General features: G+C 42.2%; 7 protein-coding genes, 2 non-coding genes and 9 pseudogenes across 31 annotated transcripts; 11 read left to right on the forward strand and 7 right to left on the reverse strand.

The window, feature by feature from the left end:
• The first annotated feature begins 32,640 nt into the window (after window positions 1-32,640).
• Window positions 32,641-33,488, forward strand: LOC101036418 (ribonuclease H1 pseudogene; annotated as a pseudogene).
• A 9,818-nt stretch (window positions 33,489-43,306) lies between these two features.
• On the forward strand, window positions 43,307-44,069 carry LOC101036097 (nucleophosmin pseudogene; annotated as a pseudogene).
• A 2,326-nt stretch (window positions 44,070-46,395) lies between these two features.
• LOC120361621 (U1 spliceosomal RNA) lies at window positions 46,396-46,560 on the reverse strand. Its single transcript, XR_005577787.1, has one exon. It is a non-coding gene; the product is annotated as a U1 spliceosomal RNA (small nuclear RNA).
• A 7,674-nt stretch (window positions 46,561-54,234) lies between these two features.
• On the forward strand, window positions 54,235-405,615 carry HHAT (hedgehog acyltransferase). 13 transcript variants are annotated; one of them, XM_074385137.1, is made up of 14 exons: window positions 54,235-54,349; window positions 74,662-74,793; window positions 93,455-93,522; window positions 117,869-117,982; window positions 132,710-132,904; window positions 136,852-137,067; window positions 146,581-146,724; window positions 148,648-148,819; window positions 189,327-189,477; window positions 239,516-239,551; window positions 319,123-319,324; window positions 353,656-353,800; window positions 396,359-396,479; window positions 401,466-401,550. In XM_074385137.1, coding segments are annotated over exons 2-14 (1,656 nt in total). In that variant the 5' UTR covers window positions 54,235-54,349; window positions 74,662-74,702; the 3' UTR covers window positions 401,467-401,550. The 13 variants fall into 13 exon arrangements, 12 of the variants coding, with proteins under 12 accessions (XP_074241238.1, XP_074241243.1, XP_074241235.1 ...); XR_012513537.1 differs by lacking the exons at window positions 54,235-54,349; window positions 396,359-396,479 and adding exons at window positions 54,702-54,791; window positions 403,612-405,615 and having other exon boundaries at window positions 401,466-401,783; XM_074385134.1 differs by lacking the exon at window positions 54,235-54,349 and adding an exon at window positions 54,702-54,791.
• LOC101035474 (kinesin-like protein KIF22 pseudogene) lies at window positions 78,089-80,118 on the reverse strand (annotated as a pseudogene).
• On the reverse strand, window positions 104,669-104,784 carry LOC120361606 (U5 spliceosomal RNA). Its single transcript, XR_005577775.1, has one exon. It is a non-coding gene; the product is annotated as a U5 spliceosomal RNA (small nuclear RNA).
• LOC141581196 (2,4-dienoyl-CoA reductase [(3E)-enoyl-CoA-producing], mitochondrial pseudogene) lies at window positions 345,154-346,290 on the forward strand (annotated as a pseudogene).
• Window positions 405,616-405,668: 53 nt separating the features above from the next.
• KCNH1 (potassium voltage-gated channel subfamily H member 1) lies at window positions 405,669-846,420 on the reverse strand. Of its 2 annotated transcripts, none has more exons than XM_074385133.1 (11): window positions 846,109-846,420; window positions 822,737-822,860; window positions 818,316-818,422; window positions 805,098-805,226; window positions 798,776-798,894; window positions 738,838-739,230; window positions 653,792-654,221; window positions 537,335-537,534; window positions 530,966-531,218; window positions 509,249-509,445; window positions 405,669-411,416 (listed from the first exon to the last, which is right to left on the reverse strand). In XM_074385133.1, the coding sequence occupies exons 1-11, from the start codon at window positions 846,185-846,187 to the stop codon at window positions 410,559-410,561; spliced, it is 2,889 nt and encodes a 962-aa protein (XP_074241234.1). In that variant the 5' UTR covers window positions 846,188-846,420; the 3' UTR covers window positions 405,669-410,558. The 2 variants fall into 2 exon arrangements, with proteins under 2 accessions (XP_074241234.1, XP_074241233.1); XM_074385132.1 differs by having other exon boundaries at window positions 738,757-739,230.
• On the forward strand, window positions 582,777-583,314 carry LOC101033913 (ubiquitin-ribosomal protein eS31 fusion protein-like). The gene has a single exon (XM_039463476.2). The coding sequence runs from the start codon at window positions 582,816-582,818 to the stop codon at window positions 583,284-583,286; it is 471 nt and encodes a 156-aa protein (XP_039319410.1). The 5' UTR covers window positions 582,777-582,815; the 3' UTR covers window positions 583,287-583,314.
• Window positions 585,071-621,182, reverse strand: LOC141581070 (importin-7 pseudogene; annotated as a pseudogene).
• A 64,920-nt stretch (window positions 846,421-911,340) lies between the features above and the next one.
• LOC101045591 (homeobox protein NANOG pseudogene) lies at window positions 911,341-912,261 on the forward strand (annotated as a pseudogene).
• An 826-nt stretch (window positions 912,262-913,087) lies between these two features.
• Window positions 913,088-913,474, forward strand: LOC120361594 (large ribosomal subunit protein eL42-like). The gene has a single exon (XM_039463470.2). The coding sequence runs from the start codon at window positions 913,138-913,140 to the stop codon at window positions 913,456-913,458; it is 321 nt and encodes a 106-aa protein (XP_039319404.1). The 5' UTR covers window positions 913,088-913,137; the 3' UTR covers window positions 913,459-913,474.
• Window positions 913,475-925,292: 11,818 nt separating this feature from the next.
• RCOR3 (REST corepressor 3) lies at window positions 925,293-987,539 on the forward strand. Of its 5 annotated transcripts, XM_074385144.1 has the most exons (13): window positions 925,293-925,738; window positions 926,122-926,178; window positions 933,306-933,399; window positions 937,141-937,220; window positions 940,313-940,365; window positions 942,681-942,842; window positions 945,509-945,633; window positions 947,243-947,321; window positions 957,958-958,176; window positions 965,489-965,566; window positions 975,756-975,813; window positions 984,226-984,467; window positions 984,929-987,539. In XM_074385144.1, the coding sequence occupies exons 1-13, from the start codon at window positions 925,573-925,575 to the stop codon at window positions 985,271-985,273; spliced, it is 1,758 nt and encodes a 585-aa protein (XP_074241245.1). In that variant the 5' UTR covers window positions 925,293-925,572; the 3' UTR covers window positions 985,274-987,539. The 5 variants fall into 5 exon arrangements, with proteins under 5 accessions (XP_074241245.1, XP_039319391.1, XP_039319386.1 ...); XM_039463452.2 differs by lacking the exon at window positions 933,306-933,399 and having other exon boundaries at window positions 925,298-925,741; window positions 937,143-937,220; XM_039463453.2 differs by lacking the exon at window positions 933,306-933,399 and having other exon boundaries at window positions 925,299-925,738; window positions 937,143-937,220.
• Window positions 987,540-999,970: 12,431 nt separating this feature from the next.
• TRAF5 (TNF receptor associated factor 5) lies at window positions 999,971-1,042,109 on the forward strand. 5 transcript variants are annotated; one of them, XM_074385145.1, is made up of 11 exons: window positions 999,971-1,000,280; window positions 1,020,491-1,020,709; window positions 1,021,639-1,021,696; window positions 1,023,576-1,023,677; window positions 1,028,327-1,028,491; window positions 1,029,439-1,029,516; window positions 1,029,821-1,029,895; window positions 1,033,804-1,033,896; window positions 1,037,716-1,037,856; window positions 1,039,493-1,039,661; window positions 1,040,618-1,042,109. In XM_074385145.1, the coding sequence occupies exons 2-11, from the start codon at window positions 1,020,492-1,020,494 to the stop codon at window positions 1,041,193-1,041,195; spliced, it is 1,677 nt and encodes a 558-aa protein (XP_074241246.1). In that variant the 5' UTR covers window positions 999,971-1,000,280; window position 1,020,491; the 3' UTR covers window positions 1,041,196-1,042,109. The 5 variants fall into 5 exon arrangements, with proteins under 5 accessions (XP_074241246.1, XP_039319415.1, XP_039319416.1 ...); XM_039463481.2 differs by lacking the exon at window positions 999,971-1,000,280 and adding an exon at window positions 1,000,452-1,000,538; XM_039463482.2 differs by lacking the exon at window positions 999,971-1,000,280 and adding an exon at window positions 1,000,455-1,000,577.
• An 8,966-nt stretch (window positions 1,042,110-1,051,075) lies between these two features.
• LOC101044949 (ribonuclease P protein subunit p14 pseudogene) lies at window positions 1,051,076-1,083,005 on the forward strand (annotated as a pseudogene).
• LOC101044626 (uncharacterized) lies at window positions 1,068,266-1,074,284 on the reverse strand (annotated as a pseudogene).
• A 109-nt stretch (window positions 1,083,006-1,083,114) lies between the features above and the next one.
• LOC101031682 (hydroxyacyl-thioester dehydratase type 2, mitochondrial-like) lies at window positions 1,083,115-1,083,760 on the forward strand (annotated as a pseudogene).
• A 478-nt stretch (window positions 1,083,761-1,084,238) lies between these two features.
• RD3 (RD3 regulator of GUCY2D) lies at window positions 1,084,239-1,099,150 on the reverse strand. Of its 2 annotated transcripts, none has more exons than XM_010340968.3 (3): window positions 1,098,777-1,099,150; window positions 1,088,903-1,089,208; window positions 1,084,239-1,087,039 (listed from the first exon to the last, which is right to left on the reverse strand). In XM_010340968.3, the coding sequence occupies exons 2-3, from the start codon at window positions 1,089,196-1,089,198 to the stop codon at window positions 1,086,748-1,086,750; spliced, it is 588 nt and encodes a 195-aa protein (XP_010339270.1). In that variant the 5' UTR covers window positions 1,089,199-1,089,208; window positions 1,098,777-1,099,150; the 3' UTR covers window positions 1,084,239-1,086,747. The 2 variants fall into 2 exon arrangements, with proteins under 2 accessions (XP_010339270.1, XP_003930431.1); XM_003930382.4 differs by having other exon boundaries at window positions 1,088,903-1,089,211.
• Between the last annotated feature and the right edge of the window lie 54,283 nt (window positions 1,099,151-1,153,433).

Consider the following 1,153,433-nt stretch of genomic DNA (forward strand, 5'->3'; position numbering starts at 1 on the left):
ACGGCCTCCGTCAGGAGCAGGAAGCTGCCAGTTCTAACCCACTATGGGCCTGCTGTGATCTGGTGCCAGCAAAAAGGGAGGATCCCTTCCTGCCATGTCCCTGTCCCTAGGTAACTCTCTTCAGAGACAAAGACTGACTCAGATTGGTGCAAGAGAAATCATTCACCTCCCCTAGCCGCATTGGAAACTAAAAAATAAGGGCGGTTTTCTTTTGTTTTAGTTTTCATTGGAAAGGTAGGATGCAACCTTGAAAAATCATAAAAATATCAAGAGGGTGTTGAAAACATGTGGGCAGCCATGAATACATCTATGACAGTGCCCCGTGGGATGCTGGGGACATCATCCCAAGAGACTTGCTATAACAACTGTATTTTGAGGTCTCTCATTTCAACTTTAATAATTTTTTTTTTTTTTTTTTTTTGAGACAGACTCTCACTCTGTCACCCAGGTTGGAGGGCAGTGGTGTGATCATGGCTCACTACAGCCCGGACCTCCTAGGCTCAAGCGACCCTCCCACCTCAGCCTCCCGAGTAGCTGGGACTACAGGCATGTGCCACCATACCCAACTGATTTTTGAAATTTTTTTATAGAGATGGGGTTTCACCATGTTACTCAGGCTAGCGTCAAACTCCCAGTCTCAAAAGAGACTCCTGCCTCAGCCTCCTAACTTGCTGGGATTACAGGCATGAGCCCCCACACCTTGCCTAATTTCAACAAATTTTTAAAAAATTCATGTGGCTTCTGTATTATATGTGTATATATCTCTTATCATCTATCTAGAAACAGATATATACATCTATTCATATATGCATATGCTATTTATAAGCAAACACTGTATACACACATATATTTTATCTACCATAATAATCACGTTTCTCTAAAACTCAGGTAGAATTGAGGTGTTGAGGAGAATATTTGAAGCTAATCCTTCCATTTCTCATAACCCTCAGCTATACACACACACCCAGGCCCTTAAAGATCTTAGAAGGGAGGGAGGCTGAACGTCCTGGTTTATCTGAAACAGGCATGGTTTATGCTTGTGGACCCAGCATAATGATTAATAACACATCTTCCCTCTCCAAAGTCCCCATTTAAATAATAAATTATACAGTCATCTTATTCCTGGGGCACACCTGACAGTCCCTGGCTTCCGGGATGTGCTGACAGAAACGTCATTGCAACCTGACCCAGCCAGCACTTGGGGAAAACTAGGTGGTCAGCTGACTTGTCTGTATTCTCCTGTTTTGAGAGGTTGGAATTCCAGGCCCTATCTCACCACCCCCAGCCAGTCAAACTGAGACCTCTGGGGACATGGGTTCCAAAGACCTGTCCTCGAAGAATCAAGAATGCATAATCACAGATGCTCACACACATGCTACTATCCTAGCCAAGCCCTGGCCATCTTGCTGCTCAAAACTTCCCTTCTCTAGGAACTATCCCTAGCCCAGATCCACTGTAAATATAGGTCCTTTAGTATATGATGTCCCCACATTGCATAAAACTCGCTGAACCTGCTTACATGACAATTCTGTATGAGTTTGATTACTGTTTCATTTACTAAGTCCTGCCTTTCCCACAAGACCAGGGATTGCAGGGTTAGGGGCTATCTAGTAGGTATCCCCAAGTATAGGATTGAGTTCTTCCCCCATCAAAGGTCTCTAATGGCAGGAGCCTGTCACTCCGATAGGATGGATAGGAGTCCTGCAACCTGGAAGACAACCATTTTATGTTCTTACTTCTGCCCTTGCCTTCAGTGTCCAACCTAGGTTCACGAGAAAGTGTAGGTATGGGTCTTGTTCTCCTGACTACCCCGCACTTGAGCTGGGTGGAGGGGTGAGATTTGTTTCTGAGACTCCCTCTCAAAGCAGTTCTGATTTTTCCAGTCGGCCTGGGCCTCCAGGCTGCAGAGCAGACTCAGACTCATGCTTAATGAAGCGCATTCTCCATCTGTGGTCTGCCCCTCCTGGCAGCTCCAGCTGCCTGAGTCCTGGCTTTGGGGAAAGCAGTAAAGAAGTTCCCTCATCTCAGGCTGCCCCCACTACAGACACACCAGGGGATCCACTCCCTCAGGCCAGCCCCACCCGACCCATGTTAGGCTAATGAGATCCAGACCCCACACCAGAGCTGTCCTGATTGGGTTGACCTATTTAATTAAAACAGCAGCTTCCAAAAACGGAGGTTCTGCTCCAAGGCTCTATCCCTGGCCACAGAGACAGACTCTGGCTGTCTCTGGCCAGCTCGGACTTTGGCACTTCTTCTCAGACCCTGACTTTCTTCCCTCGCTCCCTCCTTCCTTCTCCTCATTTTTCCGACATCTGTGTCCAGAAAGGAAGAAAAACCCTGTTTGGACTGGCCTCCTTCCATCCATCATTTTTTTCCCCCTTTCAAACGTCTTGTCTAAAGCGGAGTCAGTTACATAAACATTCCACCTCTTTCCATAAATTGGCCGCAGTTACTGAACAATAGCGTTACTGTGCAGGGGAAGAGGGAGCCCAAGGCCACACCCCGCAAGTGCTGGTCCCCTAGCCAAATAGAACCAGAGACTCATTCTTTGAAAGAACCAAAGAGGAAATCCAGAATCTTCAGGCGAGACCTTTTCTGTTGTGCTTGGAGTGGTTCCTTTACCAAAGACCCTCTCTGCTCTGCCCTCCTGGCAGCCGTCTTCCATCTCTTAACTCAAGCTGTCTGAACGGATGCCCAATTTCTGCTTTTTCCTTAACTGCCTGACAGCGTGTGTCACTGTGTGTCCCTGTCCTGAGGGCAGAGTGTGTGGATGATGGAGGTGGTGGTGGTGATGTGTGCCTGGGTGTGTGCGTGTGTGTGTGCGCGTGCGTGTGCATGCATGTGTGTCTTTTGGCAAGATTGTTGGAGGCACGCCCTCAAGATTTTGTTGCCTTTTTCTTAAATAGAAACAGTTAGACCTCACTAATTCAGACCAGTTGGAGAAAAGTCCACAGGGGAAGAAAAGTCTGACTTAACAGAACACAGTTCTCTCAGGCTGTCTTACTTCTCCCAAGTGCACCCAGTTACTGGAACTGGACTGACCACATTGGCAGATACTTGCTCCATGAATAGATCCAGACCACTTTTTCCATTATCCTGAATACCCAATTAAATGTGAGGGCCACTCAGGGTGTGAAAATGCTTTTTTTTTTTTCTTAGTAGGTCAGATATTACCATGCCTGGCTAATTTCCAGACAAGGATCATTTTGATTGTAGTGTGAAGAACAAAGCGGAGAGAAGCAGGCTAGCTTTGGGAAGACAGGAAACTACTGAGGGGTGCAGACAGGTTAGGCATGATGCTGGACTGGATCAGGGCGATTGTGAGGATATGGAGAGGCTGTGACATAAATCTCACATACATTTGGCCAGATGCGGTGGCTCAGGCCTGTAGTACCAGCACTTTGGCAGGCCGAGGCACGTGGACTGCTTGAGGCCAGGAGTTCGAGACCTGGCCAACATGGCAAAACCTGGTCTCTACTAAAAATACAAAACTTAGCCGGGTATGGTGGTGTGCACCTGTAATCCCAGCTACTCAGGAGGCTGAGGCAGGAGAATTGCTTGAATCTGGGAGGTGGAGGTTGTAGAGAGTTGAGATCATGCCATTGCACTTCAGCCTGGGCAACAGAGAGAAATCCTGTCTCAATTAAAAAAAAAATAGGGAGAGAGAAACATTTATTGATGAATTTCTTGTGGACCAGTGGGGGAAAAAAAAATCCAGGAGTGCGAGATCAGCCTGGGAAACATAGCAAGACCGTGTGTTTACAAAACATATCTCTACAAAAAGCACCAAAAAATTAGCCAGGCCTAGTGACTTGTGCCTGTGGTCCCAGCTACCTGGGAGGCCTTGATGACAAAGTAAGACCCTGTGTCAAAAAGAAAAAAGAAATGGAACAGAAGCCAGATTGGGTGGACTGAAGAATCAGTTGGAGAAGGGGAGTATAAAAAATGGGTTGGGGAGGATAAAGATGAAACCCCTGACAGGACAGTTCCCTCTTCTCTGTAGCGTGTCCTATTATCAGGCTGCACTAGAAGGGACTGAGGCCCCACTGTGACTGGCAAGGGACCCAAATGAATTTTTGCTGGGCTCCACTCAGCGTTGTTCGGGAGTACCCGAGAACGTGCTGCCTTGTGTAGTTGCAGCCTCCAACCCTTAGTCAATGGCTCTGTCATTTTCTGCACCCCCATGGATTATTTCCTGGATTGTTTCTTCATTGCTGCCAAACTCCATCCTGAGCTTGCAGCCCAGATTCTGGCCACATTGATCTCCTCAAAAGCTATGCCTGAACTCCCCTCCTTCCTTCTATCTACCCATTTCACTATTTGAGGTCCACTTCAAAATTCTTTCGCCATGAAGAAGGACCCCCGCCAGCCCTCATGGCCACCCTTACTCACTGAAGGCTGCACTGAGCTCAGCTCTGTGCCATGCACGGTTCTGGCTGGCCTGTGATGTTTGTGTCTTAATCTTCCATACCACAGGTAACTTATTTGAAAGCGGACCAGGATGGAGATGTCTCCTATGTCTTCACAGTGTCCCTGAGGGAGCTCGATATTGGACTAAGTAAACAGCAGGGGCTCAATATTTGTTGCTTCTGTTGAATACTTGATGCAGAGCCCACCTGTGGCCTCCCACACTCGCTCCAGACGACCTGTCCTGTGAGCCTGTAGCAGTAGCTGAATCCAGGATAGGAATGGGGGCTGCTTTTCTCAAGAATCTGCTTGCAGAGCTCCTAGGGAATAAACAGCAGGAGAGGCCCTCTCTGTATTCAAGAATCTTAGAGTTCTATCTGGGGATAGAGGAAGAGGGATATAGTTCCCTATAAGTGCCCCACATAAGTTAAAGAGAACACACCGGCCCACAGCAGTAGCTGAACAAGTCCATTTAGGTATGGTAAATAAAAGATTCACTGAGGCAGGCTGATCCTCTCTGGTAGAGATTCCTCCAAGTGAAAAAACTTGATGTGGAAAACATAGAAACACTGCTTGTTAGATGTGCCACCTTGCACAAATCACAGAAATTCCTCTGAGCCTCCATTTCCCAACTTTTTTTTAGAAATTGAGTCTCCCTGTGTTACTTCGGCTGGACTACAGTGGTGGATTCACTGCAGCCTGGAACTCCTAGGCTAAAGGGATCCTCTTGCCTCAGCCTCCTGAGTAGCTGGGATTACAGACATGAGCCACCGTGTCCAGCTTCCAAGTTTTCTAATCTTTAAAATGGTAATAATAATACATACCACAGGCTGGATATGGCAACTTACACCTGTAATCCCAGCACTTTGGGAGGCGGAGGAGGGAGGATTGCTTGAACCTAGGAGTTTGAGACCAGCCTGGACAACAAAGCAAGACCCTGTCTGTACAAATAATAATAATAATAGCAGAGAAGAAGAACATGAAAAAAAATCTCATCATCACTGGTCATTGGAGAAATGCAAATCAAAACCACAATGAGATACCATCTCACACCCGTTAGAATGGTGATCATTAAAAGTCAGGAAACAACAGATGCTGGAGAGAATGTGGAGAAATAGGAACGCTTTTACACTGTTAGTGGGAGTGTAAATTAGTCCAACCATTGTGGAAGACAGTGTAGCAATTCCTCAAGGATCTAGAACCAGAAATACCATTTGACCCACAATCCCATTACTGGGTATATACCCAAAGGATTATAAATCATTCTACTATAAAGACACATGTACATGTATGTTTATTGTGGCACTGTCCACAATAGCAAAGACTTGAAACCAATCCAAATGCCCATCAGTGATAGACTGGATAATGAAAATGTGGCACATATACACCATGGAATACTATGCAGCCATGAAAAAGGATGAGTTCATGTCCTTTGCAAGAACATGGATGAAGCTGGAAACCATCATTCTCAGCAAACTAACACAAGAACAGAAAACCAAACACCGCATGTTTTCACTCATAAGTGGGAGTTGATCAATGAGAACACATAGACACAGGGAGGGGAACACCACATGCTAGGGCATGTCAAGGGGTAGGGGGCTAGGGGAGGGATAGAATTAGGAGAAATACCTAATGCAGATAATGAGTTGAATGGTACAGTCAACAACCGTGGCACATGTATACCTAGGTAACAAACCTTCACATTCTGTACATGCACCCCAGAACTTGAAGTATAATTTATAAAAAGAAAAAATAGTAATACCCACCACATAGAATTGTTACGAGAAGTAAATGGGATAACGTAGAGTTGATTCTGTTAGTTGTGACCTCCATATTTGCAAATTTGCCTACTCACTAAAAGTATTTATAACCCCAAAATCAATATTTACAGTGCTCTTGGGGTCATTTACAGGCACGCACAGAGCAGCAGAATTCAAATCATGTTCCCAGCAGAGGTGGGGTAAGGCATGCTTTCCCTTCTTCTTCAGCCCTCATGCTATAAACAAATGTCCTTTTAGCAGTCTATTGAGTGTCATGATTTGGGCTTTTTTTGTGCTTTTTCTTGGTGATTTCACTGTTTAAAATGGTCCCCAAGCATAGTGCTGAGGTGGGGTCTACTGCTCCTAAGCACAAAAAGACTGTGAAGAGCTTTATGGAGAAAAGAAGTGTGTTAGATAAGCTTTGTTCAGGCCGAAATGGTAGTGCTGTTGGCTGTGAGTTCAATGTTAATGAATCAATGATACATACTTCATAGAAACACACATAAAACAAGGCTATGTATTGACTGGTTAATGAAAATGTTCTGACCGGAGGTTTGAGGTTTGCAGTGACTTCGTAGGGCATAAGCACCCTAAGTAATGAGAATGGACGGTATGCAGAAGCGCCTGTATGGTGCATGGTATAGACGAGATGCATTCAGAAGTGCTGACTCCTGATCTTGGGGAGAAGGTGGCAGAAAGCACTCCAGGAAGTTTCTTGCCATGGTTGGTTGTGCTTTGCCAGGAATTTGGCTCATATAAGAGTCAAAAAATTGTTGCTCATAAGTTTCTGTCCCTTTGCATCCACTGAGGTACAGAGTTAAAAAAAAAAAAAAGTTTCTGTCTTATTTTTCTAGCTTAGGCAGGGGCTGGGGCTTCAAAAGGAGCATGTCTCTTGCCTTCTGCGTGTTTTCTGCCCTCCTTCTTGTTTGACACCCAGAGGTCCCAACCATCTTGTGTTTCAGTGGTTGCTTTCACTGTGGCTGGTCCTGGGGTGGGTGGAGGAGCAGAGCCCTGTTCCGATCCACATTCTCCTGCAGGGTGACAGAGAGGAGGTCTCTAAGCCCAGGCATGGGGGAAAATGTGGAGAGGGCAGGGGGACCCTTCCCACCAGCTTCCCCCATAGGGAAGGCCCTCCCCTATTTGGCTACTGTCTTTTCCCAGGTGGGGACAAAAGCAGCAAGAACTAAGGAAAAGGACTAGAGGTTTTCTCCACACATGGGTCTGATTAGATTCTCATTCCTGAGGCTCTCTGGGCTTGAACGCTTTCTCTCCAGGAAGCCAGACAGCCAGTTAGAGAAAATCTGCAAATCTGCACTGAGGCCAGGCTTCAGGAGGCAGCCCCGGGTGGGATGGAAGGGATGGGAGGGCTGTGGGCACTTGATCTTTATCACAGCCCTCAGCCTCCCGGGCTCCTGCCAGCTCCCGTAGCCCCTGGCCAGGATCCTCCAAGAATTCAGAGCCTGAGGATTATGTTACCTTCTGAATTCTATTAGCACAGGCCAGCTGGGGGTGGGGATGGGGGCTGGCGAGGGCTTACCTGGGGAGTTGTTTGTTGCCAAGCAGACGCCTTGGGTTTCTTGTTTCTGCCTTTCCAGCTTTGATTGCCCCTTTGCCCTCCTTCTCTCACGTTCTCTGCGGGGAAGGACAGGAATTGTGTATATGTTAACGTAAACGAAAAAAAAAACACAGGGGTTTTTCAGATGCTCATGGGGAAAAGAAGTTAAGGATGATAGTAATAATGGCAAAACTACGTGCCAGATAATGTTCTAATTGCTTATATGTAGACAGTCCTGCATTGTTTAACATAGGGGATAAGTTCTGAGGAATGTGTTATTAGGCAATTTCATTGTTAGGCGATTTCACCCTTGTGTGAACATCTTGGAGTACGCTTGCACAAACTTAGATGGTAGAGCCTGCTACACACCTAGACTGCATGGTATAGCCTCTTTCTCCTAGGCTACGAACCTGGACAGCGTGTTACTGTACTGAATACCATAGGTAATTGTAACAGAGGCAATGGTAAGTTCTAGAATACTGTAGACAACAGGTAAGTTTTTTTGTATGTAAACATGGAAAAGGTGCACTAAAAATATGGCATAAAAGATAAAAGATGGTAGGCCTGCACGGCCTGTGAAAAGAGTTTGCTGTGAAAAGAGTTTGCATGACTGGATGTTGCTCTGGGTGAGTCAGTGAGTGAGTGGTGAGTGAAGGCGAAGGTGCAAGACACATCGTGCACTACTGTAGACTAGATTTTTTTTTTTGAGACAGAGTTTCACCCTTGTTACCCAGGCTAGAGTGCAATGGTGTGATTTCGGCTCACCACAAGCTTTGCCTCCTGGGTTCCAGCAATTCTCCTGCCTCAGCCTCCCGAGTAGCTGGGACCATAGGCATGTGCCACCATGCCCAGATAATTTTTGTATTTTTAGTAGAAACGGGGCTTCACCATGTTGACCAGGATGGTCTCGATCTCTTGACCTCGTGATCCACCCGCCTTGACCTCTCAAAGTGCTGGGATTATAGGCGTGAGCCACCGAGCCCGGCCTACAATACATTTATAAACAATATTTTTCTTTCTTCAATAATAAATTAACCTTAGCTTACTGTAACTTACCTAATACACTTTGAAAAATGTTAAAAACTTTTTGACTCCTTTGCAGTCACACTTAGTTTAAAACACAAATATGTTGTACAGCTGTATAAAAATATTTCTTTCCCTGTATCATTATTCTACATGCTTTTTTCTATTTTTATATAACTTTCTTGTTAAAAACTAAGACACAAACATACACATTAGCCTAGGTCTACACAGGATCAAGAACAGCACGTCTTCCACCTCCACATCTTGTCCAACTTGAAGGTTGTTTTTTTGTTTGTTTGTTTGTTTGTTTGAGACAGGGTCTTGCTCTGTTGTCCAGGCTGGAGTGCAGTGGTATGATCTCAGCTCACTGCAACCTCTGTCTCCCAGGCTCAAGCAATCCTCCCACCTCAACATCCCAAGTAGTTGCAACTACAGGCCCATGCCACCACACTGGCATTTTTGTATATTTTGTAGAGTCAGGGTTCTCATCATGTTGCTCAGGCTGGTCTCAAACTTCTGGGCTCAAGTGATCCACCTATCTTGGCCTCCCAAAGTGCTGGGATTATAGGTGTGAGCCACCGTGCCCGGACCCATTGGAAGGTCTTTGGGGGCAATAGTTGTCTCCTGTGATAAGAATGCCTTCTTCCCATTTGGGCCCCTTCTCTGCTGCAGAGACCTTTCTTATCTCCAATTATTAAACTTTCACTCCAACCTCAACCTTTGTGTCCATGCTCCTTAATTCTCTTGGTTATGAGACAAAGAATTTGGGGTGATGGCTTACAATGAGAGACTGCTACATTGTGGTGCAATGGTAAGACTGTAACAAAAACAGCCTCTTCTTACTACATATTTCATCAAGAAGAACTTATATATTTATTATAAGGTTTTTACTTTTTTTTTTTTTTTTTTTTTTTTTTGAGACGGAGTTTTGCTCTTGTTACCCAGGCTGGAGTGCAATGGCATGATCTCGGCTCACCGCAACCTCTGCCTCCTGGGTTCAGGCAATTCTCCTGCCTCAGCCTCCTGAGTAGCTGGGATTACAGGCACGAGCCACCATGCCCTGCTAATTTTTTGTATTTTTAGTAGAGACGGGGTTTCATCATGTTGACCAGGATGGTCTCGATCTCTTGACCTCGTGATCCACCTGCCTCGGCCTCCCAAAGTGCTGGGATTACAGGCTTGAACCGCCGCGCCCGGCCTGGTTTTTACTTTTAAGGAATGAATCCCAGTATCATATCTCTGCTCAGTGCTATAGGAAAGCAAGTGGCATCCAGGCCGAGCCTGTGGAGATCTATCACTGTGGGGCGAATTTAACCTGCAGTAAAGAGGCTTGTGCATTTGAGCTTTATAGTAACATCTTTAAATGCTAGATCCATGTCCATTGAACACATATGACCATTTGTGTGAGAAAGAGTTCGGGCATGCAGTGTAGCAGCTTCATGTGAAGGATTGTATTTGTCAAACTAAGACAGCCTGAACAGTTGGAACTTAGGCTTGATTTAAGGGAGCTGATGATGTAGGCAGGAGAGACAACCCAGAGAGTATGTCTGCAGTCCACAGATCTCCTAAAGAATCCAAAAGTAGAGCTCTATCTCAATGGAATTGGTTTCCTAGGTAATCCTATGTATTTTATTTTATGTATTTAAAGACACTATTCAGAGAAGGGGTTCATAGCCTTCACTGGTCTGTCAAAGTCATCTATGGCACCAAAAAGACTTAAAGGATAAGAACCTAGTACCTCTCTCTCCTTTCTCCTGTTTTTTTCCCTTTTCTTTTCTCCATCTCCTTTCTCAGTTTTTATATCAGGGCAATTATAAGACAAAAAAGCCCGCTGATACTAACACTGATCCCTCTTCACAGCATACTTTTGATATGTTTGTTTAAAAATGTGCATTCCTGGCCGGGCGCGGTGGCTCAAGCCTGTAATCCCAGCACTTTGGGAGGCCGAGACAGGTGGATCACGAGGTCGAGAGATCGAGACCATCCTGGTCAACATGGTGAAACCCTATCTCTACTAAAAATACAAAAAATTAGCTGGGCATGGTGGCACATGCCTGTAATCCCAGCTACTCAGGAGGCTGAGGCAGAAGAATTGCTTGAACCCAGGAGGCGGAGGTTGCGGTGAGCCGAGATCGCGCCATTGCACTCCAGCCTGGGTAACAAGAGCGAAACTCCGTCTCAAAAAAAAAAAAAAAAAAAAAAGAAAAATGTGCATTCCTGTCAAGAGAGGAATGGGGAGAGACAAACGAGATGACCTCATTTTTAGTTTCTAGTGAGGAAGGGATCCATTGTGTGGTTTATTTGTGCCCAATTCCCTCCAGAAAAGCCTTGGGACAAATATAAACATTTCATCATATGTAAACCTATGTTTTAGGCATTAAACAGCAGGACAGAGAGCAGGCAGTGATCCTGGGGTGCTTGCACAGACCTCGCTCAGCTGTGGAAATCAGCATTAGCATTTGGCTCTATTCCAAAGAGCTCCTTCATCACCTTCAGAGCATATCTCAGAATCTAATAATAATTTAAGTGAGTATTTTTGTCAAACTTTAAAAGCTTGGCATGTTCTGTCCTTCAATATCTTTCCTCAGAAAAGGTAAGCTGCTTAATATGTCTCAATGGTAATGGATGGAATCAATCAAGAGGAAGAAAGGTTTTGTTGTTGTTGTTAATATTCATTTGACTTAATTAGTCTTCAAAATATTTTCTTAGAGAAGAATTGGAGAATTCAAGCCTTTTTTTTTTTTTTTTTAAGTCATCAGCGTTGATAAGGCTTTGATATTCAGGTAGTAGTGGGGTCATTGTAGGAAACTTCCAGCTTCCAATTCTTCATGTAGTTTGGTCTTTTGAATATTGTTAGAAACAAGGTGGTGCAACTTTGTCAGACGTTTTCAGAAATCATTAGGAATAAAAATTCCATTTGGAGCCCAAAATATATATTAGTCCCATAGCAGGTGCAATTCACTGCCCACCACTCCCCAAATCCATTTTCCCTTCCTTTCTTTAGTATAGAATCATCAGGATTTAGCTTGGTACATGACTACCCAGCTAAAGACCACATTTCCAGCCTCTTTTACAGCTCCATATGGACATGTAACTAAGTCTTGGCCAGTAAGAGATGAGCAGAAGTGGCATGTGTACCTTCTAGGTCCTTCCTTTAGCAAAAGAATGTGTGCACTATCACCTTTCTTCCCTTCCCACGAGCTGGAAGGTAGAGCCGGAGGAGCCGTGTTAGACTAGAGGTGAAGCCACATACTGAGAACGGCACAGAAACAAGGTAGAAGAGACCTGGATCTCCTACAGGATAGAAGAAGCCTGAATCTCCAGCAGTACAGAATCACCATACCATCCCCGAACCATCTATTCATACTTTTCTGTAAGAGAAATAAGCTTTGTTAGAGACACGATTATTTTGGTCCTTGGTATAGTAGTTAAATCTGTACCCTAACCCATGTCGGTCTCAGCCATGCTTCTTACTCCTAGTTACTCTTATTCTCTTCTGAGAATAAGAGTTCCATTTCATCTTGCTGGTCAACCGCTGACATTTTGCTATCATAATCCATTGCCAAAGCTGTTGCAGGTGAGCAGGGACTTTCTGGGCTGGTGGTGCAGGGGTAAAAGAATTTTCCAAGACAGTTGGAGATAACAAAAGGCAGATTTATTAGAGAAAGTAGGAAAATACATTTCAAGGAGTCAACGGGCAGCCAGCAGAAGAGAAGCTAACTGCCAGGAAACAGACTTGCCGGAGATTTTATAGAACAGTGTTTATGCTGTCTGTTGAGGAGGGCTTTGTGCGGTGCTGATAACGCCAAGGTTGCAGTGAGCTATAATAACTTGCACGTGCCTAGTGATAGTTGGAAGGAGGAAGATGGTGAGTTATTTGCTCAGGAGGGCTATGTGTCCTGGACCGTGAAGAAAGGAAGACTTAACAGTTTATCTGCTTTTTCTCTTTGCTCTTCCCCGGTCCTGCCAGCCTAACTCTGTTTCTCTAATTAGGACTCCACAAAAGCTTCCTCAGTCACTTGCCTTTCCTGCAGCTTATAAGGCTTCCTCATCCAATCACCCTGCACACTTCATTCTCGGTTCTCCACCGTGGCCTACCTCTGGATCATTTGTGTTCTCTAACTCTGCAAAAGATTCGTAGAGATAAAGCAACAAAAGCTGCCAATATTTGTTTTAATGCTTAACACATGCTGGGTTCTATTCTAAACTAAGGATGTATTAATGCAGTGTCTAAACTAATTACATCTCATTTTAACCTTTCACCAGCCCTTCGAGGTCACTCGTTTTATTCCCTCCATTTTGAAGATGAGGAATCTGAGGCACAGGCAGGTGAGGGGATGCTCTTCCCACTCATCCTGAGAGGGGTCCTGACTCCAGAAATCCTAAACAGAGACAAGCAAGATCAAAAAAGTCTGTGAGCTAGGCAGGCGAATTGCTTGAGGCTGGGAGTTTGAGAGCAGCCTGTGCAACATAATAACAGCATGTTTCTACAGTAAATTTAAAAACCAGCTTCTGGCATAGGGGCCACACCTGTAGTCCCAGCTACTCAGGAGGCTGAGGTGGGAGGATCCCCCGAGCCCAGCAGTTTGGAGTTACCGTAAGCTGTAATTGCCCCACTGCACTCCAGCCTGAGTGACCCTGTTCCAAAAACAACAAAAGAAGAGAGAAAGAGAGGAAGAAGGAAGGAAAGAAGGAGGAAAGGAAGAAAGGAAGGAAAGAAGGAAGGGAGGGAGAGTGAGGGAGGGAGGGAGGGAGGGAGGGAGACGAGGGAAGGGAGGGAAGGGAGGGAAGGGAGGGAAGGAAGAGAGAAAGAAGGAAGAGTCCTGAGGTCACTGAAGAGTATGAGGGCCAGGCTGTCTATGACCAGTGGCAGCTGCTTGGTGGTCTAGACAGCTGAGAGGTTTTGGGGGACTCCTGCATCTCTGGTTCTCAAGAAAATGCACAACTGGGTTCTGCTTTCTCTCCCTTGCTCCCAAACACACATAATTCCATGGTTGTTTTGAATGGTGTTCTTCCCAATGATTCCCTCAGAATTCTCTAATTCCTACCCTTGGGCTCTTCCCATTTTATGTTTTTTTTAATTATTATTACTGTTTTCCTTTTTCAAGCTTTCTGCTTAATTAGAACCACAAAGTAGCAGAAAGCAACTTACCAAACCAGATTCCAGAGAGCCCTGCAAGTGGGAACTGGTCTCTCCTCTCAGCCTGGGGACAACTGTGTCTCTCTTCCCCATAACACACATTGACCATCTGAAAGATATTCAGTGTGGCCACAGAGAAGGCAATTTGGAGTAAAAGATGCTTATTTAAAATGGAAAATTCTTCCTCTCTCATCCTTCCTTTTTTTCCAGTGAAAATGTCCCTCTCTGTCCCTTGCTCCCTTCTGCAGCTTCAGCAAGGGTGCTTTGTGATCACGTGTTAATTGAGTTGTAATTCCTCCTCCTACTCAAGTGGGTAGTTGTTTGTTCATGGGAGAGTTTAATGCTGTTGTACAAGGGATGTCACAGATAGTTCTTCCTTCTTCACACCAGTGTGTAGTCCATGCTACATGTTAGCTATATTGTCATTCTTCTGCCAAATGGATGAAAGGATTGCAGTGGTTATGGTTGATTCGCATTCAGCATCTAGTCCGCCTTCCTGGGTAGCATTTCCTCTTTGATTTACAGAGGCTGAGAAACTAAACTCTACATTTCTCAGATTCCCTTGCAGCTATGTTTCTAGAAGAGGATTAGGTTCTCCCAGTTAGATGTGCCTTACACAAGTGAGACAAAGGCTTTCTTCCTCCAGCTTTGCCTTTTAAGCATCTACCGGAGAACCAAGTAGCCAAGCTTGTCCTACTTCAGGGTCTTGCCCAGAGCCATCCCTGGAACCAGCAGCAAGCATGGCTATACAGACATTATGTTTCTCAACAGCAGCCTTCCAGTGCTCTGTCATCAGCCTTGTAGGCAACAGGAGGCAATGATGTGGTCGTGGTGATGGTGGTGGTAGCAGATGCCTGAATCCAGCTGTGGCCATGGCCACATGGATTTTTAAATTTATCAGATTCAGGTTCACCCACCTAGGTAGCAGCTTCCCGGTTGGGCCAGTTCTGGTGTGCTGTTCTGAAAGTCATTCTAGGAGGCACAATAGAGGGTCTGCTGCTTCAGCCCTGGCAATAATCTTTCAGGCACCTAATTCCTGATACTACATAGTCTTTTTGTTTACAATTGGTATAATGTTTTCTGTTTCCTATACCTAAACTCTTTTAAAATAGGGGTTTTTGGTAGTACAAAGAGCTGAGAGCCATGGAGAAAAATTCTAGCATTTGGCTGTGGAAAGGGGACAGTCACGGTACTGTTCTTGTTGAAATGCCCATGAAAAGCTAGAAAGGTAATTTTTATGCCTATCTGTATTGCAATTTGGCCAGAGGACTTAGATTTAAAACTTGTCCTAGGAAAGTTTCATTCATTTAGTCATTCAACAAACCTTTATTTTCTGCCAGGAACTATAATAGGCACTGTGGCTAAATAAAGAATAAACCATAATCCTTGCTCTCCAGGTGCTTGGAGCAAACATCCAAAGTAAAATTAAAGACAGCTTGGAAGAAGCTTCTTAATCAAAGTTTGGGACTAAGACCAAGTTTAGATTAAACTGTGATTGATGACAGTTAAAATCACCCAATTCCATAGAGCTGTTTCCCTTACATTCTTTTTGGAGCTGACATGAGTCAGTAGATAAATATCCTCGCCTATGTGTTTCATTGAAAAGCTTGTTTCCTGAGCATCTTCCCCAAGTGGAGTGTTTGTTTCATATGCATTAGCAAAGAATTATATTTTTCATTTAAACAATATCTAGAAATGTAATTCAGAACTAGAACTGAGGTACAGCACACATACTGTGATTTGGAATGTGGTATCAAGAGACCTATCACCAGCTTGGTGCAGAGCATTCCAACTCTGGGGAAAATACAGTATCCTAAATGATAAATTTGCAAAATTAAACTTTTAATGCAACAACAATAAGGTGTCGCTGGCTATTGCTTTATCTACACACAAAAGTTTTTGACAATACTGACCAATCATTAGGTTGGTGCAAAAGTAATTGCAGTTTTTGTCATTTAAAATAATGGAGGACAGACAGAGTGGCTCACGCCTGTAATCCCAGCACTATGGGAGAGCGAGAAGGTCAGATCACCTGAGTTTAGGAGTTCAAGACCAGCCTGGCCAACATGGTAAAACCCTGTCTCTACTAAAAAATACAAAAATTAGCCAGATGGTGACGTAGTGGCAGATGCCTGTAATCCTAAGCTACTTGGGAGGCTAAGGCAGGGAGAATTGCTTGAACCTGAGTGGCAGAGGTTGCAGTGAGCCAAGATTGCACCACTGCACTCTAGCCTGGGTGACAGTGAGACTCTATCTCAAAAAAAAAAAAAAAAAAAAAAAAAAGTAATGGGAAGACTGCACCAATGGTGCCCAAAACGCACTTCTGCACCAACCTAATATACTGACCATTTATTTTAACATGTATAAAACAAAAACAGAACTCTTCTGCATTTTATTTCCCAAACATTTGTTTCCATGAGGGCAGGAACCTTTCCTATTTTGTTCACTGCTGTATCTCCAGCAACTAAAATAGACTTTAGCACATAGCTGGGCTCAATGAATATTATTTGAATGTTGAATACATCTTTTTAAAAGATTTTTCTGGGCCAAGCACAGTGGCTCATATCTGTAATCCCAGTATTTTGGGAGGCTGAGGCAGGAGGATTGCTTGAGGGTAGGAGTTTGAGACCATCCTGAACAACATAGTAAGACCCTTATCTCTACAAAACTTAAATAAAAAAAAAATTAACCAGGCATGTTGGCAAGTGCCTGAACTCCTAGCCACTCAAGAGGCTGAGGCAGAAAGATAGCTTGAGCCCAGGGGTTCAAGCTTATAATGAGTTGTGATTGTACCACTGCACTCCATCCAGCCTGAGTAACACAGCAAGATTCTGGCTTTAAAAAAAAAAAAAAAAAAAAAAAAAAAAAGATCCTTCTGGCTACTGTGTGAAGGATAGGCTATGGGGTGCAAGATGGCAAGCAAGGTGGCTACAGTAATCCAAGTAGGCAGGGGAGAGATGGTGGTGGCTTAGATTAAGGTCATTGGTGGAAGTGATAAGCGGTCTGATTCAGGATCTCCTTAGAATAAAAACCTGTCAAGACCTGCCAATGGATAGGCTATGGAGTGTGAGGGAAAAAAAGGGGATCAAAAGTTACTTCTAAATCATTTGCTAGAGCAATTGGAGGAATCGTGGTCCATTTATGGAAACTCTTGGTGTAGAGACAGCTCAGGCAGCAGCCTAAAGGCAGGTGTGTACATGGCCTGTTCAAGGAAGAGCAAGGAGGCCAGCGAGCAGTGAGCCAGGAAAGGCAGGAGCTGAGGTCAGAGAAGTGTTTGGCACAGACGATGAGGATGTGTCAAGGAAAGTGAAGACTCTCGATGTTGTTCTGAGTGATAGGAAGCTCTTGGAGGTTTTGTAGAGTGTTCTAACACAGAATCACATTTGCATTTTTAAAGGATGACTCGTGCTACTTGTGTAGAAAATCAACCACAGAAATGAAGAACTAGGAATGGAGAGACTGGTTAGAGCCATAGCAGAGGAGCAGGTAAGGGCAGTGGTGGATTGAACCAGGTTGGTGGCTGGGGCGGGGATGAGACCAATGAGATCATGTCTCCTTCCGTAACATGCCAAGCTCATTCCCTCCTTCTGGACCCTTCCCTGGTTGCTCCTACTCACCAGGCTGAGCTTCACTCACTATTCCACCTCAGGCAGGTGTCTCCCCAGTTACCACCTCCTGGGAGGCCTTCCCTGAGGAAGACCCCTTTAACATGGTGCCTGATGCCTCTTCTCTGGCTCCCCTTTCTTTGCTTTATTTTACTCATAGTCTGTATCAGCCACTGCTTTTATATTTTGTTGACATATTTTTATCATCAACTTCCCCCACCAGGAGGCCATTTCCATCAGGGCAGAGGCTTTGCTGTACCCCCTGCTGCCTCACCAGCCTCTAGGTCAGCGTCTGCAAACAGTTATTTGTTGAATATCAACAAAGCACTTAGGTAGGTGCTGGGAAAATTTTCTTTATATGGCAAAGGGTTTCGTATGCAAATATTCAGTATAAACATGACTCAAAGACAGGGAGTATTCAAACCTGGCTACGGAACATACTATGTTAGAGAACTTTCTACACAGGGGAATTTATTTTTTTTTTGAGACAGGGTCTCACTCTGTCACCCAGGCTAGAGTGCAGTGGCACAATCATGGCTCATTGCAGCCTCCACTTCCAGGGCTCAAGTGATCCTCCTGCCTCAGCCTCTTGAGTACTGGAATTACAAGCATGCACCACCATACCCCGCTAATTTTGTTCATGTTTAAAATAGAGACAATGTCTCACTATGTTGTCCAGGCTGGTCTCAAACTCCTGGCCTCAAGCGATTCTTCCATTTGGCCTCCCAAAGTGCTGGAATTACAGGCATGACCCACTGGCCCCAGCCTACATAGGGGAACTTCCCGTTGACATACAGTCAGCTGGTGAGGGGTGAATCAGTAGGTTGATGCTTATGTATGTGAGTACTCTCTTGCACCAAAATACAGGTCTAAATGAAAAAAAAATAGTTATTTTTAATAAATATGTCTGGCTCATCATTTAGAAACTAGAACTTCTTGTGGGGGGAAGGTTGTAATTCCTGTTCAAAAAAAAAGTAGCACATATCCACAATACGGATCTTTACACAGACAAATGCATTGAGCAAATACACGCTGTCTCGTTATTTTTGAATGCAGCCCTTCTCCCTATTTCCTTTTCTATGGTCAGCCTCCAGCCCCATTTTCTTCCCACCATAACAGCTTGAATATGGAATATGCTTTTCTCTTTGTTTGTGTAATTCTCTATAGAATATATACCTATACACATACCCAGGGGGAGTGTTGTGTACTGTTTTGCAATGTGGGATCACTTACACACCTTTTCTCTCCTCATCTCAACACCACCTCATAGAAACTCCTCCAAGCTATCTGGCATACTCTGATTTTCCATGTTCATTGGTTACATACTATGCCATGGTGTGGATGTGTAATAATATGTTCAGCTATTCCCTCTTGGAAGGCAAATCTCTGTTTCCTGGCTTTTGCTCCTTTGAACTATGCCAGAACACCCATCTTTGAAATGTACAGTTTCAGAGCAGGAGGTGAAGTTGGATACTCTTTCATTCAATCCCACGGTTTTCAGTTAAGGTAAGTAAGAATCAGAAAAGTAAAAGAACATGCCCAAAGTCACACAGCTATTTGCCTGGTGCTTTCTAAAAATTTGAATAGCTATTATTTCACATGCTCTTCACAAGCAGGGCAAGTATTATCATGTCAACCTTAAATATGGAGAAACTGAAGTCAAAGAGACCAATTGCTTTGATTTTATTGCCAGTGAGGGCTGAAGCTAGGGCTTAAAGCCAGGACTTCTGATTCCTGATCCCCAGTAGCTTCTTCCACGCCTACATTGATAGAAACCATTAACTCAAGACTTCTACAGGGCAGCATTCTGTTAATATATTCTAGACATTAACTGTACACCCTGCCAGAAAAAAAAAAAAAAAGTTTTGTTAAAAGAATGACATGGTGTGGATTTGCCCATAATTCATAGCATACTTTCCTCTCCTATTAGAATACATGATAGTTAAGGTTGTTAAAAAACAGTCTTTGAAATCAGACATTTAATTGTGGGTGCTGGCTCTGCTACTAACTCTGCAACCTTCAGCAGGCTACCCAGCATCCCTAAAACCCAGTTTCCTCATTTACAACCAAGGATATAATTGCACTGCACCTACCTCCTTCTCAGGTATTGTTAGGATTAGATGCCGCAGGTATAAGAGCAGATAGGATAGTGCCTGGCACATAGTGAGCTCTTGATAAAGATTAGCTATTATTTTGGATGCTGTAATTCTTATATCTCACCCCACTGAACCGGTAGATATCTTTGATATCTTTCCTTCTTCACTCTTCCTTGTCTAGGACAGGGAAAACCTTTCTTATCTGCAGGTCCAGGACAGTTCACCTTGCTGATTACTTTGTTGTGTCTTCAAAGCGTAGGGTAAGAGAGGGGAAGGTCTTGAAAGCATTGTCTCTTTTTGCATTGTCCGTTGGCTAAAGTGGAGGGGAGTCTGTCCCCGAAAACGGCAGAGAGAACATTCTGACCCTTCTGAGCATGCCTGACTGTGTGAGCCATGGAGAATGCAGACATTTTTCAGCAACAGAGCATAACTGTCAATGGATGTGTTACAGCTATTTTAGTGCCTTCTCCCCTCCTGGAGAAAAGCCATTTTCAAGGCCGATGCTTGCAATGCATCAAGTGATGAAATACAGATAACAAATTGTGCATGTGTTTGGCTTCATGCTTATTACACCCCCGGTTCTGGAAAGCATTGCACTTAGCCCCTTAATAATCCCTCTCCTGAGATCAATTACTAGGATTTATCTGGTTCCTCGAGCAAAAAAGTGTTTTATTGTTTTTACTTTTGCTCCAAGTGAAGTGTGAGTGGGTAGGCCGGGTTTAAAGGGACTGTCCCAGGCAAAAATGTGAAGCTGGGATCATTGGCCCTGCTTTACTGCCTACCAGATCCTCATGACCACGAAAGGGGGAATATTTGGAAGCGCCTTCCCTGGGTAGGCACCAGGTCCAGATGTCCTCATCTCTGGCTATTCGCGGGTACATAGCACATAGGTCTGCAGGTGCCTAGGAAGGTGAGTGCTGCTCCAGGGGAGAGGCTGGAAAGCAGAACCAAGTTACCATTTCAGACCAAATCGTTTTTCCTCTAGAGTTTCACCGTAATCCAAACCAGTTGAGCATTTGAGAAGAAGTGGGTACCATGAAAAGGGGTAATGGAATTAGCTTTCATGTTTTTCCAGGACTCTAAACCATATTTCCTGTCACAACTGTATATTATTAATACAAGGCATCTGTTAGCGCAGAACTGCCTGAAAATGTGCACCCAAAAACCTTACATCTGGTTTCAATAATTTATTTCTGACATTTGTAGTTGGTGGTGGCGGGGAGTAGGGGGAGGATGGGAAAAAAGGGGGAATTAAACCAAGATGTTGTCTTTAACCCATCAGAAGCTCCTGTTGGGGCCGAAAGCTGGAGTTCTTAACGTGGTTTCTGCATTAGGTAATATAATTATATTAATTTAGCAGCAAATAGCAAGACTCCAGGCCTGGTGGGTGTGGGTGCCCACTCGCTTTTATCCTGCCTTCTCTGGCTGCAGCAATTAGCTTCCTCTTGCGAAGGGGATTAGGAGGACCACCCCCCAGCAGCGGGGGTTGGGGGGGGCTCTCTCAGAGCTGTCAGGTGTCATTCGGCTTACCCAGCCCCCCTCCCCTCCCCTGCAATTAACTCCCCCTCCCGCTTTGTCAGCCCCTCTCCCGCGGAGACAAAGAGGCCTGTTCCCGAGGTGTCCGACCTCCCGCCCCTCCGAAGGGGCCCGCCCGCGTCCCTCCAGCAGGAATCGCCGCAGGCGCTGGGAGCCAGCGCAGGCCGGGTCCGACGCCCGCCCCAGACGTTCCACGGTCAGGTTTCAGCTGGACTAGAGAGGGTGGAAAGAAAGAACGCGCGACTTCCGCGGGCCAGAGGCGTGCGAGGGCTCGGGGGAAAGGCCGGCCTCGCCGGGGAGGGAGGGGACGCGGAGGGGCGCGGGGCTCGGCCCGCGTCTGCCCGGGGACTGCGCCCTGGGACTGGGCGGGGCACAGGTGTCCCAGGAGGGGGCGCCCCGACTCGACGCGGACGGGCCTGAGCCTCCCGCGCCTGCGCCGCCCCCGCCGTGCGCCGCCATCGCCCCGTCTAAGGCGCCCCGGGTCCGCCCAGGCGTGGTCGATGCTCCGAGGGAGGAACGGCGGCTAAAGAGCGGTCCTCGGGGCCCCTCGGGAGGGGCAGCACCCGGACTGTCTTAAGTGCAACACGTACCAAAAGGGGCTCTTTGGGATTTGGGACCCCCCCGCCCCCAAGCAACAGACGTACCTTTCTCGACTCTCCAACTTAGAAACACAGGTTTTGTCTGTTTCACTGTTAGACCGTCAGAGATCATCAGGTCCCACAGCCGCCTCGTTTTCCAGGTGAGGGCACTGAAAACCGGAGAGATTTTGCCTTTTGCTCAAGGTCACTGTGCCGCTGGGACTAGAGGGTCTGAATATACGGCACCCCCCAGGTCAGTGCTTTCTGCAGCTACGATATAAAAAGATAAGTTTGGCTGGAGGGTGGGGGGCATCCAGGCCGGGCCTGGCCAGCCGGCGGGGAGGCTCAGCCCGGGGTTCAGATTTTCCTGGAGCCAGTCCACCAGCGGTCAGGCCACATGTGAGTAATAAAGAGTTGAGTGTTGCGTACTTTAGGCTGCGCTCCCTCATCCTGGCCCCCTTCCCCGGCCTTAACTTCCTTTTGGAGTCCCTACTGACTTCTGGGTGTCCACCATGGACCCTGTTGGAAAAATTTCAATTCTGTCTCAGAATAAAAGGAATGAAAACCTGGGGAAAGGAGCCAAGGAGGAAAGCCACAAATACGCATCTGGCCGAGGCAGAGGGAGCAGCTCCAAGAGTCCGCAGAGATGCGCCGTGACTGCTGTTTGCAGAGGTTCAGCTGCCCGATGTGCTCCTGGATCCTGCCCCTGAGAAATCAGAGCAGGCCACAGAGAAGACACATGGTCCCTACTAATTTTTTGCCTGCGACCCAAGTCCTTCAAGTTTCTGCAGACCATGGGGAAGGGCAAGAACTATGGAATCAGACAAGAGGTGGTTGGAATTCCAGCTCCCCAACCCATTAGATGGGGTCTTGAGCAAGAGACTCAAACTCTCTGAGCCTCAGTTTCTTTGCCTGTTACAGGAGAGGAACAATAGGACCATTGTGAGGACTTATATAATGTGTATTATATGAAGAACTTAGCACAGTTCTTGTACCTAGGGCTCCATTGTAACTTTTTCGGGTTTTAGGCATTTTAGCCTTTTTTGCCATGAGCCCTTCAGCAAAAACAAAAACAATTAAAAAATACAAAAATATTTTATGGCTGCGTTTGTATAAAATTGAACACACTAATATTATGTAGTAAAGCTTTTCTTTCTTTTTTTTTTTTTGGAGGTCTTGCTCTGTGACCCAGGCTGGAGTGCAGTGGTGTGATGTTGGCTCACTGCAACCTCTGCCTCCTGTGTTCAGTGATTCTCCTGCCTCAGCCTCCTGAGTAGCTGAGATTACAGGCACCCGCCACCATGGCTAGTTAATTTTTGTATTTTTTTAGTAGAGATGGGGTTTTACCATGTTGGCTAGGCTGCTCTGGAACTCCCGACCTCAACTGATCTGCCCGCCTCAGCATCTCAAAGTGCTGGGATTACAGGTGTGAGCCACTGCGCCCGGCCAGTACTAAAGCATTTCTTTTTTAATCTAAAAATGTTATGTATACTGTTTGTTTTGTTTCTACAAAGAAATTTAAACATTTCCATGGGCCCCTAAAAGCACTGTGGACCCTCAGCACTGTGCCTAATGGATGTCAGCCCTGCTTGTCTCCCAGCTCAAGATCTGCTTTTAGGGTAGCCCAAACTAAGACATACAGGCATGTCTATGATGTGTGAGGAGCCACAGCAAAGAGACGACTGAGAGAATAGTGTAAAGAGTGAGGCTTGGGGGAAGGAGGAGAGAAATCACTTTCACAAACTCAGCCTCCCCCACAGTCCTCTCTCCATCACATGGGGTGGCTGTTGTAGCCTTCCCTGATGAATCTGTCAGGACCATGCTTCCCGTACATTAGGTCTGCCCACTGCTCCATCAGGCCTCTATCTCTACACCCTCTGCACACACCCAGGCAGGTAGGTAGTATGAAGCCCACCTTCCCTGATAGGCCCCTCTCTGTAGTTCCTCTTCATAGACAGGCATCTATTCTGCCAGGATTCCAGTCCCTCTTGCCAGGGGGAGATCCCAGGCTTTGGGGCAACACTGCCCCAAGGCCCACATGTGGGCCTCCTGAGGCCCACATGTGGAATACCGGCCATGCCCTCCCACCTACTTTTCTCCTTAGGGAAGGCCCCACTCCGGGGTACTTTTCAGCTGCAGGGAGCCTCAGAAAGAGTGGGCATAAGAGAAAGTCACTGTCCCGCATGATACTAGCTTTTCTTCCATCTGACGTCACAAGGCTGGATCATGCAGTCTGTCCCTGGGGGCACATAGCTCTTAGGATTCGCTCCCAGCTACCAAGCAACTGGCAGAGACTAAACAGCTTATGTTTCTAAAGAGGGAGTGGCTGGTGTTTATCAAAGACTGATGTGTGGGCTCCAGTGGCCTCTCCAGACGGTGGCTGAGGCTTGTCCTGAGCTCTGGGAAAGCAGGAAGTCCCCGGCTGGGCTGGGGCTTGCTGGCTTTGCAGGATCACTGGCAGGATCTGAGGAAAGCATTCCTCACAAATGTCTCTTTCAGAGGCTGCCAGATTCCTTAACAGCTAATTAGTGAGAAGTCACTGCCATGGTGGGGGCTGACCTAGGCCTTCCTCCACCTCCTCCTTGGGGTCGAGACCCCGGGAGAGACCAGCAATGCTTTACTATGGCCATATTTCCTCCCCTGTGTCAACGCTTTCTTTAGGAATCGTCTCACGTTTAAGCCTTTTCTCAGAAACCAGCTTTTCTCTGACAAGTTTGCAGCTCAAAAGGAACTGGCTCCTCTTACTGTTGAAATCAGGCACATCTGGAAGCAGTAAACTTTTCAGCAGGCCGAGGGGGAAGAAAAGATGTCTTGCAGGGGACAGATTCACCTCTGGGACTAATTATTCTTTATATTTCACCCGTCACATTTACCATCTTCCTCAGAGCAAAGAGACAATAAGTGATCTCATTAAATCCCAGAAAGATGCTTCCCCCCTTCAGGAGAACCTCCTCTCAACACCCCGTCCTCTGACAAGAGCCATGTCACTGAGGTTGGCACTGGGGCCTGGGAATCAGGGATGGGTGGGGCAGAGGTGCTTCCAGATGCTTTTCCTCATTTGAATGTAGTGTCTGTGTTTTCTATTGCTGGAAATATCCTTGTGAGTCTGAAATCAAAGTCTTCTCTAGCCACATTTTCCCCAGACGTAGGCTCCCCTTGGAGAGATAGAAATGAGAGGGCATGCTGGATTGTGGGGTTAAAAAAATCATTTTAGGGGAATTCTGAACCAGCTCTTCTTCTGTCTTCTTCCTATCAAAAACTCATCCTGAGGCTGGCTGTGTTGGCTCACACCTGTAATCCCAGCACTTTCAGAGGCCGAGGCAGGAGGATTGCTTGAGCTCATGAGTTCAAGACTAGCCTGGGCAATGTGGTGAAACCCTGTCTCTCCAAAAAAATACAAAAATTAGCCAGGCATGGTGGCACATGCCGGTATAGTTTGAGCTACTTGGGAGGCTAAAGTGGGAGGATTGCTTGAGCCTGGGAAGTTGAGGCTGCGGTGAGCCGAGATTGTGGCATTGCACTCCAGACCGGGTGACAGAGTGAGATCCTGTCTCAAAAACAAGCAGACAAAACATCCTGATAGAAAGACCAGAGAAGACACTGAATCAGATTCTTTTAGGGCTGGGTAGCAGTTTTTTGAAACCCCTATTAACTTCAGTGAGTGAGGCAAGTTCAAGAGGCTGAAGACGAAAACCAGAGCTAGCAAATGAGACATGGGGTTTCATTAGAGACTTCCATACAGGGGAGAGAGTCCGCTGGCATCAGGCTGGACAACGTAACCGACTGGCCTAGTGGCAGTGGGCTGGGCAGGAAGGCTGCAATGGCCTCCAAATCTCATGCAGTTTATATAGCATTTTCACTTAACACCCCCCACCCAATCCCAGCAGGCTTCATTTAGCCCAAAAACTCAGGGCCTCAATTCACTGCATGGCCCGTGTTCCACGGGATGTGCCGGGGACTCAGATGTTCCACATGGATAAGGGATGAATCTCCTGGTTGGCTACTCCAGATCCCCTAGCTCAGAACACACATTCAGGTGCATCTGCCATACAGGGTCATTCTAAGGGTATGCTAAAGTTATTGCTGACAGGTGCGTTTACCATACAATGACTGTCCACAAAGCCTGTGAACCCTGGTATCATATTGCTGTGATACCAGCGTTTGGAATTGTTGTCACTTCCTTTCCCAATCACGTAAATGAGCAGCTCGGACAGGGCCACAGCATCCAATTGATTGTCTTCCCGATCCACACCTTTTTACCTTTCAAATAGACACCATTCAACTCAAGGGGATGGGTGTAGGAAGAGAAACTCTCTCCCTCTGTACTCTTGTCAGATGTTGGCCGGAGATGGCCCAGAAGGCTCAGAACCCCATCTTCTGAAGGGTGCCTGGTGTCTTTCAGGTGTTCCTTACTTAAAATGTGATTGACAAAATTAGCATCACTTGAAAGCTCCTTAAAAAGTACACAGTTTCCTCACCCTTTCCTGCTCCACATCCCAGGCATTTTAACAAGACCTCCAGGTGATTTCTATGAATGCTGTAGAATGAGAGGTTGTGTTCTAAATCAGTTGTTCTCAGTAATTGGCTTGGCTCAGAATCACCGGCAAGGCTTGTTAAAATGTTGACTGCAGGACCCTGCCCCAGACTTTCTGATTCCAAAGGTCTGGCATGGCTGAGAATATACATTTTTAATAAGTTCCCATGTGGTGCAGGTGCTGCTGATCCAGGGACAACACTAACGTGGTTCCCAAGCCTAATACATAATACTTAGGGAATTGTGTTTAAAAATACAGATTCCTGGGCTACACTTAAGAAATTCAGATTCAAAGGTGTTATAATCTAATAACAGGGTTGTTAGAACAAAGTACATTGTATAGCACTTTACAGTTTACAAAATGCTTTTGTCAGAGGCTTTTGAACCCAAGCAACTCCATCTCGAATAGGAGCTGGCTCAAATGAGGCTGAGACCCACTGCATTGCATTCCAAGAGAGTTAAGGCATTCTAAGTCACGGGATGAGATAGGATGTAAGCACAAGATACAGGTCATAAAAACCATGCTGATAAAACAGGCTGCAGTAAAGAAGCCAGCCAAAACCTACCAAAACCAAGATGGTGACAAGAGTGACCTCTGGTTGTCCTCACTGCTACACTCCCACCAGTGCCATGACAGTTTACACATCCCATGGCAACATCAGGAAGTTACCCTATATGGTCTAAAGAGGGGAGGCATGAATAATCCACCCTTTGTGTATCATATAATCAAAAAATAACCATAAAATTGGCAACCAGCAGCCCTCAGCGCTGCTCTGCCTGTGGAGTAGCCATTCTTCTATTCCTTTACTGTCGTAATAAGCTTGTTTTCACTTCGCTCTATGAACTTATCTTCAATTCTTTCTTGCATGAAGTCCAAGAACCCTCTCTTGGAGTCTGGATCAGGACTCCTTTCTGGTAATGAAATGAGAGCATTCCCTGGCCCCTTTGCAGCACGTGCAACAGGGGTGTGGCTTGTTTATTCAGTCTCCCAAGTGCTCAAATCCCTTAATGTAGGGGGAGCATGCAGGTGAGTAGGTACATGAGCTGGGGTGAGTACTTTTGGGCTCCAGCCCCAACAGAGTGTCTAGGGGTGTCACAATGCCTTTTTAGCCCTGCCATACAGGGACAGCTTAACTGTTACAAACAGCTAAGTGAAGAGTCAGTGTGACACCCTTTTTGGGTTCCTGCATCCAGTGCATCCTGAATTCTTGTCCAGTGTCCAGAAAGAATCTGGTCACACAGACTTGAAGGTTGGTGAATGCAGGGATTTATTGAGTAATGGAGGTGTTGCTCCATTACTCAATAAAAGGAATGGGGAGCTGGAGAGGAGATGGGGTGGGAAGATGAACTTCCCCTGGAGTTTGGAGATCCTGCAGCCAGTCTCCTCTCCAATTGCTCCCAGCTGATCTCCTCCCAACATTCAGACACTTCGTCTCTTCCCTCTTTCTCTGCTGCACTGCTCTGCTGCTCTTCTGCTTGTGGAGCCTGGGGTTTGAGGTTTTTATGGGTACAGAATGGAGGGTGTGGTGGGCCAGTGTTGGTTTGTAAAACACTCAAGACAGGAAAACAGGGATAACTGTTCTCATTTAGAGTCATGGTTTCCAGACTTTAAGGTGAGGCCTTTGCTGGGGAACCACTCTCTTCTACCCAGTATTTCCCTACCTCCTGTCCATATCAGTAAGACCTTTATAAACAATATTCCATTTACTCTTTGGAATGAACAACCTTCTTACAAATAAGGAGGAAGCTGAGGCTCTGAGAGGTTAAGCAATTTATCTAATATTTCTTAGTGAGTAAGCCAAGATTTGAACCCAAGAATTCAACCTAAACTTTGTCTCATCATAGCCTGTTACAAAATCATTGTAAAGATTGAATCCATTTCAAGTATTTTTAGTTAACTGTTCAGAGTTTTTCAGAGGCAGTTTTATGGTTTTGTGGAATGTGGTTAATGAACAGATAAGACTGTTTTGTATAGAGCAACATCCATTCCCATGCTGGTAATATCCTTGGGTACTTAGAAGCATGCCACATAGATTGAACATGACTTCTCTGATTTTGACTACCCTTTCAATTCACATTTTTTTTTTAAACAGGTTTAAAAAAAAGTTAAAAGACCCAACCCTTTCTTTGAAGGTCAGACTGATCAAGTTTTGATTTAGCTGAGGCTGTATCAGTAGTTTACTGTGTGTGCAGACTCCCAGTCCACATCACTGCCATAATGCCCAACGAAGCTTTTTCAAAGGAAAGGCATCTGCGTGCATTGTAAGTACTAGTTGTTGATGACAAAAAAACAAACAAACAAAAAAACGCAAAAACAAACAACAAAAAAAATTGTGTGCCTCAGACCGTATCTATGAAAAAAAAAAATCTTCCCTGAATCTGTCCTCAGATCCTTTTTAATGCAAGTTGAGACAAGAGGTTTCCTAGCTGGCTGGAACCAAGAACAATGCCCTGTAGCTGTGGGTGTAGAAGTGGGTGCGGCTTGTCATCCGGCAGCTTTTGAAGAGGTGTCAAAAAATGGCCATTTTGAAATAAGTGCTCTTGTTACCTAAAAGAGGGCAGTGCCTGGGTCAGAAATGTCCAGTGGTCTCCTTCAAAAAAGAGAAGGAAAGGAAACAACTTTCCTAGCTTGAAGCAGAGCTGATATTCTCCCACTGCGTGAACCCCTTTCCCAGCCGTGTTTCTGGGAGCACCAAGATCAAATTACAAAGACATTTTCTGCTTCACAATTACTTAGTTGGGTTTTTCTTTCTTTCTCCCTTCCTTTTTTGAAATAGGGTCTCACTCTGTCAACCAGGCTAGGGTGCAGTGGTGCAATCTTGGTTTACCGAAGCCTCCACCTCCAGGGCCCAAGTGATCCTCCCACCTCAGCCTCCCGAGTAGCTTGGACCACAGGCACATGCCACCATGCTCAGCTACTTTTTGTATTTTTGGTAGAGATGGGGTTTTATCTTGTTGGCCAGGCTGGTCTCGAACTCTTGAGGCTCAAGCGATCCATCTGCCTCAGCCTCCCAAAGTGCCAGGATTTTATGGGTGTGAGCCACCGTGCCCAGCCTTAGTTGGGGTTTTAACTGGCAAAACTTTCTTCTTTCAAAGTCCAGTACTCCATTGATTTTCCCCTTTCCTCCCTCTCTGGCAGGGATGGCAGTGGGGAAGTTGAGATGCTGCAGAAGGGTGTGCCGAGGGTACCTATATGTTAGATCGCATGCCATAACCAGGAAATATTTTTAGAAATCCAGAAAAAAAAAATATCTCCTGGGCGAATGGTGTCGATTTTGTGCTGTTTGGGGAAAGTGGCTCATCAGAGTAAATGCCTCTTTCTCTGATGCCTTAAGTATTCTCTCTGCCTCAGATGAGCAGGTTATTAAGGTAATGTTACCCTTTATTGCTGAAGAGCAGTGTAAATAGACACCCAGACTACAGAGATTACTTGCTTTCAAACTGCAGAAATGAGACACTTTCTCTTGCAATTTCCCTTTCCACCAAATAGCATACCCTATTTGCTTGGGGGAAATAGTCGCCTTCTTATAATGACCACACCCATTTGCTCAGATGGAAAAAGCTGGCAAAATAAGTGCTGTTATTATCTGGGCAAATTTTTGAGAGTTTTCTTCCTTACGCTGTGTTGTTCTGCTCTGAGCCCACTGCCCTCCCTTCATTCAGTCACATACAGAAGACACTGCCCCTTCCCCTCCGCACAAGGGTCAAGGAACTCCCAGTCCCAGGATGGAGGGTGTCTCTTGACTGATGGGGATGGGGGTAGGGGTGAGAATCATTTCAGGACCATCTGATACTGAGAGAGGAGACTCGGCCTACTGCCCTTGGAGAGCTCTCAGCTGATGAAAAAGACAGTCCTGACATGAGGAAATTTACACACACACATGCACACATAGACACATACATATATACCTATACATATGTACATATGTGCACATATATACACATACATTTCCACCAAGTATTATATATTAATTTATATTTTTCTTGGAATACAGAGAGAAAAGTAGCATTTGATGAATAATACTAAGAGACAGCATAATTAGTATTAGTTGGCCCAAACTATGGAGTTAGTGCTGGGGAAAACAGGTCTTAAAGGGAGGGGGTGTTTGTCTCCATGTAGAGAGAGTCAGTGTGACTTAGGTATACTCTGAGTGCTTAATATTAGCCTAGGAAAGAATAGCAGAGACTCCGCCTGCTGCTTCCCGACAGGGATTTCTTTATAACCAAAGCACAATAGCTTTACCCAACCCACTGTAACAGGATAAACAAGTTTGATGTAACTTCCAAATCTATTTTCTATTGTAAGTTCATTTATTGAATAAAATAGCAATTCAACATGTTTGCAAATCATGGTGCTGTTAGATGCCAACGCTGGCAGAGATTCATGTGTTTACTGTACAGCTCGCCCAGTTAGGCTCTGCTACTCAGCAGAGCAGCAATGTGGAATTCCAAACAGCTGCAAGCAGTAAGTGGAAAGCGATTTCTGCTAATCATCCAGGGGGTCATGTGGCGTGGTGGAAACTGTTCCAGACAGCAACTTGCGTGTAGCGTCAGGACTTGGAAGCGGCTTCTGGATACTTGCTTTTTGGGCTGATAAAAATTAAGAGCGAGGTGGTGACGTGATCTTGCACACTTGCATTTAGTATTGTCTAGATGTGAACCTGAATTTGTTTTACATTAGAAAACCCCTATTCAACAGCTTTTGGGACTGATTCCCAGCGTCTGAGGAAAATGCACAAAAGCAAAGATGTAGTCCACTTATGGGGGAAAATAGGAGAGCTACCTCCTCACGCTTCTCCAAAGGATTCAAAAATTCTTCTGAGGATGTGTGTGGTTTTTAAAATCTATGTTGAATGTAGAATTAACTTATGTCCATTCAGCCAGAGAAAGTTTATCTTGGTTTCTCAGTAAAAGCACATTTTCAAGATATAGATGTGGAATCAGGGGCTTCGTTGGCAGTTTACCAAGAAGTATACCTGATCTGTGAATACCCCTACCCAAGGTGGCCACTCTAAAACTCAGGATTTCCTAGGCCTACCATCACCTTTTGCCACGCAGTGATCTGCAGCCCTGTTCCACCGTGTCCTGTCTGGAACTTAGAATGGACTTTGGAAGCTCAAGCTAGAGGCTGCATTTCTCTCCCATCAAGAATGGGAAGAGAAGACCCTTTGCTGCTGCCTTTTGTCTGTGGCTGGAGCACTGAGAACATGGCCTCGAAGCTGGCTGCCAGGTGCACAAATAGCCAGGCTGTCTGCTAGGTCCCTTTTGTCCTGGTCTTTGGCATCCGAGGTAGCCCTAGCCTGTGTTCCAGCCGCCTAGCTGGTTGCTGCCAGCTCAGCTTCCCAGGACTTGGGCCTAATCCCGGTCTCACGCCTCACATGGAGCTGGCTGGTTCCTGTTAGCATTTCAGTCTACCCCTAATGGCGAGCATTGTTGCTGCCAAGTATTCAGGAAACTGGATTCCCATTTGGCCCTTCTGATCAGACCCTTCTGGATCACTTTGCCTGCTTGGAAACAGACGGCAGTTATGCCACGTCCCTTGGACTTGTCTATGGCTGCTCAGGGAAGAGCTGTGTCTGGTCCGTATGTTCCGATTCATGATATCCCCTTTCCCCCAGCCTGTAGTGCAACTGGCTCCAATCTGGAATTCTAGGTAATGCTAACCCCTCTTTTGGAATAGCTTCTTATAGTTATGATCTGTGCTGAACAAAATAATCTTATCAAGTGCAGAGGCTTTCAGAGAATGTTATCTACCTTTCAAAGTTGTTCTCAAGAACATTCTAGAAGATCACGTTTTGTTTTTTTCTTAGCAGCTTAGCTCAAGGCATAGGGGATTTGATATATTTATGACAAGGCCTTTTTCAAATACGTTGATCTGGCTAGCTTTGGTCCTCAAAAGAATGCTCTGCCCTAGAGCAGGCCCCTTTTATGAGACACAGCTACACAAATGGGTAAGTTCTTGCAAATGGTCCATCAACTGATCATAGAGGAAAATAATTAGCTAAGTCTTTAGTTATGCCTCAGAGTGTTTTGTTTGTTTGTTTGTTTGTTTGTTTGTTTGTTTGTTTAGATAGGGTCTCCCGATCACCCAGGCTGGAGTGCAGAGGCACTATCTGGGCACATTGCAGCCTTGACCTCCTAGGTTCAGGCGATTGTCCCATCTCAGCCTCCACAGGTGCGGGCCACCATGCCCGGCTAATTTTTTGTTATCTTTTTTAGTAGAGATGGGGTTTTTACCAGGCTGCTCTTGAACTCCTGGACTCAAATGATCCACTGCCTTCACTTCTCGAAGTACTGGAATTACAGGCATGAATCCCCATGTCTGGCCTCGGAGTGCACTTTTACTGAAGCTGTTTTTGATGGGCACTGCTGGGGTTGCACTAGTGTGAGGTGGGAGTGAGTCATGAGCTGGCCTCTGTCCCTGGCCCACAGAGTCACCTTGACCGCTGTGCGCTACCGCAGGGACGATTGCAGCCTCGGATGGTCTACGCTGTGAAGAGGCCTGCAGGACCAGGTCTTTCTGACCTGGAATGAGTGTAGAGCACAGCTGGACCCATTTCCTGCTGCCAGATTTAAGAAGTTTGCCACAGAAGATGAGGCCTGGGCCTTTGTCAGGAAATCTGCAAGCCTGAAGTTTCGGAAGGGCAGAAAAACACAAGAATCACAAACAAAAGCCAGCAAGGGACTCCATGAGCCACTGAACAAAGATGGGGATGAAAGCGTAGAGCCATGTGTAAAGCCTGTGAAGCAAGTCGCAGAGCCAGCGCCTCCAGTGAGCAGAGACATTTTCTTACATGGGAGGCTTTGTTGTCTACACTGATGGCTACTGTTCCAGTAATGAGTGGAAGAGGGCACTAGTGGGAATTGACGTTTACTGGAGGCCAGGCCATCCTTTAAATGTAGGCATTAGACTTCCTGGGTGACAGACAAACCAAAGGGCAGAAATTCGTGCAGCCTGCAATGCCATAGAGCACGCAAAGCCTGCAAACATCAATACATCGGTTTTGTACACAGAGAGTGTGTTTACTGTAAATGGTGTAACTAACTGGGTTCAAGGTTGGAAGAAGCATGGGTGGAAGATAAGTACAGAGAAAGAGGTGACGAACAAACAGAACTTTGTGACACTGGTCACTGGAGACGCTCATTCAAGGCATGGACATTCAGTGGATCCTTGTTCCTGGTCATTCAGGGTTTATAGGCAATGAAGAAGCTGATAGATTAATAAGAGGAGCTAAACATTCTGAAGACTAAGCAAAGTGACTTTATTACTTGGGAAAACTTGGGCCAGCAGCTGTTTCACTACTTTTGATTACTGGTATGGAACAGAGACTGCAGGCTGGACCATTGCAGTGGATGGGCAGATGTGGCTTTCACACTGAATCATGGTGGCAGGTGGCATTCTGTAATACATTTTGATAAAAAGTGGTTAAATACTGAACATCTATGAGATTAAATAATTCTGTGAGATTTCAGTATTTTGCTTATTAGGTTTGATTCTGTTCTTTCTTATTTTGTTGCAATCTGGTTTAAAATGCCACAGCTTTGATTTGTTTGTTGTTGCTGAGACGGAGTCCTGCTCTATCATTCAGGCTGGCGTGCAGTGGTGCAGTGGTGTGATCTCAGCTCACTGCAACATCCACCTTATGGATTCAAGTGAGTCTCCTGTCTCAGGCTCCGGAGTAGGTGGGACTACAGGTGCACGCCACCACACTCGGCTAATTTTTATATTTTCAGTAGAGATGGGGTTACACCATGTTGACCACGCTGGTCCCAAACTCTTGACCTCAAGTGATCCACCCACCACAGCCTCCCAAAGTGCTGGGATTACAGGTGTGAGCCACCACGCCTGGCCCACAGCTTTGATTTTGATAAGAAAAATAAATAAATTTTAAATAAATAAATAAATAAATAAATAAGCAGTGGTTCAAAGATGCATGTCAGAAGTCTAGAAATATTCTGAAAGCATCCATTTACCTTCCAGTTCACAGGTGAAGGTAAATGGATGCTTTCAGAATATTTCTCACTCCAGATGAGTCTCCTGCTTTTACAGGTGACTTGCACCTGTGGGCACATTAGAGACAGATGCAGCCGGGGGTCTGGGTGGGCTGCTCAGCAGGGAGGATGTGAGCTGGTCTCAGCTTCACATACCTGCTTGATGGACACTGACATAGTGGGCAAAGCCCGCACACAGGCGACCCTGGCTGCTAGGCCACTCTCTAGGAACAGTTACAACTTGTAAAGACCAAGATGCATAAATAAGTCTTTCCAAAATTTCTTTGGCTTTTTTGTTGAAAACTGCACATACTTCAAAAAAAGTTTGACATGATCATCGATTTAGTTTTAAACTTTTTATTATAAAATAAAACATATAGGAAGACAGACAGACACACACATACTATTTTCATTGAGACTTCTGCCTAGAAGAAAATCCTTATTGATCTGTGTGTTATGAAGGCTAGTGACATTCACAACTGTTGACAACGTTCAGACAATTCTTATTTATTAATGCAACTTTAATCTTTAAAAACCACCCTTTCTATTATTCTTTTTTCTTTTCTTTCTTTCTTTCTTTCTTTTTTTCTTTCTTTTTTTTTTTTTTTTTTGAGACAGAGTCTTGCTCTGTTGCCGAGGCTGGAGTGCAATGTCATGATTTCAGCAATGACATGATTTCAGCTCACTGCAACCTCTGCCTCCTGGGTTCAAGGGATTCTTGTGCCTCAGCCTCCTGAGTAGCTGGCATTATAGACGTGTACCACCATGCCCAAAGTTTTGTACTTTTAGTAGCGGGTTTTCATCTTGTTGGCCAGACTGGTCTCAAACTCCTGGCCTCATGTGATCAACCTGCCTTGGCCTCCCAAAGTGCTGGGATTACAGGCGTGAGCTATGGCTCCTGGCCAAAACCTCCCTTTAAAAAAAACAATAATAATCTGTTAACCGAAATGCATACAGAAACACAACTTGTAAGTTGGCCATTTTTTTTCTTGCTATGGAAAATTAGATAACAACTGCTGAACAGGCTCATAAACTATAACTTGGAAATATAGTTAAAACAAAGGTATATAGGATTGTTTAGTACTATTTTGCTTATTTCCAATAGATAGAATCACTATAAATGTCTGACATTAAGATTTGTGTTTGTTCATTTCTGGTTTGTGTAAAGGATAAAATGGTATTCCCAAACATTTAATATTTTAATTTCTTTGTTATTTTCAGTGGGTTTTAGGGTGTTTCTTGGGTACCAAGAGGGGCACCTTAATAGGAGTAACCCATGCCAGTCACTGTGGTTCACACCTGCAATCCCAGCACTTTGGAAGGCTGAGGTGGGTGAATCTCTTGAGTTCAGGAATTTGAGACCAGCCTGGGTAATATGGAAAAACTTCGTCCCTACAAAAAGTACAAAATTAAAAAAAAATACTAATAATAACCCAAGTTTTGACTCTTCTTACCGCATGCTCAACTAGGACCTTCTATTTGTTTCAACACAGTTCCAACCAAACATCATAGAATATGTCTCACATGTCCTTATGAATGGTGACCCTGTTATTATAGTCAACACAGATTCCTCTAGGCTCGTCTCTCTTCTCTGGTCTCAGCCCCATCCAATGTTCTCTATCCACAAAACCCCTTGAGAGTGACTCTCCATTGCCCCAGTTTCTGACCACCACAATCAGAATTTCAACATCCGAGCCAACTAAATCCAGAGGCCAAACTTTCCAATCTGTGAAGGCCAGAACAGCATTATGTTCTGGCCCATCTGTCCAGCAACCTGTGTCATGCTGGTACCTTGGGAAAGTAAGAATGATACTCTTGCCTCGGGCCTCACTGAGTCTCTCACAAAGACCAATAGTATAGCTTCAGCTCACAGCCCCTTTACTACCAGGCTCAGACACCAAACCAAGGTGCCAGGTATGGAACAAATTCCACTTTGGCCTTTCATTTTTCCCTCCAGCCAGATGGACACCAAACCTCCTCCCTTCTGTTCCTACCCCGTATAGCAAACCTAGAAATTGACTATTCTTGTCCACCCAGCAGTTTAGGTCCATTCTTTGACATGTTTAAATCTCAGTCTGGGCTCAAAGTGGAAGTAATTTATCAGATGACATTATTCTAAACAAGTTTGATATAAGCTGTCTTGTTTTCCTTAGATTGACACCATTGACTTCTTCATGCCATGGCTCTGAGCTCAGCCCTGGGGTGCCATGAGCTCAGAAGGAGAGATGTGCTCAGGACAGGAGGCAGCTTCAGCATATGCACCCATCTCTTTGGCCCTTGGAATGAATGTGTTATCTAAAGGGCAGCTACTGTCTTTACTAGATTTCCTGGAAAATTACGAAGAAAAACAAACCACAAAAGCTATTTCCTGATTTTTCCAGCAACTTTGATTAGTTTTGAGTAGGTTGTTTTTATTATTTCTTCCTTTGGGGAACAAATTAAAGTTGTGTATTTATTTCTGCAACATTAAGAAACACAAAGAGAAAGTCTCCCAAAAGGATGGTCCTCTTTCCCATTCCAGGCATTTGACAACAACCACATGAAAAGGAAAAATATGCTTGAAGACATTGCATTATGCAAAAGATTTGCCTTATAATATTACTTATAATTCCAGTTCCATTTTAAATTCACTTGAGGTGTGACTCCCCACTCCCCTGCACCATCCAAAGCCACTTAAAGACCTAACTGGGCTGGGCATGGTGGCTTATACCTGTAATCCCAGCAATTTGGGAGGCCAAGGTGGGTGAATTGCTTGAACCCAGCAGTTTGAAACTAGCCTGGGCAACCTGGGGGGAAACCCTGTATCTACAAAAATGCAAAAATTAGCCAGGCATGGTGGCATGCACCTGTAGTTTCAGCTACTCAGGAGGCTGAGGTGGGTGAATCACTTGACCCCAAGAGGTCAAGGCTGCTGTAAGCCAAGATTGCGCCACTGCACTCCAGCCGGGGCAACAGAATTAGACGGTGTCTCAAAAACAACAACAACAACAAATAACTAGATGATAAAGAAACGATCACACTGATAACAGCCTCTGATATTACCAGAGAGAACACAATTCCAGTAAAAGCCAGGCATGACCACACTCAGCATCTAGGATGGGGAAAAACTGTTGTGTTCTTTTCCCATTGGCTGTCCTTTTGGTCATATGAAGACAGCTTTAGGGCGTTTGGAAGGCCCTTTTTGAGAACTTCTCAAGGCTGGTTTCAGTTAGTGGCACTTAGAGTACAACATGTTTAGATTTTTCCAAGAGGACCATCCCTAAGCAATCTTTTGCCTGCCAATAGTAACAGCATCTCATAACCATGATGTGCTATTGTGTACAAAGAATGCCACCCTCTTCAAGGTGAGGAAAGAATGGAACAAAGACAGTTAAAGGAATTGGGGCATATAAATGTATTGGCTTTCTACAGCTGCAGTAACAAAGTACCACAAACTTGGTAGCTTAAACCAACAGAAATTTATTCTCTCACAGTTCTGGAGTCAGACATCTAAAATCAAGGTGCTAGGAGAGTTTGTTCTTTCTGCAGGCACTGAGGGAAAAGCTGTTCCATGCCTCTCTCCTGGCTTCTGGTGGCTGCAGGCAATCCTTGGGTTCTTTGGTTTGTGGATATGTCACTTCAGTCTCAGTCTTCACATTGTCTTCTTCTCCATGTGTCTTCTCCCCTCCCCTCTTCTGCCCTCCCCTCCTCTCCTCTGCTTTCTCCTCTTCCCTCCTCTTCTCAAGATACTTGTCATTGGATGTAAGCTGATCCTAATCAAACATAATCTCATCTCAAGATCCTTAACTAATTACATCTGCAAAGGTCCTTTTTAAAAATAAGAGCATTTGAGACTAGCCTGGGCAACAAGGTGAAACCCCATCTCTACAAAAAATACAAACAATTAGCCAGGTGTAGTGGCGTGCACCTGCAGTCCCAGCTACCCAGGAGGCTGTGGTGGGAGAATCACCTGAGCCTAGGAGGTTGAGGCTATAGTGAGCCATGATTGTGCCACTGTACTCCAACGTGGGTGATAGATGAGACCCTGTCTCAAATAAATAAATAAATAAAATTTAAAAATAAAGATAAAAATAGGGGCACATTCACAGATTCTGTGTCTTTTTTTTTTTGTGGGTGGGGGGATGGAGGCACCATTCAACCACCGTAACATGTAAAGGAATGTAAATCCAAGTAAGAAAGGCAACAAATATGTCTATAATCCTTTGAGAACAGATAAAATAGACTGGAGCTATGAACTGGGGATCAAGATATTGAGTTATAGTCTTAGTTCCGTCAATGGTGACTCTTAGATATTGGGCAAGACCTTCTCCTTTGCAGGCCTGGTATCTGCATTTTTTAAATGAGAGGATGGATTAAGTTAGCTTGAAAGCATGTTCCAGCTCTGGTGTTCCATGACTCCATATGAACACTGTTTCTCCTAATGAGTTCTCACATGTGCGTCTGTGCACATACAGATGTGCTTTCTCATGAGGGGCATCTGGAAGCTGGCTTCCATTGTGTCATGTTTGACTTGGCTGGAGAAATTAATTTGGCAGTGCTTAGAAATGCCACACCTTTATATTCTGAGTTTTTCTACAGTCTTCTTGGTGTCCTGGACTTTGGATCACTTTTCTTTATTATTTTCCAATTTGTGTATTTCAGCCTGCAGTCTTCAGCCTGCCACTGCTTTTTCTGCCCCAGGGACAGCCCATGTCTCAGATGATTGTCCTGGCACTGGCAGATGACCTAAGAAGGTAATAAACAGTTAAAGAAGAGAGACTTGGAAATTCCATGGCATCACTTCTTCTGGAACTCTTGATGGTAAAATGATCACATGCCGGAAATTACACTGCAACTCTGCTCCACAAAATCTGTGTAGCATCTAATTTTGGTGGATTAACTGAGTCTTGTTATCCCACACTTCATGTGAGAGCTGTGCAAGGGAAGGGTATAGTCATGGAATCACAGAATGGCAGAGCTGGAGAAACTGTGCACTCCTCTTTCTATGTACATTGCATTTTTTTCTTGCAGTTTTTTTTTTTTTTAATCTAAGTTCCATGAGAGTACAGAGTGCTATTCACAGCTCTCTCCTCAGCACCTAGCCCAGGGTGTGGCAGGTAGTAGGCACATGTCAAATTTCTGATTATGAATGAAAATGAATGCAAATCAGATTCTTAGAGTTCAGATCCCATGCAATGTCCTCATTTCTGATTCATTTTCAGTAGCCAGAAATGGTAGTAGGCTCACACTTCAGTTTCTCTGCTAAATAACTGATGAACTAAAAAGGACTAAAAATATCAAGAGAATTCTCCTGTAAGAAGGAGCTCTGCACTCCTTCCACTGTAGGCATTAAGAATAACCCTTTAACATACCTGCTTTGTAAATTTAGGCATTTTTAACTTTAGGCTTTCTTAAACTTCTGTCTCTGCACCTCCTCCCGCCCTCCACACACACACACACACACACACACACACACACACACACACACACACACAGTGGTAGAGGAGCTCTGATCACCACCAGCATGGCACCTATGGAAACAAACAAGGTCTCGTGCAGCCACCTAGTGGTGTCTTTTCACCCTGCAGTTCTCCATGTCTTCTAAAGGAAATAACTGAGGGCACTGGGAGGCCCTGAGATATTTTGAAGACTGTGCACTTCCTCAAGGTATCTGGGACCGCACCCAGAGGTGAGCCAGAGGGAAAAAAGGAGAGCGAGCTCAGGGCGTGCCCGGCTCCGGCCGGCCGCTGCCTCACTTCCTCGGGGGTCGGCGGCCAAAGCAGTGGGCGGGAGGTCAGACGACCCTGCATCACCCGAAGGAAGTGATGTCATGGTCTCCTTCTCAGAGAAGCCTTTGACACGGAGGGCGGGGGCAGGGGGAGAGGAATGAGTGCCAGGGTGGGACAGACAGCCCTTGTTCCTTGGGAAACGTCAGGTTTTCAGAGACTTGTTTCATAAGCATGCCTTGCCTCAATTTTGAACCCTCACTCGAGTTCCTTTACAGAATTGTCCCTTGTGACCAAGAAACTGTTGTGATTGTAGAGGACACAGAAAAGGGTCAACCGAGCAGTGATCAGAGAACAAGGGAGGGCAGAACTCAACAGCCACTGGGCAATGGGGTTTCAATGAAGAGCCATAACATTGAACGAGGCTCCCAGGAGCTCCTAAGGACTCTGGAACCTTTCTGTGGGGTCTCCAACCTTCACAGGTCCTGGGGTGCTGAACCCAAGAAGGCGACGGAAGTCAAAGACCAGCACTGATCAGATACACATCATTAGAAACACCTTTCTCCGCATTCCATATGTCACCCTGCAGGACCACTGTGAGTGCGACCGGCACGTGAGCACCTTGCCTTTGCGGATTTGACCAGTTTTCACCTGAGTAGTAACGTATCCGATGCCCACTGGCTCCTACCTTTACCCGAGGACAGCTCTGTGTAAGCCCTTCGCATCTGCCTACAACTTCTGCCTATAAAGTCTTCTGCCTATAAAGTCCATTTAAAATAAATGGAACTTTCCCTCACACCTGCGATCCATACTCACCCCCACCCACACTGCTCCCTGGTGTCTCCAAAGAGCAGTTTATTCTGACCACTCTGTTCTGACCTCATTCCCATCTGGCTTATGTCCTAACCATGATGGAAATTGCCCTTTTGGAGGTTGCTCATGACCTTCTACTTGCCAAATCCAAAGGCTTCATTAATAATATCATGTCAGTTTTGATATTTCATACAGTCACAGCCCCTGGTGTTCGAGTATGTAACACAATTTTCCTAGAACTGACCTCAAATCATTAACTCAACCTCCAATGTCTGCTTGGCAGCAGAAAATGTGATCTTCCTAATTCGAGATAAATCCAACCCTTTCTGTTTTTCTTTATCTTTTATTTTATAGAGATGGAATCCTGTTGTCACCCAGGCGGGAGTGCAGTGGCACGATCATAGTTCACTGTAGCCTCAACCTCCTGGGCCCAAGGGATCCTCCTGCCTCAACCTCCCAAGTAGTTGGGATTACGAATGCATGCCATCACACTTGGATAATTTTTAAAATTTTTTTGTGGAGATGAGAGTCTCGATTTGTTGCCCAGAGTGCTCTCAAACTCGTGGGCTCAAGCCATCCTCCCACCTCAGCCTCCGAAAGTGCTGGGATTACAGGTGTGAGCCATTGTACACAGTGCCAATTCTGTTTTTATTTTTATTTTAAATTTTTTATTTTTATCTAACTTGTGTTTGGAATGTACCATCAGACCCATTCTGATTTTTTTTTTTTTTCTTTTTTGAGGCAGTCTCTTGCTCTGTTGCCCAAGCTAGAGTGCAGTGGCATGGTCTCAGCTTACTGCAACCTCTGCCTCCTGGGCTCAAACAACTATCCCTCCTCAGCCTCCCGAGTAGCTGAGACTAAAGGCACACACCACCACATCTGGCTAATTTTTTGCATTTTTAGTAGAGACGGTTTTGCCATGTTGCCCAGGTTGGTCTCAAAGTCCTGGGCTCAAGCAATCTGCCCACCTCAGCCTCCCAAAGGGCTGGAGTTACAGGTGTGAGCCACCACACCTGGCCCCATTCTGTTTTAAAACAGAATTAAAACATAGTCTTTGAGTAGCAAATCAGAAGTTCCCTCCCCTTATTCCCTCACATTTTCTTCAGTCTCTGTAGCTGCAGAGGGCATGTGTCTGTGAGGCAGGGTTCATGTGTCATGTTGGTGCAGAGAGAAAAGCAGTGTCTGGCCCATCATGACATTCTGTCTACACCTGTATCCACTGATTGGTGACTCTTGCCACTTGGTCTCAGTGTCTTGAGCCAGCACTAGTTTCTGATGTCCAAGTTTCCACTGTTGCCTCCCTTTGCCTGCATCGTTATGGTCCAGACTGCACCTCCTTTGGACCCTTTTGGTTTGTTCAGAGCCTCCCTGCATCCCTTTTGGTGGCCATAGAAACTTTTCAGATTTTCCCCGGCCTTGCCAAGATGCATGGGGCTCTGTATGGCCACCCTAGATCTTGGCTGCTCCATTCTTCCAACACCATTCTGGATGTGGAAATTCTCCCAGAAACTATGATTCTCCCTGGTACATTCTCAGAGGAGAGACACATGTGTCCCCTGCTATAGAATCCCCAATGATGTATGAATTTCTTTGAGTGTGACCATGAAGAAAATGTATTTTATGTCTCAGCTGAGCACACATACACAACACACAGGAAGCAACAACTTCACGAAACATTACCAGGACCTTGCAATGAACTCTGGCATTTCCTATTCCGTTCTATTCTATTTCTTTTAATGCTGCTTTTATTCCAGTAAACCAATTTTATGATTTAAGAGGTCTCAGTCCACAGTTTAAAAAATCTTGCCTTGATAGTGGGTTTACTTAGTTCAGAGTGTGGGCTCTGGGCTCCATACCAAAACTTAGGAAGCAGCTACACACTTGTTTTGTTCTTTCTCAAAATGCACAGCTTTCAGAATCAAAGAAAGTCCTGCCTCTCAAGCTGTTGTCTCTACTATGGGTTTAAAATAAATCCATTCAGACATTCAACAGATTTTTTCTTCTCAGCTTTATCTACTTTCTGTCTGAGAACAATGTGTGTGGAATGTGACAGAATGATAGAGAAAAGCGTAACGGCTATAAAGAAGCATGAGGGAAAAAAAAACCTGTTAATATTCCCAAATATAACTGTAATCCCAGCACTTCGAGAGGGAGAGGCAGGTGGGTCACCTGAGGTCAGGAGTTGGAGACCAGCGTGTCCAGCATGGTGAAACCCTGTTTCTAGCAGGTACCTCTAATCCCAGCTACTCAGAAGGTTGAGGCATGGGAATTGCTTTAACCTGGGAGGTGGAGGTTGTAGTGTGCTGAGGTTGTACCACTGCACTCCAGCCTGGGTGACAGAGCAAGACTTAGTTAAAAAAAATCTATCTATATCTATATCTATATCTATCTCTATCTCTATCTCTATCTCTATCTCTATCTCTATCTCTATCTCTATCTCTATCTCTATCTCTATCTCTATCTCCAGGGTGTGATTCCATCCTGTGCGGCTGTTCTTTTGAGCAGTGGTCATTTATCTCCGTCCGCCTTCTCTTTCACCTAACTGCATGCCGCCACCTGATGGAAGATTCGATGGACATGGGCATGAGCCTCCTGAGGCCCCAGAACCATCTTTTCAGTTGTGAACTAAAGGCCGACAAAGATGATCACTTTTAGGTAGATAATGATGAAAATGAGCACCAGTTATCTTTAAGAACCGTCAGTTTAGGAGCTGGTGCAAAGGATGAATTGCACATTGTTGAAGCAGAAGCAATGAATTACGAAGGCAGTCCAATCAAAGTAACACTGGCAGCTTTGAAAATGTCTGTACAGCCAACGGTTTCCCTTGGCGGCTTTGAAATAACACCACCCGTGGTCTAACGATTGAAGTGTGGTTCAGGGCCAGTGCACATCAGTGGACAGCACTTAGTAGCTGTGGAGGAAGCTGCAGAGTCAGAAGATGGAAGAGAAGGATGGGAAACTCTTAAGGATGTCTGGAAAGCAGTCTACCCCTGGAGGTGGTAGCAAGTCTCCACAGAAAAAAGCAAAACTTGCTGCTGATGAAGATGAAGATGATGATGATTTTGATGATGATGATTTTGATGATGAGGAAATTGAAGAAAAAGTGCCAGTGAAGAAATCTATATGTGATTACTCCAGCCAAAAATGCACAAAAGTCAAATCAGAATGGAAAAGACTCAAAACCATCATCAACACCAAGATCGAAAGGACAAGAATCCTTCAAAAAAAACAGGAGAAAACTCCTAAAACACCAAAAGGACCTAGTTCTGTAGAAGCCATTAAAGCAAAAATGCAAGTAAGTATAGAAAAAGCACATTGAACAGTCCTGGGCACTACGGGTAAATTAAGCCCAAAGATGAGGAGAAAGGAAAAGGAGAGACAAACAGTCCATACTGAGTGTCGTCAACAATGCAGACTGAAGTCTTCTATTGTAATCTCGGTCCCCTTTTCTGATTTGCCACCCATGCCTCCTCAGGCTGGAAACAGTCCCACACTCTTGGTTCCCTGAAGCACTCTGTTCTGACTGCTGTGCTGCAGTGAACCTTGCCCTTTGCTTTCTATCACTTGTGTGCATTTGCCTCATCTCTGATGATGTTTTAAACCCTTTGTATCTCCTTAGCTTCTCAATAAATATTTGAATGAATCAATTTAAAAAATCTAAACATTACATATTTATTGGTAATTGTAATAATAACTAATTATGGTTGAGTATGTATTATGGGCCAGGCCAGATGCTTAGCATTTCATGTTTATTATTTCAGTTAATCTTTGTACCATCCCTAGGGAATGGTACAAATATTATCCCCATTTTATGAAAAGGAAATTAAAGCTAACCTAAATTTGACTCTTTCCCTACTCTTTATATCCAGAGACCATTTCTTGTGTCTGTTAGTTTCTGGCCCTACCTCTATAAATTTAGGGATGAAAACTAGACCAGTTCTCTCAGCTGAGAAAGAGTCCAGCAACCCTTCAAAGGCGAGGCTGCTTTTAACTAAGTCTGAAAAGTGATGGTCTTGCTGCACAGCTTGCAGCTTCACCTGCACCCATCCCTCCTGCTGCTCTTAGCCATTCTCCATCTAGGGCTTTCTATGGCCTAAAACTCAAGGTCATCCAGAATCTTCTTCCAACCTAGAAGGGACTGGGAGTCCTTCCTTGTTCTTAGCAACCTGCGATCCTTATAGGAAATGACCACAGTAACTTCCCTTTATCTTTTCTAAAACTCACATCTACAAAAGGGAGAAAGATTGCAAACAAAAAATCATTATAAGCTTGAATTTTCTCATTTGATTTGGTGAGTTTCTTCTTTATCCAGCAAATATTAATATTTTTTGAAGGTATAATAGGCACAGTTCTAGGTGCTACTGAAGATTTGGTGGTGGACAAGAAAGATTAAATTTTTGCCCTTCTGAAATTTACACTCTATAGGGGCTGGTTTCAGGGGAGAGCAGACACTGACTGGAGGTTTTCAGCTTTCTTTTAAATCATACTTCCTAGTGAGAAATGTGTTTTGCACAGCCGTGTAGTATATTCCTTCTCCCCTCCATCCCCACACAATAGAATCAATGTTTTCTAGAACAACACTTGCTCTTATTAAATACAAAAACTAAAAACATAAAGTTAATATTGCTTTATTAATACTTGAATGCAGCTGGGTGTGGTGACTCACACCTGTAATCCCAGTACTTTGGTAGGCTGAGCTGGGCAGATTGCTTGAGCCAAGGACTTTGACACCAGCCTAGGCAACATAATGAGACCCTGTCTCTACAAAAAATAAAACAAAGTTAGCCAAGCATGGTGGCACGTGCCTGTGGTCTCAGCTACTCAGGTGGCTGAGGTAGGAGAAGAACCTGGACCTGGGAGGCAAAGGCTCCAGTGAGGTATGGTGCTACTGCACTCCAGCCTGGGCGACAGAGTGGGACCTCATCTCAAAACAAAAAAGAAACAAATAAACAACAACAACAACAACAACAACAACAACAACAACAAAACAAGAAAGCTTGAATGCAGCATGAGAGAAATTTCCCAAATAAGCAATACAAAAACAAGAGTCAGGCAAGATTTTATTTGATGCACTAGGAGTACTTGTCTGCTTCTAAGTTTATTCCAGTCCAGAACATACAAGGATAAAACTCATTGTGCATCCACTCATGAGCCTGTTTCTTTCTCTTCTTTGTTTTAATTGGTTTTAAAGGTTGAAACTCCCGGTTCATACAAATAGATTATTGTGAATGGTGATAATAAGGATGCATTCTTTGTGCCTAGGAATGGAGATTCTTCTTTAATCTTACCTTGCAATTATGATTCATTTAAAGTCTTGTGATTACCCTTTTGTACAAATGTAGAACTAAGCTGCAATAATTCATTCACCTCTTTTGAGCACCAAGTTTAGGTCAGTAATTGATTCCGGGTTTTGAAAAAAAAGTGGGTCTTTCATTTGAAAATTTTTATCTTACATTTATAATTTATCATCTGGAAAACCGCAATTGCAAGTTCGAAACTGAGAAGTGAAACATGACAATGTCCCTAATTTTATTTCTGTCATACTGGCTTTACTAATAATGCCATTTTCAATGTGTTGTAACAATTCCAGGAACAATTAGTTGCTAGGGTGATTGCTTTTATTTTTATTTATTTATTTATTTAAAAACGAGGGGAAAGCGCCAACGCAGTCTCCCCGCTACCACAGATTATGCAGTTGAGTTTCCCACATTTGGGGAAATGGCAGAGGTCAGCACATCTGGAGTGCAGTGGATAAGCCTTGCCCTGGGAAAACCACCTTCATGATCATGGTATCTCCCCTGCCAGGTAAGTATGGGTGATTGCTTTTAAGTCTTACTTGCCATAACAAAATGTCTTTAGAATCCTGGCGTGTTTGACTTGGTGAATTATATTGTTGTTTTCTCCTTGAATTTACACTTAAGTTCATTTAAAAAAAAATCAATAACCTCCATTAAATATACTGATTTAAAATCTCAGACATTGTTTTTGAAAACGAGATTGCTTGCCAAATGAGATTGCTTTTTAACTAGAAAAATGTGACTGTCATTTCTGAGTTAATTCACCCTGCTTAATATTTTCCTTTACATTTCCGTAAGATAACCGATGAATTTCAGTGAGCTTCAGTGTCAGAGTATGGTTTGTTTCAATCTCACCAAAACATATCACTATTTTGGCTATTTATGAGCTCTCTTTAATAAACTTAACAACCTTCATAATGTTTTCCAATACTTCTATGAGATTTAGCAGAATTATTTCAAGAAATGGCACATTTCTATTGATTTTGATTTCTAAACACAACTGCCATTAATAGTTTTTACAAATATTTTAATAGCTTTGCTGTTTTCTAGCCATAGCAGCTGGCCCTGTCATTCATAATTCCATTATTACTTTTTGGTTTTATTTTTAAATTTAAACTAAATTAAATTTATTATTATTATTTTTAGAGATGGGGACTCCCTATGCTGTCCAAGCAGGAGTGCAGTGCTATCCACAGACATGATCATAGCATGCTATATCCTTGAACTCCACAAGCGATCCTCCCTCCTCACGTAGCTGGGACTAACACTGTGTGCCATCATGCCTGGCTCTATTTTTCCGTTTTAGTAGATACTGACCAACAGAGCACTTTTCCACTTTTGTAAATATATGCAATCCATTGTGTGTGAAGTTAAACAACACAAACACCTCCATACACTCACATGCATCTTGTCTTTTTGCATACATGAGAGGAATTTAACAACTTGCAGTATCTGTGCTCTTTTGGGGTTGGATCTTAAGCTCTTTACTGGATTTTAACCACATGAGAAGCATGGCTCTAGGAGGTTCTGCTGTAGTACAGATTTGACTAGAAGTACTACTATCCCAAAGAATTGTACATTTCAATTTATTAGCTGATTTGGTATTTAAAAATCATGTTTATTGTAACTATTTATATTAGAGAATAATTTTTCTTTTTTATTTTGAAAGATTGATTTTTTTTTTTTTTTTTTTGAGATGGAGTTTCGCTCTTGTTACCCAGGCTGGAGTGCCATGGCGCGATCTCGGCTCACCGCAACCTCCGCCTCCTGGGTTCAGGCAATTCTCCTGCCTCAGCCTCCCGAGTAGCTGGGATTACAGGCACGCGCCACCATGTCCAGCTAATTTTTTGTATTTTTGGTAGAGACGGTGTTTCACCATGTTGACCAGGATGGTCTCGATCTCTTGACCTTGTGATCCACCCGCCTAAGCCTCCCAAAGTGCTGGGATTACAGGCTTGAGCCACCGTGCCCGGCCGAAAGATTGATTTTTTAAAAAGTTGTTTCATTTTGAATCAGTATAGGTACATAATAGTTGTATATATTTATGGGTACATGTGATACTTTGATACAGGTATGCAATGTGTAATAATTGTATTAGGGCAATTGGAGTATCCATCATCTCCAGCACTTATCATTTCTTTCTTTTCTTTTTGAGATAGAGTTTTGCTCTTGTTGCCCAGGCTGGAGTGCAAAGGTGCCATCTCAGCTCACTGAAACCTCTGCCTCCTGGGTTCAAGTGATTCTCTTGCCTCAGCCTCCCGAGTAGCTGGGACTACAGGCATGCACCACCACACCCGGCTAATTTTGTATTTTAAGTAGAGACAGGGTTTCTCTATTTTGGTCAGGCTGGTCTCAAACTCCTGACCTCAGGTGATCTGCCCACCTCTGCCTCCCAAAGTGCTCGGATTACAGGCATGAGTCACCACGCCTGGCCAAGCACTTATAATTTCTTTATGTTAGGGACAATCCAATTCTACTCTTTTAGTTATTTAAAAGTAGACAATAAATTATTGTTAACTATAGTCACCTTATTGTGCTACCATATACTAGATCTTATTCATTTTTATCTATTTTTGTACCCATTAACCATTCCCACTTTATCACCCTATCCTTGCTACCCTTTCCAGTCTCCATAACCATTTTTGTAACCAATAATCTCCCTGAGTTCAATTTTTTTTTCTCACACATATGAGAACATGAGATATTTGTCTTTCTGCACCTGGCATACTGCACTTAACATAATGGCCCTCAGTTCTATCCATGTTAGTATAAATGGCAGGATTTCATTGTTTTTAATGGTTGAATAATATTCCATTGTTTATATGTGCCACATCCTTTTTTTTTTTTTTTCCATTCATTCGTTGATGAACTCTTAAGTTGATTCCATATCTTGGCTATTGTGAATAGTGCTTCATTAAACAAGGGAGTGCAGATATCTCATTGATATACTGATTTCCTTTCTTCTGGACATATACCCAGCAGTAGGATTGCTGGATCATATGGTAGTTCTATTTTTCATTTTTTGAGGAACTGCCATAGTGTTCTCTATAGTGGTTGTACCAATTTACGTTTCCACCAACAGTGTACAAGATTTTCCCTTTCTCCACATCCTCACTCATTTTCATTATTGCCTGTCTTTTGGATAAATGTCATTTTAATTGGGGTGAGATAATGTCTCATTGTAGTTTTCATTTGCATTTCTCCAGTGATTTGGTATTAAGCATTTTTCCTATACCTGTTTGCCATTTGTATGCCTTCTTTTGAGAAATGTCTATTCAGATCTTTTGCCTATTTTTAAATTGGATTATTTTGTTTTTTTTTCTACTGAATTGTTTGAACCCCTTATGTATTATGGTTATTAATCCCTTGTCAGATGGGTAGATTGCAAATATTTCCTCCCATTTTGTGGTTCATCACTTCACTTTGTTGATTTGTTCCTCTGCTGTGCAGAAGCTTTTTAGCTTGATATGATCCTAGTTGTCTGTTTTTGCTTTAGTTGCTTGTACTTTTGAGGTCTTACTCAAGAAGTCTTTGCCTAGACCAATGCTTTGGAGAGTTAGAATAATAATTTTTCAACAACTGTGTGAGAGCCATTTTCTCTTTTGTCCAACCATATATAACTAAGTCTCATGAACAGTTTATAGAACAGGCCAGGCATGGTGGCTTACACCTGTAATCCTCACATTTTGAGAGGCTGAGATGTGCAGATCACTTGAGGTCAGGAGTTCAAAACCAGTCTGGCCAACATGGTGTAACCTCGTCTGTACTAAAAATTAAAAAAAAAAAGCCAGAAGAGTGGCAGGCACCTGTAATCCCAGCTACTTGGGAAGCTGAGGCAAGATAATTGCTTGAATCTGGGAGGCAGAGGTTCTAGTGAGCCGAGATCACGCCCCTGCACTACAGCCTGGGCCACAGAGCAAGTCTGTCTCAAAAAAAAAAACAAATACAAAAAAAAAAAACAATAATTTTTTGTCCTTTGTTTTATTTTGAAAATGTTTGAAGGACTTGTTATTAAGTCCAGCATGCTATGTTTCCAAGTGTCCTTCTAGTTTTGAATGTGTTATTAGAAGTAACACATTGGGGTTTGTCACTTTTGTTGGATTTTATGCACTGAAAACTTTTTTAAAAATAGTCTTTCGTATAAAGCTGTGCATTCTCTTTTTCTTTTAAAAAAGGCATCTCAAATGAAGTTGAAGCTAACTAATTAGAATCAATAATGTTCTCAACATTGTCACTATTTACAGTTCTAGGTTGAACTTGGGCATTTCTCTAAGTTTTCCTTCATCATTCTTTTCTAATAAGGAGAAATCCTGTTAAAGGGAAATTCACACTAATTTATCAAAATATACATTGGATGCAAACCTGAGACATATCTCACTTGACAAAGTTCTTTCAGAAAAATGCTTTAAAATGAACTCTAATGTTAACATAAAATATAAACAGCTAATTATCTTATAAAGATGATGGCCATATTCATATCATACACCAGAAGATCAAATGAGATGTTTGTTTTTAGAAGGCAGAATGACTTGTACTAGCAAATTCATATTCTTCCTAGTCTTTTTTTTTAAAGTTCTTCTTGAGACAGGGTCTCACTCCATGACTCAGGCTGGAATTCATGGCACCATCTTGGCTTACTGCAATTTCTGCCTCCCAGGTTCAAGAAATTCTCCTGCGTCAGTCTTCCAAGTAGCTGGGATTACAGGCATGTGCCACCATGTCTGGCTTATTTGTTTATTTATTCGTAGAGATGGGGTTTTACTATGTTGGCCAGGCTGGTCTCAAACTCTTGGCTTCAAGTGATCCACCTGCCTCTGCCTCCCTAAATGCTGGGATCACAGGTGTGAGCCACTGTGCATGGCCCATCATAGTCTTTTATTAGCTTTCTTAATCCTGCTCAAACCAATTGGATGCAGTATTTCTTACAGTGTTCACAATTCCTAATAAAAGTACAGTGATGTGTTCTCATATTTTCTATTCTATTCTGATGGTTTATTCTACAATATTTCATTTTGTTAAAAAATAAGTCAAAAAAATTAAGTGTAGTTGTGACCCATTAAGCTTATTTTACAATCTACTAGTGTATTATACATTCCAAGTAGTCTGAATAATGCTGACATAAATAATAAATATATAAACCAATGAGAGAAGTTCGGAGAGTGGTAAGTGCTATAGAAAATGTAAAAGAATCATGTGATAGAAGAGGAAGTGACTGGGAAGAGACTAATTTTTCCAGGGATTGAATTTACCCTGCATGGGAGGTGTTCTTGGAGGAGATGATAATGAATTGCACTCTGCATAGTTTAGGGTACTGGTCTGAGTCTATTCTTCAGCATTTATGAGTAGTTTGAAGTATATCATTTTTATTTGTACTTCTGATTTGCCAGTTGTTTTGTGTATATCTGGTGAATCCCCAGCTAGACTACAGCTTCCTGCAGGACAAGTCTTTTTTCACTTTTTATAAAATCTCCCCCAATACTCAGTTTTGTGCTGTGTGTAAAGTTGGTGCTAGACAAATGCTAGTTCAATGCTGGTTACTGAAAATCACACTAACCCAGGGCAGACATTCCTATAGGTGGAGCAGACAGGAGCCTGTGCCAGGTGGTCAGGGTTGGGTAGCTTCTTGAATCCTTCAAAATAGCTCTTCATTGTTGCTTGAGTGTGAATCTTCGTAATTAGAAATTCAATCCTTTGTCTTAAAGACTTTATCAGTGAAGTCTTAGCAAACATTTACGCCTCTGTGGAATGTGTATAATTATATGACTGAGTCATGGCTGAACTCAAAAGGAGGATTGGCCTGGCTAATCCCTCCTAAGCACCAGTTCTGCTGTCTGGAGAGTGGCTACCAGGTACTGAGGTCTGCCTGTCTGGATGGGAGGCCCTAGTGAAATACTTAGTTCCCACTAACTTAGAGAGTCAGAGAGAGTGCAGGTGCCTGATTAATGTCTCATGATTAAAACCATAGTATAGACAGGATTGACCATTAATTACTCACATTTACATACTAATTATAGTATTTTTGCTTTTAAGGAAATACAATACCAAGGCACAAATTGGTTCCCTCCTTTAAGCCTCAATTATCATCAGTTTTGCTCTATTTACTCTGTTTCTGGTTTGTGTCTCAACTCCAGGGAGGACTCTCTTTGGCTCTGCTTGTAGTCAGAACCGAAGCTTTTCAAGCCAGGCATCTCCGGTCATGTCTCTCTTCAGGGCTGGCTGCTCTGGCTCCAAGTCAGGAAGATTCGGAGGCCTGACTGCTCTAAGACAAGCAGAGATCCTCAAAGTCCAGACACTTTTGCCTGTGGGAATGTCGGTGGGAATGTAAAATGGTACAGTCTCTATGGAAAAAAGTATGGCAATTCCTTGTAAAATTAAAAATAACATTACCATATTATTCAGCAATTTCACTTCTGGATATGTACTCAAAAGAATTGAATGCAGGGTCTCAAAGAGATGTTTGTATACCCATGTTCATGGCAGCATTATTCACAAAAGAAGAAAGCAACTCAAGAGTCCATAGATAGATAAATGGAAAAAATGTGTGACATATGTACAATGGAATGTTATCAGTTTTAACAGGGAAGGAAATTCTGACATGTCCACTTTTAAAAAAAATCATACATTTTTAATACATGTAGAAAGGAGACTTCATTTCTTACAAAGTGTTACAGCCTGCAGGGCAGCCATCAGACAGACTGAGAAGTGCAGCCCCTGGTTTTGTAAAACCGTTGGATCTAGAGTTGTCAGATAAAATACCCAGTTAAATTTGGTTTTCAGATACTCAGGATTTAAATTTGAATTTCAGATAAATGATTTTTTAATATATGTTTTAAGTTCTGGGGTACATGTGCAGATCGTGCAGGATTGTTACATAGGTATACACATGCCATGGTGGTTTGCTGCAAGCATCCCCCTGTCATTCTTTTTTTTTTTGGAGATGGGGTTTCATCATGTTGGCCAGGCTGTTCTCGAACTCCTGGACTCAAGTTATCTGCTCACCTTGGCCTCCCAAAGTGCTGGTATTACAAGCTTCCTGTAAGTACTTTAAACAAAAACAAAAACAAAAACAAAAGCATAGGTATATCCCAAATATTGCATGGGTCATACTGACACTAAAAAATTACATATTGTTCATCTGAAATTATTTACTTATTTTTTGAGACGGAGTCTCACTTTGTCACCCAGGTTGGAGTGCAGTAGTGGAATCTCGGCTCACTGCAACCTCTGCCTCCTGGGTTCAAGCGATTATCGTGTTTCAGCCTCCCTAGTAACTGGGATTACAGGTGCACGCCACCACACCTGGCTAATATTTGTATTTTTAGTAGAGATGGGGTTTCACCATGTTGGTCAGGCTGTTCTCAAACTCCCGGACTTAAGTTATCCTCCTGTTTTGGCTCCCAAAGTGCTGGGGATTACAGGTGTGAGCCAACACGCCCAGCCTGAAATTCAATTTCAATTGAGCATGTTGTATTTTTATTTGCTAAATCTGGCACTCTTATTTGGGGCTAGTTTACTAACTGCTTACTGAACACCATCCTGTACTAGGTGTTGGGGTGGGTGGGTTGGGGAGAAGCCGAAAGAAAAGATAGCTCCAGCTCTTGGAAGGTTCACATTCTGGTTTCCTGGAGGATTCTACAGTCATTAAAGTAATCCTCTCCATTATTACAATGACTGCTAGATGAAATTTCTGAGAGCACAGCTTCTGCGTTTTCCTGCTGCCTAGGGCAGAGTTATCCACCTTTACCTCATCATAGAACCACCTGAGACGCCCCTCCCATGGAGAGTCTGATTCCTTTGGTTTAGGGAAGGATCCAGAAGCCCGAGGTTTTAATAAGAACCCAGGTGATCCTGCTGAGATAAGTCTGTGGAACTCTGCCAAGCCTGTCTCTAGGCTCAGGCTCGGAGGCCTCCGAGCAGCAACATTGCCCTAATCACATCCCGTTGGAGCATCTTCAGATCTTCCACGCTCTTCCCAACGCATTCAAAATCTCCGTACCCATTTTGCAGTAGTGAGCTCTGTAAGTTGCTTTACAATTCATAAAGTTTATTTCTATTTGATCTTCACTCTAATTAACCAGGAAAAGCAGGGAAGTTTATTCCTGTTTTACAGAGATGGGCAGGCAGGCTCCCAGGGGCTGAGTTCACACAGCAAGCCCTCGAAGCTGCCAGGGCTGCAAAGCCCGCCCTCTTTCCACCGCACCGAACTACCTCCTTTCGCTTACAAAACGTAGGTGGGGACCACTGGTGTTGGAATGACGGCCCACCTCGAGTTTCAGGTGACTTCCACTCCGCAATTAACTTGCAGGTAGCCCCAGACCTGCAATGAACACACGGGCTGGGGAGAGTGACACACGCCAGAGTCAGTGGGAACCGGCAGCCGAGGGGTGAGCGGGGCTAGAGGCCCCAGGCCAACCGCGGGACAAACGCAGCTGGGAGAGGCAGGCCGCGCTCTGGCCCGTCCCCCTGCAGCTGCACGGCCTGCTCGCCACCGCCCCGGGAGCGCTGCGGATTCCCGAGTCCGGCAGCCGGGCGCGGAGGGCGCGCGGGCACGGCGGCAGGGGCGTGCTCGGAGGACGCGCGCGGCGCTGCTCTTCCAAAGGGCAGCTCCGGGGGAAGGGGGGTGGTATCCCGGGGAAGCCCGTGGCCGCCGCCGATGTCGCTGGGACTCGGAAGTGCCGAAAGAGGGGTGTTGGGAACTCGCGGCGCGCGTGAACGCTGCCGTCGCCGCCGCCCGGGACAGCCCGGAGGTTGGTAGCTGGTGACCACAGGGGGGTCCTGGGGAGGTTAGGTGCTAATTTTTTTTTTTTTTTTTTTTTTTTTTTTTGCGTCAGTTGACTGTTAAAAATGCACAAAACGCTTTCCGTTTCCTACCCTCGTTCCCGTGTGCGCGCCCGAGGGCGGGACAGAGGAAGTTCCCGGTCCGGCGAAGGAGACAAAAGCTGCAGGGGCCGCACGCGCAGTGCGCCCGGGCAGAGGCGGGGATCTGGGCGCCGGGACAAGTCTGCGCACGGCCCTGGCTCCTTGGCCTGGTCCCCGGCTTCCGCCAGTGCTGCGGGGAATTGCGAACTCTGCTCCCTTTGGCAGTGTCGGCGGTGCGCCTACCTGCTGTGACTCCTGGGACTCTAAAGTTAAAGAGTTCCTTCGCGTTCTATCTTCAGGACTCAGTTTCCTTCATCCGTTCTAACCTTCAGGTGGCAGGTCTTTATGCGGAAAAACCCTACCCTTAATGCTCACCAGAGGTACTGGTACACTGGTGTTAAGTGTGCTGCTACCAGTGTTCATTGCTCTTGGATCAGGGTTGTAGGGCTAGAGCATTTGGCATCCTTGGTGGTTTGCATTTTGTGGGAGTGAGAACTTGTCTCTTTCTGGTTCGTTATTTGTTTGTTGCGACGGAGTTTCACTCTCGTCGCCCAGGCTGGAATGCAATGGCACAACCTCAGCTCGCTGCAACCTTCGCTTCCCGCGTTCAAGCGATTCTCCAGCCTCGCCTCCTGAGTAGCTGAAAGTACAGGCATGTGCCACCATGCCCAGCTAATTTTGTATTTTTAGTAGAGACCATGTTGGGAAGGCTGATCTCGAACTTTTTACCTCAGGTGATTTGCCTGCCATGGCCTCCGAAAGTGCTGGGATTACAGGGGTGAGCCACCGCGCCCGGCATCTGTTTTGTATTATTCATTCATTCTCAGAGCTAAGGACCTATTTCAATGTGATTAAGTGCTATGGGAACTCGAGGAGAGGAGAGGGAAGGCTTCATTGAAAAGGTGGTAGTTCAGTGAAGGAGACTTTGAGAAATGATTTTTTCCATTCCTCATGTTCCATTTTCCCTGTGATTTTTCTCCCTCCTTTCTGGTTGCCAGTCAGTCTTCAATTGTAATTAAGTGTTTGATGGGGACAGCTCTGAGCTGAGAGATTCAATTAATGTTAACTTAAGGAGACTAGGTGCTTGTCCCGTGCTTTAGATACATTATTTCTAAACCTTACAGTAACTGGGAAAGATAGGTGGTGTTATCGCTTTTCACAGTGGGATAGAGAAAGCCTTGGAGGGAGGCCAAAGCCACAAACTAGTACATGTCAGGGCCGGCTTTTGAACTCCTCTTTTGGATCAATGCCTGTGCTTTACTGCTTACTTTCCCCTCTCCTTGGAAGTAGGTTAGATGGATCAACTTAGGGTGAAGGTGAAGTCTTTGGAGAAAGCAGACATTTCTGCGGGTGGCCAGATGTTGGTGGGAGCTCTGTAGGTAGCATCAGGAACTTTCGAGCATGGGCCTTACCCCCATGCCCGGCTTCCAGCTCAGGGCCTGTCCCAGGGGGAAGTGTTCCCTAAAGCAGTGGTCCCCAACATTTTTGGCACCAAGGACTGATTTCATGGAAGACAATTTTTTTCATGGACTAGGGGAAGTTGGATGGTTTTTTGGTATAATTCAAGTGCATTACATTTTTTTATTTTGAAACAGAGTCTCGCTCTGTTGCCCAAGCTGGAGTGCAGTGGCATGACACTGGTTCACTGCAACCTCCGCCTCCTGGGATCAAGTAATTTTTGTGCCCCAGTCTCCCCAGTAGCTGGGATTACAGGCATGCGACACCACACCCAGCTAATTTTTGTATTTTTAATAGAGATGGGGTTTCACCATGTCGGCCAGGCTGGTCTCAAACTCCTGAGCTCAAGTCATCCCCTCCCTGGTGTCCCAAAGTGCTGGGATTACAGGTGTGAGTCACCATGCCCACCTGCATTACACTTACTGTGGATTTTATTTCTATACATTGTAATATATAATGAAGTAATTATACAGCTCTCCATAGGGTAGAATCATGGGACCCCTGAGCTTGTTTTCCTGCCACTAGACGGTCCCATCTGGGGGTGAATGGAAGACATTGACATCCAAAGTGTTTGCTTATGTCCAGTCTACTCCGTTGTCTCATTTTGGTTGCTGTCCCTGCAGAAGACCCTGCTTCACAAAGGTAGGATGTTGGAAATGGAAACAGGCTTTTGGGCGCTTTTTAGGCAATCTTGGGATATTTCACCTTCAGTTTAATTCAGAATGTATGGAGATTTGAAGTTGTCTCAAATGTACTTCTAAGGCCCCATCATTTGCCATCTCAAGCAGCTGATCCCCTTCTAGCACGGACATCAATTCACCTGGCTTATTCACAAACGGATCTAGGATCCTTCCCAGTTCGGGGGTCTTTTGTGGTTGGGAAGTAATGCTAAACTTTTTTTTTTTTTCTTTTTTTTTTTTAGAAGGTATCTAGCTCTGTTGCCCAGGCTAGGGTGCAGTGGCACAGTCTTGGCTCACTGCAACATCTGCCTCCTGAGTTCAAGCGATTCTCCTGCCTCAGCCTTCCGAGTAGCTGGGATTATAGGCACCTGGCACCATGCCCAGCTAAGTTTTGTATCGTTGATAGAGATGGGGTTTCACTGTGTTGGTCAGGCTGATCTCAAGCTCCTGACCTCGTGATCCCCCTGCCTTGGCCTCCTAAAGTGCTGGGATTACAAGCATAAGCCACCGCACCCAGCCACTCAAACTCTTTGGAAAGCTGAGATAGGTGATCATGCACCAGCTGGGAGAAAGAAGGTCTTGGCTTAGAATCTTTCAAGATCCCTGCTAATGTTTGAAGCATGTCAGAAATCCCGGTGTTCACTTGTCACCCCAATAATTCATTTGGTTTTGAGTGCAGCTGCTTATCTGCTTATTAGAATACAGTTTTCTCCTGACATGACAGATGGAGTTTGTTGAGGAGGTAAGCAAGTTTTGCAACCCCTTCTGTGAAATGTGCTGCCAGTGGTGATGATTTTTCTAAAAGAAATCTCTGGAACGGTTTTTCTAAAAGAAACCTCGTAACTCAAACTCTGGCCAGTGATCTGCCTTTAGAAAGGCATCTCACTTTTGTGTATAAGAAAAGATGTGTGTGCTCTACATCCATCTCATAGAGATGCATGAATAGACATGAGTTAAGAGCGTGTACTTTAATATGGTTGATAATTTTAATCACATCCTGCAATGCATTCAGTTCAGGTGACATTTTTTGGCTAGCCAACACTTCTCTGTGGATGACACAGCACAAAGACTCACATTTAGAAGTGACCTCTTTGACCCAAGTAGTGAAAACATAAAGCTATCCAGTTATAACAATTGCTCTGCCAATGCATATACTACACAAAATGACCAATTCAGTTATCCTGATATGTAATCATTCAAAGACTTGAATAGTTCTGAAGCTGTGGTGTTGGTTAGCAACAAATGTGCAAGTGACATATCCTTGTGCACCTAACATATCCCCGTGCACATCCTCCTGAAAATCATATCCTACAGAAGCAAGCATTGTTGCCTTGGTGTCAACACTGATAGACTAGGCAACCTGGATTGCATGCCGCGGTGACTCATTAATCCTCTCTAACAAATGTGCCTCAATATCCCCTGCTGTTTCATCAATTCACCTGGTTATGCTGCTAGAGAGGAACGCATGCCACCTTTTGATTGCAGCCTCTCCTAAAAGTTCAGAACAAATGTCCTTAGAAGTAGGCAGGACCAACTCTTCACCAATAGTAAAGGGCTTCTTAGCTTTAGCAGTGCAGTTTGCCACTAAGAATGATCCTCTCATTGCAGACATGATTTGATGAAATGGTAGCCTTCAGTAACTGCTTCTGTAATTTGTGTTCATATTTTTTCCTTTGAAAAACTCCAAAGACTTGTCTTGTAATGCAGGGTGCTTGGTCTCCATGTGGTGAAGCAGTTTTGAAAGTTTCATGGCTTCATTGAATAGCCATTTGGATATGCTACAAAGTTGGCTTGGGGAATGTGAATCACCTGTTGCAATGAACCTGTAATTTGAGTAGGACTCCTGGTATTTTATTTTAAAAGCAGCTTTCTTTTTGTTGGCAGTCTTAGAGTCTTCTGCTGTCTCATCATTGGACATTTTCCCCTTTTTGAAGAAGCTTACCAGTGACATTTGTTTTTTACTCATTTGGCTAGGGTTAGCTTGTGGGCTTACCAGAACTGACAGAGACAAGTGTGCAGGGCAGGAAAGAGGCACAGCTGGAAGTGGTAAATAAAATAATAGGCGGGCCATGAGTGGACGAAAATAAGTGTCTGATTCTGACTTAAAGCCTGCCACCTGATGCAGCTGTACAATGGAAGTACATCAACTCATTGCCACTGTAAAGCCTGCCACCAGCTGCAGCTTGTTACATGACACTCACTGATAGGATTTTGATATAAGTCTGTAAGCAGTTGATTTACTGTGTAGTCTCTGTGTAGTCAAACCTCTCTGCTAATGTTAATCTGTATTTGCAGCCACTTCCCAGTGCTAGCACCACCTGTAGTCCCAACTACTTGAGAGGCTGAGGAGGAAGTATCACTTGAGCCCAGGAGGTCAAGGCTGCAGTGAGCTGTGATCAGGCCATTGCACTCTAGCCTATATGACAGTGTGAGCCACCACATCCAGCCTGTTAGCGCATTACAAATAGCAGTTTCCTCCTCCTTCAGTGAGGGTCCCCTTTTGCTCAGGTTCACAGTTGTTTCTGGTGATGAAAGCTTTGGAGAGGGAATTGCTGGGTTGTTTATATAATCTACCTGCTCTGCTCCTTCTGTAGGTAATGTGGTTGGAGACTATTCCTGAGATAGTGGATGTCTGTCATGTAGTGTATACACCCTACTTTTTTTTTTTTTTTTTTTTTTTCTGTGAGTAGAAATGAAACTTAGCGGTAGATGTTATTACTAGCGTCAGGGAAGAAAAGTGAACTATCACCTATCCCACAGACATTTAAAAGCTCTTAAGATGTTATGAACAATTTCGTGGTAATACATTTGAAAATTCAGATTAAATTGACAAATTTTTCCAATAAAACATATAACCGAAGACACAAAAACTAGAAGAAAATGAGTAGTTTTATATCTATTAAAGACATTAAATTTGTAGTTAAAAACTTTTTTGTAGCAAAATTTTCAGGCCCAGATGGCTTTACTAGTGAAACTTCCAAACATTTAAGAAAATTAAAGAGAGAAAACACTTTCCAGTTGCATTTATGAGGCCAGCACAATCTCGTTACTAAAAATTGATAAGGATCTTACAAGAAAATTATAGGCCAAATGCTCATAAAGACAGACACGTAAGTCTTAACTAATGTATTGGTAAGTCAAATCTAGCAATCCATGAAAAGTATAATAAATCATGACTAAGTTGAATTTATTTCAGGAATGTAAACTTTAACACTAGAAAAGTCAACAAATGCAATTTAACTCTATACATGAAGTAAAGGAGAGAAATTATTTGATAAAATTCAGCACTCATTCATGATAAAAAGAACTCTTGGCCGGGCGCGGTGGCTCAAGCCTGTAATCCCAGCACTTTGGGAGGCCGAGGCGGGTGGATCACGAGGTCGAGAGATCGAGACCATCCTGGTCAACATGGTGAAACCCCGTCTCTACTAAAAATACAAAAAAATTAGCTGGGCATGGTGGACCGTGCCTGTAATCCCAGCTACTCAGGAGGCTGAGGCAGGAGAATTGCCTGAACCCAGGAGGCGGAGGTTGCGGTGAGCCGAGATCGCGCCATTGCACTCTAGCCTGGGTAACAAGAGCGAAACTCCGTCTCAAAAAAAAAAAAAAAAAAAAAAAAAAAAAAAAGAACTCTGCAAGCTGGAGCATTGAAAAAAATTAGATTTAAAATAATGAAGGGTATGGCATTGCTCTGCAAATCTATAGATTTGGGGGAATCCCAATCAAAATCCCAGCAGATTTTTTTCCTTCAGAAATAGAAGGTGATAAGCTGATTGTAAAATTTATTTGGAAATTCTAGACAATCTAAGAAGAGCACAATCGGAGGACCTAAGCTGCTAGATCAGTGGGTAGTCATGTCAGTGTGGTATTGGCATAAGGCTACACAGATTATGGAACTGAGTAGAGAATCCATACACAGGCTTATATATCTGTAGTCTTTTATGACAGAGGTGACACTGCAGGGCAGTGGAGAGAAGATGACCTCAGTAAATGATGCTGGGTCAATTGGCTATCCACATGGACAAAATGAATCTAGATCATGTGCCTCATCTCATATACAAAAATTAATTAAGGTGATATACACCTAAATGTGAATGCTAAAACAAAGCTCCTGGAAGAAAGCAAAGTAAAATATCTTTATGACCTAGGGACAAGGTTTTTTCAATAGGACCCCAAAGGCACTAATTGGTACAGTAGTAAGAAGGAACAAATTATTGCCTCACATAACATGGATGAATCTCATGACACAAAGCTGAGCAAAACCAAGACAGACATAAAAGAGAAAGTGCAATGTGATTCCATCAATGTGAATTTTACAACCAGATAGAACTAAATAAACTATGGTCGTAGAAGTCAGGCTGATGGTCACCTTTGATGCGAGTTAATGGCTAGGAAAGGGCAGAAGGGGCTTCTGAGGCATTCTTTTGTTTTTTTTTTTGTTTTTGTTTTTTTTTTTTTGGAAACGGGATCTCACTCTGTCACCCAGGCTGCAGTGCAGTGGTGTGATCTCAACTCCCTGCAGTCTCCCTCTTCTAGGCTCAAGCGATCCTATCACCTCAGCCTCTCGAGTAGCTGGGTCTAGAGGTGTGCACCACCATGCCTGGCTAATTTTTGTGCTGTTTTTAGAGATGAGGTCTTGCCATGCTGCTCAGGCTGGTCTCAAACTGCTAGGCTCAAGCAATCTGCCTGTCTCCACCTCCCAAAGTGCTAGAATTACAGATGTGAGCTACTGCCTCTGGCCTGGTAAGCAGTTTTTTAAAATCTTGGTGGTAATTAAATAAGGCTTTCCACTTCTTGAAAGCCCTAAGGGCCGGGCATGGTGGCCTCTTCCTGTAATCCCAGCCCTTTGAGAGGAGGGAGGAGGGAGGAGGGAGGAGGGAGGAGGGAGGAGGGAGGAGGGAGGATCACTTGAGGCCAGGAGTTTGAGATCAGCCTGGGCAACATAGCAAGAACCTGTCTCTAAACAAAACAAGACCAAAAAATTAGGCTGTGATGATGCAAGCCTGCAGTCCCAGCTATTCCTGAGGCCAAGGCAGGAGGATCACTTGAGCCCAGGAATTGGAGGCTTCAGTGAGCTATGATCATGGCACTGCACTCTAGTCTTGGTGACAAAGTGAGACCCTGTTTAAGAAAAAAATAATAAAAAGGAAGCCTTGAGATTTTTTCTTTATTTAAGTATATTTTAATAAAATTTACTTTAAATCTTATAAAAAGTTAGGTTCATTCTGATGCTTTCAGGCTGGGGAGTGGAAGATGTGGGCATAAGCCTTGCTGATTAAAAAGGCTTAAAATAGATTGAGAATTTTCAGGGGGAAAGAATGCAATATCACATCAGTAGCTTTTTTTTTTTTGAATTAGGGACTTATAAAATTGACTCCCTTTTGCCAATCTTTAATGGCAGAGATCTGGCTTAAGGGAATTTCATATAAAAAGACTTAGAGTTATGTTTGATTATAAGATTGGTATCAGTGTGAGGTGGAAATCAAAAAATGTGAAGGGAGTATTAAGTATAAAATTTTGTTTTCAGATTTAATTTTCTTCCAATGTAAGTTTTAAAAGTTTATGGCCACTGGATTAAAAAACAATCTGTTTTCTATAAATCCTTTCAGTTAGGTACTTTCCTTCCATAAGGCCATGATCTGAGGGCAGGGATGGTATATGAGTTTCCTATGGCACCTGTAATAAATTAACAAAAATTCAGTGGCTTAAAACAACACGTATTTATTACCTGTGGTTCTGGATGTTGGAGATCCAAAATGGGTCAGCAGGGTTCATTTCTTCTGGAGGTTCTAGGGAAGAATCTTTTTGTTGTTGTTGACTTTTCCAGCCTTTAGATGCCTCTTATATTCCTTTGTTCAGGAGCCCTTCCTCAGTCTTCAAAGCATACCACTCTAACCTCTGCCTTCAGCGTCACCTCACATTTCCTCTCTGTCTCTGACCCTTCTGCCTCCCTCCTATAAGGAACCTTGTGATTACCTTGGGCCTACCCAGATAATCCAGGCGAATCTCTCAATTAAAAGATCCTTAATCACATCAGCAGAGTCCCTTTTGCTGTGTAAGGCAACATATTCACGGGTTCCAGGGATCAGGACATGGAGATTCCTAGGGGAGCCATCTCTGGTGGATCCCACAGAGGGGATCTTTATGTTTTGTCTTCACAAAGAGTTCTTGGTTGTCAGTAGGAGTTCATTTGCATTTGTTGAATGAAGACCTGGGTCTAAGATTTCATTATTTGAGTGCAGTTTGTGAAAGAAGAGAAGTGATGGTCTTGTCCTCGCACTGTTTGACACAACTGGAGCTTTGGGTTCAGTTCTGTGGACCTGTACTGTAAAGAGATGACTGAGAGAAAGGCAAAGGATCTGGGACAGGCGTGGTGGCTCATGCTTGTAATCCCAGCACTTTGGGGGGTATAGACAGGAGGATCACTTAGGCCCAGGAGTTCAAGAACAGCCTGGGAAAACATAGTGAGACCCCTGTGTCTTAAAAAACTGGGTGTGATGTCTCTTGTCTGTAGTCCCAGCTACTCAGGAGGCTGAGATGGAAGGATTGCTTGAGGCTGGGAGGTTGAGGCTGCAGTGAGCCAAGGTCGTGCCACTGTATTCCAGCCTGAGCAACAGAGTGAGACTGAGACCTGGTCCCAAGAGAAAAAAAAAAAAGGAAACTAGAACCAAGTCATTGAAGTAATGGTTGAAGGAATCATAGATGTTGGTTTGGAAGAGTGTTTGGATGGAGTAGATGGCATTAATTACTTTTAAACATTTGAAGGAGTATTATTGGAAAGAATAAAAAAGTCTTTTTAGTATACTCAGTAATAGCATTAAAAACAACAAGAATAAGCATTTCAGAGTTTACTATGCCTAAGGCACTCTTTTTATCATTTTATAAACTCATTTAATCCTCACATCAATTTTCTGAGGTTTGCTATTTTTTATTTTTAACAGATAAGAAAATTGAGGCACAGAGAGGTTATGCAACTTGTCCTAGGTCGTCACACAACCATAAAGTGGGAAAGCTGATATTCAATCTTTGGCATTCTGACTGCAGAGCCACCCCTGAAATCACATGACACTATGCTGTCTCTATGCCTTTAGTTCCAGAAGGTAGAAGATGACCAGTGGCAGAATAAATCCACCTCTGTATTTTTAGAAATAGAGGGGTAGGCCGGGCACGGTGGCTCAAGCCTGTAATCCCAGCACTTTGGGAGGCCGAGGCGGGTGGATCACGAGGTCAAGAGATCGAGACCATCCTGGTCAACATGGTGAAACCCCGTCTCTACTAAAAATACTAAAAATTAGCTGGGCATGGTGGCTCATGCCTGTAATCCCAGCTACTCAGGAGGCTGAGGCAGGAGAATTGCCTGAACCCAGGAGGCGGAGGTTGCGGTGAGCCGAGAATGCGCCATTGCACTCCAGCTTGGGCAACAAGAGCAAAACTCCGTCTCAAAAGAAATAGAGGGGTAGATTTCAAGGGAGAATATGTTAACAATCAGAACTGCTAGCTAGGCACAGTGGTGTGCACCTGGGAGGCTGAGGCAGGAGGATCACTTGAATCCAGGAGTTCAGAGCTGCAGTGAACTGTGATCACACCACTGCACTCCAGCCTGGGTGACAGAGTGAGACCCTGTCTCAAAACAAAAACAGCAAAAGCAAGGACTGCTTAGGAACAGAGTTTCTCTGCCTTGTAATGTTACTGGAAATGGTCAAGTAGGTTATAAAAGGAATTCCCAAACTGGCTGGAGATGAGACAAAATGGAAACAGAGACCTCACTGATTTTGAAATTCTGATTTGGATTTCATTACATATATATGAAAGAAAGGAGAAGAAAACCTTTGCAACATTTTATGTAATAAAGATCCATTGCGAAAGGTTTTTCAACTGATTTTCCAGATTTTAGTGATTAGTAACTATAATAAACCTGGTGTGGTAGTTTGTGTCCCCACCCCTTTCTAAGGTACCCTTGCTGTTTCTTTCATAAGGAAGTATGGTCTGTTTTCTCCTCCCCCTTGAATCTGAGCTGGCCTTTGGACTTGCTTTGACCAATAAACTGTTCTGTGAACTCCGGAGCCCGGTCCTTAAAGGACGTTGCACCTCTTGCCTTTTTTCTTTTGGAGCCCTGCAGCCTCACTGCTGTGAAAAAGCTGAGTCCAGCCTAACAGAGGAGGAGGCCTGGCCTGGAGGAGAAGGGAGGTGTCTTGTATGAGCTGTCCCCAAACGCCAGACGTGTGCATGAGGTCATCGTGGCCCCTCCAGCCCCAGTGGAGCTGTGCGGTAACAGAAGTCACATGAGTGACCCCAGGAGGGACATGAACAGAACTGTCCAGACTGCCATCCCACAAGATCCTTAAAAAGAATGAAAGTTCGTTGTTCTAAGGTACTACGTGTTGTGATGGTTTCTTATGCAGGAATACATAACTGATACATAACATGTTGGTGCAGATTTGGAAGTAGTAGGTATATGTTTTAAACTATTCTGTAATTAGACTTCCCCCCCCCCCCCCCCCCCGCAGTCCAGTGGACCTCTTCCAGTCTATCTAGTCGTTCTTCTGTGTTGATGAAGCCTTTCTGGGTTTGGAGAAGTGTTTTCCCTTAGAATTATGTGGGTGGAAGAATAAGAGTATAAGACTCTTAAGTGGGGACCACCAGGTGCAGTGGCTCATGCTTGTAATTCCAGCACTTTGGGAGACTGAGGCAGGAGGATCACTCGAGGCCAGGAGTTTGAGACCAGCCTGGGAAACATGGCAAAACCCATCTCTACTAAAAATACAAAAATTAGCAGGCTGTGGTGGGGTGCACCTGTAATCCCAGCTACCCAGGAGGCTGAAGCAGGAGAGTCACTTGAGCCTGGGAGGAGGAGGTTGCAGTGAGCTGAGATCATGCCAATGCACTCCCTCCAATGCACAGAGGAAGAATATGTCTCAGAAAAAAAAAAAAAAAGACTTAAGTGGGGTTTGGAGAGAATTGTGATTTGGGAATCTGGACTTGGTGATTTTCCTGGAGAAAGTCATATAATTCAGAGTCTACAAAATAGGGTCAGTTCCATGAAAATTGGACCCTGGAAAAGGCAAAAGTCTCATACCACTTTTTCCAAATATGATGGAATATTGCACTATTTCATTTTCTTTAAAGCCAACATCATTTCAGTGGGTATGTGCTGCTTTCACTTTGATTACTTGTGGTTTCCAGAGAGCTCATTTGTTTCTGAATTTAGAACTGTTTCAATTTTACTCTTACCAACAGCATAGCTGTTGACTCTCCCATCTTGTTTCTAAGGTAAATCGGTTTGGTTCAATTTGCCTTTTTCAGTAAATCTTTTAAGGAATATATGTGAGTTAGATGTTTAATGTGTATTTTGATTATATTTCATTGATTAAAAAATGTTTTATTGCAGAGCGATGTTATACATTTTAAAAATTCTATTGCATTTAGACCACATATATTACCTTCTAGCTTTTCTAATAGATTGATTTCATTATAGATTTTGGAAAAAATGAATCCAGTACACTGTAAGAGTAGTGAGGTGGCTGAGGGAAGGCTCTAGAGTTAGGTTCTGTGGGTATGAATCCAAGCTCTGCTGCTTACCAGTTGTGTGGTTTGCGGCAGGTTTCATTTCCTCTTGGGTTAAGTGAGGTTATCAAAAGCACCAACCTCAAAGGGTTGTTATGAAGAGTAAATGAGACAATACTTGTAAAGTGCTTTTTCCGCTGTAGGAAATCTGTAAATAGAACTCGTTCTAGTAGAGCTATTACTGAAGCATAAGAAAACGCAGTAGAGAGAAATCTTCATTTAGGACGTTAAGCAGTGAGTTGGTAGAAGTGATGCTGGTATGGAAGGATTGTTAGCTTCATGATGAGAGCTCTCTTGTTAAAATCCTCTGGTGCATGTTAGTATTGGGTGATAGCCCATTTAGTGCTTGATATCAAGATTTAAGAGCAGAAAATATTTAAAATGGAAATGTTGGAATCCGTTAGTTGCCTGCATCGGAAGTAAAGCTACAGTCCTTTTAAAATGATACTGAAAGTTGCTGGGGAAAAAGCATCTTGCAGTCGTTATGTTTATGCATGTTTCAGGCTTTGGCAAGGTGAGCTGTACTTTTCTTCCAAGATCAAGGAACAGGATTTCTGCCTGTATGACAGCGGGGGTTGGGAATTTTGGTTCTGATTTCTGCTCCATTGCTGGCTTCTCTGTCCATGGGCAGATCGCTGCTTCTTCCTGAGCAGGATTCTGATTCCTGAAAGGGACCTAAAAACTTACTACCTCCTGTGAGGATCAGAGTAGATGGCATCTTTGAAAGCAGGTGGAGTGTTAAATTCCAAAGTAAATGCAAATGTAGGTAGCTCCAGTATAGAAAAACTCTATTAGCTGAGAGATTCTTGCCGTTTTACAGCTAACATTTTATTCTGCGGCCCTCTTGAGTTCTATAATTCCCGGATAAATACATTTTTTGACATGTTCAACTTCGGGGTGTTTGTACCCAATTTGGAGGTGGAGAAAGCTTTCTGTTACTCCAGTCTGAATTCCTTCCTTCTGACTCGAGGAAAACCTTTGCTTTGATTTCCTTTAATGTCTAATATTAAATGCATGTTCTATCGCTTTGTCCTCACTTGACTTGAAATTCTCTTTTCAATAACATTTAGCTTGGAGATCCTGTTGTCTTACAGCTTTGGAGTTGCTATTTTATCTTCATCTTCCTCTTTTTTCCCTTTACCAACTTCTGGACTAGTTTGATGCCAGGGAGAACTTAATATTTTCCCATCTCTGTGGCTTGGTTCAGCATCCTCTACTTTCACTAAAGGCCTAAATCATCAACCTCCCTGCCTCTTGGGTCTATCACAGCATCAAGGGGCTTCTTTGTGGCGCTTCATTCAAATAATTAGATGTGCTGGCTTGCAAGCCTGAAGTTTCTGCAGGAAATCAAATAGAAATGTGAAATCGTATGTTTGAAGACTCCTTACCACTTGGCTCCTGTTCTCCCTTCCCTGAACCATCCACACTTTCTCTTTTCAGTCCTGATCAGTGTTCCCATGTGGTGAAAGTTTCCTTAGACACATCTCACTGTCACACATTCCAACAACCTTCCTTCACTCTTACATCTCAACAGTGCAATCTCTTTTAAGTAGGTTAATCAGGTAGACTTCTACTTAAAAACAAGCTGTGTCCCTATAGATTGTCTGTTTTCTATAGAAACAATGTTGTAAGTGGTGATTACCTTTCTAGGCTATCGCACAGCTACCCGCTTAGCTGATAATGTTGCTGCAGGACTGTGTGCATGAAAACAGAAAGGAAGCATCACTTCCACATTTGAGTAAGAATCTCCTTGATTTAAGCCTGATCCCTCTGCTGAAAGAGGGACATGCTTGTTTAGAGCATGAGAAATAGAAACTTGAGCATTTTCTGAGAGGGTTTTTGGGAACCTCTGAGGGCCTGGACATTTAAAAAAGGTTCCAGTTGTATTCGCAAATGTGCAGCTTTCCTGTTCTTTGATATTGTTGTGTCATAAATCCCTCAAGATGTATCTACTCTGATACTTTCTGGCTGCACAGCTGAAATAAACAGGGAAAACAAAGTAGGGGAATAATTTTCCTGAGATAAATGGGCAAGAGTTGAAAAGAGAGGTGTGAGGAAGAAAGGTCTGCTAAGGCAGATTGGTGAGTGTGTGGTGGTGGTATTATGAGGTGGCATTTATGTAGTGGAGAGTGATGAACATGAAAATGGAACGTACTGACTATCATTCCCTTGGGGGTAGCAGAGAGGTAGGTGGAGAGGAAGGGGCAGCAGGCAGAAAGCTCGCAGGTGGCCCCCAAGGACAGTCTGCTTGCTCTCCAGGGTGGCCTTGGATTGGGCATCAGAAGAGGATTGAGATATTAAAGCCCTGGAGATGCCAACCTCCTGAAAGAGGTCCGGGTGCAGGTAGGATGGGCACACCTCGGGAAGGTCAGATTTCTTTGATTCAGGGAGAAAATCAGGGTCAGAGGTAGGTAGGCTCCTGATGAATGAAATTCACTAACTAGTAAATGCTAATGTTTGTTGAGTGCTTATTCAGTGCCAGGCCCTGGGCTAAGCATTTTACATTTAACCCCTTCAACAACCCTATGAGAAAACATCTGGGAGGCCATCATCTACCTAAGTTCCTCAATCAGTAAATGACAGAACCTGGGATTCTACCCCTCCCCTCTCCCATCCCTCTCCCTCCAACCCCACAGGTGGGTTTGGTGTCAGAATTTATTACTGTGTTGTCAGGTGGAGACTATTTGGTTCAATCCCTAAATTTTGGGGGTGAGAGGATAGCTAGTTTTGCTGTTTAGTTACCTCCTGGTTTGCTGCTAGTTACTATGTACCTTTGTGTATATATCTACAAAACATAGCAGGAAACAATAACATTGTTTCAACAATGTTACTATTTCATTCAAACAATGACATTGTTTCCTTATACCACTGAAGAAAGAAAATGGATTTTCTGCCTGGAGTGTGCACATTCTCCCTATGTCTGCAGGGGTTTTCTCCCGGTACTTGGGTTTCCTCTGACATCCCAAAGCTGTGCCTATGAGGTGACTTAGGGTGTCTAAATGGTCCCAGTGTGTGAGTGTGACCGAGTACCCTATTAGGTTTATCTGTGATGGCATCGAATGCCTGTTGCTGTTCATCTGTCCAAGGTAGAGGGCTCTGAATCTAGTCCCTTTTAAAGGCCTGCTAAAGTGGCTTAGCCGTCAACTCCAAATTTGGAATCCAAATTCAACAAAAGCCAGACATTCCTGGGAATCCCTGCAATTGCTTCCTGTTTTGGGGACCCCCTCAGGGCCACCGTTACCTGCTTTCAGTCAGTTTTTAGCTTCCTTCAGCTTGAAGCTGAGGTTCCAGAGACTAGCAGGCACCTGTGAAAATCTCCCCTACAAGGAGATGGCTTCGAGGCTACTGTTAATTTACAACCCAGCTGAGCCCAAGATGATGCCAGCCCACTCACAAGAGGGAGCAACAATTCAAGACGGGTCATCGGAACAAGTCATGCAGGCCGGCACTGCCTCACCCCATGCCACAACTCCCTTCCCCTTTTTAAGCCTTTGCACTTCGCTTGGAAATTTGAACTAATTTCGTTAAGGCAAGAATCTAGGCCATCTTCCCCATTGCTAGCTTTGGTCTATAATAAAGTCACTTTCCTTCTACCTTACCTCTAACTTGCTAATTTGTTTTGCAAGTGGCGAGCAGCTGAACCTGTGTTTGGTAATGAGCGTGAGGGTGTGAGTATGAGTGGGTTCTGCGCTGGGATGGCATCCTGTCCAGGGCGGGTTTCTACCTTGCTTCCTGAGCCGCTGGAATGGGCTCCAGCCACCAGAGACCCTGAATTGGAACAAGTGAGGTGGAAAATGAATGAATAAAAATTATCTAACAAATGTGTAAAGTCTATGATAATCATACAAATGCATGACAATAAATAATGTATGAAAGCACTCCAGGAGTCCACCCTAACTGTAAATGATTTGAACTGCATGGTGGCAGGAGGTACTCCTTATAATTTTTGCTTTGTAAAACATTTTATTTCTTGGTTTAACCCACTACCACTACAACTGCCATCACTTGCTGGTTCATCAATCTTGGGTAAACAATGATCTTACATGTGCTTATTAATCTTAAAATGTATGTATAGCTCATGTTTATTTTAGTATTTACTATTAGAAGTGTTTTGGGCTGGGCACGTTGTCTCACTCCTGTAATCCCACAACTTCAGGAGGCTGAGGTGGGCAGATCACGAGGTCAGGAGTTCGAGATCAGCCTGACCAACATGGTGAAACCTCATCTGTACTGAAAATACAAAAAAATTATCTGGATGTGCTGGTGCACACCCGTAATCCCAGCTACTTGGGAGGCTGAGGCAGAAATCACTCAAACCTAGGAGGAGGAAGTTGCAGTGGGCCGAGATCGTGCCACTGCACTCCAGCCTGGGTGACAGGGTGAGACTCCATCTCAAAAACAACAACAAAAAAAGCAAAAAACAAAAACCCAAAAAAAGATGTTTTGGTCTTTATTTAGATGTTTGATGCTTTTGCGACCAGGAATATGCAGTGAGAACTTACCTTTTGTTTATAGCAATTAGTGTATTGTAAAATTAGTTGCATTATACATTGTTTTGCTTAAAGTTACAATTTCAAAGACCCTACTGGTGACATTAAATAGGGACTCACTGTACAATCCAGCTAAGAGCAGCACTGCTTAGAGTATAGTCATGCCTGTAATCCCAGCACTTTTGTAGGCCAAGGCAGGTGGATCTCCTGAGCTCGGGAGTTTGAGACCAACCTGGGCAACAAAAATAGAAAAGTTAGCCTGGTGTGATGGTTCATGCCTGTAATCCCAGCTACTCAGGAGGCTGAGGTGTGAGGATTGCTTGAGCCTGGGAAGTTGAAGCTGCAGCAAGTTGAGATCCTGCCACTGTACTCCCACTTGGGCAACAGAGCTAGACCTTGTCTCAAACAAACAAACAAAAAAGTTTGTTTGCCACCCTGGAGGGGTGGCACTGAAAGGGGAAATAATTAAACTGAATTTTCTAGGAAAATTGTCTCAGAATGTCCCTGAAAAGCATCTAACAGGTAGGCCTTTTAAAACTTTCATTTAATCTACAAGATCATTTGTGTTCAAATTTCAGTAGCCTTTTAAAGAGATCAGCTCTTTGTTAATCACTGATTCTTCCTGAGGCAGAGGTCATCCAGTATAACAGTAACATATTTCAACAGGCAAGATGTTAAATTATAAACCAAGAAATTAAAATTACCATCCCACTAAAGGGAAGACTGCCAAATTCCTAAAAACTTCCAGAAAGGAGTCTTGTTATTCTAAAGATGAAAGTATTTAAAAATAAATTGTGAGCAGAAATGGATAAAGCTAGAAGCAGTTCTGAGAAATAGTAAGGAACTTGAGCAAGTGATATTGAATACCGGGACATAGAGAGGCTTGTGTAAAGCATGTGTGTGTGATTGCTTCTGGATCCCTTAGGTTGCAGAAAAAGGCTACACCAAACTTTCTGGGTGGCTTTTAGGTAATGAAATGGGGCACTCTGGGTGCAAGACAGCTTATTTCTGAAATTGTGATTTATCAAAGCTGAAGTTCATTTCCCTCCCTGTTCTATCTCCCAGTGGCTTGAAGAAAGGAGTTTGTGTGTGGCAGAGTCTGAGTAACTACATTGGCATTAATGGGGTAGGCTGTGGCAGAGTGGAGGGGGAGGACCCTGGGTCCAAAGACCTGGATTTAAGCCTTGGCTCAGTTATTTACTTATTTGTTTACTCATTATTTAGACAAAATTGTACACATGTATGTTGCACAATGTAATGTTTATACATTATGAGATGATTAAATCAAGGCAATTAACATATCCATCATGTTACCTGCTTATTTTATGGTGAGGTACTTTTCATAGAACAGAATACATTATTGTTAACTGTAACCACCGTGCTGTACAATAGACCCCCAGAATGTATTCATCCTGTCCAACTGAAACTTTGTATCTCTTAACCAACATCTTCCCCCCTTCCCCCCAGCCCCTGGCAACCACTACTTCTGTGAGTTTGACTTTTTTTAGATTTCACGTATAAGTGAGATCATGCAGTATTTGTTTTTTTGCTCTGGCTCCGTTATTTCTGGCTCTGTGACCTCATCACTTTGTCATCTATAAAACGCCTACCTCCTCTGTTCCACTTGCACCTACTTCACCAGGCTGTTGTGAAAACAAAATGAGATAACGTGTGAATTCTGGGTTTTGGCATTACTGTCACGTTAGAAGTATTTGTGAGGGGCTTAAAATTTTGCTCTTAATTTGGCATCCCTAGTGAGACATATTTGAGAGGTTTAAAGCAGTAAAGGCCATAAAAGGGTTTGAATTTAGTGAACTCTGTTACTTGGGAACATCTGTAATCATTTAATTTGCTGACTTTTAGCACCAAACTTTCGCATACCTTCTCTATTACTTAAAATATGGTCATGGCTGCCATGACAGAGAGATCTAGAATGGGAGAGGCTTAAACAACCTAGAAATGCATTTCTGTTTCCTGTAACAGTCCAGATATAAGAGGTCTGGGGCACTTGGGAGGTTGGGGTTGTTGGCACATGGAGTCAAGAACTGAGGGACCTCTGTCTTGTTCATGTGGCTGTCACCTCTTGATCCACAGTGGCTGTTCCAGCTCTTTTCAACAGGAAAGGGAGGGAAAGAGATGGCCACAGTCATGTCCCTTCTTCACTCACACCCTTTTGAATGGAACTATTCAGGTGTCCACACTTAGCTACAATGTAGTATTGAGCTCAGCATCTTGTGTCCAAACGAAATTTTAATTGCTGTGTAAGAAAAAAGACTGAATACTGAAAAGGGGTAGGGAGGGGTGGTGGATAATGAGCAGTGTCTGTCACAGAAGCCTGTGGTTATGTTATTAACTTCTCTTTAAGAAATGTACAGATGAAGCCTGACACAGAGGCTTGTGCCTATAATTCCAGCTACTCAGGAGGCTGAGATGGGAGGATCACTTGAGGCCAGGAGATCAAGACCAGCCTGGGCAACATAGAGACCCTGTCTCTAAAAATAAGTAAGAGACTGCATAGATGCATGACAGACAGAGAGGTTTATATTATTCTATTCTGATAATCAACTACAGGATAGTACTGGATTTCTTTTTCTTTTTCTTTCTTTTTTTTTTTTTTTGAGACATGGTCTCATTCTGTCACTGAGGCAGGAGTGCAGTGGCACAATCTCGGTTGTCTGCAACCTCGGCCTCCTGGATTTAAGTGATTCTCCTGCCTCAGCCTCCTGTGTAGCTGGGATTATTGGCAAGCACCACCATACCTGGCTAATTCTTATATTTTTAGTTGCAGTGGGTTTTGTCATGTTGGTCAGGCTTGTCTCGAACTCCTGGCCTCAAGTGATCCACCCACCTTGGCCTCCCACAGTGATGAGGTAACAGGTATGTGCCACCGCACCCAGCCAATTTTCTTTTAAGTTTTTATTTTATTACTTTTTGTAGAGATGGGATATGGCTATGTTGCCCAGGCTGGTCTTGAACTGCTGGCCTCAAGTGTTCCTCCCATCTTGGCCCCCTAAAGTGTTGGTATTACAGGCATGAGCCACCATGCCTGGCCCGTAGGATGATACTTGAAAGGGATGATGAGGATGGTGAATCTGTTGGCTTAGAGGTTTGAATATTGTTTGTGCTTTTCAGACTTTTTGAAGCCATTTATTATTCACAGAACACCTGGTAGTCCCTTTTTGCTACATTCTAGGTGCTCTGCTAGGGACTGGGGAGTCAGAGATCATGGTCCCTGCTATCTGAGAATCAATTCCATAGAAGAGACAGGTATATTATGCAATGAGTAGAGAACTGTCTGTTGTATCCTCTGATGGAAGGCAGTGGGAACTCCTAGGAAAAGATCTGACAAATTTGACAGGCCGGGTGTGTGTGTGTGTGTGTGTGTGTGTGTGTGTGTGTTGGATGCAGGGTGGGGTAAGGTCACAGGAAGGAGGCTTGATTGGGGTTATGCCTGTACCACCTTGAATAGTGGTGAATCTCTGGGAGTGTGAACTAACTGAATTGATGTTAAGATGCTGTTCTCTAGTGTCATGTTCATGGCTTAATGTTTTGTCTCTGTTTCTCAGAAACTCAACGTGGGCATCGGAAACTTTTGTGACAAGGAGCCATGCTGCCCCGATGGGAACTGGCACTCTATCTACTTGCCTCACTAGGCTTCCACTTCTATTCCTTCTATGAAGTTTACAAAGTGTCCAGAGGTAAGGCCTCAAGCTGTTCTGACCTCCTATCAAACAAGGAAACACCTGTCAAAAGAGGAGCAGAGGTGGAAGACTCAGGAAGATGATCCAGTCATGTCAAGATGACGTGGACCTTGATTTGCTTCCCCCTGTCTTGGATAGTTTGAATTGGTGACCTGAGTCCATGAAGTTCTCTACCCTAATCCTGGGGCTTTTAGGTGATGTTGTGGCCTGTCTTCTATAATTGGTGGCTTTGATTCAATGGCTATTGAAGGCCATGGAGGGGATTTGTATTCAGAATTCAAAGTGAACTCTTAAATTTCTCTTTCATCATGACTCATTTGAGACATATGAGACCTGGACTTGATTTATCTTCCTGTTCTGCTGTCTTTGGTGTGTTGCCTTGTCTGAGTATTGGGAATGAGTCATGATCAGGTCACATTCCAGCCCATAGGAAGGGGAATGGGAGCCCTCCTTTACTGGGCAAGTAGCGGTTTGGCAAGGAGTACTTGTCACTCCTGCTCACACCCAGTTGGCCAGCTTTGAGTCCCACGGACACAGCTGGGAGGCTGGGAAATATTGAGTCCCATGGACACAGCTGGGAGGCTGGGAAATAGTCTTCAGCTTAGTGGCTAGATGCTACATACAACTTTTCTCTCTCTCTCTCTCTCTCTCTCTCTCTCTCTCTCTCTCTCTCTCTCTCTCTCTCTCCCCCTAGTTTTGCTCTTGTTACTCATGCTGGAGTGCGATGGCATGATCTCAGCTCACTGCAACCTCCGCTTCCTGGGTTCAAGCAATTCTCCTGCCTCAGCTTCCTGAGTAGCTGCGATTACAGGCACCTGCCATGACACCTGGCTAAGTTTTGTATTTTTAGTAGAGACAGGGTTTTACCATGTTGGCCAGGCTGGTCTCAAAGTCCTGACCTCAGCTGATCTTCCCACCTCAGCCTCCAAAAGTGCTGGGATTACAGGTATGAGCCACTACACCTGGCTTAAAACTTCTTATTTTATGGAAGAAAGAGAAAGAATTTTGGAGGGACCATGAGCAGTCTCTGCCATAGGTAGGAAGAGCATCCTAGAGGTGATAGTGATTACTGAGCCTTGTCTTAAGAAGAACAAGAGTCAGCCAGGTAGAGAAGTGAGCAGAGGAACTCTGAACAGAGATAAGTTTGCAGGCAAATGCTGTTGGGTATAGCTTACCATGATCAGGGAACTACAAACCTCTTAGCCGGGACTACAGTGCAGAGTGTGATGAGGGAGTGAAAGAGTTGAGCTTAGATCAAAGAGCAGGGATAGGCTGTGAAAGACCTGTGTTGTATATTTGGTCTTATTTTGAAGGCAGGACAGCATATTGAAAGTAATGCAGTCATTTAAAATGACAAAGGTAGTTTTTGGTAAGTACAGTTGAGAAGGCTCTACCTTCAGCATCTGCTGCCCTATGGATCACCAGGTTGACTTTTCTCTCCATTCTGAATGTGTCCCACTCATAGCCATGAGCTTCATTGCAGGAAGTGACCATCTAAAGCAGACAAGCAGCATTTGGTCAAGACTGTCTAAGTAGTTGCATTCCCTTGCTGGAGCCTCTGAGCTCTCAGAGCCTATGTAGAAGGAGCTAACCTGCTCTGTGTCAGGCATTGTGTGCTAGATACTTCATGTACCTTGTCTCGCTTGATCTTTAGCACAGCCCTATGAGATAGGATGTTATTTAGAAAACAAGCTTGGCTGTAGAAACAGCCTTCAATTTGACTGTAGTCCATGGCTAGTGTGGTGTCTAGCTAGCATCAGAGACCCTGGTTCCTTCTCCTGTGTTTCCCTGCCATCCTCAGTATGTTGTCCTACCTTTTGTAAGGTAACTGCTCTAGCTCTTGTTGTGTTTGCTTTTTGACCAGCAGGAAGGATGGAAGGGAAGGGAAGGACAAGCCCTCGCCCTTTCAGAACTTGACTTGAAAGTTGCTTATTTCAGATCCATTCAAGTACTACTCACCGGAACCCAGTCCTGTGGCCTCATTCACTGAGGGGAGCTAGGAAATGTAATCTTTGGTTGGGGGGCCATTTATTCAGCCAGAGCACAAGCGTTCTATTGTAGAGGAAGAAAGCAAGAAGGGACATGAGCAGTTAATTGGCAGTCTCCTCCATAGAAGGGTGTCTTCATTACTCATTTCTGCACAGCAGGCTATTCTGAAGCTTTGTGTGTGTATGTTTTTTTTTTTTTTTAAACCACCTTGTATTATCTATCTCTCACTGTTCTGTGAGATCAAGCCCCACCACACACACACACACACACTCTGTTTTGAATATACTTTATTTTTTAAAAGCAGTTTTAAAGCCAGGCATGGTGGTGTACTCCTGTAGTCCCAGCTATTGGGGAGACTAAGGCAGAAGGATCACTTGAGCTTAAGAGCTTAAGACCAGCTTGGGCTACACAGCAAGACCATGTTTCAAAAAATAGCAACAATAACAAAAACAGTTTTTGGTTCACAGAAAAATTGAGCAGAAAGTACAGAGAGCTCCCATATATATACCCCATGCTCTTCTACATACATAGCTTCACCAACTGTCAGCGTCCAGCACTAGAGGGGTGCATTTGTTACAACTGATAAGCCTACACTGACACATTGTTATTACCCAAAGTCCGTACTTTACAATAGGGTTCACTCTTGGTATGGTGTGCATTCTTTAGTGTAATGCTACACATTCACCATTACAGCATGCAGAGCTGTTTCGCTGCCCTACAGCACTTCTGTGCTTCACCTGCTTACCCTTCCCTCCCCACCAACCCCTGGTAACTCCTAAACTTGTTACTGCGGCCACAGTTTTTACCTTTCCTAGAATGTCAGGTTTGCCTTCTCTTGGAGTCATACAAGATACAGCCTTTTCAGACTAGCTTTTTTCACTTAGAAATAAGCATTTGAGGCTCCTCAATGTCTTTTTCTGGCTTGATAGCTCCTATCTTTTTACTACTAAGTAATATTTTGTGCTCTAGAAAAACCAAAGTTTATTAATCCAATCACCTGCTGAAGGATATGTTGGTTGCTTCCAAGTTTTGGCAGTTACAAATAAAGCTGCTATAAAAATCATGCATATGTTTTTGAAGGTATGTAAGTTTTTACCTCCTTTGGATAAATACCAAGGAGTGCAATTGCTGGATCATATAGTAAGAATATGTCTATTTTTGTAAGAAACTGCCGAACTGTCTTCCAAAGTGGCTGTGCCATTTTACATTTCTTTTCTTTCTTTCTTTCTTTCTTTCTTTTTTTTTTTCCGGAGCAAAAACTGTATTTACACAATACGGGGTTATACAAGGATTTAGAGGCAGAGTGAGGAAACGGCGGTCAAGACGGGTCACAGCGCTGGCTGGCCGTGAGACCCAGGATGTTCGCCGTCAGGAAGGACTCCATCTGTTTCCCCGTTATGCCCTCCGTGCGTTCCAGGTCCTCCACCTGGCTGAAGGGGCCGTGGCGCTCCCACCAGCCCACGATGAGCTGGGCCTTCTTCAGGTCAATGCGCTGAAGACTGCAGAAATTCCGGGCTGAGCCTTCATTTGGCAGATCCAGTATTTTTTTTTTTTTTTTTTTTTTTTTTTGCGCGCATGAGCCAAAAGCTCCGGGCTGATCTAACGCGCAGCAGTCCTCTGCCTTCTCAGGATCTGAGGCATGCAGGGACTCCAGCTTTCTCTTCCGGCCTTTATTCTTCAGGATATGGATCTTGGCATTTGGGGACGCTGCCTGCTCCTGAATTAGCTGTAGGGGCATCACCACAGCCTTTTTCAGGAGCTTTGCCACTGTGACTGTGCGATGCGAAAGGGGCAGGAGCATTGTGGGATAATGGTCCTCCTTTTCCTTTGAGTCTTCAGCCTTTTGGGCCAACGTCTTGGCCTCCAGTTCTTTTTGCTTCATCTTAAGCCCCTCAATCTCCAAGTCCTTCTCTTCCACTGTCTTCATGAGCACCATCCGCTCTCGCTTTGGTGTACTCAACAGAGGGGCCCTCTGGCTCCCTTGGGAGGCCAGCAGACGGTCCAAGCTCAGGAGATGCTCCAGCATGGCCGGTCCATGCTGCTTAGCTTCTGTAGGGGGCTGAGTTTCTGTGAGGCAGAGTCTGGAGCTGCCATGGGCTCAGGGCTCCCGGTCTCCTCTTCCTCAGGATCTTGGGCTCTTTTTGCCTCTGGTGGACCAAGCAATTCTTTCTGAGACAGCCTAACAGGTGCCAAGACGGGAGGCTGCAGGCTTTCATTGGTAAAAGGCCGGTTGATCATCTCCTTAGACCTGGCAGCGAAGTTGAGCACGGAGACTGTGTCTAGGTAGAAGCGTCTCTCAGGGGTAATGTTGGCAATAAGGATGCTGTGAGCTGAGCCACCAAGAGAGTCCTGCAGTAGGCGAGTGAGCTTGCTCTCTCGGCTAAGGTACACGAGGAAGGCCCTGATTCAGCGCATCCACCACCTTGCCCAGGACAAACAGGGAGGTGTTGATGGCTCCGCTCTCTTTTAGCCGAAGGCCCTTGTTGCCTGTGCGACGGTTGTCCTCTGACCCAGCCAAGTCAGTCAGGTAGAGTTTTCCCTCTTGCTGGCGAAATGGGACTAAACGTTCACGCTGGATCAGGAGCACAGCATGACTGCAGGAGGAGCACTGGTTGAGACGGGTGGCACCTACAGTCCGGATTCAACTGGCTGGCAGGAAGTGCCGCTCAAAATCAGCAAAGCTAGTGATGGGCTTTTGCCTGAGGCCCGGAATCAGGATGTTCCCCCGGCAGTCTTCTCGGATCACCAGGTCTCCTGATGCAGGGTCCAGAAGGTCTAATACCTTCTCCTGGTAGATCTCTAACTAGGTCATGGTGACAGAGAGGACCCATGGCTGGCCCTCGGTTCCTTCCTCTCTTGTGAGCTGCAGGAGGTCCATGAGAGCCTGTGGGATCACCCCAGGTTGCTCTGGGCTGCCCAGCATTGTGTGTGTCTTCCCAGCTCCTGTGGGTCCATAGGCAAGCACACTGGCATTCTGCCCTTCTAGCAAGTGCCTTAGGATGGGCTGCACTGACCTGTATAGATGTCCTGCTGAGCACTCCTTTCCCCACAGAAGGCATCAAACTGGTATTTGAGTCTCCTGTGGTTCCTCCAGTTAGCAATCTCTAGAGAGAAGCTGTCCATGCTCCACACACAGGGTGGATTGCTTGTTCCAGCTGTGCTATCCACAAATGGCCATAGTCGCACAGCCACCCTTAGGCGAGCTGGAGGTGGGTGACGACTAGCTCCTATCTTGCTTAGCTGACAGCGACCAGCTCCTGAGGTCACCATCGCTGCTGCCATCTCGCATCACCTGTGAAGCGTCGAGACCCCTGTGGCCATTCCACACCCTGCTTGGGCTGCTTCTCCCATCGCCATTTTACATTTCTATCACCAGTGAATGAGAGTTCCTGTTCTCTACATCTTGCCAGCAACTGGTATAGTCACAGTTCTTGATGTTGTCCATTCTAATAGGTATGTAGTAGTACCTTATTGTTTTTCTATAATGAAACACACCTGCATTTTCTTAGGGACATATAGTATGGAGCATCTTTTTATATGGCTATTTGCCATCTGTGTATCTTTGGTTAGGTGTCTGTTTGGTTCTTTTGCCCATTTTTAAATTGGGTTGACGTGTCTTTTGCAAATATTTTCTCCTACTGTATGGCTTGTCTTCTGATTCTCTTGATAGTGTTTTTAGAAAAATAGAAGTTTTAAAATTTTAATCAGGTCTAGCTTATCAATTATTTCTTTTAAGGATTGTGCCGTCAGTCTTGTTATGTAAAAAGTTATCACCATACCCAACATCATCTAGAGCTTCTCCTACGTTATCTTCTGGAAGATTGCAGTTTTACATTTTACATTTAGGCCTATGATTCATTTTAAGTTAATTTTTGTAAAAGGTATAAGGTCTGTGTTTAGATTCATTTTTTTGCAGGTAGATGTCCAGTTGTTCCAGCACCATTTGTTGAAAAGATTCTCTTTTCCTCACTGTTTTGTCTTCACTCCTTTGTCAAAATTCAGTTGGCTGTATTTACGTGGGTTTATTTCTGGGCTCCCTATTACATTCTATTGCTCTTTTTGTCTATTCTTACACCAATACCATAATGTCTTGATTACTGTAGCTTTACAGTAAGTCTTGAAGTTGGGTAGTGTCAGTCTTCTGACTTTGTTATTTATGTTGTCTATTCTGGCTCTTTTGCCTGTCTATATAAATTTTAGAGTCAGTTTGTTGATATCCACAAAATAACTTTACCATAAAATAAAGATGTTTAGGCCGGGTGCAGTGGAACACACCTGTAATCCCAGCACTTTGGGAGGCTGAGGTGGGCCGATCATGAGGTCAGGAGTTCGAGACCAGCCTGACCAATGTGGTAAAACTCCGTCTCTACTAAAAATATGAAAATTAATCAGGCATGGTGGTGCATGCCTGTAGTCCCAGCTACTTGGGAGACTGAGGCAAGAGAATTGCTTGAATCTGGGAGGCAGAGGTTACAGTGAGCTAAGATTGTGCCACTGCACTCCAGTTAGGTGACAGGGCAAGACTCTGTCTCAAAAAAAATAAATAAATAAAAGATGTTTATGGCAGTTTTATTCATAATTGCTTAAAATTGGTAGGAGCCAAGGTGTCATTAATCAGGTGAATGGATTAATAAACTGGCACATTCAGACAATGGAATTTTCCAGGATTTTCACTGGAGTTGCATTGAATCTATAGATCAAGTTCAAGTTGAGAAGAACTGACATCTGGACAGTATTGTCTTTCTTTCCATGAACATGGACTATCTCTCCATTTATTTAGTTATTTGATTTCTTTCATCAGAGTTTTATTGTTCTCCTGATATAGATCTTATACATATTTTATTAGATTTGCTTCTCAGTATTTCATTTTCTGGGTGACAGTGTAAATGATACTGTTTTAAATTTCAAATTCTACTTATTTCATTGGTGATATATAGGAAAGCAATTGACTTTTGTATAGTAACCTTGAATCCTGCAATCTTGTTATTATTGCTTATTAATTCCAGGAGTTTTTCTATCAGGTCTTTCAGATTTTCTACATAGGTAATACTGGCATCTGTAAAGATGATTTTATTTCTTCCTTCTCAATTATATATACGTTTTCTTTGTTTTTGTTGTTGTATTGCATTAATTAGGATTTCCAATACAATGTTGAAAAAGAAATGAGAGAGAATATCCTTGCCTTATTCCTAATTCAATTGGGAAAACTTCTAGTTTCTCACCATTAAGTATTACATTACCTGTGGGGTTTTTATAGATGCTTTTTTTTTTTTTTTTTTTTTTTAAATCTAGGTAAGTAAGTTCCCCTCTATTCCTAGTTTTCTAGAGCTTTTGCTATGAATGGCATATCAGTCAGGGTTCTCCAGGGAAATAGAATCAATAGGCTACATACAGATTTAAAAGATTTATTCCAAGGAATTGGCCCACACAATTATAGAGACTGCGAAGTTCCACGATCTGCTGTCTGCAAGCTGTAGACCTGTGAAAGCCAGTGGTGCAATTCAGTTCAAGCTGAAAGACCTGAGATCTGCTGTAGCCTATGATTCAAATCCCAGTCTGAGGGCAGGAGATGAGCTGGGATGGTCTAGCTCAAGCAGTAGCCAGAAATAAGGGTGAGTTCTTCCTTTCTCCTCCTTTCTTCTATTTAGACCCTCAATGGATTAGATGGTGCCCACCCACTTAAAGAAGGCAATCTATCCTATCTGATTCAAATGCTTATCGCATCAAGAAACACCCTCACAGACACCTAGAAATAGTGTTTAATCTGGGCACCCCATGGCCTGGTCGAGTTGACACATAGTAACCTACACAATGTATGTTGCATTTTGTCAAATGTTCTTTCTGCATCTCTTGATCATTTTGTTTTTCTTCTTTAGCCTGTTGATGTGATGGATTACATTGATTTTTGTGTTCTGTGAGATTTTGATTTTAACATATGTGGCCTGGACTCAGCCGGCATTTCTCTTGTTTCATGTGTTAACAACTGGGGCTGCAGGCATCTGGTGGCTCGATTGGGCTCACTCATCCAGGGTGGCTCACTCATGTGGATGGCAGTTGGTGGTGGCTGTCAGCTGAGAGCACAGCTGGGAGCTGCCAATTGGAATACTGTGGTTCTCTCTAAATGGCTTCATGTGGCTTACATTGCTTACATTTATAACAGGGCAGCTGGATTCCAGATGTGTTTCAGCCTGAGAAGTTACACAGGTCACTTCTGCCTCATTTATTGGTTGACACAAATCACAGAGCCAGTCCAGATTGAAGGGGAGAAAAGACTGCACCTTTTTACAGGTGGAGCAGCATATAGAAGAAGAGAAGAGTTTGATGACAGCACCTCTGGAATTTCTCTACTACAAAGGGTGTTATACTTCTTTACCCACATGAGGACACTGAAGTTCAAAAGTATTACTTGTCCAGGGTCGTATATCTAATAACTAATAGAGCTGAAGCTTAAACCTAGGACTCTACAACTCTACTTCTTGTGTTGTGGTAGCTCCTGGGAACGGGGTGAGGGGCCCCTTTATGGATAGGACAAAACTTTTCTGCACTTCAACTTGTCCAGATGCTGTCATGCCGTTTGGCTTATTCCTGGCCACTCCCTAGCCTGAAGCTTCTTTTATCCTTAATGACTTTCCTTTTATTGTCAGTGTTCAAGTGTTTCTCAGACCATTCCCAAGAAATACCTTTCTCAAAATGCTTTTGTCAGTTTAGCTCACGGAAGCCAGATCCCCCCCCGCCATGCCTAAGTATGTTTAACTGGTGCAATGTTGAGCTTTCTTGGTTCCAATCTCACTTTCTAATTCAGGAAAAAGTGCATTACCCACATTGTAGAAGTAGGTCACTGGAAAAATTGTCTCTACTGTGAACTTTTTTAGGGCATTCGTGTCTGGAGCAAACGTGCTGCCTAGAATAGACTAGAGGCTCCAAGTGTATTTAAGTGCAATGTCTCTGGTGAGCATCTGCATGGCTATTCTCCTTGGGCACAGAGCAAGCATCTCATTCACTGCTGTCTCTGTCAGCAGGAGCGGGGTTGTCATGTGATTGGAGACTGCTGACTGATTTTAACAGCCTTAGTCAAGTGGAATCTCACAGCAAATCCACAGCAGGGACTCAACAGAATATCCCTTCTTTCCCCCAACTCTACTGAATTAGAGCATCTTGAAGTCATATGGAAATATTTGGGGTGGTGATGGTGAATCTGCTATGCTGAGTGACCTCGCCCCTGGTACTCTGCCGTACTGTAGCTAATCCACAGCTATTGCATTAGGTTGGTGCCTTATGGTTTAGTAGACATAGAGCTTTTTATGTCTCTGTTTACTTTTTTTGTTTTTTGTTTTTGAGATGGAGTCTTGCTCTGTCGCCCAGGCTGGAGTGCAGTGGCATGATCTCAGCTCACCACCCTGCAACCTCCGCCTCTCAGGTTCAAGCAGTTCTGTCTCAACCTGCCGAGTAGCTGGGACTACAGGTGCATGCCACCATGCCCAGCTACTTTTTGTATTTTTAGTAGACATGGGGTTTCACCATATTAGTCAGGCTGGTCTCCAACTCCTGACCTCAGGTGATCCACCGGCCTCGGCCTCCCAAAGTGCTGAAATTACAGGCATGGGCCACCACACCCCACCCCTTTCTGTTTACATTTAATGTGAAAATGCAATGTGCCATGCATCAGATGGCTTGTGTAATAGGCCTTGAAAGAATTGATGCCTCTACCTAAAAGAGTGCTATATACTTTTCTGGCCATGTCAATTTAATCCAATACTCAGAATAAAAACTATTGAATTCACATCATTGAAAATCCTGGTGATAGAAGGAGATCACCTGTTTTTTTTTTTTTTTTTTTTTTTTTTTCAAGTCTAGGAGGGGAAGTCTCTATTTCAATTTACCACCCATTGTTTTATTTCTTGTACCCATTTTGACATTTTATAGCTTTCTAGGAATCTATATACTTTATGTACATTTCAGTTTGATTATATATAGTGGTTCTTAATTCTTAACTTTTTTGGTTATTTTATATTTTATCTGCATCTTCTCTTTCACTCCCTTCCTCATTTTCTCTTTCCACTTCTCCCTCCCTTCTATTTTTTTTCTTTCTTTGATCATGGGTGCCAGAGATCTTACTAATCTTTTCAGCTTTTGGCTTTATTTTCTCAGTTGTTTCTTTCTGTTTTCTAACTCATCGATTTCTGCCCTGTCTCATTATTTCCTTCCTTACTGTTTCTTCAGGTTTGGTTTGTTTCTCTTTATTTCAGTGTCATGAGTTGAATGCTTAGCTCATTTACTTTGTAAAGAATGCATTTGGATTGTTGATTGTTTTTCTCAGAAAGATTTCTAGAAGAGGAACAATAGAGTAAAACCACACAACCATTTTTTACGGGCTTAATAGAAGGACCCAGGCTACTCTCAAGAAGGCTGTGCCGGTTAACACTTCCAAAGGAGGAGCTCCATCTTTCTGCACCCCTCTCAGCAAGCTGAATGGTCCTTAATCCATCTCAAGTGTATCTAGTATATGATGTGATATGAAGAGTTATTTTTTCACAAATAGGTAACTAAAAATTATATCTTTTTATTTTATTTTATTTTTATTTTATTTGGGATAGAGTCTTGTTCTGTCACCCAGGCTGGAGTGCAGTGGTACAATCTCTGCTCACTGTAACTTCGGCCTCCTGGGTTCAAGCAATTCTCAAGCCTCTGCCTCCTGAGTAGCTGGGATTACAGGTGTGCACCACCACACCCAGCTAATTTTTGTATTTTTAGTAGAAGACAGGGTTTCATGATGTTGGTCAGGTCAGTCTGAAACTCCTGGCCTCAAGTGATTCACTTGCCTGGGCCTCCCAGAGTGCTGAGATTACAGGTGTGAGCCAGGGTGCCTGACCTCACGTACTGGATTCTTATATTCTGTTTGATTTCTCAACCAATTCTTACATCAGTACTGTACTGTTTTAATTATTTGTGATTTATAAAATGCTTAAGTATCTGGAGTAAGTTATTGTTGTTTTCAGATCTTTCTTAGGCTATTCTTACTGGTTTATTCTTCTAGATGTATATTTGAAATTGGCTACTTTCAAAAAGTCATTACTGTTTTAATTAGAATTGTAAATTAATTTGTAAATAATTGTCATTCTTATGGTATTGTCTTTCTATCCAAGAATATGGTATTTTTTCTTGGCCTATTCAAAATCTTCCATTACTTCCCTTAATGAAGGTTTGTGGTCTTCTTCATAATAGATCCTGCTAACACTTACTAAGATTATTTCTGAGTCTTTTCCTTTTTTCTTTTGTGATTGGAATATTTTCCAAATTTTCTAGGTGATTATTTCTGGTCTATACCAAAGGTATTTATCTTGGTTTATCCATATTATATTTCAGCAACTTTTATTGAATTCTCTTATGTTCCATTGGCTTATTTGATTTTCCTGGTTCTTCTATTTAGATAATATCATTCACAGATAACAATGGTAGTTTTGATTTGTTTTTGCTTTGCTAGGACATCTAGAACAATAGTTGAATGTTATCCTGTTTTAATTCTGACTTTAATGGAAATCTCTTTATAGTGAAAGATTGAACAAACTTACTTGTTTTTAAAAAATCATGTTAAGTAAACCTAGCCCCTTTTAATTGGCAGTAAGTGTTGAATTTTATTTGTTTTTAAAGTACCTATTCCTTTTTTTGACCTCTTGATATGATATTTTAAAGTCGTTAGTTTTCCAAAGGCAAACCATACAGATTCATTCCTGTTACAAACCTACCACAACCAGTGTATTTTTAAAAATACTGCTTTTTCCCCCCAAGGGTTAAATAAATAAGGATTTCTAAGTAAGAATAATTGACCTGTAATTTTGTTTCAACCCCAAATCTTGATATTCTGTTAGCTTTATAAAACAACTGGAGATGATTCCACTTTTAAAAATATTATGGAACTGTTAAAGTAGTATATGAAATGTCTGCATCAGTGTTTGATATTATTCACTTTTAAGTTTGTCTAGGCATGAAGTCTCTTTGGGAGTAGATTCACTGAAAACTTTTCAGTACCCTTCAGTGTTATTGATAGTTTTCGTTCTTAAGTCAGTGTTAGCAATTCATATTTTTCTGTTTCGTGATGTTGATGATGATGGAGACAGTGTCTCTTTCTGTTGCCCAGACTGGATGGAGTGGCTAGACCCAAGTGCGCTGCAAACTTAAGCGCCTGGGCTCAAGTGATCCTCCAGCCTCCCCCTCCTCAGTAGCTAGGACTACAGGCACACACTAGCACACTTGCTTGGTTTTACTGTTTTGTTTTTGGAGACAGGGTCTTGCTATGTTGCCCAAGCTGGTCTTGAACTCCTGACCGCAGGCCAAATCCCAAAGTGCTGGGATTTTAGGCATAAACCACTATGCCTGGCCTATGAAAATTATTTTCTAAGGAGGAGCAGCTACCCTAGAACCTTCTGGTTTTACAGAGCCCAGGCACATCTTCTTTTATGAAGTAGCTATGTTGCTGAAAAGTTGCATATTAATGACATTTTTGTAAATGAAATTGTGCTTCCCATTGGTTTGCATTTTCATGTCACAGGCTTTTTACTTTCATTTCTTTAATATTCAGTGTTAGATCTGTAATTTTTTAAAAAATAAACTCTAGCACCAGGGACCCCTCATATTTAAAGAGCCTTTGCTTTTTATGATGTATTTATTTGAATCACCGTTCCCTATTTGTTTTCGTATAGTTGTTCTTAAAGTGGGATACAGATATTCCAGTTGAACACATTCACCTTCCACCTTTTGTTTATTTCTCTATAAACCTGTGGACTTCATTAGTGCTAAGCTTGATTTATGAAGAAAGGATACAGCAGCTCATTTACAGATTAATTCTTTCTTTTACATTGTTCATCCAGTGAGCTAACCTCTCATGGGACGTGGGCTTTGTTAGGAAGTAATTTTTCCCGTTGACTTTTGTGATTAGAGGAACTTGATTGCAAGATGATCAATAACTCTGGAGAACCCAGTCTGGGGTAGGAAAACCAAGGCCACTCGTCCTATCCTTGAATAGGTGTCCTTGTTCTTGGACCCAGGTGAGCTGACTGAGTATGAGTGGGGCCACCAGGGGTCCTTCAGTTTAACAAGGCTTTGTGAAAAAATCCAAATGCAGTTCTGCGGGAGCTGAGGACTGAACAGCCTGTCTTGAAGCATTCATAGTGAGTGTTGAGGAGGCTTCAAACATTCTCTTTGGTGATGCTTCACATTGTATTGGACTGTGGTTTCCCTTGTTAGGAAACAGTTGAATCACAGTCTTCCTGTTATTATTATTAGAATGGATCCCAAGTCTTGTAGCCTATCACTTCCTCCTTGCACTGGCATTTTTCTCCTGTGTTAACACTGTTCCTTCAGGTGGGCGTTGGGGTTCAGGAGTAGTACCTCAAAACATGGCAACTTGACATTTGAGAAAATGGCAAAAGCAGGAAATTTACTCCCAACCTTTCTCTCCTGAAGTAGGTCATAAACTCCTCATGTGAGAGTTGCCTTCTCTATACACAAAGGAGGGGAACATCCTTATCTCAGAAGATGTATACACAAAGGAGGGGAACATCCTTATCTCAGAAGATGAAGGATCACACAGAAGAAATAGGTCTTGCTGAGTTCCTCTGAGTTTATTACCGTTAGAACATACTCACTTGGTCCAAATCTATTTCTCTGTGACTGTCCAATCTTCATCAAACCTAACATAAAAATACGCAAGTTTAGCGTTTCTTTGGGTCTTCATTTCCCTATGAAGGCTCTCATATCACGTAAAACTTACGTTAAGTAAATTTGTATGCTTTTCTTTTGTTAAGGTGCCTTTTGTTATAGGGGCCTTAGTCATGAACCTAAGAAAGTTAGAGGAAAGATTTTTTTTTTAAATCCTTACATAGGGGAGTGTCAGCTTCCAGATAATCTGCTTTCTTAAGACTTCTAATAAACCTTACACAATGCAGTGGGGCAGAGCCTGGGCTGGAGGGCATTTGCAGGCAAGCCCTAGTGTTAGACTCACAGCTTCTCATTCCTTCTGCTCCCCAGCTGGTCCTCCATGTCAGACCCCACACACTGAACATGCGGAGAGCTCATGACTCACTCTTGGCTTGTGAGTTTCCATTTCAGTCCAGGCTGCTTCTGCTTCTTTCAGGAGCTCTGAAGTTTCCCATGCAAATTGCACACCTGGTGCTCTGCCCCATAGACTCAGAATTTCTCAGGTGAGTAGCAGATGAGCAGCCCTATTTGGGAGGTTCAAAGGACATTTACTTAGTGTCTTCTTTTACATCCATTGACATGTCTGATTTGCTTTTCCTTGGCTTATTTCTAAATCACTTCTTTATTCCTCAAGTGGAGATTGGAAGAGGAAAGAAGGAGCCCCTACGCCTCAATAGTGTCATGAAAATCCACCAGCTTTCTGTAGGATAATCTGCAGATGAATATGTAAGAGTTGCTTGTCACTAAATTCTCCTGTCGTTAGAAGCCCAACTTTTCTGTGCCCCGCTTCAGATGGATTAAAGACTTAAACATAAGACCTAACACCATAAAAACCCTAGAAGAAAATCTAGGCAAAACCATTCAGGACATAGGCATAGTCAAGGACTTCATAACTAAAACACCAAAAGCATTGGCAACAAAAGCCAAAATAGACAAGTGGGACCTAATTAAACTCCAGAGCTTCTGCACAGCAAAAGAAACAGTCATTAGAGTGAATCGGCAACCAACAGAATGGGAAAAAAAATTTGCAATCTACCTATCTGACAAAGGGCTAATATCCAGAATTTACAAATAATTAAAACAGATTTACAAGAAAAAAACAAACCCATCCAAAAGTGGGCAAAGGATATAAACAGACACTTTTCAAAAGAAGACATACATGAGGCCAAAAAACATATGAAAAAATGCTCATCATCACTGGTCATTAGAGAAATGCAAATCAAAACCACATTGAGATACCCCCTCACACCAGTTTGAATGGCGATCATTAAAAAATCTGGAGACAACAGATGCTGGAGAGGATGTGGAGAAATAGGAACACTTTTACACTGTTGGTGGGAGTGTAAACTAGTTCAACCATTGTGGAAGAAAGTGTAGCGATTCCTCAAGGACCTAGAAACAGAAATTCCATTTGACCCAGCAATCCCATTACTGGGTATATATCCAAAGGATTATAAATTATTCTACTATAAAGACACATGTACACATATGTTTATAGCGGCACTGTTTACAATAGCAAAGACCTCGAATCAACCCAAATGCCCATTGATGATAGACTGGATGAGGAAAATGTGGCACATATATACCCAGTTCTCAATTACTACCATAGTCTGTTGTACTCATGGCTTCCTGGAGAACTAAAGAATCAGCAGGAGCTGACTGGAATTTTTCCACTGCATAGAAACAGCAGGGCGCGTGTGTCATGACTGAGTGTGCTGCTCCCTCGCAGTGACTTGTGTCAGACTAGGGTGTGTGTGTGTGTGTGTGTGTGTGTGTGTGTGTGATCTTCTATTTCTGATTATGCCCTTTCATTACCCCCACCCCAGAATTAATTTCCCATCAAAATACTGGAGTGAAAAGGGATAGGTTAGTTAGAGGTTTTAAGCAAATGGTTTACCACCACAGCTCATTGGCAGCAATTAAAATGCAAATCCTCTCACTCAGTAGTAGGATGGAGCTTTGATGTATCCTTTTGTAGGAGGGAAGAATCAATAGCTGACGTGGTAATCGGGGCTCATCAGAAGAAATTGCTTCATTTCTATGCTCTCAGGCAGTTTTGTAGAGCACTGAATTTTGGGAAGTAGAACCAGGGCACTGGAAGAAAGAGCGGGGTCTGCCCGATCATCCTGTGTGCTAGGGAGAGAATTCCCAAGCACAGAAGGCTTCTTTCTGTTTGCAGCAGCCTCTTGCCTGACTGTATTTGAGTTAGGATAGAAACCCCAGTTCTGTTCAAAGAATGAACGTCTGAGGTCCTTCCCTAAAAATAAAACTGCCTGTGTAAAAATTACAAATAGAACTGCCTTTATAGGACTAACAAATTAGTCATAAGATTAGAAATTATGGCTTAGGAATTATGCAACTAGAGTCCACAAGATTCTAAACCATCCCAATTGCTCCTAAAGGATAACGTCACTATTGTAAAACGTAAGATTAGTGCTCGAGCTATTTTGCAGACCCTGTATTGGAGGGATCAGCTGGTGCCACCCAGATCCATAAACTGGCTCACTTGGTCTTGTGGCTCCCACTCAGGAACCGACTGAGCACAACAGGACAGCTTTGACTCCCTGTGATTTCATCTCCGACCTGACCAATCAGCCCTAGCCCTCTACCTGCCAAATTATCCCTAAAAAACCCCGGTCTCCAAATTTTCAGGAGACTGATCTGAGTAATAATAAAACTCCCATCTGCCATCCAGCCAGCTCTATGTGATTAAACTTTCTCTATTGCAATTCCTCTGTCTTAATAAATCCACTCTATCTGGGTGGTGGGCAGAATGACCCAAAGTGTGGTTACCAGAAAGCATAATCAGAAATCCTGAGGGGGGCTGCAGCTTGAGAACCTGTCCTGACGCAGGTTCTCCTGTATCAACTACATTCTGCAGCTGGGGATTTTTCAGCTAACTTAAGACATTCTGAAGATGGTGAGTTCCAAATGGGTCGTGAATGGATTTAAGTTATAATTTAAAATTTATGTCAGGGAGCATTTGTGTCAAGAAATGAGACAAGGGTGATTTATGTGAATTCTCTAAGAGGAAGGATTTTTGGTCTAGAACTATGTTGTCCAGTACTGTAGTGGTGAACCACATCTGGATAGGGAGCATTTGAAATGTGACAGTCCAAATTGAGGTGCGCTATGAAGATGACCTGTAAATTGGATTATAAAGAATTAGAAAAAGAATGTAAAGTAACTCATGTAATTGTTTAATATTGATTTCATATTGATACACAATTTTGGATATGTTGGAATAAAGTAAAATTAACTTCACTTTTTTTTTTTTTTAAACTTTGTGGCTCTAAGAAACTTGAACATTTTAAATGTGGCTCATGCTGTATTTCTGCTGGACAGCACTAGGCAGGATTTCATCGTAATTCTGTCTGCATAAGGTTCCTTTCTCCCACTAGAGGGAGGTATGTTCCAGCCTCAGGAAATCTGAGGTTAGTGTGTAAATGTCCCTGCTTTTGAAAGAACACTTAAAAAGGAGGCAACAAAAAAGGAGCTTAAGTTTTTGCTTTCTTTTAATCCCGTATAATTCTGACGTTTCTAAAGGTTGCACTTTGTGGACAAGTAAAGCCAAAACAGAAGAGGGAAGAGGCAGAAAGTTTTTCTACCCTCTTTGCCTTCATGAATTCAGATTCTTTGTTGGATTTCTTTGTTGGATCACAATAACTTGTCATTTGTTCACCAGCTGTTCTCTTGGACTTGAGTCTGTGTGTAGGGCAACACACATATAGGTGTGCACACACACGCACACACACACATGCGCACACACAGTGTGGTCTTGCGTGCAGCTGTTGCAGAGAGGACCAGTGCCCTACTGCAATCACACACTTCCATGGCACTCCCAGACCACTTGGCGTGCACCGCAGCTGGAGCTCCTGGAGCTGTGCCCTGTGTACCCTTGGCCAGTGTGCCTGCCTCCCTTTTCTGTTTTTCCTAAGTGCTGCCTGTGGTCTGAGGCTGGGGTTGCTGTTTGCATCTAACGTGTGTAAATCTGCCCCTTGATCCTACTCTGAAATCAGCATTAGTTCATGATTATATTTTAGTGACAGCTCTCTCTCTCTCTCTTGGGTTTCCTTCTGGGTAACTCCTTTTTGGTTTTTGTAGTTTTTATACTTTGGTTGATCTGATAAGCATTCATATTTCCCCATTCTTGTCTATGTACTCTTTGTCCTTTTGTGGGGGAGGGGTGAATCTCAGCCCTTCTGGTGGCTCTGTCCTACTCTTAACTGAGAACTCCTAAGTCTTTATCTCCAGCTTAGAGCATTCTTTTGAGCTCCGCTCACACCCATGCAGCTGCCTACAGGACATTGCACAGACCTCAGCATCGGCCCCCACAGCATTCCTTTCTGCTTCATGGCACCCATCAGCACTATCGTAGTTTCTTATTATGTGTTTGTCTATCTTCCTTGGTACACAGTAAGCCCCAGGAGGACAAAAGCCATGCTAGTGTGGTTCCATTTCATTCCTAGTATCTTGTACTGTGCCTGGTACAAGCAGTGTTTGCAGATTTTATCTGTCATCTCAAATCAACTGGTTTACTTATAAACATGCTTATTACCATTATATGAGTATCTTAGGATATTTTGTTAGCATTATATCATAGCAGCTCTGATCAGCATAGTTTTGTGCATAGTCGATGTCAGCATTTCTAACAGCGTATGCGCGTGGGGCATTTGCAGTAACCCTTGCCATGTTTTCCTGTGTTGGAAACTCTTCTCTGTTGATCTTTCCTTTTGTGACCCTTATTACAAGCCAAATTTCCGTCAGTGCCTCTACGTATTTCCAGGAACTTAGGTCACAGAACACTGGAAAGAAAGGTCAAGGAATGTGGTATGTTTCCGTGCCTGGAGTTGAGTCCACCGTCTGCTTTTCCAGGACACATTCCAATTCTTTTAGTGCTCCAGCCATTCAGCCAACCCAGTTTTGTTTAGCTTTGTGACTAATGGAGGCTGTTTTTTTTTTTCTTTTTTGTCAGAACATGAAGAGGAACTGGACCAGGAATTTGAGCTGGAGACTGACAGTTTATTTGGAGGACTAAAGAAGGTATGAAGTGGATGAATAATAAATCTTCTCAGTTTTCAAACCTGATTTCAATATTTCACATCATGTTTGTATTTGGAGGAGATCCAGGTATCACATTCAGCAACAATCTGGAATTCAGTGCTCTGTGTGCTGTAAAGGTGTGAGTGTGCTGTGCTGGGGAAGGCATTCACAGGGTCTCCATCTTCTTGTCCCCTGTTCTCCTCTGAAGATACCAGAAATCTGATTAACCTTATCAGGTAGGACAGTTTTCACAAAGCTCAGGAAGTTCCTTCTTGATCTAGCCAAGTCCATTACCTTTTGGCCTCTGAGCACCCCTGGCTGTCCATGCTGCTGCAGAGCCTGCTGGGAACTTCTATCTCTCCTCCTCCCGGTACCGCAGTGCCAGGGGGCTAGCTCGCTTATTTCCATTGGCCCATTATTTTGTCTGCTTTGGTAGCGGGCAGAGTGGGTGCTGTTCTTTCACATACCCATATCTTTCTAGATGTGACCAGAAGCACTTCTGTGCTAGAGTATATATTCTGGGTAGGTACCAGACCCTTCTCTTCCTGTTGAGAGATGCTTGACTACTTTATTCTCCTACCAGAACCCCTGTCCTTCTGAGGCTGGGGTTCTTCTCATTCTTCCCTGTTCAGTTTCTCAGGACCCCATTTCAGTTATAACTTGGACTGTAGGGGGTCCAGGGCCCAGCTCATGTGTGGGCTTTGGGTCAAAGTGAATTATGGGCTGCATATTTGTTTTTCTAAGTATTTTAATGTGTTTTTAAAATGCTATCAGAGCATCGTTTGTTTTGTTTTCTATTTTTACTTTATGTAATATGCCAAATAGATTATAAATTCAATCAGCCTTTGGGACATAAAAGACACTTTGCATTCCAGGTTCTAAATAGTCTGTTTATAAATGAACTTTTTCAAGACAGTTCATTTCCAAGTTGGATACTGCCTATACTATTTTTCTACTATTGAAAGTTGCAGATCTTGCGTGAAATTGTAACAGACATATCTCAGTTTCCATTTTTATTTGCTAGGGTCCCCTGTTCCTTTCTCCCAGCTCTGTACAGAGGCATATAGAAGATGCAAGGCCCATGCTTGTCTGGAACTAGGCAGAGCGCCCCACCCTGCACGGGGCCATTCTTGCCTTTTGTTGCTCTGCCCACCAGATACTTCCGTGAAAACTTAGATGCAAATTGAATTCTCATCCATGGCATCCATTTCCAGATGTTTCTTATTGAAATAAGCCCCTTTTAGGATTCTTAGTAAGAATGTAACGTGGGTAGTATCGTGCCCACTTCAGAGACGAGAAAATTCGGGAAGCTTTGTCGCCAAGTGGAATTTGAGATGCAACAGGAGGTAGCCTTTGTGAGTGTCTCAGATCTATTCTTTAGAAATAAGCTACTACTGGATGTCGTACAACAGAAAAAGTGATTTATTTTTTTCTTTTAAAAATTCAAACATTGCAGATAATACTGGAAATATAAAATTATTTGCCAGGGGCAAAAGTAAGCAAACACATTTGAGAGACTTTTAGCTGAAGAGGGGCTGTGGTGAGGCAGCATGAGAAAGTGAACACAGGGTCAGGCCCCAGCAAGTGTTGGAGCTGCCACAGATTTCATTGTCAAGGGCAGGCTCAGCCCAGCCATGTGTTGTGACTTCTAGACAAAGGAGCTTTGTATGCACTGACTTCCTGGCTCCTGTGCTTCACTAGGTCAAACCCAGTTGCTTGACTCCCTGCAGAGGCTCCAGAGCCCTACAGAGATGACTACTTCTCAGTGCCCTCCACGATAGCTCATGACAGAGCTGGGGGCAGGAGCGTTGTTGCTCAAGCCAACTCTGCCCTCCCAGAAAAGTACATGTAGCACAGACGCGCACTCTGGGAGCACCAAGGATTCAGTCTGTTGCCATCCTGACAAATCTGTCCATCCCTCTGTCCATCTGACTATCCGTTCATCTACCAGTGCTGTGAGCACCTCTCATCTTCTCATCTGTCTGCTGCTCAGCACCTTGCATGTGGGGTGGGTGGTTTGGAGCCCTAGAATTTATGGAAGAAATGATGAGTCCCGTGGACATCCAGCAGGCGACGGACATTGATATGGGTCCTCAGGTTCTACACACTCCTTGCTGAGTATTTCTTTTCTCGGAGGCTGCAGGAGGTGGCAAGCACATGCTACTTTGGTCCAGATTCTAATCAAAAGAAGATATTAGGTGTGACTAGAAAGCATGACCTTCAGAAGAAAGCTCATGTTTTCTGGCCTGCCATCCCTTGAATGTTAGTCTGCAGCTAGGCTGGTAAACCTCAGCACTGCTGACTTTTTGTTGTTGTTGTTGTTGTTGTTGTTGTTGAGATGAAGTCTCCCTCTGTTGCTCAGGCTGGAGTGCAGTGGCGTGACTGCTCACTGCAATCTCCACCTCCTGGGTTCTCCACCTCGGCTTCCTTAGTAGCTGGGATTACAGGTGACTGCCACCATGCCCAGCTAAGTTTTGTATTTTTAGTAGAAATGGGGTTTTACCATGTTCCATGTTACCAGGCTGGTCTTGAACTCCTGACCACAGGTCATCCATCCTCCTTGGCCTCCCAAAGTGCTGGGATGATTGGCATGGCCCACCATGCCCAGCTGACATTTTATTTTATTTTACTGAGACAGGGTCTCACTCTATAGCCCAGTCTGGAGTGCAGTGGCACAATCCTGGCTCACTTCAATTCTCCATCTCCTGGGTTCAAACAATTCTCTGGTCTCAGCCTCCCAAGTAGCTGGGATTGTAGGCATACACCACCACACCTGGCCAATTTTTGTATTTTTAGTAGAGATGGGGTTTCACCATGTTGGCTAGGCTGGTCTCTAACTCTTGGCCTCAAGTGATCCACCTGCCTCAGCCTCTCAAAGAGTTGGGATTACAGGCGTGAGCCACCATGCCTGGCCACATTTTATTTTTAAAATATTATTATTATTTTTTAGAGATGGGGTTTGCTCTGTTACCCAGGCTGGAGTACAGTAGTACAATCATAGCTCACTGCAGCCTTGAACTCCTGGGCTCAAACGATCCTCCTGTCTCAGCCTCTTGAGTAGCTGAGACTACAGACATGCAGCACCATACCTGGCTAATTTTTAAATTTTTTATAGAGATGGGACTTCACTATATTACCCAGGCTGGTCTTGAACTCCTAACCTCAGCCTCCCAAAGCACGGGATTTATACATGTGAGCTACGGTGCCTGGCCACTACTGACATTTTAAATCAGATGGCTGTTGTGGGGAGCTGCTCTGGACATTGTACAATGCTTAGCAGCATCCCTGGACTCTACCTAGTAGATGCTAGCAGCATTTCCTGTCCTAAGTCTTAACAATTTAAAAAGTTGGCTGGGTGTGGTGGCTTGCTCCTGTAATCCTAGCACTTTGGGAGGCTGAGGCCAGCAGATCACTTGAGGTCAGGAGTTAGAGATTAGCCTGGCCAAGATGATGAAACCCTGTGTCTACTAAAAATAAAAAAAATTAGCCTGGCATGGTGGTGTGTGCCTGTAGTCCCAGCTACACCAGGGGCTAATGCATGAGAATTGTTGGAACCCAGGATGTGGAGGTTGCAGTGTGCTGAGATTGTGCCACTGCACTCCACATTCCAGCCTGGGTGTCAGAGTGATAACCTGTCTCTAAAAACAAAAACAGGCAAACAAAAAGCAATTTTAAAAGTCTCCATGCATTGCCAAGTGCCCCCGGGGGCAAAATCATCCCTTTTTAAGAGCTGCTGGTCTATAGCAATATTTAAGGGCTCTGTCCCCACTCCCTTGGTCATGCTAATTTGCCATTCTTACCTTAGCTCATACTGTTCCTCTTCTGGATTGGGCCTCACACCCTCTCTGTTTGGCCCTCACTCACGCTTCAGATCATAGCTGGCTCCCCGTCACGGAAGCATTGCCTGAACCTAAAGCTGGGCTTGGTTCTTATAGTTCATGACACTTGGCTGCCTCTCTACTTCCTTCCACAAATACAGCTTTCAGTGAGAGTGTCTCTGTGCTTTCAGAGAGAGTCCATCTGGAGTGCTGGGGACAGTGGTGAACCAGACAGACAACATCCCTATGCTAGTGTCTCCTACTAGGGATGGGCTGACTGCAAATAAATGAACAAACAATGGCCACAGATTGAGCTAAATGATTTGAAGGCAGTAAATAGGGTGATAGGGCTGCACTGCTTTGGATCCAATCGTGTACTCTATTATGACAAATTTATTTGTAGAATTTTATTTGATGTTGTCCTTTCTCACTTAGCTTGTGGGTCCTGCAAAAGCAGGGCTGGGATTTAATCATTTCTGTATCCTAAATGCCTGGAGCAGAGTCAGTGAGTATTTTACTGAATTTAACTGCAGGCAAGAGTAGAATGCCAGTTTGCAGCATGGAAGTGAAATTCGTGGGTCCTGCGTGCCTCTAGATGGTGGTGTAGGCAAGTGGGCTAAGTGGGACAGTGTGTGGAGTCAGAGTAGGGAGAAGACCATTCTGGGCACAAAAAATCACAAACTGCTTCTGGGAGAAGGGGGCTGACCGTTACCTGAGCCCCAAAGAATGGGTAGGGTTTGGCAAGATCATCAGTAGAGGAGACGCTGTTCCAGTGGTGTTGCCATAGTTAGAAAAGGGAAGGACGTATTAGGGAAATAGTGACTCAAAGTGAAGCTACATTTAGGACGGTGAAAGGGAGCTAGACCTGACTGTAGTCCTCCAATTTTTGGCGATGTCCAGGTTTGGAGGATTACAGCCCGAATCAAGAATGCCTTTGAGCTTTGTCATTTCTTTGGGGGTAAGGCTGATTGTACTTGCCCAGACAACAGATGTGGTGTGGGAGCTTGTGTAGGTGTGGCTGTCAAGGGCTGTTCAGACTCCATATGCTCTGATTTTTGCATCCTGTTTTGCAATGTTTGTTCTTCCAGGCTCTCAGGGTAAGAGCCACCCCCCTCACCCACCCCGCAGGCTCCAGTGTGCTATGCTAGAACCTGTGTGTGACAGGGATGGGGCAAGCCCAGCCTCACTGGCTCCTGAAATGACCCGTTGTCATGTTTGCCAATCCCTTTCTCTTTCTTCTTGCTGGTCTTCTCTGTAGCGATGCCAGGGAGATGGGAAAAATGTTTCAGTGCCCATGTTGCTTGCTTAATGGAGAAAATATGTTTCTGCACAGCAGTGTCTGAACCAAACTGATACGAATGAAGTTCTATGTCAGGTAGATTGTCATTAATTTTTTTCCTGTTATTTAGGATTCAAGATCATAAATACTTGGCATAGTGGAAAGAGCACAGATTTGGAGTTGGACAGGCTTGAGTTCAAATCTGGCTTTGCTACATCTGGGAAAATCCTTTACCTCCTTTCAAAAGAAAATTTTTTTTTGAGACAGACTGAAGTACAGTGGTGTGATCTCAGCTCACTGCAACCTCTGCCTCCCAGGTTCAAGTGATTCTCTTGCCTCAACCTCCTGAGTAGCTGGATTTACAGATGTGCATCACCACACCAGCTAGTTTTTGTACTTTTAGTAGAGACAGTGTTTTGCCATGTTGGCCAGGCTGGTCTTGAACTCCTGGCCTCAAGTGATTCACCCATCTTGGCCTTCCAAAGTGTGTATTGCAGGTGTAAGCCACTGTGCCTGGCCTCATTTACCTCCTTTTAGCCTCAGTTTTGTTACCTAGAACATGGAATACAAGGTCATGGAGAAAGAGGTGATGGACAGAAAACACCCAGCATGCTTGTGCTTAGTGCAGAATAGATGCGCAATACATGTTATTGTGGTTATTGTTATTTTTCCTTCCATGGATGAATAATTTCTTGCTTTAGCATTAAGGATTGCTGATTCTCAGATGGGGGTAGTGGCTCACGCCTGTAATCCCTGCACTTCAGGAGGCTGAGGTGGGTGGATCACCTGAGGTTAGGAGTTTGTGACCAGCCTGGCCAACATGGTGAAACCCGGTCTCTACTAAAAATACAAAAATTAGCCAGGTGTGGTGGTGGGTGCCTATAATCCCAGCTACTTGGGAGGCTGAGGCAGGAAAGTCACTGGAACCCGGGAGGTGGAGGTTGCAGTGAACCGAGCCCACACCATTGCACTGCAGCGTGGGCAACAAGACTGAAAATCCATCTCAAAAAAAAAAAAAAAAAAAAAAAATTGCTGATTCTACCTCTTCAGCAAGGAGGTAATATTCTACAGAGAGATATTTACATGTAGAGGGTGGGTTTGCTATTGAAAATAGCTCTCAAAATCCTAATGCATTATAAAGAGTGTTACAAATAATCAATTCTGTTCTTTCCTGAGGACACATTTTTCCATGGCAGGTTTCAGACCTCTAAATAAGCTGTTCTTTCAGAAGTAAAATCGGAGAGGACTTTACAGTGCCTGTGAGGAGGCTTAGGAAGAATAGACAGAGGCAGACAGGAGAGCTTGAATCTGAATGACTGTGAACATAGAGAAAGAGGTACTTCCCTAAAGACAGTTTTTAGCTACTCATGCTTTGCCCATGAAGATTTTAAGATTTAGCTTATTTATAAATGCCTCTGCATTTCAATACTTCAGAAAAACAACATTCCGTTTTGACTCATGTAACCAGTGAGTTAAATGCGTGCCTACTCTGTAAGCTGCTTCCAGGCCACATGCTGGGGATACAGTGGCATTTCAGGCTCAGTCTCTGTCCTCAGTGGGCTCTGAACTTCGGGGAGGAAGGTGATGATAAGACGGTGAGCTGCTGATGCAACAGCCGCTGGAGCTTGTGGAAACAGAGGTCGCAGAGAACCCCAGGGACTCAAGGGAGGGGGTGGCTGGGAGACGGGAAGGGTGGGTGAACGGAATAGCATGCCTGACAACCTGGATTTGAGTGAAATAAATTCAGCTTGGCTAGAAGGTTGAGTTGTGAGGAAAGAATCACTCAAGATAGGCAGGGGACTGATCATAAATGCCATTGGGTGCCATATGTGGAGTCTGGACTTGATCCAGAGGGCAGTGGTCAGTGATCGAAGGGTTTTGGGTGCCTTTTCCTCTGTGGACTCTTTCCGGAGCCCTCTGACTGATTTTCCTGCCTTGTCCTGCTTCTCTGTCTCCTCTCTCTCTCTCCATTTGAATGCATGCATGTGCACACACACACACACACACTCTCTCTCTCTCTCTCTCTCTCTCTCCTGATCTCTTAGTTTTGCAGAGCTAAACCCTTGGTTCTGCCTTCACCTTATTTTCTCCCAGCTTTTTCAAGGACTTTTTTTTTTTTTTTTTTTTTTTTTTTCTGACAGAGTCTCACTGTGTCACCCAGGCTGGAGTGCAGTGGTGCGATCTCAGCTCACTGCAACCTCTGCCTCCTGAATTCAAATGATCCTCCTGCCTCAGCCTCCCAAGTACCTGGGCCTACAGGTACCCGTCACCATGCCTGGTTAATTTTTGTATTTTTAGTAGAGACTGGATTTCACCATGTTGGCCAGGCTGGTCTTGAACTCCTGACCTTGTGATTCGCCCACCTCAGCCTCCCAAAGTGCTAGGATTACAAGTATGTGCCACTATGCCCGGCCCTCAAAGAGCTTTTTAATGAAACAGTAGTATTTCCCATAAACTACTAGATAGCAAACAGAGAGAACAGAGCAGGGTACCTGGTGGCTAAGAATTACTTAGCAAATTTGATATTTATCCATTCACATGGTAGATCGTATCTTTACATGAGGCAGAGAGCTACCATTCCTGTTCCTGTTCTCACCAGGAAATCACTACCATCTTATGTTTTTCCTACTTATCTGCAAATTTACACGTCAGGAAGAAAATCTAGCAAGGATGAGACTAGACAAAAGGTCATGTACTGATGATGTGTAAAGAGCTGGCATACTCTGTGTTCACAAGGAGGAAGCAAACCTTCCTTCCGTTGCTAATCCATGGGTTTCTTTTTCTTCTTTTCTATTTTGAAACAGTCTCACTCTGTTGCCTATGTTGGAGTACAGTGGCTTAACCACGGGTTCACTGCAACCTCTGCCTCCCAAGTTCAAGTGATTCTCCTGCCTCAGCCTCCCAAGTACCTGGGCCTACAGGCATGTGCCACCACACCCGGCTAACTTTTTGTATTTTTAGTAGAGACCTGTTTTCAACATGCTGGCTAGGCTGGCCTCAAACTCCAGGCCTCAAGTGATCCACCCACCTTGGCCTCCCAAAGTTCTGGGATCACAAGTGTGAGCTACTATGCCTGGCCTCATCTGTGGGTTTCTTGTCCCTGCCATTTGGAGACTCTTCAGCCCACATTCTCCTTGTCTGGAGGGACTGGCATGGAACACAGGAATCTGTCTCTGCTAAGCAAGCCTTTTTGGGAAGGAGAAAAGCTGTGTAAAATCCAATTTTCTGTTAGTAAAGACAGGCTGAACATTGACACACACAGCCAAATCACTTATTAATCTGCTCCCATCAGATGGAGGAGACAGAGATATGGCAGACATGCGGGAATAATCTTTGAGGAGCTGCGGCTTAATGAAAATGAGTTAGGGCCTAACCTCTGTAAACTCACCAGAGTTTACACACATGAAACAAAGGAAATGTTGCCAAGAGATCCATGTTCCTTTGCAAGAAATCCCCAACCCCGATGGGCAGGTTCACTTCAATTCAACAAATATTTTCAAGAGCCTACTAATGTGTGAGGGAGTCGGATGCAGAGATAAAGACATTCCCACTGTTGGGGATGGTGAGAAATTTCTCAGCCACAAACCAATCAGTTTACAAGTCAGTGCTTACTACCTGGGTTTGTGATCTGGTCTGGGTTGTGGTGATTGCTGTGGGTTAAGGAAGAGGCATTGTTCCTCTCTTCAAGTTACACTCTGAGAATTCCAGGCAGACACCCCTAGCTTTAATACGGCTGATGTGTGAAGTATTTAACAAGGGCGAGGGCTGTACACAGCCAGGACAATTGGCCCTGCTTGTGGGTCCTGCCTGAAAGCTGGCCTTGGCATCCCATTTAACAATGTGTTTCTCTCTGTATGATGGACCCTAGTCTGTGTAGCCAAATTTGCTGGAAGAGTTTCTAGCCTTGGAGTGATCAGAGAGGACTCCCTGGAACCAGTGGATTGGAGCTGAGTCTTTTTTTTTTTTTTTTAAGACTTAGACTTAGCACTTAGACAATAAGTCTAAAAACACTAAAAACATATAAGTGCTATAACAGGATTCAGAATTGTCTAAGTGTTTTTTGTTAAACAACAAGTCTATTTTGTTGTTTAACAAAAATAAAGTTCTTTGGGTTTACTCTTGGTAACTTCTGTCATTTGGAGGTGGATAGGAGTAAACTGTCTTCTTTCCCACAACCTTGCCACGAAGTGGTATGTTAAACAGTGAAAATGTCTATCTCTGAATTCTCCTACAAGTACAAACATTCATTAAGTAGGCAGGTACAAAACCCATCATTGAACCTGTTCCTGAAAGCTCTCGAAGCCTCTTTTGTCTGTCTTTAGGTACTCCAACAGGCATCTTGCAGAAAGTTCCTTCTGAGGCTGGTGCAATTCTATTCTGCTGGCTGAAGCAGCTACCCTTCTAGTCTGATTAGAGGATAGAGCCTTATTAAAGGACACAGATGAAGAGAGTGTTCAACCTTCAGTGCTTTGGGTGCTGGGCTCAAGGGAGGTTATTTTTAATTTTTTGAGGCAGGGTCTCTCTCTTGCCCAGGCTTGAGTGTAGTGGTACCAGCACCATAGCCCTCAGAATAGTTGGGACTGTGAGCATGTGCTACCACACCCTGCTTTTTAAAATTTTCGGAGAGACGGGGTCTCGCTTTGTTGTCCAGGCTTGTCTCAAGCTCCTGGCCTTAAGCAATCCTCCTATCATGACCTCCCAAACAGTTGGGATTATAGGTGTGAGCCACCACACCCTGACTAATTTATTTACTTGTTTATTTTTTAAAGACAGGGTCTTGCTTTGTCATCCAGGCTGGAATGCAGTAGTGTGATCATAGCTCACTATAAGCTCTAACTCCTGGGCTTAAGCGATCCTTCTGCTTCGGCCTCTCAAAGTGTGGGATTACAGGAGCCACTGCACGTGGCCTCAAGGGATTCTTCCGAACTTCATTATTACAAGGGTTTCCAAGCCTGAGAAAAATTTTAACCCATCACACATTGAGCACCACGCTTTTTCATTAGTGAACTATTTATTTCTAATGTTCCGTATGCTAGTAAACTTTCAGGTGTAGCTTTAGGTACCATATTGGAATTATTTGAATTGTAGTCATGTCTGGGAGTAGATTTCTGATTAGAATCCTTCAAATGCTAACTCACTTTTTCTGGACTCCTCATTTGGATGTGTTCAATGTTAAGAACTGTCCTTAGAGGTGTATTAAAGTTAATTCACACGTAAACATGTAAGTGCTGTAACAGGATTCAGAATTGTCTAAGTGCTACAATAGGATTCAGAGAGAAAGGGGGAAGGGTTTATTCCAGCCTAGGGCAAGTTGAATAGTGGCTGGATCTGAAATTTGTGGGGGAGGCATGGGGAAGTGGGAAGGAGGGGAAACATTTCCTTCTCTCAGTACATTTCCTAAAAGTGGTGCCTGTCAGCATTCTTAAAAAGGTTATTACCTTTTAAAATCATGACATGACAGTTGATAAGCCTTTCTTAAAAAGAAATTAAGCAGCAGCAGCAGCAGCAGCAGGGTAAGAGCAAGATCACAGGGGCACATGGGAGAAGATGTAAAGGGGGGTGTCTTTGTGTGGGGAACTGACTGATGCCACTTTCAGGGATGACAGTAGCTGTCAAAAAGTTCAAGATGGATGAAGGTTGGTTATTACACCATAATTTTGCTCCCAGGTTTTATGAAAGCAAATCTCAGGTCAAATTCTATGTGGCATGTACATTTATTAAATGTTTATTAGGCAAGCAGTGGAAACCAGTTCATACCAAACTGATCAGTGGAATTGAGTCCATCACTAAGGGGGAGTCTCTCTAAATTGTCTAAGCCAGTCTGTGTCTCTAACCTTAATGTTGCTAATTAGCCAAGTCAGATATCACCAAGGAAAGTTACATTGACTTTTACCAGTATTCAGAGCTTTGAGATGGAAAACAAGAGTTAATTGTGGCCTTAGAAGTCCTGTTATACAATGTCTAAGTTAGTGGCAACAATGAAACACTTGAACCTACATCACAGTGCCTGTTTCTAAGGTTTTTTGTTTGTTTGTTTTTTTAAAACATGATCTGTCTTGCCTAAAGCACAGATTCAAACTGTTGCTTTCAAAGCTGATTGTTCCTCCCCACAGCAATCTTCAGTAAAAGACAAAAAGTTAATACAAACTAAAGAGAAACCAGCAGGTGCTCTAAGTCAGTTTAACTCATTACTGCACTAACTGCAGCTCCTAGTACACCGATGGTGCTTATATTTCTCACAAAAAGAGTTACTACTGCCTGTGGTTTGCACAAAAATTATTTAAGTAATCTTCTAATACTTAGAAATGTTGAGTCAAAAGAAATAGTCTTTTAAGCTTTAAAGAATTTACTATGTGCAGGTTACCATGGGTATGCAAATAAGATATTGAGTCATCACCTTGAGATTCCACACCTTGTTACTCACCCGGTGCCTTTGGTGCTACCACTAGGGGAAGAGGTAAAGGTCATGCTAGCTGGGTTCTAAATCCCATCTTGGGTTAAACCCCAGAAACGCTCATTTTAGCCATTTTTCTATAATGGGACTTTGAGTCAATTTGTTACCTTTAACGTCCTCTTATTTTGAAACAATTACACATTTACAGGAAGTTTCGACAATAGTACAGAGAGGCCTCGTGTACCTCCACCCAGCTTCCCCAGTGGGGAATCGTTTCCCCACCCCCACAACTTTTATTTTAGATTCCAGGGGTACATGTGCAAGTTTATTACCTGGGTATATTGTGTGATGCTGAGGTTAAGGGTAGAATGATCTTGTCACCCAGGTACTGAGCACAGTACCCAACAGTTGTTTCTCAGCCCTTGCCAGCCCTCGATCCCACCCCACAGCAGTCCCTAGTGTCTGTTGTTACCAACAGGAGGACCTGATAGTTAGCTCCCCAGTAGGGAATCTTCTACAGTGAACTCTCAAACCCAGGAACTTGACATTAGTACAACCCACAGACTTTAATCAGATTTCACCTGTTTTGCAGATGCTTATTTGTGTATGTGTATATAGTTAATATGCAGTTTTATCACATGTAGATTCATGTAAACACCAATATGATAAAGATACAGAACCTCAAAGAGCTACTCTGTGCTCTTTTATGGTCATACTCACTCTCCTCCTCCTCATCCCTAATCCCTGAAAACCACAGTGCTTTTAATATATATATATGTATATGCATATATGTGCATATACACATTTAGGATTATTTTATCTTATTGGTGAGAAGATATTTTTATCACTCTGCAATGACCCTTTTTGACTCTGGTGATTTTCTTTCTCTGAGGTCTACTTTAACTGCCATTGATAGTCACTCCCACTTTCTTTTGATTCATATCTGTATGGCATATCCTTTTCCATCCTGTAACTCTCCACCTCCCCACTTTGTTATATTTAAAGTGAATTTCTTGTAGACAGTCTAGAGTTGGGTCATTTTTCTAGCAATCCATTCTGCCCAGCTCTGTGTTTTAATTGCTGTATTTAATTCGATTGGGGTTTATTCAGCTTCTTGAATCTGTAGGTTTATGCTTTTGCCAAATTTGGGGATTTTTTTTGCCATTATTTCTTCAAATGTATTTTTAGCCTCATATTTTTTCTTTCCTTCTGGAAAATTTAATGACACCAATGTCAGATCTTTTGTTCTTGTATCAAAGGTCTCTGAGGGTGTATTTTTTCAGTCAAGTTTTTCCTCTGTTGTTCAGATTGGGTGATTTTTGACATATCCTTAGGTTCAATAATTCTGTTTTTTTTTTTTTTTGAAAGAAGAATCTCAGTCTGTCATCCAGGTTGGAGTGCAGTGGCACAATCTTGGCTCACTGCAATCTTTGCCTCCTGGGTTCAAAGGATTCTCCTGCCTCAGCCTCACAAAAGCTGGGATTACAGGCATTTGCCACTATGCTCAGCTAATTGTTTGTATTTTTACTAGATACGGGGTTTTGCCATGTCTGCCAGGCTTGTCTGGAACACCTGGCCTCAAGAGATCCGCCGACCTCGACCTCCCAAAGTTCTGGGATTACAGGTGTGAGCCACCATGCCTGGATCAATAATTCTTTTTTAAGTAGTCTAATTCTGCTAATAAGCCCATCTAGTAAGTTATAGTAAGTATAATTACTATTGTATTAATGTAAATATTAATATTTATGTCAGTATTTACTTAATTTTATTTTGTTTGTTGTCATTCCTTAGGTCCCGAGGTCTCTAGCCAGTCTGTGCTCTTCTCACCATTCAGAATCTCCTTGCGTTTGTTTTATATATGACAGCCAAGGTTTTTAGCTGTTGTTGTTGGAGGGATAGGGATAAATGTGTGTACTATATCTTGCCTGAAAGCAGAAGTCTCTGTGTTGTAGTCTTTAAGTTTTAGGCATAATAAATAAGAGGAACTATTTTATTAATACACAAATAGGTTTCTGAAGAGAGATGGTGGAAGCAGAGGGCAGTGGGGAAAGGGGGGCCATGTGCCCCGAGGATGTGGTGAGCCTTGGTCTCGTTCTTGTCTCTCTCTGTTCCCAGTCTACCCTGCCCCTCAGCTGCCCGTGATGGCTGGTGGGCTTAGGGGTGCTCTGGGTGGGAAAATGTCTCCTGGACAGCTTGGGCAGCTAAGGGGCAAAGGGAAAAGATGTAAAGATGTGTGGGAGAACCCCTTGGCATAGCTCTGCTCGTCAGTTTCCCTGGCCTTTCAGGCAGAGTGTAAAGTAGAAAGGTGGTATCTGGGATTATGGAGGGTTCCCTTCCTCTTCCCCTGGACAGATGGCAAAAATGTTGTCCTTTTTTCTCTCTTGAGATCACACTTTCTTTCTTAATTGACCTTCTAACCTGGGGGACTCCAACATTTTGGGACTCCATGTCAAGTTCCAGTTTGCTAGTGTTTCTCCACTGCAGAGATGCTTGGTAGAAACCAGTTTTCTTGCATGTATGAAGGCTTCCTAAGCAGAAAGTAAATTCTCTGAGTGGGAGGATCGTTTTAGGAGCTGGGACCCCCAACAGGTTGGGGATCTTTTTTCCTTCTATGTTATTGTGACTCACTTTGTCTTTTTGATTCTCTGAGGAAGTGACACTAATGTTATGTATGATTTATTAGCGTAGTTTGAAGCCGAGGAGTCATGATTTTGTGTACTTTGTTCTCTAGTCATCGCATTCTATTACTTTTTTTTGGTCATGATCTCCAATTTACCACCCCTTTTCATCATCTATAGCTCTTTTTTCTTTATACCTTGTAGAAAATATAGTTAGTGTTTTTCCAATGTGAGAGGTGGGGGAAAATAACATAGTTTTGTGCCTTCAACTTCACCCTGAAATGTAATGTTTCTTTTTAAACATTTGATTCATTCTTTGCTAACTTTAAGAGGAAAGGTGGGAGAATATGGCATAGATAGAGCAAAGGAGACAGAATCTATTCATGTTAAACCAAATAGATTCTTCTTGCTCTCTTGCATAATCCAAAGTGACTTCTAAGAAATAGGTAGGTAGGTAGAGAGCTGTGACCAGAAGATGTTACTGAGTTTAGGTTGGCAGTTGGGCTGAAGATAAGCAAGATAACTTATTCATGTTAACTAGGTCTTCTTGATTTAATTAAACCCTCTTAAGAGGCTTTCTCTTTTCTTCTTCCACAAAACACCTCCCCTTTGCCGTTTTACCCTGGACCAATTTGCCTGGCTTGTGTGGTGAGGGGCAATGAAGCGGCTGGTGATGGTACGCAGTAGAACAGGCCAGCCTGTGCCTGTCCTGTTTACAGTGTTCCTGCGCTTGTAAGCCTCTTCACCTATGCAGAAGGGTGGAGAGGTTTGAGCAGGGGCTTTGTTATTTACAGAAAAAAGGTTTTATTAGTGGAAGCATTTTACCTTTAAGAAAGTATTGATTGGGAGAGAGTGTTGTCTCTGGAACTTGTAAGCAGTAAAATGGTTTAGTTGAAATTCATTTAGAAATAGAAAAGCAGCTGTTGAAAGAAAAAGAAAACTCTTCCAATAATCGCTCAATGAATCATTAGCCTGAGCTCATTTGGAAAGCAGTGCCTCTTTTGTGCAGATTTCTTACAAAATTTGTCTCCTTTTATGTTTCTTGCCTGGAGATTTATGGGCCATTAAGGTCAGTTTGCTGCCTTTGAATGTGCAGGGAAAGATTTATGATTTCAAGAACATTATAAAGATTTTCTCTGACCACAGAAAACTTTTACTCAGTGTAATAAGATATTACATATCGCCTCAAAGTAAACATTAAGCAAATAATGCTATTTAGGAAATAAGTACACAAAAATATGTCGTATTTCTGTAGTATTTTATTTTTACAACTTACTAGATAGGAGGATAAGGAAAATAGTAAATATATTCAGCTATATACTGTATTTTTCTGAAGGAAAAAGGTATAATAATGAAAAATATAAACTGGTTGGTAAGGTAGGTCATTTTCTGCTTTTTCTGTAAAAATTGATATACAATAGATGTATACATTTATTGGAGTACAGGTGATACTTTGATACTTTGTATACACCTGTATACAACATGTAATGATCAAATAAAGGTAATTGGGATATTCATCATCTAAAATATTTATCTTGTTTTGGTAGAGAGAACATTACATATCTTTTGGTTTCGAAATACATAATGCATTTGTGAACACATTCTAACACAGTCACTGCCTTTGTTACCTAGTTCTTGAGCATTTATTGGGTTGACCTAGCTGGTGATTTCTTCCATTTCATTTTCCTCTGTTGAATAGACTTATTTCAGAGTAGTGTTCTTCAAAGTGAATTATGTTCCTAATGCTTTTGTTATAAAGCTAGAGCTGGATTCCAATCAGAGGAAACATAATCCATAATCTTTTAGTCAAGGTTCCATTGCAGACAACAGAATCTGTTGCAGGGATTTAAAGACATTTCGGAATAATGGAAAGGCCTGTAGGAGCAGGCACTAAGTGAGCTACCAGGAACAGTTCTGAGAGCCCCTGTACAAAACACCTGCTGTTGCATAGCTCCTGGCTTGAGAACCTAGGGTTCTGGTGCCACATCTGACAGCTTCAGCATCTCTGAACTGACTGGACCCTAGAAACTCCACCATGGCTGCTACAGAACACCTAAAGGGCCTCTGCCACGGTTTTCTTCAGAAGTCTCACAGCCCATTGTTCCTTTACTCTCGGAGTCATAGTGTTTGTATTTGTTCATCAGAAGTTCAGCCATTTTTAGATCTTCTAGCTACAGGGAATTCTAGGATATGTAGTTTTCAACCTTCTAGACTATACTGTGTAGGAAGTCATGCTGGAGGGGATTAAATAGTCGTGGTTGAGTTAATTGGCAGTACCTGCTATACAAGCAGTTGTTTTCTTCTTAGGAGAAGGTTAAGATGGTTGCTTTCCTGTAGCATTTTAGCTGTGGCAGCTTTCCTGAATGCTGAAGTCCCTTTTTGTTAACCATGGACTGGCTTCTTTTCAGTCCACAGTCTCTAGAACTTTCTTTTTTCCTTTTTTCTTGACTGGTTTTGGGATCTTGAACAGCTCAACTCTCTCATATTTTAACTACGGGTACTTCTAACTGTTTCAGGATATGCAACTTGAAAACTCTTGGAGTTGTGTTTCTAGGCCTAGCAAAGTAAAATAGAGTTTGTTGTTTGTTCGTTTATTTATATATTTACTTAACAAACGAAGACATACTTAATACATTCCTGGCTGTATTCCAAGTGTTTTCCATACTTTATGTATTTCTGTGAATATGAATTAGGTTCTCTATTGTCATAGTACTCTAGTTGGGCATGTCTTAAGAGTCAGTAATTGATTTATCAGAGAGTGGGCTTGAGTCAGTCAAGATAATCTGCAGAGCAGATCATCCACTAGAACTATTCTGTGAGCTTATATTTTCTCCCCGCCTGGAGTTATAAAGGCCTTCTAGGGCAGATAGTGGGTTCCCTACTTTTGGTATCTCTTCCTCCCTTTTCCCAGTAGACAGTGCTTATACTGGGTTCTTAAAAATAGTTTTTGACTCATTGTATAATCATTCAAATTTTTTTAACTTTTATTGAGCTTGTAGTATATTCTGCTTATTGGGGGATACAATACTGACTATATATGTAGACCCTTTCGTCACAGTCTAGTGGAGAGACAGCTCAGTAGCCTGTAACTAAAACATAGTGGGGGCTCTGTGCGGTGACTCACAACTGTAATGCCAGCACTTTGGGAGGCCAAGGCAGGTGGATCACTTGTGGTCTGAAGTTCGAGACCATCCTGGCCAACATGATGAAACCTTGTCTCTACTAAATTAGCCAGGAGTGGGGGTCTGTACTTGTAATTCCAGCTTCTTGGGAGGCTGAGGCAGGAGAATCACTTGAACCCAAGAGGTATAGGTTGCAGCGAGCCAAAATTGCACCATTGCACTCCAGCCTGGGCAACAGAGCGAGACTCTGTCTCAAAACCAAACAAAACATCACAATGGGGCTTGTCATGGTGGCTCACACTTGTAATCCCAGCACTTTGGGAGGCCAAGGCGAGTGGATCACTTGAGGTCAGTTTGAGACCAGCATGGCCAACATGGTGAAACCTTGTCTCTACTAAAAATATAAAGGTTAGCCAGGCATGGTGGCAGGCACCTGTGATCCCAGATACTCAGAAGGCTGAGGCAGGAGAATCACTTGAACCCTCAAGGCAGAGGTTGCAGTAAGCCAAAATCACACCAGTGCACTCCAGCCTGGGCAATAGAGCAAGACTATTTTAAAAAATAAAAAGTAAAAAGCACAATGGGATAAGTTGCTCTGATACAGGTAACCATAGGGGTGTATTGTGGGAGCATAGGCAAGGGACACTGAGTTCAGACTGAGTAGATGGATTAGGAAAGGCTTCCTAGGAGAAGGCTTGACTGAGCTGAGACCTGAAAGGTAGGTTCTCATTGACATGATGCTTCACTGATGGATTTTCCAAATAGAGGGAGCAAAGTGTGGGAGGCCAGCTGCATGAATGTGGTGCTGTGGGGTCAGAGGCGTCAATGCAGTTGTAATGTGGGATGGTGGGGGCAGTGAAGGTAAGGTAGGATGATGAAAGGATGGACAGGGAGACGGCCGTTTTCTGAAGAACTGCGTGAGTCTCTCTGAGAAGTTTCTCTGGATTGCTAAGGGGAGCACATGCAGAATATTAAGTGGGGGAAATAACATTATCAAGTATGGTCTTAAAAATATCACTTTGGTGCTATGTAGGGCACATGGAATGGAAGGAATAAGTCTAAATGGGTAGAAGTGAGTAGAGAACAGTCTGCAGGATAAACACGTCTAGTACATAGTACAGGGAGGAAAAAGATTTTGAAGTAACTCCAAGATTTTCCTGAATAACAAAGCCTAATTGATGTGCTGTGACTGAGTATAGGAACCATCGTGTACTAGATGCTCAATAAAATTTATTTGAAAGATTTCAATGATTATGTAATGGGTCAAATAATTTAAAAAATATTTTGTCTTTGTTTTTTTGAGACAGTCTTGCTCTGTCACCCAGGTTGGAATGCAGCGGCATGATCTTGGTTCACTGCAACCTCTGCCTCCCAGGTTCAAGTGATTCTTATGTTTCAGCCTCACTGGTAGCTGGGATTGTAAGTGTGCGCCAGCACTCCCAGCTAATTTTTGTATTTTTAGTAGAGACAGGGTTTTACCATTTGGCCAGGCTGGTTTCAAGCTCATGGCCTCAAACTGTCCGCCCACCTCAGCTTTCCAAAGTGTTGGGATTACAGGCGTGAGCCACTGCACCTGGCCTCAAATCATTTTTAAGCCTCATCCATGGCCTTTCTTAGACCCTGCTTCATTTGTAGATGTAAACTTGAGCTGATAGCAAGCCATCTACATGTCATCCATAGAAATGATAAAATGGTGCTCTTAACCCATCTCACTAGGAGATCAACAATGGAACTATTCAGCAGCTCATGGACTGATTACCAAAAAAAAAAAAAAAAAAAAAAAAAAAAAGGACTCCAGAAACAGTGGGACTAGGGATCTGGCTTGAAGAACTAGTGGACTGAACTAACCGATGTGGTTACAGGGTGAATTTCTCTCATTCACTTAGGGCATCTCAGTGAGCACCTTGGCATGTTTTGGTACTTTACATTTTAATATTGACCAGGCCTTCCTAGCTACATGTTTGTGTTGTTTTCAGCTGGAGAATAGGCTTCAATTTTCTGGGGAATGCAAGGGAAAGCACAGAACCAGAATCTTGGCTATCCCTTGAGTTAACAACATAGTACTTCAGCTAAGAGGCTGTGGGTGAGAGTTGTGATCTGGCGAGGTTTAAGGTGATGAGAATTCCAGGCTAAAAGGAGGAAAGATTTACTCAGTGGTGAGCTGCTAGGGCAAGTCCTCATTTGCCAGGAATTTTTTCTTGTAACTTTCTTCCCTAGTGACATAGGGGTGTGAGAAGGGGGGACCGGGTGACAAGCACTTTCTTAGTATTTCTTTCCTTTAGCCTGGAAAATAACTGTTTTTCCCATTTTCTGAAAGGAATGTTAGACATTGTGCTAGTTGAGCCCTTCATTTTACACATAAGAAAATTCAATTCCAGATAGTGAAGTGACTTTTCCAATTTTAAACAGGGGCAGAAATGTGAAAAGAACTAGGTGGCCTAATGTTTTTGCTGCCTTCCTGCCCCCTGCCATTTGAAAGGCTTACTGAATGTTGGGTGTCTAGGAGACAGATTTGATTTAAGTCAAGGTTCTTGGTCTAAGAGCACTCACCATTTTTCTCCTCCAGAGAGAAAATACATGAATAAAAGTGAGATAATAAATCTGCCATAATAAAAGTTCTAGAATTGAGATGTGGATAGCAGAGAGAGGGGTGCAATGAGGTCCACCTGGGAAGTAGGGATGGGAAAGCTTCACTTCTGAGCTGACATTTGAATTGTACCATTTACTGAGTATTTTGTGCATGTTACTGAGTGGTAATGGGGCATCAATGAGGTGCCCTCTAGGTTGGGGATTATCTAGTCAGATAGTGTTGTGGGGCAAAGGGGTGGGAAGGGTGAGGAGTCCAGGTGTAGGGACCAGCACTAGTAGAAACATCTCAGAAAAGGGTTTCCTCTTTGGCATCAGACAGGCCTAGATTTGAAACCCAGCTCTGCTCCTTACTAGATTTGGACAAATAATCTGTTTTCTATGATCTTCAGTTAACCCATTTGTAACATGGAGTTAAAAAACAAAACTACTCAGGAAAGAAGAAAAAAGGAAAAAAAAAAAAAAAAAGAGAGCTTCAGGCCGGGTGTGGTGGCTCACACCTGTAATCCCAGCACTTTGGGAGGCCGAGGGGGTGGATCACTTGAGGTCATGAGTTCAAGACCAGCCTGGCCAACATGGCAAAACCCTGTCTCTACTAAAATTAAAAATACTAGCTGGGTGTGATGGTATATACCTGTACTCTCAGATACTTGAAAGGGTGCAGCATGAGAATCACTTGAGCTTTGGAGGCGGAGGTTGCAGTGAGCCAAGGTTGCTGCACTCCAGCCTGGGCAAGAGCAAGACTCTGTCTCAAAAACAACAACAACAACAACAACAACAACAACAAAACAAGCTTCAAGTCATTGACAAAAAAATAAAACAACCCAGACCTTCTTTATTTCAACTGCATGACATTCTGGAAAAAGTAAAATATGGAGACAGTAAAAAGATCATTGTTTGTCAGAGATCCAGGGGGACGGGGGCAGGGGCAGGGTGGGAGGGATGAAGTGGTAGAATGCAGAGGATTCTTAGGGCAATGAAAAATATTCCATATGTGTCATTATACATTTGTCCAAACCCATAGAATATACAACATCAGGAGTGAACCCTAATGTAAACTGTGGACTTTGGGTGGCAATGATGAATAGGTTCACCAATTGGAACCAATACACTACTGTGGTTGGGGATGCTGATGGAGAGGGGTTGAGGGGTCTATGGGAACTCTGTGTACATGGTGCTTAATTCTCAACTGAAAACTGTTCTAAAAGATAAGGTCTATTAAACAAATGAACTACTTTAAAGATTCTTATGAGGTTATAATTAGAAAACACATACTCGAATGTTCTTCTGTGACTGTGTGGGAAGAAAGGACAGGTCAGTCAGTTTCACTGACATATGAAGTTGAGTTGCAGCACTGTTACTCCTCTCACTTTGCAGCGGGTTTTTAATGTGTCTTCACTGTGGAGTGTGGTGGCCTTGGTGCTGGGGGTTTTCCCATTGAGACTTTGAGCTCCTCACCGTGCCTGGAGTAGAACTCCACTGTGGGTAGGAAAAGAGGCAGTTACAAACACTAGACCCGGACTCTGTTTTGTTAAGAAAGGAAAAACAGTGTTTTGCCAGCTAGTTAGTTACTATTTAAGAAACCCAGAACAATTGTGTTTCTCGGAGTCCTCAGTATTGCCTGGTAGCAGAATGCCAGCCTGGGAATAAACAACGGTGTTCGTTAACTTGTTCAGTGAATTCTGAAGTCTGGGTGCTCAGAGCTTTGAATGGTGAACAGGAGGATGATTGCTCTGTTGGTGAGTGTTAGGAAGCAGCTTCGAACGTGCGCCTTTCCTGCCTGGGAATGGTATGAAATGGGTTGAGCTGTTAAGGATTCTGTGAGTTTGTGAACATTCAGCTGTAGGAAGGCATAATCAGTCATGCAGATCCTTGATACTCAAAATGTGGTCCCCAGGATGGTAGCATTGCATCACTTGGAAGCTTGTTAGAAATGCAGAATCCCGCGCCACACCCTAGATTGACTGCATCAGAATCTGCATTTTAGCAAGATACATAGGAGGCTAGTGTCCACCTTGATGTTTAAGAATCACTGGTGCAGGAAGTTGGATACTGGCGACTTCTCCTTGTAGTACAGCATCCCGGCTTCCATGAAGAAGCCTTCCTAGTTCTGCCTGGCTGGGATTTATCCCCAGTTTGTATCTGACCCCTTTAGAGTACCAAAGAAGAGGTTCCTAACTGACTAATAACCATGGAGTCAAGAAGGAAAATAGGGGAAGGAACAGAACATGATGTTCCTGATTTCAGGCTTTAATATTTGCCTTCAAATGTGTGACTGAGCTCAGAGTCTATAAAGCTTTTGCTTCGAGAAGCAGAGTCAATATTTTTCTTATTCAAATCATTAAACATCATCTTGATCTATTCATTGGCCCAACTTTTCTGTCTGATCATTTCCCTTAGGTAACTGTTTTAAATGGTGAAGGATAGACATGAGAGAGACATTTTTATTTCCTTTAAATGAATGTTTTCTGCAAGAATTAGTGGTGAAAGGGCATACATAATTTTTGTTGATGGGATTTTACCAGCACAGAGTTTTCATGAGTCCTGGATTTTCTGGTGGAACAGAAAGTCTTATATGTTATGTTGTCTTTTTTCCTTCTAAAAAATGAAACTTGGAGAAGTTTCGAGGTATAGATAAGCTTGGGGTCATGAATTCTAAATGTAGTTCTAAGTGTTCAAAATGTTATATTTAAAAAGCTCAAAATTTTTTTGAGTTTGTATTTAAAAAAATGTCTTGGCTTTCAGTGTCTTTTTAGCTGTATTCCTATTATAAAAGTGATATTTTACTAGCATGGCCTTTGAACTTGTTTACCTTTATTCAGTTAATTGACTGTCAGCTAATTTGGAAATTTTGAGATGGGGAAACAAGCCTGGATCAGGGATCAGGAGGCAGGTTAAAGGTCTGCGTTCCCTGCTCTGCTGCCTGGCTGTGTGTTGGGCACATCCCAGGCTCTGGTGTTGTCATCTCTAAATGGAAGCAATTCAACTAGATACGTGATTTCCAGCAGGGGACAGGGGCTCTATGAGCATGCCATGTATCAGGGTCTGGGGTGTGGGAGCATGTGTAAATTGAGAATGCACAGTATTGTATTTCCTTATTGGAGAAGCGGGAAAATGATATATACATTTTTAAGTGAGTGGCACCAAGTAAAGCATAATACAATCTTGGCTGGTGGTTTACAAGGGATGGGAAGCACATGGGGCTAGCGGGTACTACTGTTGAATGAGTACTGTGTACTGTTATTAGCTTTTAATATACATATGCTCTATTTAAGCCTTGAAAATCCCTATAAGGTAAGTACTATTGTTGTATGAAGAAACAGAAAGTTTAAGCATCATGTTCAAGGTCATCACAGCCCGTGTGTGAGTAGACCTGGGCTCCGGATCCAAGCCACGCCTCCAGTCTTAGCTGCCTTGCACTCACAGTCTGTTATGAATCAAGATCAATTTTATGTGTATCTTACTGTTTCTAATGGTATGACATTACCCCAGAATCTTAGGTACACTTAAAAAAAAAAAAATCACACTTTTCTTCAAATCCAGTTAAGATAGGCTCCAAGTTCCACTTGCCGAGATTGGTGAGAAGTTCAATATCAGTGGCATTGCAGGATTCCTTTTCCAGCCACACATTTTGGTTAGAAAATTCTGAGACCTCAAATCCCCCTCCATCCTGGTGGTGCTGAGATGTTCATTGGCCAAGCCTGCATTGCCCATTTCAGGGTGACCGATGACATGTGCATCTGTCCATGCTCCTCTTGGCCTCTGTGGTCTTCTCTGGGGCTCCTGAGGCCATGACTTCCAGGTGCTGATTCCTAAGCAACGACATGTCCACTCTTGTCAGAAGTTTCTACCTACTTCTGCCGGGGGCTTCATAGACGTGGAACCTGGTACCAATGCAGACACAGAATGCTACATGGACACACAGCTTCTTGGGGGAAAGGGAAGTGGACTTTTCATTCCTTTATTATAAATTCATATGAAATTAATTTCTCTGATAAATTATTCTATCTGTAAATGGCAACAAGACTTAACATGACTGACTTTAAGCCATTTGATTATTGTCCAATTTACATTTCTCTTCTTAATGAAAACATGTAGTTGTCTAAACTGGGATAGCCTCAATTCATTACTTGTACTATCCATGGGACCTTGTATAAATGAATTGAGTTCCTTAATTCTCTGTTTCTTTTTTTGCAAAATGGAAATAATAGTAGTATCTATGCTGTAGAGGGTCCTGGGAGATCAGCTGTGACAAAGACACCGAGTTGTAGAAAGTCCAAAGTGCATTTGGGGAATGTCATTGATTGTTGTGTTGGTGCAAAAGTAATTGCAATTTTTGCCACTACTAATAGGAAGCTGGAGGGGAGTGTACAGGTGGGTGGGGAAAGGCAAGAAGTGTGTAAATCCTATTTTACAGAGCTTGGGTTCACACTGGCCTTCTCTCTGGCTGTGTTAGTAACTGGAGTTCGTGTTCTGACTCAGACATACACTGAAATCTTTCTGATAAACTCCTATTTTGACCTATTTAGGATGCGACTGACTTTGAGTGGAGCTTCTGGATGGAATGGGGGAAGCAGTGGCTGGTGTGGCTTCTCCTTGGCCACATGGTTGTGTCTCAAATAGCCACGCTGCTGGCAAGAAAGGTACGCTTATGTGTGTTGTTACTTTTTAAGTGTCTTTTTCCTTTGCCTCTTGGGAAGAAGGAGTACTGAGCTGGAGATCAGAAGACATGGATATTAGCACTGGGAGCCTGGAAAACATGATAAGTTGTTAATGATCAATATAACATTTAAGATACAAGTTCTTACGTTCATATACTGCATTTACTTTCTCGAACTTATTTTTCAGACATTGAATATAAATTTTAGAGTAAAACTAACTACAGGGCATGGTAGTCTTTAAGATCATTCCTAATCAAATGATCAAAAAGTTGCCTGTTGTTGAGAATCCAGATGACTTCACTTTCAGAATCAGAAGAAAGTGCCAATTTACTTAAGAAGTGGGAATAATTTTACTGTCAAGTAGTTTATGCTGCTGTAGCTGTTTTAGATGGGAAGTCCAGTAGCATTTTGCTCTTGCCTTGGCCAGGCTTGGAGAATGAGAGATTCTTCAAAGTGGTTATTTGGAAAGTACTTTTATATGAGGTAGGATTGAGACCCTCTTCACAGGTCTAGCTACCAAGGGATCGGATATACTCCCAGGAGGATCTTTTTGTCACCTGGGGGCCAGGGTGTTGCTTAGAAGCCTCTGATAAATGCTTTTTGCCTGCTGTAGATTCATAATGGAGGAAAAAATTCTGTACTTGGAGATTTACTGAGTAAAAATAAGACAAAACCAAAACCTGACTTGGAAGTCAACCTAGGAAAAATGTTTTGGTTCTCAGAGGCTCCCAGAGGTGATAAAACTGAAGTGGAAGAGAAACAGAAGGTGGAGAGAGAGACCAGAAAGTGAGATGCAGAAACAGGATGCCCTGTGGTTAGAGACGTACACCTAACCTGGGCCATTTTCTGACTCTTCCCTGAAAATTGGTGCTTTCTGGGCTTGCTTCTCATCCTGGAAGATAGGAAATCCCAACAGCATATCTTCCTCTTAAATATGATACTGATTTTTTTTTTGGTAGCCACTCAAGTGGCTGCTGAACTGGCAAAACCTAAAATACTAGCTCATGTCAGATCTAAATGTATTTTAAAATTTCATATAACTTTGTGAGCAGATCTAATAATAAATAATACATTTTAAAAATGTTCGTAAGCTAGTAATGAATATATCTACCTGAGCCCTCACTAATGGTTCTTTTCTTCCATAAATTTCTGTTATTTTTTCCCAAGCATTCAAAATTTCTGGAAATTTAACATTTTGATTTCTAACAAAGTTTCCCACCCATGTGTAAATGACTTATTACCATAAATCTCAGTTTTCCTATATGTAAATAGCTTAATACCTCTTTTTTCTTTACCTCTGTGAGGGGAAGATGAAATACTGTGAGGATTGTCCTAAGTCAATTGTGTAGTGCAAGAGTGCTAGACATTGTGTTACTCATGTTTGGTCCTTGGTTTTATCACTGATCAGCTTTCCAAACTGAGCAAAGCTTTTTACTACTGAATCTTAATTTATCATGGTCCTAGTGCATTTTCGTTGCTTATAACAGAATATATAAAATGGAGTAATTTTATAAAGAAAATGAATTTACTTAGTAGTTTATGAAGAAAAGGAATTTATACAGTTTCAGAGGCTGGGAAGTCCAAGGTTGAGGGGCCACATCTGGTGAGGGCCTTCTTGTGGGTGTCTCTGCAGTCCTGAGGCAGAGCAGAACATCACATGGTAAGCATGATAGCTCAGGTCTCTTTTTCTCTTCTTATAACGCCAACAGTCCCACTGCCATGATAATGTATTAATTCATGATATGGTTTGGCTTCATGTCCCCACCCAAATCTCATGTCAAACTGTAGTCCCCAACGTCTTGGAGGAAGGGCTTGGTGAGAGGTGACTGAATCATGGGGGCAGACTTCCTCCTTACTGTTCTCATGATGCAGTTTTTACGAGATATGGTTGTTTGAAAGTGTAGCACTCCCCCCTTTACTCACTCTCTCTTCTGCTCTGCCATGGTAAGATGTGCTTGCTTCCCCCTTGCCTTCCACCATGCTTGTAAGTTTCCTGAGGCCTTCCCATTATGCTTCCTATTAAGTCTGTGGAAGTGTGAGTTAATTAAACCTCTTTTCTTCCTAAATTACCCAGTCTCAGGTAATTCTTTATAGCAATGTGTAAACAGACTAATACAACCTATGAATGAATTAATCCATTAATGAGGTCATAGCCCTCATAATCCAATCACATCTTAAAGGCTGTATCTCACAATATTGCCACATTGGGGATTAAATTTCAGCACGAATTTTGGAGGGGACAAACATTCAAACCATAACAGTTGTCCTTAGTAAAATAGGATCGATAAGATAGTATAAGTTTTTCTCTCCCTTTAAAATATGACGAGCTTCATTTGTTAGTTCATCCTTAAAACTAAAGATGAAACATGGAAAAGTGGGACAAAGAGAAGGCACAAAAGAAATGGTTGAAGTAAGTTTAAATATTTCAGTCATTACAATCAACATAAGTGGATCCTCAATGGATTCTCAGACTAGATGAAAAAAAGAGATAGGAAAACAAAAACCCAAAAATTGTTCAGAGAGGCTCTTCTTAGCTAGATATCCTTAAGACAGAAGGACACATAATTTGAAAGTAAAAGGTATGAAAAGATATTCCAGGCAAATATGAAACCTCCTCTTCTTCTGACAAACTGCTGGTGCATTTTTGTTAATAGCAGCAAAGAGCATTACTAATGACAAAGAAGGCTGTTGTTTCATAATAAAGAGTTAAGTTTTCTGGGTCCAGGATTGCACATGGAGGCCTAACACAATCCAGTGGTCTTTATGAAGCAGGCAGAAATAACCCCTTGGGGAGTTATAATTCAAGGTTGGCATTATTCATGAACTTTTTCATGGAAAAATAAGGACATGGAAGTGCAAGACACTTAATGAAAATAACCTATTTTTGAATGTGAATGCTAAATGTTGTAAAATAAAATAACCTCTGTGGATTTAAAATTTGAAATAATTGGGGAGATGATCCAAGATGACTGAATAGGAACAGCTCTGGAGTGCAGGTCCCAGAGAGATGCAGAGGCCACCGCAGGTGATTCCCAGGCAAGCAGGGTCTGGGGTGGACCTCCAGCAGTCCTACAGCAGAGGGGTCTGTCTGTTAGAAGGAAAACTAAAAAACAGAAGGAAATAACTTAATCATCAACAGAAAGGATGTCCACTCAGAGACCCCATCCAAAAGTCACCAACTACAAAGACCAAAGGTAGATAAATCCAAAAAGATGGGAAGAAACCCGCACAAAAAGGATGAAAACACCCAAAACCAGAACCCTTCTCCTCCTCCAAGGGATCAAAACTCCTCATCAGCAAGGAAACAAGGCTGGATGGAGAATAAATATGATGAATTGACAGAAACAGGATTCAGAAAGTGGATAATAACAAAGTTCTCTGAGCTAAAAGAACATGTTCTAATCCAATGCAAAGAAACACAACCTTGAAAAAAGGTTTGACGAAATGTTAACAAGAATAAGCAGCTTAGAGAAGAATATAAATGAATTGATGGAGCTGAAAAACACAATGTGAGAACTTCGCAAAGCATACACAAGTTTCAGTAGCCGAATCAACCAAGCAGAAGAAAGATATCAGAGACTGAAGATCAACTCAATGAAAGAAAATGAGAAGGCAAGATTAGAGAAAAAAGAGTAAAAAGAAATGAACAAAGCCTCCAAGAAATATGGGATTATGTGAAAAGACCTAATCTACGTTTGATAGGTGTACCTGAATGTGACAGAGAGAATGAATCCAAGCTGGAAAACACTCTTCAGGATATTATCCAGGAAAAATTCCCCAATCTAGCAAGGCAGGCCAATATTCAAGTCCAGGAAATACAAAGATCATCACAAAGATATTCCTCAAGAAGAGCAACCCCAAGACACGTAATTGTCAGATTCACCAGGGTTGAAATGAAGGAGAAAATGCTAAGGGCAGCCAGAGAGAAAGGTTGGGTTACCCACAAAGGGAAGCTCATCAGAGTCGCAGTGGATTTCTCAGCAGAAACCCTACAAGCCAGAAGAGAGCGGGGGCCAGTATTCAGCATCCTTAAAGAAAAGAACTTTCAACTCAGAATTTCATATCTGCCCAAACTAAGCTTCATAACTGAAGGAGAAATAAAAATCCTTTATGAACAAGCAATTACTGAGAGATTTTGTCACCACCAGGCCTGCCTTACAAGAGCTCCTGAAAGAAGCACTAAACATAGAAAGGAACAACCACTTGAAAGTACATAGAAAAGTACCAGCCACTCCAAAACCTACCAAATGTGTAAAAAGCATCAACACAATGAAGAAACTGCATTAACTAATGGGCTAAACCACTAGCTAGCATCAAAATGGCAGGATCAAATTCACATATAACAATATTAACCTTAAATGTAAATGAGCTAAATGCCCCAATCAAAAGACACAGGCTGGTAAATTGGATAAGAAGTCAAAACCCATTGGTGTGCTGTATTCAGGAAACCCATCTCACGTGCACGGAGGCACATAGACTCAAAGGGATGGAGGAAGATTTACCAAGCAAATGAAGGGCAAAAAAAAGCAGGAGTTGCAATCCTAGTCTCTGATAAAATAGACTTTAAACCAACAAAAATCAAAAGAGACAAAGAAGGACATTACATAACGGTAAAAGGATCAATGCAACAAGAAGATCTAATGATCCTAAATATGTATGCACCCAATAGAGGGTGCATACATATTTATGTACATATTTATGTACATAAATATGTATGCATCCAGATACATAAAGGGAGTTCTTAACGACCTACAAAGAGACTTAGACTCCCACACAATAATAGTGGGAGACTTTAACACTCCACTGTCAGTATTAAACAGATCAACCAGACAGAAAATTAACAAGGATAATCCAGGACTTGAACTCAGATCTGGACCAAGCAAACCTAATAGACAATAGAACTCTCCACCCCAAATCTGCGGAATGTACATTCTTCTCAGCACCACATCACACCTACTCTAAAATTACATAATTGGAAGTAAATCATTCCTCAGCAAATGCAAAAGAACGGAAATCATAACAGTCTCATAGACCAAAGTGCAATCAAATTAGAACTCAAGATTAAGAAACTCACTCAGAATTGCACAACTTCATGGAAACTAAACAACTGGCTCTTGAATGTTGACTGGATAAACAATGAAATGAAGGCAGAAATAAAGATGTTCTTCAAAACCAACGAGAACAAAGACACAATCTCTGGGACACATTTAAAGCAGTATCTAGAGAAAAATTTATAGCCATAAATGGCCACACCAGAAGCAAGGAAAGATAGAAAATTAACACCCTATCATCAAAATTGAAAGAGCTAGAGAAGCAAGATCAAAAAGACTCAAAAGCTAGTAGAAGACAAGAAATAACTAAGATCAGAGCAGAACTGAAGGAGACAGAGACACACAAATAACCCTTCAAAAAATTAATAAATCCAGGAGCTGGTTGTTTGAAAAGATCATCAAAATAGATAGACCACTATTAAAATCACCAAATCAAATGAAACTGCAAGGAGCAAACATAAATACACTATCGGTATGAGACTATTACATTTCCAAGGGTGCTTTAGTCTAATTTCCCAGTATATTGCCTTAGTCTGTGGGCCCCTCACAGTATTCCTCCTCATCAGCTCTCTATGCTGGGTTCCATGGGAGGTTGAAAATGAAACATAAAGTAGGCCTCTCTGCTGCAGAGGTTTACACAGTGGCCAGGTGTTAACTAGTTCCACATGGCTGGGGCGGCCTCAATCATAGCAGGAGGTGAAAGGCACTTCTTACATGGCAGTGCAAGAGAAAATGAGCTTTAGGGAGAGATTTTAGCATAACTTCATCAATAGTTGATATATCATGTAGGAACCCCCCCCCCCCCATACGGAACAATACAAGTAATAAGCCTGATATAAAGAGCACAGGACATACAGAATCTATATTTAAATAAAAGTTGTTAAATTCAACAACTGGAGAATCCACATTCTTTTGAAGAACACACAGACTATTTATACAAACTGACTACACAGTGGACCATAAAGTCATTTTCAACAAATATCAAAGGATGTGTTCTATATAGGGTGACTTCTTTAATCCCAGTGAAATTAAATTGAAAAGCAATAAAAACAGTATCTACTTTTGCCAAACTAGAAAGTATACTTACCTCATAATAATTTTCAAGATGAATCAAGGAGTTAAAATGAACATCAAAAGTATTAAACTTTTAGAAAATATGACATAGGAAAATATTGATGTTGGCACAGAGAAAGACTTTTTATACAAGACACAGTGCAAATTATAGAGGAAAACACTGATAACTTTAACATTAAAGTTAAAAACTTTTTATCCAATGACAATAGAAAAGCGGAAAGACAAGTCACTAGTGGAAAAGTAATTTGCAAACTGACAAAGGATTGGAATGTGGAATAAAGAAAGAAATTTCATAAAAACAAAATCACTCAATAGAAAAATGGTACAAGATATGAAGAGGAATTTGTAGAAGAGGATGGAGTGCAGTGGTGTAATCATGGCTGACTGTAACCTCAAACTCCTGGGCTCAAGCACTCCTCTTGCCTCAGCTCCTGAGTAGCTTGGACTACAGGCCATGACACCACACCTGGCTAATTTAAAAAACTTTTTGTAGAGACAAGATCTCTGAGCTCTCACTATTTTGCCCAGATTGGTCTTGAACTCCTGGCCTCAAGTGATACTCCCATTTCAGCCTCCCACAGTGTTGGGATAACAGGCATGAGCTCCTGCACCTGGCCAGATATTTAATATATTTTTAACCAATCACGTGGAAGAATGAAGTGATGGGCACAGAAGAAAAGGTGGAGTTGACTTGGGGACACTGCGTTTTTCATCTGTCCTCCCCACATTTCTGGGCCATACACACTAGGACCCAGGTGGTCTCCTCTGATGGGTCTCCTTTGCCTTCCACCTTGTTCTTGTTCCTCCTTGTTTGCTTCCTGTAGATCAGTGTTTCTTAAAATTTTTTCAGTATTGTCCCTGAGGCACCTTTCTAGATAATTTTTTAGGGAAAAAATTATGTACTATACATATGTCTGTGCTTTATGCATAAGGAGTAAGGTTTTCTGCCCCCCAAAACCAGCAAGTAACCTAAAACTTATGCAAAATATAGTACTAATCTTTTACAAATGTTAAATATTTAAAGAAACAATAGCGATGGGGTCTTGTTATGTGGCCCAGGCTAGTCTCAAGCTCCTGGCTTCCAGTGATCCTCCCACCTCTGCTTTAAGAAGTGCTGGGATTACTTACAGGTGTGAGCCACCATGCCCAGTCATCAGTAATTTTAATTTCCTTTCATTCTATCCTTAGGCCTAGCCTACAAAATCTGTCCCACCCCACCTCGTTTGAAGGAGATACAACGCTTGTTGAGAATGCATGATTGAGATTAATAATCTATTCCTGATTGGATGCCCTTCCCGCTTTCCCATCCTCCTCCACGGTCAGAACGTCCTGTTTTGCCCTGACACTATCAGAAATCGAGCTCTGCTAGGTTATAGATGTCCCTTCATTTAATTTGCTTGTACCTTTGAGTTCTTGCTCCTCCTCTCACGGGAGGCAGTAGTATTTGGTGTGGTTAGGAGCAGGGGGGTGAATCCCTGCATTGCCACTCTCAAGCTGTGTAACCTCAAGCAAGTTGCTGAATCTCTCTGTTTCCATAGCTGTGCAGGAGGGATGGCACTGCTGGCTTTGTGGAGTGGTGGAGAGGATCTGATGAGCAAATGTTTTTCAAGGTTATTCTTGCACACGAGGGTAGCCCATTGGATGGCATCTGCTCTGTCATCTGCTGGCATTTGTTCCTGGGAGCAGTTTATGATCAAGAATGAAGGCGACCGTCTTGAGATTCCAAAATCCTCAAGGGCAAAGGCCGTGGTCTAGCACCCATATCAGTATTTCCACACTGATGGTCTTTTCAAGCTTGTCTCGGGTCCTGGGGGAAAGGATTGAGAAACAGCCCCTTCCCTTGGAGAGTCACAGTTGAGTGGAAGTTAGGACGGCAAATGCTGCTCACTCTTTTGTGCCTGATGTGGTCGGCTGGGCGTGCTGTGGTGGGAGAAGGTGTGGGCCTCACCTGCCATTCTGGTGTCAGGGCAGGCATCTGAGAAGGTGGCTTTTGAGCTGTGGCTTGAAGAAAATGGAGTTCCCTTGTTTCAGCTTCCTGCATCTTGTTACCCAGCAAGGGTGGACAGGTGGGCTCCTGTTCTCTGCAGAGCTCATCGCATCCAGTGTCAGTAGGAGGTGTTCTTTGCATTTCTGTTGGAATGAGGCAGCATGAGCACTGAGTCATCTCCCTCTGTGCGTGCCTCTCTCTTCCTCTGGGTGACCACAGGTTTGATTTGTGAGACAGCTGGTGGGCCGGGTTCTGCCGGTGGCTGGGGCACAGTGCTTTCTTTGTCTGAGTTTGCTCGGTCCTTACATAAGTATGAACCACGTTAGCCTCATGAGCTCTGTGCTTTCACCACCTGGACTAAGTGATCCAGATGGCCTTAATCCGGTAGTTGTTTTTGGTACTTATTCAGGGTGGAAGATTCAGGCTGCAGTTGTCCTTGCTTTCCTTCCCATTCTCTGGGGCATCCTGAACCATAGGCAATGCTACGCAGCTACGGGCTTGAGCAATTCTTGCTGTTGTCGCCTTAAGCCCTGAAGGATGCTGGCCTTCTCCTTTATCTGATATCTAATCTCGTTTCTTCTTTGCTCACACCACCTCCTCCCACAGAGAGGTGGCAAGTTATTTTCAAAAGATCTCTCTTTCTCTCTCTCTCTCTTTTTTTTTTTTTTTTTTTTTTTTTTGCCATGGTAAGTAATAAAACTTTCCACTGAGCTCCTTGGCTCAGTTAAACACCCTTTCCCTGGATAAAGCTCTGTCTTTGGGTTTTGGTGAGACTTCATCGGGAGCCAGTGCCTCTGGAGGGGAGGCTGAATCATGGCTCTGAGCTTTAGCTGTGGGTTTGTTATGATTGGATTGGATGTTGTGGGTCAGACAGTTGCCTCCTTTCATGAACGCCAACTGGCCTCACCACCACCTGAGACATTGTGTTCTCTGCCCTCAGAACCAAAAATACCCTCATGTGAACTTTTTGAGGAGGCTGGCCTAGTGTACAGCTAAGGGTGGGTGCTGTTGCTAACCACGGAGCCAGGTTCTCACTGTGCCTCTGATGGGGAGAACCCACAGTATTAGTAATCAGCCGACAGGCTGAGCTCATCAGGCGCAGAATATGCAAAGGGCTGAGAAGTCTCTCCCATGGTGCTGACTGAGATGAGTTAACCAACTTCTGGAAGGCCGCGGGGAGCAGGGCTTCCAAATCCATGCACCAAAGAGTAATCTCATGTGCTGATGGTCTTCCTGGAACCAGCCCCTTTTACCTCCATCAGTGCGTATCTAAGAAGGGATGAAATTCCCTTTGTGTGGGCCTGCTGGCCTTTGCTCCCAGGAAAAAGCAGGCTAGAATGCAGTTTAGACTCTGGGATGGGTGGGTTATATTTTTCTGTTTGGGGAAATTGTATAAACATATGTATTCAGTAGCAGCTGCTATTGATTATGTAGTATGTAATAAATTGTGTCGTACTAAGAATATTGATTGATTCCCTTTCTTATTTCCCAAACAATGCTCCCACTGAGTGCTTTCTTGGCAGATGTGCAAAAAGGATCAATAGGCGGGGACGTCTGATACTGTTGCCAACAGGAGTTCTGACCAAGGCTTTACACTTTCACTCCTCCCTATAGAGGTAAACTAGGGAGGGAAGCCACTCAGGCATATCCTATCAACACTTGGTGCCCTTGGCACAGGATGAGCCAAAGTAGAAACATAGAGATGGTGTGAGAAGGGGCCTTGTCTGGCAGTTTTTCCTGATTCCCCATGAAGAAGGTTTTAAGAGTATAGATTTCAAAATAAAGCAGGGCAAATCTAGTTTTTTCTGAGGGGCACTGATTCTATCCTTGGAGCTCTGCCAGCTCAATTGGTTATTCCCCCAGGAGACTGCGGGTGACAGATGCTCTGTAACAGGTATTCACTTTCCTAAATTGGTGCCTATGTCCCGTCAGTTGTTAACTATTGGATATTTCCCCCAACTGAAGTAGATTTAAGAGATGCTGTGAGTGACAAATAGGTAATAGGCTGTGAGATGTGAAATGTCTCTCTTCCATTCTACTGACATTGACAAAATAGCCTTTGTTTATAAGGGGTTAAGTAGGACAAGTAGAGACTTTGGAAGAAAGTTTTCATGTTAGTGGTTTCCAAAGCCCAAATTTTAGTGCTATTTTCTTGTTACTTCTTAGACAATCACAAGGTTAAATCCCAAGACTTAGGAAAGTATATCTATCTACCCAGCTATCCTTCCATGCCACTATTCTCTCCATCCATCCTTCCAGTAGTTATGAAACACTTAATATGTGCTAGGCATTGTGCTAGATTCTGGGCTCACATTACTGTAATCTAAACAAGGCAGGAGTTTAGCCTGTTAAGGGAAACTATCAAGTAGAGTCAGACCCCATTTTGAGAGTGGTTCACCGTAGACCCAGGGAGCTGAGGGGAAGGATGCCTGCTTAAGTCAACTGCCGGGGGTGGGGGGCAGGTAGGAAGATCTATGTCTCATCAGAGAGGCCCTGGAGTTCTTAGTCTGGCTTTATCTCCACTGCTACAAAAATAGAGTATACTTTATTTTTCATCAGACTTTTAAGCATGTCCTCTCTTCCCCTGCTTTCTGTTTCACCTTCTATTAGAAATGGAAGAACCTGGAATAAAGAGCATTAAGGGAGGTCAGAGTAGTTCTGGTGGGGCTGTCATCCCATGCTCCAGCAAACTCATCTCAAGCTTCGGGTCACTCATGCTTTGATACCTTTTAAAAAAGCATGATACATTCTAATTAAAACCACAATGAGATGTCATTATGCACTTACCAGCATGGCTCAGATAGAACATAGTAACAGCACCAAATGCTGGCAAGGAAGTGAATAAGCTGGCTCCCACATGCATTGCTGGCGGGAAAGGTCAATGTACAGCCATGCTGAAAACCTGTTTGATCGTTTATTATAGAACTAAACAGGCAGCTACCTTGCAACCCAGCAAGCGTGATCTTGGGCATTTATTCCAGAGAAGTTAAAACTTATTTTTACAAAAAATCTACACATGTATGTTGGCATAAGTTTTATTTTAATAGCTCCAAATTGGAAACAGCCTAGATAGCCTCCAGTAGGTATATGGCTAACAAGCTGTGGTAATATCCACTTCATGGAAAATTACTCAGCAATAAAAAGCGAACCGTTGATACCCACAGCAACTTGGATGAATCTGCAGGAAATTATGCTGAGTCAAAAAAGCCAATCTTGGAAATGGAGAAGAGGTTATTGGTTGTCAGGATTGGGGATGGGGGGGATCGGAGTAATGGGAAAGAGGTAAATGTGGTATAAAATGGCAACACGAGGGATCCTTGTGGTGATGGAGCTGTTCTGCGTTTTTACTGTGGTAGATGCCAAACCTATGCATGTGTTAAAATTGTATAGAACTAAACACACACACATAAATGCAAGTGATTCTAGGGAAATCTGAATAAGTTTGGTGCATAGCAACAACATCAATATCCTGGATGTGATATTTATGGTTTTAAAACGTCATAGGAAGACACTGGGTAAAGTGTACAAGGGATCTCTCTTGTATGTATTTGTGAATACAACTATCTCAATAAAAATCTTAGAGAAAGAACATTATATAAAAGTTGTATGCCATTGGAGTCTAAATTTATAAATCAGAAACATCACAGTCCAATATTAAATTAAGGCCATATTTTACTTACATACTTTATGTGATCGATGTGATTCTTTGTGTCTTTTTTCAAGTAACAAGTAGTTCCCAATCATATTCATGATTCGAACCTTGTAATTTAAATGAACTGGGCTATTTTGGTGTTGAGGTGGGTTTTAAAGCTTGAGTTTGACATAGAGTATGTGTGTGACCAAATCTTGTGGATCTGCTCTTACTACCCAAGAACCTGGAAGAAAAATCTACAAGCCTTTCTAGTGATAAGTCAAAACTGTTGTTTTGGAATAAAATGCAACACATTTTATTTTTTTATTTCTGAAAAGTTAAAGTTCTGGCCTTGTTGATGTCAGAGGCTTACTACTGATAAGTAAGCAATTTTAAGAGAGGGAAAAAAGTTGATAAATAAGCACATTTGGAGTAGAGATGGATAGGACAGGGCTCTCCTTAGGACTTTGCCTGTGAAACTGGTCTTTGAAATGCTTAGAAAAAGCTCTTCTGCTGCCCAGAGAAGCAGGCCATCCATGCTGCAGCTCACCATGCTGGGCCATGCCACCCTTTTATCCTAGATCCCTCTTCATAGTGCTTCTGATCTAGGTATACACATGGGAGGGATAGCGTTTGGGCAGCTGTGCTCTGTGGGCTACATCTGTAATGGGGACTGCCCTCTCATGGTGCCAGATTGCATCCTGGATTGCAAGACTTAGGAGGCTGATTCTGCCATAGCAGAATTTTGTTTACTTATTTGTTCGTTTTTTGTTTATTTAAAATTTTATTATTTTTTATTGCTTATTTATTTTGAGATGGAGTTTCACTCTCGTCTCCCAGGCTGAGTGCAATGGCACTATCTTGGCTCACTGTAACCTCCGCCTCCTGGGTTCAAGTGATTCTCCTCTTGCAGGATTTTAATGATGTTTTGTGGATAGGATTCATTCCAATGGCATTTTAATAGACAAAGTATGAAAATCAACATTTTAGTGGAGTTCCAATCTATACACCAGTTTTGTGTAGGTGATTCTTTTTGCATTATTCACATCTTTTCCTTTTCATCGCCTGTGTACCATGAATGTATATCGTAGAGTTCCTTGTACTGGGGGAGAATCAGTGGTAATATTAAGGTGGGTAGAGAACACGAGGCTCATGTGAGAGCGAGTTCTGTGATGTCTTAGAACAGTATTAAGTGTGGTCTGCCTGGACTGTTTGGCTGTAGGGGTGTGAATATGGGACAAACTTGTCTGCCTCGAGGTGGCTTTGGAGACCACTGTTAAATTCATCATAGAGTCTCTCAAGTAAATGGGGGTTACACAGCACTATCAAGTATTTCCTGATGGTTCTTTCAGCATTTTCCAAGTTGAAGCAGCTTCAGTCTGTGGTAAGTTCCCAAATGAATCCCAGCAAACAGGCTTTTTCCAAAGGGATCAAATAGCACTTAATAAAAAGATAACTGTGTCTGTGTGTGTAGCCGTACATGCACGAAAAATAATTCCATTGGTAAATGTTGGAAAGAACCTCCTTTTTTTCATTTGTTAAAACTACCTCTTAAAATATTCTTTGGCGACGTTTTCCTTGTAATTGGACTCTGCCCAGATGTGAGTGTTTGAAGCAAATCTGTGTGGCTGTTTTCTGTGAGTAGGATGGAAAAATAGTAAAAATGAGCTTCACATTTCTCTGGTTTTCTTGGAACTTACAAATGGCTGACCTAGTCTCTTATTTAAAATGTTCTTTCTTGAGTGTGAGTGTATAGGTTTGGAAAGGATGGTAGGTAGGCAATATTTTGAAAGAGTTAGCATCTCAGCATGGGATTTACAATTTATACTCCACATCTGTCTTGCCCTGAAAAAAGTCTTTGTTTCCACAGGAAGACCTAAATTCAGGCACTTTCCGCTTTTCAATTTGGTGTGTTCCTGAGATCCATATTTTAAAATGCATGCCTGTGAGACATCGTATTTCCCTATGGGAATAGTAACCATATTTGTAGAGTCCTTCCTGGGTATATACATGTGAAGGAGATGCTGTTATTATCCCAGTTTTATATATGAAGAAACAAATCCACAGAGAGATGGTCATTTGCCTAAGATTACACAGATAGTTATAACTGAGACACAAGCATTTGAATTTAGGCAGTTGGACTTCAAAGCTTGAATCATTAAACCACAATGGTATCCTGTGTCTCAAAGTTAAAACACTGTGGTTTTTAAATAAGGATTTCCCAATCAGATCTGACCAAAATTATATCATAAAGCAAAGACATGTTAATTCATCTACTTATTGAATGTGATAACTAGAAATTACTTGATTAGATAAAAATCTGTGATTCTCCTAAAATGGGAATAAATGTATCAGTCAGGTAGACTATGCAAAGTCCTCAACAGCTCAAAAAGATGCAATTTTTCTGTGACATAAATTTGACTGTAATCGATATGTAAAAAATCAAAGATGTAACAAGAAATACATATTTAAAGTCTCTGGGTTAGACTTTGGAGAGCCTTTTGTGGCTTGGATGACCCAGTTTTCTTAAGAAGTCTCCCTAGAAATGTGTACTAATACTTCCTCTCACCTTCACTTCTGAAGGACGGTGTATGCAGGATGTGGTGTTCCAGTTGGCAGTTTTCCAGCTGTCTTCTGGCTTCCATTGTGTCTGTTGAAAAGTCAATCTAATATCTTATTTTACAACCCAGGGGTCTGGGTGGCTTTGCTTGAAGGCAGGAGAATGGTGACTTGCTTCTGGGTGGAGCTGATGGAACTCTGAGGGTTACTGTGGGAAGTTCCTCTGAATATTGTTTCTCTGTGTTGTACCAGATTCCCAGGGCAGTGAGAATAGTTTCTTTATTGGGCAATTAAACATGATCCTCTTCTGAGTAGAACCTTCAATAGCAATTGCATGAACTCACGTCTCTGTTTTCTTCCTCCCCTCTCCCTCTCTGTCTCTCTGGATGGGCCCACCCTGTCTGCAGCACAGACCCTGGATTCTCATGCTCTATGGGATGTGGGCCTGCTGGTGTGTGCTGGGGACCCCTGGCGTGGCCATGGTTTTGCTCCACACCACCATCTCTTTCTGCGTGGCCCAGTTCCAGTCTCAGCTCCTGTCATGGCTCTGTTCTCTCCTCCTGCTCTCCACACTGAGGCTGCAGGGTGTGGAGGAAGTTAAGGTAAGTGTCTTCCCATTGCCACTGGGAATCCAGAGAAGGCCCCTTTGGCTTTGCCTTAATCCCAGTAGACACCTTGGTTTTCAGACCAGAGATGATTGTAGAACCATGATGGGGCTCCCCATAGTGGCCATATAGGGTTGCTACATGTCAACCCTAGTGGTGCATTCTGCAATCTTTTCATTTCTGGCTGTATCTTAGCCCTGTCAGATTGCCCAGGGCTGACCCTGTACCATCTCTCCCAGTTTGGGTGGGCATGTGGAGTGCCAGATGTCGCAGGACCAGAGGGTTAGGAACAAAGAGAGAAGACATAAACAGATGGTTTACTAAACAATCATCTGGAGAGTGCTCTACAATATATAGGGATTATGTACATCCCTCAACTCATCTGATGCCTTCCTGGCCCTGTGGTAGTAAGTCAGGTGTTTTTCGTCTTCCTGATTGAGGGAACAGATTGATTAATTGAGATGAAGTCTCTGTCGTCCAGGCTGGAGTGCAGTGGCGTGATCTTGACTAACTGCAACCTCTACCTCCTGGTTCAAGAGATTCTTCTGCCTTAGCCTCCCAAGTACCTGGGATTACAGGTACCTGCCACCACACGTGGCTAATTTTTGCATTTTTAGTAGAGACAGGGTTTCACCATGTTGGCAGGGCTGGTCTCTAACTCCTGGCTTCATGTGATCCACCTGCCTCAGCCTCCCAAAGTGCTAGGACTGCAGGTGTGAGCCACGGTGCCTGGCCAGGAACTGATTTATTATCTACTCACGTGCCCCAGTGGAAGCTCTTACAATTTAGATGAGTGAAAACAAGGTGTTTAGCCCTAAAGGGCACAGACCACGTTTTCATTTTTGTAAACCAGAGGCATGTTGACGGACTCAATCACCTGTTAGTTGTTGGTGCTAATAGAGGAGAACGTTGGGCTTAAACCACCCTTCTTTGTGTCTTTTGTTTGCATTAGTAAAATCTTTTATAGGAATTTACCTTTTAGCTTCATGTTTTTTTTCTTAGTCACAATAATAGTGCATTTTAATTTTCTAAGTGTGCATCAGACTTGGCCCAGAGGATGTTGGATGGCAGAGAGACTGCTTTCTGAGGTCAGGAATTTGCTGTGCTTTGCTGAGCTGATAGCACCTATCAGCAAATTCTTCCTGCACTGCATTTTCTGATTTCTGTTGTGCGTTCTCTGATAATCCCCTGGGCAGTGGGCAGCATCTCCTGGACAGCTCCAGACTATCTGATTCTGTCTTTGGTAACTGAAGTGACCTAGCCCTGCTTGTGCAAATGAAGCTTAGGCCCCTCAGGCTATCTCAGCCCCACCCAGGCTGTGTGAGCTTCCTTCTCCCAGAATACAACCTTTACAAGTTCAAGTTGGAGAATAGGGCTTGTCATCAAAGACAGTTGCCAAGGAAGCCATCAGATCTGTGGCTGCAGGGGAGAAAAGGGAGAGTCTGTGTGGAACTCACAACCATCCAGAAGTGGGAGTTTTCCTTTAAGTAGAAATGCGTGGCAAGAAGAATACAAGTCCAGGGCCCCAGCTCCAGGGTCTGCTCCTGGGCACTTGGCCTCACAGCCCTTCGGCTTCGGCGTCAGTCAGCCTGAGAGATGGGCAACTTGGAAAACATTGGAGATCATGGCCCAGGGCAGAACCACTGATGTTTCCCACCTTCATTGACCTTTTTCTCCCTTGCCTGGTTCCCAAACACTGCCTTGGTGGCAGGAACTGTTTTCTGAGTCAGGCCAATCTGCTTACCTTTCCCCTTTACACATGACATATGTTTACCCTGTCTCTTGGAACCAACCTTCCTATCATCCCTGTCCGCCTGATTCTCTTTCAAAGTACAGCTTAGAACCTCAGTCTCTAAAGGTAAGGAATAAAAGAGCCACAGAAAAACAGATCAGTTAGTGTCACATACTCTTCTGACAGCTGCTGGCTCTTACAAATGGGAACACAATAAAACAGTAGCATGTAAGTGACCAGGAGTCACATGGAGATTTGGGGACAGTGCACACAGCTATCCCTTCCTCTAACCCCCAAGATCTCCAGAGGCACATTCAAAATCTTGGGAAGTGTTGGATATTCTTTCTTCCATCACTGTGGAACTGGAACTCCTGTGGTATCTTTATTTTTGTTCATTCATTCACTCACTCACTCACTCACTCACTCATTCATTGATCGAGGTGACTGCACTTAGTGTTCATGTGCCCTGGATCCTCACAGTGATGAGAAGGAACATGATGGGAAAGGTGAGCTGGATAACCTGGTTTTTAGTTTCTTCTATTTCCCGTCTCTTCCTACTCTCCAGACTGGAGTAGACATTTAACCTCTGAGTCTCTCATCATTTGGAAAATGGAATAAGAAATGCTCTTTCTTCCTCGGGGGATTGTTCTGAGAGTCAAACAAGATCATGCCAGTTAAGTAATTTTGTGAAAATGGCAGCATTTTGAAAGCTCCAGTATTTTTTGCTGTTTTTCATCTACCTTAACTTTTCTCATTCTCACTAATGATGTGGGGCTAATACTTTAAGCACATATGTCAAAATCTGGGCTTAAGAGAGTATATCAGATAATCACTCAATTTTAAAAAAGGATATGTTCCAGAATGATTAACTAGGCAACCATTTAAGCAAGTGTGCTTAAAAATGGATTTACAGTAAAAATAAAAACAAATTCATATCCAGCTTTTTGGGGGCCTGGCAAGTGTACAATCTAATTGTGCTAATCATTTCTTTGGGCACAGTTAGCATCAGTTATGGATGTTGGAGGTGAACAAATATTCATTTGTTCTGCAAATTTTACAGTGATTTGAAAAACATCGAGGAAGGAGATTGTATGATTAGAAACGAGCTGGGTTTCCATGCTTTTGCACATGTGGTTGTCCTGATATGATTATCCTCTTTCCCCTTGGCGGCTGCTAACGTCTTGTATAAGAAGTAGAAACTTTGTTCAGTGGTTGGTTTTTCTGTGTACAGCCTTAAAAGACCCTGATGAATCAAATTAATTACTTTCTCCTTTGATCCACGTTCTATTTCTTGTATATATTTCCATAAATAGTTTTCCTCACTAAACGTATTTTTAGAAAACATGGAAAATATACAAAAGTATAGAAATTAGAAAATGCTTCATGATTTTACTCCCCGATATTAACATTTTGTTGTATTTCCTTCTTTTGTTCCATGCATGTTTTTGCACAGGTTTATTTGTTTCATGCTGTATTGTAATTGCATTTTTACACACCAATGTCCTGTATGAGAATTTAAACATACTGAGGGCAGGGACTGGTTTTTAAAAATATTTGTCTGTTTAGCTTATTTGGCAAATGCTACTCAACTAAATATACAGCCAGACTGATAACAAAAGAGCAAAAAGAAAAATATGTTGAAGACAGAAATCCTAGGGGATATTTTAAGCCCTTTTTTGTCATCTGAATTGTTGAAGAAGAAGTCAAAGTATCCACTGGAGATAGCTAATCTGCACCTCATGCCCTGGATGTATCTGATCGATAAATACCTTCCTTATGTTGTGTCAGTCCTAATGCTAAGTTTATAGTAGAGACGTTCTTTTTCTACTGCTCATTAACTGCTTGCTTTGATGACCAGTGAGATTTACCTGGTGTTCATTGGTTCTTTACTCCCTCTTATGGCACAAATGCTGCTCATTAACTTGATTGGATTGCCAGTGAGATTTACCTGGTGTTCATTGGTTCTTGACTCCCTCTTATGGCACAAATGCTGCTCATTAACTTGATTGGATTGCCAGTGAGATTTACCTGGTGTTCATTGGTTCGCGACTCCCTCTTACGGCACAGCTGCTCTACTTGAGGAAGAGGTCTCCTTCCCAGAGCCCCCTCGGATTCTCAGAAGAAGGAGGTCCTGCTGGCCAGCGCCTGTGGTGGGACCGGACAATGTCCCTTCTGGCCACTCAAAGGTTGTTCTCTCCTTTTGATTTTGTAGAGAAGGTGGTACAAGACAGAAAACGAGTACTACCTGCTGCAGTTCACGCTGACCGTTCGCTGCCTCTACTACACCAGCTTCAGCCTGGAGCGCTGCTGGCGGCAGCTGCCCGCTGCATGTACCTCCTACTCCTTTCCCTGGATGCTGGCCTATGTCTTTTATTATCCAGTCTTCCACAACGGGCCTATCCTCAGCTTCCCGGAGTTCATCAAACAGGTAGAGCCCGCTGCGGGACGGGACTGGGATTCTGTAGGTTAAGGCTTTGTCGTTGTTGCTCTGATCTTCTCTGACTCTTGAGCCTTTTTCTTCAGAGGTGCCCATAAATTTACAACACACGCTCTTAGTTCTTATGAGGTTTTATATATTAGGTGAAATACATATGAGAAACGAGCCTTTAAGATAAAGTTTGACCCATCAGGTATGTTAGCTCTAGAGGCTCCCACTTTGAATTTCAGTGAACTCTGGCAACCAGGATTAATGACTGGGGTGCAGCAGAGTTTGGGAGGTGGTATCTATCCACTGTGGTGAAGTCCCAGGGAAGGAAAAAAAATTATGATGCTATTGCTTGAAGAAGCAGAAAAGGAAACCGTCTAAGCGGTTGCTTGGCAAATATATTTTCTTTTATGTTCACAAACGGCTTAAGAAATAGTCCTATAGCTGGGTGGTGTTTAGTGTACCTAGATGTGAACGCAGAGTGGAGCAGAAGTAAGTGAGAAGGCAATGGTGTGTGTTGGGGTCAGGATGCCTATCTGTGCCCAGGCCCCTGCCTGCCTTCCCCGGACACCGTCCTTGTCTGAAATGCCATGTTAAGCTACCTTTGTTTCTCTCCCTACTTCACTCCACCCCCCACCCCACCTTCCACTGCTTAGAACTTTTTTTTTTTTCTGCCTCCTCAACTCACATCTAGTTTCGCGGAACGTAATTGCTAAGTTAATTCACCTAAGGGCTTAGTAATTGGCAATGCTTAACACTGTTTATCAAGGGTTATTCTACCCCCACCACCGAAACAAAACAATCTTCATTGAGGACAGAATAACATGTACATGCATAGACTCGTACAACACGTACACACACCTGGAAGTGCAGGGCAAGCAGCAGTGTTGCACATTTCTGGGGGGCAACATGAAAGACGCTCCCCGAAAAAGGAGGGTTCTTAGAAGCCATATTTTGTCCTCAGAGTTCCACTAAATTATGCATTGTGTTCAAAAATAGATTTTTGCATGATAACAATAAGTGTTCTAAAATTGCCAGTGAAAGTATGTAACTTTTTGTATCTCTCGAAATCTTTAAGTGAAACTGACATTCTAGGCAGATATGTTTAGTCTATGGCTTATCATACCTTAGTTTGGGGTGGTTCTTTTGTCATGAAGGAATTTAAAATCTACATTTAAAATTGTGTTGAAAATTATGCATAAAAGGGGTGGTTTAGTGATGGCAGCTGATCTTTGTAACTCAATGATTTGCGAAGCGTGGTTCCTAGAACAGCAGCATCAGTATCCCCAGATAACTTGTTAGAAAAACCAATTCTCAGGTCCTCTCCAACCTCCTGAATCAGAATCTTTAGGGGCAGAGCCCAGGAAGGCACTTGAACAGGCCCTCCAGGAGGGGGGCAGAGGTGACGTTACAGTGGGCACAGTATAGGGTGGGTTTCCCCTCTCATAATCTCTTTTGTGAACTTTTGGATTATCTTCAGTGTGCCAGCCAATAACTTTAGGACCAAGCATCCACACAGAGACACCCCTCTCCTGAGGATAGCTGGTCATTTTCAGAGAAACATAAACTAAATCAATTAGGTAGACATAGGTTATATTCCTGACTTCCTCTTATACATAAGATACTTGCCCTGTATGCTCTGTACTTTGTTATTATGCAAAATAATTGTTTCTCTTATTATCTCTTTTTTTCCTCTTTTTTTGAGAGTCTCACTCTGTCACCCAGGCTGGAGTGCAGTGGTGCAATCTTGGCTCACTGCAACCTCTGCCTTCTGGGTTCAAGTGATTCTTGTGCCTCAGCCTCCTGAATAGCTGGATTACAGGCATGCACCAGCACACCCAGCTAATGTTTTGTATTTTTAGGAGAAATGGAGTTTCATTGTGTTTCCCAGGCTGGTCTCTAGTTCCTGAGCTCAGGCAATCTGCCCTCGGCCTACCAAAGCACTTGGATTACAGGCTTGAGTCACCGTGCCTGGACTTCCTTTTCAAATTGTGCTTTTTAGGGTCCAGTAAGAATATTAGAGGCCTCTGGAAGGGTCCTGTGTCACATAGAGGCACTAAATCCTTAGCCAGGGGATTCTCTTGAGTCTCAGTCTGGGGAAGTAACAGGGCAGGTTGCTTCCTATGGGGGCTCAGATGTAGAACTCTGGATTTTATCCACATCTTTTCCTTCCGTCTCTCTCTTTTTACCCCTTCCAAAACAATAGCAATTGCTGACAGCAGGGAACTCCAAAGTGCAAATTAAAACCTTTATTTATGTTTGGGAAGTATTCATAGAATAGTCATTCTAGAAAAGGAGAAATGTTCACTAAGATATAGGGCAAATTAAAAAAGCCAGGGGGTTTCTGCACTTGCTGAAGGTGGCTATGGGATGCTTCCCTTCTACATGGGATGCTTCCCTTCCGTGGGGAAGGGGGCTTTAAAGTGGTTGGGAGAGTGGGGGTTAAACCAAAAAGCTTGTCTTGTAGCAAAAGGGTTCTTTCAGAGAAGCCAAGAAGAAAAGGCTGGAATGAAGAGAAAGGAAGCTAGTTGGAAGAACTTGTAAGCAAGATTTACACTGAATGAATGTTTGAATGAATGCATGCATGAAATGCCTTCAGCTATAAGGATTGGAAATATTGAAATGCATGGGTCTTAGATTGGCCGGTCAATGCTTAAAAAACAATGTAGAGCAGGAGAATGAAGCTGCACCACCAGGGGGCAGCAGTGTCTCATCATGGAAACCAACCCCAGAGGGAAATCTTCACCCAGTAACTGCAAACTCCAAAAGATCAAATGACAATGTTAGTTTTAGACATATCCCTGGAGAATATATCTTCCACCAAATTTACATACACAGAATGAGGGAGGTATAGAAGAGGTGTCTTCTGCAATATAAAGCATATGCAATTTGCATAATTAGTCACGAACAGGTAAAAATTTGCCTCTGACTTAACTTGAAGACTATTTCTGGTGGCATTTAGAGTTTTAGGAGCATGGGTCTGATTAGTTTTTCTCTCATGTTTCTATGGAACCCGGATACCAAGTCGGGTAAGGCAGATCCTGGGGGACGTAGGGAAGGGCAGGACATGGCATTTGCTTGCTAACCTGGAGCCTGGGGCCACTATATCTTGAAGAGGTTGACTGGTGCAGTGTGGGTGGCCTTGCAGGGGAAGGAGCAGCCTTAGTATGGTGGGCCAGGGACTCTTCCTTGCTGTGGGCTGTGCCTCCTACCTTAGAGAAGCCAATGGTCAAATAGGAAATTGGCATGAAGGTTAAGAGCAAAGGTCTTGGAGCCTACCCTCCTGGGTTCAAATTCCTGCTCTGCTTTCATTGGAGAGTACTTGCTGAGTTATTTGCCTTGTTTATGCCTCAGTTTCCATATCAGTGAAATGGGAAAAATAATAGTACCTCCCTCAGGATTGCTATGAGGATTAAATGACTGTGTATAGGTAATATGCTTTGACATTCCCTTTACCTTTTCTGAATTGTAATAGCCTCTTTGCCTCTGTTTCCCTGTCTGTAAAATGGTCATGACAGTATCTGTCTCATAGAACAAGTTAGAATGGCCAGGCACATGGTGTGTGCCTGTAATGCCAGTACTTTGGGATGCTGAAGTAAGAGGATTACTTGAGGCCAGGAATAAATACTATAAAGTGTGAATTTTTACTCCTCTTCTTCTTATTTGAGATGGACTCTTGCTCTGTTGCCCAGGCTGAAGTGCAGTGGCACAACCTTAGCTCACTGCAACCTCCACCTCCTGGCATCAAGTGATTCTCATGCCTCAGCCTCCCAAGTACCTGGAATTACAGTCATGCACCACCACGCCCAGTTAATTTTTTTGTATTTTTAGTAGAGACAGGGTTTCACCATGTTGGCCAGGCTGGTCTTGAACTCCTGACCTTAGGTGTTCCACCTGCCTCGGCTTCCCAAAGTACTGGGATTACAGGTGTGAACCACCACGCCTGGCCTCTTACTTTTATTATTGTGATTATTGGACAGAAAGCATGTATAATTCTAGGGTAGTTTAGGTCAGAAGTGAGACCCCGGGTATCCAGTCTGGTAGGCAGGCACAACAGCAGGGGACCCTGGGCCATGACCATGCTTGGGCTCAGAAGCGGCCAGTGTGCTGGTTCCATCTATTTTAAGAGAGACCCGGGCAGCTGCTGCAGGAACAGGGATGGGGCCAGTTCGAGAGTTGCCGGGACTGGCAAGAGCTGTGCAAGGCAGTCGATGTCCCAGAAGCTTAGTTTAGCATTTGGCTTGGGCTTTGGTTCTAGAGAGCACCTGGAATCATGCTAATTGTAATTAAAAAATACTGATCATTTATTCCAAGCCTGGCTTTACACATTCTAACTTAAAAATTTTGAGATGGTCTTACTCTGACACCCAGGCTGGAATACAATGGCACAATCTTGGCTTACTGTAGCCTTGGCCTCCCAAGCTCAAGTGATCGTCCCACTTCAGCCTCCTAAGTAGCTGGGACTATAGGTGTGCACCGCCACACCTGGCTAATTTTTCAAAAAAACTTTTATAGAGATGAGGTCTTACTATGTTGCTTAGTCTAGTCTCAAACTCCTGGCCTCAAGGGATCCCCTTGCTTCAACCTCCCAAAGTGCTGGCATCACAGGCACACACCATTGTGCCTGGCCATTCTAACTTGTTTAATCCTTACAACCTATGAGAAAGATACTGCCACGACCACTTTACAGACAGGAAAACAGGCAAAGAATGGCTATTGCAACACAGCTAGGGCAAAGGGAATCCAAACATGAGCTTGTTGTGCTGGCTTGGTGGGCAGGAGGAGTTCGAGGGGAATGGAGTGTGGTCTGGAGGCTCAAGCTGCGTGGATGCAAGTCCCCATCTTGGGGCAGCAACACCTGCAGGCCCCACTTGGTGTTCTGGGAGAGCTCAGTGAATGTCCCTGGCCTTGGTCTGGATGGCTGGGGGTGGGAGTAACGTGGGTCTGATGAGGGAATGATTTGCTAGGAGTAGGAGTATGGTCTGTGACGAGTATAAAGGAATCCAACATCTGCTGCAAGGCCTCCTAGACCCAGACAGGGAGAAGTCAAGGAGTTAGTGGCCCAGGTGGCCCAGCTGAATATGTGGCTCTGGAGAGGGCTTCTGTTCGGTGCTCACAAACATATGTATTTTTCCTGTGTGAAGAAAAAAGACCTTTCATCTTTGAGAACTGTCATCTTTCATCATCAGAATATATTTGGAAGAGACAGAAAGGCTTCGCTATTCTTCTTTATGCAATTTGCATGAAATGAGGCTTTAAAATATAATGCATTTTGAAATGCACTTTGCAGGTGAGTTAATGTGTATTTTTAGTGGTGCCTAAACTCAACAATTTCCAAGGTGGCAGTTTCCAGTGGTCTTAAGGTTGGCAGTTCCCTAGGTCTGAAATGTCTCTAATGAAAGACTGCATGCAGCTGAGAGAGCTGCCCTGCACATTAGATGTGAGGGCGTCAGAGATGTCTGTACATGGTCTGTCTGTTCTTCCTGCTGGCTCGACAAGGAACAAATGTTGGATTTTTTAAACAAAAAGTCAACTAGATTGTGGATGTAAATGGACTGTAATAATGATGTGACTCAAGAAAGATGAATAATTTTTTTTTTGTTAAAAACAAATAGAATGAAAGTTGGAGCTGTGTTTATTGTACAATTTTTTTTTTTTTTTTTTTTTTTTTTTTTTTTTTTTTTTGAGATGGAGTCTGACTCCATTGCCCAGGCTAAAGTGCAGTGGCACGATCTCAGCTCACTGCGACTTCAGACTCCTTGGTTCAAGTGATTCTCCTGCCTCAGCCTCCCAAGTAGCTGGGATCACAGCCACGTGCCACCACGCCCAGCTAATTTTTGTATTTTTAGTAGAGATGGGGTTTCACCATGTTGGCCAGGATGGTCTTGTTCTCCTGAGCTCGTGATCCACCTGCCTCAGCCTCCTAAAGTGCTGGGATTACAGTTGCGAGCAACTGCACCCGGCCTAATTTTTGTGTTTTTAGTAGAGATGAAATTTCACCATGTTGGCCAGGCTGGTCTTAAACTCCTGACCTCAAGTGATCCATCCACCTTGGCCTCCCAAAGTGCTGATATTACAGGCATGAGCCATCACATCCAGCTTATTTGTGCAATAAACATTTTTGTTGCTTGGAGCAAGGAGGCAGTTAGCAACAGAAAGGGAGTGTTGCAGAGTGTTGCTCTTTTGATCCTGTAGTGACAGGTAATTATGCCTTATTAAACCTAGTAGGGAAGTTTTAGCTTGTGGGAAGTAGTAAGTCAGTGTACCACGAAACGTACCTCATGATTTTTCTTAATTACAGATATTTGTGTCATTTTAGAATGTACATGGTTTGAGAAGGAAAAGGAGCTCTTTGAATTGACCTTGAAATGAGACTGCCTGGAGCTGAGAGGTGATTGGGTGTTAGCAGTATTTTTTTGATTGCCTTGGGGGTTGTTGGTTCTGGCCTCCTCTTGGTTCCCTTCCAGTACAGCCACACTCTCTCCACTCCCTGGGATGGGGCTCCATACCCAGTGCTGCTTGGAGGCCCAAGGTGCAGTCCTGGCCTTCAGGGGACCTGAGCTTGGCGTAGGTTATACTCAAGGGCCTGTAGACCATATGCACGGTTGCTTATTTAGAAACTGGAGACATTTGGCTGTGCGAAGATTGTCTGATGTCAACACTGCTTTTGAGGCCATTATCAGGTTCAGATAGAAGACTTCCTTCTCTCCAAGACTTTAAGCAGGTTGGGCACAGTGGCTTACACCTGTAATTCCAGTGCTTTGGGAGGCTGAGGTAGGAAGATCACTTTAGGCCAGGAGTTCAAGACCAGCCTGGGCAACATAGTAAAATTCATCTCTACAAAAAAATAGAAAAATCAGCAGGTGTGGTTGTGCATGCCTGTAGTCCCAGCTACTCGGGAGGCTGAGGCAGGAGGATCACTTGAGCCCAGGAGATCAAGGCTACCGTGAGGTAGGATCACATCATTGCATTCCAGCCTGGGCAATAGAGTGACACCCTGTGTCATAAAGAGAAGAGTTTAGGTACCAGGAAAGACCTCCTGTCCATGGGTCTGGAGTGATTTTGCTGCCTCTACATGTCTTAACCTTGGTGTGAACTCCTCTAGCCTCTACTGACTAATGGATACTATGTGTCTTAGTGTATTCAGACTGCTATAACAAAATACCATAAACTAGATGGCCTCTAAGCATCAGAAATTTATTTCTCACAGTTTCAGAGGCTGGGAAGTCCAAGATCAAGGCACTGGCAGATTTAATGTCCATAGGGGCCTGCTTCCTGGTTCACAGGATGGTACCTGTCACTGTGTGCTTTTGTGGTGGAAGGGGTCTAGCTCTTGGGTATCTGTTATAAGGGCACTGTTCCCAGCCATGAAGAATGCCCTCATGACCAAATCACTTCCTAAAGACCCCATCTCCTAGTACCATTTCCTTGGGGATTGGGTTTCGGGTTTCAATATATGAATTAGTGGGGTGATGTAAACATTCAGTTTATAGCATTCTGCCCCTGCCCCTGAAAATTAATGTCCTCCTTACATGCAAAATACACTCATTCCATCCTAGTAGCCCCAATAGTATTAACTTGTTCCAGCACCAATCCTAGTGTCTGAAATCCAAAGTCTCATTTAAATATCATCTAAATTGGATGCATGTGATATTCAAAGTATGATCCTTCCTTTCCTTAGGCAAATTCCCCTTCAGCTGTGAGCCTGTGAAATCAAGCTTTGTGCACCCAAATACAATGGTTAGACAGGCATAGGACGGACATTTCAATTCCAACAGGTAGAAATAGGAAAGAAGAAAAGATTAAAAGGTCCTGAGGACGTCCAAAACCTTAAGGCTCAGAAATCATCATCATTGGCTCGTTTTTCCAGGCCCACTAGGGTGGAGGTCTCACCTTCCAGACACACTGGGGTGCCTTCTGGACATAAATTGGGGCAGGGGGTGGGGGGGGTGGCTCTGCCCTCAGGGTGGCTTTGCACCTCCTGCAGATCACCCAGGCCGGAATCTTGAGCTGGTGGCTCTACTGGTCTGGGATCACGAGAGCACTGCCATCCCTATGGCTGGGCTGGGCCCTGCCTTTGTGCATTTCTTTGTCTGGGCCCCATGGCTCTCTAGGCACTGTTAGACATCCAGGTGGAGGCAGCCATACACCCTGACAGCTTTGCTGGTTGTGGTGCCAACTACACTGCACTAGGGCCCACAGGAGCCACTTTCAGGCAGCCAAGGAGTGTGGTGATGAGGAGTGGGGAGCAGAGCCCGCAGTGTGAGCTGGAACCAGGGCAGTGACAGCCCCTCCTTGGCATTTGCAATTGCTCTGTTCCCTAGGCCCTTGCACTCTGGCCTGTGATGGGTTGGCAGAGGGCCAAAATATTCCCAATATTTTAATGTTACGTTATTTTTTATCTGACTGAAAAGAACCAATATTAATTGTAAAACATAACTAAAATCTTACCATCCAAAGATGACAACCATTGACATTTGCTGTGTATCAAAAAACAAAAAGAAAAACGATTTTAATTGTCAAATAATTAAACTCTCACCATTCAAAGATTACCACTGTTAACATTTGGTGTATATCTTTCCAGCCTTTCATCGTTTTATGCACATTGAACAAAAATAGTTTTCATGACTACATTGAGGTACATTCATGCATTTAATCAATACCCTAATGTTGGACATTTTGGTTATTTCCTTTTACTTTCTTGTCTATTAAATAACACAAACGTGAATAATCTGGCAGGTAGGTGTTCCTGTACTGAGGATTTAGTGATTGCCTTGTAACAGATCCACTACCGTAGACTTTGCAGGGTCTCTCAGAGTGTGCATGCTTGAGGTAAGGATTCAAATGAAAACCATCCTCAGTTTATGTCCAGAAAGGGGTCTGCAGATACCCCAGGATACCCAATCTTCCTCCTTGGGGAACCCCAGTTCTGCTTCCTGTCAACACTAACCAGATGAATTCTCCAAAACAGTTATTACTGTTTCTTAACAATGCAGATTGGTATGGCTGCATAAAATATCTTCCTGAAGTGTGAACTGAGGGAAACAAGGCAAAAAGGAAATTCCTGTCAGTTTTACCAATTTTTTCCTTTTTTTTTGAGACAGTTTTTCTGTCATCCAGGGTGGAGTGCAGTGGTGCAATCTCGGCTCACTGCAACCTCCTCCTCCTGGGTTCAAGTGATTCTCCTATCTCAGCCTCCCGAGTAGCTGGGACTACAGGCACGTGCCACTGTGCCCAGCTAATTTTTGTATTTTTAGTAGAGACGTGGTTTTACCACGTTGGCCAGGCTGGTCTCAAACTCTTGACCTCAGGTGATCTACCTGCGCTGGCCTCCCAAAGTGCTAGGATTACAGATGCAAGCCACCTGACCTGGCCTAATTTACATTTTGAAAGTTAAGCCAACAAGCTTCTCTGGGTATTGACCAAGCAGATGGCAAGAGGGAGAAACTTATTTGTGCAGGTGATTGTCATGCCAATAAGCCAGCCAAAATTTCTTAGCCTGGCTTCTTGTTGCAGGAGGACGGTTTGAGGGACTGTGGAATAAAAATAAATTCCCTGGCGTTTAGCTCCTTCTTCCCCTCTGAGGGCAGTACCTGCTACTCTGCTGGCTGCAGTAGGACCCACTACACCCTGATGTTGGAGGAGAGAGAAGCCAAGGAGGTACCACATGGAATGGGCCTTTCCTGTTTACATTGTGACATGAACCCTGACAGTCAAATGCTAGATCTAGCTCTTTTCCTCTACCGGCTGATCGTTCAGATGCAGCTTCGTCATTTAGCATTAGTCTGTCCTCTGCGTTTCAAGGGAGCTTTCAGTCTAATAAAATCTTGGCATTATAAGATCCTGAAAACTTACTGCTCTCTCTTGTTTTTCTGTATTTTTATTTGTTTAGTGGTATAAGGCTGAATGAAATTGAATTCACTTCAAATTTTACAGCATGTTTACAAATTCTAGAATCTATGTGTCTTAAATTATCGTGTATCTCTTAAAAAAGGCAGTGAGGTGAGACCACAGAACCGGGCTTTAAAAATTTTTGTCTGTGTTGTCCACATGTATTGAGTATACTCTCAGTAGCTTCTATCTGTATCTAAGAATGATCAACACATCCTTCTCTTACCTGGGGTGTTTGGCCCTGAGCTGTCTCCTTATGCTGCCCTGTGGCTGGTTGTCTGAGACACGCCACGTGGGAAGGATGGGAGGACACACGTGGGAGGCGGATAATGATAAATATTAACTACCAAGTATCTAGTGCTCCTTGTACTCCAGTCACTGTACTTAGTACTGCACATACGTAATCATATTTAATCATCGCAACAGTGATTTTCACTTTACGTATGAGGACACCCAGACTCCGAAAAGTTCAGCAACTTGCTCAGGATCACGTGGCTGTGTGGTTCGTGGTAGTCCTTGATCTTGATCCTCTCTGACTCTAAAGTCCATTTTTTAAAGAAGAAAATTGCATTAACAACAACATCAAAAAGAACAAAATAATTAGGAATAACTGTAAGCAAAGAGGTGCAAGATTTGTACACGGAACACGACGCACATTGCTGAAAGAAATTTAAAGAAGACCTGACAAGTAGAAAAACAGCCTGAGTTTATGGAGTGACAGACTCAACATTGTTTTCATGACAAAATTACTCAAAAGTGATTTATTTTACTTCTTTTTGTTTTTATTTTTTAGAGGGAGTCTCGCTCTGTTGCCGAGGCTGGAGTGCAGTGGCCTGATTTTGGCTCACTGCAACCTCCGTCTCCCAGGTTCAAGCAGTTCTCCTGCCTCAGCCTCCCAAGTAGCTGGGACTACAGGCATGTGCCACCATGCCCAGCCAGTTTTTGTATTTTTAGTAGAGATGGGGTTTCACCATGTTGGCCAGGCTGGTCTCCAACTCCTGACCTTGGTGATCCACCCACCTTGGCCTCCCAAAGTGCTGGGATTACAGGTGCGAGCTACCATGCCCCACCTTATTTTACATTTTCTAAAGTCTGTATTCTTAAATACTATGCTTTACTGCCTACTAAGCAAGAGACTTGGTCCACATACTGTCTGCCATGTTTCAAAAACAACTTAGGGTGGAATGACACCCCCACATATCATTTTCCCTTGCTATCAGCCTCTGTCTTTCTCTCTTTTCTACCAGCCCTGTGTCTCTTTTTGACTGGGCTCTACTTTTACCAGCCTCAGACATGAGTAGGTGATGGCGAAAGACAGGCAGGGTAGCACCCGTAGCCCAAAGAAACTCCAAATTCCCAGTGGGGAGAATACACCTGGTCCTGCCCCCCGACTTGGGTTTTTCCAGGGCTGATGCTTGAGTGGAACTATGACTCCACTGAACCTGTCTTTGGTTCTTGGCACTAGGCTAGCTTGTTGACCTCCCCACTCCCCATTCTTATTTTGAGACAGTGTTCATGCTCAGATATGATTCTTCCACCCAAGAACATTGAGCGTTCCCAAGATAAACGAAACCAACCCTCTGTCGGCTGATGCCACAATAACATTTGCGGGAAGTTTATGACAAATCTTGTCTAAGGGACTGTTTCAGAAATCAAGGCACCATCTAATGACCTCTTTTGTATCCACTTTAGATGCAGCAGCAGGAGCATGACTCCCTGAAGGCCAGCCTGTGTGTCCTGGCCCTGGGACTGGGCCGCCTTCTGTTCTGGTGGTGGCTGGCCGAGCTGATGGCTCACCTGATGTACATGCACGCCATCTACAGCAGCATCCCTCTCCTGGGGACTGTCTCTTGCTGGACCTTAGGTAATTGTGGGAATCACCAACAGTGGAACAAGCCCAAACAGTTAGCATGCGTGGAGCTGAAGTGGGGGAAAGCAGGAGTGCAGCTGCCTTGAGCAAATCCTCTTTACTGTTTTTGAACCTACTCTTGTGGCCAAGATTACGCATGTGAGAAGTGGCTGACGGGAAGTCAGGGCTGTGCTTGTGGTCTGGGAACCAAGGGTGGTAGCATTCTCCTCTGTAACGGGATCCTGCTGAACTGAGCTGGGTCGCATCTTCACAGTGTTGCCAGCGTTGTGTTTAGCAGGAGAGGGCAGGCGTTTCTGGGGGCAGCTCTGAGTTCATTTTAAGAGGGAATGCTCCAAGATGGAGTTGTTCCGGTCTTCCTTGTCCTTTTTGCATAAGGTATAAAATAATTTGAGGCTGGGCCCAGTGGCTCACACCTGTAATCCCAGCACTTTTGGAGGCTGAAGTGAGTGGATCATTTGAGGTCGGGAGTTTGAGACTAGCTTGCCAAGATGGTGAAATCATGTCTCTACTAAAAATACAAAAAATAGTGGGTGTGGTGGTGGGTACCTATATTCCCAGCTACTGGAGAGGCTGAGGCAGGAGAATCGTTTGAATCTGGAAGGAAGAGGTTGCAGTGACCCAAGATCATGGCACCACATTCCAGTCTCGGTGACAAAGCGTGACACTGTCTCAAAAACAGAATATGAGTTTTAGGATCACACAGCTGTAAGTTTGAGTTTCAGCCTCACCAGTGACTGGGTGGGTAACCTTGGCAGTTGACTTAGCCTCTGAGTTCTAGCACCTTCATCTGTAAAATAGGGAGACTTAGTTTTGTGGATTCATCTTGAGGATGAGATGAAGTGCTGCCCATTGAGGTTGTACCTCATTAAGTTTCTGGCAGATAGCATAAATGGCGTGTGTGTATTTCTCTCTGTAGATCCCATTTTCTTATCTACCCTTTCCAGTGTGTCTGCCAAGGTGGTGACATGGAAGTCTTACTTCCTCAGCTGGGCTGGTCTCCAGTATAGGATTCGTCCATGGAGAAACCACTGTTACTTATTCCTCTGGCCAAAACAGCAGAGCCCACGCACCTTTCTGAATAAAAGCTCTTCACTTCCTTGTTCTTTCTCCTTTTGAGGACTCCTGCAGTGGCTGAATTCTGCCTGTGCTTTGACATCCAGCCTGTAGCTCCAATAACTGTGATCCTCCAGGCAGATCAAGCTGTTCCCTGCTGAGGGCAAGAGTACAAGCCCGACTCCCTCCTTATCTGTTTGACATTTTATAGATCTTGAATCTTGATTGTTCTTGATATCACACATGCTTAATCAGAACATTTCCAGGGAAGAAACATTTTAGGACTGAAAAAACGCTAAACTATTTTAATGAGTCTCTTTAAAATAGCTTAGCATTTAAGTCTCTTTCTTCCAAACAATTTTTTTTATAGTTTGGGGTTGCTAATATTGTAAGGTTTTATTGATACATTTAGACAAACAGAATAGGATTAAATGATAGCTTATACTAAGTCAGATCCCAGTTGCACAGGATACAAACTTACAGGCTGTTTCAGCTTGAGGGTTTTTAAACTAAAAGTAATGGAAGATACAACTCAAAATGGGGCTTAAACAATAGGAAAAGTTATTCCATATAACAGTGATACCTAAGATCAGCACTAAGGCTGGTAAATTATGTGACTCAGATGCCACCAATGTACCTTTTGTGTGTCTACCATTCAGCTTAAGAACTAACCAGAATCATAGAAGCCCTTAGTTTGTATTCCTCATCCCATCAGCCTGTCACTTTCTCAAAAGATAATCTGAATATTGTATTTATTCTTTTCTTCTTTTTCATTGTACTTTTACCACAGTTAAATCCTTAAAGTTGCTCATTCTGACACCTTCATATGAATAGATTCATACTTGGTATGTTCTTCTGTGACTTGGTTTTCTTGTTTAACATGTTTTTGGGAAGTATTCAGGTTAATCATGTAACTAGGTACCACTTTTTCACTGCTGTATAGCATTCCAGTGTATCCATACACAATAAGTTATTTATCCATTCTACATCTAGGAGGACATTTGAGTTTTTTACAGGATTTTGCTATTCCACATAATGCCATTTCTGTGTTTGTTAGAGCTCATGTGTAAGAGTTTCCTCATAGGGCAGTAACTTTGAAACTCTTTGGCACATTACCCACAGTAAGAAATGCATTTTGCATGATAAGTGTGTGGATGAGAGAGGGAGAGAGGGAGAGAGGGAGGGAGGGAGGGGGAGAGAGAGAGAGAAAGAGAGAGAGAGAGAGGGGGAGGGAGGGAGAGAGAGAGAGAGAGAGAGTGTGTGTGTGTGTGTATGTGTGTGTGTGTGTGTGTGTGTGTGTGTGTGTGTGTGTGTGTAAATACAAAGCCATACTTTACCTTGAACCACCTGCAATGTATATTGGTATTTTCCTTTCCATATTACTCTATTTTAAAATACTGATTAGAAATCAGTGAATTGGGTAACTGTCTAGAGTTTGTCAAGCATTACTAAAATATGTATCTAGAAATAAGTATTGTGGGTAGCGTATATGTTCAGATTTACAAGATAAATTATTTTTTAAATTGGCTAAGCCAATTTATGCTCTTCTCGGCAGTGCATGAGTTTCCTTTGCTTTAAATTCTTACCAACACTTGATACTACTCAAAGCAATTTATAGCTTTAATACAATTCCTATAAAAATACCAGTGTCATTCTTCACAGAAATAAAAAAAGAATGTAAAATTTGTGTGGAACCACAAAAGATCCTGAGTAGCTGAAGCAATCCTGAGCAAAAAGAACAAAGTGGGAGTCAGAACACTGCCAGAACTCAAAATACTCTACAAAACTGTAGTAACCAAAACAGCATGGTACTGGCATAAAAGCAGGCATGTAAATCAATATAAAATAATAGAGAACTCAGAAGTTAATTCATACATCTTTTAATTTTGAAAATCTGGTGGATGTGAATTTTATCTAATGGTTTTAATTTGCCTTTCTTTGATTACTAATAAATTTGAGTATCTTTTCATATGTTTAAAGGACTTTGGGAGATTGTTTCTTATCTATTTATTTTTGAGACAGTCCCACTCTGTTGCCCAGGCTGGAGTGCAGTGAGGCACTCTTGGCTCATTGCAACCTCTGCCTCCTGAGTTGAAGCAATTCTGGTGCCTTAGCCTCCCAAGTAGTTGGGATTACAGGCATGCACCACCATGCCCAGCTAAGTTTTGTATTTTTAGTAGATATGGCATTTCACCATGTTGGCCAGGCTGGTCTTGAACTTCTGACCTCAAGTGATCGACCTGCCTCAGCCTCCCAAAGTGCTGGGATTACAGCTATGAGCCACCGTGCCTGACATGGTATATCATTTCTAATAAAATAACTGTTGATAACTTTTGACCATTTTTCTAATGGGATTTCTGTCTTTTTCTTAAATAAATAAAATTTATAAAATTTATAAAATAAAATTTATTCTATATTATCATTTAAAAAAGTTATATGTGCAGTTAGTTGCAAATACTGACATCTTTTGCTTTGTGGTTTGACTTCTAATGTTTTTATGTTGTCTTTTGATGAACAAACTTTAATGTAGTTGCATTTATACATTTTTATTTTTACTTTTTTGGGTCTTTAAAAAATAATTATCTCCTCCAAGATCATAAAAATATTCTCCTCTGTTTTCTCCTAAAGCTTTTAGAGTTAATAAAATCTTTGGTTATTATGTACATTTGCATCATAGACAATGATAAAATATAAACCATCCAAAAATTTTTAAAAATTGACTAATAATTGTACATACTCACGGGGTACATAGTGATGTTTTGATACATACAATATATGGTGATCAGATCAGGGTAATTAGCATATCGATCATCACAAATGTTTATCATTTCTTTGTATTGGGAACATTCAGTATTTTTCTTCTAGGTGTTTGAAACTGTAATAAATTATTGTTAACTCTTGGCATCCTACAGTGCTGTAGGACACTAGAACTTACTCCCACATAGTGTAATTTTGTATTTTTTAACAAATATTCCCCATCCCTCCCTTTCCAGCTTCTAGAATTTTCTCTTCTGTTTTTCACTTTTATATGAACACTTGTTAGCTTTCACCTATGAGTGAGAACATGTGGTATTAACTTTTTGTTTTTAGCTTATTAACGTAACAGAATGTTCTTTAGTTCCATCTTTGTTGCCTCAAATGGCAAAACTTCATTTTTTTATGGCAGCATGGTATTCCATGGTGTATAAATACCACATTCTTTTTTTTTGTTGTTGTTGTTGTTTTTTGAGAGGGAGTCTTGCTCTTTCACCCAAGCTGGAGTGCAGTGGCACAATCTTAGCTCACTGAAGCCTCCATCTCCTGGTTTCAAGCAATTCTCCTGCCTCAGCCTCCTGAGTAGGTGGGATTACAGGCGCCTACCACCAAATCTGGCTAATTTTTGTGTTTTTTGTAAAGATGGAGTTTTGCCATGTTGGTCAGGTTGGTCTCAAACTCCTAACCTTAAGTGACTCACCCACCTCGGCCTCCCAAAGTGCTGTGATTACAGGCGTGAGCCACTGTGCCCAGCCTTAAATACCACATTTTCTTTGTCCATTTATCTGTTGTTAGACACCTAGGTTGATGATGTATCTTGGCTATTGTGAATAGTGCTACAGTAAACATGGGGTACAAATGTCTCTTCAATATAATGATCTCCTTTTTGTTGTATAAATTTACAGTAGGTAGGATTGCTGGATTGTATGGTAGTTCCATTTATAGGTTTTTTTGAGGGATTTCCATTCTGTTGCCCATAGTGGCTATACTAGTTTGCATTCCCACCAACAATGTGTAAGAATTTTCACTTTTCTCTGCATCCTCTTTTTTTTTTTTTTTTTTTTTTTTTGCCATTTTGATAATAGTCATCCTAACTGGGGTGAGATGATATCTCATTGTGGTTTTGATTTGCATTTCTCTGATTAGTGATGTTGAGCTTTTTTTTTTTTTCATATATTTATTGACTTTCTCTTGAGAAAATGTCTGTTCAGATCATTAGCCCATTTTTAGATAAGATTGTTTTGTTTGCTATTGAGATGTCTGAGTTCCTTGTATATTTTGGATATTAATCACCTGTTGGATAAGTAGTTTGCAGATATGTTCTCCTATTCTATAGATTATCTTTTCACTTTATTGTTTCCTTTGCTTTGCAGAAGCTTTTTAGTTTGATATATCCCACTTGTTTATTTTTGTTTTTGTTGGCTGTGCTTTAGACGTCTTATTTGTAAAATCTTTCCCTGACCAATATCCTGATGGATTCTCCCAGTGCTTTCTTCTAGTATTTTTATTGCTTCAAGTAGTACACATAGGCGTTTGATCCATTTTGAGGGTGAGAGGTGGGGGTCTGGTTCTGTTCTGCATATGGATATCCAGTTTTCTCGGTACCATTTGTTGAACAGATTGTCCTTTCCTTAATAAGTGTTCTTGGCATCTTTGTCAAAAATCATTTGGCTGTAGATACGTGGATTAATTTCTGGGTTCTCTGTTCCTTTGTTGATATACTTGCCTGTTTTTATGCCAGTACCATACTGTTTTGGTTACTACAGTTTTGCAGTATATTTTGAGGTCTGGTGGTGTTCTGATTCCAGCTTTGTTCTTTTTGCTCAGGATTGTGTTGGCTATTCAGGATTTTTTGTGCTTCCACACAAATTGTAGGGTTTTTCCCCCTATATCTGTGAAGAATGTCACTGGTATTTTGATAGAGATTGTATTAAACCTGTAAGTTGCTTTGAGTAGCATTGTTATTGTAACAGTTCTTTCAATCCGTGAGCATGGGATGTTCTTCTATTTGTATCCTTTTCAATATTTGTATTCCTTTCATCAGTGTTTTGCAGTTTTCCTTGTGAAGATCTTCACCTCCTTGGTTATCTTTACCCCTAGATAATTTACTTTTTTGTAGCTATTGGAAATGAGATTGCCTTCTTAATTTCTTAAGTTTGTTCACTGTTTGTGTATATAAATGATAATGATTTTTGAATAATTTTGTATACTGCAACTTTACTGATTTTATCAATTCAAAAAAAATTTTTTTTTGTTAGAGTCTTTAGGTTTTTCTTTCCTTTGTTTAACTCTTTAAGTTCAGGGGTACGTGTGCAGGTTTATTACATAGGTAAGATTGTGCCATAGGCTTTTTTTTTTTTTTTTTGTACAGATTATTTCATCACCCAGGTAGTTAGCTAAGTACCCACTAGTTATTTTTCCTGATCTTCTCCCTCCTCCTACACTCCACCTCCTGATAGGCTTCAGTGTGTGTTGATACCTAGCTCCTCTGTGCCTTCAGCTCCAACTATGTCCCTGCAAAACACATATTTTTTATGGCTGCATAGTATTCCATGGTGTATCTATATCCCATTTTCTTTATCCAGGCTATCATTGATAGGCTGGATATCTTTATCCAGGCTATCATTTAGGTTGATTCCATGTCTTTGCTATTGTGAATAGTGTTGCAATGAACATACATGTGCATGTGTCCTTATACTAGCACTATTTATATTCCTCTTTGTATGTACCCAGAAATAGGATTGCTGGGTAAAATGGTATTTCTGTCTTTAGGTCTTTAAGGAATTTCTACACTGTTTTCTAGAATGGTTGAACTAATTTACAGTCTTACCAACACTGTATAAATGTCCCTTTTTCTCCACAACCTGGCCAGCATCTGTTATTTTTGGGCTTTTTAGTAGTAGCTGTTCTGACTGGTATGAGATGGGATCTCATTGTGGTTTTGATTTGCATTTCTCTAATGATCAGTGATGTTGGGCTTTTTAATTTTTCATATGATTGTTGGCCACATGTATGTCATCTTATGAAAAGTCTGTTTTTGTCCTTTGCCCATTATTTAATGAGTTTGTATATTTTTTTCTTGTAAATTTGTTTAAGTTCCTTTTAGATGCTAGATGTTTGTCAGATGTAGAGTTTGCAAAAATTTTCTCCCATTTTGTAGTTTGTCTGTTTACTCTGTTGATAGTTTGTTTTGCTGTGCAGAAGCTGTTTAATTAGATCTCATTTGTCAATTTTGCTTTTGTTGCAATTGGTTTTGGTGTCTTTGTCTTGCAGTCTTTGTCCATGCCTGTGTCCCAAATGGTATTGCCTAGATTATCTTATAGGATTTTTATAGTTTTGGATTTTACATTTATGTCTTTAATCTATCTTGAGTTAATTTTTGTATGTATGTGCTATAAGAAAGAGGTCCAGTTTTAATCTTCTGCATTTGGCTAGCCAGTTATCCCACATGATTTATTGAATAGGGAATTGTTTCTCCATTGCTTGTTTTTGTCAGGTTTGTTGAAGTTCAGATAGATGTATGTGTGTGGCCCTATTTATGCATTCTTTTTTTCTGTTTCGTCAGTCTGTGTCAGTTTCTGTATCAGTATCGTGCTGTTTAAGTTACTATAGCCCTGTAGTATAGTTTGAAGTCAGGTAGTGTGATGCCTCCAGCTTTGTTCTTTTTGTTTAGGAGTGCCTTGGCTATACGTGCTCCTTTTTTGGTTTCATATGAATTTTAAAATAGTTCTTTTTCTAGTTCTGTGAAGAATGTTAATGGTAGTTTAATAGGAATAGCACTGAATCTATAAATTGCTTTGAGCAGTATGGCCATTTTCACAACTTTGATTCTTCCCATCCATGAACATGGAATGATTTTCCATTTGTTTTGTGTCTCTAGTTTCTTTGAGCAGTGGGTTGTAGTTATCCTTGTAGCTATCTTCACTTCCCTAGTTAGCTGTATTGCTAGGTTGTTTTTTTTTTTTTTTTTGTGGCAGTCGTGAATGGGAATTTGTTGCTGATTTGGCTCCTGGCTTGACTGCTGGTGTATAGATAGGCTACTGATTTTTGCACATTGATTTGTGTCCTGGGACTTTGCTGAAGTTGTTTATCAGCTTATGAAGCTTTTGGGATGAGACAATGGTGTTTTCTCAATATGTATCATCTCATCCACAAAAAAGGATAGTTTGACTTCTCTTCATATTTGGATGTGCTTTGTTTCTCTTGCCTTATTGCCCTGACCAGAACTTCAAATACTATGTGGTGTAGAAGTGGTGAGAGGAGGGCATCCTTATGTTGTACCAGTTTTCAAGGGGACTGCTTCCAGCTTTCGCCCATTCAGTATGATGCTGGGTGTGGGTTTGTTCGTAGATGGTTCTTATTATTTTGAGGTGTGTTCCTTTAATAACTAGTTTAACCATGAATGGATGTTGAATTTTATTGAAAGCTTTTTCTGCATCTATTGAGAGAATCATGTGTTTTTTGTCTTTAGTTCTGTTTTCGTGATGAATTACATTTATTGATTTGCATATGTTGAGTCAACCTTGCATCCCAGGGATAAAGCCTATTTGATTGTGGTGGATAAACTTTTTGGTGTGGTGATGCATTCGGTTTGCCTGGATTTTGTTGAGGAGTTTTGCCTTGATACTCTCAAGGATTTCACAAGGCTATTGGCCTGAAGTTTTTGTTGTTGTTGTATCTCTGCCAGGTTTGGTATCAGATGATGCTGGCCTCGTAAAATGAGTTAGGTAGGAATCTCTTCTCGATTTTTTGGAATAGTTTCCATAGGAATGGTACCAGCTCTTTTTTGCACATCTGGTAGAATTCAGCTGTGAATCCATCTGGTCCTGGGCTTGTTTGTTGTTGGTAAGCTATTTAGTACTGTCTCAATTTCCAGGCTGCTTTTGGTCTGTTCAGGGATTCAGTTTTTTCCTGATTAAGTCTTGGTAGGATGTACGTGTCCAGGAATTGATAAATTTCTTCTAGATTTTCTAGTTTATGACATATTCATATTCTCTGATGATTGTCTGTACTTCTGTGGGGTCAGTGGTACTATCCCCCTTGTTTCTGTTTGTGTTCATTTGAATCTTGTTGGTTTAAAGTCTGTTTTGTCAAACTAGGATTACAGTCCTTGCTTTTTTCTGTATTCCATTTCCTTCCATTCACAATTTTAAAATGGAAGCATTGTATTACCATCTATCCAGAGATCACTACTGATAAACTCCCAATACTTGTTCTTCCACATTTTTTCCCTATAGTTTTTTAATACACACATTTATATTTTTCCCCAATAAGCTTACACTATACATTTATATATAACATTTTGTTATCTAAGATTTACTTAATAATCTCTATCCTTTCCCATTGCTAAATTTTCATGCTTATTTGATGCCCAGACAACAATCAAATTTTGCTAAAGTCCTTTGTACCTGCTTTGGCCAAGCTGGTATCCAGTCTAGGACTACGTTGGATCTAGTTGTTTTGTCTCTTAAGACTGCCTTATTTAGCACTATCCCTTTTTATTATATCAGCTTGTTGAAGGGACCAGGCCAGTTGTCTTACAGAATGTTCTATCACCTGGCTTCTCATGATGTCATTTAGCATATTCCTTTATCCTTTCTGTTTCTTATAAACTAAAAGTTATATTAAAAAGCTTCATGGGCCAGGTGTGGTGGCTCATGCCTATAATCTCAGCACTTTGGGAGACTAAGGTGGGTGAATGGCTTAAGTTCAGAAGTTTGAGACCAGCCTGGGCAGCATGGCAAAACCCCATCTCTATAGAAAATACAAAAATTAGCTGGGATGGTAGTATGCATCAGTAGGTCCAGCTACTCGGGAGGTCGAGGTGGGAGAATCACTTAAGCTCAGGAGGTCAAGGCTGCGGTGAGCTATGATCACGCCACTGCACTCCAGCAGCCTGGGCAACAGAGTGAGACTCTGTCCCCCATCCCCCGAAAAAGAAAAAGCTTCATAAAGAGATTAATTATTTTTAGCTACAATACCTGTGAAGTCATAGGTCATATGGCATACTTAAACTTTTCCCCAATTCTTAAATTTTAAATACCTAGAATGTTAAGGAATTATATAAAAACACAATGGATCCAGCATGTAGATCCAACAATTGTTAACTTTTTCCTCCGAAGTAACATTCTCCTACCTAACCACAATTACATATTACACTTGAAAATAATACTTTTCTAATATCATCTTATATATAGTCTATCTTCACATTTTTCTAGTTGTCTCCAAATATATTTTAAAGCTATTTTGTTAACCCAGAATCAGTCACTTGCAACATTTGGTTTCATGTCTATTAGTCTACTTTGATCTAGAAGAGTTCAACTATGTTTTAAATTGGTAATGACTTTTTGAGGAGTCCAGACCTATTGTCTTATAAAATGTTCCACACACTGGATTTATTTGATTTTCAAAATTTGCATTATTCTTAAATTTGTTCTTCTATCCCTTCTGTTTCTGTAAACTGAAAGTTAGATCTAGATCCTTTAGAGTCTTGAATTTAATACTTTTCTCTTGCAAAAAATAACTTCCTATAGAATACCATGTGCTTCATATTGTATCTGTGGGATGCGTATAATGTCAGGTGGTCCCCTCTGTTTGCATTGCTAAGTTAAATCACTTGTATATGGTGATCGTGCCTGGTCTTTCCCTTCAAAAGGTACATTTATCCCTTTGCAGTTAGCAAGCAACATGTGAGGTGTTAATCCAGTGCTGTCTGAATACCTTGTTCCCCCAATAATCTGGAATTGTGTTAATGAACAGTTTTAACATTTTTTGATTAACTTTGCCTGAAGCAGTTTTTTGAGTGGGAGTTTGAAATGCTGATTTTCTAAATCTATCATTATGCCTGCATTTGATAACTGGTATTCTTCTGTAAAGAAGATTTTCCTATCATAAACTGGAGCTGAATACAGTTTCTCCTGAAAAGACAGGGCAAATGTGTAATTGTTCCTCTTTAAATATCATTTCATAGAATAAGGAGTTCAGTGAAATATTCTCCTTCAATAATAGTGTCAAATAATTTTATGTTTTACAATTCAATGTAGTAATTTTCCTTTAGGATGCTAAAATTGCCCAAAATGTGGTCAAGCTGGCTTCTATGTTCTCTGGACAAGGCTTTATTTGCCTCTGAGTGTTTCCTTAGTTTCTGGAAGTGCAAGATACCCCAATGCTCACCTTATATTTTCCTTGGCCCTTTATTGGAATCAGCCAAATCTTCAAAGGAGCCTTGGTTCCTTTTAGTGGAGGAATTACATTTAGGAGCCAAGATCTGAGTGTATTTGTTACTACAAGGGTGTTATTATTTGGAGGCCTGAAAATTTCCAGTGAGCAGACCTGGGCAATATGTTTTTATAAAAGCATGAGTTTTATAATATGTGAGTTCATATTGTGATTTTAAATTCAAATTTAACATTACTATTTTTTCTTAGCAACTTTGATTTTATACTTGTGCCTTTTCTCTTCATTAATGAAGATCATAATTACTAATTACTTCAGTATCTTATTTGTGGTGACACTATATGAGTAGTTTAAAAATTATAATACTCAACATTTTGACTTAAAATCACTGAATGACATTTAAGAAATCATTTCTGTTTTTTTGCTCTTAGAATAGATGTATGCTGAGTGTGCTATATTCAAAAGCCATTAGAAGTAATTCCTTTTAATGTGTGTTCATATTACAGATTTGCTATTTGGTTAAGTTGATCTTCTAATTTTGAATTTGCTTTTTGTCTTTTTGATTTATTGGTCATATATTTTTTATTTTTATAAGTTCACTGATGCTTTTTTGTATCGGTGAGGTCTTAGTTTCTTTTTCTTCATATACTTTCAAGTTATGTTTTCAAACATGATAAACATATTTATCTTACATTCTATAGCTGGTAATTCTACATCTGCAATCTTTGTTAGTCTGATTATGCATTTTACTTCTGTCAGTTCTCATCCATATTTTGGGATGTTTGTGAGTGCATGTTAATTGCTGTTTTGTCTTTGGGAATTCTTTGGTGTCTGTGTTTGGAATACATTCGTCCAGAGGATATTTATGTTTATTTCTGCCAGGTGCTTGGAATTATTACCAACATGGCACCCCTTAAATTTCTGGCTTGGGTTTTGAGGGGACCCACAGGCAATGGAAATTTTGGGCTTTGGAAATCTGGATTTATGTGGGCTCTCACTCTGACCTCCTCCATGTATGGCCTCCAAGGATTGCCACTTGTCCCCACATGTGGCTCATTGACAGCAAAACCTAGGTCCTTGCAGTCTGGCAGGTGCTACCAGTTTCAAGACAAGCACCACCACTCACTCATTTTTATGCTCTTGAATCATATATATATTTTTTGCTCTCCAAGGACTTTCGAAACAGCTCAGGTATATATTTGTAAAAGATGCTTTTACATATTTCATTTAGCATTTCTTAGGTGTTCTCCATTGGCATGATTTTCTAGATGGGACAGTCTGTTATCTTGCCAGAAATGGACATTCCGCTATGACTCTTTTTAAGAAGGAAGAAATCTCCCAAGAGGCACCTCCAGCAGCTTCCCCTGGTACCTTGTGGCCATAACTACATCATCTGGGTTATAGGCCCATATTATAATCATCCCATGACTGGTTATAACCAGGAATTTCTTCCAGGTAACTATGGGGAAGGTTGGACGCTGAAATGAAATTTCCTTTCCAATGGCGAGGATTGGGGGAGAGAGCTGTTTGGGAGGCAGCCAGTACTTTGTATTAAAACAACTACTTCTGGATACAAAGCAGCAGTGTCGTGTTTCAAATTAGAAAATTTGGAAAGTAGTGTAATAGGCAGCCAAGAAAATAGAAGATTTAAATTTTATAATTGTTTTACTCCACTCTTAATTAATTTGAGGCTTATGAGATGTAGAGTGACCAAATATCCCATTTTGCAGTCATATTTTGTATCTGTTGTCCTGATATAATTATTGATAGTTCCTTTCATTCACAAAAGTGTCACTCAAAAGTGAGCATCTATGGATTTTGGGGTCTGAGGGGTTCTGGGAACCAATTCCCCAGGGATACAGAAGACAAGTCTATAGTTAGATGGGACTGGAGCTCAGGAGGGGGATTGGTGATGGAGACAGGAGTACATGGGAACTATTGCACACAGGTGATCACGGAGGCCACAAGAATGAAAAGATTTCCTTGAAAAATGTGTACAATGAGAATAAAGGAGGGCCAAGTATAGAACTTTAGGGAATGCCAAAATTTAAGAGGTGGTCCAAAAAAGAGGAGTCAGTAACGAATGAGAAGGAATGTTAATAAACACAGGAGGAAGACAGTGGTTTTGTGAAGGTTGCAAGAGGAAAGCTCAATTTATCAGATTAAGAAGTGGCCGAGAAAGATGGAATTTAAAAGAGTCTTTCATTTTGGCAAATGGGAGGTCATGGTTGATGTTGTTCATTTTGGGGGGCTAAAGACCAGGGTTACAGAATAAATCAAGGGTGAAGAAATAGAGGCAGAAGCTAACATGTTGCTTTGGTTGTGTTAAACGATGATGCCTAGCATGTTGTGTTTCTCTGCCACATCGTCTTAGATGGCCTTGCTGTCACATAGCCCAGTAGGTCCGGACTGCAACTCCTTTTCCTTCTGGTGGACCCGCCATTCCCCAGGCCACCTCTCAGGGTCTCCATCTCTACAGGCTACCAAGGTGTGGAGTAGGGCATGGCAAACACCCCCTTTCTTTTCAGCAAATGGGCTTCTTTAGCTTCAGGGTTTGGGGGCTAATCCTTACTGGGATGTTCAGAAGGATAAAATAAGCATAAGGGAGTTACAAAGTTTACAGAAACCATGTGGGTTTTGGGCCCCGGTTGCAGCCTCTGATTTCCTGCTGAACTAATAGAGATACTTTTTAAAATTCTGTCACTTTTATTCTCTCAGTGGTAGGGCTCTCCTTCCACGATGGACCTTTCATCCATCCAGAAGTTGCAGTTAAGTGTGAGGCAGCAGCTCAGGCAGAGTAAAAGATGCCTCTTTGTCTTACATGCAAAAAGATACACAACAGGTTGTTCAGCTCTAAGGATCTCAGGACTGGGTAACATTCTACCCTGTCCAGGAATGACGCCCTCTGAACACCCCAAACTGAGTGAGAGCTGCTTTAGAGAAGTGTCTCTGCCACTGCCTGGGGTCTTTCTTTTGCAGCACTCACAGCACAGGTGCTTACTGAGTACCTGACGTACAGGTTCAGGTGAAGTAAAATTTCACAGGGACTCTGCCTGGCACATGACATCACTTTGGAGTTAGTGTGAGTAGCCAGATGTCCAGATGAGTGATTGATGCAATATTTTGCATAAGGCAGCAAAGGGAAATCGTGCATGTTACATAATTATTCCAAAAAGGGATTGCTGCAAAGTGAACAGAAATAGAGAACATAGATAGAGGTTGTTTAGTGTGGGATTGATTTGATGCGGTTAATCAAAGGATGGAGATACTCACAAACTCCATGGAAGGTGTTCCATCTCCTGGTGGGGATGCAGAAAAACAGTGGTGGCTGCCTGCCTGTCAGGATTCCAGTGCTACTCACTGTGACTGAGAGGACATTGGGAGCTCCATGGCAACAGGGTGACATTTATTTTTCTTTCATTTTCCTTAATCCTCTCCTGGAGATATCAAAGTTAAAAATTTCTTACCATTTATTTTTCTCTTTTCAGGGTGATGTTGATGATGATTATTAATTTGAACCTTCTTCAATTTCCAGTGAGGCTTAGAGCTGTTGTAATCAGCCTCTCAGGCGGAGGCCAGGCTTCAGGAAGATCTGCTCCCTGAGCCCTGCCAGGGCAGGGTATTGGGCCGTGGATGTTGTCCACATCAATGTTATACCAGTCTACATGGGGTTACCTCTGCCCCTGCAGCGGTGGACCCAGCGCCTGCATTAGATGTATCTTACTGGATGGATAGAACTTTAGAGAACACTAATATTTGACAGGTAGACAGAGGGCCATCAGTGAATCAGAAGGAATATTAATTAATGAGGAAGGAAACAAGTGCCTTGTGAAGGTTTAAAAAAGGAGGTACACAATTTATCAGGAGTTGAAGAGAGATCAAGTAAGAGTGAACTGAGGAGAGTCTGTTTCAGTATTAGCAAATGAGAGTCACGGTTGACCTTGGTCATGGTTGCCACTGTTCATTTTTGGGGAGTTTATACCAGGGTTGAAGAATAATCAGAAGTGAGAAAATAGACGTAGTTTGGGGGAAACTTGAAGTATTTCTTTCAGCAACCAAAAGCAATCAGAAACTAGTGGAAAATGTGATAGTGATTAGCTTTCTGAAAGCCAAGGGGAGGCTGAATTCTTTTAATATGCGGGAATTTTCAGGAAGAGGATACTGAGCAACTCCTTTCCATGTCTGCTGAGTTCAAATGAGGTTTAAGTTTAAGCAAGGAAATGTTATTAGATATTGTCCTCAAGTGGTATACCACAGACTGAACACTTTCAGGAGCCACACACTGTCTCTTGCACAGCTGAAAACACACATCTCTTTCCCCAGGTAACTATTCAAGCCCAGGCTCTTGGGGCCAGGGGTTCAAGGTTGGGGGAGTGTCCACATCTCCTAGAATTTGGTTATAATGTTAACATTCTGTAACTGTGGGCTCAGCTGTAGAGTTGGCTACTATCAACACAGTTTATATTAAATAGAAGGGGGAGGGATGGGAATGAGGAGAAATTTTAGTAAAATTTACATGTAAATACATTACACAGCAAATAAGAAAATACAGGTAATACTTTAGAGCTAATTTTTATGTGTTTCATTTAAAAAAACTTTTTAACTTTTAAAATTGATACCTAATGTCCATATTTTTGGGGTACATATGATAATTTGATACATTGATATAATCAATAATTGGAATCTAGCTTACCTTAAATATTTACATTTTTAAATGCTAGGAACATTTGAATTTTCTCACTGTTTTGAAATGTTCAATTAATCAATGTTAACTATAGTTACCCTACTGACCTATTGAACACCAGGTCTTCTCTCTTCCCAGTGTATATGTATACCCAGTTATCAACCTCTCTTCATCCTCCCGTCCCGCTGACCCTTCCCAGCCTCTGGTAAACAATCCTACCAACAGTGTATGAGGTTTCCCCTTTCTCCACATCTTCAGCATCTGTTATTCTTTGATAAAAGCCATCCTAACTGGGGTAAGATGATATCTCATTGTGGTTTTGATTTGCCTTTCTCTGATTAGTTATGTTGAGCATTTTTTCATGGATTTGTTGGCCATTTATGTCATTCTTTTGAGAAATGTCTATTAAGCCTTTTGCCCATTTTTAAATTGGATTCTTTGTTGTTTTTGCTATAAGTTGTTTGAGCTCCCTACATATCCTGGTTATTAATCATTTGTCAGACAGATAGTCTGTAAATATTTTCTCCCATTCTGTGGGATGTTTCTTTGGCTGTGCAGAAACTCCTTAGCTTGATGGCATCCATTTGTCTATTTTTGCTTTTGTTGCCTGTGCTTTTGAGGTGTCCCTTAAAATCTTTGCCTAGACTAATGTCCTGGAGTATTTTCCCAATGTTTTCTTCTAGCAGTTTCATAGTTTCAAGTCTTCAATGTAAGTCTTTAGTGTGGTTCGAGTTACTTTTTGTATATGGCAAGAGATAAGAGGTCTAACGTGGTTCTCCCGCATGTGGTTATCCAGTTTTCCCAGCACCGTTCACTGAAGAGTGCCCTTTTCCTATTGTATGTTCTTGGCACCTTTGTTGAAAATGAACTCACTGTGGATGCATGGATTTATATCTGGGTTCTCTAATCTATTGCATTGATGTGTTAGTCTTTTTTTTATGCCAGTACTATGCTTGATTTGTGTTTCCATAGCTTTTGTAGTATATTTGAAGTCAGGTAGTGTGATGCCTTCAGCTTCATTCTTTTTGCTTAAGATTGCTTTGGCTACTAGGAGTCTTTTATAGTTCCATGCAGATTTCAGTATTGTTTTTTCTATTTCTGTGAAGAATGTCATTGATATTTTGATGGGAATAGAGCAATTTCTGTTCCTGATCAGGGGATTTGTGACTTTCCCCTTTATCCTGTGTTATTTTTACCTTCAGTTAGTACTTCTGCTGTTGGGGTTCTTAACTCTGGTGTGATCCAAATTTCAATTCCTCACAGGTCTGAACCCTTGTAAGTCCTGCTTTTGTCTTCTGTTAACTAACCAGTAGACATGGCAAAGCTAGGTGACACTACACAAAATCCCGTTTCACTTACACTCATCTTGCCTTCATTGTGTAGGAGTAACTCAATTTCCCTTTGACCGTAAGGGTTAATCCTCCAAGCTTGTACTATAGCCCCTCTTTCGCTTATTCTAGTTTCCTGAGGAACCCCAAATGGCTGGGTAATAGCAGGTTCTGAATTAATAGAATCATTGTTTTGTCACCTGGTGGAAGCACTTCTTTGCTGTGTGGTAAGACCACTAACCAAGCACATCACAGAGTTGCAGGGATGGGAAGAAGGTATTTTAGGTTGGGTTAAGAGGTATAATAGAGGTGCCACTTCCTCTTCGACTCTTTGAATACTGACTCTACATATTTAGGTTAGGGGTAAAGCATCATATTGAGTTTGCTGGCTCAGAGCACATGCTGTATCCTGTGGAATAGAATCTCAACATCACATGATGACGTGGTGCTATAGGAGAACCTTTGATAGACTATTCTGTAAGGCTAACTACTTCTGAGTGATGGGATAAGACCAGTGAATCCCATAGCCCATCATTTGACTTAATTTGCTGCAAAGTGAGGTGATTAGACAAAAGTGATGTTATGTCTGATAACATGACAGTGACTAAAACAGTCAGTACATCGATGGATGGTGGAACTGGCAGAGGCATTGTTGAATTTGGAAAGCAGATTCACATCCAGAATAAGAAAAGACTCTCTGGCCCCTCTAAAATGGAAGAGGTCTAGTGTAATCAACCTGATACCAGAATATGGAAGGTCATGGAAAACTGGCAGATTAGGGACCCAGCTGTGCTAATAGCCAGGTTAATCTTGGTGAGAGGCTGTCCACATTGTTGATCCTATGCAAGCCTTTCATTGCTGCCACTGTGGCTACTTTGGTCATGAGTGCATTGGAATGGCTGTGGCAAGAGGCTGGCTGATGTGCACGGGCCATGCCACCTTGATATTGAGAGCTGCAGGGTCCTTTTTTTTTTTTGAGTATCTACGTGGGTCACTAATATCCCCACTGGGCTCATTTTGGGGTGTTCATTTATATGCCTTATTAACATTTATTCGTGAACCTACTCGTTAACATTTCTTTCAAAGTAATTCCTTCCGCAATCCTAACTATCCCAGGAAACTATTGGACACTCCCATGAATCAGTTTTAGATTCTTACAGACAAACTGGTCAATGGCATGTACCATTTGAAATTGCACCCAGTGTGAGGGTTTTTCTTGATTGCTGTCCTTTGGGGCCACCTCACATATAAGGTTGCAGCTGTTCATTTCCAGCAGATTCCAGCATATAATGGGGAGTCATCAGTGAACAGAGCTCAGTTTCCCCTCCTCTACCAAGTCCTCTTGGGGCCTTAGGTGTGGGATGAGAGAAGGATAGCAATATAGCAGGAGTCAGCATATTGGAAAGAAGAGTTCTCTTTTCCTGCATCTTATATGTGACTTCAGGATTCTCCGTGTGTGTGTATAAGTAAGAGAGAATATACACGTGTATGTATCCATTGATAATGGAATGTTCCTTGACATCATGGCTAGGTGGATCAAATAACTCCAGTTGATAATGAACCACTCAGGTAACTTTGTTCTCAGAGGGTGTCCTGTGGTCAGGGATAGCTCACCTGGTGAATTGAGTTAGAGTGGCATGCCCAGTTATGTGTCGCCTCCAAATTCCAAAGAGGTCTACCAAAGCTGTGCCTCTTTCTTAGGGATGAGTGGCATAAGGTAGACCAACTTGTCCTTTACTTGTATCTTGAAATCTCAAACTGCTCTGAAGTGATACACCCGTGTGTGTGTGTGTGTGTGTGTGTGTGTGTGTGTGTGTGTGTGTATTTGTGATATCCTTATTAAGGCATCTGGTATTCCTGCCACTCCTAATTTTGTAGGTCCTGTTGATATGCTCTATTAATGATTTTTCTTATGGTTACCTGGCTCTCTATTTTAGAGTCTTTAGATCTTTGAACTGACTCAGGTCTGGAAATTGGGTAAATGCTAATGGCAGCTTAAGTTAAGCCTTGTTCACTAAGACTAGATTATTTAACAGTTACATAATGACAATAAACATAACAGTAATGGAAATGATAGCTGACATAAATTGAACACTTAATCTGTGCCAAACACCACTTTAAGAGCTTTACATTATATTAGCCTAGGTAATTCTCAGAGCAGCCCTATGAGTAGGTAGAATCTTATCGCTATTTTACACTGAGGAAATGAAGACACAGAGGTTCAGCTTGAGTATCTGTTTAAGGTCTATGGACCTTATGATTAGTTGCCCTTCTCCAAAAATTTCAGTGAATCAGAGCATCTGACCACCAGGTAGGCTACGTGGCTTACTGTGGTCATGATGCACATGTCACCTTAGGGTTAAGCGGCACTATGTAGTCTATTACTTAAGGGGCTTGGTGTCTGCATTGAAATTGAATCTCATTGTCTCCTATCAGCATCCTCAGCCCACAGAGAATGGCCTTTGCAACGCATTTCTGAGATGCTTGTGCTTCCCTCACTAATGTATTCATTTTTCAAATTCTCAGTGAAGGTAGTGTCTTCTGAGCTCTCTTGCAGGCATAATTAGGGAGTGGGCTAGCAGGTCACACATGATAAATCCACTCTGACATTCTTATCTCCTGAAATTTTTCCATTACTTCCTCTATGACTTCCCAAAGAGTTTCTGGCATCTCAGCCCCATATATATGGGCAACTGTGGTGTCTGGGTTTCCAAACTCACACAGTCAGCTCCACTCCCAGCTGCTGCAGCAGGCATGTGGAATCCTGACTTGCCGGTAAGTATACTCACATAGATCATTCCACCCCATCTATTTAGTCTTCTCTCTTCCATCTAGATTCCTCAGAATCCATTCCCACATATATAGGTCAGAGTTTTGCCAATGTAATGTAGTAAAACCTTGCAGTACTTTTGGAGTGAAAGCCCCTTGGGGCATGCTGGGGTCCATTTCTAGACAGTGAGGAGTGGTAAGCAGGAGAGATGAAGAAAACCCGCTTCTTTTGCAAAGTAATTCCTTCATGAGACTTCATTAAAAGGATGGTCGGGTAAGGCCAGATCAGCCTCACCTGAAAGCCTTACACAGCGGAAAAGGGGCTGGCACTGCTGGCCAGGGAGGTTCACCAGGGTTTGGGGACTTGGGCTTTTCTGAATCATCTTAAATCTCAGTTCTAGCATTGAGGCGTTTCACTCTTTGCAGGTTGGTAGCCCAGTCTATAGATACCTTGCAAGGGTGAGAATTCAGCTGACACGGTAATTTAACAAAGCTGAGGATAAAACTTCTGGGGTTTGTTTATTGAACCTGTTGACTACAAGAGATAAGAAATTGTTTTTAGCAGAGGCCTAGAAGGTCTCTGGGTTTCAGTCTGTGCCTTGAGCTGATAATGTAGGAATTTGAGTAAGAATTTCTCCTCTTACTCTCATTAAGTTCTGCTTGACAGTTGAAAGCAACCAGCTTACACCATAGTTCTTGGAATGAAAGTCATCATGATCTTAATAATTGTAAGCTGGGTTCCCCAGGGAGGGTAGTTTGCAGGTGTTTATTAGTGTGTTCTCTTGAGATTAATTCCTGTGGGAGGAAAGGAGGTTAGAAGAAGGACCTGGCAGAGGGAGGAACCAACTGTGATGCAGTTTTCATGAAAGCTCCAGTCGATTCTGTAGGGAGTTCTGCAGGTAGGGTGATTCTTCAGAGTGGTCCCAAGTAGAGTGAGGAGGGTAAGTCTTTCTACCCCCTTGGCAATCAGTCCTTGGATGTAGCCTGCCCCAGAAAGCCCTGGGCAAGGTGGCTTTCCTGAGTGGATGTTATCCCCAGTGGAGGTAATTTCCAGCTAGGGGTTTCTGCTGATCACCTCCCATCAGCTGGGACAGTGAGTCTTTGGTTGCTTAAGGGAAATCTGGGCAATGCATCCTAGCATTCACCATAATAGAATTTTGTAGAATTGTCTTCTTTGTCACCCAGTCTTGCCTTCAATGGTTACTTCTTTCCAGGCGACTCCCGGCAATAATTTGATGAACAGTTTCAACACTGTGTACCTGGAGTTTCCACAGTCTCACTGTTGATTAGATAGCTGGATTTTCATTGCCTTTAGCTCCAAAGCATCAACACACACAACCAAATCTAGGTTCCCTGGGTTTTCCTGAGTGTCTGATGCTGACAAGTACTGAGTGTCAGTTTCTTCCTTGGAAGTAGGAGAAACCAACTTTGGATGATTTATGCAGAAAATGAAACACATTAAAAGGACAATGAGTAGCTCATGTAATCACAGGGCTCTGAACTCAGAGGACTGAATCCAGGGCTATGCAGCCAGAACGCAAACCCCACAATATGTCACAGTCTGTGAGGATGCCACCCCCTCCTAGTGTAACTTGCACTAGCCACTGGGTGCTGCCGTTAATGTCACTGCCACCAGAGTGTGCTTGTCTAGTGGGCAGAATCTATACAAAGTGCAGAAGAACCTGTGGGATGTGGATGGAGGGTAAGGAATGAGGAACAGGAGAAGGGACTGTGGTCAAGTTTCACAAATGCCCATGTGGATTTCAGACAGCAGCAGCTTGTAGAATGGCTTGAGAGTCTGAGTTGCAGATGAGGCCTCTTGGGAGTTACATAGGAAATCTGAAGTCTGCTGGGCCCAGGAGGGACAGAAAGCCCAGTAATTGTTTTGATAGAGGCACTGGCCTGAATGTCAAGTGTCTTTGCCAAAGGGGACCTTGATTACTTTTCTGATCAACCTTTCTCTGCACCTCTGGCTGTCAAGTTGTTACCTAAGTGAGTTTTCTGGTGGTTACTCTACGGATATGCCACTTTTTCAAATTATTTGAATTTTAATGTCAGTGAAAGTCAAGCTTGTCTTTAGATTTTGATAAAGAGAGCCCCATGGCTCACCAAAGACATTGATTCAAATTGTTCTTTTTAATAGTAGTAATAGTATAGTTTTCTCACTGTGAAAGTAGAAAGGATTGGCAGTTGGAAAAAATATTTGTTGATTAACATGCTCTCAAATTTGTAATTAAGAGCAACAAACCTGCTAAACATTCCAACATGCAATAAATATATATAAACAAATGAATATACACATGTAAAGATATGTATATGCATGTACACACACACACACACACACACACACACACACACGTTTTAAAATAGAGACTGGATCTCACTACGTTTCTGAGGCTGGCCTTAAATTAATTCCTGGACTTGAGCAATCCTCCCACCTGAGCCTCCCAAAGTGCTGGGATTACAGATGTGAGGCCCCACGCCCAGCCAATGTACAACACGCAAATGAGTTTTAAACAATGGTCACATGTTCACTAGTGAGCATAGCAGTGCAGAGAATAGAAACTAGAATTGTGCTAGTGTCTCCCCCTAGCTCCCTCTGCCTTTACTATTTGCCTTCTGCATTTTGTCCAGATAATCTACCAGGATTTGCAAGCCCTGTGTTCCTTACAGGCCACTTTTTTTCTTTGAAAAAGTCACCTTGGCTTCAGAGCTTACAACCTGCTTAGAAAGCTTACTATAGTATGAACTTTTCCTCATGTGCTGAAATAATCTTTTAGATTTCATTCTTTTAGAGTAAATATATGTCTTTTTTTTTTTTTTACTAGTTTTCAGATATTCCTTTCTATGGGTTTATTGAGATTCAGTTAACAAATCCTCTGTTGTTGATTATTGTTTAAAATTTTGCCTCTTTATAAATAATGCTTCAGTGAACATATTTATAGAAACCTTTGCAAATTCACCTGGGATGATTTCTTCAGGGTGATTTCCGAGGTCAAAGGTTTGCATAACTCGCTGCCAGACCAACTTGGGGACGGTAGTGCCATTTTTCTTTCTGGACATCAGCAGTGTTTGGGAGAGGTGGTTGGTGGTGGACTGATGTTTTTGTTAATGCAATTGATTTTTATTTAGAAGGCTGTACATCTCTTGCCACCTGCCCCACCCTTCTCTCTCTATTTTCTGGCTTCTCCTACCCTGGTGTCCTCTTAGGGTGCTCATGAACCTTCCTTTGGATGCAGGCTCTATCTTTGGGTCTGGAGCAAACTGCAGTCAGATGCCATCTAAACAGCCAACTGTGGGAAGAGCGTGAAGAGCGGACCTTGTGGGAGACACCCCTGTTGGGTGGGCGTGGTATGGAGCTCTGGCCCTCTCCCCCAGCCTTTTGGAACTGAGCTTTGCCAAAAGACAACTGGGTATGTTGAACCAACCTTGCATCCCCAGGATGAAGCCTACTTGATCATGGTGAATAAGCTTTTTGATGTGCTGTTTCATTCTGTTTGCCAGTATTTTATTGAAGATTTTTGCATTGATGTTCATCGAGGATATTGGCCTGAAGTTTTCTCTTTTAGTTGAGTCTCTGCCAGGTTTTGGTATCAGGATGATGATGGTCTCATAAAATGAGTTGGGGAGGATTCCCTCTTTTTGTGTTGTTTGCAATAGGTTCAGAAGGAATGGTACCAGCTCCTCTTTGTACCTCTGGTGGAATTCAGCTGTGAACCCATCTGGCCCTGGACATTTTTTGGTTCTTAGTCTATTAATTGCTGCCTCAACTTCAGATCTTGTTATTTGACTATTCAGGGATTCAACTTCTTCCTGGTTTAGTCTTGGGCAGGTGTAAGTGTCCAGGAATTTGTCCATTTCTTCTGGATTTGCTAGTTTATGTGCATAGAGTTGTTTGTAGTAATCTCTGATGATGGTTTGTATTTCTGTGGCTTCAGTGGTGATATCCCCTTTATCATTTTTTATTGGGGGGATAGAGGGAGCAAACTACCTTGCCATGTGTGTACCTATGTAACAATCCTACATGATCTGTACATGTACCCCGGAACCTTAAGTACAATTAAAAAAAAATATATTACAATGCTAAAAAAGACAACTGGGACCTCACCAGAGCCTTATGGGGCTTCTTGGAGTTCAGTTTTCTGAATATTGAGGTTATGAACCTACTACTTACATATATGTTTTTAGGTAGGACAGACTTTTCTTCTTGCAAGATTGTTTTGAAATCTTACAAATACATCTTTCTTGTTTATGCAAAAAAATACTGTATTAATAAAGACACTGGGTTCTAGGAATAATGGGCCAATTGGGACTTTGGGATTGTGGGGTGTAAAACTTGTTCTAAAATGGTGTGACCTTGTTAAAAAGCAGAATTTTTCTGCAGTTGTATGATGGCTTTCATTGAACTTAGAATAAAGCCAGACTGTTCCTCCTTAACAAAACACTATGTGGTCCGGCACCTGCCTCCGTGACGCATCTCCTCCCACCCTTGCACCGGCCTCTGTGCTCCAGCACTCTGGGCTTCCTGCTCATCTTCAGACAGAGCAAGGATGGTCCCACCGTGGGGTGCTTTTGTGAGCTGTTCCTTTGGGTTAGAATGTTCTTGCATCGTGTGACTTCTTGTCATTCCTATCTCTGCTTAAATGCCATTGCCCCAAAGAAGCTATTCTTGGTGACCCAGACAGAAAAAGACAGCCAGCTTTCTACATCACCGATTTTATTCTCTGCGTAGAGCTTGTTGCCATCTGAAATCTTACTCATTTGTCTGCCTTCTCTCCCTGACTCTATGTTCATGGATGTAGGAACTTTATTGAACTTGTTCATCATAGTGTCCCCAGTGCCTAAAACTGTAGATAGCTGGCAGGGTGCAGTAGCTCATGCCTGTAATCCCAGCACTTTGGGAGGCTGAGGTGGTTGGATTACCTGAGGTCAGGAGTTTGAGACCAGCCTGGTCAACATGGTGAAATCCTGTCTCTATTAAAAATGGGTAAAAATTAGCTGGGCATGGTGGTGGGTGCTTGTAGTCCTAGCTACTTGGGAGGCTGAGGGAGGATAATTACTTGAACCCAGTAGGCAGAGGTTGCAGTGTGCTGAGATCAAGCCACTGCACTCCAACCTGGGCAACAGAGTGAGACTCCTTCTCAAAAAAACAAAAAATAGTAATAAAAAAAAGAGTCGATAGCTAATAATTGACACTCAATAAATATTTGTTGAATATATGAGTAGTGCAGTTGGTTAGGCTAAATGCCTTTATATGTTGTTAAAAGCAAGTATCCTCGGGCTGGACATGGTGGTTTACGCCTGTAATTGCAGCACTTGGGGAGGCCAAGGTGGGTGGATCACCTGAGGTTGGGAGTTAGAGATCAGCCTGACCAACATAGAGAAACCTCATGTCTACTAATATACAAAATTAGCTGGGCATGGTGGCATATGCTTGTAATCTCAGCTAGTGGGGAGGCTGAGGCAGGAGAATCACTTGAACCCAGGAGGCAGAGATTGCGGTGAGCCAAGATGGTGCCATTGCACTCAAGCCTGAGCAACAAGAGCAAAACTCTGTCTCCTGCCCCCCCTCCCCTTCACCAAAACGTATCTTCAGTAGACTGATTTGGGGTCTGAAGATCTGTGCTTTAGTCTTAACCCCATATCAACTAATTCTGATACTAGAGAAACCCCTTGTCATCTCTGAATTTCAGTGTTATCTGTAAAATGGGAATCAGAATAATTTGACAGAGAACCCCATGTGACGGTTGAGAGGAGTAGCTGTGACAGTAGGTGTGTAATCTGTCTGTAAGCTTTTCAACAAGTGGACATTGTCACTACCTTTTTATTAGAAGCCATTGCAGGAGACTACCATAGGGTGCTTCCAAAGCTTGGAAAGAGGAAAAATACAGCCCACTACAGAGAGAAGACTTTATATCAGTGCACAATTGATTAGAAGCATGTATTTTGATGGGCACTTGATTGAGGATAATTTAATTGCAGGCTTTAATCATACCCTTGGAAAGATTTTGCCAATCAGAAAGGGAGTTGGTTTAGTCAAAATTAGACAAACATTCAGAAGGCAAATCCTGACACTTCCCAGTCAGGCGTTGGCTGGGGGAGGATGCCCTGGATAGTAATTTGCTTTGTGTTGTCCAGTGGCAGAATATTCCTGAGGAGGAGATAGGTGCCTCCATCTTTCAGAGCTTGAAGTCACCGAAGGTTCAGGTTCTTGAACCCCGGCCAGTGCCATTGCCCTGATATCTTCCTCACCAAGCACTCTCTGAGTGCATCATTTGACTTCTTATGTGGCTGACCTAGAGAAGATAGGAGACCTCACATTCTGGTAATACACATCTGTCTCCATGAGCTGGGCTAATGTGTGTCTGTTCCTAGGCACAGATTTGTCTCCGGGTGCTGACAGATCAGGCTTCTGACCTGCAAAGCAGAGGATCCAGACCCTGGCTGGAGTGACTGTCAGTGTACAGTCACCTTGAAGGGGATGTAGCTGGACCAGCTGCCCTGATCAGGGGCTCCCACTTGGTAGCATAGCTTTTCATCTGCAATGTGGTTATAGTTTCACTTGACAGTTTATTTGGTTAGAGATTCTTTTTTTTTTTTTTTTTTTTTTTTTGAGACAGAGTCTTGTTCTGTTGCCCAGTTTGATCTTGGCTCACTGCAGCCTCTGCCTCCCTGGTTCAAGTGACTCTCCTGATTCAGTTGCCCGAGTAGCTGGGACTGTAGGTGCCCGCCACCATGCCTGGCTAATTTTTGTATTTTTAGTACATACGGGGTTTCACCATGCTGGCCAGGCTGGTCTTGAACTTCTGACCTCAAGTGATCTGCCCACCTCCGCCTCCCAAACGGTTGGGATTACAGGTGTGAGCCACCACACCCAGCAATTAGAGGTTCTTGAATGTAATTATTCATATTTTGTGTGTGCATATGGGGGGTTTATCAGTCTTAGTGTAGTAGTTTAGGGTGGACATACTAGAAGGGGCCAGGAGGTGGCAGTAAAAGATAGCTAGTCATTTAAGGAATTCAAATTAGACCAAATTATATTAGCCTAATATTCAGCCTCTCCTGGGCAATTTACAAAGTATTGAGGTTGGAGGAGGCAGGATGGCTGTTGCTTCTAGATCAGAGATTTGTCTACCAAAGTAGCCATTCTCATCCCAGTTTTCATGATGTCCCTGAATCTTTTTACTTTAAACTGTTTGTCATTAAATTCTCCTGTGAAATTAAAAAAAAAAAATTCTCAACGTACTCTAGTTTTTGGATTTTATGTAGAACATGTTTTTGTATATAGGCTGTAGGACAATTGTCACTGATTTCAGCAGGGAGGGTCTCCCAAGCCCCTTAATTTCTAGATAAGGTGAGCCTGACTCTCTATTCCCTAGATTGAGCGGGGCCCAGTGCTGTCCTAAGACATTTACTCCTGGGCTGCTTTTGCCCCTTACCTCATACTTCCATGGAATTGGTTCTGTTTGGGGATCATATCATCATCCCCACTAGACATCACCCTGCCTATCATGTGACATTTGGTGATTTTTCTTGGTGGTTGTGTGTATCATGCATGGCGATACACACACCATGAATGCACAAAACCACCAACAAAAATCCATTTGGATGCAGCATGTGTTGGAGGACTTTAATAAAGGTTTGGGAGACAGTTCCACAAACAGCTTAAAATTGGTGATCAAACCTCCCGGGTCCCTCTGCTGCTATGTCTGAAACTGAGACTCTGGCCTCTGGCCCTGAACAAAACTCATCCTCCACTTTTTTTTTTCTGAATGGACTAATCTTTCTAAAACACAAAACAAATCATATTCTTTTCTTATTTGATTTCCCAGGTCTTCCACTACAAAGTTGTGCTTTGTAGCTGACAAGTGTGACTCTTTCCTGTCGCTGAAGTCGCATCACCATTCCTGCCAATGCTTTTTCCTCCCCAGCTGCACTGGGATGGTTCATTTTTTCATGTTTTATCTATGCCATTGGTTGAGGTTTTCTTTGTCTAGTTAACGGCTCTAAAACATCTCACATCTGAGTTGCTTCCCCTGAGCCCTCAGGTTTAGATGGAGCCTCCCTCTCTGCTCCTTCCTGACTGTAATGAATTACTTTTCACTGGTAGAGAGAAGCTAAGTGTTTCAGTCCTAAACTGTCACCAGTTTTGTGACACAGAGCATATTAAGGGAGGCTAGAGGGGCTCGATGATTGTGAGGAGTTAAGTACTAACCTTCCTCAAATGTAACTGTGGTCATTGAAAAAGTGACGGTCATTTAATTCACATCAGTTACATCTTCATAAAGAAATTTCTACTCACTAATTTGCTCCTTAAATGTTGGGTGCCAGGTACTTCGTGGGGCCGTAGGTACAGAAAGGAAGTGGAGATTTCCAGGGGGGAGGATGCATCCACAGTTCTGGGATTCAGGGGAAATATCAAAGTTAGTGACACATATTTGGGAGTCAACAGTGAGAATATGGCCATTAAAGCTCTTGGGAAGGGTGCCAACTGTGGAAAATACATGGAGGGTGTGCATAGCTCACTGGAGCCTTGGATACATCCTGCTTTTCAAACATTTCTTCTGTGAAAGCGAAGATGTTCTGAGTGTAACTTTCCTATTCTGAAGGATTAAAAAATTATTTCGTGTCTTAATTTTTTTTTGAGATGGAGTCTTGCTCTGTTGTTGAGGCTGTAGTGCAGTGGTACGATCTCAGCTCGATGCAACCTCTGCCTCCCAGGTTCAAGCAATTCTCTTGCCTCAGCCTCCTAAGTAGCTGAGATTACAGGTGCCTACCACCATGCCCGGCTAATTTTTGTGTTTTTGGTAGAGATGGGTTTTCACCACATTGACCTGGCTGGTCTTGAACTCCTGACCTCAGGTGATCCATCTGCCTTGGCCTCCCAAAGTACTGGGATTACAGGGTGAGCCACTGCACCTAGTCATATCTTTTATAATTGGTATATTTTAAATATTTTTTTTACATACTCTAAGGACTGTGACAATAGCAGAAGGCATATTTTATAATGAATCTACATATTAAATAAATATGTACATAAAATATGTAAACATCTGTTCCCTGGGGTGTTAGCAGATCTGAAAATTAGCTGAGGATTTATCCTTTGAGGGAGCTTTGATTACTGGCAGTAACTTTTTTTCTCTCACGCTACTCCTTATGCTATGGAATAGGGTAATGGTAAGTTTTGTTAAAAGTTGTAGCATGCTTTGTGGAGGTATTTATTTTAGCAGAACTCTGCAGAGAAGCTTGGAGCTTGCTTTCTCTAGCAGGGAGTATGAGATTGGGTCTGGGTGACCGCTGCTCTTCACTCTCAAGTGAGGAGAGCATTGTTTCTTCACAGTTAAGTTGTGCTTTTCAAAATGATGGCAGTCTTTAGCTAATAAAATTAAAGGTCACTTCTGTGGCACAAGATTTATCTTTGAAACTCCCTGAATGTTCTTTTTTTTGATAACTCAGTGATTAATGTCAGGATGGTTTTGGAACATTACCTTTGAAATTCTGCCATTGAACGAACAGACTGAGCGAGAGTGACTTTTCTATACTTGAAAATCAGAAAATACTAATGAAATTAGCGTTTGAAAGATTAAAGCAACAGAAAGGCAGTCTCTATTTTTCCAAGAAAACTGCTATTCACACTTTGAAATATCTTCATATTTATTTATTTAGAGACGGAGTCTCAACCTATTACATAGGCTGGTATGCAGTGGTGTGACCATAACTCACTACAGCCTTGAACTCTTGGGCTCAAGTGATACTCCTACCTCAGCATCCCATGTAGCTAGGACTATGGACATGCCTTACCATGCCTGGCTAATTTTTAAATCGTTTAGAGACACAGTTTTGCTGTGTTGCCCAGGCTGGTCTCCAGCTCATGGTCTTCAGTGATCCTTCTGCCTCAGCCTCCCAAAATGTAATATATCTTTTAAAATGGGAAAACAAAGTAGGATGTGAATCTTTCAAGTTAGATCTCTAAAATTTGACTGGGCATAATTTTCTAGCACTTGTTTTATATACGGATTTCAGGTCTCTGGCTGGAAAGACTGGAGAGACTAGGATTCTCTCTGTTTAACTATTATCCCAGAAGGTGTTTAGGACCAAGATAAATTTCAGAAATGCTGTTGTAGTTGCTAAACATCACCATGGACATCTTGTTATAGGAAGACATTCTTCCTCGTTGGCTGCCAATTTCCAGCGATCTAAGGACTGATAATTCATTATTCTGATCCTTGGCATTCTTCCCCTTCTCCCTCCTGTGATTGGCCTCTCCATTTTCCCATGTTTCATGTTTTCTATGCACAAAGGCTGAGCAAGGAGGTGGAATTGTGCTGAGATAAGCCCACTTTGCTCACTGCCCCCTGCAAACGCGTTTGGTTGGTGGTGAGGAAGTTAAGTATTCAGGATTCTGGTAGGGGCTCTCAGTGCCTCCGCTTTTAGAACGTTGTAATCTGGAAAATTAAAACCATAAATGTAGAATTAACTCCAATGTATTTATTACCCAGGTTCAACAATGATCAACTCCTGGCCAATTTCCTTTGGTCTGTACTCTCTCCCATATTGTTTTGAAGTGAATCCCAGACATCTTACTATCTACTAACATTTCAGTAGTATCTCTGAAAGATAAGAACTCTTACGTTCTTTTGAACTTCAGAATCTTCTAAGAAAACAGAAAATGGCAGACTGGAACTATACCCTAACTAGGCAGAGCCTAGGATTAAGGGAGCAAAGATAGTGACTTCTGGTTTTTCTTTAAAAGAGCTCAAAAAGTTAACATTTCTTCAATTTATTATTGAAAGGTGCTTCTCTGTGGTAAATCCATGGTAAATCCAGGTATGAGTTTATGGGAGAAAAGAGCTTTAGCAAGGGATTTGAGAGTGAGCGAGGAGGTAGAAAAGTGAGAATAATTGAAAGTTAGTTGTTCCTACTTGGCAAAGATTATAATGAAGCTTTGTGGAACGTACATTAGAGTCCTTTTTGAAAGATTTAACTGTTCACTGGTTGGAGATTAAAAGCTTGTCTCCTAAGTGTTAAGTAATCAGTTTATTTAGCTCAGTGTTTAAGTACCACCTGTTGTTGAAATAACGCCTGTGCACCTATCTAAATGGTAATGGAAGGCCAGCAAAGTTATCCATTTGCTTTTTCTCATTCTATAACTAACAGTGAGAGGAAAGGGATGAGACCTTTGACATCTGATACTTGTTTTGAAAGTTGGGGAGACAAACATAGGGCAGTCAGCATAAGATTCTTTTCTTTTTCCACTCTTTCGAGGCATTAAACATTCTAAGGTTTGTTACGTTACAGTAGAAAAAATTTTTTATGAATTTTCTCCTTGGATTAGAATCCTGAGGTTATTTAAAATTAATGCAGTGTGAACCTAAAGCTACTCTGGGATTTACTACTGTGGAACTTGACTGTTCAATTACAGATATTCTATGTAGTGTGAAGATAATTTCATGGTGCATGCTTGCAGAATGGAAGAGATGCCAGCTTGATGTGCTGTTACAAATATATACTGAAACATAGCAAGTTGCAGCACAGTTATTTAAAATACCAACTTTCCCTGCCTTCCCTTTCCCCCATCTCCCCTTAACCCAGTCCCCTCAGAATACCATGATCTTTGTTCATTCTTACCTAATGCATTATTGTGCTCAGGTAACTTGGTGAACAGATAACTTCTCAGATGCAGAAAATAGTTGTATCTTTCTTTTAAGCCTGAGTTGACATATGGAAATCTGAATTTGTTAGATACTTTGGGGAGACAATTATTTGTTTTCTAAAGGGATTCTTTCCTTTTTGAGGGATTTGCAATAGAATCCTTTAATTAGTAGTTAATTTCCAATTCGTTCTGCACATAGTTTTTATAACGCACCTTTAGGCAGAGTGAGTGATGGACTGTATTTGTTTTCATGCTGCTGTTAAAGACATACCTGAAACTGGGAACAAAAAGAGGTTTAATTGGACTTACATAGAGTTCCACATGGCTGGGGAGGCCTCAGAATCTTGGAGGGAGGCGAAAGTCACTTACATGGCCATGACAAGAGAAAAATGAGGAAGAAGCAAAAGTGGAAACCCCGGATAAACCCATCAGACTTACCCTCATGAGAATAGCATGGAAAAGACCGGCTCCCATGATTCAGTTGCCTCCCCCTGGGTCCCTCCCACCACACATGGGAATTCTGGGATACACAATTCAAACAGTTTTGGGTGGGGACACAGTCAAACCATATCATGGACTCTGTCTGAAAATGTGCTTTTTAGAATTTTCAGGACATTTTGCCCTGTGTAAAGCTCCCTTCTTGTCCCACATTATTTAAGTCTTGCATGGCTATGTGGATGGAGTATTACTTTGCTTCTGCTATGTGGAGTCTTTATCCCTGTATTTCTTGAATCAAGTACAAGATGATGTCATGTAGGTGGTAGCCTGAGGAAGAAGGTGGGAAAATAGGATTTAATATTCTACCTAGGTAAATTGTCTCCCCCAGCAACACATCCTTTCTTTAAAGAGGAGCATTTTGGTGGTTTGAACCCTTGTAAGAAGAAATTTTCCAAAACTAGATTTTTCCACGTCTAACATGTTCAGAGAGGAGGCACTCTGGGAAGTAAATGCTCCTTTCGTTTTCTGAGTTAATAATACTCATGGTGACCTTGAGAGGATTAGTCTGGTGTTACAGAAAAAAAAGAAACAGTTACCTGGGAGAGTGTTAGTTCATGGTTGCCTGGTATAGAGCCCTTTCTACAGATCACTGGCTCCTCTCATTTAAGGACAAAGCAAGGGAGGATATGGGAGGCCAGGAGGTGGTTTGGATGCAGTGGTTGGAGCCCCTTTTGGGGCTGACTCTTGTCCTTGACTGAGATTACCTCTGGGAGCATCTGAAAGGTTTCCCAAGCTTGATGGTCTTTGGTACACTAAGTGCCTGTCTTCTTGTCCCTGTCTTTCACATCACCTGCCCTTCATAGCAGAAAAAGGCATCTCTCATTGTGCCTGTGTTTCTCTGACCTGGTATTAGTTAGCTTGAAATGACTCAGAAAGAGCAAATCTGTTCACCTGGAGTTGCTCACCACAGTGCACCACCCCCTCATTTGCTCTCAAATATCCTTGCATACAGTGTGCTCCTTGAGACTGGATTTTCTGAGGACCTTTAGAGTTCTTTCCCCGTTTTTAATTTTTTTGTTTTGTTTTTTTCCTGCTTGAAATACCCTCTGTTGGCTCCCTTTAACACCACCCTGGTCTGCTTCATGCACACCTTCTTCCCTGTCTGGCCTCAATGTTGCATATGAATCCAGTAAACGTGATAACTTGAACACAGCTGACCTGATCCAAGGTAGGTACAACCCTGCCATTTATTAGTGTGTGATCTTTGGCAAATTTTATAAACTTTCTGAGTCCAGGTCTGTAAAATGGGGAGGAATAATAGTTCTTACCACAGAGAGAATGGAGCAAACACTTGTTTCTCCATCCTTAGTTCAAGAAATAAAATATTACAACATGGTTGAAGCCCAGTTGGGTTCCCTCCTGATTGTGTTTCCCTCGCTTCCTGTCAATACCAGCCACTATCGTGAATTTGGTGTTTTTATTCTATTGATGCTTTTGCTGCTTGTGTGACTGTTTTACATGGGTGTTGGTAAGTAAGATGACCCATGAGATGAGATGGAACTGTCTGAGAAGCCACTTGTGAGGGGTGAGTGGATCCCATTCTAACAATTGTGAGGAGAGGAGGGTGCAAAGCCCCAGCCTAGCCCTCATCAGGAGAGCACCAGGTTTTGGCTTTGTCCCCTTCTGTTTGGCTGCTGTCCCTCCAGGCCTGTTGATGCACCCAAGGAGCACAGTCTGGCCTCTATGCATAGCCTGGTTTCTTTGCATTGTTTTGTGCCTTCACGCAGAAAGGAATTACGCAGCCAGAAGTTTATAGCCTTAAATCACCCTCTAGCCAACGTGAGTCTGTTCTGCTTCATTTTACCAACATCTGCTTTGCTTGTTTGCAGTTTTGGGGATGTGATTAACGTTCCCCCAGCCTCTCTGACTTGGTGCTTTTTTTCCCCTTCATCTCCCTCCCTTCCTGGTTTGGTTTTCCTAACTGTGAACACACAGTCTTTGCATTTCCTAGAAGCAGCCCTAAAGCCTCTGCTGTGAACTGCTTACCAGCCAGATGCAGCTGGGTTCCTGGGACCACCCCCTTTTTGAGAACCAGATGGTCAACTGCTAGGTGTGCGTGGCCTTGCTGTCAGCATGCACAACTAACTGTTGAGAGTGTGTTACTACTGCACTATGATGGGATTTTGTGATAGACTGTGCACAGGCAGGTAGATTACAGGTGTCCGCCTTAGAGATTCAGCTCAGGATCTCGTAGTGGATGAATCTGAACTACTAGATTCCAACCATTTCTCCTTCAGCAGGCCAGTGACTGCTGAGCTCAGAAGTGGGGACTCTGACTTCTCCCTGGTAAAGCTGCTTCTAGCTCTAGAGGTTTAGGTTGAATTGAAATGACACCAGTTGATGTAGTTCATTCATCCAGAATCCAATGCTAGAGATGACTGAATTCTTTTGCCTCTTTGGCCGCTCTGGCGGGGCAAGCTTTATACAAGGTATCCCCTGTGCCTCTCCCACACATGCTGTTCTTCCTCCTGGGCTGTGGTACTTGTCGCTCTGGAGTATGTGGCAGCCATTCCTTATTTCTGCCCATGATCTCACTCCCCCAACTAGTCACATTTACTGACTTTGGTTTTCTGGGCGCTGATCCATCTCCTCCTGACCAAGCACATTACGAAACTCCTGGAGCAATAGCTACCTTTTGTCCAGTGTCTCTGCAGAGCCATCACGGCGACTCTGAGCACCGGTGTTGACCACCCCAGGACATTAGCTTCTCTTCCTCCTTCACCCAATCTGGGAGGGAAAATCTCCAAGTCTCTGTTGTGTCATTTGTACCTTATGTTGAGGTTCCTGGTCTGTATTCTTAATGATTTGTCTTTATATTTCCAGTACTTACCCCAGATCTTATATATGAGAGGTTTTTATAAATAACCTTATATAAGAAAAAACTTACTAAAAAATAATCTAAGCTTTTTAAAGCTACAAAGCTTTAATCACGAAGTTAAGCAAAATCTGGAGTAGGTTTGATGTGAACAAAGTAAAAATTATTAGAGGGACTTGGAGCAGAAAAGGTCCAGATGAGAGGTCAGGCCATGGACCTAAGCAGGAGCCCAGGACAGTCTGGAGATGAGAGCGTGGGGAGAGTCGGGGCACAAGTTGGTAAAGGCAGATATGGCATACTTCCTGAAGCTGAGGGAAGTGGGTGCCAGTGCTTGACACACACAATGAGACTTGGAAGGTTTTGCTTAGGTTTTCTTCTAGGGTTTTTATGGTGTTAGGTCTTATGTTTAAATCGTCAATCCATCTGGAGTTAATTTTTGTATAAGGTGTAAGGAAGAGATCCAGCTTCAGCTTTCTGCACATGGCTAGCCAGTTTTCCGAACACCATTTATTAAATAGGGAATCCTTTTCCCATTGCTTGTTTTTGTCAGGTTTATCAAAGATCAGATGGTTGTAGTTGTGTGGCATTATTTCTGAGGCCTCTGTTCTGTTCCATTGATCTATATCTCTGCTTTGGTACCGGTACCATGCTGTTTTGATTACTGCAGTCTTGTAATATTGTTTGAAGTCAAGTAGTGTGATGCCACCAACTTTGTTCTTTTTGCTTAGGATTGTCTTGGCTATGCAGACTCTTTCTTGGTTCCATATGAAGTTTAAGGTGGTTTTTTTCCAATTCTGTAAAAGTCAGTGGTAGCTTGATGGGGATAGCATTGAATCTATAAATTACTTGGGGCAATATGGCCATTTTCACAATATTGATTCTTCCTAACCATGAGCATGGAATGTTTCTCCATTTGTTTGTGTCCTCTTTTATTTCCTTGAGCAGTGGTTTATAGTTCTTGAAGAGGTCCTTCACATCTCTTGTTAGTTGTATTACTAGGTGTTTTATTCTCTTTGTAGCAATTGTGAGTGGGAGTTGACTCATGGTTTCGCTCTGTTTGTCTGTTATTGGTGTATCTGATGTCTATTATTGGTGTATCTGGTGTCTGTTATTGGAATGCTTGTGATTTTTGCACATTGACTTTGTATCCCGAGACTTTGCTGAAGTTGCTTATCATCTTAAGGAGATTTGGGGCTGAGATGATGGGGTCTTCTAAATGTAAAATTATGTTGTCTGCAAATAGAGAAAATTTGACTTCCTCTTTTCCTAATTGAATACCCTTTATTTCTTTTTCTTGCCTGATTCCCTGACCAGAACTTCCAATACCATGTTGAATAGGAGTGGTGAGAGAGGTCATCCTTGTCTTCTGCCAGTTTTCAAAGGGAATGCTTATAGTTTTTGCCCATTCAGTATGATACTGGCTGAGGGTTTGCAATAAACAGCTTTTATTATTTTGATATATGTTCCATCAATACCTAGTTTGAGAGTTTTTAGCATAAAGTGCTGTTAAATTTTGTCAGAGGCCTTCTCAGCATCTATTGAGATGATCATGTGGTTTTTGTCTTTGGTTGTGTTTATGTGAAGGATTACATTTATAGATTTACATATGTTGAACCAGCCTTGCATCCCAGGGATGAAGCCAATTTGATTGTGATGGATAAGCTTTTAGATGTGCTGTTGAATTCAGTTTCCAGTATTTTATTGAGGATTTTTGCATCAATGTTCATTATGAATATTGGCCTGAAATTTTCTTTTTGGTTGTGTCTCTGCCAGGTTTTGGTATCAAGATGATGTTGGTCATAGAATGAGTGAGGGAGTATTACCTCTTTTTCTCTTGTTTGGAATAGTTTCAGAAGGAATGGTTCCAGCTCCTCTTTGTACCTCTGATAGAATTCAACTGTGAAACTGTCTGGTCCTGGACTTTTTTTGTTTGGTAGGCTATTAATTGCTGCCTCAATTTCAGACCTTGTTATTGGTCTATTCAGAGATTAACTCCTTCCTGGTTTAGTCTTGGAAGGGTGTAAGTGTCCAGGAATTTATCCATTTCTTCTAGATTTACTGGTTTATTTGCATAGAGGTGTTTGTAGTAATCTCTGGTAGTTTGTATTTCTGTGGGATTGGTGGTGATATCCCCTTTATTATTTTTTATTGCTTTGATCCGATTCTTCTCTTTTTTATTAATCTGTCTATTTCATTGGTCTTTTCAAAAAACCAGCTCCTGGATTTGATTTTTTTTTAAGGATTTTTGTGTCTCTATCTCCTTCAGTTCCACTCTGATCTTAGTTATTTCTTTTCTTTTGCTAGCTTTTGAATTTGTTTGCTCTTGCTCCTCTAGTTCTTTTAATTGTGACATTAGGGTATTAATTTTAGATCTTTCCTTGCTTCTCTTGTGGGAATTTAGTGCTATAAATTTTCCTCTAGACACTGATTTAAATGTGTCCCAGAGATTCTCGTATGTTGTGTCTTCATTCTCCTTGGTTTTGAAGAACATCTTTATTTCTGCCTTAATTTCATTATTTATCCAGTGGTCATTCAGGAGCAGGTTGTTTAGTTTCCAGTTATGGAGTTTTGAGTGAGTTTCTTAATCCTGAGTTCTAATTTGATTGCACTGTGTCTGAGAGACTGTTGGTTATGATTTCCATTCTTTTGCATTTGCTAAGGAATGATTTACTTCCAATCATTGGTCAATTTTAAAGTAAGTGCAATGTGGTGCTGAGAAGAATGTATGTTCTGTGGATTTGGGGTGGAGAGTTCTGTAGATGTCTGTTAGGTCCACTTGGTCCTGATCTGAGTTCAAGTCCTAGATATCCTTGTTAATTTTCTGTCTCATTGATCTGTCTAATATTGACAGTGGAGTGTAAAGTCGTCTTCTATTGTGTGGGAGTCTAAGTCTCTTTGTAGGTCATTAAGAACTTGCTTTATGTACCTGGGTGCTCCTGTATTGGGTGCGTATATATTTAGGATTGTTAGCTCTTCTTGATGCATTGATCCTTTTACCATTATGTAGTGCCCTTCTTTGTCTCTTTTGATCTTGGTTGATTCAAAGTCCATTTTATCAGAGATTAGGATTGCAACTCCTGCTTTTTTATTGTTCTCCATTTGCTTGATAAATCTTCCTCCACCCCTTTATTTTGAGCCTATGTGTGTCTTTGCACATGAGATGGGTCTCCTGGATACAGCATACTGTTATGTCTTGACTCTTTATCCATTTTACCAGTCTGTGTCTTTTGATTGGGGAATTTAGCCCATTTATATTTAAAGCCAATATTGTTATGTGTGAATTTGATCCTGCCATTAGCTGGTTGTTTTGCCTGTTAGTTGATGCTCTTTCTTCTTAATGTTGATGGTCTTTACAATTTGGTGTGCTTTTGCAGTGGCTGGTAATCGTTCCTTTCCATGTTCAGTGTTTCCTTCAGGAGCTCTTGTAAGGCAGGGTTGGTGGTGACAAAATCTCTCAGCAGGTACTTTTCTGTAAAGGATTTTATTTCTCCTTTGCTTATGAAGTTTAGTTTGGCTGGATATGAAATTCTAGTTTGAAAATTATTTTCTTTAGGGATGTTGAATATTGGCCCCCACTCTCTTTTGGCTTGTAGGGTTTCTGCTGAGAGATCCACTGTGAGTCTCATGGGCTTCGCTTTGTGGATAACCTGACGTTTCTCTCTGGCTGCCCTTAGCATTTTTTCCTTCATTTCAAACCTGGTGAATCTTACGATTATGTGCCTTGGGGTTGCTCTTCTTGAGGAATATCTTTGTGGTGGTATCTGTATTTCCTGAATTTGAATGTTGGCCTGCCTTGCTAGTTTGGGGAATTTCTCCTGGATAATATCTTGAAGAGTTTTCCAACTTGGTTTAATTCTCCCTATCACATTCAGGCACACCAATCAAATGTAGATTTGGTCTTTTCACATAATCCCATATTTCTTGGAAGCTTTGTTCATTTCTTTTTACTTTTTTCTCTAATCTTGCCTTCTCACTTTTATTTCATTGAGTTGATCTTCAATCTCTAATATCCTTTCTTCTGCTTGATTGATTTGGCTATTGAAACTTGTGTATGTTTCACAAAATTCTCGTGCTGTGTTTTTCAGCTCCATCAAGTCTTTTATGTTCTTTTCTAAACTGGTTATTTTAGTTAGGATTTCATCTAACCTTTTTACAGGGTTCTTAGTTTCCTTGCATTGGATTAGAACATGCTCCTTTAGCTTGAAGAAGTTTGTTATTACCCACCTTCTGAAGCCTGCTTCTGTGAATTTGTCAGACTCATTCTCCATTTTGTTCCGTTGCTGGTGAGGAGTTGTGATACCTTGGAGGAGAAGAGGCTGGTTTTTGGCAGTTTCAGTCTTTTTGCAGTGGTTTCTTCCCATCTTCATGGATTTATCTATCTTTGGTCTTTGAAGTTGGTGACTTTTGATGGGGTCTCTGAGTGGATGTCCTTTCTGTTGATGTCGAAGCTATTTCTTTCTCTTTGTTAGTTTTCCTTACAACAGGCCCATCTGCTGGAGTTTGCTGGAGGTCCACTCCAGAACCTGCCTGCCTGGGAATCAGTGTGGGGGCTGCAGAACAGCCAAGATTGCTGCCTGTTCCTTCCTCTGGTAGCTTGGTCTCAGAAGGGTACCCACCAGATGTCAGCCAGAGCTCTCCTATATAAGGTGTCTCCCAGTCAAGATAAATGGGGGTCAGGGAGCCACTTGAGGAGGCAGTTCTGTCCCTTATCCGAGCTCAAGTGCTGTGCTCAGAGATCCATTACTCCCTTCAGGGCTGCCAGGCAGGGAAGTTTAAATCTGCTGATGTGGATCCCACAACTGCCCCTTTTCCCAGGTGTTCTGTTCCAGGAAGATGGGGGTTTTATTTATAAATCCGTGATGGGCTGCTGCCTTTTTTCAGAGATGCCTTGCCCAGCAAGAAGGGAGTCTAGTGACAGTCTGCCTGCAGAGGCCTTGCAGAGCTGCCATGGGTTCCACCCATTTGCTGTGTAAACTTCCTGGTGACTTTATTTACACAGGCAAGGTTAAAACGACCTACTCCAGCCTCAGCAAGGACTGACGCCCCCTCCCCACACCAAGCTTGAATATCCCAGGTTGATCTCAGACTGCTGTGCTGGCTGTGAGAATTTCAAGCCAGTGGATCTTAGCGTTCTGGTCTTCATGGGGCTGGGACCTGCTGAGCCAGATCACTTGGCTTTCTGGCTTCAGCCCCTTTTTTTTCCTCAAGGGAATGAGTGGTTCTGTCTCACTGGCATTCCAGGTGCCACTGGGGTATTAAAAAAAAACAAAACTGCTGGAGCTAAAACGGCTGCCCAGTTTTGTGCTGGAAACCCGGGGCAGTGGCGTTGTAAGCACTGGAGGGAATCTCCTGAAGTCTGTGGGAAAAGCACAGTATCTTGGCCAGAGTGTTGGTAAAAGTCCTTAATGGCTTCCCTTGGTTAGGAGAGGGAGTTCTCTGGCTCCTTGCACTTGCCCTTGCAATGCCCCACCCTACTTTGGCTCACCCTCCTTGGGCTGCACCCACTGCCTAACAAGTCCCAGTGAGATGAACCTGGTTTCTCAGTTGGAAATGTGGAGATCATTTGCCTTCTGGTTCGCTCTTGCTGGAAACTGTGGACTGGAGCTGTTCCTATTTGGCCATCAGAGTGTTTTTGTAAAATGTGCAAGTTGAGGGGAGGAAGGGGTGGGTGGAGAAGCAGGGCAGCTGGCATAGCTCCTGGGGTGTTGGTCTCCTCCAGGAAACTTCTGTGACCCTCATCCATGGTTTTGACCAGACTGTTTGCCTTTCAGGAGGACTGGCGTTAGCTCAGGTGCTCTTTTTCTACGTGAAGTACTTGGTGCTCTTCGGTGTACCAGCTCTGCTCATGCGCCTGGATGGACTCACTCCGCCCGCCCTCCCTCGCTGCGTGAGCACCATGTTCAGTTTCACCGGGATGTGGAGGTCAGTCGCTGAGTTTGCTGCAGTTGATCAGGAGTGTCCAGTGGGAGGAGCATGGCTGAACAGGCCTCAAAGGGTTTGGGCTACCATCCTGTCCCTGCCCCTAGCTCAAGCCGAATTTGGCGTCCATTTCTTATCCTACTATGCTTTCTGGTTCTCTCACCATTATGATCAGTCTATGAAGACAGGTGAGATAAGAAAGTTTCTCTGAGTCTGTGTACCCATCGATGTGCAAAGGGTTATGTTTGAAGTGGTTTCTTACTAACTTGGGAAAGGCTACTGTATCTTGATTTTGTAATTGCTTCCTTTTTTTCTTGAAAGCGACATAAGTATATGTGAGACTGTTGATTGATTAAGAAAAACAGACTCGGGATAATAGTCTAGGCCAGTGTTGCAGTATACTATTTACTAATTCTCTCTGTTTCATTTTTCTTAACTCTTAAACAGTAGTAAAGATAATCCCTGTCTCCAGGAGTTGTTTTGAAGTTTACCTAATCTTCAATAATAAGGATTAGCTTTAACCCTGTTATTCCTATGCTCAGTGGACATGATAGACACTTTTTCTGAAATTTTCTTACTTTTCTAGATTTTGACCCGTAGTCTTATCGTTGGTCTGGAGTCTTTTTTTCCTTAGTCCCCTGCCATTTCGGATTGTTGTTTTCAATGTGATAGACTTAATGCTGTGTTTCGTCTTATCACTTTCAGAGTGAAACAAGTGACAGGATTGCGTTTGCAATTGCAAACGTAGTGGAAGGACCTCAGGGTCAGCGCTGATGCAACCATGGGAGTTGGTGCCCCATCCATGTGGCTCATTCCTTTTTATTTTTTAATTTTTGAGACAAGTTCGCGCTATGTTTCCCAGGATAGTCTCAAACTCTGGACTAGATCCTTCTACCTCAGTTTCCTAGTAGATAGGATCACGTGTTTATTCATTGTTAAATTTCATCTCTGTAGGCAAAAAACCTAAGGCACAGGTAGGGGAAGAGTTCAGTAAATATTGCCGTACCTAATGTGGCTGTTCAAATGGAGTTGGGTAGCATTCAACATTCTGGTTTTTCATAGTGACTTATTACAGATGTTGAATTTATCAAAGCCTCTCTAAATACATTTTATTTTTGGTCGAGTTGCTTGTTGGAGTGAGAACCTTCATATGATGATTGCAAGGAATGTCAAGTATTTACTTTGATTTGTCCTTACTTCCTCAAATACCACAGGTTGCCCTGTTTTAATGGCAAGATGGGGGAATGTTGGCAAACAGGTGGTCTCTAACTAGAAGGCCAGGGAGTGATTTTTGTTGAAAAGTTGAGCCTGGTTGGAAGGCTCTGCTAACTTTTGATCTACTCATCAAAGTAACTTACTGAGTCAATTGGTTGGGACCCAGCATGATTTGGGAACATGTCACAAGTGTCTGGTGTGAGCTTAGCACAGTCCCTCTGCCTACTCCATGTGAATACTTGTACTCATGCATTTCTTGGGAAGCACATTCTCCTATAAGGCTTCTCTGGTATTGGCTGGCATGATAAAACCGTAACCCCCTGGCAGCCATGCTGGTCTCTGGATCCATGTCCATAAATACCAACCCTTTGATTGTCACAAGAGGCAGTTTAGGCTGCTGACTATATTTCATACTCAAAACAGTTGTCTTCTTATTCTTATCCTTTATTTTAATAATTTTTTTGTCCAAGAAAGATCCTCAGTTCTATATCAGCCACAGAGATGGAGAGAAACTGTCTGTCAAGACCTTTGTCACTGTCTTGATTAGAACTAGACTCAAATATTTGAGACCCCAGGCTGCTGAAACAGTCTCTCCTCTCACTTAAAGTTTTAAGTCAAATGTGGACAAAAGAGTAGTAATGAAAAGTTAATCTGAGGAGGAAGCTCTGGGATGACCCCTTAGAGTGATGTGGTTCTAAAAAGAGGTGTTTCTGAGAGCATGTGATAAGATAACAAAGACAGCCTTTCCTGGGAGTGACCTAGACTCTTACCCCAGCTTCTTTAGCGTGCATAGGTGTAGGTTTTCCTCTTCACAATTTTAAGTTTCTTGAAGGATTTTCCAGGCTACCAATTATACTTAGAAACACAAAGATCTTTGTACAGAATGGCCGTTACATATTAAGTGGTTGGATTTAGGTGTGGAGATGAACTTTTTCTGAGATCCAGTGTACAATGTGAGACTCAGAAGTAGTTTTTCAATTGAAGAAAAATAAAATAACAATTAAATTGTCTCTTTTGTGCAATTTGCAGATGCTCATTTTCCAATAGCAGGAGTTGAACATGTTTCATGTTCAGCATCTGGTGGCATAACCCTGACACTGGTCCTGGTCTCATTCTCTAACTTTTCTCTTTAAGAATGCTCATTAAGGATAACTGAGTTTTGGATTTGTAATTTCTATTAATAGCTAACTTTACTTACCTTTTCTGGGCCATCTGTTGAGGTATTGCTGCAGACAGGGAATGGCACACTCTTCCTGGATTTAGGTCTGAGAAGAATTTAGTCATGAGCAGATGTGAATCCTGGTGATGCAAATAATTCTGCATCATGTCAGCTGTTCACATGGTGACATAAAGGGCCTGGTGGATAGGAAGCGGAGGGAAGAAATCTCCAGAGATTGATTTAATGGTTACGATGGTCTCAATGATCTACACTGAATGAGGTTTAGAACTGCTAATAGAGGAATTTTTAGTTCCCCTTTTTTGTTTTGTTTTGTTATATGTATATATTTTATTGCATTTTAGGTTCTGGGGTGCATGTGAAGAACATGTAAGATTGTTGCATAGGTACACACATGGCAGTGTGATTTGCTGCCTTCCTCCCCATCAACTATATCTGACATTTCTCCCCATGTTATCCCTCCCCAACTCCCCACCCTCAGCTGTACCTCCCCTAGTTCCCTGCCACAGACCACAGTGTGTGTTGCTCCCCTCCCTGTGTCCATGTGTTCTCATTGTTCAACACCCACCTATGAGTGAGAACATGCGATGTTTGATTTTCTGTTCTCCTGTCAGTTTGCTGAGAATGATGGTTTCCAGGTTCATCCATGTCCCTACAAAGGACACAAACTCATTGTTTTTTATAACCCCCCATTTTAATGGAGCCATACCGTCCTGAACACTGTGCTGACTGATTGCACCATCTTTCAGCCTACTTAGCATTGAGAGACTTGAAGTCAGCAGCCTGCCATATCAGAGGAATATGAGCTCTACATCATAGAAAAGATAAAAGTGGCCATTACCAAAGAGATCATCTTCTGTGCCATGCTAGCTCAAATTGACTGTGAAAAATTGCAATTCACCAGGAAGGCCCAAACCTGAAACTCAGGACCTGATGAGTTTTTCCTTTCTTGTAAATTTTCTCTTTCATATAATTTCTGCTCAGATTATTTACAGATATTACAAGACCCCAAGGAATATGTCTGTTACTGCTTGCGTGAATTTTCTGTGTTCTTAATGGACTTGAGAAATTGAGAATTTTCTGCTTAATTTTTGGATTTCACGTTTTAATTTAGATGGGCTGAGATCTGTAATAAGCTATTTTTTTTTTTTTTTTTTTTTTTTTTTTTTGCCAGGAGTCATTAAAGATGACGTTGCATGTCTAAGGCTCCAAATTAGAGATGTGACCCTATTTTTGTGATTTGATTTCTAGTTACAGAAGCAAAGCAATGGAATTTCCCATGGTGGCTGGTGAGTTATGGATCAGTTTCAATTATTTCAGGAATCCTACACAGCTTGCCCTCTGCATTTCTTGAATTATGATGCTTTCAGGTCATCAGAGGCAAACTCATGCATCACTGCTTATCCCAGGGGGATCTGGTGCTGTTGGTGGCTGCTAGACCTTAATATCTAGGAATATCTTTAATCTGGGGATAAGGAGGAATCTGAGCACCTTCTTTCAGTGAGGCATTGATTACATGGGCTGTTAGGTCAGTAGAATTTAGGTCCCTAGATAGAGAGTTGGTCCAGCATGTTAGATGATAAATCAGCTCTACAAGCTGCTGGCTTTGCATTAGTACTGCCTTTGAATCGTGCTTAACCACCAGTTTCAGGGCAGGATGGTAGGCATGGAGTTGGTGAAATATATTATCATGTCTACCAGCATTGTTGGGCAGAAAGCTGGAATTGGGTGAGTATATAGGAGAAAAGATGGAATAGGTGCTGTTAATAAAAGATTGCTTTTTTTGGCAGCAATGTAGTGACTAAGAGCTGGCTGCCTACTAGCTATGTGACTTGGGACAAAGTTCTCTGGGCCAGTCTTTTAATCTCTAACATGAGGAGAATACTACTACTTTGCTTCATAGGAGTGCTATGAAGAGTGAGCGAGCCTGGCATATAGTAGGTTAGGAAGTGGTACCCTCTATCCTGAGGATCACATATCCTCAGGAAGTAGTAGCTTCTTAGCACTTTTTTTTTTTCCTTGACAATCTAACAAAGCCAGAGGTGACTGAGAGGTCCACCTGCTAATGGGCTTGGTAGGGAGGCAGTGAGCGAGGATGGGACTGGCTGACGGAAGGCGTCATTTCAGCTCTGCCCCAGAGATGTGATGATTCAGAGAGACTATGGTGGAAGCGGTATGGGCTGTACCTTCAGAGGAGGGGCCTTGGTCTTGTCATTTTTGTCTGTTGTTTTCCGGTGAGAGGGGGACTGAGGTGTCGGATGAGACTAGGAACAGCATCTGGTCACTAGATGACGCCTGTGTTCCCTTCTTCTTGTCTGTTAGCCCAGCCACACTGAAGGGAGATGACCACCAGGACCCCTGTGCTAAAGCACATCCACCCCCACAAATCTCTGTATTCCTCAGTTTCTGAGGCATTAAAATGGGGCTGCTGATAGTACTTATCTCATTGGGTTGTCGTAAGGGTTAGGCAAGACCGTGTACTAAAGCACTGGATACACAGCGGGCACACTGTGGACACCAAAATAGAAACCATCAACCATCATGTTGTCATTTTATAAATAATGGTTAATCATTACAAATAGAGTAAAATTTATAGCATTTATTCATTTGTGGTTTGTTTTATTTATGAGACAGTGTCTCACTCTGTCACCCAGGTGGAAACGCAGTCATGTGATTATAGCTCACAGCAGCCTCCACCTCCTGGGCTCAGGTGATCCTCCTGTCTCAGCTTCCCAAGTAGCTGTGACCACAGGCATGCACCACCACACCTGGCTAATTTTTTTTTTTTTAATTTTACCTTAATACATGTGCTGAACATGCAGGTTTGTTACATAGGTATACATGTGCCATGGTGGTTTGCTGCACCCATCAACCCGTCATCTAGGTTATAAGCTTGACATGGATTAGGTATCTGTCCTAATGCGCTCCCACCCCTTTCCCCCAATACCAGGCTAATTTTTCAATTTTTTGTAGAGAAAGGGCCTCTACTGTGTTGGCCAGGCTGGTCTTAAACTCCCAGCCTCAAGCAGTCCTCTCACCTCGGCCTCCCAAAGTGCTGGGATTACAGGCATGAGACTCTGTGCCCAGCCCCACCATTTGTTTTTTAATTTCCCAGAAAAGAAAAACCTGGTAGGGTGTTAAGTGTTGAACGGGTTGGAAGGTAGAAGAGGTAAGTGACAAAAGGTGGAGAACATGGATTTCAAATCGGAAGCATGGCAGTCCCTGACTTTGCCCCTGTATGACCTCTCCCTCACCCCTCACAGAGCTCTTAGGCATTCATATAGCTTTGGAAGCAGTTTCCAGCCACCAGACATTGCATTCCCTCACATTTTGGCTACCTGTCTCTCATAGGCCCCAACCCCTCTCTCATAGCCCCATCTCAACAAACTCAGAAAACATGTTTTCTTTCTTGTAACATTCATATTTTAAAATCCCATTTCCTTTTCCTTCAGACATAGCCTTCGATAGCTCAAAGGGGAAAGGGACTATCAAGTTAAAACAGATTTTACGAACCATCATTATGTTTTGCTTCCTGGATTTATTTTTGCTTCACAGATAGTGAGTATGTCCTCTTCTCTATGCCCTCCCTGTGTGGAAGATTTTTTTGGGGTGCCTTTACTACTGACAAGCTCTTGGATGACTTTAGAGTAAGAAGCACCAGGACATCTTAGATGGAAGGTGTTGATCACCAGTCACCAGAGCATAGTGTTTGAGGCCACAGATCTGGAGTCTGAACTGCCTGGGTTTGAATCCTGGCTCCACTACTTACTCCATTACTTATTAGCTGATGACCTCTCTGTGCCTTCATTTCCGTCTCTGTAAGATGGAGATGCTGTAAAGAGTATCCAGTTCCTAATGGAGCCGGAACCCTGTACCTTTCATGGTAATAGTCACACTCTACTTGGTTGCAACCCACCAGCCTATAAGTCCTTTGAAGGCAGCGATCATATCTTATTTTTGTTTAATGCTGTAACCCCAGCACCCTCCTCAGTGCCCAGCATTCCCTGGAAATCTATGCTGAATGGACAGGTGGTGACTCTTCTGAAATTGTGATCACCAGGTCTTAAGAGCAAGATTTCCAAGTATTTAGGTCTGGCAGCTGAGCAGTTTCCCCCGGCAGCATGCAGTGACATGTGGCTGCAGGTGCACCATGCCATGACTGCTGTTGATGCTTCGCCATCATCTCCGTTTTTCTCATTATTAATAAGTGACATGCCAAAATATTGCATCTGCCACAGTTTCTTTGAGAATGACTTTGCCTTATAAGGAATTTAGAAAGAGGAATATTTGCCTTTCTTACTTTATTACTGTCATTATTTTAGCAGATGTTGTGCCACATCCTAGATACGGGATGAGGGAGAAAGTTGTAAAGGAAGAAAAGGGATTCAGTTCATACTTGGATAGGAGAGAGGAGTGGAGCAGCTGTTTATCTTTGAGGCTAGGATTTTCTGAGGGAGCTGCTGAAAGGAGATTCCCTAATGTCTTACATAAAGAAGGAAGTTGAGGAACTGGAGGCAGGGCTGGGAATGAAGCTCTTCTAAAACACGTCCTCAGACTAGCCCAAACTCTAATAATCATAATAATATCAGAAGCAGCAGCAGCAGCAAAGAACACATTCTGCCACTTAAAAAAAAAGTTTTAAATTCATTTAAAATAACATTAAGCTCATTATATGTTAATAGAACTTTTTTTTTCTGAAAAGATAACTATTTTTCAGTATAAGTAATTTAGCGAGAATGGGTTTTTTTTTGCAGATTTAAACAAAATTCTAGCAATTTTCAATGCATTGTTATTTACTGTAGTCACCATATTGTACAACAGATCTCTTGAATTTACTCCTAATTGAAATTTTGTATCCTATGAAGTAGTTACTATAATTACAAATAATCTAGGGAAATGGACAAATATTAAGAACAAGTCTAATTCATCTAAAATATTCACCATCTTTGGAAAGCAAAATTATCTGCCTCTCTTATAAGATCCAATAACATCTCAAAACCAATTAGAAGGTACTTGATTTATTATAGCTTTGAAGATGTGTGTCCCTGTGTTTGCGCATGCACACACACTTAAGTATAATTTATTCAGAGAAAAACTGTCCCACACGGCTTGTTTCTACTCCTGCAAGGAGAGTTCTAAGTTCTTTTACATATTTCATTTATTTAATCTTTATAAAACTCCTGTGAAGTAGGTACTATTATTTTCACCACTGTACAGATGACTAAACTGAGGCGTAGAGAGGTTGAGAAACTTACCTGAGATTACGCAGCAGGTGAGTGGTGGAGCTGGGCTTTGAATCCAAGCACAGGGCTCTGGAGTCTGTGCTCTTGATCGCTCCCTTTTACTGTCTGTCTAGTGAAATGGAACTGAAGCAGATTCTCCTCCATGGTCTGGACAGTGGGGCTTGTGGGACAGGATCTGGAATTGACGGGTACCTGAGAATGACAATGGCTTACCTACTGATTCCCTAGAAAGGGAAATGGTCCAGGGAGTGATGGGGAGGGTTGTAGTCTGTGTCACTGTGGATAAAAAGAGTCAAATTTGGTAAAATACTTAAGGAGGTTTATTCTGAGCCAAATATGAATGGCCAAGGCCCAAGACACAGCTCAAGACGTCCTGAGAACCTGTGTTCTTTAGGTTATAGCTTGTTTTTATACCTCAGGGCGACATAACACATCAATGAATGCACATGAGTTACACATTGGTTTGGTCTGGAAAGGTGGGACACCTTGAAGTGGGGGCTTACAGGTCACAGGTGGAGTTAGATTTTCTGATTAACAATTGGGAAAAAAGTTATTGGCTAAAGACGTAGGGTCAATAAAAAGGAATGTCTGGGTTAAGATAAGGGGTTGTAGAGACCAAGATTCTTAAGTAGATGAAGTGGCTGCTCTTAAAGGCAATAGATGGCAAATATTTCCTCTTCAGCTCTTTAAAACGTGCTCAACTCTGAGGCAATCTCTTCAGGATCAGAAAAAGACCTGGAAAGGGAAGGGGATTCTCTGCAGAGTGTACATTTCCCCCACAAGAGACAGCTTTGAAGGGCCATTTCAAAATATGTCAAAGAGATATATTTTAGGGTAAAATACTTTAATTTCTTTCAAGGCCTGCTATCTGTCATGTAATGCTATACTACAGTCCGTTTGGAATTTGGTATCTTACTGCCACAAAGAGTCTGTTTTGTCATAAGATCTGTTTTAATGTCAGTGCTGGTCAGTAGTGCCTGAATTTTGAAGGGAAGAGAGTTTAATGAGACATGTTCAACCCCTTCTTCCCATCATGGCCTGAACTAGTTTTTCAGGTCTACTTTTGAATCCCTTTAGCCAAGAGGAGGGGTCCATTCAGTCGGTTGGGGGGCTTGGAATTTTATTTTTGGTTTACAGCACTGAGGGATGGGGAGAAAAGGAGTCACCAGTTTAACCTGAGTCACTGACTGGATGAATGGTCACCCCGTCTGGGGTGGTTCTTACCTTACATCCTTGTGTTACAAACAGTAGTCCAGACACAGCTGCCCTGGTGGAGGAAGGAAGTGGAGGCTTTACCTTTAATTTCTCCCATGAGTGCCAGTGTCTCCTCCTGCACCTCCTTTCCCACGGCCACATTGATGACTGTCCTCTTCTTCCTCTGTTCCTTTATCTCTCTTCATGCTGGGTCAGCTCCTCCTTGCCAACGAGGAACAAGAATTGTCCTGGTCTTTAAGCGTCTGGGTTTGCTAGCTCTATCTTCTAATTCAGACATCCCTTCAGCAAAGTAGTGTTGCTTTTTGCCCCACCTCAGTTCTGAGGATTGAGTGCAACCTTCTACTTCTCTTAAACATTTACAGAATAGTTTGGTATGTCAGTTACACATTTACATGCAATCAAGTCTCTCATTCTTTTCCTGTATAATTTCTGCCTTTGGTCCTCACCTGAGAATGTCCTTCTACACTCCATCTAAAATTAATTTTTATATAGGGCAGGTATTCCTAATTTGGAGATCCACAAGCCACCGAATCAGTTTTTCTTTAGCTTTTCGGAAGACTACCTCCCATAGAATCCCTCCTAGCACGGGGCCTGGCACATAGTAGGCACTTCAGATATTTTGTAAGTGAAAGAATGCATGATCCTTCACTATTCCCACTCCTTTGAGGAAGAGAGAAAGAAGAATCAGTTTATTTTCTGAGACAGGCTCTGGCTCTGTTGCTCAGGCTAGAGTGTGGTGGTGCCATCATGACTCACTGCACCCTCCACGTTCCAGGCTCAGGTGGTCTTCCTGCCTCAGCCTCCTGAGTAGCTGGGAATATAGACGTACACCACCACGCTTGGCAAATTGGTTGATTTTTGAAATCTAGGTTTAACTTAATTTTTTATTTCCAGTGGTTAACCTGCCAGCCTAAGTGCATTTATGGTGATCGTAAAATGCCGTCTTTTGCCATAGTCTCTGTTTCCTGTGTTGACCTGTGACTTTCTGGGCCCATCCTCCAGCAGCGTGCATTCTAGGTGTTGTGTTTCTGTAAAATGTAAATGTTTCCATTTTTGTGTGTATTGAAAGACTCAGCATTAGAATCCAAGAAGGTGTTTGTGTTTCTTAATTGAGTCTAGAGTGAGTCTGATGAGGAAAAGGTGGTGAACTTGACCTCACCTGAGTTCTTTTTTTTTTTTTTTTTTTTGGAGACAGGGTCTCTCTCTCTCTCAGGTTGGATTACTGCAGCCTCAACTTCCCAGGCTCAAGTGATCTTCCTGCCTCAATCCCCCAAGTAGTTGGGACTACAGGCACCACATCCAGCTAATTATTGTTTTGTTTAGTTTTTAAAAATTTTTAGTGGAGACGAGGTCTCACTATGCTGCCCATGCTGGTCTCGAACTCCTGAGTGCAAGTGATCCACCTGCCTTAGCTTCCCAGAGTGCTGGGATTACAGTGTGAGCCACTGTGCCGAGCTCATCCCATTATTAACTAGGCAGACCTTTTTGAGTCCTGGCCAGGCCCTGGCAAGGCTGTGTACTTTGCGGCAGGCTCACCTTGCCATCCGTCATGGTGCACCTTAGCCTGGTTTTCTGGCCTTCATCTCACTACCTTTAATGCATCTCTTCTTGCACAGGGGTTGCTGAGGAAGGCTTAGCAATGCCAGCCAAGCACCCACCTCCTTCACTCTGCCTAAGTACATATATTGTGATATGATCACCCTATGTTGTTGTGGGGTACAGCAAGAGTGGTCTATCAGAGTCCTAACCAGGAAGTAAAGCCAGAGCCTCTCTGAGTTTTTATCTCTACCTACATGACAGACGTTCATTTCAGGAGCCACAGGGTGAGCTGAGGGCAGGGGAAGTGAGATCAGGGGACTGAATAATTTCATCCTCTTCCTCCTCTTTTCCTTCCTATGGTTCACTGTGTCACAAGGGACTGGTTTTTTGTTTCTTCTTCCTATCCTTTCTTGATGACATATTCTTTGGAGAAGAAAGCCTTGTGCGAAGAATGGCGTATTCTTTTTGTAATACAGAGGAAAATAAGATTTGACTCCTTAGATTTGATTCTGAATTTCTGAACAGCCAGATAACCACTAGGTATGAGGAATTGCTGAGAACAAAATTCACTGTTTTAGTTTTTAGAAAAAAATCCCTGTTAGGATTAACTTATTCTTGTGTAATTGTATTGTTAAGTAAGGATTTAGATAATTATCATCAATGAGAATTAGAGACAGGGATATGTCCCAGATCACAGAGCTAGTATGTGCTAACTGCATTTAAATCCTAATCCTCTTAGTTAGAAAGGTTTTGAACCATAAGTGCATTTGCTCATAGAAGAGCACATGAAAATTTACATGTTCTGTAGCACCATCGGTGAATAGATTTCTTCTTCCTGTTACACCAAAAAGAAAGGCTGAGGTTTTCTTACCCATTTTGTGAGTCCTAACATGGCAGATTATTATAGCTACAGACAACATTTACTTTGCATTGCTATACAGATCTACTGCCATTTTAATTTTAATCCACCTGTCTGCACATTCGAAGACTTTATCTTGGTATACTAACAAATTTTCCGATACTGCCCCACTGCTTACCTAATGAACAAGATGAATACTTTGTCTTCTAAGAACCATAAACTGTGATTACTTGCAAAGTAAAAGTTAAGACAAATTCTCTGGTTGTCATGCTTGCAAACAATGCTTTATTCTTTAGCATGGTGTATAAGCCTGGCTCCAGTCTGCTATTCCAAATTCCTCTCACTCACCTCCCTGGCAGTGGAGAGCAGCTCTTCATTCCTCAGTCCAGCCTGTGCAGGTCTCTGACAAGCCTCTGTGACTTTGGTGCTGGCTTTCTAGAACCATAGGGCACACTCTCTGGACACTTCTTCTTTCAGGCAAAAAGCCACTGAATTTTTGGAGGCCAGGGACTACTATACCTTACTGTTTTGTATTTGATACTTGGCCTTAACACAGCCAGTGTTTCTGCATTTAGCAAGAGCCTTGCGTTAGATCCTAGCTCTCCTAAGTAGGGTCTGAGGAGTATCCACATCAGTCTCTCATGGAAGCTTGTTAGAAATGCAGGATCTTGGCTCATGGTCTCCTAGGAACAGTAGGTACATATTAGCATTTGAGAGTCACTGGGCTAGATGACTCCTCAGGACTCCTCTTCCCTGACATGCCATGGCTCCATAGACTGCCTGATGATGGTCATGAGTAATTGTAAATATGTCTGAATATTCAGTATCTTACATTTACATGGTCACAGGGGCCAGGACCCAGAATAACCTGAATGGGAGTTTTTTTACTAACTTTCCCAGGGTACGGGACCACGAAAGGACTGAAAATACAGGTGACAACAAATTGTTGAGCAGCTTTAAGAGAGGGAGGGTGCTGGAGGGCCGCTCTTTGGAGGAGGTAAGGAATGAGGGAACCATATAGAGGTAACTGATCTACAGACACAAAAAACTTGGGGAAAAATGAGTTGCCCCATTTGTTCTCACAGGATGCATTTGTCCACCAATTCATTTTCCTATATATGCCTTTTCCTTTTCTCTGCCCTCTTCTTCCCACTGTTTCCTTAGTGTTGCTTCTTGTGTGTAAGAAGCCTACAGGGGAGGGACTCTGCCATTCAAGAAGGAATGTCCAGCCTCTCCTGGTTGCTGGCTGAGTCCTATAGGCATCCTTCTGTGGATTTTGGAGGATTGCCCATCTTATTTCCATTGCAGGAAAGGATCTAGTTCCCTGTAAGACTATTTACCAGACTTCTGGAAAGCATCAACAGGGGCATGGCCTTACTGTTGAAACAGAGAAAAGTTCAAGTAGGCATTCCACTTCTGGGAAATGTTGCTAGCTGCAGGCTTCAGAGGATCTGCTAAGAAGTTAATTAAAATATGTATCATGGCTACCCTACAGGTGCTGCCTGTGGTTAGTGAGTGATTGGGAGGCAGTCAGGTGAGCTTGCTTCCTGCATTATTCGAATCTAGGTTCTTCAGCTGCGAGTGGGGAAGAGGGTTCTTATTGGGAGACTAAGGGAAATGGACTTGCAGAGGCTTCGTGATGGGGGCAGTAGCTCAGATCTCAATATGACACATTATCATCATAATGTACATCTACAAATAATATTACTTATCTAGTAATGTTATTTGCTCACTTAATTGATAGCAGTAATTGTCATAGCAATATGTTTCCAAGATGACTTATATTTGTGTTGCAGTTGAGATCAGGCACCTTCTTGCAGTCTGGTTTTTATTAAAAAAAAACTCAGTGTTAAGAGCTTAGGTTTCCTAGGATTTCTCAAGTGAGTTCCTGCAACAGAATTGGATGTGGGGTATTGGAGATAGGTATATTTTCTCTTGAGTTGTGTGGTCACTCACACCAGTGGTATTGATCCAGAGGGAGACTCAAGAGACAGGTTTTATATGTTACGTGTTTTGTGTTTCATTTCTTGTTAGATAGCAAATTTAATTTTCCAAAAGTTTTTAGCAAGATCATCTGCCACTATTTGCCTTTGACTCAGTCATGATAAACTACAATGTGGTCTGGGTGCCTTTCTTCCTCAAGGTTGGTCATGAGAGTCCTATCAGTAGAACCAAGAAACCTTTGCTGGTCTGAATAAAGACTTCAATTCGAGTTCGGTGTGGAATTTGGCTGTGGTCCTTGGCTCTTGGGGCGGCAAAATATGAGGGTGAGGGGCTGAATCTCTATCTGCGAAAATCTTTAGTAGCCTAAGGGTTCTAGGTCTGTTGCCAGTGTTCAGAGGAGAGGGAAGGTTGTTAGGTGAGGTGGAGAGTGATTCTCTCCCATTCTGTGGAAGCACCTTCCTAGTGGAGCCTTGACCACAAGGAACTCCTTGGCCCCTTTCCAGCATAATGTGGGTAGAAAGGAATTTTCCCATGACAAGTAGGGACAGGACCTGACCTCAAGAAATCAATGTGGGCTGTTCTTGTGTGAATTTGTCATCTATGCACCTCAAAAGTGCTGTTTGTCCAATCGTAGATGGATACTCTGGAATCATTGGCCCCAAAGAATGTGGCATGAAATGTTTTCCTGTTGCTGAGGAGCATTTTTCTGGACCCTTTCCCTCCATAACAAGAGACAGGCATCTGGGAGAGGTTTTGCAGAGTGATGCATCTGTGTCATGCCATCCGACCCGTGTGGGCTTAAAGTGTGATCTGTTGACTGTGTACTCTGACCACTGGGTGGCTGGTGAAGGTGCCAGCAGCAGGAATAGCAAACAGTCTGTCAGCTGTTCCTGAACAAGTTTTATCAGCATCTCACCAGAGTGTCCCCTATCATGACCTTTCCCCAAATGATTCTGTAACTTCACATTTGATTCTCAAATGGTCTAGATTATTTTCATCATTACTTCCACTTACAATTTAGACTTGTTGTAGAGCCTCTCTGAATGGATTGTACCACAAAACAATGAAAGCTATTTATGACAAACCCACTGCCAGTATCATACTGAATGGGCAAAAGTGGAAAATTCCCTTTGAAATCTGGCACTAGGCAAGGATGCTCTCTCTCACCACTCTTATTCAACATAGTATTGGAGGTCTTAGCCAGAGCAATCAGGCAAGAAAAATAAAGTGTATTCAATTAGGAAAGGAGGAAGTCAAATTGTCTCTATTTGCAGACAACATGATTGTGTATTTAGAAGACCCCATCACTTCAGCCCAAACTCTCCTTAAGCTGATAAGCAACTTCAGCAAAGTCTCAGGATACAAAATCAATGTGCAGAAATCATAAGCATTCCTATATACCGATAATAAACTAACACAGAGCCAAATTATGAGCTAACATACTGCTACATAGGGGTATGTTATGTATATACATCCCATTCACAACTGCTACAAGGAGAATAAAATACCTAGGAATACAACTAACAAAGGAGGTAAAGGACCTCTTCAAGGAGTGCTACAAACCACAGCTCAAGGAAAGAAGACACAAACAGCTGGAAAAACATTCCATGCTCATGGTTAGGAAGCATCAATATCGTGAAAATGACCATATTGCCCAAAGTAATTTATAGATTTAATGTTATCCCCGTCAAACTACCAATGACCTTCTTCACAGAACTGGAGAAAAAACACTTTAAACTTCATATGGAACCAAAAAAGAGTCCACATAGCTAAGACAATCCTAAGCAAAAAGAACAAAGCTGGTGGCATCATGCTGCTGGACTTCAAGCTATACTACAAGGCAGCAGTAATCAAAACAGCATGGTACTGGTACCAAAACAGAGACATGTTGGTTCAGTGGATTAGTCAGAGAAAGCCTTGTTTTTATTGTCTCCATTTTATTGATGAGAAAAATAAAAGCTTTGAGAGTTTAAATGATTTGCCCAGAGAGGAGAGTAACAGACCTGAGACAGCACCATGTCATCTCCCAATAGCATACCTAGTTTACTTGATTGTTAGTTTCTGTGACAGTTTGCCAGTGATTAGCTTTAAACTGTCAGGTCTTTAAAATGTAAATATTATAGTCAGTGGACACCTTGAAAACTAAATAGAATTACACGAAATCCCTGAAAATAAGTGAAATAAGTTGTTTTGTTTTAATAATGGTATGTCATTATTGACATAAAGTTGTTGGAAAAGCAGAGCAATACTTTATATCAATTCATTTAAAAAGGATTTAAGGGAGTTAATAACGATGTAGTGTAGAGACTAGAGCATGAACTTTGGAGTCTGGCAGATTTGGGGATCACATCCTGTACTTTCCAGTTCTGTGACCTTGGTCAAGGTATGCAACTTATCTAAGCCTTAGTTTCTCTACCTGTTAATGGGCTAATACCTACCTGCTGGGGTGAAGGTGAGAATTTAATCTTTCTGTATAAATAAGGTTCATGTTCTGTTAGTTACTGGGACATTCAGGCATTAAAGGGGATTGTGTGTGTGTGTGTGTGTGTGTGTGTTTTGAGTAAGTGGACACAATATAAATTACATAGCTATTGGAAGTTCACTTGGGGCAGAATAAGGTGAGTCAACCTTCAGGGATACTGACATTGACATCAAGGTCCAACACATGCTGGGGTGAATCAGAATTGAGAGAGACCTCACCTCTCTACCAGAATCCCATGGATAGACTGTAAGCTGAGGAGTCAGAGTTGAGCCACCAATTAACCCATTTGTGCCTGAGGTTGCAATTTTTTGAATTTTTCCACTCAGACCTTGGCGATGACCTTGAACAGTAGGATATAAATAACTCCCACATGTGTAGCGTTCCAATAATGGAGCACTAGGCATAGAGTTGCCAGGGCAGACATGGACTTGCAGCCACTGATATGTAATAAAGCTGCTCCTTATGTGGGCAACTTGGTGGAGCTTATTCCAGGGGGCACGACACCAGGGATTTTAGTTATTAAGGATTAATGCAAATATGATGGCACTTGGCACCACCCATTTCTGTTTGGAAACCATTGTATCCTGTGCCCTTTGCTGGCTTGCACTTTGCGTCTACAGTCTGCCTTAGAGACCTGGCAACTGTCTACCTGGGCTCAGCTTCAGAGCCTGCAGGTCAACTCTTTGCTCCCCATCCAGCCTCTGCCTCCCTTTAGGCTCAGCTGACTGTAAAATGTTTCTCTGACCTCTCCCTGATAGCTCCTCTCCAGGACAGAATCTCCACCTTATTCCTTTGTTTTCCTGGATACACTTATGTGGGACTTATCCTCTAGGAAGGCACTTGTCAGACCTCTGCTTCAGGGGAGGCTGTGACTCCGTCCATCTATCCATTTACTGATGAAACATATTTGCTGAGTGCCTATTACGTGTCAGCAACTGTGCTATGTGCTGGGGATATAGTAGTAAAGAGTACAAGCAAAAGCACATACTTTCTAATAGTTTACTCTCTAACTGGTTAGATAATTAACAAACCTATTACGTAAGTGAATGATACAGTGTGTTAGGATGTGATAAATGCTATGGAAATTAAAAAAAAAAAAGATCAGGGTGAGGGGGACCTGGTTCTGGAAGAAGGGTTACAGTGTACTATACAGTCAGTGTCATTTTACTAACACTGAATTAGTGACAACTGAGCCTTTGCTCCTAGGGGTAATACAGGGTTAAGTTCCTGCTAGGATCTGGTCACAACATTTTCATCATCTGATCAATACATAACTTTGTTTTTTTGAGTGTTTCTGCCTAAAGACACCTTCTTTACCATATGTGGTTGATTGATTCACATTGAACTCATGGCCAACAGCACTGTAACTTGTGTTTGAACCAACCTTTTCTAACACTCGCGTTTTGTCTATAAGGCTCATCATAGCCTTCCTACACTTAGGAACGCTAGACGGCACTTCAGTACTGTACTTGGGGGCCATTTTTAGCAGTGAAATCGCCAAAAACACAAAATGGCACTAAATAGGTGGCAGAAAGAGCACTTGTAGTATGAGAGCTAAAAGCATGGAGGTGGTGTGGGCCTTGTCCAACCTCATCCGGCTGAGGTCCTCAGCAGCACCTCAGACCTCATCAGGTGATGTACATATTTTGCTGCACGGAGCTTGTCTGTGAATGACCACAAAGTGCCTCAAGTATTGATTTTGAGTTTACAAATGAATTTTAGTGAGTAGATGAATTTGTGAATACACTATTTGTGAATAATGAGGATTGACCGTCAATGAGTGATCAGTGTAGGCCTCACTGAGAAGATGAGATCTGATGAAGACTTGGAGGAGATTATGGGAGTCATGTGAGTACTTGGAGCAGTGTTCCAGGAAGAAGGTGCCGCCTGTGCCAGAGGTGTGCCCAAAGTGCTTGGGGAACAGCAAGAAGGCCAGTGTGGCTGTCATAGAGTGGGGAGTGACCAGGAGAGTGGCAGGAGATGAGAGTGGGGAAGAGCACTTTGTAAGCGAGTGTGCATCCTACAGTTTTTATTTGAGTTAGATGGGGAGATGTGGAAGGGTTTTGAGCTGAGAAGTTTTACAGCACTGCACTGTGTTGAGGCAGAAGCAGTAAACCAGTTAAGAGGGTGCCGGCAGTAATCCATAGCCAAGCCTAGATGTCATCATCTGCTCACCTCTTAAAAGAACTCTTCTGCACCTCCTGGTCCCCAGATCACAAACAGAGCACAGCTCTTAGAACTCAGCCACCTTTTTGGAGCATCTCAAGGAGAGCTGAACTGTGGGATGGCAGTACCTGCTGCTGCTGGTGCCTATCTGAAAATGCGGTTTCTATAAGGCGGTTTGGCACTTTGTATTATTGGCCTCACACATTCAAATTATTTTAAACACAGGGGGCCAGTAAATAGAAGAATGTGCCCTTCGTTGTTTGTCTGGATAAAAGGTGCCTTATGCTTTCTTGCTAAGTTTCAACTTTACTTTTTACAACCAGGATCCCGGCCCTTAGAAACCACATCTCATTCACCTTGACTAGGAAAGGGAAATGTGGCTTAATAGATTGCCTGCATGAAGATATTTGTATCCAAAGTACAATGTGAAATAATTCATGTCACTTTGCTGTACTGCTGTAATGAATACAGAACATACTTTAGGTGATGCATTATTAAAGGCATGCAGAGCAGAGCTTCCGTGTATACAGTTTGAGCATGAGCTTATTAGCATGTCAGGTTGATACCTCTTTTAGATTTAATTAGATCCCGGGCTTCAATCAATTTATTAAGTGAATTTCTCACTGCTTAAAAGGTGTAATATGTTCGTGACAGTAGCTTTTATCGCTCTCTTCTCATTTTCTCATGCATTCAAGCAAATCTCAGCTTCCGTCTTAGATTCAAAGCCAGAGATTATTTTCCAAAGATACTATGCCGTGTAAATGTAGCCTCTTTTGTTCTTGGGGACATTGGGGCTTTGGGGAGAGTTATTTTTTAATCACACTGTCTGACATGAATGCATTTCTTATAGATTTACCACTAGTAAATATAAGTAATGCATAATTACAACACTATCTTTTGTTTCAGTGGCTCTTTGTCACTTTGACTTTCTACTATTACTTTGGCACAAAATTCACAAAGCTTTATTTCTGTTGCCATGGGGAGAGTGTTGAGACTATTCAAACAGTGGGAAATTGAATGGAATGCATCAAATCATATTAGTGATTCGCAAGATGAGCTAGAAATCTAGACCACAAAGTGTGCAATTTCATGATGTTCTGCATTTGTTTAGAAGAGTAGAGAGAACACTTATCCAAGCCCCGGGAGCATCCTGACCTTGTCTCTGTCATTGCCTGCGTGCATGCCCTTAAGTCAGCCCCTGGCCGTGATTGCCTCATCTTTGAAGTGGGGCCCCTGGTATCTTGTCATTGGAAGGCAGGAAAGAGGTCTGTTCCACTTCTAGCAGTTCCTTCTAGCTTTAGGTTCTGTACATTTGTGGGGTAAGGGAGGGTGATGTGAAAATAGATTGGCATCTAATTATGTCTAATAACCATCATCTAAATAAATCCTGTAATGCAAAGTGGAAGAAGTGATACAGTTTATTTGATGTATTTTTAATTTGTAAATGAACTAGAACCTCAGATTAAAGTAAGTTGCATCCAGCTCAGTGAAGGTTATTTTTATTATATGGACTGTTTATCTCCTCCTGGATTACATTTTTGAAAGTTGAGTTGGAAAGGAGATTAAAGACCCAGGAACCAAGGTAGAATAATGCAAGTATAAATCTATTTCTATACTATACATGTTTCCATAAGGATAAATCTATTTTTGCCACAGAGAAAAAGCTATGGTCAAAATGCTGTGAATTCACAATTCAGGGGAAAAAAATACTAGTTAAGAAGCAGAGCCCAGAGGCAAAATGGAATTATGACTGATTGGCAAGCTCAACTTGAAGGATGATGCTGGTTTTATTTATTTTTGCAAGCCTCAACGTGGACTAGGTTATGTAAGAGTTCTGTGAAATTTTAAAAACTGATTTTCCACCTGCAAATTATTTATGTAAGGAGTGATAAACCCTATTATTAACCCCAAGCCTGATTTCTCACAGAGAAGAGAGGGGAAAATGCAAGACTTATATGTAATTGGAGTTCTAGGATCTTCTTTAATTTGGAAAATGTTCGTAGCCCTTTCTTTGGTCTTTTATAACATTAAAGAGTATAGTTCTCTCTTATTTAATAGAGCACTCATAATTTTGATGTATCCTTAGGATGAGATTGATATGCCTTCTGGGCAGGAATATTACATAAAAAGTGTTATGTACTTGTCAGGGTGTCTCATCTGGAGGGACCCCATGTCCAACTCTTCCCATTAGAGATGTTAATTTTGTTCAACCTGGAAGAATTTTGGCTGATTTATCTACTGTTACCATAGTTTGTTGTTTTTTTTTTCTTTTTTCTTTTTTGGCCTTGTAGCTAATAAGCAATAAATGGAAGACACTTGAAGACCATGTAAATACTCTCCTCTTTGTCAAAACATCTGCCTGTATATAGTGTTATGGGTTATTTTTGCCTGAGCTGGCTTTACCCTGATGATTGCAAAATAATGATTCTCTGACTTTGGCACTAATCAGTGACACTGAGCCTTCTATTGAAAACAAGAGCTCCTTCCCCAATTTGTTTATGTATTTATTATGTATACAGATGCCCCACGTCCTGTTTTTCAATAGTTTACAATTCATTATTTAATGATGCATTTATTTTTTGGTGCTCACATTGTCCCAGTCTTAGCCAATGGGAGGCCCATCAACCTGCTTCTGTGTCCTTCGACAAGCCCAAATGGGATTTCAGAAGGATACCTTATATTAATAAATTCTGCTCTTCCAATCAGCCTTTTTCCCTCTGTGGTCCCTAAAGTATCCATACATAAATTTGGGGTCATTGCTGGCTATGTGCAGAGTAAGATGAGGTATGGACTAGCAGTTCATGGGGTCTCTTTGCTCCTCACTGAGCCCAAAGTTGAACCTCAGTGTCTTGCCTGGTGTTGAGTGGCTACCAGAAGAACAAGACAGAGAAGAGAGTACATGAGGAAAGAGAAAGAACAAAGAGGTCAGGCCTCCCTTTTTCCCATGCAGGAGTGGGCTCAAGACCTAGATGGGAGTGAAAATAAGAATATCCCTGTATAACAGGCTACCTCCTCCTCCTAGGATATGCAGCACACAGTGCTGTGGTTCAATCACTCTGAGGCAAGTCCTCCTCTCTGTAGGCTCAGGTTTAGCTGCTATAGATTTCTTCTTTAGTCAGCCCTGGTCAGAGCTATAGCCTTCATTCTTGTTGTTCACAGTTGTTTAAGAACAGGACCCATTTCATCTCTTCCTTGAGTGCTCTCAGCAGAACTGACACACGAACCTCTCCCACCAGCAACGCCTCAGGTCCTGGGGCTGCTTGGATCATGATGTCTCTATATTAGTCAGTTTTCACACTACTGATAAAGACATATCTGAAACTGGGTAAATTATAAAGAAAAAGAGGTTTAAGGATGTACAGTTCCACATGGCTGGGGAGGCCTCACAATCATGATGGAAGGCAAGGAGGAGCAAGTCATGTCTTACATGGATGGCCACAGGCAAAGAGTGAACGACAACCAAGCAGAACAGCTTCCCCTTATCAAAACATCAGAATTTGTGAGACTCATTCACTACTATGAGAACAGTATGGGGGGAACCACCCTCATGATTCAATTTTCTCCCACCAGGACTCTTCCAACAACATGGAACTAGGGGAGTACTGTGATTTGGGTGGGGACATAGCTAAACTATGTCAGTCTGAGACTGCCCTGTTTCATCTTGTGTTATCAAAGGGCATTTGATAGGCTGTCATATTGGGCCTCAATTTCCTTTAAGAGAGGGAATAGGATTAGGATCTTTAAGATTGTCTTCAACTTTAAAACTCTCTAATTCTGAAAATTGAGGCAGGAATTGTACGTGCTCAAATTAGTATTCTCACTCTATTTGCTTTTACTTGTCACCCTAAAGATTCTGCTATTGTGTCTAGTAAAATAGGCACTTTTCATGGATCGTTGTCTTTAATAACTTCATACCACTCCCCTAAATTATCCCTTTTGATAGAAGTGTAATCAGGATGTTAATTAATACATTTGCTAGCTATAACATAAGGAAATCAAAACAGTGTTCTTGCAAAAAAGGAAATGAATTTCTGTAACAGCCTAGTAAAGGGCATTTTGAATTCCTACTAAGATTACATTAAGTGAATGCTTACCCATAATGAAGCCACTCCAATCAGCTTCTCATTTCTTCTTCTTTCATTTTGAAAGATTGTTCTTGAGCTGCTGAAAGTGCTGTTCACATTATTAATAATTAGAGCTTTTATCTAAATGCTGGGTCCTTTTCTCAAGTATTCTGACCATCTGCAGTTCTGTGTACTTACCTGCTAGCCACAAATAGGACTGACCAAGCGTGTGTTCATTTGAGTGAACAGTTAGAGTCCACACCCAGACCTTCAGTGTGGGGGAAGCATAGTGTTTCCTATACATCCAGCTAACTTTTAAGGTGGTTTATTAATAAGGGACTTGCCCCCAGTATCAATACTTCATATCTAATAGTACCTTTTTTGTAGTTCATGTACTTATAAAGTCAGGGGCTTCTAAAATAACTCAAGAATGAAGAGCATTCATCTCAGGAATCACCGTCATCTAAGATCAAGCCTTTTGATTCTCTTCTTACTGGCTTGGGCAACAGGCAGACAAGTGTCCTCTCCCCTCTGTCATTAAATCCTGCATAGGCCGCTAGCCTAAAGGAAAACTTGACTTGCTGATTATACTGTGACTTTGAAAGCTGCTTCTGCTCTCTGAAGAATGTGAAAAGGAGGGATAATGAAGTCCCCAGTAACTCCCAACTTAGCCATATAATTATTTTAAATTGTTTTCATTGTCTGTTCTTCATACCTGTGATGTGGTTTTTCAGATTTCACTTCTAAGAAGTCCAGATCTTGTTGCAGAGGGGTGGGCAGTGGGAGAGGACGGGCAGGAATGGGAGCTGCCGGGCCACACATCTGTGTGGCTGTACAAAGAGCTTAGGGTCAGCTGAGACAGCAGAGTGGCAGGTATGTGGGAAGAGTGAGGAACTCTGGACTAAAGGTGAGGACAAAAGGATTGAAGAACCTCGAGGAAGTGGTTTAAGGGAGGCTGTTCTCAGAATGAGTCGATGCTCAAAAATAATGAAAAGTAACTAAGAGAGGTATTTTTTAGCTATGGAAGAAGATAAACATGGTTTCCTGCATAGCTCTCACAATATCTATTAGAGCTCCTTCCTGGACTTCACAGACAATGGTCTTCAGAAGTATCCAGTTGAAAGATAAGGGTTAGAAGTATTATGAAGGGAAGTGCACAATAATTGCTACAGAGTCCCATCCGCTTCCAAATTTGTTTTGACAGCCAGGAAGCACATGTATGTTTTAATATACATTTCTGGTATGACACTGAGAGGGGTGGATAGTGAAAGGCTTGGAAGAGTGATCCACAGATGTTGCTGAAGGGCTTCAGAAGATGTTGCTCGAAAGTATGGCTTAGGCGTATTATTTTGAGCTAGAAGAAACAGAACCAGCCAACACGGGAAATGCTCTTTTACCTTCCCCTCAACTGCCTAAAATAAAGTATAAATTTCTCCTTTTATAAAGAAAAATTACATTTATAAAGAAAATGCTCATTAATGTTCAGTAAAGGCATCTGTAGCAGGAAGAAAGCTATGAAGAGACAGCTTTTATCACCTAAGAGACTTTAATCTGCATACCAGGATAACCTTTATTCACCATCCATTTCCTTTTCTCACCTTTCCATAATCTGCCTTCACCACCCCTCAGAAGCCCCAAACCCCTATTCCTCTCTGTAGCTCAGATGATAAATTTGTTTCAATCATCTGGCTGCTGCTTCATGGGATTCCCATGCATCTGTACATAATTGAAATTATTTTTCTTCTGTTAATCTGTCTTATATCAATTTGTAGACCAGTCAAAGATCCAGAAGGGTGGAAGGAAGCAATTTCTCCCCACTCTACACGGGAGAATTTTATGCACAACACAGCAATTTATAACACAGAAGGAAAACCTGTAAAGGTCACCTGGCTCTTCCTTCCCCTGCATGTCTCCATCAGAGATTCCCTCATCTCCTTTGTCTTGACTCAGATGTCACCTTCAAAGCAAGGCTTACCTGAACCATTTTGTTTAAAATTGCAACTGACATCCCTGCTCACTCCCTCACTCTGTACTTGTTCTTTATACTTTTTGGTTTTTGCTCTAGTCCGTTACCACCCCCAATACATGATATGCTCTAGTTATTTATTACACATATAATGGGGATGAATTGTTTATTGTCTGCCTTTCCCTATTGGAATGGAAGTTCCATGAGAAAGAAGGTGTTTTCCTGTTTTATTCACTGATGCACACCAATAGCCCCAACAATGTCTAGCACCTAGGAGGTGTTCAATGATTTTTCATTAGATGAATGAATGAATGAAATAAGAGGTAAAACATGGCCAGGCATGGTGGTTCATAACTATAATCCTAGCACTTCAGGATGCCAAGGTGGGAGGATTGCTTGAGCCCAGAAGTTTGAGACCAGCTTGGGCAATATAGTGAGACCTTATCTCTACAGAAATTTTAAAAATTAGTAGAGCTTGGTGGTACACACCTGTAGTCCTAGCTACTCAGGAGGCTGAGGTAGGAGGATCACTTGAGGCCCTGAGGCAGAAGTCACAAGGAGCCAGCTGTGCCATTGCACTCCAGCCTGGACAACAGAGTGAGACCTTGTCTCACAAAAATAAAACTAAGGTAAAACATTCACAGACATAGCAAAGAGGCCAAAATGGGGACCTGAAGGGAACTCATTCTCAGGTTTGGCTTGAGTGAAAAGGGAAAATTTGTTCCATACTAAAAAGTGGACAACCGAAGGAATGCTTTGCTGAATGGTTCATGACAAATTCTATTGATTGAAAAGTCTTAAGTAATGTGCTTTCCACCTGCATGTGTTCATTCAAGATTCCAGCTCTTTGATACAAAGTCATTATTTTGATTTTATTCATCCAGGGTATAACTTTATTTAAATGCAGTGCAAGTTATTTCTTTAAAATGTGCTGATGTGTAAAATATTGTGTTGCTAGTAAATAGTTCTCAGCTGTCCCTAAAGAGCTAGGCGTGGGGATGATGGAGTGGGGAGATTAAACTGGAGGGAAGAGAGTTGAAAAAAGTAACTGGAGGCAGGGATAAGCTGGGATTCTTTAGGAGGAATGACAGAAAAGTCATTCTGAGGCTGTCAGCTTAATGTCATAATTACCTTACATAATTTAATATATAAATGCTGAATAAATACCAATGAAAGCCTTCATGAGAGAGAGGCAGGCTAATCTGAGGATCTAACTTTGTGCTCTTTGACTTGTGGTCATAGTTGTCCCCATGTTGTTATTCCTTTTGCAGCCTCCTCCAAGCAGCTTGTCCGTTCCCCTTGACCAGGTCTTCTTTCGGTCATGTTCTCTTTCTATTCTGTAGCAACTGGCATTCGGCGTTGTTCTGGTAACCTTCAACTTCTGTGTTTGCATTTCTTATTTGGAGCTTGAAAAGCTGAGGTGGTAGGTTAGCCTTCCTACATGCTGACCATCTGGGAAGCTGGGAACACTGCCCATGACCACCTTAGCCAGAGCACACACCTTTGGATGCACACCTTTGGTGAAGGAGGAACTCAGGAGAATGCAGCTGCTCACCCCACGTCACTTCCGGGTTTGCACCCTGCCATGGCTCACAGTCCCAGTCCTTGGTGAGGGCCGTACCATCACTGATGATGATTTCAGATCAGTTGAGTGGGCTTGTCTGTAGGGGCATAGTCCTCAATTGCTCTTTTACATCTTAACCTTGAGCCTCTATTAACTGCTGAGATATAGAAGGAAACAGAGAATTTTGTAAGCTCATTTTAGTTAAAAAAAAAATTGTAAAAATCCGTAATTGTTTTTAGATCTGGTAACTAGTACCATGGCCTCTGGATCAGCCCGAGTTTGGCATCTGTCCTTTGCTCCCTGATGTCTGACGAAGTGGTCTGGACTCCAGGCTCGTAGGCTGCCAAGACTTTCAAGTCATGGAGTGGGACCAAGTAATGGTTTAGAAGAGGGGAGAGAAAGGGACTTGTTAAGTTGGGGAATAGCTCTGGCCTTTAGCACATTCTAAAGAGAGAAAAGATACCTCTGAGCATCTCAGACATTTCTGCTGCCAGCAGGTCTTCTCCACCAGAAAGAATGACCACACATTGATATGAATGGAGCAGTGTCTCTACTGATTTCCTTGGTTCTCTCCGTTTGGAGTTGAAATACCCCTAGACTTGGTTCTTGGGAGAAGTCTCGAGGAGAGAGGGGCAGCAAAGCTGAAGCTCAAAAATCAAACCTAAACATTTTTATGTTCACTCAAGAAGTTATATTTTGGCCAAATCAAACAGCTTAGCAAACTTACCAAGTTTAAAATCCCTGTGTGTCCTCAGGCAAATAAGATGATTGAGATTATTCGTCAAAACTAATGTATTCATAAAGGGAATGAAAGACATACCTGCTGACCTGATGGTGGCATTACACCAGAACTTTAAATTGAAGTCTGTGGCATTAAACCTGGGTGTCATGTCTTAATTTTTGTCAAATGTAAACTCACTAATAGGAAAAGAGACTTTGACCCAAGTGAAAGTTTTCTGCTAAGAAAAACTTTCCAGAGTAGAGATTTTCACTTTTGATGTAGAAAAATGTTTCAACTATGAAATTGTAAAAACATTCTTTTACACCAGAAGACAAAAATAACACATTATAAGGAGCATAGGAAAAAAAATCCATATGGAAAAAGTTGAAACAGCCCATATGCATTACACAGCCATCTCACATAACCTGTCTGAAGACATCATTACACACACACACACACACACACACACACACACACAGAGAGAGGGAGAGAGAGAGAGAGAGAGAGAGAGAGAGTGCACGTGTGTGTGTGTCCTGGATTGAATGTGGGAAGAAATGGTGGAGGGGCAGTGATTTATGTGCTGCTAAGTCCTCTGAGACCTTAGTGGGTGTGGTCGAAGCCTGATTCAGGCTTCTCAAACTGACCTTTGCAGGGTCACCACCATCTCTCAGAACTGGCCTCCCACCCCACTCTTGAGCCCTCTCCCTCTGTGTTCTCACTAATGCCAGAGTGAGAGTTTTCTACACGGTGAGTAAGTCTCTATCCAGTCATTCCTTGGCTTAACACTGTTTGGTAGCTCCCTATGCCTTGGGATAAACTGCGAACTCCCATGAGGAGCAACTTCAGAGAGCAAGTGGGCAATCAGTGGTGACGGCTGTGAGCTGTGAAACTATACTTTCTGGATTAGGACCTTGTTCATCCACTTACCAGCTGAGAACCTTTGGGCAAGTTATTTATTTCTTAAGTTTTCAGCTTCTCCGTCTGTAAAACTGGGATAATAATAGTACAACCCTGACAGTGGTGTTGAGAGGATTGAGTTCTAACACATACTAAACACCTAATAAATACTCACTATTACTGTGATTACTTATATTCCTCTCCAAATTTGCCTCTTCCCCTGTTCCCTCAGTGATACCCAGATTCTTGCAGAACTCTTCCCTACCGGCATTCACCTAATGGATCATATTTCCTTCCTTCTGTATTTGGGTTTTTTTGTTTGTTTTTTATTTTATTGAGATGAAGTCTTCCTCTGTTGTTCAAGCAGGAGCACAGTGGCCGAATCTTGGCTCACTGCAAACTCCAACTCCCGGGTTCAAACAATTGTCCTGCCTCAGCCTCCTGAGTAGCTGGGACTACAGATGCCTGCCATCACACTCAGCTAATTTTTGTGCTTTTAGTAGAGATGCGGTTTCACCATGTTGGCCAGGATGGTCTTGTGCTCCTGACCTCAGGTGATCTGCCAGCCTCGGCCTCCCAAAGTGCTGGGATTACAGGCATGAGCCATCACACCTGGCCCTGTATTTAGTTTCTATAAGCTACTTCCTCTGCCTAGAATGTCATTATACACACACACACACACACACACACACACAGCCACCCTCTACCTACATCCTCTACATTCATCTTCTATATCTTCCCACTAACTCTTCCTTAACCTTCAAAATTCAGCTCAGGTCAAGACTCTTTATTCTGAACAGACTACCAGATATTTCTTATAGGCTCCTGTAGCTATAGTTCACTTTTCTATCTACCATTTATGACACAGCACAGTAATGGTCTGTTTATTTATAGGTCTTCTCCCAATAAGCATTCCCTCACTTCCCCAGCCCCATGAAAGAGAGATTATCTTGATCATTTCTATATATCTCCTACCTGTATACTGTGGGCTCACAATGCTACATGCATGAATGGATGGATAGATGGAATGAGGCATGGATGAGGGAAGGCTCTTTGAGAGATATTACCAAACTAGAATGTGTCTAATGTTGTAATGGTTAGGGGTTTGGAAACCTATTTGGTCGAGAAATACATCAAATATTTGAGAAAAATCCATGCTCTGTGAAATAAGGCATGGGTAGGGAGGGTTTAAAGAGCTGTCTTCGGATATATAAATGGCTGGAATGTACATTTACTTACTCTGTATTGTTTAACATGGCAGAACCATGACCAAGACTTTAATGAAGGATACAGGCTAGTCTCAGCTCAGAATAAGGGATACAATTTTAATAAAGGGATTTCATTTTAGAAACAACTGGCTAGGTTATAGCAAAAATCTGCACCAAAAGAAAGCTAGGCTAAATGACCTCTGAATTCTATTCTGTGATAGTTTCTGTCTTCTACCTGTCAGTGGATGGGTTCATATGCTAAATGTTTTATCAGCCTTTTTGGATCTCATTTCTTAGAGGGCTACTGGGCTACAATTCTTTAACAGTTGTTTTTCCCTCTTCAGCCTTTGCACCTTCATTTCTCTACAAATGCCTTCAAAGCTCACAGAATATCAGCACTTGAAAAATCAAGTTCCTTGATTCTAGTTCAGCCAACCATCTGAACAAGAATGTGCTAAGTCTGCAACTTCTAGTCATTGAAGCAGAAATAGTAAAAAAAAAAAAAAAAAAAAAAAAAATCTGTGGGTCTTGTAGTAATCAAGATTTGCCAGAGAAACAGACTCACGTGTGTGTGTGTGTGTGTGTGTGTGTGTGTGTGTGTGTGTGTATTCATTTTAAATAGCAAATCTGAACTCTGCAGAGCAGGCTGGCAGACTAAAGACCAGGGAAGAGTTGATGTTGTACTTCTGAGTCAGAGGTGGTCTGGAGACAGGATTTCTTCTCCTCTGGGGCCCTCAGTCTTTTCTCTTAAGGCCTTTAACTGATTGAATACAGCCCACCCACATTATGGAGGGTAATCTGCTTTACTCAAAGTCTACTGATTTAAACGTACATCACGTTTTGAAAATACCTTACCTGCAACATTTAGACATGTGTTTGACCAAACAGCTGGTACCATAGCCTAGCCTTGTTGACACATAAATTCATCATCCCAGGTCTGGAGTGTGGGAGAGAAGTCAAAGCTAGAAATACAAATGTGGGAGTCTTGAGAATACAGGTAGCACTAAAACCTTGAGACTGGGTGTTGAGGTTGCCAAAATGATCTAGTGACGGCCCATTTGGTTATAGCCATAATTGCACTGAAATCCACCTGAAAACCCTGTTTTCTGGTTAGTTACTTATCCATATTAAACATACCGGTTCCTTGCATCACTGTCTCAGATGGTATTCTTTTACATCCCCACTTCAGCCTGGTTTGTATCATCAGACATGTTTCTCTTTGTCAATCTCTCTTTAAAGTAGGCACTTGAAATTGAGAGTGGTCCTCCAGGTGTGGTCTGATGAACATAAGGCATGCTGAATTCTTTTGTTCTTCTCAGAAGCAGATAAATATTCAAATTTGGTCAGGGGGAGGAGAGTTAGAATACTGTTGATTCATTGAGCTCACTTTTGGCTAAAGGCTAAATCTCAGTCTGCTTCTGCGACCTCACCTTGCCTCTACCCTACATGTGCAATGCTTTGTAGTCCATAATCAAGACTCCGGCTGCTCCTCTGAGTGGAGTGGGGAAGAATTGTAGTGTTAAGTAGGGGAGGTGTGTCTTGGGTTTTTAAAGGATCATTCTGGCTGCTCTGTTGAGAATGGCTTTTTGGGAGCAAGGGGAGCCCTTTAGGAGGCTTTTGAAGTGGAAGTGGTGGGACGTGATCAGATTCTGAAGATACTTCTCAAAGTAGAGCTAACAGGCTTTGCTGATGGATTGGAAATCAGGGTTACAGAGTCAAACATGAATGCAGGGATTTCAGCCTGAGCCACTGGTAGGATGGAGTTGCCATCAACTGAGGGAAGGCTGCCGGAGAAGATGCAAGCAGGTAGATCAGGAGTTGTTTGGGATGTGTGAAGTTTGAAATTGCTTTTTGTTTTGTTTACCAGACAGAGTTTTGCTCTTTTTTTCCCAGGCTGGAGTGCAATGGTGCGATCTCGGCTCGCTGCAACTTCTGCCTCCTGGGGTCAAGTGATTATCCTGCCTCGGCCTTCCAAGTAGCTGGTATTAGAGGCATGTGCCACCATGCCTGGCTAATTTTGTGGTTTTGATAGAGAGAGCATTTCACTGTGTTGGCCAGGCTAGTCTCGAACTCCTGACTTCAGGTGATCGGCCTGCCTTGGCCTTCCCAAGTGCTGGAATTACAGGCTTTAGCCACTGTGCCCTGCCTGAAGTTGCTTTTAGACATCGGAGTAGAGATACTTAAAAAGCAAGGAGATGTATGGCTCTGTACTTCAGGAAAGAGGTCTGAGCTGGAAATCCCAATTCGGGAGTCTCTAGCATAGGTAGAACTTAACACCCAGAGATTGCGGGCGTGACTACCAAGGAAATGAGTACACAGGGAAGAGAAGAGGACCAAGGACCGATGAGCCCTGGCTCTCCAGCGTGGTGAGGCTGGAATCGGCAAAGACACCTGGGAAGGAGCAGCCAGTGAGTCACGAGGAAAACCAGAATGTGGGGTCCTGGGGGACTCAAAAATCCAGCAGGATATCTGTATAACAGATTATAAACTTTTATATCATAGAATATTTTATATATCTATAATATATAATGCATGCTGAAGAAGTATTTTCCGTAAAGATACAAATTAGAAAATTTATGTAATAGATGATTTCTGGGGAAATACAGGAAAGGTGCCTTAGTGTAAAAGGCAGCTGGAATCAGAAGGCCTGAGGGCTGGGCTCAGCTCTGTTGGTCTTAGCTCTTGCACTTTAGGCATGTTAAATAGCCTTTTTCAAGTACCAGTTTTGACTCATTGGGAAAGTGGAGATTTTAATCCTTTCTTTACTCTAGTGATTGCAAGAATTAATCAAAGTAATAGAGATGGATATGGTTTGTTAGCAATAAAGATCCCGTCCTCCCTTCCTCTGCCTCTCCTCCTCTTTCTCTATGTATGTATAACTGTATATGTATGTATGTATGTATGTATATAAAGAATTCCAGATATTTGGGGTTTTTTTTATTATACTTTAAATTCTAGGGTACCTGTGCAGATCGTGCAGGTTACACTGATACACATGTGTTTTGGTGGTGGTTTGCTGCATCCGCCACCCCATCATCTACATTAGGTGTTTTTCCTAATGCTATCCCTCCCCAATCCCCCCACCCCCTGCTATTCCTCCCTTAGCTCCCACCCCACAGGCACCAGTGTGCGATGTTCCCCTCCCTGTGTCTGTGTGTTCTCATTGTTCAACACCCACTTATGAGTGACAATATGTTGTATTTGGTTTTCTGTTCTTGTGTCAGTTGGCTGAGAATGATGGTTTCCAGGTTCATCCATGTCTCTACAAAGGACACAAACTCATCATTTTTTATGGCTACATAGTATTCCATGGTGTATATGTGCCACATTTTCCCTGTCCAGTCTATTATCGATGGGCATTTGGGCTGGTTCCAGGTCTTTGCTATTGTAAACAGTGCTGCAATGAACATTCATGTGCATGTGTCCTTATAGTAGAATGATTTATAATCCTTTGGATATATACCCAGTAATGCGATTGCTGGGTCAAACAGAATTTCTATGTCTGGGTCCTTGAGGAATCACCACGCTGTCTTCCACAATGGTTGAACCAATTTATACTTCTACCAACAGTGTAAAAGTGTTCCTATTTCTCCACATCCTCTCCAGCATCTGTTGTTTTCAGATTTTTTAATGATTGGCATTCTAACTGGTGTGAGGTGATATCTCAATGTGGTTTTGATTTGCATTTCTGTAATGATCAGTGATTATGAGTTTTTTTCATATTTGTTGGCTGCATAAATGTCTTCTGAAAAGTGATTGTTCATATTCTTTGCCCACTTTTTGATGGGGTTGTTTGTTTCTTCTTGTAAATTTGTTTAAGTTCTCCCTAGATTCTTAATATTAGCCGTTTGTCAGATGGGTAGATTGCAAAAAGTTTTTCCCTTTCTGTTGGTTGCCAGTTCACTCTGTTGGTAGTTTATTTTGCTGTGCAGAAGCTCTTAAGTTCGATTAGATTTCATTTGTCTATTTTGGCTTTTGTTGTCATTGCTTTTGGTGTTTTAGTCATGAAGTCCTTGCCCATGCCTATGTCCTGAATATTGCCTAGGTTTTCTTCTAGAGTTATCATGGTGTTAGGCCTCATGTTTATATCTTTAATTAATCTAGGGTTAATTTTTGTATAAGGTGTAAGGAAGGGATCCAGTTTCAGCTTTCTGCACATGGCTAGCCAGTTTTCCGAACACCATTTATTAAATAGGGAATCCTTTTCCCATTGCTTGTTTTTGTCAGGTTTGTCAAAGATCGGATGGTTGTAGTTGTGTGGCATTATTTCTGAGGCCTCTGTTCTGTTCCATTGGTCTATATCTCTGCTTTGGTACCAGTACCATGATGTTTTGATTATAGTAACCTTGTAATATAGTTTAAAGTCAGGTAGCATGATGCCTCCAGCTTTTTTTTTTTTTTTTTCCTTAGGATTGTCTTGGCTATGCAGGCTCTTTTTTGGTTCCATATGAAGTTTAAGGTGGTTTTTTCACTTCTGTGAAGAAAGTCATTGGTAGCTTGATGGGAATAGCATTTAATATATAAATAACTTTGGGCAATGGCCATTTTCACAATATTGATTCTTCCGAACCATGAGCCTGGAATGTTTTTCCATTTGTTTGCGTTCTTTCTTATTCTCTTGAGCAGTGGTTTGTAGTTCCCCTTGAAGAGGTCCTTCACATCCTGTTAGTTGTAATCCTAGGTATTTTATTCTTTCTGTAGCAATTGTAAATGGGAGTTGACTCATGATTTGGCTCTCTGCCTATTTTTGGTGTATAGGAATGCTTGCAATTTTTGCACGTTGATTTTGTATCCTGAGACTTTGCTGAAGTTGCTTATCATCTTAAGGAGATTTTGGGCTCAGATGGTGGGGTTTTCTAAATAAACAATCATGTCATCTGCAAACAGGGACAATTTGACGTCCTCTCTTCCTATTCGAATACTCTTTATTTCTTTCTCTTGCCTGATGGCCCTAGCCAGAACTTCCAATAGTATGTTGAACGGGAGTGGTGAAAGAGGGCATCCTTGTCTTGTGCCAGTTTTCAAAAGGAATGCTTCCATTTTTTGCCCATTCAGTATGATATTGGCTGTAGGTTTGTCATAAATAGCTCTATTTTGATATACATTCCATCGATGCCTAGTTAACTGAGAGTTTTTATCGTAAAGTGCTGTTGAATTTTGTTAAAGGTCTTCTTTGCATCTGTTGAGATGATCATATGGTTTTTATCTGTTGATGTGATGGATTATATTTATAGATTTATGTACATTGAACCAGCCTTGCATCCCTGGGATGAAGCCAACTTGATCACAATGGATAAGCTTTTAGATGTGCCGTTGAATTCAGTTTGCCAGTATTTTATTGAAGATTTTTGCACCAGTATTTATCATGGATATTGGCCTGAAATTTTCTTTTTTAGTTGTGTCTCTGCTAGGTTTTGGTATCAGGATGATGTTGGTCTCAGAAAATGAGTTAGGGAGGATTCCCTCTTTTTGTATTGTTTGGAATAGTTTTGGAAGAAATGATACCAGCTCCTCCTTGTACCTCTGGTAGAATTCGACTGTGAACCCTTCTGGCCCTGGACTTTTTTTGGTTGGTAGGCTATTAATTGCTGCCTCAACTTCAGACGTTGTTATTGGTCTATTCAGAGATTCAACTTCTTCCTGGTTTTAGTCTTGGGAGAGTGTAAGTGTCTAGGAATTTATCCATTTCTTCTAGATGTACTGGTTTATCTGCATGGAGGTGTTTGTAGTAATCTCTGGTAGTTTGTATTTCTGTGGGATCAGTGGTGATATCCTTTATCATTTTTGTATTGCCTCTATTTGAATCTTCTCTCTTTTCTTTTTTTATTAGTCTGGCTAGCTGTCTATTTTGTTGATCTTTTCAAAAACCAGCTCCTGGGTTTATTGATTTTTTTTTTTGAAGGGATTTTTTGTGTCTCTATCTTCTTGAGTTATTCTCTGATCTTATTTCTTGTCTTCTGCTAGCTTTTGAATGTTTCTCTGGCCATCACAACTTCTGTAACTAGGTTGAGATATAAAACACATCTTTAAATGTGAGTCGTGTGGGAAACACCGCTCTACAATGTCTAATACTGTGTACCATTAGGCAGAGGTGTACATTCGCTGGCAGAAGCCCGTTTAAGAAGCTCTGCTGTTGATACTCTGTATACCCATCGTTAGTTACCTGTGACTTTAAGATCATGGATATGAACACCAGTGATTTTTACAATGAAGCAGGAAAATGGAAGTCTTACTGGGCTATGGGGAACTGCTTGTCCTTAAGTAAATTGAGCCTGTACTTTCAGAGTCCTTCTGTCTGATTTCTGTAGTTCCACACCTTTAACCTATCTGGGCATCTGCCAAGTATATCTGCTGGTGGTGGGTTCTCACTTCAAATCTGTGACCATATGTTATGCACAACTGTGTGGCTTGTTCAGGTTTCTTATAGAATACAATACAGGAGTTAGTAATAGCGGTTACACTTTCTGCTGATCTTTCTGCCTGTTTATTCTTATCTGCTTGTGAGTGTGGTCTGAGTAATGAGCTTACGGAAAATTCTACCTGGAGATAAATGGGGTATAATTAAGCTTTTATATTTTGAGAATAGGGATTATTAGAAACATAAAGATATGCCCTACTTAAAGGAATCTTGTAGAATAATTACAGACATGATTTGTATAATAATAGAATTTGAAAAGCGAATCTCTTGGAGCTGCCCTAGCCAATATTTTTCGTGTTGACTGGTGTAAGTGACTAAAAAGGAACAAATCATTTTTGAAGTGCTAATACACGCTAAGCAGGCTGGAAGTCTCTAGTTAAACAGTTTAAAAGACCAGCAGAAAACGCAACACAGAGTGAAAACACGTGGCCTTGGGTTCTTAGCTTGCAACTGTGGGAGTTTCATACTGGAGTAGTTTCTTGATATAAAGTGAGCACTACTAATTAATTGGAAAGGGACTGTTCTACAAGAAAGTTTCCTGGTTTGGTGTTTACTGTTTGCTCTTCAACACACTCCTACTACTTCTCAGCCCTGCAGACTTAGATCTTGTCTGGTTTCAGATCTTACCCCTAACTGAGGACTTCTCTCCGTCTTCCAGACACAGTGGAGGACTGGAGGAGGATGTACTATTTTTAGTGGGCTCGCAGATCTGCAGAGGCCCATTTGTTCTTAAGAGTTGCTGCTGCTAGAATGCTGCACTGAGTGTAATTTTTTCTTTATGGATCAGTTGACCCACTAAGCTGTCAACTCCTATGTTTATCCTTGCACCTGACAGCATTTGGCTCATGGGAGAAGCTCAGTAAATGAAAAGAATTGTATTCTTTATTCTCTTGAGTGGATTTGTGTCTGGAAGAAAAGGTTTTGGGGTACGATATGCAGATGATACTACTTTTCCTAGTGTTTCTATTAAATGTAAATCTTAATTTTCCTTGAAATATATGAAATTTAAAAATGTAAATTTGAGACTTATTTCTTGAATTAAGATTGATTTAAAAAAATCTATCAAAAAAATCCCTATATAATTACTTGTAACATTCAGTGGGAGAGAAATTTAATTTTTATTTTTTTATTTAATATTTTTTTGAGACAGAGTCTTGTTCTATCACCCAGGCTGGAGTGCAGTGGCGTGATCTCAGCTCACTGCAACCTCCACCTCCTGGGTTCAAGCAATTGTCCTGCCTCAGCCTCCCGAGCAGCTGGAACTATAGGCAAACAGCACCACACCCAGCTAATTTTTGTATTTTTAGTAGAGACAGGGTTTCACCATATTGGCTATGCTGGTCTAAAACTCCTGACCTTGTAATTCACCTGCCTCAGCCTCCCAAAGTGCTGGGATTACAGGTGTGAGCCACTGCACCTGGCCAGAATTTAGTTTTTATAACCCAGATAGGGACCACTGGCAGCTTGAATGGGCAGGCTGAGAACCACTCAAGTAGAGAACAGTGAAGGCCCCTTTCTAGCCAGTGCATATCCCTGAAGACTCGGCAACATCATCAGTCAGCTTTACGAAGTGACTTCTTCTCTATCCAGAATGCTGTCTGAGCAGTGGGAGGCTAATGAAAGTGCTGTAGGCCTGGCCCAGTCACCTGGCTTTAGCATTAATTGTAACTAGGGAAAACAAAAGCAACTGTTGGCATGGTGGGTTATGAAAGGCCAGGCGCTCTTTTGTATGTATTGCTCTCCTGCCTTGCAGTCTGTTTTTATTTTTCCATGCCGCCTCTGCTGTGCGCATCAGTCTATGTCCTGCTTCGTTCTGAGAAAACCATCTGTGTCACACTGCCTTGAACCTCAAGACTCAAACCACGACACAGCCCTGCAGAACTCCACCCTCATCTGGGTCCCTCTGGTCTCTGCTTCCCATTCCTGACATCTGCCTATGTTGGATGATGAAATTGACAGTTGACAAATTGTTGCTAACTAATGTTTTTCTTCCGAATTTCAGTTTTTGAAATTTGAATTTCTATCAAAAGAATTTGATAGAAAGTTATGGAATTGGCTGGGTGTGATGGCTCACGCCTGTCATCCCCACACTCTGGGAGGCAGATCACTCGAGGTCAGGAATTCGAGTCCAGCCTGGCCAGCCTGGTGAAACCCCATCTTTACTAAAAATACAGAAAAATTAGCTGGGCATGGTGTTGCATGCCTGTAGTCCCAGCTACTTGGCTGAAGCATGAGAATCTTTGGAACCCAGGAGGCAGAGGTTGCAGTAGACCAGAATTGTGCCATTGCACTCCAGCCTGGGTGAAAAAGCGAGGCTCTGTCTCAAAAAAAAAAATTTAAGGAAGGGAAAATAGCCATATTCTCTTAGATTAGCTCAGCCACCTAAGTGAAAGAGAGATGCCCAGGGAGAGACTTAGACATTTTTCTAGTAATTAGTAAGCCTAGGAGAGGCTGCAAAGACTAGGGGAACTTGTTTTAAAATCCTGAAACTCTGCTTATGTCTTAGTCAAGTGGAGAATAAATACCAAACGGAAATCTTAAGGCTCCTATATATCATGCGTATGAGAATAAGACTGAGAAAGGCAAGGACACAAATTAGTGAGAATGACACTAATATCAAATATATTTTAAAAATTTGTTGGTATCATTTTTAGATATAATGACTATTGTCTTTCGAGTCCTGGTTATGGTAAAAAGTCTTTTGTTTCAATATAAAAGGTGGGAAAACCTATGTACTGCATTGCAGTTAAGCAACTTTTCAAACCAGCCAGCCTTGGGTTACTAACAGGGGCAAGGCCAAACATTCAGCTCTTCCGAGAGGTGAAACTAGATGCTGGTTGGGAACATGTGATGGCAGTTTTTCAAACTGTAGTGAACAGATTCATCTAACACATATCATGAATAATCACTTGCTGTGATGATGTATTCACAAACAAACTGCTGAAGGGCAGAATGAGGTTTTAATAAGATGACTGATGATAAAAATATACATGCAGGGAAGATGTTCAGCTTTTAAGATTGTATTAATAATAGCCTTATATTAGCTTTGTGTTGAATTCTTGTGACCCGCTGGCACTTTTTTGGTAAGTATTGACCCTTTTAATTACCCAGCTCCCAGAGCTCACTCTTTAGAAGCCTAACCTAATTTCTTTTGTTTCTCCAAGCTCTGGGTATTTTGGGTCCAGTTATCTCTATAAGCAGATGCTGAAGCCCATGTCTCTATGTAATTTTGGAGGCGTCATGGAGAGGAAGGTGTAAGTCATAAATCCTTGTTCTCTGGAGATACCCAGTAGTGTGGTTGTCAAGGGCAACCTGGGCAGAAAGATCAGCAGGACTCTGTGGTTCCATTAGGGACGTAGACTTCTCTGAATCTTGCTGCTTTGGATTGCCCTCTCGGCATCATTACTGAAGTACTGCTTGGAAGAAAGAGCATTTGTTGCCATCTCCTGTGGCTCTGGAGCTAGCTCCCCTTATCAGTCACCAACTCAAATGATGTTCTGTGGGGACTGTTGCCAGTTAGCTTCCACAGTGAGGATCCTCAATACTATGGAGTTGACATGTTACCTGGGAAGCACCTCCCACACCAGGCTGTCCAGCTGCTGGTTCTTCAAAGCCCAGCATCAGCTCCTCTGGGAAGCTCTTCCTGTGTGCCTCCACTGCCATCCTCCATGCTGGTATAATGTGAATGCACCTTCAGGGCTCTCACAGCACCCTATACTTCCCTCTTCTTTGCATTTGTCCGTTTGTTCTGGATTCACTGTATCACTTGCATTTCCTCCGCCAGACTGAACTCTGGAGGACCACATTCGGCTTTGTTCAGTTCTATTTTTCTAGCCTCTTACACCATGCCTGGCACATAGTAGGCACTCTAAGTATTCATTAAATGGATTTCTTTCCCATTCTTATTTGGCTCATAGACTCAGTTTCCCCAACCTCTGCCCTTTGCAGATGCTTGAAATCTCCTGACACACCTTTCTCTGTCCTGTCTCCTCCCCTTTCTTCCTTTGCCCCAGCAGCTTTCCCCTCTTCCATTGATTGCACTGGAGTTTGGGCAGGAAAATGGAAACCACCCAAGATATTTTGGGTGGCAAGGGTTAACTGCAGGTAACCGGAGGCACACATCATCCACAAAGAGGTGGAGGAGTGGGGGGCTGGAGGGTTGAAGCCTGTTGGAAGCTGCTGCTGCTGATCTTGGCTGCCTGCAGCACCCAAGTGGGTCTCAAGAGGTCCCCACTGCAGAAGCAGCTAGGGAAACCCATGTCTGCCGTCTGCTGATGTCCACAGTCCTGTCAACAGCTGCCTCTGGGGGAAAAATGGCTTTACTTGCTTTTTCCCTTCAGTTTTTAAAAGAATTGTGCTTTAGATTCTGGGGTACACATGCAGATCATGAAAGATTGTTGCATAGGTACATTCATAGCAAGGAGTTTTTATGAGAGTGCCTCTCATTGGGAGAACTTGAATCAGAAGTCAGCTGAAAAGGGAATCTGGGGAGTGCTAAATTATAGGTATTTTACCTCTGAGGTACCGGCCAGTGCTTAGAAAGAAAGAATGTCTACACACAAAAACTGGCATATGCAGAGTACTCCCTTGTTTCATCTGAGATCTTCTCCCTGGGCTGCTAGATGCTGCCCACCCCTACCCTCCCAAACTTTAAATAAACAAACAAACAAAAAAACAAGGCTCTGCCCATCTTATCATTGGCTGCTTTAATTTTGTTACTATATGGGAACCCACACCCTTAGTCCTAGCCCAGCAGTTAACATCTCCTCTGCCTATATTTTAGGTCTCCTGTATTCTTCTTAAGAATTAAAAAATGTTTCCTAGTCCAGAAATTACAAACATAATCTTTTGAAAAGCATGTCTCATTTAATTTATAATATATAAGTCATTTGGAAATCTCTGAATTTTTAGTGAGGCAATCTGAGTTCAAGTTAAAATCAGGTCCCTTATTAGCTACACAGTTGCAGGAAAATCATGTAATCATGCATTCATCCATTTAAGCATTTACCATGCTTGTAGTAAGTGCTAAGAGCCAGGCTCTGTTAGGTGCCATGAGCTGTTAAATGGTTGTAATATATAAGCCTCATTTTCCTTACAGTTTGTTAAGAAATGTTTGTGATGGTGCTTTGTAAATTAAAGTTTTATTGAAGTACTAATTATTATTATCTTAATGGACCATTTATAAATTCATGTTTAGAATTCTTTAATAGAATTTATTGCAGTTATAATGTCAGAAAACAGGTGTCGTGATCATATTAAGCCACAGCACTGGGGTGAATCAGCCTCAATGATTTTTTTTTCTTACTGTCTTGATATTCAAGATTTAATCTAGCTTATACTATATGCTCAATATACATACCGTCTGTATACTCAAGATTTTTTTTTTTTTTTTGAGACAGTCTCCGCTGTCACTCAGGCTGGAGTGCTGTGGTATGATCTCAGCTCACTGCAACCTCCGCCACCTGGGTTCAAGTGATTCTCCTGTGTCAGCCTCCAGAGTAGCTGGGACTACAGGCATGTGCCACGACGCCCAGCTGATTTTTATATTTTAGTAGAGATGGGGTTTATCTCTTCATGATAAAAAGCAAGACAAACTTAGACCCTTACCTCACCCCATGCACAAAAATTAACTCAAAATAGGTCATGGACTTAATGTAAGTGCAAAACTATGAAATTTTAGAAGAAAACAAAATATTCAAGATCTTGGGCTAGGCAAAGATGTCTTAGATAGAACACAAAAAGCATGATCCATAATAGGAAAAACATCAATCAATTGGATTTGTGAAATTCAAAACTTTTGTCCTTCAATGACATTTTCAGAAAATGAAAAGATAAGCCATAGGTTGAGAGAATATGTTTGCAAATTACATATGTAATAAAGGACTTGTTTCCAGAATACTCACAAGGATGGAAACTTTGTTCCCTGCTGTGTCCTAAGCATCTATTGTAACTCTATTGAGCATCTAGAAGGTACTCGATAAATATTTCCCGATAAATGAATGAATATAGCATTAATACAGTTTGGAGAAGAATCTGTAAGGATTCTTAATAATGTCTTAGGAGGATAGAATACAATCTTGAGCATTTGTAGAATGTTTTTGAAGCACTTGTACCCCTACATTGACTCCTTTTTCACTGTTGATATCATTATATCCAAGCCACAGTTAAGAAAACAGAGCCATGGGGGAATTAACTTTTTGGCTATGGTCAAATGGCTGTTAAGTGGTAGAGCCAGAACCAGATCTTGAATTTCTAATTCTCCATCCAGTATGTCATGATTTCTACTGTTGGGGAAATATCTTCACTCCTGAGCTGATGATGCCTGGGACTATTGCCCTCCCACCTTCCGCGGTGTGAACGGTCGCCCTCCCACCTTCGGCGGTGTGAACGGTCGCCCTCCCACCTTCGGCGGTGTGAACGGTCGCCCTCCCACCTTCCGCGGTGTGAACGGTCGCCCTCCCACCTTCCGCGGTGTGAACGGTCGCCCTCCCACCTTCCGCGGTGTGAACGGTCGCCCTCCCACCTTCCGCGGTGTGAACTGTTGCCTTCTTACCTTCGGTGATGTGAAATTGCCAGATCTCAGGCTTGTGGGTTATTTTTCTTCAGAACTTCCTTCCTGAGATCTGATGGCAGACCTGCTTGTCTGATCCATGAAGAACATGTCAGGTGATAACTCAGGACTATTTTCACCATCTTTATTCTGAGGAGTTTGTCCTTCCAGGGCTTGTTTTCTACTTTTCCATCAGACTTTGGTATTTTTCACCTAATGTGGTTGACTGCCAACTGGAATCATGCTAGTAGTCTAAGTTCATTTTCACTTTTTTTCCCCCACTGTGTTCCCAGCATAGCTTTTTATTCTTTCTTCCTTTTTCCTTCCCCCTTTCCCATTTTTTTTTTTTAACAGAGTCTCGCTCTGTTGCCCAGGCTGGAGTGCAGTGGTGTGATCTCGACTCACTGCAACTTTTGCCTCTTGGGTTTAAGCAATTCTCTTGCCTCGGTCTCCTGAGTATCTGGGCTTACAGGTGCCCATCACCATGCCTGGCTAATTTTTGAATTTTTAGTAGTGACGGGGTTTCACCATGTTGGCCAGGCTGGTCTTGAATTCCTGACCTCAGGCGATCCACCCACCTTAGGCTCCCAAAGAGCTGGGATTACAGGCTGAGCCACCATGCCTGGCCCAGCTTTTTATTCTTGACTGTGAGCAGGTTGATACACAGGTTAACAGATGGAGCTGAAGATGGTACGATATGGGTACCAGTTACTATATGATGTCATCAGGAAGCCTATTCCAAGCATTGTGCCTTGGGCATCCTCAGAAAATAAAGATATTGCTTGAGACAGAGAGGAGGGCAGCACTGGGACATTTTGAACAAAAAGCTGGGGTCTAGGGGAACTGGTCTGTCAGCCTCACTCAGCTCTGCTGTTGTGTCTCAATTATTTCATGTTCCTTATTTTCTGCTTCCGAATTAAGTGAAGGGGAGGTTAGGGCAGATACAATTTCAGGTCTTCTCTGCTCTCTGAAATTGGGTTAGGGAGGCCAGCCAGAACTAATCAGGGCTTCTTGAATCTAGGTATAAAGTTTATCGCACTATTGATTTGCTTTGTTTTTACCCCTAGGTGTGCAAATCAGTTTTCAAACATCCCAGGCAGGAATGTAAAGGCTGAATGTTGGCAGCCGATTATGGCATAAACAAGTCTAGTGATAAAAGACTGAAGATTAAAAATGGAAGAGGTGGAGGCAAGGATTGAGAGCTGAATTTTGGTTTACTGTCTACATGCTGCACTGCCTGTGTCATGCTAAGCGGCGGCCATGACAGTAGCGGTTCTAAAACATACCTTGTATGGTATGTGCCAATCCTGGCCATCGTCAGTTGCTGTTTTCATCCCTGGCTCCGAATCGGCCAAGATTGGCTTGGGAGACCGGACAGGCAGCCTGTTAGAGCAGAATAAGTCCTAGAACTGGCCATGGGTTCTGGTGTGAGTTCTGCCGTGTACACGGTATGTGGGTCTCACCCCTCCTCCATCAGAGGAGCAGTTCTGAGCTAGGTGATATATAAATCTCTGTGCTGTGTGAGTAAGCATATGGGCAGCACCACCTTGTCAGGCCCAACAAGCATAATTTTGATGCACTGTGAGGCTCTAATGAGTACAGCAGTCATAATCATCATAAATAAACTGCCAGGGCTGCCGTGGATGTAAAATGCCCAGGCACATTCTACTAATTTGCTGATGGTAATCAGACAAGAGCTGCTGCTGTGGGAGGGAGCATCACACTTAGAGATGCTTCCTAAAAGTGCCTGAAATGCGAACTTGGAAGCCTGGGGCTTAAAGGAATCTTAAAGGTCATCCATTCCAGTTTCTTTTTATCTCAAGCTGAAATCTGCATCCCCATGGCTGCTATCAATTGATGTGCAGACAACAACACTTGGATGTCTTACAGACAAGATTTTCTATTTTTAATCTCTGGAGGGAGCTAAGAATAGTATGTACAGGATCCATGTTCCTTATGTCTCCTTATGAGGAAATCCTGGTTTTCTGTAGGCTGGTTAGCTGTGAGATTATTTCCTTAAAAGGTGATAAGAATTGATTGTGCTACAGTTTGATCAGTATCTTATGTCAGAAGAGAACCCCCGTTTCTATCTGTGGGTATTTAATTTATGCATTTATGTACAACATTCAGTGTATTAACTACTTTTGAGCCTTTTCTATCTGCAGTATACGATGCCAAGTGCCAGAGCAGACAGAAGCATTGGTGCCTTATTGCAAGCATGTCATCCATTGCTTCACTCAACGACATTTATTGTTGCTGGCAGGCTCTGGTTCTTGCCCTTATGAAGTTTTTGGTCTATTGAGGGAGAGAATGATTGCTGAGGTAACAATCACACTGCATTGAAATTATTCCCCTCCCTTTAGACTCTAACCTCCTTGGTTATGTGCTGTGCATTACCGAATTTCCAGTATTTAGCACAGAACAGGCACATAGTAAATAATTAAATGAGTCTGTGGTTGAATATATGAAGGAAAAAGCATAGACTTTGGTGTCTGCTCTGAGCTAGACCCTGACTCAGCATTTACTAGCCATGAGACTGGGAATAAAGATACAAATCTTCATAAAATAGAACCTATTTCACAGGGTGGTTGTGAGGATTAAACATTGATAATACACAGAGTGCTTGGGTCAGTGGTTGGCACATACTTGTATGAAAACAATTGGGTATTCCTTTCCTAGTATAGCTCCTTAAGATGCCTTTTGCATCTGTATAAGAAAACTAAATGAGACTGTGTTTCTGAGTTCATTGGATGGCTAGTGTTTTGAAATTAAAGATGGCCCCACTCCTGAACCTTTTTGAAGGAGCCTGAATTAAGTTTACCATGGTAAAGAGAAAATCTGTACCTACATTTCAAAATCACTGATGGAGTAAATTTCAAACATTCTCATCACAAAGAAATGTAAAATATTTGAGGTGATGGATATGTTAATTAGATTGATTTAATTCTACATTATATTCAGAAATCATAGCATTGGCCGGGCGCGGTGGCTCGAGCCTGTAATCCCAGCACTTTGGGAGGCCGAGGCGGGTGGATCACGAGGTCAAGAGATCGAGACCATCCTGGTCAACATGGTGAAACCCCCTCTCTACTAAAAAGAAAAAAAATTAGCTGGGCATGGTGGCGCATGCCTGTAATCCCAGCTACTCAGGAGGCTGAGGCAGGAGAATTGCCTGAACCCAGGAGGCGGAGGTTGCGGTGAGCTGAGATCGTGCCATTGCACTCCAGCCTGGGTAACAAGAGCGAAACTCCATCTCAAAAAAAAAAAAAAAAAAAAGAAATCATAGCATCATTTTGTACCACATAAATCTGTACAACTATGGTTTGTCAATATATAATAATAATGATAACGAAAGAATAAACTCATGATCCTGAGACAGCTGCAAAAACCCACAAATTCTGGTAACATGAGGCTATGCCTTGGTTGGGTAGACCACAGTTTTCTTTCGGATAGAACCATTTTTTCACATGATACTTAAAATTATCACTAAGGTAATGATGAAATAACTGTATTATTTTTAAAATGCCACAAGTTTAAATAAGCTTATAGTTTTAAATATGTTTGGTTTGTTTCCTTCTAATGGGAATGGGATGAAAGGCATAATGGGAATGGGATGAAAGGTATATACATTCTTTAAGCCAAACCTTTAGCATCATATTAAATATGTTGCCTGACTTATTGGTAGTGAAATTGGTAAGATTAAGATAATGGCTCTTATGAATAGCAGCGTTATGGACCACTTCATTCTTCACCCAGTAAGGTGGCTATCATTTTTTGTTTGTTTGTTTGTTTGTTTGTTTGTTTTTGAGATGGAGTCTCCATCTGTTGCCCAGGCTGGAGTGCAGTGGTGCAATCTTGGCTCATTGCAACCTCTGCCTCCTGAGTTGAGCTGATTCTCCTGCCTCAGACTCCCTGAGTAGCTGGAACTACAGGCATGCGCCACCATGCCCTGCTAATTTTTTTTTTTTTTTTTTTTTGTATTTTTAGTAGAGACAGGGTTTCACCACATTGGCCAGCCTGGTCTCAGACGCTTGACCTCAGGTGATCTGCCTGCCTCGGCTTCCCAAAGTGCTAGGATTACAGGCATGAGCTACCGCACCTGGCCTGCTATCATTGGTTTTATCATGTAGTCTCAATTTTCATTTCATATATGCTTACTCATTCACAGCTCAAAAACAAAATATATAAAGAAAAGCTAATTAGAGTTACAGAAATTAGATTCTGATTAGGATACATTGTTAATTTCTCTCTATATACAAAAAATATGAACTTGCTTGTTTTTCTGTAGCAAGGAGTGTGCTTACCATTTTATCTTTCGTGCTTTAAATGTTGAAATCTTAAACTCACAGAAATTTTAGGAGAAACATTTCAGTATATGTAAGTTTTTCCTCCTGAATTATTTGAGATGAGGTAGTGGGTATGATACATCATCACCCTAAATACTTCAGTGTATGCTTCTAAGGACATCTTACTATGTATTAGGTTAGTGGAAAAGTAACTGTGGTTTTTGTCATTATTTTAATGGCAAAGACCACATGCAATTACTTTTGCACCAACTGAATAACTGCAGTATGCAGATTTGAATATCCCTTACTTGAAATGCTTGGGACCAGAAATAAGTATTGTAGATTTTGGGCTTTGTAGATTTTGGAATATCTTTATTAATACTAGTTGAGCAGCTCAAATTTAAAAATCCAAAATCTGAACGTGCTCCCATGACCATTTTTATGAGTGTCTCATTGATGCTCAGAAAGTTTTAGATTTTGGAGCATTTCAGATTTTAGATTTTTGGATTTGGGATACTCAGCCTGAGTAACCAAACTCAGGAAGTTAACCTTGATGTATTCCTAACATTTATTCCTCAAAACCAAGGTGCTGTTCCCTGGTTGGGGGTGGGGGGTCTTCTGGCTAATGGAGACTTTCTGGGTTCAGGTGTTAGTTTTACCCCTAACTAACAGTCACTTAACCTTTCTATGATTCCGTTTCTTCCTTGCCAGTGCGGATGATAATAGTATCTATTTACCTCCTAGCATTATTGCAGAAATAGTTGTGTATATGTGTGTAGAATAGAAGAGTGCCTGGCACATGCTGGACACTGTGTATATGTTGGCTTTTACTATTAACACCCTCCCTTCTCCACTCTGTGTGCACTGTACTGTGCCTGCATGGTGAAAAACTATAACCCTTTATTCTCCCTTAGTCTCGCCCTTTTTTCTCACACGATCCAAGGAAGGTGAGAGGCAGCATTAAGTGAAAGCTTGTGTATATTCTGCCCATATCTTGTAGCCATTGCAAAGGCTCTTATATTTAAAGGTGATTTTTTAAAAGCCTGCTCTTTGACCCACCTCTGGAGCTAGAATTAGTTCTTAGATGCAATCGTGCTTTCATGCCTTGGGTGTCTACATAGGATTGCCATTGAGAAGTATTTTCAAAGCCCTAAGATGTGCTTTTGCAGTGGAAATCTTTAAGAGCCGTAAGAATGGATAATTTCCTGGCTATTAGTTGAATAAGAAAGGTAAGTTTTGCCTTTCAGAGATTGTTATATTTTATGATGCAAAGATGGTTTTGAATATATTTAGTTTTAAAATATTCAGTAGGTGGTGTACTAAAGCTTAGTATTCTTAGCCAGGCCTCATATTACAAGTAGGGGAGGAGATGGGAGGGAGACTTGGTTGGCTGGCCACCCTTTCTATGAGGAAGGGCACCTGGATGGAAAGAAATGAATTCACTACCGCATCATTCCCTGGAGGCCAAGGCCAGGTTGAATGAGAATGGTGGTGTTGACATGAGTTGGGTTAACATTATTTTTTGAAACCAATAGCCATCCAGACACAAAAGGACAAAAACTATATGATTCCGCTTGTGTGAACTTACATCACTCTCCGGAGCCTGGCTGGCTGAGACCGAGAAGGTAGGCAGCACCTAAGGAGAAGCAGCAGGTGGCTTCCCTGGAGCAGGACAGCCTTGTTGGGAGAAGCAGAAATGAGGTGGAAGCGGGAAGACATCAGCTTTTAACATGAACAGTCATTTTCAGTTCGTAATGCAAGACAGTGAGAAACCTGGTTTTAGTGGGGTGCCTGGGAATAGCAAGCAATTCATGTATTTTCGGGTTCAATTAGATTTCCAGCTTTGGAGCTTTGTCTTCTACTGGCTGTGAACTCTGGAGTACCAATACCTGCCTCGCCGGCATGTATGTGTGAGCACCAAACGTGGTGCTTGCCACATTCTAAACAATAAATCTAATTTCTCATTAGGTTTTTCCATTACTCTTTCAGTGCCTTCCTCCTGCCCCACCGCTATACTGCGGATCTCTGCAATTTCTTCCATGTCTGCTTTGTCCTGTGATTCCTGGAATAGAGTCTATTGCTTTCTGTCACTAGTGTAATTGAAAAGGCTCAACAAGCTTAGGATGAATGAAGGAAGCTGAAATCTTTGTTTTAATCTGCATATACTTCTACCTCTCATATTATAGATCTGGCAACCTTAAAATTGCTATTGTGGTGTGGATATTTATTTTTGGCACTAAGCTAAGTAGTCTTGGTTTTGGCTGAGAAGAGGGATAATATCTATTTTTTTAAAATCTGTATTAAATATAATTTTAGGCAGAACTAAACATCTTATCCAGCTCAGTGTAAAATCAAATGCAACACATCAGCTCTCCCTGCAGGTAGATCTCTCTTGAGAGAAGAGTTCTGTACAGAAGACTTATGAATAAATGAAAGTTTTGTATCTCTAATCCTGTTTTTCCTGAATTATGTAATTACTTTAGGTCTGTAGTAAATGAGGTCTGTCATGTTTTGGCTTTGAGTTTCTTTATTCTCACCTACGCTGTGTCCATAGTCTGTAAACAGGTACTTAAGTACATAAAAGAAACTTGTCATTTAAAAGTATCCCACAGAGAATCCTATTAAAATGTTAGTCAGGTGGCATGAGGTACCAAGTGTGATAGGATGCTCCAGGAATGAGTTGGGTAGAGCTGGAAGCTAGGGACAGGCAGGGTCTGGATAGGCAGACCCCCCTCAGGATTGAATTCCTGTGTTCATTACCCCTTGTCTGAAAGGGACAGAATTAACTCAGGCTCTACTCAGTCCATTTGCCAACCCAAGAGGTGAGACGGTGGGTGGGATGCAACCACTGACCTTGAGGTGTTAGAAGCAATGATTCTGCCTGGGGGACTTTATCATCATGATTCTGGCCACCTGGTCTTTTTACTCACAGTCCAATCCAAAGGGAGAGAAGGGCACTGGCTACATAATCAGAGGTTCAGGAGGAACAAGCATGCTAGTTAGAGAAACCAAGGCAGTGTCATTGATAGGGACTGCATCAGTTTGGTGGTATAAAGGAAAGACTGTGACTTAAAGCATCTGCTATAGCCCAGCGCGTATGGGATGCCTGGTGTGAGGCTCAAGCACAAGGGCAGGCTCCCCAGCTAGTGCATGGGACTGCAGCTTTTCCAGTCCCCTGCTCAGCAGAGACCCAGAGATGGGACAGGGTTGTTCTCTCAGGTGGAAAGGTCTGGGGACTAGAGCTAGGTGGGTCTTGGAAGGCCAAGGTTGACACTCCACTCACTGCCACACCAGCCTTTCCCCACCACCTTCCCTTGCCTTCTTCCCTTTGGCTAGTGTGGTGTTGTGCTTTTAAAACATGTTTTGGGCTGAGTGCGGTTGCTCACACCTGTAATCCCAGCACTTTGGGAGGCTGAGGTAGGAGGACTGCTCGAGCCCAGGAGTTTGAGACCACGGTGGGCAACATAGATCATATCTCTACTAAAAAACTGAAAGTTAGCCAGGCATGGTGGTACAGACCTGTAGTCACAGCTACTCTGGGGACTGAGGTGGGAGGATTGTTTTAACCCAGTAGGTTGTGGCTGCAGTGAGTGTGATTGCACCGCTATACTTCAGCTTGGGTGACAAAGCAAGAGTTTGTCTCAAAAAAAAAAAAAAAAAAAAAAAAAAACAGCCGGGCGCGGTGGCTCAAGCCTGTGGCTCAAGCTGGGAGGCCAAAGTGCTGGCCTCCCAGCACTTTGGGAGGCCAAGGCGGGTGGATCACGAGGTCGAAAGATCGAGACCATCCTGGTCAACATGGTGAAACCCCGTCTCTACTAAAAATACAAAAAAACTAGCTGGGCGTGGTGGTGCATGCCTGTAATCCCAGCTACTTAGGAGGCTGAGGCAGGAGAATTGCCTGAGCCCAGGAGGCGGAGGTTGCGGTGAGCCGAGATCGCGCCATTGCACTCCACCCTGGGTAACGAGCGAAACTCCGTCTCAAAACAAAACAAAACAAAACAAAACAAACAAACAAAAAAAAACAAAAAAAATGTGTGTATATGTGACTACACAGACATATAAATGTATTTTAAATATACGTAAAATATATATTTTAAGTAAGTGAACATCTGAGACATGAATATTACAAAAGGGTTCACCTATTGGAAAAGTGGAAGGTACCTGGGAGATCCACTGTCATGGCCTTTATTTTTAGAGAGAGCTGCTACTTGCTGAGACAGTTACGCTACCAGAGAGCAGTGTTTCTGTGCTATTCTCTCCTGGAGGGCTTGTTAAGTTTAATTTCTGGGCTCTATCCCCAGAATTTCTAAATTAGTATGTCTGAGGTGGTGCCTGAGAAGCTGCAATTCCAACAAGTTCCCAGGAATGCTGCTGCTCCAGCGGCCATGTCTTGAGAACTACTGCGGTAGAGCAATCTGTTTCTTAGTCATGCTGTGAATCTAAATTGCATATCTATAGTCCATGTCTAGTCTACCATTAATAAAAATACCTTTTATTGATATGCTTGTCTGTGTCTCCTTTGAACAGGTATTTTGATGTTGGCCTGCATAATTTCCTGATCAGGTAAGCCAATAATTTTTGCTTTAGATAACATCGAATAGCATAGCTATTATGAGAAATGGAAATGGAAAATAAATTGTTAAATATCTTGATAAATAATGGCACTTGTGTAGAAATACTTGTCAAGAAAACATTGCTAATGCTATGGTTTTTTGCGTCTCCCAGAAGCACACATGATTAAACAATTAAAGAAATCGATGTGTAAAGAGGCTTATTTCTAAAGTGATAGTTACCCAAGATCTTGGACAAACATAATTCCCATTCCTAGGCTGCTGGAAACACTAATTGAAAAATTAGGAGTGCCAGCTTCTATTCAGACATTAAACAGCCCCTTTAACCAATTTTCCCTCCCCTGAATTTAATCTTTTTAAGTGAAATCTTCCAGTTGCTTTATAGTTGTGAAGATACAACCTTGTTCATAATCAAAAGAGATTACAGATGGCAGTTCATATCTTAGTTTATTGGTTATTTTTGCAAGAGTTGGCTTATGGGGACATATTAATTTCAAGTAGCTATTAAATCAAAGGTTAAATGGAAATATGTCAGCATTAATATGCTGATATAATTTTAAGAATCTGCATGATTTTTTTTGCTATCAACTTTGCTGTATTTTCTAAATGTATTAATATTGAGCATGTATTACTCTAATAAGGGTGAATAATGATCATTAAAAATGCTTGTCAAAAATATTTAGGGAAGCGGAAGGTTGCTAAAAGACTGCGAGCTAAAGAAGACAAGGAAACCAGAAATTATCTAGAATGATTTGCTTTCTGAAAGTAGGTATCTCTAAATGCTAGTTAATTCTAGTAGCCTGATAATGAGCAGTCTGTAGACTCAGTGTGATTTTGGGTGAGTGTGATTTTGGGTGGTTCCATTTTCTGCAATGCATGGCCATCTCCCTATTGCTAAGATGCTCTTTGAGAGGAAGGGTACATCACTGACATCACCTTTATCTCCCCCGAAAACCACATGTCTTCCGCACTGGATGTGGTGGTGTTGTGAGTGAGGCCATGCATACTTTGCCCTCTTTTCCAAGGCCTCATCCAAGGCTACACAGTGAAACCTCCTTGGCCTCCCCCATACTCAAGGAGTACGGATGATCCTGGCTTTCTCCAGAATCCAGGCACAGATACTAGTGTGTGAACTGCTATTCTCGATGCAGCAAGGGTAAATACATTTTAGCAGGAAGGACAAAGGACTGGCAGTCATGGGAAGAGAAGGCATGAGCATTCCACAGCTGAACTGATCCAAAGAATCTGTCTGGATATATGCATACTTCAGTGAGCAGTTTGAGTTTTTTATTTGATATCTTTGGTGCTTTGTACAACTCCCACCGTACTGTTTCCTCAATGCCTTGCAGTGGATGCAAGTTTGTCGTCTTCTTATCTTCTCTAGTACATTTCTTGAGGTCAGGGATCATGTCTTAGTCACCTATCAATGATGAGATTCAGAAACCTGTATAGGATCAACCTTCAAAAAGCATTAGTGCTAGAAGGGAATGAATGAGATGAGACAGAAAGGACAAGGAGGGTGAGGCGGGTTGAGAAGAAGCTGTACAGTCACTTATTGAGCAAATAACTATGAAGCCTACCATGTGCCACTTACTTGAATATGTCTGGGAATGCTGTCACTTGCAGAAACAGACCTTTGACTTGAAGCTTCCCTTGCCAGGCTCGTAGTCAAAGTAAACGGTGATCTGCCTCAGGGATCCCTCCTTTCTTTCCTTCTTCTGGACTCCAACCATTCCTCCTATGTTGAGTCTGGAGAAAGGAGAGGGAGTGGTCAAGTAGCTCTAATGTAACTGGAGCTGGGATCCCCTTGCCCTGGCAGGAGACCCTTTTGGGGGGGAGGTGCTGGAAGATGCGTCATCTGGTCACCTTAACCAGTGTTCTGTGAAGCGAGCAGAACTGGGCCAGTAAGGCTTCTCTCTACCCTGCCATCTTCTGTATTTCCTTTCCCTCACTCGGGTAGGGGGCACAGAGCAAATCAGTGGGTTTATCTCTTGTCCAACTGGGGAATGAGAGGTTGGTTTTGCAGGCATCCCTTGCCTCTGGGAGTAGGTCTCTTCCTCTCCCATCACGTGGTGGCACGCCCCAGTAAGCAAGCAACTTAATAACTTCCAGGAGTCTCTTCCTCTTTCCTCTTCCCAGCTTGGGAGTAAAGGGTAGAGGTGGTGAAGATGGGGGCTGGGAGCAGAGTCAGTTCTCCATTTCTTAGTAATCCCGGAATGGGGTGGATCTCAGCTCCTTATCTGCAGCTCTCTTTAGAAAGTGGGTACTTTCAGCCAGGCACAGTGGCTCATGCCTGTAATCTCAGCACTTAGCAAGGCCAAGGTGGGCAGATCACTTGAAGCTGTGAGTTCAAGACTACGCTGGTCAATTTGAAAAAAGTCTCACCTCTACTAAAAATACAAAAATGAGCCGGGTGTGGTGACACATGCCCATAATCCTGTCTAGTCAGGAGGATCACTGGAAGCCAGGAGGCCAAAGCTGCAGTGAGCCGAGATGGGGCCACTGCACTCCAGCCTGGGCAACAGAGTAAGACTCTGTCTTGAAAGGAAAAAAAAAAAAAAGTAAAAGGTATTTTCTGCTCCCAGCTTAGAAGGGAAGGTCAAACCTGATGGGACCCGGCACCATTTATGACTGGATACCTTAGTGAGAACTATTTAATTGGGACAATGACCCTGAAGCTAGGTCGAAGAGGGTGGAGGCTTGATGGGGTGCGCAGTGAGGAAATGGCAGCAACAGTTCCTTTAAGACGATGAGCTGTGAAGGGGAGGAAAGAAAGCTAGGGCAGCTGGTGGAGAGGGTGGGCAGAGTGGGTATTTTTTTCGTTTTAATGGGATGGACTCTTGTATTTAGCCACCAGTAGGTCTTAAGTGTCCTCTAGACTTAGAAAAAGCAGTTTCATTTAGGTGGAGAGAAGTAGAGTCTGATTGCTAGGGGGAGTGAGTGGTTCCATAGTAACTTCAGACAGCAATGGCATTTTCTTGTAAATAAATCATCAGAGAAAACCTTAGAGGGTTGGAAGAGTGAGAGAGATGATACTTAAGGAATCCTTCTCACTCTGTAACAGCCAAGAGAAGAAAATATACTTTCCTTTGTGAAAGAGGAAATGTAGGAGAAATTGCCATAGGTTTTTTTCCCCCTAAGATTAACTACATTTATTAGCTCCAGCAAGCTCTTAACATGCAGTTTGGTTTGTCAGGCTGTACTGAATGCTTAGCGTTTGGCATTAAAAAAAGCTGCAGGATGCCTGAAATTAATCAGCTGCATCTTTTAAATTGATGGAAGTCATGTCGACTTCTCTGGAATGACGTAAATTTCCGCAAAGCCAAGAGCCCTATCTTAGATCTCAGACTAGGCAATTGCAAGGAGGGACATGCTTCCTTTTAAGCCTTGGAGTGTTCCCCTGCGCCATGGGGGCAGGAAGGAGCTGTCACATGTAATGAAATGTGGGCATTTTTGGTATTAGTGTTTTGTGATGACTGTGGGAAAATTCAGTGAGCTCAGTTCTGCTTCTTATAGAAATCATGGAAACAGCAATCATAGCTTACCTCTGAATAGCCTCAGAAGAATCCTACTGGCTGGAGTTCTTAATGCGACACTGCACAAGAAAAAGGAAAAAGGTGACCAACCTTGTGAAAGAGAATACGGAATAAAAATCTGTTTTATTATAGGTAACAGGGTGGCTTGTTTAAATTTAGCTTAGTTTAGCTACGGTAAGAAAGCAAAAAAGTGATTTTTGGTTTGACTCTTGCTGACTGAGGCATTTTTCTTTTCTTTATCTATCTTCTTTTATTTTTGAATAGATGTGGGGTTTTGCCATGTTTCCCAGACTGGGTCTTGAACTTGTGAGCTCAAGCGATCCTCCCACCTTGGCCTCCCACAGTGCTGGGATTACAGGCGTGAGCTACTGCACTTGGCCAGCATTTTCCTTGTTACCCAGAATGGTAGCTAGCACTGTCTCTTTTAAGACAAAGGTGTACATGTGGTCTCACTTACATGTGGAATCTAAAAAAACTGAACTCTTAGAAAAACAGTAGAATGATAGCTACCAAGGTCTGGGAGTGGGAACTCAGAAAATGTCAAGGAATACAAAATTTCAGTGAGACAAGAGAAGTAAGTTGATGAGCTCTATTGTACAATATTGACAATAGCTAATGATAGATTCTTGAAAACTTCTGAGAGGAGATTTTGGGTTTTCTCACCACAAAGGTAAGTATATGAAGAAATGCATGTGTTAAATAGCTTGATTTATCCATTTCACAGTGTAAACATATTTCAAAACATGTTGTACACAAATACATATAATTTTTGCCAGTTAAAAAATATTTTTAAAAATATGAACAATACTTGTTTTGTTGCCTCCTCCACCTCTGGCTGCACCTGTCTGGGCTCCTCAGGTAGGGCAGTGGTTTTCAGTGGAGCAGGGTAATGTCATGACTGAAAAAAATTGACACCTTGTGTTTGTATTTATGGGGTACAATTTGATGTTTTGATGTATACATGTTTTGCAATGATCACATCAGGGTAGTTAGCATATATGTCATCTTATGCATTTATCAGTTGTGGTGAGAACATCCAAAAGCCTGTCTTCTAACTGTTTTGTAATATGCAATACTTTACTGTTAACCATTGTCACCCTACTGTGCAATTGAACACCAGAAGTTACTCTTCCTAATTGTCACTTCGTGCTCCTTGACCAGCCTCTTCTCAACTTCCTCACTCCACCCAGTCTCTGGTAACTCCTGTGTTACTCTCTGCAACTGTGTTAGGAATTTTCTTTTTAAGATTTCATGTATCAGTGAGATCATGTGGTATTTGTCTTTCTCTGTTCAGTCTTTTCAGTTAACATGATGTCCTCCAGATCCATCCATGTCATCACGAATGATAGGATTTCATTCTTTTTTTTTTATGGCTGAATAGTATTCCATTGTGTTGCCAAAATCAAATAAAATGCACAGATGAATCTCTAGAATGTTGTATTTGGCCCTTAGCACAGTGACTCATGCCTGTAATCCCAGCACTTTGGGAGGCCCAATGGGGTAGATCACTTGAGGCCAGGAGTTCAAGACTGGCCTGGCCAGCATGATGAAACCCCATCTATACTGAAAATAAAAAAAATTAGATGGTTATGGTGACACATACCTATAATCCCAGCTACTTGGTAGGCTGAGGCATGAAAATAGCTTGAACCTGAGAGGTGGGGATTGCAGTGAGCTGAGATCATGGCACCGCACTCAAGCCTGGGTGACAGAGACTCTGTCTCAAAAACATTTTGTTTGGGAAGCGGGAAGTTTCAATTCAGGGCATACACACAGACCAGGTGCGCTTCAGTAGGTCCAGATGTCCAGAGAACAAATACAAAGTTGGGAGTTTTATTAGAAGGAGAAATGTTAGGTATTGTTTTGGAAGAAAGCTCATTGGCACTAGAGAAGCTTTCGAGAGACTGTAAGCTCTGATTGGTGAGTGATGATAGTAAATAAAACCAGTCTTAGAGTCTAGGCAGGTCACTTCAGCAGTTATTAGGTAAAACTGGTCTTAGGGTTACAGCAGGCTGTTTCAGCACCTGAGCTTGTGGAACATTTAACTCTTGGAGGAGGAGCTATGTGTCCCAGGTGCTTTTCTTCCCAGTCCCTCAACTTTGATTTAATTGGGTAGGACAAGAGTAACCCAATTTCTGTAATTTTCAGTGTGTATATGCCACATTTTCTTCATCTGTGCATACGTTGTTGGACACTTGGGATGATTTCATCTCTTGGCTATTGTCAACAGTGCTGCAGTAAACATGGCGATGCAGATATTTCTTCAGTGTACTGATTTTCTTTCCTTTGGATATATACCCAGTAGTGGGATTGCAGGATCATATGGTAGTTTGGTTTTTAATTTTTTGAGGAACCTCCATACTGTTTTCCAAAGTGGCTGTACTAATTTACGTTGCCCCCAACAGTGTGCAATGTAAAGGGTTCCTTTATCTGCATATCCTTGCCAACACTTTCGTTTACATTTTTTCTTTTTCTTTTTCTTTTTTTGTTTTTTTAGGCAGGGTCTCCCTCTGTCACCCAGGCTGGAGTGCAATGGCGTGACTGTGGCTTGCTGCAGCCTCCACCTCCTGAGCTCAAGCAGTCTGCCTACCTTAGCCTTCAGGTAGCTGGGATTACAGGCATGCACCACCATGCGCAGCTAATTTTTTTTTTTTTTTTTTAGAAACAGGGTCTTACTGTGTTGTCCAGGCTGCTTTTGAACTCCTGAGCTCAAGCAGTTCTCCTCGTTGGCCTCCCAAACGGATGGGATTACAGGTGTGAGCCACCACACTTGGCTTTTTTTTCTTCTTTTTTTTTTTTTTTAATCTTTTTGGTAATAGCTGTTCCAGCTGGGGTGAGGTGGTATCTCATTGTGGCTTTGATTTGCATTTCCCAGATGATAGGTAATGTTGAACATATTTTCATATGCCTGTTCATTTGTTTATCTTCTTTTAAGACGTGTCCATTGAGATATTCAGCTCATTTTGAAATTTTTTATTTTTTTGGCTGTCGAGTTATTTAAATTCTTTATATATTCTGAATATTAACCCTTTGTTAATTGTATAGTTTACAAATATTTTCTCCCATTTTGTAGATTGTCTCTTAACTCTAATTGTTTTGTTTGCTGTAAAAAAGCTTTTTAGTTTGATGTAATCTCATTTTTCTGTTTTTGCTTTTATTGGTTATGCTTTTAAGGTCACATCCTTTCCACAAAATCCTTGCCCAGTTCAATATCGTAAAATGTTTCCCATTTCCTTAGAGTAGTTTCATGACTTTAGATTTCACATTTAAGTCTTTAATCAATTTTGAGTTTATTTTTGTATTTGATGAGAAATGAGTCTAGTCTCATTCTTCTGTGTGTGTATATCCAATTTTCCCAGCACTGTTTATTGTCTTCTCCTGAATGTGTGTTCTTGCGGTTCTTTGTCAAAAATCAGTTGGCTGTAGATGTGTGGATTTATTTCTGGGCACTCTGTTCTGTTCCACTGATCTCTGTCTGTTTTTATGCCAGTACCACACTGATTTGGTTACATAGCTTTGTAGTATATTTTGAAGTCAGGTAGTGTGATGCCTCCAGCTTTGTTCTTTTTGCTCAGGATTGCTTTGGCTATTTGGGGGTCTTTTGTGGTTCCATATGGATTTTACGATTCTTGTTTTCTATTTCTGTGAAGGATGTCTTAGGTATTTTGATAGGGATAGCACTAAATCTGTAGATTGCTTTGGCTAGTACGGCCGTTTAAACAATACTAATTTTTTCAATCTGTGAACACAGGGTATGTTTTTATTTATTTGTGTCATCTTCAATTTCTTTCACCATTGTTTTGTAGTTTTTGGTACAAAGATCTTTTATGTTTTTGGTTAAGTTTATATCTATTTATCTTGTAGCTATTGTAAATATTTTATTGATTTCTTTTTCAGATAGTTTGCTCTTTGCATGTAGAAATGCTGTTGATTTCTGTATGTTGAGTTTGTGTTATGCAACCCTAATGAATTCATGTGCTAGATCTAACAGTTTTTTGGTGGTCTTTAAGGTTTTCTATATGTGAGATCATGTCATTTGCAAACAGGGGTTATTTGACTTTGTCCTTTCTAATTTGGTTGCCTTTTATTTCTTTTCTTTATCTAATTGCTCTGGCTAGGACTTCCAGTACTACGTTGAATAAGCATGGTGAAAGTGAGCATCCTTATCTTGTTCCTGATCATAGAGGAAAACCTTCCAGATTTCCCCTGTTCAATATAATGTTAGCTGTGGATTTGTCACATATGGCCTTTAATGTGTTGAAGTACGTAGCTTCTATAGCTAATTTGTTGAGAGTTTTTATCATGAAAGGATGTTGACTTTTGTCAAATGCTTTTTCTGCATATATTGAAATGATTGTATATTTTTGTCTTTCTTTTTGTTAATGTGGTGTATCACATTTACTGATTTACATATGTTGAACCATCCTTACATACCTGGGACGAATTCCACTTGATCATAGTGCATGATTTTCTTTCTTTTCTTTCTTTTGTTTGAGACAGGGTCTCATTCTATCACCCACACTGGAGAGCAAGTGCAGTGGTACAGTCTCGGCTCACTGCAACCTCCGCCTCCTGGACTCAAGCAATCCTGCCACCTCAGTCTCCCACTAGCTGGAATTACAGGTGCATGCCTGGCTTTTTTTTCTTTTTCTTTTCTTTTTTCTTTCTTTCTTTTTTTTTTTTTTTTTGGTAGCGATTTGGTTTTGCCATGTCACCCAGGCTGAGCTCAAGTGATCCACCACATCGGCCTCCCAAAGTGCTGGGATTACAGGCGTGAGCCACTGTGCCAGGCCTGAATGAGCTTTTGAATATGCTATTGAATCTCATTTGCTATTATCTTGTTGAGAATTTTTGCATATATGCTCCTCAGGGACATTGGCCTGTAGTTTTGTTGTTGTTGTTGTTGTTGTGTTCTTGTCTGGTTTTAGAATCGGTAATTCTGGCCTCACAAAATGAGTTTGGGAGTATTCTCTCCTCTTCGATTTTCTGGAGAATTGGCATTGGTTCTTTTAAATGTTTGATGGAATTCAGCAGTTAAGCCACTAGGGCCTGGGCTTTTTTCCAATATTTTTTTTTTCTTTTTTTTTCTTTTAAGTGAAGAAGTCTTGTTCTGTCACCCAGGCTGGAATGCAGTGGCATGATCTTGCCTTTCTGCAACTTCCGCCTCCTGGGCTCAAGCAATCCTGCCACCTCAGTCTCCCACTAGCTGGAATTACAGGCACATGCCTGGCTAATTTTTTATTTTTTGTAGCTATGGGCTTTTGCCATGTTGCCCAGCCTGAGCTCAAGTGATCCATCAACGTCGGCTTCCCTAAAGTGCTGGGATTACAGGTGTGAGTTACTGCATCCTGACTTTTTTTTTTTTTTAAACAGAAGGGTTTTATTACTGATTCAATTTTCTCACTGTTGGTCTGTCCAGAATTTGTTTCTTCATAATCTAATCTCTGTAGCTTGTGCATGTCCAGGAATTTATCCATTTCTTCTGTGTTCTCAAACTGCTTGGTAGGTAGTTGTTCCTAATAGTCTTTTATGATCTTTTGTATTTCTGTGATATCAGTTGTGTATCTTTTTTTTCATATATTACTGGGGTCTTTTTCCTTAGCCTAGCTAAAGATTTGTTGATTTTGTTTACTTTTTTTAAACTAAGTTATTTTTGTTGATCTTTTGAATTTTTCAGTCTTGATTTCATTTATTTCTGTTTTGGGCTTTATTCCTTTCTTCTACCAATTTTGGATTTGTTCTTTTTTAGTTTCTTCATGTACATGGTTAGGTTGTTTGTCAGAAACCTCTTTTTTGATTTAGGCATTTATTGCTATGAACTTCCTTCTGAGAGCTATCTCCCGTAGATTTTGGTGTGATGTGTCTCCATTCTCATTCACCTTAAGAATATCCAGAAATTTCTCTTTAAATTTCTTCATTGACTCCTTGATGGTTTAGGAGCATGTTATTTAATTTCCATGTATTTGTAAAATTTCCAAAGTTTTTCCTGTTTAGTTTTATGCTGTTGTAGTTCTAAAAAAAAGCTTGGTATAATTCTCTGTACTCTTAAGTTTGTTACTACTTGTTTTGTGACCTGACACTCTCTCTCTCCCGGAGAATGTTCCATGTGCAGTTGAGGAGAATGTGTATTGTGCAGCTGTTGGATGAAATGTTCTGTGGATGTCTGTTAGGTCCATTTGGTCTAAAGTGCAGTTTAAGTCCAGTGTTTCTTTGTTGATTTTCTGTCTAGATGATTTGTTCATTGTTGAAAATGGAGTGTTGAAGTCCCCTTCTCTTATTGTGTTGTACCCTTTTGAAGCATGATTTAGTTCTGATGAAAGAGAAAGTAGAACAGGACAGCTGTTCATTTCCAATAGTGTCTTTTGTTCTTCTGGAGGCTGTTGGTTCAGGCATTCCCTGGAGTCTAGAGTGTCTTTGGCCAGAAGGGCAGCAACTTTCAGCAATATGCGTTGGTGGCTTACTGAATTCTGAAATGGTCATAACTGATATTACCTGCTTTTGGCTTTTCCTTGTTCATACCCTATACCTGCCCCTTTGATAAAATTAACCCTACAGCAGAACAGAAGTATTATTTGGGCTAAAAATTATTGGCATTTTGAGTTTTATGAATCACAGGGTAATTTTTAGCTTTCTTTATCTTGGATACCACAAGTCTACCGCCACATTTGCTGTAGTTAATTGTAGCATTCCTGGTGTTAATGAAGAATTCTGCTCACCATCATTTGAAGTATTTCTTGGATAATATGATGTCTGAAATGTTTAAAAATCTGCCTTGCACCTTTAAGAAGTGAGGTGGTCAAATGAAGGATTAATTCAGGCTGATGCACTCCCCCTGAGAAAGAAGAGAGCTGGGGATGAGCCACTCTCTTTTTGGTGTCCCTTTAGGACCATTTAGACCTGTTTGGGCTCTGAGCTACACTGGAAACAGAATTTAAAGAGAGAGGTGTAAATCTGATCCTGGAAGTATGACCTAGATGTTATTGGGAAGGTAATTGCATCTGTATTCAGTCTAACAGTTTAAAACCAGCTAAAACACATGCATGATCTATGTACACCAGGAAAGAAAGATGAAGCCATTATGCATATCTTTTTAAACACACAGAGGTGATAACTCAGAGGCAAAAATACTTGCTTTGTTACATAGGATTTTAATTCTATTTTGTAAATATAACATAAAGGTCAATTTCTGTTTAAGTAAACAGTTTTTACTAGTGATATAAAAAGTGAGCTTATTAAAACACTGCTTTCATCTGAGGTGAGTCTGAAGTGTGTGTCTTTGTGGCCCTAATTAGGCATTCCAGATCATCTTCTAGTGGCAACCAGCAGGGAGAAATGACACCTGGGAGAAGTCCCCAAGACTCTTTTATCCCTGCATGATGCAAACTCATCTCCTTTGAAGCAACTGCAGTATCAGTTTCTCTTAAACCTTTCTTTGATTTCACCAGAAAGAAGCTGAGGATCTGTGTGTTATTCCTGTACTAAAGTGTTTTAAATAAAAGGTGAAGAACACGTGAGTGAAGAGACCAAGGTAACTAGAACGGGCCCCAGAGAGGCAGTTAATGAAAATGCAGGTAGGGTGCTGGAGACAAGTCCGCTGGCTCTCAGGAGGCTGGGTGCCCCGTTCCATCATTGCTCCCACACCCGGTCATTTTCCACATCACATTGGCTTTGTCTTCTTAACATCTCTCACATCCACCCCTTCCTCTCTGTTTCTAGAGGAAAAGAATAATAGGCACCTTTGTCTGTAAACTGGGCTTCTTATCTCACAGGGCTGTGATGAGTTTTAATATACGGTAACCACTCAGCTCTGTGCCTGGAAATGATGGAAACCTCAAGGCTAGTTTTATCTCCCTGCCCCCACCTCCAAACCCACCTTACCTCTGGAATCAGCGTTACAGGATTCAGGTCCTGGCACATACTTAATCTACCGGTAACTTTAGATAAGTCATGTAATCTTTCTGAGACCTTAACTACTTATCTGTAAATTGGAAGTCACAATTTCTGGCTCAAGAAAGTTGTTTGCCAGGCTTGAATGGGATGAAGTGTGTCAAAAGTGATTTTTGGGCCATAACAGTCCATGCAGATGTTAGTTATTACTCAGGTCTTGCTTTTCTTTCTGGCCAGGTTGTTGGAGCCTCCTCCAGTCCCCTCACCTTTCATGGCTCTTCCACTTTGTTTATGGCCACACATGAGTTTCACAGAAACCCAGTCCTGATGCTGCTCCTCCCTCCTCACAATCAGATTTATCCAGCCCCCTGTCCTGGGCCCACAACAGTGGGTCCTCAGGCTACCTTTCCATCTCACCTCACCATGATTCCCCTTGTCCCACTGCCACATGGGATGAAATGCTGCTTTTCGGCCCTGCCTTACCATCTCCTGGTGTCTTTGTTCCCTATTTCAGAAGCGCCCATGCTTCCCCCATTAGTGCACATCCAAATTCTGCTCTCTCAGGCCATCTCAGATGCTACGTCCTCTCTCTACCTCCATAACACTGCCTCTTGAGCCTGTTGGATCCTGGGAATCTTCCAGATCCCCAAGCTCTAATTCTGGGGATTGGGCTAAGTAGATTTGGGTAGAGCCCAGAAATCGGTATAATTGTGAATCGCTCCCAGTGATTTTGATGCTCAGTGGACTTTGGGACCTCAGCTTTAAATAAAGTAAGAGTGTGTGTGTGTGTGTGTGTGTGTGTGTGTGTGTGTGTGTGTCTGTGCTGCAGCCCCTCCTAGGCAGCGAACAGGATCTGACATCTGGATTTTTCCCATAGTACCCCACAGCATCTAATGTCTAGAGGGCGCCTAAAATGTTTAGATAAATAACGTTTATTTTCATTTAACCCACTTATTTTTATACCAAATTAAGTGCCCTAAGCACTATTCCATGTGCCAGGATCAAAGCAGTAACAAGATGGACAATGTCCCTGCCCTCCCTTAGCTCACATCCCAGTGGGTAAATGAGAAAGCAAGCAGTGTGTGATGACACGGGTGAGCGTGGGGGACATGAGCTAAGTGAAATACACCATTCACAGAAGAACGAGAACTGCATGAATCCACTTTTATGTGGTATCTAAAACTCAGAGAAGCAAAAAGAAAAATACAGTGATGGTTGCCAGGGGGTGGGGGAAGAAGGAGTCGCTAATCATCAGGTGTAATGCTTCAAGTAGGCGAGAGGCGTAAGTTCCGGAGATCCACTGCGCAACGTGTGCCTGCGGTTATCAGTACTGTATGGTACACTTAACCTGTCAGCAGGTTAGATACCATGTTAAGTGTTTCTACCATAAAGTTGTTTTTAATAGAAGAATAAAAAGAACCTGAGTAAGCAAGCACTATCATTGCCTTGATGTGCTGGAGGGTGCAGGTGTGAGTGCCGTGTTTGAAGGGCTGGGTGGGAAGGCCCTCTTTGAGGCAGGGCAACACAGATGAGTGAGGAGGAAGGCGTAGCCAGGGAAAGGCCTAGGGCTGGACTGTGCAAAGCAGAGGGGAGTGCAAGCCCCCATCCCCTGAGGAGCAAAGAAGCATGCTTGAGAAGCAGAAAGGGAGCCCGGGGCTGGCCGGTGGAGGAGCAAGGCGTCCTCCATGAGGCTGGAGGAGGAGGGAACAGCCAGGCTGTGATGAAGACTGGGCTCCATTTTGAAAGTGATAGGAGCCCTTGAAGCGTTTTAAGTACGGGAGTGACATGATCTGATTTACATTCCCAGAAGTCACTCTGACAGACTTAGCTGGGACTCTAGAGAATTGGGGTTTTTAAGCCTCGACTGTGAGTGTGCTCTGCACCCACCGTGAGACCCAGGTCTGTCCTGCTACTCGGGGCTTCTCAGACAGCTGCTGTGAAAGCTGCTTTGTGGTTGAGCAACAGTAGACCTAAAATACCCATTAATTTCTGCTTGTCTGATGTGCTCTAAAATATGTAATTATACATGTGAACATTAACTTGGAGGCAGCTCAGTGAGGGTGAGTCGTGGCAGTAGGCTCTCTCCGGAAGCACGGGCAGCTGAGGGGAGTTCGGGTCAGGGCTGGGAAGTGCACTTGGGGTAGAGGTTTGCAGTTTTCCCAGGTGACAAGTACCCATCTTGTGTTCTGGCTGCTCAGCAAACCCGGGCTTCAGCCACCTCACTGGTTCTCTCTTGCTTGGCGGTTGGTTAGTGACGTCTCTGAAGGCCCATTCTTAGCCCTCAGCACTCCTGTGTTGATGCCCACTCCCCTTGGATGTCAGCCCCCCCTTAGGACACAGAGACCCCCCTAAATCCACAAGGCCGGCTGCGTCTCTGGGGCTGCCAGTGACGTCTGTCGCATAATGTGTTGGTGTGTTTTTCCGTTTCTTGTCAAAAATTAATTCCCCTTCCAGGCTTTCCCCATCGCAGTTCCGTCGGTGTCCAAGGTGTCAGCGTCCAGGACGACGTTCCTCACCCTTCGGATGCGCACACTGGGAGTGCTTCGTAGTCCTTTTCTTATCGTCACAGAATTTTACAATGGAAGGCCTTGGTGATCATGCTCCACTTCTCACTAATACTTAGTTTTAGAAGGTTTTTAAGATTCACTCTTCACACGGATCTTGCTGTTACCACTTTTGAGGAAAAACTTCTTAGAATTATTCCTCTTTCTGACTGTGCTGTATTTGAATTTATTAATTAGAAAATCCAGATTTAAAAAGAAAAAAAAGCTAAGAAAAACTCTCCACGCTTGAGAATTGAGATGCATAATTTAGTTGCCGCCATATGTGGCTTTATAAATACAGATGTTCCTGTGAATGAGTGTATATTTTAAAAAAATTAAGAAGAGCCTCTGCTGACTTATTTGGGATATCTGCAATGTAGAGACACAGTTTTAAATGTAAAAAGCTCTGAGTCAGGGCTTAGCAAGACAGGCTGTGAGATCTATGGTCTCAGGCCAGTGCAGAGGGGTTATTTACTTGACAGGCCATTTGTTAAGTGTTGTCTCTGCCTTCTTTTGAATTATCTTCCTAATGCATGGGAATCTTTCTGCCTGATGAGGTTGCTGCATCTGGTAGAAGCCAGAAATGTTTTTTCCTTCCTTGCAGAAAGAGTCTAAGATCCCCCATGCCTGAGATTAGATTCTGAAGAGAATGATAGGTGGGCAAAGATGGGACCTGGAATGCATTCTGGTGAGCGTGGTAGTGGTGACACCTAGTTTGCAGGGTCAGAGATCCTGGGGTGGAGTCCTACACCCAGCACTGGGGATGGGGAGCCCCTTTCCCTGAGCCCAGTGGCAGACATGGTTGGGTCCCCACTGGAGGAGCGGTGGTATAATTTGTCAACAGTTGCTGACTGCATCACCTCTGAGCCTGGCTCTCAGGCCCTCTCAGAGATTGTGCAAACTGCCTAACCTTCCTTAATAAACTAACCAGAGTGGGTTACTTACCCGATGGACGTTGGAGATGCCTAGCTCAGCAGGGGGAGTGCATGATCTTTAGTTAGCTTTGCCTATGAGCTGTATCGATTCCACATACCAGCATTAAACAAAATGAGAGCTATTTTTGCATCAGCGATGGAAGCAGCCTGTGGAACGGAAAGGGCGTTGGATCAGATGCAGAAGACCAGCACTGTAGACTGCCTTATGTCTCTGCCTGCAGTGGTTTTGTGTGTTGCTTCTGTTTGGGCCTTAGTTTTCTTATTTGTGAGATCAGAAAATTATACCAGAAAAACTCGAAGGTCCCTTCCAATCTCAACAGCCTCTGCTAAGCAGCCTTGGTGTTTCTAATATTAGAGAGCAGCTTCTGTTGTCTAGATCTGTGCTAGCCGATACAGTAGCTATTAATCACTCATGGCTATTTAAACTACTGAAATTCCACAAAATTACAGTGATCTTGTGATATAATATGAAATATATATTTAGTCTCTGCCTCCCAGTTTCAAGCACAGAGCTTGAAACCCTGAGATAGGGGCACTAAGAGAATATTTTGCCCTGATAGTTGTTTTTTTTTACCCCAGTTCCTGATACAGAGTTCTTAAATCCCTTATAAATTCCCGAGTGATCAGAGCATGTTTTGTTCTAATGAGGCAACTCTTAGTGGGCTTCTGGATAGCATCAGGATGGGGGTTGTGTTACAGGATAAGCAACCATGTGTTAAGAGGGTTAGAACTTTAGCCTCACCCTCATCGCTACCTCCCACCTTTAGCAAAGGGAGGGGAACTGAAGGTTGAGTTGATCTTCAGTAGCCCGTGATGTAGTCAATTATGCCTATAAATGAAGCCGCCATAACAACCCTGTGTTGACTGTGTAAGCGAAGAAAACACTTTGGTTTTTTTCCTGTCTTAATCATTACAAATTAAATCCCTCAGTTGCAATAGTAACATCTTAAGTGCCCAATGGCCACATGTGGCTACTTGATATTGGATGGTGCAGATATAGAACTTTTCCATCATCACAGAAAGTTCTCTTGGATGGTGCTGGTCTAGGTGACAGTGCCAGCTGACAACCTCCCTGAGATATATGCTGGGGGTTTTGTTTGTAGCTACCTCATTGAATCATCAACAACCATCTTACTAGCTTATGAGGTGGCACCTTATCAGCTTGCCCCAGCAGAACTCATTATCTACCCTCTTCTTCCTCAGCCCTACTCTTGTGCCTGTGTCGGGGAGAGGGATACATTCACCAAGGCAGAAACCTTGGGGTTATGCTGGAGATTTCTGCCTTCCTCAGTCCCACACCCGTTTCGCTCCCTACGTCTGTCAGTTGCTCATATTAAACATGAATTGAACGTGCCCTGCCTTCCTCATTCCTATGATGGACACCATAACTGAGGCCCCTCATCTTTCACCTTCCTTCCACTGTGAATCTCACCTTTCATTCCTTCCTCTTTCAGCCTGTCCTCCAGGAATAGTGAATCAAAACACAATTTAAAAGCAATGAAAAGGCAATTTTCATTAGTTACTCTCCTGCCTTCTTGGTCACAAATTCAGCTGCCTTTTCTTTTCCAGACTTAACTAACAGCTTTTACCTCCTTAAGCAGACTCGTTAAACTTTCTGTTCTCTGGGTGATCAGAACATCTTATGCTCTAATGAGGCAACTCCTGGTGGGCTTTTGGGTGGCATCAGAATGAGACCTGGATGCCAGGATAACCAACCACATGATAAGAGAATTGGAACTTTTAGCCCCACCCTCATCACCCCCTCCCAAGAATGAAGTGGCTCCTTCATCCCCTTCTTTCCTTGATTGCATGCATCGCACCCTCCTCCTGCACAGGCTGGCTCAGCACCCAGCGCAGGCTCCCCTGGAAGCGTCAGGTGCTCCTCTGCAGCGTGCTGTGTGGTTTCTTTCAGTTCTGCACCTCAGGCTCCTGTGGCAGACTGCCTGGGTTTGTGTGCTCGTTGCATTACTCTTGACTGTGTGACTAGCTTACCAGCTCCATGCTTTACTTTCCTCATCTGTAAAATGAAGATTAATAATACCTATTTCATAGGGGGTTGAGGACTAAATAACACAGTACACTTACAGTGCTTAGCATGGTGTCCAGCATTAACACAATGGCTGTTAGTCATCACCATTCTCAACATCATAATTCCCCTGGCTATCTTGTCATTCTTTGGGGTCTTAGCAGACTGAATGGCAACACCATTTTTTTAAAAAATAAAGGAAATGAGTGATTCTGCTTTTGCTTAAAGTTTGGAAATTCACAAGTAAGCTCCCTGGGACCAGAACTGCGGGCTTGCTTTTTTCTGCAATTTCATTTGAGCATCTGGCAGAGGATGATGTGCCCACAGGGTGGCACTAATGAGTAGAGTTGCTGTAGGCCAAGCTACCTCTGGTACGCACTAGCCATGTGACTTTATTAGTAAGTATTTAATAGCACTGCTTCAGTTTCCCCATCTATGAAATGGAGACATTGTCACCTTTGAGAGAAAAGTCAGTTGCTTTGAAACTCTGAGTTAAATCAAGCAAACAAACAAATGGGTGAAATCAATCACTCCACTGCATAAACCCATTCATTTGCACATCAGATGGTTTTTAGCATCTACCATGGGCTAGAAACCCTACTTGTTACTTGGAACACAGCAGTGAGCAAAAAGACACACAGTTCCTACTCTCCTGGAGCTTATGCTTTAGGAGTGGAGAGGTGTTCATCAGGTGATTATAAGCGTATCTGCAAAAGTATAGCAACCAGTAATGCCAAGAGGGAGAGACACATGGTCCTACAATGTGCCTGACCCAGGGGTCGGGCAGGGACTGGTCACTAGGAAGGTTCTCCCAGGATTCTTGGGGTGGAGGGTGGAGGGAAAAGCATATCAAACCCCTGTGGTAGAAGGAGCAGGGTGCATCGTGGGAAGAACAGAAAGAAGGTCCTTGTGTTCCGGGTACCAGGAGTGAAGGTCACAGTGAGGCTGGCAGATTGTCCAGGGCTTGGCCTTGTAAGCCTTTGAATGCTATTTTAAAGATCAAGTCACTTTTAGGTTCTAAGCAATAGACTAGAAATGAATGACTAAGGAGTTTCCTGGGAAAAAGTAACTGTAGTTAAAAATTATGTATGCAAATGTATCCTAGCATGTCTAAAGTTCTCATTTAGATGATGTAATTAATATATTGAAGGGAGAAACTTTCGATGCAAAAATGCATAGTGTAGCCTATTAATATGCTTAAGTGGAAGGATCTGTTGTGAGGAATATTATCACTAATCTGTTAACAATCATACCAATGTTTGCAATGATGTAGTTTTGTATTAATTAGGACAGATTCATTTGCATTCAGATACCCTTTCCTGATTGAGAAAAATGTGATAGTACCATTAGGGACCTGGAAATCGGGCATAACCTGCCATCTATAGAAATCTGTGATGCATCTTTGTCCCAGTCCATCAGCAACTCAAAATCGTATGTGCTCATACGATTGTTACCCCCTGGGATACCACCCATTGATAAGTGCCGCCTTGGAACCTTGGGGATAGTTTCAAATGTTGACAAACATGTAAGATCAAATTGTGTTAGATAATGTGGTCTTGGTGCAGTGGCTCAGGCCAGGCATGGTGGTGCATGCCTATAATCCTAGCACTTTGGGAGGCTGAGGCAGGTGAATCCTCTGAGTTCAGGAGTTCGAAACCAACCTGGCCAACATGGCGAAACCCTCTCTCTATTAAAATAAAAATTAGCAGGGTGTGGTGGTGCATGCTTGTAATCTCAGCTACTTGGGAGGTTGAGGCATGAGAATTGCTTGAATCTAGGAGGCGGAGGTTGCAGTGAGCCAAGATGGCACCACTGCCCTCTAGCCTGGGCCACAGAGCAGACTTTGTTCCCCTGCTCCAAAAAAAAGAAAAAGTGGAGATATATGTTGTTAAGCTGATGTATGTCAAAAAGAATACTGAATTAAGCTGTGAGGATCGGGGACCTCAGTGTGGTTCTGAGAGATCAGTATTTCCTGAGACTTGGATAAAATTTAATCCCTACCCTAGCTGTCCAGTACCTTTTGAACATTCTTCTGGCTTTTCGGGAATTTCTAGCCTATGTACTCTGCCTCCTCAAAGTACAAGTCAAAAAGTCACTCTCTGGGCCCCCCTTGCATCTAGTACGCCAGTGTGTCCCAGGCCCAGCCTCTCAGGGACATCAAAGGGGTAACTGTGATTCAGAAGAGCATCATGGGAAGGAGAGGGCCTCCCGCAGAACCGTTTCCAGCAGGGATAGCAGAGAGACATGCAGCTTTCCCTGCAGCATAGACAACCGGTTTCTGCAGCACAGGTGTCTGCAGTACGAGCCACAGTGCTGCTGGCGGTGTCACCAGAAGCAGGGTGAGCTGGAGCAGCCTCAGAGAGTGATTGTCTCCCAGCCTGAAATGCTGGCCCACCCAGGTATTCTGTGAGCACATGTCCTTTAATAAAATTCCTTTTCTGAATAGTTAGAGCATGTTTGCAACTGAAAACTGAGTTATATATCAGACTGTATAAATAAGCGCAGTAAAGGCAGTAATTCATTCTGTTCTCACAACGACTCATGTTGAAGAGGGACTGTGTGAGTCTTAAGGTAACTGGATAAAGTTTAATCCTTTGGTTGTGCTGCCAATTCAAATGTTTCTGCTATGATGCAGGGTGTACAAACTTGGAAGAGTTCAGGTTATGTAAAATTGCAAACAAAAATCATAGAGTATGGAAAAAATAGAGTTGAGTAGGTCACTCAAAACCTCAGCAACTTTGTCCAGAGCACCAAGAAAACTGGTAACATTCCTAATAAGGATCTTAGCACATTTGAAATGCTGTGTTGAATTCCTAGGAAATACATATTCTGGTCAGTACTTATCAGCCTTTACCTTGAAGGTTGACATGACTAAAGGAGTATAAACAAGGGTTGTGGCTGTCAGGACTAATTTGTTATGAATCATACTATTAATACCAGTGTTTGCAATGATGTCTGTTTTTGTATTAATTAGAGCAGACTCATTTGCATTAAAATACCCTTTCCTGAATGGGAAAAATGTGTGACAGTACCAGCAGAGACTTGGAAATCAGGCATACCCTGCAGCCTGTAGGAATGAGGAGTACCGAATAAGGAGTTACTGATGGAGCAACTTGTTCTGGAGACAAAGGCCGAGAGAAGCATTGGCAGACTTGGCACAGACTTGAGTGGTGTCTGAGATAGGTGACTCTGGAACCTGGATTTGGGTTGTTATTTTACACAATAACCTAGGAGAACTGGGTGGGCCCTCTGTGCTTCTAAGACAGAATATGTTGACTCAACTAAGCCTGTAGGTAAAAGAGGCAGGATTAATCAGTATCTGGTACAATAATCTAGTCTATTCTATTAGTGAATTCCATGTTCAGGTGCTAAACGTATTGACAGGCTAAGAAAAATGCGTATAAACAGTCACAATTTCTATTTTATAAGGATATTATTTTCCTGTTTACTAATTAGTCACACATCAGTTAATGACAACAATACATTCTGAGAAATGCATCATTAGGCAATTTCGTCATTGTGCAAACATCGTAGAGTGTACTTAAAAAGACCTATGTGGTATAGCCTACTGCACACCTAGGCTATATGGTGGAGCCTGTTGCTCCTAGGCTACAAAACTGTGCAGCGTGTTACTGTTCTGAATACTACAGGCAGCTGTAATATGGTAAGTATTCATGTATCTAAATATAGAAGGGATACAGTAAAAATACAGTGTTATAATCTTATGGGATTACTGTTGTATATGCTGTCTGTTGTTGACTGAATCATTATGTAATGCATGACTGTACATAAGAACTATGCTAATTAAAGTGTGTTTGTGTTATAGAAGAGTCTGTATTTGAAAGTGATATATAAACCTGAAAAGCTGAAGGACCCCTGGCCTGTAAATAAAGGGACTGTGGGCTTCAGATGGTCTCTAACATTGTCTTGGAGGAAGACGAAGAAGAGGAACCTAGGCAGAGGACTCTTGTCAATGCAGGCTGCGGAGAGGTGGAATAGCTTAACAGTTAGAAGTATAAGTTGTAGAATTAAACCACTGGGTTTGAATCCCTACTTTACTGCAAACTAAACCGAGCCTCGTTTTTTGTTTTTGTTTTGTTTTGTTTTATTTGTAAATTGGAAATGATAAATTTGCTAATGTATGTAAAATACTTAGGACCGTTCCCTAAGTGGTAGATATGTTGTCTCATATCTGTAGATCTGTCCACGTACCATCTGTTTCAAGGATAGAGAGAAAACCCATGTGAAAGTGCCTTTCACAGGGTCTAACAATTAATAGGCACTCAGTACATATTTGTGGAATTTGAATCTGATGAGAAATACCAACATAACTGCAACTAACACTGTTTCTTTTCCTCTCACCAAGTCTATGTAAAAAGACTTGCTTAGTGGCAAGGGTGGGATAATCTTTATTGACAAGACAGGTACAAAGCATATTCTACACCAACGGGCGATGATTCCTGGGTACTTGTGATCCCAGCAACCTGTGATCCCAGCGGGAGAGCTGACCTTCAAATGTATGTGGACTAGAAAGAAAGAGCAGCCTGGTTTCAGTTGTGAAAAGGCCATTGAAAATAAAAACACTTGAGGATCTGAAAGCCCATAGCATCTGTTTCTAATTGAAAGGTTATTTGCAGACAGTGTGTTTTTCATAGAGCGACAGTTGTATGTGTGTTTATTAATATACTGAGTCTATTGCAGTGAAGTCCGTTTTGGAAATAGAAATAGATTTTTGAACACTTTGATCAATTTTTAGGCAAAATAAACTGGAAAGCATTTAGCTGAGAAAGTGCATCTGATTACACAGGCCAATTTTCATTGTAATAACATGCAGATATATATTCTTTATGTGCTACTGAGAGGAGGTTTCTTAATCTCTGGACTCTAACATTTTTCACTTTCATCTAATGCTTGAGAGGTCCAAGATTCTAGTCCTGACTTTTCCACTTATTTCATGGCCTTGGGAAAATTACTTCCCATTTCTGGACATCTGTTACTCGTTTAAAAACACCTTAGGATTTAAAAGGTCTCATCTAGCTCTAACCTTATATAACCGTAGGATTCTGTGACTTGACTAAAGCAGGAAAATTCCTATAAGCAGTTGAGCAAGCATGGAGAACCATGATGTTCTCCAGACCCCGTGTTGGAGTTTAAGACACTGGATTTTATGTTTCCTTCAGCCCATGTGCAGAGCTCCTAGCCTACGCAGAATACCCTTAAGGCCAGTGATGGGACAGAAAGGCTAGAGACTACCTGAGTTTTCTGTGGTCTTGTTGGAGAGGAAAACAAATGGCTTATGCATAATTAAAATGAATTCACCAGTGAGAAATGCCACAGCACAAGTCCTTGATGATTGTAGAAAATGGAAGAAAGAGTCCTAGTGGGCAACGTGGAGAAAGCGGCAGCCTCTTAAGGACAATATTTATGATTGAAAAATGGGACTTGGGCTCATATTCTATTTACAGAGCCAAATCTGCACTATTATCTTTCCATGGTTTTTCTGGAATATGCCCTAGCTGGGTCTTTGTCTCATTAGATTTGCGAGCCTCTCGGAAGCCTCCGATTGTTTTTCCGTGTGAAATCCCTGGGGCATCTAGATGGCACCTTGTTTAGTGTAAATGTCGTGAATGATTGGACACCGCCGATCCTCACCTTCCGGACCTGTCACTGCTCACTGGCACCTGAATTTGGGTATGACCAGGAGTGGTAACTGGGTGAGATGGAGGTGAATGGCACAGAGAAGGTGACATTCTTGTTGGTAGCTCTGCTGTTTTAGAAGTACAGACGCAGCCGGCTGCTTCAGAAGACAGCATCTTTGGGGACTGTCAGCTCCAAGGGAAATGGGTATGCCTGAAAAAACTGGGTCCCCAGTCGCTGTTTGGGGCTTATGTCTGAAGATGGTCTTTTCATGATTTCAATATGTTTGTAATCACCTCTGAGACACACAGCCTGCAGCTTCCTGTCCTTGGTGCATCTTGCTGGGGCAGGTAGGAGACGGCAGCCCTTCCCATGATTTGTATATAGTGTGCCCATAGGTATATTTGCAACAGGGAAGAAACATCAAGCTATCTCATCATTGCTTTAAATTGGGAATCTTTAAACAGGTTCTGTAGTCCTGCCAAAGAAGCTACCGGTTAAACTGAGATTTTGGGATTTCCAATGATTTTGATCTTCCTCACTTTCCACCCAATAAGGAAATAAAGGGTTTTATGATTTGATCTTACTAAACTTTCTAAAAGTTCTGAGAAGTCAATCCTGCCTCCAAGAACAAAAATGGCTCAGGTTAAATGAGTTTGTGCTGGCACCTGGTGACTTGGTGATGCAGAATACTCATGGGTCCCCAGACTTACTGTGGGAGATTTTGTTAGGGAGGAGGCTGGGAGAGAAGGTGAGTTGGGAGTTGGTGGGGGAATGAGGCATCTTAGGCTACTGTACACAGTGGAAGGATGTCTTTCCATACTGGCTAGCTGCCCTGGCCCAGGGTAATTGTACTTTTTTTGTTTGTTTGTTTTTGTTTTTGTTAAATGTTTTTCTAGGTGCTGTTCCTGGCACTGCTGAGCAGGCACATATGGTTGGAGAGGGGCATCCATTCTTTTCCTGTGTCTGATGGCTCACGTGGAGCCTGTCGAGTTTTCTTTTCAAACTTCCTTCTGTGTCACTGCACTGCCGCCTTGGTGGATTTGTACCCTCCTGTTATACTTTGGCTACCTGAGGACGTGGGGAGATGATTACTCATGCTACATGGGGGGAAGATTTATGCATTTTTTTCATAGAGTTTTGTTGCACTTATTTCATCAATGCTCTTTTTTACATAACAGTCCCCACCTCCTTACATTCTGTACATGTAAGAAATACAGGTGGGGTACCCCTTAATCTGAACTGCTGGGGAGCAGAAGTGTTGAATTTTAATTTTTTTCAGAATTTGGAATATTTGCATTACATAACGAGGTATCTAGGGGATGGTACTGAAGTCTAAACATGAAATTCATTTATATTTAATGTAAACTTTATATACATAGCCTGAAGGTAATTTTGTACAATATTTTAAATGATTTCATGCATGAAACAAAGCTTTGATGCATTTGGACTGTGGCCTGTCACATGAGATCATGTGTGGAATTTTCTGGTGGCATCATCTCGGATCTCAAAATGTTTTGAATTGTGGATCTTCTGTAATAGAATTTCCAGAGAAAGACCAGATACATAGGGTCTAGATTTACCCATCACATCAGTACTAAGACACCTATCGAATTGAAACTTCTGTGTCTAACTTTCTGGCCATCAATCAGGACCTTCTGGACTGGGTTGGTCTCTCTTTGCCTTCCATGGGACTACTACCAGTAGGATGCACTGCTGAAGTCACTGCTTGATAGAGGGTTGGCTTTGCAGCCACATTTTCTTAACAAGGCTTCCTAACCAGTCTCTGGCTTTTTGTAGGATTGTTTAGCTGTGTTGAGCACCAGGGAGGAGCACAGAGGCCTCTCTGGGGCAAAGGCAATAAATCCTAGCCCTGAGGAGGCCATTGTCGTGCATGGAGCTCTGAGTTATAGGATCTCCATTGCCAGCACTACCTCTACCTGGCCATGTGAACATGCCCATATCAGGCTCCAGTTCCTCATCTGTCAAGTAGAAGACAGTGACTACATCACAGGGTTTTGTGAAGACGGGGTTAGATGATTTATTTGGAAGAACTTGGTGGCACTGTACAGTATTGTAAGGTTGACTACCAGCCTGTTGCTCTAACCTACTGAGCTGTAATACTGTGGGGGAAGGGGACAGGGAAACTGTGTGTGTGTGTGTGTGTGTGCGCGCGCGCGCGCGTGTGTGTGTACATAAATCTGTCTTTCATAGTTGATGATTCTCTGGACATTGGCTAGAATCCCTTTGGTTGATGGGGAGAGAGATCAGTGGGAGAGGGTAGGCCAGTCCGCTAGGTGTGCGAATAGCGCTGTTGACACATCAGATGTCAGATGTGGCTTGGCCTTTTATAACAGAAGAAGCTACTTTGAGCAACACTCTCAGTGTGTGTGTATCCCTCCTTGTGCTGTATCTGCATAGAAAACATAGTAAAGGTTTTGACTGAAAATTTAGGGGTGGGGGAGAATCCCTGTGAATAGCACATCGATAAATAAACACATCAGCAAGATAAACAATGTACCAAACCAAACTATGACACAAACATGCAAATAGGCTAAAAGCCTTGTAATCAATAACATGGCCCCCTTGGCTCTGAATTACAGAGCCTGGAAGAGCAGCTTGTGGATGCTCAAGATTCTAATAATTACTCAACTAGCAGCCAGCTCCCTAACTCTCAGCTGCTCCTGGGGAGATGAAGGCATATGCATATCCAGTCCAGCTACTAGCTGTCACTGGCCATCAGAGTGCTAATGACCAACTGGTTTGGCTGCCTTAGTGTGATGGAATTCTCTCTGAGAATATTTTCTTTTTAATTGGGGAAAATGTTTCCAGCTTTAGTAAGCACCTCATCATTGAAGCCACTGCTGTAAAACATATAAATAGCCTCTGTGAAAGTGCTGGGACATTTGTATGAATTTAGCCCATTCCAGCCCACAGACCTTTACTTTCCTTCATCCAGCCAACCCAGAGTCTCTGGCTCCTGCTGTTTCCTGAGGGCTCATAGCTACTGCTGGTATTTTGAGAATGAGGTTCACAGCATCTTTTCAGTACTCATTCAACTTTCTTTGTCTGATCAAACAATGCAGCCAGTTTCCTGTGGGGGAACCCAGCTGTCTGCTGTCTTCACGTGTGTCCAGCACAGGCATGCTGGGCTCAGCACCACATTATCACCTATGGACTGCAGACTTTTCAGCCTCTGCCAGTTAGTGACTGCATCTCTCCTCTGCTGCATCATTTACAGTGGAGGTGGAAGAACAATATGGGAGAAGCTGTCCTTTCTTATTTGAGCTGGAGGATTCCTGTCTCCTAATCAGCAGAAAGTTAATGTGACTGGGGCATTCAGATAATGAATAGGGTGCTAATACAGGTGATCGAGAGAGTAGCAAAGACACCCCTCAGATAATTCCCCCATGGGGCTTCTGTTTGAGTTGGACCTTTGCCACATGGCAGGATTTGGCAATGTTGGCACTGCTGACATTTTGGACTGGTTAATGCTTTGCTGTGGGTGCTGTCCCGTGTACTTAGATGTTTAACAGCATCTCGAGCCTCACCTGCTCAATGCCAGTAGCACCCCTAGAAGTGACAGTAAAAATTATCACCAGAGAGCGCCAAATACCCCTGGGGTTTGGAGAGGGAGGGGAATTGCTCTTAGTTGAAAACCAGTGTTAAAGATAAAATGCCACATGAGGTTTCAAACTGTACATAAAGGAAGGTTAAAAAGTGACTATAGGGCTTCAAGTTTAAAATGATGTCTATCACCTCTACAACGTCACCCAACTGCCCACTGTAATGTGATGTCTAGAAAACACACAGAGAAAAGATGAACAAAAGTAAATACTGAAAAGTAGAAAGGGCTAGACTTCAGCCTGTTGTTAGAATCTCTGAGAAATTTCTCTTCATTTGGCACAGAAAGCTCACTTGTCTGAAAACGCTGTCAGTGGTCTGTGCAGCGTGTGCTATAAAGCCCCTCCCTCTTCTCCTGCTGTCTGCCCGTCCCGCCAGATCAGAAACAGTTCCAACCAGAAAGGTGGGCTGCACTACCGTGTATAAATACAGTGTCAGTGTTGCCTTTTGTCTCAGCACAATTGTGGTATCCCTCTCCTCACTTCATAAACACCCACTTTCTGCACCAATGTGGAAACTCCAATAACAAAATGAGTAGACAGGAAGTGGGGAATGCAGGACTGAGCCATCAGGGTTCATATCTGTGTTTTTTCCCCAGGTCAGCTGCAGTAGATGAAAGTGGAGACAGGAAGGGCTCCACCGACACATTGGCTGTTTCAATATGTCATGTTAGTCATACAAGCAAGGGTGGAGGAAAATGTGCCCTGGAGGAAGAAGCAGGTCAGAGGACACCTGTTGGAAACTTGAAATTAAACTAGGCACTGGCACCTCATTTTGTTCTTAGAGGGTGTTGCCTCAGGAGATTGGAGTATTGTTTAAGGAGACACAGAACAAAGTGAATAGTAATAAACTGTTGCCTTTAGCCTTTTCAGTTGAAAGAAGAACCGTTTTAAGAAACTTGAGTCATTTGAAGTTCTCCTTTATTAATTTTATAAAGAATTATTTGTGTTTCTGTGTTTTATTGTTTTTGGTAATTAGATGCTCTAAAATTTTTTAAGTGATTTTGCCTTCTTTATAATTAGAAATAGTGATGGAAGTACCTTTTTTATTAGAAGGCTTTTTTTTTCCTTTAAGCATTTGTACACTTTTTTTTTTTTTTTTTTTTTTGCTTTTCTTCATACAGACTTTTATGAGAATGGATTTATTGTATCCCATAATCGCTACTGTAGTATGTGATGAAAATAAGGTATTCATCACTGAAAATCACAGCAAAAGGCAATATATTCCTCATTGATAGTTAGCAGTTTTTGATAGATGCTACATGTGAACACATTTTACTTCATCTAAGGATTTATATAGAGAAAATAAATAATATTTAGCCATTGAAGAAAGTTTCCACTATAAAGTAAGGGGCTCATCACTCCCAAGTCTCAGAGGAAGAGCAGGCCTGTGAGATGATTTATCATAAATACAAAAAAACAGGAAAAATAAGTTAAAAATTATTTAGTTTTATGTGGTATATATGAAATAGGAGTAATACGCCATAAATAGATGATTAGAAGGGGGAGAATGGAGTTAAGAGAATTAAGAAGGCAACTCTGGAAAAACAAGGATGTAATCACATAATTAAAATTCTCTTTGGAGAACATGAAGATCAGAATTGTCACTTGAAAATACTGACTCCTGTGAGGAAGACAGTCTTGAGATCGTCTTCCACACTGCAGAAAAAGAGATGAAAATGTTGAAAGAAAATGACAAATACTAGAGATAACTGTAAAACCTGAACAATGAGAGCAGAGGCATCAAAAAGGGCAACATAAAGAAGAAAACTTTCCTGGATTTAAAAGGACTAACCGTATTACAAGCAAAATGCACAGAAGGGGCCGGACGCAGTGGCTCATGCCTGTAATCCCAGCACTTTGGGAGTCTGAGGCAGGTGGATCACCTGAGGTCAGGAGTTTGAGACAGCCTGGCCAACATGGTGAAGCCCCGTCTCTACCAAAAACACAAAAATTAGCTGGGCAGGGTGGTGGACTCCTGTAATCCCAGCTACTCAGGAGGCTGAGGCAGGAGGATTGCTAGAGCCATGTGGAGGCACATTCTGCTGTAATTTTAAAATTATGGAGCAAAAGAAAAAGCTACACAAGGATCCACACAAGAGACAAGGGTTCCTTAGGAGGAGAAAAAGGTGTCAGACAGAATGGATTTATTTATCATTATTTATCATTCAGAAAAAGGTGCCTAGTGGCACCTCCTGCCAAAAAACGGTGAAACAAGGCCTACTGAGTACTGACAGGGAAAGACTGTGATTCAAGAATTTATATCCAGTTAAATTGTTTGAAGCCAACTTGAACGACTGCTCTAAAAATGCTTTAGGGTGCCTGCCCTGACCAAACCCTCTTCTCACAGAATGGGCTTCACCTGGAAGGACCTATGGAGTAGGAAGGCCTTTGAGCTGGGTGGTCTCACCATCCCCCACTAAAGTGGCCAGAGTAGGAATGGACAGCTCTCCGAAGTAACCTGTGATTTAAGATCTGGTAAACAGGGGTGAAGTGTGGGCCAAGTGATTCTTCTTTGAGGATTTTGGAATAGAAGAAAACGTTGCAGTTGGTTTTGAGGACTGGAGGTAGACAGTCACAGAGATGGGGAGTTGTCAGCAGCTCCCCAGTCAGGCAATGTGTAAGCTGACATTGCAGAGGGCCAGAGCTGTGAGGGGGCAGGGATGCTGAGTGGGGTCAGAGGGGACGGGAGAAGCCAAACAGAGACAGGGCAGCTGTCTCAGTGCCTTTCTTGGGCTCACGAAGCCCTGCCATCCTTTGAATTTTGCCCTGTGTTCTTCCAGTAAATCCTCCTGGACGTGAGACAACATCTGTTCTTTCCACTCAAGAAAAGTTCTTCCTACGAGGGCATTCTCAGATCATCAAGGGCTTATGAAGCATGCCACCTGGCAACCTTTATTTGAAAACGTTGCTTTTGAAGTACACTAAAAATTATAAGATGTACCAAGAGATTGAATTGTTCTATGGGACTCTGAGTAGGCTTAATACCTAATTTGTCCCTAAAGTCCTGAGGAGACTGGTTACCCAGTAGCCACCCTGATGACTTGGTCACTCTAATGACATGGAAGGTGGCCGAGGGTTTGGTATTTTTTCTTTTCACAATAGCATCTGGATGAAACTAAAAAGTAAAGGCTGTTGTTGGGGATTGTTATTCTCAATTTAGACAATAATCCTGTAATCTGACATGAGAGATGTTCCACAACAGACTTTCTCCCAGGTAGCCTTTATCATCAGAATTAAAATCGTAATTTAATAGAACTACAACAATATAGCAAATAAGAACATTCATACACTGTTGGCTGGGGAGAAAATTGGAGGAAAGGTACCAAAATATTGATGTGGTTTTCTTGTTCGTAGAAAATAGGTGATTTTTTTCCCCTTTACACACACATACACACGCATACACTCATGCTGTCTCTCTCTCTATCTGACTCACCCTCATATACATACATATAGTATGTGTACTATATGTATATTATGTGTATGTTTGCTTCAGTAAGTTTTTTGTTTTAAGAGATGAGGTCTTGCTACACTGTTCAGGTTGGAGTGAGGTGGCTATTCACAGGTGCAATAATACCACACCACAGCTTGGAACTCCTGGGCTCAAGTGATCCTCTCCTGCTTAGCTTCCCAAGTAGCTGGAACTATAGGTGTGCACCACCACACCCAGCTTGAGTACTGCTTTTTAAATGAAAAAAAAGAAAAGCTTTATATTAAAAAAAGAGGCAATACTGATATAAATACTGTGATATAAAACCACAGTAATGGCTTGCTAAGAACCTCCTGTTTATGGGGTACCATGTTTAGCCTGTTTACCAAAATTGTCTCCCCAAATCTTCCTGTGAATCCAATAGAGTATGTATTTTGCCGTTTTTTAAATGAGGGGAAACAAATTCTTTGAGGGTAAAGGCTTGACAAAATCTCACAGGCAGGCATAAAGTTTAACTCTTCTAGAAAAGAATACCAGCTGGGTGTGGTGGCTCACACCACTTTGGGAGGCTGAGGCAGCAGATCACCCGAGGTCAGGAGTTCGGGACTAGCCTGGCCATCGTGGCGAAACCCCGTCTTTACTAAAAATACAAAAATTAGGTGGGTATGGTGGCACATGCTTGTAATCCCAGCTCTTTGGGAGGCTGAGGTAGAAGAATCACTTGAACTTGGGAGGCAGTGGTTGCAGTGAGCTGAGATTGTGCCACTGCACGCCAGCCTGTGTGACAGAGCGAGACTCCATCTCAAAAAAAAAAAAAAAAAAAACTACATCCACAGGGAACTTGAGAGGTTTAGGTGGGATGTCAGCATCCCCCCTGGTCTCCTGGTCTGAATGACCCAGCTGAGGGCCCGGGAAGGATTTGCTGTCTGCTCAGTGCCCCGGGCCAACAATGTAAGTGTGGCCCTCCCTTGGAGAGTAGAATGTTTTGCACTGGCCAGTGAGTTCATCAGCATCAGCACTTACTCCAGGGGATGCTCCTTGTGCCAAGTGTCTGAATGGGGGATAAACGGCCAGTTGGTAGATCGATCTCTTCCTTCCTCCTGCTTTTTCTTTTCCTCTCCCTTGATGTCCCTTTGGCTGTTTTCTCCACTTCTAGCCCTGGTTTTTGAATGGCAAAGGAAAGTGCAATTCAAACTGTTTCAAGATGAGACAGACAGGAAATTATCCCTATTGACAGGCAACAACCTATGTATCCTTACAAATCTCGATTACTCATTCTCTATCTGCCTGCCTCGCCCACCTCTGGGCGAGGGAATAAACAGGTTGGGGTGGGAGATTGGCCCCCAACTGCCCAAACTTCTTGCTGTCACCTAAACCATTACCCTTGGCTTACAAGGGACATGGTCATCCCTCTGGTGTATTTCAAAACACATTTTGATTTCTTTCCAACTCAGCAAATGCATTAGTTTCTTGTCCTGTTTCTGTCTTGTCAATGTTAGGTTTCAGAAATAAATAAAATTCTGACAGTTTTTGCCGCATCAATGTGTTAGTAAAAAAAATCAGTATTGGTCGGATGCAGTGGCTTGCCCCTATAATCCCACCACTTCAGGAGGCTGAGTTGAGAGGATTGCTTGAGGCTGGGAGTTTAAGACTGTCTTGGGCAACATAGTGAGACTCTGTCTTGATGAAATAAAATATTAGCCAATCATGGTGGTATGTACCTATAGTCCCAGCCACTCAGGAGGCTGAGGTGGGAGGATTGCTTGGGCCCAGGATCTCAAGGTTGTAGTGAACTAGGATCATACCACTGCTCTCCAGTCTGGTTGACAGAGATCATGTCTCTGAAAAAAAAAAACAAAATAATATTGTCTTAAATCATATTAAATATACATGTTGTATATAATACATATACGAATATATTTATGTGTATATGTATTTTTGGTTGATTGTTTTGTTTTACAAAGGTTTAGGGGCTGATCTCAGCTGTTAGCTAACAGAGGTAGATTAATATGGCACTGTTTACAGGCAGGCATCGTGGGGAAAATGCATTTGCTTCATTGCGATGAACATAGTTAAGCAAAGCTTTTGATTTTCTTGTTTAAAGCCTTTATGGAACTTCAGTCCTGCCGAGAAAGGGAAAATATATTTGGTGAGTTCGTAATCAGAAGCTGATGGAATTGCCTTTAAAAAACAGACATTTAAAAAAAAATCAGCTAATTTCATAAATGTGGGTTAAGGGGGCAATGAAGTTAGGGGAGGGTACAGGAAGGGTAAATGTCATCAGTAGAATGGTTTTGCCTGCTTTTTCTGAAATTTTTTTCTCTAATTTTTCCCTGAAAAATGAAGGGAATTGTTCAGATAGTCTCTCTTGACTTTATAAAAAAAAACTCATGTCTGGCTGAGCATGGTGACTTGCACCTGTAATCCCAGCACTCTGGGAGGCTGAGGCAAGAGGATTGCTTGACGTCAGGAGTTAAAGGCTACAGTGAGCCACGTTTGTGCCACTGCGCTCCAGTCCCGGTCATGGAGTAAGATCCTGCCTCAACCCTCTCCACCCCTTCAAAAGACCTCATGTTTTATGAATTTTAATTTTTTTTTAATTGCATTTTAGGTTTTGGGGTACATGTGATGAACATGCAAGATTGTTGCATAGGTACACACATGGCAGTGTGCTTTGCTGCCTTCCGTCCCCTCACCTGTATCTGTCATTTCTCCCCATGCTATCTCTTCCCACCGCCCCACCCCCCCGCCCCTCCCCCATTTCCCCCCAACGGACCCCAGTGTGTAGTGCTCCCCTCCCTGTGTCCATGTGTTCTCATTGTTCAACACCCGCCTATGAGCGAGAATATACGGTGTTTGATTTTCTGCTCTTGTGTCAGTTTGCTGAGAATGATGGTTTCCAGGTTCATCCATGTCCCTATAAAGGACGTGAACTCATCGTTTTTGATGGCTGCATAATATTCCATGGTGTATATGTACCACATTTTCCCTATCCAGTCTATCATCTTTGGGCATTTGGGTTGGTTCCAGGTCTTTGCTATTGTAAACAGTGCTGCAATGAACATTCGTGTGCACGTGTCCTTGTAGTAGAATGATTTATAATCCTTTGGATATATACCCAGTAATGGGATTGCTGGGTCAAATGGGATTTCTATTTTTAGGTCCTTGAGGAATCGCCACACTGTCTTCCACAATGGTTGAATTAATTTACATTCCCACCAACAGTGTAAAAGTGTTCCTATTTCTCCACATCCTCTCCAGCATCTGTTGTTTCCCGATTTTTTAATGATCGCCATTCTAACTGGTGTGAGATGGTATCTCAATGTGGTCTTGATTTGCATTTCTCTGATGACCAGTGATGATGAGCATTTTTTCATATGTTTGTTGGCCTCCTGTATGTCTTCTTTTGTAAAGTATCTGTTCATATCCTTTGCCCATTTTTGAATGGGCTTGTTTGTTTTTTTCTTGTAGATCTGCTTTAGTTCTTTGTAAATTCTGGATATCAGCCCCTTGTCAGATGGATAGACTGCAAAAATTTTTTCGCATTCTGTTGGTTGCCGATTCACTCTACTGACTGTTTCTTTTGCCGTGCAGAAGCTGTGGAGTTTGATTAGGTCCCATTTGTCTATTTTGGCTTTTGTTGCCATTGCTTTTGGCGTTTTGGTCATGAAGTCCTTGCCTACACCTATGTCCTGAATGGTTTTGCCTAGATTTTCTTCTAAGGTTTTTATGGTATTAGGTCTGATGTTTAAGTCTTTAATCCATCTGGAGTTAATTTTGGTGTAAGGTGTCAGGAAGGGGTCCTGTTTCTGCTTTCTGCACATGGCTAGCCAGTTTTCCCAACACCATTTATTGAACAGGGAGTCCTTTCCCCATTGCTTGTTTTTGTCAGGTTTGTCGAAGATCAGATGGTTGTGGGTATGTTATATTTCCTCTGAGGCCTCTGTTCTGTTCCGTTGGTCTATATCTCTGTTTTGGTACCAGTACCATGCTGTTTTGATTACTGTAGCCTTGTAGTATAGTTTGAAGTCCGGTAGTGTGATGCCTCCTGCTTTGTTCTTTTTGCTTAGAATTGACTTGGCTATGCAGGCTCTCTTTTGGTTCCATATGAAGTTTAAGGTGTTTTTTTCCAGTTCTGTGAAGAAGGTCATTGGTAACTTGATGGGAATAGCGTTGAATCTGTAAATTACTTTGGGCAGTATGGCCATTTTCACGATGTTGATTCTTCCTAACCATGAACATGGAATGTTTCTCCATCTGTTTGTATCCTCTCTTATTTCGTTGAGCAATGGCTTGTAGTTCTCCTTGAAGAGGTCCTTTACGTTCCTTGTTAGTTGTATTCCTAGGTACTTTATTCTCTTTGTAGCAATTGTGAATGGCAGTTCGTTCTTGATTTGGCTCTCTTGAAGTCTATTACTGGTGTATAGGAATGCTTGTGATTTTTGCACGTTGATTTTGTATCCTGAGACTTTGCTGAAGTTGTTTATCAGTTTCAGGAGATTTTGGGCTGAGATGATGGGGTCTTCCAGATATACAATCATGTCATCTGCAAATAGAGACAATTTGATTTCCTCCTTTCCAATTTGGATACACTTTATTTCTTTTTCTTGCCTGATTGCTCTGGCTAGAACTTCCAGTACTATATTGAATAGGAGTGGTGAGAGAGGGCATCCTTGTCTAGTGCCAGATTTCAAAGGGAATGCTTCCAGTTTTTGCCCATTCAGTATGATATTGGCTGTTGGTTTGTCGTAAATAGCTTTTATTGTTTTGAGATACGTTCCGTCAATACCTAGTTTATTGAGGGTTTTTAGCATAAAGGGTTGTTGAATTTTGTCAAAAGCCTTCTCTGCATCAATCGAGATAATCATGTGGTTTTTGTCTTTGGTTCTGTTTATGTGGTGAATTACGTTTATGGACTTGTGTATGTTGAACCAGCCTTGCATCCCCGGGATGAATCCTACTTGATCATGGTGGATGAGCTTTTTGATATGCTGTTGCAATCGGTTTGCCAGTATTTTATTGAAGATTTTTGCATCTATGTTCATCATGGATATTGGCCTGAAATTTTCTTTTCTTGTTGAGTCTCTGCCGGGTTTTGGTATCAGGATGATGTTTGTCTCGTAAAATGATTTGGGAAGGATTCCCTCTTTTTGGATTGTCTGGAATAGTTTCAGAAGAAATGGTATCAGCTCCTCTTTGTATGTCTGGTAGAATTCAGCTGTGAACCCATCTGGACCTGGGCTTTTTTTGGGTCTTAGGCTCTTTATTGCTGCCTCGACTTCAGACCATGTTATTGGTCTATTCAGGGTTTCGGCTTCTTCCAGGTTTAGGCTTGGGAGGTTGCAGGTGTCCAGGAATTTATCCATTTCTTCCAGGTTTACTAGTTTATGTGCATAGAGTTGTTTGTAATAATCTCTGATGATGGTTTGGATTTCTGTGGAATCTGTGGTGATATCACCTTTATCGTTTTTTATTGCATCAATTTGGTTATTCTCTCTTTTCTTTTTTATTAATCTGGCTAGTGGTCTGTCTATTTTGTTGATCTTTTCAAAAAACCAGCTCCTGGATGTATTGATTTTTTGAAGAGTTTTGTGTGTCTCTATTTCCTTCAGTTCTGCTCTGATCTTAGTTATTTCCTGTCTTCTGGTAGGTTTTGAGTTTTTTTGATCTTGCTCCTCTAGCTCTTTCAATTTTGATGATAGGGTGTCAATTTTAGATCTCTCCTTTCTTCTCATGTGGGCACTCATTGCTATATATTTTCCTCTAGAGACTGCTTTAAATGTGTCCCAGAGATTCTGGTATGTTGTGTCTTCGTTCTCATTGGTTTCGAAGAACATCTTTATTTCTGCCTTCATTTCATTGTTTATCCAGTCAACATTCAAGAGCAAGTTGTTCAGTTTCCATGAAGCTGTGCGGTTCTGAGTTAGTTTCTGCATTCTGAGTTCTAACTCGATTGCACTGTGGTCTGAGAGACTGTTTGTTATGATTTCTGTTCTTTTGCATTTGCTGAGGAGTGATTTATTGCCAATTATGTGGTCAATTTTAGAGTAGGTGTGATGGGGTGCTGAGAAGAATGTATATTCTGTGGATTTGGGGTGGATAGTTCTGTAAATGTCTATTAGGTTTGCTTGTTCCAGGTCTGTATTCAGGTCCTGGATATCCTTGTTGATTTTTTGTCTGGTTGATCTGTCTAATATTGACAATGGGGTGTTAAAGTCTCCCACTATTATTGTGTGGGAGTCTAAGTCTCTTTGTAAGTCATTAAGAACTTGCCTTATGTATCTGGGTGCTCCTGTATTGGGTGCGTATATATTTAGGATCGTTAGCTCTTCTTGTTGCAGTGATCCTTTTACCATTATGTAATGTCCTTCTTTGTCTCTTTTGATCTTTGTTGCTTTAAAGTCTATTTTATCAGAGATGAGAATTTGCAACTCCTGCCTTTTTTTGCTCTCCATTTGCTTGGTAGATCTTCCTCCATCCCTTTATTTTGAGCCTTTGTGTATCCTTGCATGTAAGATGGGTTTCCTGGATACAGCACACTGATGGGTTTTGGCTTTTTATCCAATTTGCCAGTCTGTGTCTTTTGATTGGGGCATTTAGTCCATTGACATTTAGGGATAGTATTGTTATGTGTGAATTTGATGCTGTCATTTTGATGTTACCTGGCTGTTTTGTTGGTTAGTTGATGCAGATTCTTGATTGTGTTGATGCTTTCTTACCATTTGGTGTGTTTTTGGAGTGGCTGGTACTGGTTGTTCCTTTATATGTGTAGAGCCTCTTTCAGGAGTTCTTGTAGAGCAGGTTTGGTGGTGATGAAATCTCTGAGTGCTTGCTTGTTCACAAAGGATTTTATTTTTCCTTCACTTATGAAGCTTAGTTTGGCTGGATAGGAGATTCTGGGTTGAAAGTTCTTTTCTTTAAGGATGTTGAATATTGACCCCCAGTCTATTCTGGCTTGTAGGGTTTCTGCTGAGAGATCTGCTGTGAGTCTAATGGGCTTCCCTTTGTGGGTAACCCGACCTTTCTCTCTGGCTGCCCTTAGCATTTTCTCTTTCATTTTAACCCTGGTGAATCTGACGATTATGTGCCTTGGCGTTGCTCTTCTTGAGGAATATCTTTGTGGTGTTCTCTGTATTTCCTGGATTTGAATATTGGTCTGCCTTGCTAGGTTAGGGAAGTTTTCCTGGACAATATCCTGAAGGGTATTTTCCAGCTTGGATTCATTCTCTTCATCACATTCAGGTACACCTATCAGACGTAGATTAGGTCTTTTCACATAGTCCCACATTTCTTGAAGATTTTGTTCATTCCTTTTTGCGCTTTTTTCTCTGTTCTTGCCTTCTCTTTTTATTTCATTGAGTTGATCTTCGACCTCTGATATCCTTTCTTCTGCTTGGTCAATTCGGCTGTTGAAGCTTGTGCATGCTTCACGAAGTTCTCGTGTTGCGTTTTTCAGCTCCATCAATTCACTTATACTCCTCTCTATGCTGTCCATTCTCGTCAGCAGTTCGTCCAATCTTTTTTCAAGGTTCCTATTTTCTTTGCAATGGGTTAGAACATGTTCTTTTAGCTCATTGTAGTTTCTTACTACCCACCTTCTGAAGTCTGATTCTGTCATTTCATCACCCTCCTTCTCCATCCGGTCTGGTTCCCTTGCTGGTGAGGAGTTGTGGTCCCTTTTAGGAGGAGAGGTGTTCTGGTTTCGGGAGTTTTCATCCTTTTTATGCTGGTTTCTACCCATTTTTGTGGGTTTATCCACCTGTTGTCTGTCTCTGTCCCAGGGAGTTGGAGCTTTATGAGTTTCTGTTGCACTACTGCCTTTTTTGATTTTTCTTTCAGGTCGGACCCGCCCAGCTAGCAGCACGCCTAGCCTCTGCCTACCCGCAGGGGCTTTGCTGAGCTGCTGTGGGCTCCGCCCAGCTGCCCTGAGCTCTTCCCTGCAGTCCTTTTTATATGGGCGTAGTTAGAACTGTCTGGGCAATGGTGGCCCCGCCTCTGTTATGGCGGACTCTCTCTGTTGTAGCAGGTTGCCTCGGCAACGGCAGCCTGCCTCTGTAGCGGTGGAGAGTCTCAGTAATGGCGGAAGCCCCTCCCCCACGGAGCCGGACAGTCCCGGTTCAGCTGTGTTTGGTTTGAAGGGCTCAACCCAGAGGGTTTGCAATTACTGTTTTTGTTTTCGTTGTTGTTGGGGGTGGAGGGGTGGGACCAACCGAGCCTGATCACCTGGCTCCCTGACTCAGAGTCTTTTCTTTTAAGTTGAACGACCCCGCGTTCCGGTCGCTTGTTGAAAAGGCGCCGGGATCTCCCGTGCTGCGACTCACGGAGTCGGCTCGAACCGCGGCGCCGGCTCCTGGCGGATTTTTTGCCTAGGAATCTCCTGGCCTGGCTCGCTATTTCAGATGAATGGGCAACTCTGCCGTCTCAGGGCTCTGCTCGCCAGCTAAGAGGGCTCCCAGACCAGTGGCTTTTGTACGGAGAACCGCAGCAACAGGGAGTGGTCACAGCAGCCGCCCCGCGGGGGCCAAAACAGCCGCACTGGCTGGCGACCCCTCTGCCTGGGTATCTCCTGGTCTGTGGGCAATAAGAGTTCGTCTGGAAATGCGGCGTCCACTCACCCTCTGCACTTTCACTGGGGGCTGAAGTCCTGAGCTGTTCTTAGGCGGCCATCTTCCCAGCACTTCCAGTTCGCTCCAGTCCCGGTCATGGAGTAAGATCCTGCCTCAACCCTCTCCACCCCTTCAAAAGACCTCATGTTTTATGAATTTTAATTTTTTTTTTTTTTTGAGACGGAGTTTCGCTCTTGTTACCCAGGCTGGAGTGCAATGGCGCGATCTCGGCTTACCGCAACCTCTGCCTCCTGGGTTCAGGCAATTCTCCTGCCTCAGCCTCCTGAGTAGCTGGGATTACAGGCATGTGCCACCATGCCCAGCTACTTTTTTGTATTTTTAGTAGAGACGGGGTTTCACCGTGTTGACCAGGATGGTCTCGATCTCTTGACCTCGTGATCCACCCGCCTCGGCCTCCCAAAGTGCTGGGATTACAGGCTTGAGCCACCGTGCCCGGCGAATTTTAATTTTTATAATTTTATCTTTGAATTCATTATTGGGGCTCTCCTTATTTCTGCATGGGACCCTTCCAATGGCCTTCTTCGCATGCTCTGTATTTTTACGTGCATTCTTTTGCCTCTGAGTCCGTCCTTTCCGTGGCCCCCTTAACAGAACATGGATTAGAGTCTGGCAGTATCCTCAGAAACTTTGGTAGCTCCTATCTGCCCATAGGATACGTTCATCAAGGCCCCATATCCAATCCCAGCTCACCTTTCCAGCCCTGTTTTCCTATGCTCTCTGTCACCACCTTCCACATAATCTAGGCAGCTGAAGCAGTTCTTAGTACCAGAATACATTATCGATTTTCCTCTTCTCTGCAGGTGGCCTGTGAGCTGTCTGTAAGATCCAAGATCTGTCTGTTGTGGGGTTGGTGGCCCTCTCAAACACTAGACCCTGAGAAAAGACTATTTTCTGCAACAGATAGAGAAGGAAATGGCCCATGCCCTCTATTCACACACTGCTGGTCCTGAGGTGGGAATCTCTCAAGCTCTAGGAATCACCACTGGGAGGGAATGTAGCTGGTGATATGTTCAGCCTTAGTGATTTTGACTATGTGGATCCCTGTCAAAGGACCTCATCAAATATCTTTACCTGGAGAAAGTCAGAATGCTTTAATAAGGTTCCAGGATGATGTTTTTCTTTTTCTTTCTTTCTTTTGTCTTTTTTTTTTTTTTTTTTTTTTTTTTTTTTTTTTTTTTTGAGACAGTTTTATTCTTGTTGCCTAGGCTAGAGTGCAATGAGACAATCTTGGGTCATTGCAACCTCTGCCCCACCCACCCCGGGTTCAAGTGATTCTCCTACCTCAGCCTTCCGAGTAGCTGGAATTACAGGCGTGTACCACCATGCCCAGCTAATTTTTGTATTTTTAGTAGAGATGAGCTTCTACCATGTTGGCCATGCTAGTCTCGAACTGCTGACCTCAGGCAATCTGCCAGCCTCAGCCTTCCAAAGTGCTGATTATAGGCATGATCCACTGTGCCTGGCCCAGAATGTTTTTCAAAGAAGATTCTACTAGCTTTTCCTAATCTAGTTCATACATGGGTTTCATTCTTTTATAGGTGTGCTTCTACTCCGAGTTCATTCAAAACACTTGTTAGCCTCAATTCATGATCTTTCTTCAGTATCGTATCTTTAAATCATTGTCTCAGTGAATGGTGCCTTCACCTCTTCCATTACATGTACATCAGGCAGGAGTCGTCTCTCATATTTCCTTTGTTCTCACCCTGAATTCCCAGGTCTGTTGATTCTACACACCTATATCTCCCCAAAGTTCCCACTGTCTCTAAATATCTGTGGTTACTGTTATCTCTATTCTGGACAACTGAAGTAATTTCCCATCTAGTCAGTCTCCATGTCTTCTCCTCCTCCTACCCATCCCCCTGTTTTAATGAGAATGGCTTTAAAAACAAAACAATTCTGATCAAGGTACCTTTGCTTAAAATACCCCAGTCATTCCCATTGCTTTGAGGATTTGAAGACAAAATTCTTAAACTGAACTATAAAATTGTCCTTGCTCAGGCCTCTTCTCTTGCCTCTCCTACCTCTGCAGCTTCATCATGCATTAGGCACCCCTCACTCTATGCATTCAGCGTCATGCGTTTTCTTTTGGTCCCTTGAATGCACATTTTCTCTTCCTGCCACAGGGCATTTGCACAAGCCATTCCACTGCTTAGAATATTATCCTTCTGTCACTTGCTTAATAAGCTTTCCCTTCACAACTCAGTTTAGTCATCACTTTTCTTCTTTTCTTTCTTTGAGACCAAGGTCTCACTCTGTTGCCCAGACTGGAGTGCAGTAGCACAATCTTAGCTCACTGCAACCTCCACCTCCTGGGCTTAAGCAATCCTCCTGCCTCAGCCTCCTGAGTAGCTGGGACCACAGGCATGTGCCACCATGCCCAGCTAATTTTTGTATTTTTTGTAAAGATGGGGTCACACCACATTGTCCAGGCTGTCCTTAAACTCCTGGGCACAAGAGATCCACCCACCTCGGCCTCCCAAAGTGCTGGGATTATAGGCACGAGCCACTGCACCAGGCCTTAATCACCACTTCTTCAGGAGACCCTTCTCTAATCTCCAAGTAAAACTGTGTTGTTTCTCCCCGAATAGTGTCTTTTATCTCTTTAGAGCCTCATGACAGCTTTTCATTTATTTGTGAAATGATGTGGTTGCTTTTCTTCCCTGTGAGACTAAAAGCTTTACTAAAGCAGGGACCATGTATAATTTTGCTTATATCACCGACACTTAGCGCAGTACCTGGTACTTACTAGGTTCCTTTAACTCTTTATTGTAGGTCATGAGGAAAGGCAATTACGTTGTTCATGATGTTTGCTTTATTTCTCCTCCTACCTAACGTTTAGTCTAAATGTGTCCCCTTAGATGACACCATGCTGTTTCTCACCAGCCAGAATCACTCTCTGCTTCAGCTGCTCAGTTCAGCTAACATTCTCTCAGTGTCTATCTATTGCATGCCAGGCAGCACCCTGGGCCTTGGAAACATAAAAACGGGAAAGACATTGTCCCTGATACAAAGTGGCACATAGTTTAGCTGAATGTGATGTATTTGGGTGCCATATTGGTGTCTGAGTAAAGTGATGGGAAAATACAGAAGCAGGCTGCAATGCAGTGGCAGGATTTTGGCTCACTGCAACCTCTTTCTCCCTGGTTCAAGTGATTCTCCTGCCTCAGCCTGTCATTCAGGCTGGAGGGCAGTGGTGCGATGCACAATCTTCACTCACTGTAACCTCCGCCTCCCGGGTTCAGGCGATTCTCCTGCTTTAGCCTCCCAGGTAGCTGGGATTACAGGTATGTGCCAACATGCCTGGCTAATTTTTGTATTTTTAGCAGAGATGAAGTTTCTCCATGTTGACCAGGCTGGTCTTGCACACCTGACCTCAGGTGATCCACCTGCCTTGGCCTCCCAAGTTTAGAGGGATTAGAGGTGTGAACCACTGTGCCTGGCTGTGGGGAGGTTTATATTCAGAGTCCACAATTCTCTATGAAGAGAAAGCTGGCAGGACTCCCTGAATTCCCAAAATTGTAAGGGTGTGCAAAGGGGTGAGAATCCATAGTTCTAGCCAGTGCTCAAAGGTCATCTGATTGGAAGACATCCATCTACTTGCAGGGTCTAGCCAGAAGGAGACCTGAGTTTTAGGTTCACTGTTTACTTGGAAGAGTTGTGGGAAATTTAGATTTAATTTTTTCCTCTTTGTAAAGTGAGCAGAATAACACATCTCTGTTTACCATATGGCATCAGGATAGGATAAAAATAAGGAAGCTGTGTGCACACCTGTAGTCCCAGCTACTTGGAAGGCTGAGGCGGGAGGATGGCCTGAGCCTGGGAGTTTGAGGCCAGCCTGGGCAACACAGCAAGGCCCCATCTCAAAACAAGGAGTTTGAGAAGATAAAGATATCCATAAATGCAGTAAGTTATGTTGTTCAGTTGGATCATGCTACTCATTTGCATTCTGCCTTTCTGAAAAAAAGAGTTGTCATCTATCCTGGGACACATGTACTAAGGGCTCATCAAGGCCAGGGAAGAGAATGTTTACTGTCTTTACTCACCCCCTGTCCACTATCCTCCTGGGCACCATACTGATTTTCAACTGCAGGCCTCTGTGCTGTTTCCAGAAGTATTTGTTCTTCCTGCCTCTGATGATCTAAACTCCCATCCTTTCATGTCTCACCTCTTCCCTAAAGCTGTTTGATTATTCTAGCCACACAGAGTTCTTTCTTTTCTGAAATCTACAGATCAGCACTGACTTACTCTTCAGCTGGCCTGGATTTCCAACTCCTTTGTAAATACCTTGATTATAAGAGCCATGGTTAGTTAACATGTGTACATTCAAAAGTACATGAGAGAAGACATCTGTCTGTACAGTAGAAAAAGCACCATGGAGAATGGCGCCTTCTCTCTGCCTTTTACTCTGTGTGTGTCCTTGGGTAAGTTACTTAAACTGTTCTGAACTTCAGTTTTGTCAACTGTGAAATGGTGATAATACTCAGGATTGCTGTGCAGCTTAAATGATAGAAATCTGTGAGCAAAGTAACAAGCACATAGTAGGCACTCAGTTAATGTTGTTTTGACCCCCTTCTCTCCTGCAGGGAAGCCTAGGGAGGAGAGAGGTGGGAAGGAGATACTGTTAACCCCACCAAAACTCAACATTGAATTCTCAGTGGCTTGCCTACAGAAGCGATGCCTTTTGTTTTTGAGACAGAGTCTCACTCTATTGCCCAGACTGGAGTGCAGTGGCATGATCTCAGCTCACTGCAACTTCTGCCTCCTGGGTTCAAGTGATTCTCCTGCCTCAGCCTCCCAAGTAGCTGGGACTATAGGTGTGTGTGTGCCACCACCTCTAGATAACTTTTGTATTTTGAGTAGAGACTGGGTTTCACCATGTTGGCCAGGCTGGTCTTGAACTCCTGACCTCAAGTGATCCGCTTAACAGCCTCACGAAGTTCTAGGATTACGGGTGTGAGTGACCATGACTGGCTCAGAAGTGATGACTTTTTAAGCAGGAGCAAGAACTTCTCCTAAAGACTGATACAGAGCTAATGGACCCAGGGGATGTAAGAATCCTGGCATCAGCTAGAGTCTGGGTTTCAGCAGTAAATTAGCACAGATCTGTGGGTTTTTTAAGAAAACCCCATGTGACTGGAATAATCTAATGTCTTGGCTCTTCTCTGAAGCCCTGGGTTCCTTGTAGGATGTGATGTATGCTCCAGGGACTGAACTGAAGTGCCTTGAGAGGTTCTTGCTGCAGCCCCCTGCAAAGCCCAGGGAAACAGAGCAGAATCCTTAGCACCCCCATCCATGAGGAAATGGAAGGAGGGGACCCAGCATGACTCATCACAGTTCTGAAGACCCTGCACCATTTAGAGACAGCGCAGATTTAGCAATTATTCTGAAAATGCTAACCCCGCTAGAAGATTGGTACGTTTATTTTTGTTCTTTAAATCGTGTTTCTGAGTAACCCCCTAGGAGAGGCCACTGGTCTATTGGCTCCAGAGACCAGGCAACAGTGACTTTAAAGTGATTAATGCTTTCCCCCTTCATTGTTCAAGATAAAACTTTATCATCACAGGGAACTACTTAATCAAAATGCCAGGAATCTTCTCAGTTATATGAAATTTATTGGAACGGTTCCTTATTAATCTCAAGTCATAAAACCATTTTAAGCTTTAAATGTCATAGCAACATTAATGAATGATTTACTGAAGGAAAAACAAATGGGTTTATCAGCTCCCAGTGTGCGCTGGTAACCAAGGTACTTTGGAGAAGCTTTCTCCTTTGTAAATGGACGTGCAAGCTCTGTGGAGAGGCAGAGTTCCTGAAAAGTTGTGGTGCTGAAGTTTTGGAAAGTGAACCCAAGATTTTTATTCACCCTCAAGGCCATCTCAGTTGTGCCTCAGTGATGATTTTTCTGCAAAGTGACTAAAATAGAGTCAGATAGAAATGAGAGCTTTCCTTACCGCCAGCTACAATGCTAGCAATCAAGTTCCTCTCTTTGTGCTTCTTACTCTATGACCTGCAGAACGCTGCAGTCGCTTCTTCCCCAGCATTATCAATTGGCTTGAGGGTGGCTTTCTCCCCATTTGTATTCCCAGTGACAGCTCTAACGTTTTGTTTCTATGGATAAACAGACTTGTGGAGAGTGAGGATGATACCCAGGGAAGCAGGTGGCAGGAGGACGTTTTGAGAAAGCTCCTCGGGGCACTGGAATTTTCCAGGTAGATTCTTCAGAGCCTCACATCACTTTCAGAGGCCTCTGGGAGAAAGCTTGCATCTTTGGCAAAGAACCAGTGCTGTGCTTGTTTAAAATGTAGGTAATTTACATGTCAGATCTGTGTCCTTCTGAGATACCTTGCTTGAAAACCTCTGGCCTGTGCCTTGTGCCTGGCTGAGATGGTGGAAATACGGGAAATGGACTCAGAGATGGATGTTTGTGAACAGGTAGTTTACCGGCAAGTGCTCGTGGGATGGCCAACTTTGAGGGAATTGAGGCAAGCCAGATGAAGCAAAGGGAAAAGAAGGCTGGGGGGCAGCTGCAGCAAAGCCATCACCTGGACGGCCCCATGGTGCTCTCAGATTGTCACTCCCTTCACAGTTGTCCTGCCTTGAGTCAATGGAACTGGATATTTAGAACCCTTTCCCTCTTGACCAGTTACTGATGTGGGCTTCCTCCAGGGAGGGGCTGTGTCATTGGGTGAGGCAGCTCTTAGACTAAAGGCAATCCTGGAGAGGGCTCTGCTGCCAGGAGAGTGAATGGGGTCACCCTTGGTTTGCCCGGTAGTTATATGTTAATGGACCTCCTCATTCCCTTTGAGAAGCCTTCCTTGGCTTTGTACCCTCACGGAATGAATCTTGCTTTGTGACTGACCTCTGTCTTTCTCAAGGTGTGCTGTGTGGGTCACTGGCGATCTGAGCTAAGTGTGGGGAACTATTGGAACATGATGCCAAGAAAGATTTTTCATTTTATTCTGGGAAGCTGCTGAAGACCCAAAGCTGGGAAAAGGGGCAGTTAACCCCACATCCAGTTCAGAGAGGTGCTTCTAGGGCTTATTGGGAGTCCTGCATCAGAATCCGCCTCCCACCCAGTCCCTTCTCACCCCTACCTGCCAGCGTTAAGAGACTGGCGGCCAGGAGGGGGTTACGGTTTATGAATAGAGGCTACTGGTTTCTTCCATTCCCTTTACCTTGGGGGAAGGAGAAGGGGTGTCTTTCCTCTGAGGCTGAGAGAGGGAGACCCTAAGATAACTTATAAAATTTGGGGGTGCCTAAACTCTTCCATTAAGTCAGGACTAATGGTTGCTTCGCTTCTGAAAGTCTTTGATCCGCCAGATATACAAAATGCCCAAAGCCACTGTGGCTTGGAGACAGGGTCAGGAGAGAGACGGAGGTGCTGAAAGCAAGGGTGCCATCTAGCAGTCTGCGCTCAGGCCGTTTGGCAAGGCTAGAATTCACAAGGTTCGTGTTTGCTGAGTGGATCCCCTGGGAGATGATTGGGCTTGAGCCATCCTGCTGGTGTGTTCTCTTCTGTCTACCTCCCCCTCCCACAAAGAAGGCTGCCAACCAGATAAAGGGGGTCCTAGAAGTAAGACACTGTGTATTGGGCCTCTTGTGATAGAGGCCAGAGAAAGGAAAGAATATGATGAACTTGAGTGGAATATTTCATACTCGGGGACTTTCAAGAAACCAGTACCAGTTTTCCACAAAAGCCTGGCATGTAGAAACATTTGCCACAAAGAAAAACTAACAACCAGTTTTGAAGAAGCAGAAACAACCTACAGAAAGAGGCTACCTCCCTGCTGCAGGCACTCACTTGAGAAGACCTCTCTGTTTCCCCCAGTTCTGGGCACCGTGACCCCTCATGTGACACCAGAGTGAAGCCAAGATCAGCAGGAAGAGGAAGTGTCTGCCTCTAGAACCCCCTCTCTCCAGGCTGAGAGAACAAGGAACAGATCGTGCAGTGATGGGGACAGGAAGAATTTTAATTCATGCACGAGACTGGAATTGCGAGATGAACAGGATTGAAAAGTCCTGGAATTGGGCCCCAGTCCTTTTAAGGGAGTGACCACCCATCGGGGGAGTCTGTGGAGAGTGGGTATGACATGGACTAGTTGGGGGCAAATAGGAAATCGTGAGAAGAGATTCTCTGGCTTTCAATTTTCAGAGAGGAGTTTGTGCTATTTCCAAGCAGCCAGTCCTTCACACACTGTCCCTCATAACCGTGCGACAACAAGCTGGAACCTGTTGGGTATTACCAACAAACCATTGAGTTAATAGCCGGGGCCTCATATGTGTTGGTTGACAGACATCTGGGGACAGAAATGGGTGCCCATCAAACCCTCTTGGAAGCCTAGTGGTAAATTCTGCACTGGCGGCCTCATTCGTATGCATGAGTTGGACTCCAGTCAGATCAGGGCTGGGAAGTGTTATTAAGCTCTGCTAGAAGTGGGCCAGCTGAGCCTGATTAGTATTGATTAGGATTTCTTCCTACCAATAAATTTTCTTACAAATGTCGATGTTTGGAGGCCCTGTTCTGGAAAGAGTAGCCATCTTTTTATTTTATCTCTTTCACATGTTCTTCCCTGATTTTTTTTTTTTTTTGAAAAGACAATTTTCATTTGAAAAAGTGTTTTGTGAGGAGCCAGAACTGTAGTGTGCAGGGGGTTTAGTCTATACTCTTGTTTCTTTTTTTTTTTTTTCCTTCTTGTGGTCTTTTTCTTATCTAGTCTCCAGCAGCAGGGGGCATGGAGAGCGTATAAACCACAGCCCTCCCAGCCTCCTCCTGTATTGTCTTGTGTTGTCTGACCTCTGGAGAGAGTTTTCCCTTAAGTGGTGTCTTTCCCCTGATTTTCTTAAAGATGCAAAAAAACTGACACAAGAACAGAAAACCAAACACCACATGTTCTCACTCGTAGGTGGGTGTTGAACAATGAGAACACATGGACTCAGGGAGAGGAGCATCACACACTGGGGGCAGTTGAGGGGGCAGGGGAGGGACAGCGGGGGATGGGGAGGGATTATATGGGGAGAAATGCTGGATATAGTATACATCTAAAGTAAAATTCTAAAAAATAACAAAAAGATGCAAACATATAGAACCTTCCGTCATTTGAGTCCATTCTTGTGAAAGGGTCAGTTCTCCCAGGGAAAGAGCTATGTCTCTTCTGTTTCTGTGTCCCTAGCTGTGGTCAGCCCCCAGATATTGTTAGGTGCGTGAATATATGATAGAAACCTACACATGTCCAGCCTAGTTCCTACTGCTCCCTGCTGCTTGCTTGAACCCTGGGGGCTGTCCTCCCTGCTGACCTGCTGACCCGTGTACTGTCTCCCTTCCTCTCATCGCCTTTGGGCCTCCGAACATCCTTCATCCTGCTGACACACACATGTACCTTCCTTCAGGCCCAGAGTGGCCTCCAAGAGGGGAGCTGATCCGATAGCTCCATTCTCTTGACATGTTTCATTGATTGCAGTTTGGCAGATGCTGTTCATTAGCCCTTTGAGTTGGAGGCTGATACTGATGAGACCAAGATGATGGAATTTAACATCATATGATTTGCCCGAGAATAACAATGCATGGACCACAAATTTCACCCCTAACCTAGCCAGCCGCTCATGAATGGGTGTGATTTGTTCTGGTAAAGTAAGAATATAAGAGGAAGCATAATCCAGTACTGCTTTAAAAACAGCTCAAAGCCACTGACCCCTTCAAGGGCTAGATAAGCATTTTCCTCTATTAAATGAAGGACAGGGTAGGATTGTAGCTGTAGAAATAAGGGATGGGACCCAGATACATGTGAGGCTTCCTGCAGACAGTGCTGTGCTGATTGCCACCCACACTCACAGCAGGGCTCAGGATCAGCCCTTCCCTGTGAATGAGCTGGAGCAGCGTGGGGAGGACCCAGTGGTGCCAAAGGCTCAAAGGTGAGAAAGAGAACCTAGGAAGAAGAGAGAATGTGGCTGGGACCAACTGTGAGCAATGAATGACATGCATTAAGGAAAGAAATGTACATGTTATTAATTGACACTTGCTGAACTGCTGGATATATGCTAGAGAAAGAATATCTTCATTGTGACTGGAAGACCCATAATAAATGCCCCCATGAACCTTGAAGTATCCTTGGAAGACAGATGAGTCCAAGATAAGCCACCCACCTCCACTGCTTTACAACTCCTGAAACCCCTGGTTTAGAGAGTTGAAATTTTGGAATCTTCTCCAGCGTGAAGATCAGAATCTATGTTGCACCTCTACACAAATGTTTCCTGCCTGGGTACTTTACTTACTGGCCAGTAACTTACTGGCAACTGTATTAGTCTGTTTCACACTGTTGATAAAAACATGCCCAAGACTGGAAATGAAAAGAGATTTGATTGGACTTAAGAGTTTCACATGGCTGGGGAGGCCTCAGAATCGCAGTAGGAGGTGAAAGACACTTCTTGCACGGCAGCAGCAAGAGAAAATGAGGAAGAAACAAAAGCGGAAACCCCTGATAAACCATCAGATCTCAGACTTATTCACTATCTTGAGAACAGCATGGAAGAGACTGGCCCACATGATTCAATTACTTCCCATCAGGTCCCTTCCACAACATGTGAAAATTCTGGGAGATGCAGTTGAGATTTGGGTGGGGACACACGCAACTCGTATCAGCTACTGTCAAGGAAGAAGTGGGCAAGGCACTTGGATGGTTATTTTGGCAGCCAGGAGTATGTGGGTGGAGCATGCCAGAAGACACTGTCCACATGGGCATTTGGGCTCATTTCCTAGAGGATCAGAAAAGCATTCTTCCTGCTTGACCTTGAGTGGTTTCCTGGAAAAGTGGCTACACTTTAAGAAGACCTGGATCCCTAGAGACTTTTTCTTCCACTTGAGCAGTGACAATGATTCAACTTGTATTTGAGGGTAATACTGTATTGTGAGTTCCTTGGTGACAGAGTTTTTTGTTACTCAGGTTTGAATTTTTCATAGCACCTAGCACAGAACCTTCTGTCAGAAGATAGCCAGCAAATGGTGGATGGATAAAAGCTGATTGAATAGAAAACGTGCTTCACAAAGACTGGTGGTCTCAGGGTGTTCCTCCTAGTTCCAGAGGGAATCAGGGTAATGAGAGCTTTAAAAGGAAGGCAGGTAACTGTTTTGCAAAGGAGTGCTGCAGCAGAGTTCTCCTGCCTGCCTAAGGTAGGAGGGACACCCTGTGCTGCTTTTTAAAATTATTATTAAAGTTCTGAGGTACATGTGCAGATTGTGCAGGATTGTTACATGGGTATACACATGTCATGGTGGTTTTCTGCATCCATTCTCACCCCCCTACCCGCTCCCCCTCCACCCCATCTACATTAGGTATTTATTCTAATGTAATCCCTTCCCAATCCCTCCACTCACTGTTATTCCTCCCCTAGCCTCTCCACCCACCAACAGGCCCTGGTGTGTCATGTTACCCTCCCAGTGACCATGTGTTCTCATTGTTCAACACCTACTTATGAGTGAGAACAAGCTACATTTGATTTCCTGTTCTTGTGTCAGTTTGCTAAGAATGATGCCTTCCAGATTCATCCATGCCTCTGCAAAGGACGTGAAGTCAGCCTCTTTTTATGGCTGCATAGTATTCCATGGTGTATATGTGCCACATTTTCTTTATCCAGTCTGTCATTACTGGGCTGGATTCCATTTGAGTTGGTTCCAAGTCTTTGCTATTGTAAACAGTGCCACAGTGAACATACATGTGCATTTGTCTTTATAATAGAATGATTTATAATCCTTTGGGCATATACCCAGTAATGGGATTGCCGGGTCAAATGGTATTTCTACTTCTAGATCCTTGAGGAATTGCCACACTATTTTCCACAATGGCTGAACTAATTTATACTCCCACCAACAATGCAAAAGCATTCCCATTTCTCCACATCCTCTCCAGTATCTGTCTCCTGATTTTATAATGATCACCATTCTAATTGGAGTGAGATGGTATCTCAATATGGTTTTGATTTGCATTTCTCCAATGACCAGTTATGAGCTTTTTTCATGTTTGTTGGCTCATAAATGTATTATTTTGAAAAGTATCTGTTCATATCCTTTGCCCACTTTTTGATGGGGTTGCATTTTTCTTGTAAATTCGTTTAAGTTCTTTGTAGATTCTGGATATTAGCCCTTTGTCAGATGGGTAGATTGCAAAAATTTTTTCCCATTCTATTGGTTGCTGGTTCACTCTAATGATAGTTTATTATGCTGTGCAGATAGATGCTCTTAAGTTTAATTCAATCCCATTTGTCTATTTTTGCTTTCGTTGCCATTGCTTTTGGTGTTTTAGTCATGAAGTCCTTGCCCATGCCTATGTCCTGAATAGTATTGCCTAGGTTTTCTTCTAGGTTTTTTTATGGTGTTAGATCTTAGATTTAAATCTTAAATCCATCTGAAGTTAATTTTTATATAAGGTGTAAGGAAAGGGTCCAGTTTCAGCTTTCTGCATATGGCTAGCCAGTTTTCCCAACACCATTTATTAAAAGAGGAATCCTTTCCCCATTGCTTGTGGTTTTTTTTTTGTTTTTTTTGTTTTTTTTTTTTTTTTTGGTTTGCCAAGATTAGATAGTTGTAGATGTGTGGAATTACTTTCAAGGCCTCTGTTCTGTTCCATTGGTCTATATCCCTGTTTTGGTACTAGTACCCTGCTGTTTTGATTACTGTAGCCTTATAGTATAGTTTGAAGTCAGGTAGTGTGATGCCTCCAGCTTTCTTATTTTTTTTGCTTAGGATTGTCTTGGCTATGCAGGCTCTTTTTTAATTCCATATTAAGTTGACAGTGGCTTTTTTCTAGTTATGTGAAGAAGGTCATTGGTAGCTTAATGGGGATAGCATTGAATCTATAAATTACTTTGGGCAGTATGACCATTTTCATGATATTGATTCTTCCTAACCATGAGCATGGAATGTTTTTCCATCTGTCTGTGTCTTCTCTTATTTCCTTGAGCAGTGGCTTGTAGTTCTCCTTGAAGAGACCCTTCACATCCCCTGTTAGTTGTATTCTTAGGTATTTTATTCTCTTTGTAGCAATTGTGAATGGGAGTTGACTCATGATTTGACTCTCTGTCATTGTGTATAGGAATGCTTGTGATTTTTGCACATTGATTTTGTATCCTGAAACTTTGTTGAAGTTGCTTATCAACTTAGGGAGATTTTGGGCTGAGACGATGGGGTCTTCTAAATATACAATTATGTTGCCGGCAAATAGAAAAAAATTGACTTCCTGTTTTCCTTATTGAATATGCTTTCTTTCTTTCTTTCTTTTTTTTTTTTTTTTTTTTTTTTGGTCTGTCTCCTTCAGTTCTGCTCTGGTCTTAGTTATTTCTTGTCTTCTGCTAGCTTTTTAATTTTTTTTTTTTTATCTTTCTCCTCTAGCTCTTTTAGTTGTGACATTAGGGTGTCAATTTTAGATCTTTCCTCACTTCTCATGTGGACATTTAGTGCTATAAATTTCCCTCTAGATGCTGCTTTAAACGTGTCCCAGAGATTCTGGTACGTCGTGTCTTTATTCTCATTGGTTTCAAAGAACATCTTTATTTCTACCTTCATTTCATTGTTTATCCAGTAGTCATTCAGGAGCAGGTTGTTCAGTTTCCATGTAGTTGCACAGTTTTGAGTGAGTTACTTAATCCTGAGTTCTAATTTGATTGCACTGTGGTCTGAGAGACTATTTGTTGTGATTTCCATTCTTTTGCATTTGCTGAGTGATTTACTTCCAATGATGTGGTCAATTTTAGAGTAAGTGTGATGTGATGCTGAGAAGAATGTATATTCTGTGGATTTGGGGTGGAGAGTTCTTTAGATATCTATTAGGTCTGTTTGGTCCAGATTTGAGTTCAAGTCCTAGATATCCTTGTTAATTTTCTGTCTCATTTATCTGTCTAATATTGACAGTGAAGTGTTTAAGTCTCCCATTATTGGGTGTGAGTCTAAGTCTCTTTGTAGGTCATTAAGAACTTGCTTTATGTATCTGGGTGCTCCTGTATTGGGTGCATATATATTTAGGATAGTTAGCTCTTCTTGTTGCATTGATCTCTTTACCATTATGTAATGCCCTTCTTTGTCTCTTTTGATGTTTGCTGGTTTAAAGTCTGTTTCAAGTCAGAGACTAGGATTGCAACCTTTGCTTTTTTTTTTTTTTTTCCTCTCCATTTGCTTGGTAAATCTTCCTCCATCCCTTTATTTCGAGCCTATGCGTGTCTTTGCACATGAGATGGCTCTCCTGGATACAGCATACTGATATGTCTTTACTCTTTATCCATTTTACCAGTCTGTGTCTTTTGATTGGGGAATTTAGCCCATTTATATTTAAGACTAATATTGTTATGTGTGAATTTGATCCTGCTATTAGCTGGTTATTTTGCCTGTTAGTTGATGCTCTTTCTTCATAGTGTTGATGGTCTTTACAATTTGGTATATTTTTGCAGTGGCTGGTACTGGTTGTTCCTTCCCTTGTTTAGTGCTTCCTTCAGGAGCTCTTGTAAGTCAGGTCTGGTGGTGATGAAATCTCTCAACAATTCCTTGTCCATAAGGGATTTTATTTCTCCTCCACTTATGAAGCTTAGTTTGGCTGGATATGAAATTTTGGGTTGAAAATTATTTAAGGATGCTGAATATTGGCCCCACTCTGTTCTGGCTTGTAGGGTTTCTGCCAAGAGATCTGCTGTGAGTCTAGTGGGCTTCCCTTTGTGAGTAACCTGACCTTTCACTCCGGCTGCCCTTAGCAGTTTTTCCATTTCAACCCTGGTGAATCTGACAATTATGTGCCTTGTGGTTGCTCTTCTTGAGGAATATCTTTGTAGTGTTCTCTGTATTTCCTGAATTTGAATGTTGGCCTGCCTTGCTAGTTTGGGGAAGTTCTCCTGGATAATATCCTGAAGAGGGTTTTCCAGCTTTCATTCGTTTTCCTGGTCACATTCAGGTACACTGATCAAATGTTCACATAATCCCATATTTCTTGGAGGTTTTGTTCATTTCTTTTCACTCTTTAATCTTGCTATCTCGTTTTATTTCATTGATTTGATCTTCAAGCTCCATTATCCTTTCTTCCACTTAATCCATTTGGCTATTGAAACTTGTGTGTGCTTCACAAAGTTCTCATGCTTTGTCTTTCAGCTCCATCAAGTCATTTATGTTTTTCTCCTACCTGGTTACCCTAGTTAGCACTTTGTCTAATGTTTTTTCAAGGTTCTTAGTTTCTTTGCATTGGGTTAGAACATGCTCCTTTAGCTTGGAGAAGTTTGTTATTACCCATCTTCTGAAGTCTGCTTCTGTGAATTCGTCAAACTCATTCTCCATCCAGTTTTGTTCCCTTGCTGATGAGGAGTTGTGAAACCTTGGAGGAGAACAGGCATTCTGGTTTTTGTTCATTTCAGCATTTTTGTGTTGGTTTTTCCCATCTTTGAGGTTTTATCTACCTTTGGTCTTTGAAGTTGGTGACTTACAGATGGGGTCTCTGAGTGGATGTCCTTTCTGTTGATGTTGAAGCTATTTCTTTCTGTTTGTTAGTTTTCCTTCTAACAGTCAGAACTCTCTGCTGGAGGGCTGCTGGAGGTCCACTCCAAACCCTGCTTGCCTGGGAATCACTGTGGGGGCTGCAGAACAGTGAAGATTGCTGCCTGTTCCTTCCTCTGGTAGCTTTGTCTTAGAAGGTTACCCACTAGATGTCAGATGTCAGCCAGAGCTCTCCTGTATGAGGTGCCTCTTAGGATTTATGGGGTTCAGGGAGCCACTTGAGGAGGCAGCCTGTCTCTTATCAGAGCTCAAGTGCTGTGCTGGGAGCTTCATTGCTCCTTTCAGAGCTGCTAGGCAGGGATGTTTAAGTCTGCTGAGGTGGAACTCACAACTACCCCTTTTCCCAGGTGCTCTGTCCTGGGAAGGTGGGGCTTTATTTATAAGTCCCTGATGGGCTGCTGCCTTTTTTCAGAGATGACTTGCCTAGAAAGAAGGGAGTCTTTTGCTACTTTATTTAGGAAGAAAGGATGCAGTTGTCCCAAAAAGCAGATGCTGGCCACCTGCCAGGACTTGCCTTTGGGTCTTATATCTGTTTGTGTTAGCTTGAGCAGTTTGTAGTGTTAACGATTGTAGACGGAGCATAAGGGGGAAGGGATGGGGAAGAGTAAATATGCTTTCCAGGGGCAGAAAATTGATTTGTTAACTTTTTCCATGCTGTTTTCTGGTCTGTTTTGAGGGGCTCCTCAAACAAAGTGATGAAGAAAAACATTTTATTTCCAAATGATTGAACAGTCTGCCCTTTTCTTCAAATTTCCAAAACAGCTCTAAAGGAAAAAGGCTGTTGAGCCATTGAGAATTTTGCCAGTTATTCTTGAGGCCAGGCATGCATGGGTTGGGGTCATATGGCTGGGATGATGGGGCATCCTTGGGAAAGGTGCACAGAGAAATTGCAATGGAAGGTGTGGGGCTGTCTTGGGGTCAGCTTAGTGCTAATGATGAGGTCCTGTCTGGAATAGTGAAACATTTCTTATGAGGTTGAAAGCCGGCTCAGTCAGGTAATTTGGAAGGAACTCTCTCTGGCAGTGTCAGGGGAGAGGAAGCTTTGGTCGACTGTGATTGCAGAAGGCACTTCAAGCCCTGGGATCCTGTGTCTTCCTCCTGAATCAGCTACCTCTTAGCTCTGACACTCAGTAAAGTTTTCCTGTGTGCTCCTTTCACAGTGACTCTTAGGATCACCTGAAAACCCTCAGTCCTGCGGCATTCAGTCCTCCAGGTTCTCTCTTCTACCATTCTAAGGACTAGGCCTGACCTTTGAATTGACATTTAGTTTCTAAGGTTGGTCCTTTATTTCTTTGCTTATTTCTCCTGCAAATTGTGAACAAAAACAGGAAAAAGAACATGGTGAGAATATATGTGACTCCCTCAGAGTCAAAGGGTTTTTTTTTTGTTGTTGTTTTTTGTTTGTTTGTTTGTTTTCTTTTACTTAAAAACAATGAGAATGTCCATCTCTCACCTCTCTCATACTTTATTGGTTTTCCCCAAATTGTTCTGAGACTTGTTTGTGATGGAAAGTTATTCCCTGAGGAGACCCCTGGCTTCTTGCGGACTAACCCTGTCCAGGGCACTTACCTGTAAGTTAAAAAGAACCATATAAAGCAATCACAGTGATGACATCATTTAAGATGAACAGAGGAGGCTGGTTGTGGTGGCTCACGCCTGTGATCCCAGCACTTTGGGAGGCTGAGGCAGGAGGATTGCTTCCATTCAGAAGCTCAAGACCAGCCTGGGCAACATAGTGAGACCCCATCTCTACCCAAAAAAGAAAAAAAAAGCCAGGTATGATGGGAGTACCTGTAGTCCCAGCTATTCTGGATGCTAAGGCAAGAGGATGGATTGCCCAAGCTCAGGACTTTGAGGCTACAGTAAGCTATGACTGTGCCGCTGCACTGCAGCCTGGGTGACAGAGCACAAGACATTGTGTCTTTAAAAAAAAAGAAACAAAAATAAAAACAGAGTAGACTGTGGTGGATCCGGTTTTTTCCTCTTTCTTTTTGACTTGAAAGACCTTTCAGATTAAGAAGTGCCAATTCCTGAGCTGCACTGACCACTGGAGAGTGAAGAAAGCTAATGATCCCTGAGACTGGTATCTATGAGCTTCTTTGATACATCTCTTCTCAAAGAAAGAAGTGGGAGATGTGGTGAAAATGGTCATCTCCTTTCTAGGTTTAAAACACAGTTCTTTGCCACATTCCAGTTACTAGCTGAGGTGTGGGGTGAGCCCCATGGAACTAGGTAAGTTCTTCACTGGCCTGTACCCTTGACCCTCGTCATGGCCTCAAGGTGATCTTGGGCCACTTGTTTGGACAGATGGAAGGCCCTTTGGTTTCATCATAACGAGCCTGTAGGATTACAAGACTGAGAAGTTTTGAAAATGTATTCATAATGTTTAAATATGAGCAGGGTGCTGAATCATTCTGTACCTCGTTCTCCATAAATGTTGTATAAATAAGTCTAAATGTATAAATACGCCTAAATGCAGAGGTTGGGCTAAGACAGCATGGCATGGTGACAGAATGCCAATTTCAGAAATAGGTATGAGTCCAGGTCTGTTTCCTCATCTGGAAAATGGGGATGTTCTTTCTTACATCATAGGTTTCAACGAGGCAAGTGCCCAGCTATCTGCCCGGAGCCTAGAAAGTGCTCAGTAAGTGTTCCTTCTTACCCTGGTTTACTGCTACTCTGTATGCTACTCACATTACCTTAAACTGCTATCATCTTCTCTTTTTTTCTGTGTGTATTTTATTTCTAATTGACAAAAAGTAATTGTATATATTTATGGGTTACAATGTGATGTTTTGATATATGTATACATCGTGGAGTGATTGTCAAGCTAATTAACATATTATGTGCCTCACGTACTTACCATATATATATATATATATATATATATATATATATATATATTTTTTTTTTTTTTTTGTGGGAGCAAAATCAGTTGTTTTGGCTGTCATTCTCAGTGTTTATTTTGTATACATTCTCTGAAGGTGGGGACTGTGTCCCTGGTATCTTCATAGTCCTCATCAGGTCCAGCACAGTGCCTAACACCTGAAAGCCTCTTACTAACTTCTTCCAGTCCATAGTGGCTGGTCATAGTAGATATTAAGTTAAAGAATGAATGACTATGACAGAGACTAACCAAATACAGTGTAAACCTGCACTCTGTTATGTCAACCACTACAGAGCACTGGTGTCGTGGGCACTGATGAAGCCTTAATTACAAGATTACAACCCATAGATATCATTCGATAAACCAGCTCGGTTTTAAGTAGCTGTTGAACACTTAGGAGACAGAGAGTTGACTGCTGTTTGGAGAGCACCCTTTAGTGTAAACAGTATTAGCGGCACGAATCACACAAGCACTAATTAGGGAAGGTAATTGGAAATGATATATATTTTTCTAATTTGCATCATTGACATTGGGGGCTTCCATTTATGCAGCTTATTAAAGAATTTCCCACTTGTAAAGAAAAGAGTAGCAGAATTTCTTTTTAATCTGATCAGCAAGGGCCAAGGGATAGGGGGCGGGTAAGGAATTTTGAATTTCCTGCAGGTGTCCTGAGGACATTCATGATTTGGGGAGAGAAGCAGGGCTCCTTGCTTGCTCCTTCCTTTTGCTTCTTTGCAGTGTTGCTTTCTGCTGAGGTATGTCTTTGTCACAGCTAACGTCTGACATCTATTGAGTGTTTGCTGTATGCCACGCATGTTGTGAGCTCTTTGTGTTCAATGTCTTGGTTAAGCTTTATGACATTCCTGGGGTGGATTTCATTGCCTCTACACTAAGGATCAGGAGCCTGAGGCTCAGAACAGATAAACTTGGCTCAGAGCCTCACAACTATTAAGTGAAGACAGGATTAGAATGTAAGAGCGAATCTGTGCCTTAACCACTACTGGCCTCTCCTTGGTTTAATGCTTCTGGGTCGAGTGATTCTGCCGGTGGCAAGTACCTAAGGGACTACAGAGTGCGCTGGGCCCGTGGGGTATAAATTCTGTAACATACGAGGTCTCAGCTCTTTGAGGTTCCAATATAGCCAAGAAAATGAAGCAACTGATCAACTGTATAATTATCCAAACTGAAAGAATTTAGAAATAGCAGAAAAGATAGTGTTTAGGGGCTGAGATCATAATTTGGGTTTGGCAGGTGAACGGTGTTAATCTGAGAAGGCTTCCAGAAGGAGCCTAGAGGTGAAATCGGAGTGGGGTGGGGGTGGAAGGCAGTTGATGGGATAGTGGGTGGGAAGGTGGGGAGCGTGGTAGGGAGGGTTCTTCAACATTGCAGGGGAGTGAAGTCCAGGGAGAGTCTCTTCAGAGACTTCACAAGGGCACTCTTGCACAGTGATTTCTGGAGGCTAATCACGGGAGAGCAGGGAGTTGGAAGCCACTTCTTGTCTATTCAGTGGTGCTCTCAGCAACTGCATGACAGATCCAACCCTCAGCAAAGGTGTGAAGAAGAGAGTTTGGTTTTGATGCTTCTCCTGTATTTTCCCCACAGCCCATTGTTATTCTTTTCTGTAACCTCATATTGGTCTTCACTGTGCCAAGTCACTTGGACTGGCCTCCCCCAGGGCACTCCTCACTCCAGCTCTTCTCTCCTCTTTCTTTCCTTCCAATTCATTTGGTAGATATTTCTTGAGCATCTACTGTATATTAGCATCAATGTATTAGCATCAGTGAGTGAGTGACTAGCTGGTTAATGAGATAGATAAACCCACTCTATAAGGTTTTTGTTTTGAGATGGCGTCTCTCTCTGTCACCCAGGCTGGAGTGCAGTAGTGCAGTCTCAGCTCACTGCAGCCTCTGCCTCCCAGGTTCAAGCAATTCTCCTTCCTCAGCCTCCCGAGTAGATGGGGCTACAGGCGCGCCACCACATGCAGCTATTTTTTTAATTGTATTTTTAGTAGAGATGAGATTTCACCACATTGGTCAGGCTGGTTTGGAACCCCTGACCTCTAGTGATCCCCCCACCTCAGCCTCCCAAAGTGCCAGGATTACAGGCATGGGCCACCCCGCCCAGCCTCACTGTATTGTTAATGTGCTGATGTGGCCTCCCAGTTTGAGCACGTAGAAGATAAGGGGCAGAACTGTAAGTGGTTGCTGACACTTTTAGAACTAGGCAGAGAATGAGAATCCTGAGAGAGGGAGCATGAGAAACAGTGGCTCTAAAGATGAAGGGGAAACACAGAGCTCCATTGGAGCCACAGAAGCAAAGGACGTGAACAAGGAACATCACGTGGAAGAATGCTCGTGATTAGGTGAAGAGAACAGTTTCCTAAAGTGGAGTGTAAGCCATTCTATTCTTATAAGCAGTATGTGTCTATGTGTATTTATAGAAAAGTATCATAGAGGACATACATTAAAAGGTCATTGGTAGTTCTGAATTTAAAAAAAAAAACTTCTAAAGGTAAGGAGTGCAGTAGTGGTAAGACATAAAGCAGACATCATCTAAAGAGGAAAATGGAAGGCACCATCAACGCAAAATGTAACAGAGAAGATGAATAAGAGAGACAGACACAGCCGTTGGCTGTGATGTCATGGAGGTCTTTGACCTTGACAGAAGCTGTTGGAATGGAATGGGGAAAGGAGGGGCAGAAGTGAGACTGCAACAGGTTAAGGAGGGAACGAGACAGGGGCCTTAGAGACTGTGTGTTAACTGCCCTTTCAAGGACCTTACATACTTGTTATGAAAACAAAGCCATTAGGATTGAGGCTGGAAGAAGTTGTGGATGAAAGACATTTATGAAATGGGAAAGACTGGAGTGCATCTTTAGGCTAAGGAAAGAACCAGTCAGATAAGTTGGACAGAGATACTGGGGATAGGAGGTGGGAAGGGGAAACATGGTTCCTCGGGAGGCAGGAGGAGATGGAACTAACACACAGAGTTAGCCTTAGTCATGGAAAGGACATCTCTTTTATTGTGGGTGAGGAGACAAACAGTGAATGGATATGTGCTGATGGCGATAAAGGTGTATGTGGTTAAGGAAGGAGAGGGTGCTCATAGGAATGCCTTGACTTTCTCAGAAAAAAGTAGCAGATGCAAGCTCTGCTATGAGTTAAGTCTTCCCTGAAACAAATGTCACCACAGGCATCCTCCATGATAGGTTGGATGTAAGCTCTTAGGAGGCAGTCTAATCCGGCATGTTCCTGCATGTCTCTGATGCACAGCACAGTATCAGCATGTAGTAGATGCTTAGAAAATATTTGTTGATGCTATGGTTAGGAAAAGAATTTTGCATTCCTAGGCTGTTCTTCATTACTCCTGTCGTTTCATGAATGCTCCTTCTTTTTCTGGCTCCATAATCCCAGAGGAACACAAACAAGGAAAGATCTCAAACAGCAACCATGACAGTGAGAGAGTTAGGAATCGGGTGTAAAAGAATGGACAAAGAAGCTGAGGATCTGTAGCAGGCAAAAGCAAGCCTTTGGAGAGAGACAGGAGTCCTCATCAGCTATTTTGCAGGCTGCCAGTAGGTGGTCTGGTACTTGCTCTGTGTTTCTTTGAAGAGGAGCTGGGACCAACCAGTGAAAAGCACCAGGAAGTATGTTTTCTTCAACCTAAGTTGTCTAAAAGTAGAAAGACTATTTCACAAGCCAAGATCTCCTGGCTGCTAAGTGTGCGGTGGTGTAGGCTGGATGGCTCTTAGTGTGGGTAGAGCTCAGGGGTCCCTGGGCAAGATGGCCTTTCAGATCCCTTCCAATTCTCGTGTCCTCTGTGCCACATATAGGGGGTCGTTCTTGGTCTCTGGACTTCATGCTGTCATCAGGAGTTTCAACCAACTTTGAGTAGAAATGCATTGATTTTTTTTTTAATGACCTCACAGTGAGTTGGACACTTGATTATCTAAATCTGCCACGCTTTGTGGCTACAATGATGATTTAGGTTCACAAACATGACTCTGAACACAAAGATGCCAAAAAAGCATCAAACAAAATACCGTGGAAATCCCAGAACATGACAATTAACATAGGGCCTCAGTCGATATTAAAAAGGTAGAAAATATTAAACATTGTCTTTTTAGTGTTAAGCATGTAGGTTATCTATATTCAGTATTTGTAGTAATCATGGAAAAATAACATAGTCTAGTGTTGATATAGACAGGAGACAGAGAAATACTGGATAGAAGAGGGTGGTTCCCCAGCAAAGGCCCCATCCTCAAGCCTGGATAGCCATGTCCCTAAATGAGACCAGGCAGTCTTGTTTTTGCACCCAAAAGTTGCCTTTTGGTCCATCACATCCTGTATCCTGTACCCATATAAACACCAGACCCCAGGCTCTATAAGCAGATGAGGAGAAAAGGAGACGAGGAGACAGAGATGAGCAGATGAATGGCAGAACAGCATGGCAGAGAAGGAGAGAAGAGAAAGAGTGTCTGAATGCTGAGAAGAGTTCAGCTGTGGATGATCGGAGAGATTGGCTGCTGGAGGGCCACACTCCAGGGGAAGACCATTTTCCCACTTTATTCCGCTTCCAGCTCCCCATCTATCCCATTGAGAAGCCACCTCCACCACTCAGTAGAACCCCTGCATTCATCCTGCAAGTCTGTGTGTGACTCATTTCTTCAGGGATGCTGGACAAGAGATCAGGATACAGAAAGCTGTCACACTGGCCTCCTGCCATTGCAAAAAGGCAGAGGGTCCACTGAGCTGGTTAATATGTAAGCTATTCGCAGATGGCAAGGCTAAAAGAATGCACTGTAACACATGCCCATTTGGGCTTTGGGAGTTGTAGTCTCCCATCGTTGGATGCTGCCACGGGGCTGGAGCCCAGGGATGCTTGCTCCAGCTCCTGCAGCTGTCTGTCTCTATGCTCCCCCTCCAATAAGGGATTTGAGCAGTGGCGGTTACCAAACAGAGGAGGCACACCCCTGTCGCACGTTCTGTGAGGAGGGTCAGGGAACTCAACCATTTCATCAAGAAGAATGCACATTTTGAAATCGGACAAACCCAGGTCTCACTTTCTTCTCCATCATTAGTTGTGTAGCTTTCTTACTCTTTAATATCTCAGATCAAAGAGAACATGCATCACTGTAATTTTCACCAGTGGATGAAAATTTCTGCTCTTTGATGCAACATGAATCAAACTGACAGGTTCCTCAAGTAGGGAAGCATGTAATCTCTCTGAGCTTTATTTTCCTCATCTGGAAATTGAAAGAGAAATTGCCCAGAGTAGTTTCGTGAATTGAGTAATACCTGTAAAATGTTCTGCACAATGTCTGGTTCACAGTGATCAGTGTTTTTTCTCTCTGTCCTTTATTTAGCAAAATGTTTCACTCAGTGGAAATTCTTTTCTGATTATCAGTTGCAGTGTTCCTAATACACTGTTTACATACTGTCAGTATAGTGATCATTTGTTTTACATTATTTCTCCATCCTTTCCGTCCCTTTTGCCTTACTTGATCATCATGTACAATCCTATGAGGTGAGCTGGGCGTGAATTACAAATTTATGTCCTAGACGGAGATGCTGTGGCCCAGCATAAGCACAGCTGTTCAGGATTATAGAGATGGAGACAGAGCCTTACTTATATCCAGGGACCTGCTTGCTGAGCCAGGCTCATTCTTGGGGTACAGCTAACATCCAGATGTTATATCTGGGTGCCCTTTGTTCTCAGATAAATGTGAAATTATGACATATATATTTGATCTTCCAGTCTCCTAACATACAACTCATAAAGCCTTGGAATCTTTAAAGTAATGTGTATTTTAGTAGGTTCATGAGTTGTCTGATGGCTGTCAGCCCCTTCATACCTCAGGATGGGGCTTATCACTAGAAAGACCAAGGCCTGATGAGAGGGTTGGGACTTTCAGTCCCACCTCTCAACCTCTGGGAATGGGAGAGTGGCTGAAGGTTAAGTCGATTACCAATGATTTAATCAATCATTCCTACGTAATGAAGTCTCCATAGAAGTCCGAGGACAGAGCAATGATGAACTTCCAGATAGCCGGACATGGGAAGGCTCCTGGAGGGTGATACACCTGGGGAGGGCATGGAAGTTCTGAGCCCTTTCCACCATATTTCACTTTATGTGTCTCTTCATTTGTATCTTTTGTAATAATCTTTATAATAATAATTGAAGGTAGATGTTGGTTAGAGTTTCCCTGAGTCCTGTGAGCTGCTGTAGCAAAGTAATAAAACCCAAGGAGGGAGAGTCATGGGAGCCCCAGTTTATGGCTGATGATGTTACCAGTGGAGAGTGTCTAGGTTCTTAGCATCTTAAAGAATTGGACAAAATTCTTTGCGCAAACAAAGTGAGGAAAGAATGAAGCAACAAAAGCAGAATTTGTTGAAAATGAAAAGATTCTCCACTGGGTAGGAGCAAACCCAAGCATAGGGGCTCAGGAGCCCTGTTAGAGAATTTTCTGGGGTTTAAATACCTTCAAAAAGTTTCCATTGGTTACTTGGCTTACATATAAATGAAGAGGATGAAATAAAGTTACAAAGTCATTTACTCAGTGTAGGCTCTGTGTAAATGGAGGTCGTATTTCCTGTCATAGCTGAAGTGTTGCCATTTGATTTAGTTCTAGGAAGTCAGCATGGATTGGCCTTATGTTCCTGGCCTCCAGACACTATGCTCCTGCCTCAGTTGGTCCGAAGCACAGGTAAAACCATTTGGGGCTTGTGATGAGCATCAGAAGTGGATCTCAGTCTTGTGAGGCTGAGTCCCCAACCTGTGTGACCTGACCCCATCTCTGGGTAGATACTATCAGAATTAAATTGAGTTAGAGGACACCCAGCTTGCATCACTGCAGAACTGATTGCTTGTTTGGTATGTGGGCGAAAACCCCCACACAAGTGTCAGAAGTGTGTTAGAAGAATATGGCAGCAGAACCTGAGTTTGTGTTTTCCACTCATTGAGAAGGCTCATTTCATTTCTTTATAATGTACCCACGTGTCTTTTTGTAGTCTACCTCTGGATTTTCCATAGTCATGTACAATTACATTTTTAAATTTGTCAACTGTTAGGATTTTTTTTCATGATTCAAGAAGGTAGTGATAATCTTTTTCCTCTGACATTGACTTTGCAAGAGCTTGTCAGTGATATTAGGGATACATTAGGATTGATGTCAACTAGCCAGTAAAGACAGCGTTAGAGCCCTCTCCTGCTTTATGTGTTCTCTTCTCTAGCTCAGATGTGGCCTTCCCTGTGAACCTGTCCCTGGAGCCACCCCTCAGAATCAACCCCTTCTTCCCCCAGCACATGCTAGTTATCTGTAGCTCCAGGCTGCATTTTTTTCATTCTGCTTTGATTTGCTTTTTTATCTGTACCTTTAGATGTTGAACATACCTCTCAACAGTCTGCCCCTGGCAAGCACAGATGCTTCAGTCCCTTTTTTTATTATCCCTATGCCTAGCCTGTAGTTGATACTTAGCCTATTTTTTATAGGCACGTTCCTTTCACAAACACAAATATACACAAAAATGATTGGGGAGCCAAGAGTGGCTTGGTTTGATTCTAGTGGACAGTCATTATACTGTTTACATGATACCAGGTTATATAGGTGCAACCCGGAGCCACTGTTAGAGTTTATGTGCTTTGTTCCTAGAAACTTGTACCCTGAAAGGGAGACATTTTACCTTAGCACTGTGAGAAGGGAGTAATGATCTCTAGGCCACATTCTGCCCTGGAAGTACACCCCTAGGAAGTATTTGAGCTCATCCAGAGCCGTGGGAGCAGGCTTGGTCCTTTGCTAAGTTCCATGCCCTGCTCAGACCATGATCCTGGGAAGTGTCTTACTCCCAGGGGGCTTTGGATGAGGGTCCTCCAGAGAGCTGTGCAGCCCTGAAAGGCTCAGCAGAGACCCTGATGCAAGCTTCCTTCAAGAGTGGTGTTGGGCATGTGGCTCCTGGGAACTAGGGACTCCCGGAGGGTGCGGGAGATGCTGGAGAGAACATGAAGGACTCTGCAACTGTGCCAGAGGCAGCTGTGTGCCCAGGGCTGGTGCTACTGAGGAAGACGGCGAGCCACAGACCCATCACCCAGGAGTGCATGTGGAGGGGAGCAGAAGGGATAGGCATCAGGCTAAAAAGACCTTCGCACTGATGAGAGTTTGGGGTCACCCTTGGCATACACTCTAATATACAGACTTCCATTCTCCCAGCAGGCTCCTCACTGAGGAGCTAGAACGGTGTGATTTGAAGTGACTTAGCTGCAGGAGAGATCAGTACATCGAGTACTGTCGAGTCTTAAGGTGATGCAGCAGCAAAGTGGCGCTAACCAGATAGGCTGGAATATTGGCCCCGAAGGTGAACTCTGAAGAGTAGCTTGGTTGCTCCCATCAGTCCAGCCCATTCTAGCATCCCTCTGGATGGTGCTTGGCTTTTGGTACTTTAAGAGGGGTAAGGATTAAAGCCCACAGCTTCATCTTAACCCCCATGCTTTGCAGCCTGAGCAGTCAGCCTTCTCATTTAGGTAAATGGGGAATTCTCTTGAAGGAGGCTTCCCAATCTCCTGGCCTCAGCCATGGAATTGAAAAACAGTCTGCTTCTTGACCTCTGAAAATAAACAATCTGATCTATACTACCTAAGGCAAAGATAGTGAGTTGTGGGTCAGCTCTTTCCTGCCCTCCAGCTTGTCTTTGCGCATGAACCACATACACAGCAGGTCCTCCATGTCTTTCTCTCTTGTCAGAAAAGCTAATGGTGTTGGAGACCCAGATCTGCTGATTTGGTAACTGGCCATTAGATTCAAGTCAACACATGCAGTCTGGGTAAATGAGGCTCCACAGGCATGCGGGTGCTTGGAGGGGATCTCTTTGTTCTTTGGCCGCCATGAAGTGGCTTTGCTTGGCAGCTGCCCCTTGTCTGCAGTTTCTCCTGTCATAGTCTTGGAAGGCAGGCCCATGGTGCGGGTGGGAAGAGCTTGGACAGCACATCTTTCATTTGGACCCAGCTGCTTCTCTGCATCCCCACACTCGGGACCTGGCTTCTCTCTGCAGCAGCATTAGCCGCCTGTACTGGGGAGTGACTAATTACTCTCATCTTCTCTGCCTGCCTTTCTCAGGGGTACGGTAAAGTCGAGCTCAGTACTCTCCGACCCATAAAACTTCTCTTCTCATCTTGACCTCACTTGAGAGGGAGCCTTGCAAGCAAGTGAAATGCCATCAATACAGGCACTTCTTCCTCCAGCCCTTGGGAAGTGGCTGTTTCCTAGCCTGGGTCACCACGTTAATATCCAGATCTACAGCTGACATCTTTGGATTTCTTACGGTTTTATTGCATGAACAGAGGCATTTTTAATGTACAGAAGACTCTGTCTTTTGTGACACGTTTAATGTCATCCTTAGACTGACTCTGTGTAAAATGCCAGCTCTTAAAATATTAATCTCTAATGTGCACTCAAGAGTTTACTCAATTACCACGGGATTTTTCAGATAAGCAGCAGCATCGCCACAGCCCTGACTGCATTAAGAGAAATCTGCTTACCGGGCCATTGTTTCCTGAGCATGGGGCGATGTTCTTGCTTTGTTTCCGTGAATGTTATACTGGCACGGCTGTGTTGGCTACTGCAGATTTATTGTCATTCATGTCCAAACTCAAGCATTATCAGTTTTATCTTTCAGTGCCAAACTTTAAAAGGTGCCATCTCTGATGGGGATCGTGAATCATAATTACGGTAAATGAGAGGCAGTTGAAACAGTTCTGTCAGAGCTGATTTGTCAGAGTGCGGATTTCAGTCCACAGAGGGAACAGTCTCCTCATTACCACCAGAAGTCATTTCACTTTGATTATTTTCTGAAAATCACATCAGTTTCAGACTTTTATTTTCCTTCTTCCTGAAGACAGTGTTGAGTGTCTGTGTTTTGGGAGTGGTGCCCATATAATACCTGCTGGCATTTTCTTTCTGGGCATTGAAACCCATCTGTGCCACCCTAGATGAGCATTTTCAATTCCAGTGTGTCTTTAAGAAAGCCCAGGATACAATAGAAATGTGCTGTTAGGAAATAATTTACCTCTGTCAAGATTCATCTCAGACTTCCGGCAAGTAACCCCTTTGGCTGGGCTTTGTGGGTTGTGCCTATAATCCCAGCAACTGTGGAGACCAAGGTGGGAGGATTGCTTGAGGCCAGGAATTTGAGACCAGCTTGGGCAACATAGTGAAATCCGGTCTCTAAAATTTAAAAAAGACTTAGCCAGGCATGGTGGTGTATACTGGCAGTCCCAGCTACTCAGAAGGCTGGGGTGGGAAGATCCCTGGAGCCCAGGAGTTTGAGGCTGCAGTGAGCCATGATTGCATTACTACATTCTAGCCTGGGCAGCAGAGTGAGACCAACCACCCCCCAACCCCACACTCAAACAAACTCTCCCCTGTGCATTTTGCATTTCCCTATGCATTTTAATTTTGGCTAAAAGATGAGAGTTAACTTCATGGCAGCAGAGGGGTGGGGAAAGTATAAGCTAATATTTCGGGAGCTCTGTGTCCTGAAAGCCAATTAGGGAAGACAGATCCTCTCTGCTTTGATAGAAATTAGTAGCAAACGGCACACTATTGTCATGAAACTCTGCAAGAGTTTATGCTTATGTCCCAAATGTTCTGAGAACTTCATAAACCTTTGGAGAGGCCTCATTACCTGGTTCTCTAGTAGCCTGTTCTCTCTTCAGCTGTTCCCAGTTATAAATCAAAAACCAGGAAAGTGACTGCCCCCTGAAATCTGTGACCCTGACTTACTCATCCCTACAGCCACCCTACTCTATGCTCTAAGGCGCTTTCTAAGGATCAGTGGTGATCCCACACCACTCAACCCAAGTAATCCGGCAAAGGACAACTCTTGTTGGCCTCCTGGACCCCATCCCCTCGCAGATAACAGATACCGATGAGCACAGCCACGGTTTTATTTGAGGCTTTTAAAACTAAGGTCACATATGTTAAATATCACAACTTGAGTGCTTTAATTTTAAAAACATTTCACCCTGGAGTTTTGCTTTCTGGTTAAATCTCCCTTTTCTTTCAGTAGTTCTGGCAGCTTCCTTGGGGAAGTTGGTGTTGGCATGTGTGCGTACCCCCATCCCATCCGTCCCCACCAGCCGTCCCTTTTGCTCAGGGTATCTCCTGTTGGTTATCTGTGATTTAGTCTGACTTTCTAAATATTCCCTCCAAACCTCACAGCACTTTAAAGGAGAACACAGCGGCCGCAGACATAAACAATATTCACTTATGAAGCCACAGTTTCTAGCTAGAGCTAGAAACTGTAATCATCTTTTGTTTGCAGAGAGTGACAGTCAAAGAAAAAAAGGCAAGAGAAATGAATCGGGGAAATAAAAAGGTTGAAGGAAAGAACAGGAGACAAAGGAAGTTGACCAGATTTATCGAGTGCTCCCCTGAATTTGGTGTCTAAATTAGACTCTGGTGGAGCAGGAAGGAAAATGTTATAATTCTGTGTTGCAGATACTGATACAAGGTGAGGAATCCTGCATGCTCTCAAACCTGGTGACGTAGCACAGAAGTAATAAAGAGCAGCACATGAGCAAATTGAAAGAAATCATCTAGGTTGAGATGAATGCATGAATCTTCAAGAGATAAAGAACCAAAGGGTGAGACTGGCTGGGGAAATTTTCCTGGAAGTGAATGTGAAACCCATTTTGAAAGATCAAATGATGGAAAAGACTGGCCAGGGGCCTCTGGTGGTTGGAGGATGGAATGGCATGATTACAAGGCCCACGCTTGGGTGGGAATGAAGTTAATAACTGGGGTGGAGAATCTATTTTGGAGATTGGTAAGATGAAAATTAGTGGCATAAGAGGCAGTTGGAGAATGACTTTGAAGAAGCCAAGCTGATGGGTTTAATTTAGGCCGTAATACAATGGGAATCCACTATAAGTGGGACCCCTCCTGAAGTTAGGGACTTACCCACCCTTAATAAACTAGATGCTTCCTGACAACAAAGAACTTGCCCGTTGTATTCCTTTATGTTACACCTCTCAGCTGCTGATTTTTGTTTCGGCTGACTGACCGACCAGACTTTGTATGTGTGATACTGCGTTGCCTTGAGTATACATGGAGTATACTTGGAGTATACATCTACCAAGGCCACAGGCCCTGCCTCTGGGGCTGTCTCCAGCATGGCTGCCACAAAATCATTACACTGTAAACCAAGAAGAGGAATGAAATGCTTTGAGAATCAGTTGGGCATTTCTTTATTGCACCTGTTCTCAGCACTTTCTTCTAGAGACTCCAAGCATTGTCCCAGCACAGTAACCTTAAGTTGTACATGTTTATTTTATACCGGACGTTTTCCTAACAGCCATGATAAATGAGTTTTAAGATTAGGATCAGCAGAAGAGGCATTGAATAGGATGTGAGTGAGAGGCAGGGATGGAAAGGAAACATCCAGGAGAAACCAGTAGTTCACATGCTGATTAGAGGAAGTGTACGCCCAGGATGGTGGTAATTTTGATGCCTGGATTTGGGACCTGCTGATAAAGCAAAGGTTGGGAAATGCCTTAGGGGCAAGGGAGAGTGGGCTCTTTCCCCCACCCCTTCCCTCCTGACTCTGCAGTGGGAGAAGTCATGCGGCCCTTCATTTGGACATCCTCATTTGCCCCTTTACTTCTGCCTTTTCATACCCACCCCCACCTTCTTCTCTGGCCTAGGGAAGCTCATAAATGCTTTTAGCATCCTCTTGGGAGAAAGGTGGGAAGACAGGCAGGCGGCCAGAAAATCTCAGTGGTTATTAAACTGAGGCTTCAAGGACCTTTTTATTAGCAATTAGACTCTGCTCTGCAGCACTGAAGAGTGTAAATTCCCACTCTGTCTCCTTTGCTCAGACCTCCAAAGAATCTGTTTTATATGGTGTTTATTTATAACCCAGAATAGACCTAGGCCTGGGAGCCCTGGGGATGCTAGGCTTCAATGTGCTGGAAAGCAAAAGAAGAGGGTTAGAAACCCCAGGGAGGGAACCAGTGCATACTCCTTTCTGGGAGGTGTACACCTCCCCAGTCTGTGGCACGTCCCTGTTTGTGACTGGGAGCTAGTTTTAATGCATGAGATTTATTTTATTTTATTTTATTTTATTTTGAGACGGAGTTTCGCTCTTGTTACCCAGGCTGGAGTGCAATGGCGCGATCTCGGCTCACCGCAACCTCTGCCTCCTGGGTTCAGGCAATTCTCCTGCCTCAGCCTCCTAAGTAGCTGGGATTACAGGCACGCGCCACCACGCCCAGCTAGTTTTTTGTATTTTTTTTTAGTAGAGACGGGGTTTCACAATGTTGACCAGGATGGTCTCGATCTCTCGACCTCGTGATCCACCCGCCTCGGCCTCCCAAAGTGCTGGGATTACAGGCTTGAGCCACCGCGCCCGGCCTTAATGCATGAGATTTTAAAAAGTGCCTTTGGTGCTTTGCTTTCCTTGCTTGTTTCACAGTCTCTGGTGTGAAGATTGTAATACCACAAAGACACATGTGTCATCATGACTTTGACCTTCCAGGACATTGCATCTCTTAAACTGGTAAAATGAGTGAACCTGCATAAGGAATTACTTTAAATAGTTACTGCAGTAATTCATTATAAGAAAATGACTTGGTCAGGTGAACTTTCTACTTGGCAGGTAAAGGGGGAAGCTAAGGAGAAGGATGACAGTTATTTGATGGCAAAATGTTGGTGATAGACAAAATTGTGGTAGGTACTGCCTTACCCCAACACACCCACATGCCCTCTGTAGGCATCTCCGCAGCCAGTGTTAGGTGTGTGGAAAACAGCTGGCTGTCATCAGAATTAAACATAATCAACAGGTATATGTGGGTGTTGAATCCTTAGCTTTGATCCCTTAGCACTAGTGACCTGGATCTGACGTGGTGTTTTTAGGACCTAAGGGTTTTTAAGTAAAGAACATCCCTGAGCAAGCAGGCCAGTGTTCTTGGTGTCTTCAAATGCTGATGAAAGATATAGGAATGCTACTCATTATGATAATAGCTCTTAAAATCCCCAGCTTTATTAGAGTGTAATTGATGTACAAAATGTGTACTATTTGATGAGTTTAGACATATGCAAGCACCCATGAAACCATCACCATGATCAAAGTAATAAGCATATCCATCACCTCCAAAAGTTTCCTTGTACTCCTATGGGTTGTGTGTGTGTGTGTGTGTGTGTGTTAAGAATACTTAACATGCATCTTTTGAGATAATCATGTGGTTTTTGTCATTGGTTCTGTTTATGTGGTGGATTATGTTTGTTAATTTGCATATGTTGAACCAGCCTTATATCCCAGGGATGAAGCCGACTTGGTGATGGTGGATAAGCTTTTGGATGTGGTGCTGAATTTGGTGTACCACTATTTTATTGAGGATTTTTGCATCTATATTCATCAGAGATATTGGCCTAAGCCATTCATACTCTTTAAGCCTCTCTTTCTGGGAGAAAGATAGAGCTTTTGTGAAGCCAGAATTTGGGTTTTGAACTATGAAGGTGAGGTTGAATCTTTCTCTAAGATGGAAGCTCCAAGCTTGGGTTCATCATCACAATACTTCAACCCACTGAACTACCAGCTTTATGGAGCAAAAAGAAAGATGATTATTTTTTAAAATATTGGCATCTAATTAACCTAGAAGTTTAATTGTAGGCTAAATATAGCTTGACTTTAATTTCTGTTTTATAAATTCCACAATGTTCTGTTGCCAAAGAGGGCCTAGAATTTTTAATAGGTAATTTTCAGAATTGCATATGAAGCTTACCTACAGCATCTTTTAGTAAAGGAGCTGAGAATTAGCCCAGCTCAGAATATTTTCTCTGCTTTGGAAATAGACTCCTCTTAGCCTTCTGGAGATGACAAAGTCTGTGCTTGCCCATTAACAACTGCTGGTTATTACTCTTAAAATGCTGTTATGATCTCTACTGGACAGAAAGATATTAAAAGCAAAGTATACTCCTTTTTGTGTGCACCTTCCTTTGAAAACTTTTTATTTTTATTTTTATTTTAAAAAAGATACGGGTGCGGAACGTGTGGGTTTGTTACATAAGTATCCGTGTGCCGTGGTGGTTTGCTATACCTATTGACCTGTCATCTAAGTTCCCTCCCCCTACCCCCAACAGGTCCTGGGGTGTGTTGTTCCCCTCTTTGTGTCCATGTGTTCTCATTGTTCACTTCTCATTTATGAGTGAGAATGTGGTATTTGGTTTTCTGTTCCTGTGTTAATTTGCTGAGGATCATGATTTCCAACTTCATCTATGTCTCTGCAAAGGACATGATCTCATTCCTTTATATGGCTGCATAGTATTCCACAGGTTTTCTTTATTCAGTCTGTCATTGATGGGCATTTGGGTTGGTTCCATATCTTTGCTATTGTGAATAATACTGCATAAAACATGTCTGTGCATGTGTCTTTATAGTAGAATGATTTATATTCCTTTGGGTATACACCTAGTAATGGGATTGCCTGGTCAGGTGGCATTTCTGGTTCTAGATCCCTGAGGAATTGCCATATGGTCTTCCACAGTGGTTGGACTAATTTACATTCCCACTAACAGTGTGAAAGCCTTGCAATTTGTCACAGCCTCCCTAGCATCTGTTGTTTTCCGACTTTTTGGTAATCGCCATTCTGACTGGCATGAGATGGTATCTCATTGTGGTTTTGATTTGCATTTCTCTGATGCTAAATGATATTGACCTTTTTTCACATTTGTTGTCTTCTTTTGAGAAGTGTCTGCGTATCCTTTGCCTGCTTTTTGATGGGATTGTTTTTTTCTTGTAAATTGTTTAAGTTCCTTGTAAATTCTGGATATTAGACGTTTGTCAGATGGGTAGATTGTGAGAACTTTTTATAAGCAGATGGGTAGCTTCCTTTGTGAAGACTACCTAGACAATGGAGATTTTACTGGAGGGTCATCATTGGCCATGAGATAGATCACTAAAATGTAGGGCAAGCCCAAAACCAGAGCCAGGGTTGAGTCAGGGGAGCTGCTGCCCGTGAGAGCTGGGCCCAAGACAGCACAGCCAGCTCTGTAGAGAAACCTGAGCAGGGGCTGGTCTCAGAGCCCAGGTGAAGCCAAGGTGAAGTCGCCTTACTACCAATGTAACATGGACCAAAGTCTTGCCTTTCCTAGCCACTAAAGGCTCTGTTCTTTAAAGGATTAATTCTTTTGCTTTGGGGGTAAATCTCTTAGGGTTGGAGTAGTTCCAGAGGTGCCGTGACACATACTTTTGACTTTAATAGGGTTATTAGGATTACAAAGTATGGAGAAACTTCAACTCCTTCACTAGTCTGTATCCTTTGGGAATGGGTGTCTTCTGAAGTCTCCACGTACCTGGCACAGGACCTTATTCCTTCTGAAGTCTCTTCTGAAGTTTCCATGTACCTGGCACAAGTCCATCATCCCTTGATTCCTGTTGCTTTTAATGGGTTCATGACAATGGTAACAATTTGTAACAAGTTTAAAAGCTATTAGAGGCTATGAGCAGTAAATGGAAGTTGTAATGTTATATATATGTAAGTACTGTTGACTGATAGCTGTGTGACATGCGTATGCATACACACGTGCATGCACATCACATATCTAGTGCTGTCTGAATGAATCTTGCAATTTAGTTAAAATGGCACCCATCATAGATACATTCTGGTAAACGGCTGTTCAATCAGTGGTACAGACAGTGCACACAGTAGGTTCCTGGATTAAATTGCAAGTTGAAAAATTCAAAAGAGACTTCTTGGAGGAGGTGGAAAATCCATTGGATTTTGTAGACTGAGTAGGAGTTGGAAAATCAGGGAGGATGGAGTATGTCTTCTAGATGTGAAAATGGTATGACCCAAGGCACCAAGGGTATCAGTCCTTCATTCCGGATTTTAGGATTTGTCAGGAGAGCTAGGTGGGGAGAAGGAAAATAGGGTGGAAAGTTACGGTGGAGCTGGAGTTAGGATATCAGCAACTGCCGGTCCGAGCCCAGCCAAGCAATAGGTTAAGTGATGACAGGGAACCAGCAAGCCCACCTGGGTTCAGTGCAGGGGACAGTGAAAGCCATGTCTGTCAGTGTCTGGTGCTTCATCTTTATACCTTGTTGGAGTCTGGGGTTAGTCTGTCACAGAGTTAAGTGAAAATGTAGCAAGCTAGGGAGCTATTGTATAGGTCCTTGGAAAAAGGAAGTGTTGTGATTTAAAGATTAATGCGTTTCCCATGTGGATTCTCACCACCACTGTGTCCCACTGTAAGGTGTATATTTGTGTTGTTTTTCATAGTGAGTGTGAGGGAGCTAGATATTTTCTTCTCCCTTTATGTACACCTACTTAGCATCACCCTCACCACCACTTTTTTTTTTTTTTTTTTTTTTTTTTTTTTAGTTGGAGTTTTGCTGTTGTTGCCCAGGCTGGAGTTCAGTGGCATGATCTTGGCTCACCGCAATCTGCCCCTTCCCTTCCAGGTTCAAGCAGTTCTCCTGCCTCAGCCTCCCAAGTAGATGGGATTACAGGCATGTGCCGCCATACCTAGCTAATTTTGTATTTTTAGTAGAGATGGGGTTTCTCCATGTTGATCAGGCTGATCCTGAATTCCTGACCTCAGGTGATCAGCCTGCCTTGGCCTCCCAAAGTGCTGAGATTACAGGCGTGAGTGACCAAGCCTGGCCATGCCACCAACATTTTATGTTCCACTCTGACATAAGCAGACCTCTGCAGGATGTCAGGGAGTTGAGATAGCAGGTGTATTATCTCTGCTTGTGGGACTGAGGGTAACTACTTAGTCTGTTCAAAAGCAGAAGTTATACCTCTTGTTTTCTGACACTGAACAGTGGCTAAGAGAGTTCATTGGCTCAAATCCCTTTGTAAATTGTAAGCATTATTCTCTTGAGCAAGAATTCTTTCCTAGAAAGGAATTTTTCAGTTAATAAAACACCAGTGGATATTTCTGTGGAGACTGTTTTGAAGATTTGGTTAAATGAGAAACGTCACCAAAAGCACCTAGACCTGACGGTGTTGGAAACACAACATTCTAGGTGCAGATTTCATCTCTCCTGTGTAAAATAGGCCTAATGGCTATTTCCTTGCAGGGTTGTTTTAATGATTAGAAGTAGTATGCATAAAGCACTTCGCGCATGGGCACTCAGTAAAGGGTAGATGTCATCAATACCGTCTGCATTTTATATAGATTCTTCCTCCTGAGTTGGGGGTTTGCTACAGTGCATTGATTTGGTGAGATGCTTTTAAATTAAGAAGGTGAGTGCAGCATTTTCCATAAGCAGTGACCACACGAAGCCGGCCAGACAGAGGCAGGCTTCTTGAAGGCTGAACCTGACATAGTCACTGACGAGAGGCAATCTTCTTAGTTTTGCTTTCTGAGAAGGTGGTGTTGATTGCTTTCTTCCATTGGGAAATCAATTTACTGTGCAGCGAGTCTTAGGAAGCGGTTTCATACTATTGCTTTTCTAAAAAAAGACATGTTTCTGTTTTTATTAATTGTGGAACTGACAGAAGACGGTAGAATTTGTAAAAGAAAATAACCTGTTTCCTCTCCTTTTCACCACACGTACTGCCTTCTAGAAACGAAGAATAAAGAAGGGATTTTTATCTTCCAGTCTGGAAGCTCTACCTTCTCTGGCTTGAAACAAGCAGCCTCATGTCCTTGGACACCTGCCATATATGAATTTCTAGAATTGAAGGAATTTTCAGATATTTTTGTTGGCTGTCATTTTGAAGGCAAAGTAACAGAGCCATGGTTCCAGGAGATGCCCAAAATAGCTGGGCATGTAATTTTGGGGCTAGATGCTTCCTCATCACAAGCTTGAAAACATGTCCTTCTTGGAGTTAAATTCAAGATCAAGTACCACTGGTGTGGAAAAAGAGAGGTTTTTATACTGTGGTTTTCTGACATATACGGTGCAGCTCATTTTGTTGAGACAGTCTTGCTCTGTCACCCAGGCTGGAGGGCCATGGTGCAATCTAGGCTTTCTGCAACCTCCGCCTCCCAGGTTCAAGCAATTCTCCTGGCTCAGCCTCCCAAGTAGCTGGGCCTGTCGGTGTGCACCACCATGCCTAGCTAATTTATGTATTTTTAATAGAGACAGGGTTTCACCATGTTGGCCAGGCTGGTCTTGAACTCCTCATCTCAAGTGACCCCCCCCCGCCCCGCCCCAGCCTTGGCCTCCCAAAGTGTTGGATTACAGGCGTGAGCCACCATCCCCAGTTGCAGCTCACTTTTATATAGTGAGATACGATTAAACAAACAAATAAAAACTGAACATGAAGCAGGTTGGATGAAGACAGCATTTGATAATCTGTTTTGTAAAACAGCCATCTGCCCAGTTTCCTTAAAGAGAAGTTGTTCTTTGTCCTTTTGCAATAGGTCTGATCACCCTATTATTTTTACATACAGTGCTGATGATGTAAAGTTAAGGGCGCCTCATGATAAGCCAGCGGTTACCTCCACATAGGTAGGAGACAGCGAATGGTGGCTTTTTTTTTTTTTTTTTTTTTTTTTTTTTTTTTTGCCTCTGCTGAGTATTCTACACCAATGACCAAGAAGCCTCTGGGGGGCAGCAGAACACTGGATAAGACCACTATGCCCTGGGCTGTCCGGCTTTTCTAACTTGTCATCCAGCCCCTCGTTTGTGTCCTTGCTGCACTTGCTGCAGTGCCCAACCTTCTCTTTACCTAGCAGAACTCACCCTCTCGGCCTTGCTGAAGTTTCGCCCTTAAGCCTCTTTTACCCCACACCCTTCTCCCCTGCACTCTCAAACCTTTCTGGTGTACTTTGTACCACGGCACATAGCTTAATGGTGGGACTTGTTTGCTGTTGTTTCACAAGCAGGTATGCCCATCCTTGTAGCAGGAACAAAGTCATGTCTGTTTCTCATAATGCCAGGAATTCTCTGAAGTTTTAAAGACATGCTCAACAGGCAGATCCCTTAATCTGCATAAGGGCTTGATGCCTATTTGCTGATATGATTGTGAAGATGGTCCTGTTTTGGCACAAATGAAAGTACTGGCTTTGCTTTACCTATTTCTCAAACTGCTGCATTCTCACATGCCTTCCAGTTTAATTATTCCTGATTGGGGTGAAATATAGAGGACTTTAAAAATTAGCCCAGGGATGTAATGGAAGCAGTAAGTTGGAGGTACAGATGCATATTTGGATCCTGGTCCTTCTCCTTCCTAGCTGTGTACCTTGGGCAAATAAACTTCTCAACCTTGGTTTCCTTACCCATAAAATGGGATTATCTAAGGTGATCACATAATTTATTATCTAAACTAGAAACTGGAACATATTTGAGAGTGGAGGATGTTAAAGGAAAACCAGACCTAGGTAGTAGTTGAAGCAGTAAAAATTTTATTCAGGAACTATTGTAATAGGGGAAAAGAGACCTCAGTATAGAACTGTACTCAATTCTTTTTTGTTTTTTTGAGAGGGGATCTTGCTCTGTAGCCCAGGCTGGAGTGCAGTAGCGTGTTCTTAGCTCACTGCAACCTCCAACTCCTCCTCCCGGGTTCAAGCGATTCTTCTGCCTCAGCCTCCAGAGTAGCTGGGACTACAGGCATGCACCACCATGCCCAGCTGATTTTTGTATTTTTGGTTGAGACAGGGTTTCACTGTTAGCCAGGCTGGTCTTGAACTCCTGATCTCAGATGATCCACCTGTGTCTCAGCCTCTCAAAGTGCTGGGATTACAAGCATGAGCCACCACACCCAACCAGAACTGGGCTTAATTCTGAATACAGCATGGACAAGGGGAATATAGCCAAGGAGCAAGGTGGGGGTCATTGAGTGGAATATTATTTAGAGGAAACATTGGAAAATAGGGGGATTCTGGCTAAACAGACCTAACAGGATTCCTCCTGAAGGCAGCCAGGGCGATCAGACACCAAGAGTAGGTGCTGAAGAATTTGACCAGATAATGGAGCATGATCAGATATTGCAAATGAGGGGTTCATTCTAAACTGACTTAGCATGATTCTTGCTACGATAAAGATGGACACCAAGATTGAGGCCTAGAATGCTCAGAGGAGCTTGGCTAAAGTTTAGTCAAGGAGAGAGTCTGTCAAGTGGCACATTTTTAAATAATTTACAATCATATAGTCTTTCAAAAGATTTCTTTATTGCCTGATAAGTTGTTTTCATTTTTACCTTGCCTACCTATAAAATTCTTCTATTAAGCCAGGTATGGTGACTCATGACTGTAATCTTGACGTTCTGGGAGGCTGAGGCAGGAGGATCACTGAGACTAGGAGTTCAAAACCAGCCTGGGCAACTTTTTTCATCGCTACAAAAAAAGGTTTTAAATTAGCTAGGTGTCATTGTGCATTCCTGTAGTCCCAGCTACCTGGGAGGCTGAAGTGGGAGGATTGTCTGAGTTTAGGAGTTTGAGGTTGTGGTAAGCTATCATTGCACTACTGCACTCCTGCCTTGGGAACATTTGGAGATGCTGTCTTTAAAAGTAAAATAGTTCTATTGAAAAACATTTTGACTAGAACAATTTCTTCTCAAAAAACAATTTTATTTCCTCCTCAAAAATAGGTTTGATCTCCTCCCCCAAGTTAAAATAATATATTAGCAGATGCTAAATTGTTTAAGATGCTGGGGGCAGTGGATATAAACCATATGTATGGTGCTTAAAAGGATCAGAGTGGTACACATAAAGTGTCATGTTGTACCTGGAACATATTGTGTATTCAAAAAAGGATATTTTACTTTTCCCTCCTGGAGGAAAGTTGGACAAAGAAGCACCAACCAGCAATAAACAAAGGCCTGTGGGCTTTTTAAAAAGGCTGTTGCAAAAAGGGTGTGCTCCTAGCTCTCCAGGTCCTAACAGCTCAAGGTGTGAGTTTTGTCCAACTGAAGCAGGAAAATACTGATTGAAGAACATAGTCCTGTCTCTGTGGACTCAGGCAGCTGTCTCAGCAATGGAGAACATACCCAGGGGGCAGCTATGCATTTTGTCTGGTAGTTTGGCTGCCCTGTGAGCATAGAGCCCTTTTCTTTACTGTGGATTCACGACTACTTCTGGGCACCCTGCCTAGAAAGTTGGGAACCGGCTCTGGCATCCATCTGCAGCACCCAGCTCCTGCCTGTTTAGGAACATGGTCTTAGCAATTGTGTTTAAAAATGGGTTTACCATAAATTTAGTAATCTGATCTGTCAAATCCACCCCTGCTGTATTACTCCATTTCATACCATTATGAAGAAATACCCAAGACTGGGTAATTTATGAAGAAAAAACAGTTTAATGGACTCACAGTTCTGCATGGCTAGGGAAGCCTCACAATCACGGCAGAAGGCAAAGGAAGAGCAAAGGCATGTCTTACATGGTGGCAGGCAAGAGAGCTTGTGCAGGGGAACTGCCTGTTAGACAACCATCAGATCTCGTGAGACTTACCCAGTATCATGAGAACAGCATAGGAAAAACCTGCTCCCATGACTCAGTTACCTCCCACTGGGTCCCTCCCTTGACATGTGGGGATTATGGGAGCTACAATTCAAGATGAGATTTGGATGGGGACACAACCAAACCGTATCACCTGCCTTGAAGGTTGCTGGCCCCATGTGGTCAGAAACTTAACTGCCATTCTGTGTTTGGGTTTCCAGGGTTGGGCACATCCCTTTCAGAAACTCTAAATTCATGACTTCTGGCCCTGCCTTTTGCAAGTGCTATTTTGTTCTAGTAATGAGAAGCCTTGAGCCTTTGTGTTCATTTAACCTAAAGCCTTGCAGAGGTGAGGCTTGGGTTTTTGCCAACTCCTTGAGGGATGGAGAATCCAAGGAATCTGGCCTCCTGGAAGTGAGGGAGGATATGCATATGTGAACAGTGGCGTTCAACAGGGGAGTAAATCCAGGGAGCAGGCAGAGTTGCAGGGCAGCCCTATTCATGGCTCCTAACAGCCTCTTCTTTCTCTAGGTATGTGTACATTCCAGTAGGTGGATCCCAGCATGGCCTGCTGGGGACGCTGTTTTCCACGGCAATGACATTTGCATTTGTGAGCTACTGGCATGGCGGCTACGACTACCTCTGGTGCTGGGCAGCGCTCAACTGGCTGGGAGTCACTGTGGAGAACGGAGTCCGGAGGCTAGTGGAGACTCCCTGCATCCAGGACAGTCTGGTGAGCAGGATCATTGCTCCTGTCTTATGGGACAGCTGAGCTAGGCCGATCAGGTTTGGGAGAGATGGGGCCTTCAGATTCCCCGCTCCCACCTCCACCCCCACCCCCAGCATGGGCCCTTCCTGCTAGGTTGCTTCAAAGTCCATATGCCTAGAGGCAGGACAGCTGGAAAAGAAGCTTCCGTGGTGCATATATATGTATGTATGTGTATATAATATATATATATGTTATAACTATAAAAATGTATTATATAAAAATTAGAAGATTTAAAGAAAAAAAGGAAAACTCTTTAACAGAAATCATGTTAAGATCCATTTTTGTAAGTTTTTTTATGTGTATGTACACACAGACATATGTATGTAACATTAAAACAATTGCTATTATAGAGATAAGATTGTATCGGGATCACCTTTTTAAGTCACTGAGTCCATACCTAGCCACCCTTTTAAATGGCTGCATAGAATTCCATTACGTGGATATGCCATAATTTATTTTAGTCTCCTATTATTAGTAATCATATTATTCTAAAGCTTTTTTGCAACTAACAACTTAGTCGATAGTTATATTAAGATGAGTATCATAACCAAGATGAATTCTCATAAGTGAAATTTCCAGGTTCAAGGTTTTTCTCATCTTTAAGGTTTATCGTACATATCGCTTATTAACTCTTAACTGCCCTGTAGACAAAAGTACACTAGTTTATATTTCTAGCAGTGGTGCCTAAGAATGCCTTTGCTAATATTGAGTATGACTGGTATTTTAAATCCTTGATAGTTACTGTAATAGTGATATAAAAAACAGCTAAGGTTTTAAGAAATAGTTCAACTGTACAGGAAAATGATTTGGAAAATCAGTGAAGCATTTCTCTTTACACATGTCATTTGAGTGATTTTAAACTATGAGCATAGCTTTTATCTTGCAAATATGGTATAAGATATATTAGAATCTTGTAGGAAATCATCAGTTCTGAAGTTGGAGCAATATCCCTCTAATCCTGAAAAAAGTAGCTAAAAAGAAATGTGCTAGCATCAATGTTCATGGCGGGTAATCACACACAGAAAATTAAAACGATGATTAATGTGGCTACATTTCACCCAGTATGAATAACTAAAGAAAATGCACTTTAAAAACCCTGCCAAAACAAAATACATTTACATGTTTTTTTATAAAGATATCCATAGTACAAGTGGACAGTTACTTCAATTAAAAACTGAAATGAGTAATCAGACAACACTTTGGAGGGGATTTACATATGCTCATGTGTGTATAAAGACAAATATTTTTTTGGTAGTAGTACCCAGCCATCGGCAGGGAAGAAATGCCAGTAGATTCTAATAGAAAATGGGATTTCAGTGAAAGCCATGGCTATGGAACACACAAGAAAACCAAAGAGAATGGTATCATAGAGATTTTAATCTTCATCTTCAAATCAAAGCATTCTTCCCCAAAGCCTGAAAACACAGGTATCACCTTAGAAAGTCAGAAGGTTCTTTTCAGCCCAATTTGGAGCCCTGTAACCCATTTCTGTGTTCTTTCATGAGGCAACTAACATTAACCTTGAACTTAGTGTTAAGCAGTGCTCTGTGGCCCTTGAGCCATAGCTTAGGCTGCTAATAATTTTAAAAACCTAAAATGTTAGAGTAAGCCAACTGTGCTATGTAGCCTGCGGCCTGTTCATTTGGGTTCAAAATAAGTCGAGGCATCAAGCACATTTACTCACAGGATGAGGCTCTCGCATGTCTACCTTGCTCCATCACAGCTTGCTCCCAGACTCACTCATTCACCTCACTTGACCTTCTGTCTACAACTGAAGTACTTGGTGCATAGTAATTTTTGATATGCATTTTTTGGCCTAAATATTTGTTTTGTATGTTGAAAATACGATGTTTGGCTTGTATATTTATTGAGCAAGAACATATTTTATGAAACCTGTTTTTATCACCTGGAAGCCTGCTAGGCAGTTACGGCTGCTTAGACGATGCAGTCCTGGAGCACAGGGCCAGGATCCCCTTACTCTGTCTATCGCGTTGTCTGAGTGAGCCTCAGCGTCAAGTCAGTGCACAATTTGCACTTTCATATCAGGTCGATTCTTTAGTTCTTCCTGCACTTGTCCAGTCATAGTCTTCCTCCATTACCCTGTTTCTTTTGTAGTGCCACACAGAATTGATTTTCCTTTGGAAAAAATGGCTGGCATTCCAAATGCACACGACATTTTGAGTGAACTATTTTCCCACGTAGATCACCCTTCTTCTCTCTCTTTCCATGAATTTTCTGTTTTTCTGTCAAAATCCAAATAAAGACTTCCTGCCTCTGTTGGACCCATTTTCATCTGACTTTAGTCTCTCCAGTTTATCTGATAGTATTTTCACAATGCGAGCTCATTCTGCATGCCCCTCACATCCTCAGTATTATTCAGAGTTCTCCAGAGAAACAGATCAATAGGGTGTGTGGAGGGGGTGGAGGATAGAGATGATGGTAAAGAAATTTAGTATACAGAATTAGACCATGTGACTTTGTAGGCTGAGAAATTCAGACCCAGGAGAGCTGATGGTGTAAGTTCCAGTCCAAACAAACAAACAAACAAACAAACAAAACCACCATTGTCCTAGCTCAAAGACAATCCGGCTTGAAGACAGAAAAAATTCTGTCTTAGCTTTCTGTTCTATTCAGAACTTCAACAGATTGGATGAGGCCCACTCACATTGGGGCAGGAAATCTGCTTTATTCAGTTTACTGATTCAAATGTTAATCTCATCCAGAAACACCTTCACCAGAACACCCATGAATAATATTTAAGTGAATATTTGGTCCCAGTCAGGTTTACATATAAAATTAACCATCATACCCTTTCTTCATGATGTATATTCTTCATCTGTTTTGTTAGGGTAGATTAGCAGATATCTAAATAACAATTATTTTTTCTTTGTCAGAACTTCGTAAATAATGTCTGTGGGTACATAGTAGATGTTTATGGAGTACATGAGATTTTGATACAGACATGCAATATGTGATAACCACTTGGGGGTAAATGGGTTATTCATCACCTCAAGCATTTATCCTTTCTTTGGGTTACAACCAATCCAATTGTACTCTTCCAGTCATTTCAAAATGTCTAATTGTTGACTGTAGTCACCCTGTTCTACCAAATACTGCATCTTATTACTTCTATATAACTATATTTTTGTGCTCATTCACCATCCTCTTGCCCTTTCCAAGCCTCTGGTCATCATCTTTTTACTCTCTATCTCCACAAATTCAGTTGTTTTAATTTTTGACTCCCACAAACAAGTGAGAACGTGTGAGGTTTGTCTTTCTGTACCTGGCTTATTTTACTTAACTTAATGACCTCCAGTTACATCCATGTTGTTGAAAAAGATAGGCTCTTATCCTTTTTCATAGCTAAATAATACCCCACTGTGTGTATGTACCACATTTTCTTTATCCATTTGTCTGTTGATGGACACTTAGGTTGCTTCCAAATCCTGGCTATTGTGAATAGTGCTGCAGTAAACATGGGAGTGCACATATCTCTTTAATATACTGATTTCCTTTCTTTTGAGTATATCCCAAGTCATTGGACTGATGGATCATATGATAATTCTATTCTGAGTTTTTTGAGGAACCCCTGAACTGTTTTCCAAAGTGGCTGTACTACTTTACATTCCCACCAACAGTGTGCAATGATTCCCGCTTCTCCACATCCTCCAGCATTTGTTCTTGCCAGCCTTTTAAATAAATGCCATTTTAACTGGGAACAGATAATGTCTTACTGTAGTTTTGATATGAGTTTTTCTGACTTTGATGTTGAGTACTTTTGCATATACCTATTTGCCATTTGTGTGTCACTTTTTAGAAATGTCTATTCATATTCTTTGCCCATTTCTTACTCAGATTATCAGATTTTTTTCCTGTAGAGTTGTTAGAACTTCTTACATATTCTAGTTATTAATCCCTTGTCAGATGGATAGTTGACAAATAGTTTCTCCCATTCTGTGGGTTGTCTCTTCATTTGGTTGATTGTTTCCTTTGCTGTGCAGAAACCTTTTAACTTGATGTTATTCCATTTATTTAATTTTGCTTTTGTTGCCTGTGCCTATGGCATATTACTAAAGAATTCTTGTCTCACTCCAGTGTCCTGGAGAGTTTCTCCAATGTTTTATTCTAGTAGTTTCATATTGTGAGGCCTTAAATTTAAGTCTGTGATTCATTTCGATATGATTTTTTAATACGGTGAGAGATAAGAGTCTAGTTTCATTCTTTTTGATATGGATAGTTTTCTCAGCACCATTCATTGAAGAGATTGTTTTTTCCCCAGTGTATGTTCTTGGCACCTTTGTTGAAAATGAGTTCACTGCAGATGTGTGGATTTGTTTCTGGGTTCTCTATTTTGTTCCATTGATCTATGTGTCTGTTTTTGAGCAAGTACCATACTATTTTGGTTACCATAGCTTTGTAGTATAATTAAGTAATGTGATTTCTTCAGTTAATATCTTTGGCTAATGTGGGTCTTTTGTGGTTTCATAAAAGTTTTAGAATTGTTTCTGCTATTTCTGTGAAGAATGTCATTAGTATTTTGATAGTGATTGCATTGAATCTGTAGATTACTTTAAGTAGTATGGACATTTTAACAGTACTGATTATTCCAAAGCAAGAACATGGAGTATCTTTCCATTTTTTGTGTCCTCTTCAATTTCTTTCATCAGTGTTTTATAGTTTTCGTTGTAGAGAGCTTTCACTTCTTTGGTTAATTCCTAGGTATTTAATTTTGTTCGTAACTATTGTAATTGGGATTACTCTTGATTTCTTTCTCTTCTCTTAGTCTGGCTAAAGGTTTATCAGTTATATGAATCTTTTCAAAAAGCAACTTTTAATTTCATTGATTTTGTATTTTTGTTGTTTGAATTTTATGTATTTATTCTCTGATCTTTATATCCTTTGCTCTAGTTTTCAGTTTGGTTTGCTCTTAACTTTCCTAATTCTTTAAGGTGCATCATTAGATAATTTTAAGTTTTTCTACTTTTTTGATGTAGGTCACTATAGCTATAAACTTTCCTCTTAGTACTTCCTTAGTTGTATCCCATTGGTTTTGGCATGTTGTGTTTCCATTATCACTTGTTTCAAGGAGTTCTTCAATTTCCTTAAGTTCTTCATTGACCCTCTGTCATTCAGGAGCATACTGTTTAATTTCCCTGTGTTTAGATAGTTTCCAAAATTCCTCTTGTTATTGATTTATGCTTTTATTCCATTGTGGTCAGAGAAGGTAGTGGATATAATTTCATTTTTTAAAATGTTTTAAGACTTCTTTTGTGGCCTAACACATGGTCTGTCCTTAATAATGATACATTTGTGAAGGAGAACAATGTGTATTCTGCAGCCGTTGGATGAAATGTTCTGTAAATGTCAATTAGGTCCATTCGACCTGTACTGCTGATGTTTCTTTGTTGATTTTCTGTTTGGATGATCCGTCTAATGCTGAAAGTGGGGTGTGTGATTTCTTTAGCTGTTATTGGGACATCTCTCTTTAGCTCTAATAATATTTGCTTTATACATCTGGGTGTTCCAATATTGGTTGCATATATTATTTGCAACTGTTATATCTTCTTGCTGAATTGGTCCTTTTATCATCATTATATAATGATGAAAGATATAATCATTATATATATATCTTTGTCTCTTTTTATAGTTTTTGTCTTGAAATCAGTTTTGTCTGATGTAAGTATAGCTGCTGCTGTTCTTTTTCAGTGGTTTCCATTGGCATGGAATATCTTGTTCCATTCCTTTACTTTCAGTCTGTGTGTGCCTTTATAGGTTAAACGTGTTTTTTGTAGCCAACAGATCATAGGATCCTGCTTTTTAATCTATTCAACCACTCTGTATTTTGATTGGAGAGTTTAATTCATTTACATGCAATGTTATTTATAAATAGGGACTTCCTCTTGCCATTTTACTATTTGTTTTCTTTCTGTTTTATGGTCTTCTTCTTTTCCTCCCTCCTGTCTTCCTTTTAGTGAAAGTGATTTTCTCTGGTGGTATGTTTTAATTTCTTGCTTTTTTCACATATCTGTTGTTTTTTCGTTGATTTGAAATTACCTTGAGGCTTGCAAATAATCTTATCACCCATTATTTTAAACTGATGACATTTTAACACTGACTGCATAAACAAATTAATAAACAAAGAGAAAACTGATAAAAAGTTTACACTGCAACTTTGAACTGCTTTTAACTTTTTGTTGTTTCTATTTATATCTCATTGTAATGTCTATTTCTTTAAAAGTTGTTATTGGTTAATGGTTTGTGTTTTCGCCTTCCTACTCAATATATGAGTGTTTGTAGGCCATAATTACAGCGTTTCAGTATTCTGTGTTTTCCTGTGTACTTGGTACTGCCAGTGTGCCAGTGAGTTCTGCACCTTCGGATGATTTCTTACTGCTTATTAACATCCTTTATTTTTATTTTTTTCTTTTCAGATTGAAGAACTCCCCTTAGCATTTCTTGTGGAACAGGTCTGGTGTTGATGAAATTCCTCAGCTTGTTTGGGCAAATCTTTATTTCTCCATGTTTGAAGGATATTTTTGCTGGAGATACTATTTTGGGATAAAAGGTTTTGTTTTGTTTTTTTTTTCAGCACTTTATGTCTTGCTACCCTTCCCTGAACTGTTGGATTTCCATTGAAAAATCTTCTGCCAGACGTATTGAAGCTCCATTGTATCTTATTTGTTTCTTTGCTGTTGTTGCTTTTCAGATCCTTTCTTTATCCTTGACTTTGGGAGTTTGATTATTAAATGTCTTGAGGTAGTCTTACTTGGGTTTAATGTATTTGGTGTTCACTAACCCTCCTATACTTGAATTACTGGTATCTTTCTCTAATTTGAGGAAGTTCTCTGATATTACCTCTTTGGACAACTTTCTACCCCTATCTTTTTCTTTCTTTATCCCTCTTTTAAGGCTAATAACTCTTAGATCTGCCTTTTTGAGGCATTTCCTAGATCTTATAGGTATGCATCCTTCTCTTTTAGTTCTTTTTTATCTCCTCTGACTGTATTTTCATATAGCTCATCTTCAGGTTTGCTAATTCTTTCTTCTGCATGATCAATTCTGCTTAGAGACTCAGGCATTCTTCATTATGTCATTTGCATTTTTCCATCTCCAGAAATTCTGCTTGATTCTTTTTAATTACTTCAGTGTCTGTTCAGTTTATCTGATAGGGTTCTGAATTCCTTCTCTGTGTTGCCTTATACTTCATTTATTTTTCTTAAAGAAGTTATTTTGAATTATTTGCCTGAATGGTCACATATCTTTGTGTCTCAGTGATTTATTCCTGGTGCTTTATTTAGTTTGTTCAGTGAGGCCATATTTTCCTGGATGGTCTTCCTGCTTGTGGATGAGCATTGGTGTTTGGGCATGAAGAGTTATGTATTTATTGTAGACTTCACAGTTTGGGCTTGTTTGTACCTATTCTTGGGAAGGCTTTCCAGATATTTGAAGGAACTTGGGTGTTGTGATCTAAGATTTTGGTTGCTGTAACTGTATTTCCATTAGAGGGCACCCCAAGTCCAGTAATGCTGTGAGTCTGCAGACTCTCATTGTAGTACCACCCTGGTTGTCTTAGAGAAGATCCAGAAGATTATCTGGATTGCCAGGCAAAGACTCTTGTTCTCTTCCCTTATTTTCTCCCAGACGAATGGAATCTCTGTGTGCTCAACTGCCTAGAACTGGAGGTGGAGTGACACAAAAACTCCTGTGGGACTACACTGGGTCAGACCTGAAGCCAGCATGGTACTGGATCTTGCCCATGACCCACAGTAACTACTGCCTGGCTACCACCTGTGTTCCCTCAAGGCCCTAGGGTTCTATGATAAGGTGGCGAAACCAACAGGGCTTGTCCTTCCCTTCGGGGTGATGGGCTTCTCCTGGTTCTGGGTGGGTCCTAAGATGCCATTCAGGAGCCAGGTCCTGGAGTCAGAAACCCTAGGAATCTACTTTGTATGTTATTCTACTACACCTGAGCTGGCACCCAGGCCACAATACAAAGTCCTTGCCACTCTTCCGCTTTCCACAAGCAGAGGAGTCTTTTCCTGTGGCTACCACCACCCCAGGCCTGTGGCAAGTACTGCTTGGCTAATGCCAATGTTCATTCAGGGCCCAAGAGCTCTTCAGTCAGCTTGTGGTGAATGCTGCCAAGCCTGGGTCTCTACTTTCAGGATAGTAGGCTCCCTTCTAGCCCAAGACAGGCACAGAAATGTCCAAGAGCCAAAACCTGGAACTGGGGACCCCAAGAGCCCACTTGGTGCTCTACCCCACTACGGGTGAGCTGGGACCTTGGCTGGAAAAGTCCTCCCTCCTCTTCCCTCTCCTTTTTTCAAGAACTTCTACACAGCTACCACAATAGGAAAGGTGCTATGTCACGCCTGAAGCCACCAAGTCTCTGAGTCATGCCAAAGGCCCACAGCAAGTAGTGCTTGGGTACCACTGTTGATTATTCAGGGCCTAAGAGCTCTTGAGTCAACAGGTAGTTTATCCTGAAAGGGCTGCATCCTTTCCTTCAAAGCAGAGGGTTCCCTTTCAGCCCAGGACATGTCTAGAAATGTTGTCTTGGAGCTAGGGGTTGGGATAGGGGCCTCAGAACTCTGCCCGGGCCTTATCCTATTGCGGCTGAGCCAGTATCCAAATAACAAGACAGAGTTCTCTTGACTCTCCTGTCTCCTGAAGCAGAAGTCGGAAGAAATCTGTCTTGGAGCTGTGAACTATGCTGCCTGGCATTCGGGGAGGGGTGATGCAAGCAGTCCCTCGCATGCCCTGGCTGGTATCTCACTAGGTCAGGTGTCCCCAAAATCAGCTGTCTTCAGGTTCAGCAAAAGATGAGGGTTTGCTCAGCATTCAGAGTCCTTGTTGCCTAGACTGCCTTTCAAGTTTATGTATGACCTTAAAGCCCTTTAGCCCTCGGGGGCAAGACTTGCTGGAACCCAAGTTCCAACCACTGGGATGGATGCTTCCTCTCTGATTAGAGTTGTTCTAAGTGCCCTGCCATGGGCACTGGACTGAGTTCCACCCACTGTTGCTTTCTGCTGTGACAGGGTGGCACTGAGTTTCAGGGCCAAGTCCCATGGTCACTGAGCTCTTTCTTCCCCAAGTGCACAAGCTGTTGCTCCATGCCATATGGCTGCTGTTGGAGGATGGAGGAGAGGTGGCATTGGCAGTTTAAGACTGTCTTTCCTACCCTCTTCAGTGCTACTTTCAATGATATGAAGTTAAAACCAGGTACTGCAATTGCTCACCCGATTTTTGGTTCTTATGAAGGTGTGTTTTTGTGTGTAGTTGCTGAATTGGGTGTTCCTGCTGGGAAAATGACTGGTGAAGGCTTCTGTTTGGTCATCTTGCTTCACCTTCCACTTCTTTCATGTCGTCGTCGTCTTCAACCACAAGGCCTTCTATGGGGATCAAAATATAGTAGAATTCTACTTCTTGGTGTTAGTAAACTGAGAGCTGAACGTTAACCTGAGTGCTTGTCAGAGCTGAGTGCTGTAAATAGGAAGCCCTCTGATTGTCTGCAGCAGGGTTGTCTGATAGAACTCCTTTGGTGACAGAAATGTTCATTGCACTGTCCAGTACAGTAGCTACTAGCCCCATTGAGCACTTGAAATGTGGCTAGTGCCCATTTAGACTCTGAATTTTAAATATATTTACTTTTAACTAATTTAGATCCCAGTATCTCCCATATGGCTAATGGCCACCATTTTAAACAGTGCAGCTCTAGAACATACCCTGCTTCTAGAAAAGGTTAAAGGCATATAGTGTGTTTGACTCTGCTGTTATTTTGAATGATCTTCATTAATGCTGTTGGTGCCTCATATATGCAACTGGCTGCTGAACCTCTTGACTTGGACATCTTCCAGGTTTCTCAAACTTTGCACATGTAACACTGAGCTCATGAACCCCCATCTCCCAGTAATTCCAGCACACTCCCTTTCCACAAATGGCACCATCATCTCTCTAGCTACTCAAGGCCAAAACCATTATGTTCTCCTTTGTACCTCTCTCTCTCTCAGATTCATCTGCAGATACCGAACATTCTGCCTCCTAAATAGATCTTGAATTTTTTTTGTTTGTTTCTATTTCTACTGAAATCCTAATCCAATCTGCTCTCATTTCTTTCCTGGTCTACCAAATAGCTTCTAACTAAACCCCTGCTTCCACTTCCTCCCCCTTATATTTATTATCCTTGTAGTGCTGAGTAATGTTTCTCCTTAAAAACCTAACCATGTTGCTGTTTTTTAAATTCTATGGTGGCCCCTATTTTCTTAGTAACAGGTCCAAAACGTTTAGGATGACCTATGGTACCCTATCTGATCTTTAACTTACTGCCTTTTCCCACTCTTCCTCCCTCAACACTCTGTTCTTCCTTCTGTTCATTACATACCTGGTCCCTCTAGCCTCAGCTCCCTAACACAGGTACTTCCATCAACGAGGATGCTCTCTTTCCTTCCCCCCTACCCCTACTCATCCTTCAGATTTCAGCTCAAATGATATCTAGTTTGGGAATGATTCACTGGCTCTTCTAACTCAATTAGATCCCATTTGATAATCTATTTTGGATACCTTATATGTGTTCTCTTCTGCTATATTTATCATAGTTGAAATGAAATTTTTAACATAATTTATTCCCTTACTGAACTGTAAGCTTCTTAAAGTCAGAGATACTGTATTCTTGACCATTATTCCAATTCTTGGCACAATGCCTGTTGAATAAAAGAAAGAATGAATGGTATTTTCTGACTTCATTCACTGAGGGTAGTTTAAGATGAAACAGGCTTATGCAGCAACATGAAAAATATAGATTGAACATTGGAAAAACAGAGTTATTGAGTAGTGGGGGATTATTTTACTAAGCAGCAGCATACATACAAATAGGTCTAGTGATGGCAAAATGCTGTTATAATGCCCAGTGCACAAAATATATATACAGGAAAGAATTGGGTAAGGAGGAATTAGCCTTCCTGGTAGCCTGCTGCTTTATGAGAGGGGGGATTGTTGGTTGTGACTCATTGAGGCAAGGAGCTGTAGGAAGCTGACAAAAGGCATTTTCACAAAGCACCCAACCTAGGTGGACACAGAGGAGTTACTGCAGGAACAACATGCTGTTTATCTATGTACTATCTAAGTACTCTCCAGGGAGCGAGGATTTGTGTTTAGCATTGAAATACCTTAATCAGAGGAAGCATTTTGAAGTGGCACCACTTCTTGCCAATTCTCTATTTGATCTCTCCTTTGAAGGAAGACTCCTTCAGACTGCTTGTCAATTATTCCTACCCAGAGGAGAATCTATATCTCAAATAGTTCACCTACCCCCACCCTTGATTTCTGTTTCATTGAATAATTTAAATACGTTCTCCTCCCCCAGCCTTTGTTCGTCGTCTTTGCCCCAAGAGTGTCTTGCTGAGCTGATTTATATCTTCTCTGAAGCAGTAAAATTTCTATTTATGGACTTAATTGAGGAAACGTGTCTCTAGTGAAAACCACCAAGGATCAGCCTGATGCTCGTGGTAGGGATTTGATGTTCTGGGGCATCAGAGAGAACCCAAGGACTCTATGGTGCTGATAATTCAATTGGCCATGGTGATCAGTTTGGTTTTGAAGATAGAGAAGTCCAGATTGGGTTTAATTGATAAACATGATCCAAACTATGGTTATTTGATTCTGTGGAATCCTAACTCACCATTTGGCAAGACGTACATGTCTAGTTGGCCTGATTAGAAAAGCTTTCATTAGGGGTTGGTAGTCCAAGCCCCAACTAAGCCTCTGAGGGGGGATAAAGCAAACTTGTCTGAGAAGAGCTGTGGTGTTTGACAATGGCTTATGGCCTTCTATTCCTCCACCACTTGGTTTTCTTTCAACAAATTGAAATCAAGCACTTACTGGACACAAGCCATTTTCTCCAGAAAATGGGACCCTTTCTTGACTGAGCCCACTTAAACATAGTCAACATGGCTATTCATTTCTTAATTTATTCATTAAGGAAAAAAAATCTCAGCACCTTATGTGGAAGACACTTTGCACAGTACTAGAGGAGTCTAAACTGAGTAAGACATGATCCCTTCCATGAATGAGGCTATCTTGCCTGGCATCCTATCAGAGCAATCATATTGTGATGACTGCTTTGGATTAAAGACATAATAGAACTATGAAATGGGAGCTTTTCTCTATGAAGAGCTAAGAGATCTATATGACAGATGAACTTGCCCTTATAAACATAAAAAAATACTGATTAACATAGCCTTCCCAGGCATTGCTTAGAAAAAAGGCCCAGGCCACAGATAGAAATTTGGGAGCATATAGATGATATTTTGGAGCCATGAGAATATTTGAGACCTGGGTGGGGGGAAGAGAGAAGGAGTATGTATGTGCATGTGTGTGTGCACGCGCATGAGTAAAGAGAAGAAAAGGCAGCCAGAATTGAATCTAGGGAATATCAATATTGAGAAGTTGGATGGAGGAGGAACTGAGGAAGAGGAAAATCTCGAGGGTGATTACACAGAAACCAAGAAAAGGGGACATTTCATGGAGGGGAAGGGTCCATAGTGGTGATGCTAGTCAGGGGTCAAGTAAAATGAGAGTTCTTGCAGTGAGAAAAGTGAGCTGTGAGAGTTCATCCTTGTCCCCCAGGGGCTTATAATCCAGATGGAGACGCAAGATGTCACAGATTAGTTGGGGACCAGTGTAAGGCATTACATGTAGAATAGCCAGAATGAGGCACAGAGGCAGCTGATGTTCATGGTGGTCAGTGTGAGCTAAGCTTTTGGGAAAGGTTCATTAAAGAGCCAAGGCTTGAATAGCACCCTGGAGATTCAAGAGTAGAATTTGGCTAGGGTCAGGAGGGAGGAGAAGACTGGCTTTGCAGGCTGGAGAACAGTGCACATGCTGCCTGAAGTCAACCATGGGTATGCTGTATCCAGGTCAGGAGGCTGCCAAGACAAATGGGGGAAGGGAGGTTAGAGAGGCCACTTGGTTCCCATATAAAGGGATTTGAATGCAATGCTTAGAAATTTAGGAACACAAACCACTTAACCAAACAGGAGAGCATTAAATTGACATATTAATCCCACACATCAAATAAGCCTGTTGTGCCAGCTTATTAGTGCTCACCCGGGCCTCTGGGTCTGGAAAAAGCAATGCGTGTTGTTATGAACAGTGTGTTCCTTGATGGATTACCACCCATTGTCTCCCCCGCGCCATTGTCTCCCACTCCTAAGGATCATTAGCGATGCAGGAAACGCACTGTGCAATTCACTGGTTATATATTTTCTTCACTGTGGGAATTGGAAGCCTGAATCTTAACCTCTCTGGTCTAAGAGGTAGAATTCTGAAAATAATTCCATATTAGTTCAGATATGTTTAGTATGGCAAAAGTGTTTTCAAAGATTCTTTTGAACTTTCCATGACCGAGTCTGCTATCTGACAGAAGGTTTTGAAGTAGAACCTATTTTCAGTTATTCCTGGACTGATGAGCGCCAGGATTGGCCAGTTCTTGTGCTTCTGCCTTTCCCCGGATGCTCAGTTTCTGCTGGAGCAAGACAGTTTCTGCTCTCATCATCGGCTGCTATCATGGCACTCTTATCCCTTCTCCCTGCTTAATGCACAGAAAAGTCTCCCCTGGGAAACTATAATCTCAGGACCAAGTACTGAGCCAAAGATGACATCCACAGCGTGAATGTAAATGTTTGAAACTGGCATTTCTAGGTGGTTTGTGGAGTTAGATTCTTTACCTGTGTCTCTGGTCTCTGTTTCTGCAGCACAGAGGAATGGTGGTTGCTCTCATCACAGTCTGGTGCCTACCAGCTTTCCATAGATGAACTTGGGAAAAATAATCTTATTATGTGTATGTTGAAGGTTTGGATGTATCTTTTCAACTCTGGGTCTCTCTTTCTCCCTAAATCCAAATTACCCACTAAAGGTGACAGAGTTTGAATTTCCAGTGTTCCTTTTATTGATGGAAAGAAAAATAGCCCCCTTGTGTCTTCCTAAAATAATATGCACATACTCACTGCAATATATTTTTACAATGTGTATTTATATATGTACATATGCTATGACTATATGTGCGCAGCCTGTGTGTGTGCACATGCACATACTCATTTTTAAAGATCTAAGAAGGCAGAAATGTACAGGACTTCCAAAATAAAATTATTCTAAAGTATCTTATATTCCTCCCAAGATCTAGAAATAAACTCTGCTTTAAAAAGCCTATCAAGCAGCTGCTGGCCTGGTTAGAGATAAGCTCAGTTGGTATCAATGTATTTGTGATTACTGACATATATTGAAACATGCAATTTAAGTTGGCTCTTGCTTTTTCTTCTGGTGTCAAGCCTCTAATTTACCTAACAGGCTGGAGTAATCACTGGAACAGACACTGTTCCCTGAAGGGTAGGAAGCAAAGGTATAATATAAAAGGTGCAGTTTATCCATCAAACTGACTGCAGCTGTTGAAAGTGATGTTAAAATAGTTGTATTGAGAGGGAATGTGTTCTTGACCTATTACGTTAAAATGATCACCAAGGAATAATAAATAAAATAAAACCTTATTTTTATTTAAAAATACACACAAACAGAAAAGTATATGAAGGGTTATACACTAAAATATTCTTGGTGGTTAACTCTTACTCATGGAATTATTTTTGATACATAGTTTATTTTATTTTTTTGCTTGTTTTATTTTCAACTTCTGCTACAGTAAATGCATACTGTTGTCTAAAAATTATTGAGAGGAGGTGAGCAGGACAGATTTACCTTAGGGAGGCTTTGATTAGCTGATCCTGGATGTTTGATTTATGTTAGAAATTTTAGTCAAATGTAGTGGCTCATACCTGTAATCCCAACACTTTGAGAGTCCAAGGTGGGAGAATCCTTTGAGGCCAGGTGTTCGAGACCAGTCTGGAAAACATAATGAGACCCACTTGCTACAAAAACAAATAAAAATCAGCCTGTTGGGATAGCATGTGCTTGTTGTCCCAGCTACTCAGGAGACTGGGGTAGAAGATTGTTTGAGACCAGGAGTTCAGTGCAATAAGCATGCTATGATTGTACTTGGTGAATAGCTACTGCACTCCAGCCTGGGCAACAGAGTAAAACTCGAAGGAGAAGAAGTGAAGAAGAAGTGAAGAAGGAAGAAAAAAGAAGAAGAAGAAGAGAAGTGAAGAAGAAGTAGTAAAGAAGTAAAGAAGAAGAAAGAAGAAAGAAAAGAAGAAGAAATTGAAGATTAGAGTTATTCCCCAGAACAAACTAGGGCTGTTGTCGTTGCCATCCTTTGCCAAAGAAGAAATGGTACCAGATAGTATACAGGAATCTTTCACATTTGTTACTTGATTTATCCATTGCAGCAAACCTCCAGGGCAGGTGTTACTACCTCCAGTGTTACAGATAGAGAAACTGGAGACTGGGGAAGGTCAATCATTTATCTAAGAACACAGTTAGTTAAATGATGGAGGGAGTCAAACCCAGTTACACATGATCTATTCTAAGCTTCCTGGATTTCAGACTAGAATAAATTTTTAAAAATAAACCCCTCCTACTTAGATCACCCATTCCCCTCATGTCTCTTTGCTGCTTATGCACACTGGGCATTGGATTAATAGTCCAGCCCTCAGTACTTGGACAACATGAGTTTCATTTGTGTCTCCACTCAACCTGTTTATCAAAAAACTACTCTAAAAAATTGCTCAAACTAAAGAGGGAATGTTCACAGAGACAGTTTTGCCACATTATCTCATGTGATGTTAACAGTAGCCTGATAGGTGAATATTGTCATAGTTCCCATTTTATCATGAGAAAAACTGAAACCTGGAAGTTTAAGATATGTCCTTGGTCTACACATCAAGTATTAATGCAATAAATACATCAGCAAACTTACTCATCCCATTCTTGGGTCTCTTTCTTAAGCAACAATAACTTTCAATTCTCTTAGGTGTTTCTGAGTTTTGCTTCTTTCCAAAGTACACACTTATTCTATTATTTCTTCATTTATGTTTCTTTCATTTTTGAGACAGAGTTTTGCTTTTGTTGCCCAGGCTGGAGTGCATTGGTATGATCTCAGCTCACTGTAACCTTCACCTCCCAGGTTCAAGTGATTCTCCTGCCTCAGGTGCCTGAGTAGCTGGGACTACAGGTGCATGCCACAACGTCTGGCTAAGTGTTTACTTTTTGGTAGAGGTGGAATTTCACCACGTTGGTCAGGTTGGTTTCGAACTCCTGACCTCAGGTCAGATCCACCTGCCTCGGCCTCCCAGAATGCTGGGATTACAGGTGTGAGCCACCATGTCTAGCCTGTTTCTTCATTTGTGAATTGAAACTATTAACGGCTTTCTTCATGAAATTTTAGGATCTTAGACCTATTCCCTATTTTTCCTCCTAACATCACTCTATTTTTTTGTTGATTGAGCACTCAGCACACCATAAATGTGGCTCATTGCCAACCCATTTGATATAAGTACATTTCCTTTCTTCTAGAACTTTTTCCCCACCTAAGTGAAGAATCGCCTTGCCATTTTTTTTTGTTTGATTAGTTTATCACTGCTTCTTCCCAGACTCTCCAATAGAATTGAAAAATCCCTTGGATAGAATTTTCCACATGGTCAGAGGTATCTGGTCATCTGTCTATTCTCTTCCTTTTCTGGAGAATGTCTCTTGAAGCCCTTCCATTCTCCTTTCCTGCTCTTTAGATCCTCTGTTTAGCTGTTGTGCTGATGCTTCCCTTCTCTTTCCTGTTTCAAATCCCTGATTCTTTGTGCTGATTCTTGTTTGTTTATTCTTTTTCTCCCTTGATTTGTTGGAGCACATCCTTTAGTAGCTTTTTAAGAAAAAGACCATAGAATAGAGTTTTTTGAGACCTTGTATTTTCAAAACTGTTTTATTTTACTCTCAGACTCAATTAGGCAATAAATTTCAGGTTGAAAAGTAATTTATCCTCAGAATTTTAAAGATACTGTGTTCTAGCTTTCAGCTTTTCTGTTGAGAAATGCCATTTTCATTATTGTATGTATTCTGGTTTTTGCTCTAGAAGTGTTACTGCAGACATCTTTGGTATGTATCTAAAACTTTATTGTGCCTATTGTCCCTGCCTTTAAATTCTCTTTGATGGCAATTTATCTATGAAACAACTATTATCCTGGGTGTGAAGGAGTAAGAGGGAAACCTCAGGCTCTATATGTTTATTACCTAGATTTTTAACTAATCTCCCTGTATTTTTTATTTTTCATGGCTTACTCTTGCCATCTGGAGTATGTGGTGCCTCTATGCCTGGGCCTTATGGATGTTTGGTGTATAAATGACTTTCATCTATTTGGCATCTTCTATTCAGCTCAAATCTGCTAATTCTTTAATCCATCTAACTTATTAAAATGGATTGACTTCGCTCACCTGCTCTTGTCCTTCATTTTTTATCTGTAGATATATACGTTTTCAAATGTTGACATATTTTAATGAGGCTTGTGAAGGGAACAGAGATGTTTATTATGTTTAATTGTATGTCACTAGAGGAATTTTGTGTACTATCACTTGGTGAGTCATTCTTAGATTTAAAAATACTTAGATTTTTAAATTGCTTAAAAGGAGGCCTTGCTTTAAGCTTTTGTTTTTGTGGTTTAACAGGATATAGCTGAGGCCACAACTGTCACATCCTAGACTTATTCAGTAGTCCCAAGGGACCTCAGTGTAGCCTGGAGAGGGAGGCCCCCAGTACCATGAGCAGCTATCACTTGGGTGTCAGACTTTCATCTTCCCACCCATGTGCCTTGACTCTATGCTCAAGGGAGATGGCTAGAATCTAAAGTCATTTCGTGGAAAGATTCCTAGATTTCCTTTTTTTGTTTCTTCTTAACTTAGGAAGTCATCCATGATCATATACTCTTTAAAAATAGAGGCTGAAAGTCCTATCCCCCTAACAAACACACGCTGCTCATTTTCTTCCCCAAGAGGTAAGTGTTGTTATTAGTTTCAGATATAGTCTCCCATGCCTTTACTACTCTGTGTGTGTGTGGTTTAAGAAATATTTTAAAATTTGCACTTGTTTTCTTCCTCACTGACACGTTGTGAAGATGTTTCTAAGACAGTGTATGTAGATCTGAGTAATCAGTATAGATACATCATAATTTAACCATTCTCCTTTTGAAAATTCAGGTTGCTTCCATTTTTTCTTTTGCAAATGCATCTGCAGTGAAGATTCCATTTCAAGCTTCCTTGAACATATGTGTACATGTTTCTTTAGGGCAGTTACCAAGAATAAAACAGGAAAGAGGAGTTGGCAAACTAAGGCCCATGAGCCAAATTTGGTCCACTGATTGCGTTTGTATGGCCTGCAGTTATGAATGGTTTTTACATTTTAAAATTGCAATTATTGAATACTCTATCCTTTCCCCAGTGATTTAAAAAATCACCTTTAATATATACTAAATATCAAGATAAACATGGGTTCATTTTTTGGTTATCTATTCTGTTGCATTGATCTAGTCAGTTATTTCAGCTTTGAATACTGGACTTTTATATTGTGTCCTGATTTCTGCTAGGGAAAGCCCCTACCTCTTTTGGCATTTTTTTCAGAATTGCATTGGCTAGTTTTTCCTGTTGACTCTGCTGTGTGAATCTTAGAACTGGTGAAGTTCCCCCAAAACTCCCTTGGTATTTTTATTGGAATTTATTAGATGTGCACTGAATTGTAGTTTGATTTGAGTAAAGTTAACATTGTCTTAGTCCACTTGTGCTGCTGTAATGCAATAGCTGAGACAAAGTAATTTCTGAAGAACAGAAATTTAATTCCTAGAGTCCTGGAGGCTGGGAGTCAAAGATCAAGACACCGGCCATTTAAATGTTTGGTGAGGGCCCAGTCTCTCCCTTCAAGATGGCCGCTTATTGCTGCATCCTCCAAAGGGGACAAGTGCTGAGTCCTCACATGGCAGAAGGGGGAAGGATGAAGGGCTAGAGAGAGTAAATCCACTCCCACAAGCCCTTTTAAAAGGGTGGAGCTCTCATGAGTTAATCACTCCCCTATAGAACCCATCTCTTAATACCACCACAATGAGGATTAAGTTTCAACATGAATTTTGAAGGGGACACCATCATTCAAACCATAGCAAATGTCCTTAATTCAAATCTTCCCTTATGGTCTTACATAACGTTTTATTATTTCTTCTTAGAAGTCTTGCATACTTCTTTTTGTATCATTACTGTTGTATAGGAAAGGTACTGATTTTTGTATTGAGTTAACCTTTTGCATTTATGTGGTCTAAATCTTTTGTTAGCTCTAGTAATTTGCCAGTTGTTTCTTTTGAATCTTCTATATCAGTGGTCATATCACCCACAAATAATGACAGTTTTGTCTTTGCCAACAATTATAAATCTTACTGCATTTAATTATTTCATTGTACTGACTAGGATATTTTGTACAGTTTTGGATAACAGAGAAAACATCTTTATCTTGAAGCTTATGGGAATGCTTGCACTGGGATTTTGGCATACTCTCTTTTTCAACTTAAAGATGCTTTGTCTTGTTCTCGTCCACTAGGGGTTTATATTGTGAATATGTACAGTTTTATCCAGTGCTTTGTCATCATTTATTGAGTGATCATGAATTGTGTGCATTATCTCTGTGTTTCTAATATTGAATCACCCTTCCATTCCTGGAATAAATCTTACTCATTGGAGAGTGTTGATAAATCACTCTTGTATTTGACTTGCTGCTATTTGATTTGTAATTTTTAAGGCAATAAAAATGAACAACAACAACAATTAGCAATAGTTAACACACCCTTAAATTTGGAAAGAAATTTGGTGGAAATTTGCAATAATTAACACACCATTAAATTTGGAAGGAAATTTAGTTAGTCATAAAAAGCCAACATAACGTAAGAAAACAGAATCTAACATTTCTTCCACCATTAAAGTGGAAGCTTTTTATTACTTTGGCATCAGGGCTGTGCTAATATCATGAAATAGTGAAAGCTTCCCATAGTTTTCTGCTCTCCAAAACAGTTTCTGTGAAATGGGATTTAGCTCTTTCTTGACCATCTGGAAGACCTTGCTCATTAAAATCATCTAGGTAGGCCAGGCATGATGGCTCACCCCTGTAATGCTAGCACTTTGGGAGGCCAATGCAAAAGGATTGAGGCTATGAGTTTGAGATAAGCCTAGGCAACATAGTCAGATCCCATTGCTACAGATTTTTTTTTTTTTTATTAGCCAGGTGGCACATACTGGTACTCCCAGCTGCTCAGGAGTAGGAGGATCTGAGGCAGGAGGTTCACATAAAGCGAGTAGATAAAGACTGCAGTGAGCTATGTTCATGCCACTGTACTCTAGCCTGGGTGACAGAATAAGGCACCATCTCTAAAAATAATTAAACAAAAATCATGTGGGTCACTTTTCTTTGAACATAGGACTTTGACCACTAATTTAGTTTTTCTATGTGTGTTACTTCATTTTCATACTGCTGTAAAGATCTCCTGAGTCTGGATCTCCATGATTCATTTACCTCCCCTCGTCTTTCCCTTGACATGTGGTGATTATGGGGATTACAATTCAAGACGATATTTGAGTGGGGACACAAAGCCTAACCATATCACTATGGTTATGCTTTTTCAAACTTTCTACTTCTTTTAATCAAAATTTAGGTAACTTATATTTTCTATGTCTCCAAATATATTGTTAAATAATCTCCAAAGATTTTTAAATTTCCTATTTATCTTCTTATTTATCTTGCCTTTTTTTAATTTATAAAAATTGCTAAAGTTTACTCATTTTATTTTTCTTTAAAAAATTTTGGTTTGAATGAGTAAAACTTTTAAAAATGTAATGGTGGTGTTCTAATTATTGCATATTGTTGTTGTCATTCATTTTTTATTTTATTGCAGTGTTGTCAGTGAGCATAGCTTTCCTGGTAACTATTGTTTTTTCTTTATTTTTTCAACTTTTATTTTAAGTTTAAGTGTATATGTGCAGGATGTGCAGGTTTGTTATATAGGTAGATGTGTAGCATGGTGTTTTGCTGTACAAATCATCCTACCACCTAGGTATTACACCCAGCATCCATTTGCTATTCTTCCTGATGTTCTCCTTCCTTCTATCCCCTCAACAGGCCCCATTGTGTGTCGTTCCCAACGATGGGCCCAATATCATTCAGCTCCCACTTATAAGTGAGAACATGTGGTGCTTGATTTTCTGTTCCTGCATTAGTTTGCTGAGGATAATGGCTTTCAACTCATCTGTGTTCCTGCAAAAGATGTGATCTCATTTCTTTTTTTGGCTACATAGTATTCCATGGTGTATATATACCACATTTTTCTTTATCTAATCTGTCATTGATGGGCATTCAGATTGACTTCATGTCTTTGCTGTTGTAAATAGTGCTATAGTGAACATATGCGTGCATGTATCTTTATAATAGAATGATTTATATCCTTTTCAGTGTATACCCTATAATGGGATTGCTGGGCCAAATGGTATTTCTGCCGCAAAGTCTTTGAGGAATCACCACACTGTCTTCCATAATGGTTGAGCTAGTTTACACTCCCACCAACAATATGAATTTTTTTTTTTCTCCACAACCTCGCCAGCATCTGTCATTTTGACCTTTTGATAATTGCCATTCTGACTGGCATGAGATGGTATCTCATTGTGGTTTTGATTTGCATTTATCTAATGATCAGTGATGTTGAGCTTTTTAAAAAATACGTTGGCCACATGTAGGTTGTCTTTTGAAGTGTCTTTCATGCCCTTTCTCTCCCTTTTAATGGGGTTGCTTGTTTTTCTCTTGTAAATTTAAGTTCCTTATAGATTCTAGATAGTAGACCTTTGTCATGTGGATAGATTGGACATATGTTCTCCCATTCTGTAAGTTGTCTGTTCACTCTGATGATAGTTTCTTTTGCTGTGCAGAAGCTCTTTAGTTTAATTAGATACCATTTGTCAATTTTTGCTTTTGTTGCAATCACTTTTGGTGATTTCATCATGAAATCTTTGCCCATGCCTATGTCCTGAATAGTATTGCCTAGATTTGCTTCTAGGGTTTTTAGGGTTTTTATAGTTTTGGATTTTATATTTAAGTCTTTAATCTATCTTGAGTTAATTTTTGTGTATGGTGTAAGGAAGGGGTCCAGGTTAAATTTTCTACATATGACCAGCCAATTCTCCAAGAACCATTTATTAAATAGGGAATTGTTTCCCCATTGCTTGTTTTTGTCAGGTTTATTGAAGATCAGATGGTTATAGGCATGTGGTTTCATTTCTGAATTCTCTGTTCTGTTCCATCGGTCTATGTATCTGTTCTTGTACCAGACACATAGTTTTGGTTACTGTAGCTTTTTACTATAGTTTGAAGTCAGGTAGTATGATGCCTCCAGCCTTGTTCTTTTTTGCTTAGGACTTGCCTTGGCTATTTGGGCTCTTTTTTGGTTTGCTATGAATTTTAAAATGTTTTTCTCTAATTCTGTAAAGAATGTCAATAACAGTTTAATGGTAATAGTGTTGAATCTATGAATTACTTTGGGCAGTGTGGCCATTTTCACAATATTGATTCTTCCTATCCATGAGCATGGAAGGTTATTTCATTTGTTTGTGTTCTCTCTGATTTCTTTGAGCAGTAGTTAGTAGTTCTCCTTGAAGAAGTCCTTCATTTCCCTTGTTGACTGTATTCCTAGGTATTTTTTTCCTTTTGTAGTATTTGTGAATGAGAGTTCTTTCATGATTTGATCCTCTGCTTGCCTGTTGTTGCTGTATAGGAATGCTAGGGATTTTTTTCCATTCTTTTTGTGTCCTGAGACTTTGTTGAAGTTTCTTACCAGCTTAAGAAGCTTTTGGGCTGAGATGATGGGGTTTTCTAGACATAGGATTATATCATCTTCAGACAAAAATGATTTGACTTCCTTTCTTCCTGTTTTAATACCCTTTATTTCTCTTGCCTGATTTCTCTGTCCAGAACTTCCAGTACTATGTTGAATAGGAATGTTGAGAGAGAGAGAGAGCATCCTTGTCTAGTGCTGGTTTTCAAGGGGAATGCTTCCAGCTTTTGACCATTCAGTATAATGTTGGTTGTGAGTTTGTCACAAATCGCTCTTAAAATCTGAGGTGTGGTTCTTCAATACGTAGTTTGTTGAGAGTTTTTAACTGGGAGGGATGTTGAATTTTCTCTAAGGCCTTTTCTGCATCTATTGTGGTAATCATGTTTTTGGCTTTAGTTCTGTTTATATGATGAATCACGTTCATTGATTTACATATGTTGAACCAGCCTTGCATCCCAAGGATGAAGCCAACTTAATCATGGTGGATAAGCTTTTTGATGTGCTGTTGGATTTGGTTTGTCAGTATTTTATTGAGGATTTTTGCATCAATGTTCATCAAGGATATTGATCTGAAGTGTTCTTTTTTGTGTGTATTTCTGCCAGGTTTTAGTATTAGGATGATGCTGGCCTTCATGATAACTTTTTAGAAGGTATTTAGGCTCTTTTCCTAGTTTGATACATTTTGAGTTTGTGATTTACCTGTGTTTGAAAATTGCATGTATTCACTGTTCTATATATCTGTTAGAAAAGGCCTGTTGATGTTTTCATTGTGATAAAGTATACTCATAACTTAACATTCTAATCACATTTAGGTATGCAATTCAGGGGCATTAAATACATTCACAGTGTTTTACAACTTTCACCACCTCCAACCTCCAGAACTTTTTCATCATCCTAACCTGAAACCTCTCATCTTCTCCTCCCTCAGTCCCTGGTAACCACTATTCTACTTTTTGTCTCTCTGAATTTGACTATTTTAGGTATCTCATTTAAGTGGAACCATACAATGCTTGTCCCTTTATACCTGGCTTATTTAATTTAGCATAATGTCTTCAAGGTTTATTCATGTCATGGCATATGTCAAAACTTACTTCCTTTTTAAGGCTAAAATGCTGTTTTATGTATATGTTACACTTTGTTTACTCACTCATCCATTGATAGACACTAGGGTTGCTTCCACTTTTTGCCTATTGTGAATAACACTGCTGTGTACATTGGTGTACAAATATCTGTTTAAGTCCCTTTCAACTCTTTTTTGTATATACCAAGAAGTGAAATTGCTGAATCATATGGCAATTTTGTGTTTAATTTTTTGAGGAACCTACACGCTATTTTCCGCAGTGGCAATTCCATTTTACACTCTAACCAGTGATGCACAGGGCTTCAAATTTTCTCACATCCTCATCAACACTTGTTATTTTGTTTTTTGATAAAGCCATCTTAGAAGGTGTGAGGTGGTATCTCATGGTTTTAATTTGCATTTCCTTTGTGTTTTTTATGTGTTTATTGGCTATTTTTATAACTTCTTTGGATAAATGTGTATTCAAGTTCTTTGTCCATTTTTAAAATTGTTTTTTTTGTTGTGGAGTTGTAGGAGTTCTTTATATATTCTGGATATTAAGCCCTTATCAGTACGTGATTGCAGATATTTTCTCTCATTCCTTGGTTGTCTTTTTACTCTGTTAATAGCATCCTTTGATGCATAAAAGTTTTTAATTTGGTAAGGTCCAATTGATCTGTTTTTACTTTTGTTGCTTGTGCTTTTTGTGTTACAGCCAATAAATCATTGCTAAATCCAATGTTATGAAGCTTTCTCCCTGTTTTCTTTTAAGAGTTTTATCGTTTTAGTTCTTTCCTTTAGATATTTGAATGCTTTTGAGTTAATTTTTGTATATGGTATAAGGGTCCAGTTTCGTTCTTTTGCATGTGTATATCCATTTTTTCCAAGAACCAGTTGTTGAGAAGACTATTCTTTTCTTTTTAAATGCTCTTTCCCCTCTTGTTGAGAATCATTTGGCCTTGTTGAAAACTTTTTAACTGTGTATAGGGGTTTATTTCTGGTCTCTCTATTTTATTCCATTGGGCTATGTGGCTATCTTTATGTCAGTACCACACTGTTTTGATTAGTGTAGCTTTGTTTTAAGTGTTAAAACAGTGTTTGTTCCTGCAACTTTGTTCTCATTTTTCAAGGTAGTTTGGCTAGTTGGGGCCATTTGAGATTTCAGATGAATTTTAGGATAGGTTTTTCTATTTTTCCAAAGAATGTCATTGGAATTTTGATAAGGATTATGTTTAATCTGTTAATAACTTTGGGTAGTATTGCGGCTCAAACCTGTAATTCCAGCACTTTGTGAGGCTGAGGTGGGAGTATCAGTTGAGCCCAGGAATTTGATACCAGCCTGGGCAGCATAGTGAGACTTTACCTCTACGAAAAAAGCAAACAATTAGCCGGGTATGGTGGCATACACCAGTGGTTCCAGCTACTTAGGAGGCTGAAGTAGGAGGATTGCTTGAGCCCAGGAAGTCGAAGCTGCAGTGAGTCATGATTGTGCCACTGCACTCTAGGCTGGGAGACAGAGTGAGACCCTGCCTCAAAATAATAAAAATAAAAAATTCTTCCCATCTATGAACAGGGGATGTCTTTGTATTTATGTCTTCTTTAAGCATTGTTTCATAGTTTATACAAGTTTTTGCCTCCCTGGTTAAGTTTACTCCTAAGTATTTTTTTTTGTTTTTGATGCTATTATATAAAATTGCTTTCTTAATTTCCTTTTCAGATTGCTCATCGTTAATGTATAGAGATACACAGCTGGTTTTGTGCACATTGATTTTGTATTCTGCAACTTTGCTGAATTTATTAGTTTTAACATTTTTGTGTAGAATTTTTAGGGTTTTGTACATGTAATCTGTGAACAGAAATCATTTTACTTTCTTTCTCATTTGGATGCTCAGCCTATTGCTTTCCTTAGAAAAATTTTTAAGTGACACATAAAAATGTATTGTGTAAGTTCCGGAGACTCAGCATGACGCTGCCGGCCAGGGTTTTCTTTGCTCGGGGGTCCCGGCTGCCCGGTGGCCTTGCTCCGTGGCGGTTTTTCAGTTATGGGACAAAAGTATTATATCAAAACACTGAAGCTTTACAGTCTAAATTCTTTTCACCCCTTCAAAAAGCGATGCTACCACCGAATAGTTTTCAAGGAAAAGTGGCATTCATTACTGGGGGAGGCACTGGCCTTGGTAAAGGAATGACAACTCTTCTGTCCAGCCTGGGTGCTCAGTGCGTGATAGCCAGCCGGAAGATTGATGTTTTGAAAGCCACTGCAGAAGAAATTTCTTCTCAAACTGGAAATAAGGTTCATGCAATTCAGTGTGATGTAAGGGATCCTGCTATGGTTCAAAACACTGTGTCAGAACTGATCAAAGTTGCAGGACATCCTAATATTGTAATCAACAATGCAGCAGGAAATTTTATTTCTCCTACTGAAAGACTTTCTCCTAATGCTTGGAAAACCATAACTGACATAGTTCTAAATGGCACAGCTTTCATGACACTAGAAATTGGAAAACAACTAATTAAAGCACAGAAAGGAGCAGCATTTCTTGCTATTACAACTATATATGCTGAGACTGGGTCAGGTTTTGTAGTACCGAGTGCTTCTGCCAAAGCAGGCGTGGAAGCCATGAGCAAATCTCTTGCGGCTGAATGGGGTAAATATGGTATGCGATTCAATGTGATTCAACCAGGGCCTATAAAAACCAAAGGTGCCTTTAGCCGTATGGACCCAACTGGAGCGTTTGAGAAAGATATGATTGACAGAATTCCCTGTGGTCGCCTGGGGACTGTGGAAGAACTTGCAAATCTTGCTGCTTTCCTTTGTAGTGATTATGCTTCTTGGATTAATGGAGCAGTCATTAAATTTGATGGTGGAGAGGAAGTACTTATTTCAGGGGAATTCAACAGTCTGAGAAAGGTCACCAAGGAGCAGTGGGACACCATAGAAGGACTTATCAGGAAGACAAAAGGTTCCTAAGACCACTCCGGCCTTCATCTTGCTTATAAACAAGGGAATAGAAATGAAACGATCTCCATCTCTTATCTTTCAACTATTTCAAGTCTAATAAATTGTTAATTAATCAACAAAAAAAAAATGTGTAAAACATATTTTGAAATGTGTACACCTGTGGAATGGCTTAATTAAGCAAATTAGCATATGCATTACCTCACTTATTTTCTGTGGTGACACTTAAAATCTACTCTCTTAGTGATTTTCAAGAATATGGTATATTGTTATTAACTATATAGTCACTGTGTTGTACAATAGATCACTAACTTATTCCTCCTATCTAATTGAAATTTTAATCCTTTGATCAGCCAACATCTCTCCAACCCCCTTTTCCCCCATGGCCTATTAAATTTTATGCAGATACTTTATATTTTTACTTTGGTCTGTTAGATGTCACTTGCTGGGGAGATTTGCTAAATCTCCTACTGCACTTGGGGATCCCAGTTACTTTTAAAGATTCCGATGTCATTGTAAGCCGTATGTTCTTGAAGGCATATGGCATTTGATTCGACAGTTGGTATCTGCCAACCATTGTTAGTGGGATACATGAGCGAAATATTTGTTGAACAAACATTTCTTGAAAATCCACTTTGTATATGGCACCGAGGAGGTGAAGATCTTGAAGGTTGCAGTGGAATACACATGGCCACACAGATGTGAGATTGTGTAATGTAGGAGCATGAAGACGTTCAGTTAGAGAAACGTATGTGAATTCTTGCAGTGTGCAATCCAGGTAAATTAGTCTTTTACTCTTCTTGTTCTTCGTTTGTAAAATCTGAATAGTTTTTACCTACTTTACAGTAGAAGTAAAGCTGCTCACACAGTGAATTTTTTGTATCACAAACTGTATTTATCTAAAACTTAGATTGATAGTTTCTAGCCCATGGGTTATAGAAACACAGAAAATGGGTGACTGTGCTAGGATTGGGATGATCTACGTTTATCCAATACCAGCTGTGAATTGGGTAAATGAAGAGCCTCAGCATGTTCTGGGCAACACAGATAAAAAGTGAAAATACAGAACCTAAACCCAAGTTGTGCTGGTCTAAAGCGGTTGCTCTCCTGAGCTGACATGAAGCTGGGTCTTGAAGAATAAGGAAGATGTGTTCTAAGCAGAGAGAACAGCCTTTGCTAAGGCACAGAAATATGGAAGCACATGCCAGGTTTGGGGAACACTGAATACAGCCATGTCATTGACAAAAAGTGGTGAGAGTTAAGATTGGGACGTAAAATGCAATCAAGTTTAAAGTGCCTTCCCATTTTGGAGTTTAGTCTCTAAGCAGTGAAAAGACATCAAAGTATTTTGCAGAGTAGAGACACATGGTGTGTTGATGAACTAGGGGGAGTAAGGCCAGAGTATGCCAGTTACATTTGAGGCTTCTGCAAAAGCCGAAGCAGAGATGTGTGGACTGGAGGTGGAGCCATGGCAGAGGACAAGTAAGAACTCAAGGTGAGGCAGTGCTATTGCTCCATCCAGAACTTTTAGCAGGACCCCAGGCACCCCAAATGTGGCTTAAGTTCTCTGGCTAGACCGAGAGCTAGTTGTTTCCTTAGTTATTTGAAAGTATTCTGAAATTCTTTCGTGTACTGCAAGGATTTAGATGCTAAACTCTGGCCTCTGCAGTTTTTAACTAAGCTGGACATCTAAACTATGAGGAAGGTCACTTATCCAGTTAAACAAAACTGGCTTTGACTTCATTGCTGCAGGTATTTGATTCTCTCTAAGGAGCATGCACACAGAGATGGAAAATATAACTGCCTCGAGTGGATATTATTTGAAGTTCTGTATGCTTGAAGGAAGGAGGAGGTATTGCTTTCAAAGGGTCTTCATGTATTCATTCAGCTTGGATATAGGATGGGATAGAACATTAAGGAACTCAGGAGATTCCATAACTTATATAGGGCAAAGAGCGAGGTGGGTGATAGCTAATTATTCAGCACACATAGAACATGTGTGGCTCTTGGATGATGCGTAGTAGAGAAAGGCCCTGCCTTATCCTTCAGGAACCTACCATGCTGGTAGGAACACGAGAAAGGGAAAATTGGTGCAACATTGATTTCTAACTGAAAATGACTGAACGTTTTAAGAAGGGGAAACATGTCCTACAGGTTGGCACAGGGATGGAACCTGAGCCCTGGAGTGACTTCAGAATTTGAGTCCTCCTGCCCTTGAGTGTGTCAATCTGGCCATTCTTCTCTTTCTCGAGTTGTAATTGTGTCTTTTGTTGTCTCTGGCCTCCTCTTTACAGCCTGTGTGGTGTTCACCCCACATTTGCTCCCTCTGGTGTCCACCAACCCATCCTGTCATTGCCTTTTTGATCCTCTTTTACCCTCTGGTTAACATTTTTATTAGAAAATGGCAAACTTCAGTGGTTATATGGAAGAACTGTGTCCAGCTGTTCAAATCCACCGAGTTTCTGTTTTTAGCTTCTCCCCCACTTAAAAATAAGCAGCATCAGGTCCCACTTGCCAAGCCTTTGTCACAGTCTCCAGCAACCATTCCTCTGGCCATCTGCTCCTCCAGATGCTCAGCCTGTCCTCACCTCCCATCTCAGCCCCACATGTAGCCCCTCCATGGATGAGTGAGGGGCCAGCAAGCCAGCAGCCGCCAGCCTGACTACGCCATCTGCCTCCCATCCCCACGTATGCTTCCAGCTTTGCTTTTAACCCAGATTCTGCAGCCCCCATCTCCAGCTTGTTTGCCCCCACCAATCCGGTAATTTCTAGGGAAGGATGCTGCCTGGAAAAGATGGACAAGTTGCCATGGAGATTTGAGTATACACAGGAAGCCACGGATCCATCTCACAGCCAGAAGTACAAACGAGTTTGACATAAGTTTAGTTCAGCCCTAAGGTTTAGTTGGTTTGGATTGCACTCCTTTTCTTTGGAAGTCAGTGTCTTAGGGGGAAGTTTAAAGCCAAGTGTTGCCACAGCTGAGTGTTGTCATGACATTCCCCATCCCATCTCGGTCTCTTGGATCACAGGCAACATACTGGGAGGAACTGGAGGTCTGCCCCAGGCCTGTGCTCTGAGTGTCCTAAGGGGCTTGCTATATCCAGACCAAAAGTCTAACACCTGCCGTTGCATCTGAAGGATGGGTACATTCACATTCACAGGGAGAGAAACTGCCCCAACCCACCCCTCTGTCAGGTCCTTAGAGACCATGTGGAGAGCTAATCACCCCTGCCTGAGAACAGATTGATTCTAATGTGCCCCACCTCCCATTCTTTCTTTCTTCTGGATATCACGAGTGTCAGGGGAGGAAGCTTGGAATTGATGGCTACATCTTTCCTGTCTGTGGCTGGGGGCACAGGAGGCTCCTATTCAGTCTCCAGGTAATGCCAGATGGTGGGCAAGGGTAGGAGAGTCATAGAGGTGGAATACTGTGAAGGAATATTCCCTGCCCTGGGATGCATTTCTCTGGGTCCCAGAGGAGAGGGGGCATACTTTTGGCATTACTTCTAATGCCACCATAGGCCAAGTGAGAACTCTGCTTTGTAATGAATGTGGAGAACAATTCACCGTTTCTTCACAGGGCTCTGCTGACCTTTTGGGCAGGTCCTGCCCATCGCATTGCACTTATTATCCCTGGCCCCTCTCCACCAAAAGCCTTGCAGTCATTGAGACAACCAAAAATGCCCAGCGACTTTTCAAACATCTCTTGGGGAACACTGCCACTCCCAGTTTTTGCTTCCAGGAAATCAGATTGCGACAGACTAATCTATACTCTGAGACCAGGACCAGACAGAGCTCTCTTTTGTCCTGATTAATTCATATTAATGCAAATAAAATTCTATTTGTCTATTGCCTTAGCTTATCAACTTGGCGATTTTCTTTGTCATACCTCATGGCTTTTCACTGTCTTCTGATATTTCCCCATTTTGTTTACAGTTCTTCAACATGAGTTCTCTTGTCAAGGGAGTTTTCAAGTACCTAGGCCATGAGGATGGGTGACTAACACATGAGGCATGCCTCCCCACCCCTGAGAGGCTTGCATCCTGGTGATGGAGGGCCACAGAGTAATTGCTATAGGACTCTAGAAAAGGGAGTGTAAGAGAAACGGCCTTTAAGTGGAGGCTTTGGCCCTGTGGCCCTGGAGATGCCAGAAGTTAGACTTACTGCTGTAGCTGGCCGGTCCAAGGGAACAGACCCTCTGGTTTTGTCCATGTGACTTGCTTCCTCCTGGTAACTTACCGTTAGAGCTCCTATAAACCAATGGCCGAGTCAGTGGTTCCCAAGGTAGAAAGAGAGATCCCTCATGTCAAAAGTGTCACCTTCCAAAGTGTACAGAGAATGCAAAGAAGAGAGTCAGATTGCAGCTGAGACTCCTGTCCCCTTTGCTGTTAGTTGCTACTTTCCTGTGGATGAACCAGACAGACCCTCCTTTTCCTTCTCTGTGGCTCATCATTCTTTTTCCCCACTGTTTCGCCATGAAAAGGAGCAATGCTCTGTTCATTTTGCTGCTTATTGGCGTGGCTAGTTTTTTCAGAGGATGAGACTGTTGGTTAAAATTAGACTTTTGGATTCTTGATCGTCTATTTCGTCTTCCACCCACTCACCAGGGGTATAATCAGGAATTGCCTACGGGCATCTTGATTTCTCCTTTAAATCCTTCAAGTTTGATTCTAACAGCCTGTGCCGTGAACATTCTTGCTTATTTAATTTTTTTTTAAACTTCTAAATTTTTTTAAAACATTTCTAAAAATTGAATTATAATCATTCGTTTCAGATTTTAGCTGCCCCCCTTCCTATCTCTGAGATCAGCAGCTCCTTCACAGTTGGTATGATTTTGACTGTTTTTTTTTTCCTAAGTAGATATAGGAATTTATGGAACTGTATGTCTTAGATATGGGGGTAATCACAGAATCAAAGGAAGATCTGTAGGAGCTGGGACCTCAGGACTGGACAGAGGAGCCCTATGCCTCCAGGACACGCTCTCCTTTCTCACCTCCCTCGCCCCTCAGCTCTTCCTCCTGCTGTGTCCAGTCCTTTCCCTGCTCCAAGTAACAGCTCCACAGTGCTGTTTAGCAGCTCTGTGCAAACAGGGCTCTCTGTATCCCTCTGTTGATTATTTAATAATTGTAATCACTTCCCACAAAAGAAGAACCACTTAGCTTAACAAGCTTTGTGCACTCTTGGTGGTTGATGTTAACAAGGGAAAGATCACATGGGGTCTTTGTGTTCCCTTCTCAGGATGTAAGGCTCGGGGAGACTGATGGAGTTAGAACAGAAGTGGTGGAGTGTCAGACTCAGCAGATCCCTTAGGAATTAAATGTCTTATTAGTAGCCACAGTGTCTGGAGATAATTACATGGATGCATTTATGTCAATTAAGACAGTGCATATTTTAATCTATTCTAGATTTTCCTCCGTTCCTCTCACCCTGCCTCCCTAGTTACTGCTAATTGAGTCAGTAATACCCAGAAAAATATCTTCCTCTGCTTTAGAATGCAGAAAGTGGTAGATTAATGTCCCCTTATTCTCAGAGGTGAAAAGTGCTGTATAATAAGCCTGCTCCTTCCCCATTTCTCTCTCATTAACAGTTTTCACACCATGTAGTTATCTTGAATCAGGTCTTGTCTGACAGTGTCCTGGTGTATGTGCCTGTGGCTTCCTAGAGCAGGGGTGAGACTAGAGGTCATCTTGCCTGGTGGCCTCTAAGTGGGGACACATCCACGTCACTGGAGAGCATTCCAGAACAATCGTGATCAGGCAGACATCTCACTGTCCACCACACAGCTACTCAGTGAGCAGGCCACGCTTGCGTCTGGCAGCAGTAAAGCATATTCCAAAGCGACGTCAGAGAGAGCCGTGGATGGGGAGACCAAAGGTAGCAGCCAGATCTGAGCATTAAGAACAGACCCTGGGGCTGGCAGGAGAGAACAGGAGGAGTCAGAAATTCATTTCTCTAGATCAAGAGGACAATGACCGTGACTTCCAAAGCCGTCTCAGGAGATTCACAGCAGGGTCTCCATAATAAGTAAGCCCTCTTGCTGGAGACTCGCCCTCCAATTTAGTCCTTTTTGCCTGTCATGCACTGCATTGGCTGCTGCCACTGAGTCATTCGGAGTTCTGTTTGTAATTGGAACACAGCTGAAATTAGGGTGCATGTGACCCTAGACATGTGTGGGTTTCTGGAGGATATTCAGAAAATATCTCCAGACCCTTTGCTCCCTCTTTCTTTGTGTCTGTGGATTAGGCAGAGGTGCTTATCAGAAACCCTGAGGCCCTGCATGTCCAGCTGCTGTGCTGTACCTGGTTCTCATTCTGAACACACAGTCCCTTGGGGCAGTCCCCGTACATGTGCTGTTGGGGCTCACACACTCCAGGCACAGCACAGCAACTTCATGTGGGAGGGGCTTCCAAAACAGCCAGTGTTGAAGAATAAAGCCTTTGTTTGCTTTATGAAATCCCTAAGGAAATCTTAAAAGCAGAAGTAGTAGTACAATGAAGAGCTAGGAAGGACGAGCGGAATTCTTTATTGTGATGCCGTAAAATGTCCCTCTAGCCTTGAGTATTTCAGGCACGCTGATGCGCTTCATCTTCATTGCCGCTGTGTGCCGTGGGTGAAGTGTGGGCCTGAGCTCCGATTCCAGCAGTGGGCTCGGCTCACACTGATTGTCCTACACCCTTGTTATGAGATTGCTCTTTTTAGTATGTCAGGTTTAGGGGGTGGTTGGCTGGCTTCCCGGGATCAATGTAACTGGGCCAGAGGATCGTGCTGATCTTGCCCTAATTCCGTGGAGGTGTATAGACTAGTTATCATGGACAGCAGTTTAACGTTCTTGCACCTATGGGTTTACATGCAGAAAACAAGTGCAGGTGGGAGGGCTCCTAAATCCTAACTGGCTTCAATGCTTGTATCCCACATCTCAGAGGGAAGCCCTTGCATTTGGTTCCACCTCAAAGAGACAACTTGAGGCATGTCACTTCTTTCCTTAGACTAGAATGAACATGTTTCAGGAATAGAGTTTTGTTTTGTCTTGTTTTGCTTTGCTTTGTTTTGAGACAGGATCTTGCTCTGTCACTCAGACTGGAGTCCTGTGGTGTGATCATGGCTGACTGCAGCCTCAAACTCCTGGGCTCAAGCAATCCTCCCACCTTTGCCTCCCGAGTAGCTGGGACTACAGGTGCGCATCATCGTGCCTGGCTAATTTTTAACATTTTTTTTTTTTTTTTTTGTAGAGACACAAAATAATTTTGTATTGCCTAGGCTGGTCTTGAACTCCTGGGCTCAAGTGATCCTCCCACTTTGGCCTCCCAAAGTGTGAGATTATAGGCATGAGCCATCATGCCCAGACAGGAATTGAAGTTTTGAGAGCTGTTTAAATAATGACTTGGTTCAGACTCTGTGGGGAGGCATCCAGGGCTGGTGACAGAGAAAGCTGGATGACGTCTTAGCCCCATTTTTTCCACCCTTGTCATGAGACGCCTTCTTATCTTCCCCGTAGGCCCGATACCTCTCCACACAAGCTCGCCGTCGATTTCACGCTGTCCTTGCGTCTTGTTCCACCTCGATGCTGATTCTGTCCAACCTGGTGTTTCTCGGGGGCAATGAGGTTGGGAAAACCTACTGGAATAGGATCTTCATACAAGGTAAGTTGCTTGACAGTGCTGTTTTCATTCAGTTTCTTGTTTTCCATGTATGCAGATGGGATCACACGTAAGATTCGGGAGAAGTCATTCATTGTTATATTCATGGTATGTGACCTCTAAGTACCAGCCAGGAGTAATTTTCTGTGTTTATCCATGACTTTAAGTGTCCCCTGTTTTTTAGGTACCCCATATCTCCTGTATGTGATACTTGTTTAACACCAAAAGGTACTATCCAAACTCTCCCAAAGTATATATTCCCTTCCATTATACTATGTTTCCGATTACTTGATATTTCTTAATCTTTCCTCCTGCTGTGGTTGAATACCCACTTCAAAACTCAAGTTGACACTTAGTCCCCAGTTGGCAGTGTTGAGAGGTGAGACATTTAAGAGGTGATTGGGTCATGGGGGCTCTGCCCTCATGAATGGATTAACCCATTCATGGATTCATGGGTTGTTAAGGAAGTGGGACTTGTGACTTGACAAGAAGAGGAAGAAAGACCGGAGCTAGGATGCTCAGCCTCCTCACCTGTGACGCCCTGTGTTACCTTGGGACTCTGCAGAGAGTTCCCATCAGCAAGAAGGTGTTCACCAGATGCAACCCCCTTGACCTTGGACTTCTTAGCTTCCATAACTGTAAGAAATAAATTCCACTTCTTTATAAATTATCCAGTTTTAGATATTCTGTTATAATCAACAGACAACAAAGGCACCTACTGTCTATGGAGCTTAGCCTGCAAAGATATTGCAAAATCTAACCTTGTTTTGTGTATTGCTCCGAATGTCCTACTAGAAATCTTCCCTAGAAGCTTCCTTGTGCTCTCCTGAAGCAGTGGGCTGTGGGTATGGCATCTATGTTTGCCACCGCTTGTGGGTATTTTTGTGTGAACACTAGGGGCCAACCTTATGTTTAATGTACGTTAAATAGTAATCTGAATATCCATAGCAAAGCCACACCTGCAGCAGGTAAACTGCTACTATGTGGGAGTTGTCAAAATATTCTGTTAATAATTGATCATCATGTATTTATGACCACCGTTTCCCTTGGGCTGGGACTGAGTTACATCATGTCTATAAGAGAATTGGGAGACTTGGAACTATTCACAGTAGATACTACTATAGCCAACTCATTATGTCTTAAAAGCGAAGATTCCTGTTCTGTTCCCTGCCTGTGTTACGGTTTTCTGCTTCTGCTTTGGGAAGCTTTGCCAAGTGGTGATGACATAACTATGCACAGCTGGCCTGTCTCTTCACATCTGGGTCTCTGGGGAGCCAGCGATGCCTTTGCTGCAGCTCTTTTCACACCAGAAATAACAGCAACACAGCTGCAGTATTCCAGAATGGCAGACCGTGGGCCTAAACTGTGGCAGGCTTGGGTGAGCCAGCCTCGGGGGGTTAAGAGAGAGTCCTGTTCTACTTTCATCTTGTCACAAAAAAAAAAACCCTCTTTGATCTTGCTTTCTGTGAGATGCTTTAGCTGATAGTTCCTGAAAAGACCATGTACTTTCTAAGTGGATGCTTTCCTTTAATAGAGATGAGGGATAATGGGGTGTGAAGAATCTAAAAGTACAGGTGGGTTACAGCATCCTTTACTTTTCTCGGGTCCTCTCACAGAACCTAGCACAATGATAAGAACAGTGTGACTTGGGGGAAGGTGCTGACTTGGGGTTTGCTTCTCACACCGTGAGAAGGCTCTGATTTTCGCTTCCCTAAATCAAATGCCTTGGGTGTTTGCTACCTGCAAGGTACTGAGGACACAGAAATGAAAAAAGATATGAGTGGCAAACACACAAAAATGTGCAGTAGGTTGAGGGAATTGCTCTGCTGGATGTATGAGTGAATTCCTAGAGGTCACAGGATGGAGTAGCCGACTTTCCACAGAAGATGGATTTTTCAGAAGAGGTGGCTTTTGAATTGAAGCAATAATTTAGGAATTGGCTAGGTAGAAGAGGCAGGCATATTAGGGAAATATACACTGGCTGCTTTGTCTGAAACTCCAAAATCTCAGTAATTTCTCACCATAGAAGTTTGTTTCTCTGACAGTTCAATACAAACTCAGTGGCTTTTTCTAAGCAGTGACTTCAGGACCTACAATGTTTGTTTGGATTCTCCACTGTCTTGTCCTGATATCATGGAGGGGAAGAGAACATGGGGCTGGTGCACCAGGTACTAAAACACATGACATTTTCTGCTTACGTGTCATTGGCCAGAGCCTCCAGTCACATGACCAACCCAAGTACAAGGCAGGGGCGTGCAGAGAAGCATGTAGATATCAGAAGCATGCAGATATCAATGTGTACCAACTGTCTGTGGCACAGCAGGAGAGGCACATGGGCCTGGCCAGAAATGCCCAAGAGGCAGTTGGAAATCTGGGTTGAAGTTGGAGAAGACAGTGGGACCAGTGATTGAAATGTGGGGGTCAAGGGCATAAAGGTTGTATGTGAGGCCAGGGGAGGAGATACAATCAGCCACAAAACTGTATAGAGTGAGAAGAGAACAGGGTGGGGGAAAACCCAGGGAATGCTGGCATTGAAGCAGGCAGAAAGAAAGGTGGAAAGGTCAAAGCGTGACTTGCCCAACATCCTGTGAACTTAACCTCAGTCACGTGGGATCAGGGCTCTGAAAGCCTGGTCTGCTGCTGCCACATGGGTCCCACTATGGTCTATGACTGAACACACCATTTGTGTCCTCCTTGGACTCAGCTGCCACAGCCCTGGGGACTCTGGTTCTCTAAATGTGGAGGGCTCTGTAGAATCGTCTCTCTTCTGGGTTCTGAGGCCAGAGAAGCTCAGCTTAGAAGGCATTTTCTGTGTCAGTGATTATCTAAATGACCCTGTTTGCATCTCAGCTGGTCTGTCCTATGGGCCTCCTGAGTCAGAGAATGTCTTCTGGAGTTTTGTCAGTTACCCCTTCATCTATTCCTTGTCATGGGTTTTTGTCCCTGAAGGATTGGGTTTGGATATCTCTTGGAGGAAAGTGAACCAGATGGTGCCCAATCTCCCATCCTGGTGAACTCTGGATTGCATTTCATAACTCATTTGACTTGATAGAAGATTAATATGAATATTCATGTTTTGGTGAAAAAAAATTAATGAGTCTATAGGATGCTCCCTCAGTCTCTGCTGGGTGTGTTAATATATGAGCTTTCTAAAATTTAAAAAAAAAAAAATCTGAATCCTGAAACTCATCTGGTCCCAAAAATTTGAGTTAAGGGATTGTCAAACTGCATATGGAGTTGCTGATAAATGAGCAGCCTTTTGCAGCCTCATAGTCTCTGGTATCTTCCCTGGGACACATGATCAGTTCCTGTTGCTCCAGAGCCCATCTTTACACACTGAGGAAATACAGTGAAGTGAGTGAGAATGCTGGCTGTAGGGATGGAGAGCATTTAAGCTCAGTATGTAGATTTCCAGGTTTCAGGGAAAGTTGGCCCTGCCCTCTGCACTTTGATGGGTTGGGACCTGCTGTAGTGAGAGGGAGGAACCACTGACACCACATCCCTCTAACACGTCTCGCCTCAGAGTCCTGGAGGAGCAGGAAGGGGCAGATGGGTAACTGGGAAATGGGGCCTGTGGAGGAGATTTGCAAATGCCTCATAGCTAATAGGGTGTGCGATACACAGGTGTCTTAAAAGATGCACCTCGCTTTTTCCCAGGGAGCCCTCCCCAGCATCACTGGCGTTCCTAGAAGTATTTGATGATTCCTGGAAAAGTTATCTTAAACTTGGTACCTTTCTGTCTCCAGTTGGCTCTAAACTACAAAGTTTATTTGAGTGATTTCCATTAAAATGCCTGTCCTGGTCTCTGTGGGTCACATGGGTGATATGTGGCTGTAAAACCAGACCCTTCCCTTTCTGCTGTCCGGAGAGTGGAAGGCAGAGTCTGAAGGCCAGGGATAGAAATGCTCAGTGGCAAATCTAGGGCTCTGGGAATGGTCATGCACAAAATAGTTTTGCTCAAGTAGTGTTACGTCTGCTGCTGGGATTGAAGAAGGCAGTGTTCAATTTATTCAGCAGAGAATAAGGAATCTATGTTTCTGCTTTAAAAACAAAACTCCAAATTCTTACTATTGAAGTTTGCTTCAAGCTCTTTGAGGAATATGCATGCTTAGGCCCCACAAACTTTATTTAATAGATTTAGCTGGTCCACAGGTCTGAGAAGGATATGGCTGGGGATTTGGTCCACATGCTGTTCTAGGATGGACGCTGCTGTTTTATGCTTTGCAGAGACCAATGTAGTTTGCTTTCTACAAGCCCTTTGGCACTCAAAAGCATTTGTTAATAGGAGGAGGTTTCTCATGTCTACCATAAATCTTTGACATTGAAGCAGAATTTCTTCAACAAGCAACGGAATAGAGCTCTGTAATTCAAAGTTATCAGTGAGTTGTAACTCCAGATCAGCAAGGCCAGTCCCCATAAACCAGCTGTGGCCAGAGCATCTTGGCAGTGCTCTCTCCACTGTCCTGGGGTAATGAGAGAAAAGATATTCAAGGGTGTGTTTATACACTGGGAATATATCTGGCCCTGAGAGGGCTGAGAGTCTTATAATGTTTGTATGGGTGCAGGATGGCACTTCTGAAAAGTCTGTCTGCTTTTGTCCAGGGAAGACATGGACTTTGTTTAAAAAAAAAAAAAAAGGAAAACCAAAACATTTCCCAAGAGGTGGGGCCCTGGATCACTGGAGTGACCCAGTGATAATGTTGCAGGGACAAGAGTTTGGTAGAGATGTGGGATCCACCAAACATTCCCCTGCCTGATGCCTCAGTACACACACACGCATGCACACACACACACACACACACACACACACACACACGCCCCTGTACACACATGCATGCATGTACACATGGATGTTTGTTTTTCCTTCCATTATCTGGTCTGTTTTAACACTTAGCTCCTGGAGTGACCCCATGCAAGGAGAATTTGGTTCTTTTTCCCTCTAGATTGCAATGAGAGAGGAGCTGGTAATTTTCTCACGCAGGTCTCCATATTTGCTTGCTATTTCTAGCTGAGAGAAGAGAAAGTATATTTTCTCCCTGATTACTAGCTTGTCTGAGCAGTTTATTTGTCTCTTGACTCAAATGGTTCTGGACAGGCATTTTATTTAAAGCTGAACTGGAGTATTGCACTAGAGATTCTGGAGGGTTGTGGTTAAACAGAAATTCATTCCCATTATATCTTCTTAAATTCTTGGGACTAAAATTTCATTTCTGATGAGAGAGGACAGAGGGCAGGTGTTGGTGTCTCAGAGGCCATCCTTTGTGATGACTTTGTTTCACTGTCTTCCCTAGCCTTTCCCTCTAAATGGAGTTTTCAGTGCTGTCATTGATTCTGTCTCTGCTTCACTAGATCTTCTGAAAGTTCTGGAAAAGTTTGAGGAGCAGGTGCTTCCTGCACATCATACTTAAGGGTGTTGAGGTTGACACGTAGATGTAGGTTAGACAGTCTGTCCGTGTTTACATCATTGGTGTGTGTATGACCATTCTTGGATCTGAATGTCAAGACTTGCAGAAGCCTTGGTTCCTTTATTGCATGCCACTCAGCCAGCCAGAGGCCTTGGGCATTAGTTTTCCTACAAGTCACCAGGCATAGAACGTGAGTGGAGTTCTTATTCAGCATACACCTGGGCTTCTATTAAAGCTGTAAAACCACTTCTAAAATACCCAGGAAGGGCTTTCAACCAGAGCACATTTAAATCTTCCATGCTAGGTTATTGAAACTTTTTCCTGCTAATTAGAGTTTCCAGGGCACTGACCCTGACACTCGCTGTGTTCCCACGTTGGTTTCCTACGGCTACTGTGACAAGTTATTACAAACTTGTTGACTTAAAACAACACAAGTTTATTTTTCTTACAGCTGGGAGGGCCCAGAAGTTTGAGATCAGTCTTTCACTGAGCTAAAGTCAAGGTATTGGCAAGGCAAGTTCCGTTTGGATGTTATAGGGGAGAAGCTGTTTCATTACCTTTTCCAATTGACAGGGATGGGTTTCTCTTCGCTCAGGATTTTCTTTCTCTGTCTTCAAAGCCAGCAGCATAGCATCATCAGACCGTGCTCCTTCATCTCTCTGCTTTCGTCACATGTGCCTGCCTCCTTTCTTGCTGTCTCCTCCTCTCTCTCTCTCTTTTGTTTTTCTTGAGATGGAGTCTGTTGCCCACGCTGGTGTGCATTGGTGCCATCTCAGATCACTGCATCCTCTGCCTCCCAGGTTCAAGTGATTCTCCTGCCTCAGCCTCCCAAGTAGCTGGAGATTACAGGGGTGTGCCACCATGCCCAGCTAATTTTTCTATTTTTAGCACAGATGGGCTTTCACCCTGTTGGCCAGGCTGGTCTCAAACTCCTGACCTCGTAATCCACACACCTCAGCTTCCCAAAGTGCTGGGATTACAGGCGTGAGCCACCATGCCCGGCCTCCTCCTCTGTCTCTCTTATAACGACCTTTGTGGTTACATTGGGCCTGCCCGGATAATCCGGAGTAATCTCCCGTTTGATCACTTCTGCAAGGTCCCTGTTGCTGTGTGAGGTGACTTTGACAGGTCCAGGGGCTCAGGGGCTGGGTATTTTTAGAAGAGCTGTTACTCAGCCTACCATGGCACACTACCTGGGCAGTTGGTATGACACAGAACACCCTTCGCTGACACCATTGCTGTAGCTTCTTTAAAGAGATTTGGTTATAATAGCAATTTGGATGTGCCACTAGCCTCCTTAAAATGTGAATCTCCCTGTCAAAAGAAATAATACTTAAATTTCACGGAAGGACACACGTAAGATTTGTTATCTTCATGGAATTTCAACGGTGGTGTTGGGGACAGCTGGAGTTTTGCCTGCTCAGCATTTGTTTCCTGTTCTTTGGTAACAGTGCCCTGCTTTTTCTTTGGGAAAAGATCTTTCCCACTTGCTCTCAATCTGTGTGGTTCTGGTGGGGCACACCCCATGTCTAAGATCTGAGATCAACATGTGAGCTGGGACTGGCTAGGCAGCAGGGTCCAACTCCCCGTGTGATACTATTCCAGAGCTTTTGCTGGAGCTATTGGGAGGCAGAAGCAGTTTCTCCTTTGGAGTGTGGAATTGTCGGGATGTGGGGCCGGAGCTGCTGGCAGCCCTCTGGTCCTCACGGTGGATGGCCGCGGAGGCAGGGGGCCAGCTCAGAGGAAGACAGAGCTACAGGATGGAAACTGAAGCCATGTAATTTCCAGCCCCTAGATCAAGGAATGACTAAAGCCAACATATCTTTGTACTTTTCTGTTACGGGAGCTTTATTTTTATTTTTTTTACTCAATCCATGTTGGGAGAAAATTTTCCAGGGCTTTTCTGTGTTTCTGCATTTGTTACAAGCAGAGGCACTGACTGCCTTCATTCCCAATGATTTTTCCTGGAATATTTGTATAGAAAACAACTTTAGAAGATAAAGATAGTATCTTCCTCCAAAATAGAGTAAGTTGATATACTCTCCAGAAAAATAAAGATAGTATTTCCCTCTAGGGCGAAGCTCAGGCAGGCTTGCTGACTCATGATAAAATATTCAGGTTTGCTAAGTCCAGTGTTTGTCTCCTATAACATAACCTACACATGGGCAGGCATCTTCTGGCCCTCTTTACATTGTGTTGTGGGATCTGGGAATCAGGGAAATGGCATGAATGCTCTGGCTACTGCTGTGGCTAAGAGTAATAAAGTCCTTTGTTACAGACCCAAGAGCCTTGTGTCTTCTGCCAGTATCCGTGAAAACTGTGACCTGCTCATTTGTTGCTTACAAGTAGGATAAAATCTCGGATCCAGCCAAGTGAAGTGGCTCACACCTATAATCTCAGCACTTTGGGAGGCCAAGGCAGCAGATCAGTTGAGGTCAGGAGCTCAAGACCAGCTTGGCCAACATGGTGAAACCCCTTCTCTACTAAAAATATAAAAATTAGCTGGGTGTGGTGGCATGCACCTGTGATCCAGTTACTTGGGAGACAGACTGGAAAATCACTTGAACCCAGGAGGCAGAGGTTGTGGTGAGCCGAGATTACCCCATTGAACTCCAGGTTGGGTGACAGAGCAAGATTCCATCTTCAAAAAAGAATCTCTGATCCTTCACTTATTGACAGTCTAGTTTGATTGGATTTCTGTCACTTATAACCAAGAATATCCTGGTTCTTTTATAGTGGATCATTTTTTGTACTTTTTTTTTCTTATGTGTCTCCTAATAAGAAAAATTATGGACCTTGATATGCTATTTAAAGTATACATCTAAAATCTTCTATTATAACTTTAATTATAAAAGATCTAATTTATGCAGTTTTATAAATATTGATATTTAAGAGTAAAACTTAACACTTCGAAAGAACAAATTTTAAGTGACTCAGTAATTTGATATCATTACCCTTTTAAAAATATATCTTCACAGTCATATTTTCTTAATCTCATATTTTCTCCGCCCCCTCCCAATAGAATTTTATATCCTGGAGCAATATCCCAAGCTAAGATAAGGAAGGGTGAGAGGCATGTCTTCCCCTTGTAAAGTAGGAAAGGCTATTTTATGAGGGGAGAAGGGGAGAGAAGAATTTTACCTTAGATTAATTTTTGGGGAACATTACATACGTGGAAGTTGAGGACCTGGAAACCAGTTCTAAAGTTATCTACTTTGTTTACACTTTGGAAAGTCCTTCTGTACCCCTGCGGGAAGCAACGCAGTTTCAAGACCACTGCTCCGAGGGAGAAAACCACTCTGCCTTTTGTGTCCTACTTCCTCAGATTTGTCCTAGCCTAAAGGAAAAGAAGTATTGATGTAGAACGGAGAGTGATTGGCATTAGCATGTATCAGTTAGTTACTGCTGCATAACAAACCACCCCAAAATTTCATGGCTTACAAAAGCAGCATTTATTTAGCTCACTAGTCTCTGTGTCAACTCAAGACACAGGCACATTGCATCTAGCTAGCCTAGGACAGCCTCATACATACATCTGTGGCTCAGCCATGGATTGGATTTCTAGATCTTAGCTGGGATCTTACATTGGTAAGGCCTTGGCTGGGATAAACTGGCTGACTCAGGCCTGCTCCATGTTGATCTCTCATCCTTCACACACTTGTCCACACTTGTTCGCATGGTAGTCACAGTGGGCCAATAGAGCAGAAACTATGTAAGGCCATTTCAGGCTTAGGCTCAGAACCAGTACGCTATCACTTCTGCTGCATTGTTTTGGTCAAAGCATGGCATAAAGCCAGCCCAGACACAAGAGGAGGGGAAACAGACTCCATCTGCTTATGGGAGCAGCTGCAAAACATACTGCAAAGGATGTCAATATAAGTAAGAGAAAAGGAGTGTGATCACTTTTGCAATCTACCTTGGTAGCATATTCGGAGGGTACAGAGAGCTGGCATAAGAATGTGACCCTATTCAGATGACCCCATAAGGCTGGAGAGGTAATGAGAGTCATGCTGGCCCCATGTGTCATCTTCCTCCTTGTCCTTTCTACTCTTGGAGTCATCTTGCCCTCTTCTCCCTGAAGAGGGTTCCTCTGCTTCCCGTGTGACAAATTGGACCCTTTTGTTATTTTAGCAGGAGAAGTCCAGGAGATAGTCTGGGCTAAGCTTAAGTATCCCTGCCCATAGAATTAAAACAATCACAGACACTCTTGATTGTGTGTGTGTATGTGTGTGTGTGTGTGTGTGTGATTCATACTGTTAAAATCATTATGAGACATTGAGACTTTCAGGCTACTCTAGCTTAATGGGGCTTCTCTGTGGTACAGTCTGACCAAGTGAAGTTCTACACAGGGTGTGGGACCAGAGCCCCATCTAACAATCAAATGTTTTCTTACTTTACTTAGCATAGATGTCTAGGCTACCTGGTATTCTGATTTTCCTGAGTTCTCTAAGTTTAATTTAATGCCTCTTAGTATTATAGCATCCACTGTGACTATTGTGATCCCTTACTAATTAATTTTCCATTTACTAGTTGAGTTGATCTTGTCAATAACCCTGTAGATGGTTTGGGCAGACATCATGTCAGTATTGCTAATAACAGACTCAGAGATATTAGAAAACTTGCTCAGAATCGCCCATCCGACTATGCAGCAATAGCCGGTGAGATTATAAGCCATTTGACTCCAAATCCTACATTCTTTCTATCAAACTACTCTTCTCTCTCTGCTCTGTGAGGCCTAAATCACGACAGGCAACCACTGTTTTCACAGTGAACCACCCCTGGGTGTCACTGTCAGAGACAGTCTAAGGTGCCTGGTTAATTGTTCTGATTCTTAGTACTTATCCATTGAGGGGGTTGGGAGGGTGACAAGAGTCAGACCTTCCAGTCTCTGGGACTGATAGGCCAGCCTGAGGCCTGCTAGCTGGATTGGCACTGACCAGTCTGCATGCCGACAACTCTGTGTCCCAAGCCTGCTCAGTTGGTCAAGGACTCTGGCTTTCCTCTGTAGGTTTGCTCTGACATTGAATTAGATTGATCCCAAGCCCTGTTTCCAGTGTAGTTACTCTTTCCCAGACAAAAAGACAGTGGAAAAAAGAGATCATTTTGTTTTGGCACATGACTTCAATGACCAGGAAACAGAATTATCTCAGGGTGGCTGTCGTAAGAGCCAAAGGCCTGTGACTGGTCCATGTTACCTAGGGTGGTGCTAGAGATGCAGCAAAGGACAGCAACGGGGCTGGCCGTGGTTCTTGTCTTTGCAGTGAAGATCAGAAAGTGGAATCCAGGGAACCTTTTCCTTGCCTTGGGAATTCTATCTGGCATGATGGTCACTTCTCTTGAATGTACTTAAGGCACTCAAGTCTTTCAGTGAATATTCAACAAATGCAAGTGAAGAACATACAAAAAACGTTTTCATTATCTTGAAACAAAGGAAAAAAGCAAATCCTGTTTTGTCAGCCCCTGTTTGGTGCCACATAAGATGGTTGAAGGGTCAGAGCTTCCAGCTGACACCTGTCAATTGGGCCAGGTTGGGCCATTTTCCTCTGCACTAACCTGACTCTCCCAGCTGCCTGTCACTGCCCTGATCACATTAGCTACTGCTGTGCAGTATTCTGTCTAAGGGGAAACTGCTGAAAGGCTAAAGCATGGAAAAGGAGGTGTGATGGTTGAATTGTGCCTACCCAAAAAGATACGTTGAAATCCTAACTGTCAATACCTCAAAATGTGACCTTATTTGGAAATAGGGCCTTTCATATAGAGGTGTTAATGAAGCAGCATCATTGTCCAGGTTAAATACCCGAGGTTCGTCATCTCACACCAAGGAAATCCAGTACGTGGGCACATGAAGTGGGTTTAGGAGTGGAGGTTTAATAGGCAAACCAAAGGGAAAGGACAACAGCTCTCAGTCTTGAGGAGGCGGTGGTGGTGTCTGGTTTAGATAGGGCCTAAAGATTAGTTGGACCAGGTGTGAGGTTTACATGGCATGAGGAAGCTAGCCATCCCACCTGATCTTCTTTTACGCAAATGGCTTCTCTACCTGGGCAGTGCTGTGTTGCCTGCTCCTTATTATACACGTGATTGGCAAACAAAAGGGAAGATGGAGGCACCATTTTGGACGAGAGCCTCTTTCCTATCAGCACAACTGCCGCCATTCAAACTGTCACGCGAGCTTCGGGGTTGCTTGTCTATGTCTGCAGCTCGATTTTACAGGCTGTTGTTTGTTAAAAGAAAATGATTTGGGGGCTGCTTTTCAAAAAAGTCCTTGCTGAGGACTTCCTTACCCTCACTATCTGCCTAAATAATTGCTTCTTAACTCCTGTATCAATAAGTTAAAATGAGATTATTAGGGTGGACTCTGGTGTCCTTATGAAAAGGGGAAATTTGGGTAGAAAGATAGACACGCACAGAGGAAGATGACATGAAGCCACAGGGAGCAGGCGGCCCTGTGGAGATGGAGGCAGAGATTGGAGTGACATTGCCGCAAACCGAGGAACACCTGGAGCCACCGGAAGCTCGGAAGAACAAAGCAGTCTCTCGCCTCCAGGCGCAGAGGGCGTCCTGTCCCTGCTGGCCCAGCTTTCTAGGCTCCATAACTAACAGACGGTAAATTTCTGTGGTTCCGAGCCACCCGGCTGGAGGTATTTGGTTCTGGCGGCACTAGGGAAGGAATATAGGGAGGATTCCGTTGTGTGGAGTATGGAGTTGGGGTGAGGAGAGGTACTGAGCTGGGCTGGCAGTGACTCTTCCCCACTCTAAGAAAACAGTTCATGAGTCCAGCAGCTGGAAGGCCAGAAACATGCACTTCAAGTGTTGAGGTCCACATGATAGTTAGACGTTGCGGTCTAGGCATGGGCCATAGGACAGACATTCCCACAGTGTGAAGTGAGGATGGGAGTGGTTACGTGCCTGGTCATGGCAATGTCACATACACTAAGTGAGGATGGGAGTGGTTACATGCCTGGTCATGGCAGTGTCATATGCAGTGTGAAGTGAGGATGGGAGTGGTTACATGCCTGGTCATGGCAATGTCACATGCACTAAGTGAGGATGAGAGTGATTACATGCCTGGTCATGGCAATGTCACACGCACTAAGTGAGGATGAGAGAGATTACATGCCTGGTCATAGCAATGTCACATGCAGTGTGAAGTGAGGATGGGAGTGGTTACGTGCCTGGTCATGGCAACGTCATATGCACTAAGTGAGGATGAGAGTGGTTACATGCCTGGTCATGGCAATGTCACATGCAGTGTGAAGTGAGGATGGGAGTGGTTACATGCCTAGTCATGGCAATGTCACATGGTTATCCAGAGGCACAGCGAGGGCCCTTGGAGGTGAGGAGCAAGGAAAGCCAGCCTTCCAGTTCCTGGAAAGTCATTGTCTTTCCCAGGTGGTCCAGAGCAGGCAAGACCAGGGATATGGGAGGTAAAGGCGGGTGAGCAAAAACAGACCCACAGTGACTGTCCTGGGATGCACCAATAAGCCATTTTTAAAAAAGCCAAACTTCCAGCCCCCACCTGCTTCATATTTATCTTCTCCTCTTCTGCCCTTCTCTAACCCCTGACATTGATTACACAGGAAGCAGCAGATAGGAATAACTAGCCTGGCAGTGTATGTCACCCTGCATCAGGCTGGCAGACTGAGGCTTCCTGGCAGGGTAGGCAGAACTGATACTCCTCTTCAGAGCTGCCCTGCACTCCACCAACCCAGGGCGGAAGCCTTTGTCCCCTGGGTGCCTGCTAGTGCATGTGCCTGCAGAGCCTGCCTGTGCCCTTTTGTTCTCCTCTGGCTATTATAGTGTGCCAGCTGCTGACCACTCTTGCCCAGAGAAGGAGGCAGCTGCTAATTTTAGCCCTACTTAGGTCTCCAGGCAGCACATCTCAGGACTTTAAAAAAAAAATTTTTTTTTGGTTGCATTTTTATGTTACCTTGGGAAACACAAAATTGGGATGACTTCACCTGCTATCGGTAAAATGAAAGGGGAAATTTAACATTTCATTTAAAAAAGTAATTGTGTTTCTTTTCTGTTAGAAGTCTCCTGGTGCCAGTGGCATCTGCCCAAGGAGTTAACCTGTAACCTGTGGCTTTTAGTGGGGTAAGAAGACAGAAAACTGAGTACTAAGCTAGGGGATAGAATGTTCTGCCCAGAGAGCACTAGGAAGACATTTTTGGCCTGCCTGGCGGAGGCCAGGCCACCCTGTTTATGACAAGGAAATGTGGAGTTTTGCTTGGTAAACTTGATTTCCCTTTTTACCCATTGTGTACATGTTGGTAGATGGGAACACTCTCATTTGTCTTGGTTCCAAGCTGGGTTGACTCAGCATGAAGGCCTTTGAACACATCTGTTGAGTCATGCGCAGCAGGAGGCCCTTTGTGTTCTGAGGGTTGTCAATCACAGAGAAGCTGAAAAATGCCAGACAGCATAATGGCACGGCAGCCAAACCATGCCTGGATGTCTTCTGATCACACAGGTCTGTCTGTGGAGCTGAGCTTTTTCTCAGAAAGTCATTGGGTTTTTTTAATAAGCTAGAAGAAACCAGGTAACTTTTAACTTAAAATTTTTCCTGATGTTGTTTTCTGTTTTGTGTTCAGCTATCCATAACTTACTTTATTCATATTTTAAGTTAGCCTCTTGATTACTTTTCTAACTTAATGACCTCCCTTTAAGATTGATGGAGGATTGGCTCATGCCTTTTGCATTGCGATACAAAATTTCTATCATCAGCCAGAGCTTTATTAAGAAAAGCAAAAGTACATGGCAAGGAAATAAGCAATGTGGGAAGCATCTCAGCTTATCTGATGCAGGAAAAAAGAACGACAGTGGTCAGCTGAGTCTGGGTGCAAGGCTAAGATATTTTTACTGAGAATACTGCTAGAAAGCGAGGGCTTTTCGGACATGGGGCTTTGATATGTGCTTTGGAGACAAAAAGGTGAGTGGTCCAAAGATACATCAAAAAGCTGATTTTAAAACAAAGCCAAACTTCTAGTGATCACTTACCTTAATATCTCTGTCTTCTTAATTTTGTCTTCTGGGTGAGAAAGTCACCATAGAGGAGGTAACATCAGAGGTGGGCTTAATGGATGAGTAAGTACTGGACTTGGGGGATGGGGCATAACCTGTATAAAGGTATAGAAGCATAAATCATACATCCAGGAACTGCAGGCATTCTGGGATCATAGCAAGAGAGGATGCAAGGTGTAATATTGGTGAGTAGGCTGTTTGCACCAACAGATGCCAGAAAGGTAACTTGAGGATCAGAGAATGAAGTCCATACATGCCATGCTAAGGAGTGTGCACTTCATCCTTAGTAGGCTGAGAGAGGCAGGGGCTACAGGATTTTTGCAAGAGTGTGACATGATTTTCATTTTTGAAAGGTCCATATAGAGGTCATGTGAGGGGAGTAATACTAGGCGCAGAGTGATCAGGAGGAAGCTGTGGGAAAGACGATGAGGCTGTCAGCTACCACAGCTGTGGGGCGTCCAAGGACAGAAAAGATGGAAGAAGAAATCTTCAGACTTCTCCCAAGGAGAATTTTAGGGAATCAGTTGATTCTTTGTAATTTGGACAGTAATGATTTTGGTACCTGAGATGGGCAAAATAACTTGAAGTTTATCCTTTTTATTTTGTAGCTCATTATAGATTAATTTCTGAAGTTTGGAGAAAGAATGGTCACTCCAGATTTTTCCTCTGTTTCTTTGCCTTTGCCCCTAGAATTTGAAGCGATATGCAGGTGCCAAGGAAAATGCCAAAGCAGAGAGGTGCTTTGCAGAGATAAGCCACTTGCTCCATATACTGCCTCAAGTAATACTTTTTCCAAGGCCAAGTTCACTCTGGAAGGGGTGTACCTTTTATAGAAAGTATTTTGTTCTCTGCAGATATTTTACAAATGTTTCGGGTTCATCTTTTGTTTCCTTAAACAGTAATAAGCATAGCTGCTTTGTAATCTGTTTGATACTTTAAATATTTTAAATCTGTATGAATCTGTGTCTGCTGTATTCTTTTACTGCTGGGTTTTACCCATGACTTCTCTTTCCTTGGATACTTGGTTATCTTTGACTATGTGCTGCTCATTATCTTGGATAATTACCTGTGAGGTATTCCTGAGGCCTAGTGAGAAGGTATCTTCCTCTAGACAAAATCTGTGCTTATATCTGCCAGACCAGTGGGCTGACCCAATAGTTAAATTTCCTCAGGGAGAGATTCACTTCCCTCCCCTTCTCCTTTGGAGGTGGGAACTAGGTTTACTCTGGTTCGCCCTTAACCTGAGGATCATTATGATTATTTTCTGGGCCCCAGCTTAATGTGTCTCTGTCGGCCACCTATTAGACTCATTGCTTTTGTCAGGCTCTGGGAGTTTTCTTCTGTTCTCTTACCCAAAAGGCTGCAGCACAGTCTGAACAGACAGATGTCTTCAGGACAGAAACAACTTCAACTTTGCCTCCTTTGGGTCTCATTTTCTCTTAGATTCTCATTTTCTCTTAGGTTTTGGCCTGGTTATTCCTTACTGTCTTTCTAGAATGTTGCTAGCTGTTTGGAAAAAATTTAAAATACTATCTAGCAATTTTAGGGTTCTCTTTTGTCCCAGTGGAAGTATTGGTACAAATTACATACCTACCATTGCCGGAAACAGAAGTCTTAGTTTCTACGGAAATCCTGCTTTTCCTCTGAGTGAAACATGCTGATTGAAACATCTAAGAAATGACGATATGCTTCAAATAGAAATAGGAGGTGTTCGGTACATGCTTTATTAATGAATTCATACTGAATTGCTAAGAGAAGTTAGGTGTGTCTGAGGTATCCCCTGATTTCTGAGGGCTGTTACAGAGGCAGTGTAGGGTGGTATGGAGGACTCTGGAGTCAGACACAACTGAGCCACTTACTAGGATGGGAACTTGGACCAGGGATCTCACCTCTCTAGCACTCAGATTCCCACCTGTAAACTGAGAAAAATACCTACCTCATAGGGGGTTGTCGAGATTAAATAAGATAGTAAATATAACCTTACACAATTGCTGGCATGTGATGATCCCCTACTAATGGCAGTTGGTATTGGTACTGGTATTATATTAACACTATTCTGCCACAGGGCCCCATCTCTCTTCTGTCAAAATAGTTTGGTAGATGTGTACATGCAAAAGAATGAAGTTGGACCCATACCTCACATAATATACAAAAGCTAACTCAAAATGGATCAAAGACCAAAATGTAAGAGCCAAAACTATAAAACTCTTGAAAGAAGACAAGTCTTCATGACCTTGGATTAAACTGGGTGTGGTTCTCAGATAGGACACCACAGGTACAAATAACAAAAGAAGAAATTCATTAATTGGGTGTCATAAAAACTGAAAACTTTGGTGCTTCAAAGGACATCAGGAAAATGAAAATATAGCCAGAATATGAGAAAGCTTTAGAAATCATAAAATGATGAGAAACTTGTATCTAGAATATATAACTCGATGATAAATAAGACAAATCACGCAATTAAAAATGGACAAAGTGGGCCAAGCGCAGTGGCCCATGCCTGTAATCCAAGCACTTAGGGAGGCCGAGGCCAGTGGTTAATAAGGTCAAGAGATTGAGACCATCCTAGCCAACGTGGTGAAACTCTATCTCTACTAAAAATACAAAAATTAGCTGGGTGTGGTGGTACACGTGTGCCTGTAGCCCCAGCTCTTTGTGGGGCTGAGGCAGGAGAATCACTTGAACCTGGGAGACGGAGGTTGCAGTGGGCCGAGATCGTGCCACTGCACTCCAGCCTGGTGACAGAGTGAGACTCAGTCTGAAACCCAAAAAAGAGCAAAGGAGCTGAATAGATATTTCTGCTAAGAAGATGTACAAATGATTTATAAGCACATGAAGAGACATTCAGCATTGTTAGACACAGGGAAGTGCACATACATTGCTGATGGGAGTGTAAAATGAAAAACAGTTTGTGCTACAGCCTGGCAGTTTGTTAAAAAGTAAAACACAGATACTATATGACATAGCAATTCTTCTGTATATGTGCCCAAGAAAAATGAAAGCTTACATTCACAGAAAAACTTGTACATGAATTTTCATACCAGCGTTCTATGTAATAGCCAAAAAGTAGGAACAATCCAAATGTCTGTCACGTGATATGTGGCTTATCCGTACAATGGAATATTATTCAGCAATAAAGAGAACTGAAGTTCTGATTTATGTACAACATGAATCAACCTTGGAAACATGCTAAATGAAAGAAGCCACTCACAAAGGACCACATGTTTTTTACTCTATTTATGAAATGTTCAGAATAGGCAAATCTATACAGAAATAGAGTAGTAGTTGTCCGAAACTGGGAGGAACAGGGATTTGTAGGGTGATAACTAATGAGCATGGGTTTCTTTTCAGGGGATGATGAAATATTCTAAAATTGAATGTGGGTCTTGGCATGGTGGCTTATGCCTATAATCTCAGCATTTTGGGAGGTTGAGGCAGGAGGATCACTCGCCTTGAGCCCAGTATTTCTAGGTTAGCTTGGGCAACAGAGGGAGACTCTGTATGTACAAAAAAAAATTCTTTTAAAATAGACAGGTGTGGTAGCATGTGCCTGTAGTCCCAGCTACTCTGGAGGCCGAGGTGGGAGGATTGCTTGAGCCCAGGAGGCCAAGGCTGCAGGGAGCTAAGATCACACCACTGAGCTCCAGCCTGGGTGACAGAGTGAGACTCTGCCTCAATATAAAATATTTAAAAATTAAAAAAAAAATTGATCATAGTGATGGTTCCACAACTCTGACAATATTTTAAGAGCCAGTTAATTGTATTCTTTAAATTGGTGAATTGTGTGATATTTGAATCACATCTCAGTAAGCTGTTAAAAACAGTTTAGGGCTAAAAGATAGTTGATCCTATGTGGCTCTATTTCTTCCTCCATCCATCTATTTGGCTTACCAGCCATTTTATCCATTCACCCACACACCCAACTGCCTGTCCACTCTTCCTTCCATCAGCCCATTCATTTGTTCATTTACCTTTCCTTCTGTCCTCCCATCTCATCCCATTTTGCCTTCCTCACTCACTGTCAATCCCCCACTCCCCCCAAAAAACCCCAAACCAAAAATTATGTTTATTGCTCATCTGCTAAAGTTTAGTCTGTGCTAGTCATCCTGTAAGTCTCTGCTGTTCATCATGCTAGTTTGGCATTTCTCATGTGCTTATGACTTGCCACTTAGCATAAGATGACTTTCCCAAGCTCTCCAGAGGAAATGCTCTTAATTCATCCAGTAAACAGATGGATGCAGAGATGTGGAGGCTCTGGAAGTTTGATACATAGCCAGGGGCTTGCTGAAATGGCAGGAACAGCCAGGTCACATATCGCCTCAGAGAAGTCCACAGAATGGTGTGTAGAAAATTTTGGGTTTGTTGTTTGCTGCGAGAACTCGGTGTTAAATGCACGTGACACTCGCTCTTGCCTCCTTTCAGTGGCTCAGTGCAGGTTTCATGCCTGGTAGCTGTATTCCTCATTAATAACACAATGTTGAGTGATTTCAAGGTTGACCTGGTTCGAAACAGCTTTCTTAATGAGACAGTTCCCCTTTGTGCCATCATTAGTATGACGTCAGTTATTCCCTTGCCCAGCCTCCAATGCAGTTGTTTCCTAACTTTATTGCCCATCAGAGTCAGCTGGAAAGATTATTTAAAATGCGGAGTCTGGAGCTACTACCTCTAAGAGATTCTAATTCAGTAGGTCTAGGGTAGCATCTAGGAACCAGTCTTTTAAGGAGTATGCTTAGTGACTTTTGATTGGAATGCTTCTTGGACTACCCTGAGATACTCTACCATAGTTGATCTGCTAATGCCAGCATTAGTTAACAAATATGGGAGACTTCTAATTTCTCTTCTAATGCCTGGCTAGTGCTCATTTCTTCAAGCTCGGAAGTGTTAATCTATGGCTAAGAAGCCATTACTATTCTGTCTATCTCCCACTGAGTGGGTAGATTATGGTGCTTTGAGAGTTTTGAAGGTGACAAGAACCCAGCAGCCCTAGGCAACTCTCATATATCCGGTGATGTAGATACTCCAAACTAACTTATTAAAGTAATCAGCATCTGGGGTTAGAAACATACTGATACTAGATTTTTGCCTTTCTTCATGTTTTTGGTTTGATAGGAAGAAAAGCTTGACTTTTTGGAGACAAGAGGGAGTGGCCTTAGAAAGAGAATTGTTTGGGGCTAAGGAGTGAAATGAGGAGATGTTATTTGTTATGAAAACTCTTCTCTGACCACAGAATACTGAGTTTTGACTCCAATAAGATGGGCAGTGGGCTTTAAAATGCCTCTAGATCTGCGCATACCTCAGGATGCTGTGTGGATATGGTTTTTTTTTTTTTTCTGATGAAGGTATAAACCCAGGAAGTATTCCTAAAAGAGACAGATTTTATTTTTCAATTTTAATAGTAGCATTCCATTTTTGAACTGAAAAAGATATGTAACACGCATATAGTAAAATGCGCAAGTGTTAAATGTGCCAAATGATCAGCTTTTACATTGAACATGTTTGTTTAGTCAGTACCCAGCATTCTAGTGGTTACTCCTTGTGATCCCTTTTAATTATAATTCCCTTTAGAGTAACCAACATCCTGATATCTATTAGGTTGGTGCAAAAGTAATTGCAGTTTTTGCCATTACTTTTAATAACAAAACAGAAAACAGCAATTACCTTTGCACCAACCTAATAACAACATAGATTAAATTTTGCCTGTGTTTGAACTTTATTTAAATAGAATAATAAAGTACTAGCTGTTCTGCTGTAATGCTACTTTCAAAAATGCAAATTTCCATTATGATTGATGCACTAAAGAACAATTTGAGCATAATGCAATTTGCTGTTTGCTTATATGCAGTTTTGTCCTCCAGAACTCTAAGTGAATGCAGAAAACTTCACTCAGCGAAACTGAGCCTGATAGGAATACACAGCATGCACGTACACACACCTTATATATCTACCAGCTGCCTGGGTTGATTGTGTTATGAGACACACCCATTCACATCTAGTGTTACACACTCCATCCAATCTTAGGCAATGCTTCTTCCTCTACGTCACAATAACTTGCAAGCTGCAACCCTTCTGACACTCTCTTCCACAAGCAAACATCAGGTCTTTCTCAACATAAAATACTATTTATTTTAGTGTATATGTATTTCTAAACAATTTTACATGTGTAAAACTGTGCCTTCATTTTTATTAGATTTCCCTTTTTAAAAAAATTTGTCATTGCCAAAGTTTTGAATATTTTGTTCCTAACCCTGTCTTTCTCGTAAATCCTATTCTTTTAGTTGCATGTGTTTGCATATTGTGTTACTTTTTGGGAACACACACATCATATTAAAGCAGAATTGACTGTATTTCTCTTGTGTCTGGCTCCCTTCGAGATTGTTTGAGAGATTTGTCATTATTGTTATGTGTAGCAATAGTTTATTCATTTTCGTTGCTGTACAGTATTTCCTTGTATGAACATACTGCAATTCATACATCAGTTCAACTGATGATGGACTTGTAGATTGTTTTTAGATTGAGACTGTTAAAAATCTTGTATATATTTCTGTTGAGTATATACTCAGAAAATTGCTGGATCTTATATGTGTATGTTCAGTAGAAGTCACCAGTTTTCCAATGGGGTTGCACCAATTTATTCTCTCACTAGAGTGCATGCGGATCCTAGTGGCCTCTAATCCTTTCCAAAACTTGTAGCTGTCTTCCTAATTTTAGCTATTCTGGTAGGTCTGTTTGGTATCTCATCATGATTTTAATTTGCATTTTCTTGATGACTGAAGTTTAAATATCTTTGCAATATTTATTAGCCACTTGTATACTCTTTTCTGTGAAATGTCTTCAGAAGTCTTTTGGCCATTTAAAGATAATTGGGTTGATTGGCTTTTTCCTCTAGATTTATAGGCATATATTCTGTGTAAGAATTTTTTTTTGTTGGTTTTGTATATTGTAAATATGTTCCCCTGCTTGGTGGTTTCCACTTTTTACTCTTTTAATGGTGTTGTCTGAGAGACAAGGTTTTTACTTTTCATCAAGTCCTATTAGTTCCTTCATTGTTAGTACTTTCTGTGTTCTGGTTAGGAAATATTTGTTTACCCAAAGCTCATGAACATATTGCTCTGTATTATCTTCTATTAATAGAAACTTTACCTTTTTACTTTCCCTACTTATAGCAAAAATCCATTTAGTATTATTTTTGTGTATAATGTGAGATAGGGATCAATATTTTTTTGGTCTATTTGGGTATTTAATTGACCAAGCAACATTCATTGAAAAGACCATTGTATTCCCCACAGATGTGTAATCCAGTCTTTGTCATAAATCAAATGTTTATGGTCTGTTTGTCTCCTGTTGGGCCAATACTGCACTATCTTAAATCTTGTTGCAGTGAATCTAATTCCTGAACCTTCATTCTTCAAAATTGTCTTGGTTACACTTAAATTTTTGACTTTGAAAATATGTCAGTTTCTACAAAAGAAAAATTAACTTGGTTAGCTTTAAATTGGAATTACACTGAATGTGTATATAAATTTGTTGAGAATTGGCATCTCTACAGTATTGGTACATCCTTTAGGAAACAAAGAAATATAAAACTTGTAGTCAGTGGTAGTCTTTCATTTCACAAACAAAATAATTATGTATAGGTGGGGAAATAGCTTATGTATTCCAAAATGTTCTGGAATATACTGCGTATCAGAGGGTAAATCACTCCATCTTCTGTAAGGCATCATTGTCATCATGCTAGTTGAAGTTGGAGATGCAGAGATGGAGGAGATCATGATTTAGCACTGGTCTGTGAATGTTTTGCAGATTTTGTGTGAACAACCTGCCTGTAAAGAGTGGCATTCATGTTGTCTTTCAGTAGCTTCATTTTTTTTTTTTTTAATAACCACCAGATGACTTTGTTGGAAGAGAAGAAGGAACATTTTATTCAATTTAATGGACAGATTTAAAAACAACAGAGCTAATTGCAGAAGCATCTGGAAACATTACACAGATGAGCCAGTGGTGTTTAGAGCTGGTAGAAAATGATATATTCATATGCCAAGAATTAAGATGTGATGTTTTTGAAAATTTTTATGGGGAAATTCCTTTTTTTTTTTCTGTTTTAAGATCTGTAGCTGAAAAGATGGACATTTTGAAGAATTATTTGGAAATTTGGAGGTCCTCTGGCCCACTTCTCTCCCAAAGCAGCACACTTACTCCAGGATACTTTTCAGAAGTTGTAGAATTGTAGATAGTTAGATCCAAAAAGATCTTGGAGAGATCCTGGCCTAACCCTCCCATTTTGGAGAAGACACTAAGGTCTAGAGAGATAACCTTACTTGTATACAACCAGAACTAGAGGCCAAATCTCCTAACTCTCAGTCCAATGCTCATTTCAAGAGTTCAGCATTTCCCAAAGTATTCTCAAAGTATAATCCAAACAAATAGTAATCATCTTGGGAGTGTGAAGTGCTTCGTCTAAGAAGTAGTCGTCTTGGGCCAGACGCTGTGGCTCACGCCTGTAATCCCAGCACTTTGGGAAGCTGAGAGCAGCAGATCACCTGAGGTCAGGAGTTTGAGACCAGCCTAGCCAACATGGTGAAACCCTGTCTCTACCAAAAATACAAAAATTAGCTAGGCGTGGTGGTGGGCGCCTGTCATCCTAGCTACTTAGGAGGCTGAGGCAGGAGAATTGCTTAAACCTGGGAGGCGGAGGTTGTGGTGAGCCATGATCGCACCACTGTTCTCCAGCTTGGGTGACAGAGTGAGACTCCATCTCAAAAAACAAAAAACAAAAAGTAGTAGAAGTCTTGGGAGAGTGAAGTGTTCCATCTAAAAAGGGATTCTTGGCAAAATTAGTTTGGGAAGTTTTTCATAGCATGTCCTCTTTTGGAAATTTAAGATATACATTGACACTTTTGTCACATGGTAAGGAGAGTTGTTTAATTCACTCTCTTCTAAACATTCAACCATGGGCCACTTCCTGCACAGAACAACTTGTTACAAGGCCTGGGGCACTCCAGGAAACCCGCAGTAGGTGACGTGGAGCTGCCTGACAGCCTTTGCAGCTGGTAAGAGCTCTCCTTCTAACTTCTACTTACTGCCCATGACCGTGTCCTCTGGAGTGGCCATTTGGAGGCAAAGCTCCTCTCACATTTACTAATTGCACTTGCCTGGGCCTTTGCTTATGTTAACATATTTAGTTCTCACAAAATTCTCTAGAAGGGTAGTTAGTATAATCTCTGCTTTGCAGTTCTGCAACTGAGACCTGCCCTCCCAGCTCAACTGAGAAAAAAGATAATGGGAAACTCACCTCTGTGCTTCGGCGAGTTTTGAGTAAAATCTGCTGACTTTGTTTGCTTTTTTGAATTCTCTGATAGTTGCTTTGTGTATTTTGCGTTGAGTTTTTCGTGTAAGTAGCGGGAGATCATAGCAGAACCAGAAGTCTCTATTTACTTTTAAATGTATTTGATTTTTGTTACAAGAGACTTCTAAGCAGCTGGACTTTAAGGCCTATTTTTGAAAACTCCTGAGAATAAAAAGGACCATGTGTATTATTATACTAAAGCAGAAAAAAATATTTACAAAATCCCCAGCCTGAGCCTCTTGTGCTGGCAGAATAAGTTCCTGTTTTCTAATCTCTAAAGGAACAAATGGGTGTTCTCACCACTGTGTGCTCTGTTCTAATCCTTTTAGGCCTAATGAAGAGGCTGTGAACATCTCCCTGAACTCTAGGATTAAAAGTCAAGACAAAAGCCCATAAGACAAGAACACACTGAATCCTATTTCTTGCTCTTATGAAAATTACAGTATCTCTTGGAAAGAAAAACTGTATTTCTTTTGCCAATATTTTATCACACTTAGGAAAATTTGAAAATAACAGAAAAGGAAGAAAATGACCTATAATCCCATAACCCAGAGATAATCACTGCTAAGATTTTCTTTTTGCTTACAGATCTAGCAGAAATACTTCTATATCTTGTGTTTACAAATTTACTACAGTATTAACCATGGAGTATAAAAATGATTATGAACTGAAACTCTAGATATTTTTATACAAAATCTTCTCATTGTGTGTTTAAAATCTGAGAAATTAATGGCTAGTTGGCAATAAATGAAGATCTGTAATTTGTTTATTATTTTAAAATAAAAAACATCCCCAGCTATTCCAATTTTGAGTAAAATTATACACTAAAATCTTCAAAGAAAAAAGAGATGCAATAATGGATGATTTCTTCCCACTGTATTACCTTCCTTGAACTGCTGTGGCAAAGACCGCGAACTGGAGGGCTTAGGTAACAGAAATGTGTTCTCTCCCAGTTCTGGAGGCTTGAAGTCCATAATCCAAGCATCGGAAGTTCATTCTGTCTTGGAGACTTGGTAGAATCCTGCCTTGACTCTCCCTTGCTCTTTTTATATTCTTTGGCTGCTAGCTACATCGCTCCTGTCTGTCTCTGTCTGTCTTTTGTCTTCTGATGAGGACACCAGTCTTAATTAAGTTTAGGGCCTACCCTCACTGAAGGTGACCTCATTTTAACTTCACTACATCTGCAGAGACCCTACTTCGAAATAACATTATATTCTGAGGTACTAAGGGTGATGACTTACACATCTTTTTGGGGGAACATGATTTAACCTATAAGACCTACCATTTGATCCTTTTCCCCATTCCACTGGGGCCATTTTTCCTCCAGCCAGGATGCCTCTCTCTCCACTGTGACCAGCAGAGCTGCCTCAGACAGAAATGTCATGTGGCACATTTTGGGGAATTGCTTTATGCGGTACCCCGACCACCTCCCTCCCTGCTTCCCACCACCTCCAGCCCTGTAACCCCTTCTTCTTCTTTTCTACTCTTACCCCTTATATCTGGCAATATCTCTGGCAAGGAGTTAGAAACTTAACAGAGCTGAGGACCTCTTTCTGGTTTTCACAAGAACGAAAAGTCAAGAGTAAATGTGAAACTATGTGGAGGAAACAAATTTTTCTTCTTACATATCCAGATTCAGAAACAATTGTTGAACATCTGTTATGTCTAGGCACTGGGCCAATCTCCTTTAATCTGTGTAATGTCATTTATTTTAAATGCTATACACCTTCTATTGCTGAGGAGGCAGTTTTAGGTAGGTCAAGTCACGTAGTAGGTACATTTCAGAGTGGGATTTTAAATCTGCAAAGGCAGCCTGAAGGTAGAAAAATTGTGAAGAGTCTAGCTCCATTTCTGATGCTTGACTGCTGTCAGCTTTCAAGCTTCACCCCTCTGTTTTCATGTGTCCCACATCTGGGTGAGCCTGTAAGAAAACAGACCTGCTCCTTCCCTGGGAGCTGGCAGGAAGTTCAAACCAAGCAAACCCAACCACTGGCCTGACCCTCACCAATAAAAACCAAAGCCACTTGCCATTCTCTTTGTTAAAGCTGGTTTGGAATGGCTTGGATCCCCACTATCTCCAGAAAACCTCATTATTTGAATAATAACCTTTGCAAACCCTCCTGGTGCCGTATGATGTCATCAGTCTCAGTGTCTGAGCTACATTTGCATAGAGAATCTGCGGAACAACCACAGATAAAAATATTCAAGTAAGTTGAGTGCTGCCTTGCTGATCCTAAGAGTCCTGGTGTGAACATATAGTCAGCATACGTTCAGCTGAAGGAGACTTGAAGCTGTGCATTTATTGTTCGGGTCCATTCTCCCCAGCGGTAGACTTGGTGAGGGCAGTGATGGAGCAAGATTCTTTCCATCTCTGCAGCATTTTGTTTCTTTTCTTCTGTTTTAAGCTGTTGCAAGAGCTCTGAGTTGCTTACTCATTGGTGGAGGTCTTGAATCTTTTCCTTCTTATCCAGTCTGCTTATTCAGTGCTATTTGGTTATTAACCCAAGACCCTAAATTTATATACACTTACCGTTAAAACCCCACAAGCTGATTGATTATGCACAACATGCATTCTCCAGAACATGCATTCTCCAGCAGTTATTGTTTTCCCGCAGGTGAGGATTTATTTGTCCTATAGAGAAATGAGTGGCTGTATGTCTGCATGTGTGTTACTACATAATGCAGGATTAATTTGAAAATTGCATGGAGGTCTGAATGTGCATTATGCAAAATGCAAAAGTTGGTGGTTTTATGAGCATTTGAGTTAACATGACCGCATACAGAAATGTTCAGGGAATATGTGGTTCAGTTCAAGTGACACCAGGATTGAGCCTTTTAAAAACAGACCCTTCCCAGCATAATGATTCTATAATTTATTCAGACTCAGGCATCTAGCGCTGTTGAATTTTGTGTTAAATAACCCAATTGGTATATATGAAAACAGCTTCTAGTAAGTCATATCCTTGGAATCAGCCCAAATTGTATATTCTTGGCCTCAGCAAATACTTCAAGAGGGTAGAAGGGATACTTAGCATAAATTTGGCTATATATTCAACTCAGTATGTAATAAATGGGAATTATTCTCAGATACATGGCTTTCTTCAGATGGGGTTTGAAATCTCATTCTGGCTCCCCTCTGACCACTCAGGGCACGCAGGATCCCCTTTTACTTCCTTTGTCTAAGTGAGCTAGGAATAGAGACTCATCTTCATGAGTCTAAGCATAGCATAATTGCCACAGGAAATTGGCATGGTGTCACAAAATAAGCCGTGGCTTCACATCAGCACCTAAAAAGTAAGCCGGAGAGGCCTGAGTGGGTCAGACCAGAGTAACCCTGGCACAGTGTCGGTCACACAGAATGCAGCAGGGATTTGTAGTGTTGGGACCTAACGTCACCATGACTGAGATAGAGCTATATGACCCTCAGGTGGTAGAATAATGCAGTATAGTCCCCGGTGTGAGGATGGGCTGGCTGCCTGGAGCCATGACACTGTCCATGCTGTGTCTGCCTAAAGGTTTTATGTCATCTCTGGCAGTAGCCACATGGTGATCAGAATGAAGAACAACCTTGACCTGTCCTGTGTATTGTTCACTAGCATGTCCCACTTACAGGAAATGGGAAAGCAGGATGTTGGAGTGTTAGACTTGGGGATACAGATCAGTATGACAGAAATCACGCTACTGACAAACCCTATAGTGTTGATGGGGTCATAGGTTTATATGGCAGCACTTATTTGGAAGTTAAAAACAATAAAACAGCAAGGTGTTTTTGCAAGGAGAGTATCTTCAGGGTTTGTGCCTCTGTTCTGCATAGGCTGCTAATATCATTTAGCATCAGACATGTGTTTGTTCAATGACAAGTGATAGGCATAAGGAAAGCTTTTTGCATTTATAGTTGTGAGATGTCGAAGAACATTCTTGCCATAGTTTTCCCCCTGCTTCTCCAGTAGAAAGGGGAAAAAACCTGTTCATCTTGCCTATATGGCCTGATGCCAAGGACTGGGATATTGGACACTGTTCTGAAACAGCTCAAGTTTGCTGCTGAGATTTGGGTTTCTTACTATTTCCCATTCTTGAATCATGTTGAATAAATAGAGAATCAAATGGCTCTTATTCTCATCATGGTTTTGTGAGTAGGGATTGATGATCCTGGTTTTAAAGACAAGAAAGCGAGAAGCTTAGAGAAGCTGGTGTACAGAGCTAAAAATTCATGGAGTTCAGGACTCCTCAGTCCAAGAGCAGGGCTCTTTTCACTGTCTGTGACTGGGCATTCTGGCTCCTACACTGGCCCCAACTATGGAGGTAGGACATCTTACTCCTTTCTTCTTGTGGTTCTGCACCCTAGAAAGTATGCTGACATTTTTAAAGGTCATTCATAAAAAGAGTTGAACTATAGGTGCATTTTTGGGAGCATAGTCTGATTATTTTTTCTTTTCATTAAAAGAGCAAGCATAATAAATACAAGGGCCTTTTGTTTGCAGCTTTGGAATTAAGCCAATTATAAATACATTTAAAGGGATTCGGATCCAACTCAAGCTCTTAATCAGAGCATTTGGAAGCTCTTGGATAGAAGATATATTTAATCTCTTTCTAGATCAGCTGGATATCCCTGCATAGTTGTTAGTTTAGACAATATAAGCCTTGGAGCCCTTCTTTGTTTATAACGTATTGTGGGGCATGGTGAGGTTTCAGAATGAGCTAGAGGCACATGGGCCTATAATTTATGAATTTATTTGCTTCATGGCACACTCCTTCCTAGTTTGTCCATGAGGGGCAAATATAATTTTTAACATATTCTCATATTATAAATTTAGAAAGGGAAAGAGAAACTCATCAGCTATATGAAATTCCACTGATTAAATGTATTGGAAAGCTGTAGATAATTGCCAAGAGCTGTACAATTGCATCCCTGAGGGGAGAGAGGAAGCAGCTCAGAATGGAGCCTGGTAATTGTGACTTTGATCGCAGGAGAAAGAGAACACTTGATGGGAACTCCTCTAGTTGATTCTCCATAAAGGCTGGGAACCCCCTAAGTTCTGGGTTCGTCTTCTTCATCTTCTGTGCATAGCAAATGCCTCCACTCATCTCTCCAGACTCAGCAGAATTATTGCCTCTCTTTTCCTGGTGCTCGTGATACTACAGGGGCAGCACTAATCAGCCTCTGGTCTCTAATTATGAGTTAGATGATGTATCCATTAAGATCCAGTTTGGAAAATGAAGACTACATTAGGTATTTAGGCAGCAGGGATTTAATACAGGGAATTACACAAGTATTAGAAGGTCGAAAGAGCAAAAAGGGACACTGAGGCATCCCAGATTTAAGTAACTGTAGAAAGCAGTTACTGTCCCTAGGGTTGAGAAACATAAGAGAAGAAGTGCATCACTAGAATCTAGGATCTCAGAGAAGGGGCCCCTAGTAGCTGTGCTTAGACCTCTGAAGGGTACTCTGTGGCTTATGATTGAACCTCAGACCAGGGGGGCTGCACAGCCAGCTCTCAGGCCCCAAGGGAGGTGAGTGCTGCTGAGGTTGAGAGTGTCAATAGAAGCCGAAGGCTGGACCCACTGCGGGCTTCTAGGGCTGGGGGACATTGACAAGAACTGGAAACAGGAAGGAAGTTCTTGCTCCCACTGTGTTGCAATATGAATTGCTCATGGAGATGCAAAACAAGCTTAGTCACAGGGCCTGAACCATTCTGGAGAGGATCATGGAAAACCTGGGCATCCCAGTAAATAAAGCAGGCACCTGGGCCTGGTTATCAGTAAGGGCAACTCAGGAAAGGGGCTAATGGAGCTGGAGGTGGGGGACCCACAGGAGCCCTGAGCTTTGACCCTGAGAGGCCCAGAAATGGCGTGGCTGAGGCTAATACATCATCCATCCTAACTGGCTCTGAACGGAAGGAAAACCTAGCTGTCAAGACCTGGAGGAAGTAATTGGGTTAGATGCTGGATACACATCAGCAACTCAATCATGACATTTCCATGAGAGAAGTCTTAATGAGAAAAGCCTTGCCCTCCCCACCAAGTAGTGTTAAATGGGTGAGTGGATGGGCTGGATAGATGGAATAAAGGGGATTGGAAGAGAGACAGCAGGAAGGGGAGGGAGGAATAAAGGAAGGAAAGAAAGAGGAATCAAAATAAATTCCTACCTCTAGCTCTCCAGCTGAAGGGTTGTACAGAGTGAAAACAGAAGTAACATACAGCCTTTCCTGTAGATGGTGGCTCACTGTGAACCCCTTGAAGAGATTATGATGCCAGTAGTAAGGAAGTTGGTTTTGATTTCCTCATGTAATAAAGATTCAAAAACTGTGAAATCTGAGCTGCTACAGAGGGCAGAACCCAGGGCCCACTGTATTCTTTGAGCACAGAGCCTAGCGTGTGAGCACCTGGAAACCTCAGGGTGCCCGGCCTTTGTCAACTGTTCCCGATCAAGCAGGCAGTCCCAGGCCTGGCCCTGCCTGTGGAGAGTCCCCTCAAACTCAGCGCCCTTACCCATGCCCTCCAAGGGGGCTGCCAAACATTCTTCAAGCTGATGCAGTAATAACAGTCTCACGCCTGCACATCTGTAAGAAAAAGGCACCAGCCTGTTAGAAGAATGGGGAAAGTGTGCAGAGAGTTCCCAGAAAAAGGAAATGCAAATGTCTCTGAAGCAAATGAGAAGAGGCTCAACCTCACTCTGCAACAGAGAAATGCAAATTGAAAGTAGGACAAGGTACTGCACCAGGTTGGCATAGATCAAAAAGTTTCACCTCATAGATTGCTGTAGGAGTATAAAGGGCTTACTCCTCTACAGAGAGCGGGTTGGCAGTATCTCTCAAAAGTGACCAACCCAAGAGTTCCATTTCTAGGACTTTGACATCCAGACATAATTTTGCACATGTGAAATGAAATATACAAGGATATCCACTGTAATAGCAAAAGATTGGAATGGAGATAAATGTCCATTGGAGGCCACCAGGTGAATCAATTATGGCACATCCATTCTGCGGAATTCTTCCAAGCTGTCAGAAAGATCAAAACAGCCTTAAACATATGTGCTTGGGACGATTCCCAAAATGTAGAACCTTAAAAAATAGGAATGAACAGTGTGTGTGGTACTTAGGTTCAAAACAATACATACTTTAGAATGAAAAGGCAAACACCAGCTGGGTGCAGTGGCTCACACGTGTAATCCAGCACTTTGGGAGGCTAAGGCTGGCAGATAGCTCGAGCCCAGGAGTTCAAGACCAGCCTTCGCAACATGGTGAAACCCCATCTCTAAAAAATACACAGAAATTATCTGGGTAAGGTGGCGTATCCCTGTGGCCCCAGCTACTTGGGGGACTTAGACGGGAGGATAGCTGGAGCCCAAGAGGCTGAGGCTGTAGTGAGCTGAGATTGCGCCACTGCACTCTAGCCTGGATGATAGAGCAAGACCCTGTCTCAAAAAAAGTTAAATACCATTTTAAAATGTGTATGTTTCCCTGTGCATACAGTATCTGTGGGAGGATAAGCAAGGAAATGGGAACAGAAGATGCCTGTAGGGAGAGGAATTGAGGGGTTAGATAGAGGAGTTGGGGGAGATTTCCTTTTCCCTGCCTACCCTTTGGTACATTTTATATTCTATATTGTGCATTATCTGGTCAAAAAGAAAGGTTAAGTTTACTGAAAAAACATCTCTTCTCAGTCTTGCTGGAGGTCACAGCAGCCGAGGTGCTGGGGGCAGGAGCGGAAGGACAGGCCTTCTGCTTGTTGAGGGAGAATCGTCATGGAGGATGGAAACCACCAGGTGTGTGCCTGGGGCAGTGGAATAGTGAGGCGTGGTTGGACAGTGAGGCATGGTTGGCCTTTCCCATTCCTGCACTAACGACCAATAGAACCAAGCAGTCCCCATTTCCACATGTCCTTAGTCCTGTCTGCTCCGATGTTCTCTCTGCCGGCTCTCAGTGTTCTGGAACCCACACCGGGAATGCTGGGTGTCTCCGTCCTCTAAGGGCAGAGGCCAGTTCTCCCATCCCAGCTGCCTGACTCTTGGCATAGTGCCCAGCACACAGAAAAGGCATAATAAATGTTGAATGAATCATTCATTAACCCATCAGGAAACACACCGGGCTGCTTCTTTTATTATTTTATTATTTAACATCAGGAAACACACTGGTTTTACATCAGTTTCTTGCCTCCCTAACTTTCAATCTCTGGTATCCTAGCACTTGACCTACTGCTCTGTATATATAGTAGGAGCTCAATAAGTGTTGAATGCTGAGAGTCACATGATGGTTAGTTTATCTTCAGATCAGATTGTTCCCAGCCAAACGGCAAGAACAGAGCTTTATCTTCCCCATGGAATGAGTACGCACCAGCCCCTAGGAAGGAGGTGGGAGGCTCTGCAGTGGGAAGCGTTCCAAGAGCATAGGTCAGTACTCCCAAGGATGACGTCAGAGATGTACCAGGGGCACTGGAACTGTCACAGTTCCTTCTTTAGACATCACCTCAAGCTCCAGTTTCTGGGCCACAGATGGGGAGAAGTCCAGATCCAAGCCATAGGGCTGACCCTTGTAGACACTACCCCATCAGTTTAGAGTCAGAGGAAGCCCATTGAAGGAGGCTGGTTCCACGTCCCGAATTGACCCACAACCAAAGAAGCATCTGGAAACTCGACAAGGACTCCGTCATGTAAATATTGTGCTCTGAGGTCACAAACATAACCAGCCAGAAGCTGCGGCTGCTGAGGCCCCTTCCCCGGAGGCCAATAATTAACCCCATGTAAAGATTACCAGGAAGAGAATAAATAGCTGGGAAAAGTTTCCCAAAGGATCCTGGCCTCTCTGCCACTCCAGCTGCCTGAACAGAGAGGGTGGAGGAGGCAGGGAAGGTGCTAATGCCTCGTTAGTGATGATCGCCATCACTGAGATCCTGCTGCCTTGATTGGCTGTTTCCCCAATCCATGTCAATGGCACCCTGTCTTGTCTCCTTCGACCCTGTAGACCAGGCATCCCCAAACTTTTTACACAGGGGGCCAGTTCACTGTCCCTCAGACCGTTGGAGGGCCGCCACATACTGTGCTCCTCTCACTGACCACCATGAAAGAGGTGCCCCTTTCTGAAGTGTGGCAGGGGGCCGGATAAATGGCCTCAGGGGGCCGCATGCAGCCTGCCAGCGGTAGTTTCGGGATGCCTGACATAGACAATTGGTTACTGGTGTTTGATTGTGAGCAGATCAGCCGGTGAAGAGGAAACGCTTCCCTGTTAGCTCCTGCAAAGTGTCAGGAAATCTAGGCAACCCAGTGAGCAGGGCTGCTGCGAGAGGGACTCTTGGTGGGGAAGCAGGGGGCACCCATCCCAACCTGGGCTCGGAGCACCCACCAGGACTTGCCTGCTGTCCGAGGCAGACCTGCCCTCAATGCTGGGAACACAGTGTTCCTTCAGAGCAGGGTCTGTAAGGCGCAAAAACATCTTTCTCTGTAATCAAAGTGGAAAAAAAAAGCATCTGAGTCACTTTATATGTCAGGTAAATATCCTCATGAGCATGTCATTAAAAATTTGCCGTTTTCCCTGACGTTTCCAGGCTTGCCAGAACACTGCCTTCTGCTCCAGTTACAGACAAATGCCCCTCCTCTCCCTGCTTCTGCAGTGGTCTTTTAGCTTATTCCTTGGACTGACTTTCTGCGGGGAGGGAAGGACAATTAGGAGACATACATATCATAAAGTCTTAGAATTAGAAGGGACCTTCATGGGGGTCATCTGGTCCCACCTTCCCTCAGGCAGATGTCCTCAATGGATGCCTTCCTAACAGAGCTGCCTAAACTGCCCAGAGGTGAGTGATGCCAAGGAAGATGCCCACATTCAGTTAGGAGGCTCTAAATGTTCCATGTTCCTTTTGACAGTAGCCAAAGTGCATCTCCTGCTCCTTCCATCTGTTGCGTCCGGGTTCTGTCTTCTGGAGTGACATAGACTAAGTCCATTTCCCTTTCCAGGTGACCTCATGGCCTTTGTCCAGTCTACACTTTTATCTTCATGTCCCTATGTAGAGCCCTTCTAGACCTCCAGGAAGTGGCTTCTGTGTGACAGTGTCACTTTTACAGCATGGCACTTGGAACCGGTCAACCTCGCTGGAGTCCAGAGTCACGCATGTGACTCTCAGGCTGAGCACACATCCCACCCCCAACCCTGTCCCATGAGTCCCTTGTTTCCCATCTGGCCTGAGATGACAGCAGCAGTGACCTTGGCTCCTCTCCAGGGCCAGCAGCCGTGTTCGTCCCCTGCTCCCCCACGGCTCCATAGCCTTACGCTTCTGCAGGGGAAGTGGGTCACGCCAGGAGAAGCAGCTATGGTGTGAGACAGCCCAGCGCCTCTCTGCTTACCCCCAGCAGAACCCCTGGTTGTCAGGGTTTCCATGTGGTTTGATGGGGGAAGGGTGGAGATGTGGGGTCTTCTGTATTCCTTTTCTCTCCTGAGCAGTGATGTAAGAGCCCTCGCCCCATCCCTGCACAGCTCTCTCACACTTCATTAGCAAAAAGCAGCCCCAGATTCCCTGCCATCCTAGTGGGGCTCTCTGTGCTGCCTTCTCTAGGTGCCCAGGACCCCCTAAGTGTACTGTACTCCCAAAGCATGGCAAGCTGCCTCCCCTCCAGCTGGCTGGCTGTTGGGGGAGATGTGGACAGCACCACCATTGTAGCACCCCTGAGCTTGGATGCCTCTACCTGTGTTCCCCACGTCCCTCCTTGTACAGGACCTAGGAGATGAGATGCCTTTTCCATTTGTGAATTTAACGTTTTTTTCCCCCCGAACTAATCTCAGAATTGTTCTCTGCTTTAGTGAAGTTCCTTTGGAGAAAGGCAGCTCAGGTGGTTAAAATCAGCATGAGTGAGATCAAACCTATGGCCTCACGATCCATCAAGAGAAACGGCTCCACAGCCAGCTACTGCCTGGCAGGCACAGCCCGGCCAGGCAAGAGGAGCAGGGGAGACAGTGGGGATGTCTCTGGACAGGCCCCACTCCTGGATGAAGAGCAGCAGCTGCTGGAAGATGATTTACAGAAAAGCTCTTGCTCCACCGCAGCTCCACCTTTCAACCAGTCCAAATCTTCAGTGTGTTGATGAGCAAAATAGACTTCTGCAGACACAGTGGGAGCATCAAGGCAAGAACAAAGCCACCTTTGACAGGCAGGAACATTTCCTTCCCCTTTCAGAGTAGTGGCCGGCATTCCTAGCTCATCATGGTTTCTGAGAGCTCTCGGAAGAGCTGTTATAGCAGTGGCTGCTGCCCCTGGGGACTTGGTTTTATCATTCTGTTCTGTGCTCAGAAATTCAAGTAATTTGGAATCCTTTATTCAACAACTGCTTTAGGAAAAGAACATGTCAGAAGCATCTGCTGGCATCACCTTTGAGATGTTCACCTAGGTTAGGCACCACCCTGTTTCCTTTCCCTTTCAGCTTTTTCTGGCATTTTCATCTGATGGTGGTAGGAGAGGGGGTGTGTGGGGTGCATTCCTGTCCTTCCCTCTGCTGGTGAGTCCAGGTGTTCGGGGCCAGTGTGCACCAGGTGCCTCTTCTCCCAGGCACCTCCATCAACTGACTTTGTATTGCACAGGCTTGGAAAACAAGGGCCAAATGTACATACAGGATGTGGTCTCGATCAAGGGTTTTGCCACAACTGTTATTTTTGATGGCCTGAAGCAGGGATCTGATAGTCTTGCGAATGGGTACTCTGAAGTCAACAATACTGTTTCTTCAGTCTCCTCTTTATTTGTTGACCATTTTACCATGCATGCCCTAGTTCCAGGGAGTTGGGAAGAAAGAAGGCAGGTTTACAGGCCCTCAGACCTGATTCTACCTCCGGTCAAATGAGGAGTCTCCTCCCTCGTGTTCCAGCCCAAACACCGTCCTGCCCCTGCCCGAGGAAGCTCAGTCTCTCGAGCCTGTTTTGATGTCCAAGGGCTGGCTCAAGTGTCCCTTTCCTCCCAGCATGTGCTCTTTCTGCCCAGCCCTGCTCCTGAGGGTTCTCAGACCTCCTGGCATCACTCTTCTGACGCAGACTTTTATACGTTTGCAGCAACCATCTTCTCTTCTGCAGTCTTAGCGTTTCCAGGTAGCTATTACTTCATCCATCAACCACTCCTCCCATACTGTGTTCCCACACCTCGGCCACTCCATATTTGTGTAGTTGGATTAAAAAACAAAACTTGCGAGGTTCAGCTGTTTCTGTTTTGGTCAATTTTAACTTAGTAGTATCAGCTCATCCTCCCAGCCTACCTAGTTTTTGGAAATCCTATCTCTGTCATCTGTGTCATCCCTGAGCCTTCCGTCATCTGCACAATTGGATCCCAGAGCTGTAGCTCTGAAAAGAAGGTGTAGGGGAGGAGTGTGGTGGCCCCAGAGTGTGCCCTCAACATGCTATGCGAAGGTGGCACCTTCGCAAAAGACCTCAAATGAAGATGCAGACTGCCTGTGGCAAGAATCCAGGCTTCCTGTCTGAATGCTAAGCACACAGTAGGTGCTTCATAAATACAGATGTAGGTGAGTGGTTGTCAGGGACGTTGACAAAAAGCCTGATTCATGGCATGCCATCCCTGTTTCAGGAAAGTGGCTTCCATGAGCTCATTTGCTAGGCAGCATCCACTGTGTTTTATAGCGTGGTCATGAATTAATAATGAACAACAGCCCTAATTGGGCTAGAATGAAAACACAGGTTAAAGAAGAGAAACATCTAGGGAAGTGTGTTCTGACTGTTCAGCCTCTCGCCCCAGTGCCCCGATTTAGGGGTGTAGCAACCACTGCAGTGGGTGGTTCTCTGGAAAGTAGGTCCCCCACCCAGTTGCCCCTGGAGAGAGGAAATGTGTGTTTTTTTCAGCACCCCTGCTGCTTGTGCTGTCAGGATAAGGAAAAATGGCTCTGGCTGGTTCTCCCCGCTCCCTACATTTCACGTGGAATGATTTTACTTCATGGAAGTGAGTGCTTTAGTAAGTGCCTGCCTGCAGGGCTTGGATCCGGGAGTCAGGGAAGAATGAAAAATGCAGTAGAAGTTGGCCTCATCAGGATGTGAAATTGACTGTGAACAATGTGATTTATTAAAGACCACTGTTTGTGCGGGTTAAAATGTGCCCGAAGCTCCCAGCAATGGTCTCTTAGTCAGAATGGAGGAAGCTCCTGAGGGTGGTCCCAGCTGCCCCGTCCCCTCTCTCCTTGCCAAATCCCCATGCAGGCTCAGCCCTTAGCAAGGGCCATATAACTGTGGCTATAACAGTTTTAATAAAGGATCATGCAGGCAGTGGGAATATGCTCTTCAATGCTTACAGCCTAAATTAGACACTAACCAAGACAAAGGACGTAAGCATGCTCATCCATGCTTTCTCTGTCTCCTACTACAAAGATGAGAAAGGGCGGCCCCAGGAGATGGGGGGACCAAGTGACTGAGTGATAGCTGAGGCCTGAAAACACCATCTTGAAGCTTCTCCCTCCCTATTACTTTGGGTGCCTGGAGTAGGGGCATGAGTAAGATTTGGAGACCAAGGAATTAAAGGAAAAGAATCCCAGCCAGGAGTGTTCACCATGTGGTCTGAAGTAAGCTGCTGCTTTCTGAGCTTCTGTAGCCAAGTGCACTGCGGAGTCACACAGCCCTGAGTTCTAATGGCCAGTGAGCGCTTAGACCTTGGGAAATGTACTTCGCTGAGCTTTAGTTTCCGTATCTACTAAATGGAGCTGGTGACGCTGGTCTGATAAAGTGGTTGTGAGAATGTGGGATGTACCCAGCCAAGCAACGTGTAATGCTCAGTAAATGTCTCCTCTGCCCCATGCGTGAGTACCCAATTTAGTCGAAAGACCTTCCCTCTGCACATTCCGCTGCAACGGTAGTCTCGGACCAGCAATATCCATATCACCTGGGAACTTGCTAGACATGCAGATTCTCAGGCCTACCCTAGACCCACTGGATCAGAAACTGTGGGGTGGGGCCCTGTAGTCTGCATTTAAGCCTGTCCTCCACGTGGTTCTGATAAAGACTCGCTGTTCTGGGATCTCCTGCTTCAATTTCGAACAGATGACAACCATCTAGCCCTTTCTCATGAGAGGATGTGAAAGTGACAGCTGAGCATTTTTTGAAAAAAAAACAAACTGTGAGGCTTGAACACCTGGGTTGGATCCCAGGTGTGTAAATTGAGGATAAGGAATTATTATTAGAACCTTAAAGTAGCAAAAGCCTGTTCTTCCAAGCTTCTGCCAATTTCCCCCTGTGTTCGGAGTTAGACCCCGTGGCTTATAGGCTCAGAAGGCTGGGGCAGCTTTGCTCTTGTGTCTCTTTTGATAAGGTAACCAGCCCTCTGAAGGGAAAAGGCTCCTTCCCCATAGGCTTATTAAGATTAAACTTCTAAATTTAGCTCTGGAGGAAGGTCTGCAGGCCCAGGGCCATTTGATGAATGACTCCATGATATCTGCAGGCTGCAACTACTGGCGTAAATAAGATTTAAACACAGCTGCAAAGGCACCTTCCCATTTCCTCCTATCAGATCTGAACATGGTTAAACATAAGTGCTGTCAGAGCCAGCTCGTCGAATGAAGGCAGCAGGGCGTAAAGTCATTCTGAATAATTAATGAAATGATGGTTATGAAGCTGGTGGGATGGTGCAGAGAGTGGCAGGGCAGGGCCAGTGTGTTTCCAGATCCAGAGTCAGCACCCCATGACTGGTGTCTGGTGCGTGTGCCAGTTCTCTAAGGAAAGAAGCACTCATCCTCCAGTGGCCTCAAAATAGAAAATACCACCAAAGCAGAGCAATGCGTACATCAGGTTGGGGGCTGATATTCAGAATATCTAACAAGTGGTGAGGCACAGGCATGGATCAGTGGATGCAAAGGGATGGTGGTCAAGTGCAGGAGCAGACCCTTGAGGCCCCTGCAGAACCACATGTGATCTCTCTTTTTGTAGCAGAGGACAAGTCATGAGGGAGAGTCCAGGACCATGGCTTTTACTCACTCTGGGATAGCAAATTTTTTTTTTTTTTTTTTTTTTTTTGAGACAGAGTTTTGCTCTGTTGCCCAGGCTGGAGTGCAGTGGCTCAATCTTGGCTCACTGCAGCCTCTGCTTCCTGGGTTCAAGTGATTCTCCTGCTTCAGCCTCCCGAGTAGCTGGAACTACAGGCTTGTGCCAACATGCCCAGCTAATTTCTTGTATTTGAGTAAAGACAGTGTTTGACTGTGTTGGCCAGGATGGTCTCGCTCTCCTGACCTCATGATCCACCCGCCTCAGCCTCCCAAAGTGCTGGGATTACAGGCATAAACCACTGCACCCAGCCTGTTCTTTTAATGTTAGGTATAGTCTTTCTGATGCGTACCAGCTGAATGTCAGCCTTGAGGGCACACACTGAGGCTATGGTCAGGGTCAGTGAGAGAGGCCCCCAAATTCATCAGTCACCGAGTCTTATAAATCCCTCTTTGGCAGCATCTCCTGGAGTCATTTCTTTCTCTTCATTCTGCTTCTCCGTTGGATAGATCCTTCTCTGAGCTAAGTCCATTAGCAAACGCTCTGGAGGTTGAAATTTATCAGCCTCATGTTGGTCTTAACCAGGATGGCTATGTGGGCTGTTACATGTGCACACTGCACCCCAGGGACACGGATGGATATGTTGGTGACATTTAATATCATATTAGGTTGGTGCAAAAGTAATTACGGTTTTGCCATTGAAAGAAGTGGCAAAAGCCGCAATTACTTTTGCCCCAACCTAATATATCTTGCCCGTTTGCAGACTTAGGCTTTGACCAAGAAGAGTTTGTCTTGGGAGGTGAACCTTGTTTTCTTTACAACCTGGTAGTTCTTAAGAGTATTGGGAATCTCTTCTCTTTCCTTTCTTAGAATGGCTTTGTGTCACTAGGAGACATTGCTCCATGGGACCAGAAAGTAAGAATCTATCATTTCGGCTGTAAGGACCTAAGAGCCCAGCTGGGAAAGTCACATTGCTCTTCAGCCCTCAGAACTGGGAACCAGCAAGGTGATGACTGAGCCGTGGATGAGCCAGAGGGACAGCAGGCAGTGGGGTACTGGAGCCTCTGGCTTGCCTTGGTGGAAAGAAGGAGGAAGTTAAGGCACCATTAATGCTAGATAAACAGTGGATAATGGGAGATTTAAAAAACCAAGGGACAGACATTATTCAGACTGTTTTCCACATAGGACTCAACCTGATACCCTGGGCTTGGGATGTGAACTCTGGGCCTCTGTGAGACAATGTGGCTTCAAGCACGAATGTCACTATCGGATTGACACCAAAACCAAAGTTTGAGAATCTGCTTGCTGTGTGTTCTATGAAAAGTTATTGACCTTTCTGAGCCACAGTTTCTCCCTCTTAAAATGGGAATACTAATTTCTACCTCAGAGTGTAGTAAGAGTTAACTAAGATTGTGTATTCTTTGTAAACGGTGTAATAGATTGCATGTTCTTTGTAGACTGTTTGCATGTTCCAGGGACTGTAGTGCTGGGTGGCTAGGAAGAAGGCTTCCCTGAGGTGTGTTCATGTGCTAGCCATGAGCCATTTTCTTCTAAAAATGGGTACCAGTAGGATGTGGTCTTTGAAAAAGCCCTGGTAGAGACAAGATGGTGGTCACAGGCTCAGGAGTGCTGCCCAGCCCAGCCTGACAGCCAAGTGAGCCTCTGATTGGGTAATTGATAGCTCAGACACAACTCAGCAACTCAATTAACTCATCTCCCATTAGGACAGATTGATTTCTTCCTCGGGATAGGGATTTGTGCTGATTCAGCAGCAGCAGCAGCCTGCCATTCCACTGCTGAATGCATCTGCATTGTTCAGAAAGCTCTTCTAGTCCTCCTGCTCCTCAGAGGCCCCAGGGGAAGAAGGAATGATTAGGGGAGCCCAATGTTTTGTCCTATACACTTCAAGTCCCCTTCCCCCTAGGAAGATGAAGGACGGAAGGTCCATCATCAGTTTTGTTTTGTTTTGTTTTGAGACAGAGGCTTACTCTGTTGCCCAGGCTAGAGGTGCAGTGGTGCAATCCTGGCTCACTGCAACCTTCGCCTCCTGGGTTAAAGTGATTGTCGTGCCTCAGCCTCCTGAGTAGCTGTGATCACAGGTGCACACCACCATACCCTGCTAATTTTTGTATTTTTAGTAGAGATGGGGTTTTGCCATGTTCACCAAGCTGGTCTTGAACTCCTGGCCTCAAGTGATCTGACCACCTCACTTTCCCAAAGTGTTGGAACTACAGACCTGAGCCACTGCACCTGGGCTACCATCATCATTTTAAAAACAAATTCTGTTTTCCTGCACCTTTTGTCTGAACACCCTGGGGCATAAAAAGCCTTTGTGAGGTGATGTGGACATTGCAATGCTTAGCCTATGGTTAATGCTGCAAGTCGATGGCTTGCTAACATCCCAGTGTTGCCTTTAAAATTTTCAAATGCCAACTTCATTGAGAAATGGTAAATGCTCTCATTCAAAGTATACAATTGGCTGAATTTTGCCAGTTTTATATACCCTTGAAATCATTCTCACAATCAAGATACGAAACATCATCATCATCCCAAAAGATCCCCAGGACCTCTGTGCAATCCGTCCCTGCCCAGCCTCAGGCAACCCCCAGTATGCTTTTTGTAACTATAAATAAGTGTTCATTCTATAGAAATAATACATACTGAATTATTTTGCCAAGGGCTTCTTCACACAGCATAGTTTTATTGTGGTGTTGATAAATTACACGTAACATAAAATTTACCATTTTAGCCATTTTTAGGTGTCATTAAGTACCATGCTGTTATAAAGTCATCACCACCATCCATCTCTGGAATCTTTTTAATCTTCCAAAACTGAAACTTTATACCCATTAAACACTACCTTCTCATTTCCTCTCTCCTTTGAGCCCCTGGCAGCCAGCATTCTACTTTGTGTCTCTGAATTTGGCTATTCTACATATTTAATAGAAACTGACCCATATAGTATTCTTTTGTGTCCAGCCTATTTTACTTAATTTGACAGTAGCACGTGTCAGAATTCCTTCCTTTTAAAGACTAATCTCTTGTATTTTTACACCACGCTCTGCTTATCTATTCAGTTGTTGATGGATACTTGGGTTGCTTCCACCTTTTGGCCATTGTGAATAGTTTTACTATGAACGTGGTATACAAATACCTCTTCTAGTTTCTGCATCATTTCCTTTGGATATTGATATGATTTGGCTGTGTCCCACCCAAATCTCATTTTGAATTATAGCTCCCATAATCCTTATGGTCATGGGAGGGACCTGGTGGGAGGTAATTGAATCATGGGGGTGGGCTTCCTTGTGTCGTTCTCTTTATAGTGAGTAAATTTCATGAGATCTGATGGTTGTATAAAGGGTAGTTCTCCTGCACACGCTTTCTTGCTTGCCACCATGTAAGACATGCCCTGGCTCCTCTTTCACCTTCCACCATGATTGTGAGGCCTCCCCAGCCATTTGGAGCTGTGAGTCCATTAAACCTCTCTTTCTTTATGATTACCCAGTCTCGGGTATGTCTTTATTAGCAGCATGAGAATGGACTAATACAGATATGTAGGTGGTAATTCCAGGTGTAATTTTTGGAGGTGCCTCCATACTGTTTTCCACAGTGGCTGCACAATTTCACGTAACCTTTTTTTTCCATTTTTTAAGTATGTATGTATGCATGTATTTATTTTTGAGACAGAATCTCGCACTGTTGCCTGGGCTGGAGTGTAGTGGCATGATCTCGGCTCACTGCAACCTCCGCCTCCTGGGTTCAAAACATTCTCCTGCCTCAGTCACCTGAGTAGCTAAGCTTTGTCACTGGACCTGCTTTTTGTTCTGATTATCCCTTCCCTTTCCAGAAAACATGCCCTTTGACTTCGCATGGCCCTGTGTGATGATGTTCTTTTCCAGCAGTATCAAGCCTCAGGCCTTCCATTCCCTTCAGACTGATGTAATTGCTCAGAGAGTTGCTCAGCCATAGTAAGTCCAAGTAAAGTTACACTGCTGGCCTTTTCTTTGCTTCAGCCATTTTCCTCTGTGTCCTACCTGTTTCTCATTAGCTGTAGTTATTATCCAGCTCACTGATATCCTATTAACAATGTCATATACAACCACCCACATCCTATTAACTCCACCTATTATGCCACCTACATTGGTCCTCTTAATTGAATCTATTGTGCTATACATCCTACTTATCTGCATTTAGCTGTATCTGTCAAATAATCAACCTTATTAACAGTATCATCCAATCTCTTGCAACTGTTGTCTGACTTTCTAGAAACCTGTTCGTAATATCTTTGATGCTGCCTAGCTGTTATCTGTTAAAACTGATTACCTGTTTAGATCTTGTTAGATCCAGATATCAAAAGCCCAGCAGGAAATTACATGTATCGTTGATTCTGGGGACCAGCCCTGAGTGTTCAGAGTATGTAGGGGGAATCAGCCCTAAAGGACACTCTTAAGAAGTATCTTCTCCTTTGACAAATAGCATACTGCCCACCAGGCAGTATGAGCCACGTTAATGGGGGGAGGGAAGGAGGGGAAGGAGAGAGAGAGACAGAGAAAGAGAGAGAGAGAGAGAGAAAGAAAGAGTGTGTGTATGTGTGTGTGTGTGTGTGTGTGTGTGTGTGTGTGTGTGTGTGTGTTGGGGGGATGTGGCATGAAAGAAATGGGGGTTGGGAATCTCACTCCTGGTGGAGAAGAGAGAGCCCAGAAGGAGAATACCCAGTGGGGAGTGGTGCTTGAGGGTGAGGAAGTCAGAGTTTGTCAGGCAGAACCCTTTTGACACCATCTTTTTTGTTAATGACTAAGCCTGCATGACTGACTGTGCACCGTAGCAGCCCTTGGAATGTTGCCAGAATGACAGCCTCTTCCCTTTGCTTTCCAGTCTTACATTGTTATTTGAGCCGCTGATAAAGGTGAGGCGCTGCCCCAAGCGCGACCCCACCGCGCCTGCCCCCTTGGGCCACATCAGTGCTTGCTTAGCAGTGCACTTAGCAGGGCACATCAGTGCTTCCTTGCAGGCCTGTGTGTTGTGCCTACAGACCACCAACAAGAGAGAGATATCAATACCTAGGACAGGGCCAGGCACATTGCAAGTGCTGGTGAAGTATTGTCTGAGTAGTGCTGCAGGGCGACATGGAGAATCTGTCTCTCCCTGAGGACATGTTGACCAGTCCCCTGGCCTGTGTGTCTGAGCCACAGTGATGAGAGCTCTAAAGGCCTCCAGGCAGGATGAGTCCGTCTGGAAGCTCAGAGAAAGTACCTGCCTGGACTGGGATAAATAGTGTTCCTCCCGGAATTCATGTGTACCTGGTACCTCAGCGTGTCACTTCATTTTGAACTGCCATTCTTGATGATTCTGTCGTCACAGATCTTAATTCTGAGGTCAGGAAGGATAAGGAGCCCTTGACACACCAGGTCTACTGTCTGTAGGAACATGTGTGCGTTAAAAAGTCCAGTAAGCTGTGTGTATGTAACAAAAATATCAGTTGGCCCTATATTAATCTTTTATATTTCTAAAACACTTTTTAAAAGCACTACTATATCTGTAATCTTATTTTATTTGCATGCTTTTAAAAAATTATCCTGACTGCTCATTGTGTAGATGGGAACACTGAGGCTCTACTCCAGTCTCATAGTTTGGTCAGGATTATAAGTCTCCTAAGTGCTATCTAGCCGCCTCTCTGGATGGGGTATATAGTAAGAATGGGGAGAATTTTCAGAACCTAGCCATGGCCCATGCTGAACATGTCTGTGCTTCACCTCTGGGCAGCCTTAGGGACAGTCTGCCTTACAGGCCTATGTGTTAGGGGGAAGCTTTCACAGGCGTCACTTAATAGCTGTGGGTGCCAAGCAGAGCTGTGCAATGCCCCAGGCCTAGCATTGTGTATGTGAAACGTCCCCACTGGCCCATCTTTGTAGCTGGCCTCTGAGTTCCATGCTTACCAAACACTGCTGATGCCTCACCCCAAACACAGCTGAAGTCCAGGAGTTGCTTCCTGGGTCCAAAGCCCTCTCCCCTCATCCTGCTCTCTGAACTCACCAAGGAGCAGGCGTAGACCAGTCCCCTGGCATCTGTGCCTGAGCCACAGTGATGAGAGCTCTGAAGGCCTCCAGCAGGATGCGTCTGTCGGAAGCTCTGGGAAAGTACCTGACTGTACTGACTAAATAGTGTTTCTCCACAAATTCATGTATACCTGGCACCTCAGAATGTGACTTCATTTGGGAATAGGTTCTTTACGAATATAACTTGTCAAGCATCTTGAGAGAAAATCCTCCTGGATTTGGGGTAGCCTTTAAATCCAATGATTGATGCCCGTACAAGGAGAGTAGAGGACAGGGAAGAAGGCATTGTGAAAATGGAGGCAGTGATGCCGCCATCAGCCAAGGGATCCTAGGAGCCACCAGAAGCTGGAAGAGGTAAGGAAGGGTTCCTGCCAACACCTTGATTTCAGACTTCTGGCCTCCAGAACCCAGAGAGAATGCACGTCTGTTGTTTGAATCCACTAAGTTTGATAAGTTGTTATGGCAGCCACAGGACACATACTGGCAGTCTAGCAGGAGGTGGAGCTATGGGGCTGGTTCTGGAGCCAGGCTGCTGGAGGCCTCTGCTGCCCTCACCTCCCTTTCCTGCCGCGCCTGGGAGAACACTGTGGAAAGCCAGGCTAAGGCGCAAGGAGGACCATGGCTTGACTTCCCTGTTGTCACTGTAATCTTGGTGGAGACTTCTGTGCCCTCTCACCATTATTACAACTACCTTTTTTTTAGTTCCCATGGTATGCCAGGCACCGTGCAAGTCTTTACATCATTTCATTCAATCCTTGTAAGGACACTCAGTTAAGTTGCTTTATGCCTCGTTTTTCATTTGAGATTCATTAACTTGCTCAAGGTTCCACAGCTGGCAAGTGGCAGAGCCAGAATTTGAACTTGTCCCAGTTGAGAGCCTGCACACGTCCCACTATGCCTTCGTGACTTCCCATGATGTATTAATAATCATGGCAGCTAATGGTTGATCTAGCAAGAAGAGAGCCTGTAATCATCCCCAGGGGCTTCCTGCAGCCTCCTTCCTATTCCTACCACCGTTTGCCTGCCTCCTCCCTGTGAACCAGCCATATCACATGATCCCTATTCCTTGGATGGCCTGTCAGGTTACACATCAGGTGGTCTTTTTCTGGTAGCTGGTCTTTGTCCCTTTCCACTGGACAAACTTCTTGCTCGGCCCACGTGGCCCAGTTTAAATGTGCTCTGTACATTCTATCATTCAGAACTTACCATTTGGATTGTAAATCCCACTGCTGTGTGTGTGTGTGTGTGTGTGTGTGTGTGTATGTGTGTGTGTGTGTGTGTGTGTCTTTCCCCGGTTGGAGTGGGAGTGCCTTTGATACGAGGCTGGTCTTTCCATTTTCGCATCTTGTATCTACCCCAGCATCTCTGGCTCTCCAAAACACCCAATAAATGTTTGAATAAGTGAAACATGCAGAAGACATGAAGATCATTAAGTAACAAATACTCAGCAGAAAGGGCTGTTCATTTTAAAAGAAGAAGAAAAAAGAACATCAGATATTCTAAGACAAGTATTTGTAGAGGGAATCACTAAAAGCTTTGAGTTTTGAAAGCAAATATTTAATTTAGGCTCCCCCTTCTGTATGCTTACAAATGGCACTAAATTCAGTACAATGCTCAATCTACTTTTTGAGATTTACTATGGGACTCATGGACTTTAAGGAAAAAAATGTAGTTCATTTTAAATGCCTACATTTCACATAGTTATTCTTTTAACACACACAATTGCAGTGACAAAGGTAATGACTTCCTAGCTAGCCATATTCAAAAGAAATGTCAAACATTTAAATTTATAAAGCTGTCTGTGAAATGTGAAATGTGATGCCTCCATTCAAATGGCCCTCCTGATCTTGCCTGGCACCCTTTCCCTTTTGGCTGCTGGTACCTTCCTCTCATTGCCAAGGACAAGCCACATCTGAGCATCCGTATCCCACTCCCCACCATTTAGAACTCTTGAAACCTGCAGGAAGGCTGACCGGGAAGGACAGAGGACCCTATATTTGGGCTTTGGGATCCTAGATGCACAGGGCTCAGAGCTCCTATTAGTGCTATTTCACAGTTACTACAGGTTTTTGTTTTTGTTTTTGTTTTTTTAACAGTGATGATGATGGTGGTGATTTTTGTGTCTTGTCCATGAATCACGCAATGTTACTCTAGGGGGATACATACCCTGATTTCAAAAAACTCATCTAAAAGTACAGATTTTGGAACATGACCTACGTGTTTACAGTGCCATGTGAGACTATACTTTTTCTTAATCAGAATCATGGACTTTTTTTCCTTTTTCACTTATTTACTGCTTTAGTCCTATAAACATGGATTCTTCTTTTTGTTCTTTTTCTTTTAGCCAATACAGGGTCTAACTCTGTGACCCAAGCTGGAGTGCAGTGGCACATTCATAGTTCACTATAACCTCTAACTCCTGGTCTCAAGTGATCCTTCCTCCTTGGCCTCTCAAGTAGCTAGGATTACAGAAACATGCCACCATCCCTGATGAATTTTGTTGTTGTTGTTTTGTAGAGATGAGGTCCCACTATGTCTCTCAGGCTGGTCTCCAACTCGTGGACTCAATTGATTCTCCTACCTCAGTCTCTCTCAGTCCTGGGATTACAGGTGCCTGGCCATAAACATGTATTCTTTAAAAGCTTGCCGTGTTTCTAAACATGGTTTGTATTTGCAGTAGTGCACTCCTCATTTTATGCTGACTCTGATGGGAATGTAGGGCTCAACTGCTGGAATTCTAGTTACAGAAGACTTCCCAGGAAGCCTGTGTCTTACGTGTCAACCGAGACGTGTGTTGTTTCTCAGGTTGCCTACTCCAAAAGGAGGCAGTTTGCCCATGTGGGAGGTCCTGCCCCAAGCATTTCTAACTGCTCTTCCATCTCTGTTCTCCCTCTGCAGGCTGGCCGTGGGTGACCCTTTCTGTCCTGGGATTCCTGTACTGCTACTCCCATGTGGGCATGGTCTGGGCCCAGACCTATGCCATGGACTAATGCTATTGGGCTCAGGCCAGTCTTTGCTGCTGGCCTCCAAGGCAGATGTTGCTTCACCCTGACCTCTCACTCCAGGACAGTCTCTAAGGGATTTGATCTTTTCATCTTCTGTTGAATATCTTCACTCCAAGACTGGAAGCTGGATCTCTCATAGAAAATTCACGGCCAGACAGTCTACTAATTTAGAGTCTCTGAGATCTACTCCAACCCATCATTTTCCTATTGAGTAAGCTGGGGTCCAGGGCAGTAGTGTGTCTTGTCCTATACATGGTGACATTTTGGTCTAGAACCTAGTCTTATGAGCCGTTTGGATTCTTTCTCCTTAACAAAGAATAGAATATAGTGGATGTTTCTTGACTAAGACACACACATCCTGATTAGCGATAGCCTGTCTTCTGATCAATATTTATAAAATATTTGAGTGACATTGATGTTTGAGTGACCTCCTTCATCACATCCTTCAGGGTCTCTGGAAGCAGCACTAGGGTTTGAGCTTCATGCTTCAGCCCCTTTGTAGGAAGGAGACCAAGCCCCAGCTGTCTTTTGAATTACCTAGTCCAGGAAGATGATAGCAGCCCTGTAGAATTCTAAGGTATCCATACCCAAGGAGTCCTGTGATTTGAGCTTCAGCAGGATGATCTACATTTGGGTGCTTGTTTCTGAGAGTCTCAGAGAAGTATAATACGGTAATTCCTCTACGTGACAGCAAATAGTTTCTTAATAAAGAAGCAGAATTTAGAAACCACGGGATAGTATGTCCACAGATGGGTGCTATCAGGCTAGTTACTAGGATGGCATCCTGGGGTCTTATCCACTCTCTCCACACAAGTCCCAAAAGTCATCCTCCTACTTGGTGATTCAGGTTTAGTGGTTTATATTGTTTGGGTTTGATTCAAACGAAGCCTTTTCTGTCATGTAGATAATCTATATGTTTATAGAATTATTTTGAATATGTTTGAAGAAAATGTTTAAAATCTAAATAAACTCACATAGCTTGACTATTCACTCCTCTAAAAAGATGCTGGATAGGCCACCAAAGGTCCCAGGTGGTAGATAATTCAGAATACTTCTGTTTGAACTTGGATTTTATTTTTGGAGTGGGGAGGGGTAAAGGAAACTTAAAATTTGAATCCATAATAGATCTAATCACAGGAGAACTTACAACATCTCAAGTACGTGAATGAAGCTGTCATTTAGTGAAAGGTTCACTCAGACCTAGTGCTGCCTCCTGTTTGTTACATGACATGGCTCTTGTGTCTTGGCTGTGGTTATCAGCTCACTGAGGCTTAAACTCCTGGAGTACAGGACCATTTTGCTGAATGTCTTTCTTCATTGCTTCTCTGCTTTGCAAAGAGATGAGAGGGGACCAGATACTGACTACCTGGGGTGGTCACATTAGGTGTTAACTAAAGCAAAAGACAGAGGCGAGGGCTGCTGCACAGTAGCAGCCTCAGCAGCTGGTTTGGTAAATGAGACAGAGACAGACAGACAGAGGGATAGACAGACAGACATGGGGCCAGTGATTGCAGGGTGCTCAGTTTTAAGGAGGGAATGGGGGAGGAGCGAGCACCTAAATGAATGCAGCAAACCTTCATGGATTAACACTGATTCACGATTTGTGGCCAGCCAGAAGAAGTTTGGCTGTAGTTTACTTGGAAAGAAAGGGCTTGCTAAGAAAAAAAGGAGTATAAAAATGATGATAAGGAAGTATCTAATGTATGTGTACATAGAAATGATACAAAAGTTTTGAGATCTTCCAGATATACCATTTATATACAAACAAACAGGCTTATAAATTCATTAAACTATTTTGGAAGAGTCGGTGGATATATTTGAAAGTAGTAATCCAGAATTTCTTTTAAACTATTACATGATTCATAATGGTTCTCAGGAATTAATAAATGATTACTGTGTTTAGCTCTGTATTTCAGGCTGATTAATTAATATGTGGATTATACAGGACCATTGTTGTGCTCAACCTCTTCCTACTCCCCAGCTATAATATGAAAATGATAATGCTTCTCTCCTCACGCATATTAACTAAAACCTTGTAGTTGCTCTGAATGAAAGACCTTGTGGTTCCTGGGCACACAGAAGAGTTCAGCCAAGGACACTGGACATGTCATCAGCCCTGGGCAACTTCAGGCACAGTGTTGGGAGGTTCCAAGGTCAGTTCCAGCCCCAGGATCCTGTGGGCAAGCCCGAGAGCTCCAAGCCCAATCACCAAGACGCTACCCAAGGAGGGAAGCAAGTTACCAGAAGGACATCCAAACCTCAGTCATGCTAATTCTTGGGACCACACAGGAAGACAGAAAGGTATTATTTTTTTCAGATTAATTTGTTAGAGATGTCAGCAGAAAACATATTGTCCTATTAAAGACAACAGGCCTCAAGAAAAAATAAATCAGTAATAATCTATATATTGGGAGAATAGCAATTTAGGGGGGGGGGTGGCTTCCCCTTACAGAAATTGAGACTGCTCACTTGCTTAATTAAAATAGCATTATCATTGACTAAACATAGTAAATTAACCATAATATAATGAGTTTGGTTTTTAGCAGCTGTATCAGAATATATCCATACAAAAGGGTTCAGTGTGGACAACATGAGAAGCCAAATTATTGTGATACTCTTGACCTTCTCGGTACATTTTGAGAAAGCCTCTCTGAGGCCTTTCTCAGGGAAACTGTTTTACTGTTTTATTTTAAAACAAACAAACAAAAACACTTCTTTTTAAAATCATTGTACTCCATTTGGTACCCGAAACAAAACATTCATTACGTAGCTCTATATTACTGGTCCTTTCGACTAATTACAAAAATCATATTCACAGAGATGTTTTGCAACATTGAGGAGATCTAGATAGAATGCTTTAGGCCGGGTGTGGTGGCTCACACTTGTAATCCCAGCATTTTGGGAGGCTGAGGCAGGTAGATCACTTGAGCTCAGGAGTTTGAGACCAGCCTAGGCAACAGAGTAAGACACTGTCTCTCAAAAAAAAAAAAAAAAAAGAAAAAGAAAAAAAGATAGCTTTAACATTTTATTAGTGATGCTTTTGAAACAAACATCAATAACTTGGAATTTTAAACAATATTACCCTTAAATTATTTTTATAATGCTTTTCTGTAGTGTGATTAAATCATGGGTAAGGAAACATTAAAAATACTGTACACATACTGTGATCCTGTAAGATCAAGCAGAGGCTTGTAGGTCAGATTCTTCATCCCCTGATTAAGTTACACTGTCTATAATAAGAGAAGCACCATTTTTGAAATGTAGCCCACTGGATGGTAAATAAGAACTCGGGTTGGCAGTACTGTGGAGCCTTGCCATGAGCAGGAAGCAATACCTATGAAAATAATGGCAAAACTGAAACCATGCTGGTGTACGGGACTATTTTGATGAGGGGCAAACTACCTTAATATATTTTATACAAATGTCAATCTAAATTGTTCCGAATTAAAAAGTAAACTTCCGGGCTGGGCGTGGTGGCTCAAGCCTGTAATCCCAGCACTTTGGGAGGCCGAGACAGGTGGATCACGAGGTCAAGAGATCAAGAACATCCTGGTCAACATGGTGAAACCCCATCTCTACTAAAAATACGAAAAATTAGCTGGGCATGGTGGCGTGTGCCTGTAATCCCAGCTACTCAAGAGGTTGAGGCAGGAGAATTGCCTGAACCCAGGAGGCAGAGGTTGTGGTGAGCTGAGATGGTGCCATTGTACTACAGCCTGGGTAACAAGAGCAAAACTCCGTCTCAAAAAAAAAAAAGTATACTTCCAAGTGGGAGGTCAGCTTCGGGTATCTCAGATCAACGTGTCATAGTTTTTCGTGATACCAGGCACTGAAGTCTGTATCTGCCCTTTACAGCAGATGCACCCGCATTTTAAGATCATAGAGCCGCATCCCTTCATGTGCGTTCTCTCACTGTTGGGTACTCTGATACATACTCTCGGTGAATCTGGGACTTGAGTTCTCAAAAAACTATGAGTGCTGTCCAAATAAGAGCTTCCCAAACAAACTCCTGAATAGAAAATACCATCCTTGTTCTGGCCTCTTAGGTCCGAACAGCCAATTCAGTGACTTAAAATTAATGTAAGGCGAAAGCAAGTAACATGTATAAAATAGTTTATTACCATAATAAATAAAACTTTTTTTTTTTTTTTACAAATATCATTTGTGCTTGTTTAAAAATGTTGAGAAGGGAATATCATCAATGGAGGGGCCTGCACGTTTCTCAAGCCACAGCTATACAGTGGTGTTCTTGGCAGCATTCTCAGCTGACCACAAAAATAGTATCAGCTCATTTACACTTTTGTTTATTCATGCTCATTTGGACAAAGTGACAGATGCAAAGGAAAAAGAAAAACCCAGTAAAGGATTTGGCAGGATTCAATCGAGAGAGTTTTCATATAAGGAGAAGCCCCAGAATGACGAACTGCTCATGAGTAGAAGCGTCCTTGAGGTGTCGGGGAAATGCTGGATGTGGGCAGTCTCCAACTGATGCACAAACACAGCATCAGAATATTAAGAGAATACATTCATTAGGGGAGGGTGCATCCTTCTTAACGTAAGACCAGTTTATATCCTGATACAAGATCTGTGAACTTCTCATTGAACAACTAATGGGTCCGTTGGATGATTCAGAAGTCACAGATAAAGAGACAATGGCTGTAAGAAAAGTGTAATGGCAGGCAGGGTGGCACCCACCGGTCTGGCACCTGCAGGGTATTCAAGTCCAGTTCTAGAGGTTCCAGAATAAGTCTGATATGCTCTCATGAGAAGGAAGTTTCACTTGAAAGTAATTTAAGCTGCAGATAAATTCACATTGATTCTTTTGAACTGTAGGGGTGGAAATTAAAACTTCCCAACATAAACACCTTTGGTGAGAAAATGGTTTTTTCTCTGATGTTTGCAGTCAGTGCTGAGAGGATCGTGAAGTCTCCTCCAGGTGGAGGGCACGGGAGCTGGTGAAGGTAATTTTCATTGAAGCGAGAGAAGGCAGTATATAGAGCAATAACAATGATTTAGCAACAGGGGGGCTGTCTGGGGCTTCAAGTGTGCCCTCAGTGGCCTCCTCTTTAAGCAACAGTAGGTGATAAGGGAGGAGAGAGGAAGGGGCATTGGCAGCTCTATCACAGCTGGAGTTCCATTCAAGGGTCTTAAGGCTAAACGTCTTTATTGCAAGACATAGTACAATCTATTAATCAAATGCACATCAGCAATGTGTAGCTCCACCAGGGCTCTTAAATTTCCCAGAGTATGCATGTGAGACATAGTGGTCAGTGCAATAAGGAGAAATGGGGATCTTCCTCCACCTAGTATTCCTAAAGCATTCACTTAGTCCTGAGGGCCTGGACAGAGAGCTCGACAGTTGGCATAATACCTCTACCTTCCATCTAAGGATTTGGAGAGGAAGCTTGCTGGATGGGATGGGGTGATAGTACATTTTTACCTCTGTCCAGCTCTCCACACTTTTGAAAGAGGAGGATGCCAGGAAAGGGGCTGATGTTTGGCCAACAGCAGCACACTGGATTGAGGCTGAGGGTAAAACAGGCCCCTGGAACTGGATCACGAGAAAAAATCAAGTAAGAAATGAATTTCCAAAAGTTTGCTGGAAGGCTGCTAAAGGGGCTCAGCTTTTTAAACACTTGGGCCATCCTGTAGCATTAATGTTATAACCTTATTAGCATAATGTAGCATTGCATTAATTAATGCAATTAGTTGCATTAATTGTATACTAGACAATTTGGTTTCTTAACTAAATGGTCCCCTTTGTCTCTGTCCTTTGGCTATCTTGTCATGTCCAGTGGAGGAGCCCTTTGTAAGTATATGGGATGGCAGCGCCCACTGCTGGAGTCACTGCCCTGCTCCAAGAACAAACAAACCATCTCGTTGACTCCCTTCATTCTTAGAGTCAACCCTCACCCACCCTTCCATCAGCGAGGGAGAGAATGTTCAGCCAGCAGCCAAGTGACAGGGACAGGACCTCCCTACTTCAAAGCAGCATGTCAGGATATTCTCTGGGAAATGGAGCTTCAATATGAATGACATTTAAAGAAAATAATTTCGTAGAGATTAAAAACTAGCACTTACTGGACAATGGTGCCACATACCATGCCCCCTCTCCTCAAAAAGGAAAAGCATATCCTGGGCAAATCTGTTCTCTCTTGGCATACTTTTTCCGAAGTCTAAATGTTCTGTCCCATACCTACTAACTTTTTGTTTCCCTAATCTCTCTTCAGCCACCAGATAATGGTTCATACTGGAAGGGTCAGGTCAGTGGTGTCTGAAGCACATGGTCCTGGCTCAGGAACCCAGAGTGGCATCCTGGCATGGGAAGGCAGTCAGCACAAAGCAGCCTGCGGCCAAGTGCATGGCCCGGAAAGGAAGGGAGAAAGGTTTGGCTCATTTACACCATGTTTTTTTCAGAGAAAACAATTACAGCAAAAAAAAAAAAAAATCCCTCAAATCCTAGGGAGGATGAGAGAATGAAGCCCATGCACCCTCACATGCACCTGTGACCCTAAGATGAGCAGATTGCTGCCGCAGGAGCCAGCTTCCAGTCATAAGCCCAGTTTCCATTGATTCAGGAGTGTATTTCTGAAGCTATGCTTCCCCCCAAAACATGTCTGGACCTCAAAGCCTTACAGCATCTTTGTCCCTCATACCCAGAGGTCTGAGAGATTTCATGGACATCCATCTGCCTCCGGCAGAGCTGGAGGGAAGTGGCAGGGCCTCTTGACATCGGGCTGTGGGGTTCTGGACAAGAAGCCTTTCATCAAGTCCATGGAGAGCTTGGAGGCAACAAGTCTCCAGGGGCAGGTGCTTCTGAGGCTGGGTTTTGGGGTGATTAGAGGCCTGCCCTGCCTTAAACGTGGTGGTTCTCAACTTCAAAAGCAAATTGAGGAACATCCTCAAGCAATGGCAAACTAGAATGTTAGGTGGCAGCCAACAGATGGGATTCCAGATGTTTTACAGCCTCTTACCGAAAGACTGGGCGGCAGCTTCTCAAGTGAAAGAGGCTGAAGGCCTCCTGGCTTTATCTGGAGTCACCAACCCTTGCAACTCAGCCTTGGGAAATTAGACTTCCTCTTCTCTGCATGCTGCCATCTGAGGCCAAATTGAACTATGTCGCAGCCTGGAGAAGTCAGGGGCAGCCCCTGGAAGCTTCGTGTGAGAAGCTACATGTGAGGTTAGGGCGCATGGAGCAGGACTCCCCCCGGAGCTGCCAGGCCCTGGCTTCCCAGAGCCAACCCTGTGAACCAGAGGTCAGCCCTGCCTTGCACAATTGAGGGCCAAGCCTGGGACTCACCATGAGCACTGGCAGGACTAAGGAGGTGTGGTGGACAGGCTCGGACCAGAGGCTCTCAGAAACACTGAGTATCTTTGGTAGGGCATAGGTGCCAGGGATGAGGTCACCTTCTAACACAGGCAAAGGTAAGCCCCTTTGGTAAGTCCATGTTGTCAGCTGCACTCCTAATTCCACTCCCTCCAACCTGACTTTCAGAGCTGAACTTCTAACCTTGCTTGTCAACATTTGGAGTCCTGGCACCTCTGTCTAGGATACATGTCCAGGCCAGTTTCACTGTGCCTGGAAGAGACTGTTCCCCTTTCCTTTCTCAGATGCCACTGAGAGAAGCCTAAGCACAGCAATAACCTGACTCAGGTGACTACGAGGCAGTGGAGTGTCCTTGAGCATCGTGGCCTAGGGACTCGGATGGCCCATACGCAGCTCCATGACTATCGCTGTGAGCTCAGACCTTCCCTGTGGCTCACAGCTCCAAGGCCACGTCTCTGCATCACCTTACAGAGGTAGCCAGAAACTCACTGCTTTGTTTTCTTTCCAGCTCCTGAAAAGAGTACAACCATGATCCTACAATCATTGTCCATTTTCTCTTCAAATCCAACTGACGTTAGTAGGAGAGAGGCTGGCTTTAAACTAAGGCCCAGCATGGCTCCCAAGTGCCTATAATGACCCCATGCAGTGAACAAAATACAAAGGTCTGAAGGGCAATCCCGATGAGAATCAAAGTATAAACACAGCACTTGCTACAGTTCTGAGGTTGTGTGTGTCTATGTGTCTGCTGTGCTAATAAAGCAACTCTGGGCTCATGACCCTTCCTGCCGATGCTCCATACCCTGAGGAATGCCACAGGAACACTTGGGAAGGGGCCGAGAAGGAACAGAAGCAAGGGAGCCTGTGTGTGAGGCCAGCGGCATGCAGCAGGGCCAGAGGCTCAGCTGGGGACTCTGGAGCCCTCCCTGCCCACTGTCCCAGAGGAGCAGGCTGTGGGCCGCAGCACAGAGAACCCCTGGATCCTGAGGGCCCCTCTCCAGCTCTCACCCTTGCCTCACCTCCCTGGGGAAAGGAGACCTGAGGATTCCCGGCTCCAAGTGTCTATAGAAGGCATGTGCCACCCCTGCAGCTGCTTTTCTGGCCTTAATCATGAGACAAAGTTTCCAGGCTCTACCCTCCTGTCCCTCAAGCTCCCCTGGTCCCGAGCTAGTGACAAATGGCAACTACAGGAAAACACGGTGATGTCAGACACGGGCTGTGCAAGGACGGGAATGCCGGGAAGTCCCTGGCCCATTGCAGTCTGTGGTGGGGCTGGGGGCGGGCTTGGCAAAGGAGCCCAGCATGGTATATACACGAGAGGTTCTCCGCACTTTCCCACCAGTCCCCAGGTGGCTGCTGCTCTGTTTTGGTCGTTTTAAACTTTTACAAATATCATGGTAGTAAAAAATTAAAAATGAAGGAAGATACCCTTTAGACAGCATGTCCCTTCTTCCAAAATTGTGCAAAGACGGTTCAGATGCAGCTGCCACCTTGCAGGGTAGGGCACACTACCCTTGCTGTTTTTGTGTTCTGCCCCACGTTTTCTGTCAGGAAAAGTCGACTTGAAGTGTTGGTCACGTGGACATGTGTGTTCGGGGTGGTGGTGACGGCAGGGGTGGAGGTGTTTGACTTTTTTATTTTTATTTTTTTGTAATACACCTCTCAGCTGGCTCCAAAAATGTCTCTCTCTGATTCTGGGGACTGTGGCCTCGATATTTCAAACAGCTCCTGAGGCGACTGAGAGGATCTTCTGGAGGTTAATATCCTGAGTATCTCGGAGAGCTGTTTCTCAATATTGGTCATTTTGGCGTTCAGGGCCTTGATGTCCTCCTTCAGCTCGTGCCTTACCTCCAGGACCGTGGCCTGCAGTGTCTGCTCAGGGATGGGGTAGAAAGAATGCTTGACCTCCGCCAGGATGGGACTCCGATCCTGGGGGCTCCTGGCCTCACCCACGTTGTCCAGGCGCAAGTCGCTCTTGGTGATGCCACTGTCACACGAGTCTGTCTTCTTCAGCGTGGCCTCGCCTGACGCTTTTGTCCTCTCGGGAAGCGTCTCCATCGACTCGGCCTTGGACACCTTGTTCCAGTCCTCGCCCTTCCCGCAAGCATCTTTGAAGCGGGCCCAGCCTTTGCGTTTGGCACAGTCGCCCCCGCCTCCCTTGGGGCCCAGGCACTCGGACCCCGGCGCATGCAGCTTTGCGTGGTCTGGCACCCCGGAGGTGGAGGCTGCCTGGAAGGACACGGGCGTGGCAGGACTCTCACGCACGGTGACCACGCTGGCCTTCACGAGGCTGTGGTTGGCAGAGGCGTGCTCTGTGAGGACATTGCCCTTCTCTACATCCAGGTCATCCAGGTCCCGGCCCCCTCTCTCAGCCGCCAGCCTGGCCTCTTTTTGCTGTCGGAACCTCTGGAAGAGGCGCCGGACAGGGTGGTCTGGGGGCAAGATCAGGGGGGCCTCATTCTTCCGTTTCATGCGCTCTTCCTCTTCACGCTTCACATCGCTGATCTTCCGGAACACAATCTGCAGAGAGAGAGAGAATGATATGCCATGTTAGCCACCTGCTGGCTGTGGCCACCCTCAGCCCCTCTGCCTATCATGGCCCTCTCTTTCCAGCCCACCTGCCACCAAGAGGCTGGGGCGTACAGCCTGCGAGTCCTCACGAGGCTTTTCTCATGACTGACGTCACCCTCCTTTTCTTGATAGTGGCTTCCAGCTTTCCAGCAGCCGGGAATTGACTCCCCTGATACTCCCTTCAAGAGGAAAAAAATCCCATCATTTTCCCTCCCCACATGCCAGGAGGCTGAAGAATCCAAATATTCTCCTCCCAAGAGACTGTCCCCAGCCTCTGAGCCTGGACTCCCTTCAATCTGTCCTTGTGTGCAATTCAGAATCTTCTGATGAGCCCTTCAAATATCATTTTTCTGGCTCCACTTCAGATGAAGTCCATTAGTGTCTCTGCACAAAAGTTTGAGTATGTCTGGTCTAAACCACACTTCAGGGCAAGAAAGTTTAGCTGAGTCCCCAGGCAAGGCTACAGCTAAGGCTTCCAATGCCACCCACAGATCTGGACCCTAAGTGAATGTCGCTGGCTGTGAAAGGTGTAAGCTGTTTGCACGTGGAAGCCTTTCTTGTCTTCGGGGAGCTTACAGTAGATTAGCATCTTTAAAGTTGAACATGAACTTGTCCTAACAATAATACTCAACACATGGACAGTGCTTTGCAGGTCCTAAGGCACTTTCATGTTACTTCATGTATTCCTTTTGATGGCACTGTAAGGTCACTGGAACACCTGTTGTTATCCCCAGTTCAGCGACAAGGAAACCAAAGGTCAGAGTGGCTAAATATCACACAACAGGTAAGTTGCCTAGAAGGGACTTGTATCCAAGCTACCAAACCCCAGATCCATTAGGTGGCCACCAAGTAATGACAATACGTCACGCAGAGGGATGGATTGTCAGCAAAACAGACTCATGAGTTTGGCTCTGCGTGTAGCATAAACCACAGCTTGTGGGGCCTCCCCTGGGTCACCGTCTGACTATGGGAGAGCCCCATGATTTCTAGATGACATTGCACGTGGCAGTTAGACTCTGGGCCATGTTTTGACCCATATCGTGTTTGAATTTGTGAGAGGCAGCCTGTAACAAGTTGTCATCTTAGTGTAAATTTCTGGTTTGCGGACTAGAAGTATTGAGGTTGCAGAGACACAGAGGGGAGGCCCATGGTAAGGGAGAACAGCAGCTTTCCCATCATCTCCATCAGGAATCTTTGTGCGCTGGACAGGCAACTCAGACAAGCTCAGAATGTGTCCCAGGGACTTGCCACATGACTCCTGGCCTTGGGGAGGCACACACGGTGGCATGCCAGGAGCATGGACTTGGGGGTCAGAATTAAGTTTAAGTCCCAGCCCCACTACTTAACCATGTAACCTCACACAGGTGTCTTAACTTCCGAATCTCAGCTTCCTCCTCAGAAAGTGAGGAAAATCTCTACTTTTCAGACTTGGTGTAAAGCTGATACAAGCTGATTTATGCGAAGGCACTGGCCCACTGGAGATGCTTCGATGACTCCTGTTGTCCCTGCCCTTTCAAGGCCTCCAGATGAAGATGATGCAAAATTCACCCCACCTCCTCCAAGAGGCCCTGCCCTGCATTCTCACCAGTAGATTCTCAGGTATGACCAACAAGAAGATTGTTTTATAGTGCCCAGCACAGAGGAGCCAGATAAACTGTTAGCTGCTTGATGCTAGGACTCCGTCAGCAAATCACTGGCAGACTAGAGGCCCACCTCTGTGTTCTAACTTCTTAGTCAAAGTTCCTGTCACTGGATGAGTATATACGGAGGTCACTAACAAGTAGATGGGAGGTTAAATCTTCCAGCTCTTACCTGGGTTCATGATATGTGGCTTTCTGACCTCCAATGGGCAGCATTTTCCCCATTTCTGCCGCCTCTGGTCCCCTCCTTAGCCGTACCCTACTGCCCCTATAGTCTGGTTTGCAGATCCAAGAAATGAGACTTGGGAGAATCCTGTCCACCCTGAAGAGGGCCAGAGAAACCCAACTAAAGGTGTCATGGGGGGATGGGGAAGTGATCAGTAGAGTGATTGGGACCGTTTTCACTCTGTGCTCTGAGTTGGATGCCCCTGTACACTGATCTGTTCTGGGAATAGCCTCTGCACTCCATTAAGCATCCAAATCCTCTTCCCACCAGACCCAGCACAAATGCACCTCCTCCAGAAAGTCTTCCTTGACTCCAGTGTGCTCTGAGTTATCCCCCCACCTCCAATGGCCCTTTCTATGGTCAGACTGTTCTTCTGTCCTAATTATTCTCTATCTTGTATCCATTTGCAGTAGAGAGGCCAACTTCCCTCTCCTTACTCCTGTACCTTCTTAGAGAGCGGAGAAGAGAAGGAAATAGGAAGGAAGGTATACAAAAAAGAGGAAGGAGAACATGGGTGGGAATGTGGATGCACCAAAGAGAGATGATGGCTTTTACAGCTCACTGCTCTTTTCCTGCCCTTTATTTCTGCAGGAAATCTGATTCCTAACACTATTCTATTCCTTGCAAGCAACAATTCCTGAAGGCGAACATAATTTATCCGCTCTAAAAGGTCCCTGAGGGCTTAGAACAGTACTTTGCAGGTCACGCTGTATTTTTTACTTTCTAAATTTTTCTTGTCTGCCCTAAAAGAGTAATGGTTTTCTGTTTTGTTCCCAATTTCCAGCTCTTCTAAGTACCTAGTACCTAGCAGGCCCTCAGTGAATATTTGTGGAATGAAGAACACTTAAATATTGGCTAATGAATCCGTGGGAGAATATCTTCTTCCTGGAAAGATGAAATCACAGAGGTCATAGTCAATGTTATAAAAAGCAGGGTTTGGCCTTGACACACATCTCTCTTAACATCAAAGGTCAGGGGCAGCCTTTGAGACTTGAAATGAGATGTTGTAAGACTAACAAAAATGAAGTTCTTCAGATATTGAGGAATCGACACGAAAGTGATCCCAAGAGGCTGTAGAGCAGAGTATACCAGTAGGTTTACAACAGCTTAACATAATTCATGGTGGATGTTTAGGAGGGGAAGTGTGAGTTCCTCTCTGAGGGTGTGGCTACATACACTGTGCTTGTCACCCAGACGCTCCATGGGTCCAAATCCTGGACTGACCCAAGCAGCACATTCAGGTGTTGTGGCTGCGTAGTCAGTGTGGGCAGCTCAGGCACTCACAGGCAGGGCCTTTTGGTGGAAACCTGGGGTCTCTGGATCTGTGCAGACTTTTTTTTCCCCCGAAGTGTCATCCTAAGCTGCCCTCTATCCTGTGTGCTAGAGGCAACCCACCTGAACATCGCTGTCTCAACTAATGGACAGGTGATCCAGGGAAGAGCTTCCTACCCTACAGAAATGCCTGGTTCTTCCTTTGAGAATCAGGGGAGTAAAACCAGCAACCTCAGAGGACAAGGCAAAAGGAATTCTTATAGAACTGATGTGGTCTGACAGCTTGCTCATCAGGGGTCAAGGGCTCTGCTTACTAACTTCAACTGCTTTTCTGGAGAAGTTAGTCATGGGGTCTGTCTCAGAGGCAGCCACGACCATGCATTTTGCCAAGTATGTTAGATCTGAGTCAGCAGGAGCGGTTGTATGAGTCATGACAATGAGATCTGTGCCACCAGCCACAGCAGCCCTCTGCTTTGAGATGCTCCACAGCTCCCCATGGCAAGAGTGTATCCTGATAATGAAGGACTTGACTCCCAACTCCATAACCCAGGATGCTCCCTGTGCTGGACAGGCGGTGGATGGAGGCCTGGGGAACAAGTCTGTGCAGCTTTTCCAGAGTATTTCATGGGGCTTTAAGAGGTACTATGACAGGGGAAAAGGTCCCAAGTTAGGTAACTTTGAGTCACACTGCAATGTTAAATGGGCTGCTTTACTACAGGACTTCTCAGAGCCTTAACATGCTAATATGCCTTATGAATGTCTAAGAAGAAGACATTATATGCAGCATTTCTTAAGCCAGTTCCCTCAGATCCTCTCTTTTGAATGAAAGAACCCCCTCTGGAAAACACTATATCAATGTGTAGGGTATGGGGTGCCCTCTGTATTTGTGTATGGCCCAGACAGCTGAGCAGGTATTTCCTGTTCCAGCTCAAGGCAACCTCCTGTCTCTAACTCTCTTGCTGAGCCCCTGGAGTTTGAGAGTTGAGGTCTCCATTGCAGATGCATTACCCCCTGGTGGACAGGCCAGGATCAACCCAAACTCTGTGGCTATAGCCACTTCCCTGTTTGTGAAGCCAAAAGAAGGGATGTATCCTGCCCTCCCCCACAAGAGTCTGCTTCTGATGTTTGTGGTTTAATAGGGAGAAAGAAAAAGATCACAGGAGCCTATATGCACCACACACAGGCTCCTGAAGGATGGTGTGGAAATAAGACCCTAAAGGGAATGTCCTAAAGGACTTCCGTTTCTACTCATCCTCACTTCAGACTGACCTCATACTGACTTCATCATCTCTGCCTGGCTGATTTTATTTTTTGAACTCTTACATGAGCTCAGAAGGCTGACATTTAAAAGTACCCCTGAGATGAACATTTTTGCAATGAGGACAGCTGCTCATTGGCTCTTGCCTTCTTTCTTCACATCAGAGATCCTTAGTCAGAGATCACAGCAACAGAGGGGTGCTGGGGTCTGTCTGGAGAGGTGGTTTTCACTGGAAAAGGCCCAGCCCTGATGATAGAAAACTACTCTGTTCCTGGCATGGTGAAGGCACTGGTAACGGGTAAGTCCAGATCCTTCCTGGATCCAGCCAGAGTCCGGCCAGCCCACAGGGACATTTATTTTCTCTAGCCTGACATGTTGTTCAGAATGCTGAGCAGCTTATGACTTATTGCAACATGGAGACAGAGGACGCCTGGAGGGCAGGGATGCTGCTGTGCCTTGTTCATCTAACTTGGCATCCCTCGGAGGTTGCACCAAGCAACAGCCTTTGAGCCTGGGAAGACTTACATGGTTGTTGAGCTGGATGGACTTGACATGCAGATCCTTAAGCTACAGGGATTTCTGGGTAATTATTTTCAACTTGGTTTGAAAAACCAATAACCCTGAAATCTGACGTGTCAGGTCGACCACCTGTTCTGGGTTACATTCAAAGAGGGCCCCTCTCCTCTCAAGCCTAACCTATTCTTAACCTCTAGCCAGGACTAGGCCAAGGTGAGGAGGAGTCCCCTCAGGGTCCTGGCAGCATGCGTTGGGGAAAGGCAAGCCTAGAAGGGGAATGGACTTCTGGAATCCTGACAGCAAAAGAATGTGGGGAGGGAACCCAAGTGGGAGCACAGTTACTTAAAAGAACTCAGATTGTGGAATAAAAATACATATGTAATGTCAATCCTCAGTGGTTTGCATAAATGAGCAGGGACTCAGTTATGAGTCATTGAAAACTATGGATATCAAAAGGGATTTAGATGATTTTTATCTTGGATTCAGACATATGTCTCCAATCTGAAATGCTCTGCAGTAGAAAGAGCATGGGCTTGGAGTGGTCCTAGCTCTGCCACTGACTAGCCACTGCGTGACCTTGGGAAAGTTATATCCCCTTCCTCGGCGCTACCAGATCAATGGTTCTGCAATCTGGCTGCACTTCAGAACCACTTGAAGAGGTTGTCTAGTGAGAGAATTTCCCGTGGCAGGGTTAGAAACTGGCATTTGCAGCAAGCTCCCAGGTGATTCTGACATGGGCAGCCTGACCCAGGCCTCCTGACCAGGCTCTCAGAACCCCTGGGTAGATGGCTGGTGAGGTCACTGCTACTTTGCTGTCCCCTGTGCATGGACTTCTGCCTACACATGAGTGTGGCCACACATGCCAGCCTCAGCCCTCCTCGGTGCTGCCTGGGATTGGAGCAGGGAATGTCCCTGATAAGCCTCTGGTCCCTGAAGGATGACTGAGAGAAAACAGGCAGGCACTGAAATCATCTTCAACTCTTTCTTTCTTAGATCTGACAAAAAGCTGTCTAGAGTAGGGGGACACAAAGCCAAGCAAACATTTATTGAGCACTCACTGTCTGCAGGCCCTCAGCAGGGCACACACACTGTAGCTCCTTGCTAGTAGGAGCCAGGCCTCTTCTCCCAGGGGTGGGGTCCAAGCTGGTGCTGAGTCTCGCCGCCTTGCATGGCAGGGCATCAGAAGGGCCCTAGCATCCCCACTAGGCCATTTTGACGTAGCTTTCCACACCCACCAGCCTCCTCCACCAGTAACCCTGCCTAGTTTTATGGCAGAGCATAAAACAGGAAGATTAACAAACTAGGCCATTTAAGAAACTTAAAACATGGAAAAACAAACCGCAGATGGGCAGATAGGAAAAGGCAGTTGACTGGGTTTCACTTTTAGTAAAGGCCACTTCTCAACCCCTCAGAAAGATCGCTTCTGTTATGATGGCATCAAACGCTACATTTTTTCCTCTGTATCATGAGGAATATGTGACAGCCCAGAATATGGTAGGCCCTGAGTCTCAAAAAGGGGAGGGGACCCCAGAGGGACCCAGGCCAGTTCAGCTAAGGCTGTGTGCCGCCCTGGCCTGAGGCTGGAGAGAAGGAAGCACAACGCTGTCTCCAGGGATGCCAGGCTTGGGAAATAGAGCAGTACAGTCACAGCTTAGGCACAAATTGCTAAGTGGACCCAGTGTTGGGGGGCAGGAGCCTGTGGAGTCAGCACGGGATGACAGCATGCGCACAAGCTTTGGAAGTCAGGCAGGCTTGGCTCGTGTTCCCCGAACCTCAGTGTTGTCACAGAATACAACTGATTTCACAGACTATTATGAGGATTCAGTTGGATAATGTAAGTAGGGCCTTAAGGAGAGTGGCTGACATTTAATAGGTGCTCAGTAAATGTATTATATATCACTCTGTGGGGGCGACCCTTGAGATGATTCTAGAAGGATGAACTAGAATTAGGTACAAAAGGTAAAGGAGTTGGGCGAGGATGTTCCAAACAGGGAGCAGCCCACGCCATGACACGAAAGCAGAAACGCCAGCCAGGGAAGAACAGTGTCTGTGTGGTGGCAGCCTGGTGGGAGGAGTGGAGGCTGAGCAAGAGCTCTGATGTGCCAGGCACTGTGTTAAAGGTTGGACCTGTGCCATCCTTACAGAAACCCCAGCAGGTGGGTACACGGTTATCCTAACTTCTCAAATGATGAAACTGAGTTTGGAAAAAGTGACCACCCAAGAGGACAAAGCAGTGGACTTGTGAGCCAAACCCAGGCACCCTGAGTCCCCACCCCCACCATGTCTGAATTCCTTCTAGGGAAGATGCCTTGGGTTTTAGGACAAAGGACAGTTTCTCTCAGTGTATGTTGGTGACCTCCACTAGTATTTCTCAGTCTCTGTCAGCTGGCAACTTCTCTAAAGAATTCAGGGACAACACTAGGAAGTAGCGTATCTGGCCAAGGGAAGGCAAAAGGCCAAGAAGCCAAGATTCCCAGAGCATTTGAAGACAGAATGCTCTAGATGCATTAGGCTGTGTGGTCCTTTAACTTTTCAGGATGGACCAATGACTTAGGGTGAAACTCAGACTCTGATTGATTGATTAATGTGACAAAGAGGGACTAGCAGCACACGAGCCCAACTGTTTGGCTTATTGGAAAGTCCTGCCTCCCTGGAGGATGCTGAGGTTACCCTGTTGGCCACTCATGACCTCTGGGCACAGCCCTAGGGAGGAGGAGTAGGAATGCACAGATGTCCCAGTGGCCTTTACCCAGGAAAACCCTAGAGGCTAGAGCTGTTCTGTTCTCAGGGGACCTGGTCCACTGGTTCTCAGTCCACTGCTAACAGGCAGGCCCCTCCGACCACCATGCAGCTTCTGCACTTTCTTCTGGCATTAATCAAGAATGACTTGTCTGACCCATCAGTAACATTCCATGAAGACTGGCATCATCTTATTCACTCTTAAGGCCCCTCCCCCAGACTGGTGGGCATAGGCAGTAGGTGGACTGGACATACTTTCTTTTGATAGACAAACTTTGGGCCTGAAAGACTCCCACAGACTCTCCTGTTCTTCTGTCTTCAGGAAGGTTCAAACTCAAAACAGATGAGTATCCTTTGTTCCCAGTGCCACCCAGCAAATAAGATATGCCCCTGGGTTGCTACTCAGGGAAGAGATGGCATTACTGTGCAGGAGTCTCTGTCCTCTAGCATTTCACTAGGGGCCACATTTGTCACCTTCTCCTTGTTTTGTGCTCCCTAGGTATAGTTGATTGAATTAAGACCCTCAAAAGACATGTCCACCCAGAACCTCAGAAGGTGGCCTTATTTGGAATAAGGTTCTGTGCAGATGTAAGTAAGGTGAGGATCTCAGCATGAGATCGTCCTGCATTAGACTGGGCTCTATACCAGAGATGAATGTTGTCACGAGAGCCAGGGGAGAAGGCAGAACAAAAGCAGGGCCGTGGGGAGATGGAGGTAGACACTGGAGTTCTCTAGGATTGCTGACAGCACCCAGAACTCGGACAGGCCTGGAATGGACCCGACACCAAATCCCCAGAAGGAACCAGTGCATAGACAATGTTACTGCAGACTCTGGCCTTCCGAACTGTGAGAAGCAATTTCGGTTTTAAGCCCCCAAAGTCTGCGGTCATTTGTATGGCAGCCCTCAAACTAGAACACAAGGTCTGCTTCACCACGTCCTCCTCCCTCCCTCCCTCCCCTCAGGGAGGCCCTGCCCACAGCCCTGCCCTGTGCTCTCAGGCCTCCACCAGCTGTTCTCCCTTCTGCGTCGGTATTCACCCTCACGCAGCTAAGGCCAGCACAGACACTGACAGGACGATGCATGCAAGTACCCACACCCACGGGGTGCTGGTTTCAGGCCAGAGGAAACGACTTGATCTTTCAAAGCCTTAGTTGTCTTCTGTACAAAATTCCTACTACTATTTCTTGTAGAATTGCAATGAAATAACATTTGGGAGAAGCCCCCCTCCCTTCATATTTATAAACCAGTGCTGCTTTTCCTTCTGGTCTCAGCTCCAAGCCTGAATATTCCCACTAGTAGTTCTTCAGCGTGGGCAAAGCAGCCAGTCAGGCCCGTAGGAATCAGAACCCCACTTGGGTGTGTGGGAGGAGCAACTGATGAGAGGGGCCAGGTAGAAGACTGTGACTATCATTAGTGACAGATATGGAGGGGATGGCCCGGGGAAGCAGAGGGGTAGGGAGATAAAACACAACAGGGTCTGCTTCTAGACGTACATACCAGTTCCTGATGCAAGAGAAACAAAGATGATCCACAAACGCTGACCCTCAACCTGTGGCCTCACCAGCACCAGGTCCCTGAGCAGCATTTGCAGCCCTGTGGGTATCCCTGGGAAACAGATGCTGCTAACTCCTATGGGGCTTTGGCTGCTGATGTCCCCCATCCATGTGCAAACCACAAGCCTTCCCTTAGCCCTTCCAGAGGCCGTTTCAGCAGCCTGCTTGCCTGCTTATGTCTCCACTCTCAGAAGGTTCTACTTGGATCCCTCAAAGGAGGACAAGTCTTACAGACTGGAGCTTTCAGCCTCCTCCTACTTCCATGAAAAGCTCCTTGAGGCATGTGGCCCCACTGGGCAGCCCTCAAGAGTCCTCTCTGTCTTTGTCCCTTCACTCTTGACAGTGCATAATAGGGAAGCCTAGAGCCCTGCCTTCCCTACATTCCGCAGCACTTGCCAACCAGGAAGGACAGAATCACCTGGGGAACTTTTCCAAATACACATCTAGCCACCACGCCCCTTGTATCCCTCCTTCCCCCTCAACCTCTACCTCTATTTGAGAGCCAGTGCCCTAAGCCTAGAATGAAGATCACGCCAGTAAAGACACACACGGGAAATGGGGTAAGATTGCCACATAGGACATATTTCATATTCGTGTTTAAAGGACATACACAGGTGTGTGCTCAGCAGACAAGGTGCCCCTTCCACCAGCTACTCCCAGCCCTCTCTCCCTCTGTTTTTTTTTTTTTTTTTTTCCCCTTAGTGACAGATATCCTATCCTGAGGCACTAGATCTGAAGCCAAAAACAGCTGAGCAGCGGTGGGAGTGGGCAGTACTCCTGTGTTGCCTGAGCCACCCCCGCATCCTCCCCCCACCGCCCCTGCCACCGTCTACAGGGCATATGCCCAGTGCCTCTCCTCCAGGTGGGAAAGAAACCCAGCCAGTGAGGGGTCTGTAATCCACAATTCCCAGGGAATCCCCCTGGAGATGAGCAGTCCCCAGTCCTAGGACCCCTGGGGAAAGCCTCTGTGTGGTGATAGATTTCACAGGACTTCACAGCTCTGTACATCCATTCTTTGGCCAAAGCTAAATTTTTTCACTGAGGTTTTAAGCCTCAGGTCCTTTCTTGGGGAGAGATGACATTCTCCAAAACTTCATTCCACAAGGAAACAGCTCTGATCAGCCATTCTAACACTCTTTATGCAGTGCCTACTGAATACAGAGCAATGAATGAAATGTGTGAGATGGTTGGTCCATATTTAAAGAAAGCTAAGATTCTTCCTCTCAGAAGCTGATGATCCAACAGCTTTCCCGGCCTGAGCTGATCTGGGAAACAGCTGCATTTTACAGAAGGATCAACCGAGAATGAGAAAGGGAAGGGGGGATGGGGACAGCGCCCCTACAGTGTTTGCTTCTCCTTGGAGTCTGGACGGTGGTTCAGAGGGTGTTCTAGAGCAATCCAACCTCTCTTTAGAATGCTGAGACTGATTGATGGAGTTGGCTCTGCTCTATTCTTAGCCATGGATGGGGCCACCAGGCCATGACGCCACTCTCCTAATGAGAGGGGACAGCAGAGAGTTCCTGAGCAGCTGCCACCCACTGCTCAAGTCCTTTCTCCAGCTGTCATGACAGCAGCTCTGGGAGGTGCTCTGTTGAATGTGCTTTCATGAGGAATTTTTCCACTAGTGAGAGCACTGCCGCCAGTTTACAGAAGTGATGGTGACTCAGAATGGTCACTGGTCATTCACTTCAGTTCTTGGTATATAGTGCTGACATCAGTCCCTCAGGACCTGGACCATTTCTAACGTGCCTCTCATTAACACCTAGTGTATTTCCACTGTGTTCAGCATTTAATTTTAGCACCTAAGACTGTCAATATATTCACCTTTTTGTGTGTCTGAATTATCTCCCATTGTCCCTCCCTTCTTAGTCATAAGACAAGTTTCCTTGCTAGAATAAACTCTGCCTTGTTCATTTTTGTGGCCCCAAAACTAGAAGAGCACTTGTCAGACAGCAAACAGTCAGTGGCTGTGCGGGGACTGACAGACTGAGTGACTTGGGCAAGTCAATTAACTTCTCTCTTTGTCTACTATAACTTGGAAATATGCTTTAGAAGAGAAATGTCAAAGGACGAAATGAGACAGTATGTATCCACTCTTTAAGGATTGCCAATTAGCTCCAAGTCTACCCTCCATACTCTACTCTGGTACTGGGCACTGGCTAATCAGTTTCCCAGACTCCCTTGCCAGCTGGTTTCCTGTTAGGGTCTACCAATGGCAGCTCTGGCAGGAGACTGAGAGGCAGAAAAAGAGAATAGGCTTGCTTTCGGCTCCTGTAGCATGGCTCCAGCAGCAGTGGTCAGCTTTAGCCCCACTCTCCAGCAGCTTCTCCCTGCACAAGACTTCTCCAGCACCCAGCTGTGCACCTGGGCAGTCAGGGCACAGCTCTATAACGCTCCCCATTCCCTGGGACACCTGTCAAGCCAAGCTCCCTTCCCAGAAGTCTGGGGAGTAGCTACACATGCCTCTTCCTCAGAGGTCCCGGCACAAGATATGCAACACCCCTTCTCAGAGGGCTGCATGGACCACCCACTCACCAAAGCTGTGACCCTTCTTCCAGCCTCCTAGGTTTGGGTAATACTGCCCTTTTGTGTCCACAGCCTTGGTAGAGAACACTGTTTATTTCCATTATTAATCCCTGGGTGTCCTCAGCATCTCCTTTTTGCTCTTTTAGCCTTTCAACTCCAACTCCATGATTTAAATCCTCGCTTAAAAAATTAGTATAGTTTGAGAGATCCAAGATGGTCAATTAGACACAACTCCAGCACACAACACCCAGTGAGCGAGACGCAGAAACACAGAGATCTCCTAGCTCCAACCAAGGTACCAGGTGCATTTCAATGGGTCTGGTCCAATGGTGAGCAAAGCTCACTCAGGGCAAGCCGAGATGGGAAGGGGTGCTGCTTCACCCAGAAAGTGCATCTGACTGGCAAGTTGGAGGCTCCCCTCTGGCAGTCCGGTCCAGATACAGCACTTCCCCCAAAGCCTCAGCAATACACAGAACAGGTGATCTCTGCCAGTCAAGCGCTGGGAATTACAAGCGCGGAGTTGAATTAAGAGCCTGCGGACTGAGCTATGGCCCCCTCCTCCAGTCTGGAGAGAAAGGGAGCTGTAAGCAGGAGCAGCAGGGCGGGGCCCCTACCCCAGGACCGGAGAAAGAGGAAGATGAAAGGGGGAGACAGCCGGTGCAGCTGGACAGGTCCCTAGCCTCCCCCACACACCCCAGAGGGTTGAAGCTGTGACTCTAGTGGGTTGCGAAGCCAGTGCCACTGTCTGAGATGAACCCTGAATGATCCAGCCCAGCGGAGAAAGGGTACAACCCACCACTAGAGGGGTGGGACTGGGCAACATGTTTTAACAAAAAAGTCTACATAGCAACGAGATGGCGTGCTTGACAACACAGCAGTGCCGACGGTCAGCAGAAGAGGCGGGCCTAATCTCCCAGTATAAACAAAAAAGACACAGGAAGCTTCCCTAGTAACCTGAAGGAGTCCCTAGAAACCCAGTAATGCCTCCACAGGCAGACAAGTGACCTCATCAAGCAGCTCTCTGACCCCACAGCCAGGTAAATCCACAAAGATGGGATAAAAGCACAAAAAAGATGAAACCGTCTAAGATCTGAACACCTCTTCTCCTTCAAGGGATCACAAATCCTCAGCAATACAAGATCACAACTTGACCGAGGAGTGCAATGAATTGACAGAAACAGGCTTCAGAAGGTGTATAATAAACTCTTCTGAGCTAAAGGAACACGTTCTAACTCAATGCAAAGAAACCAAAAACCTTCAAAAAAGGTTAGACAAAATGCTAACTAGAATAACCAGCTTAGAGAAGGACATAAACAATTTGACGGAGTTGAAAAACACAGCACGAGAACTGTGTGAAGCAAACACAAGTTTTAATCGCCGAACCGATCAAGCAGAAGAAAAAATATCAGACGGAAGATCAACTCAATGAAATAAAAAGATAAGGCAAGACAGAGAAAAAAGAGTGAAAAGAACAAAACCTCCAAGAAACATGGGATTATGTGAAAAGACGTAATCTACGCTTGACCAGTGTACCTGAATATGATGGGGAGAATGAATCCAAGCTCAAAAACATGCTCCAGGATATTACCCAGTAGAACTTCCCAAGCCTAGCAAGGCAGTCCAAATTTCAAAGTCAAGAAATACAGAGAACTCCACAAAGATATTTCTCAAGAAGAGTAACCCCAAGGCACATAATTGTCAGATTCACCAGGGTTGAAATGAAGGGAAAAATGCTAAGGGCAGCTAGGGAGAAAGGTCAGGTCACCCACAGAGGGAAGCCAATCAGACTCAGAGCAGATCTCTTGGCAGAAACCCTACAAGCCAGAAGAAAGTGGGGGCCGATATTCAACATCCTTAAAGAAAAGAACTTTCAACCCAGAATCTCATATCCAGCCAAACTAAGCTTCATAAGTGAAGGAGAAATAAAATCCCTTATGGACAAGCAATTATTGAGAGATTTTGTTACCACTAGACCTGCCCTACAAGAGCTCCTGAAAGAAACACTAACCACAGAAAGGAACAAATACCAGTCACTGCAAAAGCAAACCAGTTGGCAAAGACCAAAAATGCAATGAAGAAAATGAACCAACTAATGAGAAAGAAAACCAGCCAGTAACACAATGGCAGGATCAAATTCACACATAACAATAGTAACATTGAATGTAAATGGCCTAAATGCCCCAATCAAAAGACACAGACTGGCAAACTGGACAAAAAGTCAGAACCTATCGGTATGCTGTATTCAGGAAACCCATCTCACATAAAAAGACACACATAGACTCAAAATGAATGGAAGAAGATTTACCAAGCAAATGGAGAACCAAAAAAACAAAAAACAAAAAACAAAAACAAAAAAAAACAACACAGGGGTTGCAATCCTAGTCTCTGATAAAAAGGACTTCAAATCAACAAAGATCAAAAGAGACAAGGACACTACATAATGGTAAAAGGATCAATCCAACAGGAAGAGCTAACTCTCCTAAGTACATATGCCTCCAACACAGGAGCACCCAGATACATAAAGCAAGTTCTTAATGACCTAAAAAGAGATTTAGACTCCTGCACAATAATAGTGGAAGACTTCAACACTCCACTGTAAATATTAGATTAACGAGACAGAAAATTAACAAGGATATCCAGGACTTGAATGCAGAGCTGAACCAAGCAGACCTAATAGACATATACAGAACCCTCCACCCCAAATCCACAGAATATACATTTTTCTCAGCACCACACTGAACTTACTCTAAAATTGACCACATCATTGGAAGCAAATCACTCCTCAGCAAATGTAAAAGAATCGAAATCATAACAAACAGTCTATCAGACCACAGCACAATTAGACTAGAACTCAGGATCAAGAAACACACTCAAACCTGCACAACCACTTGGAAACTGAACAACTTGCTTCTGAGTGTTGACTGGATAAACAATGAAATGAAGGCAGAAATAAAGATGTTCTTTGAAACCAACCAGAATGAAGATACAACTTACCAGAATCTCTGGGACACCTTTAAAGCAATTTCAAGAGGGAAATTTATAGCAATAAATACCCATCAGAGAAGAGAGGAAAGATCTAAAATCAACACCCTATCATCAAAATTGAAAGACCTAGAGGAGCAAGATTAAAAAAACAAACAAACAAATAACTCAAAAGCTAGCAGAAGACAAGAAATAACTAAGATCAGAGCAGAACTGAAGGAGACAGAGACAAAAAACCCTTCAAAAAATAATCAATAAATCCAGGAGCTGGTATTTTGAAAAGATCAACAAAATAGACCAGTAGCCAGATTAATAAAAAAGAAAAGGGAGAAGAATCAAATTGATGCAATAAAAAACAATAAAGGGGACATCACCACTGATCCCACAGAAATAACTACCATCAGAGATTACTACAAATGGTTCTACTCACATAAACCAGAAAGAAATGGATAAATTCCTAGACACTTGTACTCTACCAAGACTAAACCAGGAGGAAGGTGAAACCCTCAGCAGACCAGTAACAAGGGCTGAAGTAGAGGCAGCAATCAATAGCCTACCAATCAAAAAAACTCCAGGTCCAGACAGGTTCACAGCCGAACTCTACCAGCTGTACAAAGAGGAGCTGGTTCCATTCCTTCTGAAACTTTATCAAACAATACAAAAGGAGGGAATCCTCCCTAACTCATTTCATGATACCAAAACCAGGCAGAGACTCAACTAAAAAAGAAAACTTCAGGCCAATATCCATGATGAACATCAATGCAAAAATCTTCAATAAAATACTGGCAAACAGATTGCAACAGCACATCAAGAAGCTTATCCTTCACGACCAAATAGGCTTCATCCCGGGGATGCAAGCCTGGTTCAACATACAGAAATCCATAAATGTAATCCATCACATAAACGGAACCAAAGACAAAAACCACATGATTATCTCAATAGATGCAGAGAAGGCCTTTGATAAAATTCAGCAGCCCTTCATGCTAAAAACTCTCAATAAACTAGGTATTGATGGAATGTAACATAAAACGATAAAAGCTATATATGACAAACCTATAGCCAATATCATACTGAACAGGCAAAAGCTGGAAGAATTCCCTTAGAAATCAGGCACTAGACAAGGATGTCCTCTCTCACCACTCTTAATCAATATAGTATTGGAAGTTCTAGCCAGAGCAATCAGGCAAGAAAAAGAAATAAAGGGTAATCAATTAGGAAAGGAGGAAGTCAAACTGTCTCTATTTGAAGATGACATGATTGTATATCTAGAAGACCCCATTGTCTCAGCCCAAAACCTTCTCAGTCCGATAAGCAACTTCAGCAAAATCTCAAGATACAAAATCAATGTACAGAAATCACAAGCATTCCTATATACCAATAACAGACAAACAGCCACATCAAGAGCAAACTCCCATTCACGATTGCTACAAAGAGAATAAAATACCTGGAAATACAACTAACAAAGAATGTAAAGGATCTCTTCAAGGAGAACTACAAACCTCTGCTCAATGAAATAAGAGAGGATACAAACAGATGGAGAAGCATTCCATGCTCATGGTTAGGAAGAATCAATATCGTGAAAATGGCCATACTGCCCAAGGTAATCTATTGATTCAATGCTAACCCCATCAAGCTACCAATGACCTTCTTCACAGAACTGGAAAAAACCACTTTAAACTTCACATGGAATCACAAAAGACCCTGCAGAGCCAAGACAATCCTAACCAAAAAGAACAAAGCCAGGCGCATCACACTGCCAGACTTCAAACGATACTACAAGGAATCAAAACAGCATGGTACTGGTACCAAAACAGAGATATAGACCAATGGAAGAGAACAGAGACCCCAGAAGAAACACTATACATCTACAACCATCTGATCTTTGACAAACCTGGCAAAAACAAGCAATGGGGAAAAGACTCCATGTTTAATAAATGGTGTTGGGAAAATTGGCTGGCAATGTGCAAAAAGCAGAAATTGGACCCCTGTCCAATTACCTGTCACCTTACACTAAAATTAACTCCAGATGGATCAAAAATTTAAACATAAAACCTAACACCATAAAAACACTAGAAGAAAATGTAGGCAAAACCACCCAGGACATAGGCATAGGCAAGGACTTCATGACTAAAACACCAAAAGCAATGGCAAGAAAAGCCAAGATAGACAAATGGGATCTAATTAAACTTCAGAGCTTCTGTACAGCAAAAGAAACCATCTTTAGAGCCAATCAGCAACCAACAGAATGGGAAAAAAAATTGCAATCTACCCATCTGACAAAGGGCTAATATCCAGAATCTACAAAGAACTAAAACAGATATACAAGAACAAAACCCATTCAAAAGCGGGTGAAGGATATGAACAGACACTTTTCAAAAGAAGACATATATGAGGCCAACAAACATAGGAAAAAATGTTCATCATCACTGGTCATTAGAGAAATGCAAATCAAAACCACACTGAGATATCATCTCACGCCAGTTAGAATGGTGATCATTAAAAAATCTAGAGACAACAGATGCTGGAGAGGATGTGGAGAAATAGGAACACCCTTACACAGCTGGTGGGAGTGTAAATTAGTTCAACCATTGTGGAAGACACTGTGGCGATTTCTCAAGGATCTAGAAATAGAAATTCAATTTGACCCAGCAATCCCATTACTGGGTATATACCCAAAGAACTAGAAATTGTCCTACTATAAAGACACATGCACATGTTATGTTCATTGCAGCCCTGTGTACAATAGCAAAGACCTGGAACGAACCCAAATGCCCATCAATGATAGACTGAACAAAGAAAATGTGGTACATACACACCACGGAATACTACGCAGCCACAAAAAAAATGATGAATTTGTGTCCTTTGTAGGGACTTGGATGAATCTAGAAACCATCATTCTCAGCAAACTGACACAAGAACAGAAGGCCAAACACCATATGTTCTCACTCATAGGTGGGTGTTGAACAACCAGAACATGTGGACTCAGGGAGAGGAGCATCACACACTGGGGGCAGTTGAGGGGGTAGGGGAGAGACAGAGGAGGATGGGGAAGGTGGGGAGGGATAATATGGGGAGAAGTGCCAGATATAGGATGCACCTAAAGTAAAACAAATTTTTAAAAAATAGTATAGTTTCAGTTTCTGTTTTCCTGACTGGACCCTGACTGATTGTATGGGGGAGGGAGTTGTTCAGGTTCAAGCCTAGCAGGGGGTAGGTGCTCCCAAAGAAACTAGCAGCATGAGAAGGAAAGACACTTGAACTCCCACCTGGTAACCCAGTCCTCGTTTTACTGGGGGCACTGGCTGATGTCACCCTTGCCACCGTCAATCAAGGCTTTGAATTTCTCCTGGTTTCCTTGGTTACCAGGACTTGGGGAGAGGGCATTTTTCTTCCTTTCTACTCAGTCTATTTTCCTCATTCAGAGGAGATGCTGTTCCTAAAGCTTTCAGAGAATAGCCTGTATAGAGGTCTGTGCAGGGAAGGAGGAGGCAGAATTTTATCCAAGTCTATCTCAGAAGTACTGTCTTTTGATGAATCATCGCCTGCCCAGCTGTGGCCTTGGGTAAAACTGTAATGCACTACTAAGCAGGCTGATGCTAAGCATTTTACATACCTCATCTTTCAACTATCAACCACATGCCTGTGAAATTGAAACTATTATTACTCCTCTTTCCAAGTTGAATTTCAGACTTAGAGAGGTCCTTTGCGGATGGTTTACTGAATCAGTGTGTGTCCAGAATCCAAGTGTGCTGATATCCTAACTTTGCCACCAGGTCTGGGAACCCACAGGCTCCAGAGCTTAGCGGGCCTTGAGAAGAGAAGAGATTCATGCTCTTCGCTGGGGAAGCTTCCCTGGGAGGGTCATCAGAGCCCTGGAGGGAGCCGGGCACCTGAGGGCAAAGAGGGTCTTCCTACTGGACCCAAGAAACATGGGCAGGATACCTGCTTATGCCAGGCTCTGAGCTTGTGCCAGGACATGCACGGAACTCCCCTGAGGATTATGATAAACTGTGACCATTGTTGGTAACCCAGACCCCATGCTGCCTCCTGCAGGGGGACTGGGCTCCAGGCCTGGGGCTTGAGAGTTCAGCTTTTCCATCAGGAGTATTCATTTATCTTTCTGGCAGGCCTACCAGATGCTCTTGCCAAACAGAGAGATGGGATGCACCGATTTCAGTCCCAGATTACACACTGAGGTGCTCCTCTTTTCAAGGCAGCAACACAAGTAATTTGTCTCTCAAATTGCACATTCACAAAAAATCCTTAGTCTGACCCCAGCAGCCCGCACACTCATGCTGCTGCGACTCACTGCCATGGTGGGTGTGGGACATTGTATCCTTCTGGCCCATGGCCAGGGCTCAGGGACTACTGGCTCCTCACTCGTGGAGCCCAGTCCTCATGTGGAGCCTGGCCATGCAGTTTGCCAAGGGCAATATGTCCGAGGCTCCTCTTCTGCTTCCATCAGCCACACATGCCCAGCAATCCTTGTTCCTGGTACAGCAATCCACATCAATGCATCTGGGAAAGTGGCATTTTAATACTCATAAGCAGATAATGCAAAATTAGGGGACTTATGATGCATATCAAGCAAGTGTACCGTCTCTCCTTCCTTTATTCTTATTTTTTCACATGCTATCACTGTAGGTATATGGATTGACAGTTTGTGGATTGCTTTTCTCCTCTTCTGTCAATATATACAAACGGCAAAAGCTAGTCCTAAATCCAATATAGAATGAAAAGGCTGGTATGTTCACTCAAGGAGTAACCTTTAGTATTACAGTTGACCTAGAGGTTGAAAGCAGTTAAGGATCTGGACAGTTTAGCTTTCCCATTCCACACCTGTAAGCTACCCATCCCACAGACCTGAAGCAGGTATGCCCACCTTGGCTTTTGCGGTTGGGGAGGAGGCAGAAGGAGAATAAACACTGCAGAATGGCCCCACCAGATTGGTTCTGACCACAGTGGGCTGGTGCCTCCCACAGCTCACGCCGTGGGAGATCCCCAAGATCCAAGAGGTCTGGAGAAAGCAGAAGAAGTGGGCTCCTGGTCCAAGGGAACAGGGCATCTGAGAAGGACAAAGGCCCCAAGAGAAGAATAGATAGAGCATAACCAGATGAAGAGAAGGTAAAAGAGAAAGGGCAGAGAAGAAGGCACAGAGCCATCAAAATGGCAGAGAAAATGAGCCTTTATATACAAGAATCACGGAGGGAGGGAAGCCCCATGTCATCTGATAATGACAGTGGCTCCCAGATGCTGGACTTTCCTGTGCACTGTTGTAAACACTTCACATACATTATTTCCATGAATTTGTACAACCACCCAATGGGTAGCCACTATTATAATCCCATTTCAGAAAGAAGGAAGCTGGGGGCAAGACCGTACACGTTAAGAGGCTGAATCCAGGCTTGCCGCCACCAGAGCCTGAGGGCTGCCGCGCCTGCCTGCCATCCAGCCTGCATCCCGCTGCGGAGCACGGGCAGCTGCCCCTTTTTGATACTCACTAGGAGTAGAGAACCAGGACTCCCCACCTTTATTTGAAAATGAGACTCTTTCCTTTTCACCATTGTCCTCTCCCAGCCTACTGCGCAACAGACCTATATAAAGTAAGCGTATTTCTCCAGCTGAGTTTCTACCTCACACTCTCTGTCCCTGTATTTCTCCAGCTGGGTCACATTCTCTGTCCCTGTATTTTGGACCTCCCCCTCCCCAGGTAAATCTCTCTCTGCTCCATTCCTGTACCCACTGTAAAGAGAACAACAGGCTCCGTGGAGCAGGCATGTGTGGTAAATGACACATGATGTACCTAAAGCACATGGCATCCCCAATGCTCAATAAATGCATGTCTGCATCTCCCAACCCTAGATTGAAAGTTTTGCCTTCCTTGTACTGAGAATGTGGCCCTCACGTGTCACTGATTCAAGAGGAGGGGCAGTCCTATGCCAGGCCAAAAGACCTGTATTTGGTCAAAACTGGGCACAGTGTGGACACAGACCTGTTCAGAGAAAGACTGGCAGAGGAATACCTTTGTAGCATGAGGACAAGAATGGCCAAGAGAGAGCCCCAGTCTGCCAAGGAGGGGCTTTGAGAAGCCATCTCTGGAGCAGGAGTGGAATCTCTCAGGCCTAGGTAGGTGGATCCCCAGTCAGCAAGCACAGCCACTCAGCATAAGCTAAGAAGAACAGAGGGAACCAGAGAAGCTGGACTGAAGGTGGCAGAAGAGCTTCACTGCCCACCACTGGCAGGACCTACGTGTTCCTATGAGCCCTCAACCCCCAACCCCCAATCCTGCCCCATCTCCAATTTTCAGTGACATTTCAAGAAGGTTTCACCAATGGACCACATTCTACACATGACTTTTTCCTGGAGTAAAGAAAAAATGATTAATAAAAAAGCTAGTTAAGCAGATGAATATAGCTGGCAGCTGGGTTACAATTATTTATTTTATGAATGTGGACGCTGAGGCACCAAGGTATTTGGCTAGTAAGTGGTAGGGCCGGCTAGAATTTGAACCTAGGTATAAGCCTACAAAAGCTTATTTTGCCTTCCTCCTGACCAGCTACCAAAGACTCAGCCACCCATCAAGTGGCAACTCCCAGGGATTAAATTAAATTGGCTGGGACAGCAAGAGCTGGAGATGATGGTCTCAGATCCCCCTCCCATCTCAGAAAGAATCCTCTGTCTTGCCACTGCCCCTTGAAAATCAGCCAAATGAGGAAAGGACAAACCACCATGCAAGCCAGGAAGTGATGAGCCACCAAAGATGGTGTTCAAAAGACATCTTTGTATATGTAATGGTTGCAACAATTATACTCTCTTCCTGTACACGGTGAGGAGGCCACCAGGAATAACAAACACACTGAGAGGCTTACGGAAGCAAGGAGCAAGGAATGAAACACTGCTATCTTCTTTGGTATAGGGAGCAGATACTTTACTGCCTGACACAACTCACCAGTTTCTGCCACATTCCCTGCTGCAGATATGGGGGTGTCCGAGCAAGCCTCACGCTCTCATATGGGCTCGTCTAGCCAGGAGCGTGAGGCCTGAGGCTGGGGTCTACAGCGCCCCAGGGTCCCAGAGCTTGCTGACTCCTTCAAAGGTGCTCTGTGTGGGTTTCAACAGTGCCACAATCTGCTGCCTTTCTTCCCAACTTACCCCTATATTCTCTTTGTCTTTTTCTTATTGATTTGTCGTCTCTCTGTATATATTTTAGGTCTTAATTTGCTGCTATTTACATCTGTGGAAAAAATCTTTTCCTAACCCAGCAGTTGGCAAGCTGTTTCTGTAAAAGGCTAGATAGTAAATATTTTTGGCTTTGCAGGCTACTCAATTCTGCCACTGTAGCACACGAACAGACAAAATGTAAACAAATGGGCATGGATGTGTTCCAGCAGAACTTCATTTACATAAGTAGGCAGTGGGCCAGGACTGGCTCAGGTTAGAGTTTGCTAACCACTGTCTTGGCCCATAGCTTGTCTTTTAATCATTTTTATGGTCTTTTGTTGTCTCAAAGTTTTTCACTTTAATAATCACATTTTTCTCTTTTCATTTATGATTTGTACTTTTTAGTTTCTTTCTTTTTATTCTTTTGGTAGAGGCAGGGATCTCATTATTTTGCCCAAGTTGATCTTGAACTCCTAACCTTGAGCAATCCTCCCACCTCAGCCTCCTAAAGCGCTGGGATTACAGGTCTGAGACACCATGCCTGGCTTGGTTTGTACTTTTGTATGGATCAATCACTATGTAGGTGAGGATACTGAGGCCCAGAGAGGGAGAGTGGCTTACTAAGGTCATAAAATTTCTCTGTAGCAGAGCTTTCTTCTAAGATTCTAAGGCACCAACTTGGGATCAAACAGCCTCGGCTTTGAATTTTGGCTGTTATTTATTAGCAATGCTTGGGCAAGCTTTTTTTTTTTTTTTTTTTTTAACCTTTAATATAATCCTTTCTTTTCCCTGAAGTTAACCTTCCTTCTATCTTTCTTTTATTTACCTTTTTGTCCACAAGCCTATCACCAATTTATTTCACATGTTCAAATACCTCTATCATGTGCCCCCAAAAATATTTTCCATGTTTCTAAAAACATTAGTTCCATGTTTCCCCCGGAGACATCATTTCTGGGGCCCTCTGTCCCCTTGGTCAGATATCATCTGGCTGTTTTCCAGGGCTGAGATCTTCCCTCCACTGCTGACCTACAGCTATTTTTTCTTAGTTTTCTTCTCATTTTACTGGAGCACATCCTCTAGTGGTTCTTCAGCAAAAAATACCCCCAAAACCACTGAAATCCTGCACTTTTAAAAATATTTTTTATCTTCGCTCTTGAATAATAATTTGTGGCATGGAATTCTTGGCTGAAATTCATTTTTCTATCAGAATTTTCAGAGCATTTGTTTATTAGCTTCTATAAGTCAACACTGTGAACTGGCTAGCCATGTGCAGAAACCAGAAACTGGACCCTTCCTGACACCTTACACTAAAATTAACTCCAGATGGATTAAAGACTTAAACATAAGACCTAACACCATTAAAACACTAGAAGAAAACCTAGGCAAAACCATTCAGGACATAGGCACAGGCAAGGACTTCATGACTAAAACACCACAAGCATTGGCAACAAAAGCCAAAATAGACAAATGGGATCTAAGTAATCTCCAGAGGTTCTGCACAGCAAAAGAAACAATCATTAGAGTGAAACAGCAACCAACAGAATGGGAAAAAATTTTTGCAATCTACCCATCTGACAAAGGGCTAATATCCAGAATCTACAAAGAACTAAAACAGCTTTACAAGAAAAAAACAAACAAACCCATTCAAAAGTGGGCGAAGGATATGAACAAAGGCGTTACAAAAGAAGACATATATGAGGCCAACAAACATATGAAAAAATGATCATCATCACTGGTCATTAGAGAACTGCAAATCAAAACTACATTGAGGTACCATCTCATGCCAGTTAGAATGGCAATCATTAAAAAATCTAGAGACAACAGATGCTGGAGAGGATGTGGAGAAATAGGAACACTTTTACACTGTTGGTGGGAGTGTAAATTAGTTCAACCATTGTGGAAGACAGTGTGGCGATTCCTCAAGGACCTAGAAATAGAAATTCCATGTGACCCAGCAATCCCATGACTAGGTATATATCCAAAGGTATATATAAATCGTTTTATTATAAGGACACATGCACACGAATGTTCATTGCAGCCGTGTGTACAATAGTAAAGACCTGGAACCAACCCAAATGCCCATCAATGATTGGACAGGGCAAATGTGGCATATATACACCATGGAATACTATGCAACCATAAAAAACGATGAGTTCGTGTCCTTTGTAGGGACATGAATGAACCTGGAAACCATCATTCTCAAACTGACACAAGAACAGAAAATAAACACTGCATGTTCTCACTCATAGCCGGGTGTTAAACAATGAGAACACATGGACACAGGTAGGGGAGCATCACACACTGAGGTCTGTGGGGGGGGAACTAGGGGAGGGACAGCTGAGGGTGGGGAGTTGGGGAGGGATAACATAGGGAGAAATGCCAGATATAGGTGATGGGGAGGAAGGCAGCAAACCACATTGCCATGTATGTACCTATGCAATAATCCTGCATGTTCTTCACATGTACCCCCAAACCTAAAACACAATAAAAAAAAAGATACCCACTCTGATTACTAATCCTTTGAGGGTAACTTACTGTATCACTTTGGAAGATTTAAAGATTTTTTTTTTTAACCCCTGAATGTTACAGAATTTCATAACACTGTGCTTTTGATGTGGGTCTTTTTTACTCCAAGATCTGGACCCTTGGTGGCACTGCAATCTGAGGATTCTTGTTCTTCAGAGAAAAGTGTTCTTATATGACATTCTTTGATAGTTTTTCTCCCCTCCATTTTCTGTCTTTTTGTCTTTGAACTCCTGTGAGTTGAAATGTACAGCTGATGTTTTAATTTTATTACCTTCCCCCTCCCCTTTTTCCTTATCCTTTGTCTTTTTATCTTTTATAACATTTCTTTGACTGTATTTTCCAGACTTTGTATTATGTTTTAAATTTTCTGCTATCTTATTTTTTAAAAATCAAAAGCTCTTGCTTCTTTTGAATTTTTCAATAGCATCCTGTTTTGTTTCATGGGTATATGGACCTTATGTCTTCATTGTAAGCATTTTCCTTTTGATCCTTGCATTATCTCTACAGTCACTGGGTTGCATGAGGTGGGAGCTGGAAATCTTACTATCCCAGATAAGTACTTTAAGCCAAACCCCTGAATTTCAGTGTGGCAGTTTACCTCCTCTTCGCCCCATGGTGATTTGTGCTTCCAAGCCCAGAGCTTTCTCGGGCTTAAGTTGAGCCTTCTGAGTTTCTATATTTTAAAAAATTCTTTTTGTATCATTTCATTGGGTTTTCTGGGAAGTGAAGAAATAGATGTTTGTGGCTAATCTCCCAAGTTTAACACAATTTTATTCCTTTAATTTTTAGAAGGTATACCAGAAGCCCTTTCTGACTAACTTAGAATCCAGAATTCATAAAATAAAATTAAATTTGGCTACATAAAAATTCCTTCCTGATGGCAAAAATCAACATGTGCAAGTTAAAACACAAACGGGAAAATACTTGTAAGTTACATTATGACAAAAACTGCTCCTGAAAATAATAAAAGACCCCAATATTCCTATTTTTAAAGTAGATATTAAGAGAGATCACAGAAAAGGAAATTTAAATGACTTCTAAGCATATGAAAAAATACTAAATCTCACCCCTAATATGAGATGTACACATTAAAACTACGCTGAGATTCCACTTGTTTATCAGTTTGCTTAAAATCCAGAAGTCTGACCCCACACTTGGATAATAGAGAGTGGGGAAACAAACATTTTCATACATCACTGGCAAGTTTGTTTAACCTTTTTGGATATCAGTTTTCTCATCTATAAAATAGAGCTAATAACAGTGCCTATTATGCAGTGACTGCTTTATACAGTAATTGTATGCATGTAAATGCCATGGGTGTAAATGTCTGACACACAACTAGTACTCATTTAATAAATGCTGATTATTAACATGTATTTGTTTGTGTCATTATGTTTTTCTTCAGTGATAAGGTTACAAAAGACAAGATTAAATGCTGCCTTTCTAACTCTCCCATAAGATCTCTGAGGACAGAGACTATGCCACACATTTCTGTCTCTTCTAGAGGAGCCGTGCAGAGAGCAGGACCCAAAGCATATGCTCATGAAACACCTTATCTCTGAGGGACAGTATCCATTTTTATGTAAAATCTGTAATCTCAGGCTTGTGCTGAGTTTCTAATTATACTGTAAATTGGCCCAGCCCCAAAGCAGGAAGGCGCAGCTGGAATTCAGGCGCCAGGCGAGGGGGATGTCACTATTCAAAGATGGTGCTCCATGTTAAAGTGCAGGGTGCATCCCATAGGCCAAGCGCTCTATGAGAGATGAGACACACCTCTCCAGGACTGTCACCAGTGCCCAGCTGTTAGTGTAAGGAAACAATGCCAGGGCAAGGAGAGGTGCCCTGGGCCAGAGCAGACATCACAATTCAATCTCTGTGGGTCAAGGGTGGGGAAAGCTTCTGGTGCCACCTGAGAACATGTGTCAAAGGCAGTGGCCCTTCCTGCCTCCCTCCTTTTAAAGGAAGGGAGGGAGCTGAGGAGCAGCACAGTGTCCTGCCATCTCAATAGCAGGAGGGTCCTTGACTTCCTGGCCATTTCAGTGTTTAGGTTATCAACCTCATTTCTAATAACAATCTCCATGCCTAGAAGATTAGAGGTCTATCACAGCCTTTCCTTCAATTCACTCCCATTTCTCGTCCTTTGTTTCCTCTTATAACAAAGGCAGAAGAGCTCCAGGATGATGCTAAAACCAGGAGGGACCTGGCCCAGTCATCTGTCTTGAGGCCAGTGACTTTCTAAACTGTTCCATGAGACAGCCATTACTTCTGCCATTATTAACAATATGAAAACTTGTTCCTACTTTATGGTTGACAGAAAGCCAGCACACACATGATCTCATTTGGGATCACATATGTGGGGGAAAGTGTCCTTATTTTGTATAAATGAGGAGACAGAGGCTGAGAGAGACAAGGTCCCTGGCTCTCCCAAACCTAAATGCTATTCTCGCTTTGAAGGTTTAAAGTCCATATATACCTCAGTAGCCAAGTCTGTATTTAATCATCTAACAGTGAACTTTATAAACCTACACATAATTTTGTTTATTATTTAAACCCAGTTCCACTGGGTCACCCCTTCTCAGACATGGAGAGCAACTGGTCAATACCATTCCTGCCTACACACACTTTGCAGAGCCAGGGACAGCAAATGATTCATCTAGAAACCTCACTGCCAAACTGCAAGCCCAAGCTCTCCTTCCCTTCCCTAGGGTTTGTGGGGTTGAAGGTCGGGAGGGTAGGGTGGAGGTGGGGGGGTCCCTGGTCTGAATTTTCCGAGGCAGGAAATGGGGAGAGGAAGGTAGGGAGGTAGGACAGCCCCTGCTCAGGAGACAAGAATTGATCTTACCTGCATTAACGACTTTGAAGAAAGACACATTTTGTCCTCCCTCCCCTCTACCACTCCTGCCAGGCTGAGGGCAGAGAAAAGAGCAGAGGGCACCCGCCAAGAAGTACCTGAAACAGGCAAGACCAGCCAGCTTCTCCAGAGGAAAGGAATTGTCAGCTCAAGCCCCTGGTGAGAAAACCCTTTCTTCTAAGTCTTCGGACCTGAACTCTCCTGCAATCCGCAGGCCTGCAGACTCTCATTTGTCCACTTGCTCAAGCCCCTGAGGAGCTGACAAAGCTGGCAGAGAAGGATTGCAGGCCTTGCAAGTCTCTCCTCGCTTCTGTAACACGTGGAGGTCAGACTTCCAGAGAGGTGTAATTTTGGGTTAACTAAGCAGCAGCCAACCAAGCAACAGTGATAGTCTCAGGGCTGGATGTCCTGGGAGCTGGGGAGCAGCGTTCTGGTCCCATTGAAGCCAAGGGTCGACCCTGGCCCAGAGGTAGAACCCATTTGGCGTAAGTTTCCATAGCCAAAAAAGAAAAAAGGCTAAAACCACTCTAAACCTACCATCAATGCTTTGAAGATATAGTAAAAGGAAGGTGCTCAGTTGATGGATCTCAGGGCTTTCAACTCTGAGGCCTCATCACCTCTTCGGTCTTCCCTCCTCCTGTGGGATCAGCACTTTCCCCATGCTCTGTAGCTCTAAGTCAGGGTCTCCTCTTGTGATCAGTTAGCCATTTCTTCTTCTTTACTTCCCCCCCATCCCCAGTTACACTGTGTGTCTCCCCAGTATCTGGGCATCTCAATCCCAATCCTATTCTGCTTCTACACCAGGCCAGCCCTAAAGAGTGTTCCCCCAACTGTAATTGTAATCAGCAGCAGCACTGAATGCTGAGAGCCAGGTGACACTTGCTCATTGTATTGTACTTTGCCCTTGCAGTGACCCGAACCTAGGTGTTATCACTGGCCCAGATGAAGGAATAGAGACTTGGAGTGGTTAAATGGGAGCGACAAGATTCCAACCCAGAGTCAGGTTCCAGACCCTGTCCTTTTGCCCTTTAGTTCTAATCCTCATTGTCACTAGTTTCATTCATTCAAAATTTCCCATCTTCCACAAAGCCTTCTACAGTAAACAGAAGGAGGAGGATGTTCCCCTTCCAGATTCACTCACTCAGCCTTTGTCGCCATCAGCTCCAGGGAATTCAGACACCAGCCCTTGCAGGGGCAGACCATGCCTGGGTGGGGAGCATTCCATGGAGGGCTTGCTGTGCCCCTTCTCAGTCCCCGGTCGTATGTGCAGGGGGTGCAAACAACCTTGAATAGTTGCCGGAGCAAATGCAGTGTGGAAAGTAAAATCTAACACAAAATAAGCAAAGCATTTGAAAGTCAAATAGAACTGACCTTTGCTTTAGCCACTATTTGGGATTATGTGAGCCATGGCTGGTGACTCAGAACCTGCTTGATGGATACCTAATGATTTAATTAGAACCACAAACTGTCAGGGCTGGAAAGGACTGCATGTATCACTTTGTTTAACTCCGCTGTTACTGATGAGGAAACTGAGGCCCAGAGAACAGCAATGACATCTTTCAGGCCTCCTGGCCAGGAAATACTGGGAGCAAATTCTGAGTCTCAGACCATGCCTCTTACTAAGTAAATAGAAGGCAATAAAAACAGCTAGGAGCAATTTGTGCTAAGAATAGTGGCTAATTCTCATCACATCACCCCAGGTAGATGCTGTTATTTTCATTTTGCCGATGAGAAAAAGGCTCAAGGATATATCAGCAAATAAGTCAAAGAACTCCAGTGCTGGGAAGGGCCCTGATTGGCATTTCCTGCTTTCTCTCTATCATCTCACATTTGCCAGACATGTACTGAACCCAAGTTATATCAGGCATCACACCGAAGCCTGGGTGCAGAAGAGAAAGCATAGTCCCTACTGTCTGGGAATTCACAGTCCAGGAAGTAAGCAGATATTTGTATGTGAGGTGTGCGTGTGTACATGCAGGCATGTGTGTGTATGTGTTTAGGGATTGGCATAAGAAAGCACCGAGGTCAGCTTTTCATAAATATTGTTCCTTCACCAATGTCTGAGAGGAATCTGGTAGGCGTGGGTAAGTGCATCCATGTCCATGATGGGTGGGAGCAGGTGCCAGGTAATCAGTGGATGGGCGGGTCTCCCCATCCTGGGAATGCACCCTAACCAACCCCAGCTCTGCAATGAGGTCTCTGTCTCCATCTCCCCCAGCACCGAGAAGCACCCAGCCTTTTCCCCTGCTGAGCACACACAGTCTGCCTGTAATGAGGCAGGCGGGCATTTACCCTGGCTTGGCCCAGAGTCTCCTCCCAGAGAGAGCTATTTACATCAAGAACTGTTCAAGGACAGGGACAGCACAAGCAATTACTGGTAGTAAAAACCCAAGCCAGGCTCTGCTGTACTCCCCCAACGCTGTTTTTCATATGGTCAATAAAGTGGCTGCCTGATTCGTGCTCTTGGCAGGCGCAGCTTAGGTGTAAGTGTTCAGCCAGGAAGCCGGCTGGCCGCACAGATGGAAAATGAAACATCTTCACCAGTTACTGGTTTAATGCTCCAGCCCAGTGGCAGGCTGTGAGCTCCAGATGTGGCCTGTCTGCAGGAGCATTTTCTGATCCCTCAGCCCTAACAAAGATGAAACTCCTATGGCCAGGCCATTCCCTCTCCTTAGGAACCTCTAAACGGGCCATCAATGTGTCCTGGGGACAGAACAAATAGAAGGAGGCCTTCCCTGCCCTCCCTTCCTCCCTCCCTCTCAATTCATCTGAGATTGAATCTATTCAGGCAGACGCAATTTTCACGGAACAGCAAATGAGGTCTTTTTTGTCTCCCACTCACTCATAAGTGTGCTCTAGCTATGATACTGGTCTGTGATTCAGGCACATGGCAAGGCTGAACACAGTGATGCAAACACAGGTACAATAGCATGTCGTGCGGATACCAGACACAGCTCATTGCATGGAGCATCTCGTGTGTTTGCAACAGCCCTGCACTGTCTCATTCTCCAGGCAAAGAAGGAATCCAGAGCCTTATTCTCCAGACAAAGAAACAGTGCACACCATTCACCCTTTCTGGAGCCCATTCATGCTGCCTTAACCTTGGACTGCTCTTCCCTTCCCCTACTCCCATCATTGTCGCAAATAGTCCCTCTATTGCAAAGGACTGAGGAATCCACTTCTTCCATGAAGCCTTCCTTGATCCTCCCAGCCCGAAGTGCACAACCCTTTTCTGAACATAGCATGATCTCTATTCCCCTCTAATAATTGAGAACAGACTTCTGCTTTAAATTCATCTTTGATGTAAATATGACTATTTAATGAAATAGTAAACATCATTAGATCTTATATTTACATAGAGACCATAAACAGAGTTTATAGTCACAGTCATCACAAACTGACCTTTTAAACTTGCCAATCACTTGAATTATATTTAGTTCCTTTACAACTGCAGGGTTATTGGACTGATCCACCAAATGGTAAAGATACTCACTCATTCTTGTATCCACTCACCCATTCAGGCACAAGTACTGAGCCCGCAGTCTGAAATAACTAATAATTTTAACTGGATTGGGTTAGTTTCTGGGCGAATTTCCTGCTAGGACAGTAAGTATTCAATGGGTCTTGTTGTAACATTCATATTTCCAATTCCAAAATGGAAAGTCTCTGTTGGGTTACTTTAACAGCCCCCAATTCCTCCAACCAGCACGATTCCATTTCCCTGGAAAGGGAATAGGGCAGAGAGGACAAGGATGGAGGAGGCATTTGGATTTGAGGCTCAAGACCAGGGAATCCTTAATCCAAAATAACAGATGTCCTTAGAAAAAGGGAAAATTTGGGGCCAGGTGTGATGGCTCACACCTGTAATCCCAGAACTTTGGGAGGCTGAGGCAGGTGGATCACTTGAGGCCAGTAGTTCCAGACCAGCCTGACCAACATGGTGAAACCCCATCTCTACTAAAAAATTAGCTAGGCAAAGTGGCAGACGCCTGTGGTCCCAGCTACTCAGGAGGCTGAGGCATAGGAATTGCTTAAATCCAGGAGGCAGAGGTCGCAGTGAGCAGAGATCACGCTACTGTATTCCAGCATGGGCAATAGTTGGAGACCCTGTCTCAGAAAAGGTGGTAGGCAGGGGAGATTTTGACATGGAGACACAGATATGCATATGGGGATGTGATGATGAAGGCAGAGATTAGGTGATGCGGCAGAAGCCAAGAAGTGCTGGATGACCAGCAAACCAGCAGGAGATGGGAGAGAGGCATGGAATAGATTCTTCCCCACGGCCTTCAGAGGGAAGCAACCCTACAGAACTTTGGTCTTGGACTTCCAGCCTCCAGAACTGTGAGACAATACATTTCTATTACTTCAGCTGCTCAACCGATGGTACTTTTTTACAGCAGCCCTAGCAAACTAACAGACTTCTTAAGACAGACAATGGTGACATCATGAAGCTAAGTTAACTAACAGTCAGACCCATGATTCTATTAATTTAAAAACCATATGTAGATACATACAGAGAAGTAGAAATGGGTGGGTGGATGGACAAATAGATGGAAGGAAAGAAAGAGAGAAAGGAAGAAAGAGAAATGATAGCTCTGACTGCTGTGCAGGCACTGTGCGTGGGTCCTCCCCAGCCCAGGAGCTCTCCCATACAGTGCTGGGGAGGCACTATTGGTCTGTGTGGTTGAGTCTTGGGGAAAACATCCCACAAGCAGACAGCATGATGTACATTGCACAATCACTATGCTAATTAGTCCTCATGAGCAACCTGTGATATAGATACAGTCATGTATCACTTAACGGGGATACATTCTGATAAATGTGTCACAAGGCAATTTTGTCATTGTGTGAACATCTTAGAGTATACTTAAACACACCTCAATGGGATGGCCTACTATATTTCTAGTTATATGGTATAGCCTGTTGCTCCTAGGCTACAAACCTGTACAGCATGTTACTGTACTGAATACCATAGGTAATTGTATTTGTCTATCTAAACATAGAAAAGGTACAGTAGAAACACAATAGAACAGATTTAAAAATAGCACACCTGTATAGGGCACTTAGCAAGAATGGAGCTCGCAGGACTGAAGTTGCTCTGGGTGAGTCAGTGGTAAATGACTGTGAAGGCCTAGGATGCTACTGTACACTACTATGGACTATGAGCACTGTACTCAGAGGCTACACTAAAGTTATATATATATAAATTAAGTGAACTACAATGTTACAATGGCTATGATGTCACTAGGCGACAGAAGTTTTTCAGCTCCTTTATAATCTTATGGAACCACTACCATTGATCGCGTTAGGCAGCGCCTGACTGTCTTCTTATCCCTGTTTTACAGAATGAAGAGATGAAGCTCGGAGAGATGAACTCACTTGCCTAATGCCACGTGGCTGAAGGTGGTATGGCAGGCACAGAAGTCATACTTGGGTCTGCTTGCCCTCAAACACTGGCTTCCTTTACCACACCGGCTGCTCTGCACACCCCTGCCTGCACAGACGCCATGCTCCAATGTTGAATTCCATAGTCCCAACCTTGTGACCTGCATCAATTTCAAAGGTGACATGTTTTGTCTTCATTCCATCCAATCCAGGCCAGCCCACTGCACTCTATGGCATGCAGAGGACATTTAAGGATCATCACAAGCCCATGCCTTTTGCCCCATGATCCCCACCAGCTTCCCTTCAAAACGCTGGGGCCCTCAGAGCAAGCCTCATGCTGTTCACCTGGCGTCTTCTGGCTTCTGCTCTTCCACAGAGGTCTGGTTCTGTCCACCACTCTAGCTCCAAAATCTCCCTTTATTTTGGCTGCTGCAGATCTTGGCCCATGAAATTCACCCTTCGTGTATTACTAGCCAAGTCAGTGTCTCCCTAGACAGCCCCAGCCCCATGGGGGGAAGGAGAGGAAGCCAGACACTATGGCTAATATAAATGCCATCATACCTGGCCTGCCAGAAATCCCGTGGGAAATCACACTGGGGACCGCTACCTGGGGCTCTGCAAAGATGTGTGTAAATCTTAAAGTCCTGGGGAGTTCAGGAGGCTGTTATTCTCTTCAGGGGCCTTAGCTGGTTCTCCTTCACCTCCCTAAATTATACTCTCATTACCAGGCATTGGCCCATCAGGGGAAGGTTAGCCTTAGCCCAGGACCTATGAAATCTGGTTCATTTCTCACCAGGACCTTTTCATGCTCCTTAGAGATGTAAGCCTTTCTAGAGCCTCCGAGATGTCTTACATGCTGTTCCTTTGGCCTGAGTTGCCTTTCCTCCTCCTCCTTGCCTAACCAGCTCTTATTTCCTTCATGTCCTCACTCAGATGTCATCTCCCTGGGACTCACCCCCTCACCTTGGTTCGGGTGTCCCTCTCTTCTACCCTTTTATCATACAATGATGGCACCCATCAAGCACTATGGTCATTAACTTTCTGAAGTCCTTGGCAGCTTGAGATTCCACTGTGGGCAGGGACTTTGCCTGCCTTGCTCACTCTCTATCCCTGGGGCCTGCACACAGTGGGTGCAGGATGAACAGCTGGTGAAGGAGTATATGATGAAGGCACAGTAGGGAACCTGTGGCTCTCAGAGGCTGGTTAGTTCTGGAGGAAGCCCCTGGACCCCAGGCCTCGACGGTTTCCCTCACCTAGGCAACCACAGTCCCGCCTATGTTGTTATCCACAGTGGCAGAAGGACAGCCGCTTAGGGCCACATTGGCCACCAAGTGGAATCACAACCCCCAGTGCCCATTCCTGACAGTGAGCCAGGAGTGTACTCTCTGAGTATAATTCTCAGCCATTAGCACCATGAAGTCCAGCAAAGAACACAGATGAGACGAAGTGGCCACAAAAAAACCCTACATTCTTTTTTTTTTTTTTTTTTTTTTGAGACGGAGTTTCGCTCTTGTTACCCAGGCTGGAGTGCAATGGCGCAATCTCGGCTCACCGCAACCTCCGCCTCCTGGGTTCAGGCAATTCTCCTTCCTTAGCTTCCTGAGTAGCTGAGATTACAGGCACGCTAATTTATTTGCATTTTATTTATTTATTTATTTATTTATTTATTTATTTTTTTTGAGACGGAGTTTCGCTCTTGTTACCCAGGCTGGAGTGCAATGGCGCGATCTCGGCTCACCGCAACCTCCGCCTCCTGGGTTCAGGCAATTCTCCTGCCTCAGCCTCCTGAGTAGCTGGGATTACAGGCACGCACCACCATGCCCAGCTAATTTTTTGCATGTTTAGTAGAGACGGGGTTTCACCATGTTGACCAGGATGGTCTCGATCTCTTGACCTCGTGATCCACCCGCCTCGGCCTCCCAAAGTGCTGGGATTACAGGCTTGAGCCACCACGCCCGGCCAAAAAACCCTACATTCAAAATAGTAGTCGTAAGTCTCCAGAATCCATAAAAGGAATGGTAATGCTGCACCAACCGTGAGTGATATTTGCCTTTCCCTAAAACAACTCAAATAAAAATAATACTCCTATGAACTAAACATAAAAAAAGGCAGGGGTCCTTCAGCCCATGTGTGAAGTTTTCACACTGAATCAACACCTCCTTGGGGGCTGTTTTCTGACACTTCCTGGCACTTGAGATAAAAACTCTGCCTGGTTTAAGGCTGGGAAGGAGTGTGGGAATAGAGCCCACGACATTGCCTGGAGCCTCGCAGCAGAAGGAAGAGGCTGGAGAAAGAAAAATGCCTTTAGGCTGTTTCCTAAGTCTTTCTGGCCCAGAATCTGTTCTTTCCAGCATGAAAAGCAAAACTTCTGATGCTAGAGCGACTTTGTTTTAATTTTTCCTTCTGCTGGTCTGACTGTCCATTCCTCCAAAAACAATGCTGTAGAAAGCAGAAAGTGACAACAGAACTGGCTGCTGGTGTCACAGCTGGTTTGGCTCATATCTATTCAGGAGTTTCACCTTTGCTTGCTTGAAACATTCACTCCTAATGCGTGTGGCCTTGCATGCCTGCTGTAAGTTCATTAAAAGGGTTCTGAGAGCTGCATATGCACGTTAACAAGAATCTGAACCTGCCTACAAGTCTTGGAATTTTAGCCTGTCAGCCCCAGGTCCAGTGCCATGGCCTTGAAGAAGTTACAAACAGTTGCCTTTCCCCACCCCCAAACCCCCAACCCCAGCAGCAGAGCCACCTGCATTCCCTTGGCCTGGCTCCCCAATACTCTGCAGATGACTCGTGCACACCCTCCTCACCCCACCTTCTCCATCAGGAGGGGTGCTATTGTGCAGGCAATGTTCCTTTTCTGGGGTTTGCTCCTGTGTTTGTCAATTTATTTTAATCACCTTAAAAAAGTTTTTTCTACACCTTGTTTTGAAAAACAACAAATTCAAAGATCCTCACTTAAGATGCATAAAACACAAGATAAATGATAACAAGGACAGAAGGAATATGAAGGTAGGAAATGAGATACAGCCAAGTACCAGCCACAAGACTGACAGATGCCAGTTAGCTCAGACCATTCAGCTCTGAGTCTTGTAAAGGCCAAAGCGAAATGGCAATATGAGCAGACACAGATTGGGAGTACCCAGCCCTTAATTCCCAGAGATCAAGCGTCCAAATCGTGCTTTCAGCACTGAAGAGGCAGTTCTGCTCTGGTTTGGGGAATGTGGTCTGTTCTCTCCTTTCTTCCATAAACATTAAATGGGTATCTTCTAATTGCCAGGACTGTGGTAGGCTCTGGGGATAAAATAGATATCAAGATGCGATCTCTTTCCTTGCTCTCCATAAAGAAATAGATTGCCTTCCTATTTGTTCTTGGCATTGGGTGGTGAGTTTTTGCACAGAGGCATCAGGGTTAGAGAAGGGATGGGGGGAAGAACGGCCCATCTGTGTTAAGATTTTTTCTTTCCTCAACCTGCAATTCACGATCCTTCATTTTCAGCCCCAAGAAGTCCTTACACTTCACCCAATTCAAATGCCACCTCCTCCCAGAAGCCTTTCCATAAATTCTCAGGCTGAATTATATCTACTCATGTTGTATTAAAGACAATATATTTTCATAGAGTGGGAAATTCAGAGGTCAAATACACAAAAGTTAATTTCATTGAAGACTGAGGCATCTCTGAGTGGAGCTAACAGGAATTCAGCACCAACAAACCAGACCTGTGTCCTGGGAGCCTAGAACTCACATACTTTCCTGTCACACAGGCAGGAGCCTTCTCATGATTGTCCTAAACCAAAGGGTATGAATGTTAACATGTTTTCCCAACCCATGGGGCTAATACGCTGCCTGCATTGCTCCCACTGTGAGATGTGTGTGAAGAGGAGGTCTTCTGTCTACAGTGGATGGAGGGAGGCAGCTAGGGTCACAGAAAGAGCTCTGGGCTGTAGACTTGCACATGAACTATAATCAACTCCTCTGTTTAATGGCTAATGGCTAATGGCTGTGTGTGCCTAGGGCAGATCACCTTACCTCTCCAAACCTCAGTCTCTCCAGCTGTCAGTAAGGAGAGTAAATTATAGTTGTTCACAGAATCTTACAAAACATCAATGTTCCAAGGTAGATTAAAAGGGTTTATAATGATAGATGGTTTGGGATAGGTGCTCATGAAATATTTTCTTTCTTCCTGTTTTTTTTGTTTGTTTGTTTTTTTGTTTTTTTTGGTTTTTTTTCCCTTTACCTGGGGTTGGGCCCTCTGCTGGTTATCATCATGCAACTTTAGGCAAGTCGTTAACGTAAAATTCGGTGTCCCTGTCAATGAATGGGTTGCAGAGGACTGAACACAATAATGCATGCAATAAGCTTGTGACATCCACACAAGGGGTCGGAGTATACATGTGCAGCAGCATCATAGATTACAGTCTGAATTCATCCATTCCCTCACAAATTCTTCCAAACAGGTGGCCCGTGGCTTTTGTGTGGCGGGCATTGTGCCATTGCGGGAGACATAAAGAGGATCATGACACCGTCCCTGCCTTCAAAAGGATGCAGTCTATATCATTTTTGCCTTTCTGTTTTGTCCACTCCACACTCTGCATGTACTTTGTCTCTATAAGGGCATCTTCCTTGGAGGACACAACCAAGAAGGTAAGAAATGTGTCTTGTTGACTTGATTTATGCAGTGCCTCTGTGTGGCTGATGTATTCCTCATTTCCCCCTGGCCATCGCTCTGACAGTGCTCTGGATGTTTAGGGATGTGCACTATCTCCTCCCAAAGGGACCAATCCCTGGCGATGTCTGTCCAGCACAGACTACCCATCAGAGACCTGCGTTGGTCCGGATGGTGCAGAGGGCATGCAGTCAGGCCTGCAGAGAAAGCTTCAGATAGAGTCCACAGGAAGAATCTGCCTCAACAGGGAACCTGACAGCAGCAAAGACCCATGACAACTCAGCGAAAGTTCTGGGAATAGAAAGCCCTGGCTGTCTTCCATCAGGGGCAAGGATAGGCTTCCACCCACTCTGACAGGCCTCAGGGCTAGCTCTGAGAGAACCGACTTGGTGCCTACACCAGATGACTCATGCCCAGGCACTTGAGTGAGCCTCTTGTCACTCCCTGCAAGAGGGTAGGGAGGGACAAGGAGCCCAGTTCTCTTTGCCTTGAGCCTTAGCCCTCGATAGGCAGACTTAAATAACACACAATATAAATCTTAACAGGGCCAAGAAAAGTGACTTACACATGTAATCCCAGCACTTAGGGAGGCCAAGGTTGGAGAGTTGCTTGAGGCCAGGAGTACGAGACCAGCCTGCCAATATAGCAAGACCCTGTTTCTACTTAAAAATTAAAAAAAAAAAAAAAAAAAACAGAAAAAATGGGGTAAGTTTGGCTTGGTTCAACCTTTCATTAATAATCTCTTTCATTAAAAACATCCCCAAGATTTTGCACCATAATCACTAGGTCATAATTTTCCCATCAAGAGCTAATTAGTACAGATAGTCATGAGTTACTATTATTTTTCTGGGCAAAGAAAGTGGGACTAGAGGTTCTAACCCAATATTAGCAACAATAATCATCAAAACACACCCACGCGTGACCCTCTGTGGGGCCTGGAGGGGAAACGCTCTCTGAGTCATGTAGCTGAACCAACACAACCTCTCGGAGTGACCGGGATAGGAGGCCACCTTGGTGGAAGGTTTCCTGCCTCAGCAAGGGCTCTGAGACCAGGGCAACAGGACAAGCCTCAGACAAAAGAACGAAGGCTTCAGGAGAAGCTCCAGGCACCCTGACACCCTGGCCTCAGGGCTCCAAAGGAAAGCAGATCCTGGGACAATGGAAACAGCGGTCCCTCAGAGAAGGCAACTAGGAAATGTATGCATCACATTCCCTTCTAAACACTGCCCTGCTCTGGCCCCCTTGCCTGCTCGGTTATATTCCATTTGCAATACTTGGGTGGGTCTTGCTTTAAGAAAGCATGTTACATAGGCCAGGCACGGTGGCTCCCACCTGTAATCTCAGCACTGTGGGAGGCCGAGGAGGGTGGATCACGAGGTCAGAAGATCAAAACCATCCTGGCCAACATGGTGAAACCCCATCTCTACTAAAAATTAAAAAAAAAATTAGCCGGACGTGGGAGCGTGTGCCTGTAATCCCAGCTCTTCGGGAGGCTGAGGCAGGAGAATCATTTGAACCCAGAAGGTGGAGGTTGCAGTGTGTCAAGGTTGCACAATTGCACTCTAGTGTGGGTGACAGAGGGAGACTCTGTCTCAAAAAAAAAAAAAAAAAAAAAAAAAAAAAAAAAAAAGCATGTTACACAACAGTCTAGACTTTTCTGAAACACATCAACAACTGTATGCTATTATTAAAGGGTTTACTTTGAGGAATGATTTACTACAGGGTTCTTCAAATAGTGAAGTCTTCCTTACAGGCATTTAAACTGGAATTGAATTATGACCTTTAACTTGCATGAAACTTTAATTTCCAGCCCGCATGTCCACTACATTCACTGAGGCCTCCTGTGGTCATCTTCAGCCGTTTGCATGCTCTATTGAGCATGATGACCAAATTGTCTCTGATTACATGCCCCGTCTCTCCAGTCAGGCTTCCCGAGGAAGCCTGCTCTCTCTGTTCCAATAATGGAGACCATTAGGCTCTGCAAAGAGTGGGTGTTGCGTATAAACTTACGGATAATCAGGAGTTGCTATGATTTTGGGGGGCTAGAGGTTCTAGGCCAATGTTAGCACAATAATCATCAAAACACACCCACACGTGACCCTCTGTGGGGTCTGGAAGAGGGCCTACAGCACTAAGTTGACAATCAACTTAAAGCAACAAAAAGAATGAGATTCCATCTTCTGTTTGAGTTATATGTTCTATTTGACTACATACTGATTAATTTCTAAAATCACTTAGCTTTACAAGCAGCCCTTCTTTGCCTCCCAGGAAGCCCCTGGGGTCAGGTGAGAGACCATGAGAAGAAAAAGCTGCCCTCATTTGCCCAACTTGTGTTTCCCTGAGGGATTTTGAAGAGCTAGGCCCTCGGCTGGAGCCTGGGACAACAGACAGGAGATCCCATTTCTGGCCTGGGGACCAAATGCATATAACTGACTGCAGATATCCCCGTGTTCAAACGTAGGGGCTATGATGGGAATCATCAGCCAAACCTGAACGGATCAGGATATGAATGCGCTGTAGTCCCCAGACCGCTCCCCAACTCTCAGAGATTCAGCTTTTGGCCAATGAGACGGGTCCTGCTCTAAGGCAGGGGCTGACCAGTGCTCTCCCTCCCTTTTCCCTGGGCCTCTTCTCACTCCTGCACACTCCGCCTGACTGAAAGGAGCCCCGGCCTCAGTTTCATAGACCCAAAGGGCTACAAACACTCCTTCCACAGTTCATTAGATAACCCAGTTGCTGGTGTGGTGAAGTAACATTTTGAAATATCCCCTATTGGTATTTCCTGTTACCCCTTGACATTTCCTTGATTCTGCAAACCATATCTGAGACAGTGGATTTACTCAGGAACAGCAGAGTCCCTTGAGGAGTGCAGTCCAAGAGAAATGTAACACAAGCACAAATGTAAGCCATATGTGTGAATTTTCTAGTACCTTCATTTTAAACATCAAAAGAAATAGGTAAAAGTGGCCGAGCACAGTGGCTCATACCTGTAATCCCAGCACTATGGGAGGATGAGGCGGGAGAATCACTTGAGATCAGGGGTTTGAGACCAGCCTGGCCAACATAGTGAAACCCCGTCTCTGCCAAAAATATAAAAATTAGCCAGGCGTGGTGGTGCACACCTTTAATCCCAGCTACTGGGGAGGCTGAGGACTGGGAATTGCTTGAACCTAGGAGGCGGACGTTGAAGTGAGCTGAGATTGCACTACTGTACTCCAGCCTGGCTGACAGAGTGAGACTCCATCGCAAAAAAAAAAAAAAGTAGGTAAAATTAATTTAAATGTTTTATTTAACATAATATGTCCAAAATATATTTAAATATGTAATCAACATTAAAAATTATATATATAAAAATACTGTCTTCTATAAATATAAATATTGTGGGTATATATGTATATGTAAAATACCAAGTCTTCTATAAATGTAAATATATGTATGTCTATATATATAATTTGTATGTATATAAATATAAATATGTGTGTGGTGTGTGTGTGCGTGTGTGTGTGTGTATATATATATATATATATATATATATATATATGTGGATGTGTATACATAAATACTAAGTCTTCAAAGTCCCATGTCTATTTTACACTGGCAGCACATCTCAGTTCTGACTAGCTACACCTCAAGTTCTCGACAGGCACATGTGGCCAATGGCTACCACATCAGACAATGTAGCCCCAGAGCCAATGAAGTGTCAAGAGCCATGGGGTCAGAAACTGGAAAAGACTCAAGAGTCTGTAGGGATCGATGTTATCCCAATGGAAACAAAAACTGTTTTCAGATTTCCAGTGTGGTAGATGACAATTCCTAGGATTAGTCTCCAACCAAAGCCCACCAAATGCCTTTGCAGTATGTAAAACTGCCCACGGCTGTATTGTCCAGTGTGGTGGCCATTGCTACATATGGCCACTTAAATTAAAATTAATTTAAAATTAAATTAAATTTAAAAGGCATTAGTTCAGCTGCATTAGCCACGTTTCAAGTGTTCATTAGCCACATATGTCTGGGGGCTACTGCATGGAACAGTGCAAAGATGTTTTCGACATCACAGAAAGTTCTATCGGACAGCACCAGCTAGAACTCGGAATCAGCCCCTGAGAAATGTGGGAAGTGGCCCCAAATTTCCTGAGATAAAGATTCTGCTGTTTGTAGGCAGGGAGATTTATATAAGGAAACCTAAACTGAATCACAGAAAAATAAGGTCATTTTAGTATACATCCAGACATGGATGAAGCGGAAACCATCATTCTCAGCAAACCAACACAGGAACAGAAAACCAAACACCGCATGTCCTCATTCATAAGTGGCAGTTGAACAATGAGAACACACAGATACAGGAAGGGGAGCATCACACATGGGGGCCTATTAGGAGATAGGGGCCAAGGGGAGGGAGCATTAAGATAAATACCTAATGCATGCAGGGCTCAAAACCTAGGTGACGGGTTGATGGGTGCAGCAAACCACCATGGCACATGTGTACCTATGTAACAAACCTGCACATTCTGTAAGTGTATCCCAGAACTTAAAGTAAAATAAAGAAAGAAAAGAAAAGTAAGGTCACTTTTCTTGCATAGCTCAATATGTGGAATAAGATTAATAATTTCTTTCAACTCTTAGTTACATTCCTTTTAACTATTGGTGCACATTGCTTCATTTGTAAATTTAGAAAACAATCCATATCACTGTACAAGGTGGTGTGAGGATCATGTAACACAAAGAGGGTCAAACATCTGACTCAAGGCCTGGCCCACCAGGCTCCCTCCCCTCCCTCTCCTACGGCTACATGTGTAAACGTCTGTGTGTCTTTCTCCTCTTTCCTTTATTCCTCTTAAATGTAGTGTCAGTCCGATTTTCACCCTCTGAAAACAAGAGCCACATCATGGCAGCACACTGGGAACATCTCTACAGCAGATGGGACATTCTGTGGACAAACAGGACTAGTAAGACAGTGGAATACCAACTGCTGAATGGAGAGAATTCATAGGAGAAAATGGCTTTGTGGGAGATACAAAGAGCATCAAGACTTTTCTGGAGAAATGGAATTTATATGGTCATCCGGAACTTACAGAGAGACAAAGAGAAAACAGGTGTGTGGGAAGTGGGGGCTGGGAATGGGACTTGAGGACTCCATTGCATTATTTTGACCAGAAATGTGAGGTAAGCCAAGGCAGGAGGTATAACCCAAATAGAATTTCAGTAAAGCTTTACATTGCATTGGTTTGTCAATGAAATCTTATTTTATCTTCTTCTTATGGCAATGATGTAACAGTAAGAATAATCATATGCAATTAAACAGCAAATAAGGTAAAGTCACTCAAGACCAAGTTAGCCTGGGGACAGTCTCAGGAAGAGTGTGGAAGGGATCTATGCTGAAGACAAAGGGTAAAATCATAAGGGATAGAATTTTAATTATATATAATGGGTTAACTTGACCTTGCTTGGCCCCAAGAATTGGGAATAATATAAATCTTGTTTGTTTCTAAAAACTTTGGCCTGTTCTCTTTGGCCAAATCCCTGCCTCAAGAAACCCTGGCCTAGGAGAAGGTGGTATCTCTCTCTCCTAACCAGAGATAGGAGCAATTATAGAAGCTGGGATTGTTTTCCCTGCTCCTTCATGTTGTCCTCCTCACAGGATAATGGGAGTAGAAGAATCAACAAAAACTGTATCACGCATGATGTGACAGTAACTCTGCATTGACATTGTCTCTCCCTCTGTACCTCTTTCCTTTTTAACAACCAGTTTTACTTCCTCTGGGGCTTTGGAGCTAGAAGAACCCTATGATACCCATGTGCAACTGCTCATTTTATAGTTATGACTCAGTGATGCAGAGAGTAGAGGGAAGTGCCATGTTTAAGAGCCCTGAGCACCTGGGAGCTGAGGCCAGGAACCCAGGCCGGACCTCCTGCTTCAGCTCAGCGTTCTCTCAGCTGTAACTAAGGGCCCCTCTACCTTGTGCTGGGTTTACACACACAATAGGTACTTGGTGCCCCTGGAGACTAAAAGCTCCTAAAGTTAACCTGCATAATCCAGACCCTACTGCTCTGGCTCTTGGCCACCTACCAGGAGCTAGCCTGATAATCAGAGTGGTTTTTAATGCTAATGAAAATGCTTCAATGCAAGAATTCTGCTCTCAAAGGCTTCCGCCAGCTGTCAAAGCACTTGGTGGTTTGGGCTAATAAAATTTTTAGATCTTATAAAATATATTTCTCTTGAGGTATTTTTGCATTGTTTTTAGAATAATGAGATCCCCGTTATGAGTTTGAGACTTAATAAAAGACTACATAGAAGCTGATGGCACAAATGAGTCCTGCCCTCCACGGCTCCTGCCTCTGTGTGGCTCTGCCCCTTGTTCACTGCTGTTATCCCTCAGCATAATTAGAGATAATTTACACGTCGTATTCTCTCATAGCCATCTAGGCTCCTTGGGATTTGATTTATCCTCTATCCCCTAGCTTGGCACAATGTATGGTCTCAATAAAATTGGATGGAGGGGATGACTGTCCTCTATGAGCTTCTGAAATACCTTGGAATCAAGTGTAGTAAAATACAGCAATCTAAAGTATAACCGAAGGAAGAAGAGAAATTCAATGTATATAATGAATGCAGAACAGCCTCGCAGAAATTTCATTGTTTGTTTTAACTCCATTTGTGAAGGGACCTGAGGCATCTGGGGAAAACCTCACACTTGTCTTGCTGGGGTTAATGTTATTCCCTTTCCTGACAGACCTCAGGGAAAACAACTTAAGCTGATAAAAAAAAAAATCAACATCAATTTATGGAAATGTAAACAGACTTCTGAAGGGCACACAACCATAAGGGGAAGATTCATCAGTAAAGATGTTTGACTGAAGTACTTAAATCAACAGGGCAGATCAGACAGAAAATCCCAATGGGAAACCTGCCTGCCTGGCCTCACCCATAGCCAGTGTCTCTCATGGTCTCTCAAATCCCTTTCTTTCCGGAAAGGAAAAAAAAAATAATACCATACATTTCTTAGGATTTAAAAATATGTTATATAGAGTAAGATGTGGCTTCTCTCATCACTTAGCCATCAGAAAAATGTTCTTTTGCTAGGAGGACCATGGTCACCACGAAGGTCAATCATGGTCATCCATGGGGTCAACCATGGCAGCCACATCCCCCAGCAGAGGAGCCATACTACCTGGATCCAGCCGCTCCTCAGAGGTGGAGAAGGAGGGGTGGGGAAAGGTCCATCCTGGCCCCCGGAAAACTCTCCCTAAAGAAAAATCAAGAAGAAACTTTCCAAATCATTCTTCTCTTTAAAATAAAGTTAGTTCGAAACCCTGATGCCTTCATCAAAACAAAGAAAGGCCTTCTGATGACAGAGTCTGATGACTATCAGCCGAAGTGCTGAACAAAGGGAAAAATAAAGTCAAGATTCTTTCCATTCTCTTTGTTCTGCTGGTTTCAGGGTCCTGATTTCATTAAGCTGAAAGGGGAAAACACACACACACACACACACACACACACACACCCCAACAATTCTCAAACAAAAAACAAGCAAGTTAACCATGGAGTAGTGAGATCCAGCACTCAAAAGGTTAACAAAGGGACATGTTTGAGTTGAAGCATGGTTGGCAGCACTGATGCTTTGATGGCCAACATGGTGTCCTCATGTGGACAGAAGGTCAAAGATCTGCTCTAGGAATGAGATAAGCACTCCTCACCATGGATCTGATGTGGACTTCGCTGAGTTATCTATAGCTTCTCACATTTCCCACTGTGGCCAGGGAAAGGGTATGACCTCTTACATGGGCTTACATAGGCTATCTGTGATCCCATGTTTAGAAATGTGACAATAATAGTAGTCGTCACTTACTGAATGGACTTTATCTGATTTTATCCTCACAATATGTGAGGATTATATCAATTCCCAATTTTCAGGCAAGAAAAAAATAAGACCCAGAGAAGTCCAGTAACTTTTCCAAGGTGATTCTCTTAGTAAGAGTAGTTCTGAGCCTTTGCTGTACTTAGAATCCTCCACAGTGCCCAAGCTGTACCTTAAGCCAATTAAATCAGAATTTCTGATGGTGTGGGATAGTTTTTAAAGCTCCTGGATGATTTCAATGTACAGCCAAGGCTGGATAACCACTAATCCAGTAAGCAGTAGAGTTAGGATCCAAATCTCATTCCAGGCCTCTGCTCATTTTTCTCTGCAATATTGTCAGTCAAGAAGGAACAATCCAGAGATTTAAATAAATATTCATCAAATAGTGCTCCTACTGAAGATGGGAGACAGGATTCAGAAAAAGAAATCCATTTGGCATAATGTTTACTTTTCTTATAAATAGAAACAGGCTGAGGGTCAAATGTCTTTTCCCTACAGCAGAATGCATGGGCTTTGCAAACAGGATTGTCAGACATTCAAAATCTTTGTATTTTATCAAGTTCTCGCTATGTACTTAAGGGTTTAGTTGCAGTTTGACTTTAGGGTCTCATACTAGCTTCTGGGATCCACAGTGAGAATACCTACTCACAAAGGGCATTCATGGCCAATGTCACCCTCATACCTCATCTGTTCAGACAGATGCATCCTGCTGCCAATTCCAATGAATGCTTCAGTTAATAGGCCTCATTTTCTAGGGCAAAATCGTCAGAATTGAAACATCTTCCACTGGCTGCTATGTGGAATAGAACATCCCAGTTCCCTGACTTTTCCTGTCATGAGAAAATTATAGAAAATAATTTTCCCTATTAAAATGCCTGTTTTCCTGAGGATGGGAGCCACCACAGACATTTTAGCTGAGACATCTTAGTTGAGACATAAAGGCTTGGCTAATCAGAACCATCAGCTTGTCACAGCCATTTAATGGGCCCTTTCTTCTATGTCAGATTACAGCTGTTAACTGCATTACGACCTTCCTGGCAAGCATTCCCTCTTGTGAACTTGTGTTCCTGATGGCATCACACTACTCACAACCCATGGCTGCCCTAGACAGACCCATTTTATAGTCAGCATTAACTATGAAAGTATTTCTGAAGCCCTAGATACGACACATTAGGTTACATCTTACAGGGAGTTTTAGAATAGTCATTCAGTTTTTAAAAATACATTAATTCAAGATATACTTACTCAGCACCCTCTCTATTCTAGGCACTGCCCTATACACCAGACAAAAAACACCAAGTAATGTCCAGACCCAGATCTAAGAAAGCTTCCAGTCTTGTGTGAAAGCTGGAAACATGGAAGGTAATTATAACCCAATGGGTGGCTAAATAATGGACCTGCCTATGGCTCCCTTAACTCAGCCTGGGGTTTGAGGGTGATCAGGGAAGGCCTTTTGGATAAGAAGAAGCCTGAATGGAGAAAATCTGCACAGAGGTATGAAGGATGAACAGGCTTTTAATGCTGTAGAAGCTCATTTCTGTAGGGCAGGTAAGACTATACCTGTCTCATTCAAAGGTTTCAAGTGGCCTCTCAAGGCTCTTCAGAAAGTGGCTTTCTAGCCCTTCTCCTTTCCAGTCCTCTGTGCTTGTGCTGAGCCCCACACCACTACTCACTGTTTCCCAACAAGCCCTTACATATCCATATATTTCCATTCTTGTTTGGGCTGTGTTCTTTGTCAGGAATGTCCATTGTCCTCTGTCTTTTGGCTTCTCCTCATCACCCTTCAAGGCCCAATACAAATGTCAATTTCTCTGCAAAGTCTTCCCTACCTCTGACATCACAGGACTTGTGACATTATATTATCATTATCTGTGTGCCTATCTGAGCCATAAGCTTCTGGGGGACAGGACTGCATCTTAATCATATTCACATTCCCAGAATCTGGCAGGTAGAAAGTGTATGTCTTCTTTTTGACAAAGGAATGGAAGAACAAAGTAACACATCAAAATTTATAAGAATGTTTTCATTCATTTCAGTGCAAAAGGAGGTGGAGTCTCCCCAGCAGAGGCTACAAATTGGGGTAAATGAACAGGACCCTGCTGTCAGTTCCTCACAAGCCAAGGAGCAGCACTTGCCCAACTTCTAAAAAGGAAGTTATTTGATGATTCACTGATGTACAAGCAGAAGCAAATGGGGAGACTTGGGAGTAAACTGATTATGCATGAATCCAATTACAACTAATAGCACAAGAAAGGCCCTCTCGGATGCTTGTCATAATTCATTCAGAGGACAGAAGGAACCCTGCCAGGTTGGCATCTGGACCCTGATGTGTCAGGGAGCTTGGACAGGTATGTAGCAAATCATCTCAGGCAGGCAAGCTCAACTTTTTAGACTCAGTGCCGACAGACCAAGGTCACACTTGAGTCCTCTTGGGCTAGTTCACAGCCCAGAGACAAACTTTTCTGTGGGCAGAGCCTGTGCTCCCTTACTAAGCCAGTCACTCACAGCATTTATCTTATTTTAAGGTCAGCAACCTCAGATGCAGTTTGAAGTAATTAAGCAGAGGGATTTAATAAAAATTTCTCCTGCTCACATACTGCAGTGAACCCCAAACAGGGTGGGTCATAAACATGCCTAGTAGTTCAGAACCATGGACAGTTCCCAGGGGGTTGGACTACTCTCCTCTATTCATCTAAAAGTGCAGGTTCCAGCTCAGAAGCACCTACTCAACCCTCAGTAGAAAGAGGTGGGTATGGAAACCCTTTTAGTGTCTTTTATTATGAATGTAGTGAGAAACTAGGATGAACTCAGGGAGGTAGGGGCTATCCCTTTGTCACCACTCTCAGTCTGACCCAGACACTACTTGGGCATGGGTTAAAAAGTCAACAGTTGCTAATGATGATGAACGATTACTTATGTCTTGATGCTATGTGGAATTAGGAAGAACACAAGTGTCTTTTCTTACTCTATCATGAGTTCCTCATACTGTAGGAGGAACTACTCTGGTCACCAGTGAAAGATGCCTACTTCAATGGGAGAAAAAGAGAAGTATATACCTCAGTATTGAAGCTCTATTTTTGATAAGCAAGACAAAGGCATATTTCCACTGTGTCTCCTTCATGGTAAGTATTTGACAGTTGTGCACATAGAGGCTTACCTTACTCAAGAAGCCCACAGGAGAAACGCTTCTGCTTAACTTTTTTTTTTTTGGTAGAAATGAGGGGGTCTCCCTATGTTGCCCAGGTTGGTCTTGAACTCCTGGCCTCAAGAAATCTTCTATCTTGGCCTCCTAAAAAGCTGGGATTACAGGTGTGAGCCACCAAGCCTGGTCTTCAGGTTTTTTCATTGTCCACAAGGAAATTGTGGAAATGGTGTGTTTAACTATAGGCAGAGGAACAGGATGAGGTATGGATAATCTAAAAAAAAAATGTATCTACATGTTCTGCCATTAGATACACAAAAGATTATCCTTCTCTCAAATAAAACAAGCTAATTTTAATCAAGAAATCAGGGAGTTTGGTCCTTTGGAAATAATTTGATAAGCTGTCTCTGGAGTCCAGTTTCAGCTAACATGCAAGAAACAAGCACATTTTCATCCCCTTTCCAATATTCAAAAGTCCATAAGGCTATCCTGCAATAGGAAGCAGTAAAGCTTTAAAAGAGAAAAATCTGAGGCATATCTCCTCTCTCTACATGGTCTGCACAGCTAATCTCAAGGATCACAATAATCCTCCAAACAAAAGAGACTGATCTAAATTACAAAGCAACTGTGAATGAACCACTGAAACAGGACAAATGAGACCAGGAGGTTTGAACCCTGTGTTCTTTACGGTTAGCAGACAACCTGCATCAGAATCACCTGATACTTTTTAAAATTCAGACTCCTACAGAACACCAAATATCTACCAAATCTTAATCTCTGGGGGCTGTTATCAGAATCTACGTTTTAAAATAGGCTCTTCCTGAAGGAAGGTTGGCAAACAACTCCTCTAAGCTGTAATGAATGGAAGTTTAGGAGTCTGAAGACTCTTGGCCCATTTGTCTGAGTTCTTATGAGCTGTATGTTTTCAGAATGTCATTGTGCCCTCTTTAATGACAATCTTGGAGCCTGAGACCATGTGAAAGAGACTGTGAGTTACTTTCATTTCCAGTGCCTGGCACATGAGGAATTCTTAATGAATGGTGAATAGTGAAATGAATACATAGACTGTAACAAGATACCACACAGTAGGACAAGTGATTGAATGGACGAAGTCATGAGCAAATAGAGACCAATGTGAAATAATAGATTTCAGTATAACAATTACCAAACATTACTTGGAATTAATGTTTTGCCTTGATGACATGAAAATCATAAATAAATGTATCACTGATCATTCTATGTCATTTACTTAAAATGGGAAAAGACGTGGGGGACTACTAGTTTGAGGAATGTGTGCAGAGGTGCCATGTGCACCAGCACATGCCCACACGCGCACACACACACAGAGCCATCCATCGACACAGCTGCCACACTAAATACTGATTAGCAACAGGAGGAGCCAGCTTTAAATGTGTTTACAAAGGAAAAGCAGACTTGAACAGACAGCCCCTTAGGTAGAAAGTGCAGCTCTATATTTTGATGGTGTCACCACTTCACCTAGCATAGATAGGGCTGGCAACTGTCTTGCTGGAAACCAGCTGTGCTGGGCATGTTGCCTCTTCTCTGACACCCAAATCTGCAGCCCAACCCACTAAAGGGCCTTCATTAGTAGGGCCTGAATTGCCTGGAACGTTCAGATGTCCTTGCTGCCAAAAGACTCACAAGCCAAAGCAGGTAAGAAGCAAAGGCTACCAAATGAAAAAGCAAGCTCACAGTGGACTATAATGTGGCTGAGGTTAGATTATACATGAAACTGTGAAGCTGGGCTTCCATTTGGCCAGAAAAGGGTTAGAAGAAGCAATTATTTCCCTTCAAGCCATTCTGCATTTTTAAATTCCTCAGCATGCAGGGGGAAGAGGAAATAAAATTCAGAACACAGGATACATTTATGAGTCAAGAAACCAAATCAGATGTAATAAGTGCCTTCTTCTTTAGGTTTTGTTTTATTTCCTTATTCCTCTTCCTGCTGACCCAAACTTTGGTTAAGAGATTATCAAGAACAAAATGTAGCTGTTCTTTCCCTGTGCTTCAAAATTGAAGGTAAGCTTCTAGTAGAAATAATCCAAGTCTAACTTTCCATACTTAGGACAATAATGTCTGCCCTGATATGCAGCAGAAGTTGTTGAAGTACAGCATACCTGGCCAGGTGGCCCTCTCAGCTTGTGAGCTGTGACGCCACATCTCTCTTCACTCAAGAAAGCATATCGAGACTCACGTAAGAATGGCATTATTATAGGTAGAACCTTGAATACAGTATAATTTTTAAAGTAAAACATGTAAAAAACATTTGCCATTGACTGTCATTATTAATAAATGACTTGCAAAACACCTCACAACTTACGGTGAAAAATAAATCAATCTACCTTATTCAATAACAGACAGATTCCTTGTTCCTCAGGCTGTCAGAATAAACGCCTAGGAAACTGATAAAAACTTCCTCCTGAAGATGATGACCCCTCTCAAAAATATGTTATCAGTACTTTAAAAATAGCTCTCAAACTTTTAAGTGCAGGTTGAAGTCAACACCAGTGCCATGTAATGCCATAGCTTTTGCCATATCAGCTTGTTCTGAGACTTAGTATATCAATATTCATTGTCCTTTTCTGCCCACCCCACCCTCTTTCATGGATAGAAACCACCCAGGGCTGAGGAGGTCGGTCAAGAGCAGAATGTACAGAATCCTCCCAACTTCTGGCTGGGCCCTCTCTATTCATTCCTGCAGGCAGCTCTCGGTAAAGCCAATGTCTTGCTCTAAAATAAAGGTCAGTGGTCTTGTTTTCCAGAACAACTGTGATGACAAGTTGCCTGGCAAAGGGCTAAGGACAGTGCCTGGGGCACAGTAAATGCTATGTAAGTGTTTGCTGTTATGATGATGATAATGTCTCAAAGCTTCGGGGCAGGAACTATCACTGCCTAGTGCTGGGCAGGAAAATTAACACTTCATATCCAAATTCCCTTCTTTCTAAAAGGCAGGTGCTACCAGTTTCCAAAGGGACAAGGTTAGGCCTAAGTTCCTGGGTGTCAAAGCGTGGTTTATTATGTCAGAAAGAGCTCTTGACAGGAGACGTTAAATGGAAAAGGAGTGAAATGAGCCACACCATTCGCCCGATGACCTTTTTAAGAGTAGCAAATTGGCTTTGAGCTGAGAGGCAGTCGGATAATAACCCAGTCTCCATCCCTACCTCTGACCCCCTACAATTTTGAGTGTATCTAGTAATTACTGATGGAACTTGACATTTTCCATTGCTTTTCTAGCTTTTCCCCTTGTAGCCCTTCTAGAGTTTTACTATTTTGAGGGAAAGACAGGGGTGGGTGGGGTGGGAGTCTGAGAGTACACGAGGTCAGATGTGGCAGCAAGCAAAAGTGAATGTAAGCTGTCTGCATTCCCTACCTGGCCCTGCAGAAAAGCTCCTCCCAGGCTACAGCCAAGCACCTCCCCACAGTGTTTTTGCTTTGTTCTTTTTTTTTTTTTTTTTGAGATGGAGTTTCACTCTTGTTAAACCAGGCTGGAGTGCAATGGCACAATCTCGGCACACCACAACCTCCGCCTCCTGGGTTCAGGCAATTCTCCTGTCTCAGCCTCCTGAGTAGCTGGGATTATAGGCATGCGCCACCATGCCCAGTTAATTTTTAGTATTTTTAGTAGAGACGGGGTTTCACCATGTTGACCAGGATGGTCTTGATCTCTTGACATCAAGAGATCCACCTGCCTCGGCCTCCCAAAGTGCTGGGATTACAGGCTTGAGCCACCGCGTCCGGCCCGGCTTTGTTCTTTTCAAATTACACTTAAGACAATTTGGAATGCTCATGTTGCCTACTCACGCCCTACCATAATCAAACCAAGTGGATTTTCTGCTTTCAACTGGGATCTGTAATACACTTAATGGCCATTATAACCCTTTCCTTCAGACACCATCCAGGCAGGTATCTGGATGTTTACCTTACTTGTCCCTTCTTTTTAACTCTTCTTTTCCTTATTAAAGATGAGGTTTCTGTGGTTCACAAGATAGCTGAATCTATGACATGAAAGGGGCCAAGTGATCAGAGAATAGGAAGAAAAGATTTGAGTTATCTCCCTGCCCTGTGATTTCCTTATATTCCTTATCTATCCAGTTTGGTGTGAGCCTTTTAAAGCAGAAATGACGCTGAAATATTTCTGGCTCTCCCATCACCTTTCCTAACTTCCTAGGAAATGTTATTTGTCATTACAATGATAATGTATTTATATTTCTTTGTATCTTATAAAAGCCCATACACTTGGAGTAAAATATGCTAGGTCTTAACCTCAAAGAGAAGTTAAGAAATTGGCCCCACATTACCAGACAGGAGGTGGCAGAGCTAGGACTCACACCCTGGCTGCATGGCTTCAGAGCCTGCACAGTCCCTCACCCTGGTTGATCCACCTCTCTTTTTCCTCTTTCATAGGCCGTATCTCTCCATAGAAAAATTATTTACAGAGGCTTAAATAAGTGAGTTTAAGTGGAAAGGGGAGTGTAATAAAAGCCAGGATGGAGAGAAATTCAACGGCTTATTTCCAGTTATTGAGGAAATTTTATGAAAGAGATGGGATTTCAAGAGATGCTACAAGCCCTTTGGAAAAAAAAAATCAATGATATAAATCCAGATTAAATTACCTCTTTAAAAACACATATATTGCTATTCAAATACACAACTGGCTTGGAGAGTCTCTGATAAGAGTTCCCAGGTAAAGCAGCAGAGCTCTAGGTACATTTATTAAGCCCACAAACCATTACCTGAGCAAACACGGAGCAAGTGAGAGAATCAATGTATGAAGTTTGCCCTGCCTGATTCCTCCTCCCAGCTTGGCATGGTACTCTACCACCCACACTGAGAAGGAGAGCCCATGCCTCTTACCTCAACCATTTCTGATTTTCCTTGCAAAGCTGACATGCCAGGTTGGAGCAAATGAAGCAAATGAGTATTCTCAGGAAGCCTGGGGCCCAGTGTGCCATGGAGGCATGCAGGCCCCTGAGCATCTCAGAGAGTCATTCAGGAGTTCATCAGATCACAGGGAGCCCAGGCCAGCTGTGGCCATGACAACATTTCAAATAGCGTTAGCTGCAACCCCCACCATCAAGGCCATAGCTCTGAGAGAAGTGAGCTGGCTGAGGATAAATTTCTCTTACAGGAAGTGCTCCCCAAATCCCACCCATACCAGCAGAACTCAGTAGCCCAGTGTTGCTCCTCTAGGGGTACACCAGCCTGAGCATCAGTTCAACATCATCACATTTAGAAACTAAGTGGCCCACGGTAAGACCATGAGCAAAAGGCTGGTAGAGATACCTGGGAGATAGTGGATCAGACAAGAAAGGGACACAATTCATGCACAAGTTCCAGGGTTCTTCTAACCATTGGGGTCCACACTGACCTCTCCCCTTGTAGGCTCTTCTAGCAGACATCCTTGCTTTGCCCAATTTCACAAGCCAGCCATCTCATCTATTGTGTGTTCATGGCCCAAGGGCAGGGGCTGTGTCATCTATCTGTCTTCTAGGACTGAACCTCATTTGGTCTTTATCACAGAGGAGGCCTGTCTTAGCCCATTGGGCTGCTATAACAAGATAGCTTAGGCTGGGTAATTTATAAACAATAGTAACGTACTGCTAACACTTCTGGAGGCTGGGAAGTCTAAAACCAAGGTGCTGGTAGATTCAGTGTCTGGCAAGGGCTCTCTCTGTCTGCTTCATAAACAGCACCTTCCTCATACGGTAGAAGAGAAAGGCAGTTCTCTGGGGCCTCTTTTATAAGGGCATTAACCCACTGATGGGTGCAGAGCCTTCATGACCTAATCACCTCTCAAAGGCCCTACCTACTAATACCATCACCTTGGTGGTTAGTTTTCAACACAGGAATTTGGGGGGACACACAAACATTCGGATCACAGCAAGACCTTAACACATTCTGGATTTGGTGATGGGTCACTGAGATCCCAGGGCACAGCAGCTCTTTGAGATGGGTCTCTCAGATACTCTCAGGCAAATCTCTCAGAGTTAAGGAAACAGGCCCCTTTCGCCTTGCTCTTGGTGACAGAAGAACCAGATGATCAAATTATCAATTAAGCAAAGCAAGCTAAATGGAAAACAAAGTATCCTTTCATGTGGCCTATTTTTCTTCTTTCTCACTTCAAGTTCTTAGAGAGCATGTACTTCTCAGAAAGCTGTGCAAGTTGGATTTTCTAAGTGAAACCCAATCAAAAGAGCTTAAGTTTGGAAAATGCTCTGACTTGAGAAAGAAGAATCAAAGCTTATGGAAATTTGGCTAAAGGCTAGAGTTTACCTGAGAGCTAATCCAGACTATGGCAGCTACAAAGTAGCACAGTGGTTGAGCATGTGCAGATGAAGTAGGGATTCTAAGCCCCCAGGAACCCCTTTCATCTTCAATTACCTTCCAAACCAGCCTGTTACAATGCCTAAAATTACACCATTAGCAATTAATTGATCTGGGTTAAGGTTCTACATTAACATTCATGTTTTCATTTGAACAATTCCAGATATCACCATGGTCATTAAAGGCACTGCCCTCTGAGAAGGGTAAGGCGCAACAACCGTGGGCATTTACCAGGACACTCATGAGATTTTTACTTGGTTGGCTAAGAGGAAGACCTCATGTGACTGACAGGAAGGCTGACTTTGGTGGGGAAGTGAGAACAGGTGCTTCTGAGGAGAGCTAGTCTGGGCGGGGCTGTGAAGAGAGAGGTGGGGGTAGAGGATACAAGTTTATCTGGGGTGCACAACAAAGTGGGGAAAGACACAGGAGGACGGGGAGAAGGGCAGGTCTTGGCCACTTCATTGTTCTTCCTTGTTCAAGGTTTGGTCACAAGTTCTCTTTCACCTTTAATCTCCAATAAGTTAACGCCTGGAGCATTTCAGTTAGTGTTTCTTTCTCTTTCTCTCATTTTCTCTCTTCTCACCGTCCCCCCCAACACACACACACACACACACACACACACACACACACACACACACCCCTCAGAAGTCACACTCAGCTACCCTATAATTGATTTTTAAAACCAGTCCTAATTCTGATGGCTCTGTCCATGGTTCTAGCAGGCAGGCTTCTGAAATCTTGCATTACGGAATCAGACTTCGAAACTCAAAATTGACATATCTATCATTATTTATGCTACATTTAATTCCAATGATTAAAGATGATTAACTCATAAAAGAGATAAATTAGAGGAGTTATGGCAACTGATTTCATGAAAGGATTTCCTACTGAATTCTTTGAATAGGACTCCCCATCTCCCTCAACCAGCCCCAACTATTCATACCATACAGCCCCTAGTTGCAGAGGGAGCTCATCAGAAGCTGTCTCTTCTTTGGGGGTCATGACATTGGTTGACTGTACTTCTTAAGCCTTCTCACCGGCTGGGTGTGATGTCTCACACTTGTAATCCCAGTATTTTGGAAGGCTGTGGTGGGCAGATTACCTGATGTTGGGAGTTCGAGACCAGCCTGACCAACATGGAGAAACCCCATCTCTACTAAAAATACAAAACTAGCTGGGCATAGTGGCACATGCCTGTAATCCCAGCTACTCAGGAGGCTGAGGCAGGAGAATCATTTGAACCCAGGAGGTTGGAAGTTGCAGTGAGCAGAGATCATGCCATTGTACTCCAGCATGGGCAAGAAGAGCAAAACTGTCTCAAAAAAAAGCCTTCTTTTCTCACCAAAACGTCCCAGAAGGTACAGGGATCAGGAGAGAAAACAGAGGCCCAGCTTAGGGCACATAAAAAAGGGAACATTTCTTTCTTCAAGTCCTACATTTTATCTTACAATTAGGTAAAGTCTGCATTCTACTCCATAAAGCACCTGTTTTAATTCTAATAGCTATTCCCCCTTCCCACAAATCTTTGTGGAAAACAGATGCTCCAGGAAACAGCAATTGGAGGCATGGCCTTCCTGAGGTGGCTCAGCCTTCTCTTCTGCCCCTCTGCACCATGTGAGGGAGATGCCACCCCCTGTGGCAGCAGATGAAGGGTGAGCTGCAGGCCCCTGACTCTGACGGTTGACCTGTGCTCATGGGGCTTCCTAGGACCTCTAGGGTACCCATTTGAACAAAAAGCCTTAATACCACCTACCCCATAAGGTTGTTTGAAGCACTAAAGGAAATAATTGAGTGTCAGACACTGAAGAAATGTAAGCTAATAATATTAAGATTTCTTCTCCTTTTATCAAGTTAAAAAAGTGACCAAAATTTCCCCCTAGTTAAGGCCCTCTGGTAGCCCTCGTAGGAGGACGTCTGCAACTGGACACCGCCTGACTCTCTAGCCTCGTTCTCTTCTTCTCCCTGCAGGCGCTCGTGCCTTGGACCCCACTGGTTTAGTCGTGGATGATTTAAAAGACTCCATACTTCCCAAGCTCTTTTGGACCTCAGGACCTTTGTATTTGCTGACCGCTCTGCCTGGAGTGCACACCCCCACCCCGCACAGCTTTCCCTCCAGTGGTGAAGACTCCTCATCTCATGAGACCCAGAAGGAGACAGAACCTTTTCTGTGAAGACTTCTCAGTCCTCCTGCCTCCATAGACCTAGTGCACACCCCAGGCCTCACCCTTCTTGTTCTATTTCCAATATTTGTCTGCCTGAGTCACTTTTCAGATGTCCAGCTCCTCTGTATGTCTTGTCTATGCTTAAAAGACATTCAACAAATGTTTAATGTGTGTGTGTGTGTGTGTGTGTGTGTGTGTGAGAGAGAGAGAGAGAGAGAGAGAGAGAGACTGTGTGTGTGTGTGTGTGTGTGTGTGTGTGTGTGTGTGTGTGTGTGTGATGCCGGGATGCGGGGGGGAGTGCTGATAGGTGCCAAGGGAGATGGAAGATATATTTGCCGAGCACATAGCCTGTAAAAATGGACTGTCATGCATAAGAGGGCAGAGATTCCATCTATAAGTCTGCTGATCAGTCCTTAACCTAGTTCTGCAAGATAAGAAGCCTGCCAAAAAAGTTTCTATATGTTGATCACAATAGATGCAGGGCAATTTTACTTACCTGTGAATCAATCCATAACATTCTCTCATCACAGCTGAGTGCACAGGTGCAGGATACTATACCCTGTCCCTGCACACAGACACACAGGCATGCACGCATACACACACACACACAGAGCGCACACTACAGAGAGAGAGACAGATAACATGCACGAGAGAGAGCTCACGAGAGGGCACACTTCAGCTATTTCCTACCACTTCAGTTTTGCCAAAACTGTTTATTTGCCCGTGCAGGGTGTTTTGTTCAAGACTTTGTATTTTTTCATTACAGTAATTTTCATTATCTTTTTCATTCTGTATTCTGCAGGCTGCATTTTAGCTTACTGTTGTTTTGCATTATTTTATTCTTAGTGTTATTTTTTTTTTAGTGATAGGGTCTCATTAAGTTGCCCAGGTTGGAATGCAGCAGCTACTGAGAGGCACAATCCTAGTTCACCACAGCCTCAGACTCCTGGGCTCCAGCCATTCTTCTGCCTCAGTCTCCTGAGTAGCTGAGACTACAGGAGTGTGCCACCATGCCCTGCTTTGCACTATTTTATCTCCTTTTTAAAAACTTTGGATTGTTAAAAAGGGGATGTTCCTGAGTAAAGAGTACGCGTTTACTAAGATTGCCCAGGACTAGAATACAGAGGCTCCAACACGTCTGCCCTTGAAAGCATCTAGGTTAATGACAAGGATGGGAAACAAACACAGAAAAAAGATACAAACTCTTAAAATGTACACATAAATGCACCCCCAAAAATCCCGAGCATCTCAATACCCAGGTTCCAGGAAGACAAGTGAAGGAAGAGGTTAGAGCAGCTGCCGGGAGCCGGAGGAACAGTTCTGGAGCTGTTCTGATTACCCTCCCAGATCATCAAGGCTCTAATTCTCACAGTACTTAACACCTCTTTTTTGGGTTTCCTGCACAGCATGAGCAACTACTAGGCATAATTACTTCGGCTGGGTGCCTGGACTGCTTGCTTACCAAAGAACGTTGACGACCCTCCCTTCCAAGCAACATCACCACTTATGCAGAATTACATGATTCAGCTCTTGCTAAAGGAGGTTGTAGCTACTTTCTGGTAAAGGAGGAAGGCAGTCTAGAAGTAGCCAAAACCACATGGTGATCAGACTTTTAATTTTCAATCTCATGGTGCCCTAACTTCTGGATTTTCACTAAAGTATTTCCAATGGAAAGTAAGGAGAGAGAAGGGGTAGTCACTAGACAGCCAGAGGGCAGAGAAATCGTCTCAAAGCTAAGAGGTTCAGTCACAGAGTAACTATGAGGAAAGACACCCAAAGGAAAGAGACTGAAGGGGGAAAAGAAGCAAGTTATCTGATGCATAATGAAAAGGTGGACTTTTGTGGTCTGGGTATATATTTGACCCTTTCTCTTCTGGTACAAAAACTGCTGTCTTACCTGTTGGCATTTATAGAATTACAAACTTTTGTCCTTCAATCAATTAAGATTATTGAATCAATTAACATTCATACTCCCTCTATTCAGGATTCAGACTCTGACCTCTTCCCTTGTCTGTGTTTATTTCTCAGATCATCTCACCCAGTCTCATGGCCTTAAATACTATAAATGGGCCGATAACTCCTAAGTTTATATAGCCAGCCCAGAACTCCCCTTTGATCTCTGAATCTGAACTCTCAGTTCCTACAGCTCCCAACCCTGTGTACGCATCCCTCAAACTCTACCCTCCAAAAGTCTTCATCAACTCAGCAGCAACTTCATCCTTCCAGTTAATCAGGCCAAAGGCCTCACAACTGTCTACTCTCAAACACCCACAGAGAGTCCTTTTGTAGCATCTGGCTATTTCTCCCCATACCTCCACTGCTACCAACTTAGCCTAAGCCACCATCATTTCGTAACTGGATTATTAGTCTGCTCCTGACTCATCTCCCTGCTTCTACCCTTGTCCCATTCCATTCTCAAGACAGTTACTAAACTAATATTTCAAAATGTAAGACAGAACATATCACTCCCCTGCTCAAAACCCTCCAAAGATTCTCTCTCTCTTAGAGTAAGAGCCAAAGTCCATGCACTGGCCTATAATAAGTACCAGTTCTAGGCCCACAAGGATGAGTTTCCACATCCACCTCTGATTTCATTTGCTACCACTCTCCTCTCATTCACTCCCCCCACCAACCATATTGGCCTCTTTGTTTCCCCTCAAACACCTCAGGGCCTTTGCACCTGCTATTTCCACTGTCTAGACTAGGCGTCCCCAAACTACGGCCCGCGGGCTGCATGCGGCCCCCTGAGGCCATTTATCTGGCCCCCCGCCACACTTCAGGAAGGGGCACCTCTTTCATTGGTGGTCAGTGAGAGGAGCACAGTATGTGGCGGCCCTCCAACGGTCTGAGGGACAGTGAACTGGCCCCCTGTGTAAAAAGTTTGGGGATGCCTACAGCCTTCTCCTTCACTGAGTTTTTGCTCAAATGTCTCCTTACTTGTGAAGGCTTCTCTGGCCACTCAACACCAAGTGATCATGAAGGCAGCAACCGTGTTCACCGATGAATCCCTGATACGCAGCACAGACTGACACATCACAAACTCTCATTGCATATTTTGCAAACAAATGAGAAAATGTAGCTAAAGCTGTGCACATGGCTCAAGCTAGGAAAATCAGATGTTCTCTTGTGGGTCTGTGACTCCAGAGGGTTGGGAAAATCCGCTGGAATGGATCCATCCCAGCAGTAATGCCCTGACAACACTGAACCTGTATTCCCAGCCTGCCATTTTTGCTCCCCTTTTCTCGAGGCAGGGTCTTGCTCTGTCACTAGGCTCAAGTGCAGTGGCACAATCAGAGCTCACTGCAGCCTCAGACTCCTGGGCTCAAGGACTCTTCCTGTCTCAGCCTCCTCAGTAGTTAGGACCATAGGTGCAAACCCCACACCCAGCTAATTTTTGTATTTTTTTGTAAAGATGATCTTGCTATGTTTCCCAGGCTGGTCTTGAACTCCTGCGCTCAAGTGATCCTCCTGCATCAGCCTCCCAAAGTCCTGGGATTACAGGCATGAGCCATTGTGCCTGGCCTTGGCCTGACCTGGATTCTGTTGTTTCTCAGCCTGATTAATCAGCTATACCTTCAATTCTGAAAGCAGTTTTACCTCCTTCCAAGAAATACCCCTTTGTCTCAAATTAGCTAGTGTCACTTTCTGGTGCTTAAAATGTTATAACTCTAATTGATAAGACTGTTTCACTCCCAATTCCTATACCACCCCGTGCTCAATACAAGTATTATATGCTCCATGAGAGTCAGACTTTCTACTGATAGTCTATAAACTATCCTCACTCTAAAATTTGATAATCTTATTAAAAATAATATTAACAAGTGCCCATATTACTTTATATCTCTAAAATGTCAGTTAATCCCTCATTTTCCAGAAGAGGAAGTGGAAGCCCACAAAGGTGAAGTAGGAGGCTAAAAAGAGCTCAGACGTTAGAGCTTGATCTGCCAACCCTGTGCTCAGTAAGTAGTGCTCACTCCCCATCCTGACCAGGGTTAGAACAGTCGGGTCAGTCATCACATACTGTCTTAGGACTGAACCTTCATTCTGCATCACAGCTTCTGGAGTTAGGCAGCCCCCCAAGCAACAGCTAGAGGCCCCCAATAGACTGCATAGTTTGCTTTCTTGCCTTTGAGAGGCCCATGGAAAGTCCTCAGAGATGATGCTAACTTGACTCAAGGCCACCTTGAACATGCCCTGCTGGGCAGGTGCTGCCCTATTTCTCTGATATTACCAGGCTTGTTATCACTGAAAAGAGACCAGCAGAGGCCAGGGCAAAAGAAGAGCTGATAAATCTTAGTAGTCTGGCATGAGTGCCCACCGATAGCCTTTTTCAACTCCAACTAAAAGTGGTTGTAGTTGTATTTGGAAATTGGCCATAGGGTCTTAGCCAAACTGAATGTTCAGGCTATGATATCTGCAAGTTTAGAAGTCACCTTAACTGCACGACACACAGTTGATCAGCACCCAGGACAGCATCTCTTGTGAGCTTGGGGAGGATGAACCTCACAGCGCAGCACAGCACAGCACAGCACAGCACAGCACAGCACAAACTCAGCTGAATTCAGGACTCCAGGGCCTACACTGTGCAGGTAGAAAAGCTCAACTGTTGCATCTTTTTTTTTTTTTTTTTTTTTTTGAGACGGAGTTTTGCTCTTGTTACCCAGGCTGGAGTGCAATGGCGTGATCTCGGCTCACCGCAACCTCTGCCTCCTGGGTTCAGGCAATTCTCCTGCCTCAGCTTCCAGAGTAGCTGGGATTACAGGCACGCGCCACCATGCCCAGCTAATTTTTTGCACCTTTAGTAGAGACAGGGTTTCACCATGTTGACCAGGATGGTCTTGATCTCTTGACCTCGTGATCCACCTGTCTCGGCCTCCCAAAGTGCTGGGATTACAGGCTTGAGCCACTGCGCCCGGCCAACTGTTGCATCTTAATCTCGGTCCTAAAGGTCAATCCGAGATACCAGGAGGGAAACAAACACAGGAGCACAAACAACAAAAGCTTAATCTTGCAGGGACTCTAGAGGTAAATGTGGAGTGGGTGGAGGGACAGGAGCTAAGATAGTAATGCTTCCTGGAAAAAGTGAAACCTATCAGGGATTTGAAGGAAGGAAGAAGATGGATATGCTAGAGAGAAGCATCCACAAGGCAGAAGGGCCAGACAAAGATGAACAAGACAATCCAACCGTACACATTTATTTCCATCAATACATTCAAAGTGTTCCCCAGAATATCAGGAAATACCATCTCTAAAAAGAATTTCCACCCTATTTTTCTTCAAATACAGTTACAAAATCAACTCTCCGATAAACTCTTCTGATTCCCTCCTATCTTTTTTTTAGAAATGGACTTTTACCTTCTAACAATGGTGACTATATTTAGTCCCAAAGAAATGTTAGCCCCGATGCGAGGCTTCTATATTCAGTTCTGCTTCTTCCTCTCAAGATTACCTAACTCTATTGTTTCTGGGTTTGTTTTTCCTTCTTTTATTCCTAGATCCTCAGTCTTACGCTCTGCCAGAAGCTGGTCTTTTCTGGCAAGCTTTTTAGAATTTTACTTACAGGCTGCCATGGTCTTATTTCCCTCACTCTCTTGTTATTTATCTGTTGGGATTTAAATAGTCATCTCCTATGCTATAACTGCCTTCTCTTCCCCTACTTTGAAAAAAAAAAGTCTCTGATTAAATTTTATGATTATAAAATGTCCTTACTAAAAGAGACTTTGGAAGAATGAAACTCAGGCTTGTGACAGCTAAAACACACTTACCATGTCTCTTTTAAATGTAATAACAGAGAGTGAGAAGAAAGAGGAGGGAGGGAGGGAGAACATTTCTTCACAATCACCATGTTGGAAGAATCACAGATCATCAGGCAAAGCCAGTTCCAGAGGCTAAAATACGCAAAGGTAACCTGTCTCGAAACCAAAATTGAAACCAATCCCTTCAATCATTCCCCATCATACTGATCAACGTACCTGCTTTCTCCTAATTAAAAAAAAATCAAGTCTCTAAAAGGACTAAATATCATCCACCTAGGGAGACACATGCTCACTTAAACTGGCCCATTGCAGGCTGTGGTAAAGTGGTCACTAGGATGCTTCAAATGGCTGGGGTACATATTGTCGAGTGCGAGAAGGTCTTTCTGAATGATGTCATCACATGACATGACAGTAAAGACATAAAAAATCAAGAATATTGCAAACTTCTCCATCTCAGCTTGTGTAAACACAAGATTTACCTACAATGAGATGAATGAAATCACATTATGAAACTGAAACACACTGGCAAATATAACTTGCTTCATATAAATGGTCAAGAGAATCCCCAAAGGCAAGAGGAGTGCAGGAGGACCCAGACCAAACCATTCCTCCTTGGCAGTCCTGCTCTTCAGTCCTTCTGCCTGCATGGGTGGGAAGGCAAAAGGAGAAAGGAATGAGGACAGGAAAAAAAGCAACAGCTGTGAAAGATGGGGCCAGGCAGACGTGAAAACTGGAACTGTACTCAGGCCCTCTTCCTTCTGGGGAATTTAACACAAGCTGCGCTTAACAATTGTTCTACCCAAGCAGCACTGCAAGAAAGCAGACAGGAGGAGGACAGAGTCACCGGTGGTTAAGGGAAGGCCCTCATACAAAGCCCTGTACCACAGAATTACCTCCCAAACTGTGCAAGGCCTGCCAGCATTCTGTGTACAAGGGACCAGCCTCGTCACAGAAACAGTCAGCAGAAACAGTCAGCCCGCCAACCTACGGGAACAGCCTGGGGCACCTGCTGATTCTTGCAGTGATGATCCGCATTACTTAACTTGACACCGGCGTGGGGACATTCTAAAGGACTACAGAAAGAACATGTGCTGAGGGATGGGCAGAAGAGTCCTGCTAGATTAAAGAGCATGGATGGGATTCCTGGCAGGCAAAATCATGCTTAATTTGCCTGACGTTAATTGATTAGAGATAGTGCTCTCCTAACTATTGGAGGGAAAACAACTGGGTCAGCTGCCAGATTGCAAGTCACCTGCTGGAGCCGAGGCCAAGAGGAGACAGTGCTACATAACCAATGGCCTTCTCAGAATTAGCAAGTTGGGTCACAGGAAGGCAGAGAACAGAAAAACAATAAATAAAAGGACAAAAGATCAAATCTAGTCACCATGAATTCTGAAGGAATTATTTTATTTCTGGAAATTTGGCCTGAACAAATCTCATTTTATTTCTGGAAGCTTGGCTAGAATACATCTTAGCAAAAAGGGACCATTCATTCAAGGTAATTTGCCTTCAAAGGATTCCCTTCATTCAACCAGAAGTCCTGGTGCATTGGTACCCACGGCTTTTATCTCTAAGTCTCCCGTGGAACAATGCTGGGGTACCCAACCAGATGGGAATTCCTGGCTTGATAGTATCATAGCCCCTGCTTTCCTATGGGCTCAAGGAGGCAGGCCCCAGACCACACTGCATCTCTGGGAATTCTCCTGGCACAGGGCTGGGCGCACAGTGGTTCTTACTGGATGGGGCTGAATTGAGTGAGAGTAGATGGTTTGGCTTTTAGACTGCTGCCTCAGACACTTTCCCAGAAAAGTATGATAAATTTAAAAGGCCCTGTTATATCCCTATCGCCGCACCCTCCCAGCCCTCATCTCTAGACAAAGCCTCAGGGGCTCAAGGAGAAGACGTCTGGAAGGCAATCATATCTGGGAACTCAGAACTAACTGTCTAATGCAGAGCAGGAGGAAAAATAATGTGCCTAAGACATGCAGGTGATGAATGAGGAGACTCAGTTCATGGAGAGAGAGAGAGAGAGAGAGAGAGAGAGAGAGAGAGAGAGAGAGAATATGTGTGTGTGCACGTGCATGCATGTGTTTTCAAATATGGGAGATACTACAAAAAGACTTCAAAACATTATCAGTTGCATTATTTGTTGGTCCAAAAAATGCATTCCAGCAGGAAAAGAGGAAAGAAAGAGAATAAAGCACTGAGAATAAATCAAGAATGAAGGAAGGTGGCCATTTGAAATGTTTCATGTAATAAATTAAACAGACTACTTGACAAAAGATGGAGGAGATAAATTGAGTTCCTGGCCAAAGCAAGAGTCATGGGAGTAGAAGAAAGAGGAAAGAAAGAGATGAGATCCTGGAGCTAGACGGAGCTGTCCTTTCCTGCAGGTGTCAGGAGAGGCACTATGTAACTGTTTCCCTTCAGTTGCTCAGAGGCTACTAAGTGAACAATGAAAGCCAATCAGAGCACCCTGGAAGAGGCCCTAGGGTGGACATGGTAGAATGAAGGCAAGAGCAGCTTTCCCAGCAAGACCAGGCAGCCTCACGGAAAGCCTTTGGAATCAGATCTCTAGTCGGCTCTTCCATTCGGGTAGAAAGAGGTATTCCCTGTCACCACCTTAGCCTCAGCAGCCAGAGAGACTGGGACTCTCCACTGGCCTAAGAAGAACTGCCACTCTAGGGGTCCTGGTTACAGCATGAGCAGTGGGCTGAGGAACCCTCCATCCCTCGCAAGAAGCCAGGGTGACTGCATGGAAGTGAGGAATCTGTAAGTCTAGCACAAGAACGCCTCTTTTCAGACTTGGGGACAGGACCGAGACAAACACAGCCTCTGGCCTGCCTGTCAAGAGAAATCTTTACTGTTTAATATTTCAGCAGCCACAGGTCTGCAGGTGATCCATCTAAACTGTGAAGCAGAATCAACCTCAGAGTTGGAAGGGAGTCTACTCTTTCACCCCAAAAATATCACGTGCCTACTCTGCGTCAGGATTGTTAGCAAGGCTGTCCCAAAATAACCCCGGGAGCCTGCTCTGCAATGTCAGGGCACTGAGCTAGCTGGCACGGGGAACTTCCCCTTCTCCCTGTGGGACGGACTGCATTCAAGCTCCACTTCCCAGGGGCCGGGGGCTTCTATTCTCCATCGAGATGGGTGGTCTATAGCTTCTCATGGGTCTTAGGGCCCTCCAGTGCCAGGCAGCAGGCTTTCCCAGACCGCTCCTATAAGCAGCTGGCATCCCAGATCCAGCCTGCCTGTGCCTTTATATGTCCCTTCACTACTGTTCGCTCTCCCACTTGTCCTGGAGGGGGAGGGTAGGCAAGGGGGGCGTGGTCCCTCCACCTGAATGCATGCTCAGAGTATGCCCAAGCCCCAGCACCCGTCATGAGACAATGAGGAACTCATGTCGCTCTTCTCTTACTGACCATCAGCCCATGTAAGTCTATTCCTTAACCCGTGCAGGACTGTAGACTTTGTCCCAAATCCTAATACAGTGGTTCTCAAGATTTAAAGTGAGAATGCAGGTGCGGGGGCTCACACTTGTAATCCCAGCACTTTGGGAGGCTAAGATGGGTGGATCACGAGGTCAGAAGTTTAAGACCAGCCTGGTCAACACAGTGAAACCCTGTCTCTACTAAAAATACAAAATTTAACCCAGCATGGTGGCTTGTGCCTGTAATCCCAGCTACTTGGGATGCTTGAACCTGGCAGTGGAGGCTGCAGTGAGCTGAGATCGCACCGCTGCACTCCAGCTTGGGCAACAGAGTGAGACTTCATCTCAAAAAACAACACCAAAACAGGTTGTTGGGTCTCGCCCCATATATTTTGAGAAATATGCCTAGTGTCTTGGAGGCAAAGATCCATGGGACCCACCCTGCAAGACACAAGCACCGTTAGTTACTAGCGATAAAGCAGGGGGCAAAACTACTCTGAGATGTAAATGTTAAACAAAGATTACATATTTAAAATTATAAATTGCTGGCCAAGCATGGTGGCTCCCGCCTGTAATCCCAGCACTTTAGGAGGCCAAGGTGGGTGGATCACCTAAGATCAGGAGTTCAAGACCAGCCTGCCCAACATGGCGAAACTCTGTCTCTACTAAAAACACAAAACAGCTGGGTGTGGTGGTATGTGCCTGTAGTCCCAGCTACTTGGGAGGCTGAGACATGAGAATCACCTGTACTTGGGAGAAGGAGGTTGCAGTGAGCTGAGATCATGCCACTGTGCTCCAGTCTGGGTAACAGAGTAAGATTCTGTCTAAAAAATAAATAAATAAATAAATAAATAAATAAATAAATAAAAATAAAAAAATATATATATAAATTGTTTAAGTGCTACGAAGAAAAACAAAAAGTGCCACGAGTAAAAGCCAGTGTGGGAACTAACCTGGACTGGGAGCATGAGAGCAAGGGAACGTCTCCGAGGAAATGGTTTATGAGTGCCTGCATCCCCTGGATTCTCCTAGGGCAGCCAGGATTCAACTATTCTGCTTCATTTTTTAAACTAGAAATTCTGATATTCTCACATCCAAAACTGTATTTTTCAGATGGCTGCCTGCTTCTGAAAAAAGACATTTGTTTGTCCACATACGCCAATTGAGAAACGATGGTCACTAGACTGAAGAGCCATCTCTCTGGTATAGCACGATAGGACTCACATGATAGCAGGGGTCTGCTGGCATCTCCATACTGTTCTGGAAAGCACCACCAGTTTACATGTTTCAAATCACACTGCGGAATTGGCTTTTTCTACTATCCCAAAGTTGGTCAGAGAAACCTGCTCCCACCCTCCCCAAGCAGTGCTGGGCTGGCCCAGCCTCAGTGCCCAGGCATTCCCTTCTTCCGCTGTCAGTGCTAGAAGGCTTTTCAGGGGAGGCCTTGGGAGACAGAGGCAGGGAGTCAGGAGGGCATCCACAGCGGCTGTATAGCCAAGAAGCTCTCTTCTGGGAGAGGGATCCAGCCCTGTGGTGAGTGGTAGCAGAGTAACAGGGAGAAAGGCCACTCTGGCACTAGACTGGTGTGGTACTTTTACTCACAGAATACTAGGCATGTCAACATTTTGAGGGGAATGCTAGAAGAGGCCCATTCTTAGAGCGCTGGGCAGCCACACACATTCACAGAGGTTGTGGTATGTCAAATTCTTTTTGGTCAACATCCTGGGATCTAGTTGATGCTGTTATTGATAAACATGGTGCAGTGACCCTGTAAAGACGATGATCTTCAGGGCTGTCGTGGTGGCCAGCTCCAGGGGCACCTTCTTCTTTCCCTCCTTACTCTGAGTCATGCAGCCCGCCAGGCTCTGAGGCAAGGCCCCAGCTGCACTTTCTAGTTGTGCAGAGTTTCATTGTGTAAAAACTACCTTCAGTGAAACTCCTAACAATTGTGTGAGTAAAGCAGAGCGGCCTCCCCTTTCCATTTACGGATGATGAACTAGACCAGGCGTCCCCAAACTACAGCCCGCAGGCTGCATGCGGCCCCCTGAGGCCATTTATCTGGCCCCCCGCCACACTTCAGGAAGGGGCACCTCTTTCATTGGTGGTCAGTGAGAGGAGCACAGTATGTGGCGGCCCTCCAATGGTCTGAGGGACAGTGAACTGGCCCCCTGTGTAAAAAGTTTGGGGACTCCTGAACTAGAGCCTCTGGAGCTGATGAAATTTGCTCAAGCTCATACAATTATTAAATGGTACCTCCAGAATGTGAACCTTGGCTTCAAGTCCGGCCTTCCTTTGATCCATCCCAGTGCCTCTCAAAGCCTCTCTTCTCCTCCCCATAGCACCAGGACAGCACGGGGGCTGCAATATACAGACTACGATGTCATACAACCTTTTCTTTTCTTTTTAAGACAGAGAATTCCTCTGTTGCCAGGCTACAGTGCAGTGACGTGATCTCAGCTCACTGCAACCTCCGCCTCCCAGGTTCAGGCCATTCTGCTTCAACCTCCTGAGTGCTGGATTACAGGTGGCCGCCACCATGTCTGGCTAATTTTTGTATTTTAGTAGAGATGGGGTTTCACCATGTTGGCCAGGCTGGTCTTGAACTCCTGACCTCAACTATCCATCTGCCTCAGCCTCCCAAAGTGCTAGGACTACAGGAGTGAGCTACCACGCCCAGCTGTTACAACCTTTTCTTAACTAACAGTCCCTTAGGCCTAGGGTAGAGGGCAAGGGCCCACAAGGTTTTCTGCAGAATGGCACAGAGGGAGGGGGAAATGGTTGATTTCAGCACAGCCTTCTCTGGTTTTGGGAATCTTCTGCCCAGTAATGTAATCAGAGTAGATCATTAGAGAAACTCAAGAAACACATAAGACTTCACATTGCAATAAGTGAACAGAGCTGGAGAAACAACCATCTTGTAGGTTGGAAGAGGGAACTAGGTTTTAAGCAGAAATCAATGGATTTATTAAGCGGAAAGGAGTTACCAAACTGATTTCTGTAAAATGAGTCCACATCTGTAGTTGCCCAATTCCTGTGTGCCTGTCTCCTCTGATGTTACTGAGCTCAGGGCAGTCTTGGAAAGCCGCAGGGAGGTGTGACCGCAGCACTGGCTTATGTCCCCCTGCCAATCCGGGTTGTGCAGCTGCCCTGCAACCGACCGAGACAGAACTCAGGGCCTAAGGAGGTGGGGATTCAGGGAGGGCACATACTTCAGTCCTCCTCTGGGAGCTTTCATTTCATTCCTGTTTCTGAGTCTACAGTGAGGAAGGGCAAGGGAAGAGCAAATATTATAGTAAAGCGCTTTAAATTCAGGTCCCATGAATTCGTATTTGCGTTGGAAAGGATGGGGCTGATGTGTACCACTACATTAACTGGAAGATTTAATGCGCGGATTAATAAACAACAAAGACTTGGGAAGATGATAAGGTCCTAGGGGCAAACTGTGTATTCCTTTAACTTTCACACATAAAAAAAAAAATTGCTTTACTAAGTAACATACTATTCCACCTTTTTCTTAAAGTGGGCAAGCTTGAATGGCTTGAATTTAATAGTATTCCACCAAGTTTTTTACTATGATTTCATAGTTTAGGATTTCATTCGTTCTAATTTGGCTATTCCACCAACTAGTTTGTATTTGTGAAATTAGACATATTCATCATCGTAAAAAGTAATATTTTCCCCCTAACTGTGCCATGTAATCATTATATAAAAACATCACATAAATATAATTTAACTCCTGAGATGAGATCCTTTGACAGTGAACAAATGAGTAGAGCAGCTTCAGGAGGGAATGAGTAAGAGAGAAAGCCCGTACATGCCAATGCATGTGTGTGTGCTCAGGCACAGTAGCACTGCCAGCCACGTGCCTTGGCTTCTGCTCAGGGGCAGAGCTCTGGTTTCAGTCTGTAGGGGGCACAGCTGCAAGGATGTGAAGGCCAGGTCCCAGGGTGACGCAGCCTATGTCAGGTGCAGGAGGCCAGCAGGAGCCAGTAGGCCCACGTGCTCCTGTGTCCACATGACCTTCAGACCTCCCTAGGGGGTGAAGCAGGAGTGGGACCGGGCTCTCTTATCCCATGCTCACCCCTTGATGCCCAACCCTGACCATCAGAAACAAAACACACACCCCCCACACTCAATCTGCTTCACAGACAGCCCCTTTTAGAATCAGAAGGAGAAAGAAACCCTTAGTTAACAAAGCATTTGCTGAGTAACTATTACAACAGAACACCTAAACCATAATCCCACTCCTTGAAATCTGTAAGATTTGTTTTAGCAATAATACAGTGCCTAACACAGGGCTGTGTGTCAGAGTAAAGCTTATTGCTGGGAAACGATAATAAAATGAACCACTATTAAAATATTATGGAACTATGAAAGTTACATAATCATAATAATAAGTCCACCAAAACATGTTGCTCCCCTAGGAGGTACCAGGCCAGGATAAATAAGCGCAGCCCCATTCCAAGGAGATCTGACCTCTAACACCAAACACTCTCCTGGCCCACGCCAGGCAGCCATCAGTTCTGAAGTGCACTTCTAACTGGAAGGCTCTATGTGGCTTTGTGGTGATCTGCCCATCCTCACTGGCTGGGCTGTCTTACCCAAGAGCCTCCTGCCACCCTTGAGTCCTCCCTGTATCAGCCCTCTTGAGCCAGGCCTCCCACTCCCCAGCCTTATTCAGAGCCTCAGGCCTGAAACCTCCACTTGGCCCTTCATATACCATCTGTCCTGCTTGCTCCTGCTGCCCTGGGCTTCCGCCTTCTGGCTGTTACATGTTCACAGACTCTCCTTGCCCTGTCTAATTGGCTCTGCTCTGGCTTCCTCCTTTTGCCTTCTTGTACTGCCCCAGCTTGAATTCTCCCAGGCTCTCCTGCTTTCAGTAGCCAGGTTTAACCTGGTTTTAGAGGCTTGATTCTTGGCAACCTGCAGTCTCTTGTCTTGCTCAAATGCTGGCACGGTTCCCAGCCCCTCAAGAAGATTCCTAATAAGATAGCTCTTCTATTCCCTTGTCTAAATGGGAAAGCTACCCCAGGCCACGGCAGAGCCTAGGCAGGTTCACTGCCTGCACACAGAGAGGCCGGCAGCACACAAAACTCCCAGGAGAAGCTTCTGGAAGAGCTTTCACCAAGCTTTTAAGTAAAAGAAGATAATGGATAGCCAGATTTTCACTAGAGAGAGAAAACCTTGTATGGGGGAAACATAACAGCATAGAAGAGACAGCATGAGCCATACCCATGGGGCCCTAGAGGTAAGAAACAGTTCTATATTATGCTCCAGTCCTCAGTGCCAGGGTGCTCAATCCACAACACAGCATCACTTAGGCGCTTTTTAGAAATGCAGAATTTTGACCCCTCTCCTGACCGCTGAACTGGAACCTGCTTGGAACCTGGTTTTTAACAAGATCCCAGATGATTTGTGTGCACATTACAGGTCAAGAGACACCAGTTTATATAAATAACCTGGGACACAGGGAGCTTCCCTTGGCCACCTCTGTCAGTGGAATGTTCTGAGGGACCCCTGTGTGAAAGGAGACAAAGCTGCTTTTTTTTTTTTTTTTTTTTTTTTTTGAGACAAAGAGTCTCTCTTTGTCACCCAGGCTAGAGTCCAGTGGCATGACCTCGGCTCATGGAGGCCTCCTCCTCCCAGGGTCAAGCAATTCTCATGCCTCAGCCTCCCGAGTAGCTGGGACTACAGGCACATACCATCATGCCCAGTTAATTTTTTTTTTTTTTTTTTTTGAGACAGAGTTTCACTCTTGTTACCCAGGCTGGAGTGCAATGGCACGATCTCGGCTCACCACAACCTCCGCCTCCTGGGTTTAGGCAATTCTCCTGCCTCAGCCTCCTGAGTAGCTGGGATTACAGGCACGCGCCACCATGCCCAGCTAATTTTTTTTTTTTTTGTATTTTTAGTAGAGACAGGGTTTCACCATGTTGACCAGGATGGTCTTGATCTCTTGACCTCGTGATCCACCCATCTCGGCCTCCCAAAGTGCTGGGATTACAGGTGTGAGCCACCGCGCCTGGCAATTTTTGTATTTTTAGTGGAGATGGGGTTTCATCATTTTTGCCAGGCTGGTCTCGAACTCCCGACCTCAGGTGATCCGCCTGCCCTGGCCTCCCACAGTGCTAGGATTACAGGTGTGAGCCACTGCACCCAGCCAGCTGCTTGCTATCTTACTGCAGGCAGGTGGGCTGAAATGTGGGCAGCAGAAAGAGCATGGGATTTGGAACTGAGGACAAGACTTCAAGCTCTGGTTTGAGCACACACTCCCACATACCAGAGTTTGCTCCTTTGAGCCTCAGGTTCCTCAAATGGAAAAACAGGGATAATAACAGTACCAACCTTACAAAGTTGTGGCAAGGATCCGATGAGATAAAATATATGGAAGTACCTTGTCCAAATTAAAGCAGAGTACAGAGGCTAACTGTGCTGTTTGTGTTGTGTGCACACACGAAGACTTGCACACATTTGAGAGTTCTAAGCCAGAAAGCTCACCCAGCCTGTTGCTTCAATAGACTCTGCTACATTTAAAATATTTAAGGGCAGCAACAAGCAGGTCCTGATGAGTTTATCTGGGGCACACAGGGAAAAATCGTACATAATTTTGGGTCTGGTAGAAACTGAGCCCAGGACAAGGCTTAAGAATCTAACTGCTCATTCCAAATCTTCAGTTTTATAAGCCAAGTCACAGGAAGGAATCTTGGTCTTCTAATTATACTTTAAAATCTCTTAAGCTGTAGGTGGTAGCTGTTTTGGCTGGGCCAGGATGGGATTATAGGGGAATCAACGATAAAGATAGGAATTACAAGTCAAGCAGGGACAGGTGGCAGAGAATGAGCCAATATAAGATGAGCTTTAAAAGCCTCTTTCCATGCCATCTTGCTTAAGTAAGACATTTGCATCCTACACTCTCCAGAGCAAACTGGATGGGCAGATACCCTTAGAATCCAAGTTTGGGAAGACTGATTTAAAAAAAAAATATGAGAGATCATCTAATGTTCTCATTTTACAATGAACACAATTGAGGTTAAAATCTTGTCCTGGTGACAAATTTGGAGTAGAACCCAAGTTCAGGTACCTAGTCCAGGGCAACAGGTACTTCCCTTAAAAGATACTAATCAATTCAGTCATGTAAGAGCCTCCAGAGGAAGAATACTGGACTGGTGCTAAGCTGGTAGGAGTTTCCTGGGCAGAGTTTTCTGGAGGAGGCATCTTTGAGCTGTGGTTCTATACAGAGGAGAGTTATGTCTGGGGTTCCAGTCCTCCCAGGCCCTCTTTGATTGGTGTAGGAAACTGGGAGGGTCAGCTACATAGACTGAGGTGGATCAGAAGAGAGAGCAGGTCAGGAGGCTGATGAGCTGGACGAAAGCTCAGAAATCTCCTTGATGAGGCTGCATTTGACGGAAGACCTGGGAGGGCAGTGCAAGCCCAGAGTCAGGACCAGATGCCCAACTTCACACGAAGAAAGCAGTTTTAGTGGTTGTATGACAAATGGCTAGAGGAAGATAGAGCCTAGACATAAAATTCAGTTTGTAAGAATTCTAGCAAGAGTCAGGAGAGGATAAGTATGGAGTAGAGTAACCAATGATCCCAGTTCGCCTCGGACTAAGGGGTTTCCCAGGATGCAAGGCTTTAAGTACTAAAGCTAGGACAGTTCCAGGCAAAGTGAACTAGCTGGTCACCCTGGTGCTGTGGGTATGGGCCACAGGGGTAGCAGCCTGGCTGAGGGTGTCTGCTGCTGAGAAGTAGAACAGGGTGACTGAAAATGTGAGGTTGGAATCCCCACTTGGTAACTTTTGACTTGAACTGCAAAGGCTGACTGAGTGAAAATTTAGTTGTGGTTCTAGTTTCTTAAATTTTTACAAAAGTGAGGCACTATATGAAGAAATGCAAGAAATAAAAATATGAATAAAGCCCCCAAATCCAGGGGAAATACTAGACATGTGCAGAATTATATAAGAAACAGTGGGTGATACCTGCTTTAAAGGGCAAATAGGCTATCATGGAAACACAAATTACAGAAGAGAGAGATTTCAGTTGGATGTGGACTGAGGAAGGCTGCAAGCAGAAAATAGAATCTGAGCTGGATTTTGAAGCCTGGATTGGATTTTGATAGGAGGTTATGTGGTGTGGAGGACATTTCAAGGTAAGATACATGCAGAAGTGAGTACACTGTATGTGTACTGTTGTAGCACATACTGTAGTGCACATACTGCATACTGTACGTGTATCTGTAACTGTTGTAGCCCAGTGGGGCGAGGTATTAGGCAAAAGAATGAAGACACAATCTGAACTGCAACTGGAAATAAAAGTTTATATAAGATCCCTGGGTCTGGATTTTATTTCGAGGCTGTAAGGAATCATCAATGATTTTAGAACAAGAAAAGGACAGAGATCAGAGCTTGAAAGTCAACAAAAGATTGTTCTTAACCAGCTACAATGAAGAAGAGTCCGTAACTCCTTGGGTATTACTTACTGCCATCTCCTAACTCCTGGCAGCTGGAAGCTCTAAAGACTAACACAAATCTCTTTCCTGAGATCCTGATGTCCTCTGTGCTTGGTGAATCTCTCCTTCAAGCAGAGAGTTCCACTGGGTTCTAGGTAGACATGCTTCATGAGAAGGCAAAGGAAACATATTTTACTCTGAGAGTCCAAAGCAGGCGTCCCCAAACTTTTTACACAGGGGGCCAGTTCACTGCCTCTGAGACCGTTGGAGGGCCGCCACATACTGTGCTCCTTTCACTGACCACCAATGAAAGAGGTGCCCCTTCCTGAAGTGTGGCGGGGGGGCTGGATAAACGGCCTCAGGGGGCTGCATGCGGCCCGCGGGCTGTAGTTTGGGGACTCCTGGTCCAAAGGAACTGTCAATTAACCAAATACTTGGACCTTCTTCCAAGAACTACTGAGAAGAAACACAGTTTACATAAGAATATTCTTTGCAAAAAAAAAAAAAAAAAAAGATTCCTGTGCTGGGTTCAAAGTACTCAAGGAAGAGGAGGTGGCAAAGCAGAAAGAGAGAATGGAAGATGAGGAGGAGGGAAAACGGAAGGAGGAGAATGGAGGAAACCAGAAAGATGAGGAAGAGAGGAAAGAGGGGGAGGAGGAACGGGGTTTGTAGTTGGTTAAATTGTGTCTTCCCACCAAGCCCCTCCGAAGATATGCACCAGGGTCTTCAACCCTGGTACCTATGAATGTGGCCTAATTTGGAAATAAGACCTTTGCAAATGTAATTAATTTAAGAAGCTCAAGATGAAATCATCTTGCATTTAGAGTGGGCCCTGAGTCCATTGACTGTGGCCTTATAAGAGAAAGTCATGGGAAACTTGAACCCTAGAGTCATGGGGGTGAAGGCCTTATGAACAGAGGCAGAGACTGGAATAATGTGGTCACAAGCCAAGGATCACCAGGAGCCACCAGAAGCTGAAAGAGGCAAGGAAGGGTTCTTTCCTACAGCCTTCCAACGAAGTGGCCCCATCAACACCTTGATTTCTGACCACTGGCCTCCCGAAGTGTGAGACAGGACATTAATGTTTTAAGCCACCAAATTTATGATAATCTGTTATAACAGTCACAGGAAACTGATAATTTGGGGGCCCCCAAGCATGTGGGGGACATGGGAGGGAGATATCACAGTATGTACCACTCTCAAGTAGCCACCAATATGATGGTTTTCTTTTCCTCAGGAAGCTCCAGGATGCGGAAAATCTGAGATTTCTGGACAATACAAGACACACGCAAATAATAGAAAAGTGGCTCAAATAAAGTGAAAACCAAGCAATTGAAACGTGGAGTCAGATGCCATTGACAGCCTAAGAAAGCCAAGAAGTCCAGGTTGCCCGTGGGGCTGTCCTTGGCTTCGGTGGGGGGAGGAAGCAGGGTCTGTCCTGGACACTTGTTCCTGGGCTCTGGGCCCAGGTGTTTGGATGCATAGCTGCCCACTCTTTCAACGGAGGTGCACCCACCATCTCCTCGGCCAAAGCTCAATATCATAAATAACTCACAGTAAACTCACTGGGGGTTTGTAGGTATGGATTCTTTGTAAACACCATAAAAGGTCCCTGATCTAAAAGTCTCTGCACTCAAAGTGCATTACATATACTTTCTATTCTCCCCAGGCCCTACCCCACCCCTACATCAGCCCATTATAAATTTTTTTTTTTTTTTTTTTTTTTTGAGATGGAGTTTCGCTCTTGTTACCCAGGCTGGAGTGCAATGGCGCGATCTCGGCTCACCGCAACCTCCGCCTCCTGAGTTCAGGCAATTCTCCTGCCTCAGCCTCCTGAGTAGCTGGGACTACAGGTGTGCGCCACCATGCCCAGCTAATTTTTTGTATTTTTAGTAGAGACAGGGTTTCACCATGTTGACCAGGATGGTCTCGATCTCTTGACCTCGTGATCCACACACCTCGGTCTCCCAAAATTCTGGGATTACAGGCGTGAGCCACCGTGCCTGGCCCCCAATATAATTCTTAAAGATTGTGTACTCAAGCCAGGGGTCCTGAATGGGGGCATTTACCCTCCACATTGTACAAACATACACAAATAACAATTGACCACCACATGACATAACACTTTGTAGTGTTTTCAAGCTTACAAATATCAAACTAATCTTTACCTCTGACCCAAAGGGAAAAAAATACTTCCCATGACAAGTAGACCTGACCCCAAAACACCAACACCTGGCAAAGAAACACAGGTGATTGGATCCAAGGAATGGTAGTGTGGATTAGCCAGCTGTCTTCTCCCTACTGCCACTCTTAGGACTAATCCCTGAGAGGAGGAAAAGGCTGCTAACACATTGATACGGTTTGGATATTTTTTTCCATGCTCGAATTTCATGTTGAAATATAATTCCCAATATTGGAGGTGGGGTCTCGTCAGAGGTGTGTCGGTCATGGGTTCGGGGGCGGGTCCCTCATGGATTTGTGCTGTTCCTGTGATAGGGAGTTCTCGTGAGGTCTGCTTGATTAAAAGTGTGTGGTACCTCCCCACACTCTCCCGATTGTGCCTGCTTTTACCACGTGATGTGACTGCTCCAGGTTTCACCTTCTGCTACAAGCAGAAGTTTCCTGAGGCCTCCCCAGAAGCTGAGCAGATGCCGGCACCATGCTTGTACAGCCTGGAGAACCGTGAGCCAATTAAAACTATTTTCTTTATAAATTATCCAGTCTCGGGTATTTCTTTATAGCAACATAAGAACGGCCTGATACACAGATGCGCACAGACACACACACACAGGCACACACAAAGACACACACACAGAACAGCAGCAACATCGCTGGCAGACAGAACAGTCCATGGGGGAATCAGGCAAACCTCCAGTCAAGGGTGTGAGAGGAGCGCGCATGCGCGTGTCCAAGTGCAAACAGGGCCTGCTGCTGCAGAAGGAGACAGTAGCTAGCTGTTGAAGCCCACACAGCGACAAAGGGGCAGCTGCTGAGGCTTTAGTCCCCTCTGTGACCCCTGTGCATGCAAACCAGCCACCCGCAGTGGCAGAGAGGGAAGTAGGAAGCACAGAGAGGTCGGGGTAGGGGTGGGCTGCCCCTGCCCATGTGCACGGAATGTACCGTTGCTAACAAGAGTAGTGGGGCTGGTGGAAATGGAAGAGCTGCTTAAAATGATTACTCAGAGACAGAATCCAAGGAATTTTGTTGCTTGTGACCACAGATAATTAGGAGCTGCCTCCAGCGCTGGTCCAACAAGGTTAGAGCTGAAAGGACCTTTGTTGAGGTTCTAACCTGAGAGAAATGTCAGAGAAGAATTAGGAAGTGCTTAAACACAAAATCCATGATGGAAATCCCGGCAGCTCTCCAACTGCCTCAACATGCAGCTTAATAGCTAAACAAAGCCATTCTGCAGCTAGATTCATCCAGCCGTGAGGCAGAAGGATTGGGAAAACTAGATTTGGCATGCAAGCCCTTTCCTGGGTTTTCTCCTAGCCTAGCTCACAGTTTGGGGTTTGCAAAGGCATCTGCCTCCCTAGGCAGGAAGTTTGGCCGTACAGAGCAGATACCAGGTTCCTCTCTTCCATAAATATTTCTGCCAAGTCCATTCATCTTCCTGAAAGTCTCGCATTAGGAGTACACTTTGCCTTTATTTCTCAGTTCCCCTTGCTTTCCCTTAGCCCAGTTCCTTCCCCAGATCCCCACTTTCCTAGGGCAAAAGAAAGTGGCTTCCACTCACAGCAAATTTTTTGAGTCCTCCCCACAGCAAAGTGAAAACCAAATAGAGAACATTATCAGAGAATATACGCAGCACTATTCATACATCCTTAACTTTACATAGTAATTTCATAATTGCTTTTTATGAAATCAAGTTAAATCACATTTCTGTTGCAAAAATGCCTGAAGTCGTGACTTTAGCTTCTGGTCACCAGGAGCCCTGCTTTTGTGCTACACCTCATCCAAATGGTGACTCCATTTCTCTGATTCGAGGCGAGCAGTCCTGGCTGATAGGCCCTTTGTACCCCCGGTGGAAGCGGTCATTCCAATGATGAATCTGGAGGCTTCAGCATGCCCTGCCGATCTCAAGTGTAATTCCATTAAAGCAGCAGCAGGAGAGGTTGCCAGTGTACTGCATGGCATGCTGCTAGCTATGGAACTCGTCACAGTGTACTTTTCTTTGTCAAGATTTCCAATACTTTAAATTCCATCTTCTAACTCTATAGGTGTTCTCTTCTTTTTCACATATTATCCTTCCACCTACTGCCATCTGCCATAGGATTTGTCGCATGCCTGGAGAAACTCTCCCCCTAGTTAAAGTCTTTGGAACCCAGCTTCACATCTTGGTTCCTCCAGATGGTTTCAGAGGTCTTCTGATAGAGTTAGGAGGCAGTATCACTTTACCAATAGGGGATGCCCAGTGTGTAATGTGCTCCAGCCTGAGGAATGCAGGGTTTTAGATGCTATAACACAAACAAATGTCCTCCTTTAAAAATTCATACTCTGTCAACCAGAAGTTATTTTCATGTCTGGTTTACGCATTTGCAAGAAGTGTGCTAGGAAATACAGGAGAATACAGAAGCTGTCTGCAAATAGATCTCTAAGTGATAAGGCATAATCTTCAGTATGCTGCCTGTTGCAAGAGGCTTTTCCAAAATTAGATCTATCATGGAAAATACACTGGCCTTTGCTACTATAGGCAGCTCAAGGACAGTTAGATAGATGTAAAAGTCTGGGAAGCGAAACGTTTAAGGAGCCACTGGGTCCCTATAACATTGCCAAGTACAGTGGGAATCAGGATGGAAGGGATAGTAAATTCACTGGTGGCCCCCTGGGAACATTACTTCTCAGTCTATGTTTACCCACTTGTCCTTGGGGTCCCTAGACACTTCTAAAAAAGGCTAATCCTGAAGGTTGGCATACCCTGAAAGTCTGAGACAATTCCCTTCTGGTGTCTTCAAGCAGCCTTCTCTTAGGTAAAACCAGGTCAGGAAGGAGCTAGAAACAAATTTGGGGGATGGGGAAGCTGGATGTTGGTTTCTCTCAGGAAGCTTTCTTCCCAGGTTCTTACTGATTAGCAATTCAGATTCATTGTTCTCACATCAGCCCATCCTGGCAAAGACACCTTCCCGATTGAGTATCAGCCATTTAATCAATCATCTTGCTTTTGTGCTGCACCTCTTCCAAATGGTGACTCCATTTCTCTGATCCTAAGAGAGCAGTCCTGGCTGATGGGCCCTTCTTATCCCTGGGGGAGGCTCTCATCCCAATAATGAATTCGGAGGCTTCAGCATGCCCTGCCTATCTCATGTGTAATTCCATTAAAGCAGCAGGCCACTGGCTACCACCTATGGGTATCTGGGCCCTATGGAGCCACCATAGGACTTGATGAATGATGGCATTTGAATCAACCATCTCTGTGTCCTGTCTATAATAAGTGGCATAAGAGTACACAGAAGGGACTGGGATTCTCTTCTAGTCAGGTAAATTCCTACCCCTCTATCAAGATCCAGCTCAAAAGTTACTTCCTCAAAGAGTTTCCTACTATTCCTATGGCCAGAAAAGGCCTTAGATTCATGGTTATCGTATTCCCACTTTTACTTTAAGGCTTCTTCCCAGCCCAGCTCTGGCCACGTTCTAAGCCACTCCTGGTCTCTTTGGGTTCTGCCCAGTTGTAAATCTCCAGTCAAGCTGGCCACCCAACTGAGAGCTGAAAGTCATTCCTCTGGCCTCTCATGATGAACAGAAGCAAATTGCAGCTCTGAAAATTCCTGTTACAGACCATCACCAGGCTTTTATGCTACCTCAGTGGTACCATAGCAGAGCCACATGCCAAATAGCCACTTGTCAGACAATCATTCAGTCACATTCTGCTCCATTGTTTAATTATGCAAACTCATTTGCATCTCCTTCCTCTGTCTCTGAACAAACAGCAATCATGCAAATGCAGTCAGCTATCAAGCCCTGTGGTGGCTCCATAGTGCCCAGATAGTGGGAGTCAGTGGCAAGGGGCCTGCTGCTCTAATCGAATCACAGAAGAGTTACACAGAGCATGCTGCAGCCTCCAAAACCAACACTGGGCTGAGAGCCTCCCCCAACTAGGGGACCCATCAACTAGGGAAGCTCTACTAGGACACAGAAATGGGGTCACTATTTGGGAGAGGTACAGCACAAACGCAAGAGCATAGTCTTGAGACTCAAGCAGACCATACTCCCCACAGCTTCGTGCTCCTCACCTGAGAGGGGCCCTACTTGCTCTAGTCACAAGTCCACAGCTGGCACCTTTTTGAGAGTTTAGAGACATTGGTGACCTGGAAGTGGAGGTCACAGCAGGCATTTTGGTTTCAGCACAGAGATTGGAATGCTTGCTCTGGACAGGAAAAAGACCCCCAAAGGCAGAACTGAGTGGCAAGTGTGGAGAGTGTGCCAGCAGTAGGTGCTGGAATTAGAGTCTCCCATCGCAGGACTGGAACAGGAGAGTGACTGAAGCCAAGGTTCTCCTAGACAGAAAGATTTGCAGACAGAAACGGCTTTGTGACCTGGAACCAGTCTATGGATGCCATTGCTGGATGCCCCAGCCTGCTCCCTTGGTCAGTTGGGGGACAGTGCCCTACCAACTCTGAGAAGCAAGAGGGAGGTGGAACTCACTCCCCTGGAGAGCTAATCTCCAGCACAGTCTACCCCTAAAGGAGAGAGAAGCACAGCCCATCAAAATCCCCACTGAGTCAAAGAAAATGTGAGTGTGGTACCAGATGCTGAAGGCAGCACCGCCAAAGCCTGGAAATGGGCCTGGAGGGGGATAATACATCACCTTCTACCAACCTCCTCAGTGCACTGTTGTGTGGACTCAGCAGTCGCTCTTTCTGTTGGGGCTCAGGGAGCGTAGGCTGACAGAGGCCACTTCTCAGGCTTCTCCAGTGAATCCATCCCCAGTGAAGGCAAATGTAGTGCTTTTCATGCTTCTCCTTGCCTCTGTCCCTGCCCCTACCTGCTCTCTCTTACTCTTAAGCCACCTACTGAACTGCAGACAAAATTACATCACCAAACAAAAATTACATCGCTACAGTAAGCAATATGTGAGAAGCCATAGCACAAACCTGTGTGCAACCGTGGAACTCATACAGAGCCTTGGTCCCCTGAAAGCTGTCAGAAATGAAGCAGTTGCTCATATATAATATATACCACAGTCCTAACCCAAGGAGAAAAAAGAATTAAAAAAATCAAAAAGCCCTATCCAAACCTATGCAAATGATAGCCCACCTCATACACACACACACACACACACACACACACACACACACACACACACACTTATATATAAAGGAGGAGTGCTAGCTCTCTCAGAGAGGAAACCAGCACAAGAAGCACTGCAATACAAAGATCCAGAGTGTTCTGTTACCTCTAAGAGGCCCCACTAGCTCCCAAGCAATGGATATAAGCCAGAATGAAATGACAAACATAGAATTCAGAATATAGATGGCAAAGATAAAAGCCAACAAGATCACGAGGAAGTTGAATTCCAATACAAAGGTGCCAGAAAAACAATCCAAGATTTGAAAGACAACATGATTATATTAAGAAAGAATGAAACAGGACTCTGGAATTGAAAAAGTCACTATGGGAATTTCAGAATATAGTAGGAAGCCTTAACAACAGACTAGACCAAACAGTAGAAAGAATTCCAGAACTCTAAGATAGGTCCTTTGAATCAACCCAAATAAAGAATATGTATATTTGTTTAAATCAGCAAAAATAAATAAAAAATTTTTTTTTAATGAACTAAGCCCTCAATAAATATGGAATTATGTAGAGTGACCAAGTACATGACTTATTAGCATTCTCAAGAGAGAAGAGACAGTAAACAAGTTGGAAAATATATTTGAGGATACAATTTAGGAAAATTTCCCCAATCTTGCTAGAGAGGTCAACAGGCAGATACAAGAAATCTAGAGAAGTCCTGTGAGATACTATACAACAGGGGTTCCCAATCCCTGGAGCCATGACTGGTACCAGTTCATGGCCGGTTAGAAACTGGGTGACACAGCAGAAGGTGAGCAAGCATTTCCACCTGAGCTCTGCCTCCTGTCAGATCAGCAGTGGCATCAGATTTTCATAGAAGTGTGAACCCTATTGTGATCTGTGCATATGAGGAATCTAGGCTGCACACTCCTTGTGAGATGGAACAGTTTCATCCTGAAACCATCCCCCCACTGCAGTTAATGGAAAAATTGTCTTCCACAAAACTGGTCCCTGGTATCAAAAAGGTTGAGGACTACTGCTATACAAGATAACCATCTCTAAGGCACACAGCCATCAGACTATCCAACGTCAATGTGGAAAAAAAAAAATCTTAAAGGCAGCTATATAAAAAGGGTCATATTACCTAAAGGGTAATACTGTAATACTACCCTTTGATAGCATTAATGTAAAAACCATCAGACTAAGAACAGGCTTCTTAGCAGAAACCTTGTCAGCCAGATGAGGTTGCGGCCCATTTTTTTGCATTCTTGATGAAAAGGACATGCCAGCCAAGAATTTCCTTTTCTGTCATACAAAGCTTCATAAACAAAAGAGAAATAAAATCTTTCCCAGACAAATAATTGCTAAGGGAATTCATCACTACTAGACCAGTCCTACAAAAACTGCTTAAGGCAGTTCTAAACATGAAAACAAAATAATATGTATTAGTATGTTTTCATGCTGCTGATAAAGACATGACTAAGACTAGACAATTTACAAAAGAAAGAGGTTTAATGGACTTACAGTTCCACATGGCAGGGGAGGCCTCATAATCATGGAAGAAGGCAAGGAGGAGCAAGTCACATCTTACGTGGATGGCAGCAAAGACAGAGACCTTATGCAGGGAGATTTCTCTTTACAAAACCATCAGATCTCATGAGACTTATTCACTATCACATGTACAGCACAGGAAAAACCTGCCCCCTTTCAATCATCTCCCACCAGGTACCTCCCTCAACACATGGGAATTCAAGTTGAGATTTGGGTGGGGACACAGCAAAACCATATCAGAATAATATTTGCTACCACAAAAGTGGATGTAAGCATGCAGCCATGGTCCCTATAAAGCAATGACAGAATTGAGACGACAAAGCAACTAGCCAACAACACTACAAGAACAAAATCTCACATATAAACATTAACCTTGAGTGTAAATGGTCTAAATGCTCCACTTAAAACACATAGAGTGGCAAACTGGATTAAAAAAACAAGACTCATCCTTCTGCTATCTTCAAGAGACCCATCTCACATGTAATGACACCCATAGACTCAGTGTAAAGAGATGGAGAAAGATCTACTGCACAAATGGAAAATATAAGAGAGCGGGGGCTGCTATTCTTATATCACATAAAATAGGCTTCACACCAACAAAAGTAAAAAAGGACAAAGAATAGCATTACATAATGATAAAGCTTTTCAATTCACCAAGAACACTTAATTATCCTAAATATATATACAATTAACATTGGATCATTCAGATTTATGTTACTATTATTTCTAGAGCTGAGAAATGACTTTGATAGCCACAAAATAATAGTGAGGAACTTCAATATCCCACTGACAGCAAAAGAGCGATAATCAGTGCAGAAAAATAACAAAGAAATTCTGGACTTAAATTTGCTACTCAATGAACTGGACTTAATAGACATCTACAGAATACTCCACCTAACAACTACAGCATATACATTCTTCTCATCTGCACATGGAGCATACTCTAAGACTGGCCACGTGCTTGGTCATATAGCAAGTCTCAAATAAATTTAAAAAAACCAAAATCATACAGTGGAATAAAAACAGAAATCAATTTCAAAGAAACCCTCAAAACCACCCAAATACATGGAAACTAAACAACTTGCTCCTGAATAACCGTTAAGTAAACAACAAAATTAAGGCAGAAATTTAAAAAAATTCTTCGAAACAAATGAAAATAGAAACACAACATACTAAAACCTCTGGGATGCATCAAAAGCAGTGTTAAGAGGAAAGTTTAGAGTTCTAAATGCCTATATCAAAAAACAGAAAGATCTGAACTTAACAACCTAACGTCAGAGCTAAAGGAACTAGAAAAAAAAGAACAAACTAAACCCAAAGCTAGCAGAAAAAAAAAAATAGCTAAAATCAGGGCAGAACTAAATGAAATTGAACCTAAAAACCATAAGGAGGATCAACAAAACAAAAGGTTGCTTCTTTGAAAAGGATAAACAAGATCAATAGACCACTAGCTAGATTAACAAAGGAGAGAGAAGATCCATATAAGCACAACCAGAAATGACAAAGGCAGTATCACAGGAATATAAAAGACCCTCAGAGACTATTATGAACATCTCTATGTACACAAACTAGAAAATCTAGAAGAAATTGATAAATTCCTGGAAACACATAACCTCCCAAGATTGAATCAGGAAGAAAAAGAAATCCTGAACAAACCAATATTGAGTAATGGAACTGAAACAGTAATAAAAAAAAAACCCTGCCAACCAACAAAAGCTCAGGACCAGATGGATTCACAGCCAAATTCTACCAGATGTACATAAAAAAGCCTCGTACAATCCTACTGAAACGAATTTTAAAAATCAAGGAGGTGGGAATCCTCCTTAACTCATTCTACTAAATCAACATCATCATGATACCAAGATCTGGTAAAGATACAACAAAAAAAAGAAAACTACAGATTAATATCCTTGTTGAACATAGATACAAAAATCCTCAGCAAAATACCAGCAAAGTAAATCCAGCAGCACATCAAAAAGTTAATTCACCATGATCAAGTGGGCTTCATTTCCTGGGATGCAAGGATGGTTCAACATGTGCAAATCAAAAAACATAATTCATCACATAAACAGAATTAAAAACAAAAACCATGTAAATCATCTCAATAGATGCAGAAAAAGTAGTCAATATAATCCAACATCTCTTTTATAATGAAAAACCCTCAACAAACTGGGACTTGAAGGAAAACACCTCAAAATAATAAAAGCCATTTATGACAGACCCACAGCCAACATCACACGGAATGGACAAAAGGCAAAAAATATTCCCTCCAAGAACTAGAACAAAACCGAGATATTCACTCTCATCACTCCGATACAGCAGAGTAATTGAATTCCTAACCACAGTAATCAGACAATAGAAAGAAATAAAGGGCATCCAAATAGAAAAGGAAGAAGTCAAACTATCTCTATGCTGATGACATTACTCTATATCTAAAAAACCAGAAAGACCAAAAGTCTCCTAGATTTGATGACTTCAGGAAAGTCTCAATATACAAAATCAACATACGAAAATCAGTAGCATTTCTATACACCAATAATATGCAAACTGAGAGCCAAATCAAGAATGCAATTCCATTTACAGTAGCCACACACACAAAAATAAATAGGACTACATCTAACCAAGCAGGTAAAAGACCTCTACAAGAAGAACTCATAAATACTACTGAAATAAATCATAGACAACACAAACAGAAAAGCATTCCATGCTTATGTATTGGAGGAATCAATATCATTAAAATGTGCATACTTCCCAAAACAATATACAGATTCAACACTATTCCTATCACGTTACCAATGTCATTTTTTAACAGAATTAGAAAAAACTGTTCTAAAATTCATATGGAACCAAAAAGCAGTCCAAATAGCCAAGGCAATCGTACACCAAAAGAATAAAGCTGGAGGCAATCACATTACCTATCTTCCAAGTACAAGGTTACAGTAACTAAAACAGCATGGCACTTGTACAAAAACAGATAAATACACCAATGGAACAGAATAGAAACTCTGAAATGAAGCCATGCACTACAACTAACTGGTCTTTGACAAAGTCAACAATAATAAACAATAGAGAAAGAATACCATATTCAATAAATGGTACTGGGAAAATTGGCTAACCATATGCAGAAGAATAAAACTGGACCCCTTCCTCTCACCATATACAAAAATTAACTCAATATGAATTAAAAATTTAAATGTAAGACCTCAAACTTCTAAAAATCCTAGAAGAAAACCTAGAAAATACCCTCCTAGACACTGATCTAGGCAAATAATTTATGCTGTCTTCAAAAGCAAATGCAACAAAAATTAAAATTGACAACTGGAATCTAATTAAACTAAAGATCTTCTGCACAGCAAAAGAAACTATGAACAGAGTAAACAGACAACCCACTGAATGGGAGAAAATATTTGCAAACTATGCACCTGATAAAGAACTAATACCCAGAACCTATGAGAAACTTAAATCAACATGCAAAAACCATATAACTTCATTAAAAAGTGGGCAAAGGACATGAACAGATGCTTCTCAAAAATTTTTCATGTTTGTTGGCCACATCTAAGTGGCCAAAAAACATGAAAAAATGTTCAACATCACTAATCATCAAAGAAATGCAAACCAGAACCACAATGAAATACCATCTTACACTAATTAGTACCACTATTGTTAGAAGTCACAAAAGAATAGATGGTGAGGTTGTGGAGAAAAGAGAATGCTGACACACTGTTGGTGGGAATGCCAATTAGTTTAATCTCTGTGGAAAACAGCTTGGATATTCTCAACAAACTAAAACAGCATTACCATTAGACCTGGAAATACTGGTTATAAACCCAAAGGAGAGTAAATTGTTGTATCAAAAAAAGACACCTGCACTTATAGGTTTATCATAGCAGTATTCACAATAGCAAAGACATGGAATCGACCCAGGTGAGTATCAACAATAGATTGGATAAAGAAACTACGGTGTACATACACACCATGGAATACTACAGAGCCATTAAAGAGAACAAAACCATGTCCTTTGCAGCAACATGGATGCTGCTGAAAGCCATTATCCTAAGTGAACTAACGTACAAACAGAAAACTATATACCACATATTCTCACTTACAAGTGGTAGCTAAACACTGAGTCCACATGGACACAAAGATGAGAACAATAAATACTTGGGATTCCAAAATCAGGGATGGGGGTGTAGAAGAGCCCCAAACTGGGCAGTGGGTAATGGTGAGGGGTTGGAAGGGCTGAAAAACTGTCTACTAGTGGGTACTATGTTCACTAGTTGGATAACGGGATCACTAGAAACCCAAACCTCAGCATCATGTAACATACCCATGTAACAAACTTGCACACGTACCCCCAGAATGTAAAATTTCATAAAACACACAAACGGTAACAAAAAGAGTATGGGCTTGGTGATTGCCAGGCATGAGATGCAATTTTTAACTTCAACTAGCTTAATGGATTGGAGCAAATTGTTTAACTTCTCTTGGCCTCAGCAGATGAAACAATAAATGGGGATGGTTACTATTATTTTATGCTAGCACCAGTGGTATCTGCAGAAGCTGAGAGACCTCTACACTCAGGGCCTGGGGGAGAGAAAAGAAATGGAAAAGGGGCTATGAAATATATAGGAAAAGTTTCAGAGGGAAAAGAAGAAAAGATGTCTCTGCAAATACCATCTTTTAGCCAAGGCTTTAAGAATATACAGCAATAGGCCGGACACAGTGGCTCATGCCCGTAATCCCAGCACTTTGGGAGGCCAAGGCAGATGGATCACTTAAGGTCAGGAGTTTGAGACCAGCCTGGCCAAGATGGTGAAACACTGTCTCTACTAAAAATTTAAAAATTAGCCAGGTGTGGTGGCAGGTTCCTGTATCCCAACTACTCAGAGGCTGAGGCAGGAGAATTGCCTGAACCCAGGAGGCAGAGGTTGCAGTGAGCTGAGATTGTACCACTGCACTCCAGTTTGGGCAACAGAGTGAAACTCTGTCTAAAAAAAAAAAAAAAAAAGAATATATAGCAATAATAATAAATGGAGGCATATGCCAAATATTGGTAGGTAGATTTTGTTTTTGGTTTTTGGTTTTTGGTTTTTGGTTGGTTGGTTCACTGATTCATTCATTCAATTACTGAACATTTACTTTGTACCAAGCTCTGAAAGAGCTGACCAAGACAGAGAAGTGTGGCTGGGAGGGGTGGCTCACGCCTGTAATCCCAGCACTTTGGGAGGCCGAGACAGGCAGATCATCTGAGATCAGGAGTTCGAGACCAGCCTGGCCAAAATGGTAAAACCCCATCTCTACTAAAAATACAAAATTAGTAGGGCGTGGTGATGCATGCCTGTAATCCCAGCTACTCAGGAGGCTGAGGTGGAAGAATCACTTGAAACCGGGAGGCGAAGGTTGCAGTGAGCCAAGATCATGCACTTCAGCCTGGCAACAAGAGCAAAACTCTGTCTCTTAAAAAACAAAACAAACAAACAAAAAACAGAGAGAGAGAGAGAAGTGGATCAGGCAGACATGGCCCAGCCTTAGGGAGCTTTTAGACAGCAAGAAAGATACACAGTAAAAAGTTAACTGGAAGTATAATGACAGCTACAAAGAGGTGATTGTTGCTAACTGAATTAAAAGACAAGGGGCTTCATCTAGACTAGAGAGATTAAAGAGAAGCTATATGAAGTCAGGGTCCCATTATGAATTCAAAATTTCACTCTAGAAATCTAAGTTAAGCATAGGTAGGGTAAGACCATCAAGTGACATTAGTAAGAAGTAAATTGCCAACAAGAAAGTTTGCAGAGAGATAAACCAAAATGAGGTGGACCTCTGACATACAGTATACCAGATACAGTCTGCATGGACATTTGGTCTGGGATAGATTCTGTATGTGAACTCACAATGCAGGCATTCAAAATCCTCTTGGAAGAGGGGGAGAATTAACATTACTTTTTATTAATCTAACATTTTATAAGGTAGTTACTGTTATCAGAGCAGAGACAGCCTGGGTTCAAATCCTGACTCTGCTTACCAAAAGCAAAGGCTAGAATAAGAACTCCATGACTAACTGTCAACATTTATGAGGGCATGCTCAAAACCACAGAGCAAATTTTTAAGAGTAGAAGGAACACTTAAATAGGAAGCCCAAAAAATGGCAGATGAGTTCGCAATGTGAAATTTGGCTGGGCCAAAGAAAGAATAAGAAAGTAACTTGGAAGGAGGGACCTTGAAGCCAGTTGGAAAACATCCTTGGACAGCCTTCTAATATTAACACACACGAAATGAACTTTGAAAACATGACTGGCTAGAAAATGAATGGGCCACTGGGCATTTGTAAGGGGTAGGAGGGGAGCTCAGTTCAAGAAGTTTGGAAATTAGGGAGACCCTACCAATAATCTCTGTTTGGGACTTTACTGAGGATCAGGTGATAGAGATTCCCCACTGCTTGAGTATATTTTGGTTTCCTGATGTTTCAGAGGTAAGACCTGTTTGCTTCACAGGTCAGTGATTATTTGAGCTGGAAGAGATATTAAAGAGCATCTAGACCTTGCTTCTCTGTAAAACACTAGCTCTGATGGATGTTAATAGGTATTTCAAAACGGGTAACAGGTACTTACAGATATAATTCAAAATTTTAGGGACCACATGAATGAGAAATCTTGGGTTAAACATCTAAGACATCAAGAAGCCAAGTTGCTCACATGAGGATGAACCTCTGATCTAGGATTCATTAGCACTACCCTTATTGTGCTTCAACTACATACACTTAAGAAAATATGATTAAGGATGCTACTCTCCTCCAAAAGGCTGTATTAGCCTGATACTCTTCTAAACTAGGCCAGATCTTTTCTAATCTGTGACAAACACCATATGTAGCAGTACATCAAGTAACTTGATGAGAATTAAGATAAACTACAGCTTTCTTCCCCCTTCCTCTCTTCCACATCTGACTCTACCATTCCCTCCACTAATTCTGTTATAGGAGGAATCAGCCATTTTGAATCCAAAAGAGCCATTCTTCCCCAAACATCACTGATGAAACACCTGGTTCTCTGGTGCTACTTGAGCGGCTCAGGCTCGAATTTTGGAATTTTCTGTTCAGGAGATTTCTAGATGTTAATTCAGCCCATCACTCCTTTTTAAAAACATTTAGCACCTGATGGGATCTGAGTCCCAGAAAAGCTAGGTAATATGTTTGATGATTTTATTGTCATCATTCTTATCATTATCATCATCTTATCATAATGATAGCAATACATACATTGAGAATTTGCTATGTCAAAGCATGCTTCTAAGGCCTCTATTTTATACATGAATAAGTAGGGCCTTGAGAGGTCAGATAACTGGCCTGAGGTCACTAAATAGAGCCACGATTTGAACTCAAATACTCTGACTGCAGGGTTCGCATTTTAAACCACCAATTCAATACCTTCATATGATTATTCTACGGGCTGAACTACTATGGCTCATATTCTCCTTTGCACTGCTGCCTCCACTGCTATGAATAATGGAAGGAAAGTAACACAGCTGTATTCCTACCACAAGTGAGGCGGCATGCCTGGCACTTTTTCACCCTTTCTCATCACTACCATTTGGGGCAGGCAGTATAAATCCACAGAGGGCGATAAGTTATACTTGCTCAATGCCCACCCACCATGAGCCCCACCTCAGCTAGCAAATGGCAGAGCCTGGATGTGAAGATCTAGCCTTAAAGCCCATATTAATGCCAGAGCGTTATTCCTTAAAAATGGCCAGACATAGCCTGACTGATGACGGTTGAAGCTGATTCATACATAATGAAGCATGGAGCACTTTTATTATCTTCTACCTCCAGGATCATGATGGGATTCTGCTAAATGTTTCTTGGGGTACTAGGGAATACCTGAGGACCCATGAAAGACTGCACCAGTCCCTAACATCATTCACTGATCCGCTCGAAGAAAAAAGGAATTGATTTTGATTTACAGTTTGTTGTTCCGAAAGAATTATGGTTATGTCAGTCATCTCATCTCTGCCCCTCCCCCAACGCCTAATTCCTACACCATGATTTTATTATCTTTTTGGCTTGACAGACTAATAGATGATTTTAATTTCACAGAAGCCCACATATGGAGGGATGACAAGGAAAATATGGGCTCTGCAGAGATCATTTTTTAAACTTAGGCTATGATGATTCAAGGGAGAAGTGGATGACGTTTTTAAGTACCTCACTTTATGGTCTTTCTTTCCATCTTAGCAGTCTTCCACAAGAATTTGTTCAGGGAGAAAATTTAAAAGCTTTCCAATGCCACATATGAGCAGAGTTTTCTTTAAGCATTCAATGCTTTAATCTTCTCCAGAATAAAATGCTCTTTGGTTAAGGTGAGCTAGAAATGTACATACGGTGTTCAAGATAGTTTGCTATGGCAACCTCAGTTTTAGAAAACAGGCATTAGGAGGGCCCAGCTTTGAAAACATCAGTAACTATAGTCCCAGCTCCCTCCCAAACTCACTAAGTTGGGGCTTTAATCAAACTGAAAAAAAAAAAATCCATCCTGGAACAAATTAATATAAGCAAACACTGCACAAAACAAACTCAATACACAACAATATTGGCTTTAAAAATAAAGCCCTACACACAGAATGAGACCCGCCCTCCCAATTACCTACGTGCCAATTATCCCATGCACTGACTGCTGCTAATTACCTAATTGCTTGTCTGCAGTACATCATTTAATTGTGGTACATTGCTTCTACTGTCCTAATGATCAGCAGGAGAACATAATTCCCTAGGACCTGGGGAGTGAAACCTTATCTCAGGTTGAAAGGAAAGTAGAACCCAAGTGAAACACTAACTAAAGAAATAAGTCTGGTTACAAACCAAGGGCAAGAAAGTGTGAATTCAGAACCTCTGAGACTGGAGGTGGAAGTAGGGGATGGGCAGTGGGGAGGAGAAAGGGACCAATATGTATCAAGTGGTTCTTGCGGGTACTGTGTCACTTTTTCTTTTTGATTTACTGTATGTAAACTTCTCAATAAATCTAATTAGGGCATCCATAAAAAAGAATGAGATCATGTTCTTTGCAGGAACATGGATGAAGCTGGAAACCATCATCCTCAGCAAACTAGCACAGGAACAGAAAACCAAACACCGCGTGTTCTCACTCATAAGTGGGAGTTGAACAATGAGAACACATGGACACAGGGAGGGGAACATCACACGCCAGGACCTGTTGGGGGCAGGGGTGGGGGGCAAGGGGAGGGAGAGCATTTGGATAAAAACCTAATGCATGTGGGGCTTGAAACCTAGGTGACGGGTTGATAGGTGCAGCAACCACCATGGCACATGTATACCTATGTAACAAACCTGCGTGCTCTGCACATGTATTCCGGAACTTAAAGTAAAATATATAAGTAAATAAATAAATAAAACGTAAAAAACCTAATTAGGAAGGACTTGTCTTGACCCCTTTTCACAAACAAGGAAACTGAGGCTGTGAATAGTTAAGTAACTTGCCCAAAGGTACCTGGCTGGTGAACAGTCAAATCAGTGTTCAAACATAGGTCCTCAGACTCAAAACAGTGCCCTTTCTAGTTTATTATTAATAGCATGGCCAGGTTAGCCTATTGCCTAACCAAAGCGAAATGTGTCATGCCTCCCACACCCAGCACAACCAGCCACCTATTGTGTACCTGTCACTACAAGGGGGAAATCTGTCACACTCCCAACCTGGAATATTACTGTGGTTTCGCTGTACACGTTTCTGAGTGTACTGGTGGTAGCAAAGGCCATTGGAGAAAGATACTCAGGAGACAACCGAAGCCACCCCTGAAAAGCTCACACACTAGAAGAACACAGAAGCCAAAGAATGCCAACATGGGAACAGCTGAGAGCCACACTTCACTGAGGCTACCACAGTATGTGGCACTGCTTAGCCAGAGGAGCACATGCAGGTTTGGAATCTGCCACTTATTAACCAGGCAACCTTGGAAAAGGGGTTCTCTTCCTCACAGGGTCCTAGTTTGTTCCATTAAGAAATGGGAATGATACAGTAATGTCATGAGGCTGTTCTGAAGATGCAATAAGCTGACATAATACACATGCTGACACTGTGACGTAGCTTGCACAATATCTGGAGTTGGTAATAATTTACTATTTATAGTGTGCAAAGCTCTGATTACAGAGACAAGACGACTCTGGGCCTGGAGGAAAATGCGCATAGACCTGGCACCCTACAGACCCATGGGTTGGATGGAGAAGGCTCTACTTCCCTTTCTTTTCATGAATAGCCAAAGCTACCTCCCTCAGAAGAAACAAAAATGCTGTGCCTGTCTCTTGTGCTTCCCTCTTGACTCCCTGGTAACTGACCTAAGATCTCAAAAGAGCCTATTTTTCCCTCCAAGAATTGAACTGGCCAAAACAGTGGGCAAATGCTGACCTCTTCACAGGCAGGAGCCAAAGGGGCAGCGAGGCCAGCAATGGATTCCACTTCCCAGAGTGACTGATCCCTCCTTTGCTGCAAGAGATGCAGAGAACCTGTGGATAACACCTCCCCACCCCAGAACACTGTGCAGAGCAATAACCCTGCATGCACAAAGGCAGAGGAACTGTCTTCTTTCTACTTTTCTAAAGGCACAGGATAATAAAGAATAGAGTATCGATCAAGTGAAGAGAACAAAAGAACAACACACAACTGAATTGAGCACTCACTATGTGGTAGGCTTCATGTGGATGAGGTTTGCAAATATTATCTTACTTAATCCTTGCAACTATCCTACAAGTTAGAAATTTTCATCATCCCCATTTTACAGATGAGGAAGCTTTTATAGCTTGTCCAGAACTATAGAAGCAATAAAAGACAGAAGCAGGACCCAGACCAAACTCTCAGCTGGCTCAGACCTCACAAGCAAGAAAAACTAAAGGTCAAAATGCTAGATTTACCTCCAGTTTCTGCCTCTTTCCTCCTAGTCTGTGCCTTCATATGGCTTTGGAGGAAATGGAGGAAGGCAACAGTTTCTTCCTAAGTTGGGTTTCAAGAGCAACAGCTGAGAGCTAGTGATGCTCATATCCTTTTAGGGGAAACTGGATGAGGCTTAGAATACTGAGGCTAGAGTAGGACAGGAAGCTGTGATCAAGAAGGCTTTGGTCAAGGTGTCACTTCTGCCTCCAATTTCTCCATTATAAACCCAGCACTGCGACCTTTCTATAAAATGTGAAATGAGGGTGTTAAGGAAGTAGGGAAGACATGGAACAGTTACCAAGTTACCTTCCAGCTCACAGTCTTTGCTCCACATTGGACAAGATCTACAAATCAAGCAACTCCCCAGACAGATGTCAAAGACAGTGTTGTCAAGAATCTTAGCAAATAAAACACTTAATTTTGCCAAGACAGAAACAGCTGCAACAATACACTTTGCTTTACCAGGAGGAAAAAAAAAAGCTACAAGAATAATCCATGCATGTAATGTTCTTGTCTTCCATGCCCTTCGTAACTATGAATTAATTCTCAGAAGGACACAATGAGACACTACAATGGCAATACCAAAAGGACAAGCCTCTTTCATTTTTCCAAAAAAGAATGCCTACCTCTTTACACAAAGGCTCTCACTAAAATTCCTTTGGATCCATACCAGACTCATATATAGTCACTTTGAGTTGGAAGGAAATTTGAAAGTTAGTTCGACTCTCCAACAGTTACCTAAGCCCCTTCCACAATGTTTCTGAGTATGGGTACCTAGGAGATGCCTAAATACCCTCAGAATAACAAACCTGATATGCTCAAAGCAGCCTATTTCATTCTTTGGGGAGCTCTGATTTTTTTCAAAAGGCTCTTTATACTGTGCCAAAATCTGTCTATAATTTTGATTCTTCCTCTGTACCCTGTGGCTGTAAAAACTCCTCCACAACAGCTCTTCAAAAATGTAGCCCCCGAGTCTTCTCTTCTGCAGAGCTGTCAATCACTCTGTACTTATAGAAACAATCTGACCACTGAGATGTCACTGTTTTTGTTGTCATTCTTGGCTTTTTTTAAAGGCAGATTTACTTGAGCCACAGTTATTCCAAGAAGATTACTCCTCCAAATAACCCAAACTGCATATTTTTTCAACCTATATTATCAGCAACACTAAAAGCTGATTATAATCAACTTGCTTTCATAGAAAGAAGGAATACATCAAAAAATAGACTACAAGAGAATCCACTTGGCTAAATGTATCACCAGCAAGCATCCTATGCTCCCAACCAACAGATCAACCAGGAATAACATTGGATGCACATTTCTCCACCACTGCCCACCCTCCACTAGAATTGAAATGGCCAGGTTTCAAACCATAGACTATAACAATCATCTTGCCACAATCTTACATTCTATGATGTGGAAGTTGAGGCCCAGAGATCCCATCTTTTTCTCCTTGCCATCCTCAAATATTAATTCTAGGCACCCCACACTTGGTTATGCACTGAGGATACCAAGGCACCAAGCCCTTGCCTTCACAGGTCTCTGTGCAGGGACTCACAAGACAGTTCAAGGGGTTTAAACAGGTGGAGGCATATTGCTGGGGTACCCCAGTGACAGGCATTGGAACCTTGTACAAAGGACTTGGAAAACAAAAGATTGTTTCCTTTCTCCAGACATTGCTCAAACTGCCTTTCCTGGTAGATCATCTGCCCCTTCTGTCTGGCAAATTCATCCTTCAGACTCAACTTAGGTATCACCACTGACAATTAATCCTTGACTCCCTTTAGCTGTTCCCCTCCTTTGCTCCCATAAACCTTGTTCAAATCACAATCACTGTACTTAGAATCCTCTGTGCAATTATCTTTCTTGTGTTAATCTTTTCCATTAGACTTTAGGTTCCTGGAGATCAGAAACTGAGTATCGCTGGGTTTTATATGTCTAGTCTAGCTCAGTTGGCACAATACTGGGTTTGAAGAATGAAAAAAGAAACATTTCAGCAGTTTTTAGGGCCAACAGGTTTGTCACACACAGAAAAGAATTACAGGTTGAGAAAGCAGAAATCAGCAGGCAGAGACACGGCACTCTGAAGGGGTGTGGTGTGCTTGGAGAACTGTGTGGAATTCTCATGCTGGCAGTTCAGGGTGGGACGGGTGGGCATGGAGAGAAGCGGGTAAGGTCAGGACTCACAAATTAAGTTTGGGCCAGATGTAAACTACCACATACACCATGCTGAAATATACAGACATTATCCTTTAGTCAGGTCGGGGAGTGACATGATCAGGTCAATTTTGAAGGCTCGTCAAGCAGCCGTAAGAAGGAAGCACTCCATTGAGGGCAGACACGAGGCAGGAAGGTGAATTTGGAGCCCATTGCATGACCCAGCCAGGGCATGAGGAAGGCCTTTTAACAAACAGCTTTGTGTCCTGAGAATTCTGTGGGGGACCTTGAGGATGAAGGCAAAGTACTGACTCAGATTTGAGAGCTTAGGTAGAACCAGCGGGATCTGATGAGGAACATGAGACCTCAAAGAGGGAGAGGCAGCATAAACGTTGATGCCGGGGTTTCTAACTTGGAGCCCCAGGACAAATCAGACAATGAAAATAGGAACCATGAGATGAGGAACAGGTTGGGGGAAAGATAATGAGGTGGTTTTAGGAAAGATTCCTATGACCACCTTTCTACATGATTTCTCTAGGTGCAGAGCTATCTCGTTACCGTTTTAACCAAAAGAGAGAGATGAAGTACCAGAAAATTCATCATGAAAACCCCAAGAGTATGACACCAATACTTTAATCCTCACGGAGACAGATGGAGCAGTTCTGATGATTTGAAAGAAACAACTTCAGGTGAAAAATCTTCTGGTTCTTAAACCACCAATCTTTTCTCAACCAGTTTAGTTGGCAGTTGCATGCAACATATTCTCTAGACCAGGCATCCCCAAACTACGGCCTGCGGGCCACATGTGGCCCCCGAGGCCATTTATCCGGCCCCCCCGCCGCACTTCAGGAAGGGGCACCTCTTTCACTGGTGGTCAGTGAGAGGAGCACAGTATGTGGCGGCCCTCCAACGGTCTGAGGGACGGTGAACTGGCCCCCTGTGTAAAAAGTTTGGGGATGCCTGCTCTAGACAAACAAATTCCATGTCTCTCTTATTCCTGGATCCACTTAAGTCATTTTCACGTCTGTTTAAAAATTACCATTACTATCTGGCAGGCTAATGGCTTCATACCTGTCAGCAAATCCCAGTCACCACAGAGAATTCAGTTTGCATTAATTAAGTGGCCCCACAGAGCCATTTTGCTGACTAGCAACCTTACATTGTACTCATCTTTTCAAAATGCTAGAAGGTCTAGATATTGATGGAAAAAAAGCCACCTCCCTGCCCCCTCCACACACATGAATAAATCTGTTCTGCCCCAAAACGGATCCATCTTCTAATCTAGCAACATCCCCTCTCTCCTTCATTTTATAGCGAAAGCCTCGCAGAGCAAGCAACAAACAGAACCTCTTTAGAACCAATTACTCTACTTAAATAAACAGCAAAGGGGCTTTTCTGGCCCCAATGATTATCCAAAGTGCACAGGGGCTGTTCTTTGCAGAAAATAACTGAAACTGTCAGCTCACCCTCTTTCTCAAGTTGTAGGTCAGAATCAGGTTCCGGGAGAAGGAATGGGAGAAGGCGGTGTAGAATTCCAGCACTTTCTGCAGGGCATCCCGCTTGATCACGTGCAGATCACAGTAGGTCAAGGCCCTAACGTTGGCACAGGACTGGGCAAGGGTGGCTTCCTTCCAGAACACATCTCCAAACACGTCTCCTTTTCCTAAGGAAAGAAGGTTGTCATGAGAAAAGCGTTGGCCAGGAGAGGTCTAGCCATCCAGCTGGCTTCCCTCTATTCCCCAAAATTGCTGTCCATTCGGCATTCTGCAGATCGGGCTCAGAAAAAGCAAACGCTATTTTAATGTGAACTTTAACAACATGCAGTTTAAGAAATGGTAAAGTGTCAGTTAACACATGCCAAAGTTTAATCACTTTGAGATAATTAATGTCACCTCCTCAAAGGGTTATCTTGATCATCCTATCCAAAACAGGACACACACACCCATTATTCTTTATCACACCTCCCCCCCCCCCCATAACACTAATCATAATCTTTCATTGTGTTACTTGTTTACTGGTTTATTGCATGTCTCTCAACTTGATAGCTCATGTGTCTTATTCATCCACATAACACAGTACCTGCACATGGTGGGAGCTCAATCAATATTTACAGGCAGAAGGAAAGGATGGAGGTAGACTGTGGGTCTACAATAGTGTAACTGAGAGGTGAGTATTTAAGGAAGGGTGTGGACTCTTCATCAGAACGCTAATGAGCAGGAGAGGTCTCCTCAGTCTGGAATGATCTACATGGAAGAAGTCAGACAAGGGTAGAGCTCTTCCCTTACTACAGTGTGTCCACTGCCCTAAGGTTTATGTTTGTATGGTGCCTCTTTCTCATCCCCTTTCCTATACCTCCTGCCAGAGTGTGTTTCTGAACCTTGCCAAATGTCCTCCTGGTGTTATAAAAATATAGGCCCTATATAAATGGCATCTCTTGGACCCTCTACCCCTAGCATTCCACAAGAATACATTTAACAAGTCAACAGAATAATGCTATGGACTGAATGTTTGTGTCCCTACCCCTTAATTCATATGTTGAAATCCTAACCCCCAGGTGCAATGATACCAGGAAGTGAAGCGTGTGGGAGATAATTAAGTCATGGGGGTGAAGCCTCTCATAAACGGGATTAATGTCTTTATAAAAGGGACCCAAAGAGCTCTTTTGTGCTCTTTCTACCATGTGATGATACAATGAAAAGTAGGTAGTCTGCAAACCATAAGGGGGACCCTCACCAGAACCTGACACTGCTGGCCTGGTCTCAGACTTCCAGCTTCCAGAACTGTGAAAACTAAATTTCTGTTGTTTATAAGTTACCCAATATACGCTATTTTGTTACAGAAGCCCAAATTAAATACTAATCCCATGTAGCCATATTCTGGGTCAAAGCTTTATCAATAGTCTCTAACCATCTGCTTTTCACACCTAGGGATATTCTTCCTACCTTTGCCAGCAAGCAATATTTTAACATATGTCGAATAGAAAGCCTAATGCATTCCTGGCATAGCCTCTGCTTATAAATTGCTTAAAATGTTGTTTATCTCGCCTTTAAATTTTCAGCACGATAAACACAAATTTGAATCCCCAGGGAGCCAACGAGGGGTATGCAGGAGGAAGGAAAAAATGCTACAAAGGGTGAAAAGTAATGTATTCAAGGGAGTTGTCAGCCTATGTATGCATCTAGATCAACTAAGCGCCACAGCTGAAATCAAAGGACGGATAGCTCAGGGTGTTTAACAGGGCAGCTGTTTTCCTGATTAAAGGTAAGGAGGTAATTATACTTCCAAGTTCATGGAGAGAACTTGACTTTACCTCAAACATCAAAAAGTGTCCACTCTAAGTATGTAACATATCTGTGGGCACAGCCTTCTCTAAGCACCTCCAAAATGTGAGCTGAAAAACATTTATACTAGACACACTACTTCACAGTTCTCTGTGTGTTTGTGGTTCTGATTTACTAAGATGGTTTTACTGAGTCAATATGATAGGATATGTGCTTGGGGTAGCTCCTAGGTAAATAAATATGTCTTTAAGACTGTGCTAGTTAGATTCCCTTACCAAGTTCTGTTTTTCAATCATCTGTAACATGGATGGCTCTCTTAGGGCTGGGGTCAGTAGAGGGGAACGTTTCTGTAGGCTTTCATGGAAACAGGCTCATTTACTGTGTACTCCCTCGTACTGAGTTCTAACCAACCAGGCTGGCAAATTCATTTGTATGTATTATATGTATTAAGCATTCTATAACCTCCCTATGCTGCCCACAGTGGCTCATGCACGCTTCATATTTGTGTCATCTTGTTCCTCTAGAGAATGTCCTTCCTCCGGAACATTATGGTAGGTAGTTAAAAAATGGGCCCCACCCGTTTTTGTTTTACCAGGAACACGTGCACTTTCTTGAACACCATTGTAGAAAAGTGTGAGGATAAAGGGCTGACACAGGACTCAGCTTGGGGGAAGGATGAGGAATGGAAGGTGGAGTATGTGGGAAACAGGTCATGGGCAGAGCCCTTGGCCTGGATGATTCCTCTTGATCTATCCACAGACTTGCAAGATCAATACAGGGATGATGATCAGCAGAACGGTCATGATAATGCCCCAAACCCCCCATTCTTTTCCTCACAGTACGCACGTGCAGCAACTCACATCAAGAGGTGAAGTCTAATTCCCTCCCCTTGAATCTGGGCTGGCCTTGGTCACTGGACAACAGAATGTGGAAGAAGCGATGTTCTGCGATTTTGAGGTGAGGTCATAAGAAGCATTGCAGCTTCTGCCTGGACCTCTTAGAACACTCATTCGTGGGACTCTCCTTCTTGGAACCCAATCAACAATAAGAAGTACAAGCCACACAAGGGGTCACATATGTGCTGTGGCCCAAAGCCCAGCTGAGCTCTCAGCTGACAGTCTCAACTGCCAGTCATGTCAAGAAGTCATCTTAGTCATCCTGCTCACTCCAGCCTTCAGATGACTACAGCCCTAGTCAGTGTCTGACTGCAACCACATGTGGGAAGTGCAAGTGAGAACAAACCAGCTGAGCCAAACAACCCACAGAAGGGAAGAGACAGTAAGTTTCTTAAGCCACTAAATTTAGGGTTGGTTGGCAACACAACAATAGGTAGCCGGAATACACAGAATCATGGAGCTTGAGACCAGTCTGGGCAACAAAACGAGACCTTGCTTCTGCAAAAAATAAAAAAAAAATAAAAAATAGCTGGGCATGGTGGCACGCATATGTAGTTCCAACCACTCAGGAGGCTGCGATGGGAGGATCACCTGAACCCAGGAGTCCAGGAGTTTGAGACTGCAATGAGCTATAATCGGGCCACTGCACTCCAGCCTGGGCTACAGAGTGAGTCTATGTTTCAAAAAAGAAAAAAAAACCACCTGCTAGGTTATGTAATATTCCAGCAGGACATTCACAAATCATCTCAACTCTGAGCTGGCATCCCCCTTTCCTTCCCTGAAAGAGTGATACGAGAAAGCAAAGAGTGGCTTTCAGAGTGGCAGACTTTCCTCTGGAAATATTTTGAGTATCTGTGAGAAAATGTAGAATGTGTAAAACCTGCAGTCTCCTACTGGGATGAAATGTGGTATAACTAAGCCAGAACTATTGAGAGTAGAAGCTAGTTGATAATTTTGCCTGATTCACGTTAAGATTACTTCTTCTAAACAAGACCCAATATATGAGTGTTAATTCTCAAATGAATTTGGGAGTTTTTCTAATTATAAAGAAACTATTAGGTAAAATAACAGCACTGCATGTGCATGTAATTATAAATGTATCTGTAAAAATTCAGTTTATCAGCAACTCTTCAAGGGTATACCTATTGCATAAAACAAGGAGCACCCATACTGTGGTTGGGACACATCATGAAATGCATACATGCATCTGTAGAAATGACAACATTCCCCTTGTGAAACGTTTTCCAATCAAAGGTTTTGACAGAAACAATAAATGGCGGGTAGATCCTGCTATGAAAAGTATTTCACGGTAAGATAATCATGATGAATCTGTAGGGTCCGAGTGTCTCGTGTCATCATAACTTGAGTTAATTTTCAACCCAAATTGAAAATCATATAATTTTACCTCCTGCCAAGGCAGTAGTTTTGCTATAAATTATCTGTTAGTGAGATTTAAGAATGTAATATCAGAGGACCTGTCAGATTCAAAACAAACTCAGAACTATTCTGGCAAATGAGAAATGTTTTTATGATACACATAACTTGGGAGAACTGTCAAGGGGAAGGTTACAGAACATTTGGCAAGCTGCTCATAAGTTACACACATTGCTGGAAATAATGACTTCCCAGGTCAGGGTTGCAAATCAGAAGCCCAGACAAGCACTCCACCCACATTTGTTTCTCGTTTGCTAGTGTGTGAAATGATCATTCACTCAAGAACAAAAGGTACCCCAATGCACTCAGCAATCAAACTACTGGAGGCAATCAGCCTATTGATTTCTTTATTACACTGAGGCTCTGGGTGCACAATGTTAAAACCTAATGTTCCAAGTCTCTAAAATACTAACATTCTAAGAGGACTTTCTGAGCTGAGGGAAAAAAAAAGGAAGGAAAGGCAGCCTAATTAAAACTCCAGGCAAACATCTCAGTAATAATTAATCCGCCCCCTCTTCTTCCTCCTCCTCCTTCCAATTATATACAGCTGCCTTTACTGAACCTGCACTTCTGCAGTGGACATAAACAGCCCTATGAGGTACAAACGTAGGACTGAAGAACATTCACAAAACATAGGTGGGAAGTAGGACACAGGGCTGAGGTGGCACAGGGACAGGGAGGGGCACAGCACAGAAGAAAACCAAGTCCCTGCAGGCAATTTGGTTTAGTGAAGGGCAAAGTCTGAACAGTCGACCAGTTGAGGAGGCTAAAGGGGGGTGGGTGGGGTGAAATGGGATTACCAGGGTGAATTCAAGAGAGGCTGGAACTCTGGGACCCTGAAACCATCAATAGCCTTCCTGAGGTTAAAGAGTTGCAGGGAAGCAATTCTGATGTGAACCCTTCAACTAAGCCTAAAACCCTCCAGAGAAGGCGCTATTTATTCAAAGACAGGCTATGAGTGAGCTTGATAGGTCTGGGAGATCAAAGCAAAAACTGAAATTTCTAGCTGCTTCATCTTCAGTATTCCCCACTATATGCTCTTTTAAGGACCACCTCACAGCATTATAATGTACTACCCAAAACATAGTTCATAATTCTAATGTTAAACTCATTATCTGCTGTTGAGATATTTCTAGACCCAAACCAACTAAAAAAAAATCAGTCATTCACACAGCCTTTGCCAGGCACTGTTCTAGGGGCTGAGGTGGAACAGTGGAACAGCAGATGCCATGACAGAAAGAGATGCAGGTGACCATAATGTGTCAAGAGCTAAAACAACGGAGAGCACGGGAGGGGTATCCAGCTCAAGAGCAAGGGATAAGGGAAGCCTTCCGATATTTGATGTCTGAGCTGCAAGCTGAAGGATGAGTCCAAGTTAAGCAGCATAAAGCTGAAGCATGGAGATGATTCCAGGCAGAGGGATCAGTGTGAGCGAACGCCTTGAGGCACAAGGATCTGGCTCTCCAGCAAACCTGAAGGCTGTCTGGAAGCCCCTGAATCTCCGCTTATTTTGAATTATCTGTGCCTTCATTCACCTGTAGAAATGAGTGCTATATTTAGCAATCCTTGGAGGAAGGTGCCTGGTTTCCTCATGTGGCAGCAAACTCACCTCAGCACCTTCCGCACTCTGTACACGGAGAGTGAGAAGCACCCACCGACTGAGTGGGTAGCTGTTGAAAGGCTGAGATCCACGATTCTGTTGGGGGCTTCTCTGGGAGGCTGAGAGAGGTGCCAGAAACACCGAGTACAGTAAAGGCTGCCCTCCTCCCCCTGCCCCACTGCCTTTATTCCTCTTCCTTAGGGTATCAGTAAGTCCTTTGCCCTCATGCCATTTCAGGACAAGAGGAGCTTTTCAGCCACTTCATCGGGATGATGAAATGCAGCTGCAGAGGCCTGGCGTGGCTGAGAGAGGTTCTAAGGAAGGGGCATCCTCGCTCCTGGCCCTAGAAGAAACTGCTTATGAGACAGATAAAGGGAGCTGGATTAATCTTTCCAGGCAAGCCCCAAGCAGAATGTGTGCATATCCGCTGAACTGCATAGCTCAGGAGGACGAGGACAGGGACTCAGTTCTCAGGTCACCTGGATTATACCACATTTGTGAAACCCAGGCCCTCTCTTCAGTTCTTAAAAGCCATGACTAAGACAAAAAGAGAATATGCCCAAATCTCCTCCTCCCCAGTACCGCCCTCAACACATTTTCCAAGAACTTGATCATTCACTCTTTCAATAAGAGTTTGGGGGCCGCACAAGCTGCCTGCAAGCCCAGGTTCACCCCATCGAGGGCTCCTGTTGGCCCCTGCTGGACTCTTTCTCCTACTCTACTCTCTGCCCTCCAGTCACACTGGGAGTCTTGGAGTCCCTTTAAGTTTGGTTCCTCTCTTTTATCAGGGCTTTCCCAGCACTGTCCCAGACACTCCATCTTGCTCCTTGGCCTGGATGACTCCCACTCATCCTTCAACATATGCCCAAACCTCCTCTCTGATCCCTTGAGCAGAGTAGCTCCCCATTATGTATGTCCTCTTCACTCGATGTTTCCCTCTGGCAACACACATCATACCTGAAACTGCTGCATACCCAGCACTGTCTCTGGCACATGGGAGGCGATCAATGGTTGTTGAATGTATACACCTCAATGTTGAATGTATGCATAGATGAATATCACCGGGCATCTTACTGAATCTCTCCCAGCTTCAGTTTACTCAGCTACAAAATGTGGATAATCATACCAGCCTGCTATGGTCTCAATATTTGTGTCCTCCCTGCTCAAGTTCATGTGCTAAAACCCTAACTCTCAATACAGTGGTATTTGGAGGAGAGATCTTTAGGTGGTAATTGGGTCATGAAAGTGGAACATTTATGATTAAGATTAGTACCCTGGCCGGGCATGGTGGTTCATACCTGTAATCCCAGCACTTTGGGAGGCTGACATGGGCAGGTCATTTGTGGTCAGGAGTTTGAGACCAGCCTGGCCAACATGGTGAAACCCCATCTCTACTAAAAATGCAAAAATTATCAAGGCGTGGTGGTGAGCACCTGTAATCCCAGCTACTCAGGAGGCTGAGGCAGGAGAATCATTTGAACCCAGGAGGTGGAGGTTGCAGTGAGCCGAGATCATGCCATTGCACTCCAGCCTGGGCAATAAGAGTGAAACTCCATCTTACAAAAAAAAAGGATCAGTGCTCGTATAAAAGAAAGCTGAGAGTTCTCTCCCATATGAGGACACAGTGAGAAGGCACCATCTATGAAACAGAAAGTGAGCCCTCACAGGACACCAAATCTTCTGGCACCTTGATCTTGGACTTCCCAGCATCCAGTACTGTGAGGAGTATTTCTGTTTTTTTATAAGCTACCCAATCTATGGTGTTTTGTTATAGCAGCTGGAATAGACTAAGATGCCACCTAATTGAGCTGTTATGAGGTTTACATAAAAGAATGTCAACAGATAACTTAGCACCATGCTTAGAATACAGTAGGTTTTCAGTAAATAGTAGCGACCATAATAGAAGAATCTTCCCAACAGTGCTGTAAAGCAAATTCCACAGGGATTATCAGCCTCATTTTAAAGAGAGAAAAGTGAGTTCTAAAGAGGTTAAATGACTGTCTCGTGGTCTCCATGCTGGCAACAGGAACACAAGTTTCCCGGGGTGTTATCCTCTGCATCTTCTCCTTCAAGCAGCCCTCCTCTTCAATCGACATTCAGTGACACCTGCCTTGGGTGGGCATAATGCCAGGTGATGGAAAGAAGTACAAACTGGAGACAAAATTTTGACCTCAAGGAGCGATGGCCTAGGTAGGTTTCCAGCTGTTCCTCCAAATCAGTTCTCTCCTCTTAGGGTAATGGAACCCATGACTTTTAGCTAGGCACAATGCCAACTAAAGACTAAATTGCACATAGGTGTGGCCATTTGTTCAAGTTCCAGCTAAGGGGAGATGTGTAAAAGAGATATGTGCAATTTCAGATCATTTCCTTAAAGAGAAAGATCATATTTGTCTTTCCCTTTGTTTCTTCCCCTTCCTCTTGGCAGGAATGAGTATGTAAGCTAACTTGGACCAGGAGGCCAAGGGCAACAACCTATTTAGGGCGAGGCATCACACTAGAAGGCGGCTAAGTGCCTGATACCATGAGGTTGCCACGACAGCCCTCTTGTGCCTGGACTGCTACATAAGAGGAGAATAAGCTTCCATCTTGTCTAAGCTTCCTTTCTTTTGGGTTTTGGTTGGAGCAGCTGCACCTGCAACTGAGCCAATTCAGGAGTCCATGGTCCAGTGGGGCAGTACCATGTGTTGACCTCTGTGATCGAGGTATATACACAGGTGTTTTTTCACCCGGACTAAGAAGAAGCGTGGGCTTCCATATGTCTGATGGACTGAACAGTAAAATGATGATGAAGACTCTGGCAGCGCATTCAGAGCAAAAGCTCCAGCAACTCAAGCTAAAACCTTGGTAATATCACTCACTTTCCAGCCCAGCCCCGATTTTGGACCAGAAAGCAAGGATTACTGAGGACTCGCCGTATACCAGGCTCAGGCACCAACCAGGAACCCTGCACCCAGCACTCATTCTGTGCCTCACCCTCAAGGTGCTGAAGTCCACCTTGCCATCTCTCATCTGTAGTAAAGGTACAAAGCTCTTCTTTTTATCATTACTGCAAAAATAAATGCTGCTAGCAGTATGTGGCCTTGTTTACCTGCTACAGTTTGCAGATATTAGAACATACATTAAAGACAGACAGACACAATGGAAATCTCATCAACTTGCTTTCGCATCTGAGCAGTGAAAATACACTAGCAGGAATAAACCCTTAGCTCTAAGGTCTTATTTGATTGTGTTTGGGTGTCGAGCGCTTAACCAACACTTTTTCTGGATTTCTTACGCCAACAAAGAGAGCGAGCACTGGAGGTGCTGAGGGGGCCTTGGCTCCACGGACAAGCCTGTATTTCACTCTACTTCTCCAAAGGGCATCTATGCCTTGAAAAGTTTTGTCTCATTCTAGGTTTTGTGGGAGATTTCAGAGATGTTCAAGAAACATTTGTGGGTTTTTTTTTGTTTTGTTTTGTTGGTGAAAAGAATGCAACGGTTATACTCTTCTGCAAACCATCTCTATACTGTATAGAGAAGTGACACCTGGTGGGTATCAGCCACAAATGTGGTCAGTGAAACACATGTAAGAAGCTGTAAGATTATACGTCAGGTTCCATGGAAACTGTGCTTGACTTTCTGTCCCAGGTAGCAAGTAGACTCAAAGTTTCAAAGGTGGGGTTATGTCTTACCATCTCTCTCCACACAATTCAACCCAGTTCAACAACCTGGCCTTGCCTATTATGAATCAGGCAGAATTCCAATGATTCAGAGGGATAAAACAGAAGGTATGAGATAATCTCTTCTTCAAAGAGATGATACAGAGATGACGCTTACAATGTAAGACAAACTCACATATGTGTGTAACGGTGAGGTATAAAACAACAATAACAAAATGTAATACCGAGACATGGGAGAGGCAGGGCTAGGTAAGACTGAGATTTCAAAGAAAAGATGAGAATGGAGCTGACCTTTATATGGTGAGGCAAGAGAACTTAGACATATGTGAAATAAATAGACAATTTTTCCAAAAAGCAGGAAAACAAGTTGGATGGTTGGGAATGTTGACAGCTGGTTGAGCTAGGTTCACTCCTTTATTAACGAAACTTCTTAGTAGTCTTATTTATGTTATCTCTGCATTCTTACTCCTAAGGAGAAATACTTTGTCCCCATCCCTGACATGTCTGTCCATGGTAAGGAGGTTCCAGCTGCGTCATGTTCTGAACCTTCACCTGACTGGTAAGTTTGGGAGGAGAACATGCTCATGCATAGGCCAGCCCTTTGCTCTCCCCTTGGGAATCAACTGCCTGTAGGAAGCATGTTCTCTCTGTCCTTCTGTGCTGTAAGATTTATGGAGCAGACCCACACAGGCAGAGGCTTGTGCTGGTCATCATCGTGAGGTGGGTCTGATTCTGGATCTCAATATTAGGAAGACTTCTTGGATGCAAATATAAAGCATATTCTCTAATATTAGGTCTCTGGAAAACAAAAGGTGATGCCTAGACCTATACCTATCATACTTATTTTCTCTCTTGATTCAGAACTCTTGGGGGAATCTATGCAAGTTATTAAGCACCCAGGATCCCAATACCCATCCCTCTTCATTTCTCAGGCTGCTTTAATCCCGCTTCTCACCCCCATACTCCACTAATGCTGCTCTCACCATAGTCAATAATAACCCCTTTGCTGATAAGTGTAAAAGACACTTTGTAGTTCTCAATGAATCATACTTCTTTGATTCTAGTATACACTTACGTCGTTTAGCATTTTTTAGCTCTGAAATTGGAATATGCCAGTCTAACTGCCGGCATCATTTCTTAATGGGCCGTAAGTTATTAGTGTGCCTTACAATCCATGACGTGGTCTATTCCATGAACGACAGTTCTGTTAATGCTTGAAAATGACCATTTGTCGCACACCCCCACACCCCCAAACACACACCTTGACTTCTGTAATATCCCTCTCTCTGGTCTCTCTTCCTTTCCTGGAAATCCATCTCAGGCTCCTGTAAGCGGGTATTCCTTGGGGCTGTGCTCTAGGCTTTGTCGCTTCTTTCCCCCCTTTCTTTCCTTGGGTGTTCTCAGCCTCTCCTCGGGCTTCAATTACCACCTAGTGCATGATGTTCCACAGATTTTCACCTCAAGTTTTGATCTTTCTTCTGAGTCCAGAGCTTCCCACTGGCTACTCCCACTCATTCAAACCCACAGATCTAAAAAGGGAACTGGTCCTCCTTCCTGGGACACCTGCCCATCCTCCAATGTTGCCCGTCCCAGTGAAGTCATCCAAGCCATTCGAGGCTTTTCCCTCTTGCTCATCTCCGTATCCAAAATAGATGCCCAAGCTCTGATAATTTTATACATAAAATATCTCTTGAATCTGTTTTTCCTCATTTCCAAGGTTATTTAAAGTCAGGTTAGGCTACTGTCATCTCTCAGCATCTTCCCTGCCTTTTACCTTGGCCCTTTCTACTCTATTCTCCACACAGCTGCCAGGATGGTTTTTCTAAACACAAATGAGATTCTGTCATTCTTCTGGTTTAAAATCCTCACTGGCTCTCCATTACCTTCAGCCCAAATTCCTTAACAAGTCTCAAGGCCTTGCTCACCTATTCTACTGTCTTGAGACTGCTATGTTCCAGGTACATGAACTTTTTTTTTTTCCAGATGTGTCTCCAAAACCTTTCTAGATGCTTCTCCCTATTCCTGGAATGCTCACTCTCTAATCTACCTTTGCAACCCCCCACTGCCACTGCTGTCTCTGGGGGAATCCAGCTCAGACATCAGCTCTCTCAGGAAGCCATCCTTGACTTCTCAGAGCTGGGCTAGATTAGATGCCTGTCGTATAAACTCCCACAGCATCCTGTTCTTACTCCTATTACAACTCTTGGCTCTATGTTATAAAATGCATATTTACTTGTCTATTTCCTGGCTGAGAAGGTTGGCTTTATGAGAGGTGTGTCTATTTGGCCCACTGTTGTATCTCCAACCTCTGGCACTGTATCTGGCATGCTTATAAAATGAAAAAATCAAGACATCAATGAAAGCATGGGTTTGAGCAGAACAATGTAAGGCAGTCCTCAGAATGTGTTAGGCTGGATGACTTCGAGGAGAAGATGGGTCCCCAGTCCAAGTGCATGAACCTGGGTATCCATTGTCAGCCTAACTCAAGAAGAATCTGCTGACCTGCTCAGAAACACTCCTGTAATTCACTGTAATTCAGCTTAATGCTAAGCTGAAATTTTACAGACTAATTTAAAAAGAATTTAAGATAATCCATGTTTTAAATTACTCTGTGACATAAATGCTGTCCCTAAAACTATTAAAACTTTGCCCAAATATGGGTCATCGGCCTTCCTTGGCTGGCTTTTTCCACAGGAAGGCTTCCTCCATCCACAAGGAAGGCTGATGACCCCTCGGGCTGAGTATGAGAAAACAAGGCTGGCCTCTCTATCTGAATGGAGGCTCAGCCATAAATGGTTAAGCTAAAGCAATGGTTTGGAAACTTCATGACAATTCTCCTTCTGTTCTTCATTACTGCAACTAGCCAAATCTTTCCACCAAGCAAACAGAACACAAATCTTCCACTGAAAACAGGTGATAATTTTCCAAGATGGCTAGTGAATGAGAGCTTTATTTTTTCCCCTTCTGATCATTTATAAAAGAATGTAAGTGTGTTATAGAAAATAACTGAAACATGTTGAAAAATAGACAATAAAAATTACAAATAAGTCTACCGTCCAGAAAACTTTAGTTAACATTTTGGTATACTTTCCATCTTTCTTTTACTCATATATGCATTTTGATCTAGTTAAGGTTACTATATATATAGCTACGTATTCTGCTTTTATCCCACTTAAAATTACATTGGAAACATTTTGCATGCCTGTAAAACTTCTTCATATCATTATCGTAACAACTGCCTTAGTTTTCCATAATTTATGATTCAACCAATCCCTCTGTCTGCACATTAAAGTTATGAAAATTTCCTTTAGAAGGATCAATCAACTTTCCTAACTGCCAGTTTCTTTTCTTTTCTTTTTTTTTTATTGCATTTTAGGTTTTGGGGTACATGTGATGAACATGCAAGATTGTTGCATAGGTACACACATGGCAGTGTGCTTTGCTGCCTTCCGTCCCCTCACCTGTATCTGTCATTTCTCCCCATGCTATCTCTTCCCACCTCCCCACCCCCCGCCCCTCCCCCATTTCCCCCCAACGGACCCCAGTGTGTAGTGCTCCCCTCCCTGTGTCCATGTGTTCTCATTGTTCAACACCCGCCTATGAGCGAGAATATACGGTGTTTGATTTTCTGCTCTTGTGTCAGTTTGCTGAGAATGATGGTTTCCAGGTTCATCCATGTCCCTACAAAGGACGTGAACTCATCGTTTTTGATGGCTGCATAATATTCCATGGTGTATATGTACCACATTTTCCCTATCCAGTCTATCATCGTTGGGCATTTGGGTTGGTTCCAGGTCTTTGCTATTGTAAACAGTGCTGCAATGAACATTCGTGTGCACGTGTCCTTGTAGTAGAATGATTTATAATCCTTTGGATATATACCCAGTAATGGGATTGCTGGGTCAAATGGGATTCCTAACTGCCAGTTTCTTTAGAGACTGTAGACCAACTTTTAAAATTACTTAAGCAAACACAGAATTAGGAAGGAGACCTGGTCTCCACCTCCACCCTCCCTCAATCAGATAATGTGTGCATTACCTGATACAAGTGGCTTTGCATTTCTGAAGTTCTAGATTATTCATATTATAACTTCTTCCTAAAAGTGCAGATTTAATGTAAGTGCTTCAGATGATGGAACAGCTGTATGAGTATTAACGCTTGGTTGGAGTGTTTAGGGCGACACTTACACATAGCCTCCTCCCTCTGTACTAAGCACGAGCAAACAACATTATTACATGGCAAGTGGCAGTAATATTTACCTAGCAACTTCAAGTCCCCGGAGCAATGTGAAGCAATACACCACCGTGATGGCAATGCAGTGGGGACCCCTCCTCTCCATACTCAGCTCACGAGAATCTTGGGAAAGCATCTCTGTGAAGGATTTACCTTCTGCAATCCTCTATAATAATGAGGGTTTATACAAAATTATTGTGTCTTTATTGTTGCTTTAGATCTTTGTCAGAGAAGCCATTCTGTCTTCACTGCCTGGCCATCTCCTTTTCAAGAACTCTTAGAGGGAGGGCTTGGTTACTAGATGCAAAAAAAATGCCTTTTTTTTCCTGATTAAATTGGTAAATAACAAAACTAAATGCCGGCAAGACATCTATATGAAAAATATCATTCTTTTATATCCTAATAACCAACAAATGTGAAATTCAAAATAATGTTGACTTTTTCAATATCCACTTGAAAATTAAAACAAATTTTTTTCACATTTAGAAAGTAACATATACTCTTTTAAAGACAATTTGAAAGACAAATATTTTTAAAAATTAAAATATCCTAAAGTCTCACAAACAAGATATGCACTATAACATGTTCATGAAGACGCATATGGGCTTTTATCTATGGATGTTTTTCCCTCACATAACTGAGATCATATTGCATTTAAAAATTGTATTTTACTTCCTTTGCTTATCATTAAAATTTCTAATATCACTTAAAATTCCTTATAAGCATTGTGAATGGCTATACTCCCATTCTTTCTTTCTTTCTTTCTTTTAAGAGACAGGGTCTTGCTACGTTGCCTGGGCTGGAGTACAGCAGCTATTCACAGGTGCAATTACAGTGCACCACAGCCTCAAAGTCCTAGGCTCAAGTGATCCTTCCTCCATCTTAGGCCTCAGCCTCCTGAGTAGCTGGGGCCATGGGCACAAGCCACAGCTTTCCCAATTCTTTTCAAATGCTCTGCAATACTTGGTCATTTAGAAAAATATTCATATGTTCTAACTGTGTCTGTCATTTTAAAAATATGCATTTCATATTTCTTCCTCTGAATCCTAAATTCCTGTCTTGAGCCCTGGCTTCTTTACCTGATTCCAGACCCACAGGGCCCAAGTAACTGCTAGACTCTCCACTTGGATATCCTATTGGCCATTAAATGCAACAATGTAACAAGCCAAAATGAAGCTCATCACTTTCTTTCTCACCACCACTTCCTCCTGACTTGATCTACCACTGACGCCTCCATTTCCCTACTCATCAGAATCACCTCTCTCCTTCCCTCTCTTTGCTCCCCACATCCTACTTACAACCTTACAGACTCTGCTTTACGATGTTTTCTCCACCTTTCCCTCCCAACTATGTTTGGCAGATTTAGCAAATAAAAATACAAGATGCCCAGTTAAAATAGAATTTCAGATAAATGAATACTTTCATTCATGAACATATCCCACAAAACATTTGGGTAAAATTTATACTGAAAAGTATGTATTGTTTACATGAAATTCAAATTAAACTGGGCACGTGGTATTTTATTTGGCAACCCGACTCCTATCTCCATTTTTACTGCCTTTATCTTAACACTCCTTATTTCTGCTACTCACCACCTTCAGTGGTTTCCACTGCCAAGTTCCTCATGCTGACCTTTAACCTCATCAATAGACTAGCCCTGATATACTTCCCCAGCCCCATACCCCACTGGTGCCCCACAGGGCTCTCAGCTACAGCTCAAGTAGCTGTCTTGTGGCTATGAAACACTCCCCACACTTTCCTTCCCTAGGCCTCAGTTCATACCACCTTTTCCATTTAGAATGCCCTACCTTGCCTGTCCAAACCTTGACTCCATCCACACAGAGCCTCTACTGTAGGCTAGGCCCTCCTGGCCTCTTATACAGATCACTGGAAAGGGGATCCTGCCATGTGGTAGGTCAAAAAAGTGGAGAATTGATCATTCCATGCGGTTGAAGTTAATGTAATAAAAGGTCTCCTACCCAGGGCCTCCCTGCCTCACTTCCTTCCCCATGTTCACACTTCACTCCATTCCACACACACACAAAATATCAAGCAGTGACCACCTAAAGCACTGTTTCTCAAAGCGCAGTCCTCCACCCACATGCACGGAATCGCCTCTGGGGCTAGGGCTACAGATTCAGCTGTGGGGAACAGCTAGGGCTTGGCATGATGAACAAGTTTCCCAGCTGAGTCTTGTGCTCACTCTAGTTGAGAATCACTGGCCACATACATACCTGACCACATACAAAGGCTTCTCAGTCTGCTTTCCTCATGCTGGTCCTTGAACATGCCGCATACATACCCATGTATTCTCTAATACCTCGGGAGGCCCTGGCTGCCCTTCCCACTTTCAGACTCAGCCTACTCAATTCCTACTTGTCCTTCCAAACCCAGTTGAGCTTCTACTTCCTCCATGAGCATTTCCCTGCTCACTCCAAGAAGTCTACAGAAAAAGGTACTCACGTGACTTGTCACTAGCCATGCATTTGTCTCACCACATGTAATAGAACATTCCTCTAAGACAAAAATTTTCTCTGTATCCCCAAAGAGATTAAGATCATGTTATGCTCTGGCTTGCTAAACAAATAGAAGCTGCAGTAATAGTCAAATGTCAATGAACCCAAAGAAGCTAAGTAAGCAAAAATGAGAGTACCTTCCAAATTAGGAACTGTGACAAGGAGGTATTCTACTAAAAAAAAAAAAAAATTAAAATAAAGGTGATTTCATCCATGAACAAACATTTATGCCTTTAAGTATGTGTAAATCCTATCTCAATAGTGACAGGACTGCAAGTAAGATTTGTGCCATGTGAGCCAGGGCCTGCTCATCAATCTTCCCCATGGTTGTCCCCAGACTTTGGCACATCCACAAATCAAGAAGAATTTCCTGTAGTTGAGACCCATGCCTGAACCTATTCCAAAAATATACTGCAAACTGAACAAGATAGACTCATCTGCTTTTCTCCTCTACTTCCTCCTCCTCTGGCTCTGGTGACTTCTCCAGGGGCTGCCAGAAACGATTCCCTCTCCTCACCTCCCACATTTCAGAGGTTCTCCCTCCCCTGATATCTCTGGACTCTGGGTCTCCTTCTACTTCCTTAATCAAGGGCTCACCATTTTTCCTGAGCCTCTCTTCCGCCTGTCTCCATGCCTACATATTTGTGGAACCCAAATCTTCCTGTCAATCACCTTTCTAAAACTCTCTCTGGTTCCTTATCCCCTCAAGATAAAGTCTTACTGTGGACTACAGGGCTCTTCACAGCCAAACCTCCACCTTGCTTTCATTTGCATTCCATTCAGTCAATAACCTCTGGTGCTTTCCATGTGCTAGACACCAGAAATATGAAATCAAAGGGTCTGGAGTTCACAGGAGAGTGGGGAGTAAACATGCAATTGATGCAATGTGATAGGCTTAGTAGAAACGTAAGAGTCCTCTGAAGACTCTTAATCAACTAGTGGCAACTCCTGTAAGGAGTTATTGTAGAATCAGGACTACAGTGAAACCTCTAGCTTCAGCACTCTTTTTACTGCTTGAAGCAGCCTGGCCAAAATACTTCTGTTTGCCTCAAGAAAATGAAAAAAAAAAAAAAAATCCACGAAATGGAAAAACACAAGATGATCCATAATGAAAATACAAATTAAGTATTAAAATGCAAAACCCATAAACATTTCTAAGGGGACATTAAATCACAGTGAAGGAGATCATATAAATACTGCATTTATAAGATGGAAGTGCAAGGAGATACTTAACACATGCACAGCCCTGATGATCGTCCGTGACTCATCTATGTTGGTGATTCACACGGTAACACAGAAGACCAAGATAACTACTTACATGCAGATGCTACTAGTACGACTTGGTAGGGAAAAAATGGTACCTCTACCTTTTAATACTCATATCTATAAAAAATTTTAAAAAATGACTTTTTAAAATCTAATGAAAAAATGCACATGTGAAAAACTTGAATTTATTTCAAGGAGACAAGAAACTAGATCTGAGAAACCAGTAAGTGATTTCTAAGATAATTCTAAGAGGATGTAAGAAGGATTTCATGCAAAATTAAGGCAGAGAGAATAGTGAAGGGAAAGGAGATCATAGAGATTTCTGATATGTTCTCTGTCCTCAGAGAATATCGTCTAGGTTTGTAGAACCATGTTTTTAAACTGCAGACTGTAATCAGGTCAAGATAGCCATTTAGTGGGTCATGCTGGTCATTTATTTTAAATGAAAGAGAACATAATCTCATAGAAAATGCCAGGTTGCCACTCACATAGCATGAGAAGTATCAAATTCTGTGTATAACTGTGTGTGCACTTGCATTTTTATTCATTTGCAATGCAAAATACATTTCATGTGGCAAGTTGCAGTCAGGAAAGTTTGAAAAACACCCTTCCTTAAAGGACTTTCCTTAGAAAGGGCTTTATTTTTAACACACTAAACACACTCAATTATGAGTACTGACCCTTTTCTTTGTTCTTGGCATTTGTGCTAAAATTAAACAGAGAATGTTAGTGGAATATTAGAACTGGAAGGAAAAGGCGAATTAGCAGAATGTAAATGAGAGAACTGATAAGAGGAGACCAGAGAGCAAGAGAACGAGATGGATGACCTCTGGTGTTTTTTTCTAAAGACTTTTGCTTGTGATAACTAAGGATTACCTGGATATTTTATGTCCTCTTTAAAGCACTGGATATACAGTAGCTGCTCAAGAGTTGCTCATCCAATGATCTTCTAGAATACCTGCATTCTCTCTATGGCAATGCTAATCATGCAGAGTGATGGCTGTCTTTCCACTGTCAGTCCCTTCCACTTGTAGCAGCTCCTTGGAGGCTGGACTAATGTTTGGTCCATGGCTATATCCCTGCCCTATGACAGTGCCTGACAGACAGCAGGTGTTCAGTGCATTTTGCTTGGATTGTATTGAAAGGCACAACAGACAATATAGTTAGAATACCCATTTGATGCTTGAACCCCCTTGCAAGAACAAACTGATTTCAGTCCACTGACCAAAAGATATGCTAATTATAGAAAAACAACAAGAAAAAAAAAAAGTTTGCAGGGAGCAAACAGCTTGGAACCACCTATGCCTCTTAGTCCAGAGCTCAGGTTTACTCAAAGGACTTGTCTCGACATTTTAGAGAATAAGAGCCCCTTGAAATCTGACAAGTTATTTAGAATATTGAGCTTGGACCTACTTTTCAGACCCAATCTGGCTCCTAAAGACAAAGTGGAGAAGCTTTTTCTAGTGTAGACAGCTTGAAGGCAACAACCACTTGAATCCAAAGCTGCTGAGCTATTTCAGAGATCCTGTCCACATTGCTAACTAGAGCAGGCAGAATGCCCGGGAGGGTCCAAAGTAGAGGGCTAGATGTAGAGAAGCAGTCAACAAGGTCAAATAATTCAACAATAAATCAAGCGCTGGTTTCTTCCTCACAAGAAGCCCGGGATAAAAAAAAATGAGAAGACTCTAGGAAGCTCTTTGCCTTCCTCACCCCTCTTCAGCTCCGTCATGCCTCCATGCCTAGGTCTAGGTATTCAAACCAGCTCCTAATAATGCAGCTGTTTGTGGGGGGTCATGAAGGATGCCCTGAGCATGGAAAGGCATGCAGCAAGTTATCAGTGGGAAGATGAGTAAAAGATGCCCTTTATTAAAGGGTTAATTCAAATTCAAATTTAAAGGATTGCTCCCTAGTTAATAGGTGCTCATCTCAGCCAGGCAAACCTAAAAACATGGCTATTATCAGAAGAAAGTCATCTTTATCAAGGAAACAGATGAGTATTAAAGGTAGAGAAAAATGCCCTTTCATATCAGATATACTAATGCAATGGTTTTTACCTTCATGTGTCCTATTTATATACAGTCACATCTCACTTCTCTGTGTTAAGGGGGCAAGGAACAGAGTAACTCTGGTCCGCAGAGTTCAAGGGATACCATGGAATCTGGTATCCATAGATACTTTGGCAAACAGGTTCAGCCTCCATTCCCTACCCAATTTCTTTTTGCCTGTTTTTTTGTTTTATTTTGTTTGAGTTTTTTTGTTTCGTTTTGTTTTGTTTTTTGAGACATGGTCTCCTTCTGTCACTTGGGCCTCAGGCTAGAGTGCAGTGATGTGATCATGTCTCACTTCAACCTCCGCCTCTGGCTCAACTGATCCTCCCACCTAAGCCTCCTGAGTAGTTGGGATCACAAGCATATATCACCATGCCCATCTAATTTTTGTGCTTTTGTGGACACACAGTTTTGTCACATTGCCCGGCTGGTCTCACGCTCCTGTGCTTAAGAGATTCACCTGTCTCAGCCTCCCAAAGTGCTGGGATTACAGGCATGAGCCCCTGCACCCAACCTCCCTACCCGATTTCTATCCCACTCTCCTTTTGACCCTCTGTCAGTGTATGCTGAAGGAATATAAATCATCCTTGGATTAACCTAAGCAAAATGTAATCAAGAGAGCCAGTTGGCTTTGGGCCAGAAAACAAGAAGGAAGCTACATATCATGTACTCCAAAGTCAAGCAGGAACAAAGTTGGGGCCTTTCTTTTCTTTCTTTCCTTCTTTCTCCTTCTTTTTCTTTCTTTACTTCTTTCTCTTTCTTTACTTTCTTCTTTTCAATACTATCTATATCTCTATGTAGTTTGAATCTCAACTCTCACTTCAGCCTCAGTTTTCTAATAAATCATTTGTAAAAGATAAGACACATGTCTACAGTGTCTACCAGTATCTGGCAACTTAATGGGTCAGCATACTATGTTAATTACCATCAGAACTGTAGTATTACAAAATGGATTAAAGCAGAGGTTTTAGAGTCAGAGGGACTTCAGAATGCTGGCTCCATGGACCTCACCAGCCATGAGGAAATTTCTTTAACCCCTTTGAACTTTAACTGTCTCATCTACAAAATGGGGATAATAAAACCATTTCATAGGGTTACTGTAAGGTTGAAATGAGTGTCTGTGTGTCAAATGCTTGGCACAGAGTAGATGACCATAAATGATAGCTATTATTATGATGGTGGCTTGCCCCTTTAGATACATGGTCCCAGTAAAGAGCTGTCCTCTAGCTAGCTCAGAAAACCAGACACATTTTTTAAAAGCCACTGATGCTCAATGTCCCAAATACCAGCACATTCTCCCACATCCCTGCTCCTCCTCCCACACTCCCTATTACTGTGGACGGTGTGCCAGCTTCCCTGTTAACCATGTAAGAAACCTATAGTCCTCGTTGACTCCTCCTTCTCCGCCACAGCAAATCTGTCATCCAGTTCCAGTGATTCTACTTCTTAAATATCTCAACTCCATCTGCTTCTCTCCATCTGCTTGCCATAATATTAGTTCAGGCCACCATCAACTTGCCTCTAGATAACATGCCTCCCACCTGGCCTCCTTACCCCAGCCTTCCCGCTTCAATCCACTCCCCAAGCTGCAACTACTGTCATCTTTCTAAAGTACAAATCTCAGCATGCCTCTCCCCTGCTTTCAGCTTTTCATTGGCTCCCCCAAATAAAATCCAAGTCCCCTAAGTGGCTTCCAGAGCCTGCCGTGATCTGCCTAGTGTTTGGCTCCCTCCCCAATCTGATGTCTCACCAATGTCCCTCCTTGTTCTGTGGCTCCAGCCACACTAAAATAATTTGTAGTTCCCCAGGTGAGTCATGAATTTCTCCCTCTGCAAGGATTTGACACATGCTATCCCCTCATTTTAGGATATTTCATCCCTTCTCTTCTCCATGCTAACTCATTCTCAATTTTTAAGTTTTAGCGTAGGCACAGGAAGCTTTCCCACTTGAACACCGGCTTAGATGTGCCTCCCATGGTACTGCAAATATCTGCTTATTTGTTCATCTTCTACACTAGACTGGGAGCCCCTTGAGGACAAAACATATTTTTGTTACTGAAATACTCCCTGGACATCAAACAGCAATTGGCACAAAACAGGCTTTCACTGTTTGTTGGATAGATAAGTGCATATGAGCAATTGGCCCTGTCCTGTGGAGCAATCTCTGGCTGAACATGGCAGTGGCATTGAGCTGCCCAGTAGCTAAAGCAACCCCGGTTACCTTTGCCCATCCATCAAAGCCAACACCTACCTAGGATGGCCACCACTTCATCATCTTGGATCACCTCCAGGGAGCCAGAGACCACGAAGCAGAGGCTGTCAACGCTCTCTCCTGCATGGTAGATGAGGTCTCCTGGGGCGCAGTGCACCGTCTGGAACTCCATGGCCAGGGCCCGGAGGCAGCCATCACTGGCCAGCCGGAAGGCTGGGTGCTCCTTGAACACCTTACGGTTCAGGTGCACGCAGATGTCGGCTCTCATGTCCTTGGGGCAGATCTGTAGGACCTAGCCGGGCACAGAAAAAAATAAAAAAATAAAAAAATAAACAGTATGAGGGTCCTCACTGTGGCCTTCAGTCCACACCCTTTAGCACTCCAGGGGGAGGAGCAACATTTACTGCACCAGACTGCACTCCACTAGCCAAAGTCGCTGCCCTCGTGGAGCTTACATTCTTATAGAGGAGAGAGGTGCTATCTAAAAAAAAAAAAAATCTGTGCTAAATGTTCAGGATGGGGACCTGAGAGTCAGCACTGGGAGTAAGCGGGACTCCTGTAGAACAGGGTCGGAGAAGGCTTCTCTGGAAAGGTGACATTTAAGCTGACTCCTGTATAAGTGCCAGAGTGAGTGATGTGAAAGAAGAACATTCCAACAGGATAGCAAACACAAAGGCCCTAAGAGAGCCGATGCAACAGCCAAAAGGAGTGAGGGCAAAGGGGCAGGAGGTGAGGATCAGAGACAACACCAAGCACAAGAGACTTTTAAGCTGTTTGATAAGCCTTGGGCTTCATTCCAAGTATGATCTGGAAATACTGGAGGATTTTTGAGCAGGGGAGTGTCATGACCTGACTTACATCTGAAGATCACTGAAACTGGAGTGAGGCTAGAGAGGGTGGCAAGTGTCTAGTCAAGGAACCCAGTTAGGTCCCTCCTGCAGCTGTCCCGGTGAGAGAGAGGAGAGGGGAACTTTGACTGGGATGACGGCAGGAGAGCCAGTGAGAAGCACTTAAATTTAGAAGATATTTTTAATGTAGAACTGACATGATATGCTGATGGACTGAATACAGGGTGTTACTTAAAGACAGATGTAAAGCAGCATTTACTAAGCACTTACTGAGTGGCAGGCATTGCTAAGCACTTTAGAATCATTCATTCGTTTAGCACTTACCAAACACATTATGGTATGCTAGGCAGCATCCTAGGCTCTGAGGATGAAGCCGTTAGAAAAAAAAAACAGAAAAGACAAATATCCCTGCCCTGGTATAAGTTACCATCTACCAGGAGGAGACAAATAATAAGCAAAATAAAACGTAGCAGTAAGTACTTAAAAAAAGGAAAGAAGGATAGGCAAAGTTGAACGGGGGTTGGGATTTTACTTAAACTGTTACGTGCATTGGCTAATTTAATCCTCCCATAAACCGTAGAAGTGCTATTATTATATCATTTTACAGATGAGAAAACTGAGGCACAGGGAAGATAAATAACTTGCCAAAAATTGCACAGGCAGGAAATGGCACAGCTGGGGTTTCAAACTAGGGAGCTTGACATCAGAGCCCAGTTTAGATCCCAACAAATTCCTATACTAGGCAGCTGCCCAAAACAATAGGCTCGTAATTTTATTATCAACATCTCGGCAGCATCTCAGAATTCAAGCCAACTGGAAACTGTAGGAGGCTATGTAGGTCTCATCTTCTGAAAAAATTAAAAATTGACAGGTTTTTCTAGAGGGAGAAATATTTCTCTGGACTAAATGTTTGCAATAAACCATTGCATGGCCCCTTGCATAGCAAGCATTAAGTATGTACACCTTCAATCAGACTTCTCCAGAGAAAGCAGAAGTACTTCTAAAATAACCCATTCTCCCATCCTAGCTTATGAGCAAAGCTAGGGGCATAAAATCAAACATGTTCAGTGATGACATTTTTCTTGAGGTTCTGGACACTTTCCTACCCTGCTTCTCTGCCTTAGCACAAGCCATTTGCCACTAAATCTGGTGCTTATCCCCAAATTTGGAAGACTTTCAGCCTCCTTCAAATTCCAGCTCAAATCTCACCTCACCCCTGAAGGCTTCACTTACATCCCCACCCACTCTGGTGCCCCTGCGCTCTCCCTGAAGGTACAGCAGTGGAAAGAGGTCAAAGAGTTGAAGTCCCAGCTCCCTCCCCTCCAGGCGGCACTTCTGTTTCTCCTGTAAAATGCAGACTGTTCACACTGACTCGTGAGAATTAAATGAAATTGTATCTACCAGTACACAGCCTGGGACAAAGCCTGGCCAAGGTAGGGGATTCAGTAAGCACAGATGCTCTTGCTCTCTGTGCCTCTGCATTCTTGATCTGGGCTTGTAGGATGCCCAGCCAGTGAGCATGCCCTCTGGGAATACAGATGCAGAAGAGTCCAAGGCAGAGAGGAAAATTGAGAGTGCCAATGCTTGGGCAGAGCACTTACTAAGGATTTACCTCTATTAGGCTCATTAAAAACAAGACTCCTGGCCAGGTGCAGTGGGCTTATGCCTGTAATCCCAGCACTTTGGGAGGCCGAGGCAGGATCATAAAGTCAGGAGTTCAATACCAGCCTGACCAACATGGTGAAACCCCGTCTCTACTAAAAATACAAAAATTAGCAAGGCATGGTGGCACATGCCTATGATCCTGGCTACTCAGAAGGCTGAGGCAGGAGAATGGCTTGAACCTGGGAGGCAGTGGTTGCAGTGAGCCGAGATCGTGCCACTGCACTCCAGTCTGGGCAACAGAGTGAGACTCCATCTCAAAACAACAACAAAAAAAGACTTCTGCAGAAATGCAGATTCAATTTAGTTCCTCTGCTCTCCAAGCAGATCACTAGGTAATGGGGAGCATTCACATGTCATGTCAAAACTGTGCCCAGTAGTTTGGAACAAAGATTTATTCTCCAGGTGAGTTACCTTTAATACCTTTAAATATTTAGTTTCCCCTGGGCTAGACTTTACTCTTCTCCTGGAATAGGCTGCCAGTGAATGAGGTCTTGGTATGGAGACAGTTTTATTCATGGGCACTGTTCCCAGAGCCAAAAGAGAGTATAGTGTGAGCAGATGAGGGACCTGGAGGGGAGAAATTGCAGACTGGCACAGCCATCAGTCATTTCCAACATTCTTCCTATCTATTGGCTCTACACTGAGGTGGGTGGGACATCTGGAATTCCCCTCTCTGGGTGGAGTGTGGAGGTCTCAACTCTGAGACCCTGCAGTATCCCTGGGCCACCTTTCCTACTGCTTGGTTCTGAAAAGAGACCATCCTTGCTCTTTCTTGAAGGTCTCAAAGGCCAAAGGGAGATGTCACTGTGGAATCTCCTTCAAGCTAGGCAGGACAGGAGTCCTGGGTAAGAGAAGAGGCATTAGGATCAGGTAGAACTGGGTTCAAGTTCCAGCCTCAGTGCTCATTAGATGCTCGAATGCGAAGCAATACTTAGCACCTCTCCCCATGTCTTCATTTTTTGGAAACTGCATATAGAATTCTTCTGAGGATTTCATGAGCTGTTCTGTGGAACGTCCTAGCATAATGCCTGACACATGCAAGTGTTCATTGCCTGTGAGATCTCATTTTTGATACCGTCATCACAGCAGCAGCAGCAATTTCAGGGAGGCTTTGAAGTCCAGAAGATCACAGCCAAAAGGTTTTAGAGGTCCCTAGTCTTAAAGATCATGTTTCCATGTGCTACCTGGGAGGCAGTGGTTGCAGTGAGCCGAGATCGTGCCACTGCACTCCAGTCTGGGCAATAGAGTGAGACATGTAAACACGCTTGGGGAAAGACAAGTGATGTGCTCAAAGTCACCAGTGAATAGCTGGTAAAACTGGGGTATCCCAGCACTGCCACTGCCATGCCCTGGCTCCCTGGTCATCACTGACCATTCTGACCTAGATGGGAGGGGAGGGGCAGATGGGGAGAGGCACAGGACGACAGGACTGGTTCTCTCCCCCGCAGCTGCCTGCCACAAGTTCCTGCCCAGAGGAGCAGCCAGCCCAGGCCAGACTGGGCGCCGGAGTGAGTTGCCACAGCTGAGTCCATGACTATTCCCTCTTCCATCTGGACCCGAACCTGGGGCAAATCCCAAAGCCCTCCAGGAAAGTGAGGGCAGATCTGCAGGGAGGGGAAGAGAGGGCAAATGCTGACAGTGCTGTCTCCCATGGGCAGTCGCCCAGCCAGCCCTACAGTGAGGGTGGGGAAGGGCTTCTTTCCAGACAACCAGACTTACAAAGGCATCCTGGTGCCTGGGAAAAGGAGCCCTAGGGCAGAGAGATCAAAGTTCCTTTCTGCTCCATCAGCTGCCAGGAACCCACAGAACCTACAGGCATTGTTGAGAGAACACAGCAGAAACAACAGGCGTAGTTGGGGCAGGTGGTTGGCAAAGCCAGTGACTAAGCTCAGCTCCAGCTGATGCCCTGCCCATCCAAGAAAGCAGAATGACTCTTTGGACTCATCCTTCTCTCCAGTACAAGCTTTAAATTGTTTTTAAGTAATACTAGGAAAAGCACAAGCTTTGAAGTCAGACAAAATGGTGTCAAAATCCTGGTTTTGTCATTCTTTACTCTGTGACCGGGGCAGTTAGTAAAGTGAATTGGGCCTCTTGTTCTTACCCCCTTCAACAGGGAAAACAGGGTTGCTGTGGAGCCTAAATGAGACACTCGTGCAGGACCAGGCACATAGAAGCACAACAAATATCTGCGCTTAATGCATGTTCAAGAAATGGTAGCTGAGGATGTAGTAGTGGTGTTGCGGTTATTACAGCAAATAGCAAAACCAAAGTAATGTTCCTTTCAAGTTGAGGACTAAATTTAGTTCCATTTTTCCTTTTAAATGGTCAGCTCTCAACTGAGATTCTAATGAAAGAAGACAGGAACATCAATAGCCGATCCCAAAGCCAGTTGACTTTGGTTTGCAATGTGTCCTTAGGTATCTTTGCGATAGTGTTATCTTTCCGTTTTCCTCACTGTTAACAGTCGACGGAAATGAGTATGCCCTGAGTACTTACAGACTGGAGAGGAAAAAGAATTGATGAAGACTGAGAAGCAGAGAATGAATATTTAATCTCAATGGATCTGAGATTAAATCTTTGCTTACAGAAAATATGCACAGAAAATTCATAAGTGAATAACAGGAAGTCACTGTATGGTTTCTCTATTATTTCCAGTACCACCAAATTTTCATCACTCTACTGAAATGCATCTAGAATAATACAACTCTTAGAGAACAATAGGAATTTATCACCCTCTCCATTTTACAGGTGGGAAAACAAATAATTAGAGAGATGCCTAATTGATACTCTGGTCAAGTCAATTGATGATTAAGGCACAAACTCTTGATTACTGTTTCCTGGACTTGTCTTATGAATAGGGTTGCCTGGGCACTTGTTAAAAATGCTCCCTCATTTCCCTAAGTTCTCATTCCATACATCTGGTGATGACTGGGATTGTTTTTAAGGGTGCTTGTTAAAAATTCTCCTTCACCTCCCTCAAGTTCTCATTCCACAGATCTGGGATGGAGGCTGAGATTGTTTTTAATGATGATATCATGGGATTCTCTGTTTGAGACAGGGTATCACTCTGTCACCCAGGCTGGAGTGCAGGGCGCTGTCTCCAGGTTCAAGTGGTTCTCCTGCCTCAGCCTCCTGATTAGTTGGAACTACAGGCACATGCCACCATGCCGGGCTAATTTTTTGTATATTTAGTAGAAATGGGGTTTCGCCATGTTGGCCGGGCTGGTCTCAATCTCCTGACCTCAAGTGATCCACCTGTCTCAGCCTCCCAAAGTGCTGGGATTACAGGCCTGAGCTGCTGCATTGGGGCTGACATCATGGGATTCTTATCAGGGTCAAGATGGTGAGCTGAGTGAGGCAATAGCCTTCGGCACACAATTTAAGGGTATGCCACCAAAAAAAAAAAAACCGGTAATCAAGATAAATCATAGTTTATTTTTTTAAAAGCAAAGTTAATACAAAAAATCTATTGTGAACAAAATATCAAAAGTTTGAATAAAAACAAGATCAGTAACAGGGCTATGCTATCTTCAAGGCTGGGGTAAAAAGAAAATTGGCAATACTGATCTCCCTTCTCCAGTCATAGCCCTGATTCATATCATCATCCAAGTTTGGGAAATTCTACCCTGGACAGTTAGACTTCCAGCTCCTCTCTTCTCCAGGAAATACACTCTGCCTTTCTAATTTCTTAAATAATGGTTTTTGATTGTTGGTCTTGGAGTAAGGCTGATCCAGAAGCAACCAAAACCTCTGGAGGTAGGACCTGGAATCCCAAAGTACTCAAGTGAATTCTGAACAGCCAGGTTTGGGAGCCACTGCCCTAGGCAAGCATCTACCCACCAGCCCAAGGAAACCAAGAAACATATGGTTTCCCTGAGCTCCTCACCCTCCTTACCTTCTCTGTGTCAATGCCTCTGGACATGGACCAGGTGGACACGATATAATCCATGACTCGCTCACTCAGTCCTTTTGGCACCTGGTAGAGCTTCAGGAAGTCCCGAACGCTGTTGAGCATCTCATGGTATCTGTTGGTGTTGGCATACATCTGTTGGAAAATGGTCGTCACATTCCCAAAGATGGTGGCGTAGAGAAGTGCTAGAGGTGAGGAGGAGGAGCAAGAGAAGAAATAACATGTGAGTGGTCCCTAAGCCAGGGTTCCAGAATGCTCAGCTTGCTCAGAGTAGGCCAATGGCCAGAGATGCCCCTCCCCAGTGCAGACTGCCCTGGCTATTCTCAGGAAACCCTCACACCTGGAGCCTCTGGGGCATGGATGCAAAGAGCCTCCTAACACCAAGCTACTACTATGAGAAACGTGTGGGAGACAGGGCTAGGGTGGATGGGAGCTGGCATGGCCAGGGCCAGAGCTAAGACACAAATAGCAGCAGAGGCTAGGCAGTGGGTCACGGGGGAGTTGCACTGCTTCATTTTATACTTCCTGTCACAAAAAGTTGGAGCCATGCCTGAGGTCCCTAGTCAAATGCATGCCTATGTGCTCCATACCAGTCAAAATCCAAACCCATCAGTCAATGATCTTTATCAAGCTCTGCTATGTGCCAAGCACTATGCTACCTGCCAAGGACAGGATGGTGAACACTCAGATCTGGTCCTCACAGAGCAAAAAATAGAACAGGAAGGACAGACCTTGAATAAATAATCACAAATAATTAAATAATAGCAAGTCTGCAGAGGGCAGTGAAGGATGTTATATCCTTGTTTTGCACTTATTGTTAGTACAACAATCTGCTTCACTGTGATGTGGCTCCTGGGGGAAAAAAACATAGCTTTAATATGGTAAGAATAAAATCAAGTCCCCTTTGAGACATAACCAGTATGTACTGTGTGCTACTACTGCTCCCCCTACATTCACATTAGGAAGAAGGACCATTATGTTATTACAAAATCCCACCTTCTCTAATTTCCATTGCTTAATGCTGAGCTCAAGAGCCACTGCTTCCAAGAAACCTTCCTAAACACCTTCTGCCACCATGAGTCTGACCCTGATTTATCAGGCATATTTCTATAGAACTCATATTACATCATTTTGCAATCATTTCTGCAGAACTCAGATTACACCATTTTGCAATCATGTGCTTCTTTCTTTGCCTGCTCCCTGACAGTGTTGAGTTGCTTAAAGGCTAAACCCATCTTTTCCTTGCCATTGTATCTGTAGGATCTAACACTATACCAGTACTTAATAAGTATTTGCCAAATTTCACACATTGCTCTGGCTTTTTAAAAGATGGTTATTATTGATATATAATAAACTACACATGCTTCAAACATACAATTTGCTATGTTTTGACATATATACACCAATAAAACCATCACCACAATCAAAATAGTGAACATGTCCATCACCCCCAAAAGTTTTGTCATGCCTCTTTGTAATCCCTCTCTCCATCCCTACCTGCTTTCCACCTACCATCCCCAAACAACCACTGATTTCCCTTCCATCACCATAGATTAGCCTTCTTTTTCTAGAATTTTATATAGATGGAATCATACAGTATGTACTCTTGTTAAAATCTTAAGATACAATTCATACGCCATAAAACGCATCCATTTAAAGTGCAAAATTCAGTGGTTTTTCATATATTTACAGAGTTGTGCAACCATCACCACAATCTAAATTTAGAATATATTCCTCCCCAAAGAAATTCCATACCCATTACCAGTTATTCTCCATTTCCTGGCAAGTCCCTTGCCCTAGGCAACTGCTAACCTACTTTCTATTGCTATAGATTTGCATGTAAGTTAAAATCATACAATATGCAGCCTTCCGTGACTCACTTCTTTCACTTAATGTTTTCCGTTCATCCATGTTGTGGCATGTATCAGTAGGTCATTCTTTTTCATTTGAATGCTATGCTATTGTATGGATATACCACAGTTCATTTATCCATTCATCAGTTCACGGGCATTTCAGTTGTTTCTGCTTTTTGGCTATTATAAACATTCATGTGCAAGTTTTTATGTGAACACATTTTCAATTCTTTTGGGTATATACCTAGGAATGAAATTGCTGGGTCATACAGTTACTATGTTTAACATGTTGGAGAAATTGTAGAATTAATTTCCAAAGTAACTGCACCACTTTATATGCCTGCCAGCAGTATATGAGAGTTCCAGTGTCTCCATATCCTCCTTAACATTTGTTTTGTGTCTTTTTCGATGATCACCTTTCTAGTGAGTATGACTTGCCATCTCACTGCGGTTTTGATTTATATTTCCACAGCAGCTAATGATGTTAAGCTTCTTTTCACGTGCTTATTGGTCATTTATGCATCTTCTTTGGAGAAATCAAGTCTTTGCCCATTTTTCAATTGAATTTTTTATTGTTGAGTTGTAAGAATCTTTTATATCATCTGGATATAATTTCCTTCTAAGATAAATGATTTTCAAATACTTTCTCACATCACATGGGATGTCTTTTCACTTTTTTTGGTGGTATCATTTATAGCACAAAAGTTTCCAGCTTTGATGTAACTCAATTTACTTATTTTTTTCTTTTGTAGTCTCTTTTGACTGGTTTATTTCATTCAGAATAATTACTTTGGGATTCATCCATGTTATTGCATGTATTGTTTAATAACAGTTCATTTCTCTTTTTAAATACAAAAAGTAAACATTTTACTTTGAAATAGAAATTCACAAGAAGCTTTGGGAGGCTGAGGTGGATGGAAGTCAGTAGTTCAAGACCAGCCTGGCCAACAAGGTGAAAGCCCATCTCTACTAAATATATATATATATTAGCTGGGCATGGTGGCATGCACCCATAGTCCCAGTTCTTTGGGAGGCTGAGGCAGGAGAATCACTTGAACCCAGGAGGCAGAGGTTGCAGAGAGCCAAGATCACACCACTGCACTCCAGCCTGGGTGACAGAGCAAGACTCTGTCTCAAAAAGAAAAATCCAAAAGAAGTTGCCAAAATAGTACAGAAAAAGTCTGTGTATCCTTCACCCAGTTTCCCCCATTAATTATAGCTTACATGACTACAGCACAATATTAAGAACAGACTGACATTGCTATAAAGTAGATGTACAGTTCTGTGTCACTTTATCACATGTGTAGACTCATGTAACCAGCACTGCATTCAAAATACAGAATTCTTCCCTCACCACAGAGGTCTCCTTGTGCCTCCCCTTTATGGTCATGCTGTCGCCAGCAATCACAACGTTTTCTCCTTTATTATAATTGTGTCATTTTAAGAATGTTATAAAAGCCAAGCACAGTGACTCATGCCTGTAATCCCAGCACTTTGGGAACCCACAGTGGGCAGGTCATTTGAGGCCAGGAGTTTGAGACCAGCCTGGTCAATATGGCAAAGCCCTGTGTCTACTAAAAATACAAAAAAAAAAAAGAAAAGAAATAAAGAAACAATTTAGCCAAGCATGGTGCACATGCCTATAGTCCCAGCTACTTGGGAGGCTGAGGCAGGAGATCACTGGAACTTAGGAGGTGGAAGTTGTGTAAGCCAAGATGGTGCCACTGCAGTCCAGCCTGGGTGACAAAGTGAGACTCTGTCTCAAGAAAAAAAAAAAAAAGGTTACAGAAATGGAATAACACAGTATGTGACCTTTGGAGATTGTCTTTTTTTCACTCATCAAAATCATCCAAGTTGTTGCATGTATCAATAGTTTTTTTTTCTTTTAGTTGATGAATACTATCCCATTGTATGGCTGTACCACAACCATTTCTTCCAAATAATCTTATTGAGGGTTATCTGATGTACTATGGGAGGCAAAAATGTAAGAGAGAAATGTATGGATCTAGAGATAAGGGAAGGACTGAGAATATAAATCCACCAAAAGAGAGTTGTAAACAAGGATCAAAGAGTTCTCTAGAAAAGTACCAGGGAAGGGTGTCAATCTGAACAAAAGGAGCCAGACAAAAAGCAGACACTAGCTCTTCTAAGCTCATAGAAAGCCTCATAACAATGAAGTTGAAGGTCCCGCCTCCTCCATGCCAGTAGTTATATGAAGTGTGGTCATCCTTCTAGGAGATGGGCTGACTCTAACTCAACAAGCCTATGTGGACAGTCCTGCTTCAGCTTTCTTTCTTCATTCACAATGAACCAAAGGTCATGGGCAAAGAGTACAGGTGCCTTTTTTAGGATGGCTGCCAGAAAATTTATTTAATCTTGAGCTTAAAGCAACAGTTACACCAAATCAATATAGTTAAGAATAGCTCTCTTGTCCATGATCCTAGAGAACCAAGCAGCAGGTCAGATGTCAAGCAGTGATGCACAACCATCATTTACATCTCAGGGTTCCTTTTGTTCCAGGTTGCTTCTGAGGCATTCTGGAAGGTTAAGGGTCCTCAGGAGGCCCTTGCTCAATGATGATTACTATTATGAAACATTATTACACTAAAAAGTGGATAATTCTACTCTCAGTGTCCCTTCCTTATTTGTTTTCCCCTTATTTATTTTTTTAATCGTGACATTTTCTCACAATATTGCCCAAGCTGGTCTCAAACACCAGGCCTCAAGCAATCCTCCTACCTTAGCCTCCCAAAGTGCTGCAATTACAGGTGTGAGCTACCATGCCCGGCCCTTAATTTTATACGAAGGGGGATTACATGTTTTTCATGCATGTAACATTTAGTTTATTGGTATCTTACACATAAAGCATTATACCTTTAAATGCCAAAAACCTAACTGGGAGAGAAGACGTGTAAGTCCAGTTGTCACTTGAATAGATGTATGAGTGTGACGTGGAGAGGAAGGGAGGAAGATTGTAATGTCACTGTCAGGAGAATAAAAAAGCCAGAATGAACCTCCCAGCACACAAGGTGTTATGGATGGCTCCAAATATGGATTCCTTGGGTACTTCTGTTTTGGGGAACTAAAGAGACCTTCCTCAACCTCAAGGCAAAATGCTGATTTGAAGAAGAGGAGGTTTCTTTCTTATTTGATTGGTTTAGAGTTTATATTGTATCACAGCAAGAGCTCTGGTTCCTATCCAAAAAGGAAGAAAGGAGAAAAGATAGTTTTCTCCAACCCTTAATTAGAAATAGCTATATGGAATCTGGCGGGGCAATGTGGTGGGGAAGGGTATAGCAAAAACACATATCTTATTGATTTCATTTTCTTACATTTTTCCTGGAAGCTTCTGAACTACGCCATTGCCAGTTGTGGGAATCTTCCTTGTGAACTGAAAATGACAAGGTTCATAAATTTGGAAAGGAGAACTTTATTTCTCATAAATGATTGCAGCTTGCAGGGAGCTATCTGACAGGCTGGGAAGCAGAGCCTGTGGCCTGAAGCCAGAAGCAGACACTTCAAGTGGAGGAAGAATAAGACAAAAATTTACGGTGAATGGGGTGGCCAAATATACATATTCAATAAGCTATAGAAGGAGCCATGAATATTTATAAAAAGAGAAACATGTACGTTCACAACTGAGCTTCATTCCTCTCCATGGGACCCATGTTCAAAAACTGGCAGCATTAGCATGAACTAAGGGTAGAGTTTTTAAAGCAGAGTCCATGAAAACCCTCACTGGGCATCCTCCATAGACTGGCCAGAACCACTCTGTGGTGGGTGGTCTCTTATCAGGAAGGAATGCAGGTCAGCTGTTTCGTGAAAATCACAAAAGGGAGTGGCTGCATCAGTGACATCAGTGGTGGAGTCTTTCAAAAGAGCTTGTTTCTGTTTAGTCTTAGGGAAGAAAAACTAAGGGCATTTAGTGAGAAAGGGGTTATAACGAGGCATGTCTAACTTCTCATCCTATTATGGCCAGGAACTCAGCTTCCAAGGCTTCTCTGGAGTCCCCTTGGCCAAGAGGAGATCTGTTCAGTCAGTGAAGGGGCTTAGAGTTTTATTTATAGTTCTCACTCTTCATCAGCAACTTGGGAAGTTTTTTCACTTATTTAGGTTAGAGCTCCTTATTCCTGCATCTCATGTCTTCTTCTTTCTTGGTTTACTCGTTTCCCTCTTTTTCATAAGACATTTTCTAATAGCTTTTTGAAAAAGGATATACGGGAACAAAGTTTTTTGAGACCTAACATGTCTACTACTCTTATATTCAATTAATAGCTTAGCTGGGTGAAGAATTCTAAAGTGGAAATCATTTTGCTCAGAATTTTAGAAGCATTTTTTCCAGCCTTATCTTGCTATTGAGAAGCCAAAACCATTCAGATCCCTTGTCTGTCATATTACAACCTGTTTTTTCTCTCTAGAAACTCTTTCTACAAGGTTCTGAAAATTCATAATAATGCACCTTTTTTCTATGATTCAATTTTCATTCGTTGTGCTAAACTCTTTTAATTTGGAAATTTATGCCCTTCATTTCAAGAAAATTTTCTTGGATTATTTCTTTGACAAATTCTTCCCTCCATTTCTATATTTTCTTTTCCCTGGCCTACTGTGACACAGGTATTGAACTCCTGGATTAATCTAATTTTCTTATTTTTCTCTCTTCTTATTTCTATCACTTTATGAGAAGTTTCTTCAGCTTCTGTTCTTTTTATTGAATTTTCATTTGGTATTACACTTTTAATTTCCATGAGTTTTTTTGTTGTTGTTGTCCGAATGTTCCTTTTTAATTGCATTCTGTTGTTTCTTAGATGTAATATCTTCTCCTGTTTTCTCAGAGGATATCAATGATAGCCCTATTTTTAAATTTGCTTCTCTTTGCTTAGTCTTTGTTTCCTTATCTATTTATGTGTGTGTTTGTCTGCCTCTCATCTTAGAAATACATGGTAATCCTTAGATGTCCACTCATATTTAAGAATGGGGCCCTAGAAAACTGATTGAAAGCTTTAAGTAAATGAGTAGAAGTTGTCAACTGGGAGAATTCACTGTAGACTGAGATAGCTAGAGTTTGTGTTGAAGAATCCATGATGCTGCCAACTTTAGGACTGTCCTTTTGGACTGCTCAGAGAAGACTCAATTTGCTGTCAAGAATGCTGGCAATATTCAGCAATTAAGTGCGGGAGAGAAAGGCTGAAGGTTACAATATCCAGTGTATAAAATTTCTGTTAATTCCCTTAATTTTCATCCAATACCTCTGTTTCACTGTGCCTGTTGTCCCTCAGTCCAGAGAATACCTCTAGAGAATAATCCAGGCTTCATGAGTGTTGAGAGGTGCAATGACCCAACCGCACAGAATGAGAAAGACATCTGTAGGCCTAAATACTTCCTAAGCAAATTTTTAACCGGCTCTCTTTTTCTTAGCTCCACCTTCACCTCCACTTGTAGAGGTACTTACTGTCACTGACACTTGAGTAGGGGTTCTGGTAAAAATCTTTTAGGGGCTCTGTTGCAAATCAAATTATTTTTCAGATTGCCTGTGTCATATTAGGGTTCAGCTTTATGGGGTTTACCAAGTCAGTTATTGCTTTCCACCTTTCAAGTTTGTGTTACTGTTGTCTCTTCTCTCATTCTTTTTGTCTTTATGGATTTGTGCTCTTAAAAAGCACTTCTCTTTGCCATTGCTTTAGTGGGGTTTCAGGGGTAATCAGATATAAACATGTGCATTCAGCCAGCCATTATAACAAAAGCAGTATCAATGGCTTGCAAAGGCTTTAGGAATTACTGGTTTTGGCCCAATGTGCCCCATATGAAAGTGAAAAATGGTTTTTAAACCTGCAAAGTCAAGAGCTCAGAGCAAAATTGTAATGATAATTAACAACACCACCTCAAGGTAGTTATTGTCACTATTTAGCAGGTAAGGAAACTGAAGTCTAGATCAAAGAAACAACGCAATATGTAGCAAGGCCAGAACCCAGGATCTGTCTGACTCCAGCCGCATACTATCACCACTAAATCATCCATTCTCAAACTTCAGTGTGTATCAGAATCACGTGGAGAGCCTTTAAGCCCATTCTGAGGCCTCACCTCCAAAGTTTCTGATTTGGTAGGTCCTGAGTGGGCCCTAGAGAATGTATATTTCTAATAAGATCCCAGGTAACACTGCCACTGCTAAGAACTTTGAGAAGACTGGTACAATGATTCCCTAACTTCTATTGCAACTCCTTCTTTTATTTCAGATGTTTTCAAGCTGTATGAACATAAATGTTGGTTTTGACTTGTCTTCATAGCCAAGGCTGATTGGATTATTCATTGATCGCTTTTTCTGGAATAAGGATAGCCAAATTGAAAAGAATAAGTGACTTACCTTTTAAGAGCCACCGTATATTTTCTAAATACAGAGTTTAACACCTTCCCTCTGTTTTTTTAATCTCCCATCCCTTCAACTTCACTACTCTTACTATCCTGCCACCCTGAGATTTCATAGGTACCAACCAGAATAACTGAGAAAGTAGAAGTCCTTTCTAATCCCTGTGTTTAAGCCAGATAGTATGTGGAATTCAATATTCATTAAGATTACACCTTACTGCTGCTTATTTTAAGGAGAATTAATTTGTTCCTTTTTTGCCAAAAAAGAAAAAAGAGACTCTTACATGAATTTCTCTTAAAACAAAATCTCTAGTCTTATCATCCTTAATTCCCCATTAGTCACTTGATTAGGATGAACTGCTCATTAAGTCAGGTAGCTGTGCTGTTGGCTGTGCAGGGGGTAGGAGGGAGTGTCATTAACACACAGAACATTGGCACTGAGCACTCAAAGTGGTCCAGGGACACTCTCTCACTTACATGTGAATAATGAGACAGAGCAAATACAGTCTAAAAAGGCAGAGAAGGAGCTTACAAGTTAAAATTTCTGCTTTCTATGTTAAGGGCAGCCAAGCAAATCCCTACAGGTGACTTCTGCACCCACAACATTTCTCTTGATAAGGAAGGAAACATGGGGTCTTTAGAGTTATACTCTTCTGAGTTCAAATTCCGGCTCAGCTGCTTAGAATTGTGCGGCCAGAGGCAAATAACTTTACAGATTTTTCCCTCTGTTTCTGTCAATCTAATAGAAAGAAAAATGTCTGCTCACTTCCCCCTGGGTTTTTGACAGAATTAAATTAGATATTGTGTGAAAGTATCCAGAATACTGAGCTGGTACATAGAGACTCCCAGTGTTGTTTACTCTCTCAGTTCATCATTCTACATTCAACCGTCATGACAGTTGACACACATGGGACAGCATTTCATGAAGACAATAACCTAGAACACTAACTTGAATTGAATTAAAAGACTGCTGCCTTTTAATTGCATAGACTCAACATTTATCATTACAGAACAATACTGAGATGTTTTAAACTAAGCTCACCATGCACTGAGGCCTTCAAAGGACTCTCTAAAATCCATCAATGCTAAGAACTCTGACATATTAGCCAAAATACTGAATGAAGTGATTCATGGATGAGGAGGGGCTGAAGAGTAAGTGTAGACATGGGAAGAGTGTGAGGGGTTAGGGAATAAGGCCTGGGAACCAGACTTAGTCCTTGCTCTATTTCATCTGGCCCATGTAAGAGCAACACATCTAATTTTGTTAATGTAGTTTTTTTGGTCTTTACTGTTGTTATTGCTTTTGCTTCTTCTAATGCGACATTGATGGAGTAGGTGCGAGGACAGCATTAATATTGGCATGGTAACTGACTGGCAACTAACTTTTAAATTATTTCCTGTAACTTGAAATAATTTAACTTGTAACTCATTGCCTGGGCAGAAATGGGTAGTGATATGATTTGGCTGTGTCCTCACCCAAATCTCCTCTTGAATTGTAGCTACCATAATTCCTAGGTGTTGTGGGAAAGACCCCATGGGAGGTAACTGAATCATGGGGGTGGGTCTTTCTCATGTCGTTCTCGTGGTAGTGAGTAAGTCTCATGAGATCTGACAGATTTATAAATGGGAGTTTACCTGCACAAGTTTTCTGTCATGTTTGCTGCTAGGTAAGACATGCCGTTTGTCTTCCATCATGAGTGTGAGGCCTCCCCAGACACACAAAACTATCATTAAACCTCTGTTTTTCCATAAATGACTCAGCATCTGGTGTGTCTTTATTGGCAACATGAAAATGGACTAAACCAAGTAGTAACAATGGGAGAAAAAAGAAGTGCCTATCATTACCATGCTAGCAGATCAATCCAGCATAGGAGGAGGATGCACAGGGGATTGCAGAATCCATGCTTTGGAGACAAAAGCTGCAATTTGGAATACTGGTTCTACTACCCACTTCAAGATAATCATTCACTCTCTCTAAATTTCTTTGTATATAATTAATAATTACCTTATAATTTTATTTTGTTATCCAAAGGATTATAATTTGTTCTATTATAAAGATACATGCACATGTATGTTCATTGTGGCACTCTTTACAATAGCAAAGACCTGGAACCAACCCAAATGCCCATTGATGATAGACTGGACAAGGAAAATGTTGCACATATACACCAGGGAATACTATGCAACCATTAAAAAACAATGAGTTCATGTCATTTGTAGAGGCATGGATGAATCTGGAAACCATCATTCTCAGCAAACTGACACAAGAACAGAAAATCAAATACCATGTGTTCTCATTCATAGGCAGATGTTGAACAATAAGAACACCTGGACACAGGGAGGGGAGCATCACACACTGGGGTCTGTTGAAGGGGACTAGGGAAGGGACAGCCAGGGGTAGGGAGGCTGGGACACTGGGGAGGAATAACATGGAGAGAAATGCCAGATACAGGTGATGGGGGAATGGAGGCAGCAAACCACATTGCCAGGTATGGACCGATGCAATAATCCTGCATGTTCTGCACATGTATCCCACAACCTAAAGTGCAATAAACTATATATATATATATATATATATATATATATATATATATATATGGGGGTAATATATAAAATGCTGATCATAGAATCTGACACATAATATATGCTCAATAAGTAATAATAATAACAGCAGGATGATTAAAGACTAAAGAATTTTCTCTAGAGTTAATTATTTCCTGGAAATGTTACCTCACTAACTTTATTATCAGATGTCTTAACAAATATTAACTAAATACACAGATATGTCATGTGCTGTTCTGAGAAGCCAAATGGTATAGTAAAAATAACTCAAGTTCTGATGAGAAAGCAGCACTAGAATGGAATTCATGGCCCTGCCACTAAATCAAGTCATGACAACCTCAGTTTTTTTCTCATTTATGAAAGGAAAAAGATAATCCTCACCACTTAGGGTGGCTGGGAATATTCAATTAATTAACATGACAAATGTCAAACACAATGCTGGATGGAACAGATTCACAGTAAATCTTAGTTTTCTTTCCTGAACCACCCAGTGTTCATATTTTTCCATCAATCATCTCTGAATTCTGGTTTCTTCAGCTCTTGGCTTTGAACAATTATACTCCTACTGTGATAAGTTGGCCTGTGCTTTTCCTGAAATAGAAGACTTTCTGGAGTGTGGAAATTTTGGTGGAGTGACTTCAGAGGCATCTTCCTCTGCATTCAGTGGGTGCATTCAATTTGTCAATGCTGTTGCCAAGCTGTTGAAGAGAGTGGCTCAAAGAGGTGAGTTTGGTCAGGTTCAGTCATCCAAGGTCTTCTCAGAGGGTGATGTTGGAGCAGCAGCATCACATCATCTGGACATTTGGTAGAAATGCAAATTCTCAGGCCTACCCCAGACATACTGGATCAAAATCTTTAGGAGTGAGATCCAAGAATTTGCTTTTTTCAAATTCTCCAGGTGGCTCTGAGGCACGTTCAAGTTTGAGAAACACTCGTTTATGCTATACCAATACTCAGTACTTCCCTAATACGTTTTAAGTATAATGCCCTCTCCCAAGTAGGGAGGATGACCAGATGAACAAAAACAGATACTGGGCCATATTGAGAATGCATGAGGAGACTCTGAAGGTAGCTAACCTTACTTTACTGGACAGGACAATGGCCATGAAGCCAAGAGGGAATGAGAGAACCATCCCACAGATTAGCAGCACCCTGATGGAAATAACTACACTCAGCTCTGAATTTCTTGCCAGTGTAACTGACTACCCCACTTTCTAAGAGATAGTTTAATTATTTTTTCTCCTTCCCCACTTCTTACTTAGCTCTTCAGAAATGTAAAATGTACCCCTTTATCACCACCGCCTCACTACACCACCACCAGATACTCTCTACAAGGCTAGTTCATCTAACTACTTGAGAGTTAACAGTCAATTTACAGACTGAAGCATTCCTGCTGCTGAATTTTCACCCTCCAGGCCACAAGGAGGTTGCCCTGAGAGACAGCAGCTGATTTCTATGAAACTCCTCTATGAGGAGACTGCCTCAAAATCTGGGACTCCATCCCACCTGGGGCACTTTTGGCCTAGTCCTGCCCAAGGTGCCAGCAGTCACCAACTAAACCACCCAGTAGATAAGGCACCGGAGGTAACATACAGATCCCACCCCCTCGCTCACTTCCTCCCCTGCCTTTTAAAAGTGTCTGCTTTCTGTTCCAAAAGCAAAGTGGTATATTTAAAGGCGGGACATCTGTGCTTCTTCCTCTAAGCCAGCTTTGGAAATAAGTCACTTTCTTTTTACCAGATCTCACTCTGGTTAATTAGATGCTGCAAGCGGCGAGCAATTAACAGGCATTTCGGTTACACCAGCACTATCCCCTCATTGCTCTTCAACTCGCCAGCCATTGCCATGGGCACAGAAAGCAGCCCCCCAAAACAGAGAGTATAAAACTCAGATACATTCCCTATTCTGTAACAAGAAAAGCCTAAAAACTCTCATTTAATAACCTGCTAAGAATAGCATGAATTCCTATACCACATTCAAACTCAGCCATGTTGGTGAATGTCACTTAACAAGCACAATTCTTACAGGGGAGACAGGTTATTTTCAGCTACTTCTCATCTGTCGAATAAAACAACAGCTCCTGCTCCACGGTAACCCATTAACAATGCAGTCTGTGCCACCTCATTTCAACCAGTGTTTTAATAGCACCACAGATAAAAGCACAGCAATTTCCACAGGCAATTACCTCTGCAAATGAATCAAGAAGGTCAGAAACAGGTTGAAAAGGTCTTCAGATAATTTGCTACTTTTACTTATTTTGAGCTCCCTGAGTTCTTGATTGCAAAGAGACAACCATTTAGTTACAGTGCACAAGGCTAAAGGTAGACTGGCTTGCAGGTTTGCAAACCCAGGTCTTGCTTTACTTCCCGTGCTTTACTTCCCGATGAGAACTCTAAGGTTTTTTTTTCTCCAATATGAGTCATCAAAGGGAATCTAATGAACAAAGCCATTTACAATAACACATAATTTTAAAAGTCATTTAAACAAGCATGTTAATCTTAACTAGGTGTATTTTCCAATAGTAGTTACATCTACTTTTAAGTTAGAAACTCACAAAACTCAATGTTTATTTTTCTTCTAAATCTCAAAACAAAATAACAACTTTTCAGAAGCCACTGTTATCACCATGGCAAACTATATTGAAACATCATAATAAGTGGACAGAAAGTGGCTTCTAAAGAAATACCTCTTTCAATAATAGAAATAAAGTCACTTTGCTAATTTTTGCCAACTCTAATCTCAGTACCTCCAGCATGTTGATTTTGCACACTGAATAACCGTAAGTCTCTTAGTTTATCAAAGCCAGAACTGTAATCCTTTAGTTGCTAAGTGACACTGTAAGTTATAGTGCCTCTTTTCCACACTGCCTCCAAAATAATAATTACCCAAAATAATAGCTCCATAGATCCCCCAACTTTCTACCACACATTATGCCAAGAAGTAGAGAGTTGTAAGCCTATCACATCTGACGAAACTATTCTTCCTGTATAAGTCAGTGGTCCTAATCCTGACTCTGTTGCTGAGCTATAGTGCAAGTGACTTTCAGTCCTTGGGCATAGAAGGCCCAAATATTTGTTTAATGAATGAATAAATGAACAATAATAACCAGTGATGCTTATATAACTCTTATCATGTATGAGTCATTGTTCTGACTACTTTGCATACCTAATTTATCTTAATGGTAAATACTATCCTGATATCCACTTCGCTGATAAAGAAACTAGTCAAAAACATTTAAGTGATTTCCCCAAAGTCACATAGCCAGTAACAGATGGAAGAAAACACCCAGAGGGATTGGCTCTGAAACTAATAAACCATTGCATCAAATGCCTCTCTACACAATAAACACCCATGTCAACTGTGTGTTAGATACTTCTAATGCTTCATGTATATTGGCTCATTTAAATCTCTTAGTGGGCCTAAGAGGTAGGGACTATCATTAGTCTCATTTGCACATGGGACACAGGGAATTTAAGTAACTTGGCCAAAGTCACCTATTTAGTAAGCATACATAGAGCTAGATTCAAACCCAGGAAGTTTGGTTACAAAATCTATGCCCTGAACCTTTGCACCAGTGCTTCTCAGCCTCAGCAGCATTGACATTTGCAGCCAAATAATTTCTTGCTGTGGGACACGGTCTTGTGCATTGCAGCATTTTTAGGGGCATCCCTGACCTCTATCTACTGATGCTAGCAGCACCCCAGCCATAAGATGAAGGTGTCTCCAGACACTGATGGCCATGCATCTCTCAGAAGGCAAATTTGCCCTGATTTGAGAACTACTGCTCTATGCTCTGCTGCTTTTCCTTGAGTAAACTAACTTGTCAAATGAGGAAGTCAGACAAGAAGCAGGACTCCCTGGGGCTCAAAGGGAGCCTAAACTCCCTTTGAGCCCTAATATGTGATTATTACTACGTAATTAGAAAGAAAAATTGAAGTGGATGATATTATACAGCGTCTATTCATGATGAACTTGGCTTTCCTCATCTTCTTGGAGTTAGAAAGACAATTTCCAGACCAGCAGTGATGTCCATAACTGACTTTGAAGACATCTTATAAGCCTAGATATTTCTCATTCACAAAGATTTGATCAGTAATTCTCCAGCCATTACCCACCTCATGAATCTCTGCTGTTTCCCTTCTACCAAATCTGTCACATTACAGTAATCAGAGCTTTCCAGTCACGCTGACCAACCCGGCTCTGCTAGTTACTTGCTGTGTGACTTTGAGCAAAACACTTAGTCTAAGTTCAGTTTTCCTCATCTGTAAAAAGAGGATAATGTCATCTACCTTATAGTAAGATTTTGGTGAAGATTAGGTGTGACAGTATATATAAAGTGCCCCATGTAGTATATGTTCAACACGTCAAGTTTTTGCTATGTTTTTATTCAAGATACAGCTCAAAACACAATTCTTCCAAAAGCTTCCCAGAACCAACACGTAAGACCTCCCCACTCTGTCTCTAAGTGTAGCTCATATGTGGTAATCAACAACATCAGATGAGCCCTACCTGCCTGGAACTACAATGACCATTGTTCTTAATCAGGGGAATGTGAGAATCACCAGAAAAGTTTTTTAAAAATATTTTCTCAGGTTTGCCTACAGCCAGCAGTGTGGTGAAAAGTGAGTGACAAGTAGATTTTTTTTAAACTTCTCTTAAGTCTTATAGGCACTATTACCTCATCCACATCTGTGAGCTCTAAGTCAGATTGCAAGTAACCACTAGATGCCTTATTTTTTAAAAGTCTGGTTAAGTTACAGTATTTTAATAGGTTTAGGGAAAAGAATGTGATGTCTTTATAAAGCAGATTTTAAAATAACAGATTTAGCCAAAGATGTGCTTAATGCTAATTGGGTACTAATGATTTTTTTTTAATAGGAGGAAGAGTTAATTGAAAAGATTGGTAACTAAGTTGATAAAGAAACTTTTTCCTAGTTGAGAAGAAATAATCAGGCTAGATTCAGATTTTGTAGCATCTAGGAAAATATGAGTTTTATTTTTTCCCTTTTTCTTACTTGAAAGAGGAATGATAAAGGAAAAATGCGTAGAGAAAAAGGTAATTTTCAGCCTTGAAACTGGAAAGGTCATTATTCTTGAGGAAGAGAGATGGTTTAGGAAGACTGGCCAACTGTCAGGAGGAGGGAAGGGAGCCTTCACAAGGGCTCTGAACAGCCAAGCTTGAGTGTCTGCTATGACACCTGAGATCAGCTTCCTGCCCTGAATAACTGGTTCTCTAAGGCAATCATGGTTATCCTGAGAGTAGAGAGAAACACAAAAACTAAGCCAGCAGTGACTAGTAATTAGAAAAACATTTAGGAAAAAAAAAAACCAAAAAACAAAAAACAGATTCATTTGCATTTAGCTGTTTAATAGGGTATTTATACACCATGATAAACTTGTCAAAAAACAACCATCAGAAATCACTGGATTCTACTCTTCTGTTAATATGTTGCTGTTGGCGAAATTCTCTGGATTTTCCATTGACCACAGCACCACCATGGAACAGTTGACTCGGGGTAGCTACCAGGACTGCAATAGTGCTTAGGAAAAAGTAATCATCCTAGTCTAGGTCATCAAAAGGGATTTTGGCTTCTGAGTTGTTCTGAATTGCTTGCTCTGGGGGAAGCCAGTGGTCATGCCATGAAGACACTCAAGCAGGCCCAAGGAGGTGCACATCGTGTGAGGGAGCCACCTTGGAAGTGGCTCCTCCAGCCCAATCACGCCTTCAGATGACAGAAGCACTAGCCAGTATCTGACTGCAAGTGGGCTGCTCCCAAATTCTTCATCCACGGAAACCAGAGAGATAAATTACTGCTGTTGTTTTAAGCCTCTAAATTGTGGGCAGTTTTCACAGAGCAATGGATAACTAATACAGAAATGCTGTGTCTGTTTCAACTTAAACATCAGCATTTTATTAACTTGGTTTGAGAACACATTTTATAATTGCCTTAAAGAGCACATAGTAGACAGAAAAAAAAAAGGCTACCCAAAGACGTCCACATCCTTTTAATCATCCTAATTTCTAGAACCTATGAATATGTTACCTTACCCTTACAGGGTAAAAGGAACTTTGTGGCTGGGTGCAATGGCTCATGCCTGTCATCCCAGCACTTTGGAAGCCTGAGGCAGGTGGATCCCAAGGTCAGGAGTTCAGGACCAGCCTGCCCAACATGGTGAAACCCACCTCTACTAAAAATACAAAAATTAGCCAGGCGTGGGGGTGCATGTCTGTAGTCCCAGCTACTGGGGAGGCTAAGGCAACAGAACAGCTTGAACCCAGGAGGCAGAGGATGCTGTGAGCCAAGACCACCCTGTTGCACTCCAGCCTAGGCGACAAAGCGAGACTCTGTCTCAAAATAAATAAATAAATAAATAAGAATTTTGCAGATTGATTAAGGATCTTGGGATGAGAAAATTACTGTGGATTATCCAAATGGATCAAAAGTAATCACAAAGGTCTTTACAGTGGGAACTGGGGGAAGGTCAAAGGCAGAAGTAGGAGATATGACGACTGAAGCAAGAGGCTGGAGTGATGTGAAGAACGTGCCATAAGCCAAGGAATGTAGGTGGCCTCTAGATGCTGGGGCAGGGCACAGATTCTTCCCCTAAAGCCTCCAGTAGGAGCACAGTCCTGCTGACACTTTGATTTTAGACTTTAGACTCCAGAACTACAAGGGAATAAATCTGTGTTGCTTTAAACCACTAAGTTCATGTTAATCTTTTACAGCAGCAATAGGAACCAACGTAGAGTGCTTAAATCATATCTTAAGTTCTTCAAATCAGACTAAAGAGTAATGAAAAATTACCTGGGAGCTGTGAGATTTCAGGTGAGTCCCCAGAGTGCTTTGAACCTCACCTTGTTTTATCTATAAACTGAATTTGATCACAGTCATCTTGGTGGCCTCCCAAAGGCCTCACTTTACAATACCATCACACTGGGGATTAGGGCTTCAACATATGAGGGGAGATACATAATGGGACTGATATCACCATTCAGTCCATAGCAAATGGTAATAATAAAAATAAACGCAACTTCCAGTTAGTATATTAATATTTTTTAATTCTCTATAGAGAATCTACTTATGTAGACGATTCCCACCCATCCCTCAATTGGGATGCGCCTGTTCCTCCCTGGTCTCTGCTTACAACAACAGGTCATGGTATGGCATCAGAATAATAAAATGAAGTTTCTTCATTTCTGGACCTCACCACATATCACCTACAAACTGCAGTTTGGCCACGATCATCTTGGTGGTCCATGAGGCAACATTCGTAGTGGATGAGCACACACTGGCCACAAAGGAGAGGCAGGAGGAGTGAAACTTAGGAGGAAGTTGGAATGAGTGTAGAGGAGTGGGGCAGATTTCACAACTGGCTATCTAATCAGTAGCAGTACACTCCAGCTGGAAAACTGCAGATCATACGCAGTCTTTGGAACTTGAAACTGTAGAACTGTTTATTTTGAAATGGAGTAGGCTTTTGGACAATCACTTGGTCCAACAGATTAACTCCAGCTATTTATTTACTTATGAGATGGAGTCTCACTCTGTCACCCAGGATGGAGTGTGGGGGTGTGATCACAGTTCACTGCAGCCTTGAACTCCAAGGCTCAAGTAATCCTCCCACCTCAGCCTCCTAAGTTGCCAGGCCTACAGGTATGAGCCACCGTGCCCAGCTCTATCTCTTCCTTTATTCATTTATTCCACAAACATTTGCAAGCCTCTCCCTTGGGTTGGGAATGGCACTAGCTCTCAGATGCAATGTCCAATAGGACCTTGTCCCAGATGAACAGACAAACAGGTGTGGTATGTTCAGGGTGCTGTGAAGGGGTACCCAGTCTAGACTAGGGTGATAGGGATAGGCAGGGCATGCAGCAGGCCCAGAAAATAGTTTTGAAAGATAAATGGGAATCAGGGGTATGGCAGGGAAGTGGAGAAGGCCGACTCCCAAGCAAAAGCAACTGATTCAGAGCCGTGGGACATGGGATGTGGATGGAAAGTAGTTAGAGATGAAGATGGGGAGGCAGGCAGGGGCCAGGTGGGAAGCTTTATGCCAGGCTAAGACACTTAGATTTGCCCACGAAACCATTTTCAGAGCTTCATTAAATATAACGAGAGTGCAGGGACTGGCTTTTGCTAAAGAATTTATACCTACTCAATTATTTCCACCATTTAACTCTTATTGCCTGGGTTAAATCCTGGCAGAGTAATGAAATCACTGTGGATCGTCAGCCAATTGGTCAAAGAACACAGATTGAATGCCCAACTCCCTCCCTGACCAGCTCTCCTTCAGCACTTTTTATCAGTCCTGCCACTCAGGCTACACATCTTGACATCATTTCTGCCTGTCCCTTTCCTCACCCTTCTCAATTCGGTTACCCTGAAACTACTTCTGATGTCTCTGGATTCCATTTTCTCTATTCCATTCCTGCTGCTCCTTTTGAATTCAGAACCATTCTCTCCCAATGATTCACATTTCAATAGCTTCCCAAGCCCTTGCCCTCTCCTCAGTTCCTCCCAAACCACCTTTAATCCCGCCTCTACGTCAGTAGCCATCTTCCCAAAACACTGTTTCAGCCGTTCCCAGCTCCAAACTTCAGAAGCTCCCTCACTAAACTTAGCATCAAGTCTCTGCTCCTAAGCATGGTGCCCAGATATACAGCTCCAACCTGCCTCTGCACACGTGTCTGCAACGACTTGCTTTCACATAAGCTATGCTTCAGACAACCCTGAGGTCTCCCCTTCCCTGCATTCAGAATTGGCTTCATGGGCCTGTGACCTGTGCAGTCACACGGGCCCATACTCTTAGAAGATCTTATGCTTGGTTGAATGCTCCACTGTTGCTATCTTGAAACTCAACAATTTTTAAGCAAGAGGACCATTGGGCTCCACAACATTACGCTGCTGATTCTGCATGCTTTTCATACCCCATCAGTTCCCGTTGTTCATATGCTGTTCCTTCCCCATAAAACTCTCAACTGCCCATTCCTCTGTGCTAGAACCTGATCTGTCTTTCAAGACCCAGCTCAAAAGCCATCAAGCCCTTGTCAGTCTCTCCAAGGCTCTCCTCTGGGCTCCCAAAGTACTCTGCTTTCAATTCTGTTTTCAACACTCATCACACAATACTTGGAATGTAGTTATGTGCAAATATGCCTTATTCCCCCATCAGAAGGGAAAACAAGCCACTCTAGAATCAGGGTGGGAGGACAGCATTTCACTTCTGCTGTTCCTCAGTGCCTAGCACAGAGTAAACTCTCAATACATTATTGATGAACTGAATTTTACTCCCTGTATTACCCAATGATTTTATAGCCACCAGTGACTCCTCTCTGTGTGAGCTGCTCCTGGATCAGCTCCAGTCCTGCTGACTATGTCCATGGTAACTTTGGGCCACCTCAGAAACTATGCTAATGTAAAAACGGGTACCAGGCACCCAATGACTTCAGAAGAGTAAAATGACTGTAAGTGGTCATGCATGTGAAGAGTTATCTGAGTGAAAAAAAAAAACAACAACCCGAATTTGAAAGTCAATAGGTCAGTGAAATTTTCAACAAAAGAGAACCAATCCCTAGTTATGTAGAAAATTGCTCTCAAAGTAAGTGATACACTGTAAGAAGGACCAAGAGCCTTCCTGAAGTTAAGACTCACAGAAGTAGCCAGTGGATTTCAGCTGTAACTGTCTTCCCCTGAGGCCCATACTGTACTAAGGAAAGTCCCAAGCACAATGCGCATTCTCCTGGTGCTTTTATTTTTATTTATTTTTTTTAAGATGGGGTTTCACCAAGATGGCCAGGCTGGTCTTGAACTGCTGACCTCAGGTGATCCACCCACCTCGCTTTTGTTACAGTACATGTTAATCCATTTGGGTCTCTTCCTTGCTTAAAACCCTTCAGCCAGGGCTGGTGGCTCATGCCTGTAATCCCAGCATTTTGGGAGACTAAGGTAAGCAGATCACAAGGTCAAGAGATCAAGACCATCTTGGCCAACATGGTGAAACCTTGTCTCTACTAAAAATACAAAAATTAGCTGGGCATGGTGGCGCATGCCTGTAGTTCCAGCTACTCAGGAAACTGAGGCAGGAGAATCGCTTGAACCCAGGGGGCAGAGGTTGCAGTGAGCCAAGATCACACTACTGCACTCCAGCCTGACAACAGAGCGAAACTCAGTCTCAAAACAAAAACAAAAACAAAAACAAAAACAAAAAAACCTCCTAATTCTCTCTTACTAGAGAACAGACTCCAAATGTTTTAATACAAAATAGCAAACATTTATTGAGTGCCTTCTTTATGCCAAACACTACACCAAGTATTTTAGAGAGATTATGTCACTAAATCCTCACAGCAATCCTATATAGAATGTGCTATTATTATCATCCCTATTTTAAATATTTGGAAACTGAAATACAGAGAGGTTAAGTCACTTTCCCCAAATCACACAGCAACCAAGTGGTAGAGCCAAGATCTGAATCCAGGCAGTCTGAGGCCCAAGCACTTTATCATTGTACTGGCCCTTGCCTACCTAGACTGCCTCATCTTTCATGCCTCTCCTCTGTCTCCTGCCCTTCACTGAAGCCCATCTGAACTGTGCACCATGCTCCAAATTCACCCACTTTTCTTGCTGAAGAGTTTTTATTTACCTTTCTGTTGTTTGTTGCTGTTGTAGACAAGGTTTCACTGTATTGCTCAGTCTGATCTTGAACTAAGGCCTTAAGCAATCCTCCCACCTTGGCCTCCCAAAGTGTTGAAATTATAGGTATGAGCCACTGCACCCCGACCTGTTGTTCAAACTTCTAAACCTTTGTTCACCAGGAGATCCATTATCCTAGTAAATGTGACCACCTTCAATCTGGGTCTCAATTTATTGGTCTTAGGATGTCTTTCCACTTTTAAGAGATTGAGACCCTCAGGTTTAATTTCTAATACTATAAATATCAATATATAATCTTATATAGATTATATATAGATATAGACATCTATGTAGATACAGATATATATCTGTAGACATAATCTTATGTAGATTATATCTATTGATAGTTATTAGAAATTTATTAGAGGGCCGGGCGCGGTGGCTCAAGCCTGTAATCCCAGCACTTTGGGAGGCCGAGGCGGGTGGATCACGAGGTCGAGAGATCGAGACCATCCTGGTCAACATGGTGAAACCCCGTCTCTACTAAAAATACAAAAAATTAGCTGGGCATGGTGGCACGTGCCTGTAATTCCAGCTACTCAGGAGGCTGAGGCAGGAGAATTGCCTGAACCCAGGAGGCAGAGGTTGCAGTGAGCCGAGATCGCGCCATTGCACTCCAGCCTGGGTAACAAGAGCAAAACTCCGTCTCAAAAAAAAAAAAAAAAAAAAAAAAAAAAAAAAAAAAAAAAAAGAAAGAAATTTATTAGAAATTAAACCTGAGGAATTTTAGAATATATGTTTATTCACATAAAAATAATCATACACTCACTGCCTGTTAACATAGCTAACGTAGTTTTTGGAAATAATGATACTGTCCAAAATTGAACATACTTTGTAAGAGAAATGTTGCTTTACATTGCCAAATCTTTTTAATGTCTGACTTAATAGATGACAACTAGATTCTTATACCTGCTTCTACACTCAATCTAATGTGACATGTTGTTTGGGTTGAAGTATCCGAAGAAAATCCAGCCTTACACAGACATGTAGTTGGAAAAGGGAGGGGCATTTTAATAGCCTTTTCAGGGAACAGCAAATAGTCTTCTCTGATACTTTGCTAGAAGTTAACAAGTGATAATCTCTTACAGTTTAGTGTGAAATCTGAAACCATATCAATGAACTTCTCATACTCCTATTACATGAATTTATTGGTTTATCTCAGATTCTGAATGGCTCTTTTACTCAGCATTATTTTGTAATATGCCTTGCTCATTTGGAAAATACGGATTTATTGACTTTTACAGATCTTTTGAAAAGTCAGTATGCTTCCTTAAACATTTTAAAAATCACATTTGTTAAAACCACCAATCTTATAAAAAGTCTTTTATTGGAAGCTACTGAACTCACAGTGGCAGATACCAGTTTTTCATCACTTATTTTTGCTTGAAAGCTTTATCATTGGCAATAAATACTGTCAATTGTTTTCCTTGAAGTGATGGGTTCACCTCATTCATTTGCAAGAAAATGTTCTGCCAAATACCCAAGTCTGAATAACCACAGTTTGTCTGACAGCCATTCTTGCAAGCAAAAATGGTATCCCATGAAGACAACAGCTACATCCGCCAGGAATACAATTGCACAAATGCTTTTCCTTAAAACAACCTTGTATTTCAATACACAGAAGTGCTGATCTACACTTCTTATTCTGTCACACAGAATATTAAGCTATATTCAAGGATTGGGATTTCATAATAATTTGTATTATGTTATTAAGTGAAACTGGCTTTTAAAAATACCTGAGTACATGGCAGTGAAGAATACAGAGACTACTAGTACAGTTTGAAACTGCCTTAATTCATGCTCAGGTGTCAGCCACTTCAGACATCTTTGCTTGTGCACTCAGTGTAAATATCACTGCAGTGAAACAGGCAAATCTCTTAGTATTATAAAAATAGTTCTGACCTCATGAGCTCTCTGAAAAAGCCTGAGCCCGCCGTGCATCCACAAATCACACTTTGAGAACTGCTGCCCTGCATTCCTCTTTACAGAACATTCAAATGTCACTTCCTCTTCTTCTGTGCCACCAGTGTACCTTCTGTGAATTTCTGGTATTAGTATATACAATATTTTATTATTAAAGACAATTGATTATGTCCTCTTTCTTACAGCTATCAGTAACTTCAGGGCAGAAACTCACATGGTGTTCATGCAAAGTGTGCATATAGGCATTTATTATGAGGAACTGGTATTTCACTTGTATCATTGTTTAATTATAATTATGGAAGATAAAAGTCCAAGTGTAATAGGGATACTCTACATTCATCACCTGGGTGTACAATTCAAATAAAAAATGTGCATGGTGTTTGTATTCGTTACTTTTTTTTGTTTGTTCTGAATCTGTTTACTGAAATATACATTTGCCAGCTGAATCTAATAAAAAAAAACCTCCTAATTCTCTCTTACTAGAGAACAGACTCCAAATGTTTTAATACAAAATAGCAAAAATGTGGTTTCTATTTTATTCTTTTAAAATTCTATCTTTCTAATTTTAATTGATTATATTTTCACACAAGTATTAGTGTGAGATAGATTGAATATTTTTTCAAAATTAAAAACTAGTCTTCACCACAGATAGCTTGAAAAGTACCGAACTAGAGGACTAAAAAAAGGCCATATGCTATTATTCTTATTTTCTTAATTAAGATGACCCTCCAGACCCATCATCAGTAGGTGAGCTCTGAGCTGCTTTCTCCTTGCAGCAATGGTTTAATGTGGCACTGGCTACACCCTCTCCTGGTTCTATCCCTATACACATGACTTTACAAGGTGATTCCCTATGGAATTGTAATGCTGCTCACAAAGAATAAGTTGAAAATAAGAAATACAGAACCTCAAATCAACTCAATGCATTTTAGATAGTAAAGCCAACTATAAAAGACTCAATCAGAATGATCAAACAATGTAAGAAGCATGACATCTTACCCTTCATGTAAAGGAGAACTTTAAAATTATTTTTACTTTTCCTTCCCTTCTTTTGAAAGAGAGCACAGCCATCAGAAAGAAACCAGCAACCCCGAGTTCAGCCTTCAGGATTTTATTTGAGAACATCTAAGTATTTTTCTTCTCTCCATGAAATTACCTGCTAAAGCAGTTCTGCAATTCTTCTGAATACACAGAAACTAAAATGACTTATACTCTGAAAGTTACATTTCCAACTGACTATGCGTGAAAAGCAGCTTTGGAAAATATGCCTTTGTGTGCAGAACCCAGTGAGCAATTACCTATCCCCTCCTATCCAGGCTGTGCAGGCACAGAGCCTGGGCAGCACCTGTACCCAGGCTGCCAGTGCCTGCAGAGTTGGCACATAGAGAGTTGGAGTCTGATGGGAAACACATTCACCATTAAAGCCCTAGTTTCTTAAAGGTGGACCGAATATAAATTTACTTTTCACAATTTCATAACTAAAATCCCAACCTCTTAGAAACATCAGCTTGTAAAACTCCTTTATGACTACATATTGTCTCCTTCTAATTTTGTCATACAGCAAACATTAGCACGTACTACTACTTTTCAAGGACCTAGGCTGATAATTGGTAAGATCAAAGATGACTAAGACAATTTCCATGCTAAAAGAGCTTTTACTATATACTGAATAATAATTTTAATACTTTATTGATTACACTTCACATTCAAACAACACAACTGCCTTCATACCACTGAAATAGGCAGGGGAAGGATCATCCCCATTTGCTTGAAGAACTGAAGACTAGGACGTATTACATCATCTCCTTATGTTAATACCACAAGGGGTATCATAATGGTATCATAATCCAGAACATAATGGTAGTTAAGAGCATATCTTTGGGGTCAGAGGGTTCTGTTTCACAAACCAGTTCCAATAGTCATTGCCTTGGCTTCTTATTTTGGCAATATTGCCCTTCTGTGTGTCAGTTCTATTTTTTTTTTTTTTTGGAAACAAAGTCTAACTATCACCCAGGCTAGAGTGCAGTGGCGTGATCTCGGCTGACTGCAACCTCTGCCTCCCGGCAAGACTGGCGAACTGATTCTCACGTCTCAGCCTTCTGAGTAGCTGGGATTATAGGCACACGCCACCACGCCCGGCTAATTTTTGTATTTTTAGTGGAGATACAGTTTCACCATGTTGGCCAGGCTGGTTCAAACTCCTGAGCTCAGATGATCCACTTGCCTTGGCCTCCCAAAGTGCTGGGATTACAGGCATAAGCCATCATGTCTGGCCTCAGTTTTCTTATGTATAAAATGGAGATAAATGTTACCTGCCTCAATGGGTTATTGGAAGATAATTGAGAAAATGTTCATGAAGATGAACTAAGTAAATTGATAGTAGCAATACTGCTTTATCAAGCGTTGTTTACTAAGCTTCCACTTACATGTACTGCAATATTTAAAAAATATCAGACATAGGAACTCACAATATAATAAAATGACAAATAAGCAAAGAATATAACATAATAAAACAAAAATGACAAATTGGGCATTGAGAAGGTCTGACGCCTCAATCTTCCCATAGTAACATCTAGATCTCAGAACACTTATTAGATATGCTATCACTGTCAGGGCCTGTATCCATCCCCCCCATTCTGCCCCTCCCTCACCCCTGCAGATTATGAGCTGCAGGTGATTTTTCCTCTTTTGCTAAATCCTTTTTCACTGTGCAAGCACTGACAGGCCACACAGCCCAGGAATGAGTGAGCCAAGGACAAAAAGCCATAATTCTCGCCCTTGGGACCTGCCATGTGGTAGGCACTCAAAAAAGCATGCCGAGTTAAAGTAAGTTTATGATGACTAGGTTGCCCTTTCTAAAATGTGTTTTGGGGGCTACTCCTGTACATAAGAGATCCCTGGGGCTCCACTCCCAGGTAGAGTCTACATCCTTTAGGAAGGCAGCAGCTAGTGCTCTGAGCCATCCCCAGCTAAACATCACTGTTCAAAAGCGGATCCTTTCAGAAACAATTTGCAGTGGCTTCCTAAATAACAATGAACAAAAGTCATTATTACTGAAGTACAGAATAAAACTGCTTCCAGGCTAACAGATTAGAAGATTCTCCCACAAATTCAGAAGGTAGGAAAGGAAGGCCATCATGGAGGTGTGAATGGCTTATGTTTTTTGTTGTGTTTTTTTTTTTATTTTATTTTTTTATTTTTGAGACGAGGTCTCTCACTCTGTCACCCAGGCTGGAGTGCAGTGGCGTGACCTTGGCTCACTACAACATCCACCTCCCGGGTTCAAGCGATGCTCCTGCCTCAACCTGCTGAGTAGCTGGAACTACAGGTGTGTGCCACCATGCCAAGCTAATTTTTGTATTTTTCAGTAGAGACAGGTTTCACCATGTTGGCCAGGCTGGTCTCAAACTCCTGACCTCGTGATCTGCCTGCCTCTGGCTCCCAAAATACTAAAATTACAGGCATAAGCCACCGCGCCGAGCTGGCTTATGTTTTTCAGTGTTACGTAGAATATTCAATGTCATTCAGGATCTGGCCTCTGCAACTCTCCTGAGGACAGTGGGACTGACACACAGGGCACTCCAAGTGATCTGATTCAACAAGAATTCTGATCTAAGACGGAAACTGGAGCTCCCACTCAGCAAAACAAAAGGCCTTTTTGCTGACTGGCTTCTCCTCCTCAGAAGGCATTCATCAGACATATTTGTTAACCAACTAAACATGTCCATGAGCTCTTTCCCTCCCTGTGTACAGAACTTTCCCTATGGTGAGAGTTCTAGTACCAAGGATGTCTTGTTTATTACATTCCCAGTGCATTTTTAGGGTCCTTTACAGATTGATACCCTGTATGGCTGCCAGGCTGGCTGCCTTTCCATGTGCCCCCCTGTAGAGTCTATTCTCAACATAGCAGCCAGTGACTCTTCACAACTTAAGTCAAATCATGTCTCCTTGATTCCCCATGTCACTCAGAATGAAAGCCAAAGCCATGACCCAAAATTCCATCTGACCTGTCCCCAACCATCTCTCTAAGATCATTCTTCCACCCTGGCATCCTTGCTGTTGCCTAAAGACGTCATCCTGCTTTAGGGCCTTTGCACTGGCTGCTACCTGTACAGGAAGACTCTTCCCCCAAATAACCGTATTGCTAACTCCATCTCTTTTAAGTCTTGGCTCAACTGATTTTTTTAAAAAGGCTTCTCAAAGAAGTGTAACATTATTTTTCACTTTCAACACCCTCTATGGCACTTCCAGTTTCCTTTACCAAACTCTATGATCCCCAACTCCCCATGGCACTTATCAACTTCTAACAAACCATAAAACTATTCAGTTTATTAATCAGTCACATAGCCCTTAGAATGTGGGAAGAATTGTTCTAAGTGCTTTAGAAATAACTGATACAATTGTTATTATGTGTCTTATTTTCCAATTTCCTCCACTAGAATATCTGTTCCATGAGGGAACGTATCTTTGTTATATCCAGTAATGTAAATCTGGCATCTAGACTACTGCCTACCACCTCATGGTGCTTAATAAATATTTATTAATAAATGAATGCTTCCCCTACTAGTTCTTTTCACAGAAATATCCTTAAGTTTCCCTTAACCATCTCAAGCTTTGGTGTCTCTATGCCTTCACATGGGCCACTCTCTCTCCCTGAAATGCCTTCCCCCTCATCTGCCTATAAACTCCTACTCATCATTAACTTCATTCAAGCATCACCTTCCACAAGAAGTTTCTCTACACCATATGCAGGCATAGTCAAGAGCTCCTTCCTTAAAGAAGCCAGATCAAACCAAGGATGCCTTCCTAAAGAAGCCCAGCTCTGGCAAATAAAAGTGTCTGTGTTTGCCTTGCAGAGCCCTTTCCCCTAAGGGTCAGGGTAGAGCTGACACCTGTCCAGCAAGCACAGGGTTGGCTGGGAGACCTCAATGATAAAACACTTCCCTAGAGCATAATTTGCTCCATCAGTCACACAGAATAAAACAGATTCTGTGTCAAATAGGAGAGAGGAAAGGAGGAAGAAAAGAAACCAGCTGCTGCATCCAAAGGAGCAATTAAAAGATATTTGAAAACAAACAGCAAAGGCAAAAGAAAAATTTTAAGTAGACAATGACTTCTTATGGATGGTATGAAAAATGACAAGGTCAGTCCAAGATAACTGAGTCATTCGGACCACAATCTATCTCCAGTGACTCCAGAGAACTACAATTTTTTCTCTGTTCTCACCTCTTGGAGGGACACAATCCTAATGTACTTAATTTATGTCATTTTTCTCCTCTGGTACTCTCAGGAGGTTTGAGAGTTCAGTCTCACAACTCTAAAAGACAAATACAACTGTCCCAGCTTGACCAGAGTTGAGGTTCTTTTACAGGGCAACACCATCAAGCTTCAATTAAGGAATGTATTTAGATAGCCAGCACTGGTTTTAGATTTCCAGAGATAATTATTTGAGTTTTCAGGCACCCTGTCATTAAAAGCTGCTAAAGAGCTTTATAAATACCTACTGATTATGATCCCTCAATTCTCTGTAAGGCTGACCAAGCATTTGAGAAAGCATGACTTTGCCATAAAGATACCTGCAAACAGACTTCTCCAAATACACAGGCCAATTATTTGCTTTGTGGCTCATCCAAAGAAAATACTGTTGCCAACTTCTAACTGATGCTTTATTCTGCTTGGCTAACTCAAGCCTAAACAGGTTAAAATACAAAGCCTTTTAATTATCCTCATCAATCATCCATCCAAGTTTATATTCAGAAAATATATTCCCATTTTTAGGTTTCCAGAAATAAATTATTTTACTAGGCATAATTTACTGAAAGCTTTTAATGAGTTTTGTAAATTAACATCCTTCCCAAGGAGGGTTCAAATCAGATTAAGATAGACTGAGAAAGGGAGCTGAGATTAGCCTCTGCCAGGTCACCAGCTACTTCCTATCACCAAACTATGGAGGAAGTTGCAGACAGCTATGAATAGAAGCCTCAGTAGGCCGTCTGGGCCATGGCATAGCATTTGACATGGGCAAGCACATGAGTTCTAATAGCTCCAGAAATCATCTCCTCATACTTCCTCCTACAGCATTCCTGATAAGGGTAACCAAGAGTAAATATTTCCCCTCTTAGACAGCCTTCTACTCTGCTTCCTCTGTTACTGACCAGCTCAAAGTATTGGAAACATTTCCCCTCTAGGTTGCCTCCACTGAACATAACTGCATCTTCTGGAGATACACCGGATGAGTCTGTTCATTCTCTTCATGAAATTCTGCAAGTACTTACAGCAATGCTGCCTAATAGAACTTTCCATGATGACAGAAATGTACTATATCTATGTGCTGTCCAGTATGGTAACCACTAGCAACACATGGCTACTGAGTCCTTGAAATGTGCTGGCACAACTGAGGAACAATTGTTTCTATTTTTATTTAATTTTAATTAATTTAAATTTAAATAATTATGTGTGGTTAGTGGCTACTACATTGAACAGTTCAGATTTAGGGACATTTCTTATGACCTGTTTGCCAAAAATCTCTTCCCTTTTTCAAATAAACAGCCCTTGCTTTTAAACAGTTTCTTGAAGAAAAAAAAAGTCTTCCAGAATCTTCTCCACACAATCAGTTTCTTTCTGAATTAGAATTTCCCAATTTGCCAAATTCCTACAATGTAGGAAAAGAGAGAACTCCTGGTAAGGTCTGGCCTAAAAGGCTATGCTCTCTTATCTAAGCCTGCTTTAGATGTTTGAGAGTCTTCTCCTTAGACCTAACCTGTAAGTGGCATATACTGGAAACTCAAGAAAGATTTGAAGCTTAAGTGAATATTGCAGATATTCTGGAATAACTTGATAAGCCTGTTTTCCCAATTCTCCAGAGTCTTTTCAGATCTACTTTTTAAAATTGCTCTGTTCTGATTTATTTTGTTGGCTTTGAGGATGTATGCCTCTCCAGAACACCGGTTATTCCTACATTAACACTGTATATAAACACATTTTTTTAAACTGAACACAAATATTTTTAAAGATAACCAGGATTATTTGATGTCCATCAGGAAACAGATAACAAAAGGTAACCTCAAAAGAAACTCAATATTCTCTGCAGGAGAATAAAACTTCTAGGTAAACACCTTGCAGAGATCACAAATGACATCAATCAAACTCAGAGAAAGTTAAATTCTTTATACTTGACAGAGCAAGACTCATTTTTTTTCACTCACAATGTAGTAGAAGCCACCTGAGAGAGGGTTGCAGATAGTCTATGCACTGAAATGTTTTATATATTATATATCAAATATCAGCAAATCACAATGGCTGTATTTTCCTAGACAAGTCATTAAACAGGTGTTGCATTTCTCAAATACATGTGTATAAAGTGAATTTGAGAAACTTAAATAATGTTAGAGATACTTTATCACTATGCTGATTTTTCTTCAAAGAGCTGGTAGATCCCTAAACATTTAGCTCTAAGTTTTTCTTCTCACACCAGATCATTAATAATCTGTAAACAGTGCCTGGAAAGAGCTAAGAGAAGGCTATTTTCAGAAATTTGAGTAAAAATACTTACTTGTAAAGATGTTTTGCAAAGTAAATAATCACTGCTAATAGATCTGAGAATTACTAAATGTGATATATGTATAAATTAGGTTGCTTAAAGTAGAGCACACAATTATTCTAACAACTGAGAATTATTCTAATGGTCAGAAAGAATTCATTACAAAAACCACTGCTATAGACTGAATGTCTGTGTCCCTTGAAAATTCATACATACACTAAAATCCTAATCCCCACTTGATGATACAGAGGTAGGGCCTTTGGTAAGTGATTAGGTTGTGAGTGCAGAGCCCTCACCAATGGAAGTAGTGCCCTTATAACAGAGACCCCAGAGAGCTCCCTTGCCCCTTCTGCCATGTGAAGACACAGAAAAAATGATGGTGTCTATGAGCCAGAAGTAGGCCTTCACAAAATGCTGACTCTGATGGTGCCTAGACCTTGGACTCCCCAGCTTCCGCAGCTGTGAGAAATAAATGTCTATTGTTTGTTATAGTAAACTACAGCTAAGATAGCCACCCTGTATAGCTGACAGAGACACCCATCCTGCCCTCACCTTGTTGAGCTTCTGTATGTGGGTCTTAAAGCTTTCTGAAGACAGGAGAGAACTGGACTGATGATCTTCAATTCAGTGCCTAGAAACTCACAGAATGCCTTTTGTTCCTTGTAATAAGTAATTATTTACCAAACTTAATATATGCAAATCCTTTCTGTGTATGTTCAATAAAAATAAATGGCTACATGCTCACATGTAGGCACAAACAAGTTAAGGTCTCTTTGATCTCCTTAAGCCTCTTAGTTATCTTGAAAAATCTTTAGGCACAGAGTTCAGCCTCTTATTTTGTAAGACCAAGCATTAATTTTAACACAAAAAGCGTAAAGGCCATTAAATATATTCATGTGTGCCAGAATGCCGTGAGCTGTAATTATATTTCAACCAGAACACTAACTTGCATGGATTCAAGGGAAACAGTACCTTCTTAACACTTATCTTTTCAAGAAAATATTTTATCTAAATGATGATTATTTCTGATGTAGGGTCTTTGCAAGCCCTTACCACTAGATGCAAGAATGTCTTCCAGGCAGTCCTAGAGAATGGTATACCAGAAAGTGGGAGAGAGGGAGGAGGCAGAAGACAGAAGAAGAGGAAGTAGTTTAGACCATAGCAACAAAACCACTGAGTGCCTGTGAAAACCTCCCTGTAATATAGTTAGACACTGCAGAGAAACTGGATCAAAGTGAAGAGTTAGGGGGAAAACGCTGATGATCTTAATTGGTGTTTTTCCTTACTGCTAATTTATTTAGAGATGAGGATAGGATGGAGAAGAGAACAGCTGAACAGGGCTCCAGCTCCAAACTGGTTTCTGGGCTCAATGAGAATAGCTCCTCGTAAAAATCTGATTTCCAGGCCCGATACGGTGGCTCATGCCTGTAATCCCAGCACTTCGGGAGACCAAGGCAGGCAGATCACCTGAGGTCAGGTGTTTGAGACCAGCATGGCCAATATAGGGAAACCCTGTCTCTAATAATACAAAAATTAGGTGGGTGTGGTGGTGCACCCCTGTAATCCCAGCTACTAGGGAAGCCAAGGCAGGAGAAACCCTTCAACCCAGGAGGCAGAGATTACAGTGAGCTAAGACCATGCCACTGCACTCTAGCTTGGGCAACAAAGTGGGTCTCTGTCTCAAAAAAAAAAATTGATTTCTATATTGGGCTTCCATGTAAACTTTTGTTTAATAAGATAAATACATTGTGAAAGCCACTGAGTTAAATGGCCATCCCCCACAGAATTTATGGTGAAGAAAGCAGGGTTTCACTGACAGCGAAGAGGGTAGCTTTGTACTTATACATACAGGTAATAGAACTGGAAAATGCTATTCCTACCTCTAATAATTTGCACTGAAATCTAATTTAAGAGATGGCACAGAAGTTGTGTAACATTATTGAAAGTCATCAAGAAGCCTGCCAGGAAATTATCTTAAGTCTCAGAAGAACGCTGATGTGCTTTGGCAGAGTCCAAGTGGAGTCATACAAACTTCTCATCTGTTAATGCCCCTCAATTTACTATAGAGCAAAATAATTCTCCTCACTCATCTCCCCAGTTCACTTTTTTAGCACTTTCAAAAAAAAAAAAAAAAAAAAGGTCTACACTACAGCCATGCTAAATGGAGACTATCCCCATCAGGAACATGAAAACCATGTATAAGGTACAGCACTTAGGCAGTCAATATAAAGATAAAAAAGATATGATGGCTCCCCTCATGGAGCTGGAATCTCATAGGAGAAGTACATGAATTGTATAGAAAGTCAAAGAAAAGCAAATACTGTAAAGATGAGGGAGCAAATGTTCAGTGGTGGCATGGATGGTAGGCAGAAGTACTGGCCGCTGAACCAATAAATAAATCAATTATGTGTATCTAGAGAAGCAGGAAAAGCTGGACGCACTACCTCAGGTTAGGATCCTCATTTCTTTTCTAGACAATTCTAATATCTTCTAAATGTGTCCCCCTGCTTATTTCATCTATTCTACCCCATTCTCTACAACATCTGCTTAAAATCCTTCAATGGCTCTCAACCAAATGCAGCAGTCAGCATGGCTCACCATGACTTACATGTTCTTCATGATCTGAATCTTGCCCATCACTCTGGCTTCACTTCTAAAGAACACAGACTCTTCCTCAAAGGCTCCATGCTCTCAAATATATCTGGGCCTTTGCACGAGGTGTTTCTTCTGCTCAGAACATCTTCCTATTCTTAGTCTGCAGTCTGGCTAACTCCCTTCATTCCTGGAGACTCACTCAGCTCCTTTAAAAAGTTTTTCTGGACAGCATCTGGGCTGGGCTAGCCACCCTTCCCCTGTGTTCCCAGAGCTCCCTGTGCTGAGCTCTGTTGTAGCATTTAGCACCCTACTGGCATTTGTCATGATATTTTTATCTGTATTAATTTCCCAAACTCAGATTATGAATTCCTTAAGGGCAGAAAGTTCATTATCTTTGTTATCACCAAAGATTAGTGCAGTACCTGGCACATAATAAGGACTCCACAAATGAGTTCAATAAAATATTGACCTAAAGATTCATGACAAAGAAAGACAGAAAATCAATAAAAGTAAAGGGGTAAAATGTTAAAACTCTTTCCATCATTTCTGGCTTGGAATCTAGAATCAAGTCACTTTGTTCCCTGATACTCAGGATTCTTACATGACAACAATGATTAACAGACCACACAAAGTAGTAGGAAGTCCAAGAACCTTGGAATTGGCCATCCCTAGAACTGAATCATTTATCTAGGCACTTACAGGTTATATGACTTAGAGAGAGTCACTTAGCACCTGGATCCCTCACTGTCCACACAGAAATGAGGATAATAATAGTACCTATCTGATGGAGTTATTTAGAGGATTAAATGAACTATTGCCTTGAAGGCATTTTAAAAAGTGTCTGCCACATAGCAGCTAATAAATGCTAGGTAACATTACTGTTGTTATTTCATGAAAATGCTTTGTACAATTTATAGATTCAATGCTACTCCCATTCAACTACCATTGAAATTCTTCACAGAATTAGAAACAACTATTTTAAAATTCATATGGAATCCAAACAAGCCCAAATAGCCCAGACAATCCTAAGCAAAAAGAACAAAGCTGGAAGCATCACGGTATCCAACTTCAAACTATACTACAAGGCCACAGTAACTAAAACAGCATGGTAGAGGTACAAGAACAGACCAGTAGAAAAGAATAGAGAAGCCAGAAATAGGTCTGCACTGCTACAACCATCTGATCTTGAACAAACCTGACAAAAAACAAGCAATGGGGAAAGAATTTCTTATTTAATAAATGGTGCTGGGAGAACTGGCTAGCCATATGCAGAAAATTGAAACTGGACCCCTTCCTTACACCTTATACAAAAATCAACTAAAGATGGATTAAAAACATAAATATAAAATCCAAAACTATAAAAACCCTAGAAGGAAAGCTAGGCAATACTATTCAGGACATAGGTATGGGCAAATATTTCATGATGACACCAAAAGCAACTGCAACAAAAGCAGAAGTTGACAAATGGGATCTAATTAAACTAAAGAGCTTCTGCACAGCAAAAGAAACTGTCAACAGGTAAACAGACAACCAACAGAATGAGAGAACATTTTTGCAATCTATCCATTTGACAAAGGTCTAATATTCAGCATCTATAAGGAACTTAAACAAATTTACAGGAGAAAAACAACCCCATTAAAAAGTGGGTGAAGGACATGGACAGACAACTCTCAAAAGAAGACATTCATGTGGCCAAAAAACAAAGAAAAAAGCTCAACATCACTGATCATTAGAGAAATGCAAATCAAAACCACAGTGAGACACCATCTCACACCAGTCAGAATGGCCATTAAAAAGTCAATCAACAAGAGATAATGGCAAGGTTTCAGAGAAAAAGGAACACTTTTACACTGTTGCTGGGAATGTAGATTACTTCAACCATTGTGGAAGATAGTGTGGCTACTCCTCAAATACCTAGAGGCAGAAACACCATTTGACACAGTAATTCCATTACTAAATATATAACCAAAGGAATATAAATTGTTCTATTACAAAGACACATGCACGCATATGTTCATTGCAGCACCATTCACAATAGCAAAGACATGGAATCAATCTAAATGTCCATCAGTGACAGATTGGATAAAGAAAATGTACATATACACCACGGAATACCATGCAGCCATAAAAAGGAATGAGATGATGTCCTTTTCAGGGACATGGATGGAGCTAGAAGCCATTATCCTTAGCAAACTAATGCAGCAACAGAAAACCCAATACTGCATGTTCTCACTTTCATAAGTGGGAGTGAAATGATGAGAACACATGGATACATAGTGGGGAACAACACACACTGGGGCCTGTCAGAGGGTGAGGGGTTGGAAGAGGAAGAGCATCAGGATGGATGCTGGGCTTAATACCTGGTTGATGAGAGGATCTGTGCAGCAAACCACCATGGCAAACATTTACCTATGTAACAAACCCACATAACCTACACATGTACCCCTGAACTTAAAAGTTGGAAATTATTTTTTAAAATGCTTTGTAAATTGCCATACAAATGTCTATTTTCTTAAAAATAAAACAGCCTTTTTGAGATTATATAATAGCCTTTTTGAGATTATATTAGCCCTCTCTGAGGGCTATAGGAAAGAAGAACTTTATATCAAATGTAACTCTAGTTTTTAAAGTGATACTCTACTGGATTTCATTTACAAATATTCTGTTTATCTTTTAAAACTCCAAAGATAGACTTCTGAAGAAAAAACAATTTGTATTCATAGTGGGAAAAACTGCCTTAACATTCTTAACCTGGATTCTATGTTCTCAAGGATAAACGAAGAATCACCTGTCTGCCTGTCTAAAGGGAGATCTATCTGGAACAAGGGAATGGCCCAGGACCGATAAGTAAGTTACCCAAGGCTGAGAGAGAGAGAGAGAGAGAGAGAGAGAGAGAGAGAGACCACTGATGTTTTCTGAAATGTTTCTCCAAAAAATATCTGATTGGTATATTTATTTTTCTCAGTCTGTGACAACATCGGTCTAAGAAAAGATGTCTCTCAACCATAGCATTAACTGTATTAGGGCATTTTCCTTTCGTAAAGGCAATGCACACACCTCAGCTAACAGCTCTGGAGCTATTTTGTTTGCTGTGGTTGTTGTTTCCTTTTGGGTTTTTGTTTTGTTTTGTTTTTAACAAGCTAGATCTAAAACAAAATGAAAAACCAAAACCTGCAGTTGTTTTCCTGAACGCTTTCAGTCTTTGAGGTACTTAAATGAAGGGCCAAGAGAAGAAAATATATAATGAGGGAAAAGGAAGAAAAAAAAAACAAGGGAAAACCCCATGAGAAACATAGCTGGCTGGGTCTGCTTCACAACAGTTATTTGCATACAAGCCTGGGGCAGGCAGGAGGGAGGCATTTGTCTGAAGGGAGCCTGTGTGCACAGTGTGGAGCCTCTCCTCTGGATCCCATCAGGAGAGGGCAAAATGGAAATAACAACATCCCACCAGGTGGACCTGGAATGAAATACTTGGGAGAACTTGCTTCGAGCATTTTGCAAAACAGAATTGCAAAAGCAATTTTGGAGTATTCTCTAGACATGTTGAAGGGAAGCTAACTTTGTTTTCAAGGATGGCCTGTGTTCATAGTTTTCAGCTTTCTGTGGAGGTTATCATCTCAGACTGAAAAAGACCCCTGAAGTCACCCTAGCTGGACTGCTTCCCTGCTACCTAAGAACAAAACTCAAACAAATCACAAGCTCACCAACACTATCAGGAGGAATGATGGTGTAGTTTACACTGTTGGTGATCGGACTTCACTAACAAGGTCAAACGTGTGGATTTGAATCTTGTATGGGTGTGTTGCCTTTCTCCTCACAGACAGATACAGGCCAGCTGTCCCACAATTGTGGGCCAGTAGACAGACAGGAGATGGGGCACAACAGAGAAATAGCCTCTGCAAAAATCTGTTCCTCCTACTTATAAAAACCAACTCAAAACCTGGACCCCAAAAATGGTCAGTAACGCACAACACATGAAGCTGCTTCCTGTTAAATACTCTTTAATTATTTATGGGAATCATTAGCTTACGCCTCATCCTCTTCCAAAGTGGATACTCTCAGCTCAGTTCCATGGTTATTTGCCATTTATACCTATCTTCTTCTAAAAGGAAGCCATGGTGGTTCAATATCCTACTAATACTATAAAAGACCAGCCTTCAAGGCCCCCTGCAAGATCCAGGGGACTGTAAGCTCTCAACAAGTTCCTTCTAGCCCTAAGTTTCTGGGATCCTCTACATTCTCAAGAGAACCATCAGGGAATGGGAAGTTTATTTTACTCCCCGCACAGCATATGCTAAATTTTAGAGTGTGGTTCAGGCTGGGAAAAAATAATTAATTGTGAAATAACTTTTACTCCTATACAGCCAGATTAAATGTAGATATTCTTAAAACCACTTAAGAAATTGACATGTTTCTCTCAGCCATTCACTATAAAGTGATAACTTTATAGGACTTGAGACATGGGAAAAAGTAATAGGACCATGCAGATCCAAAATCTCGAATCTACATGGGAATAATCACTGCTATTGTTATACCCCAAGGCTTCTATAATCTCTTATTTTAAATGGGAAAACTGACCCCTTGTAGGTTTTTTCCCTGTATATATGAAGGATCTGTCTTCTTTTCTAAGAACCGACAAACTCTAATAAATTATGACCCTAATGAATTGTTAATACTACTGTTCTAAGCATTTAGGAGTAGGGGACCAGGGACAGAGACTTGGTGTTCTCTTTCAATCCCATGCACACTCTGGAGGGGATTAAGAAATATATATGTTATGACACAGTGTGAGAGAATTCTGAATACTTCTGATAAGCAGGTTTACAAGGGGATATAACATGAGTTCCTTCTTCAACAAAATTTCTCCAAATGAATACCCGTTGAGTACTCTAAGTCCACTTACTGCAGGCTCTGGTGATAAACACTGACCCAGCACGCACCTACTCAGTAAATCTGACATATCTGCAAATTTGGCTTTGTCCCCACAAGCTCTGGAATTTCCATTTGCTCTGTTAGGCAAAAATAGCACCAGGGTACAAGGGCATGTTGCTTACCTCCCCCACCATGATTGTGGAAGCTCACCTACAATCACGTAAGGTCTCAGTTATTTTAATAAGACACAAAATTATTCCTTTGAAATAAGAACACTCTGCAGCATAGAGTAATAAAGCCCAAAATATAAAAAGCGTTATCTTAAAAAATCAAACTCTTTATTTAGAGACACGAAGAGGGTTTTTCTAGGCTGGCAGATAAACAGGGAACACAGATGGTGAGAGACTGAGCTAACAAACGGACTAGATAAAAAAATATCCATTATATGCCAGTCAAAGGTACAGTGATTTAATAAACCTGGGATGTTAGGGGAATTTAAACTCAATGAACATCTACTGAGTGGCTACTGTGGGGTACAGGGTCAGATCCTTTAATCATGGCATAGCATTTATTACTCATACCCCTGTGTGGTAATACCATTTTTAGATTTCAGGTGATAAAACAGCTGAGTTTTAAGGAAAACAGGCTGAACATCCCCTCAGTGATGATGAGGTTGGCAAGCCTAAGAGACTGCAAGAACTCTATGGAGCCTTTGTTTCCCATCTAGGAGATAGGTGCCCCACCACCCACATTTCCTCATTTGTTACATGTATTAACAAGCCAATAAGCCAGTTACAGAGAAAGTAGTTTTTCCTCTAAAATGTCCTCAATGAAAGAAATAAGGAATGTGCCTGCAAATCATTCAAAGTCATATAATATGGATCCATTACAAGACCTGCAGAAGAGGTAGAGAAAGCTCTCTTAGTAGAAGCAAGAAAAATGAATGATACTGCATTCCATCAAGTAGTGCACAGCTCTGCTGCTTAGGTTGAGTTAATGTGCTTCTAAGAAATACAGGAGTGGCATTTCTAGACCACTGGACCATTCTAATAAACCATTAATGATACTAACAGTGATTGGTGATCTATATACTGAGCAATGACCCAGAAAATAGGTCCCCTGGAACATCCTACCGTATAATTTATTAAGAAACTAACCACTAATATGCTTAGCTTTTCAGAAGGTGGAAGAAGCAGGCTATTTGACAAATGTTTACACTCTCCCATTCTGGCTGAATGCTGATCTTTCTATTCTGTAACTCTACTCTGGTATTGGTTATCACTAGGGTTGGGGTTGGAATTCTTTTCTCTTTGAAATCCAATCTCCCACCACCTGACATACTAGGGATAAACTGCCCTTAAGTGGACATTGGGACAGGGAGGTCAAGGCTAATTAAAAATAACCAGGTGGCACACAGTATTTACCAGAGGTCACAGGATCATGTCCATTTAAAGTATGTTTGTGTAGAAGGGATCACAGCATTCATATTCACATCTACTGTCAGAGGTTGAGGGCACCTGGTTGTTATTTGTAATCACATTTTGTTTTAGAAGCACAGCCGTGTCATCTAGTTCATCTCCTCTTAGAGCACAGACAAGGAAGATGACTTTATCTCTACCTCACCTACAACTCTGCTTCAGAAACAGTCAGTTGCCTCGTCCAGGTCAATAGCAATTGACTCTGAATAAGAAACAAGAAGGATTTGGGAGTTGGTATGGCTTACTGTCAATTTGTCAACTAATAATTTTTTCCAAAAGATGCTGATTTACCGATGAGACCACAAAGAAGAACTTCTCTCATGATCCATGTTTATCAATATCCTTCAGCAGCATCTGGTACCCTTAGGGATTTCCAAAAAGTCAAGTTACAATTCCTTTTTTGGTTTAGCTGGATTTTTGTTTAAAAAAACAACCCGCTGGGGTAAGGGAAAAAATACCTTGGTGATAAATAAGATACCGTATGTGAAAGTTTCTAACGTTGTGCCTGGCATAAAACTGGCATTCAAATAGGTTTCTTCCCTTCTTCCATCTCTCTTCTTTCATGAAGATTGTTGTTTTCTTTATTTTAGTAATACAGTGAGATAGATGGGAATAATAAGACCTGCAAAGCATTTGTATGGGCTAGCATCTGCTGTACCTAGAGAACAAGTTTAGAAATCACTGGAGTTACCATTATGGATTTTCCAAACTGTGTCTCTACCTGTTTGATTCAATTCAACAAATATTTATTAAGTATGCATTATATGCCAGAACTGTGCTGGGGATATATGAATAAAAAACAAGATTCTGCTCCATGTGCTCACAAAACCACAAGGAAGTGGCTTCCAGATACATGGTTGGGGGATCCAGGGAAGAAAAATAAATGAATGCCTGCTCTCCAGGACAAGAGTTTAATTAATATAATTGAAGCATAATGGGACTAACTGTGGCACGTAGATATTGCCAATTAACCAACAAATGCCCAATTTCCCCACAAATTTAAACATTACAGCCTTTTTAATTATTGAAGGTGGACAACGGCAGTGTCAACAAGAAAAGCAAGTTCTTCCGTATTGTTTGCAGAGAGGTCAAAAGACATCCCTGCCCCTCCAAATCTTCATATAAGTACTAGATTTAAAAGCAAGGTATGGCCAGGCATGCTTGCTCACTGTAGTCCCAGTACTTTGGGACGTGGAGGCAGGCAGATCACTTGAGGCCAGGAGTTTGACAAGCCTGGCTAACACGGTGAAACCCCATCTCTACTTCTCTACTAAAAATACAAAAATTAATGATCACCATTCTAACTAATGGCGATCGTTAAAAAATCTGGAAACAACAGATGCTGGAGAGGATGTGGAGAAATAGGAACACTTTTACACTGTTGGTGGGAATGTAAATTAATTCAGCCATTGTGGAAGACAGTGTGGCGATTCCTCAAGGACCTAAAAATAGAAATCCCATTTGACCCAGCAATCCCATTACTGGGTATATATATCCAAAGGATTATAAATCATTCTACTATAAGGACACGTGCACACGAATGTTCATTGCAGCATTGTTTACAATAGCAAAGACCTGGAACCAACCCAAATGCCCAACGATGATAGACTGGATAGGGAAAATGTGGTACATATACACCATGGAATATTACGCAGCCATCAAAAACGATGAGTTCACGTCCTTTGTAGGGACATGGATGAACCTGGAAACCATCATTCTCAGCAAACTGACACAAGAGCAGAAAATCAAACACCGTATATTCTCACTCATAGGCGGGTGTTGAACAAAGAGAACACATGGACACAGGGAGGGAGACACACACTGGGGTCCGTTGGGGGGAAATGGGGGAGGGAAGGGGGGGTGGGGAGGTGGGAAGAGATAGCATGGGGAGAAATGACAGATACAGGTGAGGGGACGGAAGGCAGCAAACCACATTGCTATGTGTGTACCTATGCAACAATCTCGCATGTTCTTCACATGTACCCCAAAACCTAAAATGCAATTAAAAAAAATACAAAAATTAGCCAGGCATGGTGGTGGGTGCCTGTAATCCCAGCTACTTGGGATACTGAGGCAGGAGAATAGCTTGAACCCAGGAGGTAGAGTTTGTAGTGAGCCAAGATTGTGCCACTGCATGCCAGCCTGGGTGATAGAGCAAGACTCTGTCTCTAAATAAATGAACGCAAGGTGACAAAAGTATCATTTATGTGCAGAGGAACACTTAATCCAAAAGCTAAAACAACCTGTTGTTTGTGTCATGGTGAAAGAATGAACAAAGGCAACAGCAAAGCAGCACAAAAAACACCTCCATTAATTAGAGTCACATGATGCCCACTGTAAATCCTAATCACTGGTTAGCAGTGAAGTTTCATTAAGGTCATTAGTGCCTATCAACAAATTATAATAGACTTAAATGTCATCTTCTAATACTTCCCACAGGGACCTAAATTAAGTCAAGTTTCCATGCAATAGTTTTTGTAACACATAAACTCACCACCCATTTTCCGTGTCTTTTTAAAGAAATTTTTTAAGCAGCTCCCTGGTGACCAAAATTATCATGAGCAAAACTCGATAGAACATAACCATTCCCCGAGCTCTAAGTGTGCAGACCAGAGACGAAGAGTGGAAGACATAAAGGGTGGGCCAGGTCCTGGAAGGGAATTGTCTTTTAAGACGCAAAACAGTGATAACTGCTGAGAAATCTCAACCCCAGGTGCACTGAAAGTTGATCATGTCCACCCATGTAGTGAAGAATTTGTGAAACAGGACTGTCAAGGAGAGTTACAGGTTCTTGGAAGTAAAAGGCTACATTTTATGAATCTTAATACCTTCTAGATAGTTATAGATAGTATCTTATAGATAGTAATACCATATAGGTAGTAGACATTGAATAAAAATGTTGGCTGAATTATGTTACTCAACATACCATATCTCTTTCCTGTCATTTTACAATTAGAAAATGATTTGACATCGAGAACTGGGCACGTGAACCATACAAATCTGCCAATGCTCACATTTCTCTTACTGACTGGTTAGCCATATGGCTACCTTCCCTGACTCTTGTCTTCATACATTCAATCAATTCAATTTGCATTTGAGTTCTGTCAAGACTCAATAGTCGGCCAGGCACGGTGACTCATGCCTGTAATCCCAGAACTTTGGGAGGCTGAGGTGGGTAGATTACCTGAGGTCAGGAGTTTGAGACCAGCGTGACCAACATGGAGAAACCCTGTCTCTACTAAAAACACAAAAAATTAGCCAGGCGTGGTGGCGCCTGCTTGTAATCCCAGCTACTTGGGAGGCTGAGGCAGGAGAATTGCTTGAACTTGGGAGGTGGAGGTTTCAGTGAGCTGAAAGCGTGTCATTGCACTCCAGCCTGTGCAACAAGAGAAAAACTCCATCTCGAAAAATAATTAATTAATTTAAAAAACTCAATAGTCCATGTTAACAACCAATGTTCTAGATCAGGCGTCCCCAAACTTTTTACACAGGGGGCCAGTTCACTGTCCCTCAGCCCATTGGAGGGCCACCACATACTGTGCTCCTCTCACTGACCACCAATGAAAGAGGTGCCCCTTCCTGAAGTGCAGCAGGGGGCCAGATAAATGGCCTCAGGGGGCCGCATGCGGCCCGCGGGCCTTAGTTTTGGAGACGCCTGCTCCAGATTATTAGTGCCAAAGTGGTCTCTAGCATCTCAGCCATATGCAGTCCTTCATACCACTGACATTACTGGCCTTCTATAATAAGCCCTATAGTTAAATATAGCTAAAGTTGTTTTTGTCAGTGATGGAAGTTAATTTGTACTGAGCCATGAGTATCATCTTCTCTGTCCCATCTTGTGGATAACAGCATACATCTGTGAGATAGTTGGCCAAGCCACAGTCTTGGTCATGTGACATTTTTCTGTATGAGACATAAATTAGATTCTTATCAGGCCCAAGCATGAAATTTTGGCTTCATAATAACATATTATACTCTTAACAACTGGGCCCCCACATCAATTGTTTTTCTACTTTATGATTCTTCTCAAATAAACTACTGATTCCTTAATTGCATGTGTAGCAGAGCACATTACTAGGTGTTATAGAGGTTACAAAGATAAAGAGTTAAGTGTCTTAGACCTTAAAAAGCTCAGAGTATAGCAGATAAAGAAATATCACAACTCATTTTACTTCAAGGCAATGAAATAACTTTAAGAGAAAAAAAAAAGATTAAGTAGTACATTAAAATGTAATGCAAGATTACTTCTAGATAGAAGGATATCAATTGTTTCTTTTTTTTTTTTTTTGAGACAGAGTCTTGCTCTGCCCCCAGGCTAGAGTGCAGTGGTGCTATCTTGGCTCACTGCTACCACTGCTTCTCAGGTCCAAATGATTCTCCTGTCTCAGCCTCATGAGTAGCTGGGACTATAGGTGTGTGCCACCACGCCCAGCTAATTTTTTGTGTTTTTAGTAGAGAAGATATTTCACCACGTTGGCCAGGATAGTCTCAGTCTCCTGACCTTGTGATCCACCTGCCTTAGCCTCCCAAAGTGCTGGGATTACAGGTGCGAGCTACTGTGCCCGGCCTCAACTGCTTCTTTAAAGATGTGAGCATTGGAACCTAGCCTTACAAATATACATACATATGTGTGTGTATTATGTGCACATATTAAAATATACATATACTTGTAGAGAATCCTGTAAACATTCTACTATATGGATAAAATTCAGGCAGAATTAAAAACAACAGATTGCCCTCTAAAAGCTCAATATCTCTAAAGAATTTCTCTAAGAATTCATTTAGATCAACATTGCCTCCGTGGAGGATTTGAATTAGAATAGAGTTTGTCAAACCATAGTTTTAAGCCATAAGCCTTTTAATCAAGCAACATTTTAAATAGAAGTTCCCCTCTATGTAAAACAAAGAATGGCTATTTAGGTGGGAGAGGAAGGGAGTGTCATCTACCCCACCCCTGTCCCACATTTGCCCACAGCCCAGGGTGGGAACTCCTTGACAAGATGATCACCAAATCCTTTCCTGGAGTCGCTGTGATTCAGTTCTACGTCCATGGAGCGCATGGTAAACCACAGCACTGTGTGTCTTAGAAGGAACAACATGTTCTATGAGACTTGGGCATTCCCCGTATTTAGGGAAGAAAGCTGAACATATGTGAGAAGAAGGAAAGCAAAGCATTTGTTTAAGTGCCTGTCCCAGGAAGAAAGCTTTCAAAAAAGAGGGGGAAAATGTCAAGGAAGACATCACAGAAAGAGAAAAGAGAACATGAGCTGTGAAAGACACTGATCAGCAGAAAGAGATAAAGCAAATAATTAATTTTTACCTAAAAATATTTGGGGCCCGGTAAGGTGGCTCAGGCCTGTAATCCCTGCCCTTTGGGAGGCCAAGGTGGGTAGATCACTTGAGATCAGGGTTTGAGACCAGCCTAGCCAACGTGGTAAAACCCTGTCTCTATTAAACAAACAAAAAACGTAGTTGTGTGTGGTGACATGCACCTGTAGCTCCAGCTACTAGGGAGGCTGAGGCAGGAGAATTGCTTAAATCTGGGAGGCGGGCTTTTTTCGATCCGCCATCTGCGCCTCAGGTGGGGTCGCCACCAAAATGCAGATTTTCGTGAAAACCCTTACGGGGAAGACCATCACCCTCGAGGTTGAACCCTCAGATACGATAGAAAATGTAAAGGCCAAGATCCAGGATAAGGAAGGAATTCCTCCTGATCAGCAAAGACTGATCTTTGCTGGCAAGCAACTGGAAGATGGACGTACTTTGTCTGACTACAACATTCAGAAGGAGTCTACTCTTCATCTTGTGTTGAGACTTCGTGGTGGTGCTAAGAAAAGGAAGAAGAAGTCTTACACCACTCCCAAGAAGAATAAGCACAAGAGAAAGAAGGTTAAGCTGGCTGTTCTGAAATATTATAAGGTGGATGAGAATGGCAAAATTAGTCGCCTTCGTCAAGAGTGCCCTTCTGATGAATGTGGTGCTGGAGTGTTTATGGCAAGCCACTTTGACAGACATTATTGTGGCAAGTGTTGTCTGACTTACTGCTTCAACAAACCAGAAGACAAGTAACTGAGTTAACAAAAGACATGAACTAAGAACAAAAAAAAAAATCTGGGAGGCGGAAGTTGCAGTGAGCCGAGATGGTGTCTTTGCACTCCAGCCTGGAATGACAGAGTGAGACTCTGTCTCAAAAAAAAAAAAGAAATTAAAAAATTACTTTTAAGAAACCATTTCGATCTGTGTTAAATGCAGAGACCAGAAATTAGCTGCTGAATCCCAAGGAGGCTTTGGAGTTGGGCAGGCCTGTCACTTCTCCCATAATTCCGCTAGCTTGGCCTTGGCAAAGCAGGGACTCTAGAGGGACTCTGGGGCATCAGTTCAGACCTCACACAGCAACCTCAACAGCAAGCCAAGAGACAGAACAATGCCCCTCTAACATCATGATTCACAATGAGTGAAGGCCACAATAAAGCTTTCCATCAGAGGAAAGGGAAAATGGGCTTTGCTTATCAGCATCCTAGGGGAGATCAAAAGCCTTCTTTCTAGCGTGTGTTCTCTTCCACCTCTTTAGGGCCTACTGGCCTCCAACAGCCATGGCCGGTATCCCTCATTTCATGCACAAAAAGGTCATTTCAGACCCAGCAAGATGGCAGGCAGCTCTCTGCATTCTCATGCTGCCAAATCAACCTTCTCGCTCCCCTAAAAGGGCTGTTCAATATCTGTCTTCACGGCCCACGTATCCTCAGAAGACAAAGCCATGTTTTGTCTGCTCCAGGACACAGAAAAAGGAGCCAATCCAGTCTTCTCTCTGAGTTGACTAAATCAGGCTAAATGACTTTCTCTGGTCACAGCACTGCCAGCCTTTGGACAGCTATGACTCTTGAGCCCAAGGAGCTCCCAGTTAATAGAGAACATGCTGTTGTCTCCCTCAAAATGTTCTTGGTCTGATGTGTCCGAGCACCTTGTTCTTTAACTTTCTCATTTCTTGGGCTAAGACACAACTGCTACAGCCAAAAGAACCTACTTCTATCATCCCAACCATGTGGCAGCAAAGCTATGTTCTTAAAATAAAAGTCACACAGCACTGCAAAGTGAAGGAACATTGGATTTGAGAGTCAGGAACTAGATTAGTATCGTACCTCTGCCATTCACTAGATGGGTAACTTTGAGAAGTCACATTACCTCTCTGACCTTTAGTTTCATCAACTGGAGATAATGTCTATTCAAAAATCAATAAAGATCGTCATGTATCACTTAACAACAAGATGCAGTCTGAGAAACACATTTTTAGGGGATTCCATCTTTGTGTGAACATCATAGAGTATACTTACACAAATCTAGATGGGACGGTCTACTATATAGCCAGGCTATATGATATAACCTATTGCTCCTAGGCTACAAACCTGTATGCCGTGTTACTGTACTAAATGGTGTAAGCTGTTATAATACAATGACAAGTATTTGGATATCTCAAAGGATTATAAATCGTTCTATTATAAAGACACATGCACATGTATGTTTGTTGTGGCAATGTTTACAATAGCAAAGACCTGGAACCAATCCAAATGCCCATCAATGATAGAATGGACAAAGAAAATGTGGCACATATACACCAAGGAATACTATGCAGCCATAAAAAATGGTGAGTTCGTGTCCTTTGTAGAGACATGGATGAATCTGAAAACCATCCTTCTCAGCAAACTGACAGAAGAACAGAAAACCAAACACCGCATGTTTTCACTTATAGCGGGGTGCTGAACAATGAGAACACATGGGCGCAGGGAGGGGAATATCTCACACTGGGGTAGATTAGGAGATGGGGGGCCAGGGGAGGGGAGGGAGAGCAGGGGGTGGGGGGATTGAGGAGGGATAACACCGGGAGAAATGCCTGTTGCAGGCAATGGGGGGACGGAGCCAGCAAACCGCCACGGCATATGTGTACCTATGCAACAGTCCTGCAGAATGAGCACATTTACCCCAGAGCTTAAAGTACAATAAAAAAGAAAAGTATTTAGGTACCTACAAACACCTAAACATAGAAAAGGTACAGTAAAAATATGGTATTATAACATTTGGGGACCACCATCCTTTACACGGTTTGTTGAGTAAAATGTTATGTGGCACATGACTGTATTTCCTGAGTCCCTGCCTACTACATGCCAGGAATCATGCTAAATGCGAAGGATATTCTGGTAAACAAATCAGACTTGGGCTTTGCCTCCACACAGTTTAAAGACTAGTGGAAAAGCAAGAGAGTAAATCAGGAAACAAATATATAATTAAAAATTAGAAGTGTTTGGAAGGATTTTAAAAATGTGCTTAGAAAGAAAGCCAAATGGAGAATGAGGCTTTCCCCCCTTCTAGGGGTAGAGAAAGCATCTGTAAGGGGAGCATGTGTGAGACAGGAGGAAAAGCCATCAGAGAAAACAGTGGAGAAGGGGATTCCAGGCTGAAGAAACAGCACAGGCAAAGGCCCAGAGGGAAGGAGGGGCTTTGCATGTTCAAAAGCTCAGCAAAGCTCAAGTCTCTGGAGTTGGGAGCTTGGGAAGCAAGAGGAGGTGGTGTGAGAGAAGGCTGAAGAGGGAGCAGCCAAGCCACATAACTAACTCCTGCCTAGCACACAGTAGGCCCTCAATCAACATGGGCTGCACATGAAGGTTTCCTTTGACCAGGGGAGTAAATTTTAATTTATAACCTAAATGACTTCTAGGAACTCTTCTATTTTAATGATTCTAGTCCACAAATTGCTGAGGAAAAAAATTTTAAAGAGCTCCTTGTCCTTTGTGAACCACAAAATAAATCCCTGTGGAAGGAGAATTTCACCCTTAGAGCCCCTACCTCACCCATACGGTGGCATAACCCTTTGGGTATCCATAGGGGTATCCCCTTTGTCTTTGGCATAACCAAAGACAAAGACGCACTATTTAAGTGGTATTTATGCAAACATACTTGGCTCAAGGGAAACAATACGTGCTTCTAAAGCTACAAACATTCCGTAGGTTACAGGTTAAAATCATTTCATGGTTCCCTTTCTTCCAGGAACAAACACTGGCTTTACTCATTAAGAAAAGATGTTAGAATTTCTTAGATACCCCATTAAAAAGACCTACACAGCCAAAGGCAATGTAGAAATTCTAGGCACAACTATGCCATCTGTATATACTCAAAAGACAGGTTTCACATCACATCTTATCTGGGTGGTATGTCCTCTTTTTGGGGGCCCCTGTCTTGTATTCTTTCCCTGCTTCCAACATTTCCATCATGTGCTAGCTTTTCCAGTGGAAATCAAGCATGAATGTAAGGCCACTGAAAAGCCATACTGAAAACGACAAAAATGTTCACTTTTCCAAGATAATGTTTCGCAGCTATAGTAAAAAAGTGCAAGGGATTTGGAGTGAGAGAGAGCTGGATTCAATCCCAGCTCTGCACTAGGCCAGGCACAGTGGTTCACGCCTGTAATCCCAGCACTTTGGGAGACTGGGGCGGGTGGATTATGAGGTCAGGAGTTTGAGACCAGCCTGGTCAACATGGTGAAACCCTGTCTCCACTAAAGATACAAAAATTAGCCAGGCTTGGTGGTGGGCAACTGTGATCCCAGCTACTCGGGAGGCTGAGGCAGGAGAATAACTTGAACCCAGGAGGTGGAGGTTGCAGTGAGCTGAGATCGCACCATTGCACTCTAGCCTGGGTGACAGGGCGAGACTCTGTCTCAAACAACAACAAAAAAGAGAGATCATAGCTAAAGCCACCCCATCCCAGGGTATGGAGCATAGTAGGCATAAAATAATAGAAAGCCAGATTCGGAAGGTGGCCCAAGTTTGAGATGCAGCAAAGTCCTTCCTTGCAGCCAAGACTGCTCCCAGAGGCTTGGCCACTGAGGCAGATGATAAACAGAGCTGGGGCTTGTCATGAGAGGCCAACCCTGCTAAGACTCAACAGTGCAAACCTTTCCAATGGACCTCAAATGCCCCAGGGAACTCTGTCCTATAGGAGGACCCAGGGCTCCTGGTGAGCAAGTGCATTCCTCCCAGGGACAAGGACACTCCACACAGCCCAGGCCCAGCCTGACTGGGAGCAACTAACTAGAGAATCATTTACCTTGAAGAGCGTCAAAAGCCACAACTGCCCCTAGTTCAGGGTCAGAGAAACACAATCCTTGAAGATTTATCAGGTCTTGCCATGACCTGGTTTGGATCTTTCTTGCCAAATGGATCCATCATTAGTCCTGTCTTTCTGATCAATACCTTTGTCTAAATTCTGCCTACAGACCTAAACCATCCTGGTTAAAGTCAGTCCAGTTCTCTTCTGACTCTTGTGAATTCTTTGTTGAGCATTTTCAATTCTTATTCTAGGAGACTGATGACTCCAACTCAGGTGACATTCTAATACCCCTAGCAGTAAAAGCATTTATCTAAGCTAGAAAATGAGACCAAAGTCTTATCTCCTGGTATAATGTGTTTGATTATCTTGATAAGTTTTATCACACAGATGAAATAAAAAAGAGTCAAAAATCATGTTATTCCAGAAACATTCTTCCCCTAATATAATGCTATGTTAAATAGAAAAAAATTCAGCAAATGATCAATTCAGAGGAAAGGAGCCTTTATATTTGGAATCTACTCATTAATTTAAAATCCACAAACCTTGTTTTACACAATAATGCATTCCTCCTCCCTATTTCATATATTATCAAATCATAATGAGAAAGTTTATACCTTATTTCACAGAGCAACAAAAATAGAAGGGGTATCCCCTCAATGTATAAATGAGGAAACTGGGAGTCAGAGAACAAATTGCTTCAGATTAATTCAGCTAGTCCAAGAAAAGGGATGAATGATCAAAGCCTAATTCCAGTATGGCCAAAAATAACAATATGGAAAAGGAAAAATACCTGGAAAATCTACAAGCAGGGGCACAGCCTCCCAGCCTCCCAAAAGCTGGATCTACAGAGCCAATCTTTACCCACGGCAGCTTTGGGAGCATTTTTCAAGAGCAGAATATTAAGAAATGTGGCAGGTATTACATCTGGAAAGTCTAGACACCAGGCTGTAAGTGGTAGCTATCCACCATTTTCAACCAGTGATAACCAGGTGCATCATCCACCTGGGGCTGGCCTGTGAAAGGTGTGGGCATCGTGGCCATGTTACAGGGACCACCTGGAGAGCAGGGAGAAGTCTTGACTTTAGGTGTCTATCAATTTTGGAATGTGGCCTTGACCATAGTCTCCTTCTATAGGCTAAGAACTAAACATAAAACAGAGCAGGTAAGTGTATCAAAAATATAGATTTAGCCAGAGAATGCAAATGCTCTGCTAGCACGATGGAGAGCTCATATATGTACAGATAGAGAAAACCAGACAACTGACCCTTAGCCCTGGCTTGAGCATCATGACAGACCTTGGGCTGGGAAGTAATAATTCAGACAATAGATGTTTAGCTAATGATAAATATCTGGGGTTCCCCTCTTAGCCTACCCTTTGCAATTTCTTTTTATTCATCTTAACCCAATATCACCTACATACAAATGTTTAGTGATGAAGGAGGATAATGTATGAGTTTGAGAAAGTTCCGGAAGTCTCCTTCCAAGACCATCAGCTAAAGTTTTCTCCACTTCAGAACAAGTCCATACCCCAGGCCAGAGACATCACCAGCTACAGGCAAACTCACTGACAGCCAGAAGAAGAAACCACAGTCAGAGAGGGGAATACTGCAGAAGGGGGGTTAAGACACTCACTCTCTCACAGTCTTTTAAACAAAGAATTTAAAGGACAAGAGCATGAACCCAGTCTTTATTAAATCCCTCACCACTGACTGTAAGCCTCTAAGCAAAGTTGATTTCCCCTGTTCCCAAATAATATTCCACCTGCTTCGGTGGCCAATAGCTCCATCAAAGGTGTGGGTGTTATGGCCATGGCTACAGGAACCACCTGGAGAGAAGGGCGAAGTCCAGGCTGCAGATGTCTATCAATCTTTAGGATGTGGCCTTGACCATATTCTCCTTCTTTAGGTTGGGAACTAAACATAAATCATAGAGCAGGTAGGTATCAGGAATATAGACTAAGCCAGAGAGCAGAAAGCTGCTCCACTAGCACCACGGAGAGCGATGCCTAGTCACAGTAGACTCATGTTATTTGGGGTCCCCTGCCCGCTCTACTTACATGCTGTCTTTCTATAGCAGAGTGTCATGACTCAGCTGGGAGTACTGGTGATGGCGTCACACATGGTCAAGGGGGCTAGACACTGCTATTAATATAACCCACTTTTCCCCTTAGTACTTTCTCACTGCAGTGATTCATTCCACCTGCAAGTACTTGAGTTGTACCTGAGTGGCTCATTTATTTGCAAAGAATAATTTCACAAGCATTAAAAAAGTAGGCAATTAGCTTACTCTTAATCTTACTATGCCACCTGGCTGGCAGGTGATCTCCTGCATCAGGCAGTGATGCAGGCATTCTGGAGTCATCTATGCCGCTTGCTATACATGTTACTTTGCCTCCATCACCAAGACCCCTTCAAATGTTCCTCCCTAGAAAATCTCAAGTTCTCAACTGAGTTTGTTATAAAAGAAGACTTCCAAACCCTTTGGGAAGCTGCCATCTAAAAACTGTTTTCCCTATTTAGCTAGAGTCCACAGTTTTCACTGAACTCATTCATAATATAAGTATCAATACCATAAGAGTTTGCTGGGAAGGATATTTCCTTTTGAGAAGTTTGCTGGGAAGAACGTTTCACATAGCACTCCCAAATCAGAGTCTGCCTGGAATAATCCTCACTCACATAACATTAAGAGAACCAGAAACACCCCCTGGAAAAACCTTAAACATCACTTGCTCTTTGCTCTTCCAATGAGCATTAAGTGTAGATTTCTGCTGCTCCTCCCTAACCCTCACCCCAAAACTATTTCTCCCACTGACTTCTAGGGCAGCTTACCTGAAGGATGAAGTGATCAGAAAGTTGAACAAGATGAAACATTCGAGCTAAAAAACGCAAACGGAGCAAGGACATTTGCCCAGCCTCTTCTTCCTCATTCTCCAGCTCTATCTCTGCCATGTGCACAAATCACCCATTTGGGCACATTTTTTACCCTAGAATTCTAACCTCTCTGTTCAAGCCTTTACAGTGACCACCAGACAGTGCCCCCTCACCCCTAGCCCCACACTAGAACTTCCATCAAAATAAACTAACCTTGATAATGGTTTTTACCCAGAAAAGCACATTGGAATCACCAGTAGAGGAGGTATGGAGTGTGTGTGTGTACAAAAAAATACTCATGCCTGGTGTTTATTCTGGAGGTGCTCATTTAATAGGCCTATAATGGAGGTCCTGAATCTTAACTTTTTAATAGCATCATGGATAAGGTGGATGCACTCTCAGTTAAGACATTCTAGCTTAGAGCCTTCCTGGAGGCTTGTGAGAAATACAAAGCCATGAGCCTACCCCAGGCCTACTGTGTTAGAATCTGCATCTTAACAAAACCCTCAGGTGATCTGTATGCACATTAAAATCTGGGAAGCACTGGCTTAGAGCCCATACAGGTTACTAGGTTACTGTTCACACCAGCAACTACACATCTTGTACTTTTAAAATGAAGACTTTACCCTTGTTAAAGGAATTTTAACTATCTGGGAGCTTGATCCTACAGAAGCAGAGAATAAATATGGGAGCCTGGGGCTTTACAGGCACTCTAAAAATCACATCATGACTCATGGGGATAGATGCCTATTTTGTTGATGAGTAAGGCTAGACCTTTGAATTTTCTTTTCTTTTTGAGACAGGTCTCATTCTGTTTCCTGGGCAACAATAGAAGTTTTAGCATGGGGATGTGAATGAAGGGGACTGTCTGGTGGTCATTGTAAAGGCTTGAACAGAAAGAAGTCAGAATTCTAGAGTGAAAACGTACCCAAATGGATGATTTGTCCACATGGCTGAGACAAAGTACAGTGGTGCAATCTTTTTTTTTCTTAATTATGCATTTTAAATATCAATGTGTACCTTTGTTTTTACAGTTACAAATTTTCTCATCTGTTTTAGACAACAGCTTGTAATAGTTTTAAATCCAATAAGATGTTGCTTTCAATTTGAAATATTTTGTGTATACATGTATATAAAAAATAACACAATGTATGACTCATCTGACAGATATTTAAGATCAATAAAGGCTTCTTTTTCAACATGCAGTTAGGAAGAGAGGGAAGCAAGCCAACCTCTCTACACTGTATTTTTGCTGGCTTGTTGTTGCAGTGGTATCAATAATGATTTCTGGAGGGAACCATGTGACGTCAGCCTATCTAATTAAGATCAGATACCACAATCAACAAGAGGGGTAGAAGAGATGGGGAAGGTGGAGTGGGTTAGTGTTAACTATCAATTTTTTAAGTGTGCATTTTGTTCTCTTTCTAGGTACAGGATTAAAAACAGGCCAATGATAAAAAAAATTGTTATAATTAGAAAAAAACTGCAATCAAATCAAGACATAATAGCCAAATTAAGTTCTTTTAATAGACTACATATATAAATGTTTAACCATACTCTTAGATCAACTCTTTAAGAGTAGAACTTTATGTCTGATTTTCATGCTGTAGATACCATCTTTATTTTTTTTACAGTAAGTTCTGGTATTCAGATACCCACTTGTACACTGACAGCTTTACAAAAAACAGGACACAGAAAGAGTTGTCATTTTTAGCAGCAATGAAATACCACTAACCCCATTTTACATACCTAATTCAAGTCACCATCAGAGATGAGTGAACCACAAAGTCTCCAGGTACAAAATTGCTAGTTCATTTTAAAACTAATAACTGGAAATTACCCTTGCCCCCAACCCTACTACATCTTTTTATAAACAGCAAACATTGTGCTATTTTATACATAGGCCAGCAGGCTTGTTTCAATATGAAAGTGCTAATTCATTTACAGATTTTTATAATTGGTTATGTAGTGCTACAATAAATGTCCAATAGTCTACATAGAACAATGAATGAAAATGATGAAGATTGAATAAGACTATCAGATTATCTTATCTTATTTACATATAAAGAATACCCAATGGTAAGGAAGAGACAGAAATTGGACAAATACTCATAGGTGTAAAACTTACACCTACCTTTGAGCTTTATACCATAAATGAGACATTTTAAATAGTCCTGTAGCCCATGCCTATTTTTTTTCTCAGAAAAAGAAAAGCTGCCTTCATGACATCCCCTTGTTTCAGGTTTCCACAGTGTCACTTTGAAGCTTCAGAGTTAAGATCTTACTTTCTTCAAAAAATAAAGAAAATACACCCCCTAAGTTACCTCCATCCCCCCATTCCCAAAATCCCACTGGTTTCTTTTCCATTGCCAGGTTGCATGATCAGGTCCCATCTCCTGGGATTGATGGGTTTTTTGTTCATCTATTGATCATTAGCTTAGAATAGATAACATAGTTCTGGAACCACTACTAGAAGGAACACAAGCTCTTCACTACAATCACATAGCAGGAAAGAAAGAAGTAACTCAATTCATCCCTGGTGCTGGGCCTCCAAAATTGAAAGAACTTGGCACAGCTGGAGCACTGAATTCGTATTCCCTGTGCTTCTCAATCATTTTGGATCCATGGGCTGCTCTTCCTTGACCGGCCAGAGTTGCTTTGTCCTGTCACTATTTTCTTTGTTCTGAATTCATTAAGAACATGAGTCAGAGCCTGATACCACATAGGATTACAATTTTGAATAGTTTGAAAGATAGCTTTAAATATCTGAAACTCATCAACAGGGTTATCTTCATCATCAATGATTGTGGAATAGCCTTCCATAGCAGTCTCCTCAGCATTTTCTTCCCAATCTTCATCATCTCCATCTTCACCCTCCTGCTTAGCTAGAATCTCCAAATATTCTTGCCCATCTTCATCAATATCATCTTCATCACTCCCCACACTTCCTTGGTTTCATCATCATCTTCAGCTTCATCATCATCACTGTCATTCTCATGTTCTGCATGGTAGGCATATGCTCTTTTGAATCCATTAAATAAAAGGATAAAAGCTGGCAAAATCTGTCCAGGAACCTGGTTTAAACCTTGGGTTGTCTGTTCCATCTCAACAAAATCACAGAATCCAAGAACACACATCTTTCTTCTATCATGAAGCCCCAAGAAACAGTCAACATCATTAAGACACTGTGTAATAAAATGATTTGTAACTGGTTCAACATTATTAGTGAAGCAAAGATTTTCTAAGGCATTGAATAGTAGGTGTAGATTATAATACAAAGCTGCAATTCCAACTTGCACACACATAGTCAAAGTTCACTTGTCTTAACCTCTCTTGTCAGTCTTTCTAAGGCTGCTTCCACAAACAAGGGAATGCACTGGTCAATGCCACACCCTTTGAGCTACAGAATGACCTCCAACAATTTCACTGCATGACACTCTGCATCTTCTCCTGCAACTCCTGTAAGAATCTTTTTTGCACATACTGTATATCATTTCAAGATACTTGGTATCAGACGGAAGTGTATCAACTGTTACATAATTATGAAGGAGGGGACTCATATTTGTAAAGTAATCAAAGCTATCCTGCTCGAAGACTTCAAATATAAGGGGTAGTATCTGCCACATCCGTGGAGACACTTGTTGACATATCAAGCTATGTGCTAAAGAGAAGATCTCATAGAATTCTAAGACATGCTGTTGTAAAACAGTACCAATGACCTGTAAGCAGATTCCCTCAAGCTGTTGGGTTACCTCTTTATGATCTTCAACTACACTAAGAAGCGTGTCAATTGTATTCAGAATTCCCATAGCAGTAATCCAGATGAATTAAATCCTGCAGCATGTACTATTTGGGATCTGGATTTTTTTTTAACTGAGGATAATATATTTGAGACTCAACCATGTGTCATGGGTATCTCTAATACTCTGCTTTTTTATTGCTGAGAGTATTCCCCTATATAAATAGACTAAAACTTGTTTTGCATTCATCTGCTTAAGGACATTTGATTTTTTTCCTTCATTTTAGTTACTATGAATACTGATATACAAGTTTTTTTGTGTGGACGTATGTTTTCATAGCTCTTTGGCAAATGAATAGAAGTGGAAATACCAGGTCTTATGATAAGTGTATGCTTAACTTTATAAGAAACTGCCAAACAGATTTCCAAAATGTTAATACTATTCTACATACCTACAAACAATATATATGTCTTTTTTATTTTATTCATCATAGTGGGTATCTCATTGCAGTTTTCAATTGCCTTTCCTTAATGACTAATTCAATGGAGCATCTTTTCATGTGCCTTTGGCCATCTCTCCTTTCTCTCTCTCTCTCTCTCTCTCTCTCTCTCTCTCTCTCTCTCTCTCTGTGTGTGTGTGTGTGTGTGTGTGTGTGTGTGTGTGTGTGTAGTGATGTGTCTGTCAAAATCTTTTGCCTATTTAAAAAATTTATTTTTAATTGAGTTGTATAAGTCTTTTTTAATATAATCTGGATTCAAACCTTTATCAGACTAGTCTGTGGCTACAAATTTCATTTTCTTAATGGTGTCTTTCTTAACAATGTCTTTGACAAAGCCCAGTGTATTAGTTTTTCTTTTATATTCCAAATATTTTATGACCTAAGAAATCTTTGCCTACACCAATGTTAAAAAAAAACTTCGTTTTATAGTTTTAATATTTATGTTTCAGTATACTATCTATTTTAATTTTTGAGTCTAGTTTAAAGCAAAGGTTGAAGTTCATTTTTTTGTATATGAGTATTTTGTAGAACCATTTATTGAAAGACTATTTCCCCACTAAATATCTTCTTAACAACCATTTCATCACTACCAGATTCCTCATTTCCCTTTTATAGTCATACCTACTTCCTTCCAACTTTCCTTTTGTCCTCTTCTTATTAACTCCTACCAATCATTAATCTGTTTTCCATTTCTACAATTTTGTCATTTCATGAATGTTGAATAAATGGAATCATAAAGTATATAACCTTTTGGAATTTGCTGTTTATTCTTTGCATGTATCCATGCATGATGCTCTTCCTTCATTTATATAGATCTAAGTTTCATTGATAGTATTTGCCTTTCATGTGAAGAACTGGCATTTTAGGTCTGCTGGTGAATAATTCTGTCAGCTTTTGTTTGACTTGTTTTTATTTCATATTTATTTTTTGAATGGTATTTTTATTTGACATAGAATTCTAGGTTGACAGTTTGCTGTTTTTGTTACAGATCTTTAAAGATGTGATTTCATTTTCTTCTGGTTTAAAAAGTTTCTGACAAAACATATGTGAGTACTGTTATCTTTATTCCTATCTGTATGTTTTTTGTCAGCTCTTAAAATTTTCTCTATCAATTTTGTTCAGTAATTTAATCATTAACTCCTTCAGTGTGATTTTATTTTGTGTTTATACTTCTTGGAGTTGTTGAGCTGCTTGGATCTGTGAGTTTATAATTTTCATAAAATATAAAAAGTTTTTAGCTGCCACTTCTTTGATATTTTTTCTGCCCTTCTTCCTTTCTAGGACTCCAATCACATGCATATTAACAACAGTTGTTTTAAAGACCTTATTGGTTAATTCTATTTTCTCTGTCATTTTAGGTGTACTTCTGTTAACTGATTTTTCTCCTAGTTATAGGTCATGGTTAATTGTTTGTTTGTTTGTTTGTTTTTGCTTTTAGGTATGCCTGGTAATTTTGGATTGGATGCCAGATATTGTGCCTTCATATTGTTGAATGTCCTCTTTAATGGATGTTAAACTGTATTCTGACTGGCAGTTAACTTATTTACATATTAACGTGATCCTTTTTTAGGCTTTATTAAAACTTTTAAATAGACTTTACTCTAGGGCTTATTTAGCCCTATAACTAAGCTGTGACTTATTCTGGAATGCCTTCAATATTAAGCAAGGACTCTAAACCCTTGCTGGTAATAACTCAAAGTTCTACCAGCCCTGTATTGCCTCTAGAAATATTCAGCTTACAGATACCTGGTAATTCTTTGCCTGGCTTATGCAGTTTCGGCCTACATATCACAGTCAGCCACAGTTGCAAGAGGCACTCTACAAAGATGAGCGTTTTCTCTACTGAACACATTCCAGCCACTCAGCTGCTTCAAATTCAAACTTTTGTCTTCTCAACTCAGTGATATCATGCTCTTCTTGAGTCTGTATTATGGTCCAGAAAGTATCTCCTGGCAGAAAGCTGGTATTATCATAGGGCTTATTTCATTTGTTTCCCTTTCTCTGAGGAGTCACAGAACTGTACTTTCTAATCACCAAAAGGAGTTTTTTCATAGACTTTTGACTGGTTTTCTAGTTGTTTACATTAAGAGAGTAAGTCCAACTTCAGTCACTCTCTCATGTCTGGAAGTAGAAGTCATTGATACTATCTATGTTAATACAGTGAAAAAAATCTAATGTTGTCCCTCTTTCCATCCTCACCCCTATGCCTCCACTCCAATACTCTCTCTTTGATGTGCAGTATCCAAGGCTTGATTTAGGTCTAGTGAATATATCTGAACACAGAACACTTTGGGTTTTCCAGCACAAGAATTGAAATGAAAAAAGCACAGGATACTCTCCTAGGTGATATTCTCTGACTCTTTTTTACCCTTCTGTGAGAAGTGTCACCCAGGTGACCTCACTCATCTATTTTAAATATACTCACATCTCTGCTAACAGATTTAGCCTCTGTTAATCAGGTAGTTATTCATTAATGTTCTTATCCTGGTCCCAGCATCTTACTAGTCATGCTTCCCTAGTAGACACGTTAAGTCTGAAACCTTAGTTCCTCTTGGTTTCTTAGTATCTGTAGTCAAGTTGAAGATTCCTGACAGAGGGAGATGAGAACTGGTTCATTACAGAGTGACTCTTTCTAATATCTCCTCGGTTCTCAATGATACTTATATATTCTTCCCACTGTAGTTGCCTTTTTCTCTCTCTATTCAGCACCAGTACAATTCATAGGAATGAGATCATTCGGCTGAAGGGTACATCGTCTTTACTTCAACCCATCCTTCTTTAAAAGGAACAATGCTGCCATTAGATTCTGACACCAGCTCTGCCACTTAATAACGGGACAGGTCCAGACAATTTACTTACTCTCTTTGAGTTTGTTTCCATACTTGTAGGTTAGGGAAAATATATTCTGCATATCTCATGTAATTTTTAAAGATTAAGCAAGATGATCCATGTTAAGTACTTTATATAGTGCCTGTACCATGGTAAATGCTTGATAAATGTTAGCTATGATGACAATGATGATGATTAAAACTAGTCTTTCCATACATTCTGCATACCATCCCTCTGACTGACCTGAGGTTATAATTATTCCCTAACTACTAGTAAAGAAGCTTCCATCTCCCTTCACTTCTGCTTTTAAACATTCTGAGTTTTCTCCTATTTTACAAGAGAGTGTGCTCTTTTCTTCCCTTTTCCAGCTCTTCATAAACACAGTATATTAGTCCATACTTTAATTGCTATGAAGAAATACCTGAGACTGGGTAATTTATAAGAAAATAAGCTTAATTAGCTCGTGGTTCTGCAGACTGTACAGGAAGCATGATGCCGACATCTGCTCAGTTTCTAGCGAGGCCTTAGGAATCTTACAATCATGACAGAAGGTGAAGGGGGAGCAAAATATCTTACATGGCAGAGTAGGAGAAAGAGAGTGAGTGAGGAGGTGCTACATCCTTATAAATGACCAGATTTCATGAAAATTCACTTACTATCATGAGGACAGCACTGAGCAGATGGTGCTACACCATACGTAAGAACTCTGCCCCCATGGTCCAATCACCCCCTATCAGGCCCCACCATCCACAGTGGGGATTATAATAAAACATAGGATTTGTGTGGTGACACAGATCCAAACCATATCACATGGATTTTCATTTCTATGACTCTTCAACCCAATTTATTCTTAATTCCCTTTAATCAAGCTTGTATCCTCAACACTTTAATTTTCTGTAAAAGTTCCAAATCACCTCTAAGCCATATTAAATATTATTTTCAAAGTCCTACTAGTCCTTTCAAGTCCTAACTGGGCTTTCTGTAGCTTTTGACAGAATTACCCGTTTTCTCATTTTTAGCTACCATGACCATTGAACTGTCATTTTTCATTTTCTACTGGTGGTAGATGAAATTACTGGTATTACTTCTTGCTTTCCCTAAACAATATTATCCATTTCCTTGCAGTGGCCTTGTATGTAAAAAAATCCCCTGCTTCTTGACTTTCAACTTGACCATATAGCTACAAAAAATGAGATATTAGAAGATGTATCATGAACAACGATTTGAAATGTGTTTGAATAGTTGGAGTTTCTCTCTTTTTAAAAAAAACATTTAATTTTTATGTATCTATTTTTTGGAGAGACAACATCTCACTCTGTTGTCCAGGCTAGTGTTCAATAAGGCAATTATAGCTCCCCGCAGACTTCAACTTTTGGGCTCAAGTGATTCTCCCTACTCAGCCTACCACGTAGTTGGGATTACAGGTGCATGCCACTGTGCCAGTTTATTTTTTCATTTTTTTGTAGAGTTGGGGAGGGTCTCACTATGTTGGCCAGGCTGGTCTCAAACTCCTGACCTCAGCCATCCTCCTGACTCAGCCTCCAAAAGTGCTGGGATTACAGCCATGAGCCACTGGGCCCACCACTGGGGTTCCTCTTATGCCTTTGATTTAAAGACATAGAAAGAAAGGAAAATACAAAAATAATATGTGAATGAAGTGAAATTACTCCAGATACAGTTGGTAGTAAATAAACATAAGGAGATTTATAAAAAAAAAAAGACAAAGAATTTCAAAAAGTCAAATAGACCAATAATTACAATAGGCAATGAGATAGTTTTTTAAAAATTAGATAAAATATTGTAAATATAATTGAGTTAATTGGAATTGAGAAGCTCTAAATCATTTCTTAAAGTTTCCAGGTGATTCTAATATGCATCCCAGTTTGAGTCACTGGTCTAACTCAGTTTCAGTAGTTTTAGTACCAGGTTGGGGATTCGTTTAGCCCTGAGAATGTTACATAATTGTGGCCAGTGAAGCACAAAAGAAAGTCTACTGAGGTTGGAGAATAGAAGCTTCTTGGAAAAGTTTCTCACTTTTAAAAGGAGTCAAAGAAAAAAAAAGTCTTCTACATCTGCTGGGCACTAGAGCAGTCACACATAGCTGTAAGTCTGGCAAAGGGCAATGCTCATGTGGGGATGAAGGACAGGAAAGACAGAAGAAACCTGATGCTGTCTTTGAGTCACTGAATTAAACAGTGTTGAAGAAGCTGTACATTAGGGCATCTCATAATATAAGAGAATAAATTTTCCTGCTATTTAAGACTACTGAAGTCAGATATTTCTATTATTTATAGCTGAAAGCATCCTAATACTATGACTAAGCAGGATTTATCCTAGAAATATAAGAAGTGGCCATTATTAGAAAATCTGGCAAATATGCCACACTTTCTTCTGTATATAATCTGGAATAACTCTCTCAAAGGTCCTATGGAAACATGAGCAGGGACATTCACCACAGCACTTGGTACAAGGCAAGAGAGGAAACCTAAGTCCACCACTAGGGAATTAGGTAAGTAAAATGTAGTCATTTTGGATAGTGCTGAATATTGTGCAGAACCATGTCAGACACAATACAATGGATTTTTGTATTCTTTCAGCAGTATACACATATTCACATACATATAGCAGCATACATATACATATCTGCATAGCTATAATGCCAAAGATCATAGTGTTGAACAAAAAAGTTATATATTCATAGCACAATACCTTTTAAGTAAATTAAGCTCATATACCCCTACATATACCTATATCCCACTACATATTTCTCAGGGATACATATATCTCTAAATATACAAATTGAAGGCAGAATGGTGAGTTAAGGAGGTAAGAACAAACAAAGAAAACACCAAGGTTGACAGTGTTCCATACACTCAGGAGTATGATTAATTCAGTTCCCTATATTTGAAGGGAAGAAAGGGAGGAGGAAATGGAAGAAAGGAAGGAGAAAGAAAAGAAGAGAAATGGACAGCTATCAATGTCATTCACCATATTAAGAATTAAAATGAAACATATAATTCTTCTCAAGAAATACAGAAGCAGCATTTGATGAAACTTTCATGAATTATTCTTAATAAACCAAGATTAGAAAGGCACTGCTTTAATCCAGAGAGAATAGCTATCAGAAACCTAGAGTCAACATTATCCTCAATGGTAAAATTTCAAAACTTTCCCATTAAAGTCAGGAACAAACAAGAAATCCTGTATGACTACTACTGTTGAATATTCCACTGAAGGTCCAAAAAATACAGTAAAAACAAAGAGTCATCATGATTAGCAAATGAGTGAAAATTCTAAGTGTAGATTATATATTTGTCCATATAGGAAATGCAAGTGAATCATAAATAAAAATTATTAGAACCATTAGGAGGGTTTAGGAAACTTGTTGGTTATAAAATCTACACACAAAAATCAGTAGCAATATTTTGGCTGGGTGCAGTGGCTCACGCCTGTAATCCCAGCACTCTGGGAGGCTAAGGTGGGCAGATCACCTGAGGTCAGGAGTTCAAGATCAGCCTGACCACCATGGTGAAACCCCATCTCTACTAAAAATACAAAAAAAAAAATGCTGGGCATGGTGGTGGGCACCTATAATTCCAGCTATTCGGGAGGCTGGGGCAGGAGGATTGCTTGAACCCGGAAGGTGGAGATTGCAGTGAGCCAAGATCATGCCACTGCACTCCAGCTTGGGCTACAGAGTGAGACTCTGCTAGAAAGCAAGAAAGCAAGAGAAAGAAAGAAAAGAAAAGCATTACTTTGAGAAGCAATAATCAGAACATTTAATAAGAAAAAACAGATCACGATAGCCACAATGTAAAACATCTAGGAATAAACAAAAATATGCATAGTATTTATGGAGAAAATTATCAAGCCTACATCACAGGAAATATTTTTAAATTCTAGAATAAATGGAGAAATAAATTAATAAGATTTCTCTAATCCAATATTGGCAGGGCATGGTGGGTGGCTCATGCCTGTAATCCCAGCACTTCGGGAGGCCAAGGCAGGTGGATCACCTGAGGTCAGGAGTTTAAGACCAGCCTGACCAACATCGAGAAACCTTGTCTCTACTAAAAACACAAAATTAGTCGAGCGTCGTGGTGCATGGGTGTAATCCCAGCTATTTGGGAGGCTGAGGCAGGAGAATCACTTGAACCCGGGAGGCAGAGGTTGCGGTACAGAGAGCACACTATTGCACTCCAGCCTGGGCAACAAGTGCAAAACTCCATCTCAAAAGAAAAAAAAAAAAACACCAATATTATTAAAACGTTAATTCTTCCCAAATTGTATTCAAATGTTGGGAAGGTTGCAAGCAAACGCCCAAGAGTTTTCAGAGCACTTAGACTTACTTGAAAATTTCAGCATAAGAACAATAGTATATGAATAATTAAGACTATTTATTTATTTATTTATTTAGGAGACAGAGTCTAGCTCTGTCACCAGGCACCAGGTGGGCGTACAGTGGCATGTTCTCGGCTCACTGCAACCTCCACCTCCTGGGTTCAAGCAATTCTCCTGCCTCAGCCTCCCGAGTAGCTGGGATTGCAGGTGCATGTCACCATGCCTGGCTAATTTTTGTATTTTAGTAGAGACAGAGTTGCACCATGTTGGCCAGGATGGTCTTGATTTCTTGACCTGTGATCTGCCTGCCTCAGCCTATCAAAGTGCTGGGATTACAGGCGTGAGCCACCCTGCCAGGCCAATTAAGACAACTTTTAAAAGAACAACAAAGAAGAGAACTAACCCACTAGTTAAAATATATTAAATGTCTATATTAATTAAAGTAGTAGACGTGGGTACAGTTATATACAAAGATTGGTAGATCAGATTAAAGAACCCTGGAAACATCTCTGTTTGGCATCTCAAACTTTACAATTCCAAACCTGAATCCTTCATCCACCTTCCTCCCATCCTAAATCTACTTGTCTCTCTGCCTTCTCCATTTCGGCTGACAGCCTCTCTTGGGAATCTGGTTGTTTAACAGTAGGAAAAGTTCTTCTTCCCATTTCCCTAGGATTCAATTCCTCACTCTGCCATAATGGGGCAGGTTATGACATATTCCCTGAAATTATACTACAGCCAAGGCTAACTAGGTCTATGGGAAATATCGAAATCTTTTAAATGCTCTTCTCCTCACATCTATAGCGGTCCCCTGAGGTTCTCCTATCTCTGTGGGTTCTGTGCTTATATGAGCTTCTCTTGAGAGGCATTGAAAATGGGACAGCATTTAACATAAACAAGCTGAAGAGGAAACCAGTGCAACCCCCATTATTTCAAGGAGCTGTAAAGCAATGAGTAGCACAAAGTGCTCAGCTCTGTATGAAGCAGTGAAGGATATCTAGTTTTCTCATGGAAACCCGTAGCACCCTTAGCATCACTAAGTGCCATTATACCTCTCTAAGTCCATGGCCAAATGCAGGCATAATTTGTTCTGCCTCTAGAGGATTACAGTAAAAATCAACTCAAAATGGATCAAGTGCACCAGATTGCCTTCTCTACCCTGCCTACCCAAGCATTTAACCTTACCTCTCAGCCTCAGAGATAATGAGCTCACAGGTATTTCTCTCTTTCTTGAGGGAGATCTAAGTCAATTTAGGATGACTTTAATCCTCTGAATTAAAAAAAAAAAAAAATTCATCACCACAAAGCCTGAATCCCATAGTTCACCAATCAGCACAAATGATTTGTTTGCAAAAAATGCCATTTGTTTTTGGAGGTGGAAAACTGTTTTCTAAAAATTTACTAATTAGAGCTGTACTTGATGGTCACTCACATGAGCAAGAAGAGAGAGGAACAGAACAGGGACCTAGGTGGAACGTGGAAGACTGAGCGGCTGGAGTCCGAAGCAGGGCACTGACTGCAGTCTCACAGAAAGTCTCATAGGTGGGCAAAACAGCAAGGAAAGTAGCTGAGTCTCAGCTGCCCTGAGGGAAGATGGATGATGCTGCAATCTCAGGAACTGGGCAGATAACCAAAGCAGGTATGGCAAAAAATGCATTTCCTTCACACTGAAGACATATGATGCTCCATTTTCCACACCTGCATCAGGACCCATCAGCTTCATGAGCAACATTGCTGACAACGATGGGACCCCCATCACTATCCAAAAGCTCCTCCCAAAATCTGCTCCCATTTTCACTGCACTAATCCATACAATTTATTCAATCATTTTACAAATAACTGTCCTATGTACATATCACTGCACAACCTCTGAAGAAAATATAAAGATATCTATAGCCTGTATACTCAGAGCTCCCCTAACACTGGGAATAAATATTATTTAATTGTTTGTTTTCTACATTAGGCCATTAGCTCCAGATGGCAGGGATCCTGCCTGTCTTATCATTGTATTTCCAGCATAAAACCTCTTGACACACAGGTGATAATGAATAAATGAATCATCTCTTTCCTTCTGTCATTAACAGTGTAAGTCAAACATAGATGCAAGAAATTAATTAAATGTATAAATAATAAAGTCATCTAATTCTCTTCCTGAATTATAAGTCTGGTATGTGAATTCAATATTACACTCAATTATTTATGTATGTTGGCTATATTTGAACTTGTAACTCTCCAGCTTAAAAAAAAAAATCATTTAGATATTGGTTTTTAAAAGGTGCCAAATTATATAATAAAGGGATCAATTCTCCAGGAAGACATAATAAACCTTAATGAGTATGCACCTAAAAGCAGAGCTTTGAGCACATGAGGCAAAAACTGATAGGACTACAAGGAGGATGAATCTACTATTATTATTAGAGACTTCAATACCCTTCTATTAAAAAATAGACCCAGGAGGCAGGGAATCAGTAAGGACACCATCGAACTCCACAGCGTCATTAGTCAACTAGATAAAACGGACATGCCAAGAACAGCAGAATACACATTCTTCTCAAGTTCACAAGGAACAGTCATCAAGACGGAACGCACTCTGGGCCGTAAAAAACATCCTAACAAGTTTAAAAGAATACACATGATATCATGTTTGCTCTCAGATCACACAAGAGAATTAAACTTGCAATCAACAGAAACATAGCTGGAAAATCTTGAAAAACTTGGAGAATAAACATAATTCTAAGTAACACATGAGTCAAGGAAGGAATCTCCAGAGAATTTCAAAATACTTCGAACAAAATAAAAACAAAAAACACATAACAAAATTTGTGGGATGCAGCAAATACAGTGTATAGAGAAAATTTTACAGCATTGAGTACCTATATTAGAAAAGAAGAGAGATCTAAAATCAATCACCTAAGCTTCCACACCTTAGGAAAGTAGAAAAAGAAGACCAAATTAAATGCAAAGAAAAAAGAAATTATAAAAATTACAGCAGAAATCAATAAAATTTAAAAATAAATTTAAAAAAATTAAAAAACCCAAAAGCTGGTTCTTTGAAAATATCAATAAAATACATAAGCCTCTAGCCAGGCTAATTTTAAAAAAGGGAGAGAGGACATAAATTATTAATATCAGAAATTAAGGTGGGTACATCACTACAGACCTCATGAACATTAAAAGGGTAATAAAGAAATACATTAAACAACTCTATCCTCATAAATTTGATAGCCTAGATGAAAATGACCAATTTCTTGAAAAACACAATATGTCAAAATTCATCCAAGAAGAAATAAACAATCTGGAGTGGTCTCTATTTAAAAATTGGATCAATAATTAATAACTTTCTAAAACAGAAAGCACCAGACCCAGATACTGTATGTTCACTGGTGAACTAACCTTTAAGAAATAAAATACAGCAACTATCTATAATCACTTTCAAAAGATAGAATAGTTCGAAATTCATTCTAGGAGGCCAGCATTACACTAATGCCAGAACAAAACAAAGACATTAAAGAAAAATACACTCCTAAGTCTCTCATGGACAGAGACGCAAAAATGCCAACATAATCTTAGCAAATTCAGTCCAACGATGAATAAAAATATTATACAGCAAAAACAAGTGGAATTCCAGATATCCAAGGCTAGTTCAACATTCATAAATTAATTAATGCAATCCATTGCATCAACAAGCTAAAAATAAAAAATCACATGATTATATTAATAGATGCAGGAAAAGCATATGACAAAATCCAATACTTATTTCTAATAAAAACTCACAGTAAACTAGGAATACAGGGGAACTTCCTCAACTTGATAAAGAATATCAACAAAAAACCTACAACTGACAACATATTTAACAGTGAGAAACTCAAAGATTTTCCACTAACATTAGGAAAAATACAAGTATGCCTCTTCTTACTACTGTTTTTCAATATGCTGAAATTCCTAGCTAATGCAATAAGATAAAGAAACACAAGGTACAAAGATTGAGAAGAAAGAAATTTTTTTGCAGATTACATAATTCTATGTGCAGAAAATCTGAAAGAACTGCCAAAAAAATCTTTTGGAATTAATAGATTATTATAGTAAAGTTGTAAGATATAAGGTTAATACACTTTTTTTTTTTTTGAGACAGAGTTTCACTCTTGCTACCCAGGCTAGAGTGCAATGGTGGGTTCTCGTCTCACGGCAACCTCCGTCTCCTGGGTTCAGGCAATTCTCCTGCCTCAGCCTCCTAAGTAGCTCGGATTACAGGCATGCACCACCATGCCCAGCTAATTTTTTGTATTTTTAGTAGAGATGGGGTTTCACCATGTTGACCAGGATGGTCTCGATCTCTTGACCTTGTGATCCACCTGCCTCGGCCTCCCAAAGTGCTGGGATTACAGGCTTGAGCCACTGCGCCCATATGTCAGCAATAAACAAGTGGAATTTGAAATCAGAAACAGTATCATTTACATTAGCAACACTAAAAATAAAATAATTATAACTCTAAAAAAATACGTATAAGATCTATGTGAAGAAAACTACAAAATTCTTATGAAAGAAATCAAAGAACGAAATAAATAGAGAGGCAGTCTGTTCACGGATAGGAAGACTCAATATTGTCAAGATGTCAGTTCTTCCCAAATTGGTCTGTAGACTTAATACAATCTCAATAAAAATTCCAGCAAGTTATTTTGTGGACATCAACAAACTGCTTCTAAAGTTGATATGGAGAGGCCAAGGACCCAGAATAACCAATACAACATTGAAGGAGAAGAACAAAATTAGACTTCAAGACTTTCTATTAAAAGCTATAGTAATCAACAGCACAATATTGGTAAAACAATCAACAAATAAATTCATGCAACAGAATAGAGAGCCCAGAAATAGACACAAATATAGTGAATTATCTTTGATAAACGAGTAAAAGCAACAATGGAGAAAATAAAGTCTTTTCAACAAATAGTGCTCGGACAACTGGATATTCACATGCAAAAACATCAATCTAGACACAGACCATACAACTCTGAAAAAAACTAACTTAAAATAGATTAAAGACTTAAACATAAAACACAGCCATACAACTTTTAGAAGAAAACTTAAGAGAAAATCTAGATCATCTTGGGTTTTGTGATGATTGTTTAGTTGCAGCACCAAAGGCACAAGAAAAGAAATAACAGACATGTCGAACTTCACTAAAATTAAAATTTTCTGCTCTGTGAAAGACACTGTCAAGAGAATAAGAAGGCAAGCCACAAAATGGGAAAAAATATTTCTAAAAGACAAATCAGATGAAATATTGCTTTCCACAATAAATAAAGAACTCTAAAACTCAAAAATAAGAATAAAATCTGATTTTAAAATGTGCCAGAATGCTTAATAGGTACCTTATGAAGGAAGACAAACAGATGGTAAGTAAACACATAAAAAGATGTCCCATATCATGTATCATCAGGGAAATGCAAATTAAAACAGTAAGTTTTTTGTTTTGTTTTGTTTTGTTTTTAAACAGAGTCTCACTCTGTCACCCAGGCTGGAGTGCAGTGGCATGATCTCAGCTCACTACAACCTCTGCCTCCTGAGTTGAAGCAATTCTCATGCCTCAACTTCCCAAGTGGCTGTGATTACAGGCATGAGCCACCACACCTGGCTAATTTTGGCATATTTTGTCAAGATGGGCTTTCACTATATTGCCCAGGCTAGTCTCAAACTCCTGAGCTCAAGTGATCCACCCATCTTGGCCTCCCAAAGTGCTGGGATTACAGGCATGAGCCACCATGCACAGCCAAAACAATAAGACATCTTTGCACACCTATTCAAATGACCAAAATCCAGAATACTAACTACATCAAATGTGGTAAGATTCTGCAACTATAGGAATTCTCATTCATTGTTGGTGAGAATGCAAAATGATATAGCCACTGTAGAAGACAGTTTCATGATTTCTTACAAAATTAAACATAGTCTTACTATACAATCCAGCAATCATACTCCTTGGTATGATTCGTATCATGCTCCTTACTCAAATGAATTGAAAATTTATACCCACACAAAAACCTGCATGTTGATATTTATGGTAGTTTTATCCATAATTGCCAAAACTTGGAAGCAACCAGGATGTCCTTCAATGGATGAATGAATAAACTGTGGTACATCTAGATAATGGAATATTATTCAGTGATAAAAAGAAATGAGTTATTAAGCCATGAAAAGACATGGAGGAAACTTAAATGTATATTGCTATGTGAAAGAAGCCAATATGAAAAGGCTACTTACTGTATGACTCTAACCATATGACATTCTAGAAAAGCTTAAGCTATGGAGACAGAAAAAAAGATCAAATGTTGCCTGGAGTTAGAGGGTTGAGAGAGATGAATAGACAGAGCACAGATTTTTAGGATAGTAAACTATTCTGTATGATCCTATGATAGTGAATACATGTCATTATACATTTGACCAAACCCACAGAAGGTACAACACCAAGATTGAACTCTAATGTAAACTATGGACTTTGAGTGACAATAATGTGTCCATGTAGTTTCATCAATTGTAACAAATGTATCACTCGGGGCGGGGGTGTGGGGGGGGGGATTTTGATAATGGTGGAGGCTGTGCATGAGTGAGGGTAAGAGATACATGAGAAATCTGTACCTTCCATTCAATTTTGCTGTGAACCTAAGACCGCTCAAAAAATAAAATATATTATAAAATTTAAAAAATTTTTAAAGAGGTGCCCAAAGGAAGTGGTTTTCATAGATGCATGTAGTCATGGGTACAGACGCCAAGCAGGTAAGCCATATTCTTCAAATGGAGATTAAGCAAGGGTCATCCTCATCTGAGTGTGGGGGAAAAAAGTTCAATTCCTATCGAAGGAGGACAATCAGGATAGCTTCAGAGAAAGTCATCTCTATGAAATCACCTTACCCTACCACCATTGTAGAACATCTAAACTCATTCCCCAGATTTCAGGGTTGAAAATAGCCCTCCGAAATCAACAGTGCTCTGATAGATGGAGGCTTGCAGATGCCAGAACAGGCTCACATGACGAAGCCACCTCCACCCGCTTTACTTTAAAGTAAGAACTTTTAAGATTAGAACTTTAAAGCATAGTAATACTTTATATTATTACCGTAAAGTATAGAACTGTTAAGAAAGGAACTTTGTGGTTCCTTTGCTATGAGTCAGATGCTTTTGGTGCACTTGTGAGCAGCCAAGAAGAGGAAGAAAGCACAAACCTAAGAAGGATGAGGAGTAGGAGGGAAAAATCACTTTCTTTTCAGACCTAATGTGCTTGCTGGATGATTGCTGAGGTGTTTTCTTTGTTTGGAAAGAAGAAATCGATGCTTACATCTAAACTACATCCTAATTAGAAGCCACATCAGGCAATAATCACTAAACCTTTTCAGCCCTGAAAAGAAAAAGCATCATCACATTATCACTCTGCAAAATGGAATCATTAATACACAGTAAAAACATAGAAACTGTGAAAAAGACTGTGAAGTATGCAGCTACCAGCATTTAGCAGGAACACATTACGGAAGAATGAGTAATAAGCTCCAGTAGCTGTGGTGGAGGTTACAATGAATAAATCCTACCCTAACAAATGAAGTCACTAATTCTCTTCCTAAATATAATCCAATAGACCAGAGACAAGTGCTAGGTATGATGGTGGGGGAGGGAGCATTTAGAAAAACTTCCCATCCAGAGGTCTAGGCTTTTTCAGAGAAATGAATGTAAATGAATTCAGTCATAGATGGAAAGCTCAGCGCCTTAGAGCAGCAAATGTGTGCTAATGAAGGCAAAGAATGCCAACAGAGCTTTGCTTCTGATAGAGAAAACTTCTTTCCTGGCTAACACATGTGAGGCTACCTAGCCTCCCTATCTCATGCATCTTGGCCCTTGATCACCAGAGGGACCAGAATGGATCTCGGGGTGGATGAGTTTCTCTATGAATACATCCTTAGTACTAGGACAATAACACAAAGCGTATATCCTAACAATTGTTGGCCTTCTTCATGGACAAGGCAGTTTGTTTCATGTCCTGTTACAGGATGGCACCAGGATGCCAGAATCAGAAACTATGTTTAAATCTCGAATCCACCACTTACTAGCTATACAACCTTAGGCAGGTTGCTTAATCTCTTTGCATCCCAGCCAGCCTAACTTAAAGTGTATATAAATTATGTTTTATACTTTATAGTGTTATTGAGAGGATTAAGAAGGACCATGCAAAAGGCTTTGTAACGTGTAAAGAGCTACAAAATTCACAGGACTGTGGTATTCTGTCTTGGACAAACTTGGTGGAGGTTTAACTGCTCAGGAAAAGAAACAGGATATAGACTCAGAAACACAAGATGTTCAATAGAAATTTATTGCACTGATGAATGACTGAACAACGTTCATCAAATGATTAAACCTGGATGGTGAAACCAAGGGCCTAGATTACATCTGGTCTGAGGCAAATCTCTTTCTCCCAGCCCATGCTCTGGGCAATGATTCATCAGCCTCCCCGTTCTACAGACACTAACACTCTAAGCCATGTCCTTGGATGCCTATGTCAGATCTAGTGGAAGCATACACAGAAAAAGAACTAGAGAGCAGAGAAAACATGGCAGAGAAATTGTTGCATCCATAGGCACATGCATGCATAGAGCCAGGATCACTACCCTTTCAAAGGAACACAGTTGTCAACATTCCTCACTCTAATGTCAAGAATGATCAAAGTCTCACCAGACACCTTTGGCTTCAACAGCATCAAGTCCAACAATTTAGTATCTACATCAAGGGCAACCTCCCTCTCAAAGGAGCTTTGTTACTTGAAAGAATCCTCTCTTTCCTAGCACCTGCAGCATATCTGGAGGTTTACAAAGCACTGCTGTATCTATTATCTCAGTGAGCATGTGAGAATCCCATGAGGTAGGCAGGCAAGTTCTTTTCAGCTCTATTTTATAGAGGCAGATCCCAAAGTTCAGAGAGCTTAAATGTCTTTGCCCAAAGGCACATAATTTATAAGTCAAGGAGCTAGGCCTTCAAACTCAAACCTGACTTCAGATCCAAGAATGATCTTTCCTCAACCTCAGGATTACTCCCCATGTACTTTTGGTAAGAGAAGAGCAGCAGCACCCAAGAAATTTGTCTGCCATCCCTCCACGCCTGTTCACTCTCCCCAGGCCTGGCCTGGAACCATGCTTCCTTTAGAGAGGCAGTCACTTCCCTACCAAAGCTGTGCTGGAAAAGCTGCTGGATATATCTCCACAAATTGCCCTGCTCTCTGCCAGGCATTCATGCCAGTTTGTACCACAATTCCTGAACTGACAGCTTAATGGCATATTCAGAAAACTGTCTTCCATCTCTTCTGGAGACAGCAGGCAGAGAAAAAGGGGTCAGGCATTGGCCTATTCTGAGTCAGCTTTACTCTTCCAGGAACAATCAGGGCCAAAGTTCACTTACAGAGCCTTAGGCAGCTACTCAAACTTCTGAAGGGTGAATTCTCTATTTAACTAAGTATCTGAAGCCACATTTTTCCTATTTCCCTTCAGTAGGCACTACCAGTGCACACAGATCAGGACTGAGGCCAAGAATGGACTCTGACCATAAACCCCTTATATTGGGATCTGCTTAGGACAGCCAAATAGGAGCAGCTTTGGTCTGCAGCTCCCAGCACGATCAACAGAGAAGGCAGGTGATTTCTGCATTTCCAACTGAGGTACCCAGCTCACCTCACTGGGACTGGTTAGACAGTGGGTGCAGCCCATGGAGGGCAAGCAGAAGCAGCGTGGGGCATCGCCTCACCTGGGAACTGCAAAGGGGTCAGGGAACTCCCTCCCTTAGCCAAGAGAAGCCATGAGGGACTGTGCCATGAGGAACAGTGCATTCCAGCCCAGATACTATGCTTTTCCCATGGTCTTCGCAACTGGCAGACCAGAAGATTCCCTCATGCCTATATCACAAGGGTCCTGGGTTTCAAGAACCAAACTTGGCAGCCATTGTGGGCAGACACCACTGAGCTAGCTGCAGGAGTTTCTTTCACACCCCAGTGGCACCTGGAACACCAGCAAGACAGAACTGTTCACCCCCCTGGAAAGGGGGCTGAAGCCAGGGAGCCAAGTGGTCTAGCTCAGCAGATCCCACTCCCATGGAACCCAGCAAGATAAAATCCACTGGCTTGAAATTCTCACTGCCAGCACAACAGTCTGAAGTCAACCTGAAATGCTCGAGCATGGTGCGCACAGGGGTGTCCACCATTACTAAGGCTTGAGTAGGCGGTTTTCCCCTCACAGTGTAAACAAAGCCACCAAGAAATTTGGGCTGGGTGGAGCCCACCACAGTGCTGCAAAGCTGCTGTAGTCAGACTGTCACTCTAGATTCTTCCTCTCCGGGAAGGGCATCTCTGAAAGAGAGGCAGCAATCCAGTCAGGGGATTATAGATCAAACTCCCACCTCCCAGGACAGAGCACCTGGGGGAAGGAGCAGCTGTGGGTGCAGCTTCAGCAGACTTAAACGTTCCTGCCTGCTGACTCTGAAGAGAGCAGCGGATCTCCCAGCACAATGCTCGAGCTCTGCTAAGGGACAGACTGCCTTCTTAAGTGGGTCCCTAACCCTGTGCCCCCTGACTGGGAGACACCTCCCAGCAGGGGTCAACAGACATCTCATACAGGAGAGCTCCAGGTGGCATCTGGCAGATGCCCCTCTGGGATGAAGCTTCCAGAGGAAGGAAGAGGTAGCTAGCTTTGCTATTCTGCAGCCTCTACTGGTGATGCCCAGGCAAACAGAGTCTGGAGTAGATCTCCAGTAAACTCCAGCAGACCTGTAGCAGAGGGGCCTGACTGTTAGAAGGAAAACAAACAGAAATGAATAGCATCAACATCAACAAAAAGGATGTCCCTACCAAAACCTCATGCCAAGGCCACCAACATCAAAGACCAAAGGCAGATAAATCCATAAAGATGAGGAAAAACCAGTGCAAAAAGGCTGAAAATTACAAAAACCAGAATGCCTCTTCTCCAAAGGATCAAAACTCCTCACCAGAAAGGGGACAAAACTGGACAGAGAATTAGTTTGATGAATTGACAGAAGTAGGATTCAGAAGGTGGATAATAACAAACTCCTCCAAGCTAAAGGAGCATGTTCTAACCCAATGCAAGCAAGCTAAGAACCTTGAAAAAGGGTTAGATGAATTGCTAAGCAGAATAACCAGTTTAGAGAAGAACATAAATGACCTGATGGAGCTGAAAAACACAGCACGGGAACTTTGTGAAGCATACACAAGTATCAATAGCTGAATCGATCAAGTAAAAGAAAAGACATCAGAGATTAAAGATCAACTTAATGAAATAAAGCATGAAGACAAGCTTAGAGAAAAAAGAATGAAAAGGAAATACCAAGCCTCCAAAATTTATGGAACTATATGAAAACACCAATCCTACATTTGGTTGATGTACCTGAAAGTGATGGGGAGAATGAAACCAAGTTAGAAACACTCTTCAGGATATTATCCAGGAGAACTTCCCCAACCTAGTGAGACGGATCAATACTCCAACTTGGGAAATACAGAGACCACCACAAAGATACTCCTCAAGAAGAGCAACCCCAAGACACATAATAGATTCACCAAGGTTGAAATGAAGGAATACATGTTAAGCATAGCCAGAAAGAAAGGCTGGATTACCCACAAAGGAAAGCCCATCAGACTAACAGCAGATCTCTCTGCAGAAACCCTATAAGCCAGACAAGAGTGGGGGCCAATATTCAACATTCTTAAAGAATTATCAACCCAGAATTTTACATACAGCCAAGCCAAGCTTTGTAGGTGAAGGAGAAATACAATCCTTTACAGACAAGCAAATGCTGAGAGATTTTGTCACCACCACACCTGCCTTACAAGAGCTCCTGAAGGAAGCACTAAATATGGAAAGAAAAAACTGGTACCAGCCACTGCAAAAATATACTAAATTGTAAAGACCATCAACACTACAATATTGTATTTTTTTTAAAAAACACATTTATCTATATATAAATATATTAGTCCATTTAAGCATTAACATTGAGTTAAAAAGTAATACAGGTTGAACTTGGGTATTGCAAAAATGGACCCCAAAAAACTAAAGTTTGGACAATAATAACGTGGAATCTACTATTCCCAATCACCTTTGAAAAGGCTTAATTGGTTTTGCCCCAAGAAGTGTTTCCAAACAAAGCCCTTTCTGTCTTATTGTCATTGCCATGCCTTAATTCAGAACACTGAACCACTCAATAAGCATTTGTCGTTCACTGACTGTCAGTTAACAGTATACAGTCCCTGCCCTCAAGCTCATAAATTACTAGAAGAGTTAGAGAAGTGGGTAATTATATTATCATGATAAACACAATGTAGGAGGAAATCATAGAGAGCCTTTGGAGGGATACCAATTCCATTCTAAGGAGTTGCATGAAAAGTGGTGTCCTCTGAACTGAGTCATTAAGGACTGGCAGGAGTTAGCAAAAGAAGAGAAGAAAGTTCAGGCAGAAAGGGTGGTGCTCGTTCATTCCTTTATAGAAATTCATATTTTCATTCAGTATCATTTTTGGTTTGTCTAAAAGACATCTGTTTACATTTTTTTATAGTGCTCGTGTGTTGATGATAAACATTTTTCAAATTTTACACATCTAAAATATCTTCCTTTAACTTTTGGTATTAAAAGATATTTTTGCTGGATATAGAATTATAGGTTGATAGTTTTGTTTCTTTCAGTACTTTAAAGATGGTGCTCTCCTGTTTTCTACTCACATTCTTTCTAACAGGAAATCTTATGTCTTTGATTCTTATTATGTAGCATACATTTTTTTCCTAAGGTTGCCTTAAGATTTTTATAACTGACTTTTGAAAATGTTATTATGTACCTTGACATAGGTTTTTGTGTGTCTTCATGTTTCTTGCGCTTGGTATTTGCTGGGCTTCTGGATCTGTGAATTCATGGTTTTCATCAAGCTCGAAGATTTTTCAACCATTATTTCTTCAAATATTGCTTCTACCGTCTCTTTCTCTCTCATTCTTTGTTTTTATTTTTATTTTTTAAATTATAAAAGCAGCCTCACGAGTGAGTAGGGTCAGAAAGATTTCCCTCTCTTGTCCTTTGGAGACTCCAATTACATGTATATTTGCCCTTAAAGTTGTATCACAGCTCATTGATGCTTTTTTCATTTTTCTTAAATTCTTTTCTCTCTAGGTATTTTATTTTAGATAATTCATATTTGGATAATTCATATGGTCTTCAAGTTTATTAATCTTCTCTTCTGCAATGTCTACTGTCAATTCTGCCATTAATCCTACCTAATGCATTTTTATCTTGGACAATGCTTTCTCATCTCTAGAAGCTTGATTTGGACAAAAAAATTACCACATCTCTACTTAATTTTTTAAACATATCGAATATAGTTATAATAACTAATGTATTTGCCTGTTAATTCTAAAAACCTATAACAATTGAGTCCATTTTGGCTGACTGATTTTTCTCATCATACATTGCATTTTCTTCTTTCTTTGCATAACTGGTCATTTTTATTGAATGTCAGACATTGTGAATAGGACTTTTGGGATACTGGATACTTCTGTATTGCTATACATATTTTTGAGCTTTATTCTGGAACACAGTTATTTTGAAACAATTTGATCTTTTTGGGTCTTATCTTTAAGATTTTGTTATGTGGACCCAGAGCAGTACTTAGTCTAGGGATAATTGTTTCCCACTGCCAAGGAAAGAACCTTCTGACTACTCAATCCAATGTCCCATGAATACAGTTGGCCTGGTGGGAAACTGAGCAAGCACCAGTCACTGTTTTTCTAATAATTCTTTTGGGTCATTCTTCTCCTAGCTTTGGGTAGTTTCTTCATTCACGTGTGTTGATTAATTATCTATTGAAGGCTTGAGAAAGATTCTCTGCAATGTCTTCCTAGTTTTCTTTTTGTGTAGCCTGCTCCTATTTGATACTTGCTATGGTCTGAATATGTCCCTCAAAAGTGCATGTGTTGAAAATGTCATCCCTCTACCCTCTCAAGTGGATTAATGTCAGTACCTTCAAAATGAGTTGGTTACTATTGGAGTAGTTTTGTTATAAAAGTGCGCTCTCTCTGGCTCTCTTGCTTTTGCCCTCTCACAATGGAATGCCCTCTGCCATATTATGATGCATCATGAAGGCCCTCACAAGATGCCAGCACCATGCTCTTGGACTGCCCATCTTTCTGGAGGAACCATGAGCTAAATAAACTCTTTTCCTTATAAATTATCCAGTCTGTGTGGTATTCTGTTTTAGTAACAGAAATCAGACTAAGACAATACTCTCTTCTATGAAATCTAGCTGCCTTGATCAGATCCATGCACTCAATTCCATCTCCTCCGATTCTGACTCAGTTCCCTAACCAGGTTGTGGAAATTCTCTCAAGGCAGTAAACTGGGCAATCATAGGACTAACTTCATTTATTTCCTGCATCTTAGGAATCACTGTCCTTTTTTGCTTGATGTCCAGTATCTTGAAAGTATTATTTTATATACTTTCTTAAGCTTTCTGTTTAATTTTTTTTTCTTTTCTTTTTTTTCAGGCAAGAGGGTAAATCCAGTCTTTGCTATACAACCTTGGCCAAATTAATCACAATGTATATTAACACAGGATTTATTCATCTCTCTTTCTACTTAACTCTGAGCTTTTTAACAATAGAGTCTGTGCTTTATCCATTTCATATCTTCACACATGTATGGCACACAATGTAGATGCAATAATAAGTAGCAAAGGTTAATTCTGTATCACAGATGTATGCTGCCCTTTTCCATTGCCTCAATTACAATCAGATGGCAAGAGTGGTCCGTTAGATATTTACAGCATCTCAGGATGCTATAAAGAGAAAGAGACCTCATAGGCCCTCTCCTCTGGTTTATCCCTTTATAAAACATGAAATCTTCTAATACATTCCTAAAAGGCAGCAAAAGCTAAAATGGTGTTTAGGTGAAGGAGAAGGAGGAGGATGAGAGATGAAGTACCATGTCTCATCTGTATATAGGATGCTTTGCAATAGAAGGCCTCTCTGACCCATAATTATCTTCCCACACATACCCATTATCAACAGGGTTCTAGAGACAGAGACATCAGGAAACACAGGAAAGGGGTAAAAGTTGAGAGCAGAAGACAGAATGTAGTTTCAGAGAAGAGATAATTCTCGAACTAAAGAAAAATACTCTTGGATGTGGCTACTAAAAAGTTGGACCTAGAACTATCTCTGCTTTTACTTTTCCAGCAAAGCCATATCACATGCAGGCACATGCATTTACATAGACACATCCTAAACCCTACTGCAGCTGAGATTAACACAGACAGATCATCAGATAAGCAATCCTACGGTAATACTGCTGACAACCACCAGAGATTCTGAGTAATTTAGGATGTCAACAATTGTTACTGATATCGCTTATCAGTAACAGAGTAAGGTATGTGAGAAGAAACTTAATAAGAGCAAAACATGTAGGAGGTTTTATATCAACAATCTCAGTTTTTAATCAATCTCAATCTTCCCCATTCTTGGATGTTACCTGATACAGGACCATGGTCCCCCAATTTATGTAAGGGAACTAAAATTCACAATGATTAAATATCAAGTACAGAACTGGTTTTCCCAGTCCTTCATTCTAAGACCTTGACCTGAACCACTGTAAACCATAGGTAAGTGATGAAGCTGGTGTCATCAATGTATGGGATCTTTTAAAAACGTTACTGACAAACCCCTACCACCAAAAATATAAACCCTAGAAAAAACCTGAGCAGTGGCCAGGCTGTAGGCAGTAGCCCTAAAACCATCTAAGCAGTTCAGGACAAAGTTGTGATAGACATAAGATCAAAGATGCCTTTAAAAAAGGAGATTGAAGGATTTTCTCCCTTTTTTCTGTGTCTACTTTAAATAGACTGGCTGAAGAGAATAATATGACCAGTAAGCAGACAGAATAAAAGAGTCCTGAACCCTCGACTCTTAGCTAAATCCCTGAGGAAGTGAGTATATTTTACATATAAACTAAGAATATAAGACTAAAAGTGGAGGCTCTTCCCAGAACATTCTGGGTTCCTAGTGTCTAGCAACCCAGGGGAAAGCTTAGCTTTTCTTTAGAACTAATGTCAACCAGATACACAAAGAAAGAAGGAGGAAAAGGATGAGTAGAAAAAAAGAAAGAATGAGGAGGAAAGAACAAGGAACAAGTGAAGAAAATAAGGAAAATGGGTCGGGCACAGTGGCTCACACCTGTAATCCCAGCACTGGGGGAGACCAAGGTGGGCAGATCAAGAGGTTAGGAGTTCAAGACCAGACTGGCCAATATGGTGAAATCCCATCTCTACTAAAAATACAAAAATAAGCCGAGCAAGGTGGTGCACACCTGTAGTCCCAGCTACTCGGGAGGCTGAGGCAGAAGAATAGCTTGAACCCAAGAGGTGGAGGTTGCAGTGAGTCCAGATCGCACCTCTGCACTCCAGCCTGGGCAACAGAGTGCCACTCCATTTAAGAAAGGAAAGTAAGGAAGGGAGGGAATGGAGGGAGGGGAGGCAGGGAGGCAGGCAGGGAGGCAGGGAGGGAGGGAAGGGAGGCAGAGAGGGAGAGAGAGAGGGAGGGAGGGAGGAGGGAAGGGAGAGAAGGAGGAAGGGAAGGAGGGAGGGAGGGAGGAAGAAAGGAAAAAAGAAAAAAGGCAGACTTTTCTTTCCTATTACCCCATGGAGGGGTTTGTGTATGGCTGTACAGTTAAAAAATGCCATCTTTTTCTGTCTTCCAGCAAATAGCTTTAGAATAGGAAGCTCCTGAAAGCATGTCCCTACAGCATTTCTAAACGAGCATATTTTGGTCTTTTCAAACAAATCCTTGCCTGTGACTGGCTCCATACCTCTAAATGGAATGGTCTTCCATGGCCCAGGGGTTTTTTCCACTCACAATGGGATCAATAGAGAGCTCTCACTAAGCCCACGCTATGCGGACTAACACCTTGATAACTCAAAGAGCAACGTGACCACAGTGGTCTGGATGTAGCGGATGGTAGGAAGCTGGTCTTCCAAGTTTTTAAGTCAGTGAAAGACCATAATGATGAGGAGGTTGTCCACTTGTGCTTCCTCCAGCAGAAAACAGAAGTAGAAATTCTCTTATCTAAGAGCAGAAGATGGAGCTGAATGAACTGAATATAAAACAAAGTTGGTGAAGATGATGATGCTGTGTCTGGCTCAAAAATCTTTAAAACCAAGAAAGTACGTACTTACTCTGTCTGGGTTGGTTACAAACCCATCAGGAGCTTATATAGGATCTACTTTAGAGACTGCCTTCACCTCAAACACCTGCACAAGTAGGGAAAGACATTAACTGTGCTCTCCTAGACAGAGTCATGAGGACACCCCTGCCCTCTCTTCCAGCAGCTCCTACAGACTCCCACGGATATGAAATCAGACAAGAGCCCTACTGTGATTTTTAAATAAGACAGGATAATTTACTGAGATCTTAATTTGGATTTGTACTGCTCTTGCTATGGTTTTCTCTCCCCTGCTCCAAGGAGGTACTAGGCCTTGCCTGCCTTTGAGGAATGTGAGGGGAGGGACCGGGGTACCAGAAGAGCAAAAAGCAAAACCAGCCTCAGACAGCTTCTTTTACATTGACTCCTGCCATCTGGGGCACTTTCGAAGGGCATGGTACAGAGGAAGCTGAGAGGCAGAGGCAGGGAAACAGTGAGCTGATGCTCCCAGACGAGAAGGAGACACAAGTCTATGGGCTCTAAGAAGAGTGGGCTAGGAAGCCTGCTGAGATAGCAAGACCCCTGGAGGGGAAGTGGAGTGGCTGGCCAGGACCACCTCAGCTGCCTCCTCCAGGAACATCTGGCTTAGTCTAATGCCTTTCTAAACAACTCTAAGGCACTACATTCTTTTCTCTTTCCCTTGTGGATTACATTAAATTGAAAAATACTCAAAATATGTCTACCATTGACAAAGGCTTGGAAATCTGCTTTGTTAAACAGTTGTGCTTGTGGCAGTTCTCTCTGTTGTTTGTGGAGCTGACCTGACTGCTGACTGTCACTTGTTTGTAATAATACTTTTTAAGTATGACTATATTGCCTTGTATAAATGTAATACATCATATCTCATTATACTGGGCATCTGTCAAGGGCAGAAAATATGTCCTTTAATTATTTTACTCAAAACAATCAATATTTATAAACCTCAGCCCCATGGAAGGTACAGAAACAGTAAGAGGCATGGTTTTACCCTCTGGTGGCTTACAGTCTTGCAAAACAAGGCACAGAAGACAGAAAACATACAACCTGCAAGTGTGTGGTAAATGTGTATAATATTGGCTTTATATACCTCAGGGATTCAGAAGAATGAGATTTACTGACAGCCCAGAGAGTAAGCTGGCTGGGACCGCCCAGGAAAGAAGCAGAACTTGCTGCTGAGAACCCATGGTGAGCCAGGCCCGTGTCAGGCATGTGGCACCATAATCTCACTTAGAATGTAAGATCCCCTGGGGTGGGTGGGTCCTGTCAACCACCTTTTACAGATACACCTCACAGTAAATGAATTCAGAATTTGTAGCCAGGTCTAAGTGACTCCAGGATGCTCTTTCTCCTATATCAAATTGCTATACCAACAGCAGTCTGGCTTGACATTCAGGTGTTGGGTAATGAGGGCCTGAACTCAGCTGAAGACAGAATGAATAGAGAAGCTACGTGGAAGAGAGCCGTCTACCTGACTGGGTGTTGGGGAAGAAGCCCAGTGTGAATTTGAGGATGCTCAGACTCAGATTCTAACAGAGCCTTCCAGGGCTGGGCTCACAGGGGCTTTTGATCAGTCTCACTAATTACTTACTCAGATTAACCCTAAATATCTGACTATGACCCTATTTTATAGAAACCAGGATCTAGAAAGCAGTTCCCACAGTATGACCAGGAATTCTAGAGATTCCCTGAGACCTTTTCAGGAGTCCTTAAATTCAACATTATTTCTCTAATAAAACTAAGACATGGCCGGGCGCGGTGGCTCAAGCCTGTAATCCCAGCACTTTGGGAGGCCGAGGCGGGTGGATCACAAGGTCGAGAGACCAAGACCAACCTGGTCAACATGGTGAAACCCCGTCTCTACTAAAAATACAAAAAATTAGCTGGGCATGGTGGCGCGTGCCTATAATCCCAGCTACTCAGGAGGCTGAGGCAGGAGAATTGGCTGAACCCAGGAGGCGGAGGTTGCGGTTAGCCAAGATCGCGCCATTGCACTCCAGCCTGGGTAACAAGAGCAAAACTCCGTCTCAAAAAAATAAAAAATAAAAAAACTAAGACATTACCTTCCTTTTTCACTCTCATTCTCTCACAAATGTACAGTGTGAGCAGAGTTTCCAGAAACCACATGGTATGTAATATTGCAATGAACTGAGGTAGATATGAGATTCCAGCTTCATTCATTAAGATAGGATCGAAAAGAGTTTCAAAGTCTATAAAGGAACAACACTCCTAACACAAAATTATTTCTAAAAATATGTTGATAGTCAATATGCAATAAGTTTATTACTTTTATTCTTAAATAAATAGATTTTTAAATTACAGTTTTAATTTCTAAAACAGTTTGTATTAAGACATATATCTCATTATCTCATACAAACAAAAGCTTTTTGGGATTTTGAGATTTCTGATAATGTTTTAAGATTATATAAGAGTCTTGAGACCAAAAAAGTAAATCTAAAAGAACAATGACAAGCTCTCAGGATGTATTTGTGTTTAACTTCCACTAAATGGTGGGCCAGGCATTCTACTAGGTGGTTTGTATTTGTGACTTCATTTGGTCTTTGTAACACTTTAAGGTAAGAAACTTATCCCATTTTGCAGATGAGGACAATGAGGCTCAGAGAGTTTGAGCATCTTGCCCAAGGTCTCCTGGCCAGTAGCTAAGCAAAACAGAATTCAAGCCCCTGTCTGCCAAATGCTAAGGTCCAGGCTGTTAACCATTATCTAGTTCTCATGAAGCCAACACCACAAAGGTACATATTAAAATCAGATTTCTTTAAACTAAATCCACAATAGATAGTAGAAAAGACCCATAGTGAGAGAAGAAACTTTAGGATAAGGGAGTAGAAAATGAGTATACAGGTACTGATCGACTTACAACCTATGCAACTTACGAGCATTCGACTTTACGACCACAATCGCTAGCCACGACTGCTCGGCGCCTGGCAGTGCAAACGTTGCCCAGCTGGGCATAGGACAGTGCAGACCGGCTTCTGGCAGCACTACCATCTCCGCGTGCACCATTTCAACTGTTATCCCAGACTCGGTACAGCAATTTGTGTTTTGTGTCTTGGATATTTTTCATCAAACCTCTCCCAAGATGTCTACCAAGAGGAATTGCCAATAAAATGTTTCGTACATGTTTACATATTTTGATATGTTTTGCAATTGGGAAAATGTTTCCTATGGCATTTTTTACACCTGTATTTTGTATTTTTGTATGCACCTGTATTTTGTAATTTTGTATGTTTTGCAAATATTAAACCAGTTGTACTGGTAATGCAGTGTTTTACTTAAACCTGACGAATGTAAAAATAGGAAACAAAATGGTGTAGAGATGATACAAATGGCATAAAATGAACAAAGAAAATTATGATATATAACAATAATGAAAGAAAATTATGATAAAATATGACTTAAAGATTTTTATAACATCATTTCACAGTACTGTACATATAGCCTACTCAACTTACGACCAAATCGTGTTACGACCGGTCTGTCGGAACCAATCGTGGTCGTAAGTCGAGCACCGGCTGTGATTCTTTGGTCCTAAATGCCTGTTGCCTGGTAGGCACTCTGCTCTGCCCTAAGAACACAGTGGTAAACAAGGTAAACTCAGTTCTTTCACTTAAAAACCTTAACAAGAGAGAGAGTGGAAGGGCGGGGACAGACTTAAACAAATAATTACACTAATACAAAGCAGTTCAAAAATACAGTGATGCCTGGGTGGAAAGTAGGCTTGCTCAGAGCCATCCCCATTCACATACCAAGAGAGCTGGGAAGGGCCACAGAGCATCTGGCACAAATCACCCCCAGTGCTCCTGTCAGAATTTGAGCTGGGCTGTTCAGACAGTTTATCTGGGCAGAAGGGCATTTACAAGTTCTTTTGCCGGTTTCTTTATTTTTCAGCTGTGTACATCTTGGAACTTTTGAATCTAGGTAAGCAAAGATTACTGTTTCACTTGAAAGGACAAATATGTTTTGTGACGCATGGTGGGCTAGGGAAGGCTGTGGGAGGTGTGAAGCACTTGAGTATGTTTAGTTTGTTTAGAGACTTTCTGGAAAAGAACTCTGGGCAGAGGCAGGGATGATCACCAGACCGGTGGGTAGTGCTGATGCTGATTCAGTGCAGTTAGCCACCTTACTAATTCCGTGCGCAAACACTGCCCAAGGTCACGACGGAGCAAGAAGAGCCTGTGCATTGCTTACACAGCCCGTCTCTCTGCAGAGTGGCAGAAGAGCCACGGTAATCTTTGTACACAATAGTTACTGGAATAATAGGGTTCTCACTGACAGGCTTTTTTCTATCTAAATCCAGATAGTGCCTTGTTCTCCATTCTTCCCATCCTCCTTCTCCTCAACCTAGCCAGACAGAAAGAAGCCCAACTTTAGTACCCTGTTACAGCCATACACAGGTCACATTACCCTAGCAAAAATAAAACACACACACCCCTCCCTCCAAGACCTTTGGTAGAAAAGCTGCATCTAATAGCACATACTCAGTTAACACCCGGACCTAACAAATGCTACATGCCAATGGCTTCCAGATCTATATCTCTGACCAATCCTCTCTCTTTAGCCCCAGCCCCATAAACGAACTCTCTACTTACATCTCTTGGATAGCTCAAAATCAACATATTTAAACTTCAACTCATGGTCTACCACTAAACAGCACCCCTAACCCCACTTCCACACCTAGTTAGTTCACTGCTACTAAGCCAGGTCTATGTAAGATACTAGTCTCACAAATGTTCTGCCCTCAACCCTACCACAGCCAATTCATCACCTGGTCCTGTTGGTCCCACCTCCAAAATCCATCTTGCATTTTCCTCTTTTCATCTGCACTCGCCACCACCATCATCAGAGCTCACCTCAGCTCTCACCTGGGCAACTACAACATCCTCCTGACAGGACTCTGCCTTCAAGTGACTCTCCACGTGGCAGTGGGGGGTCAGGTTGGATGGGGATGGGTGGGATGGTGTGGGCAGAGAGGAACACATGAAGTGGAGAGTCAAAATCAGGAGGCTCTTGTACTGTTCCCATGAGGAGTGATGTGGACCAAGATTGGGGATGTCATAATGGGAACCTAAAGAAGTGAAGGACACCAGGCGTCTTGTGGATGCTGACGTTTCAGGTAGAAAATGATGCAGGAAAAAAGGGAAAAGGTCCAGAGGCTGGAGATGGGGCATGGGAGTTGGGAAGTCACTGCTGCTACTAAGAAAGTTAAGAAAGTTAGGAAGAAGAGCTGCTTTAGCAGTTCAGGACAAGCCTGTTGACCTTGAGAAAGAAGAACGGTTTCACACAGCATCTTATATTCCATTTATCTGTTTTATGTAACAGGATCTAATAGTCACTTGGATGCTGAGCTGCTTGAGGCAGGGATAATATCTTCTATAGCACAGAATCCTTGACCTATGAAAACCACACCCCACTTTCAAAACACCTTTTCCTGCCACTTCTGCACAGCTTCATTCATTATACCATTCCAGCCCAGCTTTCCTGGATCCACTCATCCTGCATACTGGCATTCCTTCCTTGCTATCCATACTTGCCAGTTGCTTTGTTTAAACATGTTCTCTAAGCCCACTAAATGATCAGCAACTCCCACACAGGGTTGAGCCCTCATTCCCCTTCTGGCTACTTAAGTTGGTTATCTCCATTGGCCAGATAGAGAGATAAATGTCCATCCCCATATCCAAATTATATAGAGCCTTATTTAAGATGCACACACATCAAATACTACGTGACCCACGAATCGATCCCTGCTTTACCAGTAATGATGATAATAAGCTTTTGAGGAGCATGTTACCATTAACACAGTATTTTTAGAGGTCTGCTCCTAAAACTATTGAAGACATGTCTTCCTGAAAGTCATTTCTCATTCTCCAAAATCCAAAGCCCTTTATCCAGAGCCTTTTTTTTTTTTTACAGCATTTATCACACCCACTTTGATTTAGAGTTACTTGCTAGATCACCAGATTATAAACTCCTTGAGGGCAGGCTCTGAGAACAATTCATCTCTGGAGCCCCACAGCCTGGCACAGTGCTAAGAACTCAGAAGGCCAAATAAATATATGACCGATGAATAAATAAAGCACAGTCAACACAGACAGCTCCCTGTGTAAATTTTAAAACCTGAGTAATGCTTAAAGGCTCAGAAGGAAAGCTGCCAGATAAAGACAAAAGGGTATTATAATATGAACAAAAAATAGCTAAAAGGAGCATGCCATAAGGTTACTCCTTGAAAGGTTTCACATTGCCCTTTGCCAAGGGTACCAGTGAGGCTGGCAAAGTCCTCAAAGGGCGTGGGTGCTCTCCCTCCACTCCTAACTTACGGGGAGAAATGCCACTAATTTGACTTATACACTGGGGCAGAACCAACTCCAGAAAAAAAGCACCACAAGGACTTGGAAAAAAGGAACAAAGAAAAATGAAAGAGCAGAATGTTTGTGGTTGGAGGAATCAGGGATCCAAACCGGGCCTTCAGGAGCTGCTGCATCCACCGTCTGTTAGAGTTCTCAGTCAGGCCAGAGACTTGTGCTCCTGATGCTCACAGCAGCCGGGTCTCAGCAGTCTGTAGAATAGCGGCTGATTCCAGAATGAGTAAATGGAATCGATCCCTCCCTCTGTGGGTTCCTCAGCCTTGAAATGCTGGAAGGGTATTTATCTCATCATGGTTGCTGAGTTTAGCAGGGGCAGGTCGACAGACATACCCCATCCCATTGACTCTTTCTTCTCCCCTTAGTCCTAGGCTCTAAGAGACAGTCCCAAAATAGACTTAGCCATTTATATTTCTAGTGAATTCAAGGAAGTGCCCAGCTTGGGGTGATGAGATTGGAAGTAGGACGGGGCAGGAATTAGGTAAATAAAAGTTTTCAAAAACATGTACCCACTGTGTACTTTCATCTGTGTCAACAGCAGCCCCAGCCCCTGAATTGGATATAGCAGATTCAGAAGGGAGGGGCCCCTCTCCCCTGATGCAGTTTCCTCTACAGCAAATAGGGGATGGGGGGCTCCAGCGAAAGGCTGGTTTTGGAACCAAAAGTGTGAGCACTGCTCTCCTTTCCCAAGTGAGAGGCATCAAGCCCCGGCAGCAGTCTCTGAGCACACAGCCAGCCACCCTGAAACCTGCCTTTACCTCTGAGCAAAGCAGTAGGGCCCAAAATCTGGCTGAGGGAAGAGGGAAAATCTCTCCTTCAGAACCTTCTGGAAGACAGCTCCGCAGCTCAGAATCAAAGTTTCAGATTTGTTCAGTAAGAGGAAAATGAGAGAGAAAGGAGGCAAAAGGAACGTGAAAAGGCAGAAAGGGAGATGGCCGTGCTTGGGGATCAGAGCAGGTCAAGTGTGGTGGTTCCTCGGTAGGGAAAAAAGAGGCCACATGAGGAGGAGGGGGATGGAGAGAAGGTGGGTGAGGAATAATACACGGGTGGGTTGACCCTGGATCAAGTAGCCTGTGGCCTTGCAGCAAAGTCCTCTAGCCCCAAATAAGAAAAACAAGTGTGCAGTGATTTCAGGGAATGAGTCTATAAGCACTTGTGCCTCCAAACCTCAGGCATGAAGAGGACACTGGGGAGCCTTCATTTTTCCGTATACCACATCTCACAGGCAGTGCTCAGAGCTGGCCTCACTAAGGATGTTGGACTACATGCGGGCAGCTCAGAGGGGAGGAGAAGCCCCAGGAAGAACAGGATAAACAGACTCCAAGGAAACATCAAATGCTAGTAAGTGAACCAATGAGGGGAAGGTAGAGGAGATGGCACCCACCCCCACCTGCAACCCTCTTACCAGGAGCAGGTGGTTCCCAGCTCTGCAGAGCAGACAAAACCAACATGTGCTGACAGCAGGGTCTGACCAATTATTCCTTTCGTAAAATAATTCTATCAAGACACAGTATTTTTTCAATTTTAGCCCAGAGGAGCTCAAGCAAAGGACACTGCTGGAAAAAGAACAAATTAAGATGCCACTCTGCTGTTGACTACGGTCTCTATCTGCATGTGCAGATGTGGCCACAAACACCACCTGGTGACCCTTGAGCCCTCACACCTCTGTGCACATGGTGGTAGTGGGAGGAAAGTGGCTCTGTTTTGAAGCTAAAAGGGAAGTCTCGGCTCTGGGAGATATGCCCATTCATCACTGCTGCCAGGCAGCCCGTCTGTTTCCCACTGTTGCTGCCCAGCCGCCCACAGACCCACCATATGGCTGAAAGTGGTGGTTTCAGGCATTGTCAAAATGCTGTATCTACCTGCCCTGCTGGGAAGGAAGCCTGCGGTAAAGTGGGCCCTCCATAGTACAGCGGTACACTCTGTCCCCAACCCCAGGGAGAGACATTGCCAAGACCTGTCCATCTACTTTCTTAAGATTTCTGAAACCCCTCCAGTTCTCTCACTACCACTGCCTTAGCTCAGACCATCAACGTTCCTCCACTAAAATAATACAAAAACTTCCTGTCATGTCTGCCTTTCATCTTGCTCCCCTTCAATCCAATCTCTAATAATAATTATTATTATTATTATTATTATTATTATTACTTAAAGTCCTGGATATCTCCTCTTGCCCTCAGGAGAAGGTATAAGCTCTTTAGTGCATAGGTCCCATCAAAAGTAGCTGCTGCCTTCTGCTTTTGCTTTGATTGTAGCTAGTTGCTCTCTTCCCCTACGTTTCAGCTATGTGAACGCACTTCATTCTCTTCAAATGCACTGGGTCCTCTGGTCTACCATCACTCACTTTTTTTCCATCTGGCTAACTTCTCTTCCACCCTTAGGTCACAGTAAATGTCCATTGTTCCTTGACCCCAAAGACTGGTTTAGGTCACTTCTACCCACTTCTTCTCTTAGAAGTCCATACTTAACTATAACCACAGGATTTCTCATGCTATATCAAATTATCTATGTACTTGTCTGTCCTCTCTTAGACTGCTGCCTCTGGAGGTTTCGTTCATTGATTTATCTCACCATCATGCAGCCCTAAATTTTGTTTAATGAATGGATAAAATATACTTGTCCAAGACAGGCAGTAAATTAGCAAAGTCTCTGGGAGGACTTGGGAAGGGCTCAGGGCCTCTTAATGTCACTAAAAGTATTCCCACTACTCACTCTAAGCATGGATGGTGAACACAGTATGTATTTCATTACAGCAACAAACAGCAAATTTTTTTTCATGGATATATAGGCTCAGGGTAAAAAATAGTCTATTTGCTGTCAAGAAATACCTATGATGTACCCGGAACAGGGTAGGCATTCATAATAAACATAAAAAAATGAAATATCATAATCAAAACATTAAGATCCTGTTCACTTTTCCATTGGAATAAGGGTTGACACCTCAAGTCAACTGTCAAGGTTTTCTCCAGTAAAGTCCTCTCTGGAAAGTACTGGACCAATACTGCAGAGCAGATCTCAAATTTACTACCAACTCTGGCTCTCAGGAAAGGAGAGATAATGTTTACTTTTTCCATCTCCAGGTGGTAGAACTTAGAGGCACAGAAAAGCAAAATTGCTCCTTGGGGACACAAAGAGAATCGGCCACATTCCAGATGCCTGTTCTCTCCTTCCCATCCTCATCCCTAAGACAGAGCATAAAACCAAGCATACCTAACCTTGGCGAACAGTGAGCGCAGTGGGCATAGAAGGGGCTATTTTATCTTAGTAGTTCTCCTGTTCCACCATCTCTTTATGTACCTGACCAGGAAGCATAAGCCTCTAAGGAATGGTGGAATGTCAGCAGGCAATGCAGTGTAATGCCAAGTACTTTTCTCACTAATAGGCATAATTAAGGTCATTAAGTTATGAGTGTGAGAACATTCAACTGGAGGATATTTAAATAATGAGATAACTGCTTTGCAAAAAGCCTGATTAAAAGAGGAAAGCAGCAGCTGAGTGAGCCTGCAAAGTGGTGACGGTATCAGAAGCCTCCACGCCATGCAGAAGAACATCCTTCTTGGGCTCTGTCCCACTGACCCCAAAAGCCTTCCCTCATGCTTCCCCACCCCCATCACTCCAGGGCCTCCATCTCTGGTGGACTAGCAGTTGGAGAGGAGAGTTGACATACTCTGTGAAAGGTGTGAAGAAATTCTTTGAGGTAGTGTTATTTAATGTATTCCAAAGGCCAGTGGTACAAATAAATGAATGACGCCTGCCATTTCATAAGGAGAGGAGCAGGCTCTGGAGCACAGGCTGCACAGAGACTGGCCACTGGAAGAGGGACTGAGGTTAGACAACATCTAGACAGCATTCACGAGGCAACACCCACATCTCTGTCTAGGGTGGGAACAGAATGGAAGAGGAAGAGGAAAAGAGTAACAATAAAAACAATAACTCCAGCAGTTATTTATTCAGCACTTACTAACTGCCAGTTGCCATGCCAGGGCTTTCACAGACATTACATCCAAGCATGTCAACCACACTGCCAACGAAACAGAGCCATCACCTCCTCCATTTACAGATGAGGAAACTGAAGTTCAGAAAACAACATCGAGCTTTACAAAGTTTTCAAAGCCACACAGAGAGTAACTAAGGGGAAGTGACGGGGAGAACAGGAGACCACCTCCACTGCCTATGCTCATAAGAAGGTTCACCCGTCTTGACCTCCCTCATGACTCCCCACATCATCAGCTCCTTAAGGAGGCAGAGGCAGGGACAAAGAGGAAAAAGAGCCATCCCTGTAGGGATCTGGACACAGGACAGGTCTTCAGTACACACCGAGTCAGTACCTGTGGTTGCAATCTACAAATCTCCCAGTTCCTCCAGTTCCTAGCTGATTTTAGGCAAATGACTTGTTACTTTTCTGTACCTGTTTTCTTACTGTAAAATGGGAACAACAATCCCGTCTCACAGGGTTATGAGGATTAGGTTAGTCAATATGAGTTAGGAGTAGCCCATAATAAGTGTCTAATAAATTTTAGCTCTTAATATCATCAACATTGTCATTATCTTGATTGCTCCAAATGTAAGAGCAGGGCACACTGGTGCTGTCGAGGACCAGGGACTTGGGGTTAAATCTCCTCCTTTAGTCTGATCAGGATCCAAATGGTTAATATAGACACCTCCCCAGTCAAGCATTGGTTGCATAGAGTAAACATGTAGCCCTGAGTCCAGTGAACTGAGACTATCACCAACAATAAACCGTTCACACTGACAGCTTAGACCAAAAGAGTTCTCTGTGAGCATCATTTCTTTCATCTTGAGGGGAAAAAAATAACATTGTAAAACTGGTCTTACCTATCAGTGTTCCCAGTGGGGTTTACCAAAGGGCAGCTATGGGGTGCTGAGGGGGCACTTCAGAAGACTCAAATGTAAGCTCTGTTTCTTCCTGTCGGTAACTGTATCATGTCTGGAAAACTAGTCAGCCTCTCCGTGCCTCACTTCAACTGTGTTACTATGAGGATTAAGTGGCATAATGTAAGTAAAACACTGTCTGCTCAAAGCAGTCTATCAATATAAAGAACTAGAATATTTTCATTCTCCTTAAATCAAATCCACTTAGTCCAGCATAAAAGCCATTACTCCTCTCAAACCAAACCTCACCTACATAGTCCTACTTCCTCTTTCAGCTCGGTTTCAGGATCTAGGGAGGGGCTGATGGAGGGGGGAAGGGGCGTGACACATGCAGTCAGGTCTGAACTCCCAGAGGTAAAGTCATGGAGTCTATTTGCAGCAGGGCTGGTTGTAGAAAGGTTAGCATGTGACCTCATGTGGGTCTTCTCCCTGCCTCAAGCCTCATGCTCAGCTTATAAGCCTGGGGATAAGAAACAGTCAAGTCTCCAGGGCCCAGCTGACTGTGAAAAGCAGATTTCATATGCAGCAAGCAGCAGCTATGTCTGGCTGCCAGGGAATGGGGGCAGACACAGTGCTGGGGAGGGGACAGCAAGATGCTGCCGGGGGAAGATACCACAGATCAACACCATGTGGCTCCTCCCACACTCAGCTATTATCGCCTAACTCTCAGATCAAGCACTGGAGAGAAGTGCTTATTGTCATTCCACACAATGACCATCTTGGTCCCAGCTTTCAGCAGTATCCCAGAAAAACTGATTTCCATAACTATTTCTTATGCCTTCTTTATCACACAGGAATGAGACATCCAGTGGATGAAATTTTAAAAACAGTGTGTCCCATGCACACGAATGTTCACCGCAGCACTGTTTACAACAGCAAAGACCTGGAACCAACCCAAATCCCATCGATAATAGACTGGACCTGGAAAATGTGGCACATATACACCATGGAATACTATGCAGCCATAAAAAATGAGTTTGTGTCCTTTGTAGGGACATGGATGAACCTGGAAACCATCATTCTCAGCAAACTGACACAAGAGCAGAAAATCAAACACCGCATGTTCTCACTCATAGGTAGGTGTTGAACAATGAGAACACATGGACACAGGGAGGGGAGCATCACACACTGGGGTCTGTCGGGGGGGAAATAGGGGAGGGACAGCGGGGGGTGGGGAGTTGGGGAGAGATAGCATGGGGAGAAATGCCAGATATAGGTGATGGGGAGGAAGGCAGCAAATCACACTGCCATATGTGTACCTATGCAACAATCTTGCATGTTCTTCGCATGTACCCCAAAACCTAAAATGCAATGAAAAATAAATAAATAAAAGCAGTGTGTCCAAATAGCCTATCCATAATAAAGTCAGCAGTTTATGAGTTATATGTGTCAATGATAATTCAGTGCTCTCTCTCACATTCACTCAGATTCCCTCACTGATAGATATGAGAAGTGCCCCCTCCAAGTTTCTGAAGTGAGTAGGAGAAGAAGGATTGCTCTAGAGCAGGTACTGCTTTTATATGGCCAGAACTCCCTCAAACTGATGCCATGCTGATCAAATTCATGGATAACTGGAGGCTAGGGCGGCAATAACCAAGCGGTAGATTAAAGACCAAGATCCTGAAAAATGACACCAAAATCACAAGCAGCAAAAGAAAAAAATAGAGAAATCAGAACATCAAAATTTTAAACTTCTGAGAATCAAAGGACGCCATGAAGAAAGTGAAAAAGGCACTTTCACTTTCTTGCAAATTATGTATCTGACAGATAATCCGCCATCAATTTAAAATTGTAACTTGGCTAAAGCTATATCCAACCACATGGAGGGAAAAAGGCTGAAACTTATTTATATGAAAGATCCCAAGAGCCACTCAAGTACGTGTGGTGCATGGGAACTCACGGCCACTTCCCAGGGTTATACCTGCAACAGTCAGGGTACAACAGCCCTTCTTAAGTATATGCCAAGAAATTGTACCCAGTGAGGAAGGAGTCACTCTACTGAAAATCATGAAGTTTGGCCCAAAAAGCCAATTGCCAAAGCAAAAGATGGTAGAAATGTGATTTCTCCATATGTAGATGCTTGCCAAGAAGCAGCTTTGTCTAGGAACATTGGAATAGGGTGAGATTCTGCATGACGAGAAGAAAAGGGAGGATGCAGCCCTACCCAGTGTCTTCTGGCCCAAACTCAAATCGGGGTCTATGAAAAAGGACTGAAAAGAAATAAAAGAAAAGAAAAAGCAAGTTGAATGGAAAAAGCATTCCTTTTTTTGAGGCTTCTTTGGAGTTTTGCTAGTTACCCAGGCTGGAGTGCAGTGGCGCGATCTCAGCTCACCGCAACCTCCACCTCCTGGGTTCAAGCAATTCTCTGCCTCAGCCTCCCGAGTAGCTGGGACTATAGGTGCATGCCACCATGCCCAGCTAATTTTGGGTTTTTTTTTTTTTGTTTTTTTTGTTTTTTTTTTTCTCCAGTAGAGACAGGGTTTCACCATGTTGAACAGGATGGTCTCAATCTCTTGACCTCAGTTGATCCACCTGCCTCGGCCTCCCAAAGTTCTGGGATTATAGGCATGAGCCACTGCACCTGACCCCTGGAAAAAGCATTCTATTATTGGCAGTATGATGTGATCCTCTTCTGTCCTAGTGCCAGGGCTGAGCACAGGTAGAGGAGGACATTTCCCCCACACTGAAGCAAACTACAGAGCTTCCACATGTGAATACAGGGAACACAGAAGTAACGTCAACTCTTTGGAGAAAAAGGTTCTCTCCAGTGGTGTCGGGTTACAAAGCAATTGAGAAATGATGTGGTATGTGTCAGTAGTGGCCAGGAAAGGAGAGCAGATGCTACAAAGTAGAACAAGCAGCTGTGGTCGCCCAGAGTCGCCATGAGACGTTACTCTTACCCCGTAAGCCGTAACTTTGTGCTCTAATGATTTTTCTGGAAAGTGACAGAAACTGTGTTTTGTTCCTGCTACTGTGACTCTTTTCCATGTCCATGTTTCCACATGGGTGTAGCCAAGGAAAATGAAGAGACGCATTTGGATAAATGTTGAGTCATAGAATTTGGTGCAATAAAAAGCCAACTGCAAACGCAGAGGATGGCAGAGGCATGCTTCTTAGTACAACCTAGGAAATGAGTGTGAGGTTCTTCCTAACCTCAATCTCTGTGAGTGTCATCGCTGGAGTGCTGGTTAATTACCACAGAAAATGAATGGCTAATTATCCATCTGTTCTCACACCATTTTTAAGTGGCTGACACATAGTAGGGTTCTGACAAATATTTGTGGAAGGGGACGGAGAAAGAGAAGAAGCAAAGATGGAGGGCTTAAATCACACATTCAACAATGTGTTCAGAAAGGCCTTTGCTCGGAAATCCTGCTTCCTTTCCACTTGTTAAGGTGCTGGATTCCATCCAAGGCTGCCAGCGCCTGCATGTGAGCACAGCTCAGTATAATTAAACACCTGAGCTTCCCCGGAGGGATGGAATCAAAATGACAGCCAGGGAAGAACCTGTGGCTTCCGCCTGTTCCCCGCCTCTCTGCTTGCAAGACTGGGCCGGATGGGTAGTCCCCAACAGCCCCGATCACTGTGTGTTTTCACTGCAGTGCTGCCATCGGTCTGTTCTTTGTTAATTTGAACATTTGGTCCAGGGTTCCTAGGGACTTCTTAGAGTTTACTGTAGTTTCCCCAGTGGGTCCATTCTAGCTCCCTCACATGAAACCCAGGGATCTTTAAAAAGGGGGCCCAGCCCTCATTTATGTGATCAGGAAGAGGGACACCCTACATCCACTCCTGCTCTGGTAAAGCCACCCCCAGTCCTGCCCAGCCCAGTTCTGTTTCCATCTCCTTCTGCCAAGGAGGAACAAAGGAGCATCCTCTAACCAGGGTCGGCTCTGCAGAGCTCTCTGGTGATTGTTCACACACTCGATTTTGTTTTAAAGCCTCCTGCTCTTTTTGTTCTTCCTACCAAGACCTCTCTCCTTGCCACGCTTCCTTGCAGTGGTGTTGGGTTTTTATCACCATGTAGCTATGATTCAGAGCCAGACCTCTAGCTGATGAGAGCTGAAATTATTCTCTCCCATGCATGCAGAGAGGACCACAGTGGGGAAAAGCAGAACTGAAAGCATTCTGTGAATCTGCAAAATCACTGTCAGGTGAAAATTTATGGAGTTGGCCCTAACAGCTTCGCATTCTGCAGTATCCTCATCAGAAGATTTTCTTCTTGATATTTAGTTCTACAAACAAACCCTTATCAAACTCTTCTTATACAAAGCATTGCACAGTCCCTATTCTCTGTTACCAGCTTTGCCTGTAACACCGTCTCCCTCCTTTACACACTCATCCAACACCTACCAAAGTCCCTCGTGGAATTGTTGAACCATTCAAACAAATTAATGAACAAGCAACACAGACAAAGGGTAGTTAAAGAATGGCATTAACATCAACTAACAGGCCATCTGTGGCCCTGGACTGAACACTGGGCGGAAACAAACATTCTGAAAGGGAAGAATCTTTACCTTCATTTATGCCATTTACTTTGCATCACTACCATTTTCAGAGGAAGAAACACATCCAGGAATTAATCCATACCTATGCCTGTCTCTTTTGATCCCAGGGACTTTCTGTGCTATACAATTTCAAAAATTGAAGTTTAACCTAATGGCAGCTGCACATGAAGCTTGAAATGTTTAATTGGCAGTGGAGATTACGTTCATAAATCATCCTTGTCGACTAGTAAGTCTCCTTTCTGGGTAGCATCAATTCAAAGAGGATCTGTCCAGAAGGGGACAGTCTTTAATGCCAACAGGCTGACCCCTATCATGGGCTGTAGCATCTTCTGTCCAAACTGAATCATGTAAGCCAGAAATCCCTGGTGGAATCCTCTAAGTCAAAAATGAAGTCTGCATCTCAGTGACTGTTCTAAATTGAAGACTGCAGGATTGAGATCTGGCTGTTACAAAAATTTCATCAAATTGGCCCTACTGCAAAATGTTGCAATCCCTGTCTCTTGACACATGGTAAACAGCCATAGGAGGTCATCAAGCACCAGCCTTTTGCAAAAAGGAGTCTGAGGGGCTGACAAGCCAGAAGTGCTCAGCCCCTTTCTCATCAGCACATCTTTCTTTCTGCCCACTATCTGGCAGGAAGGAGTTGTGGTTGCTCTCTCTGCAGCATTCAGCTCCAGGTCCCTGCACCAGTGCCCTGCTCATTGCTGTCAGTGGCTAGGATGGCAGCACAGACTGGTGGAAAGACAATGAGCTTTGCATTCCGGCTCCACCACTCACAAGAACGTTGACTGACGGACAGGGAATTGACGTCCCTGAGCTTTAGTTCCCTCATCTATAAAACTAGGATAATAACACCTATGACATAAAAGTGTTGGGAGAGGTGAATAAAGAATGTGTATACCGTGCTCTGCATACAGTACATGTTCAATCATTCATCACTATTGATACTGTTCTTACTTACCCATCATTGTAAGTTGTGCAAATCCTAGCCGTTATTCACTGGCCAAGTAAAATCTCTCCTCTTTTATGCCACATTCATGTCCATATTACACAAACATCATCTTCCTTGAAATCTGAAAGCTTATTCCATGAATGCTTAGTGCTTTCCAGCTTCACATGATTTTCCAACTTGCATTTGTGTTTCCCAAAGTAGATTATAAGTTAATTGAAGAGGAAACATCATATTTTTCCTCTCTTCCTCCATTCATTCTATGTTTATTGAGCCCACTGTAGACCATGGATTGGCTCACACAGCCCCTGACCTAAGCAGCTTGAAGTCTGGTTGTGAGGACATCAGCACACAGATGGAACGTGATAAATCTCAGAAAAGCCTTCATTCCCTGGCCCAGGGCTCTTCCCAAATAAATGGGGTGTATGCTGCCTGACTCCTCCTTGACCTCCTCACTGCGGAGAGGCCCTGTACATGTGCCCATAACAAGCTGTCCTTTCCTTAGTGGAGACTCATCTCATTGACTCATCTGGCTCTCCTACCAGACTGCAAGCCATGGGAGCGGAGCCTGTCGGCCTCATGAACTGCTTCATCCTCGTATGCTCACAGCGCTTGGCATACGGCAGCCATTCAGCTGAGCCCAGAGGTACTCAGTTGCACTGTTGATTAATTGAGGCTCTGGAAAGCTGCGGGTAAATCTAACATTTGTTTTCTCAGGGACCATATTTATTCGTGTATTTTCAGAAACTTATTTCCTGGTGGGCTTTCTTCCTCCCACCAATTTTAAAGAGGGAAAGAAAAATTCTTTTCTCCTCTGTGTGATTTCTCTCTTGCTGCCTGTAGTTGTCAGTCTAGCAGCTGAGAGCCACAATAAATGCCTGCCCTAAAGCAGCTGACGATGTGTGAAATGTGATTAATCAAGTCCCTCTGCTGAAAGTCGAATGAAGACTTTCACCACTCTTTGCCCACCTTCACTCCTTCTGCTCAAGCTTCGAGGACACCCTACAAAGGAACCAGCTGCCGCAATCTACTGACATAACTGTGGCCCATGGCTACCAGTACCAATTGCTGTTATGGAGACCTGCAAGAGCCAGCACAGCACTGGCCGGGAGAGGTGGGCCTGGCTCTGTTTCTCACTAGCTGGGTGACCTTTGGCAAATTATTCCACATATTCTTTATCCATAAAATGGGGAGAACACTACCTGCCCCTTGGGAGTGTTGTGAGTTTCAAAGGAGACAACAGATATAGAAGCAAAATATTACTAGAAACAAAATATTGAGTTATAGCAACATCTCGACATAATTTCCATTTGGATAAAAATTGTATTTTTAAAAAGAAAGAATTTTTCGAATAACGTGGTTACCTACAAGATCAGAGAGAAGGACCCTTAACGGTTGGTATTCCATCATCAAAGCTTCAGAACATCTAAAACTTGTAAATTCCTTGCCCAGTGCAGTAATCCAGCTGTGAACAAGGATGATGTCCTCCCACGATACACACAAGATATTTTGTCATTATAATTGTAGATTAAAATAATAGAGCTATCTTCCACTAGTCTCCTTCTCTCCCTGGTTCCTTACTCTGCCTCCCCCAACCACACAGACATCACAAAGAACATTTTCTCCTGCCATGTACCAAAATAATCAACAAGGAAAGCAAGAAGACAAAGAGAATGACTCTGTTGTCAGATGATACTGAAGTTAAAGCCCAGTCCAGCCACCTGTCAAACTACTGAATAAGTTATTTCATGTCTCTGAACCTCAGTTTTCTTATCTTCAAAACAAAGATAAGAAAGCCTCTGTATAGGGTTGTTGGGTAGTGAAAACTTCCCAGCATGACCCGGCATGTCTTGGGCACTCAGTGCATGACTATTTGTAGTCTTTTCTCCCCTTCTCCAAGAGGATCATGCCTGCTGCTCTTGTTACCATGTCCTGTCCAATGAAGATTCTGCCAGTCAAGCCTGAACAGTGAAGCCCGGGACGACTTCCCAACCACACAAAATGACTTTCTACTTAAGAGCTTCCCTTCACTTGCTCTGCAGCCAGGCCAATGTTTTTTCCAAGAAGCTTTGTATCTAAGGAAACTTACATCCAGATGTATTTAATACCCTGTACTTTAGACACCGTAATGTACCTGATATTTTATGCAAGTTCAATTCTCTTAAAGCAGAGCATACCCAAAGGACTAACAAATGGTTGAGAGACATCGTTGTTTGTTGAGTCCTGGGAATGTGCCATAAGAGAGGGAATGGAGGGGCAGGGAGAGAGCTACCACTGTTGAAGCACTCTGCATGGAAGCACTAGGCTAGGTACTTTGGTACTTCGCATCATTTTGTTTTTGCATCCACAAAAGGTACCTACCTTCATTTTCAGTTAAGGAACCTGCCAAAGGTCAAAGCATTCATCATGGGCAGAGGTGGGCCTGGATGCCAGAACTGACTGGTTCCAAAACACAGGCTCCTTCCCACACTACAGCAGCCTAGCCACAAAGGGGAAGACAAAGAGCAAGGCCACCCACAGGTCCCACCAGCGGGAAGTTTAGCATCTCATCAGAGCTGGACCAAATAGCAGGCAAAAAAAAAAAAAAAAGATAAGCATGATGTCACAAGAATGTTCACAGAACAATAGAAACTGAATCCAAGTGAATAGACCCAAAATGGGGTCCATCAGCTTAAGGCATGAGGAGACTAAGGGTTAAGAACAGGGTGGGAGTAATCAGGGTTTTCTAGAAGAGGGGATAAAGCGAGGTGGAAGACAGAAAGTAGTCTAAGGTTGTGTGCAAAATGGGGGCACCCAACCAAAATGCATAGCAGTAGGTGGAACTTTAAAAAAATAAAGAAAAAATAAACAGGTTATTGAGAAAAAATCAAGCTGATTGCTGGCTAGAAAAGAACTCTAACAATAAATTGGAAATGAAAGGATATTTCTACTGTAGCATTCTGAACACTGCCCCATTTCCCAAAATAAATGTAAACCAAAAATGTAATTGAAAGGCATTCTCATGCTCCTGAAAAGGGAGTAGCAATTATTATTATTTTTTTCTAATTACAGAAAAGAAAAAGCTAACTGGGAAGAGCAAGAAACAAACGCTGTTATTAACAACAATAAAATCATGACATCTGAACGTTAAATTTTCAAATTTTTCCAAAAAGCCGTTACACATCATTATCTCATTTCGTTTTCACTTTGGCCAAGTGAGATTGTCAGGAGAGTCTCTTACCTCTAATCCTCAAAAATGAAGGAAACAGCCCAAAGCACAGAGCAGATCTAAGATTTGGATCAAAGTCTCCCAACTAGAAATATAAGGACAAAGCTCCGATGAACTCTGCCTGCTGTTGAGGACTAATGTTTCCCAGTATCAACGGAGGGAATAGGACGATGGGGAGAAGAAGGAAAGTTGAGGCAGACACTGCTGGTCATCCCCCAATATCAGTTTTCCTTCTATCTATTACCGTATTTCTACCCGGGCACGTGACCACACAGAATAAATACGGTATTTCCTAGCTTCTCTTGCAACCCGGTGTGGCTACATTACCAAGTTCCAGCCAATGTGCTGTGAACAGTCTTATTCTCAAAAGAAAGGAGTATGACCAGCTTTCCCCTTCCTTTTCTTTCTACTTTCTGGAATAAGAACATATGGCTAGAAAAAAAGCCATATGGGATCCCAATACGGAGGTAATGTGTTGAATATAGCAGAGAAACCTGGGTCTCTGATGACTGCAGAGTAGCCACACCAACCCTAAAATTCTAGAAAACTTTGTTGATGCCACTTTGGGTCTCTGTCCAACAGCACAACCCATATCCTACTTTTCAAAAAGTGTTGCCAAACACTGAGGACACCTTCCAAAACTCTGGGTCTTCTCAATTTTTCTGATTGGAGAAGTCAGTAAACATTTACTAAGAGTCCACTATGTGTTGGAAGTCTCCTGAGAATATTATTACAGCCTCCTGGCAGTGGTGACCCACATCATTTTAGAAAAATCAGTATATTGGTACAGAATTCAAAAAAGGGATACTCAGCAACAGTGAAATGGAAAGAAATAAGAAATCTTTAAATAAGGTCATGAAGGAGGCAAGGGAAAAGCCCATATTTGATTGCAAGTGACAATCCAAGCTGAAGTGAGGCCACGAAGCAGACTGCCGGGCTGCAAGTGCATAAGGTAATGGGGTCAAGTGTTCAGGAATGCACGTAACTAGTGTCTCTTCCTCCAAGGCAAGAAGGCAATAGAAGGAAACCACCAGGCGTGAGCCCAGTTGCTATCTGGGAGTTTCTGGGCCTGAGGGAGAGGTTACCTAAAGCATTGATCAGGATGGTATCTGGCCCAGCAGAACTAGAAGGAGAGGCTCTGCTGGATCAAGGAGATGCTCACAAGAGTCCCTTTAGCTGACACTCAGCTAGAGTTTTAAGGACCTAAAGTAGGAGGAGGCCTGGAAAGAAAGAAATTAATTCAAAGAGACAGGTGTTGTGCAGTGCTGAGGTAGGAGACCAAATATTAGGCTTGGGAGTGGAGAGTGTCTGGAGTAGGCGTACATTGTCTCGACCCCCTACCATTAGCAGAGAAAAAGGAAATAGATGTGGCTGACTTATAATGACAGGATGACAGCAGTGACATTATGAGAAGAGAATCGGAAAAGTGCAAAGCCCGTATTTAGATAATGGAAACTGTCTCTTTGCCATCGAATTATCCCTGGAGAGCTCCCCCAAACAGGGGCAGGTCCCTAACCTGAGACCTCCACTGTAAAAGGACTCTTCTGACAATAATTCTTCCTTTGAGGGATTCCTCAAACACCAGGGAAAGGCTCAGCCACAGTGAAGACTCCCTCTCCAGGCCTTTGTTGCTGGCTGCTGGGCTGACAGGGTCTGTCTCTGTCCTTCCTATCCACCTCTACTACCCGAGACTGTCAACTCCTTAAGAGCACCAACTATGGTGGTAGGCACCAAATCCACAGCACTTAGCCTGGCACCTGTCAGGCGGCGGCGGGATGGTGGGAAACTCAGTATGTGCCTGTTGAATGAGATATCACACAGAGGGCTGGTGTGGCCTTGTGCTTCTCTCAGCATTTTCAATGCATAGGAGAGATTATATGGGAGAAAATGAGTCCACTCACCACACCTTATGGTGAGCCCCTGCCGAAGACTACCACAGATCTACATGGGGCAGGCAAGGAGGCCAGGCCAGGAGCTGGCTTGCCCCTGATTCAGGCCAAGACCCCAGAATGGAAATTAGACATAAAACCAGGCACTTGGAGACATCGTCGATCACCTATATCCACAGTTAATCACAAAAACTCACTTTTGTCAACAGTCTTCACTCCTTCTTAATGCAATTTTTTTTATCAGAACTGAAAAATGGTGGGCTAGTTTGAAAATATTTAGTTTTACTGCTTCACATCATCCTCTGGGGAATTAGCCAAGTTGTAATGAGATGTTTAGAGCAGAGAGGGGAGGCAATAGAAAGCTCAGATCATCTGTATCAGGGCTAATACACTGCAACAGGATAGCCAAGAAACACTATGACCAAGGCATATAAAATTCACTGCAAAGAGGAGAAAATAATAATATACCCAGCACTGCAAAAGCCCACTGGTTTTGTGTCTCTTTTTACCCCTTAAGGAGTGCTGGGCCTGACTACCAGAGTGACCTGGGAGGGAGACAGCACGGAGCCTTTGGTGTAAGTGCAGGCTGCAGTCAATGCTCCCCATTACTAGAGATCCCAAATCTGATGTCAGTCCAGTCCCATGAGCCGTACAGGAAGGAGGTAAGCATATACATGTGTATACACAGGCGAAAAGAGAATGCTGTAAATCTAATAAGACATCAGAAGTTGTCCTGAACAAACATTGTTTGGAATGTAAGCTTACAAGGATAATTACCAACGCAGTAGACCAAGTGTAGTAACTCTCTTGTTAGCACAATTTGGCAGATGTGTGTCACATGGAAAGTGGAACAGCTGTAACTGTGACAGGTTGCTGAAAAATGGCTGGTTTCCTAAGCACCCAGTCCCCTGAGTCTGTACCATAATCTTGTTCTTAAAATGACAACAACAAACAGCAAAGAAAAAGTTTCCACTGCAGAAACTGCTGGCTTAATAAAGTTTATGAAGTGAATTTTCAATGCCTAAGTGTGGAGAGGCTGTTGGGGTCTGTGTTGTTAGACCACGCTACCAGAGGAGAGAGGTCTGGATCTGAATCCTGTCTCTTCTGTTTGCCAGTCCCAGGTTCTTGGGAAAGTCAGTTAACTTCTGTGAGCCTCCATTGCCTTATAAAATGGAGATAATAATCTCTAACGTATCCTGATGTCATGAGCAGAAGAAATTGTATGCAGAGTATTTGGCACGGTGTCTGGTAAATAAGTGTTCAAGGAAATGATGTTAAATAAACTTGCTTAACTAAACATCAGCCCTGGCTGCATAACGTGGAGGTGACTACCAATATATTTTACTTTTCATAAAAAAGAAATGGGCCAGGCACGGTAGCTTACGCCTGTAATCCCAGCACTTTGGGAGGCCGAGGCAGGTGGATCACCTGAGGTCAGGAGATGGAGACCAGCCTGGCCAACATGGTAAATCCCCATCTCTACAAAAAATACAAAAATTAGCCAGGTGTCGTGGCATACACCTGTAATCTCAGCTACTTGGGAGGCTGAGGAAGGAGAATCATTTGAACCCGGGAGGCAGAGGTTGCAATGAGGTAAGATCATGCCACTGCACTCCAGCCTGGGCAACAGAGTGAGAGACTGTCAAAGAAAGAAAAAGGAAGAGAAGAAAGAGAGAAAGAAAGGGAAAGAGAGAGAGAGAGAAAGGAAAGAAAGGAAGGAAGGGAGGGAGAGAGAGAGGGAGGGAGAAAGAGAGGAGGCAGGGAAAGCGAGAAAGGGAGAAAGAAGAAAAGAAAGGAAAGAAAGAATGACCCATCTTACATGCAAGGATACACAAAGGCTCAAAATAAAGGGATGGAGGAAGACCTACCAAGCAAATGGAGAGCAAAAAAAAGCAGAAGTTGCAATTCTCATCTCTGATAAAATAGACTTTAAAGCAACCAAGATCAAAAGAGACAAAGAAGGACATTACATAATGGTAAAAGGATCACTGCAACAAGAAGAGCTAACGATCCTAAATATATATGCACCCAATACAGGAGCACCCAGATACATAAGGCAAGTTCTTAATGACTTACAAAGAGACTTAGACTCCCACACAATAATAGTGGGAAACTTTAACACCCCATTGTCAATATTAGACAGATCAACCAGACAGAAAATCAACAAGGATATCCAGGACCTGAACTCAGACCTGGAACAAGCAAACCTAATAGACATTTACAGAACTCTCCACCCCAAAACCACAGAATATACATTCTTCTCAGCACCACATCACACCTACTCTAAAATTGACCACATAATTGGCAGTAAATCACTCCTCAACAAATGCAAAAGAACAGAAATCATAACAAACAGTCTCTCAGACCACAGTGCAATCGAGTTAGAACTCAAAATGCAGAAACTAACTCAGAATCGCACAGCTTCATGGAAACTGAACAACTTGCTCTTGAATGTTGACTGGATAAACAATGAAATGAAGGCAGAAATAAAGATGTTCTTCGAAACCAATGAGAACGAAGACACAACATACCAGAATCTCTGGGACACATTTAAAGCAGTCTCTACAGGAAAATATATAGCAATGAGTGCCCACATGAGAAGAAAGGAGAGATCTAAAATTGACACCCTATCATCAAAATTGAAAGAGCTAGAGGAGCAAGATCAAAAAAACTCAAAACCTAGCAGAAGACAGGAAATAACTAAGATCAGAGCAGAACTGAAGGAAATAGAGACACAAAAAAACTCTTCAAAAAATCAATACATCCAGGAGCTGGTTTTTTGAAAAGATCAACAAAATAGACAGACCACTAGCCAGATTAATAAAAAAGAAAAGAGAGAATAATCAAATTGATGCAATAAAAAACGATAAAGGGGATATCACCACAGATTCCACAGAAATCCAAACCATCATCAGAGATTATTACAAACAACTCTATGCACATAAACTAGTAAACCTGGAAGAAATGGATAAATTCCTGGACACCTGCATCCTCCCAAGCCTAAACGTGGAAGAAGCCGAAACCCTGAATAGACCAATAACATGGTCTGAAGTCGAGGCAGCAATAAAGAGCCTACCACCCAAAAAAAGCCCAGGTCCAGATGGGTTCACAGCCGAATTCTACCAGACATACAAAGAGGAGCTGATACCATTCCTTCTGAAACTATTCCAGACAATCCAAAAAGAGGGAATCCTTCCCAAATCATTTTATGAGACAAACATCATCCTCATACCAAAACCCGGCAGAGACTCAACAAGAAAAGAAAATTTCAGGCCAATATCCATGATGAACATAGATGCAAAAATCTTCAATAAAATACTGGCAAACCGATTGCAACAGCATATCAAAAAGCTCATCCACCATGATCAAGTAGGATTCATCCCGGGGATGCAAGGCTGGTTCAACATACGCAAGTCCATAAATGTAATTCACCACATAAACAGAACCAAAGACAAAAACCACATGATTATCTCAATTGATGCAGAGAAGGCTTTTGACAAAATTCAACAGCCCTTTATGCTAAAAACCCTCAATAAACTAGGTATTGACGGAACATATCTCAAAACAATAAAAGCTATTTACGACAAACCAACAGCCAATATCATACTGAATGGGCAAAAACTGGAAGCATTCCCTTTGAAATCTGGCACTAGATAAGGATGCCCTCTCTCACCACTCCTATTCAATATAGTACTGGAAGTTCTAGCCAGAGCAATCAGGCAAGAAAAAGAAATAAAGGGTATCCATATTGGAAAGGAGGAAATCAAATTGTCTCTATTTGCAGATGACATGATTGTATATCTGGAAGACCCCATCGTCTCAGCCCAAAGTCTCCTGAAACTGATAAACAACTTCAGCAAAGTCTCAGGATACAAAATCAACGTGCAAAAATCACAAGCATTCCTATACACCAGTAATAGACTTCAAGAGAGCCAAATCAAGAACGAACTGCCATTCACAATTGCTACAAAGAGAATAAAATACCTAGGAATACAACTAACAAGGAACGTAAAGGACCTCTTCAAGGAGAACTACAAGCCATTGCTCAACGAAATAAGAGAGGATACAAACAGATGGAGAAACATTCCATGTTCATGGTTAGGAAGAATCAACTTCGTGAAAATGGCCATACTGCCCAAAGTAATTTATAGATTCAACGCTATTCCCATCAAGCTACCAATGACCTTCTTCACAGAACTGGAAAAAAACACCTTAAACTTCATATGGAACCAAAAGAGAGCCCGCATAGCCAAGTCAATTCTAAGCAAAAAGAACAAAGCGGGAGGCATCACACTACCGGACTTCAAACTATACTACAAGGCTACAGTAATCAAAACAGCATGGTACTGGTACCAAAACAGAGATATAGACCAATGGAACAGAACAGAGGCCTCACAGGAAATACAACATACCCACAACCATCTGATCTTCGACAAACCTGACAAAAACAAGCAATGGGGAAAGGACTCCCTGTTTAATAAATGGTGTTGGGAAAACTGGCTAGCCATGTGCAGAAAGCAGAAACAGGACCCCTTCCTGACACCTTACACCAAAATTAACTCCAGATGGATTAAAGACTTAAACATCAGACCTAATACCATAAAAACCTTAGAAGAAAATCTAGGCAAAACCATTCAGGACATAGGTGTAGGCAAGGACTTCATGACCAAAACGCCAAAAGCAATGGCAACAAAAGCCAAAATAGACAAATGGGACCTAATCAAACTCCACAGCTTCTGCACGGCAAAAGAAACAGTCAGTAGAGTGAATCGGCAACCAACAGAATGGGAAAAAATTTTTGCAGTCTACCCATCTGACAAGGGGCTGATATCCAGAATTTACAAAGAACTAAAGCAGATCTACAAGAAAAAAACAAACAAGCCCATTCAAAAATGGGCAAAGGATATGAACAGATACTTTACAAAAGAAGACATACAGGAGGCCAACAAACATATAAAAAAATGCTCATCATCACTGGTCATCAGAGAAATGCAAATCAAAACCACATTGAGATACCATCTCACACCAGTTAGAATGGCGATCATTAAAAAATCTGGAAACAACAGATGCTGGAGAGGATGTGGAGAAATAGGAACACTTTTACACTGTTGGTGGGAATGTAAATTAATTCAACCATTGTGGAAGACAGTGTGGCGATTCCTCAAGGACTTAAAAATAGAAATCCCATTTGACCCAGCAATCCCATTACTGGGTATATATCCAAAGGATTATAAATCATTCTACTACAAGGACACGTGCACACGAATGTTCATTGCAGCACTGTTTACAATAGCAAAGACCTGGAACCAACCCAAATGCCCAACGATGATAGACTGGATAGGGAAAATGTGGTACATATACACCATGGAATATTATGCAGCCATCAAAAACGATGAGTTCACGTCCTTTATAGGGACATGGATGAACCTGGAAACCATCATTCTCAGCAAACTGACACAAGAGCAGAAAATCAAACACCGCATATTCTCGCTCATAGGCGGGTGTTGAACAATGAGAACACATGGACACAGGGAGGGGAGCACTACACACTGGGGTCCGTTGGGGGGAAATGGGGGAGGGGCGGGGGGTGGGGAGGCGGGAAGAGATAGCATGGGGAGAAATGACAGATACAGGTGAGGGGACGGAAGGCAGCAAAGCACACTGCCATGTGTGTACCTATGCAACAATCTTGCATGTTCATCACATGTACCCCAAAACCTAAAATGCAATAAAAAAAATAAAAATAAAAATAAAAAAAAAGAGAGGATACAAACAGATGGAGAAACATTCCATGTTCATGGTTAGGAAGAATCAATATCGTGAAAATGGCCATACTGCCCAAAGTAATTTATAGATTCAACGCTATTCCCATCAAGCTACCAATGACCTTCTTCACAGAACTGGAAAAAAACACCTTAAACTTCATATGGAACCAAAAGAGAGCCCGCATAGCCAAGTCAATTCTAAGCAAAAAGAACAAAGCAGGAGGCATCACACTACCGGACTTCAAACTATACTACAAGGCTACAGTAATCAAAACAGCATGGTACTGGTACCAAAACAGAGATATAGACCAATGGAACAGAACAGAAGCCTTGGAGGCAACACCACACATCTACAACCATCCAATCTTTGACAAACCTGACAAAAACAAGCAATGGGGAAAGGATTCCCTGTTTAATAAATGGTGTTGGGAAAACTGGCTAGCCATGTGCAGAAAGCAGAAACAGGACCCCTTCCTGACACCTTACACCAAAATTAACTCCAGATGGATTAAAGACTTAAACATCAGACCTAACACCATAAAAAGCCTAGAAGAAAATCTAGGCAAAACCATTCAGGACATAGGTGTAGGCAAGGACTTCATGACCAAAACGCCAAAAGCAATGGCAACAAAAGCCAAAATAGACAAATGGGACCTAATCAAACTCCACAGCTTCTGCACGGCAAAAGAAACAGTCAGTAGAGTGAATCGGCAACCAACAGAATGGGAAAAAATTTTTGCAGTCTACCCACCTGACAAGGGGCTGATATCCAGAATTTACAAAGAACTAAAGCAGATCTACAAGAAAAAAACAAACAAGCCCATTCAAAAATGGGCGAAGGATATGAACAGATACTTTACAAAAGAAGACATACAGGAGGCCAACAAACATATGAAAAAATGCTCATCATCACTGGTCATCAGAGAAATGCAAATCAAAACCACATTGAGATACCATCTCACACCAGTTAGAATGGCGATCATTAAAAAATCTGGAAACAACAGATGCTGGAGAGGATGTGGAGAAATAGGAACACTTTTACACTGTTGGTGGGAATGTAAATTAATTCAACCATTGTGGAAGACAGTGTGGCGATTCCTCAAGGACTTAAAAATAGAAATCCCATTTGACCCAGCAATCCCATTACTGGGTATATATCCAAAGGATTATAAATCATTCTACTACAAGGACACGTGCACACGAATGTTCATTGCAGCACTGTTTACAATAGCAAAGACCTGGAACCAACCCAAATGCCCAACGATGATAGACTGGATAGGGAAAATGTGGTACATATACACCATGGAATATTATGCAGCCATCAAAAACGATGAGTTCACGTCCTTTATAGGGACATGGATGAACCTGGAAACCATCATTCTCAGCAAACTGACACAAGAGCAGAAAATCAAACACCGTATATTCTCGCTCATAGGCGGGTGTTGAACAATGAGAACACATGGACACAGGGAGGCGAGCACTACACACTGGGGTCTGTTGGGGGGAAATGGGGGAGGGGCGGGGGGTGGGGAGGTGGGAAGAGATAGCATGGGGAGAAATGACAGATACAGGTGAGGGGACGGAAGGCAGCAAAGCACACTGCCATGTGTGTACCTATGCAACAATCTTGCATGTTCATCACATGTACCCCAAAACCTAAAATGCAATAAAAAAATAAAAAATAAAATAAAAAAAAAAGAGAGGATACAAACAGATGGAGAAACATTCCATGTTCATGGTTAGGAAGAATCAATATCGTGAAAATGGCCATACTGCCCAAAGTAATTTACAGATTCAACGCTATTCCCATCAAGCTACCAATGACCTTCTTCACAGAACTGGAAAAAAACACCTTAAACTTCATATGGAACCAAAAGAGAGCCCGCATAGCCAAGTCAATTCTAAGCAAAAAGAACAAAGCAGGAGGCATCACACTACCGGACTTCAAACTATACTACAAGGCTACAGTAATCAAAACAGCATGGTACTGGTACCAAAACAGAGATATAGACCAATGGAACAGAACAGAAGCCTTGGAGGCAACACCACACATCTACAACCATCCAATCTTTGACAAACCTGACAAAAACAAGCAATGGGGAAAGGATTCCCTGTTTAATAAATGGTGTTGGGAAAACTGGCTAGCCATGTGCAGAAAGCAGAAACAGGACCCCTTCCTGACACCTTACACCAAAATTAACTCCAGATGGATTAAAGACTTAAACATCAGACCTAACACCATAAAAAGCCTAGAAGAAAATCTAGGCAAAACCATTCAGGACATAGGTGTAGGCAAGGACTTCATGACCAAAACGCCAAAAGCAATGGCAACAAAAGCCAAAATAGACAAATGGGACCTAATCAAACTCCACAGCTTCTGCACGGCAAAAGAAACAGTCAGTAGAGTGAATCGGCAACCAACAGAATGGGAAAAAATTTTTGCAGTCTACCCACCTGACAAGGGGCTGATATCCAGAATTTACAAAGAACTAAAGCAGATCTACAAGAAAAAAACAAACAAGCCCATTCAAAAATGGGCGAAGGATATGAACAGATACTTTACAAAAGAAGACATACAGGAGGCCAACAAACATATGAAAAAATGCTCATCATCACTGGTCATCAGAGAAATGCAAATCAAAACCACATTGAGATATCATCTCACACCAGTTAGAATGGCGATCATTAAAAAATCTGGAAACAACAGATGCTGGAGAGGATGTGGAGAAATAGGAACACTTTTACACTGTTGGTGGGAATGTAAATTAATTCAACCATTGTGGAAGACAGTGTGGCGATTCCTCAAGGACCTAAAAATAGAAATCCCAATTGACCCAGCAATCCCATTACTGGGTATATATCCAAAGGATTATAAATCATTCTACTACAAGGACACATGCACACGAATGTTCATTGCAGCACTGTTTACAATAGCAAAGACCTGGAACCAACCCAAATGCCCAACGATGATAGACTGGATAGGGAAAATGTGGTACATATACACCATGGAATATTATGCAGCCATCAAAAACGATGAGTTCACGTCCTTTGTAGGGACATGGATGAACCTGGAAACCATCATTCTCAGCAAACTGACACAAGAGCAGAAAATCAAACACCGTATATTCTCGCTCATAGGCGGGTGTTGAACAATGAGAACACATGGACACAGGGAGGGGAGCACTACACACTGGGGTCTGTTGGGGGGAAATGGGGGAGGGGCGGGGGGTGGGGAGGTGGGAAGAGATAGCATGGGGAGAAATGACAGATACAGGTGAGGGGACGGAAGGCAGCAAAGCACACTGCCATGTGTGTACCTATGCAACAATCTTGCATGTTCATCACATGTACCCCAAAACCTAAAATGCAATAAAAAAATAAAAAATAAAATAAAAAAAAAAGAGAGGATACAAACAGATGGAGAAACATTCCATGTTCATGGTTAGGAAGAATCAATATCGTGAAAATGGCCATACTGCCCAAAGTAATTTACAGATTCAACGCTATTCCCATCAAGCTACCAATGACCTTCTTCACAGAACTGGAAAAAAACACCTTAAACTTCATATGGAACCAAAAGAGAGCCCGCATAGCCAAGTCAATTCTAAGCAAAAAGAACAAAGCAGGAGGCATCACACTACCGGACTTCAAACTATACTACAAGGCTACAGTAATCAAAACAGCATGGTACTGGTACCAAAACAGAGATATAGACCAATGGAACAGAACAGAAGCCTTGGAGGCAACACCACACATCTACAACCATCCAATCTTTGACAAACCTGACAAAAACAAGCAATGGGGAAAGGATTCCCTGTTTAATAAATGGTGTTGGGAAAACTGGCTAGCCATGTGCAGAAAGCAGAAACAGGACCCCTTCCTGACACTTTACACCAAAATTAACTCCAGATGGATTAAAGACTTAAACATCAGACCTAACACCATAAAAAGCCTAGAAGAAAATCTAGGCAAAACCATTCAGGACATAGGTGTAGGCAAGGACTTCATGACCAAAACGCCAAAAGCAATGGCAACAAAAGCCAAAATAGACAAATGGGACCTAATCAAACTCCACAGCTTCTGCACGGCAAAAGAAACAGTCAGTAGAGTGAATCGGCAACCAACAGAATGGGAAAAAATTTTTGCAGTCTACCCACCTGACAAGGGGCTGATATCCAGAATTTACAAAGAACTAAAGCAGATCTACAAGAAAAAAACAAACAAGCCCATTCAAAAATGGGCGAAGGATATGAACAGATACTTTACAAAAGAAGACATACAGGAGGCCAACAAACATATGAAAAAATGCTCATCATCACTGGTCATCAGAGAAATGCAAATCAAAACCACATTGAGATACCATCTCACACCAGTTAGAATGGCGATCATTAAAAAATCTGGAAACAACAGATGCTGGAGAGGATGTGGAGAAATAGGAACACTTTTACACTGTTGGTGGGAATGTAAATTAATTCAACCATTGTGGAAGACAGTGTGGCGATTCCTCAAGGACCTAAAAATAGAAATCCCAATTGACCCAGCAATCCCATTACTGGGTATATATCCAAAGGATTATAAATCATTCTACTACAAGGACACATGCACACGAATGTTCATTGCAGCACTGTTTACAATAGCAAAGACCTGGAACCAACCCAAATGCCCAACGATGATAGACTGGATAGGGAAAATGTGGTACATATACACCATGGAATATTATGCAGCCATCAAAAACGATGAGTTCACGTCCTTTGTAGGGACATGGATGAACCTGGAAACCATCATTCTCAGCAAACTGACACAAGAGCAGAAAATCAAACACCGTATATTCTCACTCATAGGCGGGTGTTGAACAATGAGAACACATGGACACAGGGAGGGGAGCACTACACACTGGGGTCCGTTGGGGGGAAATGGGGGAGGGACGGGGGGGTGGGGAGGTGGGAAGAGATAGCATGGGGAGAAATGACAGATACAGGTGAGGGGACGGAAGACAGCAAACCACACTGCCATGTGTGTACCTATGCAACAATCTTGCATGTTCTTCACATGTACCCCCAAACTTAAAATGCAATAAAAAAAAAAAGAAAGAATGAATGAATGAAAGAGCCGTATCATCTGACTCTGAGACAGTGGAGAGGGAAAAGAAGCGGTAATAACTGAGGTTTTCCCTGGAGACTATATCCAAGAAATTGGTCTTTCCATAGACAAATTGTTTTGGAGAAAACAAAAACAAACAAAAAATTCCCACTGCTTATCCTTATTATATGCCACCAGAACTATTTTCTTTTCTTCCAGGTAAGAAGTTGCAGGGAAATCTCATATTTGAAAGCCTTTTGGGAGTCCATAAGATGGGACCCATTTTCTAAATGACCACTCTTAGCAAATTCTCTGTAATGGATATAATGAGGTATTTGGATTGACAAAGTGGCTCATCCCCCGTCTAAGAGAAGGATATGAAATCATGTCCTAAGCATCTGGTTGTTTACTGGGTGCCCCAAGGCTCGCAAAAGTGCTGTAAGTAAGCACTGCCTAGGAAATAGGAGCAGTTAAGGCTGGAACAGTTCTAGAAGAGAAAAGGTCTTAAATCCTTTTCTGTGACAAGAGAAAGCACCTCAAATTCTAATTAAGATGAAGCAATTAGCCACCCACAGATCCTTAACACTGCTTCCCATGGCCAAACAATCATCTCTGTTAAAACCCATTTTAAAGTAAGGAGCAAACCCAATGCTCCATAGGCATACACTTCCCACAAATCAATTACCCCCTTAGACACATTCCTTAAATACTCTTAGGAAAACTCTGCCTGCAGAGAGGTCTTTTATGAAAGGACTGCATCAGACATGATGAGGTAATTGCAAAAAAGGAGTTAGTAAGCAGCAAATGTGACAATGTAAGGTAAGAAAATCCACTCACAAAGCAGGATGCTGAATCTCTGGCCAGTTGGACAAAGCAAGGCAAGCTGAAGCCTCAGGTTGCCCTGGTCAGTAAAGCAATTTGTCAACCCCATCCTAAAGAAATACATCAAGCAAAACAGTTTCTGTCTACTGAAACCAGAGCCCAAGAGTCTTCGTGTGTGTTCAGACCTGCCTATGTTGAAGTTTCACCAGAGGACTGTCTTCTCGCATCTCAAGTTCTCATTTAAGAGCCCACAGGATGCACTTAGCAGTTTCACAATGAGTCCAATCCACTTAAACTTGTTTGCTTTTTCCATCCCAGGTAGGTCCATTTCTACACAAGACTCCCTTTAATGAAGGGAATTCATTGTTGTCTACAGCCAAAAGTTGCTTTTACACTCAGCAATAGAACAGTTATACAATGGTCAGGGGATAAATCAATCAGATCTAAGTATCTTCCTCAAGAACTAAGGTTTTTCAATCCAATAAAGTTACTCCATCAACCTATTACTTCTTAACTGAACAAGAGCCTTTCTTCCCTCTGTGTTTGTGGATTTTTTTTTTCTTTGAGTTGGAAAATTTCCCATCAAACAAGACATCAAAAATGTTGATCTAGACCAGCACTGTTCAAAAAATTAAATTTAAATTTTTTAGGAGCTTCTTTTAAAAAGGAAACAGATTAAATTAATTCTGAGAATATTTTTCTAAACCCAATATATCAGAAATATTACCATTTCAATATATAATCAATATAAAATATAATGAGATGTTTTACATTCATTTTTCATAAATTCTTTTTCTCATACTATATTGGGCTATGCTGATCCAGAACTATGTTCAAATTGACATGTAGCATGATGGCTATAGTTAATAATACTGTAAAAATACATACAGAAAATTTGCTGAGAGAGTAGATTTAAAGCCCTTTCACCAAAAATGTTAACTATTTAAAGGAATGGATATGTTAATTTGCTTCACTGTCATAATCATTTCACTATATCAAAACATCACATTGCATACCTTAAATATATACAATTTTTATTAAAAAGAAAAGACATGAAAAGAATTCCATAATTCACTGTTCTATGAATAGTTTGCCAATGTGTGTATGCAGCCAGGTTTCATTTTAAGTTTACAAAAATCTATACGTATTCAGATATGCAAAGAAAATAGTCTGTAGGGGAAGACACCAACAGTAGTAGTAGTTATCTCTGAGAGGCAGAATTATGGATAGTCTTCACTTTCTACTTTGCACTCTTTTGTATTTTCTAAACTTTTTTGCAATAAATATATACTGCTTTAATTATCAGGGTAATTATAAACCTAGTCTTAAAAAAAAAAACTCTCCATATTTTAAGTTATTCCCCTGATCCTGCTGGCACCGTAGCCATTGCCCTATTTCCAGCTAACAGAAGAGATGGCCAAACAGCATGACCTTACCACCCCCACCCAGCACTGTGATACTTACAGCCAATCATCATGATGGCCACTGCAAAGATCTTCTCAATGTCTGTGGATGGGGCGATGTTTCCAAAGCCCACACTGGTGAGGCTGGTCATTGTGAAATACAACGAGGAGATGTAGACAGAATTCTTGCTGGGACCACCTTCCCACTTCCCTGAGCCAGACCCATTAAACTGGTAAGGGGTACCAATGTCCATCGCCAGTTGGTACAGCCAGCTGTTGTTGCGGATTGTCTTGGTGTCCTCGTCAAAGATCTCATAGTCCCCAATGCTGTACCAGATGCAGGCCATCCAGTGTGCAGCCAGCCCAAACACACACACCAGCAGGACCAGCACAGCAGCTCCATATTCAATGTAGTGGTCCAGCTTACGGGCCACTCGCCCAAGACGGAGCAGCCGGACAACTTTTAGAGAGCTGAACAGGCTGCTGATGCCCTGGTAGAAGAGGAACACAGCGTCAAGGCCAAAGAACCAAAGATACTACTTTAGTCCCCTCCGCCCCACCTGGGCCATTATTTTAAGCATATTATATTTCCATGATGCAATATTATGCAACCCTCAAAAAAAGTAAAATTAGGATTTTATTCCCTGATGTATGACATGGAGATTCCCATTAGCATTTTCTGCTTCCATTAAAAAGCAAATAAGCAGACAAAAACAAATAGAATTAGAATTATATTGTACATAAGTAAACAAAAACATGTGAGCATCTTTCCATATCATTACTTACTTAAAAAAAATTTTTAAGTTGCATAATATTTCATTTCATGGAAATGAGATATTGCATAATATGAAAAATTTTAAGGGTTGCATAACATTAATTTCACATTGCATAACATTTCATCCAAATTATATTGTGCATACGTATGCAAATATGTGTGCTGAAAATGGTTGGGAAATACACCAAAATATTAAGAGTGGTTATTGCTGCATTAGCAAGTTATGAAATTAAAGGCAATTTTATATTATATTTTGTATATATTTTGTTATATTTAATTTCTATATTACTTTTATAATTTAAAAATATATATAAATTTTAAAACAAATATAGTTTTTAAAAAGCCAAAAATAAGAATTAGCTGAGAAGAATAAAGAATTGAGATTCTGTTTCCTCAGAAACTTTATAAATTCTTAGAAGGTCATATCGCTTCTGTCAGGCCAGAGATTATACAATGAGACACCAGCTACTTAAATACAATCAGTCAAGGAATCTAAGAGCTAGAAGGAACCTCCTGATTTCACCTGGTCAAGCCTCTTCCCTTCTGGCTGGCATCCACTGATCTCACCAGGCCAGGTCTATTCTCCAAATAGTAGTTATCTAGGAAACAGCACTAGAATAGAAACCTGGTAAATTCTGAGACCAACATAAACCACTAACTTGCTGTGAATTTGGATAATTCAGTTACCTCTCAGTTCCCTTCTCTAGACAATGGGAGGCGGATAGAGGATCTCTAAGTCTTCTCCATACACTAACATACTCTATCTCCAAAGACAGCTGAAACGTATTGCAGAAGCCAGATCATTGAAAACCCCAAACTTAAGGTGTTCTAAGGTGATTCCAAGATGTAAGCAAGGGAAATTTACATTAGCTTTTTTCTATTTCCATTAAAAAGCAAATAAACAACCAAACAAAAAAAAGACATTTCTTTGAATCAGAACTTTGTCCCCCATTATATAGCAAAAATCCGAGAAAGGATGATGTCCTCCACCAAGCAGATTTAATTACTTTTCATTATTTTAAACAGTAACAGTTTCTAGATCACTGCTATTCTCTCTTGTCCACCATCCCTTTAATAACAACACTCCAAGGGTCAAGTTATGTCACAGACAGGAGGAAAATGTGCAAATGCTTTTTGATGAACCTATGTCAGCGATCCACGAAGGCTTTTCCTCTTTCTGGATACACAGCTAAACTATATTTTGCATCTTCTACTATCTGGGTCATTCCTGGTGACTAGTTCTTGCCAAACAAATGTGAGGTGAAATATGTCACTTCCAGGCCATGACAGTTAATAAGTGTGCTTTCTCTACATGCTTCTCCTCCCCTAGCACATCTTCCAGGTGAGTCTAGCATTGACCGTGAAACCACGTATTGAAGGTTGACCCATAGCATGAAAGGAGCCTGGGTCCCTGAAGGACTATGTCGAACACTTCTTCCCCAACAATCAATTTGAATTGTATTGTGATGTAAATGAGAAAGAAACCTCTGAAATAAGCCACTGGAATTTTGGGGGACAGTAGCTAATATTTGCTTTCCCTGACAAATAGAGAGCCCCTCTGTCATGTGAACATGTAAACCATATGTAGCATAGCCCTGTCAATAAAGACCATACATCCGATTGCCACACAAATTTTTGTTGAAGTGAGGATGAAAGAGGTAAGATTTATTGTCCTGTAAAAAAAAAAACAAAAAACAAAAACCTGACAAGTTTGTAGCCATAAAATGTTCAATGGAAATGATCATTTCTTGTCCAACATACACCAGCAAATGGCTGGCTAGATACAAGAATAAAAACAGATTTTTGTAGGCCAAGGGACTACATCTCCAGGGTCAGTCTCCCTGACTGGCCAGGGTCTCCCCTCCAAATCATTTTTAAGAAACCTTACTCTTGGCATGCCCAATATTTCTCCCCTGGGTCTCTTTTTCCCTCCCTGTGTTTTTCTCAAAAACCTTCTATGGAGAAAGGGCTGAGAAAAATCCCTCATACTAAGGTACAAAAGACTAATGAGGGTGAATGGATATCCTCTCTCCATAGGCATTTACATTCTAACAGAGGAGAAAACCTTGGGAAACCAACTTCCAACAGTGAAATTAAAAGCACCCACAGCCTGCATGGAGGAGATATTTTGGGAGGCAAAGGAGTGTTTTTGATGACTCAGAAATCAAACACCATATCAGCAGCCACCTGCTCTCCACCTCCTCATAAGGAGGTCCCTGAAATCATCTTTCAAACAGTTCTACTCTGAAGCAGAACTTATTGCCCAGGGCAAAACTGCCTTGTCATTTTTCCTACTTATATTCAGTTCAAAGCAACATTTATGGAGAACCTACTACATATTCTTTGTGCTAATGCTATAGAGAAGAGATTGAAATGACAGTGTCTTTTTCTTCACTATTGTGTCTCCAGCACCTAAAGCATAATAACAGTGAGAGATACAAGACATGTTAACTGAAAATATATTTCTACCTAATAATCACAGAATTGGAGAACCAATGGGGAGCATAGAATTCACCTAGACCAGTTCCTCTGAGTTCAGCAATGTCTTCTAGAGCACCCTTAAGAAATGGTCATCCAGCCTCTCCTAGACCACTCCCATTCCTAATACCTTTGAAGAACAGAGTTCTGTAGCAGTCATTCATAGAAATAAACTGCCAATGAGGGTCTTGTCATCTTTCTTATCTCCCTCTTACTTCGTCCTTTCTCCGTCCTTTCTCAATGGTCGCCACAATCCATGCAATTACTACCCAAAGGCTATACTATCCTCTAGCCATAAACTCAAAGTGAGTGTTGCAAGCATCCCACACGGTAGAGACAATATTGCACCACTGTGCCTGCTCAAACTGGTCCTTTAGTCCAGAATGTTCAGCATTCCCATTTTGCATACTAGTGATTCTTTAGGCTTGTCACCAACTCCAAATAAGCACCAATTCCTCCATTTGTCCATAAGTATTCTGTATCCATCACCACTTGAACGCATTGCCTTGCATTAATTTCCTGTGCCTATTTCCCCAGCTAGATCAGGAACTATATCTTTCTGAAAGCAGAAGCCACTTGTTATTCATTTTAAAAGCCCCATGTATTCAACATGTATTGTGTTGAATAATTTCCCCACAAAAATCCATGTCCTTCCTAGAACCTCAGAATGCACCTCATTTGGAAATAGGGTAATTTCAGATATAGTTAGTTAAGATTAGGTCATACTGGAAGAGGGTAGATCTTTAATCCAGTATTACTGGTGTCCTTATAAGAGAAGAGATGAATACAAAGGGAAAATAGTAGGTAGCAGATGCAGATACAGAGACTGGAGTGATACAGATACAGACTGGAGAGATGTATCTTCAGGTTAAGGAATGTCAAAAATTGCCAGCACCACTAGATGCTAAGAGAAAGGCATGTAATAGATACTCTCCATTGCGCTGCCAACACCTTGATTTTACACTTCTAGTCCCCAGAACTGTGAGAGAATAAATTTCTGTTGTATTAAGTCTCCTAGTTTGTAGTAACATGTTATAGTAGCCCTAGGGAATAAATACACACACACAAGGTCTAGAGTACAATGACTTTGCAGAAAGGTTCTTGAACATTTTCTAAACTAAACTGATGTTTGAATTATTTTAAAATTCTTTCTTGTTATAAAGGGCCTCTGAAGCAACAAAAAACATGCATTTTTTTTCATTGTGTTATTTATGTGTACATTGATACTCTATTACATGGCTGTTGTATAAGTTCTCTTTTACTGCATTAGCAGCTGGAATTATAGCTACTTAGAAGCATTTTAGGCTATTAATTTGAAATTTTTTTCCTTACTTGCCTGAGTTCAGTAGATGAGATAAATAGAAAATACTCCAAACATTTTTTTATTTTATTTTACGACACTGAAAACGTGAGACTTCTTGCATCAGAAAACACACCTCACTCCTTGGCTGTCAGAGCTTCTGCACACTGTGGAAACAGGGACTGGCCTACCTGGCACATATCACCACCAGCAATGCTGTCTCCATGACCAGAAGAGTCACTCTACATGATATGCACTTCCAGAGTTTAAGAACCAGCTTGTCAGGCAACCCTAACCCCGGAAAAGGACATCACTGCCTCCGCTAACAATTGTAGTCTAGGCCACAAAGGCAATCACAGATATCATTGATGTTGATGATAGAAAAAAAATGCAGAGACTACATTCCTGCACCTACCCAGATTAAAGCCACAGTGCCCTACCCAACTGATGCTAAAGGACATACTAACAGAAAAGAGTCCTTCCCTACAAAAGCCACTCTGCAAAAACGGAAGAAGTAACAATTCTACCAGATGCAGAGATATCAATGTAGAAATACAAGAAACACAAAAAAGCAAGAATACATGACACCTCTAAAGGAACATCATAATTCTCCAGTAAAAGACCCAAAAGAAAAGAAAATCTATAAAATGCCTAAAAAGGAATTCAAAATAATGCTCTTAAAGAATATACCGGGAAAGCCAAGAGAATCCACAGATCCTTTGAAGGAAATGAATCATTGCTACAGCCTCCCTGAAATGCCACAAACCATGAGTCGGCTTGCTTTCTCTGCGGGAAGGCCTTGGCCTCAGGCAAGTTCTTAGCCCTGGTCACTAACTGTCTGAAAATAGACTTGGTGCTGTTTGGGGGCGGGGAGGGCCACTGTGGGAGTGAAACCAGCCTTTAAGAATGAGGGCTGCCAAAAAAAAAAAAAAAAAAAAAAAGAATGAGGGCTGCATGGGGGCAGGATAAGGCCTGTGACTGCTGGCTTTCCCCCATTTCCCTGGTGACCTCTATGACCCAGCATAGGCAGCCATCAACCCCCTGGTAATATAACTCCATTGGACTGGGAACCACACTCCCATCCACCACAGCAGCTTCAGCAAGCCCCACACAAGGAGAAAGTGAGCTCAGATATGCCTATCCCTGTCCCCAGCTACTGGTCTTTCTCTACCCACCCTGGTAGCCAAAGACAAACGTCATAATCTCTTGGAAGCCCTATCTCAATGCCCACCACCTGAGAAACCTGAATACTTAACCAGGTGTCCCTAGGGCAAGTTTCCATCCTCCCTAAAGGACCACAGCTGATGCACTCTTGAAAGTGCCATCTCCTAGCTAGAGGCCAACCAACACAAAAACAGAACACTCAATAAAAACTCAACCTTAAAACTGTAATCCCAGCACTTTGGGAGGCCAAGGCAGGTGGATCACCTGAGGTCCGGAGTTCAAGACTAGCCTAGCCAACATGGTGGAACCCCATCTCTACTAAAAATACAAAAAATTAGCCAGACATGGTGGTGGACACCTGTAATGCCAGCTACTCAGAAGGCTGAGGCAGGAGAATCACTTGTACCTGGGAGGTGGAGGTTGCAGTGAGCCGAGATCGCAATATTGCACTCTAGCCTAGACAAGAGCAAAACTCCATCTCAACACACACACACACAGGGATCCCCCAGAGTCCACTTCACTGCCCTGCTACCTCCACTGGAGCAAGTCCTGTTATCTATGGCTGCAAGACCTGAAGATGGGTCACATCACAGAACTCTTTGCAGGCACTCCCCAGTATGAACCCAGAGCCCAGTAGCTCCACTGTGGGGCCAGACCCAGAAGAGCAAAAACAATCCCTGTAGTTTGGCTCTCAGGAAGCCCCATTCCTAGGGGAAGGGGGAGAACACTGTGTCAAGGGGACACCCTGCGTGGGACAAAGGAATTTGAACAGTAGTCCTTGAATCCCAGAACTTCCCTCTGACATAGTAAAACCAAATTAGAGGAAACCAGAAAAACAATTCTGGTAATACAACAAAACAAGCTTCTTCAACACCCCGCAAAAGATCATACCAGCTCACCAGCAATGGATCCAAAGCAAGATAAAATCTCTGAATTGCCAGAAAAAGAATTCAGAAGGTCAACTATTAAACTAATAAAAAATGCACCAGAGAAAGGTGAAGTCCAACTTAAAGAAATCAAAAACATGACACAGGATATAAAAGGAGAATTTTTCAGTGAAATAGACAGCATATATAAGAAACAATCACAACTTCTGGAAATCAAAGACACACTTAGAGAAATTCAAAATGCACTGAAAAGTCTCAGGATAGAATTGAACAAGCAGGAGAAAGAACTTCAGAGCTTGAAGACAAGGCTTTCAAATTAACCCAATCCAACAAAGACAAAGAAAAAAGCATTTTAAATAATGAACAAGGTCTCAAAGAAATGTGGGACTATGTTAAACGTCCAAACCTAACAATAATTGGTGTTCCTGAGAAAGAAGAGAAGTCTAGAAGTTTTGAAAACATATTTGAGAGAATAATCAAGGAAAACTTCCCCAGCCTTGCTAGAGATCTAGACATCCAAATAAAAGAAGCTCAAAAAACAGGAAGAGGAATCATTGCAAAAAGATGATCACCTAGACCTGTGAGGCAAAAACATCAGGTAACCTATAAAGGAAAATCTATCAGATTAACAGCAAATTTCTCAACAGAAACCCTATAAGCTAGAATGAACTGCTGTCCTATTTTTAGCCTCCTTAAACAAAACAATTATCAGTCAAGAATTTTGTATCCAGCAAAACTAAGCTTTATAAATGAAGGAAAAATGCAGCCTTTTCCAGATGAACAAATGCTGAGAGAATTCACCACTACCAAGCCATCGCTACAAGAACTGCTAAAAGGAGCTCTAAATCTTGAAACAAATCTTTGAAATACACCAAAATAGAACCTCCTTAAAGCATAAATCTCACAGGACTTATAAAACAATAACAGAATGGGAAAAAAGATATTCAGGCAATAAATACATAATGAATAGAATAATACCTCAAATTTCAATACTAACATTGAATGTAAATGGCCTAAAGGCTCCACTTAAAAGACATAGAATGGCAGCATGGATAAGAATTCACGAACCAAGTCTCTGCTGTCTTCAGAAGACTCACCTAACACATAGGGACTCAAACAAATTTAAGGTAAAGAAGTGGAAAAAGATATTCTATGTAAATGGACACCAAAAGTGAGGAGTAGTGGCTATTCGACAAAAGGGGACATTATATAATGATAAAAGGCCTTGTCCAACAGGAAAATATGACAATTCTAAATCTATATGCACCTAACACTGAAGCTCCCAAATTTATAAAACAATTACTACTAGACCTAAGAAATGAGATAGATGGCAATGCAATAATAGTGGGGGGGGGGGGCTTTAATACTCCACTGACAGCAGTAGACAAGTCATCAAAACAGAAAGTCAACAAAGAAACAAACTTAATCTATATCCTACCACAAATAAACTTAACAAATATTTACAGAACATTCTACCGAACAACTGCAGAATATATATTCTATTCATCAGCACATGGAACATTCTCTAAGATAGATCATATGATAGGCCACAGAACATGTTTCAGTAAATTTAAGACAATCTAAATTATATCATGCACTCTCTCAGACCACAGTACAATAAAATTGGAAATGAACCCCAGAAGGAACACTCAAAACCATGCAAACACATGGAAATTAAATAAACTGCTCCTGAATGATCACTAGGCCAACAATGATATCCAGAAAGAAATTTTAAAAATTATTTGAACTGAATGATAATAGTGACACAATCTATCAAAACCTCTGGGATACAGCAAAAGCAGTGTTAGGAGGAAACTTCATAGCCTTAAGCATCTACATCAGAAAGTCTGAAAGAGCACAAATAGACAATCTATGGTCACACCTCAAAGAACTGCACAAACAAGAACAATTCAAACTCAAACCCAATAGAAGAAATAAAGAATAGAGAACTAAATGAAACTGAAACAAAAAATAATAATAATGAACGAAATGAAAAGATGGTTCTTTGAAAAGATAGATAAAATTTATACACCATTAGCAAGATTAACCAAAAAAGAAGAGAGAAGATCCAAATAAGCTCAATTACAAATGAAACAGGGGATACTACAACTAATACCACGGAAATACAAAAGATTATTCAAGGCTACTATGAACAACTTCATGCATGTAAACTAGAAAACCTAGAGATGATTCCTGGAAATATACAACCCTCCTAGATTTAACCAGAAAGATACAGAATCTCTGAACAGACCAATAACAAGCAGTGAGATTAATAATTTAAATATTTCTGACAAGAAAAGTCCCGGGCCAGATGGATTCACAGCAGAATTCTATCAGACATTCAGAGAAGAATTGGTACCAACCTACTGACACTATTCCAAATGATAGAGAAAGAAAGAATCCCCTGTAAATCATTCTGTGAAGCCAGTATACCAAAATCAGGGAAGAACATGACCAAAAAAGAAAACTACAGGCCAATATCCCTCATGAACATAGATTAAAAAATCCTTAACAAAATACTAGTGAACCAAATCCAATAGCATATTAAAAAGATAATCCACCATGATCAAGTTGGTTTCATACAAGGGATGTGGGAATGGTTTAATATATGTAAGTTAATAAATATGATACACCATATAAACAGAATTTAAAACAAAAATCACATGATCATCTCAATAGATGCAGGAAAAGCTTTTGAAAAAAATCAGCATCGCTTTATGATTAAAACTCTCAGCAAATCTGCATAGAAGGAACATAGCTTAAGGTAATAAAAGCTACCTATGACAAACCCACAGCCAACATTATACAGAATAGGGAAAAGTTAAAAGCACTCCCAATGAGAACTGGAACAAGACAAGGATGCCCACTCTTGCCACTTCTCTTGAATTTAGTACTGCAAGTCTTAGCCAGAGCAATCAGGCAAGAGAGAAATCAAGGGCATCCAAATCAAAAAAGAGGGACTCAAATTGTCACTATTTGCTGATTATATGGTTGTATGCCTAGATAACTCTAAAGACAGACTCAATGCAGTGGCTCACACCTGTAATTCCAGCACTTTGGGAGGCCGAGGTGGGTAGATCACAAGGTCTGGAGATCAAGACCATCCTGACCAACATGGTGAAACCCTATCACAAAAATAAGCTGTGTGTGGTAGTGCACACCTATAATCCCAGCTGCCTGGGAGGCTGAGGCAGGATAATCACTTGAACCCAGGAGTCAGAGGTTGCAGTGAGCTGAAATCACACCACTGCACTCCAGCCTGGCAACAAAGAGAGACTGTATCTCCAAAAATAAAAATAAATAAGAAAAAAAGAAAACCCTAAAAACTCATCCAAGAAGCTCCTAGAACTGATAAAAGAATTCAGCAAAGTTTCCAGATACAAAATTAATGTACACAAATCAGTAGCTCTTCTATTCACCAACATCAACCAAGCTGAGAATCAAATCAAGAACTGAATCCCTTTCACAATAGCTCCAAAAATAAAAATAAAATACAATACTTAGGAATATACCTAACCGAGAAGGTGAAAGACCTCTACAAGGAAAACTAAAAACCACTGCTGAAAGAAATCATAGATGACACTAACTGATTGAAATACATAGGATGTTCATGGATGGGTAGAATCAGTATCATGAAAATGGCCATACTGTCAAAAGCAATCTACAAATTCAATGCAATTCCCATCAAAATATCACCATCATTCTTCATAGAACTAGAAAAAACAATCCTAAAATTCTTATGGAATCAAAAAAGAGCCCACATAGCCAAAGCAAGACTAAGCAAAAAGAACAAATCTGGAGACATCACATTACCTAACTGCAAACTATATTATAAGGCCATGGTCACCAAAACAGCATGGTACTGGCATAAAAATAAGCACATAGACAAGTGGAATAGAATAAGGAACCCAGAAATAAACCCAAATACTTACAGCCAACTGATCTTTGGCAAAGCAAACAAAAAATAAACTGGCAGAAAGATACCCGATTCAACAAATGGTGCTGGGATAATTGGCAAGCCACATATAGAAGAATAAAACTGAATCCTCATCTCTCGCCTTATACAAAAATCAACTCAAGATGAATCAAAGACTTAAATCTAAGACACAAAACCTGAGTCTAGAAGATAACATTGGAAAAACTCTTCTAGACATTGGCTTAGGCAAAGACTTCATGACCAAGAACCCAAAAGCAAATGCAACAAAAACAAAAATAAATAGGTGGTGCTTAATTGAACTAAAAAGTTTCTGCACAGCAAAAGAAACCAGCTGCAGAGTTAACAACCCACAGAGTGGAAGAAAATCTTCACAGTTTATATGTTTGACAAAGGACTGATATCCAGACTCTACAAAGAACTCAAACAAATCAGCAAGAAAACACAATCCCATCAAAAAGTGGATTAAAGACATGAATAGACAATTCTTGAAGAAGATATACAAATGGCCAACAAGCGTACAGAAAATGCTAAACATTACAAATTATCAGGGAAACCACAATGTGTACCTCACTCCTACAAGAATGGCCATAATGAAAACCTCAAAAATAATACATATTGGCAGGGATACAGTCAAAAGGGAACACTTTTACACTGCTGGTAAGAATGTAAGCTAGTACAACCAGTATGGAAAACAGTGTGGAGATTCCTTTAAACTAAAAATTGATCTACCATTTGATCCCGCAATCTCGCTACTGGGTATCTACCAGAGGAAAAGAAGTCATTATACGAAAAAGATACCTGCACATATGTTTATTACAGCACAATTTGCAAGTGCAAAAATATGGAACCAGCCCAAATGCACATCAATCAACAAGTGGATAAAGAAAATGTGATGTATATATATTATGGAATATTACTCAGCTACAAAAAAAAAAAAGAAATAATGGCATTTACAGCAACCTGAATGGAACTGGAGACTCTGATTCTAAGTTAAGTAACTCAGGAATGGAAAACCAAACACTGTATGTTCTCACTCATATGTGGGAGCTAAGATATGAGGACGCAAAGGCATAAGAATGATACATTGGACTTTGGGGACTCGGGGGAAAGGGTGGGAGTAGTAAGGGATAAAAAGACTATACATTGGATACAGAGCACACTGCTCCAGAGATGGATGCACCAAAATCTCAGAAATCACCACTAAAGAACTTATTCATGTAATCAAACACCAACAGTTCCCCAAAAACCTATTTAAAAATTTTAAAAATATTTTTAAAAAATAAACTCAGTGAGATATAAGAGAATACAGATAGACAATTCAGCAAAAATCAAAAAAATAACTCATGACCTAAATGAGAAATTCAACAAAAATATACTATAAAAGAGAACAAAACAGAAATCTTGGAGGTGAAGTCAGAGAATGAAATAAAAAATATAACACAGAGTGTCAACAACAGACGAGTTCAAGGAAAAGAAACAATTTCTGAACTTGAAACAAGTCTTCTGAAGTAACCCAGAGGACAAAAGAATAAAAAATAATGAAGAAAGCCTACGGAACACCATTAAGTTAATAAATTTTTGTATTATGTAAATTCAAGAAAGTTAAAAGACAGTAAAGGAATAGAAAATCTACTCTCCAGGACTGATCATACATTAGGCCACAAAATAAGTCGTGAAAAGTTTTTAAAAATTAAATCATATAAAGTATCTTTTCATACCACAACTGAATAAAACTAGAAATCAATAAAAAGAGCAACTTTGAAAACTATACAAATACATAGAAATTAAACAACATGCTCCTAAATGACCAATGTATCAATAAATAAATAAGGAAATTTAAAATTTTCTTAAAACAAATCAAAACAGAAACAACATACTAAAAACAATGGGATACAGCAAAGGCAATACTAAGCAGAAGTTTATAGCAATAAACAGCTACATCAAAAAAGCAGAAATACAGCAAATAAACATCCTCGCAATGCACTTCAAGGAATTAGAAAAGCAAGAACAAACCAAACAAAATTAGGAGACAGAAAGAAGCAACAAGAAACAAAACAAAAATAAATGAAACAGAGACTAAAAGCATACAAAAAAAAAATTCATGAAGCGAAAAGTTGTTTTTTTCCAAAGATAAACAAAATCGGCAAACCATTAGCTAGACCAACTAAGAAAAAAAGAGATAAGATTCAAATAAAATCAGAAATGAAAAAGGAGACATTACAATGGATAACACAGAAATAGAAAGGATCATTAGAAACTTGTAAACAGAAACCATCCTACTGTCTGACTTCAAAATTTACTACAAAGCTATAGTAACCAAAACAGCATAGTACTGGCATGAAAACAGACACATAGACCAATGGAAAGAATAAAGAAACCAAAAATAAACCCATGTATTTACAGCCAACTCATTTTCAAAAAAGGTGTCAAGGACATACATTGGGGAAAGGACAGTCTTTTCAATAGATTATGTTGGGGAAACTGGATAACCATAAACAGAAGGATGAAACTAGACTCCACTCAAAATGGATTAAAGACTTTCATGTAAGACTAGAAATTATGAAACTACTGTAAGAAAACATAGGGGCCGGGCGTGGTGGCTCAAGCCTGTAATCCCAGCACTTTGGGAGGCCGAGGCAGGTGGATCACGAGGTCGAGAGATCGAGACCATCCTGGTCAACCTGGTGAAACCCCGTCTCTACTAGAGATACAAAAAATTAGCTGGGCATGGTGGCACGTGCCTGTAATCCCAGCTACTCAGGAGGCTGAGGCAGGAGAATTGCCTGAACCCAGGAGGCGGAGGTTGCAGTGAGCCGAGATTGCGCCATTGCACTTCAGCCTGGGTAATGAGAACGAAACTCCATCTCAAAAAAAAAAAGAAAAGAAAACATAGGGAAAGTGCTTCAAGACAATAGTCTGGGAAAATATTTTACAGTAACACCTCAACAGTACAGACAGCAAAAGCCAGAATAGACAAATGGGATTATATAAAACTACAAAACTTCTGTAAAGCAAAGGAAACAATGCACAGAGTGAAAACACAATCTAAAGAATGGAAGAAAATATCTGTCAACTCTTCATCCAGCAAGGATGAATATCCTTAAATAATACCTAGAATATACAAGGAACTGAACAGCAAAACATTTAAAATAGCCTGACTAAAAAATTGGCAGCTATACACCAATAACAGACAGAGAGCCAAATCAAGACCAAACTCCCATTCACAATTGCCACAAGAAGAATAAAATACCTAGAAATACAACTAACAAAGGAGGTAAAGGACCTCTTCAAGGGGAACTACAAACCACTGCTCAAGGAAATAAGAGAAGACACAAACAGATGGAAAAACATTCCATGCTCATGGTTAGGAAGAATCAACATTGTGAAAATGGCCATACTACCCAAAGTAATTTACAGATTTAATGCTATCCCTATCAAACTACCAATGACCTTCTTCACAGAACTGGGAAAAATCCACTTTAAACTTCATATGGAACCAAAAAAGAGCCCGCATAGCCAAGACAATCCTAAGCAAAAAGAACAAAGCTGGCAGCACCACGCTGCCAGACTTCAAGCTATACTACAAGGCAACAGTAATCAAAACAGCATGGTACTCATATCAAAACAGAGACATAAACCAATAGAACAGAACAGAAGCCTCTGGAGCAACAACATACATCTACAACCGTCGGATCTTTGATAAACCTGACAAAAACAAGCAATGGGGAAAGGATTCCCTATTTAATAAATGGTGTTCAGAAAATTGGCTAACAGTGTGCAGAAAGCAGAAACTGGACCCCTTCCTGACACCTTACACTAAAATTAACTCCAGATGGATTAAGGACTAAAACATAAGACCTAACACCATAAAAACCCTAGAAGAAAACCTAGGCAAAACCATTCAGGACATAGGCGTAAGCAAGGACTTCATGACTAAAACACAAAAAGCAATGGCAACAAAAGCCAAAATAGACAAATGGGACCTAATTAAACTTCAGAGCTTCTGTACAGCAAAAGAAAAAATCATTAGAGTGAACCAGCAACCAACAGAATGGGAAAAAAATTTTGCAATCTACCCATCTGACAAAGAACTAAAACAGATTTACGAGAAAAAAAACAAACAAATCCCCCAAAAGTGGGCAAAGGATATGAACAGACACTTTTCAAAAGAAGACATACGTGAAGCCAACAAATATAACATCATCACTTGTCATTAGAGAAATGCAAATCAAAACCACATTGAGATTCCATCTCACACCAGTTAGAATGGCAATCATTTAAAAATCTAGAGACAACAGATGCTGGAGAGGATGTGGAGAAGTGGGATCACTTCTACACTGTTGGTGGGAGTGTAAATTAGTTCAACCATTGTGGAAGACAGTGTGGCTATTCCTCAAGGATCTAGAAATAGAAATTCCATTTGACCCAGCAATCCCATTACTGGGTATATATCCAAAGGACTATATGAAGACATATTCTATTATGTCTATATTCTATTCTATTCTATTATGAAGACATATGCACACATATGTTCATAGCAGCACTGTTTGCAATAGCAAAGACCTGGAACCAACCCAAATAAATGCCCATCAGTGATAGACTGGACAAAGAAAATGTGGCACATTTACACCATGGAATACTATGCAGCTGTAAAAAACGATGAGTCTGTGTCCTTTGCAGGGACATGGATGAACCTGGAAACCATCATTCTCAGCAAACTGACACAAGAACAGAAAATAAAACACCACATGTTCTCACTCAGGCAAGTTCTGAACAATGAGAACATGTGGACACAAAGAGGGGAGCATCACACACTGGGGTCTGTTGGGAGGGGCCTATGGGAAGGATAGTGGGAGGGAAGGTGGAGGAGGGATAACATGGGGAGAAATGTCAGGTATAGGTGATGGGGGGATGGTGGCAACAAACCACCTTGCCATGAATGTACCTATGCAACAATCTTGCACAATCTGCACATGTACCCCAGAACCTAAAGTACAATAAATAAAATAAAATAAAATTTAAAAAGAATTGGCAGATAATCTGAATAGACATTTCTCAAAAGACATACCAATGGAAAAGTATATGAAAAAATGTTCATCACCATTAATCATCAAGGAAATACAAATCAAAACCACAGTGAGATACCATCTCATTCCAGTTAGAATGGCCACTATCAAAAAGATAAAAAAATAACAATTGCTAGTGAAGATGAGATGAAAAAGGAACTCTTGTACACTATTGGTGGCAATATAAATTACACACACGAGAATGCTATTCAGCCATAAAAATAAAATCCTGTCATTTGCAGCAACATGGATAAGCCTGAAACACATTATGTTAAACAAAATGAACCAAGAACAAAAAGATAAATACTACATGTTCACATTCATATATGGAAGCTAAAATGTTGGCAATACAAATTATAGACAACAGTAAGGAAGTTCTTTAGAAAAATAAAAATAGAGCCACCATATGATCCAGTAATCCCAATGCTGGGTTATAACCAAAGGAAAGGGTCCTGGTATCTCTGAAGGTCAAGGCGGAAGGGAGGGAGGGGAAGAGAGAGAGAGAGAGAGAGAGAGAGAGAGAGAGAGAGAAAGGAAGGAAGGAAGGAAGGAAGGAAGGGAGGGAGGGAGGGAGGGAGGGAGGGAGGGAGGGAAGGAAGGAAAGAAAAAGAAAGAGAAAGAAAGAAAGCAAGAGAGAGAGAGAGAGAGAAAGGCAATCAGTATGTCAAAGAGACAGTTGCACTCTTATGTTTACAACAGCTAAGATATGGAATTTTACCTTAGTGTCATCAACAGATAAATGGACAAAGAAAATGTCATACCCACTCTTTCTCTCTCTCTCTCTCTCTCTCTCTCTCACACACACACACACACACACACAGAGAGAGAGAGAGAGAGAGAGAGAGAGAGAGAGAGAGAGAGAATACTATTCAGCAATAAAAAGAATAAAATCCTGTCATTTGTAGCAACATGAATGAGCCTGGAACAAATAATGTTAAATGAAATGAACCAGGCATGAAAAGATAAATACTACATGTTCACACTCACATACAGAAGCTAAAAAAGTTTTCTCATAGATGTAAAGAGCAAAAATAATGGTTACTAGAGACTTAGAAGGGGAGAGGGAATAGGGAGAGTTCGGTTAATGAATACAAAGTTACAACCAGAGAGAGGCAATAAATTCTAGTAGTCTATAGCACTGCAGGGTAACCGCAGTTAATAACTTATTATATATTTTTAAATAGCTAAAAGAGTTCCCAGATAAAGAAGTGATAAATGTTTAAGGTGATGGATAGGCTAAATGCCCTGATTTGATCACTACACATTGTATACATGTATTGAAAATCACGCTGTACCCTATAAAAATGAACAACTGTTATGTGCCAATTAATTTTTTTTTTTTTTTTTTTTGAGACAGAGTTTCACTCTTGTTGCCCAGGCTGGAGTGCAATGGTGCAATGTCAGCTCACTGCAACCTCCGCCTCCCAAGTTCAAGAGATTCTCCTGCCTCAGCCTTCTGAGTAGCTGGGATCACAGGCATCGGCCACCACGCCCAGCTAGTTTTGTATTTTTAATAGAGATGGGGTTTCTCCATGTTGGTCAGGTTGGTCTCTAACTCCCAATTTCAGGTGATCTGCCCACCTCAACCTCTCAAAGTGCTGTGATTAAAGGTATGAGCCACCGTGCCTGGCCAAAAATAATTTTAAAAGAAAACCTACCTCATATTTCAAATAATCCCATAGAGTTCTTTAACACAAACTTGCAATTATGAACAATCAAGCATTTCAAGTTGGATCAACATGGATGAAAAGACAATGAGAACCTATTTTAGTGAGCTTCATCCCTGAAGGCCAACAACTATGACTGGAGAGAATGCATTGGGAAATCTCGGTGACCTCTGTTGTAGTTACACTGATGCAATTCAAATTGAAATGGACATTTAGCAATTATTAGACTCATTTGCGTGCAAGCTTTCAAATTTTAGCCCTTCACTTGGCCTAAATAAAGCATTCCCTTAAATTGGGCTTTATCTTCTCATCTAACCAGGTTCGCCAATTCTCTGCACAATTTTTTTTTTTCTGTCACAGACAGGGAAGTAACAGTCATAGACTGATGACAATGTGTTATTGAAAGGGGTCACTCAGTCTTTCAGGTTGATCAATAGTTCTGCCAGGCTTGCAGATCTGCATGGAGATACAATCGCATCCATAGCAAATTCTGCAGGTAACCTTTTTTTTTCAAAAGTTTCTTGATTGCTTTCAACCCCACATTACTCATCACTATTCTTTCCCTGTGTCCTCCTGCAGCTAAAGACCTCCTTTTTATGCTTCCCTCTGAGACCTCTGCAACCCATCTTCAAGTGTAGAGAAATTCCCAACATCTTCATAGATTGTTCTCACCACCTTGCTTTAGTTGAAACCTGGCTTTCCCCCAGCACCCTGATTTTTCCCTCTTCTCTCTTACATCCTGGAGTTAATAGCAGAGAGTTTTCAAGCTCCACACTTGCATCTTCCAAACAAGTGCTATTTGCACTCAAAAACCAAAATTCTCCTCTCCCTTAACATTCATGCCATCCAGCAATACCATTCCTCATTACTGCTATCTAATTATGGATGGGTAACATCTGTTTAATGCTTACAAATATGCCAAAAATTACACTCGGTATTTTTCATAATTATCTTGCATATCAATTTCTTGACCCCTCCATTACATCCTGTGAATCTTTTCTCCTGACTCTTCAGCAAATCTTCTGCTGCCAGCATGGGAAATGTTAACATCCAAGAGGAAAATCATTTGACACTCTATTCTTTGACCTCCTCATTGCCAGTGATCTTTATCTTTACCTCACATCACTGGAAACCACTCCAACTTTGAAATCTAGCATTCTACACAATGAGTGCCACTTTCCATTCCTCCCACTTTTTTCCCCTTATCCCCATGCTACCTAACTTTGGGCTTCTCTTTGGTATCTCTATTCCTCATCTCTTTTTTTTACCAGCTGTCAACTCTGCAGACTCCACTTCCTTTCCTATCATACTAGACTCTGTTATTTACATCACTTCGAGTACTCTCTTCCCAACTCTAACAACCTTGCTCCTTGCCCTCCTGCCACATTCGTCCTGCTAAACTTCCTAATACTCCTTCCTAACACTATGATCAACACACAATGGCTCAATTCCTTACATCCCACTCATTTTCCAATCCATTGCAACCAGATGTTCACCCCCACCGCTTCTCAGAATCTACCTTCCCGAAGGTTATCAATGACTTTCTAATGGTTATACCATCAGCACTTGACACTTGTAATGAACATTTGACATTCCACATGGCCACACTGTGTCTCAACTGTCTTCCTGTTTTCAGGAATCACCACCTTACAAGTGCAGCCTGTCTCCTGCCACACAAGCTGAACATGCAAGAATACCTGCTTTTCCATGCAACTGCAGTATGAGCACATGATCTAGAACTGGCCCATCAGAAGTACCCACTCCAGTAACTGAACAGTACCTAATGGAGGAACTATGCAAGACCCTTTTGGTTAGAGCATGGGAGTATCACTAGTTCCCAGAAGCAGTGGGTCCTGGTGCTGGAAGTGGTATTCAGTGTCCCCTGATGGTTGTACAGCTGTGCATGTCACAGCTCCATGTCCAGTAGCAGCAGCAGTGGTATATTCATGTTACTCATTCTACAATATGATTTGGGGCATTGTTCCTGGACACGTAGCCTCCAAATATTTTCCTGGTCCTTCTAAAAGCTCTGTAAGTGTCTAATATCCTTTTAATAACCTTTTTTCCTACATACATTAACCAGATTTGAATGCTGACTATTGCAACCACTTAGAAAAGACTATCCTCCCTTGGTTCTCAGAGCACTTCTCGCTCTAATTGTTCCCCAAGGCTTTTTCTTGACCTTCTCTTCTTTTCAATGTAACCCCTTTCCCTGGGCAGCTGCATCCATTAATGTGGCTTTAACCACCATCTATTCACTAATCACCTGCAAATTTACCTTCTCAATCCAGGCATTCCTCCTAACCTTAAGGCCTCTATTGGAATGTCCCTGGAATGACCCTTGGGTATGTCACTGGAATGTCCATGGGTTTGGCATATCTAACCCTCAGTCTATCTCCTGGCCCCTAACTCAGGAGAATGTGCTCTGAGTCTATAATCTCTCAAGTACAAAACCAAGTATCATCATCTTAGTTGGTCATGCAAGCATTTCTTCACTGAATATCATTTTAAGAAGGGTGATGTTGGGCCAGGCACAGTGTCTCATGCCTGTAAACCCAGCACTTGGGGAGGCCAAGATGGATAGATCACGAGGTCAGGAGTTCTAGACCAGCCTGGCCAGCATGGTGAAACCCCGACTCTACAAAAAATAAAAAAATTAGCTGGGCGTGGTGGCGCGCGCCTGTAGTCCCAGCTATTTGGGAGGCTGAGGCAGGAGAATTGCTTGAACACGGCAGTCAGAGGTTGCAGTGAGCTGAGATTGAGCCACTACACTCCAACCTGGGCAACAGAGCAAGACTTCATCTCAAGAAAAAAAAGAAGAGTGATGGTAAGCATATTAGTATTCCAATAGGTAATTTTGCTGCCATTTGGATAAAAATAGGAAATAAATTATTTTCTTATCTATACATATACTATCTGTAGAAATACATGTTAAATACTAGAAATATCGACTGTCCCCAAGAAGGAAGACTTTTTAGTGTATACGCTCTTTTGAACATTGTGCCAAATGAATTTACTTACTTAAGTTTCATTGTTACAAAAAAATGATTAAATAAAAGTTTAGAAATACAACACAACCCCACTCAGACTAGGCAATATCTCCCTCTGTCTTCCAGATAAAAGTCCTTTAGTTTAGCAAACAAGACCCTTTGTAATTTGGTGCTTGGCAGCCTCATTTGTCACTCCTTCTCTCCCAGGAACCTCTCTTTAGTAATAGCAGATTATCTGTGGTTCCACAATCACACTGTGCCTTCACTCATGCCATTTCTTCTGTCTCAAACACTGTCACACTGGCTGTCTGTCTGGAAAACTCCTACCCATCTTCAAATACATTTCTCAGTAACCCAGTGGGAAGATGAGTCACATCTTTATTACTAAAAATTATCATTGTATAAAGTATGCAAGTAGTTTATCTTTTAAAATAAATATTAGTGTGAATTTGACCTTCTCTCAATAGTAGTATCACTCTCTCACTTGAATTCTAATTGGCTTTCTTGACTTTAGAGATAGGAGTATGGATATGGCAGTATCTTAGAAACTCTGAATCAGATATCAATCACAGGAATATAACTTTCCATGTGTGTCTTTATGGAAGAAAAATTGAGAACTGCTGGTCTAAGACTCAACACAAACAGTTGCCTCTCTGTGAAGCCCCGATACCCATAGGCAGAGCTCAACACACCCTCCTCTAGGCTCCCATGAATGGTCCTTCATTCATTCTTTCAACAAATACGTCCTGTGCACCTAATAAAAAGCACACATAGTTTCAAGTACTATTAAACCAGTGACAGACAAGACCAAAATCTTTGCTCTTCTGGAACTTTCATTTGACTGTGGGGAGAGACAGACAATAAATAGAATAAATAAGAAAAATGTTTTGTTATATGACAATAAGATGAAAAATTAGGCAGGAAATGAAAATAAGGGATGCCAAAAAGAGGGGTGATGGTCATTGTTAAATAGGGTTGTGAAGGAAAACTCTTCCCTGAGACATTAGCATTTAAGTAAAGGCCCAACAGAGGGGAGAGCAGAAGCCACAGAAGAATCTAAGTGAAGCATGTTCCAGATAGAAGGGTCAGCAAGTGCGAGATGACCTCAGGCAGGACTGGCACTTGTCACACTGTCTTGATATTAGGCTGACAGGTTTTTGAGATCAGGATTGAGAATAATCAAAATTTATTGAGTGCTTTCTGAATGCCAGGAAGAGTAGGCATTTTACATGCATTAACTCACTTAATCATCATGTCCTTTTGAGGTAAGGATATTATATACCCAACTTACAGTTGAAGAAACATATACACAGTATCATTTGTCCAATATAGCAGAGGTAGAAAGTAGCACAGCTGGAATTTGAACCCAGATTAACTGACTCCCAAGTCTATGTTCTTAACCCCTTGCCCTATAGATTCCCCCTTTAAATTCTCATCTTTAGAGTTCTAGCTCACTGTGGATGCCCAATAAATGTTTATTGAATGGAAACTTAAACCGTGACTTACGAGAAGTTTTGACAATAGAAAATCTAGTGGTTATAGGTTTTTACTATGTTATTAACAGAGCTAGCCTTGTTTGTTGACTTTAAAACAGAGATGACTTCAAGAATAAATGTTCCATGATGATCCCACTACTCTGAGAACTGCGGAGCCATTGCAACTGTGTAATAGAATAAATTGGCTTACCAGATTTTACTGGAAGTAATTCAATGAAATTTAAATATAATTTTCTTCCCTTTCATTGCTTCAACATTTTAATTTAGGCTGGTTTAATTCAATTCAGCAATCATTTCTTGAAACCTAGTACAGGAAGACGTAGCCAAGAGCTACCAGTGATACAAAACTAAGAAGACACAATTCCCTGCCCTCATGTTGCCCACAATCAGCCACAGAGAAAACACAGCCTGTAAGCTTCAGTGCAGCAGCAAGCACAAGTTAGCTGCCATTGTTAAGACTGAATTAGCATAAGACCTGTGGGTGTGCATCAAGAAGATTTTCTTCTAGTTTATTTAACAAGTCTGTTGACTATATTCAGGGGAAGGATGTGGTTACTGAGTGTTAAGGAGAGTTTTTAACTAAAAATAGGATAGTTTGCAACTTCCATTAGTTTAATCCAATAATGTGTCCAAAAGGCACATCTGCCATCTCAATGGAAAACAATCATTGAAGGAAGTTTACAAATGTTGCTTAAAACCATCCACTTCCTTTTTGTTTACAGTTCAAACCATGAAATAAACTGTGTATTCAGGTGTGATAATTTATAGCTCTTTTCCTTCTAAAGCCCTGAAAATTGAAATCTTTGTCATTGACCAAATGAAATCCAAAGGATACAGAAAAGAGAATCTGGTTTTATCAACCCATATCTCCATCTTCTCAGAATACAAATTTCAGGTTTCCTTCTCCCAAGGAAATGAAATTAATCCAAGCAGCCGAGAATGTATTTCTCTCTTACTGAAGGAGGCAATGCAATCCTGATGTGCCCTGACACTGATGCAGTTAGCCATGCCCTTCAATTGCTTTAGGCTAATTTGATTTAAATTCTCAAAGAAGACAGTATGTCGGGGTCTGGTGGGGTGAAAACCCCAGTGACTTTCATGAGGGTTGCATCTATAGGCATTTTTGGCACTAGGCCCAAGTATAATACTGGTCCACGTGTCAGTGCCCTGGACAGAGCTCTGGATACAGAACAGCACCAACATTAGGAAAGCATCACTTTGAGTAGAAAGATTTGAGGAAGCAAGGAAGTGGCTGGGTCTCCTGACCACATGTGCTAACACTACCTACTTAATGCAGAGGAAAAACATGGGTAATTCCCTATGCGATCTAATTTGGCCTTTAAGAAGCACACATTCCCTCCACAAACATAAACCACGGACACCCTTGTCCAACACCAAGCTTCAAATAAGGTAGAAGCCTCCAAATGTGTAGCCTCCTGACAAGCACGGGGAATTTGTGGCATAACTGTCCTAGGCCCACTAGGGGTTGGGGGCAAGGAGGGAAGGTTTTAAAAAGCTGGTTTAGATGTGCAAAAGATTCCTTGGAATTTGGGGAGTCTGGTATGGTACAGTACAGGTCAGCAGCCCAAACACCAGGGTTGTATCTGTGAGAACTGGGCAGGGTGCTAAGGAGTCCCAATACTCCGGGACTACCTCACATGTTGGGCAAACCAAAGCTCTGCAAGGCAGAGCATCCTCAGAAAAAGAGCTTGGCAAATCACTGGGCATACTTCTGAGGAGCCACAGAGAAGTCAAAGCAGATTATCAGGAGAGGTGCCACGAGGGTGGACTTGGCCCCATGATGCCACTCAGTGTGACTAAAAAGGGGACAGGGAGAAACAGAGGATTCTTAGAAAAACAGTGAGATCCTAACTCAGGGATTTCTAGGTTAAAGGTAATAAGGGCCCCTTCCAGATAGAAGGAGCATCAGTATTTTGCCTTTATATCAAGTGTGGTTTTAACTCTGTCCCATCTTCACAAATAGATTTAAAGCCCTTGAGAGCCATTTCTCTTTGTAGCTCAACAGAGAATGGTGATGAGACTACTAATCTTCTTAGACTCTTCCATCCCACGAAGGAACTGACAGACACGGAGCTCCAGTCTACTGCCATTAGGCCCTCTGAGGATAAATCTCTGTATAGATTTGTAAAGAAAATTATGGCTCCTTTAAGAGGCTTCCAGCAAGTATATAGATCCAAAGTTTCTGGAAGCAGGCAGAAGTAAGTGAACATACTCAATCATTTTATGTGGATTAAAATAATCAATAACTAAAACTTTGAGAATAAGAGAAGCCATATACAAAAGTAAACAACAACAACAAAAGGCCACCATGAGGCGTCCCATGCACAGACCATATCGCATGTGGGATTCAATCTAAGTTCAGGGCACAGACTAAGGCCAGGCCCTCTGTGACCCCAGTAGTTTACCCAACCTCTCCAAGCTTCACAGCTTCACCTCTAAAGTAGGGGAAATGCATGTAATACAGGGCTAATGGCCATAAAAATATTAGTAGTTATTTTATAAGGGTTCCACCTTGCTGTCTTCCAGCTGTGAAAATCAAGCTAATAAAAAAAAATTAAAAGGAGAGAAACTATTTCCCCCCAGTGAAGAGAAAGGATCTGAATTGTCAAAAGAAGTTACCCCTAGATGAGGGTTAATAAATAAAGGGAATAATGCCCCCTCTCTGAAAAGTTGCAAACAAGCAGTCATATATACTGGACAAAAACAGCCGTGTAAGCTGCAGGACAATGGGCAGGGATTGTAGACTTGTGCTTCAGTACACTCAGAGACCCATAGGGGAGCAAAGGTCAGTTTCACCTGATCAAGTTATGAGAAAATTAAGGCTATCTGAAATAATGAAAACTCACAGGATATAGTTTATACCTAGGCATTTGTCTTTCTAAACTTGCTTTAAAAGATCTAGGGCTTCTTTGACTATAATTATCAGAAATTAGCAGAATAACAAATATGCCACTCAGAAGTTTATTTTTGTGGAAAAGTTGGACATAGACTTCGACTTGTCATCCCAATCCTGCTAAGTAATAGCAAATAACGAGAATTTTAAAGAACTTAAAATGTGCCAAGCAGTCCTAACTCTTAGTCTTATAGGCATTCACTCAATTCTCACAACTATCTTAGAGAAAGAATATTGCACTTTTCCCCATTGTATGTGAATGTAGATTTTTATAAACTAACTCTTGGACAAGCAGCCATGAGGTTGAGTTCTGTTGATTACAGTCAGACTTTTGAAAACCAGCAACAAAATCAAAGTCTCCATGGCTATTCCAAGACACCAGCCAAACCAGCGTCCTGTTTTCCTCCACTCAGAAAATTCTCCCCCCAGCTCAACCCAACTATAACAGAACAGATGAGTCTCCCCTTCTTTTTAAGCACTGAGCAGGTTGTTTGTAAGCACCAAGTGGCAGAATGAAAAAATAAAGAAACAAAAGCAGTGGTAGAATAAAAATACGCTCTTTGCATCCCCAAAAGACTAGTGTCATAGAATAGATTATATTTGGTCCCTGCTGTATTCACGAAGACTGAGAACTCTGGGCTCTTACAAGGTAACCTGAAGATTATAAAGTGACTAAGCGCCAAAGCCAAATTCAAACCCAAGCTACCTGGTTCAGGATGGCTAGGAGGCCAGAGCAGAGGTGGAACAGTTACAATAAATGGGCCTTCCGAGGCCTCTCAGGATAGCGAGCAAAGTCTTCACAGGGGCCCCCAAGGTCCCTACATTCTGCAATGTGCTCGCTCCTGATTCAGGATGTCTCAAACTTTGTTTCTTACCACTGTCCCCTCAACTTCCTCCCTCCCTCCCTCCCTCCCTCCCTCCCGTACAGTCACAGAGAGCTTCTTGTTCCTCAGACACACTGGGTACCCTCCCAGTGCAGGGCCTCTGCTCTTGTCTACCCTCTGCCAGAACACTGGCACCTAATCATCCTCACTCGCCTCACTGGGGTTGTGGCTCAAACGTTACCTTCTCCAAAGAGGACTTCTCTGCCATGCTTAAAATCACAACTCCAGGACCCCATTTCCTGTTTCATCTTTCTCCAGCGCATGTATCACCCTTTGGTATGCTGGAGGCTTTACGTTTGTTTGTTGATGCCTCACACGCTAGAATGTACACACCATCCTGGCAGGCCCTGCTGTGTCCTCAACCCCCAGAACACTGCCAGAATGGCAGGCCCTCAATAATGATTAGCTGGATGAATTAATACACAGCATCCATGGAGCACTTCACAGTGTACCGAACTTCTCCACGAATATTATCCCACTTGGTCTTCATAAAACAACTGCAAATGTCTCAGAGGAATCATACCATGAAGGTCGGACTATATAGCTCCTGCTGCTCTGGAGAATATTCCTGGGGGCCTGAGGTACAGCTTGTACTTTCTGTGGGGACTTAGGTAGCACTGGGCCAGAAAACAGCCCCAGGATACCCAGCCAACGTCCTGGAAGCCTGGGAGTGCAGGCACCCAGGCTACCCTCCGGAAGCAAGACACCCCGCCCCTCCTTGGTGAAGGCCTGGAGGCAAAAACCATGTTCCAGAATCAAAATTCCTTTCCCAATGGCTTCACTCTGCAACAAAAACTAGGGTACTTATTTGTGAGGTAATCACGGAGATACTCCTGGTTCTAGAAACTCCTGTATTACTCATCCAAATTTTGATGCAGAAATATACTGCACAGCCTTCTCTGAGCCATCAACAACAGCCCTAGAGACACATCTCACAATAAACAAGGGAGAACATGGCCCAAGTTTGTGTTTTATTCTCTACCTGGACTATTCTCACCACCCGTCTAACTGCCAGGCTCTTGCGACCTGGCCCCTGCCTGCTCCTCCTGCCTTCTCTCCTGCCGCGTTCTCACGCATGCACACTCCAGTCACGCTCAACTATGTCAGCTCCTCGGATCTGCCGTGACCTGTCTCACCACCCATCCTTCACATAGGCAGGTTTCCATGCCCGAAACGATGTCTCTTCTGTCTTCCCCTTTCTGCTTTCACCTGCCAAGTCCCTACTTATCCTTCATTTCAGAACTCTTCCTTGACACTCCAGCCAGAGTGGCTCTATCCCCAAGCATCCAGCACACATTCCTATTGTAAACTCACCACAGTGCAATGTCGCTACCAACTTACCTGTCCCCTCACATTCTCTATGTAGCTATTAGCCTCCTGAAGGCAGGGACCCTGTTAATTTCAACACCAAAGCACTAGAACCTATCTGTTCTTGTGCCTGATGTCAACAGGCACCACACAAATAATTGCTGAATTACTTTAGAAATTAGACCGACCTCTAAGGAGACAGCTTTTGAACAGGGTGAGACCTCCTGTCCTAGAGTCATCTTCTTCCTTCTAGCTCAGTCCCTACCCCATTCATACCACTGGGTGTCTCTGCTGAAAAGCAAAGGATAAAGCTAAATTCTTCACCTGAAAGTAAATAAATAACATATACGTCAATCAGTCATATATATGATGTTCACTGAGCTACACCACTGGTAAAGAAGAACTTGTAACAGCCTACATAACCAACAATAGAAAAATTGTTAATTAAAAATAAATTAGCCTGGGAAAAAATTATAAGTTATCAGAAAAGTAAAATGAATATGAGATTTGGGATCAGAAATCCTGGCTTTACTTGCTGGCTGGCTGTGTGATCTTGAACATATCACTTAATCACTATGAAAGTTACATGGAATGAGAACACTCTCTCGCATGGGTTTTCATGATAATAAATCGAGAAACTGCCCTGCATGGTGGCTGATGCCCGTAATTCCCACAGTTTGGGGTCGGGGGGGTGTGAGCAGATTGCTTAAGCCCAGGAGTTTGAGACCAGCCTGGGCAACATAGTGAGACCCCATCCCTACAAAAAATGAAGACATTAGCAGAGTGTGGTGATGCATGCCTGTGGTCTCAGCTACTCAGGAGGCTGAAGCAAGAGGATCACTTGAGCCCAGGAGCTCCAGGCTGCAGTGAGCTACGATTGTGCCACTGAACTCCAGCAACAGAGTAAGACCCTGTCTCTAAAAAAAAAAAAAAAAAAAGTAAGAAAGAAAAAAAGATAATGGATACAAAGCATTTTTTACATTATAAAGCAGTACACAAATACGTCGTTGTTAAAATTACAGTTATCATGACTACTACAGAGGAATGTTTGTCATAGATATGCTGTCCACAAAAATGAGTATGACTATGTAAATTATGTGTACATTTTAGATAAAGACGGGAAGGAAATAAGCAGAAACTAAAAACTATTAAGTTAAGGCAGGGGTCAACAAACATTTTCTGTAGAGGGCCAGACAATAAACATTTCAGGCTTTGCTGGCCTTACAGTCTCTGTCTCAGCTACTCAATTCCACAATTATAGCCCAAAAGCAGCCATAGACAATATCTAGATGAAGAAACATGCCTGGGTTCTAGCAAAACTTTATGGATGCTAAAACTTGAATTTCATGTCATTTTCTCATGTCACAAAACATCATCCCTCCCTTTTGACTTTCTTCAACTATTTAAAAAAGTAAAAACCATTCTTAGCTCTGGGGCTGTCCAAAAACAAGTGATTGGCTAGATTTACCCTGTAGGCCATAGTTTGCTGACTCCTGAGTTAGAGTGATGTGTAATGAACAATTTTCTTTTATTATAATTTTCTTTCATGCTGTTATATGCCTTTTATGCTTAAAGGGAAAAACCATACTGTGAATTCCCCAACGACTGCCAGAATCATTCAAAACCGAGCAACCTCAGATTCAAACATGAGTCAGCTGGCCCTAGTGTCCTCTGCAAATATATGTCCCATATAGCAAGGTGTCACAACCCCTCTCACCTGGAAGAGCCCAGTACACATCTTGCTTATTCCTCAGTTTTGGCATTTCAAGTTCCTTTCTGATATCTTTAACCCTATCAACCCAAATCTTACCACTTTCCTCAAGGCCAAACTCTAAGCTCACCTCCTCCAAGAGTCTTCCCTAATTAACCTCATCCAAAAACATTACCACTCTGTGAACATAGTTTTGTTTTGTTTTGTTTGAGACAGAGTCTCACTCTGTCACCAGGCACCAGGCTGGAGTGCAGTGGCTCAATCTCAGTTCACTGCAATCTCCACCTCCTGGATTCAAGCAATTCTCCTGCCTCAGCCTCCCGAGTAGCTGGGACTACAGGCACACACCACCACATCCAGCTAATTTTTGTATTTATTTTTTAGTAGAGACGAGGTTTCACCATGTTGGCCAGGATGGTCTCGATTTCTTGACCTCGTGATCCGCCTGTCTCAGCCTCCCAAAGTGCTGGGAATATAGGCATGAGCCAAGGTGCCCAGCCATGAACATAGGTTTTTTGTTTGGTTTTGCTTTAACACAGTCCTCAGTTCTTACCCCTCCAGTCTATTTTCTCTCCCAACATGACAGTAACATCAAGGGTGATGTGACATGGTAAAAGCCCCATAAAGTGCATAACTCAACCATACCTCAGCTTTCTGTTGAAATTGTTCTTTATAACCCAAATGTGAATAAGTAATTAAGGACTGTGATTTCCACCCTACCCAGACAATGTGTAAACAAATGCTAATCTTAGCTTTTGTGAACCACTTACGTAATAATCAGAATGTCAAAAGTCCCCTGGCCCTCAGAGTGTCCAGGGCCCCCCTACCCTATCTTCACCCGAGAATCCACTGGAATGTCCACAACCCCCTCACCCTCATCCCCGCCCAGGGGGTGATTTACAGAATCCACTAGCCCTCAGAACGTCTGAAGCCCCTCACCCCCACCCCTGCCCCTCACTCTCACTCCTGAGGTGGTTTTATGGGTATAAAATGTCTTGACACCCTCCTTTCGGGACCACGGGTACGTGAGTCCTCCGTGGCCACTGGCAATAAAGACCCTGCAATTTGGCATACTTTTGTCTTGGTGTTGACTTTCTATGCTCGGCCCAGTACAACAGTGGCACTCATGCCCTCTGCTACTTTTCCACCTCCCACAAGTCATGGCTCCTCCTAGAGGGGAACACACAAAACAGCACTTCACAAATGCAATGAACTGGGTACACCAGCTAATGGCACAGGTCTTTGCCGTTGATTTTAGCAATGACAGGTGCTCCCTACTGATCTGCCACAATTAGCCATATCACCAATTATGATTGTTCATCTGGTCATTATTTTGGCACATTCCAAGTGACTGCAAAATAATTATATTCTAAACACAGAGCTGCTCACCCCAATTCCAGGCCTTAGCAACAACATTATGAGATAACATGAATCAATCAGCTAGGTATTTGGAGGATTTTTAAAAGAATGGAAAAATGATGAACCAACCATGTGAAACCTGCTGTAATCACAGTATTCTTCTAAAACCAGAAAGCAGTGAGGAAAAGATTGCCAAGCCACACAAACACAAAGAGAACAAGAACAAAAATCTATGTATAAATAGGTCAGTTTCTTTCCCACCTTCATTTTTCTCTGAGTACCAGGTAACAGAGCCTCCTCTTGGTCTCCCTCCACAGTGCCACCTACTGCCCAGGCTTAGAACAGCAAGTGGGAAGCTGGCAGCTGCTGTCCCTTCCCTTCTCAGTTTAGATTTCTTAAAGGCAGGTGCTGAACTAGGGCTCCAGAATGTGCCCAGTTACCACCTGCCACTTATTGGGACTATTAACTCATGTGACAGATACTGTGCTAAGTGCTCTACATGCATCATCTCATTTTATCATCACAATAACTCTATGAAGTATGGACTTTTATCTTTGTATTAATACAGAAACAACTGACAAATATCGGCTAGAGAGTGCTACTTATTCAGTGGCCTCCTGTGCCAGGCCCAGCCCTGGAGATTCAATGTTAAGCAAATCAGAGGATCTCTGTCTTCATGGAACTTACCTTCTAGGGGAGAAACAAAAAGAAAAAGAAAAAAAAAAAGTTTAACAAGATTATAGCTGAATGTGTAAAGTGCTATAAAGGACATTAAAAGGTTAAATGGGTAAAGAGTCATTCTTCATGAAGAATGGGAGAGAAGGAGTTTTTTTCCAGACAGCCTCAGCCTAAATGTGCAGTGAGAATTTCTGCAGACTCAAACAGCACAACTCAAGACATCCGAGGACCAGAGTGGAAATGCTCTGTCTGCAGGGCTATGACAGAAACTCCACTAGGGGAAGAGAGCCTATATATACAGTGTGCTGTGCAAAGAGTTGGGGGCTGGGGGAGTGTAGCCTGTGTGCATCCCGGAAAACTGGGAAAACATAAAGAGGAAGCTAAAGATAGAGTACGTAAAGCATAAGATCCAGTGGGGAAATGAGATGGAATACTTACGCTAATACATGTCAAAGAGAATGTTCTTGATGCTCTAGGAGCATTTGAACCTGCTGTGCATGTAATTTAGGTAACAAGCCAGAGCTGCTGTGATGGCTCCTTGGTGTTCGGCTAATGGAAGCTCTGCAATCTGCTGGCGGTTTGCTGGTTTGAGTTTACAAAGCTGCCTAGCAGAAGCATTTCTTTTTAGATACTCTTCTTGTCATGTTTCCAAGGAGTTAACAGTATCAGCTTTCCTCAGGCACAGAAGAATGTATTGGTAATGAGATAAAATCCAGTAGGTTGTGCTTTTTTTTAATGGTGTAATTTTATTAAAATATCAAACCCTTATTACGACTCTTAACTATTTATTATATATAAAAAGAGATATGCTGTTCAGGGTGAGGACTAAAGCAACACAACCACATCAGTACAAACAGAATAACTCCCTGACCGAACTCAGGCCACCTCTTCTTCATGCTCTCAAACGAAAACAGCTCTATGACACACACTGTTGTCTTTTCTAGAACATTCACCTTCCTCCATTATGCAAAAGCCTTTCTTCTTTGAGGTTTAAGCCATGCATTTCAGCCCCCTCTGGCCCTCCTTGTTATCTGTCTACCTTGTGGCCACCCTCTGTCACTCCCTGAGAACACCTGCTGGGGGCACACAGTCCTCCAAGTGCCCACATCTTCCTGTGTGACATTTCTTCAGTCACCCAGACAAGCCACCCAGCACTTGAGCACTTGGTCTTCCTCTCCGTCTCTTCACCTCCTCTCTCCCTCAGCACCTACTGCCCAGGTGATAAGTAAGGAATTGTCACTCCACAGGGTTGTACTAAGACCAAAACATCAAACACTGATGTACTCTTCTTTGGCCACAAACCCTTTCCTGCCAGGTCGTTCACTCCTTTACTCCTACTTCACCAGCCCTTGAAACTCAGATATACATATCTTTCCTTTTTCCCAGGTGCATAACTCCTTGATAACGTAACTTCCTTCCCCATAAAGCCTCATCTTCCTATCGGTCTATCCAGTAGAGATTTATGCAGTCCTTACTAGGTGCAGGTCCTGACTTCAGCACAGACATTAAGACTGGTCACTTTACAGGGTTTACAGCTTGTGGAAGAGTTAGACAAACCAATAATACTCGCAGTACAGGAACAGGAGGAGAACATACGGAGCTCTGAGCTAGAATCAAGATTAAAGTGTGTCATTTCTGCTGCCCTCTAACTATCATTTTTAACATCCAGCCCTCTTGTCTTTCTACTTCATGGCTCCCAAAAGTCAACTAACCTCGGATACTTTGTATCAACCCAAAGACTCACTCTTAGAAGAAAAAAAAAATCACATAAATCTGCCAATTATTCTTACTGCAAATTTATGGTTTCTAATTTCAGTCTAGCCTATAGCTAAGGCTTCCATGTACAGTTGTTTAGGTTGTAAACTTCACAACCCTTGGGAAACCATTCAGGTAAACTTTCATGAGAATATTATTGGTGTCTCTAGTCTTGTGCATTACATAAGCAAGGCAACTGTCTGCAGTGGTCTCAACCACAACAGTATTTTTATGGAGGTTTTTATTTGGTTGGCTAATTTGGTTGACTGGTTGGTTGGTTTTTGATTAGCTCCTTTTCTAATATGCTCTTATAGTTTTTTCAAATTAAAAAGTCACTCAACTTAAAACGTTACCTCAGCTTTTATTTGACCCAGATAATCAAAGCTATCAAATATCAACTGTCTCACAATCTTTCTCCCACATCAATTATTATTCCTATACCTGTAGCCACTTTTCTATTTTCTTAGAGCAAAGGGTGAGCGTTTCCAATTTAAGGCTGAACCCTACAGCTCTGCTCTGGGTTCCCTATCTTAAGGAACTCTATCACTTGCATATAAAGTATTTTGCCCCCTCCAAGCTCAGACTATTTTCTGGAAATACAAGTTCCCACTGGGCCTCAACTTCCTCACTACTCAGGCTGAACCCAGGGCAAGCTGGCATCCACCTTCAGCATCCATGTAGACCCTTCTCATCGTAAGATTTCTCCTAGATATGCTGAAAGAAGCTTCAGTCCTCCTGTATTTGCTGACAATTGCCTTTCTCAAAATTCTCTTACTCTGGCTTCTATGAAAACTCTCTCTTGGTTTTCCTCCTACTTTTCTGGAAATCTGGATCTGTCCCTTTCTCTCCATTTCCATAGCCCTCATCTTCTCTTCCATGGAATACTTCAAAGCATTTTAGTCAGTCTCCCTGACTCAGGTGTAACTTCCTCCAATCTGATCTCTATAAAGAGAAATTCAGGATTCCTTCTAAAATTCTAATCCAATCCTGTCCTTTCCTGGCAGGAAATCCTCCAGGGGCTTCCTAGCACCTATGAGTGAAGTTCACACCCCCTGGAATGGCAGTCAAAGCCTTCTCTTATCCAGTACCTTCAATCCCTTACTTCTACTCTGCACCTCTCCCTACTGACCTCTTCCACTGCTAGCTTCAGATACACTGAGCTACTTGTAGTTTTCTTTATTCTTTCTCTTGCCTTCATAACTTTAGCATAAGAGGCTCTCTGCCAGAAATGTTCTTTACCACCAGCAGCACTGTGTTAAGTTTATTAATGTTTATATACATAATTTTTAAACATATGTCACATAAAAACAATGAACCCACTGTGCAGTCTAAGGACTAGAACATCACTTCCTGCTTTTATTTTTTCTTTTCCTTTAAGTTCCAGGATACATATGCAGAACATGCAGGTTTGCCACACAGGTATACATGTGCCATGGTGGTTTGCTGTACCTATCAACCCATCAACTAGGTGTTAGGCTTTGCATGCATTACCTATTTATCCTGATATTCTCCCTTCCCTAATCCGCCACCCCCAGCAGGCCCCAGTGTGTGATGTACCCCTCCCTGTGTCCATGTGTTCTCATTGTTCAACTCCCACTTATGAGAGAGAACATGTGGTGTTTGTTTCCTATTTGCATCTGGTTTCCTGTTTTTGCATTAGTTTGCTGAGGATAGCTTCCAGCTTCATCCATTTTCCTGCAAAGGACATGATAAGACCACACGTCTACAACCATCTGGTCTTCAACATACCTGACAAAAACAAGCAATGGGGAAACAATTTCCTATTTAATAAATGGTGTTGGGAAAACTGGCTAGTCATATGCAGAAAACTGAAACTGGACCCCTTCTTTACACTTCATACAAAAATTAACTGAAAAAGAATTAAAGACTTAAATGTAAAACCCAAAACCATAAAAAATACTAGAAGAAAACCTAGGTAATACCATTATCTAGGACATTACCATGACATAGGCATGGGTAAAGGTTTTATGATGAAATCACCAAAAGCAATTACAACTAAAGCCAAAATTGACAAATGGGATCTAATTAGACTAAAGAGTTTCTGCACAGCTAAAGAAACATCAGAGAGAGCAGACAACCTACAGAATAGGAGAACATTTTTGCAATCTATTGATCTGACAAAAGTCTGATATATAGAATTTACAAGGAACTTAAATTTACAAGAAAAAAAAAACCATCCACAAGTGGGTGCAGGACCTGAACAGACACTTCTCAAAAGAAAACATTTACACAACCAACAAACATGTAAAAAATCTAAACACGAGTGATCATTAGAGAAATGCAAATCAAAACCACAATGAGCTACCTTCTCATACCAGTCAGAAAGGTGATTTTTTTTTTAATTTTTAGCAGAGATGAGGTCTCATGATATTTTCCAGGCTGGTCTCAAACTCCTGAGCTCAAGCAATCCTCCCACTTTAGCCCCCCAAAGTGCTGAGATTATAGGCATGAGCCACCACACTCAACCCACAAGATTTTATATGTAGCATTTTCATCATCTTATAGGTCTAAATATTTTCTAATCCCTATTATTAGTTCTTCTGTGACCCATAAGGTATTTAGAGTACTGTGTGGTTGAGTCAATTCACACCACATCACATTAAGAAAGCAATTAAATTTTCAGAAATTTTGAAAGCTGGTTGTTAAACACAGTCATTATTAAAAATAAAATTGAGAGAAGATCCAAGATGGCCGTTTAGGAACAGCTCGAAGTTGCAGCTCCAAGTGAAAGCACAGAGGGTGAGTGGATGCCGCATTTTTATTTCCCATGGACCAGGAGATTCCCAAGCAGAGGAGCCCCACAGGTTGACAGCACGGCTGTTTTGGTTGGCGCAGTTCTTTTGGTCGGCATTGCTGCTTTGCCCCACACGGCTGCTTTGTTGGCGCCCCAGCCAGCAGTTCTCCATACAAAATACACTGGTCCGGGTGCCCTTTTGGCTGGCAATTGGAGCTCTGGGAAGTCACCCATTCATCTGATTACAAAGGGGACTGAACACGGAGCCAGGCCAGGAGATTCCTGAGCAAAAAAAGCGCCAGGAATCTCAGCACCACTATTTAAGCTGGCGCAGTGAGTCCCCACAGGGGAAATCACACAGATCCCAGTGCCTTTTCAACAGGTGACTGGAACACCTGGAATAGAGTCGACTGTTCAACTAAAAAAGAAAAAAAAGGCTCTGAGGCAGGGAGCCAGGTGATCAGGCTCGGCTGGTCCCACCCCCCCAAAAAAACAGCAATCAGAAACTGTCTGGATTGAGAGCTTCACAGCAAGCGCAGCTGAACCTAGGACAGTCCAGCTCTGTGGGGGAGGGGCGTCCGACAATACTGAGGCACTCCACCACTACAGAGGTAGTCCGCCATTGCTGAGGCTGCCTGATGTTGCCAAGGCAACCCGCCATTGCCAAGGCAACCTGACATTACAGAGAGAGTCTGCCAATACAGAGGTGGGCCACCATTGCCGAGGCAGTTCTAACTACACCCGTATAAACAGGACTGCAGGGAAGTTCACATGGCAGCTGTGCGGAGCCCACAGCAGCTCAGCAAAGCTTCTGCAGGCAGACAGTGACTAGGCTGCCTCCTTGCTGGGCAGGGAAGCCCTGAAAAAAAAAAAAAAAAAAGACAGCAGCAAAACAAACTCATAAAGAAAGCCCTAACTCCCTGGGACAGAGCACCTGGGAAAAAAAAAGTGATTTATGAGTTCTGCTGCAGCAGACCTAAATGTACCTGCCCAGCAGCTCTGAATGAACAATGGAGCTCATAGCTCAGCACTTGAGCTCCTATAAAGGACAGACTGTCTCCTCAAGCAGCTCCCTGACCCCTGTATATCCAAAGAGTCACCTCGTGCTACAAAGATAGCAGAAGAAGAAACTGGTAGCAACCCTTACTGTTCTGCAGCTGCTGCAGACAATCCCCAGGTAAGCAGGGCCTGGAGTGAACCTCGGCAGTCCTACAGCAGAGGGGCCAGACTGTTAGAAAGAAAACTAAGAAACAGAAATAACTTCATCATCAACAAACAGAACATCACTCAGAGACCCAATCTGAAAGTCAGCAACTACAAAGACAACGGGTAGATAAATCCATAAAGATGGGAAGAAACCAACACTAAAAGGATGAAAACACCCAAAACCAGAACACCTCTCCTCCTACAAGGGATCACAACTCCTTATCAGCAAGGGAACAAGGTTGGATGGAGAATGAGTGTGATGAAATGACAGAATCAGACTTCAGAAGGTGGGTAGTAAGAAACTTCTGTGAGCTAAAAGGACATGTTCTAACCCAATGCAAAGAAACTAAGAACCTTGAAAAAAGATTTGACGAAATGCTAACAAGAATGAACAACTTAGAAAGTAATATAAGTGAATTGATGGAGCTGAAAAACACAACACAAGAACTTCGCGAAGCATACACAAGTTTCAACAGCCGAATTCACCAAGCAGAAGAAAGGATATCAGAGGTCGAAGATCAACTCAATGAAATAAAATGAGAAGCCATGATTAGAGAAAAAAGGGTAAAAAAGAATGAACAAAGTCTCCAAGAAATGTGGGACTATGTGAAAAGACCTAATCTACGTTTAATAGGTGCACCTGAATGCAACGAAGAGAATGAATCCAAGCTGGAAAATACTCTTCAGGATATTATCCAAGAAAACTTCCCCAAGCAAGCAAGGCAGGCCAATATTCAAGTCCAGGAAATACAGAGAACACCACAAAGATATTTCTCATGCAAAGCAACCCCAAGGCACATAAGCATCAGATTCACTAGGGTTGAAATGAAGGAGAAAATGCTAAGGGCAGCCAGAGAGAAAGGTCGGGTTATCCACAAAGGGAAGCCCATCAGACTCACAGCAGATCTCTCAGCAGAAACCCTACAAGCCAGAAGAGACTGGGGGCCAATATTCAACATCCTTAAAGAAAAGAACTTTCAACCCAGAATTTCATATCCAGCCAAATTAAGCTTCATAAGTGAAGGAAAATTAAAATACTTTGCAAACAAGCAAGTACTCAGAGATTTCGTCACCACCAGGCCTGCTTTTCAAGAACTCCTGAAAGAGGCACTAAACATAGAAAGGAACAACCAGTACCAGCCACTCCAAAAAATGCCAAATGGTAAAGAGCATCAACACAATGAAGAATATGCATCAACTAATGGGCAAAACAGCCAGCTAGCACCAAAATGACAGCATCAAATTCACACATAACAATATTAACCCTAAATGTAAACGGACTAAATGCCCCAATCAAAAGACACAGACTGGCAAATTGGATGAAAAGCCAAAACCCATTGGTGTGCTGTATCCAGGAAACCCATCTCACATGCAAGGATACACAAAAGCTCAAAATAAAGGGATGAAGGAAGATTTACCAAGTAAATGGAGAGCAAAAAAAAGCATGAGTTGCCATTCTCATCTCTGATAAAATAGACTTTAAAGCAACAAAGTTCAAAAGAGACAAAGAAGGACATTCCATAATGGTAAAAGGATCAATGCAACAAGAAGAGTTAACAATCCTAAATATATACACACCCAATACAGGAGCACCCAGATACATAAAGCAAGTTCTTAATGACTTACAAAGACACTTAGATTCTGACACAATAATAGTGGGAGATTTTAACATCCCATTGTCAATATTAGACAGATCAACCAGACAGAAAATTAACAAGGATATCCAGGACCTGAACTCAGACCTGGACCAAGCAAACCTAATAGACATTTACAGAACTCTCCACCCCAAATCCACAGAATATACATTCTTCTGAGCACCACATCACACCTACTCTAAAACTGACCACATAATTGGAAATAAATCACTCATCAGCAAATGCAAAAGAATGAAGATCATAACAAACAGTCTCTCAGACCACAGTGCAATCAAGTTAGAACTCAGAATTCAAAAACTAACTCAGAACCACACAGCTTCATGAGAACTGAACAACTTGCTCTTGAATGTTGACTGGATAAACAATGAAATGAAGGCAGAAATAAAGATGTTCTTTGAATCCAATGAGAATGAAGTCTGGGACACATTTAAAGCAGTCTCTAGAGGAAAATGTATAGCAATAAGTGCCCACATGAGAAGCAAGGAAAGATCTAAAATTGATGCTCTATTGTCAAAATTGATAGAGCTACAGGAGCAAGATAAAAAAAAACTCAAAACCTAGCAGAAGACAAGAAATAGCTAAGATCAGAGTAGAACTGAAGGAGATAGAAACACAAAAAAACCCTTCAAAAAAATCAATAAATCCAGGAGCTGGTTTTTCAAAAAGATCAACAAAACAGACCACTAGCCAGATTAATAAAAAAGAAAAGAGAGAATAATCAAATTGATGCAATAAAAGATGATAAAGGGGATATCACCATAGATTCCACAAAATTCAAACCGTCATCAGAGATGGTTACAAACAACTCTATGCACATAAACTAGTAAACCTGAAAGAAATGGGTAAATTCCTAGACACTTGCCTCCTCCCAAGCCTGAACTAGGAAGAAGCTGAACAGACCCATAACAAGGTCTGAAGTTGAGGCAGCAATTAAGAGCCTACCACTCAATAAAAGCCCAGGTCCAGATGGGTTCACAGCCGAATTCTACCAGACATACAAAGAGGAGCTAGTACCATTCCTTCTGAAACTATTCCAAACAATCCAAAAAGAGGGAATCCTTCGCAAATCATTTTATGAGACCAATATCATCCTGATACCAGAACCTGGCAGAGACTCAACAAGAAAAGAAAACTTCAGGCCAATATCCATGATGAACATAGATGCAAAAATCTTCAATAAAATACTGGCAAGCCGATTGCAACACTACATCAAAAAGCTTATTCACCATGATAAAGTAGGCTTAATCCTGGGGATGCAAGGCTAGTTCAACATATGCAAGTCTATAAATGTAATTCACCACATAAACAGAACCAAAGACAAAAACCACATGATTATCTCAATTGATGCAGAGAAGGCCTTTGACAAAATTCAACAGCCCTTTAGGCTAAAAACCCTCAATAAACTAGGTATTGATGGAACGTATCTCAAAATAATAAAAGCTATTTATGACAAACCAACAGCTAATATCATACTGAATGGGCAAAAACTGGAAGCATTCCCTTTGAAATCTGGCACTAGACGAGGATGCCCTCTTTCACCACTCCTATTCAATATAGTACTGGAAGTTCTAGCCAGAGCAATCAGGCAAGAAAAAGAAATAAAGGGTATTCAAATAGGAAAGGAGGAAGTCAAATTGTCTCTATTTGCAGATGACATGATTGTGTATCTAGAAGACCCTATCATCTCAGCCCAAAATCTCCTTAAACTGATAAGCAACTTCAGCAAAGTCTCAGGATACAAAATCAATGTGCAAAAATCACAGGCATTCCTATATACCAATAACAGACTTAGAGAGCCAAATCAAGAACAAACTGCCATTCACAATTGCCACAAAGAGAATAAAATACCTAGGAATACAACTAACAAGGAATGTAAAGGACCTCTTCAAGGAGAACTACAAGCCTCCACTCAACGAAATAAGAGGACACAAACAGATGGAGAAACATTCCATGTTCATGGTTAGGAAGAATCAATATTGTGAAAATGGCCATATTGCCCAAAGTAATTTACAGATTCAATGCTATCCCCATCAAGCTAAAAATGACCTTCTTCACAGAACTGGAAAAAAACACCTTAAACTTCATATAGAACCAAAAGAGAGCCCGCATAGCCAAGTCAATTCTAAGCAAAAAGAACAAAGCAGGAGGCATCACACTACTGGACTTCAAACTATACTACAAGGCTACAGTAATCAAAACAGCAAAACAGCATGGTACTGGTACCAAAACAGAGATATAGACCAATGGAACAGAACAGAGACCTCAGAGGCAACACAACATATCTACAACCATCTAATCTTTTACAAACATGACAAAAACAAACAATGGGAAAGGATTCCCTGTTTAATAAATGGTGTTGGGAAAACTGGCTAGCCATGTGCAGAAAGCAGAAACTGGACCCCTTCCTGAAACCTTACACTAAAATTAACTCCAGATGGATTCAAGACTTAAACATAAGACCTAACACCATCAAAACCCTGGAAGAAAATCTAGGCAAAACCATTCAGGACATAGATATAGGCAAGAATTTCATGACCAAAACACCAAAAGCATTGGCAACAAAAGCCAAAATAGACAAATGGGACCTAATCAAACTCCACAGCTTCTGCACGGTAAAAGAAACAGTCATAAGAGTGAATCGGCAACCAACAGAATGGGATAACATTTTTGGAGTTAACTCATCTGACAAAGGGCTGATATCTAGAATTTACAACGAACTAAAACAGATTTACAAGAAAAAAACAAACAAGCCCATTCAAAAGTGAGCAAAGGATATGAACAGATACTTTACAAAATAAGACATACATGAGGCCAACAAACATACAAAGAAATGCTCATCATCACTGGTCATCAGAGAAATGCAAATCAAAACTATATTGAGATACCATCTCACACCAGTCAGAATGGCAATCATTAAAAAAATCTGGAGACAACAGATGCTGGAGAGGATGTGGAGATATAGGAACACTTTTATACTGTTGGTGGGAGTGTAAATTAGTTCAACCATTGTGGAAGACAGTGCGGCGATTCCTCAAGGACCTAGAAATAGAAATCCCATTTGACCCAGCAATCCCATTACTGGGTATATATCCAAAGGATTATAAATTGTTCTACTATAAGGACACGTGCACACAAATGCTCATTGCAGCACTGTTTACAATAGCAAAGACCTGGAACCAACCCAAATGCCCATCGATGATAGACTGGACAGGGAAAATGTGGCACATATACACCAAGGAATATTATGCAGCCATCAAAAACGATGAGTTCGTGTCCTTTGTAGGGACATGGATGAACCTGGAAACCATCATTCTCAGCAAACTGACACAAGAGCAGAAAATCAAACACCGCATGTTCTCACTGATAGGCGGGTGTTGAACAATGAGAACACATGTACACAGGGAGGGGAGCACTACACACTGGGGTCTGTTGGGGGGAAATAGGGGAGGGACAGCAGGGGGTGGGGAGTTGGGAAGAGATAGCATAGGGAGAAATGCCAGATATAAGTGATGCAGAGGAAGGCAGCAAATCACACTGCCACGTGTGTAACTATGCAACAATCTTTCATGTTCTTCACATGTACCCCAAAACCTAAAATGCAATAAAATTTAAAAAAAAAAGAAAAGAAAAACACAACTAAATAAAGGCAATATGTTCCGGTTAAAAAAATAAAAAATAAAACAAATCAAAATAAAATTATATGAACTTAAAATTAGTTACATCAAAATCCAAGGTAATAAATACTCAAAGCACACTACTTCCTATTTAACTGCACTTTACTATTACCCATGCTCTGCAGATTATTCTATCTATGTATCTGGGTGGTGAAAATATTACACAATGTTGTGCCACTGTGCCTCTCTTCCCAACTGATATTCAGTGCAGTCTTGTAACCTGAAATCAGCTACGAAAAAAGTATTTATGTCATAGAAATTAGCAAAGTCTACAAATCAGGACATTTTTCCTTCTGGGGAATGAGTTGCTCAATACTTACACATTTTTATATTATCTGAATTTATTTTCTAGTATAAATTGTATGTATCATATATGTACTTTACATATATATACTTCATACTTGAAGATATAAATACTTTATACTTAAAGAAGCTTTTAAAATGCTACATGCTGAGAGAAATGGTGGATTTAGTGTCCACATAATTCACTACCGTGTCTTTAACAAATACATGTGATGAGTAACATGTGGTAGTTCACCTTCACGGGTCAAGGGAAGATATAGAAAAGACCCAACAGTCCATAAAAATCCACTCAGATGCAAATGCCTGTGACCTTATGTGAGCACTTACGCTACCTTGGTAAATTCTTCCTATACAACTTTAAAACAGAGGGTTTTTTTCCCCTATTATTTTTCCCAAAACACCACTCACCAAGTTCTAATAACATCATATATTTGAATCACTCTTTATGAATTACAAAGAGTGATATAGCATTCCTTTAATATAGCATCCCTTAATCCTTACAAAGACCCCATGAGGCAGGTATTAGCACCTAAAAGGCCACCTCCCATTCTGGTTTCTAAGACTTGCAGACTGGATTGTGCTTCCTTATAACTTTTGTCAATTTAGACTTCAATTCTGTCTCATTTCAACCTACATAATTCCAGACTAAGAAGTTTTCATCTTTTTGTTGGTCATCATTCAGAAACCTCACACTCTCTTTAATGATTTCAGTTGCCCTAAAGTTCCTTTTTTAAAAAGCTTATTTATACATTGGGAAAGAGAAAAAGATAAAACCCTGCTTTTAACAAAGAAGCTATCAAAATTGGCAAGCCAATTTGTTTTCTGATGAAAACAAACATTGTGAAAGGCAGCAAAATGAGAGACTGATTTTAAAAATTCATCTCTTACTGCAATAGAAAATGTCATTAGGGCAACAGTCATTTCAGTGATAGAACACAATGGAATCATGCATGCTTCATTGGAAAAAGTCTGTATATACTGGCAAGTGTGTATTTAAGTCAGAGGAGGGCTAGAATACATTCACAGCAGTAATGAGCCTAGACGGTTCTTCAACAAGAAAACCTCAGCCTGAAGTATTAAGAAAAACCTCTACAACAAATCCTTTCTACAATCTTGCTTGAGTATTGTGTCATCTCTCTTCTTCCATTCACTGCCAAATGTCTCAAAACACACACACACACACACACACACACACACACACGAGAGAGACAGAGAGAAAGAGAGAGAGTGTAAAACTGGCTGTCTGCCTCCCATCTACTTATTCTTCTACCCTTTGACATGAGGCATCCATCATTCTATTTCATCTGCTATCTTAAAATTCATAATGATTCCTAATCACGAACTTCAATGACTTTTCCTCATTCTCTACCACATGCATGATTCCCATAGCTACCCTTTTAGTCTAACTTCTCGCCAAAGTTCTATATATTAATATAATTCTGATCTTTGGACATTTCAACCTGAAAGTCACACTGGCAATTCAAATTCAACACATCCCAAAGTGAAATAACATTACTTAAATACTTACATTTGATGCTCAATAATGTAATAAAAAATGAGATCACCTTCTAAGCATATATAGCCCTTAGAAGCATTCTCTTAATACTGACTTTCTGTTAATGGAGTCAGCATCTTCTAAGACAGAAATTCATGGTCAACAAAGACTTTTCCTCTCAATTCCATACCTAATCAACCATCAAATCATTGTCAATTGAACCTTATAAACATGATTCCCATCCATATATCTATCCTTTCTGTTCTAGTCAAACTTAAATGATTCCAATTGCATTTGTCACTATATTTTTCCTCTCAGTTATGTTTGCTTTATTTTTGTCAATTTCATGGCAAGAGTAATGAAATTTCTTTAAAAAGGAGAAAGTCAACTGTAATTTCATTGACCTTACCAGGTAATGTTTCCTTCCAGTATAGGCATAGTATATAATATTTTATGCAGTTTAATTATAGAAAACTTGCAATTCCAAAGCCTGTTTTCTTTGATAAAAATAATATACATATTTACCACCAATGTCATTAGTCAATGCAACTATTTTTAAGTGGAAACATCAACCAAACAATGTCTTAACCATTTCACTATTATGAGAACAGTAGATTGTTTACAATGTTACATATTTAAACATAATGCTACAACAAATATTCCATGCACATGGGATTTTTTTCCTATTATTTTAAATATTTTAAGATAGGTTCAAAATTTTACATTTATTAATATATTTTTCTTGCTGTCTATCACTGAGTTATTTTCCCAAAGGTCTGCAACAATTTTTAGAGTATGAGTTTGTCAGTTTCACCACAGCCTTCCCAGAAATATATGCAATTAAATGATTCAACAATTACTTTCTCTCTCTCTTCCCTTCCCTCCCCTCTCTCTTATCCTTCTTAAGGATAAAGCACCCACTTTTTCACCATCATGATGTTAGCTATAGGTGTTTTGTTAAATGCACTTTATCAGGTTGAGGAAGTTCCTTTCTATTTCTAATGAGTTGAGCATTTTTATCATTAATGGGTGTTGGATTTTATGGAATGGCATTCCTGTACCCATTAATATGAACTTGTGGATTCTGTCCTTTATCATATTAATAAAGTATATTATATTTTTTGATATTAAAACAGCCATGTATTCCTCAGATAAATCTCTTTTGGTCATAGTCAATAATTCTTCTTACATATTGCCAGATTTGGTTTGCTAATTTTTTTTTAGGAGCTTTGTGTCTTTATTCATAAGAATATTGGCATGCTGTTTTCTTATGATATCTTTGTCTGGCTTTATCGTCAGAGTACTACCAGTCTCAGAGATAGACTTTTTATGTGTTTCTTCCTCCTCTATTTTAAGAGTTTGTGCCATTATTATACTTATCACATCTATATATGTTTAGTACCCAATACATTATTATTACTATTGCTTTATACACATTTACATCCTTTAAAGAAGTTAGGAGAAGACATGATAAAAAGATATAATTAAAGTATTTTTTATTAACCTATGTACTTACCATTTCTGATGCACTATACTTCTTTATTGGGATTTGAGTTAAAACTAACGTCATTTCCTTTCATTCTGAAGGACTTCACTTAGCATATAAGACATGTCTGCTAGCAACCAGTTTTCCCTGTCTTCACTACAAATGTCTTTATTTCGCAGTCATTTATGAAGGGTAGTTTTGATAGATTAGCATTCTTGGCGAACAGAATTTTGTTTTTTGAATGGGTCATTTCATTGTTTTCTGGCTTCCACTGCTTCAGGTAAAAAGTCAGCTATTAATCATATCAACAAATCATTTTCTCTTAGCTTTCACAATTTTCACTGTCTTTTACTCTGTATGTTTTTCTTTAATCTTTTTTCTCTGTTCTTCAAATTAGATCATTTATATCGGTCTATTTTTAAATTAACTTTTTTCTTCTCCATCTTAAATTTGTTGTTTAGATCCTGTAGTAAGTTTTTCTTGAAAAGAAATTCAAGAAAACTCAAGAAAAATTCAACATTTGAGATCTACCCTCTTAGCCAATCTCCAGTCTACAATAAAGTTTTGTTAACTACAGTCACTTTGTTGTGCTCTCCTAAACTTACTCATCTTGCATAACTAAAAGTGTGCACCTCTTGCCCAACAGAATCCCCATCACCCGCCCCCCACCCCAGCTCCTGGTAACCACCATTCTACTCTCTGCTTCTGTAATTTCTACTATTTTTGGATTTCACAATAAATGAGATCCTCCAGCATTTGTTTCCCTGTCCCTGACATTTTTTGGCATGAGACTACATTTTTATTTTTATAGCCATATATAGACTGTTGTTTGTTGGGTCATTAGATTTAAAGGGAAAAAAATATTCCTTGACCCAATGTTATAGAGAGTTAAGGTGACTGGACTGAATCCTACCAACACCAGGAAATGTATTTTTTGCTTTTATTAATATTTTTAACTGACACATAACAATCATACATATTATGGGGTACAGCGTGATATTTCAGTATGTGTACACAATGCATAATGATCAAATCAGGGTGAGTAGTGTATCTATCACCTCAAACATTTATCATTTCTCTGTGTTCAGAACATTTAAAATCTGCTCTTCCAGCTATTTAATGAATTTACTTCAGTTATTATACCTTTCAACTTCCAAATTTGTTGTATAATTTCTAGCTCCTTGCTCATTGAGTCATTGGTGTTATACTCTCCTTTAATTCTTTAAATATAGTTGCACTTAGTTTCTTGAACCTGTTTACAATAATTTCTTTGAAGACTTGGCCTGCTAAACCCAATATCTGAGGACTCTACCAGGCAGTTTCTATTGACTGCTTTTTTTCCTCTGAGTGTGAATCACACATTACTGTTTCTTTGTAAGCCTCATCATGTTTTGTTGAAACCTCAACATTATAGGTACATATCGTAGTAACTCTAGATACTGATTTTTCCCCACTTGAAGGTTATTGTTTAATAACTAGCCTCAGCTAAATCTGTGAAATCTGTCTCCCTCATTGTGTGTGGTTATGATATCCCTGTTGAGCTCCTGTGAACTATTACTACTCTTATTTTTCATTATTAAACCTAAACTCTTAAGAGTCACTTTTGTGTCTACATAGGTTGGCAGTCAGTCAATGATTAGACAGAGGATGTGATCCAACCTCTCAAGGCAAAAAGCCTTCATCTCTGCCAGTGAATCTGTGGGTGGGCAGGCACGTGCATTCAACGACCAAGCTGTTTTATGTCTGCCTAGACTTTCACATGCTGTTGGGCCCTTCAGTGTCTCCTCTGCACATTCAAACAGACTCAAAGTTGGCCAAGAGTATATAGACCATTTGAGCTTTCTACAGTCTTTGCTGCATCTCAGACAGGAATATGCTCACTTTAATCACTCCCGCAAACCCAGGCTTCTAGAGGTGTTAGCCTTTCCCATTCACCCTATTTCTGAGATTGTCACTTCCACTGACAATGCTGGTGGGTGTGGGCATCACTGGCTACTTGAAATCAAGTCAATTCAGCAACACAGCTGCTAGTCCTCATAGCTTGCCTTGCCCTGGCCAAACCTCCATGCTAACAAAGCTGTAGTGGGAGGAGGGAAAATGAGAGGAATCTCAAGAAAGAACACTGGAGACTCCCACTGTCCTTACAGAAAGTCATACAGTTCTTTGAATATAAATGCTTCTCAGATTGTTGTATAACTTTGGACGGTTTCTAGAACACTGAAATTGTTATTTTTGTCAATTTTGTCCAGTTTTATAGTTGCTTTTTAGTAAGGATTTGCCAACCTCCTCACTGAGCCACAGCTAATCCATATTTTCAAATTCTCATTAATGCTTCATTTTGCATTTTTAATTATGAGTAAAATTGAACATTTTCTTTATTATATTTCCCATTGAGTGAATTTTCCATTCTCCAGTTCCACTTATTCATATCTGGATATTTTTCTTATCTCTGTGAATTTATTACATATGTTAAACCTTTAACTATATGTTTGATGTAATAAACTCAGTTATTTTTCTCATGTCATTTTTATAATTTTTCTCAGGAGCTTTTTATTTCAAGCATTAGACTGTTTTCTTGTATTTGAAGCCTAAGAAAGTTCCCAGTTACTCTTTACCCAAACCATTTACAGTGGCTTATTAATAAATACCCCCGTTTCCCATCTTTAACACACCCTATATAGTGCTTTTCTTATATAGGCAAGATAACCATCAAGTGCTAATGAATTAAATTATTTCTAACAGGAAATTCTGCTAACAGGAGGCAATGCAGTTTTATTTTATTATCATATTTTTAGCTTTTGACAAGGTAACACCAAGAGGTTCTGGACAAATATTTATTAATAAGTTATGACATCTGCAACTTGGCAACATTATTAACATGTCACAAAATGCTAAATTATTTCAGGCATTTAGATTAAATATGCTTTTTCCTTCTATGTTTACTTATTCCATCTCATTTACCCTCGAAATGGATTCCTTCATGGTTGGCAAGCTGTAGTCCAAGCTTTGAAACAATTACTAAATGAGTACAACATGAAATTGGAAACTGGACAAGGTGTATGAGCTCAAATACAAACCTGATCCCCAGATACAGGTTAAGACATGATAATGAAGAGGAACGTGTAAGACCCATAATCAGAAAAGATCACCTGTGTAATGGGTGTTCACAAGAATCTACACGCTGCTAAGAGGACTTGCTGCCTTAAGTCACCTTCCCAAACTAACTTGCCCTGACATGAGATTTACAGGCAGCAATATGTTGAGAGCCTGATGAATCTACCCTCCAAGTTATTGGAGGGTGATTTAAGAATCACCCTCTCCTAAGTTCATGCATTAACAGGAAACAATCAACCTAGGAGGTTACGGGTATAAAAGCGTTTAACAAACTGCAATATTAACAAAAGTATGTTGGTGAAAGATGATATAAAGTAGCATATGCAAATGAACTGGTGGGCCAGCAGAAAGCCCACAGGAAAGGAAATAATAATTTGCACTGCATTATGATATGATCCAAGGCTTAAAGAGATTCTGTTTGTTGCACTTAAAACGAGAATGATATGAGCAGTAATAGTGAGAGTCCATCCAGTTCTCTGGTTCTCCAGAGAGGAATGGCACTGGGCATATATTGAGAAGCAACAAGGCAAGAAGCTATGAGAAGAGACATCACAATGTATTAGGCAGTGTGTGTGTGTGTGTGTGTGTGTGTGTGTGTGTGCATTTATATACATATATATGACAAAGCAGATATTGCTACCTACATATTACATATAATAATACTGAGGCTTGTTACCTTGGTCCTCTAGCTCCAAAGCCTATGCATTTTCCACTATAACAGCTTTAAAATTTTTCATTAGGTATCTTGAATGTGGAGAGGTTTCATAAACATCCCATAATAGGAACTCTTATCCTTCTCTCTAAGCAATCATTTGGCTTTCCAGAACAAAAACATTTCATGAAAGGGGGTAACATGTGCTAAAGTCACTCAGAGAAAGCCACTCAAGATCTCTACTCGCCCAGGCAGACAGTCCTTATAGCATATCTACGTCAGATGGAAAAAGACACAGAGCCTAACTCATGTCTTATTCTACGCATTGACCATATTGGACGGAACAGTCAGCGAGCCGATCGTCAGAAAGAAAGCTCAGCATTAGAAATATGATTGCTTCAGCAACTATATTTAGTCCCAGGGGCTCCTCAGTCCATGAGTGAGTCATTAGAAGCAACAACAACAACCAAAAAATGAATCATCCCTTATCACACCATGGCTATATGAAGAAAATCACCAGCATGAAAAAGGAAGGGCCAGGGTTTGGCTTTCTTAATGATTGAGTAGGAGTAACTATGTAGCTGTCCTAAATGAATCAGGTCATTAATACAAAGACGATGTTTTCAATATAAAAATGTCTTGATTTGCTGGCTATAAATAATATCTCTATAAATACTACCTCAATAAGGAATGACATAATCTGAAACCAGGTTCTCCTTCTCTATAATTATATTCAAATTGCCCAAAGTCCATCTGTACTGTCAAATGAAACAGAAATGGGGCCAGAATTCTAGTGACTCAGGCAAAACTTCCTGGGAAACTTGCTGATACTTTTTTTCTACACCAGAATTGTTCTCTTTGCTCCAACTGCCTTCATTTTCCTCTTAGTTCTAGAAGTGGAGGCTGTTTAGAAACAGAGTAAGGAGATAAAATTGACAAGCTTTCAAGGCAGGGTGAAGAGGGGCCAAGGGAATGTTTATCTGTGGTCACATGTATGTGGGCACATATGTGTTAAGTCTGGTGCGTAGGTTAGAGGAAAGTGGGCATGGTTTTAAAGAGGATACCAAAAGCAAAGTTAATCTTAATCCCTACCCACCCCCCCAAAAAAGGCTAAGGAATCAATCAGTCAATAACTAGAAAATCGATCTAGGGGTCATGAAGTCTAATCTTTAGTCCACCAGCAATAATACTCTGAACAAGTTAATTGCCCCTGACTCTTGTCTCCTTTTTTGATAAAATTTTCAATAATCATACAAGAATACCGGGAATAAAATTAAATAATAGCTAGGAAAAGGATGCGAAAAGTATTTAAAGCTTTATTATTCCAAGATATGCTGAGGAACTGTTTACAAATTCAGATAAACCTAAAGTAAATGAACCACAATAACACAAGCCAGGTCTATGGTAATAAGCCATCACCTAGGATTAATCCATCTCCTGATAGCAGAATAAATACTTAGAAGTAACACATTTGAAAGTATTGTCCCAAGACATAATAAATGACCATGATGACTAACTTGGGGAACCAGAATTGGAATTGGATTATGTGAGAACAGAAGGCCTATAAATACTCTAAGCAAATATATCTGTTTAATATGTAAGGCCGAGCAATAAAGCAGTGTTCACATTGTAGTGAAGTGAAGTCAAAGAAAATCAGATTCTCTCTAGAAGAAAAACAAAACAAAATGGAAGCTATGCTTTATGATTTGCTGCCTGCTTAAGATTAGACTTGACAACATTCAATAAAGCAAATAAATTTCATTCACTGAAATAGTGGTGCTGACCAACTAGCTTTGTGTGTCTCTATCACTGCTTGGAAACGGACATGCTTGTAATAGGATGAAAATAATGGATGTTCAGCGTAGCTCCTTAGTTCACTTTTTTCTTTTTGCAAAAAAAGTGGTGCTACTGTCACACAATTTAGGTTGCTTTTCCCCATATGAATTGAATCAAACAGTGGCATCTTCATATCCTCTGTAAGTACCTCTGTAATTACGGGCTGGCCCACCAGTGGCAAAAGAAACTACAGTGGGACACGTTTTGTGTTTTTTCAATGCATCTGTTCCACACAACAATCACCCTCTCCTAAGTTCAAGACTCAGAGATGTCAACTTGTGCTGTGGGTAAATTTTTTTTAACATGCGCTGTGGATAAATTTTTTAACAAACTTCCAATGTGCTCATGAAGCAAAAACAAAGGTAAAAGACACCAAATACTACTTTTGTGAATCAAAATAGATATCAAAGCCAGTCTGTGAATTTTCTTGAGCTTAGATTTACTCCTCAGCTGGGATATACACAAACAAACCAGTGTTAGAATCTATCAATTTCTGTACTCAAATATTGAGTTGTTTCTGACATCTATGCAGCCAGCCACAACAGTGCTGTCTTTAAGAGCATATCCTCTAAAATAGGAAGTCTAAAGAACTGTATCCCTGATATGCCCTAGTACTTCTTAACAACAGGCTCTTAATAAAGGGTTTTTGTTGTTGTTGTCAAGGAACAGAAGTGGAAAAAAAAGCTGCCAAGCCATTCTAATTTGGAGTATCTTGCGTGTAGCACTTCAGAAGATTTAAAACAGTCGAAGTTCCCAAATGCAGTGAAAACCATTGGGGCTCCCAGGATTATCTACAGGTATTGAGATACCTGTGTCTAGAAGGAGTTCCATGCTTCCTGAAATATATTTCATAATTACCTGATGAATGACTTATTTTATTTTCCACTGTCATAAATTACTGTTTGATTTTGATTTTTATAAGGGGCACTTTGTAACTAGCTCAACTTATTTTAAAAGTTTCTAAGTGTTTTCTCTTTCCTAGACCCTACCATTTCTTCTGTGTGGTTGCAGAAAGACTGTCGTGTAATGAACCTGCTGCCCTGCCCTGAATATTCACCTTCCTGGGCAAATACTCAGCTCATCTGATATTTAATGTGTCTTTCTTGCTGACCCTTCAGGGTACATATATCCCCCACCACATCCAATAAGCATGATGGATTACATTCAATTTAGCTAATGCCAACCTATAACTAATTACAGCAGCATCTCAAATCAGGCTGGAGTTACAGCCTTGCCAAAGTGCCCTTTATAGAGCAGCTTGTTTCCAGAGATTTAGACAGCAAGAATGGTGAATTCAATTTTAAATATGAGAAGATGATATAATGGCCAAGCTGCCAACACCAAGGGCTGTGAGTCTTAACTATTGAAGGAGATAAGTCGATGGATCCTTAGAGCAAATGAAGGAAAATGTATATTGCAGCATCCCAGAGGGGCCTGCTGGCCATTACTCATGTTACTTACTCATGTTACCAAGTTTTATGCTAGCGGTATGTGGTAGCTAGTATGGTACCTACAGGTCAAGAAAAGATTCACAATAACCTGGACAAGATACTCTTTGATCATTCCAAGTATGATCCTGGGGGCAAGGTATCCTCTCTTGATCTCAGGTTTCCCATCAGTAAAATGGAAAGACAGAAGAGCCTGGTTTCTAAAGGAATCCCCTCTAAAGGCCCTAATTGGATAAAATGAGACATAATCCATCACCTATCCGGAATCAGATTCTAGAATGAATATTGTGTGTAGCACCATGCAATGGGTACACTGCACTCAGAGCCCTCCAGAGTCCAGCCCATTCCACCTTTCAGGCCTTACCTGCAACTTCCTTCCTCACGTACTCTGCTCTAGCCACCCACACGGCAGCTCACCATGCCCTGGACATACTGTATATGTTAATTCCTCCAGATCTCAGCTATTAGCTCAACCTAGAGGGTCCCTCTTCACTCTTCCTTCCTGATACCACTTTTCTCCTGGTTAAAACTTCCTGGTCTTTGGCATCCCTACCTGTTCTCTGAGAGGGACCAGCCCCAAGATACACTTCTTCAACTGGTCCTCAAGAAACACAGGCAGTCTTTTACAATAGCCATATTCTACAACAGGACACCTGTTTCCTTTGAAATGTTTAAAAATCTAAATACCTTCATGTCCTCCACGTCTTAAACTACACTTTGTAAACTACAGCTCAGTGAAGTCTAGTATTGTTATTAGCTAAATCAAATCCACAGACATCAAAAGTAGGCTAAGACCCATCCAAGTCACCCAGATACATTATGACATTCAAGTCCTCAATGGATAATTGACATCCTAATTCAGAATCATCCTAGCCACAGCAGTGGAGAAAAACTGCTTGGTCACAGGGTCATTCATCAAAACAATGCTTCTCCCTCAGGGCATGGTGCATCTGCCACCTCCACCATGATCTTCCACAGTGCCCACATTGAGATCTAATAATTCCTTCTGCGCTCTCAGGGCACTTCACAAGTACCTTTGTATCCACTCACTCGCTTAACCAACATTTGAGATGCATTTAGCATATGTAAGTGGTGGGGGGAAGACGAAAACTCTAAGTCCTCCCTGATCTATCCATATCAGTGGAGGCAAATAGCAGTAACTCAATCAACGAAGTGGTAAAGAACAGAGTTTTGAGGTCCAGCAATCTCCTCCTTTGTAAAATGAATTCTCCTTCATTAAGTTGTGAATAGGAAATTAGCTAAGCATAAAGCACTTAATCTAGTACATGCCTGGCACATGCCCAATAAACAGTAGCCATTTTTATAGTATAATTATAATTATTATTATCCCTACTAGAGTATAAAGGGCTGGAACGAAGCAATGAACAAAGACCAAGGGAACAATGGTTTATTCCGCCTTGTTTGCACACCTTGCCTCTATGGAGTTCAGTAAATGTTGATTCAAATCTGGGTGGATGGTATAGGCTTTAAGAATTCAGAGAAGCAGCCAGGCATGGTGGCTCATGCCTATAATCCCAGCACTTTGGGAGGCCGAGGCAGGTGGATCATCTGAGGTCACAAGTTTGAGACCAGCCTGGTCAACATGGTGAAACCTCATCTCTACTAAAAATACGAAAATTAGCTGAGCATGGTGGTGGGCGCCTATCTGGAGTCAGATTCTAGAATGAATATTGTGTGTACATGTACCTGTATTTCCAGCTACTCAGAAGGCTGAGCCAGGAAAACTGCCTGAACCCGGGAGGTGGAGGTTGCAGTGAGCCGAGATTGTACCACTACACTCCAGCCTGGGCAGCAGAGTGAGACTCTATCTCAAAACAACAACAACAACCTCAGAGAAGGAAGGCACCATTGCAAGAGAAGAGGAGAGGCAGCATAGTCAGTAATCCAAAGTTCAGAGACATTCCAAGATCCCAAAGAACAGGGAACAAATAGATGAGGCTTAGAATATTAGTGAAGTCACTATTCGGCCCAGCAGGAAAATATCCAAATGGTCTGAAACTAGTCCACCATCAGGAGCTGCAATGGCTGCAGATGAACCTATCTGTAAATACTCAACTCTGAGGACTCAGTAGATTAGGGTGGAACCTGAGAATAGGTATTTTCAACAGGCAACCTAGGATTTTTTTGTTGTTGAGATGAAGTCTCCCTCTGTTGCCCAGGCAGGAGTGCAGTGGCATGATCTCGGCTCACTGCAACCTCTGCCTCTAGGGTTCAAGTGGTTCTCCTGCCTTAGCCTCCTGAGCAGCTGGGATTACATGCACGTGCCACCACGCCCAGCTAATTTTTGTGTTTTTGTAGAGACAGAGTTTCACTATGTCGGCCAGGTTCAACTAAAACTCGTGACCCACGTGATCCACCTGCCTCAGTCTCCCACAGTGCTGGGATTACAGATGTGAGCTACCATGCCCAGCTAGGTCATTTTAATATGCAGCCAGGTTGTACCCAGAAGCAGAAAGAGTCCTCAAAAAAAAAAAAACTAAAAATAAAATTATGATATAAACCAGAATCCCACTTTTGAGTATAGATCTAAAGGAAATGAAATCAGTATGTCAAAAAGATATATGCACTCACATGTTCACTGTAGCATTACTATTCACAATAACCAAGATGTGCAATCAAGCTAAGTGTCCATGATTCGATGAATGGAAAAAGGACATGTAGGATATACACACACTGGAAAATTATACAGGGTTTTTTTTAGAAGAAAATCTTGTCATTTGCAAGATAGGTAAACCTGGAAGACATTATGCTAAATGAAGTAAACCAGACACAGAAAGACAAATACTGCATGATCTCACTTACATTTGGAATTTAAAAAAAAAGTCAAACCCATAGAAGTACTGAATAGAATGGTGGTTAACAGAGGCTGAGGAGGCAGGGGGAGTTGGGGAAATGTTGGTCAAAGGGTACAAAGTTTCAGTTAGACAGGAGGAATAAGTTTTAGTGATTATTGCACAACATAGTGACCACAGTTAATGTATTATACATCTCAAAACTGCTAGAAGAGTAGATTTTTCTGTTCTCACCACAAAAATTAGGTGAGGTGTTACATATGTTAATTGCCAACTTGTTTACAACACACTTAAACAATTAGCTTTATTTAATCATCCCACAGTGATGAAAATATCATTGTGTCCCAAAACACAGATAATTATTTGTAAATTTAAAATAAAATAAGATTTAAAAAAATTTTTAAAGATAAAACCAGAAAGCAGAAAGCAAAATTAGTCCTTAGCAATGCCAGTCTTGTCTGTCCGTTAGAGCTGGCTCTAATGTAAAAGCTCTCCTGAGACTGGGGCTTCGCCTTTTAGCCAATGCTCCAGCATCCATAGAGAGTGGATGATCATCAAGAGGGCCAAGTTCAAATCCTCAGGAATAAAGAGGAGCTTCCCAAAGGCAGTATTTCCCAGGATCAAGTGCCTTTGTGAGGTCAGTAATTGTTCTTTTGGATCATTTCCTGGGATGACAACAACACTAATCACTAAATGCTAACCATGTGGGCACTGAACTTGTCTACATATGTATCTAATTTAAACCCTACAATGTCTTGCAAGCAGATACTGCCTTTATTAAAGATGAGAAAACCACGATTCAGAGGATTAACTAATGTGCCCAAGAGCATGTATCTAATAAGAGACAGAGTCAAACAGGCTATTGTTATTTTGTCATCCCTTCTACACGACAGTGAAAGGTACTGTTGTTTGAACTGACGATTCTATCTGCCGATCTCTGACTATATCTTTCTTGCAGACCTGGCTCAAAACCCTCAACCTGAAGAAATTATATTTCCTCTAAAATTCCCAAGGCACTGAACAGAGCGCTCATTTCTGGTGCTGTTTAATCAGTCAGTGCTGAATAAATACAGAGGTAAGGCGGCATGTTTCTGTCATATCTTTTCCCAAAGACACAAAACACATTCATATTTACTATTTCATTGGTTCTAGCGGCTACTTTTTTAACATTTTTTTTTTGGATTGAGACACAAATAAGAGGTTCTATAAAACATTTAAAATGGCATTATTTACAAAGCCTCATTCTTTCCTCTAAGTGTCACCATGCTGTTTGTTGCTTTTTCTATTCAAATGGAATCTTTTCGTTTTTATACATCCATTTCAAAGAAATCTGGTTATATAAAACGTAACTTAAAAAAGAATTCTCCTCTATTGCTTACCATGTTTTATTTTCTATTTTTTTCTTTATGCTTTCCCTTAATGAGAATTCTCCTATCTTCTCTAAATAGCCCCAGATGGTTTTGCCAACTTGTTTACAACACACTTAAACCTACACTCACCATTTGCACTACTTTCATGGGTCTGTCTTTGAACCAGTTGGGAGAGAACAAGCTGTCTCCAGCACTTCCATCCATGTCTCTGAGGCAGGTCATGCTCTCAGGAGTCCCCCTCTAGCCTCCCACCCACATGGCTGTGATCAGACAATGGAGCACACAATCCTTTCTCACTCACTGGAGCTTTGCCAACCCTCCCTGCTCACATCAGCCCCCCACTGCTACTCTCACAATTAAAATGATTAGAAATAAGTACACTATTTTCTTTCTAGAAATACGTATACTATTTCAGTTACTTTTATTAATATGTAAACATATAATAAATAACATGTCATTAAATTTTAAGCAGCCTGGTGGGAGAGACAATGTTTCTAGGGGACTTTTCTTGACCACCTCATATCACCCACTAAGCCGTTTCCCATTCTACCAAAAAGGAATGATTCTCACGCACTTTAATTTCCAATATGTGTATAGTGACATTCGTGTAGTCAATTACTAAGCACTAATTGCCATCTTTACCTTCAAAAACTTTCAAAATATTAAAAAGGTAACAGTACACAAAAATGAACTACTGCTTCCAGCCGGGCGCGGTGGCTCAAGCCTGTAATCCCAGCGCTTTGGGAGGCCGATGCGGGTGGATCACGAGGTTAAGAGATCGAGACCATCCTGGTCAACATGGTGAAACCCCGTCTCTACTAAAAATACAAAAAATTAGCTGGGCATGGTGGCACGTGCCTGTAGTCCCAGCTACTCGGCAGGCTGAGGCAGGAGAATTGCCTGAACCCAGGAGGCGGAGGTTGCGGTGAGCCGAGATCGTGCCATTGAACTCCAGCCTGGATAACAAGAGTGAAACTCCGTCTCAAAAAAAAAAAAAAAAAGACAAGACAGACAAAGATGAACTACTGCTTCCTGAAGGAAGCCTTAAAGTCTCTAGTTCTTATAACAGCCTCCATCACGAATTGTCAATACTCTTTTCTCCTAACCAACACACTGAGATACACTTCAGTTAATTTGCAAACCTTATGTCTTATCAACAGAAATTTCCTGTGCCTGGAATTACATTTAACACTCATTCCCATGAGAAGTTTTAATACTCAACACCCTTTAGTATAGCTCCCCATTCTTTGTGCTCCCTTTTCTACATACTGTGGCCAGGACATGTTGTTGTTGGTAATGAGCTGGACAGTTCCAAAGAAACCAGAATTATTTCAGCTAAATTTGATCCCTAATTGTAGGGAACCCAAGGCTAAACAAGACATCATCTAAACATTAAATAATTCTGGAATCTCAAGTGAGAACAAGATTTGTTCTGTCACTCACCAGCTGTGTGCTTCCTGACAAAGTCACCAACTTCTCTGTGTCTCTGACTTCATTAGTAGTCAGAAGGTAAAACATTTTTTTAAAAAAATCTGTGTTTATAGGGGTTTTACGAGGTTCAAAGAAGAGAAAAAATGTAAAAATAAACAGTATAAAGTAATACATAAATATTACCTTAGTATTCATAAAGAAAATATCTAAAGTTTTAAACATAAATAAAAAATTAAAGCATGTTAACTAACTCAAAACACAAAATTGCTGATATTCTAACATTCTCCTATAAATATACTAGACTTCCATTTGTGAACAGTTAGTATTGATCATACCCAAATGATGATACCAAGAATTGCATTATAATTAAAATAAAAATACACTTTCTGCGACTTTTTTTTCTTACTATCTCATGTGATCTTAATTCACCCATTCAGTTTTCCTCATTGCATCAATATCTGAATGCCTATTGGGTGCCAGAAACTGTGCTAAGTGCCACAAACTGCAAAGGAACAAGACACAATTCCTTCTTAATAGTCAAATTGAGTTGAGTCATAATTAATCACGTAAGAAGATTATACGACATAAAAATATTTTGGTGTGTGTACCAAATATTGTAGGAATGCAAAACAGAAAGTAACCGAGTCAGCCTAGGAGAGTCTTCAAGGAGACAGCAGTGTCTACAGGATCTTAAAGGAAGGGCCTCTTCCAAGTTCTTGCTAGAGAAAAGCACCAGGTTCAACAAAAAGGGGAAGAACTTCAAAGCATGAAGACAATGGATCTGGTTAGAACAGAAAAATAATTGTAATCATTTAGAACAGGCGTCCCAAACTAAGGCCCATGGGCCGCATGTGGCCCCCTGAGGCCATTTATCCAGCCCCCCGCCGCACTTCAGGAAGGGGCACCTCTTTCATTGGTGGTCAGTGAGAGGAGCACAGTATGTGGCGGCCTTCCAGTGGTCTGAGGGACAGTGAACTGGCCCCCTGTGTAAAAAGTTTGGGGACGCCTGATTTAGAAAATGATTATGTAGGCCAGGGGTTGGTCTAAACTCTTATATTTTGCAGTCAACACCCTTCAAAATCTGGCTTCTACCTAATCTTTTAATGTTATACCCCAGTAGATGTGCAGCACACTACCTAAAAGTATATGCTAGAATCAAACCTACATTCAAATCTCACCCCAAGATGACCATTAGTGTAGCCTTGGGAAGATGAAAATCTCTCAGAGCCTCCCTTTCCTCATGTATAAAAATGGAATGATAGGCCGGGCGCGGTGGCTCACGCCTATAATCCCAGCACTTTGGGAGGCCGAGGCGGGTGGATCACAAGGTCAAGAGATCGAGACCATCCTGGTCAACATGGTGAAACCCCGTCTCTACTAAAAATACAAAAAATTAGCTGGGCATGGTGGTACATGCCTGTAATCCCAGCTACTCAGGAGGCTGAGGCAGGAGAATTGCCTGAACCCAGGAGGCGGAGGTTGCGGTGAGCCGAGATCGCACCATTGCACTCCAGCCTGGGTAACAAGAGTGAAACTCCGTCTCAAAAAAAAAAAAAAAAAAAAAAAAAATGGAATGATGATATGCCAGATTCATAAGACTCCTGTGAGGAGTTCAGAAGATGTATAAAATATTTAGCACTTATTAAACATTTAAGTTCTCAAAAAATATTAGCCATGACTTCTAATTGTCTACCCAATATCCATTTCTCATTCCTTCTTACTAGAGGCTCTCTATTTTGGTAGGGTACCATCTACCAAGTTAAAAACTATGTTCCTTCCATTCTCTTACACAGAGAGGTAACAGTATCACACAGTTCTGACCACTGAGATTTAAGTAGAAGTCGCTGGACAGGCTTCCAAAAAATCTTTAAAAGAGGAACAGATTCAGGAGGCTTATGTTCTTTTGCCTTTTGCCATTCTTCCTTTTCTCCACTTGGAACATGGGCTTGATGACTGGAACTGGAACAGCCATTCTGTGACTGTAAGAAAGAGCAGGAGCATCACAGAAATCTCAGCCCAGATAAACTTAAGCCACTGAATTAATACAGCACTTGTCTGCCAATGGATTCTAATGCTGTAAGAAAAAATAAACCCCTATTTCCAAGCCTGGAAAGCATGAGGATTACGATGTGCTTCCTAAACTTACAGTATACACACAACCCTTAATATTTAAGCAGATCCAAAACACTTTACCCAAATGCTGTAGACCTAGATAGGCTGCAGAAATCAGATAGCTAAGAGGGTCCATTTATCATATATGATCAAACACCCCTAAACAGAATTGGGAATATTTTTGCAGAGAAATGTATGAATATTCAGACTAAGTGAGACACATCAAGACCCTAAGTAGTAAACATCAACTCAAGTCAGGTTTTTTCAAGTACATTTAGGCCAGTAGAGATTTTGCCACTAAATAGGTTATACTCATTTTTGTCAGCTTTCGGGATTTGGGGATTGTATATGATGGACAAGTAAGAGACAGAGTGTATCTATAATCCAAGTGTTATATGCTGCGGGGGCTAAACAGAAAAATTATTCCTGGCTCAGAGAAATCAGAAAAGGTATCTCAAGTAAAGGAACCCCTGAGCTTAAACCATAATGGATGATTAAGATTTTTGAGTGATGCATATGGTTTCTTCAGATATGGAAAGAACTACATGAGCAAAGCCCTCAACAGCATTGTGCTCTAACTATTAGTCAAGAAGAGATAAATATTAATAATGAAAATAACAATAAAACTAACATTTACTGAAAGATATTAATATACCAGACACTGCTGTACTTATTTCACCTATATTAACTCATTTCATCCTCACCTCACCTCAATCCCATGAGGTGAGTATAATCATTATTCCAATATTTCAGATGAGCAATCGTGCACAGAGAGGTTAAACAAAATTGCTTAAGGGCACATAGCTAGTAAGAGGACTCTAATTCAGACAGTCTAAATGATAGCCCTAATAAAAATTCAATGAGATTCCAATTTTGACCTATCTAATTGGCCATTTTTTAAATTATTATCTGGTGCTGGTGAAGTATTAAAAACTAGCATGGACCTCTGTAAACCTGCACAATCTTACTGACAGGCAAGCAGACAGCATGTATCAAAAGCCATTAAAATGTACATTTGCACTTTCCCCATAATTCTACTTCTAATGATTGTTTTCAAAGAAATAATCAGTCTTCTGGTAATAGTGGACTGATAAATTCAGAGGAACTCTCCTATTGAGAACAACTACAAACTCTAGACAAACAACTTTATAAAATTAGCTTGAATGCATCAGTGAGCTAGCAAGGTAGTGAAGAATTATGCAGCCAAGCACGGCAGTTCTTTCATGTAATCCCAGCACTCTGGGATGCCAAGGCACGAGGGTCACTTGAGCCCAGGAGTTCAAGACCAGCCTAGGCAACATAGTGAGAGCCCCATCTCTAGGGGTAAAAAATGAAAATAGCAGGGTGTGGTGGTGTACCCTTGCAGTCCTAGCTACTCCAAAGGCTGAGGTAGGAGAATCACTTGAGCCTGGGAGTGGGAGGTTGAGGCTGCGGTGAGTCATGATCATGCCACTGTACTGTAAGCTGGGTGATAGAGTAAGACCCTGTCTCAAAGAAAAAAAAAAAAAGAAAGAAAAAAATAAAAAATAAAAAAATAAAAAACTATGGGCCAAAGGGGTCAAAATCCAGGAGATGATGAAAACCCAAGTCCAGTGTTTGGAGCAGTTTTTCCCTAAAGCATTAGCCAATTCCACAGAGGAAGCTAAGAGGCTAAAGACCCAAGCACTGCTTTGATAACTTCTTGGATTTAGGGAGACAAATATAAGAGGTCTGGAGACTATTAAAGAAAGGGCTCTGGTAACCCTGCTTTCGGTTGTAACTACAATATCTACTCTCTAGAGCAAAGTGAACCAGAAAAAGTCTTGAAATACAGCTTCAAATCACCTCGTTCCTTGAAACTGTATTCAGGGGAGCCTGATTGCTAGTGTTCTTAGCTACCTGTAAGAGGCAAATTTAAATATTCTCTAAAAAAAAAATAATAATGGCTGGGCATGATGGCTCATGCCTGTATTATTATAATCTCATCACTTCAGTAGGCCAAGGTGGGCGGATCATGAGGTCAAGAGATCAGGACCATCCTGGCCAACATGGTGAAACACCGTCTCTACTAAAAATACAAAAATTAGCTGGGGATGGTGGCACATGTCTGTAATCTCAGCTACTCGGGAGGTTGAAGCAGGAGAATCACGTGAACCTGGGAGGCGGAGGGTGCAGTGAGCCGATATCACACCACTGCACTCCAGCCAGGCGACAGAGCAAGACTCCATCCCCAAATTAACAACAGTAATACCATCCTTGGCCCCAAAATATTTAAAAATTTCATGTAGAATGTCCAGTGCACAAACCAAAATAACTATTACATTAAGAGATAAAATCTGTGGGAAAACTAAGAGAAAGAATAGAATGCAATAGGACGAAACTCACAGGGACTTCAGATTATGGAGTTATTGAATGTACACATTAAAATAATTATCCTAACATTTTACAAGATAATGGGAAAGATCAAGAATTTCAGCTGAAAACTTAAAACTATAAAATAAGCTGTTTGACAATTCTAACTCTGAAAAATACAATAACCAAGAGTAAGAATGCACTGCATGAGTTTAGAAGCTGGGGTCAGTTTTGGAGAATTCTCTGCTGCTGTCTCTTTATAACTTTACCTCCTTACAACTTTACTTTCTCTTTGGTCCAGAATTCTAAGGACACACAGGTTAACTCTTTGCACTCTATCTCCTGTGTGTATCTTACAATCTCTTGTATTTTTTAATCTTTTCTCTTCCCATGCTTCACTCTGGATATTTTTTTTCTGACTCATCTCCCAAACAGTAGCAAAATTAAAAATACACTGAGTAAGCCTGGGATAGTTTTTGTTTTTTTTTTTTTTATTGGAGAATATTTAAATTTGCTTCTTACAGGTAGCTAAGAGCACTAGCAACCAGGCTCACCTGAATACAATTTCAAGGACTGGGGTGATTTGAAGCTGTATTTCAAGACTTTCTCTGGTTCACTTTGCTCTAGAGAGTAGTCACTGTAGTTACAACTAAAAGGAGGATTGCCAAAGCCCTTTCTGTAATAGCCTCTAGACCTTTCACTTGGATCTTCTTAATTAACCAAAGCTGAAGAGTGTATTAGGAAACTGGAAGATGAGTCAGAAAAAAATATCCAGCATGCAAAAGAGTTAAAAAGTAAAAGTATCCACATGTGGCACACATAACCTAAAAAAAGTGTTCCGCCCCTTTATGTTAGGGGTGATAAAGCCCCTAATTCTAATCCTGATCCAGACTTCTGCTGTTACGAGCTCCCAGGTCTCCACTATCCTTTGCTGCTTCACTATATCTTGCCCAATGCGTTATTATCTACAAGGTCTCTGACAGTGGTTATATCAAGGTACAGCATAATAAAACTACTAGAAGAGATGAAGAAGGAGAAAAAGAAGGATAAAGGAAGGAAAGAAGAGAGAGAGAGAGAATATATCTTAACAGCACCAGAGAAAAAGAAGTCCTATGATGGACAACAATTAAACCAAGAGCTAAACTCTCAAAAGAAATAATAGAAGTCCTATGGATTATGGAACAATATCTTCAAATTACCAAAAGAAAATAATTACCAATCACGAATCCAATCACATCAGTGCAAAAATCTTTCAAAAATTAAATTGAAATAAAGATATTTTCAGACAAAGCATGAGAATTGGTAACCAGCAGACTAAACAAATGCTATAAAGGGTGTTATTCAGGCAGAAAGAAAAATTTACCAGATGGAAGCTAGAAGATGATTGAAGAGATGAGGAACAATGAAAGGGGTAATAGATGAGTGTCGATGCATAAGACAACAACGAAGATATATGTAGAATATGTATATACTTGAAAATAGCATAAGCAAAGAAGTTAAAGAGTTTAAAGCATTCTAAAATTCTTGCAATATCTAGGAAGGAGCACAAGTACTAATTTACAATAGAATTGTATTTTTCAGAGTGCTCACCAAAAGTGTAGTAAAATACTACAAAAAGTTAACAGAGAGGTGAATAATACAAAATAACCAATCCCAAAAGAAGATAAAAGAGGAGAGGGGGGAAAAAGAGAAAGGGCGAGACAATTAAGAGCAAACAGCAAGGTAAAATATAGAAACCAAGATACCATACCTAATGTAATAAAGGCAGTGAATTAAATCCTTCAAATTAAAGGCAAGTGTGTCAGAGTGGATTTTAAAAAATAGCCTTCTTAGAAGAGATACATCTAAAATACAAGAATGCAGCAAGGTTTATGTTAAGGGATAGAAAAATTACCATGTAAACACTAAAAAAAATCAAAGCTGGTGTTGCTCCATTAATATCACACAAAGTAGACTTAAACAAAAATTATTGCTAAATAGACACACTTCATAATGTTAAGGTTCAAATTAGCAGAAAGGTAAAAAAAAATTCCAAAAATCTAAAACAAAAGCTGTTTCTTTGGAAACATTTAATTATCAAGTTATTAAATTGGCAATACGAATTGTAGAGGGGGAAGAGAGGATGAATAAGAGAGATACCGAAGATAAGCAAATATAATCAATATCAGAAATGAAAAACAGGAAGCAGCATCACTACATATCTTACAGACATTAAAAGATAAAAGGACATTATGAACAGTTGTATACCAATAACTTGAAAACTTTAAATACAATAGAAGTATTCTAGGCCAGGTGTGGTAGCTCACGCCTGTAATCCCAGCATTTGGGAGGCCAAGGCAGGTTGATCATGAGGTCAAGAGACTCTGACACTATCCTAGCCAACATGGTGAAATTCTGTCTCTACTAAAAATACAAAAAAATTAGCTGGGTGTGGAGTGTGCCTGTAGTCCCAGCTAATCAGGAGGCAGAGGAAGGAGAATCACTTGAACCAGAGAGGCAGAGGTTGCACTGAGCCGAGGTCATGCCACTGCACTAGAGCCTGGTGACAGAGTGAGATTCTGTCTCAAAAAAAAAAAAAAGAAAGAAAGAAAGAAAGAAAGAAAGAAAGAAAGAAAGAAAGAAAGAAAGAAAGGAAATATTCCTAGAAGAATTCAGCTTACAAAAACTGACTCCAAAAGTAACAGAAAATTTGAATGGGTCTTTGACTATTTAAATTATTAAATCCAAAATGGAAAATTCCAAGGCCAGATTGCCTCGACTGGTGAATTCTACCAAATATTTACAGGAGAAATAAAAATGTTAGAACTCATTACAAAACTACATTGATTAACACAATGTGATATTGGTGTAGTAATATAGAAACAAATCAGTGAAAAACAATTGAGTCCAAAAAAGGATCCAGGCCTATAAAGACACTAATTACGTGAAATACTGGACTGAAGACTGAAGACCAGTGAAGAAAGGATGGCATTCTCAAATAAATGATACTAGGCCAAAGGCTATACATGTGAGGAAAAAACTAAACTTGATCTCTATTTCATACCATACACAATAATCAGTCTAAGTGGATTTCAGATCTAATTGCGAATGGAAAACAATATGGACACAGGGAGGGGAGCACTACACATTGGGGTCCGTTGAGGGGAAATGGGGGAGGGGCGGGGGGGTGGGGAGGTGGGAAGAGATAGCATGGGGAGAAATGACAGATACAGGTGAGGGGACGGAAGGCAGCAAACCACACTGCCATGTGTGTACCTATGCAACAATCTTGCATGTTCATCACATGTACCCCAAAACCTAAAATGCAATAAAAAAAAAAAAAACAATAAAACTAGTGGAAGATAATATGGGAAAATATCTTGAAGTTGGGAGTATGAAATTTAAACAAGAAAGAAAAGCACATAAATGAAAAATTGATATACTGCTCTAAATTAAGAACTTTTAATCAAAATGCACTCTAAAGGGAGAAAATAGAAAAAAAAAACACAGTAGGAAAAAAATACTTACAGCACATATTACTCAAAAAGGGTTCATATCCAGATTATATAAAGAACTTCTACCAATCAATTTTTTAACAAAAAAGGTATTACACATAGAAAAGGAGACTGCACAAGCACTTCATAAAAGAGGGTAGCCAAAGATGTCCACTTCCAGCAAAAATTTATGAAAAGATTTTGAACCTCGTTAGTCATTCAAAACATATAAATCAAAACTAGAATGAGAAATAACTAAAAACTCACTGAATTAGGTAGAATTAACCAAACTGAAAATAACAGCATTGGTAAGAAAGTAGAGCAGTGGAAATTCTCACATATTGCAACCACTTTGTGCAAAGCACTCAATGGACAGCTGTTTGGCAGCATTTACTAATCAATATGCATACACGTAGAGCCCAGCAACTCTTCTCTTTCCAAGAGAAATCAGGGTACTATGAATAATAGCAATGATATTCATTTTAATAATAACCTAAATGAACATGGATAGTAGATTGGATTAATAAACTGAAGTATATTCATACAAGAGATTACACACAATGATAACAATGAACTACTGATATACTCAAAACCATGCTTAAATCTCTAAAAAACCAGTACTGAACAAAATAAAAATGCATCAGTGTTCCATTTAATTTATATAAAGTTCAGAAATATGCAAAAGAACACTAGTGTTAGAAATCAGGTTTGGGGAGGAGGAAGGGAGAAGTGATTAGGAGAGATGAGGGATGTCTGGGGAATTGGCTATATTCTATTTCTTGTTCTGGATGATGGCTACATAGATGATTGCTTTGTTAGAACTCATTGAGCAGCATATTACTGTTTTAAACATTTTAAAGAAAAGAAATAATCAGAAGTATCACACAAATTTACAAAGATGTACTGTTTATTATGATAAGGTCGCTCACACCTATAATCCCAGCACTTTGGGAGGCCGAGACGGGTGGATCATGAGGTCAAGAGATCGAGACCATCCTGGTCAACAAGGTGAAACCCCGTCTCTACTAAAAATACAAAAATTAGCTGGGCACAGTGGCGCACGCCTGTAGTCCCAGCTACTTGGGAGGCTGAGGCAGGAGAATTGCTTAAACCCAGGAGGCAGAGGTTGTGGTGAGCCAAGATCGTGCCATTGCACTCCAGTCTGGTTAACAACAGCGAAACTGTCTCAAAAAAAAAAAAAAAGTAAATAAAGGAAATAACCTAAATGTCATATAATAATGTAGCCATACAATTAACTACTATATAATCATTTAAATCTCTGCTATGAGAGAATTTTTAATGTTATAAAAAGAGAAAAATCTATTGCTGAGAGATCCAAGATGGCTGAATAGGAACAGCTCTGGAGTGCAGCTCCCAGCAAGAACAAAGCAGAGGGTGAGTGATCACTGTATTTCCAAACAAGTTTTTACTGCCCACAGACCAGCAGATTCCTGGGCTGAAAAGCACCACAAGTTTCCAGCATGGCTGTTTCCGCTGGCACTGTGGGTCTACACAAAAACACACAAATCTGGGTGGCTGTTTCAACTCACGACTGGAACCCCAGGAGACTCAGCCACTATTCAACTGAAAAAAAGGGGGTTGAAACACGGAGTCAGGTGATCTGGCTTGGTAGGCCCCACCCCCACAAAGACCAGCAATCTGAAACATTCTGGATTGAGAGTTTCACAGCAAGCACAGCTGGACCTGGAATGGTCCAGTTCAGTGGAAGGAAGGGAATCAGCCACTGTTAAGGCAGTCTGCCACTACCAAGGCAGTCCACCACTACCAAGGCAGTCTGCCATTACCAAAGCAGTTCTAATTGTACCTCTGTAAACAAAACCACAAAGTTCACACAGCAGCTAGGCAGAGCCCATCGCAGCTCAGCAACACCTCTGCTGGCAAACTGTGACTAGACTACCTCCTTGCTGGGCAGGGTGTCTCTGAAAAAGGCAGCAGCACATCAGGAACTTATAAATAAAGCCCCAACTTCCCAGGACAGAGCACCTGGGGAAAAAGGCAGTTATGAGTTCCACTGCAGTAGACTTAAATGTACCTACTAAGCAGCTCTAAATTGAACAATGGAGCTATCAGCTCAGCACTTGAGTTCCTGTAAGGGACAGACTGTCTCCTCAAGCAGCTCCCGAACCCCTGAATATCCAAAGAAACACCTCATAAAGGAAAGCTCAGGCTGGCATCTGGTGGATACCATTCTGGGACGAAGATAAAAGAAGAAGAAACAGGCAGCAACTCTTATGGTTCTGCAGCCACTGCAGGTGACCCCCAGGCAAGCAGAGTCTGAACTGGGCCTTCAGCTGTCCAACAGCAGAGGGGCCAGACTACTAGAAGGGAAACTAAAAAACAGAAAGAAATAACTTCAAACATCAACAAAAAAGACGTCCACTCAGAGATCCCATCAAAAAATCACCAACTACAAAGACCACAGGCATATAAATCCATGAAGATAGGGAAAAAACAACACAAAAAGGATGAAAACACCAAAAACCAGAACACCTATCCCCCTCCAAGGAATCACAACTCCTCACCAGCTAGGGAACAAGATTGGATGAAAAATGAATCTAATGAATTGACAAAAACAGGCTTGAAAAGGAGGGTAATAACAAATTTCTCTGAGCTAAAAGAACATTTTCTAATCTAATGCAAAGAAATTAAGAACCCTGAAAAAAGGTTAGACGAAATGCTAACGAGAATAAACAGCTTAGAGAAGAATATAAATGACTTGATGCAGCTGAAAAACACAGCACAAGAACTTCGCAAAGCATACGCAAGTTTAAATAGCCAAATCGACCAAGCAGAAGAAAGGATATCAGAAATTAAAGATCAGCTCAATGAAATAAAATGAGAAGGCAAGATTAGAGCAAAAAGTGAAAAGAAATGAACAAAACCTACAAGAAATATGGGATTATGTGAAAAGACCTAATCTATGTTTGAAGGTATACCTGAATGTGACAGAGAGAATGAATCCAAGCTGGAAAATACTCTTCAGGATATTATCCAGGAAAACTTCCCCAACCTAGCAAGGCAGGCCAATATTCAAGTCCAGGAAATACAGAAAACACCACAGAAATATTCCTCAAAAAGAGCAACCAACCCCAAGGCACATAATCGTCAGATTCACCAGGGTTGAAATGAGAAAAAAATGTCAAGGACAGCCGGAGAGAAAGGATAGGTTAATCACAAAGGGAAGCCCATCAGACTCACAACGGATCTCTCAGCAGAAATCCTACAAGCCAGAAGAGAGTGGGGAGCCAATATTCAACATGCTTAAAGAAAATAACTTTCAACCTAGAATTTCATATCCAGCCAAATTAAGCTTCATAAGCGAAGGAGAAATAAAATCCTTCATGAACAAGCAATTGCTGAGAGATTTCATCATCACTATGCCTGCCTTACAAGAGCTCCTAAAAGAAGTACTAAACATAGAAAGAAACAATCAGTACCAGCCACCCCAAAAACGTACCAAATGGGAAAGACCATTGACACAATGAAGAAATTGTGTCAACTAATGGGCAGAACAACCAGCTAGCATCAAAATGGCAGGATCAAATTCACATATAACAATATTAACCTTAAACGTAAATGGGCTAAATGTCCCAATCAAAAGATACAGACTGGCAAATTGGATAAAAAGTCAAAACCCATCAGTGTGCTGTATTCAGGAAACCCATCTCACATTCAAGGATACACAAAGGCTCAAAATAAAGAAATGGAAGAAGATTTATCAAGGAAATGGAGAGCAAAAAAAAGCAGGAGTTGCAATCCTAGTCTCTGATAAAATGGACTTTAAACCAACAAATATCAAAAGAGACAAAGAAGGGTATTACATAATGGTAAAAGGATCAATACAACAAAAAGAGCTAATGATCCTAAATATATATGCACTCAATACAGGAGCACCCAGATACATAAAGCAAGTTCTTAATGACGTACAAAGAGACTTAAGACTACTACACAATAATAGTGGGAGACTTTAATACTTCCTGTCAATATTAGATAGATCAATGAGATAGAAAATTAAAACAAAGATATCCAGGACTTTAACTCAGATCTGGACCAAGCAAACCTAATAGACATTTACAGAACTCTCCACCCCAAATCCACAGAATATACATTCTTCTCAGCACCACATTGCATCTACTCTAAAATTGACCACATAATTGGAAGTAAATCACTCCTCAGCAAATGCAAAAGAATGGAATCATAACAGTCTCCCAGACCACAGTGTAATCAAGTTAGAACTCAGGATTAAGAAACTAACTCAGAACTGCAAAACTTCATGGAAACTGAACAAGTGACTCCTGAATGTTGACTGGATAAACAATGAAATGAAGGCAGAAATAAAGATGTTCTTCGAATCCAGTGAGAATGAATACACAATGTACCAGAATCTCTGGTACACATTTAAAGCAGTCTCTAGAGGGAAATTTATAGCAATAAATGCCCACATGAGAAACAAGGAAAGATCTAAAATTGACACCCTATTGTCAAAATTGAAAGTGCTAAAGGAGCAAGATTTTAAAAAAACTCAAAATCTAGCAAAAGACAAGAAATAACTAAGATCAGAGCAGAACTAAAGGATACAGAGACACAAAAAACCCTTCAAAAAAAAAAAACAACAACAACAACAATAAATCCAAGAGCTGTTTTTTTTTTAAAGATCAACAAAATAGACCACTAGCCAGATTAATAAAAAAGAACAGAGAGAAGAATCAAATAGATGCAATAAAAAATGATAAAGGGGATATCACCACAGATTCCACAGACATACAAACTACCATCAGAGATTACTACAAACAACTCTATGCACATAAACCAGTAAACCTGGAAGAAATTGATAAATTCTTGGACACTTGCACCCTCCCAAGCCTAAACCAGGAAGAATTTGAACCCCTGAATAGACCAATAACAAGGACTGATGTTGAGGGAGCACATAACCTACCAACCAAAAAAAGCCCAGGTCCAGATGGGTTCACAGCCGAATTCTACCAGATGTACAAAGAGGAGCAGGTACCACTCCTTCTGAAACTATTCCAAACAATCCAAAAAGAGGGAATCCTTCCCAAATCATTTTATGAGATCAACATCATCCTGATACCAAAACCCAGCAGAGAATCAACAAGAAAAGAAAACTTCAGACCAATATCCATGATGAACATAGAAGCAAAAATTTTCAATAGAATACTGGCAAACTGATTGCAACAGCACATCAAAAAGCTTACCCATCATGATCAAGTATGCTTCATCCTGTAGATGCAAGGCTGGTTCAATATATGCAAGTCTATAAACATAATCCACCACATAAACAAAACCAAAGACAAAACCACATGATTATCTCAATAGATGGAGACAAGGCCTTTGACAAAGTTCAACAGCCCTTTATGCTAATAACTCAATAAACTAGGTATCGATGGAACATATCTCAAAATAAAAGCTATTTACGAAAAACCCACAGCCAACATCATACTAAATGGACAAAAACTGGAATTATTTTTCAAAGGGAGTCTGCCCATTTTCCAGATTCCCTTTGAAATCTGGCACTAGACAAGGATGCCCTCTTTCACCACTCCTATTCAATACAGTATTGAAAGTTCTAGCCAGAGTAATCAGCAAGAAAAATAAATAAAGCGTATTCAGTTAGGAAAGGAGGAAGTCAAATTGTCTCTATTTGCAGAGGACATGATTGTATATTTAGAAGACCCCACAGTTTCAGCCCCAAATCTCCTTAAACTGATAAGCAACTTCAGCAAAGTCTCAGGATACAAAATCAATGTGCAGAAATCACAAGCATTCCTATACAGTAATAACAGACAAACAGAGAACCAAATCAAGAGGAAACTCCCATTCACAATTGCTACAAAGAGAATAAAATACCTAGAAATACAACTAACAAAGGACGTAAAGGACCTCTTCAAGGAGAACTACAAACCACTGCTCAAGCAAATAAGAGAGGACAGGAATAGATGGAAAAACATTCCATGCTCAAGGTTAGGAAGAATCAATATTGTGAAAATGGCCATACTACCCTAAGTAATTTATAGATTCAACACTATCCTCATCAAGCTACCAATGACCCTCTTCACAGAATTGGAAACAAGCACCTTAAACTTTGTATGGAACCAAACGAGAGCCCACATAGCCAAAACAATCCTAAGCAAAAAGAACAAAGTTGGAGGCATCACGCTACCTGACTTCAAACTATACTACAAGTCTACCGTAATCAAAACAGCATGGTGCTGGTACCAAAACAGAGATATAGACCAATGGAACAGAACAGAGGCCAAGGAGGTAATGCCACACATCTACAACCATCTGATCTTTGGCAAACCTGACAAAAACAAGCATTGGGGAAAAGATTGCTTGTTTAATAAATGGTGTTGGGAAAACTGGCTAGCCATGTGCAGAAAACGGAAACTGGACCCTTCCTGACACCTTACACTAAAATTAACTCCAGATGGATTCAAGACTTAAACATAAGACCTAACACCAACAAAACCCTACAAGAAAACCTAGGCAAAACCATTCAGGACATAGGGACAGGCAAGGACTTCATGACTAAAACACCAAAAGCATTGGCAACAAAAGCCAAAATAGACAAATGGGACCTAATTAAACTCCACAGCTTCTGCACAGCAAAAGAAACAATCATTAGAGTGAACCAGCAACCAACAGAATGGGAAAAAATTTTTGCAATCTACGCATCTGACAAAGGGCTAATATCCAGAATCTACAAAGAACTAAAACAGATCTACAAGAAAACAAACAAACCCATTCAAAAGTGGCAAAGCACATGAACAGACACTTTTCAAAAGAAGACATATATGAGGCCAACAAACATATGAAAAAACGCTCATCATCACTGGTCATCAGAGAAATGGCAAATCAAAACCACATTGAGATACCACTTCACGCCAGTTAGAATGGCAATCATTAAAAAATCTGGAGACAACAGATGCTGGAAGGGATGTGAAGAAACAGCAACACTTTTACCCTGTTGGTGGGAGTGTAAATTAGTTAAATCATTGTGGAAGACAGTGTGGTGATTCCTCAAGGACCTAGAAATAGAAATTCCATTTGACCCAGCAATCCCATTACTGGACATATAACCAAAGGATTGTAAATCATTCTATTATAAAGACACATGCACACATGTGTTCACTGTGGCACTGTTTACATTAGCAAAGACCTGGAACCAACCCAAATGCCTAGACTGGACAAGGAAAATGTGCCACATATACACCATGGAATACTATGCAGCCATAAAAAAGGATGCAGTCATTTCCTTTGTAGGGACATGGATGAATCTGGAAACCATCATTCTCAGCAAACTGACACAAAAACAGAAAATCAAACACTGCATGTTCTCACTCATAGGTGGGTGTTGAACAATGAGAACACATGGAGGCACACAGGGGAGCATCACTCACTGGGGTCTGTTGCAGGGGGTGATTAGGCAAGGGACAGCTAGGGGTAGGGAAGTTGGGGAGGGATAACATGGGGAGAAATGCCAGATATAGGTGATGGGGGGATAGAGGCAGCAAACCACATCGCCAGGTATGTACCTATGCAACAATCCTGCATGATCTGCACATGTGCCCCAGAACCTGAAGTATAATAAAAAATATATATATAAGAAAAAAATATATTGTGTAGGTAATAAACTTCCCCTCTCTAGATACACTGTAATTTCTTTTTAATAAAATATATAAACATATATATGCTTTATGTATGAAGAAAAAGAAGACAATGTATGCCAGAATGTTAACAAGAAGATAAAATCATAGGAATCTTTATTTCTTTATTTCTACCTCTACATTTTCTAAATTTTTTTACAGGTAACATGAAAAACTGAAATGAAAAATTGGAATTAAAAAATTCTTTTTGGAAAGATTATCCAGAGGCTGTCACTAAGTCTGTCTTCACTTGGAAACACATCCCTGAGGCACGATATTTCTCCCATAAAGTCTGAAGTAGTCTTTCTTATACATTCACATTTATAGACTCCAGAGTTAAATACTGTATGATAACATAGGAAGAAATCAAAGACGTCTGCATGGCTCTGACACAGACTCCCAATCATTGTTCTCTTCCATCAGAGCCAGATCACAGAGCTCCTATTCCCCTTTCACTACAATTTACCTGAGTTAAGAGCTGCATGAACAACAAGCAAATGGCCAAGCTATTTTTCATTAACATTTGTCTTCCTTCACAAATAAAGATCAAAGCAAAGGAAATCCCCTCCTCCCCCAGCCCCGCATGCAATGTCTTGTGCCCAACTTTCCTGCCCTCATGTGGCGCTCCCTTAACCCACTCAGCAAAGTTCCACCCCTCTTTCAACACCTTCCTAAACAGGAGATTTTTGCTTTTTTCTGGCAGCCTTCTACAATTCTCCTAACCTAATTGTGCTTCTCAGCACGTGTGAGTCCTGCAGGACCCTTCAGCAGATCATTCCTCCTTTGCTGCAACTTTTTCTTCCAGTGGTTTCTATAATTTCCAATGTCATTTTCCTACCTCTGAGTATGTGCTACTGCCTATATTTAGATGCATGAGGAAGAAAAAAACTAATAAAATGATTTCAAAGTCATCAAAATCTGTTGTTTATAAAGAAACCGAATGCCACCTTACACATATTAGGATGGCTACGCTCAGCCATTAAGATGGCTAACACAGGAACAGAAAACCAAACACCGCATGTTCTCACTCATAAGTGGGAGTTGAACAATGAGAACATATGGACACAGGGAGGGGAACATCACATACTGGGGCCTGTTGGGGGATGGGGGGTAAGTGGGGGAGGGCATTAGGTCAAATACCTAATGCTTGTGGGGCTTAAAACCTAGGTGATGGGTTAATGGGTGCAGCAAACCACCATGGTACATGTATACCTATGTAACAAACCTGCACGTTGTGCACATGTATTCTGGAACTTAAAGTAACATTTTAAAAACTTTACAAAAAAGATGTCTATGTACAGAAAATAACAAGTGTTAGCAAGAATGTGGAAAAATTGGAACCCCTGTGCACTGTTGGTGGGAATGAAAAATGGTGCAGCTGCTGTGCAAAACATTATAGTAGTTCTTCAGTAAATTAAAAATAGAATTATATGACTCAGCAATTCCCCTTCTAGATATATACCCAAAAGAATTGAAAGCAGGGACTCAAACAAAGGTATTTGTACTCCAGTGTACATAGCAACATTATTCATAATCGCCAAAGGAGGAAGCAACCCATATCCACTGATGGGTGAACGGATAAGCAAAATGTAGTATATACATACAATAAAATATTATTCATCCTTAAAAAGGAAGCAAATTCTGACACAACATGAATAAACCTGATGACATTATGCTAAGTGAAATAAGCCAGTTACAAAAGGACAAATATTGTAGAATGGCAATTATGAGGTACCTAGAACTGCCCCGCTGAGCCAAGTCCAAATTTCAACAGAATAATTACGCAATAAAACGTTTATTAAACCACTAAGTTTTAGGGTGGTTTCTTATGTAGCATTACACAACTGAAACAATACTACATCCCAGTAAGAGTGAGCAAGCTACTGACACACTCAACATGGCTGATACTCACAGACACTGTACGGAGAGAAAGAAGTCAGATACAAAAGATTACACACTGAATCATTCCACTTAGCTGTACTTCAAGACCAGGTAAAACTAATACATGGTAATAGAAGTCAGAATAATGGTTACTTCGGTGGAGGGCAGTTTAGGATAAAGTAAGGGAGAACCTTCCAGGGTGCTGGAGAAATCTGATGTTTTGATCTAGGCAGTGGTTACACGCAAGAATACATTTGTAAAAATTCAAAAAGCCCTATACTTTAATGTATTTTGTATCCCACTTAACTGTATGTATTTTATACCTCAATTTTTTAAGGTTTCAAAAAATTCTAATGAGGGGAGATTAGCTATAACAAAGCCTATATCAGATTACGGTAAGTGCTATGAAAAAGTAAACGGATAGAAATTTGTAGTAGGGTGCTCAGGGAAAGCTACTCTAATCATGCATGTTGAGCGAACATCTCAGTAAAGTGAGAGGAAAGGCCACTTAGGGGAAGAATACTCCAGAATAAGGGTTTTATTCTGTGTGAGATGAGAGGCTCCCATGTCTGCAAACAGAATAAGATGAGAACTGAGATCCCACTGTTGGGTCTGGCTATTTGGACATCACTGGTACTTTTGACAAGAACAGTTACAGTTTCAACAGAGTGACAAAGATGAAAACCTGATTAGAATAAGTGTAAGAAAGAGAAGAGAAAAAGCAGAAACAACAAGTACAGAGAACTCTTTCTTTCCGTAAAAGCAGCAGGAAAATGGGGCAGCAGCTGGGGTATGCGGAGAGAGCTTTACAAAGGTGAGATATATTCTTTGATCATATAGAAGGGAAAGGAAACAGCTGAGGAGTGGGCAAGAGGAAATGTATTCAGCACAGAAGCTGACCCACTAGGGGGAGGGAAGCAGAGTATGTGGGGCTGGATTTAGTGATGGGAGTACATGTAAGTGCTTTTTTTTTTTTTTTAATACTCTGTCACCCAGGCTGGAGTGCAGTGGCATGATCTCAGCTCATTGCTACCTCCACCTCCCAAGTTCAAGTGATTCTCCTGTCTCAGCCTTCCAAGTAGCTGGGACTACAGGTGCCTGCCACCATGCCCAGTTAATTTTTGTATTTTTAGTAGAGACAGAGTTTCACTATGTTGGCCAGGCTGGTCACAAACTCCTGACCTCAGGTGATCCACCCACCTCGGCATCCCAAAGTTCTGAAATTACAGGTATGAGCCACTGCACCTGGCCAAGTTGTCTTTTGATCACTTCTCTTTTGTCAGTGAATAAAAAGCAAGAGGATCAGGGGAGGGTGCGAGTTGGGCGTTGTCAGCCTAAGGAGAGAGGAGAGGCTATGAAGGTTTGCCTTATTGAAGAACACAGCCTGGGGAAATTCAGGGGTAATTCCAAGTGAGCTGAAGTCAATCTGTGCAGTGATGGAGTTCTCCACTCACATTCTGCAGTCACATTCAGGGACTAGAGCACAGCCTAGAGGAGGCAGAAAATAGAGTCCAAGTGGGGTGAGGGTTTGGCCAGGTGTTAGGACTGAGGGGCAGAGGAACAGGAGTTGGGGGAATGGGGTTCAGTATACTAGTGGGGGTGACAGCCTGACTATAGTAGGTCCAAGGAATGGGAGGAGGGGAAGCAGGGACATGTTATTTCCCTAACTCATTCTCACCCCTGCTTCCTAGGTATACCTTCAATAACAAAAATCAGATGAGATCTCACCCTAGTGAAAGCCTGTGATGGTTTCTTTTTGCCTACACGATAAACTGTAAACTCCTTGCAAGACCCTGGGAGTCTTTATCACTTGACTTGACCTTCCTCCCTCACCCAGTGCTGACTGATTTGGGCACAATGAATGTCTTGCGCATCCCGTATAGCACAGCCCTTTGCACATGTTCTTTCCTCTCCCAGAAATGCCCTACTTCCTCCTTACCAGACTAAACGTCGTTATCTCCTCCGGGAAGCCTCCCTGGATTCTCTCACTAGGCAAAGTGCTCCCTGTTGTAAGCTGTAATACCTTGACCTGACTCCTAGAATGCCTCTCGCATTCTCTGCCAAGGTCTATTATCTGTGGCCCCTACTAAACCAGGGGCTCCCTGGGGAGTTGTATCCCTATCCCCTGTCATCTAAGTCAATCATGTTTCTTTAAAGGAAGACCAACCTGAAAGAGGAGCCAAGAATTGGTGGGGAACTAAAAGTAGAACTTGGGTTAAAGCCTCTCCCAGAGAGGATGCTGGGAGAGAAGGGTGGTGAATCAACAGAGCAGAGTCAGACACAGCAGCTGAGCGTATCCTGCTCCCCAGTGCAGAACTCTATTATTATACTTTAAGTTCTGGGATACGTGTGCAGAACATGCAGGTCTGATACATAGGTATACACATGCCATGGTGGTTTGTTCACCCATCAACCCATCATCTACATTAGGTATTTCTCCTAATGCTATCCCTCCCCTAGCCCCCAGCCCCCTGACCAGCCCTGGTGTGTGATATTCCCCCTCCCCATGTCCATGTGTTCTCATGGTTCAACTCCCACTTAAGAGTGAGAACATGCGGTGTTTGGTTTTCTGTTCCTACATTAGTTTGCTAAGAATGATAGTTTCCAGCTTCATCCATGTCCCTGCAAAGGACATGAACTCATCCTTTTTTTATGGCTTCACAGTATTCCATGGTGTATATGTACCACATTTTCTTTGTCCAGTCTACCATTGATGGGCATTTGGGCTGGTTCCAAGTCTTTGCTATTGTGACCAGTGCTGCAATAAACATATGTGCATGTGTCTTTATAGTAGAATTATTTATATTCCCTTGGATATATACTCGATAATGGGATTGCTGGGTCAAATGGTATTTCTGGTTCTAATTCCTTGAGGAATCGCCACACTATCTTCTACAATGGTTGAACTCTTTCATTGCCTCAGAGAGATTTGTTTTTAGGTTTTGTATTTATTTAACTCTAGAATCACAGTTTCATAGCCAATCACTACTTCCTGGAAGCCATGCAGGATCAATTTACTGTTGTTAAAAAATGCTCCCCTAGCCACTCCCCGGCTCCCACACGTACACACCCCAGGTAGGATCAAAACTCATCCACAGCACCTATAGCCCAGTCTTCCATGTGAAGCCCCTGCTTTAACAAGAGGCATGTCTCCTCCGCAATCCTTCACTCACTGTGAGCACAAGTCAGGACGAAGACTGATAAAATAAATCAAAGGAAAAGTTCTGGACAATATTTTTCAGCATGGAGGCAGCGGCATCATCACTAACATCACTGAAAACAGACTCAGCCCCTGGCCATTGCTGGCAGGTCACACTCATCAGAAGAGAAGCGCACTCATCCAAGCACTTCCTGCCGCTAACAAGACACGAGTGAAAACTACCGTGTGCCTGGTTTTGTCCTCTTTTTGTCAAAATAATTGGATAGAAGAAATAGCCCAAACATGAAAGATAGAAATGCCAAGGCAAAAAGAATGAAATGTGAGGATATTATGGTACAATTTAGTTTTTCTGTCCATTTTACTATCAGACATAATGTCTTGTGAGAAATGTCATTTTTACCCAGGAGCTACCACAGGCTGCTAAGAGTGGCCAGCGTGCAGCCCGGGGTCTCACCTCCTCTCCACCGTCCAAGTCAAACCCACAGCAGAAGGAGATCCCAGAACAAGACCTGTGCTGATCAGGATTGAAATAATGCTATAGGGTAATGATTTTCAATTGCTATTGCTAAATAATTCATGATACATCCATACAATAGGATATTATTCTGCAATTTTTAAAAAGTTATCCTGAAAAGAAATGGAAGAACCTTACATGCATGTTGCTAAGTGAAAGAAACCAACCCGAAAAACCGCATGCTGTGTGATTTCTATGTTACAACACTCTGAAAATGCAAAACTATGACGTAAAGAGATCAGTGGTTGCTAGGAACTGGGGTGGGGGATGAATACGTGGAGCACAGTGGATGTTTAAGGCACTGAAACTTCTCTATCTGATCCTGTAATGGTGGATATGCATCATTATACACTTGTCCAAACCTACAGAATGCATAATCCAAAGAATGAACCCTCATGTAAACCATAGGCTATATGCTATATGAACTTTAGCTAACAATAATGTACTAATATTGGCTCATCAATGATACCAAATGTACCACAGTAATGCAAAATGTTAAGAGAGGAAACTGTGTGCAAGGAATGGAGGTAGTCTCTGTGCGTCCCACTGCATGTTTCTGTACACTGAAACAGCTCCAAAAAAAATTAAGTCTACTAATTAAAAAAAAAAAAAAAGTTGCTATTATGAGCTGCAAGGACTGCCCCTACGGTATTGTTAGAACTGAGAGGGGAAGAAAAGCCCCAGCCATCTCATGATTTTCACCTGGCAGCTTCCCACCTGTTTCCTTCCAGCTGGACAGCAAGAGGAGTCACCTGTGTGAAAACTGAAAAATTAGCCATCTACCTAAAAAGAACCACAGATAAGGACTGATAACCACAAATTAACAGGATAAGCAATGAACGTTTGTACAACTTGATTTCAGCATCAGTGACAAGGAAAGCCTGGAACAGCAGGGAATAGTGAACCTAGAAGAACCTGGAGGTGAGGCCATTCACCCAGGAGAGATAAGCAGGGCAGGCAACAAGACCCTGGAGTCACTGCTGACCTCCGCCCTCACCATCCATCCCCACATACCTGCACCCACGACCACAGACTGACCACCCAAACCTCTCACCCCTGAGCTGTCACAGAGATCCACCAAAATGAGGGGAACAGCAGGGGCCATGCCAGGGAATAAGTCGGAGAAGGGGCCCAGGGACTGAAATGCACAGCTTGGTTCCCTCGGCTTCCAGATTCTCTGATGAGACAGCATGAGCCTAGGAGTCAGGAGACTAGCGTCCAGTTTCACTACCTCAAAACAGCTGCCATCAGGCAAGAGGACAAACTGCCCCTTTCCTCTCATCTGCAAAACTGGGATAATACCTGCTCCCAGGCCACAGAAGGTTAGAGCTGGAATGGGCTCATCACACAGGTGAGGCAAACCAAGTTGAGGGAGATGAAGTTAGTTTCACAAGGTTGCAGTGCTGGGTGGCAAAGTCCCACTTGGGTAACAAATTGCCAGCCTCCTAGTTCATGCAGTTTCTTCACTGCCACACACGGCTAGGAAAAAGGTGATCTGTGTGAGTATTTGGGAAAGTTAAAATCACAAGATAAAGGAAAATGTGCCAATGCTATCATCTTTTCATTGGCACATTTTGCTCCTGTTCTGCCATAAGGCGATTATCTCCCATGAGAGTGAGCTCTTGGCAAGTGTCAGCTACATCACTGGCACGAGCTGGTTGTGCTGCTGTCTGAGGTTACAGAGCCAGGGATAGAAGGAAGCTCTTGGCCACCTTCAGGCTCCAGGGCACCAGCACCGTCACCTGGGAGACAGCAGCCCCATTCTCCCCTTTCCATGCATTTTTACATGTCAATAGCAGTAAGCAGTAAGTTTCCTTAGGGGAGTAAATCTGTTTTGTCAATAATAATTCAATCTTTAACACATGGAGCAGACTAGCCCAACAATCCACTCAGCACTTGAAAGAGATTCATTTAGCTTTGGCTTTGACATATCCTTTCCAAGATTTAGTTTGCTCAGATTCCAGATCTTTTGTCCTCTAACCAGTTTAACTAATGTGCAAACATAGTCTCAAACAGCCTCCAAAACAGATTATTACCAACAGACTGGAGAGTGACGCAAATGTAGCCCATCTACATAAGTGAAACAAGTTTAGCCAAAGGGATCACTTGTGCGGCTTAAATCATGGAGATGGGCTATATCCACAGGGCTGAATTCACAACTGCAGGGTTTAACAATCTACCCCAGTTCTTTTTTGACCCAGGCTTTGCGTGGCTCCAATCTTTCCACTTCAAGAACTCCCCACTCCCTCTCCACACATACACACAGAAGACAAAGCCAACACAGCTCATGTCGTTCTTTGGTGGTCTCCACTGGCACACATTGGCATAATTTTGAGAACACCAAAGATGACTCAGCTAGCTCCATATGTATTTTTTTTATGAGAAACGAGTCAATGATTTCTCATTTCTCTGCACACTCCCCCAGAGAAAGAACCTAGAGCACAGGGACCTGTAATCTTAGATTAGTAACTCCACAACAGATCAACAGGTAAGAAGAGAGCATGTGGTGAATATGAAGCCACTACGCCATTAATCAGAATTCTCCAACCCGGGGAATTTTCCCCCAGCCTAATCCAGGTTCAAAAGGTGGGGTGTCCTTCATGGGCTCTCCAACATCCTCTAACCAGCATCAGCCCTTCATTCCCACTAATGTAATAGTGTCGTTTCACCAAAGGACTATGCCTCGGAAACTGTGCTGGCTCTGTCCCTTGGCAAGCATCTTTAACTGGCCATCTCATCCCCAACACAGATGCCCTGTGGAAAATGTAGCTGCACACCTCCATTTACCCCCACCAGAATCCATGCCCAAGTACCCCACCACATTCAGCCAAGCCAGGGAGTGAGCCACACACATCAGAAGCTTCCTCGTCAGTTTTGGCTCAACTGTCCTTCATTAAGTGTTTTGCTCCTACTTTATAAAAATCTGTTGCTATTAGGAATAAGAAGAGTCAGAAGGGAACTCATTATTACAGTGATTATATATGTTATTCTATCTTGAGTGAGTCATTTCCCCTCTGAGTCTTTTTTTCTTACTTGTGAATTAAGAAGGTTGAACTGTAAGACCTCCAGGGTCCTGTCAGGCTGTGACCTCAAGTGGGTCTACTTATCACCTGCTAAGCGTTCCCACCCCTTACCTTGTTTTCCTTCCACTGCAATAACAAGAAAGAGGTCAGGATGCTAGACCTCTTGTTCTTACAATAAGCTTCTGGAGGTGAGATTAATGCAGATGAGATTTAGCATTCACCAGACTTTAGCTTTTGGAGCTGCCAGCAAACTCAAATAGTCCACCGCCCAAATGCTGTGCCCACAGGCAGGTATAGCAGTGTTATCCCCAAGATGTAGATAGGAAAACCATGATCCAGGGAGACTAACCATACACAAGGATCCCAGCTGTTCTAACAGGTGGCACCAAGAGAACTAAAAGCCAAATCTTCCCTTTCCTGACAATGATCTCCCTCCACACCTCCAGTTGTTATGAAAGGGTATTATTTGGTGTGTTAGCCAAAGCTCTAAAAGAAAGTAACAAATAAAATCATATCTTACAGAGTACACAATAGCTGTAACCCTTACTATTTATACTATTATTTATGGCCAAGAGGTGATAGTACAAGCTTTGATACTAATGCCTTGACTAATGAGAAAGCTACAGATAACTGACATTTTTCCTATTAACCAATCTATTTCATGAATCTGTAAATCAGAAAACACCGTCAGGGGTACTTAGAAATAACAGCAAAGGAGTTCCAACCCCACATACACTATTGGTTTGGCACTCCGTCCCTGGGGAGAAGCACTCTGCTCTGTTCACCTACCAGGTAATTGACACATTTACATATGTGTTTATAGCTCTGCCAATTTTTAATAAGAATCTGTGGAAGCTGGAGAACTGTTCTATTTATCTGCAAAATTTTAGTGCCATTACTCTAAATAGAAAATGGTTTATTTAAAAAAAAAATGTGTTTTTAAAGCTAAATTTCACTTTCCATGGGTTTAAGAAGCTATTTTAGATTCAGATAATTTGAATTACCTAAGCCAAAATGATCATATTTTCCTAAGAAAAAAGATTTCTAAAAATGTGCTCACAGAGAAAAATATCATTCCCAAAATGTACTAAAATTCTCATTTGCGGGCTGAGAGTGGTGGCTCACACCTGTAATCTCAGCACTTTGGGAGGCCAAAGCAGGCAGATCACTTAAGGTCAGGCGTTCAAGACCAGCCTGGCCAACATGGTGAAACCCCATCTCTCCTAAAAATACAAAAATTAGCTGGGCATAGTGACACATGCCTGTAATTGCAGCTACTCAGGAGGCTGTGGCAGGAGAACTGCTTGAACCCAGGAGGCAGAGGTTGCAGTGAGTCGAGATTGTGCCACTACACTCCAGCCTGGGTGACAGAGAGAGACACTGTCTCAGGAAAAAAAAAAAAAAATCTCATGTAAGAACCCCAATGTTCATGCTAGGTATGATTCTGCTCTTGTAAATGATCACTCTTGACTCATTTCATTCCCCTACAAAATTTACACAAGCCACCCCAGAGAGTTAGTCCTTGGGATTTTAAAGTATTTTAAAACCCATCACACAGATACAAGCATGGGTTGTTCTGAATCTAGAGCTTCCAAATTCTCTCCTTCCATCTCTACATTGGCAGCATTTGGTAGAAATGCTGGAAAGAGAAGTGGTAATAGTTCTCTTCTCCCAGAGAAAAGGCTGTTGTCCCGCCCCCCACTGGTACTGATCTGAAGGCAGAGAGGCATCATTATGCCACCAGTAAAACATGGAGTCACTGGCCAGGTTTTGACATCCCGGCAGGGAGCAGGCTATTCTTTTAACGTTCTCAAGCCTGAGTCCTATGAGCCCTTTAGCTCTGAAATGTGTCTTGCCTCAACTTAGTTTCCAGGTGGCTTCCTAGAGTACCCACACAACCCAGCCAGACTGAGACCTTGGGAGCCTCTGTAATCTGAAGCAATGAGGGCCCAGCTGAACAAGGCTGGAGACTTGCCAAATAATTGCCTTATCTTAATCCAACTGGAATGTCAACTAGGAGTAGGAAAAAGGAAGGGCAATTCCCGTAGAACACTAACTAGATAAGAATCTGACATTTTTCTTTGCAATGACTTGATTACCATCACTTTTTCAAAGAAAATCACCTTAGTCAGCTCAGTGGCCCTTCCTGCTATGACATGTCCCAGGCTCATTCAGTAAATGACTTAGAGCATGTCCTAATTCCAACACATGTACGGAGAATTTAGCTTCCTTTAATTTCATCTATTGCCTGTTGGACTAACAACTGAAAACAGTTGCTCTAGTTTGAATGTTTGTCTCCTCCAAACCTCATATTGAAATCCGATCTCCAGTGTTGGAAATAGGGCCTCTAATGGGAGGTGTTTGGGTCATGGGGGTGGATCCCTCTTGAACAGATTAATGTCCTCTCTCAGGGAAGTGGGGTGGTGAGTGGATTCTCACTCCATTAGTTCCCACAAAAGCAGGTTGTTACAAAGAGCCTGGCACCTCCCCCTCCTGTCTCTCACTTCCTCTCTTACCTGCTGATCTCTAAAAAAGCCGGCTCCCCAGGTCACCTTCCACCATGAGTACACCCAGTCCTGAACTTTCCAGCCATCGGAATTTGGTTTTCCTTTATAAATTACCCTGCCTCAGGTATTTCTCTATAGCAACACAAAAATGGTCTAAAACAGAAGTGTAATCCAAAAACAACACTGCTCCTCTTAACACAAGCCTGTGCCTGACCACCTCAGCACATGGTTGTCTCCCAACTCATTTTAGTAAAGAAATAACTTATCTCAAAACTTAACAGAAAAAAGGAAAAGCAAACTTTCAAGAAAATGGTATTCCTGTTATCAGGAGTTAATTGGCTATGAAACAGCGGACAGTCAGCAGCAGATAAAAGTCTGCATAATTAGAATAATCAGTAGATATTCAGCAACTATATACTCAACAGAAGACTTGCCAGTGCAGTGGCCATGCATGCCTGCTGCTGCAGGCCCACCATTCCTGAGCCAGTGGCTTACACTCCACGTGGAGTAATAAGCCTTTGGTCTCTTCCACACCCATTCACTGTCATGCAGGGCCTCCAAACTGCCAAAGGGTAGGAACAGCAGGCAAGGGTATCTATCAAGCATGCTCCCTCTGTTCTAGACATCAGTCATGCTATTTCCCACCCATTTAATTATTCTTCTGTTGACCACCCACATTTAATTCAGGTTTAAAGACATGACAACAAGGTCTGAGATTTGAGGGATGTACCTGACTCTCTCTCCCCTCCAGTGGTGGTGGAATCTGATCAGCAAAACCAATCTTCCCTGGATCACCCATAAAGGCACTAACCTCATCCACGTTCTCAAAAGCGTTGATGACATCATATGGTAAACAGGACAGAAGGTCAATCACAAACCACGTCTTCAGGTAGTTCATGCGGATAAGTTTGGGGTCAGAAATCACCTCCCCCGCTGGTCCAACAAAGGTGGTATGAAAATTGAGCACAATGTCCACCAAAAAGATAACATCCACGATGCTATCAACAACCAGCCAGGCCACATTGTTCTGCCTGGTTTTGAAGGAGACATTATAAGGGACCAAGATGGCTGTATAGAAGGTCAAGATCAAGATGATCCAATCCCACGTGGTCTTAAAAACACAGTAATGTAAGATGATGTGAGGGGGAGTCTTTGGTGCCTCTTGCTTGTACTGGGGAAGGATGTCTGAGCCCAGCTGTAGGACCTGTACAGAAAAACACAACGGAGAGAACTAAGTTAGGATTTAATTGCAAGTGTCTAACCAGTCAGCATCTGCGATTGACAATTGGTCACAATACTCTGGATCAATCGTTAGGTACAGTAACAGGTATGAGAGGAGTATAGGAGAACGAAAGTGAACATTTTAATAGAAATAATCATAATGAAACAATTACAAACTACTATTTGGCTGTGAGCCAAGTGTTATATGAAACATTGTACATACATTTATTATCTCAATTCTAAATACAACTTTGTTCTATTAGTCAATTATTCTGTGAGACAAGTGAGAAATTGGGGCTCAAAAAGATTAAGCAACTTTTTATTCAATAAGTATTAATTGCTTTGATTTCATCCAACAGCTGCAGAATACACAGCTGTTGTATTCTTCTCATCAGCACATGGAACATTCTCCAGGATAGACTATATATGAGATGACAAAACGAATGTTAACAAGTTTCTTAAATCAAATTCATATCAATAATCTTTCCTGATCACAGTGGAAGAAAACTAGAAATCAACAACACATGGAACGTGGGAAACTTTATGAATACATGGAAATTAAACATGCTCCTGAATGACCAGTGGGTCAATGGAGAAATTAAGAAGGAAATTTTAAAATGTCTTGAAATAAATGAAAATGGAAACACAACATATCAAAAAATGTATGGGATACAGCAAAAGCAATACTAAGAGGGAAGTTTATAACAATAAATGCCTACATCAAAGAAGTAAAAAGACTCCAAATAAACAACCTTACAACCTAACAATGTACCTCAAGCAACTCAAAAAGCAAGAACAAACCAAATCCAAAATTAGAAGAAGGAAAGAAACAATAAGAGCCAAAATAAATAAAATTGAGACAAAAATACAAAAGATTAATAAAATGACAAATTTGGTTTTTGAAAACATAAAAAAAAAAACACAAACCTTTAGCTAGACTAAGAAAGAGAGAGAAAGCCCAAATAAAATCCAAAATGAAAAAGGAAATATTACAAGAGATATCACACAAATACAAAGGATCATTAAAGGTTATTATGAATAATCATATGACAACAAATTGGAAAACTTAGAGAAAATGGATAAATTCCTGACACACACAACCTACCAAGATTGAAATCAGGAAGAAACAAAAAACTCAAACAGACCAATAACAAGAAATAAGATTAATTGAATCAGTAATTTAAAAAAAAAAAAAAAAAACTCCCATCAAAGCAAAGCCCAGGACCAGATGGCTTTAATGCTGAATTTTACCAGAGTTTTAAAGAAGAACTAGTACCAGTTATTCTCAAACTAATTTTAAAAAACCGAAGAGGAGGACATTCTTCCAAACTTAATCTATGAGGCCAGCATGACCCTGATACCAAAACCAGATCAGGGCAAAACAAAAAAAGAAAACTACAGGCCAATATTCCTGATGAACATACATACAAAATCCTCAACAAAACACTAGCAAACTGAATCCAACAGAACACCAAAAAATGGTATACACTATAATCAACGGGGATTTATCCAGAGGTGAAAATGACTCAACACACACAAATTAACAAACATGATACATCACATCAGCAATATGGGGGGAAAAATGATCTTCTCAATAAATGCAGAAAAAGCATTTAATAAAATTCAATATCCCTTCATGATTAAAACTCTCAGCAAGTTAGGTATAGAAGAAAGGTACCCAAAATAAATGCCTTACATTCACAGCAACCTGCATGAGATTGAAGACTTATTCTAAGTAACTCAGAAATGGAAAACTAAACACCGTATGTTTTCAATCATGAGTGGGAGCTAAGCTATGAGCATGCAAAGGCATAAGAATGACACAACAGACTCTGGGGACTCGGAGGAAAGGGTAGGAAGGGGGCGAGGGATAAAAGACTACAAATTGGGTTCAGTATATACTGCTTGGATGACGGGTGCACCAAAATCTCACAAATCACTAAAGAACTTACTCATGTAACTAAACAACCACCTGTTTCTCAATAACCCATAGAAATAAAAAAAAAAATCTAAAAATTAAAAAAAGACCTTACATGACAAAACTACAACTAACATCATACTAAATAGGAAAAAGTTGAAAACCTTCCCTTTAAGATCTGGAACAAGGCAAGAATGCCCATTTTAACTAGCGTTATTCAACACAGCACTATAAGTCCCAGACAGAAAGAAAGAGAAAGAAATAAAGGGCATCCAAAATGAAAAGGAGAAAGTCAAACTGCCTCTGTCTGCAGACATAATCATTAGAGAAACATAGATTTCACAACACACACACACACACACACACACACACACACAACCTGTTAGAACTGATAAACAAATTCACTAAAGTTGCAGGATACAAGAATCAACATACGAAAATCATTTCTAGTTATAGCATTTCCATATAACAATAGCAAACAATCTGAAAATGAAATCAAGGGAGCAATTCCATTATCAATAGCTACAAAAAAGTAATTAAGTGTCTAGGAACAAATTTAACCGAAGAGTAGAAAAATCTCTACAAATAAAGCTATAAAACATTGAGACAAGAAATTGAAGAGGACACCAAAAAAGGAAAAATATTTCATGTTCATGGATTAGGTGAATTAAAACTATTGCTATGTCCAACTACCCAAAGCAATCTACAGATTCAATGCAATCCCTATTAAAATACCCATGACACTCTTCACAGAAATAGAAAAATTAATCCTAAAATTTATATGGAATCACAAAAAATCCCAAAATGGCAAAAGTTATCCTGAGCAAAAAGAACAAAACTAGAGGAATCACATTACCTGAATTCAAATTACACTACGGAGTTATAGTAACCAAAACAGCACTAGTGACATAAAAACAGGCACATAGGCCAATGGAACAGAATAGAGAACCCAGAAATAAATCCATGTATCTACAGTGAATTCATTTTTTACAAAGGTGCCAAGAACATACATTGAGAAAATGTCAGTCTCTTCAACAAATGGTGCTGGGAAAACTGAATATCCATATGCAGAAAAATGAAATTAGACCCCTATTTCTTCCCATATTCAAAAATCAAATGAAAATGGATTAAAAACTTAAACCTCAAACTATGGAATCAGTAAAATAAAACTTTGGGGAAACTGTCCAGGGCATTGGACTGGACAAAGATTTTTAAGGTAAACCTCAAAAGTACAAGCAACCAAAACAAAAATAGCCAAAAAGGATTACATCAAGCTGAAAAGCTTCTGCACAAAAAGGAAACAATCCAGAGTGAAGAGACAACCTACAGAATGAGAGAAAATATCTGCAAACTATTCATCTGTCAAGGGAGACTCTGTCTCCACTAAAAAAAAATGCTGGTGAGGATGCAGAAGAAAGGGGATTATTATAAACTGTTGGTGGGAATGTAAATCAATACAGCCATTATGCAAAACATATTGAGGTTCCTCGAACAACTAAAAATAGATCATATGATCCAGCAATCCCAATGGTGGGTATATATCCAAAGGAAAGGAAATCAGTATGTCAAAGAGCTATTGGTACGCCCACGTTTATTGCAGCATTATTCACAGTAGCCAAGATATGGAATCAACCTAAGTGTCCACTGACAGAGGAATGGATAAACAAAATATTAATGGATGTATATACACACAATAGAGTATTATTTGGCCACAAAAAAGAATGAAATCCTGTCATTTGCAGCAACATGGATAACCCTGGAGGATATTATGTTAAATGAAATAATCCAGGCACAGAAAGACAAACAGCACATTTTCCTCTCATATAGGAGAGCTAAAAAAGCTGCCCTCCTTGAAGTAGAGAGTAGAATAAAATAGAAGAGTGGTTACCAGAGGCTGGGAATTATACAGGGGGAGAATGTGATAGGGAGGGGTTGGTTAATTGGTACAAAATTTCAGCTAGAATGAAAAATCAGATAAATATTTAAGGTAATGGATATCCCAATTCCCCTGATTTGATTATATAAATTTATCAACCTATCACATGTACCCCCAAAATATGTACATCTAATGTGCATCAGTAAAAATCATTTTTTAAAGTTAGTATTTGACAGGAGAAATAATGTTCTATAGCATAGTAGAGTGAATAGAATATTAATTTACTATGTATTTCAAAATAACTCGAAGAGAGTATCTTGAATGTTTCTAGCACAAAGAAATGAAAAATGTTTCAAGTGATGGAGACCTCAGTTAGTCCAATTTGATCATTACATACTGCATATATGTATCAAAATACCATATGTACCCCATATATATAATTATTACGTATCAATTTAAAAATTTTAAATACATTTATTGCTCTGTGCAAGGAACTGTTCTATGCACTGAACATGCAGCAGTGAAGGAAACAGCATAATGCCTGCTCTGAAAGAGCTCAGTCTAGGAGACTAATCAAGATCATTTCAAATTGTGATAATCACTAAATAAGACTGGGGCAGGGAGAACACTGTGATTTGATAAAATGTGACCTGAGTAAGAGAGGGAGAGTGTTTGAATTAAAACCTGAATGACAACAAAGAATAAGCCATTCAACATTGTATGGAAAAATTATCCTAGGCAAAAAGCATAACTGGGATGTATTAACCCTAGAGTGAAATAAGCTTGATATTAACAGGAAAAGAAAGAAATCCAGTGTGGCTGAAGCACAGTGAGTGGGAGGAATCGAGGGAGAAGATGCTAGATGCGCTCTGAAAGGAAAGCAGAAATTAGACCACGCAGGACCCAGGGGGATATAGGGAGATGTTAGATTTTATTTTGTGTATGGCTGGGAGTAAGTAGAGACTTTTAGGTAAAAGAATAATAATCTGATGCATTTTTGCAAAAGATCACCGTGACTGCTTTGTAGATAATGAGTTAGGACAAAGGACTGAGGGAAGAACAAGATCAGGGTACTTGTTATAACAGAGAAAAAGATAAGATGATAGAGAAAAGCAGTCCAATTTTGGACATATTAATATTTCAGAAGTATAGCCAACTGGACTTGCTGATGGCTAGAAAGAAAAGGAAAAAAAAAAAAGAGCAATGAAGAATACCAACTACCACATTCCATGAGCCCAGCACAATGGCTGGCTCAGAGTGGGCACTACAGGACTGTTTCTAAGTGAATGAGTGAACTCTAAGGTCATACAGCTAGCAAGAGATGCAGACAGCATCACAAACCAGATCTAACTAGACTCAAAACACATGCTGTTCCACATCAAGGTTACATTTCCCTGAGTAACAGGCTTTTAAGAAAGCAGACTTAGTGCAGGAAGAAGTCCAGAGAAGGCTGGATCCAGGACAGAATCACCAATGGGTTTCGCTCCCATTAGTCAAAAGCAACAAGCTTTGCCTTCTCATACCAAGCCAAGCTGGAAGGGACTCACAGCTGCTTCTCTGTGCCACTTACAGGTTCTTAAAAATCTTTAGGTAAAACTCCCTCTTGTGTCACGGGAACTTCTTGTTACTTCTAGAGGTTGAAGATCCTTTAGTAAATGTAAAATTAGCTGAACACCCGTTTCCCCTATGGTTGATGTCAGCCCTTAAAAGGGAGCAAAGGAGGCCGGGCGCGGTGGCTCAAGCCTGTAATCCCAGCACTTTGGGAGGCCGAGGCGGGTGGATCACGAGGTCAAGAGATCGAGACCATCCTGGTCAACATGGTGAAACCCCGTCTCTACTAAAAATACTAAAAATTAGCTGGGCATGGTGGCGTGTGCCTGTAATCCCACCTACTCAGGAGGCTGAGGCAGGAGAATTTCCTGAGCCCAGGAGGCGGAGGTTGCGGTGAGCCGAGATCGTGCCATTGCACTCCAGCCTGGGCAACAAGAGCAAAACTACGTCTCAAAAAAAAAAAAAAAAAAAAAAAAAATGGGGGGCAAAGGAAAGCTAGAAATCCACAGAGTGCTCAGTGTGCATCTTTGGGTAGAGGAACTCTTTCCCCTGCTCCCATCAGTGGACTCCTCCCTACACTTGAGATTTTAATTTCTCTCCCTATAAAAAGGAAATAACATGAGTGTGATTAAGGAAGCTTGGATTCTGAGACCTCATGCAAGAAAGAAGTTTGGCCTTTATGAATACAGCAAATAGACCCTTTTCACAAGAAGGCACCGAAAGCGAAGAAGAAAGCTCCTGGCCCTCCTAAAGCCAAAGTGAAGGCTTTAAAGGCCAAGAAGGCAGTGTTGAAAGGTGTCCACGGCCACACAAAAAAGAAGATCCACACATCACCCACCTTCCAGTGGCCCAAGACACTGTGACTCTGGAGGCAGCCCAAATACCTTGGAAGACTGCCCCCAGGAGAAACGAGCTTGACCACTATGCTATCATCAAGTTTCCGCTGACCACTGAGTCTTCCACAAAGAAGACAGAAGACATCAACACACTTGTGTTCACTGTGGATGTTAAAGCCAACAAGCACCAGATCAAACAGGCTGTAAAGAAGCTCTATGACATGGATGTGGCGAAGGTCAACACCCTGATTCGGCCTGACGGAGAGAAGAAGGCGTATATTCCACTGGCTCCCAATTACCATGCTTTGGATGTTGCCAACAAAATTGGGATTATCTAAACTGAGTCCAGCTGGCTAATTCTAAACATATGTATATCTTTTCACCATAAAAAAACAGGACTTCCATTTCCAGAAAGACAGAGTAGACGTACTTTTCCCTATTCCTCCCTCTAAGTGCAACTAAAAGCCTTGGTCATTATATCTAAAACAAATATAGGACAACTCTGAAAGGTGGAGAAAAGAAAGCAAACTGTCTAGGAATGACACAGTGGGAAGCTCCCTGCGTTTTCTTTTTGCCTCATATATTCCTGACTTGGAGCAGAGTAAGCCAGCAACCTGGAAACTCCAAGGAGTGCAGACAAAAAAAAAACCACAAATCCCCACAAAAACCCATTCTCTCCAATCAAAAGGACTGGGAAATGGGCAGCCTCAAAAGACAGAAAGTTGTTAGATAATAATCTCTCTACTATAACCACATACCACAGAAAAATCACATGCCCTCACCTCACCCCAGCTAAGCCAGCAAGGGCCTAGCAAGGAAACCTAGACTTCCCCTTTCTTAGGCTGTAATGAAGGACCCAATCTCCCATCTCCTCTCCTACTGAGATATTCCAACCAGAAAAGGCCCAGTAAGGAGTGTGGACTTCCACACAATGCCACCTCCACCTAGCAGTAATGAGGTGCCCCTTTCCCTCCTCAATGGGATGGTCAGAGGAGGCCTAGTGGAGAGTTGGGGTTCTCACCACTGCCCAGCAGTCATGAGGTCACCTCCATCACCCACAACCCAGAGAAATATCAATGTAAGCTTAGTGGGGAACTGGAATTCCTATCTCTACCCGGCAGTAACAAGGAGGAGCACCTTATTCAGGTGTCAATGGAGGCTGAGTGGGCAACCTGTATGTTTACCCCAATCTGGCAAAAGTGAGAGGATGCCTGCCTCCCTCTTCCTCTGCCATATAAACGTTAAACCTAAAATGCAAACTTTAAAGATCCAGAGTCTCAAAACAATACCCAAATGCCCAACTTTCAATAAAAATTTCATTCATTATACCAAGAACCAGGAAGATGTCAAATAGAATGAAAACCCCATAATCAATAGATGCCAACACCAAAATGATATATCAGAAATATCAGACAAAACAGCCATCATAAAAGTGCTTTAACAAGCAATTAGGGACAAGCTTGAAACAAATACAGAGTCTCAGCAAAGAAGATATAAGGAACCAAGTGGAAGTTTTAGAACGAGAAAATACAGTAACAAATATTTTAAAATCCAATGAATAGACCCAAAAGCAAAATGAAGCCAGGCACAATGGCTCATGTGGTAATCCTAACACTCTGAAGGCCAATGTAAGAGGATCACTTGAACTCAGAAGTTCAAGGCCAGCCTGAGCAACATACCGAGACCCCCTCTCTAGAAAACATTTAAAAGTAGCTAGGCCTGGTGGTACATGCCTGTAGTTCCTGCTACTCAGGAGGCTAAGGTGGGAAGATTGGTTGAGCCCAGGCGGTTGAGGCAGGAGTGAGCCATGATCACTCCAGTGTGGGAAACAGAGGGAGACCCTGTCTCAAAAGAGAAAAGCAAAATGAAGGAGATGAAGAAAAAAAAAAAAGAACTTTAACTTGAAGATAAAACAATAGAACTTATCCTCTAATTGCTGTTCTGTAACAGAAAGCATCTAAACAATAGAGACAGAAAGGCAAATTACATAATGATAAAAAGCATCACTCCACCACAAAGACAGAACAATCCTGAGGTGTATGTGTACCAAACAAGACCTGCAAAATATGTAAAACAAAACCTGATAAAACCAAAAGGACAAACAGACCCACAGTACTCCTCTCTCAAGAACTGACAGAGCAACTAGGGAGAAAACTAGCAAGGATATAGAAGAACTCAACATATCACCAAATAATAGGATTTAATCAGTATTTCTAGAATAGTCTCCCCAACAAGAGCAAAATACAATATTTACAAGTGTACATGGAATGGTATTCAGGACAGATCACACACTAGCCCATAAAATAAACCTTAATAAATCTAACAATTAAGATCCCCAGAGTGTATTCTCAACTACAATGGAATCACACTAGAAATCAATAAAGAAAGATAATGGGAAAACATCCAAACACTTGGAAACTAAATATCACACTTCTAAATAATTCATGGGCCAAAGATAAAGTGGCAAGGGAAACTTTTATTGAACTCAATGAAAACATAAATACAAGTGGGATACTGCAAAAGTAATATAAAAAAGGAAATGTTTATCACTAAATGTTTACCTAAGACAGAAAGTCTTAAATCAATAGTCCAAGCTCCCACCTCCAGAATATACCAAAAAGAAAAAAAAAACTAAAATAAAACTAAAGCAAGTAGAAGGAAGGAAATAGTAATGAGCAGAAATCAATGAAATTAAAAATAGGAAAACGGGAAAATCGGTGGTCTTTGAAAAGATCAGTAACATAGAATAACATCAACAAACCTGTAGCAAGACTGAAAATAAAGAGAGAAAGACAGAAATTACCAGTATTAAGAATGGAAAAGAGAGTATCACTATAAACCCAAGACGTTAAAGAAAATAGTAATAAAGAAATGCTACAAACAACTATACACACATAAATTTGACTAGTTAGATGAAATGGACCTCAAAACCAACAAACTACCACACCAATAGCCCTAAAATTATCGAGGGAATCAAATTCATAATTTTAAAACTCCCAGAAGGTTTTACTAAATAATGGTGTCAAAATTTAAAGAATTAACAGCAATTGTACACAATCTCTAAAAGAAAATAGAAGCAGAGGGAACATTTCTCAATTCATTTTGTGAAACTAGTGTTACCCTATTCACAAATCAAAGGGACTACAAAAAAGAAAACCACAGACTAATAGCCCTCATAAATGTAGATACAAATCTCCTTAGCAAATAGTAGCAAACAGAATTCAGCAATATATATAAAGAATGAGGCCAGGCATGGTGGCTCAGGCCTGTAATCCCAGCACTTTGAGAGGCTGAGGTAGGAAGATGTTTGAGGCCAGAAGTTCAAGACCAGCCTCGGCAACATAGTAAGATCCCATCTCTACAGAAAAAAAATAAAAGGCCAAGTGTGACGGTGGATGCCTATAGTACTAGCTTCTCAGGAGGCTGAAGCAGGAGGATCACTTGAGCCCAGAAGTTCAAGGCTGCAGTAAGCTAGGATCACAGCACCACACTCCAGCCTAGGTAACCAAGCAAAATCCTGTCACTTAAAAAAAAACAGGTGGGGGTACATTTCAGGAGTGCAAGCCTGGCTCAATATTTAAAAAAAAAAAAAAAAAAAAAAAAAAAAAAAAAAAAAAAGGCCATGTAATGTACCATATTTGCAGGCTAACAAAAAAAATCACACAATTTTATAACTTGATATAAAAAAAAGCATTCAAGCAAATTCAACACCCAACACCCGTTCATGATAAAACGCTCAGGAAAAAAAAAAAGAAAAGAAAAGAAATAGAGAACTTCACAAACTTAATAAAGAGCATCTACCAAAAAATCCTACAGCTAATATTAGGGTTAATGGTGAAAGACTGGAAATTTTCCCCCTATGACAAGGAAGAAGGCAAAATATCAGCTCTCACTACTCTTATTCAACACAGCACTGCCGTTGCATTAGTGCAAAAAAACGAAATAAATGGCATCCAAAGCAGAGAGGAAGAAATAAAACCATCCCTATTTGCAAATGACATAATGCTACACAGAACATCTCAAAGAATTCACATAAAAACTTCTAGAATAAGTTCAGCAAGGTCATGTGATACAAGATAAACATACATAAATTATTGTATTTCTACATATAGAAATGAACACCAGAATTACATAATACCATTTATAATCATTGCAAAAATACTTAGATGTAAATATAACAAAACGTGCAGGATTTGAATGCTGAAAACAAAATGTTGATGAAAGAGATTAAAGAAATTGAGAGACATATCAAGTTCCTAAATTAGCAGACTACACAAAATACAGATATCCATTCTCTCCAAATCACTATGCAGTTTTACCACAATTTCTGTCAAAATGCTAGCAAGAGTTTTTGTAGATACGCACAAGATTACTTTAAAATTTATATGAAAGGCAAAGGAACTAAAATAGCTAAAACAATCTTGAAAAAAATGTAGCTCAAACTCATCAAATTATGTATATTAAATATGAGTGGGTTTTTTAGTTTTGGTGTTAATATATCAATTATAATTCAATAAAGCTGTTTTTAAAAAGAAAGTAGGATGAATCAGTCTAGCCAATCGCAAGACTTGACACATAGCTACAGTAATGAAGACTATGTGTTATTAGAAAAATGATATATAGATTAATGGAACAGAATAAAGATCCCAGAAATAGACCCATACAAATATACCCAAATGATGTTTGACAATGGTGCAAAAGCAATTTGTGCAGGAAAGATGACCTTTTTAACAAATGGTACGGGAACAAGTGGACATCAATAAGCCAGAAAAGGAATCATGACCTAAGTCTTGCATCTTATATAAACATTAACTCAAAATAGATTGTGGTCTTCAATATAAAACAAAGCTAAAAAAACTTTTTAGAAAACAAAGAGAAAATCTTCATAATCTAGGGCTAGGCCAAGTGTTCTTCGATTTGACACCAAAAGCACAATCCATAAATGAGAAAACTGACAGGCTGGACTTCATCAACATTTAAAACAAAAGACTGTTGAGGATGAAATAAAAATCTATGATGGAAAGGAATATCTGCAAACAAAACATTGAATAAAGAAATAGAATCTAGAATATATAAACTATAATATCTAACCTCAAACTCAACAATAGAAAATCTAAAAGCTGAGTAAAAGGCATAAACAGACATTTTACCCAAAAGGAGATACAGATAACCAATGAACACATGAAAAAATGTTGAACATCGTTAGCTATTTGGGAAATGCAAATTAAAACTATACTGCAATATTACTATACACCTATCAAAGTGGCTAAAATTTAAAAAGTGACAATACCAACTGCTGGTGAGAATGCAGATAAACTAGATCATTCACGTATTGCTAGCAGGAATGTAAAATGGTGCATGTACTCCAGAAGAGTTTGGCAGTTTATTAACAACTAAATATGCAACTACCATATGACCCAGCAATTACACTCCTGGGCATTTATCCCAGAAGGATGAAAACTTATGTTCACAAAAAAAAAAAAAAAAAAAAAAAAAAAAAAAAAAAAACTTGTACATGAATGTTTATAGCAGCTTTACTCATAATCGGCCAAAACTGGAAACAATCCAAATATCCTTGAACAGATCAATGGTTAAACTGTGGTGCTTCTATATTATAGAGCACTTCTCAGCAATAAAAACATAAAAACTATTGATACATACAACAATCTGGCTGTATCTCCAGAGACTAAAAAAAAAAAAATCCTCAAACATTACATATTTATGACTCCATATATATAACATTCTTGAAATGACAAAATCATAGAAAGAATTAGTAATCTACCAGGGCTTAAGGAAGGAGTAAGGGCAAGAAGAAGTGGGGGTGGGGATGCCCATAAAAAGGTGACATGAGATATTCTTATGGTGATGGAAATACTCTGTACCTCGACTGTATCAATGGCAACATCCAGGTTGTGATATTGTACTATAGTTTTGCAGGTAATTACCATCAGGAGAAGCTGGGTAAAGGGCACATGGGGTCACTTGCATTGTTTCTTACAACTCCATATAAATCTAGTTATCTCAAAATAAAAAGTTTAATTTTTAAAAATCAACTAAACATAGATGAATTACAAGTATTTTGAAGGGGTCATCAGCAGTCAGCTAAAGGAAAGGTAAGGTGAAAAGGGAAGCAACTTATGCAGGGGTTTATTGTATGTTTGAAAGATATGGTCTGGGTGAGAAGACTATTCAGCAAGAACTCAAAAGAATCCACCAGTAAACAGACACCTGCTGTTTCCAAACCAATCATCTAGAGCTCTATAGTTCTTGGTAACAAATCCTCAGGAGGAAACACCCTTTCAAAGAAAAACAGCTCTTCTGTGACAGTTTGATATAATCTATAATTATTTCAAGGTGGATTTCCCATTCTGATTCTTTCTAGGATGCTATTAGGCCCAGCCTGGGTGAAGCCTTAGTTCAATAATGTCTTCATACCTCCCCAAAATGCCAGGCTGCCCACAGACTCTCCATTGATGAAATTCCTACAATATGTACTCAAAGAGAAAGTGGTGGGAACCCTAGGCTAGAGAGGGAGGGTTGATGAGGACTTGTATTCAGCATCTCTCTTCCCATTTCTAGGATGCAGCCTTTTACATTTAAACCACAAGGTACTGGCATTCTAAGATATTTTGATTGCTAGGACATTTTATCAGGATAAATGTGAGACATTCTAAGTCTTTATGTAAAAGGCTACAAGTGATCCCAGTAAGATCAAGCTTTTATGATTCAACTTAGGATCCTTCATATTTCACCCTGATGTGACCTTTTCTTTTATTTGTACTTTAGGTTCTGGGGTACATGTGCAGTGCAAGGTGGTTTGCTGCCTCCATCACCCCATCACCTATACCTGGCATTTCTCTCCACCTAGCTATCAGGACACTACTGAAAACAGAAGATGGAAATTCCACAGAGTGAGTTCTTTATTACAGAAAACCAACACCCTTAAGAGAAATTCCCTGACCAAAAGAGTATTTCACAGCTAGTTAACTATCTGGTTCCAAAAGTCCTTTCAGAATACAGTACAAATGACTATTCATATTGCTCAGAAAGATTTCCATGAGACTGACCACCTTCCTTCTCAGACGTTTGTGTGGAAATGGAGTCAGACTAGAAAGACAGGTGACAGCATTGCTCTGATTGTTACCAATGCACCAGGAGCTTGTTCTAGGTTCCTGCTTGCAGCACATAAAGCCAATCACTGAGATGACAAGTACTGCCAGGAAAGAAAGCTTTAATCAGCTATTGCAGTTGAGATGGGAGAGTAGACTCAAATCCGTCTCCCTGAGCAAATAAAATTGGAGGTTTGATGTAGTGGGGAAGGAATGTAGCTACATGTGGGTAAACAGGAATTAGGGAGGGGTAGGGAAGAGGAGTTGGCCAACAAGAAGCAGGTGGTTGGTTACACAATCACGATATATGAAAAGTCTGGCATCTCATTGTCCAGATGCAGTGTGAGCTCCTTGATGCTATCTGGGAGCCCTGATGGTTGGTTTCCTGAGAAAGGGACTCACATAGGACAAATGTAACTCTCTTAAATTTTAAGACTGGGCAGGTCAATTTCTATGTTTCTTCAGAAGAAATCAAAAACATAAGTTCTATGAGACAATCAGGCAAGTTTCACTATGAGCCTGTGAGCTCCACCCTCAGGAGAAAAAGCTTTCTCAGAATATGACTATCTGGGAAGGGGTTAGTGTCGTCCAAAGGGAGGAAATCTCTGGGCACTGAATCAAAATGCATATGATACAGACCTTGTCCAGTCATAGAAGCATGCCCTATGTTAGATGCTCAGTGAGATTTGAGAAGCTTTGTAGAGAAACTAGGTCTAACAATCTGGTCTTGTGGTCCCAGTGACTACAGCACAGTCAGTAATCTCCCTCACCTATTTTCTGCCCTTATCAGTATGGGCATGTGCTTCTAGTGTCTTCCTTTCATTAGTCTTGTACAATGGAAGCTTCCAAAGGCAGCAAACCAGCAGCCCTTTCAGAATATACTTCCTAGGAGAGGTTTCTGTCTGTCCTATTCCCCCAATCAGACTGGGACCTCCCCAAAGGCAGATGCTACTTCTCCTAGGATAATGTCACTAGTCCACACTCTCCCTAATCCTCCCCTGTTACAGCATCCAATGCCAGGCTCTGCCCAGAGGAAGTGCTCACTACAGGCCATTATTTATGGGGCCAAATAATGCTCATCTTGAAAACTGATTCTGGTAGGAAGAAAGGTTTTTCTCTTGATGAAAAATAGGGAAATGATAGACTGACTAATCTATCACATTTCTCTAGCATTTTTAACTTCCAAAAGTCCTCTATTGTATTTTTAAATCCTTATAACCACCCTGTGAGGGAGTTCTACAGATGGTAAAATGGAGGCTTTGTATAAGGGAGATGACATGACTCACCCTGAGTCATGCAAGGGGTGAGTAAGCAGAGAAGCTGGGAGTAGAAGCCAGGCTGCAGCTCCAAGTCTTTTCTCTAATCCATCTGTACAGCCTGAAATACTTTTCATAGCACACTGACATACATCATTGCATCTCATGCAATGGGAAGTCTGGTGTTTTGCTTATTTTACAAACTGGGAAAATAGACCCAGAAGGTAAACTATTTGTTTACAGTCACATTGCAGATGACCAAACAGTACTGAAGACTCAAGTCCAGTTTCCTAATTCAGTGCTTTTTGACCGCATACAGAAAAACAGATAAATTAATGTTTTTCTACAGAACCCTGAATAATAGCAACATGCCTTCCCATCATCTTATGCAACAAGCTCCTGGTCAAAGGCACCATCTCCCACTGTGGACCTTCTCCAAGACTTCCTAATTAACTCTGAAACCAGGCACATTGGCCAGAGCCTGTCTCTCCTAAGAGTGCCTACCCCAATCCCCAAGCTACACCTAACTAGATTAGGAGAGCAGGACCAAACTACACTTACCTTGTGATATGTTTGGCTATGTCCCCATCCAAATCTCAATTTGAATTCTATTTCCCAGAATTCCCACATATTGTGGGGAAACCCAGGGGAAGGTAATTGAATCACAAGGACCAATCTTTCTCATGCTATTCAAATTAAAGTGAGTAAGTCTCACAAGATCTGATTGGTTTATCAGGGGTCTCTGCTTTTGCTTCTTCCTCATTTTCTCTTGCCACCACCATGTAAAAAGTGCCTTTTGCTTCCCACCATGATTCTGAGGCCTCCCCAGCTATGTGGAACGATAAGACTAATTAAACTTTTTCTTCCCAGTCCTAAATACGTCCTTATCAGCAGCCTGAAAATGAACTAATACAGCAAATTGGTACCAGTAGAGTAGGGCACTGCTGAAAAGATACCGAAAAATGTGGAAGGGACTTTAGAACTGGGTAACAGAAGAGGTTGGAGCAGTTTGGAGGGCTCAGAAGACAGCAAAATGTGGGAAAGTTTGGAACTTCCTAGAGACTTGTTAAATGGCTTTGCCAAAAATGCTGATAGTGACATGGACAATAAAATCCAGGCTGAGGTGGTCTCAGGTGGAGATGAGGAACTTGTTGGGAACTGGAGCAAAGGTGACTCTTGGTATGTTTTAGCAGATGGACTGGCAGCATTTTGTCCCTGCCCTAAAAATTTGTGGAACTTTGAACTTGAGAGAGATGATTTAGGGTACCTGGGGGAAAGAATTTCTAAGCAGCAAAGCATTCAAGATGTGACTTGGGTACTATCAAAGGCATTCAGTTTTAAAAGGGAAATAGAGCATAAAAGTTCAGAAAATTTGCAGCCTATGCAATAGAAAAGAAAAAAACATTTCCTGGGGAGAAATTCAAGCAGCTGCAGAAATTTGCGTAAGTAGCAAAGAACCTGATATTAATCCCAAAGACCAAGGGGAAAATCTCTCCAGGCCATGTCAAAAGTCTTAATGGCAGCCCCTCCCATCACAGGTCTGGAGGTCCAGGAGGAAAAAGTGATTTCCTGGGTTAAGCCCAGGGTCCCTGTGCTGTGTGCAGCCTAAAAAGTTGGTGCCCTGTTTCCCAGCTGCTACAGCTGTGGCTGAAAGGGGCCAACATACAGCTCGGGCTATGGCTTCAGAGGGTAGAAACCCCAAACCTTGGCAGCTTCCACATGTTGTTGAGCCCACAGGTGCACAGAAATCAAGAATTTTAGTTTGGGAGCCTCCACCTAGATTTCAGAAGATATATGGAAATGCCTAGATGCCTAGGCAAAGGTTTGCTGCAGGGGCAGGGCCCTCACAGAGAACCTCTGCTAGGGTAGTACAGAAGGGAAGTGTGGAGTCAGAGCCCCACACAGATTCCCTGCTGGGGCACTGCCTAGTGGAGCTGTGAGCAAAGGACCGCCATCTGCCACACCCCAGAATGGTAGATCCAACAGCTTGCACTGTGTACCTGGAAAAGCCACAGACATTCAATGCCAGCCCATGAAAGGAGGAAGGGAGGTTGTAGCCGGCAAAGTCACAGGAGCAGACCTGCCCGAGACCATGGGAACATACCTCTTGCATCAGCATGACCTGGAATCAAAGGAGATCATTTTAGAGCTTTAAAATTTGACTGCCCTGCTGGATTTTGAACTTGCATGGGCTCTTTAATCCCTTTGACTTGGCCAATTTCTCCCATTTGGAACAGCTGCATTCACCCAATACCTGTAACCCCATTGTATCTAGGAAGTAACTAGCTTGCTTGGGATTTTACAGGCTCATAGGTTAAAGGGACTTGCTTTGTCTCAGATGAGACTTTGGACTTCGGACTCTTGGGTTGATGCTGAAATTAGTTAAGACTTTGGGGGACTATTGGGAAGGCATAATTGGTTTTGAAATGTAAGGGCATGAGATTTGGAGTGTCCAGGGGCAGAATGATATGATTCGTCTGTGTCTCCATCCAAATCTCAGCTTGAATTGTATCTCCCAGAATTCCCATGTGTTGTGGAAAGGGGAGCTAATTGAATCATGGGGGCCAGTCTTACCTGAGCTATTCTCATGATAGTGAATAAGTCTCATGAGATCTAATGGGTTTATTAGGGATTTCCACTTTTGCTTCTTCCTCATTTTCTCTTGCTGCTGCCATGTAAGAAGTGCCTTTCACCTCCTTGCCATGATTCTGAGGCCTCCCCAGCCATGTGGAACTGTAAGTCTAATTAAATCTTTTTCTTCCCAGTCTCAAGTATGTCTTTATCAGCAGCATGAAAACAGACTAACATACCTCGAAAATCTTGTGTGTCCAGTAAATATCATGCAAAGTGATTTTTGCTGAGATGTGTCAGAGACCGTAATATCTTATTCTAAGCTCTTAAGTCTTGTTCCCTGCTACACCCTCACTCTTAACTCATGTTTTTGCCTTAGGAATCATTGAAAAAAACAGAACCAGAGAGAGACTCCTGCATCCTCCAACGCTCACATATCTGCAAGTCAGCCTCCAACCTCATCTACCTACTTCATCTTGTTTCAACAGAGGAAGTGCCTTCTGTGAAAGGCCAATTCCTCCCAAGTGCTCTGAGCCTCATCCTCCCACCTCCTCAAATGCTTTAGCTCAGCCCCCAATCTGTGATTCTCTTTTTTCTTCCCATCAACTTGTCTTTGAATACAGAATCAATTCATCAACATCTTTAGACATAAATCAACTCTACTTTCTTGCTACAACGTTTTCTATTTTCCTTTAGAGCCAGATTATTTGAAAGAAAGGTCTAAACACAATGTCTCTATTTTCTCACCTCAAATCATCTTCCAACACATCCCAATCTGACTATTGCCTCCACTCACTAAGGAAATAGCTATTAATGCTACTGTTACTAAATCCAGTATACTCTTCCATCCTGATCTACTTCATCCTCTCAGCAGCATGTTACAGTTCTTCCTTCTCAAAACGCTCCCCTTGCTTGGCTTTCTTAATGCCATTCTCTTTTGCTCTGGTACCACAAAGGTGTGCAGCTCAGCTCCCCCATCAAGCAAACCTCCAAAAACTAATCTATCAGGGAATTCTGTTGCTTCTACCACCAAACAAATATAACTCAGGAGCCAGTCGCTACCCCTTACTCACTTCTACAACTATATTCACCACATCCCTTCACTGGGATACAGCAACAGGCGGTGCTAAGAGGGAAGCTCATTGCCTAAATGCCTACATAAAAAAGTCTGAAAGAGCACAATCAGACAAGCTAAGGTCACACCTCAACTACATTCAATGTACCATCCTGTTTCACAACCACAATGCAGAAGAATCCTGATCTCTCTCTATTTTCATTCTTGCCCTCCTCAAATTCAAATATCATACATCAATTTGTATTCCATCAGGTCACTTCCCTGATCAAAACCTTCTAGCTCTTTGGATCAGACTCCATCAGACTTCAAATAAGATCTACATTCTTGCTGTGACCTACAATCCCCTGCCTATCTTTCCAACCTAATCTGAACCCTTCTGACTTCACCAAGCATACTCCACCTACTGGCTTTTTTGGGGGGGAGGAGGGGGACAGAGTCTCTCTGTCACCCAGGCTGGAGTCCAGTGGCTTGATCTTGGCTCACTGCAACCTCCGCCTCCCAGGCTCAAGCAATTCTTGTGCCTCAGCTTCCCGAGTATTTAGGATTACAGGTGCACACCACCATGCCTGGCTAATTTTTGTAGTTTTAGTAGAGATGGGGTTTCATCATGTTGGCCAGGCTCCTAACCTCAAGAGGGATCTGCCCACCTCAGCCTCCCAAAGTGCTGGGATTACACTTTGTAAGCCACCGCAACCATCCCACACACTGGATGTCTACAAAGACACCAACTCTTGCCATATGGGAGCCAGAATGTTCCTCTCCTGCTTTCCACATGGATGGACTCTTCTCAACCTTTAGGTCTCAAATTAAGTGTTGTCTCCTTACAGAAGCCTTCCCTGACACCTTCTCTAAAATAGATTCTTCGCTCATTTCCTTCTTCTGTTACTTTCTATTAATCAACAGGATTTTTATTGTATTCATCAGGAATTGTAATACATGTAGCTATTTTTTCCACTTGTTTATAGATGTTGTTTAGGTGGTTCTTTAAAAAGTTAAATAAAATGGATATACCATTATCAAGATTAACCAAGAAGAGAGAAAATCCAAATAAGCTCAATGGGAGATGTTACCACTGACACCACAGAAATACAAAAGCTCATTCAAGGCTACCATGAACACCTTTATGCACATAAACTAGAAAATCTAGAGGAGATAAATAAAGCTATTATTTACAAATTTGAATCCTAATCACAAACATGAGAATTATATCTCATTGCAATTTATTGACAGCATCAAGCTGGAGATTAAACAAAGGTCAATTTCTATAAATAAAAGAAAGGCAAATAGGAGACAACTTGTATGTCATTCAACATGGCTGTTAATCCAGTTTAAATTCCAGATATGCATATTTATGAGATTTGACCAATTAATTTACTAACAATATCTATTTTAACATTTAAAAGTCATTATCCTGGAAGTTACTTATATTTGATTAAATGTTTTAGATGTAGAGATAATAGAGAGAATATGACTTGACAAACCTTACCATTTTGCTATAAATACTTCATATTTTTAAGAACAAACTTATAGCTATTGTTGAAAATATATAGTTCTCTCAATAGCATTTCTCTTTCTTTTCTCTTTTATCTCTCCAGAGAAAGCAAGATGTTGATGGTGTACGATTTTTAATATGCTTAAGTTTTATATTTTGAACTAATTTTAGGCTTACAGAAAAGTTTCAAAAATTAGTGCAGGGAGTTGCCTTCCATTTCTAATTAAAATGCCTCAAATAATGATTGTATAATTATAAAAAAATTGCTAAAATTTAAAAATATTCTCCTATGTTATTTCAAAAACAGTATGTTGTATTGTTTACATAGTTTTCAATATCACATCAACCATAATATTGACAACACTTTTATTGTGTTGTATTGTTTTAATCAAATTGTGTTTAACTGTGTAAATTGATGTAGTACTAGTTCTTTTTTTAAAATACTGCACACTATACCATTATCCTCTCTAAAACTGTGCATTACTAGGTGAAAGTATATGTAACATTTCAGAATTTCAAAATATTACAAATAGCTTTTACTAACAATATATATAACTGGTTATATATACATGTATGGATCTGCTTCTGAGCCCTCTGTTCTTTTTCATTTAACTGGTTTTTTATGGGAAAAAAAGAGCTGATTTTATTATCAGTGCCAAACAAGTCTTTAAATCAACTAAAATTTATTTAATTAAGCATAAAGTTATGCTCACATTTATATACAACCACAGTAAATACAGTTCTGGGCATAAAGATTTTAGATTTTAGAGCCTTTAGATGTTAAAGACACCCCACCTGCAAGATTACATATATAAAACTCACACTATCATTTATATAATAGGGGATTAATCGAATTAAAACAGTTATATTGTCTAGAATAAAATAAAATGGAAATAATTTACTCATAAGATTCATATTTAAACCACTTTTTTTTACAAAATACTATCCTGAGAATAATTCCAGGAAGCTTCAACTTGAGCAAAAGTGTAATCACTTAAATAACAGCAGTTACTGAAACTAAAAATGAAATTAGTTAAAATCACTTTGGAAGAGAGAAAAAACATTATCAGGTTTTTTGCTGTGGTTCTGGATGTTCAGTAGCAGGCTCATTTGAAGGCAGAATCAACCCTGAAGGGAACTCACTTCTGCCTTCAGAATGTGGGGACAGTGGGGGAAATCCAGGTCTTGGGGGAAGGTAAGGAGGAAAACCCTTCGGTGGATAGACATTTCTCATTTTCATTTTATACTGTGAATTTCCAAAGGCTAAAAGGAAGACATTTTCATCCTTATTCACCCATACGTAATAATCTGTGGCATACTATAAACACTTAATAAATATTGAATTGTATTTAATGGCTCTTGTCATCTTTTAAACCTGAGGGCAAAAAGTTGATTCTATATGAATTGGGAAGTTAAAGAAGAAAGCCTTTATCCCGTCCATTTCGCATATTCAGCTATATGAAGGATCGAAGTTTGAATATGATTGTGAAGTTTAGAACCCTCTGATATTTTTATTACTTAAACTTCCATGAATATAGCTTTGGGTAACTAGTTAGAGATGTAACAAAAGGACATATAGTTTTCCAGATTTAATAAAATGGAATACCAAGACGGAAACACACTTTACATCTTACTTATATTGATTTATATGTGCCATTAACTGGGTTTGTTTTTTTTTTTTTTTAGAGTTTTTGTTTTTATTAGTTTTGTCTGTTTTCTTTTTTGGTAAATGTATAGTTAAACTTTCAGAGAGGATTGTAATGATTAACCAAGTGGCAACTTCTTGGCAGGAGGTGGAGTGTGGTAGAGAAGATATTCAAAAGGTTCATATAAATTATCCATGAAGACTAATCTTAAGTTTTAGTCAGACCTTAATACACTACTTTATATCTATAATTACTGTAATTATTTCTGATTGTTTACCCTAATTCATATGCTAAAAATAATTTAAGACAAAGATCATTATCCTCAATCAGGTGTTGCCAACCCCTGTGACAGAGACCATTACTGATCTATGGCCTGTTAGGAACCAGGAGGCACAGCAGGAGGGGAGCAGCAGATGACTCAGCATCATCACCTGAGCTCCCCCTCCTATCAAATCATGCAAATCATAGGAGCATGACCCTGTTGCAAACTGTGCTTATGAGGGATCTAGGTTGTGTGCTCCTTGTGAGAATCTAACTAATTCCCGACGATCTGAGGTAGAACAGTTTCATCCCAAAACCATCCCCTGCCTTTGTCCATGAAAAAATCATCTTCCTTCAAACCAGTCCTTGTTGTCCAAAAGGTTGAGGACCACTGTCCTAAATGATCCACAAATGTGTCACAAATACAGTAATATAATTTTGTATTAAAATCATGCTTATTCTTTAGATACCCTCATAAAATTTTCACAAAAAATGTATGGGTTGATTTTACATTTTATAGGTGAGGAAATAAACACTTAGTAGCACAGAGGAAACAAACAGCAAACTATGATTTGAACCCCAGCTTGACTGATTTTTCAATCTCCTAGCCATCAGGTTCACTTCCCTACATATGTTTCAACACTTCCCTGCAGTCAGTAAAGCGTTATGGAATCAACTGGCTTTGATTTTGGGTGAGAGGAGAATTATTTGGTTGTATACATACTTTAATTAAAATGTTTTCAGTTTAATTTACTATGGTTGAAACGGGATCTGAAATATGACAAAACCTCCTAGGGCATCTTTGCTTTCAGACACGGCCCTCACAACCCTCACGCTTCATCAAACCTAAACATAACACAGAGTGATCTTCATGAAACATAAAACCTACTTTTCATACTCTATTAAAGTACATATATGCCTTACAACACTCTCTTGGTTTTTTCTCATCATCTTAGCTTGGATATTTGTACACCAATGTTCATTGCAGCGTTATTCACAATAGCCGAAGTGTAGAAACAACCCAAATGTCCACAAACAGATGACGATAAACAAAATGTAGTATGTACATACAATGAATTATTATTCAGCCATAAAAAGAATAAATTTCCAATACATGCTATAGCATGTTCTGGTTTCCAATGCCGTGATATCTGGGAAAGGCAATGACTCATCTAAAAAAAAGGCTAGGTGAGCACAGAGTTAACTCAAGGAGAATGTGATTAACATGGCGAGTATTTTAGCTAGGCAATGGTAAGGTCAGGTGAACCAGCACTTCTCCACAACACAGCAAACCACAGTGGAGCTTCTATTTACATCTGACAACTCCTGGAGCTCTCTTCTAGACAATGCATATTTAACACCACACTATGCCCTTCTAACTCCTGTTTTTCTTGGTTCACAAATGCTTATCCCTATTTTTTGCTCCTGAGAAATTGAAATATCTTAGCTTTCTTGATTATCTTTTTTTTTTTCGGTTCTGCCACTCTAAAATTATATCTGGCCATCCGATTGGAATAATGGATATTTGCAAAGCTCATTTGAGTCATATATTCATTGACATGCCCTTGGTATATGTATAAAAAATTCTTGCAATTGTGTATGAATTTAATTGGCTCTCTTCTCCTTTCAAACTTCTGTGAGCAGCTAGAACTCGCATTCTCCCAGAACCAAGGGTATTGCTATGACTGGATGCGTATCTGCCACCCTTGCCTGAAGTAGTTCGAGATATTGTACCTTACATATTTTTATCACGTGTTTCAATACTGAATATGTGATTAAAAAAAATTTTAAACACCAGCCAGGCGCAGTGGCTCATGCCTGTAATCCCAGCACTTGGGTGGATCATGAGGTTGGGAGTTTGAGACCAGCATGGCCAACATAGTGAAACCCCATCTCTATAAAAATACAAAAAATTAGCCAGGCATGGTGGCAGGCACATGTAATCCCAGCTACTCAGAGGCTAAGGCAGGAGAATCACTTGAATCTGCGAAGTGGAGGTTGTAGTGAGCCAAGATCGTGCCATTGCACTCCAGCCTGGCAACAGAGCAAGACTCCGCCTCAAAAAATAATTAAACACCTAACTAGCATTTAGCATAACATCTGACATATTAAAGGTACCCAATAAAACCTTGCCAATAAAGTTTTCCCATCAAGAAAGATTAAAAAGAAGGAGCCAGATCATCTGAAAGCAATGCCAAAATTGGGGCCCTATATATCTTTTAGATAGTAGCTACACTGGATAAATGTTTGACTTTCCAAAATGATTGCTTTTAAAATGACAGTTCTTACTCATATGTATATGTTGGGCTATATTTCATGCAATGTGCAGTCATGTTACTTTATAATGTATCTTAAAGCTTCATAATGTTCTGATAGTGTATAGAACTATCTGCCTCTCAGGTTCAAGCGACATGGGGAAGAGGCCCATGTCTATAATAAAAGGCCTAAGAGGCCCCAGTTGAATTCAGTAAGTAAACAAGAATGGACTGTTGTAAAGTGGAACTTCTTTGTAATTCTCCATTTCGCTTCTTTCTGGTCTCCAACTTTGATCTCCTTCCCTTTGAAGGGAGACAGCATCTGCCATCTGGCCTAATCATGTTTGCCACAAAGTCAAAGATTTTCAGCCATCTACCTTACTGTACACAGGTGGAATTGTGTTTCCTACACCCCTTGTAGTTGAGTGTGGCCATGTGACAAGCTAATTCTGGCCCAAGAGTTCTGAATGCAAGTATCGTGTGTCTATTCCCAGTCAAGGATTTAATTGTTCTCTTTTTGGTCTACCATGGAAACTAGTGTTCAAAATGACTCCTGTTCTGTTAGGCTAGGTCCCTGATTAACTGTGATGAACAGAATTTCCTACTAATTCACAATGGACATACAGCATGAGAAAGAAATAGGCCCTTCTTTGAAGACACTGAAATACTGGGTTCCATTGTAACTGCACCGTCAGTCAGGCCATCCTGACTGATACTCACAGACTGGCTGCCAAGCCATTAGACTAGAAGCGGGAAAAGAAAGTAGGCCCAATAGGGTTTAACATCCTATTGCTCTGTATTCCATCACTTAAGAAGGATTCCTAGAAAAGAACTAGAGTGAACAATGGAGGAACATGTGATACAAGATGAAGAGGATCTTAGAAAAGCAAACAAACTGAACTGGAGTAATCTGTCATGGTCAGGAAAGACTGCAATATACTTCACCCTAGATGCAAAAGAGAAACACTAATTTTAAGAAATGTTGGCCGGGTGCAGTGGCTCATGCCTGTAATCCCAGCACTTTCAGAGGTAGAGTCGGGCGGATCACCTGAGGTCAGGAGTTCGAGCCAGACTGACCAACATGGATAAATCCCACCTCTACTAAAAATACAAAATGAGGGTGGTGGCAGGCGCCTGTAATCCCTACTTGGGAGGCTGAGGCAGGAGAATCGCTTAACCCAGGAGGCAGAGATTGTGGTGAGCAGAGAATGCACTACTGCAATCCAGCCTGGGCAACAAGAGTGAAACTCTGTCTCAAAAAGAAAAAAGAAAAAAAAAAGAAATGTCAGCTGGGTGCAGTGGCTCACGCCTTATCCCAGCACTCTGGGAGGCTGAGGCAGGGCGGACTGCCTGAGGTGAGGAGTTAAAGACCAGCCTGGCCAACATGGTGAAACCTTGTCTCTACAAAAATACAAAAATTAACCATGGATGATGGCAGGTGCCTGTAATCCCAGCAACTTGGGAGGCTGAGGCGGGAGAATCACTTGAACCTAGGAGAGGGAGGTTGCAGTGAGCCGAGATGGCACCATTGCACTCCAGCCTAGGCGACTGAGTGAGACTTCATCTCCCAAAAAAAAAGAAAAATGAGAAAAAAAAAAATGTCATAATGAAAGACACAAAGAAGCCAGGCACAGTGGCTCACACCTGTAATCCCCACATTTTAGCAGATGAGTTGGGGGGAATCACTTGAGGCCAGGAGTTCGAGGCTGCAGTAGCTATGATCCCGCCATTGTACTCCAGCCTGGGGAACATGGCAAGACTCTAGCCCTAAAAAAACTTGATACATTAGCCAGGCTTGGTAGTGCACATCTGTAGTCCCAGCTACTTGGGAGTCCAATTCAGGAATTCAAGGCTGAAGTGAGCTATAATTGCACCTTTGCACACAGCCTGAGTGACAGAGCAAGACCTTGTCTCTCAAAAAAAAAAAAAATGAAAAGAAAAAGAAAAGGGGATAGATGTATTAGATTTACTAAAGGCTACAAAAATTATAGGTGGATAGGAGAAATACATTCTAATGTTCTACAGCACTGTGGGTAATAATATATAGTTTCAAGTAGCTGGAAGAAGGATATTGCATGTTCTCAGCACAAGGAAATGATAAAATGTTTGAGATGAGGGATCTGCTAATTACCCCAATCTGATCACCGCATATGGATTGAAACATCACTATGTGCCTCATAAATATGTATAATCATTATGTGTTAATGTTAAAAATATATAATTTTTTAAATTTCCAGAAAAGAAATAACCTAAACTTCTACTAAAAAAGATCAAACTTAGCCTAAATCAAGTAGAAGGAAGAAAATAATGATTACAGAAAAAATTAATGAAATGGAGAATAAAACAGAATAGAGAAAAATCAATAAAACCAGAAAATGGTTCTTTGAAAAAAATCAACAAAATGGACAAAGTTTTAGGTAGACTGAGAAAAACAAGACTCAAATTACTAAAGTCAGGGGTAAAAGAGGGTACATTACTACTGACCTTACAAAAAAAAATAAAAAGGTGTATATGTGAATACTATGAACAAGTGATTCCCACAAATTAGATAACTTAGACGTAAATGGACACATTCTTAGAAGACACAAATTACTGAAAGTCAATCAAGGAGATGTGAATAAAACTATTAACAAGTAAACAGACTGAATTAATGAGAAATTTTTTTGAAAGTTTTCACAAAGAAAAGCCCAGACCCAAATGGCTTCACCAGAAAATTCTGCCAAACATTTAAAGAAAAACTAATACAAATTCTTCACGAATGATTCCAAAATATTTGGAGGAGGGACTACTTCCCAGCTCATTTTATGAGGCCAATATTATCCTAATATAAAAATCAAATGACGGCCGGGCGCGGTGGCTCAAGCCTGTAATCCCAGCACTTTGGGAGGCCGAGGCGGGTGGATCACGAGGTCGAGAGATCGAGACCATCCTGGTCAACATGGTGAAACCCCGTCTCTACTAAAAATACAAAAAAATTAGCTGGGCATGGTGGCGCGTGCCTGTAATCCCAGCTACTCAGGAGGCTGAGGCAGGAGAATTGCCTGAACCCAGGAGGCGGAGGTTGCGGTGAGCCGAGATCGCGCCATTGCACTCCAGCCTGGGTAACAAGAGCGAAACTCCGTCTCAAAAAAAAAAAAAAAAAAAAAAAAAAAAAATCAAATGACATCACAAGAAAACAAAACTAGAGGGCAATATCTCTTATGATTACAGGTGTAAAAATTCTCAACAAAATATTAGCAAACTAAATCCATCAACATATAAAAATAATTATATGCCATAATCAAGTGGGATTTATTCTAGGAATAAAAGGTTGGTTTAATGTACAAATAATTAATGTAATACACTATGTCAATAGAATAAACCCAAAAACCCCATGATCATCTTAGCAGATGCAGAAAAAAATTATCTAATAAAATCTTACACCTTTTCATGATAAAATACTCAACAAAGTCAGACAGAAAAGATCTTCCCCAACCAGATGAAGGATATTAACAAAACATTCACAGCTAACATCAGACTTAATGATGAAACATTCAATGTGTTCCCCTTAAAATAGACAAAAAATAAACAAGTATATCCACGCACATACTTCTGGTCAACATTGTATCAGAGTGTCTAGCCAGCACAATTAGGCAAGAAAAAAAAATAAAGCATCTTCCAAGCATCTAGACTTGGAAGAAAGAAGTAAAACTATCTCCATTTTACAGTGGATATATTCTTATATAGAGAAAATTCTAAGAAATATACACAAAAACTATTATAACTAAAAAACAGGTTCAGCAAGGTTGCAGGATACAAGCTAATAGACAAAAATCAATTTTATTTCTATATACAGCAGGTCTTTAAATAACATCACTTTCTCCTACATTGTTTCATTATAATAATAAGAAAAAAAGAATTGATACCACTGGGGTCACTGTCCCGTGTGGAGGCTACACATTCTCCCTTTGTCTGCATGCGTTTTCTCCAGGTATTCTGTTTCCTCCCACTTCCCAAAGATGTGCACATTAGGTGAATTGGCATGTCTGGATTGCCCCAGTCTGAGTGTAGGCAGTGTATGTAAGTGCACCCTACCATGGAATGTTGTCCTATCCAGGACTGGTTCCTGCCACAAGCTCTGAACTGCTGAGATAGGCTCTGGCCACCTGTGACCGTGATCTGGAATCAGCAGGTAAATAATTAGTATACTTGTTTTTATTAATCTGTCTTAAATGTATGAATAGCTCACATTTATTTCAATATTTAATATTATTACAAGTGTTAAGGTCTTTATTAAGAAGTTTGGTGATGTTTTTGTGACCAGAAATATGCTGCAGGAACTTAATTCTTGTTTCTATCAATTAATCAATGGCAAAGTTAGTTTTGTTGTACATCATTTCACTTAAAGCTGCAGTTTCCAAGAATATATCAATTATGTTAAGTGAGGACTTACTTTGTTAGCAATGAAAAATCTGAAAACCAAATTAAGAAAACAATTCCATTGCTAACATCACCAAAAAGAACAAAATACGTAGAAATAAATGTAACAAAAGAAGTATAAAACTTTTGCCATGAAAACTATAAAACATTGTGAAAAGAAATGAAAGAAAATCTAAATAAATGTTGACATACCATTTTCATGGGTTGAAAGACTTAATATTGCTAAGACGACAATAATCTCCAAGTTGATCTACAGATTCAACACAATCCCTATTAAAATCTCAGAGAGCATGTGTGTGTGTGTGTGTGTGTGTGTGTGTGTGTGTGTAAATTGACAAGCTGTTTCTAAAATTCACATGAAAATGCAAGGGACCAAGAATAACCACAACGATCCTGAAAGAGAACACTTCCATGGGATTTGGAAGATCTGCTGATTTGAAAACTTACAGTAATCAACACAGTGTGGTAGTGCATAAGGATAGACATATAAATCAATGAAACAGAATTGAGAGTTCAAAAATAAATCATCTTTATGTCCAATTGATTTGAAAATGGTGACAATTCAATTGAAACACCTTTTCAACAAATGGTGTTAAGATACCTGGATTCCTACATGCAAAAGAATAAAGTTGGACTTCTCCCTTAAACCACATGAAAAAATTGGCCAGGTGCAGTGGCTCACACTTGTAATCCAGCACTTTGGGAGGCCAAGGTGGGTGGATCATGAGGTCAGAAGTTTGAGACCAGCCTATCCAATATTATAAAAACCTGTTTCTACTTTAAAAATACAAAAATTAGCCAGGTGTGGTGGTACATACCTGTAGTCCCAGCTACTCAGGAGGCTGAGGTGGGAGAACTGCTTGCACCCAGGAGGCGGAAGTTGCAGTGAGCTGAGATTGTGCCACTGCACTTCAGCCTGGGTGACAGAGTGAGACTCCATCTCAAAAGGCAAACACACATACACACACACACACACACACACACACACACACACACACAAACTCCAAATGGATAATAGAGCTAAATGTCAGAGCCAAAACTATAAAACTCTTAGAAGAATGCATAGGAGTAAATATGACTGGGTTAGGCAAATTCTTCCTATATACTATACCAAATGCACAAATGACAAAAAAAAAAAAAAAAAAAAAAAAAAAAAAAAAAAAAAACACAGATAAACTGGACTACATGAGATACCTCTTCAAAACCACTAAGATGTCTATAATAAAAGAGACAGACAACAGTAAGTGTTGGTGAGGATGTGGAGAGATTGGAACTCTCATACATTGCTGGTGAGATTGTGAAATAGTATAACTGTTTTGGAAAACAGTTTGACAATTCTTCAAAATGTTAAGCAAACAATCACTTTGTAACTCAGAAATCTGACATCTAGGTATTTACTCAAGAAAATTGGGCCAGGTATGGTGGCTCATGCCTGTAATTCCAGAACTTTGGGAGGCCAGGGCAGGTGGATCACCTGAGGTCAGGAGTTTGAGACCAGCCTGACCAATATGGTGAAGTCCCGTCGGTACTAAAAATGCAAAAATTAGCCAGGCATGGTGGCACATGCCTGTAATCACAGCTACTCAGGAGGCTGAGGCAGGAGACTCACCTGAACCCAGGAGGCAAGGTTGCTGTGAGCCAGGATTGCACCACTGCACTCCAGCCTGGACAACAAGAGCAAAACTCCATCTCAAAAAAAAAAAAAAAAGAAAAGAAGAAGAAAGAAAAGAAAACAAGAGAAAAAGAAAGTTGAGGATCAGGCATGGTGGTTCACAACTGTAATCACAGCATTTTGGGAGGTTGAGGCAGGTGAATCACAAGGTCAAGAAATCAAGACCATCCTGGCCAACATGGAGAAACACTGTCTCTACTAAAAATACAAAAATTAGTGCAAGTCTGTAGTCTCAACCACTCAGAATGCTGAGACAGGAAAATCACTTGAACCCAGGAGGCAGAGATTGTAGTGAGCCAAGATCACGCCACTGCACTCCAGCCTGGCAACAGAGTGAGACTCCATCACAAAAAAAGATAACTGAAAACATATGTCAACCAAAAACTTATACACAAACATTCACAGCAGCATTATTCCTAACAGCTAAAAACTAGAAACTCAAATTCCATCAACTGATAAATGAATAAAATAAATATGGTATATACATACAATAGAATATTGTTTGTCAAAAAAATGAAGTACTGATATATGCCATATGTACAAACCTTGAAAATCCTATAAGTGAAAAAGCCACTCACAAAGGATTACATATTATTCCATTTACATAAAATAGCCAGAACAGGAAAAGCTGTAAGAATGGTAAGTAGATTAGTGTTTGATCAGTTTTGGTGGTAGTTGGGTGGATCAGGTCATAACTGCTAACAGGATGGATAAATTCCAGGAAAGATAAAACACTTCTAGCTTAAATCAGGAAGAATTAGATACCCTAAACAGACCAACAGCAAGCAGTGAGATTTAAATGGTAATTTTAAAATTACCAACCATTTCCTGATAGAGGGAGGATCCAAGATGGCCGAATAGGAACAGCTCTGGAGTGCGGTTCCCAGCAAGAACAACATAGAGGGTGAGTGCCCACTGCATTTCCAAACAAGTGTTCACTGCCCACAGACCAGGAGATTCCAGAGCCAAAAATCACCACAAGTTTTCACCAGGGCAGTTTCAGCCAGTGCCAGGTTGGAGCACAGAAACTCACACAAATCTGGGTGCCCGTTTCAACTGGCACCTGGAACACCTGGGAGACAGAGCCACCCATTCAAATGAAAGGGAAGGGGCAGAGACAGTGAGCCAGGTGATCTGGCTCAGCAGTTACCACCCCCACAAAACAAGCAATCTGAAACGCTCTGGATTGAGAGTTTCACAGCAAACGCAGCTGGACCCAGGACAGTCCAGCTCAGTGGGGGGAAGACCGACCACCACTACTATGGCAGCTCACGCAGCAGCTGGGCAGAGCCTGCAGCAGCTCAACAACACCTCGCCTGGCACTGTGACTAGACTACTCCATGCAGGGCAGATCATCTATGTAAAAGGCAGCAGCACCTCAGGAACTTACAAATAAAGCCAACCTTCCTAGGTCACAGCATCTGGAAAAAGAGGCAGTTATGATTTCCACCACAGCAGACTTAAAGGTCCCTGCCCAGCAGTTCTGCACAATGGAGCTCCCAGCACAGCACTTGAGCTCCTATAAAGAACAGACTATCTCACCAAGCAGATCCCTGACCCCCATATACCCAAAGAGACACCTCAAAAAGGAGAGCCCATGCCAACATCTGGCAGGTACCCTTCTGAAACGACGATAACAGAAGAAACCAGCAGCAACCCTTACTGTTCTGCAGCACCTGTGGGTGATCCCCAGGCAAGCAGGGTCTGGAGTGGAACTCCAGCAGTCCTGCAGTAGAGGGGCCTGACTGTTAGAAGGAAAACTAAAAAAACAGAAAGAAATAGCTTCAACATGAAGAAAAGATCTAAAATTGACACCCTATAGTCAAAATTGAAAGAGCTAGAGGGGAAAGATCAAAAACACTCAAAAGCTAGCAGAAGACAAGAAATAACTAAGATCAGGGCAGAACTGAAGGAGATAGAGATAAAAAAAAAAATCAATAAATCATAGAGCTGGCTTTTCAAAAAGATCAACAAAATAGACCACTAGCCAGATTAATAAAAAAAGAAAAGAGCCAGGCACCGTGGCTCACGCCTGTAATCCCAGCACTTTGGGAGGCCGAGGCGGGTGGATCACAAGGTCAATAGATCGAGACCATCCTGGTCAACATGGTGAAACCCCGTCTCTACTAAAAATACAAAAAAGTAGCTGGGCATGGTGGCGCGTGCCTGTAATCCAAGCTACTCAGGAGGCTGAGGCAGGAGAATTGCCTGAACCCAGGAGGCGGAGGTTGCAGTGAGCCAAGATGGTGCCATTGCACTCCAGCCAGGGTAATGAGCGAAACCCTGTCTCAAAAAAAAAAAAAAAGAAAGAAAAGAGAGAATAATCAAATAGATGCAATAAAAAACAATAAAGGGGATATCACCACAGATTCCACAGAAGTACAAGTCATCATCAGAGATTATTACAAACAACTCTATGCACATAAACTAGTAAACCTGGAAGAAATGGATAAATTCCTGGACACTTGCCTCCTCCCAAGCCTAAACCAGGAAGAAGTCAAAACCCTGAATAGACCAATAACAAGGTCTGAAGTTGAGGCAGCAATTAAGGGCCTACCACCCGAAAATATCCCAAGTCCAGATGGGTTCACAGCAGAATTCTACCAGACATACAAAGAGGAGCTGGTACCATTCCTTCTGAAACTATTCCAAACAATCCAAAAAGAGGGAATCCTTCCCAAATCATTTTATGAGACCAATATCATCCTGTTAACAAAACCTGGTGGAGATTCAGCAAGAAAAGAAAACTTCAGGCCAATATCCATGATGAACATAGAAGCAAAAATCTTCAATAAAATACTGGCAAACCGACTGCAACAGCACATCAAAAAGCTTATCCACCATGATCAAGTAGGCTTCATCCCGGGGATGCAAGGCTGGTTCAACATAAGCAAGTCTATAAACGTAATTGACCACATGAATAGAACCAAAGACAAAAACCACATGATTATCTCAATAGATGCAGAGAAGGCCTTTGACAAAATTCAGTAGCCCTTCAGGCTAAAAATCCTCAATAAACTACGTATTGACAGAACCTATCTCAAAATAATAAAAGCTATTTATGACAAACCAACAGCCAATATCATACTGAATGGGCAAAAACTGAAAGCATTCCATTTGAAATCTGGCAATAGATGAGGATGCCCTCTTTCACCACTCCTATTCAATATAGTATTGGAAGTTCTAGCCAGAGCAATCAGGCAAGAAAAAGAAATAAAGTGTATTCAAATAGGAAAGGAGGAAGTCTAATTGTCTCTATTTGCAGATGACATGATTGTATATCTAGAAGACCCCATCGTCTCAGCCCAAAATCTCCTGAAACTGATAAGCAACTTCAGCCAAGTCTCAGGATACAAAATCAACGTGCAGAAATCACAGACATTCCTATACACCAATAACAGACTTAAAGAGAGCCAAATCAAGAACGAACTGCCATTCACAATTGCTACAAAGAGAATAAAACACAAAGGAATACGACTAACAAAGGATATAAAGGACCTCTTCAAGAAGAACTACAAACCACTGCTCAACGAAATAAGAGAGGACACAAACAGATGGAGAAACATTCCATGTTCATGGTTTGGAAGAATCGGTATCATGAAAATGGCCATAATGCCCAAAGTAATTTACAAATTCAATGCTATCCCCATCAAGCTACCAATGACCTTCTTCACAGAACTGGAAAAAACCACCTTAAACTTCATATGGAATCAAAAGAGAGCCCACATAGCCAAGTCAATTCTAAGCAAGAAGAAAAATGTGGGAGGCATCACGTTACCCGACTTCAAACTATACTACAAGGCTACAGTAATCAAAACAGCATGGTACTGGTACCAAAACAGAGATATAGACCAATGGAACAGAACAGAGGCCTCAGAGGCAACACCACACATCTACAACCATCCGATCTTTGACAAACCTGACAAAAACAAGCAATGGGGAAAGGAGTCCCTGTTTAATAAATGATGTTGGAAAAACTGGCTAGTCATGTGCAGAACGCAGAAACTGGACCCCTTCCTGAAACCTTACACTGAAATTAACTCCAGATGTATTAAAGACTTAAACATAAGACCTAACACCATCAAAACCCTACAAGAAAACCTAGGAAAAACCATTCAGGACATAGGTTTAGGCAAGGACTTCATGACAAAAACACCAAAAGCATTGGCAACAAAAGCCAAAATAGACAAATGGGACCTAATCAAACTCCACGGCTTCTGTACATCAAAAGAAACAGTCAGAGTGAATCGGCAATCAACAGAATGGGAAAAAAATTTTTGCAGTCTACCCATCTGACAAAGGGCTGATATCAAGAATCTACAAAGAACTAAAACAGATCTACAAGAAAAAAACAAACAAGCCCATTCAAAAGTGGGCAAAGGATATGAGCAGACACTTTACAAAAGACATACATGAGGCCAACAAACATATGAAAAAATGCCCATCATCGCTGGTCATTAGAGAAATGCAAATCAAAACTATATTGAGATACCATCTTATGCCAGTTAGAATGGACTTCATTAACAAATCTGGAGACCACAGATGCTGGAGAAGATGTGGAGAAATAGGAACATTTTTACACTGTTTGTGGGAATGTAAATTAGTTCAACCATTGTGGAAGACAGTGTGGCGATTCCTCAAGGACCTAGATATAGAAATCCCATTTGACTCAGCAATCCCATTACTGAGTATATATCCAAAGGATTATAAATCATTCTACTATAAGGACACATGCACATGAACCTTCATTGCAGCACTGTTTACAATAGCAAAGACCTGGAACCAACCCAAATGCCCATCAATGACAGACTGGACAGGGAAAATGTGGCACATATACACCATGGAAAATTATGCAGCCATCAAAAACGATGAGTTCGTGTCCTTTGTAGGGACATGGATGAACCTGGAAACCATCATTCTCAGCAAACTGACACAAGAGCAGAAAATCAAACACTGCATGTTCTCACTCATAGGTGGGTGTTTAACAATGAGAACACATGGACACAGAGAGGGGAACACCACACACTGGGGTCTGTCGGGGGAAATATGGGAGGGACAGCAGGGGGTGGAGAGTTGGTGAGAGATAGCATGGGGAGAAATGCCAGATATAGGTGATGGGGAGGAAGGCAGCAAATCACACTGCCACGTGTGTACCTATGCAACAATCTTGCATGTTCTGCACATGTACCACAAAACCTAAAATGCAATTTAAAAAAAGAAGAAAAAAGACTTAAACATAAGACCTAACACCATAAAAACCCTAGAAGAAAACCTAGGCAAAACCATTCAGGACATAGGCATAGGCAAGGCCTTCATGACTAAAACACCAAAAGCATTGGCAACAAAAGCTGAAATACACAAATGGGACCTAATTAAACTCCAGAGCTTCTGTACAGCAAAAGAAATCATTAGAGTGAACCAGCAACCAACAGAATGGGAAAAATTTTTGCAATCTACCCATCTGACAAATGGGTAATATCCAGAATCCACAAAGAACTAAAACAGATTTATAAGAAAAAAACAAACAAACCCATCCAAAAGTGGGCAAAGGATATGAACAGATCCAAAAAAAGACATATATGAGGCCAAAAAACATATGAAAAACTGTTCATCATCCCTGCTCATAAGAGAAATGTAATTCAAAACCACATTGAGATACCATCTCACACCAGTTGTAATGATGATCATTAAAAAATCTGGAGACAACAGATGCTGGAGAGGATGTGAAGAAATAGCAACACTTTTACACTGTTGGTGGGAGTGTAAACTAGTTCACCCATTGTGGAAGACAGTGTGGCACTTCCTCAAGGACCTAGAAATAGAAATTCCATTTGACCCAACAATCCCATTACTGGGCATATACCCAAAGGATTATAAATCATTCTATTATAAAGACACATGCACACTTATGTTCATAGCGGCACTGTTTACAATAGCAAAGACCTGGAACAAACCCAAATGCCAATCCATGGTAGACTGGACAAGCAAAATGTGCCACATATACACCATGGAATACTATGCAGCCATAAAAAATGATGAGTTTGTGTCCTTTGTAGGGACATGGATGAATCTGGAAACCATCACTCTCAGCAAACTGACACAAGAACAGAAAATCAAACACCACATGTTCTCATTCATAGGTGGTTGTTGAACAATGAGAACACATGGACACAGGGAGGGGTGCATCACACGCTGGGGTCTGTTGAGGGGGCAAGGGATGGACAGCAGGGGAGCGAGTTGGTCAGGGATGGATAACATGGGGAGAAATGCCAGATGTGGGTGACAGGGGGGCGGGGATGGGGGCAGCAAACCACATTGTCATGTGTGTACCTATGCAACAATTCTGCATGATCTGCACATGTTACCCCAGAACCTAAGGCACAATTAAAAAAAAAGAAATTTGCAGTCTAAAAAAAAGTTCAGTACCAGACAAATTCACAGCTGAATCCTACCAGGCATTCAAAGTCCTACTGACACTATTTGCACAAGATAGAGCTTTTTGGATCAGACTCCATCAGATTTCAAATAAAATCTACATTCTTGCTGTGACCTACAATCCCCTGTCTATCTTTCCATGCTAATCTGAACCCTTCTGACTTCACCAAGCATCCTCCACCTACTGGCCTTTTTTATTTTTTGTTTTTGGTTTTGGTTTTTGGTTTGGTTTGTTTTTTTTTTTTTTTTTTTTTTTTTTTTTGACAGTCTTGCTCTGGGACCCAGGCTGGAGTGCATTGGCTTGATCTTGGCTCACTGCAACCTCCACCTCTGGGGCTCAAGAGATTTTCATGCCTGAGCCTCCTGAGTATTTGGGATTGCAGGTGCATGCCATCAGGCACGGCTAATTTTTATAGTTTTAGCAGAGATGGGGTTTCATCATGTTGGCCAGGCTGGTCTGGAACTCCTTACCTCAAGTGATCTGCACACTTTGGCCTCCCAAAGTTCTGGGATTACACTTTGTAAGGCACCACACCCATCCCATCCACTGGCTTTCTGCAGACACCAGCTCTTGCCATGTGGGAGCTCAGAATGCTCCTCTCCTACTTTCCACACGGATGACTCTTCTCAACATTTAGGTCTCAAATTCAGTGTCATCTCCTTATAGAAGCCTTCCCTGACACCCTCTCTAAAATATTTTCTTCACCCACTTCCTTCTGTTACTATTTATCAACAGAATTTTTATTGTACTCATCAGGAATTATAACACACTTATCTATTTTTTTACTTGTTTATAGATGTTAATGAAGTGGCCCATGCCTGTAATCCCAGCATTTTGGGAGGCCAAGGCCAGCAGATCACCTGAGGTCGGAAATGCAAGAGCAGCCTGATCAACATGGAGAAACCCTGTCTCTACTAAAAGTACAAAATTAGCCAGGAGTGGTGGCGCATGCCTGTAATCCAAGCTACTCAGGAAGCTGAGGTCTAATAATCACTTGAATCTCATTGCTCTGGCTAGGACTTCCAGTACTATGTTCAAGACAAGTAGTAAGAGTGGCCACCCTTGTCTTGTTCCAGTTCTCAGAGGGAATGCTTTCGACTTTTCGTCTTTCAGTGTTATGTTGGGTGTGGGTATGTCATAGATGGGCTTTAATTACATTGAGGTATATGCCTTGTATGCCGATTTTGCTGAGCTTTAATCATAAAGGAACGCTGGATTTTGTCAAATGCTTTTTCTGCGTCTATTGAGATGACCGTGTGATTTTTGTTTTTAATTCTATTTATGTGGTATATCACATTTATTGACTTGTGGATGTTAAACTAACCCTGCATCCCTGGTATGAAACCCATCTGATCATGGTAGATTATCTTTTCAATATGTTGTTGGATTTGGTTAGCTAGTATTTTGTTAAGGATTTTTGCATATATATTCATCAGGGATACTGGTCTGTAGTTTTCTTTTTTTGGTTATATCCTTTCCTGGTTTTGATATTAGGGTGATACTGGCTTCATAGAATGATTTAGGGAAGATTCCCTCTTTCCTCCTGTCCTCTTATTTTCTGTGATAAACACACTTAACGTAAGTTCTACATTCTTAGCAATTTTTAAGTATACAATATGATTAACTATAGGCCCTATGCTATACTATGTATCTCTAGAACTTAAGTATCTTGTATAACTGAAACTTTGTGCCCTTTGACTACTATCTCCTGGTTTTGTCCTTCCCCCAGTCCCTGGAAATTGATATTCTATTCTCTGCTTCTCTAAGTTTGACTAGTTTGGATTAATAACACAAGTGCTATCATGCAGCATTTGTCCTTCTGTGTCTGGCTTATTTCACTTAGCATAATGTCCTCCAGGTTCACCTATATTGTCACAAATGGCAGGATTTGATTCTTTTGTAAGACTGAATAATATTCCACAGTGTGCATATAACACGTTTTCTTTATTTATCCATCAATAGATATTTAGGTTTCTTCCATGTCTTGGCTACTGCGGATAATACTGCAATGAGCATGGGAGTGCAGCTATCTCTTCAAGAGCCTGATTTCAATTCTTCTGTATAATTCTTGACAAAAATATAATATCAAGAATATTCTTAAAATGCTACAATAATCATGATATAGACAAGAACATATATGTTATATCTTAGGGTCATATTCTAATTATATGTACCTTCCTTGAAGAAATAAAAATAAAAACAAGAGTCCATGTAGACCATTTAATAGCATGAAAGTTTCCAGCAGATGCTCTTCCCCAGAAGTGAGGGCATATGGTATTGGTTATCATTTGTTGAGCCCTTACTACATGTCCTACCCTGAGCTCATAAGCCCTTTATATTTAGTTAATTCTCATAACTATGAGGTACCTGCTATTTTATAAGAAGGTATTGCTACTTTATAAGAAGAAACTAAGACTTAGAAAAGTAACTTGTCCAAGGCCACAAAGGTTTTAAGGGTATAGCCAGTGTTGAAACCCTTGTCAAGTTTCTAACTCCAGAGGGCATGCTTTAAACCCCTTTGCTCCCATGCCAAGTTCCAGGCTGAGTACCTCACATACAAAATACAATTTCGTCCTTATAACAACATGTGAGGTAAATATTGGTCTCTATAGACAAAGAAAAGTTATCCAAGACAGGCCAAGTTGCCCAAAACTTAAGTTGCACAAAGCTAATTAAGTGGTGACGCTGAAATTCAAACACAAGTCTAACTCAAAAGCCCACAGTCTAAATTAGCACTAACCAATGGAAATACAATGCAAGCCACAAGTGTGCGTCTTGTGATTTAGCAGCACAAAAAAAGTAAACGGAAACAAATAAAATATTTTAACCTAATAATTGAATGTAATATATCTAAAACATTATTTCATCATATAATCAACACACAAAATCACTCGTGAGATGTTTTACATTCTTTATTTCATACTAGGTTTGAAATCTGATATGAATTTCACACCTAGTATACCTTTCAATTCAGACAAGCCATATCTCAGTTGCGTAGTAGTTATATATGGCCAGTGGTTTACATACTGAAGAGCACAGGTAAACCATGAAGTTATACTACAACACACGAACATCCTGTACTAGCTTCAACAAATATAGGCATTGATCTCAGATATAGATTTGTAACAGATCAACTATACACATACTAGACAACAAAATAATGAAGTAAAAAATGTGAACACAGGCATGTGTGTGCATGCAAAAGTGTGAGATAGGAAGGTGGGGAATAGGTAGGCCCTATCGGAAAATTAAGGGATGCTGGTGACGCTATTGCAGAGAGGGCTGAGAACACATTAAGCTCATCAAGGTGCAGCTTTCGAAGGCTGAACCTGGCAGTCTCAGCCTGGGAACCCTACTCTTGGCTTCACAGCTGATCAACCTTGGGCAAGTCAAGAACTCCAAGCCTCAGTTTCCTCACCTGAAAAATAAAGCTTGACCACCTATACCAGAGAGATACTATGAAGATCAAATCAGAATATAGACACGTGTGTGTGTGTGTGTGTGCATCTGTGTGTGTGTGCATGTGCACGCGCGCATGAATTCTTGTGAATGGGTAGGCAGTATTCAAAAACTAATACTTTTGTCAGCAGAATAAATAATCAGCAGGGTAAACAGACAACCCACAGAGTGAGAGAAAATATTCCCAAAATATGCAGGTGTCAAATGACTAATATCCAGAGTCTACAAGGAACTCAAATCAGGAGGAAAAAAAAAATTAATCCTATCAAAAAGTGGGCTAAGGACATGAATAGAAACAACTCTCAAAGGAAAATATACAAATGGTCAACAGATATATGAAAATATATACAAATGGCCAATACACACATAAAAAATGAAAACATATGAAAAAATAATCCTGTCCGAGAGAGGGCTAAAGACATGAATAGACAACTCTCAAAAGAGAATATACAAATGGCCAACAAACATACAAAAAAATGCTCAACATCACAAATTATCAGGGAAATGCAAATCAAAACCACCATGTGATGCCACCTTACTCCTGCAAGAATGGCCATAAATTAAACTTAAAAAATAACAGATGTTGGCATGGATATGGTGAAAAGGGAACACTTCTACACTGTTGGTATGAATGTTAACTATGGAAAACAGTATGGAGATTCCTTAAAGAAATAAAAGAAGATCTAGCATTTGATCCAGCAATCCCACTCCTGGGTATCTACCTAGAGGAAAAGAAGTTACTATACAAAAAAGACACTTTCACATACATGTTTACAGCAGCATAACTCACAACTGCAAAACTATGGAACCAGCCCAAATGCCCATCAATCAACAAATGGGTGATACACACACACACACACACACACACACCCCATGGACTACTACTCAGCCATAAAAAGGAACCAAGTAATAGCATTCACAGCAACCTGGATGCAGTTGGAGACCATTATTCTAAGCGAAGTGACTCAGGAATGGAAAACCAAACACATGTTCTCACTCCTACGCACGAGCTAAGCTATGAGGATGCAAAGGCATAAGAATGATACACTGGACTTTGGGGACAAGGCGGGAATAACAAGGGAGTAAGGAATAAAAGATTGCACATTGGGCACAGTGTACACTACTCAGGTGATAGGTGCAACAAAACCTCAGACATCACCACTAAATAACTTATCCGTGCAACCAAATGTCACCTCTTCCCCAAAAACTACTGATATTAAAAAATAAGTTTTGTGCAAATAAAGGAAAGTATTACTTCAGGAGATTCTGGATGAGAATAAGGAAGTTTCAAGTCAAAAACTGGGGTGGTCCAGAAAGTTCTTGGCTTCCTCAAGGATCAGAGACCAAGAACAGCAGAACTGAAATAGACTAAGAAGAAAGGGAGACTGGTAAAGTACATATATTCGAAGGAAAAAAAAAAACAAAGTAGGCTCACAGACTCCATCAATTCTATAAAACCTAAAATCTAATAAAAACAACCACTGACTGAATATCTGATGGAGAGCCGAACATAAAAATGAACCCACAAGGAACCCACAGTTTAGAACAGAAGAGATAAGTGTAAACACTTTACTAAAATATAATGCATATAATGCAACAAGTGGTAGGAAATGTATACGTAAAAGTAACAGCAAAGGAAAAGAGACAACAAACTGACTTAAGTGGTCAGAAAGGCTTAGATTTTAAAGTGATTGTCGAGATCTCCATTCAAGGATGAGCCACAAGGCAGACAACACTTATCTGTGTGCGAAAGCTCAGACGTATAAAGGAAGGCAGCATGAGAGCTGACTTGGGAGGAATCTGGTGTGGCCGAAACATAGGGATTTTTTTTGGTTTGTTGTTGTCATTGTGTTTTGGGGGACTAGAGAGGGCAACACTGGGTGATAAAGCTGCATTAAAGGAGAGCTGGATTTGATGTGCCTGTGATGCATAGCTAAGAACTTTTAAGTAAGATGGATTTATAGTCAAAGTGCTCTTGATGAAGGTAACTGGGCAGCAGTGTGGAGGACGGCCTGGAAGGGGCCAGGATGGAGGCAGAGAGGCCTACTACAAGGCCACTGCAGGATTCTAGAGAGAAAAGACGCAGGCTTAAACCGGGGAATAACACTAGACAAAGTTATGAACAAACTCATAGTCTTCCTAAGAGCTTGAAGACCTGGCCAATTCACTACCCCCAGAATGGGCCCTAACAAGGATTGGCAGTACCATCAGCCTCAAGATCCCCATCTCTCAAGAGTATCAGTTGTCATCTCCCTGGATGATGGCAGTAGAAGAAACCAGAGTCAAACACAGAGAACTTTCTCTTTGAGACTGATCCCAGGGTACTCACCACTTACCACCAAACTGGCTTCACTGGTCATTTAAGGACACAAGTAGAGCACCTTCCATAAATACCACCGTCACCATCATCTGCAAGTGCCCGAACATCTCCCTCTGAGGGTGACAAGAAACCTTGGTCCTCTAAATCCTTACTCTCGGTACACCCATCCCAGCACCTATATGTGTGTTTCTTCCCATTCCACAGAGTTCCAAAAAGCTTCTCTGTTTAGAAATGACTTGGGTTTTTATGACTACAAAGTGAGTACAAACTCAGCCCACACATTCTAAGAAAAAGGGAGGGCTTGATGCTGACAAGGTTGGGGTGGTGCTCTAGTCACAAAATAAAGCCTGATTTGGGGTTTCAGACATCCCCAGCTAAACAACAGTCCATCAAAAATACCCTTCTTCATAAACTGGGCAGGTGCTATTTTTAGGACTTTTTCCATGATGTACTTGTTCTTTAATGGAAGAGGTAAGGGCAGCGGGAAGCAATTAAAAGTATTAGCCATATACTTCATGCTACAATCCAGGACCAAGCCACATGTCACCATCACAAATACAATACCATGTTGAAATGCAACAATCTTGGTTTCTTCCTATTTTGTTGCGACATACTTCAGCTATTTTTTTAACTTTTAATCTTGAAATCTTCAGCTGTATTTTTTTTACTTCAATATGATTAAGAATTAGCGGTGAGGCTGAGTCACAGAAACGTTGCCATCATAATTAAGTCAGTCACAAATAGTTTTCCATTATCCATGATTAAGACAGAAAGGTGACATGAGCAGAGGAAGGGGTTAATGTGAAAGGTAACTGACATTTACTGAGGTGCCTACCAAGTGTTGGCACTAAACCAAATGCTTGCTTCCTTATCTCATTCATTCATTCAATGAACATTTATCAAGCACTTACTATGTGTCACCATTGTGTTCAATGGAAGATATAACAGTAAAGATGCGAGACACTAATCCTTTTTTGAGACAGAGTCTTGCTCCATCACCCCAGCTGGAATGCAGTGGCACAATCTTGGCACACTGCAATCTCTGCCGCCCGGTTCAAGCGATTCTCATGCCTCAGTCTCCCGAGTAGCTGGGACTACAGCTGGCTATATTTATATTTTTAGTTGGGATAGGATTTCACCATGTTGGCCAGGTTGGTCTCCAACTCACAATCTCAAGTGATCTGCCCACCTTGGCCTCCCAAAGTGCTGCGATTACAGGCATGAGCCACCACACCTGGCTGAGAGGCACTAATTCTGCCTGTGTGGGCCTTTCATCTACTGGAGGAGGCAAACCAGAAACCAAAGCATTCCCAGCATCATGAATGCTCAAAGTAGAAACTGCAAATGGCAAGGACAGCTTCTGAGAGGAAGCGTACCTGGAGAGTGGGGCAGGGGCAGTTGGAGGCCTCAGAGAGGAGGTGTGAGATCTACACTGAGACTTGAACAGTGAGTAGGAAGTAGCCCAGCCAACAGATGGAGCAAAAGCTTCCAGACAAATGGAGGGCATGTTCCAAGGCCCGGGGCAAGAGAGAGAGTTTGACAGGCCTAAGTGCCCCCTGGCTGATGCTGAGGTCAAAGAGGGGCACAGCTAGATGAGGCTGGTGAGGCGAGTTTGGTCTTGGAAGTCACCACGTAAAATTTAAATTTATCCAAAGAGACAACAAAAAGACATTAAAGGATTTTTAATTGGGGAGTCATAAAATCAGAGTTGTCTTAAAAGCATCACAAAATCTTCACAATGATCTTTTAGGGTAAGTAATATTATCTTTATTTCATGGAAATGAGGAAAGATTAGTGAGGTTAAGTAACTTTTACAAAGTCACACAGCTGGAATGTAGTGGAGTTTTGGAGGAGGATTCGGGTCAGTCTGACTCCAAATCTCTTTCTCTTTGCACTACGTCATCCTGTCTCTAAACAAAGAAAAAAATTGGAGACAATCCCTAATCCTGATTTTAGCTAATCATTTATTACTTTTCACCAAAAACCAAGTGCAGAGTTGATCCCTGGCATCACTGAACAGTTGAGTTCTCCCTTGCCTAAGTAAACAAAGTTTATTAAAACATAACAAATACATACACAAAGCAGGCGCCCTAGAGAAAAAGCAGAGAATACCCTTCCACAAAATCCCAGCCTCAGAGAAGAGAGGGCTGATCAGATGAAATTCCACGGCCCCCATGTGCACAGGGAGCAATGAAGCACAGGCCAGCTTTTAGGGCTGGAAGGCAACAGGAAGGCCATTCACTGGTTCCGCCACTACCCAAGCTCATTTTCAACATACCATGAAGCGGTCATTCAAAAACGCCTCCAGTAATAGCACACTTACTGCCTACAGTCACAGCCATATTGCCCACATTGAGACCATTGTGAGTATTTTAAAAGACTCTTTATGAGAGGCAACATAGCTCGAAACTCAGGTGCTTACAATAGAAGCTCCTGTTGCCAAAGTGACTTTCTTCTCCAAAACAACAGATCCACATTTCCACATTATCACTTTTCCCCTAGCCTGAGGAGCCAAATGAAGCGAACATGCAAAGAGTTAAAGAGCAGAATAGGAAATCTGAATTGCAGACATTGAGAAACAAGGGAACTTGTTTCTAGGAAAAGGGGTAACATTTTTTGCTCATGGAAATCCTAGCTGCTTCCACCAGTGCTACTGGATTTGGGACCAGAAAACTAAGGATTTGGCCATGGCCTCAGCTCTACTTCAGCAGCAGACAGGTCACTCATCACCAGGAAAATGTGAATAGCAAGCCTGACTGTGCATGTGTTCAATAAGCAAAGTTCATCACAACTTTAATTCTCTGTGTATCTGTCCAGCTGCCTGTAGACGTCGCTGGCTCAAGGCCATCTCTTGCTCCTCATGTACATTGTATTGACGGAGAGCTGAAAGCTGTATTCTCATGCACATAAGGAAGGCATCCTTCAGATTTACCAGGCCAAATCCTTGGGTCGTTCATGAAAAAAAAAAAAAAAAAAAAAAAAAAAAAAAAAAAACCTTCCTTTGAACTTTTATTTATATGTTAAAACATTTATAGTATTGCGTATGCTAATTGTAAGGGAAGAAAGAAACAGATTCTTGTGATGAGATTGGCAGTGCAAACTGTTAAAACCTTGTTTTTTCAGCTTCAGCACTTTCCACCCAGTTTTAAATGCTCACAACCTGCCTCCTGACTTTCACTTCTAGCAATCTATCCTACTCATAAGAGCATGAGTGCTTACAGAGTTATCAGTCAACAGAGTAAACTAAGTAAATGCAAGTAAACTGTCCATTTCTACAAAACACGTTGAAACATAACAGGAACACCAATGCAGCCAATAAGAGCTGAAACCAAACAGACCAAGAGTTTTTTCAGAAGCAGGGGAGACCGGAATGCTTTCAGAAGCACTATGGGAGACAGGAGGGGAGGCCACAAGCTCCCCTGGAGTGACAAAAGGCTGCCATGATGGAGAAACACAAAACAGAAAATCTCTACTCCATATCTCAAAGTTATAAAAAGGAAAGTTAATTTTAGATAGAAAAAAAAATGGTTAACTGTAAAAATATTTTAGATTAAAAAAATGGTCATCTATCTAGAATTTTAGATAGAAAAAAAAAATGGTTATCTGTAAAAAATCAGACCCCAAATCTGTGCCATGCGTGGGTATGGAGTCAGAATTTACACTGTTCACATAGGAGCTCCAAGGCTAAAATTCTTACAGAAAAGTTGGTCTGAACCAGGCGAAACCATAGTATGTAACATTGGTAAACTCAACTTCACCACCACAATCAAATGCCTCATCAAATGGGGACCCAATGAACTCCCACCAAAAAACTCCAGATGCAGCTAAGTTTACCACCACAAGAGGAAATTAAACACCAAGAGGGGATTTAAGGTGTGCTTAAATTCTAAAGCAATAAAAAAGCAGCAATGTTATGAATAAGACATTATTTTTAAAGAACAAGAAGATTTCAAGAAGAACTACATAGAATTTCTAGAAATAAAAAGATAGAAATTTGCCCATATGCAATGGCTCACACCCGTAATCCCAACACTTTGGGAGGCCAAGGCAGGCAGATCACCTGAGGTCAGGAGTTTGAGACCAGCCTGGCCAACATGGTTAAACCCTATCTCTACTAAAAAAAAAAAAAAAAAATACAAAAAACATTAGCTGGGCATGGCGGCGCACACCTGTAATTACACCTGAAATCCCTCTAAGCATATCTGTAAGCTACTCAGAAGGCTGAGGCAAAAGAATTTCTTGAACCTGGGAGCCAGAGGTTGCAGTGAACCAAGATGGTGTCACTGCACTCTAGATGGGATGACAGAATAAGACTTCATCTCAAAAAAAAAAAAAACAGACATTTAAAATAAAACAAACATCCTCAATGACTATATAAATCTAAAATTATTCAGCTAAGCAATGATTTCAGAGAGAGGGAACAATAATGGCATATGTAGACATGAAAAGACTAAAATAATGTATTATTCTCAGACTCTGTGAAAGAGCTACTCAAGGATATACTTCAGCGAGAAGGAAACTAAAAGTTGTGAACCACAAAATCTATGATAACCAAAGAAAATGGCAAAATATATATTGATGAATCCAATTAGGTATTAATGATAGAATAGAAAAATAATGGCCAATGAGGAAGTTAAAAATAAGGAAAAACTAAAATGCTAGATAACATATGTATGAGAGTACTTTAGAGTTAAAATAGTCTCAGGTCCTTGCTTTGTGCCAGAAGCAGTTAAAGTTGCTAGCTTCAAATGAGTATATGCTGTTAAAAAATGTATAAATGTAGGCTGGGCATGGTGGCTCAAGCCTGTAATCCCAGCACTTTGGGAGGCCAAGGCGGGGGGATCATAAGGTCAAGAGATCGAGACCATCCTGGTCAACATGGTGAGACCCCCGTCTCTACTAAAAATGCAAAAAATTAGCTGGGCATGGTGGCGTGTGCCTGTAATCCCAGCTACTCAGGAGGCTGAGGCAGGAGAATTGCCTGAACCCAGGAGGCGGAGGTTGCGGTGAGCCGAGATCGCGCCATTGCACTCCAGCCTGGGTAACAAGAGCGAAACTCCGTCTCAAAAAAAAAAAAAAAAAAAAAATTTATATATATAATGTAATCTATAAAAGAAAAAAACTAGAGTGTATACCTTTGAAACCAAGAGAAAAAACAATAACACTGAGTGGAAATCAAGGAAAGAGGGAGGGAGATAAAGAGGGGGAAAGAGAGGAGAGAGAAAGGGAGGGATGGAGAAAATGGAGGAGAGAAAGCCAATAAACAGGAAACACTAAATTAAATACCAGAATAATACCAGACATATCCAAACATATCAATAAGAATAAGAAACATAAAAAGATTAGATTGGAAAGCACATCGAGACAGTGGAATGGAAGCCTCCACGAAAACATCAAATTGAACAACTATCCACACAAAAAAAGCACCTTCACAGGAGCAAAAAAAAATCAAGTTGGCAATCATTGTACCTGGTTTTATATAAAGAGGCACTGAAGTGGGTAGAGAAGACAGCCATAAATTGCTTATAATACCCGTCCCCTATCCCCAGCAGTGGCCACATGGCATAGACAGAGATTCTGTGCACTTAGGGGATGGAGAGCACACGAATGTTCATTGCAGCACAGTTTACAATAGCAAAGACCTGGAACCAACCCAAACGCCCATCAATGACAGACTGGACAGGGAAAATGTGGCACATATATGCCATGGAATACTATGCAGCCATCAAAAACGATGAGTTTGTGTCCTTTGTAGGGACATAGGTGAACCTGGAAACCATCATTCTCAGTAAACTGACACAAGAACAGAAAATCAAACACCACATGTTCTCACTCATAGGCAGGTGTTGAACAACGAGAACGCATGTACACAGCCGGGGGAGCATCACATACTGGGGTCTGTCGGGGGGAAATAGGGGAGGGACAGCAGCGGGTGGGGAGTTGGGGAAGAGATAGCATGGGGAGAAATGTCAGATATAGGTGATGGGGAGGAAGGCAGCAAATCACACTGCCATGTGTGTACCTATGCAACAATCTTGCATGTTCTTCACATGTATCCGAAAACCTAAAATGCAATTTTAAAAAGGAAAAAAAAAGGCAAGGGATCTAAATAAACATTTCTCAAAAGAAGACATACAAATGGGCAACGGGTATATGAAAAAATGCGCAAAATTGCCAATCACCAGAGAAATGCAAATTTAAATCAGAAGGAGATACCACCTCACATCTGTTAAAATGATGAAAGTTAAGCATTGAAGAAGACATAGAGAAAATGGAACCCTTGCACACTGTTGGTGAGAATAGATTAGTAGCACGATTATGAAAAACAGTACAGAGGTTCCTCAAAGTATTTAAAATAAAATGACTATATGACTCACCAATCTCCCTACAGGGCATACCATCAAAGGAAATGAAATCAGTATGTCAAAGAAATATCTGCACTCCTATGTTTATTGCAACATTATTCACAATAACCAAGATACGGAATCAACCTGAGTGTCCAACAACAGATGAACAGATAAACAAAATGTGGTACATACACTACAATGGATTGTTATCCAGCCATAAAAAAATTATATTGTCATTCGCAACAACATAAATGGAACCGGAGGATATTGTGTTAAGTGAAACAAGTCAAAGCCCAGAAAGACAAATATTGAGTGATCTCGCCTGTATGTGGAACCTAAAAATGTTGAACAGAAGTAGAAAGTAGAACAGTGGTTACCAGGGCCTGGAAGAAAGAGGGAAAGTTGGGGAAATGTTGCTCAAAGGAAATAAAATTTCATTTAGATAGGAAGAATAAGTGCAAGAGATCTATTGTATAACATGATGACAATATTTAATAACAAAGTATTGCAACCTTAAAAACTGCTGAGTAGACTTTAAATGTTCTCACCACACACAAAAATATAAGTATGTGAGGTGATACATATGTTAGTTTTATTTAGCCATTCTACAACATATGTATACATTTCAAAACAATATGATATACATAATATATACAATTTTTGTTAATCAAAAAAGTTTAAGGCCAGGTACAGTGGCTCACACCTGTAGTCCCAGAACTTTAGGAGGCTGAGATGGGAAGACTGCTTGAGCCCAGTAGTTTAAGATCAGCCTGAACAACACATTGTACGCTTGTATCAAAATATCACATATATCTTATAAATATGTAAATCTATTATGCAGCCATAATAATTAAAAACAAAACATTTTAAAGTCGGTATTTGTTAAATTATGCTATACTACTCTAAAGAAAAAGTTTCAGTGAGACCCTATCTGTACCAAAAAATGGAACAATTAGGCATGGTGGCATGCATCTGTAGTCCCCACCTACTTGGGAGGCAGAGGTGAGAGGATCTCTTGAGCCTGGGAGGTCGAGGCTGAGGTGAACCATGATCACACCACTGAGCTCCAGCCTGAGCAGCAGAGTGAGATCTTGTCTCAAAAAAATTTTTTTAATCTGGAAAAAGTATATAAATGCTTATAATAAAACACAAACTTTGAAAAAACATTTACTTCCAAGAAAAAAATGGGTATTTCATGTTTTACTTTATATACTTTAATTTTAAAATCTGATTTTTAAAACCTGATTTCTGAAAATTGAGAAAGCTTCTAGAAAGTGATATAAAGAACCAAACGTCAAAATCTAATATTAAGCTAATATCTGTTGAAGATTTATTGTAAGTGGAGTTGCCTTTATCCAAAATGTTTGGGACCAAAAGTATTTCAAATTTTGGATGTCTTTGGATTTGGGAATATTTGCATGTAATAGCTTGGGAATGAAAGCTAAGTCTAAACACAGCATTCATTTTTGTTTCATGTATACTTTATATACATAGCCTAAAGGTAATACCATACAATATTTTTAATAATTTTGTGCATGAAACAGTTTATGTACACTGAACCATCAGAAAGCAAAAGTGTCACTATCTCATACCAGTGTTCAAAAAGTTTAGATTTTCACCGATGCTCAGCCTGTATACGCCATAGGGTTCATATTCAGAATCTCTCTCACTCTTCACAAATCTAAGAGTACATATTCTCATTTTAAATTACTATCACCATTTCAAGAAAAGGAAGAGGAGGAAATAGAAGCTTTTAGGAAACGACTTGCCTGAAATCACACAGGTAAAATAAGCTGTCAAATAGCTCATAACCTTTCATGCTGTTTCAGCACACTGTTCCTGTAACTGAGGGGAAAACTGCAGAATAGACAAATAGCCATTTACCAGATGCATCATCTAATTCTACTTATAATGAGACGGTGAGCATCATGAGCTTTGGGCTGCAATATCCACCCTCCATGACATGCCCACGTGGTCATGCCAGTGCTCCAGCCATCACCATTGCGTATCTCAGATTACATCTTGATCTGGCTTCCTCATGGGGAAGGTTCCAGAGATGTGATGGGGCAAGATGATGTCCCTTCCACATCTTCCCCGCAGTAATCCCATGGAGAGAAAGGCCAGGCTGGCGGCATAGAGTGATCCCAGGCAGACCAAACCCAGCAGAGTCGCTCCTGCATGGAAGCCACACAGCAAATCCAGCTGAGAAGGACTGCCGCTCTCTCTTACAGACTAAGACTTTCCTCCTTGTAAGGGCACCAGGAGTTACAGCAGCAAAAATCTCAGAAATATGTTCCTCAGATCCCCTTTTAAGAAGGATTCTCTGCCCAGCTGCAGGGATTGCAGTTAGCTGACAGCCTCCAGCTACTAGTTCCTAAAGGGCAGAAAGCTGAGCTGCCAGTGAGCATCCACGCATAACAAAGCAAGAAGATGGCTAAGGGCCTGGCTAAATGGGAGTTCCCTAGCTGGCAATCTTTGCTGGTGACCTTCCTGTCAGGTTGGTAGAGCCTCTGTGGATCTGCACTGTGGCCTGATACTCGCCCCCCTGCCCAGTGCTGCTTCCTCCCCAGTCTTTCACAGGTGTTAGCTCCATGTCTGCATCTCAGAGAATCCAACCTGTGACAAAGCTCCTCCAGCCTAATTTATGCACTGACATCAGGTATTTTTAAGATCAGAGATTAACTGGGTTTCCTTTGCTGAGAAGGGGGAGATTTCAGCATTCCCTACCCACTCTACAGCCGGAAAGCCTGGTCGCCCTGGTATAAGCAGTAGCAGAGGGCTAGGAAGAAGAGACAATGCCCAGAAGGAATTGCCCCAAATGAGAGACAGGCTGGGCTCAGAGTCAGGTGAACCTGGTTCGAATCCACCACGTACCACCAGGTGACCTCAAACAAGTCAGTGAACTTCCCTATGCCTCTGTTTCCTCCTCTGTAAAACCTCTCCAGATTTAGCGGATTATAGGAGGAGACAAGCAGCACAGAATCTGGTACACAGTATTTGCTTCTTTCTTTTCCTGAATCAGCCCAAAAAGGAGGTATGAGTTCTACAGTAAAAACTAAGGCCAGACTGAGCTCAGGAGAGAGGAACAGCCTAACAAGGAGATAAACTGGCTTTGAAAACAACATGTGCAATCTATTCCAATGCAAAACTGCTATCCTCAGTCCACCTGTGCTTTATGTCAATTTTTCCTAGCAGTGGGAGAGGTTTCACTGAGGTCTCCATACTCTTATTCAGTGTCCATTTGATCACTGAGAAAACAGGACAAAATATCAGCTATGGGCTATGGATGAGAAACACATTTTTCTCTCTTTAGAGCTTCCACCAACTTCCAGTTTCCAACACATCATGTAAGCACCTTAGAAGCCATCACTGTCTCCTAATAACAAAGTAAAAAGCTCAACGACATGAAAACTCAACTTTTTTTTTTTTTGAGATGGAGTCTCGCTCTGTCACTCAGGCTGGAGTGCAGTGGCATGATCTCAGCTCACTGCAACCTCTGCCTCCCAGGTTCAAATAATTCTGCCTCAGCCTCCTGACCAGCTGGAACTATAAGGGTGCACCACCATGCCCAGCTAATTTTTGTATTTTTAATAGAGATGGGATTTCACCATATCGGCCAGGCTGGTCCCAAATTCCTGACCTCATGTTCCACCCGCCTCAGCCTCCCAAAGTGCTGGGATTACAGGCATGAGCCACCGCACCCGGCAACAACTCTTCTTAGATCTATTAGAAAAGTAAGTGTACAGGGCAAAATGATACCTCCAAAGCTGAAAAGTCAGGTGAATAAAGAGAATCACAACAGGCCAGAGCAGATACGCATGAACAGAAACCTCCACAGGAGCCAGCACTGGACAGGAATGCCTAAACTGTAACTGAAAAACTGCTGTAGGCTATGTGGACAAGTCTGAGAGTTAAAAACTCCAGGGAGGACCCGTTCATTCGTCTGTAGGACGTCCCTTACACTTTGTGAATTTTACCTCCAGGAGCCATCCAGGTTCTCAAGAGAAGTCGGAAGAAAAATCCCCTTGTGCTTCTGGCAGCGGGAGGAGAAAGGGAACGATTCTTAAATACACCAGAGCATTCTGTTCTTCTTAATAAGGCCTGACCTCAGGAGAAACTATTTAACCAAAGCCTAACTAACTGATTGGAAGAAAGGAAATACCTGTCTCCAGCCAGCTGTAGCCACTCTGTCCCTGCCAAGAGGTGTGGAGAGGAATGAAAAGCACTTGTGAAATTCATAGCCCAGGGCACGGGGACCTAATTACAGAACTATAGAACATTCCTCCCCCACACCTCTGCCTTACCATCACATTACTAAATGGCTTATTTACCTAGCACATGACAGCTGGCTTTCAACAAAAAGTCACAAGGCATGTTGAAAGGCAAAAACACAGTTTGAAGAGACAGAGTAAGCATCAGAACCAGACTCAGGTATGGCAGGGATGTTGGAATTATCAGACTGGGAATTTATGCACAAGTATGATTTATTTGTTAAGGGTTCTAATAGGTAAAAGTGGACAATATGCAAAATGGATAGGCAATGTAAGCAGAAAGATGAAAAACTCTAAGGAAGAACCAAAACAAAATGCTGGAGATAAGAAACACTGTAATCAAAATAAAGAATGTCTTTGATGGATTCATCAGTACACTGAACACAGCTGAGGAAAGGATCTCTGTGCTTGAAAACAAGTCAATAGAGACCACCAAAACTGAAAAGCAAAGAGAACAAAAAGACTGCCAAAAAAAAATTGTGGCTACAAAATTATTACAGTAGTACAGTATATACTACAGTTAATGTTATGTAGTTATGATTTAATATTGCATCTTTATAAGTGTTCTATGCTTATATGTATAAGTTTTGATAAATTTTAACTTTTTATAATAGATTTGTTATTTGTGGTAGTGATAAAATAGGCTACTTTATCATTTTAGAGAACATAAGATGTTCTCTAAAACATTTTAGAGAACAGAATATTCAAGAATTGTGGGACAACTACAAAAGGTAGAACATACACATAATGAGAATACCAGAAGGAAAACAAAGAAACAGAAGAAATATTCAAAGCAATAATCACTGAGAATTTTCCCAAATTAATCTCACCCACCAACCTCAGATCACAGAGGTACAGGAAACACCAACTCAGATAAATACCACAAAAACAAACAAACAAATAAATCCAGTCATATCATATTCAAACTGTAGAATATCTAAGATAACCAAAAAATTTCATTAAAAAATCAGAAGGGAGGCCAGGTGTGGTGGCTCACACCTCTAATCCCAGCACTTTCGGAGCCCAAGGCAGGCAGATTACTTGAGTTCAGGAGTTGGAGACCAGCTTGGCCAACATGGCAAAACCCCATCTCTACTAAAAATACAAAAATGAGCCAGACACAGTGGCAGGTGCCTGCAATCCCAGCTATGGGAGGCTGAGGCAGGAGAATTGTTTAAACCCAGGAAGTAGAGGCTGCAGTGAGCCAAGAGTGTGCCATTATACTCCAGCCTGGAGGACATATCAAGACTCCATCTCAAGGAAAAAAAAAAAAGAAAAAGAAATCAGAGGGGAAAAGTAAATCACCTAGCCTATAAAAAGGAAAGATAAGAATTACAGTTGACCCTTGAACAAAGCAGGATTTAGGGGCACTGATGCCCCCACACAGTCAAATCTACATATAACTTTTGACTCCCAAAATTTACTAATAGCCAAGAAGCCTTACCAATAATATAAAGTCAATTAACACATCTTTTGTATGCTATTTTGTATTACATACTGTATTCTTACAATAAAGTCACAGAAAACAAAATGTTATTACAAAACTATACGGAAGAGAAAATACATTCACAGTAATATACTGTATTTATCAATACCACAAATTTATATCATCTGTTTACAATGAAGTCTGTGTGAAACGGCAGGCAACCGCAGCTGCAGACCTCAATCTGTGATACATGGAGCAATCCAACTTTTTCTTGTAACTAGTGTCACTTCACATGGGTCCCCCAGTGTTATCAAGGTTTATGGTATCCTACTAAACACGATTACAAAAATACGCTAGAGATCTCATCTCAAGGATGAGAACCTTGAGAGATCACTTTGTACTGCTATATAAAATTTACTAGAGAGAAGAACCGTTCAGGAGGAGAAGATTAACATCACAACATTTAAGTGGATACTCATAACACTTGAGATCACAGCAAGAACAACAGGCAGTGGCTATAAAATTATTACAGTAGTAAAGTATGTATTTTAGTTGATGTTATGCAGTTACTATTTAATACTTCATCTTTGCATTGTAAGTGTTCTGTGCTTATGTACATAAGTTTTTATAAATTTTAACTTTTTATAACAGATTTGTGTATATTTTATGGTAATAAACTATCTACACATATTTTGTGCATTCATGAGATACCTAATTTTTTCAATATTTCTAGGCTATGCAGTTGGTCTCCATGTTTTTCAAGTCATTATAAATCTCCAAAAAATTTTCAATATACTTACTGAAAAAAATCCACATCTTAGTGGACTAACACAGGTCAAACCCACATTGTTCAAGGGTCAACTGGACATCCAAATTCTTGGAAACCATGCAAGCAAGAAGAAAGCAGAGTGAGATATTTAAGAGTTGAGAGGAGAAAAGAAAAACACCGATCTAGAATTCTGTACCCTGTGAAATTATCCTTCAAAAGTAAAGGAAAAGGCCAGGCACAATGGCTCATACCTATAATCCCAGCACTTTGGGATGCCAAGGCGAGAGGATCACCTGAGGTCAGGAGTGTGAGACCAGCCTGGCCAACATGGTGAAACCTTATCTCTACTTAAAATACAAAAATTAACCAGGTGGGGTGGCGTGCACCTGTAATCTCAGCTACTCAAGAGGCTGAAGCAGTGGAATCGCTTGAACCCAGGAGGCGGAGATTGCAGTGAGCCAAGATCATGCTACTATACTCCAGCCTGGGTAGGGAGACTCCATCTCTGAAAAAGAAAAAAAAAATTGTCGCAGACAAAAATTGAGTGAATTTGTTGCCAGTAGACCTGCCTTGTAAGAAATGTCAAAAGAAGTCCTTCGGAGGGAATGAAAATGGTATAGGTCAGACACTGAGAGGTACATGAAGAAAGAAAGAGCATCAGAGAAGGCATAAGTGAAGATAAAATGAAGCTTTTACTTGACTTGTTTTTAAGCTAACCAATGATAGTTTAATCAAAAAATAGCAACATGTATTCGATTGTGCATGCATATATATGTGTGTGTGTGTTATGTATACATGAAATGAGTTAAAGCAATGATACGAGGAATGAGAGGAATTAGGAATATCTCCCTATCGAAAGGTATTTAGTACAGCATTATTTAAAAGGGGCTTGGATTCGTTGTAAATGTATTTTGCAAACTCTAGAGCAACCACTAAAATAAATTTTTTAAAGAAGTATAATTGATATGCTGCTAAGAAAGGAGAAAAAATTGAATCACATAAAATGCTCAATTAAAAACAAAACAGGTGGAAAAAGGAAGACAAGAAGAAAAAGGACAATGAAAAGAAAATAGCAACAAATACCAGAGATATTAATCCAAATATATCAATAATCACTTTAAACCTCAGTGGCCTAAATATACAAATTAAAAGATATAGACTGTCCCACTGGATGAAGAAACAACTAAATGTCATCTACAAAAGTCACTTTAAATATGAAGACATATTGATTAAAAAGTAAAGAGATGGAGAAAGATATATCATACTAATAGGAATCAAAAGAAAGCAGGAGCAGGAGTAGTTGTATGAATTTCAGACAGAGCAGACTTCAAAGCAAGAAAAGTTATCAGAGATGAAGAGGGGCATTATAATGATAAAAGAGTCAATTCTCAAAAAAGACAATCTTTAAAGTGTACACCTCTAACAATGGAGCATCAAAAATGTGAGGCAAAAACTGATACAACTGCAAGGAAAAATAGGTGAATTCATTATTATGGTTAAAGACTTCAATACCTCTCTATCAGATATGGACAGATCTACCAGGCAGAAAATCAGGAAGCACATAGTTGAACTCAATAACACCATCAATCAACTGGATATAATGAACATGTATAGACTACTTCATCTATAACAACAATAGCAGAATACACATTCTCTAGAGGTCACATGGAACATTCACCAAGACAGATCACATTCTGGGCCACTAAATAAGCCTTAACAAAAGAATAGAAATCATACAACGTCTGCTCTCGGGCCACAATGGAATTAAACTAGAAATCAGTTAGAGAAAACAGCTAGAAAATCCAAAACTACATGGAGACTATACAACACACTTCTGCATAATACATAGGCCAAAGAATATCTCTCAAAAGAAAATAAAATATATTTTAACTAAATGAAAAAGAGAATACAAATTAAAATTTGTGGCATGCAGCAAAAGCAGTGTTTAGAGGGAAATTTCTAACATTAAATATATATACTAGAAAAGGAAAAAAATCAAAAATCAATAAGCCTCTGCTTTAGGAAACTAAAAAAGAAAAGCAAATTAATCCAAAGTAAGCAGAAGAAAAGAAAAAAAAAATTGGAGCAGAAAGCAATGAAATTGAAAGCAAAAAAAAAAAAAATTGATAGAAAAAAACTCAACAAAACCAAAAGCTCATTCTTTGAAAAGATCCATAAAAATCGATAAGCCTCTAGCCAGGCTGACTAAAACTTACTAGTCCCTGAGATGAGACCCAAATGTTTGCCTTATATTGGCAATGAGCAACCACTTATGCCAGACAGGTGATTAAAATTCATTAACATTGTTTCCTTTCTTTCATTCAATTCACCAATTTAAAAAAAATTAATACTGAGTACTTACTATGTGCCAGACACTGTTCTAAGTGATTGATATTTATCACTGAATAAACATAATAAGTAAACTGTATAGTACATTAGAAGTTATCAAGCAAAAGAAAGCATAGATCAGACTAAAAAGAGGACTAGGAATTATAATTTTTTCTTAATTTGGTATGAATATATATATGCATATATAAAAAATACCATTATTTTCATCCCTTATCCTCTTATCACACAACATAAATGTATTAATAATAGTTAATTTTACCTCACAGTATTGGAATTACAGGAGAGGAAGAAGGAAAATGAATATCACCAAGGACTTTACATCCTCTTTTGGGGAAAAGGCTGGCATATTTTCCATTGTACATAGAAGCATTGTATCACGTTAGATGGAAGTATAATTTTCTTATTGACTTATCTGGAGATTAAGTATGGATTATGAAAATGTGTATGGATGTCAAGTTGACAAGGGTGAACTGTAATAGTTCTACATATTAACTTAGCTAGTACCCAGGTATTTAAGCCAATGCTAAGTGTTGCTGTAAAAGTATTTTGTACATGTGATTAATTTCTACAATCAGTCAACTTTCAGGAAAAGATATAATCCTCTGTAATATGAATGGGCCTCATCCAGTCAGCTGAAAGGCCTTAGAGGCAGAACTGAGTTTCCCTAAGGACGAAGGAATTTGCTTGTGAACTTCAGCATCAGCTCCTCCCAAGGGTTTCCAGTCTGCCAACCTGCCCTGTGAATTTTGGACACAAGTAACCAACCACCACAATCACAGACGCCAATTCCTTGCAATAAATCTCTTAATATTAAGTATCCCACTGGCTCTGTTTCTCTGGTAGAACCCTGACTGATACAGTTAGCTACATAGAGAAAATGACATTTGGGAAAAGACTTGCCATTAAGCACGGTGTGTACAAGGAACAGCAAAAAGGCCAGTGTGCCGAATAAGAGTGAGCAAGGGGGAGAGCGGTGGGAGAGGAGGTTTTTCTATTAACCGTAAGAAGCAGCAGAGAAAGCACAGGCTGTGAGTTGAAAGGTCTCCTTTAGTATTCTTTATATCATAAGCCAAACCCACATCATGACAAAAAATGATGCGACCATCATCCAAATATCTCTCTTTCTCTAAAATGGTACAAATGAATGCTCCCATCTCCACTGTTGACAAAAGCTTCTGGTTACCACAAGACCTTCTGTAGTTAACTCATTTGACACTGCACATACTCAGAATATTCTTTGTGAGCTGCATCATGCTGGTTGTGTCTCCACTAGGGGTGTGGAACCCTGGAGCCAGGTTAGAAAGGGTCCCACCGTCCAAACATGGATCAAAGACTGATGAGCCATCTACAGGCTATGGACAGTTTACTTGTCATCTTTGGTAAGAAGGAAGTTTGGAGTCTAGAAAGTATAATGCTTCTAACTGATCCCACCCAGGTGTAGTTGAAAAAATAAAGACCAGGCACCATCAAAGGCAGATAATGATAAGCTGGGTGCATTAAGCCTAATAAGATACCTTGTCAAGGCTTCCCAACCTCTCACTTGTCCCAGCAAAAAGAAGAGTGTCAAACTTTCCTTACTACAAAGATTATCAAAATAATAATAATTTTACATATATTTATTAACCTGTTAAAATGTTCATGATTATAAAGTGAAGAAAAGGCAACACAATCACATTTAATGTAACACTATTCTTAGACGTATCTCAATTTCATAACAGTTAACATGTAAAAAAATGAATTTCCTAGTGTTTAGGAAATAGGATATCTACAAAGAAACGAGTTAAATGCACACACCAAAAAGGTGTAAAATGCCCTGTGGTTGTTGGGATTGCAGATAATTTTTACTTTCTTTTCACTTCCTGTATCTTCTTTGCCTATAACAGTATGTATTGCTCTAACAACAAAATTGTTTAAAAACTCCTGCATGTACATGAAGCACTTCTAGCTCCTCAAAAAAGTGATTTGACACTTTTAATCTCAAGCAAGCTGGAACAGAGCTCTTCCAGCCTGCTTCTGCACATGGGAAAGTACAAAGCTCAAAGGAGTTAGGTCACTTACCCAATGTCATACCTGGTGGTGTGTAAGCCCAGCCAAGACAGGCATCTGTGGGTCCTGAAGGTCCTCTCCATGATAGCACACTAGTTTTCTGCCATTTCCTCAGCCCATGCGCCCCCTAAAAGTGAGGCTTGAGATGAGCTAACCCCTTGCCCTTACCTCTGCCAGGCGGGAGTGCTTGTGGACATTCTCGCCTTTTTGCACGCTCGGAGCCAGCTGCTGCAGGACACCCCTGCTGCTTGTCAGTGCTCTTGTCAGCCGAGCAAACTTTCCCCAGCCTGAAGCAAGTGGAAGAGTGAAAAGACAGGGTCAACCAAATCCCAAAGGTGCACAGACATTCACATTACAAGTTATGCTGCCAGAAACAAGACACCCGCAATCCCCTCCTGAGCTCCCACGAGTCACTCTGCATCCCTGCAAGCAAAACCCACTGCTCAGAAAAGCACCTTGTGTGTGGCAATTTGCTTTCCCCCTGCACTTTCATTTCATCCTAATCATACTTTGTGAAGCTGGTAGGGCAGGTTTTAGTACCACTTTACAAATAGAGTGCCTGGACAATCCGAAAGAGTCTAGAACATCGATATCTCCACTCTGACCCAAGCCTTCTTCACAAGATAATACCAGGTAATTGAGATGTTTCTCTAACTTGGTAACTTGGCTCGGGCTGTTCCCAATCCCCCCACTATCTGATCTTGAGAAACAGCTGGTTCTGGACTTTAAATGGACAAGCTAGTCAAATGGCCATTCTATGCATTACCTTCTCCAAGGCCAGGGGAATAAGAAATGATTTCAACCCCTGGGTAGGTGGGGGAAAGCAGTGGCAGTTTTTAGTCTGCTTTGAGATGGGAGACAGACAGTTGGTGACAGGTGCTGACTGAGAATCGAAGATGTCTGAATGATCTTGACACCTATTAAATGCCCCCAAAGACAACTGTCATTCCAACATCCAACAATTCATCTGCATCAAGGTTATGACCATGGCAGTTGCCCCATGAGACCTTTGAAGTCCTGTCAGGATTGTCAAGACCAGGCTTGGGTTTTAGGAGCTCCAAAAACCTAGATATGGGATATACAGCAAATAAACAGAGCATGCAACTATTTTTACATGACAGCTAAAAGCAGGACTAGGTGAATTTATTTTTTTATATCCTTTAGAATTTAGAAGCATTCAGCACCTTCCAGTAGAAATCTCATCTGCCAAATTTTACCCTGGAGCAACTTTTCAAGGTAGACTTAGAATCCAGAGGACAATGGAGTTAAGCAGAAGCATGTCCAGGTTTTATTTTTCTATACAACTTTAGAGAATCATAAACTGGATAAATTTTTGTCAATATCATAAGAATAGCAAATCAACTCTTTTTTATCTCATTCCAGAAGTGCCAGGCTTTAATAAAAAAAAAAAACAGTAGTGCTTTCATCCACCCTGATGCCATGAAGCGGAAATGTGGAACTGCTGGGGTTGACTTGAAAAGATACACATAGTGGTTTGACTGTGGGGGTCCCACTACTGTTCACAGGAGGGGACAGCACGGACTCTGCAGGGGTTTTGACATCCCCCCCAATGTCAATGAATGTACCATCATCCTTTAAGGAAGCCTTTTCCAGATACTGGCCTACCCCTAGCAGGCTTACCTGCACCCTATGGTGAACCCCCACTTAATTTAGGTGGGCATATATTAGATCATCGATTATGCTTTACTGTTTTATTTGCTTACCTGTCTATCCCTTCTCACAAGTAGACTCAGAGGCTCTATCACAGGCATTTCCTAGTGTCCATTCCAGCACCTAGCATGAGGCCAGGCACCCAACAGGTGTATACAATAGGTGTATTGGACACATAAAGAGCAAATATGTTTTTCCTCTCACCACCCTACTTCTGTCAGGGTTTCCAATAGACAGAAAGTCCCAAAGGATAAGCAGCCCATTTCACAAACTCTCTTCAGTTTCAAGGGATATTTCTGTTCCTCTCTTTTCCCAGGCATTCTTGTATCCACTCCTGCAATTATATCCCACTTGGGAGTTCAACACTGAATTGAGCTCAAATGAAGAAACCCCTGGCCCAGGATTCTTACAGCTCTGTCACAAATGTCACCAGCAAGTTGGACATAGCAGGACTGTGGATGCCATGAGAAAATTGAATGCATAACATGATCAGGAAAATGAGAGGGGAAGTGGGCAGGAGGAGAAGAGGAAGGTAATAGAGAGAAGGAGGAACACAGTACACAATCTAGCAATCAGCTGAAAGGTATTTACTGGGTCTTTTCTCCACTGTCAGAAAGGCTGGCTTTTCTCCTGTCTTGACTCCACAATGGCTGGTGGGTATCAACTTGGCTTAGCCTCTGATGAGCCTGAATCTTTCTTTTTTAGACCAGAAGAGATGGTGCTGGGATGAGTTAGAATTCCAACTCCTCTGAGAATAAGTCCAGGGATACCAAAGAGACAGAGACCAGCCTTGTCCTGAGATACAGACTCAGAAATTCAGAGGAGGCCAGGCATGGTGGCTTACACCTGTAATCCCAGCACTTTGGGAGGCCGAGGTGGGTGGATCACAAAGTCAGGACTTCAAGACTAGCTTGACCAACGTGGTGAAACCGCATCTCTAAAAGCACATATATTATCCAGGCATGGTGGTGTGCTACTGTAATCCCAGCTACTCAGGAGGCTGAGGCCAGAGAATCACTTGAACCCAGGAGGTGGAGGTTGCAGTGAGCCGAGATCAAGCCACACTGTACTCCAGCCTGAGCGACAGAGGAAAACTCCGTCTCAGAAAAAGAAAAAAGAAATTCAGAGGAGCTAATAGCATAATCCAAACATCCAGCAGAGAACAGTGGACATAGGGTGCAGCATGGAGAGTCAGCGTGGACCACTGCCTGAGCATCCTCAAGACTCCTCCCACAATCTTTTCCTTACCAATGTACAAATAACCAAAAATCTAAAATGGCTTCTTCAAGTAGCAGTCACTAAATCATCACTTTCCCACCAACCCAAGGGCAGAGACATAAAATGTTAACATTGAAGAGGGGGGTGGGGCCTGTGACTTATGTCTATTACTATTTCTCCCACGTCCAACATGGAGACACATGGAGAAGGGTCAACAGTTACAACAATTCGCCAGAGCCTTCATCCTTCAATATTCTAAATCCGTGGCTCTTAGAGACCTGTTCTAAGTTTTTCATTCCTTTTGTTGTCTGTATTTGGCTTGATTTTAACTATGAATTTAGAAGTAAACATGTGAATCTTTGAAAACAAATTTGTTCCTTTAATATGAGATTTGTTGGTGGGATAATAGAGAAAACAAGAAGATTGACTCATCCTTTGGTGAACAATGTAAAGAGAGAAAATTCTGAGCTTTACACTCTAATTCTCTACTCATTTGTCCAACCCTCCTGGCTCAGAAGAGAGAATGGGACAGAAACATGCCCCACAGCCTACTCCCAATTATCTGTAACAAAAGAAAAAGCAACAGATAAGAAACAAATGAAATCACTGGAGCATCACAGATTCTCCTTTTAGGCCGGAATTCCTACCTACTCTCTCATTCAGCCTTTAAACACACACACACACACACACACACACACACACACACACACACACACACACACACAACCAGAGCTGTTAGCAAACAGCAAACCCAGCTTAACTTTCATTCCCTGCTCCATACCATTCATGAGCACTATTTATCAGAGAGTAACAGAATTACTGTCAAAAGACAGAGAGCTAAGTGAAGATGAGGAAGTCAAAGGCCCACCTAGCTCATAAAAAGGATGGTGAGAACTGGTACACCAAATGACACGGGGCTCTGGAAGCACTTCCAGGACCCATCCCCTGTGCTTGAGGCTCTGGGTAGAAGAGAAGTTACTTTGTGTCAGATCCTGAAATAGGCTACTGTCAATTATCCCATGTGTTGGACCCTTTGTGGGTGGTTAGTCAGAAAATGTGGGGCACAAACTGGCTTCTGGCATCATTAGCAGGATGCACCCACCACACCTCTAAGTCCCAAAATTAGGTACTACATGATCTGAGAAAACAAAGTAATTTTAAAGACAATTGGAGCACAACTGATTTAAAAGGCTAATATGGTGGTGGGTAAACATCCCATGGGGCTATGCCAAAGAGCAATTATCCAAAAAATGTTTCGGGATTTAGATTATTCACATTTCCTTTCCATCTCCAAAGTGAACTGTAAACAAGCCCTAAGTCAGCAAGACTCTTAAGACTCTTAATGGTGACTGAGGTGCTGTACTGAAAACCCAGCTGGTCTGCTAGAAACGAGCTGCTGAGAGCACATCCAAGAAGAAATGTTAAGCCAGGTGAATAATCCAGCCACATGGCAGCACAGTTTCTAGGATCCAGATTTGATCCCTGTAGCCAAAACTACAGTTTATAGGCTTAAAGTAACAAGACCTAGAGCAACTATCATGTGCTCCCATCACAAACACACTAATAAAAAGTTTGACTTGTCCTAAGCAGACCAGCAAACCACAGTGGGCCAGGGGCACGAGGATCTGGCAAGTGGGAAGATCTGAAGGTATCTGCCATGGCATATGAAATGTATAGGCTTATAAAGCCAAGTCTTTGAGGAGACATTAAGCGTGGTCCACTAGCAGGAGTCCTACATCGAGGGCTAACATATGTGTGTGTGTCAAATTTTTATGAATCAAGCCACAAGTTACTCCTATTTATTTCACTGACTAATAGAATTAATATCTGGTCTCCTCAGCTACGAAGAAACAGACTAAATGTGTGTATATGTCCTCATGAGTGTCTGTAAGTATGTATGTGTATGTACCAAAACTCTTCTCAGCAAGGAAATACATCATTAGCCAGGTTAAATGAAGTGGAGTATTTTATTCCTGGAAAATAAACCTACATACGTCTCACTATATCATCTGATTCATCTCCCTTCCGGTTTTGTGAGCATCAAATACAGACACCTACATAGCAGGCAAAGAGCATTCTGTTAGGTATGCTTTTCCTTCTAAATAATACCAGCACATCACCTACGAATGTTCCAGGGGTAATAAAAACAAAACAATGTGATTCAATCAAATCACATATATTAAGTTTTTAAGGGAAAACTTGCAAAAATAAATGTCAAAATATTTAATTGCCTTCAAAATATTACTTGTGAGTTTATTAAGTTAAAAAAGCAACTGACCTTTCTATATGGTAACAAGATGATACTTAATCATGAGTGAACCCACTGCCACAAAATATCTACTGCACTGAGAAATCTCCAAGTCAGAAACTAGAAATTGGGAAAAGAGAGACTTTAGGTGGCTGACACACTGGTTGAGAGACTTTGCATCTGCTGCAGTCTTAAAACCAAAAGGCAGGCTGAAATTGATTTATTGAGCTATCACACAGTTTTAAAAAATAGGATGCACTGGTATAAACAGCACTGTGCTCTGAACTCCATAAATGCGAGTGTCTAAATGTGCCAGGATTTTAAATACCCTCATAGGACACAGCCCTTGAGGAAGCATCCATATAATGCTTTTTATTTCCTCCTGCAATGCTCATTTAACAACAAAAATTTTGTCACATCAAAAATAATGTGCCTCAGTTTGACTCTCCCCTGGACCCCACTCTCATCTCCTTGGTACATCTCAGAAAACCACAAGGAGCAGAGTTCTCCAGCAGAGCTGAAAAATCAACCATAGAGCCAGGTAGCACTGCAACATGAAAAAGCTCCTAGCCTCTTGGTTATCTTGAATGTAAGCGATGAACAAGAGATGTGAAAGAGGTGCTATGTCACCCCCAATCCCAAACCTCTGGGACTAACATGCCATCTTCTATATATCCTGATGAGCTGGACCTCTCCAGGGGTATAGTTGTTCCAGAAATCTTGAGCCATCTCCTTTTCTGGGTCCCCCATGCTACGCTAACAACACATGCATATGATATGGCTGCAAGTGCTAAAGTCTGTGATCACACCGCTGAGTAAATGACCCATATAGAAATGTTACTCAGGACCCTGGCTTCATTAATGTCATGTTCCAAATGAATTAACCAGTCACTGACTTAATCAATCACAGATGCAAAGATGCACTAAAGTCTGCTTTAACAATCTTGAAGCACTAGATTTCAGTCAAATCTAAGAATGTTTATATATAAAGTAGATGAATGTAGCCATGGACTGTCCCATTTGTATGACTGACATTTGTTATGTGAAAACTTAAAAGGATTCTGATGATACTAGAGTTGCCAAACTATCTTCTTCTGCCTAATAATGGAAAGGGTTAATTATTAAAGGTGTGAAATTGATTCAAATGCTTTCCTAAACAAAGTGGTTTTTCTCCCCTTCTCCTCCCCCCACACATTCCAGAATGACACAGTTCTTTGCTCTATACAAATTAAAGTTTGAATCTTGAGGTTTGTGAAGTGATTGCCTTGACAACCTCAAATTCTCTGTAATAAGAGCCACACTAAAGACCCAAAAAAAGGCATAAACGTATTTGTACAAGTCAGAATTACAAACCTTTACATGAATCATCCTCAATTGGCTGTTTGAAAGCTGTTATGTCACTGAAAGTGCAAAGAAATAAAACCACTTTATCCTGTTCATTTCGAATTGGAGCAATTTTCACAAAGAACCACACAGGTGTCCCTGAAAGGAATATCAAAAGGTTGGTCAGTAATTTGCATTCTCATTTGAGGGGCTATGGAAGTAAAGACTTGGGAGTGAATAGGTACAAGTATTAATTCATTGTGTAAATGGTCTTATTCCCTCAGGTGCTGGGTTATCACACCAGAATTTCTCTTCTTGCTAGAATAAAACTTTCACAGTGACTATTCAGGGAGAGATTTCTCCTGTTTAAATCATTTTCTAAGTGCAGATCTCTTACTTGTAAAACAATTAGGAAATAGGTTGAAAATCCCAGCTGATTTTATGGAAGAAACTTAGGTACAAAGACCTAAAGACTTACCTTAGACCACATAGTGGACAGTAAAGAGCAGGGACCAAGACAGGCCCTGCCGACCACGGCCTGCAGACCATGCCAACTCAGATTTCAAACTTCATCCATTGCTAAAGGATCCCAGAGCCAAAATCCAGTTTAGGAATTCACCAATTTGACTCACATGATCAATGCACACATGGGCCAGAAACTGTATTTCTTTCTTTTTTTTCTTTTTCTTTTCGAGATAAGAGTCTCACTCTGTCAGCCAGGCTGAAGTATAATGGTGCAATTCCAGCTCACTGCAACCACCACCTCCCAGGTTGAAGCAATTCTCCCACCTCAGCCTCTCAAGCAGCTGAGATTACAGGCACCCACCACCATGCCCAGCTAATTTTTATATTTTTAGTAGAGGCGGGGTTTCACCATGATGGCCAGGCTGGTCACCAACTCCCAACCTCCAGTGATCCATCCGCCTCAGCCTCCAAAAGTGCTGAGATTACAGGTGTGAGCCACCACACCCAGACCAGAAATTATATTTCTACATCTCTCTCCTTAAAATAAAATTCCAAAAGATCCAATACAATGATAAACGACAAGGCATTGAAGAAGGAAAGGAACACCACAATGATTCCCCCATACAGAGCTCTCCAGAAAAGCAGGATTCCAAGCAGTTTTGGGCTTGGATCACATTAGTGCCATAGGAAGCTCAATTAATGTGTTTCAGTACGAATCCTTGTTTGTGAGCTGGAGTGGAAGATAAATGAGTTCTTTCTAAGCACTGTCTTCATCCACAGAAGGAGGTAGGCAGGGCTATTCGGACTGGCTCAAAGAGGGCACCCACTCAGGTATCAGCAGGCAGATATCTGTACAGTCACTTGCTGGCTTCCCAAAAATAATTAGGAAAAATAAAAAGCATTTTCTAGTCATAGAGGACATCACAGCAAGAAGCACCAATTTATTCTATGATACAAAATTAAATGAGACACAAAGCAATCCTATGTTCTTTTCTTCCTAGTTCTTATATTCCAGTTCCTACAACAGCATCTAGAAGAACTAAATAACTATTCGTTGAATTTTGCATACCTGGAATAATACTTAGCACACTATTTTATAACCATTTTCAAATCAAAATAAAGTAACTATTTCCCCATGTTAAGTATGTTTCTTATGTACCAGGCACTGTGCTCAGCATTTTACATCTATTACTTTGTGAGCTAGAAAGCAGATAACTTGCTGAATCTTAGAGATGAAAGTAGTTCCTCAAGAGGTCACCTGGGTTTCTGTGTCCACAATCACATCAAACTCCGTACTATACACCAGAGACACACAGAGACAGAGAGACATCTCTAACACTAGGCTTAGTTAGCCAATCTAGCTTGACAATAGCTAGTTTACAGAGTTGGCTATACCACCTATTCACATGCCATTCTTTTTAGATATCATTCCTTTTCAGTATCCAAATATATATCTTGTACCTAAAATTCATACAATCAGGACACACTGCCTGGGAGTTCATCTTGAGCTGACTATAGGGGCTTTTTGAGGGAAAGGCCCTCCTTTTTCCTGATCTGGTGTTTCTCTGTGGAAGAACACCTTTCAGTGTAATACTGGGTCTTTTTCCTGGGTTGGTTGGCAATCTGGGAGACAAGAACTGGATATGTGTAGCTTGGCACCTTCGCTGCTCTGCTCCCTATCCTATAAATGTTAGGGGGAAAGGCGAAAGGCAGGAAGGATGGCAGGTAGGAGGAGAAGCCTGCAGCTCTCCATTACTACCTGTGACTTGCAGGTAACTCTGTCTGATTCTGCGGTTCACTTTTAGAAACTCACTTTCCCACAGGTATAAACTACATTCCACAGGATCAGCTTTATTAGTCATAAAAGTAGTATTTTATCCTTTGTTGCAGCAGTTCCCAACCTTTTTGGCACCATGGACTGGTTGCACAGAAGACAATTTTTCCATGGACCAGGGTAGGGGGATGATTTCAGGATGAAACTGTTCCACCTCAGATCATCAGGCATTAGGTTCTCATATGGAACAGGCAACCTAGATCCCGTGCATGCACAGTTCCCAATAGAGTTCACGCTTCTATGAGAAGCTAATTCCACCACTGATCTGACAGGAGGTGGAGCTCAGGTGGTAATGCTCACTCAGCTGCCGCTCACCTCCTGCTATGTGGCCCAGTTTCTAACAGGCCATGGATTGGTAGCAGTCTGTGGCCTGGGAGCTGGGGACCCCTGCTATATTGGCATGATTCCTTTATCTCTCTCAGTTGGTTCTGATCATGGACAGGGAAGTTAAGTGTTACATACTGACCCCCCCAAAGCTTAACAGCTAAGGACTGTTTCCTTAAATAGATCCTAATACACCCAAAGGGCAAGAGACCTATCTACTTTCTCTGTCTTGCCACCGGGCACCCCTACTTCCTGGCATTCAATGTAGTATTATGCACAGGATCATGTGAAGCCATTGCACTGGTTCACTCCAGGGGGTACCATCATGGAGTTGCATGACAACCTTGGTGGGTAGATGCTTTAGGAATGCTAAATTTAAAAAAAAAAAAATCCTATATCCAGTGTTTTCAGTCACTCAGACCAGCCTCCATCCCAAACTATCACTACCCAAACAGTCTAGGAAAGAGAGTAGAATGGGCTTAAATTTTCATTTCTAGAATTCTTTCAGAAGAGAACATAAGTCCCTCCTAGGTGGTACAGGCCAGTTTTTCAACCTTTTCCACTTAAGAGCAAAGGAATTTTATTTAAGGAAATACAATTTAAAGATTCAATATATGAAAGAAACAGTTGCTTCAAGGGAACATGAACCATCTGGAACCTGGAGCCCCACACAACCCACTTTCCCTTCTGCCCTCCAAGGATATTCGAGAATCCTTTGGCTCCATTCAGACATTGACTTTCATGCAGACAGAATTTGGGACAAGTAGGCTACAGGGGTCTCTCCTAGAACCCAAATTCTGCAGCAGGATCCATTCCATCAAGATGTTAGAGAGGCAATAAACACAAATATTGATACACATACACACAAAATCAGGAAGAAGTTAAATTTCTGCCTTTTCACCCAAGTGCCTACTATGGAAAAACTGAGAAAAGTAAGCATATGATATCCTACTGTAAAAAGGACAAAGGGTCAATGTTAAATCCTTTATTAAAGAAAGATCTATTTACAAACTCAGGACCAACACAGCACCTGACAACCCTACTGATGGCAGAGGCTGCTGCTGCTGGGAGGGAGGCTCTTTCCAGGATGAGGATGCCCAATGGGAAGGCAGTTCCAGGTTGGCCTTTTCCTGGTCACTCTGATTCTCATCCCTTGCATAGCTCCCTTAGGTAATGTAGTAATGAACCTGACAACCTAACCTGGTTTTGAGGTTCCTCAGCTTTTGCGGCCAGATAACAGAACAGCAAGGCTCAGATGCATGAGAGAATTTTTGGCCTCCATCAATCTTTCCACCCTGGGCTTCCTCCCAAGTACTCTCTGTAATCAGGCATCTGAGTATCAAGACCATATTCAACAGCAATGGAACAGACCAAGCCACTGTGACTGGCTTTTGGGAAGGGCTGCATTAGGACCAGAAACTAGACTTGGGGATGGTAGCCTGCCACAGGAAATAGAACAATTGGGCTGGGGTCAACTTTATTGAGACAAATGATAAGTACAGAGAGGATGAGACAGCACCAGAGGGACATAATGGCCACTGGCCATTAGAACATCTAACACTGACTCCCAAGCCCTGAGTCTGAGCCCTTTATCTTCAGTTATTGGGAGCCTTGGCCACATCAGTTTAACTTCTCTCACCATCAGCCTCTTCATTTGTAAAATGGGGATAACAGAGTTACTTAAAATAAAAATACCCACATGTCTGATCCATAGATGTTTAAAACTATCACTTTCTTTTTTATTTTTCTTTATTTTTCTTTCTTTCTTTCTTTCTTTCTTTATTTATTTATTTTTAGATGCAGTCTCGCTCTGTCACCCAGGCCAGAGTACAGTGGCGCCATCTCAGCTCACTGCAACCTCCACCTCCCAAGCTGAAGTGATTCTCCTGCCTCAGCCTCCTGTGTAGCTGGGATTACAGGCGTCACCACTGCATCTGGCTAATTTTTGTATTTTTAGTAGAGACAGTGTTTTGCCATGTTGGCCAAGCTGGTCTTGAACTCCTGACCTCAGTCGATCCACCTGCCTCAGCCTCCCAAACTGCCGTGATTACAGGTATGAGCCACCACACCTGGCCCCAAAACTATCACTTTCCTTTCTTCTTTCCTCACCTGTAAGATGGAGATGCCCACTCTCATTTCTCAGGGCTGTTTGAATGACTTTAAAACAGGAAGTATCTCAAAGTGTTTAACAAAACTCTGAAGCTGCCTCTGCCTGCTTTGAGGGAAGAGGGCCAGTCTCAAACATAACAAAGCAAAACTAGAAAAATCAAAACTTAAGCCTCAACATAATTAAAATTGCATTGATGAGCCCAAAACAAGACCTAAATAAATGGAGAGAGTTACATTGTTTGTAGATAAGACAATTCCATTTTATAAGATGTCAAATCCCTCCCTCTAATATATAAATCTAAGGCAATTTCAATCTGTCTCAGCTGTTCTTGTATTTGTTTTTCTCTGACTCTGATGAATTAAAATTCAATTCAAACAGAAAAATTAAGGTGTAAGCATGCCCAATAAATCCTTGAAATTATTAGAAAGAAAAATGATAACAGGGACTGCCTACTACAGTAATTAAGAGTAACTGGCACAGGCCTCAAAAGAAAAAATATATATGTATCATTCATTGAGTACTTACAATGGGGTCAGGCCCCTGAAACATTGTGGTTTACTTCTCACAATGACGCTAAAGGTAGAATAACTACTATGATATTATTCTCATTTCAAATGTGGGGAACCCAAGTGGGCAAGTATCCTAATCAAACCCACATAGCTAATAAATTACTAAAGGATTCCTAGAGAAGGAAAAGACAGAAACAAACCCACATATGTGTGAATGAGACCTTAGCATATAAAGAAAAGGGCATTTCAAATCAGAAAGGAAGAGCTGGATTATTTAAAAAACAGTAATGAGACAACTGAATAAGCAATGTGGAAAATGTTAGATTGTTGCTTCACATAACATACAAAAATAAATTCAAAATGATTTAATATTCTAAATAGTTTAACACAACTATAAAGGTACCAAAAGGAAAAACTGAAGCATATTTTTATTATTTAGGTAAGGAGAACTTCCTAAGCTTTATATAAAACTCAGAACCAGAAAGAAAAACAATGACATAAAACTTTTTCACTTCTAGATGGAAAAAGAAAAAGTTAAAAGAAAAAAATGTTCAAATAAAGAAAAATGTTTTTCAATATGTCTATGATTTAGCATCAATATTCATTGCATATAAGCAGCTCCTATCACTGAATAAATGAAAGACAACCCATTCAGCAAATAGACAAAATGTGACTGCTTTGCTTATTAGATTTGTCTCCACAACTAGACTGTAACCTCCTCAAAGGCGGAGTCAGTTTCTTACATCTCTATCTCTGTGACCTACCGGTCCGGCACAGCGCTGAGCCCACGGTAGGTAATCAATATGAAGTTGGCCAGCAGCTTCTCCTTGCCGGCTCAGCAGAAATGCCATCAAGATGCCTTTCCCCCAGCTTCTCTGACTGGAGAGCTGATCCAGAGTTCCCAGATTCCAGGCCACCAGCCACACCACAGATTGTGGAGTCACACTCTGAGGAGTGTTGTCCAGAGGGTGTACTGACTGCTGTTATTTAGGGTTAATACTTCTTGATTTTCTTGTTTGAAAAATTGAAAAACTAATTGACTAGCACAGGAGTGAACACATAAATATTTACTGAATGCGTTCGTTAATGACAACTGTCATTGATGTAAGAAAATCAGGCCAGACGTGGTGGCTCAGGCCTGTAATCTCAACACTTCAGGGAGGTCGAGGTGGGTGGATGGCTTGAGCTCAGGAGGTGAAAACCAGCCTGGCCAACATGGTAAAATGCCAACTCTACAAAAATACAAAAAAAAAATTAGCTGGGCATGATGGTATGTGCCTGTAGTCCCAGCTACTTGGATGGCTGAGGTGGGAGGATGGATGGAGCCTGGGAAGCAGAGGTTGCAGTGAGCCAAGATCGTGCCACTGCCCTCCAGCCTGGGCAACACAACCAGAGCCTGGCTCCAATAGAAAGAAAGAAAGAAAGAAAGAAAGAAAGAAAGAAAGAAAGAAAGAAAGAAAGAAAGAAAGAAAGAAAGAAAGAAAGAGAGAGAGAGAGAGAGAGAGAGAGAGAGAGAGAGAGAAAGAAAGAAAGAAAGAAAGAAAAGGAAATCATACAGCATACTAAGCATGAGGCAAGTAACAATAGGAAATATATAGCACTACAGAAATACCAGGTTTTTCAAGTGGCCAATATAGAAATCTTTCAAATAATCCATCCTTCAACAAATGTAATGGCATTCCAAATCACACCATGAAGTCTTCTGCTAATTACTCTCAACTCCCTAAAAGATAGGACAAATATTAATGCTTATCAATAGAAGATCCTTACAGTCAGGCACGGTGGCTCATGCTTGTAATCCCAGCACTTTGGGAGGCCAAGACAGATGGATCACAAGGTCAGAAGTTTGAGACCAGCCTGGCCAATATGGTAAAACCCTATCTGTACTAAAAAAAAAAAAAAAAAAAAAACATTAAAAATTAGCTGGTCATGGTGGTGTGCACCTGTAATCCCAGCTACTCAGGAGGGTGAGGCAGAAGAATCACTTGAACCTGGGAGGCAGAGGTTGCAGTGAACCGAGATTGTGCCATTGCACTCCAGCCTAGACAATAGAGTGAGACTCCGTCTCAAAAACAAAAAAAAAATGAAGATTCTTTCTACAAAGTTGTCCTTTCAAACCCTAAAGAATGGGACTGGGGAAAAAAGAACAAAAACAATGTATTAAAGGCTTGTAAAAATGAGTAAGAAAATCCCTAGAATTAAATAGGATATATGGGCAAAGAATCTGAACAATTACATTTAAAAGGATAATTTTAAATGGATAGTAAATAGGAAAAAAAAAAATCCTTCGATCTCACCAGCATTAAAAAGCTCACTAAACAAAAAACAAATGTTGGCAATTTAACAATTTAAAAGTTATACTATTCAATGCTGATGAGGTGTAATGAGCCAGACACTCACATTCTGCATAAGTACTTGGAAATGGGTTCAATTCTTCTGGAAAGCTATTTGGCAATAAGTCTCAGAAACCTTAGTTTACATTCCTTGACACAGCAATTCTCAACTTCTAGGAAATATTATATACTGTCAACAAAATATCTTCGTGTAACAATTTTTACCTCAGCATTGTTTTTAATAAAGAAAAGTGAGCCTCACAAATATTCAATAATAGAGGAAGCATTAATAAAATTCTCTCTAAATTGTATTCATGAGGAATTTTAATAATGGAGATATTTTGTGATAATGACTAAATAAATGTATGATTTTTTTTTAATTGCATTTTAGGTTTGGGGGTACATGTGATGAACATGCAAGATTGTTGCATAGGTACACACATGGCAGTGTGCTTTGCTGCCTTCCGTCCCCTCACCTGTATCTGTCATTTCTCCCCATGCTATCTCTTCCCACCTCCCCACCCCCGCCCCTCCCCCATTCCCCCCAACGGATCCCCAGTGTGTAGTGCTCCCCTCCCTGTGTCCATGTGTTCTCATTGTTCAACACCCGCCTATGAGCGAGACTATACGGTGTTTGATTTTCTGCTCTTGTGTCAGTTTGCTGAGAATGATGGTTTCCAGGTTCATCCATGTCCCTACAAAGGACGTGAACTCATCGTTTTTGATGGCTGCGTAATATTCCATGGTGTATATGTACCACATTTTCCCTATCCAGTCTATCATCGTTGGGCATTTGGGTTGGTTCCAGGTCTTTGCTATTGTAAACAGTGCTGCAATGAACATTCGTGTGCACATGTCCTTGTAGTAGAATGATTTATAATCCTTTGGATATATACCCAGTAATGGGATTGCTGGGTCAAATGGGATTTCTATTTTTAGGTCCTTTTTAAATTGTATACATGTGTAAATCTCTAGTACGTAAAATGTGCACAGAAAAAAACAAAAAGGAAACACACCAAAATGTTAATAGTACAACAGTACTTCTCTCTGTCTGTTGTGTGTTTTTTTCTTTATATATTTTTCACTCATTCATCATCGTAAACGTGCATTAATTTAAAAATCAGAGAAAAAAATACGCTTTAAGATAGTGACAGTTAACTTTTTAAAATCTCAACAAGAAGAACTTTTCCCTCATGGAACTCTGTATTGCTTTAAAATGCTGAAATGTTTTACTCTATTGAACAGAGAAGTTTGAAAGTAGAAGCAAACTCTATTCCACAGATATGAAAAGGAACATGAAACCCTCCTTCCTCCCTCTGACTCATTTCTGCTCCCCGTGGACTCCTCTCCCCTGCTCACTCCCTGGCTCTGATGCCCTCACTTTGAATCACCCCATGTTGTTTCTCTCTTGTACTTTGAATCATGCCATGTTGTTTCTCTCGTTTCTTGGTACGTATCAGGTTCCTTTCAAAGTCACTCAGCAAACATTCATCGCCTCACTCCTCAATGCCAGCTCTGAGCCAGACACTAGACAGTTTTACTTCAGGTTAGAGGATGAGTTTCTGTCTGGAAAAGCGGGACTTCCTACTTCCTGGGCTCTGCCTGGGGCTCCCAAACTAAGGGAGGAGCCCATCCCTGGACACCACTGACAAAGGTCCTATGCTGCATCTCCTCCATAGCCCCCTGGACATCTGTCAGTTCAAATGCCTCTTCCCCTGACCAGGCCACTATCATTTTGTTGTCAGAGGGATTCCTAGCAGCCGCTCCACCTCCTCTCTCGCTAAGCTCCATTCCATCTCGATGCTTTAGCTGAAGCCATATTAATTTTTCATTTCTTTTTTAGAAGGGTTTTGCTATGTGTCCCAGGTCAGATTCAAACTCCTGGGCTCAAACAATCCTCCCAACTCAGCCTCCAAGTAGCTGGAATTACAGGCATGAGGCACCACCCCTCGGCTTAGAGACATATTTCTAATATGAAATCCAATGACATACTTACCCTCCTTAAAATCCCTCAATACCCCTCACCCCCACCGCCTTCTCCACCACTGCTGCTTTTGAGACAGATTCTAAACTATTTAACCTGGCTGTGTGACTGGCCCTTCCTAGCCTCTCTGACCTCATACTACGTCTCATGTATTTATATTTCTACACACACACACACACACAAACACACACACACACACACACGTATGTATTAGAGACAGAGTCTCTCTCTGTCACCCAGGTTGAAGAGCAGTGGCACAATCGCAGCTCACTGCAACCTCCGCCTCTGGAGTTCAAGCAATTCTCCTGCCTCACCCTTCCGAGTAGCTGGGATTGATAATCCACCACCACATTCAGCTAATTTTTGTGTTTTTAGTAGATAATGGGGTTTCACCATGTTGACCAGGCTGGTCTCGAACTCCTGAACTCAAGTGATCCACCTGCCTCAGCCTCTCAAAGTGCTGGGATTATAGACATGAGCTACCGCACCCAGCCCCTCATGTATTTATATATTTATTTACTCCATGAGTTTGGGTGGAGCACTTTCTATGTGTCAGGTATTGGGCTGGGTGCAAGGGGTACAGCCCTGAAAGAGACGCACCCTGTTGGCTTGGAAGTCAGTCTTCACTACAGCAGCTTTCTGTCCTTGCTACTCCAAGTGTGATCTGTGGACTAGCAGCATCGGCATCACCTGGGAGCAGAACCTCAGATCCTTTGCTAGACCCTCTGCATAGAAATACACATTCCATTCACTGGTGAGTTCTTACGCATGTCAAAGTTTAAGAAGCATTGCTTTGTGTCTCTTGAACCCTCAATGCTCTCTCTTCCTGCTGCCCTCTTCACATGCATTCAGCCTGGGATACTCTTGGCCCTGATCTTTGTCTAACTCCCCTCTATCCTTCCAGTTTCTGCGTGGCATTTATGCCTGTTAGGAAGACTTCATTCCCTAACCTCCTAAGTTGGGGTTATGAGCCACCTGTGTGGTGTCGCCATCAAAGCACTTATGGCTCTATTCCGTGGATGCTGCCCCTTCCCCTGCAGATGCTGTAAGAGCAAACACTTTGTCTGTCTCTTCATACTTGCATCCCCAGCAGGAAGCTTAGTATCTGCCATAAGGTAGTGAGTCAATAAAATCTATTGAAAAAAAAAAAAAAAAAAAACCCACACACAGAGAATCCAGTGCAATTGTACAATTCCCAGGCTTAACAAATAAGTTCAAGTTTCTTAATTCCTCAAGAGAAGATGGGATTTGGAAGTAGAGAGCAGGTCCTAGGAAGAAATCAACATTATCTGCATCATTTCCTTAGTTTCATGGCTCATGTTTTATGTACAAGCTCAGCCTTGTCCAGAGCCCCTGCGGCCCACTAGGCATCTTTGTGTAAATTAGAAAGAGAGACCAGGCGCGGTGGCTCACACCTGTAATCCCAGCACTTTGGGAGGCCGAGGTGGGTGGATCACGAGGTCAAGATATCGAGACCATCCTGGCCAACACGGTAAAACCCCGTCTCTACTAAAAAGACAAAAAAATTAGCCGGGCGCGGTGGCACACGCCTGTGGTCCCAGCTACTCGGGAGGCTGAGGCGGAAGAATCGCTTGAACCCAGGAAGCGGAGGTTGCAGTGAGCCGAGATTGCTCCACCTCACTCTAGCCTGGTGACAGAGCAAGACTCCGTCTCAAATAATAATAATAATAATAATTAGAGAAACTCCTTCCTCAGCAATGATGCAATTCCAGACCAGGGTCCATGGAGGACTCAGCAAGCAAATCACAAGCTGGTTTCCACTTCCCTCTAAACAGGGTACAGCCTACACAACCATATGTGGTGGCCCTGCCTTGAACCCACAATAAAACTGAGAATGGCCGTGGAGCAAACACTGGAAACCAGTCCTGGTGCCACGTGACCTTGGATGAGGAATTAACTTTCAGCTGTGCCTATTTTATAGAGCTTAGAGAATCTACATTTTTAAAAAACAGTCATGCCTTACACAAAGCTCACTTTCTAAAGGTAAAGGCTAAGGTAAAAAGTGGACATAACCATAATTCCTCTTGAAAATGCTTTAATATCACCCACAAAGAAGAGCCTGAGGCCCAGGTTGACATGCCACTTTGGAGACTTTCAATAAGCCTACCGCAACCTTCAGGGAGGAAAGAAGTGCTGATTCTTTGGTAGCCCATCATTGGAACTAGTTGGTTTTCCTGGGTAGTTCATGTCTACCTAAAGTACAGAACTTCAAATATCAGAATCACTTTCAGCATAGTAAGATACTCATAATACAGGCTCTTCGGCCCCAGAGGGAGCTAGCAAAAGGCAGACCACTGTCTCCCATCTCAAACTCTGGGGTACATGCTCACTGAAACAAATGTCAAGTGAATTATTAATGCTGCCAGTGTGGAAAACTTTTCACCTATTCCATTAGCTTATGACACATGTACAGACCATGTCTTTCCATTGAGAAAGCCACTATTGGTATGCTTCTGGTAAGAACTGTTGCTTTGAGTTGAGTTGTGTTCCCCCATACTGGAAGGACTGGGATACAGCCCTTCACGGGCTTTCCCCTCATTCCTCTCCTAGCTAACAGTGGGGTGGGAACTAGATCTGCTGGCAGAGAGAATAAACTGGAGCAAGGCAACAAGAACTCCATGTGAAAGCTGTGGTAACAACCCTCTCGGACTTGTGAATGGCCAGTGCTAATCTCTCAGCTCAGCATCTGCAAAGACCACCAAGCAAACAATAAGCTCAGTCACCTACTCCAATACCCAAGACCCGAAAAAAGTCCCAGCTCTTCCCAGATAAAAACAACACAGGCCTTTTACTTTCCAGGGCAAAACATATCACTCAAACCTGAATGCAACCAGATTAAACAATTATCCTCATGTGCCACAAGGACCACCCTGGAATTGTTCAGTTGAATCAATTTCCTACCAATCAATCCTACACATAAAGCATGGAACTTCTTACAAAACAAAATAGTGTTTTTAAAAACAGAAACACACCACTATCAATACCCATATAGCCTTGCTAGTGCCATATGCCCTACTTCCATACTTCTGATACAGCTAATCTTTAGCAAGAAACCTCCTAAGAGAAGACGAAGTTTTATACTTATGCATGGCTTATACTTATGTTGACCTAAAACCTCATTAACATACTTTGTGGAAGTAATTGTAGCCAAAAACAAATACAAATTAAGAATGCATTGTTGTTAATACTGGAGATAAACTTTTACTTAGAAACTCTTAATTAGGCACCCACTGTGTTACTTGTGCTAAGTGCTGTGGAAGATAGATACAAAGATGAACTGGACAGAATTTCTGTCCCACCTTCTCTCTCCCTTTTTGAGACTCTGTCTCAAAACAAAACAAAACAAAAAGTCTACAAGTACCTTAACCTAGCAACTCACCATATGTAAACCAACAGGGAAGAACACTAACTCTTAGCAACAACAAAATAGATCAAGAAGTCTTAATTTGTCAGTGACAAGAACCTCATCAAATATTCCTACTGTTTCCTTTATGAGAAACAGTGTAACTGATTAATGCATATCATTCATCCCAGCATACACAATGACTTCAAGTAACAGCATTTAGCTGATGGGAGAGAAGAAAAACCAAGACAGCAATAGAGGAAGAGGAGATATTTTACTATTTCGAACACATAAAGGTATGGTTTAGAATGATCTCAATACTCACTGTTCTTCTTGTACATCAAAATTTCAAAGGAATTCATCTCATAATTCTCAAATGTTTGCCGTACTTTTTCAATAGTATCTTTATCAGTCAGCTCCCCATACATAAAACTGCAAACAACCAAAGAACTCAAGTTAGATTAGCAAGTATTCATCATTCTACAAGCATATGTGAAATATCTGTTCTATATTCAGCACTGTGCTAAGTACTGTGGAATACACACACACAATGAAAACATTAATGGACTCAAAAAAATTTACTTGTTCAACTGTGAATAAGACTTTTTCATTGCCTCCAAAAACTAACATTCTGATGAGAGATACATACCATAAAACAGCAGATCAGAAAACAGTGGATTAGAGAACAGTGTGATCACTGCCACAATGTTAGCACACATAACGAATTACAGAACACACAGAAAGGGCACCAAGCACTCTATAGTTGGTCAGAGAATGCTTCCCAGAAGTAAGGATAAATTAGGTAAAAGGGGCAGGAAAGAGGTGAAATGGCTGAGAGAAAGAAGGAGAAAAACATTCCAAACAAAAGACAAACCAACTGCAAAGGCACAGAGGTGACAGATTAATTCCAGACTCTGATTATAGTTCATTTCAATATGACTGGAATATAGACACTGAGAGGGAAAGTTGCAACAGTTAATAAGGAGAAGTAAACAAAGGCAAGATCATGAAGGAGATCTCAGCATTAAAAGCCATGGGAAGTAATTTGATCTTGATCTTGAAAGCAATGGGAGCACATGGCAGGGTTTTAAGCAAAGGAGAAACGGAATTAGATTTTGGTTTAGAAAGGCAACTCTGGGAGATTTCCTGGTAAAGATGGATGAGTGAGTTTATACCACAGATTTTTCCTTTTCTAGTCCTCAGCAAAATAAATTCATTTATTTAAATGTACATGCAACTTATTAGAGAAAACCTCAGGATAGTAGAAGGTCTACCTACTAACATTAGTTCTCAGCAGAAGCCAGAAAAGCACCGAAACTATTTTCCTGGGCCCCACACTGAATCTGGTCTGAAGATCATGGTTTGTCCCTCTGGGAACAGGATATACTCCCAATTAAGCGGAATGAATAATGGCATAGGAGACTAACGAAATGCCAGAGGAGAAGGGAGAAAAAAACATCTTTCAGTGGGTCTGGAAAGTCCAAGTCTCTGGCAAAGGCTGCCCATGGGCCCAGCAGGCATCTCCCCTGGCAACCCCAGGCTTTCAGACTGCAGTAACAGGAAAGAGCAGCCATGATCACGCCTCAAGTCTTAGGTAATGCACAAATTGCCACGGGTTCCCAAACAATACACTTCTCATCTCCTATGACTGCAAAGGAAATATAATCTAACTTTTTTTGATGACTTGAATCACAGAAACAGAATTTCAGAGCTACAAAGAACCTCAGAGATTATCAAGTACAATTTCTTATCTAAAACGGAACCACCAAGTCAAGCACCATGCTTAGCTTGATACTGGAACAGCCTTGGGCTTACTACAGGCTTCCAAATTCTGGTACCCAATAAGAAGAGAGTCCTAGCCGTTGACTTTGTGAATTCTGTATCACAATTGTTATTTGATGTCCCTTCTCAGCACCCTGAGGAATGTGATTATCTGTGGTTGTCCTTATGCACTCATGTAGTACTCTGCTTTCAGGCTGTACTCTTTGCCTATAAGGCAGGAAATAGAAAACTGAGCTTGCTGAATCATCTCTAGAAAGAAGACAAGATCAAGACTAATTTAGCCCTGACTGAAAATAAGAGGATTTTTCTTCTTTCTCTTTCTAATTTTCTAGATAAGTAACCTCCATTTAAATGAAGTGATGGTATATATGCTAGCAATTTCCTTAACAAGGTAAAAGAAATCCCTGTAAAGTTGAATTTTCAAATAAATGAAGTGCCATAATTACACCAGTTTTCATTTGTCTTGTTACTTTTTCAAGCTGTAGGTTGCCAGTAGTTTTGTTTTGTTTTGTTTTGTTTTGGTTTGGTTTGGTTTGGTTTGGTTTGGTTTTGGTTTTGGTTTTGAGACAGAGTTTCGCTCTTGTTACCCAGGCTGGAGTGCAATGGCGAGATCTCGGCTCACCGCAACTTCCGCCTCCTGGGTTCAGGCAATTCTCCTGCCTCAGCCTCCCGAGTAGCTGGGATTACAGGCACGTGCCACCATGCCCAGCTAATTTTTTGTATTTTTAGTAGAGTAGAGGTTTCACCATGTTGACCAGGATGGTCTCAATCTCCTGACCCCGTGATCCGCCCGCCTCGTCCTCCCAAAGTGCTGGGATTACAGGCGTGAGCCACCATGCCTGGCCTGCCAGTAGTTCGAAGTTTCCTTTACCTGGATCTTAGATTGCAAATGCTTGCAATGTCCAAAATAAATAAAAGAGACTCCTGAGCTCTCAGGAACATAGATAGCACAAAGGTATGTTTACTTATGGAGAAGGGATACCTTCAGGTAATTCAATAAGTTGATGAGAACTGTGCATAAAAGTTGGCTAAATTAGCAAGTTATTTTATTTGGTTTCCTTACAGTGTCTGATTATAGCCAATAAGTAGGAAGGTAAGGAAAGGCTGTTCAAGTCACACTAAAAAGTGAAGCTAAGTCTCTCAAATTGTTCTGATTGTATATGTGCAATACAGATAGAGATGTAGGTGCAGATAAATAGATCTATAAATACTTAAGAGGATAACAGCACATGAAAAATATAAGATAATTCTATAGCATTAAGAATTATAATTTCTAAACCTTTGAATGGTCAGTGGGAAGAATCTTCAATTTCCATTTCTCAGTCCCCAAAATCTAAGATTTAAGAAAGTGGAGACCAGGCACAGTGGCTCATGCCTATAATCCCGAGCACTTTGGGAGGCCAAGGCAGATAGATTATGAGGTCAGGAGTTTCATATCAGCCTGGCCAAGGTAGTGAAACCCCATCTCTACTGAAAATATATAAAAAAAAAAAAAATACAAAATAGCCAGGCATGGTGGCGGGTGCTTGCAATCCCAGCTACTCAGGAGGCTGAGGCAGGAGAATTGCTTGAACCTGGGAAGGCGTAGGTTGCAGTAAGCCAAGATCGCACCACTGCACTCCAGTCTGGCAACAGAGTAAGACTCTGTCTCCAAAAAAAACGTGGAAATATTTTCAAAACGTTTGACACTTTCCTCTTATGAGCTCAGACACTTATTTTATTTTAGAAAAGTATTTTATTTTAAAATGCTTGTCACCAATGGAAAGTGACATGGCTGATTTAATAAGTAAAAATGCAACTTCTGAAAACAGAAGACTGTTTGGTCAGAGAGGCTTCTCTACTCTTCACAGATGAGTTTGCTTCTTGATTTGGCATGAATGATTCCGCTTCATGCAAACACTACTGAAGACAGAAGATTGAAGAAGGCAGAGACTAAGGGGAGCCAAAAGGCTATGGTGGGCCAAGACCTTGCCAGGGCACAGCAGGGGAATGCTGGCAGGATCCAGGCTACATGTCTGGCTAAACACCTGGAAGACTCTTTAAAAGAGCTTTTCTAACACCACGGCCCAAGGGCACTGCTTGGTTAGAAACCTCATAAAAATATACCAGCTACACTGTTAGTACAATTTGCTAAGAGTGCAGAGAGAGAGATGTAACAGCATGAATTAGAAGGCAACAAAATATTGGTTCTCTTATCTTTTTCCGAAGTAAAAAATTTTGGCTGAAGCCGGTCATGGTAGCTCACAGCTGTAATCCAGCATTTTGGGAAGCTGAGGCAGGTGGATCACCTGAGGTCAGCAGTTCAAGACCAGCCTGACCAACACGGTGAAACCCCATCTCTACTAAAAATACAAAAAAAAATTAGCCAGGTGTGGTGGCACGTGCCTGTAATCCCAGCTACTCAGGAAGCTACATCAGGAGAATCACTTGAACCTGGGAGGCAGAGGCTGCAGTGAGCCAAGATCACGAATTGCACTCCAGTCTGAATGACAGAGCAAGACTCCATCACAAAACAACAAAGAATTCTAACTGAGGAAAATCTCTATAAACAAGGCCCTTGTCTCCAACACTGTAGCTACTCTTCTAAAATGCTCATACATTTTTCAAAATTATTTTAATCATCTAAAATTCCATTTCACTGTATTTGAGCCCCTTTCACATTTAATTTCATCTAAAATGCCATAACTTTTGAGTTCACATTTTATAGACAGAATGGTCTTCCTGAGTTCTTCTGGGTTCTCTCCCATCTTAGTGACTGCGAGTTGGTCAGTTTTGGGAACTATGTTTTACATCTGCTTTGATTTTTCCAGTACAGTACATGAACTAGAGATAATATGGCAATAAAAATTCCTGTGAATACACACTGGATGAGGTAAAGGCAATTTCCAAATGCAGTAAGCCATTTTCTTTTCCCAAAAGATACCATAGGAGATTGTTCACCAGAACAACCCCAAACATAAATACCTGCAGGTGCTGCTTTTTTGCATCACTTCTGCCCTGTGATAGCCAGACAGCTTGCAAAATCCATCATTGCTGTATACGATAGGCCAGTCCACTATCTGAGCATTCCCCAACACAAAATTAGTATCTGTTAAGGAAAAAAAGGAAAAAAGGGTACATGGGCAACACATTAGTTGAGATTCAATGAGGACATAAATAATGTCAAGCAATCCAGATGTTTCTGTTTCCCTCCAAAATTTAGACTCTTGAACAGGAATGTGGCCCTATGAGGCGTACAAAAGAACAGTGTTTTAGAACTGAATATTTTGAATGCTAAGTGCTAAGATCACTGTACTCCAAATAGAAGTTAGAAAAGAAAGCATACTTAACCAACCAACCGATGACTCCTGCAGAAATCCAGTGGATTCCCATGAGACATATTCAAGTCCTAATTTTTCATCCAAGTGAAGGTATACTAATAGTATGGAGTAAGAGAGAACCCAAAAGTAATTTTTTCTGAGCTCTGTCCAACATCTTAGCCTTTCCAGTCTTTTGGCCAGAAGCTAAAAATGTGCCTTCTTCACCCTAACCAGGAGTTGCCCAACCTAGGAGGTCTCTCAGGAAGGTAGAGGAAGGAAGTAGAGCACTGCCTCATGGACACACACCACCATGGAAGGCTCTCCTTGGTAAGGAATACTAACTAGACCCTCTTAATACTAGAGCTTTGTAGAGGCTCATCCAGATGCTCACATAACAGGACCTTCTTGCTGAGCTTGAAATTCTTGCTGATTTAGAAATGCAGCCACAGAGCTGCATTTTGGGGCTCTGTCACACAGCAGTAGCCTACCACACACTCATGATGCAGGGTTTAGGTAGGCCAGTGTGTTTGGCCTGCTTAGTATGTTATGGTCACACTGCTTCCCACATTTTTGAAAATCAGTCCTCAATACTTTTTATGCTCAGGAAATCAACTGTACTTCCTTTCTTTTCAAGTACTTCAACTATGCAAATAACATCCAGAACTTAAATGTAATCATTATTTTAGTTTGGCCCCTCTTTTCCACAGACAACCCACCTACTTCCCCTACCCTCCAAAAAATGAAAGAACACGAACACCCTTGTTTAGTTGTAAACTGGAGAAGGTACTGTGTGTGTTTGAGTATGTGTGTACACATACTACCTAGAATGAAATAATGGTGATATATCATCATTTAATTGAAAGCATTTATAGCTTATTCACAATATAGTTAACCACCCCTTCAGATAGGCTTCTTCACCCTTCTTAGATGAGCTTATTCTTGATTTGGAAGGCCTGGAAAATGATTCCACTTCATATAGATACCATTGAAGACAAATGGCTTGGAAGAAGACAGGGCCTGAGAAAAGCTAAGGATTGTGGGGAACCAAGACCTTATAGAGGAGGGTGAGAGAGGAGGAATTGCTAATTACGGTAATCTATTCTTGAGAATGCTTGATCTATTTAAAAGGAACAGAAAATACAACATTTATGATGTGAATCTATAAAACCACTATTTTTAGAAATATGCTTTTAATGAAAATCTACAACCAGTCCTTCTCTCCTTCTCTCCCATATATACACACATTCTTCTTGAGTGTCAACTAGGTGCCAAGCACAGTGCAAGACCCTGAGGGTCTCCAGATTGATAAGAAACAGTCCCTGCACTCAAGAAACTTAGCAAGACAAATAGACACGTGGACAACTAACAAGAAACAGGTAAGAAAACAGTGAACTCTGTTTGAGGGAGGTAAAGGGCTGTGTCTCAGAGGGGATAACATTTGAACGTGCTCTAGTCTAAAAGGATGAGTAAGATTTATTCAAACTTTTTGAATGCCTATCATGTAACTGGCACAGATAATACAAAAACAATAGATATAGAAATTAAAATATGATCACTGTCTTGGTGAACTCAAGAGGGTGTAAGAGAAGAAGGGAACATTCCAGGCCAAGGATCCAGTGTGGGCAAAGGCATGGCAGCACGGGACACAGCACAGGCTAGGGTAGACAAAGGACACCAGGAAGAGCAGCAGGAGGAGGAACTGGAGACCCAGACTGAGAAGGTCTTGAATGAATAAAGCCAAAGGGCTTTGATTTTATACTAGGGGCAGAATAATCCTTCATGTTGGTCTTCTTTCCCTGAATAAACTCACATTTCCTGAACCAAATAGTTTAGACTTAAAAGTAGTATAATATTTACTAAATTACTCCCAAGTGTATATGAAGCCTAGTCGGTTTAACCGTCTCTTTTGTTAACTCCTGAAATAGTAGTTAATTTCCCTCAAAACACCTAGAGCAGGAGGAAAATCTGAGTGTGCCTTTTCATGGCTAATGCTCCACTGAGATTATCTATGAGAAAAGAGAGAAGAGTAGCCAGTTATAGACAATGGATTGAGCACATGTGTTTATTTTCTTTTGTACACCAGACCCCAGCAAAATAAAAGTAAACAAGTTAAAAAGGTAAAAATCCACAAAAATGAAAATTAGATTAAAAAGAATGAACAAAAAAAATAACTGGAGAAGAATCAGCAATATTATAGGAAACAGAGAACTTTAAAAAAAAAAATCTTGAATTGGTATCCTTAGAGAGATTCAAGAAGTATTACATCCACAAAACAAAAACAGAATACTATGAGGAAAAAAAATAAAGGAACAAGAACCCTTATAAATTAAAAATGAATAGCCATTAAATATTCAACATGAACGTTAGAAGAGAAAGTCTAACAGAAAGTAGTGCAGAAAGAGAAAGAGACAAGAAACACAGAGAAGAAGAAAAAAAACACGTGGAGGATCAGTCCAAGAGGAAGAACATGTGCCCTAAGAGGAACGGCAGAAAGAACAACATGAGAAAAGGCCAGAAGACATTCTTTTTAAAATTAAAACGATCAAATGTGAGTGTATAATGAAGATATTTTCATATATACAACGATTAGGGGAAATCATTTACCACATATTCTTTCTTTGGCAGTTACTTGAGGATGTGTACCAGCAAAATGAGGGAATAAAGCAAAATGGAGGACAACATGGAAACCAGAAAAAAATAGCTCCAAATGTAAAAAGCAGGGAAGACAGCTAGTAGACAGTATTCAATACTAAACGGTTCAGAGACTAGACATTCCAAAAGTGAATTATCTAGAGGTAAAGAAGGTCAAGGCTTGATGATATTCTTGATCATTTGGAACAACATTGTCAATAAAGGTATACAATTTGTGAGGGCAGAAAAGGAAATTAAAAACATCAAAGAAAACAAAAATCATGCAAGAAGGGAAATCAAATCTCACTGTCACATCATAGGAATAAGTTTATTCCTTATTAATTTCCCATTTTTAAAACCAATACATAATAAATGATGGAATATTTAATTATCATAAGTATCTGAATGTAATCTCATTGATTCTGGCACTAAAAATACAGGTGATAAAGTTTAGGGAGAGAAAAGAGAACAATCATTAAGAGAATAAGAGATGGCATCTCTAGCTGATTATAAAATAGAATGGTATAAATATTTAACTTAAACCTACAAAGGTAAACAATAAGAGAGTAATATAATTATATCAGGAGGAGGCTTAGGGAGTAAGATTAAGTGAGCTAAAACCTCAACTAATTAACAGAAGTCAACAGATAATATCTAAAATTGATAAATCTAGAAATGCATGTTATTTATAGACATGGCAGAAACTATAAGAAGAAAGCTAAAATTAGAAGATGTGGCCTCTGGTGAGTAGGATGGGAGGAGACAAGGCATAGAATGGTTTTTTACATTACATTACAAGCTCTTCTGCTTGATTTTTGCAAACATGAACTTACTGACTTTGATAAAAATCACTATGTACTTAATTTTTAATTAATTTAGTCATTACAGATTAACTTATTGATTAAATTTTTCACTTACTAAAAAATGAGAGCAAGATAGATTTCAAGCTCCAGATATCACTGATAGTTTTCACAGAAGTGTTCTGATCACCTTTTAAAGTTATTCATCCTTCCATAAACATACTCTTATCCCTGGTGGGCATATTACAGCCCCATCTGAGAAAAACCAAGCCTACTAGCATTTTCCTTGACTTTAGCAAGGAAACAGAAAAACAGGGAGTGCAGTAGGAATAGAATCATCAGCCTATCACCCACTCAGAAGATTCTCACCATAGAATTTAAAATTCCAAAATAATGTCCTCTCACTGCTAACCCAAGCAAGCAATTACAGCTCTAGGGAGCAAGATTCCCTTGCCACTCCATGATAGAAGGTCTAGGAATTCCCTCTTTACCCAAGGAGTTAGAGAGAATGGAAGAAAAATTTCTAGTCCCAGCCAGAAAGCTTTTTGCCTCCAACAGTATAGAAATTCTTCCCCCTTCCCTTCCCCTATTCCTAGCACGCACATTCTCTTCTATTCTAAGCCACAAATAATCGACCTGTAAATTACCTTCCAGAACACAATCTGTTTATAGTTATGGGCTACCCAAACAAATGCCATAACACCACTCATATCATCAGGAATTAAGGGATTCCACAAAAGTGAGATTTTAGATATTAATACAAATGGTATCATTTACTGATAATTACTCTGTACCAGGTACTGTTCTAAGTACTTTACCAAATATCATGGTGTTTTTTAACCTTTACATCAATCTTTGTGAAGTGATATTACTTTACTGAAGGAAGTCTCAGGGATTTCATCATTTTATTCATGAGGAAACTGAGTCTCTGAGGATGCACAGTAACCATTTATACCAGGGTAAAGTTGGGATTTGAACCTAGGTCTACGTGACTTCAAAATCCATGCTTTTAATCATTCTATTACATAGTCTCCTTATGCCATTAGATGCTAAAATCAGACCGTTTCTATGAACACTGTTATTATTGCCCTATGTTATTATTATTCTGCCTTTTGGTATACAATGATGCCCTCTGGAAACATTGATGTGAGTAGAGGTAATTGTTCCACTTCTAAATGCTTGGGTTCTCCTGTCTATTTTTTCAATGTTTTGTCTCTTCCCTCACTTGAAGACTAACATCTTTAACTTCTTAAAACTTAGTGTGCTGGCTAATTCCTATAACAGTCCTGCTTCCATACAATAGAAGAGGAGAAGGAACAGGAGAGAAGAGGGTAGACTTTGTGCCTGGCTCCCCGTTTGACACTCTGGGGTGGGGGAGAACACCACACTGGGTGACCCAAAACAGCTGCACAGAATACCTGGCCACGTTACACTCTTGAGCCTCCCTCCATTCCCATGGAGTCTGGAAAGAATCCAGAAGTCCCCAACTGCCCGTGGCTGCTGAAGTTGAATAAGCAGATGGTTATCACAGTGGAGTGAGCTGACCTTACAGCCAAGGGCTGTATATCAACCTACCCAGTCCTAGGATCAACTGGGGTGGGTCGGGGAAGTTGGGAGGGGACAGTAAGTCAGGCAAATATCAGACATGAGCTGGAGGCCAGTGATAGCCTACATTAGATCAAGTCTCTCTCTCCCTTTCTCTTTCTCTCTCTCTCTCTCTCTCTCTCTCACACACACACACACACACACACACACACACACACACAGAATCAGCAATGGTACCAAGTTTTATTCAATCCAAGAGAATGGAATATAAGTTCTCCAGCTGTGGACTTTAGCCCCACATATCAGTTGAGCACCCAGTGACCAGCAGAGCAGGGACCATTGCCAGAGACCCAAGGAACAAGAGGGGAAAAATAGGGCTCTGCATCCAGGACTCTGAGGCTCCACAGGCTATGCAAGTTCCACTTGTTTCCACCCCACACACCATCTCAGAGAGAAGTAATGAGGTAGGTAGAAGTGGAATCTGAACCCAGAAGAGATTGAGTTACCCAAAAGATGATTTATACTGCTTGAGATACTACTTCAGAGTCCCCTTAACCACATTCTTTTTGCTGTTCAGTAGGATGGGAGGGAATAGCAAAGGGGAAGATTAGATCTGCTAAAAAAAAAAAGAAAGAAAGAAAGAAAGAAAGAAAGAAAGAAAGAAAGAAAGAAACCTATGTATGTCTGAGTAAATTTGCCAGCATGCCTCTAGAAGTATGTCTGTCATAAGAATAAACAGGCTCAGAAAATGAGAATTTCCTGAATAAAGTACATCGATTCTAGTACAAGGACGCTATGACAGCAATTTTGCTTAGCTAAGCCTTCTTAATTCCTCCAGGTGGTTGGCTATATTCCCCATGGTTGAGAATGCCAAATAAGAGAGCTAAAGTGAAGTGACACAGAGTTTCTAGCCAAATGCACAGACGGGCAATCTACATCCAAACATAAACGACTCTGGAATTATTTACTATTTTTCGCACTCAGTAAACAGAAATCTAATTTTAAGCTAAGTGAAACTTAGTTAGCAAAGTAACCCACTGCTTGGACAAAATATCAAAAAATATATAATCTCATACATAAATAAATAGAAAAATATCCCATGTTCATTTACTGGAAGAATTAATAATTCTTTGGGGTGGGGTGGGGTGGGGTGGGTTTTCTTTTTTTAATTTTTTTGAGTCTTGCTCTATTACCCAGGCTGGAGTACAGTGTCGCATTCTCGGCTCACTGCAACCTCCACATCCCAGGTTCAAGCGATTCTCCTGCCTCAGCCTCTGGGACTACAGGCACATGCCACCATGGCCAACTAATTTTTGTATTTTTAGTAGAGACAAGGATTCACCATGTTGGTAAGGCTGGTCTCAAACTCCTGACCTCAAATGACCCATCTGCCTCGGTCTCCCAAAGTGCTGGGATTACAGGTGTGAGCCACCACTCCTAGCCAGAATTAATAATATTGTTAACATATTTAGACTATCTGTGATGGTTAATACTGAGTGTCAAATTGATTGGATTGAAGGATGCAAAGTATTAATCCTCGGTGTGTCTGTGAGGGTGTTGCCAAAGGAGATGAACATTTGAGTCAGTGGGCTGGGAAGGCAGACCCGCCCTTAATCTGGTGGGCACCATCTAATCAGCTGCCAGCAAATAAAAAGCAGGCAGGAAAACATGAAAAGGCAAGACTGGCCAAGCCTCTCAGCCTACATCCTTCTCCCATGTTGGATGCTTCCTGCCCTCAAAAACGTTGGACTCCCAAGTTCTCCAGTTTTGGGATTCGGACTGGCTCTCCTTGTCCTCAACTTGCAGACAGCCTGTTGTGGGACCTTGTGATTGTGTGAGTATATATCTCATATATGTGGGAGTTTATTATAAAGTATTAACTCACACGATCATGAGATCCCATATATATAATAGGATATATATATATATATGTTAGGATATACACATATCCTATTGGTTCTGCCCCTCTAGAGAACCCTAATACACTACCCAAAGTGATCTACAGATTAAATGCAATCCTTACCAGAATTCCAGTGACATCTTAAGCCAGGCACAGTGGCTCACACCTGTAATCCCAACATTTTAGGAGGCCGAGGTGGGAGGATTGCTTGAGCTCAGGAGTTTGAGACCAGCCTGGGTACCACAGTCAGCTCCTGTCTCTAATAAAAACTTTTTTAAAATTAGCCAGGCATGATGGCATGTGCCCATAGTCCCAGCTCCTTGGGAGGCTGAGGTGGGAGGATCCCTTGAGCAAAAGAGGTCAAGTCTGCAGCGAGCTATGAGCATGCCGCTGCACTCCAGCCTGGGCAACAGAGCAAGACCCTGCCTCTATAAAAACAAACAAACGAATCGATGACATTGTCACATAAGTAGAAAAATCACCCTAAAATCTGTATGGAATGCTAAACTCATTCAAAAACACCTTCCCAGAAACACTGAGAATAATGTTTGACTAAATATCTGGGCACCCCACAGTCCACAGATAAAATTAACTACCACAAACACCACAGCCAAGGCCCTTAATATAACTTCTGCAATAGTCTTTAATGGAGTCAGCAGAGCCACAGCTCGCAAATGTTCAGTGCCCTCACAGTCCTAGTAGTACTCTGAGTTTGGGAGGACTGAGTACCATTTTAAAGTTCTATTTTGATAAAGAGTTTTTATGAGGGCAACGCTTACCTTCCCACGCCTGGGGTTTCCACTGAGAGAAAGGAGTGTCCACCCACTTCTAAACAGAAGTCTTGGGGTGAATACTTTTGTCCCCACCACTTTTACCTTCACAGTAACAATGATCGAACTGTCAGTAGCTACGTCAAGAGCAAGAGGAATCCCTCTGGTGGGCCTATGGTTTGCTTCAACAGAATGCAGTAAAGTTGGTGCTGGGCCAATGACAGGCCTAAGCCTTAAAGTCTGGTGACTTCTGCTATTGCACTCTTGGGAGCCTGAGCTTCCATATGAGAAGTCTGGCTGTGCTACAGAAGAAGCCATAAGGAGACTGTGCAACCAGAAGCAACCTAAAGAGAAAGAGGTCCTGAGATTACATGGAGAAGAACCGAGGAATCTAGTCAGCAATGAAAACCAATGGAAGAATGACAGGCAAAAGACACTCTGTTCATCTACTCTTCCCCTTCCCCAGCAATCCCTAGGCTTTCCAGAGCACCATTTGTGAGAAGAAAGAAGATGACCACAAGTTGAATTCTAGTCGTAGCGTTGTCCCTAATGAGCTGCAGGTGAGTCGCTTCAGCTTTATGGATCTGGTAGGGGACAGGGGGCTGCTCAACTAAATCTCCATGCTTCTGGCAGCAAAATCTGACTCTCTAAGTAATCAGATGCATAACAAAGAACAAATCAGATGATGCCCCACAACCTGCAAGCCATGCACCCATGTGGAGTAATCAAACCAGTCACCCTGAAATATCACTTCTCTAAATACTGGACTCTGTGTAACCTGGGTCATCCAAAACAGCAGAAACACCCTCTAAACTTAATACCCACATTCCAGGTGAACCATGTTGTATCAGGCTTTTGCTCGGTGGGATTGTTTGGATTTGGGATACGATGCTATGTGCAGTATTAATATTCGAATGTACCATGTGGTGAAAGGATTTGACAGTAGAAATGAATCACATATTGGTGGGTCCATTCGTATATGGGGAAAATGCCTAAATGTGTCTTTGAAAACAAATAGGCTCTTGATACACATACACACACACTCACATACACACACACACACACACACACACACACACACACACACACGTATATGTATACATGTATCTTTTACAAGTAGAATGTGTAACTTCCAATCAGCCAATAGCCCGTTCTGAAGCACCAAGCCTGCCTCCAAATTTGTATTTTCTGAACTTACCAAGTCCTTCCTACATTGTTCTGTAAAATAGATAAGTTCTACCTGGCTGTGCTTGCCATGATTTATTCATTGGCTCTCATCTGAAAGTTCCCCTGCATCCCAGGTCTTTGATGCAAATTAGCCAGATTCTACTGCCGCCTTCAGAAGCCTTTTTACCCCCTGAGGGTCTGTAGCTGCAAGAGTGTGTGCAATTAAGTGTAAGGTTTCCTAAATTCAACCTTCCTCAGCCCACACAGTTTTCCTCTGGTTCACAGCATAAAACAAGCATCCTCTAAAAATTTAAAAGACTCCCCACCTCCCTCTACTGTGTAAAGTTTCTCAGCTGATGAGACATGAGCCAAACTACTCTGCAGTAGTCAGAAGTGTCAAAATTATTCCAAACCTGCTGTTTGCCCATAAAGCATAACACAGAGATATTCTCAGAAATTATTAAAAATTGCTTTTCATCATAATTACCACAAATAGCAAAGGAAAAACTAACTAAAGCAATGACTTAGTAAAGTGACTCAGTTTGGCAATTACGCAGATAAAAGCCACATTCAGCAAGTGGTTAACGTACGCATATTGTTCCCTGCCAATACTGGCTATTTGGAGGGCTACAGTAAATATTTCACAATACACTTCTAATAACTTGAGATATTTTACTTCGAAGACAACATGTCTTCCTGACATTTCGGAATTACAATTACAGATTTCTGAGGATATCAGTACTCTTACAAAAAGTAAGTTTGAGTAAAAATATACTTTTCTTCTTTTAGAATAATTAAAGAATTGAAAGATAATGATTGAGATAAATGATGAGAATAAGTGCTATGGATTTTCACTAGACAAAGACCAGAAAACAATAGTTTGATTTACCTGAACCTAAATAAAATCCATACCAGAAATTACGTCAAAAAAAAAAAAAAGACAGATCAAGGTTTGGTAATATTTAGGAGAATGGAGAGGACAGAATGAGAAATAAGAAGTTAGATCAGTCTGATATACCCAAATAAAACATCTAAAATCTTAATATCAGCAAAAGTCATCTTGAGGCTCCACTGTGATTTTCAGCAATAAAGTCTCATGAAGATGACTCTTCTAAATTGTCAAGAGCCTAATCTTCGCACAAAACAAACTGAACTTCCAAGAGATTCAATAGTTATTTGCTTTCTCTGATTTTAATATACTACAGAAATACATTTTTTATTAAGTCAGTAAATTACAATGGAGAGAGAGATTTCAATTTCAAAAGCAAACTCAAATACTTCATTTACTGGGTAGTTACCTGTAAATACATGATTTCAAAAGCATGACCTCCATCTTCATTCAGCATCAAATTAATTTTAAAACAATAAAAGCAGATCAACCAGTGTCACAAGAAGTATGGAAGAAAATGAAAATGTGTTGAAATATAAGACTTTTATTACCGAATATTTTACTTAAGAAATAAGAGATCAGTGATATCTTGAATTACTGCTAAGAAATATTTGTGTAATAAATTGTTCAAAATAATCAGCCTATTGAATTGATTGGATATATATATATATATATATATATATATATTTTTTTTTTTTTTTTTTTGAGATAGAGTTTTGCTCTTGTCACCCAGGCTTGAATGAAATGGCACAATCTTGTCTCATTGCAACTGCCATCTCCTGGTTCAGGCAATGATCTTATCCTGCCTCAGCCTCATGACTAGATGGAATTACAGGTGTGTGCCACCACAACCAGCTAATTTTTGTATTTTTAGTAGAGACGGATTTTACCATGCTGGCCAGGCTGCTCTCAAACTCCTGATTTCAAGTGATCCACCCACCTCAGCCACCCAAAATTCTGGGATTACAGGTGTGAGCCACCATGCCTGGCCTGATTTAATATATTTTATTCTCATTTGTACTGTCTCAATAATTTCTTAATGCACATCTATATATATCCTAGGCATTTTGAACAAAAAGCCTTAGACCACAATTGAATAACACACAAAAAAAATTTCTCTCAGAACTCAAAAAAGTACTCAAAGTAAGCAATATAAAAACATGAATCAGTATTAGAAAAAGGATTTTTTTGGTAAGTTGGTTTTACATTTGTCTCCTATGTTATTTTAAGGAAGTCAAGTTGTCTCTGTTTGCAGATAACATGATTTTATATTTAGAAAACTCCCTTATCTCAGCCCAAAACTTCTTGAACTGATAAGCAACTTCAGCAAAGTCTCAGGATACAAAATCAATGTGCAAAAATCATAAGCATTCCTTTACCCCAACAATCGGCAAGCAGAAAGCCAAATCATGAATGAACTCTCATTTACAATCACTATAAAGAGAATAAAATACCTAGGAATACAGCTAGCCAGGGATGTGAAGGAACTCTTCAAAGGTAACTATGAACCACTGCTTGGGGAAATAAGAGAGGACACAAACAAATGGGAAAAAAATTCCATCCTCATGTATAGGAAGAATCAATATCACAAAAATGGCCATACTGCCCAAAGTAATTTATAAATTAAATGCTATTCCCATCGAACTACCATTAATATTCTTGACAGAATTAGAAAACAGTATTTTGAATTTAATATGGATTCAAAGACCCCATATAGCCAAGACAATCCTAAGCAAAAAGAACAAAACTGGGGGCATCACACTACCTGACTTCAAACTATACTATAAGGCCATAGTAACCAAAACAGCATGGTACTGGTACCAAAACAGACAAATAGACCAATGGAACAGAACAGAGACCTCAGAAATCACACCACACATCTACGACCATCTGCTCTTTGACAAACCTGACAAAAACAAGCAACAGGGAAAGGATCTCCTATTCAGTAAATGGTGCTGGGAGAACTGGCTAGCCATATGCAGAAAACTGACACTGGACCCCTTCCTTACATCTTATACAAAAATTAACTCCATATGAATTAAAGACTTAAATGTAAAACTCAAAACCATAAAAACTCTAAAAGAAAACCTAAGTAATACCATTCAAGACATAGGCATGGGCAAAGACTTCATGACAAAAATGCCAACAGCAATTGCAACAAAAGCCAGAATTGATAAATGGGATCTAATTAAACTAAAGAGCTTTTACACAGCAAAAGAAACTATCATCAGAGTGAATAGACAACCTACAGATAGGAGAAAAGTTTTGCAATCTAACCATCTGACAAAGGTCTAATATCCAGAATTTACAAGGAACTTAAACATTATTTACAAAAAAAAAAAAAAAAAAAACAACTCCATCAAAAAGTGGGCAAAAGATATGAACAGATACTTCTCAAAAGACTTTTATGAGGTCAACATATGAAAAAAGTCCAACATCACTGATCATCAGAGAAATGCAAATCAAAACCACAATGAGATACCATCTCATGCCAGTCAGAATGGTGAGTACTAAAAAGTCAGAAAACTATAGATGCTGGCTGGCCTGTGGAAAAATAGGAATGCTTTTACACCATTAGTGGGAGTGTAAACTAGTGCAACCATTGTGGAAGACAGTGTGGCAATTCCTCAAGAATCTAGAACCAGAAATACCATTTGACCCAGCAATCCCATTACTGGGTATATACCCAAAGGAATATAAATAATTCTACTATAAAGACACAGGCACAGGTGTGTTTATTACAGCACTATTTAAAATAGCAAAGACATGGAACCAACCCAAATGCCCATCAGTGACAGACTAGATAAAGAAAATGTGGTACATATATACCATGGAATACTATGCAGCCATCAAAAGGAATGAGATCATGTCTTTTACAAGGACATGGATGAAGCTGGAAACCATCATCCTCAGCAAACTAATATGGGGACAGAAAACCAAACACTGCATGTTCTCACTCATAAGTGGGAGTTGAACACTGAGAACACATGGACACAGGGAGGGGAACAACAGAAGACTAGACCTGGAGTGGACTGCTAGCCAAATAACCAATAGTCAGGGCTGAGCCAGTGAGATTCTCTCTCCAGAACAAAACTCAAGACACTAAAGCTGAGAAATCTGTAGAGTTGAGCAGATATCTTTGACCGTATGCATGCTGGTGAGTAAATGGAGAAAAGCGGTCTTGAGAAAGAAACAGGGAGCTCAGATACACAGGGGAGCAGCTATGAGGCCATCTGAAGGGAGAACTGGACAGACAGAAAGACAGGCAGATGGGCAGAGATGGACAGATGGAGGCAGAGACTGCAGAGACAGCAAGCAGAGATGGACAGTGGCAGAGACAGACAGCAAAAGTAGTCAGAGACAGTGATGAAGACAGATGGCAGGTAGTGACAGTGACACAGACTAAAGGCAGACAGTGACAGAGACAGGCAGGAAGACAGATGGAGAAAGGAGCGGAGAGAGTGAGGGAATGAAGGGACATAGGGCAGGGGGCAGGGGCCACGCCCACAGAGTATAAGAGCATGAGCCGAGAGCAAGAGACCAATAGCAAGACCCAGAGAGTGAGCCAAGGGAGTAACAGACCAGAAGACAAGAGGACATGAGAGACTGAGGGGAGAGAATGAGATCAAAAGCCCCAGGGAGACACAGAAAGAGAAGAAAACCAGAAAACCCAGAGATACGGTGTTACTGGAGACACATGAGAGGCAGGGATTGGGAAGCTGGAGGGGAGGAGATGTTTTAAAAGAAGAGAAGTCAGAGGAAAGTGGCCACTCAGTGAAGTGAGGCTGGAGCAGAGTCCCTGAGTGTTCCAGCCAGGTGGGAAAGCACAAAGGAGAATTTCATCTGACAGGAAAGGGACTAGAATTTAGGAGCTTTTTCCTTTAAAAAGTATCAGCCATCATTTCAAAATGGCAAATGCAGTATACACACTTATTTCCTCATTCTTGAATGATGAAAAAATATTGAAATAGAACATGATGTAGGTGACCAACTCACTGAACTGAAAAGCAAGGGCAGGCACATCCTGCCTTCTTCAGGCAGAACACAGGTGTTTTCATGTGTTGAAAGGAGTATATAAATGTACATCCCCTCACCAATTCACATCCATGATTAAATGGGCTGCACAAAAGGTTAAGAAAGCGCATTATCCAGAGAACAAGTAACTGGCTCTCTCAGCTAGGATCTTAGCAGCAAAATAGGACATATTCAATGGGCAGTTTGAAGAATGTTTAAAAAGGAACTATTTACAAAGGTGTGGGAGAGGTATAGGCAGTAGTGTGTTAGCAAGCTGGCTCTGGGAAGAAAGGAACCCCAGTTTACAACACTGGCCAATTTCTAAGATGTAAACACCTTACACCTTACTATAAGCAGTTTTCAAGCTTCCAAAGTGAAGTCCCTGAACCAAGAATAAGGAAGAGATTCACATCATCAGATCTTCAGCGGTAGTACCAACCAGTTGCAGCCTGCTCCAGCACACCACTGAGAAAAACCCCAAGATATCGTGCAGTACCCCAGGGTTAGTCAAAGTTGGAAGCTTTGTCTCTAACCCTGTCCAAACCCAAAGAGAGCAAGCTAGAGATGTAACCTTCAATCAAGGGAAAACAGCTAGGCTAAGATGACCTTGCAGGAGAGAACTGGAATAAGTACTACAACCTCTCTCTTCCTTCCCATTTGGAGTGGTATACCTCAGAAGCTGAAGCCAGCCAGAAGCCAGAAAGCAAGGGAACCTACAGATGTAATCGATATAGATCAGCCTCCCAGCCTCCAACAAGACACAGGCTGGTAAAGTGTGGTCCTAGGGAGTCAAACAGAAACCATTCAGTACCTTGGCCCACACAGAGGCTTAAAGCACAGCCTTCATGATGACAGTGTAGACGTTTAATATATTCAGTCCCAATAATGCTGAGAGGAAAAGAAAGCAAATAAAATAAAAACTTAAACATCAATTTAATGGAAATATATATAGTCTTATCACTCAAATTAACTCCATTTTCTTTGCATGGCCCTGAAGTTCTAGTCTAAGACATATTTTCCAGCTTCACTCTTAATATAAATCAAACCTAAGCCATAGATAAACGCTAGTAAAACTTGCCAATATAGTATCATCTTTCACATGCTGACTCCAGCACTCTGAGAATGCCAGTGGGGGATGTCTACATCATTGCTGTAAGGGAAGAAAAAGGAGATGGAAGGCAATTTCTCTTCTTTACAGAAGTATCTGATGTGATTGCAGAACCTTTAAAAGGCTATGGAAGAGCCGGGCGCGGTGGTTCAAGCCTGTAATCCCAGCACTTTGGGAGGCCGAGGCGGGTGGATCACGAGGTCGAGAGCTCGAGACCATCCTGGTCGACATGGTGAAACCCCGTCTCTACTAATAATACAAAAAAATCAGCTGGGCACGGTGGCGTGTGCCTGTAATCCCAGCTACTCAGGAGGCTGAGGCAGGAGAATTGCCTGAACCCAGGAGGCGGAGGTTGCGGTGAGCCGAGATCGCGCCATTGCACTCCAGCCTGGGTAACAAGAGCGAAACTCCGTCTCAAAAAAAAAAAAAAAAAAAAAAAAAAGGCTATGGAAAATGATGGCTTTCAGTCACTCTCAATTAATAATTACATTAATAATTATGGAATTGACTCCTTTAATTTCAGAACATCAGTTTTATGCAACATAGGACTAATCAAAAGAGTTGTCATTTTAATTTACATAATGAACAATCAGTATGAGTAAGCAAATTGAGTATTGACATAACTCTATAATACCTAATCAGGAGAATTTTAAGTAGCTTTGTCATTAACAGGAATGTTTCACCGTTAGAGCAGAAACTACGAGAACCAAGGGAGATACTGAAATGAGCCAGACTGTAATCTGTTCAGCAAGACCACAGTTGCAGCAGGGTACAGTGGCTCGTGCCTGTAATCCCAGCACTTTGGGAGGCTGATGCAGGTGGATCACTTGAGCCCAGGAGTTCGAGAACCCCCTGGGCAACATGGCAGAAACCCATCTCTACAAAAAATACAAAAATTAGCTGTGTGTGGTGGTACATGCCTGTAGTTCCAGCTACTCGGGAAGCTGAGGTGGGAGGATGGGAGGATTGCTTGAGCCTGAGTGGCAGAGGCTGCAGTGAGCTGACATCATACCACTGCACTCTAGCCTAAGTGACAGAGTGAGATCCTATAATATCAAAAAAAAAAAAAAAAGACTGTATTTGCATGAGAACAGCCAAAGCACTAAACAAATTCCAGCATCTAGGATGTGCTAAAAACTCACACCAATGGATGAGCAACCCAAAGCAGCATGCCAAAGAAGACAGAGCAATGGGATATCCCAAAGGAATGAGGTTTGTTTAAAGAAACTTCAACCACATCAGAACAAAATGTCATACATTCTGCAATCTTCTTTTAATTCACTTACGGGATCTGGTCATCCCACAGCCAACCTCACAAAAAAATAAATAGCTGTAAAATCTAAGAATAATTTTGGGTGAGGTGTTTAAAGGAAAAAATATGTAGTAAGTGTTGAATCAGTATAACATCCCTTAAATCTTTGGAGAGGTTTACAAAGCACGTCGTCCCCCGTCATGGATTTCTCTGCAAGACCCAGCATCACAAAGCCGCACTCATGTTGGTGTTCCTACTTGTTAGCACAGCACTGGGCACATAGGAGGTCCACCGTGCTTATAAAACTGAACCATAAGCTAGCCTTTGCTTTTTGTTTTAATTTTCCATTGAGTTTTGATTCTTCCACTAAATCTGTGCCTTTCCTTCAGTCATTTTGTTTCCATTTCACTGAAACAAATATAAATCATTTCCTTCCTAGTTTCTTCACCCTTCCAGCTCTAATTCTTGCATAATCTCTGTCCCCAGGGTTTCATGCTTCTCAAATTAAGAAAATAAATCTCCTAAATACACACACACACAAAAAAAAATCCCACCACCCTTGCATGTACCCTTTGCACATAATTTTAGCCATGCAAGTCTTTCACATCATTTACAATCATGTGCGAGGGAGCTCCTCAGAGAGAACATTTCAGTCCACAGTGAATACGGATGCCTCCCAAAGGGCAAGAGCAAGTTTTGTTTTCATTTCATTTTGGTCATGTGCTCCTATTAACATAACTCTCAATGACCCTGTTTTTTTAGTTACTAGATTGTTTCGGCAATATCACTATTAAAGCCAAAAGAAGAAAATACCAAATGCTGGCAATGGTGTGCGGTGATGGAAATGGTCATACACTGCTGATGAGCGCGTACCTTGATATAAACCCTTTGGAAAACTGTTTGACAGTGTCTACCACAGTTAAACATGTGCATCCTAGGTATATACCCAAGAGAAATGTGTGCCCACATGCCCCGAAAGACATACCAAGAATGGTTGTAGCAGCATTAATAGCACAAAACTGGAAACAATTCATCAATGGCAGAATGGATAAAATGTGTGGTACAGTCTCATGTAAAGCATATACAGCAGTGAAAGTCAATCAACAGGCCGGGCACAGTGGCTCACGCCTGTAATCCCAGCACTTTGTGAGGCTGAGGCAGGCAGATCACAAGGTGTGGAGTTCGAGACCAGCCTCACCAACATGGTGAAACCTGTCGCTAATAAAAATTAGCCAGATGTGGTGGTGCACACCTGTAATCCCAGCTACTCGGGAGGCTGAGGCAAGAGAATTGCATGAACCCAGGAGGCGGAGGTTTCAGTGAGCCAAGGTCACACACTCTAGCCCAGGCAACAGAGTGAGACTCCATCTCAAAAAAAAAAACAAAGAAAGAAAGAAAATGAATCAATAGTACATGCAACAACATGGAGGAATTGCCACCTGACAAAAGAATACATGCTGTATGATCCCATACAGATCCCATTTTATCTGTATATAAACCTCCAAAACAGATAAAAATAAACGGTAGTGTTTATTAACTGTAGTTTTTTGGTTTTTTTTAGGAATTCAAAACAAACTGGTAAAATTATAAGGAAAAGCAAGAAAGCACCATAAAACCAGGAGACGGCACCCTTTGGAAGGAGAGTGGGGTAATTAGGATCAAGGAAGGCTTTGTGGGGGCTTCCAGGGTGCTGGCAAGACCCTATTTCTTGACATAGGTAGCAATGACATACAGTATCATTTTATACAAATCTGTTAAACTGTATAAAATTTTTCTGTGTGCTTTTCTATTTGTGGTACTGAACAACTAAAAAGGTTAAAAGGGGAGAAGAATCAATACAAAATAACTTATCAAAAGTTTTTTAAAGGTTTGCAGCTGGAAAAAGCAGTAGGCTAAGTCGGTTTTGTTCCACTGAGCAGACTGCAAATAAGTGGTAGCGATAAGAAGGCAGATTTGGGTAAGACCAAAGGACAGCAACAAAGGCAAGAGGAAGAGGAGAGAAGAGAAGAAGAGAAAAACAAAGAGAGGAGGCAAAAAGGAAGAAATGGCTTCAGAACTGCAGTTGCCTACAAACAGAATATTCTTCATGAGAAAGTGAGTGTCCCATCACTGACGCTAGTCAGACACAGGCTGAGAAACCATGGGGAGGAATGTTCAGGAGAGGATTCAGACAGTGGGAAATGAATTGTATATCATGTCCCTCCAGAACTAAGATTCTGTGATTCTATTTCTTTCTCAACAGTTATAGGTGGGGCCACTTAGAAAAACAGAAAAACAGAAAAAAAAAATGGTCCAAATATACTAAATGTATGAAGCAGATACTCTAGCAGATTTTAAAGGTTTGTTTACAAGCCATTAACTAATCAAAAATAAAGGGAAGGGAAGAATTGAAGAGCTTCAAGGTAATGCTCAAGAAGCGACTGCCAAGTGAGGTCCAACCATAAATGAAGAGCTGGCGTCAGAAACAATGAAGCCAAGGAGTCAATTGACCCACAGTGTTCCTCAAATGCACCTATTCTTTTAAGCTAGAGTATTAAAACAAATGAGTTGCATACAAACCGTGGAATTTGAAAGCTTTATTTCCTTAACATTAAATCACAAGGCTTCTTCCTCTCAATTCCATCTAACATCAGCCAGTAGATTTAACTTCTTGACACTTTCAGAGAAAGATAGCTGAGCCTTGCCTGAAGGTTGTCTTAGAACATTTTGCAAGAAAAAACAAGCTCTGTTGAGCTGTTAATAATCCAGATTATCATCCATTCCCTCTTTTAGAGGCACAATGGATTTTAACCAGTTTTCTGTTTTATAAACATGATCATGGCTCAAAACATCCATGAGGAGGCACATTATCCATGGCTCTCATCCTGTTTGCTAACCAATTACATCAACAACCTGAACCAACTTAACACTATACAAAAACACAGCTGATTTAGCAATCTGTAAATTATACATGTACATAAATCTGTACTAAAATGTGCTGTTTCACTCCTGCTAATGTGCATGGATTCTTATTGGCACCTACAATTGTTTGATATAGGTTCCTGAACACTAAAACATATGTTCTGCCTAGAATGGGACCATTTAGAGTAATATTTTTGTAGTTTCCTGGCACCAAGGTCTGCCAGCCTTTCTGAGACAGATCTCCTGTTTGCTTCAGCGAACATTCTGACAACAAGTGCCTGCAGACTTAAGCAACTATCAAAAAATATTCTGTGACAACACTTTCCAGACATGAATATAAAGAGAAACAGGCTGATTTTGCCTATGTGGCAACAAAGCCAGTAGGTTTTAAAATGATCACTGACATAACTATAAGCAAAATCAAATAAAATACGGAATATTAATTATTCCTGTTGCCTACTTACAGCAATAAAAAACAGATAGTTATCAAATTTTTCCTTCGAATGGGATTCAAAATGTACCAAAGAAAGTTAAGGTAGATTTTAGTACCAGCAAGACCAGTAAACACCTTAGAAATGTTTTTAAATACAGTGACAGGCCTAACTAACAGTTGCAGCCAGTCAACACTGTAAAATAGGGGCAAGAGCCTTGGACTAAGAGTCACTAGAATGTAATTTACTAATCACAAGGAGGGTTTCTTGTTTACCACTATATCCTCAGTGTTCCATAAATACATTCAATAAATGTTTGTTGAATGAATAGACCAGTAACAACTGCTGGCTAGCCCCTGACCTGTCTCTAATTGCCTTTTCCTAACCCTGCCTCTACCTGTAGGTGAATCACTTCAACTGAAGATTCTTAGGTGAGTTTTAGTTTAAGGATTTTAGTTCCTTAAACTCTAAAATGGAGACACTGCACCTCTTCTATTAGCTTATGAGGATCAAGGGTGATATTCTATGAAAAGTGACTTGGTACTTTTTAATGGGGCACACAGATGTTAAGTGCCAATTATCCCCACCTATGCCTCAGCTAAACCACTGACAAAGGTGAAAAGACTGCACTTCCTTGAAATATAATTAGCCTCTCCTTTGCCCTATTATTCTGTTTGGATGTGGTAGTGTGGCTGTTAGCCAAGATAGATATTGTTCTTGTTGTTATAACATTTCATTTCATCTCCACTGGAAAATTATGCTTCTTGAAAGAATATAATGGTAACATGAGAAAAGTGTTTTTGCATGGTGTACCATAAAGAATATGACATTGGAGTCCAGTAGATTGGGGCCTCATCAGTTCTGCCCTTAAATATTTGAGGAAAGTCTCTTGCACCCATTTCCTTATTTATACAATAATACGGAAGGAGAGGCAGACTAGATAATATTTAAGGTCCATCTCTTCCTACACTTCTGATATTCCAGACACCAGATATTCAAGTAACCCAATACTAAGTCAGTACTATTATTCATTATCATATGAGAAGTTTTTAAAGGGTGATAAAAATAGTTCCACAGACTAAGTTTTAAAAGGTGGAGAAATAATGATGCTGAGAGAAGGACATATGATAGATATCCTCTAAGGAGCACCAGCCTCAAGTATTGTTTGCCACTTAGAATAAGCCACTTAATATTCCTACGACTCAGCTTTCTCATCTGTAAAAGAGGAACATCAATACTGCACAGAACCACTGGGAGAAAATATCTAATAAAATGATCATAAAATAGTGCTATTCAAAGGTAAAATGCTATTTTAATACTGCAATGTCCAAAAAATGGCTCATGGATTTTAGAACGAGACGATCAATATCTTTAAATAGACTTTTTCCATCACAGTAAAATAATATAATACAAACAGATATTGCGGTATTTCTAGGAGTCCACATTTTTTCTTCTGTTTGTGTTTGGGAAAAATTAGGAAAGGGATCACGAAAATATTAGGTCCCACATTTCAAGATGAGAACCTTTTCTTCTGAAATGATAATTTTAAAAATTCATCCAAATCCCCCAAGATGTTTCATTTTTGTTGATGTTATTCATTTGACTGGTTAATTGAAATCAACCTGCTGAAACCAATGTTGAAATGGCAATGCCCATCCTAAAAATATTCCCGGTAACTTATTCTATTGACATTCTATGCTTACAGAGGGAAAGTGGCTCTAATAAGATCAACTAAACTAGACGGTATTCTACCTTCACAACTCCAAGATCCTAAAGGTTCTCTTACAAACCCAAGGCATCTTGTGACGTTTACATGTAAGTTTCTCCTCCTCCCTCCACTCAAAAACACACACAGTATACATTAGATACAGGGTTTCCGCTCTAACTTACAGGACGCTGCCTCTTCACTGAAAAATAGAATTGTCATTGATATTTACGAGAAAGTTGATGTCACTGACAATGGGATCCCCAAATTTGCAAGATTGTCTCCCTACCACTTAACAGGCCAATAACAATAGCAATAATAGCACAGTAATTCTTAGTTATCTTATTTAAAAATCCACGAACATCTCCAGCTTTTTTTTTTTTTTTTAATCGCAGAACAGTTCATTGTGGCTGTTCACATAGTGATTATCATCCCCTTCCATCCCCAGGAAATGAGTCTAACCTTGACCTAAAAGCCACGTTAGTTAATTGGAATAAAGAAGACCTTGAAGGGAAAAGTGACTGACCAGAAGCACTCTTAAGAGGCACACAGTAAAGAAATGATCATTTCTAAGGAAGTACTTAAATAATACATGATGATTTGCTATGCTAATTGATGTGTTTTATTATGACATTAAATCGCTTTTTAATTAAAGAGTATTTTTATTAGTGGCATAAGTCTCTTTACATCACCACGCTCCCCTGAATCCCTAACTAAATCCAAAGAGAAGCTCATCATTTTACGCAGAAGCTCCTTAGGCTCTGAAATCGTGATATTTACACATTATTAAAACCCACTTCCTAAGTTAGCTCCTAATGTCCCCCTGGTAGAAGAATGTCACCTGTTTCTGGAAGGGACGAGATGGGGGTGCCTAGGAGTCTGCAAAGAGCATCTTATGCTTGGCTGCCTTTCACTATAGCCATTTGATGAGCTGGCGCGCTGTGCCTTCCAACTGCCAGGACTCTTATTTGCTTTGCAAGTGCTTTAGCTGGGGTCTGTCCGCTGTGAGTCCAAAACGCGTTTGGAATTCTTTCTTTCCATCCCTGCTCCTACACTCTTTCAAGGCTTCATGCTACCGTTGCTCTTAATGCCACAAGGAAAGAGACGGGTGCCGAGGATAGGTTTATTGGGTCATGGATCTATTTATAGGTTTGGTGAGATTGGGAATTTCTAGGTGAGCAACACTTAAGGGTGGTGTAAAACACAGCTGTGGGTTTGGAAGAGAGGAAATAGATAACAGGTTTGTACCTGTGACCATTTAGTATGCTCCGCACCTGTACCCTCCACTTCCCACCTGACGCCAGGAAAACCCTCTGCCCCTCACTTCGAAGGTGAGCCTTAACTTCACCTCTAAAGGGGTGGGTGGGTGAAGGGGAGGAATCAGGCCCCGACAGCACGTCCCCCCACCTCGGACTTTTCAGTGGCAGGGATGGAAGGTAGAGGCAGCCGCATCCTCCCATTCTGAGGCGGTGGGGACCTGGAGTTGCTCGTCTCTGCTGCTGGCTCTCCCTGGGGAGAGGTGGCGCCTCCGGGAGCAAGCCAGAGAGCTCCAGAGCCTCCGCGGAGGGGTGGGCAGAGCCGATGGGACGCGCGCTGCGCTCCGGCTCCGGCCAGCTTTCCATCACTTTTCCCAGTACTTTGCTCAGCAGCTGTCACGCACCTTGGAGATGAGACCGAGAGGACGCGAGAAAGGCCCAAAAGGCGTCCCCAGAAGAGCTCACCAGTTAGGATGGGGGCCCGCCAGACCCCGCCCCGCCCTGCCCACCTTTCCCTGCCTCGGGGAGGCAGCCCTGGGTGCCCGCGCCGCGGCTCCTTAGCAGAGCTGGCGGGTTCTGCCGCATCTGCTGGCTCCGAGCGGCGAGAGGTTCTGCAATAAAGGCACGGATAAAACGCCCGGGTCACCGAAATCGAATGCACCGCTTACCATTGGACCGCCGGACAATATTCTCCAGAAACGTGTTTTGCGGGGCCACCAGTCCCCTCCTGCCCCCGGCCATGGTCATCCTCCCTGCAGCTCGGGGTCCGGGGGGCGTCCTGGCGCGGCTTCTCACGGCAGCGGGAAACTGGACGCGGGGCCCGCACGCAGTCCCGGCTCGCAGCGCCCCATGCGCCCCGCGGGCACCCGCAGGCAGGGCTGGCGGCTCCCTCCGGCTGCTACCCTCGCGCCCTCTTCGCGCCTCCCTCGCTGCGGCCAGCCTCGCCGTGCACTCGCGCCGGCCTCGGCTCGCGGCAGCCGCCTCCGGGTGGGCGGAGGGAGCAGCGGCGCCTGGGCCGGCGGCGCCCCCTACCGGGCTCGTGCCCCGCGCCGGCCTGCGGGAGACCGAGCTGGGGGCTTCCCGCAGCGGCCGGGGAGCGGCGGGCGGCCGCGGGCCAAGGCTGGGACGGCAGCGCCACCCTCTGGGTACAGGCCGGGAAATGTGTTCAGGATGCGCCTTGGGCTGGGTGGAGAGGAGGGCATGGTGAGCAGCTCTCAGGGCGGTTTCACGCCCAACAAGGTCACCGCACGTCTTGCGGGAGCGTGGTGATGTAACTTTGCTCTGTTTCAGGCCGGGGACCCCGGGCCTCTGAGGCTCTGGAAACACCTTCTTGCCTCCCTGTAAGGTTTGTTAGCCTGACTAGCGAAAGTTCCCCCAGCTTGATTCTAAGCCAGTGTTTTAGCCGTAATTAATGAAGTCGTATTGCAATAGTGCAGATTTACAGAGTGACTGGCAGATTCAGCTTCAGAAGAATTGTCTTGGGTTGTTTTTACCATAGACACAAATGCAGGCTCCTGATGCTTGGTATGATCAGTATCAAACTGCCTGACATCAAACCGGTGGCCTTGTCTCTAAGGGTGAACGCTCAGGGGAGAGGCAGCGTTAATTAAGCAACTGTGGCTTTGGTTTGAAGGGTGGTCTGTAATGCAGAGGATACAGTTAGTTTTTACACCCGACCCCTGGTATAAGGAAGAACCACATACACCCAAGGTTTCTGGACAGGGGCTAAGACAGTAGTTGTTTCTTCACTTATTTGGGGGGATTTTGACCCACAGATACTCTGTACCTGTTTTTTTTTACTATGTATCACCAGTACGTGCAGTGGGAGACTAAGCCTATGCCCCGCAGAAGAAGAAATGAATGGAGAGCTTACTAGTTTCAGCCTGAGTCAACAGTCAACACAAAAATGTAAGAGGAAGAAAAAAGTAACCCTGGAAATTGTCTGGGTTAGCCTTCCTGACATATCCTAATCAAAGACATCTTATTGCAAAGACATCCTGTCTCAGTTAATTAATCTCAAAAACAGAAGAACGAGTTCTTGCCCAGAAATCTCTCAGAGTTGCTGCGAAGATCAAGCAAGATTATGTATGGGGACAGCACCTTACATTGTAAAGTGCTGTGCCGAGGTCAGACGTCATTATTGGAGTGACTAAATAAATTGGGCTATTACGAATATCACTTTTTGTCGCGTCTTGTGTGGACACAAAGTAAACAGATTGCTGTTAGCAGAGAGTTAGATAAGGCTGTCATAGGATTTGAAATGAAAGTAATGATACACTTCTTCCTTGAGATAGCCTTCTGCCCGTCGCTTGCCAACCAGCCTAGAACTGTGATTTCTTAAACCCTAGCTCCGTCTAGTGGTTCTTTGTTCTATTACAAATGAGATAACAGTAGTTGAAGAGAATTTGACTCTGAAATATGTTTGGTACTGAGCTGAGTCGGTTTGTTGCCTATCCACTTCATTTTAATAAGTTCATTTAAATAAGATTTTTAAGGTTGTGTTATTGCACAAACACGCCAAAGGAAGATTTTTCATGACAATGTTAAAAACCCATCAAGAAACCTCATAATCCTGCTTGTGAAAGGAAGATAAAATAATGCAGAGGGGAAAACTATCATAGAGAATTAATATAATTTCTCAGGTTTTAATGAGCTTGCATGTTCCACAGCTTAGATAAAAAAGGAGACAGATGATTTGAGTTTGAGATGAGAGATGTTAAAGCCCTGGTGGGCTATCAGATAAGAAAAAGAAATAAGGCGATGTCTTCCATTTTAAGTGTACTACTGAAGAGGATCTCAACATGTACAGTGCTTGTGTGTCTGTGAGTGTGTGTGTGTGTGTGTGTGTGTGTGTTGGCACCTTTTCAAATACTAAAATTTTTGGTAGCACACTTGAAGAAATTAAAAGACCCGAAACAAAGTAGTGCTACTACAAAGTGCTCTCTTTTTAAAGTTTTAAAGCTCCAGATTGTGTGCCTTAACATGATCACATTATTTTAAATATTTTTGCTTAAATAAGACTGGATGCTTATAAAAGCACTGTTATATTGTGTTATGGCACTTTAAGTACTTGCTTAGAAATGATCATTTCTTTATTGTGTGCTTCCTAAGAACGCTTCTGGTCAGTCACCTTTCCTTTCAAGGTCTTCCTTATTCAAACTAACTAGCATGGCTTTTAGGTCAAGATCACAGTCATTCCCTGGGGATACAAGAGGAAGATAATTAATATGTGAACCGCTGTTTTACCATTAAAAAAAAATGCTGAAGGTGTTCGTGGATTTTTAAATAAAATAAATATTGAAGAGTTAAATTGTTAAAAAGTCAGCGATCTTTCATCACAATGTGACAGTGTCTCCTGTAGTCTGTGGAGGTACATCCAGTTCTTCCCCATTCCCTTGATTCACTCACAACACATCTGACTGTAGGAACAGAATCACGCTCTGCCCTGTCCACAGCCACATTCTCAATATTTACAGATAAAGGTGGCACATGCTCCAGTAAACACTCCTTCTTTCATGGTGCTGGGTAACAGGCGGTGCTAGTTAACAAATAATGGTGGCACATGCTCCAGTAAACACTCCTTCTTTCTTGGTGCTAGTTGACAGGATACTGTGCTTTTTACCTTTTACTTGCCACCTTCTGTTCCCGCCTTGACATTCAGTTCCAGCACCTGCTCAACTTAAAGTTCTGTCTGAAATCTACCTCTGTAATATGGGAATCTCAGTTAGAGTACGCTTTAATCTTACAAATTTGTTAAAACTTGGTAACAGATTTGTGAAGGATTCACAATAGGCCAATGTACCTTGGCAAACCTGTTGAGAACGCCTATATTTTTGCATCATAACAGACAAAGCCACTCCTTCATTTAAAGGGACAACTTTAAGTAACTGTGACAAGAGTTTCAATTCAACTGTCTCTATCCTTCCCTAAAGAAAATGTAGACCATTTTCTGCAGGGGTGCAGAGTTCAGATACAGAGTTTGAAATAACTTCTAAAATTGGACTCTACCGTTTCTAGGCATCCGTCCTCCTCCGTGGCTTTCCTCCTGTATCACTCAGCATTTTGTTTAGCCCCCAGCTGTAAGATGTGTTTATGTCTGTATCACATAGTAGATGGTGAGCTCCTCGAAACAAAGACAAACTATAACAATCTTTGTTCTCATAAATGCTATTAAGCTACACTGTAATTAGCGAGTTCACAAAAGTAAGTTAGTGATGGAGAGAATATGGAGATGGAGGTCTGCAGATGGGCTGGGAAAACAGTCCAGGAGATGACAGAAAAGTCTGTCCCCCAAACAACAACAAGTCTATCGAATGAAGAGGATGACCATGCCACACATCAGAAGGGGCAAATGGCATCATGTAAAGACAGGAACTTCATTTTTCCTTCCATTAAGACCACAAGGTGTGGGTGACAGATTTTAGAAAGCCAGGAACCTCTCTGACATAGGAAACTGCCTGAGTCCTAGAAGGCCTGGGAGCTGGAAGGGGCAGGCCAGGGAGGCATCATCATTAGCAACTTAAGAAGAGGAGAAACTGAACATAGAGGCAACTTTACTACTCAGCCACCATGAACAAAATATCTAAATATCTAAAAGTGAAGGAAATTGCAGCATGACACATTTCAGTGTCTGTAGTCCGATGACTGACTGACTTATTAGATGTAATTTCTGTTAACAAAACTATTCTAATACACTTACAGGATGAATGTTGGGAAGACTACATCCACTAACAAAAATGATCGCCTACTATTGATGTCTTTGCACAGAGACAGAATCTGCCTCAGTGGAAATCCTAGGTGAATCTAATTGACTCGGGGGAAAAATGCCCTTACGTAGGTCTACACTCACCTGTGGCTAACCCAACAGACAGTATGAAGCATTTGGAGAATTGAGTTATATCCTTATAAGTGCCCTAAGCTATTCTTATTTCTTATTTCCTTTAAACAAAAAAGAAAAGGATCTTTTATCACACTCTTCCCTCAGTGGGAAATAATTAAAAGTCATTTATAAGAGTCTCATTTTATTATAACAAACATTTGCATGGTGTCTAGCATATAGCAGACACTGGGATAGGTTCTAAGGATTAAAAGATGGTTATGATTGGCACCTGCCCTCGAGAAACTCAACAAACACTTAATGAATGTGTATGTTCTTCATGATTTCTTTCAACTGCTTTCCTGTCTCCAATGTGCCCTCTAAAATCATTCTTTTTTTAAAATAAACTATAGTTTAACTTGACTTATTCGCTTAAGACTTTGTTTTTCTTTCTTTTTTTTTTTTTTTTTTTTTTTTTTTTTTTTTTTTTTTGAGATATGATCTTGCTCTGTTGCCCAGACTAGAGTGCAGTGGCACAATCGTGGCTCACTGCAGCCTCCACCTCCCAGTCTCCAGTGATCCTCCCACCTCAGCCTTCTGCGTAGCTACAGTGACAGCCCACCACACCTGGTTAATTTTTTTTCTTTTTTGGTAGAGACCGCATCACCCTATATGTTTCTCAGGCTTTTCTTGAACTCCTGGGCCTGGGCCCAAGTAATCCTCCCACCTCAGCCTCCCAATACCCTGGGACTTCCTTTCCTTTCCTCCTCTTAACTAAGATTTGGCTTTCCCCTTAAGTCTCAGAGTCCTGTAGATCCCACTTTTTTGGAATATGTTTATTCCGTCACAGTTCATGAACCTAGAAGCCAGAAGTTGAGGTGAGAATTTGTCTAGTTCCTCATTGCCATATTTAAACCACTACTTCTCCATTCATGTAAAATTTCTCCTACTTTAAAGTTCAATATCAATAACAACATCACTATACTTCTCTTCAATTCTTACAACAAACTTGGTGAAAATTGTATTCAGTTATGAAAAGGCTGAGTTGCCTGCAGGACATTTCAGAGAAATATCAAGTAGGCAGTTGGATATTCACATCTAGAACCTAAGAGAAATATCTGGGTGGTGCTCGAAATTGGAAATCACCAGTTTATAGCTTTCAAAGGAGACTGAGAAGGAGCATTTTAGAAACGGAGGGAACCGAGAGAAGTGGTTTTATAGAAGCTCAAATGGGAAAAGTCTTTAAATGAAAAGAAAAATGAACTGAGTCATATGTTGTACACTGTACAGACAAACACTGGAAAATGTCCATTAGATCTAATGATTAGTTGGCCATTTGATACTTTAGTGGAAACATTTTTAATGAAATAGTTGGTAGGGAGTCAAAGTACAAGGAATGTAAAGATTAAATACAAACATACAATTAAGCTGGGCATGGTGGCTCATGCCTGTAACCCCAGTACTCTGGGAGGCCGAGGTGGGCAGATCACCTGAGGTCAGGAGTTTGAGACCAGCCTGGCCAACATGGCAAAACCCCATCTCTACTAAAACTACAAATATTAGCTGGGTATGGTGGCAGGCAACTGTAATCTCAGCTACTCGGGAAGCTGAGGTGAGATAATCGCTTGAACCCAGGAGGCAGAGGTTGCAGTGAGCCAAGATCATGCCATGCCGTCCAGCCTGGGCAACAAGAGTGAAACTCTGTCTCAAAAAAAGGAAAGAAAGAAGGAAGGAAGGAAAGAAAGAAAGAAAAACATACAATCAGGATGGCAGATGGGGCTAAGGTGCAGTGGGTACCACCTTCCTCTCCTAAGCATACAGAAATGCCAGGTAAGGCGGGGCATGGTGGCTCATGCCTGTAATCCCAGCACTTTGGGAGGCTGAGGTGGGCAGATCACCTGAGGTCATGAGTGCGAGACCAGCCTGGCCAATATAGTGAAACCCTGTCTCTACTAAAAATACAAAAATTACCCTGTGTGGTGGCACATGCCTGTAATACCAGCTACTCAGGAGGCTGAGGATTTTATTGAAAGCTTTATCCACACCTATTGAGATGATCACATGGTTTTTGTTTTTAATTCAATTTAGGTGGTAAATCACGTTTATTGATTTGTGTATGTTGAATCAACCTTGCATCCCAGAAATAAAGCTTACTTGATCATGGTGAATTAACACTTTGATATGCTATTGAACTGGGTTTGCTAGTATTTAATTGAGGATTTTCGCATCTGCGTTCATCAGGGATGTTAGCCTGTAGTTTGTTTTTTTGTTGCGTCTTTGCCAGGTTTTGGTATCAGGGTTATTCTGGCTTCATAGAATGAGTCAGAGAGGAGTCCCTTCTTGATTTTTTGGAATAGTTTCAGTAGAATTAGTACCAGCTCTTCTTTCTACATCTACTCGAGTTTGGCTGTGAATGAATGTGGTCCAGGATTTTTATTGGTTGTTTTTTTATGGATTCAATTTCAGAACTCAATATTGGTCTGTTCAGTGTTTCAGTTTCTTCCTGTTTCAATCATGGGAGATTGTGTGCTTCCAGGAATTTATTTATTTCTCTAGATTTTCTAGTTTGTGCATGTAGGTGTGTTCATAATAATTTCAAAGCATCTTTTCCATTTCTGTGCAATTGGTTGTAATGTCACCTTTGTCATTTATGATTGTGCTTATTTCGCCATCTCTTTTTTGTAAGGATTTTTGGGCCTCAGTTTCATTCAGTTCTGCTGTGATCTTAGTTATTTTTTTTAATTCCACTAACTTTAAGGTAAGTTTGTTCTTGTTTTTCTAGTTCCTCTAGGCATGATGTTATTAATAGATTATTAATTTGAGATCTTTCTGACTTTTCCAAGTGGGTGTTTAGCACTAAACTTTCCTCCTAACACTACTTTTGCTGCATCTGAAAGATTTGGCCGTGTTGTGTCTCTATTTTCATTGATTTCAAATAATTTTTTAAATTTCTGCCTTAATTTCATTGTTTACCCAAAAGTCATTTAGGAGCAAGTTGTTTAATTTCCATGTAATAGTGTGGTTTTTGTTTTGTTTTGTTTCGTTTGAGACTGAGTCTTGCTGTGTCGCCCAGGCTGGAGTGCAGTAGTGCAATCTCAGCTTCACTGCAACCTCCACCTCCTGGATTCAAGTGATTCTCCTGTCTCCACCTCCTGAGTAGCTGGGATTACAGGCACACACTACCACGCCTGGCTAGTTTTTGTATTTTTAGTAGAGACAGGGTTTCACCATGTTGACCAGGCCAGTCTTGAACTCCCGACCTCAAGTGATCCACCTGCCTCAGCCTCCCAAAGTGCTGGGATTACAGGCATGAGCCACTAAGCCCAGCAACAGTGTGATTTTGAGAGAGCTTTTCGGTATTGATTTCTATTTTTATTCCATTGTGGTTCAAGAGTCTGGTTGGTATGATTTTGATTTTTTTTTAATTGAGACTTGCTTTATGGCTAAGAATGTGGTTGATCTTGGAGTATATTCCATGTACAAATAAGAATGTATAGTCTGTGGCTGATGGATGGAGTATTCTGCAGATGTCTATTAGGTCCAGTTGATCCAGTGCTGAATTTAAGTCCAGAATTTCTTTGTTAATTTTCTGCCTCAATGATCTGTCTAATACTGTCAGTGGGGTGTTGAATTTCTCTAATATTGTGTGGCTGTCTAAGTCTTTTTGTAGGTCTAGAAGTACTTGTTTTGTGAGTTTGAGTGCTCCAACATTGAGTGCATACTTAGAATAGTTAAGTCTTATTTAATTGAACACTTTATCATTATATATTGCCTTTATTTGTCCATTTTAAACCTTTTGGTTAGTTGAAGGTCTGTTTTATCTGATATGAGAATAGTAATCCTACTCCTTTTTGTTTTTCATTTTGTGTGGTAGATCTTTCTCTGCCCTTTACTTTGAGCTGATGGGCGTCATTAAGTGTGAGATGAGTCTCTTGCAGACAGTAGATTAATGGGTCTTATTTTTTCATCCAATTTGCCACTCTGTGCCTTTTAAGTGGGGCATTTAGATCATTTACATTCAAGATTAATGTTGATATGTGAGGTTTTGATCCTAATGTGAAGTTGTTAGCTGGTTGCTTTGTAGTCTCTACTGTGTGATTGTTTTATATGGTCTGTGAGCCATATATTTAAATATGGTTTGATAGTAGGAGGTATCACTCTTTCATTTCCATTTTTAGAACTGCCTTAAGGATCTCTTGCAAGGCGGTCGAGTGGTAATGAATTCCCTTTGTGCTTGCTTGCCTGGAAAAGATTTTATTTCTCATTCACTAATAAAGCTTAGTTTGGCTGCATATGAAATTCTCAGTTGAAGTTTCTTTTCTTTTAGAATGCTGAAAAAAGCCCCCAGTCTCTCCTGGTTTTTACCATTCCTGCTGAGAAGTCTGCTGTTAACCTAATAAGGTTCCATTTGTACATAATATGACCTTTTCCTCTAGCTGCCCTTAAGATTTGTTTTCCTTAACATTGACCTTGCACAGTTTGTGACTATATGTGTTGGTAACATTCATTTTGTATGGTGTCTCATAGGTGTTGTCTAAACATCTTATATCCAGGTGTCTACCTTTCTAGCAAGATTAAGGGAATTTTCTTGGATTATTTTCATGAGAATGGTCATAAAGAAAATACAATCAAGCCAAAATATGCCATATAAAGAAAAAAAACAGATGTAAAAATAATGAATATGTTATATAGTAAATACATTAAAAGTGACCAAAATGCATTCAAATATATCAGTAATCACAGTTAATGTAAAGGGATTAAATTTGCTTTTTCAAAGAAACTTTTGGATCAGGAAAAAAAAACCCACCACATTTTGGTGATTTAAAAGAACCTCACGTGCAACACAGTGACATAAAAATGTTTAAAATGTAAAGAAATGGGCCAGATGTAGTGGCCCATGCCTGTAATCCAGAGTGTTAGGAGGCCAAAGCAGGAGGAACACTTGAACCCAGGGGTTTGAGACTAGCCTGGGCAACCTAGTGAGACCCATCTCTACAAAAAAAATTTTCTTCATTAGCCAGGTGTGGTGGCTCCTGCTTTTCTGCCTAGCTACTTGGGAAACCGGAGGATCACTTGAGCCCAGGAATTTGAGACTCCAGTGCTATGATCATGCATGCCACTGCACTCTAGCCTGTGCAACAGAAGGAGACCTTATCTGTAAAAGATAAAATAAAAATAGGCTGAATGTGGTGGCAAATGCCCATAAACCCAGCATTTTGGGAGGTTGAGGTGGAAGAAATGCTTGGGTCCAGGAGTTTGAAACCAGCCTAGGCCCCCAAAACAATATCTCATCTCCACAAAACAAAATAAATAAATAAAAATTAAAAAATTAGCTGGCATGGTGGCATGCACTCATAGTTTCAGGTACTCAGGAGGCTGAGGCAGGAGGATCACTTGAGCCCAGGAGGTTGAGGCTTCAGTGAGCTATGATTGAGCTACTGCATTCCAACCTGGGTGACAGAGTGAGACCCTATTTCTAAAAATTAATTAAATAATTTAAAAAATAGAAAAACATGGCCGGGCACGGTGGCTCAAGCCTGTAATCCCAGCACTTTGGGAGGCCGAGGCGGGTGGATCACAAGGTCAAGAGATCGAGACCATCCTGGTCAACATGGTGAAACCCCGTCTCTACTAAAAATACAAAAAACTAGCTGGGCATGGTGGCACGTGCCTGTAATCCCAGCTACTTAGGAGGCTGAGGCAGGAGAATTGCCTGAGCCCAGGAGGCGGAGGTTGCGGTGAGCCGAGATCGCGCCATTGCACTCCAGCCTGGGTAACAAGAGCGAAACTCCATCTCAAAAAAAAAAAAAAAAATAGAAAAACAGAAGAGGAGAGGCACAGTGGCTCACACCTGTAATCCCAGCACTCGGGGAGGTCAATGCAGGCAAATTACCTGAGGTCAGGATTTCGAGACCAGCCTAGCCAACATGGTGAAATCCTATCTCTATTAAGAATACAAAAATTAGCCAGGCCTGGTGGCAGGCACCTGTAATCTTATCTAGGCTCCTAGAGGCTGAGGTTCTAGGATAATCACTTGAACCCGAAGGCAGAGGTTGCAGTGAGCCGAGATGGCGCCATTGCACTCCAGCCTGGTTGACAAGAACAAGACTCCATCTCCAAAAAAAAAAAAGAAAGAAAGAAAAAAAAAATATATAGTAGGACTTTAGATTCAGGCAACATTTCAAATTAGAAAACTTTAAAACCCTCCTACTATAAGTGTCGAAAAATTCTGGAGATATATATATGTGTTTGCGTGTGTGTGTGTGTGTGTGTGTGTACACAACATTTTAAATAAATTGCTGAACTCCAGTGAAATCAAGTAAATTCCTTAGGAACAAAAACAAAGACAAAACTGAAATCCAAAGCAATGACCACAAGCACAGTGATCTGATCTGACATTGTGACTGCCCAAGCAATTTGGGAAGGGGACAGTGAAAACCCCAATTAAGGCCAGGTGAAGAAAAGTTTTATCATCGTGCTGAATTCAGGCTTTATTCTATGAACAATGTAGTGTAATAAAAGTTTATGCAAGTGCATGCCATGAATTGTATTGTATAAAAATATCTCTGATGGCAATGGAATAAATGGGCATGTAGAGAGACAGAGGGAAAGTTGAAGGCAAGGGCTATACTATGACAATGGTAAAGGAAACAGAGAAGAATGCATGGATGTACGCGCTGTGTGTGAAGCAGGATCATCAAAACTTGGTGAATCTGTGCCTATAAGAATTTGAGATAGAAAGTCAAAAGTGGTAGCCAGTATTCTGCCTGGACAAGTAAATACACAATGGAGCTACTACTTCAAAGGAGAGCACGAAAAATTTCAGAAGAGCTTTTGAGGAGGCTGAAAAACAACAACAAAACAGCTCCATCCTTAAATCCCTAAATTCTGGTTGAGACTGGCGAAAATAAATCTGTTTTTCATATCTTAAAACTTAGATTTTTTCACTCACCTTTAATCATGTGATTCTGGAGCTAAAGATAATCCTTTAGGGCAGGTATAATTATTACAGAAAATATAAACTATCAGAATTATTTTACAGCATGGGGCTTTGGAGATAAGGGCCATTATGTTAAGGTAAGGGGTACTTCGATTGTTTTCAGCCTTTCGAAAGATCCTTTGACATTTTCTTTTCTAGTTGATTTCCTCAGCTCATTCATGAGATTGGAACCTTTAAAATGTTACTGCAACCCAATTTTAACATGACTGTTGTTAAAAAAACAAAACAAAACAAAACAAAAAAACCACCTTATTTTATCCTTTAACAAAACAATGGAGTATCTAACCAGTACTTTGATAATCCCACAATATTAGTTACTTATTGCTGAAAAAAATTACTGCATAATTTAACAGGTTAAAACAACAAATATTTATGATCTCACCGTTTACTTGGGTTAGGAATCCAAGTGTAACTTAGGTGGGCACCTTTGGTACAAGGTGTCTCATAAGGCTGCAATTGGGCTGCTAGCTGAGATTGCACTCTCATCTGAAGGGTCAGTTGGGCAGAGGATCTTCTAACCTCCCTCACGTGGATTTTGGCAAACTTTAATTCCTCACGGGCTGTTAGACAAAAGCCTCCTTCCGTTCCTTGCCATCTGGACCTCTCCCTAGGGCAGCTCACAACATAGCATCTGGCTTCCTACAGAGTGAGCAAGTGACAGAGCACAGAGTGACTGTCCAATACAAGAGCCACAGCCACACAGCCCTTTTTTTTTTTTTTTTTTTTTTTTGGCTGAGAAGGAGTCTCACTCTGTCGCCCAGGCTGGAGTGCAGTGACACAATCTCGGCTCACTGCAATCTCCGCCTCCCAGGTTCAAGTAATTCTCCTACCTCAGCCTCCTGAGTAGCTGGGATTACAGTCATGCACAACCACACCTGGCTAATTTTTGTATTTTTAGTAGAGACAGGGTTTCACCATGTTGGCCAGGCTGGTCTTGAACTCCTGACCTCAAGCAGTCCGCCCACCTCAGCCTCCCAAAGTCCTGACATTACGGACATGAGCCACCACACCCAGCCCAATACAGTCTTTGTGTGACCTAATCTCAGAAGTAACCTTCCATCTCCATCACTTCTATTATATTCTGTTTGTTAAAAATCAAGCTTACACGCAAGGGGATGGGATGAAACAGGCATGAATACCAGAGGCAGGACCACTTTCTCAGAGGCTTATCATATCTACTTTTGACCCTAAACATCTACCAACCATGTCTACCACATTCTTCTATATCTTTGGGATATTCAGGTTACTTACTTCATTAGCCACTACCACACCACCACAATCTTTACTTCCCAAGTTATTTAGCGTAGATGGCATGACCTGTCATTTTAGTAACTTTCTCACCTGCATCTTGCCTGGTCTCTCTATCTTTTCATAATACCTAACTCGTGATAAACACACGATCTGCTCCAACTTGGCATGCATCCAGGCAGCTAAGCCATGCTGGATGAAGTTGCAAAACAGGCCAGGTTGGCATCACTATCTCTTAATGAGTTCCTATTCCACCAGAGCCTTCAACACTGTCTGGCATTCATGTTATACTGCTCTAGATAAACTTGCTTTCTACTCTTCACCCTTTTAAAACTTCTTCCTACCTTTATACTCTCCCAATTTCAATTTTTCCCCCACTTCCCAAAAATTAAAGCCAATGGTATGAGTTCCCTTTGCTTCTACCCAAACACCTGTTTATAATTGCTAGCTACCATCCTCTCATCTTTTCCACCTTTCGAAAGAACAGTGTGCTCTGAATGCCATCCCCTGTCACTTTCTCTCTACTGAATCCTTCATACTAACATTAAAAAGTAAAATCCCCTGACACTACTTCTGACTACCAGCTACTCTCCTGTATTTCTCCTTCTCTTCTTCTGTCAATCTTTAAAGAATTGCCTGGACTATTTCCATTCTCTTACATCCTATTCTTTCTTCAGCTCAATACTTCTGCTTTTCCTCCCATCACTCTAATGATTTCGCTAAAGTCATTAACTACCTCCATATTACTAAAGCCAGAGGATATTTTTCAGCCTTCATATTACCAGACCTTTTGATGGCATTTATAGCACACTTTTCCCTTGGCTTCTGTGATCCCGTATTTTTTATTTTTTCTTCCATGTATTTGTGGTGGCATTATTGATATTTATGGTTTTCCTACATCTTTTAAGTGCATTTCTATATTGTGTTCATTTCCTTAATTGTGAATCCCACCCCAAGTCAGAGACCAGGAGCTGCATTGCCAGCCCCTCTCACAATCAAGTTTCACCACGTGACCTAGGGTCCTCCCCTCAGTTGCCTCCACATGAGACTTGGACTTAGAAAAAAATGACACGAAGAAGGAAATAAGTCAAATCCATTTGTCTTGCATAGGTTATTCTGAGGGTTAGGTTTTATAATATATGTACAGTAATTAGAACAGTGCCTGGCACAATGCAAGCATTGTATCTGTATTAGCTGTTATTATTCATATAGGAACAGTGATAGTGCTGACGGCTTTTGGTGATAGCAAGAAACACCCTCAGTAATCACAAAAGCCAGGGTTAAGTTTCATTACCCTGATGTATAAGTTTCAAATAATCAGAAAAATATTCAAAGGAACCCTATTACCACAGTATATAAGCCAAAGATTGTCATCAAACGTAAGACATTCCAAGCCATCTTAGGACCTACTACTGTGGCTGTATGCCAGGTGAGATCATGGATAGATCAACAAATAAGGAAATAGATCAAGGTGTGTTAAACATAATTTATAGGAGGTTGGAAGATTCAGTGTGATTTCAGTAGTGGTGGCAAATGCTTAATCTACATTTCTAGGTGTGGCCAGCTGCAGAAGGACCTGGTCAACCTTCATAAAAGGAATTTATTTTTTTCAGAAACTAAAAGAGAATCAGGGCAAAATAATGCCTTGGTCTAGAAGGCAAAAGTTGACTCAATCTGAAATAGAGACTACCTTCCCTTAATTCTCATCATGTATGGGATTAGCTATGATTGTAAATTGCATAAAATAAGAAAAGTCTTTTTTTTAAATAGATTACTGTTTTGTAAGACTGAATAGCTGAATAATATGGGATAATGTGTCATTTTATATAATCAATACATCTGAATAATGAGGATAATGTATTATCTACTTCACTTGGTTGTGACAAGGAGGGAGTAAATAAATTAATAAAGCAGTAAGAGCAATGTCTGCACACCCTTGTTTGCTCGATTGTTTGTTTTATTTTGTTCATACACTTCATACTGTGTCATTCCCTTTTACTGTTTTAAAAACAGTAAATACAGCTAAACCGCCTGCAATTCAGGGGCTCTTTGAGGGGAAGTTCACTCACTGCATGAGAGGAGAAGGAAGAGAACCCATTAATTGTAAGAGTTTATGTTGGAAGCTAAAGTCCTCCCATCCCACCTTCATCTTTCCAGGAAGTTGTAGCAGAGGTCTCACCTAAGAGAAGAGGTGGGCAGAGGCCTTAAGTGTTTCTATTGCATGACAATGTCCTTAAGGCTCTACCCGCCTGCCCCAGACTGGCTTTCCACCCACTACAGTGCCTACCTCAGACAATGCCTTCTTCTCCCTTCCCAGGCCAGTGATGCTGACTCCCCCAGAGCATTGTAAGCAGCAGTTTTTATAACCTGAATCACACAAACGATTGTCAGCTATAGCCAGAGAATCTAGCAGAGCAACATAAAAGGATTTCCCTCTCTGCATAACACTGGGCAAGATTCAGAATTGAAAATTCTGAATCCCACTGAATAACTACTCCTCTTAAAACACAAAGTCACTGGGGAATCGCTGGTGTGTTTGGATAGCTTTGGTTTATTTACACGACACATGTTCTTGTTATCACAGATTTTCTCTTCTCCAGCATGGGGTCTACTTGCCTCTGCTCTTCAAATGCCACTTCGTTTACTCTCTGTGGTCATCTCTTTCTGTAAATACTATCTCAGCATTAACAGCCTCCTCTGTAGCAACCTAGCAGGTCACTTAGTAAATTATCTTTTAGTAAGAACTACATAGAATGAATACTCAGGAGCCTTAATTCTATTTACCTGAGCAAAGAAACTATTCACTATTACAACACAGTTCTAAAAGTACTCTGATAATCATCCTGATCAGGATGAAAGTGAAGAGGAACATAAAGAAACCAGAGCATCTATAGCTATTCAAATAGTTCCTCTTTCAAAGAACCTAAGTACAGAAATAACAAAAAATAAATGCCAAATAGCTGTATCAACCCATGGAACAAGTGCCAGAGATGAATTCCTTTAATATTCTGAGAACCATGGAAATTGCGATAGGTAACCAAAATCTTATTCTCAGAATAAGAAAATTCATATGTAAAGCAGAGGACCACCATTTGGAGTATATGCATGCATATAAATGTAGCAGACTATAGGAAATATGGAATTCTTCAAGATCCTTTTTGCTCTTACCTCCTTTGTTAAAGAGAATATCTGAACTGTATTCAACTTTCTATCATCATAAAGAAGAAATTGAAGTCTAAAATATGGAAAAAATACCTTAGGAAACTGTAGCTAAAGTTAATTCAAGTTTCCAAGCCCCACTGAATTAAAAATTGGAGGAACTAAAAGCCTAAATTCAAAAAAAATGTTTTCTTGATTTTGTTCAAAAGGGATAAGAAGTGAATTATTTTGAAAAACACACTTTAACTAAATGCTTATTCTGGACAAATTGCTGGTAGGGAAGTTGTATTAGTCCTTTCATTCATCGCTATAAAGAAATACCTAAGACTGAGTAATTTATAAAGAAAGGGGGTTTAGGGCCGGGCGTGGTGGCTCAAGCCTGTAATCCCAGCACTTTGGGAGGCCGAGGCGGGTGGATCACAAGGTCAAGAGATCGAGACCATCCTGGTCAACATGGTGAAACCCCGTCTCTACTAAAAATACAAAAAATTAGCTGGGCATGGTGGCGCGTGCCTGTAATCCCAGCTACTCAGGAGGCTGAGGCAGGAGAATTGCCTGAACCCAGGAGGCGGAGGTTGCGGTCAGCCGAGATCGTGCCATTGCACTCCAGCCTGGGTAACAAGAGCGAAACTCTGTCTCAAAAAAAAAAAAGAAAGGGGGTTTAATTGGCTAATGGTTCTGCAGGCTTTACAGGAAGCATGGTGCTGGCATCTGCTGGGCTTCTAGTGAAGGCCCAAGGAACTTTCAGTCATGGCAGAAGGTGAAGGGAAGATAGGGTCTCACGTGGCAAGAATTGGAGCAAATGAGAGAGAGTAGGGGTGAGGTGCCACACACTTAAGGACCAGATTTCACAAGAACTCATTCACTATCACATAGACAGCACCAAGCAGATAGTGCTAAACTATTCATAAGAAATCCACCCCCATGATTTAAATCCCTCCCACCATGACCACCTCCAACAATGGAAATTACATAAGATTTGGAGGGGACATCCAACCTATGTCAGAGTACCTACAAGGAACTAAGAGTTAATTACTGAGAAGCAGAATGGGTAAATCCAATGGGAAAAGAGAGCAGAGCATAGGGTGGTAGAAGAAGGGAGAGTACAAAAAGTTTTTGTGTCACCCCACTTCAGCTCCAAACAACTGGAGAGAGAGAACAGAGAGAGAAAGAGACTCTATTTATTTGGAAGAAAATAAGGGCGAGAACAAGAGTCTTCCTAGTAATCCAGAGAATTCTTCTGGAACTTATCCAAGAGCACCAAGGAAATACCTCTACATGTCTGCAAGAGACACAGAAATACTGAGCTTGGGGTGTCCCTAATGCAGTTACAGCTATGGTGACCAAAAACTTAGATCACAATATCCAAGTCCCTTTGAATACCTGGAGATCCCGCCTTAGAAGGATGGGTACAAAGAAGACCAAACTATGAAGAGTTTGATAAAAACTTAACTATTCAATGCCCATACACTGACAAATATTGAGAAGCATCAAGACCATTCAGGAAAACATGACCTTACCAAACAAACTAAATAAGGTACTAGTGACCAATCACAGAGACACAGAGATATGTAACCTTACAGACAGAGAATTCCAAATAGCTGTTTTGAGGAAACACAATGAAATTCAAGATAACACAGAGAAGGAATTCAGAATCCTAACAGATGGGATTTAATAAAGAGATTAAAATAACGTAAAAGAATCCAGAAGAAATTCTGGAGTTTAAAAATGCAATTGAGGCCAGATACAGTGATTCACGCCTGTAACCCCAACATTTTGGGAGGCTGAGGCAGGTAAATCACTTGAGATCAGGAGTTCAAGACCAGCCAGGCCAACATGGTGAAACCCCATCTCTACCAAAAATACAAAAATTAGCTGGGCATGATGGCACACACCTGTAGTCCCAGCTACTCAGGGAACTGAGGCAGGAGAATTGCTTGAACTTGGGAAATGGAGGTTGCAGTAAACCGAGATCGCATGACTATACTCCAGCCTGGGTGACAGAGACCCAGTCTAAAAAAAAAAAAAAAAAAAAAAAAAACAAGAAAGAAAGAAAAAAAGAAAGAAAGAAAGAAAGAAAAGCAATTGATATACTGAAGAAAGTATTAAAGTCTCATAACAGCAGAATTGATCAAGCAGAAGAAAGACATACTGAGCTGGAAGACAGGCTATTTGAAAATACATGGAGGATACAAAAGAGATAAATTTTAAAAAGTAAAAGAATGAAGCACACCTATAAGAAAGTATATAAGATCAAGAAAGTAACCTCAAAAGGGCAAATCTAGAGTTATTGGCCTTTAAGAGGAGAGAGAGATAGGAGTAGAAAGTTTATTCAAAGGGATAATATCAGAGAACCTCCCAAACCTAGAGAAAGACATCAACATTTAAGCACAAGAAGGTTACCGAACACTAAGCAGATTTAACCCAAAGAAGACTACCTCAAAGCAGTTAATAATCAAACTACCAAAAGTCAAGGATAAAGAAAGGATACTAAAAGCCCAAGAGAAAAACAAATAACCATACAATGGAGCACCAATATGTCTGGCAGAAGACTTTTCAGCAGAAACTTTACAGCCCAAAGAGGGCGGCATGACATATTTAAAGTGATGAAGGACTATAATCCCAGCACTTTGGGAAACCAAGGAGGGTAGATCACCTGAGGTCAGGAGTTCAAGACCAGCCTGGCCAACATGGTGAAACCCCATCTCTATCAAAAATACAAAAACATCAGCCAGGCATGGTAGTGTATACCTGCATTCTCATCTACTTGGGAGGCTGAGGCAGGAGAATCACTTGAACCCAGGAGGCGGAGATTGCAGTGAGCTGAGATCATGCCACTACACTCCAGGCTGGGAAATAGAATGATACTCTGTCTCAAAAAAAAAAAAAAAAAAAAAATTAATAAAACAAATAAAGTGATGAAGGAAAACTTTTATCTTAGAATAGTATATCCAGAGAAAATATTCTTTCAACATGAAAAAGAAATACTTTCCCAGACAAAAGCTGAGGGATCTCATAAACACCAAACTTGTCCTACAAGAAATATTAATGAGGTTCTTTAATCTGAAAGAAAAGAATATTAATGAGCAAGAAAAAAATCACCTAAAGGTACACAACTTACTGGTAATACTAAATACATAGAAAAACATAGACTATTATAACGTTATAATTGTGGTGTGTAAAGTACTACAATCTTGAGTAGAAAGACTAACAGATGAACTGATCAAAAATAATAATTACATCAACTTTTCAAGACAGTACAATAAGATATAAATGGAAACAAAAAGTTGAAAAGCAGGGGGATGAATTTATTTATATATTTATTTATTTATCTTAGGATGGAGTCTTGCTTTGTCACTGAGGCTGGAGTTCAGTGGTGTGCTCTCAGCTCACTGCAACATCTGTCTCCTGGGTTCAAAGGATCCTCCCACCTCAGTCTCTGAAGTAGCTGGGATTACAAGCATTTGCCATGACACCCAGCCTACTTTCTCGTATTTTTCATTAGAGCTGGGGTTTCACCATGTTGGCTAGGCTGGTCTTGAATTCCTGACCTCAAGTGCTCCACCCGCCTCAGCCTCTGAAAGTGCTGGGATTACAGGCATGAGCCATTATACCCAGCAAAAGCAGGAGGATGGATTTAAACTGTAGAGTATTTATTAGCCATCTCTTTTCTTGTTAGTTTGTTTATGCAATCATTGTTAAGTTGTCATCAGCTTTAAAAGGGGTTTTAAAATATTATTTGTAATATTATTTCATTTTTAAGTATTATTGTTTTTTGATTTGAGGTTGCTTGGGGTAACCTCAAATCAAAAAACATACAACTGATACACAAAAAATAAAAAGCAAGAAATTAAAATGTACCACTGAGAAAATCACCTTCAGTAATGGAAGACAGGAAAGAAGGAAAGGAGGAGAAGACTACAAAACAACAACAACAAAATAACAAAATGGCAGAAGTAAGCACTTAATAATATTGAATGTAAATGGATTAAACTCTTCAATTAAAAATGGAGTGGCTACATGGATTAGAAAATAAGACCTAATGATCTGTTGCTTACAAGAAGCATACTTCACCCATAAAGACAACTATAGACTGAAAATAAAGGGAATGAAAAAGATATTCCATGCAAATGGAAACCAAAAAAAGAACAGGAATAGCTACACTTGTATCAGAAAAAATAAGTTTTAAGTTATAAAAACAAAGAATGTCATTATATAATAATAAAGGGGTCATTTCAGCAAGAAAATATAAGAATTTTAAATGTGCATACACTCAACACTGGAACACTCAAATATATAAAGCAAATATTATTAGAGCTTATAGAAAGAGTTAGACCCCAGTACAGTAAAAGCTGGAGACTTCAATACCCCACTTTCAGCACTGGACAGATCTTCCAGACAGAAAACCCGCAAAGACATCTGACTTAATCTGCACTATAGACTAAATGGACCTAACAGATGTTTACAGAACATTTCATCCAATGGCTCAAGAATACACACTCTCCTCAGCACATGGATCATTCTCAAGGATAAACCATATGATAGGCCACAAAATAAGTCTTAAAACATTCAAAAAATAGCTATTTGCTGGCAAGATGGCTGAATAGGAACACCTCCAGTCTGCAGCTCCCAGTGAGATCAACACAGAAAGCAGGTGATTTATGCATTTCCAACTGAGGTATCCGGTTCATCTCATTGGGACTGGTTGGACAGTGGGTACAGCTCACAGAGGGCAAGCCAAAGCATGGTGGGGCATCATCTCACTTGGGAAGCACAAAATGTCAGTGGATTTTATTTCCCTAGCCAAGGGAAGCCAAGAGAGACTGCACTGGGAAGAACAATACATTCCAGCCCAGATACTGCACTTTTCCCACAGTCTTCACAACCATCAGACCAGGAGATTCCCTCCAGTGCCTATGCCCCCAGAGCCCTTGGTTTCAAACACAAAACTGAGTAGCTGTTTGGGCAGCCACCAAGCTAGCAGCAGGAGTTTTTTTTGTTGTTTTTGTTTGTTTGTTTGTTTGTTTTTGTTTTTTTTTTTTTTTTTTTTTTAATATACCAATGGCACCTGGAACATCAGTGAGACAGAACCGTTCACTCCCCTGGAAAGGGGGCTGAAGCCAGGGAGCAAAGTGGTGTAGCTCAGCAGGTCCCACCCTCCATGGAGCCCAGCAAGCTAAGATCCACTGGCTTGAAATTCTTGCTACCATCACAGCAGTCTGAGGTCAACCTAAAATGCTCAAGCTTGGTTGGGGATGGGGAGGGCCATCCACCATTGCTGAGGCTTGAGTAGGCAGTTTTCCTCTCACAGTGTAAACAAAGCTGGAAACTTTGAACTGGGCGGAGCTCACCACAGCTCAGCAAAGCCGTTGCACCATGCTGCCTCTCTTGATTCCTTCTACCTGGGCAGGGCATTTCTGAAAAAAAGGCAGCAGCCCCAGTAAGGAACATATAGATAAAACCCCCATCTCCCTGGGACAGGGCACTTGAGGGAAGGGGTGGCTGTGGGCACAGCTTCAGCAGACATAAACATCCCTGCCTGACAGCCCTAAAGGGAGCAGCGGCTCTCACAAAACAGCATTCAAGCTCTAATAAGGGACAGACTGCCTCCTCAAGTGGGTCACTGACCCTCATATATTCTCACTGGGTGACACCTCCCAGTAGGGGACAACAGACACTTCGTAGAGAAGAGATATGACTGGCATCTGGCAGGTGGCCCTCTGGGATGAAGCTTCCAGAAAAAGGAAAAGGCAACAATCTTTGCTATTCTACAGCCTCTACTGGTGATGCCTAGGCAAACAGAGTCTGGAGTGGACCTCCAGCAATCTCCAACAGACCTGCAGAAGAGAGCCCTGACCGTTAGAAGGAAAACTAACAAACAGAAAGAAATAATATCAACATCAACAAAAAGGATGTCCACTCAGACACCTCATCTGAAGGTCACCAACATCAAAGACCAAAGGTAGATAAATTCGTGAAGATGGGGAGAAACCAGTGCAAAAAGGCTGAAAATTCCAAAAATCAGAATGCCTCTTGTCCTCCAAAGGATCACAACTCCTCACTAGCAAGGGAACAAAACTAGACAGAGAACTAGTTTGATGAATTGACAGAAGTAGGCTTCAGAAGGTGGGTAATAACAAACTCCTCAGAGCTAAAGGAGCATGTTTTAACCCAATTCAAGGAAGCTAAGAACTGTGAAAAAAGGTTGGACAAATTGCTGACCATTATAACCAGTTTAGAGAAGAACATAAATGACCTGATGGAGCTGAAAAACACAGCACAAGAACTTCATGAAGCATACACAAGTATCAATAGCTGAACTGATTAAGCAGAAAAAAGGATATCAAAGATTGAAGATTAACCCACTGAAATAAAGTGAGAGGACAAGGTTAGAGAAAAAAGAGTGAACAAAGCCTCCAAGAAATATGGGACTATGTGAAAAGACCAAATCTACTTTTGATTGGTGTACCTGAAAGTGGCAGGGAGAATGGAACCAAGTTGGAAAACACTCTTCAGGATATTATCCAGGAGAACTTCCCCAACCTAGCAAGGCAGGCCAACATTCAAATTCAGGAAATACAGAGAACACCACGAAGATACTCCTTGAGAATAGCAACCCCAAGACACATAATCATCAGATTCACCAAGCTTGAAATGAAGGAAGAAATGTTAAGGGCGGCTAGAGAGAAAGGGTGGGTTACCCACAAAGGAAAGCCCATTAGACTGACAATGGATCTCTCTGCAGAAATCCTCCAAGCCAGAAGAGAGTGGGGGCCAATATTCAACATTCTTAAAGCAAAAATTTTCAACCCAGAATTTCATTTCCTGCCAAACTAAGCTTTATAAGCAAAGGAAAAATAAAATACTTTACAGACAAACAAATGCTGAGAGACTGTCACCACCAGGCCTGCCTTATAAGAACTCCTGAAGGAAGCACTAAACATGGAAAAGAACAACCAGAAAAAGGCAATATAAAAACATACCAAATTGTAAAGATCATCGATGCTATGAAGTAACTGAATTAACTAACAGGCAAAATAACCAACTAACATCATAATGACAGGATCAAATTCACACATTACAGTCTTAACCTTAAATGCTGCAGTTAGAAGACACAGACTGGCAAATTGGATAAAGAATCAAGACACAACAGTGTGCTGTATTCAGAAGGTCCATCTCACATGCAAAGACTCATACAGGCTCATAATATAGGGATGGAGGAATATTTACCAAGCAAACATAAAGCAAAAAAAAAAGCAGGGGTTGCAATTCTAGTCTCTGATAAAGTAGACTTTAAACCAACAAAGATCAAAACAGACAAAGAAGGGCATTACATAATGGTAAAGGGATCAATACAACAAGAAGAGTTAACGCTCCTAAATATAAATGTGCCCAATACAGGAGCACCCAGATTCATAAAACAAGTTCTTAGAGACACATGGAGACTTAGATCCCACACAATAATAGTGAGATACTTTAATACCCCATTGTCAATATTAGACAGATTAATGAGACAGAAAATTAACAAGGGTATCCAGGACTCGAACTCAGCTCTGAATGAAGTGGACCTAATAAACATCTACGGAACTGTCCACCCCAAATCAACAGAATATACATTCTTCTCAGCACCAGATTGCACTTATTCTAAAACTGACCACATAATTGGAAGTAACACACTTCTCAGAAAACGAAGAAAAAAACGGAAATCAAAATAAACAATCTCTCAGACTACAGTACAATCAAATGACAACTCAGAATTAAGAACCTCACTCAAAACTGCACAACTACATGGAAACTGAACAACCTACTCCTCAATGATTACTGGGTAAATAACGAAATTAAGGCAGAAATAAAGAAGTTATTTGAAACCAATGAGAACAAAGACACAATGTTAACAGAATCTCTGGGACACATTTAAAGCAGTGTATAGAGGGAAATTTATAGCACAAAATGCCCACAAGAGAAAGCAGGAAAGATCTAAAATCGATGCCCTAACATCACAATGAAATGAAAATTCAAAAGCTAGCAGAAGACAAGAAATAATCAAGATCAGAGCAAAACTGAAGGAGATAGAAACATGAAAAACCCTTCAAAAAAAAAACAAATCAATGAATTCAGCAGCTGTTTTTTTTAAAAAAGATCCACAAAATAGATAGACCACTAGCCAGACTAACAAAGAAGAAAAATAGAGAAGAATCAAATGGACTCAAAAAAAATTGATAAAGGGATATCACCACCAATCCCACAGAAATACAAACTACCATCTGAAAATACTATAAACACCTCTACTCAAATAAACTAGAAAATCTAGAAGAAATGGATAAATTCCTGGACATATATACCCTCTAAAGACTAAACCAGGAAGAAGTCGAATCCCTGAATAGACTAACAACAAATTCTGAAATTGAGGCAGTAATTAATAACCTACCAACCAAAACAGGTCCAGGACCAGACGGATTCACAGCCAAATTCTATCAGAGGTACAAAGAGGACTTGGTACCATTCCTTCTGAAACTATTCTAAACAGTAAAAAAAGAGGGAATCCTCACTAACTCATTTTAGGAGGCCAGCATCATCCTGATACCAAAACCAGGCAGAAACACAACAAAAAAAGAAAATTTCAGGCCAATATCCCTGATGAACATTTATGTTAAAATCCTCAATAAAATACCAGCAAACCAAACCCAGAAGCACATCACAAAGCTTATCCACCATGATCAAGTCAGCTTTATTCCTGGGATACAAGGCTGGTTCAACATACGCAAATCAATAAACATAATCCATCATATAAACAGAACCAGTGACAAAAACCACATGATTATCTCGAAAGATGCAGAATAGGCCTTTGACAAAATTCAACAGCTCTTCATGCTAAAAACTCTCAATGAACTTACGTATTGATGGAACGTATGTCAAAATAATAAGAGCTATTTATGACAAACCCACAGCCAATATCATACTGAATGGGCAAAAACTGGAAGCATTCCCTTTGAAAAAAGGCGCCGTCTCTCATCACTCCTATTCAACTAGTATCGAGAGTCCAGGGCAGTCAGGCAAGAGAAAGAAATAAAGGGTATTCGATTAGGAAGAGAGAAAGTCAAATTGTCTCTGTTTGCAGATGACATGATTGTATATTTAGAAAACTCCTTTGTCTCAGCCCAAAATCTCCCTAAGCTAATAAGCAACTTCAGCAAAGTCTCAGGATACAAAATCATGTGCAAAACTCACAAGCATTCCTGTATACCAATAACAGACAAATAGCCAAATCATGAGTGAACTCGCATTCACAATTGCTACAAAGAGAATAAAATACCTAGGAATACAACTAACAAGGGATGTGAAGGACCTCTTCAAGGAGAACTACAAACCACTGCTCAAGGAAATAAGAGAGGACACAAACAGATGGAAAAACATTTTATGCTCATGAATAGGAAGAATCAATATTGTGAAAATGGCCATACTGCTGAAAGTAATCTATAGATTCAATGCTGTCTTCATCAAGCTACTATTGACTTTGTTTACAGAATTGGAAAAATCTACTTTAAATTTTATATGAAATCAAAAAAGAGCCCACATAGCCAAAACAATCTTAAGTAAAAGGAACAAAGCTGAAGGCATCACCCTACTTGACTTCAAACTATACTACAAGTCTGCAGTAACAAAAACAGCATGATACTGGTACTAAAACCAATATATAGACCAATTGAACAGAACAGAGGCCTCAGAAATAACACCACACATCTACAACCATCTGATCTTTCACAAACCTGACAAAAACAAGCAATGGAGAAAGGATTCCCTATTTAATAAATGGTGTTGGGAAAACTGGCTAGCCATATGCAGAAAGCTGGAACTCAATCCCTTTCTTACACCTTATACAAAAATTAACTCAAGATGGATTTCAAACTTAAATGTAAGACCTAAAACCACAAAAATCCTAGAAGAAAACCTAGGCAATACCATTCAGGATATAGGCATGGGTGAAGACTTCATAACTAAAACACTAAAAGCAATGGCAACAAAAGCCAAAATTGATGAATGGAATCTAATTAAACTAAAGAGCCTCTGGAGAGCAAAAGAAACTATCATCAGAGTGAACAGGTAACCTACAGAATGGGACAAAATTTTTGCAAGGTATCCATCTGACAAAATGCTAATATCCAGAATATACAAAGAACTTAAACAAATTTACAAGAAAAAAAAACCAACCCCGTCAAAAAGTGAGCAAAGGATATGAACAGATACTTCTCAAAAGAAGACATTTATGCATCCAACCAACATATGAAAAAAAGCTCATCATCACTGGTCATAAGAGAAATGCAAATCAAAACCACATTGAGATACCATCTCATACCAGTTAGAATGGTGATCATTAAAAAGTCAGGAAACAACAGATGCTGGAGAGGATGTAGAGAAATAAATGCTTTTACCCTGCTGGTGGGAGTATAAATTAGTTCAAACATTGTGGAAGACAGTGTGGCAATTCCTCAAGGATCTAGAAATAGAAATGCCATTTGACCCAGCAATTCCATTACTGGGTATATACCCAAAAGATTATAAATCATTCTACAATAAAAACACATGCACACATATGTTCATTGCAGCACAGTTCACAATAACAAAGACTTGGAATGAACCAAAATGCCCATCATTTGGGTTAACAAAGACTGGATAAAGAAAATGTGGCACATATACACGGAATACTATGCTGCCTTAAAAAAAGGATGTTCATGTCCTTTGCAGGAACATGCATAAAGCTGGAAACCATCATTCTCAGCAAAGTAACACAAGAAAAGGAAACCAAACACTGCATGTTCTCACTCAGTGGAAGCTGCACATGATATAGGGAGCGGAACATCACACACCAGGGCCTGTCGGGGAGTTAGGGTCAAGGGGAGGGATAGCATTAGGAGAAATACCTAATATCGATCATGGTTGATGGGTGCAGCAAACCACCATGGCACGTGTATATCTATGCAACAAACCTGGACATTCTGCACTTGTACCCTAGAACCTAAAGTATAATTTAAAATTTTTCAAAAAATTGAAATAATATCAAGTATCTGCTCTGACTCCAGTGGAATAAAACTAGAAATCAGTAACAAGAGGAGTTTTGGATGCTATACAAACACGTGGAAATCAAAAAATATACTCCTTAGGCCGGGCACGGTGGCTCACACCTGTAATCCCAGCACTTTGGGAGGCCGAGGTGGGTGGATCACGAGGTCAAGAGATCGAGACCATCCTGGTCAACATGGTGAAACCCCATCTCTGCTAAAAATACAAAACATTAGCTGGGCATGGTGGCACGTGCCTGTAATCCCAGCTACTCAGGAGGCTGAGGCAGGAGAATTGCCTGAACCCAGGAGGTGGAGGTTGCGGTGAGCCGAGATTGCGCCATTGCACTCCAGCCTGGGTAACAAGAGTGACACTCCGTCTCAAAAAAAAAAAAAAAAAAAAAAAAAAAAAATATATATATATATATATATATATATATATATACTACTTAATGATCAATATAACAATGAACAGACTGAGAAGAAAATTGATAAAATTCTTGCAACAAATAATAATGGAAACACAACATCTCAAAGCCTATGGGATATAGTGAAAGCAGTACTAAGAGAATATTTATAGCTATAAGTGACTACATCAGATAAGTAGAAAAACTTCAAATAAACAACCTAATGATGCATCTTTTTAAATTTACTTTGCTTTTTTTTTTTTTTTTTTTTTTTTTGAGACAGAGCTTGCTCTATCACCCAGGCTGGGTTGCGGTGGTGCAATCTCAGCTCACTGCAACCTCCACCTCCCAGGTTCAAGTGATTCTAGTGCCTCATCCTCCCAAGTAGCTGGGATTACAGGCATGCATCATCACACACAACTAATTTCTGTATTTTTAGTAGAGATAGGATTTCACCATTTCAATACCAGGCTGGTATTGAACTCCTGACCTCAGGTGATATGCCCACGTCAGCCTCCCAAAGTGCTAGGATTACAGGCATGAGCCACCTCACCCAGCCAACTTTAATTTTTAAAATCTTTTTAACTTTTATTTCAGGTTTAAGGGTACATGTGAAGGTTTGTTACATAGGTAAATTTATGTCATGGGGGTTTGCTGTACAGATTATCCCATTATGCAGGTATTAAGCCCACTACCCAATAGTTATCTTTTCTGCTCCTCTCCCTCTTCCCATTCCCTACCCTCAGTTAGAGCCCAGTGTGGTTTCTTTCTTTGCATTCGTAAGTTCTCATCATTTAGCTCTCACTTGTAAGTGTAAACAGGTGGCATTTGGTTTTCTGTTCCTGCATCCATTTGCTACAGATAATGACTTCCAGCTCCATTCATACATATGCAAAAGATATAATCTCATTCTTTTTATTGCTGCATAGTATTCCATAGTGTATACGTACCACATGTTCTTTATCCAATCTGTCATTAATGGGCATTTAAGTTGATTCCATGTCTTTGCTATTGTGAATAATGCTGCAGTGAACATTCATGTGCACATGCCTTTATGGTAAAATAAATTATATTCCTCTAGGTATATGCTCAGGAATAGGATTACTGGGTCAAATAGTAGTTCTGCTTTTAGCTCTTTGAATAATTATCATACTGTTTTCCACAAACAAATTTACACTCCTACAGTGTGCAAGTGTTCACTTTTTTCTGCAACCTTACATGCATCTGCTATTTTTTGCCTTTTAATGATAGCCATGCTGACTGCTGTGAGATGATACCTCATTATGGTTTTGATTTGCACTTGTCTAATGATCAGTGATATTGAGCTTTTCTTCAAAAGCTTGTTGACTGTATGTATGCCTCCTTTTGAAAAGTGTTTGTTCATATCCTTTGCTCACTTTTAAATAGGACTGTTTGTTTTTATCTTCTGTATTTAAGTTTCTAATAGACCTTTGTCAGATGCATAGTTTGCAAATATTTTCTCCCATTCTGTAGGTTGTCTGTTCAATATGTTGATAGTTTATTTTGCTGTGCAGAATTTCTTATGCTTAATTAGATCCCACTTGTCAATTTTTTTCTTTTGTTGCTATTACTTTCGGTGTCTTTATCATGAAATCTTTGCCTGTTCCTATGTCTAGGATGGTATTGCCTAGGTTGTCTTCCAGGGTTTTCATAGTTTTTGATTTTACATTTAAGTCTTTAATCCATCGTGAGTTGATTTTGTATATGGTATAAAGGAGGGGTCCAGCTTCAATCTTCTGCATATGGCAACCTACAGAATGGGAGAAAATATTTGCAAACTATCAATCTGACAAGAGATTAATAACCATAATATATATAAGGAAATCAAACAGCTCTACAGGGAAAAATCTCATAATCTGATTTTAAAATGGGCAAAAAATTCTGAATAGATGTTTCTAAAAAGAAGACACACAAATGGCAAACAGATATTTGAAAAAGGTCCTCAACATCACTGATATCAGAGAAGTGCAAATCAAGATTACAATTAGATATAATATTACCCCATTTGAAATAGCTTTTATCTAAAAGACAGGCAATAACAAATGCTGGCCAGTATGTGAAGAAAAGGGAACCCTTGTACACTGTTGGTGGGAATGTAAATTAGTATATTCACCATGGAGAACAGTTTAGAGATTCCTCAAAAAACTGGAAATAGAGCTACCATGTGATCCAGCAATGCCACTACCAGGCATATATCCAAAATTAAGGAAATCAGTATTTCAAAGAAATATCTGCACTTTCATGTTTATTGCAGCACTATTGTGTCCATCAACAGACAAACGGATAAACAAAATGTGGTACATATACACGATGGAGTATTATTCAGTCATAAAAAAAATAATGAGATCCTATAGTTTGTAACAATGGGGATGGAATTGAAGGTTATTATGTTAAGTGAACTATGTAAGACACAGAAAAACAAACTTCACATGTTCTCAATTATTTGTGGGAGCTGAACATTGAAACAATTGAACTCATGGAGATGGATAGTAGAATGATCATTATCAGAGAATGAAAAGGGTAGTTGAGGTAGGGGTGGTCAATATAATTAGATGTATAAATATATTCGAATGAATAAGATCTAGTATTTGATAGCACAAAAGAGTGACTACAGTCAATAATAATTTATTGTACATTTTTAAATACCTAAGAGTATATAATTGGACTGTTTGTAACACAAAGAAAGAATGTTTTAGGTGATGGATACCCCATTTACCTTGATATAATTATTACACACTGTATGCCTGTATCAAAATATCTCATGTACCCTATAAACATATATATCTATTATATCCTCACAATAATTTAATAAAAAAAGAAACAAAGAAAAATAGGCAGCAGCTAGCACATATTTCCAAGATATCTGATTTGATGGGGTCTGTGTACGTTTCATAGCCTTTTAACTATTTACAACTCTGTAACTCATAGATGACTGGTAGCAATGCAAATTATTTTTGTCCAAAGACATGCAAATGAATTATTTTTGATGATGTTTCAGTTGATTTTCCTCCCCCAGTGTTGAAGCCAGTTCTACATTTTTAAAGCAAATTTATTTAAGTATTCCTGATGGCAACTCAGTGTGGTGGCTCACACCTGTAATCCCAGCACTTTGGGAGGCCGAGGCAGGTGGATCACAAGGTCAGGGGTTCAAAACCAGCCTGACCAACATGGTGAAACCCCATCTCTACTAAAAATATAAAAATTAGCTGGGTGTGGTGACATGCGCCTGTAATCCCAGCTACTCAGGAGGCTGAGGCAGGAGAATTGCTTGAATCCAGGAGGCAGAGGTTGCAGTGAACCAAGATAGTGCCATTACACTCCAGCCTAGGGAACAGAGAGAAACTCAGTCTCAAAAAAAAGAAAAAACAGAAAAGTATTCCTGATGGCTTGTATGGCCAAATATATGTCTGTACTTGATTCTCCTTTGAATCTGTTTTGTTTTTTGGAGCATGTTACTAATGCCCTCCTTAATAAATGAGTTAAAGTCTTTGACCTGTGTTTATATTTCTACAAGATACCACATTTTTCCTTTAAAAATTTATATCTTTCCATTGGAGGATAGGAGAGGCTTCTAGGCATAGGGGAAATGATATGTCTTTAAGATATGATCATGAGAAAGAACATGGTATGCTGGTAGCAGAAGAGGCACAGGAGTAGTGGAGAGGTGAAGCTAGAAGAAAAAGCAAAATTTAGGTCAAAAGGACCTTGTGGGTCTGCAGTGGACCTCCAGCAGTCCTACAGCAGAGGGGCCTGACTGTTAGAAAGAAAACTAAAAAAACAGAAAGAAATAACTTCAACACCAACAAAAAGGACATCCACTCAGAGACCCCATCTGAAAGTCACAAACTACAAAGACCACAGGTATATAAATCCACAAAGATGGGAAGAAACCAGTGCAAAAAGGATAAAAACACCCAAAACCAGAACACCTCTCCTCCTCCAAGGGATCACAACTCCTCACCAGCAAGGGAACCGGCTGGAGAATGAGTCCAATGAATTGACAAAAACAGGTTTCAGAAGGTGGGTAATAACAAACTTTCCTGAGCTAAAAGACCATGTTCTAACCCAATGCAAAGAAACTAAGAACCTTGAAAAAAGGTTCTACAAAATGTTAATGAGAATAAACAGCTTAGAGAGGAATATAAATGAATTAACAGAGCTGAAGAATACAACACGAACTTCGCGAAGCATACGCATCTTTCAATAGGCGAATTGACCAAGCAGAAGAAAGGATATCAGAGATTGAAAATCAACTCAATGAAACAAAATGAAAGGCAAGATTAGAGAAAAAGGAGTAAAAACAAATGAACAAAGCCTCCAAGAAATATGGGATTATTTGAAAAGATCTAATGTACGTTTGATAGGTGTACCTGAATGTGACGGAGAGAATGAAACCAAGCTGGTAAACACTCTTCAGGACACTATCCAGGAGAACTTTCCCAACCTAGCAAGGCAGGTCAATATTCAAGTCCAAGAAATACAGAGAACACCACAAAGATATAACTAAGATGAGCAACGCCAAGGCACATAATAGTCAGATTCACCAGGGTTGAAATGAAAAAATAAATACTAAGAGCAGCCAAAGAGAAAGATCAGGTTACCCACAAAGGGAAGCCCATCAGACTCACAGTGGATCTCTCAGCAGAAACCCTACAAGCCAGAAGAGATTGGGGGCCAATATTCACCATCCTTAAAGAAAAGAACTTTCAACCTAGAATTTCATATCCAGCCAAACTAAGCTTCATAAGTGAAAGAGAAATAAAATCCTTTATGAACAAGCAATTGCTCAGAGATTTCATCACCACAAGGCCTGCCTTTACAAGAGCTCCTGAAAGAGCTCTAAACACAAAAAGGAACAACCAGTACCAGCCACTTCAAAAAATACCAAATGGCAAAGACCATCAACACAATGAAGAAATTGTGTCAACTAATGGGCAAAACAACCAGCTAGCATCAAAACGGCAGGATCAAATTCACACGTAACAATGCTAAACTTAAATGTAAATACACTAAATACCCCAGTCAAAAGATGCAGACTGGCAAACGATAAAAAGTCAAAACCCGTCAGTATGCTGTATTAAGGAAACCCATCTCACATGCAAGGATACACATAGGTTCAACATAAAGGGATGGAGGAAGATTTACCAAGCAAATGAAGAGAAAAAAAAAAAAAAAAGCAGGAGTTGGAATCGTGATCTCTGATAAAATAGACTTTAAACCAACATAGATCAAAAGAGACAAAGAAGGACATTACATCATGGTAAAAGGATCAATGCAAAAGAAGAGCTAATGATTCTAAATATATACGCACCCAGTACAGGAGCACCCAGATACATAAGGCAAGTTCTTAATGACTTACAAAGAGACTTAGACTCCCATACAATAATAATGGGAGACTTTAACACTCCACTGTCAATATTAGACAGATCAACAAGACAGAAAATTAACAAGGATATCCAGGACTTGAACTCAGATCTCGACCAAGCAAACCCGATAGACATTTACAGGAATCTCCACCCCAAATCCACAGAATATACATTCTTCTCAGTGCCACATTACACCTACTCTAAAATTGACCACATAATTGGAAGTAAATCACTCATCAGCAAATGCAAAAGAATGGAAATCATAACAGTTGCTCAGACCAGAGTGCAATCAAATTAGAACTCAGCATTAAGAAACTAACTCAGAACCACACAACTTCATGGAAACTGAACAGCTGGCTCTTGAATGTTGACTGGATAAACAATGAAATAAAGGCAGAAATAAAGATGTTCTTCAAATGAGATGAAGACACAACATACCAGAATCTCTGGGGCACTTTTAAAGCAGTGTCTAGAGGAAAATTTATAACAATAAATGGCCACATGAGAAGCAATGAAAGGTCTAAAATTGACACCCTATATCAAAATTGAAAGAGCTAGAGAAGCAAGATCAAAAACACTCAAAAGCTGGCAGAAGACAAGAAATAACTAAGATCAGAGCAGAACTGAAGGAGATAGAGACAAAATAACTCTTCAAAAAAATCAATAAATCCAGGAACTGGTTTTTTGAAAAGATCAACAAAATAGACAGACCACTAGCCAGATTAATAAAAATAAAAGAGAGAAGAATCAAATAGATGCAACAAAAAAACGATAAAGGGGATATCACCACAAATTCCACAGAAATAAAAACCACCATCAGAGATTACTACAACGAACTCTAGGCACATAAACAAGTAAACCTGGAAGAAATGGATAAATTCTTGGACACTTGCACCCTCCCAAGCCTAAACCAGGAAGAAGTCAAAACCCTGAATAGACCAATAACAAGGTCTGAAGCTGAGGCAGCAATTAAGAGCCTAACACCCAAAAAAAAGCCCAGGTCCAGATGGGTTCACAGCTGAATTCTGCCAGACATACAAGGAGGAGCTGGTACCACTCCTTTTGAAACTATTCCTAACAATCCAAAAAGAGGGAATCCTTCCCAAATCATTTTATGAGACCAACATCATCCTGATACCAAAACCTGGCAGAGACTCAACAAGAAAAGAAAACTTTAGGCCAATATCCATGATAAACATAGATGCTAAAATCTTCAATAAAATACTGGCAAACTGATTACAACAGCACATCAGAAAGCTTATCCATCATGATCAAGTAGGCTTCATCCTGGGGATGCAAGGCTGGTTCAACATACACAAGTCTATAAACGTAATTCACCACATGAACAGAACCAAAGACAAAAACCACATGATTATCTCAGTAGATGCAGAGAAGACCTTTGACAAAATTCAACAGCCCTTTACGATAAAAACTCTCAATAAACTAGGTATTGATGGAACATATCTCAAAATAATAAAAGCTATTTACGACAAACCCATGGCTAACATCATACTGAATGCGCAAAAACTGGAAGCATTCTCTCTGAAATCTGGCAGTAGACAAAGATGCCCTCTCTTACCACTCCTATTCAATATAGTATTGGAAGTTCTAGCCAGAGTAATCAGGCACGAAAAAGAAATAAAGGGTATTCAATTAGGAAAGGAGGAAGTAAAATTGTCATCTATTTGGAGATGACATGATTGTATATTTAGAAGACCCCATAGTCTCAGCCCAAAATCTCCTTAAACTGATAAGCAACTTCAGCAAAGTCTCAGGATACAAAATGAATGTGTAAAAATCACAAGCATTCCTATATACCAATAACAGACTTAAAGAGAGCCAAATCAAGAACAAACTGCCATTCACAATTGCTACAAAGAGAATAAAATACCTAGGAATACAACTAACAAAGAATGTAAAGCCCCTCTTCAAGGAAAACTACAAACCACTGCTCAAGGAAAAAAGAGAGGACACGAACAGATGGAAAAACATTCCATGCTCACGGTTAGGAAGAATCAATATAGTGAAAATGGCCATATTGCCCAAAGCAATTTATAGATTCAATGCTATCCCCATCAAGCTACCTATGACCCTTTTCACAAAACTGGAAAATCATCATAAACTTCATATGGAACCAAAAGAGAGCCCACATAGCCAAGTCAATGCTAAGCAAAAAGAACAAAGCAGGAGGCATCACATTACCTGACTTCAAACTATACTACAAGGCTACAGTAATCAAAACAGCATGGTACTGGTAGAAAAACAGAGATATAGACCAATGGAACAGAACAGAGGCCTCGGAGGCAATGCCACACATCTACAACCATCTGATCTTTGATGAACCTGACAAAAACAAGCAATGGGGAAAGGAGTCCCTGTTTAATAAATGGCATTGGGAAAACTGGTTAGCCATGTGTAGAAAGCAGAAACTGGACCCCTTCCTGACACCTTACACTAAAATTAACTCCAGATGGATTCAAGACTTCAACATAAGACCTAACACCATTAAAATCCTGGAATAAAACCTAGGCAAAACCATTCAGGATATAGGTATAGGCAAGGACTTCATGACTAAAACACCAAAAGCATTGGCAACAAAAGCGAAAATAGACATATGGGACCTAATCAAATTCCACAGCTTCTGTACAGCAAAAGAAACAGTCATTAGAGTGAATCGGCAACCAACAGAATGGCAAAAAACTTTTGCAATCTACCCATCTGACAAAGGGCTAATATCCAGAATCTACAAAGAACTAAAACAGATTTACAAGAAAAACAAACAAACAAACAAACAAATCCATTCAAAAATGGGTGAAGGATATAAACAGACACTTTGCAAAAGAAGACATATATGAGGCCAAGAAGCATATGAAGAAATGCTTATCATCACTGGTCATTAGAGAAATGCAAATCAAAACTACATTGAGATACCATCTCACACCAGTTAAAATAGTGATCTTTAAAAAATCTGGAGACAACAGATGCTGGAGAGGATGTGGAGAACTAGGTACAATTCTACACTGTTGGTGGGAGTGTAAATTAGTTCAACCATTGTGGAAGACAGTGTGGTGATTCCTCAAGGACCTAGAAATAGAAATTCCATTTGACCCAGCAATCCCATTACTGGGCATACGTCCAAAGGATTATAAATCATTCTATTGTAAAGATACATGCACACATATGTTTATTGCAGCGCTGTTTACAATAGCAACGACTTGGAACCAACCCAAATGCCCATCGATGATAGACTGGACAGGGAAAATATGGCACATATACACCATGGAATACTATGCAGCCATAAAAAAGAAACAATGAATTCGTGTCCTTTGTAGGGACATGGATGAAGCTGGAAACCATCATTCTCAGCAAACTGACACAAGAGCAGAAAATCAAACACCACACTCATAGGCAGGTGTTGAACAATGAAAACACATGGACACAGGAAGGGGAACATCACACACTGAGATCTGTTGGGGGGAACTAGGGGAGTGGCAGTGGAGGGTAGTGAGTTGGGGAGGGATAACATGGGGAGAAATGCCAGATATGGGTGATGGGGATGGAGGCAGCAAACCACATTGCTATGTAAGTACCTATGCAACAATCCTGCATGTTCTTCACATGTACCCCAGAACCTAAAGTGCAATAATATATATATATATATTTTTTTTTTTAAAAAAGGACGTTGTGATGTAATGGAAGTAAAAAATGTATTATCTTAACAGCAAATAAGAAAATTCCTTTGAGGAAGGTTACTATAATTTTTGAGGCAATACTTGGAATGCTGTGTGGTGATAGAACACAAGGCATGAAAGTCAGCAGGAATCAAGGTAAACATTTTAGGAGGTGGTTAAAGTGATCTTCCTAAAACAAAGAAAGACGTGTGTTTTAGCTCCTGAAAAGAGAGGGAAAGAAGAGAATAAAAAAATATAATGTACAATTTAGATCATGTAAGATGAAGAGCTGTAAAAATGTTTGGCATTGAAGCAGCCAAAAAGCATTTCAGAAAAGGGTTGCCTAAAGCTCAAGATGGCATTATTTGCATTGTCACAACATAAACCCTTTAAAAATTAGCTTTGTGTCATTGGATTTTATGGGCATATTCTATGGGATTCTGTGAGTGTTCATAGAACTTAAAAAGGAACAGAATTACAGATCTCAGTTGCTGCAGAGTCACAACCCACTAAAAACCTGAGCTCAGAAGTAGAAGTGCTAATACCAAAAAGGCTCCCCACAGAGACACAGAAATCTCAGATAGGAACCGAGATTTCCTTGTCTTTGGAATGAACGTATTTCACTCTCAATGGGTAATAGATGATATGTGGGTTACATAAACCAAGCATAATGAACTTCAGCTTAGTCTTGAAAATGATAGAGAGCAATGGAGGTGGCTGGCGTGTTGAGATAGCTGTGCCTGGAGGTTGTGCAATGACATGAGAACAAGGGCAACGAAGTGCTGATTTGGAGTTGGGAGAGCAACAAGAGAAGACTTGCAAATTACAGAACGTCTTTTTTCTTTTTTTTTCTGAGATGGAGTTTCACTCTTATTACCCAGGCTGGAGTGCAATGGCGCGATCTCGGCTCACCGCAACCTCCGCCTCCTGGGTTCAGGCAATTCTCCTGCCTCAGCCTCCCGAGTAGCTGGGATTACAGGCACGTGCCACCACGCCCAGCTAATTTTTTGTATTTTTAGTAGAGACGGGGTTTCACCATGTTGACCAGGATGGTCTCGATCTCTCGACCTTGTGATCCACCCGCCTCGGCCTCCCAAAGTGCTGGGATTACAGGCTTGAGCCACCGCGCCCGGCCCCCTAGTTGGTTTTCTACACTGTTGTGCCCACCTTTGAGTGGTGTCTTTGCTTTGATCTTTTATGCATACTCACAAACCATTCAGCACATACTCCCTATTCTGAGCCATAAAAGGCCCTGGGCACAGCCATATCAAGAACTTTCCTGCCTTCAAGTAGAGGGACCATCTCTGTATCCCCTCCCCACTAAAATCTGTTTCATCACTCAAGGAAACTCCCTGCCTTGCCCACTCTTTGAGTGTCCACATTTCTACTTTTTCCTGGTCATGAGACAAGAACCCAGAGCTAGCTGAAGTAAGGAGCAAGAAGTCCTGCATCAGTAGCTTGAAACTGACCATGATGGGAGTATTTACACCACAGAAACGAGACTACTGCAAATAAGGGCTTCCCCTTCTTCCCCAGTGGGCTAGTTGTTACACATTTACCAGCACACCTCTAATGGTAGTGCCTTGGGAACCACAGCAAATTCAAAGCATAATAAATTAAGTAGTGTCTTACACAATAATATTTCTCACCAATTCTTAGAGCTAACTGGAATCAGACATTATGAAACATGGGAGCAACATGATAATCAAACCTAGGAACAGATAGCTTACCCAGGAAAAAAGGCTAGATCCTTAGACCCAGAGAATCTGGCATATCATTATAATCCAGCTTCTTATCCACAGCAGGAACCATGAGGCTACACAAGTTCTTGAGGAAAAGAAGCAACCAGCTTTGATCTTAACTGGAACAGACATCTGAGTCATTTACGCGCTAGAGACAAAACTTATTGATGCAGGACTGTTCCTTACATGTGCCCTCACTGCCTCTCTACTTCCCAGCATGCCTGGAAAGATAAAAGAGTGTCTGCGCTTTGCTATCACAGTTTCTAAGTCTTTCATGGTGCAGAATTGGGAGAATGAGTAAGAACAGAGTATGGGAGAGGAGGAAATGAGATCTAAATTAAGATCTGAAGGAATTACCTTTCCTGAGGGTCAATGTCGGGAGTGAGGAGAATTATAGGCTAAGTAGATAGAAGGCCAAAAAGTGGTGTAGCTTAATCTAAGCATTAGAGGAGGCATGGGTAGAGATGTGTTTGAAGAAGTTAAGTGGGTGATTATGTTAGACCTTATTAGCCTGGTAAAGAGTCACTCTAAGCAAGAGCAACAGAAGGCCACTGACCGATTTGAAAGAGAGAAGATATAGGATTACATTTACATTTAATCGGGAGGCCGAGGTGGGTGGATCACCTGAGGTCGGGAGTTTGAGACCAGTCTGACCAACATGGAGAAACCCTGACTCTACTAAAAATACAAAAGAAAATTAGCCAGGTGTGGTGATGCACACCTGTAGTCCCAGGTACTTGGGAGGCTGAGGCAGGAGAATCGCTTGAACCCAGGAGGGGTAGGTTGCAGTGAGCTGAGATCATGCCATTGCACTTCAACCTGAGCAACAAGAGTGAAACTCCATCTCAAAAAAATAAATAAATAAAATAACATTTCAGCTGCAAAGTAAAGAATGTTGAAATGGGCTAAGCCTGGAGACAGGGAGACCAGCTGGCAGTGACCTGACGGTAATAACAATTACAGAAGTTACAGGGTATCTATACCTTTGCAGTGGGTGTAAGTAAATCAGACAGAAAGACAAGTTTAATATAGGCTATTGAAAAGTCATGTGAATATCTGAGAGCTTAATCTTCTCACCTCTGAGATTTGCCTTTGTGAAAGGAAAATAAATCTGGGGGCCCCAAAGGCACTAAGCTAAGAGGAAAAGTCAAGCTGGAACTGCTTAGGGTAAACCTGCCTCCCTCCCTCTGCTCACTGAGAAAAGTGCATATCTGATTTGCCTCCTTTGGAAAAGGTGATCAGAAACACAAAAGAATGCAACCATTTGTCTCTTATTTCCTATGACCTGGAAACCCTCTCCCCAATTCTGAGGTGTCCCGATAGATTGATGACTCATGTCTCCCTAAAATGTATAAAACCAAGCTGTGCTCTGACCACCTTAGGCATATGTCATCAGGACCACCTGAGGCTGTGTCACAGGCGTACATCCTTTACTTTGGCAAAATTAACTTGCGAAATCGACTGAGATCTGTCTCAGATATTTGGGGTGCACACCTTGTACCCCAAGGTGTGTAGAGTCCTCCCTTCCTTATTATAATTATACAGGATCTATTATATGCAAGGTATTCTGGGTAGAATAAACTTCTAGTGTTCCAAAGGAACTTGACTATTAAAGATATATTCATTTTATTGTTGCAAAGTGTCTCTCTTCTGAGGAACAACAAGCACTTTATGACATTGTTTTATAGCTTACTGGTTCCTTGTGGAGCTGGAATAATCAACCACAGTCTTTTGACTCATTAACAGGACTGAGTATTCACAGACAAATGGATAAACTATCCAGAGAGGGAGTGGTCTCTCCTTTGGGGATGTTCTATGCCATCATCATTGACAAATCAAACGTATCCCCCAGGCTAGTTAGAAAGATTAAGATTTATGTTTGAGAACTCTAAGGATGCATTAATCAAGAGGACTAGTAAACAAACTATACTTTAGTTTGTTTGTAAACAATATATATGTTTTCTCAACCTGAGAATAATCACTAACACTATAGGCATACCTTGGATATATATTTTCCCTAGATATTTTAGTTTGGAATAACTTGATCCCAATTTTCAGGCATTAATATTAGGTCATAATTATAGTCATGAGTCACTTCAAGACAGGGATATGTTATGAAAAACACAGCCTTAGGGGATATCATTCTTGTACAAACATTATAGATATGCTTACACAGACCTATAGGTATTGCCTACTACACACCTAGGCTCTGTTGCATAGTCTAGGCTATAAACATGCACAGCCTGTTACTGTACTGAATACTACAGGCAACTGTAATACAATGGCAAGTATTTATTTATCTAAATATATCTAAACACAGAAAAGGTACAGTAAAAATGCAGTATCATAATCTTATAGGACTACAGTTCATATATGTGGTCTGTAGTTGGCTGAAACATCATCATATAGTTCATGACTGCATCATATCTGCAAACACAAAGCAACAGATTCTCTTTTGTTGTCGTTAAAACTGTGTTTTTTCTACCTTCTCTACAGAGCTGTACCTAAACACTTCCAGCTTTATGCACTCACAAAAATGTGATTTCTCTTTTGAGAACATTCTGTCTCTACATAGATTAATATCTGTAGAATTCATAAGGAAACACAAAGCAATACATATCTTTCATTTATATACACACAGATACCGATAAATAGACAGATAGACCATTCCAGAAAAAGAAATTAACTTTGTTGGACTATTTGTAATTCATCCCCCCAAAAATTAAAGGTTATTTGAAACCTGGAATTCACATTAGACTGCGAAGTTAAACTCTGAGTAAACTTTTTTGATAAAGGGAATTTAATATACCAGAAAGAATAACTTTCAAATCTCAAGGTCAAACATGGGGCTATGAACTTATGGCCACTGGGGTGATCGAATGGCTGAAAATCATTGCAATATAATTTAGGTGGTAAAACCTGGGAAGAGGTGAGAGGTAGATGTTATAGAGAAAGTGCCCAAATGTTGGAATAACTCGAGAAGCTAAAAGAAGAGCCTCAGATACTTTAGACAGTAAAGGAGAAGTACCTCCAGGAAAACAAGACCACTACTTATCAGTCATACCACATGCAAGACCTACAACTAGAATACTCTTATGACACAGAGTGCTAAACAACTCCTCGCAGGAGAAGCGCTGTGTCTAGGTTTCAGTCCTATAGCTCTGTCTATTCATTTGTTCAGCAGATATTGGAATCTTCAAATACTGCACACCATCCAAGGGCCAGAGTTACTGAGATGAAAGATACTCAAGGGCTTTGGGGCTGAAATGGGAACAAGAAAAGAAAAAAAAATAGATGGTATATTTGAGCAAGGATCTGTGGAGTGCGAAGAACTGGAAGATAGTATAGAAACAATAATGCATGTACATACTGGCACTGTTATGAACCCTTTGTATGTATTAATGCATTAAATTTGCACTATAGGCCAGGCGCAGTGGCTCACACCTGTAATCCCAGCACTTTGGGAGGCCAAGGCAGGTGGATCACGAAGTCAGGAGGTTGAGACCATCCTGGCCAGCATGGTGAAACCCCATCTCTACTAAAATACAAAAAATTAGCTGAGCATGGTGGTGCACACCTGTAGTCCCAGTTACTCAGGAGGCTGAGGCAACGGAATAGCTTGCACCAGGGAGGCCGAGGTTGCAGCGAGCCAAGATTGTGCCACTGCACTCCAGCCGGGGGGCAGCTGAGCAAGAATCTGTCACAAAAAACAAGCAAACAAACAAAAAAATCAGCACTATAACGTAAGAGATTGGCATAATTATCACCCCATTTTATAGATATAGAAATTAAGGTATAAAGGTTATGTTATTTGTCCAAGGTCACATTACATTTACCATCAAACATTCAGGCAGCCCCACACACAATAAAGTAAATAAATGTCCAATTACCTCCAAGAAGGCAACAGGAATCATCCTCATCACCACCACTCAATGCGTGGCATATGCCAGGCTTTTCTCTAAGTGTCTTATATATTAACTCATCAAATCCTCACAACCTTCTTTCTTTTTTGTTTTGAGGTAGGCTTTTTAAAATAATTGAATTTTTAGGGAAGTTTTAAGTTTATAAAAAAAAAAACCCTGTGGAAAATACAGACAGTTCTCACATCCCATCCTTCCCCCCAGCCCCACCCTCAGCATACATACAGTTTTCCTTATTAACATCTTGCATTCATATTGTACTTTTGTTATAATTGATGAGCCAATGTTGATACATTGTTAAAAAGTCCACAGTTTATATTAGGGTTGACTCTGTGTTGTGGAGTTCTACAGGTTTTGACAAGTGTAGTGGTAACATGTAACCACCATTACATCACACAGCATAGTTTCACTGCCCACCAAAGTCCCCTGTGCTCCACCTATTCATTCCTGCCTCCCCACCTCCAAACCTTAGTACCCACTGATCTTTTCACTTTTCAGTTTGTCTGTTCCAGGATATCATGTGTTTGAAATCATACCATATGTAGCCTTTTCACAATGGCTTCTTTCTCTTAACAATATACATTTATGATTCTTCCAGGTCTTTTTGTGGTGTGAATAGTTTATTTGTTTTGATTGTTGAATGATACCCCATTGTATAAACGTACCAGTTTCCTTACCCATTCACCTGCTAAAGGATATCTTGGTTGCTTGCAAGTTTTGGCAATTATGAATAAAGCTGTTATAAACATACATGTGCAAGCTTTTCTGTAGACATAAGTTTTCAACTCATTTGGGTAAATACAGAGGTGTGTAATTGCTAGATCCTATGGTAAGAGGATGTTCAGCTTTGTAAGAAACTGCCAAACTGTCATCCAAAGTGGCTGTACCATTTTGCATTCCTACCAGCAATAAATGAGAATTCCTATCACTCTACATTCTCTCCAGTATTTGACGTCAGTTTTCGGATTTTTGCTCTTCTAATATTAATAGGTATGTAGCGGCACCTCATTATCGTTTTAGTTCACAATTCCCTATTGACATAGAATGTGGAGCATCTTTTCATAGGCTTATGTGCCATCTTTGATCTTTTGCCCTTTTTAAATTGGGTTGACAACTCCATTTTTAGATGAGATAACTGAGGCATAAGAGTTCAACAACTTGCCCACATTTCCACAGCTGGGGTTGAGCCCCGGAATGAGTCCACACTCCTAATCACTATTGCCTTTGGGATACACATTTTAGAGCTAAAACCCCTAGGTCTCAATGCTGGCTCTTCAGTTTACTTGGTGTCTAACCTTTGATTATTTAATCTCTCTGAGCCTCAGTTTCTTCTTCTGCAATGTAAGGATACCAGTTCTCACCATTGTCATGAGTATTAAGTAAGACACAGAAAGTACTGAATTTGTTCTCAGAATACAGCAGCTGCCAGTAAATGGTAGCTATCATTAGTCCAATGCCTCATGAAAGAGTGAGAAAGCCCTATAGTAGCCATAAGAATTATCTCCTGCCTGGAAACTAAAATAGATCAGTCTAGAGCTTTAAATGCTATGGAAACTCAGACATTCTTGATGAGGTTTTCATAATCAACTGTCAGCTGACACCTCGACTCCTTATACCTAGCACATATGAATGAGTAAAGGGATTTCTAGTTCATGAAAGAATTTGTTTTTTGTACTCAATTTCCCTTTTCTGTTCATCATACCCTCCTGCTATCCCTCCTGCTATCCCTGAAAAAAAAAAAAAAAAAAAAAAGTCACAATTGTATTAATCTTTCAACCAATGAAGCATGCCTCCACTGAAAACTGGAATAGTGCAATTCAAGCAATTGCACCTGATGTGAATGAATGGCTCCAAGAGGATCCAGAGCTCCTCCGAAACCACAGGAGATCTGGGTTGAGAGTGTCCTTAAGACCATATTTTAGGCTGGGCACAGTGGCTCACACCTGTAATTCTAACACTTTGGAAGACCAAGGTGGGAGGACCACCAGAGGTCAGAAGTTGCAGGCCAGCCTGTCCAACATGGTGAAACCCCCTCTCCTTTTTTTTTTTTAAGACAGGGTTTCGCTCTTGTTGCCCAGGTTGGAGTACAGTGGCACGATCTTGGCTCACTACAGCCTCTGCCTCCCAGGTTCAAGCAATTCTCATGCCTCAGCCTCCCAAGTAGCTGGGATTACAGGCATGCACCACCATGCCCAGCTAATTTTGTGTTTTTAGTAGAGATGGGGTTTCGTCATGTTGGACAGGCTGGTTTCAAACTCCTGACCTCAAGTGATCCACCTGCCTCGGCCCCCCAAAGTGCTGGGATTACAGGTGTGAGCCACCACGCCCAGCCAAAACCACCTCTCTACTAAAATTACACCAAAAAAAATTAGCCAGGCAGGGTGACATGCAACTATAATCCCAGCTACTTGGGAGGATGGGACAAGAGAATTGCTTGAACCCAGGAGACAGAGTTTGCAGTGAGGCAAGATCGCACCTGCAAAGTCCTTTAAACTGACTACACTATGGACTACACCATAGCCAAGTCATAGTAACCCCTGTGACCCTCACGTACACCTCCAGATGGCCTCCTGGAGCCAGAAAGTCTGAGGCAGACATCCCCAAACTACGGCCTGCGGCCATTTATCCAGCACCCCCCAACCCCACCGCACTTCAGGAAGGGGCACCTCTTTCATTGGTGGTCAGTGAGAGGAGCACAGTATGTGGCAGCCCTCCAACGGTCTGAGGGACAGTGAACTGGCCCCCTGTGTAAAAAGTATGGGGACGTCTGGTCTGAGGTAATAGGAAAACCACAAAAGAAGAATAGCTAGCTTCTGCAGTGCCTGATTAACCAAACTTGCAATATTCTGCCATTGTTCCTGTCTCAACTGATAAGCCAACCTTGTGACACTGGACACTGTACAAACCCCCAGCTTGCAAAAACTGCCCTGAACTGTTACTTTCCACTGCCTAAGCCAAACCTATAAAACCAGCTCCTATCCCACAACCTTCTGCTGTCTCTCTTTTCAGACTTAGCCCACTCGTACCTAAGTGAAAAAACAGCCTTGTTGCTTACACAAAGCCTGTTTAGGTGGTCTCTTCATTCAGAGCACCACTGCACTCTAGTCTGGTCAACAGAGCAGGACTCCATCTCAAAAAAAAAAAAACATTCTAGAGAGAGAGTTGTGAAAAAATAGATTATAGATTTCATACTATCAATAAAAGTAGAAGCAAACTGGATAAACAGTTTCTGAAATTATTTTCCAATGAAAGTGATCAAAAGCAAAGAATACGAGTTCAAAGAGGAAAAAAACATCCCTATAGAAACCTGATCTGCAAACTTCCCACTTTTTTCTGATGCTGTAGCATCTTTAGAATATCTTACCTTCTTTAAATAATGACCCTTAACAAGCTTAAATAACCTTTTCCCCATGAGAGCCAAGTTAAATCATTTACTTAAATATCTGGGATCAAAATCGAAGTGCCCCCCCTTAGTGATTCAAGTTTCTAGAATGCAGCTGTCTTCTAGAAGTAGTTAATGAGAAAGCTGTATTAAGTAAGACAATAAGTTAATTATGTTTGGAAAAAAACAAGTTTTACAGGCTTAAACTGGTATTAAAATCCTGCAAAGTACTTGGTTTGGCTTTTTAAAATTATACCTTTTGATTTTCATTCACTCATTTAACATTTTTTGAGTACTGTTGCTGTGGTATAACATTGAGTTAGATGCTGTTAATGGGCAGATGAAGCCTGGCATGGTGGCTCACATTTGTAATCTCAGCAATCTGGGGGGCCAAGGCAGGTGGATTGCCTGAGCTCAGGAGTTGGCGACCAGCCTGAGCTACATGATGAAACTCCACTTCTACCAAAAATACAAAAACTAAGCCAGTTGTGGTGGCTCGCACCTGTGATCCCAGCTATTTAGGAGGCTGAGGTGGAAGTATCACTTGAGCCTAGGGGAAGGAGTAAGCCAAGATAGTGCTGCTGCACTCCAGCATGGGTGACAAGAGTGAGTCTCTGTCCCAGAAAATAAAAAATAGTTAGATGAAATCCCAATATTAAAAAAATACAGGTGAAGGGGTTGGGGAGCAGCTGTGTTAGGAGAGAAAATAAACTAACATTTTAATGAACACTTACTCACTGCCAGTCTCGTTTATATACAGCATTCTATTTCTTTTTTTTTTTTCTTTTCTTTTCTTTTTGAGACGGAGTCTCACTGTTGCCCAGGCTGGAGTATAATGGCGTGCTCTCGGCCCACCACAACCTCCGCCTCCCAGGTTCAAGCTATTCTCCTGCCTCAGCCTCCCAAGTAGCTGGGATTACAGGTGCACACCACAACACCCAGCTAATTTTTGTATTTTTAATTAGAGATGGGGTTTCACCATGTTGGTCAGTCTGGGATCGAACCCCTGACCTCAAGATCTGCCTGCCTCAGCCTCCCAAAGTGCTGGGATTACAGGCGTGAGCCACTGTGCCTGGCTACGGTATTCTATTTCATACTCACAATAATCTCATGACATAAATGATCATTGAGAACTGAAACTAGTAAAATTTCCCATACCTATGTGTCATGCGGAACCCCTACTAACCTCAATAGAGATGGCACCAGGTTCAAGAGGCCTTAGAAAAGGGAGGCCAGCAAAGGAGACAGGGCTTTATTAGCGGGAAACTTACATACAGAGCAGTCCCGTGGCGGCAGGCTGGCAGAAGAACACCCACTGCTTGTAAAAAAAAAAAAAAACAAAAACAAATCACGTGCTTTATATAGCATTTTCCCTCAGCACCCTCCCCTTAACCTCCACCTGGCAACCTTCATTTAATCCCGAACAAGGGGCCCTGATTCCCTGTACAGCCCACGTTCCATGGGACAGGATGGGAGCTCAGACATTCCTCCAGAGGTAAGAAATGACTTTTCGGGTTGGCCACTCCCAGATTCCTTAGCTCAGAACTCCAAACATGTTCAGGTGCATCTCCCATTATCAGGGTATACGCAGTAATGCTTTCAGATGTGTCAACCATACACTATGTTAAACAGTCCTAAGATTGGACATACCTCTGTGCGAACCATACTGAGAATAAAGCAAAAACAACCTAGCTACTTGCTCCCGGAAGACAAGACCATGAGACAACTAAAATAGTTTAATTCCAAGATTAATATGCTTGCCTCCCTTGGGCTCACCAAATCAAAGCTACTATATCATAATTTCTGCTCAATCCTCAACCAGTTCTCCACGTTAAAACTACCCAGCCTTCACCCTAACTCCTGTAAGTATCCTCCAGACTTTTCCCTTCTGGGATATTACTACATCTCTGTCAAGGATGTTTTACCCTTATTACAGTAAGTATAATACATTTAACTGTGTTTGAGCAATAGCTTGTTTTGTTTTTCTTTTCTGGTGGTCTTTTGGAAAGACAATTATCAATATTTTACAGATGAAGAAATCTGCCCAAACATGCAGTTATTATCAACTACTTTCTTGAGGAGCCAACAGTTAAACCCAGCTGTAACTAATTCTGAAGTTCCTATTCTATCCACAGATGTATACATTTAGGCATAAGTGTTAGATTAGCTGAAGAAAACACAAGCTTTTGCTGTATATTCTTAGAAGTTCACAAGCAAACAACTTTAAAAGAGATGGCAGCATTAAAAATGGCAATCTATAAATGCAAGGGAAATTCAAGTCCTTAAATCAAGTCAACATTTATTTACTGCCGTCTGTTCTTCACAGTGACACAGCAATAAAACGCACAAATAAATGAGTCACAGACTATAAAAGAGTTGCCCAAATGAGTCCACAAACAGATGCAAGCAAAAAAGAACTGAAGTCTAAGTATTGATTTATAACAAGTGAAGCTTAGAATTTTCCATATGAGCCTAAGAAAAATCTCCTAAGCCCTCTTGGGTCAGTGTTCAATGTGATCTATAATCATAGATTTCTGAGGCCTGAGCATTGAATGGTTATTGAAAATACAAAACATCAAATAAAAATGCCAAAGTATTCCTGTTTCAAATGCACTGAAGATACTTTGTTGACTTTGAAATAAAGCAAAGCAGACAGACTGTGAGACACAGAGAAAGGCGAAGTTTGATCGATAGTCCCAGTTTGATTCATTCTGAAAGGAGATGGAGAAGACGTAACTATAAAAGCAGAGTCAAATGAAGGAAAACAACAAACCATTTGCCAGAAAACATAAGACACATTCTGTGCTGGCAAGGGTTCCCAGCTCAGCAAGAGGGGTTCCAGGGTCAGGATGAAAAGTTGGGATCAGAGTGTGGTGGGTATTGATGTTTCACCATTAAGGGAAGTCCAAAGGGACACAGACTAAAGGGTACAAGCTTTTTCCACAAAGGGAAAGTTTCTTTCAATTCTTGGTAAGGAGAAGAACCATCACCCTACCATTACAAATATTTGAGAATGCAAATTGTACCATTGATGAATGAGTTAATAACAATAACAGGTGGTTCACACCTGTAATCCCAGCACTTTGGGAGGCCAAGGAGGGCAGATTGCCCAAGAGTTCAAAACCAGCATGAGCAACGTGGTGAAACCCTATCTCTACAAAAAAACACAAAAATTATCTGGGCATGGTTTATGCCTGTAGTCCCAGCTACTCAGGAGGTTGAGGTGGGAGGATTACTTGAGCCTGAAAAGTCGAGGCTGCAGAGAGCCATGGCCGCACCACTGCACTCCAGCCTGGGTGTGACAGAGTAAGAACCTGTCTCAAAAAAAAAGTAAATAACAAAACAAAAATAATAGCTAACATTTTCATGTAGCACTTGTTCTATACCAGGCAATGTTCTAGGTACTTTACATATATTAACTTATTTAAGTTCACCCTATGAGTACCTATGAGGTAGGCACTGTTATCCTTATTCTATAAATTAGGAAATTGAGGCATAGGGAGATTAAGTGACTTGTCTGGGTCTCACAGGAATGGCAGAGCCAAGATGAATCAATCAATTAATGCAGCCATTTGTGACGCTCTGCCTTAGCAGACAGAAACACAGGCTATTTTTTGCTTTAACAACGTAGAAATAGACTTTCCTCTCAGTAGTCCACTTCAGACCTCAGTCCTGAGTGCTCATCAGTATTCACACAGAATATAGGCTTCTCCCCCTTGCTATGTGGCACTTTGTGCTTATTTATCACAAGGCACACAGTTTGTTACATTGTATCTGCCATTTCTTTCTTATTGCATATATTTATGGGGTAAAACGTGATGTTTACATATATATACACACACACACACACATTGTGAAATTATTAATTTAAGCTAATTAACATATGCATTACCTGACCAACTATCATTATTTGCAGTGAGATCATTTAAAAATACTCTTAGCAATTTTCAAGTGTACAAATATATTAGTATTAACTCTAGTTGCCATGCTGTACAACACACATCTATAGAACTTATTCCTCCTGTGTAACTAAAACTTTGTATGCTTTGAGTACCTGCTATTTCATTAGAACACCACACACACACACACACACATGCATGCATGCACACACACACACAGACACCTGGGTTGTCCTACATAAGATGTGTTCTTGGGAGTGTGTTTAGGTAGTTGGCTAAAATTGATTGATTGGTTAATTTACTTATTTATTTATAAGACAGGGCCTTACTTTGTCACCCAGGCTGGAGTGCAGTGGTGCAATCACTGCAGCCTCCACCTCCTGGGTTCAAGCAATTCTCTCACCTCAGCCTTCCAAGTAGCTGGTCCTGCAGGCACACACCACCACACCCAGCTAATTGAATATATATATATATATATATATATATGTTTTTGTTTTTGTTTTTGTTTTTGTTTTGTAGAGAAGGGGCCTTGCTATGTTGCCCAAACTGGTCTTAAACACCTGGCCTCAAGATATCCTCCCACCTTATCCTCCCAGAGTGCTGGGATTGCAGGTATAAGCCACTGTGCCCAGCCTGATTTGTTGTTTTTTAATTCATTTTCAGAATTATATTCAGCCAATTTAAAGGATAATTTTTAAATGTTTATATTTACTATAAACTTTTTATTTTGAAACAATCTCAAACTTACAGACAAGTAGAGTTCAAAAAACTTTTCTTCTGGAAGAAATCATTTGAAAATGAGTTTCTAACCTGATACCCCAATACCCACAAGTACTTTAGTATGTATTTCCTACAAACAAGAACATTTTTCTGCAAACCCACAACACAACCGTTAGAATTAGAAAGCTAACACTAACACTAATACTACAATGCAATTTCATCCTCAGACCCCAATTTTCCCATTTATGTCCTTTATAGATCCAGTTAAGGATCACATATTGCAGCCAGGCGCAGTGGCTCATACCTGTAATTCCAGCACTTTGGGAGGCCGAGTCAGGCGATCACTTTAGCTCAGGAGTTTGAGACCAGCCTGGCTAACATGGTGAAACCCCATCTCTACTAAAAATACAAAAATTAGCCAGGTGTGCTATTCAGAAGGCTGAGATAGGAGAATCACTTGAACCTGGGAGGCGCAGTTTGCAGTTAAGTGGAGATTAGGCACTGCAACTCCAGCGTGGCAACAGAGAGACTCTGTCTTGGGGGAAAAAAAAATCACATACACATATTGCATTGGGTTGTCCTGTCTCTAGTCTCCTTTAGCCTAGAACCGTTCCTCAGTCTTTCCTTGCCTTTCACAGCCTTGACATTTTTGAAGGTTACAGAGCAGTTATTTTATAGAATGTCTCTTAATTTGGAGTTGTCTGACATTTTCTCATGATTAAATTCAGGTTACATGCCTTCAGCAAGAATATTACAGAAATTATGATGTGTTCCTCTCGTTGCATTATTATTTGTTCCTTTACTGGTAATATCAGCTTTAATCATTTGATTAAGGTGCTGTCTGCCTGGCATCTCCACTATAAACTTACTCTTCTCTTTATAATTAATAAATATTCTGTGTGGAATCACTTTGAAACAATGTAAATAACCCATTCTTTGTCAGATGTTCCATTTATTAATTTTTATTAGCATGGACTTATGATATCCTATTATAATCAATGGGTTATAATCCCTTAGATGATAGATATCACTTATTTGATGATCAACTTGAGCAGTGAAATCTCCTTCAAGAGCAATCTTTTGGTCTCTGGCTCAACAAGATGTTCCAAAAGTTTTATCTAAAATTGGAATTAGTCTTATCTCTGGAAACCCCTGATCCTTTTTAGTAGAAAATGACATTCAAAAATCTGGGCAAAAGTTGTGCTTATTGCTTTTGGGTGGTTAGTTGCTACTGCAAGTCCCCCCCACCCACACACGCACACACCCCTATCTATTTTTAGTGTTATATTTATCTTATTTAATTTATTGTATTTACTGAAAGCCATGAGTTCACATACATACAACCAATTCTAATCTAACATCATAGCATTCATTGTAGTTTTCTCCCTTTCCATTAGACAGCAAAAATCTTGACTTCCCTTTATCTTGAGATCTTTACTTTTTAATCAAGCCTCTTGTTTGTAATGGGTCTCCCGTGACTGCTACCAGGTCTCTCCTGCCTAGAGGGCCTCTTTATCCTGCCAGGCTGCCCCCACGCCTGGTGACCTTCCCACCCTGCTTGGGCTCTGGCACTCCCCACCGGAGGCCCCTCCTCATGAATGTCCTCCCTACCCCACTCAAGGGTTCACCCCTGTATGGCAGCCTCTTCCTCCCACGTGGGGTCTGACTTACCTGGTCAGGTGATCAGGTTGACCCCTAGAAGGATACTCCTCATGCCCTGCTTGAGACCTGGTTCCCCCTTGAAACCACCCACCTCACAATGTGATAACCACCTTGCTCTGTCACAATCCTGACTTTATAATTTTTTTTTTTTTTTTTTTTTTTTTTTTTGAGACAGCGTCTTGCTCTGTCACCCAGGCTGGAGTGCAGTGGTGTGACCTTGGCTCACTGCAACCTCCGCTTCCCAGGTTCAAGCAATTCTCCTGCCTCAGCCTCCTGGGTAGCTGGAACTGCAGGCACATGCCACCGTGTCCGGCTAATTTTTGTATTTTTAGTAGAGGCAAGGTTTCACGATGATCGCCAGGCCAGTCTCAAACTCCTGACCTCAGCTAATTTGTCCGTGTTGGCCTCCCAAAGTGCTAGGATTACAGGGATGAGCCACCGCACCCAGCCTATAACTGGACTTTTCAGAAAGGGAAAGGGAAAAAGAAAGGCAAAGGAAGCCAAAGGTTACATTTTGAAACATCAGCATTGTTCAGAAAAGAAACTTTTGCCTCAAACTGCTAGAAAAAGGTTCTCAGTAAGTCAAAGCACTGTTTTTAAAAAGGATAACAATTTTAACCATGAAGAAAATGTTTATTTCTCATGAAGATCCTGTATCAACCAATGAACAAAAATGTATTAATCACATGCTACTTTGTGGAACTTCCCCTAACATTCCCATGGCCCAGGGCAAGAATACAAATGGAGACCCAGATACCAACAGAAAAAATACTTAAAAGCTAATGGCGGCCAGGCACGGTGGCTCAAGCCTGTAATCCCAGCACTTTGGGAGGCCGAGGCGGGTGGATCACAAGGTCGAGAGATCGAGACCATCCTGGTCAACATGGTGAAACACCGTCTCTACTAAAAATACAAAACATTAGCTGGGCATGGTGGCGCGTGCCTGTAATCCCTGCTACTCAGGAGGCTGAGGCAGGAGAATTGCCTGAACCCAGGAGGCGGAGGTTGCAGTGAGCCGAGATCGTGCCATTGCACTCCAGCCTGGGTAACAAGAGCGAAGCTCTGTCTCAAAAAAAAAAAAAAAAAAAAGCGATTGGCAACGTTAATAAACTTTCAGATAAAATATATTCTAACCACTTACCTTGGCAAATTATCTTTATAAGTAACAAAATTTTAAAATGTGTAAAACAATGTTTCTATATGATTACAAGTCAGATAAGTATCAAAGACAATCGAATTTAATTACAATTGCACATGTCAGAGTGTTCTGTTGATGAGCCAGTGAAAACTGGGTAACATAGGCATATATAATTCATTGATTACACTGATTCTGTAAAACTTACTACTCTTGCTTTCATTGTACCAAAATCACTAATTATGTGGTCATAATCAAGATTTTTACATTATGTGCTTCTACTATAAGTAACTCCAAATTTGATAGCCTTTCCTGAGGCACAGAAGTCCCTATGTAAGTTTGTTTTTTCTATTTTTACCAGTTTCAATTTGTAGAACAACAGCACTGAGACAACAACAAGTGAAATAAAATTTCTTTTTTTTTGTTTGTTTTTGTTTTTGTTTTTGTTTTGAGACGGCCTTTCGCTCTTGTTACCCAGGCTGGAGTGCAATGGTTCGATCTCGGCTCACCGCAACCTCCGCCTCCTGTGTTCAAGCAATTCTCCTGCCTCCGCCTCCCTAGTAGCTGGGACTACAGGCGTGCGCCACCATGCCCAGCTAATTTTTGTATTCTTAGAGACGGGGTTTCACCATGTTGGCCAGGATGGTCTCGATCTCTTGACCTCGTGATCCACCCGCCTCGGCCTCCCAAAGTGCTGGGATTACAGGCATGAGCCACCGCGCCCGGCCGAAATACAATTTCTAAAGCAATAATTAGACTCAGAAGCAAAGCATGAACTTTATGTTTTGTGTCTAAATATTGTAATGAAGCCACATATTATTTATTATATAATAAATTATTATAATTGCTAAAATATTATAGACTACTTAATTCCATCATATAAATCATTAGCATATACTATTTTTGCCATATTTTAAATCAATGTCAATATCCAAGCTTTTATGTGAAGAATCAGTATCATGCTTCATGCATGTTATATCTAAACTTACATATCTGTATCTACATAGGTAGATTTATGAGTAATACAAATCATTTAATACTGCAAAATGTTTCCCAGGTGCCATGTTAAGAGCAAGCAAGTAAATGGATGCTGGGCAGTATTGGGATATAATTCATTATGCAAAAATATATTTATATGATCTCAGAGGAAAGAACTGACAATTTACTTTTTTTGTCTTACCTAAGCACTTCTACTGCTCAAATACCTCCCTCAGAAATAATATGTTTCTGAAATTGGCAGTGGCCCAACCTACAACCTTCACAGAATTTCAACACAGTCACCTTTTATTTGAAGGACACAGGACAAAAGATGACAAGATGAATGCTGTTATTCATCTTGAAAGAGGCTGTTTAGGATTACAGGTCATGCTGTGCCACAGGTAACTCCTGCCCATGGATTTTTTAATAACATATTTTTGTGCTCATGATACATGGAGCCCGCTGAGACATGGGGCCCAAGGCAAAAACCCCTTCTCTGGGGCTTAAAGGGCCATGATACTATGCTGCTTCCACTGCATAAAACACTCTAGGAGAGAAAAAGGGAGGTTATAAGATACAGCAGGATCTTCATGAGAGTTTAAAACCTAAATAGGGAGCAGGTAGAGTACTAGGATCCATAAAGGGAACAAATGCAATAAGAGAGACAGTTGCCCAAAAGTCGGAGATTATGGATCCTTTGTACGTGCCTATGATATCCTAGACTGCCTTGCAAAGCACCTGGTGCAAAATCAATGCACAATAAATGCTGAGGATGAAAGAAAGGAGCACGTGGCCCCTGAACTGATGAATTCAAACTTCTGATGCCTTAAAATAAATGCTCTCCCATTTGTCCTCCACTTCTTTCTCTTTCTCCCCCGTCTGCCCAGAGTTTCTCCCTTTTATCCTTTCTTGTCTCCCAAGGACACACCCTTAGTAGTTAACCTTATCCACTCTCTTAGGTTCAAGATACCAATTCATATTTGATATTTTCCTCCCATTTAAATTTCTTTTAATTAGTGTTTTCCATGGGGATATTGCACATACTTGTGTACTCATTTAGCTGACATTAGGGCTTTTTCCTTAGATGCATCCTATGCATCCTACGTAATACTATTTCCATTAATGAAGTTTCTGACAAGGAATCGGGTCACAGTAATTTTTAACTTTGTTAAAGATGCTTTTACAACAAAGTGACATTTTTGAGGCAACTTCCTGGGCCCATTAAAAATAGAAAATATTAATCATGTTCAGTAATTAAGAAAAAATAAATAGCTAATATGAAATGAACCCAAATCATTATTCATCTGTTTTGGAATGGAGATATGTACTGTTTATGTACAAACACTCCCAGGCATGCTCTAATTCACCCTCTTAAATGACTGATATTTTATCCTGTCTTGGTTTAGTTCAGCCAACTTTAATTATGAGCAAATGCTGAGAGTCGATAAATAAATTAGATATTTGTCAAGCACCCACAAAGTTCATGGTACCACATGAGGCTCTCAGAACACAGTGTACAGAAGAGCCAGTCTTCTTAAGGAGTTCATAATCTAAGAAGAAAGGAAACAGAAACACACAATTATAGTAACTGCAAAATGAATAGGTCAGAGACTGCATTTGTAAATTAGAGAATGGATTGAATAAATTTGGGTCCTACCTAAACACTGGTTTGCAAGAAAGCATATAAAAAAGGAAGTAAATAAGCCAACTGAGAGCGTTACACATACAATTTAATTTTTTTACTGAAGTAAAATTTACTTATAGTCAAATGCATAGATCTTAGGTATACTAGTCAATGAATTTTAGCAAATGCATGTATATGTAACAATATATGGGCCAGGCGCGGTGGCTCAAGCCTGTAATCCCAGCACTTTGGGAGGCCGAGGCGGGTGGATCACAAGGTCGAGAGATCGAGACATCCTCGTCAACATGGTGAAACCCCGTCTCTACTAAAAATACCAAAAAAAAAAAAAAAATTAGCTGGGCATGGTGGCGCGTGCCTGTAGTCCCAGCTACTCAGGAGGCTGAGGCAGGAGAATTGCCTGAGCCCAGGAGGCGGAGGTTGCGGTGAGCCGAGATCGTGCCATTGCCCTCCAGCCTGGGTAACAAGAGCGAAACTCCGTCTCAAAAAAAAAAAAAAAAAAAAACCAATATATGAAGCTCTGGTTTCTCTTCAGAATGAACACGTCTTTCACCTTTTACAATATATCATTTATGATATAGAATATTTCCATCGCCCTAGAAAGTTTGTTAACATCTGTAGGATCTATATAGTAATATCCCTCTTTCATTCCTGGTTTTAGTGGGTTTGTGTTTTCTCTCTTTTTGTCTTGGTCAGTTAACTTTATTACTCCTTTCAAAAAAAAAAAAACAGCTCTTAACTGTCACTCTTCATTGTTTATACATTTTCTACTTTCTTGATTTCTGCTCTTTATTATTTTCTTTCTTATACTTTTTAGTCTTTAATTTTCTCTCGCTTTTTTTTTTTTTTTTTAGCTTTTTAAAGTAGGAACTGAGATCATTGATTTAAGACCTTTCCCATTGTCTTTCTTTTTTTTTTTTTTCTTTTGAGATGGGGTCTCACTGCGTTGCCCAGGCTGGTCTTGAACACCTGGCTTCAAGCAATCCTGAACCCCTAGCCTCAAGCGATTCTCCTGCCTCAACTTTCCAAAATATTGAGATTACAGTCATGATCCATTGTGCCCCGCCTAATCTTTGCCTTTTAATTGGGTGTTTAATCTAGCTATAGTGATTGTAATTATTGATATTATTGGGATTGAGTTTACTACCTTGCTTTTAGTTTTATGTATATCCCATCTGTTATTTCTTCTCATTATACTTTTTCTTTTTCTTTTGGTATAATGAAATATTTTTAAGACTACATTTCAATTCTTCTATTGGACTTCTAGCTATATAGTTTTGAATTGTTTTGTTTTGTTTTGTTTTAGAGAAAGAAAAAAAGAATAATTAGAAAAAGAATAAAGAAGAGGAAGAAAGAGAAAGAGGAAGAGGGAGAGAGAATGGGGGTATTGCTTTATTGCCCGGGCTAGAATGCAGTCTAAATATGGGTATGTCTATAATTGTCCTTAATAATGGAGACATGAAAGAAAATGAGGGAAGAGAATAACAAACAAGGACCCAATCAACATTTCGTTTAAACTTCGAAGTTGATATGATGTGGTACTGATAAGAGTGTATATTTCGTATATTTAAAGTGGAGAGTTCTATAAATGTTAATTACATTTACTTGTTCCAGATCTGAGTTCAAGTCCTGAATATCGTTGTTAATTTTCTGTCTCATTGATCTGTCTAATATTAATGTTGAAGTATCCCACTATTATTGTGTGGGAGTCTAAGTCTCTTTATTAGTCTTGTATATCTGGGTATTCCTGTATTGGGTACGTATATATTTAGGATCTTTAGCTCTTCTTGTTGTTTCATTGATCCTTTTATCATTCTATAATGTCCTTCTTTGCTTCTTTTGATCTTTGTTGCTTTAACGACTATTTTATCAGAGGCAAAAATTGTAACTTCTGCTTTTTATTTATTTATTTTAGCTCTCTGTTTGGTTGATAAATCTTTCTCCATTCCTTGTTTTGAGTCTTTGTGTATCCTTGAATGTGAGATGGGTCTGGATGCAGCATACCGATGCGTTTTAGTTTTTTATCCAAATTGCCTGTCTGTCTTTGGATTGGGGGATTTAGTCAATTTAAATTTAGAATTAATAATGATATATGTGAGTTTAATATTGCCATTTAATATTAGCTGGCTATTTTGCCCATTAGTTGATGTAAATTCTTCATTATATTGATGTTCTTTACTTTTTGGTATTTTTTAGAAAGGCTGATACTGTTTGTTCCTTTCTACGTGTAGTGGTTCTTTCAGAAGCTCTTGTAAAGCAGACCTGGTGGTGATGAAATCTCTGAGTGCTTGCTTATTCACAAAAAACTTTATTTTTCCTTCACTTACGAAGCTTAGTTTGGCTGGATGTGAAATTCTGGGTTGAAAGTTCTTTTCTTTAAGGATGTTGAATATTGCTCCCCACTCTCTTCTGGCTTATAGAGTTTCTGCTGAGAGATCTGCTGTAAGTCTGATAGGCTTCCCTTTGTGGGTAACCTGACCTTTCTCTCTGGCTGCCCTTAGTATTTTCTCCTTCATTTCAACCCTGGTGAATCTGACGATTATGTGCCTTGGAGTTGCTCTTCTTGAGGAATATCTCTGTGGTGTTCTCTGTATTACCTGGAGTTGAATATTATCCTGCCTTACTAGGTTGGGAAAATTTTCCTGAATAATATCCTGAAGCGTATTTTCCAGCTTGGATTCATTCTCTTCGTCACATTCAGGTACACCTATCAAGTGTAGATTAGGTCTTTTCACATAGTCCCATATTTCTTGGAGACTTTGCTTGTTCCTTTTTATCCTTTTTTCTCTAATCTTGTCTTCTTGTTTTACTTCATTGAGTTGGTCTTCGACCTCTGATATCCTTTCTTCTGCTTGATCAATTCGGCTGTTAAAACTTGTGCATACTTCACGAAGTTCTCCTATTGTGTTTTTCAGCTCCATCAATTCACTTATATTCCTCTCTAAATTGTGCATTCTTGTTAACATTTCGTCAAACCTTTTTTCAAAGTTCTTAGTTTCTTTGCATTGGGTTAGAACAAGTTCTTTTAATTCACAGAAGTTTCTCATTATCCACATTTTGAAGCCTGCTTCTGTAATTGGAACACACTCTTTCTCCATCAAGGCTTGTTTTGTTGCTGATGAGGAACTGTGATCCCCTGCTGAGGGAGAGGCGTTCTGATCTTGGGTATTCTCAGCTTTTTTTGGCTTTCTTCCCTTCGTTTTAGATTTATCCATCTGTGGTCTTTGTAATTGGGTTTCTGAGTGGACGTCCAACTTATTGATTCTCAGCGCCGAAATCTGAGCAACCCACTGCGCCGACTAAATCAGCGGCGTTAAGATTGATGGTGCTTTTCTGGCTCTGCACCAAGAACCAACACTCCGAGGCGCCAGTCACAAGAGTCGTGCTGGCGACCCGTGGGGCTCCTCCGCTGGGAATCTCCTGGTGCGTGAGCAACAAGAATTCATGTGAAGGTATGGCGTCCTCTCGTTCTTTGCGCTTTCACTGGGAGCTACAATCCCGAGCTGCTAGTGATCAGCCATCTTGGATCTCTCTCCCCGAAAGATTTCTTACGTTAAATAGAAAAATATTTTTAAAATAGAATAAATTGATACAACCTTACTGGGATTTGAAATAAATGTAGTTTAATTCAAATCCCCCCAATTACAAAATGGCATTAACAAGACAAAAATAGAGCAAAGTATGAAGTTGTCTATAACTTCACTACTCCTTTCAAATATGTTACTCAAAACCTACCCACTTCTCTGCTCTTTCAGCAAATGGCCTTTCCTCTTACTTCACTGAGAGGAGTGATACCATCAGGCATGAAATGTTCCACAGTCTGGCCAGGTGCAGTGGCTCATGCCTATAAACCCAGCACTTTGGGAGGCCGAGGCAGGTGGATCACTTAAGGGCAGGAGTTTGAGACCAGCCTGGCCAACATGGTGAAACTCTGTCTCTACAAAAAATACAAAAATTAGGCTGGGCATGGTGGCTCATGCTTGTAATCCCAGCACTTTGGGAGGCCGAGGCAGGTGGACCACCTGAGGTCAGGAGTTTAAGACCAGCCTAGCCAACATGATGAACCTCGTAGATAAAAAAAAGAAAAAATATAATGATTAGCTGGGTGTCATGGCAGGTGCCTGTAATCCCAGCTACCTGGGAGGCTGAGGCAGGAGAATTGCTTGAGCTCGGGAGGTAGAGGTTGAAGTGAGTGGAGATTGCACCATTGCACTCCAGCCTGGGCAACAGAGCAAGACTCTACTTCAAAAAAATAAAAATAAAAAATAAAAACAAAAAATTGTAGAAAAGAGAAATGTTCCACTATCCAACATCATTATCTAGAAACTTATTGGTAGGTGTCCCCTTTTTAGTTTTCTCTAGTCTCAGGGGAGGAGGTATACTGACTGCCTCCTATTCTGACCAATCTAGTCACCTTGTCCCTATCCCCTCTTCATTCTCCAAAATCTTGCTCTATCACTTAATCCTTCTCTGCTCTTATTTCTTGGGCCCCTTTCTCATTATTGTTTGCTTCCCCTACAATATTTATAAAATGCCTAACAATCTACTTCACCAAAACACTATTCCTTTGTCTCAGATCCACAAGATAACTATTTTATGGAGATTCCTGTCTAGAAGATTCTGGGCATTCCTTAGATAATGCTACTCAGAGTGCTGGTCTGTGAACTGCCTGCTACTAGTCACCTTGAGATAAGGAGCTTTCATCACAGTGGAAAGCAGCTATGTCAATTAGTGTGCAGTTTTGTTTACCTGGCTTTTTCCTTTCTTTCTTTTTTTTTTAAGCAAGACCTTATCAATGAAAGAAGCAGTGTGTTAATTACATTCTGGCATAGGTCTCTTATTTCACTGTGGACTGGTAATGAAGTTTGTGGATTGGTACCTATCTGTGATCTAGCTTGTTTGTGGACTACATCTTGAGTAACACTAACTTGAGTAACATTGACTAGAATAACACTAATGCAGCTCCCTATATCGCCACACTAACATCCTACCCTAGTTAAATGAGGCTAGAGAGAGAACTATCAGAATTATTTTTGTTTGGTACTTGGCTGATGCTTCTAAGATGCAGATCATGTGTGTCTGAATCAGTTTTTGTCTAGGGCACTGTTTTTCAAACTAAAGATCTTGAAGGGTTGTGAAATCAATGCAGTGAGTGTTAACCAGCAAACTAATATGAAATGAAATAGAAAATATTTTCTTTTTTCTTTTTAGACAGACTTTCGCAGTTTTGCTCTTGTTACCCAGGCTGGAGTGCAATGGCACGATCTTGGCTCACCACAACCTCTGCCTCCCTGGTTCAAGCAGTTCTCCTGCCTCAGCCTCCTGAGTAGCTGGGACTACAGGCATGTGCCACCATGCCCAGCTAATTTTTCTATTTTTAGTAGAGACGGGGTTTCACCTTGTTGACCAGGATGGTCTCGATCTCTTGACCTCGTGATCCACCTGTCTCAGCCTCCCAAAGTGCTGGGATTGTAGGCGTGAGCCACCACGCCCGGCCTATAGAAAATATTTTCATGCATCACAAACCACTTGGTAAAAATTGTTTTGTGAAACTTTTGATTCAGTTATATTTATATTTTTGATAGATTAGATTATTGCTCAGAGAGATTCATTTTCCTCTCATCTCCATGGATGGAGTATACATTTCTGCCCCTGACATTGGGCTTGCCATATGACTTGCTTTAGCTAATAGAATCATAGCAGATGTGACATGATCAAAGGTTTGATGAGTAGTTGTGCAACTGGGCTTACTCTTTTGCAATTCTACCATTTCCATGAGAAAAATATGCCAAGGTTAGTCTGCAGGTATCAATAATAGGATAAGAGGTATGTGGGGCAGAGCCCCCTGAGCTAAACCACCTAGCCAGGCTCTGCCTTTGTCAGTCAGCCACCAACCACCCACAGATACATGAGCAGCCAAGATCAGCAGCACCACCTAGCGAGTTCAGCATAGATCAGCTGGCCCTAACCAACCCACAACAATTGAATGAAAATAAATGCTTATTGTTAGAACCCTGCTTTCCTTTTTTTTCTTTTTCTTATTTTTGATATTGTTTTGCTCTTGTTTCCCAGGCTGGAGTGCAATGGCATGATCTTGGCTCACTGCAACCTCCGTCTCCTGGGTTCAAGTGATTCTCCTGCCTCAGCTTCCTGAGTAGCTGAGATTACAGGCATATGCCACTGTGCCCGGCTAATTTTGAATTTTTAGTGGAGTCAGAGTTTCTCCATGTTGGTCAGGCTGGTCTCAAACTCCCGACCTCCAGTGATCCTCCCACCTCGGCCTCCCAAAGTGCTGTATTACAGGCATGAGCCACAGGGCCCATCCAACCCCTGCTTCTCTTAGTATATTTCTTTTTTTTTTTTTTTAAAGAATAAAGAAGAGGAAGAAAGAGAAAGAGGAAGAGGGAGAGAGGATGGGGGTATTGCTTTATTGCCCGGGCTAGAATGCAGTCTAAATGTGGGTGTGCCTGTAATTGTCCTTAATAATAGAGACATGAAAGAAAATGAGGGAAGAGAATAGCAAACAAGGAGCCAACCAAGATTTCGTTTAAACTTCTAAGTTGATATGATGTGGTACTGATAAGAGTGTATATTTCGTATATTTAAAGTGGAGAGTTCTATAAATGTTAATTACATTTACTTGTTCCAGATCTGAGTTCAAGTCCTGAATATCGTTGTTAATTTTCTGTCTCATTGATCTGTCTAATATTAATGTTGAAGTCTCCTACTATTATTATGTGGGAGTCTAAGTCTCTTTATAAATCTTGTATGTCTGCGTATTCCTGTATTGGGTGCGTATATATTTAGGATCTTTAGCTCTTCTTGTTGTTTCATTGATCCTTTTATCATTATATAATGTCCTTCTCTTTGCTTCTTTTGATCTTTGCTGCTTAATTGTAACTTCTGCTTTTTATTTATTTATTTTAGCTCTCTGTTTGGTTGGTAAATCTTTCTCCATCCCTTGTTTGGAGTCTTTGTGTATCCTTGAATGTGAGATGGATCTGGATGTAGCATACTGATGAGTTTTAGTTTTTTATTCAAATTGCCTGTCTTTGGATTGGGGGATTTAGTCAATTTAAATTTAGAATTAATAATAATATATGTGAGTTTAATACTGCCATTAGCTGGCTATTTTGTCCATTACTTGATGTAAATTCTTCATTATATTGATGCTCTTTTTGATAATTTTTTTAGAAAGGCTGATACTGTTTGTTCCTTTCATATGTGTAGTGGTTCTTTCAGAAGCTCTTGTAAAGCAGGTCTGGTGGTAATGAAATCTCTGAGTGCTTGCTTATTCACAAAAAACTTTATTTTTCCTTCACTTGTGAAGCTTAGTTTGGCTGGATGTGAAATTCTGGGTTGAAAGTTCTTTTCTTTAAGGATGTTGAATATTGGCCCCCACTCTCTTCTGGCTTGTAGGGTTTCTGCTGAGAGATCTGCTGTAAGTCTGATAGGCTTCCCTTTGTGGGTAACCTGACCTTTCTCTCTGGCTGCCCTTAGTATTTTCTCCTTCATTTCAACCCTGGTGAATCTGATGATTATGTGCCTTGGAGTTGCTCTTCTTGAGGAATATCTCTGTGGTGTTCTCTGTATTACCTGGAGTTGAATATTATCCTGCCTTACTAGGTTGGGAAAATTTTCCTGAATAATATCCTGAAGCGTATTTTCCAGCTTGGATTCATTCTCTTCGTCACATTCAGGTACACCTATCAAGTGTAGATTAGGTCTTTTCACATAGTCCCATATTTCTTGGAGACTTTGCTTGTTCCTTTTTATCCTTTTTTCTCTAATCTTGTCTTCTTGTTTTACTTCATTGAGTTGGTCTTCGACCTCTGATATCCTTTCTTCTGCTTGATCAATTCGGCTGTTAAAACTTGTGCATACTTCACGAAGTTCTCCTATTGTGTTTTTCAGCTCCATCAATTCACTTATATTCCTCTCTAAATTGTGCATTCTTGTTAACATTTCGTCAAATCTTTTTTCAAAGTTCTTAGTTTCTTTGCATTGGGTTAAAACAAGTTCTTTTAATTCACAGAAGTTTCTCATTATCCACATTTTGAAGCCTGCTTCTGTAATTGGAACACACTCGTTCTCCATCAAGCCTTGTTCCGTTGCTGATGAGGAACTGTGATCCCCCGCTGAGGGAGAGGCGTTCTGATCTTGGGCATTCTCAGCCTTTTTTGGCCATTTTCCTCCCTTCGTTATAAATTTATCCATCTGTGGTCTTTGAAGTCACTGTCTTTGTAATTAGGTTTCTGAGTGGACGTCCAACTTATTGATTCTCAGCACCGAAATCTGAGCAACCCACTGCGCCGACTAAATCAGCGGCGTTAAGATTGATGGTGCTTTTCCGACTCTGCACCAAGAACCGTCGCTCCGAGGCGCCGGCAAAACCGCCTCACCGGTCACAGGAGTCGCGCTGGCGACCCGTGGGGCTCCTCCGCTGGGAATCTCCTGGTGCGTGAGCAACAAGAATTCATGTGAAGGTGTGGCGTCCTCTCATTCTTTGCGCTTTCAGTGGGAGCTACAATCCCGAGCTGTTAGTGATCAGCCATCTTGGATCTCTCTCCTCTCTCTTAGTATATTTCAAGATAGGTTTCCGTCTCTCGTAACTTAAGCGCGAAGATCTTATTGATACAATAGTACTTATAAATAATATTAATCCCTGGTGTTCACACAGACGTATTTCATTCATTCTATTTATAATCCATCTCCTTGCAGTATTGCTAGCTGAAATACTATATAAAATTATATATTAGATGCAAAGGTAAGGATTTTCCCCCACAACTTAATTCAACTTCATACTTTCTGGCTAGACATGGTGGCTCACACCTGTAATCCTAGCACTCTGGGAGGCTGAGGCAGGCAGATCACCTGAAGTCAGGTGTTTGACACCAGCCTGGCCAACATGGCAAAACCCCTTCTCTACTAAAAATGCAAAAAATCAACCGAGTGTGGTGGTGTGCACCTGTAGTCCTAACTACTCGGGAGGCTGAGACAGGAGAATTGCTTGAACCCAGGAGGTGGAGGCTGCAATGAGGCAAGATCATGCCACTGCACTCCAGCCTGGGCGACAGCATAAGACTTTGTCTAAAAAAAATAAATAGGCCAGTCACAGTGGCTCACACCTGCAATCCCAGCACTTTGGGAGGTCGAGGCAGGTAGATTACCTGAGGTCAGGAGTTCGAGACCAGCCTGACCAACATGGAAAAACTCTGTCTCTACTAAAATACAAAAATTAGCCGGTGTGGTGGTACACGCCTGTAATCCTAGCTACTCAGGAGGCTGAGGCAGGAGAATCACTTGAACCAGGGAGGTAGAGGTTGCAGTGAGCTGAGATCGCACCATTGCACTCCAGCCTGGGCAGCAAGAGAAAAACTCCATCTCAAAAAATAAATAAATAAAACTTTCCTAGCCCACTCACTCTGATTACACTTCAGTCTATAAAGTATTAGATCCTTCACAAAGGCTTCAAATATCATATATCTGAAAAGCTTTGTTTTCAAAATGCAATTCATAGCTCACAAGTAATGAGAAGTCATAATTTCTAATAACTGTCTAAATTTATAATTCTCATTATTATGAACCTGATACTTACAGTGTTTTTGATGCTCCATCAAAGAAGGCTGTCCATTGGGTGAGAGGTCACAGTAGTAAGAGCTATGAGGTGCATCACCCCTGTATGGGCTAAATGACAGTGGAAGAAGTAAAGGTTGAGCTGTATCTCTCATACCAAGGGGCATCTCACAGACAGGTGGAGGATTCTAGAGGGACTTCCAATAACAAACAAAAATACTGCATGTGTTAGGGTCTGCTGTATGCAATGAGCATTACTCTGAGAAACAGCAGTAACCAACAGAATAAAGACTACAACCTGGTCATAAACGGTGAAGTATATAAGACAATCGGCCTCCAGTTACTGCCGAGGTGACTCACTTCATCCCAACTTCCTGATACTTTCGCTTCTGTAGGTCATATTTCTCTAAAATTTTCCAGAAAAAAAGTCTTATGGCTGCCTTAGCCTTTTTTCCAGTCCAAGTCTTAAATATTTTCCTCCTCTTCCCCAATAATAAACATGAGTATGGATCCAGTTTGTCCACAAAGCCTGCTTGCTCTGAAGCATCCGACTGTGGAGAATCTTCACCTATGCCTGTGATTTGTGAGCCTGAAGAAAATTACCCATCCTTGCAAATGTGTTCTGCTGAGACACCTCACACAGAGACTGTCTCCCTTCTTCCTTCCTCCATGGATCTGCTTATTCAGGACAGCCCTGACTCTTCCACCAGCCCCAAAGGCAAACAACCCGCTGCTGCAGAGAGTAGTGCCACAACTAAGGAAGACAAGGTCCCTCTCTTCCACCCAGCTGTGTGTACTCAATGATAGATTTCAGAGACAGAAATACCTCAGCCTTCAGCAGATGTAAGAACTTTCCAGCATCCTGAACCTCAGCTACAAACAGGTGAAGACCTGGTTCTAGAACCAGAGAATGTAATCTAAGAGGTGGCAGAAAAACAACTGGCCAAAAAATACCAATGATGTGCCTCAGGCCTCAGCACCCACCTACCCCAGCCTCTACTCTTCCGACCAGCAGGGATGCCTGGTGAACACGACTGGGAACCTTCCAATGTGGAGCAACCAGACTTGGAGCAATTCAACCTGGAGCAACCAGACCCAGAACATCCAGTTCGGGAGCAACCACTCCTGGAACACTCAGACCTGGTGCACCCACTCCTGGAACACTCAGACCTGGTGCACCCACTTCTGGAATACTCTGGCCTGGAACAGTCCCTTCTATAACTGTGGAGAGAAATCTCTGCAGTCCTGTGTGCAGTTCCAGTCAAATTCTTCTGCCAGTGACTTGGAGGCTGCCTTGGAAACTGCTGGGGAAAACCATAATGTAATACAGTAGACCACTAGGTGTCTGAGTATTCCACAAGCCATGGAATTATTGCTAAACTACTCCATGAACATGCACCCTGAAGACGTGCGAAGATGAATGAAACTGATATTACAAAGTTTCACTCTGAGCACTGGCTGAATCCTTCCTCTCCGCTCCTCCCCTCCGTCATAGGATTTTTCTTGTTTGGAAACCACGTGTTCTGTATGCATTATGCTTATCCAGTCAATTTGAATGGAGTGTGGGGTATGGTTGGAGCCTAATCATATTTTCCTATTGGGTCTTCCTGGGGAAAAGACATTTTAATAACCTTGGCTGCTAAGGACACCGTGATAGAAGCTGTCTCTGGCTATAGAAAAGTAGATCTAATACTAGTTTGGATATCTTTAGGGTTTAAAATCTAACCTCAAGAATAAGAAATAAAGTACAAATTGCTGTGATGAAGGTATGTTCCTATTTTTGGGGATTAGGAGGCTTTGCTTATTTTTTAAAAACAGGTATAGCCAGGTGCAGTGGCTCACGCCTGTAATCCCAGTACTTTGGGAGGCCGAGGCAGGTGGATCACCTGAGATCAGCCTGGCCAACTTGATTTCCTCACTCTTTTGGCTCTGGTTTACTATATCCCCTGAATTGCTGGTATGCTAATATTTATAGGAAGAGGTCTTATATTTGCTGAATCATAATGACAGTAGTACTACTTTGGCTGGTTTAAGTACAAATGAATGAAACAACCATTTTTCCTTTAGTTGACTTTACCCAGATTTCACCTAGTGTTTCAATTAGTAAAAATACTGCATAAACATAAGTCTTTGTTACATTTTGGTTGGGGTGAAGGAATAAATTAGCTGAGAAGACTGCTGTCTTAAAAACAGCTTATCTTCCCTTTCCTGTTGCAAGGCAAGAGCTGCGCGAGGCTAGTGTCTCGGACACCATTTCTGGTTTTCATCATATAGACAGACCAGCCCTTCTGCAAAGATGGTCAACGTACCTAAAACCCGAAGAACCTTCTGTAAGAAGGGTGGAAAGCATCAGCCTCACAAAGTGACACAGTATAAGAAGGGCAGGGATTCCTTGTATGCCCAGGGAAAGAGGCGCTATGATCGGAAGCAGAGTGGCTATGGTGGGCAGACAAAGCCAATTTTCCGGAAGAAGGCTAAGACCACAGAGAAGATTGAGCTCCGGCTGGAATGTGTTGAGCCTAACTGCAGATCCAAGACGATGCTGGCCATTAAGAGATGCAAGCATTTTGAACTGGGAGGAGATAAGAAGAGAAAGGGCCAAGTGATCCAGTTCTAAACTTTTGGATTTTTTCTTTTAATATTGGAAAGGAAATGTTGAAGCTGTAGAAAAATTACCTGTTAGAAAATAAATACAGTGATATTCTTTTTTTTTTTTTTTTTTTTTTGAGACGGAGTTTTGCTCTTGTTACCCAGGCTGCAGTGCAATGGTGCAATCTCGGCTCACCACAACCTCCGCCTCCTGGGTTCAGGCAATTCTCCTGTCTCAGCCTCCTGAGTAGCTGGGATTACAGGCATGTGCCACCATGTCCAGCTAATTTTTTGTATTTTTAGTAGAGACGGGGTTTCACCTTGTTGACCAGGATGGTCTCGATCTCTTGACCTCGTGATCCACCCGCCTTGGCCTCCCAAAGTGCTGGGATTACAGGCTTGAGCCACCACGCCCAGCCTGCCAGTTTTTTTTTTTTTTTTTAAGGGCACTTTTGTGCTTTGTAGCCAGTCTACAAATATAATAGGTTATTTCACTATATGAATATAATTAATGTTAACATTTAAAGTTTTCATCGGAGGCCAATATATAAGTTGAAATAGATCTATGTTTTCACCTTAAGAGCAGCTATGCAGGCATCTATGAATTATAATCCTTAATTGCTCTTTTCACAAGATTCTTGTCCCTGCCCTAAATGTATCTGATCTGGGAGCACTTCCCTTCACTCTGAAGCATGATGCAGAGGATGACCAAAAGGGTTTTTTCCAGGCTTCTTGCTCATTATTTCCCCAAATGTCCAGTGTTACTCTCAAAGGCTATCCAATCTAATTGTCTAGATGTTGGCCAAAAGAAGTTAGGGATAGTTGCAAGTGTGTATGTATATATTATTTATTTCATTGTTTGTTTTTAGTCTGCTCTATTGCCCAGGCTGAAGTGCAGCGGCACAACTTTTTTTTGTTTTGTTGTTTTGAGCCAGAGTCTCACTCTGTCGCACAGCATGGAGTGCAGTGACGCAATCTGGGCTCACTGCAACCTCCACCTCCCCAGTTCAAGTGATTATTTCCTGCCTTAGCCTCTCCAGTAGCTGAGATTACAGGTGTGCACCACCATGCCCAGTTAACTTTTATATTTGTAGTAGAGAAGGGGATTTGCCATGTTGGCCAGGCTGGTCTGACCTACCTGCCTTGGCCTCTCAAAGTGCTGGGATTATAGGCATGAGCCACTGCACTCAGCCTTTTTTTTTGTTTTTGGTTTTGGTTTTTTTTTTGAGATGACTCTTGGTTTATCCCCAGGCTGGGGTGCAGTGGTGTGACTGTAGCTCACTGCAGCCTCAACCTCCAAGGCTTAAGCAATCCTTCAGCCTCACCCTTCCAAGTAGCTGGGATTTTTTTTTTTTTAGACAGAGTCTGGCTCTGTAGCTAAGGCTGGAGTGCAGTGGTGCAATTTCGGCTCGCTGCGGCCTCCACCTCCTGGGTTCAGGCCATTCTCCTGCCTCAGCCTCCAAAGTAGCTGGAATTATAGGTGCCAGCCACCATGCCCAGCTAATTTTTGTGTTTTTAGTACAAACGGGTTTCACTGTGTTGGCCAGGCTGGGATCAAGTAGCTGGGATTACAGGTGCAAGCCAGGACACTCAGCTCAAAGTTAGTTCCTGCTACGATTTAAGGAACAATTCAAGTGTCAGTTACGTCAGTTTTGTCCCAAGCCGTATGTATGTTATGGACCAAGGAGATAATAGGAAGAATTGCTTGAACAACTAAAATAGTATGAAAACTCCATTCTCCAAGTCACTACTCCATATAGTCTTATGATGTGACTTGTAAAGATCCTGTTGCCTACTCTTGGGTTTTCATTTTTTAAACACCTTATATTTTAAATGTATGAGAAAATAAAGAACTCTAATAACACATTTAAAAAAGAGAGAGAGAAGAAGACAATCTGCCTGCTTCTTCCACCCCAGACCAGATCAGAGCTGTAAATACTGAGAGAAGAGAGTGAAGGGCACTGCATGAAGGCCAAGTCCCGAGAGCCACAAATTTGGTTTATGCTGAATGGAATGACATTGTTCTGACAAACAAAATAATGGAATAAGATCAAGGTATAGCTAGGAGAGCCGTATATGCAGGGGTGGTGGGGGAGGTGGTGGTGTGTGTATGTGTATGTGTGAGGTATGCCAAAAAGGGCAACAGTTACTTTTTTTTCATGCCTGTAATCCCAACACTTTGGGAGGCAGAGGTGGGAGGATCATCTGAGTCCAGGAGTTTGAGACCAGCCTAGGCAACATAGCAATACCTATCTTTACAAAAAATTTTTAAATTAGCAGAGCGTGGTAATGCATGCCTGTAGTCCCAGCTACTGGGTAAGCTGAGGCAGGAGAATCACTTGAGCCTAGGAGTTTGAGGCTGCATCAAACCATCATCATGCCACTGTACTCTAGCCTGAGCAATACAGCAGGACCCTGTCAATCAATTAATCTTCTTTATATCCTAATAAGATTCTCCAGGGGACCCATTTATTTGTATTATTATCTATAGGATTATTCCTATCTAAATAAGAAACCACTGTACAGATTCACGTCGTCATCTCCTTGGTCAATTCTGGAGAAGCTCTGATGTGATTTCTAATGTCTATATTTAATACTACTAACAATAATTAACATAATACTAATGATAATTAACATTAATGACTGTGTTTTTGCCATTAATGTCTAAATGCCACATTTATAGATTATTCTACACATTGCATTTCGATTACTATTTCCAATCTCCAAGAAAGTATTTTAGTAGCCTCCTAATCTCATGAGCAGCAAGTTTCTGAAACATTTCATTTTTTAGGATTATTTCCACAAATCAATGTGTCACTTTGTTTCCATTTTAGTGGTTGATACATCTAATTTTATCCCCAAATCTTCAAATTACCTCATAATTTGGATCCCAGAAATCTCTACAGACTGATTTTTTTTTGAGATGGAGTTTCACTCTTGTTGCCCAAGCTGGCATACAATGGCATGATCTTGGCTCACCACAACCTCCACCTCCCAGGTTCAAGAGATTCTCCTGCCTCAACCTCCCAAGTAGCTGGGATTACAGGCATGTGACACCATGCCCGGCTAATTTTGTATTTTTAGTAGAGTCGGGGTTTCTCCATGTTGGTCAGGCAGGTCTCAAACTCCCAACCTCCGGTGATCCTCAGCCTCCCCAAGTGTTGGGATTACAGGCATGAACCCCTGAGCCAGCCTTCTACAGACTGATTTTAATGAATAAATTCCTTAAAAGTCTTTTTAAGGGTCGGGCGTGGTGGCTCATGCCTGTAATCCCAGCACTTTGGGAGGCTGAGGTGGGTGGATCATGAAGTCAGGAGTTCAAGACCAGCCTGACCAAAATGGTGAAGCCCAGTCTCAATTAAAATAAATAAATAAATAAATAAATAAATTTTTAAAATCACATTTAGACAGAAAAGAGGTTGTGAATTCTACCTTTTTTTTTTTCTTTTTTTTTTTTTTTTTGAGATGGAATTTTGCTCGTTACCCAGGCTGGAGTGCAACGGCGCAATCTCGGCTCACCACAACCTCCGCCTCATGGGTTCAGGCAATTCTCCTGTCTCAGCCTCCTGAGTAGCTGGGATTACAGGCACGCGCCACCATGCCCAGCTAATGTTTTGTATTTTTAGTAGAGACGGTGTTTCACCATGTTGACCAGGATGGTCTCGATCTCTTGACCTCGTGATCCACCCGCCTCAGCCTCCCAAAGCGCTGGGATTACAGGCTTGAGCCACCGCGCCTGGCAGGTTGCATTCGTTTGAGTTTCTGATTACCCCTTCCAAAGGAGGCAATCAGATATGCATCTCAGTGAGCAGAGGGGTGACTGAATAGAATGGGAGGCAGGTTTGCTCTAAGCAGTTCCCAGCTTGACTCTTCCCTTTAGCTTAGTGCTTTTGGAGCCCCAAGGTTTATTTTCCTTTCACATTATTTTAAAAGATAGGGAGATTTCATAGTTTCCTGTCACAAATAACTCCAGAATTTTTTAAAAAAAATCTAGAAAATGTTCTTTATTTTCAACTGTAGTCTTCATTCATTAAGCAAACACTGAGAATTTATTCTGCGCTAGACATTTTACCTGATGCTGAGGATATAAAGTAAGATTCTGTTCCTGTCCTTAAATAGAAATTCAGTTCACTACAGGTACAAATGCCCACATGTGAGACATTTAATACATTGGGTAAGAAAGTTAGAATTCAGGAAGTTCCCAAAATGTTCAGATAAGCTAAAACAAGCCAGGTAAAATTAAATAGCAATACATTTATGCATATTCAGGAGGGAGAAAAAAGGAAAGTAAAAAGCCTGACGGAGTGTAAATGGGGAGAGACCAGGCTAAGTAACTACAGATGTAAAAAAGACCCAGGGGATGCAGATGACACCAAATTTAGTAACCATGTGCAGTTGTTGCCAAGAAAGCTAATTTTAGGATGGATTAATAAAAATATGCAAAGGGCCCAAAATATTTCCAATTGATTTTGCATCAATCAGATCTCATGGGTGAGCGGGGTGGAGGTTGTCATATTTGAAGTACAAATTAGAGCATTTTCATGAGACACTCAAAAAGGAGAGGGATCTAAAACAGTATCAATGAAGATTTGTCAAAGCAAATAATGATGTTTAGTCTGTAAAAGAAGCTTAAGTGGGACCTGAGTGCTGTTTTTAAGTATTTAAAGAGCTAATGTGACAGAGATTGCTAGCTGCTTTTCAGTACTTATTTCCTCTGTAGTCCTTAGCAATAGAACCCTGCTTTTTAGTGGGGCACTTTGACATTTCCCAAACCCCTCCGAGGTTAGATGGATCATGTGACTAAGCTGTGGATACTGATATATCAGCATAAGTGGTTTAGAAGACATCCAGGAAGTCTCCTTAATGAGAGGGGTGTGCCCTATGGCTTTTACTCCTTTGTTTTGCTGCGTGGAGTAGGGGCCTGACTGGCACTCTAACAGCCATCCTGGATCTCAAGGGCCAAAGTTACGCTCCAGAAACAGTGGAGGGGCGAAATGAAGGAAGTCTGGATTCCTGACCATCATTGCAGTTGTCATTTCAGCCCAATGCTGCCTACTTCTGTCTTTTACGTGAAAAGAAAATTTCATTTTGTTTTAAGACACTGCTGTTTGGGGTTTCTTTTGTACGTAGGTGAACTTTGGGTACAAAAAAAAACCCGTATATTTTCTAAGACTTAAACATTTTTGAAAATGAAATGATTGGCTGGGATCACGCCTGTAATCCTAGCACTTTGGGAGGCGGAGGCGGGCAGATCACCTTAGATGAGGAACTTGAGGCCAGCCTGGCCAACATGGCAAAACCCCCTCTCTACTAAAAGTACATAAATTAGCCAGATATGGTGGTGGGCACCTGTAATCCCAGCTACTCAGGAGGCTCGAGGCAGGAGAATCACTTGAACCCAGGAGGTGGAGGTTGCAGTGAACCGAGATTGAGCCACTGCACTCCAGCCTGGGTGACAACAAGAGCCAGACTCTGTCTCAAAAAAAAGACATGATCTACGCTGTGATATGGTTATCTATCTCTATATCTGTTTAAATGGAGATATTAAAATTAAGCTGTTTAAATGTCTAGTTTCAGAAATTGTGCCTATTCCAGGAGGTGAAGAAAAAGAACATTACCTACCCGACCCCTAAAATTCCTATCAACTCTTAAGATTACATGATTTCGGCCAGGCGTGGTGGCTCATACCTGTAATCCCAGCACTTTGGGAAGCCAAGGTGGGCAGATCATGAGATCAAGAGATTGAGACCATCGGGGCCAACATGGTGAAACCCCATCTCTACTAAATATACAAAAAAAAAAAGAAAGAAAGAAAAAATAGTTGAGTGTGGTGGCGCACACCTGTAGTCCCAGCTACTGGGGAGGCTGAGACAGGGGACTCGCTTGAACCCGGAGCCAGAGGTTGTAGTGAGCCGAGATCACACAACTGCACTCTAGCCTGGGCAACTGAGTGAGGCTCTGTCTCAAAAAAAAAAAAAAAAAAAAATTACCTGATTTCTCTGGCTATGGGGATCAGCAGCTCTAAAAAAATTAATTAAAATAAAAACTGAAAAACATTTAAAAATTAAAGTTCCTTCTCGGCCGGACGTGGTAGCTCATGCCTATAATCCCAGCACTTTGGGAGGCCGAAGCAGGCAGATCACAGGAGTTCTGAGACCAGCCTGGCCAACATGGTGAAACCCTGTCTCTTAAAAAAAAAAAAAAAAAAAAAAAATTAAAAATTAAGTTCCTTCTCCCTATTATGTTCATGCCCAACATGAACTAGCTTAATATTAGGCAGTCCCCTAGCCATACTTCTCAGCAGCACTTGATTCTATTTCCAAGTTAAACTTTTGTAAGACCAACACTTCTAAAGTAATAATCAGGCTGGGTGAAGTGGGTCACACCTGTAATCCCAGCACTTTGAGATTGAGGAGAGGGGATCACTTGAGGCCAGGAATTTATCAAGACAGTGGACTTGCAACGGAGATAGAGTAATTCATGCAGAACCAGCTGTGTGGGAGACTGGAGTCTTATTATTACTCAAATCAGTTTTTAAAGATAATTTGGTGGGTAGGGGCTTAGGAAGTGGGGAGTGCTGATTAGCCAGGTTGGAGATGTAATCACAGCTAGGGTAAAGTGAGGTTTTCTTGCCTTCTTCTGTTGCTGGGTGGGATGCCAGAACTGATTGAGCCAGATTACCATTCTGGGTGATATCAGGGGATCCATCCAGTGCTGGGTCTCCAAAATATCTCAAGCACTGATATTAGGTTTTACAATAGTGAGGTTATCCCCAGGAGCAATTTGGAGAGGTTCAGACTCTTGGAGCCAGAGGCTGCATAGCCCGTACATTCTAATTTCTAATCTTGTAGCTAATTTGTCAATCCTGCAAAAGCAGGCTGGTTCCCAGGCAAGAAAGGGCTATCATCAATTTTGTTTCAGAGTCAAACCATGAACTGAATTCCTTCCCAAAGTTAGTTGGGCCTATGCCCAGGAATGAACAAAGACAGCTTAAAGGTTAGAAGCAAGATGGTGTTGATTGGATCTGATCTCTTTCACTGTCATAATTTCCTCAGTTATAATTTTTGCAAATGTGGTTTCAAAAGCAGCCTGAGCAACATGCAATACTCTGTTGCCACAAAACATTTTTTAAAAATTAGCTGGTGTAGGGGTGCACACCTGTAGTCCTAGCTACTCAGGAAGGAGGCTGAAGCAGGAGGATCACTTGAGTTTAGGAATGTGGAGTTGTGGTTAACTATGATCATGTCACTGCACACCAGCCTGGGTGACAGAGCAAGATCCAAGATCCTGTCTCAAAAAAAAGTAATAGTGAAGGAAAATCAAAGAACAAATCAATGAACTCTTCAGCAAAACTGGTAGCATAGGCTGTGAGTGGTGGCTCACACCTGTAATTCCGGCACTTTGGGAGGCTGAGGCAGGAGGATCATGAGGTCAAGAAATCGAGACCATCCTGGCCAACATGGTGAAACCCCGTCTCTACTAAAAATACAAAAAAATTAGGTGGTGTGTGCCTGTGGTCCTAGCTACTCAGGATGCTGAGGCAGGACAATTGCTTGAACCTGGGAGGTGGAGTTTGCAGGGAGCCGAGATGATCATAATTAACCTGAATAATATGAATAAAACAGGAGCTCAATTGAGGCCTTTCCTGTGTGTCTACACAGCTGGTGAATCAAGGTATCGTCCACAATGATTGCCCTGCTGAAAATTTTATTTTTTAAAATGAGGATACTAACATTCCATCTTCTTTCCATCTTGCCTTTTCCATGCTACTTTTCAACTTCAATTAGCTATAACTTTACTTTTATATATTTTGTATGGTTGTTTTTTTTTACTATAATTATCTGTGTTTTGTCTATTAGTTGATTCTTTAAACACTTATTTCCTTGAAACCGTAATATCTGTACATGGTAAGAGTCCAACCATGCAAAAAAAAAAAAAAAAAAATACACAGGAAGATAAAGTCCCCTTTTCCATCCCAGACTGCGACACCTCTTCCTTAGAGATAACCAGTTTTGATATACTCTTTCAGAAATAGTCTGAACATGTATAGGCAGCTAGAAATAATGTGTACAATGAAAATATGTGAATGCTTTATTAATATTTGAACATTGACCTTTTTACTTAAAATACCTTTAATATTATTCTATATTGGTATAAGTAGACATGCTTCATTCTTTTTGATGGGGTTTCACCATTTTGGCCAGGCTGGTCTTGAACTCCTGACTTCAGGTGATCCACCCACCTTGGCCTCCCAAAGAGCTGGGATTACAGGCATGAGCCACTGTACCCAGCCTGTATATGCTAATTTTAAAGGCTAAAAACCAGTAACAGCAATAGCAAAAATTTTTAATTTTTTTTTAAAGACAGGGTTTCACCATGTTGGTCAGGCTGGTCTTGAACTTCCGACCTCAGGTAATCCGCCCACCTTGGCCTCCAAAGTGCTTGGATTACAGGCGTGAGCCACCACATCCGGCCAAAATTTTAATTTTATTATAGAATTTTTTTTTTTTTTTTTAGGTGGACTTTCACTCTTGTTACCCAGGCTGGAGGGCAATGGCACGATCTCGGCTCACTGCAACCTCCGCCTCCTGGGTTCAAGTGATTCTCCTGCCTCAGACTCTCAAGTAGCTGGGACTACAGGCACGCGCCACCATGCCCAGCTAATTTTTGTATTTTTAGTAGAGACAGGTTTTCACCATGTTGACTAGGATGGTCTCGATCTTGACCTCGTGATCCACCTGCCTTGGCCTCCCAAAGTGCTGGGATTATAAGCATGAGCCACAGCGCCTGGCCAGAAAAAAATTTTAAAAGCTTACATTTAGAACTCAATTTGTTCAATTCAGCATTTAATAAACATCTACTATATACACAGACCCCAATTACTCTTTACTCTTTTTTTTTTAAACATAAAGTTGCAGCTTTAAACATCTATCTGATAATAGGGGGGAAATGGTAATAGTGAGGAAATAGCATTTGTACTTTAACTTTTAAAATGTTAGATATATACATACTGTTGGCTGTATCTCTGTAGTTACTTTAGTTCAAGACACTAAGTGTAGTCTCATGTCTGTGTGTGCGTGTGTTCCTTTCCCATATGAGTACTTTTCTGAAGTAGGCTTACATTTTTTTGTTCCTATTTCCTTCCTTCACTTCTTAATCCACTGTAGCTTGGCTTTTTAGCCCATCCATCCCAGTAAAATTGCTTTTACCAGAATCATTCATGAACTCTTACTTGCGTAAGCATTTGAGTCTTATCTCTGTTGGCCTGGTGACTCTGTTTCTCTTTGCATCTCTCTGTATTCCTGGTTTCTGTAAAGCACACTCTCCTAGTTCTCTATTTCTCATTTCCTTTCACCAATTTCTTTTCTTTTAGACCCTTCAATGTTAGTGTTCCCCTCCCTCCCATTCTCAGCTCATTATACTTTTCATCTTGTATGTTCTTGTGTGACTTGGTTAGGTCTTGCTATGGTCTGAATGTGTATGTTCCCCCAAATTTCATATGTTGGAACTTAATACTCAATGTGATAGCCTTTCGGGAAATGATTAAGACATGAGTGGGGCTAGTGCCCTTATAAAAGATGTTGAAGATAACTGCCTTGACTCTTCTGCCTTGTGAGGACAAAGCAACAAGGCAACCATCTATGAAGCCGAGAACGTTAGTAAAGACGAGGTTTCACCATGTTGGCCATGATGGTCTCGATCTCCGGACCTCGTGATCCGCCCATCTCGGCCTCCCAAAAGTGTTGGGATTACAGGCATGACCCACCACACCTGGCCATTAACTCATTCTTAAAGCGTACTTCTTCTTATCCAGCTTGTTCTTTTCCTCTTTTAACCCGTTACAGGCATATTTCCAAGATTTCTCCTTAGACCTTTTCTCTGTTTATTAGTCCTTGTTAGCTGTTGGGAAACATTTTACCGTCCATTATTATTCTTCAGACCAGGCCAGCTTCAGGTGCTTTCCTCTTCTTCAGGAACAAAACAGAAACCTATTATGCTTTCCTTTTCAAAAAACGCCGTACGTACTCTCCCCTCACCCAGGTTCTTTTCCCAAAGGTGGAATGCAGTCTTCTCCGGTCTGGCCTATTTTGCTGTGCTCGAGTGGAATCTTCTCACTTTACTGACTTTACTAATAAACAGAAATTACAAAGATCCCCAAATCTTCCCAATGTTTTGGTTCTTGATCTATATGCAGATTCCCTCCTGTAGAAAACTACATGGGGTGACACAAGGTTGTTAGAAAGCTGGCTGGCTAAGAGGCCTCAGAGTGAGTAGCATTCGAACAGGGTCTAGCTTTTGTGTTACAGGACCAAAGAAGCTGAATCATGTTCGTTAGAAGCTGCTGCATAAAAACCAACATACCAGCGTATTTAATTTGTGCTGAAAAATATGACTGTCAAGGAAAATGGCCATTCACTTCATTTGGCCAGGGCATTCTCTCTTTGTAGGAAAACCACATGGGAATTAAAAAAACATTCAGAACTGTATTTACTGAGTAAAGGAACAGAATAAAAAGTTCAGTTTTATGACTCAAATATTTAAAGGAATCACCTTAAGCTTTAATAGAGAGACTATCTCTACTACTAGAACCAGATAGTTTTGTACACATACAGGAGACTTTTCATTTTACAAATATTTATTTCCCAGGGTTTTTTCAGCTCAATTCCTGAGTTAGATATGCTATTTCTCCTAGTAAGGTTTGCTCTGACCAGAGAGGTTCATTTCTGGTTAGATCCACTTTGCACTCAACTGTAACAGAATTGTTACAGGACAATCTTTATTTTCAAGTGTTGGGAGAGTATCTGTTGAACCCTAATACCACTCAGCATAGACTTGCATACTAGACGCTCACAGTTAAGTCTTCACTTATCTCTACTTACTCGTGGGGGCGGGGGGGGGGAATGAGAAAAAAAGGAAGTCATATACAGCCCCCAATACCAGGCAGCCTGGCACGCAGCAGACGCCCTCAAATCTGGTGAAGGAATAAACGCCGTTCCTACTCCTGTCGCCGAACGCAATTCAGAAAAGCATTACAGAGCGCCTCTTCTTCCAGGCTGGAAAGGCTGCAGGCACCCAGAACTCGCCCCACCTCCGCCGGGGGACTCCGCCCTCTCCCCGAGCGCTCCAAGCCGAGACCGCAGGTCTGCGAGGACTGGAAACGCGACTACCGAGCCAGGATTCATGTCCATCTTATTCCCCCACTCACTCACAGCACTCACCCCCTGGCTATTCAAACAGGGGAAAAAAAAAAAAAAAGGTGGGACTAAGAAGACAGTAGGGTTAGGACTGGGCAGAGAGGCTTCAACAGCAGGCCCGGAAACGCATCCCCAGACTCTCTCTAGGGAATCAGGCCCCAGTTCAGAGATCCAGAAACAAACATTGCAGCGTCAAGAGCGTTAGGGCCGAGTCTACTTCTTTCGCCGGTTGGGCCTCAGAACCCCGAGGCCGCCCTGCTAGACTGCGCGACTACGAGGCGGGCCAGAGCGCGCCCCCAGCTCGCGGCTGCCGGCAGACAACGCGGAGCTGAGCTACAGCCGAGGAAGGCCGCGCTCCGACGCGCGCCGGCAGCCGTGCCCGCAGAGGGGGTCCGCTCCCCCCGGTCTCGCGGTCGGGTCGCGACCGCCCTTTCTCAGGATGACCGCGTTCCTTCCGCCCAGAGAGGGCAAAGAGTCCCGCTTCCTCGCGAGCACCTCCCGCCCGCGCTCCGGAGCGCCCCCTAGGAAGAAAGCTCGAGCGGCGGCCATGCAGCGGCCGCGATTTTATTAGCGCTCGGTTGGGGTGGCCGGGCTGCCGGCGTGCGGGGTTTCCCCGCCCCTCCCCCTGCCCCTTCCCCCACCGGGCGGCGGGAACCTCCCTGCGGAGCGGAGTGATACCGGCGGCGGCGTAGAGCGCGGCGCGGCCGAGAGGGGCGCCCGGGATTGCGCGGGGCGGGCGGCGGCGACGGGAGGTGGGGAGAGAGGCGGGGCCGGGGCGGGTTGTTGTGAGGCGACTGCGCTACTGCCGGAGCGGGGCGGTTATGGCGGCTCCATATTAACAGCCTCCTCCTCCTCCTCCTTTCCCTCCCGCCCGCGCTCTAAGCCATCTCCCCCTTCACCCTGACGCCTACCTCTTCCCCTCACCTTGCCCCCTCCCCTGTTCTACCATGCCCGGCATGATGGAGAAAGGGCCCGAGTTACTGGGGAAGAACCGATCGGCCAACGGCAGCGCCAAGAGCCCTGCGGGCGGCGGCGGCACCGGCGCCTCGTCCACCAACGGCGGGCTGCACTACTCGGAGCCCGAGAGCGGCTGCAGCAGCGACGACGAGCACGGTGGTAGCCTCGAACTCCTCCCCGCCAGCCCGCCTGCCCCCCTCCCTCCTCCCCTCCCCCAGCCCCCTCCCCTCGCCGCTCTCCCGCCCTCCCTCCCCTCAGAGCCCGGGCGCTGCGGTAGCCTCGAACTCCCGGTGCAGTGCAGCAGCACCCCCCGCGACCCCCGTCCCTCCGCCCTCGACCAATCCTCCGCCCTTGCCCCCCCCGTTCCCCGCCCCCCATCCGCTTCCATCTCCCGGAGTGCCCCGAGTTAATATCTTCCCATCCACCCGCCGCTTCTTTCCTCCATCCAGCGATTTTTATTTTTTATTAAGTGTCTCTTCCTTTTTCTTTCTTTTCTTCTTTTTTATTTTACATATATATTTTTTGGCATTGTTTTGCAGATGTTGGGATGAGAGTCGGAGCCGAATACCAAGCTCGGATCCCTGAATTTGATCCAGGTAGATATATTTGCCTAGACAAAATCCCATCTCCCCTTTCCTGGGTTTGGTTCGGGGTGGACGGGCTAGGTGTCCGGGCATAGGTCCGGGAGGGGATGCGGGGTTGGGCTGGGCAGGCATCCGCTGCGGGGAGGCTGTCAGGCTTGGCCGGGCTGTGACACTGGGCGTGTGGGCAGATGTGTGCATTGCAAGGTTAACATGGTTCCCTTCGGAGGCCACTTGCCCGCTGGGGGCATCGCCTTCCTGGCCCTTGAGCTGGAGCAGGGCCGGGTGAGCAGAGGGAGACGGCCCTCCGCGGAGTCCGAGGTCTCAGGCCGCGGGCTTGGAGGAGCAGGCGTGCGGGCTGTGTGGACGAACCGTGCAAATGTCAGTTGCCACCTCGCCCGCCCCGGCGCCGAGGGCCGCGCTCTACTGGCGGGCGGCGGAGGCCGGGGCGGCTGTCACCGGCCGGGGAATACGAGGGCGAGCCCAGCCGGCCCGCGCGCACCCAGGATTGTCTCTTTTCTTTCTTTTTGGCTAGGTGGTGTAGCTTTGGTCGCAGCAGCTCTGCGGAGTGCAGGAGCCGCGGAGAGAAATGGGTAGGGGAAGGGGGTGGGGAGACGCCAGCGGCTGGCACTCCTCGCTCGCCAGCCAGCCCTGGGAAGTTAGACCACAGGACAGTGGCTGCAGCTGCCAAGGAGACATTTTCTCCCCGAGCAGCCAGGTTCCAGCGTCCTCTGCCAACCCAGCTTGCGGGCTCCCTGTCTACTTTTCTCCAAACAGGCTCCCCGGCGGTCACGGGATTTCAGCCTGTGCGGGGATTGGGCGAGAGTTCCGCATATGGAGGCGCCCTTGCTGGAGCCTCTCGGAGTGGAGCGCGTTTCCTTCTCCCCACCCTGCCCCAGACCTTTCTCGGTTCAGGCTTTGGACGGACTTTGAAAGAGGCCCGCCTTTTTGTTTTCCTCCCAACAGTTCGTCAGTTATTTCGCCCAGTGTCCGTTCATAATATTGTGTTTGTGTCAGACCTGGGATTTGTATGTTAGATTATTAATAGAGCTTACTTGTATTTTCTTGGGGAGAAACAGAATGTCTAATTATTAGGATACAGAGGCGTATTTTCTGTTCCTCCCTTCCCCATTAGGACAGTGCAAAATGATATTTACTAAGCATTTGGAGTTCAGCTAGAGCTCCTCCTACCCCAAGTGAGGAGGCTAAAAACTAATGAGTGTTAAAGTGATTGTCGGGACAGTCTCTTTTAATAGGTGAAAACAATGATACAAGAGTGTTCTAGATTTGGGTTACTTTCTAAATGACTGGCTGTGAAAACATTTTATTCAAAGACTATCTGTGTGTATACTGATAGGCTTCAAATAATTTTAAATGTCTTATGAAACTAATTTTCTTTATTGTTGCCAGTAGGTAAATGGCACTTTCACACCACTCTGCTCTCTCTGGGTTCGTTTGATATTTGGAAAGAGCGCTCTGGGTTTAAGAGACTGAATTCAATTCCTAACTAACTCCCTTCTTTGTGCTCTGAGCAGGTCACACGCTTTCTCTGAGCCTCAATATTCCTAGCTTTTTTTTGAGATGAAGTCTCATTCTGTTGCCCAAACTGGAGTGCAGTGGTGCGATCTCGGCTCACTGCAACCTCCACCTCCTGGGTTCAAGCGATTCTCCTGCCTCCCGAGTAGCTGGGACTACTACAGGCACCCACCACCATGCCTGGCTAATTTTTGTGTTTTTAGTAGAGACAGGCTTTCACTATATTGGCCAGGCTGGTCTTGAACTCCTGACCTTGTGATCCGCCTGTCTCGACCCCTTAGAAGTACTGGGATTACAGGTGTGAGCCACCACGCCTGGCCTGTAAAAACTAATTCATGGAATTCTTGCCAGAATTAAATGATGGTCATATGGCAGTTATTCTATAAAGATTAATATTTATAATTATAAAGAATTATTCAGGATGTATTCATACCTTTCTGATTTGGGGCTTTCATTGGGAGTCTGTGCTTTTTTTTTTTTTTTTGGTATTAATAGTTATTTCCAAATTAGACCTCAGCAGCTACAATTATTTCTTAAGTTAATAAACATACCTATCTTTTTGCCCCAATGGGTATATTTCTGAGTCAGTATTTATTTCATATACAACTATATACAGTTTGATTAGGGGGTCTTGTGTTTAAGAGCCAGACTTAATGCTGGAACAAACTTGTACGTGCCGTAGCATTATATTGGAAAGCATGTTTTTGTTTCAGGATAAACTAAACACTGGAACAAATTTCAAAATTCTGAGAATAATTACTTGAACATAATAATATTAAGGTGGTTTTACATGCCACTGTTTGGATTAACCAACTTAATTGATGATAATATTTTGCTTATTTTGGACCCAAATAGAATTATTTGAGAAGGAAAAAAAAATCGCTAAAATGTTACTATTTTTAAAGTCATATTTTCAATTTTATTTACTCAGACTGTAAGTGGATTTTATTAGAATAAGGATAAACATCACATTCTTGAAGTTCACTTACTCATTTTCTGCTTAATAGTCTTCTCCGGAAGCATACCAAACACAAGGACACAATTAAAACTGGCTACCATTTGCAGTGAGCTGAGGTCACGCCACTGCACTCCAGCGTGGTGACAGAGCAAGGCTCCGTCTCAAAAAAACAAAACAAACAGAACTGCTACCATTTATACTTAGGAGGGCTTTTTTATATCTGGTAAAGGCTAATCTTAAAATCAAACGGAGATTATCAGTTATTGGGCATTTTTTAACAGGGAAATACTGGGCCTCTGCTATTCAACTTTATACTGCTGATCTATTTCATTCTTATTATAGGTGTTGTGCTGTTGTGAAGTTTTTCACATCAATATAATTAAATGGGAATATAAACGCATTACTTTGGAAAAAATAATAGGCAAAAAGTTTTTGTTGTTGTTAAGACAGAGGCTTGCTCTGTCACGCAGGCTGGTGTGCAGTGGTTCTATCTTGGCTTACTGCAACCTCTGCCTCCTGGGTTCAAGCCATTCTACTGCCCGTGCCTCCTGAGTAGCTGGGACTACTGCTAAAAAATACTTTTTTTGTATTTTTGTAGAAGATGGGTTTTACCATGTTGGCCAGGCTAGTCTTGAGCTCCCAATCTCAAGTGATCCAAGTACCTCGGCCTCCCAAAGTGTTGGAATTATAGGCTTGAGCCACCGTGCTCAGCCAAAAAGATATTTATTAATTAATTACAGAAATTGAGAAATGATCAACTCCTCTCTCTCCTGTTTCTTATTATTTTTGTCTCCTAAACCACTTCATCCATCCATGGAGATTGTTGACCCATAGCTCTAGAAGTCATTTGGATGAAAAATTCTTTGGGTGCTGAGATTGTAAACATTTGCTGTGATCAGTGTGTAGAAAAATTAAGAGGATTTTTTTTATGGAGGCCAGTTTTATTGGAAAAGGTGATAGTGATGATGATAAAAATTAAGCAGGTAAAGAATTAATTGGCCAAGGGCCATAACTCATATGTATAATTCCAGAACTTTGGGAGGCTGAGGTGAGAGGATAGCTTGAGCCCAGGAGTTTGAGACCAGCAGGGGCAACATAGTAGGACCCCCTCTCTACCAAAAAGTAAAAATTAGCCAAGTGTTGTGGCATACCACATCTGTACTTCCAGTTACGCAGAAGACTGAGTTGGGAGGATCGCTTGAGTCCAGGAAGTTGAGGCTGCAGTAAGCTAGGATGGCACCACTGTACTACAATCTGGGTAACAGAATGAGGCTCAGATTCAAAAAAAACAAAAGAATTATTTGAGTGATTATTTTAGGAAACATGAGAAGAATTGGGATTTATATTGGAATTATTGAAGTTAAGAGATTAGGGACAGTTTACCTTAATTATGGAACTTGTTAATACTGTCTTTACTAAATGGATTTCTGATTATTTCTTTCCATTGTTCACTAGATCTTCCCAGCTTTTATTTAGTGCCTACTGACTGTACTTACATCACAAAGAATAGTTTTTGTGTATAGAGCCTAAGCTCTTTATCGAATGCCTTTAATCTAATATGACATAATAACATTGGGTGAACTACCTGACTTCTCTAGGCCTTAATTTTCTGATTTGAAAATGGGTGATGATATCAACACAAGATTAAGTGAAAATTAATATATATAAAGCAGTGGTTTTCAAAATATTTTAGTTATATATCCATGAAATCATTTTGAAGAAAGATTCTCTCATATTTTTAGTTGACATCTATTATTTGTCACTGAGGTTAAATAGTTGGAAAATATAATCTGTAGTGTAAAAACTACAGATTTTGATAAAGTTTTATATCTATTTTAATGTATCCAATTAAATATAAATACAGTGATACGATAGTACTATTTTGTAAAATATTAGACAAGCTTCTAACATTCTGAAAGTTTATGTTGTTCCTTTTTGTCTTTGAAGTCATTTCCATGCATTTTCCCCACAGAATTTTGTCTTATATAATACTGTTTTTGTGCTTTATTGGGCCAGGTGCAGTGGCTCACACCCGTAATCCCAGCACTTTGGGAGGCCAAGGAGGTGGATCACCTGAGGTCAGGAGTTTAAGACCAGCCTGGCCATTATGGCAAAACCCCATCTCTACTAAAAATACCAAAAAAAATTAGCTGGACATGGTGGCAGGCACCTGTAATCCCAGTTACTTCAGAGGCTGAGGCAAGGGAATTGCTTGAACCCAGAGGAAGAGGTTGCAGTGAGCTGAGATCGCACCATTGCACTCCAGCCTGGGTGACAGAGAGACTCTGTCTCAAATAAATAAATAAATAAAATAAACAAGTAATAAATGTGCTTTATTGATCACCTGTGAATGTAAGGTTCTGAGTGTTAAATCCCTTGTGGCTTGAGTTACTATAATTAATGCATAATTGATTAAAACTCTAGTAGTTATGGTGCCTTGGGTAAAGGAGGGTTTTGCTGACACCCTATTTGAAACCCTGGAGGGTTTAAAATTTTGGGCCATGTACTCTTGGAAGATTTGGAATATGTGAGAGATGGTGCCCTTTAATTTTTTTTAAGTGAGAGAAGGGCATTTGTGAAGAGAGATGATGGAAATAGAATGAGTCTAACTTCTTATCATTTGACCACAGGTGAGTTTTCAGGCAGATTGTCTTGGGAAAGAGAACATAGTGGAGTTAAAGTTCTGAAAATTGATTCTCTTAAAACTAACTCATGCTCATGTACCCCGGGAAAGTCTTTGTTTACCCCAGTTTGAAGTTGGCATATATTAAGTATATAATTTAGAATCTAATATATAGATAGTAAAATGTTAAAATATATTCAGTACATTTTAATAGTCTCAGTGTTTATTTATGTAGTATATTTGTTCCATGATTTTCCTCAAAGTCCTATTTTTAATGTCTTAAAGGAAATATAAAAAGTAATAGATTTTTATTGATGCAGAAATCCTAGTTTATCAAATTATATTTTCATTTCCTAGTTGTTGGTTTTCTCCAGTAGTCTTATAAATACAAGACTCCAATTAAAAGGTATAAATAATTTCAAAGGGATTAACCTTTAAATGTTTTATCTAAAATTTAAAACAACTTATTTTTCTTTTCTTTTTTTTTTTTTTGCAATGGAGTTTCCCTCTTGTTGCCCAGGCTGGAGGGCAATGATTCGGTCTTAGCTTACCGCAAGCGATTCTCCTGCCTCTGCCTGCCATGTGACTGGATTATAGGCATGCGCCACCACGCCCAGCTAATTTTTTTGTTATTAGTAGAGATGGGGGTTCTCCATGTTGGTCAGGTTGATCTCGAACTCTTGACCTCAGGTGATCACCCGCCTCCTAAACTGCTGGGATTACAGGTATGAGCCATGGCAACTGGCCACAACTGATTTTTCAACAATTTTATTTTCAGAACTGACATGCTGCTATAGTCTTATAAAATTATGGTAGCTTGCTGACTAGGTTTTGGGTTGTTTTTTAATCTATTCAGAAGGTAAGGTACTTCTAAGGCATAGTTTTGTTGGTGAGTCAGATTTGAGTCTCAGTATTGTTAATAAATATCAGATAGTTTTGAGGTATACTCTTAAATATTATTACAGAAAAAAACAAAATCAATATCGGGTTAGTGTCTAATGTTATAATTCATTCTGATGTGTACAGTGAAATAGGTAAAAGTTTATTGGGCGCAAAGCATCCTAAGAGATATATAAATTATTTTTAATAGCACACGTTGCTTTCTCCTATTTTATAGGAGAGGAATCAGTCTGAATTGTCAGAAGAACATAAAGGTCATTACAGCTATTCAATTTCATTTTCAAGGGGTTAGTTAGAGAGGATATCAGCCATTTTTGAGGTATACCTCCTTGAGATTTTATTCATTTGCTTTTTAGTTGATAAGGTGAGAAGAAGCCTTTTTAGGATAAAGAAGGAAGGAACTTAAGAAAGAACTGTCTTCAATAAGCATATACTAGTAATAATAATAATTGTCTTATGTAATGCTTACCATATGCCAGGTACTTACTTAATTAAATTTTTGAGCAACTCTGTCAGGTAGTTACTCTCATCATCCATATTTTTACAGATAAGGAAAACTGAGGTGTGCATAGATTAGATAGATTTACACAAGGTAACACAGCTACCAAGTAGCCGGGCTGGCATTCAGACTCTGGGAGTTAGGCTCTATAGTTCACACTGTTAACCATTTGCACTAAAATATTCCTCATTTCCTGTATCAGTCATCTCTTGGACCTAGCTGACACATATATAATTGAAAATAGTGGAATGCAGTTGAGTTAGGGAAGGAACATTGTGAAATGCCTAATTAGGCATTCTCTGTTATCAGACCGATTGCTCTATGTCTGCCACCTCTGTCTTCTGCCAGCTCCCGCGTGTTGGAAGAGCTTTTCCCACAGCTTGGATGCCAGTTTCTGTCAGATCAGATTCTCAATTACAATGCCAAGAATTTTTTTTTTTTTTTGAAACTTATTTATTTATTGAGACAAGGTCTTGCTCTGTTACCTAGGCTGGAGTACAGTGGTGTGGTCACAGCTTGCTGCAGCCTTGAACTCTTGGGCTCAAGCGATCCTTCCACCTTACCTTCCTGAGTAGCCGGGACTACAGGTGCACACCACCACATCCAGCTAATTTTTGTATTTTTAGTAGAGACAAGGTCTTACTATGTTGCCCAGGCTAGTCTTGAACTACTGGGCTCAAGCCATCCACCCTCCTTGGCCTCCCAAAGTGCTGGGATTATAGATATGAGCCATTGCATCCAGCCTGTATCTGTTATTTTTTTATGAAGAAAAAAAAAGTTTCGTATCTGTTTAAAAAGGGACATTTAATGAAGACATTTTAATTCAGACTTTCTGTAAGGCAAAAATGAGATAGAGGGAAATTATGTTTAAATATTTAGCATGATATGCCATTAAGACTTGAGACTTAATGGAAAACTTTCTTTGTTGCTTTTCCTGTTCTGTTAAGTAGGATTTAAGTGATCTTATTGTCACCATTCCATCATGCAAAATAAATCAGTTCCATGTTAAAGGATTGAAGTTTAGGATATTCACTTTGTATACCGTTAGGTTTTATGAATTAAGTAAAGGCTTCTGACCAACTTAAATAGGATTTTTGTTTTATTACCATTTTTATTACCATTGAGTGGTTGCCTATTTTGTGTTTGTATTTTCATTTTATAGGGTTAAAACTTAAATGTGTATCTTAATATTAAAGTTTTAAAATGATGTCTCAAAGTTTATTTTCATTGAATATAAATTTTACATAATGAATCTTAACTTGTATTTTCCTAAATTCTCAGCTCAGGCTTTTGTGTCCTCTTTTATTAAAGATATGACAAAATACTTGATTTGCAGTACCTTAAATGAAATTATAAAAAAAAAATATGACAAGATACAGAAGGCTTTCTAATGCTTTGGTAGTGTTTCTTCTTTCATTTCTCTTAAATTTCCTTGTAACATACATAGATTTTAAAAATAAATTTAGTTTTCTGTTTTACTAGCAATGTATGATTCTTTTTTTTTTTTTTTTTTTTTGAAACGGAGTTTCACTCTTGTTACCGAGGCTGGAGTGCAATGGCGCGATCTCGGCTCACCGCAACCTCTGCCTCCTGGGTTCAGGCAATTCTCCTGCCTCAGCCTCCTGAGTAGCTGGGATTACAGGCACGCGCCACCATGCCCAGCTAATGTTTTGTATTTTTAGTAGAGACAGGGTTTCACCATGTTGACCAGGATGGTTTCGATCTCTTGACCTTGTGATCCACCTGCCTCGGCCTCCCAAAGTGCTGGCATTACAGGCTTGAGCCACCACACCCGGCGTATGATTCTTTAAAATTTGTTGATAGTAATGTATGATGCTTCTCTAAAAATAAAAATACTGAATGATACTAAATTACTGCCTGGTAGATAACTTCTCTAGATGGAGGTTTTAATAGTAGTTCTCTTACCCCTAGAAATGAGTGTTCTTTTATTCCAAGTATCTTATAACTTTATAAATAAAGACTACAGTTCAACCTCAGAATTATTTTAATATTTTATGTGTGTAATTTTGGAATTCTGGCTCTTAGTGGTAGTTATTACTACCACGTAGAAGTCATTTATGATGTATTCCAAGAAAAGTCTCCTTAAAACGTGTGGCAGCAATGCTTCATTTGTTGATCGTTTTAATGAATTGGATACAAATAAGAATTAGACCAAAAAAATATCACTGAATGATTAAAATAAAATAATCTTGGCTCAAGCCTGTAATCCCAGCACTTTGGGAGGCCGAGGCGGGTGGATCACGAGGTCGAGAGATCGAGACCATCCTAGTCAACATGGTGAAACCCCGTCTCTACTAAAAATACAAAAAATTAGCTGGGCATGGTGGCACATGCCTGTAATCCCAGCTACTCAGGAGGCTGAGGCAGGAGAATTGCCTGAACCCAGGAGGCGGAGGTTGCGGTGAGCCGAGATCGCGCCATTGCACTCCAGCCTGGGTAACAAGAGCGAAACTCTGTCTCAAAAAAAAAAAAAAAAGAATCTACAGGCATGTAACTTGGCTCTGACATGGCTGTCTCGGGCCTTCATTCATGCTGTTGATTCTTAATTTATATGAAGTTTTGTTTGTTTGTTTTTTAAAGACAGGGTTTCACCATGTTGGTCAGGCTGGTCTTGAACTCCTGACCTCAGGTGAACCACCTGCCTTGGCCTCCAAAGTGCTTGGATTACAGGCATGAGCCACCACACCCGGGCAATTTATATGAGGTTTTAATAGGAGTTGATTTTTCTGACTTTCTAGATTATAAAATATTAGAAATAAATTAGAGGCTGGGTGTGGTGGCATGCAGCTCTGATCTCAACTACTTAGGAGGCTGAGACAGGAGGATCGCTTGAGGCCAGGAGCTTGAAACCAGCCTGGGCAACATAGCAAGACTTCACATTTTTAAAAAGAAAGAAAGAAATTAGAAAATGTGCTTCTAGATTAGAGGTAAGCTTTCAGATTGTATTAACAAGAAATTGCATTAACTTTTTAATCTTGACTTTCTGTTTTTAGATGGAGTCTGACTGTCACCCAGGCTGAAGTGCAGCTGCATGATCTTAGCTCACTGCAACCTCCACCTCCTGGATTCAAGTGATTCTCTTGCCTCAGCCCCCCGAGTAGCTGGGATTACAGGCGTGTGCTACCACGCCTGGCTAATTTTTGTATTTTTTTTTTTTTTTTTGAGACGGAGTTTCGCTCTTGTTGCCCAGGCTGGAGTGCAATGGCACGATCTCGGCTCACCGCAACCTCCGCCTCCTGGGCTCAGGCAGTTCTCCTGCCTCAGCCTCCTGAGTAGCTGGGATTACAGGCACGCGCCACCATGCCCAGCTAGTTTTTTATATTTTTAGTAGAGACAGGGTTTCACCATGTTGACCAGGATGGTCTCGATCTCTCGACCTCGTGATCCACCCGCCTCGGCCTCCCAAAGTGCTGGGATTACAGGCTTGAGCTACCGCGCCCGGCCTAATTTTTGTATTTTTAATAGAGACAAGGTTTCACCATGTTGGCTAGGCTGGTCTTGAACTCCTGACCTCATGTGATCTGCCCACCTCGGCCTTCCAAAGTGCTGGGATTACAGGCTTGAGCCACTGCACCCAGCCTTTTTTTATGTTTTTATCTTGACTTCTAATATAGAGCATATAGTTTATAAATATAAAATGTAATAAAGGAACTTAAGTTTAAAAGTGAATAGCTGGCAGACTCTTAGCAAGAAATACAATTAAATAAAAAGCAGGCAGAAGGCTGGGGGAGGTGGCTCATGCCTGTAATCCCAGCACTTTGGGAAGCCAAGGTGGGCAGATCACAAGGTCAGGAGTTCAAGATCAGCCTTGTCAATATAGTGAAACCCCGTCTCTACTAAGAATACAAAAATTAGCCGGATGTGGTGGCAGGCGTCTATAGTCCCAGATACTCCGAAGGCTGAGGAAGGAGAATCGCTTGAACTTAGGAGGTGGAAGTTGGGGTGAGCTGAGATTGTGCCACTTCATTCTAGCCTGAGTGACAAGAGTGAGACTCCATCTCCAAAAAAAAAAAAAAAGAAAAAGCAGACATAAGTGTTTAACAATTACAGCTATTTTGGCCCATTTAGATATGGAGCAAAACAGTACCTGAGGCATTCTCTCTTGTTTAAAAGTCTTGAATTTTTAATAATGATCCCTAAGTAATGTATGGAAAGTTAAATCAGATTTATTACCCTCGGTCAAGTAGAGCTATGTAATGTACTGAAGAAAGTCTTTTTTAGTTTAAAAGGGATAAACCAGCATTTGCAAAATTTCCTTAATTTTTGTAAACAAGATACTTAATATATGTAATGTAAATCTGTCTTCCTTCTCTGTTTTCCTGTATTTTCTTTGTCCTCCTTAGCATGTACTGTACTAAAACAGAAATAAAGCTTACTTTTTTATACTTATTTTCAATATAAATAAAATCTATCGTATTCAAAGTAATTAATTTTTTTCCCAGGTGCTACAAAGTACACAGATAAAGACAATGGAGGGATGCTTGTATGGTCTCCATATCACAGTATCCCAGATGCCAAATGTAAGTTTTCTGAAATTGAATGTTACTGTCAGCAGGGGTTTATCAGCCAATTCAAAATGTGACTTATATTTGTTTTTGGGTTTTTTTGGATTCTCATAAGAAACAGTTTTGTCTTTTATTTTTTTTTGTTTTTTTTTAATGGAGGTTGTTATATTAGAATGTTTTTCCTTTTGAAAGATAGTGGGTTGATCATTCCAATTTGTGTCAGGCCCATGAAGAATGAAAAGACCTAGGATCTGATGGCATTGCTGCTTAAATCCTCAAGCAGGGGAGGGAGTTACTATGTAGACATCTGCACAGGCTTTTCCTCAGTATATGGAGCTGTAAAGACATGCCTTCAAACTTCAAAGAGCCCACTATCATTACCATTTTAAAGAGGAAAGGGGAAAGAACTGACTTCAGCAGCCATCAGGTCATCTTTGTGCTCTCCATTTCTGGACGGAGACCTTCTGGATCATTGACCATGCACTTCTTGAATCATGGTGTGGCTTTAGACTTCAATGTGATGTAGCGGACCTGATCCTTTGCGGCACATCAGATATAGGAAACGTGCAGGTAACAACACTAAGATCCCCGCCCCTCCATTCAGTTATCATTGAGTTTATTAAATAACAACTACAACAACAATGATGACACTCAACAGTTAATTCTAGCAGCTATAAGATAAGCTTGTCTTTTTAGAATATTTACTAACATCTTAAAGATGTCTATGATTTATTTCGTCCCATGAAAATTAATGATATCCTTTCATGTGTATTAAGTCAAATCATGCTTATTGATGCAATAAGAGAGCTAAAAATTGAAAGCTAAGTATGTTTCTGCATAGTTAATAAATCTTTCTATTTAAGAGCTATAGAACACCAGTAAAAGGTCTAGCTGGTAATCTAGAAATTGTGTGCCCTTGAAGCATTCCTAACAGAAAGCATGAAATTACTCATATGGCCTAGGACTGTTTAATGAGAACCTGAAAGAGACTATTGGTTTCCCAGGTTCAATCCTCATTACAGACAAAGGTTTTCATTTACAAACTGAGTATCAGGGTATTATTGAATTTTGCTGATTTAATTCTGTTTAGTGCAATAGTTCATTTCGTAGCAAAGTGGAAAACAAAATTTAGCCAGCATGTCCTGGTAGTGTAGTGTTGATGTGGAATGTCTATATCAGGCGTTCCCAAACTACAGCCTGCGGGCCGCGTGCGGCCCCCTGAGGCCATTTATCCGCCCCCCCCACCGCACTTCAGGAAGGGGCACCTCTTTTATTGGTGGTCAGTGAGAGGAGCACAGTATGTGGCAGCCCTCCAGTGGTCTAAGGGACAGTGAACTGGCCCCCTGTGTAAAAAGTTTGGGGACGCCTGGTCTGTATGAAGGTCTAGGGCGATGGTTTTCAACCCTTGCTGTGCTTTGGAATCACTTGGGGAGTTTTTTATTTTTATTTTCTAAGTACTATGTCTAGTGTCTTTCTCAGACCAATTAAGTCAGAGACTTCAAGGGTGGAGTCTAACTTTTTAAAAGCTCCCACACTGACTGTAATGAATAGCCAGGGTTGGGAACCACAGGTCAGTTGATACTGTTGATATTGTTCAGCATATATTTAGACCTGTCATGTATTTAAGTGCTTTGGGATCTAAACACAACATAAGATTTGGATTTTGTACACAAAAAGCTTACCCTTTGGGGGGAGCTTTGATAGCATACATTTAAAATTTTTATTCTAACTGCTAATTCAATTGGCTATTAATAGTTATAATAGCATATTCATATATTAGACTGTACTGACCAATAATTGCAGCAAATACTTAACAATTCTTAAAATCTACCAGGTGCTGTTCTTTTTTATTAATTTATTTAATTGTTGGAGGGAGATACTGTTTTTAACAGCAATTTAGAGTAAGGAAACAAAGGTCCAAAAGGTCAAGTTACTTGGTCAAACTCAAAAAGCTAGCAATAAGCTGATAATTAAACCCAGGGAAACTAGCTGTTCCAGGATCAGGATTCTTAACCACTCCTTCTCAAAAATATTTATAAAAAATTAATTTATACACACACATATAAAAATTAATTAGAATCAAGGAAGAGTGATTATATGGAGTTCACATAAAACTGAGTTCTAGTGAATGTGGCATACTTCTCAGCAGTGAGCCATTGAAATTACAGCCAGTTTATCATCATTGAAACTGCTTATCTAAATAACTCTGTTGGCTTAATTACATGTGGAAGATAAATGAAAACACGCTTTGTATAACAAGCAGAAAGAACTGAAGAAAATTTAGGCATACTGAAGCATACTTAAATGTGTCATTATTATGTGTAGCTGGCGAAACTATAGATGAACTATCCTTTTTTTTTTTTTTTTTGATACAGAGTCTTGCTCTTGCTCTGTCTCCCAGGCTGGAGTGCAGTGGCACAAACTCGGCTTACTGCATCCTCTGCCTCTTAGGTTCAAGTGATTATCCTGCTTCAGTGTCCTGAGTAGCTAGGATTATAGGCACCTGCCACCGTGCCCAGCTAATTTTTTATATTTTTTAGTAGAGACAGGGTTTTGCCCTGTTGGCCAGGCTGGTCTTAAACTCCTGACCTCATGATTCATGCACTTGGCCTCCCAAAGTTCTGGGATTACAGGTGTGAGCCACCACACATGGCCAGATAAACCGTCATTTATACATCATTAAAAAATGGAATGGTAAAGGCTTTGGAACAACTCTAAATATGTGAAAGGGTCTTAAAACAGCTAAGTCTCTTCAAATAAAGATTGGAACAGAAAAGTTACCTTAATATTTTATACAATAATTAGCTCTATTGGCTACCCACAGATTGGTCTTTTTCTGCATGCAAAAATATAGTAATGTCTGAATTTAGTAAGTATAATGTACAGTCATAGAGGTAAGTTATACTAAATAAAATTTTAAACCAGGTGAGCATCTAATCTTGCTATTATAAGTCTTTTTTTTTTTGTAATATTTCATGGGAGGTGCCTTTGGCTATTTTTTTACTCTGGAATCTAAGTTATTTTATTTTGCTTGTTAAGAACAAAAGTAGACCTAGGTAAAGGAAGTAAATGAGAATAATTAATTATATAACGTTATTTCATTACAGTGGATGAATACATTGCAATTGCAAAGGAGAAGCATGGCTACAATGTGGAGCAGGTATGTAGAGGAACACTTCAATAGGAAGCCTTGTCTCAATATTTACCAAATCCAGAGTAGCTCATGATCGTTTCTGTCCTAACAGAGTGTGTAAGCTTGAACAGCTATTTTATAAATACCACAAAAGTCCTAGCAAAGTGTGACCTTTCAATAATAAGGAGTTTGCTTTTTTTTTTTTTTTTTTTTTTTTTTCTGAGACAGTCTTGTTCTGTCGCTAGGCGCCAGGCTGGAGTGCGGTGGCTCCATCTCAGCTTACTGCAACCCCACCTCCTGGGTTCAAGCAATTCTCCTGCCTCAGCCTCCCGAGTACCGAGTAGCTGGGACTACAGGTGTACGCCACCACGCCCAGCTAATTTTTGTATTTTTGGTAGAGACAGGGTTTCACCATGTTGGCCAGGATGGTCTCCATCCCTTGACCTCGTGATTCTCTCGCCTCAGCCTTCCAAAGTGCTGGGATTATAGGCGTGAGCCACCACGCCCGGCAGGAGTTTGCGATAAACATTATTTATCTCAAGGGCTTAAATATTTCTCTGAATACACCTGTTTCTTACTCTACTTTGAGTTCTGAAAGCTTCTGGAAGCCTTTAGTATTCCTCTGGCAAATGCTTACCAAAATGAAAAGTTAAGATGTTGGTGTATTTTGGAGTAAATGTACATAGGCATAACTTTAAAACAAATCTTTTATTTATAAAAAATTTTAATGATACAGATAATTCTCTTTTGACTTTTGTTCTACAGGATCTAAAAGTTAAACTTTAACGGAATATTTAAGACTTAAATTTTGAATGAAATCATGAAAGGCTCTTTTTGTTAGATAACTTTAAAAGGATGTATCTATATTTGATATATCTGTCTCTATGTAGAGAGTTAAGTCTCTTCAAATAAAAATTGTAACAAAATCAAGAAATTATCTTAATATTTTACACTATAATTAGATCTATTGGCTACACACAGATTAATCTTTTTCTGAATACAAAATATAGTAATGTCATTGAATTTAGTAAATGTAACATATAGTCATGGAGATGAGTTATATTAAATATACTATAATGTGTTTATATAATATATATTATGTTATATACTGTATTATATATTGTATAATATACTATATAGAGAGAGACAAATACATGGTTCATTATCCCTAGTAATGAGGGAATGAAAAATATGGAATAATGAAATGAAAGAGATCTTACATCTGATTTCAAGTAAGTATTTCAACCTATCAGAATTAATAGTAAAATAGGTAGAGTTGTTTTAAGATAAGTAAGAAAGGTAAATTATCTGCAATCTGGGTTATCAAGAGCTAACTTTATAGTTCAGTTACATGGTAAAGGAATATTTTTGTGCAATTGAGATGTTTATTTTATCTGTATCTTATCTAAATGTAATTAACTTTTTTGTGGGTTTTGAAGACTTTGATTGCATATTTTGTTTTTAAGCCTTGCCTTTCTGCTTAATATTTGAGAAAGTTAATCCTTTAAAATATGACTATGTATGTTCATTTTCCTGTGTATTTTAAAGGATGTTATCAAAGTATAGAAATGATCAAACTCACTATTTTAAAAGTTGCTATATCTCTTCTTAGAAAATACAAGTTTATCCCCTAAATGATGCTTAATACCCTATAATAAAGAGAAAGGCCTACTACTTAAAATAGAAGGGAAAGTTACGGAAATTTTGGAAATTGTCCATTTCAGTCTTTGTTATGACTTGGTAATCAAGTCATTGCAGTTATTTATATGCCTCCTAATAAATCTATTTATATGTTCTGATAATAACTTAAATGTGGTAAAAAAAAAAAGTTGCATTGGAGGTTCTTTTACTTCTTGGACATGGTTAGTTTGTGATATACTTGTAAAAGATTAAAACTTAAATATCTCTCTTCTAAGCCCCAACTGAGCATTTCTGGCTTTATGGCATAACTGATCATTTCATTCAAGTATGGATTTACTGGACATATTCCTGTTAGCATATTTTTTTCCTACATATTATTGACAAATTTTAAAATGTGGGTTAAACTCTTGGTATGAACCTACAAGTCTGCTTTGTAGTCACTGTCCTCAGCTCACTGTTTTTCCTAGATTCTGCAGCAAATATGGTATGTAAGAACATTCACTGTTCTGAGGCCCTGATTTAAAAGAAATAAATAAATGAGGTCTGCTACCTGGGCGCCCCTGATTTAAAGTCCCAAACTGTGAGTCTATCTTTAGTTGAAGTCATAGGCTTAAGATTTTAATCTGATTTGTGTTTAACTTTCTTAAGTGTGATGGAACATAAATCCATTAAAACCAAAGGGGAATGATTTCTCTTCAAAGGCACTTGGCATGTTGTTCTGGCATAAACATAACATTGAGAAGTCCCTTGCTGATCTCCCTAATTTCACTCCCTTTCCGGATGAGTGGACAGTGGAAGATAAAGTCCTATTTGAACAAGCCTTTAGTTTTCATGGAAAGAGCTTTCACAGGATTCAGCAAATGGTATGGTAATTTTAATCTTATTGTGGTTCATATGTGAACGATATCTTAAGTTAGTATTGAACCCTTCCTAATTATTAAATAGAAAAACGTTTGGCTGGGCACAGTGGCTCATGCCTGTAATCCCAGCACTTTGGGAGGTCGAGGTGGGCAGATCACGAGGTCAAGAGATCGAGACCATCTTGGCCAACATGGTGAAACCCCGTCTCTACTAAAAATACAAAAAAAATTAGCCAGACGTGGTGGCACATGCCTGTAATCCCAGCTACTTGGGAGGCTGAGACAGGAGAATTGCTTGAACCCAGGAGGCGTAGGTTGCGGTGAGCTGAAAATGCGCCATTGCACTCCAGCCTGGGCAACAAGAGCGAAACTCTGTCTCAAAATAAATAAATAAATAAAGTTCTTCAATTTTATTTTTAAAACTATTTGGAAATAGGTATATTTGTATACAATCCTATTTACTGCAACCACTCTTACATAACAGTTATGTGCTACTGCATTATAGTAAATTACTTTTCATTTTGACTTAAATAACATGTAATATACATGTAATAGTTATTACATATGTTTATTATTCCAGAAAAAAAATAATTTCAACTTTATTTTTAAATGTTTTGCTGTTTACATGAGGATTTTTTCCGATTTATATATTTTTGGATATGAAAGACCCTTTTTAAAAATTTCGTATTATTTCAGTATTGTCCAGATGGTTTTTTCTTTTCTTCTTTTTTTTTTTTTTTTTTTTAAGGACAGAAACTACTCTGTATTTCTAGTTCCTACATTTTTAGTATTGGGTCAAAATAATATAAATCTGAGAAGTTGCTGCATTAAACTATTTTAACCTAAGTAGATGAAAATTAGATAAAGTTTGCAAACATATGTAGGTGTCTTCCATAATGAAAGAACATTTTTGGTGGGGAAGTTACATCCTTGTTTGTCACTGTGACATGATTATTAGTCATTTTAATAATCAGAGACTTTAGGCCAGGCACAGTGGCTCAAGCCTGTAATCCCAGCACTTTGGGAGGCTAAGGTGGGTGGATCACAAGGTCAAGAGATGGAGACCATCCTGGCCAACATGGTGAAACCCTGTCTCTGCTAAAAATACAAAAATTAGCTGGGCATGGTGGCGTGCGCCTGTAATCCCAGCTACTCAGGAGGCTGAGGCAGGAGAATTGCTTGAACCCAGGAGGCAGAGGTTGCAGTGAGCCGAGATTGTGCCACTGCACTCCAGCCTGGCGACAGAGTGAGACTCTGTCTCAAAATAAATAAATAAATAAATAAAATAAAAAATCAGAGACTATTTGATAGCCAAAGCCTCTTTGCATTATTTACCATTTTAAGACCTGGATTTAAAAGAAAATGATTCAAAAACCTTCATTGTTAAGAACTGAATAGCTTTGGCTGGGCACAGTGGCTCAGCCTGTAATCCCATAACTTTGGGAGGCCAAGGCGGGCGGATCATGCAGTCAGGAGATGGAGACTATCCTGGCCAACATGGTGAAACCCCATCTCACTAAAAATACACAAATTAGCTGGGTGTGGTGGTGTGTGCCTGTAATCCCAGTAACTCAGGAGGTTGAGGCAGAATTGCTTGAACCAGGGAGTTGGAGTTTGCAGTGAGCCGAGATGGCGCCACTGCATTCCAGCCTGGTGACAGAATAAGACTGTGTCTGAAAAAAAAAAAACAAAAGAATAGCTTTTCTTTATAACATCTTGCTAAATGAAAGAAGCAAGACACAAAAGGTCATATATTATATGATTCCCTTTTTTTTTTTTTTTTTGAGACGGAATTTCACTCTTGTTACCCAGGCTGAAGTGCACGATGTCTGCTCACTGCAACCTCCACCTCCTGGGTTCAAGCAGTTCTCCTGCCTCAGCCTCCCAAGTAGCTAGGACTGCAAGTGACCCCACCATGCCCAGCTAATTTTTGCATTTTTGGTAGAGACGGGGTTTCACCATGTTGATCAGGATGGTCTTGATCTCTTGACCTAGTGATCCACCTGCCTCGGCCTCCCAAAGTGCTGGAATTATAGGCATGTGCCTCCATGCCCGGCTGTATATGATTCCCTTTATGTGAAACGTCCAGAGTAGGCAAATCCATAGAGACAGAAAGTAGGTTAATGGTTGCTAGGAACTGGTGGAGGGGGAGAATAGGGAATGACTGCTAACAGGTACAGGATTTCTTTTTGAGAATATGAAAATGTTCTGGAATTAGATAGAGGTGGTGATTGTACAAGTTAGTGAATTCATCAAAACCACTAAGTTATATACACTTAAAATAGTGAAGTTTATTTTATGTGAATTATATCTAAAAAAAAAAAAAGTCCAGTTTACACAGGAGAAAAAAGTAATTGAATAGCTCTTTAAGGAAAGCATATATTGAATACTGACATGGCTGTGCTGGGGACTTCTGGGGACATTCTCACCAAGTTAGTTTGACCTTTTTTGCTCCTGTCCCTGAACAAATAGGAATGACTATTCATTTAGAAATGTCAGTGAAACTGATATGAAATACTGACTGTAACAGTACTTTTTAGCTCTATAATTCATAAAAGGTACCCATGAAATATTTTTTATTTATGCCTTTATTAATAAAGAATATCATTAAAAATATTCATTTTGTTTTTAAGTTAAACTTGCTGATATTAACATGATTTTTTTTTAAGCTTCCAGATAAGACAATTGCAAGCCTTGTAAAATATTACTATTCCTGGAAAAAAACTCGCTCTCGGACAAGTTTGATGGATCGCCAGGCTCGTAAACTAGCCAATAGACATAATCAGGGTGACAGGTATGTTGGTTACCTTTATATAGTTACATTGTTAGGGGCACTACATTTGATTGCTTACATTTCCTAAGGCTGAAAAGTTATCATAACACACTGTAAATATTTCATATTCTTACATTCATGTTTCTGTTCTGACAAGAAGAGCCAAGTGGTTAAAGTTTTAATATGAAGAGCTCTTTTACCTCTTTTAATTTTAATCACAGGTGCTTCCTTTTAGTATTGATATATTCAATACACATATTTAGAATGTATTAAAGAATATATTCTGGCTGGGGTGTGGTGGCTCACGCCTATAATCCCAGCACTTGGGAAGCTGAGGCAGGCAGATCACGAGGTCAGGAGCTGGCCAAGTCTGGCCAACATAGTGAAATCCTGTCTCTATTAAAAGCACGATAAATGGCCGGGCGCGGTGGCTCAAGCCTGTAATCCCAGCACTTTCGGAGGCCGAGGCGGGTGGATCACAAGGTCAAGAGATCGAGACCATCCTGGTCAACATGGTGAAACCCCATCTCTACTAAAAATACAAAAAAAATTAGCTGGGCATGGTGGCACATGCCTGTAATCTCAGCTACTCAGGAGGCTGAGGCAGGAGAATTGCCTAAACCCAGGAGGCGGAGGTTGCGGTGAGCCGAGATCGCGCCATTGCACTCCAGCCTGGGTAACGAGCGAAACTCTGTCTCAAAAAAAAAAAAAAAAGCACAAAAAATTAGCTAGGTGTAGTGGTTTGCACCTGTAATCCCAGCTACTTGGGAGGCTGAGGAAGGACAATCGTGTGAACCCAGGAGGCAGAGGTTGCAGTGAGCTGAGATTGCACCATTGTAGTCTCACCCAGGCAACACTGCAAGATTCCATCTCAAAAAAAAGTATATATTCTGTGAAAGAAGCTCTTTTGATAATTAATTACCTGAGTAACTGTGATCCTTATTATTGAGGCTAAATCTTTTGATAGTATAAAATTATTTTGTTTCATTTTTGTCTGTCTTCATTCTTCGATTGGAGAACTGAAATTTAAGTATTAAATCGTATGTGTTCCCATTTCCCAAGTGATACTTCTTTTTAAATCCCTTTCTCATTGGGTCTCTGTTTTTGACCTGGAAGTGTTTGCTAAAATGATACTGTATACCCCATGAGATAAGTGTTTCTGAATACTGCAGAAAAGTGAATTAAAAGCTCATCTTCCCAAGTACAACTGTTATTCTGTTAAATAATATTTAGTAAAATTACTAAGATGTATTACAGTTTGATAAGAACACTAGAATACAATAAAAAGAAGGGAGTTGGTCGGGCACTATGGCTCATGACTGTTATCCCAGTGCTTTGGGATGCTGAAGCGGGTGGATCACTTGAGGCCAGGAGTTCAAGACCAGCCTGGCCAACATGGTGAAACCCTGTCTCTACTAAAAAAAAAAAAAAAAAAAAAAAACAAAGATTAGCTGGGCGTGGTGGCGGGTGCCTGTAATCCCAGCTACTTTGGAGGCTGAGGTGAGAGAATTGCTAGAACCCAAATTGCGCTGTTGCACTCCAGCCTGGGCAACAAGAGTGAAACGCTGTCTCAAAAAAAATTTTTTTTTTAAAAAAAGGAGGGAATTAAGTATACTAATTTTTGTTTCAGTGATGATGATGTAGAAGAACCGCATCCAATGGATGGGAATGATAGTGATTATGATCCCAAAAAAGAAGCCAAAAAAGAGGTAATGATGATCATTAGAAGTGCTTGTGAGTGTTCTACAAATCTGCTGAAAAAGAATGAGTAACACTTCATATTAAGAAAAACTTTTTAATATAGTGTTTTATGTGATAGTAAATTTCAGTGTTAATTGGCAAGACAGTCGTATGTAGAACCCCAGTTAGCCAAGTTGTTGAGTAATTTTGGGTTATCTCATCTATTCCAAAGTATAAAAACCCTGCCATGACTCCAGTCTTTAATCCACAAAAAGAAATGAAAATCATCCTTAGATGATATAAGTATTTTGGTTAAGCTTTTTGGTTTTGTCACCCAGTTTTTATTGGAAACATTTATGTTTCATGTTCTAGCAAATCAGAAGTAGTAGAGGTATACTGACTACAGTGAAAAATTTAAAGCTGCCTCAAAGGAAGAGATGAAGAATATCCATCCAGAAAAGCACTTATATTTCAGTATGTTGATAATAATGATAAAGTACTTAAGGAAAGGCTAAATTGATATGCATGCTTTTTTAAATAGGCAGGGAATTTCATAATTTGTTTTAAGTCGAAATATTGATGGGTAAAAGTTCGTAACATATAGACCTACCTGTGGAGTAGTAACATTGAAACTGGAAACAGATCTGAGTTTGTTTAAACAGCATTTACTAGATATGTGACCTCAGTGCTATGGGCCATTCATCACTTTAAATGCTTTCATCAATGATATTTTAAAAATCCTATTCTACTTTGTGTTTTACTAATAATTTTCTTTCTACTGGTCAATATTCTAAAATTCCTTGATTCCTTCATTTTCTCCCCCCAAGTCTCCCTTACCTTTGTTTCCCAGAGCCATCATTCCAATGATCGACTGTTTGAATCATTTTCTTTCCAATTTCCCCATTCCTTTAACTCCTCACTTCCCTCGTCCTTCTGATGTACCATCCCTAACCCTGTAAACCCAGGATGCTGGATTACTTGCTATTCATAGTCTAAAAGACAGGCAGAAGAAAATGATACAATTATGTCAATTGTTGCTACTATGAAAAAGTTTCCAGTTTCGCAGTTTTTAATCTTGAAGTCTTAGGTTTTCTTCTTGGTAAAATGAAAATAATAGGATTGTTTTGAAAATCAAAGAGGAAATATGTATAAAAGCACTTTTTATAGTGCCCAGGACATACAAATCTTGTATACAATTTGCTGTTGTTTTATCTGGGCAGCTGTTTTGAACATTTTTCCCTTTCTACATACTGCCTAATACCCCTCCACCCCTAAAAACACTTGGCAGATAACTTTATCTGTGTCCCAGAAAAAGTGTCAGGCAGAAGCTCCCTGAAATTCCAGCCCTTCCTCTAACCTCTGTGCTACCATTCTGGCCTTTCCACAGTGGTGTATTTGTATTCAGAACATATAACAGTTACGGTATTTTGCCCACTAAGTTGCAAACTCTTTTTTTTTTTTTTTTTTTTTTGAGATGGAGTCTTGCTCTGTCACCAGGCTGGAGTGTAGTGGCGCAATCTTGACTCACTGCAACCTCTGCCTCCTGGGTTCAAGCAGTTCTTCCGCCTCAGCCTCCCGAGTAGCTGGGACCACAGGCCGGTGCCACCATGCCTGGCTAATTTTTTTGTATTTTTAGTAGAGATGGGGTTTCACCGTGTTGGCCAGGATAGTCTTGATATCTTGATCTCGTGATCTGCCCACCACGGCCTCCCAAAGTGCAGGGATTACAGGCGTGAGCCACTGCGGCCAGCCAGCTGCAAACTCTTTGAAGTCAGGGACTGAGTTACTCATTTGTATCCCCTAGCACTTTGCACAGTAACTGGTATATGGCAAATATTCAATAAATGTTTGCTGAATTAATAGTCTTGTGCCTTAATATCCCTTTCTCATAGTAAGAAAGATTTTTTTTTCTTTTCCTGTACGGTTTCACTGCTTGTGTGATCCTTTCCGTCCCTTCGTATCTACTCTGAGACTTTCTCCACCAGTTATCCTTTGTCTTTCCCATATTTTCAACCTTTCAGTGCAGCCAAAAAGTATGTTCAAGTCTTGCATTTAAAAGCGTATCTCTTAACCTCTCTGGAAAAAAATCATCCTCCTTAGCACTACTTCACTTTTGAGTTTGCTTCAGTCAGGCTGCTTCTGTCCCACCACTTCACTGAAACTGCTGACAGATTACCAGTGATTTCCTAAATGCCATATCCAGTGATCAGTTGTATTCTACTCATGCTTGCTGTGTCAGATTATTGACCCCTCCCTTCTTGAAAAGCTGTCTTTGACTTTTGTTAATGCCATTCTGATTCCTGTCTACCTTTTTTTTTGGCGATGGAGTTTCGCTCTTGTTACCCAGGCTGGAGTGCAATGGCACCATCTCTGCTCACCGCAACCTCCGCCTCCTGGGTTCAGGCAATTCTCCTGCGTCAGCCTCCTGAGTAGCTGGGATTACAGGCATGTGCCACCATGTCCAGCTAATTTTTTTGTATATTTAGTAGAGACAGGGTTTCACCATGTTGACCAGTATGGTCTCGATCTCTTGACCTCATGATCCACCCGCCTCGGCCTCCCAAAGTGCGGGGATTACAGGCTTGAGCCACTGCGCCCGGCCTCCTGTCTACCTTTTTAACCATTGTGTCTCAATTTCAGTGACATCTTTTTCTTACTCTATTCCTTTTGTCATTATTGTTTTTAATTCTGTCTTTCAAAAAACTGTGAGATTTGATCTCTCTGTTCTTCTCTGTGTGATTACCTTCTTAGGTTCTCCTCTCTTCTCTGAATTAACATAAAAGTTTTTTTCTCTGATTATATCCCTTTACAGATTCTCCACACCACCCTTTGCAGTCCATTGGCTACCTTGTTGCCAAAGCAATCTTTTGTAAAATCGCAGATTTACTGCTTGCAATCCTTTGCGGTGTTGTCTATAAGTTAAAACACAAACTCTCTAGGCATTCCCTACCCTTCTCCATTTACTTCAGATTACTAACAGTGTTTTAGATATGTCTTTTAGTTCCTTGACTTTTGTCCTATGATTATGCTTTTGTCCTATGATTATGTTGGTCTCTTTTTGAGGAATGCCTTTATTCCCAAATCTGCTTAGGAAATTCCTCACAACTCTACAAGTTGTAGCTTCTCTATGAAATCTTGTGCCTTATCTTCAATTGGCAACCTCCTTATTTCTCCTTAAATCTATTGCAGTATTAATTGTACTGAGTAGTACTTGTTTACTCACAGTTTCCTCTCCCTGCCTTTCTGTTCCTGTGTGGTGAGCTTCTTTAAGAGCAAGAATATATTTTACCTATTTTTCCACTCTCTGGGGCTGATACATAGTAAGCATTTAGTAAAATTGTAATAAATGACAATACATGCTATATGCTCTTAATTATGGTATAAACCTGAAAACTTAAGAATTTGCTACCTAGTAAGTACGTATATGGAATATATAGTTTTTCTCAATTATGCAAGATGATACATACTCATTTTCTTGGCTTATGATATCATCTTAACCAGAAAATAGTATGAGGGGAGTACAAGTTAAGTTTAAGAGGATACTGAAGAGGTGTGGTCCAGGATTAGCACTATATATCAGCAGCTTCATTCATTTTTCTGCTCATTTACAAACAATAGGAATACCAGGCAGGGAAAGACACTACATTATTGCTTTTAATACACATCTTTGTAGCTGCTTCTGCATGTTGTTAACATATTACATAGAAAGTTTCAATTTTAACTTTTAAAAATTGTATACTGTAGAGTATGTACAGTTTAAAGAAAAATAATAAATACCAGTGTGTCTACCACTGAGCAGAAGAAACAGAAGTCCTGTGAGTATTTCCTCAATTGCATATTCTTTTTTTTTTTTTTTTAGGAGAGAGTCTTGCTCTGTCTCTCAGGCTGGGAGTACAGTGGCGCGATCTCAGGTCACTGCAAGCTCTCCATCCTGGGTTCAAGCAATTCTCCTGCCTCAGCCTCCTGAGTAGTTGGGACTACAGGCATGTGCTACCACTCCTGGCTAATTTTTATATTTTTAGGAGAAACAGGATTTTGCTATGTTGGCTAGACTGGTCTAGAACTCCTGACCTCAGGTGTTTCTCCCACCTCAGCCTCCCAAAGTGCTGGGATTACAGGCATGAGCTGCCATGCCTGGCCTCAGTTGCATATTCTTCTCTCCAGAGGGAACCACTATACTGAAATTGATTATTCACTTATTTCTTTATAGTTTTATCACATATATATTTCTGAATGATTATCATTTAGTTTTATTTATTTCTTTGTTTAAATGGAATCATGTTATGTATAATTCAGAACCTGCCTTTTGTTATTTTTGTGATTCATTTTTATTTCTATATTATAGAAATAATATAGAATGTTCCATTGTATACATATACTACAACTTACTCTCTAATAGACTTAATTTCCAGTTTTTTTGTATTATGCACATACTGATATGAACATGTTCTGGATACGTATGTCTAAGAGTTTCTTTGGTATGATAGTTCTTAGCCAGGTTTAGCACTGACCTCTTAAGTGATATTTAGAAATTATGGAGATATTTTCATTGTTAGTGATTGAGGGGCATTTCACTTGTCAAGTGGGCAGGAGAAAGGGATGACAACTAGAATGAAATTTAAAGCACAGATTGTTTCACCAAAATGCCAACAGTGATTTATTGAGTAACAATGTCCTGGGATTCTTTGGAATGGAGTCACTCTATTTTAGGGAATAGCCACATTAAACTTTCCTAGGTAATAGCAAATTGTTTTCTATAGCTAATATACCTCCAGTAGGCTATGAGAATACTCATTTGTGTACTTCCTTGCCAGTACTTGATCAGACTCTTTTCTTTTTTTTTTTTTTGAGACGGAGTTTCGTTTCACTCTTGTTACCCAGGCTGGAGTGCAATGGCGCGATCTCGGCTCACCGCAACCTCCGCCTCCTGGGTTCAGGCAATTCTCCTGCCTCAGCCTCCTGAGTAGCTGGGATTACAGGCATGCACCACCATGCCCAGCTAATTTTTTGTATTTTTAGTAGAGACGGGGTTTCACTATGTTGACCGGGATGGTCTCGATCTCTTGACCTCGTGATCCACCCGCCTCGACCTCCCAAAGTGCTGGGATTACAGGCTTGAGCCACCGCGCCCGGCTGATCAGACTCTTAAAATGTTCCAAATCTGGCACCATGAGATGGGATTTCATGGTGTCCTCAGTTTCATTCATCAGGTAACTAATGAGGCTGAATGTTTTTCCATCTGTTTATTAGCTATTGTATCTTTTTAGAGGTATTATTTTTCCACTGGATATTTGTCTTTTTCTTAAAGACTGAATATGAAAGTTTTTTCTTATCTTTGTATATTCTGGCACAAGTCCTTTGGTTAACAGCAAAGATCTTTTTAACAGTTTGTGATTTGTCTTTCTACTTTCCATAGGGAAATAAACAGCTATTTCATCAAAAACATATAAATTTTAAATTTAAATTCCAATATTCTTTTACATTTTCTTTTGAAAGTTTTAAAGTTTCTCTTCTTACATTGAAGTCCTTGCTGTAGCAGTAAATAAGTTCATGTTGTAAGGTAGAGATGGATTATTTTATTTAAAATTTGGGTCTCGGTTTGTCACCTAGGCTGGTGTGCCAGTGGCACAGTCTTAGCTCCCTGCTGCTGCGAATTCCTGAGCTCAAGCCATCCTCTTGCCACTTGACTAGCTGGGACTGCAGGCATGTGCCACCACACCCAGCTAATTTTTTAAAAAAATTTTTTGTAGAGATGAGATGGGGTCTTGTTATGTTGTCCAGGCTGGTCTTGAGCTCATAGGCTCAAGTGATCCTCTCGCCTTGGCCTCCCAAAGTGCTAGGATTGCAGGCGTGAGCCACCATGCCTGGCTATTTAGTTTTTAATATGAAATTGAATATCTTTTTCAACTGGTCTGCAATACCAGCTTTATTCTATCCGAGGCTTATGCACATGCCTGACTCTCTATTCTACTTCTGTTAGTTAAATATTTCTTGTCAATCCTACGTTTTCTCAGTTACTTATAATAAGCCTCTTAAGTCTTGATGGTTGCTAGCTTAAGTTCTACTATTTGGTGGTTCTTCTTAAGGAGTGAATACCTTGGTTATTCTTGGACCTTTGCTCTTCATAACTCATCTGTATTATTTTTGATTTCCTATATAGCAATTTATATTACCTGAAAGTAATAGCTATTTTCTTTTCGGTTCTTATTTCTTCTCTTACTGAACTGCTTAGTGTCACCAATATAATTTGAATAGAAGTTATGATAGCACCCAGCATTTTGGGAGGCTGAGGCAGGTGGATCATGTGAGGTCAGGAGTTCACGACCAGCCTGACCCACACTGTGAAACCCCATCTCTACTAAAAATATAAAAATTAGCCAGGTGTGGTGGCATGCGCCTGTAGTCCCAGCTTTTTGGGAGGCTGAAGCAGGAGAATCATTTGAACCCGTGAGGTGGAAGTTGCAGTGAGCCGAGGTCATGTCACTGCACTCCAGCCTGGGTGACAGAGCCAGACTTAGTCTCAAAAAAAAAAAAGAAAAAAATTTATGATAACAAACATTTTTTTTCTGACTATAAAGAGAATGATTTTTGTTTCAACATCAAATAGGATGTTATTAAAGGTTTTTGACTCATTCACGTTGCTGGTAGTCGATACTAGCTGTAGGTTGGTGCAGTTCCATTTTGCCTCTCCACTGTGGTGGTATCTGAGTAATCTGACTTCTTTCCCCAATAGCTGATTTCCTCCAAAGTAATCAATCCCAGAAGCACTAAGTGGAAAGTACCCAGCTGTTTCTGGCCCAGCCTTGAAAGTTACCCACAGTCACTTCTGTTGCATTCAGTGGTTATAAGTAAATCACTTAAGTTGGTTCCGAATCAAGGGGAATGAATATAGACCCCTACTTCCCCATGGCAGGAATGTTGAGGAATTTGTTGACATGTTTTAAACCTCTAAGCCCAGAATATGGAATTTTCATAAATTTTTCTATATGTGCTTAAGGATATTATCTTGGTAACAAGGTTTTATGTGTCCATTAATTTAGGTTTGTCAGTTCCGTGGTTGAAATCCATTTCTTACTGCTTTCCTGCTTGATAGCTTGTTTTTTGTTGTTTCCTTATGTGATAAACTGTTTTGATCAGTTATTGAGAAGTAATTTTTTATATTTTGAAGATATTATTATTAGGTACATACAAATTATTATATTTTGCTGCTGAATTAAGCCTTTTATCAATATGTAGGATCACAGGAGGTGTGACCCTTTCGTCTCTTGTAATGGCTTCTACCTTAAAGATTATTTTGTCTGTTATATAATAGCCCTACCATTTTTTTCTGTTAAATATTTGCCTAGTTTATCTTTATTATTTTACTTTCAACATTTCTGTGTCCTCTCATTTTAAGTATGTGTCTTACAAGGAGCATATAGGTGGGCATTTATATTAATATTTTGTCTGAAGAGTTTAGCCCATTTACATTGATCATGTTTAGCTGATTTATTTGTATTTTTGTTCTTTCTCTTTTTTACCATCTATTCAACTTGATTTTTCTAGTCCTCTTTCCCTTCCTTTATGTCCTATTTTTGGGAATTAAGAATCCATCTCTTATTCCATTTTTTCCCCTTTGTCTACTTGTTTCAGATATTTCTGTGTTACTATCCTTATTATATATGCTGATTTGTCTTGGATTTTAACTTAAAATCTAATATTGATATCTTTATTGAATTTCTGATTAATAGAAGGCCCTTAGAATGCTTTGACTCATCCACTACTATCCTGATTTTTGTTTGTTTGTTTTTGAGATGGGGTCTTACTCTTTCGCCAGGCTGGAGTGCAGTGGCACAATCTCAGCTCACTGCAACCTCTGTCTCCCGAGTTCAAGTGGTTCGCCTGCCTCAGCCTCCCGAGTAGCTGGGACTACAGGCACACACTACCACACCCAGCTAATTTTTGTATTTTTAGTAGAGATGAGGCTTCTCCATGTTGGCCAGGATGGTCTTGATCTCTTGACCTCATGATCCGCCTGCTTCAGCTTCCCAAAGTGCTGGGATTACAGGCGCGAGCCACTGCACCCAGCCCCATCCTGATTTATATACTAGTTTTGTCCACAGTTTGTTACATCTTGGTTTTTTAAATCTCACAAACCAAACATGTGGTTCATTTTGTTTAGATTTACCCACATCTTTAACTTTTATTTTGCCCACCGTTCTTTCTTGAATCCAAGGGCTTTCTTTTAAAATAAATTTTTTTTTTTTTCCTTAGAGTATATCCTTTAAAAGTTCATTTAGTGAGGATCTGTTGGTCATAAACTGAGTTTTTGAGACCCGGGTTTAAAGTGCATTGTTCTAGAGAGGATTTGCATTTGCTTCTGGTAGTTGTGTCTAGGTACTACCGATCTAAGACACTTTATAGTAAATTCTTGATTTAGGGTTTTTCAGGCAAACAGATCATACAAATTTAGACCCCATACCTGCTTGAATGGAGGACTGTGATTGGGGCACTTCTGCAACACTTTTTTTGGTTTCTACCCAGCCAAGAGTGAAATGGGCACAACTCCCATTAATTATCCCCTCCCTCTGCAGAGCAGGGTGTTTGTTTTCCTACTTCACACGATGATGGAGTTCCCCTTTTAGCATTCTGGCTTGTCTCCTGAGCCCTGCACCTGTTGTCCATTGAAGCCTGGCTTTAGGCAAATGCCAACTGCTACATACTTGCTTCTCCCTCTGGATTCTTGCTTTCTCATCATTTCTGATCTTGGAAGAATTTCCTCACTTCTCTACTAGCTCAGAAGTGAATTTTAAAAGACTTTTAAAAAAACGTTTGATCCAGCAATTTTAGCAGTGCTCTACTGGGAGAAGTTTCTCTGAACATCAGATCTGCCATGTGTTGCTTGGAGTTGGCTTTGAGCAATTAAGTAAATTATGCTTCATAATAAATTTTTAGCAGGTGCAGTGGCTCACACCCGTAATCTCAGCACTTTGGGTGGCTGAGGCTGGTGGATCACCTGAGGTCAGGAGTTTGAGACCAGCCTGCCTAACATGGCAAACCCCATCTTTACTAAAAATACAAAAATTAGCTGTGTGTGGTGGCGGGTGCTGTAATTCCAGCTACTCGGGAGACTGAGGCAGGAGCATCATCATTTGAACCTAGGAGGTGGAGGTTGTAGTGAGCCAAGATTGCCCCACTGCATTGCAGCCTGGGCAACAGAGCAAGACTCTATCTCAAAAAAAAAAAAAAGGCCAGGTGCAGTGGCTCACTCCTATAATCCCAGCACTTTGGGAGGCCGAGGCGGGCAGATCACAAGGTCAGGAGTTCAAGACCAGCCTGGCCAACATAGTGAAACCCCGTCTCTACTAAAAATACAATAAATCAGCCAGGTGTGGTGGTGTACGCCTATAATCCCAGCTACTCAGGAGGCTGAGGCAAGACAATCACTTGAACCAGGGATGCGGATGTTGCACTGAGCCAAGATTGTGCCATTGCAGTCCAGCCCAGGCAACAGTGCGAGACTCCATTTCAAAAACAAAAAAAAGAAAAGAAATTTTTTTTAATGAATTTTTCTAAGAGTTCTTTTTCTAATAAATCAGAGTGTTAGGCTGGGCGTGGTGGCTCAGGCCTGTAATCCTAGCACTTTGGGAGCCCGAGGTAGGCAGATCACTTGAATTTAGGAGTTCAAGACCAGCCTGGGCAATATGGTGAGACCCCATCTCTACAAAAAGCAAACAAACAAAAAATTAGCTAGGCATAGTGGCATACACTTGTAGTCCCAACCACTCAGGAGGCTGAGGTGGGGGGATCATTTGAGCCCAGGAGGTCAAGGCTTCAGTGAGCCATGCTCATGCCACTGCATTCAGCCTGACAGAAAAAGACTCTGTCTCCCAAAAAAAAAAAAAAGAGAGAAAGAAATTGGATTATTAAATATATTCAGTGAAATCTTCAGCTTAAAAGATGTAGTTTCTAATAGATTTTTCTTTCAGAATAACATTGTATTTTTATATCATACTTTTAAGAACAAGTTATAATGAAATAATACTTAAAACTTCATGGTCACCATTATTAGAATGTCTTCTGAGGCATAAATTTACTTTTATTTTCATCATAGATTTGGAAGTTAGAAATATTTTCTGGGTTAAGATAATTGTGTCCTTTTTAACCTTTAGAGGCATAGTTTTCTTTCAGCAACTATGAAGTAAAAATGAAATGTTGTCTCTTTAGCCAGCTATCTAATCTGCTATGTGTCATAATTTCTAAATTGCCCTCTTTTTTCTCATTTTTATTTTAAGAGGAACTTGCATTTAATAAGTTGAGGCTTTTTTTTTTTTTTTTTTTTTTTTTTTTGCCTTTTATTGCTGAGGGAAAATATATCACATCTTGAAGTGCACAGGGAAGTTTAGAGTCTAACTTATTTTTTCACTTATTCCTAGTCCTCTGGGCCTAAAAATCAAACATTTGATTGAGTGGATTAAGCAAGGATATATTATGTTGTATGCTTTTCCCCCCAATTGGTGAGTGCTATGTGTATGTGTGTTTGGACTTGTACATAAAATATAATTGGTTATAAGTGGTTTTTTATGTGTACTTATTGCAGAAGATACTTCTAATAGTAATAGACTGTTTTCACTTTATACATTTGTGAAAACTGAGTGACCCGTTATTCTGCTTTTATTCTCTTAGGGTAATACTGAACAACCTGTCCAAACTAGCAAGATTGGACTTGGAAGAAGAGAGTATCAGAGTTTACAACATCGCCATCATTCTCAGCGTTCTAAGTGCCGTCCACCTAAGGGCATGTATTTAACCCAGGAAGATGTGGTAGCAGTTTCCTGTAGTCCCAATGCAGCCAACACCATTCTGAGGCAGCTGGACATGGAGCTGATCTCTCTAAAACGTCAGGTATTTTATAAAAATAATATTTTTAATGATTCTGTGCATTTTACCTATCCGCTTTTTTTTTTAAAGGCTAGGCAAGTGAAGCAGTGGGAGTGGAGAAGGAACAAAGAAATCTGTAACTGGTTGTGATCAATTAGTTGTAAACACCACTGCACTCGGACCAGCCTACCTATCCAGTTTTAACTAGATTGAGCTCAGTTGTTTGCAGATTTTTCTCAGCCTTCCATTTATGCAAGTTTCTTTTTTTTTTTTTTTTTGACAGAGTCTCGCTCCAGTCTCTGTCAGTAGGTGCCAGGCTGGAGTGCAGTGGTGGGATCTCAGCTTACTGCAACCTCTGCCTCCTGGGTTCAAGCAATTCTCTTGCCTCAGCCTCCCACGTAGCTGGGACTACAGGCGTGTGCCACCACGCCCAGCTAATTTTTGTATTTTTAGTAGAGACAGGGTTTCACCATGTTGGCCTGGATGGTCTCGATCTCTTGACCTACTGATTTGCCCCGCCTCGGCCTCCCAAAGTGCTGGGATTACAGGCGTGAGCCACCATGCCTGGCCACAGGTTTCTTTTTTTTTTTTTTTTTTTTTTTTTTTTGAGATGGAGTTTCGCTCTTGTTACCCAGGCTGGAGTGCAATGGCGCGATCTCGGCTCACCGCAACCTCCGCCTCCTGGGTTCAGGCAATTCTCCTGCCTCACCCTCCTGAGTAGCTGGGATTACAGGCAGGCGCCACCATGCCCAGCTAATTTTTTTGTATTTTTAGTAGAGACGGGGTTTCACCATGTTGACCAGGATGGTCTCGATCTCTTGACATCGTGATTCACCTGCCTCGGCCTCCCAAAGTGCTGGGATTACAGGTGTGAGCCACCGCGCCCAGCCACAAGTTTCATTTTTTAAAGTTTATCTTGTGTGCAACTTAGAAGATACCTCTGCCTGTTTTAGATTTGAATCTCAGCATTACTGCCTGTTAGCTCTGTGATCTTGGGCAAATTATATAACCTCCATAAGCTTCAATGTTCTATCTATAAAATTGGGAAATAATCATTCTTCTCTTGTAGGTTATTGGGAATTATTTATGGTACATGTAGATTGTTTGGCAGTGCTTGGCCCATTTTGAATGCTCAGTGAATAATGGTTGTTGTCTTCATCATCAGTAGTAGTAGTAGTACTAGTAGTATTGTACGGGCACCATCATCATAACCAGATAGTAGTTAAGAATCAGCATCTAGAGTCAGTGAACTTGTTAAGTTCTAACCGTGGCTACACCATCTCCTTCCTGTGTAACCTTGGAGGAGCTCTTTAACTTCTCTCAGCCAGAGTTTTCTCATCTGGAAATGTGGATAATAGTATAGTGGTTGAGAGGAATTAAACCAGATAATATGTAAGTGCTTAAAACAGTGTCCGGCACATATTAAGTACTCAGTTAATCATTGTTATTAGATCTCTGGCCTTTCTTAGTTATCTTTTCCTGTTGTTTGTTTGTTTTATTTTTTTCTTATCCCTTAAATCCATGTATTCTAAGTCCATACTTTCCTGATCTATATCAACCAACCCTACACTGTATGCCAGTGACTTCTGAGTCTTACTTCTCAAGCTGCGACTTTTCTCAAGCTCCTTAGCTATAGTCCCAGCTGCTTACTAGGTTTTTCCCTAAAATATTTTTTCTCTGTTTCCTGTCTGTTGAAACATCAGAATCCTCTTTTATTCATCCCCTGCTCTTATCCCTTTCCCAACACATGTAAACTAAAATGATAACCAAGTTATGTGAGTTTTATTTCTGAAATTTCCTTTAAATCAATTCCCTCATTTTTATTTTATTATTACTACCAATTTAAGTTCTTACTCTTGCTTGCCTGAGAGTAGCTATCATGTTGATTTTTTTTTTTTTTTCTTTATTTTAGTTTTTTGTAGAGAAAGGTTCTTGCTGTTACCCAGGCTGGTCTTGGACTCCTGGGCTCAAGCTATCTTCCTGCCTGGGCCTCAAAGTGCTGAGCTTATAGGCATGAGCCACCACACCCTGCCTCTTGTTGATTCTTTCTGTTACTTCTCTTTAGCTGGAGTTTACACATTATTGCCAATATTATCTTTTTAAAGTACTGGTCTGATCACTGTCATTCATCTTAAAGCTCTTTGTTAGTTTGCCTTTAGCGGATTACAGTAGAGGTAGATAGAGATTTGTAAGAAAATCAGGTTAAGAAATTTGAGATTCGTCCAGAGTTAGGAAACTACTGAAGGACTTTAAGGAAAGGTGGACCATGGTCATATTTAGAGTTTTTAGCCCTATCTTTTGCATTTTCTTGTGCTTTTTTTGTAGTTGCTTTAGGGATTACTATATTCATCCTTAGTTTATCACTGTATACTTAGTTAATATTACAGTAGTCCTCCCTTAATCTGTGATTTCACTTTCCATGGTTTCAGTTACCTGTAGTGCAGATATTTTGAGAGAGAGATTGTGTTTACCTAGCTTTTATTACAGTTATAATTGTTCTATTTTTAGTTAGCTATTGTTACTTTCTTATTGTGCCTAATATATAAATTAAACTTTATCATAGGTATGTATACATAGGAAAAAATAGTACAGGTTGTGCATCCCTAATCTGAAATTTGAAATGCTCCAAAATTTGAAACTTTGAACATGGTGATCAAAGGAAATGGTCATTGGAGCATTTTGGATTTTGGGTTTTCGGATTAGGGATGTGCAACTGGTATGTATTATGCAAATATTCCAAAATTCCCTGAAATTTGAAACACTTCTGGTCCCAAGCATTTTGGATAAGGGAATACTCAACCTGTATATGTTATGATTTGGTACTATCCATAGTTTCAGGCATCCACTGGGAGTTTTGGACTGTGTCCCCTGCGGATATGGGAGGACTACTGTATACTACTCCTTACAAAATATAAGAACCTTGCAACAATGGCCGGGCGCAGTGGCTCAAGCCTGTAATCCCAGCACTTTGGGAGGCCGAGGCGGGTGGATCACGAGGTCGAAAGTTCGAGACCATCCTGGTCAACATGGTGAAACCCCATCTCTACTAAAAATACAATAAAACTAGCTGGGCATGGTGGCGCGTGCCTGTAATCCCAGCTACTTAGGAGGCTGAGGCAGGAGAATTGCCTGAACCCAGGAGGCAGAGGTTGCGGTGAGCCGAGATCGCGCCATTGCACTCCAGCCTGGGTAACAAGAGCGAAACTCCGTCTCAAAAAAAAAAAAAAAAAGAACCTTGCAACAGTATGGGAGCAAGATTCTCTATCTTAAATATGTTCAGATTTTTCTGTTCCTTGTTATTTACCCAAACTGCTTTTCTGTTAACTCTTTTTCTTCCTTAATAAACATAGACCCCATTTTCTTCCTCTGCTTTCTTACAACCACTTATTCTTCAACCCTTTCTAATCTAGTTTCTGCCCCATATGGTATGCCAGTTCTACTTAAACACCTATCTGAAGATCATTTATGGGCTGACATGGTGGCTCGTGCCTGTAATCCTAATGCTTTGGGAGGCCAAGACAGGAATGTCACTTGAGGCCAGGAGTTTTGACACCAGCCTGAGCAACGTAGTGAGACTTCATCTCTATATAAAAAAAATTAAAAATAGCCAAGCGTGGTTGTGTGTGTCTGTAGTGTAGTCCTAGCTATTCAAGAGAGGCTGAGGCAGGAGGATTGCTTGAGCCTAGGAGTTAGGGCTTACAATAGGAAAAAATATCATTTATGAACAAGTGACCATATCTAATGCTGCCTTCTTGGTTTTTAACTCCTGTGACTACTCAGTAATGTTTGACACTGTCAACCATTTCTTTCTTTTTGGATTTTTTTTCACTTGACTTTGTGACTCTCTTGAGTATGTATGTGTGTAGTACATATGAAATAGTACATACTTAGAAGGCAGCTATGCTTACCCCTATACCAGCAATGTATCTCATATTTGGTTAAATGCTTAGCCTTTAGTCAGACTATGAATGCAAGATGCCCATCTTTGAAACCATAGCACTGTTCTTTAGAAAACTTCTAAAACATTTGCCTGTAATACTTTAAATGCACTTAAAATATAAAGGAACAAAATGTACTCAGTCACCTGTTTTCATACTTCATTCTCTGTACTACTCTTACTATACTTAGGGACTGTTTTTATTGATTTTTTTTTTTTAAGAAGGAACTTTAAACTTTCACTTCCTACCTTGGGGCCAGTGCAGTGGCTCACACCTGTAATCCCAGCACTTGGGAAGCTGAGGCACGCGGTTCATAAGGTCAAGAGATCGAGATCATCCTGGCCAACATGGTGAAGCCCTGTCTCTACTAAAAATACAAAAATTAGCTGGGCATGGTAGTGCGTGCCTGTAGTCCCAGCTACTTGGGAGGCTGAGGCAGGGGAATCGCTTGAACCCGGGAGGTGGAGATTGCACTGAGCCGAGATTGCACCACTGCAATCCAGCCTGGCAAGAGAGCAAGACTCCATCTCAAAAAAAAAAAAAATCCTATCTTGGTTATTCATTTGATGTGTGACATTTGATATGTGCCACAGTAAAGTGTCATGGGTTTAAAAATTCTGTTAATCACTGCAACTTTTATGTCACAGACATCTCATATACAGTGTCCAAACTAAATTCTTCCACACTCACCCTAGTTATCTATTCCAGTTTTTGTATTCTCTGTCTCAGTGAGTAGTGCCACATACTCTCAGTTACTGAAGCCAGTGACCACTTATCCTCAATTCCCCCTAATTCTCCACAATCAAGTGTTTACAAAGATGTCTTAATTTTGTTTCCAAGTTTTGTTTTGTTTTTTTTGAGACAGAGTTTCGCTTTTCTGTTATTGCCCAGGCTGGAGTGCAATGGTGCGATCTTGGCTCACTGCAACCTCCACCTCCTGGGTTCAAACAATTCTCCTGCCTCAGCCTCCTGAGTAGCTGGGATTACAGGCATGCACCACCATGTCTGGCTCATTTTGTATTTTCAGTAGAGGCTGGGTTTCTCCATGTTGGTCAGGCTGTTCTCAAACTTCTGACCTCAGGTGATCCTCCTGCCTTGGCCTCCCAAAGTGCTGGAATTACAGGTATGAGCCACCATGCTGGGCCTCTAATTTATTTCTTTAACCTCTGTATACCACTGCCATCCTTCCTTCATTCCTACAATTTTAATGAAAGTTTTCTTAATTATTTAATATTTCTCACCTAGATTGCTAAATTAATTTCCATTCTCTTTACCCTATTTTGTTCTTCACATTACTACTGGAAGTATCTTTCTAAAAGGCAGGTATGGTCATTTTGTTCCCTTCCTTAAAAGTCCTTTAGGTTTCCTCCAATCTTTTTTTTTTTTTTTTTCCCCCAGTCTTTCTAAGGTTCAATTCAGGTATATCCTTCCATCTTTAGGCATAATTAAAATTCCTCAGTCTGGCCCCAGCCTAACTTCTTGTCTTTGCCTTAGTGCTTTTCTGTCTTCCTACACATGATTCTGCCTGGAATGCATATCCTCCTCTCAACCTTGTCTGCCAGTTAAATTCTTTAAAACTTAGTTTAGCCTCTTCTCCTCTGGAACACTTTCCCTAATCTTCCCCACCACCTGTTTATCAACATACATACAAGCACTCTTCTTTCTCATTCTCTCTCTCTCTCTCCATGCCTATGTTAGGTGTTTTAGTATTTATTATACTTTTATATTTACTTATCTCCCCACTAGTCTATGAAATCCTTGAGAATTGAGACTACTTTTTAATCTCTATATGTCTGTCTAACATGGCCAACTGACTACCCTTGAACTGTTCTAGATTTTATACATTTTAGCTTTGGTTTTAAGATCTCTGGTGGAAAAAAAGTTCTTAAATTATAAGTATTTCATTGTCCATACTAGAGGGGAAAAACAGAGGAAAAAAGTAAACAAAAAATCCTAACCCTTAACAGTCTAATTGGAGACTAATAATATTGCTAGTAGAGTAGAAGTTAAAAACTTGGTATGGTTTAAATTCAGGTTGTATCTCCTAGCCTTAGAAAAGTTTTTTAACTTCTCTGTGCCTTATATTCCTCATCTGTAAAATGTTTATGAGTAGAGTCTATTCTGCCATAACTTTTTTTGAAAATATGGATTTGTTCTAATGCAGTTAATATACTTGGAAACAATTTGAACATAACACAAATTTTTTGTTTGTTTGTATATGATTTTTGTCAGCAAAAAACATGCATCCAGCTGAAGTAAGCATGCACACATCTCAAACATGTAACAGCTACCTCAATTCACTGTGTGTTACGAACCATACATATCTGGTGTTAAAATTTCAAGTAACCCTCCTACCACTTCCACAGTAATTCACAAACTGCAACCATTTTGACTCCCACTTCCATAGGCAAACTTCATGTCTTTTTTTCCAAAGTAAAGTACTGTCTGTATTGTAGCATTTATGGATTTAGAAAAAATCATAAAATCATTTAGAATGTGTAAAACTGTGTTGCCATTTTTGTTAGGTTCCTGTCTCATGTGGTCATTGAAGTTTCTTAATGTTGTATCCCAATCTCCTTTTCCCTGCAAGCCCTGCGGTGTTTATTATGGATTTTGCATAGCACACTGACCTTTTCTGGTGTTTTTTTTTTTTTTTTTTTTTTGAGACAGGGTCTTGTTTGTCATCGAGGCTAGAGTGCAATGACACAGTCACAGCTCACCGTAACCTAGAACTACTGGGCTCAATCAATTCTCCCACCTCAGCCTCCCATACCCAGCTATTTTTTTTTTCTTTTTTTTTATGGAGACAGGGTCTCACTAAAATTGCCAGGGTGGTCTCAGACTCCTGGCCTCCCAAAACACTAGGATTGTAGGTGTGAGCTATTGTACCTGGCTAGTTAGTGACTTTTAATGTATTTGTCATGTTACAGCAGAACTGATTGTACTTACCTCACAGGGTGATTTTGAGAATTAAGTGATTTATTACATATGAAGGACTGAGAATGATGTTTTATATGTAATAAATAATAAATGTTAGCTACCATCATCATCATTATTATTGGAAGAATTGTTATTTAGTCAAAACATGGTAATGAGAAGTATTGATGGAATTTAATCTGTATGTTTGCCAGTTGTCTTTGGTTATAAAAGTTGTTGCTAAAAGATATTCAAGACCATGATATTCAAAGATACTGAGTCTTTTAGTCTGTTAGATGTTTAATTAGTTGATATGTGTGCAAGTTGAATTAGTGGCATGTCATGCCCTAAGTGTGAAGTATGACTGTTCTCCTAAAATAAAATTTAAGAGGGTTTTGGAATATATTCTTTACACTTACTGAGTACTCAAAAATTTACTTAAGTACACAATCTGATTCACACTTGTGGTTATTTTGTTGAAGGTTCAGAATGCTAAGCAAGTAAACAGTGCACTTAAACAGAAAATGGAAGGTGGAATTGAAGAATTCAAACCTCCTGAGGTATGTTATTGAAGGATATATGTGATTAAGTATAGTGAAAACTTGTTTTTTCTGTTATTCAGTGTTCAAGTACTATTTTGGTCACATGCATCAATAATACTTTGAAGATCGCATAATATGGATAATTTATTATGTCTCTATTTTTTTATTTAGATGATCTTATGATGCTTGGTTAATTGGTTTGTATTTAAATTATTTATTTCTTGCCCTTACAATTTGATAGCAAGCAACATAATTAGGGAAAATAGTAGTTGGAACAGTGTATGTGAAACTAGAAGCTCATTGATGAGCAAGCTATCATATTTCTGGGTCTTCAGCAATGTTTGCTCAAAGCCCTTTCCTGCTTGTGTGAATTGGTAACACAGCAAGAAAAATATCTCGAAAAAAAAATAATTTTAGCAAGTTTTTATTTTAAGATAATTGTCTTTTGGCTCAGTTTTCACTTACGATTTTAGTATGAGGACTTACATTCTTCTACATAAAAACAAGGTCTGGATTGACCATTTTCTTAAGTCTTCCATTTCAGTTGAAACCTAAATATGTTTTTGCTGTTTGTGGTAATTACAGGGGTACTTATATTTTCTTAAGGTCCAATCAGGTCTTTTTCTAGGAGCTTCTACTATCTTTTTTTCTCTTTCTTTCTAAGACTTCCATATTATGCTTCATATCCTGGATTTGCCTTTCTGTGTATGTAATAATCAAATCTTATTTGGTCTTATTGGGACTTTTTTTCCCCACAAGGGGAAACTTAGGTTGACTGAAATATCTACAGATGAAATATATGTGAAGGGCTATGGGGAGGCAGAATAGTAGTACTTCAGAAATAATGTACCATATGCCATCTTAGTCATCAGTGTCTTTCAGAAAGGAAGACTTAACAAAAAACGTTGTTTTTCATTGTTTTAAATAATCTCTTTCAAGATGGTTAGGTTATGGAAAAGAGTGAAAAATAATACAAAGACTGATATCTCATTCCTGGCCCACAGGTAAACTGACAAACATTCGTAGTGATTATTTAAGGATAATATAGTACAAAAATTACTATTTTATTTTGTTATTGCAACAAAAATTATTTTAATTTTGTATTCATTAAAAATTCATGAAAGCAAAGAATTTTAAATGTCTATAATTTTGTAATCTAAAAGTTATATAAAATACCACAGATATTAAAAACATTGTGAGAATAGCAGGAAGAACTTTATGTTAGCAAGTGTGAAAAACAAAACATGGGAATTCCTAGGAAAATGTGTCTTGTCAAAATTGCTTTTGTAAAAGAAAGAAAAGCTGAATAATTGATAATCATTAAGTAAAACGAAGAAATAATTAACATTTTTCTCTCACAAGAGAATACTAGGCCCAGACAGTTTTACAGAAAAGGTTTACTAATTTTTCAAGAAAAGGATAATTCTAATCCCAGATTTTTCATAAAATTACAGGACAGTCTCACTCATTAGCTTTATATAAAGAAAGATGTGAACGTCTAGTAGCATTTTATAGCTTTCCTATATGCTATCTTATTTGATATTTATGTAAATCCATACAGATAGATGAACCAGATACTATTATTTCACATGAGGAAACTGGAAATCAGGAAGGTTAACCAACTACTTCAAGGTGACCGAACTAGTAAATAATGAAACTCTGGCTGTATCTTATATTTTTAGAGTCCTGATTGGACTTCTATATTAGTATGTATCATGCTGCCTCTTACATTTTAAGTTTTTGTATAATAGCAAAATTATATGTTACATTTCCACATTTTAATGCAGTTATTGGGTAAGAAGTTATCAAACATTTATTGTATTTTTTTATTTATTATAAAAATAATGATCAAAATAAAATAACCAAAATGCTAACACGCTACCATCCATACACTGAAGTTGGATATTACTTTGGGTTGATTTATTGAACTTATATGAGATGAAACATACATGTTTTATCATCTAAAGGGTCCCCAGGATATATTTATATTTGTCATATTATTCTTACTGCTTTGGGGAGGAGGGCAACTTGAAGAGATGTGTTTCAGTTAACAGTTACAGTACAGAACTTGACGAATCAGGTAACCTATCTCCACCTTTAGGTTAAACCATACTGAATCAAAGAATGTTAATAACTTTTGAAATAATTATAAATAGCCATCACATGAAGTAACTCTATTGAAAGTAAGCTGTCAGTAAAGTGCTTTTTTATTAATTTGGTTGTATTTCTTACTTTCATTTAGGGAAAAATTTGTTGAAGAAAGTTCATTTACTTCCACAAGTATTTATTGATCAGCTATTTCATATGAGGCACAGTGTTAGGCCCTGTGAAAAGTGTGTGAGAAGGGGGAACACATAAAGATGTGGACAAGATTAGGTGATTTTTTTACACCTGCTTTTTAAAGGAACTTGCAGTCTAGATGTTACAAGACAAACTGATAAAAGTTGTGTGATAGATTTATAATAAGCAAAGTGTACCGGAATATAAGTGGCCATTATTCATTTTGGCAAGGACAGTTAGAGAAGACTTCTTAGAGGGGGAATACTGCAGCTGAGGTTTGAAGGATAAGAGGGATTTTTTTGCACAGGCAGAAGACCAAAGAGGTCATTCTAGGCAGAGGGAATAATATGAGCAATGGTTTGGTGTTGAACAGTGCATTCAAAAATATAAGTCTAGCAGGGGAAAATTAAAAAGCACTTTTAAAAATGAATCAGCAGGTATTCCCTGAGCACTTACTATGTTCTCAATATTGTGCTAATTAATTGCTATTGAGAATTCCTTGGAAATGTAAAACAGTCTTAAGAAGCATATTGTCTACTTAGGAGGCAAACTTGGATGCAGAGAAGGAATGAACATGGTGTATGAGAGATGTTAGCAGGGTTGAGTGGGGGCATCTTTGTGATAGACATAAGTGGGCAAGGCCAGGGCATAAAGTCCTTGTGATAGCCAGAAAGAGAAGTTTGCTTTATAAACTAAGTCAAATGGAAAGACCCTGTAGTTCCTTTAGTACAGAAGGATGTAAAGAAACTTTTTTTAAATTTAGGAAAATTACCATGGCATTATACAAGATAAATTATAACAGGGAAACTTTATAGTTGCTAAAATATTAAGCATGTAAGTCATAAATGATAAAAGGGTATCAGTAAGGTTGGGTATTATTATAGGAGTGGAAGCAAGTAGTAAATCCAAAGAACATTGCAAGGTAGGAAACTGTTAATATGTCTCCTTGAAAGTATTTGTGAGTGTTGAGGGTGTCACTGGCATGTCTTCTGCTTTGATGTGTTTTGGATGGAGGTAAATGGGTAGGTGGAGGAAAGATTGATGAATCAAAAAGGAAGAATAAGTATAACTGAAAAAGGAGTGCTTTTTGAAGCTGTAAATTCCCCATCTATGGTTGTTTTCACGCAAAGGTAGATGACATCCTTTCATTATAGATGTTGGGTGGAATTTTTAGCATTGAGTAGAAAGTTTAACTTGGTGATCTTTCCTACCTCTTTCAACTCAGATAGTTTGAGTCTACCACTGATAAAAATGGGAAAGATGTGAAAACAATTTAGCAGGGAAAGGATAGGGTAAAAATGCTGAATTCACTAAGGATGTCATGCTTTTTGGGACCTTTCATATTATTATAAATTAGATTATTTTATATTATTGTTGTTTTTAAAGCAATTTTAGATGGATGTTTTTGTAGAAGAATATACTCTGTGATACCATCTAGCTAACTACAGCTACCATACAGTTTTAGATTCCTAGAATTGTCTTTAAATTAATCTCTACCAAAGTTTCTCATTAAAAGACAATGTTTAAAATCAGTAACTTACCTGAGTCCTGTGTATTTAAAATTTTGACCCTATTTTTTCTTCACTATTCCACCTCCTCTGCTTCCATTTTGTCACATACTGTTTAATCTTTCAACCATCCCTTCTGCATTTTTCCCCCTCCCCTCCCCTCCTCTCCCTCTTCCTCCCCTCCCTTCCATTTTACAGGGTCTTACTCCCATCGCCCAGGCTGGAGTGCAGTGGTGTGATCTCAGCTCACTGCAACCTTGACCTCCCAGGCTCAGATGATTCTCCCACCTCAGCCTCCTGAGGAGCTGGGACCACAGGCAAACGACCACACGTGGCTAGTTTTTTGTATTTTTAGTAGACATGGGGTCTTGCTATGTTGTCCAGGCTGGTTTCAAACTCAAGGACTCAAGTAATCGCCTGCCTCAGCCCCCTAAAGTGCTGGGATTATAGGTGTGAGCCACTGCGCTTGGCCCCTTTTGCATTTTTCCACTGAGCTGCCTCTTATAAAGGTTAGCATTGGCACAGATGACCACATTCCACAACTTTTAACTTCTGATTCCCATTGCCTTTTTCTGAGCTCTTGATATAGATAACTGCCCCTCTTTTTCTTCCTTTAACTTTTGAGAAGTTATGTTTTCTTTTATAACTCTTCTTCTGTTCCCTGGTTTGTCTTCTATACGTATAGGCATTCTCCCAAGTTTTTGTCCTCAAAATTCATTTTTCCTGTCTTGGATACACAGTCTCATTATTTTACTGTGTTAAAGTCATATGTTCATTTAAATTACACAAATTCATCTAGACATTCAGTCAAATAAAAGAGAAAAAAGAATATTTAGCAATAGCAAGTGTAGTAGTGCTGGCAGTTCTGCTTACACTCCATTTATTGAGTGTTTGCCCCAAAGTGAGCAGTGGTGAACTAGGAATTGAGAATCCACTATTTAGTCAGTCTTAGTTTCTGCATGCTTCCTATGTATCTGTATGTATCTCTTTGAACTGAGAGAGACTGTGTGTGTGTGTGTGTGTGTGTGTGTGTGTGTGTGTGTGTATGTTTGTGTAAAAACCAACACTACCCTAAATTCAAGCCAACAGCTTCATCTGTGGTTTAACTGAAAAACTAGTGGTCCATTCCAATGCTGGAGTAATACCTGACTGTGGGTGCGTTGAGAGACTGTGCCTGTCTCTGGCTACCTTAAGGACATTTCAAGAGTAATCTTGAAAATCAAATAAATTCTAGGCCAATTTTAGATCTGAGTAAGATATGATTCCACTGTTTTTTTCTTATAAAAATTTCCTAGACTCTTCAAAACTGTGTTTTAATAAATGGATCTGATTTTAGCCTCAAGTGGAAACTGAACTCCACCTGAATGTCTTAGTACCTCATTCTCAGTATATCCCAAATTAAATTAAATCTTAGCCTTACCTTCCCACATCTCTCACATCAGCATTTCTTGATTTCTCAGAAATCAAATTTCTTAACAGCATTGCCCCTCTCCCAGCTTTCTAGGATTAGTCTTATTTTAGTTATAATCATACCCCTGACCTCTTGTCCCCCAAAACAAAACAAAAAAAAGCACTTCCCCCACTGCGTGTGTGTGCGCACGTGCGTGTGTGGAGAACTTAGAAACTGATTGCTGCCCTTTATGCAAAACCACCTCAGAATCCAGTTTACCCTGTGCTGTCCAGCTTCTCCCTTGGGAAAAAGTCTCTCCTGTTTCTCTTTCCTCCTTCCACCTCCACCCCCTCACCACCTCACACCTTTCTGTTCCTTGTCCTCACCTTACTCCCCTCAGGACCCCACCCACCCTCTTTGAAAAGACAAAGCTCTGCCTACATAGAAGACTTTTTTATTTTAACCAAAGTTACTGTTGTTTACAGTGAGTTTGGGGGGAAAAATGGCTTTCCCAGTCCTTGCATCAATGGGACACCACATTTCATAACTGTTTTTAATGGTTAAAAAGGAAAAAAATACAAAAAAAAACTGAAGGACAAAAAAGGTGACTGCTGAACTGCGTGGTTTATTGTTGTACATTCACAGTCTTGCAGAAGCCAAGAAGTTCGCAGTTGTGAACAGACCGTGTTCGCTGGAGAGGCCCATGCAGTAGAGTGTAGACCCTTTCATGTAGTGTACTGTCCTGTACACCTGATACTGTAAACATATTGTAATAATAGTGTCTCACATGGAAACGAGAAAACGCTGGGTCAGCAGCAAGCTGTAGTTTTTAAAAGTGTTTTTAGTTAAACATTGAGGAGGAAAAAAAAAAGGCTTTTCCCCCCAAAGTATGATGTGTGAACCTACAACACCCTGACCTCTTTCTCTCTTCCTTGATTGTATGAATAACCCTGAGATCACCTCTTAGAATTGGTTTTAACCTTTAGCTGCAGTGGCTGCACTGCCACGAGTGTATATATATGACTTTGTACATTGCACATACCCTTGAATCCCTACAGTTTGGTCCTCCTCCCAGCTACCCCTTTATAGTATGACAAGTTAACAAGTTGGTGACCTGCTAAGCGAGACACAACTATTTAATCTCTGGCCAGACATCACCCCTTTTGGCTTGATGCTGTGCAGGTCTCTAAAGTCCTTGCTGTTGTCTCAGCAGCCAGTCAACTTATAGTTTATTTTTTTCTGGGTTTTTGTTTTGTTTTCCTTCTAATCGAGGTGTGAAAAAGTTCTAGATTCAATTGAAGTTCTGATGAAGAAACACAATTGAGATTTTTTTCAGTGATAAAATCTGCCTATTTTTATTTCAACAATGTAGCTAAAGCTTGATGTAAATTCCTCCTTTTTTTCCTTTTTTGGCTTAATGAATATCATTTATTCAGTATGAAATTTTTATACTATATGTTCCATGTGTTAAGCATAAATGTACATTAAATCTTAAAACAATTTTTTTTAATTTAAAATGTTTAATTTAATGCTTATTAAATTTAGTGTGAACTTACCAACTCTGATTTTTACTACCCTTCCAAAAGTAATGGCCCTTACCATATTTTAATTTAGTTAAATATCACCAACTTTTCAGGCTACCACTTCTTACTGACACAAATCCTGTTTTCCCTTATACCTGGATTGCCTTCCCATTATTTGCCTTTCAGAAGCTTTTCCTATTTAAAAACCCATCTCAATCTCCAACCCTTCCTTGTTGTTTCCCCACTTAAATCATTGTGACTTTTTCTCCTATCTTTACATTCCCCTGTGTACTCTGTACTTTTTAACTTTAAAGTTATTTGTATTCATTCATCTTCTGATTTCTGAGCTTTCTGAAGTTTAGATTAAAAAGAAATGTCATAAGGCCGGGCGCGGTGGCTCAAGCCTGTAATCCCAGCACTGTCGGAGGCCGAGGCGGGTGGATCATGAGGTCAAGAGATCGAGACCATCCTGGTCAACATGGTGAAACCCCGTCTCTACTAAAAATACAAAAATTAGCTGGGCATGGTGGCACGTGCCTGTAATCCCAGCTACTCAGGAGGCTGAGGCAGGAGAATTGCCTGAACCCAGGAGGCGGAGGTTGCGGTGAGCCGAGATCGTGCCATTGCACTCCAGCCTGGGTAACAAGAGTGAAACTCCGTCTCGGAAAAAAAAAAAAAAAAAAAGAAATGTCATAATACATGTTATTTTTCTTTCATTTTTTGTTTCCTTTTCATTAATGATTTCTTTTCCTCCAGTTTCTGTCTTTTAGATTTAACAAACATGAATTGATCGACTTTCATTTGCTCAGGCAGTGTGCCAGATGCCTTTTAAGATATATTCTAAATATATCCTTATATTTAGTTGTATTTAATCCTTAGATTAACCTACAACATAGGTATTTTGCAAGTTGTTGGTACAGAAGGTCCTTGATATCCAAGTGGTCATTAATCCATGTAATGCATGGAGAAGCAAAAATTCCCAAACAAGAACATTGACTAATAAATCAATCATTTATAAAATTAGGCTCTACTCACCACTCTTCCTAAATAACTGTAGCTGTTATTTGCCCATTCACTACATCATTGTCCTTCTCTGTCACTCTCTTGCTAATACAGTGCAAATACAGCACAAACCAAAATGAAATTGGATACTTTGCAAAAGGTGAGAAACTTCATGAAGTCTGTTAAACTGCAAGAGAATGACATTAGTCATCTACAGAATTGACAGATGAGTATCCAGCAGAATTAACCACTGAAGAAAAAAGTGATGACTCATAGGCAGGCACTTCAAAAAAGAATAATTTGAGTAACAAAGAATTAAGAGAGGCCCTTTAGAAAATTATTTCAATAAGCCTTTGAAACAAAATGACCCATTTTGTGACCAGGTGAATTTCAGAGCCAAAGGATGTTGCACCATTGTGTAGTTAGAAAAGATAGACCAAAAACTAAAGCATATTAAAGTCATTAACTATTTTTTTAAAAGAACTAATTTTTACAGGTTTTAGTTTCACATTTCAGGTTGAAGTGCAATCAACCTTTTATTTTTTTTACCATTAGTATTTACTATAAAATATTTTGACCTGTTTTAAATCAATTTCAGTACCAATTATCCTTGGGTACTAAGGGCCTCTTTTATCCACCTTCCACAGCCAAGATAGCATCAGATTGCCTTGTGTATGAACTCAGTATAAGCTTTCTTAGTGTAAAGTTAGTTTCCCAATTAACAATATATATTCCTTTTTTTTTTTTTTTTTTTTTTTTTTTTTTTTTGAGACAGAGTTTCGCTCTTGTTACCCAGGCTGGAGTGCAGTGGCGTGATCTTGGCTCACCACAACCTCCACCTCCTGGGTTCAAGCAATTCTCCTGCCTCAGCCTCCTGAGTAGCTGGGACTACAAGCGTGCACCACCATGCCCAGCTAATTTTTGTATTTTTAGTAGAGACGGGGTTTCACCTTGTTGACCAGGTGATCCACCCACCTCGGCCTCCCAAAGTGCTGGGATTATAGGCGTGAGCCACCGCACCCGGCCTATAAAATTTTTTTTAACTTTGGAGTTTTGTTTCATTCTTCATTCTGAGTACTTATGTTCTTTACTTTTGGTAAGAAAGTTGGTGTTACTTCTGTGTGCTATATAAACTCTTATTGCTAGGACCATGAATGAGGTAAGACCTAAACGCCCCTTCTCAAAGGAAGCCCTGTTTCTGTTTTGCCCAACATGCCCAGGTATTACACCATGCCACTTTATCTTGGCAGTTCCTTCTGCAAACCTCTGCACACTGGTGTAGTTATTTCTGTCCATCTACTGCCAAAGGTCCTTGATTTACCATTCAGTGGGTATACACTAATGAAATCTGATTAGATATTTACTCTTGTAATATTAGCATACTAAAGATCCTAAATTTAGGAGGATTTGGGGGGGAAAAATATTGGGTGGTCTTGAGAAAAAAATACTCTTATCAGAATTACTTTCTGCTTCAGAAATTTAAAGAAATATTTTAGGATTTAGGCCCGTTCTGTAGTCCTGTGCTAATTTATTCCACTGTTCTGGGGGGAGTAAGGATAGGTTCAGTCTTAAATATGAAGGGAAGACATTTTAGAGCTATAGATCCTCTTTAAAGAAAAAGTTTCGGCTGGGTGTAGTAGCTCACGTTTTTAATCCCAGCACTTTGGGAGGCTCAGATGGGCAGATTACTTGAGGTCAGGAGTTTGAGACCAGCCTGACCAACATGGAGAAACCCTATCTCTAATAAAAATACAAAACTGTCCAGATACGGTTGTGGGCATCTGTAATCCCAGCTATTTAGAAGGCGGAGGCAGGAAAATCCATTGAACCTGGAAGCTGGAGGTTGTAGTGAGCCAAGATCACGCCACTGCACTCCAGCCTGGGCATCAGGGGGAGAAAGTTCCTCACTTACAGCCAGAGGTTTGAGACCAGCCTGGCAACATAGTGAGAGCTCATCTCTAAAAAATAAAAAAATAGCTGAGTATGGTGGGAGGTGCCTGTGGTCCCAGCTACTACTTGGGAGACTGAGGTAAGAGGATTGCTTGAGCCCGGGATTTTGAGGTTGCAGTGAGCTGTGATCATGTCACTGCACACTCCAGCCAGGGCAACAAAACAAGACCCTGTCTTTAAGAAAAAAAAAAAAAGGAAAAAAATCTCTTAAATGTTTAAAACTAGGCTAATATTAATATCTACAGTATGTGATAGGAATATTGTAGTTGGAAAATGGGAGACTAATAGATTTTCTCATGTTTTATTATCTCTTATTAGAGCATAAATGTGAATGTTGTTCCTTCTCCCAAATTGGTACATTTCCCTTTCATTATCTTTCTGCATGGATAAAAGGTAACTCAGAATATATTCTAAAAATGGAATCTTCAGAATCTTCATGAATCAGAGTTGTAGTAATCTCATGTCTGTGATTTGATGAAAAGTTACAAAAATAAGCACTTTGGAAAATGTCTGTCTTCATATCCTCATTAGGAAACTTCTCTTTAATTTTGTAGTCAAATCAGAAAATTAATGCCCGTTGGACCACAGAGGAGCAGCTTCTAGCAGTGCAAGGTATATTAAAGATAAGCAGTTACTGTTGTTAATAATTATTTAATTTGTCATGAAAGGTGACTACCCTAGTTCTTCCCTTCCTTTAGAAATTGATCCAGAAAGGGCTCTTGTGTTTATCACAAAGTCCTGGTGACCAGGAATTCTGTGTTGTATTTGTGGATGTGACATATTCAAGTCTATGTGCATTTTGAGTCCTGAACAGCACGTAATGTATTCTCAGCACCAAATAATTGATGATGATGATTAAGCATGAAAAAGTCACATGGGCTCTTTGTGCTTCTCCTTTGATATTCCTGCAATTGGATTCGTTCTTACTGTATATCATTCATTGATAACTTATAGTCAAAAGCATAAATAAGCTATAGTATGTTTCTGATTACTCTGTAAAATAATGTTTATCTGATAAATGTCAGGTATTGAAAATATTAACTACATGCTTAACTTTCAGTGTTACATACTTCCCTTAAGAGATGTACCACTAAATGCTTAGAAACCTGATTTAAAATAGATTTTTAAAAAGAGACTTAAGAGAGATATCAAAAATTCACATACAGCATTTTAAATGCACTATTTCTAAGAATGTTTTGTTGAATTATATGGCAGAAAGCTTTTTGTATTATGAACACCCGTGGGCAACTGGGAAGCATTATAAACTTGGATTTTCTCATGTTTAAATTACTTAAAGACAAATTATATATTTTTATTCATTGTTATGGATTTTTTTTTCCTCTTTATGATAAATTATGTGCAGGTCCAATTGTACAATTTAAAGTTTGATCTATATTTTGTTTCTTCCTGGCTGAGCACTTCTTTGTGTTGAGTGCTAGTAGTTTTTTTATCTAGGTTAACCACTGTGAGAGAGTGGGGCCCCAGTGAAACATATAAGCATACCTTTTAAAACCTTGCCAGATAGTCTAAAGAGGACATATTTAATACAAAAATGCTTTGCAAGCATCATTCCGGTTGATTAACTGATAGATGACTCTGCAGTTTCGATTGGAGAGAGTAAGAATTAGCCAGCCAGCATGATTTGAAAATGTCACAGGAGGGTGCCAGCAGGATGATGTCAGCCTTTGCTTTGGCCTGTGCAGCATAGCACAGTCATTTCATAAAGAATTGATACTATGACACAGGGTGCTGGATGTGCATTGAGCACATCTGTAATTGTAGAACTGAGTTTCTGAATGAGTCAGAACAAGGTTTAATTAGTTCATAATGTTTAAAAATCGCTGTTTTTAAATTAAACTCTGCTAATTTAAATTATTGTTTAAAAAATTAGTGAACATTTTCAGTGGCTGCTTTATATTCATTTAGAGCTATGGTCTGCAGATTTAGTATAGTCATTTTGAATAGGCGTTGTTTTATTCATGTAAAGCCTATATATTTCTCTCTATCATCGTAGCCTGGTGAAAACTGCACCTGGTTTCCAGTATTCAGTTGTTTGAAGATTAGTATGTTAACTCTGTATTTTTAAGAAATTATCCCAATGAAAGAATTTTCTGAAAAGGATGTCATAGGAAAGTCTAGGCTAATACTTTTCTATACAGCACTCAGGATTTGATACTGCTCTACAGCAGTACTTTAAGTGAGAGAGTCCATTGAATCTTATGGCTGGGTTGGATATTCAAAGCTGCATTCAATGGAAGAATAGTGCTAATATCTAAATATATAGTTTGAACTATATATGTAGACATAATTAAATATTAAAAGAATGAAATAGTCGTATGTATAACCAAACATTTCCTCTGTGCTGAGGTATATTCAGTATTATACTATGTATATTTAAAAAGTAACCCTTTAAGTTACACTAATACAACAGTTTGTATGGAAGTACACCTGTTCTCAGGATTTCAAAGGTACTTTCTTAAAAATGTGTTAATGGTGTTAATGTCTCTGTTTTATTTTTATTCTTTGGATTTTTTTGTCTTCATTTGTAGGTTTTTGTTGTTGTTACGTAAAATAAAACAATAGAAGGACATTTGTGCCCAAAATAGCTATTTTAAAGAGAATTTAAAAGTGTCATATTGTCTTATGTGCCCGTGTATTTATATAGTGCTCAGAAGTGTGTCTTTAAAATAGTATAATCATGTAGTAATGTCCCTTGTACCTGAATTTCAGTGCAGCTAAGATACATAATTGCAGGGTCTTTTAATACACAGTTTACTATCTAGAAGTACTTCTCTTAGCGGGCTGGTTTTTTTTTTTTAATCTCTATGGTAAACCTTTATGTATACTATTCTAATGGCCAATTTAGTTTTACAAAGTAATAAACTGTGTTTTGATATTAACATGTTTTACTTTGTATATCACTGTATATTCAAGACATTTTACACATATATTTCTGATTTGACACTTACTTGTTAAATGCTTTATTTTATCTGGCTCATAGTAGAATACTATTACGGTGACCTGCAGAAAAAAATGTTGACTCTGGTGCAATTAGTGAGATTTACAACTTTACTATTAAATAAGCTTTTTTGTTACAACTCTTTTTAAACCAAGCATATTAAGATCATTTTCTTTCCCAAGGCTTAAATATGTATTTCCCACCTTACTTTCCTGTTCCATCTACTCATACTGTTGTTAAATAAATGTTAGTCATTTAAATAAGTTTCCCTTCTTTTTCACTTAATTAGAAGAGAGGGAAAACCGTGCTCAGATCAAATAGCAATGTCTGTTTACACTTTTGTAATCAGTCACTTTATTATGTTAATTCCAGTTCTACCTATGTTATAATTTTAATAGAATTTTTCAAGAGTCTCCAGGGAGGATATCATTAATACTGCTAATTTAATCCTCTTAAAATATTTACCAGGAAAGGTACTTCTACAGTTTCTGTCATGTGTTCCAACCCTAAGTATCTAAATTTTTATTATGACCAAATTTCATTATGACCAATAATGATCTTTCCCTATTGTGTTAATGGTAAAATGTTCCTGTTTGTAGCACGTATGTGTGTGTGTGTGTGTGTGTGTGTGTGTGTGTGTGTGTGTGTGTATTTTTTTTTCCCTAACCTTATAATGCTTTTAGAAGTTATCCTAAAATCCAACTTGATATTCATATGATAAACAGAATTCAGAAATTAAGAATTTCAAAAGGGGCTGGGCGTGGTGGCTCACACCTGTAATCCCAGCGCTTTGGGAGGCCAAGGCAAGTGGATCACTTGAGGCCAAGAGTTTGAGACCAGCCTGGACAACATGGTGAAACCCTAACTCCACTAAAAAAAAAATTAGCCAGGTATGGTGGCATGCACCTGTAGTCTCCTGAGGCAGGAGAATTGCTCAAACCTGGGAGGTGGAGGTTGCAGTGAGCCGAGATCACACCACTGCCTTCCAGCCTCAGCAACAGAGTGAAACTCTTGACTCAAAAAAAAAATTTAAAAAGGAATTAGGTTATTCTACATGTATCTTTCTTCCATGTAAAATGGAACAATGATGAGCTGTTTTCAAAAAAACAATGCATTTATAGTACAAAACACTTTTTAAAGTATGTAGAGGCTAGAAGTATGGTATACAGTATTTGCCATTTTAATTATAAGTCACCTCTTAAATATATTTGTTTCCTAGTCATTAGTGCTTAAGAAAAAAATGCTTCCCAATTAAAATTTATGCTACTTTAGGATAAACAACAAAATTTTTTCAGTTTTATAAAGATGTTAACTTTAGTTTTTTTTTTATAATTACTACCTTTTTATATAAAACAGAAAATGACAGAACTGTGTTCAGGTGACTTATGCTTATAGTGAAAGTTACCTTCTCTTATATTTCATTCACCTTTTAAAGACAAAGTTGCAAGTCTAGAAATTGTTATCTTTCTAATTTTATCTCATACTAACAAAAAGGTTTGTAAAGGAGAAAAAATAGATTTGGCAGTTGATTAAAAATAAAAGGATGGTAACAGTACATGAATGATCAAAAGGAAGCGGAATGAGGAAATTCATATCTTTCCATCTGAAAAGCACTCTTTTGCTTTAGAGATTATTTTTGTTACAGCAGATACCGTAAGAACGGAGGTTCAAAAATATAATTGTCAGCCCTCTGATACACTTACATTAAATGATCAGTGGTTCCAAATTTCCAGCATTTTTGTAATGGAATGTAACTTATGTGATTTTGGCTTTTAGCCCCTTCCATATATACATCAGTCACTGTTCCGTTGCTATTGATACGTCTTCCACCTTCTAGTACGGAATTCTTGAAGAGATTTGCAGGAGTTAGAGAGAAATGCACAGTCCCAAATGGCTTAAGTTTAAAATGTATGTCTTAATGATAGAAAAGAATCATATCTCTGGAGTTGCTAGATGTTCTTAGATTTCTATTATTTCAAAAATATATGTTTGAAAAAATTAATGTTTCACAGTTAAACTAAGTACATGTTCACTTTAAGAAATTTTATTGTGAAAGCCAGAAAAAAATCCTCTGAAATTTCACTAACTATAAGCAGCTTACCATATTTCGTCTTTTGGGGTTGTGTTTTTTGTTTGTTTATTTGTTTGTTTGTTTTGGAGATAGAGTCTCACTTTGTCATCCAGGCTGGAGCTCAATGACAGTATCTTGGCTCACTGCAACCTCCACCTCCCAGGTTTAAGCAATTCCCATGCCTCAGCATACCTAAGTAGCTGGGACTACTATGCCTGGCTATTTTTTGTGTTTTAATAGAAGCTGGGTTTTGCCATGTTGGCCAGGCTGGTCTTTTCCTGACTTCAAGTGATCTGTCTGCCTTGGCTTCCCAAAGTGTTGGGATTATAGGCATTAGCCACCATGCCTGGCCCCAAAATCTAATTTTAAAAAAATTGTTTTAAACTTACCAAAGGCAACTATTCATGCTATCTCTTCTAGCTTAAAAAGGAAAGTTTCAGATTCAGTTTTTAGAGTGGGGAAACATCATATAAATTCTCCTGATGTTATCACCTTCTTACCAGCCAAAAATTAAAAAATATATATGGACAGACTCTACTAATTCAGAATGTCTGATAATTGAGATAATGACTATGCTAAAGTCTCTACTGCTAATAAAAATATCTTCTTTGGCAATTTTAAAGTATTAACAAGACATGTTTTTTAAAAAAGTATGCTTTTGCATTGAGTAACTTAGATTCCTGGTTGGAGTATGTGGGCTTTCATAAAATGTAATGATAACAGGATATCCTAATGAGTTATATTTTTATGTTAATTGCCAAATAAAACTTTACATATTAAAGATTATAAGGTATCATCTGCCAGCATAGAAAGCCAAGTTGTTTCATTGTAACTTTCAAATGAAATTTAGAAATTTGACTGAAAACAATTTTTTTCTCTTCCTAGGAAACATTATTTGCCTGTTCTAGAGTAATTAGATGTTTATTCCACTAACCTTTGAAAGCAACCTCTTGCCATAGAAGTGAGGCTTTAACAACTATGGTTCAAGTGTACCTTTTACATGAGGTTGACTTAATCATCATATTTAGCTCTCTTCCTGAGAAAGCAATCTGATCACTTTATTATCAACTATGAAAATATAGTGGAGTGTCCTTTCCCCAAGGACAAATTGAAACTAGGGTAGCTCTGATGCCATAAGTTGTTAAAGTTAGTTGCTGCTCATCACTACCACCTGCTAGTTGTTCCAGAAGCCTAGCTGTAGATAATTTTTAAAGAGCAGACTCATCAAGTCAGTTGGAGTTTCACTAGTTTGCCTAATTGCTAGCAACAGTATAGAGCTTAAGATCTTCTAACCAAAATGCTGTTGAACTGTGCCATTCTGAGTGTGACAGTGATAAATAATTCAGCCATATATGTCTCTTGTGGTTTAGGGAAGAATAAGCTTTATAGGGAAGAAAAATCCTATTTCCTTATTTTCTAAGCACTTCCTGTGTACTCAGCATTGTAGTAATACTAGTGCTGCTTTGTATTTTCTAGGACGGTACTTTCCAACCTTTTTCACATCATGGTACACAGAGAAAACTATGAAATCTGTCACAGCATACTAGGCAAGCAGATGAAGCTGCTTTTATCCAAATAAGACTGCCAAGGAGCTCCAGCTATTCCAGACCTGGTCCAGCTATTCTTCAGGCTGAGGGGATTAATATCTAGGCACATCTGTTCTCAGGACGTTGATTGGAATCCTCAGCTAAACTACAGAAATCTACAGTGCGGTCTGAGCCTTGAGAGTTTAGACTGGCATACATGAGTTAATTATAAGCATATTATAGTTAATTTAGAAGCATACTTGGGTGAGTTAGAAAAAGATGTTGACATCGAATGTCTCTAGAAACTCTTAAGTCTTATACAGGAAGTAGTTTTGAGTTTAAGGTCTATAATTTTACAAATATAAAAATTTGGTGACAAGGTAAAGTCCATTGAACAAGAAAAAATCAAGAAGTGGAAGATCAAAAGGAGTATAGTCAGAAGAAGGGGCACTTATTTAATTTAATGGAATCAGACTTGGGGACAACTAGAGTTTTAGAATATATTGTGCAAAATAAGTGTTCTGAGGTTTATAATATCTTTAGAGTTGGAGTCAGAGTTAGTCTTAATGTGACTTCTTCCTAGAAATACATTCTAATCCTAGACTTATTTAAGGTTTTCACTCCTAAACTCGTGTATTCAGTAGGGTTGGCCATTGCTAGAATGTAAATTAAGTGTCCCTTATGAAAATTAGTAACTGATAGAACACTGTATTTACTACATTTGATTTCTAATTAGTAGTTATTCTTCAATGCAGCAAACTCAAATTTAGGATTTAGAAATGGCACAGAGACTCACCCTTCTAAGAGTTGTTATTTTCTAAAATATAAAAGTAGTAGAGAAGTACTTGAATATATAACAGTAGCTCCTATAAACTCTCAGTTGAATCTAGTCACTATTAGAATTTATACTTAACTGTGAAGTTTAAAGAAATCAACCTCATGTGTTTAAAGGGAATATAAATTCATTTCTGCTGATAAAACATTATAAACAGTGTCTATTTTTACTTTATTGTCATGTACATGTATTTTCTTTTGAGAACACAGCAAATGAGCATAGCTTACAAACCCAACACTCAACCTCAAAAATGGGATGTAATTAGAGGATAATAATGTCAGACCTCCTGTCCAGAAAGCTCTTAGATAAAGGAATTCCCCCCAGAGTCAAGCCCAGCTAGTTTAATGTAGCCAGAGATGCTTATTTTCAATTTCTCAATTTAAAATAAAGCAGAATTTATAAGTGAACTTGTGTTACATCCTGTTGGTGCTTTAGAGTAATTGACTATTTCATATTAATTGGTATTGGTAAGAATAGCATTTCTGCTGGGGATTAACATATTCATGTATTATTTTCTCATCTGTGCTCATATACATGTTGTTTATTTAAGCCCCCATATTTTTGTCTCCTTTCTCATCTCTTTCATTAATGAGTTACTGTTTTCTCGTATTTTTGAAAGCAGTTATCAAATTATAAAAGTTTTCAACAATTTTTCTATTTTGAGCTAAGTGCATCTCTTTCTAAAATGAGTCTGTGAACTTCTTTTAGAATTCCCTTAAGAGGAAATTATTATCCATTTGAAATTCTGTAGTATAGTTGACAATCTCAACTTCTTAAATCAATTATTGCCCTTCATTATAATGAAACTTCTTTAGTGTAAAGTTAGATTCTCAGTTAACAATATATATCCCTTCTTCAGTTTAAGGTAGTGATGATGAACACAAGTGCTCTTCAGGTAGTCATTACTGTTACATTATTCTTTAAGCTATAATCTTTCATCCATTCAATCTTTAAAACTGCTAGATGAGTTAAAATACAACTGACTCAAAAAAAAAACAAAAAACAAAAAAAAAACCCTTCCCTTTTTTAAATCCATCATCTTGTGATGATTCTCCTGCTTTTCATGTTTAAGTTCTTAACTAATTTCAATTTGTTGGTACCTTGGTGGTATAGGCAAATATTCCTGTTGAAGTTAGTATTAAGACCAAAATTATAATGCTTTTCTTAATGGGGGAACCCTAAGGCTACTCACTCAGTCCATTGAGGGGATAAGAGAGATGGCTCATTCCCATCCAGTTTTGTTTACAAACGATGTTGCTCAAATTTAGGTGACTGGCTACTAGGGAAATAAATGAATGTGGAATTGAGGATGGAACAAAGAATTCAATGCTTTACAATAAATGGACTGTATTTGAGAGTTCAAGAGAGGATTGGAGAAAATAACTGAGTATGTAAAAAATGGTAAGTTTCTGATTGTTCAGTTGAAGGCAAGTGGCTGGCTCGATGAAATGACATAACTGATAGTTTTCATCTGTGACCCTGATGTCTTAGCCTCTATCTCAGAATTGAGAAATGAGCAGAGTTTATCAGAAAGGATTTTCATTGCTGGTATCTTTTGTGTGTGCATGATGTGTAGTACACACAGCTCTCCTTACTGATCCTTCACAGGTGTATTATTTACTTTGCCTTCCAGGTGTCCGCAAATATGGTAAAGATTTTCAAGCTATTGCAGATGTAATTGGCAACAAGACTGTTGGCCAAGTGAAGAACTTCTTTGTAAACTACAGGCGTCGGTTTAACTTAGAGGAGGTATTGCAGGAGTGGGAAGCAGAACAAGGAACCCAGGCTTCTAATGGTGATGCTTCTACTTTAGGGGAGGAGACAAAAAGTGCTTCTAATGTGCCATCAGGGAAGAGCACTGATGAAGAAGAGGAGGTGTGTTTGTGTATGGAATTTGAGCTAATATGAGTTGAGGAATCACCATTTTGTGTGGTGTTCTGTAAGGTTAATTTGTCAGAGGACTAGCTAAATTGAGCATGAAAGGTTGACAATACACTTACTCAGTGGTGCATCTATCGTGACTCTTAAGTCATAATGACATGCTAAGTTCTGATTCTAGAAGAATGGAGAGTGTATTGTTCTTTCATAGTCTTATTTTTATTTCCAGTGTTAAGCTGTTTACAAATAAAGATGCCTGTTTGGTAGCCTTGTTGGTTTTTGGTTTTTTGTTTTGTTTTGTTTAAAATAAAAGAAGCTTGTGCTTCCAATAAACACTGGTGTTATGTTTTTGTTTTGTTTTTATTTGTTTTGTTTTTCCTGTGACAGCCCAAACTATATTGTATTAAGTTCGTTAGGACTTACATCTCATGTGTGTATTTTTGTTTCCTCACCTCTAGGCACAGACCCCACAGGCTCCTCGGACACTGGGTCCATCACCTCCTGCCCCATCATCCACTCCAACACCAACAGCCCCCATTGCCACTCTGAACCAGCCTCCACCACTTCTTCGTCCAACACTGCCTGCTGCCCCTGCTCTTCACCGGCAGCCTCCTCCACTCCAGCAACAGGCTCGGTTCATCCAGCCCCGGCCAACTTTAAATCAGCCTCCACCACCTCTTATTCGCCCTGCTAATTCTATGCCACCCCGTCTAAACCCAAGACCAGTATTGTCCACGGTTGGTGGTCAACAGCCACCTTCCCTTATTGGAATTCAGACAGATTCACAGTCCTCACTGCACTAAAAATTAAATTGGACAGAGCTGCAGTAACTTTTCACCCCATCATTATACCAGTGCTCATCTGACTGATGAAAAAGGGGAAAGAATAATCCTTTCTAGATAATGAGGCTGCAAACTAGTTCTGTGGCAGTGGACTAGCATAAGTGGATGTCTAAGAAACTTTTCGGTTCACTAGACTAAAATGTTATACAACAAAAAGCCTCCAGTTAGCCTCCTTTCTAGAGTATATGTTCAGCAATGTTGCTCTCATAAAAGGAAAAAAGAATTTAAGTATTCTGTATACCAAGTTTTTGTTTTGTTTTTACTGTATTTATTTTATTGAGGTTCTTTATATTCCTGCCTCTTCTTAGTCAAGGCTTTTAGTACAGGAATATTGACTTAGGAATTGTGAAAACTCCATAAGTTTCTTAAGTTAAGGATGTTTGGCTTCTTTCTTTAATTTAATTTTTTAAAAAACATTTTCCTATGTTAGGAGTGCAAGAATAGCCGGCATTTTTGACGTATGTTCATTTTATGCATATTTAAGAAATTATAGCTGCATATCCCTTCTTTCAAAAAATGTTGCTTTTTTTCCTAAAGGAATTTAAATATATTCCTTTAAAAGAAAGCAGTTTAATCAATTGCAAAGCAATTATATGAAACCACAAAGAATGTACTGAACTTACTAACCCTTTAACATACAGTGTAGGGTCCTAGCGCAGAGTCCTTGTTTAAAGGTCATTGACTCATCATCTATTAGTAATGAGAGGATTGGAAGAACAATCTTACTTACAAATGAGGACTTAATTTGTTGAAATATAATCTCTTTAAGTTCCTTGAAAATGGAGTTAATTTTGGAAAAAAAAATTTTTTGTTTCTAAATGCTATCTGCTTTTAACTAGTAGTTGCCTACATTTGGGGACTTCAGAGCATAATTATATTTTGTTAGTTATGTAGACATAGTGGTTATGGAAGCATTTATTTACAGTACCTTTTTTGTGTTTGGTTTCTGAACTTAAAATTGCCCTCATACTTAATAATATGGTCTGCATTTAATATGAAAGGTGTTTTCTTGGTAAATCTCTATTGTACTATTTGGATACATTTGTGTATTCCTTGCAGCCAACCTGTATCCGTGGGATTGGTTTAGGGTTAAATCATCAACATATTTCATAAAATAAATTTAAGAATTTGTTCTGTGTTATCTAAAGATGTATCAGTATATTGTCACAATTGTGCTGTTAACTAAAAATGCTGAGACCCTTTTTCATAGGAAAAAAAGACATCAAGTCTTAACCCATAATCATTAAGCACTTAACAAAGAATATTTTACAAGTGATAATATTTCAACAATGTGTAATTAGTATTTTTGATACAATGATTTCATATTGGAATCATTATTTGTGCAAAGGGACAGATCACTTAGATTGCTATACGAGTGGACATAGGCTAAATGTTTGCACATTCACATTCTTATCACGTGTAGAATACTTCACAACATAGTCAACATCTAAGGCCCTAATTTATGTTTTGAAAGATCATGTGTACCCAAAGTATTTTCTATCACTGGCTTCACAGCATTAAAATGCTATAGATTTAAATTCATTGATTAGTTTAATTTTTGATTTTAACCATTTATTTCCAAAAATACCCTATGCACTGGCATATCTGAAACTCTTTTCCAGCATGGGTCCTGTTCTTTCTCATTGGATTATCTTAAATAGTTCTTGGCCCTGGATTATAACCAGATAAAGTTTAGTTGATTTAAAATTCTTAATATTCAAGAATTTATACGTATTTTTTTTTAAAAGCCACAGGGGACAGTTAGATATCTTAAAATATCTAAAGCATTTTTTTAAGCAGGTAGATTGTCTTGCGTATGTGCATACTATACCTTTACAGCGTTTGTTGTCTTGTCTCTTGTCAGTAGACCTTCAGTACACAGTATGTGGGATATGTCAGTCAAGTTGGTCAGCACCAGCAACTGTCCAGCTGTTCAGTATATTGTGATTCATTAAAAAATCTGTTCTATCCCAGACATGGGCCAAGGTGCTGTATCTGAGGGATGTGCTGTAATTTGATTTACATACATTAGAGCACACAGTAGAAAAACCTTAGCTTAATTAGTAATACGACACATGTATATAGTGAGATGTCTTTATTGTGTGCTTTGCATATTTTGTAAATATTTTGCACGTCATTATTTTTCTTTTTTGTTTAAGCAGTGTTTGGCCTGGAAGAGTGATATGCTTGCTGCTTAATCAAAGGATTAAAGATTTAAAGATGTCTATGTCTTCTATTTTTATATAATTTAATGTTCTATGAGGAATTTAGTACCTCTTCACTGTGAAATTCGAAGTAATGATTTTTATAAAAGCAAAGCTAGGACTTTTAATGGCAATTTTCATTAATTTCAGGGTTATCATTTTTGAAAAATATACACCAGAGTGTCTTTTTAAAATTACATAACTAAAAATAAACCTCACACTGTGGATACAGCTTATAAAACTAATGGAAAAATGTTGTTCTATATGATTTAATTCTAGTGTAATGGATAAAGGTAAAGGCAAGTTATGATCAGAACTTTAATAAGCTTACAACTGAATAAAATAAAATATAAAATAAAGATGAAAGGATATAAAATTCTGTCTTAATATAGGCCTATATTCTTTTTAGGAATAGATGTAGGGAGCCAGCTAAGAACGTGACTATCATTATTTTTAAGAATATTTAAAATGTTGCAAGTACAGTCATGTCCCTTAACAACAGGGATATGGTCTGAGAAAGGTGCTGTTAGGCAATTTTGTTGTGCTGTGAATCAGATTGTACTATACAAACCTAGGTGGCCAAAGCCTACTGCACACTTAGGCTGTATGGTATAGCCTTTGCTCCTAGGCAGTACTGGCAGTTGTGACAGTGGTAATATCTGTGTATCTAAACATAGAAAATGTATAGTGAAAGTACAATCTTTTATACACACACACACACACATATATATATATATATATATATATATATATATATATATTTTTTTTTTTTTTTTTTTTTTTTTTTTTTTTGAGACAGGGTCCTCCTGTGTTGCCCAGGCTGGAGTGCAGTGGCAGGATCTCTGCTCAGCAACCCTTGCCTCCCAGGCTCAAGTGATTCGTCTGCTGCAGCCTCCTGAGTGGCTGGGATTAAGTTTTGTTTTTTTTTAGTAGAGACAAGGTTTCACCGTGTTGGCCAAGCTGATCTTTTAAGTACTGATCTCAAGTGATCCACCCATCTCTGCCTCCCAAAGTGCTGGGATTGCAGGTGTGAGCCACAGCGTCCCACCAACATTATAATCTTAAGGAACACCAGCGTATTTGCACTCACTGACTGACGTGTTGTGTGGTGCATGACTCTATTTGGGTTAAAGGTACCTAGTTTAGTTACTAAGTATGTTGTATTAATTTTATGTTCCATCCTGTTAAAAGATTATTCATGAATATTAATAACTGCTAACTGGTTAACACTGGGGTGTCAGGATCTCCTCAAAAAGAATAATAATCTGACTTAGAACTCTAAGCAGAATCAATCTATCTCTTTGTGCATGCCCAAAATAAATGACGAATACATTCTAATTAGAGGACACACTAGAAAAACTAATATGTGTATTAGTTTTTTTATTTAGCCATTCATTATAGCTTACATCATTTATAAGAAAACAGAATAAGTGAATACAGAAAGAACCCAAGAATCAAGTTTGAGAAATCATTCCATGTTAGAAAATATCTATAAGAAACCTTTGACATCTAATTTATGGTAGTACCTAAACTGCTTTCTCCTAGGAAAAAGGTCATGTATAACTTGCCATGACTTAATTCTTTATCATAACTGCCTTAAGGGAAGGAATGTTCTGCAGCAGTATATTAATAACAGTGGGTTTTGAGAACTAAACATGACCAGGAATGCTCCTAGATGTGTGAGTTTGTGTCTAAAGGGCCATGTGGCTTTATCTGCCCTTTTTCGCTCATAAGTCCTATACAGCTAAGGGAGAAACAGTGAAGATCGAAAGTTGGGTTAGATGTTTGCCAATTGTCATTACCAGGTTTAAAGTGGACAATTGTTTATAGATAAAGGGAACAGGTCTTTGCAATGCAATAACTTAAACTTTAGTATCCTAAAGCAGGAGTCTGGGTGAGCAGGGTCTCTAAGGAAAAAAAGTTGGTGATGTGAAGTGGAGAGATCTAAGGACAGTCTTCACAATGTAAATGACATAAAAGTTGATGCTTCAGAATGCTTTGTATGTTTCCTTTGGATTATTTTAAGAAAGGTGAAATTTTTATTATATACGATCAGATCTTATTTGTAAAGTACGGTTACCAATAACTAAGAAGATGCTAATAACACAACATAAGGTATCTCTTGAGGGATCTGTCTAGTTTACTACTCATAACAGCTTTCTTATTTGACAGGATTTGGCTTAAAGAGGCCTTTACTCCAAAGACCATTTTTGTCGCTGCACTCCAGCCTGGGCGACAGGGCAAGACTCCATCTCAAAGAAAAACAAAAAAACAAAAAACCATTTTTGTTGACATGCTGCCTCTTAATCTTTTCCAGAAGAGTTTGAAAACAGAATCATTGAAGGCTTGTGGCCCATATGTGCAAAATAGTTGCCCACCAACCTTTAACATGATGAGTTTTCCAACTTTACTTAACCTCTGTGAGCCTCATTTTCCTCATTTAGGGAGGAATATATAAACGAGCATATAGGACCTGCCCGATGTATGTTAGAGGTTTTTACATGTCTGCTTATACCATATCCTTCTTGATAAGGGAAATATATTTTAACATTTTTGTTTGTTTTAAAGATAGAGTGTTGCTCTGTCACCCAGGCTGGAGTTCAATGGTGTGATCTCGCCTCATTTTTTAAGGAAAGTGCAGTGCAGGCTGGGCACAGTGGCTCACGCCTATAATCCCAGCACTTTGGGAGACCGAGGCAGTCTGATCATGAGGTCAAGAGGTTGAGACCATTCTGGTCAACGTGGTGAAACCCTGTCTCTGCTAAAATTACAAAAATTAGCTGGGCGTGGTGGTGCACACCTGTATCCCAGCTACTCAGGAGGCCGAGGCAGGAGAATCGCCTGAACCTGGAAGGCGGAGGTTGCAGTGAGCCTAGATCGTGCCACTGCACTCCAGCCTGAGCGACAGAGCAAGACTCGACCTCAACAAAAAGTGCAGTGCAAAAAGGAGAGATTAACTTCAGTTCAAGATGACAGACTGAACATAGTCTTTTACTTTTCTTACCTGTAACCTTCCCCCGATCCCACAGTATTACTGAAATGACAAGAAGTGCAAAAACCAAAATCACCGTTAGCAGTACTAGGAAGTCAGAGGAGGAGCTACAAGCGGATGGGGATAAATTTATGACAAAAGCCTACAGAATTAAGGAAACTCTAACGTGACAGAGAGCTGAAGCCAGCCTTTTGCTAACAGCCAGCAAAGAACTCAGGCCTTCAGTTCAACAACCTGCCAGAAACTGAATCCTGCTAATAACCATGTGCACTTGAAAATGGATCCTTCCCCAGTTGGGTCTTGAGATGACTAGAACCCAGCTAACGCCTTGATTGCTGCCTGATTAAAGTAGGAAGTATCCAGGTTCCTTAACAGAAACCCTGAGTTAATGTGTGTGTGAGCTTACAGAAACTCGAGTTAATGTGTGTTTGAGCTGCTAAGTTTTGGGAGTAATTTGTTACACAGCAATAGAAAACTAATACGATGGATAAATATACACCATGTTAACAGTAATCAAAAAAAAGCTGGAGTGATTGTATTAATGTCAGAAAAAAATATTTCAAAGCAAAGAATATCAGGGTTAAAGATGGTCCTTTAATAATAATAAAGGTGGCAATTCATCAAGAGGATTCCTGACAAAACTGCAAGAAGAAATATACAAATCCATTATAATCAGAGATTTCAACACCACCTCTCAATAACTGATAGAATGTGGAAATCAAAAATTAGTAAGAATATAGAAGACTTGAACAACACACCTTTACCTCATTGAAATGTGGGATCATTCTACCCAACAGCAGAATAAATATTATTTTCATGTGCACATGAAATACTTCTCAATATCAGCACTACTGACATTTTAGTTTAAATAATTCTTTGTTGTGCAGTTACAATGTTGAACAGAATCCTCCACCTCTACCCACCAGATACCAATAGAACCTACCTCCCTAGTTTGGCAATCAAAAATGTCTCCAGACATTGTCAAATGTCTCATAAGAAGCAAAATCACCTCCGGTTGAGAATCGTTGCAATATATCATATTCATAAAGGACAAAAGCCATATGATTATTGATAGGCATGGAAAAGATATTTGACAATCCAGCATCTATTCATGATTAAAACTTAGAAAACTAGGAATGTAATGAAACTCCCTCAACCTGAAAAGAGCACTACAACAAGCCTAAAATTAATATCACACTTAATTGAATGATTTCCCTCAGGATGGAAATCAAGACAAGGATGTCTGCACTCACAACTCTATTCAGTAGTTTACTGGAGGTTATAGGCAGTGTAACAGGCAAGAAAAAAACACATAGATTGGAAAGGAAAAATTAAATTGTTTTTATGTGCAGATGACATGAAATTGCATGTAAAAAATCCCAAGAAACCTGCAAAAACTTACTAGAATAATAAGCAAGCTTAAGAAAATCAGAGGATACAAGATCAATGTAAAATCATTTGTATTTTCGTATAACAGCAACAAGTGATCTGAGAATGGAATTAAACTTTTACTCATGATAGTACTGAAAAGAACAAAAATATTTAGGAATAAACAAAAATGTGCAAGACTTGTCCACCAAAAACTATACTGCTGAGAGAAAGACCTAAATAAATGTTCATAGATTGGAAGATTTCACATTGTTAAAATGGCAATTCTCAAATTGATTTATAGATTCAATCTAATTCTCTTTTTGTTTGTTTGTTTTTTTGAGACGGAGTCTTACTTTGTCACCCAGGCTGGAGTACAGTGGCACAGTCTTGGCTCACTGCAACCTCTGCCTCCCGGGTTCAAGTGATTCTCCTGCCTCAGCCTTCCACGTAGCTGGGACTACAAGTGCGTGCCACCACACCTGGCTAATTTTTGTAATTTTAGTAGAAATAGAGTTTCACCATGTTGGCCAGGCTGGTCTCGAACTCCTGACTTCAGGTGATCCACCTGCCTTGGCCTCTCAAAGTGTTCAGATTACAGGAGTGAGTCACCATGCCTGGCCTCAATTTAATTTTTATAAAAATCCTAGCAGGCTTATTTTGCACAGACTGACAAACTAATTTTGAAATTTATATGGTGATGCAAAGGACCTAGACCAGGGGCTAGTAAACCTTTTCTATAAATAGCCAAATAGTAAACATGTTAGGCTTTGTGGTCCACAAACTGTTGCAACTCCTGACCTCTACACTTTTAGTTCAAAAACAGCCCGAGAAAATACATAAATGAACAGACATAGCTATGTGTCAAAAAAACCCACAAAACTTTATTTACAAAAATAGGCAGCAATTCTTAAAACAATTTTGGAGAAGAATAAAATTGGGTGATTTGCACTAACTGAGTCCCATATTTGTTTTTGGTTTTTTTTTGAGACAGAGTTTTGTTCTTGTCACCCAGGCTGGAGTGCAGTGGCACGATCTTGTCTCACAGCAACCTCTGCCTCCCAGGTTCAAGCAATTCTCCTGCCTCAGCCTCCAGAGTAGCTGGGATTACAGGCATGCACCACGACGCCTGGCTAATTTTTTGTATTTGTAGTAGAGACAGGGTTTCTTCATGTTGATCAGGCTGGTCTCAAACTCCTGACTTCAGGTCCTCGGCCCGCCTCAGCCTCCCAAAGTGCTGGGATTACAACCATAAGCCTCCGCACCTGACCCACATTTGTTATAAAAATGCAATAATCAATACTGTGACATTGGTGTAATAATGGACATATAGGTCAATGGAACAAAATAAAGAGTCCAGAAATAGACTCATACATTTTGATCAACTAATTTTCAATGAAAGTGTCAGTGTAATTCAATGACAGAAATGATAGAATATCTGCATGTGAAAAAAAAAATGACCTCCAATTAAACCTTGATCCTTACCTCACACCATGCATAAAAATAAACATGAGATGGAATATAGACCTAAATATAAGAACAAAAACAAGCTGGGAGTGGTGGCTTATGCCTGTAATTCCAGCACTTTGGGAGGCTGAGGCGGGCAGATCACAAGGTCAGGGGTTCAAGACCAGCCTGGCTAATACAAAAATTAGCCAGGCGTGGTGGCATGCACCTGTAATCCCAGCTACTTGGGAGGCTGAGGCAGGATAATTGCTTGAACCCGGGAGGCAGAGGTTGCAGTGAGCTGAGAGTATGCCATTGCACTCCAGCCTGGGCGACAGAGTGAGACTGCATCTCGTGGGGGGGGTGGGGGCGAAATGAACTAAAACAGCTGGGCACAGTGGCTGATGCCTGTAATCCCAGCACTTTGGGAGGCCAAGGTGGGAAGATCACATCAGGTTGGAAGTTTGAGACCAGCCTGGCCAATATGGTGAAACACTATATCTACTAAAAAATACAAAAATTAGCCTGGTATGTGGCACATGCCTGTAATCCCAGGTACTAGGGAGGCTAAGGCACAAGAATTGCTTGAACCCAGGAGATGGCGGTTGTAGTGAGCCGAGAGTATACTGCATTCCAGCCTGGGTGCGACAGAGTGAGATTCTGTCTCAAAAAAAAAAAAAAAAGAAAGAAAGAAAGAAAGAAAAGATCCTTTCTGCATCATGTTTTTGATGCTGGAGTGATAAAGTGTACATCCCCCACCCCAAACACCACTACCTGTGTACAGACCTTTTCAAATACGTCTTCTTTTTCTATGACCTCTCCAATGCGATCTGTGACCTCTCCAGTGCAATCTCATCCTTGGGGATCTGTAATCAAGATTTTAAAACCTGGGGGAGTGGGTTCGGAAGGGTTTGCACTGGTCTTGCGTGTTGTGCTTTTCTGTGTTGTGTGTTTTGATTTTTGTCTGTTTTTATCTGTTTTATATTGACATAATTTTCCTGTTTAAAATACAACTTTGGCTTGTTAAAAAAAAAAAAAGAACAAAAACTATAACTCTCTGGAAAAAAAAAAAGAAAGTATATCACCAAAGCATAATCCATAATAGAAAAAAATTGATAAATTGTTTTTCATCAAAATTAAAAGTGTTCTTTTCAAAAGACACAAGAAAATGAAAAGCTTAGCCATTGATCAGGAGAAAATATTTGCAAAACATATACCTGATCAAAGATTTGTATCCAGAAAATATAACGAACTCTTACAATTCAAATATAAGAGCTTTTTCAAATCAATAATAAAAAGAGGGAGGTGGTGGAAGATTTGGATAGACATTTGCCAGAGAAGATATGCAAATGGAAAATAAGTACATAAAAAGATGATCGCATCATTAGTCGTAAGGGAAATGCAAAGTGAAACCACACTGAGCTACCTGTAACACCCACTTGAATAGTTAATATTAAAAAGACTGTCAGGGATGTGAAGAAACGAATCCTCTTACATGGATGGTAGAAATGTAATATGATACAACCACTTTGGAAAACTATTTAGCAATATCTAAAAGATTAAATGTACACTTACAATACAAACCACTAGTTTTACTCCTAAGTATCAACCTAAAGAGAAATGAAAATGTTTGTGCACACAAAAACTTGCATTCAAATGTTCACAGCAGCATTATTTATAATTGTCAAAACTAGAAATAATCCAAATGTCTATCAGCTGGGGAATAAACAAAATGTGGTCTATCAATACAGTTTTTTCTATTATGGATCATGCTTTGGTGATATATTTTATTTTTCTAGAAATGTATAGTTTTGTTCATGTGTAGGTGTGATCTATCTCATTAATTTTTATGCATGGTATGAGGCAGGGATTCATACTATTCAACAATAAGAAAGAAAACACTATTGACTTATGCACCAACACGGATGAATCATAAAAGTGTTTTCCTACTTGACACAAAATACTATATATTTATTTGTATTTTCAAAAAAAAATGCAAAATTATAGAGACAAAAGAGATCTCTTGCCTGAGGCCAGGGCTGGGGGTATGGACTGACTGCATGCAAGTGGACACAGGGGTAATGGATTTGTTTTAAAATTTCATTGTGGTTATGGTTGCACAACTGTATACATTTACTAAAATTCATCAATTGGGTGAATCTTACTAAAAGCACATCACTAAAGTTGTTTAAACAATGAAAAAGAAGTATGGAACTGGAAGGGCTATACAAAAGCTGCAGCAGCCCCAGATGGTGTATCACAATGAGAGGACCTCATTTGTGCCAACAGAAAGTAGCATGGGATTTCAGAGGATAGAAGTGGCAAGGTCATGGACTATAGAGGTGTGATTGGAGTCAAAGACCCTTGAACTTTGTGTTTTATTCCCAGGATGGGCCATTCCTGAGCTTATGCCTTTCTTTGTAAAGCCTCTGTCCTGTTTTCTATGGAAGATGTGACTAACCAGGGTGACAAGATTATTGCTTGAAATCTCACTGTATAGAGTAAGCACCATTCTCTTTTTTTCTTTTTCTTTTTCTTTTTTTTTTAAGACGGGGTTTCACCATGTTGGTCAGGCTGGTCTTGAACTCCTGACCTCAGGTGATCCACCCGCCTTGGCCTCCAAAGTGCTTGGATTACAGGCGTGAACCACCGCGCCCGGCCGGAGTAAGCACCATTCTCAAAAAAAAAAAAAAAAAAAAAAAAACCAAATAAATGCTCTTCCTTGTTATCAAACTATTAGAAAATCCGAGACCAAATTGTGCCAATCAAACCTATGATCTTACTTCATGATTCCTAAGGCTAAATAATAAATTTTAAATCTATATTGTAATGCCTTCTGGTGATTATGCAGAATTAACAGGTTAAAATGTTTTCCTAGTAGTGATAGGAATTGCATGTGTGCATCTTATTAAAGAAACTGTCGAGAGGACAGAATTCATACTTAGCCAGGTGTACAATGAAGACAGGAGGCCTAATTTAAAAACAATAAAAATCTCATTTCTTCAGTGAAAAAGCTGACCATCAGACAATCAAACCATGAACAGGGATAAGGAGGGGTGTGTTTATGTATCAAGCAGGGGATCTCCTGGAATAAATACAGACTATATGGCCATAGGTACTATACAGGTCTGCTTTTTTCAAAGTGGTGCTGACCCTTATAACAATAACAATAGAGTAAAGCAAAGTAGAATTAAAAAAATGAGTTTTTCTTAAGCTCCTAAGTTAAAAGTGCAGGTGCCGGATGCACATACACAGGCTCTTTTACAAAGGGAGGTTTAAAAATGTTTACATCAGTCCCGAGAGAAGCTCCCTGCCCCATCCCAGTACTCCCTGCTTCTCTTCTTGTGGTGGTCAGCACACTGATAGGCAGATCTAGGCTAAAGGTTATTTGAAGGAAGCAAAGGGACCACTCATCCATGTACTGCCTCAATACAACACCTACTTAGTGAGCAAGCTGAGTGTTCTCTGTGCACAGGACCCTGAGGTTTGCATTTTGCCTGGGAGTGGTTTGCTGCTACAGTATATCACATTTTCCATGTATGATTCTTTTTCAGGCAAAGACTTTCCATTGTAACTTGCAGCGAAGTCAAAGGCACAATCTATGGCCCAAGAAGAGGATTTTCCCTCCTTATCTGATCTCACTGATCTCTAGGTGATGGAAAGTATGAACTGTTGCCCTGCTAAATGAGTCTTGTCAACAGAGGAGCAGCCTGAGGAAGATAATGCATCCATCTACTATTCCAGTAGGCGGCGTCCTCACCTCTCCATCAGCACCATCTTTACATTGGCAGCCAGGGCTCCAGTCTCTCATCTATATTTATACAGTAAATTAAACAGCCAAAATCCATGTCTTCAGGCGTCTGGGGCAATCTTACAGTGTCTAGAAGAAACAAATGCAAGGGTTAGCCCTTTCCTTCTGCATAAAATAAAACTGTAGTGTATAGTTCAGCCCTGGTCTTATTTTGTAGCTGAATTTAGTTTGAAGATTGGATTCTGTTTAATGTTAGATATAATGTTGAACTTAATGCAAATATTTTCAAAACACTAAAAGTACTAAAATTTGTTTTTGTCTTAAAGTTGTTTTGTTTGAATTCACACCAATCATTTCTTTGAGGGACAGAGTGGTGTGGTGGCTAGGAGTACCAGAACCAGACTTCCCAGACTCAAATTCTGCCTTTCTCAAACTAAGAATTTTGTGATTCTGGGCAAACTGCTCAATAGATAAAATTTTCCGTCTATAAAATAGAGTTGATTCTTAAATCAGTTAATATAAAAAAAAAAAAAAAACACTGAGCACAGTACCTGATATATAAAACTTAATAGGCTGGATACGGAGGCTCATGCCAGTAATCCCAGCACTTTGGTAGGCCGAGGTGGGTGGATCACTTGGGATCAGGAGTTTGAGACCAGCCTGGTTAACATGGCAAAACCCCATCTCTACTAAAAATACAGAAATTAGCCAAGCGTGGTGGCATGTGTCTGTGGTCCCAGCTACTTGGGAGGCTGAGGCCTCGTTTAAACTTAGGAGGCAGGGCTTGCAGTGAGCCAAGATCGTGCTGCTGCACTCCAGCCTGGGTCACGGAGTGAGATTCCACCTCAAGAAAACAAACAAAAAACCCCAAAACCTTAATAAACATTAGTTATCACTGGAAGGTATTTAATGTTTTCTTTATATGTGCATTTAAGTACATACGGGATTCAAATTCCACTCTATGATTAACAAGGGATTTGGGACTATGTCATTGACTTCTGACTAATGCTCATCTAAATTTCCTTTACCTTTCCACTTACACTCTTAGCCCTGGGGTTATGTGGCTCCCATTTCCCACCGCAATAAAGATCCACCTCTCTATCCCAGCTTTGAGTCCATCATATTTGAAGCTTGGATGTCATTTTTGGAACAATTGACTGCTTTATTGAGTTGGTGGGGCGAGGAGTAGGAGACAAGCAAATCACAGTCAGTGACAGTACCAGAAACTGAGCATACCTGCATGTATGCATACTAGACACTGATGTCCCAGCCAGTGAAAGGAGATATAACTTCTTTTTTTTTTTTTTTTTTTTTTTTTTTTTTTTTTTTGAGACGGAGTTTCGCTCTTGTTGCCCAGGCTGGAGTGCAATGGTGCGATCTCGGCTCACCGCAACCTCCGCCTCCTGGGCCTCAGCCTCCTGAGTAGCTGGGATTACAGGCACACGCCACCATGCCCAGCTAATTTTTAGTATTTTTAGTAGAGACGGGGTTTCACCATGTTGACCAGGATGGTCTCGATCTCTTGACCTTGTGATCCACCCGCCTCGGCCTCCCAAAGTGCTGGGATTACAGGCTTGAGCCACCACGCCCGGCCAGGAGATATAACTTCTAAAAAACACATCAACTTTATTATGCTGTGCAAGTAATGAGAAGAGAGGCAAGAAGCAGGCAATTCTAAGAGAAAGTGGGTGGGACGTAGTGGCTCACACCTGTAATCCCAGCACTTTGGGAGGTCAAGCTGGGAGGACTGCTTAAACCCAGGAGTTTGACACCAGCCTGGGCAACACAGTAAGTCTCCATCTCTTTAAAAAAAAAAAAAAAAAAAAAAAAAAAGGTAGCTGTGTGTAGTGGTGTGTGCCAGTAGTCCCAGCTACTCTGAAGGCTGAAGCAGCAGAATTACTTGAGCCCCGGAGATCCAGGCTGCAGTGAGCTGCGATCATGCCATTGCACTCCAGCCTGGGTGACACAGTGAGAACCTCTCTCAAAAACTACACACACACACACACCACACAAAGTATAGTGTGTGGCAGAACAGGGAGTCCCAAAGAAACACCCACCAGTGCATCTCCCCCACAGAGTGGTTAATCTAACTCACCAGCCAAAAGGTTTGGATCTGGATTTCTGGCTCTTTTGAGAAATAAGAGATCCGGTAACAATAGGCTGGAACTGGGTGGTGGCTGCTCCACTAGATCCTCCATCTGCTCTTTAGTGCACTAGCGCCCCCCTCCCTTCTCCATGACCACAACCTCTGCCTCCCTCCCTGTCCAGCTCCTGTGCACATCTGAGTTGTTGACTCCCAAGGTAGATATTATTCCCCCTTTTTATTAATGAGTATGGTAACTGAAACTCAGGGCAGTTAAGTACTTTTCCCATGGTTGCCTAACTGAAAGTAAAGGATCTAGACAGAATTTTGGTCCATTTCATTTATAGAGAATTTATGGTCCTTGGAGAGAATATATTGCAAGAAAGAGCCCTGTATTTAAGAGTGCAAAGGCCGGGCGCAGAGGCTCACGAAGTCAGGAGTTTGAGACCAGCCTGGCCAATATGGTGAAACGTCGTCTCTACTAAAAATACAAAAATTAGCTGGGTGGGGAGGCGCGCGCCTGTAGTCCTAGCTACTCGGGAGGCTGAGGCAGGAGAATCGCCTGAACCCGGGAGGAGGAGGTTACAGCGAGCCAAGGTCGCGCCACTGCACTCAGCCTGGGCAGTAGAGCGAGACTTCGCGTCAAAAAAAAAAAAAAAAAAAAAGGAAGAAAGAAAAAGGAAAAAGAAAAAAAGGAGTGCGCAGAGACCTGGGTTCAAGTTCCAGCTGCGGAGCTTGCTGAATACGTCTAACCTTGGGTACGTCGCTCCACGTTGCTGCTGTGGCCCTCAGAGAGCTCATCTGTATAATGCGGATGACCAGGTCTCCTTCCCCAGCTTGTTTTGAGGACCACCGGAAATGTTTGGGAAGCCAACCCTTGATATAAACGGGAGCTCTACAACTCTCAGAGATTGCTAGTGTTAGGGCAACAGCAAGAGGAGGGCTGGCAAATTTGTGCTACTGTGAAGGAATGTCCGGGAAGGGCTGATCTGAGCCAGATCAGAAGGCCTTGAGCAAATGGATCAACGCAGGAAAGAGCTGGCTGAGCCTGGTCGTGCCTGATGGAAGAGCAGGGCATCCACGATTCAAACGCACGTGAGGGAAATCAGATGACTGGACTGCAGGTACTAACGGTTCTGAAGCGGGTAGGTTAGCCTGGGTGACGGCCTCGGCCTCCGCCCGGGAGGCTTCCTGCGCGCCCGCCCTTCCCCTGCGCCCGCCCCCGTCCCCCCTCCGCCCCCTCCTCCCGCCGACCCCTCCTCCCCCGCCCGCCGCCGGCCCCGCCCCAGGCCCGGACCCGCCTTGCCGCCCAGCGGGCCGCAGCCCACGAGCCGCCGAGCGCCTACACACCGGCCCCGCGGAGCCCGCGCGCCCAGCCCCACGTGAGTCCGGCGGGTCGCCGCCCGGGGCACCTTCGCGACGTAAGGGCCAGGGTGGGGACAGCGGCGAGCGCTTTTCGCCTCGTCTGAGTTACTCTGAAACCGAAAGCGGCTGCTGGCGGAGGGGAGGGCGCAAGGCGGCGGCTGGGCAGCGGGGGGCAGAGGGGCCCCGGCTCGCAGGAGACCGACGGGGCAGGTGGCCGCCGACTGCCCCAGGAGAGCGCGTGCGGTCGGGAGAGAGGTGTGGCGAGGGCAGAGACTGGGGATCCCGAGCTGGGGAGGTGGTCCAGAGGGCGGCGGAGGACCGGAGGGGCCAGGTTCCGTTGGGGTGCGCTGGCGGGGAGGACCTTCAGGCACGCCCCGCACACCCGCACTCAAACCAGGCCCTGGCCCCGTCCCGCACCCGGAGGCACCCCTCCACCGTTGCTGGGCTTTCCAAGCAAAGCAACTCCAGAATGAGAAACTTCAGGATTGCAAGGAATGGAAGCCTCCACCAGCTGTTCGTTTGCGCGTCTTCCTTTAGAAAGCAGCTAACCCCTTCCCCCAGAAGGCGAGCACTGAGGAGCCTTGACGCAAACCAAAGCTCCGAGAGTTGGAAGGAGTTGCCCAGAGGCACCCAGAGAATTCGCAGATTCAGAGTTCTCCGTACCAGATTATCTCCACCATGTTCCTGTTCTGCAGGATCTTGGTGGTTCTGAATTTTTGGTGATAATCGGGGCCACACTCTGGCTGTGGGTTCCACTGGGCCACTCCGGCCGGCCGACTTTCTCTGCTCGTTCTGCCTCCTTCTGCTGAGTTTCCATATTTGGCTATTTCAGATTTGCTTTCATGAGAACTCAGTTATCTCGCTGTAGCAGGCAGAGCTGCCCTAGGCGAGCATTGAGGTTGGTGTAACAGGCGAGGCTCCCTGCTGGGGCTGCCCCTCCACCCTCTACAGCCCTGGGCTTTGACCCACCTCCGGTGAGGATAGGCATCTGGTGACCAGTTTAATTCTGTAAATATTTACTGGGCAGGTGCTGTGTGAGAACTGGGCTGGAGCCAATTGAATATGACTTTCTTCCAGAGATATTTGCATTTTAAAAGGGTCTGAAAGACCTGAGATGCAAAGAAATTAGCTGAAGCATTTCTGGGAATAGAACAGTTCTGGGTGTGTGCGAGATAATTTTAGGCAGCAAAAGGCTGGGCTAGGACCTCTCAAATCCCAGTGCAGCTGCTCTGCCTTTTATACTCACAAAGCTGAAAACAGGGGTGTTAATGTAATTGATGGTTTGGGTGGAAACACTTCCATTCCTAACTCTAATTTGAACTAGAGAGACAGAAATTGCTGCAGGAACGATGGATGTAACATGGAAGTGGAAAACGCCTAGCTCCTGTAAACGTTTTTTATTTTGTTACAGTTACTGTTTTTGTTGTAACTCTATGGAATGGATCAACTCTCAGATCCCTGGGTCCTGGATAGAGGCAGGAGGGTGTCTGCACCTTCATCTGGAGCAGGGGAAGTGATGGCGAAGGTGACTCCTCCCACCCACTGCCTCTGAGCTGAGGCCTGTTGCCATAGGTAGAAAGGTGGTGTTTTTCTCCGTCAGCAGGCATCACCTGAGTCCCCGGTCAACTCGGGTAATAGGGTGATGGAAAGAATGTGGAAAAGAGCTGCGGTCCACTGAACATCCTAACTACAGATAGCGACTGGGATGTTTCAGTGGGGATGATTTGCACAGCGGGGAAGCTAGATGCCTCCGAGTCAGTCCTGTTAGGCTAGCAATGGGAAAGGCACCTCAGTATTTAGACAAACCTTCTGTGATTAGCTCAACTTTACTGCTGAGGACCTTGAAGGAAAAAGAATTCTTTGTTTGTAAAGCTCATTCCTTTCCAAAGCATTTTCTCATTGTTCTCATCGTTTTGTTCTCATTTTGTCCCCCATGACACCCTCGCGAGTCCGAGCAGGCTTATTCTCTACATCTCCCAGATTGTGAGGGTGAAGCACTCATCAGGATAGCCCCTGAGCTCCGCTGCTGGACCAGGCCCGGAGCGTGGAGGTGTCTGGTTCCCTTGCTCCAGGCCCCTCATCCTGGCTTTGCAGAGAGCCATATCTGCCCACCTCCTCCTCAGTCTGAGGGGTCAGCATGGGGACCCAGATTCTGATAATGCCTCTATGGTCTGTCCTCAGCAACGTGGAGCAAGTTCAGCTGGAGGCTCTGACCTAACTGCCACAGGAACAGGCGTTCACTCTGTTAGCTCTGCCCAGCCAGGCAAGCTTGGGGAAGACCCATGTCTGTGTTCATGTGTGTCTTGGAACCTGGCTTAGAGTAGCCCTAAACAGATGTTTGCTGAGTCGAATTGAATTCATTTGGGGTGCTGTCTCCCTTGGGCACTGAGCTGCCAGGGACAAGTGCTGGGTAGGCTTGGGAGAGACAGGTTGAGCTCCCAGCAGGACTTGCTTAGATCCAGAAATTAGAATAACACTGTACAGCTCACAAGTAGCCCATTTCATCTGATTAATTTCTGACTACCTCCTCAGGAGAAGGGAGAGGCATATGCCATTCCTTCCACTTTACCTGGTTGCAAGCTGAGGCTCAGAAGTGATTTGAAAGACCTGATAGCACGTAGGTATGAGGTAGGACCCAATCCCAAGTCTTCTTTCTCCAATCCCTATGCTTTTCCCATGGTATCTTAACTAAAGGAAGCCAGGATTCTGGGCAGGAGGAGGATGAGAGAACCAGCAAGACATTCATCAAAAGCTGCCTGACATCTTTGTCACTGATCAGGGGTCAGTGGCTGACTCAATCTCTGTAAAGCTTTTTTTCTGCCCAGGTTGCGACTTTTTCTGGGGTTCTCAATAGGAGTTCTAGCTCCAGCAAAGGTGTAGCAGGTGAGTATCTGTGTGTGTTGGGCAGCGGGGAGCACCCTGCAGGGCAGAGGCAGTCCTCAGAGCTGCAGGCCCCTGCTGCTGCCGCCGCCACCCAGGAGTGGGCCAGCATGAATTTGTTGCCTTGCTTAGAGGAGAACTTTGTTTGAAGGATCTCACAGCAGCCTTGACCCATATGGCCTCCAGCAAGTCCTAGCTTGTGAAAAAGTGGCATTGAAGACCAGACAGGATATAAAAGTGAAAATACTCATTAGTCCAGACAGAGGAGTTCAGTCTGTTCACAGTGACAGTGATGAGCATGTTTTGCATATTGGTACCTGGAGGCAGGCGGTGGTGCATGCTTGGATTGTGCTGTAGCAAAAGCAGTTTACATGCAAATGGTCTGTACCCTGTGCTGGAACCATGTGATGTGTAGGTCTTGGAGACCCAGTATTAAGTGACAAAGCCCAGTAAGTGCCCTTCCAGGATACGTGTGTGGAGTGAGAGCTGCCATCTTTCTTACTTTCAGCAGAGCCCCATGTCTCATTTCTTGACACCACAGGCTCCATCAACTTCCCTCCTTACCAATTCAGAACATTCCTGAAATTTTTCCATGGCTTCTTTTTTCTCTCTCAAGGAGGAAGTGCTCTCCTCCAGATCAAGGTGAGAGCACCTTCTCCACCTACACTGGCAAGTTAGCTCTCTCCTCCTCCCTCTGAGGCAGGTTCCCTCCATCCCTCCCTCCCAAAGACTCCTTCCCTCACCCGCAAGCTGAGTTTTCTGTTAATAAGAAAACTCCATGTTTCGTCAGTTCCTCTTCTCTTTCTTTCACTGACAAGCTTCTGGAGTGCCCAGCTCTTGCCCTTGCTCCTCACTTGGCACCGTGCACCCGCTGTGCTGCTCTGATTGTCCAGTGTCGGTCTCCAGGACCTGGTACTCCTCAGCCGCCAGCCCACAGCAGCCCACGCTGCAGCTATTGCTTATCTCCTTGGAGGCTGCCACCCTGTCCCCACCAGCGTTCCCTTCCTTGACCTCCAGCTTCTTGTCCTCCTCTGTCCTGCAAGTGCAGGTGGGGCCGAGGCTGGGCCCTCGGCTGGATTTCGATTCCCTGTGCTTCTCTCCTTAGAGCCCTTTTCCATTCCCAAGACTTAAACCAACACTCTTAAGAAAAGGCTAGTCAAATTTCCATCCCTCACCCAGTTCTTTTCTTGGCTACTCTGATTTGCAGTATTCAGAATCTTCACCATGATGTTTCAGGAGAACCTCAGACATTCGTCCCAGGCTGCCTCTTTCTCTGTGTTCTGTTGCAGAGATTGCTGCTGTTCCTCAGTCACCTTTATCCTGTCCCCCTCAGCCAGTCCTGATCTACTGTCTATTCCCAGTTCAGGGCCACAGGGACCCTTTCCTGGGCAACCTTAATTATCCATTGACTCATTTTCCTGCCCCAGGTCCATCTGTATTCAGTTTGCCTTTCCACGTGGCTGCAGAGGAGCCTCCCAAATACATAGCCTAGTCTATACCTGCTACTTTCCCTAATGGTGTGGTGGAAACTGTGGACTTCAGAATCTGGTGGGCCTGGGTTCAAATCTGGATTTATTATTTGCTGATTGTAGTTGTATAATCTGGGCAAGTTGCCCAACTTTCATAGTGTCTGTGTTCCCACTGGTAAATGGAAATAGTAATATCTGCCACTTGGGGTTGCTAGAAAGATTAAATGGTCAATATATACACAAATCCTGGAGTCTGGCAGATATTCAGTAAAATTGGTTTTCTCCTTCTATGTGGTTAATAGCCACAGAGCATTGTGGGGTTTCTGGGGAGCTGGAAAATCCATGCCTAGCCTAAAGGCATTCACATTTAAATTAAAAACCAGCAGAAGAACTGTTGTATGTTAGAGTAGACCATCATTTAAACTAGCCTATTGCTGCCACTTTACAATCTCTGGACCAGGTAGGCCTCAGGGGCCAGGGTAAGGAAGCTGGGCTGGGACAGGGTATGGTGGAGATAAGCTGGGATGAGTCCTTGGCAGGCAGGGAGAGTAGGCAGCCTCAGAGGCTGGGGCCCCATGGTCCAGGTTTCAATGGCAGGATTCTGGTTTTCAGGACCTGTGGGCAGAGCAAGCGGCAGCTTTGGAGGAAGAATAGTGCTTGGCAGAGAACCAACACAGGAAGAAATAAAACAGATTTGGGAAACAAAAATAGAGGTCACCAGGAGCAGACCAGTTACTTTAGTGGGATCCAATGTGAAGGTACAGCAGGATGAGGTTGACTTGATGCAAAGCCACCACCCAGAGCCCTTTCTGTTCTCCCATACTAAGGTGGATGGCTTAGAACAGCCAGGCTGTGTTCTGAGGCTTCCGTTAGGGAGGTCCTTGGCCCTGGAAGATAGAGGCAGGTGGGTGGAGCTAAGCTAAGCAGCAACAATGCTGTAATTCCAGCACTTCAGGAGGCCGAGGTGGGTAGATCACAAGGTCAGGAGATTGAGACCATCCTGGCTAACATGGTAAAACCCTGTCTCTACTAAAAATATAAAAATTAGCTGGGTGTGGTGGCACACACTTGTAGTCCTAGCTACTTGGGAGGCTGAGGCAGGAGAATTGCTTGAACCTGGGAGGCAGAGGTTGCAGTGAGCCGAGATCACACCACTGCACCGTAGCCTGGGTGACAGAGTGAGACTCTGTCTCAACTCCCCAGCCACCAAAAAACCCAAAACCAAACAAAACAAAACACATTGTTTACCCAGTTTAAACACAGTGAGCCACTCTTAGCAGTTAAGGTGGTGGGAGCCTTTCTGAAATCCATGTTCCAGACACCAGCCAGGTGCCATCCTTGTGAGTAGAACTTTAAGATAGCAGTCTCAGGCTTGCTGTGTTAACTTGTTTCTGCCAGCTTTTCTTCATAATCTCACCTGTTCTGCCCTCTCAGTGCCTAACTGTAGTTATGTTATAGAGAAAATTGCCCTAGACAAAGAACCAGAAGACCTAGGTTTCAGCCCAGCATGGCCTCCTACTGCTGTGTGGCCCTTTGAACCCTTCAAACTCCATTTTCCTCATTGGGAAAAGAGGAATTGTAATTCTTTCTTGTAGGTCTCAATGGTGGCTGAAGACCAAAGGAGATGATGTAGTTGGTCATTCCATCCATCCCTAAAGTCAAGCACCTCCTTTATGTAAGGAAGTGAGTGAGCTGTGGGGAGTAAGTCGTGAGTGTGATGTGGTGGCTTTGATGGTAGACAAGCCTGAACCCCTACCCAGCAGTTGCCAGCTGTGGCACCTCAAACACATTGTGTCACCCCCCGAGCTTTGGGTTCCCGATCTGTAAAATATGAAGATGAATGATACAGTGAGTACCTGTAAACACGAGGCTGCTGTGTGGATTAAGTGGAACAGCCCATGTACAGTTCCTCTGGTATCTAGCGCATTATGGGCACCCAAGTGGCAGCTATTAATTGACTCAGATATTTGAGTGCTTGCTCTGCATCAGCACCTTGAAAAAGGGAAGCCACAATCCCACTGCTTTCTCCGTGCTGAGGAATTACATAAGCAATTAATTACATTCCCAGCAAGTCCTGTTAAAGAGCAGTACAGGTGGTTAAAGGGCATGTCATGAGGGAGGGGGACCCTAACTTGACGGAGGAGGCACACAGAGGCTTAGCTGCATTCGTGAGGCTTCATCTGGGCGTGGATGAGTTTAGCTCAGCAAGAAGTGGGGAGAGAGGAAAAGATGTTTCTGGTGGAGACAACAGCTTGAGGAAAGGGAGACTCAGCCTTAGAGTGAAGACTGTAAGCGGGGAAGGTTCTCTGTTCATATGAGGAGTGGCAAAAGGACCAGGAATCCAGGAGAGGTGGAGGGCAGGTGAGGAGACTGGCCTAATTCAGAGGTCACCTCTGCTGCCACCCTGGCAGGGAAGGGGCAGAGCAGGGGCCCCATGCAGGGAGATTCGCAGTGTGGCAGCAGGAAGTAGAGGTGGTCTGGTCTGATGATTTCTGTTTTTTTGCTGTGCAGTGGGACGTAGTTTCCTGGTGAGACTGGAGGGAGTAGTCAAGGTTTGCGGAGGAGAGAAAGGTTTAAAATCAACATTGGACAGAGTGAGCTGCGAGGGAAAGACTGGCTTTGTGCTGTGTTATTGTGTTGGCATGATGAAGTCTCTGGTAAAGGACTCTGGCAAATGGGATTTGAGATCTCTGGCACCTTGTACAATGCCTGGCACCTAAGCAAAGGCCCCATAAATGTTGGTTGCACTGGATGGTTGACTGGTCTACCTTTATACATTTTTCTCGGCATTTCCCCTCTTTCCCAGGTGCCTGCTTCCCTTGGGCTAAAGCTTCCCACTTGCCACCTCCCCAGAGGCTAGCTCACATTACAGTAACAGAGGGAAGCACTGCTCAGGCTTTACTCTTCCAGCCTCAGGTGGCTACACTGTCCCCCCGCCCCTTACAGTGACTCTCCAACTCCCACCCCAGGTTTTCCATCATGAGCCACCCTTGCCCTCTCCAGCTGGGACTGATAGAATTTCAGGACTTACAAAGAGGTGAAATGAAAAGGTTTAGGCAGTGAGAACCATGCTTAGCAGAAGAGAGGCTATTTTGCTTTCTGGAGAATAGCTGTTACAGTCGTTCTGTAAGTATTTACTAAACACCTATCATGTGTACTGTTTTTTGTTTTGTTTTTGAGACAGAGTCCTGCTGTGTCGTCCAGGCTGGAGTGCAGTGGTGTGATCTCGTCTCACTGTAACCTCCGCTTCCCTGGTTCAAGTGATTCTTGTGCCTCAGCTTCCCAAGTAGCTGGGATTACAGGCCTGTGCCACCACGCCTGGCTAATTTTCGTATTTTTAGTAGGGACGGGGTTTCACCATGTTGGCCAGGCTGGTCTCAAACTCCAGACCTCAAGTGATCTGCCGGCCTTGGCCTCCCAAAGTGCTGGGATTACAGGCATGAGCCACTACTCCCAGCCATGTGCACTGTCTTATGTATTGAGACCTCAGTACCCAAAGAAACAATCCTTGCTGTGATGGAGCTTATACTCTATTCTGATAGGAGAAGACAGAGAGTAAAGACATGAGCAAGTAATATGTTAGGCAGTAGTAAGTGCACTGGAGAAAAATGCAACAGAAGATGGGTCGGCCAGGGATGTTGTGTTTTCTGTGTAGGGTGGTCAGCAAAGACCTCCCATGTGAGGTAACATTTGAACAGATTCCTAAAGTGAAGGAACAAGCCCTTCAGAAATCAGGATGAAGAGTATTCCAGGGAGAGGAAAGCAAGCAGAAGTCTCTTCTGTTGTTCAAGAAGAAGCAAGGTGTTGCCAGAATGAGTGGACAAGCGGGAGGGCACTAGGAAGTGAGCACAGAGAATAGAGGGGCAGAGAAATGGAGGGCCCTGACCTCCAAGGACACTGGCTTCTACCCTGAGTGCAATGGGGCCATTGGAGCTGAGGAGCAGCAGAGATAGCTTCTGTTTTTAAAAGGATCACTCTGGCTGCTGGGTTGTGAGTGGGCTGTAAAGGAGCAAGGCAGAGCAAGAGACCAGCTAGGAGCCTGATGCTAGAACCACTGGGGAGATGGTGGCAGCTTAGGCCAGGGCGGTTATGCTGACAGGGGCGAGGAGGAGATGGGGGATATGTTGGGAAGGAAGAACTTACGGGATTTGGTGTTGTGAGATGGAGAGTAAGAGAGGCGCCAAGGATCACTCCAAAATTTTTGGTCCACGTGACACTGTGTGTGATTGGTGACATTTCACTGAGATGGAGGAAGGCTATGGGAGGAGCAGGTAGGTGGGGATTGGATGTGTTACGTTTGTGATGCCTGTTAAACGTGGTGGCATGGACTGAACAGTAGAGCACGTCTGGGGCTCAGGGGAGAGGTCCATATTACAGACAGAAATCAGGGCATCGTTAGCCATAAATGATAAGGCCAGGAGCTGGGACATGCTTACCCAGAGATGGGTACAGATAGAAGAGAGCAGGTCCAGCACCAGCCCGGGGCTCCAAGAGATAGGAGAAGGTGACCTAGAAGCTGCCATGATGACCTGACTGGTGCTCCTCACACTGTCATGAGCTGGAGAATCTAGCCTGGGAAATTGCTAGAAAATCAGATTCTAGTTGCTACTGAGAGATCATGATACTGAAGTGTATTAATCAAGGAAGGCTAAACCATTCTAACAAATGGGTCCCCCAAACAGAGGTCTTTTCCTCTGGGGTAAGGTGTCCAAGCCGGCATTTTCATCATGCTCCAGAGCAGATTCTTAGCAGGGCTTCTGCGGCCTGACTGCTCAGAGAGCTGCTGCTATAGTTTTGTTCATATGCATGATCCCTACCTTGACTGAAAACTTCTTGGGACAGGAGCTGTCTGGTAACCCACTCGACCCCACTCCCATAATAGAATAAGGCACAGGCCTCTGCATGTGACCGGCACTGAATAAAGCTGGTTAGGAGGACAGGGTGGACGTGCATGGTGGCTAAGTGCTTATTTATGTGCCAGGAACTGTGTGATAATAATTTATGTGGATTAACCCATTTAATCTTAACTCCAAGCCTTTGTAGCAGGTACTATTATTGTCCCCCACCGCCCCCACCTTTTTTTGAGACAGAATCTCACTCTGTTCCCCAGGCTGCAGTGCAGTGGTGCAATCTCGGCTCACTGCAACCTCCACCTCCTGAGTTCAAGTGATTCTCCTGACTCAGCCTCCCAAATAGCTGTGATTACAGGTGTGTGCCACCATGCCTAGGTAATTTTTGTATATTTAGGAGAAATGGGGTTTTACCATGTTGCTGGTCTTGAACTCCTGAGCTCAGACAATCTGCCTGCCTTGGCCTCTCATATTGTCCCGTTTTCTAGATGAGGAAGGGATGACACAGGTAAGTGAATGGCAGAAGGGGTTGAACCCCGGCAGTCTGGCTCCAGAGCTGTTCTCTAACCAGTAAGCTGTACTGCCTGCCATCAAGCCCTCCTGGTTGGTGTTGGCTGGGATGTGGTGCATTTTCTGCCAGCTGTGAGGAGCATTGGCTTTGGAGTCGGAAAGTCTGTATTCAAATCTCTGTGCCTATGCACTAGCTGTGTGATTTGGGGAAAGTTGTTTAACAGCTTGAGGCCTTGTACTCTTCATTGGGAATATGATGATGGTAACAGTATTGCCACAGGGTTAGCGTGGAACTGTGTATGATACTGTATGTAAAGTGCAGGCTGGAAATTGCTAGTACATGTCAGGTTTTATTATTATCATTATTATTATTATTATCTTGAAAAAACAAACTGTGGATCCCCTAGGACTGAGGGAATGTGTTCTCTTTCTGGGTCCACAGCGGGGCATAGTTTTAAGGGCAAGAACTTCCCAGCTCCATGCCTCCCTCCCATCTCTCTCCATCCGGGAGATTTAACGGTTTATGTTTGAATTTCACGGGTGCAGGAAGAAATTAAGAGTCAGTCACTCCAGAAGTTCTAAGCAACTCCTTTCATTGGCCAGGAGCCTTAGAGAAGGTGGGGGTTCCTCCCAGGTTAAAAGTCCCCTTCTTTCACACCCCTTCGGACTCCATGTTTGGGACCCCTTCCACGAATACTCCCTTCGTGGAAGCCGTCTTTCTCTCTCCTGGATTTCCCATCTGGGGTCCCCTTCCACACTCTCCCATGGAAGCCTGTGTTCCCCTCCTAAACTCCATCTCTCTATTCCCTTCCACTCAGGGTGGAAGCTGCTTTCCTCTCCTGGATTCCATCTTTCTGGATTCTCTCACTCAGTGTGAGAGTTAGCTGTTTCTTTCTCTTTCCTTCTCCTGTTTCTCTCTCTTTAAATGAATCACTTTCTACAAACACTTTTTTTTTTTTTTTTTTGAGACGGAGTTTCACTCTTGTTACCCAGGCTGGAGTGCAATGGCGCGATCTCAGCTCACTGCAACCTCCGCCTCCTGGGTTCAAGCAATTCTCCTGCCTCAGCCTCCTTAGAAGCTGGGATCACAGGCACACGCCACCATGCCCAGCTAATTTTTTTCATATTTTTAGTAGAGACAGGGTTTCACCATGTTGACCAGGATGATCTCGATCTCTTGGCCTCGTGATCCACCTGCCTCAGCCTCCCAAAGTGCTGGGATTACAGACTTGAGCCACCGCGCCCAGCTACAAACACTTTTAAGTCCGGCATTTACCGCGCACTGCACTGTGGTCCCCTCTCTCATTCTTGAGAGGGCAGGAGACCAAAAACCTGGAGAAACATCCTCTCAGGAGCTGAGGGCACCCTGAACCCCAATATTACAGGACTAGCCAGAAGAGCTGCCAGAGGCCTGTGGATCAAAGCAAACCCAACAGGCCCTGCTTCAATCAGAACAGGTATTCTATATACTCTTTTATTTATTGATGTTTCTGCATGAAGTTCACTTTGGTAGGTTTCACTGTGAAACAGTACAACTCTTGGCTTCCTGATCCATTAAGTCCTTCCAGAGCTGACTGGCTCAGTTGTTCAGGGAAGGGCAGGGGTATTCCACTTCCCCAATTCTACCTACTTTTCTTGGATCTCCTCTCTGGGCTCCCCATCTGCTCTCCCTCTTCTGTTGCCCTGATCAGGCCATGAGTCCCGACAGCCTGAAGGCTGCATTTTTCAAGCCAGACTCTAGGATGCCTGTCTGTGTGTGATCCAGGCACCTGGGGTGTGCCTGGAGTAGCCGATCCCAGGAAGCCTCTCTCCATGGACTGGGCCAGAGCTGGCCTTGCTGCCAGGTGGGAGGGGATTGCCCTGTGTGCCTCTCACAACACATGCCCCAGCCACAGCCCTCCCGGCTCTGGGCAGTAGGCAGCCGGCAGTGTGTCACACATCTGTCGTCAGCCTTGGAGATATAACTTTACACAAAGGCAGCTGTGGATGAGCATTTGTGGGAAAGTGGGGCACCGCTAGAATGATGCTGACCTTTGGTAGCTAAAAGTCACCGCGAGGGTGAGCCACGGTTTCTAAATACTCACTGGCATTTCTGTTCTGTAGCCCATCCAGGGTGGTGTCAGGTTTCTCCCCTTTCCTCAAGAGTACCCTTACGCCATGGAGGGTGGGGCTGGGCAAAGTCCAGGCTCACTCTTCACTTGAAAATGCTTCTAAATTCCAAGCTCAATCTAAACTGTTTGTTGGCTGTGCAGCCAAGCTCGAGGGGCCACTGGAGGCTCATTCACAAGTGTTTGTGCTCCTTGTACTTGTCTTTGTTTCCTTTGTTTTTGTGTTTTGAGATGGAGTCTTGCTCTGTCACCCAGGCTGGAGTACAAAGGTGTGATCTGAGCTCACTCTAGCTTCTACCTCCCGGGTTCAAGTGATTCTCCTGCCTCAGCCTCCTGAGTAGCTGGGACTACAGGCGCATGCCACTGCACTTGGCTAATTTCTGTATTTTTAGTAGAGATGGGGTTTTGCCATGTTGGCCAGGTCTTGAACTCCTGACCTCCAGTGATCTGCCCACCTTGGCCTCCTAAAGTGCTGGGATTACAGCTGTGAGCCAGTGCGCCTGGCCTCTTTGTACCTGTCTTTATGAGCAAGGAGGATGGTCAGGAAGGGGGCAGGGGGAGAGAAGTGTGAGTCTGAGATGACAGCCCCTTCACTCCATGCAGTGGGCACACCCACCTGCATTTGGGAATGCAGTTGAGGTGGCAGTAGGCAGCCTTTCCAATGAGGAGAAGTTCTTGAGCTGAGTCAAGAACAAAGGGCAGAAGGCTGACCCAGCCTTGGGAAATCCTGCTGGAGTGGGATGCTAACAAGGAGCCTCTGAGAGGTGTGGTTCAGAGCTGGGAGTAGAACCAACAAATAGAGAACCCTAGGGCCAAGGGATCAGGGAGTTTCAAGAAGGAAGTGCCAAATGTCACATAAAGGGCAGGAGGCCAGTGATTTAAGAGAGACTAGTCAGCAAATGTGATGACGTGATTACAGTTTAGATCATCGAACTAACATAATATGCTTTCCCAGACTACAAATGGCCTTATATACCACATCTCCAGATGATTTGGGCCTGCTAACTTATTCCAGGTAGAGTACAGATGAGCTTGGGAAGGCCAGGAAGGCTTCAGAGAGGTGCTGATGAGATCTGATAAAGGACACAGGTCTGTGGGTGCCACCTGGAAGGTGTGTTTCCATTGGGCACTGCTCCGGAGCTGGGAATGGGAAGGAGAGGCATGGGGGAGAAAGAGGTTGATGGGGCATTGCAGGGCTGAGGATGGAGAATGGGCTGGAGCTGCAGGGAGTGGATCTCTGTTTATGGTACTTGCTACTGGGATATTGTAACTGATCATTTTTGTGCCTTATTTCTTCTGTCCTTGGAGGGCCTCAAGGGCAGATGCAATGTCACAGCCTCTGCATTCTCAGGACCTAACCCAGGATCATTGCAGGGGTGTGCAGGTGAGTGGGATGTGGGGGTGTCCTGCCCAAGCTTTCATAAATGGTGAGTGGCAGAGCAGAGATAGAGGTCTCTGGTCCTGTGCCCTTTTCACTCTGGGATTTCATCTGTAGTAAGCAGTAATACCCCAAGAATCAGAATTTGAAAATCCTGGAGACAAAGTTCATGGACTTATTTCTTATGCATTATGATATAATATATAAAAAACATTCCCCAGTTTTTCAAATCTTCATTAATTCAAACCGGATGTTGTAGGGGCGAGTATGGAGGTGGTATGGACAGACAGACCAGGATCTACCTTTCTTTGTTAAACCTTTCTTAAACTCTGCAAAATATATGTCCTTTTTGTTGTAACTGAAGGCTAAGCTCACGCTGCTTCAGAATGTGAGAATGTTTATTTTATGTTCCTCATAAATGAATCAATAGAGATATGTAAGGAATTTAAATGGTGACATCCACAGCTTTCCTCTGGAATTCCTAAAAAATTCTCATGGAAAAGATGCATCAATTTATAAAACAAGAAGATGCCATTTCAAACGAACTCAGCAAGTGTTCTTAGGGAATAGATGGGATATGATTTTCTCTTGTCTCTTTTGGCTCGAGTTAACAACTCTTCAGTAGGATACCACACTGTACATCCCATTGATGGCAGCAATAAGAATGCCCTTGACTGCAGAAAGGTGGTATATAAGCTCTATATTTAGCAGTTTTGATTTTTTTCCCCGATTTGCAAGAACTGAACTTCTTTACTGTTCCTGTTACGTAAGCTATTATACACAAAGAGGAACGATTTTAATAAAATGGAGTGCTTACTCATTTTGACTAAATAGCTGTCTGGGAAAGACAGAGTGCCAGCTGAAAGTACCAAGTTAATTAGATACATGTGTTTGTTAGTAAAAAAGCATCAGCCTTTCTAGTCCTGCTGTTGGACTTTCTCATGTCAGTGAACACAGTGGGTCCAGGCTTGAGAAAGTTTCAGAAGAAGACAGACCCTGGAGGCATCACAGCTCTGTTTATGTACCAGAACCTCACCCAGAAAGACACCTCAAGTCCACATCTCATAACCGAACATAAATGCTTATTTTTTTTTACAATGTGTAGTGAGATTAAAAACTCAATTTCATAAAAACAAATACTGGACAATAACTGATTAGAGAGTAAACAAGGTCAGTGAAGGACTTAGGCCTGTTGAATAGGTCTGGGAAACACACACACGGATGGGGAGGAAGGATGGGGCATTCAGCCCTCTGCTGGCTGTTCAGCAGGAGCAAGGAGACTGAGAGTCTCGTGTGCTGGGCCTGCCAGGACAAAGCTGACAGGACACGGGCCCACACAGCAGCCGAGTAGAGCAGTGGTTTCCAAAATGTGCTGCAAGGGCCCCTGGGGTGCTGGAGCAGCCCTTACTAGGAAAGCACTTAATGGGCTCTTACTTAGATGAGTTCAGGTAAGAGCCAATCGTGTGCATCTCTTTCCCAACTCCAGTTCAGTGACCTCTTGCATTGTTACCTTCAGATTAGCCATAGTGGAAGTATTTAACTACAGAAATTGGCAAACGCTGCAAACTGGAGCTATCCCCCAGTTGAGCAGATTTATTTATTTATTTATTTATTTTTGAGACAGAGTATCACTCTATTGCCAGAATATCACTCTATTTTTTTGTTTTGGAGTGCAGTGGCGCAATCTCAGCTCACTGCAACCTCCGCTTCCCTTGATCAATGGTGATTCTCCTGCCTCAGCCTCCTGAGGAGCTGGGATTACAGGCGCACGCCACCACACCCAGCTAACTTTTGTATTTTTAGCAAGAGATGGGGTTTCATCATGTTGGCCAGGATGGTCTCTATCTCCTGACCTTGTGATCTCTATCTCTGACCTCGTGATCCACCCACCTTGGCCTCCCAAAGTGCTGGGATTACAAGCATGAGCCACCGCGCCCCGCCAATCAAGTAGATTATTAAACGTTTGCTAGCATAGCACTGCCTGTGGCTCCCTGACACACTTTCAAGGGATCTGCATGGTCAGAACTATTCTCATAATGGTACTGATATCATTTGCCATTTTTACTCTTCTTTTACAAATGCACAAGGGGTTTTCCTGAAGCTTAATGATGTGTGGTATGCAGCAGACTGGATATAGGAGCAGACGTGAGAATCCAGCTGTCTTCTATAAAGCAAGAACATGGAAGAGATGTGTAAACATGTAAAATGGTGGCACCCTTCGCACTCTGTTTTTTTTTTTTTTTTGAGACGGAGTTTCACTCTTGTTACCCAGGCTGGAGTGCAATGGCGCGATCTCGGCTCACCGCAACCTCCGCCTCCTGGGTTCAGGCAATTCTCCTGCCTCAGCCTCCTGAGTAGCTGGGATTACAGGCACGCGCCACCATGCCCAGCTAATCTCACTCATTTTTTTTTATTTTGGAAAACGGTTGTTTTTCATAAAAATATTATTTGTGTTAACATATAATTGGCTTATTATCTTGAAGTAAATACTTTCTTTAATTCCTCAGTTTGACTCTCAAGTATGGTAAATGTAAATAACTAAAACTCACATAAACAAAAACTCTTAGGGGTCCTCAATTTAAAAAAGACAAGATTTTATTTTAGAGCAGTTTTAGGTTCACAGCAAAATTGGGTGGAAGTCTGTTTATCAATTCTTTCTTTCATAGATTGTGCCTTTGGTGTTGTACCTAAAAGGTAATTGTCAAACTCAAGATCATTTAGATTTTATTGTATGTTATCTAGTAAGAGTTTTATAGCTTTGCATTTTATGTTTATGACTATGATCCATTCTGAGTTGATTTTTGTGAAGGGTGTCAGGTCTGCGTCTAACTTCATTTTCTGATGTGGATGTCCAGTTGTCCAAGCACCATTTGTTGAAAAGACTATCTTTTGAGCTGCCCCTGGGAGTAAAGAGAAAAAAAGAAAGAAAGAAAAGACTATCTTTGCATCATTGTTTTGCCTTTGCCCCTTTGCCAAGGGTCAGTTGACTATATTTATGTGGGTCTATTTCTGGGCTCTTTATTCTGTTCCATGGATCTATTTGTCTATTCTTCTGACAGTACTTTACTGTCTTAATTACCGTAGCTTTATAATAAATTTTGAAGTTGGGTAGTGTCCATCCTCCAGCTTCGTTCTTCAATATTGTGTTGCTGTGTTCAGTCCTTGGCTCCTCAAGTTTTAAGAGTGTTATCTTAGACCACGTGCTGTGGCTCATACCTGTAGTAATCCCATTACTTTGGGAGGCTAAGCTGAAAGGATTGTTTGTGGCCAGCAGTTCAAGACCAGCCTAGGCAACATAGTGAGACTCTGTCTCTGAAAAAAAAAAAAAAAAAAAAAAAAAAATTAGCCAGGTGTGGTGGTGTGCACCTGTAGTCCTAACTACAGGGGAGGTCTAGGTGGAAGGATCACTTGAGCCCAGGAGTTGGAGGCTACAGTGAGCCATGATTATACCACTGTACTCTAGCCTGGGGTACAGAGTGATACCTTGTCTGAAAAAAAAAAAAAAAAGAGTGTTATCTTAGTCTGTTTGTGCTGCCGTCACAAAATATCTCAGACTGGGTAATTTATAAAGAACAGACATGTATTTCTTACAGTTCAGGAGGCTGGGAAGTCTGCGATCAAGACAACAGCAGATGCAGCGTGTAGTGAGGGCTCCCTTTCTGTGTCCATGATGGCAGCATATTGCTGCGTCCTCCAGAGGAGATGAACACTGTCCTCACATGGGGAAAGATGGAAAGTCCAGAGAACCTAGCTAGTTCCTTTGAGCCCTTTTTAAGATCACTGGTCCCATCCATGGATACAGAGCCCTCATGATTTAATCACCTCCTAAAGCTTCCACCTCTTAATACTGTCACACTGGACCTTAGGTTTCAACATATGAATTTGGGGGGGACACATACATTCAAATCATAGGGGATCCTGAGACCAAAAAGTTGGAGAACTACTGTTGTAGCATAAGATGGACATACACACAGATGAGTGCCATAGATTCTTGTGTTAGGAAGAGTGTAGAGTGTAGTGGAGGGGAACGTGAACTGAGTTTTGTACATCTGCTGCCTCGTTCTGGGGACTGAAAGAGCCTGTTGCTTTAGGATACATCTCTGAGAGTCCAAATTTAGATACTGTGTGACAGACTTGGGCCTGGCCTCAGGAGAGAATCTCAGAAGGGCATAGAATATGACATCAGGGTACAGGATGTGAAGTGCCAACCTCCTCTGGGATGAGGGAACACTGGGCAGAGTAGGGCAATTTGAAAGTGGTTTCTTCCAGTTCTCTGAGAGAAAGGTGGGTCTTGGTTATTAGGGCTGTGCATGTAAATAAAATGTTTCGCCTCTTCATCTTCAGAATTAAAACTTTTGTTAAATCCCAAGAGTCAACCATGTTTCAGAAGGGAGCATTTATATCTTATATTGCTTACCTACTGCCCTTGAAGTTTTGCAGGAAACACTAGAGGAAAAAGGTGGAGCTTTGGTCTCAAACTCCAGGATTTTTTTTTTTTTTTTTTTTTTTTTTTGAGTTGGGATCTTACTCTGTCACCCAGGCTGGAGTGCAGTGTCATAATTAGGACTCACTGCAGCCTTCAGCTCCCAGGCTCAAGTGATCCCCCTGCCTCAACCTCCCTATTAGCTTGTGGAAAAGTCCTGTGGCAGAAGAGAGCGTAGTGTATTAGAAGAACTAAAAGAAAGCCTGTGTGGGCCGGGCGCGGTGGCTCAAGCCTGTAATCCCAGCACTTTGGGAGGCCGAGGCGGGTGGATCACAAGGTCGAGAGATCGAGACCATCCTGGTCAACATGGTGAAACCCCGTCTCTACTAAAAATACAAAAAATTAGCTGGGCATGGTGGCACGTGCCTGTAATCCCAGCTACTCAGGAGGCTGAGGCAGGAGAATTGCCTGAACCCAGGAGGCGGAGGTTGTAGTGAGCCGAGATCGCGCCATTGCACTCCAGCCTGGGTAACAAGAGCGAAACTCCGTCTCAAAAAAAAAAAAAAAAAGAAAGCGTGTGTGGCTGCAGTACAGAAAGCCAGGGAAGAGAGGTCCAGGATGCTGCTGGACTGGGGAGGAAACAGTCTTGAGCCTGCTTAGCATTGTGGGCTTTCCCTCAGATCCCTAGGAAAACACTGAAAGATGAAGGGAGATAACCTTACATTGTACTTGCATTTTAAAAGTCTCACCCTGGCTATAGTATGGAGAGTGGTTTGGAGAAGAAAGCAGCTAATGAATTTGTATTTAGTCCAGCTGAGAAATGACATGGCTTGGTACTTGTCTTAGCTTGGGCTGCTGCAAGAGAGCACATAGACTGGGTGGCTTACAAATAACAGATTCAGGCTGGGCGCGGTGGCTCAAGCCTGTAATCCCAGCACTTTGGGAGGCCAAGGCTGGCAGATCATGAGGTCAGGAGGTTGAGACCATCCTAGCCAACATGGTGAAACCCGTCTCTACTAAAACTACAAATATGAGCTGGGGGGGTGGCGGCGTGTATCTGTAGTCCCAGCTACTTGGGAGGCTGAGGCAGGAGAACCACTTGAACCTGAGAGGCAGAGGTTGCAGTGAGCTGAGATTGTGCCACTGCTCTCTAGTGTGGCAACAGAGCAAGACCTAGTATTTAAAAAAAAAAAAAAAAAGAAAGAAAGAAAGAAAGGGATACCCAAGACTGGGCAATTGACAAAAGGAAAAGGGTTAATGGACTTACAGTTCCATGTGGCTGTAGAAGCCTCACAATCATGGCAGAAGGCTGGGAGAAGTGAGTCACATCTTACATGGATGGCAGCAGGCAGAGAGAGAGAGAGAGAGAGAGAGAAAGAGAGAGAGAGAGAGCAAGCGAGCTTGTGCAGGGAAACTGCCCTATAAAGCCATCAGATCTCATTAGACTTATTTACTGTCACAAAAATAGCACAGGAAAGACCACAATTCAGTTGCCTGCCACTGGGTTCCTCCCACAACATGTGGGAATTCAAGAGGAGATTTGGGTGGGCACATAGACAAACCATGTGACTGTCTCTAAAAAAGAATTTTTTTTTTAATTGGCCAGGTGTGGTGGTGTGTGCCTATAGTGCCTGTAGTTCTAGCTACTGGGGAGGGATCGGTTGAACCCAAGAGTTGGAGATTACAGTGAGCCATGATCACAGCACCGGACTCCAACCTGGGCTGCAGAATGAGACCTTGTCTCTGAAAAAATGAAAAAGAAGTGTCAGTCTGTTTGTGCTGATGTAACAAAATACCTCAGACTGGGTAATTTATAAAGAACAGAAATTTATTTCTCATAGTTTTGGAGGCTGGGAATTCCAAGTTCAGATACCTGCATGTTCAGTGTCTGGTAAATGCTTGCTCTGTGCTTCCAAGATGATGAGAAATAAATTGCCTCTAAAAATTTTAACAAAACATATGTTTCCATTCTCCCATTGAGTGGAAGAAAAAATCCTAACAGTTGACTTATAATGTAATTAACACACCTGGCTATATTTTGTCCAAGCATGTGGCCAAACTGACAGGGTAATTTAGCACCCTGTAAAACGTTGATGGACAAAGAACTGAAGTCTCATAGAATCTTGCTAGAAGTCATCTGGTCCAGCCTCTAACTGGAGCACTCCAAAGACATTGTACCTTTGCCAGAGCACCTTCAGTGGTGGGAGGTTGTCACTGTTGTTACAAAGTCACAAAAGAATGACCACGTGAATGATGTACACTAATTATGGGACAAATAACCAAAGCATCCGATGGCTGTAGTTTCAGTGTTTGCACACTTAATTTTCCTTCTCCTCCCCTGACCTCTGCAGAATGGCTTATTCAGAAGAGCATAGAGGTGAGCCCTGTGGTTTCATCCGCCAGAATTCCGGCAACTCCATTTCCTTGGACTTTGAGCCCCATATAGAGTACCAGTTTGTGGAGCGGTTGGAAGAGCGCTACAAATGTGCCTTCTGCCACTCGGTGCTTCACAACCCCCACCAGACGGGATGTGGGCACCGCTTCTGCCAGCACTGCATCCTGTCCCTGAGGTGAGTGGGCAGGGCCTCCAACTCCGGCCATGGCAGGCCCAGCATCCAGCTGCCAACTGTGGCCGCTCAACTGTTCTCATGGATTTTGGAGTTGCTTTACTTGGCCACAGAACCATGACTATAATGAGGGACTCTCCCAAATCTCCTCTGTGAGATCCTGAAGAATAATCATTTTTGGGTTATTAATTTACAGATATTCTTTCTTAAAATTAATTTACAGATCTCCTTTTCTTAAAATTCAGACTGCACCTGTTTTGCACGGGAGAGCAGACCTAGACACACGCTCTGTTATGGGAGCTGGCTGTGTGGAAGAGCTTGAATCTCAGTGTCTGTGTTGTAGTCACTCCAGGCAGAGGTGCTGTAGAAGAGACCTTGCTGCCATGGACGCTGTCCACTTCTGAGCAGCTGTAAGACCTGGATCATGCTGTGTTGAGGGAGGAGACCAGGAGAGATGTGGAAGCAGACATACTTTGGGGGGGTTATATAGGAAACAAGGCAGTCATTTTACCCTGCCAAACCTTGAAAAGTGGATCCTCATTCCTTCATGTGTTTGTGCATTCAGCACCTGTGTGTTCTGTGCTCTCATGCTGAAGAGCTACAGCGTGGAACAGGACCCTATGTCTGCCCTCTAGAATGTCCCAGTCCTGAGAAGGAGACCATGTGGTACAGTATGATAAACAAAGGACAAGGGGCATTTAGTTTTGTCCACTGACTGCATCCTGGAGGATGCATGAAGTTTTTCAGGCAAACAGACTAGGAAAGTGCTGAAGGAGGGGTGCAGTAGGCACCTTCTGGGTAGAGGGAACAGCATGTATAGACAGGGACCAGCCTGCCCAGGGCTAAAGCATGGCTGGAGTCCTGGGGCTGCTTTTGGAAATGCTGTTGAGATAAACACCTAACTCAGGCTCCATTTTTATTTTTCTCTCCAGAGAATTAAACACAGTGCCAATTTGCCCTGTAGATAAGGAGGTCATCAAATCTCAGGAGGTAAGAAAGTCACTGCTTTGGTCTAGCAGCTCTCAGGGTGATAGAGAAGAAGTCAATGAACTGGACATAGAGATTGGAGCAGGAGGGTGGTCAAGGGAGACCTTCCTTGGAGTCCACATTCCTCTGCCGTGGGGTCACATCAGACCCTACTCATAGCCCTGTTTCAGAGGCTTGTTTGTGTCTTTATTGACCACACCCCTCCTCCACCCCAAGTCTCCTCTCCTGGTTCTTCCTTATCTCCTTCCTATACTAGCTCCAGCTAATGTATTTCATTATGGTTTTGATTTGCATTTTCCTGTTGGCTGATGAGGTTTCCTGTTGGCTGATGAATTTTTTCAGGTGCTTATTGGCTATTTGTATATCTTCTTTGTTAAAAATGCCTATTTATTTCCTTTGCTTATTTTAAAAACTGGAGTTATTTGCCTGTTATCGTTGCATTATAAAAGTTGTTTATAGCCTGTAATCCCAGCAGTTTGGGAGGCTGAGGCAGGCAGATCATATAAGGCCAGGAGTTTGAGACCAGCTTGACCAACATGGCAAAACGCTGTCTCTACTAAAAAATACAAAAACTAGCTGGGTGTGGTGGTGCACAACTGTAATCCCAGCTACCTGGGAGGTTGAGGCATGAGAATCGCTCGAACCCGGGAGTTGGAGGTTGCAGTGAGCTGAGATCATGCCCCTGCACTGCAGCTGAGGTGACAAAGCAAGACTCTGTCTCAAAAAAAAAAAGAAAAAAAAAAAGATGCTTTATATATTCTGGATATAAATATCTGCAAATATTTTTCTTCCATTCTGTGGGTTGTCTTTCCCCTTTCTTGCAGTGTGTTTAAAGCACAAAAAATTTTCATTTTGATGAAGTCTAATTCATCTGTTTTCTTTTTCTTTTTTTGGTTGCTTGTTCCTTTGGTGTTGTATCTAAGAAACCCTTGTCCATCCCATGTCATGAAGATTTTCTCCCTTAAAACTCCTCTTTAAGTTCAGTTTTCTTTCTTTAGGATTCTGTTGCAGGATGTGTAAGCAGAAGCTTCCTTTCAGCATCTGGTCTGCTGTATATGCGCCTTCTCTATACTTCTTATAATGTGTTTTGCAAATATCTACAACAGGGCTGTGCTGTACTTAGTGTCTGTCTGAGCTACTATTCCAGGGGTTGGCATACTACAGTCTTGGGACAAATCCACCCTGCCACCTGTTTTTATATGGCCTGTAAGCTAAGAAACTCTTTTTATGTAATGGTGGATGCATAGAAACCTTGTATTTTTGCAACTTCTTGTGAATCTCAAACTACTTCAAAATAAAGTCATTTAAAATAATCCAGAGAAGGTTTTGTGATATGAGATTCAAATTTCAGTGTTCATAAATAGTGTTTTATTAGAACGTAGCTGTTACCATTCATTTAGATATTGTATACAGAAGAGTTGAAACGTGGCAACAGAAACAATTGTGATGTGGACTATTTGACCCCTTACAGTTTGTTGACTCCTGGTTTGTGCTAAAATGGCAAGCCAGCACAGCCTGGGTGATGCTATCTGATGAGTGATACATTTACTGTGGGACAGGAAGCTGAAAGCATCACTCTTGGCTAAGCTTCACCTCCTGACTTTTGAGAATGTGGGGTCAAGTTCACCATGAGATTTGCCTAGCTGCAGCCTGTTGCACTGGGCATTATTACCTGGCTTGTATGTTTGATGGTTTGTCAAAAGCGTATATCTGAGACAGCCTTTTCTTTCGGTGTGGTGTAAGTGTAATATTTCCATTCCAGCAGTTGTCTGGAAGTTTCCACCTGCCTTCTGAGATATACTTGAAGACCAAATTAAAATAGCTTAATTCACATTGCTGTAAAACTTTGAAGTGTGTGAGACCTATTTTGTTTACCTTTTAGGTTTTTAAAGACAATTGCTGCAAAAGAGAGGTCCTCAACTTATATGTATATTGCAGCAATGCTCCTGGATGTAATGCCAAGGTTATTCTGGGCCGGTACCAGGTTGGTATTACTCATGAACAGTATCTGCCTTTGCCATTTTTCCAGGGATGTGTATTTAACCCCTTTATGTGACAGTTACTGAGCTAAGCATGTAACGGGGATTCAGTGGATTGCCCTCAGCGATTCCCAGTCTAGCAATACAGGTGGCTACAGTGCTGTGGCACTCCTAGGGCCGAGGTGTGAGTGAAGAGGTTCATCCTGTATGGAGCGCAGGGAAGACATCTTGTATCCACTAGACCTTAATTGTGTGGTAGGGATCATTGAGCCGAATGAGAGGGTGTGGGACATGCTCGACCAAACAAACACTCGAGAATATGCCATTTTGGGGGACCTGGGTTGGGACCTCAGGGATGACTACCGAAAGACACAGTCGTGAGGTCCTTCCCCTAAAGCATTTGCTCTCTCACTTGGTGGTGTCCTAGGCATTTCCCAGCAACTGTGAGGCCTGACCTCGTGGGGTTTATGATCTATGGCAGATCACTCAGACCAAGGCAGAGACAGGCTCTGGGTTAAAGGTAAAGCATTGACAGGAGAGACAAACCAACAAGGTGTAGGGGAAATGTAAGTGAAGGGGAACTGAGTGCCTTTCGAATGAAGTAAGGCCGGCTGCTCTTCCCTCCAGCTAGGGAAGGTGGTTAAATGGGAAGCTAGAAACTTCTCGTTGCCTGGCAGGCCCATGTCAAGTTTGATCACACTACAAGTGAACATGACTCAGGCATCTCTAACTCCTAGGGAATTGCTGAGAGGCTGCTGAAATTTTCCCCGCACACCCACACATTTTGGAACATGTATTTCAGATGATTCAGTTTTTTCTCTATCACTCCAAATCCCTCAGGCACTGAGCTTATAAATGTGTAAATGATTTCCTTGTTAACCCAGGGATTTCTTTGGAGGTTCATGGAACTTTTGGTACGTTTTCATGTGTCCTTTGCCACTTGTTTTGAATAGTCAAGTCCTAGAGCGAGGGAGGCCTATTTTCCCAACTTTGTTGTCACTAAGCCTAAAAAGCAAATGAGGCTGAAATGGACCATTGAATAGCTTTAGTGACCAGATCACAGGCTTGTGGAGAGCAGGGGCTGGTTTCTTTCCACCTGTTTCTTTTACATTTACCCTCATTCCTTGTTTCGCACCTACCCCCTTGTGTGGTAAGGTGTAGAATCTTACAGGTAGCAGAGTTTTGATGAATGTTGACTGTTTGGGTGAGAGTTGAGGGTGTAATATCAACAAATTTTGGAGAAGAGATGGATTCCAACTGTGATGATTCATACCACCGGAGGTGAATGAGAATACCTATATTTCTCTCACTGTCAAAAAACTGTTTGCCTTTTCTTCTGAGAGAAGATCAGCAAACTCTGTTAAGAGTCAAACAATAAAAAATAAAATAAAATAAAAAAGAGGCAGATAGTAACCATTTTAGGCTTTGCAGGCCATACAGTCTCACAATTACTCAGCTCTCCCATTTTAGAGGGAAAGCAGCTATAGACAATCTGTAAAGGAATACGTGTGGCTCCTTTCCAATACAACTTTAATTATAAAAACAAGTAGCAGGCCAGTTTTGGCCTGTGAGTCCTCACTTGCCAACTTTGTTTTAAAGGACCCTCAGAGGGACAAGTTCTCTAACATTTTGGTAACTTGCTAGCATCACAATAACTGCAGTGACTCAAAGGTTTTCATTGAGATATGCCTGCTTTAAAAAAATCTGGAATGTTGGCCCGGCGTGGTGGCTCATGCCTGTAATACCAGCACTTTAGGAGGCTGAGGCGGGCGGATCACCTGAGGTCAGGAGTTCGAGACCAGCCTTGCCAACATGGCAAAACTCCGTCTCTACTAAAAATACAAAAATTAGCTGGGTGTGGTGGCGGGCTCCTGTAATCTCAGCTACTTGGGAGGCTGAAGCAGAAGAATTGCTTGAAACCCGGGAGGTGGAGGTTGCAGTGAACTGAGATCATGCCACTGCACTCTAGCCTGGGTGACAGAGCAAGACTGTCTTAAAAAAAAAAACAAAAAAACAAAAAAACAAGGACAAAAAAACATAGACTGTCCAGCCTGGCCAACATAGTGAAACCCTGTCTCTACTAAAAATACAAAAATTAGCCGGGCATGGTGTGTATCTGTAATCCCAGCTACTTGGGAGGCTGAGGCACAAGAAGTACTTTTACCCAGGAGGTGGAGTTTGCAAGGAATGGAGATCCTACCACTTCACTCCAGCCTGGGCAACAGAGAGACCCTGACTCAAAAATAAAATAAAAAATAAAACAGTATAAGAATACAAATAAAATAATCTAGAATGTGAAGAACCCTGGAATGAACACTGTCCATGTCATCATTCTCAAATATTAAATAGTATATACACAACTATATATAAAATAAAAAGAGCCAGATAGTAACTATTTTAGGCTTTGCAGGCCGTACAGTCTCACAATTACTCAGCTCTCCCATTTTAGAGGGAAAGCAGCTACAGACAATATGTGGCAAAATAATATTAAATAGTATATATATATAATTATATATACTATTATATATAATATGTAAAATTATACATATACTAAATAGCGTATACTACTAAATAGCATATATATAACTTTAAATAAAATAAAAAGGAACCAGATTTTTATTTAGGCGTTGCAGGCCACACATCCTCACAATTAGTATATATACTAATTGTAAAATAAAAATCTGATTCTTTTTTATTTTACTTAAAGTTATATATACTAATAGTATATATATTATTAAATAGTATATATCACTATATATATCACAATATATACTATTTAATATTTAAATATCAGTATGGTATTTAATATATAACACAATATAGAGTTTTAAATATTAACATGAATATTTAATATATAACATTATTGATATACTAATGATATATGTGAATGATATGTAATATCAATAGTGATATATTTATATATTAAATATAATAAATATATATAATTGTTATTATATATTATTATATATTTAGCATATATTGTAACATTTAATATGTATTTTACCAAATATATTTAATATATAGTCTATTCAATATATTATAATATTGAATAGAATATAAAATTTAAATATATTATATATTTAATATAGTATAATATATTTAATATATATTTATAATTTTTTTTTTTTTTTTTTTTGAGACGAGTTTCGCTCTTGTTACCCAGGCTGGAGTGCAATGGCGCGATCTCGGCTCACCGCAACCTCCGCCTCCTGGGCTCAGGCAATTCTCCTGTCTCGGCCTCCTGAGTAGCTGGGATTACAGGCACGCGCCACCATGCCCAGCTAATTTTTTGTATTTTTAGTAGAGACGGGGTTTCACTATGTTGACCAGGATGGTCTCGATCTCTTGACCTCGTGATCCACCCGCCTCGGCCTCCCAAAGTGCTGGGATTACAGGCTTGAGCCACCGCGCCCGGCCTATATTTATAATTTAATAATAGTATATATTTATATTTATAATATAAATATATATTTTAAAATATATATAAAATATATAATATATTACAATATTTATGTTATATATTTAAATTATATTATAATTTATTAATTTCAAATATATTATTTATACAATATAAGTATATAAATATAAATTACAGTTAGTGTATATTTGATATATATTAAATATATTAAATATGTTTACACATAAATAATTAAATGTAAAATTAAATGTTTAGTTTAAATAAATAAATGTTAATATCTAATAATATTAAATGACATTAGAGAATATTTAAAATAAAATTTAAATAACTTTGTGTCAGAGTCTCATTCTGTCACCTAGGCTGGAGTGCAGTGGCACAGTCATAGCTTACTGCAGCCTCAAACGGCTGGACTCAACTGATCCTCCCACCTCAGCCTGCTGTGTAGCTGGGATCACAGGTGTACACCACCACACTTGGCTAATTAAAAAAAGAAATTTGTGGAGACAAGGTCTTGGGGTCTCACTGTGTTGCCCAGGCTGGACTTGAGTCCTGGCCTCAAGTGATCCTCCTGTCTCACCCTCCTAAGGTTCTGCGATTATGAGGATGAGCCAGCACACATGGCCAATAAATTATCATTAATGGTTAAAAATATTTCCTGATTTTACCAGTCTGACCATTCCCAGTTTCTCCTGGGCCTGCACACCTGTATTTTCCTGTCTCCTTCTCTTTATCATTTCTGGAATAGCTTCCTCTCCCTTCTTTTCATTGTCTTCATCCTTTGCCTTTCTTCCTTGAGTTAGGGTATGCCCTTCTCTCCTTTTTTCTTTTTCTTGTTTCCTGTCTTTTACCATCTGCTGTGTATAGACCCATACTTGGGGTTCGGATGAAGAGTGCACAAAAGAAATGAAAATGTCCTTGAAGAACTCGTAAATTAAGGAAAATATCCAAGAACTAACCTGAGAATATGAGCACGTTATTAGATTTTGGTGTACTTCGCTCTTCACCCATCGTCCCCTGTCCTCTGAATTCCTCCCAACCAAGGCAGCCCTCCCATGCTCTCTCCTCAGCAGGAGCAGTGGGCTGCATCCCCTGAGAGCCTACCCTGTGCCTTGCCCTGTGCAAGCCTTTCTGCACAGCTGCCCACCCTGTTTTCTCTCCCTCTCTATGCCTTCCAGCTGACCTCCCTCCCACTGCCCTGGTCAGCAGGTCCCACTGGCCTGTTGTTATCTGTTGCAGGATCACCTTCAGCAGTGCTTATTTCAAGCTGTGCAGTGTTCTAATGAGAACTGCCGCGAACCAGTCCTACGAAAAGACCTGAAAGAGCATTTGAGTGCATACTGTCAGTTTCGAGAGGAAAAATGCGTTTACTGCAAAAAGGATGTGATAGTCATCAATCTACAGGTAAAAAACAACAACACACATGGCTGGGCGCAGTGGCTCACACCTATAATCCTAGCACCTCGGGAGGCCGAGGCGAGTGGATCACCTGGGGTCAGGAGTTTGAGATCAGCCTGGCCAGCATGGTGAAACCCTGTCTCTACTAAACATACAAAAATTATCTGGGCATGGTGATGTGTGCCTGTAATTCAGCTACTAGGGAGGCTGAGGCAGGAGAATTGCTTGAACCTGTGAGGTGGAGGTTGTAGTGAGCTGAGATCACACCATTGCACTCCAGCCTGGGTGATGAGTGAAATTCCTTCTCAAATTAAACAACAACAACAACAACAACACACAAAACAGTCATCTGTATGGAGCTAAATTATGCCTGAGTGGTCACAGTGAATTAGGTGAAATGCCAGAAGAACATTCCTGCATTTATTTTTGTACAGAGTTAGGTCTAAAGAATTTGCTTTTTGGAGAGAAGTTCTGTGAAAAGCTTCAAACCTTCTTGTTGGTAGCACTCTATTCATTTGTTGTTGGCAAAAATATTATTTGAACATGTTCTGTGTATGTGTATGGAATGCTAGATGCTGAGTCACAAGGAGGTGATGATAATGTCTCCTCTCTGAATTCTGCAGTGTAGCTGGGGAGGTGGGATGTAGGCCTAAAAAGAAACCATGGGTACCTTTTACATGTCCCGAAGGAGTTATGCTGGCAGTTCCCCAATCTACCTTCTTTGAGTCCTGTGCTCTATGACTTTTTTTTAATAATTGGAAAATTTAATATTGCAATTAAGTTAATTTATGCCTAGAAAGCAGATATCTTTAATCCTTTTTTGGAACTAGGCCATAACTTTCTGTAGAGAGTAAGCCACATGACATATAGCCCCAAATAGACACAGGTGTAATCACTGTGAGGCCATGGAAGACAGCCTTTGGCTTTGTTTTATTGCACTTTCTCTGTTTCAGAATCATGAGGAAAACTTGTGTCCTGAATACCCAGTATTTTGTCCCAACAGTTGTTCGAAGATTATTCCAAAAACTGAGGTAACTGCAAATAATCCTCTCTGTAGATTTTATGGAAGATAAAGTTTTGGTAATCACTGTGGTCTATGTTTGATAAATCCCATAGATAAGGGCCCAGGGCTTAAATTATACTCTTGGTAATGATGTCTCTGTCTTTCCGTCTCTTTGCCCTGCGAACTCTTTCCAGTTTTCATCATAGCTTTTTCTTGCCAGGCATCTCTCCTTCTCCTGGTCCTTGCCTTCTTCCCAAGTCACCCCTGGTTCCCCGATTGCTGCAGTTGGAGAATCAGTGATGAATTTATGCTTGTGGCTATCCATTTTGTAGGTGGATGAACACCTGGCTGTATGTCCTGAAGCTGAGCAAGACTGTCCTTTTAAGCACTATGGCTGTGCTGTAACGGTATGGAATGCCTTTGTTTCTGCCTCTACATTCTACTGTATAATTCACTTGGCAAGTTCAGTTTACTCTCTGTTCCATCGAGGATGGAGAAAGACATACAGTTCTGAGAAATTTAAGGCTAATTATTTTAGGGTTCTTCAGTGAAACAGAACCAATGGGATATATACATACAGAGAGATATTTATTTTAAGAAGTTGGCTCTTGCAGTTGTGGGGGCTAGCAAGTCCAAAATCTGCAGGGCGGCTCAGCAATCGAAACTCTGGCTGGAGTTTCTATGCTGCAGTCTTGAGCAGAAGCTCTTTTTCTTCAGGAAACCTTAGTGTTTGCTCTGAAGGCCTTCAAATGAGTGGATGAGGCCCTCCACACTATGGAGGGTAATTTGCTTACTTCAAGTCTATCAATTGTTTTCATCACATCTATAAATACCTTCACGCAACATATAGACTTGTTTTGACCAAACAATCGGGCACCATAGCCTAGCCGGGTTGACGCATAAAATTAACCATCACAATAATTATTTCTAATTCCAATTCCATTGCCTCCACCTGGCTTGGAAACCTTCTAGGGTTACTTCATGATTACAAATCCTGGTTTTATGGTGATATACCCTTGTATATCACCAAGTATACAGAAACAAAATGGACTAAAATTATGTTTTAATATGTATGTTATTACCTTTTAAATACTTTAAAATAATTATCCATGAATTATACAAAATTAAAATTTGATTTCTACTTCATTCTTTTGAATAGATTCTAGATGGATCAAAGTTTTAGGCATTAAAATATATCAGATTCTGTATTTTCATTCTGTGTTTTCTGTAAATCTAAAATTACTCCAAAATAAAAAGTTTACTTCAGAAATCATGAAAATGCTGGAAGGAAAAATGAGTGAATTTTTTTATTCTTAAAATAAAGAGGCTGGTGCAGTGGCTCACACCTGTAATTCCAGTACTTTGGGAGGCTGGGTGGATCATTTGAGGTTAGGAGTTCGAAACCAGCCTGGCCAACATGGTGAAACCCTACCTCTACTAAAAATACAAAAGTTAACTGGACGTGGTGGCTGGCATGGGCACTTGTACTCCCAGCTACTGGTGAGGCTGAGGTATGAGAATCGCTTGAACCCAGAAGGCCGAGGTTGCAGTGAGCTAAGGTCGTGCCACTGCACTCCAGCCTGGATGACAGAGTGAGACTCTGTCTCAAAACAAAAACAAAACAAAACAAAAACCCAGAAACTATAACAAAAAAAGCAGCTCTTTCTTAAATGACTATCAAAAAACCAGAAGCCATAATTTTGATAAATTTAATAATAAATATTTAAAACTTATATATGATTTTATAAAATACCATAAATAAAGTCAAATAGCAAACCATGAACTGGAGGGAAAAGTTTGCAACATATGATCAGACAAAAAGAAAAGGGGGCTATTTTCCTTAATATACAAAGAATTCTTACGTGTTAATAACTTACTCAACTTAATGGAAAAATAGGCAGAGATATATAGTATATAGGCAGTTCCAGAAAAAAATTCATTTGGCTGATAGATATAAGAAAAGATACTCAGCTTCATTCCTAAATAAATATAAATTACAACAAGAAATATTTTACCTAATGTCATCAAATTGATAAAGATTAAAACATTTTATGATACCTCACGTTTTTTAGGGCAATTTGGTTATATCTATGAAAATAAAAAATGAATCCACACATCGACCCTGCAGTTCCACTGCTAGGATTTATGCCACAGATATCCTTTTTTAAGTATACAGTGATTACACATACACAAACATACACAAAGATGTTTATTTTATTATTGTTTGTATAGGAAAAAAAAACCCCAAAACTGAAAACAACCTATAGGGGCCGGGCGCAGTGGCTCACACCTGTAATCCCAGCACTTTGGGAGGCCGAGGCGGGTGGATCACGAGGTCAAGAGATCGAGACCATCCTGGTCAACATGGTGAAACCCCGTCTCTACTAAAAATACAAAAAATTAGCTGGGCATGGTGGCGCGTGTCTGTAATCCCAGCTACTTAGGAGGCTGAGGCAGGAGAATTGCCTGAACCCAGGAGGCGGAGGTTGCGGTGAGCCGAGATCGCACCATTGTACTCCAGCCTGGGTAACAACAAGAGCAAAATTCCGTCTCAAAAAAACAAAAAACAAAAAACAACCTATAAATCCATCATTAAAACATGAACTATATAGTTATATATTTATATTTTAGAATACTATGTAGCTGATAAAAATGAGAGAGAGATATATATACATATATATAAATTAAATATAGTATGTTCTCATTTGTGTTAAAAATGTGTATATAGCCTTACTCTGGTAAGACTAGGAAATTGGGTGTGGAGATAGAGAGGCCTTTTATTTATCATTCTTCATCTTATGTTGTTTGACATAAGCACATATTTCTTTTATTTTAAAAACCATTAAAAAATGTATATTCTGAGAAGGCTTTAAAAAAAATCAGTGAAGAGTCTATAAATTTGTCACGTATCAAACCAGAGGTTGTCTTGGCTGCCAAAAGGATAGGTTTTACCTTTCTTGTGAATGAAATGCAGGATTGTCTAGCCTGAGCAACATGGTGAAACCCCATCTCTACCAAAACATACAAAAATTAGCTAGGCGTGGTAGTGTGTGCCTGTAGTCCCAGCTACTTGGGAGGCTGAGGTGAGAGAATCTCTTGAGCCAGGGAGGCAGAGATTGCAGTGAACCAAGATCACGCCATTGCACTCCAGCCTGGGCAACAGAGTGAGACCCTGTCTCAAAAAAACAAAAACAAACAAACAAAAAAAAACATACAAAAAAATGCAGAATTGCTTTCTCTCTCTCTGAAAAGGATCTTTACAGTCAGGTCCAAATCTCCAGTTGGTTTGTATTCTAGAACTTGCCTCAGTACCAAAGCTTGGGATGGCTGGGGGAGTTCTTCTCTGGAACCTTATTTAGAACAGCCTGTCACCAAAGAGGCCAACCCTAACCTGAATGGAAATTGATGATAAATATTTAGTTAGGATGGATCACCTTGAACACCTAACAAACATTTAATTTTACTAGTAATATAGGCAGTCTCCAAATAAATCTTTTAATGATTAGGAAAAAAGCAATCATTTCTAATTACAAACATATTGTTTGGTTTTTGAGAGCAACACATTTGCATGGGCTGAAATTAAAATCAGCTGGCATTGCTTCTGCCCACGGCAGCCAGGCAGTGATTGGAGGCAGCACGGAACTGTGCTTGACAGGAGGAAGAATGGCGTTGACTTAAAACTGATTTGAAGATAACCCACCAAGGAGATAGGTTTTATGTGGGAATAGTTGAGAGATGATAACTCCATTTAACCCACAGTCATATACTCCCAGAGCAAGGAAGAAAATCAGCACTGAGAATTTTGGTATTGGCCTGATTCTCTGTCTCATGATTTTTGTAGAATCCTAAACCTGGGGAGGGGCATGGTGGCGCACACCTGTAATCCCCAGCACTTTGGGAGGCCAAGGCAGATGAATCACTTGAGGCCAGGAATTCGAGACTAGCCTGGCCAACATGGTGAAACCCCATCTCTACTAAAAATATAAAAATTAGCTGGGCATGGTGGTGGGTGTCTGTATTTCCAGCTATTTGGGAGGCTGAGGCACAAGAATCGCTTGAACCCAGGAGGCAGAGGCAGCGAGCCGAGATCACACCACTGCACTCCAGCCTGGGCGACAGAGCAAGCTATGAAAAAAAAAAAAAAAAATCCAAAGCTGGAAAAGGAATCCACTGGAGTCATTTTTCCTGAAACCCACCTAGAGACTGCTAAGTGTTTAAACTATTAAAGAAAGCAAAGTTGTTAAGATATCCTACCACCTCTCTCATTTTTTGGAGCCTCTCATCAGCCTGACTTATTTTTCTCTTCACATTGAAGGATAAACGGAGGAACCTGCAGGAGCATGAGCAGTCAGCCTTACGGGAACACATGCGTTTGGTTTTAGAAAAGAACGTCCAGTTAGAAGAACAGGTAAATTTTCAAAGGTACAAATTGTAAAGTGAAGCAACAGAATTGCTGAGATTTGCTTCCTCTGTGCTGGTATTTTTCTATTCTCTATTTCATTTTAAGTCAACTGGAGATAGATGTTTTTCTATTAAGTAACCAAACAGGCTCAGTCTGGGGTACAGAGACTGTAGCAGTTTATTCTGGGTGAGTTGGGGAAGACTATCCAAGGTAAGATATCCAAGCTGCCTCTTGAAGGAGAAAGGATTCAGCAATTAAAATGTGGAAAAAAGGACATCCAAAAGGCAGAGCTTGCACTGAGGCAGGAAGGCCTAAGAAATTCTGATGGATCAAGGAAATGGGGTTTTAGGATGAACGGACTTCTGAGTATGAGACAGGGAAAGGCTGGAGACTGGTGTGTTGGATCCAGATTGCAGTGGCCTTCCATGTAGCCTACGAAGTTTTGAAAACTGTGCATTCAATTATTTTTTCATTCATTCGTACTCTGCCTTGTTTCAGAAAGGTTTTAAAGGCCAGAAGTTTGAACTAATGTTTTTTTCAGTACTAGGGAGCTAATGGAGGTTTCTTAATTGGAAAATACTTGGCCAGCTAATTGTCGAGATAGGGTCTGGCCCTGTCACCCAGGCTGGAGTACAGTGGTGCGATCTGGACTCTCTACAATCTCTGCCTCCCAGGCTCAAGAAATCCTCCCACTTGAGCCTCCTGAGTATCTGGGACTATAGGTGTGCACCACCACACTCAGCTAATTTTCATATTTTCTTTTCTTTTTTTTTTGAGATGGAGTCTCACTCTGTCGCCAGGGCTGGAGTGCAGTGGCGTGATCTTGGCTCACTACAACCTCCACCTCCTGGGTTCAGGCGATTCTTCTGCCTCAGCCTCCCGAGTAGCTAAGATTACAGGCACGTGCCACCACGCCCAGCTAATTTTTAAAAAATTTTTAGTAGAGACGAGGTTTCACCATCTTGGCCAGGCTGGTCTTGAACTCCTGACCTCGTGACCCACCCACCTCGACCTCCCAAAGTGCTGGGATTACAGGCGTGAGCCACTGCACCCAGCCATTTTTGTATTTTTTTTTGTAGAGACAGGGTTTCGCCATGTTGCCCAGGCTGGTCCCGTGAGCTCAAACCATCTGCCTGCCTCAGCCTCCCAAAGGGCTTTGTTTGTTTTTTAAAAGCAAGACAGTTGGTAATAGCATGGCAATTGATAAGAGTGAAGGCCCTGGAGCCAGAATGCCTAGGTTTGCAGCCAGGCTGCACACTAGCCATATGAGTTTGGACAAACTACTTCATCTCTCATCCTGAGTTTGCTCATTTGTAAATGGGATTGTGATGATGGTTAAGCTGGTAACACAATGCCTAGTACACAAGAAGCACCTCAATAGTAGGTGGAAGCAAGATGCTGGAGGTGGTGGTGGTGATGGTGAAGGCTCAACCAAAGCCATGTCAGGGGGCTGGAAACAGAGCATCAGGAGACATTCTGAGGTTGTAAACCGCAGGTAATAAGCTGAGCAAACAGGGGACATGGTAATGATATTAACTGAGATTGGCCTACAGAACTGGAGCAGGTTAGAGGTGAGAGTGCAGAGAGAGACAAGGAGTTTGCTTTTGGTCAGGCAAGTAGGGAGAAGTCAGCTCTAAGGGTCTAAATAAAGGATTCTAGGGCCAGAGATCAAATGATTCTCTCAGCCATTTGTGGATTCATTCATAAAACATGTATCAAATGCCTTTTCTATGCCAGGCATTGTCCTAGGCTCTGAGGATAAATAAATAAAAAGATGTAGTCTCAAGAAACAATTTCGTGGAGGAGAAGACCAAAACAACAACAAAAAGCAAGTTATAAGTGTGATAATGATGATTTATACACTAGAATGTGAACAGGGTATCATGGAACTTGAGAGGTGGTCTGGGTGAGTGGTACTAGTAAGGAATATTTCCAAGAGGATGTGCCCGTGAGTGGAGGCTTAAAAAGTGGTAGTTTTTAGATGAAGAGAGAAGTGTCTGAGAGAGCAGGGCCTGATGGGAAATAAGAGTTGTGTGGTCTTGCTGGGCAAGGATGCATGTGGAATGTGAATGGGCTTGAGGCTGAAAGTATAGCCAGGGTTAGGTCATGTAGGGCCCAGTGTCACCTATAAAAGAAAGCCGCTAGAGACCTTTTTGCAGGGAATGCTCAAGACCAGATTTTTCTCTTAATATTATTCTGGTCACACTATGGAAGACAAATTGAAGGAGAACAAGACTAAATCTGGGGAGAGCATTCATGCTGTTCATTCGTTTAACAAACATTTATCAAGCACCTACTGGTGCCAGGCACTAGTCCAGTTGCTGGGGTCATAGTGGACTGTGAGATTTATGCCAGTGCCGGCTCCCATGGAGCTGATGTTCTAGTGTGTGTTGCGGGTAGAACTGGTAGAGCAGGACCAGTTAGAGAGCTGCTGTCGTAGCCCAAGGGAGAAATAATGAAGACTGAAACTGGTGCTGAAATGAGAAATGGATGTAAGTCTTTTTCTTTCCATTGTCAGTAAAAGTTAAAGTTGGCAACTGTTGCAGATTGAATGGATGTAGGAATAAGAGAAGAGCTATCTAGGATCAGCTTTAGGTATCTAGTTATTTCCCTCAAGCAAATTATAAAATCTGTCAATATGCTACCCACATGTTTTGCCTATCACTTGCTGGGTTGTATGCTAATGGGTTACTTAAACTCTGTACCTCTGTTTCCTCATCTGAAAAATTAGTCTAATATTCATGCAACTCATAGGATTCTTTGAGGCATACAAGAGCTAATGAATAAAAGGGTATGACAGACAGCAAATTTTTGCTATTATTATTATTGATACCATGCATATAGCATTTAATGTGGTATGGTGATCAGTACTCTTAGTTTTATTTATTTATTTATTTATTTATTTATTTATTTATATTTTTGAGATGGAGTTTCGCTCTTGTTGCTGAGGCTGGAGTGCAATGGCACTATCTTGGCTCACAGCGACCTCTGCCTCCTGGGTTCGAGCAATTTTCCTGTCTCAGCCTCCCAAATAGCTGGGATTACAGGCATGTGCCACCATGCCCAGCTAATTTTTTGTATTTTTTAGTAGTGATGGGGTTTCTCCATGTTGGTTAGGCTGGTCTTGAACTCCCAACCTCAAGTGATCCACCAGCCTCAGCCTCCCAAAGTGTTGGGATTACAGGTGTGAGCCACCATGCCCAGCCTAATTTTATTTTGTTTTAAGAGCCAAGGTGTCACTATGTTACCCAGGCTGGACTCAATCTCCTGGGCTCAAGTGAGCCTCCCCCATCAGCCTTCCAGGTATCTTGGATTACAGGTGTGTTCTACTGTGCCTGGCTTCTGTGGTTGCTTAATAAGTGCATGTTGAATGAATGAAGAGAACTAGTTCAGTAAATTCAGTCAAGTGATGTCTGTCATTGGATGAACCATCATTGTAGGTTAGGTATAGAAAAGACTGATGAGAAATTCTGTAGATGTGCCTTTTTGGAAACACCTGTAAATATCTTCCTACAGCCAGGCATGGTGGCTCCGGCCTGTAATCCCAGCTACTTGAGAGGCTGAGGCAGGAGAATCGCTTGACCAGGAGGCAGAGGTTACAGTGAGATCACGCCACTGCACTCCAGCCTGGGCAACAGAGCAAGACTCTGTCTCAAAAGAAAAAAAATCTTCCTACAATTATGTAGGATTCTATCTGTAAATTTTTTCCTAGAAATAAATATGTATTTTTTTCCTAGATACTTTCTTAGCTGCAAGTACGATTTTAACTTATATGCATGCCGTTACATTCAATGGCCTTATTTTTCCTCACATTCCTGTTATTAGATTTCTGACCTACACAAGAGCCTAGGACAGAAAGAAGGTAAAATCCAGCAGCTAGAAGAAACTATAAGTAAAATTGAAAAGGAGTTCAAGCAGTATACACAGTTGTTTGGCAGAAATGGAAGCTTCCTCTCAAACATCCAGGTGAGAAATGGCCTTTCTGTTGAAAGCCAAGGTTTGGCTTTCAATTGCAGTGAGGATTTTTCTTTTAACTGTTTAAATAGAAATAATTTAAAATATACAGAAACGCTGTAAGAATAAGATGGTGCAAAGAACACTTGTATAACCTCTACCCAGATTCACTCATGGTCAACATTCTGTGCTGTTTGCTGCATCATTCATGCTCCCTGCCGCTGCTCCTGCCCCAATGTGTGTGTGCACACGCATGTGCGCTTTCTAAACCATTAGGGAGTACACTGTGTATATTATTGCCCTTTACCTCTACATATTAATACTTCAGTATATATTTCCTCAGAATAAAGATCTTCTTTTACACAACCCCAGTAACTTTAACATTGATACAACACTTCTATATAATTTATAGCAATTAGGGTTTTAATTAATGTTGGGCCAATATTAATCACTTGATTGCAGAGTCATTGAGAGCATCTGTAGTGCTGTATTTTGTAGTCAACAAGTGAATATTAATTCCCTTGGGAAGAAAATGCTTTACACATCACTAAAATATAGCAAAAAGAAGTACTTTGTAAATTATGAGTGTTAAGTAACCATAAATGAATTCTGAGGAATAACATCTTTATCATGATTATAAAATTTATAGTGAAAAAGATTTCAAGACATGTGATATAGGAAATATGTTTGAAATTTAGATTATCCCAGAAAATCTAGGCCCTATCATTTCCATATTTGTCCAGCACATTACATACACAGCCCCCACATATACATACAATATATATGTATGTGAAATATATATGTAAGATATATGCATATGTGTATATACATATATATGTACAGATGCTCCTTGACTTACAATGGAGTTATGTCCTGATAAACCCATTAAGTTGAAAATACCATAAGTCAAAAATATGTTTAGTACACCTAACCTATTAATCATAGCTTAGCCAAGTATACCTTAAATGTGCTCAGAACACTTACATTAGCCTACAGTTGGGCAGTCATCTAACACAAAGTCTATTATATACGAAAGTATTGAATTCCCCACGTAATTTATCAAATACTGAAAGTGAAAAAATAAAATGGGTACTCTGAGTAGCCGTACCTTGTGTATACACACACAGAGAGAGGAAGGAGTAGTTTTATTAATCGTTTCCACCTGAGAGAGCAGTCAAGCGTTTCGGCCTTACTCAGGGCTTTCCATACCACCTGCAGAGCTCAGGCCAGAACAGGTGGGCCTATTCCATCTCATTCTCCACCTTCTTGCAGAGCAGGAGTGAATCAGGAGACTGGCCTCTAAGAAGAGAAAGAAGTGATAGGGTGAGAGAAGAGATAACATGAAAATAAATACATAAAGATGGATTAGAGAACCAAGCAGAGGGAAACAAAGGGAGGATAAAAATTAGATAAAGAGAAGTTCAAACATTTAGAATAGGGCCTGTGGCAAGAGAGGAGGAGGAGGAAAATAATTAGGTGGCTTATTTCTCTCTCTGTGATCCTCACTGAATTTTCTTTTCTGGGCTTGTATTTTTCATCCTGTTAATTGATTGACTAAATGTGATATGTTTGAATTGAAAAAAAAGTTAATGAATTACTAAAATGGTAACTAATTTTTTAAACATCATGATCCATTTTGTAATAAAAGGTTTTTGCCAGTCACATTGACAAGTCGGCTTTGCTAGAAGCTCAAATGCATCAATTATCACAAACGGTTAAACAGCAACAAAATAAACTTGACATGAGGCCTTTGAAGGAAGAAGTTGATACGATGAAACAGAAAATTACCCTGCTAGAAAACAATGACCAAAGATTAGGTATGTCCAATATCTTATTTCTCTTTTGGTGACTCATTTGTCTTCATGTGTTCATGAAACAAACACCTGGCCAAATAGAGAGTCACAGCTGTCCAGGATAAACAGTGGCTGAATCTGCTATTTGTGAGGGCATCGTGAGCTTTCTAGCTACTCAGGCAGAAATGAGGAAGGACCACGAGCGGGGGTAGGGGACTGGGCTAGGAAATTCCAAGACTGGAAACGACTGCAAATTCCAACAGGGATTGATGACTTTTAAGAAGAGTGGAAAATGCCGGGCGCGGTGGCTCAAGCCTGTAATCCCAGCACTTTGGGAGGCTGAGGCGGGTGGATCATGAGGTCAAGAGATCAAGACCATCCTGGTCAACATAGTGAAACCCCGTCTCTACTAAAAATACAAAAAATTAACTGGGCATGGTGGCGCATGCCTGTAATCCCAGCTACTCAGGAGGCTGAGGCAGGAGAATTGCCTGAACCCAGGAGGCGGAGGTTGCGGTGAGCCGAGATCGTGCCGTTGCACTCCAGCCTGGATAACAAGAGTGAAACTCCATCTCAAAAAATAAAAATAAAAATAAAAATAAAGAGTGGAAAATAATGAGAAAGTGCAGGGAGAGATATGGTGGGATCATTGTTTAGGTATGGAAACATATAAAAGGGTTTGACTATTTAAAAGCATTCTAGTTGGAAAAGTATGGGGCTCAGCATGCTGATTCACGCTAGTTGAATGCTCAGTGTGTCTTCTCTACACTTCAATGAGTTTGAGTACACATCCAGGTTTCCTTGGAGGCAGTGTGCCAAGACATGATATTTCCTGAGTTAGTATTATTACAATAAATGCTCCGTTTGCGGACACTGAATTCGGCTCATCTTTAAGATACCAGAATTCCCAAATTCCACTTTGGGAAAATTCTAAATATATGTTTTAGGCGTATGCAATCTTTTTTTCCCCTTATTTGCAGCTGTTTTAGAAGAGGAAACTAACAAACATGATACCCACATTAATATTCATAAAGCACAGCTGAATAAAAATGAAGAGCGATTTAAATTGCTGGAGGGTACTTGCTATAATGGAAAGCTCATTTGGAAGGTGACAGATTACAAGATGAAGAAGAGGGAGGCGGTGGACGGGCACACAGTGTCCATCTTCAGCCAGTCCTTCTACACCAGCCGCTGTGGCTACCGGCTCTGTGCTAGAGCGTATCTGAATGGGGATGGATCTGGAAAGGGGACACACCTGTCCCTGTACTTTGTGGTCATGCGAGGAGAGTTTGACTCATTGTTGCAGTGGCCATTCAGGCAGAGGGTGACCCTGATGCTTCTGGACCAGAGTGGCAAAAAGAACCACATTATGGAGACCTTCAAGGCTGACCCCAATAGCAGCAGCTTTAAAAGACCTGATGGGGAGATGAACATTGCATCTGGCTGTCCCCGCTTTGTGGCTCATTCTGTGTTGGAGAATGCCAAGAACACCTACATTAAAGATGACACTCTGTTCTTGAAAGTGGCCGTGGACTTAACTGACCTGGAGGATCTCTAGTCACTATTTATGGGGTGATAAGAGGATTTCTTGGGGCCAGAACCATGGAGGAGAGCACATTTGATTATCATATTGACCTGGATTTAGACTCAAAGCACATTTGTATTTGCCTTTTTCCTTTAATGTTTGAAGTCAGTTTAAAACTTCTGAAGTGCTGTCTTTTTACGTTTTACTCTGTCCCAGTTTGAAACTTAAAACACCTAGAATATCCTATTATTTATATTTTTATATTTCTTGAAAGATGGTAAGTTTCTTGAAGTTTTCAGGGCGTTTCTCTTTTACTGTGCTTAGCGCAGTGCCTCAGGCACTCTAAATATTGAACGTTATGGAGGACATAGAGGCAGCAGAATTCCCAGTTGAAATGCTTTGATATTTTGTTTGGCCTGTTGATTCTAGACCTGGCCTTAAGCCTGCAAAAGCCGTCTTTATAAAGATAAGGTAGGCTGTTCCAGTTAAGTAGCGGGTGATACAGTTACAAAGATAACATGCTCAGTTTTTTTTTTTCCAGTTAAATGCTAAATATGTGGAAATTACTATACCTCTAAGTATTTTTATGAAATTCATTAGCAGTTTGCAAGCACAATTTTGCAAGGCTACACAAGAACTGGTGAATGGGGTAAGGATTTTCATTCTCCCTGCTGAAGTAAAGCAGAAAGTACTGCTTAGTAATATATAAGATATAGCCAGCCAGCTACGGTTCAGATTTCATTAGGTTCAACGCTATGAAAAAAACTAATTTCATCGGTCAAACATGGTCAAAAATTAGCAGTTTCATTAGATTCAACCAAATAAATATATATGTACATATATATACACACCCATATATATATACATATCCACCTATATGTGTATGTATATAAACAGTTTGAATGTATTTTGATAACAATAATAAATCAATGTGAAGATGGATAGAATTTAGTATATGATAGAGAAAATGTCATAAATGGATAAAAGGAATGTACAACTTGGGGAGAAAACCTTTACAGTTTCCTGTGGGTGTCAGAAGTACTCTCAGCCAAAGCTGATGGCTAAAACAGTATCTCCTATTCTCTGAGAACTTTCTTTTTTGAATCGAAGTGTCGCTCTGTCACCCAGCCTGGAATGCAATGGCGCAATCTCAGCTCACTGCAATCTCCGCCTTCTGGGTTCAAGTGATTTTCCTGCCTCAGCCTCCTGAGTAGCTGGGATTACAGGTGTCCGTCACCACACCCGGTTGTATTCTTAGTAGAGACGGGGTTTCGCCATGTTGGCCAAGATGGTCTCAAACTCCTGACCTCAAGTGATCCATTGCCTCAGCCTCCCAAAGTGCTGAGATTACAGGTATGGCCCACCGCGCCCAGCCTCTGAGAACTTTTGAATTTGTAAGCTGTTATGCAAATGGGCATTTATATAAACTTGTAATATTTCTTGTCAGAATTCTAAGTACTTTGTGAAGAACAGAAATGATTATGTTTTTATACATCTATCTGTATGGGTCTTAAGGTGTATATACAAATTGAGATGAGTCCATATGACTCTTGATGAGCCTGAGTTTGACCACAAAAAAAATGCCAAGTTGCCTTGAGCCCTTCTGCATTGTTATGCCACTTCCTACTGCTCACAAGCTGGCTCTCCTGGACACGCAGGGATGAGTATGGGCCATAGGCCCCTGCAGAGCTGCTCACCTGGTGATGAGCATGCACCTTACAATTTCTGAACAGTTAGCCCTATAGAAGAAGCGTGAGTTATATGAGTGTCTTCTGGGAAGAGGAACCTTCTTAATCTCGCCTTTGGGATTTTCAGTATATGTGCTGCCAAAGCAAGCACTCTTCTGTGGGATTTTCAAAATGCTAAAGACTCATACTGCAGCAGTCATCCCAGATGATTAAATTCAAAGAAATAGGTTCACATTAGGAATATACTAAATAGGAATATACTAAAGGACCAGAGTGTCGCTGCTGGTGAACCGTGGCACAGTTGGTGCTCAACACATCACCTGAGACAAACTCAGGAAACATTTCTGTAGCCCACACGGCCAGAACCAGTGCTCTGTGTGTTTGTTTTTAATGTTCTTCATCATATCCAAGTTCACTCTATCTTCCTGGGCAGTGGAAGATCATATTGTTATAACTTCTCTTAAGTAGTTGATGTGGAAAACATTTTAAAGTGAATCTGTCAAAATGCTGGTTTTGTGTTTTATCTAACTTTTGTGCATGTATAGAAAGTATGTCATAGCATGGTTTGCTTAGGAGTTCAGAGTTCCTTCATCATTGAAATAGTGGTAAGTGATCCCAGAACAAGGAGTTCTACGGCAAAAAGCACCGCTTTTTCACAAAACAAGAGTTGTAATTTTTGTTTAAAACAAGGTATATCCATGTAAACTATTTTTCCTTTTTTTATGAATGAAATAGTAATTTTTCTTCTGTATCAATAAGATTTAAATTTTTATTTCCATTTTGGGTTAATTTTGGTTCCTGATAAAAAGATAACAATACACCAAGCATAACGGGGGAGTTAATATCCTTGAGAAAGTTATAGAAGGATTACAGTGGGAGTGTGTGTGTGGAGGTGCATATTAATGCTTATTAACAGGTCTGAAATCTGACCCGATTTCCACAGTTGGTATTTTCAGAGAAACAAGAGATAGTCACAGCCAGGATCAATTCACAGTGCCAGTCCTGAATACAAGCTAATAGCACAGTGAGGTACAAACCCTTCATGTGGTCCCTGGATAATCAGTCCACACTACTGACTACCTCTTTTCTCTTAGAAAGCAGCTGGAGGCCAGGCGTGGTGGCTCACACCTGTGATCCCAGCACTTTGGAGGCTGGGGTGGGCGGATCACCTGAGGTTGGAAGTTTGAGACCAGCCTGGCCAACATGGAGAAACCCCGTCTCTAGTAAAAAATATAAAATTAGCTGGGTGTGGTGGTGGATGCCTGTAATCCCAGCTACTCAGGAGGCTGAGACAGGAGAATCACTTGAACCCAGGAGGCAGAGGTTGCAGTGAGCCGAGATTGTGCCATTGCACTCCAGCCTGGGCAACAAGAGCGAAACTTCATCTCAAAAAAAAAAAAGCAGTTGGAGACCTACGTCTCAATCTTATATAACAATTCTGAGCTGGAGGCCAGGTGCGGTGGCTCAGGCCTGTAATCCCAGCACTTTGGAAGACCAAGGTGGGTGGATCATGAGGTCAAGAGATCAAGACCATCCTGGCCAACATGGTGAAACGATGTCTCTGCTAAAAATACAAAAATTAGCTCAGTGTGGTGGCTTGTGCCTGTAATCCCAGATAATTGGGATGCTGAGGCAGGAGAATCGCTTGAACCCAGTAGGTGGAGGTTGCGGTGAGCTGAGATTGTGCCACTGCACTCCAGCCTGGCAACAGAGTGAGACTACAAAAAACAAAAAACAAACAAACAAAAAAAACCCACTAAGTATTCCAAGCTGGCTGGAGATAAAGGTTTGATGGAGGCACAGCAGGGATCCCAGATGGTGAAATCACACAGGAATAACACATTCTATGGGAAGACAAAGAAGATCCTGCAAAGCATTTGCAGAAGGAATGATCAGAGGTAAGAGAAACACCAAGGAAGGTGGGAAGAGAAAAGAATGTCAACAGGGCCAAAGGCCAGCCTGGGAATAGCAGCTGGTCCTAGAGCATTCCCACAGTCCTTGTGAACTCACTATCATCCCCATGCTGCTCTCTCAAGTCTGCATCTCTGACCCTGGTCTTTGCCATGAGATACAGACTCTTATATTTATGAGTACCTGCTGAACATCTAAATCTAGGAGTCCCATGGACCACTTTCAGGACCACTTCACCATACTGAACTGGAAATCTTCCCACCCTCCCCAACACTGCCAAACTATTACTCCTCCATTTCTTCTACCTCAGTGACATCATTGTCCAAGCCAAAAGTTTGGAAAATATTCTAGATTCCTCCCTCACCTTCCCTATTCCAGTAACCCACCCTGCACTGCCAATTTGACCTCCAAATAATTTCTTTAGAAGTATTCCTACTGCTTACCCCTGCTCAGTACTACTGTTCTATTTCAGGTCTACATTATTTTTTAACTCATAACTATTCTTCCTATTTTTAGTTTTGCCTCTTTGAAATCCAACCTCTACACTGTCACCTGATGATCCATCTCAAATCTATGTATGACTCTGACCTTATCCACACTGTGGCTTCACAGCCCTTAGGAAAAAGCCCAGCCTCCATAGAGTGGCATACAAGGCCTTTCATGACCACTTCTACCCTTCCAGCCTCACCTCCTGACACTTCTACTTTGCATGTAGCAACACTACCCCAAGCTAGCTGACATTTGTCTGAGCTTGTGTCACATGTCTGTCTGGAATACTTTATTTTATTTTATTTTATTTTTTAGATAGGGCCTTACTCTGACACCCAGGCTGCAGTGCAGTGGTGCAATTACAGTTGACTGCAGCCTTGACCTCCTAGGATTCAGGTGATCCTTCCACCTCTGCCTCCCAAGTAGATGGGACTACAGGCTCGCAACACCATGCTTGGCTAATTTTTTTGGTATTTTCTGTAGAGACAGGGTTTTACCATGTTGCCTAGGCTGGCCTCGAATTCCTGGGTTCAAGTGATCCACCTGCTCCAGCCTACCAAAGAGTTGTGACTACAGGTGTGAGCCCCCATGTCTGGCCTGGAATACTCTTCTCTATTTTTACCTTCTTTGCCTGGATAATTCTTGCCCTTCAAGAGTCTGCTTTGGCCTCATCTTCTCTGGGAATCCTTTCTAAAGGTTCCTTTAATCTGTAATCCCACTCCCACATTTCACCCTTTGTAACTGCCCATTGGGTTCATTTTGCCCATTGTCCAGATAGAGCTGGTTTATCCAGACAAAGAAATTGCAATAGAGAAAGAGTTTAATTCACAAAGCTGGTTTGCACAGGAGACCGCAGTTTTTTTTATTGCTCAAATCAATCTCCTAAAAATTTAAAAACTGGGGTTAAGGATAATCTCATGGGTGGGGGTCAGGTAGTGGGGAGTGCTGACTGGTCCCTCAGGAAATGGAGAGTCAAAGCTGTTCTCTAGTGATGAGTCAGTTACTGAGTGGAAGCCATAAGACCATCGACATAGGTAGGACCAGCTGATCCATCCAGTGTGGGGTCTGAAAATACCTTGAGCACCAATCCTAGGTTTTATAATAGTGATGTTATCCCTAGGAGCAATTAGGGAGGCTTAGACTCGTGGCCTCTAACTGTATGACTCCTAAACGATAATTTCTAATCTTGTGGCTAATTGGTTAGTCCTGCAAAGGCAGTCGGGTCCCCAGGCAGTAAGGTTTGTTTTGGGATAGGACTGTTGTCATCTTTGTTTCAAAATAAAACTATAAGTTCCTCCCAAAGTTCTTCTGCCTATACTCAGAAATGCATAAAAACAGCTCGAAAGATCCTCTAGAAGTGAGATGGAGTTGGTTAGGTCAGATCTCTTTCACTGTCATAATTGGCTGTCATAATTTCTGCAAAGTTTGGTTTCACCTTCACTATGTCAAGAGTCCTTGCTCTGTGCTGTTTACTTCCTTGCACATACCTCAATTGCTCAAATTTTCTTTTTCTGGAAAACAAATGTTGACTACATATTTGTCAGATCGTGTGAGTAACAAATAGAACAGCTATTGTCCCTGTCCTCCTCAGACTTCTAATCTGTAGGTCAATCACAAGTGGTACAGAAAAATTATCAGTGTGTAAATGTTCCCAGCCTCCGGACTGACAAAAGACTTTGCCTTTCAACTTTCCCCAGTGCCCTAAGAAAGTATACCTCTCAGACTTGTTCTGAATGTTTGTGATGTAAAATAAGAGAGAGCAGGCAGAAACACATTTGAAAGGTGACCTCTAAGGGAAAGATTTATGGAGAATAGCTAAACAGATCTACATAAGGATTGGGGAGAATTAAAGAAGAGAGAAGAGGGAATTTGAAAGATCCTCTAGTGTGTCTGGGTACTGTTGTTTTCCACATTTGGCCTCTGGCTCTTCTAGAGAGTGTGCGAACTACAAGATATTGTTAAAGTCCTTTTCTTTCTCAACCAGTGTGGATCCTGTTGTTTGTAACTAACAGTCTGACCTAATCAAGCTGAGATCTGAAAGATGAGTCAGCCATGGGAAGAGCTATCAGAGTGTATCAGCATCTGGGCACAGGGCACTGAAGTGTGTTGGCTCAAGGAAGCGAGAAGAGGATAGGTGGTAGGAGTTCTGTAGACATCAAGAGAATGATAGTTGATGAGGTTAGAGAGGGAGGCATAGGGTTTAGAACCTGAGAGCTCAGGCCACTGTGAGAAGTTTATGGTTTATGTAAAGTATAATGAAAGTTAACATGTTTTTGGCAGAGGATGCATGATCTGATTAACGTTTTGTCTCTTAATGTGGAGCATAGATTAGAAGGGGGACATGAAAGGACATGGGAAGAGTATTTAAGGTTAAATCATATTGAAATTGCATTTCGTGTCTGTTCCCTTATGAGATCACTGAAGCCAAGAACCATATCTAATTCAAAAGTGCATAGTAGGTGCTCAAATAGTGTATTAAGCTGAATGAATACATACAATAATGCACTGCATTTTTGTAACAACTCTGATAGGCGGGTCTTCTGCCCATTCCATAGATGAAAAATCTGGTAAAGAGATCCAAGTACTAGGCACTGCCCTAAGAATGTTACGTATATTAACACATTGATCTTACAACAACCTCATGAGGTATATGCTATTTTATCTCCACTTTACAAATGAAACAACTGAGGCACAGAGAGTTTATGTAATAAGCTCTAAGTTACTCAGCTAAAAAGTGGTAGTGCTAGGATTTGAATCCAGGTAGTCTGGCCTCACAGGCTCCACTCTTAACGACTATACAGACTGCCTCATACGGATGCTGATGACTTCTCCACACACACATATATATAAAGATATACCTTTAAATGAGTTAGAAGAGTACTATTCATAGAATAAAAATCAAATATAACTTTCAAGCCACTAAAGTGGGGGAAAAAATTGGAAAAAGAAACTGTCAAACCAAAGGCAGAAAAGAGAACAGGAAGCATGATACATACGATGAGTGAGATATATCTATGAATAAGTTAAGTGTTACTATTAAGAGGGAAATTTCAAATGAGGGGGACATGTACATGCTTTCAAAAAACATACCAAAAACAAAATGGAGCTAATAACTGAATTAGCTATATATTCAGAGAAACTCTTGCACTTGTGTACCAGGAAACATGTACAAGAAAATTTACTATCAGTAGTTTGTAATGGGGGGAAAAATGGGGGCAAAAAAAAAAAAAAAATAACCTGCGTTGGCATGGGGTGGAGCAACGGCAGCTCTCCTGCATTGCTGGTGGAGGGTAAGTAAGCTGGTACAACCACTGGAGAACAGTTTGGCAATATCAGAGTTGAACTGTGCAAACCCTTCCACCTTGCAATTCCATTTCTAGATATTATGTTAAAGGAATTTTTACCATATGTCTAAGAAACTGTATATAAGCGTTAACTCATGTTGTAGTGACAGAAATCAGGAATCATTAAATTGCTAGCAACTTGAGAATGGAGAAATGGTGGTATAGTTATACAATAGAATACCATTCAGTAGTTAAAAAACATTAGAACTGCCGGGCGCGGTGGCTCAAGCCTGTAATCCCAGCACTTTGGGAGGCCGAGGCGGGTGGATCACAAGGTCAAGAGATCGAGACCATCCTGGTCAACATGGTGAAACCCCGTCTCTACTAAAAATACAAAAAAAATTAGCTGGGCATGGTGGCGTGTGCCTGTAATCCCAGCTACTCAGGAGGCTGAGGCAGGAGAATTGCCTGAACCCAGGAGGCGGAGGTTGCGGTGAGCCGAGATCGCGCCATTGCACTCCAGCCTGGGTAACAAGAGTGAAACTCCGTCTCAAAAAAAAAAAAAAAAAAAAAACATTAGAACTACAGAAATCAACCTGGATAAATTTTACATACATAATTGTAAGTGACAGAAGCAAATGACATGAATATCATTTATATTAGGTTTAAAAAGCATAAAACAGTTCTGTATGTTACTTAACATTGCTACATGTATATGGAGCATATATAAAAGCTTTCATGAGAATGACAGATACCAAATTCAAGGAAGTAGTTAATTCCAAAGGGGAAGAAAGGGAGAATGAGATTGCAGACAGTTTCACAAGGAGCTCTAACTGAATGTTAAAATTTGAAGCAAATACGAGAAAATGTTGAAATGGGATAAAGCTGGATGGTTGGTTCACAGGTGTTCATTATATTATTTTCTGTAACTGTATATTCTTGTAATATTTCATATTAAACATTTTAAAGGAAAGTGAAGCTTTCAAGATTCTAGAAAATGAACAAAATAAATCCAAAGAAATAAATTAATGAATGCATATATTAATGAAAGAGAAATTACTTTTAAGACAGATTTTATCTATAAAGCCAAAAGCTGGTTCGATAAATGTGATCAAGAAAAAGACTCCAATAGAATATATAAGAATATGTATATAAGAACATATAAGAATGGTTGAAAACAATATGATATTTTTTTAAAAAGTTAGCAAATGTAGCTGAAATACTTTTCTAGACAAATTAAAGCTATTTTTCTCAAGAAGCAAAAGAACAAATTATATGTATCAACAACCATGGAGGCTATATAAAAAAACAAAACTATCCATTAAGATGGCACCACACTCACAAGACTTTAAAGATGAGTTCTTCAAAACCTAAGGAATGTATCATTCACACATGCTATGTCTATTCCAGGTCATATAAAAATAAGTTAATCTGCCTGACTCCTAGCACAACCTGATAATCAAAACTAGACAAGAACAGCAAAAGAAAACCATAAGCCAACCTAACTTAGGTGCATACATGAAAACCCAAAGTTAAATACACAGCAGATTGCATCCGGCCATATACAGAAAAAGTAACGTACCAGGATTGTAAGGATGGCTTGCTATTAGAAAATCTATTATTGTAGTTATTTTGTTGTAGAGTAGTGGAAAAAAGCCATACAATCATCTCAAAGACTGTTACTGAAAATACTTGGTAAGTCTGTCATTTGCTGATTAAAAAAAAAAAAAAAATGGAATGACTTGGTAAACTACAAAAAACACAATTTGTCTATACACCCACTCACACACACATCATAAATCTGCAGAAGATATCTTGAATGAAACCTTAGATGCAATCCAAATAACTCCTGGTAAGAAATAAGTACCTCTGTGGCTACTATTCAGGGTTGTATTGGATTCTTGGGAGAAGCCAAAATTTTTATTTACAGATATACCTACAAATTAAAGAGGATTGCCTGTCAAATTATTAGAATACGAAGGTTTAGTGAAGTGCCCAGGTAGATCAACAATCAAAAACCATACTTACGTAAGGGTACTAATGGGTTAACAGTCCATTAGTAAAACAAACTAAAAACAACAAAAATAGCTAAGAAAAACTTAAACATGCACAACACCAAGCAAACTGCAACGTTTTACCTAAAGAAAAGAACTGAATTTAAAAAAAAAAAAAAAAAAAAAAAAAAAAGCCATATTGCTGAATGGGAATTCTCAATATCGTCCTACCATCAAATCTTGGCAAATCTACAAAAATATGGAATCCCAAACAAATCCCTGGAGATCTTTGCCATCTGGCGCCAATGTACTAAATAAATCAGCCCTAAGGTTTGAAGTTCCTCACAGGTGCGAGAAAACGCTTCGCGACGGGTCCAGCCGCGGACAGAAAAACCGCAGCCTGAGTCCCGCGCCCTTCCAGGCGCCCTGCCCTCCCACCGCGCCCGCAGCCGCCACCAAAGGCTCGCGCAACTGGAAGAGCCACTTCCGTCCCGCCCCACCCTGTGGCGTAGGTGGGACATTTCCGGTCGTTTGTTGCGCGTGCGCGCGCTCTGACGTTCTCTGCGTCTCATCCCCGCAGCCCTGCCCCGGGGGCGTTGGGTTTCCCGACGCTAGCAGTGCTGGGTCTTCGACACCCTGGGTCCGGTTGGGGCTGTCAAGCCGGACCAAATAGGTTGTTTCTCCGCAGTTTCCAGTAAGTGACCGTTCCAGCCGGGGCTGTGGCTAGAAAGAGTGTGAAGGCAAAACGGTAGCGGTCGCGCCGCCATTTTCTTTTCACCTCACTCTTTCCTCAACGGCCCCTCCGTCACCCCGAGGGGACTGTCCCCCGCTAATGAGGCCTCTCCCAAGCTCTGAGTTTCCCCAGAAGATGTGTCCTTTGTCATAAAAGCGCTCATAGCATTTAGTGCTAATCTTCGACGGCCGCGGACTTCTCAGATGCGCCATGGAGGGTGCCTTCTAGGTGTGACACTCCTCAGCCTTTCCGCTTCCTGCAGTTGTGACGGGCTCTCAGATACTCAGCGGGAAGATGTGATGTCCCCACCACCGCTTCTTACTCCAGTTCTCTTCGTGACTGTATCCTCTGTTTCAGAATCTTAGCACCTTGTAACAAAAAATGTACCAAGGACCATTCCACTTTGCGCCCCTTCCTCCCTTCTCAAAAAAAAAAAAAAAAAAAAAACCCTTCTCGTATTAATAACAATTAAGAGTGCCTTAAGAGCAAGGTACTGACAAGCGCTATACACACATGTAATCTTCCCACCACAGTCCTTAGGTAGGCAGACATGAGGAAATTAAGGCACAGAAAAGTTAAATAATTTGCCCAAAGCAACGTAGGTTGGATGTGGTAGGGTTGAAATTAGAATTTGTTGGGTTGCTGACTCAATCCGGCATTATCATTCATTCTCTTTCCCAATTACTGGACATTAATTTTTTCTTTTTTTAGTTGATTCTACAGAGGAATTTTTTGCCTTAATGCTGTTTAGAGGGTTCTTGAGAAATTCGGGTTCTGAGAACTCTTTTCTCAGAACTCTCCTCAAACAGACCTTAAGTGGTGTTTTACCGAATCTAAGCTCTAAGCTTAATATTTTGCCTATTCAAAATGTGCATATACTTCCTTAACAAAGTACCTGTAAACCAGTACCCACTAACCTGCCCCCTTTCTCTCCCTCAATATGACACTGATTATCACTGTTCTCAGCAAACGTTTGGGCAGCTAGCTTATGTAAGACAGTAAAAGTAATTGCGGTTTCGAAGAACTCTGAGGTTTAGTTTCAACCTGAAAGAGAAACATGAAAAGGCCTTCTTAAAAAGGCCATATAAAATAGAAATAAATCTTACCTCAGTTGCACAGAATACAAATTGTGTAAGAGCAACTTTGGACAAATCAGATAAGTGCTATATTTGTTTACTCATCTGTAAAATGTTACGGTTAGGCTAGATTACTAAAATATTATAAATCTAAGTTCAGAGAGGAGTGATCACTCTGTCCTGATGTGGGAACTTTTGAGGGAGGTGGAGGTTGTAGCTTTGTTGTTAGTTTTTTGTTGTTTCTTTTTCTTTTTTTTTTTTTTGTTTGGAGACAGGGTCTCACTCTGTCGCTGAGGCTGGAATGCAGTGGTATGATCAGGGCTCAGTGCAACCTCCATCTCAGCCTCCTTAGTAGCTGCGACTATAGGTGTGCACCACCATGCCCGGCTAATTTTTATATTTTTTGTAGATACAAGGTCTCACTATGTTGCCTAGGCTCATCTTCAACTGGCTTCAGGCAATCCTTGGCCTCCCAAAGTGCTAGGATTACAGGCATGAGCCACCCCACCCTATTTGTAGTATGTTCTTGATACGAGACAAGGTTGAAGGATTCAGAGTACATTTTTCTTATCTTGAATATCTGATAACATTGGTAGATCTGCCATCAAGAGAGGATTAAAGAAAAGTGTGTGTGTGTGTGTGTGTGTGTGTGTGTGTGTGTGTGTGTGTGTATGCATGCATGCCATGGAAAACTAGCCATAAAAAAAGAAATCCTGTTTTTTTCAGCAACGTGGGTAGAACTGGAAGCCATTATCTTAACTGAAATAACTTAGAAAGTTAAATACCACGTGAGAACGTGTTCTCACTTAAAGTAGGAGCTGAGAAGCAATGGGCATATGTGCATATAAACACTGGAGACTACAGAAAGTGGGAGGATGGGAGGAGATTGAGAGTTGAAAAATTATGTACTGGGAACAATGCTCACAATTTGGGTGGTGGGTACACTAAAAGCCCAGGCTTCACCACTATGCAAAATGTACATCTAAGAATTCTGCACTTGTACCCTCTAAATATATACAAATATAATTTTTCTGAGACAGTCTTGCTCTGTCGCCCACTTGGCTTACTGTAACATCTGCCTCCTGGCTTCAAGCAATTCTCATGCCTCAGCCTCCCAAGTAACTGGGACTGCAGGAGCACACCACCATAGCCAACTAATTTTTGTATCTTTAGTAGAGATGAGTTTTGATCTGTTGGCCTGGTTGGTCTCAAACTTCTGGCCTCAAGCAGTCCACCAAGTGCTGGTATGAGCCATGGTGCCTAAAAGCCTAAAAATAAATTTTTTTTAAAAGCTGTAGATGTTGCTCTGGAAATAATATTCACATCCGTACATTTTATACTTAATTTTAGGAAATTCATGACTCCTCCTCCTTAAACTTAAATGTTAAAAACCCTTGATGTAGGAAAATAGTATTCAAAACACAGAGCGAAGACAGATGTGGAAGGCCTTTATCTTGTGGGCAGTGTTGAACTATTTGCAATCTAAAAAGAAAAATTTGGTAGCAATATGAAAAATGCATGACAGTGAGAAAAAGCAATGAGACTAGTTAGGTGGCAGGGGAATAATTTAGGTAGGAGACTGTGCCAAGCAGTATTGGGAATGATAAGAAATTAGAAGAAATATTGGCGAAGACAAATCAAAAGGACTTCATACCTGACTGGATCTGGAATTGAGAAGAAATCAATGATAACAAGATTTGAGGATCAGTTATGCTGCAGGTCTACCTTGTCTTCAGTATTTTTTATTGCATTTTAGGTTTTGGGGTACATGTGAAGAACATGCAAGATTGTTGCATAGGTGCACACATGGCAGCATGATTTGCTGCCTCCCTCCCCTTCACCTATATCTGGCATTTCTCCCCATACTATCTCTCCCCAGCTCCCCACCCCTCCGCTGTCCCTCCCCTATTTCCCCCCAACAGACTCCAGTGTGTAATGCTCCCCTCCCTGTACCCAGGTGCCATGTGAACTTCCCTGCAGTCCTGTTTATAGGGGTGTAGTTGGAACTGCCTTGGCAAAGCCAGCCCACCTCTGTAATGGCGGACTTTCTCTGTAATGGTGGGTTACCTTGGCAACGGCGGACTACCTCCATAGTGGTGGAGTGCCTCAGTAATGGTGGAGTGCCTCAGTAATGGTGGATGCCCCTCCCCCACAGAGCAGGACCTTCGCGGGTTCAGCTGTGCTTGCTGTGAAACTCTCAACCCAGTGCGTTTCCAATTGCTGTTTTTTTTGTGGGGGTGGGACCAGCTGAGCCTGATCACCTGGCTCCCTGCCTCAGAGCCTTTTTTTTTTTAGGTCGAACTGTCGAATCTATCCCAGGTGTTCCAGTCACCTGTTGAAAAGGCACCAGAATCTGTGTGATTTCTCGTGCAGTGACCCACTGAGCGGCCTGAAGCAACAGTGCTGAGATTCATGGCGGTTTTTTGCCCAGGAATCTCCTGACCTGGCTCCCTGTTTTAGTCCCCTTTTTAATCAGATGAATGGGTGACTCTGCCTTCCTGGAGCTCCAATTGCCAGCTAAAACGGTGCCCAGACCCTTGTATTTTGTACAGAGAACCACCGCCCCAGGGCACCATCAAAGCAGCCTTGCCAGCCAAACCAGCCATGCTGGTGACCCGTGAGGCTACTCCACCTGTGAATCTCCTGGTCTATGGGCAATGAAAATCCATCTGGAAATGCGGCATCTACTCACCCTCTGCACTTTCACTGGGAGCTGCAATCCTGAGCTGCTCCTAATCGGCCATCTTGGATCTAACCCATCTTCAGTATTTTATTGAAGTCATTCCTATAACATGTGTACTAGTGCTTGCTTCAACAGCACATTTACTAAAATTGGAACGATACAGAGATGATTAGGAAAAAAATTTTTAAGTGTAAATTTTAAAAAGAACCAAAAAGCGTACGTACTTTAAGAAGGAATATCACTCCCAACCCAACAGGCATTAAAAAGGATGAGGCAATACTACAGACACCTCTGTACTTATAAATTTGATAATGTGAGAGAAATGGGCCACTATCAAAATTACCAAAACTCACCCAGGACAAAGTAGGTAAACAAAATAGTCCTGTAACTATTAAAAAAATAGAATTTGTGTTAAAAAAAAAATCCCTGGAAAGAGTCTTCTTGCCTGGAAGAAAACAAAAAAGAAAAGAGTAATAAGTTAAAACAAAAACAAACGAACAAACAAAAAAAACTTCAGACCCAGATAATTTCACCAAACATTCATGGACAAAAAACACCAGTCCTGTTACAAGCTGTTTGGAAAGTAGCAAAGGAAGAAGCACTTAACTCATTTTATGAAGGCAACATCTTCTGGATACCAAAACGAGAAAACAACAATACAAAAATCAAATCTTTAAGTTAAAATCTCTCATGAACAAAGTTACGACTTCCCCCAAAAATAGTAGCAAATTGAATTCAGCAGTAGATTAAAAAAATAATACATCGTGACCAAATCTCATTCCAGGAATTCAATATTTGGACATCAATCAGTATAATCCATTGTATTAACAGACTAAGAAAAACGTCATGATCCTATTAATAGATGCAGAAAAAGCATTTAACAAAATTTGGCATTCATTCATGATTCTTAAAACTCAGCAAACAAGAAATAGAAGAGAACCTAATAAAAGGCATCAACAAAACCCATAGCTGTTGTTACACTTAATGGTGAAAGACTGAATGCTCCCTACCCTCCAAGAACTAGGCAAGGATATCTCTTCCACTACTGTTTAATATATTACTGGAAATCCCAGCAATTCTTGTTAAGTCAAAAAATGGGAGAAAAGGCATTCTGACCGGAAAAGAAGAAATAAAATTATGTTTGCAGATGACAATTATCTATGCAGTAAATCTCAAGAAGTCTATTTTAAAAGCCAGTTTAGTAGGTTGTAGGGTAAAAGTTTAACATACATAGTCCTATTTCTACGCTAACAGTGAACCATTGGAAACTGACCAACTCTCCTCCCTCATAAATGAAATACTTAGGTATATATCTAACAAAATATGTGTGGGATTTTTGTGCTAAAAACTACAAAATGCTGATGAAAGAAGACCCTTAGTGTTCATGGATTGGAAAATTCAGTATAGTTAAAATGTCAGTTCTCTCTAAATAGATAAGGATTTAATTACAGTCAAAGTCCAAGCAGGATTTTTGTAGGCATAGATTAGTTGATTATAAAGTTGATAAGGAACTAAATTAGCAAAAGAGTTTTGAAAATGAAGAGCAGAGCTGAAGGATTCACATGACCTGATTTTAAAACCTAAGATTCTTGAAGAAAACATAGGAGAAAATGTTTGTGACATTGGGTTAGGCAAAGAATTATTAGATAACAACAAAAGCACTATCTATGAAGAAAAACAAGATCAATTGAATTTCATCAAAAAAATTTTTTTGCTGTATGAAGGATACTGTAAAGAGAATAAAAGATAAGCTGTATTAGGAGCAAATATTTTCAAATCACGTACTTGACCAAAGGCTTTTATATCCAGAATATATAAAGAATTTCCAAAACCTAACAGGAAACCAGATAATCTAAAAAATAGGCAAAAGTTGGGCACTTCCTAAAAGATGATATACAGCTAGCAAATAAGCACGTGAAAATACATTCAACATCATTCGTCATTAGGGAAATGCAAATTAAAACCAGGAGGTAATATTAAACAGTTATCAGAATGGGTAAAATTCAAAAATAACATCAAGTCCTGACATGGATATGGAGCAACTAGAACATTCCTACATGCATTAATACAGCCACTTCGATGAACACTTGTGTAGTTTCTTAGGAATTTAAGCTTACACTTACTATGTAACACTGCAATTCCACGTTTGTGTGTTTATCCTAGGGAAATAAGAACTTAGGCCGGGCGCGGTGGCTCAAGCCTGTAATCCTAGCACTCTGGGAGACCGAGGCGGGTGGATCACGAGGTCAAGAGATCGAGACCATCCTGGTCAACAAGGTGAAACCCCGTCTCTACTAAAAATACTAAAAATTAGCTGGGCATGGTGGTGCGTGCCTGTAATCCCAGCTACTCAGGAGGCTGAGGCAGGAGAATTGCCTGAACCCAGGAGGCGGAGGTTGCGGTGAGCCGAGATCGCGCCATTGCACTCCAGCCTGGGTAACAAGAGCGAAACTCCGTCTCAAAAAAAAAAAAAGAAAAAAAAAAAGAACTTATGTTAATGCAAAAATCTGTAAATGCATGTTTATAGCAGCATTATTTATAATTGCCCCAAATGTCCTAAATTAAGGTTGGTTTGACATTTGAAAATCAGTGTAGTCTACCATATTAGCAGACTACACAAGAAGAACTGCATGAACTAAATGTCCCTTAATGAGTGAATGTGTAAACACACTGTGGTACACCTGCACAGTAGAATAGGAATGAAGAAAGGGAACAAACGTCCATACCTGCAGTAGCTTTGATGAATCTCAGGTGTGTTATATTAATTGAAGGAAACCAATATCAAATGGTTAAATACTTATGATTTCATTTATATGACATTGTGGAAAAGGTAAGACTAAATGGACAGTGAACAGATAGATGAGTAGTTGCCCAGGTTTAAAGATGGGAAGAGGGTCTGACTGCCAAAGAGTAGCATGAGGAAAATTCTTGGGTTATTGGAATTGTTCTGTATCCTGTTAATGGTGGTTACAAGTATCTATGTATGTGTTGAAACTCATAATACTGTATATATATGTGAACTTGTTCTATCACTATTGCAGTTTTATCACTCTCTAGATACAAATTTGAAAGTAAATTTTTCTGAAAAATTTTTTATGAATAAAGGCGATATAGTCTAGAATCTCATTTTAAAAACTCACCCTGACCTCAGTAATTCCTCCAACCACTATGCCATTTGTCTCCTTCATAGTAAAATATATGTTTATTGTCTTTATTTCCTCACTTCCCAATTTACTCTTTTTAAAAAACCTTTTAAAACATTTAGCAATATAGTATGTGCATGTGATTAAAAGATCCAGTTGTATATAAGAGTTGATAATGAGAAGCACAGTCTCCGTCCCACCTGCATGCCTCTCATTCTGGATCCACATCCCCAGAGACAAACACTTCAAACACTTTTTATGTTTAGTTATTTGGTGATTTTGCAATATTTCTAAATAGTATGCCCATACTGTTTTTTTCTCAAATTTATTTATTGTCCTCTGAGTTTCTGCTGTGATAGATGAGGACTCATCTCAATTATGACAACCTGTACTCCTGCTGGCTGCTTTCTCCACAGATTTCATAGTTTTAAAGTGTTTTTATTTTCTCTTTTGTTTACTCTTAGAAACTTAAGCAATTAAACTCACGCCTATAATCCCAGAACTTTGGGAGGCCGAGATGGGTGGATCATTTGAGGTCAGGAGTTAAAGACAAGCCTGGCCAAGAGGGTTAAACCCTGTCTCTGCTACAAATACAAAAAAATGAGCCAGGTGTGGTGGTGGGCACTTTGAATCCCAGCTACTCAGGAGGCTGAGGCACGAGAATCACTTGAACCCAGGAAACAGAGGTTGCAGTAAGCTGAGATAGTACCACTGGACTCCAGCCAAAAAAAACCCTCCAAAACTTCTGATTGTCTATTCTATATTTTAGTGGAATATTATTCCAAACATATTCCTTCCTTAGTGTTGGCATATCTCAGTTAAGGGTACTGTTTTCTACGCAGTTGGTCATGCCAAATATCTAGAAGTTATCCTTTCTTTCCTTCATAGCCAGTCCACCAGCAGTTCCTGGTCATTCTGATTCTTTAATTCAGCCTCTCCTTCTGTCTTTATTACTACTGCTGTAGTCCAGTTGTTCTCAAAAGAATTGTGGTTCTCAACAGTGGTTGCCCTCCAAGGGACAGTTGTTAATGTCTGGAACCATTTTGGGTCGTCACACATAGAAGTGCTTTTGGCATTTAGTGGGTAGAAGCCAGAAATGTGGCTCAGCAGCCTAAAATGCATAGGAAAGCCCTTCACAACAAAGAATAATCCAGCCCAAAATTATAGTAGTGCTGAGGTTGTTATCGTTTTCATTTTCTTTGTCCCAAGAAATATAATTTTGCTTTTAAAATTCTCTAATAACTTGTTAATATTTTGGTTTTATAGACATGGCAGGCAGGTTTAAATAAACATGGATAAGAAGTCCACTCACAGAAATCCTGAAGATGCCAAGGCTGGCAAAAATGAAGGTAGGAGTTTATGCTTGCTTTAAGGCCTTCTGGGTAATTTAAGGTACAATTTTTTAAGTCAATGTATTTGTTTCTCTCTCGTATGTTGCTAATATTTGGGGAAATAATTGTGTTCCATTTTATATCTCTCTAAGATAAACAAAAACGAAAGAAAAAAAGAAAGGAAAACCTAAATCACCACCGATCCCGACATAGATCAGTGACATCTTTTTCTTCAGATGATCGTGTGTTTCCTTCTTCATCATCATCATCTTCAGGAAGCCAGACGGATTCGAGTACTGAAGGTGTGTTTATCACCCTGTAAAGGTTTCATATTTATAAGTTAGCTGATTTAGAAAAAAAATACTAATGCCGGGCGTGGTGGCTCATGCCTGTAATCCCAGCACTTTGGGAGGCTGAGGCGGGTGGATCACGAGGTCAAGAGATCGAGACCATCCTGGTCAACATAGTGAAACCCCGTCTCTACTAAAAATACAGAAAAATCAGCTGGGCACGGTGGCGTGTGCCTGTAATCCCAGCTACTCAGGAGGCTGAGGCAGGAGAATTGCCTGAACCCAGGAGGCGGAGGTTGCAGTGAGCCGAGATCGCACCATTGCACTCCAGCCTGGGTAACAAGAGCGAAACTCCGTCTCAAAAAAAAAAAAAAAAAAAAAAAAAATACTAAACATCCGTTATAATTTTTATTTATCCAACTAGTATTTATTGAGCATACCCACTATCTGCCAGACATAGTGGCAAACATGCCATGGTCCCTTCAGGCAGGAGACTTTTATTAAGCAATACTGGGAATGATAATAAGAGGGATTAAAAAGAAAAAATATATTAGGCAATAAAACAAACAAATAGTTCATTACAGTGTAGATGAGTGCTGTTACTTCACATGCATATGTCATGGGGGCAAGGAAAGGCTTGGAGAGGAAATAATATCTAAATTGAGAAGTGGAGGATGAATAGGCATTTTCAGGCAAAGGCAAGGAAGTGGAATTAGAGAATATTTATTATAGGCTAAAGGAATTGCATATGCTAACCACTATTAACATATGGGTTCCTAATTCAAGTAACATGTCCCAGCTGCAAAGGGAGCTGGGAAAGCAAGATTGGCTTTGTCGGCATTGATGGTGAAAGGCATGTGGACAAGTATGCACTGAACATAGGAAGAAGAATCAGTTACTAGCAATCAAAATATGACAGATGTTCTCCACACTCAACCCTAGACAAGATCAATTGACTAGCTCACTTTAAATTACTTTGTCTCACCTACCGTTACTTTCTCTGTGTTTGTAAGTTGTGTTGTAATTACTTTTTCTATTGGCTAATTTGGTATTAATAAGTAACCTACTTGTAACTCTGCTTCTTGTTTCATCAACTGTAGTCAATTATTTTATTCTCTCTTACGTAAGTTAAATATATTGGTATCTCTGTCCTTTCCTCCATTTTTCCCCATTGTCTTTTTTTAGGTTTTCAGTAGTTAGTATGTACAACAAAAATTGTCTTTTTTTTTGGTCTAGATTGACTTTAAATCTTTAAGACCAATAATTAGCATTTAAATCACTATTGCTATGTAAGTAGTGTTACTATAGTGCCAAGTTGTATGCAAGGATTAAATTTCCCTTTTGTGGATCTAATATTACGATTTCTAGGACTGTCAAAGGAGAGTGTTTCTAGTCACAGCATCAAGTACATAATTTATATTCTATCGGTTGCTTAAAACCATGCTGTATCCTAGTTTTGCTTCATATTTGAGCCATGACTTTCATGTAATTTTCATTTTTCTTAGTTTCCAGTTCTCCCTCTTGTTTTTTATTGTTGACAAAAAGATCATATAATTGCCATAATGAAAAGATTTTCTATACTTTTAATTATACTTAGAGTTCATTTCTTTTCTCTGGAAATGTTCTTGCCTGCCTAGTGTAATCTAGACCACTTTCTACCCTGAAGGCCTGCTATATATATATCTGTTATCCTAGGATCTCCCCCTCACTGGTTTTCTGGATTGGATCCATTGTTTTCTTTTCTTTTTTTTTGAGATGGAGTTTCGCTCTTGTTACCCAGGCTGGAGTGCAATGGCGAGATCTCGGCTCACCGCAACCTCCGCCTCCTGGGTTCAGGCAATTCTCCTGCCTCAGCCTCCAGAGTAGCTGGGATTACAGGCACATGCCACCATGCCCAGCTAATTTTTTGTATTTTTAGTAGAGACGGGATTTCACCATGTTGACCAGGATGGTCTTGATCTCTTGACCTTGTGATCTACCCGCCTCGGCCTCCCAAAGTGCTGGGATTACAGGCTTGAGCCACTGTGCCCGGCCCCATTGTTTTCTTAGATTCATGTCGTCCTCTCTCTTAGTGTTTTGCCTTGACTGTTGGAGTACATTGTTAGATAACTTTTTACAAAATGTTGTCTGGGAAGTAAATTTCCTGAGTCTTGGCATATCTCAACATGTCATTATTCTCCCTTCCCACTAATTGATAATTTCAAAATGATTCTTCCCAATTCCAATTTCCAGAAGCAGGCATTCTGAACTCTTTTAGTAGTCTGTTTTGATATCTATCATCTGATAGATAGGATTCCGTAACTTATTTATGGAATCACTTCTACATTTTTCAGTTTTAGGCTCTATAGAATGTAGGGGGAAATAGTGGTTAAAAACAAAAGTAGCTAAGAATTTAGCAATTTCCCCCCACATTCACTTTCTTCCTCCCATCCTCCTAAATAGGATTCCATTATTGTAACTATGATAATTTAATTAATACTTTGTTATGGCTATGTAGATGCTATACGGTTCACAGCTGAACCATATAATGGCTTCCTTTGCAGCACAACTTTTTTTATTCCTTAAAGTTAATAATTATCTTTTAAAATTTTGTTTTTTGTCTTTGTGATATGTAGTAGTAGTATAAATTTCCTTTGAAAAGGTTCAGACACATCAGGTATTGAGTTAATTTCATTTGGGGATTATTTCCTAGATCCATTTAACATACTCTGGACTTACTGTTCTCAAGGCCTGTTAAGCAACGGTGATATTCAGTTCTTTTGTCTTCATTCTGGATATATGCTTTACCTCTCTTGGGTTTGATCACGCATTTTCTGGATCATATGGTTTCCTCTTCCTTTATTTTCCCCTTAATTTACTGGAGAACCTATAACTTCCAGGAATAAGATGAGCTGTTAATTCCTATTCTGTTTGTAGTTGTGGGTTTATACTATTAAATAAATTTCTTTTATTTACTTCTGCTTCGAGTAACACAGACCCTCTGTAGAAAACCCAGGAGGGGTAGGAATTAATCAAGGTAAGTTGAGCCTTATTGGAATTGTGATCTCATCTCTGCATAGTCCCCAGTTGGGTTTAGATCATCATCCATCATTCTGTTTGTTCAGTGGAGGATAAATAATCTTGAGAGATGGATAACATCATCTAGAATCTCTAGAATTTTTTAATACAGCATATATAACTTTTAACAAAAAATTACTAGATATGTCTACATGACTGAAAAACAAGAGAAAAAAATAATAAAAGCCCTACGGGTAATCCAGATGAGTTAGCTGGTAATGAAGTTTAAATAGTTACGATTATTATATTTAAGAAAATAGAGATTTGTCAACTGTGAAAAAGAATCAAGTATATTCTGGAATAAACAATTCATTATCTGAAATTAACTATTTAGATTTTTCATTAGATTAGACACACACACACACACACACACACACACAAAGACAGAATTAGTAAACTGGAAGTCAGATCAGGAGGGAGAAAAAAGAAAGATACAGAAGAAAATGTGAGAGGTATATGAGACAGAGTGATGAGATCTAATATTGTAATTGGAATCCAAGAAGGAAAGAAGAGCAAATGAGGAAGAAGCAATATAAAGAGAATAATGCCTAAAGTTTCCCATAACAGATGAAAGACATCAACTAAAGATTCAAGAAGCTGACAACCCCAAGCTGGATAATACAAAAATCACATCGGTAACTTTGCTTCTAGTCAGGAAAATGGTTGTCTTTTGTAGTATGGAGTAGTTAATGTGATGGCAAACTAACATTCTCCTTTTCTATTTTTTTTTTTTTTTTTGAGACAGAGTCTCACTCTGTTGCCCAAGCTGGAGTGCAGTGGCACAATCTGAACTTAGTGCAACCTCTGCGTCCCACGTTCAAGTGATTCTCTTGCCTCAGCCTCTTGAGTAGCTGAGATTACAAGTGCCCACCACCATGCCTGGCTAATTTTTGTATTTTTAGTAGAGACGGGGTTTCATGATGTTCTCCAGGCTGGTCTCAAACTCCTGACCTCAAGTGATCCACAAGCCTTGGCCTCTCAAAGTGCTGGGATTACAGGCATGAGCCACCATACCCGTCCTCCTTTTCCATTTTGTAATTAAAATACTTAATTCATTTTTTATGTTTTCCATTAGACTACTTAATAGTTGCATTCACATAGTGTCTGCTAATAACATGTTACACTCCCTAGATTAACTAGAGGTTAGATTCTTTTGGAACTAGGGGAGTATCATCCTTGGATGGGTTCCTAAATGCCACATGCTTATACTGGGATACAACTATAGTTAAACTTTTTTTCTTTTTTCTTTTTTTTCTTTTTGAAAGAATGCCTCACTTTGTCACCCAGGCTGGACTGCAGTGGCACGATCTTGGCTCACTGCAGCCTTGACCTGCTGGGCTCAAGTGATCTTCCTACCTCAGCATGCTGAGTAGCTGGGACTACAGGTGCACTCTACCATGCCTAGCTAATTTTTGTATTTTGGTAGAGACAGGGTTTTGCCATGTTGCCCAGGCTGGTCTCAGACTCCTGAGAGTGATCTGCTGAAGTGATCTGCCTGCCTTGGCCTCCCAAAATACTGGAGTTACAGGAGTGCACCACCACGCCTGGCATATTAAACAATTTTATCTGCTATTTGTATCTTGTAAGATTTTTCCAATAAGCATAATAAAGTTGATTAAAGTATCTTAATTATTTTATATAATCAGTCAAATAATTTTTAATGTTAGGGCTGAAACTTCTAATTCTTTTTAAACTTTTAGATGCTACTAAGGAAAAAATTAAGAGGGGAGAGAAAACAAATAAATGGAGAAAAAAAAGAAAGGTTAGTAATTGTGAGTAGTATAAGAATAAGATTTGGCTACTAGAGGATATTGTACTTATTAAATAAGAAAATTTATAAGGAATTTGAAGAGATATAAGGCAAAGAATGGTTAACATAGTAGTTGACATGGTGGTGCTAAGCTTATAGTGTTCTTTGCTGCGTTTCAAATACTTCTGAGAAACCTATACAGACAGGTAAAATCTCATAGTTACAATTCTTTAGATTCTTTTAAATTTTGATGTTAACATAGTTATAAAATAGCATATGTGCTTTGAATTTTATAACATAGTTATAAAATAGTTAAAACATGGTTATAAAATAGCATATGTGCTTTGGATTTTACTCTGTTAGGCATTGGGAACATTTGAGCATCTTCAAACAAAAATAACATTTTCTAATGTTTGTTCTAGGAATATAATTCAATATCAGAATGACTTGGAGGAAAAAACCCTACGGGAAGCTATTGTAGCCTAGTGAGGAAGATAAATGTTAATAGAGCCAATTTATAGATTGGACTAAAGACAGTGATTGGGGTGGTTGAAAAAGAAAGAACAGATAGAAGAGATATTGCAGAGGTAAAATCTGTATGACCTAGTAACTGGATATAGGAAGTCTGGAAGACATAGTTTTATAGAAATGCATTGTTTTAATGGGATAAATCTTATTAAAAGTTCATCCTAAATGGTTTTTTAATACTGTGCACAAAATTCCCAAATTTAAAGCAGTATAAATTTTGGAAATTAAAAGTTTTGAGAAAGGGATAATTCCTTTAAAATAAGTATGATAAAGATTGGTGGATTTCAGGCAGACTTGGCAGGATACAAGTTTTCATACTCAGTGGAGGACTCTTGTAAGTCACTGGTACCCAATGGTGTTATAGTATCAACCCACTTTGGTGTGATTGGTGTCCTTATTAGCCATATAATCAACTAGTCAAATTGTAGAAGAGGAATAATCTGGTTAAGACATAATTAAACCTTATGAAATTCTTTAATTAACATTTGACAGACAAAGGGTTTAAATATACTTAACTTTATAAATGCCATCAGATATTTTTCCTAGGAAAAAGGGAATATGGCTGTTGCTGATGGTTTTTATAAAGTTAAGTATAGTTCACCCTTGAACAGCATGGCTTGAACTTCAAGAGTTCACGTACATGTGAATTTCTTTCAAACAAACGTGGATTGACAATACAGAATTTGTGGGATTCTAAACCTAAGGGCTGACTTTTTGTCAGCTGGTTCCACAAGACCATCTGCGAGACTTGAGTATGCATGAGTTTTGGTGTATGCAGAGGTCCTGGAACCAAACTTCCATGTAGACCGAGGAACAACCATATCTCAAAATAAACATTGCATTGTGTTTTTACAGTTCTTCTATACTCTATAAAAATGTTTTGTGTTTAGTACACACTTGAACTAAAAGTTCTAAGTAATTCCTACCTTGCAAATATTTTTTTTTTTTACAGTAAATTGGAGGTAGATAGAGTCATTGGCTTGGAAAATGTTCTTGGAGGCCACAGATTCAATGTCTGATGCAAGCATTCTGTCATAAACTGTTTCATTAGGATAGGGGCACTCTATAATTGATAGGCTGGGATTTGCTATACAACTGACCAACTATTACAAGGATCTGGTTAATTATAAATTACTTTTCTTCCTTTAAAATGTGCAGCACAGGCTGGGCATGGTGGCTGACGCCTGTAATCCCAGCACTTTGGGAGGCCTAGGTGAGTGGATCAGACTAATGCCCAGACTAATGCTAAAAAGAGAAAAAGCTTTAACTCTGAGTAAAGTTCAGATTATTCATTATTGCAACTATTAAGGAGAATATTCAAAACTTGGAAATAAGGTTAAGTGATGTCTGCATGACCTTTTAATGTCATGCTAGAGCACTGTTTAAAAAGGCTAACAGTTATCTAATTCTCCAGGGAAAGTAATTTTGTTGGAAACTGTATTCACTATGGCTTGGAGCTCACATATCTACATAACAATTTTATAGCTAGAGGCTAACTTAAATAAAATGGATGAAGTGTGACAATTCTCTTTTCTGACCAGTAGAAAGGGTAACTGCTAAAAAGTGAACAAATGAGATTCCAGGGAAGCTTTGGGCTTTTTGATGGTGTTGACAATCAAAGACCTATAGAGCTGGATCTAGAAGAGGCCACTGTGAGGCAAGTGCAGGACAGAAAAAACCACCCTGAGGCAGGAGATGAGCCTGGAGTGTCCACTAAGAGGCAGAAGAGAAGCCTTGAGAGGCCACGGTGAGGCACAAGCTGGTATAAGAAAGGCCAATGTGAAAAAAAAAAAAAAAAGCTGAACCTTGAGAGGCAGACATGACACTGAGGATGGGTCTGAAGAGGCCACTGTGAGACAACGTAAGACCTGCCAAAATGGCTGAAAAACAGGTAGTAACAAGGCCAGATAAGGCCCAGATAGTGAATAGCTGCACTGAAGAGGATGTGGTCAGGTAGGAGCTGGGCCTGTCCGGGCCGCCGGTAGGCTGAAGGAAGACCTTGAAAGCCTGACTGAAAAAAAAAGCTAAAGTCTGCAGAGGCTGCTGGGAGCTGGGCAGGAGCTGGAACAAACTTGGTTGTTGCGAGGCAGGAGTTGAGCCTGTAGACTCAGCGAGGAAGAAGAGCTGGGCCTGGGGAGGCCTCCAGGAGGGAGGCAGAAGCCCAGCCTGGAGAGGCCTCTGGAAGGGCAGGAGCTGGGCCTGGAGAGGCCGATTCCAGGGCCATAGAGGCCTGCTGGGGCCACTGGGAGGAGGCTGGAGCCGGCCTGAGAGAAGACGACTTGAGGAAGTTTTGGGCCTGGAGATGCCATCGGAGGGCAGGAGCTGAGCCTGGAGAGACCATGAGGCATGAGCTGGGTGGGCCTAGGGGAGCTTGACTTGAAGACGTTTGGGGCCTACAGAGGCCACCAGGAGCTGCGCAGGAACTGACTGAGTCCACAGAGGTTGTTGTGAAGCGAGGCAGAAGCTGGGCCTGTAGACGCATCCAGGAGGAAGAGCTGGGCCTGGAGAGGAAGCCAGGAGGCAGCACCTCGGCCTGGAGAGGCCACGAGTGGCATGAGCTGGGCCTGGAGGGCCTGCCAAAAGGCTTCCAAGAACTGGGCCTGGAAGGCCACTGTGAGGAACGAGCTGGGCCTGCAGAGGCCACTCACTGGGACGCAGGAGCTGGGCCTCCAGAGACTGCCATGTCCATACCTCCCCAGCCCGGCCCTCCTTGTCTCTCCATCCATACTCTGCCCCTGCCATCCATGTACCAGACAGTGGCAGGCTGGTCTTTCTACAGCAAACTGGACTAGGGCCCTTCCCTACCCACAGCTCTCAGAGCTAAAGTTGGAGTTAAGCCTCACATGGTTTGGCTTGGTATTGAGAGCTCTTTCCCCCTCGGCACTGGCTCATCCAGAGCACTCACAGCACAGGGCAGGGCAGGAGCCCCCTTATTCAAATGTGGGTTTGGTAAAGAACTGGGTATGAGATGGTAATTTCCCTAAGAGAAACAGGGCTGAGATGGGAGAATTTTCTGGGTTCAGAGTTAGACCTCCAGAGTGCAAGCTTCCTTTGAGACACCAAATGGAGGGGTCCCACTGGCAGCTGGCTCCTGGTCTGGAGCTTCAGGGAGAGGTCTCAGCTCAGAGCCGCATTCAAGAGCCAGCTTAAATGCAGCTTCCTGCAGGGAACCCCCAGAGCTTCCACAGCCTCAGATCTGCCCCTCTGCATACTCCAGATCTTTTGCCAAGTGGCGTTTGACTCTTCATATCATCTCCCTTTTATGCCTGGGAGTAAAGGTGAGGTGCAGGGATTTAAACTTGTGTACTCTGGTGCCGTCGGGGAGAAAGTGTCAAGTAGAGAGGCTCAGCTTGGAAAGAGGGAGACTCAGAGGAGAGTCAAGGACATGTGAGCAGGCAAGCCTGGGAGCAGGAAAAGAGATGAGAGTGAGCAGAGGCAAGTGCCGGGGCAGGGGAACAGGTGGGAGAATTGGGGAATCAGGGGGCTGGAGAGGTGGGGGTGGGGATGCGGGTGAGGGGCTGCCTGGCTGTCCAGGCTCAGGAGTCAATTACATTCTCCCACAAGGGCCAGCTCACCCGGTCACTCCAAAGCCCTTCCTCTGTTGGTGGGCCCAGAGGGCGCAGAGGATGGATGACTCAATTGGGCAGGCCTGAGGTGGACTTGGGTGGGTGCTGGCTGGACTCCTGGCCATGGGGAGCAGCCACCACCCTGCCTACCGTATCCACTTTCCAGCTGGCTGCCTCTCTGAGCAGATGCAATATTGGGTGGCTTGTGAAACGTGCTCCTAGTGCACCTGCTGCTTGCTGCTCTGGGCTCTCCAGAGGGGTTTCCCGTGGAGGCTGGGCCTAGATTTTGAATCCTGCCCCTCATACCTGGTTCCCCTCCCCCAGAGGCCAGCTACTTGAGTACCTGGAAGCCAGTCTATCCCCAGAGTATAGCTGGGTTTGTTCCACAGCACTTCATGGCATATATATTTGGACTGACTGCTCATTTCATAGAGAGGGGTGTGTCTTGCCCCAGCTCATCTGGCATATCTAAAGCAACTGTGGGGTCAGAATCTGCAGCTCCCAGCCCCCAGCCTTGCAACATTAGGGGGGTGCTGGACCCCACATCTCTGAAGTCCCACCGGCAGGCTCCTGAGTCCAGGGCTGCTGTGCAGGCTGTGGGGTTCATGCTCCAGCTCTGGGCCCACCTGATGTGCTCAGGCTGCTCACCTTTGGGCCTGTCCTGCCTCTCAGGTTTCAGCTGACCTGGAGGGCTTCTCCCTCATCTTGACTACCAGCTATTGGCTCTGACTTAAGAGGTTCCCAGAACCTTAGACCATTTGGCTCAACCCCCCATTTCTCAGCTGGGGAAACGGACCAAAGAGGGGAAGCAACTTTCTCATGGACCCCCAGCAAGTCAGAGTCAGAACTGGGTCTAGGAGCCTCTTTCCAACAGAGGTTCTCCCTGACCCCTGAGCCTTCTTTAGCCTCTCATTAACTTCCCCATTAAGGAGACCGCCCTGCAGAGGCTGGAAATGGTGCTGTCCAGGGTGGTGTGTGTCCGTGACTGTGCCTGTGTTTGTATTTATGAGTGTGTAGGGGGGCGGGGATGAGGGGTGGGAATAAACAGCAGCATGCTAGGGGCTGGAATGCACTTCAGCTCACCCCCAAAAAAGGCACGGAGGCGGGCTGCCTGCACGGCACATGCTTACGCTTTCCAATCCACTGAATGCCTGTGAGGCTGGCTGGGCGAACAAGACGAAGGACAGGACCTTCCCCAACAGATGGCAATCGTGGTCCAGGATGGGTGGAAGCTTCTACAGCAACTTTGGGGGCTGCATTCCAGTCCATGGGCTGACAGTTAAGCTGAGAAGCCGCCTCTAGGGGTCAGTCATGTTCCAGTGACTCTGATGAGGACAGGTGAAACTCTATCTCTAATAAAAATACAAAAAAGTTAGCCAGGTGTGGTGGCAGGTCCCTGTAATCCCAGCTACATGGGAGGCTGAGGAAGGATAATCGCTTGAACCCAGGAGGCAGAGGTTCAGTGAGCTGAGATCACACCACTGCACTCCAACCTGGGCGACGAGAGCGAGACTGTGACTCAACAAAAAGAAAGGATGCTGGAGGGTGGGGGAATCTGCTGCTGATCTGTGTCTGTATCCCTGGCTTTATGGGGTGTATACCTCCCCAGTATCCCCAGGACAGGAGCTTGCAAATGCTGTAAAACCTGGAGGCCACTGCAAAACTGTAGAAATCAGGCTAGCAAAGGTAATAGGATGGAATAGGTTTTTATAAAAGTTTGATGAGTATTTGTATAGTAAAAGAAAAACAAGACCTATCTATCTATTGAGAATAATATAATCTTGGTGGAAAACTGGGACAAGGATGTACAAGGAAAGTTCATGAAAGAACAGTCTGAATGATGGGTCTTTGTCACAGGGAGAGGGCACAGGGCAGTGCTTAGTGCACAGCCTCTGGAGCCAGGCAATCCAGATTTGTATTTCTGCTGCCACTACTTAACCTTCCCTGTGACCTTAGGGAAAATGACTTCCCTGCACTGCACCTTAACTTCCTCATATATAAAGGGGAAATAACCTTTACAATAAGTCTTCTAGGATGAAATGAAATAATTCAAGGAAAGTAACTTAACAATATCCAAAACGCTAACTTCTTTTTTTTTTTTTTTTTTTTTTTTTTTTTTTTTTTTGAGACGGAGTTTCGCTCTTGTTACCCAGGCTGGAGTGCAATGGCGCGATCTCGGCTCACCGCAACCTCCGCCTCCTGGGTTCAGGCAATTCTCCTGCCTCAGCCTCCTGAGTAGCTGGGATTACAGGCACGCGCCACCATGCCCAGCTGATTTTTTTTTGCATTTTTAGTAGAGACGGGGTTTCACCATGTTGACCAGGATGGTCTCGATCTCTTGACCTCGTGATCCACCCGCCTCGGCCTCCCAAAGTGCTGGGATTACAGGCTTGAGCCACCGCGCCCGGCTTAAAACGCTAACTTCTAACCAAATAGAAATTAGCTGTTGTTAACTTTTATGAACATGAATTCCAAATTTTATATAAAATAATACCAAGTTGAATACAGTAATGTACACACACAAATAATGCATCATGGCGAATTACGTTTTATTACAATAATGCAAGGGCAGAGTCAACACATAATGCAGTAATAATGCTAGCATCCTTTTTTCTTTTTCTTTTTTCTTTTTTTTTTTAGACAAAGTCTCTCTGTCACACAGGCTGGAGTGCAGTGTCAAGGTCTCAGCTCACTGCAACCTCCCATTCCCAGCTGAAGCATTCCTCCCCACAGCTTTCCAAAGTGCTAGGATTACAAGTGTGTGCCACCACACCTGGCCCTATTTTCCTTAGTATATAGCAATTTTCACACTTAATGATAAAATTTTAGAAGGAATTTTCATCAAAGTTAGGACGTAGACAAGGCTGGCTTCTATCACTGTCTCTATGGAACGTGGCACTGGAGGTCCTAGGCAATGTGTTCAGCTGGTACATAGGAAGTTGCCTTTTTTTTTTTTTTTTTAAATAGGTTACGAGATGTCCAACATCAGAAATGTATGTGAGTCAACCTGTAATAGAAATAAATCTGCCAGGTGAGATGGATCATTCCTGTAATCCTAGCACTTTGAGAGGCTGAGGCAAGTGGATCACCTGAGGTTAGAAACTGGAGACCAGCCTGGCCAACATGGTGAAACATCTCTACTAAAAATGCAAAAATTAGCTGGGTGTGATGGCACATGCCTATAATCCCAGCTACTTGGGAGGCTGAGGCAGAAGAATCACTTAAACCCAGGAGGTGAAGGTTGCAGTGTGTGGAGATCATGCCACTGGACTCCAGCCTGGGTGACAGAGTGAGACTCTACAAGAAAGAAAGAGAAAGAAATCAACCGGCACGGTGGCTCACACCTGTACTCCCAGCACTTTGGGAGGTCAAGGCAGGAGAATTGCTAGAACCTGGGAGGTAGAGGTTGCAGTGTGTGGAGACCATGCTACTGCACTCCAGCCTGGGTGACAGAGTGAGACTCTGAAAAAAAGAGAGGAAGTAAGATGGGAGAGGGGAAGGGAAGGAGGGAGGGAAATCAACCAGGCGCGGTGGCTCACACCTGTACTCCTAGCACTTTGGGAGGTGTAGGTGGGCAGATCACCTGAGGTCAAGAGTTGGAGACAAGCCTGGCCAAAATGGTGACACCCTGTCTCTACTAACAAATATACAAAAATTAGCCAGGCATGGTAGCAGGCTCCTGTAATTCCACCTACTCAGGAGGCTGAGGCAGGAGAATCTCTTGAACCTAGGAGGTGGAGGTTGCAGTGAGCCAAGATTGTGCCACTGCACTCCAGCCTGGGTGACCGAGTGAGACTCTGTCTCAAAAAAAGAAGAAGAAGAAGAAAAAAAGAAACATATGAAGAAAATAAAATTTTTAAATTGGAAAGAAGAAAACTACCTGTATTTGCAGACCATATGATTGTCTATGCAGAAAATCCAGGAGAATATACTGATAAATTATTTGGACTAGTAACAGAGTTTGAAAGGTTTTTGAATTCAAAATCAACTTAAAAAAAAAAAAACTATTAGCATTCCTGTACATCAGAAATAACAAATTAGAAAATGTAATAGAAAAAGAGATTCTATTCACAGTAGCAACAAAACCCTGAGAATATATCTAGCAAAATGTACACAGACCTTTCATGAAGAGTATTGCTATAGCTGGAATGTGTCTCCCAAAATTCCTGTTAAAACTTAATTGCCAGGATGATGGTATTAAGTGGGGCCTTTAAGAAGTGAGTAAGTCAGTAGGGTGAGTGCTCATGCATGAGATTAGTGCCTTATAAAGGGCTTGAGGTGGCGATAAATCTGTTCCTTCTGCCTCATGAGAACATAGCATTTGTCTGCTCCAGAGGAACCAGCATTCAAGATACCATCTTGGAAGCAGACACCAGGCCCTAACTAGACACTGTACCTGCTGGAGCCCTGATCTTCTTCCCACCCTCCAGAACTGAGAGAGTACCTTCTGCTCTTTGTAAATTACCCAGTCTCAGGTGTTTTGCACTACAAAAAGACTAAGACAAATATAAAAATTATCCATGGACTTAAAGGAGGAATGGAAATATATGCCATATATATTATGAATGGTAGGACTCAATGCTGTAAACCTATTATTTCTCACTGAATTAATCTATAAATTCAAGCAATTCCTAGACAAATCCCAATAGAGTTGTTTTTGGAACTTGACAGGCTGATCTGAAATGTAGTCACTGAGGGTCCAAGAATAGTGTAGCTGGCCGGGCACAGTGGCTTACACCTGTAATCCCAGCACTTTGGGAGGCCAAGGTGGGCAATCACATGAGGTCAGCAGTTCAAGACCAGCCTGGCCAATGTGGTGAAATACCATCTCTACAAAAAATACAAAAATTAGGTGGGCATGGTGGCATGTGCCTGTAGTTGCAGCTACCTGAAAGGCTGAGGCAGGAGAATTGCTCAAACCTGGTAGGCGGAGGGGGTAAGTGAGCCAAGATCAAGCCATTGCATTCTTGGGTGACAAAGTGAGACTTCGTAGATGGCTCACACCTATAATCCCGGCACTTTGGGAGGCCGAGGCAGGCAGATCATAAGGTGAAGAGATCGAGACCATCCTGGCCAACATGGTGAAACCTCATCTCTATTATAATACAAAAAAATTGGCCAGGCATCGTGGCACACACCTGTAGTCCAAGCTACTCGGGAAACTGAGACAGGAGAATTGCTTTATCCCAGGTGGTGGAGGATGCAGTGAGCTGATATCCTGCCAATGCACTACAGCCCGGGAGACAGAGCAAAGCTTCGTCTCACTATCTATATCTATCTGTCTATCTATCTATCTATCTATCTATCTATCTATCTATATAGTGCAGCAGACACTGTGCCATCCCCATAGCCCTTGGCATTGCCAGCCACATATGTGCCAGGGACTGATGCCTTCAAGAACACTCTCAGTGTATTCATCATGCCTTTTCATTTCCTGTATTTCCTGATGTGTTGACAGCTGGGGCCTTGCTGATCCTGGAGAGACTGCTCCACCCAGGGTGAGCCAGTTCCTAGAGACAGTAAAGGACTCACCTGCAAGTGCACCTTCAATCTGCAAACCAGCCAATCCAAAGCCCATAACCCCAACCACCTCCTTCATCGGGCTCTTACACTGGGCCACTGTCCATCTGTCCTCATCACCCCACGGCCATGAACCGGACAACTAGGGACAGCCCTATGCCCCAGAGCCAAGTAAAATTATTCAAACTAGTCATAGCTAAGCCTGTGCCTGCTTACCCTGCCTTGCCTTGCCTTTCCCTTGGATGCCACAAATAAAGCTCTTGCCCACATTTTCCCCTAGTTTCTTTGACTTCTTGACTGACCCTGGTGCCTCTCCATGTATCCCTGCATAGCTTGGATTGCCACTTGTTTCTATGGACCTCTGCGTATGAAAAACTCTTCCCTTCGGGATAGTCATTTCCATATCTATATATCTTAGTGTATCTGATTAAAGTAAATCTTGTGTCCATTTTAAAACAGCCATGAGGAATGGAAGTTGGTGAATAAATGCCACAGCTTCCCCACCCCTCAGCTGCAGTATCTTTGAAGGGCCTAGTGAGTTTGAGCCCCAGTTACCCTTTCTGGCAACCTGCTCATAAATGCACCATCTGTTTGCTTTCTTCCCATCCAATGTCACTTCCCACCCAATGTCACTTCCCACCCTCTTACCTGCACTTCCTGGAAACACCTTCTAAAAAAATGCTTGTACCTGAATCCTTGACTCAGGCTTTGCTTCTATTAGAACTTGAAGATATATTCAAAGAATACGAACCTGCATAGAGGTTGGTGGGTAATGGAAGGTTGAAGATTTGTGCGCATACTATGATAGCAAAGGAATTAGGACAGTGAAGTGTTCAGGGGATGCACAAATCAGCCAGTGGAACTGAAGAGGAACCAAGCAAAAGACCCATGACACATGGAAACTTGATATGAGACAGAAGTTGCCTTGTAGATTATTGGGGAAAGGACAGAATATTCTACAAATGGTGTTTGCACAATTGATTTTCTATATGGAAAGTAAATACAACTAGATCGTTCACATCATATCAAAAATAAACGCCAATTGATTAAAAGATCTAGTTATGAAAGGCGAAACTTTGAAACTGCATGTTTTGTGGCGCATGCCTGTGATCCCAGCACTTGGGGAGGCCGAGGCGGGCGGATCATGAGGTCAGGAGTTGAGAACATCCTGGCCAATATGGTAAAACCCCACCTCTACTAAAAATACAAAAATTAGCCAAGCCTGGTAGCATGCGCCTGTAGTCCCAGCTACTTGGGAGGGTGAGGCGGGAGAATCTCTTGAACCCAGGAGCAGAGGTTGCAGTGAGCCAAGATTGTGCCACTGCACTGCAGCCTGGGCGACAGAGTGAGACTCTGTCTCAAAACAAACAAACAAACAAAAAGCCTTTGAAAGCATTTAGCGGAAACATATGCGGATATCATGATTGGGGCAGCATCTTAGTTTGTGCTGCTCTAACATAATGCCATAGACTGGGTGGCTTAAACAACAAACACTGATTTCTTCCAGTTCTGGAGGCTAGATGGCCAAGATCAGGGTGTCAGCTTAGTTGCTTGCGGCGGGCCCACCTCTTGGTTCACAGAGAGCCATCTGCTTGTATCCTCACATGGCAGAGAGCAAGAAAGACACGAAGCAGCTCTCTTGTATCTCCCCACTTTTTTGTTTTTTGTTTTTCTCTAAGGTTGAGTCTCACTCTGCTGTCCAGGTTGGAGTGCAGTGGTGTGAACCGGGCTCACTACAACCTCCACCTCCCGGGTTCAAGCAGTTCTCCTTCCTCAGCCTCCTGAGTAGCTGGGATTACAGGCACCTGCCACCACACCCAGCTAATTTTTGTATTTTAGTAGAGATGGGGTTTCACCATGTTGGCCAGGTTGGTCTGGAATTCCTGATCTCGTGATCTGCCTGCCTCGGCCTCCCAAAGTGCTGGGCTTACGGGCCTGAGCCACCTCGCCCAGCCTGATTCTTTATTTTTATTTTAAAAATTTTCTAAGTTCCTGGATACAAGCATAGAACGTGTCTTTGTTACACGGGGGATATGTGTGCCATGGTGGTTTGCTGCAGTCAACCCGTCATCTAGGTTTTAAGTCCCACATGCATTAGCTGTTTGTCCTAATGATTCTTTAAAAATTCTCTGAATATTGGCAGTTGGCTCAAGCCCACCAGATTTAGGTCCTGAGTGAGGCTGGAGGCAAGCCTGTACCTTTTATTTTTAAATTTCTTTCTTTCTTTCTTTCTTTTTTGAGATGGAGTTTCACTCTTGTTACCCAGGCTGGAGTGCAGTGGCGCAATCTCTGCTCACTGAAACTTCTGGCTCCGAGGTTCAAGCAATTCTCCTGCCTCAGCCTCCTGAGTAGCTAGGACTACAGGCGCACGCCACCATGCCCGGCTAATAGAGACGGGGTTTCACCATGTTGACCAGGATGGTCTCAATCTCTTGACCTCGTGATCTACCCGCCTCGGCCTCCCAAAGTGCTGGGATTACAAGCGTGAGCCAGGGCGCCCGCCCTATTTATTTCATTTTTTTAAAAAATTATTTTTATTTATTTATTTTTTTGAGACAGAGTTTCGCTCTTGTTACCCAGGCTGGAGTGCAATGGCGCGATCTCGGCTCACCGCAACCTCCGCCTCCTGGGTTCAGGCAATTCTCCTGCCTCAGCCTCCTGAGTAGCTGGGATTACAGGCACGCGCCACCATGCCCAGCTAATTTTTTTGGATTTTTAGTAGAGATGGGGTTTCACCATGTTGACCAGGATGGTCTCGATCTCTTGACCTTGTGATCCACCCGCCTCGGCCTCCCAAAGTGCTGGGATTACAGGCTTGAGCCACCGCACCCGGCTATTTCATTTTTTAAAGAGATACAGTCTTGTTCTGTCACCAAGGCTGGAGTGCAAGTGGCATGATCATAGCTCACTGCAGACTTGAACTGCTGGGCTCAAGTGAGCCTCCTGCTTCAGCTTCCAAAGCATCAGGATTACGGGTGGGAGCCACTGTTCCTGGAGCTAGGCCTGTACCTTTCATCCTGTGGACTGTGGACATCAGCCACTCCTGGGTGCTGATATTTTAAAACATCATTTTTGCCTTTCCCATTGATCAAGCAAGTCACTATAGTCAGCCTACTTTTTGGGGAAGGGGAATCAGACACCAGCAGAGAATTAGGGTAGCTGATCCTTCAGCAATACTTTTTTTTTCTCTGTCAGTTTAGTAGGAGAAAAGTATGATTTTAATTGCATTTGTTTCATTACAAGAAAGATCAAACATGATCTTTTAATGAGCCAGCTTTTAATGAGCCTGTAGCTTCTGCCTAGACTGTTTGCTCTTTGAACACTCTCTGTCCTTCAGAACCCAGCCACCATGTGTGAAAAGCCCAAATCACAAGGAGTGGGCAAATGGCCAGGAGGAAGCATCTACTTCCTATGTGAGTCAAGTTAGGGTAGCATTCTCAGCTAAAGAAGCATGTGTTCTTTCTTAGACAGCCATTCAGGGTAAATGGACCTGAAATATCAGGAGGCAGTCAAGCCACATGTATTATCAGTTCTCAGGCTGTCGGGGTTGTTAGTCTTGGTTTGTCTGTATCAACTGGTCCATACAAACCAAAAATGACAGCTAACAGATTAACAGAGAATGATACCTAAATAAATAGAAAAGAGGAAGAAAAAATGAATTATACTTCTCTTTTGGAGCTCTCCTGTGAGAACAAAGCTGGAATTGATATTTTTCTGGGGACCAACTGATTGTGGCCATCAAAGTTCTGAGTTATGAGAGGCACACATTTTTAGCATTAGACAGTAAGTTATCCTAAGCAAAAGTGTCTCCAGGCAAAGAGAGGAGACATCAAGCACTGTGCTTTTGGTAGCTGTGGATTTGCTAAGTTGTTCCTAGAGCAGCATCACGTTGCAAAATAAGCAGTTTTCCAGGAATCAAGGGAACTAGGTTCAAGTTACTGCCAGAGAGGCAGAGAGGCCTCTACAGCTGATGAGAAATGGGTTCAATGCCAAGTACTTTTCTTACAACCTTGGAAAAGTTAACCATCTAAACCTCTGCTTCCATACCTGTAAAATGGGGATAAAAATACCTGCCCCACCATGTTTGTGGGGATCAAATGAGATAATGCATGCACCATGCTCAGCATGTGCCTCACTCACATGGAAAATGTCCCAAGAGGGTGGGTCATTTTTTGCTACTGTTGCCAGTGATTTGCTGTTTAATGTTGGGCAAATTGCTTAGCTCCTGGCTACACTGGAAATAATGTTGCTGCCTCATCTACCTCCCAGAGTTAGTGTGGAGGTCAAATGAGAAAATCAATTGAAGGAAGGCAATGTGATGTGGTGTTAGGTGGGAGGCATCCAAGCTCAGCCTCAGGAAACAGAGGCTGCACCATGGGTGCAGCTTACTGAGCACCCAGAGGCAAATGAGCAAGTAGAAAACAAGAGCACACACATTAACACAGCAAGTAGCCTTTGAACATGTGTCATAATCATAGAGTAACTCCCTTTGGTTCCAGGAGGTTTTTTTGTTTGTTTGTTTTGGTTTTTTTGAGACGAAGTTTTGCTCTTGTTACCCAGGCTGGAGTGCAATGGCACGATCTCGGCTCACCGCAACCTCCGCCTCCTGGGTTCAGGCAATTCTCCTGCCTCAGCCTCCTGAGTAGCTGGGATTACAGGCACGCGCCACCATGCCCAGCTAATTTTTTGTATTTTTAGTAGAGACGGGGTTTCACCGTGTTGACCAGGATGGTCTCGACCTCTTGACCCTGTGATCCACCCGTCTTGGCCTCCCAAAGTGCTGGGAATACAGGTGTGAGCCACTGCACCCGGCAAAAAATTATTAATAATTTCAAGACAGCAAGAGTCTTATCTGGCTAGAAGGCTTATAGATAAGGTAACAACACCCCTGTCCCATTTCCTTTATAATTATTACACATGGTTGTTCAGTAAATATTGGATAAGCAAAGGAATGCATTCTTAAGTTTTTGACTACTGTGTGAGAGACATCTTGAGTGACACAAACTGAAATCAAACATGAGCACTGCAGTGCCTCAAAGAGTATATAATCTAATGAACGATACAGCTGCATCATAATTGCCTCAATGTTCATTCAGCTCTTCATTCTGCTTCTGTTCTGGGTAAGCTGTCTGTGTTGGTGTCCCTATGCACCTATCTGTTAAGCGCATTTGGAAAGTACCTACTGTGTACCCAGAAGATGGGGACACAGTGGTAAAAGGCCTGCTTCCTGCACTTAAAGGTTTTATAAACTACTGGAGGCGGGGGAACAGTAAAGTGGGAAGAAGAAGCAACAGCAAAAGCATGTGCATTTACATCACTTCTTGATAAGTACAGTGACAGAGTATTTGGGGGCTGTTCTGAGAACACAGAAGGATCTATAATGCTCACAGCATGTGGAAGGGGCTCTGGTTTCCAGTTCTAGGCAGCCACTTAATGCCGTCTGAAACAAAATATAATGCACCTCACCCCCTACTCTCCCACACCCTCAAGATCAAGTGCGATAATGTGAGTGAAAGCACTTTGTAAACTGTAAAGCATCATTCAAATGTTAATAAAGGAGTTTCTTGACGACAAAGTCTTTTCTGTTTATAGCAGTATTATCGGGCTTGTTTATTTGGATAAAGTACATATTTCTCCCATTCTGTTTGGAGTTTGGAGCCTTTTTTTTTTTTCTTTTGCCTAGTGGCTTAATTTCTTTTCTACTAAGGAGAGGCCAACCTCAACTGTATCCCCCTTTGCCCTGGATTCTAGAAAGTCCCATGGCCCTGAGCAGGTGCCAGAAGTGGCTTGGAAGCAGTTAGCGGCAGTGCTCAGTTCACACAGAGAGGAACAGCCTGTTCCTGGAATGTAACTTTCCCTGAATCAAATCCTAGCTGAGATGGGAGCCTGAGCTGGAAAACTTCCAACTTTTACTGCAGGGCTTTAAAGAATATATTTGTTCCAGCAAAAGAATTGTAACTCGAATGCAATACAGTAAAATGTTCTAGAAAACACTTAACCTCTATTGGCTTGTGAACACCTTTTTCAGTTATATAAAAACTTGCACATTTTTAGAAACTTAAATTATTATTTTTGCCTTGAATATGATAAATAATTTTTGTTTTTGTCTTTAGCACCTTAGTATTATAATGCTAATTTTAAAAATATATATATTTTATTGCGTTTTAGGTTTTGGGGTACACATGAAGAACGTGCAAGATTGTTGCATAGGTACATACATGGCAGTGTGGTTTGCTGCCTTCCTCCCCATCACCTATATCTGGCATTTCTCCCCATGTTATCCCTCCCCAACTCCCTACCCACCACTGTCCCTCCTCCTCTAGTTCCCCCACACAGACCCTAGTGTGGTGTGATGCTCCCCTCCCTGTGTCCATGTGTTCTCATTGTTCAACACCCACCTATGAGTGAGAACATGCAGTGTTTGATTTTCTGTTTTTGTGTCAGTTGGCTGAGAATGATGGTTTCCAGGTTCATCCATGTCCCTACAAAGGACATGAACCCATCGTTTTTGATGGCTGCATAGTATTCCATGGTGTATATGTGCCACATTTTCCCTGTCTAGTCTATCATTGATGGGCATTTGGGTTGGTTCCAAGTCTTTGCTATTGTAAACAGTGCTGCAATGAACATTCGTGTGCATGTGTCCTTATAATAAAACGATTTATATATACCTTTGGATATATACCTAGTCATGGGATTGCTGGGTCACATGGAATTTCTATTTCTAGGTCCTTGAGGAATCGCCACACTGTCTTCCACAATGGTTGAACTAATTTACACTCCTACGAACAGTGTAAAAGTGTTCCTATTTCTCCACATCTTCTCCAGCATCTGTTGTCTCCAGACTTTTTAATGATCTCCATTCTAACTGGCATGAGATGGTATCTCAATGTAGTTTTGATTTGCATTTCTCTAATGACCAGTGATGATGAGCATTTTTTCATATGTTTGTTGGCCTCTATATGTCTTCTTTTGTAAAGTGTCTGTTCATATCCTTTGCCCACTTTTGAATGGGTTTGTTTGCTTTTTTTTTTTTGTAAATCTGTTTTAGTTCTTTGTAGATATCAGCCCTTTGTCAGATGGGTAGATCACAAAAATTTTTTCCCATTCTGTTGGTTGCTGATTCACTCTAATGATTGTTTCTTTTGCGGTGCAGAAGCTCTGGAGTTTAATTAGGTCCCATTTGTCTCTTTTGGCTTTTGTTGCCAATGCTTTCAGTGTTTTAGTCATGAAGTCCTTGCCTGTGCCTATGTCCTGAATGGTGTTGCCTAGGTTTTCTTCTAGGGTTTTTACGGTGTTAGGTCTTATGTTTAAGTCTTTAATAATGTAAATTTGATGCGATATGTAATAATATTCATAAAAGGAAACAGATGCCAATTTCCCCTTTTAACAAATGAATCAAGGTGACAAATCAAAATAATTGTCTAAAAATAATTTGTCTATGAATAAATTTTGAAGTAACTTTGTGTTTTGTTGGGAGATCATGTGAATATTAAGACATAGACTGAAATTTAACTATGTGATGAACAATAGCATAAAAAATAGACACAATTTTTTCATTATCTGTTATTGGAATTCGTAAGATTTCCCTTGAGTTATTTTGATAAATTTTGGTGTTTTGTTTCTAAGTGGCAAGAAAAAGGGAAAAGGTTTTAGGTTGCTATTTGCAAGCATGTTCTAGAAAATAAAACATATGATGTGGCAAGTATTTTCATCAAATGAAAAGTCATATTAGATATATTGTCACTATCAGTTTTTTTTTTTTTTTGAGATGGAGTCTGGCTCTGTTGCCCAGCTGGAGTGCAGTGGTGCCATCTCAGCCGACTGCAACCTTCACCTCCCGGGTTCAGATGATTCTCCTGCCTCAGCTTCCTGAGTAGCTGGGATTACAGGCATGTGTCTCTATGCCTGACTAATTTTTGTATTTTTAGTAGTAGACAGACACCATATTAGCCAGGCTGGTCTTGAACTCCTGACTTCAAATGATCTGCCCACCTTGGCCTCCCCAAAGTGCTGGGATTGCAGGTGTGAGCCACCGTGCCCAGTCTACTCTCAATTTTTAACATGTCTTTTCAAAATATGAAGGAATCTTGGTTGCAACTGTGGAAGAATTTTAATCAAATGACATAATAAAAATCTGAGTAAGAGAATCATTAGGCTAAATTGCAGAATTTTTATCATTTGAGTTTGTTCAGTCATTAACTTATTGCATGTTAACATGAGTGCTCCATAAGCACCCTATCATTAAACAGTGCTTAATTGTGGAATTACGTAACACTATATAACCACTTTAAAACAAGCTGCGAATAAAATAACAACAAAAATAAACTGCAGATGCACGGCAGGGCGGGGCGAGGAGAGCCAAACGTAAAGACATCATGAGTTTCCCGGGTCCAGCTCTTTCTGCTGCTGGTGAGCCCCAAGCCTGGCGGGTTCTTATGGGGAATAGGAGACTGGGCAGGCGTCAGGCTAGTCCGATGGAGACTGGGTGTGATCAGCACTGGAAAAGATGCCTTCTCCTGCTGCCACATATGAAAGAGTAGTCTACAAAAACCCTTCCGAGCACCACTACATGAAAAGTCTGCCTAGAATTTCAAGATTGTGGAGTTGGACTGAATGCTGTGCAGAGAAGACCTTGTCAGCCATCTTGAGAATATGTAGCAGTGGTCTTGTCAAATTGTGGAGCTCTTTGACCTTGTTAAGATCCTATAAAGGCAAAAAATGTACTTTCCAGGTGATTCAGGTTTCTCCGTTTCTCCTGGCATTATCTGGTAATAGTAGGGAAATAGTATTGGATTGAAGGAATAGTCTTCTATTTTGGAAACATTCCTCCACTCTCAGATTTATTTTTTGGTGCTTGCATGTTTGAAGACTGAAGCAGGCTAAAAGCTCTTGATGAAATTTGGGGGTGCTGAAGATGTTCCCATTAATTTCCAGCCATCACCTTTGGTGGGGTGGGCTTCAGAGGAGAGTCTGCCTGAACCTCCCGGTGCTGACCCTGCAGCACTTTCAGCATATGCACATCAGACTTGGAGACCGTGGGGAATTTAGGAGAGCCTTCACACAGATGTGGCTACCTTCTCAGAGTTAACAGGGGATGTCAATCCTTTGCATCTAAATGAAGACTTTGCAAAACACACCAAGTTTGGAAATACAATTGTACACGGAGTTTTGATCAATGGACTTATCTCAGCTCTCCTGGGAACTAAAATGCCAGGGCCAGGCTGTGTATTTCTTTCCCAGGAAATTAGCTTTCCAGCCCCTTTATATATTGGAGAAGTTGTTTTAGCTTCTGCAGAAGTGAGAAAGCTAAAGCGATTCATTGCTATTATTGCAGTGTCATGTTCAGTAGTAGAAAGTAAAAAGACTGTTACGGAAGGCTGGGTTAAAGTTACGGTTCCAGAAGCTCCTAAATCCTGAAATACGTGTTTAAAGATGCAACCTCAAACACCAATGCTGTTATTAAAGAGCCTTTGGGGAAAATAAATAAATAAACTGCAACTTTCTTGTCAGTGTATGGGGCTTGATTAGATCGGAAATAAATTGTGAGAATCATTTCTTGGGAACAGGGAAATTTGAATATGGACAGGACATTAGATACTATTAAGGAATTAATGTTAATTTTGTTAAGTGTGATAATGGTAGTATAGTCTTATAGGAAGAAGTTCTTATGCCTATGTAGTGCATACTGAAGTACTCAGAGATGAAGTGTCACGACATCTTGGGATTTATCTTAAAATACTCCACACACAAAAATAAAATATGGCCAAATGTTAGTAACCATTAAACTTTGGTGATAGGTATATGGGGCTTCTTAAACTTTTCCCTCTACTTTTTTGTGTGTTTGAAAATTTTCATAATAAGTTTTTTAAAAATGTCACCAAGTAGTCCAAGCCTCTCACCCACTCCCTCTAGTGGCTAGTGGTGGTGATCTGGGTGCAAACAGGCTGTCTGTGGCAGTCTTGAACATGCTCAACTTGTCCCCTCCAAAATACCACCAGCCACTCATCAAACACTTACGAGGACCCTCTCAAACTTTTTGTTCTTTTATTTGTGGTTATTGAGTTTTTAAAAATAGAAATGGAGGCAGACATCATTAGTCCCTTTAACAACCTGAATCCAGAGGAACAACTTCTGGACCCTCATGAATTTGAGAGCCACCAGCTGGGATTACCTGTAGTAGGACAGCCAGTGTCAGAGGAGGCTGGTGGGTTCTGTCCACCTGCCTGCGGTTGGCAGGAAAGGTTTTTATCAGCAGCCTGTTACTTAAACTTAAAAAAGAACACCATGTCGAAAGCCTCAGGTCTTCCCTTTCTTTCAAGAGAATAGGTATGTGTAAGGTGGTGGGAAAGAAAAATAGGTATTCTCTTATCCAGCCTCCTTTGAATCTCCCTCCAGGTTAACCATGTCCTCTAAAACATCTGCAGACCCACATCCAGGGCACCAGAAAGCCCACAGTGTGGAGGCCTTTTTCTAATTCTCCCCAACACTTTTGCCCCTACCAGCTGAGCTGTCTGCTTACCAAGGGTCACTTCTGCTTGTTCCAAAACTCTTTCATGCCAGTTGTTCTTACTGTTATGTTTAAAGCACAAACCAAGAAAACTTAAGTGTAGGACTCCCACCAGATGAAACATACAGGTCACAAAAAAAGCACAGCTTGTATCTAATCAAAAGTTTGGTGGCTGGGCCAGGTGGCTCACGCCTATAATTCCAGCACGTTGGGAGGCCAAGGAGAGCAGATCACGATGTCAGGAGATCGAGACCAGCCTGGCCAACATAGTGAAACCCCATCTCTACTAAAAATACAGAAATTAGCCAGGCATGGTGACGCATGCCTGTAGTTCCAGCCACTTGGGAGGCTGAGGCAGGAGAATCACTTGAACCTGGGTGGCGGAGGTTGTAATAAGCCAAGATTGTGCCACTGCACTCCAGCCTGGGCAACAGAGCAAGACTCCATCTCAAAAAAAAAAAAAAAAAGTTTGGCAATCAAGTGAACTTTTTATGTCTTCAAATAAAATATGTAAGATGTTTAAGATGTATATTTAAAGTGATTCTCAACCTCTACCAATTATATTAGTAAGCCAATCAACTCTTCCACCTTGATAGTGTTGGATCAGAGGTTTTCCTCCATCCTATGATTCTCTGTCCAGATTCCAGTGAAAATCATTCAAAACCAAATCATTAAAAAAAAAAAAAAACTTTTTCCACTGAGGGAATACACAGATTCTACACCGCCCCCCCAACTCTCCGTTGATTATATCTCCTCCCGGCATTTTATTTAGGCTACTATTAAGATCCATTTGCATTTTCTGCGTGTGCACTGGTAGTTGAGGATAGACACTTTCCCCACCCATCCCCTTTATACCCCACTTCAACCCCAGAGTGTGTGAGAAGGCCTCTTGGCCTTCCAGATTTTCCACGGGTGAGCCACACATTGGGTAATTCACACGCCCATCATCAAGGCCGAACCATGTTAGAAAATGGAAGGACAGTAAAGTCTGCAAGAAGCTCTTCTAGAACATTTCACTCAGGTGCCTCACGTCAGTCAGGGGTTTGGGCCTCACCTCCTGGGGAAAGTCAGAGAGCAGGTGTGACCAGCTGCAGGAGGGGGAATCCTGGAATTGAAAAACCTGGGCTCTTTAGAGCAGCGTCTGAAGGCCTTGAAGTTTAGCCTCTGGAAGAAGCTGCTGGGCACTGGCCACAGCCCATGTGATGACACTGGCACGGGGTAATGGGTAACCTACCTCCACCCCTGTCTACACTTCTTGGAGAGCAGCTTAGACCCTCATCCCAGTGCCAAGGTAAGAGATAGATCAGGCCACAGGTAGGTAGAGACGTAGCCTTTGGACCTGTCCCAACACGGCCCAGGATTCCAGACTCAGGAACAGACACTAGTCATGCAGGAACAATCTCACTGTTCCTGAGAAGCTGGCTACAGTTAAAGGTGGAAGAAGTGTTCCTCTCTGAGCCTCAGTTTCCGAATTTACTAGCTGAAGAGAGTGGATCTAATTGTCTCTCTGGTCGCTTCCAGCTGTATCTGCCCGTGAGGCTGTGACCCACCTGCAGTGGTGAGCTCAGCCAGTCACTAGCAAGAATGGATACAGTTCAACAGGTCCCTTATCATTGGGGAAGGGGGTGGGGGAGTGAATGAGACATCCCTGAAATTGGGGTGAGACCCTAGGTCTTGCAAAAAGGTAGGGCAACTCTGCCCTTTTAGACGGAAGCAGGAGATGAGGATGGGGCAATGGTCTGTCTTCGAAGGTCTTGAATCTGCCAGTTAGGGAAGGGGGTGCTCCTGCAGGCTAGCGCAGGAGAGGGAGAGGGCGGTGCTGCTCTACGACCTAAATCGGCTTTGTGGCCAGAGGAAGAGGGTGGGGTGGGGAGTTGCTTCATTGTGTAGCAGCGTCTTGGGATGGGGCCGACTTGGGTCTCCGTCTCCTCGTCAGGGCTAGGTGGGAAGGTTCCAGGGCCCGGCGCCCCGGTCACCAGCCTAGCCTGCCCCCTGTAGACGTCTCCACTTCTGGGCAGGGGAGCGGCAGGGGTCAGTCAGCTTTGGGAGCCCGGAATTCGGGCATGCTCCAGGACCGCAGCGGCGGCGGCGTGTCCCGCTCCACGTCCTCGGAGATGGTCTGGATGTCGCTGGCGAAGGGAGAGATGCGCGCGCGGGTCTTGAAGGTGGTTAGGCTGCTGCGGGGCCGCAGGCTCCACTGGCGCGTCAGCTTATGGGCCTCCTCCTCCTGCTTCATCCTCTCCAGGACCTCTTGCAGCACCGAGCGGAAGAGCCGGGACACCTCCTGCACCTCTGGCTCCTGCTCCTCCAGCAGCTGCCGGAACCTGGGTGGGAGGGGAGGGCACGTGGGACCATTCACCCGCAACAGCGGGCCTGGCGCCCGGGGTGTCTAACCCCGAGGGGCTGCCCGTACATCCTGGTGGCCAGTTTGCCCACGCTACTCTGCCCCTGAAGCGAATCAGGAACCACCCCACGTTGCTACTGCTTCAACCAATCCTGAGTTCAAAACCCAGCTCTGCCGCTTCTGGCCTCCGTGGGCCTCAGCCTCCTCGTCTGTAATCTGAGGTGATAGCTGCCTTTTTGTGAGCTATAATGAGCTAAGGCGTGTAAAGATCCTGACACTTACCTAAGGTTGTTGATGACAGAGCATTAAGGGGAGTCCTTTGCTGTGGCAGCCTTACTGGTGGGAGGCCTTCTGGCCAAGCCTCTCCTGTCTCTTTACCCACTGGCCAGCATGATCTTTCTGAAACATAGATCTGATGATGTCACTGCCACTGTGATATTCCTTCCAAGTGAGCTGTTTGCCATGCACGGGGATCCCCTGATACTTCCCCAGTAGACCCTGCACATCAGCCGGGAAGAACCGCTTGTGGCCCCCACATGTTCCAGGTTCTCGCGGGGGCCTGTGTGTTTTCCCAAGCTGTTTGCTGTGTCTGCTAGCTCTGCTTAGAGCTCATGAGTTAAGGCTAGCAAGTCTATTTAATAGCAGATTTCCTCCACCAGACTGAGAATCAGGACTTCTCAGTCTTCTCAGCAGTGACATGAGATGGGAAATGAGACAGGAAAATCATGACCTGTGTGTACCCAGCCTTCCCCCTCACTTTTGAGGATTGATTTGCTAGCCCAGATTCCCTTATCAGCAGCTCCATCCCATGACCCACCCCTGTCTCCAGGTGCTTCTGGAATGGATACACCTTGGGAGGCTTCCACAGTGCAGAATCAGAAAACTGGGGGAGGGTGAGATTCTCCGCCTGGATGAAGAAAGGGGAGGGGTGGTAAAAGCAACTACAAAAACCAAGGAGTGTGGATGGGGCTGAAGAAGGTGAGTGGGGCTGAAGGAGAGGAGCTTTTAAAGGCAATTTCAAAGAAAAAGGTATACAATTAATGCATATGTTGGTTAAAGGGATGGGCGAGGGAAGATTTTGGGAGACTAACAGGAATTTTAAGATGTTTTATTGTGGATTTATATTTCTTTACCAAGAGAAGTGTAGATAAAGAACTTGAGTTATTTTGAAATTACCCAATGCTTCTTTGACATTGGCACCAATTCTTCTGAGACAGGACCATGTGGTCACAGCTTCAGTAAGGTTACATTTATATTCAGGAACATTGTTGTACCCAAGCAGTGCCCCAGGGTTCTGTCTGAACTTTTCCTATATACACACATACACTCTCCCTCTCTCTCTCACTGTCTCTCTCTCTCTCTCTCTCTCTCTCTCACACACACACACACACACACATGGGCACTCATTCACCTGTGGGCAGACTAGTGTGAAAGCTAACATAAGCTAGGATAATTAAGAATCCGATTTTGGAGAGATATCTGGGAAAACTTCTCCAAGAAGATAATATTGAAGATAAATTGATGAAAGAAAAGAAGCCAGGTAAATTAAAATCCAGGACAATAAGCAATCTGGGCAGGGAGAAGAGAAAACTCAAAGGCATTGTGTTCTCATGAGTCAAAATTCACACGCCTCCAGGAGCTGCCTCCTGCCTCCCACTGGACTCTAACCCTAGCCCAGCATTCCTGGTCTCTTTCAGATTCTTTTTCCCCTCTTGCTCCTTCTAACAGATAACTAGGTCATCCAGGCTCCCTGGCTCTAGTCATGGTGGCCTCAGGCCCCTGCCACTGCAGCCAGCTTTCCTGGAGCCTACAGCCCAACAGAGGTCCTCCTCCCAGTGCTCACCTGAGGATGGCAGGCCCACAGTAGGATGGGTGAATCTTGACGCAGACATCCTCCAGCTGAAGCCACTCACTGGGGCTGAGGTCATAGGTGGGCCGGGGTGTGCTGGCCAGCCAGCTGTAGTCCACACCAGTGCAGACCTTCCTGACCACGTTGCTGCGCTCCCGCTGCTGCCTCTCAGCCTCTCGCATCTGCCCTGTCAGCTCCATCATAAGTGTCTCCAGCACCATCTCAGCAGGGCTCCTGGAGGACAGCCGGGATGGGGACTTGTTCCACCGAAGCCATGAGATGAGGGACATGGCCCTGGTCCTGCTGAGACAGGACAGGTGTGCGTCTTTCCTGGGCCCCTCTGTTAGTTAGGGTGGGGAACCCAGGAACCCAAGGGGGAGGAAGGAGAGCTGGGAGCCAGGGGAAAAGACCTGCTCTGCCCTCACAGCTGAGTGGCCTCAAGTAGGTGTGGGCAATCATTTCTAATTCTGTAAGACAAGATAGGGCTGTTGTGAGAAGCAGTTGTGAATAAACTTGGTATACTGTAAGATCATATAAAAGTAAGAGACTCTAACGGTTATAACAATCCTTAAAGCATCCCCAGGATTGTGCACAGAGAAATGGCCTTCTGCATCCCCGCTAACTCCCAACAAAGCAGGAAACATACTGACTACAGCCAAGCACAAGCTTTCCCTGTGCTTTAGGGGGAACACGCACACACACACACAGAACAGATACATCCTATATTAATCTAGGAGAGCACACACATACACTCTCATACACACACTCAGGACAGATGCATCCTATGTCAGTGTACCAGGAAAACACCCTCAGTTTCTAAATGCCTCCAGCTTATTGATGAAGGACACTTAGAACCATATGGGGTTGACATTAACCTGAAGAAACCCAGCTTACCCACCATTCATTCATTCATCCATTCAGCATTAATCAAGCACTGTGTACAAATCTGTGGAGGGTCACAAACACGAAAGGATTCCAGGATCCTGCTCTCCAGAAGATGCAAGATTTGATGAGTAAATGCATTGACATCAATGGAGAGAGGGAATTCTGGTGAAGCATAGACTTAGCACTGATGTGAGAGGGGAAAGAGTGACTGTAGGTGGTGAAAGGGGCCAGAGCGGGCTGAGAGGTGACTGTGAGCTTCAGACTCATGGTCTGATGGAGAAGGGGTCCCAGGTGGAGGAAGGATTCAGCCACAGCACAAGGTGAGACAGCTAAGTGGAGCAGGAGGTATGACTGCAGCTACCCTAACTCATCATGGAGCCCCCAAACAGGCCTACTCAATACAGATTTGATAAAGGACTGACTGAATAGATGAATGAATGAATGAATGAATGGGTGAATGAGCTACTCCATGTCCTATCAGATGTGGTCTGTGCTTCTAACAACAGTGAAGGGAAATGACATTCCCAAGCTAAAGCCTAAAGTGGGTCTTCAAGGTACCCCACTTCCCTTTCTGCATCTTCCTCCCTCCAAGAAGTCTCCCCTTCCGTGCACCAATGATCCTGTTCCTGCTTCGACCCTCCAGATGCAGAGAAAGAGGTCAGATGCGCTCAGTCTCAACAGCGTGGGGATGAGGGAAGTGTTACCTCTGGAGAACACATGCATTTTTAGGCCACCCTCCAACCACCCTGCACCCCAATGCTTAACCCAGAGAAATGAAATTTTAAGGTAGAGAATCAGGCACAGAGGGAACATTACAATGGGGTAGCAGCAGCTTTCTGGAAGGCCACAACTAAATCCCCACTTACCATTGGAGATTTGAATGACCAACTCCTTTAGCAACCATCAGAATTAAGAAATCTGAAAATAGGCCAGGCATGGCGGCTCATGTCTGTAATCCCAGCTACTTCGGGTGGCCGAGGCAGGTGGATCATTTGAGAACAGGAGTTTGAGACCAGCCTGGCCAACACGGTGAAACCCTGTCTCTACTAAAAATACAAAAATTAGCTGGGCGTGGTGGCACATGCCTGTAGTCCCAGCTACTACTCAGGAGGCTGAGACAGGAGAATCACTTGAACTGGGGAGGCAGAGGTTTCAATGAACTGAGATGGTGCCACTGCATTCCAGCCTGGGTGACAGAACAAGACACCATCTCAAAAAAAAAAAAAAAAAAAAAAGAAAGAAAGAAGTCTGAAGACTTTCATTCTCCACTCAACCTAAGCCTATCACCAATGGAGGATTCAGATTACACAGCTGATCCCTCCCTGGGAGGTTAGGACGAAAGAATGGACCATTAGACCCTACTTCTGGGGTCAATAGCAGCTAGGACATTTGCTTTTCAGCTCTTACCTGCTTTATGTGCCCAGAATAAAGGAGCTGGGCAGTGCCGTGTGTACTGTGGAGTAGGAGCACAGGGTTGGGGCTGTTATGGCTAGAGAGCCATGAGCACCAGGAGCCTCTGCCTAAGGCTAAAGGATTCCATCAGGCACAAGGGCTGTAGCTGTAACTGAGTATGTCACTTTCCCTGGAGTTTTGTTTTGTTTTGTTTTTTTTGAGACGGAGTTTCGCTCTTGTTACCCAGGCTGGAGTACAATGTCGCGATCTCGGCTCACCGCAACCTCCGCCTCCTGGGCTCAGGAAATTCTCCTGCCTCAGCCTCCTAAGTGCTGGGATTACAGGCACGCGACACCACGCCCAGCTAATTTTTTGTATTTTTAGTAGAGACGGGGTTTCACCATGTTGACCAGGATGGTCTCGATCTCTCGACCTCGTGATCCACCCGCCTCGGCCTCCCAAAGTGCTGGGATTACAGGCTTGAGCCACTGCGCCCGGCGCCCTGGAGTCTTTTTTAAAGTATATGGCTTAGGTTGATGCTCAGCACCAAAAGAGTGAAGAGTGTAGCCAGTGAAAAGTACTACAAGCCTGCCTAGTCAGTCATTTCCGCGAGGGCTACTGAACGTGCCGGACGATCTCACAGCTCCATGCCTTTGTCAGTGTTCCTCCCTCTGCCTGAAATGCCTGCCCATTCTGCGTGGAGACCAGGTCTAGGGTCAGCACCCTCAGAAGCTTTTCTTGACCTTCCCACCTTCCAGGTAGATGTGACCACTCTCTACCTTGTCCCCTGACTGCATTCTGCACAGACGTTTTTCTTTTTTTTCTTTTTTTTTTTTTAAGATGGAGTCTCGCTCTGTCACCAACGCTGGAATGCAGTGGTGCGATCTGGGCTCACTGTAACCTCCGCCTCCCGGGTTCAAGCCATTCTCCTGCCTCCTGCCTCTGCCTCCTGAGTAGCTGGGATTACAGGTGTGCACCACCACACCCAGCTAATATTTTGTATTTTTAGTAGAGATGGGGTTTCACTGTGTTGGTCAGGTTGGTCTCAAACTCCTGACCTCGTGATCCACCCATCTTGGCTTCCCAAAGTGCTGGGATTACAGGCGTGAGCCACCACACCTGGCCACACAGGTGTTTTTCATAGCTTAAGAGCACTTTACAGAGCATGACTGCCTACCTCCCTGACCCTGGGTGTGGTATGTGGACAGGGCCTGTGCCTTATTTACCTTTCCGTCCCTGCTGCTAGGCACATAGTCAGTAGGCACTTAATAATAGCAAACGAATGAATGAGTGCCCCAACAAAGGAATGAATCAGTGATTCAGAAGCCATGTGGCTGGATCAAGGAACAAGCCCCACAGACCTGACCGGACCTGACCCTGAACAAGAGGGCATTTTTCAAAGCTCCTTAGGAGCTTTTTTCTTCTTAATCTGGTTTTGCATTTGAGCTGAAAGAAGATTGCAAGAGAGTAGCTTGGCAATGGAGGGCTCTCCTGTGGCCGAGAGAAATGTGAGAGAAGCAACGGGAGACACTGAAGATAACTTTTGCCTCCAGGTTAAAGGGACCTCAGAATATCCATGCCATGGCCACGTAAGCTAACGAACTGTGAAATAAAGCATGTTCCGTTTCCTTCCTTGTCAACTATACCTTCCTAACAACGTGGAGGGTGAGATTCAGACAGCATTCTTGGACTCCTCAGAGTTCTTTTCTGGCACACGGAGGCGGGTGGGGACAGCTCCTGGCCCCCAGCCTGCCTGCCTCTCTTCCTACCTCTGCTTCACCCACATGGTAAGGGGCCTTGCAAACATGCATGGGGACACCCTAGTTTCCACCTCCAAGGCCCAACCACACCCCATAACCAGTCACCTCTTTGCCACCCTCTGAATTAGTGTTGCTCACTGGCACTGCCACCTGCCCTGCTCAGTGGCCCCTTCTGTGGGGAAGTGGGCGGGTGACTGTCTGGCAGGGAATTCTGATTTCAGTCCCTAAGCCCGATCTGGAAGGAAGTGCCCACAGGGTCGCATGTCTCCTGAACCCCTAGACTCCTCACCTCGAGGCAGAGTGAGGCCAGAAGCAAGCCCGAGTGCAGCCTGGGGTGCAGCCTGTGTGGGGTCCTGCTTCCCTAAGCTTAAGGCTCCTGACCTGAGCTGACCTCTAGAGAAGGTGCTTTGTCACCTGCCTCCCCCAGCTCCAGATGGCAGGGGCTAAGTGGGGAGATCCCACCTGAGTCCTGAATTCTGTGGGCTCTGAGCCTCTTTGGCTCAGGTGTAGGGTCTCACAGGGGAGGAAGGTGTTCTGAGTCATCTCTTCCCCAACCCCTCACTCCCTGCAACTCTAGCCAGGACTGGAAACTTTGGCAGAGACAAGATTTCTGCTGTTGCTATTTCGGTCCTGGTGCCAGCTGCTCCCCCAGGAGGCTCTTCAGTGGGTCTGATTAAGTTCTTAAGGGCAAAGGAGGGAGGGAGAGACAGAGGGAGGAAAAATGGGGACAGAGAGGCAGGTGGGCAAGCCAGACAGACTCCAGAGGGGCTGCCTTATCCCAGGGTATCCCCAGAACCTGACCCACAGCTGAGACTGGGAAGGACGTGGTGCCTGGAGGAAGTCTGTTAAAGTACAGCAAAAGCGACCTTCGCTGAGTGTCTGGCACAATTTTCTATACCACCTGGCTCTAAATTCACCACTGTGGCAGAGCCAACTCCTCAGTTTAAGCCTCGAGGCCCCCAAACTCGGCTCACCACCTGGAGAGTGGCAGTGCCATGGTGACCTCAGAGCCTTCCCGTGACAAACGCTTCCTACTCGGTCAACGGCACTTAAAACCTGCCTCAAATGCATGAGCGCTGATTGAATCCTTGTTTTTAAAAATTAGAATAGGCCAGGCACGATGGCTCATCCCTGTGATCCCAGCACTTTGGGAGGCCTGAGTTCAGGAGTTCAAGACCAGCCTGGGCAACATGGTGAAATTTCATCTCTGCCAAAAATATAAAAAACTAGTTGGATGTGGTGGTGCGTGCCTGCAGTCTCAACTACCTGGGAGCGTGAGGTGAGAGGATAACTTGAGCCTGGGAGGTAAAGGTGGCAGTGAGCTGAGATCGTGACACTGCACTCCAGCCAGGTGACAGAGTGAGACCCCCATCTCAAAAAAAGAAAAAATGGAAATAACCTTTATCAAGTTAGGAAAGATCCCCTTCTTTATATTTAAAAGAAAAAAGGGCTGGATGGGGTGGCTCACACCTGTAATTCCAGCACTTCGGGAAGCCGAGGAGGGTAGATCACCTGAGGTCAGGAGTTCGAGACCAGCCTGGCCAACACAGGGAAACCCTGTCTCTACTATTAATACAAAAATTAGCCAGGCATGGTGGTGGGCACCTGTAATCCAAGTTACTTGAAAGGTTGAGGTGAGAGAATTGCTTGAACCCAGGAGGCAGAGGTTGCAGTGAGCTGAGATCGTGCCACACTGCACTCCAGCCTGGGTGACAGAGTGAGACTTCAACTCAAAAAAAAAAAAAAAAAAAATTGGGATAATTGAGGAGATTTGAATATGAGCTGAATGTTAGACAACAATCCATGGGGCAGGGCGCGGTGGCTTACGTCTGTAATCTCAGCACTTTGGGAGGCTGAGGCGGGTGGATCACCTGAGGTCAGGAGTTTGAGACTAACCTGGCCAACATGGTGAAACCCATCTCTACTAATAATACAAAAATTAGCCAGGCATGATGGCATGTGCCTGTAATCCCAGCTACTTGGGAGACTGGGGCAAGAGAATGGCTTGAACCTGAGAGGCGGATGTTACAGTGAGCCAAGATTGCACCATTGCACTACAGCCTGGGTGACAAGAGCGAAACTCCATCTCCAGAAAAAAAGAAAAGGATCAGTGTGGAATATTGGCCAATAGCTCAGTCTTAGGAGGTGCTGAAGTGTTTATGGGTGTCTACAGTATCTTAGATTCAAATAGTTCAGAAAACATTATGTAAATATATATACACACACCCCATAAATAGGGTGTTGGGGCTCAGAAACCAATATGCCAAGATACGGCATTTGGACATGCTGAACTGAAGAAGCCTCATGGTCTCTGGCTCTCGCCACGACTACCGTCTCTCCCAAAACCTGTATCTGTCTAAGATCCAGACCCACCAAAGGGAACAATGGTTTTTAATTCCCTTCCTTTTTTTTTTTTTCTTTTTGGTGCTATGACTCGGATACAAACTGAGGTTGCTGCGGCTTCCATGCAGAGTACTAACCACCATACGATCACGGCCTCTTCCCTTCCTTAAGACAGAGAATGACCGCCACCTGAACAGACCCTCTCACAGGTACAATGGCTCATTTCTGTTCCCTGACCCATTCATTCTCCCCAGTCATCCTCTCGCCAGAACTGCTCTTCCTCCCCTCCCATAACCTGCTTTGCCAGGATGGTATAGAAGCTTCCGAACCCCAGTGTGGGGTGAGCAGCTCCTCTGTGATTCTCCCCACGTACACATTCATTATACATTTGTATGCCTTTTCTCCAATTCATCAGCCTTTCTTGAGTTGATTTTTCAGGGAACCTTCAGAGGGTCAAACCCTTGGCCCCTACAAGGGCAAATATGACAAAATACTAGCAATTGTTGTATCTGGGGGATATTGATGGATATTTATTGCACTTTTCTGCATGTTTATGCATATTCATAGTTTAAAAGGTGGAAAAACCCTACCTCAAAACTCACTTGTGCAGGAAGCCTTCCCGATTCACTCTACCTGACGGCCTGCTTTGTTCCCTGGGACCCCTGCCTGCAGTTCCCATTCTGCCAATTTCTGCTGCTGCACATTTCTCCACCCACGAGCCTGGGCATCAAGGGCTGGCACAGTGGAGTGTGTGGGGCATCTAGGGTCTGGAGACTGAAGGGCAGGCTGAGTCCTTATCCACTTGCTCAGCAAACACAGGGCGGGTATGCCTGTCGCTGTGCTGGGTGCTGGGACTCCCTCAAGAGAGGGAGGAAAACAAGCAGACGGGCTATTGTGATGCCGCCCGAGGCACAGCTCTCCTGAGCAGAAGGGTACTCCTGGGCCTTGGCTGCACAGTCCATGCAGGCTGTGCCCAGGAAGTACCTGCCTACTATTCTCTGCACAACATTACAGCCATTAACCAGCGAGGCCTTGGTTTCTGCATTTAAACGGTGGTGTTAAGGCACCAGCTCAGCCCACTCCACAGGGCTCCTCTGAGACTCTGGTGGAAGACAGTATGTGAAAACGTTCAGTAAACTATAAAAATCCTGTGCAGTAATCACGGGTTTATTTTTTATGACACAATCAGGTGGCTAAAAAGTTCACCTGAAGGCCAGGACTGGTGGTTCACGCCTGTAGTCCCAGCACTTTGGGAGGCCAACGCAGGTGGATCACTTGAGGCCAGGAATTTGAGACCAGCCTGGCCAATATAGTGAAACCCCATCTCTGCTAAAAATACAAAAATTAGCCAGGTGTGGTGACGGGTGCCTATAATCCCAGCTACTCGGGAGGCTGAGGAATGAGAATTGCTTGAACCTGGGAGGTGGAGGCTGCAGTGACCCAAGGCAGCACCACTGCACTCTAGCCTAGGCGACATAGCAAGATGGTCTCAAGAACAAAAACTAAAACAAAAACCCCACCTAGGAAGAGGTGAAGACCCTGTGGAGAGGAGACAGATGACCAAATCCAATGATGACACAAAACAAGAAGAAAATAAATGAAAGCCAGCTAGGAGCATGAGCTGGGCCCTGCTTGTTAAGACTTCCATCCACCTCCGGGTCCTCAGTCAGAATCTTTGGGCTGTTGCCCTCCTCTCTCTGGGAACCCTCCCCCCACCCACACACTTGGGGAGCCTTCCTTTCAGCCTATTTTGCACACCCCTGAGGATAAAGTCTTTCCTGCAGCTCCCTGGGAGGCGTCACTGCCAGCTGTGGCTCGTTAGCTGTGCTGGAAGAACTCTCCATGGTGCCTGAAGGGCAAGAGGAGTCTCTGGTTCCATGCAGTTGGCACTCAGAGGGGGTCCAGGGATGTCTCAATGGTGGGAACCATGTGGGGTGTGCCCTTGGAGCTAGAAACAGGGCTCTGATCCCCTGCGGCAGGGATGAGAGTGCTCTCACCTCTAGTGAGAACCAAGGCTCTGCGCTGGCTCCAGCCAACCAGTGAGGGCGTGCAGACCTTGTCCAGGAAGGCTGATTTCTCAGTACAAAGGGAGCCACGGTCAGAGGACCCGACCTGGGTCCTCTACCTCTCAAGCTGAGCTGGGTATCTGCAGGCCAGGGAGAGGGGCTGCCCTGTGTGACCTGCCAGGCCCGGGCACAGAGCAGCACCTGAGCCAGCTGTCCCAAAGCACCAGCTGCTTCACTGCACCAGCAGGCTGACTCTGCTGACCCCAGAACTTCAGGCTGGGCAGAGACTTCGCAGTAGGGGCAGAGAGTAGGCACTTCTCTGGCTAATCTTTCTCCCAGCCCTGTGTTTGATAAGGCCCAAGTCCAACTTTACAGATTGCAAATCGATCTTACTTCTCTTTGGCATCATAGAAAAATAACCTGTAATCCACCAAGCCAGGTGTGAGGAAGCCTGACCTGGGGATCCTCTGCCCACCTGACAGACATCTGCTCACTTGTCAGGAACCCTTCAAGAAACAACTCCTCTCTGCAGCCGGCCCCTCCCCACCCCCCACCCATAGGGCACTGATTCCGACCCCCAGGGCTGGGACAGGGGCTCAGCACCACAGCATCCAGCAAACACGTTTCTCACATTTTTGGTTGTATTTATCTCTCCCGCACCCAGCTATGAACTCTGCAAGGGTGGAAGCTGTGCTGGTTGAATCTTCTGCATGCAGTGGCCCTTGCTAAGTGGTTCCTGAATGAATGAGTGAATGGCAGCCAGTCCTCCCCATTCTGAGGCAGAGGTGCAGCCCGGAGAGGGCATGAACACAGGTCTGAATGGTCACAGTGGGAAGGGACCGACCCTCATGCCTTGGTTGCAGCCAGACTTTCCTTCCAAGCCTGATCTTCACCCTGGCACCCCACCCTGAACCGATCTCCCCGCTCTCCTGGGCATGTTACCGGGGACGCACAGACTGTTCTGTGGTCGAGGGGACTGAGGCACATCCGTCACCCTCGGGCACTGGGCGCTGCTGCATCCCCAGAGCCTGACTCTGTGCCTTGGACTTAGTAGGTGCTTGAATCACAGTTCACAAGCCGATGCAAGAGTCTCTGATCTGGGTTTCACTTTCCTTCCCCCTGCCTGTGTCTGCTCTATAAAGGCAGAAGGGAACCTGCTGGAGCTGAGTCCTCCCCGAGGGGCTTGTAGTTCCAAAACAGACAGAAGTGATGGCCTCCCACAGGCTTACACAGCCAGGAGCAGGCTGTAGCCCCAAGGATGCTGCAGGGGCTCCCAATTCCTGTGGAACTGGTGAGGACTGAAGGGGCCTCCCTGCGGCCATCTGGGCCCTGGCGGTGGATGGCTTTCTATGCTCTTCAGCCTGCCACACTCTCTGAGGCCACCCCACCCAGCTCCAGGCCACGGCCCTAACTTCCAAAGGTGCAGCTGTGCCAGGGCGTGGGTGGGAAAGACGCTGTCTCCTGGGGAGACCTCCCTCTTACCTCAGAGATCAGCCTTTGCTCAGGGGCAGCGTTGCAGCAGGGGGCCTATGTTCTGCTTCCCAGCCTGGGAGAAGAGAGAGTCTGGATGTTTTCAGGAAAAAGAAGAAAGTTCAGCAGCCGCAGGGCAGGGCAGACTACATCTTCTAGTCTCCCTCGGCTTCTCTGCTGCTGCCAGCTGGCCTCAGGATTTTGGGTCCTCTCTTTGGGTCTCTGAGAAGTTTTACCAAGAGAAGAGACAGGAAAGATCCAGCCTGGGCTGTTGTTTGTGGGGTGTGCGTGCGTCTGTGCATGTGTGTGTGTATGTGTGTGTGTGTACGTCCCAGGAGGCTGGAGCCACAGCTTCTCTGATGAACCATGGAGGCGGGCCAGCTCCTGAGCTGCAGTTGCCCTGGAGACCCACCTAAGCCTCTTTGCCTTGAGCAGCATTATCTGTAAAAGGAGTGGCTGAGCTGACACAAAAGCCTGAGATGACCAGGCCCAGGTGGTAAGGGAGCACTCGTGTCCAGATGGCATTCTGGGCCCCTTCCTCCTTCAGCCAGTGCTCAGTGCAGCGCGAACTGGGCAACATGCTCCCCCAACCCTCTGCAGAGCCCTAGGTGTGCCTGCTACTGGCACACGTTTCCTGCCTGGCGGGGTGGGGTGGGGGGGTCTCCTGGATGTGATCCCCTTTCCATCAACTCCCTCCTACAGGAGAGGGAGTGATTCCGCCTTTGCCCCACCAGATCCCTCACCTGTCTTCTCTCTGCTTATCTAAATTATTTCCTTCCCTCAGTGCAAGCTCAAGAGCAGACAGTTGTGACCTTCGGAAGAAGGGGCTATCCAGGAAAAGAGGGAACAGGGAGCACAAAGCATTGATGTGGAGGTATCTGAGAGGACATTTGGGGCTAGCAGAAGCATCCTGCTGTGGTTCTGCAGCTTCCCACGCTCAGGTCTGAGCCTCCTTCCTGTCTCTGCTCTCTGGCCATGCTGTCGCTTGCAGACTGTTCTGGCTAGGAGCCACGTGTGGGCCAGCTTACACCTGAGAGACATGAGGTGGCACCAAAACAGATGCACACTGCCCTGTGAGGGGCATGGGAATACCTTAATGGGCATGAAGCTGCATCATAATAGATCTTAGGTAATGCTGTGCTGGGTGATGGAGTGACTTTTGCACACATCTGGTTTCTCTTGTGTTGGAAATAAAGCAGAAAGTACAGCGAAGAAGAAATTAAACAATGGCTGATGAAACAGACTCATTTTTTGCCCGCCTGCCTGCCTGCGTGCTCTCCTCCCAGGGTGAGGTATCATTCACAGTGGTTCCATCCATCTTGCCTCCCCATTCATCAAGCCGGCAGGGATCTTGAGTCAGGAGCTGGATCATATACTCTCTTGATCAGTTCACAGCACGACAGTCCCAAAGATTGAGAGGGTCACTTGGGGATGGAAGATCCCCACATTTGGGGGAGCTGAAGCTGACCTCCTCTGACCCACAGTTCCCAGGCGGCCTCCACCTCAGGGCCAGCTAAGGCCAGAGTCACCCAAAGCAGGAAACTGGGAGTCCCCACCTCTGAGTACCCCAACACTCTCCTGGCACCTTCCCAAGGGGCATGGTTTGGAGGTCCAAGGGCAGAAATTCTGAGGCATTTCCACACTGTAGGGGAGGGAGCCGGGGATGGCAAGACTTTACCTTCCTTTTAGGAAAGTTGCTGGAGGCAATGAGGAGACGGGCCAGGAACCAAGTCACATGCTCGTCTAAAGCACCATTCTACAAGGGCTAGGAGCTGGCTGAGCCTGGCTCTTCCCTCTCCACGTGTCCCAGCCAAGCCTGTGTGTGCTGGATCAGGCGAGGAGGAGGTGGAAGTCTGGCAGGCAGGTGGGGAGCAGGGACAGCATTAGGGCCCAGAGTTAAAAGACTTTTATCTCCAAGTAGTACAACCTTGGGTCTGCTACCGACCATTCTGTGTTTGAGTAAAAACCATTCCTCCCTTTTCTGTAGCCACGCTTTTGTGTTAATCTCTCCCCCTCTAAGGCACACACAATAAATGTAAATGAGGTCATAGAAGCCAATGTTTTGAGCCATGGGAAAGATTCCGTCGCAGCAGCTGCCAAGGCCAGATGGGCTTCAGGACTCCTGACCCTGCGACACCAGGGAACAGGCACACAGATGACCCAAGTTACAGCAATTTCCCCCAGCCCCTCTCCTGCATTTTTTCAGGTGGTGCCTGTGATCAGGAGAGGGAGGCATCCCTACCCCATGACTGTCCCTGACAGCTGCTTTGACGCCGTAACTCACATGCCTTGGTGGGTGTGTTGACTGCTCATTTATTCTGATGTGTTCACCTGTGGAGGGTTTGTGATTATCCTTGCTAGTGTGAATTTGCTCTGGGGAGAAAAGGTGGTGGTTATTTTTTCTCATTTGGCATGGATGGAAGTTGCTGAAGCATAGTTAGATATTCAGCAACCATCAAATGCAAAAGCACCAGTGGGGCCTGCAAAAAATCATGTGTTTATTGGGTCAAAGCACTGAGTTGGGGGTTCTCTGTAGCAGCAGTTGGCACCACCCAGCACGCACCAGCCCTGTGAGAAGGGGTGGGTGTGGAAGCGTTGCCTTTCCCAGGTTCCTGGATGTCAGAACTCTTCCTGACATGTTCACCTCTGGCTTTCTCATTATTGCCTTAAAGACATCACTTCATCCCACGTTGCCTCATGCCTCTGTGCATGATGCCCATCCCACCTGGAGTCCCCTCCTACCTGGGGAATTGATTTATCTCTCAAAGTTTAGCTTCCTTGTGACACCTTTGTAAATTATCCTTTGTCTATGGCTCCCTCCTCTCCACTCTGAAGCCTCATTCTTTTTCTTTTTTGTTTGTTTTTTGAAATGGATTTTTGCTCTTGTTGCTGGAGTGCAATGACATGATCTCAGGTCACTGCAACCACCTCCCAGTTTCAAGCAATTCTGCCTCAGCCTCCCAAGTAGCTGGCATTACAGGCATGTGCCACCACACCCAGCTAATTTTTATATTTTTAGTAAAGCCGTGGTTTCACCATGTTGGCCAGGCTGGTCTTGAACTCCTGACCTCAGGGGACCCACCCACCTTGGCCTTCTAAAGTGCTAGGATTATAGGCGTGAGCCGTTGTGCCTGGCCTGAAGCCTCATTCTTACTGATGTACTCAGAGTCGATCCTCATTACTCACTAAAGTACTGGCAAATGTGCCTACTCACTGACATTTATCTGTAATCCCAAAATCATTACTCAGACCTTTTTTTTTTGATACAGAGTCTCATTCTGTTTCCCAGGCTGGAGTAAAATGGTGTGCTCTCAGCTCGCTGCAACCTCTGCCTCCCAGGTTCAAGTGATTTTCTCACCTCAGCCTCCCAAGTAGCTGGAATTACAGGTGTGGGCCACCACACCCAGCTAATTTCTGTATTCTTTAGTGGAGACAGGGTTTGGCTATGTAGGCCAGGCTTGTCTCCAACTCCTAAATTCAAGTGATCCCCTGCCTCAGCCTCCCAAAGTGCTGGGATTACAGGTGTGAGCCACTGCGCCCAGCCTACTCATAGTATTAGGTTGCTATAAGAGTAAAAACTGTAAAGTTTTTGGCATTAAAAGTAATTACTTTTGCAACAACCTAATACTTCTGTGGTCATTCTAGACACGTAGAAAAATGTTAGTGACCTGACGGACGCATTTCCAGCTGGGCTTGAACAAGGCATGCTCTACCTTCTTGCCCCAGCTCTCATGATCCTAAGTGTCCTTTTCACAGTCTATTTATGCCCCATATTTTATACTTTGTGCTTTTTGTTGGTGATTTTTTTTTTCTTTTTTTTCTTTTTTTGGAGATGGAGTTTCGTTCTTGTTACCTAGGCTGGAGTGCAGTGGCGCGATCTCGGCTCACCACAACCTCCGCCTCCTGGGTTCAGGCAATTCTCCTGCCTCAGCCTCCTGAGTAGCTGGGATTACAGGCATGCACCACCATGCCCAGCTAATTTTTTGTATTTTTAGTAGAGACGGGGTTTCACCATGTTGACCAGGATGGTCTCGATCTCTCGACCTTGTGATCCACCTGCCTCGGCCTCCCAAAGTGCTGGGATTACAGGCTTGAGCCACCGCGCCCGGCTTGTTGGTGATTTTGATGTTGAAAATGGCCCCAAGCATAGTGCTGAAGGCCGTCTAGTGTTCATAAACGCAGGGAGGCAATGACGGACTTTACCACATGAGTTAGAACAGCTTCCTTCAAGACTGACTTAGCACTGCTGGCCTTGAGTTCAATGCTAATGAATCAACAATATAGAGTAAGTAAAGCGTCTTTCAATAGAAATGCACATAAGGCTGAGCGTGGTGGCTCACGCCTGTAATCCCAGCATTTTGGGAGGCCGAAGCGGGTGGTTCATGAGGTCAAGCGATCGAGACCATCCTGGACAACATGGTGCTACCCTGAGCTGGCATCACTGACTTCATCTTAGCTGTAAACTCCAGCTTAGCTTTCCCCTCCCTACCACAGCCCCTTTGGGTACATAACTGGGTCATGCTGCACTTAGAAGTGTTGAAGCCTACTGTTCTTAACACTTGTAACCATTGTAACTGTGTCCTGCTTGGCATATCCCCCTGCTATTGTAAAAAAAATTTTCCCTTTGATCATTGCGTAGCAGAAGTCTGATCACCCCCATTCTTAGTGATCATATGGAAAACACCTGTGCCCACAGTCCCTTCCTCTAACCTGCTTTTCTGCTTCTGTAAAATTCCAATTCAGCTAGGTCCTCCCTCCCCTACCTAAATGAAGGTATAAAAGATAATCAAGCCCCTTCCTCGAGGCTGAGAGAACTTTGAGCATTAGCCATCTCTTGGTCACTGGCTAATAAAAGGACTCTTAATTTGGAACTCAGTGTGTGGCGCGTTCCTTCTAACTCACTCGGTTACTACAGTAAAACCCTGTCTCTACTAAAAATACAAAAAAATTGGCTGGGCATGGTGGCATGTGGCTGTAGTCCCAACTACTCAGGAGGCTGAGGCAGGAGAATCGCTGGAACCTGGGAGGTGAAGGTTGAAGCGAGCCAAGACTGCACCACTGCACTCCAGCCTGGGCAACAGAGCAAGACTCCATCTCAAAAATAATAATAAAAAAAATTCACTGGCTGGGTGCAGTGGCTCACGCCTGTAATCCCAGCACTTTGGGAGGCAGAGGCAGGTGGATCGCCTGAGGTCAAGAGCTCAAGACTAGCATGACCAATATAGTGAAACCCCATCGCTAAAAAAAAAAAGAAAGAAAGAAAAGAGAAGAAAATGCACACAAAACAAGGTTATGTATTGGTCAGCTGACAAAAATGTCACGGCGAGAGGCTTCAGGAACCCCATACAGGATGAGGACTGAACCTCACCCTGTGCTTCCACTAGAAGCAGCGGTTCAGTGTTTTCTAATTCCCGACTTTATAGATAATAACTACTGTGAATAACAAGAATTGGCTGTGCTTCACACCATTTCCTGAGCATTTAATCAGCATCCCTGCAGAAGACGAGCTCCCCAAGGGCAAGGAGACCGAGCCCCAGCACACGGTAAAAGCTAAGTTCGTGATTGCTGTACCCACAGAGAGGAAGAGCCAGTGACTGGGCTTGGTCTGTGCTAAACAAATACCATAGACTTGCTCCCTGCTCTCCTGAACCTGAAGGAGCCCCAGGAGGCGTAATGTCACAGGCTCAAGGACCACAGACAACAGAAGTAAGGAAGGCAGGGATGGACATGGGGTGTTGACATCACCTAGAAATCCAAGGATGCACATTCCAGGGGAGGTGAGTAAGACAGGGGACTGCTAGAGGGCGGTGCAGAACCTGGGCTTTCTCCACCCAGGTCCTGGCAGTGGAGGCTTAAGACAGTCAGAACCTCCCTTCTGCTCAACCTGGAAGTGCTTTCAGGATGAGAAAGAATAATGGGAAATCAATGGGAAGACGGAGCCAGCCATGTGGCATTGCATTAGAGCCAAGAAAACCTGAAGTGGCAAAGCTGCATGGGGGCCCTTTTGGGAGGGCTGTGAGGCTGTAGAGGGGACGTGCTGGGGCCTAGGAAGGTAAGAGATGCTCTTTGCAGATAACGTGGTAGAAGGTGCAACCCTGTGGGATTAACATGGCTCAGGCGAACCTGAACGTCGCATGTGAATCTTAACAGATTCTCACATCAGTTCCCAAAGAAGAAAGTGGTGAGTCCAGAGCAATGAAGCAGCCTGGCAGAGTCCATCGCCTGGCTACCAGAGGCTGCCTGGACTTGGTACGGAGAATGAAGGAGAGAGGGGAATCGTCAGGAAATTCTGACTCGGGCAGCTGAGTTGATGGCAGTGAGATGTCCTGGACGATGGCATCTAGGACTGAGCCCGTCGCAGTGAGACTCGGCGTCCAGGAGGAGGAGGATGGCAGCGAGATGCGGCGTCTAGGAGGAGGACTGAGCCTGTGGCGGTGAGATGCAGCATCCAGGATGAGGAGCAGATTGCAGGGAAACCAAAGTTTGGCTTTGGCTTGTTGGAGGTGGAGGAAGAGATTTCATGGCTCCAGGGAGGAGAGGCCCCGAGACCAGCTCCATATGCAGAAGAAAGGATTTGGCTAAAGCACAGACATGGAGGCCATCGGGGTGGTGTTCTGATCCCTGGGAGCATGTGAGCATTTAAGAAAGGAGGTGGACATCATGTGGCATTAGCAGATGTTTGCTGTCAACAGATCGGGGAGAAGCGTGGTCAGTGACACTCGCAATGCCTCTGTGACCCCATCCCATCCCCTCACCCCTCCTCTGCCTACAGGGCTGCTCTGGCAGGCCGTCGTGTTTGAGATCAGGAGTTCCTCTCATTTATAGCATTCCAGCTCAAACTCACAGCCACCTTTTCAGTCTCTGCCCTCTGAGGCCAGGGAAACCCACTGGGCCTGTGTGCAAGTGTGTTCCTGAGGTGTGGGGCAGTTCATATCATAAGGATAATCTTCAGTTGGGAGATAGGAACCAGAAGACACCTACTCCTCATTCCTGTCCAACCCATGGACAGCTGTGGAAGGCATGTTGTTACCGTTCTCAGGAGGTTCCACAGAATCACACCCTGCAGCCGTGTTGCCCTCAGCAGTGACCTTGATAACACACCCCATGCTGACTTTCCTCCTTCCTGTCTCACTCCTTGCACTCTCGTTTCTGCTTCCTGGACCACCTCCCAAGTCCTGGAAGCTACACCCAAGTCCTCGTTCCAGCATCTGCTTCTGGGAAAGGCAGAAAGGAAATATGAAGAATATAGTGAGCCAGGCACAGTGGCTCAGGCCTGTAATCCCAGCACCTTGAGAGGCCGAGGCAGGCAGATCACTTGAGGTCAGAAGTTCGAGACCAGACAGGCCAACATGGTGAAACCCTGTCTCTACTAAAAATACAAAAATCAGCTGGGCATGGCAGTGCATGCCGGTAATCCCAGCTACTTCGGAGGCTAAGGCAGGAGAATCGCTTGAACCTGGGAGGCGGAGGAAGTTGCAGTGAGCAGAGATCACATCACTGCTCACAGCAATCCAGCTTGGGCTACAGCAAGACTGTCTTAAAAAAAAAAAAAAAAAAAAAAAAAAGAATATAGGGTGGTCTGCGATGTTACATGCCAACAAGAGGTCAAGTAGAATGATGGCCTCTAGGAAGGGCCATTAGCAAGAGGGAGGGGTGCAAGTTATTGGAGACACTGCCACTGGAGCTTGGAGGTGGGCCCAGGACTCCCAGGGCGACCCCCCGAGGACACAGGGTCTGCTCTTGCTTTGTGTGACTCTTCACATGGGCGCAGCACCTCCGCCATTCTCCAGGAAGTCTGGCTAAACCAGAAGTTGCTGAAAGTTTTAGAGAAGAGCTGAACAGGGAGGTGTTCACTGCACCTGTGCAGCATGGCAAACTCCACCGACTGCCCTTGGACGTTGACTCTCTCCAGTCTCTCCCTCCAGCCACCGTCAGGTTCCCCCTTTACTGACACCCCTTTCCTGTGGCTCCTGCCTCCCACTTCTGGATCTCCCTTCTGTGGGAAGTAGAAAAGTTCCTGTTGAAAGTTTCCTTTCTTGTTAAATAATAAGTGTGCTAATAACTCCGTTAAGCCCCATCCTATGTAGCTGTTAGACCTGCCATTCTTACAGGCACATAGTACATTCTATGTCCTTGTACTTTAACCGAGATATCTGTGCTGGACGTGCTCACGAGCATGTCCCAGCTCTCCATCCCTTTTACCTGTTTAGAAAAGTTTTAAGTAATTAACCAATTAGGTTTTAGTTTAGATTGTGAGGTCTGACTCCAGGCAACAGAGATCAGATACGGCAGTGAGGACAACCCCAAATGCATAAGGGATAAATTTGTGTGTTTTCCTTTGTTCATTGTATTCTCGTGGCACAATGGCTGCTGGGAGTATTCTTCCTGCAGTCCAGGAAGTAAAAATTGCGTTGCTGAAAGATCCTTTGTCTCAGTGGTGATTTTTCTTTGTGGCACTGAGCATCCATTTCCAACATTTATTTCTTAGACTTCTCCACACAGCCAGTTACGTCTCTCAGAAGCCACCTCACTGAGGGCTGGGCTCAGAGATGAATAAGGCTGAGACATGAGCCATAGCAATGAGGCCCGAGGTGCTCAGTTCCCCTGTCCTCTGCAGGGTTTGCAGTTCAGTACCCTGCCTCCTCCCACAGCGCCTTTCTATAGAGAAGCCAGGCCAGGGACAAGAGTATGGCTGCTCTAACGTAATCCTTCCCCAGAAGTCAGAGGGGAGGCCTTGCTGCTGGTATGCGAAGGACTGAGAACAGTTCTTTCTGGAAGCTTTTCCTTTAGCATGTTCAGTGATAGACCCATAAGCGCTGGAATCCTACCCCCAGGAGCTCTAAGTGCTCTGTTTTTCATTCACCACATCCCCCTCCCTGCACACTAGCCTCACACTCATTTCCTCAACAAAGGTTTTCTAGGCACGTAATTAGTGCGGCCCCAGGACCTGGTACCAAGGGTGGAGCTGGAGAGGGTAGGCCCACTTGTGACGTGCTACTGCATGGGGCTCCCAGCCAGAGGAGGAAGAAAGGCTGTGTGCAGCAGGGCTGGGAGCTGCAGAAACCCAGCGATGTCCCGGAGGGTGGCCCTGCCTCCTGGCTCCCACTCCCGCACCACACACCGTGTTCTTTCATCCCTGGGCTGCTCTACGAAGAATCCCAAAACAGTACGGCAATGGGGAGCTCCGATGCCCTTTACTCCCACACGTGCTGAGATCATGGGCTCAGAATAAGCTAGCAACTTGCTCATTTAGCACTGCAAGTGAGAAACAAAGCCAGGACAATAGACTATGTATTTTTCCCAAACCATTGCCCACCCCACTGCTGACCTTGTGACATCAGCAAATCAAATAGAAGCCTCTGGGCCCATTCTAAGCCTCACTCATGAACACATCTCATGAAAATGACACGTCTCATTTTCAGTGCTGGACAAAGGCAAGTGCTTTTATCTACAGGAGATGAGGAGGTAGAGTGCGTGTGCGCGCGCACGTGTGTCTGTGTGTGTGTGTGTGTGTGTTTGTACGTGCGCATGTTGGGGGGAATTCCGTTATTTCTCTTCTCATAGTCCTGGAAGGCTGCTTAAAAGAGGAAGCATTTTGGCAGTCTTCCAAATGATAGCTTGCTTTTGGGAGCTGAGCAAGGAGGGACTCCAGGAGATGTGGGTGGGGTGTCACTGCATGCCCCTGAGGCTGGGTACCTCCCTGTGTAAGACCCCATGCTGGGGGCTAGAAATTGCCCGAAGGCAGCGGCAGCTTCTCCAGAGTTCCTTTCACCAGTGCCCCTGCCTCTTTTCCTGGAAGATAAACTGAAGGCATCTTAAATTCCTCCTGCTTGCCAATCAAGGAGGAAGAAAGAACAGAACCATCTGTTTAACCGGTGGTGACCCACGCTACTCTCTGGGGCAAGAGGCTTCTTTCACTTCTGGGCCAAAGCTAAGTGCCCTGTGAAAGCTGCCAGACGCTTGGTGTTCTGCGGTGGGCAGGTCTATGCAAACCCACCCCCAAAGGCCGAGGAAAGAGGCTAACAAATCCAGTTTCTTAGAAAAAAACATTTATTAGGGACTTACAAACAAAAGCCATGTCCCAGGCAGCGTTGGGAGGAACAGTGGATCCCTGCGCCACCACCCCCCCGGAACCAGGACTTACCCACTGTAGGGAGGGAATGTGTAGGACAGTTGAAGCCTACCCTTGGGAAAAGGCAAGAGTGCTCTGTGAGTCTGCCTAAGGCCAGGATTCATGGTCAAGGTTGCTTCGGCCTAAGGGCAGGCTGTAAGGTAACAGCCGATAAAGTAAAAATCTTAGAGTCATTCCTGGAACAGGTTGGTCAGAAGTCAAGATAGCATATCAGCATCCAAGATGGAGCTGCATTAGCCTCCGCACGGAGTTGCTGGAAACCTCATGGGGAGGAAACTTGAAAAAGAAATGGAAAAAACTAGATTTTTGTCCAACAATGGAAGAACCAGGTAGAAAGTACAGTGCATCGATATCCCAGACTATCCAGCCGTGAGACAAAACTTGTGACAAAACTCGCTTCTAGCTTCCCATCCTGTGAAAAACAGCAGCACCCCCATGGCGCACCCACTGCATGCAGGTGGACAGAGCCAGGGAGGTAAGGGGCACAGAAGAAAACATTCGTGCCAGGGTGGATTAACTTATTACCCAAGGTGGAGAAAATGACTGCAGGTGTGCTGGCATTCTTTTCAAATATTCCAATTATTTCTTAAAATCCAGAGGATAATATAAAAAGGACTCTGCAAGGAATAGAGCAGTTTATTTGTTTACCTTCTACCTGGCAGCAGCTTCTCCACTTCCAGAGTTCGCCTATTTTCTTGACATATGTGAAGCTCAGAGAAAATCACAGTTTCTGTCTCTCTCTCTCTTTTTCTTTCCTTCTTTCTTCCCATTTTCTTTCTCTTTCTTTCTTTCTCTCTTTCTTTCATTCTTTCTTTTTGAGAGGGAGTCTTGCTCTGTGGCCCAGGCTGGAGTGCAGTGGCACGATTTCGGCTCACTGCAACCTCTGCCTCCCGGGTGCAAGCGATTCTCCTGCCTCAGCCTCCTGAATAGCTGGGATTACAGGCGCACCCCAATATGCCTAGCTAATTTTTGTATTTTTAGTAGAGACGGGGTGTCACCATGTTGGTCAGGCTGGTCTTGAACCCCTGACCCTGTGATCTGCCTACCTCAGCCTCCCAAAGTGCTGGGATTACAGGCACATGCCACCACGTCCAGCAAATTTTTGTTTTTTTTAGTAGAGACGGGGTTTCACTATGTTGGCCAGGATGGTCTCAACCAACCTCATAATTTATCAGCCTAGTCATTGTGCAGTGAGGAAAAATAAGTTGCAATCATCTTGCATTTGTGCAGCACCCACCAACTTACAGAGCACTTTCAAATCTTTTGTTCCATTTCATTCAGCCCAGTGAGGAGGGCAGGATAGATTCCTGTGGTGCTGGAGCTGCAAATAGGAATCGAATCTTTGGAATGCAACTCCTCCCCTCTCCTGGCTTGCCCTCTGAGTTCAGGAAGACTAAGGAACTGTTTGTTTGTTCCATGTTATCTGGGAAGTGTTGGATAGAGCAGTTCTCATCCTTGTGGCACGCTGGCATAGAGGCAGAGGGCCTTGCAGATATAGACTGGAGCTCTTCAAAGACCCATCTCTTTGAGTTCAAATCTAGACGCAGCACTTGTTTGCTGTGTGATCCTAGTTTGTCCCAACTTCTCTGAACCTCAGCTATAATTTGAAGGTAATAATACCTTCCAATGTTTTGTTTTTGAAATGTTACATTTTTGCTGTTGTTGTTTGTCTGAGACAGAGCCTCCTTCTATCATCCAGGCTGGAGTGCAGTGGTGTGATCTCAGCTCACTGCAACCTCCACCTCCCAGGCTCAAGTGACTCTCATGTCTCATCCTCCCAAGTAGCTGGGATTACAAGCATGCACCACCGTGCACCACCATGCCTGGCTACTTTTTGTATTTTTAGTAGAGATGGGGTTTTGCCATGTTGGACAGGCTGGTCTCCAACTCCTGGCCTCAAGTGATCCACCCTGCTCTGCCTCCCAAAGTGCTGGGATTACCACCGTGCCTGGCCCAAAATGCTCTTTTAAGGGTCCAACCTGGGTGTGCTGTGAGACATGGGGCAGGAGAGGCTTGGACATACCCCCAGTATCCTCTTGAATATTGGGGAGCTACTCATCCTGGCTCTTATTTGCTTATACAAGCCCAGCAATGTGGGGACATAAATGTGGGGACAGAGTAAAGCTGGTGGCCATCTCCCAGGCTGTTTGGCCAGCACAGCTTTAAAGGTTTCTATTTTAGATTCCTTGGGATGCTGTCTCTGCTTTGTCCCCTCCCTGTCCTCTCATAGCTACTGCTTCACACATCTAGGAGCCTTGTGGCTCCTGAAGGTGAGTCTACAACCTCTCCAAAGACACTCATGTCATTTACATAGGTGCTCAGTTTCTCTAACGGGATGAGAGAAAAAAGGGCCAAATTCTTTCTGAGACCCTCTGCAAGGCCACTGGCACACACCAACCCATTTAGCTTGCACAGCAGCCCCATGCTGGTGTTCTCACTATCTTCATTTTGTCAAGGAGGAAACTGAGGTTCAGGGAGTCATTGTTGGATGTATTGAAGCAAAAACTGGCAGACCCTGAAGGCCAGGTCCTTGGTGTTACACCAGGGACCTGGAGCCATCACCTGTGACTCTGGTGCAGGTAGACAGACATCCCCTTGGGCTGATGGAACAGAGGAAAAAATCCTTGTTCTTTTTTTTTTTTTTTTTTGAGACGGAGTCTCGCTCTGTCACCAGGCTGGAGTGCAGTGGTGCGATCTCAGCTCACTGCAACTTTCACCTTCTGCGTTCAAGCAATTCCCCTGCCACAGGCTCCTGAGTAGCTGGGACTGCAGGTACACACCATCATGCTCGGCTTAATTTTTTTTTTTATTTTTTATTTTAGTAGAGACAGGGTTTCACCATGTTGGCCAGGATGATCTCAAACTCCTGACCTCATGATCCACTGCCTCAGCCTTCAAAATGCTGGGATTACAGGCGTGAGCCACTGTGCCTGGCCAAAAAACCTTGCTCTTTTTTGATGTTTTATTTATTTATTTATTTATTTATTTATTTATTTATTTATTTCATTAGCAGGGGGTTGGGGAAGGGTGGTGGTGGGACTTGGAAGCCAAAAACCTTGTTCTTATGGAGCCTGGGCCTGTGGCCAGGGCTCCATTCGCATTCCTTTTAGGAAATGGAGCCATCCTTTGGCACATTCCCCCACCCCCATGCACCTGACCTGGAGCCCTGTTGTCCACAGAACTGCCCAGTGGGCACCTGAGTCTGGACTCTGGGAGCAGCACCCCCCTCACCCCAGGATCCTATTGGTGCTTCACCTCCTACCTCCATAGCTCTTCCTTGATCACAGGTCAGTGGAGCAAACTCAGCCACCCTCAGATCCTGTGTTTGAAGGCCTGGGAGCAGGGCAGGGTCAATTGCAGTGCTCAGAATTATCTGTTGAGCCCTGAGACTCTTAACCTACTCATGCAGAAGTCAGGTGTCACGGAGCACACCTGAGGGGGAGCTTACAGCTGCTGTTCAGAAGGCTCAGTCGTGCGTCTCTTGTGCAGCCCTCAGTCCCCAAGGGCACCCAAACTGGTAAACATGGCAACAGAAGTCACCTGCCCTCATTACCTGGCCCTATTTTCACTCAAACATCTCTTCCTCACCAGCCAAACAGATAAAAAGATGCTCAAGCTTTCAGCTCCGGCTGGGAGAGCAGGCTCTTCTACAAATCACGTGCGGCAGCCCCTCTTATCCACAGGATCCACCGAGGCCTCGCTGCACAAGGCCTCCCTGCACACGGACCCACAAGCCCTCCCTCACTTCTTTAGGTTCTAGAATTGGTGATATGAAATTATTCTAGTTTATAACCCACCTTCTTCCAGAAAACTACCTGATGCCTAATAGGCATTATAATACATTAATGAAAGTACTAGCTACTCTCAATGCACTGCCTATGGGCTAGTCCTGCTCTACAAGGAAAAATCAAATAAAAAACATTTTTTTCCTCTGTCATCCAGGCCGGAGTGCAGTGGTGCAATCTTGGCTGACTGCAACCTCTGCCCCCCAACCCTAATTCAAGTAATTCTCCTGCCTCAGCCTCCCGAGTAGCTGGGACTACAGGCACACGCCACCACGCCCGGGTAATTTTTTGTGCTTTTAGTAAAGACGGGATTTCACCATGTTAGCCAGGATGGTCTAGATCTCCTGACCTCGTGATCCTCCGCCTTGACCTCCCAAAGTGCTGGGATTACAAGCGGGAGCCACCATGCCAGCCAGAAAATGTTTTTAAAAGTATTTACTTACATTTAAAAATGTGTGTAATACAAGATCAAATTAAAATGTTTAAAAATGGATGTGGCTGGGCACGATGACTCATGCCTGTAATCTCAACACTTTGGGAGGCTGAGGTGGGTGGATCACTTAAGGTCAGGAGACCAGCCTGGCCAACATGGTGAAACCCCGTCTCTACTAAAAATACAAAAAATTAGCTGGGCATGGTGGCATATGCCTGCAATCCCAGCTACTCAGGAGGCTGAGGCAGGAGAGTTATTTGAACCTGGGAAGCAGAGGTTGCAGTGAGAGGAGATTGTGCCACAGCACTCCAGCCTAGGTGACAGGGCAAGACTCCATCTCAAAAAAATAAAATAGTAAAAATCGATATTAAGGCCCCAGATGGAGGTTTTGAAATGCCATTTATTCCTAAAAGTGATGATGGTTTATTGGGGAAGAGGGTGACTTCAGGTATGGGCAGAAATTACAGGGCAAACCTGGAACATCATGTTACATAGCATGGAAACCATCAAAGACTTCTAGGGTCTACAGATCAGATGATAATGCTGCATCACTGCTGATTTCTTAACTTGGAAGATTGTGTTGTGTATGGTCTTGCAGGAGAGTGCCCTTCTTTTTGGGAGAAATACAAACTCAGGTATTTAAGAGCTATGAAGTATTTTGTCTGCAGCTTGCTCTCAAATCATTCAGAAAAAGACTAATGATAATGGGATATATATAGAAATAAAAAGAGTGCGGGTAGGAACTGTGTGACTCACTTCTAACCAACAGAATATGGCAAAGGTGATGGAGTGTCACTCACTTAATTACATTGTTATATAAGATTCCATCTTGCTAGACAGCCTGCTCTAGAGACTCTCCTTGCTGGTTTGATGAAGTAGCCTGTCATGTTGTGGAGACACACATAGCGAGCGAGGCTCTGTGGGTAGCCTCCTAAAAATGTAGACAGCCTCTAGGAGCTTCAGCCTCCAGCCATCAAGAACCAGGACCCTCAGGCCTACAACCTCAAAGAAATGAATTCTGCTAACAACCCTAGTGAGCTTGGAAGCAGATTCTTCCCCAGGCTAGCTTCCAGATAAGAGCACCTCCCAGCTGACACCTTGATGTTAGCTTTCTGAGATTCAAAGGAGAGGACCCAATTAAGCTGTGTCTAGTCTCTTGACAACAGAAACCATGAGATAATAATATGTGTAGTTTTTTTTGTTTGTTTTTTGTTTTAGATGGAGTTTTGCTCTTTGTGCCCAGACTGGAGTGCAATGGTACGATCTTGGCTCACTGCAACCTCCACCTCCCAGGTTCAAGTGATTCTCTTGCCTCAGCCTCCTGAGTAGCTGGGATTACAGGTGCCTGCCATCATGCCTGGCTAATTTTGTACTTTTAGTAGAGATACGGTTTCACCATGTTGAACCAGGCTAGTCTCGAACTCCTGACCTCAGGTGATCCACCCACCTCAGCCTTCCAAAGTGCTGGGATTACAGGTGTGAGCCACTGCACCTGGTGGCATGTGTAGTTTTAAGCTGCTAAGTTTGTGGTACTCTTGTTATGCAACAACAGAGTACTAACACAGTTGGGGACATTCATTATTTAGCCACAGGCCACAGGGCAGGGAAAGCAGCATATCCCTCTACCCCATCCTCACCCCAACACACATACTCCCAGCTAAGCAGATGCTGAGGGTGTGGCTTGGACCCAGGGACAGTGGGAGGAGAGGAAAAGAGACTCTTGTCTTCTTGTCTCTTCAAGCCCCCCTTACCCCAGAAGCCTGCCCCATCTGCCACAGCCTTCCTTAAAAAAAAAAAAAAAGAAAGAAAGAAAAGAAAAGAAAAAAGAGAAAAAGAAAGTAGAATTGCTCCTGGTTGGGCAGGAAGATGCTGGGGGCTGCCTGGAGAGGAGCCAGGCCAGGGCACACAGTAGGTCTGTGACATAGGTCAGCTCATTCCCCTCCTTCTGACTAGGCAACACACTCATAACTTTCCTGGGCAAATTGGGGGGCCTAGTTCCAAGAGGAGGGGTTAAAGGGTTGGAGCCAGGAGACGTAGAGAACCATCCCCAAAGCAGGAGGAGTTGAAGGGCGAGGATGCTGAGGGCGGAGTTTGCTTCATTTTTGGCAGGCAGGGAGAGGAGGCCCCTCGGAGGCCCCCCGCTGCTGGCTCTCATGTCGGCTGCGCCCAGTCTCACTGGCCTCCTGTCCCTGTGATGTGCCAATACCCATTCCACCCTGGGGCTGGTGGAAAGTATTGAAATTAGTGGAAGTATTTTCTATTCTCCACACACTGCCTGTGGGCTTCCTTCTGGCTGTGCCCGTGGCCTCGGCACTCTTCCTCCAGAACTTCCCAGTGCTGCCTCAGTCCCTCTGCTCAAAAGAGAGAGCAAAAGCCACTTCCTCAGAGAGACTTCCTCTGACCCTCCAACTCAGGTATCCATCAGCTGCCACCATATCCCTATTGCATTTTATTTTCTTCATAACTCCACCATCTGAAGTGGCTATTTATTTAATTTGAGACAGAGTCTCTTTCTGTCACCCAGGCTGGAGTGCAGTGGCTTGATCTCAACTCACTGCAACCTCCGCCTCTCTGGTGCAAGTGATTCTCCTGCCTCAGCCTCCCGAGTAGCTGGGACCACAGGTGCATACCACCATGCCTGGTTAATTTTTGTATATTTATTTATTTATTTGTTTGTTTGTTTGTTTGTTTGTTTATTTATTTTGAGATGGAGTTTCACTCTTGTTACCCAGGCTGGAGTGCAATGGTGCGATCTCGGCTCACCGCAACCTCCGCCTCCTGGGCTCAGGCAATTCTCCTGCCTCAGCCTGCTGAGTAGCTGGGATTACAGGCACGTGCCACCATGCCCAGCTAACTTTTTGTATTTTTAGTAGAGAGGGGGTTTCACCTTGTTGACCAGGATGGTCTCGATCTCTTGACCTCGTGATCCACCCGCCTCGGCCTCCCAAAGTGCTGGGATTACAGGCTTGAGCCACCGTGCCCGGCCCTGAGAAAAATATTTTTTAAAAATTAACTGGGGCTGGGCGTGGTGGCTCACACCTGTAATCCAAGCACTTTGGAGGCCAAGGCGGGCGGATCACCAGAGGTCGGGAGTTCAAGACCAGCCTAACCAACATGGTGAAACCCCATCTTTAAAAAAAAAAAAAAAGTATATTAAAAAATAAATAATTAATTAATTAACAGGGCATGGAGGTGCATGCCTATAGTCCCAGCTACTCGGGAGGCTGAGGCAGGAGAATTGCTTGAACTGGGAGGTGGAGGTTGCAGTGAGCCGAGATCACACTATTGCACTCCAGCCCGGGTGACAGAGAGAAAAGAAAAATAATTATCTGAACTGAACCTTAGAAAGACTGAAGGTAAAAAAAAATAATAATAAAAATAAATAATAATAATAATAATTACCTTGTAGGCTATTATGAGAATTAAAGGAGATTTGTACAACGTACGTATTACCCAACATTTAATAAATTCAATACATGTGAAAAAAAATTTTTTTTTTTGAGACAGAGTTTTGCTCTGTTGCCCAGGCTAAAATGCAGTGGCATAATCTCAGCTCACTGCCACCTCGGTCCCCCGGGTTCAAGTGACTCTCCTGCCTTGGCTCCCGAGTACCTGGGATAGTGGTGCCCACCAGCATGCTCCGCTAATTTTTGCATTTTTGGTAGAGACAGGGTTTCACCATGTTGACTAAGCTGATCTCGAATTCCTTTTTTTTTTTTTCCTTCTTCTTTTCTTTCTGCAACCCATAGTTTTACTGGTTTGTCAGAGCTTGTCTTGAATTCCTGACCTCAAGCGATCCACCTGCCTCAGCCTCCCAAAATGCTGGGATTATAGGCATGAGCCACCGCTCCCAGCCTCTCTCATTACCTTTTTACATTCAACTTTATTCGCAGGGATGCCCTTTTTCATTTCCGATATTGGCTGTTAGATATTAGATAGCTTTTTCTTGATTAATATCAACAGAGGTTTGCCATTTTTCCCAGTCTCTTCAAGGACCAATTTCTAGCTTTGTTTAGCATCTCTTGTACGTATTTTCCACAGTCCCTTTTTAATCAAAGCATAATTTACACATAATAAAATGCACAGATTTTTAAGTATACAGTTCCTTCAGTTGTAATAACTGTATACACTGTATAACCAACACTTGAGTCAATGTAAACATTATCACCCTAGAAAGTTCCCTCTTGCCTCTTGATTTCTATCACCATAAGTTGGCTTTGTCTGTTCTGGAAATTCATGTAAATGTAATCATACAGTATATTCTTTTTTGTATGTTCTCCTCTGGCTCAGTACGTTGCTTTTATTTTATTTTATTTTATTTTATTTACTTTTGAGACAAAGTCTTACTGTTTCCTGGGCTAGAGTGCAGTGGTACCATCTTGGCTCTCTGCAACCTCTGCCTCCCAGGTTCAAGCAATTCTTCTGCTTCAGTCTCCCAAGTAGCTGGAATTACAGGCATCCGCCACCATACCTGGTTAACTTTTGTATTTTTAGTGGAGATGGGGTTTCGCCATGTTGGCCAGGCTGGTCTTGAATTCCTGACCTCAGGGGATCCACCCACCTCGGCCTCCCAAAGTGCTGAGATCACAGGTGTGAGTCACTGTGCCTGGCCTCAATGCATTTTTTTTTTTTCAAATATGTTTTTTGTTTGTTTGTTTTTTTTAAAGATAGGGTTTCACCATTATGGCCAGGCTGGTCTTGAACTCCTGACCTCAGGTGATCCACCCAACTTGGCCTCCCAAAGTGCTAGGATTACAGGCGTGAGCCACCGCACCCAGCCTCAAATATGTTGTTTTTAAAAATAATTTCAAATTATGCCGGGCGCGGTGGCTCAAGCCTGTAATCCCAGCACTTTGGGAGGCCGAGGCCGGTGGATCATGAGGTCGAGAGATCGAGACCATCCCGGTCAACATGGTGAAACCCCGTCTCTACTAAAAATACAAAAAATTAGCTGGGCATGGTGGCGCGTGCCTGTAATCCCAGCTACTCAGGAGGCTGAGGCAGGAGAATTGCCTGAACCCAGGAGGCGGAGGTTGTGGTGAGCCGAGATCGCGCCATTGCACTCCAGCCTGGGTAACAAGAGCGAAACTCCGTCTCAAAAAAAAAAAAAAAATTTCAAATTAAAAGTGGCAAAACTAGTGAGAACACTTCTATATCTTTTCCATTCAGATTCCCTGTTACATTCCATTTGCACACTCCCTCTATCATTCGAGTTCTACATATATTCTGTTATCATGGGTCTTTACTCTGAGTGATTTGAGAGCAAGCTGCAGACAAAACCCTCTATTGCCCCTAAATGCTCCACTGTATACTTCTCCCAGAACAAGGGCACTCACCTACAGAGGCCAGGTGTGACAACCAGTGGGGGATAATGGGCTCCACCCTGGCAAGTATGATTGCCCCTCCGCCCTGAGGTGTCCCTTCCCCTTCCTCTTTTGACTTCCCAGGAAGTCTTCCCCTTCCCCTTCCCCTCCCCCTTCCCTTCCCCTTCCTTTTCCTGACAGGTTCTTACTCTGTTGCCCAGGCTGAGTACAGTGGTGTGATCACAGCTCACTGGGGTCTCCACTTCCCAGGCCAAGCGACCCTCTCACCTCAGTCCCTTAAGTAGCTGGTTGTACAAACATGCACCATCACACCCAGCTAATTTTTTTATTTTTTGTGAAGTTGAGGTCTCACTATGTTCTCCAGGCTGGTCTTGAACTCCTGGACTCAAGTCATTCCACCTTGGTCTCCCGAAGTGCTGGGATTACAGACGTGAGCCACCACCCCTGGCCCGGGTGTACTTTTCTAAAATTACTATTACTCTTGATTTATTTTCTCCTGGAGAATTCCTTCTTTCCCCTGTATATACAGTCTAGATACTCTAGTCAGTGAGTGTCCTGTTCCTTACTTGTGAAGGCTGGGTGTGAAGCCAAGCCTGGGCAAGTGAACACACTCCCAGGGGTTGTGAATCTTGCACAGAGTGACGCGGAAAACTACATCGTTGGTACAAGAGTGAGCATGATGGTTGCTTCTTCCCCGGAATTCGAAATACGTTAGTAACTTACACACTTCCACAGGGGATTTGGAAGGAATGGTGCAGGGGCTTCCTCTAGGTAAACAGGCTTCAGGACAGAGTAGAATTAGAATTTTAAAAACAGCCCAATTGTGAAGGGGGTGGATAGGAGTGCAAATGATTTTTCTGTATTTTGGGTGGTAGCAAAATGTTTAAAAAAAGAAAAAAGGGCTGGACATGGTGGCTCATGCCTATAATCCCAGTACCTTGGGAGGCCAAGGCGGGTGGATTGCTTGAGCTCAGGAGTTCAAGGCCAACCTCGGCAACATGGTGAGACCCCCCTATCTCTGTTAAAAAAGAAAGAAAGAAAGAAAGAAGAAAGAGCTTTCCAAAGAATAGACGAGAAAAAGGAGGCATGTCAAAGGGACTTACTCAAGTTAAATATCTAGTTAAAAACAGAACTAGAATTCAAACCTGGATCTGAAGTGTCTCCACACCGCACACTCACCTGGCTATCCCACCTCACTCCAGCCAGAGCTCAAGAGTCAATGGGCTGAGTAAGGGGTAGCGAGCTTGGCCAAGTTTCAGAAGGAGAGCTGGAGAAAGCGAGCCAGCTGCTGGGCATGGCACAGCCTCCCTGACCAACTCCATGCATTCCCTGGACAGCCGTGGGTTCAGGGCCGTTATAAGGGAAGCAGGAGAGCAGCCGAATACCACTGACCCCACATTGGCAGGTAGGGCACCTGGGGAGACTGCCGTAAGCCATGGCCAGGACTGGAGCCTGTCTTCCGGCCCTGACTCCAGCCTCATCATGTGCCTTTCAAGGACATGACGGGGAAAGAAGGCATACATTTTGTCCCTCTGGATCCCAGAATCACCTTTGCCTGATTAAGGGAGGGGACACTGAGGAAAGAGGCAGCTGCTGGACACAGTAAATACATGAAGCACCTACTCTACACCAGACACTGTTGTGTGTTACATAAAGTAACCCTCCCAAGACTACTTCAGAGAGGTTAAGTGATTCACCCGTGATCACAGAGCTAGAAAATGGCAAAACCAGGACGTTGGATCCCAACCCAGTGCTCTTTCCACAGTTCCATGCTGCTTCTCACCGTGAAGAGCTTGGGAAACAAGCTTTAGGGGAGGCAGCACTGGGGAGCCATTGAGAGCATGAATGCATGCTGGGCTGCTCAAGTTCAAATCCAGCCCTACTGCTTGCCGGCCACAGGACTTTAGGCAAATTATCCAATCTCTCTGTGTTGCTGTCTCAGTTGCCTTATCAGCATCCTTTGTAGTGCCTACCTCATAGAGCTGTGTAAGGATTAAATAAAATAACACGCTTAAAGCATTCCACTCAAAGTCTAGAACATGACAAGTATTAGATGAAAGTTAAGCGATTTCTGCGCCACAAGCTGCTGCATTGAACGTTGCTCTCCCTGGGTGGCTGAAAGGTTATTCCAGGTGGGGAGAGAAATGGGAGCATTGGAGAGAAGATACGAGAAAGGATGGAATCTTTAGAATCAGCTGCCTTCCACTCGCTGTAGAGCTTGGCATTCTAAATAAAATCAGCAGCAGTCACGACATATCATTATTACGTAGCGTTTTACCCTTCGCAAATGCATTCTCAGACACTCATTTAGCCTCGTGACAGAACTGTCTGGTGGGTACTATTATCCCCATTTTGCAAGTGAAAAAAAGGAAGCTCGGAGGCCCTGCCCCAGTTGGCACTGGGGTGGGACTCCAGGTGGGTAACAGATTGAGTTGCCCTGACCACCTAGCAGAAGGGGTAGACGTCAGACTCAGTGAGACCTGCGGGATGACGTTTACCAATGGTTCTCAAATTTGAGCATGTTTCATAATCCCCTGGACGGCTTGTGAAAAACACACCCCCAGAGTTTCTGACTCAGAGTCTGGGGTTGGGAGTTGATCTTGCTGAGTACCCTCTAACCAGGAGCAGCGGCGACATCTTGTGGCGAGGAACAGAATGTGCCTTGAACTACCTCCGCCCTGGTTAACCCCAGAATTACCTTTGCCTGATTAAGGAAGGGGACACTGAGGAAAGAAGCGGCTGCTGGACACAGTAAATACATGAGCCAGGATGACGCCGGACCGGGAGGCACCGCGCAGAGGCTCGCCGGCGGCGCTGGGGCAGACCCAGAGGCTGTCACACGGCCTGTGTCCTTGCCCAGAGGGTGCAGGCGCCTGCGTGCCTCATTTACCCTAGAGGGAACAGAAAAACCTATTCCAGTTGTGCAGAGCATCCAGCTTCGTTTTACAATATTATTTCCCCCTTCCCCCCGCCCCCCAACCCGCACCACTTTTTGTTAGAGACAAGATCTCACTGTGCTGTCCCGTCTGGAGTGCAGCGGTGCTCTCCTAGCTCGCTGCACCCTCCAGCTCCTGGGCTCAAGGGATCCTCCCAGAGCGCTGTCATTACAGGCATGGGCCACCGCACCCGGTCTAGAATATATATATATATATATATATATATATATATATATAGAGAGAGAGAGAGAGAGAGAGAGAGAGAGAGAGAGAGACAGAGAGACAGAGAGAGAGAGAGAGAGAGAGAGAGAGAGAGAGAGAGAGAGAGACGAACTCTTGCTCTTGTTGCCCTGGCTGGAGTGCAATGGCACGATCTTGGCTAATCGCAACCTCTGTCTCCCGAGTTCATGCGATTCTCCTGTCTCAGCCTCCCGAGCAGCTGGGAGTACAGGCATGTGCCACCGCGCCTGGCTAATTTTGTATTTTTCGCAAAGACTGGGTTTCTTCATGTTTATCAGGCTGGTCTCGAACTCCCGACCTCAGGTGATCCTCCCGCCTCGGCCTCCCAAAGTGCTGGGATTACAGGCGTGAGCCACAGGCGCCCGGCCCAGAATATTTTTATTATAATTTTTTTTTTTTTTTGAGACGGAGTTTCGCTCTTGTTACCCAGGCTGGAGTGCAATGGCGCGATCTCGGCTCACCACAACCTCCGCCTCCTGGGTTCAGGCAATTGTCCTGACTCAGCCTCCTGAGTAGCTGGGATTACAGGCACGCGCCACCATGCCCAGCTAATTTTTTGTATTTTTAGTAGAGACGGGGTTTCACAATGTTGACCAGGATGGTCTCGATCTCTCGACCTCGTGATCCACCCGCCTCGGCCTCCCAAAGTGCTGGGATTACAGACTTGAGCCATCGCGCCCGGCCAGTTCTAATTTTTGTAAATAAGTTTCTTCCCTGGTCTTTCCACCCCCAAAAGGTGAGCCTGTGAACCAAAGCCCATGGCACTGCCGCAGTTGGCTTCTCAATTCGGGAGGCTGACTCCTTGAACCGGGCGCCTCACTTCACGATTGTTTTCACTTCAAAGGAGCATTTTACAACAGAAACCATTATCCCTGGTAGCTTGACAACCAACCCTGACACTATTTTCTGACTAAGATTAGAGTAATGAGTTGCGAGGGCGGAAAATGGAGCGGCGACTCCTGTAGGCCAGGGCAGGGCCACCTCTTATTTCCTCTGCTTATGTGGTTAAGTTGGTAGATTGGGGTATAGGTGTCTCTGGAGTTGGAAGCAGTGGGTGGGGTAGTAGAAGGACACCTGGTCTGTGTCCGGGGCCTGGGTTCGAGTCCCTACTCTGCCTGAGAGCTGGGAGAGGTGAGCACCTCACCTGAGCTTTCTGAGTTTATCTGTAAAATGGGCAAGAGGCAATCAGTTATTTATGTGAAAGCGGCCTGCGGTGCCTGGCACCGAGGCGGTCACAGACGGGCATTTCGTGGCAGGGAGGAGGAGCACTGAGCCTGGAGGCCCCCAGGGCAGGGGAGGAGGGTGCGGTGAGCGGGGAGGGAAGGGCGGCGTACGGGGCGGGAAGAGGAGAGAGTTCAAGGCTCGCTCCTTCCCTTGCCCCCAGCCGCCCGAGCCCAGGCGTGAATCTCGTCGGGTCTGGGCCTCCGCTTCCCGCGGGCACAGCCAGGGCCGAGACGCGCCCCGAGGCCCCCTCCCCTTCGATGTCTCCACGGAGTTGGGATATTAATCATTAACCGCCATGTAGCCAAGCCTGGCGGGGCGCCCGCCGCAGTGCTCGGGGGCCGCCGCGCGGAGTCACCGCGGCCTGGGCAGCTCCCTGCAACCTCCCCCCGGGACAAGGTCGCGGAGTTCGAGCCCCGGCGAGGTCTTGGGTCTCCCAGGGGCCGCTCCTCGGTGCGCCGCCGCCCACAGTCAGCAGGGGGCGCCCGTCCCGACCGCGGGAAGCCGGTGCGGGCCCCGAGCGCAGGGCGGTCCTGGCAGAGCGGCGCCTCCCCAAAGCCGTAAACCTCCCCGCCGGGGTGACTAGGACGGCCCAGCCACGCACGCGCACCCCGCATGCCCCGAGGCCTGTGAGGTTATTCAAGGAGCCAAGGTCAGGAGTGGGGAAGAGCAGTCTCTAGCCCGGCACTGTCTGGAAAAGACCAAACCAATTAATTGACAGTAAGAAGCATGTAGCCGATACAATGTAAGGCATCGCTACCCTTCCTCCCCCAGGCTCAGGACCTCATGCCCCAGGAATGGCGTGCAGGAACTGGTAGGTTTTGGAGGGTCAGGGGCACTCCCAGCACCCTGAGGCTGTCTCCTGTGACCAAGGCCACTCCAGAGGTCAAGGCTTTCTAGGGTGCCAGGAGATCTCTCCTAATTCAGCTGTAGGGATCACTACTAGTAAAGATGCTAAAAAAAATCCCAGCACCTCCCACTTGCAACCCCCAGGAACTTCTAGGGCAACCAGGGCCACATGGTTGAGCTCACTTAACATTTGACCTAGCACCCACCTGCCAGCAGGTCAGACATCATTGCCCAGGGCTGCCCAGGTCTCGTTTCGGCTGCAGTGCTGCTTCTGATGTGACTGCACTGGGCAGATGAACCTGAAGTGCTGTCCCTGCATTAAGTGGAGTGGCCCTGGGGATGAGACCATAACAGCAGCCAGGGGCAGCAGCCCAGATTGGCTGTCTCCATAGCCCAGAGCCAGTGAGGTCAAATCTGCCCCCATGATGCCTGTGTCCTTGCTACTCCCGTCCCAGTCATGCCCCTCTGAACCCCAGGAGTAGCTGCTAGGGTGCAGGTGGATGAAAGAGACAGGCAGTAGACATTGGCGCAGGACCGAGGGTCATGGGTTCTGAGTCCAGCTGGTCACTGCATACCTAGGTGACGACACATAATTTCTCTGAGTCTCAGTTTCCCCAGCTATAAACAGCGCTAATAGTAACTGTGTAGACTGCCTCAAAGTGTTAGTAAAAAGTTCAAATCAGATAACGGATGTTCGTCACTAACCCACTCATTCATTAAATGTTTATGACAAACTTGCCTGAAAGATGACAATCTGTCCTCTCAGTGGCAGCAGAAAAATAATGAAAGACCCTGCTCATGACGCCACCAGCTGTGCACACAGGCTTAGCACCAGCCTTTCTTAATCTTCGTGAGCTGCTGCAGGGGAGGAGGAATAGGAGGAATGCAAGGTGAAGGGGGAGGAGAGGCAGGAACTGCAAGGTGGAGGAAGCAGGAAGAAGGGCGAAGCCTCACCCGTATGGCCTCAGCAGGCTCTGTGACTTCACTGCTGAGCCCGGGTTCTCCCAGAAGCTCCCTGGGAATCATCGAGCTGGGTGTGGCTTCCTCGCCCCACACCTGCCCAGTTCGCTCAGGGCCCCTCTGTGCTGTCTTCTCAGGATCATGCTTCAACCTGCTGTCACTTACCCGTGCCTAGCTCCCTGTCACTTTCTCCCTTACCTGCCTTCTCAGCCTCATACAGAGAGTTTGGAAACGGGGTACAGCAGGAACCAGCCTCACTCTTTTTTCTCTCTTGTAAAAATTGTTATTATTTTGGCCGGGCGTGGTGACTCACACCTGTAATCTCAGCACTTTGGGAGGCTGAGGCGGGCAGATCATGAGGTCAGGAGACTGAGACCATCCTGGCTAACATGGTGAAACCCCATCTCTACTAAAAATACACAAAATTAGCCAGGTGTGGTGGCATGTGCCTGTAATGCCAGCTACTCGGGAGGCTGAGGCTGGAGAATTGTTTGAACCCGAGAAGTGGAGGTTGCAGTGAGCCGAGATTGTGCCACTGCACTCCAGCCTAGGCAGCAGAGCCAGACACAGTCTCAAAAGAAAAAAAAAAAAAGTTATTATTTTTACTGAGATGGGGTTCCAAATACCACTCTCCACCACCTCATCACGTTCTGGGACCTGCATGGACTCCAGATCACTGTGTTGCCTAGGCTGGTCACAGACTCCAGGGCTCAAGTAATACTCTGGCCTCGGCCTCCCAAAGTGTTGGGATTACAGGCATAAGCCACTGTGCCTGGTCTGGCCTTGCTTTTAATTTTGGGTCCAGGCTTCCTGGAGCCTTTTGCTCTGGGGCAGCCAAAGAGTCTGTGCCACCCCTGCCTGACAATGCCTTCCAGGCAGACAAGGGGTTGAACCGGGGGTGGGGAGAAGGTGGAATTCTCCCACTCCTAGGCATGGTGGTAGTGAACCAGCCCAGGTGGTCAGCATGAACGGGGAACATGGAAGACAGAAGTAAAAGAGCGATTAAGGGAAGCAAAGGGGCTTTGGGAATAAAGCTTAAAATCTGGTACGGAGGGGGTTGCCATGCCGTCCTTCTGAGCTGACACATCAGCCTGAAGCCCCCTAGTACAGGGTTAGTCTTGTCATGCTATGGTTTCCTACCAGGCTGAGAACTTCCCAAAGACACAAGCCGTGTTTCTTCGACATCTTACACCTTGTATAAGAGGCTGGATCTCTTGGAGCATCATCAGTGCTCACTGGGCACCTGCCGACTGTGGGCCAGCCTGCAGAGAGCAGGGGATGGGTACCTGTGTGCCCCTGAGTGGCTCTCTTAGCCAGGCTGGGCCAAGGTTCACCCATTACCAAGCTCAGCCTCTGGGCATACCATGTTTGGAGCCCACGTTTTTTTTTTTTCATGCAACTGGGAAGTATCACTCTCTACCTTCTGGGACCTGTGTGGACTCCAGATCCCTCTCTCTCTGGATGCGAAAGGGAGCCTGTTGACATAGGTGGAGGCTCTGCAGCTGATGTGGAACCACCACTTCCTCTCTCCCTAGATGTTTCCAGTCAGAGTTCCAGCCCTGCGGGGTGAGCGCCTACTGTGTGCAGAATCAAGTGCTCAGTGTATGATTATCACCTTTCGTTTTGCCTTCCCCTTATTCTGGCAAAAGCATTCCAAATTTGAACCTTCCACTTGTAGTCAATAAGATTCCCGCTGGGCCCATTGTCAGAAGTAAGCCCTTGGGCCAGGCCTGTAGTCCCAGCACTTCAGGAGGCTGAGGTGGGAGGATCACTTGAGGTCAGGAGTTCAAGACCAGCCTGGCCAACATGGTAAAACTCCATCTCTACTATGAACACAAAAAATAGCAGGGTGTGGTGGTGGGCACCTGTAATCCCAGCTACTTGGGAGGCTGAGGCAGGAGAATCACTTGAACCAGGGAGGTGGAGGTTGCAGTGAGCCGAGATCATGCCACTGTACCACTGTACTCCAGCCTGAGTGGCAGAGGGAGACTCTGTCTCAAAAAAAAAAAAAAAAAGAGTGAGAGGAAGAAAAGAAAAGAACAAATGGGAGCCACTGAAGTTTCCCCAAGCAGATGTGTTTGTGACATGACTAGTTACGTGTTCTGTAAAGATTCTGAGGCTGCATTGTGAGGAGTGGGCTGGCCAGATCCCAAACAGACTGGAGTACAGTGGGCAGACAGCTGTTGCAGTAGTGGAGGCATGAGAGATCAGGGTAGCTTGCCGTAGGGTGATGGTCCAGGAAGTGGAAAAAAGATGAGGGCCTGGAAATGCATTTAGAAGGTAAATCAGGACTTGACGATCGATGGGCTGTGCAGAGTGAGAGAGAGGAAGAGAGAGTGTGTATCGGGAGACTCCCGCTTTCTTCCTGGCTTGCTCAGCTGGGTAGGTAGAGCCACCAGTCACGGAACTAAGAAACACCGTAAGAGAACCAACCAGGCTAAGGAGAAGATTAAATGTTCCACCTTAGACACGTCAAATTGGAAGAACCTTTGAGACGTCCAGAGATGTCACCTCGGCAGCTGGAGCTTGGAGATCACTTGTACGAGTCATTTACCTATTGTGTGCACTGACCCGCAAATCAGCCAGCTGGCGTGGGTTCTGATCCCAGCTCACTGCGTTTCACTGGTGAAATCACTGCCCCACTCTGGGGCTCAGAGTCCTTAAGTGTCTGATGAGGGGTTGGACCACAATGTTGTGCAGCTCTAGCATTCTCTGAATCTGTGAGCATGTGCAGATGAAGTATTGCCCAAACATCCCTAAATTCCTCCCAAAACCAGGGAAAGAGGTTCCCCAATTTTAGGAGTGTTCCTGGCTCTGTTAGACTGGTCTTCACAATATTTTTGTTCTGACCCTGGCTGTCCCTCTCCTAGTCAGATCGCTGACCAGCCTGAGACCTCCGGAGCCCTATTCTTGCACGGGAAACCCAGACCCCTCATCCTTGTTTGAAGAGAAGGAGCAAGAACCTCATGTGTGCTGCAGTTGATGGGGAGGCAGGTTGGGGTCAAAGGTGAGGACTGTGGAACAAAGGTGTTTCTTGCCACGGACCTTTCAGGACACTTTCCCTAAGGTTTTCCCTTTGCAAAATGACTCCTCCCCTTCTCTGCTGCTAGCCTACCCTCTCCTGAACTTTTTGCTCTCTGCACTCTTTCCAAAAATGTGTTACCAGGTGTCCATACAGTGTTTGCTTATTTCACAAGTGACCCAGTTCTTGATAATGTCCCAGGTCCCATTGACCTTTCTTGGCTAGAGTAAGTAGCCCATGGAATAGTATCTTCCTGGAACTGTTTGACACCTAGTCCCTCTCCCGGGTCCTGGCCGAGAGCTAAGAACCATTCATCCAGGGCTCATTATTAATGACCTATTATGTGCTAGACACTGGAGATATAAAATGAACAAAACCCAGCCCCAGCCATTGAGGAACCTTTCTGCCAGTAATTTTGAATTGTGATCTGGGCCACTTCCCCCTAAACTCATTACCACCCTCTTCACCGTATTAAAACTTCTTTTCTGCTCATTTGGCTTTTGAGTTATCTAAAGGTCATCAATGCCAGTGACTATCATTTACCGAGGGCTTATTACGTACTGGTCTTGGTAGAAAGCACTTCACATCCTTCATCTCATTTAACCTTCCGAACATCCTGTGAAGTAGGTTCTGTTTCTCCCACTTCAGTCTTGAGAGCCTGAAAGAGATTAAGTCACTTGCCTGAGTTCACACAGCTGGTATTCAAAACCAGGTTTAATCTGACTTGAAAATACCCGGCTCTTAACCACACTGCTCTTGCCACCTTTGATGGGATGGACGGCTGTTTGTTTCCTGAGAAACTGGTATTAGCTACAGACTGCCAGGTTTATTAGAAGGCAGACCCCAGGAGTACAGGAATTTCATCTTGTTTAGCCCTTACCCCCAAACACCTAGGATGGTGCCTAGTAAATATTTGCTGAATCAATTTCAATAACTGAAACACTTTGAAAATTCCCCTCCCCACTCCCCACCACCAAGTACAACTTTGAGAACTATCAAAGGCAATGTGTTCAATACATTAACATAATGAGGAGAATCTCTAGGTGGGAGACTTGGAGTCCTCTCCAGGCTATAGGTCCAAAAAAGTAGTTTGTTAAGTGGTTTGTTAAACCATTAGCAAATGGATAGCTACTTCCGTGGCTCAGGTGTGTTTGAATTCCTTCCTTTTATACCTAGGAGCCTAATTCTATGCCAACACTTTAATCTACCAGTGACTTTTAATAAAACCAAGGTGTTTTTTTTTCTTCTTTAGCAAACAATGAAACAATTACTTTTGAGAAAAAAAAAAAGTAAATTGAAGTAAAGTCCATTATTTTCAGGCTGCGTAGGGTGGCTCGCTCCTGTAATCTCAACACTCTGGGAAGAAGAGGCCAGCGGATCACTTGAGGTTAGGAGTTTAAGACCAGCCTGGCCAACGTGATGAGAGCTCCTGCACCCCTGTAGTCCCGGGCCCCTCTAGTCCCAGCTACCTGGGAGACTGAGGTAGGAGAATGGCTTGAACCCAGGAGGCAGAGGTTGCAGTGAGCCAAGATCGTTCCATTGCACTCCAGTCTGGGTGACAGAGTCCCTGTCTCAAACAAACAAGCCAAAAAACAGCAAAGTTTATTATTTTCTGAATGTGCTCATCTGCTGAGAATGCAGGTGTTGGCATAGCTATAGTCAAAGGCCCCCAGCCCTGCAGGTGAAGATGCAGTTCTCACACTCCTCTCTGCCCTCCAGGCCCCTCTCCACATCCACCGCCTGGGACTTTCTCTGGGTCTTTGTCTTGTCCTCAGCTCTTCCTCTTTGTCTGGGTACATTTTATTCATTGTTCAAATTCTAGGAAGGCTTCTTGGGTTTTCTGCTGCCTCCTCTGCTGACCCCTCAACCCTCCACAGCGTCTGGGTTGGGCACGTCTCTTCTGTATTCCCTATAGCACCAGGCACAGAGCATAGCAGTATTTTCTTGTCTTTCTCCCACATTCCACCCACCCAATTTGTCTTAGCTCCCCAGCTCCAAGCCTAGAGCCTGGCCCAGGATAGGTGCCATTTAAATAACATTGTGGTCGATCATTTTACTACCTCATCAAACCCTGTAGTTGTAGAAATGTTTATTGAGTACCTACTATATGCCAGGCTTCTAATGTATGTGATTACTAAGCCCTGCAACAACCTTGAAGAGTAGATTCAATTATTCCTGCTTTCCAGATCAGGGAGCTGGAGCTCAGAGAGTTTTGCTAGCTTGTCAAAAGACTCATATTCAGAAAGAGGCTAAGCCTGGATGCAGCTCAGGCCTTTAGGACGCTAAACTCTGTCTCCGTTTTCTCCTACCTCTGGATTTCAAGTCAACCAAATCTGTGTCTTCTGTGTAACTCAAAAGACAATTGCTTATCAGCTGTTTGATCTTAGATACGTCCCTTGACCCCACCTGGTCTGCTTTGTCAAGTGCAGAATACCTAGAGTGGGCCATATGAACTACCAGGCCCACTAGCTCCAAGGTGGGATAAGTTTACAAATTAGGACAAGATGGAGCTTTGCCTGAAGGAAAGCACCACTGGGGAATAAATCCCCTGGGGCCGGTTGGTGGACTCTAATCTGTGGATGTGCATGGCACCCATGTGGCCTCACCCTGGGAGGGTCCCTACACCTGCTCCCACTCCCGTGCTGTGCACTGGGCTTGTGAGTGTTCTTGACAGTGTGTGAGCAAAGGCCCCTGGGTACGCCGAGCCTGTGCCTGTGCCAGTGGCAGGCAGCTGTCTGGTCTGTCCCCTGGCTCTGGAAATGGCCTCCTGCCTCATCTGGGCCAGCTCTCCTCAGGGAAGATGAACTCCAGCCATTTCCCAGGAATTGGGTCAGCAGATCATGGGCTGCTCTCCCGGAGGCTTGCCCTGGCTAGTCCTGCTTTCTGAGGCCAGGGGAGGACCTGCCAGTGTGCTGAGACTTCCCCAGTGCCGCACACTTGTGCCTGGTTTTGTTTCTGTTCCAAGCAGGTGGTAAGCCCCAGCTCCCTGAGCTCCCTCCCTGCCTCCCAGCCGCCCCTGTCCGCTCCTCAGGTGGAGAAGCCCATTGCCAAGAGACTAAAGCAGAAGACCTGCGCCCCTCCCGGAACAGAATGGGCCTTGGCAGCAGCAGCAATGGGGGAGGCTGGGGCTATCAGGTCTCAGGGGAAGTGCCCTGGAAAGGGCTATGTATTTATTTAAAAATAAAAAGGCCAGGTCTGAGAGCTCACACCCATAATCCCAGTGCTTTGGGAGGCTGTGGTGGAAGGATTGCTTGAGACCAGGAGTTAAAGACTGGCCTGGGCAACATAGAGAGCCCTGTCTCTACCACAAGTTAAAAAGGCTGGGTGTTGTGGCTCACACCTGTAATCCCAGCTACTCGGGAGGCTGAGGCAGGAGAATCGCTTGAACCTGGGAGGCGAAGGCTTCGGTGAGTCAAGATTGTGCCATTACACTCCAACCTGGGCAACAAGAGTGAAACTACATCTCAAAAAAAAAAAAAAAAAAAAAAATTACCTAGATGTGAAGACTGTAATCTAAGTGCCTTCGGAGGCTGAGGTGGGAGTGTCAGAGGCATTTGAACTAGAGCAACTCCATCTTGAATAAGGGCTGGCTAAAATAAGGCTGAGACCTGCTGGGCTGTATCCCAGGAGGTTAGGCGTTCTTAGTCACAGGATGAGATAGGAGGACAATACAAGATACAGGTCACAAACACCCCGTTGATAAAACAGGATGCGGTAACAAAGCTGGCCAAAACCTACAAAAACCAAGATGGTGGTGAAAGTGACCGCTGGTCATTCTCACTGCTCCTTATATGGTAATTATAATGCATTAGCATGCTAACAGACACTCCCCCAGCGCCATGACAATTTACAAATGCCTCCCTTTTTCAGACCATATAGGATAACTTCCTTTTACAAAACCCTCAGTTCTGGGAATAGCCCATCCCTTTCCCAGAAAACTCATGAATAATTCACCCCTTGTCTAGCATATAATCAGAAAGTAACTATAAATATAATCAGTAGAGCAGCCCATGTCACTGCTCTGTCTACGGAGTAGCCATATACCTTTGCTTTTTTTTGAGGCAGAGTCTCACTCTGTCACCCAGGCTGGAGTGCTGTGGTGCAATCTCAGCTCACTGCAACCTCCACCTCCCGAGTTAAAGTGATTCTCCTGCCTCAGCTTCCTGAGTAGCTGGGATTACAGGCATGCACCATTATGCATGGCTAATTTTTGTATTTTTAGTAGAGACAGGGTTTCACCACGTTGGCCAGGCTGGTCTCAAATTCCTGACCTAAAGTAATCCACCGGCCACGGTCCCAAAGTGCTGGGATTACAGGCATGAGCCATTGCACTCGGCCCTTCTACTTTCTTAATTAACTCACTTTCACTTTATTCTGTGGACTCACCCTGAATTCTTTCTTGCCTGAGGTCCAAGAACCCTCTCTTGGGGTTTGGATCAGGCCCCTTTCTGGTAACAGGAGGATCGCTTGAGGCCAGGAGTTTGAGACTGCAGTGAGCTGTGATTGTGCCACTGTACTCCAGCCTGGGTGACAGAGCAAGATCTTGTCTCAGAAAAAAAAAAAAAAAGAAAGAAAGAAAGAAAAAGTACATATATGGAAAGCAAGTGAGCAAAGAAAAATGAGAGTCAGAAAGAAAAGGCACAAAGAAGTGGGAACTCCACAGTCCAGGGTGGGAGCAAATTTTTCACAGGTGACTCAGAGTCTGTGCCCAGGACACCCTGAGATTAGTCACTCTTGACCAACCAGAAACAGGCTGAGACCTGGCACTGCAAGAGCCTTGAGACAGAGGGGTTCCAGGACCCCTGCTTCGCCTGATCGAGAGCCCAGCCAGCCACTGTGATGCAAGAGAGGGACCCAGGCCCTGTTCCTGATGGACTCCTCCCTTCTGCCCAGAACCCCCAAGGTACCTAGATGGGTCAGGGCTGGGGCTAAGGAAGGGTGGGCAGGGTGGGAATGCAGGGCCATTGGAAAAGAAAGGCATTTGATGTCAAAAAAGCCTGCTTTGCAACAGGAAATGAAACTTCACAAGGATTCAGGAGGAGGTACCTCATCTGGCTTCCTTCCTTCCAGGCCCTGCTTCAGAGAGAAGCCCAGAACCAGAAAGCTCCTCACCCCCAGACACCTTGCCCCCTCCACCCACATCCTCCTAATAGGAGGGTTCCCTCCTCTCACACACTTCCTCTACCCCTGGCTTCCCTACTGGGGGTGAAGAGGAGTGTTCTTTGCTCAGACTCAGAGAATGGGGTCTCTACCCCTGCAGCCCCCACCCAGACAGACCCGCAGTGGAGGGGGAGCTCCCTCCACTTCTTCCCAACTTATGCTTACCCTGTCCTGGCATATCAGAGAGGGAAAGTGGGGAGAGAGAGCAGGGCCTGGGGGAATCCCCTTCGGTGTTCTCTAGACAGCACATGAAAAGCATGCAAATGTCCTGCAAAAATAGCATGCAAATCAGCACATGCAAATCAGCACAACAGCATCCTCTGTTGACCCCCCACTCCACAGGGTCCCCTGACCCCTTAGGTTCATGCCCCGCACAGCATGAAGGGGGAGGCTTTATTATCCTCCCCACTGCTGGAATCTCTTCTCTCCCTTCCTCCCTCGCCCCTCACCCAATCTTTGCTGGTCCTCATCCTGCCCCTCTCAGTGCCTGACCTTCAACAGTTTGAGAGACATTGTCATTTGTATTTTCAGCCTGGGAATGCATTCCAAGCCTTAGAACCCTTGGTGCGTTGCTGGAAGGTCCACATACGCCCAGCAGGATGTGGCAAGGGTGATCTCTATCGCCCAGTAGAGTCCTCCTAGCAGGTCGCCTGCTGTACCCCAATTTTGAGTACTGCTACTGATACTGTTTTTACCATTAGGGGAGGAACCCCTAGAGCCCAGATTCGTAATACAGAGCTGTATGGCGACCAGGCACCTTGGTTCACATCTTTAATCCCAGCACTTTGGGAGGCCAAGGAGGGCAGATTGCCTGAGATTAGGAGTTAGAGACCAATCTGGCCAACTGTGTGAAACCCCTTCTGTACCAAAAATACAAAAAACTTAGCTGGGCATGGTGATGCACACCTGTAGTCTCAGCTACTTGGGAGGCTGAGGCAGGGGAATTGCTTGAACCAGGGAGGTGGAGGTTGCAGTGACCTGACATCGCACCACTGCACTCCAGCCTGGGTGACAGAGCAAGACTCCATCTCAAAAAAAAAAAAAAAAAAAAAAAGAGCCGAATGGCCATCAGTCCTGAGCTGAGCTAAGCAGCCACGTTTAGCACTCAGCATCGGGAGAGTTGCATGTAAAGCAATGGCCTGAAACTACCTAGAGTAGTTTTACAGACACTGGGGTTCTTTTACTGAACTGCCTTGGGCCCTGCTCCACCTCAGGCTGCCTTAGAGGGACAGAAATGGACCTTTGTTCCCCTTGTCCTCAAAGTGCCAGACTGGGTGCCTCTGTCCCCTGCATGTGGTCCATGACTGATCCCAGTAGCCCCAGCTCAGCCTGGTCCTGCCTCCTGCCCAGCCCCTTCCCTGCACTGGAAGGAAGCTCCCCGCACCCGCTGCCTTCCTGAGCTTGGCCCAAACGCAAACAGGTCTGGCTACAGCTCCTGGAATAGAGAGGAAACCCAGCAACCCATGAGCCTCACTCTGCCTTGGACAGGAAACGCTTCAGCAGGTTTCAAAGGCATAGTAGCCAAGGGAAGGAAGCTACTTGGGGAGGGTACCCAGGGCAGGCCAGGGCCTCCAGAGGGTGGAAGAAGTGAGAATGCCAGGCCTTGAGCCCTGCGGCACGGTCAGAGACCCTGCCCATGATTGAGCTATGGAGCCCAGAGGGAGCGGGGAGCAGCGCCCAGATCCTCCACTGAAGCCAGTGCCCACGGATAACTGAGTCTGCAGTCACTTCCACACTAGCCACGCCTTCTTTTTTCTTTTCTTTTCTTTCTTTCTTTTTTTTTGAGACGGAGTTTCGCTCTTCTTACCCAGGCTGGAGTGCAATGGCGCGATCTCGGCTCACCACAACCTCCCTCCTGGGTTCAGGCAATTCTCCTGCCTCAGTCTCCTGAGTAGCTGGGATTACAGGCACACGCCACCAGGCCCAGCTAATTTTTTGTATTTTTTAGTAGAGACAGGGTTTCGCCACGTTGATCAGGATGGTCTCAATCTCTTGACCTCGTGATCCACCCGCCTCGGCCTCCCAAAGTGCTGGGATTACAGGCTTGAGCCACCGCGCCCGGCCCTTCTTTATTTTTATTTTTATTTATTTATTTATTTTTGAGACAGGGTTTCACTGTGTCACCCAAGCTAGAGTGCAGTGGCAGGATCTCGGGCTCAAGGATCCTCCCACCTCAGCTTCCCCTGTTGCTGGGACCACAGGTGCATACCACCACACCTGGCTAATGTTTGTAGTTTTTGCAGAGATGGGGTTTTGCCATGATGCCCGGGCTGGTCTTAAACTCCTGCGCTCAAGCAATTAACCTACCTCGGCCTCCCAAAGTGCTGACATTACAGGTGTGAGCCACCATGGCCAAGCCATGCCTTCTTCATGGCCCAGGCTCAAGGGGTGGCAGACGCATGGTTCTAAGTGACCACCACTCAGTACATCAATCTTCTGTTGACCACAGTTATGTTGCCAGTCAATGCCTGCAAACCACTTGGATTTAACCAATGTGTCCACAGAGCAGTCAGTGAAAATCCTAGGATATGAGGTCACCAGGAAGGCAAGTGTGATGAAAGGTTAAAGAGATATGTACAGAGAGGACGAATTTTTGATCCCAGGTTTCATCACTTCTTCTCCGTGTGGCTGTGGGCAGGTCACTTAATCCTCTAAGCCTTCTTTGTCTCATCTGTAAACTAGGATGGCCATATCTATCTCCAACAGCTATTTATGGGTTGAATGAAATAGATCAGTGTTTGCTTGGCACACAGTGCTTGTGAAATAAATAGTAGCTCTTAAAATTAATTGGAGAGACAGAACGTACACATCCAAATTGAGTCATTCAGCCACCCCCACATCAACCCAAAGTAGTCTCGCTCCCACTTCCTCAGCCTTGCACACAGCTCTTCCAACTCCTACACCCTCTGCCAAAACCCCCAGACATGCCTTCTGCAGCAAGCCTTCCAGAACGAATGTGTCTATTCATGGCAAATGTCCCTTCACGCCAGACTTCCACGACGTCCCTGCTGCTCATGGAATGCCACTCCTGTGGTTAAACTTGGTTGTCTTCTCCATCAGACATGAGCAGGAGCTGCCTCTCCCAATCAGCCCAGTATCCAGACGCCAGCCACTCTGGAGCCCTTCATGCAGAACCTTCAGAAGCCACACTCCTTTCTACTGCAAGGTCTTTGCACGTGTCCCTCCCTGGGCCTGAAATGCTTGCTGCTCAGCCCCCTCACCCACTCTGCTCGGCAGGTGGCTGGAACTCCTAAACTGCCTCCAGAACTCAGCATAAACACCCCTTCCTCCAGGAAGCCTTTCTTGACTCCCAAACTGAAACAGGTTTCTTATATTACCTTTTCACGCAATCCAGGAATCTCTTTCAGAAAACTGACAGCTAAAAAGAGTTAATTAACAGTAACACTCCTTTAATGCTTGTCCCACGTTAAACTGTAATGAGGACAGGAGCAGGTATATTGCTTTCCCTGGTATATTCTCACCACTTAGCCCAGTACTCGGTGTATGGAAGTGCAGTAAATACTTGTCGAATGAATGAATAAATGAATGAATACAGCCTCTCCCCACCAGGTTCCAGCGTAAATCTGTCCATATAACACCCTCAGGGGCCAAGAAGGACAGACAGAAAGATCTTCTGGTTCCAGCCAAAATATATTTCTTCCTGGGAACACGTTGCCTTTTCTTGGTTGAGTCACAAGTCACCAGGCTTTCTGTACATTGCAAACTGCCTTTCCCCTCCCAGAGGAACACATTCTCCAGTAAGAGGAAGATGCCCCAAAGGCTTCCCCCACTGGGAAAGACCAGGTGCTAACCACATCAGGTTAAATTTGTGGTTTGCATCTGGTTTGCTTTGAAGCACATCTGGCAGACATGTATCACGGGCTAGAAATCACCCCCTCACCCACTCACTTGCTCCAGCCCCACTGGGCAGCTCCCACAAACCGTGGCTGAAATGACCTGTGCAGTCCCTCAAGCCCCCGCCAAGCCCCAGTGCCCCTCAATACTTATATTTGGCCTTTGCTTAGTTCGAACAGGGGATGGTCTCACCAAAGCCTTGGCAGCAGCCAGAACCAATGGGGCTATGTAGTTGGACTGTGGGCTGTGGCCAGGTGAGCACTCAGCCAGGAGACACAGGGTCTGGTTATTGTCTGCCTCTTCCTGCTGGAACATATCACTTCACTTCTCCGAGCTTGCTTTCTTGCTGGTAAAATGGGGGCAATGGAGTGAGCTTCCCACCCCACCAGGTGGGTGTAAACGCCCACTGGGAAAACGGAGGGGAGTCTCTTCAATGAGCTGGACACCATGCCAGGCACTGGGAAATCAAAATGAAGGAGATCGGTCCCTGCCCTCAAAGACATTGAGTCAACAGTAAACAAGAGAAGAGGCCCTCATAATACAACATGCTGGAGGAGCAGGAGGGTACCGCCAAGGCAGCCATGCCACCTACGAGAAGAGCTGATGCCAAGGATCCCAGACAGCCTTGGGGAACTCATCGCCAATGGGGAACTCAGGCCAATCTGTTTGTCGTTCTTGCACACTTGCTCTGTGACCTTGAGCAAGTTACTTACCCACTCTGTGCCACGTTGAGATGAGAGGAATTCATGAATGAGCACATGTGAGGTGCTTGAAATGGTTCTAGGGCAAAAAGTAGGGGCGAAGGTGGTGTCAGCTATGATTATTGTTTTTGTTTTTTTTTTTTTTGAGACGGAGTTCCGCTCTTGTTACCCAGGCTGGAGTGCAATGGCCCGATCTCGGCTCACCGCAACCTCCGCCTCCTGGGTTCAGGCAATTCTCCTGCCTCAGCCTCCTGAGTAGCTGGGATTACAGGCACGCGCCACCATGCCCAGCTAATTTTTTGTATTTTTTTTTTAGTAGAGACGGGGTTTCACCATGTTGACCAGGATGGTCTCGATCTCTCGACCTCGTGATCCACCCGCCTCGGCCTCCCAAAGTGCTGGGATTACAGGCTTGAGCCACCGCGCCCGGCCGTTTTTTTTTTTTTTTTAAAGAGTGGGTTTCACCATGTTGGTCAGGCTGGTCTTGAACTCCCGACCTCAGGTGATCCGCCTGCCTTGGCCTCCAAAGTGCTTGGATTACAGGTGTAAGCCACTACGCCCAGCCTGATCATTGTTATTCTGCTTTTAATCCATTCAACAAATATGTCCAAGGCTCTGTGCTGGGCATGGGGAGCGTGTCAGTAAACCGAAAGGACCGAAAACCCTGCTCTCGAAGAGCTTACATCTGGAAGGGAGAGAAGCAAACCAAATAAGCACAGTAGCTAGTGTATTTGATGAGTAGGCGTGCTTTGCAAAAAAAGGAAAGCAGAAAGTGGGTAGAAGGCGCTCCATTGCTGAGGGGTGGGTTCCCCGGGAGGGCCCTGATGGGAGGCACCCAGTCAGGGAAGAGGCTGGGGTGAGCAAAGGCCTGGAGGAGGTGAGAGGAGTCATGGAGTCGGCTGGAGAAAGTGGTCCAAACGGGAGCAGCAGGGCCTTATCCTGTGTTGCTATTAATACATCTTCAGCTGCAAAATGGAAATGAGAAGTTGCTGTGAGGATTAAATTAGGTAACAAATGCCCGGCACATGGCAGGCACAGAATCAATGCTAGTGCCTCCCTCTACTCCCTTCTCCTCCTGCAGGGCTCCTCGCAGTTATTAGAAGTTTGGGTTCCCCAGGCTAGACTGTGTTTCCTCCCTGGTGCAGGGGCTCTTCTGCTGGTCTCCCAATGGCCCCTTGAGCGCTGCATGGGCTGGGATCTGGAGGAGGGGCAGCGGGTTGCTGAGGGCCCTTAGGATGACCCAGAGATCTCAGACCAGAGCATGGAGGAGAGACACTGGCCGGTTGCCTTCTAGCTGTGGGATCTTCGCCAGGGACAGTAATAACAGTTGTCACTGACACCAGCACATTTTATCACTCAGTCCTTCTGCCCCGGGAGGCAGATATGGAACATGAGCCTCAGAGAGGTTCGCACAGCAAGAAGGTAGAACAGCCAAGATCTGAGGCTAAGGTATGAGACTCCAAAGCCCCTGCTCTCCGCAGGGTTGCCAGATTTACCAAAAACCAACAAAAACAAAAGCAGGGCACCAGCTTAAATTTGAATTTCACATAAACAAGAAATGATTTTTAGCATAAGTGCCAGTGTCCCTCAGTATCCCTGGGAGATTGGTTCCAGGACCTCACAGACACCAAAATCTGAGGATGCTCAAGTCCCTCATATAAAACGACATGGTGTTTGCACATAACCATATAACCGCCCATATACTTTAGCTCATCTCTAGGTTATCTGCAATACCTAACACAACGTAAATGCCATGTAAATAGTTGTTATACTGTATTGGTTTTTATTTGTATTATTTTTATTGTTGTATAGTATATTTATTGTTTTTAAAAAATATTTTCTATCTGCAGTTGGTTGAATCCATGGATGAAGAACCCACAGATATGGAAAGCCAACTGTAGATCCCAAATACTGCATGACATGTTGAGAGAAAAAAATGTATTCATTGGCCAGGCATGGTGGCTCATGCCTTTGATCCCAGCACTTTGGGAGGCCGAGGCAGGTGGATCTCTTGGTCAGGAGTTCAAGACCAGCCTGACCAACATGATAAAACCCTGTATCTACGAAAAATACAAAAATTAACCCAGCATGGTGGCACATGCCTGTAGTCCCAGCTACTTGGGAGGCTGAGGCACGAGAATTGCTTGAACCCGGGACGTAGAGGTTGCAGTGAGCTGATTGTGCCACTGCACTCCAGCCTGGGTGACAGAGCAAGACTCAAAAAAAAAAAAAAAACTATTCATTGTTTATCTGAAATTCAAATCTAACTGGGCATTCTGTATTTTTATCTGGCAACCCTAGCTCTCAGCCACTCTGCAATACTGTCTCCCAGAATCAGAGGCACTGCCTATGGGATGTTAGAAAAATTAGAAATGCCAAGCCCAGTGGCTCATAACTATAATCCCAGCACTTTGGGAGACTGAGGCAGGAGGATGGCTTGAGGCCAGGAGTTTGAAACCAGCCTAGGCAACACAGCAAGACCTCACTTCTACAAAAAATACAAAAATTAGCTGGGCATGATGGTGCTTGGCTGTAGTCCCAGTTACTTGGGAAGCTGACGTGGGAGGATCGCTTGAGCCTAGGAGGTCGAGGCTGCAGTGAGCCATGAACGCACCATTGCACTCCAACCTGGGCAAGCCTGGGCAACAGAACGAGACCTTGTCTCAGAAAAAAAAAAAAAAAGAAAAGAAAAAGGAAGGAAGGAAGGGAGGGAGGGACACCAAGGTGCCAATCAACGTTCCAACGAGGCCCCTTGCTTGAGATTAGTTCTCACCTGAAGATGAGAACTCACCCCAGAAAGTAGGCCCTACTGCTCTAGGTCCTGAGCTTTTTGGGGAGCCAATCTGACTCTCTTCTGGCCAAGTCCCTCCTCATAAGGAGAAGAGTCTGGAGGGCCAAGATACGCTCACCCAGAACCTGCCTCCCCCACTGCCACCTAGTCCTGGGATCCTAGAAGGCCCTGCCTAGCAGGCCCTGAGCCCAACTGCAGGGGTTAAGGGCCTCCCTCCTGGCCTCCCGAGGGCAGATTATACACTGATGGCGGCACCACTGGCCAGAGCTGCAGCTAAAACACAGGATTCCCAGTCACACTGGCATTTCATGCATACAAAGAATACCTTTTTAGCATAAGTATGTCCCAAATATTACAACCCTACCCTGGGCCCAAGAAATGGCCACGGACTGCCGTTTGGTAGCGTGTGGTTGTGCAGGCTGTGTGTCCACACATATTGGTGGCACGGGCGACCTCTCATGGTTCAGAATAGTGCCAAGAGCGGGAAGAGAAGGGGGCATGGGCTGTGACCTGGGAATATCATTTGGTCTCCACTGGTCCCACAAAAGCTAGGGCAGCCTGCTTATTCCAATTTCTCTGCCTTCCCTTACCACCTCTAAGTTACCAGGCTGGGTCCCCCAGAGGGAGTGCTCTGAGCTGGGCAGTACACGGCTGGCGGGCTCCTCCCTCTATGTGGGGAGACTGCGGCTGCCCAGCCTGGGACACTCAACTCCACAGCCCCCCGCCCAGCCCAGCGCCACCTGCCGCCCTCTGTTCTCCACTTATCCCCCCAGCTTCCTCTTTCTTCCTTTCTTTCTTCCTTTTTTCCTTCCTTTCTTCCTTTCTTATGTTCTCTCTCTCTCTCTCTCTCTCTCTCTCTTTCTTTCTTTCTTTTTTTTTTAACAGGGTCTCCCTCTGTCACCCAGGCTGGAGTGCAGTGGTACAATCACAACTCACTGTGGCCTCAACATCTTGCGCTCAAGCAATCCTCCCACCTCAGCCTCCTGAATAGCTGGGACTACAGACACCCATCGCCACACCTGGCTAATTTTTTTTAAATAGAAACAGAGCCTCACTTTGTTGCTCAGGCTCTTCTCAAACTCCTGGCCTCAAGCAATTCTCCCACCTTGGCCTCCCAAAGTGGGATTATAGGTATGAGCCACTGTATCTGGCCTCTACCTAGCTCTCTTAGTGTTTGCTTTCCCCGGGAGGGCCAGAGGGCATCAGCCCTGGAGACGGGCTGGAGAGACTGGGTCATGATTGTGCTGGGGCAGACAAGTCTTATCTGGCCAGCTCCGAGCTGACAGAGGTAGGAGTGAAGGCTGTGGGGACTTTCACTGGCCTCCTTGACCTATTCTAGAATCCTCTGGAAAGCACACTGCTCTCCTCTGGAGAAACTTCCCCAGGACTGAGGGATGTTGGGGCTCTACTCTGGTGTCTCCCAAGCCCTGTGTGTGCCTTGATGTACATACATGCACATGGATGTAAAATGCTTAGAACAGTGCCCAATACATGTGAGCATTAAATATGTTGGCTATTATCATTATCATTACTTACAAGTGGACACATAGTCACCTGCTTTAATATCCCTCTTACTCACTGGACAGTGAATTCCACAGGGGCTGGGGCTGTTTGCTTTAGTAGAGTTCGTATCTGGTACAAACACATATGTGCTCATTAAATGTTTCTCTGATGAAAACAATGCATAGGGATAGGCTTGGTGGCTCATGCCTGTAATCCCAGCACTGTAGGAGGCTGAGGTGAGAGGATCACTTGAGGACAGGAGCTCAAGACAAGCCTGGCCAACACAGCAAGACCCCATCTCTGTAAAAAAATTCAAAAAATTAACATAATTTTAAAAAGAATACAACAGCTAGTCTTTAATTATTCCAGCTTTGTGTACCTGAATTTCCTTTCCATGCTATAGATGCAGATTGGTCACAATAAAATGCCACTGACTCTTGTGCCCCCATCCTTGGTCCCTCACCTCCACCCCTGGGTCTCTGCCATCCCAGTGGGTCCCATGTTGTGTCACCAGCCACTGCCACAGGTTGCTTGGCCCTCGGGTGTCAGGGGCTCTATTCCGTGAGGGTAGACAAGTCTCCCCTTGGGGTTACATGTGGTAGGAGGGGCCAGACCCCCATTCGTGGGAATTGTGATCCCATTTTGTTTCAAGTTCTTTTCCTAGGGCTCAGACCAGCACTGGGCTGGAAAGACTCTTCCTCCAACGGGCTGTAGGTCGCTTTGCCCAGTTGGCAGGGTGGGCTACCCATTTCCTTCCTGAAGTGAGTCTGTTCCCTGGAGGCTGGAGGCTCTGGGAACTTGAAGCAAAACTTTTTCTTTTTCTTTCTTTTTTTTTTTTTTTTTTTTTTTTAAGATAGTTTCACCCTTTTTGCCCAGGCTGGAGTGCAGTGGTGCGATCTCAGCTCACTGCAACCTCCTCCTCCTGGGTTCAAGCGATTCTCCTGCCTCAGCCTCCTGAGTAGCTGGGACTACAGGCACGTGCCACTGTGCCCAGCTAATTTTTGTATTTTTGGTAGAGACGGGGTTTCACCATGTTGGCCAGGCTGGTCTCGAACTCCTGACCTCAAGTGATCCACCCGCCTTGGCCTCCCAAAGTGCTGGGATTACTGGGATTACAGGCGTGAGCCACCATGCCTGTCCTAAAGCAAAACTTCTGTAGGTTGGCCCTGCCAGCCAGACACATCTGAATCCTACCTTAGGCCCATGTTACCCTGGGGAGCTATAGGCACAGACCTCCACATACATGATCACACCCACCACACCCTCCCACACGCTCCCTCCCCTTATTCACTCTACTGTCAGCAGCTCACAGATAAGTCACACTGTGACTAACCCACAAAGCACACACTGTACTGAGTTGTTTATTGCCTAGGAGCACCAGTTTAGGAGGAGCATGGCAGATTTAAAATCTCTTTTCACTCTTTTTCAAACTCAGCAATGTCTCCCCTTCTTCTAGACCCCTGCATCCCTTCTGCTCCCCCCAACCTAGAGCACCTGCTTTTTGCAAGTGGACCCCGCACACTGTCAACAACACCTCCAGAGACCCAGAGCTAGGAAGGCCCAACCCCTTCCCAGGGCAGGCTGGGAAGGACAAAAAGGTTCCACATGCCCCTGCCATCTCTGGATGCTCTGCTGGACCCGTGAGCCTGGGGGCATCTGAGAGAGGATGCCACAAGGACATGAGCGCAGGCCGGGCGTGGTGGCTCATGCCTATAATTCCAGCACTTTGGAAGGCAGATCACTTGAGGTCAGGAGTTCAAAACCAGCCTGGCCAATCATGGTGAAACCCCATCTCTACTAAAAATACACAAGTTAGCCAGGTGTGGTGACTTGCACCTGTAATCCCAGCTACTCAGAAGCCTGAGGCAGGAACCTGAGGCTTGAACCTGAAAGACAGAGATTGCAGTGAGCCCAGATTGTGCCATTGCACTCCAGCCTGAGGGACAGAGTGAGACTTTGTCTCAAGGGAAAAAAATATATAAAAATAAAAAAAAGAAGGACATGAGCTCAGAAGCAGGGGTCTGGGCTCCCTTTGCTCTGGGCATCTGGGCACATCTGTGGGGCCCAGGCCTGAGCTGCCTACCTCCACCTGCAGTGACTTCTCAGCCCCAGGCCCAGCCCTGAGCCCTGCCCTGTGGCTCTGTCTCTTCATCTCTTCCTCAGCTCGCATCCATCCTCCTCCATCCTTATCCAGTCTCCCTCTGACCCTGCGCACTGCACCTGCTCCTTCCTGCTCCTCCCTGGCCTTCTTGCAGGCTTCCTCACCTGGCTGTCCTCTCTTTGACTAGCAGCTGGTGACCGCATTCCTGTCCCCTGAAGGGCAGGGCCTTTAAGGAATCCACTTCTGAGAAGAAGCCACGCTCAGTCCTGGGAGACAGAAGGGGCAGATGGGGGAGGGGTAGATGACAAAAATAGCTCCTTGGCTGAGCAGGGAAGAGAGAACGGGAGCAGACGGGGAGAGGAGGAGAGGCCAGAGATGGGAGGTCAGCAAGGGTCCCAAGACAAGTGGATGAAAAAACTACCACCTGACAGTGATGACTCTGGGCCTGGAGTGGGGCTGGCGGGGGAAGACCTCTCCAGGTCTCTGCAGGGAGTCCCCTGGCCTCCCCATGTCTGGGATCTGTCTGAAGATTAGTGAAAGACAGTGGGGCCTCCCAGGCACCTGGATTTGAGACTCTCCCCAGGGCTTCTCCAGAGCAGTTGGTAGGCACTACAGACGCTGCAGTTGGGCTTAGAACAGGCACCCCTTGGCCGGGCGTGGTGGCTCATGCCTGTAATCCCAACACTTTGGGAGGCTGAGGAGGACAGACCACCTCAGTCAGGAGTTTGAGACCAGACTGGCCAACATGGCAAAACCCCATCTCTACCGCCAATACAAAAATTAGCTGGGCGTGGTAGCAGGCGCCTATAATCCCAGCTACTTAGGAGGCTGAGGCAGGAAAATCGCCTGAACCCAGGAGGCAAAGGTTGTGGTGGGCTGAGATTGTGCCACTGCACTCCAGCCTCGGCAAGAGAAGGAGACTCCGTCTCAAACAACAACAAAACAGGCACCCCTGGGCACATGTATCCATTCCATTCCCGTTTACCGAGTGCCTGCAGGGAGCTGGGCATGGTGCTGCGGTGGGGGGCTCACTGTCTGGAGGTCCCAAAGAGACCCTCTCCATCAGCCTCCAGGCACACCACATGTGCCTCCCTCAAACACAGCACTAACTTGGGGTTCAGCAGCAAACAGGCCTTCATCCCTGTCTCCCAGAGCAATCAGTTCAGGGGAGACCAAGGGCTAATCAGTTCATTGCCACCAGAGAATGGAGGGTCCAGGGTGGGGCCTGGGGCTCAGCACCTACCCCAGGCTCTGGTGGACTTATTGTTAGTTTAGACCAGTTTTTGGTCACTGTGTAATCTGATCCCTACCTCCCTTGCCAGCCTCTTTTCCACTGGGTCTGTCCTGGAAACACACACACACAGCAATACACCCTGTCCTATCAAGCAGGTCCCATTCAGTTCTTAAGCAAAGTTCAGCTCCTGCTCTGCACCTCTGTGACACCCTTGCCTTCATGTAAATGTCCCTTCCCTTCAGTCTGCACAAATCCCATCCTTCTGAACCCAGCTCAGGTGCCCACCCCTGTGAAGTCCCTGACCATGAAAAGCCACTCCTTACTCTGGCCTATCAGTCACACAGCCTGTGCCCGACAGGCATGGATTGCTGCCTGGTATTCCATGTGGGTCCTACCCAGTGATGGCTGTGCTGCCCAAGGACAAGGACGTGTCTTATACAGTTTTTCCTGAAACATAAATCAGCATCATCATCATGATTATCATCTTTTTATCATCATTCACACGCATGAATTTTCCCACAGAAAGAAAGTCACACTGAGTGAAACTTGGATGTGCCATATGCTCCTTGTACATGATTTCATTTCATCTCCATCACACCCGTTGGATGGACACTGCAACTGCTTTTTTTTTTTTTTTCCTTTTTCCTGCAACAGAGTCTCGCTCTGTCACCTAAGCTGGAATGCAGTGGTGCAGTCTTGGCTCACTGCAACCTCCACCTCCCGGGTTCAAGCAATTCTGCCTCAGCCTCCCAAGTAGCTGGGACTACAGGCATGCATCACCACGCTGGCTAGTTTTTGTATTTTTAGTAGCAATGAGCTTTCACCATTTTGACCAGGCCACTCTCAGACTACTGACCTCAACTGATCCACCTGTTTTGGCCTCCCAAAGTGCTGGGATTATAGGCATGTGCCACTGTGCCCAGACCCTGTAACTCCGATTTTGAAGAGGAGGGAATGGCAGCTTGTAGCACAGCAAAAGCAGCAAGACTAGATTAAGCATGATTTGATACAGTTGACCCCTCTCTCCTGCTTGAAGCTGTCTCCTCTGGGGTAAGCCTTTCCTGGCTTCCCTCCTACATCCCTGGTTGTGCCTTCTCTTCTCCTGGGCTTCTGAAGAGCACAGTGCTCAAGATTCGGCCCTCATCCTTTTCATCATCTGCACTCCTGCCCTCATGATCTCATTCACCATCTGCAGAATGACACCCCACACTTATATTTCTAGTGCAGACCTTTCTCCTGTAATCCTAACTGGTATACCTAACTGCCTTCTGGACTCACCCAGCTGGAGTCTGGCAGACATCTCCAGTGGACCAGATGGAAGGCAGTGCTCCTGAGCTCCCCTGTATTAGTCTGTTTTCACACTGCTGATAAAGACATACCAATACTGGGCAATTTACAAAAGAGAGGTTTAATGGACTTACAGTTCCATTAAATGGGGGAGGACTCACATCATGGCAGAAGGCAAGGAGGAGCAAGTCACTTCTTACATGGATGGCAGCAGGCAGAGAGAGCGAGTTTGTGCAGGGAAACTCCTTTTTTAAAACCATCAGCTCTCATTAGACTTATTCACTATCATAAGAACACCATGGGAAAGAATCGCTCCCATGATTAAATTATCTCCCACTGGGTCCCTCCCACAACACATGGGAATTATGGGAGCTACAAGATGAGATTGGGTGGGGACACAGAGCCAAACCATATCATCTCCCACCCCTCCAAAGCCTGCCCCCAGCCCTTCCTGAGCCCTCATCACCTCCCATCTGAGTATTACGCTGGGCTCTGAGAGCTGTTCTCCCATTTCCCACCTTCTTACTCAGCAGTAGGAGTGATCTTTACAAAAAGAAGTCAGACAGACCACCATCACACCCTAAGAGATGTAGTCCCCACCCCTGGACGATCCCTTGGTTTCCTACTCTCCTCATCACCCTTTCTACTCTGGCTTCTCCAGCCATTGCTCAAATACACGGGCCTATTCCCTCCTGCCTCAGCTCTGGAGACCTGATGTACTCTCTGCCTGCCACATGGCAGCTCCTTCACTTCCCTGATCACTCTTGTTTTGTTTTTTGTTTTTTGTTTTTTTTTTTTTTTTGAGATTGAGTCTCATTCTGTTGCCAGGCTGGAGTGTGGTGGCACAATCTTGGCTCACTGTAACCTCCACCTCCTGGGTTCAAGTGATTCTCCTGCCTCAGCTTCCCAAGTAGCTGAGACTACAGACACACACCACCATGCCCAGCTAATTTTTGTATTTTCAGTAGAGATGGGGTTTCACCACGTTGGCCAGGATGATCTTGATTTCTTGACCTTGGGTTTCGCCCGCCTCAGCCTCCCAAAGTGCTGGATTGCAGGCATGAACCATCACGCCCGGCCACCAATGACCACTCTCTTAAGATTGCAGCCCCCACCTCAGCCACACATGTGCTCCTGATCCTTTATTCCACACCCTTAGGACCTAATTTACTTACTTTGTAGCTCCCACCAGAAGCAACTCATGGTGAGGGACCTTTATCTTTTTGGTTCACGGTTGTACTCCAAGTACCTTATTATAACGATACCTAGCACAAAGTAGGTGCTCAGTAAATACTGGATGAGACATTGAACAGATTATTCCATTCTTCCCTTTCACTGGAACTTCATGAGGCTCTATCTGGGAAGCTGGCCAGATGGACATGCTGTATTTTCTTAGCTTAGCAACCTGTGAACAAAGAAGGGAAGGCCCTAGAAAGCCAGGAAGCTGCTGGGACAAGTTTGGCTGGTCCCGCTTAAAAAAAAAATAAACAAAAACAACCACCAGCACTCAGGTTAGGCTGAGCTCTGATGGGCCCAGCTGTGTGCTGTGACCACACACAGCAACACCTCCCTTATCACCCTTCTGTCTTAAACCCGAGGGGCCCAGCTGAGCTTGTCACCCAACCTGCTTGTGTCACCTAGCCTGCAGCATACCCTGTTTACCACCCCAACCTGTTTCCTCCCCCGCAGCTTCTCCAAACACCTCCCTGCGAGAAGGAGCTACCTCCCAGTTCCTCTCACACTCACAGATCAAAGAAGGCCTGATTTAATCTGAACTAGCACTGGGTACAGGCAACCGAAACACCCACCCCACGCACGTGCACACACACACACACACACACACACACACACACACACACGCCCTCCAAGGGTTTTCTATCACAGAAATTGCTATGAAGGCAGGTTGATTCCATTCAAATCCTAACTCCACTCCTAACTAGCTTTGTGAATGAGGACAAGTCTACTATGCTCCTAGGACTTTAATTTCCTCGTCTGTAAGGAGGGAGAAAATGCTGCCTTTGGGGTTATTGTGAGGATTAAAAGAGATTGTATCTGTAGAGAATCCAGCAGTGTACTTGGCACCCAGGGGTGCTAAATAATGGTCATTAGTCTCACACCCCCTCCACACCTCTCACCCCCGCCCCACTTCTTGAGAGCCCACCATGGGCCAAACACTGTTAAGGGTACTGGTGAGCAGCCAGCCCCATGGTGAGTTGGGGCGGGGGCACCCCTCTTAATGGACAGCATCCAAATAAAGGGCTGCAACCCAGAATGGCTACTGGAATTCAGCCTCTAGGTGGCAAGCAAATAGAAGAGACAACATGGGTGACTTGGGGTTGGGGGGGACCCTGGAAGCTATCTTAACTTCTTGCTGAGAAATGAGTGATATTTATCAAGGATAAATGATCAGTTGGTATTCTAAAAATACCTGAGGCTCATTTGCTAAACCCATGGAGAGACGGAGGGTTTGGGGATCAGGTAACCCTAGGTACAACTCCCAGTTCCATAGTCTGGAAGGATACACACTTCTCTGCATAGGACTCGCTTGTTCTCTCCCCAGAGCTTTCATCAGCATCCCACTGGCAATGGGTGTCACAATAGGCTGCCACCTCTGGGCTCCCTGCACCTCTGGCACCCATGGGCAGTGAATGGCTGTTTACCCATGAGTGGCTGCATTTTCAGGGTTTTGTCTCTAGGGTGTCTTTGGGCTGTGTCTGTGCTGACTGGCATTGCATCATATACTTTTGCTATGCTGTAAGCTATAAAACTTCTGACCTCGCAGGTAGCTAAGCTAGGTGAGCTCTACCAGAGGAAGGCTGACATTTCCAAATGTCTTTTTTTTTTTTTTTTTTTTTTTTTTTTTTTTTTTTTTTGTGAGGCAGAGTCTTGCCCTGTTGCCCAGTCTGGAGTTCAGTGGCGTGATCTCAGCTTACTGTAACCTCTGCCTCCTGGGCTCAAGTGTTCCTCCCACCTCAACCTCCCCGATGGCTGGGACTAAATTTTTGTATTTTTTTAAGAGACAGGGTTTTATCATGTTGCCCAGGCTAGTCTCAAACTCCTAGCTTCAAATGATCCTCCTGCCTCAGCCTCCCAAAGTGCTGGGACTACAGGTAGAGCCGCTGCGCCGGGCCCCAAATGTCTTTTTTTTTTTTTTTTTTTTTTGAGACGGAGTTTCGCTCTTCTTACCCAGGCTGGAGTGCAATGGTGCGATCTCGGCTCACTGCAACCTCCGCCTCCTGGGCTCAGGCAATTCTCCTGCCTCAGCCTCCTGAGTAGCTGGGATTACAGGCACGCGCCACTATGCCCAGCTAACTTTTTGTATTTTTAGTAGAGACGGGGTTTCACCTTGTTGACCAGGATGGTCTCGATCTCTCGACCTCGTGATCCACCCGCCTCGGCCTCCCAAAGTGCTGGGATTACAGGCTTGAGCCACCGCGCCCGGCCCAAATGTCTTTTTAAAACACCATGTAACAGTCAACATTTTCAAATGTCTTTGAAACAAACAAACCAAAAAAGGAAACCCAGAGCCACCTGTGCTGTGGTAAAGCTCCAGGCAAAGTCAGGGAGGCTAAGGTGCCTTTCCCCACACCTGCCTGGCTTCCATACTCTGCTCCCCACTCTCCTCAAGCCCCAGTTCCACACTTAAATCACATATTATACTGCAGAATGAAGATGGGCAATTGTTTTAAAAATCACATATTTAAATATTCAGTTTTGCATAAAATAGACTACAACCATAAAGCTTGTAATGTATTACCAGAATTCCTTAATCTCCTTCTTTCCTCTAATATTTTATAGGGAAACTGATTTTTATTTTCATTCTTTTGAGATAGAGTCTCAGTCTGTTGCCCAGGATGGAGTGCAGTGGCACGACCATAGTTTTCTACAGCCTCTGCCTCCTGGGCTCAAGCAATCCTCCTGCCTGAGCTTCCCAAATAGCTAGGACTACAGACGCACACCACTGTGTCCAGCTAATATTGAATTTTTTGTAGAGATAGTCTTGCTGTGTTGCTCAGGCTGGTCTCCAACTCCTGGCCCCAGTTGATCCTTCTGCTTTGGCCTCCCAGAATGCTGGGATTACAAATGTGAGCTACTGTGCCTAGCTGATAAACGCATTTTAAAATTACACAAGTGTTTTTTAAAACATGGCCCTAGAGTCCTTTTGTACCAAATCGTGAGTGTGTGCCTGGGGGGTATGTGTCTAATCCCACTTCCTCACTTACGCATGACCCAGCAGCACAAGGTGCTTCATTCCCTGAGCCTCATCCCTAACACCCATTGGACATTCCTTCCATAAGAATCCACTGGGCGTCTTCTAGGTCTGGTATTCTTCTAGGCCCTGGGTATGGAGTGAACAAAATGAACGGGACTTAACCAGGTGTGTGGGGAAGCCAGACAATAAATCATATATCTCCCATCATTTTCAGCATTTAGAAGAAAACTAAAGCAAAGTAGAGGCAGAGTGACTTGCCTTTGGAGCTGCTGTGTGGATAGGGCTACATGCCATGCCTGTATAATCTTCTGGTCTCTTTGGCTCACCCCATCATCCCCCACAGACCCCTGACCACAGGGAGAACACCTCACCCACATTCCCTACTTTATTATGTATTTTTCCTTTTTATTTTTTTAAGCAGAAATCCAGGATAGAAATGTCAGGGTACATTTGCGGGGGAGCGGGTGGGGAATGGGAGAGGACCTCAGGGATACTTTGTTTTTTGAGACAGGGTCTTGCTCTGTTGCCCAGGGTGGAGCACAGTGGCGTAATCATGACTCACTGCAACCTCTACCCCACCCTGGGCTCAAGCAATTTCAACCTCCTGAGTAGCTGGGACCAAAGGTGTGCATCATTATGCCTAGCTAATTTTTAAACTTTTTTGTAGAGACGGGTCCCCCTCTGTTGCTCAGGCTGGTCTGGAACTCCTGGGCTCAAGCATTCCTCCCACTCCAGCCTCCTAAAGTACTGAGATTATAGGTGTGAGCCACTGCACCTGGACAAAGGGCTATTGTTGATGGGCACTTGGGGAAATCAGCTGAAGAAGACTCTCCCCACCTTTCCCTGGTGTTAAAACATCCTTGACTCACCATTGTCCCCACCACTTGCAGTATCTTAGAAAGCAGAGAAAAATACCCATTGGAGACTCCTTGTTTGTCCCCTCACAATCCCCTCTGTATATTAATAAACAAGCAAAGAAAGAAACCACTCTAGGTATGTCAAGCATAACACAGAAATGCTTTAAAAAAAAATCAGAAGGTCTGAATGAATAAAAGTGAGGGAAACTGCTGTTAGATTCCAAACTTGGCACCAGATTCTAGGGAGTTGGGAAGTTGCAAGGAGCACAGGTCACTTTCCACAGACTGCAATCCTGAGACAGGCAATACGCAGATCTACGAAACTTCTGTCTGTGAAGCCAAAGCTCATGTATTTGATCACAACTGCCTTGCTAGGGAAACAATGTTATTGCTTCTGCTTCTCTTCTACTTCCAAATCTCTCACAAGTGCCTCTTGTTTCTGGAGATTACCTAGAAACTTACTGGCTAGGGGATTCTGGGAAATGCAGTTTCCGGACTTCTTGCTCCCTCAGAACAGAGGAGAGGATAGAGGAGAAGGCGACTCGTATAACCAGGCAATCTGGCGCATCTGGTGCCTCAGCCTCTCCGGTCCTTGGCCACCTTGCTTCTAGTGGGCTTGTCCTTCGTCTTGCCTCAGCCACTCACTCCTGTGGCCATGCCCTAGGTATGTTATTACCAAGAACTGCATAATCTCAATTCCATGCCTCCCATTCTGACCATTGCCTCCTATCTTCCCAGTTTACTCCCTCTGGGACACCAGCCCCAATAATTCTTCAGTCTCTCAAGACTTATCTACCTTTTCCCTTTCCCTCCACCTCCCCATTTTCCTCCTCATCCAGCTTAGAAGATCTAATCAATCATTATAATCACCTGTCTGCATACATCCTCAACTCCTTTGACCCCTCTTGCTTCACTCTGCTCTTCTGGAAAAACACCAGCTTTGATTGAATCTAGCTTGCTCTTTATTTATTTATTTATTTAGAGACAGAGTCTTAACTCTGTCTCCCAGACTCGAGTACAGTGGCGTGTTCTCCGTTTACTGCAACCTCCACCTCCCAGTAATTACTTGGAAGGCTGAGGCACCTCCCAAGCAATTCTCTTGCCTCAGCCTCCCAAGTAGCTGGGATTGTAGGCGCACATCACCATGCCAGACTAATTTTTGTATTATTGTTAGTAGAGACGAGCTTTCATCATATGGCCAGGCTGGTCTCCAACTCCTGACCTCAGCTGAGCCACCTCCCTTGGCCTCCCAAAGTACTAGGATTACAGGCATGAGCCACTGTACCCACCTTCACCAAAATAGTTAAATGTGTCTAGAAAATATCAACCATGGCCAGGCATGGTGGCTCATGCCTATGATCCCAGCTACTGGGGAGGCTGAGGCACAACAATTGTTTGAACCCAGGAGGTAGAGGTTGCAGTGAGCCGAGATTGCATCATTACACTCCAGCCTGGGTGACAGAGAGAGACTCTGTCTCAAACATTTTTTCAAAAATAGAAAATACTGGCTGGGCAGCCAGGCACCGTGGCTCACACCTGTAATCCCAGCACTATGGGAGGCTGAGGCAGGTGGATCACCTGAGGTCAGGAGTTCGAGACCAGCCTGACCAACATGGAGAAACCTCATCTCTACTAAAAATACAAAATTAGCTGGGGATGGTGGTGCATGCCTATAATCCCAGCTATTTGGGAGGCTGAGGTAGGAGAATCCCTTGAACATGGGAGGCAGAAGTTGCAGTGAGCTGAGATCTTGCCATTGTACTCCAGTGTGGGCAACAACAAGAGTGAAACTCTCAAAAAAAAAAAAAAGGAAAGAAGGAGGGAGGGAGGCAGGGAAGGAGAAAGGAAAGGAAAGAAAGGAAGGAAGGAAAAAGAAAGAAAAAGGAAGGAAGGAAGGAAGGAAATATTGGCCAGACATGGTGGCTCACGCCTGTAATCCCAGCACTTTGGGAGGCCAAGGCCTGTGGATCACTTGAGGTCAGGAGGTGAGAGCAGCCTGGGCAACATGGTAAAACTCCTCTCTACTAAAAATACAATAATTAGCCAGACGTGGTGGCACATGCCT

The sequence above is a fragment of the Saimiri boliviensis genome, chromosome 14, assembly GCF_048565385.1.
Source record: "Saimiri boliviensis isolate mSaiBol1 chromosome 14, mSaiBol1.pri, whole genome shotgun sequence".
NCBI lineage: Eukaryota > Metazoa > Chordata > Mammalia > Primates > Cebidae > Saimiri > Saimiri boliviensis.

Excerpts from the sequence above, each read along its gene's own strand:
- LOC120361594 (XM_039463470.2), top strand. The coding sequence starts at position 913,138 with ATGGTCAACGTACCTAAAACCCGAAGAACCTTCTGTAAGAAGGGTGGA.
- LOC101033913 (XM_039463476.2), top strand. The coding sequence starts at position 582,816 with ATGCAGATTTTCGTGAAAACCCTTACGGGGAAGACCATCACCCTCGAG.
- TRAF5 (XM_074385145.1), top strand. The coding sequence starts at position 1,020,492 with ATGGCTTATTCAGAAGAGCATAGAGGTGAGCCCTGTGGTTTCATCCGC. Across the intron at positions 1,029,517-1,029,820 it reads AGATTATTCCAAAAACTGAG|GTGGATGAACACCTGGCTGT; the intron begins GTAACTGCAAAT and ends TCCATTTTGTAG. Across the intron at positions 1,039,662-1,040,617 it reads AAACAATGACCAAAGATTAG|CTGTTTTAGAAGAGGAAACT; the intron begins GTATGTCCAATA and ends CCTTATTTGCAG.
- KCNH1 (XM_074385132.1), bottom strand. The coding sequence starts at position 846,187 with ATGACCATGGCCGGGGGCAGGAGGGGACTGGTGGCCCCGCAAAACACG. Across the intron at positions 818,423-822,736 it reads CAAAAAAGCAGCACCTGCAG|TTTTATGTATGGGGAGCTGA; the intron begins GTATTTATGTTT and ends GGTTGTTTGCAG. Across the intron at positions 798,895-805,097 it reads TGAGGATGATTCATGTAAAG|GCTGGGGAAAGTTTGCTCGG; the intron begins GTTTGTAATTCT and ends CACTTGCTTCAG.
- RD3 (XM_010340968.3), bottom strand. The coding sequence starts at position 1,089,198 with ATGTCCCTCATCTCATGGCTTCGGTGGAACAAGTCCCCATCCCGGCTG. Across the intron at positions 1,087,040-1,088,902 it reads TGTGGGCCTGCCATCCTCAG|GTTCCGGCAGCTGCTGGAGG; the intron begins GTGAGCACTGGG and ends CCTCCCACCCAG.
- HHAT (XM_074385137.1), top strand. The coding sequence starts at position 74,703 with ATGCTGCCCCGATGGGAACTGGCACTCTATCTACTTGCCTCACTAGGC. Across the intron at positions 117,983-132,709 it reads CCACGCTGCTGGCAAGAAAG|CACAGACCCTGGATTCTCAT; the intron begins GTACGCTTATGT and ends CCCTGTCTGCAG. Across the intron at positions 319,325-353,655 it reads CCTGCATCCAGGACAGTCTG|GCCCGATACCTCTCCACACA; the intron begins GTGAGCAGGATC and ends TCTTCCCCGTAG.
- RCOR3 (XM_074385144.1), top strand. The coding sequence starts at position 925,573 with ATGCCCGGCATGATGGAGAAAGGGCCCGAGTTACTGGGGAAGAACCGA. Across the intron at positions 940,366-942,680 it reads ATGGCTACAATGTGGAGCAG|GCACTTGGCATGTTGTTCTG; the intron begins GTATGTAGAGGA and ends TTCTCTTCAAAG. Across the intron at positions 942,843-945,508 it reads TTCACAGGATTCAGCAAATG|CTTCCAGATAAGACAATTGC; the intron begins GTATGGTAATTT and ends TTTTTTTTTAAG.